We start from the raw sequence: 1,054,801 nt of genomic DNA on the forward strand, positions 1-1,054,801 counted from the left end.
TTAGTTTGACAGGACAATGACCTTGGCTAAAAGCAGCTACCCTCTGGCCCTCTGATGTGCTCTGATGATCAGAGGAGCCTTTAAGATGCCTGCAGTGGTCAGGGGTCATCAAAGGGCAGCTGTCCACTATAAAAGGCCAGTCTACAGCTCCATCTGCACTCAACATCATTTGTGCCCTGGAACAGCTGGAGGAAGAACAGACTGAGGCAGAGCTTTGTGAGTTTCAGCTAAAATGGAGAGCAGAGTCCTGGCTGTCTTCTGCACGCTCTCTCTCTGCTCCTTTGGAGCCGTCATCTCGACGCGGACGCGTAAACTTCACACACACCTGGAGAACGGTTCGGCTCATGGAAACATGTCAGCAAATCATCGCAGCAGATATCCTTTGTACATGATGCAGCTGTACCGCTCCTTCAGTGCTGCCGACTCCATCGACTCACTGACTGTCAACACCTTTGCAACTCCAAGGGACCAGCTGTCAGCTTACAGCTCTGATTCTGTCCTGAGTCTAGTGGCCAAAGGTTGGTAAAAAAATTTTCTCAAACATTCAGGACTGTTACACCTTGACTGTTAGTTTCTGTCATCCAGCAGCTCCTTGGCTGTTTATCTGTGCTATCAGACCCTCCCTTTTTACAACTCAGCAAGTGTCAAAATGCTTATTGGACTTTAAAGGCTGTCTCTGTTTTATGTGGGGTGCTTGTATATTAGCCCTCAGACGGCCTGGTGCAGGGGGGTCCAATACACATCCTGCCCCGGTTCCCCTCTCACTTCAATGTTTTGACATCTGTCCAGCAACCTGGCCTCTCCACGTTCGCTCAGGCTTGGAGTGTCACACTTTGATTTCTCTTTCTCCTGGTTTTTCTCAAAGGTTGTCATCAAGTGGGCGACAGATGGATGGTCACCTTTGACATGTCTTCCATCTCCACCAGTGAGCTGGTCCAGCTCGTAGAGCTTCAGATCCGACTCCCAGCTTTCTCTGCCTCTCACCATGCCACTGTGGATCTATATCATTCCCAGAAGCACAGCTGTGACCCGAATGGGACTTCATGCCAGGAGTCAGAGGAGGAGGCTGTCTTCTTGGGGAGCTTTGGCGCAACACCGAGCAGCACAAAGTCTTCCTGGAAGGTATTCAATGTGACAAATCTCTTGAAATACTGGCTTTACCAGGGAGATGCAGTGTTGAGCCCAGAGGGCTCGGGAGTGACTCAGAAAGACGGCGGGAGCGGTTATGGGGATGAAGACCTCTTGGGAAGAAGTCACAGAAAAGTACAACATCCAACCACAAATCGGGTGATGATGGTCATCTTCTCCAAACACAATCTGCCCCAGGATTCCTCTGGAGCGTACAGTCTCATTCACACTGTGGAAAACTCCAAATATGTGACAGCTAACAGGGTCAAGAGCAATAGGCAAAGCCGGCGCCACAAGAGGAACCGGATGGAGGCCCTGCGGGTTACCGATGGAGCTGCACCTACTGTGGCTCCTGCAGCGGAGCAGGCTCAGAGGCCCCTGTGTCGCAGGGTGGACATGTGGGTAGACTTTGACCACATTGGCTGGGATGAGTGGATCGTGCATCCCAAGCGCTACAACGCCTATCGCTGTGAGGGAGAGTGTCCCATCCCTCTGGACGAGTCCTTCAACCCCACCAACCACGCCTACATGCAGGTAAGATGATGACTACATAGTATGACTCCTTCTAATTGTGCAGCTCATGTCAAATGTTCTGTTAACTTTCAGAGCCTGCTGAAACATCACAACCCAGGAAGAGTGTCGTGTCCTTCCTGCGTGCCGACACGCCTCACCCCGCTCTCCATGCTGTACTACGAGAACGACGACCTGACCCTGCGGCACCACGAGGATATGATTGTTGAAGAGTGCGGCTGCCACTGAAAGGATTCCTGCAGAAACCTGAATTGTTGTGTTTTTGTTTGCATATAACATTAATAATCAAGTATGATAACATTTCTTGTCATTCCCCTCTATTGAAAGCATTTCTGTGTTGAAATAAATGTAGTAAGATTTTACTATTCTATACATGTTATCAGAATGTAAATTTTAATAATTTGTCTATTTATAGATTATAATGTATATTTTGTATATAAAACATAAAAGAATATATTAAAATCTTTTATTTTGACAAATGTGTTTGGTTATGTGGCTTGTTCTCGATCACATGGTCTTGGAATATAGAATTTTTTAAAAATCTAATTAAATTTGGAGAGCTTCAATCATTAACAAAAAGATTCAGGAAGAGTATTATATGGAAATGTTCAAGTGCTATAAATTGTTACAGCTTACACCAACTATATAGTTCAATTTACACAGCCATTACTTTCCAAAAAACTAGAGGCAGTCCTTTTTGAGTTAGTTTTTTTTCTCACCAAAATTATACAGAACTAAATACAGAACCTTCTAAAAGTATTTAAATGAACATGTCAACAGTGTCATGTGATTCATAGAGAAAAACCAGCACAATCAAGTCACCTAACTGGTTATCAAAGTTAACCGCTGTGTGAATGAAGATGAATATCAAACCAGCTGTTCTGTGAAGGTCTCATAGGTCTGTTAGAGAAAATAAGAGAACAAATGTCTTGGAGGCCAAGGAACACAGATGAGACAGAAAGTTGTGGAGAGGTTCTAAGGAAAGTGAAGTTACAAAATCATTGTAATCTCAGATCTCATCTCAGAGACCTGATCAATCTGTTGGCTGGAGATGGACAAAGCATGGCAGTGGCACATCTCAAATCCACAAGGATGTGGTTGTCCAACTGAACCAACAAGCTGGGAGAGAACAATGGCATTGAAAAGAGAACTAGCCAGAAAGTCAAACATTACTCTGGAGGAGCTGTAGAGATCCACAGCTCTCTGATCATGTGGAGATCATCTGATGAGACTTGAAATTTGCTGCTCACAGATGCTCTTTGAGACTGAGCTCTGCTCAAATGGACAAATCTTGGTTTCTAGATGCGCAAATTTGGTAGAAAACCTGTGGAAGTAACTGCAGTCAAAGGCGGCTCTGTCAAAAGTGCAAAACACAAATAAGTCCAATTTACTTTCCCTATCACGTCTTCTCAACCAGTTAACAGATAATCACCCACATATTCATCATGCTTTTTATTTGCTGACTGCAGCTAACAGTTTAGCATGATTCCCTCTTTCACTTCAATCCACATCTCAAACACTTTACAGCACACCCATTACAGGTGTCATTAGCTGTCGTCCTTATCCAGGCTTCTTTTGTTGATTGTGAACAGGCACATGGGTTAAAACTACAGGAACCTCTCTGGATCAATGGACCAGAAAGAAGGCAGCAGTGCTTGTTTATCCTGGCAATGGGGGATGGAGAGTCAGGAAGCAGAGGTGACACAAACAAACAAAGCCTTGTGGAGGAATGGAGAGACTCAGAACCTGCATGGTGAAGCTACTGTGGAGGCGAATCTGGGAACGACTGGAACTGCACAGCTGATCCACGTTTACCCAAGATAAGACTAGACAGAGCTCAAACTTTAGGGGTTATTCTTATTTAACTCACTCCTTCTAGGCATTTCAATGAAAAACAATCCTTGAGAGCATAAAGTCAAGAAATATTTTAATATTAACAATGTTCAAAAAAACAACAGCAATTAAATACACGAGCCATTTTTATGTCTCATTCATAATTATTAATAATCTTTCTGTTGGGCTGCGACAATAAAATTGCACTACAATTTCAGTTTGTGTCTTAAAGTGTAAAGAAGTTCACAGGGGTGTAAATACGTTTGCAATATTGCAGATATTTTGTGCTTTTAATCTGGCAGATGGGTGACAATAAGTGAGCAGACTTTCTTGAAACTGATAGTGTAATTGGACTTTAGTACCACAAAATGAGTCCAAACTGAAGCCTCCCACACTTTGACCCGTCCTGAATGCACCATTTTATTCCATCTCTAACACAAGATTATTTTTTTAATCTATCTTTATGGTTCCAGTGGTTCTCATTTTGTAGTACATAAAACATAGCTGATGTGAAAACCTGCCTTGTTTGTATTCATGATTTAATCCAATCAAATCCAATAATTTGTTCATTTTTAAGAATGAATGTTAAGACACAGAAATATGCCAACAGATCATAGTAAAAATGTAAAATAACAGTTTTAAACACTTACATGTCTATCCAGTTGAATTTACAACATATATTTGAGCACATGGATAATTGTGTTTCATCCACAATTAAGGAGACTGTTTAAAGATCTGTGCAAAATGAATCCAACAGGCTTCACCTTGAAGTGAAATGTTGAATGGAAGGTAGGAGTTTCTCCTATGTACACTTGTATATTGACCTCTCTTTATTCAGCCCACTGGCTGAGGTTATCAGCCCCCAGCGGCTCCCTGGAGGAATTCCTCTGAAACCTTTCGTGTTGAACCGGCGGCACAGGAGGTTCAAGAGCCAACAAGTTATCCCAGTGAAATGTATATTGGCTGCACAAGTACTCTGATATCTAGTATAAGGACTCGTACATGTTTATCAGGCAAACATCTAATCCTAGGGGTAACAAAAAAGCTTTGTGTTTAATGACAAATGACGACAGAGAAAACAGTTTAATTGTTGTTTCCTTTATTTAACCAACAAACCGTGTGAAAATAGTTTTGTGACATAAAAAAAGAAGACAGTCTCACATTCTTTTTGTAACACTTGAGGTGGACAGCATTTGTGGTATCTGAAGGCAGTATCTGAAGACAGCTGGCAGGGTTATGGAACCATACTGAGCGACAAGCGCTTCTGGAATGAATGTATATTCAGAGGAATAGCTCGGCATTTCCTTCAAGTGCTCAGGTTACCCATTAATGAGGCTTTGCTGTTGTTAGGTACTTTTCAGTGGTGATTTTTAACTCGCAAGCCACTACAGGAGGCCACGTTTTCATGTTAAAGAAAAAAACAAAAAAAGGAAAAATTGTCTGAGCTTTGAAGCAAACAGAAAACAGCCTTGTTCTGCACAAAAGAACCAAATGAGAGTGAAACTGATGGATGCTGAAACAACATGATGATGAAGACAGACTGAAATCACCAGGTGCTCCTGGTCATCTCTTTGTCACAACATAATTGTTGCAAAGCTCTGCCTAGATGTCCATTTCAAACTGTGCGTCTTCACCTACAAAACACAGAACAAATGTTACTCACGGAAAAAAAAGACACACAAATCCCCTTAACAATATTCACACCCAAATAAAAATAATTTAAAACTAAATATTGATGATTATTTCCACTTTTAGACCTGATTGATTAGTTTCATGCATGTTCAGTCCCTTTTAAGTCACTCCAGCATTTGAAGCATGTAAGCCCAGGACTTTCCATTTCTTGATTCTCAAGAATACAGCGTCCAGTTCCGTTTCAGCTTTTACTTCATTAATACCTCACATTTTCTACGAGCGTCATCTGTTACATGGCAAAATTCATGGATTCCACAGTGGAGCAAAAAAAACCATCGAAAAAAGATGATCCTTCTACATCTATGCTTTACTAGAATATTGCACTAGATTTCTTTAAATTTATTTAATCAGGAGAAAGACATTAAACAATGCTTCATTTAAAAGAAACTGTTGTCTTGTCTACACACCATCTACTCAAATACTAACATTAGTCCGTGGCTAGGCTTTCAAAAGTCAAAATTCAAAAGGAATAGAAACATATTTAAAACTAACCAAAAAAATAAAACTTTAATGAAAAAATAATGCATAAAAAGTGCTGAGCAGTGGAGGTTTCAGTATTCACTTATCTATCTCAAACACTTGGTTTCACATAAGATGTAAAAGTTCAAACACTTGGTTGATTGGGTCAGATTCTGAATGGCTTTTATTTTTTATGCCTTTCAGCATTTTAAAAACTGATATTAAATCTCTGTATCTGGATGTTTTTTAGGGTGGTCTAACTTGTTCACAGAACTTTAAACACTTTAGTAAGACAAAATGAAAAATTAGCAATAAAAGACATAAAATGGCATTACCATCAGCATAAAAAGCAGCAAATACTACTGCCTTAAATGAAAGAATAATCTCCCAATCGATACAATATTCTTAACCTATAGAGCGCTTACTGGTTTTAAACTTTCTGAGAATCGGTTCTTTGCATTTCCACCATAATCACTTGTACTGCAACCAATATGCCAGCTCTGTGTGGTGGCCCAGGCTACTGGTATTTCTCATTTTCCAAAAAATAATGGAATCACTTGAATTTGTCCAAACTGCTAACCATATGTCAAACTAACGTATAGCTGCATGTTATCGTAAAAAAGTTGGAAAAAACCTAGCAAAGAGAACATTAGCAAACACTAGTGATGAAGGCTAACCATCATCACCATAACCTCAATGCATCTTATCTAAACTATGTCATCATATGTTTATCTGAGGTGTGAACATACCAGCATTGCTTGTTTCAGGAACAGGAATGGAGTTGTTGTTCTCGACTTCCCCATTGACAGTCTTCTCATGGTGCCCTTTGGATGGCGGACTGGTGACCCCGGGAATGGGGGGCAACCCTCGAGGAGGGGTCCTGGCCAGCGGAGAGCTGCGGCACTCTAGCAGGAACTTTCGGTCATAGATGATTCTGGTTCCTGTCCAAATGAACAGGTCAAGCATTATAAAAACATTAGCACAAGAGGAAAAAAAAAGGCACCCCGTGTGCATTGAAAAGAACGATACAACCAATCAAAGATCAAACCTCAGCTGCCAATAAAATAGTTGGACATGTCTGAGACATTTTTCTTTCTTTTCTGACAAACTCTCCCAAAGCAAAGATATGTTGAAAATTTGTCAATCCATTGGGGGTTTGTCATCTTTTTACAAGTAGCAAGTGAAGTGTGTATCGCAACAAACAACTTACTCTAATCATCACAACCGTGTACAGTATATTAAAAAGACAACAACTTTAGATTAAACAGTCATGTTTCAACACAAATCAAGTGTACTGTTTGTACTTAGTGTACAAACAGTACACTACTTAGTGTATAAACAGTACACTACTTAGTGTACAAACAGTACACTACTTAGTGTACAAACAGTACACTACACTGTACCCAATAAAATTAGGGAACAACAGTTGATTTAACAGAAGTGAAAGGGAATAAAACTGCTGAGAAACAGTGAAACATGCATACACACAAATCTAATGACTGACTTTTAATATGAGTCACAGTCACCAGGATGTCAACAAGATATTCATTTCCTAAAATCAGAAACCAGAGTTTAAAACAAAAAAGAATATCATTTAAAGTTAGACTGTCTTAGATGTTATGTTACATACTGTATGAGTAAAATACATAAAATATTCTCATGTATCATGTGAAGGCAGTTTTTATAAACTTGAAGAGAAAATGTTTAATTTCACCAGCATTAACAAATCTGTTTCATACTAAATGAAGGTTATATATTGCAGGTACTTATAAGCTTTTAATCAGCCTCCAAACTCCCCACTTCAAAAACTTGGAACTACCAAAAGCTGAACTTGGACCTCTGTTCAAAAAGTGCTGCAGCAGGTTGAATGAAAACCTCAGAGACGACAGCGCCCTCTACAGACCACATGTAAGGCGCACACACACATACTGCATATCTTTGGTGTCAGAAGTTGCAGGGATCTGGCCATATAACTCAGAGAGCAGAGGTTAAAATCCCAAGAAAAACTTCAGCTATTGGATCAAGATTGCAGATATAATGAAAAACTAAACTTTCAACACATCCAACTTAAAGGAGAAGCTTTGTCTGAAGCACGTCACCTCCACCTGAAGAATAACAAACAATAAAGTGATTGAGAAAGACTTTCTTCGTTGCGTTAGTTGCTAGCGTTAGCAGCTAGCTGCAGCAGAGCCACCAGCTGACTTCAGCAGTCCTCGAGGAGTTAGCATGAACACAACGCAGCAGAGCTGCTCCTTGAAGGTGGTGCTTTGTGGAATAGACTCTTTAGACGTATTTACATGCATAAGCAATGTGTGTGCAGGCAGTGCGGTCCGTACCTCCAGGCGTGGTGCTGAACAGGGTTCCCCCCGGGGTGGTGGAGTAGTCGTGGGGCATGTGATCCGCGTTGTTGATGACCACCCTCTTGGTCGACGGGATGGCCTTGGCAGTTGTCTTCTGGCAGTCGGTGGACATTTTCGCTCAACTGTAATGAACTTAAAACTGGCTAACTAAGTGACATGAACCAGCGACGAAGTCTAGAACAAAAGCCAGGGAGAGTGGCAGAAGCTGCCTTGGCTCAACAGAATGGCTCCTTTCTGCTAAATAAAAACAATAAATATCTACTTTTCATGAGTGCAAATCAAAAATACCGTCTGAGGTTTTCATATCACCGCCGTCTCACACACACTGAAAGTGTCGAGGATCTTTGTTACAAGGCCCTCAGCACACTTTGCTTCCACATGCACACAAAACACACAGACAGACAAACAGACAGACAGGCTGCAGGGAAGTACTGCTAAGAAAAATAAGCGGAATTGACCCACTGCGCCCTCTACTGGCAGACTGTGCAGGCAAAATCGCTGCAGAGAGTTGCATTCTGTCTACCGACTGCGTTCAAACAAACACGCAAACACACCGTCTTTATTGTGGGATTCTGTGAAAACTTATAAATAAAACTGCTGATAAATTGTTTGGGTTCGGCTTGAAAATATTTTATTTGTTAGAGGAACTCAAAATAATAAATATATAAAATAGGATTAAAAAAAACATAAAATAAGTTTTAGATTTCACCAGGTAAGTTACAGTATTAAAATCTCAAACTGTTTTTCAATCTTAAGCTAAGAAATATTTATCCTAATCAATATTGTTGTTTTGTTGACACAACTGGGGAGGTTTCTACAAATAAGATATTTTATTAGAGTGCTGATCAATCAAACATGCAAAAAAAAAATCTCAGAAAATTACAAACTAATATTGGATATTTTAAATTTCCAATATAAGACTGAAAGCAGGAAATTCAAAAAAGAGTGTTTTGTTGTAAGCCATCTTATTGGGTAGTGATAATAATATCCCTTACACCACCCTTCTCCCTGGCTGTGTAAGACAAAGACTTAAAGGGCTGTAGCAAAAGAAAATGAGCTGAAATATCAGTGGTACCCAACAACTGATGGTTCATATCTAAAACATGCTGCTGTGGAATATTGTCTCTTCTAATTGGATATTTAGCTGTCAAGGCATTGAGGTTGCGAATCTTCGAAGATACTTGAATGAAATGAGTCACAACCATATTTACTTTCCCTTTTGGATAGTTAAAACATTTTTAATTTGTACTTCATACCTGTTTCAGTGATTGATAGGGCAGCCAGTCATTTTGCAATCAGAAAGCTGTGTATTCAATTCCCACTCCATCCCTTCTCATGTCAACACGCTCCTGGACAAGGCCCTAATTCTCAAGTTGAGTACCGATCTGCGTGTTGGCATGAGCATGTCTGTGAGCTGTGAATTAGAGGATTTCACACAAGTATACACACTATACGCAAAAACACATTTCATTTCTTTATTAATTTTGTAAATGTTGAGCTGGTGTACAGAGTAAATTGTCAATAGATGCCCTTAGACTTTGATTAGGTTAAAAGGTTTTCACGTGTATATTTTAAATTCATGTTTGACTCTCCATGACAATAAAAAACAAAAACAAAACAAGTTAAAACACCCATAATATCCCCATTTATCCCCAGATTGCAGGCAATACCCAGAACTCAACAGTCTCTTGGTAGCTACAGCTGTATGATGCGAAAAGTACATCCATAACATAATAGAAATCCCAGTTGACAAGTAAGGGTGCATAGCATTCTAAGTAAATATATATATTTATATGTTCCATATATATATATATCAATAGCCTTTTTATGTTAAAAATATTTTGTGCATGTGCGCAGTTGCATTCCTTAGTATCGAGTAATATGCTATTGCGTTAATAATGTCTTCAATCCATTCTAAAGGAATATACATGTGTTCTCTAGTTTTTGCAGGAGTTAATATTTTTGCATGAACTTGGTGCATGGCATCGTTTTTGGCAGTCCCTCAGTGCAGGGCTTTCCAGGTTTTCACCTCGCTGTTGTGAGCACAGCGCCTCCTGCTGGCACCTGCTCGGACACCTTTCTGACCACATTCAGTCTGTCACCATGTGGAAGCCTCAGATTTGGCTCAGTCTCATATTTGGTAAGAGGGAAACAAACAAAAAACAACTAAACAGAATAGAGGGAGGGCTGTGTTGAGGAAAAATGCTTGTCATCTTGAAGCCACTGAATTCCTCAAGAAATTCCACCTTTTTTCAGATTGCTCCCCCTTGGTGAGTTTTCCCCAATAATCGGATCCCTGTGACAGTAACCCTGACATCAGCAGAGGAGTCATAAAATCAGTCAGCTTGTAAAAGCAACCCAAACATGTAGGAGGAATGAAATATCCCTTTAGAAAAGATTAAATAAATAGTCTTAAAAAGTAAAAAAAAAAGGGCTTCTAGCCTCCAGTAAAATAAATCCTGAAAAAAAAATCTGATGTGAACTTATGAATTATATTCATTATTATTGTTATTATGTTATATTTGCTCAAAGCCACATATATTATTTTGCTATTTTTGTTTCAATCTACTCTGTTCAGAAGGTGCAGCACAATAAAAAACTCAAAGGTGTCACATTCAAACCTTTGACACCAGAAAAAAATGGTAAAAGATATTAGCAAGTCAGCAAAAAATAAAATTAAAAAAAAATATCTGAAAGAATAATCATTTGACATTTCCAAAAAGAAACATAATGGGAAAATATTCGTACATATATAATATCAAGTTGTTTATATACTTAAATTTTGCTCATTTCATGATTCATTTTATTAATATATGCATTTTAAATACTCTGTAGTGTAACCAAAAAACAGGTGTTACGTTGTATGGTGCAAATTGTATGCTGTGACAGACCGGGAACTACTTTCAGTTCAATACATTTTCAATATATAATATTACTTTCATGAGTTTTAAATAAGATAATAAAATATAAATATCATCTAACAAAGAGATAATTGCAAATACTAGTCAAGGCTTTCCTGTTTAAAAACCGTCCTTCATGTATGTTTGTGATGAAGTGAGGAGGAAGTCAAATGTATGATGAGCAGATACTGAGCTTAAAACAGAGTGAACACCCTAATATCTATTAAAATACAGAGCCAACACATGACAGGACTCACAGTAATACCACCACTTTACATTCATCGTTTCTGGCTGTGGAGCCTACTAAACATTTACAGATGGATGCTTATTGCGACATTTCTGTGGTTTATATATTTTTGTCTGATAAAGAGTTCAGAGGGGAACACGGCATCGGGATAAAATGCATGTCTAGACAGTTTGCATCATGTGAGATGGCACACACATATTGAGGTAAATCAACCTCTAAAATTAATCAAAAAGTTTATGTATATAGTCTGACTATTTGCAGTACCACACCCTAACCATAATTGTCCCCTTTTCTGGGACAGAAGAGGTACCCAGAAACACATGCAAACTTATAAGGTGCATATGAATGTCTTTAAGATTTAAAACTGCTTGGACACACCTACATTCTCAAATGAACAACAAAATCAAACTTTGGGCACTTTGCAGATGAGATTCATGCAGTGACAGTTTTTGACATGGCTCACCACCCAGGGCGTCATTCCATCAGAGATGTCATGAGCATGCTCAGTCATTGAAGAGTGTGTTACAGTGGAAAACTATAAAAAAACACAAAAAAACTAAACATTTATACAATGTAGGATGGGAAAGATGATGAACTTGGTATCTGAGTTGTAGACCGCTAGAGATATTTCACTCTTTTTTAATAGTTTGGACAACATTTTCTCTGTTTATTCAAAATTTGAAAAAGAAGACTGAGACTGTGGAACCTGAGCTGGATTATTCTGCTCTGTGTTGGTCGGTGCCACTTCTTTAAAGCACAGTTTGAGATTCACAAAACTTTCAATCTTTATGTGCAACATTAAAAAGTTAAATTATAATACTTTATTCTTTTAGAATAAAGTGCTATTCTAAAAGTAATACGAGCTAGAAACCATACAGATGGATTAAGCATGAGTTGTTCTACAGGGATTTGTGCATATTTTAATCTATTTTGTGCCATTTGTGCAAAAACCGCCACTTGATTTATGATATGAAGTCACACCAACATAAACAATGTTTTTGTGGATCAAAATACGCAAAGGTGGAATCCTAAATTACTGACATCGTTTCTGAAAAAAGAGAAGACTGTGAAGCTGTGATAGGGTTTAGGAAGACCGTGACCTTTGATCCTTAAATTTCCATTCTTTTCTCACACTATCACACATAAATATGCTTTTTTTCCTTTTGCTAGCAGTTATTGCTCCTTTTGAATATTACATGAATAAACGTCAAAGAAAGTGAATTATTACAACGTAAGATGAATTGAAAGGAGAAGAGATTGGAGACGAGGGGGAGCCAGGCTCACAGTTACAGGTCAGTATTACAGTTTCTCATCACAGTGATCGGTGACTGACTGCCTTTGCTACGTTCCCAATAGCCATCCAAAGGACAAACATCAGAGCTCAACACGACCTCGACCCGTGACGCGACGCTCCTCTGCCTGCCCAGTCAGATCAGTGCTACATTGCCAGTGTTTCAGCTACCTCATCGAGTGACATCGTCTAGTGGAGGACAGGTGATCAGTATGTGCACCGTGTGTGTGTGTGTGTGGTGGTATGAAATGCTGGAGGATTTTACTGGACAGCTGCGAGTGGAAGGTGGGATCCTGTCCTCTATCAGGGAAGGAGGACAGGACTGCTACATGTGCTCTGATAGGGTGACCGCAGAGGGGAGATACATTATTACAAAACGGTGTGGACGAAACCAAAGCAAAAGAAGAGAGATGGAAAAGAAGTTTAGTCTCCTCATAAACTTTCATCTAAACTGTTTCCTTCTGCACAGAGAAGGTCTTAAAACTGCCTCCTAAAGATGGAAAAAGACCCACAGTACAGCAACTGATGGAGGAGAAGTCCGTCTCTCTGCAGTCTAAATGGTGACAGCAAGTGAAAGGTGCAGAAAAATGAGCATAAACTGAATTAAAACAGGCAGAGTGACATAACGATTGCATGTTCTTGTACCCACAAAGATCTCAGGATATATAGACTAGTATTATATAGGTTCTGACAGAACAGATCTAACAATAAAACGAGGAAGGAATCTCTTATGTACATGAAAGCAGCATCAGTGGCATCGCATAGAGATCTCAGAGAACATAAACAACACACGTAACACACTGTCACGTAGAGCTTGTGAGTGCATACAATATTATGTACACTGATATTCTTGGGTGGTTAGAGGAGCTTTGTTGTGCTCGGCGCACTGAGAGGGGATTAAAACGGATCTGTGTGTTGAGGAAGAGAGGAATTTAAGTTTGTAGTCTCTTTTTTTTCTCTGACTGATAAACAGTTAGTGTCCTGGTTAATTTAGAAATCAGACCAGTGATTGAATAAACATTGCATGCCTGTCCCATCCCACCCCCTTCACCCGCCCCTGTGTTTCCCTCTGTATTTGTAGTTAAAGACAGGCCATGCGGCAGCAATCACTCATGCTGATACAGATAACAGGAAGCACATGTCGGTTGCGTTTCTTTCTTTTTTCTTTTTTTTTTGCCTGTGTTTGGTTTTGTATGAAATCATGCTTCTAGCCTAGTAGGATTAGTTTTTTTTTTTAAACCAGAGTTTCTTAAAAATAAAGAGGTAATAAAAACTAGAAGTTAGATCTTTATCCTTTTCTTCTGAAACGTGCTGAAAGTTGGCAACGCCGCTGTCGTTGTGTTGGAGGGGGATTTCGTTTTCATTTGTCTGCCAGTCCCTGTGTGGTCTTCTGCCTGACAGCTGCTGCTGGTCATGTGTCCATGTACGATTGTTTCGGTGAAGGGGTTGAATCTTGCGGAGAACTCTGTGGATAGAGGGAAAATCACTGATGCTGCATTAAGCTCCAAATGTTTTAATAGTGTACAGGTGCATCTCAGTCAAGTAGAATGTAAATTTGTCTCAATAATACTTTAATTCATGAACTCATGTAACATTTATTAAACAGAAGGCTTCATTTAAATTGTTTGGCTCTATTAATGTTGGTGACTACTGCTCAGAGTTAATGGTAACTCAAAAATGAGTTTTATTAGAATTTCACATAGGGCCAATAATTTTTTTATACTAAAATATTATTCTTTGAACAACACACAATTATGTGTCGTAATAAACCAGCCGTCCATTAGACAGCCAGTGACACCCGCCGGTAAGCACAAAAGAACGTTGGTAAAGAACGTGGTAGAGAGAGTGGTATATTTAAGCATGGAAAGTTGAGTGGAAGGATGGTGTTGGACAAGCAATGAGTGATACCCACAGCTTCAAGAGTCAACATAGAAGAGGAGCTCTTGCACTCTTTGTCTTTAAACACTCCTGAACCAAAAAAAAAAAAAAAAAAACACCAGACATTTGTTGGGCTACAGAGTAAAGAAGGAAAAGATGTTGCTCATTGTTGAGCTCAGTTTGTGTCAGTGGCAGCTAGCAGTAGCACTTCCAGTGTCAGCTGCCACAGCTGCCGAAAGCTAAAACTAGGAGGCCAATAAGAGGCCATAGAGCAGCCAAAGCTGCTGCTGCTGTTTTGGGGAATGCCAATTTCGCTTTCTAGTTATTTTGTTTGTTAGTAAATAATTATTTTTCAAATGGTGATATCATTGGTTATTAAAATGTGTTAAACCTGTCATATTTTGACTGCATTTACTTGAGGAAGTGGCTTTTCCATGAAGTAATATTTGTTGTGGCAGATGCTTTGGCTGCCACTGCTTCGGTGACAAATACCAAAGAATAAGAGAGTTTCTTTAAAATGTATGTGTGTCTGTATTCTTATTTTGTTTTTTTGCTTGTATTGATTTGTTCTAGACTTGCTCATATTCTTATTCAATTCATATTAAATAATTAATCTCCTCCTGCTGCCAATAAAACAACAGCAGATGCCTTAGAATCAGTGGTAGCTGCCCCACTTTTTGGTGGCAAATGTACCATATTTAATACCTTCATAGATATTGACAGTAAATATCTATTTGATTCATGGTCTGTTAACTGTGGGTTCAGTAAGTTTACATTTCAGGAAAAAAAAAACGTATGTGTCTATTTGTATAACAACAGTATGCACTGTTCTCATTTCATACTGATTTAGTGAACTAAATAAACTTCCTTATGACACTCTAATTTATTGAGGTGCACCGGTACAAAAGAGATTGCATGCATAAACAAACATTTCAAAGCAAACATGACAATTCTGTGCAAGAGATTTAAAAGTGCCGTATTCCATGAGTTTGGTAAAATGCTCACAATTTCCCTCATGTACAAACCACAATCTTTATCTCAGTTCCAACACGCCCCACTTTACTGCTGCTGTGGCATTTAACCAAAAATGGTTGGCAAAAGCAGGTTAACATGCAAGAGTGAGGCACTTGAAACATCAGTAGTCTCAGGAATGTCATGGCCTTTATTTTAGAAAGGGCAAGTCACCATCACCCACACACACACACGCACCCACACACACACACACAAACACCCAGACCCACCGCCTAGTGGCTCAAATTCTCCAGACAACAGCCTTGGCAGCTTTGTCCTTGAGCGCTGCCACTTTACAAGATCTGTCTTGGTTTTGCTGACAGCACACTGTGTCAGACTTTATCAGACTTGTCACAATGTGCACAGAGAAAAACCACGGACCCAGTACAACTTTAAAGATCTTTTTACATTGAGAATTTGGAATTATATTTGTGTTCTAGTGCAAAATGAAACTTGAAGGGACAATTTTAAAGAGACGTATGGATAAATATATATTGGAGAATCATCATGTCAATAAGAAAGTCATCAAGGGAAATAAAGTATCGTCTTGTCCTTAAGATTTTTTATTCACAAATATAACTCCGTGCTGTGATGTGAGAATGAAAAAGCACAGAAGCAGTTAAGGTTTTCAGTAGTTGGTTAGCAATCTAAAAAATTAAAAACTACTTGATTACAATTATTTTTCACAAAAGCTAATGAAACTGCATATAAATAAATTAATAACGATAATGATATTGAGGTTCATCGAGTGCTTTTACAATAAGGATGAGAAGGCATTTTTTGACTTGGGGTTGTGTGGTGTTGCATCAGTGGTCAGTATCTTCCGCACCGTAAACATCATTCTGTTTACTTAAGATAGATTTTCACTTTAGAATCAAGCTAACAGTTAGTCAAAGTAGTGCAAAGAAGAACGCGCACAACCTAATCTTATCTTGCACCGTGTGTCCAAAGATAAGAATATCTTATCTTTAGCAAAGCACAGCATTCGGTCTCAGCTACACATGCCAAATATTGCTGCTTCGGCACAGAGAACAATTCATCCATTCTTCTCTCCAACATTACTGATGAATTGTTGCCGGGACTTGTTTCGTTTGGCAAACAAGCTCCATGCTACAGACACTTCTTGGTCTGCTAAACACTCAATACACTTCCATCCTGCTTCATGGCCACCTCTAAAACCACATGGAGGAGGTAAACTGTTCATTACTTGAATGAATGATGCAACCCTGGGTAACTGGCCAAATGGCCAACATCCAAAAACACCAGCAATATTTACAGTAAATATCTATTTGATTTATGGTCAGTTAACATTATTGGTAATTAGCAGGGAGCGATAACTAAAGGTTAAAAATAAACAAAATACTGGTTAATTCAACTGCTGCAAGATATTTCTTGACATGGGTTTGTCAAACTGGGTTACTGTTAATTCAAATAGTTTCTGGGTACACTTGGTGCCTCAGATGCACTGAGACCTTGGCTGCTGACCAGAAATGGAGCATCATCAGTTTCCACCGGTTATCAGTTTTTACTGAGCAGCTGTCAAAACTGCTCAGTCGAAACTGCACTGTATTTGTGATGTTAATACAGTGCAATACCATCACAATACCATCACAAAATGTGGCCAAGGGCCATGATGGAGGACGAACAGTGAATGTTCACTACATATTCTGTAGTGTTGATTCGCATAAAACCTCCTGTACTATTTGTCCAGAACGTCTTTATCTTGCTAATTCCTATTTAATCATACTAAATAGTGGTCAGGATTTTAAAAACTCTGTTTTCCCAAACTAAAGTGAATCAAAATACAATTGCAGGTAAGATGGAGGAAAGATACTGACTACTGATTTCTTCACAGAACCCCTCTACACAATGTTGAGAGAAAAGATTTCCATATTGTTTTAGCTACAGTGTCTATTTGCTGATAATTTTTTCACGTTGCTGTGCCAGTGTAATGTTACATATCATTAGTATTTATTAAAAGATAAATTTAGATGCATTTAATCCAGAGAGACCAGATTAAATGTTTTCTAACCACAGGTCAGACGAGGCACTGTAGGTCAGTCCCATACCTGCAGGGACGCAGCACTCTGTCTGCCTCACTGCTTAACTCTCCGCAGACTGGCACATTTCACTATCTGAGCACCTTTCTTCACATCCACAGAATCGGTCTACGTTGTGGGGAGAGGAAGAGGGAGTTTACACCAAATGAAGTCCCGGAGTTGAGGACAGATGGAGGAGACAGAAGGGGAAAGGAAGAGGCTTAGAGAATATTAGTAAAGGAGGATATAATAAAAGAAGAATGGAAACAGAAAAAGACAAGTTGGAACAATAGAAACATATCAGCAGAGAAAGAAAATTGTTCAGACAAAAAAAGAGAAGACAGGCAGCAGGAATAATGAAATGTGAAAGAAATGTGCAGCTGATAGGAAAGGAAAGAACAGATTAAAAAAGTAAAGGATTTATAAACAGTCAAGCAAGGATTGAAATCAGGAAAGGTTTAAAGATGGATAAAACAACGGGAATGTGGTTCAGAGTAAATAGAAAGTATTTGAACAGACTGTTAAAGGCCCAAATAAACATGCATCCGTCTGAACAGAAGCTAGCATTTGTACTCCATGAACCTTTTCAGATTTTTTCTAGTTTCAACCACAAACTTTCGCATATGTCATTGGATTTTTATTTAATACACAAAGTGGAGTTTAATTGTGAGGAAATAAAATAAAAAATTTTTCATTTTTCTTTTGCTAATAAAAATCTGAATAATGTTGGATGCATTTTTACTCAACCTTTCTGCATCGGTGTATTTAAAGCTGTGGGTCTTTTAGTGTATGTTTCTGCCATAATTGCTCAGACCACATGACTCTCTTTCAAAGCAGCTTCCTTCTTGCTTTAATGCCAGATTTGTGGAGTGTGTGGCTAATATTTGACCTGTTGACAGATTCTCCCACTTCAGCTTTAAGCTCCTTTAAGTTACTATCTTCGCTGCTTGTGTAATCAGTGATCAATAATCAACCCTTATTTGGATTTCTATTTAAGGTGACCAGACATGACCAGGCAGGTTTGCAGTAGAACCTGTCCACAGCTTTTGTATTGATCAATTTTCTATGTGCCTTCGTCTTCATGAGGATGTTTGCTCATATTTCTTCTCTAACAATCCTACAGGTTATCATAAAGCAGCTGTATTGACAAGATTAAACCACACACAGATTAACTCTATTTACTACTTAAGTTTCTTCTGAAATAAATTGGTTGCTCTGGATTTTACTTTGGAATATCAAAGTGGCTTGATTAAAGATGCCACAGTTTTCTGATTTGCATTGGTCTGTCTGCAGTTCTAACAAAATAACCAATGTTTGTGGTTGTAGCGTGAAAAAGTTTGAGAAGGTTCAAGGGGTATGAACACTTTTGCAAACTGAACTAGAGTAAGAACTCTGTACCACATGCCACATTAAACCCATTCGATGACTAAAGGAAATGTGAATCAGAGGTAGCTTGAGGGATCAGGACACAGTCGTAGTTGAAGGACTGAGCTTTAATAAATGCAGGAAAACAGATGAATCACTCATTATGAGGAGAAAGAAAAGTTATAGCTATAACAATTGCAGGAGGTAATTTCATTCATTGTAGCGTTGAAAACAATCAAAGTGTAGGAATGGCTTAATGATGACAAAAATGAATAAAATCTGAATGAACTGATGGAGTTTTGCATCTTAGCCAAAGCAAACAGAAAATGAGAGACTGTGTTTTCCACAAATGTAAAATAAAAGAACATGAAAAAAACATTTGGATGGAAATAAATGTAACAGAAAGTCAGTGTATAGTATTTACCCAAACACACTGAAACTGGTTAGCTGGTTTACAGACAAACTAGAACCACATTCAAGCTTACTGCTTTCATCTCTTTATGTTGAGGCTTTTGCACTGCTTTACACTAGCTAATCCTCATATGGTGTCCAGATGTACTATGGGACGTAATTTAATTTAGCAAATTCAGGTCTAAAAATTCCTCTTATTAGTTGAAAGCTGAAGAGAGCCACACAGCTGTCTGCAGATCAGAAGCCCACCTTGCTGCTGTCGCGGCCTAGGATGGCGTAGCTCAGGTACTGCTCAGCATCGCCCTCCAGTTCGTTGGCATCCAGCAGGGCACCCTCCACTTCCAGAACCCCTTCTTCTCCCAAACCTTTCCCTCTGCGCACAACTTTCCGTACAATCTATTCCACATTTCAGATGTTGGCAGACAGGAGGTGGGGGGAACAGACGAGGGCGAGTGGATGATAAAGTAACAGAAGGAGAAGAAGAAATGTTGATGGAGAAAAAAAAACTGTACTAAAAAAAAATCATCCAACATGAAATGAATGAAGAACTCTGATACATCTGACAATTGTTTGACTAATCATTATGGGGGGAAATGCTGAACGAATATTTAACCGAGAATGAAGAAAATCCTGATTTCAGTGTGGCTATAAGGCATGTTGAAAGTGCTGACCTTCTTGGTGACGATGTTTCCATGTTCATCTGTGAACTGTTCCTCACTTACTTGCCCACCAGCAAGGTCTTCAACTTCATCGCCCTGTAGACAACAAATGCTCATGTTCAGGCTTTCTTATTTAAAAACTAAAAAAATACATTCTTCCTAAATTGCAGGCATGAACTACCTGAAATATAAATATATATATATTGAACTAGACATGCCTAATTTAAGACAATTTGAGATATTTTGGAGTCTAAAATTTGGAGAATCTTCTAAGGGTATTCCTTGAACATTTTACCTGCACAAGCTAAGAGAGGTAAATCTATCTAGCTCTTCATAGTAGCTCTGGGTTGCTTTTCACCATGAGTCACATATTTGCCCAATCAGTCAATTTTGTTATGCTCAGTCTCATTCTGAGTCCATCAAAACTGTTCATTTCCCTTGACCTCTTTCAGAGTACAATACACTTTCAAATTTTTTTTTTTACTATGATTTTATGAGACCCAACACAAAATAGTAGATAATTTTGAGGAGGAACAACAATAATTTTGTTTTCTCTTTACCTAGAAACTCAAAATCAGTCAAACTGAATACAGAAACACCATAAACACTTTGTTGAGCAAACAACCTTGTATTTATTGCTATCCATCTCTGTTCCTGGTGAAGAAAACCCTTTAATGTTGCCGACACTACAGTTCACAGTAGAGATTATGTCTTCATAGAAACGCGCAGCATTAATTTCACCACGCATTAAGCCAAAACGTTTTAATTATTCCAACATATTATGTGTGTTCCCACCTGTCTCAGCTTCAAGTCTGCTATAAAGTTTTAAAATGTCATTTGTTGCTTTTCTCTGCTCAGTTCTCAGGTAAAGTAGAGATTTGCAAACAACATTCTGATTTGAGTTATTTTTCACAGTCCTATAAACTTGATTGCAGCTACCAATGCAGTGTGGATGCAATCAAGTTACCTCTCCACCAAATGGAAACACAGACAATCAGACAGCCAACAGCTTAAGAAGACAGAGATGTTGATTTCAGGATCTATTAATTTTACATTGCATACTTAAAATCACAATGCATGGGGGTCATTAAAATCCTCTTTCATCATTAGATAGGTTTTCTACAGATTGTATACACTGCTAGATATTAATTTAGAAATTCTTGGACACAATCACAATGAAGTTGATAAAACCTGAACTTGCATGGACATTTATAAAATCACCATGTTTCCACAGTAAGGTATATGTCTTTAATAAAAAGATGTAAAGAGGAAAGAAGTTGATGAAAGACCAAAATATGTTAAAGGAACTAAGGCTCAGAGTTGTCAAACTGAGTTTTATCTATTTTTATGGCAGCAGAGGATAATGCTCTAGAAGTACTTCTGCTTTCCAGTCACAGCATAGGCTTATTAGATATTATTACTGCATCATTATTTCTCAGCAAGCATTTATTGTGCTTGTTCCACCTAATTGCAATAACACACGTAAAGAATCATAAACATGTGAACAAGAGCCTTTTTTGCTATAAGTCATATTCACACATAAGCAACTTTTTCTGACTATATCCAGATGGCTTATTGCTGATGTTAAACCCAGAAAAACACTTTCGACTTTTTTAGTGTGTCCTTTGAATCTACATTTAGATGCCAATAAATGGTTCTATACTGCATTCATTTTCTGCTTAGATGGAAAGCATATATGTTTTTTCTGTCTTTTTTATGGGGCATGGGGTATATGAACATCATTGCATCTTTCAATCAATATTACAACCTGGTATATCCTAACAAACGTATGAAACAATGTGTCGCAAAAGGTTTTTGTTCAACTTCCTTTCTGCCCCTCACGTTTGTACCTTGAGGATGACTCTGCGGCGGACCACCCTTGTGGTCACGTTCTCCTCCTCGTCAGCGACCCCTTCGACCTCACCCAGCTCATGGTCCAGCTGAGCATGTATGTAACTGAGCACAGTGCGCACAGAGCCGCTGGCAATATGGAGGACGTTCTGGCAGCTGATCACCAAGAAAGCCAGCAGCACAAAGCTGAAGAGGAGCTCGGTCACCAGGGCCCACATCGCCCCAGTTTAATGCCCAGCACACCGACACGGTCTGCACAAAGCGGCTTCAGCTACTCCCTTTTTCCCAGACTGTCCCCTTTACTGTGAGAGAGAGCAACAGCTGCAGCTCTTTCCCCTCTTGACGCTGTTTTGGTGAAAATGGTGTCTCAGATCATTTTTGTCCTCCAGCAGCTGCGGCAGTGGGCCCTCCTGACCCGTCTCTTCCTTACGAGAACCCAGTCAAAGATCCAACCAAGAGCAGCTATGAGAAGCTTCTATTAACACCTCTCTGACTTTCAGCCCACGTGATCTGTGGGCTTTAAATACCTCCTCCTGCTCCTGTGTAGCTTCATGTGTTGTGGTAATACACCAGCTTTAACTCCTTATATTTTCCTTTCTTTTCTTCAGAACTTAAACAGCAAAAATCAGGCAAAAATAACTAAGTTACTGACACAGTAATGTACGTCCCAAATGAACCCAAATAGTTTCTTTAATAGTGTTCACCTAAACATGACATTTACCCCATAAACATGGTAATTCCACTTTGATATTTGTAGTCAAGCAATATCATAGTTAAGATTTGCCTTTGGTAGTGTTTTCTGTCTGTCATGTGTACAAAGTTAAGAGGTGGGAACGACTTAGGGAGAGTCTCATGTAACACGAATGGGAGTCAAAGAATGCTTTCTATATCTGGACCTTCATACCATTAGTGGCCATCTTGGGCTCTGGAGTGTCTGTGTGAGTTTCTGGAAGTGACTTTTGTGATCAGTGGTCAGTGTCTGTATCTCAGATGTCAAACTCCAGCCCTCAAGGGCTGGTGTCCTGCAGTTTTTAGATGTACCACAGGTACAAAACACTGGAATGAAATGGTTTAATTATCTCCTACTTGTGTAGATCAGTTCTCCAAAGCCTTGCTAATGACCTAGTTATTCTATTCAGGTGTGGTGCAGCAGAGGCACATCTAAAAGTTGCAGGGCAGTGGCCTAAACAATAAATATAAAAGTACTTGGGTTTGGACAATATTTGCATTGCCAGTGAAAGAAATTCAGATGAGGGAGTCAGATCATGACCAATACCTGGAGTGAATATAATGAAGATCTTCAAAAAGTAAAACTCAATCATTTTGATTAAATGAGGAAATAAAGTAGGAAATAATGTTCATTAGCAGCCATTACACTGCATTGATCATAACTATAATTTGGTTCTTCCAAAGCCAATTTCACCATTTGGAGGTAATTTCATTGGTCATTGAGTGTGCAGTCATTTGGTAATGTTCTAAATCTTTTACAATTCCCACTTACTTTGAAAAATTGTGACTGAATTTTAAAGAAAATGAAAGATCAATGCACTCACCTGACCTTTCAGGCGCACGTCGTCCCAGGCTCTCAGTTCTGGTACCCTGTGTGGGAATCCCAAACCCTTCTCAAAAGGCTGGGTACCTCTGAAGTGGCCCCGTAAAATCTCAGAGTGCCCCATGTCCCTCACGGGTTGAAGCAAGGCCTCCTGGGACATTAGGGATGGGTCTACATCCACAGCATTACGTACAGATGAAATCATAGTCTCCATGGCCTGCCTGGGCTTAGACTGGGTGCCCACCCAAGACTGTGTGGGGTCAGTGACAGGCATCCATGCTGAACCGGTCTGTTCCTGCAGGTAAGAAAGGAAAGAGCCTCCTCCACTTCCGTTTCCACCATTAGCTGACCTGAAAGCAGAAGATGAGTGAGGACACTTAATGTCACAATGAGTTACACTCCCTTTGCAAACACCCACATCTAAAAGGTTTGGCACTGGCATGCAATAGAAACAACCAGGATTCAGATTTTTTTTATGAACATTTTAGTCAAACCTAGATGCATACTGAGGCTTTACCAACCTGTCTCCATTCCGATCTGCAACACAGCTCAGACCAGGTGACTCACTCAACCGAGCGTACACTCTTTGTTGTCCTGAAACAAGAGAATGTCTTTCTTCTGAGCCAGTTCCACCTAGTCGTCGTCCTCCTCCTTCAGCTCCATCACCACCCGTCGTACTTGTGACGGCTGATAACTCTGAGCTTGCCTCTGACCCCTGACCGTTGTTTAGCCCGTTGAGATTGATCCCTGCTATGGTTCCCCCAATGGAGGCTGGGGTGGTTGTGCTGAGAGAATCTACTCCCATCTCTGAGTCATCTTCTGGCAGTTCAATAGAGCCACTCAGCACCACACCCCCTGCGCTGGCTGCACTGGCCTGGCTGGCCGGTCGGCCCAGACTTCCATATGGCAGCCCCAGCAGACCTTCTGAGTCATCTGCATTGCTGCATTCCAGCGAGGAATCCTCCACAGGTACCAAGGAGGGGCTGTTGCCAGAGGGCCAAACCTGAACATCGGACATCTCCATTAAGGTGTCTTCTTCTGTGGTGGCAATTGGTGCACAGTCCAGGCTGGACACTTCCTGCCAGTAAGACTCGGCACCCAACGGAGAGGGCAGGCTGTACTGCATTGAGGCCGGCGAATGGAGCTCCTCCTGCGCAAGCCCATAACCTGGAGCGAGACAGAGAGAGGCACGCTGACACCCGGCCCCCCCGCCTCGCTCTCTACCTCACCCCCACAGCACTGGGACCCTGGGAGGAGGTAAGTGCCCCAGCCCAGGAGCTGGGCATCTCGGGGAGGAGAAGAGGAGGCTGAAGGGACAAATGGGAGAGGAGTGGGAAAGAAAAGAGGGGGTAGGGCCAAGACAACAGGAGCTAGAACATAGGTGCAATTAGCTAAAAGAGCAAGGGCGGCTTTTAGAAGAAAGGTTGTCAAGCTCAATCAGCCAATGTTGATGGTGCGAGCAGTGACAGTAACAGCAGCAGACACAGCCAATCGGACCAACTGACTGAGACCAAGGTTCGACCCCAGCTGTGGCTGGTGCTGCTCTGCTGGCTGCCACCTGCAGGGAGACGAGACGGATTACTGATCCCTATCCAGCAGGGACACAAACTCCCATTCTGAAACACACATATCCACCCACTCAGTGATACATGCATTCAAATTGTCCCAGGAACAGGCAAGTTGTTTTTTGTAGTCAGGCTGGAAACATGCAATCAGCAGGCAATCCCATTTTCTCATCAGACATAATTTTACACACACATGTCCACTAGGGATTGATGGGTGTCAGTTTTCACAGCTATTACAACATTATTACCACTTAAGAAATTTCAAAAATAGAAATCATTTGTCACATTTTGAAACAAACCCAGGGACATATGACTGCTTAACAAACATAACAACAATGCAAGCAGGAAGATTTGTCAGCCTCTGAGGAATCGTCTCAAATGGGGTTAGATTTTGAATTTTACTGAAGTACTAAGGCGGTCTCTTTTTGTACTAACCATGTTGAAAGGAAGTAAAAGTCCACCAAATGACTTATCAGTGCACTGATGATTAATATTAGGCAAATGGCTAATACGAAAAAGGCACTTGTAAAGAGGAACTTGAATGTTTTTCAATGAGTCTGAATTGCACTTGATCATCTGTAGCTCAAAATCCCAAGCTGCTCAAATCATGGTTAGATGATTCTGCACCACACATTCTGCAAACCACAATTTAAGATTCATAAAACCCTTCAGACAAAAAACACATTGACTTTGAAAAATGCAATCAAAATATTTTAACACCATTAATTCCATTTGAAGAACCTACACCAGTGGTTTATGACCCTAAAAGATGAGGCACCAATTAGTCTGAATACTAAGCAAGTTAACTTGATTGTTAATGGCGTTTTTCAAAAATTATTAGCTATGAGCAGGTTGGGAAGCCAGTTCACCTAAAAGCAATTAAATACTGACATATCTTTGCTTTACCTCTTTATGTTATAATGTGTCATAATACTGTGAAAATAATATTTTTACTCAAAGTTATCATACCATTAAAATCTCAAACCAACACATTCCCAACATCATCACACAGTGTTCTCTCTCTGACACAGGTGCTCATCTCCATGCATGCAAAATGCCGCTACACAGTTAATACTAACGTAACACTCAGGTTTGTAAAAGCCACATAGTTGCTAACAAAAGCAATAGTTTAATGGATTTTCCAAAATCAGTCAGTAAGACATGTCAATGTGATGTGGACTCAGGTCACTCCTACAGAATGTGTTGGAATCACCTTAATACCTACGTTTTGTCCAATAAAGCTTGACATTGTAGTTACTAATTTACAGTAAGGAGAATTTTGTCTTACATAAAATACAAATAGCAGCCCCAGGAAGAGCAAGTGACTCTTCCTTGGAAATTAGTTGAAGATTAATGTAATGTATTGGTGATAATATAATTTTAAATTTCATGGTTTATTGATGAAGATGAAACTAAGCATAGGTAGAATCAAGTGAGGTGGTGCAGGCCGTACTGTAAGTACAGAAAAAGTGAGACTGACTGTATCTGTACACGGCACAGTGAAGAACTCACTCCACAGAGCACAGGGTGTAACACGAGTCACAGTCCGCTGCAGACTTTTGCTGAGGCTGCACAAGATATCTGAGACACCAAGAGGCAAAAAGACCCCTTGTCCTACTTTCTCTTTTACCCTCCACACTGCAGTCCAATTAAGTGTCACAGGCAGTACAATAAAACACATTTTTCTTTGCTTTTGAAGCATCTAATTATACAACAAAAGCTATTTGAATATAGCAGGGGAGGATCTTCAACTCAAATTCATCCAAATGCAATTTGAATTTAAATGATTGGGCACATGGATCACTTCTGTTTCTAGCAGAGCTATAAACAGAGGCTGGGACACTTCCATTGTATTTGTCGATGTTTTGTAGCTAAATGTGAAATATCTGCATCTCCCTCATAAAGCTCCTGCAGAACTTAACACGAGAGCCTTCTCTCTTTTATTAAGTTTGGAAATTATCACCTTTCTTCATAGGCTGTACACAAATAGTGAGATTTTCTCATACATAATGTTTGACTCCTGTGAATTTTCTCTCCAAATATAAAATACAAACACCCCAGTCAATGGAGCAAATTTAAACGTCAGAAAAAACAAAGCTGAGATTCTCCAGTGGTCAAGTTTATATCTGGGTTTAATTTTCTATATTCAGAGGGACTGAGCATCATTATTTAAAGAACGGATTGTCAAACACTTGCATGCATACAGTCAGGCTGGAGAGAACAGGGAAGCCAGTAATACAATCCGCAGAGAAAGACTTCATTGTTCGCCAAGGACAAGATTACACTTCCAGATCTTCGGCTAATAGCGGTCAACTGCTCTTTCCATGTTCTTTAATTGTCTATAAAATCATTACATTTATCAAAAAATATTATTAAAACGAATGAATAAAGATTTTAAAAAATGGTTTTAAATAATATCCAATTTTAAATTTAGCTAGAATCTACTGATCACAGGCAGCTTTTTGAAAACATGATCATTCCTGATCATGATTTCAATAATTACAACTGATATTGTGATGCTAAGATAAATATGTCCATTGTGGGAAACTGGGGAAAGCAAACATCTTGACCAGTTTTTATTTCACTTAGACCCTGGGAGGATAACAATAAAATTGAAAAACATATGTAGATATTGTGCTTTCTGCCATAAGTACAAGTACTTAAAAACACCTTTTATAAATTTAGGAAAATGACACATTTTGAAATTTGTTCTACTACTAACTTTATATTCTCTCTGTTCTTCTGTATACAATACGTGTTGATCTTGTGTTTAGTGTTTTTTCCTAAACAAAATAGATCATTGACGGATCTTTTACTGCTATTACATTTGTGTAATTCCTTGTATCATGTCCCATAAAAACTACTCTTGACTCGATGCATTCACTACCAAGTAAATTACTCTAACGTTATCAGCTGGATTTCCTTGATTAGATAACATTTTAACTGAAAACGCTGAATTAATTTGACTGTTTCTTATTTTAATTTGGACGGATTAGGTCTGTATGTAGCTGACATGAACCTAACTTTGCTTGTACTGTAAGGAACTATTATTAAATTAATCATGTTAGAAGTGAATTAACTCCTTTGTAATGCATATGAACAGAACTTGTTGTCTTGTAAAGAGCTTTTAGATAATCATTTTGTGCTTTAGACATAAACAGGATCAACTGTATGTAACTGAGTGAAATCTAGTGTGTGGGCTTCATAAGGAAGTTGTTTTACACACAATGTTAGAAAATTTTAAGGATTACTCCTTGATTTGGGTCAGTAGATGAAACATTTGGGAACTAGATTAACATGATTTACAACTTCTGATGCAAATACTTGGAGCAAACCTGACTTGAAGATAAAATATCAGCTTTGCATTCGAAAGCTATGTTCATAACGCCAGAATGTAGAACATAAAAAATGTTCTTTACATCTGACACCAGATCTGTTCTGATTTTAGCGCAATCAAACCTTTGCTTGTCACCAAAGTGACAAGATGCTAGATACTAATGATTTTTTTGGGGGGGAAATACAAAAATTAATAAACGGGGAGGCATTGTCTGAGCTCCTGACTGAAATGTAAAAGTAAAGTATCAGAAGTGAAGGTTATAAAAAAAGAAAACAACATGTAAAAAAAAATTACTCTTTTTGCCTGTTCACACATGGGCACACATGTACAAACAGCAGTAGTTTCTAAATTAAAGCACATAAAAACACTCACGCAGATACACCTGCAGACTGATTTGATAACTCACATTTAACAAAATACATATAGAGAAAGGAGGACTAACTGACAATCAAAGAGATGAAAACAATTTACATTAAACTCAACACACACAAAGCAATAATAACATTCATACAAGAACGAAGCGGAAACAAGTCAAAGTTGACAAAAAGGACTGCAGCCTTTTTACCCCCACTATGACTGATTATTGAGGAGGAACAAGACAGGCTGCAGAGTCGTTCTCAGTATATTTATAGCATGCCATGCAAAGAAACGTCTTTTGGTCGAGCTGCTTCAATGCTGTGATCTCAGACAAGTTAGTGGTAGTGCTGCGCATCCTCCCAGTGCATCCATGCAAACACAGAGGGAGATGAGCAATGAACGTCTGGTGCACATGCAGTCATGCAGGAGGGAAAGGGAGAAAGGGCAGGGAAAAGAGGGGAAAGAACAGAGTGGGGGAAAAGAGAAGGGAGCAAGAGAGAAAGAGGAGTATAAACAAGAGTGATGAACACAGACAGAAACAGTGTGACAAGAGCGGAAGAGAGAAAGACAGAGAGGATCACCTCCCCCTCCCAGTGGGTGCTGAAAAAACTGTTTGTGAGGGATATTTATCACAGAGGGGACACTTATAAAGGTGGGGCTTTCGAGAGGTAAAATAAGGGGAAAGTAAATGCACCAGTCGCAAAAAAAGAGAGAGAAAAAAAAGCTTAAGATGTGGGTCAGAGGTCAACATGAGGTCGGCATGAGGTCAGAGTTTGGAGAGAAGTGAGGAGGAGGAAGAGTAGGGCGGCTAGGCTGCAGATGACATGTCCAGAGAAACACAGAGAGGACAAGATTCACAGGGAATGAAAACACGGCTCCCAAAAAGACATTCAGTGCACCAACATCAACCCTGGACAGACTCAAACTACTCAACATGCAACCACAGGCAGAAAGAATTTAGAGACAGAAAAAAAGCCTACAGAGTAGGTTTTAGTTGTGAAAAAAGATCTGCAAAGATGCTTTGATTGAACAGAGGAAAATTATTTATGGTTTATTTAAAATACAGCTCTTTTATAAGATTAGAGCTAATATCTGGCACTGGTATAGTTTGAGATGACTGATATGATTCATACAATACTTAAATAAATATGAGGCAGCCATTGTGTTTCATAAAGTCTGTTGTATTATATGACTGGGACTTTTCCACATTTTGTCATATTACCACCATAAATGTAAACATATTTCATTGGACAATGTAGTCATCATTGTGAAGTGGAAGGAAAATAACCCATGATTCAACATCTGCCTCTGTTCAGCCTAATATTCAGCCTAATTTGGTATGATATCCCTAAATAAAATTCAGCACAACTAATTGCTGTTAAAATTTATCTTATTAGAGCCATATGTGTGTAATTTGGCCTCAGCATAAATTCAGCTGTAGGTGTTTGTTAGAGAACATTAGAGAACATACAGAATCAGGTAGACCAGTGGTTCCCAAAGATTTTCTGGGTCCTCCTATGGATTACAAATCCCCTGCCAGAAAGACGAAAAAAAACCCAACTGGGCACGCACATCGTTCAACCAGGCATAAGCCTATCCACATATTTTGTTTTCAAACTCCCTGAAGTTTATTTCATACTTTAGGTTGCAACAAAACACACTGCAAACCATCTTTACAGTGAAACACTTTTGTGGTTTCATTCATCCATACAGTTTCCCTCGCCCCCCCAGCAATGGTATTGCAACCCAAGCAGGGGTCGCGCCCCACACTTTGGGAACCACTGATGTAGACCGAAGCAGGTGGATCCGGGAGAAAACTGTGGACATGTTTATGGTAAATGGTACATATAGTTCAGTATTAAGACAGTGTGCCAGGCTTTGATAATCTCATAGAACAAAAATCAACAATTATGTCCATAAGTGTGGAGAACCGGTTAACAGGACAATGATTAGAAATCATGTTATTTAAGGAGGACGGAAAGTTGCTGTTGAAAGTAATTTATAACTTTACCACAATCAACATAGGGGATACAGCAAATACATGGAGGAACATACTTTTGTTGAATGAAAAAGAAATGTAGCCATTTGACTAAACGTGAAAATGTCGGTGTTGCAGAAAATAATTTCTGTTGCTCTAACAAAATAATGTTCTTGGTTGCAATATGCCAAAGTGTAAAAAAGTTCAGGAATAATGACTCTGACATCTGGGTATTTTTACTTAACTTCAGACTGTAAACGTCATTTGTTAAATCCTCTAGATTTTTTTTGAAAGAAAAAATTTCATGCTGCCTTTATTACCTCATTAAAACGTAAAAAGATGCTAGCATTTCGCCATCATGGTCACATTGCATTGCATAGTTACAGTGCTGATTATTGCTCCATTTTTCATATGCAGGACTGGCTGCCTCATTGTCTGCACACTTGGACAAAGAGGAGCTCACAAAAGCCCAGACGTGAAAATGAAATGAATCAGACACAAGGTATGCATGAATGAAGGAAACCATGAGGAAAAAGAGAACATGGATAATTGTGAACCAACTCATGAACTATTTATACATTTATTTATAACTTCAGTTAAGGCAGAGTAAGCATAGCTTATTACATTTCTTACAAGAGTATGACCTTAAAACTCAGCCAATCAGAAATCCTCCTCTGCAAAAATTGCAGAATGACATATGAAATGTCTAAAAAAATTCACATCGAAGGGATTAACTTATTATTTTCAGAAAGATGCTGTATTTCAAGAAGAAAATTGAATGTATCTAAATGCTGAAAACAATTCAGGAAGCTCAAGAAAACAGGAAGTATTTGGAGTTGAATTGGTAGGTTCACGCAACACGTGTAAAGCATTTCGATCATAACCTCCAGAACTTGAATTAACTGCATTTTTATTGGCAAAATGGGGATACTTAATCTGTGAGATAAATAAGAAGATCACAGTTCCATCAAAAAAAAAAAAAACATTTTCAATAATGTCAGTAACCTATAAGCATCCACCATTTAATCCCCATTCTGACAATGAGCCATACAGCTTAAAATTGATAAGCAAAGGGTTTACAGGGGTGTAGGAGTGTCCTGAGTCCCAATGCATATAGCAGAGGTTAAATCCTGAGGAAGGTCACATTTGTGTCAGTGTCCCCAAGGTGGGAAACAAAAGACATGAGAAGAACAGAAGAGATTCAAAAGGAATCAAATACCGCTCGTCCTTCAAGGGTTCATTGGGTAAAGACACATACTATATATTCCAGTCTATTTGTGGATTTTTCTGTGAAACTTTACTCCAAATTCTTTCTGAAAAATCTGTATAATCTGGGATTTTTCTATAGCTGAGATGTTGGCTGATGTTTGCAAAGCAGCCAATCCGTCAGATACATTAATTTTCCTTGGCATCAATTGCCCGTACCCACAAGAGACACTGTGAACGTTAGCTTCCAGTTCTGTGAAAGCACCAAGATAGTTTTCAAGTAATAATGCATATTAAGGAATATGTGATTTCTGAATTGTTAAAATATGGAGTTAAAAGCATATTTAGAGGTGGTCTCCAGTAGTTATGTTTAGCTGTTTGCAGTAAGTTGTGGTTCCTCAGTGTTGTGAATTTTGGGGGTCCACTATAAACTCTCTATCAACTTCTCAAACTTAAACTTGATGCTTCTTTGGGTGTTTGTTAGGAAAATGGAGAAGTCAACAAAACTCTCAAACTTTCAGCACCACTGAATGAATATTAGCGGAGCAACTCTGGGTCAGGGCATACGGCGCAGGAGGACTGGGCTGCACTGTTGAACGTTGGCAGAAAACTTACCATTTGTCATACCAGGGGAGAGATGGTCTCTGTCGTTGTGTCGCCGTCTGTTCAGGTCACGGGAGCCTTGTCTCATAGGCTGGGGCGGGTGACCCTCCAGCATGTTGATGATGTCCATACGGTCAATGTTCTTCAGGGCGGTGTATAAACTCTCCACTGAATGGAAAACACACAAAGTCACACTAAAGAAGGTGAGGCAAACAAGTTCTCTTCATGGTGCACTAAGGAAGGACAGTGTCCATATCATCTAATCTTGATATGAACAGAAAATGCATATCAATTTTTATCTTCAGTGTTATGTGTTTTGTCTAAATTTTTGGTCTTTGTTTTGTCTGTCCTCTCTAAAAACAAATTACTGTGAAAATTAGACACTCGCCATTTAACAGTCCAGGGGATCATCCAGCAGATACTGAGAGAAAGCAATGCAACATGTGGTTGCATTGCCTTCTCATATTTCATTGACTCACTTTTGGCCCTTTTGCCTTCACGCGTTGCCCACAAGTTGAGCAGCGCGGAGCTCTGTTCGAGGAGGGAGTTCGGATTCTCAACTCGAATCCTGTTGATATCGTCTACACTCAGCTGTAGCTCACGCGCTAACTCTGTTCAGAAAAAAAGAAAACATAAATGATGATTTCTGAATCGTGTTTGAGGCCAGTATCCCACCGCTACATGGAGACCCTAAAGAGGAGGAATGATCTCTCTGTGTAACAATCAGAGAGGGAAACAATACAGAAGTTTGTATAGTTTGATACCAGGTTGTACCCTGTCAGCTGTGCCAGCCATGCTTGTTAGACATTAGATAAACACAGATGGTAAATGTAAAAAGCAGCTTCAGCATACTCTCAGTGTTTACTCACCAGCCCAGCTCAGGCCCAATTGCTCTGCGATCACTGCCATCTTCAGCTCCGTTCTCTCCATTGCACTCATGGATGCTGCAGAAACAGCACCAGAAACGAACGGTCGCGTGAAACCTCCAAGATATCAAGTAAATGTAATAATTAATCCAGCTGTTACTCTCTTACCCAAAGCGGGTTCATTTAGGGCGCTGTATCTTTCTCTCAAAGCCAAAGGGGTCAGTGTTCGCCTCCTATCTTCACTACCAATAATCTAAGTGGTAAGCAAAAACGATTAAAACTAAAACTCTGGAAAACTAATGCCATCAAGCATAGTTCAGCTCAAAATTACTCATACCCCTTCCAAGTGTAGATTTAAAACTTTTAGTAATATTTTGTCTGACAGAAAGCAATAATTTACTCAGTCTTATATAGAAAATCTGTGCAGAGTGGTAAAAATAAAGGTGATGACCCTCAAAGGCTTAAAGCTCATCAGCAAAAATAAATAATCAAAATACCAGTGGAAAACAGGGAGAAAGGTTTCATTCCTGTTGAGCATGTAAAGATTCTTATGTGATTATTGTGAAGGATATAAACATGTTTAGATATGTTATTTTATTATATATAAATAAGAATTTCTATTCTAATAGGAGACTATGAGATTTCTTGTAGATTCTTGTTAATTTTGGGGAAGCATCTTTTTAACTTACTAGAAGAAACAATATTTTTGATTGGATGAAAAATCTAAATTTGCCCAGGGTATGAATAATTTTGGGCTGAAGTGTAGATTGTATCTTGTTTTTTATCCACTAAATTATCACCTTGATACAAGGAGGCATAGTGATATTAAGGTTGCAGAGTACTTGTTGGCTGTCCTCATATTTAGTGGACTTCCGTAGGAAAGATAAAAATCCAGTAGGCTCTTTGCTGCTGTCTCTCACCTGCACAGATAAAGGGTATCAGCAGAGAAACACAAGAGATGATGTAGTGACAGTGGGTTGACTGTTTGGCTGCTAAAGGTTTATTTGAACCATTCTTTTTCTGTGGTGGGGTGTTTACGCATACTTTGATGTAAAACTGATTTTGTAATACAGAAATATGGCAAATATGAAGGTTTTCAATGGCTGCATCTTTACTCATGAGAATAGCATGCAAGTAAGATATTGGAGCTTAAATATTTATTTTGCCATATTATTACCCCAAGTTAAACCCCATAACTATCAACTAATAGTGGTCCTATCAGCTCAATCTTTCACCTAAGCTGTGGGTCATAGCAGTTCCTCCAGAATCACAATGACCGTCTTGACTTTCCCTTTTCTTCAGCTGTAAGACTCTTTTTTTGGTTGCTGTTGTTCTATACTTCCCATTTCCACTTTTGGACGTTGATCATTACTGTGGGAGATGTTTAAAGTTGGCAATATTTTTATAATTTTACCCAGCTTTAAACTTTTCAATAGGTTTATCCTTGATCTGTATGGACTTCTTGGTCTTCATGATGCCGTTTGTGAAATTAAACAGAAGTGGATATTTTTTTACTAATGAGGTGACTTGATTGGACTAAATTTAATTTGAGCAAAAACAAAAAAACATTCTCTGTTACTTAATAATCCAACAAAAGAAGACTTGTAGCATGACAAGATGTTTGAGATATAGGAGATATGAATATTTTTGCATTGCATAATGTAATTGTGACCTGACCTCCAATTTAGGACACTGTATTTTGCATCTTCAACTCATCTAAAAAAAAAAAAAAAAAAAAAAAAGCCTACGGGCGTCATTAAAAACCTGCACTTAATATGATAATCATGGCCATGATGAGTGGATGTGACCTTGTTTCTGACACCATGAAACTCCAGAAAATCAAATGACACCTTGACAGAGACCGGAAGCCTGTTGTCCCTGAAAGCCTGGAAACTAAAGCAGCGAGGCTGCTGTGTAGCCTTCCTCACTGGCACCAGATTTCCTGAACACTCCAGGTGAAGTGGCATTCCCTCCATCACCTGCAACACATTCGCTATGATTAGTTATGGGTTTCTTAATGATGTCAACGAGGAGTAAGTCTCAGGTGTCTGTCTTGTTCTTCCTGACATTCAACTGACCTCTATGTCTCGACTGCGGGCGACTTCGGTAAAGTTCTCGTGCTGTTCTAGAGTTTTATCCATCTTATCGTCTGTCATGCAGTAGCATCGCAGACGGCCCTCGCGCAGCTCGTTCATCTTTGCAAACACTACAAACTTGGCCATGTAGGGTACAGCTGATAGCTCTTTATAGAGCAGGTTGGCAAAGGAGACGGCCTCAGCTGTCCGAGGACAGTCTGCCAGCCAGAACCTATCAGCAAACAATGACAAAGAATCACAATGTTGAACACAAATCCAATAAGAAAAGTGGCGTCTTGGCATTTTATTTTCAAGAGGATGATACTTTTCTGTGTTTATATTTGATAAAGTATCCAGCTGAACTTACCGTGCAGAAACATTAGTGGTAAAGCTGGCGCAGTCACTGGCATAGAGCAGCTTGGTGGTGCCAGTAATGTCTTCCCACTGGGCTGGGGCTGTTCCACCTGGCAGGCAAACAGCGTGGGAAACAGGAAACTCAGTGACCAAAGGTAGAGGAGGGATGTCCAATGATAATCAACATCTTTTTACGCCAGCAAACATATTGAATAAAAGTTTTCCTTTTTATTATAGTAATCTGGTCCCATAAACACAGACACCTCACAGTTTGGGCATGCAGTACCTATAACAGAGCAGAGCAGACGCAGACTGGTGGTGTCGCCTTCGCCTGAGTCACGGGGACTCTCCCTCCAGGAGGGAGGCAGGGGGATGCGCAGGCCGATGGGGCGGTGAAACTTGCGCCGCCGAGGCTCCACAGTGACTACAGGGCTAAAGTTTGCTTGGTTACCCAGCAGTTTTGCAACCAGCTCATCTGGAACTGGCTGGGCCTGAGGTGGTAAACGACAGGGGCAGGAGACGCACCAGGGTCACAGGTTGGAAAACATGTATGAAAATAGTGGTTGTATGAAATGAATTAAATTAAAAAAGGATCACAGAAGAGGTAGTAAAGTATAGGAAGGTCATGGAAAGATGACAAAAATAAAATAAAAATCAGGGATGAGGAAATGCAAAGAACAGGAGAGAAGAATGAAAATGCACTAATTATAATTAGCTTACTTTTTCAGGAACAAATAAAAGTGACACAAACTGGATGTATGCGTATAAAAGTGTTTTTTATTGTAACAGTGGGTGTTAACAGGAAGCTTTTACAATCATTAGTACAAAAAGGATATCAAAAATTAAGGCAACTTGGTTTCTCAGACCTAGGTTCTCTAAAATAGCATCTTAGTTAAATAAATGAGATTCTAAATATATTGAAATGATTCAAAAAATCTTTATAAAAAAGCTCATTTTACAATCTTTTTTATTTGTATCTTGTTACATTCAGTATCTTAAGTATGAGGTTACAAAATGACTATGTCTGTAAGGCATATTTATCTTTACGAAGAGTGAAATGTGTTGAAATATGTTCATCCAAACAAATTTGGATGAACAAGTATTTTATTTTTACTTGTTGTTTTGGTCTTTTCAAGTTTCTGCCAGATGGTAAAAACCTACTGAGGAATAAAAAAATGTAATTCAATAATCAAATCTGTTTGGCAGCTTCAGAAAACAGAAAATATATTGTCTTTAGCAGCTAAATTTACTCTCAAATGAACAGAAACATATGTCACAATAAGCTTTTTCACCATTATTTATATAGTTAGTTTTTCAGGTCATAGTTTCAGAGGTACCATCCAGTTACTGCTGAAGACTAAATCTGTCAGTTGCGTTAATTTAAGATTGTAAAGCTACTTTCAAATTATTTTGCGTCCATCACATTAAAACTTATTTGCAGAGGAGAACATCATTTATCCTCCATTACAGTGGACTTTGAAGAATTTTACATTTTTATCTATGCAATAATATAAATGAAGATGTACCTCAGGGTTTTCTAGATGTTTATTGCTAAAGGTCTTGGATAATTAAACAAAATGAGAAAATACTGTTTGTTTAGAAGAAATGCTAAAAGATTCTTAAACTTGGCTGGCAGCAAAGCTTAAACTTATACAACATAATCTGAGTTTCTGGAACAAACTATGCAGAGAACAAAATGGAAATAGAAAGATTTTGCCATGACGATTTTTGAAAACCAACGTTAGCACAAACAACTTTGAACGTATTGACTGTCAGACATGTTGGCAGAGGGTGATAAAACGGGTTGCAGCCACAAGAGCTGATCGTTTGAAAAGGAACTCTGTCGCCAAAATGTCACGAGAGTCAAAGCTCGGATTAAACTGCATCATGCAACAGAACTAGGAGGTAAACACAGCAATGACTCTACAAGGGAATGGTTCAAAAAGAAAAGAAGGAAAATGCTGCAATGCAATTTTTAACACCTGAAGCCCAAAATGATGAACATTTCACACCAGTACTGTCAGATAACTCAGATCCCAATGAAACAATTCAGTAAAGACAGAATAAAGCAATAATTATTATTGTTATTAGCCTATTATGTAAAATCTTAGAACCATAATTCATTTCTTGAACTACAACTGTAGATACATTTTAAAAGTAAAAACAAAGAAAATATTCAGTCAATGATAAATGCACTGAAATAGGACCACTGTGTCCAAATACAGTTAAAAATTTACAGCTAAATGTTTAACAATATCTAATTCCAAACTTTAAATTTAATCTTAGATTTTTATAATTTAATATCTAGAACAAACAAACAATGAGGTCAAAGTGAAAATGAAGGCCTCAATAGAGAATACAATTAGATTATATTATTGTCTGAAGTTTTTTTAGAACAAAAATAATTTTCTTTAGTTGTGTTTAATTGATATCAAAAGTTCAGCTAATAAGAAAATTGTTGAGCAAGAAAACTGGTTTAAAAACCTTTTTGTGCAGCAAAACACTTCTTTCCTTTTAAGATGAAAACATTCAAGCACATTTAAAACTGAAAAATACATACAAAGTCTTTCCAGTCAACAAAAAATCAAACAGATATAAATCCTTAAGCATCTCCAATGAATGTGTTAAATATTTGATATACAGAGTTTGAAGGTGACATAAATACATTAGTAATAGAATAAAATAAAGAAAATAAAATCTCAACACTAACAAGGCAGTCCAGGGTTGCATAAAGGTGACAGGTGCATGCAAAATGAAAAATGAAAAAAAAGGCAAAAAGGTCCTCTAGGATTCTTAAAAGCAACATAACAAGCTTGGCACATGTGACATGACTTCATGATGAATCAAAGTAAATTCAGCATGCTTTCTTTCAGGGATTAACGACTCCGTTTCTCCTCTCCTCTCCTTCCTCCTCATCGTCCCATCTCACCTGCAGTCCGAGGCGGACCCTTTTTGTGACCGCTGTCTCTGGAAACGTTGCCTGCACCATCGGCACTAGTTTACTGGTAAGTGAACCTCCCTCTGGACCAATCAAGTCACTCTCTTGTTGGACTCTTGACACAACAGCGAAGTAAAGAGGGAAGTCAGTAGAGATGATGCGGCGGATTCGCTTCTTGCTGAGTTCCTCTTGACTTTCTAGTTCTGTGGTGAAGAAGTAAGGGTTATGCTTCCAAAAACCTGAAACCACTGGAGAGTATCTGCCTCTCAGTTTAAAACGAACTCTGACGGACGACAACTCACCCTCATCCATCCCATTTAGGATGGTTTCCAGCACCTCGTCACCGTAGCGGTTGCGGTGCTCCTTCCAGACGGATCCATTCTCACTCCTGAGCACAACAAGCTCTCGGTCTCCACGACCCAGAGCAGCAAAGTGGGGAATCTCCACAATCACCGGTCTGCCAAGCAAACAGAAGTGAATCAGAATCTATAGATATAAAGCGACTAAACACACAAAAGAACTGAGGCACACAGATCCATTTGATAACACAGTCAAGTAACTATGTTCCCTCCAGTTATAAAAATACTGCATATACCGAACATGAAATTTAACTTTGCAATTTAATGTGAGCTTTGAAATTGGGCCTCTGTTTCTTTAAGAAGCTCCTGCTCATTCCAGCACACAGAGTTCAAACATGTTGATTTTACAAAATGCCCCCCCTTTCAACAGAATAGCAGCACTGTGCTTGGCTCACCCCAGAAACTGCATCCCAGCTGGACCCAGGGAAATAATCCTGCTGGCCAGCCCCTCTCCCTCCACCAGAGGAGGGGGGCTGGTCAGCTTCTGCGGCTTCACCAGGCGGCAGGTAATGCGAGTGGGTGCCGCACACGTCCGTGGAGGTATGATGACACGCAGACCATTATGCCTGCTGCCTCGCATTGAACCGCCTCGTGCATCCACCATAAAACTGACCAGAAATCTGTTGCAGGGAGAGAAAAAAAAAAACAATGACGTGGTTAAAAAAGCAGAAGAACTGAGGTTGGGGAATAAAAATTGTCAGGCTCTGCTGTGGCTCTCCTGACCCTGTGTGGATGGGACTGGCGACTGGGCTGACATTGTCAGACGTCTCAGTTGCTGGACTGCTGGGAATCAGTGAGTCCTCGTCATATTCTTTGGGCAGTGGAAGTGGTGTGTGTTGCTAAATGACACAGAAAACATTATTCATGAATACTTTATGTGGAACATTTTACAATTCAGTAAGTGCTTTTAAATCTGTATTGAAATTGTTGATATATAATTTCACCATCTTTTACAATCTGCAACATCTCTTAATGGCTTCAGAATTGCATTCTCCATTCTGAGGTTTTATCACAACCTTCTCAGATCAAGGACTGGAGTTCTCCATTAATTAAAACAGTATTAAAAATGGATGCAAAAATATTTTTGAAGGGAGAGAATAAGTTCATTTATATAAAACCTTTGAACTTTTAAAATTTTAATACCTTCTGATATTCTGAATGAAAATTAAGACAATAAAAGGCACTACCACCAAATTGCATGTCCTTGTTAAGGATGCCTTAGAAATAAAGTGAAAACTGAAACAAGACAGATATGACCACATGACTGAATAAAAAAAAAAATCCCTGTAACTATGATGTGATATTTTCAGTTTGCTGCATTTCTGACTCTGGCCTTTGCAGTACCTGATCTATTTCATGTTCTGGCAGATTCATATTCTCCGGGGAGACACGGGGAATCCTGGGAATGGCAGGTGAGTAATTCCTGTTGTAAGAAAAGAGGAAAAAAGATGTGAGACTAAAAACACTTCTTCACATCTCTGCTCCTCCCAAGCAATCGTCCCGGGGTTTAATTTTGTCTTTGGAGCGACCCTTATTCCCCATCCGGCTACTGGCTCATGACTACTGGCTTTGGCTCGTTTCCCTGCTCCCCCTCCCAGCCCCCCTTACGCTGTGCCCAGCCCTCTCTCGTACTCCAGTGATTTCTTGGGGGAGAGGAAATCGTCATCATGGTCTTTCATGTCATCCATCTTCATGTACCTGGCCCCTTCTGTCCCCAAGAGCTCCTCTCCTTCAGAGAACAACATGCCAAAGAGAGCGAACAGATCGTTGTCAGGTTGGTGACACAGCACAGGAGAAAGAGAGAAAGAAAACAAGACTGTTAACGAGCTGTTAGAAGAGTTAGACAGCATGACACCCAGAATGATGGCTGTGATATTTAGAGATTAGACTGATGACATGAGACACTAATGACCATGTTTGTCTTCACACTGAACTCGTATCGCTGCTTCCACAGACATAAATGGAGACGTTCAACAAATAAATGAGGTTATGAGCAACACTACAAATCACAGTTTTGATCTCAACTTGGTGAAACATTTAAAGCAAAAACTTCTGGATATGATGTCAAAATCACACAGGACGGCTCAAAAACGAGTTTTAGTTCAAGGACTTCTTAAAATGCAACTGAAAAATCTTAAGACAAAAATGTTGTGCCACATGTAAACTATAGATGCTGTTTTACCTCATTAGGATTTTAGTAATCCACAGCACAAACAGTATCTCTGAATACAACATGAATCTGAATAGCATCTTGTGAGACGATTTGGGTTTGGTTATTTACCCCCAGAGGAGAGAAAAAGCAATTGATAACCAGCAGCAAAAGAAAAATAAGGCTTCCCTGTGTCGGTTTCTTACATGAGTGTGTGTCTGCACTGTCCGCAGCATCACGAGTCAGCTCAAGTCCTCCATATCCGCTGCTAAAATTTGATCGTATGCTAGAAAGCAGGCGCTTCACAATATATATGCTGTCACTTTACCATTCTGGATCTGTATCTTTAAGACTGCGAAAGAGCTACTTTCTATATTTAGAGACAATCTGTTCATCGAACTATCAGGGGACAAAAAGTATAAAATCATGATATGCTGAGACATAACTATCAACAGCATTGTAAAATCAAACTACCAGGCATGATTTTTAGCCACTACAATGAAACATAAATAAAATCAAAAACAGATCCCTTCTAAACGGACATACATGTTTAGAAGGGATTTGCTTTGTTTATCTAAATAATCTGGGTATCCCCTAACACTGTAAAGCTGTTGTGACACCATTTCCTCACATTTTGCTGAACAACAAAGTGTTTTGACATCTTTTAACTGTGTTATGCAAGTGTTTTGGGGCGTATAGTTCAATGTTTTACTGCATCAGGGGAGAGTTAATATATATCAGTGCAGATAGAGTTTCTGCTCTGCGTAGCATGAAATAAATAACTTTTATTATGAGTCATTGCTGTGATATTTGAGTATCACCTGCTTTACTTCAGTGGCAGTGGTGTGTATGTGCAATAAATGTGAATTCTGAGAGTTGTGTCACTAATGCTACTTCATTTTCTGACAGAAAGAATCTGTGTGACTTTAGCTTAGAGTGCAATCAAATTGTGGATGTTGCAGAATCAAATGTGTAGGAAGATGTGGCTGGAGCGACTTTTATCTAAGACAATGCATCTTCCTAAGGAACTGAAATAACAATCATACAATGTAGTGATGGGAGGACTAATGTTGTTTAACCTTTAAATTACATTCTTAAAGAGAGACTGCATTGTCTGCTGAACCCACATGTCTTCGTCGGTTCCTCTATGCTGTGTAGACTTGCTATGTTCAGTAAACATCATTCTGTGTACGGGCGAGATAATAAACTTGTATATAACATTTAATTATTGATAAAGCAGAAGAACAACTTCTTTTCTCACATTATCGACTGGAAATACTTTGAAATATGTCATGAACTATCACCAGGTTTCATCAAAACAGAGGGAAAACATGCTAATGTTAGCCTAACATTTTAGCATAATTATACTCCTCTTGAAAATAGTAGACAAATAATTAATGGCATTGCTAATAAGTCTTCTGTGTGTTTCCATTTGTATTGTGCGAGTTTATCTTTGCTGATGAGCTCCAGATCTGTGAGGTTGGAGGGCTTCCTTGTCATCACCCTAATCTTTAGCTAAGATTTTCCTTCAGATTGAAGTCTAGGCTCTGACTGGGCCTCTCCAAAACATCTATGTTGCTTCCAGTCAGAAGAAAGATTGTTCAGTAAAATAGTATTTATCATAAATATAACTAACTGTATGTGCGTTAAAAGTTGACAGACCAAAAAAAGCTTTTATCTTTTACTCAAAACAGTTGTGTGTATTGAGAAAACTGATTAAAAAAACAGCATGAATGAAAATAATTTGTTAACCAGAGTTCAGAAAACATCTATAAATGATGATTTGTCTGTGTGATCATTTCTCAAGATAAAACTTCTGAGCGCTCATTGGCTGCTAATTATAGCAACCAAGATTAAAACCTCCTTCATCTGTTTTTTTATTCATTTTTAGACTCAACAGCCTACTTGATTAGAAGAACACACAATACAGTCAAAATAGTACAGAAACCAACACTGTAGAACACACACAATAAAGCATTGCTCCCAAAACATACAACACCAATCCACTAAGAATGGTAAAATGTCACAGAGCAGGTATCTGTGATGTTTAGAAAACAATGGAGGAGCAATAAAGGGAGACCTGCAGAGTTAGAGAATGAGGGTGTTACTGAAGGGACGTCGAGAGACATGGGTGCATGCTAGTGAGAAACCAGAGCTACCACAGTGAGCACCACTACAGGCGGACTGAGAAAGAAAGGAAGGGAAACAAAGATGGCGAGAGCTTGAAATGGAGCCACACAGATCTTTACAAAACACTCTGAATGCTGAAAAAAAAAAGAAATAGACGTTCATACCTAACGTTAGCTGTGCAATTCCTAAAAAGAGCAAAGGGCAAAAAGAGTTGAAAAAAACGATATTCTTATATTTCAAATACCCTGAGTTCCCACTGTTTTAGGTGATATTTAATGTTGTACCTTCATCCTCAGACACATCCAATATCTCATCCACAGTTTCTGGAAAACTCATGCGATGCTTCTCTGTTGTCGTCTACAGAGCACAGAAAGAAACAAGAGTCAGGTATGACAGCAATACCGAAAAGGCTCTGTGGAATTGCATTTGCAAACATTGACACTTCTAAACTCCACACCATAGAAACAGTCTCCTCAGTGACGAGCTTCAGGACATCGATAACAGAGATGTATCCCAACCTTTTTGCAATGGCCAGCGCTGACATGCCATGCTGTAAAAAAAAAAAATTAAGAAGAAGAAGAAGATTGCATCAGTGAAGAAAAAAGAATTAGCAGGAAGAAGGCAGTTTGCACACAAACTCACAGTCGTGATCTCATTGGGTTGGGCACCATGTTTTAGCAATAAAGTCACAATGTCTGTGTGTCCTTGCTGCGCTGCCTGATGCAGAGGAGTGTAACCAAGCTGCAAGAGAGACAAAAAGTATACAGTCATTTGTCAATGCATATTTACCTTTTTTTTAAAATGCAGATCTAACATCTAATAAGATGTCAGATTTCAACAGTCAGTGTAGTTTAGTTCTAAGATCCAACCCAGAATTGGTTGCTGAAAGTTTTTCAGGCATCGATGGTGTGAAAACTCACCCTTGTTTTGCTGTTAACATTGGCCTGCTGTTGTATGAGGAACTTCACCATCTTGATGTTGCCGTAATGACAGGCTACATGCAGAGGGGTGTAGCCCATCTGTCAAGAGGAAAAAAACCCATTAAAAACTCTGCATGATGCAATCACTCTGAAGAATTCACTAAATCAATTGTGTGGTTGAATGATCAGACTCCCATTCCTGTTAGAGGTGTTCTGGCTGGGACTGCAGTATGTCTGCTGTGAGCTAACAGAGCCATGTGGCCACAGCTTGCACGACCGGTTTAAACACAAATCAGTCTATATTTGTGTGCATGGCTAAAACGTATTTTAGACATAGAGCATTTTTTGAAACAAATCAAATATATAATGTTTTTTTCACCTTCAGCAATAAGATCCACAGTGAACCTAAATAGGATGTTTCAACTTCTTACCTGTATGTGTCAATGGTGCTTTACGCCGCTGCTCACTAGACAGCTAAAACCTCAAACACTTGTCTTGAAAGTTTAAAAGGCAGGAAACCAATTTTATGTCTCTTTACTTTCCATACAAGTTTAATCAGATGTTCCAATTTTACTCAAGAAATGTAATATTTTTCATATAAATGAGTAATTGTGTCTCAAAATTGTGGTTTTTCAAACACAACCCAAAGCAAAGAGATTTATTTATAGTCCTTGTGTCATACATTTACTATTCTCCAAGGTCGATTTGTCTCTCTGGGAAAGTTTTGCTAAGTATTAGCGAGAGCAAATATTGGCTATTTGGACTCTAAGAGCTCCTGACCCCTGTTGTAAGAAAAAGAAGTGAAGGAGTCTCACCCGTGTGGCAGCATAGACCGAAGCTCCTTGCTTCACTAGGATATCGGCAATGCCTACATGTCCCTCCTGTGCCACCAGGTGCAATGGTGTTAATCCACTCTTAATTCAAGAATAAAAATGCAAATTCATCAAATTAAAGCATCACAACAAAATGCCAAACTTTCAGTTTCACACTTTATCTGTCTCCTCTTGCCTTGTTGCCCAGGTTGACGTTGGCCTGTTTGGAGATGAGCAGGGAAACCATGTCAGGCCTTCCCTCCTGCGAGGCGAGGTGGAGCGGAGTGACGCCCTGCAGTGACTCAGCGTTGGCTGAAGCTCCGTACTGCAGCAGGCTGTTGGCCACCTCCACCTGGTTCTGCTTGGATGCAATGTGGAGGGCAGTGTAGCCATTCTGGACAGCAGAAAGGAGGCATTTTTTTAAAGACTATGTGTGGATTATAAACATTTTCCTGCTTCACTTAAGACCCAATTTTTTTTACCCTGGCAGCGCTATGTGGTGACCCTCCTTTGCTGACAAGCAAGTTAACAACATCCAGGTTGTTGTGATGTACAGCAACATGCAGCGGAGTCAGACCATTCTGTTAAAACAAGATCAGGGATTTACCAAAGGAAACGCTTTATTCATCCAGGTTCCTGGAAGTTTTTGGTTTCCCTCACCTTCCCAGCTGCATTAGGGTTGGCTCCTCGCTCAAGCAGCAGCTCTGCCACGTCCACCTTCCCGTACTTGGAGGCTACATGCAGTGGAGTGAAGCCTTTCTACAAAAGCACAAAAAGGTGAGCGGACACAGTATTAGATTAAGCCCATAAGCCCAACCAAAACTGGCTACATAACAAAACGTCACCAGAATATTTTCTTTTACTTTGGTCATTTTGGTCTGTTGGGCCTCCATGTCCAGTAGGATGCGGACGGTTTGAACGTGACCTTCCCGGGCAGCGATGTGCAGAGGCGTGTGTCCTGCTGTGGTGGTGGAGTTGGGGTTGGCTTTGTGGTCAAGCAGAAGCTTCACCAGCTCTTTGTGACCCATCCGAGAAGCACAGTGCAGAGGTGTTTGATCATCCTGTTGAGGGAGGGGCAAGCAATCAGGAAGAATAGCAGACGTCCTGAAAATCCTTATATATTCCACTACAATGGTTCTGACTTTGACTGTATAGTTGAACAAAATGTTTTAAGTGAAGTTAGAATAATAAGATCTGCTTCAGTGTATCAGTTCTGATAAAACAAATTTAAAATGAGTTAGTCTTTGTAATGAAACCTTGCATTTTGTTTATTTTAATCTACCTTTGCCTTGGCATCCACCGGCGCTGAATTCTCCAGTAAAAACTCTGCTACTTCAAAGTGACCCGCCCGAGACGCCATGTGGAGCGGAGTCTCCACTTTCTGTTTGCAGAAACAAAGGACCCCGCATTAGATTCAACACCAACATTTCAAACATGAGAACTGAATCTTTAAGCTGGTTGTAAAATAACTTTAAGCTACGTACCACGTTAGAGACGCTGGGAGAAGCTCCCTTCTGGAGGAGGATCTTCACAATATTAAGATGACCCATAAAGGATGCAACATGCAAGGGGGTCAGGCCTGACTGTTTGAAAACAGAGACAGAATAAAAGAGCATTACAATACAGACTTCTGAAAACATTTAAACGCTTTAGGATAAATAATTCTGAATTCTTACTTCAGTCACAGCTTCTAGTGATGCTGATTGTTTGAGCAGGAGGTCCATCACACGCATGTGGTTCTTTTTACAGGCGATGTGCAGAGGAGTGAAGCCATTCTGTAACAACGACACAGTTAGTTATTTTTATTGGACTGCAGCTTTGCTCATGTAGAGACAGAAACCTTTCGACTCTGTACAGTAAAAATAGCTCAAGCTCAGCGAGAGGAGTGTCTGTAAGTATCAGTTTAAAATTTGTGGATTTGTTCCTTGAATGTGAATTACCCATTCTAGCAATTGAAAATTATTTGTGCCATTGTCCCGATCAAAGGTCAACTTCCCTTTTGTGTTTACCTCCAGCCATCGCTCTGGACAACTCTGGTCAAATTCACTGTCCGCATAGAAGAACAGCACCACCCATATGCAATATGCTGCCGCCACGATTAGTCACCATAGAGAGAGACTCATAACTTTTTCTGGGTTTGCAGTACGCCATTTCTGCCTCATGCTGTTCAATCTGTATTGTTCCCCAACAAACCTCTAAGGGCTTCACAGAACATCTGGATTTATTCAGAGATTAAATCACACAGAGGTGGGCTCTATTTACTGTAGAGGTTAAACTCTGAAGCCAAATGTCTTGACAGTATTTTAGTCAGATCAGAGTAAACAATACAAATAAGTGGCACACTTTCCAGATTTTCTCTCTCCAGTTTCATTCGCATCTGATCTGATCCATGATACAAATCTTAAAGTGTGAAAATTTCAAGGGTTGCTACAGTTCATCACTTCAGTGGAATTTAAAAGAATGACATATCTCTCACCAGAGCCCTCGAGTTGGGTTTCGCTCCTTTGTCCAGCAGCACTTTGGCCATGCGGTGGTGCCCGCAGTGTGCTGCCACATGCAGCGGAGTGAGGTGGTCCAGTGTTATATCATCAATCTCTGCGTTGTATTGCAGGAGCTGCTTGACGCAGTCCATGTGGTCCCCTTGTGCTGCCATGTGGATTGGTGACAGGCCATTCTGAAAAAAAAAAAAAAAAAAGTCTTTACTTTTTTATTCATATGTGAAAAGAAGGCTTAATAGTTGTTTTTTTTCTTACCTTTGTCTTCGCCTGGATTGGAGCCCCATGGTCCAGCAGGATCTCTATTATTCTGACATGTCCGTTTCTGGCAGCGCAATGCAAAGGAGTCAACTCATCCTGAAAACAGTGGATTGTTAATGATTTAGTTGGTGATTTGTAGAAGTAGAATATGGGAGTTGAAAATTGGGCAGGTTTTGGTCTTACCTTGGTCTTGGCATCAATCTGGGCTCCCCGGTCCAGCAGGAGTCGGACCATGATCACATTCCCTCGTCTGGAGGCAATGTGTAGAGGGGTGATGCCGTTCTGCAGAAACACAGAGATGAGCTCATACCAACACTGAGAGCAAAAATTAGAGCATATATAAGCATCTCTTTCCTTGTTTTGTATTAATTCTTACTTTTGGAGTGAAGTTTACATTTGCTCCTCGATTAAGCAGCAGTTGTGCCACATTCAAGTTTTCATAATGTGCAGCAATGTGGAGGGGTGTGAATCCAGTCTGCAACGTGCATTTGAACATTACCACTTCTGCATTTTATTGGAAGACAAACACACGGAAAGACAGCACACACTGCTTTGGCCACAAACCTTGCTGAGGACATCAGGGTTAGGGTCATTCTGCAAAAGCACTGCAGCTGTGCGTGTATCGTCATTTCGTGCTGCAATGTGCAGTGCAGGGAGCCGGACCTTTCCCTTGGTGCCATAGTTGATGAGCAGAGCTACGACATTCTCATGCCCCTGCTGAAGAGCCACGGCGAGCGGCGTGAATCCATCCTGCAGCACAAGAGAGAGAGTCAGCAGGGGGGCTGAGTCATGAAGCCGAAAACGAACCAGTGTAAGAAGAGAGGCTCATGAAAACAAAGCAGAATGGAAAACACAGAGTGTGGATCAGCAAAGGGTGTCTCTTTCTCTCTCAGTTCTTTGGTACCTCTGTTGGAATGCTCTGATTGGCTCCATTCTCCAGCAGAAACTTCACAACCTCTAGATGGTTTTCTTGTGCTGCCATGTAGAGTGGAGTGAAACCCTTCTGTCTCAGGAAGACACATTACACACACAGACATACACACACGCACACACACACGCATACAAGACCACACACGACAAAGCAAAATCACAGATGCACACACCAGGATGCACACAAAGAGGAAACACAAACACACAGAAATATCAGACAAACAAAGATGAATTTTAACAGATGGCTAAATTCACATAGAGAGGACTGGAAAGCAGCCTCAGTGAATCATGGGATGTCTGTAGTGAGAGCAGCTCTCACCTGCGACTGAGCGTTGACATTGGCCCCATAGTTTACCAGCTCTGTGACCACCTGCTCCTGCCCTGCCAGAGCTGCAATGTGGAGGGCGGTGTTCCCTTTCTGCTCAAACACAAGCAAATACGGCATAATCACCTACAAGTGAGGTACAGAAATCTGCACTTCTTTTGCAAAGCTTTGATATCTTTGTTTTTGGAACAAGACAAATTAATATTTAAACAAGAGACTGTTAAACTATATGCAACTAAAGCAATAATTTATAAACGCTCAACATGCAAGTTTTAAATAACTGACAATTTTTCCTCACATCTGATAAAGTCCTTCTGTCATCCTTTTTGGTATTTTGCCAAAACACTAAAATGAGATGAATTTTGTTTAACATAAAGCTTGATGAAGTCTTTGAAGAATCTCAGTTGCTTCTGATGCACTCAGTCCCAGTCATGAACAGTTTTCTACTGCATCAGAAAGGGATAAATAATTTTTCTTATGACATAGATAAAATCTCTGTGCTACAACAAAATTTAGGAGATCCAAAAAGTTCAAAATAATATTAGCTGAATTAATAAGAAAATTAGAGCTGGTTATTCTGGTTATTCAACCAGATCATGTGAGTAAATCACATATAGAATGGAATAGAATAGAATAGAATAGAATAGAATAGAACAGAACAGAACCAATATACAAGAAAAAAGCAAAGAAAGGTGATGATTGGTTGTTTGAGCTTGTCCCTGAAGGCATATTCCTTGATATTTTAGATGGAAATCGAATTAGAAAGGGAAAACGAGCCAGTTACTTGTTGCAGTCTCTTATGATGACCCAGTAAGCACAAAAAGGATTCAATGATGACTAATTTAACCAGATCTTCTGAAAAGCCATGTGGGATAGGTCATATTATTACTGCGCAGGTGAAGCACATCATATCTGTTTCTTTCTGTGGGGGATTTTCTCTATTTAAAAAGTAAACAGAGTGCAGACTACCTTGTGAGCACTGTTCTAATCCCAGCTGGTGCGTTTCTTCCTTTGCATGATACTTTACCTTTGTGGTGGTCTCCAGTGTGATTCCGTTGTGAAGCAACTCCAGCACCATTTTGACGTGGCCTTCTTTGGAGGCCAGATGCAGCCCGTTGAGCCCATTCTGAGGGAGAGAGAAGAGCAGACCTGATACTGGAGAGTCCTACTACAATAATGCACACGGTGGGAAACACAAAAGCACATGAGCGCCATGCCAGCTGAAACAAGTGGCTTGAAATCACAGTAACGTCGTCACTCACCAAACACACCAAGCGTATTACTCAACAGCATGCAATATGCCAGACTCAGAGAGGTTATCATCAAAAACGATGTCTACAGGAATGAAAATCAAGGCGAGGATTTCTTTTCATTCGCTTAGTGGCGGTTATAGGAGAAGGGAGAGAGGGGAGGGGATGGCAGGCTGCTGTTCTCATGGCTGGGAAGAATACGAGCCGTGTGGGATAGGTCTAACCTCACACAGCCTACCTTCAGCCGCACAGGACATGTGAGGTTGGACCTTTCCCACACCACTGATATTATTCCTCTGAGTGGGGAGACCACAGCACACCATCACTCTACTGGATACAGAGGAGAGAGAAGGAACAGAAAGCAAAGATGAAGGGTAAAAAAAAAAGCAGAAAAAATAAACTGAGGTGAGCATGAGAACCAAGAGGAGAGAGTGGGGAGAAAACACGGTGAAGGAGTGAGGATGTGTGTTGGTGATAAGAGTAGGAGGCGTCCACTCAGATCAGGAAACAACCCCAATGTATAAACAAACTTCACAATGGAGGCAAAGTGATAATCTGCAGGGTTTTTTCAGAAATATCTTTGTATGAATGTAAACCTTGTGGAAAAGGATGCATATCAAACCAAAATCTGAAAATATGATCCATATTTGACATTTGATCTGATTTTGACTTAATTTTCTATAATAAAAAACTTCAATTACAAAACTATAAAACTCTAGGAATCTTGCTAATTATCACTTCAACTCAGGTATAATTTACACCAAACAAAACAACAAGGTAGCTGAGAAGAACACATTGTAAATAAAATATCACTCAAGAATATTTGAATCAAAAACAGTTTGTCATTGGACAGTCTTTTAAATCTATCTGTGCTGTAAATCAATGAGCTCTCAATAAATCCCACACCGAATTAAGTGACGGTCCATTTATATAAATCATGTGGAATCTGTTGGGGATCTTTTGTAACTGCCGTCTTGGACCAAAAGTTGAAGAGAGCAAAGTTAAACTGGGAACAGGCAAAGTTTTTAGGAGCCCAAGGGCATCTGTAATGCTGCCCCTTCCTGGACACTCAGGGAACAACTGTCAGAGTAAAGCAGGCAGGATGGAGGAGATGCAGCAATGGGATTCCTTTGGACCAATTTTAAACACATTCTGAGCTGTAGCTTTCCCCTTGAAGAACTGATTATCAGGTTAACAGAGCATGCATGAGGTGAGCAAACAGGCACAGTGCTCAGTCCATGCATGCTGAGCAATTAAAACACACACAGAAATACAAATACAGAAGATATAGGTGCAGGTAATGAATCAAAAAATAAAAAAGCCTAATCTGCCTGTTTTTATAACTTATTTAAAAATGATTAGTAACACAGGGAATACTTTCCTTGTTAAATGTTTTTATTGCATAACCATTTATGTGGACTTAAATTGTTTTCTTGGGCCATTTATTACACCCATCGTTTCTACTACACGAAATAACACCTTGAAAGGTCCTGAAGGAGAGGGGGCGCTATAAGCAGATGAGCCACAAGTGAGGTTTTGAGATGGGAAAGAGCAAAACATTTGAACACAAATATTCCCAGTTAGTCTCCCAATTTCAACGACTCCACAGTCCATATTGTCTTTAAACTGTATAATACAGTTATTAGTATTTTGGTTTGCAAACACAGCATTAAAAACCCAGTTTATTCATGTTGAACATTGCAGGGTTTTATAGAGATTGTATTTAAATACATTGATGGTACAATCAGCTGTGTGGAGACAGAGTAAAAACTAAAGGAACAGGATATTTAAGGATTTAAACCAGTAACAATGGAATATTTCATAGTTTTTAGTTTAGATACACATTATTATTATTATTATTATTATTTTTATTATTATGGTGATTATGTATTATTAGCAACTGATCTAGAACACATTTCACAGTCTTTGAATAATTAAAGATGGTACAGTTATTTGCCTTCCTGTTTAGAGAAGTTAACAGAAGTTAAACCACTCTAAATTGTGTGGTTGTAGTGTAATCACTTTTGATGGTCTCTCTACATCACTGAGCAGCAATAGTCCCAAGGTTAACGGACATAATCTGTATGAACAACTTGGTTTTGTTTTGTCTTAACAAAATTACTGCTCACATTGCTTCAAAGCATCCTAATTACATACATTTTACTATTTATATTATTTTCAATGTTTTTAGAGATTAGAATGTAATTTTCCACATTAGCCCAAATCTAATGTGTTTGAAAGCCAATCTGTACACAGAAGAAAATAAAATGTTACAATTGCAAGGTAATTAATGCTCATAAAAAATCTCAACTTCAATTTTTTGGTGGCACATTTTGAAGAAATCTTTGTTAACACACAAAAAAGTTTTGAATAAAACTCTATGAAAACAGTTCAATATAAAGAAAATGACCAGATGATCAGTTCAGTTTGTTGGAGACTAAATTAATCTGGAGAACATTAGCTCTCTCTCTCTCTCACCTGATTGGCTGTATTGATATCAATGCCATTTTTTATATGTTCCAAGGCCTTGTCCAGGTTGCCAGATCGAGCCGCTCGAAGAAAACTGTTGCCAGCATCTGCCTGAAGGAGTAGAAAAAAGGATGGGAAAAACAGGAGGGAACGATGGGTTTCAGAGAAAGTGCGAGACACGTAAAGGAAAAGAAAGGGAAATAGAAAAGGAGAGTTATTGGTTAATATTTTCAAACAAAGCAACAACTACAACACCAGGGATTATACAAAGTCACCACTTGTCCGCCAATTTTTCCCTCATTTTTCTCCTCCCTGATGCAATTTTTGATCGCAAGTTAAAAATCTGCCTCTGCGGTTTAGAGTTTGAAGGTTTGATAAGCATCTCACTGAAGAATTGCAGCAGAAACTTCAAATTGTCCCCCAGTATTATCAGCGACTCACATAAAGAGGCAATGTAACGGGAATACAACGATGATGCTTTAAAGGAAAGGGAGAGGGGCAGAGCGAAAGGGTTCAGTGGGTCTCTGCTCAGGACCCGGCACATTGCACGCCTAGTGTTAGTGTCTGTGTTTTGTCTGTGTCTGAGGGCTTCGTGCCTCTGTCAGGCAGGCAGTGCTGCTGGAACGGGATCACTCATCCGGTTCTGGCATACAGCAGAACAGGGCGAGAGGAAGAGCGAGAAACAGTTTTGGAGAGCAACTGGGGGGAAATGACAGGGAGTAACTGCATCAAAACCTAGACGTTTCCTTTCATTCACATAATATCCACTCTCACTGTGCCTCCCCACATCGTTCCATCCAACCAGATTCCTCGAAATGCTCCACAGAAAGAGGTTGCAGTTGTAAATAATGGCTTCATTCACTGTGCAGACCTCTAAAAATGCTACAAAACACAGTGCTTTATGCTTTGTTGGATACTGTTGTGACAGTGCTGTTGGTTGAGAGAGAAAGAAAGCGAGAGAGAGAGAGAGAGAGAGAGAGAGAGAGACAGAGGGGTCAGGGGGCCTTCGGTGAAAAAACAGAAAGGATCCGCATGCCAGGAGTAGAGGCATAGCAACAAATGACACAACCCACCCTCAGCGGGACACCAGTCACACAAAACTGTGCAAAGAGAGAGATCACTTTAAAAATGAGGGACTCTGTTGGCAAGAAAACTGAAAAGTTTCAAAAGTTGCTTCCAGCTGATTGAGGCACCAAAACAACGTCTCACAAGTGTGTGTTCATGTTGAAATTTACACAGTGGCAAAGTATGAACTCATGGGATAAAGTGCAAATCCTGTTCAATCTTCTCTGTGCAAAATCCTAAGGTTTTAAGAGAATCATTTCTCTAATGTTCGTTTTTCCTTGCAAACAAGCCAGAAGCACACCCACACAACAGAAACATTTTATTTTGATCCAACAAAAAAAACACACACACACACATTTGACTCCAGACCTTCTCTGGGATTGCAGTATTAGGACTTCAATAACACAACAACCAATATTTAATTTAGCGTAAATTAAATATGGATTGAATTTACATTATGCAAATGAAAACATGTGGCCTGGTAAAAATCAGCACCTTGTGCTACACTTTGCTTCTTCCAGAAGGTCTGGCTGTAGAGAAATGATTACTTCCTGAATAAGTGGACTGTGTTAAAGTTAAAAATTTTACCCATTTGATAACATTTTCCCAAGCGGCAAAAGCCCAGTCTCTGTTGCAAGTGAGAAGTTTTTTTTGTGCGAAATTGCACAGGAAGATTATGGCCAGGCTAGGAAATATGTAATATTACAACAAATACTGGCTGAAAGAAGTCTAAATCATGGAGGAAGTGCAGGATATCACACTGTTTTATTTGTGTGCAGTTATTGCATGGGTCAATAACTGCAATAAATGACAGACAAATGTCCTTTTTCTCAATCTCCAAATCCTCTTGTTAAAGTAAAACTTACAAATTGTATGCAAAGCTTTTGTGTTTTTGTTATATTTGGTTCTTGTTTACCCTGTCATAGCAACATCCAAAACATCTTGTTCACTACAGAAACGGCAAACTGCTGAAGAAAAGAACTTCACTCAATATGGATGCTCTTGTGAAAAATTGGAGCGTACCTAACACCATACTGACCTCAATGTGAGCCCCTGTGCAGTCTGCAGATGTCTACACAACAGCAGCAACTCATTCTCAAAGCCCTGCAGGAAGAATTTCCCTTCATGGCAAGGATTTCCTACTGCGCACTTCTGCATTTTCATGCGTTTGTGTGATTAGCAGCTGACGTCAAGGAGGGAGTGCGTGGTGCGGCGAGATAAAGATTCAGGAGAACCACACCCACCCCGGGCTCACACATAAACAGGTGCAGCTTGCTTGTTCTATATAAAGAGACGACAGGAATGTGTGATGAAGCAACTCTTCAGGTTCATGTAGCTGAATTGGATTTCAGTGAATGATGCCTCCTCCTTTTCCACATCTCCCACAGAAAGTGGTTGGGCGTGAGCCTTCTGGACTGAGCAGAACCAAGCAAGCACATTAATCACACTGTTCAGAGTAGAAAGAGCAGACAATAGCCTGCGTAGAAGCGTTTTTTGGTTAACACGGGTAGCATCAAAACACAATGGCTCACAATGTGCAGCTGTCCTCAGGCTAAGACTGGTGCACAGCTTCTCATAATGAAGCTCAAAATTATCCATCGAAATTAATCTCTCGGCGTCATCCATCACAGCAAATCCTCCCAACACTCGTTCTTTTTTTTTCTCCGTTACGTCTATTCCCTTTTCCACCTTCATGTCTCTTATGTTATTATTTCTCCTGCTTTGCTTCCTCTGCTGGTGCCGCAGCAGACAGAATGACATCACCTCTCACTAGTGCACTGCAGTGTTCAAAAAGATGCATGTGTGTGGATGCATGCACATGGAGCAATCAATGCTCCAGACGAACAGGACAAAAATCCTTTTTTTTATGATGCTGATTTTCATTCACAATCAAGAGTTTTGAAGCAGATGTGAATGAGTCAACCTCAGTATGTGCGCGTGTGTGTGTGTGTGTGAGGGGTAGAAATAAGATGAATGAGAACCCTGACACAGCTAAAAGCAGATCTTCACTATCTTGTAACAACTTGATCTTGCATTTCAAACTAGAACTTTGTGAACCAAAATATACATTTTTAAACCATTCATTGAATAAGTTCTTGCATGCAACCAGCTCTTTCCAGAATTTAATGAGGATTTGATCCTTAATCTGTTTCACATTCTCTGCTGGACAAAAACAACCCTAACAATATTGTGTCTGATGCAACTTAAATGAAAAGTTTGGAATGTTTTACCTGAATGCTGGTTAGATTAGCAACAAACCAAACAAATGATCAAAACTGGAGTTGAAATATAAGGATTTCTTTTCAAATTAACAAACAGGTTCCAACTAAAGACATTTTTCCTTTGTGGACATACACAGACACACACACATGCAAACATATAAATAAACCTGGAAATTTGCTGATGTAGCACCAGGTGCAAATGATGAATAGTTAAAGTGCCATCGCAGCAAAAAGAGGAAAATAAGGAGTCTACACATGTTCAGCCAGGACAAGTGTTGCTTTTCTTGTAAAACTTTATTAAACTTAAAAAATAAAAATAAAGACTCTCCAGGCTAACACTGCCTGTGAAATGTCTTCTATTTAAACCTCCCATTACTCAATATCTAGATCTATTTTAGACTAATGATCAAGTTTTTTTCATTAAGGGCAACACAAAATGCTGGCTATGGTAATGCCAGCAAAGAGCTTAATAACTATGTCATCGCTCTTCTTTCTGCTGACTTGCTCTTTTTACCCCATAAGAATAGATTTTTCCCCTATTTTTACTGCTTGCAGTCGCTGCAGCTTGTTGAGGAGTTGGCAGCAGCCTGTTTGCAGCAACAGAGATGTATTTACTGTAAACGTCTGTCAGTGGGGATGCTCACACATGGACATAATGAATGAGGACGGAGCTGCTAAAGATTCCACCTCAAGCCTCATCTGTCTGACCGTTCGCTGTGGAGTGTCCCACTTTCAGTATTTACTTTCTCACACTCCTGGGGACCCCCACTCTGCAGCCCACTGTTTGTCTCTGCTTTGCCTACAGATTGTCTCTTTATGACTGGCCCTGCTGCAGCCTCTGCGCCTCAAGATGAGATTGTCATGGGTATTATTGTTACGGTTATTGTGATCTTTTGTGAATGACAAAGAGGGTGAGAGCCATCGGGTGAAGATAGCGTTGGGCTAGAATTATAAGAATAGGATTAAAGCTGCAAGCAGCCTCGAACGGCCCTCGCAGCCAAGCGCCGCTCCGGCCTATTGCCACCGCGGGGTACTAGCAACCGCCGCCTCACGTCAGCCACCACAGAAGCTCTCACGCAGTTTTCAGCTCCTCCGCCCGCACCGCGGAAGCTGTTGCTCAGTTTCCATCAACGCTGGCCACGTGCTAACACAGAAGTTGTTGCGCAGTTTCCGCGCCCGTCCACCAGGCGGTACACACTGATGCGTTTGGAGGCGCTCCTTGACGATGCAAAAAATGTGGTGCAGATTCATTGGTTTAGCGAGGAAATATAGCTGGCGGATTAATGTAGGACGCGCAGTGGAGCCAAAATATATTTCAATGCTGTTGTTCTCTTTAGAGGTCAACAAAGGTCATACGTATCCAATTTGGCGTCAGTCGGAAGATCCACGTGTCATTTACAGCCGATCATATGCACATGGCGAAGTACTACAGTTCGTCATTTTTCATCATTTTCAGCTGTGTTTCTAAAGCAGTCTATTTCATTGTTGGAGTAATTCTTACTCAGAGTGGCGAATTACTGAAATGGTTTGTAAGAAGTAAGAAAACGCTACATTTACTGCATGATTTAATTCAACAAAAATTATCTGAGACATTTCTATCCTTTTAGAAATTTCATGGCAACGCTCTCACAAAGTTTTCGCGCCCATCCGCCTGTGGATCTGTTTATCATCGGTGGAGGAACACTGACACCTACTGGCGAAATAGTGATATTGTTCTTCATCTTGTTTATCTGCTGTTTCATTTGTGGAGCAATACTGACCCCAAGTGGCGAATTATTGAAATGGTTTATAAACGCCAAAAATGGGATGAAAATCTGAACTTCAATCTAAAATGGCCGACTTCCTCTGGGGTTTAGACCATGGCTCCAAGAGACTTTTTTGTAAGTCCTGACAAGGTACACACGTGTACAAAGTTTCGTAATTGTAGGTTAAAGCATGGCTTGGGGCTTATCATTTAAAATTTTCTAGGGGGCGCTATAGATAAATTAGGCCACACCCTACAAATATTGTGATGGATTCCTGTCGGGGAGTGGATGAAGATCCATTCTTGTGAGTTTGGAGCAGCTGCGCCCAAAAATGTGGAATTGAGAGCCAAACGTATGGCGATGGCGTTACAGGTCACTTCGCCACGCCGCCACGCCCAGCTGCTCCATCGAAGCTGGTCGGGGTTGGAATCCTCAACACACCAACATGTCTTCTGTGTCTGGGCACAGTTTCATGTTGATAAGGTCAAAGGGGTCAGATAGCGACCGTTCGGAGTAAAACATGACACTTCCTTTTCTCAGGGGGCGTGGCCTAACTGATGTCATCATTCCACCATAGGGTATTGTAGGACACCCGATGATGATCAATCCCAGAAACTTTGGTGCCTCTGTGAGTTTCTGTGTAGGAGATATAACAGTTTCTTTTTTTACAGCGAGTAGGTGAACTTTGACCCCGGCTAACCCCCCTTCAGCATACTCAAAAACTCACCGTTTTGATAACTTTAGATGGGACATGTCTTATGAGCAGACTGACCGAGTTTGAAGCCGATCAATCGAAATCCCTAGGAGGAGTTCGATCAAATGCGGAGGCTGTAAATGGCAAAAATGGGCTCAAAATCTGAACTTCAATCTAAAATGGCCGACTTCCTGTGGGGTTTAGACCATGGCTCCAAGAGACTTTTTTGTAAGTCCTGACAAGGTACACATGTGTACAACGTTTTGTAATTGTAGGTTAAAGCATGGCTTGGGGCTGATCATTTAAAGTTTTCTAGGGGGCGCTATAGAGAAATTAGGCCACGCCCACCAAATATTGTGATGGATTCCTGTCGGGGAGTAGATGAAGATCCATCCTTGTGAGTTTGGAGCAGCTGGGACCGAAACAGTGGAATTGAGAGCCAAACGTATGGCGATGGCGTTACAGGTCACTTCGCCACGCCGCCACGCCCACCTGCTCCATCGAAGCTGGTCGGGGTTGGAATCCTCAATACACCAACATGTCTTCTGTGTCTGGGCACAGTTTCATGTTGATGAGGTCAAAGGGGTCAGATAGTGAAAGTTCACAGTAAAACATTACACTTCCTGTTCTCAGGGGGCGTGGCCAAAGTGATGTCATCATTCGACCACAGGGTATTGTAGGACACCTGATGATGATCAATCATAGAAACTTTGGTGCCTCTGTGAGTTTCTGTGTAGGAGATATAGCAGTTTATTTTTTACGGCGAGTAGGTGAACTTTGACCCCTGCTAACCCCCCTTCAGCATACTCAAAAACTCACCGTTTTGATAACTTTAGATGGGACATGCCTTATGAACAGACTGACCGAGTTTGAAGCCGATCAATCGAAATCCCTAGGAGGAGTTCGATCAAATACGGAGGCTGTAAACGGCAAAAATGGCCTCAAAATTGGACCTTCAATCCAAAATGGCTGACTTCCTGTGATACTTGCACTATGACATTAATTGTAAATTTTGAGCGTCCTGGGGAGCTCTACAAGTGTACCAAATTTCATGTCTCTAGGATAAAGTAAGTGAATAGCAAAGGGTCCTTTGAAAATTTCTAGGTGGCGCTATTGAGCCATTTCTTGTGGGATTTTTGTGATGACCTTAAAAATCAAAATTTTTAAACAGGCTTAAGGCCTCCGCCAAGTTTGGTGAGTTTTCCAATATGATAAGGCCCCCAAAAAGCCCCCCAAAGAGGTGGGAAGAAAAATAATAATAATAAACAATAGGAAAACAATAGGCCTTCGCAGCGCTTAGCTGCTCGGGCCTAATAAAGATATGGTAAACTAATGGTGCTCTGCTGCACAGTTACAAAACTGTAAGTGATTTGTTATTCTTCTTTGTTCGAGGTGCTGCATGCAATGTGAAATATATTTCTCCAAAAAAAGATCCATTCAACATTTTCAAACGAATATGAACCCTAAAAACGATGCTACTTGAACTCTAATATGAAGGAGGTTCCATACATTTATATATAATTTATTTTTGAAGTTTCTGAAGCAAAAATGTTTCTATATTTCATAGCAGTGATATGTATTTCAATCTCACAAAGCTAAATAATAAAGAGTATTATAAGTGACACATGCTTTATTTTTAAGAAATATATATATTTTATGCCTGGCATATACGAGAAACATTTTGTGATTTTGGTCATTTAGAATAATTAAAATCTTCATACATGTTAATATTAGTAGATTGCTGCTTCTTTCTGAATGCTGACATATTCCATGTATACAGGTAAGTTAAATATGTTTTAATATTTTGGTAGAGCTAAGTTTATAGTTATATTTTCTTTTGCATGCATGGTGCTTCTGGAAGGAAATAAAATTTACTTCTCGAGTGACCAAATCAAAGTCGCAACTTGAATCCGATGGAAAATCTGTGAAGGGAGCTTAAAATTAGGTCATGTCGATTTCGTCCCCAAAGATAAATCATCCAGAAACCCATGGAAACGTGTCAACAATTACAAGCAGGGTTTGTTTGCCATACTGCCAAAGATTTTTTCATTTATTTTGGAGAAGAAACAATTTAACATTAATTTATTAATGAAACGTAAAGAAAAATGTTTTTAATCAGTCGATACTCATTTTACACTCTTCCAGAAAATAAATGAAACAGACAAGTAAAAAAGTAATGAATTTTAAATCTATATATGGGAACAATTTGGGGCTAATATAAACAACACTTAAGTCATCATGGCAAACTGAATCTATTGTTTGCTGTTTTAAATGATTTTTCATACCATGAAAATTTCCTTGATCTCGCAGCTCTTAGCTTTTTAGACTAAAAATGTTGAATGCAGAGAATGATACAGAAAATCTAGTGCTTATTTCCCTCAAATCTCCTGGGTCTAATGAACTCAATTTATTCCATTCATTTTGCTGCTATTTCAAACCTACATCTCAAAACCATTCATTTTTACTTTCTAAAACAGAATTACCATTTATTGCAACAACATTGTCTGTTTTTCATCCAACAATTTGAGTCAACATTTGGTAGCAATCTACATTATTTCTCTATGTTTTATGGTACATAATCCATGACCTACAAGGGAACAAATCTTGTTAAGCACATAAAATAAGTCTTAAGGAAGCTTAATTGTTCCCTACTGTTTTTTTTTTTGTTTACTTTTTACTATTTGTCAAAAATATAAAAAACAAGGTTCAGAGCTGTCTAAACTGAATGACATTTATCTTTAGACAAAAGCTGTATTTCCAGGAGTTGCATCATGAACATCAATGTAAAACCTGATGAACCTTCCCTGCATAACCAAAGACACAAAATAAACACTAGACCCTTGTGGGTATCCACCCTATTTTGCTTGGGCTCAGTAAGTCAAGCAGTCTATACTCTTTAAACTGGAAACTTCTCGTTGACTGATCATTTGTTGACCTCCTGTTTGCTTACCACAGCTAATCCTGGCTGACATCATTCAATCTGAACATCAAACAGTCGTCCGAATGAAGCCAAAAACAAGATTAAAGAGCAAAACACACCATGATAAACACCCAAATGTAGACGCACTTACACTAATCTTTGATGCACATGCGCCACAGGATCCTCCCAGGCAACCAACCCCACTGAGAAGCTCCTACTAAAATGTGCCTAAATACGCAGCATATTGACAGGCGCCATGTTCAGATGATAATTTATGACTGGAAACAAGAACAAGTTGAAAAGTGTCCAGAATGGCAATTGTGGACAGAGGGCAAACAAAAATGGCTTTTTGCAAACTGAGCACAAACAGACATAGACCATGTCTTGAATAGTAACCAAGTGCATAATGAGTTGATAGCAATGCATAATCATTTAAATATTAGAGAGCAAGAAAACAGAAACAGATTTGAGCTTGGGGGTTAGAAAAGGATCATTACCAACACAGAGAAGGTTACAGGTGCAGTAAATCTGATTTAAAAAAAAGTTAAAATTTTCTGAAAACAAGTAAGAATGAAAAGATTAGAGCTGGAGAGAGTTACACAGCACAACGAGTGAGAAAGCAAGAGGAGGTTGAGTCAGGCTAGAAAAAGAGGATCATGAGGCGGCGGATGGCAGCGTGTGCGGTACTCACTCCAAAAGTGACGGTCTTGACTGGCATCCCTGTTGGCCCTCCACTGTCCCTTTCTTAAGTTTTCTGTTTCTCTCAGAAACACAGCTGTCTTTTCTGTGGCCCCCTGCAAGTGCTGCGATACAGGACACGCAGACCCCCATCCACCATAAACACACACATTCATGGCCAGACAAATACACACACACTTGACTAGGCATGGTGGGTGGAGAGACAGGAGAGGGTGGGGGCTCAGTGGATGGGGGCCCAGGGGTTTATCTCTAGAGGAATGTTGCCTGTATCTAAAGACACACATTTAACACACAGCTTAAAAACAAGCAGGTCTCCCAATGAGGTCCTGAAGACATCGATGCCTCTTCTTTGCTATTTTTTGCATATTTACTCATTCACCTTCAAAGTTTTTCCCTGCTCTTTCTTCCTCTCCTACCTTTCTTCCACCTCCACCTACCTCTAAACTTTCTCCCTCCTTTCTCCTGGCCCTCCTTCCTCCAGTGCGTCACGCCCATCTCTGTCTCTCCTGTATGTTTTGTGACAGCCGGACAATCCATTTTTTCCACGGACCAGGTCGCACCAGAATGGTGAAGAGTTACTGTGGCGAATGGGTGTGGTTTTTGTTTTTTCTTTATTTTATTAAACCGAGCGGCTCTGCTTCAGTCAGTGAGGTGACTTACAGTGACAAAGCGCCTAGATTTGGTGGTGGTGGGGGGGATTCCTGCCACCGCCCAGTTACAATAGGCCAGACACATGGGGGTATGGATGGGGTGGAGGGGGGGCCTCTCAAAAGGCCCTGCCTCTTTTAATAAACCGTCCGTCATTCCTCGCTTGAAAAGGCCCCTTTTCTCTGGCTCTCCCCTCCGCTCTCCCTCTCCTGGCTAAATGCTGGGAAAAGCACATCGCTGCCAAAACCATGCAGAGAGATAAATGCTAGCAGGAGAGAGAAAGGAGGGGGGGAAAAAACAAAACAAAAAGAAAGCTATATACTACTCAATGCCACTAGGCCGTGACCTGAGCAAAAACATCACGTGAGGATGACTGTCTTGTCCACAGCACTTAGTTTGGAGAGTGATGAGAGCTCAGCAAAGAAAGAGTGAGGAGCAGGGTACCATGGATGCTAATGTGCATGAAGAGATGACAAATTATCCTGTGGTTCTCAGTGAAAGGGGAAGAAAATCATGTCAAAAATGTCCTTTTGCCGACCCTGTTGAGATGAACTGAACTCGCAACAAAATATGAAAGAACACCCGAAAGTTAAAGGTAACATATAACTTGTCTCCGAATCCAATATATTTTCTTTGTTGAAAGACTGTTGTGGCTGCTGCTCTGGAAGTTGAATGAATCTAATGCTAAAATGAAAGGAGGTTCTGGCTCAGTACCACAACTCCTTCAATTAGCATCAGCAAGAGTCTCAGGAGAAGTCCAGAAACCAAAACTTTACTTAGCATCACTGAGTGTTCAGTACAGCTATGGAACAAGTGTGGTGCCTTGCAAGCAAATTCTTTCCCCAAAACCTTTTCACATTTTGCTAATATTTGTTGTATGAGGCAGCCCTTCTAAGTAGATACATTGCAATTACAGCTGTATCTCATTTGGTGGTATGTCTGTATTAACTTTTTTTTGTGAAAAAGTTTGAACTCAGATTGAATAGATACTGTCCTTCAACATCAGTTTTAAAGTCGTCACGATTATATGTAGCCGCCACCACAGGTTCACGTCTTCCCATCCATCTTCCAATTAACTAACATGTTTCCCTGTCTTGCAGAAGAAAAGCATCTCCACAGAATGATTTTGGCAGAACAGAGACATAGAATCACAAAAACAAGTAAAGCCAATAAAGTTCAGAGGGAAAACCCTTTCCCTCTGAACATATTCTGTAGTTTTCTTTAGAGAATTAGGTGGGAGAAGCATTGAGCTGGACTAAATCTCCCATCATTGTGAGAGTTTGAACTGTACCGTTCATCATGTACACTGTCAGGAAGGACGGCGATCAGAGCAACTCAGGTCATTATGGAGAGTCGGCCTCACTCTGGTTTTGAAGCGGGGTTGATTTAGGTTTGATGCAGACTTGCCCTCTGCACACTATCAACCTGCCCTTGTTAGCAGAATAAAAGCCTGTAGCCATCCACACATGCTGCTTGTGGTAGTTTATTACCCATGACCCTATGGCCCAGAGAGCAGAGAAAAAAAGGGAGAAAAATCAACACCGCCTTTTTCCAACTTGTTTCTTGTCTAACCTCACAAATCACTGCATTTTTTGCTTTTTTTTTTGACAAAAACTGTTGCGTTTATGTCAGCAGTTTCTAGTAAATGCCCCTCTGCTGGCACAGTGATGCTCTGCAGTTCTGTCCTGCAGCATCTTTGAGAAGCGTATAGGGCTGGGCCGATTATGCAGCCCTACTGCAAACCTTTCATTTGTGCACATAAACACTCATCCCGTCTTTCAGCTCCTCTTCAGAAGAAAACGTAAGCCTGCTTGGCCCCAGAACTGCCAGTGGAGCCATTTAAATAAGCATTAAAAGAAGAGAAAATTAGAAACGCCTTCTCTCTGCAAATAGATTACATTTTATCTGTCAGAGCACACAGGAGTCACACCTATAGATACATGATATCATGCACAGAGAACCTGCAAGTGTCTCTACAGATGCATGTGCACCTCAAATTAGCAAAGCCAGATAAACCTGTGGAAGACCAAAGCAGCAAGTTAGAAAAAAAAATGAAAGGATGAAGGTGAAGAGCAGGAAAGATGAAGGCAATAGAAAACGACAGCAGCAATACGTCAACCCTGGGCCAGACTCCCATTAATCTTCATAAGTGGAGAAGACAGTAGGTGGATGTCCAGAGTGAAGGAGGGTCAAAATTATACAGAAGTGGATACATTTTGTCACAGATTCCATAAATTAAAATCAAGAGTTTATACATCAGCAACATCTGTGCTGATGTCCGGATCAGGCAGCTCCTGCTGCTAAATCACAATTAAAGCAGTCTGGTTAAGATATGCATTAAATATGAGTTTGTTGAAGACTTCAAATTGTACTAAGAAGAAATTAATAATTACAAAATACCAGATGTATGAGGGCTCAGTGGGACATGATTTACTTCGATTGAATGAAGCTGCATGAATAAAGCATAACATTCAAAATGGAGATAATTATTCTTCCATCCTCTGTTTTTTTGTTGGAGGAACTTTGACTGTGAATATTTAAACCCACTTATTCCCAGAGAACCATTGTTGTTCTCAAAAAAGGGAAAATGGTTTTAATTTTTTAAAATAATTTCTCTAAAATTGAGATACATAACAATTTAATTAAAATGTCACTGACATTCAGGTCAAATGGCAGAAATCCTTTTGTTTTATCTGCTATAGTGTCTTTCTAATACAGTGCCTGAATGTCTTTTTGAAAACGAAGGCACTTTCAGAAATGCATTTCTCCCAGTGCAACACAAGCCTGTAAATGAACTGCAACAGAGAAAAGAGGAGCCAGGTGGAAAACTGAAGAGGAAAACTGATTAATTCACAACAAAGTAGAAAGGCTTGGTGTCCTGATCCCGGTCGCTGTGATGATAGAGAAACATTCCTGGAGAATGACCTACGACTCAGGAGATGTATTGACAGCATCTTCTGTTCTTTTCATAAAGAACAAAGACAGCAACTTCATCTGCTCAGCGTTACTGTCTCAGACTTTCTCCTGCCACAATTCTTAAATAGCAGATAAATACACTGCAGTTTTCACCCAGACCATCAGACTTTCATGTGTGAGACTGACGTGTTTATAACGATGAGCAGTTTAATACGATGCTCTTATCAGTCTGTTCCAGCTCACCCTAAATAAAGTGTTGTATGTATTTCTTCAATCATTTAATTAAATGAGATTATTTTAATGCTGCCTCACACAGACACAAACATCCACACACACACACGCAGTCAGACAGCCTCTTTTCATTTCACACACCACACGCATTCACCTATGCTGTTCTGCATGCAGATGCAAACTCACACTCGCCTGCATTCGACATACACACCTATGCAGCTCACAGCAATCTTTCATGTGCAAGCATACAGTTCTGGCAGCAGTATACTCAAACTGAATTTTGCTGCACATTTTGACAGAAGCAAAGATTGGTGCAAAAGTTACTCAAGCTGGGGTGGGGTGGCTGAATTAAAAACTGGACAACAAATTAATTGTCTTGGAGATAAAAGCCCTCCCCATTAAGACTATCACCCCAATAATTGTTGCATTAATGTTCAACAGTGGATGTAAAAAGGTGTAAAAATCTAGGTTTGAATTAGAAGAGTTTGTGTTTTAGACCATGATAACATTTTTCAAAACCTTTTTGTCCCAGTTGTTTTTAGAAATGGAGCACTAAAACGAAACAATTTCCTTTCAACATAAAAAAAAACAAAACAATTTTTTTATTAAAGACTTTCCAAGGCTTTAGAGAGGAATGTGATCTGGCCAGATGGAACACAACATAAATTTAATGTGATAACACTGAACTTTATCAAAAGAACACCATACCCAATAGTGAAACGTCGTAGTGGCTGCATAATTTTCACATATTTCAGTGATAGCTTAAGTTCAGTGATACATAAAATGTAAATCTTGCTAGCTAAGCTGAATCTGATTTAAGATAATCATATTCATTGTAGCGGACTGAAGATGTGAACTCGATAAGACTCACTGCTGTATCATAAGGTCCCTAAATGTATTAGATTTAGGATGTGCAGACTGAAGAAACCAGGTTTTATTTTACATTTTTTCCCAACAGAGTTGTTTTTCATCTGAATAGATCAGGGGGCATTTTTAAACCGATTTATCATGGTCTCACTTTCTTTGCTTCTGCAGACTTTCCAAAATGAACATACACTATTTTCATTGCCATCCACTTTCCACTGATACATAACTACATCCTAAATCTTTATTTATTTATTACATTTTTTTTGAATAAAAACTAGCAATAAAAACTAGTGTAAAGATAAAGATCTTTTACACCATGACTAACCTAGGTGGGCAATATATTCCCTTTTTGTTTTAATGAAGAATCCATATATTTATGTCTCGCATGAGGACATGCAGCTTTCTTTCTCCGATCTTGGTTTTGAATCATTTCTAAATGCTGCACATATTAGTGCCTGAGTTAACAAGGGGATTCTTTAAGACTTTTAGGTGGGTATGCTCTGAGGGCTTAGAAACTATTTCTGTTTCTGCGGCTGCAGGGACCTTTCTAAACCGGCAGCATTGAACAGATCATCCATCAAATGAAGACGCTTCTTTTCGCCTTGCAGTTTAACTGGCATTTTCTTTTGGAGTATATGTCCACCTTTACCATGCACTCCTGCGCAGTCATCAAAAACACATGCACATGCACGCATGCATGCACATAGATCATCGCTCAGTCTCTCTCTTTTCATCCAGTGAACATTTGCACACAAAGAAAAACCCAAAGATGATATCCAAGGTGCCCCTGGATTTTAGTGGAAAAAGCAAAGCAAAGTAAAATAGCTGCTTTAAATAAAAAAAATGAACAAAAACAGAAGATAAAGCTAAAGTTAATTAATCTAAATAATAAGTAACGTGTAAACCTATGAGTGAGAAAAGCATAGTATCTCATCAGAGAAAAAATTGATCATATTTGGAAAAGTAAACAAAGAAATGGGGTTATTAAACCGCTAATAGCTTCTTATTAAGTGAGATGATGATTAAACTGCGTGAAAGTTGGAGATTTTTTTTAAATAGTGATGTTTTATTCTGGAATGGCTTCCATTAATAAAAACATTTTATTTTTTCACAGTTCTTGTAACTGATTTCTAAATTTGAATGTCTGAGAATGAAACACTGCAAGAGTAAAATTTATTCAAATACTTTATTTTTTCTCAAATGTAAACTTTAACCAAATCTTTTTAAGGCATTATCTACTCATTATAATAAAGCTTGAATTTATAAGCATTATTTCATTTGTATTTATGAAATTAGCTTGTAGATCAAAATTGCTCCCTTGTTGCATCTTTCTGCTGAAATTAACCCACAAAAGATGAATTAAAGGGTCAGCAGTTTGAGGAGAGCCCAGTTTTTATGAACTCTTACTAAAGTTGGTATAAAGCCAACTATGTCACTATTACAATAATACGCCATTCTCATGTTGGCAGCAAACATTTAATCTGAATTTTGTAAAGCTGGTATCAGCAGCCCTTAGAGAGAAAAAAATGAGTTACAATATTTCAATATGGCGTGGCCTTTCACATGTAAATTGCCCTCTGCTCCCCTAGCCGAGACAAATTACAGCCAAATGCTGGTGGCTGGATGTGAATGGGCTTCCTAATGTAGTCTGCATCTACAGTTGGCGGGGGAGCAGCTGCAAAAGAAAAACTGAGACGAAGGAGAATTTATATGACAGAGCAGAGTGTGACAGTTTGCTTTTTTTCCTCCCCAGACCGGGTCCACTGTGCAGACGCACTGTGACGAATGGGGCTCAGCTCCCAGAGCGTCTGTCTCTGAGGACTCACTGAGGGGTAATTAGAGCCAAGGGGTGATAAGGGATATTCTCCAGGCCCCCTTAAACTATTGATGGTGAGAAAAGGGGGACAAGACCTTTACACACACCTCTGACATCTCATTGATGTGAGACACAGGACAGGGTGTAGCAGGGTTTGATGAAGCGTTATGTTTTCATATGAACCACATCAGCCCTCAGGGAAAGTCATGATTTGTTTTACAGGTTTAAAGCCACCAGTGAGTATTAAACCACTTGATGGTTTTGATTTCAGTTCAAAGATGGTTTAATCAAAACTTGTTTTGTTACTTCAGAATGCCTGGTTTTATCATGGGATTTTAGATTTAAGTTTGGGATCACAATTGATATTTTCAGTTTCAAACTGAATCAATAGTAGCAAATCTTAAAGATCCTTTGGACTGGTTTTCAGACACTGTCATATTTCTCCAGCTCTTCCTGGACAATCGGTGGAGCTCTTTAATCAACTCTTTGCTCTACCGGGAAGAAAAAAACTCTACATCAATCAGTTCACCAAAAAGTGGTTATAATTTTGTAAAGAATGGGCCAATTTCAGAATTTTTTTAAGATAAACTACAATATTTCCTATAGTTGTGATTCATTTAAATATTTCTCTCTAAAGCTAGCACATGAAAAAAGAAAAAAAAAACAGTTTGGCAATTAAAGTCTAGTCAAAGTAATTCTGTGTGCAACATTATACTCAAATACGCATGTTAGTGTCGTTTGTGATTTCTAAGAACTTTGAATTTAAATAGGCTGCTCTATGGAGAAACTTCAACTGTGTCTTGTTGTGGTGATATAAAACACTATTTGACAATGATGAGGATCTGTAAATAAAGACAATTGTTGCTTTTTAAATCTGAAATGAAGTTATGTTAGTCATACTTTTAATTTTGTCAAACCTTTATTAAACAGAACCCAAACATTTTCCACCAAAAGCCGGAGGTCTCCTGTTAAGCTGGAGGTCAAAGCTAAAAGCCACTGCAGTGCCGTGCGTGTGCGGCCTGCTCCCCAGGTGTCACCATCCAGACACAAGATAAAGGAAGATAGAGCACAAAATCTCTAAAACATTCTCAATGATCAATGCTGATCCAAAAAAAATTCCTAACCTTTTATTTACAAGTGCCTCAAAACCACAATTTTGTTTTGCATTTCATCCTGATCAAATTCTTTAATTTCTTATTTGAAAAAATTAAGGCAATTTGCAGACATTTTGAGCAACCTACAATCAAAAAAGGAAACGTGCATAAAAACATTGTATATATATGTATGTATAATGTGACAAAAGTCAGATGACATAAGTGACCTTTATGGATTTTTGAGTTCTTGAATAATTAATTAATGATAGGTGAATGCGTGCAAACTAATGAAGTGAAATTATAAGTCCTTCTCTTGAACAGGAGTAAATTCATTTACGTATATTCAGCATGAACAGAACTTTGTACTTATAAGTAAAATCCTGCATGACACGCAATGGTAAGAAAATGAGTGTCTGTATATATTGTTTATGTCTGGATAATTGTTGCTTAAACCTCTTCCAAGGGATCGTGATTATTTTTCAAAGTCAGTCATATGAAAAGTAATTAAATTCCCAGAATTATGGATGGCTGCAGACAAACTCTTCCTTCTCCCCTCCACATCCCTCAGTTCAGCTGACTTAAGTCATTTAAAACTGACTTTAAAATGTATAAGTCGGTGGTATACACCTATATTAAGCTGCTATTAACCATCCACCTTTTTAAATACTGGCACGATTGTCTCAGCTGAATTTAACTTCCATGTTATCAAGCCAAGTGCTGATAACATTCCTCCAGGCTTCGATCTGCATACATTTGTTTCAGCAGCTGCAAGTCCTCATTCTACTTGAACTCCATCTAAACTCAATGAGACATTTGGATTTTGCAAATGCCTGCAATAGGACCAAAGATGAGAGCGTTCCTGTGGTTGTTTTGGACTCATAATCAGCTGATCGGGTCAACTGATGCAGTCATCATTTTGACTCGTTTATAGTAACACTAAGGTTTGCGTTTCTTTGTTTCTCTCCTGGATGAAGCCACTAAAGGAAAAACAACTGCTATTAACTGTTTGTTAACTAATGTAGACAGTGATTTTTTCTATATCTGCTCTGTGTTTCCAAAACAGTCAGATGGCTCCTCTCACCAAGCCGGGCTCTGCTGGGAGTTTGTTCCTGTTAAATTAGGATTGCTCCTTCCCACTTTCGTCATGAACTTGCTCAGCATGTGGCAAAGTCAGTGACCAACCTGAACCAGTTGGGCTTCATCAGACATGTAAATATTTGGCATTGCAGACGAAAGTTTGATGTTATGAAATTTGTTGTGAAGTGGTGCAACATAAATAAAATAATTTGAATTGTGAAAGTCTAGACAGTTAGAATAAGCTAATGGAGTTCTGTATCCAACAAGCCTAGCATTTTTATTGCTAGTTGTTTTAAGTTGCTAAATTCAGCATAATTTGTGACATTTCTAAATTTATGAGAACTATAGTTTATGAGAAATATAGTTTTTAGTTTTTGAGCTCAAAAACTAAAGACTATATTTGTCAATAGTTCTTGACCCAAAACTAACCTAAAATAAAAAAGAAACGAAAATAAAATAAAATTTAAAAACATTGTGCGTTGTATTGTTCAGATTTCTATCTCTTGAGAAAAATACACTTTACATGTTGTTATTTGTCTGATATAATGCAAATATAATGCAAAAACCTGCAGACTGAAGGATCTCCGGGCTTCACTGTTTGCTAGGACTGAAAAAGTCAAGCAAGTGCGGCTGGGCTCTTTGGGACTGTGTCACCTTTTCTGTCCCTCTCTGTATTCTGGGCACAAACATGATGTTTGCAAGTCTCCTCTGCCTTCCAGTATTCATTTAGCCCTCTCCAAAATGTCACAACAGCAAACTGTCATGTAAATTATGCTATAGCCCTGTTATTAAAGGATGATATGCATATTTGCAGTTCTGGCAGGTGAAAGAAAAATGAAAAAGTAGAAATATCATCTTTCAAGCACTCATACAGAAGATAAAACTGAATTCAAAACAAAATCAATTGTTCAGTGCATTGGCATTCAAAGGCATCCAGGGGAAAGACTCCATATTGTTGTAAAGTACGTTCGGGGCTTTTGGAAGATGGTTTACACTCTCACTTTCCTTCCAATTGTATCCATTCTGTGCTAAATCTGTTCCCCTCATCATCTTCACCCACTTTTAAGCTTTCTCTGCTCTTCCAAAAGCTGTGCTAAAGACAAACCCAATGATGCTCCAGAGTGATTGGGAGCAATATGGAGATCAGGAGATAAGGCTTAGGAATTTGGCTTGAGAGCAAAGGGAGGAGCTGGGATCTGAAGGGAAATCATGGGGGCAAGAGTCATCTGGGACAAGTTTCCCTGGGAGCTTTATTGGACTTAGATGATCTCTCCTCCAACAATTGATGCTGGATTCAAGATCATCTATTGTACATGTGCAATAAAAACACTTCGGTCAACCCATCCCAGACTGTTTAAACAGATAAAACCCGACAAAACACAGGCACAGCATGTGACAGGTTCATGGGAAGTACGCACGGCCACAATACACAACACCGACACATCAAAGGCACAAGCAAAGGCAGGCATCAACATCACTCCACAAGGACGTCACTAAACAGACACAGACTGCAGCACAGACAGAAATACAGACGGGCGTGCAAATCAAACTTTGTGCTAATAAACAGAGATAAAGCATGCAGGAAGGAAACAAAGCATGCACACACACTCACTGATAAAATAATCATCTCACAAACACAACCTTTCACTCTCTCTCTTTCCCACAAACACTCTAAGCTGTGACTTAACCCTAAACACAAACACAGAATGACACAAGCATATTTTGTAAATCAGAAGAACCCACAGGAAATATACTTCAACTGTAGTCTTACACTAAATAATAACTGCATGTTACAGACATAGGCAACACTTGCATCTAAAAACTATACCTAGGTTGGAGTATATTTTACCCGTGGACTTTTTCCTTGCAATATGCTCGTCCATTTTGAGAAAAATCAAAGACATCAAAATAGATATTTACAATATACAAATAGACACTAATGTGTAATTATGTGAAACAGAAAAAGAAAGAAAACATACAAACCAAAAAAATAATTAAATTAAACTTAAAACTCAGCGAGTTAGTATGAAATTTCAAGCAAGGACGGGAACAAAGAAAAAGGTCCAGCCTGATCCAACGACACCTGACTGAATCAGCTCACAGCACAACAGCAACACTAGAAATTTAAAGGAACCAGAACTACAATACCAGAAACAAAACACAACAAAAACGAGATAATAAAGATACAAAACAACAACAACAGCAAAAGTGACACAAACTACAAGTGACAGGGTGATTATAGATACTTAATATATGAATATATATATAAAATACATAGAAAGAGACAGGAAAATCCAGAGATACGTGTTGCTGGTATTTACTTCATCATCATAGTGCCATACTCCTTGGCCATCCGGCATCTCAGAGCTCACACTACTGTCCTGATCGATTAGCCAGCGATGCACGGCGTGGGCCTAAAAGGACACACGACATAGAGACAGAGCCCAGTTAATTGCAACAGGGAGCAGCAGCAATGAGGAGAAAGAAAAGAAAGAAGAGGAGAAAGCGGCAGCAGCAGCAGAGTGGACAGAGAGCAATGTTAGATGGTGGAGCAGATTCAGAGGAACAGGTGAAAATTAAAACAGAAACAGCAAAAATCAAGAGGAAGAACGAGCTAAAGAGCAGGAAAAACAAACCTTCCCAACCCTGTCCAACCCCATCATTACTGCCATCCGTCTAAAATAAGAACCCCTGGTGGAAACATGGTAGCTTAAGATGGGCGGAATGGACACGAGGACATTATGATCATGATAATGGACAAGAATGTGTTTGTTTTTCTTCAGCAGTGTCACATCGGGGTGAACTAGGATTCCCTTTTACAAACTTTGCAACATTCAGACGTCAATATAGTGTACTTACCTCAAATTTTCACAAAGAAACAAACAACTAGTTGTGTGCAGCAAAAACTGCAACACATAGAAAATAACATTGTCACATCATGGAAAGGGAACATACAGACACCAAATGACGAACTCATAAATAGAAATGTTTCAAAGCAAGGGTTTTTTTTTTCAGACGACCGTCATTAAGGTGAATTTACAGCCAGTGCTGTAGAAAATCTGGAAAACAGCTAAAATTGTTTAATATCAATAAAATTTCAATTAAAAATGTCAGAGTGAAGTCAGAGGAAGTGCAGCAATGTTAAAAAATATGTAAAATGAAGCTTTCTGTAATACTGGGTGTATTACAGACAGAGGCAGTAACTTTGTTGATCTATGATACTTCCTATAATGTATGAAGAAATGCCTGCAGTACTGTCACCAGCTTGGTTGCACAATGCTGCAGGGTAGCATGCCAACATGTCAGCCAACACATGTTTGTGTTGGTCATCGTTACCAATAAACGCTCAAGCTGATCCCAATGGCGTTGAGATCCAGACAACAGGGGAGTCATTCTAGCTGCTCTTAGATTCTGGAGGTTGTATTTTGATAAACCATAAAATAAGGGCACATTTTCATCTTGGAGTAAGAGTCAAAATATGACACTGCAACTGATTCCAGAATTTAAACAGGATATTTCAATGCATTGAGATTTCCTATGATGATGAAGAGTCTTTTTCCAGTGTGGGAAGACGCTGCCCCACATCATCACAGTCTCCACCTGGAGGTTTTTGGCACTTGGCAGAAAGAACTGAGCAAGTTTTTCATGGGTACAAACCACATTTTCTTACTCTGCTGCTCAGCTCAAAACCTTTCGTGCAAAGTATGAATATTTGTACTTGGTATGTAGATTTTAGATAGAAAGTAGATAGTAGATAGTAGATTTTACTGAGAAAACTCTGCATGGGTTTAAAAATGTGCCAGTGTTCAAGCGTGAAAACAAAACAATGCTCTCTCACACACCCACCCAACAAAGATCACCCAAGATTTATCAGTATTTCACTCCTGCATCTCCCACTTCTTCCTCCAGACAGACAAACAGGAAAGTCTGCACCAACTCCCTTCTCTGTGATTCGGATCAAACTGCAGCCAGCTCCAGTACCGGTCACCCTGAAACACCAGCTCTGTGTGTGAGCTGGTGGTGCTCACACACACACACACACCACCAGCTCCATCTGTTACTCTCAACTGTTGTTGTGTCAGCACCAAAAACAACCGAACACAGCTCCTTTTGTGACGCCCGCTGCCCCCTCTGCGACAGAAATACTTGTCAAGATTTGAGGAAGGGGGTGAAATTGCAGAATCTGGGGATTAATTATCCTGTCACGGCTGCTATGACACATTTTCCATTTACTATGCGCACGCAGTTTTACAGTATACACTGTGTTTCTATGATGCAAGCTGTCAAAGCATCGACCATTTAGCACTTTAGCTGTTGACCAAGTGCGATAGCCGGAGGTTACAAACCATGACCATGGAAGGTGATGTTACATAGCTTCACATTCGATGACCATAAACATGGTAAGTCCATTCGTATGAGACGTCCATTCACAAGGTAATTCAACATGTTACAGAGAAAAATACAGGAACAGAAGAAATGAAAATTACATTGTAGTATAAAAGTAGAAGAGTAACAGCAACACCGTAGTAAAAAGAGAAATGTTAAAGTGAATAAAGAACAGTTAAGACAGCTCTAAGTTATAAAAATAAGCTGATAATTAAATTTTTTTATATTTAAGCTGCAGAAAACGATGTTTTCAGTCCTAATTTAAGGGCATCAATTCAGTTGCTATTATGGACAGGATTAGTTGGTGACTGTGAAGAACTATGGCCAAGTGATTCAACAGGAATATAAAGCTTTGAGGCATCAGAATATGTATTGTAGGAGATGTTGCAGCACTCCACAATCTGAGGAAGAGGGAGTATGTTGCCCTGAATGTGAACACAAAATGTGTTCTCTTAAACACAATGCGGTTCTGGTCCTGAACCAGCATAGCACCGTCTATCCATGAGTGTTTTACGATCAGCTGTTTCAGTTGCAGCGCTAAAACAAAAAAATAATGTTTATTTATTGCAACACTTTGAAAACACAATAACCAATTTACTGAGCCACGGTACTTTGATTAAGTGCAGACCCATTCAGGCTAAGCGCTGCCTCTCGCCCAACGACTGAAGGCAGAGATGGAAGAAGCAAGATTTCACTGACAGCACACAGCCTCCCGTATTACGATGCAGGCATGTGAATACAGATCCTCGTAAAATAATAAAGACTGCAAAAAAACAGACACTAAAATAAATGGAGTCCACTCAAGGGTACAGTGAATCAGACGATGACAGCAGAGGCCTGTGTCTCAGTAATAAACCAGCATAGTGGGGTGATTAAACTGCATCAACAAATGGCCATAAAACTCATACTGGATGCTTTTTATCTTTCTAGAGTTTCTGATCAATTGTTGATTTAGCATTGGGCTTAGTTTTCTAGGATACCTGAAGCAGTGTTGCTGGAAACTGAATTGTGTTGTTTGTGTTAATACGTCCGCGTTTGTGGGTTGCTGTACGGATGTGAAGAACAGGGGCGTCACCCGCAGAGTTTGTGGTAAGCTACAGAGCGTATCAGCTTATAGGAATAATTGGATTAAGTAGCAGACGGTTTGTGATGACAGGGAGAGTGGGGCAAGGGAAGGAGTATGGGATGAAGACGAAGAGGAGGAAAGGGGGAGGCAGACTGAAGCACCGGGGGGAGAGAGGTGCTGATAAGTCTAACAAGCCATTTGCCCTGGAGCGTCAGAGGGCCTGGGGATGGTGAACAGACAAACGGGGACTCCGATCGTTACGCTTTGGGTGAAAAGGATTAGAGAATAAGGCAATTCTCTCGACAACTAACATTAAACCAGTCAGCAGCTTTATGGCACTTAGTTTTTAAGAATGCTGCAGGACAAATGAATGATCATTCTGCTTGATCATCTGTGTAGTGAAATCACTTTTGTGTTAAATATTCCAGCAGCTTGTCATTAACAGTAAAGTTGCTGACAGCACCGAGTATAAAAGTGAAGAAAGGAGTGAAAAGCCAAAAGACTAAAGGTCAGATGGGCGTGAAAAACACCTTTTTTAATCAATCAATCTCACATCACTGATGAAACATTACTCATTGTTAGCTACCTTTTTTTTCTGGGAGAGTTTGGGGATTTTGACGTCAAGCATGTAGTTTTAAATGACAAAAAATTTAAAATGCAAGAATAAATTTAAAGACAAGCTTAGAAGAAAACTCTTTCTATAATTCACATTGGTAAAGATCAATAAGGATGTCAAGAAATACCAGCTGAAGATCACAATGGCAGAATTTACTTTCATTTAATATCCACAGAATATTCACAGTAGAGATGCTCCAGTTAGAGACATCATACTCATTTAATAAGCTTCAGTCACCCATCCTTTCTTTGAGCTTTAAAACTTTTGTGCTTCATATTTCAACATCTCTCTTATATTGAAATTCGCTGAAACAAGTCTGACATTCAAACAACTTAGAAAACGTTTGCAAACAAATGACCAAGAACATGGAACACCTTAAATATCTCCAGGAGTCCAGTGTGTCTTATTCTCACAGACCATCTGCTTGTCCCCTGATAATTCCCCTTCCTGTCCATTACATTCAAGTGCAGAATCAACACTGAGTAATCAAGTTCTTAATGTCACATGTCAAACTGGCCCTGGTTCCCTGTGAAAGGCTGACACAGTATCTAAGCTAAATGGACACCACTAAATAATTCAAGTCATGAGGAGAAGAAAAACCTCTACCAAGAAAGCCTCTTCAGAGAGGCGGCAGGTGATGGAGAGCCTGAAGAACCTGGATTTATTTGGTTCTCATCTAAAAAAAGGCTCAAAATAGATGTGTGTCAAATAGAGCATGGCTAAGCATCAAAAGCTGCATGTGCATGTAAAAATGGGGGAAACTCTGCCAGTGGCATAACTATAAAATATTAATGCTGTGTTTGGAAGTACATGATGTCATTAATTTGACACAAATTCTTGTTTTAAATGCACAGAAATAAAGTCTGTACAACAATTTCACAATTAATTTCTAGAAAATTGTGTGCAATGTAAAAATGGCTGCTTTACATTTTATAGCTCCACAGCACAAATTAAACTTTAGAGAATATGAGAGACTTTCCCTTTTGCTAAAGTGTGGAGGAGTGCGAGCACACAGTTCTTCATCTGTTAAACTGTGAGAAGTAAAGCCCATGGTGAAAGCAAAAGAGAGAGAGCTCCTTTAATCAGCCTGAATAATTTCAAGTGGCTGTCAGCGTCTGAACACAAGAACGGATGTGGCGAGGGCACAGGTGGAACCAGCAGGTGGCAGGAAAGGAAAGGACGGCGCAGTCACCTCTACCCATCACCTCTCAACTTCTTCTTAAGGCTCTGCTATCTGGGTCCACACATTGAAATAAATCCCACATTAAATGGTTAAAGTAGCTATTCATGCAAGTGTCCAAATGGCTACTGCTGATGCTTGAACTGGATTTAAATCAGTGGAACCTGTAGCTGAGCAGAAAGTTAATATCTCCATTAAACCTCTTTACTTAGAGAAATGATTCTGATATTTTGTTCACTCCTTCTGAATTCACCCTGTTTTTTCCTGTTCTGCCTGCGAGCCTGAGTCAGAGGTCGGATTAACATCACAGCACGCAGGCGGAGAAGCTGCTTTGAACTTCTCTGCAGTGAAGTGAAACTGCACCCACTTCTGATCTTTAGCTGCTGCTTTTTCTGTCTACCTCAGAGAGTACTTATCAGTGGATCACTGAGATGGTGGGTGTGGGTCTGGGAGGATCTGGTTCAGTTAAAAGTGGTTCTGGATCCCTGGCTGAAGCCTGAAAAATTACAATCTCTTTCAAAACTATTCACATTACTTGAACGTTTCCACATTTTGTCACTCTGCCACTTTAGGTTTTCTTTTTTTTCCACTTTGAAAAGTTTACCATGCACATTTGCTTACCACTCTCACCTCAATAACCCTGAACATCCAATACATCCTATTACCTTTAGAAGTCACCTAATTAGTCCACTTGTGTGAAATTTAACCTCAGAGGGTTAGTAGAGGGTGTTCTTTTGTTTCAATCATAAGGTTTGCTGCACAAGTGTTGTTAGAGAAACTGAATCATAAAGATCAAGGAACACAGCAGATGGCTCTATTTTCTGCAGATCTTCAAGTTCAATCAAAAAGACACAGTTAGTACGTTATTTTATTAGGCTCTCAGAAATATGTCATATTTTAAAAAAAACCTAAGAGAATTAAGAGGAAACCCCTTTTAAAATTAATTTCTACTCTATATCAGTGACATTCAAAGGCCTCAGTGGCAATCCCTCTAATTTCCCTCCTCTTTTCACAGAAAACCGTTACTCTGCCATCTCAGACTATTTTTATCCAACATTGCATTACCATAATAAAACATATGCATGGCAAAAAGATAAACTCAAAGAGACAGCACAGCCAAAAACCTGGATTTGAGAGGCTTATTTTCATCTTTCTTTCTTGTCCTTTATTCTTTTATGTTGCTCTTTTCTTTTCGCTCAGAGAAATGGAAAGAGACATGCCTTTTCTTCCAGCCTGTGCTTCATTATGGTGCTTTTCAGGTCTGCTCTATTGTATGCGCCCAGCCCAGAGCCATGCACAGACAGAGGAGCAGCCGGTGGATTACCCAGTCTCACATCAACATGCCACCTACCACTCACGCAAGCCCTCCCCTGCCAATGCTACATGCTTTTAATAAGTGTGGCCAAAGAGTCATGCTACGACTAAACCAAAAGCAATAGCAGCTGTACTACTTTCTTTAGTGGAGACAATAGGTCACGGTTCACAGCAAAGCAAAACAAGTACAGAGAATGTATTTCAGAACAATGATGCCCCATGTGGAAGGACAACATATGGAGCATCATGTCTCCAACTGTAAAATTAAATATGCATATTTTACAATAATAATCAGATCTGATTTTGCTTTCAATAAAATGTATGTAATTATAGAAAGAATCTAAAGGCAGGACTGATTTCAATTTAGTTGTAGTTAGTCTTGATTGAAATCTATTTTAGTTTTGCTCAAATTTATTTGTTTTAGTTTACAGAAATATTTACCATTTAATGGAGCAACAAGAAAGGCAGATTTTGCTATCAGAACAGATTTACTATTAGATATTCTGAATGAATGACTAAAAAACACAGGATAAGGCCATGTTTTTAGTCAATTATTTCAATTGAGAGTGATGTGTGGCCACTGAGTCCATTTATTATTCAAAGGTATTTTCTTATGAATTCAAGCCAAAACTTAGAACCAAAGTCAAGGAATGAAGGAAGGCTTCCAAAAGCCATGAACAGTGCAGATGCTCTCCCTGCTGGGTTGTTGACAGCAGAAACCCTGACTTCCTTTAAATCGCAATTAAAAACACACCTGTTTAGAATTGTTTTTGAAATGTAATATGTAACAATGTATTGTCTATTATATGTTGCATGACTTTGTGTTCTTGTGTTTATGATGTAAAGCACTTTGAAATGCCTTGCTGCTTAAATGTGCTATACAAATAAAATTTGATTTGATTTTTGATTTTGAACACCCAGCAGGTCTGCCAGTTTCAGACCTACCTCTGATGTACGAGCTCGAGAACACGAGTGACATTATTTTGGACTATTGTGTTTTACAGTTTTACATAACATTGTGTTGGAAAGCAGGGTTTAATGTGGTGCTCTACAGTTTGATGAGGCTGTCAGATGCACACATAGCATAATTCAGCTGAGCAGCTGAGCTCCCAGTTCAAATCACATCAACACAAACAGACTTGAAGGTAATTACAAGCCAAATTTAGCACAAGTATGTTTCTTTTTGGCTTCTGAATGCAATAAAGCATTTAACTGCAAGACAGACCAATCTTTTCTTAGAGAGCTGGTACAAAAGAAAGCTGAATTAAAGAAGCTACACTTACTGAAAACTTGGTATCAATTAAATCCAAATAAAGCCAGGAAGACTTACTGGTTTGGTCAGATAGTTAAAAGTAAATGTAAAAAAAAAAAAAAAAAAAAGTAGATGCAGGTATTACAATTTGCTTTAAATTGTAAAATAACAGTTCCTGGGTTATATTGTAAGAGGTCATGTGTGCATGAACTGAAATTGTCTGTAGGTCTTTGCTCAGCACTGGGCAGAACGGAGCAGGAGCGTCTGGTAACCATCCATCACAATCGTTCTATCACCTTCTTCTGCTCCCCTCTTGGGACACAAAGATGGATGCCTCCTCGATCACCGCTGCACGTAAAATGCACGAAGCCTCTTTGTTTCTTTTACCTATTATTGTTATTCACCCACAGGAACAAGGCCATCTGCACAAAGACACACACGCACACATATGAAAACTGTTCTAAAATAAGGTTGAATCCCCGTTTCCGATTCTTCCAAAACTAAACTCTTCTCACCACTTTAAGAGGCCTGCAGTCATGAAGGACTGTACTGGTTATTTTAGACAACAAACAAGTAAATTAAGACCCTTTGATGAACACAGATAACAGATTTACACAGTATGTTCCAATATTAAGTCTTCTTAATGTACCTCATCCAAAGCAGTTAAATTATCCAACAGTCTTGAGAGTCTCTACAAACACAGCAGAAGCGTAACATGAATATGCAAGAAAATGTTATAGATTCACTGCTCTTAAGACAAAGGTGTAATCTCCTTCATTAGATCCACTCAGGGAAAATTGAATCTGAAACATAATGCTCTCTGCGAGGGAAAGAACAACAATGGCCGAAGTTGAGCTGTGAGGTGCAGAGACAAACCTTTAAGTCTGTCAAATCCTTCAGAAGAAACCGTTTTTCTTTATGACTTTCTAAAGGCTCTTTAAGCAAGTAAAACACGCTTGTATACTTAGACAAATTACTATTTCACATAATTGGACAAATTTAGAGCCATCATCAAGTTGAAACTGTCCAAGGTCATTGAGGTGAACTTAGAACCAATTCACTAAATACCATTGTGAAAATGATGCACAATTTATGAAAATCAGATTTTCCCAAAGTCCCAAAAAGAAAATAAGGCCTCCCACTGAGTTAAGTATCCAATATGGCATTTTCTATGAATGTATAGAAAACACCACGTAAACCATTTATTACCACTTTTAATGGTTCATATTCTTGGCCAAGTCATACTCTTTGTGAACAAATAATTTTCTGATCTGCATCTTCAGTGTACTCGACTCAGGTCTTGCATCATTTCCAGCTCCAAGATGCATTAAGTTTGATTTGTGACAAATCAAACTCAGCAAAAGGACGTGATTGTAATTCTTAAGGTGTACGTAATATAGACTTATAATCAAATAAATCTATATTATTTGATTTATAATCAAATGGCTCATGGCAACAATTATGGCTGCAGAATGTTTTGGGATAATTTCAACCAGACGTTTACATACACTCATCATGGGCACAAATTACAAATTTATTTTCAATGACTTACCTGAATATTTTTTTTTTTTATTTAGTATAAAAATGATTATAGAACAAACAGCAATGACTCCTCCAATAATATTGAACTGTTGCTTTATTTTTTATTTTAAATTTCCAGCTCTATTGGAAACATAATGAGAAACAAAGATCAGTGATAGAGAAATAAAAAACTTTCAATATGCTGTTGTGCTCCTGCAGACCCAGAACCCCAAAAGCAAAAAGAAAAGCAAAAACATTTTATAGATTGAGAGTAGTCATGATTTTACATAAAACTGTATTTATGTAAAATCCAGTCCTTACAGGAGAAGGAGATGTAATTTTAATCTCATTCTAAATTATGCATGATTATTATTGTCTTGATTCTTTTTTTTAAACCAACTAAATTTCTTTACAGTATTTGTTTTACTAATGTTCAGACCTTTTGCATAAGTATCTCTGTTGAAAACTGCAACTATTAAAAACTCATTTCATTTGTGTTTGAACATTGAAACACTGAACTCTGCTCTGCAGCTCTTTCCTAACTCTGTGCTCAGCAGTGGCGACACGTGGCTTAAACCTGCACACACGTGCTCACTAAGCCAGGAGGTAGGATGCATACGCCCACATTTTCACACACCCCCTTGGATGCACCTTTACTTTCACCTTTTTACTTATACAGCCCTTCACATACTTTCAAAAATGACTTGCAAACACTGTAAAAAATTCCTGTGAATGCAATCCGAGCTGAATGCAGCTAAAAATAGCGCCCCAAAGGCACCCTGACTGTCATCACTACCCCTTTTGTTGCCCTTATCAGTGTGAGGTTTGCTCAGTGACGTCACTATGCCCTCTCTGCAGCTTAGCTCTCTCTCCTCTTCTCAATATTTCCACAGTGCATCCCTAAGCTCCTTCCCTTCTTTTCATTCTCATCTCTTTGCTCTCTCCCTGTCTTTCTCTCTCTTACACATTTTTAATAGGATGCACTGACAGGTGGCAAACACTAAATGGAAAGAAAAAATAAAAACACGAGGACGAGAGACAACATCCCAGAGGTAAACCTCTACTCAGCTGAGAAGAAAAGGCAAAAAAAAAGTATTTGACTGAAAGCGCATCAAGAGAAACATTTGTGAAATTGCATTAAAACGTAACTAGACGAAGGAATTAAACAGCGCAAATGTTTGTGGGATCAATTAGTTTTAATTTATTATTTTGCAAAAGATCTTATCCCATAACATTGAACTGCACCTTGTAGTAGCTCTGTGTTTATCATTTTTGCTTGGTATTTGTTCCATCTTAAATTCCAGTCACTGACTGTTCTCTGATGTTTAAGAAGCTAAAAATTCCTGCTAACAAACAGCGACGAAGCTGCAAGACGCCATTGCATCATTAAGGATTTTTCTCCAGAAAATTAGTCTGTGCTAATATTCTGCTACAAATTGTAAATAAACTCTGTTTGATTTGTGTTTTTAATGAGTTAATTCTATAATAAAGAATTGATCAAGGTTAAAAATGCATCATTTTATACATGAACATGTCGCCAACTTTAACAAGTTTTATTGGTTAGAAATGTGTCAAGACTAATAAAAGATTTATATGCACATAAAGTTCTACAGTGTCATTTAAAACAATATTGTTTATGTAAATTATATCCACTGAAGCTGAGTGGGTCACTGCTGCTGCAGCAAGATTAATCGATGTCTTATTCAGCCATGAATTTGGGAGAAAGGCAAAAATGAAAATCTGCATTTTTTAAGCAATACGACTATGACCAATGACTGTCACAGCAGCTACATTTTATAACTCCTAAAGTCACTGCAAAGTTCAAAAAAAGCTGCGACTGCAACAAACTTTCAAGGGAATTTTGCCAACACAGAGTTTGGATTTTCCTTACATTTGAAATAATGTATCTGGTTATTAAACAGCTGTTTCACTCCAATCTAGAAATAAAATCAGTTGAAAGTCTAAGAAAGTGAATAACAGATATGACAGATATTTGAAAATCATTTCAATGTCACGTGTGAAATAAAAATGACAGCAGGCACAAATCCTGTGGAGTCTCTTTCAGTCAAAACCACAAACAGTTAAAATCTTCCAACTAAAATTAAACAAAAGCATAAAAAGCTGAAACACTGCAAATGTTTAGTATTGATGGGTATTATCAAGATAATCATGATTAAGTTTACAATGAAAATATGCTTTTGATGCTCTACTGGTGCTTTTATGTCTTTAAAATATTTATAAAAGAAATGTTGGAAAGTAGTTTGTGCTCTTAATCACAAGATGAGATAGAACCAATCCCAGTAAAGTTTAGGAAGACATGAAAACATAACACTGAAGCCAAGATAAAAATTGTTGTTCCTGGCCTTAAACCTGAAAGCTCTCAACTTCTATTGTTGTCCTACAGCTAAATTAACTTCCTTTACTCAATATTCAAACAAAAGAGGGGATATTTCACACCTGGGGTCTGAGAAAAACACTCGTCTGTCCTCAAAAAGTTTGTATTCTTGCTCCAAATAAAAACGCATACCGACCACCGAAGAGTGCCTCACCCCTTGTAAAGCTCTCAAACAGGAAGAGAGCACTTGAGTTCCTGTTTGATGCAGCAAGAGTGGTTCATGGGGGTTGTCAAAGCTGAGTACATACGAAGGGGGCACACATGGGGTCAGCTCAATGGCTAAACAGAAAAGAAAAGCAGGAGAGAAAAAAATGTGAACATCTCAAAAAGTAGAGTAGTGGAGAGAATCAATAAAAAGAGAGAAGAGAGGAAAGAGCTGTGAGGTTTTGACACGATGAGATGAATGTTGTCATGGAAGCTGTAGTCCACGAGAGGGGTTAAGATGAAGAAAGAAAGTGCAGGTGAAAAGGTGATGCACTGTTCAACACAGTAAAAGAACATGTTTGTATTCAGAGGCCCAATGTGTGGGAAACTACTTACATATTTGAATAATTTATCATTAGTAAGGTGTGAGCTGCAGAGTACGGATATCTGAGAAAAGTAAGATGAAAAAAGCATCCTAAAAAAACAGTTCAAGGTGGTTTTTATAAGATTCTGCTGATGATAAAATAAAAATAATGTTGCTTTTGTTTAATAATCAACATACAGTCAAGTCATGCTAGTTCCCAGAAATATGAAATCTCAACTATGTAATGGTACAGAAAAATGCACAATACTGGGAAAATATTTACTTACAATAATGACTAAAATCATAATATCTATTATGTCCAACAGCTTTTGCAAGGTGTAGCATCTCAGCCAAACTATCAATGTAACTAAGATGATTATAAAGGTGCTGTTTTGACATCCATCCAGTTTTATGTGGCCATTCCACTTAATGTTTTTATAACTTCAGCAGATTCTCATTTTCAAATATTTGTATTTAGTCATAAATTTATAAACTAATTGTTTCTTCATTGATGATCAAAGTTATATATAGAATAGAATAGAAAAACTTTATTAATCCCAAAAGGAAATTGAGGTAGTCTGTAGCATATATTCAATGTGGCCATATTTGAAATAAAAAGATAGCATCATTTTTGTGAACTGTCCTAGTCCAGACCTTCACCAACATTTTCCAGCAGTTTAGAGACGTAGCTGTTGGTCATTAAATTTTACTGCTTAGTATTTTCAGAAAAAAGACAAGAGCACAAACCCTGCCTAAGTGTTGCTGAATGAAGTGTTGTTTTTCTCTCAACCCAGCTGCCTCAGCAACTATAAAAATATGTCTCAGCATAAACAAACTGAATAACCAGAAGCAAAACCTTAAAATAGTTTTGCTCTTAGATGGAATACTCGGTGCCATTTTTAATAAATGGAGCATGAAAGAGTAATCTGCAGCTGAGGAAGTACCAAACAACATGGCTACCACTTTACACCTTCTGCAATCTGTTTCACACAACTATACTCTTACTCCCATCCTCACTTTGTCTTTGTGTTGCCTTTTAATGTCAAATACGTACTTAGGCTTGCTCTTTTCCAATTAATCTCTTTCAGATGTGTCCTTCTATAAGACATTTACTCCACACTGTTCTACTGCTGTAACACAGCTTTCTCTGTATTTTTCTAACCTTGACTGTGAAACATTTGTGGTGCTCAGCATCAAAAGTGTTGGACCTTCCAGTGTTTGTTTTCGTTCTGAAGAAATGTTTAATTTACATCTGCTTTGCCAAGTTTTTAATTGCTAAGTACAATAAATGCTAATAACATTTGAAATTGCTGGGTCTTTTTTTTAACTGGTATAGATAAATGTCAACTAAATATCAACTGCTCATTGTCCCTGATGTAAACACTGTCCTGAAAACATTAAATCAGGATTTTAAAAAAATAAATAAATCTTTCAACTTTTTAAACACTGCTTAAAAAACAAACAAAAAAACACCCTTGTAATTTGCGCAAGTAAGAAAAAACAAAGCATACTGTTCTTTAACTTAACTTGTAACAGATGTAAAAAAAAAAAAAAGAAAGAAATTAGCCAAAGCTTTTATTCATCTTTAAAAATTAAAGATTTATGAACTAGATTTAGTTCATAATCTAAACTTTTTAAAATAGTTTTAGGAAATACTCCAGACTGCCCAATTTGATTCATTTCATTTTACTATGGATATAAATCTTCAGTCAGTGACATGATGGTGATTTAATGTACAAAAATATCTAAAACTTTTGAGAACCATAACAATAAATAAAAGAAAGATAATATACTCATGGCTGCTAAAAATAACAATAAAAAGTGCCCTCCAGATTTATTGGTATCACTTCTAGAGATCTGTGAAATGTCTATTTGTTCTTTTCTTGAATTTTGCAGACTATTTACAATTTGTTTGTTCTTTACTGCACACAAATTACATAAGGATTAGTTGAATCAAAAAGAGTAAGCTGAAGTTTTAACTCAAAAAAATTATCCATGGTAAAGTCTTCCCAGTAAAAGTGAAGGTCTGGTGTATAACTGATAAATGTCTTAAAGGTATTGTTTCAGGCAGTAAAATCAGATCATCTTGCTTTCTGACTTATTGCAGTATGTTAGGTTGAAATAATGCATAATGTCTGCACAAGTACAGTGGGCACACAAAGAAAAACTGCAGAGGCAAAAAGTACTAAAACATCTCTGTCCATGGTGCTGAAGTTCAAGTATGAAAATTGTTTTTTTTATGTTCAGTCACTTCCATATTGACTCTGACTGGTGCAGAGCCAACCAGTCAGAGTATCCTGCTGACTTTATGGTATTCTTAAAACAATAAACTGACTCAAATCATTGCTATGTTGCAAAGAGTCTATAAAAAGTTACAATTAATTTAAATTTCAACATGTCACACATTTTGTGCTAGACTTCTCATATTTAATTAAAAACAAAAGTCCTCCTTACAGATGAAAGTACAGAAGATCTCAACACATTTTTATCAGGAAATATTTGAGAGCTTCATGCTTCCCTGTGCTGACAAATTTAATGGAGAAGCTGATTTCATTCTCCATCTGGGCTTTCACACACATACCAAAAAACAAATATTTGCTTCAATTACAATGTTATTCCTGTGCTTAATAGGCCAACAAACTATCCTGATTTAAACCTCACACTATTATATTGTTGAGAAACAACAGAGCCAACAATGAAGATGAGGCCCTTATCGCCTCTGAGCAATAAGTCCTGCAAATAAATAAATGAGTGCTGATACTGAAAATATGCATGGGCAAACTTTGCAGAAGGCTAAACTTTCTGAACATCCTTCTTCATTGGTTGTATTACTTTAATTTTGCTAGAAAGTGAATTCCAAAATAAAGTTGAAACACTATGTGCAATGAACTGCTTTAAAATAGGAGTTTCACTTTATAAAGTTTTTATGAGTTTGGGATGCGAGGTAAGTACTACCTAAGAATGAGCAAAGTTAACTGATGAACCGTGGCAAAATGCAACAGCAATGCACATAAAATATTGGCAAAACTATCATTCATACAACAGTTGGTTTGGCCATGAATCTGAATCACCTCTCCTTCGTGTCGTGTACATCAGTGAGCATCTGGAGAGAGCTGGAGGATGAAGCTCACCTCTGCTGCCATTAAATCATTCATGACCCTGCAGTGCTGTGGACCACACAGTGCCAGAGCTGCCTGCTCTAATCTGCATTTCTTTTCTGACACGAAGCACACACAACACCAGAGTCAAGGTTTTAAGCTCTGCACCAAAACTCTACTTCACTGACAGCAAATGTAAATGGCTCACCTGAGCAGACACACATTCAACAACAGTTTGTATTTCACTTCTACCACTCCATGCAGCAGAATCCTCCACTTCCTCCCCCAATGACTGAAAATATGTCCAAATATGTTTTTCTCCATGGAAATTTCTCCATGGAAATTCCCACACCATCTTTCACAAGCAGTGCAAAGTGTGACATCAGTCCTCTGTGCAGCTTCAGAAGAAGCTTCCCCATCCAGATAGGAATAGAAATATACTTACTTGTCCCACCAGGAGGAAATTCAGATAAGAATTCCCCTCAGGTTTTCGGACAAATATGCATCCCAAGTCCTTAAGCACACTCACATATCTGCTTACCTGGAAGTAAATTACCTAATAAATGATATACAGAACATAGTGCTGATGTTGTTATTTTAAAGGGAGCATTGGAGTAATGTATGCAGAGCGGTGTGTTCCATTTATGTTGCAGGTGCAGAAAGATTGTCATGATTCAACAGTGATAATATGCAAAATAAGTAAATCACAACATGTGACTCATAGATTGTATGAATGAAACAGATTAAGGGACATTTGGAAGAATTCTATAAATAAATGTGATAATTTTCAATCTTTCTCTTCATTTTGCTGTTGATCAAGCTTCATGACTGAAGTGCTGAATCCTTACTGAATAATAGATGGTGCTGCGTAACAGTATTGCAGACCAGTTCTGATTTGCTGCACTGGATAGGAGGGAGAGGCAGTTGTTAATACAGGCTGTGTGTGCGTGCATGGGTGGGTGTGCATGTGTGTGTGTACTGCATGTTCTGCTGATATCTGGGACAATGTGTGGCTGTGTGTGTCGGATGAACATGGAGTCTTCCAGAGGACTCAGACACAGCGATGCAATTGATTCTTCATGAGAGACACACAGTGCTCGGTCTATGACACCTCCCATCTTCTCTCTTTGTGTCTTTTAGAAAATTTCAGAGCCAACCAGTCAGAGTATCCTGCTGACTGCGCCAACTCCAAGCTGTCAACATGGTCACATCGTCGACAAGACTTTGAGAAATCAAAGATATAGCAAATCCGATCTGACCAGCAGAGGGAGCTATAATCCGTGCATCCATTTCTGATGTCCTCATAACTGGAAGACTATACATCAGATATAATTTACAATATTCTTTCAACTTCTCAGGGTTATCTAATCTGTCATTTTCTACCATGCAGGTCTTTTATTTTTATCATGATATTGCAGGAGACAGATGTTTGATTTGCATGTTGATTCATGTATTAAGTAGGAATAAACATGGACAGTGTTATACATTCTTAGCTATGGTCATACAGTACAACATACTGTAAAAGCACTCAATGAAGCAAATGTTAAAATGTCTCAGGGGGGTGTGGTTATCCAAATGTACAACTCTAAATATATTAAGAAATGATACACAAGTTTTAGTTAATTGTGGATCTAATGACTCAAATATATAAAAGGCATAAAAACCAGTAATAGTTTTGATACGTTTACATTAGTAAAAAACACAAACTTTTAGTTCCCATCACAAAGATCTTTGCATGACTCTGGCTGAATATTTGACCATTCTCAGAAACAAGGTAGGGATTTGGTTTTAAGAATAGTTGATCATTTATCAGCACAATTTGATCAGAAATTGACATTAGCCAATAATATCTATTCCAAAACCAGTTCCAATGATTTTTTTTATGTTGTCCTATTTGGGTGAGATTTCCACCATTTGAAGAAAACAGAAAATCTGTTTGTTGGTTTAAGGAGAATCTAGTCTTCAGGCTACATTAATTCATCCTCTATTTGATGCACCAGTTGATGCTACCATGATGCTACCAGACCTGACAGCAAGGTACTTCTTGGTCTGAAAGTGTCAACAAGAGTTTATATTTTTATGACCAGTTATTTTCATCTTTGTCTCCTCAGACAGTGAAAATGTTTTCCAATAGCATTTTGGCTTGTCCAAGTGGTCAATTATAAATTTAAGATGAGTCATCAGTCAGTTTTCGAGCAGGAACGTCTCTCTTCTCCAGTCTTCCAGTTTATTATTGGCTGTTATTGGTGGTTCCTGGCTCGTTTCTGAACATCCTGATACTTAAACCAACTTGATCAAAACATCTCACAAAACAAACACTAAACATGTGTCTAACCAAGCCGTTATGTTGGGTTAAAACTGTTGAACCGCCAGAAGCGCTCTTTGCGCACAACATCCAGATTTTAACACTCACACATACACCTCTGCATGGTATCGACATATTCTGAGCACATTACACAACAAACAGGGCTGAAGTTCAAGAATGCTACCAGCGTGCAACAAAGAAACAGCAGTTAAAGGTAAAAATAAACTAAGTGGGAATGCAGAACCAAGCAGAATAAAATTTGGCACTACAGCCCATTAATGCTGCATGAAGACAATGTGTTTAAACAACATAAAAACCCAATTAGAGCTACATTTACTAATTACAAGACTAACTTCTCTTAGTATTGCTTTGAGCAAAAACACATTACGCATTTCATTTTTATTCAGCTTAGAACCAACTGAAAAACTCCAAGTATGAAAAAGGCTTACAGACCTAAAACTGACAAAAGGTAAGCACGGCACATCATAAAAATGGCCACAGCATAAAAAAACACAAGCATAATGTATATTAGGTTTCACACAGTCAGCGGAAAGTGCAAAAAAGCAACTAGAATGGAGTGATGACAGCAGATGTGGGGCAAGAAAATTGATGATGGGAAAAGGAAAGACTACAATTATCTCCAGTTTCCTGGCCAAGGAGAGACACCACCTTCAGGGAAGACAAAAGAAAATAATAATGGGACCAAAGTATTGCAAGTTAGGCAATTTTTATAACATATTTACAAAGAATAATCTGGTAAAAAGAGTCTCACTTTAAAAACAGAAGGTAAAATAAATATTACAGCTTTAAGAATTTTTATTTTCGTTTTGACTTTGACAGAATTAGGCAAAAATCTAATACAACAGTCCATTCAATGCAGTAGGAGCTTTAGTTGTAGTTCTATTCTTTAAAGAGAAACATGAGCATAAAAAAATGATCCAGGCGATTACTTAGTCAAGTTATCGGCACGATAAAATTGTCTTCATGCATGTAACTGGTAGCTGTAAACTTTGGCCCAGATTAAAAATGTTTAAAACAGCCAATACCGATTTTCTTTGGAAAAAAAAAAACAAAAAAGAATGTAGCAGCAGACTTTAGGCCAGCTGACCAGCAGTGTGCAGGAAATAGAACATTGAACAATTTCTGTACGTCTTTCAAAGTCAAAGAACATTTCTATTGGTTTAGAAAATGACATGATGGACATTTTTGAGGGTTTGCAACTGTGATTATGTCAAAGCTTTTTAACTAGTCACCCATGCCAGCAAATGCATGGCTGCAAGAAGAAAGGCTGTAAGGCATTAGGAATATTTGATTTGACAGCATGTTTTTATTGGAAAATTGTAATTGTTCAGTTCATATAAAAAAAAATGTCAAGTATTCACAATAATAATATGCTAAATCTGGATTTTTTTAATGTTATTTTATTAAAATTTTCATTTAAAATACTGAGTCTATCTCCTTGTAAAAAAATATCACTAAAACATTTGCAGTTTTACATATTGATGAACAATTAAACATGCCGCTTCACACTATAATTCGCATATGGTTGTTTTTTCTATGGAGCAGCTTAAATCTGCACACATCCTCTTGTCATATTCTATAAAGATGAAAGAGTTTTAATTTTTTGAGTTTCCTCAAAGTATTGTAAATAAAAACTACAATTAGGTTGCAAATCAACACATTCAGTGTTTAAATATGCAGCAATCTCTGCTTTATCTCCTTTAAACGTTATAGATTTTCTTCAGGAGTTTTTACATCCAGAAGAGACTCAAGCCACACAGAACAACCCAGCGGCTGAAAAATGGCCACATAAAGAGGAATCCACATTAAGCACATGTATAGACGCAAACACACATGTGCATCAGATGCAGAAGCCACCCAGTATGCAGTTACACTTCGGTGCCCTGGAGGACAAAGTCACAGCACTCTCCGCTCTGACAAACATTTCCTCCATTACCACCACAGTAACTGTCCTACGTCGCCTGAAGCTCCACAATATATTCGCCTTCACTTACACTCTGCATGGAGTCGATGAAAGAAAGGATGAAAAGAAAAGTGGCGAGGAGAAAACAAAGTAGTGGAAGAAGTGCTTGTATACAAAAGGAGAAACACCAACAAAAAAAGAGACGACGACACAATGAATGTAGCCATGTCAACAGTATTTGACTTCAGCCCCATCAATAGCAATGAATTATTCACAGAAAAGAGCCTTTCCAGATCCATCAGTCTTTTGGTGTTCATCTTCCCAAACTGTGTTGGTAAAGACAACAATCAAAGATGACACAATGCTCTTCTGTGGTCATCTGATCAATCTTCTGCAGGAGAAAGACAGCTTGTGGTTGCGCAGAAAATTATTTATGGATGTCCGAGTCAGAGCATCTTAATGTCAGTGTGTAGTTGACATGTAAAGGCCTTTGCCCGTTTTGAAAGTGAGAAAGTAAGAAATGTGTCTGAATCCACTGTAAAGTTTCAAGCACAAACATCACTGTATTATATAGATTTTTTTATTGACAAACTAGCAAAAGTAATCCTGAAGCTTAAATGATACATGGTTTCCAAATATCTGGATTTTTTTTTGGCTGAAAATCAGAAAAATGTTTTAATAAACCTTCCAGATTCAATTCTTTGTAGAACCAAAGGATCAACTTCAAGCTTCTAAATCTTTTAATAGATTGTGGATTTAATTTATACCTGGACTTTGACTGGGCCATTCTAACACATGAATTTGCTTCAGTCTAAGCCCATGAAGCTCTTTTTTTTCTTTAATTTTGAAGTACTTCTAAGTCAAAATTTTTAAAACTATGTATCATTTAATTAGACTTCATAATGCTACTTTGTGTTGCTCTAACAGCTAAAAGCCAACAACAATCTAGTGGCAATTATGGTTTTAACATAGCAAAATGTGAAAAACTTCAAGTGGTATGAAGACTGTTTCAAGATGAATTTAGAAGGATAGGGGCCTGCAAATTGTCAGAGAGACACGACACATTTGTCCCCAAAACGTAACTTAATCCAATTCCAAAGTCCAGATTTAACAGTCAAAAATCACCGTTTACCTCAAGTGCGAGACTTGAGTTTTGAATTCTGTCTTTGTATGAGATAAATAATCTTTCATTTTTCCCCAGATTTTCAAATAAATCATTATCCTCTTGTTCTTCAGAAGAAACTCTAAACTCTAATACTGAATGTTTAAAAAATATAATAACACGGAAATAAATACAAAATTATACATGTCAAAGTTTAAAACAAATTTAAGAAACATTTAAGAAGAAAGTAGTTTTAAACCCCAGGATACCTGAATTATGTAACTAAAAGAGGAGAAGCAAATGAAGGGAATTTCAGTTTTTCCTGTCAGAAGAAACTCTTCTGCATGAACACTAGGTGGCGACATCTAACTTTCTCAACAGAGCACAGTGCTGACTAAGAGCTGGCTGACAGTCTGTGTGTGTATGTGCCAAGTCTGTATTCATGTGTGCTTACATGAGATCGAGAACAAGGTGTGGTTGACCTTGTGAAGTTTCTGCCTAAAAGCAGAATTTCCTTTAACTTCAAGAGTTAAAAACCCCTTACCATGGATCTAAACATATTTAATATGCAGAGAGAGACACTACGGGAGTAGTACAACAACAATTGCCTGATTACCGGATCAAAGGTTGCACAAATGGATGCCGTAGAAGCTGATTTATCCCCAACTCCCACTTCTCTGCCCATTAAAACTGTAGCTTGCTGAAGCAGTAAAAGTGACGGAGGCTTCGCACGTCTTTCTTCCTCTCATTATTGCTCATTTAATCTCTTTAAATGGGAGTCTACGGTGTCCAACTCAAACTCAGAGAGAGGGAGAGATGGAAATGTTAGCAGACCATGATCTTGCAGTGTTGCAATGTGCCGCAAGTGACTGCAGCAGAGAGAAGGGAAGGGTTGTCTGTTTTAAAGCAGGAGAATTGATTATGGGAGGATTGAAGAAATGAACTCCAGCAGGGGGGAGAAAGAGAACAAGGGAAGGAGATGGGAACTGGAGGTGCAGCATCTGCTCAGGGAAAAATCTCTGAGGTCAGCCAATTAGACGTTGGGCGACACTGCTATCCTCCCAGCTAGCTTGTAAATCCTTTCCCACAAGACAAGCCACGTGTCTCTCTCCAATGAACAAACGGGTTCACCAAGAAGCAAAAAGCCTGAATAGCGTTAAACATAGGCAGGTCAGTGCTGCCCCTGTCACTCTAAATAGCAGAAAAACCTGCAGGGGACCATAAGGAATTAAGCTGGTTAAGAAGCCACAGTCAAGAAAAGCAATTGTGAAAGTGCAATTACCAGCTGCAATACTCTAAATGAAATTTCATTTACCTAAAGTGCACTATAGTAAAGAAGAGTAAAGAAAATAAAGGGCTATCATTTTGAAATAAAATGACTCCATATTCACAGAGGAATGGTGGTTAGCAGTCTCATCAAGACCGTTAAAAACCTTCTGGAGCAATCCCAAAGGCTGCATGCTTTCACTCAGGTTTTCTGAATAACTTCCCACTATATCCTTCCCCCTACAAACACAGAACTCTTCACCAAGTTACCTTTGTAACTCACATTAGCAAAACCTTGCAGCCAAGAGAAGTTGAAAGCTACATGCTGCTAATATCTTCATGAGTTCATCCAACGCAACATATGATTTTGTGGTTTGCTTTTTACCTTTATTTTATTTAATCATGGTATATTAGTTTCTGGTGAAGAATTTAGAAAATCTGTCTCTCTAAAGTAGCCTTTTTATGCACTGCAATATTTTCAGCAGATGATGTAAAACATTTTTTAACAAGCGATACCGACTTTATGTCATGGGAAAAGACGATGACACTTCTGAGACGATGGGGTTTACAAATTATTAAGCTGTTAATAACTGGTCTGTAATTCCACAGCACTGTGACATAAGGATTAGATGACAAGAAATCGGCGCAGTGCTGGGATTTGTCATAAGGTAATCTGTCACACACAACCAAACAGCTTTTGTAACATACTACTCATTGCCTTTAAAGTGTCAGATTTGAATCTGCATTCAGGAGAGCAACAATCCTCCAAGCTCTAAGCAGTCCCTAAAAATACATTAAAAACTGGACTTTTTTTTCGGTTTTGTGTGGACTGCACAAAATTAATATACTGATTTTCATCAGGATCTTGTGTGATAGACTAACTCAAAGAAGTGCATAACTGAAGTGTAAGAAAATTTTTTATTATGTTTTATTTATTTTGAATGAAATGTGTGTAATAATCTTCCTTTACTCTGACAACCCAAATAAAATGCAGTGCCAAAAGCTGTCTCCAGAGATCGAGTCAACAGAGCGCACCTGCGCATATTTGAGTCCTGGTATATGTCCAGCTGTTTTGTGATTCTTTAGAGGTTGTTAGAAATTATTAGGAAAAAAACAGGATCATGGATACCAAAGATCACAGCAGAGAGGTCAGGGGGAAAGTTGAGTTTAAAACAGCATAATTGGCTACTTTGGAAGCATGGCAAAAAGAAAGTCATGGCCAGTCCTGTTTGCAGCTTGCTGCACGTCATACACAAGAAGCTGCTCTGTTTAGATGAAACCAAAATGTAACTTGTTTCATGAAGACACTGTTAACACAGCATATCACTCTGGAGATGGATTAGGATAACACTGGACACTTCTAAAAACCAAAAGATTTCACTCTGGAGAGAAGGTCCAGCTTCTAGCAGGACACATGTCGAAAACCATGCTTCAAAATTGCAGTAAGCACGACTTTATGTTGGCCTTTCAAATAAAATCTCAACAAATCATATTAAAGGTTATAGTTGTGATGCCACTACTTTTGCAAAGTGTAACATTTTACTGATTTGCTTTTTCTGCTCTCTGTATTCTCTCCCTTTGAGCAGGATTCCTTCAGACCAAACACCTGCACTCTATCACTAACACATAAGGTGCTTCCCACACACACACACACCAAATGGTCCTATGTTGGCAGGCTTGCCTTGAAAACACAAATGTGTAACAGCTTGGGCTTGGAGCTAAACATAGAGCCCAGAAATTACGTTCCATCACAATCCCTCTAAATATAAAGAGACCTTTGCGGTGGTGCCGTTAGAGAGATCAGTGGCATTTATGCTCTTGTGGACCTGAGTGTCAAATCGCAGTCCATTCAGTAGTTGTTCAGAACCAGTAAAAGAAAACTATAGATGCATCAAGTTATAGCACCTATATATATTACTTAAAGCAGAGCACACAAGACAGATGAAGTCGTTTTCTACCAGGCAAAGCAGAGCAGATCAATACCGTCAACGGTAGACAGTCCATTGCAGATGTTCTAGCTCTATTATATCAACCCAAGAGTCTGAGGATTTCAAGGCAGGGCTCAGAGTACCTGGACATCAAACTGCACTAAGCTCGCTGCCTCACCTCCTGTCCTTTCCACCCTCATCAGCCACAAGGAGCATAAAGGGAAAGAGCTCGGGCTGGATAACAGACACCAAACACCAAGCTTTTTCCCAACAAGCCGTCCGGACAGGACGTATCAAATTCCTCCTCTCAGAACATATCACCTCATTCTTTCTCCTTCTTTTTCTCTTTTTGTATAGATGTGATGAGGATCCATTTCAATAACCCCGATCTCTCAATTCTTGTTTCAGGCAGTTATGTAACAGCTGCACTACCAGAATAACAATTGGAAAAAGAGATTAGCACAATCAGCCAAGGAGAGACAGAGAGGGAGGGGAGAGACGAGGGGAGAAGATGGAGCAAAGGAAGGGAGGGAGGGGAAAATCTAAGGAAGCCCCTTTCAATAATGACACATCAGTTGTAGTTGTGTGAGAGCAAGCACACACAGATGCTGCAAATCTTAATTCCTGAACGCAAACCTCTGTTTGTTCTTTGAGTGCTGCAGTGATGCACGTTTTGTGAATTCAGCTTTAATGAGAATCACCAGCCAGGAAGCACAACAATAAACAGAGATCCCCAGGCTTTTCAGCATTATCAAAATGATGCATAATTTTTTTTTCATTCATTAGGGCGTCGTGAGGACATAAACAGGTGAAGATGAATGTGGCTCTGGACTGAATTGCTGCAGTAAGGTGAAAACTGTGGTGGGGAGGTTTGAGCGCGCATTTAAAAATATCTTGAGGATTCACAGTTTTAGGGAAGCCTTCGCTCTGCAGAGAGAGGCTGCCTTGTGAATATTTGATGTCATTTCTTGTTTCTGTTTTAAAACAGAAGGGTACCACCTGTGGGAGTAGGGACTTTTTCTTATTGGATTTTCTAAGACATTTGATTTAAAACTATTATTTTCTGCTACCTCATAAATGGAGCTCGTGTTCGCCCAAACAGAAGTGCTGAGGATGGAGGACCAGGCTGTGGACCTCTAACTGGCCCCACATGCGCTTTTTATACACACTTTAATTAAGGCAGAGAAAGATGCAGCTTTTCACTGTGGCTCCAAGAGCCAGACTCAGTAAAACTATGTCACAGGTTCCTTCAACATGAGTGAGAGCCTCAGCTCAACCTGCAAAATCATCTGTCATGGGGCTGTGCAGGACCACAGTCCCCCGAAGGCATACATGATATGGGATTTATTAAACTCAGAGAAATGAGTGAAAGCTGTGCAAAGAGAGGAGGGATGTATAGACTGCAGGTTGATAAAACTGGTGACAAGTCGAGAGATAAACACACTGTAGTCAACATATATGAAGATTTGATTTATTCTTTTAACTCCAACTACAACACAATTAAAAAAATAATCATTCTAACCTGAAATTAGATTCCCTCTACCAGAACTGTTTCTGGTAGAGGGAATCTAACACAAAGCAGAAATAATAATCCATGTTTATATTGCCACCACACATTGAGCAGGAAAGTAAAGAAAATCTCCAATGCTCACTATAAAAGAACTGCAACAAACATCTCAACTATGAGGGGCTATCTACAAAATCTACTGGTTGTGAGTAATACCATAAAAAATTGGTCTGCTGTACCATCCATGGATGTAAACATGTTGAGTCTGTTGAACTCCAAGGAGTTTAGTATGATCTGTGCTTTGGTCAGATGAATTTACACTGACTTGTGCCTTTTTTGCTTCTAAAAATCTTAGTAACCTTAAAATAGTACACAGTGTAATAATTCATTAAAACAAGATTTTAAATAAAATTCTGACCACAGAATTCCAGAAAACTGGAATTCTGTGGTCAACAGGTCTTTTAGAAGTCTAAATGTCAAAAGTATATTCCCATATCACAAAAGAAATGATTAATCAGACCTGAGGTCGTCCTCCAAGCACAGCTCAGTCCCCAGACCTCTGGTCCCGCTGTCTTTATGATACAACCTTGTGAAATATTAGAGCAGAAGCTGTTCTTCTGGCAAAATGACAATGTACAAAGTGTGACAGAAGGGCTGCTGAAAATGCTGCACTGGTAATTGAGTTAAACAGTTTCCCACACACAAACACACATTTAACAAGTTAACTCAGCATTATGGTTGCATTTGTTTTCAGGGTGAATTTACACGGCTTCAATAAAACAATATATTTGAAGGCTTTAAGCATAGCTTTACTGGTGCCAACAAATTTGTACACAGCTGTGTTTAGATGGTAAAGAATAAAGTGTTTGTTTCTGCTAATTCAAGCAGCAGAGCTAATCGGTTATAGCCGGTTTCATATATTTTATTACACAACTTTCTCACCTGTCTATTGCTCAGTTTTATTTACATGCTACCAAAATAAAAACAGATCCTCTATCAAAAACAAGATTATATTGCAAAAATAAATCCAAAGGATGAATGAAATCACCAGATGGAGATTCGATAACTCACTGTTCAAAAACTAAGCTTCAGTCTCCTATCAAATAAATATGTAGAAAAAGATGATTTTATTTGCCGTTTGTGCAAGATGGCCTGCTTTAAAAATATCTGAAGTCGTTAATCCCCCTAGCTTTATAACGCGTATGTTTCCTCACAGAAACGAATGGCACAAAAAACTTCAACAATCAGCATGTTTTAATCAGAGAAATCAGATGGAAACAGCCAAGCTTAGAGCAAAAATGAAAACTCCAGTCGAAAACATGATCGGATAATTAGGAGTTCATAAGACTTTATAACAAAGCGATGTGAAAATTGTATTTACATCATTGCCAAGAAAAATATTTCAAATCAAACTAATGAAGAACAATGGAGATTTACAAAAATTACTCAATGATAACTCATCCAGGACCAGAGGTCACAGATTATGATTCAACAAGATAGTTGATATAAGTAGCTAAATGTGAGAGTATTAGGCTTGTATTAATGCTACTAAAATGTAAACAAAGGGAGGTCTCGCATTTTCCCCAAACATCTTTATTTCACTAATAATTTGATTAAACATTTAAGCTTCAGGACATTGACAACTTGCTGCTGTTGATTGAACAACAGAAAATCCTGATGTAAAATGCCCAACTATCAGTTCATGATACAATCAGAATCAGACTTAAATCTGATTCTGATTGTATATTAATCTTATTTACAAGCTCCCACAGCAAAACAGTGACAGCAAATTTGCTGCATTAGAAAGCAGCTAATCAACCAATGTGATGAAAAGCTTAAGTAGACCATAACCTTAATTCGACTGGATTCATTTCATCCAGCAGCTAAAGGAGTCAGTACAAGGAGTTCTGGGAACAAAATGAAGCCGTGGATCAGCCTGATGCTGCTTAGCCAGCATTTTATACAAGCACGATTACGCACAGTACCACAGCTACTCCTGAAAAACAGAAAGTTTCTCTAATTTCTCATTCAGAGCAAAAAGTCAATATTTACTCAGGGGTTTAAAAGAATAGCTTCACATTTTGAGAAGCATATTAATGTAAAGAAATTAAATGGTAAATCAGCTTCCTTCCCGCTTTCCTTAAAAATTAAACATTGCTAATGAGCAATTTAATCTTAATCTCCTGCCAATTCTGACAATATTCTGATCTGTCTAACTTTAAACAAGAATATCAAAAGCTTTTATAATGTTTTTGATTAACTACAAGAGTAGTAAATTAACGTTTTTTGCCACTTCTTTTTTTGTGGAAGAAAAATACATTTTTGAAATTAAATTTAGAAAACCAGAGAAAACTTGAGATGAAATATCAAATCTTACTTCACATAGAAACAGTTAACTGGTATCAAAACATTAAGATGATCCTTCAATAATTGCAAAAAGGAAAGAATTTACAACACAAGCGTACAAGTCTAAATTGTGTTGACATGCTAAACTTAAAGCAAAGAATCTAAAAAAATTTAAATTACCAATAAACTCCTGAAAACTAATCAAATATTTGAGGAAATTGTGGCTGGATTTTGTTTTAATAGGGTATTAAGTGCTGTAGAGAGTTTGCTTGAATAAATCTGCAAGAATTAATTTTGGTTCTTAGATATAATCAGGTTGTTTGCAACCAATATTTTTCTGTAAAGCACAGTGTATGCTGATTTTCAAAGTCATACAATAGAAACTATGTTAAATATTTTGCAAAAAGTTGATCCACATTCTTGGGTACCTTGAAACAAAACCCCAAGCTCTTATTTCCAAATTCTTGCTTTTCTGAAACATTTAGGCATACAAATAATTTTGTTCAAGAATAATTTATTTTTTTATTCTAAAGAAGAATATCAAACCTTTTCTAATTTGGGCATATTCAAGTAAAGTGACAGATTGATTACTTAAACCAGAAACTGGCATTCATTAGCAGACATTAATTAGCTCTCCACAGCTAAATAGCACTAGAAATAAAAACCGTAGATGGAGAAATTACGCTGATTATTGGCATGGAGAGGTTAATAGTATAAAGGTGTGCAGACGTTTTAAAAAAACCATACATGGCTGCATCTGGTTGAAAGCAGCAGCCAACATTTTCAATACAAGACATTCAAAAATTCAGCTACTTATAAATATTTCTTGTAAATAAAACAGAGTGGGGAAACTAAAGGAGTTTAACTCAGTCCTACTAAGGCTGCTTCAAACATAAAGCAGGCAAGCTATGACTAGCATATCTACTAAGCTAGTCACAGATGACTTATTTAACCAGCTAAGGTTATGTTACTCTTAAAAAAACATTCAACTCTTAGCCCATGCCAAAAAGGTATTGCATGAACTAGCATCCTAACTCTGCATCAGTCAAAATGACCCTAAATAAATGTTATAACTGCTGCTTCTAATAACATGAAAATATCAATAATAAATTTTATCTTTTGATTGTAACAAAAAACAAATCATGATGTGCATTTTTATTAAATTTTTGTGTACTTATAGTATAGTACTAAACTTTTAACTCAAGGTTATTGTACCAAAGGAATCTTGCAGCACCCCATGCTTACTTCAGGGTTATGATTACACATGAGGTCATAAAGGACATTTAGATAAATTATTCACTCTGATGACCATAACTGTGGTACAGATCAGCAGGACTGATCTCAGACACTGTGAAGCTGCTGGCTTTGATGCTGTTAAGACACTATGTTTCTAATCCACTCCAACAAACCTGGAAACACAAAGTCACATAAAAACGCAGCAAAAACACCTCAGCACAAATCTGTTATAGACAGCAAGACATTAAGTTGATCGACAGCTCCGCTTGCTGTTGAGGCGTGGAGAGTAGGAGATACATTTTGGAGGGCAGACCGAGACATTGTTGGAATGCTGATCTGCTCCAGCCTCGTCTGGTTTACATGAAGACAGGTTGAGGACAGAGACATGAGACAGTGCTGTCTAACTTTGCAGTGTTCACTAACAGCCTTTTGAGCCATGGCTTTCTGCACCAGTGCAGCTCATTTTTACCGCTAAGGTGCCTGATGGGCTGCTGTGCATTTACAGCCAACATACTGCCAGACAAATATGCCAACAAAGCAGCGCAGTGCATCCTGAGCAGACTTATTGTATTGATGAGTTTCAGAGAAAGCACTACTGATAGGCCACAACGTTTCTCTGAAGAATCCAGTGTAAACAGAAAGGCTGGCCTTTCTATTACATCATTCCATTCAGTCTCATTAATTTTAAAATGCTTAGTTTAGTGTAATAAGTTTGTAAAATACATTCTCTGGAAGTTTAAATTGCTTGAACCATGCGTCAACAACATTTAGGCAATTAAATATGGGTCCATTTGTCTTTTACAAGCTCTTACACATTTATAGATTTTTGGTTAATTTTCCGCCTATTTTTAATAAATACAAACGTTTGCTGTTAATAGTTAACATAATAAAATTAGTCAGGCTTTATGTAACTTCAAACATTTATCAAAAAGATAGATTGCAAGGCCAACTGCTTTCTCAAGACATTTATGGTCTAAAATTCACAAGGTTCATACTTCATACATGTGAAAGCTTGCAAATAACTCCCTGCAGCTACAGCTGTTGTATGGTCAATAAAGAAAAATGTGACTTATTATTCTGTAGATGTAAAAGGATATAATGAAATACTAAAAACTGTTTTTAAGTACAAATTATTTTTCTAAAAAACAGGAAAGGAGAAATGGTTTTATAACTTACGTTTTCAGCAATTTGACAAACTGCACAGTGATCCTAGAATCGTTCTTAGTTTTCAAGACTGTAACGTAAAAAGGTGTGATACAATCAGTGTGGACAAGTTTAAAAAATTACCAAGATCAGGACAAGATGAAGTGAGAACTATTATGTAATATTGAAGTTCAATATTTTAGTCAAAACTTTGCTATAAAAGAAATAAAACCAGCCCGCTAGTTTTTTGGTAAGGTGAATCTGAAAACTATCAACTGCAATTTAGATCATAATCTACAAAATGTAAGTCAAAATGTACGTAACAATGTAACAGATGTAGAAAATATTTCAAACTCAACGTGTCCTATGATCATGTAAGAGTCTCTAAGCTGTTTTTTACACTCTAGAAAAAAATGTACTCAAACCTGCAGGTGTTAAGTTTTTCCCATTTTTGTCCATCATGCTGACTTAAGGCAAAGATCGCAGCAAAGCACAACTTCCTGGCTGCTGTCACAAGGTAATCCCTGACACATCAAAGCTGCTGGACACAAAAGCACCTAAAAGAGGTGAAAATGGGTGCTGACCAGGACAATATGGGCTTTGTTCGCATCCTGACAATGCTCATTTTTCAAGAGGAGCAAACTCATCAATAGAAGTAATTTGAGGACATTATCCACCACTCAGCATTTGACCTGCATTGTACAATGCCACAACACCATAGAGCCAATTAAAACGCTACTTTCACCCATTGATGAGGAATTGTTGTTTTCATTCATTTGTAGACAAAGATTTATGTGCTCATAAACTCCACAGTCATCAGAAACACCAATGCATTTTTACCTCATGCAGAGAGGAGTGAAAAATTGTGTCTTCAAAAATAAATTGATTGAAAATAAATTAGCTCTTTCACTTTAAATGCCGCATTGGTTATTATAGACAATCATTGCCCCTGACTTAACCTAAAAGAAATTTGCCACAACTGAAAGGTCAAAAAATTGCACAGGTAAGCCTCCAAATCGCTCTGCATTTTGGGGGCTCACCTTGTTTAAGCCTCAGATATTAAAAAGATTCAAAATTGGTTGTCCTGTTACCAAAAAATAGATTTTAGGTGGAGTAAATTCAAGCTGAGGTTTGGCTATTCAAGTAAATCTTGAATAAACCTTGAATAGCCAAACCTTGAATAAGATTTATTTACTTCAGTAAATCTTGAACAGCCAAACTATTCAAGCAGAGTGAAAGACGCTAAAAGCAGACTCCAAAAGCCCTAACGTTTCCTTTCAGATAGAGATGTAAAAGGACTCTGTTCACTGAAAAACAGACAATTTGCCAGAGATTTGGGCTGAAGTTTGAATTATGTGAGCACCAAAACCAAATAAATGCTTGATGTAAACCAAGGAAAAAAATTCCCCACCATGAAGCTTGGAGGCGATCAGCTCAGCATCATAAAACCCACCATTCATTTGAACAGGTATCAGAGAGTGCTTGAGAAAAACAAAAAGAGATTTTGAGCTGAACTTGAAAGTGAAGATGTTGATGATCCAAAAAAATGCCCAAAAAATAAGAACTAAGACCATAGAAATTCAGAGCAGCAGAATCAAAGCCTGGATCTTGATATGATTCAGTTTCAGTGGGATGATGTCAACCTGCCTTCACATGCAGGAAACCCCTCAAACATCTCCAAGCTGAAAATGAGGAGATCGGCAAACCTTCCTCACAAAGAGTCTCTGGAGCTATTCAGCCAAATAGAGATTGGCTTTTAAAGAGTTTTTCTACACTTAGAATGAACATTTTTACTGATATCTTTTAATGTGAAAACAAGGATTAAGTTCTGGTGTTTACCTGCAATTACATCATATTCCATAAAGATACATTGACAAAAAACACAAGACATTGACGCAAACAATTCTTTTGAGAGACAAGTCGAAACAGCAACGCTTAAAGGTGTCTGTCACAGCTACAGTTTTATTCTTGCCACTACTGGAAATCCGTTGACAGGGACATTCATAAAGAAGGGATCACTTCTATAGACCAACCTTCCTACGAAAACAGGTGTGAATGTAGACTCTAGTGTTTTGACAGCCAGGCAAAGTGTGAATTACAGCCCAGAGAAAGAGCTGAGGGCATCAGGAAGGAAACAATGAGTGACAGAAAGAATCCCTCCAGTATTAAGATCTGCTCTAAAAACCAGGAATGGCTACAAGCCAGTGTTAAAAAAAGGAAGGCGAGGAGGAGAGGTTATGAAGAAGAGCTGAAGGAGGGGGAGCTTTTCCCAGATTGAAGCTGCATGGTTGTGTAAGAGATAAGAGATGTTAAAATCGAATACCAGACCCTTTAAGTCAAAGTTGAACTGCCTTTGCACCCTCCACAGCACTCCCATCACATCCTTATTCATACTGTAAGAGCAGCAGGCTTTCCCTTCTTGAACCTCATCTAGGCTGAGACGCCACTTTCTCTCACATGCAATATGCACACAGTCATCTCTACATCCACTTCCAGAAATAAAAAGTTGATAAGGTATGGCTTTAAGGAATAGAAGGTGAAGGGAAAAAAAAGACCATGGGAGCTTAAACAGCTCACAAAAGTCAGAGTGATGGTATGTGTGTCACTGTGCTGATTAATTTCCATCAAAAACAGAAAAAAAGATAAATAAATCTGAAAGAGAAATATATGTACAACTGCTTGATAATTTTTCTCTTCGACTTTCTGTTAACATAGACATTTTGGTCAAATATATCTGAAAAGTTTTCAAAGTTGCCTTTGAGCTCAGCCTCCCCTGAGGGAAAGAAGAAGCTGTGCAGTTTCCGTTCGAAACGCCGTCTCTCCTGCATCAGCGTCAGATTGGTTTAGTTAGCCTGGCACACACCGCACTCACAGGATGGCTGGACTCGTTTACCGACGACCAATACACAATCTGCGGATGACTCATTTTCATTAATGAGTTTCAGTGAAAAGCAGCGAGCGTCCAGAGGAATGAAGCAGACCTGATGATGTGAGGGGGGTGGGGGGGGGATTTATTGCTATAACGAACCTTGCCAGTTGTTCTGCCCGGTACTTCTCTGTCAGACAGAAGTCTGCAGGTTATTGCTCTGCAGTCATTACAATTCCTCACTGAGGAGAAAAAAACTGGGAGAGAGAGGGTCTGTTGCAGAGTCAAGCAAGCTTACTGTCCTGGTGGAGGAATAATTCATACTGCATTGTGAAGACAAAGAAAGAGAAGAGGGTAGAAAACGTACTGAGACAGCTGAGACAGGACAGTCGATTAAGCAGTCAGGAGTAGGACAGCATGCAGTGTGTGCTACCATTTCCTCGTGTCTGTATGCACAGGACATACATGTATTTCAGTGTACACACAGTGGAAACACACTCTGAACAGGGTTCCCATGTGTGCCCTGGCACCCCCTGACATAGCATGACAGAGAAAGCAGGAGGGTTGTCTCAACCCTTCTAGCCACCCCTCCCTCCAGTCACCCCACCCTTGCCTGCCCCCCACCTGTGAAGGGTCCCAGTACCTTGCGCTTTTTATCCCGGGAGCGACTCCTCTTTCTCAACCTTTCCTCCTCCTTTTCTTTCTCTTCCTTCTCCAACTGGGCTTCTAAATCCTTGTTCTTGCGGAGATGTTTGGCTGCTTGTGCCATGTTGGTGGTGTTGCTGCTGCTGCTGCTGCGGGTATCTGCGGTGTTGACGTGTCCAGATCTTGTTACAACGCTCTTGCGGAGGGGACGGGTCTCCTACCTGATGCGGGCCAACACTAGCGCTGCTGCTGACTGTTGTTCCTCTGTGGCCCTGCAGAGTCTGTGAGCGTGCTCACCCTCTGCCTCCTCCTCCTCCTCCTCTTCAGCAGTGCAGTCACACACACAGCGGCGGTCCTCAGCCGTCTGCTGTGGGATGCTACTGCAGCGCAGCTCTCTTCCTCTCCCTCCCTCTCTCTCTCTCCCTTTTGCACACTCTTCCCTATCTCACTTTCTGTGCTCAGTGTTTTGTCCTCTCAGGTCTCCCTCCTTCACTAATCCGAAGACGGAGTGTATATAATAGTGCACAAACAGGTTTGTCTTCTTTCATAGCTACTTGCCTTCCCTGCATCTCTTCCCCTCATGCTGTAAAATGGCTTCGATCCTCCTGCCACCCTCCCCATCAACAAAGATTGCAAAAGGATGAACTGACAGTTGGCAAATAGCAGGAGCAGCTTTAGATCAAAGTCAGCTCTCCCTTCTCATGCTGCATTGATTTTGTTTCCTTTTCCTGTATTTAATTTCCCAGTATCTCATAGACCTGCTGTGTGTCCATCTGTGTAGGATCGCTCACTGGGCAGTGCAGGGATCCCGTCATCGCCCCCGCCAGTCACGCACACACACACACGCACGCACACCAGGATAATTCAGGAAATGAAAAAGACATTCCAAGACATGTATGAGGTGTTTGGTGGGAGCTCTGTTACTTGTCTACTCCCCACTATCTTGCTGCGCTCCACCCCCCCACCTTTCTACCTCACTCGCTAATATTCAGGCGCTGCAGCAGACAGGATCGTTGCCCGTGCAAGGCTGTTGGTGCAGTGTGCATCTTTCTTTCAGAGTGAGGCAGGGAGCAATTACTGGGGATTTCACATCTGTTGGAAAGCAGTAATACTGATTAAAAGTGTTGCTTCACTTATTTCCCTAAATCATATTTTCTTAGCTAAACACAGTGTTTCTTTCAAGAAGAGTTACTGTTAAAAACATGTACATTTACTATTTCTAATGATGAAGTCCCCAGACAAACAAGTGCACAGTAAAAAGAGTGCTAATGGAGTTGGCACCTGTTCACTGGTACTGCTCTGCCTCTCCTCCTCTCTTTGTCTTCCTCCCCACCCTTTTCTTCCCCATTTTCTCCCTCCATCCTCCTCTCTCTGAAACTGCTGGCACAGGCAAAAACAATCCTTTAACATCTCTCTCGCCTGGCTCACTATACATCACACATATAGTTTACAAAGACATTTTAGAAGCACTAACACACCTACGGTCTGCACACATACCATCACATGTGCTGACACATACTTAGAGTCATAAAGCTGCTGATGTGATTTCACTTAGACTCTTTCACATTTTTTATACCTGCTTACTTTTCTTTCAATTACTGAGTGCCCATTAATAAAATAAAAAAGAAAAATCGGGCTTTACTCTGATTTTCCAACTGTTTTTTCCCCCTTTGGCTTTGCAGTGACTTCTAATATTTACTGAAATAATTTTCTGAACCACATTTTAAAAGAAGGGTAGTCTACCTGACATTTCAGCTGAACACAAATATAAGGAAATCTTTGCAAACCTGGTTGTTTCTCTGCTGTAACAGTACATCATTGGACAGCCAATTTATCACCCGTTTTTGAGTTGAACAACAAAGTTTATTATTTGGGTTGCATCCATTGGAAAACTTCCTAAATGCTCTTGTTTAATGTCAGAGTATTCTACTACTGTTTGGAGTCCTTGATTTGATTAGATGGTTTAAATTAGAAAGAATTTGACATATTGACAATTTAGTAAGTTATTTATGTAGCTAACATGAGTCTCAGTTGTGTGTGGGAGAAACCACAACCACCACTGGATGGTTAACAGCTTTGTCACACACTGCTATGAATAGCATCATATTTTTCAAACAGCATTTATCACAAGTTAACCAAAAAATAACAACTATTAAACAATGTGAAGGCAGACCTGAAGAAACTCCTGTAGAGATAAGAAACAGTGTCATTGGTGAAGGGGTCAAGTGTTGCACAATTCTAGTAATTATAAAGACCATATAATGCAAATTAAATGTAGTGGGATGTTTAATTAAATTTACTGCATTTACATATTTTTTTTTACTTTACAGTAGCATTGGGCTGAGACTAGGTATATGAAAACGTCTTACAAAATTACTTGGACCGGTGTAGGCAAAACGCTGAGTACAACAACCCTAAATAAAATTATTGGCAAGACATTAAAAATGAGAAAAAAGGACATTAGGTTCCATGAAACATTTCTTTCTTTAAACACTTGCTGGCTAAGTTTTTTAGCGCTACCATCACTGCTGATCAGATGTGCTTCTCTACACTGCAGCATGCTAATAAATAAGAGTGGTGATATTGCTTTCTATCTGCAGTGCTACCACACAAATCACTTGCTCATGTGGCCCAGCTATAACACAAATAAACACAAATACTGATGGTGCTGACAGCTCAGTGGCAACAGATCCATCACAATATTGAACCCCTGGGGAATATGTCAGAATGAATCACCAGCAGGAACCTGCTGCACTGTTAATACTATTTTGCCAGTTTTATTAAGATTTGCTCTAGCTGAGAAAATGCAAAGCATTCAACGATGGATTTTCACACAGACAGGACATCATGTACCAGCGCATCACGTCATCAAGGTGGATTAAGTATCCTGAAGAGAGAGAAGTATTTTTGTGATCTGTTCTCACATAAACATGGTTTTCTTTTGCACAACAACCTTGAAGGGGGGTATGATATATTTTCCAGACAGGTAGTAATATTTCATACCACAATCAAGCAACTATGTTGGCTTCAGTTCTTATAAAAATGCTGTATGTGCAATAAATCAAAAATAACTTATAAAAAATCTGACTTTGTAATTTGATGTCTTGAAATTGGGCCTTTGTCTCTTTAAGAAGCTTTTTCTGAAACTCCACGTTCAGGGTGTCATCACAACAATGCTCCTCTATGATAACATTCCCAACTGTTCTTAGGAACATTGAACTGGAAAGTAGTTTATATAATGAACTCAGACTAGCAGCTCCACAAGGTGTTTGCTATTGCTGCTGCCACTAGTCTGGAGGAGTTGAGTGGGGCGGGGGTGCTTGTCAGGCGGAAGGGGACTGCAGGATAAAATGAGCAAATATTTACAACGATCTGAATTACTGCCATGGAAGATTCATGTTCTTATTGAGGGAACATAAGAAGCTCAAAAAATTATTTTACATAATATTTAAAAGATTCAGTAAGCTTTGTGCTATTGGTGACAGGCTAACAGTCAACAAAAGTAAATAAGTTTTGTGAAACTTACTGCTTGTGAAGTATAATGCTTGTCAAATACAAGCATAAAGGTACGTTTGTAGATTTGTAACTTAGCAGAAATGTCATATTTCATAAATTGTGGAGATTTGTTTTAGACCACCTCTTCAGGCAGTGTCTTCGTAAGTTCATCTAATGTGTACGAACAGCCTGTCGGGTGGTCCTGCCTGGCACTAGAAAAGACAGGTTGTACAGAGCTGAAGGGAACAAAGAAACGCACAGCTACTGCCTGAGCTCCCTTCAGTGTGATAGCCAGCACCCGCCTGCACATTAACCGCTCTACTGCTCCTCCAGAAACAGTGTTTGGGACCCGACAGAGCCACACACAAACAATCGCAGAAACCTACTTCAGTGAAAAGAGACAAGACAGACAGCCCATTCAAAACATGGAAGCTCACTGTGGATAATCTGCCACATTCAGTGAAAACTCAAAAAGTTTAACTGACGAGGCATTGGTATGGAGGAGAAAAGTGTGAGGCAAAAGCTGTACAAGAAGTCAAAAAATGCTGCCAGTGACTGTCAAAACATTATTTCTGTACATAAAGTATAACTAAAAAGGACATCTGATGTGAAACTATAGTCTTTTAAAGACATGATCATAAAAAAAAAGACAAGTGTGTCAGGGAAGACCAAAGCAACACAGGGAAAGTTAAACTAAGATAAACAGTTATTTACTACAAATTAGATTGAGGTTCATATGTCAGGTTAAAAGTGTTTTTTGTAAATAACCATTTAGCAGATATTATTGTTCATTATTTCTGTATTAAAATGTTTTATTGGTTGGATATAATATTCTAAATCTAAATGTTTTGTTTTTCATTATGTGAGAAAATTATAGTTAGAAAATAAAAGCTTGAAAACATCAGTCTGTGTGTAGTTAATCTATATAATGTGTTTCAGTTAGTAAAGTTACTGAAATAGACTTTCCAATAATATTCTAACTTAATAAATGGGTCTGTACTGGTCTTCAAAGAAACCAATGTAGACAAACTGGGAAGGCAATGAGTACAAAGCTAATAATATTTGAATACAAGATATGACCATCCTAACCTCAGACTGAGACAAGTGAGACTGAGTGAAGTAACAACAAATCTGACAAGAATATTAACCATAAATTTCTAAATCAGATGATTTGGAATAAGTTGGTCAGGCGCCTCCGACCTTGGCATGACTTTTCAAGGATGACTTTGTGTTTTTGTGTTTGTTATGATGTAAAGCACTTTGAAATGCCTTGCTGCTGAAATGTGCTATACAAATAAAAATTGATTGAATAAATATTTTCCAATATTTGTCTGCATATAATGTTTTTTGTAGTATTCAGGAGAGTGGCATACAAATTGGTAAGGAAACAAAAACTTCAAAAGACACAGATTCAAAATGTTTTCATCATTTGATTATCACAAGTCGCAGTTAATTTAGTAAAGAGGAAAAGTACAGAAAAACATCCTGCCCCACCCCCACTTGTTTTTTTAAACAGATTTTCACTGTTGATGGATCTCTTTCACACACCATAACTTTGATGAAAGACCTTAGAAAACTTTTTATGACATTGAAGACCACTATGTTTGAACTATATGCACAGTTTTTAAATTGGCTTATTAATAAGCAAATAACAGTAAAATGAATAAATAAATAAATAAAAAAATAAAATAGGAGGTTCAGACATGTAAACTCCAGCACAATAGGAATGATCTTTTAGACCTCTACACCACTAGTCAGATAGTTATTTTGTATGTGATGCAATGTGGTCACTGATGATCAGCTTTGCATCAGTTTTATTAATACATCCTCTGCAGATGCATAAAATGCAACGAGCCAGCAAAGCATGCTCTCGCTTTACATTACTGCTCATGCTGAATCTTCCTCTACATTTGTAACAGAGAGTCTCCTGTGCGTTTGCTGGCAGAGGTCCACAGCCTACAGTGAGATACAGTATTCTGCAAGCCTGTGCCATCCTCTGCACCATCAACCTAGGCTTTTAGCAGATGTATTTTATCAGCAGCATTAGTCACCATCAGCCCAAAATAAGCTGAGGAGATGTATAAAAGCCCCTGATGCATTTATGCACCTACAGTATGAATAAACTCCAGATGTAATTTTGTGATTTAAAGAGAATCAAAGAATTGCTCATACTTTTATCCATCAGAAACTGATTATGGCCCATAGTCAGAGGAAAGGTAAAAAATAAATAAATAAATAGAAATGTAAGCAGTGAAACAAAAGCAAAGCTGCACCCTCTGCTGGTTAAATATTTGTACTGCATTGATAATGTTAAAGTGATTAAAAGTTAAGAAAAAACTTGATGACTTTTCCCTAAAATTCATAAATTCAAGTGTGTTTAATCAAAAATAGATGATGGAAACACAGATCCAAAAGACCCGAGATTCAGTGAGAGCCTAAATAACTAAACCGACCACATTTATAAAGCAAAAACGACAAGTTTGTCTGAGCCCAGAGCGAACTATGGAAATTATTACACCAAGCATCATCTTGCCCCCTGTGGATGACAATATTGTGAAGAAGTATACACAGAAAGCAGAGATTAACACTTGACTGCAGCACAAAACAGAGAGCGCAGAGCAATACCACCACCCTCATCTAAATAGGAAACCTAATATTCAGACAGCAATGTATATCCAATTGCAAATAAAGAAATATCAACTCATAACAACAGTCCAGCCAAGGCAAACATTGTCTATTCATCAAAGCCTACAATCAACTTAACTCACTGTCCTCATCAGATTCTTCTCCTTTTATCATTTAATAGTTATGATGCAAAGATGCAATACATAAATAAATGACCAGAATAGGATTAGCTTGTCATAGTTTAGATCTTAGTATCAAGTTTTCTTCACTAATAGAGATTTAACTTTTTAATCCTTAATAGTCAAAAGATTCTAAAATAAATGAACATGAAAGCTGACATCACAGTTTAATATCTTGTCAAAATATGCAAGCTCGATGGAGCTAAATCTGAGGAAAATAAGGTGGTTTTGGGGAACATGCAGTCCTGTCATGTCTTTTAAAAGTACATGTAAAGCAACTTTCCCCAAATGGGAAAGTTGCGTGTTTTCTGTAATCGATGGGGATGTTCGTGGCTTTAACTCATGACAGGGTATGTCAGTTTTCTGTCATTATATGCTCAAATCCCAGAGGTGTCTAAGAGCCTCCCGGTGGTCAAATAATAATTAGTCAAGAAGTTATGGTTTAAGCTTCACTTGAGGTTTGAACCACCAAATCAGACCAGGCGATAGACACTCTGAAGTGTAAGAAAGTGTTAAATGTGATGGACTGTCATGTCTTCCAGAGCCATTAAAGCAAAAGGCACATATGCAATACCCAAGTACTGGGAGGTTGAATACAGAGCAAAAACCGAGGGCTGATGTGTTTACAGGTTGCAGATGTGGGGAGAGAGAGAGGAAAAAAGAGGAAGAGACACAGGAGGTGAGGGAGAGCAGAGCCCACTGGGGACTAGAAATGAGTCTAAAAAAATAACTAGAAACAAAAAGCATAATCAAAATTAGAAACAAGGCTGAAATATATATTCAGATAAGACCGAAAGAAATCCACATCCAATCAACATTTTTCTACGTCCAGCTCTGTTAATATTTAGGCTCCACCTACTTTGTTTACCCTGGATAGATGTAATTTTGTTTCCTTGACATTTGGTCTGAACAGAATAAGGCAGAGATAGTGCTATCTAATTCCGATTTCACTCTCTGTCACACCAGCACACACATTAATACACACACACACACACACACACACACACACACACACACACACACACACACACACACACACACACACACACACACCCCCACACACACACACACACACACAAACACCCCCACACACACACACTGCCTCTACCCCTCCCTACTGGAGCTGCACCAGCAGAGACAGCACTGATTAGGAAAGCCATATGGCAGGCAACAAACCAAGGGCAGGCATCATGTCCACACTGTGCCGTAGCGCAGGCATCCTGCCACCTCATCTGAAGGGACTCATCTGACTTGGCTGAGCGTTTGAAGGAGGTATGTAGATCAGAATTCAATGTAAATGTGCTTTCAGATTTAGTGATGCAGCAGCATTACCAACTCACCAATGAGAACAGTGCTTAAACTGACAGAAAATCAGTAGTTTAGTGAGCTGTACTTGTATTAAAGGGTGGTTTTGCACATTTACAAAAAAAAAACAAAAAAAAAGACATGCTGCCTGCCTGTAATATTTCACATGTCATTTTGGTGATAAACCAATAAAGTTCTTTATTGGTGACCCCCATAATGAATCTTTCAATAATCAAGCTACAGGAAAAAAATTGGTTAAATGAATCCATCAAATAATACCCACAGTAGATAACTGTGATTTTGTTTTCATCATGAGTCAGCATCTGTCTTATTTCATGCGTCGACTGCCCCAAACTGGAGTCAGATGACAGAAATCATTGCCTTTTGTGAGTTAAATGTGCATAATGACGGCAACCACTCATCAAGATGGTAACTATCTTTTTATTACACCTGCCTCACCTACAATTCAGGTGCAAAAACAGCACAAGATAAAACATTCTCTTTAAATAACTCAGGGACAATCTTCCAGACAATCAGACTGTGAAAATACTGGTAGACATTTCAACAAAAATACAAATAAAATAATGAGGAAAGTACCGTAGATTAAAATGAGACTGGAAAAATTTTAAATATGGATGTGGATTTTTCAGTAGATTCTTCTTTCCCCCATGAAAGAAGAAAAAAGGTATGTGTGCTACTAAGCAGAAAGCTGGGAGCCATAAAGCTCTTCTGCCATCTAGTGGTGTCAAAGTGAAGCTACACTGAAACGCTACAATGGCTGTCGTTGGCAACCCCCCAGGGACTGATGAAAATCTCATTCTGAAATCAGCCATTGCCCTGTATGGGAAACAGTCTACAAGTTGAGGACATGTAAAACATTTTCTAGCGACCCAAACCAGAGAAACCTCCTCCTGCACAAAAAAGAGCAAGTTAACCCCCCGTTGGAGGTGAGCAAGTCACAAATTTTGTCTGAAGGTGCTTTAGGAACATGAGAGACCATTTGTAAAGAAATAAATCTGAAGCTGAACTCAATCTCAATCCTTCAACATGACAAAGCCCCCTAAAAATACCAGTAAACCATCAAAGGCATGTGATTAATTTAGAAAATGCTGGACTACGTCTAGTCCAATATCTAACAACATTATTATTGTATGCAATATGAAAGTGAAGACCAGGAGGCATGCAATAATAAAACATCAAAAGGATGAAAGCAGCAGAAGCCAGGCACTGAAAGCTGCATGACTGACAAAATGTAGTAGTATGAATCAACAATTTGTGCCACTATTGATTCTTTGCAGGTGATTAATAAAAAAACAAAAAAAAGTTTGATGTTTAAATTTAAATATTTGAACAGAATTTAACATTATATATCTCCATCTAGGTTTCATTTTATACTATAACATAAAATCACTTAATTATTTTAAAATAATCTAAAGTGTGCAGATAAAATTGCATTTTGAGTAGAGTACTGTATATATGCAGTACTTTATGATGACTATTATGATTATTATTATCAGTATTCCATAATAATAATGCTGAAAAATAACTATGTTTCAAGTGATCGTCAAAGATTTTATGCAGTTTTTAGTTTTGTGTTTGTGCTACTTCAGTTTAAAACAGTAATTACCTGCAGGTGTAAAATTATCCATCCAGACAAATAAATATGGTATTCTCTTGAAATAGTTAATTTCAACAGAAGATTGCTCATTTATAAAAAACATTTTTAAAACCAAATTAAAAAAAATACAATCTTATCCACAAGGATTAGTTTGTAAACTCAGATGAGCTTCATAAAATGCATAAAGGAATAGTGCAGAAAAAAAAGAAAACTAATAATCATCAAGAATAAGGGAAGCAAAGTTGGAAAATTAGGAAAATAGAAGGAAATGAAACAGGAAATCAAAAGAAGAAAGAGATCAGAGGCTGTTTTTTTTTCCTCACCAATTGATCCTCAAACCCTCCTGGGACCAATAATGTACTTTTGAATTATCCTTCCTGACATGTTACTAAAACCAGCCACCATACTGTATACATCCTTTTACTCCCACATTATATTCCCCTGAGAATCTCATCTACTTTAAACATCAGCTCCACTTTCCTTTTTGTAACTGTAAACCACAACAAACAGAAAATTTTACACATTAACGTCACTGTTACAAATATAAAAAAAAAATATTTTGAAAACAGTTTAGCTCAGGTGCTTTAAATATAAATAAGAGAGCATCTGTTGGTATTATTCTGACCCAGAAACATCAGGAAACATGAATATCCTCAGTGAAACGCTAATGTAATTACTGGTTATATTCTGCAAGGTGTAACCAAATTCAGAAAGACAGCGACTCGCTTGGTGACACCCAGCTAGACCTCACTTGGTCCCAATCTGTTCCTTTAGATGTACACCCCGCCTCCTCCCACCTGCCTCCTATTCTTCCTTTCTAATCAGGCGTCCCTGCCAATCAATTTGATTGCCATGACAACATTTCACGCGACACCCCCTCCAAACACAGTCACCCACCCTCGCCGCCACCACCCACACCTATAAACAAAAACAAAACAAAAAAGAAGCTGAATTCCGACAGCTCAGGATTGATGAGGGGGAGTGCTGTCAAAGGCCAGAAATTAGATTAGGAGTGAAGCAAACACACACAAACACATCAGGACTCTGAGGCAGCAGGTGCTTTTGGTTAAACCTTAATTACATGATCTCTGATTTCTCTAATTGATATGGTAATGACTATGTAATTAATGCAAAAGCAGAAATACCAGTAGCTCCCTTAATGAATGGATTTATTTGATTAGATATCCTTCTGCATATTTATGCAGGCTGATACACAGACAGGCAAAGAAAATTGTTGTTTGGATTTGTTGCGACTGTTGTCACTCCTAAAACACCATCTTAGAATATGTAACACAAATACATTAATATAATGCTAAGAGTATATAATTATAAACCACATGCAATAGGGAATATCTACAGTTCAAATACATAGATAGTAAATGAGATCAGAAATCACACCCTCTTTTTACAGGTAGGTGGCACTATTGAGCCATTTCATACATGCTGTATGCATGGAGACTTCTGACAGAGCTGGTAACTACAAGATTTGCCATCAGTCTGAGGGCAGGTGGATAAAAAAGTCAAGCTGCTGCACATACGTTGAGGCTTGTAAGGGCAGTTGAAGAAAAAAGCAGAGAGAGTAAAGCGCACACACCAACTCCGTTTCATCACACATGATGCAGAACAACCAGGATATGCACACTGCCTTTCCAAAGTATCTACATACCTTCATCTTTTCCACAGTTTGCCAAGTTACAACCACAAACTTTCCTGTACTCTATTAAGATTTTATTTAATAGTCTATTGCAAAGTAGTGAATGTTTTTGAAAGATTAATATGTTCCAAAATATGTGGCTTTCCTGTTTGGGTTTTGAAAATATGACATCTGAGATATTATTCTACTATATACCGAATTCACACAGTATTTTCCACACATTCAAATTGTAATGGCAATTATACCTTGAAACATTGAGCAGGCGCAGACAAAAACTAACACTGCACACAATCCTGAACACTGTATGATGAAACATAGTGGTGGCAGCACTGTTCTGTGGGTTTGTTTTTTCCACAAGGAAAGACAAAGTGATGCAGCTAAATTAAGGGTAATCCTGAAGGTAACAGTTAAATATGAAAAAGGTGATGATTCACTGTTGAGCAGGACATCGACTTTCAACATAAAGTCAGCTCTGCACTGTCCAAAATTAGTCCTGAAGGCAATTTGCTCTACCTTTGAGTTGCTTCCCTGGTTTAACACACCTGGATCTAATGAAAGGGAAACTTGGGGAGCTCCTGCAGAAGGTGATGACACACTGAGGGGCTTATTCAGCCTTTTTAAACAGCTGTGTTGGAGCAGTGTCACCCCTAAAACACGTAGAACATCATTGAGAACTATAGAGTCGAGCTTCTCTGCTCCAGCCTTCCGTTTGAAAGCTGGAAAACTTAATGTTCACAAGAACACTCCATCTAGCCTGACTGAGCTCAAAATATTTTTAAAGACTGGGAAAAGCTTGTTTTTAGACGTGCAGAGCCTGTAGAGACATACCCCAAAATATTTCAACTGTAGTAAGAGGTGGAAATCCAAAGTATCTGGTCATGGGAGGTCATTTTTTGATGCTTAAAAAAAAAAATCTTGTATCCAAGATTCTAGAAGTTTAAATCGAAACTTCCAGACGTTTCAATTTAAACCCAAAGTACAATTGCGCACAACTTTGTGTTGGTCTACTACTTCAGTATCATTGAAAAACGTTGTTGACAAAATGTTAAAAGTTCCTCCGCTGACAATATTTTATTTTTAAAGCCGAAAAAGCCTCTTTTTCTAAAAAAAAAAAAAAAAACTGTCGCGGAGCGTCGAGCACTTTCCAGAGACAAGGTAGAGCTAATGGCAGTAATGAATGGTGCAGCGTTGGTTGGTTAACAAACTTACCTCTGAATAATGTGTTTCTTACGGGTCCGCTTGGGCCACGCTTGATGGATGGCCTTACAGAAGCCGGGTCAATTAGCCCAGGCTGGATTTGCCTTCATGTGGGCTGCAGACAGCACTGGGAGAGCCTCAACCTCTGTCACGCGGCCTGGCTGTAATTAATCACCAGCGCGAGGCCTTCTCACCTCACGCAGCCGCGCGCACAAACAGCCGATACTTACGTTTGGCCCAAATTACATCTCCACTCCTCTAATCTGGCTAATTGTCAGTACGGACGCCAGAGGAGAAAAAGAAAGAAAAAAAAGGTTGTTATAAAGCACCTCCCTGGCATCAAACCGATCTAATAGAGCAGGTACTTGTACTTCTACATTTCTAACACGGCTCAATTAAACCACAATTATTGAAAACAGGGGCTTTTTAAATAACCTACACCATGTAGTAATGTAGAAAAGAACCAGTCTTCCACAAAAGGCTTCAGTTTGTTTGTTTGAGGGTCAGAGCCACAGAAATAAGAGATTTTTGCAACTCATTCAGGCCTCTTGCTTTCAAAGGATATGCTGGTGAAGTTTCTCATAAATTATGTTTAAAAAGTTATAATTTAGCAGTTATAATTTACATTTTGTTGGATCTGAGTTGGGAAAATATGACAGCCAAAGCAGTGTTTGAATATTAATCACTTGCTTATTCTGTGTGGTCCTCCTCTAAAACACAGTGATATAACATTTTTCAACAGTTCTTCTGGCCTTTACTCTTTCCTATACAAGTAACTGGTTACATATACTTGAGTAACCTTTTAAACAAACTGTATTTCTATGTGCATATACTTTTAGTAGTTTTACTGCACCATATGTTGCATTATTAGCAGATTGTTTCACAGTCGCTAGAGTTTAAAACTTAGTCACTCTAAATTTTGTGGAAATGTACAAATATTACAGATTGTAAACAAATTACCAGTCTAGACTCCTGAGCATTTGTAAAGAAAAGGAGTTCCAGGTGCAAACATTAGACTAAGATGTTCCATTATTGAAATTAATCTGGGAAACTCGGGCATTACAGCAGTACAAAGCTAAAGCCGGCAACACACAGCTGGGTAGTACACGAAGCTCAACTCTCTTCCAGTAAAAGGACTCTTGGCAAAAATAAGTAGTCATCAAATTAAGTGTTTTTGTGTGTATTTTTATGGTATTTCTGTATTATTTTATGCTTAGAGCTATTCCAAATGGAGCTAAAGCAACCTTCAGTTTGATCTGTTCAAGATCGTCCCAACAATGAGAAGTCCAGTTATAGACAGATAGTCCAGGAGGGTGAACTTTTCTTTTTTAAGGTATTTTTTCTTCCCTTTTGTGACACCAAATTACATAAAACAACCCTAAAAACTTTACAAAATGTCCCATCTTACCTATTTTAGATTATCTTTCCCTTTCAGCATCATGACAACAACAGTGCTCCTCCATAATACTGTTTACAACCATTCTTAGGACTGTTGAACTGAGAGGCAGTTTGTATGTAAAGCTCAGCAGATGTGTAGCTCCTCCAGGTGTTTGCTAATTGGTGCTGCTGCTAGTCTGAGTAGGGAAGGTAAAGTGAAGGACTGCTCTGCAGTTCTAAGATGCAGCTTTGGGTAAACGGGCAGCACTTTCTATAAGCAAGCTTTAGACAACCCTGCATGGCTGCTACTGCAGGTTCAGGTGTTGCTCAAACATGGCTGAACAAATCAAAGCAACACTGGGTGTCAAAAGCAGGGTGCTTTCAAAAGAGGAATAACAACATAACATGACATAAAGCTGAAAAGTGTTGAGGTTACATAATACTCACATTTGCATCACCAGCAACTCTTCAAAACACGCCTTGGTTTTTAAGCATGCATAGTCACACTGTGTCATGGTATTATATTTTTTTTCTAGGTTATTTCATGTTTCATTCTTTACATATTTTTCAAACCTTCTCCAAGGCCCAAATAAAATAGCTGAACTTTTTCTCAGCTCTGAAGAAGCCTGTTGACGAGCCGTTCATTTAAGACAGGTGTGTTTGAGAAGATGTGCATCTAAAAGCTGCAGGGCAGCAGCTGTTAATGACTGGACTTGGGAACACCTCCGGCAAGGAATCTATTAAAATAGCAAAGAACTTCTCACTGCAAATTATAATGCATTTGATGAGCAATCATTGCATGCTGCTTATGGTAAACATTATATCAATAAAATTGGTGATTTGTTGTTATGATAAGCAATCTGAGAATGTCTGGAGACCCTGTCAAAAGCTGGCCTGTTTTGAAACATTTTTTTTGTTTCCAGTTTAGTTTCATCAATAAATATAAATATATTTGAAGATTTAAAGATTCATATGTTGTCTCATTTGTGATTCTCTGACATATGTATTTCTAAAAAACTGATGACAAATTTAGATGTCCATATCAAGCATATCAATCTAAATCACAGGAATAAATAACTATAGATCTGTAGATCTGTATTTTTTTTAAACAGTCATAACCTGCAGCAGTTGGATCTAGATTGCAGCATTAGTTAGCAGCATTATGAAGCTCTTTTTTTCTGTCTGACCCCAATCACAAACCCAGGAACTCGGGGCATGGAAGCATCGTACAGAGACGTCACTCTGCGTTCACTGAATACACTCCTGTGGACCGGACAAAAGCAGCAGGCTGACAGATGAGGTTTCTGTCTGGGGATCTTTGTGTTGCTTTACTGTGTGTGTATTTGTGCATATGTGGTGCTCATGCATTTGTATACATAAATGTTTTAGTGTGTGCACCTATTTGTGAATGCGCATGTGTGTGTATGTGTTTTTGGTTTGGGGGTTCGGTCTCTGGGGGCATCTCTGTGTCTCCTCCATCTGCCACCCCACTCTAGTGACACCCAAGGGAATGGCAGGGAGAGGGGTGGGGAATTCATTTTGGAAAGAAAAAAAAAAGAATCAGGGTCCATCGCTCTAATGGGCAATAATGCTGGTTTCACTGATGGGCCAAAGGCAAAGGACACTGGCTGGGTGTTTGGAAGCCAATCTACCAATCTATTTGACAAAACAGTAGGCCACCCCCGTCAAGATCTACCCCGGGCTGCCTAATAAGGCACACACACCCCTGATTATGCCTCAAATGAGAAAGGGGCTCACTGTATTTTGCACACATGCACACAGACGTCACACCCACCCGGGGCTAATGTCAGCCTAATGCATGGCCATGCTGTGGCCAGAGGGCTAATTGGGTATATAAACACAAACATATCCCTTGAGAGGGGAGAAAGGAAGGGTGTGTTTTCTGTTTCGTCTATAGCAAGAAACGCGGTGCGTGAAGTTAAACAAAAAACTCATCATATTTTAGCTGTCCTGGTAATGAAGGATGACACGGCAGGGCTTTCGACTACCCAACAGCTGGATGGCGGTGATGTGGATGTGTGATGTGGAATGACTCGGTGGCAGGTGGCACCTCATGCTGTCTTTATCCAAACTGTGATCAGGGAAAAACGGTAAACGGCGCCGCAGCACTCACAACCAAGCCGTCATGTGGAAGAGGAGCATATGGCTCCTGCACCGCTGGGCAGAAGGAACACTCAGCAAGATGAATGCTGAGGTGCTGGCAACAGAGCTGACTTTAACTTGTCAAATTAAGAACATATCAAAGGGAAGAAGGGGAGATGAGGAAGAAGAAACGGCCAGCGAGTGGTTGTGGGGTTAAAAGGTGGGCAGTGTCTGGTGTTTGAAGTCCACACGTCCGCTCATTGTCACTGCAAAAACGCCACAGCGCACGCAGACTTGCTACCAATGGGTGCTTACCCTACCCCCTCACTGCTTTGAGGGCTATGTTAATGAAACAGTTGCTGTTTCCTGGCATAACATTAATTACCCGATCAAAATAGAGTGGGTAATTAACTGCCCTTCTTTAGCAGTGCTAATTACATTAACAGAGAAGGACCATTGCAAGAGAGGATAAGAGGCGAGAGGAAGAAAGACGGGATGAAGCACCACCAAACAAAGACTGAAGAAAGCAAGGCAGCGGTGAGCCGCATGCCTCTGTGTGTGAGTGTATTTTTTTTTCTTTTTTAACAGAGAGAGGAAGAGGCCGCGTTGGAAGGAGACTCATGTGGTTCTCACTCCGGCCCCCAGAGGCTTGGTCCTCAGAGAAAAGCAGGCTTATTGGAGAGGAGAGAGACGGGGGGAGGAAAGAAGGGAGGGAGGAGGATGTTGTTTATCTTGACATGCTCTACTCAGTCTTTAACGCTCGCATCACAATTAAGATGCTGCGGCTCATCAGCTATGTATACAAAACAGTGTAACAAGCTGCACGAGCACACAGGTGATGGGCACAGTCAAAAATAGATCAGGCACAACCTTGAGATGTGGAGGCTTGCAGGAAAAGCTTCACGTTCAGGACACCACAGCGTAACATAATAAAGAAATATGTATAACCACTTCAACTCACTTCAGTTCATTTTTTCCTTTTACTTGTTTTATTTGGAGCACAAAATATAATTACACCTTAGAATTTACAAATCACGTTTGCACCATTTTTTTTGTATCACTTCAAAAAAACATGGCTTAAAAAACATAAAAATAAATTGCTAACATTTTTTAATAAATAAGATTAAGTGAACTCTAAAAACAAATTTGCTTACTTCAGCTACCCTTTGCGTTCTTTATGTGCACGTCCTGAGAATGAGTTTTGTGTTGTGATGAATAATGCTATGCCTTTAAAAGTATTCATACGGCTTGAATTTTGTGTAATTTTCCACCAAATCACTTTTAGTGGAGTTCTTATGCGACAGACCAGCACAAAGTAACGCAAAATTGTGGAGTGTAGAAAAGGATTTTGATGTTTCACATGCAACTTCAATGTGCATCTTAAAAGTGCTGCAACTTGATCTTTTTTTAGAAAACAGCAAGAATGCCCAGAAAGTCAACAGACAATTCAGGGATAAGGTTCTGGAAAACCTTAATACAGGACTGGGTCATAAAACAATATATCAATGCTCTAACATCTTACAAAGTAAAGTTTAATCCATCATCTGGAAGTAAAAAGAGTATAGCACAACTTCAGACCTATCAAGATATGTCAACCCAGCTATACCTAGAGCCTGAAAGAGGAAAGCATTAATCAGAAAACCAGCCAAGAAGCCTGTGCTGGAAGAACATCAGAGATCTTTGTGAAGATGAGAGAATCTGTTGCAAATCTGGCTTTTATGGACAAGAAGAAAGTACTGCTAAAAGTCAACCCATTTTTACAGTTTGTCATGTGGAGAGGCAAAGAAGTTACTCTGATAGGTTAGGTCAAACTTTACTCTAACACAGCAAATCACCCTGAAAACATCATCTTCACTGTGAAACTGGGAGTGGCAGCATCATGCTGAGGTTTTTATGTTCTTCAGCAACAATAGGCAAGTGGATGTGAAGGTGAATTGAGCTCAATAAAAGACAAAACCAGAAGAGAAACAGTCAGAGACTGCAAAACTCATTTGTTCGCCATCACAAATGAGTCAAACCTACAAAGAAGAGCTTTAGTGTAAAATATATTCATGTGCTAGAATGGCCCAGTCAATGGCCCAGTCAATGGCCCAGTCAATGGCCCAGACAATGGCCCAGTCAATGGCCACACTTTAACCAATTGATAATCTGAAGAACTGAAAACATATGTTCACAGTCCTCCTTATAATATTACTAATCGGTAATATAAGCAAAAAAATTAATCAGTAAATGAAGAATGCTGGTAATAAAACATGTCCCAAATAATTTGGAGCATGTTTTGGGCCAAATTTGCCCTTCACCCTTATCATACTTTCATTTGAAAAAACTGTAGAAAATCAAGTGCAACATAATTTTTTTTCACTACTTTGTAATGGTCTATCTATTCTCTAAATCCCAACGAGCTTCAGTTTTGTGCCGCAACCTCACACAATGTGGAAAAACTCAACAGGTATGAATACCTTTACAAGGAACTGCAGCTGTATGAACATGACAATAAATGACCACTTAACACACCTTCTTCTTTCTGTTTGAGCTGTTGTGCTTTTGCTTCCTATACTGCATAGTGACTAGACATTGGAAATGAAAGTTCACAGACTAGTCAGGGTGAAAAAGTACCAGAGCATGGGTGTAACAAAGCATGCATTTTAAGTGGAAATAAAAAGGATACAGCTAACTAATATTTCCTTTACACAAGGACAATAACCTTTAACTGCGGGCAAAACACATATAATTGCTTTTGCAAGAACCTGAAAAGTAGGGAAGTTTAATTAAAAAAAACAAAACTCCACAAAAAAAAATCCATTACAGAGTGTCATTTATCAAAGTAATTGGCAATTGGAGAGCTTGCTTAATTTCATCAACAGTTGGAAAGAGAACCAGTTTATAAAAACACGTTTATATTATTCCCTAAACTAACTTTAATAAGTTAAATTGCTTGTTCTTAAATAAATCAATATATGAATTCATTTTAGTAATAACCCATGAGACAAAGATTTCTCCCTTGAAAAAACAATCAAAACAAAATATAAAGGTTCTACTTTTCTGGAATGTAAGTTGTCTTTAAAAGTCTACTACAAAACAACCTCTCTCTAGCTCACAGACAGTGTATGCACATGCCATTTAGGATGTCTGTACACACACAAAGTAAGCTCTCCACATTTTAGGGCTGCGGCTTCTTATCTGAGCTGTCCGGCATCCGTCGACGCACAGCGATCCGGCAGTGCATGCTGTAAGTCTTTTGTAGGCATTGCAAAAACTAGATGCTGTAGACAGATCCTTTTTGAAACTTCAAGTGAAATTAAACAGAGGTTTCCTGTCAGACTCACATACAGCAGTGAACTGTCCAGTCTTGCTGTTTGTAGCTGAGGTTGATGCGTTATCCTGTGCATCTGGAGAAGATTGCTGGTCTTTGGACATTTCCACACCCCACCCGTTCCTCTGACTGGTCGTAAAAAAGGGGGGCTGAGAGACAGTGGTTGGAATCAGGGAGGAAAAGTTACGCTCACTAGTGATCAGTTTTTTTCGGTCTCCCTGCTCAGTGCCAAAAAGAAGGGGAGGTAAGTGAAGCAGTGGTCTGGGGCAGATTGGGGGCAGGTGCTTTGCTACATCGGGGGGACAACCAGGCCCGTCATCGCTGGAGAGAAAAAAATATACAAAATCTATGATTCTAAATCAGTCAGGCGTTTCATTACTGTACATCACCCAAGTCGTGTTCAGTCACAGCTTTTGAGTTGGTTAGTATAGGGTTAGACTGCATTGGTGAGTTCAGACAGCGGGGTCAGATAGTGAGTTGGATGACTACCTCTGAAGCTGTTCCCCCCTGAGGCGGGACAGGCGGGGGAAGGAGAACCTTGGGGCCTGAGGACGGGAGCAAAAGCACTCTTCTGTTTAGCAGCAGAAGGGAAAGAGGAGAAAGGCAAGAGAGATGACGAGGAACTGGAGCTTCCTGGTATTGTGGGGCTTGCTGGCATTACTGAGGAACAGAGAGAAAAACAGTGTTAAGCCTGAAACTGAGTCAGAATCAGCATTGTGAGTTCCTGGTAAGCAGTAGGTCTTACTGTAGGGAGAGCTTGTGGGTGAGGCGCTGCTGAATCCAGGAGATCCAGGAACTCCCAGACTTGTCATGGGAACTGTCCCATAGCCTCCAGTCATCCCGCCGCTGCCTCCGTAGCTCGACTGCTGGGGAGTGGAAGCTGAGGGGTAACCCCTCGGAGACAAACTGCTGGAGTTACGGATATAACCTGAAGGAAACAACAGAGTAGGCTCATAAGCTATACTGGCCAGACAGAAGAAAAGATTGGCTTGCTCAGTTTGTGAACCTTGGCTGCTCTGTCCTGGATCTCCAATGCTAACCCCCAGCTGGGATGGATAGGAGCCCAGGCCCATGACGCTCCCATGGGCTGGTGAGCTGGGCAGTGCCTGCAACTGGCTGTGAGGACGGGGAACGCTGTAGAGTGCCTCGGCAATGTCAGCTGCACGTTTCAGCAGCATGTCCTGCAGCAAGTCACAAACAACAGGTCAGTTTCAGAAAATATGAAGCCAATTGGCTGATATGTGTTGGTGCTGCTATTTCTGGTAGTAAACAGGAGTGAACTAATTAATCTGTAACACTGAGAATCTTTAAGTGACACCCTGTCAACCCATCTAGCATTATGGGTCTGTACTAAAGAAATAGTCTAATACAATGTTCACATGAGGTAATGTTAAATGGACCATGAACTCATGTGGATCACGGTCACACAGAGCCAGCAAAAAGCAAAAAAGTTTGTGCAGTTTTTTTCTGAACACATACCGTATGCTGAGTAATGTTGTTGAGTGTGGATAATGTTTGATAAATGGTTACTGATTCTTCCATGCCAATATATCTTGTGAACCTAGTTAAAAAGAAAACTAATATTGTTGTTTCCTGTGTTGCTTCCTTTGCTTGTCAGTTAATGCTAATAATATTTAAAATCCTCTTTTATTCCTGTGCAAAAGTTGTGCTCACAATTGCTTACTAAAAATTAAATTTGTGGAATTTATCAAATTGTACAATTTATTGCCACAATTAGAAGAGCAAAATCAGGGAGGATACATTAGATCAGGATCTTCTCAGGTAATGAAAGATCACAACAATAGAATAGAAAAAAGTTCAAGGGGTTTGTCAATGTATAATTCAAGGGCAATTTTTAAAGTATTTTATGTTCCATATTCGATGACGAACAATTTCGAATGTAGGAAACAGTTTTGTTTCTAAGTACCTGATTACTGTGTGGATTTCCATATAGGGCCTCAACAAGATCTGCTGCTCTTTTCAGAAGAATCTCCTGTAAAAATAAATAAATAAATAAGAAACTTAATTGACAACTCCAGGACAAGCGAATAATAATCATCATCCTTTAAAGATAAGTTTAGGTAACGCTTGTCTCACCTTGGCTAGCTTCTCTGGGTCACCTGGATGCCGGGGAATTACTTTCTGAAGTCGTTGAAAACCATAGTCTATAGTTGGCTCGTTAAGGGCTGAAAAAAAATCATTAGATTGTCAAGCTTTAGAAATAATTATTTAAATCTTTGGATCTAACTTTTAAAAAAAATGGTTCATCCTAATACCTGTGTAGATGAAGCGTCCAGGCGCTCCCTTGCAGAACTGCTTCGATTTATACGACAGGGTGACCTCCACGACCCCAGGGATGTGTCGAGGAGGAGTCTGTACACGAATGGCGTGAGGAGTGATCAGCTGAGGAGAAAGCACACAAACGGTGTCACCAAAAAACGCTTCCCCGCGTCTTGTAAATATTTAGGCTAACTCATTACTGTGGGAAGATTCAATTGTTAAGACTGCTCATAAATCACCCAAATAATGAGACAAGCCATATGCTGCGCATTTCATTTCACAATGTGCAGCATCATTAGCGGGATGTTTCGAAGACAACTCTTACCTCACTCCACACTAGCATGCTTCCAAACACCACCTGCAGCCCGTCGAAGAAGTTCTCCCCAATGACTATGACCATCGCCCCGCCGGTGGTCCAGCCTTCGCTGGGGCTGATGGCTTTGATGCAGGGGGTGGCTAAGACAGGAGAGAAAAGCTTCATTAACATAATCTACAATGACGATCAATAAAAGTATAGAAATGAGGGTAAAAGTGTTAGGCATACTTTACATGTATGCGCCCTCCAGCAGTATTCATTAATGGTTCATATTTTTTATGTTTCTTATGTGACAGAGCAACACAAAAAGGAGACGTGGTTTTTATTTGATGCTGCAGAAAGCATTCCCACATCATGATGCTGTTACAGTGGGGGTGTCAAGTGTACATCAATGACTCTCTTGGACCGTTACATAAAACCTGGATTAAATACATTGATTTGTGATTGAATTGTGACAAAATGTGAAAAAGTTCAAAGTTCAAAGTTTCCTGTAAAAGTCCTACCAACTTTTACAGCTTTTTGCACTGTATGGACTCAGTCAGAAAGGTTTGAAGATTAAAATCAAAATATAAATGTGTGTTATCTTAGGCTAAAACCGCTGCTTGAAAAGAGTTTGTGTGACTTAAAGTCATGCACCATGCACAGACATCCTCATTTAAAAGTTGGGTTGAATACAGGACAAATGTCCGGATAGAGTTGGAAAAATGATCTGACTCTTTCATTATTTAGTGCAGAAATTAAAATATTACTAGTATTAGGCTTGTTTTAAATGATCTTGTAAAGTCATTCTTTTTTTCCTCTCAAATATGTGAAACTTTAACAAAGTGGAACAAAGTTGTTCGATACCCAGTGAGATTTCCAATAACACTGGTTACTATATATATTTTTCTTGGTTTATGTTCAGTGTATTCACACCCTTTTGATTTTTCTCCACCGCTTATGACATCATATCCTCGAGATTTTATGGTATAGATCAACAAAAAGTAGCACATAAGACCTTTTATTCAGCCTCCTTGACTCTGATACCCTCAAATACAATTTGGCTCAACTTGTTGCCTACTGTGTATAAATAAATTATAATCTCAATCTTTGATTCAGATAAAATACGTAGTGTGTGTTTGTAATGTGACAAAAAATGAAAAAGCGTATAAATACTTTTATGAAGTATTTATAAGATAAGAGGTAAATGAAACCTCTTATCTTACTGTCCTACCATATTCCATGGTATTCTCCACAGACTCTCCCGGCTCCAGTCGGCGAGCTCTCCGGCCATGTTTTGAGTTGTTGTGGACGAACATGTTGTCTGACACGGCCAGGACGTGTCCATCTACACTCACTGTGCTGGACAAGACCACCTGAGCGAGAGGACAGAGGGGGCAAAGAGGAAGACGCATGAGCGTCGATGAAGCATTTAGGCTGCGGGCTAAGAGTCAAAATATCAAGTTACAAGTGTGAAAATCCCAGAGCAACAATTTGTTTTTCTGTACAGGTGACGGTCATATTTCTTTAATGGATGATCTGACATCTCAGGGATTTCCACAACACATCTGCATTCTGGGGCTCTCACACCCCTTCACTCCTCCACTGGGTCACCATATGGCCTCTCCTTCTGCCTCTAGACTAACTTTTTGATTCATATAGCACGCAGCAGGCTCACGTTGTCGCCTCTTAATCCTTCAATGACAACAAACATATGAACCGAATCTCCTGTTTCAGCTGGTTGTTAAAGCAGTGGATGATATATGGCACCCATAATGTGATTTTCTGCCGACTGCATGTTCCCACTTACATCTGCACCCCATAGGTGGCACTTCATTCGCTTAACAAGGGGATAGTCCCACGTTTTTGCCCTTATTATTTACAATATTGATATTGTAAATAGATTTATGACATATATTTTGAAGTGACATGTATAATAAACCTTCACCTTAAAAGACAGACATAATGAAATTTTGCAGGTGAAGGAGCAAAGCAAAAGAGAGGGGGGAAAACATATGTTCCATAGGTGGTGGAAGGGAAAGGAAAATAACTGTAAATTATCGATCAAGCAGCGAACTCCTGCCCAGCCCTGATCACCTTTTAACCCAGAGGCCCAGAGTTTGGAGCGCTCGTGTACTCATAACTTCTCAGCATGTGTCACACCACAGGAGTTAAAGCAAACATGGTGGGAGACGAGGACGGAGAGGGGCGGGGGCAGCCGGACACAAGGCTTTGCCGGGCAAAGGAGAATGCCAGAGAGAGGCCGCTGGTGCTGAAAGACGGCAAAGGAAGTGAGCTCGAGGAGTCCCTTGTGACCACTTCCTGGGTCACGGAGCATGACCTTCCCCATCTGGAGCCAATCACTCAATTCTTGACAACTTCCTGAAACACCTCAACCTATTTCCTGCACCCAGGCGCCCCCACAGCCATGTCTCCCACATATATAACTCTTTGGTTTGTCTTTCCATCTCTCTGACTCCTTATTGATTTCTAGCTTTCACCTTTAACTTCTTTCTCCAGTATGACTTCCACTGGAAAACTTTCCCAGAGATTTGCCATGTGACAACTTCAACAACTCTCATCTTCTCAGAAACCAAATATTCTCTTTGGATGTCAAAAATAAAATCAGTCTCATAGCTTGTCAATAAAGTTAATTTATCTACAAATGACTTAACTTTTAAAAAATATACTCATATAAAAGAAGGAGAAATATTCCTGTTTGTTTCCTGATCTACAAGTATTGAAAGACAAATAAACATGAACAATTGATGAAAAACACAATGCTGGGTATTTGAATGATCTCTACTTTTGATAAATGGACCAAACTAAAAGAGACACTCTAATTCAGAGTCCTGGTAGTTACCGTTATTTTTCTGTGGTCTGGTTTCTTCTGGTTGTGACTTTTGGAGTGTCTTTTTGCTTCGGATTCAGAACCGAAGCATGCACTTGAATAAATGAGTAATGCTGAGCATGCTGAAGGCATTTGTACAAAAAAAGGGTGAATTTACTTTCAGAAAAGTGAACAGTGTGATGAGGTAATGATAAACTTGCTGGAATAGGAGCAACAAAGTTTTTCTTTTGAATGTGATGGGGGAGCAGCCAATCAGGTGCACATTTTCAGACAACATGAGAGCCATGTCATTAGAGCCAAGTAGCTAAAAGCTGTTTAGAGTTGGTAGATTAGAGTTCTTCCTCTTCCTGGAGAGTTTTGCAGATATAAGACACTTTTTATCATAAGTAAACAAACTGTCTGCCAAGGTTCCTATTGTGTATTTAAGGAAATAGGATATTAACCTGCACTTGTTTTGTCTCATCAAAGAGTTTATGAAAGTCGCCTGTATAAACAGTAATTTTGTATAAACTAATATTCTATGGTGTAATATTTTACACCATAGAATATTAGAAAAAAACGATATGTTGAGAGAAACAAATTTTTTAATCTGGCTAAACTGAGGGCATTTTCACACTTTGATGGCCCGAGGTTCAGCTAAGCAGGAAATGTGGAAAGATTGACTTCACTTGGCTTGTTTCACTTTCATCCTGCACTCATTGACAGCAGGCCGGGCAGGCTGGACAACCTCATACAGTCATAGTATCAAGTCATTTGGGGCACTGTCACCAGGCCCAGTGGACGCAGCAGGCAGGGAAATGAACCATCAGCCAAACTACAAATGAACAAAAAACATCACACCATGTGAAACGTGCTGCTGATGTGCCACAGACACCAGATGTGGATTTAAAAGCCTGGGCTTTTCTTCTTCTCGTTGGTTTTGGCTTAATGGATAGTTTGGATGCATTTCCACAGTAAGAGACCTGCACCAGAGGTCACTCAGGTAAACAGAGAAAGAGGCGCGTTTTCACACCTGCCCAAAGTGAAGCAAACTATCTGAGAAAAACAACTGGTCATTCTCTTTGATCACATAAGCTCAGCTCGGAAAACATCTGAGGGTCTATTTTGTCTCCATCATACAATTCAGCTGTCCAGCTTGAGTCTTTGTGGAGAGATGAAGCCTAAATTAAAAGGTTTTTAGTACTACAGTTTACCTAGAAAGAGACTGAATGGGAGAGTAGAGTGTCTTATAATAGAAGAGCATAAAGGTGCTCTTTTATCACAGCGACTAAATTCTTCATCCTCTGGTATTCCCACTTTTTTATGTCCACACACAAGTGCACACGCACACACATAAACATCTTTTATGTACCTGGAATCTCCTCATATCCCTCGGGTTGCCTGCTGTCTTCAGGCAGTTCTGGTTGCATTTCAGGAAAAACTTCAAGAAAAACCTGCAAAGGTAAACAAAAGGGTACATATTAAAAAAAATTTTAACATCAGCAGCAAAGAAACTCTATGACAGTTTCCAGTATGTAATTATTTCCCCCTTTTCCACATACCAAAAGCCAAAGAAGGCTTTTTTTTTCTTTTTTCTTTTTTTTCACAGACATAGGTCCTGTAGTGATTGCATGTATGTACATGTGATTACAGTTCTGACATAAATCCCAGCTGTTTAGTTTAGTTTTAAAGTCAATGTTGTTACACTTTAAATCAAGTAATGAGATCTGGAAGCGCAAGCCGAGTGAAAAGTGCTGCTGCGTTTCAAAGTAAACCAGAGACAATGATGTATGCCAGCGGACTCAGGGGACTGTGGTATCCCACAATGCCATATTTGAACCCCACATGGGAGCGCAGAGGGAAACGAAGTAGAGACAGCCACAGAGAAAATTAAATGAGGAAGTGGCAGGACGAAGGTAGGGAAGGAGGCATGTGCAGGTGCTCGCATGGACATGATTTTTTATTTTATTTTTTTCCAAGTATATGTGTCTCATCACGTATGTAACTTCAATCCAACGCACTGTGGAGCTGAAGACAGTGGGGGAGGGAGTGCTGATAGCCTGAGCTACACCAGAGAAAACCTGAAAGAAAGGTGGAATAAATAGAAGAGAGGGAGACTACTGAGAGAGACTCCAAATCCCAGGTGTACGCGGTTCGGAAACATAGCCAGCTGCCATGGCAACGCAGCTCTGCCGCAATCCCAAAGTCCCCACGCTAAGAGGCAAAGATGGGAAAGAGAAGGAAGAAACTGGAGCGCATTCCATCACAGAAATTCTCTGTGATGGAAATACGGCGAAAAGACGAATAGAGAATATAGAAATAAACATAGGAAAAGGATACAAAGTGATGGGAGGGGAGGATGAGGTTAAGAAGATCTGTTCAGATGTTTTGCAAGGCCATAAAGAAGCTTGAATAAAAAAACAAAAAAAACAAACAAACACCTGAGCTGCATGGTGACCACGCTACAACAAAAATTCTGATATTAAACTAAGTGTCCACTCGATTTTCAAAAAATGTCTGTCAAAAACTCAATCATAATGTGACTAAAACATGGTTGTGTGAAACTTGGCTCAGTTGTTGAGTTTACTTTAGTAAGTAATGGTTAAAAGTGGGTGCTAAATTACTCTCCTATTTACACTCTTCAAAAGGAAGGAGAGTTATTTGTAGAAATGTTCAAATCAGGGTCCAGGTCCTAACAGAGGCTCCCTGACAAAACTCCTGTTACCTGTTGATGGTCGACCTTCTGGGATTACTGCAGCTGCAACCCCAGCTTGCGGTTTTACCATAAAATTAACAGCAAATCCTTTAAAATCACAGTCTATTTTTGCGTGCTTTCAAAACTGCATAATAGGTCATTTAGAGTATTTTGTTGATCTAACAAAATACTCTGTTAGATCAACTTATCAGATTTTTATTCCTTTACATATAACTTCTTACCTCGGTTTTATGTTTATTTATTACTAAATAAACTTAAAACTTTATTTAAGTTTTAAATAAAATGACATAGCGACATTTTATTTTATAGAGCAATATAAAATATACAAAATATTTTATATTGAATAAAATATTTAGAGTATTTTATGTAATACTCTAAATTGCATAAAATAATAATTTAATTGATATTTTAATCAAAATGACAAAAAGATTTTTAGTTCTATCATTCAACATCTTTCTTACGTTTGTGATGTCTTGACCTCTTAATAGTTTCACTTACTGTCATTTGTTGTGTCTGAATGTTTTGGATGTAATCCTGAAGGAAAAAAGTCAGAGTTTTATATATGTATGAACTATGTTTTGCATAAAATAATATTCATTAGTATTCCCCAGGTGTCGCTCTGCTTCTGAAGCAGCAGCAGAAACAATCAGACCACAGATGCACCATGAATCCAACTCTCCTCAAAGTATCTTTCTGTACTTATATTAAAGTAATTCTTTTCTCATTTCTTCCAGCATTTCATTGCATTTTACTTCAGTGAAGTACTTGTTAAATCACTGTCGCTGTTTCCACTAAGCAAACAATAACAGTGAGGAGAAAAATGCCACAGAAGGAGGCAGCGTTTTTTTGGCTCACGTGGGTTGGTTTGATCCCACCCACACTGTGTTCTTTGCAAACATAATTCATCTTAATGTGGAGCGGCTGTGTGGAGAGGAAATTCATATTGGCCCCACAGCCCTGAATCCTCCCATCGAATACTAATCTCTCCCTCATTCTCTCAGCTTTTACTGATCATTCCTCCATCGCTCGCTCCAGTTTCCTCCCTTGTGAACAGGACCTGGCTTGAAACTAGTTCTCAGTTCCAATATTACTGGAGTTGAGTTATGCGCTCAGAGGACAATCAATATTGTTGTTGGCAGAGAGTGATTACAATTTATCTTTCAGAGCTCGGACCTTCCACCTCAGAGCTGCGGTAGATCTCAGTTTGGAGTGAAAATGTGAAAGGACCCATCTGTGCCTCTCACACATCACATTGAGATTTCACTTCTTATAGATCATCAACGTTGTGGACAACTTCATGGTTTAAAATCTTACAGAAAAGTTATGAGGTGTGTTACTCTAACGCTGGCTGAGCACATCTTTGAAAATCAAGCAGTATCAAATTGCAAAAATATTCACGTCACTTGAAGAGCTTTTTTTGTTTTTTCATGTTAGAACAACAAACTTTGATCAGTGTTTTATGTTTTGAGACACACAAGCACAAAATAGTCCATACAGGCATAGTGGGAGGGATGCTTAATGAAAAATCTGGAAAAGTGTGTCATGTGTTTGTATTCTTAGTTCTCTTAAATTAAGTGTTTAGGCTATGAGTCCACCAGATTTGTACAGCTCAAGATGGAAAACGTCAGAGGGAAGCATTTTTGAGAATCCGTCGTCAAGTGTTGCCACAGATTGGTAAGTAATTTAAGGGGCATGAGGCCGGGTACTGGTCACCAGTCAGAGACAAACAGGACAAACAACCATGCACACACATTCACTTCTAAGGAGAATTCAGAGACAAGTTAACCCAAGAGTCATGTTTTTGGACTGTGAGGAGAAGCCAGATGTACAGGGAGAACATGAAAACTCCAAGCATTTAGACCCCAGGCTGGGACTCGAACCCAGGACCTTCTTGCTAAAAGGCAACAGTGGCACTAACTAATCTCAGAGCCTTAGAGGAGCAGCTATATTTGATAAAATTACACACAGCTACGTAGGGTAATTGTATCTATACAGCACATTTTCAGCAACTAGGCAGTTCAGAGTGATGGACTTTTTTCTGATTAAATGATGTCTAATAGTAAGAAGTTGCAAAGGAATTTATTTTGCAGTGTCAAAATTATTATCCAAGCTCAGATAAGTGGAATATGATGGATGGATGGACAGAATTAGGTTTAAGAAGATTAAATACATTTGATATATGTATATGTTTACACAGAAAATGACGAGGTTTGGTAGCGCCAGCCTTTTTGCACACAATGTAACAATTAGTTGTCACACGTTTAACTGGATGACATGACAGTGTTTCACTGAACTGACGACCGAGGGCCAAGAAAACCACAACCCTAATTCAGCAACTGTCTACATCCATTTCTGGCTTTTTGCACTTTCTGAGGGTCCTTGACCTTATTTGTTGACTTCTACTCATCATTTCTTGTTTATATGAAACCAGATGCCTCACACACACACACACTGGCATGTAGAAACACACACACTGACACACACACACACTCTTTAATACGCTGACACACCCACCTTTGCACCCCCCAGTTCCCTTACCCAAAAACCCATTGAGTCAACTTTTCACCCCCCTCAGTTCGGACGCACACAGCTGCAAATGCTGAAATTAAAGCGAGACATTGACGCATATATTAGCATGCATTAGCCGCTTCCCTCTGCCCACTTAACATGCAAATCTCCCAGCCCCGTCGCCTCGCACCTTCTGCCACACATTCATTTGCTGAATTATAATTAGACTAATCTTGCATAATTAATAAGAAGTTGAGGACCCTCTGTTTTTTATTACTCCCCCCCTCTTCTATTGTGGCTGCAGAAGTTTAATATTGCTGTTGTTTGTTTTGTTTTGGTGGAGTAACACACCCACACAGCACAGTGTATGACACACTGCAAAGATTTGGAGGTAATCCTTGTGTCACAGGGAAATTAGCAAAGAACGGCCGATTTCAAAGAACTCATCGTGCAAGTGTGTTTGTTTTTAATCTGGTGATGTTATACATTTACATCTTGTTCTGCTCAATAATGCAGGTTATTCTCTGCTAATAACACTTTCAAGTGAGTAACACTTGAGTGTGCAAACAGAGCAAGTGCAAATAAGAGAAGTGAGAAAAGAGCATCAACATTTCTGTTGAATGTTTATAAAGAGAGTTTTAAGTTTTAAACTTTGACTTAAACTAAAAACCTTAATAAAAAAAAACACTTTAGAACAAAAAAAATAGCTCTTGGATTATAAAATAAATTCAAAACAAATACGAACTAGAAAACATTGATTTCTTAGGTAAACTTTCCCTTGTCAGCAAAAGTATGGCAACTGAGTTGAAACGTCATAAAATTGTTTGGATTTTATGACATAAAGCTTTGTGGACTTGTTATTGTAAAGTCAACAACTCAAAAAATGCTAATATATACATGTTTATTTGTGATGGAGTTAAATATCAATAAATATGTAATATTTCTAAATATCAAAAAATTTTTCTCAGCAGAACTGCTTCTGAATTTCTGCAATGAAGTTAAGCTGTTTTACAGTCTGAGGTTCTTAGAACCCAAAGGATCTGAAAACCTTCGGGTTCAGAGTTTCTGCAGCTTTTTATCATTTCAATTTGAGATTTTCAAGAACATTGAAGCTTAGAATCGATGATCGCAAAATAATTCAACAACTTTAATACCTTTATCCAACATAGTTTTGACTTAATTAAGTAAGTTACATAAAACCTGACCAGTTCAAATTGAATAGGTGCGCTCACCTGCGGCTCATGTTACAGGCGCTTTATGACAACAGTGATGTGAAACCATCTTTGCTCCTTTACAGATTTATTTTTGCTTTGTTCAAATTTTAATACCAGACAAAAAAAAGTTTGAGTGAATAAAATAAATCAATTCTCAAATAACGATTCCTAAATCAGATTAGCACTATATAAAATATAATTGTGGTTAAGCCCATTATAGTAATGGGTTTAACCACAGAGTTCTGCTTGACCTGCACAATCAAGAAATGACTTCAGTCACTCCACCACTGTCAAGTCTCAGTCTAGCTGGTTGATGTCTGGGTCGTCTCCAGTTTAGTCCGTCTCCAGGTCTGGTGATGTGAAAACAGGCAGGAATAAAGAAACATGGGTGGCTGTGACTGTGCAGGAGCTGAGGTAATGGAGATTTTGATGGACTCAACTACACCCAGATAATTCATTTTGTCTTAAAGAGCCAAAACTGTCAAGAAGTTAACATTAAAACCTAGAGTGATGTTACATCGCATCCTCTATGTGGGAGTTTTCATGGCTGACTCAGATAAATCCAGATATTTAATTTTTGTCTAATAGAAATTTAATGCTGGCCCAAGTATGGCAACAACAACAAAAACATTCAGATTAGCCAATTAGTTTGCTACTGTGGCACATTTTTAGCTAGGAGATCTTTTTTGTTTAGGTAATGCAGTCAAAAGATGTAAGGCAATGTTTATGCATGAACTTTGTTGGGAAAAAAACCCAAACAAAGAATAAAATGCACATTATGTCAAACTAATATTAAATAGTTCTGATATTTCAAAAAAAAGAATAAACAATGTAGGCTAAATAACATACATTTTCAGACTTTTTACAAGCTGAATTATATCTTTGGATTTTGCTGCAGGTTAATATTAGTGCTGAATTCAAACATTCAGCTAAGACCACAGTAAGAATCTAAAACAAAAGTCAAATAATTTCGGATTGACTGATGGTATTATATCATAGATATGAACATCTTCAGCTATTTAAACTGCTAAAATCTACTGAAATTTGGGTCTTTCTTCAAGAATCTTGCATTAAAAATCATGTTTCTAAAGCAGGAAACACAAAAAATAACAAATCTCTGCATCATTTTACACCAGACGTGGGTGAAATGTTGTTTCCAGAGATCTTTACCGACTTTAGCTAAAGCAGTCAAGGGGAAACGCATTAAAATGGAAAACATATTTTTCCGGGAAGCGAAGCTAAAGGAGACTTGTTGCATTTTTCTTCTCCTTTTGTTTTACTGAAGTTTGAAATATGGCTCACACGGTTGGTTGAAACCTAAATGTAACAATAATCAAACTTACTGTCCACTAATGGACTTCTCTGATAAAATATTTATCTGTCATCTTGAGGTTAAAAGAGTAATTTTTCTTCTCGTTTTGTGGCATTTGTTCTGAGTTAGATTCTTCCAGCACAAATGCTGATCTTAGTAACTCAGCACAAAAACTCAGAGGCCCTTATTATTTTAAAATGTGTTTTATTCAAACTGTGTTTCCTGTCAAGATTATTCAATATATATTTTTTGTTTGTTTATTGTTTTCATTCATAGATTCCTGTTTCTGTACCAAACAGACCAAATGTCTTACAACGAGACCTGAGCTTCTCAACTGCTGCAAATAACTTTACCAAAACAAGTTCAAAGAGCAAATGTCAAATTGTGACGCTGAGAACAAATAAAAATAGGCCGATTTTATAGTTTTGTTCTTTGGAGTGGATGCTCTGTTCCTCATTTCTGTGTCCATTAGGGCATCTGTTACACATCAGTAGGGCTTTCTGCTTTACACGTGGCCTTAATCATCTGGTGAGCACCTAGCTTGACATAAACTTTCATAGGATTTCATCAGCACTAATCACTGTCGACATAAACTGCCTTCTCAAATTGTCATAAAACACATCGGCCTCTCGGCTCCTTGGTAATGCAGCTTTGGTGGCAACAGGAATTGATGAAGCGTTTGCTGCAAGTTTCAAGTTTGCAAGATGGACATTTACGCAATCCTTTTCTAAAGTTTGATTAAGTGCAGATTCGGTGATTCGGCGAAAGAACGAGGGTGAAAAGGATAATGACACTAAAAATAACTAAATCCGCAATTTCTGTCCATCTAGCCTTTCAGATGCAGGGTGGTGAAAATTCAAAGTGAGAGCACACACACACACACAAAAAGAAAGATTAAGAAGAGAAGAGGCAGAGACAGAGGAAGAGAGGAAGATTGTTGATGTCCTGTATGCAGGGCCATCACTCATCAGAAATCCCCTCCATCACCCCCACCCTGAAAAAACAAAACAGTGTCCTGACATGGCGGTGGAGGGGAGCTGCAGGGAGGAAAATTAGGAAACCAGATGTGAAGCATTAAAACATACTGACATGCTGAGGGCCTTCCTCTGCCACACTCACACACTAAGAGCACTAACTCATACAGCAGCCCGACATGCATGTGTCACACAAAGCTGTGCGAACCACACACACACAAGCACGCCTTCACGGGTTCGACGAAGAAAAAAAATGGTCCAAGTCAGGCGACCATGTGTGTACAATCGGTCATGAAAAATTACATCAGCAAAAATAATGCCTCCAACATGAATGTCTCAGAGATACCTGAACAGAAACAGGAGCCGATTTTTGAGCCAAAACATGTTGCAACTCGCCGCTAAAGTCTAAGATTGGGATGAACTTGTATTTAATTCCAAGACATCAGGCTACAGATGGGTCATCAGGTTTCACTGTATGGATATACATCCAATTAGTACATGTACCCCAACTGAGGATCAACTTTGGGCGATTTGTTTTCTTCCATGAGGAGATTTGTGTTTGGAGGGGTGCTTGTGTCTGTGTGTGTTGGCAATAAGGGGGATGATGGGGGTGGTTGTAGGTAATAAATACCCCTGGACCAGGGTCCCCTGGCAGACTGGAAGCTAGACTGGTCATCAGGGTTAACACCCGGGGCACATGACCTCTGACACTGCTAATGGGGCACAGAAAACCCTCCACGAACTGATACCTCCTCTGTCGCATACCACCACAGGACCTTTCACACCGGTCCCTCCAGACGCCTCCCCTCCTCCTCCAAAAACATACACGGAAATCTGTGGCTTCAGCTTCACTCAGCAGCAAACATCCATTCGTTTCCCCCTTCATTCTCCATCGTGTCTTTACACAGATATCTATGAAAGAGTCAGATCAGTCTAATTTCAGTTTTTTTTTACTTTTTGCTCTCTCAACTTACAGAGATATCCCCTTCCCTTTAGCATTTTTTTAAACAAACTGAAGTGGGTTTTTTTTCATATTTTCTATATATAGTAAAATCTGGAAAGTGTGGCATGCATTTATGTTCTACTTTCCTGAGTCAAAACCTTGCAGAACCACATTTTGTTGAACATCAACGTCTTTTTTCAATTTAAAGATATAATGTGATCCATACTTTTTACAAAACTGCAGAGCTCAGTCAGACTGGGTGGAGAGCATCTTACAATAAGTTATTGTTAGACTGGACTTTGACTAGGCCATACAAACACATGAACATGAATAAAACTTGATCTAAAGCTATCTACTTTCACCGTCCCAGTCACAAGATTTTTGGAAATATTTCCAGGACCTTCCTGAATTTCATTCCCTTCATCTTTCCATCAACTCTGACAGGCTTCCTTGTCCCCACAGCATTATACTGACTCCACCGTATTCCACTGTACAAACGCTTACAGTGTCCAGTGTGATGTTTTCTCCACAAAGCATTTTGCAAGAAGCCATTAGAGTTTATTTCTAACTTCATCTCAACATCAAATCACATTTGTTTTGTAAAATAATCAATGAGACGACGATCCACGTAGCTTCAGTCAGATTGTTTGCATTTTGGCTGCGCTTCTCTCCCAGGCTCACCCCTGCAACCTCAGTCCAGACCCAGCCCATTACTAAAACGGAGAACTGTGACAAAGCCAAACATTTTTAAACGTGAGCGCTGATTTATAGAGCTCAGTACTGCTGTAAAACTTTCAGGCAAACCACCACAAAAAAATTGACTGTGGCACGGTGAAGCTGGGAAGAATAAAGTGGGCTGATGGGAAGGGAATACCAGAGGCACTCCAACATCGCAGCTGGGTTTCTCCTGGGCCCAAAAACAGTTTTACCCCATAACCTCTCACCTGATTTTAAATGTGCATTTTAACAATTTTAAATGAATTAATGTCTCAGTCTCCTGAGCAAAGCCAAAAGCGGAGATTGCATACAAAGCTCAGCCACAAGGGAATGTGTTTGTGCTGCCAAATAGATGGATATGGAGGGATATTCGGAGTCTAGAGAACATGAATTCACAACCAGGACGGGGAATAGACGTCCCATCAGTGGCCTGACCTCTCCCAGCATGCTTGGTGTGCCCTGGGGGATGAAGATTCAAAATATATTCTCACAACTGTCAGATAAAGATGCACGGTAACGCCAACAAATGTGCATAGGGTCGCCTGCAACATAGGAAACACTAATGTTACCTTTTTAATACCCTTTCAGTCAATCTGCCGCTAATCAAGCTCACCGATAACACGTGTGCATCAAACCCTGACCCGAACCTCTCTCTGAGAAGAACAATGAATCTGGGATGGATAGCACAGCGAGAGAGAAAGAGAGAGAGAGAAGAGAGAAGAGGGAAGCAAAAACAGAAGGAGAAGAGATGTCTTCTTAATTAGCCAGTAATGATAAGATCTGACAAACAACATCTGTTTCCAGAAAGAGGGAGGAGGAGGAGGGCTGACGGAGGGAGAGTGAGGGAAATGTTTGAGAGGAAGAAGGTGCGAGAGCGAGAGAGTCGGCTAAGAAACCTGTGAAGCCTAGACAACAGGGACCTGCTTGTAAGAAAGTAAATGGGGAGCGGAGGGGATGTGTTCGAGGGAGGGAACGCTTTGTAGCGTGACACAATGGAGGAATGGTGGATGAGAAGTATAACAGAAGTGGGAGAAAGACAGACAGGGGAGCGAAATCTGACAGGGTTGAAGGAGTCCAAGAGCCCGGACGCGAATGACAGACAGAGAGAGGAAAACAGATCAAAACTGAGAGAAAATCAACAACAACAAGAGAAGCAGGGGAGACGATGAGCTGGAGGAGAGGAGAAAAAGAAGGACATGTGAATAAGGAGAGGAATCGTCCAGAGGTCCAGGGTGCCGTAATTTACTCTCCGTGGCTAATACACAGCAAATGTGTCGGAGCCGAGGCCAGAGAGAGGAGAAGGGGAGCTGGGTAGCTGGGGAAACTGGAGGGAGGGCAAGCAGAGTATCTGGGCTCTCAGCAGGCCTGCTGGGAGCCTGTCAGCAGTCACATCACCCCCTGCCCTCAGTCCTGACAGATTCATCAGAGCCCAAACACACTCTGCAACACATTCACACACACATTCAAAGGGCTTCAGCAAATTAAAACATTTCCCTCTCTGATTAAATTCAAACGTCGTCTTGAACTGCAGTGCAATGCCTTAATAATAAGTTCAATAAAGAAATGCATCTAGATTTGTTTTTCTTGTTAGGTTACTTAATCATGTTGGTAAGAAATCCAGAATCTCTCCTGACAACTTTATTGTTTATCACACAGAAAGTGATGATGCCACCTTTAATTTTAATATGCTGAGTTAAATTTTCATTTACTTTCAATCTGTGACAACTTTTCTATAGAATTAGAATGCAAAAAATTAGAATGCTGAACATTGTGTCTCTATTTTACTTTATTTAATTGTCACCCTGCAGTTGCACCATCTCTGCATGATGAGAATAGCTTTAATCTGTAATTCTTAAAATATTTAAACCCTAGTACAATCATTAACATGTAAATATTTGAAGCAGAAATCTTTACCTGGTCAGCTATGACCCAAAAAAAAAGTGACTATTATGTGAATTAGACCTTTAATGAAATCTATTTCTGGTAAAATAACAGATGTCTTTGAAAAGGGCGTCAGAAACTGATACAAGGAGAGCTGCGGAGAAACCCGATTCCTGAGAAAAACACAGTCTGTCCAGATCCCAGAAAAACAAACAGAAAAACAAAGTGACTGGCAGGGCTGGTCCAGCAGCAGGGGGGCATTGTTAAGTCATCTGTGAAATTTAAGACCTTAAACAGGAATTTGACCAAACCGAGTCACAAACGCGACTGTAGCTCCTCCCTGAGCAGCAGCATCCAGCCAGAAAAAACAGGCCTTGTCCCCAAGTACCACCACTGACTGGCCTCTGACTCCTCACACACCCACACACCCACAAATATATATACACACTAATCACATCCTGATTGCACAAATACAGCATCTGTTTACTAAATAAATTTCAAAAGCAGAGTATTTTTTTAAGCAAATAACAAAATCTCTTTCTAATTTAATTGAACATGCTCACTTTTTTCCTGTCGGTGCCACTTAGTCTCTGGAGAAAAGACATTTCTCCTGCCTTTTTTTGTCAAACAAAAACAAACTAGAGCCATTCGTTGTGGGGAGGCTCGGCCACAAGCACTTGCTGAAGAGAAGTAAATCTGACTTGTAACTTGGCAGATTTCATGAACTTTCTGTTCACAGTGGAGTCAAAGATCTGCCCCGGCCACATTAGACCACATTTTAGAAAGCAGCTCAGCCAAAGGTCCCTGAACTTCCTTTTTCTTCTTTCTAACTCTGAGTGAGGCCCTGGCTGTCTGAAACTGTACCTGTCAGTGATTTTGATATTCCAGACATTCATCTTCTCTTCCTGTCTGTCTTCATGTCATTCTTCTGCTCACGTCGCCCCAAGGGAGGAGCCATCCCCATGCTCCTGTGCCAGCTGCTCAGTGGTCCAGCCTGTGTGCCGCTTCACTGTGTGCATTAGAGCCTCAGGCCCCCTGTCGCCACGCTGCCCGGTGTCCTCCTCCCCCCGCCTGAGGAGCTCGCTGACAGGGGGTCTGGAGGGACCGGACAGTAGGGGCCCACAAGGGAGAGACCTGTGACAGTGGACTGAGCAAAGCAGGGGGTCTGACTTTGTCTCTGGGCATGTATGTACGTGTGACTGACGGGCAGATGAACCTCTGCTATTGATGTGTGAATCAGGGCAGACAGATTTTGGGAATAAAATCATTTAAGCACTAAAAGAAAAAAAAAGTTTTAATTTAAAATAGACATACAAAAATTGGATCTTAGGTATACAGAAAACATCTGAAGAAGGAAAATCAAATTCTATTAAATAATTACCTTTTTAATCCAACTGATCCATTTAAAATAAATGTATGCAAAGCATTTTTAATCTACTTTGTGTTTTTAAGTTCACTTAAGTTTCAAGGAACTTCTAAGCTTAAAATCCAATAAAGGATTTTTGTATTGTATATATTTCTTGGGTATCAATATGACACAATCATGCTTAGACACATCAGTCATATTATTGCAGTCTACATGCCAACTGTTATAGGTGTTGCCAGGACAATGCCTTTTCTGTTCTACCATTACAAATGTAAACACAGAGTTTGATAAAGTCTACTTGACCTGTCTGTCAGTCAGTGGGAACCAAAGATGAATGTATAAAAATGCCTCTCACACCCACAACTGAGCATGAAAGAGGATCTGGGATGCTGTGGGCCAGTTTTCCTCCCAAAGGAAACTCTCGGTAGAGTGAACTCTTTGAAACATCTGGAGATTTTAAATGAACATACGGTGACTTCTGCTAAAAGATTAAAAACTGGGGTTCAACTAGGTTATTTCAGCAGAATAATGATGGAAAAATATATCCAGATCTATGCAGAAACGCTTCACCAGAACACAAAACAAATGATTACATCACATTTCTTTTCTATCACAATAAAGGGTGATGATTTGCTTTAATTGTTCTCATCTAAACGAAAACTTCTGAATGAGAAAATCTCTTGGATGGAAAGTTTCATACTCTGGCCTTGAATAAAAGATGATTTGGGACTTTAGACACTGTCCTCTATTGTATGCTGCAACAATATGAAATGTTACAGAGAAAGACTGAGTAATAAATGCGGGTTATACAAAGGCTTGACAGCAGGTGTATCAATAAGGCCAATAATCATTTTACCAACAAAAACATTTATTTTTCACATTTTATTCCCTAAACCAAAGTCAAACTGGTTGGTATTTTCACATTTTTGTGTAGGAACATACTGCCTCCACACTAAACTACACAGTGTTTAAAGCACTCGGAGGGCAAGAAAAATGTTTGCATAAGGCATGAAAGTACTTTTATGTATTGCAAATGGAAACACATTTATCTTTAGATCAAGACATCTCACTATTTCCCATTTCTTTTAAATGCATAAATGTGTAGATACACTGTCAAATTGTCAATTTTCACTCATTCTGCGACAAAATGCATCTACAGAGAAAAACCACAAGTTCAAATAACTTTCATTATTATTATTATTATTTTTGTTATTATTACTTTTATTATTATGATTATTATTATTATTATTATTAAAACTACTAACAGAAACAGTACTAACTAAATGTACAACACATCCTTTTGCTGATGTAAATTTGAGTATATAAGCCACTATATAAAATAAGAATCTATACAGTGAGTCTGAGAAAACCGTCTCCTTTGACATTGTTGTCTCAGACATAAACCTTAGAGTGCCTATATAATGGCCTAACAGAGAGACTTGGCGGCAGATTTTGAGTACGCATCTGGGAGTGGGGAGGAATTCGACCCCTGACACGGTCCAAAAAAATGCTGCAGCATTTATTCTCTGGCTGATAGTTTAATGTTCTTTTCCCAAAGACTTTTTAGCTGCTATTTGGTTTTTTTGGCTGTGACCAAAAAAATGAGGAGTCTGCAGTTCCCCGCCATTAGCAAGACAAGGAGAAACTGCTGCGGCCTGCTGTGAGGGCAAAGTAGATGGCCTCCAAGAAACCCCTGCATCACCATATATTTTTTTTTTAATTTGCTTCTGACAAGCGGGGAACAAGCATATGGAAAGGCTAACTCTGAAACAGATGGTCAGACTGACATACCACATCAGCGGAGAGCACACACTTGCATAAAGCAACAAATAAGATCAGAATTTATTGTCAAACTTTGTATAGCTACTTCAAAGTCAGGCATTGTTTTCCTGTGATTTAACATGTATGCTCAGTTCCCTCCATGAAAAAACAGCTTAAAGAATTAATAACTAATAAAAGCAATAAGATCCTTCAAGCTGGGAGTCTTTATAACTTAGTCGAGGCTCGCCAATTTTCAGCTAAATTGATTCGCAAAGATGCAAAAAAAATAATAATTAAAGCCGTTTTGTTCAGTAGCTGAAAACAACATGTTCCTGTGCTATGCATAACCAGAACCGAGACTACAAACAGATCAATACAGCCCACAACCTGGGATTAAGAGTAATGGATTCCTGTTGGAGCCGAGCAGCTGAAGTCATTTTCAGCTCAAATAATAAGAAGCAAAACGGCCGAATATTGGAAGTTTATGAATGTATGATACATGTTTGATGCTTGGATGCTTCAGAATTTAAAAGGAAAATGTGAGAGAATGTGAGTTTTTTCTGTAAGTCCATCTTGAGTGTGGGGGGAGGAAAATGCCCTATTGACAGCATTGGAAAATTTCTATTGATTATTCTTCTTTTCTCTGAGCAGTGGCTTGTTAAAAAAGAGCCCTCTTGGAAACACGATCAATTAGTGAGATAGTGCTCGCCATTGATCACCCGACTGCCCCTCACAAGGCCTCATACGATGGATCCCTCCACACACTCCTTATGACTATCTATTGATCTGGGCTTCTTAGCCAAATTTAAAAGCACACACTTGCCGCCAGTGCCCTCCTCCCCATCTGAACCGGACTAACACTAATACTGACATCTGCTTGTCTCCATTGTAAAAACCCTCGGTTCACTCATAAATCCTGGGCCCAGAACCAATATAGTTTCTGAGAGGTCAAGGGTCATGAATGGTAATAACACCACCATTAACAGATCTGCCTAGGTTAATACTGAGAGTTCAGATTGAGCTATAACTGGTGGAAAATGCTACTTTTTAAAATGGGGAGATATTTCTTTAGGTTCTGCTCGTTAAACTTGTTTGAGATTTAATGAGCTGAATTATTTGCATTTGTGAAATATTCACGTTTATTTCAAACATAAAAATGTAGCTGAAGTACTTTTAAAAGAAAACAAAAGCCCTATAAAGTTTACCTGCGAGAGTTTGATGAGCTACTTTTATGGTGATGTGCCAAGAGTAATCGATCTCTGTTTTTTTTTTCTACCAATCAATCATCAAACCAATCAGTGAGCCAGTCACCCCATCAGTCAAAGATAAGTGGGCCTTCTACAAACACGGAAGCCACTTGAAGAGTACTGCGGTTCACCAATGTTAAGATTATACAGATGTAAAACTATTAGACGCAGCAGGCAGTGGAGCATTAGATAATGCTCGCCATATAAGCAACTTGAGTCATCTCTTTGTCAGCGGCTGCCCTTGCCCTTTTCATCCTTCCGTCCCTGCACCCCCCCCCCCCCCCCCGTCCCCACCCCTCCTCATGGATCAGCTGTGATCTCCTCTTTCTCTTTTCTCTCAAATCGGGATTAGTGAGCAGGAGGGGTGCAGGGGGCTGCGTGGTGCAGCAGCACCAGCAGTAGCAGCAAAGGGAGGAGACGGCAGGGGGGGGAGAAAAAACTGAAACAATATGGAAAGGAGATTAGAAAAGTGGGGGTTTGGGGCCGTTTGGGGAATTGCAAACTCCCTTGTGCTTGGGTAGGTGTCCTAATGACACTGCCTAATTATGGCAAAATTAGACAGGCTAAAGGGAATGGGGTAGAGGGCGAAAGAGACGGTAAAGGGAAAAGAGAAAAGAGAAGAGGAGCATGGGAATTAAGAAATTGGGAGTCAAAATATAGGAATACGGAGCGAAAGGAAAGAGAGAGAGAGGGGTGTGTGTAAGCTTGGGTGAGTGGGGGGCTTAAAGGAAGGAGGCACGAGGCTGCGAGTGTGAGAATAAAGAGCGAAAGAAGGAGGAAAAGGGGTGGAAAGCAGCGGCTGGGCGACGGGAGCAACTGGGCCCCAGAACGCTGCATGTTAATTGGAGAACAGGTGTTGGGGCTGGGAGCAGGAGGCTGATTACTGCATCCACAGAAACAGACCGTCTTCTACACACACACACACACAAACACGCACACATGCACGGCTGCAGACAAACGCACACACCCACACACCCATCCATACACACATGAATAATTTAAGCTCCAAGCAGTGACTGGGGAAAAAGGTCACAGTAAGGGTCACGCAGACACACAGACAATCGTTCATACATCCATATACATACATAAATAAAGGATCGCAACACAAACACTAAAAACATACATCATTCCTGTGAGCACACGAGCAGCGCAGAGATTCTGCGGATGCAGAAGCAAATTGGGCTAACTGATCTCTTTAAGTTCGTTCTTGGAATAGAAAAACCGATGTTGGTCACGCAAAGTTCCTTATCAGAAAATAACTGCCTGCTAATTGGTCAATCCCTGATGAGAAGATTCTGCAGATCAGTTATGATGTAGAAACTCCCATCAAGATAAAATGGACCCAGTCTGATTAGTTCATTCTGCAGGTCAATGATTTCAACCCTTGAGAGATGCACATGAGTCTAAACTGATATATAGATGGTTAAACGTTTGGTTTGTCCTTACTGATGTACTGAAAAAGTGCTGAAAAAGTACTTACAAGCTAATTTCAAAGATAGTTTGACTATGTTAGGGGATAAAACGAGATAAAACAAGGGGCCAAAAGGGGTCATTGTTCAAACTGTATGCCACTGTAAATGGGAAAAGCAGCTGCTCTGCTGTATTCTGGGAAAACTCAAGAAACAACAGCCCGTTTTTTTTTTTTCTTCTTTTTCCGTTATATGAAAACTATCTTCAGCAGAGATCCTTAGAGACACACTGTCAACAGCCAGCCAGCTTGAACTGAGGAGGGGAAAAAGAAAAAGGTCCTTGACGTATATGAAGTGTGTGTTTCTTTGACAGACAATTGAGGGGCAGAAGAGCGGGAAGAGGGGCAGAAAGGTGGGAGTGGAAGAGAGACAGGGGAAGAGGTGATGAGGGTTGTGTCTCTGACATCACAAAGAAACTATTCCACATGTACGGCTTGCTCGCGAGCATTCATCACTGCGGTTAATGCCAAGCAGACAATACGAGGCCTCCAGGAAGCCCCGGACGTGAAGTCTCACCCGCACGCTGATTACAGAGGGGTGGTCATCTGGCGCAAACCCTGACTGGCTGTGAAGGTGCACAATTATGAGAGTCGTCCAGAAGCAGGAAGTAAATTCATGCTTCTGATGAAAGGGAACATGTGCTTACACCAGGTGAAACGTCAGGAGTGAAGAAATTGCAGCAGATCCAGAAAGGTTAAAAAAATAACAGCATTTGCAGATAAGCAGGCGACTCGATAAATTAGAAGATTATCAGCAATTCAAATTGATATATAACCCAATTTCTAGTAAATCAAACATTACATAACACTAATGAAAGAAAATACTTCAATACATAAATGTCATGTTATACCCCTGTCATAGCAAACATAATCATAGTAATAATGACTGCTGACTTGACACTTGTCCTGCAGTCATTTGCCCCACAAAAGCCTACTGGTAAAGAAATTGGCTGTTCAAAGAGTACTGTTTGCTAACAGTCTAATGGAAAGTTAAGTGGAAGAAAGACGTGGGGTAGAAAATGACTCACAGGCTCAACAAAGTCTTAAGAAATGAGAGTAGGAGCTGGGAAAATTTCATGACTGAAACATTCATAATCACTTAGTTATTTGTGTTAGTGTGAATTAGAAATTAGACATCAAATAATGTGCAAAGGTTTAATACAACTGTATAATTTCATGCTCATAAAAACTTTAATTAATCAAATGGTTTAGTAATATTTACTAAAGCCATCCAGTGAACAGCTGACACAGAGCCTTAGAAATATGTCATCCCTCAGTCAATCATTGACTCCATTTTCAGCTAAAAGCTCCCTGAGAGTCACCTGGTTTGAGAGACCAAAGCTGCTCAAAGTGGAAGGAAACGACAATAAATAATGGATCAATTAAGAAGGAAACTGTACAGCAGTTTTATTCACACTGTATCCCAAAACAATGCAGGAGGTCATCCCTCATTGGTTCTGATTAAATTTAATTTATTTTCATTTAACATTTATTCAAAGAACTATTGTCAAAAATGACTGTTTGACAATCTACTGGTATATATAGACCCAATTCCTCCTCTAAGTTTAAGCACTTCTTTCATGCCTGAAGTATTCTTATGTCAGAGTTAACTAGTTTAATGGCCAGGTATTGAACTAATAAAGTGTAAAAAGCATAAAATGTCCCAACTCCGCATATTTTATCACCATTTTTTATCTGAAAACAAATCTGTAAGTAAAAAATACTTATTCCATAGTGTAAAAGTTGCTATTTTGGTTACACATATGACTTGAAGCATTAAAGTTTAAATGTTAAGTACAGTTTAATTTAATTATACGTTAAGATCTTAAATCATAGCATTACACCCTGTTTCTGCTTATTTTAGTTTGGATCCTCATGCAAAACCATTTGATTATAACAACGTAGGTCACCTGATCAATTTAAAATAATTTTAGGAGTCATGTAACAATACTTCTTTATAGTAGATTATTTTTAGGAAATAAGAACACCTCTATAAATCATCCATTATGACATTTCTCCCTCTCATGGCATGAGGCATCAGGCCTCATGGGTACAAACTGATTTTTCTTGCAGAAGAAGAAGATACTTTACTGCAGAAGAGTTGAAGGTGAATCTCCCCAAATAGAAAACGTACAAAATGAAAAAGGGATTAACTGACCAACGCCCTCAAGTCCACATTTTCTTTTCTTTTCTTTTCCATCTTGGCAGCTTAGGCGAACAGAATGGTGGGACAGGTTGCCTTACAGTGTCAGCCAACATTTAATCTACAAAAGTGGGGCTGCTTTAAAACCCAAACTTGTCTTTACATTTAAGGAGTAAATTAAAAAGTTAAATGTTTCCTTTTTGTTGTTGTTGTTGTGAGTGTTTACTTCCAGATGTACAAAGAGAAAAGCCAAACTGGACACTAAGTGGTGGATCACTGGAGGTACATGTTTCATGTTATTACCTGTCAATGATGACCGGATCAGAGGGCGTCTCATTGCGATTGCCACAACTTTTCTTCTCACAGCAGCGGCTGAGTGGGTGGTTGAAAGAAAGAGAGAAAAAAAAGTCAGAAAATGAAACCAAACTGGCTATTATTTGTCTGGCCCATCAGCATCCACAGCCCCAGACAACGCTTCTCTGCGGTCGGCCAAAATCCAGAAACACACAAAGGAGGCATGAGAGGGGAGGGGAAGAATAGACAAAAGAAGAAAAGAGGAAGAAAAGGTACAACAACACACCCTACAAACAGTGAGAGACCATTCAAAAGTGAAAAGCCAGCCAGGCAATCTGTCACATTGATTCTGAAATCAAACTCAACCCCCATGCAGCTCCACTGCACACACACACACACACACACCTACCCACACACACACACACACACACCCACACACACACACACACACACATACACACACACCCTATCCCACAGCATCCTACCATTCGTCAGCGGTTCTGTCCGAGGAGCCTGCTGGCCATCCCCCTTTTGCCCCCCCCACCAACACACCTCCCTGTCCCCTTCACTGCATAACAAAAGTGCCCCCACCCCTAACCATCTGCCACCCCTACACCTCGCCTCAGCCCTCCCGTGTCCCAGCTTGGCCCTGCCCTTCCCCCCTCTGCCCCCCTGTCAGACGGCCTCACTCCCCAGCTGTGACGCTTGCCCTCTGCCTCCTCGGCTCTGTTATTAGCCAGCTGTGAGTCACATTCGGGCATCTGCTGGCCACACAATGGCAGAGCCCGGTCCGTCTCAGTTCCTCCCTGCGTGTCCCAGGACCACATCCTTTACCTCTCTGAATCCCAGGTCAGTGCCCCACTTCCATCCATAACCCATCCCTTTCACTTGTCCTCTTTCTTCACCTCATAACAATAAAATCGCCTCGGTCCTGATTCAAATACAAGTTTTTAAATGCTAGTAAATCAGCACTTTAACACTGCTTGCCGGAGTACTCTTGTCACACCATGTTCACACATGCCATCTTGGCTAAAATATAACAGCGGGAGTTATAGTTCAATGAGCAAAGAGAGGAAACTGTTGGCCATTAATTGCTTGGTGCTGCTAGCAGAGTTCTGCCTGCAAAAAATCCCGGGTGAGAAATAGAGGGGGCCCAAGAAGAAACAGGAGCTGGACCAGCGACCTGCTGCGATACAGCGGAAAGCAGCAGGGGGTCAGCACTGTAACAAGGGTGATGACAGGCAGAGTAGACTTGTAGTTTAACAACACCCCCATTTTTAAGAAAAAAAAAGAGTCCCAAAGCCACATTTCATCGATGCTGGGAAAATCAGAGTATAACAGAATAATGGATGTTTGGATTTAGTCCCGTTGGGCAAAAATGTCAATCACTCACCTGCACATAACCTCATGCGTGAGCAGAACTCTGCACATTTCTGGGTTCTTGTTCTGTCCCTCGTACGATATGGGCTGGGAGGAGGAAATAAAGACCAGCAGGACGGATTCAGTTTCATGTGGAAAAGCTAAACTAATTTCTTTAGGACGACTTGGAATCCTATCAGGAAGATTTAACGAAAGTCTGCCAACCTGTTTGGTGACGGAGTCGATAAGTCGCGCGTAAAGATCTTGCTCCGTACGAACCCCTGTGAGAAAGAAAAAACAGGATGTGGATCTCATCAATAACGTTGTAAGTTGTTCTGAGCAGGAGGGAAGAGGAGAATCGTTATGCGGATGATTTTCATTTGATAAATCAAGACCCATCAAGTCTGGATTTATTTTTTAAAATCACATCAATATCACAGTATGTCAGGGGCAGTCCTGAAATTCTCAAGAAAGCTCTCAACACCCACTAAACACTAAAAATAAAGTAACCAGATTTATGGGATACATTATTCTTTTTCAACCTCCCAACAGTCTCTCACCAAAAAAGAAAAAAAAAGTATTGAATTCAGTCCAGACAACTGAGGAGAACAAACGTGGTGTGCAATCATATTTTTTCTGCAATGGTTTCTGAGGGAATTGAGTCATTTGATGTTTGATAAACATTTCTCATGTCCTACTTTAGGGCTGTAATTTACTGGATTCTCACGGTTTTCCTAGGATGTGCTCTTTGTGGTTGTTTCTGTGTTGGCTTTGGGCTAGAAGTTGAGATGGTTGACAAACAGTTCTAAAACAATACAGAACATTGCAAAAGTATTCATAGTCCCTGAGCCTGTTCTCATTTTGCTACATTTAGACCAGAAACTTTAATCTTTTGAAGGGAATGTTGCAGCTTTACCAACTCAAACAAGGAAGGAAAGAATACAAGGATACAAGGATTTAAAAGTTTGTTGGATTTTTTTAGACAGGTTGTTTTGGTTTTGTAATCAAATGGAATTAGGTCAGAACTTTGACTTGGCAATTTTAATACCTGAATATGTTTTGATTTGAACTATTGCCTTGTCACCCTGGCTGTAAGATCAGAGTCTTACAGCCAGCTGGAAGATGAATCAGGTTGTCTTTTTTCAGTCTCCACTGTGCATTTGGCTCCATCTAGTTTCTGTTAAACTCTGGCCAGCTTTCCCACAGCATGATGTTGCCACCGCCATGTTTGAAAATGTGCCTTGTGATGTTCAGGTGTAATTTTCTTCTCATTTCACCTGAGCTTCTCCTTTCACATGTTTGCTGGATCCATTGAATTTCTGCAGGCAAACGATAAAGCTAGACTTCTTACGGCTTTCTTTCAACAAAGACCTTCATCTTGCGTGTCTTTCATAAAGGTTCATTGCTCTTCATGATGTAGTTGGTCACCTCTGAGGTCTTGAGAGAAAAGCAGAATTACACGCAGGTGTATTAAATGGCTTCTGGAAACAGAACTGGGTTTTATTTGAGGATATTTGAGAAAGAGGGGTAATTACAAATGTACACCACAGTTTTTTAGGTTTTTAAATCAAACAATATCACTTTCCTTCACTTCACAGTCATTTGCAACTTTGCGTTGGTCCACCTGAATAAAATTCCTTGATGCTTCTGGTCACAAATTCACAAAATCTGAAAAAGTTCACAGCACCTGTCTGCAACTACGACAACATTTAGAAACTTTAAGTTGAACCAGTGAAACGCAGAATGGAAAGAAACACCAATTAATGATTTGCTGCACAAGAGAAGACAGTCACTGTTCATGTATTTTCTCTACAAAGACTTTTGAGAATATTGCTTTTAAAAATGTGTTCCTCTCATCAAAGTCTCCATTGAGACGCCTTTGATATAGCTTTGTGGGGGAAGAGGGGGAGGAGGGCATGTAGAGGAAGTGCTGTTGGCGTGCTCGCGTGTACATGTGGTGCGTTCGTCTCTTCGTGAACGGGGCTTCTCCAGAACTTGCCTTTTATCTTCTCTCCCATGGGTGCCACTGCGATGGCAGAGCAGGGGCAGCGGTGACTCATGGGAACCACAATTTTCTGTGCATCCCCTGATCTGATGTGAAGGAACTGCTGGGGGAGGGGTGGGGGTTCGGATGGGGTGGCAACATTTATCTCATTTTCCTCTACTGGAGCCCAGAGGTAGCTGCTTGGAGGGCTTTAAAATCTTAGAAAAGACAGATCAGGCAACGAGCTGCAGAGGGACTGGGGGTGTGGCGGAGTGGTGTGTGTCCTAAACTCTTACGACTCTTGACAGTGAGTCTAAAATAACTTGTTATGGCAAAATTAAATCAAAATACACAACAAGGAACTGATTTTTTTTTTGTCAACTCACCATTACTGTAGAGGAGCTGTAGCTTGTAGTGAGTTCCGTTATTTGTCTTTTCTCCTGTCTGCTCCTTGGAAAGAGGGGAAAGATACACAGAGGGAAGCACAATGCATGCCGATGAGTACACTGGGGTAGAGGCATCTGCACCTGGGCATCAGAGTTAAGCACCAAATCTATTAACATCCTAGAGCTTGTGCTTCTCCGTGGAGCATCTTCCAGATGAGAACAGTAGGCTCAAAGCTCATCATGCATATAAGCTGAGCACTTAACCTTCAGCTTGGGGCTCACTGTCGAGACGGAAGCATCATCTCTGATACAAGCGTCCTGAAACAGAGATCTGACAAAACGGTCGTTTCTGCTGCAAAGCGGGGGGAACATTTGTACATGCTCGTGTGTGTGCAGGAGGAAAATTGTGTTCCCCCCCTGCTGTGTGTGAGCCCGAGCACCAGCGGACCTTGACATAAAAAACTTCTTTTCGACCATCCCTCCTTCGCCCAAGCTCTCACTTCTTTCCTGTTTGGCTCTTGTTCCGCTTCTTCCTTTCTCATCCTCTACCTCCACTGGTCTTTCTAAGTGGTCTCAAAGGAATGCTCTCTGGTCCAATAACCCAGGAGGGCCTGCATTTCGCAGAGATGAGCTCAGGAAAGGAGGAGAGCAAAAGGGGAGTGAAAAAAAAAAGAAACAGGCAAAACGAGGCAGTTGTAAAAGAAAAAGAAAAAGAAGGGGGAAGAAGAAAGTGCAGGAATTAAGATGCATGAAGACGAACTCAGAGCCTAATATGAGGAGTGAGACTGCGACACAACAGGTGATAGATGGATGCCTGGCTTCATAAAGTTTTTGCAAATGCACTCAGAGGAGCATTTATTTTGCCATGCCATCGCTTTACTGCTGCATAATTGCAAGGCAAAAACAGATGCCAGGGTAACCATGCAGAAAATGAACTTCTCCCCTGTCATCATGTGAGTCGGCGCTGGCCTGTGTGGCACAACGAGCAGCACAGTGACAGCTTTCAGGCCTGGCATTAGCACCGCTGCCAGCATGAATGACAGCATAAATATGTTTCGGTTTCACGTGGCAGAGGGACAGCTTCCCGCTGTCCCCCTGTTCACTCGTCTCAGGACGGCGCTGCAGGAGGTCCACTGCCCTCCACACAAAACACAAACGTCCATCGGATGTGGTCAGAAGGACCGCTCCCTCATATCCAACTCTTCCTCTGCCATGAAACTCTTTCCTCATTGCACTCGTGTCCGAACTGAGAAATTTCAAACTCAACAACAAGCCCTTCCACTGAAGCATGGGGGGCTTTAACGAAAAGACACTTTGATGATTAGTTCACTGTATATCTTAACAGCAGCAAGCATGATTTGCATTTTAAAAAGTGGTGATATCCTCCTAATGAGGCGAGCTGCTAATTAGTCATTAGTTATTCTTTTTCAATCCCCCATCATCAGCTCATTGAGGGTGAAGCTCATGTAAACATGTAGCCGTCAGCTGTTCGATATGTTTGGCTGTACCCAGGATGGGGAAGATTAGGTTGAGCACCTGGTTAAAGTGAAATGTTGTCTGATTTTAAATGCGTTATTTTTTATTTTTGCACTGTCTTTCTCTTCAAAGGAAGTGTTGGGATGAAATATAAAATTGCTTTTGAATCAATGCCATCCTGAGACAGCTATTATGACAGAGAGGCATTCACCTTCTCATGCTCAACAAAGTCCACAAACGCCGTCCTCTCCACCTCCACAGGTTGGCCGTGTCTGTCATAGAGGGCCAGGACAAAGTGGAAAAAGTTGGACTTGCGAAGATTGGAAGGCGGCTGCTTCTCAAAGTGAGCTCTTGACAGGGCCACTCCACTGAGGACACAACAGGAAGAGACACAGTCAGCTCTCAGGAATCATTGTGTCTAGTTTAAACTCTTTGTTCATGAGGCTGGTGCATTCTTCTTCAAATTAAAATGTGGAAAATAAATAAAAACTGGAAACACAATTCTGAGAAATATTGGAGCTTTTGTTCTTGTCAAAGATGTTTCAGATATTCTGTAAAATAAAAAATAAAAACAATACATTTTGAAAGGTAAAAAGTTTAGTTGTATAGTGTTTATTTTTTCTTTCTTTTTATTTTTAAGTAAAAAAAATGGCTTTAATAAATTAATTAAAGACCTTGTATGGTTTGCTTCATTATTTGCATAAATGTAAAGTCACATTATTTCAGCTGATGCTCCTGGTTTGAAAAGAAAAATATTTATTTTGAACTTAAATGTTTAAATTAAGCACGTTGACAACACTAATTTAACACAACACAGATTTGAAAATAAAACGTGATATGAACGAAATAAAAATAAAAAAAAACACTTTTGACCAGGAGGGCCACCTTATTAAAATCCAAAACATGAAACATGAATTTGAAAAAGTAAAGGTTTTGAGCGCATCTCATTTTTGTCTCCATTCAGCCATGCAACACTTATCTAACTTGGAAAATGTCCATTACATGTTTTTAAATGAGGAGTAAAATACGTAAATCTGAATTAAAATCCTCCGTGACAATTTTCTTTATTGACAGAGTTGAGCATTGCGCGTGTTTTAACAATATTTTTTAATTTAACAAAAATCCGACTTATTGCGCTGAATTGAACAAGAACAAAAAACTCAACTTGTTTTATCTCATTAAATGAAGCTGGTCGTTTTCTTCAAAATGAAGCTGCATTCGTTTGGCTTTTTGCGAAGTGACTTTGCTCTCGGTTGGAGTCAGAAAAGCAAAATATGCGCGACAGAATAAAAAGAAAAATGTTTTCATCTCACTGTCTGCTGCTGATAAAATCAAGTTTTCTCTTTTCGAAAAGTTTGAAATTGCTTAAGCGGTAAAAACGTTTTTGTTTTGTTTTATTTATTGTTGTTTGAAAAATATTGAGAAAATTGTGGAGTATGAGTTAAGTTTGCATTTTAATTCAATACATAAAAGTCCCTTTTTTTTCTTTGCATTAAAACTTTTGCCATAAATGCACAGTTTTCATCCAAACTTGAACGTTTCGGACAGGGAAAAACCCTGTTGCGCATGAAACAAAAACCCCAAATTTTAACCCTAAATCTAATTCGCGACATTGTCTCTCTTCAAAGAGTTTGTTCATCTCAATGTGAGCTGCTGTTTTCACATTTTGCAGCGAGTCTGTTCCTGTAATTTTCTGACAATCCCAACTATTTCCCGAATGAACCCATAAATGAGATCCTGCGCAGTTCCGAGAGGCAAGAGCAGCAGAGAAAAGTTGCGTTTCGTACTTTACCTTTGCGCTGCAACGTTCGCGTCCACAACTCCCACATTACGCACCCACGACCGGACTGGATCCATCTCCTCTCCGAGAGTTCTCTCTTTTAATCCGCTCACGTCTCGTATTAGCTGCTCCTGGATCCCAAACATTTAAAGCCCCGTCCTGGTCGTTTTTGGACGACTTTTTGAAATTCTTCTGTGATTTGGTTCGGACCGAACAAGGTGGCCTGGACAAGTTGAAGCACTTCAGTGACGACCAGAAGGTCCACTTTCGGGGCGCCGCGCTCCCTCAAAAGCGCCGTGAAAGGAGCTTCCAGTGAGGTTTGTGGAAGGGAAATAAATAAATGTCTGGTGCTGTGTTATGACTCTTAACGGGGCTCAGTAGAAATCCGCACGGACTTTCTTTCATTCAAGGCTCAAAAGATGAATGTAGATATATGTCTCCACAGATTACAATCATTGTCCGAGCGCACATCTCGAGCAGGAGGAGTGGGAGCGCAGCGGATCATCTGCTCCAGCAGAGAGGATCAGACGGGGATGGAGATGTACTTAGAAAAAAAAAAAAAAAAGTAGATCTGCGACCAGAAAGTCTTCCTTTGTCACAAGGCCGGGTTGGATAAAAAAAAAAAAACAGCTGATTCCTGAGGCCAGTGGGCTTGGAGTGAGCCGCTGTCCTGGAGCATGAATGAGACCCTCCGCCGGGATGGAGCGTGGAGGAGGGGCCAAGTGCCATATGGGGGACCGATTGTTGAAATGGATGCTCTCATTGGTGTAAAGTGCATCCGTTGTTTGGACCGCTGCCAGATTCACTATCCAACCCGCGACTCTCACAGCAAACTTTCACACAACAGTTCAACCAGGTTTCACTCTTTTTAGTGTTTTTATTTTAAAAAAAATTTAAAAAAAAGAAAGAAAACTTTCAATGCTTCCATCACTTATATTGACACTTTTATTTTTGTACAGAATAACTAACATTGTGATTTTATGTATTTATTCTGTGTTTGTGAATATAGCTTTGCTTCAAAAAGTACAATAAAATGTAAGTAAATTGCTGAGTGTGTCTGTGTTTATTATTATTATTATTATTATTATTATTATTATTATTATTATTATTATTATTTATTTATTTATTTATTTAAATAGCTTTGTGAAAAGTTCCTGTGGAGCAGTAGCACCAAAGTTGCACTAAAAAAACTATTTGGAAGAATTAAGACAATAAAATCATTGTAAGAATTTCATAAAGCTTCATTTTATCAGCTTTTCAACGTTTTAAGTCTATCGTGACAAGGTACCGGGTAAAGCTTCATTGACAACATCAATCAACATTTGCAGTTTATTAATAGCTCTACTCGCCAGCAAGCAGCATTTCCAAAATACAAATCTTGCGACGTTTTCTTGTATTTTTGGAGGTTTCTGACGTGGAGAAACAAATCAATCTCTCTCAAACAATGATTCTCACACAGCAGTCCTTCCCAGTTGCATTCAGAGAGGGAAATGTTCACCCTGATCAGTGAGGCCACTTTAATTTGTGTCTGTTGTTTATATTTCCAAACAATAGGGAGTGGGCGCCCCCCAGAGCTGTGCACATGGCTGAAAAATGAAGACACAATAAGGTAGAGCAACAAAAATGCTGAAGTCGGTTTCTGATGCAAAGCTGTAATTTCAATGAATAGTTTGTGTTTGTTTGATTGATTGTTCTCAAGAGTTTGGGAAGCTTTTCACCATCTCTGGTCAAAATTGGGAATATTTAAACTGATTAGATCATAATCGGATCATTTTACTAATCTATAACATAGCTTAAGATTCATGAAATCCTTAAAAGAGTGTTAACACAAAGGAACTTATCAAAGTTTTCTGAAATTGGGCAGAACAAGTTTGACTGGTCAAAGTGGGACTACCATAGTGGCTTTCGAAACTTTTCCTCTGCACATTCACTTACATCACTTAAGTTTACCGTTTCCACTGGTGCAAAGAGAGTTTAGATCAAGTTTAATAATCTTGGATGGTTTTTCCTCCAGAAAAACCTAATTATTAGCAACAAGTTTCTCCAGGAAGAAGAAGCTTGTCTTGCATGATGCTTAACTTGATAGCATTTTAGTTAAATCTGGATGCAAGCTTAAATTCTTATTTAACAAAAAAAAAAAAGTTTCTAATGATTTAAACCAACATTGAACATCGCATCAACAAAGAGATCTTTTAATGAAATTTTAATAGATTTAACGGCTAATGTTCAACACCATTCAAAACTCGTTTTTTACAGTGTAACATCCTTTGTAGCTACAGAAAATCCTGTTTGGTCTTTTCATTCAAGTCAGCGTTGAGCACAAGTGCGCTGTCGACAGGGGCGCGTCTCACAGCAGCTCCACCGTCTGCTCCCTTTGAACGCTGTGATTTCACCGAGGACACATCGCATCAGTGTCAGGAGAAACAATGGCCGTCTGGCCGCTCCATCAATCTGCAGCAGCGGCAGCGGCAGCGGCGGCGGCGGTCAGGGCTGCATGCGCTCCTATTGGCGTTGGCTCCGCTGCCTGAAACCAGCTCCTGATCAGCGCCTCGCACTTCCCATCTCTAACGTGTGAAATGTTGTAAATTTTACTTTGCTTTTGAATTTGACGGGACTTTAGTAATACAACTATTTTACTTTGTGAAACCAAATAAATAAATAAGTAAATAATTCAAATAAACATAAATTACAAACTAGTACTTTTTTATTTTTCGCAGTTTCGCTGGTCTACACTGTTTGGGTTCAGTAGAAAGAACATTTTGCATGTGCTGGTGGGATTTGCAGCTGAAATTAATTTCCGCTTCCACTGGTCTGCTCACAAAAAGACTTTTATTTTTTCCGTGGATCCTGGTTCCTCGCCCCTTACCGGGGCTATTGTCTCTATGTGGAGTTTGTAAGCCCGGACAATGAATGTAAATCCTCCCTCAGCCCCCCATTGGATCCCGCCTCAGCCCACCATCTGCCAGCGCGGGACAAAGTCAGATGTTCTCCCAATTATAAGCGCAGTCCCGGGGAATCCTGTGGACCCGTCTGCAGCCCTGTCGCCTCGTCCCGCAGCACACCTCTCTGCTAATGTGACTGACAGCCACACTTAACCCCAAAACCGTGAAAAAATCTGCACACGATGACGCATCGTGGCGGAAATTCCGGCACTGCGCGCTGAAATAAGAGCAATGTAGGTCGGAAATGTGCTTCACTTTTGGTCTTGTAGGTAATTGGGTCAGAAACCTTTATATTGCCAAAAAGAGATTTTATTTAGTATCATTACTTTCACAATACTCATGATTATATTAAAGTTAAAGCAATGCTAAAAGCAGACTTATTTTAAGATGTATTATATGTGAGATGAAATCTTTGTTAAGGACCAAAAGGGAATGAATGAAAAATCTGTTCTGAATCTTGATCAAATATTTCTGTAAATGAATGATATGTCTTCTTTGCCCTGATATTTGTTTGTTTTTAAAGGTTGAGACATAAAAAAAGACTTATTTGCATTCAATTGGCTTCACTTAGACCTCAGTTAGAGATGCAGAGAAACACTTCATAAAAAAGAGTTGCAGATCAAATGACAGTGTGTTCATGTGTAGCTTTGTTTCTTTTGGAGATAAAACCAGATCGTGTGCAGCATTAGAAATGTTTAGAAGACAAAACCGGGCCTGACTGGATCCAGGGCTTAAGGAGCAGGAACCAAAAGGCCCCAGAATAATGGTGCTTGATGTCTTTCAAACATGTTTCAAAAATAATCTGGAGGTAAGTATTCAATTTCCTGGATTTTCCTGTAGAAAATTAATGCAGCTGTTTGCAAAGGAAGATGTGTGACCTCTAACCTATCTAGACACAAACTGATGGAGAACAGCAAGTACTGGGCATGCTTCTTCTCTGCCTTTTTCTGTTTTCAGTGAAGATCCATAACTCCTTAAGTCGCTTTTCTACAGATGAACAAACTCTGAAGTAGGCTACTAACGTTGTGTCTAATACAGCATAGCTTTTTTTGCAGTGCAAGCTTTATTTTATCATTCTCTGTAAAAAGGAAACAAACTTGCATGTCATAAAATGGTTCTATTGCTTGGTGAAAGCCTTGGCTAAAAGAATCAATCCCCAATTCATCACAACACTTCTCACTTCCTATAACTAAAACTGCTGAAACAATTTATTGAACATTTGTGGGGTCGTCAGCCTCTGAGATCTACCAAAGCAAAATCTGAAGGAAACCATCTTCAGTGGCAGATGCATAGTTAGTTTCTCAACATCAAAAAGTCACAACATGTTTGATGGACAGACAGCAGAGACCAATGATGTGCTAATGTCTTCATTGGCTTTTATCTTGTGAATAGCATTTCTATGATGTTGCAAAGTGAAGATATGAATAAAAATGTTGGCTACATCAGTTTATAGTCCATCACTAAGCAGTTTGCCAACTAAGAGTGAAAAGGAACTTTGTAGAAAAGCAAAATTACAACAATTTTGTATTTTATTGTAAACAAATCCTAAAAGACCGTTTAAGTTGATGTGAACATAATTAATAATCCGTTGTAATTTGTGTGGGCAGGGCACAAAAATTGCCTCCGGTCCAGGGGCATCAGCCACCCCCCTCAATCTAACCCTGAGAATAAAGTTGTTGGACCTGACACCGGAGTTCTGCTCAGTTCTCCATTTTGGTCCATTCGACCCGACAGAAACCCGCTGACCAAATGTGTAGGATGTTTTTGGGGTTTTTTCCTGACTTCCCAAAGCGCGGCGAGACAAGCAAAAACTGGAGATGAGACTATAAACGTCTTTTTAATCAATTTCCCCCCACTGAGACGATCGGTCAGTGTGTTTTGGAGGAGCTGTGAGTGTGGAGGGGACCGGGTGGGGGTCACGAGGGGGTGTGAAGGGGGATCAGTGACTGCTAAGCTAAACAATGGGGTATCGTGTGCCGCTCGTCCTCTCCAGCATTCCCCTGCTCCCACGGGACACGCAGAGTCACTTTGTGTGGATGGAGCTGTGACCACGCAGGTCAGGAAGGGGCGTGGCGTGAGCGCGCGCGCGTGCGTGTGCGCGCGGTGATGTTGGTGCCGGGGAGTGCGTGGAGACGCAGCAGCTGGTTTCCGTCTCTTCTCTGCGTTGTGCAGAAAACAACAGCAGCACTAATGCGACTCACAACGTCACGCATCGATCACAATATATCAGGAGCTTTTCGTTTGTTTGTTTCTGTTTTCGATGAAGGACGTAGATTCCAACAGGATGAGGGTGTGCAATGAAACCCGTCATTTATCAAAAGAACCATTCATTATAACTATATGATCCCATGTTTCAAGAAGGCGCAGTGTGGCACCTTTTAGCTTCACATAGAAAGACTTCAGATCTGTTCATTTGTGTGTGTTTTTTCTGGAAAACTTGGATTATAAAATGGTTGTAGTTTAACATCTGCTCGTTTCAAACTTTTCATCTTCACTGGAGACACTGCAGTTGATCAGAGAAACACGGTGTTGCATTCAATATTCTTTTTCAGTAATTCCAGGGTGCCGGGAGTTTGTTTATGCGATTGCTGTTGCTCGTTTCCAGATTGTAGAGAGTTTCATTTGAAATGAATAAAATGCTGCTGCTTTCCTTGAATAATTGCTCCTTTCAAAAAAAAAAAAAAAAAAAAAAAAAAAAAAAACAAGAAAACAAAGGCGATGCAAACCTCAAAGTACATTCTGTAACAGAACATGAATTTATGATGTCAAAATTGCTCCTGTTTTTATGAAGAGGACTGAAAACATAGGAACTCTACACAACTTAAAGAATGTATATGTGCAACAACATTAGCAAGTTAATTATTTTGTTAATTATATGAAAGCATAGTATTAGTTTGAGGATGCTCATCTGTAATACGACTGATATAATTATGTTTTATTGAAGAGTTTAGAAGGATAAATTGTATTCAAAGGAAATGTTATAATCTATAACTTGATAAATAAAACTGCACATTTTTTCTTAAACTATCACTAACGAACAGGAACATCAATATTAAAAGGTAGCAGCAGATTGTTTTCACCAAATAATATTAATAATAAAATAGTTAGATATACACTAAATGTATTGTAATTCTTGCCCTTCACATCAACTCTCTTTATCTGACCCCAGCTAGACAAATATTTCTATCTGAAAACCAACACAGTTATGTGCTGTGTTTAAAACTAAACATTAAAGGTATTTACGAAATTATTCACTTTTCTCTAATAAGTTTAAAAATTTCAGGAACAAATTGTATGTCTTAAATAAAGCAATATTTTGAAACTGACCCTGTTGCTCTTTGCTTCCCCTTGTTGACAGATCTGTACTTTGGCTCCATCTACTGGTCACATTGTGAATCGGGACTCCTGAGATTGCATGTAACATGAAAATACATTCTGCACAGTCAAAAAGGTCACTCAGAAAGATGTTATTTGTCATACATATCTATTTGTATGGCAATATAGATATGTATAAATACATATTTATAAATATGTATTTACATACATATCTATAAATCACAAAAACTACCAAGCAAATTTTTAAAATTTTGTCTCTTTGTGATTGTGTTTCTTACGCATTTACATTTCTTGTTTAAAATATTGGCCAGGACCTCTCTGCATGGAGTTTGCATGTTCTCCCATTTTTATGTAGATTCTCACCAAATGACCTGGACTAATGGCACAGTCCAAAAACATAAATGTCAGTCTAATCCACTAAGCTTTCAAAATTTTCCAAAGGTTCAAGTGTCTGCAAGCTTGCACACACTTGTGTTTGTGTTTGTGTGTGATGGAGAAGTGACTCTTTCAGCATGAAAATCCAATGACTGCTGGATAAGAGCACCAACCACCTCCTCAGTCCCCACCCTCAAAAGCCTTAAAGAAACAGGTACGTATAGAGAGTGGATATATTGATGCAAAAAATATCAGGATTTATTAGAATGAAAGTTGAATTAAACAGTATTTGATTTATTAATCACAAACTCAGGTCAAACAAAAAGTATTTTGAATATTTTTTTTCCAAAAGAAAAAAATATGCAAAATAAATACAGTATTTATTTCAGCTTAAGCTACACAATTCTTTATTCATTCAGAAAAATTCATTTATTTTATTGCCTCTGTTTGAATCATGTTTTGTTCATTTAAAAAGCTTTAAACAGACTGCGCAAATTAAATGAGTACTGAAGTAACTTCCTATTCAGTGAACAGCAGATGGCCAGAGAAGAAGTTGTCACTGGTCAGTCCATTGCCACCATTGTTAGCCACCAGCCACACCCTGTCTCTCTTTGCAAGCTTGACAAAGATGCTGCCGCTGGCTGTGATGTAGCCGCTCTGGCGGGTGGTGAATGAGTGCAGGATCAGCTTTCCGTTATGAAGCAGGTCCACACTGGCTTCGTTTTGGTGAATGATGCAGTGGAACTCAAACTCATAGACGCCTGGGTGCTCACAGGTGAAAAAGCCGGTCTTGGGGTTATAGCTGTTCTGTCCATTGTAAATGACCTCATGGAAGGTAATGGGGGTACCAGGTTTGGGGAAGTTGTTGCCAAGGCGCATAGAAAAAGCTACATGCTCTGCTGCACCTGAAGGTCCAGGAGGTCCTGGCAGACCTTGTGGCCCTGCAGGTCCTTTAAGTACAAATACATGAGTAACATTATAATTAAGATCATCTTTGGGATTTCAATACGATATAGTGTCAGTAATAATGATGACCATGTAAGGAAATGGGAAAATGTACCTGGTGGACCTGGTGGCCCTTGAGCTCCTTGTCGACTATCTGGTCCCTGAGCTGGAGAAGATATATTGTATCAATATACTTACTATGAATGCTGTGTGGATTTGAGCAGAATATCAAAGAACATCAAAATGTGAACATACTGCCCTCTTTCCATGGACTGAGATCAAACGCAGGGATGTCGTCACACTGGGTGTATCCAGAGCCTCGGGGTCGGTACTGGAAAGGCTTCACAGGAACTTCAGTGATTCCAGTGTTGTCACAGATGATTCTGGCAAGAGATGTGTTCCTAATTGCCAGCCTCTGAGCCTCAGTGAAGACACCTTTGTTCTCCCACCAAAACCTAAAACAAAACACAATCTACAAATTAAACATCTCCAAAGGTAAAAACGGACAGACACCACACTGATGCTTCGATAGTTCATTGGTAGATTTGTAATTGTCTGTCTTTTCACCTGTCTCCCTCACGGATGTTCTGGAACTGAGTGGCAATCAGGCAGGCAAACAGAGGTCCCACTCTTCCTCCACTGACAAATGGCTCAGCCACTCCTGCCAGCCATGGATCGATGTTGTCAGGTGTACCGTACAGATCCAGCAGTTGTCGGGCTAAGACAGTGTTGTTGAGAACGACAGCTAACTCATTTAGAGTCCTTGGTTGTGACAGGCCACAAAACTTTCGCCATCTGTTGTAGCCTGAACCAAGAAGACACAGTCTAAGATGATGTATGAACTGTAGAAACTGCTAACACCTGGTGAGTTGAAGGGAGAAATTACAAAAACAAACATCAATATTAATAAATACCAGGTAGTCCGTGGTCTCTTCCTCTCTGCAGGTTAAGAGCTCCCAGATCCAGAGCCAACTTTACAGAGAATTTAAACAGCCTTTCCCTCAGCTCCTCATGCATCATGTGGTTCTGAGTGTTCAGTTTGGCTTGACGACCAACCAACCCTCTCAAGATCGGGTCCAATCCACCTGAAGAGACAATAGAAACATTTAGATTTGATCATAAAGTTAATCTGCTTCCTTCTGGAGAAATTAAGAGTTTGGTGAGTACCTTCAAAGAGGATCCTCCAAAGGGTAAACATGGTTCTGTGAATCAGCTCGCTGGGATAATCGGGATGATTCTGGTAATTCTCATCAAGACGGAAAATGAAGGGCTGAACCATTAGATGAGCGAATCGGTAGGCAGCTGTGGCAAACACGTTGGCAATGCTGATATTTGCCACAGGTCTTTTCGCAATCAATGCCATCATTAAATGACCTGATGGAGGGAGAGTGAGGGGTGAAAGTCAGGTCATGGTCTGTCCACTGGGCAAAGATTGTCACCAGGTGGGTGTAGAGGGGGTCACTGTCCACTTCAGAGTTAGCTGTTGCCAAGATACGGTTGGACACTTCTCTCACCTGAGGGAGAAATGGAGACGAAGATAACAAGTGCTGTCATCTGGATGTCATTAAGGGGAGAAGAAGATGTACTCATATGCTTACCAAGGGAAGAAGTTGATTGTTGACTCTCAAGTCACGAGTCCAGCCTTTAGGAGAACTGATGCCATCTTCATACTCAGCAGGCAGCCAGCGGAGGAATGGGATGTTGGAGGCGCCCCAGCGAGGGTTTTTACTATAAAAAATGAAATGAAAAGACATGTTCAGATGTAAATTTTCTTTGTATTTTCAGTGGGTTCCAACAAAAGCTAGAGATGATTCTGCATGTCATGCAAATGCAAAACAATCCTCATTTAGGACAAACGGGGAGATTAAAAAAACCCCAACAACAACAAAAATAAAACAAAGAAAACACTATTTTTGTTCTACTCCCATAAACTTCTTGTAGCCAAAGCCCTCTCAGTTTTTTTATGTTGGGTTAGAACATGGAAGTTACTAAGCTGCCTCACATGTTGTTGCAGACGCTGTTTGCAGTCCGAAACTTGTTCAGATCGGGAACACTCTCACAAAAAATATTTCTGAGCTGCGCAGCGCAGCCTGTCAGCCTGGCGATCACTTCCAGATCCTTCGCGGAGATCAGATCTAATTTAAATCACAAACAAACAGTTGCTATGACTTATGAAACAAACGAGTCAACCGGAAGGGGTACACCTGAGACCAGACCTGTGGCGTTGATGGAGCGTCTGTGACGTTTGGACAGGTAGTGGTTGATCACGTCCAGAGTGTTGACCATGTAGTCTGCAGCGCGCACCGCCTGTCTGGACTGTCCGTTTGGCTGATACGGACAGCCAAACGGACTAGATGTCTACAGTTTTGTAGATTCCTGATGTCTACAAAACTCGCTGCGCTTCTCTTCACCCGGTCAACGGTCCAGTGTGTGACGCACAGTTCAAACTAATTAACATCTTCATATGGACAACAGTGACCTGCTGTTTGCTGGAAGAACAGCGTCGGGCCTTTGCGCTCACTCTCGGCGGGAGTATGTATAGGCTTCGTCCACGTTGGCCTTGGCTTGGCTTGCACATTTTTCTATGAATTTTTTACTCAAACGGGGTTCTGGAAAAAAAAAAATTATAATCATATATATTAATTCACTAATCCAGTTTCGGTAATGGTGAGAGCAAGCAATATTAATAATGTGATCATGTCACACAAAGCGGAATATTTACAAAATTGACATTAAATGCGGCATTTAAAACGAATTTACCTGCAGCCCGAAAGTGCAAGCAAAGGGTGAGACCCACTGCCAGCAGGCACAGAAACTGATTCATTTCTGAAAAGTAGGTGAATTATTTCTGTAACATGTTTAACATATTAATCCATTTCATTTTTCATTTGTTTACTTTCTTTTTTTAATTAACGCAATCAACATTTTCAATCATCCCAAAAAAATCCCAATGTAAATTTAAAAAAAACATATTATCAGCATCCATAGCCAAGGCCAACAAAATTTCTCTTTGAAATAAATATATATATTAATATGAAAGATACATGTGAGAGAGAAAGCGCAGATTAAGGTTTCTCAGCTCCGACTGCGGACTTTGCCTAAGGTTTCACAGGCAAGATCACGAATTTCTTCATTCCATTGCATCTGATTACGGGAATATTGTCTTCCTCGTTCCTCCTCTGTATCCTTCTTGAACATTGCGTAAAAGCTCACAGACCGACGCGTGCGCGCGCGCGCGCGCGTATTATTAAGCGGACGAGACGGAATGACGCGCCGAAGAAATGTCGGGTTCATTCAGATATGAAGTTCCGTGACAGTCCAGATGCTTCAGGAATGCAGCACAACGAGTTGTCTCTGAGATCCTTGTTTGTTTTCTTGGTGGATGATTTGCGTTTCCTTATTTGCGGATGGAGACTTTTATGCCGGACAGCAACTTTAAAAAATAAAAAAACATAAATAAATCAAGGCCTACATAAAAAAAAAAACACGCCGACACTTCGAGTGTCTTCCTCTCTCTGCTTCATGTCTCCGAGCAAAGCAAAACGTCACAATAAATTATAATCTCATTTGTTCTGGGGTTTGTTTGTGTGTGTTTGTTTTTTTTTTTTTTTTTTACCCATTTCATGCATTTTAATCAAAAATAAATTACGCAATGTTTTGGGTTCTTAAAGAGATTGTCCAACTGCTGTTCTGCATCATGGAGCCTTGTCAATATAACTCTTATTGTCAACAAGCCTTAAGTTGTAAACTATACGGCTTGCTTATAGTAAATAATAATAATAATAATAATAATAATAATAATAATAATAATAATAATAATAATAATAATAATAATAATAATAATAATAATAACAATAACAACAACAATAATAATAATAATGATAATTCATGCAATTGCTTACAAATAACGGCGGCCGGTACCCCTTAATTTGAATGTTACACGTTTATGTAGAACGAAAAACATTAAATTTTGACTAAAAGCATGTATATAGTTATGTATAGTTGCATAGTAAGTATGTTATATTGGGTTTCACTGAATTGTCAGGCTACCATCATTAACTGGTCGATAATTTACCGTCATTTTATAATTTACAAATGTAATTCTGTGATTTGCCGTAATTAACTTTAATATCTCGTAAATATTCTAAAGAACTGATTCGTTTCTTGAAACATCACAACAGCCGAGTTGAGACTCTTTACACCTAAATTTATCTTTCATCTAACATGTTTCTGACTTTGTTCTGGTGCAGGTGAAAAATCCCTGTAGTCTGGCTGGTGGTTCATTAATATACATGTTGTGGATACGGGATCACGTGGTGTTATTGGTGATTGTAGATCACCTGTTGCTCACCGGGTGGGTGATGGGAAGGTCTACCTTTTTTTGCTGACCGCCTTAAACTGGTATGTTTTTGTCTTTCATCACAGTTTAATCCTACGGATCCATTTTTATGCTCCTATGGACAGCTTAAAAAGTATCGTCCAAATGGCCTAATTAAAAATTTATAACAGATCTAATCTCAACATGTAATCTCAAGATTTTATTAATTTGTTTTAAAAATGTACAATACAATAGGATTGACCAGGGATATTCTAATGATTGCTTGAATTTTTAAGAAACATATTATTATTATTATTATTATTATTATTATTATTATTATTATTATTATTATTATTATTATTATTATTATTATCACAGTTCATCCGTTCACTCCCTGATTACAAAGCTGGTCATGGATTTCAAAAGAAACCTGCAAAAAGGTTTTGTAAGGAACGTCTCCATTATCAAGTCTCACTCTAGTTAATGTCCAGATTACCAAGTTGGGTGTGTCTCCATTAGCAGTGTGTTCCTCATTGCTTGGGTGAGTAGTAACGAAACTCCACTTTTGTCCAATTATGTGATCTTGCGCTTGTGTACAAGCGCAAGATCACATGTCGCCACTTTCTCAGAAATCACTTGATATATTTGTTCAAAAGAACAAATATATCTTTGTGCAGTTGAATCGATGATTTACAGTTCACCATCTCAGCAACAATAGTATTGTCACAGTTTTATTGACATGTTGTTCAGGGAGGAGTCCACAGGCCAATCAGTGAATTCAATCTGCTGCCAGTCAAGTTGTTTGTGCATAAAACAGAGGAGCGGCGCAGGATCTACAAATGGAGATGAATCTGACTGGGGACGAACCGGTCTGTGGAGTAGGAACTGAAAAGAACCAGTTTGAATAACTGAGACATACCCAAAATAACATCTCATTCTAAAAGTCTCATTCATTAATTGTTTGATCCTCCACCTGTCCCAGTCTATGTCTTTGCTAAGGATCGTATGCAGACAATTTAAATGTATAAATAACACTTTTAACTACCTTGTGATGAACGATCACAAGACAGATGCTCCCAGGTTGTACCAGTTGAGGAAGTACAGTCTCTCCTTTTCACACCAGTGTGTGAAAGAACCACCTCGAGTCCTGAGATAGGATGAGTCCTAGGAACTGGAAATGATCCATAGTAAACACACTATTTTGGGGGATACTGAGGGGAGCCAGTGTGGGAGGTGTTCTCCGGATGTCCACCTGCGGGACACTGGACTCCAGATGGTTTTGACCACACCCGTGGACCAATGTATCCACATTCAGTCTGCATAAATCTTCACTCTCATCACCATCAGAATTCAATGGGAATCAAATAAGTCCCATTGACCTCAATTTGTACTGGGAAAGTTATGATGACTCTGGGCCTTAGATAAAGTTTAGAGTTTACTTTGAAAGCCAAACTGTCTGGTGAAAAGTGTAATCCTGGAGAATAATTTATATCGACTGTCAATCCAGTTATATGTAATTGCAAACAGATTAATAAATTATTTAATTGTAGGTTAATAAAGTAATCCATCGGTTTACATCAATGATCTTTTTCAAATTTTTCTTCTCTGGAATTTCCAATTTGACCTGGAAATAATGTTATACCTAGTATGACTGAACAATAATATTAACCAAGTGTTTCAGCTACAATCTTGTTTTAAATGTGTTACATGTGAAAAACTAAATGGTTTTCTGTATAAAATATCAGTTACATCCATGTTCATGGAATATTTCATCCGTTCATTCAGAATCAATGTATTCATCTCTATAAGATACCTGCCCTAAGCTTTGTTGTGGATCACTTCAAATCTCTCAGAAATAAACAAGGTACACATAATGCAGAAACACATTTTATTCACTTATTTCTGTTACAATTTAGTGCATCCTTCATTCACAATAGGAAAGTGCTGCTGTTCATTATCAATCCTTTCTTAATAATCATCACATAGGTTCACAGTATAATAAAGAATAGTGAGGGGGGAAAGTAGAAAAATTTATTGCTTCAGTTTCACTCAGTTTTTTTTTACTTCTTAATTTTACGTGGTTTAAAAGGAAAGAGCAAATTGGACCGGTATCTACTAATCGGTGAACAGCAGATGACCAGAGAAGAAGCTGTCACTGGTCAATCCGTTGCCGCCATTGTTAGCCACCAGCCACACCTTGTCTCCCTTCGCAAGCTTGATGAAGGTGCTGCCACTGGCTGTGACGTAGCCGCTCTGGCGGGTGGTGAATGAGTGCAGAACCAGGGCTCCGTTGCGGAGCAGATTCAAGCTGCCTGCACTATCATAGATGGTGCAGTGGAACTCAAACTCATAGACGCCTGGGTGCTCACAGGTGAAAAAGCCGGTCTTGGGGTTATAGCTGTTCTGTCCATTGTAGATGACATCTTGGAAGCTAATGGGGGTACCAGCGCTGGGGTTGTTGTTACCAAGGCGCACAGAGAAAGCTACATGCTCTGCTGCGCCTGACGGTCCAGGAGGTCCAGGGGGTCCTGGCGGACCTCTTGGTCCTGTACACAAAATTATATGAACAGTGTTACATGCAAGAACATTGATTTTAAAGTTTTGTAAAATGTTACTTGTTCTATATCAGTTAGAGAGTCTTTAATTACTAAAAGACATTTTAGTACCTTGTGGTCCGGGGGGTCCAGGTTGACCTTTTGAGAGAATAAAAATGTTTTAGGAAGGGGGGTTTCTTGAAATAACTGCAATGTGAATGTCAAATCAATAAAAAAATTTTTTAAATAAACTACCCAACTACTCATTTGAAAGAAAAAACAGTTTATATATAACTGGATCTCCTGAATCCCCATGAGATTATTATTGGAGAGAGAATAAAGAGACATTCAAGTAAAAGTTAGTCACACAAATACTGAACTTGAGACATGAACATTAAATGGCTGTGTACTGCAGCCAAGTACACAGTCATTTTAAAGGCACCATAGCACCTTTAAAATGGCTGCATGAATAAATGATTTAAAATCATGCCTACGTCACCGTTTTAAAGTGACATAGCACCAATAGCAATTATATCAAAGGAAGTGAACAATTTACCTCTTGGTGGTTGTGGCTGTTCTGGACCTTTAGCAGAAGGAAAGAAATCCATAATTGGCATCGTATGTGAACATTTTCATTGTTAACACTTGTTGATGGAACATCAAAATGTGAACATACCGCCCTCCTTCCATGGACTGAGATCAAACGCAGGGATGTCGTCACACTGGGTGTATCCAGAGCCTCGGGGTCTGTACTGGAAAGGCTTCACAGGAACTTCAGTGATTCCAGTGTTGTCACAGATGATTCTGGCAAGAGATGTGTCCCTAATTGCCAGCCTCTGAGCCTCAGTGAAAACACCTTTGTTCTCCCACCAAAACCTAAAACAAAACATATTTTTAAAATTTAGGTTCTGTGAATTAAAAACATTAACAATGCAATGATTGCTAAATCATTTAATGTTTAATGATTGTCTTCTCACCTGTCTCCCTCACGGATGTTCTGGAACTGAGTGGCAATCAGGCAGGCAAACAGAGGTCCCACTCTTCCTCCACTGACAAATGGCTCAGCCACTCCTGCCAGCCATGGATCGATGTTGTCAGGTGTACCGTACAGATCCAGCAGTTGTCGGGCCAAGACAGTGTTGTTGAGAACGACAGCTAACTCATTTAGGGTCCTTGGTTGTGACAGGCCACAGAACTTTCGCCATCTGTTGTAGCCTGAACCAAGAAGACACAGTCTAAGTTGATGTATGAACTGTAGAAACTACTAACGCCTGGTGCGTTGAAGGGAGGAATTACAAAAACAAACATCAATATTAATAAATACCAGGGAGTCCGTGGTCTCTTCCTCTCTGCATGTTAAGAGCTCCCAGATCCAGAGCCAACTTTACAGAGAATTTAAACAGTCTTTCCCTCAGCTCCTCATGCATCATGTGGTTCTGAGTGTTCAGTTTGGCTTGACGACCAACCAACCCTCTCAAGATCGGGTCCAATCCACCTGAAGAGACAATAGAAACATTTAGATTTGATCATAAAGTTAAACTGCTTCCTTTTGGAGAAATTAAGAGTTTGGTGAGTACCTTCAAAGAGGATCCTCCAAGGGGTAAACATGGTTCTGTGAATCAGCTCGCTGGGATAATCGGGATGATTCTGGTAATTCTCATCAAGACGGAAAATGAAGGGCTGAACCATCAGATGAGCGAATCGGTAGGCAGCTGTGGCAAACACGTTGGCAATGCTGGGATCAATCTTTTCATCATAACCAGGATATGTGGACAACTTCTTTGATATGGTCTCTGGTCCAACAATGTGAAGGAGATAGTCCCTGTAAGTGATAACCTTTGATGGAAAAGAGAGAAATATTAAATCCAAAGATATTCCACTCAGTAGCTGTAAGGCACTTGATATCTTAACTTGTTTGGGGATTTAATATGTCCCTTTATTACATTTTCAGAAAAAACAAGGGCATAAAATCACACATATCTGTCTTTTCTCTATTTTATGTGATTTTAAACTTTGTTTTTCAAGTTGTGCTCCTCTTCCTGTCTCTCTTACCTGCATGTATCCTCCCATAATCTTGCGGGCTTCCTGGTAGAGCCTCTCTCCGTCCCACTGTGGGTTGAGCTGAGCAAGGGCACGGGCCAAGCGATTGTGCTCTCTCACCATCAGAGTGTGCAAAGAAGCCAGTGCGATGTTTTCATTGGCACGGTCGTCACCTAAAAAGTCGCATTAAACCAAATGACTAATGACTAATGACAATAACTTCCAGACCAGACAAGTCATGAAACATGCTTTGATCTTACCGATAGAAATAAGTTGCTTATTTTTACAGAGACTCACCAGCAAAGAAGCACAGCACTTCCTCAGCACTGTAATTACCGGTCATCTTTTGCCTTGTGGCACACATGTTGGCCCCCATGGTGGTGAATGGCAGGAGGTCACGGCCTTTGTCTTTATGGGCTTCATTTACCCTCAGCAATCCCTGATTGGTAGTGAGGTTTCGGAGACTGCGAGCTTTGCTGTCATCAGAACCATAGACCTGACCCACATCGATGAAGGCCGTCAGAATGTTCATCTGCTGGCGGACAGTGGATGATCCAAAGATGTGTCCAGGGTCACCAGAACCACAAGTTGGAGCGGAGCGGGAGAATGGCATGCACTCTTCAGAGTGAGGCTCAATCCGCGTATCATTTGAGGGAAACTGTTTAGAGGACAGGAGACATTTAGACTTTAATGTTCCAGATGTGTTTTATCTTTTGCTAATGTAATGCTTTAATGTTTTAACACAGACCTTTATGGGGAAGCATGGCTCTGTGTTGCCACAGGTCTTTTCACAATCAATGCCATCATTAAATGACCTGATGGAGGGAGAGTGAGGGGTGAAAGTCAGGTCATGGTCTGTCCACTGGGCAAAGATTGTCACCAGGTGGGTGTAGAGGGGGTCACTGTCCACTTCAGAGTTAGCTGTTGCCAAGATACGGTTGGACACTTCTCTCACCTGAGGGAGAAATGGAGACGAAGATAACAAGTGCTGTCATCTGGATGTCATTAAGGGGAGAAGAAGATGTACTCCATATGCTTACCAAGGGAAGAAGTTGATTGTTGACTCTCAAGTCACGAGTCTAGCCTTTAGGAGAACTGATGCCATCTTCATACTCAGCAGGCAGCCAGCGGAGGAATGGGATGTTGGAGGCGCCCCAGCGAGGGTTTTTACTATAAGTGACAACAAGTTTGACATAGTTTTGAAATGTTACAAATTATTTTGAATGATAGTTGCTGCTGTTTTAGTATTTGGCTTATATCTAACTTTTAGTTCTGGCTATTGGTGACATTAAGTAAACAACTGTTAATGAATATTTCCCTTACAGGTTGTTGCAAATGCTGTTTGCCATGCGATACTTGTTGACATTGGGAAGATCCAGGCAATAAATGTTTCTGACTTGAGCAGCGCAGCCTGTCAGTTTGGCAATCACTTCCAGATCACCCTGAGAGATAAGGTCTAAACAAAGCATAAGAAAAGCAAATCTTAGCTGTGTGACGCCAAGCCATGCAAGCAAGCCTTAAAGAGATACATTCAGATTCATACCTGTCGCATTGATGGAGCGTTTGTGACGTTTGGACAGTTGGTGGTTAATCACATCCATAGTGTTGGCCATGTAGTCTGCAGCGCGCACCGCCTCTCTGGATGGTCCATTGGGCTGCTTCAGCAGTCTCAGGATGTCTGCAGGGCTTGCTGCATTTCTCCTCACCCGGTCAAGGCTCCTGTGTTGTTTAAATAGTTCAGGTATTTATTCAAATATTTTGTGATGATTAGTCAGTTCAACATTGAGCAGCAAAAGAAAAGAAGAGGAGCAGGGTTTCACACTCACACTTGACGGGAGTATGTATAGGCTGCATCCACATTGGTTTTCGCCTTATTCACACATTTTTCAATGAAGCTTTGGCTCAAATGGCATTCTGAATGCAAACAGAATCAGTTTCCTTAGTTTCTTTTTTAACCTTGCTATGGAATAGAAAAATCTTTCATCGTCCTAAATGAGGAAATCCAGTTATATTGGTCATTTCATATATATAAAAGGATTTTCCTTTGAACCAAAAAAATGGATACTCTAAAGTTTTACTTCAGTAATAAATTTGTTTTCAATTCTTTATATGACATTAAAAGAAGAAAACTACTCACTGGCATCCACTTGGCATTGCAAGCCGAGGGTTAGACCAAAAGCCAATAGGCAGAGAAACTTATTCATCTCTAAAAGAAAAAAGAAATATTCTCATCACATTACAAATTGGAGTGAAAACATATTTTCCAATTTTGTAGAGAAAAACATGTATATTTTCCACATTTATTATAAAGCTGGCTGAGAAATGTTAAGAATGAATAAGATCACCTGTTATGAATCTGGGCCTCAACTCCACAGCTGTCTGTCTGCCACCAAATTGGACTTCCAGCCGTGCAAGAAGCCACTGATGTTTACAGTCAATATCCTTCTTTTTCATACTCTCTGGGCGTGTCGTTTCACACAGCAATTCATGCTGGTAATCCTGCCAAACTTAGACAAAGACTTAATTTAGTCCTTCCTTCTTCCTGGTTTTCAGCATCCCGGCAACGTCATCATTAAGTAAATATATACCTGTCAACACATATGCTTTTGACTTTGGCTTTTTTTGTTTGTTTAAAAGATACCATCAGCATGCATTTACATGTAGCAGCAAATAGTCTTTGAAAATGCAAGAGCAAAAAAAGGTTCTGAAGAATCTGATATGGTTCTGGTCATTCATTTTTCTGTTCATGCAGTTTATCATAAAGAGAATGTTAAACTGCAGATATGCAAAGTGATGCCACCACTTTGCATATCTGCAGAAAATGACTTGTTGGTTTCCATCCAGATCATTTTAGTGTCTGACTATTCCTTTTTTCACATTTTGTCCCTGTACCAATGCCTGCAGGGAGTGACGTGGAAGTTAAATAGGAGGATTAAAAGACGAAATGGTTGAAAAGCAACTTCTTGGTGATAAAACATTCTCTCAGGAGCTTTGGTTGTTTTTTTGTTTTTTTTCCTGGGTTTTCCTCATTGTATTTATTTTTTCAAAACTAAATCTATTAAAAAACTTTTGGTTTTGCCATTGCCTCGAGTTATATGTATATGTATACATGCTTTTAATTTACATATATATCCGGAGTAACATTACAATTTAGGTGTAAGCATCTATAGCTCCGGGAAAGCAAATACCATTATACAATGAGTTACTGGCAGGAAAAAGATCCTCATTCCTTATGATAAAGAATGTTGCGGGTGAAAGGTGTGTCTAAAAGATTCCCAAGATTTCTTTTTCAGGACAAAGAAAAACAACTCAGTCATTATTCTTCTGCTGTTTTTTCCACTCATGTCCATTATAGATTGTGATAATCAACTTCTCAATTTTTTAAAATTAATTGTACCATTTAAAGCTCTACTGCTAGGGATGAAGGTGGAAAAGAAAACAAGTGACTGGAGTAAAGATGATGGTTATTTCTGCTTGCCCTCGGGGTATTGAATACATTTCATTTGTAAAGTGTAAACATCAAGTGTTTCTTGTACCTGAGTTTTAAGACTTGCTTGACAGAAAGGGTTGTTTCTGTTCCTCCTCATTAATTAGCTTTAAAAAGGAAAACCTTATCAGGTATGTTTTGGTCTTATTTGGCCTAAAAAGAGTCACAGATTGTAGAAACCTGGCCTAGATGTTGATGACGATTATAGGAGTAGAATGGATTACTTCAGACAGTAGGTGATGTTAAAAAGAAATGCATCAAAGCTAAACCTTAAAGATATGTTCTTACTTTTCTATCGTACAACTCATGTAAATACAATATATATTACCCATGGACACCTTATTTTCTGTCACAAACCCCATGGAAAAATATATTTCTTGCTTTGCTTGTTGACAGATGTAAAGAAAAAATCTTTAGAACCATATTTTCATGTGAAGCAGTTTCTGTAATACAAATAAATACCAGTTACAGAAGTCAGCTACTTGTTTTCGACCTATCAATTAATTGCTCTCTATCATAAGTCATAGATCAAATCCTCCTCTCACATAGAGATGAGAGAGAGGTTTTTCTCAGAGCTAAAGTTGGAGTTGATGAGAGTTCATGGGCTGGGCCAACTTGTATTTATTTAGAAAGGAATGAGCCTTGTGATGAAATGATTGCCAGCAAGTCATTTCAAAGCAAACCATAAAAAAATGAGGAAAACAGAGGAATGGGGAAACAGATCAGCTTTTGTAAGTTGTATGAGTTTTGCTCTCATATAAAAAACATGCATATAAACATAACTTTAAGGAGGACTATCAGTCAGTATTATTATTATCAACTCTAATACAGTGCATCAATGTATTATCAGTGGCCATAAAGTGCATAATCATTGTGTCTGTCATACATGGGTTGTATCAACCTTCCGGACCGCTCAGGTCCTCTGGTTCTGGTCTGTTCTGTATCTGCAGAAGCAGAACAGAACAGAACAAAGCACTGAGGAGCACTATTCACCTTCTGTGCACCATAAATCTGGAATAAACTTCCAGAAAACTGCAAAACAGCTGAAACACAGAGAGCCTTTAAACCAAGACTAAAAACCCACCTGTATTGCTTTTGAAACATAATCAATGAAGCATTAATCAATAATTTGATGTGTAACAATTGTACTTGACAAAATGTAATGTTTCACTTGTTGACTGTGTCTTGACTGTATTTTTGTGTTTTTATGATGTGAAGCACTTTGAAATGCCTTGTGGAAGGTTTTATACAAATACATTTTAATTTGATTTGCTTTGAAACAAATGTTGCATTCCCCATGTCAAGCCACTACAGAAAATGTTTAAGGCTTCTGCCCTGGCCATTTCTATAATCATATAGAACGGGTTCAGAATCCTGTCTAAGATTAAAGTAAATTCTGCATTTCATTTCAAAGAGTCTGGAGGAAGACTCTTTGACTCCACATTGCTTCACACCCGGTGTGATGTTTCCACAGTCAGTGGTGGTTTTGGGTGCCATGTCATCTGCTGGTGTTGTGCCACCATATTTTCTGAGTTCCACTGTCAATGCATCCATCCACCAGGAGATTGAAGAGCATTCATGCTTCCTTTTGCTGACAAGCTGTCTGGAGATGCTGATTTTAATTTCCAACAGGACTTGCTCACACTGTCAAAGTTACCAAAAGCTGGTTTGATTGGCCAGAAACGCCTTTGACGTAAACACCATTGAAATGTATGAATTGTTGCCAAGAGGAAGATAAGAAACATCAGACCCAACAAGGCAGATGACCTGAAGGCAGCTTTCAAAGCACTCTGGACGCCATTATACCTTCGCAGGGCCACAAGTCAATCGCCTCTATGTCATGGCGCACTGATGCAGTAATTCATGCAAGAGGAGGCCCAACCAAGGACAGAGTGAATAGAAATGTACATACGTTTGTATTCACTATGGTGCTTAAATGTATGTTTTTGATTGGCTTAATGTGATATTCTGATTTTCTGAGACACTTGATGCTGGGTTTTCTTTATTTGTAATCCATAATTATATGGGCTGCAAAAATTAAAAGCTTAAAATATGTTATTGTTTGTGAAAAGAATCTTTATAAAATGACAGTCGCGGTTTCAAGAAATATTGCACTTTTACACAATATTCTATTTTTTTAGATATACTGGAAGTGTTGTTACTTTGTCTACTGGGAGTCTGCGGAGTTTGGAAAGCTAATGTCCATATTTTTCATATACCCAAATAACGCTAATTTCAAAAACACTGGTAAAGTTATTTTTTCATAATAAATGTGGATGATTAAGCTTACGTAATGAAAAATCTAGGATTATTAACAGTGATTTATTGATTGATTGATTGATTGATTGATTGATTGATTGATTGATTGATTGATTGATTGATTGATTGATTGGTTGGTTGGTTGGTTGGTTGGTTGGTTGGTTGGTTGGTTGGTTGGTTGGTTGGTTGGTTGGTTGGTTGATTGATTGATTGATTGATTGATTGATTGATTGATTGATTGATTGATTGATTGATTGATTGATTGATTGATTGATTGATTGATTGATTAAGACACAGTGATTTTTTTCACTGTGATTCAGTAGACTGGAATGCTGCTCTGCCACACAGATCTACTTACTGGCAACATGACAAAGTTCACTCAGCAGGCAGAACATAACAAAAAAGAAACTACAAGTAAACTGTATTCATAAGAGTTTTCTTTTTAAGTGGTTGACCACATGGCATGCAACTTATGGCTGTGGGACATTTATCATGATGCTGCTTTTTGGAAGCTGTGAAAAAAATTCTAATAAGTTTTTATTCTATTTGTTTCTATTTTAACCATCATTGAAAATATTCAAAAATGATAATAGGCTAAATCTATCCGTACATTTGTCAGATCCCTTTAATCCAGGGCTGCATTCTGTCATTCACCAGCAGTCAAATGGTGAGACATACAGAACACCATGGGCAATTCTCCTGTCCTATTAGGTTAGCTGTGTTTCAATTACAAATGTGCACAAATGTATCTATACTCTGCTAATGTAAAAAAACAACAACACTATTTTGCAATTGAGGTGTTCTCATTAAATAAGAAATTAAATTAAAATCCTTCGTGAATAACCTTGTTCACTCAATAAGTCATCAAAAATCATGTCTGAGATGATTGTAAACAGTTACATTTCATTTTTTTAACTTTCAATTTGCAAAATGTTGCGATTAATGGAAATGCAGCGATTGACACTTTTGTTCTGTTCTGAAAAGTCAAATCAATGAGAGATTTCTTTGAAACACAGTTTAGGATTTTATAAACCTGAAAATTCTTAAATATGCTTTTTTGAAAGGAAAGCACCAGCCCTTGAGGACTGGAGCTTGACACCCCTGACACAGGAGTCAAACTCCAGTCCTGGAGGGCCCCTGCCCTGCCACTTTTAGATGTGGTAATTAAGCCATTTCATTCTAGTGTTTTGTACCTGTGGCACATCTAAAACCTGCAGGACTCCGGCCTTTGAAGACTGTAGTTTGACACCCCTGCAAAGGAAAGAAGGAAAGAAACATTCAATTTCAGTGAGTTTGATCTGCTGCTTTGCTTAGTATCTTTCTTGAGTAATTATATGAAAAGGTGGTATTCACTCAGAAGTTGTGCATGGCAGACTTTCAGGTTCTCATGTGTGAAACATTCTGGAAACCACATATTTTTTAGAAAAAAATATGAAAAAGGTTTAAGTGGTATGCACAAGTAGATGCAAAAATTGTGTTAAACGCAACAGTCTGTACAAATTATTTCAAAATATTCATGAAATATGTTTTAAGAGAAGACATTCAGACTTCTTTTACCCATTTGACAAGAAAAATTTTTTGCCATCAATAGCCATCAAACTAAAAGTCCTTAATTATCTGTATTCTTTTTTTTTATATATATATATATACAAACTTGTTTGCTTGACAAAATTTTGTGTTGCAGCAGCGGGTGAGTAAAATGGTTTTACTGTTTCACATGTGTCTAAAGCTGCTATTTGCATGACAGAGAATCTCAGCTCCTCACTGTACTGAATATCTGAAAACACAATCTGTCCTGACTCACATATTTTTCTCTATTTTACCTTCGGTTCTCACGGTCTTGCAGGTCAAAATAAACATGTATCAAGTGAAAGAGAAACTCCAATCTGAAACATAAGCAGGGTGTATTCATTTCACCTCAAGTATAAAATCTCTCATTATCTTTAATACACAGGGCTCATGCTGCTATTGACATTTGCTGTAAGATCTCATGTGTGACTAAATTCAGGGATTAACAGGATTTGAAAAAAGAAATATCTTTAAGCCTTGAGACTGTGTTGGTTACTCACACTTTGTCAAGTGAATCCATAAATAGTCACTTTGGTTCATTTGAAAAATGAGGAACTTCTTTCTATGGAAAACAGTGGAAAATAATTGTTTGAAATTATGCATTCAATACGGTTTAAGAAAAACATTGTTTTAAATAAGCTTCAGGTTGCATAGATTTAATAAGAATATTGTCAAGTCAGTAAGTAATTAAGATTTATTTACATACAGCATTTTTCCCAGATACAAATTATGGAATATCTCACACTATAGTCAGTAAAGCATGTTAACAAAGTCATTAAAATAATAAATTAAAACCGCAAAGATAAAACAAAACATTTAAAACACTGAATAATTGGTCTTGAAAAAACTTAAAATGGCATACATGCATATTCTGTAAAAAGAAATTAAACCGCACAAAGCTTTAAAAAAAGATTAAACACACTGTTATTGTCAAAATTATGTAGCTGGCAATAAAAAACAGAAAGTTATTTAGTAAAATTCAAATTAAAAAACTGCTAGTCATTACAAATACTGCAGGTCTTTAGTTTTCTTCTACAAGGTGCTTCTTTGTCATTGATCTATATTCTTCTTTGTTGATGAGATGATCTTACTAATAGGTTCTAAATAGATTTATAAAGACCATAACTTCGTAATGAATCATTAATACTTTGAGTTTATGTTGATACTTTGAACACTTAATAACAGTGTTAGTGAAGACAGAGTGCCATAGTTCAGGTGATTAAGTCTGTTGATTTTCTTAATCCCAAAATCAGGAAATATTACATCAAACCAACTGAGATAAACTGGTGACCTGTCCAGGAATCGATGGATGGATGGATGGATGGATGGATGGATGGATGGATGGATGGATGGATGGATGGATGGATGGATGGATGGATGGATGGATGGATGGATGGATGGATGGATGGATGGATGGATGGTTTTCAACAGACTGAGATTTCCCTATTAAATGCTTTTTTATTGCTCTTTTGTAACATTATAATTTGGGTTTGCGTCATTTGTAATCCACAGTCATTAAAAATGACCAGACCTAAGATAATTGAATTGCTAAAATGCATAAATTGATTACCTCTTTGCTGTAAAGGCTTAAGTGTGACATGGGATTTACAAATATAAGTGATGGATGTAGGTGGATTTTTAGTTTTACTCCAAGTGACAGCAACAGCATACCTAACACTGCCTTTTGTTGACAATGCTGCAGACTGAAGAGGAGCATCATCTTAAAGTGATTGTTTTTAAGTGGTTGTGCAGGAAGTACATGCCTTTGTTTCAATTGTTCAGGAACACATGCGATATATTTAGAAGTTTCCTCTCTGCATGTACATGTGCGTTTGTTATCACGTGTTCATCGGTGTCCGGGAACTTCTGTGAAGATGCTTTTTCTGTGGTACACGGGGGTGAAACAGGAATGTCTGCTGGTTTCTGGTGTTTCCTCATATTTGTCTCTGCTTAGTGTCTGACTGATGTCCACTGACTGATAACCTGTAAGATATAATTCTTTCCTCGTTACAAATTCACGAAGGTTGAGTTTTATATATTATAGTAAGTATAATAATAACAGAAATACTTTTTAATCAATATATCTGAGTAGAAATTAGGTACCGGTACTTAACAAATTAGTTCTATTCCAAACAACTTTAAATGTAATCATTCAACAGGTTACAAAAACTCTGAATTTCTGAATTATTTTACTCTACCAATGTCAATAAATAAAGATTAAATAAAATACAAAAGGACTCCATTACTTGGATGACCTCTTGTCTTCCTTGTAAATATGCACTATTTTGATTTGGTCCATAATAAAATCCAAATAAAATGGACTGAACTGGCGGCTAAAAAGTAAACATTCTCACATTACAGAGAGATTCCAATTTAAGGTACCTGAAACGCATCTTAGTTTCACAGGGTTTTAAACGTCTAATTATCTTTTACACACAATGCTCATGTTGCTGTGGCTCATCACACTAAAACCTTTTCGTGTGACTTTGGTCAAAGATTAAGGAGATCATTGGATTTAAAGAAGTAAGCTGGGAATGTTTAACGTGGATCAGATGACCAGGATAAACTGACAGGACAGCTGAATCTCTGATCATTTTACCGATGAATCAGATGAGGATTTTTGAGGAGATTTACTCACTTAATCCCAGCTCACATTTATGTGCTGCTTGGTGTCAGTTTATAAATTGAAACGCTGCAGTTATGAAGCAATAGTACGCACCTTTTAAGAGTTTCACAGTCAAGACGAGTAAAATCAGTTCTGTGAAAACTGGTTTCTTGATTCAATCATTCTTCCTGAAATGAAAAACTTCATTTTAACTGGAAACGGATTTCCAATAATTCTCCTTCTTACAAAAAGTCAGTTTTGGTCCCATGACCATGTCGGATGTTAAATAGAAAAATAAATCACATATTTACTTGTTTGTTTCACTATTTAATCTCAGTCATTTTCTTCAGCACATGCATAGAGTTGTGCTAAATAAAAATGTTATGAAATAATATTGCAGGAAAGTAGGGAGAAGAACTGTTGAGCTAAATACATGATGAAAGAGCCACCGTAATAATATTTAGTTCATAAATATGTTAATAAAATACATTAATTTTTCTCCTTATTTATATTACTGTACTTAATTTTCATTTGGCTTCAATTCTGTCTTTGAGTTGTTATGTACATGTGAAACATTGTAAATCAATCCATGATTGTTCTGCTGCATCCCAAAACTGCCTGCATAGATGTGCAGGTGCATCTACAAAGAATTTATATTTAGAAAAGGCTCAATATTTTTGTGACTAATTTCATGAAGTGATTCTTCAGCAATGAGCTTACGGTTATTTATTTCCAATTTACCATTCATCTTCCTGATTACAGAAGCAGCTTACTCTAAACAGCAACTTGTCTGTCTGGATGCCTCACAAAACAAAAGACTTCCGGATCCCCAGCAGGGTGATGATGACTGGCTTATCTTCTGTTTTGTTTTGTTTTCTGTTTGTGTGTTTTGTTGTTGTTGTTCGGGGGGTTTTTTTTCATCATTTAGCAGCAGACTAGAATAGAAAAACACCTCCTTAATTCAAGTCTATCCAGCATTTTAATTTGAACTTTGGGGGAATCTCTCTTTGCCAATGTTTTTGATCTGATTTGAAGAAAATATTTAAAGGATGAAAGTGTCTGTGATTGAGATTGTCTTTGTTGTGTTAAAGGCAAACAAATTAATATAACTGATCAATGTTTTTGTCCTCCTTTCATTTGAGTTTTTGAACATGCAACAGCGAGCCGGAATGTTTTAACCAAAAATAGAACGGACACACCTCCACAACAAGTTTACGAGAAGCACTAATTAGACTTGATTTACAACATTATAAGTGCACAGCAACTATGAATTACTGTGAATACGGAAGTCAAAGGATGCTTTGACCGGCAAAGGAAAACTTCTTGTCTGATGAGCTATTTTTAGGTTGCAAGGTAAACCCAACCCTTTTGTTTTTTTTGTTTTTTTTTTTAATATACTATTTCAAAGGGTTCATGAGACCATACTCGAAAAGGTTTCACAGTGCTGTAAGAAGAGAACACAGCCCACAGCATTACTAATCCCTCACCAGATTTCACACTGAGGAGTTGTTTTTAATCAACCTTTTCTTCACACCAATGTTTGTTGTCGAAAAGCTCAACAGTAGACTGGATCAAAGCACAGAACTCCAGTTAGTGTCCCAGTTAAGTTTTAGAAAACCACTCTTGTCACATTTGTGAAGCAGAAAATCCCAACACAACTTTTAACAGTTTAAAAGTATAAGTAATCCTTCATTTAACTGGAGTTCATTTCTAAGGGTGCCATGAATTGTGCAACGGGAGTTTGTGTGGAACATTTTTCTTCATCTGAGATTTTCTTCCTCTTCACTGGGATAATATTTATTTTGTCAGTCTAAATTAGATTTCGGTAATAAAACATCTACATGTTTTTACCAGAGGTGTCAGTAAATATGTCCTCAGTAGTAAAAAAGATGCTTCACAATTATGTTGCTTGTTATTATTGTTATTATTAAACATATCCCATTTGTTCAGCTGAACAAATGGGATATGTTTACAAGCAACACATTAATTAATTTAATTATGGTGCAAATGCTTCAATGCAGAACATTGTGTTTCATGTTCTTAGAGTTTGAGAGTGGTGTCTTCAGGTCATGTCATTCACAGCTGAAAGTGGATTTCTTAAATCAACATTAAGTTTATAGAGTCGTCTAATTATTAAACCATGCAGACAACCCAACAAAAGGTTTTTCTTACTCTGCTGCCATCTAGCGCTGATTTTTGAGAGCTTTCTGTAAAATGGGAGGAAAGTGGTTGTCTTAGTTTTTTTTTAATTGTTGTTGTTTGTTTGTTTTTTTTTAGCTAATTTTCACTTCTTTGAATAGTCTCTCTATTCCTATTTGGAATAGAGAAATTATTTTATGTAATTCAAAATGCCTCAGTTCAAATAATAGAGGCTGGTAAATACATCTTTATTTTGTTTTTAAAAGGAACTCATGAAAAAAGCCTTTTTATATTTTAGCAAAACCCCTATTCTTTTTTATTATTATTATTTCCTAGTTCAAATTTCATAACATGAAATGGGAGAATACAAAAAAGTGTGACAAACTTTGTCATTAGAAATAGTCTACCCAATTTCTGATAATTAATTTTATTTTACTTAGAGGAAACAGCTTTGTGGAGTAAATAATAAACAATTTCAACTATATTCACATTTTTAAAATAAAACTGAATCTAAAAAAAAGAACTTTATCCCACTGCTGTTGACAGTTCAGTGCGCAATGACTCATGGCCTTGTATGTGTCACCAACATATTTGGCTGAAGGCAATATTAACATTTTGGAGAGGTCAAGTCAGAGTTAAACTTGAGATAATATGGAGGCAGCTAAATATTAAAGTGATGTCAAATTCACTTGAAAACAAGGAAAAGTCGTTCTTTAAATGTTTGTTTCAGGAATATACACAATATATATATATATATAATATATATATATATATATATATATATATATATATATATATATATATATATATATATATATATATACATATATATATATATATATATATATATATATATATATATATATATATATATATATATATGTTTCCCAGTTTATTACAGTGATCGTTCCTCGTCCTCTCTATGCTATTGTTGACTACTACGCCTGCGCATTACAGACTGCCCTCTGATAGGTTGAGCCTGTCGGGCTGGATTTCCGGTCGATCAATAACACAGATGTTTTTCTAAAGGAAACGTCCGCTTGTCCGTCAGTCTCCCCGGGTCCTTCCAGCCATGTCTGCTTCGGGGTTCGTGCTGCTGGTGCTGGCCGCGTCTCTGTGCTCCGGTGAGGTTTTAATGTCTGCTCCGCGCTGACACAATAAATCAGTCGCCATTTCTTTTCTGTTTTTTCTGATCAAGCTGAACAATGCCTGCAAAAACCTGGCCATCTGTAATATATTATGTACTGATGTTATATATATATATATATATATATATATATATATATATATATATATATATATATATATATATATATATATATATATATATATATATATATATATATATATATATATATATATATATATATATATAAACGTTTAATCATTTTCTGTGTCATCTTTTTCACTTTGTGTTCTCCTCGCTACAGGAGACTCCAGATTTATTTCCGATTCTTTGACTGGACGAAAACCTCAGGTGGGAAGCTGCGACCTTCACTGCCATATATTGCTAACATTATTAATAAGCTGGTGTTCATGGTCTGTTTTCCCCCAGACGCAGGGTGTGTGTCCAGAGTGCAGTCAGGTCATCCAGCTGTCCACCAACATGGTTTTCAGTAGAGACACCAAGGTAAGGAACCAGCTGAAAAAAAAATTAATTCAAATTAAAATCAGAGATCATGATCCCCCTGTAAACAGGTGCTCAAATGGTCCAGTCAAAGTCAAAACCTAAATCTTAATCGGGTGGCTCAATACAGATGCTACACTTTTTTGTCTCCCAAATATAAAATGCAATAATGCTGGATGAGGTAAAGTGAGAAAAAAAAAACCGCGTTCATATTTTTTGGAGGCTGTGACTTCACTTCTGGTGTAACATGAACAACCATCTATCACATCTTCGCAGGTGACTGTATTCAAAGCCTTGCATGGTTTGTGCCGCCGCCTCCCTGAAGAACAGGCGTCAGAATGTGAGTCACAGGTGAAAATCTACCTGCCAAAGATCCTGCAGCAAACATCCAGTCAGTGGGTGAGTTCGACCTCTCCTTACTTGTGTTTTTCTGTGTGTGTTTCATTTGTTTTAAAACACTAAACATTGCATCTGTGTTAACAGAAACCAGAGGAGATCTGTGAGGTTTTTGGACTTTGCCCCACCCACCAGGACAGACAACTGCAGCTTCGTCATGTCCCCAGTAAAGACACGTCCAGCTCTGCACTTGGCTCTGAAGTCCATGTCAGTGTGAGAAAGCAGAAGAGAAACTGTCAGAAGAAGTGAAACCATGGTTTCCCCTATGACTGCTTAACCTGTGCCTTCTTCCTCTTTCTAGGATGTATTCAACCCAGTTTGCACCTTGTGTTTGATGGTTATCAAGAAGCTGGAGACAATGTTGCCTAAAAATATGACAGAGGTGAGACTTTCATTTTCCACTGGTATGATAATCTCCACTGCCCACACTTAAAGCAGCAGGGTCATCATCGTCTCACTCTCAACCTGCAGGAAACTTTGAAGAAGCTCATGGAAGAGGTCTGTGATCTGATACCGTCCAGCTACAAGGATCAATGTAATGATTTTGTGGACAAATATGGAGCAGAGATCGTTGAGTTCCTTTTATCTTCGGCTGCACCACACACGATCTGCTCTCTGTTGCACCTCTGCTTGTTTGAGACGCAGCCAGCTGCAGGTCAGTTAGGTGTTTTTATTTTCTGCAGGTCATTTTGATTCCACGTCTGACGCAACATGGTTTCACGTTATCGAGTCAAGCTCTCTGAAAAGGGTTCTTTAAATTAAAATGAGGATCACTCTGAGACACTTTGGGTGTACCTCTGATATGTTGGAGCCAGTGAAAATTTCTAGAATTTTATTTATATAAAGTCATTTCACAACATCATTCACAATGGACTCTCAAGGTCCTGGTGTTGAGCCACTATAGACAAACAGATTTCATTCATATGCAACATAGAATCCTATTTATTCAAAATTCATTTAAAATAATTCAAATGTATTCAAAGCAATTTGATCTCTGGGTCCAATTGAGTTCTAATTTCATTCATTGCAATATAATCCTGATTATAACACAATCCTACAGCTGCAACTGTTGACAGAAAAACAAAGAGAACATACAGTTCACAGTAGCTCCATCAACACCATCTCTTTCCCTGGTGATTATTTACAGCTTGGTGCTTTTCAGAAGCTACACTTTTCTGCTAGACCAGTAGAATCTAAAAACCACAAAACAGAAAGAACAAAACCAGCACAACATGAAAAATTGTAGTTAAAATATTCAGTGTGCTGACAAGATGAAGCTGGTGCATTTAGTAAATGTGAGTATACTGTTTCATTAGGTGTAAAAGCTGCACAGCTTTCAGGAAAAAAAAACATGATAAAGTCAAACACGGTGGAGGCAGTGTTATGTTCAGGGCCTCTGCTGTTTGAAGATCTGAATCACTCGGAAGCAGAACCATGAATTCTGCTTTCTAAAAGAAAATATTGAAGGAGGAGAACGTATGGCGGTCAGTTTGTGACTGTTAGCTGAAGCAACCTTTTAGTTAAGAATCAGACCAACGATTCAAAATGGAACGACAAGTTCACCTCATGATGCGTTCACAATATTAATATTCAGATATTCTAGTATGACTTTAAAGAGGCTGCACATACTTGTACTCCCTCTAGTGTGACTATATTAAAATAATTCTGCTAAACAGAGAGGGCCAAATGTCACAGATGCGATGCAAATTATATGAAAACAGTGACCTTGGTCCACTGGTCACTGTTCTTTGGTTTTGTGAAAGCTTACTGTGATTGATGCTGTGGTGTTCTTCCCAGAAGTGGACCTGATCTCTGACTGTGACTCCTGCCAAACGCTGGCTGCTCTGAGCCGTCTGCACCTGGGGCTGAACGCCACCGAGCCTCAGACGTTGGCTTTCCTCCAGTCTGTGTGTGCTCTCCACCCCAAAGCCATCCCTAAGGTCTGAGCTTCAGTGACTGCCAACATCTCTCAATTAATACAAAACCTTAAGTCATCTTAGTGAATTTTGTCATTGTGGACTTCTTATATTTACTGCTTCGTTTTAACCTCTGAACTCTCTTTTCAGTGTGATGCTTTCACCAGAATCCATGGGCCTCAGCTGCAGAAGGTTTTGGGAAACCAAATGGATGTTCCTCATGTTTGCGAAGTAAGAATAAAATAAAAGTCCCTTTCTCAAGAAAGGGACTTGTTCATATATAAACTGGAAATTGAAACCTAACAAACAAATGCATCTTCATTAACCTCCCCAATATGTTTTTAAATCAGTTTTTAGAAATTAATTCTGCAGTTAACATGTTTTATTGCATCCAAATAGTTTGGGGATTTTTTTTTCCCTGCAGGAAGCTGGTCTGTGTATTTCATCAAAGAAGCTGGAGCCACTGGGAAATAATCCTTGTACTTGGGGACCAAACTACTGGTGCAAAAACAAAGACACTGCTCAGGAGTGTGGGGTAAGTACAAATCAACCATTTAAATGATTAAGCTACATGCCACTATGTTTTTATTGTTGACAGCTGATCTTAGTTTAAGATACATTTGTTTCACAGCTTGCTTGTTATAGATCATTTTCATACTTCAATATATATATCTTCAGCTAACTGTATATAAATAAGATTAAAGCAATAAGCACCTATAAGGGTGTGAGTAAATTCCTAAATTTCACATTTTTTTAATGTTATAACCACTCGCTTCCATATAGTGTATTGGGATTTTATTTGACAGACCTGCACAAGGTGAAACATGATTAGGAAGTCAAAGGAAGTGTTTTGCATTCTTTTCAGACAACATCTAAACATTGTGGATCGCACTGCTTATGTGTTGCTGCGGCAGCATTTTAGGTGTATAAAATGAGCAGAGCATGTGACTTCACATTTTAAATCGATACTGAAGGCACTTTAGAGCACTGAAAGCAAATGCATGCCACACTGCAGATTTTGCAGAAAAGGCCATTGTGTTTTTTTCTTGTTTCACAATTACAACTACTATGTGTTGGTCTGTCACGTAAAATGGCTCAATAAATGCACAAATGTTTGTAGTCAGGTTTAAATGTTTGCTTGTCAAGCACATACACAAAAAGTGGGACTGGGACATTTTTTTCTATTAACTTAAGAAATATCTAAAGATTGGTTTGTGGGGTATTTTCTCTTTTTTAATCTGCAGAACCAGGTCTTCTGTGAGAAATACATGTGGAAGAAGAATTAGAACCTTGTGAGGTCCACATCTGCAGACCTTGACCTCCTTTGAAAAGGTGTATTGCACTGAAAATGTTAAGTAAATGTAATTCAACCACTTGTTCTGATTTTCAACTTATCCAATGTCCTTGTCAAACATACTGAGAAATATTTATACTTGCACTGTATGAATTATCGGTTTCTGCATGTTTTACTGTATATGATGTTATTGCTGTCATTATGGATATAAAAACAAAATGGTAATATCTTTTCTGATTGTCAGGAAGAAGCTTTCATGTTTTCTTAAATAATTCAGATGAAGGACTCCTTCTTATCTCATTTCTTTGCTCTTCCGATGACTTTTTGAAATGCAACTGATGCCATACAAATAAAACTCTAAAAATGGGAGTAAATGTTGTGTTATTACACTTTAATTTACACAGCCACACATCCTGGAGCTGGTTTATTAAGAAACATCCACATAGTTAAAAAAAAAAAAAAAAAGAAAGTACAAAAGAACATGGAGGTTTTAACATTTCTTTGCATCGTGTCTTCAGAGAATGTCCTCGGGTTCTTCTGCCACTTTATTCATTTTTTTCTCTTCCAGTCGCTTAAATACTTAGCTGATTCCCAAAATGATCACAAAACTAACAATTGTGAGCGCCTCACTTACACCCCTCTGTGGTTGTTTGTGTCACTGCTCTCTTGTCTTTTCCAAATCTGTTAAAAATGAGGAGGGAAAATAAGTTATCAGCAAAGACATTTGCAGTTTTACTTTACAGCTGCACTGTTCTTGTTGTACATAGATAGTATATTTAAAAAAAAAAAAAAAAAAGCTCTAAGGAGGCCCAGCGGACACCTTTAGAGGACATATAAAATAGAATTCAACTTTATTGTCATTGCACTGTCACAAGTACAAAGCAACAAAATGTAGTTTGCATCTATCCAGAAGTGCTATACAGGATATAAATATTTAGAAACAAGTGTACAAAGGTGTATAAACTGAGTAATAGTAACATGCTATTAAATAAAATGTTTTGTACAAATATGAGAGCTATATTAAGATACTTCACAGATAATTTACTATTTTTTATCAGAGTCGAGTCTTGCTAAATAGTCAAGCCGAAGCTAAATCTTAGGCTAAACCATCTTTTATAAAATGTTTTTTCACACATTGTCCCTGATTGAAATAAATGAAACAGATGACTAGGCAAGAAGATTTAGCATTCTTACCAAAAGCACTTGATAACTACTACTTTATTAAGCAGATGTTTACTATATTTTGTAATAAATTCTACATAGTTTATCCCAAATAAAAAAAAATAAAAAAAATTCTCATATTCAGAGCCTCTACAGCTGTAACAACAGTTGAGCAACAGCCATTTCTCAATGTTTTAATACAATATTTGTACACAAAAATCCAGTTCATGCTTTTGGAAGCTGCAGATCTTATTGTTATAAAATGTCTCATTCTTCTTTGAGTCTATGGAAACTTTACAATTTTTCAAACAGACAACAGATAAATGTGTCGGACTGACCTGGATGTAGGCCTCTGACAATGTGATCATCTGAGGGAGAATGTCGATCACCTGCAGGTCTTGCATCTCATACCACTTCCCCGTTCCCTGGTCACACACACACACAGTGTTACACACATAATCATGAAAAATTATTTTGGTAACGCAATATTTGTGATCAGTCAGAACTGAATGAGTTTGGTCCTTGAGTAAAATCCTAAGCGGTGTGAAAGATAATATAAAAAATAGTTCAATGAGGTTTGGAAAATCCCATTGGACGTGCATTTTCTTTTAATGACTGGAGAAACATTCATAAAAAATTATGCCCCCAAAATAAAGATCAACATTTTCAGAAAGACCAGGAACAACATACAAAAGCATGCTCCCCTTGATTTCAGCCAGTAATGTTAAATGTAAATTGCAACAACTTACATGATGCAGGACATGTATTCTGTAGGACCCTTCAGTTGGTTTTCCATCATGCACAATGTTTGCAACAAGATCATAGGAAGTATTCTTCTCTGTCGCTTGAGCTTCCTCTGTGAGGTATTCAGAAAGGTCTACGTTGCTGTGGAAGCAATTGAAATGTCGGCATTAATAAGTTTGTATTTGGCGCAAAAAAGAAAATATATGTTCAACCTATTGAAAAAAAAATAAAAAACAAGTACATGTTTTGTCCCGTGTTTTTTAAATAACGTACGTGATTGGGAAGTTGACAATTGTTGGGTTTTTTTCCACAAAGAAGTTGTTCTTGGTGAATCTTTTGATGCAAAAGATGAGGTAAGGTGGCAACTTGGTCAGCTGGAACCGTTTGAGGAAATTCTCTTTGTAGGTTTTGTATTCCTGAATGTAAAGTGGAAAAGGGTTACATTCTTATTATTAATGCTTGTAGCATTAGTAGGAAAAAGAAAAGCTTTTCTGTATTATAAATGAGGGCATTACATTTCATACCTTTTCAGTATTGCCATTGAATTTGCCAAGGATGTTGAAGAGAGGAACTTGAGGGATAATCAGCTGCTCCTTTTCGTCTTTGTAGAGAGGAGCTGTTGGGAGGTCAAGGGTCAGGAACAGGAAGGTGGACTCTGACATCTGCTCCTGGTACTCCTCTGTGAGAAGCAGCGCCTCCTTTTCTTCAGGCAGCTGTGAAGTTTTGAAAAATGCAAAGCAAATACTGTAACTTGTGTTTATACTGGTAATTAACAAAAATGTAAGTTAGCGTAAATAATCACTTTGTTATTGTTTCCATGCCAAGAAGATGGCATTTACACATTTAAATAACTCAAATACTTCTGCAAACATACCAAATCTGGGTGTGGAAGTTTCTTAGAGAAGATTCGCATGGAGCCTTGAAAAACTTTTGTGATGATTGCTGTGAGGACAGAAAAGAGAAACAACCTATTAACACTCAAAGTAAAACGTTTTCTCAAGACTTCTCCATTAATGCATTTTAATAAGTTCTTCTGATACAATTTACAATTTCTGCTGGAACCTGTACAACATCAATATGCTTCCCAAAATCTTCTGAATCTTCTACTCACATGACTTTTTCTTTGTGCCTCCAAGAGCTCCATGCAGGGCATTCAAAAACCATGTCATGAAGTCTACAGCATCACCTGCACGCAATAAAAGACATCAGCGAAATAACCTCATCCCCAACACCGATAGGTATTAGAAGCCAGGCTGAGTACAGACGAAATACCCTGCTTAGTAATTTGAAATGTTTTCTTGCTGCACAGCACGACGGCCTGCAGCATCTCATGAGGGGACACATGTGCCTTAAAGTTTCTTGGATTCCAAAGTTTGCGCATCAGCTCCCCAAACCTCTGCACCAGGAGAAACATGATGTCCCCTGGTGGTCTGCGGATTCCCTTGTAGTTTTCCTCCTCCAGGAAGTAGTTTCGCAAAGGTGGAACATTTGAAAAAGCCTACAAAGATAAATATAAACTTTTTATAATACTTGATATTATCCCAGCATCAAAATCTAGAAAATCGCAAATTGATACCTGTAGCACCGCGTTGGCGTAGTCATTGGCTTTGATGTTGTTGAGCCCCACAATACCTGGCAGGTAAGTCGTTCCATCATAGGCTCTGTACAGCTTGCCATGCTTGTCCAACGCCCCAATGTGCTGCTTGGTGAAAGTTGGCTTCAGTACATACTGGAGAAGATAATGTGGAAAATTAGTTACGTAACATAATAAATGAGGAAAGACAACAAATTGAACAAATACTACAATGACTCGAAAAAGAAACCTGACAGGAGGCTGTTGCAATTTCACTGACATGTCTATGACATGCTAACAGGTCAATTTCTGAGAAGCAAAGTAAAATCCACAGGAACATGTGCTGTTCATAAGATGCTGGGAAACACTGCTAATCAACCTCTTTTGTTTTTGCCATCCCTCTAAATTTCTATGTGGTCATATGGTCAAAAACCAGGCTGGGAGACAATGGAGTCAGGGATATGATCCTTGCCAATTGTGATGGCTGGAAGTGATGGTTCTCATGGAATCAAAAAGACTCTATAACTTCACTCACCGTAATGTCCTCTAAGGAAGAGTCAATGATCTCATAGTTGTCTGGCAGACAGTAGAACTTGAGGGTATGCAAGTTGAGGAACACGTGATGGCTAAACTGTACACTGTGGGTATATGCATGAGACTTCTGACCTCTGCCTGCAAGAAAAACACAACAGTCAGTCCAGATGCTCTGTCCCTGCAGGTAAGGTTCAGTTCATATCGTATACCTTGAAAGTATTTCCCACATACGAGGCAAGCGTACACGTTGATGTGTGAAAGGGAGATGGAGCAGAGCTTCTCGAAGTCAAAATCCAGCACACTCCTAAAAGACAAACAGAGAGGAAACGGTGTTGGCCAAGGATGGAGATAACTAGCAAGGAGGGCTAGCGGTTGTGCTCATTAAACTCAAGTCTTGCCTGTTTATGGTGTCAAGATAAGGACAGTGGCGGCTTCTACGGTCTTCTCCTGCACGTCCTCGGCCTCTTTTGGCAGCAACTAAAAAAAAAGATCCTTCGTCATTTTTTTTTATTTTACAAAGTAAAAGATTTCTACACATTTCGCTACAACTCAGCTAGCTAAAAATGCTAGCTAACATAGCTTGTAACTGCATAACTATATAAAAATATATATTTTTTAAAAGTGTGCATCTTTATTTTAGACATTAATAATATCTACTATGTCTCCATCGTCCTACTGAACCAAATCGCACATATTATCCAACTCTTATTTTATTTTTAGCTAGCTGTCTAGCTGATGGCTAACAAACGTTGCGCCAACGTTGGAAGTAAACAAACTGACCTCCGTCTTCGTGATCATCGTCATCCTCCTCGACATCTCTCTCGCGCTTCACAGAAATCATCTCATACGTTATTCTGCTGCCTTAATATTACATAAACTCAAAGGATAAAGTTAATTGGGACACATGAATGGGTTTAATCCAAGCACCTCGAAACTCGCGGCGGCTGTGCGTCGTAACGCTCAAGAAGAGCTAACAAAAACTTAACCCGGTGTTGAAATATTTTGTATGCTAAAGTTTAACTGTGTTGTTATATCAGAATCAAAACTGTTTAGTTATTTATACTACTACTATATTATTTTGTATTTAATATTAAACGATATAGGTTATTTTACTGGGGGGTTTTATTTTAGTATTAGTTTCCAGGCTGTGTGAACTCTGGGAATGGTACTATTGGACAACAATTTATGGCAGCTAGCTTGCTTAGCTTTTGTCAGAGCTTTGATTGAAAATTTTTGTAATAAATACGTTATAAATACTGCATTTTATATTAAAACTATTTGACGAAATGGATATTTTAAGAGACGAAGGAGTGCATGAGTTGAAATACAAACCCGGTGGGCGTTTGGACATGAACCACGGCTTCCTTCACCATATCCGCAGGAACCAAATTGCTAGGTAATTTCCTCAAACACTGTTAGCTAAAGCTAATTGTTTACAATATGTACTTTCAGGGTAATAGCCTGACTTTTGACTTTGAAGGTTAAAGATAATATGAAGGGACAGACAAGACCTTGGTCAGTGGTTGAAAACACAAGGCTTAGCATATAAAACAGAATAGAACAAGGGAAGCCTGAGCAGGCCTTGCGAATTCAAGATAAAAGCTGTGAAAATACAGGCGTATAAATTAAGTGGAAATTTTGTGCTTCGAAATAAATGAGAAATTTAAGTAACTTGTTTATTCATTTCAGTATTTTTAAAATGTGAAACTGATGTTTTAAAGAGTCATTGCACACAGTGGTATGTTCAACAAGCCCTTTTAACGTTGATGACTTTACACAGCTAATAAACATAGAATTCAAATTTAACAAAAAATGTTAATTTTACATAAGACAATGAACATATTTCTAATACAGAAATGCTATGCTATGTAGGCAATCCTAGGGAAGGGTCAGGCACTGAAAGAAGCTTGCTGCTTATAGAACACTTTACTGAAGAATTTTAATAGAAAGTTCAGTGCAAGGAAAAAGTAAGGTCTGAAAAATTCCACAGATAAATGTGTTTGTAGGAGGATTGCTGGGGGGAAAAAAACATTCAATAGTTTGGGAGGATTCACAGCATTTGGATTGCAGTCAGCGCTACAAGAGCAGCTTTCACAGACTTATCTGGGACATGGGCTACCACTGTCACAGCCCTTGCACCTGTTATTTCTGAACTACAGTATTATCTGAAATATCTTACCCTGACTCAGGAGATAAATGACTCAGCTGTTGTTCAGTGGTCCAGAATCCCCTTTTAGAAAGAAATTTGGAGAATTTTGTGTTTTGGTCCCAGTGTTTGGAGGAACAGTGCACAGGCACCTAATATAGGGATCGGTGATGTTTCCATAGTCATTGATGGAAACGTCAGTGATGTTTCCAACAGATAAAACATGTCATCTGTTGGTGTTGGTACACTTTTATTTTTACAAGGACAGAACAGTCATCTACCAAGGGTTCTTACAGCACACAGTACTCCTGTGGAGGTTTGTAAGGATGCTGATTTAATTTCCCAGCGACACTGTTAAAAATAGCAATACATGTAGGGCTAGGGTTAGGTTTTAATGGTCCCACTAAAATTAAATAATTGTGTAAAGAAGTATTTACTCTAGGAAGACAAGTTTAATTTAAATTTTAACTAAATGAAACACTTACTTGTTTTAATTTTGATCAAATGTTCATTAACATTGTTCATGTCTTTTTTGTGTTAAGAGATGACTATGATAAAGAAGTAAAGCAAGCTAAAGAGCTTCAGCGGCGGAGGCACACAACAACCCCTCGAAGGCCTCGTCGACCCGACATCCAGGTGTACCATCCGAAACAAAGGCGTAAGTCATCTGTGATGTTTTTTCAGGGTTTGATGGTGACTACACCCAGAGAAAGGCTAAAATGATTTTTGATCATTTTTCAGGTGGCTCAGAACCAGAAACTGGTGCTGATCCCGAAGAGTGGAACGAGAGTGGGTCGAGCACAGAGACTGAAATCCACAGGACAGAACTCTTCTGGCTCGACTATCAGGAGGACTCTGGAGTCATCACTTCTTTCTTGGTGCACAAGGTAAACACTTTTGCCTGAAGGTATGTCACTTTGCTTGTTGCTTTGGCTTAAATTTTCTCCCGTTCTTTCTGTCTTTGTCAAGGAGGATAAGCCTGAGAAGGTGGTGGACCGTGTTTCAGAGAAGAACGTATTGGATGCTGCAATGAGGGCAGCTTTGGAGGTTCGAATTCGAAAGGAAATTGATAAAAGACGAGACAACCGGTGATGGGGACAAAGCTGTAACAGTCACGGTTATGTGCTCCTGCTTTTTTGTGGTTTGAGCGCAGGGAGGATCCTGCTGTCATTCACAGTGACACTCGGCAGAGGTGACCTGAAGACAAGCCATGTGTTGGTGAAGGAGGAGAAAGAAAAGCACCTATCAGGTTCACATGAAGATCAAATGAACATGTTCTTGGTTTTATTTGTTTACAAAAAGAAAAAAGAAAGAAAAGATTGTTGTCATGGAATATTAGTGTATAACCAATGACTTGGTTCTGAAAATGAGAAGTTTGTCTTGTTTTGTAGCGGCCACAATGTGGTTTAGGTGGTAACTGTTTTGTAGTTTCCAGTTGTGTTATTTATTCTGAGTTGTGAAAATACCAATATTTTTGATACTATGACACATTTTGACAGCTGAATTTTTTAAATAAAAGATTACATTAGCTTCAAAGCCATTTCTAGTTTTCCAATAGTCATGATAATGTCCCCTGTTATTAACTCACCCACCTTTTGCTGTGACTGCATTCATTTTGTCGAGGTGACATTTTTCCAGGTTTCCTTCTGAGAAACAAAAGCTCTGACTAAAGAAATGTTCTTAAATGATTTACATAAAATCCTCAGCAGATGGCAGCAACTGTCAGTTTTACAACTACCCTGCTTCTTGTTTACTGTCGCAAACTATTTCTATAATTGCTTGTCAATTTTTGATCTCTAGGTCTTGGTTAAGACCTAGAGATACATTTCCTTTTACTAGAACTTGTATGTAAAATGTAGAGTGAAGGTGATGGCTTTTAGATTGTTTCGATTAAAAAAAAATCCACCTTTTCTCTGACACTCCTGAATAAATCTTTTAACACATTTTGGAGACTCCTGATTAGTAACTCTTGTATATTATAATCTCAGTATGAACCCAGATGTTCTGTGAGGGAACATTAGCAAACAAACAGAAACATGAAGGACAGATATTTTTTATATTTTAAGATTTTTTAACCCTGGTCCTCAGGAAGGATCTGCATCAACAATAGAATGATTTAGGAAGGCATGAGAATGGCCAAGTCAAAGTACAGACCTAAATTTAATTTAGAGCTTGTGTTACTAAAAATTACTTGTATGCTACCTTCAATGTGACTGAATTTGAAATATTTGATCAAGAAAAATTGGCAAACATTTCCGTCTATTCAGCTTACAGACAATTTTGTAAACATTTCAGCTGTAATGGGGATGAAAGGTGGATCTGCAATGTATTGAGTTAAATGTGCACACTACGGATTTTTACTATCAAAAATAAAATTGGACATCAAACCATCCATTCACTGTTCAATGCTAAGCAATATGCACAAATTATGGAACATGTTACTGTGACAAATTCAGAGTGTTCATGTTCAGCTCAAAGTTCAAAATGTTATTAGAGGCTTTCCTTATATTTTACTGTCCATATGTACATTTTAACCAGATCTATGTGTGAACTTTATCCCTCGATGAACAGTGACAGTTGGGGTGATGATGTTTTCACTCTGTTTGGACCTTTTGCACAGGGTGATTAACGTTTGTTTTCGATTTTGATCAGTGCCAGATCCAACAAGCTGAAACCAGTCAGGTACATAATAAAAGACGTAACTCCAATCAGTTACTCCAATCCTTCCCCCTTGAACACGTGTTGTTAAGCAGAACAGTGAGTCACCTGCAGAAAATGTGTAACCACCGCAACTCTTTTTCAATTAGAAGAGCAAATGTGATGTGGGGACAGAATAAAATGGTCTTACCAGGTCTTAACCAATGAACACCCTCCTTCTGTGACGCTATGCTGTTTTCTAACACCATAACTGCCAGCTCTGACTGTCAGCTATTAAATCTGTATGAAAATGTTTGGTGACCATAATGACGGTAAGTAAAGCATAACACCATTGAAGACATTTTTTTTTGTTCCCTTTTACTTATTTTTCACTTATGCAATGTGATATAACAACTTGCAGCACAGAACTATGTTTTTTATTTGTTTGTTGAAACGCAAAACTAATAAAACTGTGTTTAAAAAAAAAAAAAAAGAATAGCAAATGTAAAATATAGTTTAAATAAGTGAACATAGATAGTTCCACTACCATCAGCGAACGTTGGAAAAGCACGAGGCTGATTTCACTTTCTGGCAGCGTTGATTCAAACTGTGGAAGTAGATTAACTCATTGTTCCATTAATGCCTGAAAATATGCAAACTTCATCCTATTGCCAGGATGTCAGGATATGTTATGTAAAGCTTTCCCATGGTAAGAGAATGAGATCTGCAAAGCCATTGGACGCATCAGCCACACTCCCCCGGTGGACCGTTGACGCCCTTCTCTGGTTCACTTTTCATTCCTCCTTCTGCACGTGACTAAACTTAGACCAGAGGAGGCTCAGTCACATGTTCTCTGCTCTCACCTAATCAGTCCCGGTTTTACAGCTTCTCAGTTGGTTGAAAATAACCCAATCACACATCACCAGTTCTCAGTGACTGCCAGTTTAATATCATACAAGACAGGCGATTCATAACCGACGTCAAAGCACTTGTGTCAAAGTGTGTTTGTTCAAATGTAAAACCTATTCCTCTAGCAAATCTCTGTACATTCTGCTCTCTTCCTGGTGTAACCTTTTTGTTGGTTAATTTGTTGAGTTATCTCAATAAAATGAATTTCAATACAAAGGTAAACATTTGAAGCAATCCTACTATATAAGTGAAATTCATTTGTAGATTTGTTACACTTTTAGAGCTTGCTTTGGTCAAATTTGATAACCAAGGTTTCCACTTAATGAAAACCATTAGGAAATTACAGATAGGGTATTTTTAGTAGAGAACTTAACTCAATAAATGGTTCTGGCTCCTTTTGCTTTAATTATTGCATCAATATGTCACAGTCTGAAGATGATCTGCTGCAGTGAGGTCTTGGTTCGTTCAAGAGCGACATAGATTTGGGTCATCCTCTACTTGATCTTTACTTCACAGTCCTCAAAGCTGTGCACCTTTTTTTTCCAATCACACTTTTTCTTTCCACTCAACATTCACTTAGGATTCAGAATAGTAAAGTCCTTGAAAGGATGGTTGTTTGCACTCTTGAAATCAAGTGTTTCAAGAGTGTAAACAATCATTTGAGTCAGATCAAATCTGCTATCCTGAGCATCTAACAGATGTGAATACTATACTAAGAATTAATAGGGTCAACAGATTCAGCTACTTTTCAAATGACCACATCTCAATTTTAAAACTGCTGCTTCAACAAATAAGACAAATCAGACTTTTTTTCCCCCTCTGTGCCAAACAGAGGAGTAAACTACGAGTTTGCTTTTAGTTTCCTGTCCCCCAAAAATACAATAGAGTGGCAGCAATCTCTGGCGGTATTGCATCAGCTGTCACCTAATCTGTGTAATAAATCTCACTGCCCTCAGCTAAACAGGCAACCTTCTGCCCTCCACATTCAACCTGCTGCATTGCATTGGGGAATAGCACACATATCTGGAGATGTTATCTCTGCAGTCCACAATAGTTGTTAACCTCAGTCATTTTACCTGGCTTTCTCCATGGCTGGTTTGGTGTTGATGTGTCAGGATACTGCAAATGGTGCCCACTTTGTTTTGGGAAAGTTCTCCGGGTTTTTCTCTGAGGCCACACAGAGCAGATCATAGTATCTTCCTCTTCCTTAATAAATTAGAATATTACTTAAAAGTCCATTTATTTCAAGAACTTTATCACTGATGGAAACACATAATGTAGATGAATTATTCACAGATAGATGTCTGAAAGCCTTTATCGGTGTTAATTATTACGATTTTTTTACTTACAAATAATGGAAACTTGACATTTAATTTGAATATTGCATCATACCAATAAAAAACATTTTATAATACATAAAAGTGGGATTAGAGAAAAGTATGCTTAACACCTGCTTACAAGTTTTTATTTTCCAAGGATTATTTTAATTTGATGAGCAGGCCTTATATAAACACATATTCTGGTTTATTGAATACTAACTGCGTACTACTCTCAGTCAACCAGAATGAGAGTGAAAAAGAAGGATCTTTATCAGTGCGTCCCTTGTGAAGGCTTTACACGAAGTTCTAGATAAACTTCAAGAGTGTTTCAGGAGCGCGTATCAGTGGTATCTGTTGTAGTGGTGAGGAATGTTGTCCGACACGCCGGCCAAGCAAGCCATCAGTGTCAGTTAAATATAGCCATCAGAATGAGCCAGTGTGGGGAAAGAAAATGCACCCCTGCTGTAACTGTCCTTCACGGTGCAACTGGAGCACGACAACCATCCGCTTCATGTACTATAGGTGTGGCAGTGTGTCGTAGTTTGCTGGAGTTTTTGTTTCTGTTTAAAGTTTTGTCACGTTCAAAACGCAAACCTTAACGTGCAATACAAAGTACTAAATGTTATTTCAAAATATTTTACAAAATTTTGCATGCATTTTTATTCACCTTCCTTTTGCTCTGATAAGCACGTGCAAAAATGTCCGTTTCTGCATGTCCAAAGCTTGTGAAGACAAAATGCTCACTTCATTCTTTATGTACTTTATTAAGTGACCTTTGTGTTGGTCTATCACATAAAATCCCAAAAAATACATAAAAGTTTATGGTTAAAACAAAACTTTGATGTTGTAACTCTTGACAACATCCAAGAGTTACCTAATCATTTCCCCAAAAAGTCAGTGACAAGCACTGACTTGAAGTTCTACAGGTGTTTAAAATATCAAGTATTTTCTGTTCTGGTTGTCTGGAGAAACTAAGATATTTTCCCAAAGCAAATCTTTCCCCTGAAATGTTTTCCACAACGGTTGCCTCTGTTGGTGCCCTGGGCGATCAGTGGTTTGTGGGACCAGCCCAAACTTGTCAGAGCACATTTCAATTCTGCTTCACCCAGGTATCAATAACATGTACTCTTTACTCACTTCACTTAAACATGTCATGCCAGATTTTCTGTGCACTTTGATAATTTCTAGCTTAACTTTTTATATGAGTTTGGATCTTGGATGGTGTTTAAATTCTAAGGAATATATTCTTGGACGGTTTGCAAAGGAGCCAAAGTTATAAACTCCTGAGTTTTTCTTAGTGGTGGACTGAATCAGCACTAACTGCCAAATGTTTTCTAAGAATTTTTGAGAAGATAACTTTCAGTGGTATTCACGTTGTAATGACCTCAAATATATTGATGGGTACTGAAAATGTGATCTTATGATTACTGGAAAAATCTTCACTTATCAATGGGCATGTCAGATGTTCTTCAAATCTGATTTAGGCAAGTTTTAACAACCTTCTCATGCAGAAAAATATAGTGTATTGATCTTCTTCATGTCTTAAAAAGCATTGTTTTATTTGTACAATCAACTTCCTTTACAGTTGCTTCCATGAAAAATATTTTGAATCAATTTTATTTTTTGTATTCAAATGTAATTAACTTTTATATAGCCGTGAAATTAACTGAAGTGCGTTGTAATCTCAGTATGAAAGGATTATACACATTTTTAGTATGAAATGTAATGCAAAATACACAAAGGTCAGTTTCTTATATTAAATGAGAAAAGCATCATTTAAAAAGAATAAAATGCTTGATCAATTTCAGTAGTTAATATTTTGTACCATTCTTGATGAAGAATGTGCAAAACATCACGACAGAAATCAAACACTTTGGATGTGCTGGATCTAAAACATCTCGTCCTTTTAAAATAGCCTTCAGATAATCCTTACTTCATGTGGGAAATAAAATTATATTCTAATGCCACGAGGACCAAGCACATAATGCAATTATTTACTGCTGAAACATTTTTTTGTTTGTTTCCTATACACTCTTGTACTTGATTCAACTGTCCATTTTATTGTAATAAATGCTTGCAACAAGTTTAAACCCAGTTCTGATCCATTTCAATACTGAAACCGGTATTTCATCAGAATCGTTCAAAGTAATGTCTATGCTTCTCTTGAAACAACAAAATACACAACACAAGAGTCTTTCAGATGAATAGCTTTTTTATTACAGAGCATCAGGGAACTACTCAATTTGGACATGGAGCACATTACAGTACGAGCTACTCGCTTCTCTGGAAGTTGAATGCATGTTGGTGAGAAGGGAAAAAGAAAATTAGAGTGGGTGGAGGAAAAAGAAAAAAGAAAGGCACTCTTACACTTACTGTATCCACTGGGATGGCCACCAAGTGGCAAAAGGGAATAAAACCAAAACCTTTAATCTGCCCAGATCATGTGATGGCCGTGTAAACAAGGCTGGTTTCTCTGTACCACACCAGCCAAATGAGGCCATCACATTAATGAGGATAGATAAAAGCCCAAGAATCGCACCTGGTAGTTTAACGGGATTTCAAAACTAATCCACCTAAAAAAAAATAAGTTCTGCAAACCAGAAATAAAAATAACCTGTAAAAGTCATTTACAGTTGCCAGTGACGTGTCGAGGCGGACCAAAGCTTTTCTGTACAACACTCCGGGGCCTCAAGCCAAACACTGAAATGATCAAGTCAAAATAATTCACAAGTCAGTAATTCCAAGTCTGTTTAAAGCTGCCTTCTGAAACATCAGCTTCTCTGTATCCACGCTGCGTTTCAGAGAACAAATAAATAGTGTTGAGGTTTTTATTTCCTGGTCAATAAGACTCTGCAGCAAAAACCACACCCTGCTGAGCTAAAGATGAGAAACAGGTTTCTCTGTAGCTACACCTGCCATCAACATACTCAAGGAGTGCAAGAATATTTAGCCACTTTGAAACCACAAAAAAAAAAACAAGGGATCCATTAAAAAAAAATCTATTAAAATTGAGTTTCAATGCATAAACATGTTATTTTTTCCCAATAAAAATCAAGTATATCCGATACCCTCTGCAGACCAAAGCAGTGACATAGCAGCTTCTGACTTTTCTGTATTACGTCAGAAAACGGCAAAGGTCTGTGGGGAAATTTGAGGCCTCATGCTCTTTTGAGCTTGTATGATTAGGAGTTGGCTTTCCCCATAGCCTGCAATGCATAGCATTTTTAGTGACGACAGTAACATCCCTTTCATTTTTATTGTGCTATTCCAGGATCCTCCACAAAGATGAGTGAATAAAGCTAAACAAACAAACACCCAGACAAGGAATAAGTGTCAAAAACCAAAGAGGAGGAATGTTAAAGAAGCTGAACTGAAAGGGGGTCATGTCAGGTGAAGGCTCTCCATCAGTTAAATTAGGCAAGTTTAGATGTCATGCAGGCTCCTTACATTCAGTAGCACCAGAAACTTAAGGGTAGCACATATTGCCAGATATGCTACCGCTGTGACAAGACTCACGGTACTGACGAGACTGGAATGCCAAAGGAGAACGAATAAATGCAGCTACCTAGCAACTATCACAACGAGAAAGCGAAGGAACATCAAGACGGGGGAACATGAAGAACTACGACGCATGAGTTCATGGAACCCATCCTAGCCTTTAAAACACCAAATTTCTGAGGCATGTCTCCGAGAACCCTGCACAACTGTGCAGCCGTCAGAAAACAGTAACAAGACAATCAAGTGAAGCAGAGAGTCATGTGTCATATGTGTGAGAGTGAGGGGAGGAGAGAAGAAAGAAAGAAGTGCATTTCACCCCTGGAACCTTGGAGGCTTCTCTGTAGTATACACCAACAAGCCTGGGGGGAAAAGCTTAACAGGTTTAGTATTTGAGCTTTTTGGGCACCTCCCAAGGGAAGGAGTCTCGGCCAAAGTGGCCATAGGCTGCAGTCTTCTGATAAATGGGTTTCTTCAGATCCAGCTCCCTGGAATACATAATCAAAATATTTAGCACCAATCGCATACCCAAACTGAAACACACTGATTCTCACACAAGAAGGTAAAGATGCCAGCGTCGAGCCTTATGACCAAAGATGAAGAAACTGGCCGATAGTTGAATGGAAAAATGGATCTTCAAACACTTACCCCTCAGATAGAAGCTCCAGCTTGCAGATAAAAAAAACCCACACTTGTCCATTTTACAAAAACAAAAGTTTCTATCTATATGTGCAATCTCAAAGATTATATAAAAGAATGGTGAAATATAGTCCCAACACTGTCCTTTGATTACAAGACAGGCAAAATGTTTGTTTGAAAATACTTCTACTCAAATTTAAAAAAATGCGATGGAACAAAAGATGTACCACATGCCAAGCCAGCATATTGTTAAGAGACTGTAACGGAGCAGATAGCCTGACTAGCAAGCTCATCTGTGTTCGTTATACTTTTATAATTCTACAAAGTGCAAAGAAACTGTAATCTTCTGTGGCATTGAATACTCAAAGAATCAAATATTACAACATTTCAACTGCTGTAGGCAGGCTTGTCAATTTTCTAATTAAAAAAAATAATTAAATCACAACAATTAAGAGTATGCTAATTATTCTCTGTGTGTAAAAATTGCTCCTAAACCGTCTTAAATCAAAATGTTAATACTGGCCCCGTCCTATACTTTGTTTTCCCTAGCAAGCCCAGGAACTGCTGTGTGATGAAGCCTCAGAGGTTGATATTACCTGACAATAACTCCGGGACGAAGGTCAAAGTTCTTCCTCACAATATCAAGTAGTTCTCTCTCGCTCTTCTGAGAGGTCCCGTAGTGGAAGATAGAAATGGAGAGTGGATGGGCAACTCCAATGGCATAGGATACCTAATATAGCACACATATGTTATAACAAGCATATACATAAAAAATTAAAACAAAACAAAAAAAATAAAACATCTCCAGATGGAACCTCTGGGAACCCCTCACTCTAAAGAGAGAAGCAGCAAACTTTAGCAACACAGCTTACCTGCACCAGCACTCTTCGGCACAGTCCAGCCTTTACCAGGGACTTGGCCACCCAGCGTGCAGCGTAGGCAGCAGAGCGGTCCACCTTTGTGTAATCCTTCCCGGAGAACGCACCACCACCATGGGCTCCCCAGCCACCATAAGTGTCTACAATGATTTTACGTCCAGTCAGGCCAGCATCTCCCTGTAGAGAAGAGCAGTTGTTTCCCAGTTAGTAACTTCCAGGATTTCTAGTTAAAATCAAGTCACATGATGGGATATGTACCTGAGGCCCTCCAATGACGAATCGCCCGCTGGGCTGCAGATGGTAAATGGTGTCATCATCCAGGTAGACAGAAGGAACAACGGCCTTAATAACCTTCTCCTTCAGTGCATCTCTCATCTCCTCTAGGCAGATTTCCTCATCATGCTGCACAGAGATAACAATGGTGTGCACTCGCACGGGAAGCATGGCACCCCGGTCTTGACGGTACTGCACAGTAACCTGCAAGAAGATGAATGAATTAAATAAAGCTTCCAAAATCCATGACAAGCAGCAGCCAGAAGATGGCGCAACTTTTAACACATGTATTTCACATTTTTAGATGAGCGTTCTCAAAAGGCTCATGATGTGCAAACCCTACCTGCGTCTTTGAGTCTGGCCGGAGCCATGGGAGAGCGCCGTTGCGTCGCAGTTCAGCCATTTTAGCATTCAGCTTGTGGGCAAGGATAATTGTAAGAGGCATGCACTCATCAGTCTCATCAGTTGCATATCCGAACATCAAACCCTGTTTGGTCACAAAGAAAACGACCATAAGTGAGCTTTAAGCATTTAATACTCAAGAAAAAGCTCCCAACCTTGCACCGACTACTGACCTGGTCCCCAGCCCCAACGTCCTCTTGACTCCGATCAATGTGAACACCTTGAGCAATGTCAGGAGACTGCTGCTCCAGAGCCACAAGAACATTACAGGTCTTGTAGTCAAAGCCTGTATAGAGAACAGTTATAGATGAAGTCCCTACACATATAAACAGAAAGCTTTAAGAGGAAAAAAAATTAATAAATAAATGCTGCACCTTTGGATGAGTCATCATATCCGATTTGACGGATGGTTTCACGCACAACTTTCTGATAATCCACGACAGCATGCGACGTCACTTCCCCCGCCAACAGAATCATCCCAGTCTTGGCAACAGTTTCTGCATTAGGAAGGCAGATGCAAATAAACACACCTTTGAGACTTTAAAGCCATTAATTATTGCAGCGATTTAGTCTAAAGCAAATCTTAAGTTACATCAGTCATAATAATGAGAGAAATCTAGCATGTCTTACCACATGCAATTTTGGCATCTGGGTCCTGCTTGAGATGGGCATCCAGGATCGCATCACTGATCTGATCACAGATTTTATCTGGGGGAAAAAGGCAACAAAAAGATATACATCTGCATCAGATAAGTGAAGAGAGAGAATTTGTAATAATGCTGTCTGGTCACGGTTGAGGCAAGGGGAAAGAAGAGACATGGTGTATCGTTACAGTCGCCATTTCAGCAGCTGTACATGTGGTTCAGGAGGAGACAGCGCGGGCAACTAGACCGGGACCGGAAACAACCATTCATATAAACCCTTTATGGCACCAAGCTCAACACTCCTCACTGAAATCAAATGATACATCCAGGACCATCGTTTGTCCAGTCATGTCCACAATGTGGAAAACGTCTCAACAGGACTCAGCATTTTATGAGCTAGCTAGCATTAGCTTGTAGCAGCGCGTGCTCTGAGCGCTGGCCCGCGACATCCGCGAGGCTGGAAAGAATTGCCTTAAATATTTAAAGCTTTTCACGCAAGATGGACACTCAAAATGACGAGCACCGCGTAAAAACAGAAGCAGAAACGACACAACCTAAAAACAATGCTGTAAAGCTGCCTGGTATGTGAGGCAGAGAAGGCCGGCGTGTCGAGCCTTACCGGGGTGTCCTTCTCCCACCGACTCCGAGGTGAACAAGAAGCAGTCCTCCTCGATCAGGGAGTTATGGAAACCATTAATTTCTCCGTTCATCATGGCTGCTTTTACGAAGTAATATAAATGTTACGCTCACAAGGTATCACGTTTCAATAAAATTGATTCCTTTTTTTTTTTGTTATTTTAGAGTACGAAATCACTACGCCTCTGTAATTGATCCTTACACTTGAGCCTCATGGCGCAGAGCTCCGGTATTTATACTGTGAAGACTGATGTCTTGACGTCAGAGGAGGCGGTCAGTGTCGCTGAACCTATCAGAAGGCAGCACCTGACTGCAAGCAGGAATGTGGTGCTTGGTCCGAAATTTAGAAAAATCACATGCTTACGCAACTCCACGTTAGAAGTTTGCTCCCAGTGTACGCACGTTGGTATGCGAGCATTCATATCAATATATTGGCTTTATGAAATGTGAAATCATACAGAATAAGCGGAGGTCAATTTAAATGTCGTTTTATCTCAGTTTGTCTGAAATTTTGTTCATAAACAAAATAAGATATTTAACACTGAAGTTTTTATCAGCAAAGTTCCACGTGACTTTGCACTTTCTGTGCTTCTCCACACACACAATGTTTAAATTTTACTTTTCTAAAGCTTAAAAATTAATCTCACTTGGTTCAGTGCTTGGTCAAACCTGAGTTACCCAACAGATAAAAGTTAATAACTGTTAACCAAACATTGAATAGATACAATGCCTAGACAAAATGAATCATGACTGATTTGGTCCTTTTCAAACAGGTATATCGCCCCCTGTTGTCTGTTATAAGCAATGAAAATGAATTCATCTGTTAGTTCTTCACATGCTCTCTAACTCTCATTTTCTCTCTCAGTGCTCTGTTATACTCTATAAACTGGGAGTCATCTTAATTACTGGTATGCCAAGTCATAAAAGTGAAGAAGAAATCTGTCAAATCATGAATTAAAACTTAAATTATTACAGAATTTACAAAAACTATAACATCAACTGCTTAAAAGCAATATCTTACTTTGAGTAAAAAGTATGATTGAACTTTTACACATTTAATTTTCATTTAAATCAAGAAGTCTATAAACAAATCATTTTTGCAAATTTAATTGTAGCAGGTATTGAGGCTGTGAATTGTGCACTTCACATGGCATTTGGGGTTCACTGGAACAAACTTATGACACTGGTAAAACTTCCTTTCCCTAAAGTCATTTACACTCTTTGGTATAACCCACTCTTCCCCTAAACAATCTGGTAAGACACTCACAGAAAATTCTGGTTTTGGTGACAGACCCAGATAAACCTGGCCAGTGATCACGTCTGACTTGGTTTCAGAGTGAAAACTGGCCTTTGGGTGAACGATATACGCAGAGAAAACTGTAACTGGAAATAATCAATTATACTATGCTTAAAAAGCTCAGATGTACATCTACTGCTTTAGGCCTTCCAGCGTAATATGATTAAATGTGATGTTTGTGAACATGCTGCTCCACAGTAACCCAGAGATGGACTCAGTTAATCAATTTAATCTGCTACTTTGCCTATAAAATCAAAACAAAATTTTATTTGGAGAATATCAGCAGAACATGTACAGAACATTTTTACTTATATCCAAAAACTTTTAAATGTTTTTTCCCCCCCTCTACTAATGAGTTAAGATTAGAATTTATAATTCAGATCTGAAAACTGAAAGAGATAAAACTGAATCTGTTTTGATGAGGAAAAGGTTGTTAACATGCCAACTTTGTTCTTACTGCCAGCTTTTATCACTTGACTGAGTTCACCCTCTGACTGTTACTCTGTTTTATGGCTTTTATTTGTGTCATCAGACGTTGCAGGTCAATCCCTGAGCAGTGTTGCATCAGAAAGGAAGAGTCAGCATGAATTGGCACTGTGGACACTTGTTACAAAGGTTGGAAAAGCATGATGCAAGATGTCATGAATGTTGCCCTCAGCATGATCTCTGATTGTGTTTAGTCTTGCATATTTACTTAGATGGTTAAAATAGCAGGTCAGTAGCAGAATGACCTGTCAAAGGGCAATATCGGATCAATAACAGAGTTAACACCTCCTCTAATTTTAGCAAAAATTCTGAGAAGTATGGTTCTTTAACCTTTTGATAGAAATATGTTGCTTTACCGACATATTTTTACCGTTTGTGAAAGTTTCCGTTTCACAAACGGAAACTTAAAACTAGTTTCAGCGTCTCTTTTCAAAGACGCTGCTTACAAAGAGTTAAGCAGTGTCTGTGTATGACTCAGCATATAACTTTTTATTTGAACCCTCATTTGTTTAGTGCGTAAAAATTCATAGAAATATTATCGACAATAAAAACTGAAATACCATTAACTCACAAATACAAAAACTGACCTTTTCATTTTTTGTCACAGTACCAAATATTTTGATACATTTCAGTGGAGATTTTTATGATACATCAGCTCAAAGTATCTCAGAGTTACGAAGTGATAAAAAAAATGAAGCATGGTTTTCCAATTCAGTTTGGAAACAAAAATTTGAAACATAAACAGTTGCTTTATGTGTAATGGAATGTCTTCAGGAAAACTGAAGGACTTTCCCATCCATAAGTGCAAAAACATCCCAAACTCATTCAGATTTGACACATTGTCTGTATTTATTAATATTCAAGGTCTTACAGGAAGAGGAACCTCCTTCAGGTTTTCTATTACACTTGCCTGGTTTCATCGGTAACTTATAAAATTGTAAAATAATTTATTAATTAAAAAAAGCTCAAGGGGCATAAATACTGAGCAACTGTAGAAAGAAGCAATAAAGACAAAAAGTATAATTTAAAAGATCATCATTTATTCCTTTGGATTGTGTTGTACTAGATTTGTAATTGGAGAACAAAGCAACAAATTCATTAACAACCTCCGAAATGCTTTGACCGCAAAATTTAAACATTTTTATAGATCAGCAGTCCAGGTTTTAAGAATTTTGTCATCATTCAATAACAATAATTTAAACACACGTAGACAAAACCATCTACACTTATGACAGAAGAGTTTTAATTGACTAAAATGGAAAGAAATCATCTCTATAGTAAAAATAAAATAAATTATCTCTGATATAATTTGGACATTTGTCCTGAAATAAAGCTCTGTAACTGGCCAGCAGAATTTAAGTTAAATAAGAAAATAAATACATAATTTAAGTAAAATAATCTTTATGGTATAGATTGTCTCTCATGTATATATATATATTTATATATGTTTAATTTTTCTCAACATACTTCATATTTTCTGTATTTAACCTACACAATTACAAAACAGGAACATTCAGCAAAGATTTCACAATAGTCACCATTCATGAATGCATCTAAATGATCTAAACCTGGACAATTAATTTTCATGTCAAAGAAACGTCCAGTAGGTTGCTCTTTTAATCCCTTTCAAAAACCAGGAAAATACATGAAAAGATTAATTTAATCTCAAATTTATCAGAGGACAATTACCCATATTTTTTCTTGCACTAACATTTAATATCGATGTCAAAAATTCATACTGTCTTTACCACGTTTTTCTAAGAATTTTCACAGTCACAGATATGACAAAGAGGAGTCAAAAACAGCACTTTACGGCACAAAACAACAGTACCGGAATGTACAGTATGTCCAGCAGCAAACCATGCAAGTATCGCCCCAGTCCCATTCACGGCCCCTGTAACTCATACACACACACATCCGTCATCCAAAGTCCACACTCGCACACTTTCAGAAAAACACATACACAAACAACTAACTACAGACATACACACAAATTACGGCCACGGCACAAACCTACTCTAACAGCCCCAAAGTTACACGTCTAAAACGGTGCATCAGAGATCACACAGTAACTATAAAACACCACGACTGAGACTATGGTTGTCATCATCTTATTAATAGGATCAAAGGGGGAAAGATCTGTGCAAGAAAGAAAAAAGCTTTAACTATATATATTCAAAAAGTTTTCATATTTTCAAAAATTAAAACATTCAGTAAAGAAAGTTTATTTACTCTACTGTACTCCCACTGTCATATTAATCTACAGAAAAGCATTTTATCTTTGCTAGATGGGACTTAAAGGTACATAAGAATCTCTCTGGCAGGTCAATCCAGCAAATTTCCTGCCCACTTTCATAAAATTATTCCAGATTGAGCTTCAGAGTTTGAGCAAAAACATTATTTAAATATTTCTTATTTTAAGATAGACTTAAAATCCAAATAAAACAATGCTATTTTGTTATCGTAAAAAAGCTTTTAAACAAATTCTATGACGTTCAGGGGTGTGTGTGTGTGTGTGTGTGTGTGTGTGTGGTGTGCATAAATGCGACACACTGGATCAGCTCAGATATTGCTGCAGTTTTCACCTCTGTAGTTCAGGCCTGTTCAGTCGTTACTCAATCAGTTAGTATGCTGTGACACCCAACACCTCGGTAAACACCGGCAGCATCCTGCTATTGACTGTACAGCGATCTATTTAAGGGCGCTCACGCTCTTACTCTTTAGACTTGAATGTGCTGTGCGTCTGAGAGCTTCCTGAATCACTGCCTACTATCTACTTTCTCTGATTTTAATGCATCCAGGAAGAATGCATCTCTTCTAAAAGAATCATTTGAAGTGCTCCCTGCATATTTTATGACTGACAAGTCAAAGTATGGACCACAAGGCAAGTGTGATAGAAATTGTGTGTTTCTCTATGCAAAAATAAGTGACACTAGTCAATAGGATGTCACGTTGAACTTTTAACATGTTGGACGTTGAATTGTGATTTCATAAGCATGAGGCCGGACACAATTGATTTTTAATCAAAGGGGGTAACAAGTTTCAAAAATGCTTTAATGCGTGTTGAGGATTGTGTGATTTTGTGGGTGTGTGTAGAAAACTGTTAAAAAACGGTCAATCTTCAGAGTAGTGCACAGAATCCTCAGGGATCTGATGTGCTGCTCTTGATGCAGGAAGCAATCAAGAGCAATAAAGCTCAGGTCTCAGAGGAACCATATCAAATGTCTTTGTTGAATATTTTACCATTTTAGCAAGCCAGGTCATGCAGTTTTAGCAGCTTTCAGACAGTGGTACTTTGGAAGATGTACGCTGGCAATGAGATTACAGTCTTGCAAAAGTATTGATATCCCTTTAACTATTCCACATTTAGTTTTAAACACAAATTTAAGGAATTTTATTGGGACCTTTCATGATACACAAAGAGAAGCTGGGAGGGAAATTATAGCCTCAGAGGTTCACTAGAGAAAGTTGATGGAACATCATAAAGACCTGAACATCATAGACAGGTCAGAGATAAGGTTATGGTGAAGTTTTGGTAATTTCAAAAAGTACTGTTTAAAACATGTACAACAAAGAATAGCAAAAGTGTACTTCAACCAAGTTGAAGCAATCCACCGAGAAACAGATCTGATATGGAGGACATTAATCAGAGATGCAGCCAAGAGGCCTATGGTAACGGTGGACGAGCTACAGAGATCCACCGTTCAGATGGGCAAATCTGTTGACAGAAAAACTATTAGAAGTGGACTCCACATATCTGGACCAAGTCAAAAAGCAGTAAGAAAATAAATAAATAAATACATTATTGAAAGAAGACCAAAGACATAGCTAGTTTGCCAAAATTAATGTCTGGAACACAGAAAACGTGTCAAAAGTTTGGTAAAATTAGAACCAAGTTCCAACTTGAAACTGAGGCAGAGGCTCACCTTCCAGCATTTCAAGCCACGCTGGATTAAGATTAAGGCATCGCCTAAACCTCCAGTTTTGTTAAAAGACAGATGTGATGAGGCAAGTGAGGCAGTCACAGACTTGTATTAACCGACTTGCATAGGGACAAGCCAGGTTCACAGGTCAATGGAGTGATGCAGCGATGACGTATAGTTGATGCAACCAGCCAGAAGCAGGAATTACAATCTTAAACCCGACTCAGAAATCATTTCATAACGCGGTGTGATATAAGATTCATATTTGGATCATTTCCCCGGCTATCAACAGAAACTATAAAAAAAAATTCCACCACTACTGTTGCAGGTGTAGTTACATGGAAAAATGGTTTGTGAAAAATAAAGTATTGGGGAATGGTAATAAAAAACGTTATTTGTAAAAATAACATAAAATAAATAATGTGATAAAATGTGTAAAAGTTCAGGGAGTACAAATACTTTTATAATGCACTGCCAACAAGTTAAGATTTGCTTCAGGACTCAACGTCAAATTATTACATAATAATTAAATGACTTTTTATCTATTTCTGTTGCTGATTTGAATTATTTTGACCCAACGACACAGCAGATCAACTATTGTTGTGAAAAGTGATGATGGAGTGTGCGTCACTTTATAACTGTGAATCTGTGAGAAAATCTAAATGCAAGTTGTCAGTCAGTTCCCTGTACTGTCCACACCTGAGAACGGACAAAGGTAGAGAAAACACCAGACAGAGTGAAAGATATACAAAAAAAAACACACAAAAAAAACAACAATATGTCAAGCACACAACTCAATGGCAAGAAGAAACATTTTAACCAACCAGATGACTATTTCTGAAAAGGATGGCATTATAAACTGTATATTTTCCTCACAGAAAACATACAGAGCAGTGACTGTATGAAATAAAGACACAACAGTTGGTTACATAACCTGTAAAAACAGCTGGGCTTTTGTTGCATCACATTCCTGAACACTCCTTGTTTTTGTCTGTTGCCCCGGGACCAGAAGGCTGACTGGGGCTGCTCTCTGCTGGATGTTCCGTTTGCTTGCTGGCTGCAGCGGTGTTATCAGTGACACTGAGCTCCCTCATCCTTACCTCTGTAAGGGCGCTGAGGCGGCTGATAGGGGGGCTGCCAGGGGGACTGCCTGGACGGCTGCCAGATTGGCTGCCAGGTTGGCTGCCAGTTTGGCTGCCAGGGGGGCTGCCAGGTTGGCTGCCAGGGGGGCTGCCAGGTTGGCTGCCAGGTTGGCTGCCAGGTTGGCTGCCAGGGGGGCTGCCAGGGGGTCTGGCAGGGCGGCTGCCATCAATATTCCCAGAACGACTGCCGCTAGGGGTGCGGCTGCGGCTTTGGCTTTCCCTGCGGCTGTGGCTGAGACTGCGGCTGCGGCTGAGACTGCTGCTGCGGCGTTTGCGTAGAAAACTTGGACTGCGGTACAACAACTTCATGACAACAGTGCTGTCATTGTCTGAGCTGAAGTCAGAGCTGTCTGAAGAGCTGTCTGTATCGTCCACAGTGGGGAGCTGGATCTGAGAATTGACGGGAAAATGTTGAAAAAGCTGCAAAATGCCAGTAAACTGTGTTGATGATGATAAAAGCTTTTTATTAGCCCCAAAATAAAAGCAGTGCATTATGTTTACCTGAAATGGCTCTGTTATACCCACAATGGTGCTCATGTTGTTGCTATAGTATCCCAAGATAAAATCCCCTGAGATTTTGGGTAATTCCTCCTCTGTAAAGTTTATCTGGAGAAAAGATATTCAAATAGTTATCGAATGCGACAGAAATATTCTCCAAGAGGAGAATCCAACGTGTCTCTAAATTACCTGATGTTCCTGGCAGTAAAAATTTGCCTCGTCATGCCGAGCCCACATGTATCCCACATAATCTTTAAAGTGCTTGAAACCCACCTGTTGGTGCAGTAACAAGATCACATCGTGTAATTATTTCACTCCAAATTCTTGAAATTATGTCTGCAGGTCGACTCTAACGAGGAGGCAGCAGTAGGACAAGTTACCTTGTACAATCCAATCCAGTCCCAAGAGCTTCGAGAGTAGTTGGGCATCAGCTTGAATGTCACCTTTGCATCTTCTACATTCTTCCACTCATCCTCCACTGAGAGATTGACCAGAGGAATGTCCACCCTGTATGGAAACTGAAAAGATTGAGCGTAAGTCTCTTGATATTTAAGAGCTCTGGCTTTGGGCCCCAACGTGGGTCACAAAATACTATATGGGGCTTTGAGATGGGCTCCACAGATTAAAATAGGAGGAAAATATATAAAAAATGAACTGCTAAAATTATATGCCTTAATTGATGTGAGAGACAGAAATACTCCAGCAGCTGAGACAAATTAGGACAGTGACCTTTTTATTTTTCTTCTCAGTAACTTTACAGTTCCAGTCTTACTAAACCTTCTTCTGGGATGTTTTGATGGTACAAAGACATTCAGTAATGAACAATTAATAAATTAAAGGCTTGTATTTACTAATACATCTACGTATCATGTGTGCTGATGTTTCATTTTCAAAATGTCTGTAATGGTGTACTTGTTATCAGCTTCTCGAGAAACCCTAATTTATGTTGACCCTAATCTATGTTGACCCGTTTTTCAGTGCTTGAAGTTTGTCAGTTCATTGTTGTTGTTTTTTTTTTTTTATTAAGTATTTAAGTATAAACCACAGTAATTTGATGGGATTAAGATTTTGGGAGGTTTTCTATATGGCCATGGTCCCAAAAATAATTGTCTTGCTCCTTAAGCTGCTTTGTCACCCCTTCCGCATCACAATGTGAAGAAAGCAAGCAGTTAAGTCATGTAAGACATTGTTTGACTAAAGTAAAAATTATGATCAAAACGTTCAACTATAAGATCCCAGTGCCATCAATGAGAGAATTGGCTTCTTTAGTGCCCTTCTTGACACCAGTGTCCAAATGGACACTCACTCCTGTCCGCTGCTGTTCCTGAACAAGCTCTGCCTCAACCCAGCTGAACCCTATTAAGCAGACAATCCCTGCACTTGTAAGACTTTCTTGGACATCCTGAGGATTTCTAAATAACAAAGGAACTGCTCTACTTAAATTTCTTGATGAACGTGAGACGTATTAATACAAACAGAAGATAATAGCATGCATTTCCTTGGAGGTAACCACAATTTAGAAAAGAAGAACAATTTTAATTGCACCCCTCTTTTAAAAGAAGCATTCCTACTCTTCAAATTCAAATACATTTAACAACCTCTTGACGTTTTCTCTGGAACCAAGGGAAGCACCCTAGACTCAATGCAAACAACCACAAAAAAAACAAAGCAGTTAAGTGTGCAAAACATATTTCTGTCAATCTAAACTTTTACCCATGACTAATTGTAAATACATAAAGGTAGGACAAAAGTTGCTAAAGTTGTTGGGTTGTCAGCGTTTTCATGCTGAAGTGACAAATTAGCAACATTTGTATTCTTTAGCTATGTTAAGGTCACAAGCCTTGGCTGCCATTTTTTGTATGAAAGGTCTTTTAAATCTTGGTTACCAATTATGCAGGAAGTAATCTGAATATAAACCCTCAATATTAAGATTATAGGTAAAAAGAGTATGCACATACGCATTGATTTGAAGACTGTTTATTTACTGGGTGAAAAGTTTGAGACTAGATAACCTTCTTTAAATGAACTTGTTAGAAGTTGTATTACAATGTTTCAAAAATCCTAATGGTAACAGCATCTTTATAAAGTCTCACCTCCAGGGTAAAGATCGACGAAACCGGCTTGTGGTCGCTGACTAAGTACTCCATGTGGCTCCGGTAACAGTGCTGCGTCACTCTGATCCCGCTGGTCAACCCTGTCATCGAAACTCGCCTCCCTTCTTTCTGAGCAGCTGGTGCCGTGGCCCTCAGGCGCCACAAGATGCGGTCGGTCCAAGCTGGTTTACGCTTCTTCCCACTGGAATAATTTTGAGACAAAATAGAACAAGACTGAGAAACTGCTTTTTAAAACAAAGAATGTGGGAGAAAAAGAAAATGCATCTTCACTACCTCTTCAGGGTAGTGAGGATCTTTCAGACATCAGAGTGTAATAACTGTTTCTTTGCTTGGCTCTGATCTCTGATCAGTGGCCTAGAAACTGAAGTACGCCCCCTGGCCTCACCTACCTTGTATCATATGTGTTTGTTCCAACGTCAAACTTGTAGGTGGGAGGAAATCTCAGCGGCCCCTCCTGGAATCCCTCCAGCAGTGGCTCTTTGTCTTTGGTCATGTTTAGCTGCAGAAAATTACAATAAATAAACCGCACACCTTCCCACAAATTCATAACAGCTTACAGAATTGTGGGTGTCTCTATTTCCCTCTAGTGGCAGAATGAAGAAATTGAAAATAAATAAAGCATCATGAGGTCATGCTTCATTTTAATTTAAAAGCCATAATGAAAATTGACACAATTTTTGGGTTTATATAGATTTTTTGCTTTCTAAAAACGCAAATGAAAGCAAACAGAAACCACATGTTGTATTAAGTACTTTTAATGAGCAGCAGTTGAATAATTTTACAGTCCTCTAGTATAACACACAAACCCCTCTTTTTTTTACCTGATCCCTCTCCCACAATATGGAGTATCTGTTGTTCTCGATCGCTGATTTCACAGCTTGGATATCCAGATTTCCAATGCGGAAATTAAGATCCCCAAACCAGAACACAAGACTGAAAGTAAAGAAAATATTTCATGAGAATGTATCATTGTAAAAACTGAAACACAGTAAAGGATTTCTGTTTATGGATGTTGACACCAGACACATGCATGTGCACCTCAGTAATTTACAATAAGACTGTTTATTTTGGTCATTTAATTCAAAATGTGAAATATATTTATATATCAATACAAAACAGAGTAGCATCTGTCTAAGCCATTGATTTATGTTTATTTTAATACATCCAAAATGCATCTTCTAAAAAAACGTGAATATTTAATGCAAAAAAAACCCCAAACATAAATTAACCTCTAAAGTGACTCAGAAAATATAGTGTGCAGTCTGGATATATAAGTCAAAGTAAAACACATCTGTTTTTTTTATATCAATTTAGATTTGATCATTTTGATAACAAATTAAGAAATACAGTTTGGAAAGTCAGAATACTATTATACTAAATGTCTTTCTTTTCTATATTTTTCGCCAGTAAATGAAATAATAAAAAATAAATTACTGTTACTATGGATCTTCTTCAGAACATCCTAATATTGTTTGAGCTTCAACAGTGAGCCACTGGCGCCTTCATTCGTTTGTCATCTTGTTCGGTAATGAAAAGGAAATTAGCACCCGCCACTGGCCAAATGCGGGTAAAATTGGAGCAACGCACCCGCCACTGTTGCGGGTTGACAATTGATAATATTAAATCTAATTTTTGTCGACCACGACAGCCCATTGGTTGATTTTATTGACGGACATTGGGCTTATCCAATCAAATCCCTCAGTCATTGAGGCCCGTCCCTCCCCCTCTACGTTTATAAATGGCGCCATTTCAGCTAACGGTTAGCTGCTAACCGCAGTCCGAGAAAACGAGCGAACACTAGACGGGGCGGGTCCGAAAAACAACCACAAAAGCTAAACACCGCATAAGTCCATTCAGAAAAATGCGCCAAACTAACCGATATATTAATTACCACACTAACTTTGACCGTTGGAGGAGATTCAGTAGCGGACAAGGAGAGGGAATTAGCGATTCAGGGGCTTTACTGCTGCTGCTGCCTGGGAAGAATGAGTGAAAATGTTCATCAAGAAAAAGTTTCATGTGGCAGTAAAGCAGCTGTGTGTGAGGGGGAAGCTAACACTGAGCTCCAGGTAGTCAAAAAAACTGGAGTAACACAAGAGTGATGATGATGATGAGCCGTGGAATTAATAATGAACACGTTCTGAGATATTTTAGTAATGTATTGTTAATTTCAAAAGAAAACGTAGTAAGTAAGGGAAAACAAAACAGTTAGAAAACAGCTATTGATACAATTTAAAAATATTTTTAAAATGACTAGACATCTTTTATAAATACTATCAGGGAGAATTGTTGCCAAAATTTGGAAATGTTCAACGTAATTGCAAGAATGTTAGGGTTGAGTAGTTAAAGTTTAGTAATTACTTCAAGTTAACTTATTGCACTACAGCCCTGTTACGGCGTCCATGCTTTATGTTAAATTATTCTGTGTGTGTATATATATATATATATATATATATATATATATATATATATAATATATATATATATATATATATATATATATATATATATATATATATATATATATATATATATATATATATTATATATAGTTAGCTGACTGGATAGCTCAATACATAAGGCATCAGTATATCACCCGAGAGGGCAGGGTTCGAATCCCAGTCTGGGTCCTTAGGCAAGACCCTTCAAGCTACTGCCTACCTCATACCATGAGAGATACTAAGTTGCATAACATGCCGGCTCAGACGTCGCCCGGCCAAACAAGATCTGCGTCAGGTGTTGGGGAACCAGAGCACCTTGATGACAAATGGGCTACTGGAACAAGACGGAAATGGGCGAGAGATGAAAATGTGGATCTGTTGGAATGCTACTACTCAAGTAACCCTAGTGAGAGAGGTTACATGCAAAGACTGGGGAAGGAATGGTTACTTCGACATCCCCATTCAACACTAAGCGCTAAACAACTAGTAGCTCAGTGTTCCAACATCCGCAAACGGCAACTGCTATCACAACTTGAGATTGACGAGATACAACACAAATGCTACGGCAAAAGGGAGGAACCCGGATGTCAGGACTGTGGGGACTTAACTACAAGTCCCCACCCAGTGAGGGGATACACGGCCCCAATGAGCGAACGAGACAGCTGCTGACCTGAGAGAGAGAATCATGACCCGAATGACAACGGCTGAGTGAAGTACCATCAGAAAGTCTCATGAGAATGTGAATGCAGCATTGAGAACGATCCCTACCAACACCATAACAGAAACCAATGAGCTGATCTACAACTCAGCATCAGTGATCCTTGAGATACTTGGCTATAAGAGCAACCATGAGACCCAATACCCACCATGGAAAAGACGGTTAGAGGCTAAAATCAAGGTAACAAGGAGGGAAGTGAGCCAACTGTCAGAGCTCCACAAGGGTACAATGAAAAGACCAGTACCCAGAAAGTACAGGCAGATGCCCATACCTGAAGCACTTGAAACTGCCAAACAGAGGCCAGCCGCCTAAAGAGATACACAAGGGAGAATGAATCCAGAAGGATTAACCAGCTAACCAGCTAAGGTGTACTCTCAATGGCAGGGTAATAACAACAGGGCTGGAGACTGAACAATACTGGAAAGGCATATGGGAAAGGGATCCAGAAGGATCCATCAAAGGGACCCAACTACCGACCAATAACCTGCCTCTCCACAACCTGGAAGCTCATGTCAGGCATCATAGCGGCCAAGATAAGCAAACACATGGATAAACACATGAGCACGGCACAGAAGGGTATCGGGTGTAAATACCAGAGGAGCCAAACACCAACTCCTCGTAGACCGCACAGTTGCCCGAGACTGCAAAACCCGACACACCAACCTGTGCATGGCTTGGATCGATTACAAGAAAGCCTATGACTCAATGCCGCATACTTGGATCATTGAATGCCTAGAGATGTATAACATCAACAGGATTCTGAGAGCCTTCATTGCAAACTCGATGAGGCTGTGGAAAACCACCCTTGAAGCCAACTGCAAACCACTTGCACAAGTGTCCATCAAATGTGGCATATACCAAGGAGATGCCCTGTCCCCGCTACTGTTCTGCATAGGCCTGAACCCCTCAGCCAAATTATCAACAAAGACTGGCTACGGATACCGACTCAAAAATGGGGCCAACATCAGTCTCCTCTACATGGATGACATCAAGCTGTATGCCAAGAGTGGAGCGAGACATCGACTCACTGATCCACACCACCAGGATCTACAGCACTGACATTGGAATGTCATTCGGACTAGAGAAATGTGGTCGGCTGATCACAAAGAGGGGGAAGGTGATCCACACAGAAGGAGTCTCACTCCCACAAGGAAACAATAGCAGACATAGAGGACAGTTACAAGTACCTAGGTATACCACAAGCAAATGGCAACCTCGATGATGCCACAAGGAAAGGAGCCACAGCTAAAATACCTCCAACGAATAAGGCAAGTCATGAGAAGCCAGCTCAATGGAAAGAACAAAATCCGTGCGATAAACAGCTATGCCCTGCCAGTAATCAGATACCCTGCTGGAATAATCAGCTGGCCAAAGGAGGAGATGAAAGCCACAGATATTAAGACTAGAAAGCTACTAACCATGCATGGAGGGTTCCATCCCAAATCCAGCACCCTGAGACTGTACACGAGCCGCAAGGACGGAGGCAGAGGACTAGTGAGTGTGAGAACCACTGTCCAGGACGAAACAACTAAGATCCATAAATACATCAGGGACAAAGCCTCAACAGACATGTGCTCAGTGAATGTCTCAGACAACAGGGAACGGGGTTGAGGTGCCAGAGATACCATCATGGGAGGACAAGCCCCTACATGGGATGTACCACCAGCAAATAACCAAGTGGCTGATATCAGTAAATCCTACCAATGGCTGGAAAAAGCTGGACTCAAAGGACAGCCACAGAGGCCCTCATCCTGGCCGCCAGGAAACAGGCCCTAAACACCAGAGCAATAGAGGCCCAGATCTACCACACCAGACAAGACCCAGGTGTAGGTTGTGCAAGGAGGCCCCTGAGACAGTCCAGCACATCACAGCAGGGTGCAAGATACTGGCAGGGAAAGCGTACATGGAGCGACATAACCAAGTGGCAGGCATAGTGTACAGAAACATCTGTGCAGAATATGGACTGGAAACCCCGAGATCAAAGTGGGAAAACCCCCAAAGGTGGTGGAGAACGCCAGAGCTAAGATCCTGTGGGACTTCCAGATCCAGACAGACAAAATGGTAATGGCGAACCAACCAGACATTGTCGTAGTGGATAAACATCAGAGGAAAGCCGTTGTGGTAGATGTAGCAATACCAAGTGATTGCAACATCAGGAAAAAGGAGCACAAGAAACTGGAGAAATACCAGGGCCTCAGGGAAGAACTGGAGAGGGCCTGGAAGGTGAAGACCACAGTGGTGCCTGTGGTCATCGGGGCCCTCGGGGCAGTAACCCCCAAACTGGAGCAGTGGCTACAACAGATCCCAGGAACAACATCAGACATCTCAGTCCAGAAATGTGCAGTCCTTGGCACAGCCAAGATACTGCGCAGAACCCTCAAGCTCCCAGGCCTCTGGTAGAGGACCCAGAGGATAAGAACCACCCGCGGTGGGTGAGAAGGGAATTTTATATATATATATATATATATATATATATATATATATATATATATATATATATATATATATGCATCTGTATTGTAAACGTATAGTCAGTCAATTGGTTTTTATAGAGTTAAGAATAAATCGTACATTTTCTATAATTTGCTTGTAATTTATAATCAAAAGAAAAGAAAAAACACTGGCTGGTGAAATGTCTGCATGGGGAGTAAAAGAAATGTCTCTATCCACTGTAGCTGATGGAGAAAATCTTTTATTTCCACCCGTTTCATCTGATGTTTCCAAAGCTTACAAAAACCAATCTGAATCATAAGTAATAGATGTGTGAACCCGTGGTGGTATGTGCAGAGACTTACTCATGATCCAGAACACCAGTGGCCCCCTGGCTGTCAAACTGCTGTTGCTGCAAGATGCTCTCGAAGTCCTCTATACGCTCTTCTTGGTTTTCCATGTGAGCAGGAAGGTGGCAATTAAGGAAGCAGATGCTGTGGCCAAACACGGTCATTCGGGCGCTAATGCCGCCTTTATTCCCCTGCAGAATGGGCATAGCAGATGTTTTTAACTGAGGGTTTCTTAAAAAGCAACATACAAAGGAAAAAGTATCAGCAGTCATCAATTTGACATGTTCTTGGATAAAAATGTGATAATTACTGAATATATGATTCATCATGATCAGTAATTACAATAAACTTCGATGTGTGTCGACTGTACAGGTATGCTTCACAGCGAAACAGGAAGTGCCCTCATTATAGAGCAGACAGCATCAATATTTGATGCTGAGTGTTAAGTGCACACCAGGGGGAGAAAATGAGTCAGTGGTTTCTCTGCTACTACTCCTGTGACTCATTAAACTATGCTCCAGAAGAAAATTTGCATATCTTGGCAAGCATGGCAAAAATTGATCTAAAGGTTCATAATAATGAAATTCAATGGTTCTTAAGCTGTGGTACCTGCTGATACTTGGGTTGATTTTAGTGACAATACAAGACAAGAAAACTGTTTTTGGGGGATTTTATTTATATAAACATCAAAGAATCAAGTTCACTGACAAATATTGAAAAGTACTGAGTGTGTGTATGTGTGTGTCTTAATGAAATATACCCAAAAATAAATGTTATTTTAGGAGCTATAACAATGGTATGCATCAGTCTGATTGGATTTTAAGATCAGGATTCAGAACTAATGAGACACACTGACACTGTTGATTCTAACTGACTTTCCATGCATTGAGAGAGCCTGTTTGTTAGATTACAACATATATCATTTTAGCATTATAACTAAAAGACACAGCATTTGACTATAAAAACTGATAGGACACACTTTTCCTGCTTATGTCTATACATGCATCAATAACTGGAATGCATGCCTTCAGCCGCAGTGGGTGCGGTTTCTCTAACCCTTTGCAGCCATCTTACCCAATAACCCCCCAGTCCTGTGCGGGTGGTCTCTGTCTGGACTCCACGGAGGAAAGGCAGATGGAAGTATTTCGCAAAGACCAGCAGTATCAGGCCCTGCATTCGCTGGGATGTTACCTGAGGTACAGAAATGTAAAGCTGGATAAGGCTAGGAGCATAAAAAGGCAGGAGAGATATGATGAGCAACTTTGCATGAGTCGCACAAAAGCACAACTGTACAAATGCAAAACATCATGACCCTTCGTCAAAGTGCCTGCGGCCTTGCTGTGCAGCTCCTGAACACAATGCAGTGTACATAGAGGATGGAACAGCATCTAGTTCATCCAAATGTTGAAAGAAAGGTAACATTAGCACTCTATCCTCCAACCCTCCAGTCTCGTGTTGTGCTACATTACGATATGCAGATTATGACATTTGTGTTCCTCTGACATTAAACAACACTGCAGGTATTGTTGCAGTGTTCAACACACCAAAACGTCAAGTGCAGGAACTAAAATTTGCATGATATGTCAAACCTGTTCCCAGATATGTACACATGTTCCCCTCTCACTCACCCTCTATCAAGTCGTCCACAGACCCCAACCCCCAACCACAGTCTGAAGAAGCACAATCACACCCGGACTGAAACCCCTCACAGGCAAACATCCCCACGTGACTAGCCTCTCTTTTCCTGCATACTAACAGCCTATTTGAACAACTTTGTTGCGTAAGAGGTTCAGCGCAACTATAAAGCCATCCAACATAATGCTGCCTGCCTATGCTGTGACTGAAAAGAATCTCTGATCAATTTCTGTCCCACTCGTTTTGCTCAGAACAGATAAGTTATTTAGACCCAGAGACAAGTGACCGAGCCAGATGTGTACATTTGACTTTATGCAACAATATCCAAGCCAAAGGAAATGAACTGTGAGTAACAAATAGTGACGTCAGCAGGGAAACTTGTTAATTTGAAATAACAGTTTCTTCATCCCGGCCTTCAATACAAATGACAACAGAAACATCACAATCCTCCTCCACACTTCAATGTATTTTGTTGTAAATTCCTGTTATGCAACGCATGCTTTAAAAAAAAGTCCTGTGTTTCAAAACTCCTGACCTACTGTCTAAATATTCACCAGAAACAGACACACAGAGATGAATTTGAAGAGGTTCAAACCAACCTAGTAGGCCATGTAATAGCTGGGGGACAGCATCAATTTCACTGTCAGAGGTCCGTCCACACCGACAACATGATCCAAAATTAAAACGGCACCCTGGGAGACATTTGTCCAACACTTTTTTGCTTGTCAGCTCATCCACACGCACTCTGGCTCAACTGTGCCATGCTTTGTTCCAGAAGCAGCCAGCGAAACACCTACCAATGTGTGCTTCGATATGAAAACTGCAAACACAACAAGAGAATTTACTGCTTTTCCTTTGTAAATGTCTGATGTAGATTTTTTTGGAAGCAAGTGTACTAATCTGATTATTACCACAATTTCTTGGTATGTGAGCCCTTTAAGGCATAAATTATAGAGCTACAAAGTTACAGTAAGGAACACTGAGTGAGAGCTCGGCAGACAGCAGAGGATAATAGATCCACTGACATAGATACCTGTTTTAAATCATCACCCCATCCGTTGCTGAGGGAACAAAATAAGCCTGAACAGCAAGAAGCTGATCAATGATAATCCAACATGCACAAAGATGAGCCGTTTAGCATTTTATTCTCAGAGTGAGCATTATTATTTACAACAAAACCAAAACATTACTGACCAGCACATAACCAAAGGGGCCCAGTCTCTCCATGCAGACCTCGCTCCACTGATCTGTGAAGAGGACGTCTTTCAGCCTTTTGTTAATCATGGAGTTCACCTCCTGCAGCCTTAGAAAGAAAAATTACAAAAAATAAACCCCAGAGAACTTCCAGTTGGACACATTTAATCTCAACCCGACACTTTATTACCAGCACCGTCAACACTGTGACTACAGTGCTCTGAGAAAACATTTTCCCCCTTTGCAGACTGCTTACACTTTGTTTTTTGTTACACTGAAATGTTTCAGAGCAATAAATTTAAGTCAATGCAATACGCAGTTTTAAGATGATAATTTAATTACTTAAGGGGAAAAGAGCTACTTTAAATACCAGCCTGGTCCCATGTGGAAACATTACCAACACTGCTGTTAAATTGAGAAATAACAGCAGTGATTAATCACATTTATTTGGTTTGGTTTGAATGGGCTGTCCATTAGAATCAAGAAATCACTGAAACTGAACCTCATTGACAACAAGAAATAGGCAGAAATGTCTCAAAGGCAACACATTTTCCATGAACCATTCCCCCACGTGATCTAAAAGTGATGCCTGTTATCAAAAGCTGTCACTGCCAACCAGTTATTAGGTCCTGAAAGCCACTACTTTACCACAGAGCCAGGTTTGCTTGGAGAGCTATTCTCTAAATAAAAGGAAACCATCATTTAAAAACTACATATTGTATTCATTCAGGCTATCTTGGTCTCGTATTGAATTTTGTCAATACGAGACAAAATTGACAAAATTTTGTCAAGCTGTTTTTTTAATGTAAAACATAAAAAAACAGCTAGGCAGGAGAAATCCAAAGGAGGCAAATACTTTTTCTTCAGCATAACATGCAGGACAAGCCATCATAAAGTGACCAGTGAGGAATCCACTGATGTGTCCTCCAGAGGACACTCACCCTATGATGTACATGTCTGTTTTTCCGTCTCCCACGTTCAGTCCAAGCAGAGTGGTGATGTCATCAGGTGGCGTGGCGGAACCCACATTCCAGGTGATGATGTGAATCCTGTCAGGAAAGGGTGTTATGTAAGCTCCCACTGCCACTCATCTCCTTCAGACCTGAGTCACAGCTCACAGAATGAATGAGACAGCAACCTCTGCACCAACATCTCATTGTGTCTTGGCTTTCCCTTCCTTTACTTTCATGCCATACATAGCAGGAGACATTTACATGTATTCTTTTTCAGTCTAGTGTTTGAATTTTGATCAGTTTTTGTACATTGCATTACTGGGTGGTCAGTTTGGCCCATCAGGCAACAAGATTCAGAAGATCTTATACTGTCTGACGATCAAGATTTCAGACCCTGATATGAACTATGTTTGTTGAACTATCTCTGTTTTTGTTGAAACCAGGAAGTCTGTGGGCAGACGACAGCAAGGCACTGCAAAAGCAGAAATTTCTTTGCCACAGACAAGATTTATCTCCATGAGCAGAGAAATGTTGTTGTGCACATGAGCAATCTAAAAACCTTGCTGGAAGAATTATCAAACATAACGCTACTTTTAAGCCTTAATCCTCTCCGCACATTAAATCATGTGAAAAGATGGATGATGTGCTAAAGCTGAACCATTATAATGTCCCATCAGTGCAGAAGTAATTTTTTAAAATTAATATCATGTCTAACAACCCTTTTACTTCAATCAGAGGAACTCAGTGAACCTAGAGGAATCCTTCAGTAGGTGGAGACATTGTGGCCAAAAAGGAATAGATGCACTCGGTAACAACATCAGCTGGGCTGGTACTAAGGGGTTCAGAGCGTGTCAAGAAAATGTCATGTGATTGGCTGATTTATTATTTGTGTTGACAGAGCAGTCGGTAAGTTTAGACTGTCTTAATTTGTGAAAAGAAAATATTCTTTATTTAAAAAGCATATAAATTAGCCTATAATGTAAAAATAAATATTGAGTAGGCTATTACTAAATGCTAATGTGATACAGCATAGCTGGCTAAGCCTCAGTGTATAAAAATAACTGGTATGTGTACTGAGGCAACTGTCTCAGCTGTCTGTGAATGGGAGGCCACATAAAGCATTCAGGGACACGAATGTCGAGACAAACAAAGAGACAGAGGAACCAACCTGAACTCATTCTGCACCTGAGGCAGAGTGTCAGCGGTGCCCGCCAAGGACAGAGCTCTCTGCGCGTGCGGGTTCAGGTGAGAGGGCATAGGTGGTTGGGGCATGGATGCAGCTCTGACCGGGTGGTGACCTGGACCTTTGGGACCTGCCTTGACACTCGGCCCGGTGTGCTCTTTGGTCTGGGGAGAGGTTTTGGGCTGGCTTACCACACTGCCATCAGGAGTGGTCTCATTCTGGTTAGTTTGCGGAGCGGGTTCGGTTTTGGGTTCAGTTTTGGGCTCAACACTGGGTTCGGTGTTGTTTTCCACTCTGGGTTCTGAAATATCTACAGATCCTTCAATCCTGGAACTTCTCTGGGGCCGTGGAGGCCTGGAGGGAACCGGAGGCTGACTGGTGGTGGGATCGTTGGCTCCATCTGAGGCTGCAGCTTGAGCTGGGGTTGAAGCCTCTGCTCTGCTTCGTGGCCCCTCTTTTTGTCTCTTGCTTCGCCTCAAGTTCTGTTGGTCCATTTCTGGGAAACAAAAAGATAAATATTAAACCTGCATGATTTCTATTTTGTTTACATTTAGCAATATATTTAGGAATATACAATCAAGAAACCACACTTTCATGTATCTTATTGCGATTTCATGTCAAACTAAAAGTAGTGCCAAACCTAAAACTAAAAGATAGAGAATATATGTTTTCTATTTTTGATGAAAAACCAATTTGGTGTGCATGTGTATTAAGCACCAATATTCTGATAAGACTTGGACGCTGAAGTTCTTCATCAAATCTGATCGAGCCTGAGACGTTTTACAAAAACCCCCCCAGAAAAACAGAAAAGTTGTTCTCTAGATCTGCAAAGGTTTAAGAGACATATCTGATAAGACCTGATGCAATTATTCTTAATTCTTGATTAGTATTGACTGTGAGATGACTGAATCAAGAAAATTGAATACTAAATTGTATCTAAAAATATATTGAAAACCATTTATCTCTTTTCCTCTTCACAATTAAAATCCAAATCAGGTTTATTTGCATAGCACATTTCAGCAGCAAGGCGGTTCAAGGTGATTTACATAATAAAAACAGAAAATTACAACATCATAAAGAAAACACAACAGAGTCGACAACTGAACAAACATTACATTTGGGTTTTACGTTAAAGAAAATACATTTTGTAAGGCAATGTAAAAATGTCTGGCAATCTGACAGCTAAGTTTACAGATCATATTTTCAAAAGGCAAAAGAAATAAAGTAAACCCTGTTCCATAAACAAGTCAATTCAGTTGATGACTGTAAGACTGTCCTGATGTCCGATTGACCCGGAATTACAACAGAGTCATTCCTGAGTCAAATTATTGTCGCTGTTCAATGACCTGCCTCCTCAAGGTATCGGAAACAGCTGAACACAGCTGAGTGCATTGATTTCAAACAAATGAAAGAATAAATGTGAGAACTAACATGAGAGAAGAAAGACATGAGAAGAGACATCTCATCGTCCTAACCTGACCATAATTTACAATCGTCTCCATTCCTGCAGCAGCAAGCCAATGGTTTTCAAGCAACAGAGCTGGTGAAAATTTGCTTAAAACTAGCAGCGAAAAAACACAGCATGGTCCAAAACCTTGCAAATCAGCAGCATGGATTACAATGAAAAAAAGGGAGAGGAAGCTGCACAGACAGACAGAATGAGACTGAAGACAAAGAGGCAGAAATAAAGGAGGAATTCAGGCCAAACGATTTGGGTAACAATCCATTCAGTCGTTAATGACTAAATAAATCCCTTATTTGATTTTCTCAGCTTCCTCACATGCCAAGCAAGGGTACTGAATAAGAAGTGCTTTTACAATTTGCAGTCTAATGGGTAATACATTGATGTAATGGCAAGCCCCACTTAACCAATATTATCACAAACGATACAAATTATTAAAAAATATATATATATATATATTTTTTCATTATTCTTGTAAATGACATATTGAAAGATTTTGTAAAGCTCTGACCCCCCAATACTCATTCAGATTTATCATCAACAACTATAAAACAACAACAAAATGCACTCTTTCTGGACAAATTGACTATTTAACTGTCCACACAGTTCAATGATTTAGGAAGCCTTCATTTCTTAAGAACAATTTCTGTGGTCTTACGTAAATTATTTAGTGTGAGAGGAGCTAAATGTGAATTCAATACTTCAATTTTAAGCAACTCCAGCCTTGAATCCTCTTCCCACAATAACTATGTAAACACCAAAGAGTGCAGCAAATGGTACCTCTCCAATGTAAGTATCATACATAAGAACAGGATGTTAAATTCTTTCAACAACCAAAATATCATGTAGTTAGAACAATCCCCCGTACATGTGACGATAAAAAAGCTGATGACCCCAATCCTTCAGATAGTGATGGCTGAGACATTCATCATAAAGACAGGAACAAAAATGCCAGAGTCAGATTTTTGTTGAGAGTGAGAACCTTTCAGTAGCAAAGTGATGTTAATGGCTACCACATCCCATTCCCCACATGGCTGAAGCTGCATCTTCGCATTGTGTTTACAGTTTGGGTCAGTGGGGAGGGAGACAGAGAGAGTGCTTCCTGCTCAGGGACACAGAAACAACAGCGCTGTCGTCTGATTATTCACACGACCTTGAGCACACAGAGGCCCCCCGACTGTCATGGTGCGATGAGAACCACCTCAGTATTTCACATGTACTCAGAAACACGCTGCTTGTCCAGTCCTTGATAACCTGGAGACTGACTGGACATGGTGTACTCCTGGGGTCTATGCACTGCATTGAGTGAGGGGTTGGGTGGAGGGGGTGCGTTTGAGCGAGCAGTGTAAGTGGGCACACGTGGATGTGGGTGGGTGCAAAACGAGGTAAAGAAACGGGAGGAAGAGCAAACCAAGACAGCCCCCTTCAGTGGCAACGCTGTCTTTTTGTAGAATGTCTCTCAACTGATCCCCTCACACTTCCCTTTGGCGCTGACTGTTTATCCAGGCTTTAATCCTTCTTCTCTGGCTCTCTTATCGCCCCATTTTTCCAATCCTTTCTGTCCCCACTTCTTCTCACAGGCCCATTGTTCCATCTTACCCACCTTTATCATCACCATTCTTTAGTTTTTCTTTTCACCAGGAGATGAAAACCTGATCACAATGACTCCCATCCCCTCGCTTACTTATCCCCTCCGGACGAGCATCCATGTTCTGTGACATGCACACTGCATTGTTTTCCTTCAGCCAACCGCCCCACCATCAGTGACGTCAACCAGCCACAACCCGAACATCCGCTGTCACAACAAACGTCATCAAATAATAAAAGAGAATGAGGCAAACATCAGCTTTTCTGGGAACGATTACCACTTCCATCCCCACTCACGTTCACTGAGGCTGGAATGAAATGATTGGATAATCACAATCCTGTCACAGTGTTTACATGCTCCTTCCTTCAGGCTCGAGAGCTGAGAGCCAGGAAGCATGCAGTCAGTGCAACCCAAACAGCAGCCTCCAGCCGGCCTTCTTGGCTCCTCTGGCAGGATTAATTGACAACAAAGATAGCTTTAGATGGATGAGTCAGACAAATAGCGAGGAGCCAATTTGCTTTAGATACTGAGGGTAAAAAAACAAATCAGCTGTGTGCTTGCGCTGATTATTCTTATCTAAAATTGCTGGCTTTGCACGGCTGCATCGTGTTTATTCCCCGACAGATTCTTATCTCTTTGGCGTTTAGTGTTTAAATTAAAAGCCATGCAGCGTGCTGGTGATGAATGCCTCCAGAGTCGTACGCCCCTGTGACAAGGATACTAATGATGACCCAGGCAGCGATGAAACCAGCAGCTGCTGCCACAGCTGTAAATGGCTCCTTCCAGGTCCTAACACCAATGCACATTACACCCCCACTTTTCTAGGGGGCGCCGTTTCTCTGATCAAGTCAAAATGGATCCCGTCTTGAAAACCATGGGTCATGTGAATCTAAATATGATCCACGTGAGGGAATATGGGGGGAACGAAGGAGAACGTTGTGGAACACGGAGTCCTGTTACACCACTCATGCATACCCGTACTGGATAGTGTGTATGCTCATCGTTTCTGACATTATAATCAGAAATGACGTGTTATTTTTACACAAATATCACATTCTCAAGTTCTTCTTGATATTTAAGGGTCAACTGACAACATTGACATGAAATTTCATTTATTTTGTGAGTTAATCTTAAATCACTGCACACAACATTGCTTAATGCTATGACTGGGTCACTGCTGCAGTAACCAAGCTGCAGATGTGTTGAACTGGTGTAAACATCTGTTACATGACAGCAGTGGCTCACACAATTCTCTGGCATGCCCAGCAAATCTACAGAAGGTGATAAAATTGTTTATTCTGAGGCATTAAGGAGCATTTCCAACGACTCTTTGCTTTACTGCACGGAAGGCTTATAGCCAAGTGTAACAAGGATATTAACAACTAATTTATGCTTTACACTCAGGGCTTACAATATTGCACAAACATATTGCAATGACAACTGTCGCACTGTGAATTTGAGTCTGAAAGCACTGTTGGGCTTGATGTTGTTGCTATTTGAATGATTTCTTTCAATTGAAATTCAAACTGTGATCCGTCAATTAAAAATTGTGCGAAGCAACTGCGGCTGTGTTGAAAGCATAAAGAATTCGAAACTTCATACTTGAGTTTTCTCTAATTAGGAATATCACACATGTATGATGCAAATCATTCTGCACCGTCAATTAGTCTTGTGCTCAAAAAGAAAATTCAAAGCAAACTAATTAAACACAGTTCCCTGCATGCAAATGCCTGGCTCTCTTACTGAGAGGTCGGCTCACTGACCACAGACCCTTCCTGGAACAGCACCTTCACGGCTCACTGGCTGTTCTTCCAGCAAATGCCAAAACTTGAGCAATGACGGCTGCATGAGAACTGCATGCGCTGATGTCAACTCTGGCATTGCCACAGGTGATTTTTGCTGCAATTTTCATTTCATCTACAAACTACATGCATGGCTTAGTGCTTACATTGGTCTCGCCCTCTCACTGAATATTAAACTACATGCAATGATTTTTTGTGACAATTCATAATACAGCAGTATAGGGAGGGGGGGGGAAATGGAAAACACTGGAACACATACAATAATAATGCATGAAGTACATTGACGCTCAGAAACGGTGATCTGACGCTGTGACAGAAATGGAATGGAGCATGAGGTAATTTGGCCTAATAAACACTCAGACATCAAGGACAGCTTTTACAGCCAGAAAAGAGCATGAAGGTCATTTTAACCGGGACAGTGTTTTGCATTAAAACATGACCTCAGACATGTGGGTGCCAGAATCTGCCACAGTGTGCACGCATTTAAGATAAGGGATATAAAAGTGATTGATCAGCAGGTGGGGAGGAAGGTGAGCAGCTCTTATCTTCTTCAAACATGACTTATAAACAAGGAACAGTGTGACACAAAAACACAACACAGAGAATGAGGCAATGGCTGCTGGAAACACCAAGACTCTCCCTGAAAGGAGATATTGCAAAGCTCTATCAGTCAACCGCTGAACACCTTTACCTGTTCGGGTTCTTCTGCGCGAAGGTCCGTGGCAGTTCTGCTGGGTTCACCCTGTGTGCAGGTACGGCTCGTTCAGTCCGAGGTCTGGGTGGAGAATGTTACAAGACTCACTCCCTGTTCCAGAGAAACACGGTGAACTTTCCTGCGCTGCCACCTTCGAATCACCATCGGCATCTCTTCGCTCTCCTCCTCTCCTTCCTCCTTGTCCGTCCTCAGCCGGTGGATTGGTGGAGGGGGAGGCGCAGGCAGGTAGGTGGGCTTAAAGCGATGCTGACCACGGGTTTATCACCGGGCAGGCTCCATCTCCCAAAAAGCCGCGTGTCTAACCGAGGACACACACAGGCTTGAAACCGCAACCCGCTGTCATGCCCTTCACGCTACAAAAAAAAAAGACGCCCCCCCCTCCTCCGGACGACGTACGCCTGCAGTCACCGTGTACGAGCAGCCGCGGAGCGAAGGAGCTGCGCGGGGTTGATAATTACACAGTACATCCGTTTGGAAGGCACAACGCAGAGCTACAGCACCTAGAACAGATCTGAAGGAGCAAACTGTAGCCTCAGCGAGAGGGCCCGGCTGGCAACCAGCAACGATTCGTTCGCCGATTACCCCCCCCTTCACCGCCCCCTGGTTTCTATGGAGATAAACGAACTGTTGTCGGTTTGAACCGCAACCTGCGTCGATTCCAACGGCAGGCGCCACTCTACGTAACGTCACTCTATATCGGCACCAGAGTGCCACCTAGTGGTTAGTATTATGAACGACACAAGAGAATGTTGTGTGATCTAAAGAAAGGCTAATGTTCTATCATGCTCCAAATCTGTTAGAATTTACAAACAAATATCTATAAAAAAATATACTTTATGTGAACTACAGAGGTAGATTAAAAAAAGAGAGAATTTGATGAGCGCCGAGCATCTAATATGGATCTTCTTCATGTCATCCGTCTTTAGATATTTTTGCATTGAACCTAATATGTAGGTTCATTGTAATAGGTTAATTTACCAATCGCAGAACATCCGCTTCCGGTCACAGTAAATGTATCTTTTGTCACAGTCTGACATCAAATTAGTCTAAACTCCATAAATATGACCTCGATTACATCTTTTAACAGTGAGACGATGGGTTGGATTCAACAAGCGTTCACTTCCTCCTACTACATGGAAAGTAGTGGCAAGTTAATTATTCGACACGAATAGCATCTTATTGGATGCTGCTCCAGACAGATGGAGGGCGCAGCAATAAGCCCCGCCCACTCCTTTGACCGTGTAAATGTACAGTTCAGTTGTTGATCAAGTCACTGTTTGCAAGTAGTTCAAGTGAAAAGGAAAAAAAAAGCAAAATAATAAAACGTGTGGATTTTGTTTGCTTGTGTATATTAACGAGCAAACAATTAAAGATTTGTAATGATATAATATTTCTTTTCTTGTTTCTTCTTTTTTATTTTTATTTTCAGATTATTGATATATTCTGATATATTCTGGTTCAGAAGCCTCGTGCAGCCAATGGGTGTCCTCCCCCTCCACGCCTCCCTCTCCCGTCCTGGGAGAAACATTTGACGTGGCAAAGAAGTCCGGTAGTGACACGGCTGCCCGTCATCGCCTCTCCTCCTCTTCCTCCTCCTGGTGCTCCGTGGCTCTCAAACCTCCGCAGGTAGCCACCGGTCAGACAGAGGGACCCGCCGCTGGAGAAGAAGAGCAATATGTGGCTGATCGCGCTGGCCTCCTTCCTCCACTGTGCCTCGGCCTACGACGTGGATCTGCAGAAGCTGGGCGGGTTGGCCAAAGCCAGGGTGGAGGTACAGTACAGTGCGCCTGTACAGCAGGCAGAAAGCTGCTGGCGAATAGAAACACAGAGCGGGTGTCGTGCATCGGTTCCTTTGGGTCTTTCAAATGCGTCAGAATGTTAAGATGAGTACTTGCAGGGGAAATCGGATGATTGTTTGTGCATGTTGCGGGAAAAGCGGGGACAAAAGCGGAGTTTCGTACTGAATCGCTGCGAATGAATGTGGAAAACGTGAAGCGGTTTGACTTTCCAGTCGCTGCTGGAGTGTGAGAGGTTCTCGGGCTACACGATGAACAAAAGCTGATGAAAGTGAAGCATTTTCACCCCGGGATGACACTTTGTCACCAACCTGCCGGCTCCAGAGACAAAAGACATGATCTGATGCTATTGTTGTCTTGGTCACATTTCGCCTCGTACCTTTGGCTCAGATATCCAACAAAAGTAGCACAGACGAACCTCCCAGAATCTCAGTGCTGCACAAAAGGTAAATCTGCACTGATTCCAAACCCTGCTGGCAGAGAGGGTCTATCAAGCTGTTTTTTTCTTCTTCCAGATTTTTTTTTTGGGGGGGGGAAAGAAAGAAAAATATGCAGTGACACATATTTGAGCTACAAGTTTTCATTGTTGAGGAACAGCATGCCTCACTTGCTGTTTGTGAGTTTTTCCTCCAGTCTAATTTTGCCTCTTTGCAGACGTGTGGCGGATGACAACTGAATAGACTCAGAGAGGTAAGTCGTATTGTTGAGATACTACACAGCTGGAGGCAGTAGAAAGTAGATCCCGACATAAGAATCTTCTGTGAGAAATGGATCACATTTTACCACCCGAGTTTCAGATAACAAATCTGTTTTAGAACACACACACACACACACACACACACACACACACACACACACACACACACACACACACACACACACACACACACACACACACACACACACACATTAATTCTCTCCTCTGTCTGCAGGTCAAAGCCTTTGTGATGGAGGATATTCCTCTTTAGTATCCTTCCACTCAACTGGAGCTCTGAAAGCATTCTCATTGTTTTAAGTCTAAAAAGCCTTGACTGATCCCACCACAGCCACAACCTGGTGATGAAGCACATTCCTGGGGCTGATCCTGAGCTTGTCCTCCTGAACCACTACTTTGAAGAACTAGATGTAAGTGTCATACTTTTTTTTTCTTTTTTCAAAAATCGGTTTGTCTTTTATATTTCAAAAGAGACGCACAAGTAAATCACAAATGCACAAAACACCAAAGCCAACCAAAAGAAGACACATGAATAACTTAAACATACACACCATCCCCACTGTGAAGCACAGTGGTGGCAGCATTATGCTGCTTGACAGGTCAGGGAAGGCTTGTAAAGGTAGAAGGTAAAATGAATTAAAGGAAAATCCCAGAGGACCATTTGTTTTCATCTGCAAGAGAACTCCAGCTTTAGAGAACATTTGTTTCCAGAAAGATGGCGACTCCCAAGCATCCAGGCGAATCCACGCAGAAATGGTTTGAAGACGAGAAGGCGGATGTTCTGGATTGGCCTAGTCAAAGACCAGATCTCAATCCCATATAACGCGTGATTGTTCATAGCTGAGCCATCAGTTGGAGCTGGAACAGTGTCCAGATGTGCAGCCTGACATATATCCACCCAGAATCTGTGCTTTGATTTCAGCCAAAGGTGTGTCTATGAAATAAGGAGGTGAATCATTTATGTTGCATATTTTTATTTAACTATTACTTTATTGAAACCAGTTTTCACTTTCAATTAAAAAAAATCCTTCTTTGTTTTTTTTTTTTATCAAAGCCATATTTTGTTCATCAGAATAAATTTGTAAAAGGGTAAGACATTAAAGGGGCTGGATGCTTTTTTATAGTCACTGTAAATCTCAATCATATCAGACTGTCTAAACTCTTCTTCGTCTCAGTAAGTGCCTAAAATGTTGTCGCTATCTCAGCGTTGTCATTATTCTCTTTGTTGTGTTTTCAAAAAGCTGTTGATCCCTAATGGATGGGAACAGATCCAGCTGCTAATTTCCCAGGAGCCGACCAAACCGCTGGACTTAGACAAACAAACTCACCAGCGACTCCACAGGGAGCCTAGAAATATCTGTGTCCACAAGCGGCTCCGGCAGCCGTTAGTGTTCAAAATATTGCACTCAAGTAAAACCCTCACATGCAAGAAAGTCCCCAGAGAGGCAGATGTTTTGGAGGAGAGCAGCAAAGAGAATGGAAATTTCATGTAGTTATTATTTGGCATGCATCATCCAGCGGGGTGCCATTTATCTATGAGAGCACTTAAGCCAGAGAAAATATTAACACGGGGATTATCAGGCATTGTCACAATAAAGGCAAGGACAGAGATCTGGATTAAACCAAAAACAGTCTCATCTGAAAAGATTGGGTTGAGTTGGGTTGAAACATCTTATTTTCCATCATCACCTGCATTCTGAAGATCTGAAACGTGACAAAATGAGATTTTAAAAGGTTTTTTCTTTACAGAACTTAGTGTAGAACTGTTTTTTGTGTGCAGTATTATTATAAGCTGAATGTTTGCTTAGCATCAGCTATAAATCATAATTGTATAAATCAAATAGAAAAAAAAAGACATTGTTATTTTCTGTTTTTTCGTGATGCACCTGAGCATCTCAGTGTAGCTCCTGTTTGAGAGAAGATCAGACACGAGTTTGATATGTTGGAAAGCGATATGACCTTATTGAAATCTACTCTCTTCCTCACAGTAGTGAAAGTTTAGGGTCTGAATGAGGATTCAAGATGCGCTCAGCTCCAGCGGAATGTTGCAGCCAATATTCTCATTAAGCAGAAATTGGAGCAAATGAAGCATTAATTTGGAGTCAGGATAATGGTTCTATTTTGGTCTGAGCCAGCTCCTCCGGGTAAAACGTGGCTCTTCAGATCGCGCTACAGTTCCCACTTGCGTGTTGAACACTTCCTCAGGATGTTTACAGGAGCTTCCTCACTGTGTCACATTTGGTTAAAACTGAACTGAATGGTTCAAATGCCGGCTGCAGATTTCAAGAGATTAGACAACGTGATGAAAAATTAGTTGCTGCGTTAGAAGTAAGCGACTGAGGCTGAATAATGCAATATTTAATAAAATATCAAAATGTACTGGCATTTTATCTTGCGTCTTGATAATTCAGGTAAATGAGAATTCCTGTTTTTTTTTCTGAGACTCCGTAATCCGGGCCTACATGCGTTTCTTAGAGAAAAACAATTACTTTTCGAACACCTCCCATGAAGGTTAAATGTGCACAGCGTCTTTGTAATTGCACAAAAATGTTCCCTCATGTCAGCCGTGCCACCTGCCTGCTGTGATCCTGTGATTTGTGGAGGATTTGCAGATTGTGGTCTGCTTTCAGGATGAACTTATTTGGCCAGCCACATTTGCATGGTGGCAGTTCACTAATCAGACTCACAAGCTGCAAAACAAAAAAGAAAAAATAAATATAAAATCAGAAGATGTTTTGATCTTCACTCACACATCAACGGTTAGGAAACAGGACAGACCTGTATTAGGAAGCTGAGTAGTGGTATTCTTTTCTTCAGTTTTTGTCGATATCAGTACTGGCAACATTTCTGTTAAATATAATTGCATCTCAATGTGTCAGACACACTGGCTGTCATGCGGTGTCCTAATCTGGTTTCAGAAGACGACATGTTGGTGCTCGACAGAGTATTACGTCTGGACGTCAAATGATAATGTAACCAATGTGTTCTCGTCACAGCGGATAGCTCTGTCTCACATGACCCGCTCCGAGATCAACGAGCTGCTGGAGAAACTGGGTTTCTACAAGAAAGCTCAACCAGAAGACGAGGTGCCGGAGGAGTTACGCTTCGCTCCCGCCAAAGACAGCCCGTTCAAAGACGACCGCCCGCTCAAATCGTCCATGTCCACTGTAGACACAGAGAACGCTTCCTCAGAGTCCAGCCCAGAGGTCAAGCACGCCGACCTATAACTGTCAGGAATTGACAAAAGTAGAAACGGTCCCTCTGGACCGCTGCACAACCGGCAGATTATCATAGTTCGCTCATGGGGAAAGAACAAGGGAAACAACCACACAGGCTCCTTCTAGTTCAGACAATTTTTTTTTTAAGTTTTAGAGCAAACTATAAATGTAGTTTTGTACTGGAAGTGTTTCATGTTCAATCATCTCTTTTCCCATCTCATTTGAGTTATTTCGTGCTTCCTCCTCCCTGCTGTGAACCTGAATGAAGCCTCAGGTGAAAAGTCGTCTGACCGGCCTGAGGCTGATGCTGCTTGTTCTTGGTGGGCAAGGTGGACGCACGTAAAGACTCAAGTTGTGAATGAAATAAAAATAAATAAAAACTGCCTTCGATGCCTTGTGTCAAACTTCAATCCTTCTGAGTTTAAGTCAGTCCACATTTATGATAGTACCTTCACATCACAAGCTTCGATGCATTTCGTTTGGATTTTACGTATCAGCCTGTCAAGAAACAGCACAAACCTGAAATGGTTTAAATTACTTTTAATATGGAATCTGGGAGAAAAAAAAATCTATGGAAAAGAACTGATGATGGAAGTTTGGGAATACAAGAAAGAATTAGGATTAAAAATACTTTTCCATATTTCTCCAGGTACATATAGAGCCGAGATATCAGCCGGGACTTTCAGTGAAGTTGGCTGAAACTGAAAAAGATAAAGCAATAACCACCTTCATACAGACTACATTTCTCAAATTGGTTTAATTGGTAATTTACATTTTACTGCAGTGCACAGAAAACATGAAATTATACAATGTGTTTAAGTATTCACTTATATACACAAACCCACTCAATGCTCATTGTTTGTGGAATAGTTTTTTTTTTTTTCCACCAAGAAACACGCTTGAAAACAAGTTAACATAATTTTCTCTTAAAAGAACCTTAGAATAAAAATCCTCATTATAAATCTTCTCTTACCTTTATGTGACGTTTTCAGCATTAGTGTCCATACTGGGCAGAGAAGCAAGCCCAGGTTATTACAGAAAAAAAGAAATAAGAACTTCAGCTTATTAAAATACTTAAGATAATTGCCTAATGGCTTCAAGCACAAACTAAAACACCGGCATTAAAACCAATTTGAGCATAAATAAACTAATCGACAGACTTGAGCAGGACGTCGTCATCGACAGTGTGATCATTTTTCTTTAAATACGCCGTCAGTGAGCCGTCAGAAATGATTTCAATCAGCTGCGAGACATCAGGCTCCAACTTCCCCATTTTAAGAACGACAACTTTACCAGCAGCTCTGTGCAGGAAGGTTTTCTTTTTTTTTAACACAAGATCCTCTGACAATAATGAATTCATTTAAATAAGCAAAAATGAACACTTCTGTACTTGTTAATTAAAACTCATTATGCTTATCAGCTAAAACAAATAATTTAAAATAATTAAAGCAACCAGAGTTTGGTTAAAAATGGAAAAAAAAAAAAAAGTACCAGGACAGAAAGAAAACGATATTGCTATCTCAGTGGATTTACCAGCAGAATGGCAGAAAAAAAATGACAGCAGAAAAAAAAATTGGTATAGTTGTATTAAAAGAGGAGATGTCATATGAACAATTCTTTTTTGTGGGGGTGTGAGTGTTAACGCCAGTGAAATGACAGCTGAAATCTGCAACGAGCTCAGAAAATAATAAAATTAAAAACCTTGAAAGATTTTCAACATGCAGACATCCTCTCTCTGTTAAAGAGGTAGACTTTGTGTCAGCAAAGGTTGATTAAAGAAGGAACAATGAAGCATTGCCAACACCCGCTAGAAGCAAAATGACACAAACACACAGAAAATCCCTGACGTGTTCATCAGGGATGTGAAGGACCGCTGGCCACAGGTCAGAGGTCGCAGGGGCGGCCCATGGACATCTCGTATCTGCGAAGGTGGTTCACCAGAGACTGCACGTAGGTGAAGACGCATTTGGAGTCCGGTTTGTTACCCATGATCATCATGTCCTCCACTTCTAGCAAAGGCATGCAGTTGGCGTAGGTCCTGAAAGAGACAGACGGGTCAGGACAAGGCTGGACGCGAGACAACGAAGTCAACTGGGGAGGACGGGCGACCCGTTTCCTAAACTACATGATCTACAGAATCTTACTGATTTAATCAAGGAAGCATATATACATGTATGTGAAGCATTTACCTTTTATGTCAATCATTCTCATAATCCCTCCAGTTTGCAAATAATATAAAGCAAAAAAGTTGGCTAAAGAATCTGGTGTATAAAAATCTAGTACAGATTTTCTAAATATAAGGTGATGTATTCTAAAAAAGACTGAAATAAGTTGATACAGATGCTATTGTCCTGAAACAAAAGCAAAGTTCAGGGGCTCAGATGCTCTAACCAAACCGGGTCATTGTTTCGTACTAAAATGTCCAGAATGTTGTAAAAACAGCTGGAAGCATCTAGAAATTCAACCCCAGAAATTTTGTTTTAAATGGAAAAATGTATTAAAACAATGTTTATTATTAAGTATTTCTTATAACCACCTAAACTGTTTGTTATTATGTGCGACACTTTAAAAGTTCTCAATAAGTAATATTTAGTATGGCCTTGAATGAGTGTTTGCAGAAAGTGACCACAAGGTGGCGTTTGATTCCGCAAGCCTTTAGACATGTCAGAGCAGAAAGTAAAGAGCATCGGAAACATAAACAATAAATCTCTCTCTAGAGAGAAGAACTGTCAACGTGAGGAATGTTTTCCTATTTAAGGATCTTGCTGTGTGATTCAAGTTAAAGTATCTTTAAAAGGCTTTATAAGCGAACAGGATAAACACTTAAAATCTTAAACTCGATCAGATGAGGAGCAGGACAACAAAGCGGTTCTCTCTGCTTTGTTTCTCAACTTAGACAGCAAAACAGCAACTCCTTTTAAAGCACTGCAGTCGGCCCTGGCTTTCTGCCGGCCAAAGACACGGAGCGCAGAGATGCACACATTCACATATACCATGTTTGGTGCTTCAGACCGCAGAAGCTTTATACTAGCGCGGCAGACCAAATGTAAAAAGCAGACATTAATGTTTATCTATTCGTCGCGTTTGCCCTACACTGCTGATTTTTTGCATCCCTAGAAGTTTTCCACATTACGTTACAACCACAAACTACAATTCACTGTGTTGGGATTTACCGGTATACACAGAGAAAATGTAGAATCGTTGTTAAATGGAGGAAAACTGATTAATTGTAATTTGATTTCACTGAAATTACAGCTGCAAGTCTTTTGATGTTGGCAGTATGATTAGTGACCACTCACTCCTGTCGACTGAATAAGTTCAAAACAAAAATCGAGCTGCAAAATAATTGTTTTTCTAAAGATCATTTTTAAATATAAAAGAAGAATGTGATTCTGTTTTTATATCGTCTATAATTGTCCCTGCTGAATACAGTTAATCTCACAGAATGATGCCAACACCACAATGTCTCCCGTGTTTCTATCAAAATATCACCTATAAAAACAGATATTTCTGTAATGTGTTGATTTAAATTCCATGTGGTTGAAATCTTCACAGGTGACCTCTTGCGGTCTTTGATAACTGCATCCATTTTGTTAAAGCTGGATTCCATTTAGGGGTATCAGAATAAAAAGGACTGAAAACAAATACAAACACCAATGGAGAGTTTTGTAAAGATCTCAGTCACACGTTCTTGTGTTGGATATCACATGTTTAAGTTTGTCGTTGATATGTGGCAAAAGTGAAAAAAATTCAAGGGATATGAATAATTTGCAAACCATTAAAAGTCAGAACCGACGCCAGGCCCCCTTAGAAGCTCGTCCCCCGTCTCACCATAGGTTTAGTTTTAGTTGAGAAGCAACTCTAGGAGGAATTTTTGGTTTTAACCAGGCCCTTCGTCACCAGGCCCCTGTAGAACTCCTGCAGGTACGTGTACACACACTTCCAATCCGGCTCGCGCATCTTCACCATGTCGTCCACATCCAACAGCTGGGGGCAGTCCACTAGCTTCCTGCGCCCGCGCCCGAAGGTGAGGGTTGTCAGAGGAGAGGACGAACACAGGGGAAGCGGAGGACAGAGGACAGGAAATGCAGAGGATGAAGGACAGATGCAGAGAGAAAACAGAGGAAGGGAGGAAAAAAACAAACAAAACAAAAACAGAGCAGTGAGCAGCCAAAAAATAAAAGATTCAGTGAAAGAATGAAGGGACAAAAAAAGAACAAAAATAAACATTACACTCAGTGTTGATAAATACATCCATGAGTCAACATGCTTCATGAACTTTGCAACGTCCGACATGTGGCGTACACACACAGGACAAAACACAGTGTCAAATGAGCATCAGCTGATGCCCATTCAGCCTTTAAGTGTGTTGTTTTTTTCTGTGGTTAACTTTTAATGAGGCATGGGCTGAGAACGGCCAACGAGGCACACAGAGTGACGTTTTCAAAGCTTAAAAACGTTTTCATGACATCGTTCTAAACAGTTCAGGGGGTTTTAATGGTAATAGAGACAATGTTGGAGTGACCAGCTGCTCCTTGGCAGCAGTAGAAATCATTCTCACTATTTATTTTTTTTTATATAAACGTATAATTTCATACAATAACTACAAAAACAATTATAGATATACTTTATTTCTAATCAAAGAACTTTAAAAAAGCTTTAATTTAATTAAAAATGAATGTATTAAATGTTTAAATAAGTTATCAGTAAATGAACAATACAATGATTTAATCATGCTATAGATTATGTTTATCGGTTGTTGTATAAATAGTGGAATAGCATGACAATGTATTTTTTTTCGATGTTATCACTCTGAGAATCTCAAAGGCCCATGCCTACTTTACACTTTTATATTAGAATAAAACACAGGAAAAAAACAACGATTGAACAAAATAGTAGAATAAAAACATTCAGCTATGGAGTGACAATAAACACACTTGTGCACGGATGTACATTCGGGGAGTGTGTTGCGTGGATCTTCTGTGACTGGAGATACGAGTGAGGATGCAACACAAAGTGTAAAAGATGAGCCACTGAGGCTGATAACGGTACGGGCGTCATTCTACCTGCGACTTGTGAGAGCACACACACACGCACGCACAGAACAGGTGGGTGGGTCAAAAAAAAGTTATAATGAGATGCAAACAGACGAGGGGAGAAAAAGATGAGAGAAATATGAAGAACAAGGCTCAGATGGGGGGTGGAGGATTTTTTTCAAACCATAGTCAGAGCCGTTGTTCCCTTGAAGGGATGTTTGGAGGCAGAGTTAACGCGGAAACAAGAGGTTTACTCAGCCTCGATAGATGCTTTATATACCTGGGAGAGATGGTTAACATATTTAGACTGTAGTCGATGGTGGCGTGTGGCTTGAAGAGTTAAGTTCACAGAAAGAGTGGGATGGAAGAATCTGCTCAATGAAAGGAAAGGAGGGAGCCCTGCTGTTTACGCTGGACTGAGTTCCTGAGCAATAACTCCTTCAGCTGAACCCTTATGTTACTTTTACACTGTTATAAATAAATTATTACGCAACACTTCATGACTCAATTCTAAAGAAATTCAAGAAAAGGTGAGAAAAAGTTATTGACATCTATCAGTCTCTGCAAGGTTGCCAAGACAGGTAGTTTGAAAAGCTTTGTTTAGAATCTAAATTAGTTTGATGATGAGAAACATTAAAGTGTGGCAAAAAAAATAAGAGTAAAGAGGCAAATAATTTTTTACTGCGCTGTATAATAACACTCTAGATCTAAATGGATTTGGCTAGAAATACAACAATGTTCCGATTACTCACTCTGCGGCGCTGAAGGCCACCTCGAAGTTTTGCCTCCGGTTGCTGGGGCTCAAGGAGTCGTAGTCAAAGGCGTCAGGGAAGAAATTGTGCACCAGGGCACAAAACGCCATTCCATTACTCCAGCTGGAGGAAAAGTTCTGGATGTCCACGTGCTGAGGGAGAAAACAAACTGATGATCAGTGAGAGACAAGACAACTTTCATGAAGAAGAAGGAAAAAAACGTCATTTCAGGCCCGGTTTAGCTTGCTGCTCTGTCGGCTCACCTCATAGGAGCGCGTCTTGGCGCGACACCAGTCGAGCAGCATCTGCTTGATGGAGTTTGCGTTTGGAACACCAAAGCTGGTGGAGCGCTGCACCTTGTTTATCTTGGCTACTGCCTGGTTTCCAGGGCTGAAAGAAAAGCCAGAGTTGCTTTAGTAAAAACACACGCTCTGACCTCGATCTTTCTCGGTCCCCCTCTCGGTTTCTGCTCACCCTCCGCCCTCCTTCTCCAGCTTCTCTATCATGGCTTTCCGAGCCTGCATGGCGGACGTCTTGGGCATCGTCTGGGCCCTCATCAGCTCCTTGCGCCTCTCCGCCTGCCGTCGATCGATTGCAGACAAACCGCCGCTGCTGCCTCGAGGCGACGTGTCGTCCTCGCGATCAAAAACACTGAAGCAGAGATTTGGAAATGTTAGAAAGTGGAAAGGTTAATTTATTTTTGAACCAATGCCTCCAGACCCACCTGCCAACTTTTTTGCCTGTGTTTGAGGACGAGGATGAGGTGAAGCTGTATGATTTTGACTGGATTGTTCCCCCTGGAACACAAACAAATTTAATGTAAAAAGGAAAAAAAAGGTACATAATACTGTGTAAAACTAGCATCTTACTGTCTGTTTTCTGCACAAAACTGGTCTCTACAACTGTGCTGCGTGTTGATTTGCTCCCATCATCTAAAAGAAAATCATTTAAATGCTTGGTGTGTTTTTTCAATACATTTTAGCTTTTTATGCTCTACAACCTTTGAACAAAAAGAGGCTTGATGGAAGTTTCAAGAAAAATCAAGAAAATCACCAGATTGAGCGAAACGGTTTGTCTTGGTCACTTGGCTGAGGGTTGAACCATCAGCTGATTTCTCCATCTTTCTCATCACCACCTCCCCAGTTCCAGGTCCTGCGCGACCTTTCTGTGTCCTCTCCTCTCTCTGCAGTCGCAGCTCCTGCAGACGAGTGTCGCGCTCCTTCTCTCTTTGGTCTGGTGAGTGAGAAGGCGAGGGACAAATGATGTCAGTGGAAAAAAAAAAAAGAAAAAAAAAAGAGAGAGAGGTAGGTGACAGAGGACAAGAAATCCTAAATAAGCTGACAGCACCTCATCTGACCGCTGAGGAGATGGATGAAAACAAGGCTTCCTGATCTGAGAGCTAGATTTTTCACAAGTCTTTCCACAGCGCTTTAAAATGTCTCCGACACACAAACACCCACGGATGGGAGGTTTAGCAGCTGTCAAACTGCATGACCTGCACAAACATCCCAGAACAAAGAGAGAAAAAGCACGGCACAGGACTGCTCCAAATTTAGCAGCCTCCACGGCACTGATACCTTCCCTGCGACTGTCAGCTTTTACCTAAATTGGTGTCCATGCGAACCGTTAAGTGTTGGTCAGATTTCAGTCAAGCTTCTTCCAGTTTTTTCACATTTAGTCACTTTACAAACAGGTTTCTTATACAGCTTAATGTGATTCATCAATTCAAAGTATCTCCCAAGTGACACCAGGAGTTCACTTTTCTTCACAGTTACCAGCAAAGTGCGGCATGCTTATGTTTGCAGCAACGCAATTATTGCTGCACCGCTGCAAGTCTTTTGGGATACAATTCCATTAGTCTTCAACGTCGAGAAATGGAAACTTTCGCCCAATTCTTCCTCACAGAATTGCTCCGTTTGGCAGACTGTCTGCTAACACAGATTTTTAAGTCTTGACAAAGATTTTCAATTTAATTGTTATTTGGCCTCTAACAATAGGAGGGTCTTGGTCTTCATGTGATGATGCCGTTTTTTTCTCTAACAAATACCTTCACAGAACAGCTGGATTCTCTTTAGTAACCATGCTGCTTCTGAAATCAGCTGGATTTTACTTGAGGGCATGAGAGTAAAAGGGATGGAACATAAAAACAATAATTGAACCAGGGATCATTTTCTTTCCACTTCACAATCATGCATTCCTTTGTGTTGGTCAAACACATAAAATCCCAATAAAGCTCTGAAGCTCCATGTCACTGAGTGAAAATGTCATTCACAGACCAAAGAACTCAGCAGCAAAACCACAAGCATGATGCAACTAAAAAAAAAACAAAAAAAAAGCTGAAAAGTATAGTGCTCACTGAAAACACAAGTGGAGAGATTCACTTCCATGCATTTTATCAACCACTACATCCGGGTTAAAAACTGTAGCGGCTGATAACAAAAACACAAACCCAGGCAGAACTCATCTATTAATGTACACTGCAGACCACCTGCCATACCCATTTCCTCCTGGCTACATCCCAGCATGGCCTCTAGGGGCAGAAAAGTCATTTTTAACATGTTAGGAATTGAAAAATGTTACAAGCACATGAACATTTTATTACAGTAAAGGCAGCCCCTGATTTTGCTTTTTCAGAACAGACCTAAAGAAAATGAACCAGTTGATTTTGCAACTGAGGGCATCTCCACATGCAGCTACCTCTCTTTCTCTTGCGAAGATCTCTCATGGCGGCACGGATCATCTTCCTCTCCTCGAAATCTTTGGACTCGTCGAGCTGAGAGAGACGGAAAACCAAGAACAACAAAGAAGATCATGAAATGAACAAACAATGGGGCAGATTGATTTCTTAAACATGCATCCTTTTCTTGGAAAAAAAAAAAAAACCTTCCAAAAGAGTTTGAATTTTATTTCAAAGTTGTGATGTACCATTTTGTCCAGGAGCTCCTCATCCTCGATGGCGGCGAGCTTTTCAGCCGTCAGTTTTCCGGCGCTCTCCACGGGTTTCGTCTGAGTGCTGGAGCCATTGGGGATGGCGGGGACTTGACACGCAACCATCATGGACGGTCCAGCCAAAAACGTCGGCTCCGAGGCAACGACAGGTTCAGTCTCCATCTGCGTAAAGTAGAGAGAGAGGAAAAATTAAATATTGAGAAATAAATATCCATAAATCAATTCAGGTTGAAGGGTAGGGATCAGTCCAAATTGGGGCAATGAAGGAAATATGAGACTCAATAGTTGAACAAAAATTGGATGAAAAGACATGTTGGTAAAAACACGCATGGTCAAAGTATTTCTCTGCATCATAAAGCGTTACGAGACGACTGGAAATACACCAAGTAATAACGGACCGAGCTTTTAAAATAGGTTTTAAAACACTTCTGGACATTTACTACTGAAATGATAAAGGTCCTCTTCCATGAATCACTTGTTTTACAAAAGACTGGCCTTTCACAATCTCCCCTCCATCTCCATGCCCTTCCAGAGACTCTGACATTAAGCACATGAGTGGGAGGGAAAGCCTGCCAAGTTACTGTTGGCTCGGATCGGAGTGTGACCGAGTGTCTTCATAATAAACAAGAGCCTGCCAGCCTGCAGCTTGTGACCGTATCACTGTTGGACAGGACGGTGTACCAGCACGGATTATTTCTAAGCAAATGGAAAAAACGTTTTGTTATGTACACTAGAGGAGAAACAGAGCTCCATAAGAACAAACATCAGATATTTGTTACATAACCTGATAATGTACCTGTCATTTTCTAAGTTACCATCATTTAAAAAAAAAATACATCTTGAATTTATACATAGCATTAATATCTGAAGCAAAGTGTAGTTCTCTAGCTTTAATGCTTTTTAAAATAGTCCAGGCTCAGATATATCTGAGTCCACAGCTGCTCTCAGGGTCCCAGAGGGACCATGTCTCACCAGGGAGGGACAAAACCCACCGCAGCTACAGAGCTGTGCAAACAAGGGTGGCCCCTTGTTTGTCAGACTTTTCTGGACTCAGAGTTTTGAACCCCTGGGACAGGCTGCTCTGAGAGGCTCTTGACCGATGAAGAATGCCAGACATGGGCTCTGAGGCTTAAGGGAACCATGTTCGAACTTAAGTTTCCTTTCCAATCAGCACAAAATATACATGCATTTATTTTTTTCTACAGCAACCTTTGCTAACCTTTCTCTCTCTGTGAGGCAAAGACACCCAGAGAGCTACCATAGAGTGGTCCTGCCCTTTAGTCTTCCCTCAGTGAGCTGCTGTCAGCATTTCTTTGCACCTTTTTATGTACATTATGACATGGCAACAACTATCAAGACAAAAGATAAAGCAACCATCACAACTGAAATTACGGTAGAGTGTTGATGACCAGAACTGGATGGTTTTTGTCTCAATCTGATCCTTTTCTGATCAGCATTGCCAATCGGTTCACTCTGATAATCACAACCTTCAGTAAGGGTGGTGAATTCATCAACATTTCTCAGTTTCAGTAATGTTTTTAAATTCAAGTGAGAGGAAACACTGAGATTTAGGAAGCTCTGATAGGTTGCATATGTTTTTGTGTTTTTTGGGGCAATAAGATGGAAAGAAAAAGCACAAAATACAGCAGGTAACAGGAAGGCTAAATAAAAAACAGCAAAGTTGTCATTTTAATTTTTTAAACAGATCTAACAATAACCCTAAGGTTAAAATCCCACCTCCAGTAGGTTGTGTTAGTTTCACAATATTAAGAATGCAGCTCCATTTCTTTTTATGTGAAAGAGAAGTCAGAATAGAAAACAAAGACAGCTTCAGATTGGTGTACTTCAATCTAAAATATATTTTTGCTTCCCACCAAAGAGCAAACAGAAACCCGTGTTCACACAGACACACACACACTAAGGAACCATTTGCCCAAACTGACAGCTGAGATGATCCATGTTTTTCCAGTTGAAGTGAGGACATGATGAAGGATTAAGTGACCAGAGGGGGAGTGTAGGTCAACAAGAACACGAACCGAACAAAAGGCAGCGACACTTTGAGACCAACGAGTCGAGGAAAGCTGATCCACGGCGAGATTGTGGATCAGCTGGAACAAAACCATACCCATTGTTCACATGGCTTATTCAAATTAAAAGGTGTCATGACCGGAAGGATTTACAATGAGTGGTACCGTGTTGTTGTCAGGAGACATCGTTGCCATCACAGATGGTGCAGAGAGCGAACGGCGAGTCACAGAAGTTGATGAGGGCTCTGACGAGTCCAGTGGGCTTGAAACAAAATCCTGGGCGACAGTTTGATCTGGCAGCACCAAGATATCAGATGCTTCCTGGAGCAGGCTAGATGGAGAATCTCTGGACATGCATGAAAATTCGACTGTGCTCTCGTTGAGTGTACATGGATGGCCATCGTCGTTGGATGAAGTTTTGGTTTCATGTGGGACAGAGCAGAGTTCCTGCAGGATTCGGTCAGGGAGTCCTGTTACCTGACAGAGGGCCTCCACATGCCTCACCATCCGTTCCTGCTCAGCTCTAAGCTGGAGGTTCTCCTCCTGCAGTCTGGAAATGGCTTCCAGTAAACCAGTCACCTGGACTGCTGCCTCCTCCAACTGGACATCCACTTTCTTCCCAAAAGCCTGCAGGTCACTGTGGATGTCCTTCACAGCACATCCCAGCATCAACTCAAGCTTCTTCTCGCTAAACTCCACCTCCTCTTTGTTGTTCTCCTCCTCGGTTTCCTCCAGGGCAAGCAGATCACCGATTACCTCCTCCAGGCCAGACTCGGCACAAGCAGTTTCTGGAGAGCCCAAAGACTCTGCAGGCTGCAAAGTTGGAAGGAAGTCCAGGTTCACCCCAGGCATAGTGACGGAAAATGCGTTCTCTCACAAATCTCCTCAAAACTGCAGCTTTCTTGGCGAATTACCCGAGAACGAAGAGGTCATCACCTCTCACAGAGCAGCAGAACGCTTCTCTCAAACTACGCCTGTTCTTTATACCCTTAACAAGCAGACCCTCTTCACAGGCAGCCAAATAAAAGCCAATGAGCGCGCAGCAACTCTCGTTTCCCAGGCAGCACCCACCCACTTATTTCTTAGGTGCAACGGCCAGTATATTTATCTTCTGCCCTGTGGTTATTCCACTAAGCCGGTCACTCTTTGATGGCAGGGTGGGGGACAAAAGGGGAAACAATTTGAAACACTCACCCCTCCCACATTAGCCTTCCTTTTATTTTGGGCATGTCCTTCACACTTCGACTGGAAGGCAAACAGTGGTTTAGACGTTGCCCTGGGCCGTGGCTTTATTTTCTAATAAAATATGACTGTTTCAGACCAATCAGTTCTTTTGTACAAGAGCGACTGAAAGCAGAGCCCCACAATTAATACCAGAGCATGAAGGGCTGATCTCTTCCACAGTTTTGGTTTAGACCCCTTAGTAATTAAGAAAGACTCCAGCTGCTGCTCACATGGAAACTTTAAGTGCTGTTAAATTCAGAGTGCTGACAGACTGTGTGTGTGTGTGTGTGTGTGTGTGTGTGTCTCATCTTGTTTGATGTTCAAGCTTTCCTATTAAATGTAGACTGTGGATGTACTGCCACGCTGATCTCCTTATTGGAGGCATCTGTAACGTGCACAGTACGCAGAAAGTGAAACTCTTGATTCCTAATTACAGGCACTTCCCAAACATCAATGCAGAAAAATTATTTCATCAAGTGCTTATTCTTTTTCTGAGTATTCACATCCGTTTTTCTACATTTTAATCAAGTTACGATATGAGTAATAATCTGCATAGTGTTTTGTGTACATCTATAAACTTTCCTGATGATCATTTGCAGATCCTCCTTTTGCTGCAAGTCTTTCAGGATATTTCTACCAGCTGCACATCTAAATTTCAGCTCACTCTTCTTTGTGTGCAAGAACTAAGGCTCAGTCAAACTGGATGGAGAGGATCTGTGACCTTCAGTCTTCAAGTCTTGCAATAGATTCTCAGCTGGATTCAAGTCTGGACTATGCCATTCTAACTCAAAAATGTGCTTTAGTCTGAACAATTTGGATGTAAGGTTTGGATTAAAACTATGCGACTGTTTTGCAACGCGAGTAGCATCAAGAACTGTTCTGCATATCGCCTACATGTCTTCTAGCAAATCTGACTTCTTCTGGATTTCTATGAACACTTATTTTCTTCTTCTGCTACTCTTCCACCCAGGTCAGATTCTTGGAGAGCATAACTAAGTTTCCCATCTGAGCTGAGGATCTCTGAACTCCTCTAGAGTTACTGTGAGCCTTAAAGTTGCTTTCTCTCTTAACCCTGTAACTAAACCATTACTGAAACTCAGAAGGGAAGTCAAAGTCAAAGGGCAGCAGTTGTCTCTGACCTTTGCACGTTAGCAAAACACTTCATTGGAAGTATTTAGCTCCAAGGGAAATGAATAGAGAAATGCTGAGCACCAGTAATGAAAAACAGCTTTTACCCACTGAGGCCATTTCATTTAGTACTGATGGCTGTTTATGTGCAACAAGATAACTCAAAATATCAAAACCAGAAGGAGGAACATACAAACCTTAAAACTGGATTTCTGATTAACATGAAACGGGCTGTAATTTGATAAACTCATTATGTCTAAATATAAAGAAGAAAAACTGGTTGAACTCAATATGCTGTAGAACAACGCAGTGATTGTAGACAAAAAGACCAGCGAGACATTACATTTTCTCTGTGACACATGTGAGTCTGTGGTGTAATTTATAACCTTGTGTCACAGATCACCAGCATGTAAACAATTGGGTCCTTGTCCTCTGGTGGCAAAGTGAGACAATCAGCCACCAGGCTGCTGGTTAGGGGTGTCTGCGTCCCGGATATCGCTGCAGGTCTAAACCGGACTCAGCAAAGCTGGAGCGGACCGTCACCATGGTGAGAATTTATAACATTTCTCTATAAGAGTCTGATTTACACTACGTTCCTCTGAAAAACCAGAGCAATCAACATCAAGTTTTATTGGGATTAAAGTGATTGGAGCAGGTAAATAACAGAGGAGGGGAGCTGTGAGGTTAGACCACCAAGGAGAAGTCCGGACCACCCAAACGGATCAGGGCCTCCAACGGGAACCATGATGGTCAATAAACACCAGCAAACAGGAAGAGCTTGCTCAACTCACATTCCCCCCACAGTCTTCATATCACTTCCCTTTCTAACTGCGGTGGCCATTTTTCCCATCAGACTGCCACCTTTCTAACAGCCATGAACTTTGACAAGGCAAAGTCTGAAACAGCACAGCTATAAAAGCATCTACCTCTGCCTATCCCCGCTCCGCCAACACTGATGTCAACCATCAGTGTTGGCTGCTGTTTTTACAATCCCATTAGCCAAGTGAGCCTAAGTCTTTGTCTGGTAAAACTTGAGCAAATCCAGGCACATGGAGCCGATACATCGGCTTATCCAACCAATGACAGGAGAGAAAGACTTACTGTGGCTTATCGCCGGAGGATTTTATGTTAGGCTGCTTATATGACGACACAACGTTACTTGAAGCAGCTTAATGTTACAATCTTTTTCTAATTTACTTAAAATAAATGCACATTTATGGCAATCCCTGCATGATGAGTCGGTCTGGCTGAAGAACAAAATTGCTTTCTTCCTGCAGATGTTCCCTTTAGGGTGATGAAGCAAGAAATCAGAAGTCAATGTGCTGTACACTTCTCCAAATGTTTATTCCTGTCCTGCCAGGTGTGCTCACTGTTCTCCAATAAACCACTCAGGCCTTCACAGGTCAACTGTATTTACATTAAACAAAGTAAATATTAGTTTTTTTTTTATCTCAGTAAGTTTTTTTTCTGATGATATTTGACAACTGCAACAACCCAGGTAATCACAGAAATCAAAACAAATTCTTAAATTAAGTTAGATGTAGAAGTGGAATAAGTTGAATAAGTATTACATAAAGGAAGCAGCAAAAATACATAATAAACAACTATATCTAAAATTAGTAATCAGGAAGCAATCCAGTCTCTGTCAGAGCCAATTCATGTCAGCTGAAGTAGTTTCTTAAGAAACTATTGCATAAGAATTACATCATGGTGGGTAAAAGCAAAGAGCTCTAAAGACCTTTATAACGCTATTGTTGGAAAACATACTGATGAAACCGAAATAAATTTAGTATTGGGTCAAAATATTAATAATCATGATTATTGACCAAGAGCAGCTCACAAAGTTTCAGAAAAATACTGAACTTCATCACCTTGGCCCATATGTTGTTTTACTGCTCAAGACTTCACTGCTGAAGAAAAATCATAAAAAACTAATTTTGAGTTTGCTGCAGCACTTTTAGACAACAGGATGATGAAGTGCTCAATGGAATGAGGGTGATCTCAAACCCACATCAAACAAAAGGAGGCAAAACATCCCAGTCAAATACCAATTATGAATCCAATTAAATATTTATGAAAAGGACTAAAGATAAGCGTTAATAAATTTTGTGTTTGAATGCATTTGGTTCATTTCTGTTTTCAAGAGATTTGTTAAAGTTATTGTTACAAAAAAGAAAAACATTCACTCGGCTGAAAACCTAACACTTATTGCCTCTTATTCCATCTTATTGCACATAATCTCATCAACAAAGATTTTCTGTGTGGATAAGTTGAGTTGTTTAAGATGTCTGGTAGGATTTTTTTTTTTAAAGCAACAGGATTTACTGTACCAATGAGCGTTAGAGAAGATTTTTGTGAGTATAGAATATTTAACATTTTGTCTATGAATAGTTGGAGTCTGGTTCCCAACCAGTGTTGGCGTCTCATCAAGAACCCAACTCAGGAAAACCGTTTTAACCCGACACCTTCAACCCTCGCTGCAGCCAAGCAGAGGCTTTCCTTTGCAGGCCTGTAAGGCGGAGCCCTAATTAACCAGCTTTTTGATCGCATAACCAGATTACGGCCATGCCTCAAATTCAGTCGTTAAATTAAAAATGTAAACAGGACATAACTCCGCTCAATCCCTCACTCTCAATTCACAAAGAAGCTTCCTTTCAGGGAGTGAGAGGTTTAAAAGAATGATGCAAATGGGAATGTTAAGCATCAGCCTTAACCTCTCAGGTCACAGCGAGATAGGAGGGGATTTGTTTGCACTTTCTGCTAATTCTCATAGCAGATGTCTTCCAGCTAATTGGAACATGTGCAAGAGATGCTTCTCTGAGAAACAAAGCAAGTGATGAACTCGGGTCAACTTGTGCTTTAAGGCTGCTGCAGCGTAAACTCCACGGACGGATACAGACAGGTGTGATTTAGGGGAAATGGTTGCTAGATAAAACCCTGCAGAGGGAAAAGCAAGAACACCTCCCTTCTCCCCTCTGTCTTCTTCACATACCATACAAGGACAGACATGACTGGTGGCCCTTCTCTATGTTTGATAAACACTGTTCTTGTCTGCTCTACCTCCTTTCTCCTCACTCTGTTCTGTTCTCCTGCCTCCGCTGGAGGACCTTCCCAGACCTTTAGAGGTGATTTCTAAGCGTGAGTTGTGGCTGAAACGCCAGAGGACGCACACAGAGTTCAAATTTAGATAATCTGGGAACGTTGGCTTCCGAGAATTTTTGGCAACGCTTTCATGAAACAAAAATATCCTACCTTGATGGAGGAACCGCTGGAGAAGGCAGACGAGGAGATCTTGAACGGCGCTGCTCTTAGGCCAAGGGTCAGCTCTGAAAGGCATGCACAAAACAGGAACTTAAACATATATAACTTTGGAGTTGTTTAAACACTGAAGATCTGTGCAGGATTTTCCACTCTGCTGGTGTGACTCAGTCAGCTGCTGAAGTTTTCAGAGTAAACATTCATCCAAAAAAAAAGGGCGAAGACACAGATTTTTTAGCCTGAAGAGTTTTCCTCATTAGGCTCCCGGAGCACGCGTTTGAGTTTCCTTGGGATTCATTGCTTCCCTCATCCAAACACACACACACACACACGGAAGAGCTTGATCACAAACCGCAGGAGTGATGCACCTCAGCATGACGCACAGCACATTCACAAGCTTTTACAGGGCCTTTGAGGTAAACCTGAAACGCAGTTGCAAACTGCCTTCACTCAAACAGAGACAGGCGGATTCCAAAAAAGGAGCTTTAAAACTATTAAAGTAAATTGGGCTGAAAAACAGCTCATAAGGAAGCCCCTGCAGGGCCCAGAGCGCATCATCTGGGAGGGAGACGAGGAGAAGGATGAGACAAAGAGCTTTCGGGTTGCACAGGTTCTGCTTTCATTTTAAACAAACTGTTTAGGTTGAGGATTACGGTTGCTGACAATCTGAGAAACGTCAGACGCTTTCAATGGGCTCAGAGATAACTAAACTGTCTTTAAGTCACTTTTTAAAGTAAGAGATCTTGATGGTTCATAAAATGTAATAACATATTTGAAGCTAAATTAGATTTTTGTTAGTTTTTACACCTTTTAATCAAAGTAGATCAATTTCACAAACGTACACAGACAAGTTGGGCTCAATACTTCAAGATACATTCCTAAACATAATCATTTCCATTTCAGCATTAATGTTGTTATAAAATTGTGTGTCAGTTTTTTTCTCTTGCCATGTCACTATTTTTATAAAATAAAAATAAAAAAAGCTGAACAAAATCACAAAAACTCACATTTGTGATATTATGCTTGAATATTCTGATGACAAATATGCAACAGCCCTACATTTTCTTTAATCTTCTCCTCGTATCTCCATCACCTCTGTTAGCTTATGGAGTCTCCAAAGTCTTCATTAATTTATGTACCTCCATACATCCAACTAGTCAAATACTAAAGCACCGTTTCTAGAAAACGTCCTGTGGCAGACAGCTTCTCCACAAAACAACCAAACCTGCAACAAGAGAAAATAAGGCAGGAAAATATCCAACATCCTCTTACAATGAATTATCTAAAATTGTAATAATGTTTGAAATATTAAATAAATCAGCTGGAATATTAAAAGTTTTTAGGTGAAAAAGTGGGACAGAAAAAATAGGCACTTAAAATTACAATTACTTTACTCCTTTTAGAATTACACAATGTCGCAACTGTGATGGTTAGACTTTTACTCAAAACAATTTACATTAGATCTGAGCATTGAGGTCAAATACATAATCAATATTCAGGGCATAAATGCATAAAACTTGAAATTTTTCTATCCAGTCAAATGAAGCATTCATGCAATTTTTTATGACGGCAACGCTGATATACTGTGCAACTTTCACCTCTTGCTAGGCAAATTCATAAAGACAGAAGATGTAACAGGAACATTTTTCCCATTATAGTTAAAATTCTGAAGAATTACAGACAGCCTGTCTAGTTTTAGATAAATATGTACTGAACAACACAAAGTAGCGCTCTGTGTGGGAAGACAAGATTGTTCATTCTTCCTGCAACAATAAAACCATTGAGTTTCAGCTCAGAGGGTTTGTTGTTTCTACATTTGTTTGAAATCTGCTCTCTGCTGTTGATCAGTGACCTCACCGCCCCCCATCAGAGCTCAGAAACATGCCCACTCTGTAACAAATGCTCCTCAGTCTCTGCTTATTATTGCATGTTTTGCTTGTTAAATCTCACAAAAATCTCAGTTTGTGTCAACTGACCAGGATTCCAGCTACTCTACCAGAAATTGAAAGTGTTTTTCCACACAGCTGTTACCTGGCCTCTGTCCCAGAGTGGTGATGCGCGGCGTCATGCTGGTGATGGGCATCATGTTGCCTCTCTGCGTTGACGAGGACGATGATGATGATGAGGATGAGGTGGTGCGGCCATCCTTGATCTCAATCGTGAGGAAAGTCTTCATGTCGGGGTCTTCCTCTCCCTCAGGGACCTGCGTCTCAGCTGCTCTCCCTGGGGTCCGCTCTTCCTCTGGCTCAGCCGAGGTAGGCATATCTTTTTCAAGCCTCGTCCCGCCCAGGGAGCCCTGCGATTGGCCGGTTGAAGACAGAGGTCTGTCGGCCACTCCTTTGAGGGGCTGAGGTGCAGCTGGGCTCTGAGACGCAGCGGTGTTGGACACTGAGCCTACACGTGGCCTGGCTGGCGCGTCTCCAGACGTGCCGGGGGATGCTGATGTTTGTGCGAACAGCCCTGCAGCTCTGGAGAGATTCGTCAGGCCAGAGATGGTCTCGTTTCTCAGAGGGGTCTTCTTCAGCGCGGGGGGATTTTGGCTGGCTTCTGTGAACTTGCGCATTCTGTCTCGAACAGAGTTGGTGCGGCCGAGCTGCTCCAATGTAAAGTCTTTCTTTTCAGGTGCTGCAAAAAAAAGAAACTGATCTTAGAGAATAACAATGAAATGCAGAGAAGGAAGGACTACATTAGTCCTAATGATTTCTTATACCTTTTACAATAACTGTATTGTAATTTATTTTGTGAGTGTAGTCAAGTCATTTTAATTTCGTTTTGTTTTGTTTTTTTCTTTTTAGCAAAACAAATGACTCATTGTCCAGGGACAACAAATGAAAAATAGCCTTTTTTGGGGGGCATTTTCTGAGGCAATATTAACTAATGTGCATTGTTTTAACAGTTCAAATTTTACATCATCAAAGGCACTTTCACTACATCCAGGTTCAAAGTTTGGACAGTTTATTTATTTTGATCACTTCATCATAAAGCCTAAAAGCCCCAACAGATCCCATCATTCCTTTGCTCCTTTTTGGGTTGTTTTTCCAACTCCTTTGACTTTATTTTGCTGCAAAGTAATATATAGTCTTAAATAGACAAAAAGGGAACAACCACTGTTGTCGAGGTCAGACTTTTACAAGTGTAAAATTCCCTAAAATAACTTCAGACTTTCAGGTCACGCTTATTGTGATCTGCTTTAATTTTCTGAATCATGTTTGTTATGCGTGTGCTTAAAACAGGAAGAACCCAAACTGCACATAAAACCCAATCAGCTACAGCTCAACTACTCATGAAACCAGCAGAGTTGCGTGACGAGTTTTTATTTGCCTTTGAGTGGGAAAAACTCCAAAATAAAAAAACTGATGGCTGAAAATGCCAGGCTTCATCTCCGGTTGTAATCTGGGAAATTGTTTTAAAACCAGAGAAATCCACAAGAAATCTTCTGGATTTGGATTATTTTCATCTGGGCTGGATATGACTGATGGTCCGGTTGGTCAGAAAAGTACAAATTTGTATATAGTTTCTTATATATACACAATCAATGTTCAAGGTTGTGCTGAGAACAACACTTTTCAGTGTGGACGCTGTTACTGAGTGAAGATTTCCTAATTCTGGATACTTTAAGGATCAATGAGGAGTTTCAGATGGAGAGAGGAAGTACAGATTAGCTTTCTATAAAACTATATCTTTTTAAAGGTTTTTTGGGATTAGTGGCTTTTATTCATTAGAAGCTGGACAGGAAGTGGGGTAGAGAGGGAAGAGGACTGTAGCCTCACCATAAGCTGCCCGCTGCTCTACTAATGAACCACAAGATGCCCCAACAAAAAGTATTTTAAAAAGAAATTTCAAGACTTATCTACAGTTCACAGACTCAGAAAGGAAAAAGAGAACAAAACTTCACGCCAATAACAGGAAGGCAGTAACGTTTCTCTGTTTTATCCTTTTAAGCTTTTAGGCTAATATTTATTTTAAGCTAGCGTAAACTGAAACAGCACTTTACTAACATAGGCTGGAGAGGAAACAAAAACCATGAGGGTTTAATCAGTGATCAATAAACTGCAATAATCTACAAGTACTAAATTTTCTCTTGTAAGTTTTGCAGAACATATGAGTGTTGCACATTAGCCCTGTTCGCATTTAGAACAGAAATATTTTTTCTACTATTGTTGCAGTTTTTATTTTGATTTTTTATGATGATTTCAAAGCCCTTCACTTTCAGATTTGTGAACCAGACAGCAACGACCACACCTGATGGCATAAAAGAAACTGATTTAAATTCCCAACATGATGCGTTTCCAGAGAAAATATGATCCTGCTGGATGTTGAGTGTTGAGCTGAACTGGAGTCTTACCAGTTTCCTTGGTCTTTCCATGACTAAATGTCAGATTTTCATTGGCTGCTATCTAAAAAGGAAGAAAGACAAACAAAGATGCATGACAATCAGAGAGAGGAAGCAACAGAGATTAAAGGTCAATGTGCTCTGTAACCACAGAGCGCCAACATCAAGCTGCAGTGCAGGAACTGGAATCTGCATATTGGGGCATATACACGCACACACACAAACACACACAAACACATGATGCTAGATTCAGCACCAGCTGCTTTGGTTTCATTGTGTAACATTCATACTTGGTGTCGATATGGGCCTCTGTTCTTTTCCTGGCACGGCAGCCACAGCTGGAGCCTGTGGTGTTTACATTACTCTCAGGAGACTGGCTCCACATCGGCCCATTTTAGAGCGAACAATAAAAGAAATCCGGGGCCGGCTTTGGGTGAATGTGTTTAGAGAAATGACACGATGCCTCCAACACGATGGGAAATGTTCCTCAACAGCAACCAGTCGGCACAGAAACAGAAACTCAGACTGTTTTTGTTTTCCAAGAGCTCCAGGACGAAGAACGAGAGAAAAATATTCCTGACAGCAGGTGGGGCGGACATGTCGCAGAGCTGAAGCAGAGACAGTCAGGTGCACCGTTTGTTTGTGTAACCAAGTAACAAAAACCAAACAGCATCCACCAGAAGCTCGGCTTGTTGAGTTTTTGGATGTCGACAGGATGCTGAAGAATAGGGACTTGGAGTTTATCATGTATGATTAAATGGAGACCTGGGAAGGTAAATGATCCTGGAGGTTAATGTACAGCTTAGCGCCACCTTCTGGTGGAATATTTGCTAATTCTTTACCTAATTATTGATTGTTTATTACAAGCATAAATGAACTTTCAGATGATATTGTGATTTTTTTTAGATGCAGCTGTGGAGCATGCATGCTACTGCAATAGTAAATGTTTATACCTAAGATTTGTGAAGATGTACTAAGGCATCGAGAAAGTTCATATGAGAGCATGAAGCGCCTGACTTCATGTCTATTATGCATTTTCTTTCAGTTCTGGGTGATTTTGTTTCATTTCTTTGTCATCTTGCACAATGGAATCCCTCGACTAATGATTTGATTAAACAAATAAAGAACAATGACTCCTCTAGTGCAGGATTTTAAGATTCCATTCCTTCTGCTTAGGCCACAACTTGGCCTCTCCTTCAGTTTTAAGTCAGCTTATTTGCTTAGCAGCAGTACTCTGACACCTAGTGGTTTTCTGAGGGCCCACGTTGGATATTTTACCTTTAATATGCCTGAATAACTTTCAAATATTTAAGAACAAGTTGATTTATACACTAACCTTTTGAATCTTGAAGCTCAACTTTCCCTGAGCATGCCCATTAAGAAGCCCGTTTTCAGGATCTCTTCGAGATAAAACGGCCCCATCTGGTTGGTCATGGTTGCTCTGAGTCTGAATGTTGGCTGGACTTGTTTCAGATTCTGAGTCAGTGCTGCTAACAGAACCACTCACTGGACTCTCTACATCCTCTGTTGGAGCTGTGACCTCAGAGGACAAATTCATGCTGAGGTTGGAGGTCACAGAGTCCATCCGTTTTATAGATAATGCGCCCATGCCGTCTTTGTTCCCGGACCCCAGACGGGGTCTGACACATGAATCCAAGACATCCGATCCCAGCCTCTGTCTGGCAGACGACAGAGAGCTGATGCTGCGCTCCGAAGCAGCGGAGTCGAGGCGACCGCGCTGCGATGAACTCTGGCTCCTGTCTGAGGCTCCAGAGTCCAGCCGGGATCGCTGGTTCGAACCCAGACTCTTCTCCGAGTCAACAGAGTCCTGATTGGACATGGAGTGCACAGAAGTCCCACTTCGGTCTGAAGCCGTGGAGTTCGACCTGGTCCGGTTGGACAGTAGCGAGTCAGACTCTGGGGTCATAGCTTCTCGCTGAGGTTGGATCAACATAGACCCAGAAGTGTCATCTTTTACCAAATGGTCAAGAACCAAAACCATGCCTGAGTCTGAGTCTTTGCCTGAAATGATAAGACAAAAAGATTAAAATTAGACAAATCTGCAAATTTTCTCTTACAGGTCAAAGGCTGGAAAATACCAAGTCATCGTACATTTTTTTTTACATCATATATCAACATGTTTTTGTATGTAGTGCTTAGAAAATTGAAGTTTTATGGCAATACACATTTTGCTTTAATGAGTGTGTTTTCCCCTAACAATTCACCCTTTACAATGACAGAGTGTTTTGCAGCTCAGTGTCTGCCTTTATTGTGCCACCTGGAGCTCAGATGTCAAGCCCCATTTATTTATATACAACATGTGCTATGTTTTATATAAAACATCATCAAGTTGAGCACAAAGAGTCGCTGAAAAACTAGTTAATAATTTCAGTGCTCAAAACAAGGCATTGGTTTTATGACGAAGAAGAACCTTTTCTGCAAATTTTTGTCCAGAAACAATTCAAACCCGATGACGGATTATCAAACGGTAATATATGCAAATGGAAATGAACATGCTAATTATGGTCTAGCATTAAAATGCAGCCAGCTTGATGGACACAACTGTCGAGCCGTGATGTTGACGTTACTGTAGGAGAGTCACTTTTGAACTAAAGCTCCTGTTCAGAGAGACATCAGTTTAGTAAATGAAGGTGACACATGGAGTCTGAAGCGGATGTAGAGTTTTCCTGTCCCTCAGTTCCTGATTGACGTCTGGGGAAAAAAACCAAAACATCTTACGACCATAGTCTGAGAGAAACAAGAAACTGGAGAAAAAGTGGAAGCAAAAATGAGTAGAGATAAGCGTTTCCCTTCTCTGTCTCCTTCTCTGATCAGGAAACCACACTCCAAACAGAAGTGCCCACATCCTCCCCTTGTGATGGTTTCTACCTCCAAAACTCTGCAGTATGCTACATCCTGGGATACTTGCGGCCGTTCATCTGCCACAGATGGAGAAACCATACTGTTTCCTTCTTCTCATGTGTAAAAATTCACTTCTGAATGACCTTCGTTTGGCCCAGACTGGGGTTCTCTGCCTGTGCCTGCCTTTAATTCAGAAAAGCTGAATCAAAGAAGGACTCTGGCAGGAGGCAGCAGCTCTCTTTATGATCTTTCTGTCCAAACTTCAGGTCTGACTGGAGCTTTTTTCCAGCAAAGCCCTTTACCTGCCTCTTGCTGCACATTGCTGGTCAGCTGACTGAAAAATAAAACCACAACATTTCCCCCTGACATTTTTCCTGTCACATGAAGAATTACTCATAAAAAATGATGAAATATCACAGATACTCCTACTACATTCTTGCCTTCGTCATAAAAATAATAAATACCAAAGATAAAAATAATAAATACCAAAGATAAAAATAATAAATACCAAAGATTCATTTGACTGTGATTACCGATTTAAAAAAATACAGCAAATGGATTCAGATTTTTATTAGATTTTTTTAAATTACACAAAAGGAATTGTTTTCTAACTCATTGAAATAATCTGTGTTATTTATTAACTCCACTGCAACCCCAAAAACCAAAGTTGCCTTGTAGGATGCATTGCTCATCTTCTAACAAACAAGAAATAAAATTTTCAAACTGCAGTTGTATAATTAAAATCTGATATTATTTAACAAGATCTGAATAGAAAATGTGATTATGGTACACGATTAGTACAACATTTGCTTCCATGACGAGAAGATAATGAAACCCAATTATGACCAACGTGAGAGCCGGAGCACGTTGCCTCTTCAACAAACCCTCACGTTATTGTTCATGAGTTAAACTCTGGGAAGATGTCATTTCAGTTCTTATACATTTTCTGGGAAAAACCCCATGGCTGCATAATGAAAGGCTTTTTATGTATGAAAATAGCAACAAAGGCTGCAGTTTTTTTTTTTGTTTCTTTTTTGCCAGCAAGCAAAAATACAGCAGAAACAAAGAACAACTAGGAGTTATTTCTGGTGCCTTTGGGGTGAACATCTGACCCGAGAATCCATGTTATGGAGAGGTCAACACGAGTGCTTTGTGTGTTTATTCTTCGCTCAACGGCTCAGGACAATCGCTAATAATATTCAAACTAAACTTGATAAGCCATTTCATTTATGAAACAAGATTCTCGTCAAGCCTTCAACGCTTTCCAGAAATGTTGAGGCAAAGATTTTGTCAGCTGCAAATTGTGCATCCAACTAAAAATAAACCGTTTTGATGATTTGTAAGAGCTGGGTCCATTTCTGAAAATCTGTGTTCATTGTCACAGTGAAGACAGGCTGTGTTGGCTGCTGCATGCATCTGATCTGTGAACCTCAAACTATCAACAAATCCTGTCAAAAAAAATGAGCAAGTTCAGACTAATTTTAGCAAGTCATCTATTAAACAAAGGTTACCTTTCAATAAAAGAACAGTTTGATTGAAAAAGATGAGACCATAGCTTGTTATGAATTTGGCATCACTTGATGTTCCACAGTGAGTTATTTAAAGCAGAACAAAAGCTTCTAAACGTGTGCGCATTGTGGCCCAACCTCTGTCCCCTCGCTGCGTTTCTGTGTGAAACTGTAATAAGTGTGTTTCAGTTTCTTTTGGGATCATAAAATGCAAGGTCAAGTCCACTGAGAGTCTGAAAACATTTCATTTCCTAAATCATAGACTTACACGGAGGAGTTTCTGCTGGAGTCCAGTGCAGCTGGACATTTGCTGCTTTAAGGAAAGAGTGTAAATAAACGCTTTTTTTTTTAGGTCAGGAAGGAAGCTGTGTATTTCAAAACAGAAAAAAGATTGTCTTTTTGCCACTTTCACTCCAACAGTTCAACAGCTTCAGTCCCACCCTGACCACAGTCCATTGATTTTGTTGACATGTCCCTTTAAGTATACCTTCTCCCTTTGCTTTTCTAGGGTGGTCATCTCCGGCTGATCCTCGTTTCACCCCGACTTAAATTGTACGGTACGGATAAATCGAGAACACGAGGGAGTTTTTCTGCCACGTCGGGACAGCCCGTGTTTTGTTGTGGTATTGGATTTATTTAGCAGAGGTGTGGCTGTTGGGTTTTCTCCGTGTTCCTCCCCATAACCCCACACCACCAAGCCCTGGTCACTGTGAAGGACAAAGCCCCGCCCAGACCAGACCACACAGAAAGACATTTATTACGACCTTCGCCCTGAGCAGAAGCTTAGATAAACAACAGAAATATATTTAGAGGATGAAATGCATCTCCTCTGGCCACTAAAGAGAAATGTCTAAACATATTAAACTGTTTCATTGCTTGTAAACAACAGATCATTGTTGCTTTACATTAATATCTATGTAGATTCAACAATTCGGCTGAACGAAATGCATTCATCCCTCTCTGAAAGTACGCATTCATCTCACTTCATGTCAGTGGATGTGAGGACTAACAGCTTAATGAATTTACTACAAGCCCATGCTTCAAAAATCAGACTGTGACGAACTCTAAACACTTAATAAAGTCAGATGAATAAGCTTAATGTGCCTAAACCAATACGACCTCCTGACCTGCAGAAGAACGGCTCCTTCAGCAAAGAGGAAAAACCTTCTACAGGTTCGCGGAACAAAGGCGGTCAGTGTGGATTTACTGTTTCAACAGATTTTTACCCACAGTTGACCTTCAGGTGGATGTTTGCAGTTTATACACTTCGCTTCTTGTACTTCTCCAATGCCCAGAGTGTAATATGTAAATATGATGGAAGCGTGGCGGCAAGGGCGATAATCAGCACACAGAGGAAAAGCTGCTTTCTCCTATACTAAAACACTTTAAGCTGAGCAGCAGCGCTGGGAAGAAAACGCTTGTAATAGAGAAAAGATTGAGCTAGCAAATAACTTTAAAATAAAGAATAAAATCAAAATGTTTGGTGTTATCCAATTTTCACCAACAATTAAATATTCTGCTTATGTGGTGCAGCGCTATTTAAATGCCACTTGCAGCTCAAAATCAGAAGCTCAGAGATTTCACAAACAAGGGATGTGAAAACTGGTGGTAAAATCTTCAACTGGTGGACCTTTGACCATTTGGGATTGAACATGTCAACAATCCAGCCAAATTTGCAGTTCTGTAATTCTGCCACACTTTGCACTATCTGAAAGATTCCAACTGTTTCTGAAAGGAGAGATGTTGCGCTTTCCAGCCAATCTTGGGTTATTACGGTAATTTCACCCCACAGTGGCACTCTTTCACTAGACGGTGAACTGCAAAAATAACTTGTTACGTATTGAACGTTTCAGTTCTTAGGAATAAATTGCAAATGTATTTACTGACAGGAAATTTAAAGAACTGCAATTAAAATAAGCAAATATATCCAGGCGGAAATATGATTCAGACAACAAAAACCCATAGACAAGAGAATCTTTTGAAAATAAAATCTTACTTTCATACATTTTTTTTAAATAAACATGATATTTTTAAAATGGGTTTTAGTATTTTTGAGCAGATCGATTTAAAATTTGCAGCCCTACCTTTCCTCTCCTCTCTGTTGTGTTGCGCCTGCTGGGTGTGTAACTTCTGGATCGGGCCACGGAGATCAGAGCGACTCTCTGACTCCTGTGAAAAAAAAACAAAAGAAAATCTTCACTACAGCTGTGAAAGCATCATTCTTCTTTGCTCTTTTATTTTCAGAAACTTATTGCATGCACCACTTTCACAATGCAAACCCACATCAGTTTGAATATTTTTCTATATATATATTTTTTGCTGCAATTAATGGTCAAAAGCTTTACAATTAGAGGGCAGCACTGCATCCAGCATGACTGTAACAAAATGCTGCAGCTTTCTGACTTTCCACTGGCGAGAGGCAGCAGTGACTTAGCATATGGAAAAGACATGTGTAAGGTGTGGAAGAGGAAAGCTGCTGACAGGACTGTCTGACCTCCAGCTCCTCCTCGGGAGAATCAGCTGCACAAACACAAGAAACACGTGCATACACACTTCCACATGCACTTACATTCTTAAATCATAATGACACACATTGGCATGCAGACACCAAGATAACTTACTAAATTAATGAACAAAAAGTTTCGGTGCATCCTGACCTCAAAATCTACTTCTTACACCATAAGTGAGGTGTAAGACTAAATTATTGTAACATTTTTTGTAATGTGGATGACATAAACTCTTATTTAAGGGTGTGTAAGTAAAAAGGGGTGCAGTGCATAGTTATGCCAACCACTTCAGATTATCATTTGTTCAAAGCAAAAAAAAAAACATGAAGAACCTTTTATTTATACTGTACTTTGTGTTAAAAGGAATGCAAATAAGGCGAGTTACTTCTGCAACATTTTGCTTGAGTTTTCAAGTTGAAATCAGAGTTCAGTCCTCAGAAAATTGAAAACCAAAGAGCATAAAAGATGATATAAAGTAGTTTCTCTATAAAAACCCAGACTTCATTCTGGTGAGCCAAATCATGTCCTTGACCTCCTCAGACTCTAGTAAGGTCAGAGACCACAGTGGGAAGCAGTAATCTAGCTGAACTCTCCCTTAATGAGCCCTTAAAGTGTTTGATGAGTTTAGAGGACAAACAACAACAGAGAGAAAGTGAAATAATTCAAGATGACTAACAAAGGCCACTGTTCTCCACAATAAAGCATTCAATCAAGGACTCACGTGGGGTTGGGGGGGTGACTGCCCCTAAGCCACCAACTCAATTGAAGAGTGTGAAACCCCCCTCACCCCCCCCGCCACTCTGCCCTGATTCCACCAGCGGTCAGACAGCCGTCTTTTCAAAGCTCCCAGTAAAACCACAAGGAACGGGTTTCTCACAGACGGTGGGGCAGGGTGAAAAAAGATAGACTGGAAATAAAAACAAAGTGCAGACCTGTTGCCAGCCACCATGCTGTCATTAGCGGCTTCCCTCCGGCACCGAAGGCCAGGACCCGACTGAGCTGCACCGACGCAGACCCACAATGCAACAAACCGCCCTGGCCCCCGTCTCAGCTCGCCCCGGGTCTGTTTGTGTCAAACTCAAACAAACAAAAAAAAAACAACAACCGTCCCTTCTGGTCACCGCAGGAAGGCGTGGGACATGAGAGTCCTCTGAGGTCGGCAAAAAAGAAGAAGAAAAAAAAAGAAATAGTAAAAAAGACAGAGAGGAACACGCCTCCTTCAGCAGCCGGTGGAGGAAGCGGAGATCAGCTGCAATTTTCCATGAGACCCAAACGAGCTCACGGCAGTCGAGGGGTCCTCTGTGCGTTCACGTGGAGAAATATAGGAACCTGCCAGCTCACTTTCCATTACTGCAGCTGGACGAACCGCACACTTGGCTCGTCTCCAGTGACTTCACTACAGTGGCAATCATCTGAGGAAACCACCACAAGTCCTCAGCTCAGTCTCACTACAACTCACTGCATACCAGCATGATCCACCTTTGGGATATTTTCCCCTTTTATCAAATTTCTTTTCTGTTCTCATCTCCAACCACAACTAAATCCCTCGCTATTGCAAGCACCGGATTTGGTTTCAAAGAATTAAGCTCCCGTTTCTTCAGGTCTCTTCTTGCAAAATCCTTACAGGGCAGACAAGAATAAGCAAGACCGTCTGGAACCAAACAGCTGCCTACCTGGACTCACCTACACAGCAGGTGGACCGCATCAAGTTTCAGATGAAATACAGTAAATATATGTATATATTAAAAAATATATTTTCCCCCTGCAACCTCTACTCAGTGTCAATCTGATCCTATAATGAATTTCAAGCTGTAAATAATTGATGTAGTGATGAGTATTTAACCTGTTGCTAGATAGATCTGTATGTACTGACCTGAAATGTAAACACAGAGCCAGGCACGTCCAACTTTCCAATCAGATAGCAGCAGCCTCAGACTGATTAAGGAAAGCCTTCCTGATTAGGCTTCAGAGGAGGAACCAGAAAGGTCCAGAAAGTCAGGCGAGCATTTGATCTGGAGAGCCGGTCCAGCTGGAAGAAAATCTGAGTCACCTTTACCTCCTTTTCCTCAGACCTACTGCCCCAGTTCCAGTCTCTCAGCAGTAACCTGTTTGGAGTCAGGATGTCCGCTGCTCTGCCGCTCTGCTCCCTCCGCCACATCACACACACACACTCACGCAACCACAAACACACACAATACCAACAAGCCACTCCCTTGACTTCCCCTCCCTCCCAAGCTGTCTCCTTAGGGAAGTGACCCCCACCACACTCACACACACATTACATCTTTCAGTCTTCACAAGGACTTGTATTTGCTTTTATTCATTCATTTCTTTATCTTTACCCTAAACATTACCACTACATCCCTAACCATGGGGCAACACTTCTTCTTATGGGGCTTTAAGAGCAGTGAGTCCTCACAAAAAAAAAAGGGGCCTTGCAAGGTGAGAACTGGAAAAACACACACACACACACACACACACACACACACACACACACACACACACACACACACACACACACACACACACACACACACACACACACACACACACACACACACACACACACACACACACACACACACACACCTCCCCTACAGGTTAGAGCTGCCTGGATGACACATTAACTTCTGACACTCTGCCTTTGCTTAAACCTCCTCCTTTCTATAATCTTTAATTTTTCATAGAAATCAACTTCACCTTGATAACTTTATGTTTGTGGATTTCCATAACAACACAATAAACTTTATATTGAAACAAAATTCTCTTTGCCATATAAACAACTTTTTTAAAAGCTAATGAAATAAAAAGAAGTTTTGACTTTATCTAATGTATCCTTGCATGTCATCAATAACCAGCTAAATAAAAAATAAATGGTGATAAACTAGAGATTTAAAAGAAACTTTCCTCTGGTAGCAAAGTGAGAGCCCAGATCAAAGGCAGCCATCACACTGCCTGTGATTGCGTGCGACCGCCTGCCGCCGGGGCGTATCTTGGACCACCATCTTCCGCGAGACAATTGTGAAGAGCTCAAAGAGATTGGCGGCCGTGATGTGAGTGGAGGAGCCCTGCTGCTGCTGGCTGGAGTTATTTTTTCCCCACATCCCAACTCTGGTGAAGACTAAACTGCCAGGGCACAGCTGGAGGCCTGGTCTTCTCAAAGACCAAAGTAAAAAAAAACATCCCACTTATTCATCTCTACAACCGACTCAACTCGCCACCGCTGCCTCCGTTCAGATGTCCGACAGGAAGTGAGGTACAAGAATCAGATGTTAGCGCATCCTGTTAGCTCTGACATCCTGCTATCAGAGGGGGACACACAGACACATCCTGCTATCAGAGGGGGACACACAGACACTGCATTGTTTTTGGCTGCAGAAAACAATGCAGTGAAGCATTTTAGTGCATCACTGTGGTGCCTGTTTTAAAATGAACTAACAGAATTTTGCTAACACGTTGATGCAGGACATATTTTCACCTCAAGTCCTGAAAACTGCAGCAGCCAAAGCAGTTAATGTGGGTTAGGGCTGAACACGACATCAGGTAATCATATAACTACAATATTCTTCAACATTTCACTAATTACATACATTTACATATATAGTCCCAAAAAGACAAGGCCGACTTCAGTAATCAGAGATGCAATGAGGATTTAAGAAACCTTGGTGCATCTACAACTAATTTCTTATAATAAGTTTATAATTAACTTAGCCAACTACTCTCTTAAATGTAACATCAGAACAAATGGCTTCAATTCATTAGAATGGCATTTTGAATTAAGGGTTTTGTGCAAGTATTCACTTTGCCTCATTGAAAACCTTAGTTCTTCCTGAAGTATGTGTAACTTTACTTCACAGAGCTCCCAGGATCAGCAGTCGAGGTCAAATCTAGATCCTTGAAAGAGCCTCAGGTCTTCACATTTCAAAGCTTTGTCATCACAGTGAGAGAAATCTGAAGAAATCCTCTAAAGAAGAATTCAAACAGGTGCAAGATTTTACTTTAAGGTTATGAATGGCTGCACAGTTAAAAACAAGTAAGATCCTGACTGCCAGAGAAAAATGTATGGCCTGGAGTAAACAGCAAAGTCAAGGCGAATGGCATCCTCCTCTTCAACCTCAGCCAGATCTTGCTAGGAGGATTTTTGAAAACAAAACACATTCCTGAGTCCGTGGCGGCTGAGCCATGCGTTTTCTGAGTGTTTGTGCACGCGCCTGCTGCGGCCGCAGCCGTAACTCAAGTGACAATGCCCCTTCTTGTTGTTCCTTGCTGCATTCTTCACTGGGTCCACAGAAAAGAAAAAGAAAAACCCTCAGTGGTCACGGTTGTCATGCAAAACAAACTCTGCCTCCACACTCTGGTCCGCGCTCAGATCATTTCAGTCACTGGAGGCTGACAATGGATCTTCCATGTCTTACCCAACAGATGCGCCTAGATGTCTTTCTCAATTAAACCCTGATTACTTCATTAGCAGCAATGCACTCACCGCAGCTCCCACGATGCTCTGGGGCACAGCACTCTCCGGCTCCAGGCGGCAGACGGAAACTTTGCTCTTCTCCGCAGACTCTGGAAACACACAACGGTAGGACTCAGACAGTTCAAAAGAAACACGTGAGAATGTGTGTAATCTGACTTCGACACCGATGAGATAAGTCGTACTGACATGACCTGACAAGGTGGGAGCTGCTTTGTTTTCCTTTATCTTAAAGTTTGCTCAAGGTTTAAGGCAGAGCGAGGCCCGACAGCTCTAAGCAATGAGAGGAATTGTTCTATCAGGAATCATATGTCATTTACATGCTCATGTAGAACAATGATATGTTTTCCTTGTGTTTAATCTAGCAGGGGGGTAAGAAGAGTTTTACCTTTAGTTTAACGCCCTCGTCAGGTCAAACTCTGTCATCGCTCTACTCCTTGTTAGGCAACAAAACTGATTATGCACACAATAGTTCATCTATATTTTCCAGTGGGATTTAACATTTCAACTTCGATTTAAAAAAATAAAAAACTAATAAAAGAAAAAAGTTCAATTGTTCATGTAGGTTTTGTAAACTGTTCAATGTCAAAATTCCAGGCTTCTGCAGGTTGAAATTTTAAAATTTCCAAGATCTGCTTTAACCAATTTCTGAAGTACAAATACAAAATGTTTACAATTAATCTATTGTTGATATTACTAAATTAATCCCACTTTAAATATTGAAGCTGCAAACTTTTCTATCCATCTTTCATGTGTTCATAAGACTGCTGGAGAGATGGATGACTGGAGGATGGATGGACAGAGAAATGGATTCACAGACAGACGGATAGACAAAAATAAACGATGGATGGACAGGCTGTGGAAAATTCTTTAATTCCAGGTCTTTTTCAGTCCATCGCTGCTTTTAATCCATAAACGGATCATAAGAATTAACCTTCATTGGAAAAAGTTTCCCAGATGAACAAATCTTGGCTCACCTTGCAGCTGCTCATCCCTGACCCGTCGGATCGCCACTCGGATCATCTTCCTCTCCTCGTACTCGGCTGCAGCGCGAAGCTGCAGGACAATAAATGCTCAGTGCATCCATGAGACCAAAATATAGCAACAAAATCGGAATCAACAATCAACTGATTTGTAAATGTCACCATTTTTGTGAGCTCGTCAACGTCCTGGATCGACTGAAGCTTTTGTGAAAGAATGTCCAAGTCGTTGCTGGATTCTGATCTGAAAAAATAAAAAAATAAAGCAGTTCATTTATTATTAAAAGACAGCACAGTTTTTACAGCCTGAAGAAACAAACTCAGAAATGCAAAGTGTGGAAGTTACGAGCGACGACCCAAACTGTGTGCAGTCGTCTGCTGGGCTCGGACTAGTCCATTTCTTTCTGACTCATTTCTCTCTTCCCTCATTATCCTCACTTTTCCCCACCATTCCCTGCTATTGAATAATGCGCTGCTTTCTGGAGTTTAAATATTTCACATTCCACATATGAGAGGTGCGAGAAAATAATAGCTGGATTTTTTTTTTTTTTTTTTTTTTTTTGTGAGCCCACGTGAGAGGATGTGCAACAGCAGGTAGGGTTTCTCCAGCAGCCTCAGAGAGGCACCTCTGTTATTTTTGTAACCTGAGTCCTCTGAGTGCCGACATGAATGGGAATGATTACCTCTGTTAAGAGGGTTTAGTGACGGAAAGGGGGAGGAACAGAAGAAAAAAAACGAAAACAACACGACACTTTCCTCCTGACATCAAATAGTATGAAAGTGGTTCTTGGTCCAAACCACAAGCTGGATCAATAATGTAGACTTGACCTTAAACGATTCAATGATTTCAACCAGCTAGACATTAACTAATCTGCAACTGACTTTCAAAGTGTTATTAAAAGATAAAGAGCAAAGAAGAAAATGGATTAACAATAGACGTCCTCTCAACTTGATAGACTTGTCAACCTGCTTCAAAGAAGAGCGGGAAATATTGCAATGTCCAGATGGGCAATGTAAACAGACTGGTACCTTTAAATAACTGTGTTGCTGTGTTTTTTATTTTCTTCAAGCAGCCGACTTTTATATGCTTGGTATCTATGCTGCAAATCGATGTCAACACCAGAATGGATCAACCGTTTTCAGCTTGAATCACTGAGTTTGACATGGAGGGAGCGATTTTCAGGAACTGACACCATCAAAGTAAGAAAACCTTAAAAGAGTCTTTAAGCCTCTCTTAAGTATTGAGAGGCTTAAAAAGATGTTATCACTGCAAATAAATTTACAGCAGCAGAATTACTCTTTTATTTAAAATTAGAATGCATTTTAAGAAAACCAATATTCACAGTGATGCAGCAACTTTGATGGAAAACCTCTGGGCTGTTTGTTGTTGGATTTGACAGGCAGAAACATGTTAATAGAAAAGATGAAGAGGTAGAGAAGTGTCACAGCTGACTTATCAGTTCATCTACATTCCTCTGTAGCATGACAGCTGCAGGGATCAGTTTACTTATGAGCTGGAAAAACCCTGAGTTGGTCGAAAAAGGGAAATTAATAGAACTGTAAGCAGGGACCTCGTATGTGAGCACTAAATGTGGAAAAAGGAAAAACTTACTACAGCTGAAGTTTTCCATCCCTTGTGAGTTTTTTCCCTAATGGTCGAGGAATTCCACATCTGCATTTGTAATCTTCGGTTTCACCTGGTTTGAGGCATTTCTCATTTGGGATCAATGGCAGTGTGTGTGAACTCACCTGTGCTGGTTCTCCTTGTCCTCCTGCTGATTCAGGCGTGTTGGTCTGAACCTCTTGCTCGCCAGAGCGGCCTCCATGTCCTCGATCTCTCTCCTCCTCAGCTCCCGGATGGCTGAACGGATGAGGCGTCTCTCGTCCAGATCCAGAGTTCCATCCAACTGCAACGAAACGACGAGTATGACAACAGATCCGAGAGCAAAACGGCACCGATAGAGATGGCAAAAATTTGACTTGCAAAAAGTGACAACTTTTCACTTGTGCTGCATATTTGCATGATTAACTTGAGAGACTTTATCAGACATGGAGATGTGACCGGGCACAACTTCAGTCCCTTGCAATAAGTGTCAGTCATCTACCATCAAACCCGTTTACTCTTATACTCTGAAATTAAATACAGTCCAGACAACTGCTTTCAGAAGTCACCCAACTAGTAATTAGTAATCATTGTCCAGGCTGCGAGTGCATTTAGATCTGGACTTTAGCTCAGCTGGCCTGGTAAAAACCAGCCGTTTGCTTCATTCTGATGGTCTAAAGTCTTGGTTATTGAAAAACACTTGTTCCTGGATGAATAAGCTCTGTTGAAGAGATGATTGTTTGTCCTGTAACCAGTGGGTTGTTGGTTCGAATCCCTGCTTTGTGCGTCCCAGTCACTGTGCCTTGGTCAAGAAATTTAACTCAGATTGACGGAGTGTGGCGTAAAGTGCTTTGCAGTCCTCTGACTTGACACATGAAGGCCATGTACCATTTAAAACATCTTAGGTCATTTCTAAAGGACTCAATTTTCTTTATGTGCATCTTAGTTCAATGAGTCAGTATTATTTAAAAAATTGACGGGCAAAGATAGATGACGGATTTTTTTAAACCCCATCAGTCAAGATGATGAACAACAAAAACATCCACAGAAACCTACACAGCTGCCTCAACGTGACTTGATGTCAAGTTTTTGTTGCCGATTGATATGGCCAGTAACAAAAATATATTTACCATCATACAGAAGAAACTGCATTTTTGATTCAAAAAAAGAAAAACTGAAAAAAAGTAAAATGATTTCTGGGCAGTGACTGTAGTTACAGGGTGGTAAATGTGATACCAGCAGAGCAAGCAGCCATGTGCTGTTTCAGCCTTAACTTGCAGGACTTTACTGCAAGACTCCCTGTATGTAATTATTTTTTAGCTTTCAAACTATAAGCACCTTTCAGACTTTTAACCAGATCAGATTCTAGGCTGGAGGCGTGACGCCCTGAATGAACCCGGACTTATTTCTTAGTTAAAGGGCCAGAGTCGAGTTCTGACTCCACTAATGAGACGAGATGGGTCGACGTGGGGAGGGAGCAGAGGATGAGAAGCAGAACCACCGACAGCTGTGCCTCAGCTTTACAAACGCAAGAGTGTTCAGCTCAGAGGGTCAACCTGTCATTCAGGTGTTTTCCTCTGCGATGCCGTCGGCAGACCCCACAGATTCAGCTGTGTGACGCACTGCAAGTATTAGTGAAAATGTCTCCTTTTCACACAGAAGAGGGGTAATTAAGGAGTTTATAAAAGCACACCCGAGGACAGCTGCGCCGCCCCTTGACAAGCTGGATCCTTTCATCTTATCAAGAAAGAAGCAGAGAGTTTGGTGTGGAGGGGGCTCCCTCTGCGGGTCTGCAGCTGGAACCTGTCTGCACACGCAGAGCTGAGGAGCTTTTTATAATATATATATAAAACCTGCAATCAGATGCTCACTTTAAAAAAGCACCCAATGGACCAAGTCAGGACAGAAACCTTTGTTTGCCCAGAGTTACTAAAGGCTGCAGTTGTTGAGCTCACCTCAACATGCTGATCCGCTGAAACGAGAGCCGGCATGCCCCCGACCAGGCCCGAAGCCAGAAGAAGACGAAGAAGAAGAAGAAGAAGAAGAAGAAGAAGAGGAGGAGGAGAAAGAGGGTCGTCTCAGTAACGAAGATGGTCGGCAGTTTTGAGCTCTCGCTGCGGTCTGACAAAATATGCACTGGCTCAGAGAAGCCTTCTTTATATACTGTAATTTGTGGAAATGTAAAGTGCTGAGCTGACGAAAAAGACGGCTGGAGAGTAGAAGACAGAAGGAAACAGAGGAATAAGAGCTTTGAGGATGACAATGTGGGGGCAAAGAACGGAAAAAGGGGAGGAAGCACTTGAGTATGCCTAAAAATGGGCAAATGAAAGCTGGGTGGGAAACGTGCAGGTCATTCCTCACATTCCTGCTGACTCACAAGAAAAAAAAAAAAGGCGGTAATGAGAAGTACTGTAGCAGTCAGAAACTGGTTTCTTTGGTTCCAGTCCAGCAGCGAGATGATATGAGAAGCTAGAAATAACAATGCTTGATAAGGAAGAAGGGAAAGTAATCAGACAGAACAAAAAGGCGCGGGGAGCGTCTGTTTCACATGCCCACACAGGCAGACACTCACACACTAAGCAAACACTGACGGAGCCGTCTGTTACCACGCTGTCCAGATCGCTGCTGAGTAAATGTCAAGATGAGATTAAATGGTTTGCACAATGGCTGCCAAGTTTTAGAGCAGACCAATTCATTTTTCATCACTAGGATATAAAAACTCCCTCAGCTTCAGGCTTCTCCACCAAACCTCATGATAACAGGCAGCAATTCTGGTCTGCCTGGATCAGGACTGGACGTAAATCTGAGAGTAACAGAGTGTATAGCTTGGACGCCAACTTTAATTATGCTGTTGGCTTTTCTTTTAGTGTGACAGCATCCTTTTGCTGCACGACTGTGGACTGTATACTGATCTGGAACATCCTGATGCGTGAACAGCACTGTGAAACAATTGAGACACGTGTCTTAAATATTGCAGCAATGATGCCAAAACATATTTATATTCATAGAGGTAAGAAAAAACTTCTCATCCCGACTCCGATACACATGCACTATTCACACTTCCTTCAGAGAGTGGGAGGACTTGAGGTTTCACAAAAATCTCCTTTGTTTCCCCTCAGTTAAATTTGTGTGCCACACGTGTCAAACGTAAGGTCCGGGGGCCAGATCCAGCCCGCCATGAGTTTTTATAAGGCCCTCTAGACTCTTCAAGATAACAACGGTGTGCTTAAATTTTATTTTAACAATCAAATCGAAGCAGTTGTTTCTGTATTCTGCCAAATTATATCAATGTTCAACATTTAATTTCAAGACTCATCAAATGCAGAGAGCCATTTATTAATATTTTAGTAGTTTGTTCATTCTGACATGGCCCAAAATGAAACCAAGTTTGACACCCATGGTGTACCACTTACACACACACACACACACACTACACATGTCAACATGAGAAACGGTAGCCTTCACAAAGTATTTTCATCATAAATCCAAAAGACAAGCCGCCTCCAATTTCCCTGCAGTTACTCCTAAATCACAGCCTGTTCACTGGTGCTGGGAAAGTTGACAGATCAGAAATGTGGCCTTGAGACAAAGCTGGTCACGGTAAGCAATAAAGCAATTAATCACACGGTAAATTACAACAAGCTCGATAATTCTGCATGACTGTTTTTCTCTCACTGTCTTTGTCATCCAGTCCAGAGACTCAATGACAAATATTATTCAGTCTGGTTGTTTGGTTTCAATTAGCCTCTTTATTCAAGAACAGTTCGTTTCATTTGTTGTTTCAGTTGCTTTGTTTACTTATTTTGGATATTTAAACCAGTACTAGTGTTAGAAATTAAACTTCATTATTCTCCAATAGGGTGTATTTGCAAATGCCATCATTATTACTTTGAAATGGTCTCATAACAACAATGTTATTGTTTATCATAATGACTTTTAGTGCAATTTGTCATCCAGTTGACAGATCAACTCAAGACTTGAGCCTAAAATTGTCTTCATCTTAGTTTATTGTTTTAATGTTAGAAAAAGGTCACTAAATACAAATTTCAATTTGGAAACCAAAAAGATTCTTTAGCCAGTTTTAGTTATTGAATATTTGAGTATTTGTCTTTGTCTGTTTTGTATTTTTTAATTAAAGAAGCGGACAGTTAACTTTATTGATTACTGTCTCTCAACCCTTTATCTTAATAATCTCATTCTTGTCATTTTATTTTCAAATCATATATGAAATTTTATTTTAATTAAATTCAGAATCACAAATTATGTTCAGAGATTATCTTACGCGACCTTTACTGTTTTAAAGTCTCACGGGAAAGGAAAACAATCTTCTCTTTAGACTGAATTTGATAGATTATGAAAGTGATTTATTACAGTCAACATAATTTGACGCAGATTAATCCTCACTACAGTCACAACAGAGAAAATGGACCAGAGCTCCTGAACTGGGAGCACAAACCATCTGTTAATGTTTTCAAAGCTAAGCACCACAAATGAGTTGCAGTCGAGATGTGATAAAGAGGTAGAAAACGATTACCGGTCACGTCAGCACTTCAACTTGACCTGCTCTGATCTCAAACGTCAGCCTATGACCTTTCCCTCAAAGGTTTAAATGAACCAATCAGAGGGACTGGGGAGATGTTTTTCTTTTCGGATTGGTCGAAACACGTAAATGCTGAGTTCAAACTGGTGCAGAGTCAGAAAGAAAAGAGGAAAATAAAAGTCAACCAATAACGCTGCTCAGGAAACTAATATGGAGCAACCCAGGCAAACAGAACACACCTTGAATCTGGACGCCGGCCAACTTAAACAGAAGAACCGTTAAAGAGGGAGCGAGACGGAAACATGTGCTGCTGCAGACACAGAGTCCGTTTGACAAAAATCACCAGATGACCATGACCTCAGGGAAAGCTGAAAAGGAAAGAAAGGGAACATTACAAACACCACCTTTAACCAGCGGCTGTCCCAAACGCCAACTGGAAACTTAGAAACCGCCATCGTATTTCGAAATAGCATCATGACCCAGATAGAAAACTTTCCAGAAACCCCCTGCTGCTTGCAAAATAAGAGTCAAACATCTAATTTAGTAAATTCCTAAAGACTAATAGTTCGCATTCAATTTGATGTAGAGGTTTCAGATTGAAAGGGGAAGGATGGAAGAAAGAAGTGCGCAACACAATTATCTGATTTTTTTCCTCCAAAGATTTATGAAAAACTTGTTGGATCAAACAAGTAAAAGGAACTGAATACGTTTTGAAGTTTCTCTCCCTGTTGTTTTGTGGTGCTCATTCGAAGCATCACAGACCTTTCAGACAGCACACCTGCTCGTAGATGAGTGAGTCAAACAGAAATCAAACATCAATATGTCTTTTCAAAAGGGAGAAACAGTCGCCGAGCTGTCAGCAACTTTAACAATGTCCGGAAGACAGTCGTCATACCGTCTGGCGCGCGCGCCACTCATCTTCTCACACCTGAAGTCACACCTGTTAAACGCAGCCGGGATTTTCACCTGACATATCGTGTGCAAAGAAACAGAACAGATCAGGTGGCGACTAAAGACCGAAACAAAAACGAATTTGTCAGCTTCTCTGACTCAGACACAGAGCCTTGTAAATACACTCATACCTCGTAAATGTCAGGGAGAAAGTTTTGACATAAAACCATGAGAAGCTTTAATCGACTCACTGAGCTCTATTCATTTAAAGTCTGCGACCGGCGATGCAGGGGACATGTGGGAGGTGCAGCTCTGGTCAGATGAGACCAATATTAAAGTTTTGCCTCAGATGCAAATTTCTATATGGAAAATGAGCATTACAGATCATCCTGAACTCACCAACCCAAATCAGAAAATGCTCAGAGTTAATAAATCATGAGTGGAGATTGATTTGAAGAATATTGCCCTTTGTAGCCGTGTGTTATGAGGCTACAAGGGACTTGAAAACAGGGTGGAAAATGAACAGGCAGCCAGATGCACAATGGAAGGATTTAGATCAGAGCATATCCAGGCATTAGGAGGGTTCAAATCTTATTGAGAGGCTGAGGCAAATACTGATACTCACAGAAGTTATTGATCCAATCTGACTGACAAAATTAAAGATTTTAGTTTCTACATCTGGAAAGCTTGAAAAGACAAATCCCAAAAGGAGGCAGCTGCAGGGAAAGGTGCTTCTACAAACCAAATATAGATGATTACTAATGTGCTCAACAATGTTCAGATTTGTATTTGTAAAACATTTAAGAAGCACCTTTTATTCTTTTCCTTCTGCTTAACAATCAGACACTGATTTTTGTTGATCCCTCATAAACTACCGTGACCAAAAGTGTTAAGTGGTATGAATACGTTCATAAAGCACTTCACACACACAATTATTAATGAGGTGTAACACTGACGCACGAGGGAGACACAAACAATATTTCGCAAGTAGGCTCTTGCATGCTTTAAGTCACTTCCTGCTGAAGCGCAGTCTAGTGGGAAGTAAAACCTCAAGACCTCCAAAGGCATTCATGTGACGCAACTCAAATCAATCAATCAGAGCCAATTAGAGAGCAGTCGGGGTTAGCAGTAATCCCAGCCAGCTGGAGGCATGTTCCCAGTGACGGCGGCAGCCTGGTGTAGCTTTACATGCGACTCTGAGCTGAAAAGGTTGGTTTATTTCATCAGAAGCAGCATGGAGGGGGAACGTGTAGAAGAGTCTTCAGGTGGTCAAAACACGGCAAAGTAAATCCGTGCAAACAGCAGCAAACAGAGCGCTGAGCCGCATCGCCGCAAAAGCAGATGGCAAAGCGTGAACAAGTTCAGATGCGTTTTAATTACAGGGCTCTGGCTAACTCTTGTCATTAGAGCATCTATTCATAGGTACAGAGAGAGCAGATTCAGCCTCTCGACGCCTGATTAATCGAAAGAAAACACTCATACAACAAACTGTCAGACCTGGATGACTACTTTTGAATGTGATAAAACAACACAGAGCACTGGATTATTATTGTGAAGTGGACATAAAGTGATACATGGTTTTGCAGTTGCAAGGTGTGTGTCTGGTTACATCTGGTGTAAAACCAGAACAGTATTCAGAACAAAACAAAATGCAGTCATCTCCCTCCTACTGTGCAGTCTGCAGGTCAGAGGTCGGGTCAAACGTCACAGCTTGATGTGTGGAGGACTTCACCTTCCCACACACGCCCGCCTGGCCTTCTCTGGGAGCACCATGACCTCCTCAGGCCAAACTCTGACCCTTTGACTCCTAGAGGGCCTTTTGTTTTTACTTGAACATTTCTGCTTTCAAGTAATGCAAACATTATCCTGTGTTTCTTTTGTTTTTTTTAAATGTGTAACAGCAGGAGTTGCACAAGATTTTTGAGGATGAACTAATCATCTCCACAGTTTAAGGCTAAAGCAGATCGGATCAGTGGTCTCATGACTGTCCATATAAGGAGACTCGGGACACTCCTCAGAGCAGAGCTGAAATAGATTAGCAGCTGCCACCGGAGACGCTGCACTACTACACACACAAAGATAACCTATCAGCCCTAAATCAAATCACTGCTTGTTAATTAGGAAAAAAGTCCAGGTTGTATCAGGTGCACGTGTTCACATCATTCCTCAGCAGCTCAGAAAAACAATGCATCTGGCTGACGCACACCTGTTGAAAAATGGAAACATAATCTGGGTCTGTGAGAGCCCTGCAAGGCACGGAGCACCTGGCTCCTCAGGAGGGAGTTTCTGTCAGCCGTCAGATAAAAAATTAACAACAATATCTAATCACAGCCAAGGCTGAAATGCGCTCCGCCATGACGGACACTGAGAATCCTTTGTCTGACCTGGAGAGACTGTGAAAGCGAAAAAAGATTATCATCTACAAATTTGGGCTACACACACGGTTTAATCACCTCTGACAAAGTAGGACGGAGCCACAGAGCAGACCTGGGAAAACCGGGTCCCCCTTTACAGTTGAGCTGGCGCGCATAAAAGAGCAGCTACATGGAGGAATGCATTCGGGTCAAAGGACAGGGGGGCTAATCATCATCGGTGTCCTGTAGGGCTGTAATGATGTGCTGAAGACAGATCTGAGCTCAGACTGCAGATCTGAGCTACACATTTAAAAAAACAAAAGACACGCAGGATAATGCTGACAGGTTAATCAGCCGACTCGGCGTACACCGACCAAAAACAGGTTTCTGATGTTGGGAGCATTTTTACTCTAAAGGAACAGTTTGTCCTCTTTTAGCTTTCTGCAGAGAAGCAGCTGGACTCACGACAGGTTTTCAATCAAGGAAGCTGCCTCTGGGTTGATTTTATAAATACCCAGAGATTCACTGATAGTAGAAAAGCAATAAATAAGCGCAGCGAGCTTCAGTGTCTGGCAAAGTTCTCTCACTTTGTCACATTGCAGCGACAAATTTTAATGCGTTTTAGTTGGATTTTGTCTCGGGGCAATATGATGAGATGCTTATTTGTGATGCAGAAGGAAAATAAAAAATACATGGTTAGAATGTTCACTCTTCCTCTTTGCAAAAAACATCAAAATCAGTCGGATTGAATGAAGATAAGATAAAATTTCACCCCTTCCCACTCTTTCTTCCTTCTCTTTGGGTTCTGATCCCTGATTGATGCTCTTCTTTCCCCAGCCCCTGGGTTTGGGTGGGCAGCCATGTTTCGGCGGTTTTACAGCTGTGCCTTAATCTTTCCATGTCCTCATGATGGATTGCTCAGCTCTCAATGGGAAGTTTAAAGCCCAAGCTGTTGCTTTGTAACCTAACCTTAAAATTAATCCACAGCTTTATTGTTGTTATTTCTGGGTCTTCATGAAGCCGTTTTCTGACTTTATTTTATGACAAAATGTTGAATTTATTCTGGGATTAAATTACACACTGATGGACTCCATGTTATATTTCAGCCACTTCTGCAGGATGAAGACTTTGGTTTAGAGGTGTCTGAGCAAAGGAGACGAGCACAATTTGGGGGCAGGAGGATGAAACCATGCATCATTTTCCACCTATCAATAACCCAATATTGCTGCTGCAAGTTGAACTTTTTCCAAAGCGACAAGTTTGATCCTGAAAACCTCCACTGTGGCTTTGTCTGCATGTCTCCGAATAACTGTAAATCATCACAGCAAGACAGCGATCTGCAGCTTTATCTCCTCTGGTTTTATGAGCAGAAAAATCTGTTAGAGTATGACAGATTTCAGCAGGAGGGAGCCATGACAAATAAAACCGCTCTGAAAGACATGAAAGCTGCGATTCTGCTCCTGTCAGCAGAAGCAGCAGGTGCTGGAGAAGGACGTCTCCCCTCTACCCTTCTCAGCGGTCGATCTGAAGCTCTGAGTGAAAACCTCCATGGCCAGACAGAGAGACGCGTCCAACAGGAAGTAAAAGAACAGAGTGTGGGAAACATGCAAACGGTTTGTTCTCCGCTTGGATCTGCAACGCCATGCGCTCCAACGTTAACAATCGGAGCCGCAGGCCCGACTGCTGGAGCCAAACACAATCCAACAGATCTGCTGCGCGAATCTCGAGAACGCCACGAGATTAACGGCAGCGAGCTGGAAAGCTAAACATCAACATCCGCCTGGTGATGTTAGGAGGACCTCAGGAAACGACTCCTTCCTGAGGGACACACAGAAAAAGCTCCAAGCACCAACTTTTTTTTTGTGACAGCATCCTGTCTGTTCTGTTCCTCTTTTTGTTTTTTTAGTTTAACAGAGAATATTTTCTAACATGATTTATTTATGGTTTTAATTTCACCTAGAACATTTCTGAATACAATCAAAAGCTCGAGTTGATTAGTTTCCTTCACAAAATAAGAAAAAAAAAATAAGTTTTTTTCCAAATAAATAATAAAACTGATTTATTTACTTTATGGCATTTCAAAGCAAATTAGGGTTAATTGCTTCCACCCCAGAGAGAAAACTCTATCTTAGAGATTTTCCAGGTCTTAATTGTCCTTTTCTGACAGCAGAGCAAAAACGCTCCTCCTATTTAATTATCCCTTCATCTGAATTCAAAACAGGTTTTTAAAGTTAGAAGCCAAAAATAAAAAGTTTAAACTCAGGGGAAAGTGTCTATCTAAACGATGCCTGGTGGAGTTCAGGGAAGAGACACTTTCAATCCTTTATCCAGACCTTTTCCACTGGGCAGAATGACGAAGACAGGCAGATCAGTGTCTGCCGGATCATTTAACCGCTCAGACGTGAAGAGCAGAGCAGCTGAGGGTCAGCCAGTCTGACTGCTTTTACAAAGACCGTTTGACCCTCAGCAGGCAGCGCCAGAATATTCAGCTTTCATTTGTTCAGACTTCACAAGCAGTCGCTTCCATCCGCTTTTCAAGCTGGTTGCATCTGTTATATTTCCCCAAATATGACACAGGTCGGTTACTACTCTAAAAAAATAAACACACACTCTGCTCAGTCTTCCACATAAACACACATTGTCCATCCAAAAATCACTTTCAGCTGATTAACAGCCTCTCGTAGAAATTTCAAAGAAACAGAAATCCTCCAAGAAGAGCCAAAAATTAAGATTCTGCTTGTTTTTTTTTTATTATTATTATTTAATATTTAATTTTTCAAGATTTTCTCAACTCAACTTATTATTTTTTCCAAAGGAAACAAACAAGCAAAAAATCTAATGCGTTCACTTTTACATAAAACTTTACAACAGTGCAAAGAGGCTGGAGTGAAACGCAGCGTTTAGCTTTCAGGTTCATTTTCTGGTCAAAGCCGATTTGCCGCCGATTCATCCAAGGGCCAAGAATCTCCAGATGCAAAAACATCGATTAATAATAATGCTGCGGTTTCACAGAGATGTGACATTTACACAAAATAAAATAAAAATAAAAAAAAGGCAAAAATAAAATCTAGATTTAATCAAACTGAAAAGCAATATTTTTTTTTTTTTGCTATTGCCGCTAAAAATAATAAAAAAGAAACACTAATTAATGCAGCTTGAAGTGTTTATTGACCAGAATATTATAACACAACAAGGAGATATTAGCAGGTCAATGAGTTGAACTCTGTTAAGGTAGCAGACCTTCAGTCTGAAGCCTAACAGGAGCTTAGGCATCTTGCAGGTTTAAAAAGGTGATCTACATCATAACTCTCTTCAGCAACCAGAAATATTTTAAAAACAGCCACGACTGTCTATACTGTAAACTCTGGGAAAGTGTGGGTGTCGTTCCTGCAGCCAGATGATCAGCAGAACACAGCAACAGGTAGAGGAGGGGAACCATAAAACACAAGAAAATGTTAAAACACTCTCCTGCACTCCTGAACATTAAATCATATGGGGAAAAAAATGATGGGACATGAAAGCTTAACATTTAAAATTTTGGCATTTCTTGCACAGTTATAAAAAAACAAAAGCAAAAAAAAAAAAACATTACTAATGTTTTCAATGATCAGCCTTATTTTACAGTAAAAACATTATTTCACTTCCTTTCAGAGGCAAAATATGAGCAGATAATTATGGCAGAATCCAGAAACGAAAGCTCTCCGTTTGTCCAAAACACGGATGCAGCTTCTTATCTCTGTGGTCTTTTGTTTGGAAATTCACTGACAAGAAGCTGAAGTGTGCAGGCTGCAGCACTGTAGATAACCCCTGGTGCGTCAGCTCAGGGAAGATGACTTTGCCAGAGGCTTCAGCAAAATTAATCATGAGGGGAAACAGAAAAGTCCAACTGCAATAAAAACCAGAAAGAAAAATATTTTCTCTTCTTCTACAGGAAAAAAGCCCAGCGAGAAAACAATCAAGGCAATCATATTCATAAACAGCAACCATAGATTGGAATCATTAATCATCAAGGCTATGTGGAAGAAAGTTTGCATCAATGGAAATCTGCTGCATGAAACAACATGCGCCTGACGTTCCATGGAAAATTCACGTCTAATTTACTTTAAGAAGGAAGAAGGAGTATTTATATTAAAAAAAAGGTTCCAGGTGACGGTTAAGCAATCATCTTTCCAACTTATTCCTTAAAGACGATTAGTCCCGTCTCAACAGGGAGTAAAGGTGAATCTGCAGAGAAAGCAAGGATCCTACAAAAATAAGAAAGTTCTTCCTTGCTGACTGTAACCATTGAGATTCTGTCAAAGCACAAAAGAGTTTAGAAAATCAGAAATTAAAGTCCCAGGGGTCTCATTTGTCAGCCAGACTGGACCACAGAGTGAATCTGGCCTATTTTAAACATGTGTGAATGCCTCTGGCCCACCAGGGAGAAAGGACAGTCGAGGCCTGGAAGGACAAGTCATAAATCATCATACGTGGGACCCGTCCATCATGTGAAATCAGCCAAACACGGAAACCTATCAGCATTTATGTCAATCCACCTGAATACCGAGTGCTCAAGCTAATGATTATGTCACATTTGGACCTTTTTCTGCATCCACCTGTGCAGCTCTGTGGCATAATTAGAGGGAAGATCACAGAGCGGCTGACAAGGTGCCAACGTCTGCGCTAAGTAGGGCTGTGCACCTGAACCAGAGCCAGCAGACACCTGTGGACGCAACAGGTCCTGCAGGTTTAACACACTGACACGCAGCAAACCTTTGCCTCGCAGCAAAAATCAGGGCAGTGGCAGCTGATAACCATCACTCTGCAAAAAACACGCCATCAAAATACCTCCAGCAAAGAGGCGTCAGTTTAAGTCGTTAGATTCAAGAGAGCTTTATCCTCCGGCTGATCTCGGCAGCGGCTTCGGTTCATCATAAGATGAACCTTGACAAATACCTTCTCAGCTCGAGAACCGATTACTTTCATGAATGCATAAATAATCTCTCCTGCCAAGCGAAATGAGGAAGGGGAGAAAAAAACAAAAAAGAAGCTCCTTCTGGTTGCGTTAGCGAAAGATTAGATGAGGCAATATAGAAAGACAGGTCAGGCTTTGAAGAGAGGTGTAGCAATGGGATTAGCAGCGCTAAGATAAACCGCCATATGACCTTCTGACTGTTAAGTTCGTTAAGAGCAACGCAGTCCTGGAGTTCATGTTGTTATCCAACTGCAGTTTAAGAGCAGAGGCTTTACAACCAGCTCAGACCAGCCTGAGTCCAAAAATGTCCATTATCTTTTACTAGGGTACTAAAAACACAAGACAATAGATTCTGAACAATAAAACTATATAATAGGGTGCTAGATTTCCTAAAAAGCTCCAAATATGAACTATATTTCATCCCAGCCGCTTGTGAACTTTCTGTTGCGAGTTTGTTTTGTTCACTGCGGATGGAAAAGTCTGACACACATTAGTGAAATTGTGGGATCTGAGTGACCTTAAAGCTGAGGGAAAGATGCTGCAGCAGAGGGGAGAGAGGGATGGGACATTTCCAATCCAGCTCCACAGTGGGAAGCTGAAAAGACAATTGAAGAAGCTGCGTGATGTGCATTTCCAGGACAATGGCAGTGTTTACTGCAAGGTCCTGCAGGATGCATTGTGCAAAAGCTAGACAAGTTCATTATATTTCCTCTGTGAGCTGAGGTCAAATGTGGGGACAACATTAACAAAAGAAAATTCTAAAGGTTGCCAAAAAAAAAAATCATTTTAGTTTTTAAAGCAATACTTTTTTTAGTACACCTCCTCATACCACCCACAGATTTCTGAAGAAAAAATCTAATCAGATACACTGTGGCCATTTCACCAAGATCTGTTCAATTGGTTGTCAACACAAATGCCAATAGCTGACAATATAGGTCAAATAAAACAGACTTGTGGTAAAATGTGAGACACAGACTCCAGATTACAGTCGGCTCATCCCAGACTTTAGCAGATCAGTGGATGCACTTTAAATAGCCTGATTCAAGTCAGTTTTATTGTGCTTCTGGACCAGCTTTCCAAACATTTATTAACAGATCCTCATATTGGTGAAGTGTAGATCCCTCAGAAGAAAGGAAGAAAAATCTATGCTGTCAAGTTAAATCGTTAAACTGGTAAAGCTCAAATATAATAATTAGGACATAAATAGGAGACATTAAACAAATTGCTTCTGACTCTTTTCTCTTTTTACAGTGTAAACCAATTATAAATAGCAATAGTTTTTATCTCCCCCCAACAACCACTGTGTTTGTGTGTAATTCAAACAATGTCTGAACAGGATGACTCACTCTCCTTGTACATGTGTCAAGTGCCATGATGCACCAAACACACTACACCTTCCTCCGCCCTGGGAAGTAATCAGGACATGACCAAGCAATGGTACTTACGACTTCCAGACATTCAATGCATGCGATACATTCTTCTTATCATAGCTGGACACGTCACATGATCTCCAGTAGTTTTACAATAGTGAACACTTTCATCAGGTTCTTTTATGTTGACATAATGGGCTGTTTGCCTTTTTTTTTTTCTTGTCATGGGTTAAATCTCTGTCTACTTTTATTATTGGCCATCTAGTGAATATTTACCTGGATGCATTTAGATCTGAATTGAACTGTTGAAATGTTTTTATTTAGACTGATCCAGTTTCAAGGCGGTCCGTTTTAAGATGACACTCCTGCCGTTTGACACAACATAAATAAAGATGAGCCGATTATGAAGAAGTGCAACAATATTTCTTTGTAAATTTGAGATATTTTCCTTCCTCGCGTTAGCAGTGCACATTTTGTCCTCATTTCAGATCAACTAAATGTTGTAAATTCTTTCACTTAAAAATTACAACAGTTTGAAGTGCTTTGGTGGCTCTGTTTGTCACAAACAAATGTTTTTTTGCCCCTCGGTTTAGAAGAAGAAAACTTGTAAATGTACCTTTTCTTTGTTGATTTGCTGTGTATACAGAGCAAGTGCATAGTGCGCGTGGCCTACCTGCCTCTCAGGTGTGTTAATTAAAGGAGAAGCTCCCTGATAATCTCAGTCAAAAGTATTATTGTGCTGCGCACACGCCTTAAATCACAGAGTAATTCAGAAAGCACCCGGTGGAAATCTAAACACTTAATGTTTCTTGTGCTATACCTTTTTTTTTTTTTTTTTTTAAACAGACTTTCAGAGCATCTGCGGACATTTACTCACCAAAGCTCGGAGAGAAGACTCGTCCAGCGCTGAATACGTCTCAAGGGACATCTCGGTGAGTCCAGGTGAGACTGGAAGGTAACAAATGGATGGATGGAGTCTCGCTGTGACCACCTGCACGAGTCGCGTTTTATTTCTTGACGCTCCTTTTGCCTACTTCTTCGGTGAAGGCTGCTGTCGGCTCGGCTAACGATGGAGAACTCTGGAGCCGCTCGCTGAAATCATATTTAAAGCAGGAGTTTCTTGCTCCCAATGAAAGCAGAAGCAGCCTGACTCTCGCGCGACAGGACAGCAGCAGCTTTTTGAACTGAGAATTCCCACTGACAAGTCTTAACCCCGCCCCCCGCCCCGGACTCCGGCTCCTCCCGGCGTTCATTCAAAGCATGCGATAAACCATGCGGGAAAAGGTGAAACGGCGTTTGTGTATGAGGGGCGATGAGTGCCACGCTGAGCTTCTTCAGCTCAAGATTCTGGAAGCGAAGTTCCAAGAACTCTGTTCTGTTTAATCCGTGTAAATCCAGATTAACTGGACCTGGAGATTAAAAGCGGCGCTAAGACAAATGTATACAAATGTAAACATTATGAGCCTTTATTGGTATTGGGTGGTTATTTACATTGAGGCCAATAAATGAAGGCCTCCAAATGAAGGCCTCCAACCTTCATAAATGAAGGTTGGAGGCAGTGTGCCACCAAACCCGTTCCTATGTGAAACAAGTACTATGAAATAAACGTGTTTCTGGTCAGCTAATATATAAGTAAAGAGGTGCAAAACTATTATTGCAATTTAACTTATGCTTATTTTGTTGATTTTTACACTTTTGACTTTTCCAGTTTGTTTGTTTTTTACTAAAAACAAACAAAAACCCAATCCAACACACTGTGATGAGCAATTTTACTAGCAACAATTCAGATATATTCCTATACAGTCACACATTTCACCAAAACTTTAAATCATAAAACTTGTATGGTTTTCACTTTACAATTATGTTATATAATCTCATTTGTAAAATCTCAAAATAAAGACTATTTCACAAAGTAGAAACTAATGAACTATCATCGACCGGATACACAGTGTAGGCTGTGCAAACATGATAGCATGCAGTGGCAAGTAGCCAGCTATGGCTCTCTCCCCAGGGTGGCATTTCTGACAGGGGGGAGAAAGAGGGGGCATTTGGGAGTTGCCAAACATGTTTTTATTTTTCTCTTGCTAAATGGATGTACAATGCAAATGCAGCTGGATAATTACACTAGAATCTTCTAACACTCAATACTAAAATAAAGAACTTTCACATTTTTTAGGACCAAAGTTTCTATTTGGTCATATTACACATACTCTTTCTACTAACATAAAAAAGAAAATTATTTGACAGCCATTTTCAAGTAATTTCTTTCAAATAGATTCATGAATATTACTTATTTTGTAAACAATAAAAATGTCAATATATGCAAGTGATCTAATGTGTGTATACATGTTCACTTTGTGCTGAAAGACTTCAAGGATTTCAGTCGTTTTCTGTATGTAAGCATTGTGTTATTCTCAAAGACGTCAATTTAAACAAATATATGACTTTGAGAGAATAAAACCTGAAATTTATGTGCTTCAAATTTACCTTAATTGTTGTAGCTAAAATATTCTAACCTGCAGAAACACCTTCACATAAACAGTATTAAAAAGAAAAATCAGAATCAAAAATGTATTGTGTTGCCCATCGCACACGAAACTTCGTATCTGACAACAAGAGTATGAAATGTGTGAAATCAAATCACCAAGATGTTGAGAAAGTGACAAACAACAATCATTATCCCTATTGAAATATTTAATCACAGCACAAGACAAAGAGTATTACATCATTTTTAACAGGAATATTCAGCTGTGTGCATTAAATCCGCATTGAAAGGTGTTCTCATGGATTGCAGCAGCTCTACTAACTAAACTTTTCTGGCTTTCTAATACATATTTCTATTGTGTTAAAGTCACAAAAACATATTATGCTTTTAAAGCTATCTCGGTATAATAAAACACGACTTGTAGGTTAGAATTTAAAAAAAAAATATCACTGCTTAGTTACAGAAAATTACAAAAAATGAGTGTTAAACAGTATAAAGTGAGAGTAATACTTAGATATGTATATTTCTTGGTCAGAGAAACATATTCTAACAAATGTAATCTGTTCTCAACACTGTCTTTTTAAAAAGTCCATCCAATTTTTTTTTTCTAGAGCGATGAAGACAGAAACCAAAAGGAGATGACGCACAAGGATAAAAACAAAGATGTCTCCGGCAGCAGAAACAAGGTGCAGATTAACTTCAACTGGGTTTGTTTTAAATGAACCAGGCAATGAAAACACTAAGACAATGTTAATAAAATACATTTCTTAATTTATCAGGCTTGACCACAAAACACAAATTTAAGCAGAAAATGCGAGAATAAAATCGACTCAGACGTTTGTAAAAATGAATTGAGTATAAACTGTAAGATACTTAGGTTTTCAAAGGCACTTGGGTTGTTATACCTTTATTGTTTAAATGTGTGCAAAAACAGGTGAAGCAGAGGAGGGGGTGCAGTCCTTTTCCTTTCTCCAGAGGCTCCAGCTCACATTCTTCCTACTGCTCCTCATTCTGCTTCTTGGGTGGCTAGAAAGAGACAGCAGTACAGCTAAAAACACTTTTACAGACCAAAACAAACAACAACAAAAAACACACACACACACACTGATTCCTGCAGATTTATTTATTGCTTCTATTTGTTTTTAAAGCCTTACAGCCTTTAAAATGCTTCTAGTTTGATCACTTAAAACTTCTTAGAAATATCACAGTTGTGAAAATCATGAACAGTCGTGGCGTGAGAATTAAAGAACCGTCATCGTGTCGTTGTCAAACGGAGGTCAAATATTCTGCACAATAAGAACGTCTAAATACGCAAGACTTTATATTTTTCAGAGCATTATTGTACCTTCAATAGTCAACATGTTAACTATGTTTGGAGTAGTGCAAACAACTGTTGCTTCTCTGTTTTATGAAAAAAGGCATTAGAGGATTTTGAAATTATATTTTAGAAAAAATACTGTGATATCATCAAACGGTCATACAGTGAATATCTCATACTGGATGAGAAATGTCTGGCATGTGCTGTGATGAATACTGCACTAAACCAGAATAATGTGACGCCCAGCAGATGTTGATACATGCCTCATCATGTGACTCATTGATGACTCGAGACATTTGCGTTGCAGCCTTAAGGATGTGGAGGAAAAGAAGCTTCCTGACTCGAATCATTGCCACAGAAATAAAATGAGGAGAAAATCTGCAGCAGAGAGTTTTGAGGGAAAGAAAACAGGTTGGGAGAAGCTGCCCTTCCTGGAGCAGTTTACATAAGACTGTCTTTCTCACTATTGTGAGGTGAAATCTGGAAGAGTTGAGCTCAGACTGAACTCTCAGTGAAGAAGTTTAAGGAGCTAATTTACTCTGAGGAGGTTTGTAATAAAATGCCTCCAAATATAGAGCTCCATAATTGTCACATTTTCTCACCTTTATGAAATGCTGTTGGGTTTTAAAGCATAAATAACTATAAACATAAACTATGAACTAACAGTAGGTCTAAATAAAGACAGAATAAACACCACAGAGTTTGAGAAAAAAAAGTAAAACATACCTTAGTTCTGTTCTCCATCCCTTCTTTGTTTTCTGGCATATAAAATCTGATACATGTACCAAAAAGAAGTACAAATTATTATGCATTTAACTCAAAGTGTTTACATTTTGCTTAAATATTTCTAAATTAATATTTCACTTATATTGTATTATTGTTTTTACCCCTGTATTGAAGCAGAACCAGGCATGTCAGAGCCACAGTGAAAGAAATGAGCGTCCTCTGCTTCTCTGACCTCACGGCTGGACGTCCTCCTTTCCCATCCTCCAGACGTTTGTCCAGGTTTTGTGTCCCAAAAGTCTTCATCCAAAAGGTCAGATGTATACAGGAGCAAAGGTCATGAGTGTGTAAAAACAAAAGGCAGCATCCAGAAATGCATCTACAGTACCATCTATATTCATTCTCACATTTGGTAGAAGTGTGTTTAAAACTGTGAAATAATAATTATATATATATAGAGAGAGTCGCAAGCCAACATTTCTGCAGGACTCTGAAATAAAAAAGACTGAGATAGTGCTTTTTTAATAACGTTTTACCTTTTTAGCAATAAACTAAAAAATGTAGTTTATAAATAAATAAAAGGCAAATATCAAACAAAAGTGTTATCACCTAAATCTTTAGGGTTTATTGTTTTCTATTTTCTTGATCTAGAAAAATGTTTTAGTCTATTCTGTGTAACGACAACAGAACACATGTCAATCTTTCTGTGGAAATACTAATTTGTATTTTAACAAAACTGATTAACATGTTTGCTGTTGAGTAAAAATAACCGGAGGTTTGGGAATGTTTTTGAATGTTTTCAATGTAATTAAAATAAAAGTAAAATCTTGGTTAAAAACAAACTAATACTTTGTATTGCGCCTAACATTTTCTAGTTCAAGATTTATTTTTACTCTATTTAAAAACCTAAATCTAAACAAACAAACAAAAAAAAGTAAAAATTCCAACCGCCTGTGCTGGTGGGAAAAATTTATGCAATTCTTGAATTGTGGTTGCAGCCCAGGCAAAATCACAGTGAGGGCCACATATTGAACAGCTCCCCTGTACATTAGAAGAGCTGTAAACAAACCAAGAATTTACAAATTGTACGCCACAACACTGAAGTATCTGTGAGAGCACCAATATTTTTTGAATAGATTCAAAATGGTAGAATACTGCAGAAGTAGATTACTGTCTTAATATTTATTAGTAACTGGAAGAAATATCCAATGTTACCTTGGTTCTTTATTCTTTGAAAATCTGCAGACGTCTGTCCGAAAATATCTCCAGCAGGACCCAGAGGCTTCTGGATTGCTGTGTTATTCAGTTGGTGGCCAGCCTCGGTCCGCATGTCACATTTGTCCTTGGTTTCAGGAGGAAAACAACACAAAATTCAGATTGTGCTAGTGAAGTTTCTTCAAGATAAAACAAGTCCTGAAGGTGTTTGATTCTTACGTTTAGCTGAAAATAATGATGCACTTTTCTAAAAATAAACCTGAAATAAATGAAAGTTTGCTGCATATTTTGCTCAATGTTATAGATTAGATAAAACTGAGAAGCAAATCGGATCAGCTCACAAAATCTTTATTAGTTCCCTTTATGGATCATTTTATAACAACCACACAGTCCATAAAAAGTCTGGGATAAGACACTCAGACAAAAACACTGTATACATACCATAATAAAAAAAATAGAAGAATAGAACCAGCAGTGGCTAAAAACCAAGTTTTATGCGGTATGCTGTTCAAAACACACATTTGATTAAAACTGAAGAAGTAGCAATTTTTATTTTATTTTTTTAAAAGGACAAAAGTGGAAAAATACCTGATGGTGAAAGAGAACAGCTTCCTCCAAAGCCACGCCACAGAATTCGCATGGAATAACCACGTCGCCCTCCAGTGGACTGGCAGGAGGACTGTAAGAGGCTGGGGAGACTGAGCGAGGGAAGGTGGGAATGTTGGAAGCAAGCGTGTTTGGAAAGCTCTGCATCAGCCCTGATGAAGCCTTCCTGCCCATCCTGTCATCTTTAGGAGGTGAAGACGGTTTCTTGCTAAAAGATGCAAACGCAGAGGCGGGACTGCAACCGGTCTGACACAAAGAAAAAAGCAAAGATTAAAATCTTTGTTAAACGTGTTTTAGACGTCACATTCCTTAAAGATGCAGAAAAAATCCACAGCCACGTAAAGGGCTGGGCTAACTGGAACTGAACTGAAACAAAGAAAAGTACAGAGGTGTGTTCAAGATCTAAATAGAATATATTTAGCATCAATTTACTAATTAACAGGAATTAATTAATTAACTGAAAAACTCTCAAAACTCTTCCAGCTCTACAATGTTACGTATCAGGACATTAAGAGAGTGAACAGGTCTAAGATTATTTAACTCTAATCTCAAGCATACACACAACAGGTTCCATGCTGTAATATATGGAAGAATTAAGTACATCTCCAGGTCATTTAGTAGTAGTAAAAGTTGTTTTCCGTACGACTTTTAGGAGTCTTTGGGGGAAAAAAAAAAAAAAAATCATTCCAGCCCATGTAAAATATTGCTTTGTTAATTTCATGTCTGTTTGGACCGAGCTGTTCCTGTCAGACAGATGGTCTCACATTTGACTCTAGAATACTTTGGCTTGCCCAGGTTATAAAGCAAGTCCAAATCATCAACTGCTTGACAGCTGGAGTTTCCTCTGACATGATCTTTCTGAAATGTTTCCCATGTGGGAATAATCACATGGACTTCAATTTACCTGCAAATGGCCTCATAACTCATGTTTTTATAGATAGTCACACTGATGATCACCTGACCATGAGCCTTAAGCATCCCTGCTGCTTTGCTACTTCCCCACTTCGACCACAATGGATTCAAAAACATTCCCAAACCTCATGCAGAATAAGGTCCTCTTCTGGAAACAACTCCTCGCAAAACTCACAAGGCAGCATGGTATCTGTGAAAACAAATTTAAATCGTAAACCGAGTGCACACTCAGATGAACGAATGCAATCCTCCTAATTTTACCTGTTGGGCTGGAGGCCTGAACTGCACTCGTCCCTTCAGGCGAGTTTGTGTTTTTATTGTGGGCCAAAGGAAATGAGTTCACTGATGAGTTTGTCTTCTTGTCCTCGTGGTCCCAGATATTCCTCCACACGCTGTCTTCTGCTCCTCCAGCTGCTGACTCTCCATCACTCTGGAGGCTGAGGGCCAACATATAGTCGTAGTCGAGGCCTGACGACTCCTCATCAGGAGGGCGCACGCTGCTGCTGCCATGAAGAAAATCACCTTGTCCAAGAACTTGAGACACAAACAATCACACAATTATTACAGAAAATATCAAACTCGGTCCTCAATTAGATGACAACACATCACCTTTCTTGGGGTTCTGTATCTATAAGATAATTAAGAATCAACTCACAGAGGTTAGATGTGGTACTGTGAGACATGGAACTCTTCCAGCTTCTCGCATCCCGATCCCCACTTGAACCGCTGTAAACTGAAGACTCAAACGGCCGAAGAAAGCGAGGACGTTCGGCTGCGCTGACGTTATTGTTCTTAGGGGCTCCCTCCTGCGCTCTTAGGGGGTTTCTGATCGAGTGCGCCTCAAACCAGTCATCAGAAGACCGATTCTCTGTCTGACCGCAGCCCATCCTGTTGTTGTTCCTCTCTTGGGGTGGAGTTAGGCTCCCGCATAGGACTGGATGCACACCTTTTTCACGCAGCATTATATTGCACTTGCAGTTGGGGCAAGGCTCGGTGCGTGCACCACAATAATCCTCGTGCTCCTTGGACTGGCTGAACACAAGCTCCAGCTCACAGTACGGGCATGGAACCATCCGCTGAGAACACTCAGAGCTCTGCAAGACACAACCGTAAGGAACATTTAGTGGCCTTCATCCAGATTGTTAAATATTATAAGTCAAGAAATTTAAAATCAACATACTTCTTTGTACCAGTTGTGCTGATTATCTAACTCTACATCAAATTAAATAAATTCACCCCTAAATAGATGTCAGAATTTCCTCTGACACTAATTTGAAAAGTATGTTTTAAAAAGAAAAGATTCTGTTGGTAACATGTAATGTATTGCAATGTAATGTAATGTAGAGAAAAGTAAGGCAATACCTGATGAACTTCACTTTGATTCTTCTCAATCTTTAGTCCACACTTGCATGTAATCTGGAGAAACCGAAATAAAAATAACAAAATATTTTTGGGGCTGTAATTTGCTTTCTTGCTGATTGAGGCGACAAGTCAACAGGTTGAAGTAGAAGTGGAGTAAGTCTGACTTGAAAGATCAGAACAAAGTTCAATCAAAATGGAAAGAGTGTCCATACTTAAAAATCAATTTTTTAAATTTTATTTTCCAAGATTAGTGGTTTTCTGAAGGTGCTTAAGATTTTAACCTGTAATATTCCACTTCAGTAAAAATACTCAACAGGCTGAAATGTAAACCGTGACTTTTTCTTTTCACAATATGGTTTATAAACATAAGTAATCTTAAGCTGGGTATGATACCTGTGTGTGCTCTTGAATCTTGTGCTCCTGAAGCTCTGAGTGGGGCACTGGCTCCTGGCACACGTCACAGAGTCCAATGTTTCTTCTACAGTGGATCTCATGAGTGGTAAAATTGGCCTCTGGAATGTCGTGCTTGCTGAAAGCCAAAAATATTTAAGTTCAGACAAATCGATCGAAAACATTAGTTATGACATAACTAGTTTATACGCACCAATTACCACAGAACTGTGTGTTTTCATCTGCCATGATTCCACTCGTGACCTAAAAGGAACATAACAGAAATTACACCAATCTGTCTGCGATAAGGTGGCTGAAGTTCACTCAGTCAACTGCAGTGAGGAATTTTCTTAGTCGATTAAGTCAACAAGTGAAACTAAACTTAGTTTAGCGCCATGAATCATCAGAAAAAAGGAGCTAACTTTATATCTTGAAATGAAACCAATCGGTATATTCGCTTTATTCGCCGTTTTTACGTAGCTTACCAATATTAAGTACAAAATGGCTCATATCACCGTCAATATTCTTACTCAACATTAGTAAACAAGCGACTTTACAGAGTTGTGTTCTAAATATCAGTTGATCTTAGCAAACTACTTAGCTTAACACCAAGGACCATTATCTTCCCTTTATAACGCATTTATAGTGTCACCAAGCCAACTTAAGCACATATTTATTTTTTGTTAAAGCTTTAATTCGTGTTTACCTTTGGTTCTTCGACGGTATTTAACCAAACAGCCAGGTGACAAACTACTTCACGATGTTAGCTTAGAGAAACAGTTTGTTAATTCTCCGTCCCGATAGGTGGGAAATTCCTGCCCTGAGTAAAGTCTTTCAGGTGTGCTTACTTTGCGGCCATAAAAATAACTATTCATAACAATGGTGAACAGTTAAGTACATCTTACCAAGACAAAAGGTCCCATTTAGCTTTACTAATCAAAAGCACACTTGGGTTTGGTTACCAAAACTAATTAAGATTTAAACATTTTTCCTGAAAGCCTAAACGCAGGGCATAATGCGAAACAGTCTCAGCTCTTTTCTGATTGGTTCAGTAAAAAAAAAAAAAAAAAAAAAGTGCACTGCAAGATGTGTCGGGTGATACAGAATGTTTCTAAATACGCGTTCCTATTTATTTTAATTATGTACAATATAAATACTATTTTAGATAACATGGTAAATTTACCATGGATAAAATAAAAAGGCAGCCAAATAATACCGCTTTCAACTCTTCTGGTTTAATGTGGACAATTCATCAAGATTAATCTTACTCATTACCATTATTTGATTAAATTTCAGCCAATACACATCAGCTCAGAGTCAATAAACAGACAAATCATTCTTGTGAAATAACAGGCTATAAATGAATATCACAGACATTTAACAATCTCCTTGGTATCACTGTGTCATGTGGCTTGTTAATATCACACCATTTTACTTAATCCAAAAACACTGCTCCACAAGACAATATAACTCACAGAATTGTCTTTAAGATGTTTATTGAATGTTTGATCCATCAATATTGTGATGACATCTCATTGTAAGGCACAATTTTGCTGAGAAACACTGATTTGTTACAGTACATTTTTGAATGTGGTACATTTATCCCCAGAACTCCTACTCCATCCTAACAGCCACCCATCAATTGGCTCAAAACTGAAATATAAAAAGCTTCAACTCCTACACCTGAAATGGTAAATGTAACCAGGAGTTAGAAATTAAATTGTGAGCTGAAGCAAAAACGTATAGTGGCAGAGTATACACTGAAAAATAATGAGTGGACAAACCACTTCTGCACTTGTGAGAGGAAAATCTAGATTTGAAGGGATTTTAACAGGCTTTCATAAGCTTGACCATAGCGAGTTACAAGACTGACGTAAGTTTATGTGAAGCAACATAAATCAATTTCATGATTCATATTTTGAAGACCAGACATCCAGGATGAAAATTAGCTTCATCGGCTATATGGACAGAACCTGCTGCTGTAGCCAGCGTAAAGCCTAACAAATAACTCTGGTAATATCATAGAAAAAAAAGACTAAGAGTAAAAAAAAAAATAAAAAAACACAACCATCTCTGGCAAAGGAATTACATAGCTTCAAGGAAAAATATACAAAATAAAAAGAAAGTGGTTAAGGGTTCAGCAGAAATACAAGTCAAACTAAAAGGTCACGATCTTCATTCTGTTGTCATTTCTACAATAAGGCTCCTATTAATAGGTTAACACAAGGACTTATAGGCTCTTGATAAGAAAAATGTTCAAAATTACTTGTAAAATTTTCAGCACATTCACCATTTTCAGAAAGTGTGGAAAACACTGTATTGCTTAGGCAACATAAAATAGCTGCATGTAGATGGGCTTAAAAAGGTATTATTGCAATAATCCATCTCTTTACATTAAACTGTGACTTGAAGACACTCTGAACAGGAGCAATGTTACTAAAAATAACTGAGCTTTACACAAATACCTGTACAAGTATGCGTCTGCCTTCATTTGCTGTGTTGTAACAAGTGTAAAAGCTCACTAAAGACCAGGTTTATTACTCTATATTGTGCCTTCTGTTACTCTCCTCTGTTCACAAAGGAAAGACAAAACAAACTGGGATATTTGGCCAATCATTGAAATTCTAAAAACCCAGAGTTAAAAAGTAATCAAGTGTTTAGACAAACCAAACACTCTGCAGCAACTCCTGAAAACGAGCAGCTGTTTTCACCTTGGTCCAATGGAAAACATTAAAAATTCAGTAGATTGCTCCTACAGTCGGTAACCACAGTCCTGTGAAAAAATATTTCCTTTACTACACTACTGTGTACAAGTCCAAGAGGCTAAAAAGGCTCAAAATCTGTGTAGAACAGAAGGGGATAAAAGAAAATATCCAGTACAAATATTAAGTGTAAAGGCACAGATGTTCTTTACAAGTTGAGGCTGGAAATCAGAGGTAGAAGAGAAAGGGCAAAGGAGGAAAAGTTTTTAAAAGGGAGGAAATGTGTGATGAAATGTCTATCTGTCCTTGGATCCAAGTTTCTCGATCAAGTCCTGCAGAGGCGCAAGCTCCCGCCTGTCAATAAGGTTGAACTCCTGCAAAAAAAAGGAGAATAAAAATCAGACGAGGCCTGGCACAACAACAAGTTTCACTGGACAATAAATTGTCCCAGAGCTTATTGTGATAAATGGTAATATAGTTGTTTTGAGATTAGTTTTATGTAACGCAATTGTAATTATGGCTTTAACTCAATAGACTTTAATTCCAATGAACATTTAAGCACTGGAACTAGAATACATTTTGAATATCCAAAATAAATACAGAAAAAAATCCACATTAAACTTAATTATTCAGTGCAATTTGATTATCACTCCTCAATGATAATCAGGGTTTCTGCTTCTGATCCCAATATCAGGAGCAGATAAAATCAAACGTCTGACCTTTTCCAGTCTGCATAAGAACTATGCTTAGCCTTACACAAAAATCCCCAATTCTAGTGTGATGACTTCACCTGGACGAAGAAAATGAAATGCTTGAAGGAGGTGTTGAGGTGAGCCTCCTCCTGCAGCTGTATCACAGAGTCAAAGTGTTGATGGTAGATGTGAGCATAAACCCTGAACAGGCGTTTCAGGATGGTTTTGGCCACTGACATGAAATTCTTGGGGAAAGGAACTCCTGCAATACAAAAGATTATAGAGAGAGAAAAAAAAGGAGAAGTCAAGATGAAAATAGTCAATTTTTTTTAAGCATTTGTGACCTTTACACATTCACTTTGAGCTCTGTCTACTTTTAAGGCTGAAGTTTAAAAAGGTTTACAGAGAGGAAATGCAAAACGTCTAGAATCAATTTAATTCTGTGTAAAACTAGAAATAAAAGCTCACCGATCTTGGAGGGAAAGAGCGTCTCATCATCCAGCTGGTCCTGCACCCAGGTCATCAGGTAGTCTATGTACTTGGGTGCAGAACATTTGATTGGCTTCTTAATGTTGGTCCCATCAGCCCAGTGATACTCATACCTACACAAAACAAAATGCAATCAGCAGATTTATTGATTCAAGTTCAGGTGAGATGAAATGCTCAAATGGAGAAAAAAAGAAAAAAGCTAATTTGCATGCATGATGTTCTTGGCGGAGGTTGTGTCAACAGGAAGCAAAACCACATCTCTTCCTCCCGATTAGAAGCTGAACACAAACAGTCTTGGATGGACTGAGGATAGAGGAAGTGCCAAATCTAGATACTAAGCTCATTTCCTGTTTTCCTCATGTGACAATCAAACCTATTGCCTCTATCATTTTAGCTGAAAATAAAGTTTCGCATTGTCCATTTTCTCAACATAAAATGACTCAGAAAAAAAGTGAAATCAGAGAGAGTTTGAGAGTAAAGTTCAAATTAAATTTGGTTGTCCCAACACTTCTTGATTTAGGAGCTCAAATACTGAAAGTCCTATGTGATTCTTGTTTCCATCCGAGTGCATCATGGCTGCCTTTGACCAAATTCAACATTGAGTCTGTTGTGACAGCCTCTTATTTACACACTGAATATTGGCTGCCTTTAATTTTCCAAGTACTGAAGTGGATTGAAGGTTTTAATTAAACTACATATACCCACATGTATAAAAAAATGATGTTTCAAAAAAAGATTGCATAACCATTTCTAGGACCACATGTGAGGTTCTTCCTACTTATTGAAGTAGGAGTAATATTTCCAGTACAATTTTGTTCTTTGTTTAATTTGTGAACAATAAAAAGGATGCATGTATTGAAAATGTTTGTTACCTTGGTCCTGCAGACATCACAGGGCAGCTGGTCTCGGTGCAGAACTCTGTGATGGTGCCATACAGCATGTTGATCTGGTTGAAGAAATCCACGGCTGAAGAAAACAGTAAAACATGAAGTAACACCTCTAAACAGATAGACCTGTTGTTGCTTTAACAATGGGGGCGGGGGGCAATTATTAGTCTCCGTTTGAGTTTAATAGCATCTCAACAACAATGGCTATAACACAAGGTGTAATAACAGATCTGAGCAAATTATTTTTCCATTTTAAAGATTTCTTAAATGACTAATTTTAAAAAGCTGATGTGAATTCATTAACATTTTCAAGACCGATATTGAACAAAAAAATAAGATTTCAAACAAATTCATGTATAGAATCTGATTTCTTTAATAAATATGCAAGAATAAATCTTAGAAAGGCATGCGTCAAGTTTGGCGCATACAATTAGTCTGAAATTACTGATATGGCACCTTGAGTTTACTACTAAGTGATCCTTCTCATTATATTAAGCATAAACAAAAACACAACTGGAGTATTGATATGCAAGCCAAAGTCAATCAAACTTGAGCAACGTCTCAAGTCAGGCAAATGACTAATCTTATTGCCTATGACTAAAAGGAAATGTTTGCCTAATCAACTATGATGCAACGCGCTAGTATTTTTTGGGATGAATGAGTTAGTCGCATTCTCTTCCTCCCGATTAAATAGATATTAAAGTGAGTCAGGAACATTTAATTGCGAAACAAAGCACAGCCCAACAGGTCATTTATTACATTTATACAAACAGGAGTTTGGTTCCTCCCAGCTCTGCAGGAGGCCAACGCTCACTTACTGACCACTACACAGACTGTTTCTATCCTTAGAGACGGCTGAGAGGAAGAATCAGTACAACCAGAAGACTTAATTTTACTGATCAGCAAAACATTACATAATGCTGCTTACAGAGCAGTGACAAAGTCAGTTTGGCCAGAAATTGTTCACACCTTTGTCAGATTTAACTCTAAAGTAATCCTTTAAGTCTACCAACATGTTTCTTCTGACTGGACACAGTCGGGCTACCAAACCAGATGTTTGGTCGCCCTTCACCTCAGTGAGCTGAAGGCTAGATGAGCAATCCAATACTTTCTGTACGCAGATGGATCACACAGATTCACTGGTTACTGATGAGAAGCTGGGCTTCCAAAGAATTGATCATCCCCAAAGATAAATCACAGATGAAGAAAGATAAATAAAAGGGTTTGATTGTTTTGATGCCAGTCTAGACTCTCAAACCAGATATGTTTTGTGATTTTATTTATTGGAGAAGTGATTCATTCTCTTAACACTTTACTGAAGTGAACAAATGAATTATTGGTCAATAGAAGCCTTGACGCAATGTCTTCTGTGCAGGATTTTCCCCTTTCTCAGCAGTTAATTTGCCTCATGGCTGGTGGCACAAACATTTCACTCAGAGCAGCCACAAACTATTAAGGCTTGATGTTGGATCAAGTTCAGATACCAGAGTTTTCAAAATAAGAGTGGCATTATCCTTGGAAAAAAACAACCCTAAAGTTATTTCTACTTATAAAGAAAAAGTAACAAAAAAAAAAATAAGTTGGAAAATGCCACCATAGTGATTACAAAGATATGAATCTACTCAGACCTCAGTGAGCAATCCAATACTTTCTGTATGTAGACAGATCTTGATACTGGATTTACTGAAATGGGAAATGTCTGAAAATCTAATCTACTTCATTAAACTGATGGTGCTGCAGGAGCTATGGTTTGTTCTTACCTGAAAGTTAGAAAAATAAAATTGGATTTACCTTAACACTATAGTTAACATACCAGGATTACATTTCTGAATAAAGATGAAGACATTAGCTTATTTTCATCATAAGAGAATAATTTAATGCGTTTTCTGATCAGTGGAAGCTCCACCTTTATGCTATAATCAGGCTGCACTATGCTTCACAATTTGATGTAAATCTTTACTGCAGGAAGAAGACAGCCATTTTGAAAATTTGCTTTGATCAAAATTTAGTAAGAAGAAATAAGGGCAGACCAATATATAGCAAATATATTGTCATTGCAATTTCAATACATCCATTGCAGTATTAATTTTACATAGTCTGTTTGGATTGCATCATATGCTGGCAATTATACCCAGATTTCACCATTTTCATGGCTGTAATGCGTTGTCACACAGCAGACATCCACAGGGAAAGTTGGAAGCGTTGTCATGATTAATGGGAACCAGTTAAGGAAAATTGCACTATTTTGCAGCTGATGTGATAATCTCTTTCAATAAGACAGTCGCCTAATATTGTGCAGCCTGGAGCAAACAGATGTGAGAAGCTTCTAGAAAGGAAACTCAATTTCTACAGGAATGTTGACTTTTCATTCAGGCAGCAGCAGAGTTGGACTTCTGTCATATTAGTTGTATTGCTGGATTTGAAAATATTGTCAACTTTTTAGAACTACCACAATCAATTCAAGGATTCACATTATTCAGTGACTTCTGCTTACAGATATTATCTGTGCCAATTACCACATTCACTAATGCTACACATTGCTTGAAATGTCAAATCTATGGACACTTTGTTTTTAGATAAATACTAAAACCAAGTTACAAATCCTTTTCACATTGACTTTATGCGATATCGCTGTCCTTACAAATAATGCCAGCTAGAAAATAAAATCCATTTTTGATGCTACTGAATATGGTTCTTGAAAGAAAATCTAAATTTGAGTGTAAAAACTTTACAAAGCCAGATATTAGACATAAACCTTAATCATGAGTCTCCTGCACTCAAGTCATGTCAGCTTAGCAGTTTTATTTACCAGCCATACCAGTGGAATCTGCATGATCTCCACCTCGGATAACTAAACCTATTATCTCCAGAGCACATTTACAATTTTCCATCCGATTAGTTTTATTAATGCTAACTTGGTGCCATTTGACCATTAAGTGCAATGCATTTAAGCTGATCTAATATTTGTTAATCTGCTTCCTAGTGGATATTTTTCTGTATAAAAAGAAAAATAAATCATTTTTTACAAGCTTTCAATCTTTTGTTTACATATAAAAAAAACAATGCTTTCTACTTTTGTAAATTATTGGCTGCAATATTGAGTTTCTTAGTTGTGCGTTTATATAAATCCACCATTAACACACAAACTGCTATTTTAAACCTGGGGTCATCAAAGATTCATCCTAACATTTGCCCGTAGTAAAACTTTAAATAGTTCCCTGTACACTAGGTGTGTTGATTCATTGTATTTGTTCACTCACTGTTCACAGCGATCCATTCATTGAGATCCTCTCCCTCTGGCAGCATGACAGCCTGTCTCAGGTTCCCGCTGCCCAGCGTCGCCTCGGCGTGTTTGAGCAGCTCATACTGGTGCGAGCCTTCTGGGATGTTTTTCTTCGGCTTGAAGGTCTTAGATGAGCGACTGCCACTGCAAACAAGAGCACAGAACTAAGCAACCGTGTGTAAACGTGGCATGGTTGTACAAGTGCCCCCAGGGAGTTGAGACATCACTTTGTATCCTCTTCAATATTTCATTAAGCAGTCTTCTTTTAACCAGCTCTGTGGCTCTGCAGTTCACACATCTCATATTTGTTCCTGGAGAAAATCTCCCTGGGAGTCATGGAGCTGTACCTGGAAAAATCCTTAAAAATCTGAGCCAGGAGGCATTTTGATGGGCTCCATATCAGTCCTCCCTTTCATACTCCTAGTTTGCCATTAGGTCTCTTCCCATTTTGCACAAACTCATACTTAAATCCTTATATTTCTACAAGTAGTCAGGCATTTTCAAAAAATTGTGGAGATGTAATACAAATGCTTGAATCTTAGATATTTTAAGTTTCATATTGTTTTCTGTTGATACAAGATGTTTCTATTAATATAGGTGTGATCGTTGTGTGAATTTGGTCATTCTTATGAACAAAATTAAGGCAAACTAAGACATTTCCTGCTGATTGATAATTTCCATCTCTTTTAACTTGTCTATAAGGTAGATAGGTTAGAGAAAAATACTTCTAGTTATCTGATCTGGCACAAAATGTCTATAAAGCAGACATAATCCCATGCAAGGTGGGAATTTTGTTCCAGAAAAATGTTTATATAAAATAAACTGCACACACATACACCAACTCTAACAGCCTAAAGCCTAAGTCATCCTTATCAGATCCAATCATCTCAAAAAGCTTCTTATAGCAGAAGAGTTGCAGGACTACTCTGAGCTCTTTGCTTTTCATCCACTTAAAAGTCAGCCATTAAAAAAAAATGTGTAAAAATATTTTCACAACACTTTTCAGTTTTTAAAAATATCAATGTTTGATTAGATTTGAAGATGGCATCTTTAAAGGGTGCCCTCTACAAGGTCTTGGAGTTTGAGATGTGTCATGTCTGAATTAAGCCATTCATCCAAACTAGAAGCCTTTACAGTGAACACCTCCAAAACTGGTTCTGTACTTACCGTTCCGATGTGTCATGTCAACTTAAAAAAAAAAAAAACTGGGGTGGCTTGTTTTCAGTGGAACATTTAACTAAGTTATAAATGTGACCCAGCTGCTGCAACAGACAGGAAGTGTAATTGTATGCCGCTGACTGTAAACAGGGGGCTTAATTAACATAATGAATGCTTGGAGGCCCTAAAAATTAAAATTAAATTAAAAATCTGATACAGAACTGTGAGCACCTATAGTCTGGCTTAGAAATAATAAAAAGGAACCATTATCAGTTGGTTAGGTTTATTTACTCATCCAGATCTAAAGCTGAACAGTTGTGAATAAAAGCAGTCTGCACATAATTAAATCCAGATGATTAAACAACCTTACAGGTTGGAAACGCGATTTGAAGCAAATCTGACCATATTTAGTCCCAACAGTAATTTAGCTAATTACTTTTCTGTCTCATAACTCTGGTCATTTCCCTTGATATGCCATTAAAATGTACGTTTCTGTCATGTCAACGACGCGAGATTCGCCTCAACATTTAACCTGTCCGTGGTTGTTTTGAGATGCAGCGCACTAGTTTTCGGTCTCGGCTAACTTCCCTTGTGAACTTCGCTGAAGCGCAGCTAACCCTGACCGCAGGCGCCTCCGCTCTGACTCAGGAAGCAAACTGCAACATTACTTACAACAGGAAGCTCATCTTGACGAAGACGTTGTTGAAGAGTCTTTGTGAAAACTACAAGTTGAGGTTTAGTACGTAGCAATGCGCTTTTAAATCCCTTTCTCGGGATGAAGAACTATCATCGACTTGGCGTCAAGCGAAGATGAACTGCACCCACAGCGGCTCTTCCTCTGTTGGTTGTCTGTCAGCAGGCCGACTATCGCCACCTACCGGTCGCAGATGGATATGACCGCTTTCTGCGTAACCCAGTTAAAATTTCATGATCGTTTCTGGATGCTATTTGCAGAACTTCTGTAATAGTTTCTCCCCATTCTTTTTGTTTTTCATACCAATGTATTTACCGTTGAAAGCTACACCCCTGGCATACTTATAGTGTGTTCTGTTCTTTGTACAAAGAAAAGAAGGTGCTCATTAATTTAACTAAAATTACATGGAAAAAAAACATAAAATTGTGCCAAAATTGTTTCAGAAAATGTGAAAAATTTTCACATTTAATGATGGAACGATTACTCTTTTATGGACATGTTCATGAATATAGAATATTCAGTTGAAATCAGAGGTCTACAAACCTTTTAGTTGGGGTGCGACGCATTTTTAAGAAAAAGGAGGAAAAGCCCTTGCTGATAAGAACCTCGGCTTACAAAGTCTGATCACTGAAACATGCAGCAGTGGTCCCCTACCCTGCACGGAACCAGTGCCCTGCACGTTTTAAGTGTTTCCCTGCTGCTGCACACCTGGGTTAAATGAATAGCTGATTAACCGACTTCTATGGCAATTACACGGAATGTAAAGGAGGTAATGCAATCATATGAATCAGCTGTGCTGGATTCCGGACTAATCAAAAGCATGCAGGAAAGCGGTCCCCAAGCCTGATTCTCAGGGACCGCTGATCTATGGGATATATAACTCCATCAGATACTTGACATTAAATCAGAGAAAACATTTTTTAGGTCAGTATCGCTAAAATTATTTCTTTTATTTCAATGTAACCTTCTGACTTTGAAGAAAGAATTAAAACATTGTCAGAGAGAGGCAATTTTTTAAGTGTTTTGGTTTTTAACAAATTAAATATTTTTTTATCATCCTCAATGACGTAAAACAGTAAAGGTTTTTAGGTTTCATTGTTAGACAACATAATCTGACTTTAAACAACAATGTTGTTTAAAGATGATGCTGTTCTTCTGATGTTGTAAATTTGCCAACTATACAGGCTCTTATTATTTTTTTCTGTGTTTATCTTAGTTGAAAATGCATGTCTCCATGTACCATTTTCCTGGAAAAGTTCATCACAAGTTCATCACTGCATGTTCCTCTGTGTTGCAAACTATTGCTCTTATTGTAGTTTGCTGTGGTTTTTAAAATCACAAATAAAGGCTTACCAAACCGAAAACATATTACAATCAATGTAATACACACTTTGACTGTAATGTATACATTAATGTGTATTAATGAATTTTAGAACATTAATTTTGATGTTCATGTGGTGAAGTCCTTCACTTCCGGTTTGAGCTGTATGCTTTTATTTTAGAGTTTTCATTTCCTGTTTGGTGCTGTTGAGTAGCAGTTAGCTTGTTGTCCTGAAAGGACGGCAGTTAAAGCAGTTTGTGAGTTTCGAACCGCTGCGGTGGGCAGATAGCCTCGTGGGAAACCTATCGGAGGGTGTGTGGGTGGGAGATAGCGGTGACGCAGGCACCGTGAGGGGAGGGGGCAGAGCTTTAAAGCCTCTCTGCTCCTCCTCCTCCCTCCCAGACCGTTCTCTACTAGGCACGGTGGGGGAGGAGTGTTTCATAACCAGCCGGTGGTGGTGTGTCTCCCTTTTTCTCAGAAGATCAGAAATGGCAGCGATCAGGACTCTCAGGAAACTGTGCCAGCACGCGCAGCATCAAGTCTGTAGCCTGCACACGTCCGCCTCCAGGTGAGCCGACATTTCCGCGGGAAAAACCGAGGGGAAACTCGTCACACATTCATCCAGGGCACACGAAGCGCGGCGGTCGAGCACATTTAAAAGCCGTCCTGAGCTCTCCTCAGCACATCGCCTCTCTGTTATATTCAGCGCACACTGAGGATGAGCTTGTTGGTATTTTTACAAAGCGGTTTTCTGGGTTTCGCTGTACTAAATGTCCTCAGTTGTATTGGTTCTGCCCATACCGGGTATACCGCCCCCAGCGGGACGCCGGTAACATTGCAGATGGCTTGGCTGATGAAATCTGGAAGAGCGTTTGCAGGCTGGGGGTCTGAAGGAGACAAGTTTCAGCTGGGGACCGAGGTGTTGGGTTGCATGCAAGGAAAAGCCATGCAGATATTCGAGCTTTAGAGTGAAATGAGTATTTAATAATAAATCCCAACAATAACGTATTATCTTTAATTTATTTAGTAGGTACATTTACTTTATATATGTTTTGGAAATGCATAAAGACTTGTAAACATGACTGTTTTCTATAATACCTAACGTTAACAGAAGGAACAACCATATATGAAATTATTTCAGTAATTAATGTCGCATGTGCATGAAAAACGTATCTGCACTGCAGTTTATCAAATGAATGATAAAGTCTTATTGGTCAAGAAAAAAAATGAAGTATGTATTTTTTTTCTGGTTTAACTAAAATAAATAATTTTCTTAGTTAGCTGTGGGACTTTTTTCTTGCTTTAGCATGATAATATTCTGTCCTGTCATGCTGTCTGTCATCAGTCTCATTACACAGATGGTAAAGTCTCATCCCGTGAAGGAATTTAGTGGGATCTTGTGAGACCTGCACATGATCTGAATGATCACAAGATGGATCATGTCAAACCAATGGTGTGTCGGACACATGTTGCTCCTTAACATCCAAAAGCTTCCAAATTTGTCAGCCTTACATCAAAGCAATCCTGTTAATATGCATGATCACACGAGAGTCGAGGTGCACAGTATATTTGACTCATGACCGTCTCTACAACATCAGTGTGTGTGCAGGAAGAACTGCATGGAGGCAATGTTTGTTTGGGTGTAATATTTCAGGTGCCCTACAGAAAGATGAGCCTTTCCCATAATATATTTGGCTAGCTGGATAGACTTTCACTGCCTCCCATTTGACCTCGATCCTACATACACACCAAGACCAAAAAGCTCATGGAAAGAGACCAATAATGGGAAAACAACCAGATGGAGAACATTCTGGATTGATCTTAAACAATATCATCACTGCAGTATTTTTCTCTAATGTTGTGCAGCCCTACTCAAAAATGGCTATTAAAACTTGAACAAATCCTGAACAAACTCTGAAAGTGTAGCTGGTGGATAAATGTCTCCCAAGTCTATCTCAAGATAGTTTATGAATGCATCTGAAAGAAGAGTAAAGTTTTAAATCTGCCCTGCAGTCTCTTCTCATTTGCTCCTGGTTGTGATACTTTTTTTTCTTCCAGTTTTAATTGGTTTTGGCAGAGCAACAGAGGTGGTTACATCACTGATGATGGCTCATTACTCTCTAGTTATTAGCTCTTTGGTTATGTTTATGTAATGTAGCTGAATCTTGCAGAATTGGGACAAAGTAGTGGGGCAGCAGTGCATAGACCTATAAATGCATGTTGATAACTTTAGTCAGCTGGAAAGTTGTGGTTGGTAAGTTTGGAAGTTGGAGCTGAAGCATCACTAAGCTGCATGGCTGAGTGGTGCTCAGGTGTTAAATGTCCTGGTAAATCAAGACCCATGGCATTTCCAGGAAGTAAGGTTTAAACTGGCACTGAGCAGAGCAACAGTTGAGATGAAGCTTATTTTCCATGACTTCATTACGAATAATAGAAAATAAATGAAATGCATTTCTCCCTCTCTCTTTTTTTTTTTCTCTGTGTAACAGAGCAGAGGCGGTGGTCATCTCAGGGAGGAAGCTGGCTCGTCAGATCCGGGAAGAAACCCGTGCCGATGTGGATCAGTGGGTCTTAGCCGGCAACAGGAGGCCCCACCTGAGTGTCATTCTGGTTGGAGACAACCCAGCCAGTCACTCCTACGTTCTCAACAAGACTCGGGCTGCAGCCGACATCGGTAAGCAGGGGGAACCATCTTCAACTGTAAAAACACAATTTCAACTTTGACTTGTGGTGTGAAACCTCGTCAGTCACCATGAGTCTTTTTTTGTTTGTTTGTTGTTTTTTTTTAGCCTACTGGCCACACTTTGTTGCAAAACAGGAAGGACAAAAGAACACTGTATTTATGTGGCACAGATGTGTATTAATCTTTATAAATCAAAAAATGTCCAGAAAGAAATTAGAAAAGTAAATGTTTGCCTAATATTAATATCTGCAGCCTGAGCAATAAATAAAAAGTTTAATACAATTGAAACTGTGATGGACAAGGCTAGAGGAGGACACCATAACTAGAGAGGATCATAAAACTCTCCAAAGCTAATGTTTCTTTAGCAGGTTGAAACTATATATGTGTGCATATATTTAATGAAAAATTCTAAGTTAACTGCTATTATAGAAGCGGGTGAAACTGGACTATCCTGAAGTTTATCTTAATCTCATATGAGGAATAAAATGCCACTGAGGCCTGTAGTATGACTCCTTGTTTCAGAACAAGTGGACCTAATTGGAATATTATTAAAAATTGATTTTTAAATACTCAGTTTTAGTTCACATGCTCCGTCTTCTCACTTTTTACTCCCACAGGAATCTCAAGTGAGACAATTCTCAAGCACTCGGAGATCAGCGAGGAGGAGTTGCTGGACCTAATCTATAAACTCAACACAGACCCTCGTGTGGATGGCCTGCTGGTCCAGCTGCCTCTGCCAGGTATGCTAAGAACAGATCAGAGCTGTAGCTATAAGGAGCCTCCTGAGTCAGATTATCTACTCTCCTGTTAGCCAACATAGAGATGTTTGGCCTCGTGTCTTATATTTGTCCAAACTCTAACTTTTCACTATATTCGCTCAGAGCACATCGATGAGCGCACGATCTGCAATGCAGTGGCTCCTAACAAGGATGTGGACGGCTTCCACGTAGTCAACGTTGGCCGAATGTGCCTGGATCAATCCACCATGCTCCCTGCCACTCCCTGGGGAGTCTGGGAAATTATCAAACGCACAGGTAGCAGGACTGGCCCAAGCTGTACATGCTACAGCAATGATGTTGTTTTTCAAGAAATTAAATAAAATGTAACAAACAATTTATATTTGTGTCTTCCAGGTATTCCTACCTTTGGGAAGAATGTTGTAGTTGCCGGGCGCTCCAAGAATGTGGGCATGCCCATTGCCATGTTGCTGCACACAGACGGACAACATGAGAGGCCTGGAGGTCAGTTGCACATCATTTGTCTGGATTTCTAAATGTTTACAATTCATAACATGTAAAAGTCCTCACACACTTTCACTTTTTCCACATTTGGTCACAGTTTTAGAGATTACAATGTATTTGACTGGGATTTGATGTGATTAACAAGCAGTGAACAAAGTGTGATTGACGTTTTTCAGCGTTGTGATCAAACTTTAGGCTCTGCAGATATTTTAACACCCAGTCTCTCTTCTGAACTGCTGCAGGCGATGCCACAGTCACCATTTCTCATCGTTACACTCCAAAGGAACAGCTTTGCCAGCACACTAAAATAGCCGATATTGTTGTGGCTGCTGCAGGTTTGTCGCTGTTTTACGTCCCAAATCTTCCTGTTATCTTGATTTGCATGTCGCGTCTAATGGCTCTCAACACGGTTTTTAGGAATTCCCAACCTGATCACAGCGGACATGATCAAAGAGGGAGCTGCTGTAATTGACGTTGGCATAAACAGAGTGCAGGACCCTGTCACTGGAAAGAGCAGGCTGGTTGGAGATGTGGATTTTGAAGGTATGGGGGATGAACTTTGATTGGATTTCTGCATGAACTCACCCCTCCTGTGTCTTTGTAATTAATTTTTTCTGCCCACTTTCAGCTGTGAAGAAGAAGGCTGGGTTCATCACCCCTGTTCCCGGAGGCGTTGGTCCCATGACCGTGGCTATGCTCATGAAGAACACAGTCAAAGCTGCTAAAAGTGTCCTGCAGTTTCCCCCAGAGAGGATCCGTGTGGCAGCTGCATCCTAATGGTGCCACACAGTAAACCTGAGCAACATGGACACATTCCTCCCAGCTCCACCCTCTTGATTTCGTACTTGGAGCGACGCAGTGAGCTCCACGTTGCACACAGACTGGAAAGATGACCGCTCTGAGGCTTTTCTTACTACGTGTCAAGTCCAACCATTTGCAGCCTGCTACACTAACTCATGCAGCTAGCTGCACATGCTTTGTAACAGTATTTATAATTTTTAAATGTACGTCTTTGATGGTTTTAAAGAGCTGTTTCTATTTATTGCGAAAGACTATTTTACACATGAATGCAGACTTGTGGCAGTGTATGATTCTAAGCAGGTGAGCGGTGAAGGAGTGTTTTAGTTTAGCCTCATGTAAGTGTCTCAAGGGCTATCAGGAACAAGATTGTTTGTTAAAATACGAGCTTTAAAGATTCACCATTGCCTTGCAAAAAAACCTATGGAATAAATGTTGCATTTTTCTTCTCACATTGCTTTTGGTTGAAAAATATTTAAGACTGGGGGAACTTTATTAAATAGTAAATGGGACCTGAAATGCTGAACTCACTTGAGACAGAATATCAAACTATGCATCACATCTGGAAATGAGTAAAGTATTCACACTTCACAATTTTTTTTTTTTTTTTTTATGTTTAAAGATGAAATTGACTGGGTTTGACATTATTGACCAGCACAAAATGTTGAAAATAAATGTTACACTTTTATATAAAAACATCAGCACAGGTTATAGACAAAGTTGCAGAGAAATTTAAAGATGTGAAAAGTGAACAAGTTTAGGAAATCTGGGTATTTTTTTTTTCAATCAATCCTTTGAAAATAAATAGTCACACATGGATCAGAGAAGTAGCCAAAAGGCAAATGGCATCTCTGGAGGAGCTGCAAAGATCCCTGCCTCAGGTGGGAGAATCTGTTGACAGGACAACAGTTAGTCCAGTATTACACAAACCAGGCCTTGATGTAAAAGTGACAAGAGGAAAGTTCCAAGAAATCTCATTTACCTCAGGAAACAAGAAGACCAGAGTGATCAGATGACACAAACAGCTTCTCCAGCCCCAGTAAAAATACAACCAGTGGTTATAAATGAAAAGGTATGACTGGCACAAATATGTACACAACCGATTTTCAGGAATATATGAAATACTCTTAAGAATTTTGTCTTTAATAATAAAATCTGCTTCCTTAGTTCATTGTTTGAAGCTTATTGTCACTAAAATAAACACAATTTGAGACTATTAGCGCCTCCAGGCTTGATAATTGAAATAGATGTGCCATGTTACACGCGAACACAAACATATTAGGGTTACACCGTAAGTACTTTGCGCTGCAAAGACAATTTTAAAAATTATATAGATTATCAAGTATTCTTAATTGAATTTAATTCATTTAGGCACGTCTTTGAGCTTTTTTGGAGGTTTTTGGACATTTAAGTAGGAACTAGGAACGTTTCTCGTGCCATGACGCTGAATTGACAGACGGACAAACTTCCGGACGTTTCCTGTAACTCAGCCGTTGTAAACAACTTGTGTTTCCGAAATGAATCGCAGCATGTCGTCTGTCCGAGTTACTCGGGAGAAAAAAACGGAGAAAAAGAAACGCAGACGGTCTTCGTCTTCTTCCTCCTCCTCCTCCTCCAGCAGGAGCAGGTCGGCTAAGAAAATTTCTTCCACGAAGAAGAAGTTGACAGGTTGGGACTGCTTTGTTCACTAGAAACCTACCAGAGCGGCTTATGAAGCATCTTGAACATGTGTTTGTCTTCAGATGGGAAAGAGCAACCAAAGAGGCGGAGGACGCGATCCTCATCTTCATCATCCACTTCCTCCTCCTCTTCCTCCTCCTCCTCTTCATCCTCCTCGAGTGACGAGAGGAGAAAGAGGAAGAAGAGCAAAGCCAAGAAGAAGAAACTGAAGAAGCAGAAGGCCAAGCTGAAGAAACAGAGGAAAAAGGAGAAAAAGAAGTTGAAGAAGAAGGAGAAGAAGCTGAAAATGGAGGTGGAGGCGATGCAGAGACCTCCAGAGAAACCTCCATCCTACCTGGAGGTGATGCAGCATGAAGAAGAGGAGGAGGTGGAGCTGGGGCCAGGTGAGACTTCACACTGTGGAGGGTAGAGAAATATTTGTACCTTTTACCTATTTGGGGAGATCAGTATGAACATTTCTGAACAAATAACACAATTTAAGACGGCGTTCTCAATCTGTTTGCTGTTTTCTGCCTGGCTTCACACTTTTCTCCAACCTGAGCTCCGTGGAGCTGAGTTTTTTGATCAGTTTAAACGTTTCTGGGTTTCCTCAGTCATGACCGACGAGCAGAAGGCCCGGCTCGCCACGAAGAGGCCTCTCACCAAGGAGGAGTATGAGGCCAGGCAGAGCGTGATCCGCAGGGTGGTGGACCCAGAAACAGGAAGAACCAGGTCTGACAAAAAATCAACTCTTACGCAACACTCGCAAGACAAAACGTTCCTGATTTTCAGATGTTTTATCTTCATCCATCTAGGTTGGTGAGAGGAGAAGGAGAGATCATTGAGGAGATAGTGACCCGAGAGAAACACAAAGACATCAACAAGGTAAACAGAATGTCATCAGTTTTAGGTGAAAGACACACAGTCGCTGTTAGCTGATGACAAAAAAATCTCTGCTTTGTTTCTTAGCAAGCTACAATGGGAGATGGGAATGCCTTCCAGAAAAAACTGGGAATGAACAGGTAGAAGAAGAACCTCCAGAAGAAAACACAGACTGTTTACTTGCTGCTCGTTTCTAAGTCATTCTGATTCTTTTGAATGTGTTGTAGAGATTTTCATTGTTTGGGTTTAGGTTGCAGGCAGTTTTCTTCATGTTATAAAAACCTGAAAGCATAATTTTATAAGTTCTAACTAATATGAAACACAACAAATCACATTCAAATATGTTACTGTACACCCATTTTACATACATATTTGTTTGATATAATGTATTTTGTTTTTTGGATTTGGACCATTTTCTCAATTTTTGTATTTGTTTTTTGTTTTGTTTTGTCAAAGGATCCTGAAACTTATATTTTTGAACTGTTCTGAGTCTCATGTATTCAAGTTTTCTGCCTTGGACATTTTTTGCTCAACCTTTTATCAAATCACCTTTTTTGAGGCCATTAAATTCTGCTCTGGGGATTATTTAGGATCTATTTTGGAAAATAAAGTTTGATTTTTTTCGAGGCATCATTCTTGAAGGCAAAAAATGTAAACTTGCAATTTCCTAAAAAATGTCTGGCAACTTGAAAGCAGAGCCTGCACACAGCGCAGACGCTGTAAAATAGCATGAAAAATGCCTTTTAAATGTAATAATTATTTTATGGTATATTGTGATTATATCAACACACAAACTTTTGCCTGTGTTGAGGTCAGTGTCATCCCAAAAGATTATCGTTATCCCACCTTATCCATATCCGTATTACTTGCTGGAAGATACTGGGACAGCAGTGTGACTCTTTAAAGGAAGTCCAGTTTAACATCAACATGGATTCGGTGGATTGTGAACATGCAGCCATTAACCCGACAAGATAGACACCTTCTGGAATCACATTTTAAAATTGTACTAAGAGTTGAACATGGTGGTGGTATCATCATGCCGAGGGTCTGCTTCACTGCCTCTGGTCCTGGTGTGTCTTATAAAGTTTAAGGAGCAATTAGGAAGGACGACTACTTCAAAATAATCGGAAGGATGATGCATCTGTCGGGCTCTGAGGAGGTGACCTTTATTGAAACTCCCTAAAACAGAAATATTTTCTGTGGTTCAGCACAATACCTGGAATGGATGAAAATGAGTTACAACAGCCCAGAATGGATGAAATAATAACATCGAAGGAATAAAATAACCACTGGTCAAAAAGGATTGCTCTTTCACAGCTTACAGCTCAAAACAGTTCCAGAGTTTTTCCACATTACAAGTTGCTCCAATTCAATCAAGAGATAAAACTAGTTTGTTGCAAAAGACACAAGTTAGAAGAAGAAATTAGTCTGCACCGAGCGCGCTTCATTTGACACATTTCTGTCTGATATTTTAAATAGAAAAAAAGGCCACCATTTGTCAGTGCTTTATATGTTCTTTATACACTCTTCATAAAATCACAAGGGAATGAATAGCATCAAATAGAATCCTACAAGATATGTGACCTGTACAATTCTTACATTTGCCAGTTTATAAATAAAATATACAGTTTAACTGTTGGACTGAGCCAGGTCAAAGGTAAAGACAGATTTTCTAAAAATGAATAAATATGTCACATTAGGTAGTTTTAAGTGGTTCATCTTTAAGGATTGGTGTCCTGCATGATTTACATGTTCCGCTGATTCAACCAGAGATGATTTTTAATGAACAGTTGCCCATGGCGGAATAAGAAAAAGTGGCTCAAGTACCAGAGTAAACTACAGAACAGCATTTTATCCTGTGCCTGAGGCAGCCGTCTATGAAGCTAACAAACATGTCATTCATCTCAGATCAACTGTGTTGAACCAGGGGCACTTCTAAGAGATGCAGGACACTCACACAGCTGGACACCCTGAATTATCATCCACATGCTTTGGAAAAATAACGTCTTCATAGGTTTCAGCATGAACACCCTCCTTTCTGGGGCTAAAACCATCAGAACCATCAAAAAAGAAAAAAAAAAACAAGGGGGGGCAAGCAGGGTTCAGGTAGTCAGTCTGCCCACAGGTATAAAAACATCCCTGATCTCTGCAGCACTTCCCCGGTACATTGTCTTCATAATGGCATTTCATCAGAGAAAACAACACGGCTGATCTTACTCATCTCTAGGGAAGCTTGTCGGCTGTGTTGGATTATTTGTCACAAAAAGATCCAAATAAGAGGATTAAACTGGGCAATCGTTTCACTTTTCAGTATAATTTCAATCTAGATGAACCTGGATCGAATCACAGACGTTTCATTAAACTACACCGCACTCTGCTGTGCTGACTGCAAAAATAGATGCCTCTGTGCTTGAATGACCAAAATCACAACAAAAACCACCCAACTGTATCCCTAGAAAGAATCCCACCGTAACATTTGACACGTTTATCAGGCCAGAGCCACTTTATTGTGAGAAGTCTCCACACTGTAAAATGTGCAACCTGTGCATTTCTGGCAGCGTGTTCACCTGGTGTGGGAAACCGTCTGCAGGTTGACGTCTGTAAAATATGTGCCGGGTGGAGGTCAGGGGGGGTTGACTGATTGTCAGTGCACTGTGATGTCTGTTTGATCCAGTGGTGCTTTAGAGCAGTATTGCAAACTTTCCCTTACATTTGAGTCAACATTGGTCCACTGCACTCTGCTCTGAACCTGCCTGTTACACTGAGCCCCACACTTATTGCAGCCCCTGGTAGAGAGGCGTAACGCTTTAATATTATCACCCCAATCTAACCTTTCATTTGAACACGTTCATTCATCGATGATGGAAAAAAAAATCCTATCTTGAGAAATATTGATGTTTATACACTCATTGGTATTCAGCAAGCGAAGCAAAAGGAAGTTGTATTTTAACAAACAGAACAGAACCGCTCATAACGTTTTAGCAGATCACTGCATACTAAGAGTTTGGATGAGGGTTTTCCTGGCAGAGATGTGGGCAATATTCAGATTCTTTGATGAATGGGATGTTCTCTTGTTTTTCCCATTCTGTAAAGCAGATAAAGGAATTAGGCCTCAGTGTGAGATCTCCAACAACCCTGATCATCTCACAAACTACCATTACCAATTTCATTAGGAATTGTTATAGGTGCAAATAGTTGAAGGGGCAATAAATCAATTTTATTGATTAGTAGAATTTTTGGATTTTGACAATTTAATTTGAGGAAAATCTGGATTTTTCTTCCCCCCCCACCAATAAACTCCTTGGGTTTTGATAGCTGGAATGATGTCAGCCCAAAGAAAGCTACCATCTGGTTTGACTGGCGTGTTTTACAGCTCCTAATTATTGGGACTTTTTAATTCAGGTTAACTCACAGAACAGATGGTTGAAATAAACGGCAGTTTTGAAAATACTTCTTGTCATTTGTAAATGAAAAAGTGAGAAAAAAAAAGATTCAAAATTGGAAATTGAATTTGGAGTGAAAAGAATCTGACGTTTTGTTTTTAAATAAACATTACTTAACATGAGATCTTCCCCAGCCCTGATAAAACACTGAATAAATGCACTAAAAGTACAGGTTGGAATTTTCTCATTTTTCAAGTGTCAAATTTTACTTCTGCAAGAAACAAGTTTATTGTTATAAGTTTGGTTTCCTCCTTACACGTCTTTTCCAAAGGCGCCAATAAGTGTGGAGATAAATCAAGAAGGACAAGTAATTATATTTCAAATAAAAAAAAGGCATGAAAATGTACTAAACTTTAGAAATAAATATCAAACATCATAGAGCAGGTCTCGGCTCCGCATTTCTAGTTTCCACAACGTATCGTACAGAATTTACATCTGGAGCTCTGTCTTCCTCTAACGGTGCATCAGAGAACAGAGAGGGAGTCGGCAACGCAGGGAGGGACATTTAAGAGCACATTCAATGCTTCATTTACAGCTCAGTAAAAACCAGGGAGGGAGAAAAACAGCAGAAATCCAAAATGGCCAAACATGGCTAATATCAAACATCCCATGTATGACACAAGATATCAGTTCTGATCCAACCCTGGCGATCTGCAAGGTGAAATAATAAAAATACAATACTGTGCTGCTGAAACTCAATTTTGAAGAACTAAAATACATAGCAAAAACTTCACCTCAAAACACCTTTTTGTTCACAAAAAAAAAAAAAATCAATGTATTTTAACATGGCTATATTAGTAAATAGCACTGATTATCAATCATGTCACCCTCATTGGAAAGAAGACACTTTAAACTGGTCTTCAGTGGACCAGATACCAGATCTGCACTGTGATGTAACAACTATGTACAGGCCTCATTCAGGCGCTTAACAACATACTTACATAATTTATTCCATGTTTCTATACACAGAAGACCTTTATGTGATCCTCTCTGCTCAGATACAGCATATTGTTCTACGCTGCTTATTTTGGCACCTTTGCTGTACAGTAGAGGTCAAACATCAGGTGCAGTAGAAATCCAGGGTTAATCATATTTAAAGGGTCAGTTCAGAGTTTGCTCTGCAGGATTCTTTGAGTTGTGGTGTGAGGAAAACTGGAGTGTACAACGTTTTAGTCTGGGCTGTTCCAGGCGTTTGCTTAAATAATTTCTGTTTGGCTAAGATTCATTTTCATTAATTCTTGGTAAATAAGTAACACTTCTTTATGAAAGCGCTCAGTCCAGTGTTAATCAGAATAAAAGGGCTGATGCTTAAAATGTGCAGCACAGAAAGTGAGTCTCTCGCCGTTTCTGTGCTTGCTTTGGCCGCGTCTGTCAGCTACAGAGCAGAATCAGAGTAACTCCCTTATGGCGTGGAGGTGCTTCATTGTGTGTAGTCAAGTATAACAGCCTACAGAAGGAGTGCTTATATTCATGACCAAAAAATATTCACTCAACTGAAGAAACCATTTAAATTAATTTATGTTTGTGTAACATGTCGCTTCAGGAGGATTTGCCTGCTTTAAAACAATAACAACAAAACTCCCACAGTCTCCACTAAAATCATTTCAGTGGTCAGCATCACCAGATGCCCCCTCGGTGGCGTTTCACCCACTTGGTTCAAACCCGCAGCGTTTCTGTCTCTGCGCTCGTCCTCCCAGCGCCTGTACTCTCATTTGGGGTTGAACGGGAACGGCTCCAGCTTGGTGCTGCCGCTGCGGCCCCAGCAGCTCGCCGTGATGCTCATGCTGCGCTGCGTGGCCGCCGGGCCGTGGCTGTGGGTCCGCTCCAGCCGCTCCCGCTCCAGCCGCTCGCTGTCCGACTGGCTCTGCGTGCGCTCGGGCCGGTTGTGGAAGTTGCCCGTCGGGGAGCTGGGGGCCGGCTGGGAGGAGATGGTGCGCAGCAGGTGGTTCCTTTTCCTCAGGAAGTCGCTGTTGGCGCCCAGGCCGAAGCTTCCCTTACGCAGGACCATGCGCGCGCTGCTGGACTTGGCGGGCCGAGAGCGGTGGTTGTACTCCAGCTGGGACAGGTGGGCTGCGTAGCCCTCTGTGATGAACTGAAGAGGAGAGAAAGATTTGAGCTGCAGGAAAAGTTAACTGAATAAATCTGGCTTTTTAATTTGAACTTTTGCGACTTTTTATGCAATGTTAGAAATACAGTAAAAGATGTAAAAGAACAAATAATTCAACGGCTTTTTTAAAATAAGAAAATCAACATTTCATTGTCTAAAATGCAATAATAAAGTATTTCTTTAGTGTGGGACTGAATGATGACTGGATGGCAAAAGGTGCTAAACGGGAGATGATTATTTTTATATTATTATAGAAATTGAACCAGGTGATGGTAAAACTACACCACCTGAGGAGATTTGGAAAGAGCATACTTGCAGACAAAGGTTTTGCTTTTACCCTAAATGTAAATGTTTATATATTATTTGTTCAGTTTTGGCTTAATTACTGCTTTTAGTGAGTTGTTCTTTTAGGAAACTTTTTTTTTTGAGTCTGATACAGTAGGTAAAGATTCATCAATCTCTACATTAGTAGAGACTGATTAGAAAATAATCAGTTATTTCAACAACTGATTAATCACATTTAATCCAATTAATTGCTTCAGCCCTAATTGGTTGCAGGAGGTGTCTGTTTCAAGAGCCTCTGAGCGGTACCTGGCACTGGTTCTGCATCTTCTTCGAGGGTCTGCCGACGATGTAGATCTGAGAAGGAGGGATGCCGATGGAGGTGTAGACAGAGATGTCTTTGGTTGATCCATATCCAGCAAAGATCTTCATGTTAGACTGAAATCAGCCCACAGGGAGGAGAGAAATTATTTCCTTTGTAAATAAAAAAAAAACATAGTCTGAAGGTCCTCAACACATTTGTCTGCACCTGTTGATAACCTGAAGTACGTTCGCTTACCTCTGTCAGTGTTTTGAGGAAGTTGGCCTTGTGCCTGAGCGGGTCGTGGACTAATCCGTCGCAGAAGGAGACGATGCCATGGGGGAAGTTGTGCTGAGACAGCCAGGCCACCACCCGCTGCTTCTGCATGTCTGGACGCCCCGTCACGTAGATGATCAGATAACCTAAATCCTGCCAGTGTCTGTGACGCGGTGAAGCAGCAGAGGACACAAAAGGATGTTTTTTTGTTTTGTTTTTATTTAAGTGATATCTTGGAGCTACAGAAAGGTCGACGGGATGACTCGGATACCTGACGACGTCCACTGCTCCTGCCCTGACCTTGGGATCGCTACCCATGATTGAGACGCTGGCGGCGAACGACCCGTCGATGCTGAACACCACGAACTCTGTGCCACGTGGAACAACAGTCAGGTAGCTGTCTGCAAACGTGTGGTCGCCTCTGGGGAGGAAAAGCCAGAAGAGAATAAAAACTAAACCAAAGGACAGGATTATATCTAAAGATTCACAACAACAAGATGCACAGAAGGCAGGAATATTTCAATAAATCATGACACAGAGTCAGTTTGGTGTTTAAGGGCTGAGAAGATGAAGTCACCTGACAACCATTTTTACAGGGAAGACTCCGATGCCCAGTCGCTTCTCCTCTGGGACGTTAAACGACACGCGGCCACTGCTTTGAGTCACTTGTGTGCTGAAGTACACCCACTCTCCTGACGGAGGCTGGGTCATGATGTGAAGGTCGACCTGTGCAAGAATTCAAGACTCAAACATGATGTTTGGAAACTAAAAGGTTTCAGACAGCCGGCTCTCTGCTGCCATGCATGCATGATTACCTTCTCCCCAGCTAGAGTCACCATGTCCAGAGGGCCGTACATGAAACGACCTGCGATGACCTGCTGGCTGTCTTCAGGGAACACGGCGTCGTTCACTCGGTGGTTGGCAGTCACGTTCTGCCATTGGAGTTAAAATAAACCAAGTTAGAGAGTGTTTTTTTTTTTTTTTTTTTTTTAAAAACAAGGATAAAAAGAATGTCTTTTTTTTTTTTTTTTTTTAGAAATTTACAAAGAAAAGTCAAAGTCAAGTGACCTACAGCTGCATGCAAAATGTACACTTTCAGTGCTAAATTCAATGTATTTTCTTGGTATTTTCAGTAAATACTGTGAATTTTTCTGGGGTGGAGTTTGAGGAATGTGAATATTTTTTCCTACATCTGAATCCAAGATTGTGATAATGAACTGAAAGCACTCCTCTGCAGCAGATGAATGTTCCTAAGCTGTCTCAAACTGGCCTGTTTTCTTGATTTCACACCCACCCGGATTTTGACGTGAGTCCTTTTCCGGAGCCACTTCTCCCGAGGCTTAGAGGGGGTAAACTCCGACACTTCCTTCCCATCCAGCTCCAGAATGCTGGAGTTTTCATGCCTCATGACCTAAGAGCAGAGATTTAATCGGTTCATCCCTGAAAACAGTAGCTTTTCGTTAAACAACAGGGTAAAAAAAAATATGGTTGGGGCAACTCACCTGCCTCAGGAGGAAAGATACAACATCTGTGGATTCCCAGTAAGATGCGTGGAAGAGGTGCGGCAAAGCCACTGTGGGAAAGGCAGTCAGAGCATCGGGGCAGTACAGAGCAAAGTCCAGGCGCTTTGTGCCCCACCAGCGTGCTGCAACTGCAAATGGGAACGAGTTGAATAGAGTGCAGGTCCACAAGATGAAACTCTAGCAGAACGTGCCGGCATAGGAAGGTGCACCACCGTTAAAACCCACAAGACAAACTTCCCAAAAAAATAAATTAATTAATTGATTTAAAAAAAATCTGCTTCACTTCTTCAGCTGCAGGTGAGAAAGAAAGGTGTTTGTGATTATTGCAGTAAGAAATCATGCGCTGCATCAAAACGGAAAGAGACGGTTAGAACTGATGAGTAATTTCATGACCAGCTCCAAGAGTTTAATCATGTTAGTGACGGCTGTTATACCGAAGTGCAAAATTAAGATCTCAACATTGTTCCCACTGAGTGAAAGTGCTTGTTGCTGTGTCCTTGAGAAGCCCATTTAGAAAGAATCCCAGGAGAAAGGAAACCAAAAAATAAAAGGCTTTCTGCAGGAGCAGAATGAAGCTTTTGGATAATTGCTATGATTTTCCCAACTTTAGAAAAAAATACCTTCATCAACTTCAGCTTGGGAGTCCAGGGACACCAGGTCACCTATAGCACAGTCCAGCCTGTCTGATTGGATGCTGTCGTACTGGTAGATGGAACTTAGACTTTCGCCTGAGTCTGACTCAACATCCGTGTGAAAACTCAAGTCTTCATCAGTCAGGTCACCATCGGCCTTTTTATAGGACTTCAGAGGATTTTTTATGGAGAATAAGTTTTGGGATGTTAGGGCAAGTTGGGAGAACAGACTGAGCTTATTGGATTGGCTAATCTGCTCTGATTTAGCTACACAGGGGAAAAAAAAAACAACAGAAAACCATGTGATAAAATGGATGCATATATATATATATATATATATATATATATATATATATATATATATATATATATATATATATATATATATATATATATATATATATATATATATATATATATATAAAACAGAAAAAACAGTTTAAAGCGTGACAAAGAGATGCATTCAGTAGAAAGAGGCTCAATTTCTAAGCAGCTGTTAATAAAAGTTAAAGCTTCATGGCAAATTAATGCTGTTGTGGCAAAATTAGCTCTTTTAAATTGTTCAAAATGTGCACCAAACTCATCTTAGGTTATAATGTGAGACAAAAAAAGGTAAAAAGATTAACAGGTAAATAGGAGTGAACTTTGGTTAACAATAATACAAAGAGAAAACAGAATGCTGATTGTCTCAGCACACACTGCAGTAGGAGGTGGAAATGGCTTAGGGAGGGAGATTGGTGTCCACATGCACTGAAACATTAGATAAATGCAGTACTTGGTCATTGCATTTACATTTAGACAGTGGATAAAACTAAGACAGACAGTGAAAAGTGGCACAAAGCTTGCTCTTCTGGAGGACTCTGATCTTACTGGCTCTTTGTCAGAGAATATAGGGGAAACGGTTCAATAACTGTCTTACCAGATGAGTCAGAAAGAAGTGCAGGATTTATGTTTACAGTTCCTTGCAAAATGTAAAATTACCCTGTAAACATTTTGTCCCGTTACAACACAAACATTGTGTCTAATTGGGATTATGTGTGACAGACCATAAAAAAAAGTAGTGCAAAGTTGCAAAGACGAGTTTGTTGGTTTGGATGGAGGGTACCAGGGAACAATCGCTGTTCAGTCTGGCTCTTCATTCTCAATTATTCATTTAACAAATGGTGCAGAAAATAATGAAAATATTCCTGACAACATGGAGAATTTTGTTGTTTTAAAACATCATTAAATGAAATTCATTGTGACATGCGCTGAATCCGCACCTCCACTTTATGTTATTTAAAATTCTGAACTACTTTGTTTCTATTGCATAAAATCCCAGCAAGACACAGCAAAGTTTGTGTTTGGAAGGAGAACAAGATGTGAGAAAATTCAAAAAGTACAAATACTTTTGCAAGAAGCTGCATCTGACCAACTAAGTTAGCTCCAGATGGAGTGTAGGGTGTGTGTAGAGTCAGAGTACCAGGGTTGAGAGGAGGAGGATGTAGGAGAGCTGGAAGGAGAAACTAGTTGTCCAGAAATAGAGAAAAGTTGGCCTGAGAGCGAGAGAGAAGGGGTGGAACTAACTGGAGTCGTGTTTGTGTGAGTGGAAGAAAGAGAGAGAAAGAGAGACTGGTGGATGTTCAGAACACTTACTGTTGGCTATGTTGGTGGCAGTGAAACTGTCTGCCATTCCTGAGACCTGGCTGGCAATGCTGATCTCACTGGCCCTCCGCTGGCCCCTGGAGAAGGGGCCCATTATGGGGGATGAGGGGTACGAACTGTCCATGAAGACACCACCATGAGACTGAACAACATCCGCTATTGAGCCCAAACAAGGAGATCCCATTAGACAGAGACACAGGTAAGGTGGGTAACCTCACAGTGATGGGGAAGGAGGCAAAACATGTGACTGCTGGGGGAAATGTGGAACCACAAGGAACCCGCATGCTGGCCGGGGTTCTCCAGCTGACTCACATGTGAATACACAGACAGTAAAATGCCTACATATGTTACAATTAATGTCAGGGTGTAAGATTGTCCGCTAGGAAAGATTTAGATTAAACATTTAGTGAATGACTTGATAAATTATGCTGAGATTTTTATGAAACTAAGACAACCCGTATCACCAATAGAAAACACAAGATAGCATATTAAAGATGTAGATACAGAGCTTCATGTTGAGCAAACACAGCACCACAAGCAGCACAGCGAGCATGATCGACTGTCGTGAAAGTCGACAAATAAATCAACCTCTAAACACAAAAAAACATTAAGAAACTCCAAATCACAGAGCTTGGCTTTAACAGCACAACACAAACGCTTACACCCTCCAAACACACCACAGCAGACGCTCTGTAGACAAACATGAATGAGTGTTTCCATGGCTTGATGCAACCACTTATAGGGAGTTTTGTTTGAAATAAAGAGAAACTCATTTCAAGCTACATGACCTGTACACAGTTAACATATTATTTCAGAGCTTTTGAAGATTCCCTTCATGTAGGAGAGTTAGGGAAACCGGTGCAACCAGGTAGTCCAGGGCCCTGTTAACGACGAGATCATTAATGTTTCATTAATCATGTGACGCAACGCATGCTATGATTGTGGCATAAGTGGTGACGATAGTCTCTCAGTGGTTGGATGTTGGGCTAACCTGAGACCGAGTCGGGCTTGACGTTTTTGACTGCAGCACTAATACGTGGCTTAATGTTTACTTCTTCTGACCTCGTTCTAACTTTCCCCAAAAGCATTTGGCTTCTCCAGGGGGCCAGTAGAAAAAAATTAGTCAAGTTAAAAGGAGTCCATTTTGAAGCAGGGGAGTCTTTTTCTGTCAGCAGCCTCTGAATCCACAATAATGTTTAATTTAGTTCAATGGTCTTTGAGCATCTTCCAGTTTAGGATGGGCTAGAACCTTGATGGATCCTGATGCTACAAATAATTTCTTTGAACCTGAGGGCCACAGTAAGAACAATAATCCCAAACACACATCAAAACTGACTTTACTCACTTTAAAAGGGGAGGGTTATGTAAAAACGACTTTTTTGTAACAGAAACTCAATTTCAAGTCGCCAAATTGTGAAGTCAAGTTTGATATATATGGTATTTTTATAAACCCAAGGTAATGTAGTTACTTTGGGTTGTTGTAATAATAATGGCAAGATGGCTATAAAATAGTATTTTATAGCCATTTGATTGTGCTATAAAATGGCACTATAAATCACACCCCTTTTACCATCTGGCATGGCTTTGGCAAAATGAAAAAAGTATTAGTATTAAACTGTTAAGAAGAAGATGTTAAACTATGCTAGGATGTAAACAACAGTTGTTCAGTTGCTGGGAGAAAGATCCAGTGTCATTTCTCTTCTGTGTGCACTTATGATGCAGAAGCCTGTCACAATAAGAGCTCCCCGTTTCTTCAACACTGAAACCAATCAGTCAAAATGACCTCTACCCATTTAGGTAAATGCCTGAATTTAGGTAAATTCAGGCAGATATCCAGGCAATTTCTCATTTAAACAAATAGTGTGCTGAGAAAAAACTTAACTACATTTTTGTTTCCGTGTATGTATATATTCAGAATTTTAAAATCCATATTAAATTTAAACCTGTGCACCCAGTAAATGTTTTAAAACTCACTGAAAATGTTGCATGCTCATTCCAGTTTGGAAAAAAAAACAATTGTTAAAGTGTGAGCAGTTACATGAGTCATATCTCATACTCTTGCGACAACAACAATGGAAACATTCAGACGATATCTGAAGCAGACGCAAAATCAAACAGGATTTCAAAGCACATGACAGAAAGACGAAGATGTGAAAAGAGCAAAGCACAAATGCAGGGAGTGAATGAGAGAGGGTGGAGAAAGATGGAGGTGAACAGGAGAGGCTACACACACTCCAAGGTGGCGGGTGTGGCTTTCAGGGAGTTCTCCTGCCAGTTTAGCACAGGAACAGGAATGCAGGTCTCACTGATGGTCTCCTGACAGCGAAAGGACAGGGGGGGCCCGCTATCGAGTAGCAGCTGAGCGTTGCTCTGGACTGTCTCCACTACAGAGGGAGGTGGAGGAGCAGGAGGAAGGGCAGAGGTCAGGGGTGGTGTTAGGAGGGCCGGGTGTGCAGATATGGGAACAGGAGACCGAGAGAGGAGGAAGGAAAGGAGACAGGGAAGACACAAAAACATATGAAGCAAGAACAACTGGACATAAAACAAAAGGCAAGCCCTTAGTGGACCTCACTTCTACACTGCAACTGTTTCACAGCTTGAATGGTCATAATAACCAGTTTTACAACCACACATAAAAAACAAGAAGCTAGATAATGCCAATAATGACTGATAGATAGATACTGATGAAGGTATTACTGCAGCTTATTTTCGCCCAGACATTTGTTTTGCTACAGCCTCATTCCAAAAGTGATTAAATATCAAATATCAGCTGCTAAAAATATTGTAAACACAAGACTTCATAGTTACAAAGTAAAAAAAAAAAGTTTTTCAGCAAATTTTATAAAAATGAAAATTAAAAAATACCTGCACAAGGTTTTACTGCATTCCTCATGACCTTCATGACAAACTGCCTTCACTGATTATGCTTTCATTGAGATTAAGAAGATGGCAGCCAAAACTAGAAGAAACATCTTCAGAGTTGTAATGATCTCATCTTACAATACTCAGGTAATAAAGGGGTGTCTTCAGGGGATCTCTGTGAATATCCTCCAGTGGCTCAGCCAGGACTCAGACTTACAGTAAATCTAATTTAATATGTCTGGAAATAATTTAAATGGCCATCTCCCGACGCTGCTCATCCAGCCTGACAGAGATTGAGAAGATCTGAAGAAATAATGGGCAAAAGTACAAAAAGCTATATCTGAAATCTGATATACACAATTTTTGAGGAGTTATTTTATAAATTTGCAAAAATTGCCATTTTTAAACAAATATTTTGGAGTAAGGCTGTAAGATAAGAAATGTGGAGAGCAGTGAATACTTTCTGATCACTAAGCTCTGGATTTTAGAAATTTTGAAACTTAAGTTTGAGGATAAACACTTCTTTTAGTAACTAGTTGGTTCATTTAAACTAAACATCTACAGCGAAATAGGACTGCTTGTGGTTCTAAGGGTTACTTTATTAAAATGAACGTCCAAAATAGAAATCAAAATCAGGACTATGACCACATTTAGATGAATAACCTGCTTCACAGAAGACAAAAGGAGAAAAATGAAGCATTTTTCTCAGGGACAGTGTACTATGTGAGTGGATGTTGTGCTGCTAAGACGTGTGCTGTGTGCGACGAACAGGACAGCTGCTTACAATCAAAATGTCTCCTTCAAAGGGAGAAATTCAAATAAATCTACTGTATAAAATTCTGCAGTTGTGCTTGTGATGAACCCGACAGGTCTCAATTGTTTCACTTGACAGTTTTAGCCTCCATTCATCACTCCTGCAAGGGACTCACCCAGCAAGGCCGAGTTTCCGTCTCCAAGGGGGAAGCGTTGGTAACGGGGAACGCTAAAAGGAGGGAGGAGGTGAAATTTCCGCTCCAGCAGAGGCTCCAGGCGGGAGGCAGAGGGATCAGCTGGGTGGAACAAGTTATAGACCTGCTGACAGGCCGGCCTCAGCTGGGCCACTAGAGGGGGAAATCCAACCAAAGACATGGGAGGGAAGAGCAGATGAAACCAGACGGGAAGAAAAATTAAAAAGCTGTCCACCAGAGGCATCTTTAATATTAATTTTTATGCCCATGCACATTATTCACTTAAAACTATTACACTCCTCTTAATGAAGAAGCTCACCATCCAGCATAGGGATCACAGTCTTCCTCAGGGCCAGCACCAAGCCCAGCGGAGAACCAAACAGGAAAAAGTCTGACACCTCAAAGTCAAACTTCCCCAGGGAGCATCCGTCCAGCATGGTGCTGCTGCTCGACCTGCGGGACACTGCGTCGCTCTTAAGGACGCTGGAGTGCAAGCTGGAAAAACAAATGAACACAGCTGTTAGTCATTCAGGCACTTGCTGCAACGTTCAAATGCCTTGAATTACTTTCACTTTTTGTCACGTCACTGCCATAAATCTTAGGTCAACACAAAATAAATGCACGATGTGAAGTGGAAGAAAATTATACTTTCTTTTTAACATATAAAAACATCTGAAAGTGTGGAGTGGATTTGTATCAGACTCTAAATATTTCCTGTGTATTTCTTTTGTCTCCTGAGACACTTGCCTCTGAGGTTTGATGAAAAAAAAACATTAGCTAACAAACAGCATCATGAAGACAAAGAAACAAAGTATCCTGTATCCAATTCAGGGCAAACCAAGAAGAAAACCACTTGGAAGCAGATGAATGCTTGAGATCAACATTCCAGCAGGCAACAATAAACTTTCAGTTCGAGCTATAATGGTTATGCTTTGACTAGAATGACTTAGTCAAAGTCCAGAACTAAGTCCAATTGAAAATCTGCGGGAAGACTTTAACAACTTAACAACTGACACTCAAAGATGATCTATGTTGTGTCTGAGTTATTCAGATGTGGAAAGTTGTTAAAAGGACAACATCTGAATGAGTGGCAGCTAGTATTTTCTGCTAGTAAAATCCTGGTAAAATAGGCAAAAGTTTGTGTTTGTAAGGTGGAAAAAATACTAAAATGTTCTAGGTTGTAAAAAGAGTTGAAAAAGCACGCTACTATCACAGCATGTTCAGCAAACCTGGCATTAAGTAAGAACTGAAATGTGTCAGAAGAAACTGGTTCCTCAGGTAAGTGTCACTCACCTGGACAGAAAAGCTTGGTGTTGTTTAATTGTGTCCAGTTCATAGGTGGACGAGTCGCTTCTCTTACGCGGCAGTTGCCTCTTGGTGTCATCGCCTGAACTGACACGAGGAATATCGATGTTACTGCGACTCAGGTGGCGGCTGCTCTCCAGTGTTGGGGACGATGACCCATGTCCGCTGTTGACGATGATGCCGGGAGAGAGAAGGTCCTGGTCCTACATGAGGAGGATTAATCACGACAGAAAGAAAACCTCAACAACTTGCAGATGATAAATATGTCCATAAATGGAGCAGTTAATAAAAAATGTGTTTGATGTGCCTTTAGGAAGTGATCGTCTCCCACCTGCACGCTGATGACGCTGCCTCTGCGGCTGCTGTTCTGGCTCTCATTTACCGTGGGGGTGCTGTTACACAGAGCATCAAACCCCAGTATTCCTCCCACACAGTCCCCAATGAGGCAAACCTGCACAGGTCAAACATCAGACAGAAGGTTCACGTAATATCAAAAAGCAGCAATTATATATTGTGCTGTCTAAAAGTCTTGAGTCATTACATTTTAAAAAAAATGTTCATCTCAGTAATCTTTTAAAGCGGCCTTGATCAATGGACATTAAATGTTTCTGAAGGTTAATCAAGGAATATCTTTGGTCTTTGGCTGCTTTGTGAGTATTTTCTGGTTCAATATCTGATTACTGATTAACTGAAGGATGAGCCAGATTTGTATCTTCTTTTTGGAGACAACTTTCAGATGTCCTTTATCTGCAAAAGTTTTTTGGATGCTTGATGCTTCTTCTTTTATTCTTCTCTTGCATTTATTTTTAAAGCACATGCAGCACAAAAGGATGTGCTGTTCATGTACACTGACTGGATTCAACTAGAGAACTCTAAAAAGTCTGCAAAACTACAAAGCAAGACCAAAAAGCAGAAGCTGCTATGTAACAGTTCAAGACAAAGTCTTGCATAATAGTAGAAGTAGAACTAAAATTAACACATTATTTTCAATTCCTTCAAAAACAAAATAGCTGCAAAAGGTTGGGTGCGTTTGTATTTTCTCCCCTTTACTCTGATACCTCTAAACTTAATGACATGCTCTCAGAACTCACCTAATTTGTAAATAAAGTCCAACTGTGTAAAATTTAATCTTAATATAAAACCATCTGCTCTGTGAAGACCTCAGAGGTTCATTAGAGAACAAACAGCATCATAAAGACTAACACAGCAGATAGTTCAGGGATAAAGTGGCTTCAAAAGACTTGGACCGTGTAAAAAGTTCCCAATTGAGAATCCGTAGAAGTTTGAATTGTTGTTCAGATGCTTACAATCAGATCTGACTAAGATTGTTCCAATTAGTAAAGAAAAGTTGGCAAGGATTTCACTTTCTAGACGTGCAAAGCTGGTAGAGTGTGTCATAGTCTAAAGCACTTGCAGCGGTAATTACAGCAAAAGGTTGAATAAGGGGAAGTGAATACAAAATTTACATGTTAGGTTCAGATCTGTTTTCTTTACTTGTAGACTTTCTAATCCACTCAACAGTAATGTACCACTTTCTATTCGTCTACCACATTGCAATAAAACATGCTAAATGTTTGTGGTTGTAAAGGGTGAAGAGTCTATGAATAACTTTACCATCAAAACTATCAATAAGAACCTGATGACCGGTTCTGAACACCATCTGACCTGGCCAGAGAAGGTTGCTCCATCCTGAGACTTCATAAAGTCAGAATACACCTGGTTGGCGCGAACAATGACAGTGGCCACGGCGTCCTGGTACTGTGGAGACGAGGTGGCCAGCAGAGGCAGAGCTGCGAGCGGGATGTGGTCCTGGCTGCTGGACAGATATCCCTCATCGTAGCTGTAAGGGCTCAGGCTGAAAAAGAGGAAGGAGTAGCCTAAGTAAATAAACCGAGGAAGAGGAGAGGACCTGAGTCATAAGCTGAAAAACAGCCGTCGTAGCCAATGACAACAAACCCTCGGTCAAAACACTGCCTGGAGCCTGCAGATATAAACGTGTGCAAGTGTTTTCTCTTACTGAGAGACCAGAGAGAAGGCCTCGGCACAGATGGCGGGGCAGGGCACCAAGCGGATGGCGATGCGTCCGAGCGCGGCGGGGTAGTGAACACGCATGACTGTGTCAAACGCCGTGCTGATGGTGTTGACGTCGGCCTGCTTGCTGTTCTGGTCTCCTCCGCCCGTGTCCAGGATGTTCCCTCCGTGCAGAACCAGAATCAAGACGTGGATTTTGGAAGGCTGCAGACTCTGCTGAGGCGAGCTCTCCTAAGGGACGGCAGCATTGCAATGAAGGTGATGCATGGAGAATGTTTTGGTACTTTGCTTGGTTTATCATCACGACCAAAGACAGACGGTTTTCCCCTTGCTAAAAAAAAACGTCCCTCAGTTATTGTTGATGATATTCTTTGTCAGGCTTTCCAAACATGGACCACAGAGCAGACTTTTGTTCACAACCATAGAGGGGCAGAGGAACATGAGAGGGGGAGACAGAGCAGAGTCACCCTCCACCTGTATGACAACAATCATGCTTCTGGAGGATGTCACAATAAACTGCATGGAGTAATGTGTAGTTTTGTCTTGTGTGTCCGATCCAAAACTTCACATTGTCAAAGAACCACCATAAACGCACACTCAATGCCACAACTGCAAGTACAAGCGAGTTGAACAGAAGGTGTTGGTGTCAAGGGGAACACATGGATCGGGGTTTGGGCAATGGCGACGGAAAAGGGAGGGGCAGTCAGTACTGGGTGGGAGTGGGTGGGCCTTCTTGGGGGACTTACTCTTCCCCAAAGTGCTATGGGGCCAAAATGTTTACTTACTGACTGGTGCCTCGTTACCGTGATGGTGGGGATAGGAGAGCTATCGGCTTGGCCGCTAAGAGAGTCACGCATCTGAACACAAGAGGACAGAAAGGCTCAGGGACAAACGGCCTTTCTCTTATCCTCCAAGTGTCTCTTAAACCCAGCTGAGCTAAAGGTCATTGTTTCTATTTCATTTTGTTTTTAGGCTAAAAATGGACATTAGCAAGTTTGAGTTGTGGGAATTTGTATTTTTTTTCTTTGGTATTGTTATTCAGGAATAGAGCTGGGCCGTATGACTGAAAAAACCCCAACACATTTTACATCAGTCAATATTGATTAGTTTTAAATATCTCAACTGCTGTCAAACTGGTGATATGACATTTCCTGTTTTATTTGCAGTTTCCTCTCAAGCTGTTGTATTCATTTTATCCTTTCACGCCACTCTGTTGTTTTTTTTATTTTTAAGCGGTGAAACCTTAAACTGCTGCTGCGCAAATTACTTAACAGGTTGTTGCTAGGTAACCACAAGTTGTTGCTCGGTATCAAAACAGTGAGTGAGTCAGTTGATGCCACAAACGTTGCTTAGCTGGCTGTGACAGGTTGAGCAGCTAATTTCCACTGCCTACATCCCCCAGAATCCTGTGCGGTTCTGGATGGATGTTCCATGAAATTGTTGGAAATTCTATTAGAAATTTTCTATTAATATTGAAATCTGTCACATATATATTGTTATTCATTTATTGCCCAGCACTATTCAGGAATGCTTAATATTTGACAGGGCAGCATCAGAAGAAGCTGCATTAGTTTCTTAAACATTTCCACACTCACCTCATCCAGTCTGTCCTCGCTCGATGCTCTGTCATAATCGACGCTCATTTCCTTAAAGTTCTCTGAAAACACAGGTTTATACACACAGTTAAGTCCGAGAAGAGTTCCTGTTGGATCTGAAGCTTTGGTCAGTGCTGCTCTTCGTACCAGGATTTTCCTCCGTGTCCACAGTTTCAATCTTGTCCATGAAGTCGTTGGAGTTCCACTTGGCAATTTCTTTTGGAAAAACCTCCTCACCATCCGAGAGATCCTCTGAAGACACAAAAACAGAAAACAGAGTGGGATTAAACAATAATTAGCTGTGTCTCCATGAGGTGCTGTTTTTTTATTTTTATTTCCATTTCTCATTCAGTCACTGCTGTAGCTTTGGACATTTAGTGCCTGGCTTTTTCAGATTCAAAATGGAGCCACTTTGTACGGGACTTTTGTTTGATTTTTAATTTCCTAACATTTTTAAAAAGCTTGGCAACCAACAATTCAAAGAGATTTCTCATATTGCACTGCCAGTATACTAAAAAGACATAGTAACTCATATCTTCCTAAGGATGTTCATTTTGGGTTATATTGGTTGGTCAGAGTCACCCAACTCAAACAGGAATCAGAAATTAATTAGTGGAGGTAAAGTAAAATCAGGACTTTTCAGAAATGAAACAAAATAAATTCAATAATTTGACAGATTAAGGCATTTTTTGACTTTTATGATTTACTTCAGTTTTTCCCAGGTGCTATGCATTAAAATGCTGCCCTCCAATAACATACTCCAGCACTTGGATGTAAACAACTTCCATAGCATAAAACAAAATGCTCAGACAGAGTGGTGAAGAAAGATGAACATAAGAAGTAAAAAGTGGGTTGACTGTAATTTATATATGATCACAATATTTAACAATAACATAACGTCCATGAGGATGAACTGCTTTATTTATGGGTTAAAAAATGTAAATGTGGTTACACATAATGCCAGTGTTTATAAATTTGTTATTACCCCTCAAGTGCATCCCATTTCTTCAAGAAGTTTGACAAGTTTGTTAACTTTTTCTTATTATTTGTACTGAGTATGCAGAACAGTAAAAAAAAACAAAAAAAACAAGACAGAATAAACATCACTTTTAGCCACTTTATTTGAAGCACCACTCACAGTGAGGGTCATGAAGCGTATATAAGGACAAGCATTGTCAAGTGTGAAGTTGTAAATTTGGAGACTCTCTGATGTCAAGTATAAACATTTCCTTTTAAGAGGATATATAATCATTTCCCCCCCAATAAACTGCTATTCTTACAGCACATTCTTAAGGAAGCTGGAAGGTTTCAAATGGCCAAAAGTGTTATTAAATTACATTTATAATTTACTCTATGGGAACATTTCAGTAATGCGCTCCTTTTATAACATATTAAGTTTATAAAAGTGATTTCAAAGATGTTTGTGATGTCATCCTGTCCAGGATCAAACAACATTATGTTTGAGCAGAACACAGAAACTATTGTCATTTTTTACTGAACATATTTAACAAGTATTACGGCCAAGAATGCTAACTAAACGTGATTAATATCAGACGTTCTTGTGCGGAAATTTCTTTCATCATTCTGCACAATAAAAAAGGTTCCTTTCTCAAGTACGCCGCCCTCGACTCACCTTTTAAAATCTTACTTCTAGCAGCTTCTCTGACATTCTTGACATTTAAATAGCAAATGTTAATGAAAATTGCCTCTGCCAAACAACTGAAATTGGCTGCTGAATTTGAAACACAGAGATATTTCACAGCTTTTAGATTATCTGGACTACAACATTAGCTCCGTAACACTTGGACGGAGCTAATGTTTGTGAAATCAGGAATGAGTTGCAATGAATGCAGATTCTTTAAAGCAGCTTGTAATCTTTGATATTTTTACTCTGCTTGTGTCAATTCCAACAGCAGTAGTTTTAATGCTTTGGGTTTTTATTCTAAATACAGACATTTAAAATAGAGAAAATAGAGACCGGTGAATGAGTAAAAGATCCAGTTTCAACTTTAAATGACAGTATTTCTGTATGAATGTAGGAGCAAAAAATGATTGGGGCAGAACTGAGCTCCAGTACACAAAGCAAGGTCCACAAAGAAACAGATGACACTGGGTCCTGTCCTCAACCTGGCAGAAAAAGCTTTGGGATGAACTGAACATGATTCATAACTTTCTGTTTCAGTTTGGATCAAATATATGAGATGAAGCCTTAATTCTTCAAAATGGGGAAAGACAAAAAAAAGCATGCCATCCCTGCAAGACAAACGTGTTTCACAAGTAAGGAAATATTCGCTCACCTAAACTTCCAAATACACTACATTCAGAGCTGTGATAAAAAAGAATTATTCTTAAATAAGTGGAACTTTGCCAAATGAAGCTGGTGGAGCAACCAAGTCGCACAAAGCACAATGAGCAGGATGATAAGAGAAGTAAAATATCTCCAAAGCTTGTTTCTGGAGATCTGCAGCACAAAGTTGCATCTTGGGGGTCACCGAGTCTCCATAGCAACCATTTATTTTAGGACTTAAGCACATTTCTCCAAGAAGAAATAACTGCACATGCTGCTGCAAATGAGAAAACAGTCCCAATTATGCTATAACAGCTAGCATCACAGTTACCACTAACACTAATTGTTGTGAATTTATGACTGAAATGAATGTAGAGAGTAGTCTGAATATATTGTTTTGATTAAAAATAAAAAATAAAAACGTAAGTATTTGATATTAAACATATTTGCTGCATCACTTAATCAGTTACTGGATGCCGGAGAAAAGTCATTGTAGTTGTTGTTTCCCAGTCACAAGCAGAAACAAGTTGAAGTTAGAGTTAGGGCTGCAACCAATGATTATTTTAGTAATCGATAAATCCATCAATTATTATGACAATCAATTAATAATATTTAAAAATTCTGTAGACTTTCATTTAACCACTATTAAAACATTATTGAATTAGTTGATTATTTCATTAACTGATGAACAATGATGAATCTTTCCTGCCCTAGTTTGAATAAATGGAGATTATTGAGTTGGAAAAGTCAGAGTGAAAATAATAAAGCTGTTTCCCATTACATCATCAGGCCAACGATGGTTTCCAAATGGACGCTTACTGCTTGGATGTCTGTGTGCATTTAAAATAGCCGAGTGTTTTGTTGAACTGACATCCAAGTTGGAGATCAGGAGGAAAGATGTGGCCTCAAGTATCCAGCCACTTCTTCCTTCTGGGTTGCATGTTTGCAGCACCACACCCTCCTACTGCAGCTGCAGACCCATGCTGGGTATCTGGGAAGCTTAAAAACTGAGCTGCAGTTTAAGAAGCATGAAAGCAGGAAAAAAAAAAAGAAGCAGTTTAAAGAATGTTTAGCTGAAAATATAATTTACCATGGGCATCAAAGAATTCCTCGTCCGAGCTGTCGTCTGAATCGCGCGCTATGCTCTGCATCCTCCACTCTGAGATGCTGTGACGTGACGGACTCACTGTAAAACCACAAGAGGCAAAATGATCGCTGTTAATTGGGGACATGTGTTTTTTTTTTCAGCCTTTCTCTTTTCTTTCTTAACACATACAGAAATACACTTCAACAAAGCAATGTCGCACAAGCCCACACGCCCCAATCTCAGGCACAAACACAGTGTTACATAAACATGCTGAGAGCCTCTGTGGTGTGCTGCTGCCCTGCAGATGAGATGGGCTGCATGGTGGTCGGGGGTGATGCGAGAAAAGTGAGGCCCAGTGCAGGCGAAACACCCAAAACCAAGGGCGGTGAACACTAAGAGTCGGCCCTGTCTGTCACAAGCCTATAACCGACACCTCATGTATCATTAGAGCAGCGGAGGAGAGGGGGGCACAGCTGTGGCTGTCAGGACAGACAAAGCAGCAGCGAAGGGGGGGCTGGGGGGGGTTTGCGTCTGCCTCCTCAGATCTGTGATGTCAGCACTGCTGCTAAAAATAGCTCCATGGAGGACCACGGGTGGGGATGGCGGTGATGGGGCTCATAAACGAGGCATGCAGGAGTCAGGGAGGAAGACACAGCGAGTGCTACCTTAAAGAAGGGACGGCACATGGGTGTGTTAGGTCACGTGATCTGTGATGTCAGAGGTGATGCTAAAAATAACACGGCTCTGAAGGAGAGAAACTGCTGAGGTTGGACAGTCAGTCAAAGGTGAGGGCGCGGGGGAAACACAGGCTGCTCTTCATCCGACTGTAACACCGCCTATCAAAGCCCAAGCAGCTACACCTGCAATCCAGTTATTCAGTTACATTAAAGTTTCTTTTTAAATGTCGTTTTACTAAACTGCTCACATGGTGAGCAGGTCCAAGGGTTACAGATGCCACAACATGATAAAACAGTTCCCTTAAATATGGAGGGAATCCCTGAAAATAAAATAATCACCAAAAAATATCGTCTTCTTCTTACCATGGGCATCATGGTAAGAAGAAGAACTTATTTCTTCTTACTGAAGAAGATGATAAAACAAAACAAAAAACAAAAAAAACATTTTGGTAAATAATACCATAGATTTTGAGGGTGGATATGATCAACGTACTGTTTCATAACTTCAATCTGAATCTACATGTCTTAATTTTATCAGATCAATTTGACTATATATTATTGAAATATATATAAAATTGACCTATTTATCTTTTATAATGAAGATGACATTGGTTCATTTGTCCTATTTAATTGAATTAAACTAAATTTATTTCAGTCAAAAACATTTAATCTGAATTGAATTGTCAAAAACAAGACAGGACAATAATCCAGTTTTGTCTACCAACCACAGGCAGAAAGTAAATTAGTGAAAGAAAATGTAGAGCATAGTCTGACAGTTTACTGTGAGACTATGCTGCTGTTATAAAAAAATTATATATTTTATGACTTTCTCCACATTCTTGCCCTTGTCAATAATTATAGGAGTTGGAGTACAAGTCAAGCTCAAGAGTGTAAATGTAAGAGCTGACCCTGAAGTAAGTTGTGGGTTTTGAATTATTTCGTATTAAATTATTCATGATATACATTTAGAATGTATATGTATAATGTATATCATAAATTCTTATTTACAGAAATACGTCAGAGCTGTAGAGCATGTTTTAGCAGGTTCACATTTCTGGGCTCCTACTTGATTCAGTCAGTCAGAGAGGAGGCAGCTGCAGCCGTGAAGTAGTTTTTCCACCTGAACGGTGCAGCTGCTTGGTAAATGCAACGCCAAACAGCTCCCATGGGATGGATATGTGAAAAGCAACTAACGCATAAGTGCAGAGCTCCAGAACGTCTCTGGTGTGGAAAGTATTTTTATTTTGCTTATTTCTTTGTTATTTGCAGCCTTTATTTATATAAATATAGGAAATCCAATTCAGGGAAGTCTGTTACTTTTTGTTATTATAAAGGTCAGATATTTTTGCTTTGCTCTATAACCCAATTGTCATCAGATCATAGTTCTTAAAGTGTGTTGGTGTACAGCCAGGATTTCTGCAGGTTTCCCCAACTCAAATGTAAGACTTTTTAACATCATTCAGAATGGAATTTAAAACCTATGTCTCCACAACTTTGTCCAGACATCTGAATTTTCACACATCCACAATAGATACAAAAAACTAGCCAGCTAGCAAGGGTATGATAGCAGTGAGTTAGCGGTAGCCAACATTTTAAGGCCTGAATTTTAGATACATGAATTTAAGACTTTTTAAAACATTTTTAAGGATGTGTTTGCACCCTGACAGCTGTATAAAATCTCCTGAAGCACCATGTAGGTTCTGTAGTTCTAAATCAGTTTTATTGATGAATGTACACAATGACTGTGTCAAGGTCAGGGACGACCAGAGGTGAAGAGCTGTTCACCTCCTCTCTTGGATGAGCGGGAGGATCTGGATGAGGTGGACCACTGCTTGGTGAGGACGCCTCGCGGCTGCAGAGTCTCTACTGATCTGGTGGCCGTTTCCTCTGCCTCGATAGAGCTGATTGCCTCTTTGGCCTCCTGCTCTTTGTCTGGAGACGATGTGGTTCCGTAGGATTCGCTAAGCTCCTCGCCATGGAGAAACTTGGCCATCTTCCTGGCCAGGGCCAGTTGGGTTTCCAGCTCCAGCTGCCTGATGTCGTCCATGGTCAGGCCATACCACTCATCCTGCCAGCACCAGGCCTGCCGGTGGGCATGTACCATAACCTTTCTGAGCCCTAACGGGAAACAACAGGCAGACCAACGTATAAACAGGCTCGCAGACTCATAAAACAGTAATAGAAATCCAAAGCTCTGCTCACCAACATCATGAATGAAGCGTTCAATCTTGGACTGCATGCCCCAGTAGCGAAACTCCACTTTGCAAAGTTTATAGGCACACATGATGGGAGTCTTCCCTGGGTTGTTGTTGTACTCCACTATCCAGTCTTCCTGCAGGGGCCCCCTCTGGGTCTTGGCTGACGTGTAAAGTTTCGGGTCCTCCTCTGAAATGTACTCATGTGGAGGGATGGGCTCTGTCACTATGTCGATTACGTCTGCCAAAGAAAATCGGGTTTCAGGCACCAATAACTGAGGGAGTCAGCTGTTTGGAATGAATGTCACAACGGCTTTACTGTGGTTTTATAATCATGTCATAATGTGCATGGGAAGGCAGGAGCAGAACGTGCAAAAGCCTGTCTTAAAAACTAGCTTGCATTCTTTTCATAGCCAACTTTCAGTCTGACTAGCGGCATCAGTTACATAAGAAGCAGTGACTGACTAAAATCATTACAAATACCATCAGAACTAGGTCACCCTGTGCTCTACAAGTACTTATTTTATTGTAGTGTGATGGGAAGTTTTTTCCAAACGTAAAACTTATGCTGTGTCACTAAAGTGCCACAAGTGGGCTTCATCCACTGCTTAAACAGAAAAACCTTCAGACAAAAAAACCCCAACCAAACTCAGATTAATAATGTTGCACAAACCAGCAAATGTCCGTCTCAAAAAACATAAATGTTTTTAAATGTAAATTCATTTCTATAAATTTGTTGAAAAAGTTAAACTAATCTGCTTCTAGGAATACATTTCAATCAGTCATATCTGTTAAGTTTGATTATTGGGGTGAACCAAAGCTCAGTTTCTGTGAATATTACACAAGGGTTTTTTTTAATAGAAAAATGTTAAATCAGGACCTAGAAAAGGTCCACTCAGACTTATTCCCTGGGAATAAGTCAACGGCTTTAAGTCTGAGTGGAATCGACCTCAGTTCAAGAGTGGTACATAAACTCAATGTACTTAATGTTATGTTTTGGGATGAGAATTACAATGACAGACTCACATCTTCATAAATTGAAAATTTTAGGTATAACAGAAGGTATTTTACTTTTGTTAGCCAAGTTTTTGTGTTTTCTTGTTTTCTTTTTAAAATCATAGTAAGTTGGGTCAAAATATCTGACCCAAAGAGTTAGGAAACCTTTGTTTCACTGAAACATCTGTATGACACACTTTTGTCATTCAATAATTTATTTTCCACTTCCAGATAAAAAGTAAATGTTTCACACTAAAATTATTTAGCATTATTAAATGAAAGAAATAAGAAATGGACCACAGTGCAAAATGTTTGGAGACCATTGGCCTAGAAAATCACAGCAAAGAATGTTGACATGACCGTCAGGATTTACTGTATTATTACCAATACATCCTGACTGGTCTGTATTCAAGAATAATTCATTTAAAGGTGGGTGGAAGGAAAATCTTGAATAGGTTTGACTTTACATCCTCTAAAGTTGTGGTTATCCAAATAAATTGAATGTAATGAAGCTACATGACTGTCTTTTTTGGAATAAAATATTGAAATAACATTAACAAAGTTTCAGATGTACAGGACAGCATTGTGTTATTGAAATGTCAGTGAAAATACAGCATATACATGTTAAGCTTCTCCATCATAAAAAGGTTCTCACCAATAGTTGTTTGCCTCTTGTCTGCTGCGGATAAGTTAAAGACATTTGGTTGGTTGCCTGTGTCAGGCTTATAGTAAGTCTCGATGTCGATGGAGAACTTCTCAACAAACGGACAGGTGTATCTGCAAGACATTATGTGACAAAATGCATCATAGTAGACATGAACTCATTCATGTAGTGCTGAATAACTCAGGATTAGTCAAAGAGTGAGAACACATCGTCAGTGTGAGCTGTCTGAGATCTCTGCAGTAAAACTGTCGCTGGTTAAACAGAAATGTCAGAAAAGACCACAGCAAGTCTTGGGTCAACCTCATATCAGTACCTTCACATATTGGTTCATCAAACATATAAATGGAGCGACGAGCCTCAGGGAATGAGAGGTCATTGTCAGCTTGTAGGACACTGAATCTGATGCTCTTACAACAATAATATTCTGACAGCCTGACATGAGGTTTACATTATTTATATTACTTGGGGCATGACTCTCATGAATCTATGGTTGAAAGCGCACATACCTTGTTCGGGTGTAAGGGTAGGCATTCCACGACTCCTCTTCAACCCTCAGAGCAGCTTTGGGCAGGATGGAGCGGAACCAGCCAGGAATGTGCATGCCTATGTGGTAGACCTTATGGGTGTACTGACCCGCCCCACCTGGTCCATCTGTGTAAGGCTTATTCTCAAGGATCTCCACCCCACTTCCTTCACCGCAGCTCTCTTCTCTGCTCTTTTTCTGCAAGTAAAGCAAAAAAGGGAACTGTAATGACTTATAACAGTGCTTACATTTACGCTTTTTATAAGGACCTGAAAGAGGTGGGCAGGTGGGCAGTCGGGCCAGGCTTTCTTGAATGTAAATTTAAGTCAACTTCAACTTGCTTTTCTCCAGGCCACGTCGAAAAAAGCTTTGAAGGGCCTAGTCAAAGGACCTATGTAGATGATGTACTGAGATTTTAAAAACATATAGAGCACCGGAGTCAAACTCTAGTCCTGGAGGGTCACTGCCTTGCAACTTTTAGATGTGGCTCTGCTGCACCACACCTGAATCGAATAATTAGGTCACTAAGGCTCTGGAGAACTTATTGACACAAGAAGGAGGTAATTAAGGCATTTCATTCCAGTGTTTTGCACCTGTGGCACAAAAACTGCAGGACACCGGCCCTTTAAGACTGGAGTTTGTTGACACCCCTGAGGATATGACCTTGTCCATCACGTTTAGTTCGAGTTTTATCAGAACATGGTGAAATTGTTCTTAAATGAATCATCTTATTTTCTTCATTTTTTTACATTTTATTCTGGTTATTTCCTGTTAATATTTTGTTTCCAGAAATTCATAAAGAGTTGTTAACTGTTTGTTTAATAAGCAACATTTGTTTATATAATATTCTGCAATTTAAAAAATACCTTCAATTATTTTGAAGCAAGACTCAACAAGAAGGTATCAGGGAAAGTGTACCGTTTAAGGCCTTTCACTGCTTTATACTGCAGTGAAAGGCCTTAATTTATCAACCTTTCATTTATCAATCTTTGCATCAATTCTAAATAAATCTCATATCTTGAGAAATGTAGAGAAACTTCATTTATTTTTACAATATGCACAAGAAATAACTTGCTGGAAAGGAAATTTTTACTTTTTCAGAAACATTTTAAAGAAGTAATGAGTGTTTGATTTGTACACATTAAAACAGATAGTGTAGTTTCACTGTGCTACAAGTAGAAACACAAAAATATCTGGGACAACAACCTACATGCTGTATTATTTCATCACAGATGGGCTGAGTCACTTATTACAGTGACTAGTCTGACAACACACTCCACAATTAATAGCTTCCTGAGCGCTATGCATCCTCTGAATTGCAAATGAGGAAGCCTAAAAGCAAGGGTATGAAACCGCACCTTTCCCATATTTACATTCCAGGTGCAGAGCAGTGGAGCTGGGTGGAGACAGGAGGTGCAGTTGCTCAGAGCTGCAGCTAGGCGAGACAAAGTTTCACAATCAAAGCGGTTCGGAGAAGAACGTGAGGCACGGGCAGAGCAAGGATCGTTGGGAAATCAGTGAAACGGGAAATCTGAACAGCTGAGCAGAGTCCAAGTTCTGATGACAGTAGAGAAGGAAAAAAAAGGCGACTTGGGGATCATAAATGTCAGTGATCCAAAGTCTGCCTCTTTTCTCCAAATCTCCTTGCGAAAGTGGTTCTGTTTTCAGTCCATTTGCTTGATAACAGTGAGGAAGCTTTCTCCGGTTTGCCACTGATTCAGAGGAGCTGCGAGGAGGAAGTCATGAGGCATCCAGCACTCTGGACCTCATTACCTCTGACAGGTCATTCATTAGCCACTCGCCTTGCTCTCAACAGCTCAGATGCAGTTAGAAAGACAAAACACAGACGCCCGGCACTGTTGAACCAGCCATACACAAAGCCACTGCCTGAATCCAAGCCTACTTTATCTGAGCTCAATACCGTAATTACATGCTAGCATATGGACAAAAGATTATAAATATTGATGGGGCTTTAAGCCATAACACAATCTGTGTTTAATATAATTAAAATGGGTTCAATCAGTAGAGAGATCCACATTAATTAAATAAAAGATGCTCCAACCACTGCATTATCGTATTCACATTTATTTTTCTCAAATTTGTTCATCCATATTTAGATTCTTATTTCAAATCAGATCAGTCATGACATGTGATTATAATGTATTAAATCAAGCGCTAATTTTGGTTTTCTCAATTAAGCACCTTCAAAAACAAAACATTTAAAAAAAATAATTACGGTCAAACCTGAGCTGCCTCACTCCTTTCACCTCCAGTGAGGGATGTTGCCTGAAGTTAATAACCAGTCAATATTAAGTTAATTGATCAACAATAGGCAGTTATTTTGTTTGTAGCAAGAAATAAACTGTTTTTCATATGAAATGTACATGGTAAACAAAAAGTTTATTTTACCCCTATAAATTTAACTGCTCATTTTCTTATTCCCTAAATGCATTTTTTCCTAAAAGGAGCATTTTAGAGCCGGAAAACAAAATAAATTACAAAAACCATTTCAATTCTTGCTCAAAGAAGGTGAGTGATTTAAAAGCAAAACTAAAAAGAAAAAGAAAAAGAAAACAAAAACTAGCCATTACAACAAGGCCTTCTGAAACGGATCTTCACTGACACATTTAGATTATAATGTAGTATAACACTACCATATTATCAGGGAAGAAAATACCAAGTTTTAGTGGCCTTATCGACAGGCCACTGGCACCTTTTGACACTGAAAAACAACCTTTAGAATAGAATAGAATAGCATTTTTATTGTCATTGAACAGGATTCAACGAAATTTCTATTGCAACTCCCGTGCAAAAAGTCAAATATATACAATATTAAATAAACAAACACACAATAATAATAATAATATATACAACTAAAATTAACTAAAGGCACTCAACCACAGATGCATAAATATATTACAACAAACAAGTAAAGCACAAAATGTTTATGTCCAGAAAAGTGAGACTTTCTGCTGCTTCCATTCACTGTCTCTTTGTTTTACACAACCACTCCATGGCTCACAAGTATAAAGCAATCAGATAGCTGAGCTGCAGCTATCTGATTGAAATGGCCCAGGTCTATTCACATCAGAGTAGCAAAGCATGTCAGAACAGGAGCAGACTGTATCAGTGCTTTCAACAAAGTGTTATAGACTGATAATCAGGGTTGGTGGTCTGTACAACACACTGCCACGCTTCAGTGACTTTCAGCTGAGTTTTCAACTGGTGCTTGCCTGTTTCATATTTTTTGTACTTTTAGACATTTCTCAATTTTGGACATGAAAGTCAATGTAACTCTGGTGCGACACAAGCCTGAACAGAGAAGACTAGGAAAACCTTATTATTTCATCGGGAACACAATTAAAGTCTCTGTGTGAAAAGATACATTTTGTCAGACACAATCACATGTCTTGGTATGTGATTTGTTTTTCAAAAAGTGACTGAATATACATGACTGCCACCAAAACGCACTATATGTGTTTAAATACCTCTGCAGTGACAGGATGGGAGTCACATCCTGGTTCTTTCTCATCGCTGTCGACTTATTGAGCCATGTTTCCTGTCAGAGTTGCACTGAGCTCCAAAGACAAACAGAAGCTACAAAGTCGAAACCTGAACATTCAGCGCAAACAGATGAGCCACAGTAGAGTGGTCTAATGTTTAATCCTGTCTTGATGCATTTTCTTTGCTCATTACTGCAAATCCCTGCAGAGCAATGAAGAAATGATCGGCTGGCTATCAAATTAGAAAGTGGCAGAAGGGCAACGGCAATAAGTGGAAATGGAGTGGGCGTGCTGAGCGAGGTGCAGACATGGCTAAGATGTCCTAAGGCCCTGTCTTCATCCATGAGGTCTACAGTGGATTGGCGTCAGGCCGGCCTACGTGAGGCTGCTGCCCTGGTAACCTATGACAGCGCAAGACAGGCAAGCGCTCTGCGTTTCTTCTCTCCTTGCATCCCTGTCTTTTTTACTCACCACTTCCTCTTTTCATTCACTCTCTCATGAGCAAAACCTGACCACCGGCATGCTGCTGATGTCACGGTTGCCATGGTGACAGAAGCCTTACAGCAACGAAGCTGTGTGGAGATGGTGAGGTCAGTGAAAAAGGTAACTATGGGTTATCAATGTAACATGGTAAGGCTGCCAGTGGATGCAGTCTGAGAGAAGCTCATCATAAACCTGTTTGCACATCGTTTGTGTCGGGTTGCCCGTAGCGAGCCCGTCTGGGCACAAAGAGGATCAGAACTAAAATGTTTCACAGGATTAATACCTCACAACTACATTCACGCTTTCACAAAAATACTAAGGAATCAAGGGTTAAGTGTTTGAGCTTCCCTCTCATGTTTGTCTGAGTGGAAAGACACTCAAGTGAACTCATGCGAGAGTCTAAATGTTGCTTTGTGTTGACTAAAGGAGGAAGTTAATGTTGATACGCTTGATGCTGCTGTACATTTTCCTTCGCTGAACACTTTGCTGGTTGTTGAGTTTCCTGGCCGTCAATGCCTGATCAAACATGACTGTAGCTGCCATCCATCATGCAAAATACATATTACCTAACCAGGTCAAGAGTGCCAAGACTGCTGTGCCTCTTGTAAAAAACTCAACTCCATGGAGGCATTCAGAGTTTCAGAGATAAATAGAATCCTTTTCTAAATCACAATCTGAGTTACAAACAGGGTCAAATAACATTATTGTTAAATTACCCAAGGCTAAATAAGTATAGTTTCATTTATAAGTAACAGGAAGGAAAAATAAGTTGTTGAGCAGAATAGCTAAAGCTTTCCACAGTAATTTTCCTTTTCCCTTTTCACATTTTGCGATTTTACAACCCCAGACTTCTGTGTCTTTTATTGGGAGTTTATTTGATACACCAACAAAAAGGAGCCCATATTGTGAAATATATCGTTATTCTGCACTTTTACTCAATAGTCTGTCAGCTACCTTTTCCCTGCAATTACTACTTTTAATTTTATGCAACATAAAATTTAGGTCTGGACTTTGATTAGGCCATCCTATCACCTGATCTAAACTGTACTATTGTTGCTCTGGTTGTAAGTTCAGGGTCATCCTCGGTAAACCTTCACTATGGTCTCAAATCTTTTAAAGCCACTCGCAGGTTTTCTACTAGGACTAATCTGCATTTATCTCCATCCACCGAACCGTTAACTCTGACCAACTTTTCTGCATCTCCAAAGCATGATGCTCACGTGACCATGAGCCACCATAGAGCATTTTATCAGAGTGAAGTGGGGTAAATAGAGACGCATATGCATGAAAAATATCTTCCAAGCTTTCTTCCAGAAAACAGATGCACTCTACTTAGAGCTCAATTAGCAGATACAATCTCAATTATTTCTGTGCTTGACAAAATTTTAAAATTTTAGAATTTACGGGGTGTGAATACTTTAGCAAAATGCTGCAACTTTACATTGAAAATCTGGTCATCCATGTCAGTCCTAATCACAGCCATGTCTGGTAGGTAACAGCTCCCTCATGCGCAAACATGCAGCCTATGTCAATTAAAACCAGCCAGTTTAGTTGGTTCAATTGGATGATCTATCAGCCTAAAAGCACTCTTTGTTTTTCTACTCTTTCTGCGCCACACAACTTGTGACCAATCATTCTGTAATCGTGTGAGCTGTTGCAAAATTTCCCCTGCTGGCTTATCTTGTCCTCATTTGCTTCGTTTGGCTCACCATTTCCTTTTTTTCCTACTTTCTCACGTCTGGTGGTTGGTTGGTTGGTGTGAGTGTGTAGGTGAAAATTAGGTGGGCCATGTGTTGTGCTGTTACCTCACCTGAATCATGTAGAGCTGGGCAATGCGGTACTCCTCCACACTCAGGGGCATGGGGATGCGATACTCCTTAATGAGCATGGTGAATCTTGGAGCAGAGGTGGGTAAGAGGGGAATCAGGAAGAAAAGTGATGAGGAAACGGGGAAAGGGGGAGGGAGGGGTAAGGGAAGGGATGGGGAGAGGGAAAAGGAGAGGCTCCGGTTGCTCCTATATGTGACTCGTCAGATCACCGGCTGAAGTCTGCATGGATAGTTCCTGTAGATAGAAGAAAAAACACAAAACATTTCTTAAAGCTAAATTAAAAAAATATATATTGCTTTTCAAAATCAATCGTGTCGATCTGCATCTTAACTTGAAATACATTAAAGAAGAAATCTGCAAACAAGGGAAAAAACATTTCAAAAGTTCACATGGTGAGAAAGAGGAGAGACGAACAGGTATGATTACTGCCTGTTTGTTCCAAAACTTCGCATCGACGGAAAGCTCGAGCATCTGAGGCATCGCATCTCTAAAAACTGGATAAAATCCCATTGTTATACAGCAGCCACTGCCCAGTCCACCCCATCGCTCTGGCATCGTCACATAGGGAACCTCACTCGACAACCGAGATTAGTTTAGTGAGGAACTTTACATAACTTTGCACAACCAAGGTTTCACAAATAGCTCCATCCGAGTTACACAAAGCTTTGTTTTCCAACCACGAGGCAAATAGAGGTAGGTGTGGGCTATACATGTGCAGCATGTGGGTGGCGTGAGTTGCAGAAGTCTGCTTTAACCAGTGCAGAAATACCAACTCTCCTAAGCTAAGTTAGTACAAATAAAGGCCGTATCTTTGCAGAGCCATCACGCACATAAGTTTATCTCAGTGAAGCCTACTTAACGTCAGCCAAGGCAACAGATCAACTGAAGAGGAGTCGATGCAAGAAGAGCAATTCCCATCAGGGGAAGGAACGCTGCGGACCAAATGAATAATGCTCATACAAGGACACACTTTTTTAGCTCATAAAGGTAAAACTACTGGCAGAAAAAAAAACAGGCCAGGCCACAGTCATCTTTTATATTCTCCAACTTAGAAATATAAGTTTGGATTTCATCACAAAGTTATTTCAGCAATTTATCAGAAAATGAAACTCATGCATAGATTCATAATGCAGATTGAAATATTGGAAGCAGGTATTTCTGCTATTTTTGATGAACACAACTAACAAAATCCAAAATTTAGCTCATAAAAAAACAGAATGTAGCATAAAAGTAATCAAAATGGGCTTTTTAACACTGGCATGTTATAGCATGATCAAGAGGACTGCAGAGTCGACATGTGTCAAGACGACACACCAACACTCTTCAAAAGGAGGCAAAGCCTGAAAAAGTCACTTTTACAGAAGCTGGTTGAGTGAGGAGGGCAGCTACCACACAGCAGAGTTTAGGATATGGCACTCTGTGGCATTCATCAGACCAAACCAGTCCTGAACCTGAGACATCAGGAACATCTGGGCTAAAGAGAAAGTGAACTTGGATTTATCTCAGTCCTCTTTTGGACTTTTTATATGGAGATAACTGCCAAAGAGGTGGACTGAAGAGTGGAGACAGACCGAATCCAAGCTGCTCAAGGTTCACATTTTTCATATTATTGCACTAGAAAATATTTTTTTATTGGTCTTATGTAAATATCACACTTTCTTAGAAACTGAATTTGAGGTTTTTGATTAGCTGTGAGATATAAATAATCAAAAGTATGGGAAATATCCTTTAAATACATCACTTTGTTCAAATCCTTGTGTTTTTTAAAGCGGGGGGTGTTATGTCAAATTGTCTTTTTAGAGCTGCAGTATCCAGGCTCAACTCCACCAGACTAGTGGCAGCAGCAATTATCAAACATCTGGTGGACCAGCACATCTCCTGACCTCAGTATACAAAAATATTTCTCAGTCCAACACTCTTAAGAACAGTTGTAAATGGCATCATGGAGGAGCAGCGTTGTGATGATGTGCTGAAGGTGGAATGTTTGGAAAAATAGAAACTTCTTAAACAAACAGAAGCCCATTTCAAAGCATCAAATTGCATTTTTGTGCTATCAAATCCCACTATGTGCATGGGAAATACATAATGCCTTTTCTATAAACTAATTTCTGAAATAAATTGTATTTCATTATTAAGATATACATTACGCATTTTGAGCTCCAGCAGTCACACAAAAGAGCAAAAACTATGACTATGGTATAAATACAAATTAACCAGACTACCAGACATGGTATTGACTACAATGAAAGTTGAAGTCAATACCATGTCACAGCTTACATTTCAGTGGGAAAATTTGACAAACAGGCTTACATAACCACAATCTTAACTAATATCTGACCTATGGCAGCAGCTGGACAAAGCTCTGGAGCTTAGCCATTCGGTATAATCACTCTAATTACACTAATATTCCTGGTGCGTCACTTATCCAGCAAGAATACTGGTGTAACCAATATTCCTGTTCCTCCTCCTATTGACTGATAGCTCCTGAAACACCTCACTGAAAACAGCCTGAGTGAGCTAACAAGCTCATGTACCATAGCAATAAAAGCATGACGATTTCTCCACAGCGATCTGGTTAAAGGAGCATTAACATTTTGTTCTACTGTATGCATTTTTTATGTGGAGACCTCTTTAGTTTACATGCAGGAACAATGCTGCAGGAAAATCGGAGCAGAACGCCACGCTTTGCTGAAAATAACTGCACTCTTGGGAAACACTTGGACAAAACTAGGCTATCTGTAGAGGCCCTGAAGAAAAGCCGGTGGCCTAACAGTCAGAAAGGTCTTCAGAACCAAGCTTGGGAGAAGAAGGTCAACACTTCAGTCTACACACGAAACTTAAAAATGTGTCAACAAATTCTGAGTATTTTTGGTTTCAGCAGCGAGATGAACACATTTGCACATCCCTCATTGGAAATGTCAAACCAAATGCTGCTACTGACGTAATGAGCCAGAGCCTGACCACAGGAAACCCCAGTTCCAGTCAATGACAGCCAGGCGCCTAAAAGGAAGTGACATTAGGAATTTAGAAGAATAAAAATAGGAATAAAAGCAAATTTGGTCTTGATCTGTCCACCAGGAAACATCTGGGGTTCTAGTAAAGTCCACGGATTTAGAGATGCTGAAGCAGTTCAGTGCTTGAGACCTGAACAGAAACAATAAATCCCAAAAAAACAACTTAAAACCATGACATGAGCTTTCTAATAAAACATTTATATGTTTATTATTGGGTGGAAGAAAGTTGAGACAGATGACAAGTCCATCACAGACAACAGAGACACACCAGGACAAACAACCAGACGAACACAGACACACCTGGGAGTGACTTAGAACCATAAAGTGTACGGTGACTGTTGGAGGAAACAGGAGTGCCTGGAAAAAAAAAAAACATATGTGACACGATGAGAACATGCAGACCACACACAGAAAGGCTCCAACCCACAGCTCAGTTTTGTAAACTACTGAAAGCAACAAAATAAGATGGACAAAAAAAAACAAACACATTTCATACAGCTTGTTTATAGCTGTATTTAAACACTTATAGTTTTTTAAGTTTTTTTTACTGGTGCTGTTCAGATTAAAACCATCTTAGGATATAGTTAATTCTCCTCTTTGCACTAAGTTGTCTTTAAACAGGCTTTGCTGTTTCGGATGTGAACCTGTTTGCTTGCCCACTCTTAGTTTGGAGTTTAACACCGATGCTGTGCACAGCACTGGATGTGCGCACAGCACTGGATGTGCGCTGGTCTATCCATCAGCGTCCTCTGGTTAGAGGACTGGCACCATGCTTAACCCAGAAAAAAAAAAGGCACTCACACACAGCTTAAAAATAGCTCAGTCACAATAATCCAAGCATACGCAAGCAGAGTGCCTGACGTTAGTTCAGAGAATATGTTCATTCCCGTCTAAAAATACAGTCTCTGCCCCCCTCTAGGCAGTGACGCAACAACGGCACACGCCAATGCACAGGGCTCATCACAAAGCAGGCTGCAATGTTTCTGCTCCGATTTCAACTGAAGCTAACCATAACTACTAAATACTTTGTCCTAGTGTTTTATTCTTTTCCCATCCTTGTTCCTGCAGGTTATTAAAAAGTGCAACCTGAGGCAGGACCAAGCACCAGAAGGTGCATAAAACTACTGCGAATTGGGCACTAAAGGTCACAAGTAACTTCTTTGAAGGAATTTGTCACAAATCGGAGGACATTTGCAGACAGCACCTGATTAAATATGTAGCAGCAAGAAATTTAAGTGACACAGAAGAGAAGCAGCTTTTTCATAAGATGAAAAAGCCACATTTTCCATTACAAAGAACTCTTTGCCCTTTCGGTCTGTCCTTTACCACAATGATGTCAAGTTGCATTAAAATATCTGTCTGCGAAGGCAGCATATGACATAAGACAGGGGGAATATATGCACAGCAGAGAGGGTGCGTGCCCCAGGATAAAGAGCAACAGCTGGGCTTTGTCGTCAAAGGAAGAGCCTAAGACCTCTGGAGTACAGAGGGAGGTGGAGGAGCGAAGAACTTGGTGAATCCTTCAGGAGTTAGAAGAGCAGGGGCTGCATGCAGGCTAAATTTATTTAAAAGTGGAAACCGTAAGCAAATAGTCAGCCACTGCGTTGGCCTTAAAGTACATTTCAGGCATTTTTGAACATGAGCGATCTGATTAAGGGGGGACGTCACTGCATCTCAATCAGACAAAAATCTGACTTTGACTAGCCCACGCAGTCTACATTTAATAAAATGTCTAACAAATGAAATAAAACTAGAAAGGAGTTATTCTCTTTGATATAAAACAGAACTGATTTACGACTAGAGAGCCGTGATCTCTTTTCAGACACACTGGCTACTTTAATCTTTACATATAAATCTATTAAAAATGTGATGTTATCAACCTTTAAGTGGATCATTTGATAAAACCAGAGAAAATAGAATATTTACAAGAGGAATGGGAAAGAGTTAGGGTGCACTTTAATAAAGAACAGAATAAGTGAGCAAACATTCCCCTTTTTATTCTGTTTAAGAGGCAGCCAGGATTCTTTGTTTGCAGCTGAAATGATAATCTATACTAACTGAGGTTTTAAAATTCATGAATGTCCTTTATATGTAATAAAGTGAGACCTGAATGAAAAGCTTCAGTGACATGCAGAGCGAAACTATAAGTAAACTATCATCTTGAGAAATTTACAGTAAACCTGTGAAGCTCCTTTAACACCCTGTAAGTTGGTCACTGTCCCTCTTGTTCTGATGCCCTTCAGCAAGAATTGGATGCGCAATGTGCCCTTGTTCTTTACTTATCCTGGCAGTGCAAAGGGAAAGCTAAAAATACTTGATACCCTGTGTGCGTCTCCTCCACCGTGTTCCTTCTCTGACTCCTCATCCTTTCTTCCTCCCACAGTAACTCAGTGAGAGCTGCTTCTAGAAACGATCCAAAGATGGGGAGGAAATGAACGAAGAAACCACAGAAGAGAGAGAATCTAAACCTCAAGTACTCAAAGCAAACCAGTCTGACGTATCAAATCAATCTTAACTTTAACTTTCTTTGTGAAGATGACAGTCACAACTTGTCCCTTAGTATGAAGATGTCACATGATTACACAGGCAGATCTCAAAATCAGAAAATATCTGATGAATATAGTCAGCAGATATTGGATTAGAATCTTACATGACATAACATAATAGAGCCATATTATTTTCTGGCCACACTATGGTCTATATAACCACCATGAAGTCAGCTGATAATTGTCCAGCTAACAGCTAATGGCATTACACATGGAAGGAAAGCCACAAAGCTCTTTGTTCAACTGTTTCAGTTCAGAGAGAGAGTTCAATTAAAAGTTTAGTGGAAGAAAGAAGTATGGTATAAAAGGTGCATAAGCAACAGAGATGAGAAAAGCTTTGAATGTATTGTGATGTTAAGCCCAAGGGGAAGATGAGACATCTCAACCGAGTAAAATGAAGTGCATGTCACTCCACATTGATGCAGTAATTTATGTCAAACACACTGACCAACTGTATATTATTCATAGCGCATTTCTGTATTGAAAATTTGTTTTTTTATGCTGTAAACTTGAAATTTTCATCAAATATTACATTTTGGATTTTACTACCAGAAACCACAGGGGTGAAATGTTCAAAGAATTAATCTCTCTTAAGGTTTTATGGCTCGATGTTCTTGAAAATTAGTATTACATGAGTTTATGAGGAAAATAATAATACACAACTGTTATGTAATGACACATCACTAGAAAGACTGCTGACTTGCCAGTTGTCCAGCAGACAGTCGCTGACAGACTGCATAAGGAGAGTACAACACGACGGGACATTTGTGGCTTAAGACACTCGCTGTTCACAGATTGCTCCGTCCAAACAGAGGCTTCAAAGAAAAAAAATAAGTGTTGTAGAAAAAGAAATTCGAGGTGCTGAAGGCGACTATTAACCTGGGACTCCCTGAAACCTGATTGCCTCTACCCCATGCTGAATTGATTCAGCAATTCATGCAAGAAAAGAGGAAACAAATACTGAGAACATGTGCTTTACAGTAGACTCACATTTATTTTATTTTTTTTTACATGTCCATGTGCAATTTTCAAATTTTCGATAAAAAACTGCACATTAAGCTTTCATTAAGTCTTCATCATTAAAATTATGTAAGTACTCAGCGTAAGAATTAATTGAAAAAGGCTTAAAATGCCCCTCTGTGTATGTGACGTATGTATGAGTTTTAGTTTTTGAATAAACTTTGTAAAACAAATGAACTTTTCAATGATCTTCTATTTCAATGAGATGCACCTGTAAAAACTGCAAATAAAACATACCTGATGTCAGAAATAGTTCTAGAAAGTACCTGACAGAAAATAATAAGTGGGTAGTTATTTCCTCAATGAGCTGCAGAAGATATTTATGGTAAAGATGAGGCGACACAGGCCAGATGAGCGAATCTCAATGAGTCACACCGAAGCTCTGAGCGAGTGGAGAATATAACAAGTTTTAGATTGGATAACCCAGCAACCATCTAATTAAATTCAGCACAAATAAAATCTGGTGCCTTCAACTGACTGCTGAAAACTTCAGTCTGCTTTGAAAATTGGAGTAATTGTTTTTTATCTGTCTCAGCGGCGCTCGTCAGCCCAGAATTTCGCACCAACGCTGCCTCCAATAAACACAGCGCTTCGCTCTGGCATCCAAAATTAGACAACCTGAGATGCAAATGATGCTTAGATTAATCAGTAATGTGCCCAGGTTAAACGAGTACCCCCTCCCCTCACTCTCGTTCTGAACAAGCACTCAGTCAGACTAAATGAACTGCGCAGAGAGCGCTCTTACATAACTGCAGCAGATACAGGAAAGGAAAGCATTTTACCAATTCCATTAACTAATTTGTGCAGCCCACAGGCCCACGGGACTGGAAACGCTTTAGTACTTTTAGGAAATGTCTCTCAGACATCTCCATCAGACAAACTGGTAGCAACAGGATGCTGCTGACTCAAACTGAGGCTTTTCTTGCTAATGTGGAGCTAATGGTGACCACATTCTCACCACTGACAGCACAAAAAAAAAGCATGACATAATGACTTTGAAGTATAAAAGCAAACAGATCCCATGTCACTGGTGATCTCTTACCAGGATGTTAAGGAGCTCCGACTATAAGACATGTTCCACTGATGAAAGGCTTTTATTTGCATAGCATATTTTTCAGCAACAAATTCAAACAGCTTGCTCTCTCTGATGTGGCAGAGATACCAACTTGATAACATTACAGCAAGCTGGAACTAAACAAAGAACAATTAACTTCTAATAAAGCAGAACCGCTCAATGTTGGATGTTTATGACCTCCGAGAGAATCCCATTTCCAACATAACCCTAACAATACAGATAAAAAAATGAATAAGCAGCAGCTTTTAATAGATTTTCTTTAACAAACTCCCAATGGGCACAAATATCAGACCCTCTGCTGTCAGCGAAGTACTTCATATTGGCTCATCCCCACCAGGGCCAGCCCAAGGTTGGAGAGGGACTTGAGCAGAATTAGATTTCAGGCCTCTCTTCCTTTTAGCATCACTACCATTCATAGCACCTCAGCACTGATGTGGTATAATCTCAGCGAGGGGCCCAATTTGATTGGCTGAGCAATCACAGATTATTGGTAATTAGTTACAGTTGGCCCTCTCCAATCCATGGCTCCATTTGATGTACCAAATTACTCCACTGCTAGCCACACACTGCAGGACTTTGAAGATGAAAGAATAAAGACAGTTCTGTTTCTCACATTAACTAACCCTATTGAGAACTTGTGGCTCTGTTTTAAATGGAAGATTTTCAGTAAAGGAAACCAATCCACCCTTCAGAGTTGTGTCTGAGAGGCTGTGCTTGCTGCTGCACATAAAGCTGATCATCAGCAGCTCAAGAAACTGACTGCTTCCACAAATGGAAACCTTTGTAACCTTTTTGTAAAGAGTCATTGCTGATGTTGATGGCTGGAGGTCACAAGGATCTTCTGTAGCAGCCTATATTACAGGAGTCAAGAAGCCTCTGACTGATGATACTGTCTTGGTTGTAAGTCTGTTGAAGAGGAAGCTCAAGAAGTCAGGGTTGTCTATTTATTTTATGAAGCATCCAGAGGCTCCGGGAAAAATCCAGTGTCCTTTATCGGCTTGTTTCAAGTCACTGACTGAGGCTAATACCCCAACAGATGATGGCATGAGGAGACTGCACTCTCCAAAGCAGACTTAGAGAAGCTCTGAACCATCTGGTGCAGAACCACACAAAGCTGCTCTATGCAGGCCTTCAGGACTCTGGGCTTGACACCATCTTGTCTTGCCGTCTTGTTCTAGCTCCGTCTCTCCAGCTGCCTCCTGACAAGTAGGAGGAGAAGTCGAAAGGAGTACCGGCATATCCTGATTTGGCTAGAAACGATGGTGAAGCAGCAGGATACATGCCAGAGATGGAACATATTTGAGGTGTGACAGGAAAGTTGTGGGTCAAGTGTGTGTGAGAAGCCTGCTTGGTTAGGGCAGAAGAAGAGAGTGCAGAGATTCTTCCTGAAATGAACCTGTTGAAGAATGTCACGTCATTGGCTCTATCCAGACTTTAGTTTATCTGATCCGTATTTAGCTAGAACCCTGTAGCATCTTCAATATCAAGCCTGTAAGCCTTTTTTCTTGTTCGGCTGGTCTTCCAGGTTACTGGTGACCCAGAGTTGGTGACTGATGAAGCATGTCACTGCTCTGCTGGGGAAGGTGTTATCCACCTAATTTGGTTGGCAGAGGGCATCGCAGTCTAGAGCCTCAAAACAACCTGGCAAAGCTTCTTTAACTTCCTATGATCGACTTCTCACAATTATTTTCATTAAAAGTTGCCTCTGAATGAGGAGTTTATATTTTGAGCATGGAAAATAAAAATCTAATTAGCCAAGAGGAGGTCTTGCACCACAAGTGTATGTATCCCTGACATTTGCATAAAACAAATCCAACATTGTTTTCGTTGGTAGAGCAGCATAGCTGAGACTGAGGATTGGTTAAAATCTTCCCATAATCCCACAAATGCATTAGGCTCTTGTGTCTGTAGCTAGGCAACAACTGACCTGGTGACAACGCAAGCAGAGTTGGCAACAGCTAATTGTGCAAATATAACACTGACAGTGAACTTTCTTTTCTAATAATATGGACAAAAAAAACCTTCCAATTTGAATGTCCAGACTACATGAACAGCATAGCATGCCCTGGATGAATTTTGCTCTTGGTCATTTTGTCAAAAACAATTATTTCTTAACTTATTTCTCAAATTAAAGATTTTTTTTTCTAAAATAATGAAAAAAGAAAAAGCAATACTGCAATAAAAAAAAAAGTAATTACACGACTACGTGGAAAAGTGATTTTAAGGCGTCTTACACAGTTCTACCAGTGGTGCCTTTAAATGTGTCTGACAAGACATATATATATATATATATATATATATATATATATATATATATATATATATATATATATATATATATATATATATATATATATATATATATATACATAGTCATAAATCACCGAGTGCTCTCTCAAATCCAATTTTAGTTTTTCAACTGAGGGTTACACCCAGTAAAACTTGTAAAGAAATTATTTTGCCCACGGCCATATTGTATTCGGCTTCCTGTTGTTTTATCCGCTCCATCATTGCTTCAATTGGGCTGGGGTTACCCTGGAGACACAGTGGGCTTTTGATTGGCTGCCAGGACAAGAAAGTCTGAGTGACAGAGAAAGTAGAGCTGCCAGGGCCGATACTTCTTTCTCCCGTTTCTCCTGTCTCCACTTTCACTTTTGTTGGTTTTCAGTTCCTCTCCCTCACAGCTCACTGATCTGCACTTTGCTTTCTGCCACGAGAAATAATATGGTCCTCTGAATGATTAATACACACATTTAAAACAGATATAATTAGGCAAACAAAAGAGCCGACTATATGTATTTGGGTTTTGCAAACTAAACATGTTCATTTCAAAGTACTGCTTTTACTTCTATAACTATAATTTGGGTAATAGCAACGTCTAGCAAATGCCTTTATGAACCAGGTCCACTTCATGTTGTTTTGTATTAACTTGGGTTCATCAAAGGTATTATTACCTTTGATGCTTGGTTTTCAGTTTTAAAAACTTAGTTTCAAATCTGCAAAATATTTATGTTCATGAAGCTTATTTCATACCTACACTACCAAGAAATCCTTTGCAGATAAATTTCACCTGAGCGGTGAGCAGCTGAGGTGAAAGTTGACCGGAAGACTTTACTGAAAAGTGTGGGCAGATGATCTGAAAAACATAAAACAGCAGTGTGTCTGAAAAAAAAACTTACATGGTGGGTATTTATTAGACTCATAATTGGAAAAAGAAAATTATTCCTTACAAGCACAGCAGTTTAGAACCAATCTGCTGGTCAACCAGCTGCAAAAGCTTTGATTTATAAAAAGGAGGTTTGTCTTTGAACTAAACACAATGAAGTTGCTGCTGGTTCACCTTCTACTTTTCTATTGTGCAGCATCAGACTCTAAAGCAAACCAAATCACTGCATCGTCAGCTCATAGAGCAGAGCTGATCATTCAGAGGAGACTTTGAAACTCGGGTAAAAGACAATCAACGACAGCAAAGCTTTTTCTGAAAAGCTGTCTGTTGCCCTTTGCTGGAATACCTCAAGCCCCTTTTGCACAGCCTTTCCAAACAGCAAGCTGCCCACTGCCCAAAGAGCAGAGTTGTCCCTTAAGCTGACCATAAAAGGCCAATTTCAAATACGGGCCTGGCTAAATGGCTGTCGCTAACATTTCAGTGGGTTCCGAGGTCAGGTTTCAAGCATCGCGGTAAATCTTTGGGATATTTTCCTCAGTATTAAAAACCAGAAACATTTAGACCGAGAAAAATGTTTGCTTACGTCTTCCTCCCATTGAAAATCACACAATAAATAAATTCTCACCCAGTGGAACACAGACTACATTTGGATGAAAAGAACATGCAGCAGTTTACATGCTTAAATACATACATCCTTACTAACAACTGAATAAATACCTCCCAGCAACTCATTAAAATTAGTTTGTTTCCTGATACATGCGTGGCACTTAAGCATAAATTTTAATCAAGATGAGGTTGAGGCCATTTCAGAAGGTTAATATTATCCTGCTTTACCGCTACCAAAACCAGTTTTGATGCATGTTTGGGACCACTGACCTGCTGGAAAACCCAGCTGTGTAGCTGTGAGTTGAGAGGAGGTCAAAAGATTTGGAGGTGACCCTCTTAAATTATTATTCACACCATTTGCAAAGCAACACGAGAACCTTTAGCAAAACATCCCCAGAGCATGTTGCTCCAACCCCGGTGCTTTATAGTTGGTTAAGCATTCTCAATCTTCTAGTAATCAATATCAAATAGTTCAGGGGTCAGCAACCCAACATGTTGAAAGAGCCATTTTGGACCAACAAAAAGCAACAAAAAACAAATCTGTCTGGAACCGCAAAAAATTAAAAGCCAGAAACATTTAGAGGTTTGTAATGAACGCAAAACAAGCTTTAAGTGTTTATATTAACTATATTAGCCTATTACCAGAATGACTAAGTGTAATTATCATTCATGACTGAATGCTTATTTTCCCTGCTGTGCGTCCTGGACAGAGTGACGCACCACATGACTCTTTTGTACAATGGTGCTTTAAGTTTACCTTTTATTACAATATTAAAGTGCTGTGACGCAAAGCTTTGGGGTTTTTTGTCGCTAAAAACCCAAAGATTTGCATTTATTGGGACAACGCAAATCTGTGTTGACAGAAATATTGAAATTTTATATTTATTCCACACATTTTTATAGCGTTGGAAAACATTAAGAATGACTGTGTCGTGTTTGTCCTCCTACAGAAACCATATTTTATTGAGACGCATGCGGCTCTGGAGCCATGGGTTGCCGACACCCTGAAATAGTTCAATGTGGAAATTAGCTTTATGGTCAGATAAGACAAACAGAGGGACATATCAACAAAAAATTTATTAGTTAATATAATAAAATAAAATTTGATTCCTTAAATCAATATGGTGGCAACAAAAAATTGTGATGTCAGTTTACAACTCGCCAATGGTCATTTAACCTATTAGTCAGCTGTGTATATTTGTAGGATTGTGTGTATAATTATAGACCAGTGGGTCAGTATAGAAAGACCTGCAAATATTTATTGCTGGAACAAAAGAAAAAGGGAAAGAAATGATGGGAAGAGAGGAGGGGGAGTCAGGATCTACTCTATTTTTAGACTTAGAGAAATCAGGTGTCTGTGGCCTGAAAAAAAAAAATAGGATAGCGTGGGTAAAACGACATGAAGCTGTGTTGTCATTTTCATTTTACATGATCCATGACTCAGAGTGCTGCAAGAGCTTAAAGAGAAACACCGGGAGAACAGCATGAAGCATGTTACATACCGCAGAAAACAGTGGAAATGAGAACGTAACCACAGAGGAAAAATCAGGCCTCTGATGGTCAGTGACTTTCCACAGCAAATGAGTTGAACAAACAGCATTTCTCACAGCAGACAATGCTCCTTGCAGATTAGATTAGCTTCTATTACACTGACTTTGCCTCACAGAAGCAGTCCTTCCTGCTTAAGAGCAAAGAAGTTTTCTTGTGGAGTGTGTGTGTGTGTGTATGTCAGACTTCGTCCATTTTGCTTCATCCACAAGCCTGGTGAACATCACCAGCGCATAAATGTCCTCTTTCCCTGACAGCACAAATTCAATTGACTTGATTGCTCTTTTATAAAATGAAACTCCGGTAAGGACACAGCGAGGGTGGACGGCTGCTATAAAAAGACCCCAGCTCTTCTTAGAGTCCACCCACCCACATCGCCAGAAACGGTGCTGTCCACGAAGAAGGAGGAACGTGGAAGAGAGCCGCACAAAGCGTTTGTTTTATTTCCCAGACAACGCTGCGGTAGGACCATTAGCAATGACGTGCAATTCATCAGCAGGCTCATCAGGGATGCGCGGGGACAGGCTGTACCCCTTTCGTCCCTGTCAACAGCTCAGCCCAACCTACCATCACCTGTTCGAGGGAGTCGAGGTGGGAGGGCGAGCGGTGCGGAGAGAAAGATTAGTTTTTTCGGGTACTAAAGGCGCAGAGAAAACACAACGTTCTATTCGGCGCCTGGCTGACGCCCAGGTACAGGACGGATGCACAACTCGGGTTCTGTCAAGATGCCCAACAATCAAAAATAATTACATAAGATCAGACATTGAGATACAGCAAAAATATACCATCATGAACAATGACAGAGTTCTGTCTATGCAAAGCTTAAAATCTCAGCAGCTCTGCAGACTGGTGAAATGGCCTGTGTGTGTGTAAGTCTGTGCGTGTGTGTGCGCGCAAGGCGGTAATCTAATCAACAGGATGTGATGTTCTTCATCTATCAATCATCATTATCCAATTCAGAAGGGGATGTTAGGCTGATCGTCACAAGGTTTCAGCGCAGAGCTGAAGATCCAAACAGCATGATGGGAAATTTATATGTAAACAATCATTTTAATATCAATACTCGTGACTTTTTAGTTTTTAAACCTGCAGAAGAAAACATAGAAAAACAGTGCTTTGCAAAGTGCTCGCAAGTGCTGCCTGAATATTTCCAAACAATGTAATTTATTGGGATTTAATGAAACAAAAAGTAGTGCACAATTGTGAAGTAGAAGGAAAGGTATACATGTTAGCCTTATTTGTTTGTTTTTACAGATAAAAATCTGACCTTCATTTTTATCATTTTCATTTTTTCATAAAAGAGCAACTTTTCACTTCAGCTACGGCTGCTAGTCATTTAGTCATTTTGTTTCTATTTCCCAGCTATGCACATCTTGAGACTCAAAGTTTTTGCTCCATTCCTCCTTGCAAAGCTGCTCAAACCAAAACACATAAAGTCAAGTTGTTATATATATATTTTACAATAAAACAAGTTTTTATAAGTGCCTATTTCTAAAACTTAAAAAGCTATTTTTAATTTGAGCATTTTGCAGCTTTACAGGCTCTGGACAGTTTATTAGAAGCAAAATGTACTATAAAGGTTGCTGACCACGGCTCTCTATTTAGTCAGTATGAGTGCTTTGCTGTTACCAAGTTAACAAGATACCAGCTGAAATCCCTGACAACCGATGAATAAAGCCCATTGAATATTTCAGAACACTTCCTTGTAGGTAGATGTCTGCACAGATTAACACTTCCCAAAGAGGGGTGGGGGAGGAAATACCTGGTAAATTTCCCAAACAAGTTTTTGTCCGTCACACACAGTTAATGAGAATATTTAATGTGAGAAAAGAAATGTAATCCTATGATAGCTTAAATGAATACTCTTTGAATACTCTCGGCATCTTTTCATAGAGAAAACAATTTTTAAAATTTCACGTAAAGCTGCCACGCTAATCCAGCTACTAAAAAGCACATGGATACTTCACCCCACATATGAGATTACAGTCTGTTTGCTTCATCTGTTGACTCGAGCAGACCAGAATATCAAAGTAAGCAGTCTTTTTAACAGTTGAGCGGCTGCTTCATCTCCGCCTCTATCTGCTGCATCTCGTCTGCTAGTCTTTGAGATTATGGCTTATCCTGGGCTGGAGGGGAAGTAACAGGGTTACCTAGTGGGTGGGATGCTTCAAGCATTTCAGTCATTTAAAACAGACCAAAGTTAAAGTCATGTAGAGAGCAAAAATGTCAATGTTGCAACAAACAGCACATTCAACGTTTTCCGTAACAGACTGAAGGGAGAATTACAGTTTCCACCTGGTGCTCCTTTGCTCTTCCTGTGCAGCAGATCAAACCTGATAAACAGTGCAGAAAGCCCCCGTTCTGAGCTCAAATATGCAAGCAGCTGCATACGTCACCCAAACTTTTACCGGCAGGAAGTGAGTCTTGACTGTGTTCTCTGACGAGCCATCACTCAACGGCTTCGCACTCACTTGTGTTCTGTGCTCTTCTTAGATACAGGATTACATATTTTTGCTAGTGGGTTGAGTCTGATAAATTAAAGTGAGGGTTCCTGGAGGAAAACAGATCCGTCACATGCGCGCTGCCATGAATACTCAAACGAGGCCGGGAGACACGCACTAGAGCTGCGGGCTCCTCTGTCAGGAATTTTCCACTCCACCGTCACAACACGCAGACGTACAGCATTTATTTACAGTGTTTTCCTCATGACCGTCAGTAGCTTGTCAGGCATTCCTGTAACTGTATATACCATTGCTGGAGTGGAGAGCAATTTTAGCCTCTGGAAGGAGATCAGTGTGACTCCTGAAGAGCAAACATTAGCAGGGGATTTGCACAATTAGAAATTACAGCTCTCCATTCACCAGGAAGCACACTGTGGAGCATCACAACATCCAGTAACTAGGCTCACAGCAGCCTGTGCTCCATCTTTTGCAGGCACAGTTCATTTCTCTAATGTCAAAATTAAACATTTACCTCACAGATGTATAAAAAGCATATTTAAAATAGTTTTTTTCTCTCATCTGTTACGAAAAATCCTAAATATAAAAGGAAAGCCAGAAATATACATTCAAATCCATGTCCAGAAATCCATAAAAGACCAAAGAAAAAACAACAACACACAATTCAACCCCGACAATAATTTTAAGTAAACCAAACCGGAATCTATAAATCTTTTAAAGCCATAAAAAGAATATGTGCTGAATTAATGTTTAATATGTGATAAATGAGAATCTGCTTTTCTGGACGAATTATTTCAAATTGAACACTTCAACATTTAATTTGGTTTTAAAAACAGCAGAATATAAAACAGTGTGCCGTCAGTTCCGTTTCTTACTTAACATTGAAATATCATAAAAGCATCTTGTTTGAAAAAAAAGAAAAACTTCTTTTGACGAGAGCTGAAAACTAAAATGAGAACACGGCGCACCGTCCTCATGTGTGTTTATAAAAGCCGCAAGGGCTAATGTGAAATCAGTGACCCCTGCATGAGGCCGCCTTTTATTCCCATCTGCACTTATTTTTTGAGTCAGCAATGCAGCAGGACTTCATAATATTCTGGTGGAATTATAAAAACATTTAGCACTTTGCAACACTTTGCAAAAGTGTTCATGCCCCTTGAACTTTGCTGTCTTGTTTCAACCACAAATGGTTATGTATTTTTACTGGTAATGGGAATTGGAAGAAAATGAGAGAGGATTTTCTAAATTTAAAAAAAAAGAAGAAAAAGTGTGGCAGTTAATTGTATAACTTGAGCCAGTAGTTTGTAGAACCACCTTTTTGCTACAATCACCCAAAGTATTCTAGGGTATATCTCAACCAGCTTTCATGTCTGCACTTTGACTAGGTCATTCTAACAAATTTATATTCTTTCATCTGAACAGAGTTTCTCAATTCTGGTGTTGAATGGCCATCATGTTTTGGGCATTTCTCTTCTGCTGTTCATCCAGGTTAAATGGATGTTAAACAGGCTTCAAAAGCCTGATTAACCAGCTTCTAAAGAATTTGATGATGACATAATCCAGTCATTTGAATTAGACCAACTGGAGCACAGGCTCATTAGACACACTGATCTAAACTAGCTTTACTGTCATTCTGGCTGTTTGCTCAACATTTTGTCCTGCTGGAAGATGAATCTTCACGCTACTCTCAAATCTTCTGCAACCTCTGAAAGGTTTGAATCCAGAAATTAAGCTGGTTTCAGCTTGGAGCAGCTTTGCTGTCCTTCCTGAAGATCAGGAAGAGCAGAAAGGACAGCATACCACGCTACCCATAACATGGGAACCACTACCATGTTTTACTGTGAGGATACTTTGTTCGAAGTGAGCTGAATGTTAGTATTTCACCACACATGGTGTTTTGAATCTAGGTCATGACTGCTGAGGGCTAATGACTGTGCTGGATTTTTAGAGTGTCTGAATGCAAAAACACACAGCAAACTTTTTCAGGTTCCCTTATATAAAATTCTGAAAACCAATTAAATATTTCTACACAACAAAAACATTAAGTTATTAATTTATTGGAAATTAGTGGGCAAACAAGGCAGAAACATTTTCCTAAAGTTTCAAAACCACCTGGTAGGTGTTTCAATTTGCATCTGCAACAAAGCCCTTTTCCATTCAGGACATAGTGTACATTGTGCAAGTTTCTGCCAGAGGGGAGGGAAGAACGTCCAAACCTCTAAAAACTGTCAAGGTGTACGAAACAGGAATTGTTGCGTATGCAGCAGAGAAACCTCAGCATTTTCTTAAAAGGTCAAAACGACAGAGTTAAGCTCATGTGCACACAAACAAATTTAAGAATCAAAGTCTTTGCTTCTTCTTGAAACAAGCAGCATGATTACAAACGTTTTCCTGAATCTTAAGTTATATTTTTAAAAAATGCATCTCATTGCAAGAGTACAAAAGTGCTCAAATGATATAGAGCTCAGAGAAGAGCTGCATTTTTTTTTTTTTGCTGATTGCTCTTGCACAATAAGCAAAGGGAACAAAACCCAAAATATGTAAAAAAAAAAAAAAAGCTAACAGCGGTACTTATGCTGTATGCATACATCTTAAAAACAACAAATCTCCAGCAGCCAGGACTCATGTTTTAACATGTCAAAGCAAAGCTCACTTAAGCCGCAGCAGAACCGGCCCACAAAACTGCTTGTTTTGGTGTGAGCGCCCTGAATTTCTGCATTTTATCTGCATGTTTCATCAGGTTTTATTAGGTTCAAGCAACAATTTCAGTTTCGTAACACAGCTTTTACTTTAAAAACCCACAAACTCACAATTTCCAATCTTAGTCGAAAGACCTGCTGAGGTGTTGAGCGGAAAGCAGAAGGTGAGAGCGGAGCGACAAAAGGTGCAGCCGCTCCTGCCCTTGTGAAACAGCGATCATCTGGACAACAGGCGCCACAGCCTGCGAGTCAGCGCTGCCTCAATGACTCACACAAGCCCTGCTGAGTCAAGTGGACGGACTCTTGTTGCAGAGAATTACAGACTCACGCTGGAACAAAAACAGGCCTCAGGTATGCAAGAATTTGGCATGCAGGTTCTTGGTATACATAAACACGATTGACTGCCATTCCTCTGTTCCTTGAGAGGCTGCAGAGACAGGGATCGAGTTTGTGACTCGTCAAGCACACTGTTATTTAAAGCAGAGCAGGGTCTTACATAAAGTCTCACACCTATGTGTCACTGTGTAGGCTCTCTGAGAAATGGACACACACAAAACGGACAGATCATGGCATGAAGCTTGAGGAATACAATTAGTCTGGTACCATGTGCGTCCGCACGCTGTTCAAATAGCAGCCAGGAAAAGACACAGAGTCGGTTCAAGGCTGTTTGTGGCCTTTCCACCACCATCAATATTCGCATATCTAATAATAGCCCCTCTGTATTATCTCAACGTTTCTTATACACATGATCATTTTTACTGCAGCTTAGAAAGTAGTACCCTGTAGAAAGGTGCAGCACATGTACCGGTAAGCTACTTTTAAGACAAACTGTTCAGAAACAAAATGTTAGAAATGCAACAACATGCAATTTGCTATATTGTTCTTGAATGTTGCAAAGACGATATGATTCGGAATAAATACACAAATTCTTAAATCTACAGTGTTAATGTCGGTTTTCTCTGGTTGCACTGAAAACACAGACATCAAGCAGAGAATAGCGATGCCTTTATAAAAATGAGCTAATATTTATTCGACTGTATGTGGCCGAATGTGAATATGACCGGTTTACTCAAGGAAAACGTTCAATTTTGATGGCCTACTATAGTCCTCCCACTCTCCTTCAGCTTTAACATTTTGAAAGAGGCTTGACACACAGTGACAGTCCATCAAACTGGATGAATATATTATTTGCAAGCAGTTTGAATTCTCCCCACCTGAAATTTAACAGCCAACTAAATATTCCATCAGAGTAAGTACAACTGCAACCATTGAAAGGGGATCACAATATTGATTTGATGTACTGTGCAGCTTCTAGTTTGATTAGATTTAAAAAAAAACAAACAAAAAAAAACAATTACTATAAGTGAACTGGACCAGTTTGCCTTGCAAAGTGCCCAATGAGGATAGTTTTAAGTTGGTGCAATATAAAAAGCAGAATTGAAAACATGTGGTTTTCTTGAGTCTATTAAATACCCATTTCTGCTGGGGAGGAGGGTGAGGCACCTGCTCCCAAGGGGGCCAATATAAAAATCAAATGCATGATAAGATCTGCCAATGTCACAGTCAGGGTATCCAAAAACACCTGCATGCCTCCCTGTGAGCTGCAACAGGGTTATGGATCACAGGAGTGCAGGACAATGCTCTGCATGCGCAGTTAGTCTGAACACGTCTGCTGGAGAGCAGACAGCACATGTTGAATGCGCGGCTTGTGAGGAAAATAAGATTTATGGAAGGTGGCGTTACATCCCTGAGAAGATGAACTGAAGTAAACCCACCGTCTCTTAGTTACCTAGCAACATGGCAGCAGGGTGAAGGCAAACTGATGGCTGGCAATGCTGAAAACATACCTGAACCCGACGCACCTCTGCCTTCAACACGCTCCTCCAGCAGCAGCAGCAGCAGCAGTCTGGGATTCAAAGTTCATCAGCCTCTCCTCTGGGTTTTATGGCCACCACCTTCTTCCAGTAACACAGATCTCCCTTCAGCAGGAGGCAGCCTCGGATCTCAGCGATGCCATGGCCGAACGGAGCGCAACGAAAGTCACTGGCTGATTTCCGTTCACTGGCTCGTCCGTCTGTTTGTCTGTATGTCCCCTCGGCAGAGCAAAGGATGCGGGTGCGACGTTTAAAAACGACACGCGTGGACACATCATCAGCCCCTCGGGTGGGCTACGTGGAAACAACCGCGGGTTCTGCCCGTGTTTACAAAATCTGGCCACATCGCTGCGCGGGACAGCAACAACGCTGGGTTTCCTCAATCGACAGAAAAGGCCAAAAGCTGTGGAAACGTTGAAATGTCCTTGGAGTATTCGCGCTACGGTCCAGTGAGACGGTGAGTGGGCTCGTCCTGCGGGGAGGATAACGCAGACAGGGCTGTGCTCAGGCCATTAGTTGCTCCTTCCGACCACAGAACCGGGAAAGGCGACGAGGAGACCGACAAGGAGCGCTCACCAGCATAACTTGCCAGTCCTCTCAAGTCTGAACCGCTGTTTAGACTCCTGGCTTCTCAAGTTCGACGCGAAATGCAGCGCAGGTAAGGAGAGCATCACACTTCCGGTAGTCATTTCAAATTAAAAGTCCAGAGAGAGGTTGCATTGGTTTAAGACCCATACCGCCTTTCAGTTTTCACTAAATTTTATAATTTTAATTTGCTAATTCAAATGCTAAAGGATCTTATCTATAGAACACAAGGAAAAACAAGAAAAGAAAATGATTATATTTTTATTTTGAAAGGATTACCAACGTCATTTTCGGCATTTGCCTTTCTGCAACGCACACTTAACAATCTGCAAAGCGCTGAGCGAAGCGCTCCCCCTGGTGGCAATAAAACCAGACCACAAAGTTGACACTAGTATTTTCCGAAATGACCAAAAGTCCAATAACGTAATAAATTATTTAGGAGTCTTAATGTAAAAAATCAAACTAAATACATTTTCAGCGAATGATAAGGCTGCCTCTAATTTATTCCAATTCAGTTGCATGAATTACATTTGAGCATTACATTTGTGATCTCACTAATATGGTTTAACAATTAAAAAAGAAGGGAAAAAAATGAGTTTACACCCTTCTAATAATGAGAAGGGTGTAAACTGAATGTTTTCTGGTGATATTTGCAAAAGAAAGTGAAATTCCAAAGAGAACAATCAGAGTGTTATTATGCCATTAAAGCTTTATCAAGATGTGTCTTGGTTCATCTCTTCATTTCGACCTCTTTCCCACTGGCTCCATTTCTGTATAGCCATAGCTCCACTGACAGGTGAATATATGTACAACAGCTGTTCAAATCAACTGAAAGTTTACAAGCATTTCTTGTTCAGATTGTTTCATTGTTTCCTTTACTGGAAGCAACCTTCGGCTTTAAACATTTTTTAAAGAACTTTCCTTAAAAAGAAATGACACATACACCACTAGACGCACATTGGGCACACCTTAATATTCTACATGGTTGAGATAATTGCATTTATCTCAATAATGCAAGTATTTATAAAACTCTGAAGACTTTGAATTAATGAGTTACAACAACATTTAATTTTCCTTTGGAAATAATAAAGTACTTTTTGAATTAAGTTTGAACAGAAAGATTAGATGAAAATGTAAGTTTCTTTTCCACATGTTAGACAGATGTCTTCACAGGTCATCAGTAACAGATTGTCTTTTCCTGATGACCTGTTTCCTGATTTACTAATTTTAGATACTGTCAGTGAGCAACAGGAAGCATTACATCACAATCCATTAATGTGTATGTGGAAAAAAACTGAGAGCTGTTTTTATCCAGGATGTATTTTCTGAATAGCAATATAAGTTAATTAGATTTTCTTTTCATCCTTTACACCTCTCATTAAATTAAACGATACTATTGTATATAAACAGCATAGTTTTTAAATAACATATAACTAAAGCCATTATATAGATGTTTATATGTTTAAACTTATTGTAAAAGACACTTTTGATGTCCTCCACCATAGGCTTGGTGTACCTTTGAGGTTCCAAGCACTGCTTTCCTGAGGACATAGATGTCAGAGTTTATACTTCTTTCAGCCCTTGGTTTTTCTCAACCTTCTGATTGTCTCTTTTGTTGAGGTCTGTATTTCATAGAATCACAATACCTATCATTAATCTCCTCTTTTACCTTTTCTCTGTCACCACAATGTCCAGTAATCTCTGGTTTATAATCTGGATCCCAAAGTCTAGCAGGATCTTATCTCTGTCACCATCAGTCACTCTTGATGGAGTCTCCCATTTTGACTGTGGGACTTCAGGACCTTATTTGGTACATGTGTTCCTCTGCACTAATCCAGGCATTTGCTTTTGGCCTTCCATGATGGCCAGGGGTGTCCAATTTGTCCTCAAAGGCCAGTGTTCTGCATCTGGATTTTCCTCGGATAGTTTTTAAACTCTTCTGATGCAGACCAAAATGGCCAAAGTCAAAGTACTGCATTGTTTTAGAAATTGAAACGTATTGGTATGTGGACTTGACTTTGAATATATTTTTATGTATTTCTGCATGAACTACATGTATTCGTGCCGTGCCATATAAATAAACTGAACTCATTTTTTTTTTTGTTTAATTTAATTTTTTTTGTTACAATTTTGATTTGTTCCACTGTCCAGCACTCGGTGGCGCTATTGGAAGAGCAACAACTTCATTGTCGCCTCGAAGAAAAAAGCAAGCCTGCTGATTGGACGTCTATGAAGGTAAACAAAGCGGAAGCTTGAGCTTCACAGCGAGGTTTTGAGGCCGCCCCCTCTTCGGCCTGGAAACTCAGAAGTTTTCGTTTTACTGCCTGATTGTGTAAGTTGCAATGTAATGTCATCCCTTCTGCCGTTCACCAGCGGCTTACTGGGAGCATCCCGGCGGCTCATGCGGAGAAATACACCCGGTCTCTCTCCGCTGCTCAGACTGACCCCGCCTGCGCCCTCATGGGTCGTGGCTTTGGGGAAGAAGGACCTGCCTGATCTCCCAGTCCTGTCGGAGGAGGAGCTGGAAGAGCAGTTTGTGAGGGGATCCGGGCCGGGAGGACAAGCGACTAACAAAACCAGCAACTGTGTCGTGCTCAAACACATCCCCACCGGGATTGTAGTGAAGGTAGCAGCTGCTATGCTTTCTGGCTGTCAGGGTTTACTTGATCTGTCAGTCAAATTCGCACCACTATTTTTTTGCCTGTCATAAACGGCGGATAGTAGATTTCTGATTTTCACTGATATTTTAATATACGAGAATACACATAAGACGTCTCTCTAAAACTAGCATTTATTATAATTCCCATTTATAGTAAGTAGATGTAAGTACCCTTGCCTCGGATTATAACGCCTCAGAAAGGTGTCATATTTATTTAACACAGTTGATATTGCATACAATTTCTTATTAATCCACTTGGATTAGGTTAAATTAATAAATAATTATTAGAATCAATATATTTTATCTAAGCGCTCAAGCAGGTCCTACACCTGAAAATGTTGGACTTTTTGTGAGGAAGCTCCTTGATATTACTTTTAAAAAGGCAGAAAGGTAAGTGAGAGCAGCGATATATGTTTTTATGTTTTAGAGTTGAAGTTTCTCGAGGTGATTGGTCAGATTATACTACGACAGGCATGCCTCCAAGTGGACCATTAAAAAAACAGGGTAGAGGGGACTACCATTTCATGAGCTGATTGTTTTGGTTTCCTAAAATTCTGAAAAATCCACTAATTCTCTCATAGACATACAAGGAAAGTATGTTGAAAGTTTCAAAGCCACCGGTTATTTTTGTCGGTCCTCTCTACTTTTTCATAACAAAAAGTACATTAGATGTGAAATATCTAGACTATATTGGTGTAAAACATATGTACTTTAATACTGTAATTTGCTGGGAACTAGAATTGGGAATTGTGTTTTTATAACTTCTGTTTCTCTCTTATTCATCCCCTCCTGTAGTGTCATCAGACCAGATCTGTGGATACAAACCGAAAGCGTGCCCGGGATATAATGAGGGAGAAACTTGATGTGGCGTATAAAGGTGAACTCAGTGAGCTGGTGGTGAAGAAGAAAGAATCTATGTTGAGGAAACAAGAAAAACGGAAGAGAGTGAATGAGAATTTGGAGAGGAAAAGACTGTTTAAAGAAGCCTTGGCTGTAGACAATAAACCTAGAGATGACGGCGCTTGAAATGTTTGTGTAGGTCGTCCATTGTAGGGGTGCACCGATTGATCGAACCCAAGCTTCTTAATTTTAGGAGATCTGTGATTGGCTGATATTGTATGTGAAGTCTGTCTTGTCCATTGACCTTATTTGCCTCAGCAAATGTCCGAAAATCAACTACTGTCATTTGTTGCTCTGATGTGCGAGAGGGTTGACTGATAGATCAGCCCACCAAGTCATGTCTGCAGTTAAAAATAGTCACCCCGCTGTTCCCACCTGAGTAACTCTCTTGCTTTATTTAACTATATTGGCCAGATCAGGCTTTTAGAGATCAGTAAACTGTGATCAGCCAGGAAACTCCAATCGGTGAACCCCATTGTAATCTTGAAATAAACAGTTTATTCTTTCTGAAAAATGTATTACAAATCTTGTTATTATTATTCTCTTAGTTACTCAGAGTTGTAATTAGATTTTTTTTATTTACTACAGGTACTACTCCCATCTACTTCCACTAGGTGCCAGTAAAAGTCTATTCCCCAAAAATTTCTTTATAAATGTTAAGATTTCAGATGATCAACATTCTGTCACCACAGAATGTTTATAAACCAATATGAACATTGTTTTTGTTTTTTTTATCGTGTGATTTTTTTTTTTTTCTTTTGTGGGAATTGTTTTAATTTGGGGTTTGTTTTGTGAGCAAGAAAGAAGACAATTATTTTTAGTATTTTTACATATTTTTCCTTTATATGTATTTATATGACTTTTCATTCCTTCTTTTGAAACAATATTTTATATCGGTAATATGCAATGTAGCTTTACAGATGTTTATACGTCGTGGAAGTGGCAGCCAATGGGGAAGCTGCTCTGAGGCACGCGCTCCGCCTCTCCGATTAAATTACCCAATGGGAATCGCAAAAGGATTTTTAAATCCTCCATACCGACTGTAACGCGCTGTGGCTTGACATTTCTTCGACATTGAAGTTAAACTCGGACAACATTGTTTCTGGACGACATTCTGGGAACTGAGGATGGCAAAAGGTTAACTTTATCATGAGTTGTTTGTACAAAGCAGCTGTGAAATGTTCTAGAAAGCGGATAGGAGGGCTATAAATATTGCCCCGTGTAGGTTATGGCAAATTATTTACTAAAACGAGAAACCCAACTTAACGCGGTTTTGTAAGAATTTACGGTTAAAATAAATAAATAAATTTACGACTGTTGTACAGCGTTTTTTGATAATTAAACTTGAATAGCTATTTTTGGATATTCTTGTGTTTACAAAGGGAAGAAAAATGGCCTGAAAACTGAGAAAAAAACAGGCGAGACTGCTGAACAAACCACCACCTCACAAGCGGAGACGAAGGAAAACAAGCCACAAATGAACAAGGTGTGTTTCCTGCATGTTGTGCTTCATACAGCCCCCGTTTGTCAACTCGCTTGCGCCAGACCGTTGGTTCTCAGTCAAGAGCTGTCATTATTTGTAACATTGTGTTTCTGAAGACTGCTGTGGTCCTAAGTTGGCAGAAAGGCCTTTAATAGATTGAGCATGTTTTGAGAAATGGCATAAAAGGAAGAAAGGGTGCTCTAATCAAGCAGCAGAGGGTCTGGAAACCCAATTGCATTTCCTGACCTTGTTTCAAAACAGAAAGTTGTCTTTCCAAATCTGAACAGCTAGTTTATTTTCTAATCTGTGGATTAATGTAAGTTTGAATGCAAATTTTGATCTGTCACACAGAGCCCCTTTGTCCCCCCCATTGAGTTTTTGATGTACTGAGAAAGGGTGATCATAATTAAGAAGAAGGGTTGAGTTTTATGGTGACTATTAATTTGTAATGTCTGTTTGCACGTACATATAAGGCAGGAATTATGTACAAAGATTGAATGAAAATGACTTGTAACAAATAGTGTAATGGGGCTCTGTGTCCTTTTTCCATCCATTCAATAGGATTGATATAAAATACAAATGTATGTAAATCAGATTGTTTCATTTGGTTACAGAGGTGTGCTGTGGGGTTTCTGTTTAACCCAGCCAGCTACAACGTTGTTTGACTGCCTTTTAAAGTGCAATATTGCATTTATTTTTGCCCTACTGGGTCTTTTTGTTTGTTTGTTTTTTTCTGATGTCAGAAAAATGAACTTTTACAGGAATGTGTTGGTAAAGCACAGTCAGTTCTCCAGAGTCTGCGCAGTCCAGGTAAGGCCAGGTCCCCGCTGAGCGACAGCTCCAGCATGCTCATCCTGGAGGGGAACGATTCTGATGCCACTGATCCTGGTCTGTCAAAGATGAAGCAAGGTGAGTCAGACATATTACCACGTTCAAAAAGACAAACTTATTTATAACTCTTGACCTTTTTCTTTTTACAACAAAAGTATTTTTTCTCCCAAATTGTGCATTCATGTTTTTTTTTCTTCTTTTTTTCTATTGATTCTACAAATGAAAATTTGAAATGTTTGGTGTGTATTTGTAATCACTCCATTCAGGGATATCCTCAAAAGAATTGCGGTCATCTTTGGTTGAAAAGTGTTTTACAAAGTATTTAGTCAGGATGACTGTACATACAAATGTATGACGCCAAAAAAAAAAAAAAAAAAAACCCAAATATAGTTTTTGTTCCACTTGTATTCGTTCATTACATAAAGTTACAATAAAAGTTTGATTAATGTGATCAAATCCAAGAAACATCAAGAGAACTATTAATACTTTCCAATCACTGAATAAATGTTTAGAGCAGATAAATGTGTGGATGTGCCAAAACTTTCTCCAGCTGAACAAAAACAAAACTGAAGTCATTATTTTTGGACCTAAAGAGGAACGATCTAGAGTCAATGCACAGCTTCAGTTATTACAACTAAAAACTAGCGATCAGGCCCGAGACCTGGGAGTAGTGATGGACTCGGACTTGAACCTTGCGAGCCACATAAAGACAATTACAAAGTCAGCCTTCTATCACCTGAAGAACATCTCCAGGATTAGAGGACTAATGTCTCAGCCAGATCTAGAGAAACTCATTCATGCGTTTATCTTTAGTCGCATTGATTATTGCAACAGCGTCTTCACAGGCCTGTCCAACAAATCAATCAAACAGCTGCAGCTGATCCAGAACGCTGCTGCTCGCGTTCTCACTAGAACCAGGAAGATAGATCACATAACACCAGTTTTAAAGGCCCTCCACTGACTCCCTGTAGCTCAAAGAATAGATTTTAAAATACTGTTGTTAGTTTATAAATCACTGAACGGTTTGACACCACTATACATCAAAGATCTGCTGTTGTTGTATCAACCTTCCAGACCTCTCAGGTCTTCTGGTTCTGGTTCTGCTCTGCATCCCCAGAACCAAGAGAGGAGAATCAGCTTTCAGCATCTATGCACCAAAGATTTGGAACAAACTTCCAGAAAACTGTAAAACAGTGGAAACCCTGACTTCCTTCAAATCGCAATTAAAAACACACCTGTTTAGAGTTTCATTTGAAATGTAATATATAACAATGTATTGTCTATTATATGTTGCATGACTTTGTGTTCTTGTGTTTATGATGTAAAGCACTTTGAAATGCCTTGCTGAAATGTGCTATACAAATAAAATTTGATTGATTGATTGATTGATTTTACAATGTTCTCCAAAGCAGCTTCTCTGAGCTTTCTGTCCTTCTCACATCAGACACAACCGATAAAGCAAAATCTAAGATCTGTAGCTCCAAAGAGCAGAAACAGGACGGGCTGTGTCAACGTGAGACAAAAAAGCAAATCTCTGGCAAACTAAAGCAAAAAGAGCCCAGCGCAGAATCAGATGGTAGCCACGCGGTTCCGTCAGCCACGCCTCGGACTAAAGCCCACCGCCGCAAGCTTGGAGCGAAAAAGTGAGCTAATCATGTCCGCATTACTCGCCAAGATGCCGATGCACTTTCACAGCTGGTTGAACAATCATAATGTCTTTCTCTCAAGGATGGAGAACAAAGCTCTTCAAAACAGAAAAGTCACAGATTATTTTCCCATCAGGAGAAGTAACAGGAAAACTAAAACAGAGATAAAGGTTTGTATTGCTTTTATTAAGTGATGGTGAGAAACTGTCATTTTGTAGTTTTGAGTAAATCTTTGTTCTGTTTGTCAGAGTGAAGAACACAGACACATTGACGACCTGTTAAAGAACGGCATCGAAGAAGGACTGGAGGTAACATAACCCTTTTATTTCACCAAATACTATATTCAGATGTGCGTTTGGCAGAAACATTACATTCATACAGCGGTTTAACACTTCGCCAGACCAAATAAATGCCAGAGATTTGAATGTCATCAGGTCAAACACACAAAAGGAAAAGGAAGAGGAGTCTTTGCTGTGAAGAGTTTCAAAAAGGGAGAGTTTGTTGTCGAGTACCATGGCGACCTGCTGGACCTGGCTGAGGCCAAAAAGAAAGAGGCCCAGTATTCTGAGGACCCTGAAACTGGCTGTTACATGTATTACTTCCAGTATCAAGCTAAAACCTACTGGTAAGTTGAAATAACACCAATATAACTTACAGCCTATCGATCGAAGCTTAAGATGTTTTGCTGTCTTTGCTTTACAGCATAGATGCTACCAAAGAAACGGACCGTCTCGGACGGCTGTTGAACCACAGCAAAAGTGGGAACTGCCAGACGAGGCTCCACCCCATCGATGGGACACCTCATCTGATCTTTGTGGCCTCCAGGGACATCAAGGCAGAGGAGGAGCTGCTCTACGACTACGGGGATCGGAGCAAAGAGTCCATCTCTGCACACCCCTGGCTTAAATACTGAACCTTTTATTACGCTGAACACCAGTCGGTCTCAGTCTTTATTAAAGTGAGATGTACATAAAATGACACTCTTTGAAAACATGCTGGAAGTGAAGCTGTGTGCTTCAATACTTGAAGTGTTTTGTTTGGGGATTTTTGCAAAATGTGCTTTTATTCTTTTAGTTTGTTTTTCTAAATGAATTGAATGCTGATGTGGCGACAGTAAAATACAGCCTGAGTTTGTTATGAAGAACCTGACAGTTTTCATTCCAGCTGTAGCCTAATGAACCCTGGTTATAGAGTGAATGACCTAAAGATCATTTATGAAACTCTTCAGTGTCATGCATGTTCTCGGCTGCCATTATTTTCTTCATTACTCTGGTTTCTCATGATGTTTGCTGTTTAAATACTCAGGTTCTGTGCAGCTAAAACAAATTATTTATACCCTGGCAGATTTAGCTTCAACGTAATCGTTTGGTTTTAATCAACATGTTGGTGCATTAGGGTGATGGCAAAGAGGCCTTCCAACCTGAAAGACTTGAAATAAAATACCAGTGGAAAATGAAATAAGCTGCTCAGTAGCTGGAAGTTTGATTGCTGTCAAGCTGATAAACTATTTCCACTGATTATTGGTAAAGTTATACTTTTTTATATATATTACATCCTTTCAAATGAAATTGTGTATAACTTTTTTTAGAATAAACTTTTATTTTCTGACAGCTGCATGCCTCATTTTTTTTTCCAGAAACAAACTTGATGGTGGGATGAAAAAAAAAAAAGCTACTTCTGTCAGATATCTGAATATCATAATCCTGGATTGTATGAACAACAAACCTCAGAGACCTTTAAACATTTATACTGAGATTGATTGAATTGTACACAGGTGAATATTTAGTATTTTAACAATACTATGGAGTATCAGAGTAAATAGATCATTGTACAACAGTGTGACCCATTCTGCATATTTTATTTGTAAAAACAAAAATCATATCACACTTTATGTCTGGTATTTTTTTCTAATTCCTTCACAATTTGAAACATTTACAACACTTCAATAGCAAATGGTCCCAAAAATCCAGGATAAAAAATATAATCTGCATTGTTTTATTGGTAAGATTGACTGGATGGGACCATATTTTATTTGTTTACTTCATAATTTAAGACCAAACTTATTTGAGCAAAAATACATTTTTAAAAATGCTTGAACAGGGAATGACTAACTTAATACTTTCCAGTTACCTAAACATGTTAATAATTCAGCTTCTCCAGTATTGTAATACTACAAATCATATTAGATTAAAAATGATACAAAATATTGTTAGACTGACATTTGTAAACAACAATAATTACAAAAGTGGTTAGAAATTGTGCAGATAAATCCTGTTTGCCTCTAAAACAGATCGTCTGAGGGATTCCTCTCATTTTCTCCTGAATGAAAACCTGAAAACAGAAAGAGTCCAGAGTCAGTTTACTTTATCATGTGTGACCAGTCATGGTTCCTGTACACAGTCAGGGAAAGTAAGTTTTTTTACTTCTGGCCTGAAAAGGCATAAACAACATTTTCATTTCCAGAATTTTTTCTCCATATGATTAAGAAATATAAATCCTCCCATCCTTACATCAACCCATCTTCCATCCATTCTTCAATCAACAATCTGTGATATGTGCAATATATGCTCATATTCTTTTTTTCCCCCATGTGGAGCCATCACTTTTTGGCCTCTAATATTTTGGATAAAGTTGTTGCTGTGAGACTCTTGACTAGCTGGCTGAATGTTACATTGGCATGAAAAATGTAAGTTCATAACATTTGGAATATATTAGGCAACAGCGACTTTCCTCCAATCTTTGCAATATAAACATTGAACACACTGACATTACGGTGGCAAAACATTTATGACATGTTGTGCACCCCTATTTTAAAGTATTAAGGGCTGAGTAGATCCTCACACAGAATCTACAATTTTAGAGATGCTACAGCTCATACAGAGAGGTGAATGGTAAAGAAAAATAATGTATCTAAGCAATGTGGGTCAATCATATGATATCGTTGCAGTTTTCGTCAAGTATCACAATTTAATATTTCCTGATATTGTAGAAAAGCCTACAGTAAGGTCAGATAAGGATATACATGTACATTAAAGACCCTTAAAGGCGATCCTAGAGACTGAGAAACCCAGGATTTTCTTTTGGGAAAACTATGGAACGTTGATAGGAGAAATGCTTTGCTGTCCTATCACTGGAACGGTGGGTCCAAGTCAGAGTAGCTTGTAATTACTGACAACAGTTTAGAAGACGGACACATTTTCCAGCCTCACTCTCTCCTCACACAAACATTCTCTGCATCAGCATGACTTCGCCGGGTCACAAGTACAGCATTAGCGCACAGGAGAAGGGCTGTAAGGATAATCTGCCTGTTATCTTCACCTCAGCATCATGTGACTGAAGAAAAAAACAACAACTTTGAATTCCATGCATTTTACCTGCGATAGTGAAACTTGTTTTAGGCATTAAAAATATTTTTACTTTAGTTATTTCTTTATTATTATTATTTAGATCTAAATATTTGTGACTTACAGTTTTCCTATAGTTGTCTTTTCGTTTATTGTGGATGAACTGTCCTGTGTGGCTGGTGGCACACCCAGGTCCACGTCAACCATGGCGGGTTCAGATTGAGGTAGAATCCCACTGCAGAACAATTGGCAGGTTCACTTGGAAAGATGGTGCAGCAATTTAGAATTAGAAATAGCTTTCAAAGTTGAGAAACTTGAAACGTTTCACACTATTCAGCAGAAATTCAGTCTTTTTCTCTCTTTTAAATAAAAAGGTTACAGCAGATATTTGTATTATGGTCAGACTTTAAATGCAAAACCTGCAAAAATGACAACATGTAGACAAACACTAACCATAACCATATACGTTTTTTTAAATAGAAAAAAGGGACATTGCTGCTCTGTACAGCAAGTACTTTGAAACAAGCACCTGTGAAATTTGGACCTAAGGTAACACTTTATTGGGACAATAATATTTTTAAAGAACGTGCAAAAGTGATAATATGAAATATATCTTTAAATCTTCATCTCCAGGATGTCCCAGCCTCTTTTCATGAGCTGTAGTGTCTATGTTTGTAAAGCTGCTGCCATAGAGAACAGAATGAGTTGATGCAAATGGTCAAATGTGTGTATACATGCATATCTATAGACATATATATATATATATATATATATATATATATATATATATATATATATATATATATATATATATATATGAAAGTCTATCAAAGATTGCATGAAATGTTTTGCAACATTCTGCAAATCGCACTGCTTCAGTATAAGGAGCAGCTGTGATAATACATCATTTATAAACGTTAGCAATTTTGAGCATAATTTGAAGCTTGTTTTTGCTTGAATCAAAACATTTTTCTCATCCAAGTTCAATTTTGTGTAGATACACTTAAAAAGAGTCATTTCCTTTGGAGGAAATCATACAATGAGAATCTCATGACAGGTGTTGCAGAGGGGTTGCTTTAGAAACCCCTCTTAAACTCTTTCTGGTGCTTCTAATGCAAACAAACAAGAACTGATTAACATGATTGATTTGACATTAGTGGCGAAACGGTGCCAGCAGCCAGGCGGATCAATCAAGTTTGAATCAAACATCCTGATTGGTGACCTCTTATACAGCTGAAGCTCCTCCTGGGCCACCATGAGCTGAGCCTTCAGCTGGTTCCTCTCCTGCAGAACCTCCTTCAGCTCCTGCATGGTGAAGCGCGGTCTGTTGGGGTCACTCAGGTCCACCACCAGTTGATTCGCTCCCACGGTTTGCTGCTGGGACAAGGAAGACGTCGTTAAGCCCTCTGACCAGAGCGCGAGCCCCGGGCGGGAGGATGGAGAAGCTCACCCCGCTGTGTCCGGAGGAGGACGAGCCCTCCCGGATGATCCTGTCCAGCTCTGCCTTCAGGTTGTCCCGCTCCATTTTCAGCTCCTCCACCGACAGATTGTACTTGTTCACCAGCGTCTCAAACATTTCCAGGACTCGGACGATCCTGAACTGTAAATCAGACACTTCCTCGCCGGCGCCGCTGATTTTTAACAGGTCTCGTCCGATCACGTAGGAAATGTCGTACACATCTTCCACGGTGAGCTCAAAGGCGTCCTTCTCGAAGGCCAGAGCGGGTGACGGCTCTTCACCAAACTCCATCGCGACACTCCTGAAGTTCACGGAATAAAGTCACCTTTGAAACGACGGACCGCCTAGAAAAGTTCCAACTCAGCGACTGCTCTGTTTCAGACTTGAATCGTCTAAAGTTTAAACGAAGGTAACAAACTTCCAGCGGAGCAGCACTTCCCCCGTCACTCGTCCTCCAATGGCGTGGCAGCAGAGGAGGGCAACGTATCCTAGCGACAGGTGAGCTCAAAGATCGTCTACGGTGAAGACCGTTCGCTCAGAGACGATCAAAGCCTAAACGGAGGTCGTTGATTTAAAGGAAAACTTGGAAGCTCGTCCGGATCATCTGTTCTTCCTTATACCCAAAAAAAAAACTGTCAGGATCAAGTGACAGATCACGTGACTAAATGTTTACGGCTTTTATTGCCTTCTCCATTGGTCAAGAACAGATCATTGCTTCTCCACGCTAAACACTGCGCGACTGTGAAATCCACAAAACACGAGGAGCGCCATGATCCTGTAGTGCTTTCCAGAATCGATGTTTGTATCCAATAGACGCGCACATGCAAAATAGCAAAAATAAACTTTTATTACAACATCATTTTACATTTACTCCTCAGCAGACACAGGATGTTTTCCACTGCAAATTTGTTGCATAGTCATTGATAATAAAGCATTAAGGCTGTGGCTTAAAAACACCTTTCACATAGATTCATTTACACATTTTGAAATGTCCAAGTAACTTGTTAAGGCACAGTTTGCTGCATGATTCAAATGATACTGCAAAGCTTAAAAAAAAAACCAATTCATTAATTCTCATTATTTTCAAAGAACTCCACAGTTGTTCTGTATTGAAGCTTTTTGGATTCATTTAAAGCTCTTTTCAATCTGGCCATAAGTAAAGCACATAAAAACAGACCCGTTAATTCACATTGATGTAAATGCATGAACTAGGCAGGGGCTGGTTATCGACATCAAGGCATCCAGAGATTTTAAAAACTCATGGTTTCAAATGTCGGAACTTTTTTTTGTGTCATTCCTCATTTCTGAATGAAATCCCTCAATAAAATGTCGTGAAAGTGCTTGAGTTTTGTCCAGCGGTAAAGAACATAAAAAATTTAATCCTCTCCTTTGCCAACTGTTACTGCGCACTGCAAATCAACAGTAGTACTTATTACTTTTTTCTTTAAAATAAAAGAAATCACAATATTTTTGACATTTCTGATTGTTCTTGATTATAACTACAATACAAGATTTTCTAACCGGCCCATGTCTAGTATGAACACAACATAGGATTAGTTTAGAATCATTTCTGCTGTTAAATCAGTTCTTTGTGTCGAGATGAACATTTCCTTTAAGACAAGTCATACAAAGGAAACAAGTCTTCTTATTGGCAACAATGTGGGATCATCTGCGATTAAACCGGCAGCCACCATTGGCATAATGGCAGTGAAGATCCTGTCCAGATAGAAAATGGACAAAAGGTTGAAAATAAAACAAAAAATACATAGAGTTTCTGAGTTTTTATGGCTGTGTTACTATTTATTGCAAATTCCTTTGTTAATATTAGAAGTAAAAATGGGAATTAAAAACCTGGGATCAGATGGTGGAAGAAAAAAAAAAAGGAATCTTTTTACTTACAGTCGTCTTATTCCTGATTCAGGCTGATCAGCTGAAGTTAGCTGCGATGGGGTTTTTGTGGCAGAGACACTAGGACTGGTGTCATCTTCCAAGTCCTCACTGAAGCAAAATGGAAGTGTCATTACTTTTCAGTGCCAATGCCAGAGTGAGAGAATTCAAACCAAATCTTACCTTTTGTAATAAGCCAACTCTTCCTGAAGCACGAACACCTGGGCTTTGAGTTTGTTCTTCTCCTGCAGGACATCCTGCAACTCCTGCAAGGTGAAACGAGGTTTGTCTGCCTCATCCTCAGACTCTGCAGGGGTTGACTGTGTCTGCAGTAAAAACACATACTCAGCGGTTCCCTTGCATCAACAGCAGCAACAAAGCTGGCGGCTGAGTGGGCCTCTGGGCAGCCAAGCCGGGAAAATGATCACCTGGTTGTCACAGTGATGGTAAACGATTTGCTGCGCTTTAAAGAAGGCCTAAGGTAACTTGAGACAGCCGATTAGCAATAAATGAGTAAAACTGTTTCAAAATAAGCAGTTTAAAATGATAATATGCTGTATCCAATAACAGAGATGTAGAAATGATTTCTATCAACAGCATGCACTTCATTGAAACAAGCTCTTACCAGAACATGTGCTGCAGCGTTTTCTGCTTCAGTAAGGTCTCCCTCATTCTTCCCATTTGCTGTTGTTGACAGAAGTGAGAGGCTCTTGTCAGACTCGAGGCACTTTGCAATGAAGCCAGGATCCCCTCCACACTCCACCCACACAGAACGTGGTTCGACAGAGTCAGAAAGAATGGTTTCTGCAGCCTGGATGCGGCACAAAGAACAGCCCATGACAGCACAATGCAAAATACAGTGGATGTTTTTACATTTGGTCTCATTTCAACCACAAACCACGTATTTTATGTGACAGGCTAACACAAAGTAGCGAGGTGGTAGGAAGATGGTGCACGATTTTAAATAAAATCGGTGTTCTGTAGAACCACCTGTTGCTGCAAACTGCATATCTGATGGTGTTTTACTTCATTCAGCCAGTCCTGCTCATCGAGTGGCTGAAATTTTATTCATTCATTTTTGTGCAAAAGCTCAAGCTGAACGTAGAGTGTAGACGTTTGAACTGCAGTTTTCAAAAGTTGCAACAGATTCTTAATTGCATTTAGATCTAGACTTTGACTGGGCCACTCAGCACACGTTCAGCTTTGATTTGTATTATTTTTCCTGCTGAAGAAATGCTTCCCACAGTATAATGCTGCCACCACCATGTTTCACTGTTGTGATGTGTCCAGGGTAATGTGCTGTGCAAGTTTTCTCCACATGGTGTTTTGAATATAGGTCAGTAAGTGCAATTTTGGTCTCATTTGACTAAAAAATCTTTTCCTGACCTGTTCTGGATTTTTTATGTTGTGAGTAGCAGATCTGTGCAGCTCCTCCTGATTTGCTATGGACCTATTGGATGTTTCTCAATTTTTTGCCTGGCCTGTTAGTTTAAGTGGACCATAAGTGATTAGGCAATGATTTAGAAAATTGTTTACATTTTTTCTCCCACTTTACAGTTACTACATGTTATTCGGTGTATCACAAACAGTCCGACGCGCTTCTTACCGTCATTGGCGCCGATGTTGGTGAAGAGTTCCCAGATCTTGTTCCCAGAGGGGATTCTATCTCCAGAAGTTCTCTTTCTAGTTCCTTCTCCTGGAGCTCCTTTGTCAGCCTCCTGACCTCCAGCTGCAGCGCTGCGTACTCCTGCTGCTGTGCCTGGGCAGAGGCCTCCAGCTCAGCCCTCTGCTGGATCAGCGTCTTGCCCTGAGCCTCCATCACTCCGGCCCTATGAAGGAGGTCCTGGTTGATTCTGATGAGCCGATGCTGCTGCAGCTGGAGCTGTTTTTGAGAGAGTTCAAGCAACTCTAATTCATGTCAAAGATGGCGTTGACATGTTTTGATTAAAGATCAAATCCTCACCGCTTCAACATCTCCGTTTCTTAGCGTTAGCTCGTGGTCTTTTGCACGGATTTCGTCTCTCTGTTTATCCACCAAATCTTTTAGCTTCTGCATCACTTGGCTTTCTTTCTCCGACATTTGTGCTAATAAGGAAAACATCATCAGTGATATGAGAGCCATAATAATAAATCCCCACAGAAAAATCTCTTATTTTTTACAATTGTGTTATCAGACAGACAGTAGGAACAAACCTCCAAACGCTTACTTTCATGCAAGCAAGGAAGAACAGCAAACATTATAAGATGCTAAAATGCTTATTTCCACTTTTAATATTCGATCTATTTAAGGCTTGCTTGGATTTTCTCGTATAATGATATCATTTCATACACCGTTAAGAAACCTAATGCATCAGTGGATACAGTAATCTGGTCATGCAGAACTAATTTATTGAAGTGCACAAATCCATTAGTGAACGTGTGAGTTTAGAGCTCACACTGTAAGCACAGCTGCACTCACTAAGAGTCTCACACAACAGATATATTTTGGTCTGCTTCAAAAATAGTCTCCTTTCCAAGCTCCCGACTGACCTACTTTGAGGTCAACTTACAGACGTGTATTTTTATGTAGGTTTCTGAAGACTTTTTGAAAGTCTTTTTCTAACTTTTTGCTTATTTGCTAATTTTCAGTTTACTTTTTTAACCTCGCTGTAACACTAAATTGTGGAGTGTCGTGAGAAAAAAGTGGACAAATTGAGGCCAAATGAAAGCCTGAGTCAAAAAAAAAATACCTTAAACACAAACTGTGTGTAAAATATTATTTTTAAGATAAAGGAAATAAAAATGTCCCAAGAGATGCATCACATTTTTGTTGTATACCAAGGCTTCTATGCCGAGTTGTCTTTAAAGTGTAGATTGGTTCATCCTTTGAGTTTATTGCGTTTTTATGCCTGAGTGATCAACAGCAGGGAAGAGTCAAATCAGAATTTGAGCTGATATCTAATATTATCTTTGTATTTGCACGAGTATAATGAACTGCGTTTTCTCTGCACTGATTACAACATAGCTAATAATCAATCAGAAAGATGCACCCACCTTCGTGTTTCTGTAGGTCCTCCTCCGTGACGGGGGACTCTTTCAGCGAGAGGCTCACCAACAGCCTCTTGTTCTCTGCCTGAAGCTGGGTAGTTTGAGACAGCAGGTCCTGGACTTCTCCCCTCCACACATCCTCCACCTGCTCCAATTCCTGAGCACAGAAGATATGACAGCAGATTGAATTTGTACAGCAGATTGAATTTGTACAGCATGGTCGTGGTTTACTGCCTTTCTTCAGAGCACGATCTGAATCCAAGTCGGAGGTAAAGCAAACGTCCCATCTTTGTTTAAATAAAAATGTGAACATTTATCAAATATGTGTAAATGTTTCATCATGAGGTGGAGATGCGTTTCTTCACCAGAGGCAAAAGTACCCATCAGAGTTACTGTGAATAAGAATGAAGCTCAATCCCTACACTGAACTGTGGCCAGAGCCAAATGGTTTAGTTTCAACTTGTATGCAGTCAAAATCCAAAATGTAAATTTATGTTAAAAAATGCTCTTTGTTTAATTTAACAGAGCAATAGCTACTTGCGATAATTATGAACAAAGATCAGTCCCCACATGTTCAAGCTGGTAAGTGAAAAACACTTACAGCATTAATGAGAGCAAGAGAGAGTTGATTCCTGGGGCTGAATATTAACAGATGTGGAGCTTATCAGGTTTTCATTGTGTAAAAAAAAAAAAAAATATATATATATATAGTTTCCTTTTTACTTCAGAATTGTAAGTTATTTTAATTACTTAAAATAACTTAATTAAAATAAAGATTTAGGTTGCTCTATAACCTAAAATCTCAGTGCAATGCGTTGGAGTTTGAGGTTGTGGCCTGGCAGGTCGCGGAGTCTCTTCACTGACCTTCTGGTGCTTCTTCTCTTGCTCGTATCTGTCGCTCCGCTCCCGCTGCAGTCTGTCCAGCTCCCTGCGCAGCTCCTCTGCCTCCTGTCCGGCTGCTCCGCGGCCCACGAGTGCCTCCAGGAACTCCAGAAGCCGCACCACTCGGGGCACCACCCCAACCAGGCACTCGCACCCGAACCTGTCGATGACCCGCTCAAACTCCTGGCCGAGCACCGCCGCGATGTCGTACACGTCCATGACGGTGAGCTCCGCCGCGGGTCTGTCCAGCGCTGACATAACGTGGGTCTCTGTCTGTCCCTGGCTCTTTAATTGCACCCTGGAAATCCAGCATATCTCTGCTGACCTCAGAACATTCAACAGACTCGCATTAAGAGTGGAGATAATGAGTTTACGGAGGCGAGTTTGAACGCCGAGGAAACTTGTTGGAGTTTCTTGACAGTTCAAACCCGACCAACCGCTGCCGTGCCTCTCTGCCACTGATGCTGCCTTCGTGTCAAACCGAAAACTCGGAAATTTAATATTCCACCTATTAAAGTGCAGTGGTACAAACTTAACCGCCTTCTCACTTCTGAAGTCAATGGATAAAGTGAACTAGCATTTATTTTATGACTCGTCTTATTTAATCAAGCTGAATGGCGAAGTTCTGTTTGTATATTAGTAATTTAATTAAAAAAAACAAACATCCACTTCACAAGGAAACAGTGGATTAATATTACTATAAACATAATAAAACATCAAACTACCAGCCGCCTTAAAAGTGGAGCTGTTCCTTCCCTGTTTGCCTGGAATAACTTCACTGCACCGGCAATGAGAGAGTCTGCTTTCCAGAGGGCTAAGAAACGGCAGTGTGTTCTCTCTCAGAAAGCTAGCCAGGCTGAAGATGCTACTGTGGACCATGACTACACGGCACGTCCACCCGCAGGGGCCGGGGCGGATGTGCGCATGCGCGGGGCCGGGTCCGTAGTGCGCATGTGCGGGGCCGGGTCCGTAGTGCGCATGCGCGGGGCCGGGACGGATGTGGGTTGGACAATTTCCGGTGGCTATAGCGTTAGGAAAATGGCTCAGTCTCGGCGTAGTTGTTTTGTTCAGTCCCTGGTTGTTCATGTGGGGCAAGAAAACAGCCATATCTGTCATATCATGCGTTCCCGACGGACCCGGACCAACGGAGGCAGTGGATCCAGGCGATCCGAAGAGATGAAGGTCCGGACTTTTGCATAAAGACGGGGAACACTTTCGTATGTAGCCACCATTCACACCGGAGGATTTTGTGAGCGGATCCACCACCAGCCGCCTTAAAAGTGGAGCTGTTCCTTCCCTGTTTGTCTGGAATAACTTCACTGCACCGGCAATGAGAGAGTCTGCTTTCGAGAGGGCTAAGAAACGGCAGTTTGTCCTCTCAGAAAGCTAGCCAGGCTGAAGATGCTACTGCAGACTATGACTACACGGCACATCCACCCGCAGGTAAAATATAGTATATTTTCCATGTAAGATAATTTCAGTAATATATAACTGTTGCTATATTATTATTATTATTATTATTATTATTATGATCACATAATTATGAGATTATGTCGTCATGTATGTTGTGGAGAGATTAAGTCAATGGCTGTATACATACATGCTCCGACTCACAACATATATTGATCTTCACAGAAGTAATGTTTCAAATATATATTTAAAACTTGTTGCTAACCGTATGTTTTGCTATTTTATTTTGTGGTTTTACAGGTGCACTTGATGAAGCTCTGGATTATATTAAGGAGGCCAGACTTCAAAAAGTCGATTTGTCTGCCACACTTTTAAGCTGCTACTGTGCCTCTGATGACCAGATCCGGGTCTACACCAGATTTCCATCTGAATGTGTGTTCCGGACTTCTGGGAGTCCATTGCACCCTCTGCATCACTCCTGGTGTTCTGGACCAGAGCACAGAAACTTGGAGAGGAAGCATGTGCTGAAGCCAGCCCTGCCCGCTGCATGCCTCTGATTGATGAGTTCCTGATGTTCTCATTCAGGGTTGCTGTGGGCATGAAGGAGCGGCTCATTGCTGACATGTTTCAAGTCAGTATAGCTACTGTCAGCCGAGTGACCATCACCTGGGCCAACTACCTCTTCATTGTGTTCTCTTCCATCAACCTGTGGATTCGTCGTGAGAAGGTAAAAGCCAGTATGCCTCAGAAATTTCTGAAGTTCTCTCCAAATGTCCGTGTCATCTTGGACTGCACAGAAGTTGCTCTGGAAACGCCATCATCCCTCACCTTACAGTCTGAAACGTTCTCTGCCTACAAGAACCACACCACTCTGAAAGGGCTGATTGGAGTTGCTCCCTGTGGGTTGGTGACATTTATTTCAGCGTTGTACACAGGCTGCATCTCCGACAAGAAATAACAAAGGTCAGTGGAATCCTTCCTCTGCTTGAGCTGGGAGATGAAGTCATGGCAGATAAAGGCTTCCTCATTCAAGACCTCCTTCATGAAGTTGGAGCCAAACTCATCATTCCACCATTTAGGCATCCTGGTCAGTTCAGCAAGGAAGAGAGAGAGGAGACCCAGACCATTGCTCGGCTGCGGATCATTGTAGAGCGAGCAATCACTAGAGTAAAGTGCTACCACATCTGGGATTCCCCGGTGCCTCTCACTTTAATAGGAACTGTCAATCAAATCTGGCACAACTGTTGTGTTTTGGCAAATTATCAAGGCCCATTTTGTGTTGCAGACTAAATTATTTCTGTATGTTAATTGTTGTAATGCTATGTAAAAAGTTAAATGTCTAGACTTTTGCAAAAAATATTCAATTAAAACACACTTTAGCAGCACACTTGACTTTCTTTTTGTATTAAGTTGAATTGCAAGGAAAACAAATCAAGTACAATTTACAATATCTAGTAAAAACAAAAAAAAAATCCATAACTATTTTATAATTGATTTAAAAAAATACTTAAGACAACCTCAAGGAGAAAAATTTTAAAACATAAGTTTGAAGACAACTGCAATTAAGAAAACAATTTTTTGTAAATTATCCAACTGCCTTTTAAAGACATTTGCACATCTCTGTATGTTTCATGACTATTTACAGTGATTCACACAGCTTGAGATTGGATGTTTGAAATGCAAAGGAACAAAAGGGTTAGTTACACATTTTATAATTCTTATTGCATTGACATGAACACATCAATGAAGGTGTTGAAGTGAAATGCATTAAGTCAATTCAACAAAACTCAAAATTAGAGCATCAGACCAATAAAAAAAACATTTCAATACAGAAATATAGACTAGATTAAAACATACTTTTTTTTGTATTTTTACTTTTAATCTGACAGACAAGCCTCAACGAGGCATATTCGAATTTACAGAATGCAATTGACCCACATTTAAATACTTAAAAGTCAGCTTATTTGGCATCATTCAAAGGTTTGGACAATTTTTCAGTGGTTTATGCTCCTTTTAGACAAAGGAAAATTTTTATTTCATTCAGTAACTGAAAATAAGTTTATATAGATTTTTTTAAAGCATATTTTTGCTAAAACTATTTACTAAATTATACCTCCAAAAGCTTCCCAAGTTTGTAAAATGTATTTTGTTTTCAATGAAGCAACACAAGACCAAATAAAATCAAATATTTATTGTTAATTTGTGTGACATTTACAATTCTTACAAGGAAAAAAACCCACCAGTATCTTTACTAAAATATATATTAATAGATCTGAGTAAAAAGACATTCTTAAAGAGGAGAGGGCAGAGCATAGGGGATGCATTTTAAGATCCTGCATTAAACACTCAGAGACGCCTTAAAGTTCCTCATCAACTAACCTAAATTTATATATTCAGCCTACAAGAAGCGATTGATAATTAAGGACATCTACAGCTGATACATAGAGTGCAAGCTTTAGGTCTATCTATGCTTTAACATAGCATCTCTGTTCTCCTCTTGTAAAGGGACATTCGTGAAATAAATGTAGTGTAAGTAGCAGTCTCTTGTACAGACTGCAAATCTTTACAGGCAACATTTAATGCATCTATGAAGTATTATTCAAGGCCTCTGAAACAATCTTGTTCAGTTCGGGAGGAAGGGAGGGAAACAGCAAATTTTCACATAAAGGGAAAGCTAGAAGTATATCGTACTTCTGCAGCGACATGAACACACACCAAGTCATTCCCCAGTCTCCTTTCACCACTATCACAACATAAATAATACAGAACAGAGTATAGCAAAAAAAAGTTAGAGAAAGATGTGATCTACAAGTGTGCAATAAGGCTGCCATAAACATGATTAAATTTGACTGTTCGTCTACATGATATGTGGCCAATTTGTTTTCTAGATAAAAGTTTACATTCCACAAAAAAGGGAGCAGTAGTTTTAATTTTTAAATTGTTAGTAATACAGATTTGTTTTTTTTTTTTGTAAAAATGCCTAAAATAAAGTGTTCTTAATATCAAATATGGAAAATAAAAAGGAAAAACAGGGGAATCCCTGTAGGCATTGAGAGTAAAAAACAAGAAAATAGGCTGGAGGGCCATTTTGGCAAACAAGGAATGAAAGGTAGAATAAAAATAAAGAAGAACGTTGAGAAAAAGGTTGACTCTGGCTTGTGAGTGTGCAACTAAAAAGAGCTGAATATTCACAAAAAAGGCCAAATATTTCTTCTCTAAATCCGGTTATCCTGCAGTGAAGCATTGCCATCCTCTGCATTTACTTGAACTGCAACATGAAAAAGAAGAAACGTTTAATTTCAAATTATGTTCTATTTTCTTACTTTAACAGACTTTCGTTTTTATTACCCCTGGTTTCGATGGTATGTTGGGTTTTTGAGAGAGCGTGGGTTTCCTCCCCAGGGGGGGCTTGCTGGGTTTGGGGGACATGCTGAGAGGACGGGGCTGCTGGACAGGTGACGGCGTGTCACCGTTTCGCTCAGAGACCTGCTCCATAGGAACTCCGGCTAAGTCGTAGTGTTTCTTCCTGAGCTCACCCAGACGTAAACGCTCGTTCTCCAGCTGAGTTTCCAGTTCCAGCACTTTCACCTAAAGGATCGAGACACGCTGTTGTTCAGAAGTAATGTTCGGCACATTCAGTTTTTCTCTAAAATTAAATCTGTATCTCAGATTTTCTATTTTTTCCAAAAAATTATTGTGTTGGTTCATGGCTGAAATTTGGCATCGACTTTTCAATCAATTAAAGTCACTTTCAATACAGTTTATGGAGCAAAATGTCATGATTAGCAAAACTGCTTACCTGTGACTCCATTTCTTCTTTTTTCAACTTGATAAGAGACATCCCAGAGAAGTCCATGGGATCTGTTCGATTGAACCATATTAAGGGTTAAAAATCAACCAATATGTTTGCTGGTCTTCGACACAAATAAATGTGCATTCACCTTTGTCTTCCAGGTTTTCTTGTCCCGTCTTTGTGGAGGCCATGACTTTAGCAGCCATCTCATTGACATGACGAGAGGCCTGCTGGAGAACGCCCAGCCTCTTACTGCTGCGGTCGGCCTTCACCTGAGAGGAAACGAGGAGATCAGCGTGAACACAGCAGGTTTAGGAAAGTCTTTTGGGTTTTCTGAGTAACAAAAATCTGGAAACAGACCATGTTAGGTTATTTTTTTCCCCCCATGAACTCTGTCTTAGAAAGGCAGCTTGTTGGGTTGAAAGCAGAAAATCCAATCTTACATTAAAACATTGTGTAGATTTTACTTCTCTCTCACTACTTCTTAGAAAGGTGTTCATTACCCAGATTATTTTTATCAGGACATTTGATCAGATTGCCTTCTGTCACAAACTTCAGCTCAGAATATACCTGAAATTGACAATAATTTGTCGAAAGTCAATAATCGACAGAGTTCTACTTTTAAAAAAGTTCAATAGTTTTTTATTCCACATGTTGCAGAAGAAAGTCATATCAGATTGAAGCTAAATTATTTTTAAAACCAAAAGTTTTCTTTGCTGTACTAACATTTAGCAAATTTTCAAATCAGATAACTATAAATGAAGTATGTAAGTAAGAAAAAAGGTAAATAAATGACTATGTACCATTGTTAAATAAATTGCTATTTATTTAATTGTCTTTGTTGCCACATATTTCTTTCTGTCTGAGCAAACTGGTGGAGAAAATTAACTATAAATGAACTTAGTTTGACAATGTCCATGCGATATTGTGGAGTATAACCTCCTGCCACTTGAAAACATGATATTTTCAAGACGTTAGATTATTACCTTCGAGGCAGCGACCAGCTGTGCTGTACTCGCAGCGATCTCATGCGAGCAGACTATCAACTCCTCATATTTACCGGTGTGCAGCACCACCTTGTCAGCAGAATCTCTACAATTAGAAATACATGAAAATTACATCACCTCTTCAGCCACTTTGTTGCTCACACAATTTAAAACAAGCAGCAAGACAAGTCGGTAAACAGGAACTCACACCAACTCCGTTGCTCCCCATCCCACAGCCTTGGCAGCGGAGATGAGTCCCTCGGTCCAGCGAGAGTTTCTGGCGTAGAATTCCTTTATGCTTGCTCCGCCCTTACAGAGAAACGCATCAATACATTTAGAATAGATTTCTGAATGAAACACCACAACTTGGATCTTAATCAGCGATGAATAAGCTGTCGACTTTGAGTTGGAAGTTTAGAAGACAGTGACTCACCCTCCCACCCTCAACAATCTCCTTCTGCAAGTCCGTGGACGCTATGACCAGCATGCGGATGGCCTGAAGGAGGACACATGTGAAACTGAGTAAGAAACACTCAACATATGTTCACATGAATCATGAACAAGAACACACACAAAGCTTGTTGGACTATGACAACATTGAATATTGTTAAAAGGAAAAGAAAATCCTCACCTTCATCAGATCCGTACAGCTGTTGAGGATTCTGGAAAAAGACGTGAAAGTGGGATTTAACAAAAAAGTACATAACATTTTAAAAAAACTATTAGAAACTGAGTCTGAGTGGTACAGATAAATTGAGATATGTAAAAAAAAAAGAACAAACCTTTCATTGACCTCCAGTTTTACCCCTGATGTGTCTTTTCGTGCTTGATTCATCATTTCCTAAATTGAAATTCACACAGGACAAACATCCTCTACAGTCAAGACACAATTTAAAAGAAATCTTTTGATCAGTGCACACTACAGTGAGTCATTGCGTACATCAATCCTGCGTACAGCCTCCTCAATGGCTGCTGATGTTGCTGCCATTTCCTTATCCACCAGATCTCCCAGCTCCTCCTGACGGATGTCCATTCCTTTCGGCCGTAGCTCCTAAATAGAAAATTTAGTCAAAACTATTTCAGTCCGGATTTAGGTGCAAAAAGAAAAAAACTAAAAGGATGTTACAACAAAAACAAATAAAAAAAAGCAAAGCAGAAGCATTAATCTCAAGCTGCATCTCTTATAACGTTAAAAGAGCAACGTTTGAGCCAATGAAAAGTTGCACATAACAGAACATTTTTATTTTCAGTAAATCCATTGGTCATAATTAGCAAAACAATCTACAACAGTATTATTCTAAGAACCATCATCTTAAAAATGTTTTGCAAAACAGCAAGAACAAAAAGTGTGATGCACAACATCTGTGCAGAAATCCTACTGTTTCCCCTCACCTGACCCAGGTGCAGGATCTTCTGCACAACCAGTCGAACAGAAGCTGGATCGGCCCTCTGCAGGCTGTTCTTGGATTTCAGCTCCTTCAGGTACTGCAGACTCTGAGTGGCACAGCCTCTGCAGTTCTCCGTCAGACCTGCAGGACAGCAGAGTGCAAAGACACACTGTCAGCAATATTTCTGCAAGGTTCGTTCTCCAAGAATAAACTCACTTTAAAATGAATGCTTCTGCAGACATATGCATGTAAGAAGGAAGTGTGAAGTGCATCTAGCAGCTCAATGTTTCTTACGATCTGCTTGGTCAGTGGGTGCCATGTGTGCCGTTGCGCTGCCGTTAACAATCGTGTCGGCAGCCAAGTGGGAGAACTGGGTCAGAGACCTCAGCAGCCCGCCAGCGTCTGGTTACAAGAGCATAAAGTAGGGGAGCAGATGGTTACATCAGATAACCTTTTGAATCGACCTCACTGCATCATGAGGAGAAGGAACTCACCCTCCATGTTGCGCAGATAGTCTCCATGTCCCTTTTTCATTTTGTCAATGGAGCTCAACGTGGCCTCCGCTCGATTTATGAGGTAATCTGTGTGCAGGAGAAACAAAAAAACTGAATCAAACATCTTTGATGCAGTGCTGTATGTTAATATCAAGTTTGTACGAATAATGACAGATTGTATGGATTTTGCAGCAGTCGGACCTGGAGAGCTGGTGCAGCGTATGTGCAGAGGATCATCCAGCTTGGCCACTGCATCTTGGATGATGTTTTCAGCTTCTGCGATGGTGCCTTGGAGCAGAGCAAACTGCTCCTCCGAAAGCTTCTTCTTCATCTGTTCCTCCACACTTGTCTACAAATAAGCACACAAGAAAAGCTCAAATGTAAAAACAATGATTAACGTGTACAGTATGCATGCAGCAGCACAAACCATCAGCAATGCCTCAGTCTTTTTAAAGAGTTTAAAACATGTTACTATAAATCTATTTGCAGGTGTGATCAGTCACTCTAGCAGTTCAACATAATACAATGACTAATCTGCAGTGTTGCAGTCACTCATCTTGGGCCTCCTTCTGGATCTCAGCTGAGCAAAACGTCTGAGTAGATCAGCAGACGAAAGAAGCTGATGCTTTTGATAAGACTTTTTGAAAATACCACAACAGCCAGATCGGGGTGATGCCAAGACTTCGAGTTCACCATTAGATAAAGGTGCATAAAGCTAAAAGGGCTGATTTTAATCTTGCCAATAAATATTTTTATGTCATGTTTTGAGCAGTGTACAGATAATTTTTTAAGAATCCATTCTTTAAAAAGCTAAACAAAAAATATACATGAAATTCTTTTTATGTTTTTTTTTTTTTTTTGTCTTTTGATTGATATCAGGCTCCATTCTGATCACAAACAAACTTCTTAGTCAAAAGAAAATCATTTTAATCAAATTCTGACAGAGGTATAAATACATTTTGACCTTTAGGTAAAAACTGCTGAATAATTGTGGTCTTACTTATGATGAAATTTAAAAGTAAAAATTTTCTATTCAAAGACTAAATCTGTCTTGTTCCTAACATTTTTTTATTTTAACATTTCAACAATAATTAAAAATGAATAGTTGTGCTGTTTGAAGTTAAAATCTATCCAGAGCGATCAAGTCAGTTCCTCGCAGCTCGTGAGGAAACACAGCAAGTTTTAATGGCTGCTGTTTAAACTTTTGCATATGACAAAACTTTAAACAGTTTTGTCTGAAGAGCGGAGAGACACAAAATCCCTGATGTAAACAAAAAACTAAATTCAGCAATATTTTACACAATGATGCTTGTTATTAATTTGAATTCAGCTTTTCTTTTTCAGTTAATTTCCACTGGTGTCTATAGAACCCTGGCTGAACTTCAGCTATTGATTGTCTTCTTTTCATAAGGTGCTTATAAACTGGACTTGAAGACATTTATCAGTTGTTTAAACAAAATATTAAGCTGTCACCGATTTGAGAATGTTAGAAAAAGTAACCTTACACACAACAGTTTTGATATTAAAAGCATCTTTTTCGCTCCCGTTCACATTCTGTGATGGGTCACCAATGGTCTATTTCACATTTATGGTGATCATCTGTGCTTTTTATCCGTTTATTTTAAAATATAACACAGTGGGGTTCCTGCGTCCTGACTGACCTTCTCCCTCAGCTTGCCCTGCAGCTCTCCCAGCTCCCTGCTGCTCCTCTCCCGCTCCTGCTGGAGCGACGACTGCTGCAGCTGCGCCTCCTGCCGCAGAGATGACAGCTCTGCCTCCTTCTCCCTCACAGATCGCATCAGGCGGTCCTTCTCCGCCTGCAGAGCCGTCATGCTGCTGTTCATTTCCAACGATGTCTGGCGAGGAAAAAAAATAGAAAAGAGAGGGCGACGAGGAAAGCCAGAAGAGGCAGATGGCGGTGAGTGAAAAAGGGACAAATCCATGCAGAAAAGTCTTGCGCCTTGCCAGCAGAATTGGTGATAACTCTGAATGGAGCTGACTTAGCAGGACATCATGAAGTAACTGCAGACGCTCTCTCACCATTTCGCTGCTCTGCAGAGTCGCCTTCACTCGTGTCACCTCTGCCATTTTCTCTTCCAGCTCTCTCTTCAGTCGCTCCATCTCAAATTTCTGCTCCTCCATCTGCAGAGACACCACCTCATGAGCGCCGCTGGCTTTTCTGATGTTTAAAATAACATAGCTAAATCTAATTTAGTTTTTAATCAGCAATTACATTTAAATAATCTCGGTATCAAAGTAAAGCTAGCAGGAGGCTCCATCAGAAGTATAAGTATCACAGCAGCTGCAACAGTTTTCAGGGAAAATTAAATCAGGATTTTCTGTCCCTCACCAGAATTTTTTGGCCTAATGCAAAATAGGAACCTTTTAGAACTATCACAATTAAGACTACAAACTTTTGAAAACCATATCTGTGGACAAAGACTGATGCAGATGAGATAAACTAAAGCAAATTTAAGAAAGCCCCAGCGACAAAACTGGAAATTTCCTGTTTTTACTTGCTGAAATTATTTATACACGTTTACAGTTGCTTGTTTTTTATTTGTTTAAATATCCACAATTTTTTTTATCCATTAAAATTTGCTATATTTGACTCTAAGTATATATTTTTTGAAATTCATTGTTAAAAAAAACATTAGCATAAAAAATTTAGGCCATTTTACAGAAACCCTTTCAAGGCCATCAAACTATATACTCTGATTTTCTTTGTAGAGATCCATACAATGTCTTTTTGATGTTTCCTGCTCAATTTCTCAATTCAAATGCTCTTTTGGGATGTCGTTGTGCTCCAAAAACAAACAATAAATTAAATATTAAATAAAATAGCAAAATAGCAAAATCATAAGCACAGACAGTTAGGAAAAAAGAAAGTTGTGTGGGGCTTAATGTAATCACACACATTTCTTGTGACCCAAGTTAAAGAACAGGCACCAACCTTCATATCTGCCTCCTGTCTGACTCGTTCCACCTCGAAGCCCAGCTGCTGCTTCGTCCTCTCCACTTCCTCCTGAGTCTGCTGGGTGGCCGACAGCATCTTCACAGTGTCTGCGCTCTGTTAGCACATTAGCTCATTCAGCGTTACAACACAAGGCTGGTTGGTGATAGCCTAGCTGAAAGCAAACATCTCAAAGCGAGTCTGGAGTCTGTACCTTGCGGAGCAGTTCAGCATGGCTGGTCACCAGCTCTGTGTGTTTCTCTTTCAGTTTATTGTATCGCTGCTCGGTTGCTTGCGCCCTTCCTTCACAGACAGAGACGATCAGGATGAATTATCTTGCTCATGCTTGCAGGAGATCCCAAACAAGTGCTTCCTTAACACAGCTTACTCTCTGCCTCCAGGAAGGTGCCCTGTAAACTCTCGTGCTCTGCGTTCCGGCGGCGGGTTGCCTCCAGCTCCATGCGCAGCTGCTCGTTTTCCACCAGCGCCCGCTGTTTGTGCATGCGTTGCTCCTCCAGTTCTGCCTCCAAACTGTTGATTTGGGACTTGAGTTGCGTGACATAGCGTTGAGCCTTCAGGACCAAAAAAGTAGAAAAAGTTGAGGAAAGCAGGTTTGGATCAAAATCCAAAGGCCTGCAAAAGTTTTAACACCCTCCTGCAGCTTTAGGCAGATTTAAGTGACAAACCAACACAAACAATTTTTGCCTCTACCAATTTTACAAATATGTTCCCTGTTCTTTGCAAAACAGCTTGAGGATAGTCAGATTAAAGTCTGAACATCAGTGTTCAAGTCTCACTACATCTGGATTTGGTCTGGACTTTGACTGGGCCATCGTATTACATGAATACGCTTTGATCTAAATTCTTCCTATTTAGCTCTGGCTAAATGTTTAGGTTTGCCGACCTGCTTGAAGGTGAATCTTCAAAGTCTGAACTCTTTTGCATCCTTCAGCAGTTTTTCCTCCCAGGTTGTGTTACATTTAGCGTTATCTATTTTCCCCATGAACTCTTGATCAGTTTCCCTGTCCCTGCAGGAAAAAGCATTCCCACAGCATGATACAGGCACCACCATACTTCACAGAGAGGGTGGTGTCTTCATGAAGATGTGCAGTGTAGTTTCCGTCATGCCTAGCATTTTGTAAGTAGCCTACCGTAGGCCAAAAAAATAGCAAACTCGTCTGCTGCGTGTCCAACATGACTTTCTTTGTCAGTACCCTTAATGTCTGTCTGATCCATCAATGTGGTTGACCGTGCCTTGATACAGTTTCAGCAGTCTCTTTGTATTTGCCAAAATAATTCTTGACCTTTTACGGTACAGCGTGAATATGGAGCCTCAAGGCAAACGAAAGGTTTTGTAGTTTGGGACCATTTTGATCGTACATCAGAAAATAAGATATTGGTTATCACTTCTTTATTGTTTCATCCGGTTCTTTTCAGTTTCTGCTTGATCTATCTCAATCCAAATTCACCTGAAATTGACTTAGTTTACATTCATATTATGTTCTGCAGGGTAAGTGTTGCATATGTTTGACAGAACTGTCTTATTTAAATAAATTCACCTCCTCAATGCTGAGGCATCATAGGGCATCAGAATGAAGTGTCAGATACACCTAGGATAAACTCAACCATTCTACAAATTACTCAGTGCTTTTTATAAATTACTTCATATGAATTTATTGCTTACTTCATTTTTTTTTTACAGCAGAAGTTGTGTCAAAAAAACGTAACATACTAAATTTCAAAATGTTGGAAAAACTTTGGGGTTTTATTTAATGAAAATTTGTAAAGGAAAAAAGCCTCCCGGTCCACAAGCATCCTCATTCCAAACACGTTCGCTGAAATTTTCACTTTGTGGTACAAGTTCACATTATTTATTGACTGTATCGAAGAATATCAAATATATTTTGAATTTAATATTTTGAAGGAATTACATAATACAATATATAATACAATAACTTAAATCTCATTGTCTATACTATCAGTCTGTCAACTACGTTGCCTGCAGGGATTTTTAATGTCCAGCAGGTGTCAGTATTCAGTGACACAGTATCAATACAGTTTTGCTTTGGGTCGAAACGCTTCATGTCGCCTCATTTACGCATCACTACAACTCTGCTTTAAACTTCTCCGTAACATGTATGGTAAGTTCTTTCTTCTCAAATATTCTCTTAAAAACCATCTGAGGCCTACATATTACATGCTAAACCTTAGCATGTTTATTTGTAAAAATAAAACAACCCATGTTTCATTTTCTTTCCATTTTCTTATTATTTGCTACTTTATGTGGCCTATTTTTCCTTTCATATAACCCCCCCCCAAAAAAAAAACCTTTTTGTTTGTGGTTGCACTGCAGCAAAATGTGGAGATGCTCAAGGAGTGTGAATACTCTTGCAAGGTATTTTAATATAAACAGAATCAATCTTTACACATCAACAATTCATCACAAGATGACTTCAGTCAGCTGACATTCAGAGTCTGCTCGCCACATTCTTCACGTCAGGAGTGGCATTTGGCATTTGCATCCAGGAAATCATATGATCCGGATTCCTTTGCACACAGATAACCGTGCCTTTTCGCAGTCGCACACAGAAAAAAAGTAAATTCTTACACGGCAGCATTATGGTATTTAAAAATTCTCACCTCCGTTTTGACTTTCTCCAGTTCTGCTCTTAGCAGCTCAAGTTCTGACTTCAGGTTTTCGATCTGGAGATCCCTGCCAGACAGAAACCACCACCAGTCACACTCTGCTGGTATTAAAATCATAATAATCAGTTCAAAAATTAAAAGCTCACCTCTCATCAAAGCCTCCATTTGGAGGTCCAAATGCCTGATCAAAAATGTCCACCTGTTGAATAAAACACAAACACTAAAGCGTTTAGACAGCAGGTAGCACACTGCATACATCTGTACACCTGTGACTAATGAAACACACCTGAGGCTGAGACTGCAGGCTGGGGGTCGGGGTATTGCTGACCTCGATGAGTGGCTCTGGGTCATCGTCATCGTCGTCTTGCTGATCATCGTCCTCAGGGATGACAACCACCGGCTTCACGTGTTTGGCCAGCGCTGCTGCATGCAGGAAGTTGGGTGGAGACTGGAAGAAAACACATTAATTTAAATGATGATGGCATGGGCAGCACAGAACCAGCATGTGACTTGCAGTGAAGACTGTAACACCCAAAATGTGGCTGTGACTCAGCAGAAGTCATTTTTCCTCTCTTACATCAGGGAGCCGGGGAATCTGGATCAGCCTCTTGAAATACACCATCTCTCTGGCTCTGTTAAAGAAGTTCTTCAGGCTGTGGAAACAAAAACACATTACACGTAGTAAATCACAATAAAACAATGAAAGTTTTAATTACTGACAGTAGAGTTCAGTGTGTCTAATGGTTTAAAGTACCATTAGGATGGAGCTACGGATGGCCATTGAATAACAAAAAACAGACAAAAAAACTTAAAGATGTATTCACTGACCTGTTGAATTGCTCACGGAAACGGTCACGGTGTCCTTGTAGGGTATCAGCAGGCAGACCTGGAATCATGATGCAGGTTTAGGCGCACATACAGATCAACTGCGTGTATTTTTCCAGAGCAGTTGGCGTTCTCACAGGCATGCAGTTTGAAAAGCAGCTTGACGTTGAAGTGGTAGAGCTGGCTGCAGTCCTGGACGACCTGGATGAGCGGAGCCAGGCGACACTGACCCGACGTGAGGCTGGTGACGGCGATGGCAGAGTTCAGCTGGCGCAACACTGCAGGAGAAAACATTTAAGAATCAGTACTTCTCCAAACATGTACCCACATCGTTTCTGTTTCACTACTTTAGTTCAGAATCTGAAACATTGTTTGAAAAGTGAGCTAAATTACATTGTTACCAAGAAAGTAACAATGTAAAAACATTTTTTACTGTATTCAACAGATGTTATGAATACTATAAATGTTTAAGAACTTAAATAATAGAAAAGCAAAATAACAATAGGCATTATAAATCAATATGCTCACAATTATTGATTTGCACCTGATAATTATGTTACTAAATATAAATAATTAAGAAACTTCACTTGTAATATTTAGTTCAAATGTGAGACAGTTTAGTGGTTAAAAATTAACCTTTGGTATTTCAACTTTAATTTTCAATGCAGGATTTGATTAATTTTCTGAGAGCATAATTTACATATAGAAGAACAAAAGTGCCAAAAATGCAATAAATGTGTAACAAATTAATCAATGTGAATAATTTAACTAACACTAATTATTAGAAACATAACTAAACCTAAATCTTTAACGATTTAAGTTTTTAGATTTAAACATAATACTCCAGTAATCTAGTATTTATGTCATAATTTCATGGCTCCTGTGTCGGATCGCACCATTAAATAATTTAATCTGTCACTGTGGCTCTTCATAAACAATGCCAGCATCAAACTCATTAAGTCGCACAGCAACTCCTCTTCAGACCAACAACAACCAGAGCAACCAACTCTGAAGGGTGAACCTGGCAATTAGTATTAATAATTAACGCAACTGTCGTAAATGTTGAATTTGCACTTATAAGTAAAATAAATAATGTTAGGGTTTTTTTATTTATCACTATCACATTGAAAATGAGCTAATGACATATTTAAAAGAAGCCATTTAATCATTTATTTATAAAACTGGCACTTTCAGGGCTCCATAAGCTGCTTGAGTTGCTTTTAACAGCATACAAAAAAAAAAATACACTCCCAAACATTTTTAAGAAATGATCCCATTCAGTTGCACACTCCTTTGGATTGAAATACACTATTTTCAAAACTACTCAGTATTTTATGGTGTCATTTTGACCTTACACTACAGAACATTATTCTTAATTTTGTTTTTTTATATATTAGCAATACTTTTATTACTGCATGAACCCACATATCTTAATTTTCTGTCACTGTCACACCTAAAGTTCCCACTGAGGAACAACACATTTTAATCCTAGCTCCAGAAAACACGTGGATTTACATGAAAACTTTATGAAGCTTGGGAACACTTTTTAATCCACACAATATCCCAAGTTCATTTGCTGAATTTGTTCCTGGTGTTGTGATTCTGGGCCTCCGCCCTGCAAGCCTGGGAGGAACATCTCATTACTGCTAAACAAGAGGAAATCACTTTAATGAGCTCTGAGTGCAGGCACTTCCTCAGTGGTGAAACAACAAACAAGTAAAGAGGAGTTCAAGCAAAACAGAGTCGGCTCAGTAATGTTTTGCACGGAGTTGTTCCCAGTCCATGTGAAGAGATGCAGCCCATCAGCTTCTTACTGCAACCTTTCTTTATTGAGGCCATTATTTGTGCAAAAATGGATCATGTCTGCAGGCAGCAGTCATCGACTGCAGCTCAGGTTTCTCCTGCCTGAGAAAGCAGTTCAGAAAAAAAAAAGGTAGGAGGAGTTTTAGTTTTCACCTGTCTCGGCCAGCTTCAGCTCAGCGTCCATGTAATCGAACACCTCCACAGTGAGCTGGAACCTGCAGGACAGAAGGCGATATCTTTGTCACTCAGGATGGAGGCCCCACGATGGCACAATGGAGCTCTGACTCTACAAGATATATGAAAGGGCTTTCTTTCATCAGTTTAACCTTTTTTTTTTTTTAACTCACACATTATTAATGTCCGTCCCCGCAGTGCGCTCCAGCACCTCATCCTTCACCTCCAGGTTTGGAGGGATTTCCGTGTGCTGCAAAGATGCAAAGTTTGAGGTTTAGCACTCTACAACCAAAACAACTTGTGCTTTTTTAATGAGTTATTCTGAGTAAGCGGAGCAGAACAATAAAGTTTCTGCCTTAAGCAAGCGTGACAATGATGCATATACCTTCACATGAAACTCCATCTTTGTGCAGAGGAGCTTGATATACAAAGCCACTAGCTGTCCATATTTGTCATGGAGGTGGCTCTGGAAACAAAACGAGTGGGAAACAATTATAGAACAAGAAAAAACTTTAAAAACATAAAGAGTTTAAAAAAGATACCAAGACTCACCCATAGTTTCCCATATTCAGCAAGAGAACCATGATGCCGCATGCAGTCCTGAAGAACCTGAGGAGGTTAAATACAAGCTTAATTAATGCCAATCGCATTCACAGAGACAGAGGACTGGTCTGATTTTACTTTTCACAAAGCTCTGCATTTAAAAGAATCAAATCCATCAAAGAAGATTAGAATAATCAATGGCTTTGTCTTTACTACAATCAGGTAAAGTGGTGTGGGCAGCCTTACATTGCGGTGGCCATCTCGCATGATTTTGTGCAGTACATGGCAGAACTTCCAGCTCAGGATGGAGCTGGTGCCCAGAGGGAAGCCCTGAGCGTAGGACCAGAAGGTGTAGGCTCCCTTCTCCCTATGAGTCCCCAAGATGATTCCTGTTCATGCTGTTAAGGAAAATACAAACTACCACACAACTGCATTAAAATTTTCAAAATTAACACATTTAATATAAAATTTCATTTTTGGGGGGGCATATTTCCATTATATTTATCAACCCCATTGATCTTAGATACATCCTATTTCCAAAGCACCTGAATCGAATGAATGGCTCCTTCAGAGATGAATGCTGCGCTGATGAGGGAATTCATGTGTGTCACAGAAGAATAGTAGCTCTCAAGAACAAGACCTGGTTAATCGTGCTTACTAAAAACAAACACTGTTTGAAAAACCTGAAATCTGCTGCTTCATTAATGTGTTTCACTGGTGATGAATGTGCTGGCATCGCCAAAAAATAAATGACCTGTGAGGCTCAGAAGAGAAAACACTGCAACATTCATTGTCTAACATTTCTTCACAGATGTCTACAGTGAGTTTATTCACACTACAAGCTAGAGTTGGATGATGCAAACAAAACAATGTCATCCTATTACTCTGTGCTTTTCTATGATGACAAATATTCTAAATATTAAATTTTTTTACAGCGCTTTTGGCAAAGATCGTACTACCACAAGTATTCACTCTCTCATTCCAGTTCAGGTGCTCCAATCACATCCAGATGCATAAAATCAAGCACTTTCCAGTAGGAAGGATTTATAACTTCTATTTGAGCATCATCCACTTGGATGTGGTTTTACATTTACATCCCAGTTCTAATTGAAAGCAGAATTACTCTGAAAAGGGTTGAAATGGGTACTGCAAAAATTTAAGAGACTTTCCAAGTTTAGGAGTCATGGTCTAAAAGAAACATAGCAAATTGCAAGCTGGTTTCCAAATTTGAGACTTCATTGACTGTACTGAATGGGTGAGAAACACGAGCGTTACTGCTAGTACTGCTAAGAGACATCAGGACAAAAAATCTATTTTAAGACAAAAGGCAAAGATTAAAAATTACCCAACCCAAAAGACAGGTTTTTCTGAAGCTAACTATGTTTTGTTATCGTGCAACCTTGATAAAAATGAAGCCGTTTTAAGGATACGTCGTGCATGTTTCTCCTTCACAGGCGTCTCTGTGTTGTTGATGGCTTTGCTGATACTGCTGAGCTGAAAAGGAGATGAGTTAAATAAGATTAAATCTTGAACATCTCTATCTTCACAAACATGCCACATACTATCTTACATGAACTTTACTTTGCATCGGTTGAACTTTAGTTTTTTTTTTGGTGTGTTAAAAAATCCTAACGCTACTTGATACACACTGACAAGCTCTACATGTTTAGCCTTATTGTGCCTAATTAATATAAAATGATTTTCAGAAAACCAAACAAACAAGTTCTGACAAGTAAAAAAAATTCTGTTCAGACAAATCTAAAAATAACTCAAGGAAAAAGTAAAATGTTATTCTTGCCGATTTTAATCAGCTAATCTTAATACAAAGTTGGCTACAGCCAGAGGCAGCATATTCAGACCGCCTGTGTAAAACTCAACAGCTGTTGTGTTAAATATTCAAAGGAAACTCCTAATAAAAGAAACAAGCCCTGATTCAACGGGCGGCGTCTGTAACTACAATGTTATTAATAAACCTGAGTGACTCGCTGTCACTGAAAGACAGAAGACGGGCGGCTTTGTAACCTGTCCAGCAGGTAAAACTGGAACTGCTGAGACACGAGCAGGAAGGCAGGAACAGGAACACATCAAATGTGTTTCTTCTGGATTTGAATACAACCTGAGATTCAGAAACCGGTGGTACTTTGTTCCTCTTGTTTAAGCTAAGAACGTTTTAATCAGGGCTTGGGAAGAACTCCAGCTCTTTATTCTATCATATTACCAGTAAGTTTGATGATTTAATGTCCCCAAACAATCCTCTAAAAATGCATATTTTGTTAATAAAACTCTTGAAATTATTTAATTACAGTTTTTTTAGTTATAATGAATACCTGGCAATCAACAAAAAATACTCAGCTGTATGGAAAGTATGCTGTGTACTTTTATGCAACTTGTTCTCATGGTGTGCTGTCACTTTAAGACATTATATTACTGAAAATAATGCAATTGGGAAAAGACAATATCGACAAAATGTGCTGCAACAGATAAAGCCAATCACTAGAGAGCACTTAAATAGAAACGTTTTTGGAATAGCTCAATAAATTAAGTAACTGGCATCCTGGACAAAAACAAAAAAGAAACACTGGGGTCCATAATGTTCTCTTTTAGGGTCATACAAGGTGTTTAAATCAAATAACCACCTTCATCATGACGATAGTTGGCTTTCTCAAAGCTAATTCTTTACAGTCCTGCTTTTGTTCATATTTAAACTATGGGTTATGTAATTTTTATATCGGAGATCAGCAGTAATTCCTGATCTCAAGCATCATCTCCAGATCTGTATTTCCTGACGAAAAGACTTTTTGTTTAATGTACAGTCTGATTTTATGCCAGCTTTACCCTATGTTTGCTGTGAATCTACAATTTGAGCAGCTGGTTTATAGAAAAGTCATTAACTGTCACATTCAACAGACAAGAGAGCAGATGAAACTCTAGCTAAAATTTGGTTTAAAAACTCCTTCATGGTATAGAGAAGAAACATGCTAATGTTGGCCCAACATCAAGCTGCTCAGAATAAAAACAGCCAGCGGAGTCAGGAAATCATAAAAGACTCGGCAAAGGTGGAGTCAGATATTCCTTGAGAAAATAAAGCTAATTTTCTGACTGATGTTGACAGTAAATTTCGGTTGGGAGATTTTATGAATTATAAAACATTTATGTCAATGATCCGACTTCATTTCTCCTCTTTTGGTCTGGCGCTTGCATGTTGGAAGTCTCTATCTGTGCTAAACTTCATATCAGTGGTCGTAACTGTAATTCAACATGTTTATAAAAGCCTTTTTAATGCATTAGACACCTGGGAGTCAAACCCATCTAAACACAAACATCCAACCATTAACAGTCAGACAAGAGATAAGAGAGGAGGTACACTTTGGGCAAAACAAGACGCATCTGTTTATAAAAGACTCCATCCCAGCCCCCCAGCCTCTTTCTGACTCAAATGAACTGCGTGCCCCTTCATTTACACTGGGCAAGCGAAGGGAGCGAGCGTGGAAGTTTGTGTGACAATGAGGGGTTTGTTGGGGGAGGAAGGCCGACAGCCGGGGTAGAAGATTGGGTTGGATAGGGGGATGCGATCTGGCACTTTCAGCCTGGCACAGAAACCTCAACAGATGGCTGCTGAGCAGCAAGGCTGCAGGGAAGCTCTCAGACTACTTTCAGCAAAAAAAGTGCGAACGGACGGAGGAAAAAGGACATCAAGTGTGAGTGCAAAGCTGGAAAGTGACTGAATATTCTGTACAATTAGGGGAACATTAGTATTTCTTCAACAGTTTGAACTCAACATTTGTTCTGTTCACAATCATTTCTGCTAGCCGACATTTTCTCAAATCTGTTTTTGATTTTTCAGTGCACATGCAAATTATTGACATTTTTAGAAAAGTGATTGAACTAGAGTCCAATATACTTATTTTTAAAAACTGCACAGTATTTTCTGCTATAGTCTTGTATAGTATATTATTAATCTTGTTGGGTTTTTTGTGAACCTTTATATCTGTTGCTGCTGTTATGCCTGAATTTTCCCATTTGAGAGACAATAAAGGTTTTTCCTTCTGTTCTAGTTTTATTAACAAACTCAGGATTTAATGATTGTGACTCCAGACGTCCTCTGATGAATTGTCTTTTTATTCCTCAGGTGAAGTGGGTGTGGCCTGGAGTCACCTGTTGACTGGTAGCACCAAGGCCAGTGTTCCCAGTCTATTTAAACATGGCTGCTCCTCACACCAGTGGCTGCTCATTCTTTTCCGACAGCAAGCAGTATTAGTATTTTTGCTGTTTTGGTTATGTTTAGCTGGTTTTGCTCTGAATTTGTTTGGCATTGCGTTGGTCATTGTCCTCATTCTCGTTTGGATCCTGCTATACTTTGATTTGGTTTGGTCTTTTACTTGTTTGAGATTTATGTTAGTCTAACAAAAACATTAATTTGCCTTAACATTGCTGTTCCTTTTTGTCATGTTCTCATGAGCCAGGTTGTAACATAAGACATGGTTTCTAATTAATTATCAAAATTACAGATCCATTTATTACATTTTTCCAGCCGATGCACAATTTCTGCTTTTCTTTGAGGTCAGACCTTCTGATATCTAACATATAAAAGTGAAAAAGTAAATAAATAGAAGTTTTTTTAAGATACTAGTTTAGAAATCAACTGAAAATAAATCGATATTAATATTTATGAATTAAAGCATACATCTAGAACCTTTTCTTTTTATGGAATAAGTCAGAATAAGACCAGAAATGAGAGGATGTCTTGGTATGTAATTAATTAATAGCAAAAAAGTAAAATATATTTGATCCACCAATCAAAGCATCCATATTTGACTTAATCAGTTCTAAGAAATCGGGAGCTGCAGATGCTGGTACTGTAGACAGTGTAATGCTCACACACTTAATGCTGCATCTGGTTGAAGGGATGGTAAATCCCTCTTTAACCAACAGGGACGAGACGTGACAGAGAGGGACAGCCTGGATAAAGCCCAGGCCTGCCATAAGGTCCAATCCCAGCTAGCATTAGTGCAGGAACACAAACACGCACACACACGTTTCTGCACTCAAATACTGTAAGCTTCTTTAATGCAAGGCGTCTCTGCTTACCGGGTCATCTCTGCTTTTCAGCAGCGTCTCCATAAGTTGTGATGTGAAACACTGAGAGATGAAGTCAAAGCATCAGCGCTACCCCTCCACTGCTTCTCTGCGAACATAATTCCCCGAGGTGAGGGCACTTACTGCAGGACTTTATCTGCTTAATTCAACAGTCAGCTGCAAAGGATCTGTCTGACAAGGTCGCAGACTTCTACAGCTATTAGCTCAGGTTAGCAAGAGCAACCATTTAATTGCATCAACAAATGGAAGGCTTGTCAATAAGGGAGTGGTACTGAAAAATAATATGTCTCTGAAGGCATTTCCTGTCAACCGAGAAAGCCAATTTTCCTCATTAACTTTTAATATTTTTGTCTCCCTCTCTTTCAGAGCTGAGATATGTCTACCTTCTCTGACTGAAGTGATTCAACTTCTCCTCCATCAACACACAATGAACCCAACCAAAGCGAGTCTTGTTCCCCTCGTGAGCTTTTACTCTACATTGTAGTGGAAACTGCCTGAACACCATTAAAGGTCATTTAGCGCACATTATTATTTCTGATAAGCCCTCAAACTTCTGATGGCAATAAGTATGCAATAAATACAACTCAGGGACATTGTAACATTACATTTGTTCACCCCAACTGTATTTAGATATTTATGCTGAGGATGTTCATAAATCATAACTCTGATACTCTATACATACATGATTATAGCTTACCTGGACAGAGTTTCCTTTTATATCTGAATAAATTAAGCATGTTGCATTAAACTAGGGATGACAGGATCCGATGGATGAACTGATAAATTTCAGATCAGCAATTTATTCTCATTTCTCTTTAATAATTGTGATAACAGAAGTAAGTACAATGGGAGCAGTAATTATTTACATCAGGGATAGAATAGCATAATAATCTCCTGTGAATGAACAATCACCAGAAAAACAGGGTTTCACTAATATATTAAAACAAAAGATGAAATGATTAAGAAAGTAAGATTTTAAACTGTACAGTCTTTACAGTCTCGCCTGAATTAAAATTTTCAAAAGGCTGCCTACGTTTCCAAATCTAGCATTTACCATAATAGTTTGAAAGTTTGATTGGATAATACAAAGCTTCTTTCTTGCACTCCCATCTGCTGAAAGTCTTGCTCTCTCTCGCTCTATTACAGCCTGAATGAAGCACAGAGACATTTCAAGCCATAGAAAACACTTCCCTACATCAATGTGCATTTTCTGACTTCATTTTCAAACAACTCACTCAGATCAAAACCAGCTAAATTTGAACTTTCTTCCATCAATAACAACTCCAACACAGAAGAGTGTTATTGTCAGTGCAACCTGGTGCTTATACTGCATTGACAACAAAGTAAATTTTCATTTTGAAGTTCAATACGCTCCACCCAGAAAAACTGTCCCCAACCCAGGCTGGGCAGCTTCCAGACCACTGTATGGCTTCAGTAAATTAGCCAACGATGATGACCATGTGAAACTAATATAATAAATTCAATAAAATCTCGAGACAGATTTCAGGGACAAAATTAAGATTACACTGTATTTAAGATATGAATGTTGCTCTATTGTGAGTGAAAATAAAAGACCTGTTGTGTCAATAGTGTGTTGTAATTGAAGACAAATTTCGTAGCAATGGTAAAACTGTTTCACTATGACAGAGCTTCCTGTGGGTGTTTGATTTTAGTTTTATGCACACACACAAAAAAAACCTATGCTGCAGATTCCTTACATTGATAGAAAGATATAAAGAGGAGGATGACGAATGCTGACGAGACGTCTCGGAACAATCTGTCCGTCCCATTAACCACTGTGCATTTCATTCAGCTCCCACTCAGTGGCTAAGTTTACCCTCCAGGACTCCCATCCCCCTCCTGCTGCTTTCTGCTTTCCCACATGGGTGCTTGCTCAGGCAACAGCAGCGAGGGAAGGCAAACACTACAGTACAGATACACAAACACAAGCAGAACTTTGTGAGAGATAGCTCACCTTGGTACCGAGGTCAAAACCAAAAGGAGACACGACAGGAGCGAGAGTAATGAGGAGTGGCTTTTCTGTGACTTCATTTTAATTTACATGTGAGCTGCAAGGTAAAATCAGTGCAGTCTGGGGGTTTTAAACATTTGTTTGCTTCAAAGGTGAGTAATCTGATAAGTAATCAAGTCCGGGTATTATGTAAGTGCTTCATTTTCCTGTTGCCCAGGAAATATATTCAAATGTATTAGCTCAAAGCAATTAATTTCTCCTCTTTCTGCAACTAAAGACATTTCAAACATGTTTACACATACAACATACCTTATGCAACACGCTATCACCATGGAAAACTATCGTTGAAGGAAAACTACTTACTTATTTCTAGTCTACAACTACAACATATCTTTAAACTCAAGTTAAATGGATAATTTCAACAATCAAGTTCAATAATTACCAATTCAATGTTTAGATTTAAAGAAAATGGTGGACATGACCGAGAACAAACGTCATCTCTTCTCTACTGAAATAGGTCTTGTGATAATTTCCGTTTTACTGACAGCTAAACTAAGCTTTAATGGAAACAATTATTCAAGCATCATGTTCCTTTCTCCTCTTTACACTCAAATCTATTCTGTTACTCCTGTAGGTGTCAACTTAGATGAGTAATAAAATTAACTGACATATGACGACCTCAAACCGTGCTGAGTTTCATCTGCTCTTTTGAATTGAACCTGAGGTTCTGATATGATTCAAATATGAACTAAAGCGGTGAAGTCCTCAAAAGCGTTTACTAAACGACTTCTAGATGCATCCTTCTCCAACATATTGGATCATTCGAGTTAATTGACTGCCTGCATGCACACACTGGACCTGAAACATATACAGCAATTTATAAAAACATTCAAACCTCCATAAACCGTTTGCAAATAAAAATCTGAATAGTGGGGTGTGTCTTTGCATTCCGTATTTGTGATTAAACTCTTAGCAGAACCGTCATTCACTGCACTTTCAGCAGCAAGTCCTCCCTCGTATCCCTACCAGATTTGCACATCTACAGACTTAAAAATTTCCCCATTGTTCTTTGCAAATCAGCTGCCAGCTGAAAGCATTTTTCAAGTGCTGTCACCGATTATCAATTGCAGCTCTGACTGTATATCAAGAATTGTTATCCTGCTGGAAAGCAAAAATCCACTTCTGTCCAAAGTTTAGAGCTCCATCCATCTCCCCATCAACTCCAACCAGCTTCCCTGTTTCTCACAGCATGATGCAGCCACTACCATGTTTCATTGAGGGAGTGGTGTGTTCATAGTGATTGCAGGTAGATCAAAGGGTTCACATGTCCACTGTGTCCCTTATGTCCCTGTTTGTTCATGAATGTTAAGGAATCTTCTGAAGCTGTTTAAGGGCAGCAGGATTTACGAGATACAAGCGGAAACTTTTAATGATTTTGGTGTTTTGATGTATTAAAATTTTTTTATGTAATGTGACGAAATGTGGGAAAGAGAAGCTTCAGATGTACAAACAGATCCAGTGCAAAGAAATCTCAAAAGGGAATCCAATGAGGGACTCCAAGAATTTTCTTAGATTAAGATATGATTGAAAGAAGTGAAGCTTTTTTTCTCATAAGATGTTGTGTCTTCATCATAACTAAATCAATGTGAGCCTTTTCCTGGACTCTGTTGGAAACTGGAGTCATCAAAAATTTTTGTCAACAAATAATGAAATAAGTGTTTCAATTTAGTCAGCCGAGTAGCAAGAGTTAAGAGTTACAACTAGATGCAACTCTTTTACGTGTCATAGCTACATTTTACCTGATGTAGCTAAAATGGCTTGATCAGCTAAAGGTGATAGGCAGAAAGAGGCAGATAACTTCTCCTCATCCATCCAACAGGTTTGAATCACTGTCACAATAGACATCTATGGTTACACAACAGACCGGCATTACAACAGTCAAACATACCAGCTGCAGGACGTATAACTCGTTAGTTTTGTTTTGACCAAAAACTTTTAGCAGTAAAAGTGCGATGCATGTTCTGTGATTTTATCTTAATTTCCAGAGCCCAGACGTCTAATCATTTAAACACCACGGCTCCACCCCTCTGGACGCACTTCACAGGCAAATAAAACACTGACAGTGGTGCACGCCTGTCAAAGCAAAGTCTGTTCCAGATCCCAAACTACAGGAGAATCTGAACACCCAGAGAGCTGCTTGTTTGGTTACTGATCCTCATCTGAAGCTCATGTTTCTCTCACACTGGGCAGTAAGATGTAGTGTAGCTCCCAGTATGACTTACTGGTTAAAGAATGTAACCATTCAAGGTGGAGTTCAAGCTTTATACACCTGCTTTAAAAGGAATATCACAATAATCTGTTTATGTAGACTTAATTTATTAATCGAAGAACAAGGCTTTAAAAAACAAGAATGAGAAAGACGGAGAGCAAGACGGAGAGACAGACACAGAGCGAGACAGAGGACGAAATGTTTGTCATGGAAGAAAGGTGGTCAAACTGGAAGGACTGGATTCAGAGAGGAACGAATGGCCTGACTCCTCAGAACTGAGACTGACTTTCAGTCTCTGATTTGAAGATGAAGTTGAAGTTAAAGCACAAATATTGTCCAAAAACACAAATATCCAACACAGTTTAACAAATCTTGAACATGCTAGTTTTGTGAATTTAGATTAAATGTTCAGACTTAATCCGTGTCAACAAACCAATCTGAATAAAACTGCACTGTGAAAATATCCTGTTAAAATGCCCATGATATTAGCTCACATAGTGAACTTCTCCATATTACATCCTCATTGTATATAAAAAATGTTTTTGCACACATGCAATTTTTGGAATAAGAAACCTACAGCTAAAGATGTTACAGCTAATGCCCATATTTATATTACTGGCTCCAGTAATATAAATGTATATATTACTTCCTTGCTCTTAATATAAGCACATAAAAGTGTATGCAGTCTCATGTGATCATCTATTTTATAATTTAATTCAAAATTTTTAACTCTGTTTTTATGAGAATAATACTTCACTGAGTATTTTTATAATAAAAATCTAGATATCTAGTTTTTAAGCTTTTTTGCTTTTATAAACATTCCGAAAAGAAATTAGTACAAATAATAAAAATGTTCCACCAAATTGCATAAGACAAGTAAATGCAGCAGGTTCTTGAGGAAATTACCAAGATTGATTTTGAAAAAGGAAGAGGTATCAAAAACAAACATCTACAGGTTAAAAATAATAAACTATGAAGAACAGAAAAAAAGTGACAAACATGATAAATAAATATTGCACCTTTCTAAAACTCTCCTTTTGTAAACCCACCCTAGTAAGATAACATGGTAAAGGAAAGGGAGCATGAGCAACTTTATTGAGGTGGGAAATGCCTCCCTTCGGGCCCCCTTGGTGGCGCCACTGCACCGAACTCACATTGTAGAGTTTTTCCTATTGAAACAAACACATTTGGGCAAAATATAGTGCTGGAAAGTGAATGACGACGTCTGTAAATTGTTACAAGTCATTGAAATTAATCAATAAAAGGCTGCATTTCTGTGTTTCACGTTTAAATGGTGACGCTGTGAGGCCTTCGATACACCTGGTTTTCTAATTAAAGCTTTATTTTCTGACTTAAATTGCTGGCTGTAATTGTGGCCTGTGCGGTAAGCCACGCAGAAGGCCTTTAAAAAAAAGAAAAAGAAGAGGAAACCCCCGCAGGTTTCCACTCCACGGCCTGATAATCCGTGTGACTTTTTGTTTTTTTACCTGCTGCTTGTCAAAGTGGTCCCTCTCGGCTCCGAGGTGATGCTCGGTCCTCCGGCTCTTCACGCGCGTGTGAATGTTCATCCTTCAGCCTGCGCACAGACGCTTTCACCGAGAAGAAGGGCCCGTCCCTGCGCTGCCGTCCGAACCGTCCTGGGGAGCTCAAAGTGCGGGGCGGGTTTCCTCTCCTGTCCGCCCAGAGCGCCAGGGACATTTCCGAGCTGCGGCTCCCTTTACTGCTGATGCGCCGCGGCTGAAGGAAGCAGGAAAAGCAAACGCGAGGGCGCGTTTCGCATTACGTGGACGGATCCACCCACAAAAGGTGGAGGCGGGAGTGGAGGGGGGGTGAAATCATCATCATCATCGTCATCATCATCGTGTCCTCTTGCGAGCACATCCACCTACAGGCAGGTTGTTTTCAGATCAGCTGTTTGTTTTTTTTGTTTTGTTTTTTTTGCTTTAAATCCATGTGTGTGTTTTTTCATGTGTTCTTCCCTCTCATCTGCATTCATGGGCAACATTCAGATTAATCAAAAAAATACACCGGGATTATTATTATTGTGATTATTGCGCCATTATTTCTCTAATCCTGAGGTTTCATCCAGTTAAGAAGAAACAAAAGAAGAAAGAAACAAAACAATCTACCAGATTATCAGGCCGTGGAGTGGAAGCAGGAAATGAGAATCAGATGGTGTGGGTGGACTGACGTGACACCTTCGCGTGTGACTGTGGGATTTCAATTATACAACATAATAATAAGTACCACTTCAAATTAAATCAAGACTCGCTCCGGTTTTTAATGTTTTGAATGAAATGAATGAATGAAATGTTTAGGTCCTCTAACAGTGAGGACTTACATATTACATATTTTCATAAAGTGAAACCTCAAATAAAATCACATAGCCTCCATGTTTGATTCCCCCCACTCTTGTGTGTATATTAGATTTAAGTTTAAACTCTGAAATTCTAATGCATAGACATGCCTTGATCTAAACCATGTTACTGTAGCGCTGCTTTATGCCTCTAAGCATTTTTCCTTACTTAATTTAGCTCCATCCTTTTTCCACCAGCTTCTCTGAAGAATATGACTCCCACAGCATGAGCCCTTTGCTGGACAGGGCTGCTTGGAGTGCAATAATTGTTCATTCCAAGAGTTGCAAACGCGTATTATTCCTGCTAATGTGATATTTAGTCATTTAGCCAGTTGGACAGAGTTTCTGGAAGAAGCAGCAGGACAATAACACTGGATACAAATTACACCAGCCAAAATGCTAAAGGTCACAGAGTGATTGAAGCACAGGTACAGGAGCAGAGAAACAGAGAGAACAGGCATCCACCGCAACTGAAGTCATCATTGCAATATTTTCACTGCAAAATCTTCTAATTCAATGCTCAAAATTTTTAGTTTGGTTATAAGTTAGGGTGAAATTCAGTTTTATTCTCTGCTGCTGTTCAGATGCATCTATACGTCCTCATTATTTTGTAACCTTTCTTTGATTAGCTTTTAATGCTTCTCCACAGTGGGTTGTGTTTCTTGCTCTTTCATTTCCAAACCAGACGTGTTTTTGATGTGTGCAAAACGTTGACTATGCTTATTGACCTTCGACTGACTTTTTACTGCCTGCAGAGTTTGGAGACAAAACAAGCAAAACTGTATTTCTCATGTACATGAAAAATATTGCTTACAAGTTTGTCTGACTGGAATATCTTGTTCAGTTTTTTTTTTTTTTGGGCGCTGGGTGGAGTTTCAACCGTGATGTTTTTGTTCACAGGTATGCAGGTGAAGGAAGCACAACGGCTGGTGGGACAACAGGGGGTGGACACGACAGGGACATATTGTCTGTCCTGCAGGCCAAACCTGCTCATTCAGATTTTTCCGCCCTTGTCTGAACTGTACGCAAATACTACAAAGCAGAATCCAATCCGGTGAGGCAGAGGCAGTAACATCCATGGACGAACAACCCCAAAGAAATGCATGATTCATTCAAGGAATGTGGCTGACGTTACGGTGGGTGAATGAAGTCACGCAAAGACAGCTTTTCATAAAGAGAACCGCTGACAGGTGGACGGTTCACCTGTTTTCACTCTTCATCCTTTACACTTTTTGACTCAAGTTTTTTTGATGCAGTTGTGTTAAGTTCTTGGATATTTTAAAAGTCCCTTTACTTCATTTTGAATCAAGGGTAATACATTTGTGCTTTTGATGTGCCTTTAAACTTAATAAAGAAATCCATCTTGTTTTTGAGTTTACACCCATTACAATTTAAAACTATTTCTTAGATTTAATTCTCTTTATTCTCTTTCTTAATGGTGAAATTCTTTCAAAGTGTTATGCTTGTCTACCTTCCATTTTGTAATTTACAAAAAATCTGCCAATGTACATATTTACAATCGAGGGGGAAAAAAGCATATATTTTTCCAATGACTATTTAATGATTTTGTCCAAATTCTAAAAATGATTCATTATCAGTGTGGCTGCCAGTTTTTTTTTACAGTTTTACAATTTGGATAAAACAAGTGGCACCAAATCTAAACTCTTTTCTCAACTTTTCTCCAAATAATGGAATAACAAAAGAGAGGTAATTATTAGAATTGCTGAGTAAGGAAATATTTTGGAAAATGTATGTGTTTGCTATGGAGAGAACTAAAACACAAATGATTAAAAAAAGTTAAATTGCTGAAATAGGAATTGATTTGTTGACGATTCTTAAGTTTTATTAATATTTTCCAGGTATGCTGCATTAATGCTGAGATTTATAAAACAAAAGAAAACCTTGAAGATAGACTATATTTCCATCACAATGCTTACTCAGTACAAATTTGTTAAACAAATAAATTGATTACGAGGGGAAAATGATTTAAACTCCTTTGACCCTCAGAAGTTACTTTAGAAAAATCTGCACTTTTCAGCTTTGAACACTAGATGGCAGTAGATACTTTGTGGCAGCCTGTTGAAATCTGACCCTTAGATCATCTGAATGCATGAAGCTTTTAATTTATCTCCACCAGCAGGCAGTAAAACATGCTTTAATCTAAACTCATCTCATGATGCGAGCCACAAACGGAAGCAACGTTTTAATTAAGATTGGACAAATTCAATAACAACGACTCTGTTGAGTGCCATAATGAAATGCTGGGCGATTACACGTCTCCTGAGACTCTCCAGGCTTCGTTCTGGTTCAGTCAGCAGGTTTCTGGCTGCTGACAGGGGTCAGATGTCATTCACTCAAAGGATCCTCATTAATTTGTCTAATATTAAGATACTGAAGCCCAAATCAAACCGTAGTGCATCAAATCATTGCTCTCTTTCTATTTACATGTATTTTTTGAGAGCCCAACTTTACTAAATCCCAGCAATAATAACTGATCAAAAGACCCTTAAATAGTTTTAAGTCTACATATGTGTTTTCTCCTTATAAGTGTGCGTCATTGATAAGAAACCACACACTCACCCAGACTTATAGAAACACACATTTCTGCCCGTCCATGTTCAATTGGATCAAGATCTGTAATACAGAACAGTTAAAAGGATCCTGTCTTCATTATTCCATCTGCTGCTCCTCATCCTGATATCTGGTCCTGTGCTGAATCCTGGCCTAAGTGATGTTCTCTCAATGCGCCTTACAATCCTTCAACCTAAGAGCAAACTCACCGACAATAACAAATATTTATATATGTGTAATTTCAATTAAAACTACATTCAAAAAAGAACATTTTGATTTGTACAAGTGATACAGCAATCAGTTAAACACACAATTAAATGTGTAAACTACCAACTAAAATTAAATCCATTTTGAGTTACAGTTGCATCTAATTTTATCTCCTGTGTTAAAATCCATCAGATAGTAATTTAAACTATGAATGTTCAAAAAAGTTGAACAGCAGACCAATCACTTTGTGTGCAACAGCGTTAGCCTTTGATTATACCTTGCAACACTGAGACAATTAAATACAAATTTTATTGATTATCATGTTTTTATAATTATCCTGAGGACATAATATAAATCCAGAAAAATACTTCTATAGGTTTTGTTTCCAACATAAACAGAGCCTTCAACACAGTGTTCCCTGGTTCGGTTCCTGGACCCGGGGACATTCACTGTATGACGTCTCCTTCGCTCTTTGACCTCCTTCCTGTCAAGCTACTGTTGAATAAACCGCACATTTAGCACCTTTTTCTATGTTGACCTTCCTTGTAAAGTGCAGATTTTCTTTCTGGGGCTCGATCTCTCATCTGCAGGCATCAAAGCAATCCCAACATGCTGTGCAGCTTCAGTGGGCCGGTGCTGATAGGAGTTCTCCCTCCACTGCTGCAGAACAACAAAGTCAATGTTTTGATAATGTTTAGCCCTGATATCTCATCTATGCAGACGTTGTGGAAAGGTGTGTGGGACTGAGCTGCACCTGTTCTGTCAGGAGGAACAGACCTGAAGTCCAGCAAACTACTGTGAGAAGCTTGAGGAAGGAAACGCAAAATGTTTCACCTTACGTTTTTAGCAAATATAAATAATTTGGGCATTTCCCATAACCAAAAACAAGAGAAGTTTGATTTTATTTAATGTGGTGTGGAAAAAATCTGTGTCTCTTTATTTGGTGTATGGTGTGTTCAGAAGCAGACGTGCAGTATTTCATAACATAATTAAATTACTATGTTACCTCCAGTTGTCATAAAAACACTGTTTACATCAAGCATGACTTCAGAATTTAATGTCTTGAAATTGGCCTCTGTGTCTTTAAGAAATTCCTGCTCTTTTTGACGATCCTCCTTCATCATGGTTATTACAGAAACGCTTCTCCATTAAGCCTTTAACTACATTCTTTAACTATTGAGAAGTAGCTTGTATGATGATCTCAGAAAATGTGAAGTTCCACCATGTGTTTGCTAATTGCTGCTGCCGCTAGTCTGAAGGGGCTGAGCGAGGGAGTTGCATGAAAGAATCAAACTCCAGAAATAACACTATACCATGACATAAAGCTAAAATAAAAAATTCAATTTTACATAATACTGCCCTGTTAAGTGCCGCCTCTCATCATTTGACCGCTTACAGATTAGGCCACTGGGAACATTTGTCAATTTAACTGGCATGTCTGCCAATCTGGGAATCAGTATTTCTCCCCATAGTGAGACACAAAACAAATACTTTAAAAGAGAAGTTAATGTAACTCTGGTTGTCTAATTAGCATGTGGGAGCTAATTAGAGAGCTCAGCAGACCACAGACCCTACCGAGGAAGAGGTTTCAGAAGGTGATTGATGCAACGTCACCCTATTTGTGGGTGGAGGTCTGCCAAACGGATTTAAAATATTCTCACCCTTAACTCGATTCAGTCAGATCTGCTTTATTAAGCAAAGGCAAATGCAAGATAACATTCAAACACTAAATATGACAGAAGTCTTCAGAGGAACAATCTGAAGACTCAAAAAAGTTTTTGACTGAGATAAGTGGGACATTTTGTCCAGTGTTATTTGTGGATTAACTTTCCATTGAAACGTTGGTTACATTTTTCACACAAGAATGACTGACTCAGAGAAATTGAGATATTGAAAAAGGGTGTTGCTGCTTTCGTACCCAAATTAGATGTGAGATTTCTTGCATCATGAGGCTTTGGTGTTATTGCTGTTAAGTTTTCAACATGAATAGTGTTTTTCAGCTGATCAGTGTTTCTTCTTCTACATTTGTTTTTAAGAAAAACCTTTTCAATAATTAGTTTTGGGGAATGCACAAATAATAGCTAACAGATTCTCCTCTTGCTGTTCTGATCGATTTCCTGCTCGTCTCCTCGGCCGGTGCAGGTGGGTGGTCATTTCCTGGTAGGCTTCCTGTTGTGTTATTATTCTTCACTCTCAGATCATTGGATGGATGCAATAATTTTATTTGGAGGCATCAGAATAAAAGGGCTGAATGCACATCCATGCAACAATTTGCCGATTCTTGCATCTCTACTTTGCATTGGTCTCAATAAAACATACCGAGATATGTGTAGAGACAGTGGGAAGGGGAATGGCTCTTACAAAAATCTTCTCTGCAAGATAAAATGAATAAATTAACGTTCTTTTTGTTTCTTTTTTGAAAAAAGAAGACATTATCAGGTTTATGGATAAGATAGAATGTCCTTTACTAATCCCAGAATTGGGAAAATGTTGAGCAGCAGCAGCATGGCATACAGAAAACAGTTAATGTAAGTAAGAATGAAATATAAAATAAAACTCACATTTTTATGCAATAAAGTAATGTTAACCACCAATGTATTTACACAGAACAGTGGCACTGACATCATCATACAGAAGATCCAGTGTTTTATTGTCTTTGCTGGGCCTGTCGACTCGCCATGCTGGTGAACGTTTGGCAGCAGGAAAGTGTTCAGTGAAGAACGGTTGAAATCCCCAGCATTGACCATGAATGCATCTGGGTGGTTAGGAAGTAAAGTTGTGGTGGTGGAGCTCTAATTTAGGTATTTAAGATGTTTTAATTTGCATGTTTTAATGCAATTCTTTGTATATGTATCAGATTAAAACACCTGTGCCTTGGTGGTTTTGTTTTTCTTCCAATATCTGCTCCAGTTATTTTAACTTTGTTGATGACAAGAATTAATTGAGCCGGTTGATAATTCCCACTGAGAGCTCGGTGAATGTTTAGGAAGGGATACACCTGATCCCTCTGATCAGACTCAAACACACATTCAGCTATTTATAGACCGTATTTCAATGTACATCAAACACTTTCTGTAACAATCAACAGGTTTAAATTCAACATAATTCTGGTTGGATATTTTAACCTGTCTTTTTTTACAAAGCTGGTAGCAGTTTCAGTAAGGGTCTTTCCAGAAGCCTAATGTCATCCTGATGCATGTTTGGGATTATTTTAGTACTGGATCATTTAGTTTTGTCCAAACTCTCCATCACAGATGGAAGGAAGTAACATTTGGTGTCAATGATTGCTACCTGAAAACCAGATCAATAAAGAAAATAGCACACACTCTAATGTTCCTCTGTTGAAGGCTGGAATCGAAAAGATTCAGCCACATGCTCATCATCACACCTTGTTTCACACTTGGGTTTTGCTGTCACATGCATCTGCAGATAAAGATCATGAGCGCAAATGCATGTTTCTAACACACCACGAGAAATTCTCAGCTTATTTCACTTCATCTGTGTAGCTTCCCTCTGAATAAAACCGAAACATTGTTGAGGATGTAGAAGTCTGGACACAAACTATCTATATCACTTCTCTTCTTTGCGTACTACAGCTCTTAGTAGAAATGATGTCAAACCTTTCTGGTCTTATGATGAGGAAAGACTGACTGCAGTGAAACTCTCCTGTGGGTCGATAGGAATTTATATTTAACTGTTTCCAATCAAAAAACTCACTGTGTTGTTTGTGACGTAAAAGTAATATTTGATTACAAGGCTCTGTAAGCTGACCTCTAACCTGAAACACAAACTTCAATGTATTTCACTGGAATTTTACAAAGAGGCCAACAATGTGAAGAGCCGAACAGTGAATTTCTGTTCAGCTCCTCTGAGTCGAAGCTTGCGAGAAAAACTGCAGCTACAGCTGCAGAGCGTTTAGAGTGTCTCTGGACCAAGTTTGTAAAAATAGCTTAAGTTCAGCCAGATCACATGTAGAGCATCTTAGAAGATCAACTTTAAATTCTTTCCTCTGATTCTTAATTGGAAACAAGTCTAAACTTTGATTAAGCTGCCCAACTTTTGTGTTGAAGGAAAGCGTGCCTCTAATTATTCTCTGGGGCATACTCTCCTCTTTCGTAACGTAACCCTTCTTTAAGTCCGTCTGCTGTGTTCCTTCATGGTGCCGTTTGTTGTCAAACAAACCCCTCTGAGGTCTTCATAGAACAACTGCATTAGAAATGAGATTGATTGGATGGCAGTGGACGCCGTTTACTGATGAGGAGACTCCTGAAGACTGCTGGTTGTTCATACATGGGTGTGAAAGGAGCTGAATTTTCACCACACTTTACAAATATTGCTTTGTGAAAAACTGTTACATGAATTATTTTGGTCTAGGACATGAAATCCAAATAAAATGCATGAAAATTGGTGGATGTGACGTGCAATGACCCAAGAGATATGGATGCTTTTCCAGTGTGCTTTAGCATGTTGCTTTGGGGAAATGTTGGTTTGTAATCAAATTCAGCTTTTGTCATCTCAAACCTAGGGGATCGTTTGTTCTTCATATAAATGTTTCTTTTTAAGGAGATCCATTTCTCAGTCATGCTGCAATAAACCTCTTAGACTTGTTAGACATGTGGGACTCAGTGTTCATCGAGTCTCAACTCTGGTTTCTCAGAAGGGAAATTTTCAGAAATGCAGCCACTGCATTTCTGAAATTTTCAGAAATGCAGCCACTGAAAAATGGGTGTCTATTCTCTATTATATATAGTAACAGTGATGCTTTGAGGTATTTTCATTCAAAGTTTAGAATCTTTTATTTCAGTTTGGTCAATAGATTTGATTCAGCTGGAGTGTTGCAATCACCTGCAACATGACAGTGAATGAAATGCATCTTGCATGTAAGCAGATGGCTACGTACTGAAAAGAACATGTGCAACTTTCTAAATGATTACGGAATCTTTGAAAAAAAATATGAATTAAAAGTAAACAAAAAGAAGAACTTTGTGGCTTCCTGGAATACTCAAACCACACAACCAGCACTTTTTTTTTCTGCTTTGGGGTTTCCCTTTTAAGAAGGAGGACGGCCTTTCTGGGGCTCATTCTCTAGTCTGCAGGCATCAAAGCAACGCCAAAAGCCGACATGCTGTGCAACTTCAGTGGACCCGTGCTGATCAGAGTGCTCCCTCCACTGCTGGTCACAGAGTTCGTTCTGGGTCTCACTGGAAACGGTTTTGCTCTTTTCATCTTCTGCTTCCACTTGAGGCCCTGGAAAAGCAGCACGGTGCTACTCTTCAACCTGGCAGTGACTGACTTCATGCTCATCATGGCTCTGCCCCTCCGAGCCAGCTACTACCTGTCGGGAATCAGCTGGATTTTTGGTGAGAGTATCTGTAACATCTGCCTCTTCATGCTGGCGATGAACCGCAGCGGGAGCGCTTTCTTCCTGATGGCCATCGCCCTGGACAGGTACATGCGTGTGGTGCATCCCCACCATCCCATTAACTCCCTGAGCGTTGGCAAGGCCATGTTGGGCGCTCTGGTGCTGTGGTTGGTCCCCATTGCGATGACCGCACATGTCTTCTCCCTGCAACACATCAACACAACCTACTGCGAAAGCTTCATGATGGACACGGCCTCCAAAGGACACCTGTCCTGGCACAAGTTCACGTTTCTCTTCTCTTTCTATGGGCCTCTGCTGGTGATCCTCTTCTGCACCTTCCAAATCACCAGACACCTGAAGAGGAGACAGCTGACCAACCAGACCAAGTTCAAAAAGGCTCTGTACTTCATCATGGTGGTGGTGGTGCTCTTCATCGTCTGCTTCCTCCCCAGCAACATCACTCTGCTGGCCATATTGATCAAGGTGATCCCAGGATTCGTCTGTGACGACGTGGAGCAGCTCACCACCGCGTTCTACATCACCATCAGTTTGACTTATCTCAACAGTGCACTGGACCCGGTGGTCTACTACTTCTCCAGCCCGGCCTTCAAGAACATCTGCAGGAGAACGCTGAATCTGCCTCAGACAGACACTTGTGAGAGCGCGGAAAAGAAAACTCGTGAGACGGTGTCCCAGTCGCAGAGCCAGCTGTAATCTGCAAACTCAAGAGTTAACATCTGGTTAAACCGCAACTTCATGCGGTTTGAGCAAGATGATGCTGTTTTTACTTCCCTATAGTTGAAACTTTTCTTGCACAAGCATACCTCAGCATGTCTATGTCTGACCATGAAGGCATTTTTTATATCATTTCTTTTGTTATGCATTTTATGTGAAAGTTTTGCACTTCTTGTTCACTTTTCTGGTGAACATTGCTTTAATCATTGTTTTTTCTACTCATGACCTTATATGGAAACAAATGTTGTCAATGAACGGGTATTGAATGCAAACTAAGGAAATCTGATATTTCCGTGCATGTAAAGTTGTCATCAAATGTGTGAAATTTGTTGTCACATTTGTGACACCAAGTATCACAAAGATGACAACTTAAAGAACTACACTGAATAATTAGCACATTAGTACTATAAGCATTGCATTTTAATGTAATGCTTATGAGGCATTGCATTAAAAGCTTTGGCTTCATTAAAACAGTCTATTTCTTGAAGGGTTTTTGCAACCCAATACAGTGTTATGTGTCATCTTTAAGTTTGTTGAACCATAGCTTACTTTAAATACTTTGGTGGATGAATGTATTTCAGAATTTAGCTTGTCTTGTAGCAGTCATCAAATGTGCAATAAATAAAGCTTACTTGACAATTTTTAAATGATGAGCCACTTTGTGAACACAAATTCAAAAAAATCCTCGATATCAACTTTCAGAAAGACTTTAAATATGGTTGAGTCATTTCAAATCAAATTAACCTCAGGTTTCTCTTCACTTTGCTGATAGTTGCCAAGCAGGTGTCAATGTGAAAGCTTCACACTCTCCAATAAATATTAAAACTTTTCTAGCTTCATGCATTTCTACAGTAACGTTGTTTCTCAGTCACAAAATGACAAGCTGATAAGGAGCAACGGAGCTCGTCTTTAAAAATATCTTTCAACATTTGGTGAGAGATAAAATCACCAATTTTTAATTAGAGATTAACATTTTTTCAGTCAGTCTATTTTTACTTGTGTATCCCAACTAATGCATTATTTTTTTACAGCACCAGATTCTTCTGGGTCACTTGTCTACTTTTCAGTGAATACTTTAATAAATTACAAAGGTCTTGAAATGCATGAATCTCACTATTATTTAGTTTGACTGCATGATGTATAGAAATGTTGATACATCTGGGCTTCCTGTCTGTTTTACATACGAGAACTACATATTTTGCCCCCATCACTTTTTATAACATTCCACACATTGGAGAACAAACTTAGCTGTATTGTAAAATATTCTCATATCAAAATACAGGTTCTGTAAAACAGTTTGTAAATTAAGATGCACCTAGCAAACCCTTCGAGGCTGATATAGATGTCTGGTTTCCTTTGAGGTCTGGCCAGCTGTGTGTCACAGCTGCTGCTGAACTTTGACCGCTCGCACCTGATCATCATCATCGTCGTCCTGATCTCCAGCTGCTGCCATATAAGGACAGATTTTCCTCCTACCCAGTTTCAGATTGTTGTGAAACCCAAAGCAGGAAGACCTTCAGGGCTCCTGCAAACACTGGAACGATTTGTCCAGTGACTAACCTGTCTGTCTTCTCCCCCCCGACCTGCCCCACTGGATATTGACTGGCTCACTGTTCTGAATTCACTGCGTTAGTCTGTGTCTGAATCGTGCCACTTTCTTTATTGTTCTACGGATCAGTTCATGTAAAAGAGGAAAGAAGCATGTTGCAGCTTTTAAAGTAAAAGATTTAAATTTCCAATCCACAAAGACACTATTCAGTGCTTATGCGTTATAAAAGTCCAGAAGCTAAAGACACGTCAGTGTTTTGTCAAAGCTCCCAAATTCAACAAGAACATGCAAACAGTGAGACTTCTCAGGAAGTCCCTTAAAAGAAAAGAAAAGAAAAAAAGAAACCTTTTTGTGCTCTATCAGCCTTGCTATCCATCTCCTGTTGTGTTTTGTGATCTGATTTCATCAACATCTTTTTGTCAAAAGCTACATCAGCCACAGACAGATCAAGCTCTGCCCGGCTCTCTGCACAGCGTTTGCTTTACAGAGAGTGGAGCTCTGACTCAAAAGACGTGCCAATGCTTCCCATCTTTGGGAGAAAAAGACGGGACTGAGGTAGTGAAACACACTTCCAGTGTGTGACCCCTGGCCAACAGAGACTGAAGTCTCCTGCTAAATGGGTGGGATCGTTTATATCTTTGACCACGCTGAGATTCAAAGACAATAAGCTACTGGGGTGGACCTTCACCTCTCCGTTTTCCCTTTGAGTAGCAGCCTACTCAGAAAAAATGGGAGACTTTCCCATAGTTGTGGAAAATTATAAAAATATCTGACAGCTTAATTGGTTTGCTGATGAATTGGTGAAGATTCATCTATAATGCCAAAGGCCTTTAATTTCTGGTCAATACTGAAGGGGCGAAATGACCAGCTTTAACATAAATAATCAGAAAGGTAAATAAAAAGATGCACCGCTCATTTTCCCTTAAAGAATTACTCAACCAACAATTTAAGGATGATAAGTTTATTCAAAACTACATGAACAAGTCAAAGACAAGAGAGTGCAAATACTGCAAGTATATATATAAAAAAACAGAGATAGAATTTACAAATATAAAGAGTAAAAATGATGTTGCTTTATCCGGACACTCCACTGGTCGTGCTGAGAAAATCCTGAAAAACAAATAAGTGTAGCATGAAGTGTGGCTTGTCACCAACACAGAGCTGAACCGCTTGGAAATATAAATGTACCTTCAGGCAGCCGTTCGACAGCGTTTCCCCCCGTTGCTGCTCTCTGTGCTTCGCATACTCACGAGTGAGCGAATCAGCATCATCCTGACTGAAGAGGAGTTTCACGTTTTAAGTAAAACTCACAAGTTAAGAAATTGTTCTGAAAGCGTCGTTGGGTTTTTTTAACAGCTCGTTCTGCAAGCAGCAGTCAGCGGTTAACAATACAAAAGGTTTATGTGACAAAAAGTAAAGAAGGTTAAAGTTTGGTGCTTAGAAAATTATAGTATAATTTTACAGTGAACTGCATGGTTACAGTTTTGGTCAGAAGTTTATATGGTTGGCAGCCCCATAAGCATAATCCCACCGCCACCGTGCAAATTTCTTTGCTTTGTGAAAGCATTCATCCTGCTAGGCATTTTTTCACATTTTGCTTGTCTACAACCACAAAGTTCAATTTGAGTTCCCGTAATAGAATAACACAAAGTAAACCAAAGTGAAGTCCCTTGTGGGGCAGATGGGAGACGTGAGTCTCTGGCCTCTGTTCAGCTCAATGTTTGGGTTTTCTTTTGCTTCAAAACGTCTCTATTGACGCCACTTGATTTGGTTCAATAGTCCTATCCTGGATGATGAGTCTACACCAGTGGAATCACAACCTGTTTCTTTGGCAATGAGAAGGGACATCTGAAGTGCTTTAAGACAAAACAAATCATGAACAACAACAAATCCCTACCAGTTCTGGCTGATCAGGCACTCCACCAACTCCTTCAGCTGGTTGGGTTGGCCACTGGACACAACGAGCTGCTTCAGGTGGGCAAAGTGTTTGGTTTTCATCACTTTCTGGTGCTGTCCATTTTGGCTGATGAACTTTAAGACGGTCTCCCTGACCTAAGGGAATATAAAAGTATCAGCCAGTGGCTGGAAGAGAATATAACCCCAATGAAAAGTTCTTCTTTTTGTATTTCTGTTTATTGCTCTGTGCCCATTTGAAGACCAACAGCTTCCTTAACTTCACACCATCAAACTCACCCAGCATAGTTTCCTACCCAGCAGTTTCCTGCTCAACATGTTTTCTGGAACTCCATACCAGTTCATTGAATATTAAAAAGGGGAAAAATATACGTCAGTGTTCTTTGAATGGAATATGCATTTAAAAAGAAGTGACACAATCAGGATGGAAGCTGAATGTTTGTACAGGAAGAACATGTAAAGTTTGAGGCTCAAATATGACTCAAGAAATACAAACCTGTTCAGTTTTTGGAAACTATAAACTGATTTTGTTATCTAAAATAGTAGAAATAAAATTAACTGTTTGATGATTAGGCTCTATATAGAAAGGATTACAAAATAAAGTTTGAAGCAAATGCTCACTTTAAATACAGCTACAGATTTAGTCAAAACTGTTCCACTCATGATCTGAGACTTCAAAACACATTTAGAGTCTAAATGTTGCTATGTGGTATTGTCCAGCAGTTTATGCAATTAACTGCATTTTAAGGACAGCTAAATTCAGATTGTTGCAAGAATTAAGAAATTACTTAAATAGCACCATATACAGTCGATGAAAAGATCTCAAAATGCAACATGTCATTGATAAGCATACTCAAAATAAGACCGGACACAAGTCACCCAGTTTCAAGAGTCCTTTCTTTAGACTCTAGCAAACAACAGTGAAGACAATAAACTCAGAAAAAGAGGAACAGCAACTGATCTACTAAATTTACTCTAAGAGAACATAGTGTTCATAATGTAAAAATGGCGTCCTGAAGGAGACTTCTGGGAAAAATTAAATCGCCTCGCTCATCAAGTCAAACACGGTAGTGGCAGTATCATGGTCTGGGTGGGGAAACTTTACTGAGTTGAACAACTTGTCACAATTGTTGGGAGCATAAATTCATCCTGAGAACATCTGGCCAGAGGTTTATGGCCTAAAACTCAAGGCTGCTGGGATAATTAGTGAGTCAATGATTCAAAGCACAAGAAGTTCATATCAAAGGGATACAAAAATAAAAATAAAGCACTGAGATGCTGCTGGGATATAACATGAAACAGGTTGTTGATGCTCTAAAACCCTCCAATGTGAAAAAATAAAAACATTTCTACAAGGAAGAGTGGCTCAAACACCCTCCACAGTAAATGATTAGTTGCTGGTGATAGTTAATGATTGATTGCTGCTGCTGACATCAAGGAGAGGCGTTACTTTTATACATAACGTCAGTTTGGTTTGGATAGCTTTGTTCATTTAATAAATTGTCATTTAAACAGTTAGTTATTGCTTTCTGCTCATGTAAAATCTGTTTTCCTCATGTCTGCATCTGCCTGCCTCATTAAAATGTTTAAGATTCCAGTGTTGTTCCTTATTGTGATCTTCTCTAAAGATGAAACTAATGTGAAGGGCAACATTTGGTAGAAGGATTTCTGATCTAATCTGACCTGTGAAGGGATTCCAGCCAATTCACCCGTGTTCATGAACTCATCCACCTGCTCAAGGACGGCCACTGGGTTGCACATGGACAGAAACCCCTGGAAACAGAAAACACAGCGTCTGGTCAGAGACAGAGCCCAGAAGTTACAACTTTACTCGTAAAGCAGACGTTAATGCTCTGACCTGGATCTGCTGCGCCTTTTTATTTGCACAGGGGATGAGAAGCAGAGTTCCCAAAGCGAAGGCATGAAGATTGAACTGTGCAAACCGGTTTGCAATTCCTATCAAGTCCAGATTCAAGAGGAAGGGACACCTGCAGAAAATAAATATAAAATAAAAATGTGCAGCTTGGGTACTGATGCCTTCAGTGAGTTAAACACGGGTCAAAAACAAAAGGTAATGCAGTCAAAAGCTAATTAGAAAATGAGATGAACAGAGAGACGAAATGGTTATGATTAGAGATGGGCCAAAATTACTAAATTGAGAGTTCAAAGGGGCCCCTTCAAATTAAAAATGCTAAATAGAGAATATTAGTTTTAAATGTTTAGCAATTTTTTAGAAAAGAAACCTGTTAATTCTGGCAGATCTACAACGTCTTGCCTTTGTCTTATAAAAAGAAAAACATGAAGTTTCCTTGGGCGGACTACACTCAGAGACAGGATATGTGTCTTGTTTTTCAAAACAACTTCCTGTATTTAACCCAGTTGAATGAAGAGCTGCGGCCAAGTCTGCTCTCAGCAAGTTACTGGACCTCTGAACCTGTCACCATGAAATTAAAATTGAAGCAGTCCCCAACAAAACGAAAAACAAAAGACAAACTGGTTAGTGAAAGAAAAAATGTTCATGCTATAAAGATTTTAATCTGCCAAAGGAAATATTTCTCTAAAGAACTTAAAAAGTGTCCATCTGCATCAACTACTCTTGTCAGTCAATCATTTTTGAATTGCAGTTGCAGTTCGTGCCAAATAAAAGGCATCAAACCTCCGTTTCACGTCTATTCATGTTCACGAGTTGGAATGGCCCAGTCAAAGTACAGGCCCAAATTCACGCACAATTTTTTTATTCTCAATTCAATTTGACTGAATTTGAACCATTTTGCAAATAAAATGAACAAAAATGTTGCTCTGTAGAAGTGGGAGGCTGATAGAAGATGCTCTCAAAACATCTGCAGTTATTACCAGAGTAGGCAGGAAACAAATGCCTCCCACACATTTCAGATTTTGTCTCAACGCCCCCCTTCATCGTAAACCATATCTCTGCTTCAGAGTCAACAGTAGAAAAACCTACTTGAGCAGGAGAACAAAAGTCCTGTAGAGCATTGCTTGTTGGTCCGGGCTCAAAGGAACCGAAGCTGTTACCGAGACAAAAACACAAAACAATTCAGGATTAATCGAGATAAATGTTCACCATTTCAGCACGGAAAATATGCATTTGTGATTCTAAAAGGCAAGACCAAAACTCAGCAAACGTATGTAAAATATTTTTACACACCAGACAATGAAGAGCAGGTTTTTTTTCTTTTTTTATGTCTCATGAATCATAAGTGTGAACATTTAAAAGAATCTCTGTCATAATTAATCATGATTAAATGCTCAAATAAAAGCCAAGATCACCAAATAAAAAAAAGCAGAGCTTTCATTAATAGTTGCTGTCTTTTTCCTCATCGTTTATTTTTAATAGTCAAACCTTTCGTTTGGTAGGTTTTCTTCAGATATGTTAAGTTTTGCTTCCTGACTGGCTTTAAAGTAATTGAGTGTAACGGAGTGACTGTCTGTCCTCATTGGGAACATATTCATGACTATAAGTGTAGCCATAAATAAAGACAAACAAACTCTGGGATAAATGGTTTTCTTCTGGATAATTAAACATGAGGATCCATTTGCTGTAGTTAAAAGTATTTTCTCGTTCACATCTTAAGGTTTTGTACATTAAAGAAATAAGCAGGGGGTCAGCGAGGATGTGTTTATGTTTAGGGCTCTAGCAGGCAGTGGATGTATTGACACAATGCATCAGGAGGGTTTATGTAACATAAACTTTTAGTTTTTATTTTCTTTCAGATGGTGACACCCACATCTTGGTAATCTGCTTTTCTGTTGATATATGGGATATGAGCAACCCTGTTTCATCCCACAACTCCGTTTGGGTGGAAACAAAGTTTCATTACATTGAAGTTATTTCATCTTACGTACTGAGAATTTTTACTACAAACGGAATATTGCACAGTTTGTCTCATAGTTATTCATGACTCTAGCAGAGTTTTTTAAATTAAAAATGTGTGCAGAGAGCTAAAGATGAGGGTGATGGCATGGAGGCCCTCCATCCTCAAAGACAGAGTGAATCACCAAAAATGGAAAAAGCTTCTCAGCAGTTTTTAGGAAGGTTTAATTGAAACTAAGATTTCTTGGATGCCAATTTTAGATAAAATGTAAATTAGAACAATAGTTCTTTTTTTTCCCCTTCAAAATCTCACAATAATTCTGGGTTGTATTCCTGTGCCACAAGCTGATCTGCTCCGGTGTTTTGCATGTCATACCCGAGACAAAAGGTGCCAGGATCATACTCCTCCAAGTCCTGGAGAAACTGGAAATCTGGAAATAAAACAAACAATCTGAAGCCCATCTTTGATACAACTGCATCTCCCATTGCTGTGGTTTTTATTAAAGGTTTTTTTTTTCGTTTATTTCTGACTCCACGCTTTCTTCAACAGGACATCCGTTACATGACGTCTGTCATGTAACGGATGTCATGCAGGTAGCAACGGGCTTTGTTATCCTTTTTTGTTTGTTTTGAATAAGTGAACCATAATTAGGAGTGGCATTTTTTTATTATTATTTTTGACATGCAAACAGAAATAAACTAACTGCAGCAATACCTCCCATAAAGTTGGCACAGCCACAATTGCTTCTAGCACCGTCTGGAGGTGACTGATCTGCAAGAAGCAGATGCACGCACATGGAAGTTTTAACATGTAAACATTTGATTATTTTCCCTTAAAAACACTTTCAAAAACAGAAACTTGAATTGTTGGGTAAAGGAAGAGACTGGTGCAGAAGCATTCACCAAATTGAAGCCCAGCAGCTTCTGAAGCAGACTGTTCCACAGCTGAGGGTCGTACACCTGGTACTCCAGACACAGGTCAGCTACCAGACGTACAGCCTGCAACAACAACAACCTCTTCGTGAAATAAGGTAGAACTTTGTGGATCTAAATCTCTCTGCCAGAAGGTACCTGTGGCTCATGACTGTGGTTCTTCCACAGTCCTTTAACCAAGCCGTCCTTTGGGCTGCTGAGGAAAGACTGAACGGTGTACGGGATATTTAATGCCTCCAGCTGAGACACGAAGATGTAAGACTTCAGATAACATCTGCATGAGAGGATACAAACAAAACACTCATGCTAACTCATCCTCTGATTTCAAAACTGCTGTTTGCACATTTCCTGGCCTCTCACTTAAATTTGCTTCTTGGGATCTGCAGCTGAGCCTCCAGAGTCTCTGCGTCGGTGAGGCGGATGAGGCAGAGCAGAACTCGAGTTCGGTGGCAGAAAGTCAGACGAGGACCAGAAGAGCTGAGAGGCTGCAGAGAGCGGTTTTAAAGTAAAGGCGAATTTAAGTCATACAGAACATTTATTAACAATTCCTTACAACTTCAAGATGCTGAACAGAAGGGGAAACGTGTTTCAAAAGTTATAATTCAGGTATATAAAAAAAGAGGAGAGGCTGCATTTTGCATTATTTTGAGGAAAGTTAAAGATGATTAATTAGTTAGTGCAGCTTAAAGACAGACATAAGCCACTTTCACAGAAAAAAAAATCTTTCTCAAGTGAAAAATAAAGTGTTTCAGACACACCCAGGTTTCAGCATAAAGAATAGGGCTCAGCAGACGGATTGCATCATCCGCAGGACGGGACTGCAGCATGTAGACCGCCCTGCAGGACGGCAAACAAAAGACAAGGTGTTCAACCTCTTCATTACTGCATGCACTATATCAACCATTTGATAATCTGTAGAATAGAGAAAGTATATTCAGATTTTATTTGCATTGTTGTAGTTTTTAAAGCAATGCTTGCAGGACAGTGTTTAAAGGAGTATGTTCAGAAGCGGGGCAGAGAAATGCTTTATGCATTCTGCCTCTTCTAACTTTGCTTTCTAAAAGCTAAAGCAGGACATTTTGTAAACTGGTGCAACTTTATTTGGGGATCAAGCAAAAAAAAAAAAAAAAAAGGAGAGGAAATAAAATGCATCAAACTGATCTAATCTGTTAGCTGGTCCATGATATGATGGTCTAGAGACGTTAAAGGACTTTATTTCTTTGGAAAATGACGAACGAACAAGAACAAGAACTATGAACTTGAATTAATGCAAATATTATGTCTATATTAAACTAATACTTGTACTCCCCGACAGTGAAATTGTACAACACTGATTTATACCTCTACAGTTATTTTTAGAAAAGGTCAGTGCCAGACTTATTACCTCAATAAGTCTGGATCCTCCTCAATGTTGGTCACACAATTCTGAGTTCCTATTTCCTTTACAAATAAGCAAAACAGTAAATGAAACAGAAAATCTTAATTTGATTTGAATCAATACAAATTGTTGGTTATGAAGAAAAAAGAAAAACGTTAGACCTTGGTAACAGCTGGGCCTGTTTTGCAGATCCATTTTTCTAACAGCATGTTGCAGATTTTCCCAAGATCCACATTGTTGATTGTGGCGATTTCCTTCACGGCAGCATGAATGTCTGAGACATAAAATAAAAAATAAAAAAAAGAAGAAAATCATTGTAGTAAATCAAAAAAAAAAAAATCATAAAAACAAACCATGTATTTGAGAAGAAGATGAAGCCTTTAATCTTGGAGATAAAAGGCTTCTTAAAGACATCTTAAATCTTAAAGACAGTGGCTCACCGGGAAAGGTTTGACCTCCGGTCTCTCTGTAGCGCTGCTCCACGCTGCTGTGTTCGTACAAGGCCATGATGAGCCTGGCGGGCAGGCCGCTCAACTTCAGGAGCTCTGGGCTGCTCAGCTGACTGCTGATCAGCATGTTCTCTGTGGCAGAACGTTGAAACTGCAGCTTCAGCTTCGACAGGAAGGTCTCCCCTCTGGCCCGGGCAGCCTCCTGTGAGAGAGCCCAAAACTGGTCAGTGAGAACGTTTCTGAATGCAGACGGAGACAAACATGTTAATGCAGCACATAAACAGCAAAAACAAAATCTCACCAAGTGATTTTGTCTAGCTTTTAGAGCAAATATCTGGGCAAACTTGAAAAAAGTCAGACTAACTTACAAGTAAGTTTTAGCAACCGATAGGACTTTGTTTCAAGTCAACAACTCTTTAATAAAAACTACTAGTTCCAGATTATTTAGTTTATAACAATATTTTATAAGTTACAAATTAATGTATCTGTCAATAGAACAAGAACTTTTTCATCAATATTATTTAACTAATGATTTAAAATAAGGTCCTATATCTTGTCAAAAAGTTACTTTTAAGTTAGTTTGTCCTATTTCAGGTGAGCTTAAGATATTTGCACTCGAAGCTACACCAAAATCAGAACCGCGTTTTTCCCCCCCACGTTTTGAACTATGCGGCTTATAGCCTGGTGCGGCTTTTCTGTGGATTTTTCTTCAAACGCCAGGGGGCACTACAGCAGGAAGTGAATCAGTGAAAGTCAAAATTGGAAGTCAAATAAGAAAGCACTAACTCTAATCTGACCAAAGCACACGATTCTAGTTAAGAAGAGCTTAATAAACTGTTTACATTCATAAAATGAGAAGACATCATAAATCTGATCATAAATACTTCTGCAGGTAAAAACAGTAACACAGACCTCTAGATTTGGATCTTTGAGCCACGCTTCTCCAAGACCCAAACAGTACCGAAGAGACTGCGTCTTCTCCAAGCCTTTAGAGAAGCAGGTAACAATTAGACGCCTGAGCAACCAGAACTGTGCAGTGGAGTGTAGCAGCAGGTCAGACCTGGTGGCAGTTCCTGTGTGATCTTATGCGCTGTGGCTGCAGCCCACTCCAGGCTCTGGATGCACTGAATGTATTTCATCATGGTCTTGGCCACCTTCAAGGTCTCCTTGTTGTAGCCGCGTCCTTGACCCTTTTTCCTTTGCTCCAAGATTAAAGGCTTCATCTTCTTCTCAAACACGTGGTTTGCTGCTGACATGTAAAGCTTATCGAGGCTCACCTGGAAAAAAGAGGAAGGGTTACTTTATTTATGGGGTTCATTCTCATATTTCATGTCAAGGTTCATTCATTTTATTGTTTGCTGTAGTATAAATACTACTCATTGTGATAAAATGGCAGATTTATCTATAACAATCAGCCTAGACAAGTGAATGAACGGAGAAACAAATAGGTATGGATAACAAATTAATGGATCATTTTAATGATTGCAACGACATGGATGACAAAAAGATAAAATGAATGGATAAACAGAAGGGTGTAAAATCTGAAATGATAGATTATGAATAGAGAGATAAATAGACAAGTAATTTTGTTTTTGCTTTTGAATAATTCCCAAATGGAAGGATGAATAACTGATGGATGGATTGTTTTCAGTTCAACTTTAGATGGAAACCAACCTTCATCAGTTTGCTGATCAGTAGAAGAGTTGGGAACGTTTCCTCACTCAGCTCAGGAGCTGTAAGCAGAAAAACACAAGGAGGAGTCATAATTTATGTGCAAAGATTCTATTAAGACCTTTACTAACGAAGGATTTAAATACCACAAAACAGATGATAAATGCAGTTTCAGTTTCCCTTCAGTTGAGAGTTAAGCATCATCACATCTGGCCTGAATGACTCATGGTTTTTGGTGAGACAAAGTAGTTAAAACAGAGGGTGAAGAGGTCAACTCACAGATGATTTTCCAGAAGTGTTTGGTCTGCATGAGCAGGTGGAAAGGCAGCCTGCTGCTGGACCAGGGGTTGGGCATAAGACCGTTTTCCAGAAGATACGTGTTCTCCACATCCGAGGGGGGGGAAACTCTCTTGTAGGACTTCAGGTGCTGAAGGAGGCCCATCGCCTTTGAAATAAAATAAAACGGTCTCATTTAAAACTACTGATCCCAGAGGAAAATTGGCTTTCAATTATAGGATGAAAGAGAGTCTTTGCTTTCACCTGACTGAGGGAGAAGGCGGCCACATACTCATCTGCAACCTGTATGATCTTCAGCACCACTTCAATCCGCTCGTAGTTGTACGGGCTGAGCTGTTTGAAAGATGTAGAAATTTTGTTTTATCTCCGACAAACTATGAAAAAAAAAAGAAGACCTTTCTTGTTCAAAAGGAGGACTTAGAAGATTCTTGTGCAAGTAGTGGATGGTTAAAATAGTTTCAAGTGAGAAACTGTAATGTCTCAGAACACAATTAAGTGCAGCATTGTTACCTTAAACAGGGCAGCGCAGAGACTGGCGGTGAGCTCGCTGGGACTGCTCAGCATGGGGATGATCTGCAGGATCCGTTCCAAAGCTTCCTCATCACACAGCGGCTGCTCCTCATCCAGGCCTGAGCCCGCTGCACCCGCGCTGCCGCCATCGTCCTCTTGCAGCAGCAGCAAGGTGGTGATGTACTGGTTGATCACACGATCACGGTCCAGACCAAAAGTACTGCGGAGACACAAAGGGATCGTTTCTTTAGACAGAGAGACCCAAACGGTAATAAATAAATAAAAAAACAATAAATGGTAGCTTTTGAAGGCCAATTAAACACAATGGGAGGAGGTGGGTGTCTCACCTGCAATACTGGAGGATAATATCGGGGGTGATCTTCTTGTTCTTCACCATTTCAGGGATCAGACAGCTCTTCAACTCCGGACGCTGACGAAACACTGGCTGCATAGAGATCTGAAGCAGAAGAAGACGTATCAGAACATGATTTGTCTTACAAGAAGGAAGCGTCACTGAAGCTGGAGGAAGAACTGCATTACCTCCAATTTTCCAAGCTTGACTCCCCACTCTGCATCGGTGATGACCGACAGAAACTTCTTCTGTTCCTCTGGCTCATTATATAAACTGCAGAGATTGGCCCCAATTTTCGCCACCGCCTGGAATAACCAACAAACACACACACACTTTCTGTAAATACCAGGGAAACAAATATTAGCCAAATGTGTTCAGTATTTCTGCCTACCAGAATTTTGTCATAGTTTTGCCAGGTGTTGTCTATGACTTTCCACAATATTTTGAAGACTTCTGATTTGGATAGGAGTGTACAAAGACCAATCGCCAAATCACAATCAACCACTCTCCAGTTGAACACCTGAAGCCCAAAGAAGAAAAATATATCATGAACATAAAACTTCCTAAAATGCTGAACATTTCAAGCTACAACTTCAGAAAAATGAAAAGTAGCACACTCACCTTGTTCAAAAGGCCGACAGCCACAGCGTTGAGAGTGGATACTGTTGTTTTTCTGACATCATTCAGGCACAAGTTGTACTTCTTAAGATTGTGGATATCATAAAGCTGAGAACGAATACAGTTCAAGTAACTCTTTTTAACGACGTGAATAAAGCTCTGTATTTATCTCAACATCACAAATAAAAAAAGAATAATTTGTACAAGGTAAAAAGGATGAGAATGTAACATTTTGTTATTTGAAGAATGGCAATCATAGGCATCAAATCTAGAAACTTACATAATTTTAGTTTTCTCTGTCCTACTGATTGCTCTTTTCTTATTTTTAAAAACTTGTTTGAAATAAATATATCAAATCAAAAAAAATATCTGATCTCTATGGATGAGTGAATGAATGAACCATCATAGTTAGAACTTGTTCAGTCTAAGCAGGGCTGAATGACAGTGTGATTGTATGTAGTAAAATATTTAAAGCTGAGATCAATTTAAAAAACATTGTAATAATAAACACCACAAAGAATATACATTTTTGAGTCTTCAGCTCATATTTCTGTTCTAATGTAACTGGTTAAATGAACTGAATAGATATTATCAAACTTTCAGGGACGATCTCAATCATTCACAATCATTATTGTTTATTTATTGTTCCAAATTCTGCTAACAGAAACCAAGTGACAATAAAATTGATGAGAAATATGAACTTCTTTCATGCTTTATTGTAAGGGGGGAAAAAAATCTACATTTGCTGGTGAACTTGGAGAACCACTGGTGGCTATATTTTAAGTAGGAAGTTTCAGCCTACTTAAGTGCTTCAAAGCCCTTAATAATGGAAAACTGTGAAACTCAAAAAGTAATTTAGTTTCAAAACACAGGAAAATGAGACAATTATGCAAGAAATACAGCACAAGTCAGTCCTACCTGAACACTTAACTTTGTGTCCATAAAATTTGAAGTGACATGCTGCAGACAGCTACCATAAGAGTTGACCAGCACTCTGAGAGCCAACTCCAGCTGACTGCACTCCTGCAGCATCTGCAGCATGTTGGTCAGTGGACCGAGAAGGATCTGCAGGTAGTTTGAACCTTTAAATAGGCCAAGTTAGAGTGAAGGTTAATGTAATTATCTTAGGGAGGGAAAAAAAAAATGATTAAAAACACCTACCGTCTTCAAATGAGCAATGTGATAAACAAGAACAATCCAACGGAAATAGTTTAGTGTCTGCAGAAATAACAACATATCAGAGCTGAGCAAAACTATGCTAGGAGATAAATGTGAGATATATTGTTTTTACCCTGGGAAATAGGCAACAGGCAGTTGGTGATTTCATACTGTACAGGAAGAACTGACACCGGATCCAAAACAATGCAGTCTTCATTAAAAACATCCTGAAAGCTCCATTGAGAATATGAATCTTTTTCTGCCTCCAAACTCAAGTCCTGCAACATCATAAAATTCGGAAAAGATTAATCAGTTGAAAGCACTTAAATGAACTTTCTGATTATTTCTTTGTTTCCATAAAGAAACCCAAACCAGATTACTTTTTTAGGTATTCACATTAACTTATTTGTGATAAACCAGAGTGGCTTTAATATACTGCACACATACCAGGGCAAATTTAGCAAACTGAATTGTCCAAAAATTCAGTCTTTGAATCTCACACACTATTCAGATTTGTATTTGGAAAATTAACTTGGAATATTTATCTTCAGCACAATTACGCTTATGTTAGTCTATGTTGCATAAAATCCCAACAAACGCACTGAAGTTTGCGGTTGTAACATATCAAAGTGTTCAAAGATTATGAATACTTCTGCAGGCCTTTGTATCTAACAACGCTGCTGACCTTTGCGATGAAACCGTAGTCGTCTGATAGTTGACACTGATGATACACATCCATGGCGATCCGTGTGCACTTGCAAAGCTCCAGGCAGTCCAACAGCAAATCTGGAACAAATTATTTATTTATCCTCTGGGAATTTGAAACAGAAATTCAAAAACAGAAAATAATTGTAAAGCATTGTGTATTTCAAATTTACTAAAGGATTTTTTGTTTTTAAATTTTTTTGTACTAATACCATTTACATTATAAATATGCATCTGAACACAAACACATACGCGCACACAAAAAGGAGATAAACAATGAATGCATGTTATGCAAAAATTAAGCTCCAGTGAGAATAAAGACTAATCTTTCCAAAAACTAAAAGCCTATTGAATCGTAGGAAAATATTTGTATTCAGTTTTTACCAGAGTTGCACAAAGTGATGGCTTGGCAGGCCAGATTGTGGATGACTGCAGGCAAATCCATGCCTTCAGGAATCACCATGGGAACATCCGCCTGCAGCATCTGGCACAAAGTCTTGGCAGCGGTGAACAAAACTTTCCCCGTATTGTTGTTGGAGTGGTGCTCATACAGCTCACTGAAGACACAAACAAAGACAAACAAAACACAAACATTAATGTTATGAGAGCCTCACGACTTGAACAGAGTTGGATCATCCACAGGAAAGCCTTCTGACATCCCAACCTGAGGATCTTCAGGGCCTTCTCCACCTTCCCCACCCTCAGCGCCCGCAGGCCGAGGTCAGACCACAGTTCCTGCTCGGTGCGTTGCAGCTGCCGCCCGAGCCGCCGTAACCCAGCTTCTGTGGAGATGGTCTTGGTCTTCCCGTCAGGATCATTCGCCACAACCGGAGCCGACAAAGCCTCGCCCTTTGATGAATGGCGAGCTCGCGTGTTTTCGTACGCTGTGATGTGATGATCCTGGATTTGTTTTCTGATGTTTGGATCTTCATAGTTGGAAGGGGTGAAAAATACATCGAAATCCTCCTGAGGAAGCAGGTAGAGAAGCAGCAAGTTACAAATTAAAAGTTAACATTTCATTCAAAAATACACCAAATAATGAGCATCACCTGCAGGTGGGCGATCGCCTTGAACATGATGAGGTTGGAGTCACACTCTATGCTTTTAAGAGCATCATCTGTAAAGAACAACAAAAAGAAACTGACATTGAGTCTGGGTAGTTTAGGCGTGAATTTATAACAACCTTTGTGTGCATGTTGCAGATTTCCATGACCTATGACTGTGGGAACCTAAAATATTCAGAAAATAGATGATATTTAAATCCATGGCTACAAACTAAGGATCTGCAAAAAACAACAAAAAAAAACTATTAGGCCTCTTAAAGCTTCACATTTTGCTTTTTCCAGGCAGAAGAAATATCTAGAGTACAAATAAAAGCCATTTCAAATTGATCATTTAATTTAGTTTCATTTTTTTAAAAAAGCAATTCAAACCAGCCCAGCTACATATGAAAAAATAAACTTAGTAAAAATGTAGCGTCACCATTGGGGGCAAAAACTGCCATCAAGTATTTTTATTTAATTGACAATTAGTTGTTGTTTTTTTTACATCACTGTGGAGGAATTTTAACTCACTCTTCTTCACAGAACTGTTTAGTCCGGACTTTGACTAAGCCACTCCAAATCTTTCAATACGAAATAAGAGATGTTCAAAGATTGACTTTCTGGTGTGCTTTGTGTAACCCTAGATGACTCTTAGATCAACTCTACTGACCCAGAGTTGCATAACCCAAGGACAGCAACTGAAGGCAGGACAGCCATTATCTTTTAGGATTTACTGCAGATTTCATGATTTCATCGTTCAATGAGGTTCTGAGGCAGCAAAGCTGCCCCAAATTGTCACACTACCACCAAATTTATAAGAATGTTAGTTTTGTGCTAAATATAACATGACACACACCTTACAAAACCAATCATTTTTACCTTTTTCAGTTTACAGAATATTTTACCAAGAGTCTTGAGGATCATCAAGATGTTTCTTTGTGAAAATGTGACACTGGCCTTTATTTTTAGTCTCTGTTTTTATTGTACAATCATGCATTTACTTAGGTTATTTTTGTCTGATTAAAATGCAAAAACAACAACATAGGAAATCTTTAAGGCCGGTGGGATTATAGTTTTACATCATTATATCTAGCTGACTGTGTTTGAACAAAGATGTTTTGTGCAAGTTTTTCAAAACAAAGATTCAAATGGATGGAAGTTTTCAGTGAAGTTCTCTTTAGAGGCATCTGGTGGATAAAAATATGAAGGGCAGCTTGGATCCACAGGTTAAAACAGGATCCTCCATTATGGCTGCCAAGTCTACAGAGCTTCTGTTAAATCATGTGACCATCATATTGAATAGCAATATATATACTTTATCACTATCTTTCTGGTTTGCAGTGGAGTGAAAAAACATTATGTTTAGTTAACTTTTTCACAATGCTCTAAATTTCCAAGCCACTGAAATATAGGTACTTGTTATCTGTGATCCATATTCAACAAAATTACAAGAAATAAATGTTTGAAACACTTCATGCTATGTGTACTGAATCTATATGAGTTTCAAAATGAATTCAACTTGCTTATGACACTCAATTTTTGTTTACATGCAAGTGTATCTAAGCAACATTTTCTGTAACACTTACGTTTCTGAATGAAATGCAGATATTTCAGAGCCTCCACCATCACCTGAGCTACGGCCATCTGCTGTTTCTTGTGCTGATAATGACAAGAAAATAAAAAACTGAGTTAATTTAATGGAAACCGTGATCATGTGCATATTGTAAGGTTTTTTAATGTCTTTTTGTTCAAGATTTTTCCCATGTTTAAAAGAGAGTGCTTGTCTATCAGCCTTACATGTTTTTATTGCTTATGGATTATTTTAAACAGCCAATCAAAGCCTCTCATAAATATAGATGGAATATAAATCAAAAGTAAATGCATAACTCCTTTCCTCCTCTCACCTCATCAGATATGTGGACTTTATCCTCCAGCTGCAGCCGAGCCCACGACGTGAGACGCTCAATCACACACTCCGCCTCTGCAGAAGACAGCCTCTTGAGGACAGTCAGGACTTCCTCAGTCTGAAAGCAGCACACGAGACTTTATCCAGACTCCACAGACATACACACACAGAGATTAAAAAAAAAACCTCATGGATTAGCTCACCTTGCCATGACCTATCAACTGGGTGAGATATAGATAATTTATCTGTGTTGTCGGCAGCTTGTATGCTGCTGCTAATGTCAGGGAGTCCTCTAAAGACATGGGCAAGTCTTGCTTCAGGATGTATCGAATCAGTGACTGTAGAAAACAAGTCAATAAACGGGAGTTGGTTATTGGTGGCATAAAGCAGAGGACGCACGCCTCGTAAGATTAATTAATCTGTTATTACCAGAACTTGAGTGTTGTTGGAGAGGTTGAAATTGCGGATGCCGTAGCCACGGAGAAGCTTCCGAATCTCCATCAGGCGGTAACTCTCCTTCAAAAGCTCCTGTCTGAAAAACAACAACAAAAAAAGCTGTTGAATCTCAATTTGTTGGTGATTTTATTTTGAGAAAAATGTTTAGAAGTGAGGGTTTTACAAACGCACTTTGGTCCATCCATCTCCAGGTATTGCTGCACAAGACTCTCCACCACATTGCTCCAGGGTACCACAGCTTTCTGCATGATCTCTAACACGGCATCCACCTTCAGCTGGGAGCAGATTTTACAGCGTTAGACTTTCTTCTGTCTGCATTCGTTTTTGTTGACGCTAGGGCTGATTTTCTTCCGTCTAATATAATAAAGTTAGAAGTCTGTTATGATGTCTATGATATATTTAACTCACATCAGTGTCAGTCATGCAGCTGAGCACAGCGACTGCTTTGCCCTCCCATCCAGTGAAAAGAGTTGTGGTCTGAGAACTGCAGCGTTCCAGCAGATCCTGGAGAAAAACACAACAGAGAGTGCATTTAATAAAAAGAGAAACATTTAGCTTAGGAAGGAATTACTGTATATGAAAAAGTTTATACATTTCATGATTCAAATCTGGATTTTTTTTTTGTTTTGTTTTTGGATATTTCAATACAGAGATTCACATCTAAACCAGCTGGAATAATACTGGAGACTTTTTGTCTTGAGGTTCCACAAACACTGAAATAACACAATGCTGAAATTATTGTCTTATTAAGGCTGTGGTTTTTGGCCAGTGATTTTATGGAAATTGGACTAATTTAGACCATCTCAATTTCAGTATGTAGAACTTTCAGGATGATCAAATAAGCAATGAAGTTTCTTAGTCTAAAAAGCCAAAGTTTGTGAACTTCATTACTTTTATTTTGTTTGTGCTATCTCAGAAAATAGCAGTGCTTGGTCTGGTATTTTGATTGACTGTAAAATTGCAGATCAACAGATTTAAAGTTGTTAGGAGAGGAAAAAAAGAAAGTGAAATCAGTCAACAAGTTAAAAAAACCAAAACACAAATGGATAAAATCTCGATTTAAAGATTAATAATTGAGCAAATATAACTTTTTTTTCCTTTCTTAAAGGGCCCAGAGATGACGTGTTGTGAATTGCCGTTCTATAAACTGAATTAAATAGAAATTGAGCTGTTAAGCAATAGCAAACTTTTAGAAAATTGAACAAGTCAATTAAATTACACACTTTCGCATACTTAATTATCTCTGTTCTATACTTATAAAGACGTGGAAAATGATGAAAGCAAATTCCAGACTTTGCTTACACTTCTGAATTTCTAAATGTATTTGATAAATAAATAAAAGTGTGGATTAATTTTTAAAAAGTTATTTGCATTGTCAAATATCAAAGGACATTTTTCAGCTGTGATGATGCTTTGTCTGAGTAAAATGTAAGTTGAATATATGCAGCAGAAAAGAATCATAAATAAATATGACACTGGAGAATTGTGATTTTAAATAATTTAAGTATTTAAATAAGGCTTTACAATCATTAAGAAAATATTGTATTTTTTTTAGTTAGTATATCCATTTAATCTGTCTGTTTAATTTAATATGTATTTAATCGGTTTAAATAGTGTTTATTGGTAGAGGCGTTTTACCTTGATGTACTGCAGCAGTAACTCATCAAAAGGAAGAGCGTGTTCCTCGGCGTACGGCCGAACGCTGGTTTCTACTGTGGCGGCAATCAGCTCTGGAGCTGGAACCTTGTCCAGCATGAAGAACGCCACACTCAACCTGCTGCCCTGTTAATGAGACAAAACCCTCATGAATAACATTTAAAATATGCAACAACTAAATAACGCAGTTAAAAATCATTAAAGCATTTACAAAACATAAGAAACAAAGTGATTTACATCTGTCAGTCTGAATTACATACTTGGAATTAAATTTAGGAACATGGAAAGCAGGAAGAACAAAAGGAGAAAAGAAGGAAGAACACAATGACGGCACAAATAAATGAGACAACACAAAGTAGGAAGGACACAGCCCTAAACACATGTGATAAGAAATAAAAATTGGAACTACAGATATTTTTCCATACTTATTTTCTACATCCATACTTATCTAGACTTGGAAAATACTTCTGTGAAATTTCTGGGTTTTTCAGACTGCCACTGAAACCTGTTCAAACTGAGTGGTAACTTTAATAGCGATTAATGATGCAATTCATTGTTAAGCCTAGACAGAATAAATCTCCAACAACAAACAAACCTTTTCGAAGACAGAAAGCGACAGTCTGCAGCTGTACTTCTGGTGAAGGTCCAGCAGCTGACGGAGGTTGGACACAAGAGATTTGAGGCTCTGCAGCTCTTTTGCGCCATCATTATCATCCTTCAGAGACACAGTCAGCAGAAAAATAAACATTCAACTATATTCTATAAATTTGTATGTCAGGGTGAAGAAAATACAATATAAATGTCTCTTACAATGGATTTCATCCAGGTCCATAACGAGGGAAGCCCAATAATGGCCAAATCCAGCCCATTCTGAGGCCAAGACCCCTGAAGAAACATTAAACTCATCACAATTTATCCATAATCCATAAATCACTTTTTTCATACCATTAACTTAAGAAATCTGAATAAATTTCTACAGTGTCTAAATATGATACTTCAATAATTCATAACCAAGTGTAAAAGACGCACCAAAAATCTAACAATATGTCACAGCAAACCTATATTTAATTTTTAAAAAAAGTGATTGCCTAATGTACCTTTTCAGTTAACTCCAGATTTCTTGCTTTCAGCTCGAGCCATTTAGCCAAGATTCTCTACAAGAAAATTAATTTAGCTTAAATAAGCTTCATACAGTAAGGAAGGCACACTTTTTATTTGAAAGTGAAGTCATTCCACCTGTCCTCTTGGAAGGACTCTCCTCACAAAAGGGACAAAAACTGTCCTAAACCAAGGACAGAGGTCTTGGGATGGCAGATCCTCTGGGATGGCACCGAGAATTGCTTCCAGACTCTTCTCCTCAAACTCCAGCGCGATCTGTCCCTGCAGAATCACACATCAAAGCCACATTAATGTCTCGAAAGTATTTCAGAAATGCAGCTTTAAGTTTACTGCTGTTGATGTGTGAACAAAGCCTTTCCAAATTATTTATGTTACCTCGTATCTCAGCCACAGGAGCTGTGCGCCCCTCATGTCTCCCTCTCTCAGGTGGGTCACAACATCTCCCAGAATGTCAGTGCAGTTCAGAAACTCAATCCATGCGATCCCGCTGCAGGTGACAGAGCAGTACACTAAATAACACGGAGGAAATACACAACAAACCGTCCACAAAATAAAACGCATACTTTTTAACAAAATATAAGACGTAGGCAATAAGATATTGATTTTACTTGAAGTTTTCCAAGCCATGCAGGCTGCAGAATGTTGCCAGTCGAGCCAAGGCCTCTTGGATCTGTAAGGAGGCGTATCGAGAGGCAGCGTGGTTTAGCATCTTCTCTGCGGTGTCAAAGGTCGGCCACGGAGCTTTGAGGCAATAGTCCACCACATACTGCTCATCCTGCAGAAACAGATACAGCCTCTGTTAGCATCAGCATTTATGTATTGCAATAATCTTGATAGAAACCGGAAAACGTAAAAACGTACTGTGATTTTCATCAGGTTTGCCTTGGCCTCATCTACGAGTTCAGACCAGACTTCCTGTCCGTATCCACCCACTGACGCCGAGGCCAACTGCTCCAGCACAAAGTCAAGCTTCACTTTGTAAACAAGCTGCACAAAAATAAAACTGTCAGCCCACAACCACCTTCATAAGAGCAGCAAACAAACCAAAGCAAAAATACAAAACTCAAATGTGCCAAGTGTAAAAAGACAGCTGCAGTAGCATGACCTCAAACTGAACAAAACCCTGATTCAATGCTTTGTGCAACCGTCTTCTGTAAGTAAGTAAAATATTAGTCTTCTCCTATAACACTGCATCAAGTTGGGAGATACAGAAATAAGGAACTTTGGCTATCCAGTCCTCTCACCTATTCTCTTCTTTTCGACTTAGCTCACAGGTTTTTTGCCTGAGCTGGTAAAGGAAAAAGATTGACCTTACTTGTGGTTAAGCAGTTCTGCTGAACTGGTGACATTTTCATCATTATCCAACTGAACTGGTGACATTTTCATCATTATCCAACTGAATGACCACAATGGTCCTCCAGACTTTTATTAAAAACTCCTAGTATTTAAAGACTTTATAAATAACATTCACTCTAACAAGGTTTCCAGTGGGAAATAAGCCCATAACACCACAGAAACTCCACAGGAGTATCTACATTTAAAAGTAGGATTAGGTGAACTTGAAATTTTAATCGTTATATATTGTTGCAATTATTGTGTTCGGGCACTTTGGCATATTGGTACTTTAAGAAATGAATTTGTAAGTCTAAAAATCCCACGCATCTCCATATATTCGGATTTACAAATACATTCACTTTTACAAGCAACTGTCAACCATACAAGCAACTGTCAACCATATGTATATTTCAAATATCTTGAAAAACATTTCAAGGTATTTGAAATATATGTTCCATGCACTGCTCTTCAAACTCCAGAGAAACTCTAGAGTTTGAGGAGCACTTCAGAAGAATTGATGTGATGTTACTTGAATTTACAAAACAGATGCATTTACCTCCAAATCAAGATCGAACGTAATTGCAAACTTTTCTGCCTCCTCAAACATGTGTTTGTGTAGAAGCCTGCTCAACCTAGAAACAGGGAAGAAAAACGTGACCCACAATATTAGTCATGTGGGATACAACACACAATCCACCCAGATAATACTTGGGTACCTGTTCTCAGGTAAAGCCTCAGTGAAACATCTGACAACAACAGCTGAGACAGCCTCTCCTTGGCTATTTGCAGAGAGAATTACAAAATAAAAGTTCACTGTGAAAACATGCTAGCAATGACTGACCTTTTTGAAAATAATACAGTGTCTCACCTTTCCGGGTTCTCACCAATCCCCTCAACCAAATAAATTGTATCCTAAATGGAAACAAAATTCATTGTAATGTTGATGTATATTAGATGGGAAGGCAGCATACTCTATGTTATGCCTGAAAAAGGTTTGATTGTTCACCATGTTTGTTTTCATCTGGACAAGACAGGAGACCGAGGAGACATCAAGGGAATAGCAAACACTCATAGAGGGCAGACATCTGATTTGAAGGGAGCTGATCTGAAAAGTAAAAAGCAGTAGATCTTCAGAAAAGCAGTCAGTAACTGGCTTTCCGACTTTGTTCAGAGGGAATTGTGCAGTGACCTGACTGTTGTCTTGCTTTGTCAGAGTAATCATCTTCATGCTGCTCTTGTCTTGGCTGCAACAAGCAATAGAAAACATTCATCTTGGTGTAAAGAGTCAAATTTGTATTTGCTTTATTGACAAAGACTATGCACACAAACAATAAGTTGGACTTCAGAGACACATTTCTATGTGTAGATAAAGTTACACGACTTTATTATGACAAACTCGTACTTACATCACCCTGGAGGCAGAGCCACACTCCGTGGTCAGCTCAAAGTCATGAATGGCCAGCTCTGGCCAGCAGCGAATCATGACAAGAAAATGCAGGTCCCAAACGCTCAGAACATCCTGATGCAAATTTACAACATAAATGTAAAACATTCAATCTGCTGCCCGTGAAGCAAAACGTTGAAGACCCTGTAACATCAAACTCACCTCGGAGTCCAAAATATACAACAGATTTTCCATCACTACCAGCTTTCTCACACCTATAAAAATAAGACACAAGGTAAGAACACGAAGCTAATTACTATTTCACCTCACATTCACAGACCAAACACTGCGAAGCTTTGCAAACGTATTCATAAACTGAACTTTTTCATATTTTCTAAGCGTAAAATTCAGCATTTGTTTGTGTGCATTTAAAGTTCTGATAAATACACTATGGAACATCATTGAGAAGAAGGATGCATGGTTTTACTCGGATACAATTGAAAATTTCAAACAAGCGGCATGAACTGGCGTTTAGTCCCTGGTAGTCAATATTTGTAGAATCATCTTTTTCTGCCATAATAGCAGCATTTCCATTTTTCCAGCTTTGCCCATCTAAAGAGGAAGACATTAGCCGATTCTTTAGATTGGATGGAGAGCTTAAATGGGCATTTCTAAGTCTTGGCACAATTTAATTATTAGATTCAAGTTTGGATTTCAGCTAAGCAATGAATGTTAAAGGGTAGGCAAATATTTAAAATATGGGAAAATATTGGTTATTAACCAGAACAGTAATATTTAGTTTAATTTTGAGCAGGTGAACTAAAAAAAAAAAATAAAAACACAATTAGTTTTTTTTTTGTCTTAAATGATATTTCTGTTGGAGCCCACTAGTACAAACAGATGCTTTTTGTCCAAGTGACAACATGTTTGGACTCTACTGACTAAAGGGTTATAAATACTCTTGCAAGGCACTGTTTACTTTCCTACAATTTAAAAATTCAAAACCATGATTCTGCAAAACAATCACCTTACCAGGAATGAGGCTGTTGTTGATGGACTGAGCAAAGCACATTTTTGCCTTAAGATGATCCATCTTCCAGTGAGTCACAATATTTTCTTTGTCTCCCTGTCAAGTTTTGACATGACAGTGGGTTTCACAATTTGCTTTCAAAAATTTCACTTTGCTTCTATTTGCATGACTCCAGTGATAATGCACAGATACAGTGAGTAAATCAAACTCTTCTTTTGCTCACTGACCCCAATAATTAGATTGATTTCAAGGCCAAGACTGAAGATCACTGCTGTACTGCAGCCCTCATCATGGTAATCTTCAGTAGAGCAAAAGTCTACCCTGATAAGACTCTGGAGCTGAATATGGGAAAGAGAGATTGTTATTTTTCTGTCATTTAACATAAAAATATATCCTGCAACGTAATGGACAAAAAGGGTCTTAGCTCACCTCTTTCAAAGCTGTCACGTCCATATTTTCACATGCTTTCATAGTAAAAGGATAAAATATAGTTTACTGTGTTTAAAGAGTGGCTCCAAATAAACACTGCATATAATTCAATACAAAAATTCAATACCTGTCTCGATCTTTGTCAAAGCAAGGTTTGAAATGTGGAAAAATCCATCCTTAATAAGAAGAAAGACATGATACATCCCTGTCACAAGAAACAAGATTTGAGATTTCTGGTTAAATATATACATCACTTCACAAAATTACAAGAAATACACTGTCTATTTGAGCTTCTGCTCTGAATAGTATAAAAACTTTACCAGAAGATGACTGATCCTCATTTAGGATGAGATAACGGTATGTTTTCTTATCTTCACTGGATGGTTTTTGAACCAAAGCCTGCAAATTTCAAAGACAAGGCAGCACAGATATAAAACATAGAAAGAAAAACTGGGAGAGGCAAAAAAGACAAATTCTAGTTCTTCCTTTGAGGCAGAAATATTAAAAAAATGTCATTGTCAAATTAGATGGTGATATTTAATGTCAATCCATTACATATAATATGTTCTATCTCAACAACCACATTAGAAATACAAACTCCCATACTCTAGTAAAGAGGATTCTTTTGTGTGGAACATAGATCAAATGAAGGTTTCCATTTCTTTCACAGACCACCAAAAATCGTCCTTCAAGGCAAACATCAATGGCATCCACATCCGTTTCTAAAAGAACAACAACAACAAAAAAATAATTTTAGTCAGGCTTTATAGTTTTCTTTGATTTCTGACCTACTCATTTTGATTTGGACATTTTGCTTTTTAAGGTCTTAACACCAAATGTGGTGAGACAGTTATTTCATTTTAAATTCAACAGAAAGTGAACAGCTATAATTTTTGCTAACTGATCTGGTAAAAGAAAACAATTTACCAAAGTGGAGAAGGAGAAGAATGGTCTGATAGCTCTGGTCAAATAGGATCACCGTCTTGTCAATGACAACAATACTCCAATTGGAAGCACCAAATGACAAAAGCCGGGGATCTGTGGGAACCTGCAAAAAGCAATCCTGATGAAACATCTCAAAAAATGGTAGGCTGCCATGTAGAAAAGTCAGAGTTTTGGCAGCTTAAATAAAGATTGAACTGCCAAAACTTTATATTTAGAGTTTCCAAAAAAATCACAAATAATAAATCAAATTAATAACGTGAATCGTAAATCCATTTTAGGATGAGTGGAACCCTTCTTGGTGGGAAGCAAAAGTCTTAGCTACGCCCCTGGTCAAAAGAGTATGAGGAATAACCAAAGCACAGGGACTTGAAGAAACCATGCCCAAGTTCTTGTGATGAAAATACTTGCACTAATTACCTTATCGGAGGAGGATATTTTGACCAAAGTGTCAACCTGATACAAGCCGTTTCCATGTTCCTCTCCTGACACATTGTCCAGGCGGACTGTGTTTGTATCCTCGTTGGTCAGGAGCTCAACGTCACTCCACGTCGCCATTTCTTAAAACTGTCACAAAATGTGAAAAATGTATGAATACGCGTCTCGAAGTGCTCGAAGTGTTCCGTACGCTAGTTGACCCTCCGCTAATCCAAGTGAATGTTGACGCTATGTCGACGATAAAACAAACCTCAGCGATAAACTTTGAAACCGAGTAAGAGCAGGCGTTCATATCAAAGCTGTCGTCTTTTATCGGATGGGATATGTGGACGTTAACGGCGAATGACCGCTGAACGTGTTGTTTCCAGGACTAAAACGCAGCGTCAACGCGAGTCCACATTAGCTTTAGAATTTGGCGGGTCGCTGTAAAGTGGATAGGAGTCACTTTGGGTTATGTCCTGCGTTTTGTCTTCCAGGTGCATCTTCTCAAACAGCTCACGACAAGCAGTGCTTATTTAATAATGATATAAGTTCATTATTCACACAACAACACAGACTTTAATTTTAATGTGTTTAATGTATACATTCCAATATATCAAAGGGAATTCGTTAAAAAATATAACTAATGTGAAGCCTTATTTGAGCCTGTTGAAATCATTGCAGGGTAAAAAACAACCTCGCCCATTCTGCGTTGCCAGGTTTGATATACATAGTTGTATTTACGAAAGTAACTTTCATTACATCCAATACGTTTTCATTCTCTATCAAATCTGTTTACTTTGCCATGCAACAGCATTATAAAAATAAATTAGACGTATGATGTCTAACACTGCTGTCAAAGGGCGTCAAATGCAAAAACCTTTGCGTTTGAGTTTTTTTAAGGAATTATTTTAATTGTTGCGTCAATGGAATAAATACACATTATGTTTATATCCATATTACTTGGAAACGTATGTCTTAAACATTTCCAATGATCCGGTTCCTATGCATTCTTTGACAAAAGTGACGATTTTAGTGCAATGAAACATATTTACGGTACAAACTGGCAACCCAGGACAGTAGCTAGCTGAGGAACACATCGACCTGGCTGGAAGTAAAGTCCTCTACCGTTTTGCCTTTAACAGCTTCAAAAAGGATATATTCCATATAAATCGGTGATCCCGGATTATGTCGGTAAGTATTAATAGATAAGCTACATTATTATGTGCTCAACATAAGCGGTTTTAACAAAATACTGGCGTAAGTGTACTATGTGGTGCAGATTTTTTTTTCTTAAAGATGGCGACGGTCAATGGTTGTTAGCCTAGCGACATCATGGCTACTGGCTATAGAAAAACAATATTAGCTGTTGGCACATATTTAACTTCTCTTTCCCAAATTACGGCTTTGAATCTAAGTGAACCAGCCAATTTCCACACGCTAAAATGTACAGCATTGAGTTGTGTACATAAATATGTATTTGCTCTGGCTGTAACTGTAAAGTTAGCCTAATAAAACGCCATTCAGTACCGCTAGCTCGAACATGCTTAGTACCTGTTATATGTTCATGATGTGTTTTGAGATAATAGGTTAGTGAATGTGTGATGTTGGACTAAAATCTGGACATTTGTCAGTCATTAAATAAGTGTATTGACAGTTTCTTTTAAGTTTTTGTTTGTCTAAAAAAAAAAATTAAGTCATATAAAAGGGCAACCCAAAAAACTCTAAATTGATGCTAAGACTGTGTACAGAGCCTGAAATTTAACTGTTTAAGAAATTTTAAAGGCTGAAAGTTTGGAGTTATGTCGCCAATTCAGATGGAAAAGTTTGATAGATTGTGACCCAAACTTTAAAAAAAAAAGTTTTATTTCAATAGTGCTTAATATTCTGCGTTTTTGTTTAATATAATAATCATTAACAGCCCAGTATTACTCTAGTTATTCAATTAAACAAACAGAAAATCAAGTGCATGACAACAAAGAAGTGTTCAGCATGTGTTGCTTTTTAAATAAAATACTATGTCAAGTCCAAATATTAACCTAAAAATTTTAAATAAGAGTTAAAATTGATGGTTACAGCATTTTCCATTGTTAGTGGAATCCGGCAGTTATTTATTCAGCGGATGAGTTAGTAGACTGAAATTTTGAGATTTAGTGCGCGACAATGATGAGGGCCTAGTTAAGTTTATTAATTATACGAAAAAAAATCACAGGAGCTTATTGTGATGAAAACTCACGATCAGGAAAATAAAGAGTGATAAGAGTAAAGCAAACCCTTTAATATTTACGATACTGCTATTATTTCTGGTCTGTCAGCACTTCACGCTATTGTGTTACTCTGGAGTCTATTCTTCATAAATAGATTGATCTGCTACTGGCTTTACTTTTCAACCCATTTGTTTCAGGCAAGTGATGACTCTGCAGAGTTGAACAGATCAAGTTCTCCAGTTCATCACAGAAGAAAGCACAGCATGGAATCTTCTAGGTCGCCCCGATTCTCCAAACACCACCATTCGCGGTCAAGGTCTCGTTCCAGGGACCGAAAACGTAAGTGCTAAGAAAAGGTACATAGTATCTACTAGGAAGGTTTTACATAGCTGGCGATTAGATTACAAAATATTATCAGTAAAGTTTTTCAAAATGCCTAAAGTTCTTAAAATATATTGTTATGCAAGCATTTTACATACGGTCAGTTGTCGATTCCCCTCAGAGCCTTTCTGTATGTGGGATTGTTATGCAATTGTTGCCAAATGGGTTCCACTACTTACATTCTGATCAGCTGGAAAAACTGCATTCTGTCTTTTCTAGGTGACAGAAAATACAGACGAAGTCAGAGCAGGAGCAAAGAGGTAATTAATATATTCATTTAATTGAATGAAAAACATTTTTAATTTGATTGTAAAGCACCATAGTTGCTAGTTTTAGGTCATGGTGAGTATTTGGTGCCTAAGTTCAACATTTTTATGATAGAATAGCTCAGAACAAAAAGAAAGGACTACAGGCTCATGTCAAAAGGACATTTTTTGCCCTCTTAATGCTCACATGTATCGCAGGAAGCTTGTGTCCTTGGATATCTGTGATTATTGTAAACATATAAATTGGTAAAAAAAAAAAAAAAAAGAAGAAGCTTTTTTTCCTTTTATTTTTGTTAAATCCTGTGTGGAGATCACATGATAACATTTCTACAATAAATCATACTCAGCGTGCTAATGCACGAAGAGACTGAACAGAGGACCCTGCTGACATAGCAAAATAATATGCCTACTACTGGGACAGGTAACTATCTGCCATTCAAACTCCTATTTGTCTCACAATGTTTGTAGAAAAAGTGGCATTAACTCTTGTCATCTCTTGCAGCTAGGAATGGGCATTCACTGAATCTCAAAATGCTTTAAACTTAAACACAAAACCAGTTGAATGCCCATCCCTATTTTAACCTTTAAATTGGTCCAATTCAGTGTTTAGGTTTCATTGAATTGTTAATGAATTTTTAACACTGATTCAAAGTTTCTGCCTTGATAGTCAGGGTTTAACATTTGCATGCACATCATTAGGGTCATTAAGTCTAGCAAAAAGTTCCAGAAATGCTGGCTTCATTTGTTATTGTTGCTATTCTTTGGTCACCTTATCAGTGCAACCAAAACAGTGCAGTCATGATCTGAAAATTATGATGTTTTTTTAAACATGGGATTCGAAATGACAAGGTCAATTCGTCTTGTCAGATTTTTTTTTTTTTTACAAACCTTTTGCTCTAAGCCATGGTACTAACTCTTTTTGTTGCACTATTTTCCTGAAAGAGACAACTTCTTCTTAAAACAGGCACGAAAAAGGGATTCAGAGAAGCCATCAAAATCTCACAGAAAATCAGACGATCACCAAGAGCAGGAGAGACATCCAGCAGAGAACGGAGAAGACCGATCCAGACGGAAGGAAAGGAAGTCTTCGAGGGGGCGGAGCTTGTCCAGGTCACACTCAAGAGAGAGGTTTGTCCGATTGATAAGCAGCTATTTTCACATGCAATTTGTCTTGTGACAGAGAAGAGAGAAATACTATGGGTTATGGATTTGTTTTTCTTCACCCAAAATATTACCTGGGTTAAGGTAATATTCTATCAAAATGACAGTCACAAGCTGTCTCTGAACATACCGCCATGTTTGAGACAAAACCAACAGCTTGATTACTTTTAGAAAGACTTTGTCATTTACTCCTGCAAAATAAAATGAATAATATTTACTGTGGATATTACAGTGGAAATATACAAAAACCACTGTGCCAGACTTCCTCTTTCAACATGTTTTTCAGTTTATTCTGACAGATAATAAACTTTGCTAGGGGCATTCAGTTAAGCCCTTAATTGTTTATATCACTGGCAGGTTTTAGGTCTAAAGTAACCAATCCGACTAATCAACTCCTCAACAAAATAATGGCTAGAATACATTATCGTAAGTGGCAGCTCTAATAAAATTATGGCTGGATTTGTGTTTCTTAACTATTTATTGACAGTAATTTGTTCATTTTTGTTTTTCACTGCAGACGGCATCACAGCAGAAGCAGGGATCAGTGGCGGTCAAGATCGCGCAGCCAGGACAGGAAGAAGAAAGCTAGGTCTCGTTCAGGTTCCAGAACCAAACATCGTCACCACAGCCGAAGTCGTAGCAAAAGCAGGTGAGTGTTATAAAATCAAATCATTTATTGTAACTCTTACAAATTTGCGCAAGAGAGTGGAGGTACCCAAACTATTCTTCCTAATTATCCATTGATTATTGCGTCAGGGAGCGAAAGAAGAGGGTTGAAAAAGTGCACAGAAAGAGTCTAAGCAAGTCTATTAGTCCGCTGGTCTTCCGTGGGCGAAACACAGCAATGGATGCACAAGAGGCTTTAGCCAGAAGGTAAAGGAATGTTTTTGTTAGTTGAATGTAAATTAACAAGAGTTTGTTCTGAGGCTTCTGTGCGTCCAGTTCTTATAAAGACTCGAGAATCATGTGATTTAATTTTTTTAAAAAAGAGAAAATGAGGTCAATGGTTGTTGTTGTTTTTTTTTTTTGTTTTTTTTTCTTTCCAGACTAGAGAGAGCCAAGAAACTACAGGAGCAGAAAGAGAAGGAAATGTTGGAGAAACAACAGCAGCAACAGCACGAAATGGCTGCAGGTGATGTATTATTGCTGTGTAAGCGTTCACAGTGTTGGATCTTTTTGTTCAGATTCTGGTGCTAATGCTCATCGTTCTGTCCTCAGCTGTGGCTGCCCCCATTGCAGCTGCTGCTGCGGCGGCCGCCTCTAACCCTGCCCTGAACGTGGCCGCCCTTTTGGCCTCTGGGACGCAGGTCACCCCTCAGATTGCCATGGCTGCACAGATGGCAGCCCTTCAAGCCAAAACCCTCGCAGAGACTGGCATTGCTGTGCCCAGTTACTACAACCCGTCTGCTGTTAACCCCATGAAGTTTGCCGAACAGGAGAAAAAGAGGAAGATGTTATGGCAGGGGAAAAAAGACGGGGTACGTTTGTTTTCCTGGAAACTTGTAAAAATATTTGACGATTGCTTACCAAAATACTTATATTTTTGTTTTGTACTTTCTAAGGAAAAGTCACAAACTGCTGAGTTGTGGGAGAAACTAAATTTTGGAAACAAGGACCAGAATGTTAAATTTCGCAAACTAATGGGCATTAAGGTAAACCTCTTACTTTCTGTCATATTTTCACCACTTTTTGAGTTTTAAGTTTAGAGTGAAAGGATATTTTACCCTCCGTGTGTTTGCAGGGTGAGGATGATGCAGAAGCTACCAAACAACTCAACGATGAAGGCTTAAAGACTCTTCAGAAGCAAGAGGAGATGTTCAAGAACCTCGATGTTCAGTACGAGATGGCTCGATCTCAGACACACACCCAGAGAGGAATGGGACTTGGCTTTTCGTCCTCTTTCTCTCGTGGGATGGATTCCATCTAGTGCCAAACCTCGGCGCTCGTCCTCATCTCGTCACGTAATTCATTGCCAGCCCTCGAGCTTGCATGGATGTTGCTCTGACTCTGTATATTATTTATAGACAAAAGCCTCGTAAATTGTAACATGTATATAGTAAGATGCTGAGTTTGTCTCAGCGTTTATTAATCTTTAAGTCCGTGGGGAAAAAGGAGGAATTATCTTGACTGGTGGATGAGAAGTTGAAGTAGATATTTCCTTTTAATAATGTGATTCTTTTTTATGAAAAACAAATATATTGATGTGTGGTTGTCGGAGTACGATGTGGTTTAAGTTGACGCTGTTTACATTCATCTAGCAAAGGACACAGTAGCATTTTCGGAATCCCCCATTTTCACTTGTCATTGGGGAAAATCAATCATGGGTGGTTATAAGCACTTGTCTCCTTGACTGCTTTGGATAGAAATGAGTTTGAAATGTTTCACTCATTCATGAAATAAATCTTGTGTTGAAAAAGGTTTCATGCATCACTTTGTGTCTTAGAAAACCACATCCAGATGCTAATGTGTTATATTGATGTCATGAATGTTAAAGAACAGTTCTGAGTTATTTTTTATTGGATGACCTAACAACAGATTCTGCTACATTACTATGTCTTGGGGAGAAAATGGATGTTCATTGATATATGAGCACATATTTATGAACAGGTTTGTTCTTCATTGAGTGAGGTAACTAAGTTGTACTCAAGTAAAGGTTGTACTTCATAATATCAGTCAAGTAGATGCAAAAAGTAGGGTACAGTAAAGCTACTACTAGATGTTTCTTTTTTTCCCAAAACAATTACTAAATAACTAAAATGTAACCATTAGTCAACCCAGACAATATCACAAAGAAAATCAGAACTGGAATGTAGTGTGAAACATTTTGGAGTCCTCTGGACTTGATAAAGAGTTATATAAAGTAAAGACCATTTATATTGACTATTGTTGAATAAAGTACCATGGATTCAGGTGACCTATACCTCTAAAATCTGGTTATGTTTAGGGTTCAATTGAATATAAAATATTTTAGAAGCATTTTATTAAAAAAACTATTTTGTCTCTTTGCCAAAACAGCAGATGTAGCCAGATGTAATTTTTCAATAAAACCAGAGCTTAAAAAGAAAAGTTTTTAAGCAGGAGCAGCACAGATCACTCACTTTTTGTGGACTGTTTATAGTTAATCCAATGTGAAAAGACATGAATATAGTTTAGTTGAGTATTTGTTTATTTAAGTCAGTGCAATAAGATATCCCACTTTCTCCTGATATTGTGTGCAATATTAGGATAAGTATTCAAGTAAAGCAGAGTTTGAAGACAATTATTGTAAAACTAATGCAAAACTCTGGGACTTGGAAAAATGACTTCCTATTCTTTGACACAAATTAACAAAAAAACACCATATAACTTATGTTTGGCCAAAATCAAGTTATATTATAGAATAGTATTTCTATGAATGACATGTTTTCATAGACAGTTTATAAACCAAACTATAACAACGATCCTGCAAATTTAGGACTGGAAATGATATATTCTTTGGACAGACGTGCTTTATACAAAAATGCCATCTATAAGAATTGTGCAGATATTATGTTGGTTGCTCTATGGAAATCCTCTCTCATTTACATATAAGAGTTGAGTAGAGCACATGAGCGACACCGGTAATGAGGTTATGGTTTGCAAACTCCAGAATAAGAAGCAGGATTGGATATTCGCTGCGTCTCTTTCCTTCAGTCGACTCATCGCATAAGCCCATCCAGTGCAGCAGCAGAGTCTGCATAGCCTCTGGAAACAGTTCTGCAGCCAGCTCCTCTGCAGGTGGCAAATCACTGATCTGTTCGATGTGCTGAACTTTAAAACTCTCCACTTTCTGGCTGATGCTGCTGTTGGCTGCATGAAAGCGCTGCCCAAGCCACCGTCCTATAAAAGTAAGCATGTAACTGGAATACACAGAGTCTTTAGTCCAGTCTTCAGCGTTCAGTAGTGCTAACACAGCTTCAGCTGCATCCTTTTCATCCAGGCTGCCATTCATGTATCGATCAATCTTCTCTAAGAGCAGCAACATAGTTTCCAAGCGATCTGTGCAGCCTTGAGGGGGAGAGCGAAGTTGGTCATCCAAGTGGTGCAGTTTTTCTCTGAGAGCGGCTACAGTGGGATGGATCTGCTCGGTTTGGCAGCTTTGTTTGGTGAAAGTACAATAATCATGATCTGCTGCTGTATCGGCTGTGTCTTCAGCAGATGCATGCATGACATTCCCGTTAATCTGGCTCAAATTATGTCCAGGTATTTCCAAATCTCTGTCGCTTGGATGCGCTGGAATGTCAAGCTGCACATTGAGGCTGTAATTCATTTCCAGCGGGCTTTCGTTTATCTGTGATTTCCAAACATCCTGCGACGAAAAGACAATCTGAATTATATGTTAAACATGTCCAGTAAGAGTCAAATGACACATAAGCCACTCCTCTTGTTTCTCGAAGATGTTTCAGCCCTGAAGAAGTCTTTCGGCTGAGAATTGAAACGTCTTCAGGAAACACGAGAAGTCTTAGGAGTGTTGCAGACAAAGCAACTGAGAAGCTACACAAACATATCCTAAGAAATGTACATACTGCTATCATTAAATAAATATAATTTTGAGCTTTTAATTATTTTTAATACTAACATCTAAAGACACTGCAGATTTTCTCTAAGCAACACAGGTTCAAATATAAACATATCCCAACTTACATATGGTGAAAGATACACAGCTAGATAAGAAATGGCTCACTTTTTAGTTTATGTAAAATTATGACAAAAACTGTGGAAAATAATATAATATCAGGTTAGTGTGCATGCATTTGTACCTGGAAATTCTCCAACACTGCAAGCTGCTCTTGCTTATTGTATATTTCGAAGGCTAAGCGGAAAAGTCCTTGGATGCTGTAAAACCACAAGCTGTTATTTGCAGCAGGAACCCTCAATCCCTGGAATCTGAATGCTGCAACAAACAAACAACATTAGGTTAAATAAAGTCAGATAATAATAGCCGCCACTACCATAGCCATGGTGTTGAGATTTTCATTGGACTTTAAAATGGAGTTGTACATTTTACCTGAAGAAAAGTGTACTTTAGTGGCAAGTCCTTTCTTCGCAAACTTGGCATGGTACCTGGGATGGTTTTCCACGCGGATGTCAGTATTGGACAGGAGATCAGCTCCTAAATACAGAGGAATTACTGGATCCTGGCAAAATGGAAACGGAAAAACGGAAGGATGTTATTTGACTGCAGTTAAAATAAAAATGTGTGTTTGACCATTGTAACACAAACTTAAAGTTTAGATATTGACTTTAACTTAATATTAATCAAATTACGCGACCAAATCAGAAGATTTTACCTGCAGGCAGCTGCTCAATCTGAACGATGTTGGATTCACTAAGTAAATAAAACGAATCTTCCGACAGCCTCCTTCCCACTGAGGTAAAGCTAACGGGGCAGGTGAACAGCTTGACATAACTACAAGCAAATAAATAGCTTTTCTCACGCTGGCATTATGTGGCGTATCAATTGAATGTTTACGTTCTTCTTCTTCTTCGTTCTTTCTTCTTCTTCTACTCGTTTAATGGTGTTTAGCAATAGATGTTTTAGCGCACTACCGCCACCAACTGGAAGACAAAGTTCTGAAGAATACGGCATGCATTTCTACCAAGAGACCCCTCTGCCCTGATAATCTTGACAGCCGTTAGAATTACATTCTTGCACTGTTTGTGGTCTGTTAAACGTTTAATTTGACTTTCTATTATCAATGGATGAAGAAAAAGCAAGACTGTTTCACATTGTTTGACGTCTATTAAACTGAAATACGTGACTGGGATTATATGAGCGAATCCAGTCAGAACACGTGACAGGAGAAGAACCAATGAACGCACAAAAACGGTTCGTTTCACGACCGAACTTCCGTTTAGCTAGCGCTGAAAGGCTAAAAATGGCCGAAGTTGATTTCGGAGACAGTGAGCTTTTCCAGCAACTCGAGGACTCTGTCCCACCGGTCTCCAGACACATTCACTTCACACAGGACGATGGAGAAAACGAAGAGGCGAGCGAGCTCCGGAGCAGGCTGGAAGAGTGCGAAGATAATATCGAGAGGCTTTCGGAGGAAAATATCCTTGCGTCAGTGTAGCATGTTTGCTATCACTAGCCCTGGCTGCAAGCTCTCGAGCTGTAAAACATGCGATTGTTTACTCTGCGTGCCTCTCTCTGTTTCTTTAACTGTTATCTCACATAAAGTATTAAGGCGGAAGCTCAATATCCTGACACGACCGAGGTAATCTTCTAAGTGTAAACCAGACTGTCCACTTTAGTTAAAACGAAACCTAACCAAAGGCACATTTCTGCCTGCTTCACAGCGGCATCACAGTGGAAGATATCAACATCGACGGGCCACTTCTTCAAATCCTCTTCACCAACAATATTATATCAAAGTAAGTTCAATATTGCGCCGTTCAGAGGGGCTCATTAGAGGACAGCAAGATGGGAAACAGTCAAGTAGAAAGCAACATTTGTGTCTTTTTGGTTCTTCCTGTACTTGTAAATAATCTTTAAGATCTTTACTGGACAAAATAGATGTAGAGACTATGTTCATTTGCATGGTTGGTTGCTTCTGTAGATGTTAGCAAATAGACGCATTTTGACATTTTAATGAAACAAAAAGGCTTATTTCAGATTGAACAGCTCAAAACAAAGGTGGAAAAAAAAGAATACTAAATAATCCTTCTCTTTAAGACAATGTCGCCAAGAAATCGAAGACTGCATCTGCAGTGTCATTTTGAAGCACCAGAAACCAGGAGATGAAAAGAAGATATCAGTGTTTCACATGAAACCACAGGTATTTACCTAGAAATGTATTGTATTTTCAACGTTGTGTTTTAAAGGAATAGTCCAGGGATTTCTAAAGTGTGATTACACTAGAGAGTTGTAAGCTGTGGTAAATCATTATATTCATTTTAATAAACAAGTTTTTCCTGCAAAACATTTTGCGTGGCATGGGTTAGTGGCATGACTTTTCAAAAATTCATTCTTAGGTAAAAGTAAAGTATTTCTCACAGATGATGATTATTTTTTACAATTTAAAAGTAAATCTATAATAACGAAAGCTGCACTTTCATCTTAGCAGCAGGCTTTTCCACGCTCGAGTTTTAGGATCATCGGAAGGAGAAATGCAGACAGCTGGCTGCCTTTGTGCCATGGTCAGACCAGAAAGATCTTTGAGCCTTACAGATATAGAATGTAAAATGTAGTTTAATTCGCTTTTAATTTTCTTAAAAATTAAATAATAATCGGCAATAATTATTTGTGCATTTGTATATGTTTAAGTGGCTATATTCTGTTTCAGACTCCAGTCACAGATGAAATCAGATGTCATAAACCAATAAATCGCCTTTCACAACAGAATGCAAATACAATGTGTTAAGTCTGGGGCTTCTTCCAGAGTTTTCTTGTTGTTTGGTTGTAGCCCAACTACAATGTGGGGTGTTCTCTGTGTTTGAACCATGTTGCTGAAACCACAGATTAATCTGTGTGAAATTAAAGGTGCATTCTGCTATCGGAGCAACAAGTGCCAGAGTTTTATAGGGACATGTTAAGTGTGTGCTTATTGTAAAATTTAGTTAATTTGCAAACCAGTTACTTTGCTCTGCTACTTCCAACTTTGGCATGTTTCATATTATGTAAATTTATTGTGTAGAAATCATTGGTTTTTCAAATTACAACCTAATACAAACATGCCAATGACTTAAAGCCTCACAATGTAGCACTTGTATGAACCGCCATGACGTTTTTGAGTTTGGAGTTGTTTACACAAAAGTCAATTTGGCTCTTAGTGCCTCTCAGGTATCACTTCAAGCCATTAGTTTCAGCCTCATAGTCCAACTAATACAAATTTATGCTAAATGAAGACTCTGAAATAATAATCTACTGTAAGGGAAATATTGGCTGCTTTTAACCTTTTTAAATTTAAAAATCCATACATCTCACTTCAAATAAACTTCCACTGAAACATGTTTCACTTTCTGAAGAATTCAGCTTTTGCGTTGGATGAAGATCCTGAGAAGTTGTCTTCCAGTAGTGTGAGAACTACAACAGAAGCCTTTAAAGTAAGTGCCTACATTTATCTCCACATAAAGCAGAACATGCTGTCATAAGAAAAGGAAAATTGTATATTATTGCACTATTTTGTCTCTTAGGTTGTTGGGAGTGTTTTATATTTTTCTACCTTCAGTGTTGACAAACTTGGACAGCCTCTGGTGAATGAAAACCCCCAGCTGACTGATGGATGGGACGTTCCAATGTATCTTTGAAATGGATTATCTAGCATTTTTTCCAGAGATTTTTTAGAACATATTTCTAGATGCTTTGGGAGTCGTTTGGGTTTCAAGAAAAACCTAAAACAGAAAAATCAATAAATGACTATTCATCAAATTTCTTTAACTGTTGTATTAAAGTATATTTGATCAATTTTTTTTTTAAAGTAGAGCATTTTCCTGAATTGTTACACAGCTACCAGCAGGTTTATAACCAAGTTGTTGGAACAGATGGATTAGAAATGGAAATTAAAAACAAAAGGTGAAAGACTTTAATTATTTATAAATTTTTCAAATTTGTCTACTAAAATGTTTACATTTGTGGCATGATTATTTTCACAGACCCAAGTCTATGTGTTTCAACTGTGGCTCCAGCGCTCATCAGCTCAGAGATTGTCCCCAGGTACTCGACTGGAGCGACTAATATGGCAGGAATGCAAGTAAAACTCTCAACATGAAAAACCACTACTTAATTTTCTGCATTTATACTTTGTCCCCTCCCTAGCCTAAAGATATGGCTGCGATAAACGAAAGAAGAAAAGCGTTTAATCAGAACCAGGTCACTCAGAGCAACCAACGTTACCATGCTGATGAAGTCGAGGAGCGCTTCGGGAAATTCAAGCCTGGAGTCTTAAGGTAGGATTGAGAATTTGTGCAAACCAAAAGAAACAATGATCACATACAACTTCCAATAAAATCAGACAACACATATTTTGTTGTCTGATTTTATGTTTATTATGTTTCATCTTGATTTCTAAACAGTGAGGAGCTGTTAGCAGCACTGGGAGTAGCCGGTAACACCCTCCCTCCTCTAATTTATCGAATGAGGCAGCTGGGTTATCCACCAGGTTGGCTCAAAGAGGCAGAGATGGAAAACTCTGGCTTATCACTCTATGATGGAAATGGTATGTTTTCTGTTTGTAATCATGTTTTCCTTCTGTATTTTTTTTTTCAGATAAAATTAACATGTATTTTGGTTGCACAAAATTTGAACTTTGTCACAAAGTTTTTCTCCTGTTTTTGCAGTATCAAATGATGATGTCGGCAGCACTTCACAAAACATTTCTTACGATGTTTCCAAACTGGTGGATTTCCCTGGCTTTAATGTGCCTGCACATCAAATTAAAGATGTAAGTACATTTCAAACCAAATGCTATATACTGAGAGCTATTTATTTTTAATCCATAGGTACTGTAGTTTTGAATTTGAATTTGGGGGGGAAAAAAATCTAGATATTTATTATTGCATTGACTGCACAGTTTTATTAAATTTGGGAGTTCGGGATAGATCTGGTGTAATTGCTCTGCATTTTTAAATTGTTATAATCTTGTCTGACTTCCAGGAGTTTATGCATTATGGTTCGATTCCAATGCAGACCAGCCACATGAAGCAAAACTATGCAGCCTACCTTTCCAGCAACTTCCCTAAGGTAATGCTTTGAGTTTTGACTTTTCATTCTTTATGGCCAAACCAAACTCAACAATATCAAATCATCCATTTCTTCTGTACGCTTTCATGCACTGTCCGCACCAACTTTCTACAACATAAGGACACCAATAGCGTAAGGCTTTTGAAAGGAAGGTTCTTTGATAAGGCCGGATAACTAAATTATCACATATATCACGATAGAGATGTAATCTTTAACGTCAATTAGAATGTTCAGTAATTTCACTGAAGTCTGATCCAGAGCTGCAGAGCATCCTAGGAGATGGAGGCAGACAAAAGGCTTTAGCTGCTTCACATATCAGGCCCATTAAGCAAGGTTGAGCAAGTAACTAACTTCCTCATCAGTTATCTAGCAACTCACTTGCTCTATGCTTATCTAGCAACAACCTGTTTAGTAGCTTGGGCTGCAGCAGTTTCAGGTCTTGCCGTCATGCCTAATAACTGCTTAAAAATGGAAAAATAACAATGTGGAATGAAAGGAGAAAAGGAGTGGAACAGCTCAAATCAAATTGTAGGTAAAACCAGAGAGATGATGTGACTATTTTAGCAGTATTTCAGATCAGAAAACCTAATCAATAATCATCGATATTGCCTGATATGAAACCCTTACCTGATACATTTCTATGTATTGTCCAGCTATACTCTTTGGAATTGGAAAACATTATTGACTTTGTGAGGAACTTGTTTTTGGCTACACTGCTTGATCAAAGCCCTAAAATCTCAGTTTTCTTTGCCAACAGCCTGGTGGCTCCTGCAACAAAAGGCGACAAGAGTTTGACTCATCCCCTCCTCTCAAAAAGAAGACTAAGTCCAGCCCAGATCAAAACTCAAACAGGAGCTCGGATATGGACATTGAATCAGGTATTGCAACATTTCCTAGAATTGATGTTAACTTAAGTCTTGCCGAAACTCAACTTAAAATGCAGAATAATACTCATTCCATTGTGCTTTTCCCAGATCCAGGGACACCATATTCATATCGAGCTGGTGACTTCCAGTTCCAACCACCCCTACCTCCAAACTCCCCTTGCTACAGCTCACCTCCTCCATTACCTCTGGGCACTCCTCCCTCCACGCCTACTCGCCCACCTCTCCCAAAAGGGACGCCTCCACTGACTCCCACCAACGGCTCTCCAGCTCTGCAGAGACGGGAAGTGCCGCTAGCAGATGAGACTGTCGAGGCAGCAGAAGACGATCTGACTCTGGAGGAACTAGAAGAGCAGCAGAGGCTGATCTGGGCGGCTCTGGAAAATGCTGACACAGCCACAAATAGTGACAGTGGGACACCGGGTTTAGGTACACCTGTTCCCAGTTCGCCCAGTACTTCCACACCAGCACACATTGACACAGAAATGGAAGATGTTGATGAGAAGCCAGACAAGGTGAGACCTGCTGAATCTTGCTGTGACAGTGAGGATCAAAAGAAACCGGCTGTACAAGAGAGTTCGACTCCAATCTACTGGCCCATAAAAGTAGACGACGAAAGTCCTCAGAGCCCTGATGTAGAGTCTGTCAAACTCCAAGATGACAGCCCTGACAGGCAAAATGCAGAGATCCTCAATGAGGGGGCTGGAGATGTTTTGTCTAGTCATGAGAAGATCATAGCTGTTCCTCATCGGAGCAAATTTGCAGCCGGCATTGTTCAATTTGAAGACACCCCTGAATACACGGAAGTAGCTGAAGCTACTGGAACGTACCTGAAAATCAGAGACTTACTAAAAGGTTCCCCTCGAAGCTTGTCAAAGAGAAAATGAAATGTTTCATATTGATTCAGAACACAACATGGACATTTTAAAACCAAAATATCTCATCCTCACTAAACTTGATCATTTTTTCATCTGTAAGGCTACAGGCAGTTTAAATTTCTGCTGCAGTAACATAACCTTTTTGTATGTTTTTTAATTTTTTTATGTAAATCGGTATAGTGTTTCATTTTTATATGGTCATGTTTAAGTGACTTTTTTTCTTGTCAAATTTGGATTGCTTTGAAGGTCTTAAGTAAACATTCTTGTGTTCTCACTTTCTGTCTATATTTTACTTTTTTGCTGACATTTTTACTGGGATGAATAAATGGTTACAAAGGAACTGAACCACCAGTCATGCTTGGCCTGTGTCATGGCAATCTTTTTGACCATTCCGGATTTTTGCCGCAGTGAAATAGAGATCATCCATCTATCCCACAGGAGTCAAACTGCAGTCCTGGAGGGCCACTGCCCTGCAACTTTTAGATGTACCTCTGCTGCACCACACCTGAATAGAATAATTAGGTCAATAGCAAGGCTTTGGAGAACTTATTGACACAAGGAGGAGGTAATTAAGCTATTTCAATACAGTGTTTTGTACCTGTGCCACATCTATAAACTGCAGGACAGTCTTGTCCAGACTGAAGTTTGACACCCCTGATGTCTTTTCAATCAGAGATCAAGCCTGAACAGGGTGGTTGAAGAGACATCTTTAAGAGACATAGTCCTTATAGTGACCTCTGAGCCTGTTTCTAATCTCCTTTTTCAAAGTAAAAGTAATTTGTGAAACAGCTCACAACCACAGACCGCTCCAGGTCAGCGGTCTGTCTTTGCAACAGGTGGATACATTTAAATGTGTTGTCTTACAAGTAGGATGGAGAGTAAGTAACTAATGGGTCTATGTAACCAACAGCTGTGGTCAGGAGACATGGATTCTGCCTGAACGCAGTGAGATGCAAGCAGCTGAATCCACTGTCCTCTACAGGGTGGCTCAGCTCCAACATCTCAGAACGGTGGCACTAACATAGCCTACATTTTTAACTGTATGTCTTTATGCTTTGAAGCAATAAATCATAGTATTTTTTTTATTCTATTTTCCAGAGGTCATCTCAAGAACCCCTTTGTATTTATGACCAACAGGAAGGGTGATAATGCTAACTTTGGCTATCAATAGCTAAAGTGTAAAATCTGGTGCTGGTTATTTCCACATGCATGCCATTGTGGTTTAAACAAATGGCATGCATGTTTAAATTCAAATTTAAATTCAATACTAGAAAATATTGATATTAAATCTCTTGACAACTGAATATGAATTTGATAAATATTACATGCAGAATTTAATTTAAATCTGCTAAATTACATTGCATACATCTGTGTTTTTCAACACTGCCCTGCATTTCCCTGCTTCAGCACACATATTTTCAATTGATGGCTGATCAACTGGCTTTTGCTGAATTGCAGTCAATTAAATGGGATGTGTTGAAGCAGGGAAACGTCTAACAACACGCAAGTCAGTGCGGCTTGAGGACCAGGTTTGAAAAACACTGGCATACATGAAATATTTAAACTTCATATCTGATTGCTTTATCTGCACACTTAAACTACAAACCAATTACTTTGTTTACTAAAGCAGTATTAGTCCCGCCCCCTGACTTTAACCCGGAAGGCTGAGAAATAAAGCGAAGTTATGATAAACTAACATCGGGTTCCAATTTAATTAAAAACGTTAACTATTCATGCAATTGTAATATGTACAAAGTTTTTTTTTTGAAAAAACTAATTTCACTTTGAATCTTATTTGTTGGAACTGATTAACATGTATCTAAGTATCTTTTTTAATTTAACTTAAATTATTAATTGAAGGATTTATTCACGTGGCAAATATTTGCGGAGTGAGTGTTTGGTCTTGTTTGAATAGAACATCTTTGGTCAGCACCCACCCTGACGTTCCTGTTGGCCGTTGAATAGGCGGCTGCTCGTGCGGGATCAGAGCAGTCGTAGTTTTCTACTTAGCTAGCTAGCCAGATCTTTTTTTTCCCCCCTCCTGAAGACGGAGCCTGTTTGAGAGCGTATCGGGTCAGTAGTAACTCCCACCGAGATTGTGTGTTTTTCCGCGTGTCTCTCGGTCCGTTTGTGTCCGATTGGCAGGATTGGTCACACCAGGAGAAAGTTGTTCAGGTGCTGTTGACGTTGACTTGAGGTGTTAGTTAAGCTAAGTAGCTAAGAGCTCTTCCGTCCACCGGCTTGTACCGCTCGGGCCTGACGTTACTTAGCAACTAATCACGTCTGTTTGTCAGCGGGATATCGGATTGGGGATTCGAATAAGCCGGGGAGGTGACAGTTAAGGCAACAGACTGCGGAGCTATCCACACAGGTGATCCTATCTCGCTGGTCGTAATGCCGACGTTCAACTTGTGACAGCAGCAGCGTTCCTGTCTGGGCTTCGCTGACATTGCGGAGTCTTTCAGACTTGAGGAATTTGTTCCGCTCGCTCGGCTCACGACGTTTTTAAGGTGAGGGAACCTTCTGGCCGTTTTTAAACGTTAGTTGTCTCCCTGGAAGCGAGCTGTTTTAACAAGACCGTAAGATGAGTTAGCTGACATTTTTGGTCGTCCATCATCTGCTTCCAGATGTGCCACCTCATCGTCTGATTCTAATCCGTTAGCTTCAGGCAATGAGGTGAACAAGTTGTGCTAACGAGCCATGTGTTTGACCGAAGACGAAACGCATTTTGCTGAGTGAAAATGACACCGAAAGACTGTAATATGTCACTACAAGCAGATGTGCTATAATGGACTTTGGAACTGTGTTGTGGTTTAAAGGTCTGATTTCGGCTTTTATGATTTTGCTTTTCTGACTCAGAGAAAAGCAGCTTAGTTTCTGTTGGACTGATTATTAAGGCTGCCGTGTGTTTTTGCCAAGAATGTTTACCAGTTCCCTTCCTATTTACAAAAAGAACATTAGGGTGTCTACAAGCTATTATTGTGTAGATTTGATTTTCACTATTCATCAGATTGTTTTCATTTGAAGAACAATTCACAAAAATGTAACTGTCCAAGAAACTCATTCAAGAAAATACAATATTCTGGTTGGACATTATGTCTTATGTCTGTATGTTGACTGTGAGGATTCATTTCAAAACTGATGAAACCTAAGACAGAATCTCACCCTTTCTGCTGCTCCTCTTTTTCTGTTGTTTTCTTTTCTATACCTCTTCTGTCAGTGCCAGCAGGGGCCTATGTAATCATCCCAGCAGATGTTTCCTCACTGAGGAAGAGCTACAGTTTGGCTTCTGACAACAAAAAGGAGTGGGAAACACTTCAGATTACAAATCGTTCTTATTTTTTTAGGGGGGGTAAGACATTTAAAAAACATTTCTTTCCTTCCAACTGAGGTAGTAGACGTATACATCAACAATCATGGGTTGTGGAGGTGTCCTCCCTGACGTAGCGAACTTGCTACACTTGGTTGCTTGTTCATTAAGTCACAGGCTAATATTAACCCACTGAAGGACACTGTGGAATGAAAGCTCACTGGTTTGTGTGACAATTTCCACTTTCAAATTAGACGGCAGTAAACAGCTCTTCTACGTTGTGAAGACAACTGTGTGGACAGTTTTTCATCTTTAATTTTTTATTCAGGACTTTGGGGGAGGTTTTCAGAACTACTACTTGAGCCTGCACTATATTTTGACCCTCACTTTAAACATGAAGGCTGTCGTCACAATGAAGAGGTTCAGTTCAGTATTCTTGCCATGCAGGAGATTCAGTTCTGTTTTGCAAACTACAGTCTGTCTCTATTTACATTGGCCAGAAAAAATAAAAGGCTTTTATTGACATTACTTCTTAGTAACATTTTCTATTTTAGTTTTGCTTGGGCTTGCAGGACACAACAGTGCTACTCAAAATCAAGAAATGTCTAAAAAGAAAAAACGGAACAGAGCGGAAAAGGGAGGCCTCCAAAGAGGTGAATTCATAAGATCTATGAGGAAATTCATCTAGTCAGGAAAAATGTTATCTGAGAACGGTATCTTGGAGACTTAAAAGAATCAGCACAGTAGAGGTGTAAAAGGATTCTCTGGTGAGCCCGGTCTCCCTGTACCTCACCACTGATGAGTAACGGCTTGTGACAAAGGTTATATTTGGAAACACAACGATTCTGCCAGCATTATAATTCCTGCTTCAGTTCTGACCGGCATTGTTCCTCCACTATTTTGTCCAACAACCGTGTCAACGGAATTTAAATTTAAGTCTTTTTAGCCTACAGTACATGCAGGTCTCCCATTTCCACACATAGTCAGCCTGTGTTTTAATTGTATTTAACTGTGCCACAGTAATATGGTTGTAGTGTAGCTTAGTTTCTTGCACATCTTCTGGGTCTAAAAGTTAAAGGTAATGCTGCACATGTGGTTTTTGAAGTACTTCAGACTGGAGCTTCAGTCAAATGCTCTCGCGTTCATTTGGCTTCAACGCCTAGAAAAGAAGTCACATCTAAAGCAAGATGATGTGGGTAAACATGCAGGTGGACCGCTTAGAGAGAGATTATTGGTTTAATGCAAACTGCAGACCTCAGCTGATGTTGTTTGGGTTGCTGCTTCCCTTAAATCCAAGACTTTAGTCGTTTAATAATCCAAAAGTGTTGGAAGCAGAGAGAGTTTCTTTCAACCTATTTATGTATTCTACCCGAAAATATGACGCTTGACCTTTTGTCTCTTGAAAATTTTACAAAAGCACTGGAATTTGGCTTCAGTTCAGTCTGTAGATTAGACCGGGAGTCAGAGGCAAAAGATTAACATTACTGGGAAAATTTTCTGCTAAAGTGGATCATCTGTAGTTGACCGCATCAACTCACCAATCACAGCTAAAAAGTCATCTTGCAAAACTTTCAAGGTTTGTGTTGGACATTAGTTGAACTGACACAAGCATTTTGGCAGTTTTTTTTAAATTTTTTAAATTATCATTATTTTGGTTGGATTAAAAAAAAGAGAGAGATTCATTACTTCTCTGACCTCCTTTTGAAGGGAGAGGTCTGACGGAAATCACTCATGACACATAAAGCGAAAACTGGAACACTGCATTCAGACCAAGTCATGCCTGTAGATGGCTGTCCTTTCTTTCACAATTGTCTTCAGGGAGATTTAAGAGCTTCTCTTTGTCCTGTCCAACATTTTTTTTTGGTTTTTGTGTAACTGTGTCGCATGAGGCAGCAGTCTGAGCAGAAGAGTCCAGACATCACAAACCTCTATTACGTCCTCCACCCATGACATGTAATCTGTCCAGCAACTTTTGATTCTTTCCTGTGGTCTCCACCCATTGCCACTCCTTTATTGTTTTGATAGTTAAAGACGGTATAACTCTTTAGCGTTTTCATGATTGAAAGGTATGTTTCTGTTTTTCTTATCCTGCTGAGCAAAATTTCTGTGGTGTGAACTATTGTGGTATTTTCCTGGGAGGGGAGTGTAAAGCCTGAAGACATATCATGCATGTTTAATGCTATGTCGTCACAAAATTCAAACTTATTTTTTTGCTCTGTCAGAAATGATTTGCTCTTTCTATGGTGTCATGAAAACTACAAGAGGACAGTCGTAACTATGGGTTGAGGAGAATTAATTTCCTGTGCTCAGCTTTGCTTCATGTTTTCTTGTTTGTTTAGCTTTCACTCATCAGGAACATCAGTGTTCCTGTTCCTTTTTTTCTGTTTCCCTCTTCTGCTATATCATTCTCTGTGTAAAGCAAATATTCACATGAATAGCTCCAGAGTTCTCAGTAGATTGTCTTGAAATTTATGTCAGGGAGACCAATACCTGTTTTATTCTATCTTTAATGCAAGCATTGTGATAAACAACAAGCAGGGGCTGTGACAGAGCCTTACTCTGGTTGGTGTCTAACAGACGGAATAATCTGCTGCTGGTGGTCGTGTTTCAGCTGTAATCCCGTTTTAGAAAAGCTGCCAGTGAGCCATGCATGATTTTAGACAGCAGAATGATTGAGTGAGAGAAGATTTCTAGATCAGTGTTGCTTCTCATCGAGGTCACATGATAATAAGTTCACAACGTCTTAACCAAAGGCGGCAAATCGGCTGGCCTTTCTGACAGGATATTTTTAGACCCATGATTTTGTGTTCTGAGAAGCCTGTTGTCATAATAGAGACACAATGCTTGTGGCAAAATCAAAGTCAATGACAGTGACTGGAGGATATTTCTGCTTGGTATTAGATTGTTGACTTACAGTTTACGTTGTAAGTCCATTATTGATCTGTGGCTCGACACGCACAAAAAGAAATCCCCAAAATATTTTTAATAGATTTTTGTTTTGTTTTGTCTTTCTGTCTCTGCAGGGTCCTTTTTTTGTAAGCAGAATCTTTCCTCCCTTTTCCCCTTTTTCCTGTTTTTTTATTTTTGTTGTTGTTTTTTTTTTGTTATTTTTTTCACCCCTTCATTATTTGAGGAAAGAACTGCTTCACCATCACAGGCCTGGAGAAATTTGTTTTGATGCTTTTGAATCAGCCTTCACCCACTGAAAGACACAAGCTTTGTGGGTCGGATCACTGCAGGAAACATGAGCACAGCCAAACCCACTGGGATCAAAGCTCCGACCAAGATAGCTAGACCACCTGGAACTGGAGCCCCAAAGACCAACCCACCCACAGGTGTAGTATGAATCAGCAAAATGATTCCTTTTTGGCTTTTAGTGAAGGTTCTTCTTGAAATGTGTGTTTTATACTATATTGCTGAGTTTTGCAAGCTTGCTAAATAAATTAAACTGTGTAAATTCTTCTTCTTGTGCTTATTTACAACCCAACAACTGAATATGCTCAGATCAAGTTGTCCCTGGCCTATCTTGATTTCTAATTTTCTTATTGCATTGGAGACATTTTTCCCTTAGAGTTATAATGCATAAAGAGGGAAAAAAGGCAGAATTTCTGATGAATGTAGCAAATTTTAATCACTGAAAATGAAGGAATTGTAAGATCATCTCAATTTATGTCAAAAGTATATATGCCTACATTTCATTCTATACCTGTGAAACAAAAATAGAAAAAAATGCAACAATGCACCTCTATGCTTGGGGAGGAGAGGGTGTTTACTGCCTTATATTGATTTAAGTTCTTGATTTGGTTGTATTTGTATTTCCATTTATCCCAGATCAGAATATTGGCAGACTCTGACTCCATCAGACTGATTGACTGATGGATCTCTGACAAGACTGCATAAAGAACTCAATTGGCTGTGTTTTTCTTTTGATCCAAGTCATTGACTTAATGGAGAAACTCTGTTCTCTTTTTGTAAATGCAGCTAAACCTGGTGTGGCTGACAAAGCAGCTGTTGGAGATGGCAAGAATGCTGAAGACGAGTTCCAGATTGGGGAGAGAGTATGGGTGAATGGAAACAAGCCAGGCTACATACAGTTTTTGGGAGATACGCAGTTTGCTCCAGGAAAGTGGGCAGGAATTGTCCTGGATGAACCGATTGGGAAGAATGATGGGTCTGTGGCAGGGGTGCGCTACTTCCAATGTGAAGCCCTTCGAGGTATATTTACACGCCCTTCCAAGTTGTCCCGCACAGAAGGGGATGCTAATGGGACCCAGACTGCACCACAAACCCGCGCATCATCTCCCACCCCGTCAGTCGGAAGTGTGGCCTCCCAAACCCCTGCTGCTAAATCCACCTTGCCCTCAAGTGCTACCACTGCCAAGAAAGCCTCTTCTGCTGCACCAGCTACAGCAGAGCCTTCTAACCTGGCAAAAACAAACAGCGGCTCCGTCTCCAACCTCTCTGAGAGTGGCTCTGTCAAGAAAGGGGAAAGAGAGCTGAAAATGGGCGATCGTGTACTGGTAAAGTTGGTTTCCGTTGCTGCTTTTATTTTTTCTTTATTTCAGGATTGAGACCTACTTGTGATCCATGCCGCTTGGTGGCATTCATATTTGCATGGATGGTAACCTTGAAGCCACATGTCTCATGAAACTTCTCATACCTTCACATTTCTAACACTTTTCAGCTGTTTTAAAAGCATTTTACAAAGTTAATTCCCATCACTAACTGTTTACAGTGCTTTCAGTCTAATTAAGTGCTGAAGAGCACTTTCCTTCCTCCTCCAAATTCCCTTTTTTTGTCTCTTGTTACCACCTGAAGGCTGTTTAGCATTTACTCATCATTGCCAAATATAGCTTCTTGAGATCTTTGCTACTGTAATTTTTTTTAATTTTTATAACCATTCATTTCCAGTTTGAACATCCAGTTTCAAGCTTAAACATGTTTGTTTCTGTTGCTTTTATGGAATGATCTCGCTCGAGGTTTATTAGCAAGCAAAGCGGATTGCTTTTTAGGCTTATCTGTTGAGAGGATTATGTTGGCTAATGTTCGGTGTTTTCCTCTCAGGTTGGTGGCACGAAGGCAGGAGTGGTGCGTTTTCTTGGAGAAACTGATTTTGCCAAGGGCGAGTGGTGTGGTGTGGAACTAGATGAACCTCTTGGAAAGAATGATGGGGCAGTGGCTGGCACTAGGTATGAAAGCCACATGATTCACGAAAGACTAAAAGAAATGTTTTAACAAACCACACACCTTTTTTCTACAGTTGAATTATTCTCTCTTTGTTTATTTTTGTCTCTAGATATTTTCAGTGCCAACCCAAATATGGCTTATTTGCTCCGGTTCATAAAGTCTCACGTATTGGCTTCCCCTCCACAACTCCAGCCAAAGCAAAAACAACAGCTCGAAAAGTAGTGACCACACCAGGCGGGCTGAAGAAAAGCCCCAGTTCCTCTTCAGTCAGCACCATGAGCTCAGTGGCGTCCTCCGTCAGCACCAAGCCAAGCCGAACAGGCCTGGTGAGACGTCACCACACTTAACATTGAAATCTCACTCTCACAAACTTGTTTTATTCGGTGCCTCGCTCAATGGTCATGCTCGTTTTTCTGTTTTACCAGCTAACTGAAACATCATCTAGGTATAATCGAAAGATTTCGGGCACCACAGCACTGCAGGAGGCCCTGAAGGAGAAGCAGCAGCACATTGAGCAGCTAATGGGTGAGAGGGACATGGAAAGAGCTGAGGTGGCCAAGGCCAACAGCCATGTTAGCGAGATGCAACAAGAGATCACCCTGCTCAGAGAAGACCAGGAGCAGGTTGGCTCACAAATGACAAGTTTGGACGTTGGATTCTATGCATTTTTTCAGTCAGTAGTAAGACTCTTGTTTTTTTGGTTTTGAAGATGGAGTCAAAGATGGATCAGCTTCGTTCCCTGGTGGAAGCTGCAGATAAGGAGAAAGTAGAACTACTAAATCAGCTGGAGGAAGAGCGCAGGTAAGAATTGTGTCTGAGACGAACACACCTTCACGTCAGACACTGTTTCTGAGTTCTGAGTTTATTATATTTAATTGTTTAACAGGAAAGTGGAGGATCTTCAATTTCGAGTAGAGGAGGCTTGTATTACCAAAGGAGACCTGGAGGTAAACTTACAACACATAATATCTCTGAGGAAAAATGCAAGATGTTCAACAAAAATATGGCAGGAATATTCATTTTTATTATGGACAGTTAGTTTCAATTTTTAAAACGTCTATACATTTTTACAAGTAGCATGTGCTCTAACATCAAGTATAGTTCAACTCAATATCTTCATTTAAATAAAATCTATTTTTAATACTTGATTTGAAAAAGCTAATTAAGTTTTTTTCCCCAATGTCTCCCCTGCAAGCTGATTCCACGTGGAATTAACTAGCATCTTTTGTCACAGAGTTGCAGTCTAGGTAGTTCAGTTCATTTGCGTTTACTCTTATCCGCATAGAACCACATACTTGTCTCGTTGATTTGAATTGGCAGTTTCTAGCTTTATCAGCTGTTAGCAGATATGCAGTCAAATGAAAGTTAAAAAAAAAAAAAAGGATCCAAGAAGAGAGGAAATGGTTGCATAACCAAACCCAATCTCTATCAATCGACCTAAACCTGTTATTGTCAAGCATGAGTCAATTATAAACATGTTGCTACTCACAGGAAAAGGGATTAGCAATTGGTTTTAAAATTTGCTTTTTCTATCAGTATGAAAAACAACTTGTTTTACTATTTTTAAGCATTTTTAGTGCATCAAATTTAAACAAAAGTCCCGATTGAGAAGGTCGATCAGCTGAGGGACATCTGTGTTTTCTGTATCTGATGAAAGGATGCATCTGTTTCACAGCGCTATGCAGAAAATCATATTTATCATCCAAGATTGAATTAATGATAAAAAATAAATAAACTAATAGGGTTGGAAGTCCCCTTTTATCTCTGCACTTGTATTCTAAAAAAATTTTGTTAAACAGAAAATGTTCCATTTAAATTTTACAGCTACTTTAAATGCATAAAATGAAAACAATATTACCAGGCGAAAATATAATTTCTTTAATTTTAAACTGTTAAAGTTGATGCTCAGCTGTAATTTTCAGTGCCTTTCTATCCAGCTATGTGACCTTATGACTTGTTTTTGCCTCCCATCCTCGTCTTTCATGTTGGTCCAGTGCTCAGCATGAAATCACTGGATGCTCTCCTGTCATTTCACTTCACCGACATGAATCCCTCCAGGCTGTGCAGCCAAGCGTAACGTCTACTCAGTTTGACTCACGCTTTAAAGTTAGTTTGACTCAAAGTAACTTTAAAAATAGCAAATAAATTTCAGTGACATAAACCTTTTTTTTTTTTTTTTGTCCATAATCACGCCTTGCTTGGTTCTGTCCATTTGACTAGATTCTAAACTTTTGCTTTATAGAGGTTTAATCATTTCAGACGAGGTCCAGAAAATACATGCGATGGATCACTGAGCATTTATTTAATATAACTTCTATTTTGATTTTAATATAAAATCTAAAGTTATGGTGAGGTTTATCATGTTCACCCAGAAGTACAAATATATTTTCTTTTGCATAAAATCATTTATTAATCTCGTGCAATACTGGGAAGTCAAAGCAAACAAATTCTGTGTCATAATTCAAAGCAATTTCTGTTTTGCAAAACAATTTTTAAGTCTCAAGTCTTGCACATGCTGGTTAACTGCTGGTTTATTATACTTATAGTTGAAACAGCTTTGGCAACCAAAAGAAATGTTTTTGTTTTTTTTCTGGCATTAAATCAAGACTAAATGTGGACATTTTACCTTCATGATGGAGAAAATGTCTGTGTTAGAATACATTGACCTTACAGTGCCTTGCAAAAGAATTCATACTACCGAGTTATATTTGATGGACCAAAAGAAAGTCGTGCATTGGTGTGAAGAGGAAGAAAAATGCTTCTCCATTTTTCTTTTTCAAAATAAACTCTAAAATATGAGAAGTGTATTTGTGTTCACTCCCCTGAGTCAACTCTTTGTGGAAGCAATGTTTTCTGCAATTGCAGATCTTTTTGGATGATTTTCTTCCAAATCAGACTGAAAACTTTGCCGACTTTCCTTTTTTTAAGTCCATGGCTCCAGTTCAGTCAGATTGGGTCACTGTTTAAGAAGACTAAATTGGCTGGTTTGGATTTTGATTGGTCCACGTAAATATGATTTGACCTGAACCAGTGGTTCTCAATCCTTCTTTGAATGTTGAGGAAGTAAAATAAAACAAAATCTTTTTTTTTCTTTCACTTCTCAAAATGTACCATTTCTTGTTGGTCTCAGACAAAATCTCTGTACAACAATGATAGTTTATGGTTGTAACGTGACATGAATACTTTTGCAAGTTGCTGTAAGTTACAGTTTAGTTCACTGGCTTTACTACTCATGAAAAAGCATTGGTTTGATTTACATGGTCATTGTTGTGTATTAATCATAACAGTTTGCTTTATTCACCAGGTGTCGGTTTTGCATGTTTATGTCTACAACTGCCTGCTACAAACTCATTCCTATGCTTGTCCTGCACGCCCATAAACATGTTTGTATTGTATTTGCTATTACCCATTCACAAGAAATGCCCATTTGCAGCCATTTTGCCTCGGCATAAAATTCCTGCATGTGGTGTCTTCTCCTTTCCACCCATTTACGATGTACCGCGCCCATCCAGATCCAATTCCCAAACCTTTCAGTTCGTCACACACAAACACACACAAACACAACTCACTCAACTCTCTCTGCTGTTTCCCCTCCCTCTCTGTCTGCGTTGGGCTGGCATGTGATGGTGGCACTGGTGTGTTCTCTTCCTCTCCTCCTTGTTTACTAACAGACGCAGACCAGACTGGAGCATGCCCACATTAAGGAGCTTGAACAGAACCTGCTCTTTGAAAAGACCAAAGCTGAGAAACTCCAAAGAGAGTTAGAAGACACTAGGGTAATGAATTCTGCTTGGGAACGGGGGTGCTGCGTTGGGAGAGAGGGCCTGAGGCGGGAATACAGAGCAAACAAATGTTGAGGTTTTCAGAGGTATCGGTTACGCTTAGTGTAGGTTTGTACATGTGTAAAGATGTGATTTTTACAGAGTTTAAAATTTATCTTGTTCTAAAAATAAGCTTGTACTGTACATATAACCTCAATGGCCACTTTATTACGTACACCTCCTAATCAATTGCTGTTTGCCATCATATCTGCCTTAATTCTTCATGGCAGAGCTTCAGAACCATTCATCAGATACTTTGAATCATATTGACATGATTGCATCATAAAATTGCTGCAGGTTTGTCAGGTGCAGATCCATGATGCAAACCTTATATTTCTCCAAATCTCAAAGGTGCTCTGATGGCCTGAAATTTGGAATATTGAGGCCAATGCACCACAGTTAACCCATTGTCATGTTCAGCATACCAGTCTCAAATGATTTAAACTTTGTGATGGGCTGGATTAACTTGCTGGATGAATTGTTTGACACACTTTGGTCAAACAAAAAAGTATGGGCAGGTTAGCAGTAACATTTAGGTAGGCCGTCCAGTTGGTACCAAAAATATTCCTCACACAAGTATGCTACTCAATGGTTTTATACCAGGCAGAATGGTTCCATCCCTAAAGTCTGAATGGTTCACCTGACTGAAAATCAGACCAGGCAATACGTTTTCAGTCCATTATTGTTCTAATTCTGTGTTTCTGTGAAATATAGTCTCATGTTCCTGTTCTCAGCTAACATAAGTTTGCCTGGTTTGTTTATGTGTTGTAGCCCATCTGCTTCAAGGTCGGACATGTTGTAAGAGTGGATACTCTGCATACCTTGAACCAGTACACTCATTCTTCTCTGATATCAAGACACTATTTTTTACCTACACCCCTGTTTTGATGGGCTTATTTTTATTAGGAGGCAGTTCAACACATGTATATGGTAAAGTGACCAATAATGTTTAACAAGACTTAATTTGTACTGCATGAAGTCAGGTTTTTAACATTTTATCACTAAACATCCTCTAAATTTTAACCCAATTATCTATAAATGCTTTCAACAAGTTGCTCAGCATGAACCAATGCTTTCCTGATATTGCTGCTTAACCAGACAGACAACCTTTCCCCGTCGCCTCAAATCATTTTCCCAGATGTCCCATGTTGTATTTCTCCAGTTTCTCCTGGCATCCATTTGTCCTGCTTATTTGGTGTCCCTACGTTTTGCTAGTATAAAGCCTATTCCGCTCCCCTAACATTGAGTCCTGGTATTACTTCATTGTATTGAAGTCATTATATGTGCTAAATTCTGATTATTATGTGATTCATTGTATGCGTTTATTTTTCTAATAAAAATATTTGACATGTTCAAACCAAGGTGAAAAAGTATGAAAGAGGCCAGTGAAACTTTTTGAGTTCTTCACCTCAGCAGAGCCACAGGCTGTTTGCCTCCATGCCATGTGGTATTGATACAGTAATTTGTTTCAAAAGAGCCCAGAGAAAATATTGAGCGCACATAGTAGACATTTATGTAATTTTTTTTATTTGGGTTTATGGAATATTAAAATTTTCTGATAGCGTTGGTTTAAGTTTTATTTTGCTGTAAGCCATAATCATGAAAATTTACAGAAATTGAAAGTATTATGGACATTTGAGTGTAATGAATCAATATGAGTAAGAATATTAAAATAGCTTTTGGGAATCTACAAATTTCATCTGTCATTATTTAAATTGTCTTTTGACCACAAGAGGTCAGTATAATTCCTTTTTGTGTGACCAAAAGTTTGCATATTTTGTCTTTAAACATCAATTTGATTAGCTTCTCTATTGTAAAACCATTTTTATTTGGCCTGTAATGTCATTTTCTATTAGTCGCACAGTAATTTTGGACTCTATGCATTGTTATTATGTTTTAAGATTTTTGAATAGAGTTCTGTTGCAAATTAAAGATTTCTGCTTTTTAAGGTTGCTACAGTGTCTGAAAGATCCCGTATCATGGAACTTGAGAGAGACCTTTTACTGCGCAACAGAGAAGTGACCGGCCTGAAGCTGCGTCTTGAGATGCAGCAGAACTCTGAGGACCCCAGCGGCACCCTGTCCCCTATCCTGGAAGAGAACAACTGTCTTAGGGATCAGCTTTTAGCTGAAGAAGCTAAACACCAAGAAGAGGTCAAGACATACAGAGAAAAGCTGGAAGCGCAGGAAAAAATCCATAGTGAGGCGATTGCCCAGCTTCAGGCGACATCTGTAATGCTGTCCAGTGACAAAGATCAGCTCCAGATGCGTTTAAGCCAAGCAGAGAAGGACAATGCTGACACAGTTGAACTGTGGCGTTCAAAGATGGAGTCTGCCATGGAAGAGCTAAAGGCAACTTTGACCACTGGTGCAGATACTCAGATAGAAGAGCTTGCAGAAACCAAAAGTGCTCTGGAAAGGCTGAAGGTGGAGCATGAAATAGCTTTAGAAGAGGCTGCATCCAAACACAAAGCCAAGGCCTCAGCTTTGACCCAGGAGATGGAGGCACAGCTGTCGTCTCTGTCTGAGGAAAAGGAGCGACTGGAGGAGTCACTGCGGTCCAGTGTTGAGAAAGCAGAGGAGCAGCACCTGGTGGAGATGGAGGACGTCCTTGGAAAGCTTCATGCAGCGGAAACCAGAATAAAGGAGCTCGAAGAAAAAGAAACCAGGCTGGCACAACAGTTTCAGGACGAGAATTCAGAAACCAAAGAGCAACGGGGAGAAATGGCAACTCTACGCAGCCAGTTAGCACAAAGTAACCAGGAGTGTGTGGCTCTGAAGAGTGAATTAGAGGAGCTCCAGAACCAAGGAGATGGCAATAGTGCAAAGGTAGGTTAGAAAATGCCTCTTGATTATGCCATGGTTCTGTATTGTTTTTTTTCTTCTTTTTTCTCAGTGTTTTATGAAGATAAACCTTTGCTTATTGCAGGTTGTGGAACTGAGCTCACAGTTGGAGGTTAAAGAGCAGGAAGTGGTCATCTTACAAAGGAGTCTGACTAAGCTACAAAAGCAGAGGGATGTCATGGAGAACGAGATTAAAAACCTGGTGAGGTTCATAGAATAGTGCTTGTGTTTCTCTTTGGGACTTGATTGACTTAATTCTCCATGTATTCTGTGCTTCTGCCACTACAATGCCTTCTTGTTTCACTCTTGTCATGTATAATGACAAAACAAATTACATTTTTATTCTCCCCCAGAATCAAAGGATGCGGCGAAGCACAGAGGAGCTGAATAAAGCTGTTGAAACAATGAAAGGTAACAGATATAGTCATTGTGGGACACGATACCCCTAATGTTTTACTATGAAGAGCAAATAGCTTTTTCCTTTTAAGCTTGCTTGGATTAAAAACATGTTTTGTTTTGGACAGAAACAATTGAGAATCTGGTTAAGAAGAACGAACACTGCGCGTCCTTAGCTAATGAGTCAGAGACCCTAAGAAGTCAGCTTGCTGGTTAGCAGATTGAAACTGTGTTTGTTCTGAGCTGAATAATTTGTAGTAAGGTTGTATCAAGCCAGTATTATGTTGTAGTATATTTTGTTTTCTTCCCATTATAACAACATTTAGACCCTCAATCAGCTGGCCTTGTTTTTCTTTAGTAATGGAGAGAAAACTGAAGTCTGCAGACGACAAGCTTGAGCAGTTGTCAAAGGACAAGAGCAAGTTGGAAAATGATATTTCAGACATGATGAAGGCATCTGGTGACAATTCAGTCCAGGTCACAAAAATGAATGAAGATCTCAAGCTGAAGGAAAGGTAGTGAGATTAAATATTTCTTAAATGTTAAAATGAGTTTGGATTTAATCTACTCGTCATTCAGAATTTCAAATCTGTTTTATTTGCTGTGTAAGAGTAGTTGTTCAATTTTGTAACCTGTTAACGCCTTTGACGTTCCACAGGAGACTTGAGGAGTTGCAGAATCAGATGGCAGAGGAAAAAGAGAAAGTGGCAGATTTGGAAGAAAAGCTCCAGAAAGAGCAGACCAGCAAAGGGCATGAAACAAGTGCTCTTCAGGAGAAGATAACTACCTTGGTTAGTATTTCAGAAATGTAACAAGTATTTGAACGTATTCTGTTTTACGCTACTAATCCATTTAAATACTTCCACTTCTCAGTATTTTTGGTGTGATTTGACTTGAAAACTAAAGCCAGTTCCTTTATCTTCTAAAGCAATGCTTCAGAAATGTACAATCACTCTGTCAAAACATTTCAGGACTGCAGTGAACGTGTTAGATCTGGTTAGACACAATAAATGTGAAGTTTTGTTTCATTTTGCGGTTCTTTGTTTGCTAGGAAAATGCTCTCAAACAAAGCAAGAGTCAGGTTGAGGATTTGAGGGCCTCGCATGAGAAATCCCTCTCTGAGGCCTCCGAGCTCCATTCGAAGGAATCTGAGAGTCTGCAAACACAGTTTGATCAGTTGAAGATGGAGCTTTCCTCCTCCCAGGACAAAACTCGAGAGCTGGAGAAAACTATGTCTGAGCTGCAGACGTACAAAGAACAGGCTCTGGTAAGCACTGCTTCAGAAGTATATAAGAGGAGTCGATACGTTTTAAGAGATTCACTGGCATCGTGTTTAAAGATTAGCAGGGTTTATGATATTTATGACCTATAAGGAACATTTGTAAAAATCTAAATGTTTAACAAAGTCTCAAATGGCATATTATTTGTAGACATTAAATACATCTATTGTTTTGTTTTTTTTTAACTCCAAAGCATAATGTGAACCGCAGCTTTAAAAAGCATCAATTTGGTTTAAATGCAATTTTGTTATTTTTACACTATTATATTTTTAAACTCATTTACTTTCATCGTAATGATTCGTAAAAAAAAAAAAAAAAAAGTGCCAGGAAGCGGGTAGAGTGACTGAACTTTTATAAAATAGTGTCTTATGTTTGATAGTTTTATCAATTTTTTTTGTCAAAAGAAAAAAAATGGTACGGATTAAGAGAAATCCAAAAACAGGAGACTGGTTTTGTTACACCTACACTGTGAATGTGTTCATTGTTGAACACATTCACGTTTTTGTTACCATTGTCACCAGTAAAATTTTCAAAGCAGCTCCAGCACAGCAGCTATTCATGTCACGTTATATTTATTATTCTTTTTTTTTTTTGCATGACTCTCGACTTGGTAAGCTATAACAACTACCACTCATTTTCACTTGGAGGCACCATGTTAGTAGCGGGTTGGAAGCTTTTTGACCTTCAGAACTATCATAATTCATAACGGCACAGATTCAACAAGCTTTTAGATGTTAGTCAATATTAACATATCAGGACCTTCCAAGTGAATGACAGTACTCAGGCAGGCTGTGGTGATAACACAAAGCCCAGTTGGTGCCGTGGAGCTAAAAGCACCAGAACAAAATCTACCCCACACCATTACAGCACCAGCCTGTTGACAAACCGCAGAATAAATCTTTACACTGAGCTTCCCAAGTCTCTTGCATGTGAGGGAGTGGGCTTTAAAAGGATGAGTCAACTGTAAGTTACAGGGGGGCTTATTTACTTTTTGTGAAGGGCTTATTTTGGGATTCCTTTGACCCTGCTTTTTCTGTGGAAAAGTTTTCCTTGTGTGCAAAATTGTGCAGCATTTCTCTTCATGATTTATTTTGCATTTATTTATGGATTGCCCTGTGTGTATATCCCCTTTTTTCACCTTTTATTTTTCCAGCGGCTTTCTGCTGAGCTTGACACCTACAAGCATGATGTTGGCAGTATGTCAAAAAAACTGGATAAGCAGAGTCTTGATCTGGAAAACATGTTAAAGCAAAGTGAAGATCATAAAGCTGAGAAAGACGATCTGGAGAGGCAGCTTTCTGAGATGCAAAGTAAACTTTCTGTCACTGAGATTAGTTGCAAGGAGGTTTCAGTGCAGAATGAAGAGCTGCTGGCAACTAATAATAAACTCACAAAACTTCAAGAGGAATTACAGACCAATACCAAACAATTAGACGAAGAGAGGTCTTCACTGAAGAAGGAACTGGAGAATCTCAAACACCTGCTGCAGGAAGCAGAGACCGAAAACAAAGAACTGCATCGTGGTGAAGGTGAATATTTGACTCAAATTAAGGAGCTTCAAAGAGAAAATGCTGAGATGAATGACTCAGTCTTAAAGAATCAATTAGACGTCAAGCAAACTGAGTCTAAAAATAAGCAGCTGCTTGAGGATTATGAAAATGTTTGTAAAGAGAAGAGCCGGCTGGAAGAGGACCTCAAGGAAACTGAGTCAAAACTCACCAGCGAAAGAGATGATCTGATATCGGAGCGTGATTCTGCAAAAAATGCTCGGAAGTCTCTTGACGCTAAAAATGCTGAGCTCCAGGAAAAAGTGAAGTCGCTGAATTTAGAAAAAGAAGATCTTAAGATGAAGAATGTGCAGCTCCAGTCTCAGGTAGAAACCCTGACAAACGAGAAAGCCGAGTTGTCGTCTGAAGTCGGTGCTGCTTCTTTGGAGAAAAACAACCAAGAGGTGGAGAAGGAGGAGCTCAAAAACAAACTCAGCCAAACCAAGAAAGACTTGGAGAGTCAAATTCATGAATGTGAAGAGCTTAAAGCCTCTAAAGCCAGCTTGGCCCAGATGCTTGAGGAGTTTAAGACGAACAGTCAAGTGACAGACTCTGAAAGGCTTACCTTGTTGCAGGAAAAAGAAGACCTGCTTGCATTCCAGAGGAAGGTGTCTAGTGAGAAAGACAACCTTTTCAGGGAGCTGCAAGAATTGAAGGAGACGCTCCATGTCCAGACAGAACAGTTGTCCCTTTCTCATGAAAAATATAATGCGGCGTTGTCGTCTTTTGAGCAGGAGAAACATGCATTGCGTCTGCAGAACTCTGAAATGGAGATGATACTTCATGACTTGCGTAAAGAAAAGATGAGCTTGGATTCAGCTCTTGAGCAGCAGAAGACGGATTTTGAGCGTTTGGAGGAGGAGAAGGGAGAGTTGGAAGGAAAGTATACCAAGGCTTTATCTGAGAAGGAGAGTCTTTCTGTGGAACGCGAGAAGCTCGCTGGTGATAATCGCACAACTCGGGGCCAGTTAGATGGTTACAGCAGAACCAATGCTGATCTTCTACAACAGAAGAGTCATCTGGAAACAACGCTTGAAGACATGAAGCGTCAAAAACAGGAGCTGGAGACCAAGATCACCACTCTGGAACGAGAAAAGACTGACCTAGAGAATAAACTACAGAAACATTGCTCTGATATTGAAATTCTGGAAAAAACCAAAATTGAACTTGTTGTTGATCATGATAAAGTAAAATCAGAGTTTGAGAAGTCCAACTTAGAGCTTTCTCAACAGGTAAATGACCTTAAAAAGGATCATCATCATCTTCAGTCTCTCCAGACTGAAGCTGAGCAGAAAGCCCATTCTTTCCAGAAGGAGAACAAAGTTCTGCAGCAGGAAGTCCAGGAGTTAAAAAAACAGATAACATCTTTGTCAGAGGCGAAGGACTTGCTTGAGATGACTCTGCAAGCTGAAAACTGTGAAATCACTAAAGCAAAAGCAGACAAAGATGGTTTGTCTAAGCAGGTTGAAGAACTTCAAAGCACTTTGTCCAAATTAATGCAGGAAAACGAAAACATACATTTTCACCACAAGAATGCTGATGAACAAAACAAGTCTTTTAAAGCAGAAATGGAATCTCTGAAAGAACAATTAAAGCAGCAAGAGCAAGAAAACTTTCATTTGGGTCAAGATAGGGAACAGCTGTCAACTAGGCTTGAGGAAATGGACAAACAGATGACTCTATTGAGATCAGTGAAGGAAGAGCTTTTGGCCAGTCAGTCTGAACTGAAGCAGGAAACCTCTTCGCTTTGTGCCAAAAAAGAGACATTACTCACTGAACAGTCGGAGCTTCTTAAAAAGGTGGAGTGTTTGCAGGCAAGCAACAAACAGCTGGAGGCTGAACTCCTGGCCCAAAAGACTGAGAAAGAAAACTTTGAAAAACAGTACAAGAATGCGCTTGAGGAGGTGTCTGCATCTGCTGTGGTGAAAGAAGAAATATCCTCCAGCGTCACACAGCTGTCTGCTCAGAAGGAGGCCCTGCAGGCTGAGAGGGATGAAGCCGTCCAGCAAGTCAGGGAGCTTGAGTTGCAGCTAAATAACGCAATTTCTAAGCAGCTTGAGGTATTTCTCCTCCAGTACTAATTCTAGTGGTGCTGGGGCTTTGCCACCTTCACATTGCATGCTTGTTAGTTCGTCTCCCTTTTAATTTCACCTCTTAATTTTCATCCTCCATTTACTAACCTTTATTGACTACCCTTAGCTCCCAGCTTTTGCCTGTGGACTTATAACGTGAGCTAATTATGGGCTAATTTAATTTTAGTTGGACATTGAACACCTTGTTGGAGCCAAACATTTAATGCAGTTTATTAAATGTATTAATGCAGTGATGGTCTACTGCTTCCTTTGACAGTAGGAAGTAGTGATACATTTTCTCAGTCTCCGTTCTGAGGCCACAGGTTGCAGTAGTTATGGTGGTAATTGTCAACAAAAGTTTTGAAAAAATACAACGTTCTAATACATGTCGGAAAGTGTCAATCTGTTAATCAGTGATAAAGTGTCTCAATAGAAAAGCATGTTGTTAATTTACTTATTAAATTGAAATAATTGTATTATAAAAATATGCACTTGAATATGGTTTTCAACTCTCAGATCACACAAGAATGAGATTCTATAGCTTTAATGTCAGTTTGCTGGTTTGATTTAAAGTTGCCCATCTCACTAAGTGTCTTAATCCTGCACTGCTTAGGCCTCTGGTAACGCCGCTGATGCTCTTGAGCAGCTCGTAAAGGAGAAAGAAGCTTTGCTGAAGGAAAAGAATGAAGCTCAGTCATTGGTGGAAGCACTGCAGCACTCAAAGGATGAAATTCAGACTCAGGTAAGAGACCTTCATGGTCAGCGATGCAATATTTCAGAGGTGAACTTGCTTCACAGGTACTTTGAAACTTTCTATATGTTTAAAACCTACTTTTAGATTTTTGAAGTAATAAAATATTTTTATTTTTGGACAAAAATCCTTATTATTTTCAACTGTTGCTGAATGTATTTTATATCAGAATCCACATCTGGTTTGAAGACATCAAGTGCAGCACACATACAAGTGCTAATCGTGAATGTTTGTAATCACCATTCCAAGGTGAAAGAGCATTTTCTAAATTTACTTTTACACTTCAGAGAGAGAGCGTCAATCTCTTTCTGGTAAAGAACCATTAGACTTAGTGGAGCCGACTCTCATCCCAGCTGCTTGACACTCAACTGCAAACCACACCAGTGCATGCTGAAGGTAATGGCCTGATAAACCCAACATCATCTGCAACTAACAATGATCTTGAGCTTTCCAACCCCAACTCCCTTATTTTCAATACCAAAACTTAAGTTTTTGTCCATGAACATCACAAACCGGTTCAATGAGAGGAGGCGGTTCTGATAGAGTCCATCTCTGGAGACAAACAGAATACCTTTGGGACATGTTCCTAAACCTTTTCCAGATCCTCGAAACACATGTAATCTGGAGAATTGAACTTCCATGGCCCCTGAGGCAATTCTCTAATAATAAAGATCTGATTAACCCTCCCACTGTCGAGACAAAAGCCACATCGCCACAAAAGCTCCAGCTCCTTACGTGCCAGTGAGGAGACATTCACTGTCTCTAAAGACAAGTTGTGTCACCAGGAGTTGGCGTGCAACACCTGATTGCCTTCCTGCACATGGCTAGGCCCCACAATCTGACTGAGCCTGAGGAGCCAGACACAACCACCAGGAACTTGTTGGTTGGTGATCTCCTCCACCTGGCCTGGATGAAGGGGGGAGCTCTGGTCCTCCACATCCAGGCAAGGTTTGACTCACCATTTCTTCTGAACTACTGGAGGACTCATGGTATGGCCCTGTTGCCGAGGGAGATTAAAACAGGAGTCAAAGCTCGGAGCAACTTGGCCCTCATGATCATAAGGACTGAAAAGCACTGCCACATTGAGGTTGGGACTCAGCAGAGACAGGCAGCATGAGGAAGAGTTCAATGAAATGATCTTTTAGCTTTAGTTTTCTTGTTATTTACATATCTTTTTTTGTGTGCTTGTTTTAGCTGGAAACAGCAAGGAAAGGGAATTTAAAATATCAAGAAGACCTGGACACAACCAAAGAGCAGCTTTGCACAGAAACACAGAGGCTGAAGAGTCTTTGCCAGGAAGTGTGAGTCCACTCATCTTGGATTGTGTGAATTTTCCAAGCTAGAAGTTATTTTAAATCCATCATACATGATTTCTGGTTTGAACATGTTGTCAGCCTGTCAGTAATTTCATCATTTTATGTTTCATAAGTGAGGAGCTTAAAGAAGCAGCATCTGTGACGTCGCAGACTCTGCAGATGCTTCAAGAGGAAAACAAAAGGCTGTCTCAGAGTCTGGCGAACAATCAGGGAAATCCGGTGAGGGTCGTTGGTACTGGCATTAATATTGTTGCTGTACTGCATTTATATGTAACAACTGAAATCAACTCAGCGTTTTTAAACTCCAACCTTTTTTTTCACCAAAGTTAACTGATGAGCACTCAGAACTCAAGAAAGAGCTGGAAGAGTTGAAAAAAAGGTAAACTAATCATGTTTTAATCGCTCCAGCATTGTCAGATAATTACACAATTATACTTTTTTCAGAGTTTTTATTTAGAAAAAAAAAACTTGCATGGTTCCATGAGATTTGGCATTTAATAATGTATATTGTGCTCAAATGAATGGGTGATTTATCACACTTCTTTTCCTTCAAAGCCTGCCAAATAACCTCTTCAGGTACTTGATGCTTTCAGATATCATGACTTGTCTGCAGTCATCTCATAAGAAAAAACTATTGACATGTTTGAGCTCAGCTGCCTGGCTGACTTGCTCTTTCTCATTCTTTGTTATAAAAATTATCATTAAATTCAGAAACGCAAAACATTTTTTCAGATTTGTTAAATATGTGTTTCATGCCAAAGTCGTGGCTGAGTAATATCTGCTTTTGAAATTGGAGTTTTTTCTTTGCACTGATCCTATTTTCACGGTTCTCTCCAATCAGGGAGTGTTTGGAAAGAACTGTGGATTGGACTGTGTGAAATTTTCAGATTACCAGGCTTTGTTCTCATTTCCATTTCTAAATGTTGTCAGCCTTTTCTTCCTTGTGTTTTCTCTTCCTCCTTCATCTGTTCTCTGTGTCTGCTTGTTTGCCATGAACTCACATGGAAGGTTGTTTGAAAATGAACATTCAGCAGAGTTTTTGTTTCTCTGACATGTAGCTGATACTCTATGTTTAACAGTGAAAACGCTCTGAAGGAGCAGCTAAGTAGAGAGAAGGCCGCCCTCCAGCAGTCCATTCATAAAAACAGTGCCTTAGTTGCAGAAAAGGACCAGCAGGTGGAGAAACTGAAGGGTGAGGTAAGGAAGCAATCTGACATTTCACTTGATCTTACATGTGGTTTTACCTGGTAAAATCTAAATGAAGCAAAAGGAGCTTTTCTGACATTTATCAAGACCTGCTTTTGCAATCTGTTCAGTCCTAAATGTAGCTTTTGGCGTCATTTTCTTTTTACAGCACAAACCATACCCATCAGTCCTGCAAGAGACTTCTGACAGGATGTCACTTCTGGGTCAAATAATGACCTGCTTTCATTTTTATGTGTTTACAAAATCCTCCTCCTTTGAAGATGATTATCTGGAAGCCTCTGCAGTCAGTGCTGACAAACTGACATGTTTTATCATCTTCGGAGAATCAGATTCACTTCTGTAAAGTTTATTTTCTCTAAAAGCTCCTTTAAACTTTTGCTTGGAGGTTAACATCTCATTTATGGACTCCATACATACTTTATTGAATCATAGGCAGTAATCTTATATATATATATTTTTTTCGCAGCTCCTTCTTATCTGAAAGTGAAATTTGGTTGATGGATTGATAAATGGAAACATTTGTCCAGTCTGCGTTTAATTAATTATTATTTTTTCTTTACAGTTGGTTGCAGTGCGGGAAGACAGTGCCTCTATTAAGACGCTCCAGAATACAATCGAGACTTTGGAGCAGGATAAAGCTAATCTGCAGGATCGCGTAAAGAAACTGGAGAAGGACCTCGCCATCAGGCCTGACATCAACCTGACCTCAGGTACGGCGGCATTACAAACAACCAAAGCTAGGGAGGTTTCCAGCTCAGTGATTTTATTCAGTCATTATTTTGAGCTGGAAAAGATATCGCTCTGATTTCCTTCTGTTTTCAGGAGATGCTGTTTTGGACCAGCTGAGAGAACATAAGGAGACTGCAGAGAGTCAGGTCTGGCAGTCTCACTAATCCTGAATAAAAGAACATTCCTCCTGTGTTTTTCCTTGAGTTTTCTTATAGTAACCACATTCCTATTAACATAAGACTTAAGTATGGGGCATCAGTGTGTACTAACTTCTTAAATACTAATTCATACTGCTTCAGTCTTTGTAGCTTAGTGAGAACTGGTACTGCAATAAAATGTTTTAAGTTTCATGAGGGCATGTACAGTCATGTCTGTAAAATAACTTTCAAGCATATTCTAATTTGTAGATGGTCATTACACACACAGGGATATATTTGAAGTGTTAAATTTTCAGTCAGTAATTTGGATTAAGAGTGTCACATCAGTCCTCAAGGCGTCCTGCAGCTGATTAAAATGATTGAATTACCTCTTCAGCTTGTCCTCTCTGTTCAACCAGAGAAGGACTTGAAACAAGCAGGATAATGACTGACTTCAAGAAAACCCAAAATTCACTTTCTGTTGTGTGGCGTAGACATTCAGTGCTTGTTTGGCATTACATGAGTTACTGCATCAATACGGCATGAATGATCTGCCTTGTAGCTCTGCTTGGGTAGCCTCAGGTTGCTTCAGTAGTGGCCTTTAGTTTGTCTCCGTGATTCTGTGGTCCGTCTCATCTTCCTCTTCACCACATCCCATAAATGTTCTGTGTGGGGCTCGAGGCACATGTGTTTTCAGGCCAGAACAGCAACAACATCACAATGAGCTTTATTGGCCGAGATTGTGCACAAACAAGAAAGGAAAAAAACAAAACAAAAGTACAGTCCTGGGACCATCTTGAATCTTGTATCTAAGGTGATTGGACCAGCTTTTTGTACCTTTTAGCTGTTGTTTATGAGCAAAAGGAAGTATGAAGTGTTGTAAAATCCCCCCTGGCAGAGAGAGGGCTGTGCTGACTGTGATCTTGATGAAACAGTGGACCAGCACCAGTAGATGACTCAACACCCCAAACCATTACTGAGTGTAGAAATGTCCCACTGGACTTGAAGCAGCTGCATCATCATCTGTAGAGAAGCCATTGCACCTAGTCTAGAGGGTTTACCTTTTAGCCCAGGTAAGACCCTCCTGACATTGTCTCTGGTTAAGGAGAGTCTTGGTACTTTAAAGTAGTAGTTCATCTCCTGCACACTGGGTTCTTGTGCTTACAGTGGCTCTTTGAGTTCAGACTCTAGTCACAGCCTAGTTTCCTCCAAATCCCTGATTATGGTTTTGCTTCCCAGTCCTCTGAAGCAGGGTCTCCAGTTCCAAGCCTCTAGATGTGTACAAGTTGTAGGACTCCGGCGGTCGAGGCCTGGAGTTGAAGACCTCGACTCTAAAGGAAGCAGTAATCCATGCTACTTGTGTAGCTTTTACTACCAAACTTTGTCTTCCCTCTTAACTTCCATTTACGAGGTGAGAAAATCTTTTTCAGCAACAAACTTTAGTAGTTTGCCCTCCATGTGGGTGTGATGGTCAGTGACCGTCAGCTGAACGAACAAGTTAGCCATCTTGTGTAGAACATGACATTTCTCTATTAATTTAGTTTTTATGAATTATTATTGTAATTAGTGGTGTCCTGACATATTCTAAAACACAAAGAAACTGACTTTTGGGTTTTCGTTCACTGTGAGCCAGAATCACCAAAATTCACAGGAATAAACACTTGAACTTTAGCATTCTGGGTAATGAATCGTTTTAAGTTTTCAATTTAATTCCTGAAATAATAAATTCACTTTTCAGTATTCTGATTTATTTTAGACAGAGCTGTAGACCTTCTGACGTGATCGTCTTAAGTTTCCACAGATTAATTCTGCATAAACGTCCCGTAGCCTCACTTCATCAGCATGTCAGCTCCCCCTCCCCTCATCTGTTTCTGGTCCTAAGTCATCCTGTGTATCTGTGTCTGCGATGACGTAAGTGTGATATCTGTCAGTGTGGGGCTGCTGCCGATTTTGATTTGATTTTTTTTTTCTTTCCCCTTATCTTTTTCTCTTTAAATTCGCCTCTTCTGCGCTTTGTCTGATGTTGGCATTGCTACACCTCCACCAGGAAGCGGTTTGTTCAACTTTCTCATCATCTCCATCTGTGCATGCTTCTCACTGTGACTTTCATTCACTCGAACCAAAATTCAGTTGTGTTGTCACCTAGAGATTAATCACGCTTGTTTTATCAGTACTTAAGTCGGCGATAATTACATCCCAAGGAAAACTATCTGGTGATTGAAAGGGTACCATAGATATCAGACCAATTGCTCGTTGAAACAGTCATACTGGGACATTTTTCTGACACTCCCAGTGACTCAATGCAAGCGTTGATTTATCTTAAGCTGACAACTCAAAGCAAAAAATCACCACCTTGATCATTAGAGGGAATATGGTGACTCACAGCTAATATTCCAGATATCTATGCAATTCTGGATGAATGTGGGTGGTTTTTTTTTTTATGTGGGTGTTTTTTATGTCGTGTAGAAGACGAGAAAGTTCAGCTTCATTGTGAAACGGTGAAAAGCCGTTACTGCTGGAAGTAACGGCTTTTATATACAAAACCTTTTGACGATTCAGAACCAAAATGCTCACATTTACTTACTGTACAAGTTAAGTTTATTTGTACATCACATTCAGCAACAAGGCGGTTCAAAGTTTTTTTTACACCATAAAAACCTGGTCGCCATGAAGCAAGTAATGAATTTTGTAAAGTTCATTGCTTGTTGCCATAATTAGGCAAATATACCGATCAATGTTCCAGTTAATCAGCGCTACATTCATGATCCATCCTTAAATGACAAATGAATGAAGTAGAAAGAAAAGAGTTAATATGAACAGAATTTGTTTTCAGTTCATGTTTCAGTCTGGGCGTATAAACTGAGGCAGTGGTACAATCTACGGCGCGCGTCAAACCTGAGGCCCGCCAGAAGTTTTTATGTGGCCCCCCAGTCTCTAGAAATGGAGCCCTTAACACTACAGCTGTGTGCTTAAATATTATTTTATTAATCAAATTTATTCTCCCGTCTTGGATCAAGGTCAAAGGATTTTTAGTGTTATTTAAATTCAAGAACTTATCAAACCCATGAGACGGCTGTTTATCAGTATTTTAACAGTTTGTTAGTGGATAATTTAATCAAATGTTTCTGTCTTTTAAAATATTCCTGATGGCCCAAAATTAAAGTTTAACATCCTCGATCTACGCAATAAAATAACAGTGCATATAGTCGGTGGCAGGAATGAAAATATAACTTTAAAATGACTTCAAATTATAATAAATTATTGTTCAAACATACTCTCAGATAATACATCTTTTTATTTATCACCTCTTTATTAAATGTACAATTTCTTCCACGGTCAAAGTTTTGTCTAAAAACAGGTCAAGTCTCATAAGAGCTCGAGTTGCTTAAGCTGTAAAATCTCCTTCGTGTTACTTTGTTTCAAAATGTAAACAATAATGGTCTTAAAATGGACCTAAAACATGTTAAATTCATGTCACTGACGCCTACAGAGACCCTGGTAAGAAGACTTGTTCTGGTTTTGTTTTACAAGAGGCAGAAATGATGCTCCGGGTTTGTTTTCCCTGCAGGTTGAGTTCTTGAATTCAGTTATTGTCGACCTCCAGAGGAAGAACGAAGAGCTCAAAGACAAACTGGAGAAAATGGCAGCCGCTGCCCTCAATGGAAATAGTCCAAGCGAATTGGATCATAAGTAAGTCCTTGTCAAAGCAGATTATCTGGATTTATTTTTGGGCCCTGACAGAAACTCAGAGAGGTGCCTTTATTTCCTCCTGCAGTTATGACAAGCAGCCAGAGAAGAAGAAACTTCCTCCGAGGAAGTTCTGCGACATTTGCGACTGCTTCGATCTCCACGAGACGGAAGACTGCCCCCTACAGGAGCAGACGCCCGACTCCCCTCCTCACACCACCTACCACGGCAGTAAGGGTGAAGAGCGGCCATATTGCGACACCTGCGAGGTCTTCGGCCACTGGACCAAATCCTGCACCGACGACCAGACCTTCTAAAGCCTTTTCTAAAACCGTCGTTCGCACAATCAATACATTTGCACATCTTGTTGGTCGCGCCGTTCTCTTCCGGGTCTTGGCTTGTATGCATCTCTCATGCTTGTTTTTGCCAAGCATATTTGCTGTCCACACTTGCCTTGTAGAAGAACGGCTCTCTGCACATTTCCCGAACATTGAGGTTACAGAAAGCTGCAGCGGTTTGTCAACTGGGAACGACTCTGGAGGGGGAACGTTTCTGGTTCTGGATGGGTGAGGCGGTGGGGGAACGCGGTGGGCTTCAGTTTAGTTAATTTATCAGTATCCGACCACTGTTTGCACAGATTGTCAGGGGCTACAGAGATAATATAGTATCTTAAACTATGTGTATCTGAAACTGTAAAATACTTGATTGAAAACAGTTTTGAGCAAAAAAAAAATTGAAGAGTTATAGTTTATTTTTTTATGCCTGGAAATAGTATGTACTTAATAATGTAACTTTGTGATGGGGACAGTCTGGAGCAGAGCGGAGAAACCCGGAGCTCTTTGGCTCCAAACTTTCGATGGTCCTTTTGAAATGGATGCTGGGAAATTTATTAAGATTCTCACTTACTGTAAACCTTTGACTCCTGTTATTATGGCCTTTTCAGGAAGTTTCTAATCAGTGAAGCTGGTTTCCTTTCGCATCAACGAATACTTTGACATTTTTGATAAGTTTTAAATATCTGTATGAAAATAAAGTTTATGGATGAATAAAGTGTCTGCATGCAGTCATGAACAGTAATCATAATTTATGTTAATTCTCAAAATCTGTAGATCTGTGAGTGAATTGAAGCCAAACCCATTGAGGTACACGCTTCAGAGCCTCACCACATATTTCTGGTCTAGTTTCAAGTGCACATATCTTACTACGCTTAAAATATTAACTGACAAATGGCTTTTTGGCAAGAGAAATTAGATTAACTCAACTATTCCTTAATATTGATGAGAATATGCTCGCTGTAAGTGAAATGATCTCCCAGTGGTGTTAGTAATGTTTCCTCAATATTAAGGAATTATTGACTTAAATGACTGTTATGTGCTGGAAAGTTGCTTATTCGCTGGTACACCTCAAATAAGACAGAATCAAGATATTTATATTAAAAACTAGACCAAAAATACTCTAAGGTTTTGTGGTTGTTTTTTTTTCTTCTTTTTCTGTCTTTCGTTTTTTTTTTGTTTTTGTTTTTTTTGCAGTGCAGAACCTTGTAAATGTTTTCGGACGGGTTCGGCTATGAAGTGCAAGGAAGTGTTTTTAAAAATTCACAAATTACGGTGTGCCTCAAGTTTCAGCCTTCTTACTTCTGATACCCCTAAATAAAATTCAGTGCAACCAGTTATTTGCAGAAACGTTCTTCTGTGTGTAATTGAATCTCTCAGTCAGGGTTTCTGTTTGTGAACGTTAGAAAACGGCAGACAAGTTGCGGAAAAGTTTAAAGCAGCATTGGGTCATGAAAGATTGTTAAAGTCTGAACATTTCAAATCGTCACAGAATAAATTATGGCTCGGATGCGAACGAGACATTCACGTAAACTGACAGGTGAGCCAAAAGAGCGTATAATTAGAAAATTATACGAGCTGAAGGTTGGCCTCGCTTATGAAGTTTACAAGAACGTCTGACTCCTTCCTACAGGGAAATTGATGCGGATGTTTTTCACACCACACTGAGGAAATGCCGCAGTGTAAATTGGTCAGCTGTGCATTTAATTTCATACCACTGAAATATAATTCTCATGGCATGAAGAACGCATTTATATATATTTTTATGAATACTTTCATGTCCACCTCAGCTCTGTGATTTAGGCGTTTTCTGCAGGCATGACGCCACAAAGCGCGTCGGACACCGTCTTCCATTTCTCCAGCTCCACACTCAGCTCCACAGTCACCGGTACCACTGGGACCGGGGTGGGCAGGACTGTGCGCTCGTCCATGTCACGTTTCTTTGCGTCTTTCCCCTTTCCTGCAGAGCAGAGCAGAAAGGCAGCAGGTGAAGCCCTGAGCAAACATCCTCAGTGACGCAGAGTAACTTTTACTCATATTTACCTTTTGGAGTTTTCTGACGTTCGAAACTTTTACTTTGTTTCTGCTTTGCTTCCTTGTCGTCCTTTTTCTTGTCCTTTTTCTTGTCTCCTTTCGTTTTCTTCTCAGTTTCCTAAAGATGAGTTAAAACAAGCTGCATGTAAACCAGGTTCCCAATCTCAGCTGGTAATTCAGTCACCTGGTTTCTGTTCAGCCTCACTGATGGGTTGTATGGACAATGCAACGTCAACTTGCCTCCTCCTGTTTTGCTGGAGGCTCTACATGAAGCGGGCCAAAGTTGCAGACAGTCTTGACCCTTTGACCTCCACTGACCAGGCTTTGCATGGGGATGTGAACTGAGTTGAGTAGTTTTCTGATAGGTGGATCGCGGACCAGTTCTGGAGGACCTTTTTTCTTTTTGGGAGGCGTTTTAACCTGAAAAAGAGAACAAAAACTTGATGCCGCATGAATGTCTTTTTATTTTAACACCATCTAACTGCACTTTTGCTTTGTTAGAAAAAAGCAAAAGTGCATATATGCATTTCATATATAAATTTGTACGTATTACAAAAACAGTTGTTTTCATAAAACAGATTAATTATACGGACTAAAAGCAAAACCGAACACTAAGAAAAATATCTCAACTGTAGAACCTGCATGAATAAAATATCAGTTTTATCAACTAAGCGTTTTTAAAAGTTGCAACAAGATACACATTTACTGCATCACAACATATCAAAAAGTTGATACAAACTTCCATATTTTCCCTGAATCCTTCCGTCTAGATACCACGATAATTCTGATTCATGAAGCAACTCTTTTTATAAATAGTTCATTTGTCTGCAAAAATGTGAACAAATAGTTAGTCATAAAATAAACGGTGCATCTGCAGTTGCAACATGAAATAAAGCCCAAAAATCAGCCCACCGTTTACATGGCTGCTAAATCCTTCTAGCTAAGTTCTACTACAATTAGAGATTTTACTTTTGTGTTACTTTCTTCCAATTTGGAGGTTTAGTTCTATCTCCTCAGCATTTACCAGCATTATCATCAGCCTCATCAAACGTTTCGTTGCTCTTCCCACACATTTGCTGTTCAGAGTTTAAGATCTGATGTCTTCAGGTGTTGCTTCAGATCGTGATTACACCAACTAGTGCAGATGAGAGTGACACATTTAGTTGTCATTCTCATCCCGTTTGGAAATTGCACACCAGGATGAACCAGGCGTGTGAAGGTGAACAAGTCTCATCATGGAACAGCAGCTGGGGGAATTTCTTCACTTTTTCCATGTTGTCACAACACAAGGAAGCAGGAATTTTAAGGTCCAGCTGAAATGCATCCGTAGGTGTGCCACTCAAATGTGAAGCCTACAAAACGATGACATCATTTTCTGGGTTTTTCCAAAATCGACTTAAAGGCTGAGTAATCTTAGGAAATATATAATTCTGATTTTGAAGCAACAAATAAATCTCTGATGATAAATCGCTTATTTGCTGTAGTAGTTTGGCTTTGCTATCAGTGAGCTCCAAACACAAGTTTTGTGTGCTTTTGTTTTTTTTAATGGTTGCAACATTCGGTTTACACCTGATCAACAAAACGGATCAATGAATCTAGCCGAGCCTGTTGTTTACGGTTTCACGGTAATGAAATAATAAACTCACTTTCTGCTCCTTCTTGCCTTTCTTCCCTTTCGGTGGGCTGGCTTTGACCTGGTGGGCTTCTTCAGAGGGCGCAGGCCACAACAGAGTCTAGAATATCAGATGCATAAAATAAGACAGGACACATTTTCCTGCCTAAAATTAAAGCATCGTGTACCTTTTCCTCCATTAGGTCGAGACGAAGTCCACGAATAAAGAACCTCTTCAGGGCTCCCAGGCAGCTGACGCTGTATGTCAGTGTATAGTTCAAGTCCGCGCACTCGGACCATGACAGTTTTGGTGTTGCGTGGAGCGGCACTTCAAAAAAAAAAGAAAAGTTAAAGAGAGAAAATGATTTTGTCACAATTTCAACAGATCAAAGAAAGCTGAACTGAGGTCAAAGTTGACACCTGATGAGGGCAGATAAAGGACCGACTCTGAAGTCTGTCGTCTGAGTAAATCACTCTCTAAGAAAAAGCCCTTCTCTGTTTTACAGAATGTATTTTTAACACATTATAACCTCTCAGTGACTAATACGATGTTTTAAATCTGTTTTTAAACCACCACTTCAGCTCTGTGGCGATCTGGGCTTGAAGACCTAAAATGTGCAAAGCTTAAAAGACAACAGCGTTCTCACGTTCAGTTTCATCAGCATTGACTGCGGGGACGGCAGTGGACACTTTTTTCCCAGTGTTTTTAACTGATCCTCGGCGTGGACGGACAGAGTCGTCCTTTGACGTGTCCGGTTTAGATTCACCGACTTCTCCCTGTGAGCGACGAGACGACAACAGGAAAAGGAATTATTGTGGATCGTAGTTCCTCAAACAGAAAAACTGCAGTTCTAGGAAAAATATAAGTATTTTGACTTTCTTCCACTTTCCTTTCATGTTGCACTTTCACTGGGTAACTGTTTCCCTTTTTGAGTCAGAGATCATTTGATACAATGTTTTTAAGACGCGAGATGACAAATGTTGGAAAATATTGTGATAGTATCTGAAACTGTAACGAAGGAGGATAATTTTATGCTTTGAATAATAATTTTTACTCATATATGAAGTTTGGTGGTTCTAACTTACCATAATCTGTTTTCTCGTGGGGAAAGTTCAGTTCTGGTCAGATGTTTATTTACAGCCATTATTGGTGTGAAGGTCAAAAAAACGCTTTTGACTTTTGACGTGGAATTAAAAACACAACTTTAGTGATTTTTGAAAACAAGAATGAGTGAATGAAAATACCCTGATTAACGTTTGGATGAAAGTTTGTCACTAGGTGACAAATTGACTGCATGTGTTTAATCTGATGCAACCAGCTGGCTGCATAACAGTAAAGGCTCACTTTATCTCAGTTTTATCAACATTAAGATAAAATTGTTGTTTTATGACAAGAAGTGGAAAAACAACTTTGTAAATTGTCCATGAAATGAGTTTTTATTGCTCAGCAATAAGGCTTTTTGATCATTTCCTGTAATTTCTTGCTTTGCTTTGACTTTTGATGATACGATGAGATAATAAGAAAAAGAATCAAGAATGAACGATAAGAAAAATAATTAAGACATTTTTTGGTTTTGTTTCTCTTTGTCTGGGAAAATTATGATAAAGGGTGGTGTAAGGAAAAGATCATTTTAAAGTTTGACATTTTTATTTGACCTACATTATATGGATTGTCTAAACGAAATCCAAAATATTGTTTGCAAGAGAGACCTGCTTTGATAAAACAACAACAAACAATTACAAACAGCAACAATATAAGTAAGAAATGAGCTAACACTCTTTTTTTTTCATGTCCTCTAAGAGGCTCCATAAATCTGTTCTAAATGATGAGACTGAACATAAAAGGTTTGACGCCCAACAAACATTAAGCTGAGGATGAAATCCTTAAATCAGAAATAAAGACATGATGCCAATCAGATGACGTTTTCTGCCAATTTTTTAGAACTGTGTTGAACTGAAGGTGTATGAAACTGAGGAGTATTAAGGATAAATCACCTGATTATCAAGCATAGGATGCTTAAAGAACTGGTAAGAGATGAAGTATTTGTAGATGACGATCGGAAACTCAGCAGCCTTTTTATCCACGTGCATCAGTGGGTCTGGTATTCCCCTCAGCCTGGTCAGACTCAGCGTGACTGATGCCACGTCCTCCACCATCTCTACGACAGCAAAGGAGATGCTGATCTCACAACAGGTTCACACACCCAATGCGCTAAATGGGACATTTTCATTTCACGCCCTCACCTTTCATCCTGGCCAGTCCGAAGAAATTATACCTGTCCTCTGTGGTGAGCCAAGAGGAGTCCAAGCAGCTGAGCTCCGGGAGGCTGTCCACGGTGAAACCTGGATACGATGGCGCCATTGTGAAGGGGTTGCCCTTAAGCGTCAGGGTCTTGAGGCAAGGCAGAGTTTCCAAGGCGGACACCAGAAATTTCTGCTCTTGGAAGTAACAGTTGCTGAGGTCCAAACACGCCAGACGGGGCCTGAGGGCGGAAAGAGTCAGGAAGTTTTTCCCAAAGCAGCAGCACAACTCGCTGCAGTTCAACCGTTACATGCTGCAGCTTTTTTTTTTTAAATAAAAAAATATTTGTTAAAACTGTCAATATGTCATGAAACTGTAATGTGAGACAGACAATCTATGAAAAATATTGAGCTCTTCTGCCTTCTCCCTGCTTTCACGTGAACAAATACACTGTTCTGCCAGACACAGCCAGTCAGAGGCAGAAGGAGGGCTGTCAATCAAGCTCGTGCATGTGCTGTTTAGGCTACAGTCGTGAATGCTTGGCCACCAGTCATGAGGAAAATTATAAATCCAAAAAACTTCACACAGGAATAGGATCAACCCCAAATGCTTTCATGAGAACAGATGATGAAAACTGAGCTGAAGAAGGCGCATGTCAAACGGCGTGTTAACTTTACTGGTCTTCAGTTCCTCTGCCTCGTTAATAAAAGCATGCTAACATTTTTAAGAAAAGGGTAAACTATCAGAGCACCTCGGTTTCCACATATAAACACTAAAAAATGGCTTTTCCTGAACAAATATTGGTAAAAAATACAAATAAATTCAATTTATGTTGATAGATTATCTCTGTCCAATCTGAATGAGGTTCAGGAAATTCAGAAAAAAACAAAAATATGTGTAAAACTGCCAGTGCACCGCAGGGCGCCACAGGAAGTCATTTCTGCCTGTTACCTTCAGGCTTTACATGCACAAGTCTTTGCTAATTGATTAAACAAAAAAGCAATTTCCCTTGGGGATCAAAAAAGTATATTCTATTCTATTCTGTTTTGTTTTATTCTATTCTATTCTATTCTATTCTGTTTTGTTTTATTCTATTCTATTCTATTCTATTCTGTTTTGTTTTATTCTATTCTATTCTGTTTTGTTTTATTCTATCTATTTGTTTATTCTATATACTATTCTATTCTATTCTGTTTTGTTTTATTCTATTCTATTCTGTTTTGTTTTATTCTATTCTATTCTATTCTATTCTGTTTTGTTTTATTCCAAAATGTTTGCTTGCTGTGTAATTACTAAATTATATGAGCTATACAAACAATAAATCTGCTGTGTCTCATTGACTTTTTTTTAACTCACTGAGTGATCAGTGATTTCATACAAACATGAACTCTTCTGCTGAAGGCAAATCAAAGAGTCCCTGGGGTTTCTGCCCCCGTCTTCGTCTCCGGGCTTCAGTGGGAGTTCCCTCTGAAATCTGCTGTCAAATCAGAAAAACCTACAGCGCAGTGAAACATGTTGGCATTACGGGCTTTCACATCCTGACCTCATGAGCAATCAAAAAGCCCACAGTTGTAACTGAGCTTTCTTTTGACCTGGTTTTGGGTCACCTCTTTAAAAACCGAACAACTTCCTGCATGTGCTGTGTCTGTATACATATATTAACCATTGTCTTCCTGTAAGATCGCAGATGTCTTGATGGGAACCCAGGCCGTTTGATCCGAGGCCCAGGTACTGCAGCTGAGGAGGCGGGGAGCTTGCGAGGCCTCTCAGCGAAGACAATCGATTTGCACGCAACTCCAGAATCTGTAGAAGAAAAAAAAAAAAAAACAACACAAAAAGAAACAACTTAGCTTTCAATCAGATAGTCATCTTAATGTGTTGCAATATCAGCCTTTACGCACTCATCTGAGGACCTGAGATGAGTGCAAAAGTTTTTGGCCCTTAGTTTGAAGGGCCGATAACCTTCAGACGTCGTACGTAACATCGTGTGACGTGTGATGGCATCAGGAGAATCCCTTTTGATGTAATGTAATGCTTCCTGCTCTGCGTGATTAACTGTGACGCGGCTTTTCCTAACGTGGAAACTACTGAAACAACATTTTATCTGATGAACGCAGAGCGCCGATGCACTCTGACGTAACACTGCGACGTGCCTTCAGCGTGCTGGGAAGATGCTTGGCAGGGATTTCTGAGATCAGGTTGCCGCTCAGGACGAGCTCCTCCAGCTTCGAGAACTTCAACAAGCCTTCGTCAATACACGAGACCTGAGAGAAACAGATGAAATGGCAAAGTTTATTTGTTAGTTAGTCCCTTTCCGCCTGATGAACACAAACCAATGTCTGCTTGGTTTGGACCCTTTGCTTCTGTGCCCATTTCATGTTTTTTGGCAATCTCATACTATCTCAGCAAATTCATGCATCATTTTAACGCTGATTGAGTTGCACAGATGTTTTTACTGCATCTTGTTCCAACAACACTTCAGTATGTATTTCAGTTTTTGCAATAGATGTGCCTTCGGATACATGCTGGAGCTGCACAGTGCAGCATTTGCTCGGACCGCTGAAGGTTTGCATGGATGCTTGACTTCTCTTTGACTATTCTGCTGCTTCTTCCCATAATCCAAAAATATGCATTTAAGATTATCTGGTTACTGCAATGGGAATGAGTATGGACAGATGAAAATTTTATAAACAAAGGTCTATCGTTCCAGTGGACAGACAACAAATTATTACGAATTAAAAAAAAAAAACCTGTCCAAAAATGATTTCCATTTAAAACCATAATCTCTCATGCACTCTTTGGTCACTTTATTAGGTACACTTGTTCAATTGTTGGTCAAAACAAATCATATATCAACCATGGCTTCCTCACATGGTAAAAGAAGGTTCACACTAAGCATCACAGTGGAGAGGAAAAGAGTCACTTTGTGAATCTGAATGTGGTTGGCCAATTTCAGAAACGGCTGATGAAGTGCTTAAAAGTGATTGTCAGGGCCTGTGATTGAGCTAAAGCACAGTTTGGTTATTCGGCACGAAAATCTCCCAAACTACAAGTCCACCTCTGATTAGCTAAAAAAATAATAATAAATTGGAGTGGACCAGTCAAAGTCTGGACATAAATCTAGATAATGTTTCAGACTCACCCATGGCAAAACCAGTTTTTATTTATCTGAGAACTGCTAGTTTATTTTCTGGGCTTATCCTGAGAGGTACGTTTGTTTGATGATTGAAGACATTCAGTTTGACAGCTAAGCACATTTCTGCTGGAGCCTTTTGCTGAGACAAATCCTCAACATCCCCTGAATCCATTTGCTCATTTATCTAAATGCTCATCTTGCACCGATGATGTAAAACGAAATATGCACATTTTTGCCAGTGATTCGTATCGTTTTGAAGTATCTCAGGATGAAATCCCGTCTGAGGCGCTTGGGTTCCGTCACGGCCAGCTCTCTGAGCTCTGCAGCCTGAGGGCTCCAGGAGTCGCTGTACATCCAGGGGGACCGAGGGTACCTCAGCAGGTCCAGCAGGACATCCGGGGACTCTGTTTCCGCTTCGTCTGGACCATTTTTGGTCCGTCTCTAAGATCAAACACACACACCCACACCCACACACACACACACAACATCAGAGTGGTGCAAACCTTGAAGTGAGGACACTGACAGTGAAAACTCACCCAGGGGCCATTCCCGCAGGGGAAGTCGGTCAGACAGAGACGCCTGATCTTCTTCTCTATCGCAGAAAAGAGAGTTTTTGAGTCCATGAGGTTTACCTGAACCTGCTGCTTGCTTATTATGCCGCCATTTAATTGGCGCGGCCTTTAATGAGCCTCGCCGCTGTTTGTTTACAACCCTTTCCCCGTATCCAGGCAACAGGAGGAGCTCTGGCCAGCAGCGCTGAGGCGGTTTGGAGGGAAAACCTGCGCGCGCGAAGACATGAGAAGACATGAGAAGACATGAGAAGACACGAGAAGACACGAGAAGACAGGAGAAGACACGAGAAGACACGAGAAGACAGGAGAAGACATGAGAAGACATGAGACATGAGAAGACACGAGAAGACACGAGAAGACAGGAGAAGATACGAGAAGACATGAGACACGAGAAGACATGAGAAGACAGGAGAAGACAGGAGAAGACACGAGAAGACAGGAGAAGATACGAGAAGACAGGAGAAGATACGAGAAGACACGAGAAGACAGGAGAAGACACGAGAAGACATGAGAAGAGAGAAGAAGACAGGAGAGGACACGAGAAGACAGGAGAAGACACGAGAAGACATGAGAAGACATGGCGTCTTCTCTGTTTTAAGGAGCGAAATGCTGCGCAGGTTTGCAGAACCTGCAGGAGCGACTTGATGCTGACGTGGTGCAGAGGCTCATCAACACATATAAAGAATCTGCTCATAAAATACTGACTGGTGATTAAAATAGAAATAAAGCTGAAAAAAAGAAGTTTTTGTAATAAAAGCCACGATTTGAAAGGTGGCAGGGCATCTGTATAAAGTTTCATAGGGCTCTGTAATCAGTTTCAGGAAATGGAGGGAAAAAGAAACTTAAAAATATGGACGCCTGGTATATTGAAAGTGATGTCCGTATCTGCCAGTATTAGTCGTTTTCTAACATAAAAGTACTGGTTAGATTAATCAAACTGGGCCAATACTAACAACCAATATTTATTATGATGCGAGTAATATTGATTAATATCGGTTATCGGCCATATCAGCAATAATAATGAGAGGCTCACTCATCCCTGTTGAAAACTGTCGTTCATAGAATCTCTCAATCCAATCTGACTGAGAAAACGTCCCAAAAAATGTCCAACTTTAATTACAACAAGACTTTTCCACAAACTGTTAAATCAGGAGACTTTATATAAATTCATGCCACACTTTTCAATTGTTTTTGTAAAAATATTTAAAAACCACGTGTTCTTTCCTCTTTGCAGTTATTTTTGTGTTGCTCCTATATATGCTGTAAATAGATACTTACCATTCAGCTCATTTAAATTAAATTTATTTCAGTTTAGGCCTACACTATTTAAATAATATTTTCCATTTGCCAGTGGTTTAGTTGATGTAGTCCAAAAAGAAATAGCGTCAGTGTTGAGAGATTGTGAAAAAGTTACTCCAATTGCAAATGCAGATGAACAGTTACTATGTATCTTAGGTGGGCTTGTCCTGCGGCGTGTTATCCTGGTGGAAGGGAAAACTGACAGGAGGAAACATGTAAGTGGGAAATTCTCAGATTACTTTAACTTGCCCAAATTTGAACATCTTTAATGTCGTCATGGGTTTGTGGAAACACTAGTCACTGTGAACGAACGCTGTCTGTTCAAGCAGACAGCGACAAGGCCAGAAGAAAAACACCAACATCTCAAAATGACAGATTTTCAACATAAATTAAGTGCATCCTACCAATGTCCCAAACAACCGACCGAAACGCGTTCGAGATTGTGCCTCACAGTAGAGCAAAGCATTACCAGGCAGTTTCAGTGCCGGCTCGAGATAATGCTCTGTGGTACTTTGCTTTGCCTCCACACAGTGAAACCACAATGGTGAGCGGTGCCTTACAACTGCAAAAAGAAAGATTTATGAAGAGATACTTTGCCAAGGTGGCGTCATCAACCAGCTGATGGCATGAAAAAAAAAGAAAAAAAGTTCCACGTTGCAACCCGCTATATAAGCAGCAGGTGCCAGTCCAGAAAGCATTGACTGAACAGAAGCACTTCACACCATGAGCCTGGTTAAAGGTAAGCTCTTCTCCAGTCATTGAAGAGTAATTTTGATGAAACTGTACTTAGTTTGTATCTAAAATTCTCAAATGTTACTTTTCTTTTTTTATTTTTACAAAATTTTCATTTTCTTCAAGACCCGCATTTCTTTCTGAGCATCATTTATCTGTTTTTGTTTATGCTAATCCCAGTTTGACTTCGACAGTATGCAGACGACGTCATCATATTCTTCCATGTCTAACCATTTGCAGATCTCCTGCTTCTCCTCGTCACTATCATGCACATCTCCTTGATGGTCTCCAGTCCGGTCCGGCTACAGAGTTGTGAGGAGAAACTGGGCCTCCAGGCGGCGTATACGCAGTATTTTAGCAGCCTGCTGAAAGACCTCAGTCATGCAGAAACTGTATTTGTAAGTAAACATGCCGAAAGTTTGAATGATATGTGAATGAGAGGGAAAGTTTCACAGACTTACCAAGACTGTAGAAAAGTATGGTAATTAATGATTCATACATGTAACACATTTCCTTACTGACATAACTCAGTCTGACTTCCAGCTGAAGTCAGACTTTCTAAAGTTTTAAAAGTTTACATACTTTATCTTTGTTTTTAGTACAACTGCCTTTTAAAATGTGTGACTTGGGTGTAACATTTTGCGCGGAGTTCATCCCGTAAGCTTTTCACATGGGTTTGTCCTTCTGACAGACCAGGTGTAGCTGAGTCAGGCGTGTTGGTTACCTCACTCCACAGATTTCCACTAGGACTGAGAAAAGGGTTTCACAATATCCACTGCAAAGACTGACTTTGTTGGTCTTTATCTACTAATTTGGTGGTTTCCTCAGAGTCACTGTCCACTTGGGATGCCTGTTTGTGTCCAGGCTTCAGCGCTCTGGTGAATGTCTAGAGCTGTTGCTGTTGTCGGTGTTTCAGCACAGCGTTCTTTCCTCATGACAACATCTGTGTCAAGTCACCAGTTTCTCTCAACATGATGCTGCCACCCCCGTATTTGTGCACCGCATGGGATGGTGCTCGCGCTGGCAGGTTTTCCCCTTCTTCGTCCAAATAACGCCATCTGATTTCAACTCAGACATGCCTCTGAAATCAATCTTTTGCTTTCCAAGTGCATTTGCAAGCTGCAGTCTGACTTTAGTAATTTGGCCTCTTTCTCTAAGACTGGCTTTTCTGCTCATGTTAGCCGGAGGCTTCAGCCACAAATCTTCACCAGGCCATTTGCGTTTGTTTCATTACACTTTTCAAAATATGCTCTTTTCTAAGCAGCTTGAATTGAAGGCAGTCGCACCTTCAGGCATCAGATAAACCAGACATGTTGAGGTCCATAAATATCTTCCTGATATGTTGGTGGACTTCCTGGAATTTGACTGTCACACAAGGAAGCAGTTTGTTTGAGATGTTGCCTTCGAAACCACTGACGTTAACTCAAATATTTACTATTTCTTTTCATCTTTCCATTTTCAAATTGGTTAGATTCAAGTTTCTCTGTGTGGACCTCTGAAAATCTTACATTTTTGTTCTGGTATTTAGTAAAAAGAAATGACCCCAACCAGCTAGAAAGGAAGATTACTCTGATTTCATCTCAGGCAATGAGAAAATAGGTCACCATTTCTTTATTTGGTTGATGTAACCTGATGACTCCAGATTTGAGTGCTGCGGCGTCTCCGGTTCTCACGGCTGACCTCTGTTCTTCCACAGACGGAACAAGTCTTGCACAATACCACGAGGAAGGTGAAGACCAGGAGTCCGAAGCTTCTGGAGGGAATCGCCATCCCGGCCGGAAACATGAACGTTTCCAACGTCCTGAACGTTTCCAACGTCCTGAACTCCATGTATGAAATCAGTGAGTGTCTGACGGGCTACCTGCCGAAGGCCGTCGGCACCGTCCCCATGCATGAAGACGTCAAGACCGTCATCCTGAGCTCCACCAGTCCCTTCCTGATCCCTTTCAGGGACCTGGCCTCAAAGATGAAGGACTGCTGGGAAGAAGGCGAGCTGAAAGTGTGTCCCAAGCATCTGGCAAATAACCAGACACATTACGAGATGAAGCTATACACCCTCGACGTCCTGCACACTGCCGTGAAGTGGACTCAAAGTTACATACAAAGAACGGGCGACCAATGAAGCGTGTCATCTTGAGCTGCCTTATTAATTTATTCATTATTTATTTATTTATTTGTTATTTATTTAAGTCAGAATTGTTTTTTTCACTCTTGGATGCTAATCATTTTATTGATGGTGAATGGCGTGAATGATTTGATCAAAATGGACAAAAATAAAAGTTGACACACACAAACGATATATGTGATTTATGTATTTATTTAAACAGGGTGAGCTTGTTTATTCTTTGATTTCAGAATAATGTCAGATGTGCTGTTGGTTCAAACCAAGACTTCAGCATCAAGTGTTGCTCTCAGCCTTTTGGGGGTCGTCTCAGAAAGTTCATTTGTGGTGACTGCATGGGGGACATTTTCCTGCAGGGTTTCTTGTCATCGATTCACACACACACACACACACACACACACACACACACACACACACACACACACACACACACACACACACACACACACACACACACACACACACACACACACACACTTTCATCCTTTACCACAAATTACTTGTCCAGATGTCGTGACCCTTGAGATCATCAGAGTATGACCATATTCAGATTTTCTGATAAGGAAAAATATATTTTCACATAGAAATCCCTCTATGTGTATTTTTAACCTAAACCTCTTCAGCCAAATGCAAATGAGTAAAAAGGGGAAAACACAGCTATTCTTTTTTTTTTCTTTTTTAAACAGATTAAATCAGATTATTACTTATTCTGGAGGTGTAGGCTTTCCAAGCGTCCAGAGTGTAAAAGCCAATCGCTTTGACAGTCATACGCAGAGGAAAGTATTAAGCTTGATTTTTATCTTGGAGGTCCCAATAAAAGGGATCCCCGTAAGATGGAGGACAGAGAGCGCTTCATCCGAGCCCTGCTGTCGAGACCAAAAAACAAAACAAAAAAACCTCCTCCTGCCATGGATGTCCGAGCCGGTGAGTCTGAAGAACGTTATTCGATCTGAAGATGTGAAACCCCGCATGTTTCTGTCGCTCCGGCTGCAGCTCTGTCTCTCTCTCTCTCTCTCTCTATTTCTCTCTATCTATCAATCTATCTCTGTCTCTCTGCATGTTCATTAACGTCTTATGTGTGTGTGTGTTTTTTTAAATATATTATCATTGCTTTCAGTCCTTATCCCGCTGTGCGTGCTCTTTACGCAAGCGCCGTGCAAACCTGTTGGGAGCAGAGACGCAGTGGAGGCCCTGAACCAAACCATCAGTTTGGCCGCGAACCAAACCATCAGTTTGGCCCTGAAGGAGATCCGAGTCGCTCGGGACCACCTGGTGAGGATGTTACAGCCACTGCTCTTAATGCAGCCTCCAGATTCACAAAGACTTGATCAATAATAATAATAATAATAATAATAATAATAATAATAATAATAATAATAATAACAATAATGTTTTATTACTTTTAAATTATTTCAAAGTCTCTGATTATTAATTAAAGATGTTGATTTGACCATTTCATGGCGCGTTTGGGGGAATTGGAGGCAAATGTTTCAAAGGACATGTCTTCAAATGAATTGGTCTTTTTTTAAATGTGCATATATGTGCTGTGTGCGCGCGGTCAGTTTTAAGAAGAGAAATAATTAAAAATCGTTCATTTCAAGAATTAAAATAAAAATAATAGTCACGTGTCTATATTGCTATAAAAAATTTTTTTCTGATAATCAGCAGAAACACAGACAGGAAACAGGATGTTTTCCGTTTTTCAGTCACTTCACTGAAGGCAGTAAAAACTGCTTCAGATTATTGAGGTGCATCTCAATAAATTAAGAAAATAATAACTAAGTAATTCGTAAAAATAAAATTATTTCTGCTAATCTAGATTATGACATTTTACATCTGATGAAAAACTATCAAAATGACATAAGACCGGCGGGGGAAATAAATAAATTAAGTATATATATATATATATGCATTAAAAATATGAGCAGATAATGTACATCCATGAACTTTATATGACCTCTGTATTTAGTTGCAGCGATGCAGTCAGTGTGGCCTGATTGATTTTGGCTCTGTCTCAATGCTCTCTTGTGGCCCACAGGACGAGTCGCTTCCCGTCGTTTCCTGCTCGTCCCAGAACGTCATGGAGCGCATCAGGCTGCTGCAGGAGCCGCCCTCGGCCCGCCGCCTCTCCACCGTCCGCTGCATGCAGGAGCTGTCCAAGTTGACCCCCGAGGTGAAGGACCGGCTGCTGACCGCCGCCCAGTTCTTTAAAGACGCGGAGCAGCTACTGAGTGGCAACTCGACGGGCCCTCAGAGCTGCAGGCTTCCGGAGTTCAGAGAGGCCCCCAAAGCCTATGAGTTTGCCAAGTGTCTTCTGGATGTTGTGCTGGAAGAAAGACCCAACAAGTTCAATCTCTGATGGAGTCTTGAGGCTGTTGCCTTTTGTTTTTGAATGGAGATGTGTGTGTTTTTTTTTCGGATTCTAATGCACTAAACAATTAATATTTATTTAAAAACAAATGCTATTTATTGAAAATAAAAGCCAGACATTTATTTTGCTTGTGTTTATTGTAATGCAAAGGGATTTTACAACGAGTCGCATGTCAACCCCGGTGAACTTGAACACTTCTCATATAATGCATAAGATATTTCTTAAGCAAAACACCACAGAAACGGAGATGAACTAATATGCAGAGCGCATCTGCAGCGACATACTGTACAAGAAAATACATGCAAGTCTCACAGAAAAGGACAAATGAACCTGGAAACCCACCTTTCTGTCAGAATAAGGTTAAAACACACACACACTCACACAGCAGTTTGAAGAAGAAACTTGTTGCAAACAGGAGATTACAGCTGGCAGCTGCTGCATTCAGATGTGCGATGAACAATCTGAAGACGCAGTAAATTTTAGTTCACAAGTAATCGCTTAAAGTTCCCATGTGCACAATTTCTAACGTCTGATTGCGAATGAACTTAAAGGCTCAGTGTCTCACCAAGTCTGATCCAACCACTGCAAACAGCATCTAAAGTAGTTCTTAAAGTTTCTTTGATGAAAATCTGCTGAATGTTCTCAATACAATAAATAATAAAATGTGGGGTTTGATCAGGTCTGTGAGCTGAAGACTCAACATGCTTCCCTTGTTGCCACTTGTGTCATCCAACTCCTTTCATATTTGATCTGAATATTACACATGATGCATAGTTGCAGTCTTTTTATCACTGCATCCTGTTTCTTTTTTTACATTTTCACAGGTTAATTGCCATGTCGAAAAGCTGAATCTCTAAACAGATTCAGAATCTCCACTAAAAGGCTTTACACTATCAACACGAACATTCAAACAAACACAGATGGTGCTTTTTGCTTCTGTAAACGTCAATGTTCTGCAGAAAACCCCCCCTCCAAAAAAAAAAAAACAATACAAGATCTGCCTGAGGAGTGAAGAGCAACAAATAAAAGCAAAGACACATGAGGCTGCAGGGACCACAGGTAAGGACACTTTGACCTTAAGGCTGATGGAGGTCAGGTACATCCATCTGGAGTTTTACTCTCCATCTGTGAATCAGACAAATCTCTTTGCTACGCCTTACGGATGACTCACTCTCCTCCTTGATATGGCTTTTGTTGATCTGTTACAAATTAAGGTAAAAAGCTTAAAACAAAGAAATCAGCCCATAATGCAGATGTCTGCTGAAAAGGATGAAGGTCTTGATTTGTTCAGAAAAAGGGACAAAAATCTTCTGCAGGAGTGTAGCCCTGAGTGAACACCAGCATCAAGAAAAGACTCAGCAGAGTAATACTGCATGTAAAAGTAATCTGTACACATAATTCGTACTGCATCAGACTGTCAGTTTAGCTCCCTATGAGGGCTGTAAATATGGCTCCACGCTGCCGTTAAAACACACAAAATGTCCTGAGACTCAAACCCAGGAGAAATGTGCTGCATGGCCGAAAAGGGGGGAGTTCAGAATGGACGGAGAAAAAAGGAGATAGACATGGGACCGGTACCGATGTTTTAGAAAGTTACAGCGTCAAAAACAAAAAAACAACAACAAACAAACAAAGAAACATTGCTAAAATTTACATTTCCTGCAACTTAGTCATTTTATTAACAAGCAGGATGAAGTGCAAGAGCAACCTGAGGTTTCTCAAGGTGCGTGAAGCATCGAGTGATGCAGAGCTGTCCTGTTTCCACCTGCTGCTGCACACTGCAGGTCAGCTTGCTAACAAAAAACAAAACAAAAAAAAAAAAACAGGCTTGCTGTAATTTTCCCCTTGTATGTAAAAGACACATTTAGCTCTTTGGAGGCATTTCTGTTCACAAAAAGATAGAACTTATATAAAATGTTAAGGTACATAAATAAACATAGAATACTTATATGGACAACTATGATCAAAATTGGTGTTTATTCTATATTTTTGGAACTCCAAATCAGCAATAGTGAAAATGTATTACTATAACGGTCGTAGTTAATGCATTGATGTAGTAGCAGTAGGGAGAACTGATGCTGTTCTGTTTTGTGAATAAAGATGGTGAGTTTGTGTTTGGTGGTAAGACGAAACCATAATATTTTTACAGATTATGATACCGGCCCATGCCTACTACCAAACGAGCAGAAGAAGAGATCACTGGCAGCGTGATGTTCACCTGAGTCGACGAGCGATGGAAAACTCAAATCTCTGCTGCCCACAAGGCGGGCGCACCCCAACATGAACTGGTGATCGGCTGCAAATTAAACTCCAGCTTTCTCTGGAAAAAATAAAAAAGTCAGTTTCCTCCTGGTGCAAATTCATTCAGCGTTTCCCTTTCTTATCCTGCATCTTTGTATTAGAAAACGACTTTCTATGATGCAGAATGAAAACACAAGTACCAGCTCCCAATGAGGTGTTTAGGTAACCTCTGGAGGTGAAGGTGGCATCTAATGCGTTTTTCTCCCATCACTCATGATGCAGCGGACCAGATGTAAAGCCGTAGCAGTAATCCCGTCCCATGTCACAGTTCTTGTTCCACCAATTCGTCTGGGAACTTGTGAGTCTCTGGAAGACACAGCGAGCTTCCTGGATGTTGCAGGAAAACAGTTTTTGATGCTGAAAAATGTTCAAGTGGCTTTTGGGTCGCGTCCACTCCCGAGAGGATGGCTACGCATCGTTGCTCGCGGCAGCCTCGAGGGCTTCAGCAGGAAGCAGGGAGGGATCGCTCAGGATGGAGGTGGTAGTGCACAGCTGACGGAGTGTACTCAGCACCACTGGTAGGGAAAGAGAAAAAAAAAAACCAAAAGGTTTCTTTAAAACAAAACCTGAAATCGGTACTCAAACATTCATCATCGTTAGCTTAATACATCCTCCTCATCTTTACCACACAGCAGGAAGTTTTTAGAATAATTTGGCACTTTAAACAATTCAAATAACATGTACAGAAAACATTTATTCATACTCTAGTTTATTAAATTTATCAGGATTATTACTGCATGAGTGATTATTCTTCAGCTGGTAAAATGTTATTTAACCCCGACTGATGCATTTTCTAAACAACGACGTGGAGAGACACATCAAGAGGTCAATTAAGAGTTATTGATTTGCTTAAGAAAGAACAAATCATTAGAAAACAAATTCGAAGAAACTACAAAATACAAGTTAAGAACTATCCAGCAAATTATTAGAAACTGGAATCACAGTAGGGAACAATAAGCAATGTGGTGAAAAAGGATCCTTGACTTTTCAGCAGTAAATAAATATTTTCAGCTGAATTAAAATGATCTTATTTTAAAGCTTTTTGCACACATCAACCAAAAAGGTGAATAACTCATCAGGAAGAATTCAGATAGAAAACAAACTTCTAATAATCTATAAAATCCCTCAAAGACTAAAGGAAAACTTCACCGAGACATTTTCTTTTCTGAAAACAGTTTCCTCCTTCAGCTGAGGACAGGATTAGTGAGAAAAGCAAACAGGTTACATATTCAATCTGTGGGACGCAAGAAATGTGACTGCAGAACATGAGCAGAAATACTGAGTGTTTTCCCAGAGAGGGCCGATACAGTCACATGACTCTATGCCCCCACAGAGGTTTTCATGTTTTTAACACTGTATGTTTAAAATGACTAATCAACGTAAAAACACTGCGACTCAACACAGATGCAATGCAACACCACAAAAATGATTTAGAAAGTGCACAGTCACTCTAAAGGTTTCTTATGCTCATCTCATGAAGATACGCATCAGGAAGTGTTTGAAGTGAACACACTGGAAGTTGAACCTCTGTCCAGCTTCCTGCTTCCTGTTGAAGAAATCCAACCTCTCAGCATGATGCTTCCACCACCATGTTTCACAGAGGAGGTCGTATGTTCAGAAAGAGGGTGTCTCATATCCATAAACTCCAGATTAGTAGAACAAATTGACATTTATGTTGATAGATTTTTTTCCACGTGGTGATTGACTTTGGCAGCTCCTCCAGAGCCTTCATGAGCCTCTCTGCTACTCCCCTGATCAATATTCTTCTTGTCTGGGTTACCCATCACGTGATGTAGCTATAGCTGATCAGCTTCCATATGCTCAGATACATTGAGGTTTATATTTGTAGAAACAAACCAAAAAACAAAGTTTGCAAAGTTTCTGCACAATTATGTGCTTCTTTGTGTCTGCCTATATAAAATCCCAATAAAATACATCAGAGTTTGAGGCTAAAATCTGACAAAATGTGGAGAAAGTTCAGGAGGTATCAGACATTTTTTTGATAATAAAGTCCAATGGCTATGGATTATCATTACTGCAGATGATCCATACCCATTACCTAAACCTAATTTAAACAGGTGATGTTTTACTTACTGGGTCGGAGGACAGGAAGGGAGCAGTGATTGTCGAGCCACTGCAGCGTGGTGTGACACAGCTCTTCTCTGCTCGTTGTTGAAACCATCCCACTGAACGACTCAAACAGTGGTTTGATGATGATGCTGAACTGAGGCGCGCTAGTCAAGGATAAATTCAGCATCATTCAACACCAAACATACAATGTAACGCGTAACGTCTAACAAAACATGTGCAACACTCACACTTTTATTTGAGCTTTTCAGTCTTTTCTAAAAGTGCCCGTTTGTATTTCAGTAGGAATAAAAAAACATAAAATACTGAGGATCAAATGGAAAATAAACACCTATTCAGATGTCTTGGTCCAGCAGAATTGAGGGAATGAAACACTGATGAGAGGCGTTACCCCTTTACCAAATGATGAAAACCTGAAACTAAAGAGGCACCAATGTGGAATATTTGGTTTCCTTTGTTTTATTTTCCAACCCTGTAAAACAGAAAAGAGCAAATGTGTGCTGCAGGTTCTTTGGTATAGGTAGCAGTGTTCAATCAGACATAAAATAAAGAAATTACAATATTTGCCTTATTTATGCATCCAGGCTTTCCTCTAGTGTATCATAAGCCTGACAGCCCACAGGCTTCATTTGTGCCCCGCCAGGCTTAGCATTGCTTATTTATTTAAGTTTTTCTTAAAGGTCTGCATTTTTTTAAAGACTTGATAGTTGGTGTTCAGATATTAATCTTCTGATCTTCCAATAACACAATTACATAGTGATATACCAAGTGATATTTTAAAATTTCCTGTCAACTTGGAACATTTTTTTAACTCAAAAACACAACGAGTGTCTGGATGAATGACCACCGAGCGCCCCAACCACCGGGCTTAGCAAGTTTTCTGGGGGAAACTTTGTGCATCAATTTATTTATTGTGTCAAACAAACAAATTGTATCAAAGTTCATGTTGTTGCTGATACTTTACAGTCCAAACAAAGTGGAATGTCTTAGATTGATGCATTTACTGATGAACAAAACAAACAAAAAAAAAATTTTTCAGTATTTTGTTTTGCGGATCATCAGTCATAAATAAACAAGAGAAAATTGGCTGATTTTGGCCTCTCCCCAACTGATTATTGTTAACACACAAAGTGAAAGTCGAACTTGATTCAAGTATTTTTCCACCATCTTGAACAATGCTGGTTCAACCTGAGAAACATCAGAAACCACAACGCGACGTCACTGTTCGTCATTAGAGCGCCCTTAACGAACCATAGTGTTAAATCAAACTTTCTTTATGGAGACAAACAAAAAGCACAATGCAAGATCCATCCAAATCGATGACTCAGATAAAAACATTTGGCACATCCTGCAGGTTTGTCATTTAAAACCACTGATGGCTTTTTATAAAATACTGTAAATATTAATAAAATGCAAATCAGCAGATGATTAAATTAATTCTTTAAATGATAACATTTTACTACCAGTTAATGCACTTAGAAATACTTCTAATAACATTTTAAAGCTCAGCTTTTTCCAGCTAACGATTAATCGATTATTAATTAATTAATTGATTGATTATTCCAATAATCGATTCATCATGATTTATCAGAAAAAGGCTTCACTGATGAGTTCATGAGGAATAAATAGGTGACTGAAATAGAGAATAGAAATAGAGACAATGTCTGATTTATGGCATCATTAAGCAGCATGTGGGTCACACAATTCAGAATCGGTTCACTTTTTTATTTATCCTATTAACTGTATCAGCTTTCAAACAAACTAATACATTGTAAAATTGTCAAATGTTATTGGGAGGATAATGCACGACTGTGCATTGGGCGTGTGCAAGATCTGGTGTGACAATGACATTTGGGGCAAACACTAGCGAACAGCGTTTGAGCTCCGATCAGACTGAGGATGTTTGGTGTACAGATACTATAATGATGTTTTACAGAGAGGCAAGTGAGTCCATTTTAAAGGTATGGCACTGAATGCTGTTTGGGTATCTTAACTGCAAAAATCGAAAACTCAGATTTTAGCTGTGATTAAGACATCAGGTCAGATTATGGGTACAACAGCTCCCCTAGAGGCCGGTGTTTTAACAGATTCCCTTTCATGTTCTTCATTCGGATATGAAGATAGAGAGATTTTCTTTACAAGCTTTCATTCCTTCCTGAATCAGTTACATTTATCAACAGACACTGAGATGAACACATCCAGTAGAAAACTATCTGGATAAGTAGTTCAACAATATTATGTGAAGAGGCTGGAGGAGCATGTGTTGGTTCCAATGTGTTTTCAATGAATAAGTGATTCTTTAAATTATGTTTTTATTAATTATGTACATTGTCTCCACTCGGAGAGCAATATGCCTGCGGAGTGTAAATTTCTTGGAATGGAGAATGAAAAGACTTTGAATGGGTATAAAATGGTGTCTAGAGTGAAGTGAGACAAAACACAGCAAAGAAGGGAATCTTAAAAAAAAAAAGAAGAAGAAGAAGAAAAGAGCAGAGAACTATTGACCTGATGATCCAGGTGATCTGAGCTGCCTAAAGTTTGACATTATGCCGACTCCCTGATGGGTCATTCAGAAAACCAAAAACACCCAGTCTGTTAAGAAAGCTCTAAAATAATGTTGTAAATTTCCTTTGCGAAAATGTATGATGCAACTGGGAACACTGCAAATACCCCGACTCACTATCTGTCAATGCAATCTACTTTTCAGAAGACGTTGCACTGTGAAGATCTACTGTGGCTACAGAATTACCCATAAGGGACAAACTGAGTCACTTAAGAAATGACTCAGTGCAAGAACATCATGTCTCACTGGCTCCCACACAACATTCATCACATTCTTTACTGAAACAATCTTATGTACCGACAGCACCTGCTTTTCCATTTGTAATGAAGCGCAGCAGAGGTGAGCTTTCTGCTTGAAAAGAGGATTGGAACAATTTCCACATGAGTAAAAACACAACACTTCTTCAGTATTAAAAAGTTGGGCATGCTTTCTCTGAAGGATACAATCCAGAACTTCCAGTTCTGGAGAGTGCGGCTCTTCACATATTCATTAAACTTATCCTGCATGAGGTCAGAGCGGTTCTTCCTTATCGGCACACCCGTCGCAGGCAGCTGCTCCTGACACAAGCTGTGGAAGAGACGCAGGGAGTTCGTTTGTCAAGCATGACTTCAGTGAACAGTGTTGTTCAAGTTTAAAGTTTTGAATGCTTGTAATGTGTTTGAATTAAGACCGTCAAAAGCACCAGACATGCAAGAGGTCATTAAAGGGAAACTCGGTTCTCTGTGGAGGTTTGTAAGCTGATAACTTCTCTGCTCAGAAACATAAATGATGAACTTCTTCTGTGACTCCAGCCTGAAGGTCTCGATTTCCAGCTGTGGCCATAAGTTTACATACCCTGGTGGATTTCCATATTTTATTCAGTAAATGTTTTGCCAAAGCCATTTATTATCAAATAATTGTGTCGTCTTTCTGCCCTCAATGACGGCAGAAAACCCCCAAATAACCTTGGGGGTCATTTTGTTAATTGTGCATGAAGTGTTTAATTATAAGATTTTATCGGTTTTTTAGTTAAAAATAGAAAAACAAAACTTTTGCAAAATGAGACACTTTCTTCTCAGATGTGTGGAAAAAAATAAAAAAATTAAGACGTCTCTCATCCCAATGGGAGAATAAATGTTGCATTGCTTATTGTCCAAGTATCTTCAGAGTCGCTGTGGATGGCGTTGCCGTGGGCAGGAAGGGACTCCAGTAGCAGTCAGTCTTGCAACAACTCTGAAGCGGCTTCTGACTGAAGGTTATCCCGACAGCTCAACATCAGGGCAACAGAGGACATAATCCACCTTAAACTGGCACCATTTTCAAACACCGCTAATCCACCTCATTAGATTTAAATCTCTGTCTGACAGTTTGATCAGGAAGTCGGCCAGAGAAACGGAGTCAGGGATACGATCCAGTCATGATCGATTGAAGAGATGACGACTTCCTCTCTCTGTGTCTATTAAGTGTCTATTTCCAACTCTGTGATGTGGGGTCATAGTTCAAGTAATATTTGAGCTTTTGCTAGGCTAATCAGATCCTCCCAATTGTAAATGCAATACTTTGTTTTAAATTTACATAGTTTATTATAAAACCCTAATTCTCCCACCAACTCGGCATATCACAATTATTGTTTTTAGAGTTAAATCATCCCAAAATGTCAGTGAATGTGTGAATCTGACAGACCTAATAGAAGCATTGAGCTCCTCTATTTCCTCCCGTAGCCTCTTGACCTCGTCCTGCAGCTGCTGCCGCTCCTGCTGGAGCTTCCCAATGTGCTCCACTGTCTTCTGTAGAGTGACTGCATTTGTAATCTGCAGGCAAGCAGTGAAGAAACATGGTGGAAGGTGAACATTAGGAGGCATGTTAATAATCGGCATAAGATTCCAGACTTACGTTCGATTGTGACTTCAGAGTGGGAACAAGGTTGCCGAGCGTCTTAAAGCCAATGTTGATATTTGATCGTCTCTTTTGTTCAGCAGATATGTGACGGCTCTGTTACATAAGTTATTAGAAATAATGTGTGTTAAAGGGAGAAACAGAAACTAAGGATTATTCATTTTTCTTCTGTGATAAAACCTAAACACAGATACAAACCTGATTGTGCTCACTCTTTATCAGAGGTTTGCTGCTTCCGCTGATTATAGATTGAGGACTGGGAACCTGATCTAAACCACAAGGTGACCCTTGACTGGATCCGGTCTGACTTTGACCTACAAAGGAAAACATTAGTTATTTAAAATGAAGCCATTTGCAAAAGTTTTCATCCTCTGTGAAGCTTTTCATCCTTTTGAACATAAACTTTGATGCGTTTACTGGGATATTTTTACCCAAAGTAGTGCACTTTTGAAAGGAAAAAGTATGGCTTTCAAAATCTTACAAAATTTCACATGTAAGCCAAAAAGTCATATTTTGTTCTCTTCTAACTGAAGAACCTTTTTCCACATGTTAGCCAGATTTTTGTCGTTTTCTTGTCAGTATTCAGTAAAAGCCCAGTTTGTGGGGGTCAACAAGAAATACATGTCCTGCCAACATTTGAGATGTGGATTTCTGCAGCTCCTCCAGAGTTCCCTCATTAGATCTCGATGATTCTCTGGCTAATGCTCTCCTTTCTAAGTTTGCAGTCGAGCCAGACCCTTTCTGTTTTCAGATAATTAATTAACAAATATTGCAACTCAGCAGCTTTTGAGATGAAAATGTTAAATTGAATTTTATTTATATGTTGCAGAGTAAAGAAGGCAGAATACATTATTAACCCTTTCATGCATAAATTATGATCCTTTGTGTCAGGATTTTTTTTTTATTTTCTTAAAGCATAAAAAAAGGTAGGAAATTTTTTTTTTCATTTTTTTTAGGTGCTCAGTTGTAATTTTCTCCAATTACAAAGTTGTTATTTGAAAAATACATCCATAGTATTGTTCTTTAGGGGTTATCTGATGTCACAATATTTGTTTTACCTGCAAGAGTCGTCTTCAGTAGAAGGAGGGACCGGGTCGTTTGGCATGCTTTATTGTCTGTCGGATTTGACAAAAATAATTTCTTGCATTTGCAGCTCATGGTCAGTAGTTGATAGTGTATTTTATGTCCACTTCAGTGGTCTTTGTGCATTTATAACATAAAAATCCACAAGAAGCACAAGAAAACGGCTTAGATAACTGTCCACTGTAGTGGCCGCCATGCATAAAAGGGTTAAATATTATTATGCATTACATTGTGTTGGTAAATTGTATAAAACTGAAGTAAAAAAAAAGTCTAGTTGAAACACAAGAAAATGTGAAGATGTTCAAATCATAGGAATATTTTTGCTGCAGTTTAGAGTCTCAGAGAAGATTTCTTCAGATAGAGAAATCTCACCGACACTTGAGGGCTCTTTCTGATTTTTCCTGAAGCAAGACTTGTCTTCGGGGACGGCAGGTTGCGACGACTTCTGGTTATGAGGCAGAACCTGAAACCCAGGGCTCTGACATAGAAAAGAACAGCTTAAATTAGATTTGAACCCAAAATGACCAACATGGATGTTTACTTAGTAAAACATTGTTTTCATAACCACAAAATGAAAATGTTGTCACAGTGTAATTTTGTATTTGATCTGGTGTAACTAAGTAAAACCTTACCGCTCCAAGGTGGGAAGGGGTGATAACCACGCCGGTGGAGGGTGGAGATGTAACAATCACAGCATTAGCATGACCTGGAAAAGGGGCTGAAACGACATGTGTGCATTCATATTTAGGAGAAAATAAATAATACAGGAAGTATGTGGATGGATTTTTACTGACAAATAAAATAATCAAATAAAAAGGGTCAACTTTCTGAGTGAACGTCTGCCATGTAGGTAAATGAGTGTTTGGTTTCAAGTTCAATTTACCCTGCAAATGTTTAATATTCTTATTGCAGTGAATTAAATCGATTGAGAAAATGCCACTAATAACACTGGTCAACAGTCTGAGGGTTTTCATCTGTTTTAGGGTAATTTTGATGTGCTGAACCCAAAAATCACATTGGTTTTGCTCAAGTAAGTCAACTTTCTGAACTAAGGAACACAAGCATCAAAATGCAGGACTTGTTTTCACATATGGATCAGTTTTCTGAGAATCTGGGATCAATGAGTGACAAGCAGGAGGAGAGACTCCATCAGGATAATGTTCAATTTATATGTACTTACCCCCATCAGTGTTTATTATTCAATTAATAGAAATCCAAATTTGTAACATTTAATTAATACACTATGTTAGAAAACATTTTTGTCCTCCTAAAACCCTTTTTTGGATGAGAAACAACTGATAATGTCACAAAAATGTAATCAATTCAGTCAGAAAATCTGATTTCTCTAAATCAAATCAGAATAAAAACCTGACCTGATTGAAAAAAAAATATGTCAGTTTTTGGATTCAGTGGTGCCAAACAGTCCTAATTCAATTTAAAAAACATAGACAACTTCCAAAAAAGTAGATTTTTTGTAACCCTGTGTAATTAAAGTGACACTGATAAGAAATTACAAGATAATCATGCATGAATTTGCTGGCAGACCACAGACCTGGGAGGATGAACTGGGAAGGAGGGAGTGTGTTTGCAGGAGCGATTCTCGGCACAGGACGGACTTTGCTGGCACTGTTGGACTGGAAGGGGCGAGGTAGAGCGAAGACCTGAGGATGCTGGATGGGCGTGGCAGGCAGCGGCGCGAGGAGCTGGAGTTGGGAGCTGGGAGGAGCTGAGACGTGGCTGACGGTGCTGGCTGTATTGCTCGGGGTGACGGTGGAGGGTGATGTGTGCGTTATCACAGAGGGGGCTACAGTTTCATCCAGCACTGAGTCGCTGTTTAAAGGTGAGGAAATTATGGCTGATGCGGAGGATAAGTTCTGACCAGGGAGGCAGGGTAACATAGGGTTGAGGGAAGCTGTGGACTGATTGCTGGAGACCATCTGCCCGTCCAACAAAGGCATGTAGCTATGTACGTAGGCTCCTCTGCCACTGCTGTCTGTCTGACTGGTCTGGCTGTGGATGGACAGTGAGCCTGCAGGCGTAATCTGGTTGGGTGAAAGCTGCAAAGATGACATTAACGGGGCCTGGCAAAGATAACGGAAGGGAACACACTTAGATCTTCCACAATATCCTTAACAATTTGGCCAAGATCCTAAAAAGTTAGTATTAGCTGGAAACTTTCTGTCCTCTGCTGGTACATGACTAATGTTTAGTTTGTCTTCTTTTATGCAATTCTTAAAATGCATCAATGCAAAAATCATATAGAAGAACATCTGTGGGACAATCAGTAAGAGTTTAAATTAATGTGAAGCAGCTAAAAGACTTAATCATGTTACTGTAATTTTAAACTCCCACACACAGCGAATTATAAAACAGAAAAATATCTTCGACCATAAACGTATAAAATATATATTAAGGAGAAAATTTGGTTTTATATATTAAGGACAAGTCAGATCTCAATTAGATCGGATTTTGTACAAAAAACGTTGTCTAACCTTGGCGTGAGAAAAGATCAAGCTGAAATTATTCATATGAAAACATCTTCTTGACAGTTAGATGGGATCAGCTTCATTCCTTGAGAGCTACTATCAGATTTCTCTTTGCTGCTGCACACCTGAACCATTCAGCTCTGCAGAAGCCTGATAAGCCATTCATGTGATTCAGCTGTGCAGGAGGAGATACCCATCTAAATGTTGCAGGATAGTAGATCTTGAGGACTGGAGTCAAACAAATCAATGCAAATTGGAAAATATGAGCTGCTACACTCAGTGACCTACAAAAGTATTCATTCTTTGTTGCATAACAATCCAGACTTTAAAGGTAGGCTTGCAAAATGCAATGGACTGTGGTGAAATAAGCGAAAGATTATGCATGATTTTCAAAAGGTTTTAAAAATGAACAAACAAAAAAATGTTTACTAATACTCCTGACTAAAATCCAGCAAAATCACCTTTCTTCAGAGGTCAGGCTGAGAAGGCCTGAAAAAATTATTATTACTAGTGAAAAAAACATGTTGGTTTTTAAAAACAGACAACTGGTTAGGGCTAACAGGTAGATACAAAAAAACAATATTATAGATCGATTATAAAGCTGAAGTTATGATGAAAAGGTTTAGATCAAAGTAAGTTCCAGTCAAAGTCCAGACCTAACAAAACATTAAAGTTTCATTATAGACTTTTCCCATTCAATCAGACTCAAGTTCAGCTATTTTGCAAAAAAAAAATTGACCAAGACTTAAGTTTTTTAATGACGCTTGCAATACCATTGCAGCTGTAATTGCATAGAAAGGCAATTCTGCAAAATATTGGCTCAGTTGAGCTGCATTATCTTTCAGTAATGTTTTTAAAACCTTGTATAATTTTTCTTCTACTTCACAGTTATGCATAACTCTGTGTTGGTCAATAAGGAAAGAAATACACCAACATTCATGGTTGTAACTTTACAAAATGTGAAATACTTTTGTAAGACACCACAAGTATATTCAAGACGTTATATAAAACGGAAATTATCCCAACCTCAGCTAACTGAAATAAATTCATACATATTTTCAATGAGTGTTAACATCTTGAACATTGTTCATTGTTGATCAGTTTAACCCGTCATGTGTAAAACGCTGTAAACCAAGTTTAGTAATGTTATTCTGTTAAACTAAATTTTTGTGCAGCTACACGAAAGAAAGAAAATGACAGAAGTTTGTAAAAGCTGACCATAAATTCTAGTTAAGAAAAATGTCCAAAGCAAAATCTTGTTGTTTTGGAGCGAGTTAGGGAAGGAGACTTGGGCTGATGTTTACCTGAGACTGGGAGCTGCTGCTGGGTTGAGGGGTGACAGATGTTGCAGTGGGGGAAACAGAGGGAAGGAGAGGCTGACGGAGGCTGTGAAATAAGTCTGGAACAAGAGGCTCTATGTTAGCTGGAGGTTAGTGAAACCACACTAGGCTTTATGTTAGGCTAAGCTTACTACTACTGCGGTGTTACTAGAACATGTGTATGCTTGTGCCCTGTACTTTGTGCTCTATTAGTTTAGAGGTGCTGCTGCAAAAGATGGAACTGTACCGCAACCTTGCAGTGGATCGAAGGAGTCCATGAAGTCCAGGTTGGGCTGTAAGGGGATAAGTCCAGGTTGGATCATGTCTGCATTCCCTGCATGAGCTGCCGGTGATTGAGGGAGAGGAGGTCAGGGGGAGCAAAGTGGTATTTGAAATATAAATTCTGAAAAAAAATGGACCCACAAACTTAAATTAAAGTTATATACAAATTCTCACCAATTTCTCTTGGATTGGGCAAGCCCAAAGGCTGGTGTGAGGTCAGTGTGGAAAACAACGTGTCTGAGAACTCGGACATCAGAATGTCCATGTCAAAGAGGGTGTCCATCTCCATGGGCGCAGGCGTTTCAATATGCCTGCGACTCATTCGACGCACCGCAGCCTCTTCATCCTGATAAAAGGAAGTACGGAGCATGTCTGGAAAGACTTCCCCAAACAGCGATAACTGCTCCTCTGGCACCTTTGAATATTCAAAATGCAACCACCAAGCCAGTTAATGTCACACAAGCATGCAGCATGGTGCACAGCCACCAAGGAGTGGAATAATCTCAATGCATGCATCAATCTTAAACTAGCATTTCCTGTGCAAAACTTTAAGCTATGTAAGTGTTTATCACCAGGAAGTGGTCAGATTAGGCATGAGCCAGTTACTGATGTGAAGCTATGTGTTCAGATGTTATGGTCTCAAAACAACAAAAATTTACTGATACGCTGGTCCTGCAGTTCAAAAACATTAAGTTGGGTCAAATGTTTTAAAGTCAGTGTGATTAACAACACCAACAGATGTAAATACTGCAGTACATTCAATAAGCAGACTGCAGTAAATAAAATATTACAGAAAATACTTGGTTACTTAAAATTCACCCAATTAACAGAGTAATTTTAAAATGTCAAATTCAGTGTTTGAATTTACATTTCATGTCACCATTTTTGACTCAAGCACAATTTGATCCTTGATTTGTCAAAAATAATGTTAGCTGAAGCAGATTCAGGTGTGTGTCTGTGAATCTGATAATAGTAACCACAATAAATCAATAGGTAGCATCACTTTAACAAGACTCACAATTAAGTATTGAGTTTTAGATTTTAATGAAGATAGTTATGCTAAAATCATGGCAATCATTCTCGTTTTAATTTTTTGTAATAATACTGTGAGTGCAGGACACTGCAACAGCTGGTATTTAACCATCTGTGTATCCCTGTATAAACTGAAACCTTATACTGGCCCATGTCTAGATCAGACTGGTTGCACTTCTTATACATAAATAATCAAGATCACATTCATTTATACACAGGAAGAGAGCACTCCAGCTGTGCATTCACATCTGAGCACAGAGCATGAACACAGAGCTTGAAACAACAGCAGAAACGTAATGTTCAAAAAACATTAAACACCAGAGAGTAACCACATAAAAATCACATTTCAAAACAGAACTTTGTTTTTTGTGACATTTACTACAAACGCTCAAATATCTCACAAGTATGCAAGTTTTTTTTTCAGCTTTGTGTTTTCAAACCCCTTCAAAATGCTGTGACGACCAGCAAATTAAAAGGTTTCCAATATGTTTCAGTTTCCGAATGTGATCACTTTTTATGAGATGATTAGCACTTCAACAAAACGGAAAAAACTACTTTGTTTTGTCATTTTTAATCTGGTTTTCAACAAATCATTAAATCACTTCAGCTGCGATGCATTTTTTTGGACATCTGGACAAATTTATATCAGTTACATTAAGCTTTAAAGTCCTTGGTTATCCTGGGTCAAAAATAAATCTTTCAGATCTTTATGATGAACAGAAATAGAAAATTTAATGCTTGATTTGTGCTTTGGCATCTAAGCTGAACAAAGTTGATGAACCTTAAATTTGATTGAAAACCCAGATTTATATGGATCTACAAAAAAATTTAAACAATTAAATGTTGTAATTTTTTGATTGAATGACTTTTTGTTTCCAATGGTTGTCATCTTGTTTCAAATTATTGTAAAAAGCTCTTATTCAAAAATTTAAATTTATAGCTTAGATAACAGTATAAAATATAAAATCTGGAAACTAAAAATGTTACTTTTGTCATACTTAAGGTTTAACAAATTATATACTGTAAAAAAAATTCAGTATATTTCCAGAGTTTTTGAATCATAAAATTATAGATCATGACTTTTAACATGATTGCCATAATTTCCATACCTTAAGTAAGCTGGAAAGGTCGTCATCTTTGTGTTTCTGTAGCTGCAAGACAGTGGAAGCAACATTGGATAATATTTTAATACCAAACAAAAGAAAAGAAAGATTGAAATATCTACAAAATGTCCTTAATTATTGAAGCACTGCATTATACTATAAAGCAATACCCTTTTTTTGAAGTATGTTCTCCATTTGTGATATTCTCTTATCACAATTTCAATTCTTCTTTTCCAGTTTCTCCCGTCTGAAGCAATAGCCTTTTGAAGAAAGGAGAGAAACAGGAAGTTAAAGTCAGCAACAAACACAGAGTTGCACAAAATACTCCGTCCCTACCTCTGCAGGGCGATGGACGTCCAAATCGATATTTCCATCTAGCGGGGTTACAAAGTGACAAACGGGATTCCCCCTTTTTTCCACGTCTGAGGGAAGACAACAAAACAATTCACTCTCAATTCAAAATATTTTTTTAAAAATCTTTTTTTTCCTCTCAAATATAGACACAGGTTAAGAAAGTGTTAACTTGTCAAAGGACCATTTTTAATTAAATACAGTTAAGTTATTAATTAAAAGTACTTTTAACAAGTTTATCTGAGTCACATAAATTCAAATTATCATTTAAAAACGGAAAAAAAAATCACTAGCATTGCATTAATGTTAAAGATGCAACAATACTTATATAGGTAAGTTAATAAGACAAATAATTTAACAGTCTGTCAGATCATAATGGTGTCTGTACGCCTTGAAGCAATCTTGTAAATAAACAACTGAACATAGACTGGAAGGTTGAGCTCTTACACTGCATGTACCAGGCTCTCCATATGGCGTTGTTCAGACGGATCTTGTCCCTCCAGAGCAGTTTTAGACCTTTAAAGTTTTTCCATTTAGGAGACACCAACTTACCGCTGAAAACAAAAAAAAGATTAACAGTGGAACCAGCCACTAAAGGGATCTATTTTCATCAAGACACAAAATGTAGGGAATTTTGTGCAGGGAATACTAATGTTCCCTGAAACACCAACTACAAATATATTTTTGCATTTTCATTTACTTTATATGACCAAAACACACAGTAAAGCATAATTATGAAGTGGTAGAAAGAATATGCACCGTTTCCAAATCTAACAAATTAAAATCTGAAAACAGTGTAGCTCAACAAACTTTAATCTGAAACATAACTACTGTAGAAATTAAATACACTTTTATTTAATCACAACAGCAATTTAATGAACGGGTGGTTTGTACCTGATAACACACACAGACAAGTTCCACTGCACCCTGAGAAACAAAGACTGTATCTAAGCTCACCAGCCTCGCCAAATCTGAGTTAAGTGAGAAACGCTAAAATTACAGGATGTGGACAGACTGTCCATTATAAGAGAACAAGCAACAAAAAGACTGAAACTTGAACAACTCAGAGTCTTAAGTAGACCAAGATCAAATTTATTATTTATTAATATCATAATCCAAAGTTTGATGTGTTTTCATCTTCCTGTTCTGCGTTTCCCCATGTTTTTATTACCCATCTGTCCTTCCTTTCAGATTTTCCTAAAGAATTTGCTGACCAAGCATACTGCAGGATCCTGTTTTGTAACAGCAGAAGGAAAGTGGACAGACTGACGGAGAGGAGAGCAGAGTTTGTTAATTTGATGGCGCTGTTGCTATGAGAAAATGTTGCTCATAATATCTAGCTGACTGGTAACAACAACTAAACAGTGACTGCTCTATTAATAGTTGTTCCAGTGAGGCTAATTTAGAGTGAAGTCTGAGGGAATCCTCTGAGCAGCTGGCTCCGACGCTGCAACTGTAAATAGAGAACCCTGGGTAATGTGAAACTTACACTTTTGCATTTTTTAATCTTACTACCTGTGAACATAAACAGCAGCTAAATTTTTATGTCCAATGCTGGAAATGCAGCTAAATGATTACAAACACTTATTCTTGTTCATTGGCTATAAGAACGACAGTATTTTGGTACTAAATTACAAACGACTGCTTTTATGAGATTCTATTGGGGTGTTTACAAAAGTATTTCAACCATATAAACATGCTCTTATTGCTTTTATGTATAACAAAAAAATTTTCTTTAACTCCTGAGGAAATAATATTTCTTCTTATTATAGTTTTATTAATGTTCTCACGACATAATCGGTGAAATTAAATCTGTTAATCATCATGTTCCTCACTTGGCTTTCTGGTAGATGTGAAGTTAAGAGTTTAGATAGTTTTAAACTTGAACTAAACATCTATTCAGTCGGGCTCTTGGCTGAACTTTGCCCTTTTATATCTTTACCGTTTTATTTCTATCTTTACTGCTGTAAACAGACTTATGTGGAAAATATTACTTAAAATTGATTTTGATTTTTTGTTTTAGTCATTAACATTTTTAGCAAGTATGATCTGCTTAATTTGATTATTTTAAGCAATATTCACATGTACATTTTTATCTATGTTTTTATATTTTATTGCCATTTTTATTTCTATTTTAGTTACTTGCATTAAACAAGCATTAGACTGAATCTGTATCCTTATTTCCATTTTGTATTTATGTATGTGTATTTAGTTGTTTTTAAAAAAAATTACTTTTGTGTTTATGAAAAGCTTTTCTTATATTTCTCTTCTGTATCCTTACTTCCCAACATCCTCATCCTCTCAAATATTTTTTGTTGTTGGGAAGTTTTTTTTCCGTTTTTTGAATTTTGAGAGCGTTTTTTTTATGTTGCACTGTTTTAACAGGAATTTTATCACTGTAGTTAATTTTTTTATCACTTTTGGAGCAGATTCAACCATCTGAGGTCACTGCACTATAAATTGACTCATGCAATGAACACAATATGTGGAGTAGTCACGCACACATACAAAGCACAGTGTTTTACCTGTTAAAAAAGCAAGCGGTCCGTCAGAAGCCGTTATGGGTTCAAGTCTCTTTTTATGAAACGCTGAGTTTTACAAGGTCCCACTTTATTCGAAAGAGTTCAAAAGGATTTTCAAGTTAAGTTGAAAAATGTGTGAATCATATTGATCTGTTAGCTTAATGTCTGTTAGTAATCATGCTAATTACATAACTTCATGTGTCTGATGTTATAGAAACGTCGACAGAACTTTGGGTATCCTTTTTGTTGATTAGCTAATAGCTCACCCTGCAAGTATTCATTTCCTTGTAAGTGAATAACTAAGATCCAGTCTTTCAACTTTAATACAACTTCTCTCGTTCCAACCTATAGCTCAAAGTACATTTAATAAGACAACAGAAAAAAGTGTTGGGTTATGTTTTCTTGGTATGTAAACAGTAACAGCTATGAGTGCACTGATTTATCATCCAGCCGATTTATTGGTGCCAATTTACTTAGTTTTAGATTAGTGATTGGCCCATACTGATGTGTGAAGTCAATCTTATCTATCGATCCTATCTACCTTGGCAAAGGTCTAAACATCCACCACTGTCCTCTTCTGCTCTCCTGTGAGAAAGTTTTGACTGATAGAACAACCCACGAGAAAGACAAACACTACTGTTTGGTTGTGCTCCCCTGCTTTAGCATCAGTCTGTCCTTGAAGAATAAACCGGCTGTTCACTTTTGTAACAAAGGATAAAAACTGTTCTGTAACACTGTTTTGGCTGATCTTCTTCATAACACTTTATCCAGAAGTTAAGTGTCCCAACATGGGGAATTTAAAGGTAATCTAAACATAAATAACATGTTATAATGTGGGATTAATTAAGCTCTCACTTAACTTTACCATGTGAGTTTGTCTTGTAAACCATCAGTAAAAATACTAACAACTCAGTCCAGTTTCAGAAGATGCAGTAACATGCTGCCAATGCACAACCTGATAAAGCCAAATGTCAGAGTATGCTATGTTTAAATTGGGCCATTTTCTGTTTGCAGATCAGTGTTATTTTGCTGATAGTGCCTCCTTTGTTGCAGTTTCCGTAGTTTGGCACTGAGTGACACTTCTTTTACAACCTACAAAGCTCACTTCAGGTTATGGCAGGGTTAGGCAAGGCAGGACAGGTATATTTGTACTGCCTCATGGAGACAAAAGGCGAAATGATTTAGTGCAAGTTAAAGATTGGTGCAACAGGAAGTTATGAGGAGGGAAGACTCGTGACTGCAGCAAAGTGGACAGGAGAGCTGATCATGAGCGTGGTAACACCAGGGGCTAAAAGGAAAACGAATGTACCATAAACACACCAGGCAGACAAATCGAAACTCACCTATAAGCAAGGGTCATGCACTCAAAAAGTTTAGTCAAAGAGGCGTCTATGGAGAGGTGCGACGTGCTCGTCTTGCCAAAATGATAGGTCTGACATGTCTGTTTGTTGACAGTGTCGAAGTCGTAACCCTTCTTCGGGGGGTGCTCACTGTGCGGCGACGACACCATGAAGTGTCCACTGTGGATGATCTGGGACTCCAGCCCGTCCGCCCTCCGTAACCCCATGTGAGTCTCCTCCACGTCAGAGTCGTCATCTTGCTCCTGCTTTATGCTGGGAGCCGGCCGCCTGTAAGCTTGCCGCTGACATGTCTCTCTGGTAGCCATGTCGGCAACTCAACAAACAAATAGCTAACTAACGTTAGCGAGCAAGCTAGGACAATAAGGCTCTTGCTTTCATGGGGCTCGTCATAGACGGAAAACGCGTTTTGAGTCCTGTTGTTAAAGTTTTCCAACTTTATGCCATAAAAATAAAGTCCTCGCTTCAGCCATGTCAAAGTTTGCAGCTGCTTATTAACAGCCCGGGTTAAGCTGTTATCCTATGAAGTTGACGCAGCTGACAAAACGCTGCTGCTCCTTCTGTAGTACCGAGTTCATGTGTTAGGGCCTATCCGATTGGCCAGCATCACAAGCGTATTCTATAAGACCGCTGCTGATTGGTCAGGTTTGGAGCCCCACCCACAGCGTAGAACCTAAAATAAACTGGAGACATGAGACGCATCAGGATTCTTCTCAGTGGCGGATGTTGCTATATAGTGGCGCCCTGGGCAAGACAGTCCACCCCTGCTTTTCTTATTTATCAACTATTTTCACAAATCATGAAACCGATGCCTAAAATACTGCATTAGTGTTTTCTATAGTAATAATAAAACAACAACAACAATGGTTTGTTTCTTGTGACATTGTCCATTTTTATTTCAAATGTGTGATCGAAGAACTAATTGTTAAATTGTGTATTACGTAAAACAACAACTAGATGGTATTTTAATTCCATTTTCAAAAAAGGAAACTCTCAGTAGAGATTTTATCTCGACTTTATTGAAGTTGTAAAAGTTAAATACATAAACTGCGTTTTGTTTGCAGTTCAAATATTATCTGTTTTAATAGTAAACAGTCCATTTTTACAATGTATTGTCATTTCAGTTAGACTTCAATTAGACATATTTTTTGTTTTAAGTTGCTATTTTTTTATATTCATGTGCTTCAAATTAAAAAGGTGTCAGAAAAAAAGCATGCTACTTGTAATCTTTGTGGTAATACATGTTTTCAAATTTTCAATACATTTCAAACTACTCTGACCCATGTTTGTCTAGAAGATGCCCTCAAAATTCACATTTATTCTTTTAAATCAGAGCACACATATAAACATTTAGTGGAGACGTAAGAACATATTATACATGGAAATCCTGAAAGAGTTTCAAAGGTAAAATCTTAAACACATGTTCTTCATGACTTGCTGTCAGGTTGTTGAATTTGAAGATCCTTAACGGAAGTTCTGACTCTCTGCTTGATCCCCAATGGTAAGCCGAGGATCTGCTGTGTAAATAACTCCACAGTTATCCTTTCTGGGATCACACTCCCCAGTGTACATTCCTCATCTGTGTAGACACATTAAAAAGGGATGACTATTTTTCAAGATTTTTTCTTATTTGATTTTGGCTTCTACTTTTTCTCTTTTCATTGTTTCTGATTTGCTCACCGAGTGCCTCTTCTTCTTCTTTCTTTTTTTCTTCTTCTTCTTCTTCTTTTTCATTGACACCCAAAAGGGTGGAAAAACACTCTGCGACCTCTTCTTCTGTCATGTGCTCTCCTGTAGTTCACATCACAGAGCACATTAAGTTCATGTGGCCATTAAAACAGAGGAGGGTCCTCGTTCATGCAAAAGTTACACAGGTGAAAACAGAGTCGAAGAGAAAGATGAAGTGTCTGCGTACCTCGAGCCTGTAGAAATTTTATCATGTCACCTTTCTGGATAATAGGATTCCCGAGAACATTCTTTTTTCCAAGAACATGAAAAGCTTGAACGAGTTCTTCACTGGAGAGACCGAAGGCTGGTCGATGATTTATGTACAGCTTGATAAAGTCCTCCAGGTCAATATCAGTCACATATTTTCCAGTTTCAGCATATCTGCTGAATTTGATCTCATTGAACATGTCTTCAATCTGGTAAAGATAACACAGTGAACTGTAATAAAAGTTCCTACAACTGAAACAGGTTTTTTTTGTGTTGTCCTTATACCTCTTGTTCTGTAGGAAAGTGTCCCAAAGCTCTCATTAGAAAGGGAACTTCTGATAGAGGAATTTTGGTAGTTACTTCTATCCTCTTCATCATGTCAGTGCCTTGATGACGAATTTGGCAATAAAAGAAAAAGTCCTCCATTTCCTAAAGATGCAAATGTTTTAAATATTAATTATGTGTTTGGCTTTCTGGGTTGTTTGCCTAGAGAGCCAAACAAGCTAGAAATGCCTCTGGTTACTGGAGATTTTGGATTCTTGTTGCCAGAGAAAAAAAAAAAGATTGCACATTCTGTGTTTCTTGATATGATGAAACACTATTTTGTCCCAAACAGCAAGAAATGTAACATGGTGGGGGTTAAAGGGAGTCTCTTGTTAAACTGGGTGCATTGTTCATGCATATTTCATTGGAAATGTTTTCTTAAGGAGTCACAAAAGAAGTTACTGAAATATGACAGCTTCTCCAGTCTGAAAATGCTCATTTTTATGCCATGAGTTGTTCTGTCTTTGTTAGATGTGCTTTCACACATCTCAGTAGTAGTGTAGGTTTCAGTGGCAATATGATAGTCCCACAGAGTGGATGTCAAGCTGAATCAACTCCTCTACTCCCCAGATCACATCTTGCAATTAAGGCTAACATAACAACATTATGACTCTTCTCTGGGCATTTGCTTAACTTTTAACTCACCTTGTAAAATCTGCCATCTCTTCCACCCTTGATGAGTGAATAAAAAGGTTCCATGTTCTCTCCACTCAAGGCAGCTGATGCATCCAACACGCTGTGAAAACAGGAAAGAGAAACAGGATCAGGTCAAGTCGGTGCTCTGTTCTCACACTGTCTCTGGCTGATGACTTGGTAGAAGCAAAACTTACTCTAAGTTCACTTTCCATGCCAGAGCACTATTGTCAGAGCCTCCTGCAGTAAAGACAAACTTGCCATCGTAGGAGCAGGAAAAGGTAGACACGCCTGTTGGATGGCAGATCAAAGCACTGGACTTGTAGGGGTTCCCGTCCAACGGCAAAATCTGCAGACCCAACTGAAGGATGCAGAAAATCATTTTCAGTTTTTAAAGATCTTACAGTTAAAGATTAGCCACAATAAAATACTGCTCCAGCACTGACCATATCGTTTGTGATAAATGCCAGGTGACGTGATTTTGTCTTGGATGTCATTGACTTGGGAAGAACCACAATTTTTCCAAGTGGAGAACCATAGGTCGGGCCAAGAAGTGTCTTTCTATTTTTGTAAAAAATATATATATTACCTACACTGCAATTGGAGGTGACAAATCAGATTTAGTCTCATGATTTTACAGACCTGCACATGGTGGTTGTGCTGTTGAAAAGTTTAATCTTGTAATTGTCTGAGGCAACAAGAAGGAACTCCTCTGGGTTGAGAAAAGGATACCAAGTCATGCACCGTGGCACGGCACTTTGCTCTATACGCTTTATGCTGATGAGGAGGAGCTTGTTGTTCTCACTCTTTTCCAACTCATACTCCACCTGTTGCTCCATACAACACATACACAGAGTTACGTACAAGAGTAGTTCATTAAATAAAAATAGTATCAAAAAGTCAATAAATTTTAGTAACCCAATTCAAAATGAAACACAACATTAAGAAAAGTAAAAGGCAACAATAAGTGGATCAGAAAATATTAAAATAAATAATGTGAATTAACTAGTTGACGGTCCAATCCCAGGGAGAGCAGTCGTGGTTTGGCGTTGTACAGCTGGACCCCAAAAAGAAGGTCTTGGATGGGCTTGTAGTGAGAGCGGTACCTGCCCACAAACGTCCACTGACGCAAAGAGTCTTTGTAACCCTTATTGCGGAAAAGTGATACAGCTCTACCAGCATCCTAATAGTGAGGAGACACAAGAACGATTAAGGGCATTTTTTTTTTCACTTTTTCTGAATGAAATCAGTGATCCGTGAAAGAAATAAGGATACTGTTAGCTTTGAAAATAGTTATCTCATGAATAAGTTGCTTGTCTCTCTACTCTAAGCTGGAAACAGGATGAGGTGGACCGTCCTGTTAGCTGAAACTAGCTGAAACCAGAGAAACCGGTTTCAGCTAGTTCAGAGAGACCCCTCTACTTCTAATCTTTAAGTTTCTGTTTGATTGATCAATGGTGTATCGGTAGTTTCACTGAGTGAAAAACCTGATGACACAAACTCACTGCAGTGGCAAGGTACTGTGAGTCATGAGAAAAGGTGATCAGATGGATGCTGTCTTTAATGCAGTTGAAGATTTCCTCAGGGTTATTTTGCAAAGTGGTGGCATCCAGTATGTAAACAGCTCCAGTCCTAAAGCCCACTGCCAAGAATACACCTGCACAGTGACAAAAAGACAACTGATGGATTTTAGATGTCAACCATATTGCAAACAGCAGATAAAACTGGGCATGGGAAGCAGTCTCAGATTTTTATATCATGCATCTTTCAAGAAGCAGACCTGCTCACCTTTTGGGTCAAAGGTAATAGACTGAATCTGCTTTTCTGTCTCGAAGAACCTGTTGCCAATGACTGCTTTGCAGTTATAATCCCACAGTCTTAACATGCCTTGTAGGTTGCCATAGGCTACAGCTGGTTGAAAAGGATGGCATGTCAGTGCATGGAGAGGGTCAAAATCATTCTGAAGAACAGTCTGAATGACTCCGGTTTGTGTATTCAAATGTATAATTTTGGCATTGATTGTGGAAACAATGAAATTCCTACAAAGAAAGAGACTGAAATAAGAAACAGTGCATTGTAAAAATACAGCTTCAATCTGCAATGTATTTTGTTGGGATTTTATGTGATTGAACAACACAATGTGGTTTGAATGAAAATGACTAATTTCAGCATAAATCCATAAGAACTCAGAAGTTTCTTAGAGAAAACTGTGAACAAATGGGAAAAAGGGGTTATAAAATAATATCCCAAGCTTTGAACATCTCACAGAGCTCTATTTACTTTATTATCTAACAATGAAGGGAACCTGGTACATCTGAAAATCTACCAAGACCTGTAGATTAAATGGCAGGGAGGGTAAGGAAGCATCAAGCAGAGAAGCAACTAAAGGCTAGCATGGACATTTGTTGTCCAGTCGGATGATTACCTTAAAAATACGTAAAAGCTGCAATGGAATAGTTTCCTTAACACTGAATGCATGTTGTAAAGCAACTCGGATCGAGTAACATTGATAACACTTGAAATTTTTCGCTCACATAAGCTTGCCTTTGTGTCTGAGCTATTTTGAAAAGAAGAATGCAAACAAAAGTTTAAGCCTCTCGAGGCTTAAAACTAGAAACCACCAAACAATGTATGCAGCTGTAACTGCAGCAACAGGTGGTTCTACTGCCTCTGGAGTACAAATACATGCTATTCTCATCAGGTTTTTATTTTAGACATATTTTAAATCCTGTTTTGTTCCCCTCCTGCTACTTTATCTTTTAAAATCATTGAAACAGCAGTTTTTGTTTGCGACATTAAAAACGTTGAAAGACTTTAAGGGGTATCACTACTTGTGCTGGGGACGGTAGTATTGGCATTTTGTTTGTCAGATAAAACAGAGTAGGATGCATTAGACTGTACATCTTTTACCTGATAATCAACGGGTCCACATCCAGAAAGTAGTCATCCTCAATCTTCTCGTTTGGTAATTCCTTGGAAAAGGAAATATATACTACGGGATCCTGGTTGAAATCGGTGTACCAGCTCACAAGCAGGAAGTTTTCATCATAAAACCGGACATTACCGTCTATGTCACCAGTTACTATATAACTGTAAGATTAGAGGACATAAACAAACTGGTTACAAGGTCAATTTGAGGTACAAGTAAATGTCAAACAGTGAGTAATCACGGCTCTGCGTACGTATCAGTTATGGTGAGAACAGTGATTGGCTCTTGTTGGATGTGGATTGTCTTGATTCTGCCAAAGGACTGGGTCTGTTGCTCAACCAAGTTTTTACTAATGTCCCACGTCAAAATCGAGCTTCCGATGGCTTTCAGGACCTGAGGCTTTTTCCAGTGAAACACTGCACGACTTAGACACAAGTCCACAAAGGGGATGCTTTTAGTGGGATCAGTAGTAAGCTTAGCAAATACATCTGGATCAGTTGCGGGGGTGACCTGCAACACATGAAACAGCATTTCGATAAAACATGCAAACAATAGTTTAAATATAAACCTTCAACAAATATGTTTACTTTCTTGAGGTTCAGCGCAAAGTACTTCAAGCCTTCACTGTCCTGAAAAGAGACAAAAAGTGTTTGATACACTACATTTTTTTATGCCAACTGTATATTTATGTTTTCCTAAAAAGCAATTATGTGAAGTTACCCATTTGTAGATTAACATGTGAGTTTTACTGCCGCTGAGAAGCTGAGAGTTATCATTTGGGTTAAAGATGATGCGATCCTGCAAAAATAAATTAACACTATAATCCAATACCTCATCGATACAAAACACAGGATTTAGATGATTGAAGAAAAGAAAGCATGCTTACTTGAAAACCATGTTTGGGATTGAGTTCAGCCTGGCAGAGAGATTTCTGCTCTCCACTGGTCCAGTCCCAAATAAGCACACTCTGGTACAATCGTAAAGATAATTAGATGCACACTGTGAGTAGTGTTGTCAAATTCAGTAAGAAAAAAAACACTATTAAGGTTGCACTGATAATGTTACTATGTAAACGAGGACCTGGTTTTCACTAACAGCATTTGATAAAAATACAGCATTCGAAAGCTTTTTATTAATATTTACTATTTGTTAATAAATCCATCAACATGTATCCTTTCATACTCACTTGAAATTCTGCATTGCTAAGAGTCACTAGGTATTTTGTGTCGCTTGAAAACCCCGCAGAAGCGACATTGCTGCCAGGGTGGCACTCAAACATTGTATTCACAGGAATACTAAAAGATTTATCACAAACAAGATTAGCCTCATGAATCATAGTCAGGTCAGGACACAAGGAATACCTACATCTACTAAAAAATAAAGCCTTACCCAGAGTAGGAGTCCCATATAATCAACATGTTCCTTGACCCTCCGTCGACTGTTGCTATCCAGCGTCTGTCCTCACTCACACACATGCATGAGATGGGAAAGGAGTGACCCTGAAGATGATAAAACATCTCACCATGCAGCTGAGAATATTATTCCACTGGTTCAGTTTTGTTCCAGTGTTTCCTGATTATTGGATTGCCATACAGACAGAGTGAAATAGGAAAGCTAGCACTCTTTGAAGCTGTGGTCTGTTCAAAAGGGGTAAAGATCTGGTTTGGACTCATCTGAAATCCTAACTGCAAAGTTAAACATCTTGTTTCAAACATTAACATTCACAGCCCAATGTTTAACATGTTTGTGACACTTTACTGCATTGTAATATATTCCAAAAAGTTTGTTGTTTTATTTTTACATTTGGCATATTACAACCAAATACCTCATTGTAATTTATTGATATTTTATGCAATTCACAACACAAAGTCACCCTGTTATCAAACTGAGTCTTTCTCTGGGGGATTTGATCGCAGTATAGATCCAGCTATTCTGAGAAGACCTACAAGATTTGTTAGAAAACATCTGTAAGGTTCATATGAACCAAAATGCACTGAAATTGAACTTTTTAGCCAGATTGCTAAAACATTATCGAACATACCATAATATTATGCCACACATCATCAAGCTGGTAGTGGCAGCATCATGATGCAGAAAACCTGTGGTAGTCTGAAAAAGACTTGACACTGAGGCTAACATTCATCTTTCAGCAGGGCAACAACATTAAGAATACAGCCAGATTTACAACTGAAACCATTTTCTAATTTATATTTAGAAAGCCACATCAACTCAAAACCCACTGTCTATTGCTTTGCAGTGGCATATAATAAAAACAACCCAGACATGCATGTTGTAGAATAACGTTTTGAGCACTTTTGCTGTTTGTATACTTTCACCACATTGTAATCCTCAACTTAAATATTTGTTGATATTTGGGAGAACTAGAATGCCCAGTGTGTGTTTTTACCTGGAGAATGTGCTGGGAGTTTAAGGTGTGATTGAATATGATGCCAACATGAGCCGAGATATAGAGGAAAATGAGCTGATTGCTGTCTTGCAGACTGTAGATGGGGAGGACAGGATTCATCCCGAAGGCCCTCTCCAGTGACTAAATGAGAGCAAGAAGAGAAAAGTTGAAATTGTATTTTATTATGATAAATGGAATATTTGTATTACATATTTCCTGTGCTTTTAGACACCCATATACAGTTACATCTCAGGAATTGTCTATATCATTTTATTTAAAACATAAGAATATGTAAATATAAGCGCACAGACAGTGAGATATAGTTCAAATGATTATTCCTGTTAATTTTGATTCTTATTGCTAATGAAAATCAATTCAAAAATAACTTTTTCAACTATTGTACACTTTTCCATTCAACTTTCCATTATTCTACTTCGACGCCGCACCTTTGAAACGGCTATTAACCCCTTAATTGCCGCCCCCAAAACGCTCACATTACTTACCAGGACATGCATCGCAGGGCGAGCCGCCTCCTTTGAGAAAAGCGTGTCTTGGGTTGCTGTGTAGACTTGAGACTGCCCATGCATGTTGCTTCCGTCATATGTTGTGTGGACATTTTCTTCCTCACCTGCACACTCGCTGTCCTGCTGCTCGTTTGCACTCGTCGAGGTCGGTTGCTCTGTGCTGCTTGCTGACATGACGCCAGAAGACGAAACACTCTTAACTTTTCGACGACGAACTCTGAAGAGTTTCTTCCAGGTTGAGTCTGTTCAACTTCACGCTTAAATTGAACAAATTATTATTATTATTTTATTTTTTATTTTTTTTTTTAATGTTTTGCGGCAGGAACAAAAACAAAAAGACGTTGGGGCGAATTTCTTTTTACGAGAGAAGCGTTTCGTTGCTTAGCGACGACACAAAAAAGTGGGGTGTTCCGGTCAAACTTTTCAAATTAAAAGCTTAATTCAGGCTTTTAATTTTAACCTCAATTAATTATCAACCAATTGTAGGCAAATTAAGATGTAAGGGAAATATTTATTCATTGCACTTTCAGCTCAAGATATTAAACTAATATATAGAATCGCTGCCGAGAGAGTGATATATATTTCATTATAGGTATAAAAAACAAAACTGAAATCCTGTTTGAAATAAGATTTTGATGTACCGATAAAAATGAATTTTAATAGAGAAATGTCATGTTATGGTCTTCATTGTGTATTCACAACTATTAGGGTGCTGCAAAGACCGCAGCACCCTCCACATGGGAGGGTAAGCCAAAAAGACATTTCCCTCAGTGGCTGATAGTGGATCAATGTATTAATGGAAACCTTAGTGGAAGGAAAAAGTACTGTATATAGAGTTGCAGCCTTAAAAGTATTAACAGCACACAAAATATACAAATATGTTCACTTCTATATATGATGTAGAGTACAGAACCTCTACAAAATAGTTACTTTTGTGAAAGCCTTCAATATTCAGAATTTTATAAAAATAAAAGTCAGAATTAATATAAAATTAAATCTCTCTGGCAAGAACCAAAGAACCTAAAAGCTTGTTAATGACATCTGAAAGTTTTGTTTGATATTTTCTCCTGTTTATTTTTTATTCTCTGTCTATTTTTCTTGATGTCAAATGACATTTTTTCCCCCTTTTTTTCAATTTTTGTCACATGTATTTTGCTCAGATTAAGTATCTCCGACTGTTAATACATTTACCGAGTTAAGCTCCACTTTGGTATTATGGTTATTGTCGTCAACAATATTTTGGTTGTAAAAACAGCATATTTCATCCGATTTCAAATAAGAATGAATGACTAACTGAATAAATATCACAGTAAACTTGTAGTGTTGTCAAAGTAATGACCATTTTTGAGTCTTAAATTCTTGTTTTCTAAATGTCAAGCCTTCTTCATTGCCAGACGAATGTCTCACAGGCATTTCAAAATAAAATGCAATCATAAAAAGACCATGATCTAACAGAGACATAAGAAGTCAATTGGGACACATTTTATTCATCTAACCTAAAGATGATATTTTTTAATTTTAACGAGATATTTTTGGGGTAATTGTGGCAGATTAAAGAAGCGACCGCACATCCAACATTTATTTTGAAAGCATGATTTTACGTTGAAGTGTCTCTCTCTTCACAGCGTTTCCTTCCTACGTTTTTCCGGTTCCACAGGTTTCAGAAGTGGTCGAACTTCTGACTGCGTCAAATCTGCTTAACTTTTCGTTGGCGCATCACATTTTCCTTACTGTTATTTTATGTCCTCGGGCATTTCCGTGTCATTTATCGACTTATTTAAAGGTTTGAACTGAGATTGAGTGAATTATGAAGCGTTTATGACAGAAACCCTTCTTGAAGTGAAGAAACCTACGGAAGCTTGGGATGCTCGTTGAGTGACAGGTGAGCAGCAATGATTAGTTTTTTGATTGTTTTCTGCAAAGGTTGAGGTGTTGCTTTGAGTCGCCAGCATTAGCTCCGGCAACGTCAGCTGACAAGTCAGCCGCTCTGACTTTACAGCGATTAGCAAACGGCTAACGCCAATTCTTATACTAAATTAAGATTTATGAAGCTTCACTTGCTAGTTAACCGGGGAATCTGCATTAGATTTGTTTAGGCTTTTACAAAACCCCGTAGGATTTACTTATATTTTTCAAATGTTGCCAGAAAATCTTAAAAGTTCTCTAAACTTACAACTATTTTCAAGTTGCTTCTGTCTGTTTTCTGTCGGAGGTTTAATGTCTTCTAAACGAGTTACTGCATCAGTGCGGCGTGGCATGGAGGCGATCAGCCCCTGCTCTGCAGAATGTAATGGAAACCCAGGTTGCCTTAAGAGTGACCTTCTTACATTGACAATTCTCTGAAGATGATTGTGTCAGAGCAGTTTTCTGGCCAATCTAGCGCAGCAACACTGTGGTCATTGAACCAGCTTTTGGGATCTTTGGCAGAAGTACTTGGCAGATGCCAAGTACTACTGGAAAATGAAATCAGAAACGCCATAAAGCTTATCGTCAGAAGGAAGCATGAAGTGCTCTAAAGTCCAAATCAAAGTTGGAATCTGAAATTATATGAAGGGTTTTCCTGAACACTGTGTAGGAGGCCTGGGTGTCGAGTTTCTGCATCGGTTTCTGTCAATATTTTGCCACTTAGTTTCTCTTCCTAATACCTCTTTATGATTCATCTATTAAGGTTACCTAAGAAAGTGCCATCATGTGGACAGACAAACAAAGAGGGATCAGAGTTTCCCAGGAGGAGCTGCTTTGTAAGAACGCCTGTGGGTATTATGGAAACCCAGCGTGGAAAGGCTTCTGCTCCAAGTGCTGGAGAGAGCGATCACGCCCACCTGGATCACAGACACAAGACACGAGGTGGACGATTTACTTTTAACACACCATCAGCTTTTCTGTTTCAAACATGATTCTGATGTATTATCCTCCTCGCAGACCCAGCAGCGATGGAGCGCCACCCACATTCTCCAAATTCGAGGAGAAAAAGAATATTGAGAAGGGTCGACGAATAAGCACAGTGAGGCGGCTGTTCTGGGGCAGCGCTTCACCTTCAAAACCCCAAGGTTAGTCTTCTAAGCTTTAGGGTTGACTGTATTCTCAATAAAATATAAAAATAATGGAATAACAACTTAAAGGTTATCAAGTTGTTACATGCCAGTCAACAGGTAGGTTGTTAGAATGATGTGTTCAGATTTTCCTCCTCGCATAGCGTTTTGCTGGTTGGTTATGTAGGTTAATATTGTTGTCATTAAAGTTTGTGGTTGTTTTGTTGGAAAACTCCTGCTCTTTCTAAACGAGCCTCAAAGTTGTTAGAGATGATCATTTGCAGTTTTGCAGAAATCTTTTGGATGATATTTTGACCTTGCATCCACTTTCCAGAGACCTCTGAAAGTCACACTAAGATGTTAAAAGCCTATGAGAGCCTTGAGCCTGGAGACTTCACCGGTTTTCTAAAGATCCTGCGGAGTCCATCTTCTCAGCGTCTGCAGTCCCGCTGCACAGCTTTCCTCAACACAATGGAGGCTTATCATGTAACTATGTCCACAACTATCTGTACTTACGGCTGCTTCCTTTTTGAAAAGTAACATCCTTATCAAAGCCTGGCACCATTTTCAGAATCTGCAAATACAGAAGCAGTCGGACCTTGTCCAGGATTTCTATCAGTCTTTTGCGGAATATTTTAGAAGTGAGTACAATTGTTGCAGTTTGTTCAGTTTGTTTTTTCTTAAATTTAGAAGAAAGATGTTTAGCAGTCTTTTTTTGTTTTCAGGCTTCCCAGAGAGTCAGGTCACTCAGATAATGGAGCATGTGGAGAAGCTTATAATGACTCGATTGCACAAATGGGTTTTCTGCCATGACAGCTGCGATGATGAACAGAAGGACCTGGCTCTTCAACGCCGAATACGGTAACTCCGTTAAAATATCAGTAACTCATCTACGAATGTAATTAGTGACATTCATCCCTTCTGCAGTTATAAACGGGGGGTTTCTTCACAGTCTGGAAAAAGTTTGAATTATGTTTCAGATTTTGATATGTTAACAAAGTAGAATACAGAAAAATATTTTATCTTTCCTCTTTCTCAGACCTCATTTTTTGCTAATTAAAATATAAACTAAAATTCTGTATTTTGATTCCTCATGCATAAAAAAGTGTGTGTGGAAATTTTAGTGAAGCCCTCAGTTGGATGATCTTTACATCAACCTATTCATTTGTGTTTTTTCCTCTACATACATGAAACTAGGGTGCAAAGTCTGAAGTTTAAAAATGTGTATATTTTTAACTGGTAATTTTGTAGAACATTTTAAACATTGGCCCTCAAATCTTGATTCTCATTGATAATTTTCCTTTTCAGCTCCCTAAATTGGGTCACGCCACAGATGCTGAGTGTACCTTTTCCGGATGAAGACACCCCAGTCACAGGCGACCCCTTCCTGCCTGCCATCACAGGTGATTTACCTCATTTATTGTGGACATTTGGAAGCTTTCAGTCTTTAACTAACTTGAATAAAAGTGTCGTCCATCTCTTTGCTTAACTATTTAAATGTCCCAACATTAAGCAGACATCTGAATGCATTGAAATAATTTGATATGCCATGGTTCTCAAAATGTGTTACAAGGAATTCTCAGAGGAATCCCTTGTACCACAATTGTTTCAAATTGTTCCAACAATTTGAAACAATTTAGTAAATTAATAACTAAACTAATGTGGAGCCGATCAACCAAATAGTTTTAGTTAATATTTTTTTCTAGAGTCAACACAATTTTTTTTTTAAGTCCAACATATTGTGGCAGATATGGTTTGAAATATCTTGTTATAAAATGCTCGAGAATCAGGGTTTTAAAATATTGTCACGGTTTATTTATCTTTTTTTTTTCCCTTTTAATCAGCCATAATAGAAATGGATGCCAAGCGAGCGCCACAGGACAAGCTGGCCTGTGTGTCAAAGTGCAGTCAACACATTTTTGAAGCGCTGTCCACCTCCAACAATGAGCCTGCAAACGCGGATGACTTCCTGACGAGCCTGGTGTATGTGGTGCTGAAAGCCAACCCGCCTCGCCTCCACTCCAACATGCAGTATATGATTCGTTTTGGCCTCCCTCACAGCCTCATGGCTGGAGAGAGCGGCTACTATTTCACAAACTTGGTAAGTTGTGTTTGAAAGCGCTCATCCTTCATGCACCGCGGAGTTGGGGAGATAACCCAAGCTTGTCATTGTCCTCTGCTTCAGTCCTGTGCAGTGGCTTTCATTGAGAAGCTGGATGGACCAGCACTCAACCTCAGTCCTGAGCAGTTTGATGGCTACATGCGAGGTCAGCGCGCTCCTGCTACACTAAGGAGGCAGCAGAAGGCCAACAACACCCAGAAACTGCTGGAAGAGCTGCAAGGAAGGCAGGAGAAGCTGCACCAAGGTGTGAATGCTCTGAACATGCAGCTGCAGAAGTGGGGCGAAGTAGTTAATTCCCAGCTGGATGAGATAACCAGGCAGTTCGATAAGGTACAGAAGGTGATAACAGCTCAGATGGAGGCCTCTGAGGTCGGGACCTCTTCAGCTGAGGATGGATCCCAACAGAAGGAGGAGGAACAGCAGCCAGAGTGTGAAGCTCTAAAAGAAACGGTCTGATAGGCCACCAGAGGCATCAGAACCCCCTGGTGCCATACCTCATGATCAGCACTAACAGACGAACGCTGCTGGACAAAGGAAACCTACATTCCAAATTTGCACAAGTTTCCAAGCAAAGAGACGTGACTCATGAGCTGAAGAAATGAGAATGAAGGAAAACTTGAAGGAAACTTGGGGCACATTTGTCCTGAAGCATCTGAAGGGCCAACATATCTTTATCAAGTTACTCTAATTTTAATGAGGTTATTGAAAACATTCCAGCTTAGTTTAAAAATATGTACTAACACACAGGCACTTCTAACACAACATTCAAAGGTGCTGAGCACAAAATATTTTCCCTTTTTGTCATGTACCGCAATGGCTTAATGGTGACAGGTCAAAATGTGAAGTAGTATCAACCACTACAAGTTTTCAAGGGGATGTTTGTGACAAAGGTTTCTCAGAGCTGTCTAACTTATAAAATGTTTTTCTTTACAATTTTGTGTAACACATTTCCATATGTGACGGTGTACAAAAGATGTTTACAGTTACTGATTTATGAAGAAAATTAAAGTTATATTTTTGTTCAATAATTGAATCAAATTATAGATTAAAGCAATTTGATTTACAGATTATGTGTGACTCATTTTCAGTTTTACCCTGGTTTGAAAGTTTTTTGCTATTATAAAGTTTTAAGTTTAGACTAACTGCAGAGCAGACAGCTGACCTGAGTTAGTCAGTTTTATGAACAAGATGCAGGTTTAAATTTGACTGAGAAAACAAAGGGAAACCATATTTGGATAAATCTCAATACTTTGTAAGAGGCCAAAGAGGAATTAAATTTGAAATGGGTGTTTGAACAAACACCATACAAAACAGAAAGTAAGCATAATTTAGTTTCATACCAACAAAGACTAATGTTACGGAGTAGACAGACGTACTCCTGAAGGAACCTTAACTATAATGGAAAACTTCCCAAGAAATGCACAGCAGCTGTGGAATGTAGTTCACAGCTGCTGTGGAACACCTGTGCACAGGTGACAAAAATCCGTCCACTCTACTGTAACCTAAACATGAGGCAGCTCTCATGCACTGTGGCAATGCTAAATATTACATTTTCAGAGACTCCCAGGAAAATTAAATTAAGCTAACCCCAGTTTCCACAGCAAGACTTTAAGTGTATAAAGAAAAATTGAGATGCTACTTTGAACGTCTAATATACCTTTCAGCTCACTTTCTGTGGAACATCATATCTGCTGATTAGCTCCAACAGAACCATCATGAAGACAGTTTTATTAAAAGACACACTAACTTTCCCCCAAATGTTATTTCAGCTCATTAAAGAATCGTGTGTCTTATTTACACGAGAGTAATGATAAAAATGTGCAAATGTATTATATTTTTCGCTTTCTGGAAGTAAAAAGGTTTTATATTTTGGTAGTATCTCCATTTGGACAGTTGGGGTCGCTGCACCGGAAGTAGCGTCGTAGGAACCCGGAAGAGAGATTGTTTAGCAGCCATGAAGATGACGGGAGAAAACAGAGCTGAGGGCTCTGAAGTAACAATGGATGACGTGAAGAACCTTATTAAAAAGAAAGATGAAATTGAAGAGCAGATAAAGGCTTACCACGACGTTTTAGAAGACGTGAGTTGGGCCCACACAAGGTGACGTTTTCTGGACCTGCGCGGCGCTGAACTTGTTTCTCCTGTTGTTTACAGCAAGGTGTCGGAGTTGAGGGTCCCCTGGTTGACGCTGAGGGTTATCCCCGAGCAGATGTTAATTTGTACACGATCAGGGACGCGAGGCACAATATTTCATGTAAGGAGGCGTTTGTCTTTGTGTTTCTCTATAAGCTGTTCCTGGGTGAACTACAGCCTTTGCAGTCATCTCACACGTTTTAGTTTACTTTTCATTCAGTCTTTCTGAGCTTGAACTACACTGTGCTGTCGAAAGTATTCGCTCATTTCTCCTCACGAACTTGAATGGCATCCTCATGCTTAATCCACATAATGTCATACCACCTTTTGCGGTTATAACACATTGTTCTGAGGTCAAACACTGATGTTTGACAAGAAGGTCTGATTTCTGTGCAGACAGTGAAGTTCGTCCACACTCGTCTCTCTCTTAATGGACCTTGCTTTGTGCATTGGTACCTGGCCTCACACTCCAATCCCCTTTGCTCCAAACTTTGCATGTGACATGAAGCAGTCAGACAGGTGTTGTTCTCTTGGAAACAGCCAACAGAGTTGTCTATTGCATTGCCAGACGGAGGGAAATGATTAATCAGTTTAGAGATCAGATCTCCACTGTTGTAGATTCTGGTGCCAATGTGCTTTGCACAACTCCATCTGACGCTTTGCATTGCGCTGGTGATGTAATGCTTGGGTATAGCTTCACAGTCATCCATCAAGCTAATGTGAGGAACATAAAAGTTTGAAATTCTGCAGCTATTTATGCTACAGAAAGTTGGTGAACTCTTTGCAGATCTGGTGTTTTATGCAGCTCAGACTGCTGGCCCCATGCTGTGATTTAGCCAAACACGAAGAGACTTGCTTATTGTTTCCAATCACTTCCACTTTCTTATAGTACCACTAACAGTTAACTTGCAGAACATTTAGGAACAAGAACATTTTACAACCTGACCTATTTTATAGATGACATCATCCCAACAGGCTACACAGGAAGAGACTGAAACTCATACATTCAATTATTTAAATGGGTGGATAAATATCTTTGTCAATATTGTGAACTTTACAAAGAAGAGGGGACAGAGATATCAATCTTGAGATGTACATAGCTATAATTAAGAGAAAAAGTCATTGTTTTCAGACTTTTATTTGTAAAAAAAAAAAAAAAAAGATGTACTATTTTGTGTTGGGCTGTCACATAAAATTACAAAAAGTTTCTCGTAGGACAATTCAAACGGAGAACTTTTGCAAGGCTCTTCAAATAATATAAGTGACCCTCCTGTTTGAAACTCTTTCCCATGTGAAACTAGAATACTACTAGCTAGAATACAATGGTTGGTTAGGTGTCAGTTTTGCTGCTTGGCTTTCTCTTTTAAAAGAGAACATTATTATTCTTCACGACACTTCAACTGTCATGTTTATTCTTGCATTTAACCTATTAGGTTTTTGTTCTGTTTGTGTTTCAGGCCTACAAAATGACCACAAAGCCATCATGGCAGAGATAGAAGAAGCTCTGCACAAGCTCCACGCTAGAGAGAAAGCCAAGCGGGAAAGAGACGAGGCAGAAAGCCAGGAGGAGCTGATGGAGGAGCAGGCCACCCTGCCTCCTCCCTTTGCTCGAGTGGATGCTGTCACATTCGGCTCACCTGCTTCTGGAGCTGTGAGGAACATTTTCTCTGCTCTTTAACGTAGTAAAACCTTCAGATAAATCAACATTTATGCTGACATTCATGTGTAACGCTTTAATTTCTTTGAATATGATTGTTTTGTTTTTTTTTCTCACAGGGGCTCAAAGTAGGAGATGAAGTCATTGAGTTTGGCTCTGTGAACACAAACAACTTTCAGAACCTGCAGAATATTGCTGCAGTGGTGCAACACAGTGAAGGAGTAAGTTTAGTTTGATTTCACTTGTTTATATTGAAAAATAAATTGTTTTAAGTACTAATGATCTTGCATTAGTAAGATCATTAGAACACGTGAGTTGGGCCCACACTCACGTCTGAATTACTAAGCTAAGAGACTAGCTTAGCAATTCAGTTTTCATGTTTTATTTTACTTTACTTTCAAAAACAATGTAAATTTGATTGCTTTTACCATGATTGTAATTTCTGAACATGCCTATCAGCCGATGTAAACAGCAGCATAATGTTCGTTGTCAGAAACCTTTACGGGTCGCTGTGATCAGAGATGGCCAAAAGGTTCAGATGAGCCTGACTCCACAGCGGTGGTCCGGCAGGGGCCTGCTAGGGTGAGTGCACAAAGCGACACAAAACTGTCCTTCTCTCATTTGTAGGCAGCAGAAGCAGTTTGTGAATCTATTTGTTATTAGAGTAACTGTTAACACTACAGTTATTGTATTTTTCTTTTCCAGGTGTAACATTGTTCCAGTCCAGCGATAATCCACACAACCGTATTCCAGATTTAAACCCGTGTATCTCCTGAGTGTTTTCTACTCTGTACAGTTGGGATCTATTTCCATTTTTCAGTTTCCTAATGAAAATCTTGAACACTTTCTCCATACAATGACTAAGAATGGAATATGTCAAAGTTCAAGTGCTGCAGCAAAGGGGGTCACACTGAAACTATGATTAAGGTCTGCATACATTCTTCTGCACAAGTTTAAAGAGACCTGCTTTTGGATTGAAGTTTCTTTTCTCTCGGGAGGATGAAAGATGGTCATGGTTATTAAAGATGGGATGCTTTAGGCAGTAATTCTTATTTTTCTGGTTGAATAAATAGTTTCCTTGAAGAAAACAAGTGAGAAACATTTTGACTTGTATGAAGTGATGATTTTTTGCAATAAATACATTTTATTCAATCTCATGGGACAGACTCATAAAAAAATATTTAAAATTAAATGAGGGTGTGTTAATTGATAAACTACTGCAGTTATGCTTTTATGGCCAGATATACATTTTTAGAAATACCAGTAACAAGTTTATACAGAGATGATGTATAACAGGTTGTTGTTTGGCATGATTCCTTGTGAAGTTATGTAGGAAATTCACATATTATTGTGGATGGGTTTATATAGGGTATTTTATATTGGTGAACTTACAGTGAATCAGCTCTTGGTGGAGATTTATTTTTTTCAGTCGTAAATTTGACAAAGCAGAAGAGACTAAATTCAAAAACACAATTTCCGTAGCAATGAGACTGAAGAGCTTCTTCTGCAGATTAAATTGTTAAAATCAATTATAGAAACAAGGCTTTGAAATCCAGAAATGTCCATTAAAACACTCCGTGTTATCTTTTACTGTTTTTTTCTTGCTTTCCAGAGACAGGAAGAATAAGAAGAATCTTCCACATGTTTGTCCTGACAAGGGTTTCCAGGAAATCTTTGCTTTAACAGCAAATACATTTTACCCAGGGGGTTTCAGTAACGAGGTCTGTAGATACATTTGGATCAGGGGCTTCATCTCAAAAACAGATTTGCCTAAATGGCAGTGACAGGAAATCAAAACAGTCATCAAGCTGCTTGCTTCAATTTCTTCTTTTTAGGTTTGACCATCTGAGGTAGCTGGATTTTAAAGGCCGTCCTAAGAACAAACAGATTTTTAATCATTACCGCCAAGCAAGCTATAAAGTAAATCTATACATTTTACCTGACAATATGGTAAAGTCAAAGTAACAGACTTACTCGCATGTTGTACAAATAGGGCTGAAGTTGCAGAATACTTGGAAGCAAACAAGAGAACAATCATCACCACAGATAGATCATTGTGTCTTTGAAATGCACTTGACGGCATGCAGTACTCACTCGACAGACAAACGGAGCAGACGTAACCGATTTCGATGAGGTTACGGTGGCAGAAACAAGCAGCTCTGTAGTCCACGTGGGCAGGCGGCGGCAGCACCAGCTGGGAGCGCTGCTCCGAGTCGGGCAGGAACACCCACTGTTCCCGAAACACACACATACTGACTCTACCTTCAAACTGCAGCCATTGTAAACCAAAGCAAGCAGCAGAAACACTCACCAGAAGATACTGAGCCAGGGCGACTTTCTGCGGTATCTTCAGGTACAAGCCTCCTGTTATGTCACAAGCCTGAAACACAAACATCACTCCTGGTGGCACCACTTTCTGTTTTAATATCCACTGACTGATATTTTGTCAGTCATTTATTACACCTTCACACTAGCAATGCTACGTTAATAAGCTTGTATCACAGCAGCAAAGATGTACCTGCTGAAGCAGCCCTGAGTCTGAGTCCAGCACACATGCATCTATCAGAATGTTCTGGCAAAAATATGAACGGAGGAGTTGTTTAATCAATCGAAAAGACACATTCGTGAAAGTCTAGAGCTGAGAGATTTTGTTTTACCTGCTTTTGTGCAGCAAAAATAACATTCATGAAGTTCATGTACTGGAGAGCGCAGTCATCAGCTGCTTTTATCACCTAACCAAGACGAGCAAAACAAAACATTAGTCTCAAACAGAGACAGTGATTTCACATCTTCACCATTTTGTCCTTGTGCAGGATCATCCATTAAGACATGGTATTTATTAACCATTACTGCTTTTGGGAAGCAAAGTATGACAACCAATTTAGAACTGATTCAGAACAACAATCAATAAAAACAGGGTGAAACATAGAGCTTCATGAATAAATGATGTAGGATTTTAGCTGTTTATGAGCTACATATTATTCATATAAATCCTGTTTTTTTTAGTAACTACACAATTACTGATTGTGTTGTTCTTCTCTGTTTGAGTTCTCACTTGTTACTCTAGCTTCCTTCTACTGTCCAAAATCAACAGGTTGGTCCACACACACAAGTGGGTGTGTGTGGTTGTGTATCTCAGTGTTCCTGTGACAGACTGGAAACTTGTTCGGTGTGTACACTATCTGCAGCTTAATGAACACTGCAGATAAAAAGCACCACACCTTCTGATTGCTGGATATTTCTAGTACTTTTTAATGCTACAATTAATCAAAATTTGTAACCAGCTAAAACAAAAAACCCTAATCTGTTAAGTTCATAGGTAAAAAATAGCATGGGAGTACCAACAGCTGAACTGACCAGGACAAACTAAACCAAGTGAGGAATTAAATAAGATCTTACCAATATCCTTGACTTCATCTCCTGTCCAACTAAAAAAAAAAAGTAAAATGCAACTTTGTGGTTTCTAATATAAGAAAATAATGAAACAAAAGGAGAGGCAGTCTAATCTGACTTTACCTTCTAACTCTTTTGAGACCCTGTGAATATCTGAATGTGACACCTTAAGGACAATCAGCAAAACAGCTCACACATACTAATTTACATGTGTGACCCAATGATTTCTTCTGACCCAATGAGCAAAGCAAAGCTGAATCAGTCATAAAACATCATGACTGTAATGACATACAAATAATTCACTTTTTGTTAGCTGAACCAATTTCCTGAACACTGAATTATCAAAGACGTTTCACTGAAAGGATACAGCAGAGGGCTTTGGCAAGAGATCCTGCCAACAGGGTGTCAGTTGAATTCCCTGTCACTTCAGCTGTAAGAAGAAGACACCCAGCAGTCACCAGTATGTTTAATAATGAATCATTAAATAGCTGAAAATAATATTAAACAAAAGGTACTAACCAACCAAATCTGAGTACCTTTTACATAAGCTTTAGTCACATGCTATAAAAAACTGTTTGTTTTTTTTTTTACCCACTTTTAGTCATAATATTCCTGATCTCTTCAGCAATGAGGTTGTTGGCGACAGCTAGAAGTTCGTATTTTCCATCCCGGCTGGAGGAAATTTCATCCCCACCACTGTCTCCACTTTTCCAAGTCTTACTGGGATACAAGAAGTGACTAGATGAAAGAGAAAAGTGATGAAAGGTATAAAATACTAAATATCCAGCATTTTAGTTTCAAACAATAAAAAAAAACATCAGCAGCAAAAAAAAAAAAGAAAAAAGAAAAACTAAATTGTCAGAATATAGGTTTAATGTAATCTCTGGATCAATTGTGGCAATAAGATCATATAAAAGCAAGGGTATGCAGAAGAATAAATAAATGTCCAAGCCAGTAAGAAAAAAAACTGGAGTTGCAATAAGTAGGCTTTTTTTTTTTACTAATATTAATACAGATTTTAATTGAATCTGGTATCATTTTTGCAAAGACACTTATTCATGCAAAAAAAAAAAGAAGTTATGTAGATCATTTAGGCAACAAAAACTGAAGGAATTACACAATTATGCTTGGGAATGGATGGATGGTTAGAGGGATGGATTGACTGGGAGGACAGGGTCAAATTTCAATTGCACAATTAATCCCAGAGGGAAGGTAAACAAAAGTTTCTTATAATATTGTGACCTGTGGTTACCTGTCTTGACAGTGACTGGCGATAACGGCAAGCCTGTTTGTCCTCGTCATTGCCATGTGGCAGTTTCCCATCACCATGACCGCATCCAGACACTTGCACAAAGTGAACTTAAAACATAGAAACACAGTGGACACCTTTCTCAGAGACAGCCAGACATTTGTCTTTAAATATTAGAATTGAACACAATTTTTCATAGATTGTTTGCCGACATAAATTACTTTATTTTTAAAGATAAAACCTCAAATGGACAATAGAAAAAGAGAAAATTGACTAATTTCAGGATCAGTGTTGTTCAGCACTAATCCTGGAAAACAAGATTGGTGGGAAACTTTGAATTATCAAATGTATTTCTTTTTGCTCTGCTCTTAACATGCCATATGAAAATAAACAATTTACCTAATCACTACTGAGTAGAAAATATGACAGAGATATCAGAAACAAAAAAGAAGAGGATACCTCTGGCTCCCGCTGACCTTGCTGACCCCACCAGATGGGATTCACATCAACCACGATGACCAGGAGATTCAATTCATCCTCTGCAAAAAAACATGACAAATATCAACCCGACGCAAAAGCAACGACCCAGCGTTACAACTGTCGAAAGCATAATGTTTGCCAATAAGGGACATATTATGAGCAGGACCGACCTGAAGCCATTTCGTTAAGTTTTTTGTTAGAAACCAAAGGAGAAAAGATCTTCTTTCTGCTTTATCTGCTGATAATTTCCATCTCTGATGAATTACAATATTAGCTGATGGGAGTATAAAATGTAGAAAATGTTGCTAACGTCTTATTTAGCAAAAGTTATCCGGGTTTGAGGGAAAAACTACTTAAACCTTCTTCGCTTCTCACAACACCCGCATCTTCTTCTTTTGTCTGTTAGACTGAAGAACGAGAGGCTCCTTGCTGCCACCTAGCGCCAGGATTAATTTTGCACAACAAATAAAGCTTTGAAGTTGAGAAAAAGGCTTTAAAAATAATAAAGATGTAAAAGTTAAATAAATAGGACAAAAAATTGATGGCATTTTAATGTTGTCTAATATAATCAAAACCATCTCTTATAAAAGAGATGCAATTTTTATTTGTTCAAATTGCATAGCTCTGCAGAGCTAAATTCTAGATGTCTGAATTCAAACATTTTAACCAATTTAAATTCTAATTGCAAGTTCCAGAAATCATCAAAACACACAAATGTAAAACAGCTTCTGGATATTACATTGCTTTTTGATACTTGGACTCACTGTGATAGAACAAAAGAGTATGTCCTTTATTGAAAGTGAGAAAATCTAGGTGTACTGGCAGAAAAATGACAGGCTAATGAAAGCATGCAGGTTCACAAAGGTGTAAAACATAAATAAATAAATAGAAATAAGAAACTGTACAGTAAGTGCAAAATTAAAACAGAAGAAATATCAGCAATAATTTTTTGTGATAAAAACAAATTATCCAAACTTCTGAAAAATCAGTGGTTAAAGAGTCATTTATGTGTTTGGCAAAATGTGCATTAGGAAAAAAAAAGCAAAACTCAGTTACCTTTAATAAGTAATTTAAACACACAAACAGGACCCACATTTTGGTAAATTGCTAAATGAATCCACCTTTTAAGGAGATAGTTTATTACAAATATAGACCTTTGCAGGCATAAAAACTCTATTTTCTCATTTACCAGAAAGGTTAGTCACCATTTTAATTGTGCTTATCTGCTTCTCTCCTTTTGCCCTTGACTAAGATAATGAAAAACCTCCTGAGATCAAAGTACAAAATGCATTTCATTAAACTTGATTTTCATACATTCACAGAAGTCCATAATGTAAACAGCTGAGAGTATTTAGGATGTCTTTCAGTACAAATACAGTTTTCCAAACACAACTTAGGTGAGCAATGTTGGAGTGGAAGTAAATGTTATAATACACAAACTGAAGGAAATATCTCTGAGGTGAAAGCATGCAGTAAGTACAACAAAATGTAGTCCAATAAAAATTTTGCTTATTTTTTACAGAAGCAAAGACATATTAAACAAATTAAAATTAAGGTTGTTGTACAAAATTATCAGTTTGTACTGACACAAGAGGTAAGAACATTGTCAAAATATCATTTGTACTTCTACATTACATTTTGTGGAACAATTGTTGGCAAGCTGTCCATATTACATAGATGTAAGATCTGTTTGTCATTTGAACATATCTCTTCTAATTAGCATGTTTATGGTTTCTGTATTCAAGTAAAAGCTTAAGGAAGAAAAATAAAACTGGAATATGTTAAGAAACTGTGTAAATTGTAATTAGTAAAATATCCTTGTTTGTTCTACATATTCAAGAGAAATACCTTAGGATTAACAGATTAAACTTTTTAAGAAGGCATCATTGGGTTTGATTGTAATGATTCAAAATCATTTGTTTTCATTCTGAAGCAAATTTGATCAATTTTCTGAAAGGTTTTTGTTTCTCCTTTGTTTGAACACCGTGAAATTTCAAAGAATAATTAGATAGAAGTAAAATGAGAAAATATTGACATAACATCAGAATAAAACAGAACGTTTAATAAATGTTTGTCTTTTTCCTATGCCTGCTGTTTGGGTTTCGGCAGTGCATCGATTGAAACAGTTCTGTATTTCTCAGTCTGGTAGACATCTGACTCGATGGCCTCGCGGGAATCATTCAGGGTAACATAAACATCCCCGCTAACTTCAGTGACTTTATGAATCCTTTGCTTGACTCCCTTGGAGCGCCACTGAGTCTTCAGTGGTCTGGTCATAGGATTGTCCACAGCTTGATAAAGTCCTTCACCTTCTGCCAGTGTGATCTTGTATTTGTGCCATGGACAAACAATGCACAGCCGTCCATTGAACTCCTAATGGAGAAGATTGGTACAACTGTAAAATTGGTATTACAATAAGAACTTAGTTTTCTACAACTAAAAAGCTATTTCACACAAAAAGAAGCTTCAATATGGTATATATTTAAATGTTGTAATGCACAGTGCTTAGCAAAAGTGAACAAAACCCTTGAGTCTACAGTCTGTGATGTCTGAAAACTTTGAATACTATTGCAAGGCAGAATAAAAGCAATGGAAAACCATTCACATCTACTATCAGGCATGATATGTTTCACTATAAAACAGAAAAAGCCCACCTCTATATCTCCATTCTGTAATAGACCACCAGCATCTGTCAAAAAGAAAAAAAGATGATGTTATTCCATGCAGTATGTCAACTGGGCATTCCCTTTCGACTATATGTCAAATCACACACAGGTCTCCTTTGCTCAGAGCTTACGGTAGCAACGCAGGTCCAATGCATAAAGCTCCCCCTTGTGGTACACCACAAGCACATCTCTGGATCCATCCACCCGCTTCATCACACGGCCAGCCTGAACAATATCTGCTTTCTTTCCAATAAAATGCATGTCAGGACAGGGGGAATAGGAGTTCTCCTCTGTAGATGACATCCTGATTGTACTGCTGTATAAAAAAAAAAACCACACACAATTTGTTTAACAGATCATTCACAAACCTTAAAAGGCAAGTCAGTTATAGAGTTATAAAGCATTAACATTTGTTCCAACAAGGTGATTCCCAAGTATTGGCTGAAACATTGACTTACAGAATTAGTGGATCATGCATCTGTGAGAGTCCAAGACGTCTTTAACCTGATTTTGTGATAATTATAAGTTTAAAAGGTTTCTATTTTGTGAAATAGGTACATTATCTCAATATCTGAAACAGTGAAATCTATTAAATATTTTGAACTGGAGAGTACAGGAACAAGAACATGCTCCCTGATACTCATTCCTGTGCCTAACTCCAAATGATTAGTTCAGTATCATTACTAGAAGTTGGTCTGGACCACAAGATACACTATTATCAGTATGGAAGGTAAAATCTGAGCAAAAAATGATCTGTACCAGGTTAGTTACTCATATATGAAGAAAATATCAATGGGCCACGAGTTTATCCTTGTGAAACAACTATAAGTTTGACGTAGTGCATTTATCTAAATTGCCTAGATAATTTACAGCTGCCCATTTGGAAAAAAAATAGAGGTTGACAAGAGGTTTTGTTTAGTCACAAAATGATCTTCACAGTACAGACTGTAGAGATACAACCAAAATCTCTCTCCACCAATGCTGTTTTTTTGTTAAAGGGCTGGGTGTGGTTAGAGCCAGTATTTACATCTACAGGAAGCCGCAAAAGGTTTACTGTAGCAGCAAACTGGAAACAGAAGATGCACCTAAAGTTTTAAAGAACTGAAATAACGACTGGTTTCTTTTCAGGGAGTGGTCAGTGGAGAACCAGGATGTTACATGGTGAGTTTTCCATGTAGTTTGTTTTGGTTCATTTGAGGCAAATAGTTATTTGAAATAAACTATAAAACACACACAATTTATATTTTAGACAAACATAATTAACCAACAGTTATTTTCTAATTATGGCTTTAAAATCATAGTTATTAGTAACAGACCCTCCACTTTAACAGTGAGTACCCCCTAAACTATGCCCATTTTATCCTCAGTACTACAGACATGTTGGCAACTCTTTCATGGTCTTTTGGAACCAACTTATTGATCTAAAGTAAAAAGGGAAGTAATAACTTATTATCTTTTCTCACCTGATCCCTTGAGTTGGCCTTTCTTATATTTCAAACTCATTCCTAGATCTGTGTTAATGAATATATCAATAACTTTAAAAAAAAAACTTTTTTCAAAGGTCTAGTACTGGAGTTAAAATGAATGCAATGCAGTTGAGATTCAAAGAAAAAATTAAAGGTCTCTACAACACAATGGAAAATACTCCTCAAAGCTATTTTGATACATAAATTAACTTAGATTTTTGGAAAGCAAGATCTGAAAATTACAGAGTTGCCCCTTCATACTAATCCATAAAGATGCATTCACTGTTGTTTTGCAGCCTTGCTATTGTTTGCCTGATATAGACAATAAATGAACCTACTGTGATTTGGCTCAGTCTCTGACTTAATAACCTTCAACTGGGTGCTGAAGGGACCAGGTCATGAACTCCAGGCAGCTTTAGTTAGAACTTCAAACTGCTGCCTGTGCAACGATTTACATTGACTCCTTATCTTACCAAAACTACGCGCAAGCAAACGTCAAACTTCTTTATCTTCACCCAGCAGGCTTACCCGAACATTTGGAGTCAACAAATAAAATGCAAACCACCACACGCCTATAACTAGCCAATATTTTGGTGCTACGTTTAATTACGTCCCCCAAGAAACAACAACGACGTGCCGCACTGAGACACATTCCCCCTGATCTTGTAGTCCTTATTTGTCACCCAAATTTCTGCAAAAGCTATAAAATGCAGATTTAATATTTTAATTCTGACATCATAAAAACCAGTAAATAAAGATTAGAAATATTTCGAAACATTTTCAAAATATTCTCAGCAAATTAAATATAGGTTTTGTAAATATGTATATTACACTGTTGCTGTTCTGTCTAATTCGGTTATCTTGTCTTACCAAATAAATGCTCGCTGTTTTTGTTTTTATAATATTTACAAATAATGCTTCATTGAGTTTTTTCTCTACCAAATTACTATAACTAAAATATGTGTGCAATAGTAAATAAAGTTTAATTAAAAAAAAGATAATTTATTTCTTAGCAGTTCTATTTTATCTTTATACAGTCCAGTTGGTTTATTAAAAAATAAAAAAAAATAAAATAAACACAGTAGCTTTACCTGTATTGCTTACTCCCAGTTGTACATTCAGTTGACCAGTGCTTTGAAATGGTTTGGTGTGTCGGCTTCTTAGTGGTTTAAGCCCCTGGCGGATTATCGCTGAGTGTTTTGCTGAACTGAGCGTTATTCGACCAGTTGTAGCTCTGAAAAGCCTGCCTTTATATTTAACAAGGTCTATTTTGACCAAGGCTGCGCTCCAGCAGGAAGAGAGGGCGCCGAACTGCTTCCGTCGTTATGGAGATTCAGTCTGTGTACGGAAACGTCAGGCAGGTTGCTACTTGGTGAAATATTAATGTCAGTTTAACGTCCGTTCTTAGCTTTCTGTGCTACTGAAAGATCTTGGGTAAGTATATATATTTATATAAATATAAATGGTTTTTTTCTTCTATGTTGTTTTAGGTTTTATGAGTTTTGCAGCCACCCAAATGACAGAAAACTGTGAAATGTTGAGTACAGTTTGTAAAGTGACACGGTCAAAAATGAACAGCAATAAATTATTTACCCTGTCATAAGAAAAAGAATTAGGGGTTCATTTTCAAAGTCATACTTTCACCACGTTATTCGTCCATTTATAAATGTCACAGCTTAAGACTAAATATTTAATTAGCTATCTAAATATTCATCTTCAAACTAAATATTTAGGTTGGAGCAGAATTTGAAGCTACATTATGTAGCTTGCTAACAGATAGCTAAACATTATTTAGCTTGCTAACTAAATGTTTAATGTGAAGATAAATATTTAGTTTGCAAACTAAAATTTTAGTTCAAAAATAAACTAAATATTTTGTTCGCTAACAATAATATTTAGGTTTCCAATTGTGTAGCTTACCAAGTAAATATTTACCTTGAAGCTAGATATCTAGATTGCTAACTAAGCATTTAGCTTGATAACTAAATAATAGCTAGAAACTTAATATGAATAATAATTTAGTTGTATTTAAGTTGCAAATGATAAATACCAACATTTCATCTGAATACCATTGAAGTCAGACCAGGTACTACCAATGGTACATCTTGTAGCACAGTTTAACAGCCATTCTGGCAACTAAACCAGCCGCCTTAAACAAGAATATTTAGGAAGTATTTTGTAGAAAGTATATAGATCCATATAAATACTACCTCTCTTAGATGCAAATCAATCCCCCTCAGCAGCAGTAACATCTCAATTGATTAACTGTTTTAAAAAATGAAGTTTATAAAGATTAGAGTTTTTCACTGTAGTAACACCATAAAGTAAAGAAGTGTCCAATAGGTCATGAGACTGATGCTTATCGGCATCTGCCTCATGATCTCAGATGTAGATACGCACCATCCCCCTTCGGTCCTTCAAAGATTAGGTATAAAAAACAGATGGAAGGTCTAATGATGTCCAAGTCACTGATTGTTGGAGACTGCATATCAGTCAGACTGGTTGCAGCTGTTAGCCAATGTACAGTAGAAGTCAACAGTTGATCAGCCGGTGTTTCTGCATCTGTCACGTTTGCCACTATGTAGAAATGTGTTGCGGCTGCACTGGTGCAGGCCCCAACTCTATCCTGCACCAGTGTCAGGTTTCAGCGTCATGCTGCTGCCCAATGCTGTACTTTCCAGTCAACAGAACATGCTGGTAGCAATGACAGCAGGAGAAACTGCTGGTCATCATTTTTACTGGACAGGACAGTGTTTTATATTGCTGCTGCTCTTGTTTCACTAATACATAATAATGCCCTTTGCATTCTATTTATTTTCTAGTTGACAGAAGCCAAGCTGACTTATTCACTTCTTTGACAAAGTGGAAGACCAAATAAAAAAAAAAAGCCATGGGAGAAATGACTGTTTGCCTGTACAATTGTCTATCGGCGGCTGGGCTTCAGCGTCATTATTCAAGGTAAGCAAACAGATCAGTCAAATCCTCATTGTTGCTTTGATTTTTCTAATGATACACTTATCTTTCTCTGTTTTTTGCCTTTTAGGTTCACCTTGATGGGTGTTTACCGGGCAGCTCATCTTTCCACACTGAGCATGGAGGACTACCCCCTCCTGGGAGTTTGCTCTATGGAGGACAGAGCTCGCCTTTTCCAGCTGGTCCAACTGGTTAAAAGCCTTGATCTAAGGAGCCTTAGAAATGACGATATTGGGATCTACAATGAGTGTGATTATGAAGAAGGCAATGAGCTATTTCCTGCTGATAGTAGCGACAGTCCAGATGGGTATGGAAACTCCAATGGAGATGTGAGAAGGGATAAGAATGAAAGTGGAGCTGTTTCTAGTGCATTCATTGATAGACCATCATATGTTCGCAGAAGGCTGGATTTCTCTACTGAAAACACAGACCAGAGATTGTGTTCTCATTTTGAAGACACCATGCATGTCTATGCAAGTCATAACAGGAATGATGATCCAGTTCATGAAAATGGATTAGCTACACCCATTCAATTGGGGCTTCACAGCAGAAAAGCTGTGATGTGTGACCTTCGACAAAGCAAAAACAGTAAGTTAAATAAGCGTAGCTGTTCATGTGATCCTCACAATGTACAAAGCATCAAGCTGCACGTCACACGGAAATCGTCAATGCTCAACTCTCACATCCGATTAGTACCAAAGAGTGAGACATTCAACAAATTGAATCCTCCCCCAGCAGCAGTAACATTGGAATCATTTATTAACAAACCATCAGCACAGAAAGACAAAACGACAATCTCCAGGAAGAAAAAGGGCCCTGCAGATGTTACCAAGCCCACGCCTGTTTATGAAGCAAAGAGAACAGCCGGCTACAACTATGGACTACCTTTGAGTCCTCCTCAGGCTGCAAAGTAAAGTGCTTTTCAGTTCTACTCTCATTGCTATATTTCTACACAACAAGATAACAATGGCCAGTTTCACTTAGCAAGAAAGTTGATATGCAAATGCCTATGCAAAAGTGTCCACATCCCTTTTCACCCATTTTGTATTTTTTTTGTGAGACGGACAACACAAAGTAGTGCATAATTCGAAAGTAATTAGTAACACTCATTTGTCAAATGGCCCCTGCTTAGTCAGTATCTTGTAGAATCAACTTTTGCTGCAATTACTGGTGTGGGACCTTTTGTATATGTTTTAGCATCTCCAGCTGAATTATTGTTGATTTTTTTTTGTATAAATAGCTTAGCTTTGTCAAATTGTTTGACAACAGTTATTTTAAAGTCACAGATTATCTAATTAATAGTCTGATAAAATTACACAAAAGAGGACTGTTATCGTTAATGCAACTTCTGAAGGCAATTTTATTCAAGGGTATCAGATCAAACTGGTCTGAAATCAAGTGGATTCCTCCGTTTTCAGATTTGAATTTGGACTAGTTTGTCTTGGTTCATTTTGTCAAATTCTATTAAATTACTTTAATGTTTGCGGTCATCAGAGGTATGAATACTTTTGCATGAACCTAAGAAATGTAATGACAGTATGATTTCTGGCTTTTGGAGCAGACATGGGGATGGACAACGGATCAGCGTGTGTGTGAGGAAACGACCTTTAACTCGAGCAGAGTGCAAAAGAGGAGAAGTAGATGTTGTGACAACTAAAAGTGGAGAGTGTATGGCGGTTGTGCACGAAAGCAAAGAAGCTGTGGATCTCACAGAGTACATATTACAGGTAGATATGCAGAAAGAGAAAAATTCTGATTCTTTCATTTTGTAATTCTAAAAAAAATATTTTTTATGCTTAATTTGTTCTGGTTCTCTGTTGTTTTGCAGCACAGGTATCATTTCGACCAGGTTTTTGGAGAGGAGAGCTCAAATGAAGAAGTCTATCTGAAAACAGCGTACCCTTTGGTACAGCACATGCTCAGTGGGTAGGTGTCTGCCGCTAAATTGCCATGCAAGGCATGTTTATTGGAGACAAGGCTCAATTACTACTGTGAAATGATTTCTAAAGTTTCAAACCCCCCAAAATTTTCATCATAGCTTTACTGCACTTTAACGTTGTTCTCGTAATTTATATTTTTGAAAATAAGGCTGTTCAAGAAAAACATAGACTGTCATGGTGTGGAAACTAAAAGTGTGTCAAACTTAAATAACAGTGAGCAAAAGTGTAGATATTACTTTGAAGAGCCTAACGATTGATTATTGCACCAACAGTGTAAATAATTAATTGTTAATGATTGATATTTTCAATAAAAGTAATCAGGTCAGTTTCCTACTGGCCCATGCCTACTGAACTGTCAAGTTGATCACATTCTTTCCTCTAAATGAAACTGCATGAAGTGTTTAAGCTTCCGCTCTTTAGTGTCCTTCTCTTTGTGTTGTGTGTATCCACAGAGGCAAGGCCACCTGCTTTGCATATGGACAGACAGGTGCAGGAAAGACTCACACCATGCTGGGTTCATCCCCTGCTGGAACCGGCTTATATGCTCTAGCAGTTCGGGACATTTTTGCTCACCTGTCTGCAACAAGCGCATCTCTACTGGTTTATGTCAGCTTCTTTGAAATCTACTGCGGCCAGCTGTATGACCTGTTGGAACACAGGAAAAGGTTATTGGTTTCAAATTTATTGCTTTTTTTTATCTTAAGTGGTTTATCTGGTTTGTGTTTTCGCTGCAACTCGTCTCCCCCATATTTTCTTTATAATGATCAGAATATCTTGCCTCTTTTTCCTCCGTTGAAGGTTATTTGCCAGGGAGGATGGAAAGAAAGTGGTTCACATTTCAGGTCTGCGGGACATTCGAGTGGATTCAGTCAGCTCACTGTTAGAGGTTTGTTCCTTTTATTCATACAATTAGTAATTTTCCCAATGTGTAGTCCAGAGTTAGTGTTGTAAATGGCAAACCAATCAACAAGGTATGAGCCTTTAACCAAACTTTTGAACTGAAATCAAATACTTTACAATTCAAGATAAGAAGGACTATTTTAATTATCAAAAGGTAGAAAATAATTTAGTCTAGTGAAATAAGAGATATGTGGTTACATCTTCATTGATCCAGTAGCTGACTCCTACCTACCATTAATTTATATTTTCTTTACACTTCAGATGGGAATCACTCTTTTGTCTGTAATGTAATGGTCTCTCTCTTAATCTTCTCTCCTTTTTCTACATTCCTGGCTGCTTTAAGGTGATTTCACAGGGAACAGCTGAGCGAACACAAGGGACAAGTGGCATGAATCCTCTTTCCTCTCGATCCCATGCCTTGCTTCAGATTCAGCTCAGGAATCTTAATCAGCAGATAGCTGGAAGGTGAGAGACTTAATCTTTCTATTTGTGGGTATTATTCAGAATAATGATTGACCTGGCAATCATGATCTGTGATTCAAAGCCAAGGAATTTTTTTTTTCAAGGTTTCAAAATTTCTCGCAAAAAGAAGTTTTGCACATTTTATCACATAAAATTTTAAAGCTTGAGCATGTTTTTTGAGGGGGATTTTATGTTATAGACCATTTATTTCTTTCATTTAAAGAATACAAATCTGTGAAGTGTGGCATGCACTGATGTTCTCCCTTCACTCTGACACACTCAAATAAAATCCAGTTTCTCTGATTCAATAGTTACCTAATTAGCATGAGAAAGTTGTGGAGAAGTTTAAAGCAATATCCCAAGCTTTGGACTTCTCACAGAGTGTTGTTCAATCTGTCATGTGAAAAAGGAAAACACATGTCAGAAATGAAATCCTATCACCTGATAGAAAGATGGAAGGAGCTAAATCCTGGAAGAAGGTCTGGTGTTTTACCAACTTCCTGATGATTTTTTTTTTTTTTTAACCACCTGAATTGACAATGCAATAGTTCTAATGTTTTGTGGAAAATTGATCAAATTAATTGTTGCGTGTTTGTGTATCCATGTGTGCAGAATATGGTTTGTGGACCTGGCAGGCAGTGAAAGGGCGTCAGATGCCAAAGAACCAAACAAGCAGAGCCGCATGGAGGGAGCTGAGATCAACCAGAGCCTGCTGGCTGTAAGAAACTTTCTCACAAACTCAGTTATGCTTCCATATTTAATTATTATCAGTCACTAAAAAAACAGTTGCTGAAATTATGTACGTCTCATTATTCAGTGGCTTGTAAAATTCCCGATTGCAACTGTGTCCTGTGTAAATTGATCAGTTTCATCTTATTGGTTTTGAAGTTGTTTAAATAAGGCCAGAAGAACATTTGAAAAGCGATGGGTAGAAATAGTGACTCCTCTGAGATTCTTGCTGATCTCAGAAAAATTCCAAATTCACATTTCTTTTAAAACACATAAACAGACTACCTGATTTTTTAAAAGCTAGTAACAGTGAGGATCAGCGAATATTATACATGTAATTTCAATACTTGGCTGCTAACTTTCTTTTTAAATCCTACGAAAGCAGCAATAGTCTGTCTAATTTTTGCACAGATCTAATACCTGCTTTCCCCCCACAGCTGAAAGAATGTATCCGTTCACTTGACAAAGAGGAATCTCACACTCCTTTCCGACAAAGCAAACTCACTCAGGTAGTTAGACAGATGCAACTTAATAATAAAAAGGACGGATAATTTTATTGTTTTTCCACTTTGACCAACACATATTCTTGAACTTGTTTTCAAACTGAACCGGTTCATTTTAATTTTAGGTTTTAAAGGACTCATTTGTTGGTGACTCGAAGACATGCATGATCGCCAACATTTCACCGGGTCACTCAGCAACAGAACACACACTGAATACTCTGAGATACGCAGATCGGTAAGAGTTTAAAGGGCAAGGAAACAGTAAATAGAAGGAAACGTTACTTCTCATAAGATGCTGGGACATTGCACTGGATTATATTTATGGTTGCTGGCGTAAAGGGGAAAGAGGACAGTGTTGAAGAATATGCAGCAGCATCTTGCTTCCATCTTAAAATTATGCCCTACTTTTATAAATCTTTGTAAAAATATTGAGGTTTGCGGTTGTAGCATTAGAAAATTTGGAAACCTGTCAGTTGTATAAAGACTTTCATAAGGCATTGCATGTGTTAAATTTCTTACAGTGTCAAAGAGTTGAGAGGACAAAATGGGCCAATTGGAAGAAAAAGAAGCAGAAGCAACATGGCGCGGTCTGACAACAGCAACACAGGGAGCAGAAGAAATGTTGGGACTTCTAAAAATCCAAAGCTAGGAAATCAGAATAAGAATTTCAGTCCCAAAACACATACAAGCTCTCACATATCGCAACCAGTTTTCAGCTCAACACCCACAAAATCTTCTTGTTCAGAGGAAACTCGATCAGGAAACAGAACAGTCATGGAACTTGAACAGATTAGCCCAATTAGAGGGTCGCTGGAACAGACTGAAGACAGGTGTTTGAATGGACTGGACATCAGACAGGATGGGAGAAGTGAAAATGAAACGTACAATGATATTCACAGTCACTGTGTTAAAGGAAAACATGCCAGAGCAGTGGGGATGTTGGGACAACAAAACAATGGAGTCGTTAAAGGGAGTGATTTAACTTTTTCTAAAAGGGAATCTGGATTCTACCACAGGGAAAAGGAGAACTATCAGCAGACTATGGAAGAGAGAAAGAGAGAGGAACCAGAATGGACAGAAATGAGAAGACAGGCTGTAAGCTGCAGAGACACATGCAAGGAAGAAGAGGAGTTAAAAGAAAGAGAATTACGCAAAGCTGATGAACAAGAGAAAGTGAAGCATCTTAGAGAATATCATCAGCAGCTGCAGCAGTTTTCACCTTCACCAATGTCTTCATACGTCCATCTTCTCTCATCTTCATCTTTCTCTTCCTCTTCTCGGGGTTCTCTGTCTTCTCTCCTGCACTCGTCTAGCTTTTCTGTCTCTACCCAAACCGCTCCATGTTTAGAAGAGACTTCAAGTGTGCAAACTGAAACCTTTGCAAACCGCACTCAGAATGTTGCTGATGATGACAAGTGTGAAAATGAGAGGAAGATGAAGACTGAGGCAGCAGCTCGGAGGAAGGAGGAGAAGAGGCTAGCTGGTATGAAGGACTGCTGGATGGGAAGTATAGAAGTGGAGTCCAAGCAAATCCCAACAAAAACAGAGGCAAACCTGTCTGGTTGCCTTGATTCAGAGGTCAAAAGGGATGTGGATCTGCTGAAACAGCAAACAACAGACATACCATGGAGCCATGAGCAAAAAGGAGTGTCTGACTACTACAGCAAAAGTCTTCATCTGCAATTTAATGCACTTTCCCCAGTATGTGAAAACAGCAGCAAAATGACTCTTTCACCTCAAGTTGACATTTCCAGAGATTCTTTAAGCTGCTTTATGGATCCTCTCAGGATTTCCCAACTTCATATGGAGCAGCAGCCTGCTGATCCACATAAAGAATTTTCCTTGTCTCCATTGGAGCCGCCCCACTCAAAGAACCTCCAGATGAATATGTCTACTACATACGACATTGCAACAGCAGCTGGTCACCATGAGCAAAATAAATGCATCACAATCACTGTCAATGGAAGCGGTAAGAGGAACCCTGCTTCTGTTACAGTAAAAAAAAAAATACCTGTACATCTTAATAAATTAGATTATCATATAAAGTTCATTAGTTTCGGTGATTCAGTTTAAAAAGTGAAACACCACAGACCAGAAGATACATTCCAATCATTTATTTCGGTTAATTTGAATAATTAAAGTTTAGGCTCAGTGGAAAACCAAAATGTTTGTTTATTTTTAAGAAAATAGGAATATTCCTTCAGACTAATTTTTAAAAGTGCCGAAATTCACTCTTCTTTACTTATTCACTTGCATGTGGCTCCTTTTGCATGAAGTGCTGCATCAAAGAAGCGCAGCATGGAGGTGATTCATTCTTGATAAAACACAGTAGATCAAGATGAGCCGATAACATGGCTCCCAAAGTCACCAGACTGTGGGAGCTTTAAAGAGGATCCCGCACGAGTTCTCTCCCTCCTCACTACTGGATTTGTCTTACCAAATAAAATGTAAAAATCACTGTGATATGAAAGAACTTTGGACCTCTTTTCACCTTACTTACCTTATACGACATCTCTAACATCGTCTGTGTTTTAGGTTTATATTGATGGGACAGTTGTGGTTCATGCCACAGATACATCTATGTGTGGTGGCTTTAGATTTCTTGTTCCGTCTGCAGCTTCTTGACCACTCAGCTCTCCGTTCAACATGCCTGGGTACAGAACTCTGTGATCAATCAGGTTCTTTTGTAATCATATTTTGTGACTTAGCATTATTGTTGAGGAAAATTATGTCAGTGACCGTCTGCTGGACATCTGTCCAGTCAGCAGCCATATTGCACCTACTACAGTATAACATTGCTGTGTTGGAAATAATTTGTAGTTGCTCCTATTTAATATTCTAATTTTCAAAAAACAAAAATATTTATTCCCTATAAGATTCATTCAAACAAATATAAATTAATGCTTGAAATCAATTACTGTGTGTAGTGAATGTATATTCTGTCAGAGTTTCACTTTTTGAATTGAATTACTGATATAAATTAACTCTTTGATGATAAGCTAATTTGTTAAGAATCTGAAGTAGTCTCCTGTTTTTTTCAGGTACAGATTCATCTTACTCCATCAAAGACCATGGCAACAAGGAGAGAAAAAAATCAACTTTAGAAAATAATTTAACTGCATCCATAATTAAATCCCAGGCTTCATCTTTAATCAAAAGCACTAAGGATTGTAGCGCTCAATCTCCACACAAATCACCAGAATGCACACACTCTAAAATCATACCTGACATATTTAGGCAACATTCAGAGCCTCGATATGGCTCCTTGAACTCAGCACGGGAAAATTATTGCAATATCTCAAGAGTTGCTGCTGAGCAGTTCAATCCTGCGGAGTTAGGTAGAGAAGAAAGCGGCAACCAGCAAATCAAACCCACAATCCATCTGTTCACCATAGACCATGCAAGGTAAGAATTATTACATGTGACACAATGTTATGATTCTTGTATAGAATGACTTTAACTCTATGTGTTCCCAGGTTGCACATTATTGAGGTCCACTTGGAGCAGCTGAAAGAGATGGAAGCTATTTGTCACAAAGAGGGGGAGCTTCTTCGCCAGCAGCATAATATGGTTCGACAAAATCTACTTCACAACTGATGGCTTTCACTCTTTTTTTTTTTTTTTTGTACATCCTAATTTTTATCCTTTGGTCCAAAAGGTTTTTGTGGAATTTGTCCACAAACTGGATGAGATCCTGGAGAGAAAGGCTCAGTGTGTACACAGCATGAAAGCTCATCTGAAGCCCTACCTGAAGAATAACCATCACACCACACAAGAAGATTAAAGAAAATGCAATTTTTCACAAGAAACCCCCCAGCATGCTTTAAAAAATCCAGCAAGAATGTTTATTCCACTATAAACTTGAGTGACGAAGTTCAAGTTTAAATTTATTTAAACTAATAATACTAGGGACACAGCACAACCATGCACACACATACCTAAAGGCATGAATTGAGAGACCAATTAATTTGATCGATTTAATTTGAATTGGATTAACCTAATAGTCATGATTCAGGACTGTGGGGAGATACTGGAGTACCCACATCTCCATGCAGAGAAACCACAGGACATTGTTGCTGAAAGTCAATAGTAGTACCAGCTGGGTGACCGCGCAGCATGAAATTTCCTTGCTGCTAAATATTCCACAGTCAACTAGTGGTGGTATTATAACAAAGTGGAAGTGATGGAACAGAATAGCAAGGCAGTTTTATTTGCACAGCCCGTTTTCAGCCACAAGGCAAGTACTTTACATTTTTAGAAGAAAAATAAAACAACAAAAAAGTAAAAACACCTACCTTGCAAAGTGAGGTAAAACAATGACAAGTTGAAATCAGACGACACTTTATTATGTCCCAGGTTTTCTTTGATTTAAGCTTTAAACAAATTTGGGTTTTAGCCTTTGTTTAAAGGAACCGATTGCTTCAGCATGATTGCAATTTTCTGGAAGTTTGTTCCAGATTACTGGAGCAGACATAACCGGCACAAAAATTAAACGTTGCTTTTTAAATGTTTGGTTCTGATTCTGGATATTCAGAGCAGACATAACCAGAAGACCTGAATGTTCAAGAAGGTTGATAGAACAATATCAGATGTTTGTGCAGGGCATCAAAACAACAGGAGGAGGAGCTTGATTGATGTATAATTTGTTTTTCTTTTTTTTCTCCTTTTTCTTTTTTGCGGTTGAGTTTGTAGAATTGCATCATTTTCTCCAGCTGCAACCCAGTAACAAAGTGGTAGGCCTCTTGAAATCACAGAACAGGGTCTGGTCTGCCAAGGCTGAGGGACATAATGTGTAGAATTCACCAACTTTCCACAGGGTTAATAGCTACAGAACTCCAAACTTTAGCTGAGGAGTGAATAGAGAGCTTCACAGAGTGACTTTCCATTCCTAGCTGCTGCAGCCAAGCCTTGCTTTAACCAAGTCTAAGGTTTCCAAGACAGGCTCTCATTCAATGTCAGTGTCTGACTGAAAATTGTCAACATTCCGACAAACACACGTCTAACCAAAGTGGACAGCCTGTTCCAGGACAGCTGAAGCTGTTATAGTGGCAAAGAGTGGACTAACATGACATTAAACCCTGTGGATTAAGGAACTCACTCAGGTTTAGATGAGTCTGAAGGCAGTGAATAATTTTGGTAAATTTGTTTTAAAATGTGTTCCACAAAATGTTGTCTGCTTTTTATAATGAAGTTATTTACTATTATCTGTGGTCATGTCATCTCAGATTTTCCTGAGCATGTTTTGCTACAACTTAATGTAATTTTAATTAAAATGTACAAAACCTCAAAAATCTTCTTTGTCCAGAGTAGACCACCAAGGTGGTGTTTACATTCTGCCAGCATTTGGGACATCACACAGAATGAAATCATGTATCATGCCAATATGCATAATAGTATTTTCCAATATTTATTATTTATTTACTTTTTACTAATGCATTTCAAGCTTCAAGCCAAGTTTCTGACAATGAGGTTCATCTGGGTGCTTTTGGTAGAATGTCTTTTGCAAGATAGATTGAAGATTTAATTAAAATTGTTTGTGTTTGTTTAAATATGGTGTCAGTGGTTTACATTTTAATAAAAAGTTATTTCTAATATATAAGTCCAAAATAATTAAAATGACTTTATATTTGATCTAAATTTATTTAAAAAAATAAAATAAATAAATATACCCTAACACACGTAATGCTGTGCTATAATTTGTATTAAATCACGATACATTAAGATTTGGATGAAAAGAAACCGAAGGGGCTTCATACGGGGTCTCATCTGTTCACATCACTCGCACATTTACTGACTGAATAAAATATAATATAGAGCCTAAATTCTATATTCTAACACCTTACGCGCCAGTTGTGCTGCAGCTTTGTACCACGTGACCTGGTAGATGATTTCGATTGGTTGTAGCGTTTGTTTGTGAAGCTCCGATTCCTTACGTTAAACAACGGCGCGGTGGATCACGTGACACATCTGCTGCTGCCTGCTGGCTGAGCGAAAGCGTGTTAGCAGGTAAAAGAAAGTCAGATTTGTTTTGTGAATTGTGTTTAGAATCCGTCTGAAAATTTAATATTTTTCCCGTTGTGTAATTTGGTTTTGTTTTAAAGTCAGTGTTGGACGTTCTGCGTGTGTAAATTCGACATGAACTGGTTGTTCCGTGGTTTGCTAACACGCGAGGCTCTGTCCAAACTGTGAACCATTGTATTGCATTTGGGGGAAAGGCCTTTCACATGCCGGAGCTGGTAGCATTTAGCTGCTCATTACTATTGTAGCTTCGTGGGCAACTTTAATTTCGACTGAGCCATTGCCATCCGCGGTCCCTGGAGTAAATTAGACGATATTTGGTTCCCGTAAGTACAGTAGTTATAAGGAGACACGCCACTGTGTTGCTTTCGTTACAAGTGTTAGCTTGCTGCTAATGTTAGCTTTTCGCTCGGGTTTACACAAAGGGGTATGTCGTGGCTCTTGACGCGTCTGTTTGTTTCCCCCCTGTCCTCCTTGGTGACCGTGAAACAAAAGCGTCGTTGTTTTATGACACGCGGACCAGCCGTAAAATTACTGCGCTGATATTCTCCAAGTGGAGACTCGGGAATGGCGTAGGGACTGTTGAAAGAACAAAGGCAAGTGGCTCGCTAGGCTACAGCTATCATGAGCTCGACTGAACGTTGGTCTGTAATTTCAGCTTCTGTTGTTGTTGTTTTTTTTTTTTTTTGAGCGCTTTTCAACGTCGGGATAATTTCAGTTATTTCTATGGTCGAAAGATAAAGACAACTCTTGGAATCGATTTAAAGCGGACAATACACCCACCGTGTAACGTTTAGAAACTGTTTTTCTAAGTGAACATCAACATTTTGCCTTTAAACTTTCATCAGTGACCAGCCATCCCACTGTTTTTTTTTTTATTGTTTATTTTTGTAACGTCATTTGAAACCCGCGATTTCCCAACATTTTCGGGATCCTGTGGTCTATTGAAAGGTGTGACGTAATCCTTGTTTTTGTGCTTTCAATTTCTCCTGATTTTGGCCTACTTAGCAGTTTTCGGCTTTGCTTTTTAAAATCTATTTTCGTTTTTGTTTTGTTTTGTTTTTCCCGTAAAGGTTTTTAGCTCATCAAAAGAAATGATATCTATGCCCTCCGATAAGAAACACTGGTGAATACTGACGGTGTTTTTGAGTGAGGACAGGAGAGAGCTGTAAGATGACACCCGGACAGTCCCCTCTTGGCTGGCTAAATTTAACTGTGGATGTGGGGGGCGACAGATAGGGGGGTTATAATCTTACATGGTATATAACTGTGTGTCTCAGTCTGCCTATATCAAGTGCACAGCTCTAGTATTGCGCATTTACTCAGAGCCATTTTTTTAAAGACACAGCTGTTCATTTCTATCTTTTTTTTTTAAACTATCATTTCAATTACCATATTTGTACTTTTTTTCCCTTTCCCCTAGATTTTTTCTATTTTGTACATACATTTTTTTTGTATATACTGTATATGATGACTTCAGTGGTCAGCAATCCAGCCCGAGGGACTCGGGACAAGACGCTGCCCACAACCACCCAAACACCACAGCCACAGAAACAGATACAGGTGAGATATTGCCAGTTTCTCTTTTGTTTCAATTATAATTGTATTCACTTATAAAACTACATGAAAATTCACCAAATAAAATGGTTGATGACCAGAATCATCCAGGCTTTAGCTTGATGGGCCCCCCTGAGTAGTGACCAGTCAGCCAGAGACTCTTAATATCTCTGTCTGATTGTCGTCAGGTCTGCTGACAACAACACTTTTGTGGATGTTGTTACGAGAAAGATATTTTAGAAAGGATATCAGGGGACACATAGAGATTCAAGAAAGTATTTAAAATCAAACTTCATTTTACATCAGAGTTTCATTCAGGTAGCAAAACAAAGACTTTAAGCAAATAAGATGGCTGAAATACAGCTGAGCTTGTGATTTCCGCCCGTATGTAACATGCTGAATTTGAAAATATTGACATCTTTATGTTGATCTGAACGAAGGTCAAAATCTACATTCTTCAGGAAAAGTCTTTAGGAAGTCACTGATTGTTGCTTATAATTGCTAATAGAAAAGGGTATGGATAGTTTAAAATGTGAATTTAAGCATTTGGTCTTTGTCAGCAAACCTTGTTCACTTCTGGTTCTGATATAAACTTAAAATATGTTTGTAACGGAAAGGCTTAAAATATATTTTTTTGTGATTTCTCTTATTCCATTTGTGCTTAAAGAGAAATTGAAACTGCATAAAATGTGTATTGGCAGGTCAAAGCTTTTAGAAGCTGAGCTCAAGAAATGGCCACTAAACTCTTAATCTGTGAACCCCCACATAAGATCATTTTAACTGATTAAGACAAGAAACCACATCTTGCTGTTGTCCTCACTTAGATCCGTTTGCTTCTGTCTTACAGGCCACTGCAGAGCAGATGCGTTTAGCGCAGGTGATTTATGACAATAATGATGCTGACTTTGAAGACAAGGTCAAACAGGTATGTTCGTGCACAGGTGGGAAATAAAGAGTAATGTAGTCTAGATTCATACAGCTTCTTAACAACTTAATAAATTGTTGAGGTTCATGATAAAACATAACATTTTAATTCTGATTCCTTTACATTCAGTTGATTGAGGTAACTGGGAAGACCCAAGATGAATGCGTAGTAGCCCTCCATGACTGCAATGAAGATGTAAACAGAGCCATCAATTTTCTGCTTGAGAGTCCCTCCGACACAGTAAGAGCACACACACAAAAATGGATGTACAGAGATAAAATTAACTGCATTCTGGCTAGCTTTTTTTTAATTTTTTTTTTTTTACTGCTGTTGGGGGGAGTTTTGTTGTTCTTATCACGCAAGAGTTTTTTTTTTTTTGTTTGTTTTTTGTTTTCAATGGTTTTTAGTTTTGTTATTTTAATTTTCCATACAGACTTTTGGTTATTTATTTTTTAAGTCTTGGAATACGTATGCACTTGTTTCACAAAGGGCCTTTTTCTTTGTTACACACTGAAGTCATATGCAGAGCAGCAAAAGACAAGCTAGTGTCATTGGGGGAGTTGAGTGTGGACTTGGACAAAAATTGCAGCAAAAGAAGTTTAAGATGATTATCTAGAAGTGCCTAAAAGAGGCGAGGTTCCTGTTGTGTGAAAGTACTTAGCCTTTTAAAGCTCACGTTTCATTGAAACAATTTCAATTATAATTGTTGTGTTGAAACAAAGAGCCATGCCCTGGGTTGAAATAAACAAATCGCTTTTTATGTCACTGAAGATATGGTCCCATTAAGAGCTGTGGAAAAAACCTTATAGACCTATGGTCAAAAGGCCTTTGACCATAGCTACAAGGCTACAGTCATTTAGCCTTTGAGCTATGGCAGGGGTGGCCAACCAGACAAAGACCAAGAGCCACATTTTTTACCAAGTTACCGCAAAGAGCCACATCATATGCATGGGCACACATGAACATCAACCCATCCCTTTCTCATACTCACATACTTTTGCTCAGCCAGATTTATTGTAAATTTCACACACTATTTTAACACAACAAAGACATTTAACAATGAACACTGTGCACTTTCTCATGCAAACACAGTTTGTTTAACCAAATAAACAAACAATAATAAAACAATTTACAATACATTTTTCCTTTTAATATGTGGATTACATGTGTTATTTAATGGAGTGAGCTGAAGTGGCGCTGAAGGTTTGAAGCCTTTAAATGCGACAAGGACACCTGACGTATAAGGCAGAATGGCTTTCCACTACGTTCAACAAAAAAATACAAATTCTCCCACTCTGTCAAAAACGTCTTGTGTTCATCTTCATATTTTTGTTTTCCTGTGCATTTTTCCCTGCCATTTTGAGCGCAAAAGGTTTACTCAAATGATTTTACTCTTACTTAAAAACTGCGCATTTGACGGAAATACCGTATTGAACTCAAGCAAAGCGAAACTTGGATATTATAGTGACCCTACCATAGAGATTTAAATTAGAGTGTATGATTTCCCATTGTCCGGAAATGCATCAGGATGGATGCGAGGGGACCTGGGAGTGAGAGTGAGGGGTGAGCAGAGGTTTGTGTGAGAGCAGAAGGCGAACCACTGGAAAGAGTAAGGCTGCAAGAGAAACAGACTGTTTTTTGTTTGTGTTGTTTTGGCGTGGTTATGGCCAACAGTTATGGCGTACTGCTGTTGTCAATAAATGACAGTTCATTTCACTACTTCTCGTCATTATTGCACGTCTGGCAGACTGTGACTATATGAACGTAAGAGCTGCATGGAACCGGTCAAGGAGCCGCATGCGGCTTGAAAGCCGCTGGTTGGCCATCCCTGATCTATGGTCAAAGGCTAAGTTTAGTGACACTGCCTGAGAACTCACTTCTTGGGATCCTGTCATTTTTTAAGGATGTGGAAAATGTGATTAACATACATTTGCATTAAAAGAAAAGTACAGTAACAATTGTTGAAAATGTTATGATATAAAATTTTGGTCATACCACTCACCTCTACAGTGTTCTTTGTAGCACCAACATGGATTTTGTTTGCTGTTCAGAACTCCTGGGAGACTGTAGGAAAGAAGCGCAGTGTCGGGAAAGAGGGAGGGACCTCGGATTTAAAAGAAAGCCGGGAGAAGAAAGGAGAACGGGAGGCCAGCCGTGGACGTGGAGCGTCCAACAGGAGGGGCAGAGGAATCAGCCGAGGTCGTGAAGGTATGAAATGTTAAAATGGTGTATGTAATGCTGAATAATGTAGACTGTGTGTGCGCAGTTTTCTTATTTATTTATTTTTATTCTGGTTGAATCATAGGTCGTTCAGAGGAGAATGGGTTTGAGGTAACTCCTGGAGAGAGAGGATCTGACCGTGGGCGCAGGGGGCGAGGCAGAGGTACTCACTAGAATAAAACCCTCTTACTAAATGCAGACAAATCCAGAGTTTGTTTGCTTTTACCAAACTTACTGGACAAATGACCTTGATTTATTGGATTCTCAGTGGTCAAAAATTGTTAGGTTATTTTATTTATTTATTTATTTTTCATTAAGTCTTTAATCAGAAAGTAAGGTTGAAGGGCTCCAATTAGCTCATGTCTATTTTCTCTTCAGGAGTCGGAGGCCGTGGGAGAGGAAGAGGAGCTGTTGGAAACAGGTTCTCTTCACAAGGAATGGGGTAAGAATATTGACTTAGGAAAGAGAAAAAATACCAACAAAACGCCCTATCTGCGGGAACAAGGTCTTGTATCTTAATATTAATTTCTGTGTAATTTACTTTTTACTTCCAGCACTTTTAATCCTGCTGACTACACTGCAAACTCCAGAGCCAACCAGGACAGATTGGAGGGCAGTGAAACTACTGAGGGGACTGGTAAATAAGATGTAGTATTGTAGCCTTTCAGAGCCACTGTCTTCAGAGTTTAGAGGCCTCCTTGTTTACAGACACTTGAATCTGATGAATGGATCACTACCATGACTGCAGGATTTGATGAAATGCTAGGGGTGTGATTCAGACATTTGATTCAGGTGGAACAAGGATACCTCTAAAAGCATCAGAACTTAGCCTCTTGTGGACTGGAGTTGGGGATAAAGCTCAGGGTAAAATTAAAACTATTTGTGAAGAGTTGACGGAAACTTAAAACGATAACTTTATAACTTGACAGCTTCTATAAAGTGACAGCGTTTGGTCTCTTTCTCTGTCAGGAACCTGGCATGGCAATATGGAAGACTGGACTTCGGAAGAATGGAATGAGGATGTAAGACATAAATGTTTAAATATGAGATGAACTAGCAATACTATATATAGTACCATTGCAATTTTATGCACTTGTTTGTTTCAGTTAGCAAATTTTTAAAATTAAATTTATTTATTTTTCAGAGTTAAACAGCCAAGACAAAAAATATAAACAAATACAACAAAAACAAATATCAACAAGACAAAACACTGATAAGAGGATAAAATATGTGCACATCAGTCTTCAATTTGCACTTTCAATCATGTCTTGTCATATTTACAACTGCATAATTTCTCAGTTATTTTCACGTGGGAGATGAACAAAAATCTAAGTCGACAAAGCTCTGAATTATCTGCTTTGACTGAAATATAAATGCACTTTATATTAATATAAAGTGTATTTATAGGAGTATATTTTGAGTCAATATTGTAATTATGAATACTTGGGTAAAGTAATAGCTTGTTTTACACCCTACAGGCTTCAATTTTATGCCTGTTAAGTTTTTTTTTAACCTATGTACTTAAGCCATGTTGTATGACTGTATTTATTGTTTGGCAGCGGAGTATTTTCATTACTATTGGAGAAAGCGGTCTAACTTGACATAGTGTTATCATCAAATTGTAAATATGAGGACTGTTTCATGTTGGTGAATATGATGGGGATACACAAGGATCACACGTATAACTCAATTTTTCTGCAGTAGACTGAGTAGAATATTGAGAATCATTTCTAATCTTTGGCCATCAAAGCTAGAGCAAAAACTCCCTCGGGGTGTTACAGGCCCTGGTTTAGATGGCACCATCTTTAATGCAAATGCCTGGTATGAAACAACCACATTTACCAAGAAGCAAAACAGCTCAGGGAACGTTGCACTTGATACAAGTTTGGAAAGAAGTTGCATTTGACCTGCAGTGTCAGCCATGTGCAGAGATAATCTCATGACTGTATTTATATATCACAGTTGTCTGAGACCAAAGTGTTCACTGCCTCTTCTGCTCCGGCTAACCACATCCCACCTGGACACAAGTAAGTCTTCCTGTTCAAAGTCGAACCCTAAACATCTTTAGAAAACAGGTTTTAAAAATCCCAATATTCTTAATACTCATCTTGTGAAAACAAATTTCTTCTCTACTTTTTGTTCTCGTCCTGTGTCTGCTCAGTGTGGACCTAGCTAGCATACTGCCTAAGACTGGAGTGACTGTGGGAGGTTCTGTGGACTCTGACCTGGGAGCAATCGTTGATGGTCCTTTAGCAGAGGATTTGGGCCAAAGCCTGGTATTCACCAACTCCCACCACAATGGACGGACTGCAACACACAGCTACGCACATGCTACTGCCAACAGCTACGCTCATGCCGCCTCTGCTAGCACCACCTATGCACATGCTGCACTGGTATTCCTTACCACACACACTTGCACCTGTTAGAGAACCCATATTTCATAAATATTACTAATCTGTAGTACTGTTGAAGTCATTTTGTCTCGTCTGTTATGCTCCCAGTCTTCAGTCATAGGTTCTGGTTTTGGGTCCCTGAATGCACCTAAGCAGGCACCAGGTCCAGACATTTGCATGTCGGAGCCACTCAACGGGCCTCGATTGCCTCAGAGAACCAGTCAGATGTTGGCAACAAGCGGCAGTGTCTCCAAAGACCCAGGACAACCTCCGATGCAGAGTCCAGCTCCTGCAGCTTCACCTACTGCAGACACTAAGGCTCAGAGGGTTGAAAATGGCCCTATTGGATCCCAAAATTGTAAGTTCATCTTAAATTAAATTTAGGACTTGGGTGCTCGAAATTAACCATGTTCTTGCAGCTACAACATTATTTTTTATGTTCTCTGAAGTGGAAATGAAGCATCAGCCAGAACCATCTGCAGTGCTCAGCCAGCTTGCTCAAAGGCAGCAGCAAACCTCCATACTGCCCACCACAGAGCCTCTGGGCTTGTCTCAGCCACTCGCACCACAGGCCCCCACACCACCAGGTATAGCCACAGAATAGCTCAACATACTATTAAATACATTTAGTCTTCATGATGTTAAAGATGAGTCTAATATGTAAAATGTTACATGGCGTCTTGTTTAAAACAACTGTAACTATATTCGCTATAAATGCTACAAAGACCTGAAATTGTCATTGTAACATTACAGTACATAGTTGTTTTTTTTCTTTGTAGTTATTTCCTAACATTTTATTTGACAAGACTTTAGTATTAATAAAGAATAACCACAAACTGGTGGTGTATTTTTTGAATGTCAGCTTCTTAATAAATATGATGAGGTAAAAAAAAACTTCAGTTTTGAAACAGTCGCCCTTCAGTCAGCACTGTTGGTGAAGCTCTTTAGCTTACCTCCACTATGACATTTTGGTGACTGGAATTGTTTTCCAACAGTTTTCCAACAGTTAAATAGTTTATTATTCTTTCATGATTAGTAGTGTGTAGAAACACGTGAGCATAGCTTTTAAAAGGATTTTAAAAAGATTATAAACAGCAGGAATGAGGCAATGAATAAATGGGCCACTGATCTATGCAATGTTTAAGATTTTTGTATACTTTGCCAGATACTAATAAATACAATAATGCAATTTTGTCACAATTCGGCTCGAATAAATAATGCAAACAGGTTTTTATCAGTCCCTGTATGAGGAGATTATGGTGGTGTTGTGTTTCACATGTCTTCATTTTACTCTTGCATGTTCCTGATCCTATAGGTTTGTTATTGTATACAAAAACATTGTTTTGAATTTCAGGTCAGGAGTCTTCTGGCCTCCCTGTAAGAGACGGATCTTCTCCAGGAAGTAAGCAGTCAGGCCTGGATCTTGCGATCTCTGATCCTCCTCAGCGACAGTTAAAGACCCAGCGACGCAGAGCTCCTCTTCCATCAAAGGTAAAATATCAGATCTCTTAAGCACAAAAAATGTACAATACAAACCCCAGCATGGATGATGGGAATGTTACTCGTAAGACATCTACTTATGTTTTATAAAGATTGATTCCAAACTCAGATTTTAAACTTTGAAGCTGCTTTGTAGGGAGTTGAAGTGTTACTACAGATTGCGTTGCAGTTTTGGGGTGGTTATGTTTTTTTTTACCCCTTCTTAAAATAAGAAGTACCAGTGTTGGTTTGCTTTCGTTTTCTACAGCACGCATTCTTTCTGTCTCAGATTCCATCGTCAGCGGTGGAAATGCCAGGGTCAGCCGACATCTCTGGTCTGAATGTTCAGTTTGGAGCTCTTGACTTCAGCTCTGAAGCTGGAAGTGCAACAGCAGACTCTCAGGCCGAGTTGGCGCGGGAACATTCATCCACACTGGTTCAGACCACCATGCCTGCTCCTGCAGCTGTTCCCACACAGCAGACACAGAGCAGCATGTTCCCCAAGTCAGGACCTGTGAGGTATGTGACTATTAAAAGGGAACAGTGGTCATACAAAAGGATGCAGGCCCAATGATAATAAATTGATGTTTTATTTCTTTTTTTTCTCTCAAGAAAAATAAATATGTTGTATAAAGTAGAGCACATACACCAAATTTTAAATTTAACTCCATTATGGCAGTCCAGTGAGTTCTGTAATAATTCCATCTTTTATATGAAAAATTCACATGGGTGTCATGAATCTGTTTCATGGTAGGTCTATTAAATACAGATTTTTTTCATGCCCCTGTCAAAATAGGTCTTCCCAGATTACACACTGACATTCAAGTTCACATATCAACGACAACATAACCAGTATAGTTTTCAGCTAGTACATATCTAACATAGTTTTTGAAAAGAAGTATTTAACTTTTTTGAAATACAAGGAATTATTTTTTTAATTTCTCCATTCTATGTATATTTCTGTACTATTTGTATTCTTTTTGTTGTGATCTGCAAATGCTTGACCAAACTCGCACTTTCTCTTTGCCTCTTGGTGTCAATTCCTTTTACTTATCTTTTGTTTTTGTTCTTATCCTACCTCCTCTTGTTTCTTCATTTCTTTACTTCTTCCCTCCCTTCTTGAAAGCTCAACCACTGCGGAAGTAGTTATAGAAAAGTTTGGAATTGTCTATTTCATAATGAAGGAAATGGGGGAAAAAACCTGTAAGAACCATGTCCTCTAGCAGAATGCAGCAACGGGCAGTAGAGGAGCATCACAGCTCCAGTTAATGCATTATGCAACCTACAAAAACCTCCACACCCTCTGACACTTCCAGAGAGACTCGAGCTATGCAGAGGATTTTAATCTTTAGGGACAATATGGCAGAAGATAAATCTGTTTGAAAACTTTTTTTCTGTCCAGAAACCTAACATGCCACACCTGTGTTTAACTAAACTTGCTGGATTCACAGTAAAACAATTTGGTTACATGTTGACATAGTTTTAAGCCAAGCACCATAATGCCCTTGTAAAACATTTCCGCAACTCTTTTCAACACCTGCATAATTAAACTATTGCTGTCTAAGCAATACTTTTCAATATTTCTCTCAACTATGCCCTCATCCCCTTCTCTCTTGAACAGTGATCACATGAGCAGCTTACCCTCAGCTGTATCAGACGCCAGCTTTCCTTCACCATCTCTGGGCCTACCTGGCGCAACTCCCTCCCCTTCACTCGGTCTCCCCAGTGCGGCAGCGCCACCGTCCTCTTCAGTTCCTACTCCAACCAGTCGAGTAGACAACAGCAGCTCAAGAACGCTGCCTCCTCATCTTGGCTTCTCGCAGAGCAAAGACATCCCATCAGGTGTTTCTGCTCCTCTGACGGTAAATACAAGCAATTTGGTCCTGTTTTGATCCTGAAGGTTTAATGTGGCCGCAGCCTGATGAATTTTAAGACAAAATTTGTTCTTCCTGCTATAGAATGGCTACAGTGCTATGAAGACACAGGGCACACAGGAAAGTAAGTATTTCCACGACTAAAATATTTTGTCTTCAACATGCAAGATACGTTAACATACAAGATGCATTTCTTTTCTTCTTTAAACCAGGCTCTACGTCGTCTAGAATTGTGAAAACAGAATCTCCTGTTATGACAAGTGAGGGTGGATCTGGACATCATATTCCTTCTCCTGTAGTTACCCCATCCCACTCAGCCCCCATCTCATCACTCAGCAGGTAATGGCTGGCTCACTCACACTGACATTTAACACGGAGATAATGATGGTTTCAAGCACATATCCTAATCCTATCATGTGGAGAAAACAAATCTCTGAATCTCCTAGCTTCTAAGACTGATTTTTCTTTAAAGCTCAAACTTTCATTTGCATCAGGATAATAGATTTATTCTCTTTGCAGTCACATGAGCAGTTCTCACTCATCTGGATCAGCCCTTGTCACAAGTTCTTCCCTCACTGTAAGTTTATAAGCATCTTATGACTGAGATTATGCTTCCAGTTCTTTTTAGTCCTGAATTTCTCACACTTGACCCGGTTACTTCTTTCTCGACCAGATGACCAATGAGGAAAGCAACAGCAACCTTCATGCCTTTTCATCGTCCTCCAGCCAAGCTGTCGCTCCTGCTGCATCCACGATTGTGAGCACTTCATCCTCCAATGGTCTGCACCAATCAGCAGGACCAGGACTGAGTCAGAATGGCATAAACACCACGATCTCAGCTGCAGGCAGCCGCACAGCACCACAAATCTCCACCACTTCTGGTAAGTTATTTTTATCTGGACACATGAGTCAACTTGCTTCAGTATTTCAAATTAGCTACCTGATTTATGTCACTTCATTTGTTTATGAAAGAGAAGGTCATGTGGGTTTCTGCTCTTCTTCCCCTACAGGTAAGGCTCCTCCTAATTTGGCCCAAGGAGTGCCGCCGCTACTGGCTAACCAGTACATTATGGGTCCTGGTGGCTTGCTGCCTGCTTACCCGGTAACTTTCTTTTTCTAATTTATCGTAACTTGTTTTCATTCTCTTCAATGTCATTTTTTATAAGTGGAGACTTAAATGAATTTCTGCGTCATTCTTGAGGATTTTCTAAATATTTCACCATGACACAAGATCATTTATTTCTACTTTTTTCCAACAGCAGATCTATGGATATGAAGACTTGCAAATGCTGCAGTCTCGACTACCTTTGGTGAGTCTTTTTCTCATGTTGCTCAAATCTGAATAAAATGAATTTGAATCCATAAAGTCTGATCCCCGATGGTCTTGCATCACAAGACGACTCGTCTCTGCTTTTAAACTGCTTTTTCTTCAAATAGATGTTACTGTTTCTATTATCATTATTATTATTTAACTTTTCATTTTTCTTAGTCACTTGCTGATTTTGATCGTCATCTTACCTCTTTGCCAACACAGCCTGTTTTACCTTCATAGCTTCACAAACTACACATCCAATTGATTTTTTTTCCCCCTTCCTGACAGTAACATGGTAACACGTCATTTGAAAAATTAGGTTCATGTTTTTGAACACTTCACAGTTTCTATTAATGCTCAAGGTCTTGTTCAATTTATGTATTATTTATTACTTCAGTCAACTCCTTCATACACATCAGTGCAGTTTCTCTTGGGTTAAACCACTCTTCAGTTGTGCTTGTATATTTATCCATTGAATAGTTTCCTTTTTTCACATCGTCTTTAACCCCTTGATTTATTTTTGTTATCAGGACTACTACGGCGTAACATTCCCTGGCGCTACAGCTGCAATCCCTGGAAGAGAGAGTCTGGCTAATAATCCATATTCTGGTGAGTGAAATATGGTTTACTTTGATTATTACCACTGAATAAGCAACACCACTTTTCCAAATTTACATGTATAAATGTTCTCCCTGATCTGTACGTTTGTATCATAAGTCAACATAATTTGTGAGCATGATGGCCACTAAGGCCTTGTACATAAATAGAAAGACAAATATCTCTGCCACATTGCTTTAAGAAATATTGTATATACTGAAAGGTTTTAAGAAAAACTTGAATTCAGAAAAACCTACACAAATACAACAGAGTGTTAGTTTTCAAACATGCCAAAAGCACAGTGGGAAGTGTTGCATAAAGCTAAACCCTTCGTCAGCCAATCGGAATATTCCAGTGATCCAATGAATGATTTTCTGCGTGTTTGCGTTTGCAGGTGAGGCAACAAAGTTTGGCAGGAATGATTCTTCTTCCCCGGCTCCTCCTACCAGCCTGGCTACAGCCGGGGTCCAGTCTCAGACCCAGCAGACCCAGCAGGCAGGGACTCAAGGGCAGGGTCAGAACCAGGCTCAGCAGACACAGAACCAGGCTTTCCTCAACCCGCCTCTGCCACCTGGCTACGGATACACTGGTAAAAAAAAAAAAGCAAACAGAACCTGCAGATGCATTATGTTAATCATTGGCAGGTTGTTTTTTTATATGTGGACCTTTACAGCTTTGCAAATGTGACACTGAGCCTCATTCTGCATAAATTATTCATTTTCTAATTGGTTAAATGACACTGATGAAAGAACTTCATTTTAAATGTGCATTTTTCTTCCCTGCTTCATAAGGTTTCCTGAATGGAACATTAACTACTTAAGTTAGCACTACACAATAAAATCATGTTCATACTTTTATCAGCTTTTGAATGAAATCTTTCAGGGTTTGAAAGGCACTTATTCTAATCAACTGTTACTCCTAACATTTACACAAGGTACAAATAACCTTTAATCTTTTTCCTGGCAGAATTAAAAAAAAGATTAGACAGTTTTACTGTATTAGTTCAATTGAGATTGTGCGAAGCTTTGATTTCCCGCTCTGCTCTCTCTCAGGTCTGCCATACTACGCTGGCATGCCTGGCGTTCCTTCAGCCTTCCAGTATGGCCCCACAGTGTTTGTACCTCCAGCTTCTGCCAAGCAGCCTGCGATGGGCCTGGCCAACCCCTCCAGTCAGTACCACCAACAGCATCAGCCAAGTTACGGGCAGCACGCCTACGGTGCAGGTGGGACATTACTACGCTCTCACCTTTTACTGAAGCAGTGTTTCACATAGTTTGTACAAAGCAAATACTTCTAAGATTGGTGACATCAGACTCTAGTTATGTGGCTAAAAGCTGCTCTTATGTCTGTAGAGGAACAAGGAAACCTTGCTGCATGTGTGTGGCCTGTTTATTTGCCTGCTTGCTTAGCTGAAAGCCACTCCTGAAGTTGAACATAGTCACACTTTCCATCACTGTCAGGTTGCCGTATCTCTCTGACCTGCTCCAATCCCTTCTTCTCCACCTATCCATTTTCCTCTTCATAAATTTCATTGCTCATCTCCCTTCTGGTTCCCCATCCCCCTCTTTCTGTCCTGTGCTGTTCCTCGTCCTTCAGCTTTTGATGACCTGTCTCAAGCCCACGGTGGGGATTACAATAAGACAGGGTATGGAGGCTCTGCCCAGTCACAGGCCAAATCAGCAGGCAGCGGCCCAGGGAAAGGTACACACAACACATGTGCATCCTGAAACATTGTTTATTTCCGGCAGTGGAAACATGGAAATCTATCCACACGGGATTCAGCAGCTTATTGCAGAGAGTGGTGAAAAAGTGAAACAATGTGCCGCTGCACCTCCTCACCTAATCTGCTTCTTCCTGCGGGCTGGCATCTGGAATACTAACATGGAAACAGAAATTCAAGATTTACTGCTGAACAGTGAAGAGATTGGATGTAAAGCTTTTGCCAATCCTTGTTTTTCACTGCAGGTTCAAGTATCTTTCATTAAAATATTTCTTCATGTCTTTCTCTCATTTCTCAGCACCAGGATTATCTGGATCAGGAACAGCTGGTGGAGTTCCTGATATGGGAGGTTCCATATACAGCAAAACACAAGTATGCTTCTCATCATATTTGTGTGATTAATGTTTCAGATCTTTCGGTGATGTGTTGGCTAGAAGTTTGAGTAAGGCTTTCAGTTTAGATCCTACAAACATTTTAAAATTAAGCTTTAATAAAGGTTCACATAAAGTTTTTTTCACAAAATTGTTTTGTTGCTTGTTTAAACAGTTTTGTGACTTAATCTGTTTTAAAGCAAGCGGCCTTAATGAGAAGAAACATCTCAGTCAAAGGGAAAAGAACTTCAAATTCTCTGATGTTCAGCAAAAGCTCTAAAATAATATTGATTAAAACTATTTTGAATATTATAGGAAAATATTTGGCAGCACGGCAATCAGAATATATTTTGAATAGCATATTTGTTTACAAGCTTCTCTATCCAATAAGTTAAACATTAGGGAAAACCAAATATAACCATATGTGATATTATGTATATATTTTTTAACATTCTATGGGTGAGAAAGTAGGAGTAATTTTAGAATACTTTAAATATACAATAGATAATATAGACAAGTATGTACATATGTTAATTTATAAACGCATCAACAAATGAGCCCAGAACAAATTTAAAGGTTCTTATAGTTGGGCATTTGTAGTCTGACTGCAGTCAGGAATGAGTGTTGATAAATGAGCGACACCAGACTTGCGGGTTCTCGTGAAGTAATTGAAGTTCTTTTGCTCTTTTGTCTCTCAGTCGTTTGATAAGCAAGGCTTCCACACCGGGACGCCGCCTCCCTTCAGTCTGCCTTCTGCTCTGGGAGGAACCGGCCCCATGAACCCTGGTGGAGCTCCTGGCTATGCTCCTGGCCCCTTCCTGCACATCCTGCCTCCACACCAACAACCCCACTCCCAGCTGCTGCACCATCACCTCACACAAGACGGACAGGTAAGCAAAGGCCAAACCTTCTGTCTGTACACCTCTGAAATTGTACGTCTATAACAAGCATGTGGAAAACCTCTATGGCAGAAGAGGATGCGAGATGAGATCTCATCTGAACGATTCTTTTGTTTCATTGCAGGGTGGTCCAGGTCAGCGAAATCAGTCCAGCAGTATGCAGCAGAAAACCCAAGGCAGCAAGTCCAGCTATGGCAGCTCTCCCTACTGGGCAAACTGAGGAATACTCCCCATTCCCTTCTCCCCCAAAAGGCTGTGTGGTTGCATGAGAGCGTGTGTGTGTAAAGTTAGAACAAAACAAATGGAAAACATAAAAAAAAAAAAAAAAAAAAAAAACCAGACACACTACCCTTACAATAAGCATTGTGCTCTCCCCACCTCCCCAAGTCCTCATAAGTCTTTTGGGTTCTCTCTTCCCCCCTCTTTTCAAAATTGGTTGTACATGTAAGATATTTATGTATGTATTTATATATAAATATATATATATATACTGTATATGTAATAGTAGAACATAAAGTGGTTGCCGCATTTTATTTTTGAAGGACTTTTTGTTTACTTTTTTCAAAACTGCAGGAAAAATTGTTACATTTAATATGAGTGGCGATGATAAATGATCCAATCCTCCTGAAGAACCAGAACAAGGAAAAGGAGAGCGCAGTAGCACTGATCACATATGAGGACATTTCAGATGGGGGTGGGGTTTATAATGACTAACTGCATCTGTCTTCTTTTTTTTTTTCTCTTTTTTATACATGACTTCCCATATTGCTTAATTCATCCTCTTTCAATTTTGTTCATATATTCTCCCTCCGTCTAGCTCCCTCCCCTGGAAGCTGCCTTCTCCCCGTGTCCATACCTCCCCTTTTTAAAAACTACATACGAGACCTGTCCAACCAAATTTTATATTTTAATTTAATTTTAACCCTTATTTCTGTCAAAATAAAGTTCTGAGCAGTTGGAGCTCCAACTTCTGTCTTGTCTTTTCCTCTCTATGAGTGAAAGTTTTTACACTGGTTATATTTCAGATGTTTTTTCTGTTAAAGTTCAACTTGGTTATAAATATTTGGTAATGAGACATTTTCTTGCCTCTTTTAGTAGGGAGTTGTTCAGTGGAGATGAGGTGTCGTGCAGTGAGACCCTGTGAATGGATTTTATTGAGATCTGTAAAACGGGTACAGAAGCAGATATGGATTGTAAGTGGCAAACATTTCCAAACCTTAATGAGAATCATAAAACTACATTTCTTGTTTTAGAACAGTGAGGATGTGCTAAAAGTGAGATTATTTTTTCCTTTAGGAATTCACTTTAAAATAATTTAAACAACTTGTGCAGATTGATGGACAAAATGACAGGGAAATCAGGAAGAGAATAGTGGATCTTCACAAGTCTGATTTGATTTCTATGTTGTCTTCTCTGCAGAAGATACCATGTTCAGCTGGTTGAATTTATAGGCATTATGTCCTCTTAAGACCACAGACGAATTTGCATTTAATTTTAAAATTAAGGCTCCAGAGTCTTGAAGAGTTGAGGCACATAATCCACATTGTCAAGCGTTTCCACAATCAGTGATCGTTAGGGGTACCATGCCTCTGATTCTGGTCTATGTGTTCAGTTGCAGCCCCTCTACTAGGAAATATTAGGGCACTTCATAGTTCCTCCTGCTGACAAGCTGTATGAAGAGGCTGATTTCATTTTCCAGCAGAAAAAGTTGGTACCTGCTCACACTGCCAAAGGTAATAAAAGCTAATTCAGTGACTAGTATTTGTGTGCTTGAATGGCTAACAAACTCACCTGAACTCTGAAAACTTAATTGCCAAGAAGACCATGAGAGACATGTTTCTGTTTCATCTCAGCTGAATAACAGATTGGTCACCTCCATGCTACGCAGCATTTATGCAAAAGGAGACCCAACCAAGTACTGGCAGCGTAGGACGTATTTTATATATATTTCAGAAGCCTGACGTTTCTCTTGAAAAATATACTTTTTATTGAGCTTATAATCCAATTTCCTCACACCCCGAATTATGTTTTCTCTCTAAGCCACAGCCATCAATTCAGGAAATTAAGGCTTAAGTATAATAAATCATGATTTTTTATTTTTAGATGTAACATGATTCATTAATCCTTTTTGCACAGCACGATTCAAACCAACATATGCTTTCTTAGTGGTGTAAGTCTCACTGAATACCAGTAGATGGCAGTATTCAGCTCCTAGGAAACTTTAGATTTATACATGAACTCAGGTCTGCCACTGCTGACAATTAATATGAATTGTCTGTAATGAAGCGGGCAACTTTTTTGGTCTCGCATCCGAACAAAGTACAATATGGACAGCTTAACTAGCCTTTATAAACCACAGAATGTGGTGAATTAGAAAAATTGTAAGAAGAAAAGACATTTGGCGTGGAATGAAAAGAGCTGAACTGAGTGACAGGTGCTTTTATGAATGCATTGTGGGAGCCTACAGGAAGAAGGTTAAAAGTCAAAGTGAAGTTAAAAGGCTAACCCCAAGACCCGTTGCAGCCCACCCACAATGATGTGTTGGGGATAAAGGATGGACCCGAGGCAGCTGATGGTTACAAGGGTTACATGGGGTCATTTAAAGACGAGATGATGAAGCCGTAATGGAAATATTGCAAAACGAAAAAATTGTATCGAAAATGTCAGACAATGGCTAAAAACATTACAGAGCCACAGAGAATAAAACCGCGTAGGTGCAGTTTTCCCACCTGGTCTTCCATTGTAATGTTTCACTGGATGCTGCAAGTTGTCTGCTGGGCTTTTTCTTTTCTTTTCTTTTTTTGGTGGCACATTACTCACAATTCACGCTGTTATTTCATTGAGACACTGGAATGCACACAGAATAACCCTAAGAGTATTTGCTGACACTTGCGACTGCTCCGTTCTCAGACGTAGACAAAGATGGTTTTGAGGTCACACAGTTCATTCTTCCCTGGGAAACACGGGGAGCTGTGAAGCCGCCACACAGCATATTGCAACACTGAAGATCTGAATGGAAACTTGACACTCCTGTCGCTAAAGGAGGATGGGGGTACTTGATTTGATGCTAAAATTAATCCCTACTATTTGATTTTTTTTAAAAAAATCTCTTTAAAAGAGAAACACTTGCGTGCAGCTGAATGGAGAACTGCTACTGGATTTGTTTAGGTCTCTAGCATGTAAGTAAATGATATGCTCTTGTCCTCCCCCGTTGTGAAATGTGATGCTGGGGTCCATTCAGAGAGAAACTGTCTCTAATTAGGGCTATTATGCTGATTTTCACTTGTGTCCCGTGCAGAACAGAGTTTTTGCTCTCCACTGAGACATCTCTGGAAAATTGCTGCCAAACAAAAAGCCATCAGTCAACAAAGGCCTTGGATGAATGGCTCGGCGGCACATAATAGCGGCACATTCCATGATGACAGCTTTTAGTCAGCTGTGATCTTCGCTGCGATGAGGGGCACGACATGGAGAGCTTCGCCGATTTAAGGAACAACGCTGTGGTACCGACACCTGAGCTGTTCTCAGGGTCAAGAAATTAGTAGGTGACAAATCCTCCTAAATGAATGTGCCCACTCACAGCCCGCACAAATAGTCCACCCGACAGACTGCTGATCAAGAAAAAAATGATCAAACCGATGGATCCTCCGTCTTCACAGAAGATGGGAATCTTTTGATATTTCCGTTTCATATGTGCTACTGATTTTCAGTGGAGGATGACTGGGTTGGAGGCCAGAGTTTACTTAACTTTACGTTGGTATGTCTGTGTCAATATTGGTCTACTGGCAGACAAAGCTTGCATTCAACAGCTTAGACAGAAGTATTTGAACCGTAATCTGTGCCTCCTGCTTGTTTACCGATGAAAGAGTTTGCCCGTAACTATTTTGTTTTTATTTATTAGCTTTCCATGTGACAAATAGAAAAATGTGCACGCTTTCTCTATTAGTCTGGAAACGACAAAAATCATCTTGCCGCTTATGCTTTATTCTTCTGAGACTTTTTTAAAGGTAAAGCAATAAATCACGTCTGCATCACAGACTGTTTGGTCGGTTCATTTATGATGGTGTCAATGGCAGCAAAACATCCACAAAGAACAATAAGTCAGCCAATGTGGTTGTTTTGGTCACTCTGCCATGAAGATAGCAAGAACCGTACAGCCAAACTCATTCACAACTATCCGGTGGAGTTTAGATCAGGGTTGTTCACTCCTAAAGTTTCTGGCTTTTCTCTGAGAAATCCAATCTTTTGGGGGTAAACATTTTGTCACTGCTATTTCGAAATATGGATGGGGTGGGTGCCACTTGCTCCAGAATCTCATCTTGATATCTCTCTGCATTAAGACTGTCTCAACTGCTAAAGCTTTGCTTTTTCTCAGCGAGGGAGATGCTGCGCCACGCAATCATCCTGCCTTCACCAAAAGCTGTTTGGCATTAGCAGAGAGGATACGACAAACATGGTTCAATTTAAAGGGAAAACAGACACTTCAAAGGTGCAAGATTTATTTTCAAGGAGAAGAATATGTAAAACGCAGTGAGAGATGATTGTGTTTCGTGTGTGCATATTTGCAAACACATAGCCACGGTGTTTGAAAACGTGACAGGAGAAATACATAGTTACCAATAGCAAGGCTGTTTTCTGCATTCTATTGAAACACCCAATTTGCCAAAGAAATCAGGGCTCAGGATGAGAAATGATGTCAAATCCGACTTAGTTCCAAGTCAGAAAACGGCGAGATTTGCTTGTGCGAAATACTATTACCAACACAAGCTGTTGAAATTTTTATTCTTTCCATTTTAAGAGTTAAAACATTGAGGCGACATGTTTCCTAATAGAGGTTTTTCAGTGCAATGTGTGAAATCTATTAGGTCCCCAGATGTGCTAACAATTAGTGCATAGCACAACATTTTCATGAGTGCAGATGATGTGTTATATACACATGTTTCAGTTTGTCTACAAGTGTGTTCACTTTGTTCCGGGTTATTTAAAAAATATTCAAGAACAATACCGAAAGTTAAAAATCGGAGAAACAGTCAGACATTAGAAATGACATAATAAACATTAATTTGACCTTTCCCTGTTTCACTAAAACATTAGAAAGCATTTTTACACATGTTTCTACCAGTGAAAATAAAGGTTTTCTGAATAGTTACAATAGTTGGGGAGTGTGGAATATCCCGGCTGAGGTTCAACCAGTGCATTGATCCCCTGGCTTGTAGTCGCAGGTTGGCAGGGGTCATCAGGCCGGGTGCAGCCTGGACAGGTCAGCAGTTCATCACAGTCCAACACACAGAGGCTCAGCTGCAAACGCGCACTCTCGCACATAAGGGCATTCTGGATTAATCAATTGAACTAACAGTTCAATTTCAACCCGGACAGATCCCACATGCACAGGAGAGAGGACAAAGTGCTAGCGAATGCTCCATGTGAAGGGAGAAGCAATCAAAAATAAATAGCAATGGCTGTATAAAAATGTTATAGAAAAAAAGTTTGTTAAAAAATATTAAACAAGAAAAGATAAATCAACGCAAATGCAGAGTTCTACTCATCTGTATTAGTTTTGTTTTTTTTCCAAATAAATGTCCAACAACAATTTGTTCGATGGTTTTCCACTGTTGGTCAATACCAAAATACACACGGGCCCACATCTATCTTTATTTATTTATTTAACTGTGTCTCCAAAATCGTAAAATAAATAAATAAATTAATAATAATAATAATAAAATAAATTAAAATAGATTTTGACAGAAGAACAAAATCTTATTAAAACTTCTAGCTTCATTTTATTTTAATTAATTGATCATTTATTTATTCTCCGGGGGAGGTGTCGCTGGATGAAGTCCTTGAAGTTGCAGGCCCCCCCGACCTGCATTAAAACCCCTCCGACCTGAACTGCGCCCGCTGCGTCCTCAAACGGAGTGCCTTTAAGACCCAGCGGAGTTGGGAGGGAAACCCCGCGGCTGGAGTTGTTTCTACTCTCCGGATTGTCAGCCAGTTATTTGCGGGGAGGCGCTGTAGCCATTTCGCCACATGAAAGCATGATGCGCTGAGCGACCAACATCCGAGTAGTTGGTGGAGAAGAGAAAAATCAGCTTTGAGAAGCTCCGCGCGCGCGCGCTCACCCGCACCAACTCGCGCGCGATTACGCACGACGCACAGACACGCACACACTTCCTCCTCGTCCTCCGTGGAAGAAAAAAAAAAAGAAGGGAGAGAGAGGAGCAGAGTGAGAGGGCACACGAACTTCCAACTCTCCCATGTGGAAAGCAGAGGTTTGGAGATAAGGTGTATTTTTTCCCCTCTTTGGAGCTTTCCCTCCCTCTGCCCCTCTCTTTCTCCCCTCGGAGTGTTTTTCTTTTTCTCCTTCCCCCCCCCTCATCTCGGATATTTGTGTTCCTATGAGAGTCTTGCTTGGCGAGAAGAGAAGTTTGGTTGTTTGCCTGGTCGGCTGAGGAGGAGGAGGAGGAGAAGAAGAGTCTGGTGAAAAGTGGGGGGAAGATGGTCCACAACGCCGCTTGGAGAAGGAGCTTCCTTTGCGTCCTCGCGCTCTGTCTCGGCTTTGCGTCCCCGCCGTGCGAAGCTCGGCTTTTCACGAACCACTGGGCAGTCAGGATAGCCGGCGGACCCGAGGTGGCCGACCGGATAGCGGAAAAATATGGCTATAGGAACATGGGACAGGTAAGTCGCAGACTGCGCCCGGCCAGAGTTGTGTGTGTGTGTGTGCATTCGTGTTTGCCTCGACTCGCGCGAGTGGGACGCGGATTTGAAACGAGGCACAAGCAGGAACCTGAACCAAAACCTCCTCTCCCAACTCTCTCCGCGGCTCTCCGGACCTCAGCTCGGGAGAGGGGGAGCTGCGGGGAACAAAGAGAGAGCAGGCTGGTACAACAGGTGCCTCCTCACTGGGTTTCCGCAGATTAGTTCGGAAGACGGTGAAGACTCGCTTTGAGCCTCGCTCACAGCTGTCTCCTGTGTTTGCTCCTCCTGACACAAAGCTTGAGAGCAGCCAGCGCTGCTTGGCTCTTGATCTTGGACGCCCAAAGGTCCGGAGTGGATCCAGTTTACACAACAGGCATGGTGTGTGAGAGAGATAATAACGGATGATGTTCCCATGGAGAATTTGGATGAAAAGAGAGCAACTTTTTTCTCCCCAGGAGAACTTTCTAATAGAAAGAAAGCACATTATGTTCCAGCCTAACTTTTAGTGTTGCACCCCTTGTTCATAGGTTCTACCCTTCGAGAAATGACTGATTGGTGCTTCAACAAATCGTCTTATTATGCAAAAGTTTTAAGAATGATAGTGCAGCATTTTAAAAATGTTACAACAAATGGCTTGTAATTTCTGAAAGTAACTGAACCAATATTGGTATCTATCACTAGATATAAATTATCCAATTTTGAGTCAAGCCCCAAATTATTCATACCCCTGCCAGATTTAGGTTCAAAGTCCTCTTTTGATTTGACCAACATGTTTGGAGCAGTCCAGGCAGAGTTCTGATTTGAATCGTATTGATAATCTGAGGAGGAAGCTAAAGATTAGGGTTATGGCGATGAGATATTCCAACCTCAAAAACTTGGAGCTCATCAATCCAAATGGAAACGTTCAAAAAGTTGATCATCAATGATAAGTTTATAAATAATGATGTAAAGCTAATGTTTGTATTGGTGTTTTTTAATAAAAACACTTTTTAAAAAATTCTTCTAAACTGATCCTCTTTCCGTGTTGTTTTGCTTATCTTTTTTGCGAGCTGCCTGTGTGATTTAGAATTAGAAACAAACTTTTTGGGTGATTGAAAGCATAATTTTAAATCTAGTAGCATGAATAATTGGGTAAACTGCACTTGTGTGTACAGTTCAAGTCCCTCCCGCATTCATTTGATTTGATGCGGTAAAGCAAGGGGCTTTTGTATAAAGTGGTAGAAAATAACGTCCAAGAACGTATTTAAAGAAGTAGAAAAAGGAAAACAAAGTAACCAGCAGCAGGATGCTGTGTCGATGTCGGGAGGTTTAACCCTTTTCTTCTACATATGTTTTGACAAAGTTGAAAGAGTGGCCAACAAAAGAAACCCCAAATGTGGACCCCACACACACTCCAGTACCGCCATCATACATGGGCAGCTCATGCCTGCACTTGCCAGTGTTGGGTGTGCAGACAGCAGAGAACATGGGGAGGGGGGCATTCTGACAGGTTGTTGTGGGGTAGCCTAGTCAACAGCTATTGAATCCCACACCACCATCCCCTCCCTCTCCACCTTACCCAGCCTGCCCACCCACCGTACTCCCGGAGAGAGTAGGCCTTAATGGCCTCGTTTATCCCCTCTCTTTGACAGCAACTAATGTGTTGAATCTCTCCTCCCCAACCCCTGCACCCCCTTTCTCAGACACACACACACGCTCCCAATTTTTCCATACTAATCCCCCGCACATAGGAATTCCCCGGCAGAGTGGGTTGGCGCCCCTAACCCCTGCCATTCGCCCTGATTTCCATCTCAATATGGAGCACTCATTGGACTTTGACACCTCATAGACAAGAGTTTCACTTCACTTCCTTATTTTGAGGTCAGCGAAAAGCCGCTCCCATGGGATTGATAGCAGCACGCTCTGGTTGCTTAATGTGAACTCTGACATCTCTGTCATGGCAGACCCTCAGCCTGTTTATCAGCACAACTTCCATATCACTGTGAAATTAATTTTAGAATATGTTTTTATGTTTTATTTTTCACTATAATGTGCAAGTTTTGCAGTTTTAACCTGCGTAGAGTGCTCAAGTTGGCCGCTTGTAACAAAGGATAAATCAACAATATGGATGCTAAATTACGAGACGGGTTTAATTGGGAGTGGGATCAAGTGCTTAAAGAAAGATAAAGGGGGATGGGAAGGAAAAAATGCTGCATAGGGACAATATGGTCTTCTTTACAGGGTTGGGAAGAGGAAATCAGACAAAGATAAGCACACACTGAGAGATGACAGAATGAGGGGCTGAAAGCTGGGACCATGGATGGATGGATGGATGAAAAGAGTTGGCATGGAGTACGAGAGCACCTCGTTGGGGAATTCTGGGTAATCCTCTTAGACGTGGAGCCCCCTTCCCAGACTAAGACACTGGCTCAAATTGAGTCTAAATCAGCTGATGAGGCCCTAGACGTGGATATCCGTCCAAATTGGTGTTTAGAAGGGATGGGAGAGGATGTGAATCGCATTGAGAGGGTTGGTCATAACCTGGAGCCAGACTGGAGACGCTTGGATCAATAACAACTGATGGTGAAGATGGTGATTTGTACAGGGCATTTTTTTCTTTTCTCCTGTTATTGGACTTCCAGAATATGCTTTGCAGACCGTTTGTTGGTTCCTGGGTTAAGGGAGGAAAGGTTCTAGGATTTGACAAAAACTGGGCAAAACTAATGCAGTCTACAAAAAAAAGAAAGAATATTCCATTAAAAATAAAATCTGCTAGTCTCTCAAAAGGTAACTTGACAACCCAGAGGAGGTAAGAACAGAATCCAGAAAACATTTCAGATAAAATGAATTTTTTTTGTGTTGTGAAATGTTGAATTTTCTAAAACCAGTGGTATTTAGGTTTCTTTGCTTCTCATTGAGTGTGTGTGTGTGTGTGTGTGTGTCTGTGTGTGTGTGTGTGTGTGTGTGTGTGTGTCTGTGTGTGTGTGTGTGTGTGTGTGTGTGTGTGTGCGTGCGTGTGTGTGTGTGTGAAGGACTTTGCTCCACCTCTACTTGTTTCTGTTCACAATTTAATTCTGTTGTTGATGCTCAGGCAGAATATGGTGCTGGTCATTTCATCCAATTACAGGTTATTTTTGGTCCAGAAGAAAACTGTTTCGAGAAGTTGATGCATTAAGTAATTTTCTATAATCCTAGTCTGCTGAAAGAGAAAGTGGCTATGTGCCTCTGCTAAAGTCTACTAGGAGGAAGTTTCTCATTGGCAACAGATTGGTGAAATACCGCGTGTCAAAAAATAATGCTCCTATTACCCCCTCATAGATTTATTTTACTTTTTCTTGCTACCACACTGAAATGTTTTCACAGGGTTTTTCGGTATGAAAAGCCTGTTTAATGTTATACAACCTCATCTTTTTTTCAAGATGGTCTTTGGGTTGGCCTTTTCAGAAACATTGATTTTTCTATTTTAGTCATTCCAAAATGGACTTGCTGATTACTGTCCAAGCACTGGGAGGCCAGGATTTTCTGATGAGATCAGAATTACTGGTTCCACCAATAATTAGGCAAATTCCTTATAGTTCTGAGCAGCAAAGCAGCTCCAAACTCTGCATCACACTATTACCAAGTTTAACTGGCAGCATGACCGTCTTTTTGTTTAGTTTTTTTCATCTGATGAAATGGAACACGTCCTAAAAAGCTAGTCAACAGAATACTTTCCGAAACAATTTAAGGGTCATGAGGATGTATTATAGTAAATGTGAGACAGGTATTTGTGTCCTTTGTATTCAGCTGAGCAGTGGTTTTCAGCTCTAATCAATAAATTTTTCTCACTCTCTATATTATTGTTGAGCCATGAACGCTTTCACTTTAGATGTTGCTGACTTTATCTTTGAGCTCCTGGATGAGTTGTTGCTTGGTGACTGGACTAATTTTGATTGGAAAACTGCTTGTTAGGAGTGAGTGTTTCTGTATTTGTGGTTAGCTGGAGCCCTAAATTATTAGAATTAGCTTGGTCACTCTTCTAGATTGATAAAATCAGTTGCATTGTTTCTCGATGGTTGAATTTCTTGAGATCGTTAATTTCTGAGATCCATTTCCTACTTGTGTCCTCCACGGTGCTGCACCGAGCATTTCTTTTTAAACCTGTTTCCTTCAGAAGCGTTTCTGCTTCTGATACAACTGTCCATGGCTAAAACCCTGATTTCTGTTCTGTCTGGGCTCATTGCAGCTTGTCCTTTTACTGCAATATGGCAGAATATACCATATTCTACTATTTCATGAGTCACCTGGTCTATAAAGTGATCAGAACAATAATCAATCCACACAGGGTGGCAGATAATAGGACAAAATGGCAATGTGAGGATATTAAATTGGGTTTGAATTGCCAATGGTGCAACCTGATCTGAATCTGACAGAATCATTCAGAGTAGATTTGCATGTAATTTTCTCAGCTTCTTGTGTTGTGATTGTCCCTCTGTTTGATATAAAAGGAAAGCAGTAATGTGATTAAAGTTTGAATTCCTGGTTTGACCGTCTGAGCTGTTACATAATTGTTTATTTGGGCAATGTGTGTGTATTGTTGAGTTCCCTAGAGAACTCTGCAGATGAGAGGAAAATTTAATTAATCTGGGGAAAAAGTCAGGGTTACAAAGCATTAGGTATCCACAATCCTGAGTTTACTCCCTCTCATTCAGCCTCCACATCACTCTGCTGTTTTTATTGAGAACTTGCAGCAGATTGTTGTAGTTGGATAACATCTGCTGCCCTTGGAAGTACCTGCATGTATACCTGTGATCACAGGTTGTCATAACTACGGTGACAACGCCAGCCTCTTTTTAAAGCGGTTAAAAAGAGAGGCGATAAGGACATGTTGAAGCTTTGCTAAGGGGTGCAGATGTGAAGCTATCAGGAGTTACTTGTTTCTCGTCTCCTCTCAGAGTAAGCTGGAAAATACGGCCGTGTGTTGGAGTTGAAAGCTGATCTAATGGACTCTGTGGTGGTGGATCTCTGCCGTGGAGCAGCGATGCACCACAGGACCCCTGGCAGCCATGACAGTTTGATCATCTGAAGGATTGAATGGTCTTTATCAATTATTAAAACTAATCACCTTACAGCAGCTTGCTGGCTGTCTACCATTGTTGTTTCTGTGTATCATTTGTCCCCTTTCCCCTACAGTCATTCAAAGGTCATGTTTCATTTTATCTTGGGTTTCACATTTTCTCTGGCCTTTTATTGCTGTTTTTAAACTTTTAGGAACAAGAAATATTAACAAACATTAAATTAAATTAACTCTTGGTAGTCACTTGTAGAGTACATTTCTCATAGAAACCTATAAATTTCTTACACTATGTGCTGGAACTGTGGAGAAGTTTATCTTCTGTGGAGAAGTACACCTGTACAAATTACCATCATAAGGCACCTGATCAGACCTTCACACATTTTGTAGCACCAAAAGAAACTAAGAAACTCAGCCTGGAAGCCAAGGAGAAGTGTGCCTTATCCTCCATAATATCAAATTATATTCTTGATATTATGGAGTCAGTGTTGCACAAAAGTAGAAACTCTGAATGACATGTTTTAGATGTTCTCCTGCTGCAGCTCATCAGAATCAATTGAATGAGTTTCCTACACAACATAGTAATATGCTAAGGAGATCATTCAGTTACTTGATACAGGTTTGCAGGGGAAGATCTTACATCGTTATGATGGTGGCCCCTGATAGGGGCAGCCGTCGAGAATAACATGACAAGACACAAGACCAGTTCATTGAAATATCTTTGGGCACAGACAGTTTATCCACAGGAATCATATAATTTGTCTTAAGAACACCACATACAGATGCCTTCATGTCACCATTTTTATTGTTGTTTAAAACCATTTTAAACAATTTGATTTTGTGAATGCTTCACAGACTGGATGAGTTCATCTGATTGGTATCAGTATTTATTTATCTCAGAAGACCAAGGATGTTTAGGAACTACCTCACTAATTTAGCAAAAACAGCAGCTCTGAGCTGACTAACATAAAGCCTCACAATGGATGATATAGTAAGATAATCAGCTCCAACTCAAGAGCATTGTAGCTTGCATTATGCGAGAACTAATCCAATTTTTATTCATCTAAAACCTGGCAGCTTTCTAGTTTATCTCAAATTAGGCAAATCAAAGACGAAACCATCCCAGGAGTGTTTCTCTAACGCGGTAGTAGGTCTCTGATCTCCAGGTAGAAAGTAGTTCTTTTCTGTGGCTCAGAAAAATATGTGCCAATTTATCAGTGCCAAATCTGGCTGTGGTGAAACTCATGCAGCCACTGAAACCAGTGGAGCACCGATTAGCATCTCAACTTGTTTGGGGGAAAAAGATCTTGTTATGACCTCTAAAATAAATGGAGACTTGTGATTCTGATTGTTATAAAATTATACAGACATTGTTAGTCAATTAAACAAAAGCAAACAAGGCACAAACTACATCACAATCTCGCAGAACTGCTTAGACAGGATATTTGGTAGAATATATGAATTTGCGTTCTCCATATTTGTCCAGTTGGATAGACTTTAGTTGCCTTTACTGCCCGTAACAGATAGTTCAGCTTTTAGTTCAGATACTAAGATTTATGGAGAGTAATGTTGTCTAAGGCAGCGACTGCATAATATATTGCACATTTATGTTTCACTATATGCAGTATGCATATTGCAAACAACTGCCTGAGCTGAAATACATTGCAGCCAATGTTTTACGTGTGCAAATATGGTAGTACCAGATTTTTTAAGCATAATGAAAAGTTTTGGATGAAACTCAAGTTATGAAGACTTGAAAGCAGTCAGGATCAACTTTTTCAATGAAACCTTGTGGTTGTAGTAATCAATAATCTTTTGTTCCTGTAGCTGGACAGACTGTTCCTGGTCTATGTTTGCAGAGCAAAAAGAGATAAACACTGTTTTCTTATTTATGAACTGCAAATTCTATTATTACAATCTAAAAATATTATCGAATGTTTTCATAATATTCTGCATCCTTAGTGTAGACAATCTGTAATGATTGGAAAATGTGGATTATTTATAGGAAACGATCCTATCAACCTTTTGCAATTGAGTCATTAATACTTTCTCTACATAAACGAATTGCTCTAATAGAAAAACATATCTGTATCTAGAGCAAATAGATTGTGTTTGTATTTATTTGTATTTATGAAATTGACATCAAGGAAATACAAACCATCATGTCTTTCTCAAAACACCTAGACTATCAAATATCATCACTCCTAGTTTGTCATAATATCATGTTTCAATTACATATTTTTCTGATGTGTAGCTTTGGTCACTGTTGTATCAAAACTCTGGTAACATTTATAACAGAATTGACTGGAATAATACATTAATGTTCTATGGTTTGGTTGTCTCAGGATGGTTTATCAGTAAAAATGCGACCACTGCCTTAACTTTAACATGTCAATAAGAACAAATAACATATTGATATATGTGCATTAATGTCTGCATATGTGCTTTGCAGATTGGGGACCTCAAAGACCACTATCACTTCTTCCACAGTCGGACTATCAAGAGATCAACTTTATCAAGCCGTGGTCGGCATAGTTTCATCTCCATGGAGCCCAAGGTGAGCCTGTGGCCCGCTGTAGACCTGCTGTGCAGACTCATGCTTCTTTCTCTCTGTGGTTCTGTATCTGTTGTTGGGTTGACTGGCTCAGTTGACGCGGTTGAGACTCAGTGGATCTCTCCTGACTCTGTAATCAAGCTGCTATTCAGGGTGACAGCTGAGGATACGCCATGTGTTAGTCAGAGTCATGCAGGTGGTTCGGTTTGTCAGGTCATTATGTGGTTGAAGATTGTTCCTTCAAAATGGGGTTTTGTCTAACTGGAAGGCCGAAGCATTTTTTCTTAGCAGAAAACAGTATTGACCCCTACAAGTACAGAATAGAAAAAGGGAATGCATGTCTGACACTGTATGTACAGAAATTGTTAATCTTGTCCAAGTAATATAACATACACTGTTATACAGTTAAACCTAGATTAACTTGTAATCCTGGCAGATTTGGGTTTTAAATTATTATTTAGTCTGGAATTTAAAATAATAATAAAATGGCCTGATCACATTTTAAAACTGATTTATACTCTTTAATCAACAGTACAATCTTTATTTACAATACAGCAATCAAAACCTTCATATGTTGAACTGTTTTTTGAATGTTTCCACATTAAATGTTGGTAATATCACACAGTATCATAGTTAAACTTCTGAGTTCATTTTGCACATGTCTAACTCAAAACACTCAAACTCGTAAAATATTTTACTACTGAATTTATTCATAATGTTTATTCCAAGATGTCAATTTCTACAGCTTTAACATAAACTAGTTTTTGGCGTCAGGTTCAGTATTGCCTCAGAAGGAACCAGACTGTTATCGTGTAAATCAGATTTTTTTTTTTACTGTGCCACAGTACAAAGTTCATGGTCTCCACCTTGAGACCATGCGTCAAACCTCTTTTATCACTGAGACTGTTGAGGCTCGAGGTGCAGCTTGACCCAAAATGCAGCCACAACATTTGACAAAGTTTTCACTGAAGTTCTTTGGCTAAGAAAAAATATCTTCCTTGATGCAGACATTTTTGCCTGTACTCCAAAACCTTTGTCCTGACCTTATTTAGACATGTACTATGTAAAGTATTCATTCCTTTGTTCACAGGCAGATCTGTAAAAGCTACTCCTTAGGGAACCATGCTAAAGCACACGTTTTCACCATGGCTAAAAATAAAATAAAGTTTACTTGCATTATGCTGTATTAATTTAATATTTCTGGTAAAATAATGTAATAGTTGTGGAAGTCCTGTGCAGAAAATGCTTTAAAAAAGGTAAACCCTTGCCTTTTTAAACTACCTGTCATATTTTAAATCTCTGGTTTGTTGTGAATGACTTTGAATGTGGATGGCCTAATGAACCAGGTGAAGCTCTGGGGCCGCAGGTTGCAGACCTCTAACTTGGGTGATGACAAATAAATACAAGTTTTTGTACAGTACTAAATGTTCAATAATTTAGTACTTTTTGTACTAAATAAGTATTTTTGTACTAATAAGTATTTTTGTTACAAGCTACATGTAAAATTAAAATGATTTTGTACTGATTGGCTGAGAAAGCCAGACATGTCTATTATGCTGTTTTTCTGCATTTAAGCTGCATTCTTCCCTGGCTGTGCACTTTAAATCACTTCAATTAGGACGACTCATCTCAACTCGCCCCAGGATCAGAACCAAACTCAGTGGATAGAGAATTACACATAAAAGCTGCAGAAAATGACAAACAACTGCATTTAATTAGAGACAAAGGTGAGCATTTTTGTGGTCCTTTAACTCCATAATCCATCAAGAAAACAACAACAACAACAGGGTAAATAAACCGACGCAGTGGCGAGCAGTCTGTGGTACACATCATAATGTCATGTTTGTAAAGATAACAGCACAGTTATGATGAAATAATATGCCTTTGAACATTATAAATACCCAAACTAGTATTCAATTTGATCCAAAAAGATTTTTTTCTTCCCACAGGAATGTTAAATGTTGTCGTAACACATATGGCCCAAGTTTCTTCAAAGAGTCGTTGAGCTGGTTGAAGCTGTGGGCAGGAAGGATCTCAGGCAGCAGTCAGACTTTATATCTGATGACACCATCAGTTATTAGCAAGCAATGCTTATCCAGCTCATTTGCTTTTGCTGTTTCTCTTTAAATTTATGTCTGTCTATCCAGCTATGGCATAACCATAGCTGCACTGGTTACGCCAATACTACTACGGCAATACTATAATGGTGCACTGTTAGATAAAGCCGCCATTTTAACAAGTTTCCATTACTTAGCTTAACAAAATTAATTAGTTTATTATTAGAAATTCTCACCTATTTCATTTCAACTGAAAAGGAACATGAAATTATGTTTTCAGACTTTTTATGGAGTGAAAAGTCAGTTTTCTCTTGTTAATTGACTGTAGAAAAACTGTTATTCGAACATGATAATCTTGCATTTTTTTAAAGTATTGCCCAAAGATAGTATGCTACCCTATGCGGTTTGGTACAGCTGTACAACCTTTTTCTTTTCTGGGTATAAAATGTAAATACACTGGGATGAAATGGTATGGTTTACTTACCAGAAAACGGTAGAAAGCTCTAATCTTTTAACATATTTTGCCTTTATCTTTCACATTCAAGCTTGTTTAGATCTACTTTTTTATGAAGTGGTTCACATTTTCATACAAGCTGAGACTTGACTTGGAAAACTACAGACATGAATGCATGATGAGCAGTAAGGATCAGTAAAGATGCATCACAGTGTTTAAGCTACAGTAGAGAGTCAACAAGGAAGAGACGCCATGTTGTTTTTTTTAATTCCATTTATCTATTGTTCGTTGATTCCCTCTTTTGCTTACAGTCCTGTCCTGGTTCTTCTGTCTTCTTGCCCTCTTGGGCCTGACACTGTGCCTAGGGAAGCAGGCCTGATGCCAGCTGGCTAAGATACAGATTTTAACAGATTGGATGAGGAACAGAAGGTTAACTGAGAGAAAACTGAAAGGGAGATGAACCATAGAAACTAAATGAAGAAAGCCTGGACCGTACAGTAATTGAGCTGTCAGCTTTTATCCCTACAGAGCAATCTGCAGACCAGTCTGTGTTTGGGTCTCAAACTGATGGCCAGTTTGCTCCAGCTGAGTCTGGCGCACTGCTAATGATGTTTTGCAATCAGGTTTTGTGATGACAGCCGTGCACGTTTTTTTTGTGTGTGTACAAGTGAGTCAGATGGGTGTAACAGAGCCATGAAAAGACGCACCCTGCCATCCCCAGTACTTACTGGCACGCATGTTACCATGGCAATGCAGCACAGATTACCAGTTTATGTCACCTGACTGAAAGTGGTGTCGCTCGCTTGTCGGGTCATTTTCCGATATAAAAAGAGGTCACGATGCCGAGAAGCATCCCAAGAAGGCTGCATGTGGCAGAAACGGGTCTGTTGGTTACGGTCATTTTAAATTTCTGAAATGCATCTTGAAGATTTAAACCGAGGAAACGTTTAAGACCATTAAATTAACTGCAGTTCACATTATACATTGTTAGCATTTATTGAGCTTCAGAAATGATCTGTATAATAAAAAGCTAAACTAAATCAAAAAGGTGAACGCTTCACAGAACAGCTGCTCGTTACGCTGGGCCTCACAAAGAGTTGGTGACATTAGAACACCGATTTTATTCACTTCTGTTGGTGATTAAATTGAACACATTGGTGATTAAAAGCATGAATAAACAAGTGCTTTTAAACTCGTTCTAGATCCACTTTGTTGGAAAATCCCCCCAAGGAAGTGCAAATGGAAATTTTATGGCATCTCGAACTCAAAGATAAACCTGTCAGGATATACTGCTCAAAGATCAAAGTCTTTAAGGTTTCATAAGACTCCTTGGAGAAACAACCATGCATGTTGATACTTGATAAAATGAGAAACATTAGTTATCCTATAAGTTTGTTTCATTTCCTTTGAGCATGACTTTGTGGTTATGATGTAAAGCACTTTGAAATGCCTTGCTGCTGAAATGTGCTATACAAATAAAATTTGATTGATTGATTGATTGATTGATTGATTGAGTAAACTGGCATTCATTAGTCTCCTCTCCACTTTGTTTTGGTGATTTAATAAATGCTCATGATAAGTTTTACAGGAGCTTTTAGATTAATTTTGCACTCGTGAAAAGAACAAAAATTGTTCTACAAAACACTTGTAGTTTAACACTGTATCTTATAGAAAGATAACGGAAAGCTGTATAAAAAGCCATTTTCACTTTTAGATTGTTCAACTGCTGACAGTTTTTTTAAGTTGCACAATGTGCATCACAACAGTACATCTCTGTTGTTTTAGTTATTTCAGAGTCCAGAGGTTGGCACCGGCCCGGTGTGACGGGTCGTTTTATGTGTGGGTGACAGTCAACATGACTTGCCTTTACTGCGACAATCCTAATGTGTTTATGGCTTAAAGATAAAAACATGATCCAGTTGAGATTATTGCTATAGGAGAATTAAAGACGGATAAAAGACTTTTACTCTTTTATTCATTTTCATTCGTTCTAGCGCCATCAAAGAGAACTGCTGCATTTTAGGTTGCAACATTCTTCTCGGTAATTTGCTAAGTTGCAGTGAGTGATGCCATTTGTAGCAACATTGATATCTTAAGAATGAAAACTTGAGCGGTAGCACAGTGTTATTAAAATACAAAATGAAAGTAACTGCTACCCTTAGACTGAATTCACCTCAAAGGGATGGAGACGGATTAACCTGTAGCTGCATGTGGAGCAGTTTTGTTAATGACATGAAAGCACTAAGGAACCGTTGATAGCACACTCTGCTGTCATGGCCTGAAATCTTGATGCTGTAGAAGGCTTACATCAGAGCCAGACCCAACAAGCAATACATTAATTAATCACCTAATAAATCAAAATAAGCTGCATGATTTCCATTCTAATGATTCATATTTTTGGAGGGCAGTTTTTTTTTTGTGACAGATTTAATAATCTGTTGCATCTATTGCTTCAGTTGTGTATGATTTTTTGTTTCTGTTTAATTTATCGGTTTTGGACATTTTGTTTATTTATTTTGGAATTTCAAATATCTCCCAGTTCTAATGTGAGGTATTTATTTTTTTACAAAATTAAAGTTTATTGGTCTTTAAAGGACAAACTTTTCATTATTCTGGCATTATGATTATATTACTTGAAAATGGCCTCAAAACATCATCGCAATAATAACTTATTGTCCACAAAATTTGATATTGATACCAGTCTACGTACATCACAGCCTGTCTTAAATGTCTTGAGATCATCTAAATGTTTAAGTGACAACTTGGGAGAAAGAGTTATACTCATATGAGACCAAAATGCAGTACTTTGGGATCAACATGTTTGGTGGACACTTACACTGTCACCTTTGGAGGTCGAAGAGTTATTAAGTCATGCCGAGTCAAACTTTATTTCCTCAGCCAGAACAATGAAGTCTGGCAAGGCAATAAAGAAGGGGCTAAAGAGGAAGCACATAAAGAGGTGACCTTAGTCTCCAGATCTCCATTCTACAGAAAATCTGTGGAGGAAGCTGAAACTGAGTTGCCAAGTGGTGGTCAAAAAACCTAAAGAATTTAGAGTGTTTCTGCAAAATGCCCCCTGAGAACTCTGCAAACTTAAAGGCCAACTACAAAGAGCATCTCTGTATTGTGCTGGTCAATGAATGATTGACCAGTACAAAGTCGTACTGAGTCAAACTGGTTGTTTTACTCACGGAAGAGCAAAGCAACTTTTAACTTTCATTTAAAGAGATTTTGTTATATTTTCGTGTATTTTCTCTCCACATTAAAATAAGATTGAGCTCCCCCGTCCTGTCTGCAGAGCTTGGATGCTGTGTTTGATCAGTCCATGTCTCTAAACCATCACACAAGGCAGCTGGTATGAAACTCTTTCTTTCACTTGAGAAATATTTCTAAATTAAGAAGGCTGGTGTTAGGACATGGATTAGAGAAGATCCTCCATGCTTTTATTTCTTCTTATTTACGTTGTTCTGCAGCGTCACTTTCTTACATGAACCAAGCAGAGCACACACACATCAGTCCTGTGTTAATGTTTCTGGATGGCTACCAGGTACTTAGTTCCCTTTAACATGCTGCTGTTAACTTTCAGGGCTTTGCCGGGTCAAGCTCCTTATTTATATCTCTGACCCGTTGAAGCCTTTTACTCAGAACCTCAGCCAACCAGAGGTTCTGGTTGGGTTCTCAGTCCTGCTTCAAAACTTGTAAGTGTGGAGTTTGTTGTTTTCAGATATTCAGATACCTTGACTCTGTCTTGTCTTTTTGTGGTATTGACAGCATGACGACTCTTTATGCAGTTAAACTTCAATTCTTTGTCCTTCTTTTTTCTCTTATTGGTTGTATGATATTTAAAAGCATTTTTATCTTTCAAAGGTGTGGAGCAGTATTTCAGTTTCCCAACATACATTTTCTTTCACATAATTGACTTGATATTTATGCCAATATATATAGAATAAGTGAATCTGTGAATATTCAACCATGACTAGGTGGAAGCCCAGTGATTGTATTAAAGCTGCAATAGGTAATGTATATAAATATACTTTCACAAAATTGTTAAAACCGTTACCATGTCCTGACAGTATGAGACAGATAATCTGTGACAAAATTGAGCTCCTCTTCCTTGAGATCCTTGGAAGTTTTTGAATATTTTGTCAGACTTTTCAAAGTGAAATGAACTTCTTATCCATTTAACACAACTTTCTTTAGTGGAGTTTACTGACATCAACTTTATGGAAACAAAATTCCACAATTATTACTGTGTTTCAGCTTTAAGCCAAATCTGAAACATGAACTTGTAGGAGATTTATCAAATTAAAACAAAAAAGTTTGCACTTGACAGCATGAGCAAAATTACATCATTTGTTTGTTTTTTTTCTAATCTGAAATTGCATCCAGATAAAGAAAGATGTCTGAACTCGACCAAATCTCCAGAGCTTGGCATTCCAAACAAGAAATACAAATAAATCATTGCATCTTAAATAAACCCTTTGTTCCCTCCAACATGTTTTTGTTCGAAATAACTACAGCAATACAAATCTGGAATCCCTCTCCAACTGTTTAATGTTGAGTGTAAGCAATAATTAGAGTATTATAGTGTTATTTTTCCTCTTTTGTGTTCTTTTAAAGTGTTGTCAGAGATTAGTACAGAATTACATCTGCTGAGGGCTTCTGCGGCTCTGTTTGGGATGTTGGCCCGTCCTGTTTGCAGTCTTTTTCTCTAATTTTCACAAGTGTTTAGTTGGAAATACTCATTTGGACAAAACTCATTTCAAATTGTTTTCTTTTTCCTCATGCTCTTTTTTTTTTTAAACTTTTTTCTTTAAATGACTTTTGAAAATATATTTGGTGGGTTTTTCTAAAAGTACCAGCCATATATTTTTTGTCCTCCATTGAAGGAAACTTAATATTCACCCTAACAAACATGTTCAGTGACAGTAATCTTTTACTGACACATTTCTTCTGAGTGGAAGTAATATTAATGTTTCAAAGGTATCCCGTCAGAGTCCTGACTTTAATCTGATTGGTAATCTTTGGAATTGAGCTGAAGATTAGGGTGATGGCCAAATCATTTATTTTTGAGAAGAGTTAAATTGTTGGCATTGCTTCCCTTAAACTGAATCTTTTGTTAAATATTTTATTTTATCATTCCTGTTTAGAAACAAACTTGTGTTTGAATTAAAATAATTTAAAGTCACAATCTGCCAAATTGTAAATAATAAGTCAGAGGTGCAGATTTTTGTTTAAATGGACTTCTTGTATCAAATCTCCTCTCTGCTTTAAATTGAACAAATTCATAAATTAAGACTCAGTGTGCAAGAAAACTACAGTTTTACCCAATCTGAAGTCTCTAAAAAGTTTTAGTTTCTCAAATGTATTTAAGTCAGTGCAATAACCGGCTTCTTCTCTCAGGCCAACGGTTTCAGAGTATTCTGCTTGCCATTTCTTTCTCTTCAAACTCCCAGCTTACATTTTTGTAGCCTGCAGCTCAAACATCATCACACAAACAGCAGTGAAAGTGGATCAATTTGTTCCCATTTGCTCTATTGAAGTGAACTCTTCCCCAGTTTCCCCTGGTTACTGACCCAGCCAGCAAGAGAGCCACCTGCAAACCCTTACACAGAGCTCGAATGAGAGCTGGGGGGGAGGAAGGAGGGAGAGGCAGGGATAGGAGCGAGTAAAACGACGACCATCTGAGGGAGCAAATTGGCATCTGTGGATAAGAGGAGCAGAAAAAGTAATGAAAAAGAAGTGCTAAGAGAGCAGTAAATCAGGGGCAGAGATGAGAGGGGTAGGAGACTGAGATAACTGGGAATCAGACTGGAAGAAAAAGGAACTTTGACATTGGAGCAGAGGTGTTAGCAGACAATCCAGTGTTCAATCAAATTGGAGTTAAGTGGCTAAATAGATTGTCACACCTCAAAGCCGGCCAAAGAATCGGGACAAAAACAACTTAAGCAATATATAGCCAAGCTTTAGGGACAATAACGACGGGCAGTGTTGTTTTTGTTTGGATGAACTCTGGCACACAAAATCCAATCGATCGAGATAGCAGTAGTTTGTTTTTATTGAAGACCAAACAGGAAGGCCACAGCACTTGGTAGATTAAAGGCATCAGAGGATGGCCTTTTTCTCACTTCTGGGAATTAAGCAAAATGAGGATACAGCTTTTAAATGTTTTCCCAGAAAAGAAATGTATCATCATCCGTGCAGTCTTCTTGAAGTTGTGCAGTTCCAGTTTGTGAGGAAGTAATTTCACCAGATTTCCCAGTTGGGCGTACATAAAGGTATTTTAGCTGTGAGATTAACAGAAAAGTAATTTATAATTCATAATTAACAATATTTAAATCCAGCTCTCTTGCACTCCCTCTTCAAATGCCACCCTGGGCAATCGCCCATATGACCCGTGTCAAAATGCCACCGACCATAAACAAACATTTTGTAGAGAAATTCACGTACAAGATGTCCATTTTATTTTAGTGGGTACACTTGTCTTCACTTAAGAATAACTTTAATTTTTTATGAAATATATTATAAATGGATTATTCAGAGCATCCCAATCATCACACAATTTCCCTAATAAAATCAAAAACTTTCATTATCATATCTGTATAACTTTTATTATGTAAGTAATAGTATTTGTATTCCAATCTGGAAAAGCTGGAAGTGAATTTCAGTAGACTGATCTTCAGCCAGTTTTTTCATTTTACGACTTTTAAAAGAAAAAACAGCATATAATTACTCACAGAGAAATAAAGCAGGATGTGGCAACAGAAGAATTTTTCAGGGAACTCTGTGACCATAAAAATGCACAACGTTTTAACTGTCTGCGAAAATTTAAGACAGTTCTTTGTCTGTCCAGGAAAATGTTCCTCATCCTCCCACCCATCCATCCTCAAGTCAAATCTCTTTAATAAGACCTTTGCATTCGTACTAAAACATAAATGAAACCAACATTACAGTCCCACAAACACCTGAGACTGAGTTTTATGGGACAGATATGACAGAACAACAATATGCTTGTAAAAAATAAAGACCAATTAGAGGGAACTTTATGGTTTAGAAAAGTTCGGTTCAGATCCTGATATCCAAGTTTAGATATCCAGTGTTTGCTGCTTCTTTTGTTGTTTGCTTGTGAGTCTACATGAATAAACCACAGTCGTTAGCAGCTTTTGTGCATATACCTTTAATTGTTTTCGTTTTTTCAGCTGTCAGTTTTAGTTTCAGTTTACACCATAAAACGTATTTGTCTCCTAAAGATGTAGTTTTGTATTTTGTCATACTTAAATTAATACATTCAAAGATCTCTGAACGACTTGCTTCAACCGACTTGTAGTTTGAATTTAATTTTCATGTTAACCTCTGGAGATAGACTTTCTGTTTTTATTTGAATCACTGCATGATGTTCTTGAGCTTGAACTGATGGTCAGATGTTGAGAATCAGTGCGTGCGTCTTTAACTCAAGCAGCAAAGCAGACCCTGAACATCTGCTACCGATGTTTGACTGCCATTAAATCTATTTGAAATGTTGTTAGTTTATGTCCACCTCGAAGTGGATACCACCCCAAGTTCTACTTTGGTCTCATCAGTCGGGATATGTTTAGTTTTAAGAATTAATAAGTTGTTTTTTAATGGAGGGCAATGTGTGTTGGATTTTTTTATGATCTCCTGGATGAGTTCTTGATTTGTTCTTGAGATCATTTTGATCATCTTGCCACTCTTTTGAGGAGAACTTTCAACCCATTTCATGCTGCCAGGCAGGTTCTAGTTTTGGGTCTGACGGTAATCAGGCTTCGGTAAGGCCAGTGAACGTTGAAATCGGCTTTCTAAAATATATGCAAGATCACAGTTATTCTGTGAGGCATGTTAAAAATAACACATTACATGTTGAGGTTTTAAAGTTACATTTCCAGAAAAATAAAGTGACTTAATTGTTTTATGTAAAGCTCTGTATTATTAAATACACATTCTTTAACCAGTTGAGGGATGATTTAGATGATGCATGATTTAGATAAATATAATTTATAAAGCTGCTGGTTTAGTGATAACTCATTGAGTTCATCTGCATTTGGAGAAACCACATCATGAAAACAAGTCCATGAGATCAAGTCTATTTATTGAATATAACATCAAGCAAAATTTATTTGAACTGAAAAACTTAGCTTATTGTGTCAAAATTGCACACATTTTATTTTTAAGTCTTCGCATCAGTAAAAGTCTTCATAAAATAAACCCCAGGAAACATCTTGGAGCTTTAATTTTTGTGCATGAAATCAAATACGGGGCATAATTTTACAAAAATAAACAAAAGCAACTGCAGCTCTCACTTGCACAAAGAGCTTGCACCATCTCTCCTTGCATGAATCGGCCTGCTTGATATCAACATGAAGGCTGCAGGCCTCCACAGTCTCAGCTCCATAAAAGGTCGTGTTTCCTGTAAGCAGCTTGCTTCTCTGTAGTTGGGATCAGACATTCTGGTAATTCCAGAAGAAGCTACTGAACACTTTTGGACTTCAGTCGACAAGATTGGCTTAAAGGATCTGCACATTTGAGTTTTGTATAAATGCCATGAGATTTTATACATTCAGTAAATATGTTTAATTTGAAAATAGTTCAAGGTTCAATGTCTTTGCTCCTTTAAATTGTAGTAAAAATATTGTAAGTGATACAGAGATTGTCTTATTTTTATTCAGATGTTGGATATATGTGTTGCAACTTGAGTGAATAATTACTTTTAGTTTTCAAAAAGTGCAGTTAAAGCTTTGGAAGGCTTCAGGGACCTTAGATTTGCAAATTGCAGGATGGCTCATACACTATGTGGGAGTCGCTTTGGAGCTAATGGGTTGTGTAAATGGTCACTTTGAAACTGATGCTCATAGTAGTCCGAAGTGAAATGAGCTGAAACTTCGGCACATGGAGGAAGCTTCAGGCTTTTTATCCATCTCCGATCATTTTGTTTCTCTTTGCCTTGATTCCTTTCATATCTTGCTGCGCTCTGCACATTTATTGAATTACTTCACACATGGAAAGTATTATTATTTTTTTTAGACTTTCTTCACAACATTAAAGACAATATACGTAGCCAAGAAATCTAATTATTTACTATAAAATCAATTGTTCCCACCTCTTGTTCCTTTTTAGTCCCTCATGCAATTTGCTTTTCACTTGTCTCCTCTTCAAGCTCAGACTTCTTTCATTCACTCTCCCGGGACTCCTTCTCTTCAGCTCTTTATCGCCTCTCCTCCTCTCATCTTATCTTGTCTTGTTGCCTCGCTTTCCAACTCTCCAGAGATCCCGTGGATTGTTTCAGTGTATGAGACCAGAAATCACTCCACAGTCATCATGTCAGCTTTTCTGTTCTTTTTTGTTCCCGTTCTCCTCTTCATCTGCAGAGGCTGCGTAGATGCAGAGAAATGTTTTACTTTTACAGAGGTACAGTGGGTAATATGTGGGGAATCATGGATTTCTGAATGTCTGGTGTACTATATAATATCACAAAAAAAGATTGCCCTTTTTGTGTGTTTTTATTTTTTGTCTGAGGATCACTTTGACAGACTTCTAGCTTCTCAACAGCACCACATATTTATCATAAAACACAACGCTTTGTGAAATGTGAACTTTATTACAGTTTGCCACACTATAACCTCAAACTTCTTTTAATTTAATGATATTTCATGACAGAGCAAGACAAAGTTCCACATTATTTTTAAGAGTTATATCTTCTAGTTTTTTGTGGCATGTTTTCTAGATTTTCACATCTAGTAAATTATGTTTAATTTTCCTCCTACCTTTTTATACACATTATTGCTAATTTCTGTATCTATTAATTTTTCACATAAAATTCCTATAAAATGCATGTTTTGTGATTGTAACTTGACAAAACATCTTCCTGTGTGAGTTTTATTGTCAATGTGTCATTTAACAATAGCCAGATTGTTTTTACTAATCTTTTTAATGGGTCTTGATCAATGGTTCTCTGGGTTTTATTTGTTTTCACACTGGCTGTTGTTTTCTATTATTTAGAGTATTTGTTAGTAAATCTTTGTTTAAGCTGCTAAACTCTGACCTATAAGTCGTAAAGTTATGAAGAAAAATCTCAAAAGCACAAGAAAAAAAAGTAATTCACTAATCAATTTTTTGGTAATTGAAATTACACAGCTTTCTGTTGATTACCTTTGACTTGTAATCAGAAACAAATATTGAATCTCATAAAATCTGACCTATTTAAATGCATCAAGAAAGAAAAGACTCTTTGAAAGCATTTTCTGTATTTTGACTTCAGAAAAAGTTAGATGTAATTAGGAACATGTGAGTTTGTGCACAAATGGAAAAAAATTCTTCTAATCCCCTCATTTAATGTTTAGTGTTTGTTACATTTAATAGCTGGATTAAAGCAAAATGAGGAGGAAATTGTTGATTGTTCTAATCTCCTTAAAGAAAAGTCAGGCGTCTAGTTTCAGTATCTGTTGATAAAAGCCTGATTTGTGTTTCCTAAAGATTTCAAGCCAACTGGTTTTATTGTACAAGCTTCTGTGTTCATAAGTCTATGACAAAGACACTTAATTTGATCCTTTTTTTACTTGCAGGGTTATTTATAAAAGATATATTGAGTAAAGAATTGAATGAAGAATTACTCGGTATTTTGTCAGTATTTTTTACCTTTTGAAAACAGAAATTGTAGTTGTCTTGTTAACGGTTATTCCTAATGATTGCATATTATGTCACCATATTTTTTTCAGCTAATGGAATCACAATTAGTTTCAACTGCCACTTTTTCTTCTTTTTTTTTTTTTTAGCATTTTGGAGATTTATTTGAAGAAATGTAACAAATGCTGTTTGTTCTCTAACCAACTAGTAACACAGTAGCTAAAGATTTATGTTAAAATTAGCTCTTACACACTCATTCCTTCAGTTTGCTGCTTACTTCAAATAAATTTTAGTCTGTATTGTGTGCATAAAAACCACATAAGAGTCTGAAAGCTTCTTAGCTATAAACGCCATCTTTAGCACCAGTTTTCCAAAGGTAAAATATAAACAAACAGTCAGGGTTAAAACTTATACAAAGCAATGGGATTTGTCTTCTTTGTAGCAAATGTTTAGGTGCAAATTCAAATTCTATACTATTTTCCTTTCTTCTCCATGCATGTTGTGTCTGGTCTCATTTCAGTTTCTGAGCTGCTGTCTGATTCTTGAAGGTATGAAACCTGCTAGACTAAACACAAAGAAGCAGAGTTCAGCAGTGGGTTCAGTTGTCCAGCTCTGATCCAGAAAAATGCTGTTTTGAAATCGGAAAGTTCTGTCTAAAACAGGGATGAACATTTTTCCAAGGATTGGCGTGTGCTTGGAAGCAACGCATAACATTTGCGAGATTGATATGTGGAGACTTTTATGAGTTTTTAGCTAATAATTTTCAGCCAGAAATTATAAGATTCTCTTTTATTTATTTATTTATTTTTTGTCTTGGGTTGTTGTGATACTTTTTCCAAAACACATTTTGAATCATCTCTTTGCTGCTATTACAGTCAAAACTAGATTTTTTACAACCACTGTAAAGTCAAGTCATATAAAATTCATATAAAAGTCATACTTTTTAATCAAATTTTTTCTATATCTAAAAGAAAATCAGAGTGAACCTCCCGTTTTCAGCTCAGTTGGGATCACCAAAGTTTAATTAAACAGAGGTAGATTTTGGGATTCATTTTAAAGCAACACCCCATTGACATCCCTTCTTTGTGCAACATCAGGGAAAAATCAAAAGTGATCAGTCAAGTTATTGATGGGAACACCAATCCTGAGAACTTTTGCAAAATATATTGTGCGGATGCTATCAACAGAGCACAAGCTCAGCTTGAAATGTAATTTATTACCTTGGCTCACAGGTATTTAATAATTTTTCTGTTAAGTCCTTTTTCAATGTTTTATTTGGTTCATGTGATAAATTAGAACTTTATCTTGTTTCCTTTTTGGGTTATCTGAGGGCTAATTCTCACTCTGTGTTTAATTATTAGTAGTGATCTCTGCTAAATTACACCTGTGTATATGTGCTTATTTTAGGTGGAGTGGATAGAGCAGCAGGTGGTGAAGAGGAGGATCAAGAGGGATTACAAACCTGTCCCACCCCTTTCCCAAACGAGCCCCGCCCAGAACAGCGTGGCCCAGAACAACATTTTCTACAATGACGCGAAGTGGAGCAGCATGTGGTATATTGTAAGTACACTGTATATTCAGAGGATTGTGTGCTGCCCACTTTTCCCCAGTTTGTGGGTCGAAGGTCTGGTTGTGTTGTGATGTGGCCCTGATTACTGCGGTGTCAGTGGAGCTGAGGGATCTATGTGTCTAATCAAACAATCGTGGTTGTTTTTATGAAGAAAAAAAAGTCCTCCTTTAGTGTATGAAAAATGACGAGGAGAAGGGTGGTTTATACCAGTTGCAGTTGCTTATCACAGGTGTTTACTCATTGTACACAATCAGATCATTGCTCCTTTAGGTATACATTTTTTTGTGTATGTGACCGGTCGAGTGTCCTCGACTCTGTCAATTGTTAACTTGATTTAGATAAATCCTGATACTTTGACCGGAGATTTTGGGGGGTTTCAACTGGGTGATGAAACTCTCTGAACCTTTTTGTGCATGTTTTTAGGTTTACAGTGGGACTGAGAAAAAAAAAGCACCCTATCTTTTCCTTGAAACAACCAGCTGTACAGTTGAAACAATGAAAATGTTTTTTTTCTAACTTAACACCTGAGCAGAAATTTCCTTAGTGGGAGGATATTATGTATTTTCTAGGCATATTGTGCCATTTTAAAGCACAGTTAAGTAACTTTGCCACCTTTAGTTGTTATAAAAGTGCTGCATATATCAAACATAACTTTGTAGTGTGACATCTTGAAATTGGGCGTCTATCTCTTTAAGAAGCTCCTACTTTTTTTGACACTCCATCTTCTTTGTTCATCTATTATGAGCGCTATCTTAAGAGCGCTGGACTGAGCAGACATGTTCCACCATGTATTTGCTAATTGCAGCTGCTGCTAGTCTGAAGGAGCTCAGTTAATGAATCGTGGGGGAGGTCTGTGAAGCAGAACCTTGTATTGGAGGCTGCAGCTCCAAGGGGGAGCTTTGTGTCAATGGGTGCCACTTTGTGAGAGCAAGCGTTTAGGCGCCTCTGAGTGGTTGCCTCAGGAGACTAAAACAACATCATAGCATAATCTCAAGCTCGAAAAAGTAGATTTTACATCATAGGTAAGGTTGTTATTGACAGTAGTGCACCTAAATTTCACTTTGACCCTGAAACAAATAAAATTGAACACGTTTGACTAACATTTTCATTGAGCGATAAGGGATTGCCAACTCAAACAAAAGGCGCCGTCGGCCTGTGCAGCTACAGCAATTGGGTAATTTTATTGCAAGTGTCACACTGTGAGATTGCTCTCATAAAATCCTGGCAGTAATGTTTTGTCGTACGACATAATATCATTTTAAATTGTCTAGTGAGTAGATAATTAGTTCTTCAAATACAGCTGCAATCTAAAGAGAGTAAAGTGCTTCCAACATTTTATTTATATTTTTCCTTTAATTATCTCAAGAGAATTAGAGAAGTTACTCTTGACTTACGGGCTCCTCGGGAAGCAGTTTCAGTTTACAGCGCCACCTGCCTGTTTGCCGCCTCGTTCGCCTCCAGCCTGCACGACTTTAGAGCTGCTGGTGCTACGGGTGATTAAAGTGTGTTATATCTGCTGAAAAGGCACAAATCTAACTGCATTGTAAAATGTTTTCTTAGTTTCAAGATGCTGTTGTGCTCCAAACAGTCTGTAGCCTCTTTAAGAAAACACATCCGCCATAAACTCACAAAGACAAGCCGCCTCTCTGCTCCCTTTGGCTAGTCATAAATCACAAGTGGAGACAGTGTTATCCCGCACAACTCTGAGTGCTCAGAAATTACAGGAGTTGTGGTGCAGCAGTGATGACGGCAACAGGAATAAAAACTGTGTTGCACTGAAGTCTTAACATTTCAAAACAATAATGTCGAATACTTCAAATTTAGATGACACGTCTCACCCGAGTGGCAGAAACGTGCCAATCTCAAATGTATGCTTAATGTGAACTGAAGATGCGATTTACCTTTATATTTTAAAAAGTAATCAAAGGAAAACTTAATGGAATTGCATTACTCTGATAAAGTAATCAAAACAGTTGCTCTTATTTTAAATGGTGTCCAACAATTGCATGATAGAAAACTTGCAACATGAGAAAAATCTTAAGACATGAACCAATAGTTTTCATAGAGGTTGGGACCACAACCACGTGGTCCAACCGCGTCTTAGGTTTCTGTCATTGCTGCAACGTTACGTGATAATCGTGACACTTTAGGAAATCAAAAGCACTGCTAATGTATGAGCGTATTTGTTCAGTTGAGAAATTAGACTTTCTGCAGAACAACTTGTAGTTTTCTGATTGACTAACTTTGCTTCATCACTGCTGATGTCGACTTAAATGTTTGATGACAACTGAAAACATCTAAAATGCATCCAGGATGAATTAAATGAAGCTTTTTTAGTTTACTACTTTCTGGCTTTTCTACATGATGTTAAATGTTTTGGCAGAGTTCAATTATGTTATTGCCTCAATTTAGCTTTTTATTTTTCATATGTTTCTCCACAAATGAGATTGAGGTATTTTTCTTTTTCCAGGACTGTATAATATGATTTAACCAGGTTGAATGAAACTGGATAAAAACTCTCCAAATAAACCTAACAGCTCGTTTATGTCTGATTGTGCAATGTTTACTCTGGATCTTGCTGTAAATTAGCAGTACTTCATGTGGGAATGTTCTCAACCTTTCCCACCTCACGGCTTTATTTACCCTCCATTTTCTTCTGACCTCTCCTCTCCATCTGCTTTCGTCCCTGCAGCACTGCAGTGACGACGTCCACAACTGCCAGTCGGACATGAACATCATGGGGGCGTGGAAGAGGGGCTACACGGGTAAAGACGTGGTGGTCACCATTCTGGATGATGGGATTGAGCGAACCCACCCGGACCTTTCTCAGAACTACGTGAGTGTGTATGTATGCGCGTGTAGGGTGACTATGAGCGGCAGTGTGTTTATGTTTGGTGTCGTCAGTGACTTCAAAGTGTTGATCTTTGTAAGTACTGTTGCTTACATGTGAGGTTTGGGTAGGTATACAAACTATACTGCAGTGTCTGGGCTCCAGCTTTATATTAAAAGGTCAGGCTTATAGAAAGATCTTTCTATATATATATATATATATATATATATATATATATATATATATATATATATATATATATATATATATATATATATATATATATATATATTAGTAGGAAGCTTCTTTTAACTAGTTAGATTATATGTAGGCTGTCAGTATAATAAATGCAAGAATAAATATAAAGTTTTCCACTTTTTGTCTCAAGTCAAACTTGAACTTTAATGTATTTTATTGATATTTTTACCTTTTGGACCAACACAAGGCAGTGCATATTTATGTGGAGCAGGGGAAAGAATGTGTGGTTCTCCAAAAAGTTGTATGCAAAACTAATCAGCAAATCTGTGGAGGCCTCAGAGGGTTTCTTAGAGAGCATTAGTGAGCAAACAGATTCCTGACGAAGAAGTCTCAGAAACAACACAGGACTAACAGAAACATTCACAAAATGGAAAGTATGGGATAACACCAAACCAGTGAAAACATGACCTTCCATGGGCCGAGAGAGGATACATTTAATCAGAGAAGCCTATCAAATTGGCTCCTATTAAATTATCTCCTTTGGAGAAATTGAAAGGTAAGCAGGAGGAATCAGTTGACAAGACAACAACGTGTTGTGATTCTGTGAGTCGACAGCAGACTGAGGCTAACAGATGTTCTACATCCAGTCTGGCTAAGCTTGAGGCTTCATCCCCAATCATAAAATGGGGAAGAAAAAAAAAAACAGTTTCTGGATGTGGAAAGATGCTGGAGCAGGGATGTCCAAAGTCCGGCTCGGGGGCCATATGTGGCCTGGGATTGTTTTGTTTTTTCTATGACCTCCAACTGTTGTTCAAGAGTAACGTTTATTCAGCCTTTCATTTTTACCCAGGGTGAAACTATTACCGACAATTTTCTTTTGACACAGTATTTGTCCTTTTAAACTTTTATGGTAAGTAGAACCACATTTATTTAGAGACTTTTCCTGAAAAACTGACTTTGCCCAAATTTATTAAACTCTGCAAGTGTTGTGAAAGAAAGTGACCCAAATCCTGTTCAAACGAGCGTAAAATAATTAAAAAATAATTTCTTTTAATAAAATTATTTCAAATGTTTGGATCGATGATAAATAAAAATTTTTTCCCACTAAATAAAATAAAATAAAAAAATCAGCCTACTTTGCTTGATTTTAGTTATTTATTTATTCTTGGTATTTTAGACTCGATGTCGGTGTGACAAAAAGTTTGGATGCCCCTGTGGTAGAGCAATAAATCTAAACACTTACAGCATATGGTGGTCTAAAAATCATAAAGTCAGAGGTGGTGTACTCAAGCCCCTCTTGCCCCTCTTTTCAGATTTTCATTTAGAAAACATTTAGGAAAAAAAGTAAAGTAATTTTACTTCCTCTTAACAAGCGTCCAGAACGTCATGGTGTTCTGTTGCAAGACAATAAAAATCTAAGAAAAGCAAAAACGCACCAGCTATTTGTACTTTTGTTGTACATCTATAGTTACATAGATGATGAAGTTTGTCAGATATTTAGGTAAACATCCTGGCCTCAGGCAGCTGCTAAGGCTATCAGTAAGAGAGATTCCAAGACCTTTTGCTGCGGTTATTTACCCCTCCTAATGCCAGTAGTTGTTTATGCTGAAGGCTGAAATGCTCGTCACTGTGGATTAACTACAACTGAATTCGATTCACAGAGCTGTTATGTCTCTAATGTGACCTGTTTGTTCAGGCTGGATTTGAGTTTTGATGATCCATTGACATCACCGTGTTGGGCTTTGTCAACATTTTTTTCCTCCTGTTTTTATTACAAGCTAATTTGAAGTTTCATATACTTGATTTCATCTTGGTGTCTCTTCCAGGATCCTCAAGCAAGCTATGATGTCAACAGCAATGATCTGGATCCCATGCCGCGATACGATGCAACCAATGAGAACAAGTAAGAAAAAATATTTTTACAAAACGGAGGAGTCGTGGGCAGGAAGGGTTTTTTATGGTATTCTTGCTCTTCTTCATCTTGGAGTGCTTTCATGCTGTTTTTGAAGCGGTTGTGTCCTTCTGATGGATTAGTTCAGTCCTGACTTTGTTGTGGTTTTGCTGAGTGACAGAGAATTTGATTGTGATGATATTTGTGGGAAGCTGTGGTTTTTTCTGTTTGGAAGAATGTGAATGTGTGAGTGGCTGTGTAAGAATGGAGAGAAAAACAAACTCATTTGTCTATGCACTTGTCTTGTGCCAGCTTGGCTTTGGCTCAGCAAGTGATTCCCCTTCCACCCCCCCCCCCCTTTTTTTGTGTGATTGTGTGTTTGGCTGCAGCAACACAAATGTCGTGGCAGTGGCTCAGTCCCTGCTGGAGATGTCTTAAAGAGACAGACATGACGGCCGCAGATGCAGCTGAATGAGCTCCAGGTTGAATTTTTATTTATAAGGCTTTGGGTGTTGCTATTTTATGACCTTTTGTATTAGTATCATTGAGTGGAGCAGTTTTATGTTTTTTTTTTTTTTTAATTCAGACATCTCCAGTGGAAACATCGTTCATGTTGATATGAGGTAACTGGCATGTTGAAACCAATCTTCATCTCAGGGTTCACAGTCTATAAAAATATTTTATTGTCAAAACTTTCATTCCCTTTTGTTTTCAAAATGACAAAAGCCTAAGAATGGTTAGAGGGCATATTATACAAAATTTAGCTTTTGAGCTCTATTTTTTGTCATCAAAAACATACCTAGGGTGATGTTTTGACTCATTCATGCATGTTTGAGGAATCCTTGACCTCCCGACCCATAGCACAGCTCTTCCTTGCACCTCCCCAACGCAGCTCCCCCTAGACTAGCGGCAGCAGCAATTAGCAAACACCTGGTGGAAATGTGCATCTACTGAAATCCTAAGTTTGTTTAGTGGACGGCATGGAGAAGCTTTATAGTGATGATGCATTGAAAGCCTTAAAGTTAGTTTCTGTCTTAAAGAGACAGAAACTAATTTTAAGGCATTAGATATGGAAGTGAAATTTCTTCAAAGTTTTTGAGTTATACGGGATTTTTAAAACTGTAGGTAACACAGTTACTTGATTGTGGTATAAAATGGCATTTGTTCCCAGAAAACACTTATCTTTAGGCTGTGGTTCTTGATCAAATGTGCCATTCTATGTTCTGCACTTTCATATTCTGGAGTTATTCTCTGATAAACCCCTCTTTCAGGGTCTGAGTATTGAAGTGCAGTTTTAAATAGATTATTTTCCAATCAGGCGGCCTTCAGCTAAAATCAAAGTAAATTGAACTTCCTAACAGTTTGACGATGCAAAGCTTCAGCTGAGTTTTTGTGCATCTCAGAGCTTATGCGTTTTTTAGGTCTGTAAAATTAGAAACTAACATCTGCCTGATTTAAATAATTTCATAGGGTTTCTAGGTGGATCGACTCCGTAGTGGAGATTTTACGACTTTGGCCCAAGACATTTTCAGCAGTGGCTGCCCTTTTTACACTAAAAAACGGGAATACTGATATGATTTTAAAAAATGTATTTATATGACTTATTTGAAAATAAACAAAAGCTATCACTCGATAGTCTTTTATGGTCTGAAATGTATCAGAAACAACACAGGATTAACAGAAACATTTATGAAAATATCTGTAAGGATATTGGAACCAGATCCAAATTAACTCATGTACAGAAAATAAGATGTTCTGGTGGCTCCATCTGCTGAAAATTGGTTCTGGTTGAGCAGAGAGATCCACGAGCGACTGCAACACAGATGTGATGAGAGTGAAAAATTCAGACGCAAGCCCTAAAGAATGAAAAGAAGGCCAGATAGACAGTTTTATGGATTACTGCTATGACATGAACAGGTTGGACAGTGTAAGAGAGGGAGCTAATTGACTGTGCTAAAAAGCCAGACTACTAATCTGTAGTCCCTTTATTTGTTTGAGTTTTGGTTTTACAGCTAAACAGATTCTTTTTAATCTTGTGTAATTCCACAATTACCCAACAATTACTTTGAAAAAAGACGTAAAAGACGAAAAATGTGAAATTCAAACAGAAAATTATAAACATATATCCAAACTTTGGTTTAAAAAATTGAAACTGAACAACTAACAGCAATATAAACGGTTTTCACACTTAGGAGATTTTCAGGTGAATGTGAGACAATTTGCTTGCGTTTTCCTGCAGATGCTGCTCACACATGCATTTCACAGCTGGAGGTTTTCTGCTGGAGACGTGCTCTCACAGCTGGAAATGTGAGCGAGATGCAGAGGCGCGAGCTGGAGACAAGTCATGATGTGGAAATCTCTTTCTTTACAACTGGAAGATAGCAAATGAAGCTCATTCTTGTTGATGCAACTCCCACATGTATCTGAATGGGGAGTACAGCACATATTTGTTTACATTGATTGAATATTTTAGGGCTGATATAAGGGCTGCTTTTGTGGAAAACTGTTATGTTCCAATGCAGAACCCTGAAGCAGAATAGAGGTCCTCTAGACTTTCCTGCAACTTTTGCAGCTGCAAAGCATCAAACTGGCTTTAAAGGTGCAAAAATTCGTAAAAAAGCGGCACATTTCCCCTGCCGTCATCTCCACAGATCTTCTGCAGGATTTGGTTCAGAACTGAGTGTTGGAGAATTGAAAGCAACCCGACTCAACTTTCTTTTAGGAGTTCAGTTCGGTCGCGTTGTTACATTGTCTTGCCAAAAATGAAGTACTCTGTCTCTTCACATTTTGCTCAAAAGTACCTTGTAATTTTCTGATGCAGGCAGCAGTTCGGTCCCCTATTGTGCTCAATCTTTCAACGTCAAACATCAAAATCTCTAACAAAAAGAGATTTTTGTTAGAGATTTATATATGAGAAACGAAGGCGATGACCTTATGGACTCAGCACTCACAGGAGACTTTTAAATCTGCTCTTTAAATCTACAGCATTAAACTCTTATAAAAAATAATTTTCATTGAGTCTTGAGCTACAGGTTGAGTTAATCTTAAGAGTCACCCTCTTTCGGTCAATCATCTATTTATTTTAGGTTTGAAATAGAAAAGACGTGTATAAATATGTTTAAAATTACTGTTAAATACACTTGTACAGGGTTCTTTTTTCTATTAAAAACAAAGTTTAAGATGAAAAAATATGAAGAAATGATTAAACTGGCATCAGTGGGGATGTTTCAGTGAGCAGTTCTGCTACGTAAATACATTTTTGTTACCTTGAGATGATTTGATGCACAAACTTTATTCAGTCTGAAATGCTTTTCAGGACTCTGGAGCTCCCTCTGATTTTTTTTTTTTTTTTTTTTGATGGTGGACATTTTTTAACTGTTTCCTGGTTTTCCATGGCTGCTTTTAGAGATCGTTTTTATTTCTTGGGGTTGTGTGTGTGTGAGTTGTGATGCAGATGTTCTCTGTAGGAGGTGTGTGTGTGTTTGTGTAGATCTGGAAAGCGGTGTTTTGGAGAAGGCAGCAGACACAAACACGCCATGTTTGTGTCATGGTCGCTGACCTGGCTCGATTGTCACTGCTGCAGTTACTCAAGGAATGTTACCCTCTCACGCACGTGTCAAACTTATTACTCTTAGGCATTGCTTAAGCTGTCTTTGTCCTCTTGTGGGCCGGTGGAAGTATACAGCTTGGGTGCAGCGATGTTATCAAAACAACGTCGCTGGATTTCTACATTTGTAAAGAAGCAATTCTGATATATATTCTTTGAAGATGTTCTGTACGTTTTCAGCCTGCATATCCCTAAATTTATACATGTCAGCTTTTCGTTTACAACTTCTTCACATTTTAAAGACCTGTGTTTTTCCTTCATCTATTCTTTTTTCTTTAAAATCTGCATGTTTACGCTATATACTTGGTGCCTGCTGGTGTCTAAATTTACTTCTGTGAATTTGTACAGTTGCATCAACTGAGAGTGTTTGAAATTGTGCAATGATAAGTTGTTTAATCCTGCTCTGTCCTCAGACATGGTACACGCTGTGCAGGTGAAGTCGCTGCAGCTGCAAACAACTCTCACTGCATTGTGGGTATTGCCTACAATGCCAGAATAGGAGGTCAGTAGATCAGTATGTTTAACTCTTGATTTTAAAAATGTTTTTTAAAGGTTCTCTGATATGGTTTATAGTTTATAAACATGTAGTGTGACCCCTAATTTAAAACATATTTTAAATGTCCATCACAGTTTTTATCAGTTTATTATGGTTCATAATAAATAAATTGGATTAATGTTAGTTTTGGCACTTCAGAGAACCCACCGGCTTTTGATTTCACAAAATATATTGGAACTTTAAAGAGGGTTAAGAAAAAAAGCTCAGAATCTCATAGTTGGAGCAAAACCACTATTTTAATGTTTTTTGTTTCCATCATCAATTGGACTGTCTGTAAATGTACAGGGTACTCTGGTTAGAAAACCACAAAGTTGGCGAAATTTCCAGTTCAGTTGTTCATGCCGATCAAATAATTACCTAGATTTCAAATCAAGTGGGGATATGCAAATCTATAAACAGTGTCTCATCTCAGGAATCACTCAGAACAGTAAAAATTGGCAAAAAGCTAAAAAGCCAGACATGCCCTTCACAGCCTAACAGAGCCAATAAATTTTACAGGAGTCTCCCCCTCAGTTTTTCTTTCTTGTTTTTTCTCCTCAAGGCTTTGAAGGATTGTGTTCCAGAAATGCAGTGCTTTTAATTTAATTTATTTTCCTGAGGAAAAAATGCAACACAGAAATACTTGATAAGTTTGCTGGGTTTTGATTGATTACAGAATTATGAGGAGACATTTCAGTGACTGCCCTCTTGCATCTATTTTAGTGGAAAAGATGAAGCGTTTGGTTTTGTTTCTATTTGTACGCTAGGTGTCCGAATGCTGGACGGAGATGTCACAGACATGGTAGAGGCCAGGTCTCTGAGTCTCAATCCGCAGCACATCGATATTTACAGCGCCAGCTGGGGACCCGATGACGATGGGAAGACCGTGGACGGACCGGCGTCTCTGGCCAGGCAGGCCTTCGAGAACGGCATCCGCATGGTGAGCGCGTTTGGATTCACATTTTACATGCAGAAATACTCCATCATATATAAACATGTAAACCATTAACAGCCAAAAAAAATGAACACGAGCATTTACGTAGCTAGAAGTGATATAAACACTTTTTTTTTCTCCCGGTATTTTCCTGATCAGAGATATCTGTTACTATTTTCTATCTTCTGTCCTCCTCCTGACATTTCAGTGCAATGCTTCTTTATTAGCATATTTTCATTTGCATATTCATCAGCTGCTTTTCACACCAACAAAGTGGCGCTTATTGGACAACAGGGCAGAGTGTCTGAGTCGAGTGGGAAGCTGCAGTGGAGGTCAGTGGGGGTGAAGTGATTTAATGGCATAAACATAAGCCTGCACATTCACACTGTTTGCTTTAGTCGGCTCTCTATTCATGAAGAAGATGTTGTAGTAGCGAGGGAGAAGAGTTAATGGTGTTTATCTGAATGTAAGGTGTTGTCTGTATTATTACCGGCTACAACTGTATTTCTGTGGACAAAAAGAAAACATGTAAAGTTGGAGGTTGTCTGGGATTTACAGACAACAGAAGTGAGGAAGACGGCTGTCCAGCTGTGGGAGCAGGGCGGGTGGATCTGTCCCACTGTCCCTGTACAGCTGGGTGAGTGAGGATGAGTGAAAGTGGCATGCTTGTTAGTGTGACATGGACCTGAGTGACACCCGGAAAAGATGGTTTACTCAGTGTTGAGGCGTTAGCAGTATCACTGATGCCTGTGGTGAGAGCTACATCCTGTGATGTGCTGCTATATATGATTTAATCAGATCTTAATTTGTCTGTGCCATGTTTATGTAGCACTTAATCATTCTTCTGCCTCCTCTCCTTCACTATACCTCATCCTTTTGTGTAATACCCCCCTCCCTTTGTTAACTGCTTATAAAAGTGCTCCATCACCTGCCAGCCTTTAGCCCTGACTCCTCTAGCTCACAGAGGAGCTTCATGCGTTTATCGCTGTCTGACAGAAGCCTTCTCTTGAAAAACTCCATCCTACCCTTTATTACCATGTATTAGTGTTTGTGAGTCTGTGTGTGCAGTGTGTATAAGCAACTGGTGTGAATTTCAGTGCCAGTTTGTTTGTTGGATCTATTTTTTTCACCGACTCCTGGCTGATCCTGAGCGCTCTTGACAACCTCACTGTGTTAATTCAGACTGTATTAGTTTCCTTTTTAATAAGTTCTGACTGCGTACACATATAGTATATGCTCACATATCTGGAAAAATTGGTAGAAAATAATTTTATACTTAACTGATTTCAGTATTTTTAGAGTTTGACAGGTGAGCAAATGTCTCAGTGAGGACCTTTTTTTGAAACCTGTGGGACATTTTACTCACATTCGTATCTATTTAATGATGGACATTGTAGTGATCTCTGACACTTGCATATTTTACAGTGTACTTTAGACACCATAGATAAAGATGTTATACATGCACCAAATTACAGCTGTGGTTCTCATGCTTACAACTTCTAAAGACGACAGTAAGTACTCTGAAGATGATGAAGATGAGAGCTTTGATGAACCAGACTTTGGGACCAAATGTAGAAAATTGGAGGGTCAATGTCCTTCTGATTTCAAGGTTTATTTTGAGTAACGTTTTACTCAAAATAATTTGATATAACAGTTAATTGCTTATGACAGGGCCTCCACTGCACTTGTGAATTTGCTTTATTTTGTGTTTGCACTCCGTTACCCGAGACATTAATCTAAAGATGAAGTAAGTAGAGCAATTGCTTCTTTTTCTTTCAGGGAAGGAAAGGCCGTGGCTCTATATTTGTTTGGGCTTCAGGAAACGGTGGGCGCAGCAGAGACCACTGCTCCTGCGACGGCTACACCAACTCCATCTACACCATCTCCATTTCCAGCACGGCCGAGAGCGGACGAAAGCCCTGGTACCTGGAGGAATGCTCGTCCACCTTGACCACTACGTACAGCAGCGGCGAGAACTACGACCGAAAGATTGTGAGTATCACTCTGGCTCTGTGTGTGTTGGGTATGTTTGGGATTTTTTTTTTATTTGTGGAAACTGATTGTCTTAACTTCAAGATGTACATATTGAGTGTGTATCTTCTGCAATCATTCCTTTCTATAATCAAAAAAAAAAAAAAAAGCAGGAAAAGAGCTATTGTAGTTGTTCCCTGCAGGTGTGCTCGGCAGCCTGATGTCTGTCTACAGGCACACCACATTCCTCGTTTCCTAATTCAGCCAGCTGGCTCCAGTTGGTCATAAAGCTTCTTCTGCTTAAGAAGGCATTTATTTTCTTCATTATGAATGTGGTTAAAGCACTATGACTTTGTCTGGCAGCTATCAACCACATCTCTGGGATGAACTAAGATGTCTGACCATGAAGAACTGGCTTGTTCTTGCTACATTCCTCACACTGACATTACACACACACACAGTTTCTGTAAAGCTTTTGAAAAGCAGAAGCTTGTGTGTCACAACTTTTGGCCAGTCCACAGCAGATGGTAAGGTCCAGTTTGTGTTCAGATAATCCCTCAATATTTCCAGTCCAAACAAGCTCCATTTGATGAGAGCTCAGACTGGAAATGATTCAAGTTATTCTTGGCCAACTGAATGTCAAACTGTTTCACGTATGCACAATTAAAGTAAATATTACGGCTCTTTAATAACTTTTCTTACATCATATTGCTTAACACAATGTATCTTTTGTTTCTTTCATAATAAATTGCCGTGAGTTTTTGTATGAAAGCTGGAATGTGTGTCTGAGTGATTTCAGGTGTGTTTAAATCTGGCTGATACTCATCTCTTTAGTCTGTCTCTTAGGTTTACTCAGCAGGTAAATGTGACTCAAAGCAGATATTTTATGGCAGCCTTGGTGGTCCAATTCCAATCTTTTCACACATACAAAAAAAAAATACGTTATTCAATCTATTCAATAAAACTTAATTCATCCCAAAGGGAAATCAAGGTGCAGAGAGCAGCAGCAATACACACAGAAACAGACATATGACCACATAAAACAACATAAATCTTAAAGCTAAATTGGAAACGCAGCCAATAATTTTTAAATCTAAATGGTCATGTTGAATTTTGTTAGACTTTTACATCATTGATGCGACATTTGCGTCATAACTCTTCACCAGAATATGCCAGACGTGGTAAAACCAGACATAAACAATGGCTAAAAAGTATAACAATTAAATTATGAAAGACGTTTTTCAGTCACTTCTGGTCTGACTTCACAACCAAACAGACTTTTCTGCAGAAGTTGCAGTCAGTGCTCCACAAGAGGCCATTGTTTTTAGGTATGCTGTCGTCTTCTTAGCTTCTTTCATGTTATGATCTTGTAACAATATTGTCATCCCTAAATAATTTTAATAGTGATCCATAAACGGCTCCATCCATTATTACTTCCTTAACCTGTGCGCTCCTATGACATCAACGTTCTTGGATGTGGGTCGTTTGATGGTTGTGACACAAAAGTTTTATCTCAGTTGCATCATTCGGTAATATGAACAACAAGAACAAGAAAAAATTAATTTCAGCAAAAAAAATGGAATTAAGTTAAGACCTGCTGTGTGAACGTTGCCTTTCTCTCCCTTTCTACTTGTCATCACTGCCGTCTTCCTCCACTGGTCTGTCGTTTATCCCCTTCCTAATTGTAGTCTGTGTTATATCCATCTTTCTGAGTCTCTCCTGCTCCTTCGTCCTCAGATCACAACGGACCTGAGACACCGATGCACAGACAGTCACACCGGGACATCAGCCTCGGCTCCCATGGCAGCTGCCATCATTGCTCTGGCCCTGGAAGCAAAGTAAGATCCACTTAACCTCATCCTCTCATCCCTTTGTCCCGCCACTAACCTCTAATGTCCTCTTGTCCTCTTATCGCACCGATCTATAAGAGGAACACGTGAGACTTCACATTGTCAACAATACAAATACACTTCATCGCTTGGAGATGCAGGAGTCTTTTTCATCAGCGCACTGAATGTTGAAAAAAAAAGTCTAAACTTCACCTTGATTTTCTCTCAGCTCTTTGACCTTTTGGCCTTTGAAATCTTGAGCAGAGTTTTCAATTGTTTGCTTATGTTTTGAAGTAAGGAGCGTCCTTGCAGTACTGAACTTTATTGCTACTTTTCAGATCGTTCGTCATTATGCTCATTCAGTGGTTATCTTCAGGGGCTTTATCAGTATTAAACTGACTATTGTGAAGCAGCAGCCACGTTTAGCTGCAGCGTGTGCAAACTGTAAGAAGACTTACTCGGGATTGTTCCCAATGGCGGTAAATTATGAATACATGCACTGGGATCCAGAGGCAGGTGGATGACTCATTATCATTTTGATTGTTTGTTGCAGAAATTTAAACGATGAGGCGCTTTGCTTTATGCGTTTGCCTTTAACTCTGATCATCATCTCAACAGTCGGTTAAAAAGAAAACTTCATTCTCAAAAACAAAATATTTCACTTCAGTTCATCTATATAAACTGTTCTTTTTTTAGATTTAGTTTTCAGATTTTCTTAATCAAAGCGAGACCAAAACCTAGAAAAAATATTTATTAAAAGTCATCTTTTGATCTGTTTCAGTGTACTGCCATAATCCCTTCTCCATCCTCCATGACCTTTCTGTTTCGCTCAACAGCTCCGTGCCACCAGGTTCTTCCATTAATCTTTTAAATCCGTTCTGGGTATCGATATTGTAATAAATTCATGAATTGGCAAGAGTGCAGCGCAGGTGCAGAGACTGTGAATTAGGCCCATCATCACATGTTGAGCAGCTCGGATAACTGAGGTCACGTCGATTAACCTGGATAATCCGATCCAAATCCTCCCAACAGAAAATATTCTCGGTTTCCAGGCAGTGCCGGGATCGTAAGCCCGTTTTCTCAACAAGATTATCACACAGGGTTTCTTCCCTGCTTGCTTTCTGCTTTTCTGTGGCTCCATCCCAGCAACAATGCTCTTTGTTAGTCCTCTGAGGGAAACCGACTGAACTGACTTTCACGCTGTTGGGTTTTCAAGCAGCCAGGCACATGGATGCAAAACCCGCAAACCACCGTGCTGCAAAAAATAATGTACTTGCTTTCAAATTTCTTCTATTTTTGCTTTTTTTTTTGTCATAGTTTGATGTTTCAAACTGAAACGTGAAAAAAAGTGAAAGTGAAAAAAAAGTGAAAAAAAAGTTTCATGTTTTAAAAAAAAGCAGTTTTCAAATGATAATTTATTTTAATGAGGTGTAAATAAGCTGTTCAACCGAAATGGCTGTTTGAAAATCCAACCTTTGAGAAAACAAGTGCGACCAAGTCTTTGGGAAAACTGGACTTTTCATCGTCAACAGGACCTAAATCAAGACTAGACTTTGCCGATTACTATCCAAGAGATAAATTTGATGGTGTTGAGATTATGTTGCTGCACAATTTTTGGTTGAGAGGAGAATTCATGGTAGCAACATCTGGTGCCTGAGGTCTTAAAGCAGAAGGGCAGGCCCAGATCATCACACTGCCACAACCATGTTTCACCATTGGTATGATTCTCTCATTCTCTAATTCTGAGAAAAAGCTGAAGGCCATATCTGCCCAATCTCTGTGCAGCTCTTTAGATGTTGTTCTGGGTTGTTTTTTGTTCGTGCACTCTTCAGTTAATTTAGGTAGATGGCCAATTTTAGAAAGTTCACCACTATTCCATGTTTTTTCTGTCTGTAGATAATGACTGTCACTGCGGTTGTCTAAAATGTTGAAGCTGTAAAAAAAAAAAAAAAAAAAAAACTATCAGTTTCCTAACTAATAGATGTTTAATGGCTTTCTTTGTAATTTCTTCGTGAACGTCGCTATATCTGTCAGCATTCTTTTTTTGTGAGATAAATTACAATCAAATGATTTCCGTATGACTTCCTCACATTAAGTAGACCTGAGTAATAAAGTTGGATCTAAAGCATGTAGTAATTTCTTGTTCACACAGAGCTGTGCTGATTTGAATGTTTTTTGTTAATGAATAAAGCAATAATTTTAGGGCTGCCTTTTGTATTTTTGTTTCACTTGAGAAATTTAAATGTGTCAGAAAAGCAAAAACAGAAATCCAGCAATACCTTATCAAAGGGACTGCAAACAGAGTTCATCGTTTTGAAGAAAATTTGGAAGTTGATGACAAAACAAATTATTATGACAAATTATTACCTTCTGCCATCTAAACTCTGTTGATAAAGTGTTTTCTGTTACTATGAATGTGAACTGAAATGTTCAACCCCTTCAAACCAACCCAGTTCAGTTTCTTCCTGCACAGTTTGTTGACATTGCAAAGTGCTTGTGCAGGACGTAGCACAATAAATTTTACAGAAACATTCCTTCCTTTATATAAAAATGCCAAAGTGATCAGGAAACATGACAAGGAAGGAACAATATGTCAGATAAACCTCAGACTGGAGAGGGAGCCTTCAAGAAGACAGAACGGGCAAAGAAGGATGAAAGCTAAACCTGGTTTTCCTCTTTTTCTCTGTGGAAAAATAAATTCACCATGGTTTGACTGGTGTCCCTCTTCAAATAGACTATAGAGAGGTGAAAGTTTGAAGTCTATTTCCTTCTCTTTTCCTTTTTTTTCCCTCAAAATTCTTTGTTTTCCAGCTTTATTTCCATCCATAATTGCAGTTCAGAGAGGAAGAGAGAAACGTATATCAGACTTCTTATTTGCTGCAGATTCCTGCTGTCTCTGAGCTCCTCCATTAATTAGTTTTGGCTTGTTTATGGGAAGGCGGTCATGGCCTAGATAGCAATGCCAAAGTCACTTTTAATTAATGACCATAAAACTTTAATGGAACCATAATTACGCAGTGGCAGCTTAGCCTATTAATATTGATCCGAACATTAATTATTCTGACTTCTTTCAGGACTTATCTGCGCTTCCACCCTTTATTTATTTTGTTCTTGACATTTTATTTCCAGCCAGTTGTTGTAGATGTTGAATATTCTCATGGATTTAATAAGAGTGGGCTCCTTGAGAACACCGGTCAGAGGTCCATTTATTCAGAGCGCTACTGTTACGTGTTTTCTTTAAGCAGCAGTCTGTTTTACTTTATAGAGATTTGATCCAGATATTTCCATATATGTTTGTTTTCATATGAAACGTCTACCTCTTTTTATCAAGCCAGATTTTACCTTGGATTTTCCATGTATTGAATTCTGGATTCTCAGCGTTAAATAGCTAATCTTTCCCTTATGGAAGAATCCAAGGTTGATTGGTGTTTAGTTTCCCCATAAAAGCCCCAGATTGTCTGAATTTCACGGAATAACAAGCATATGCAAACACCTCTCTGGAAACGGGGAGCAACTGAATATGTGACGTTCAGAGTCTCTGCAGATGTTCAGGATTTTAAACATACCTGCTCTTATTGTAAGCGATTTAGCAGGAAGTCGATTGGTATTCTTCGTCTCTCTTTTTCTTGTGTTGTATCAGAGAACATTTTTAGCTTCTAAAACCCAACCTATGGAGAACAAGCATAATATTTGACAGTTTCTTCAAGCGTTTTGGATTACTGCGAAGTCTGGAGGTCTCAGATGGTGAGGCAGTGACATGAGGGAGGGAGCAGAGCATCTGGCAAACATATGAGATTGAAGGGAATCCCATGAAACTTGGTGACCCACTTCTTCCTGTTTCTTTTGCCTTTAATCTCCTGTTTGGGCATCAAAGGACTTCAGACACATGGCTGCCATCTTGTAATAGCTCTCACGTGAGATCTAAAAAAGGAAAACTAAGGGATACGTCAACAGGCAGCTCTTCATCTGTGCTCTCTGTAATTTGCTCTCTAATCTAATCTACTATACACAATATATGATGTTTTTTTACCTTATGCTTTCATATTGCAATCTCTTGTTCTTCTTTGTGATTTGTCTTTAAACTCTTTCATCCTGCATCTTTATGTTCCTCTTTCATCTAACCATCTGCCCTCTGCACTGTTGTTTAAATTTACTCTGATGACAAAGATAAGTCTGTATATTAATGACCATCCTGCTCTACTAAGTCCTTTGGTTGATCTTCTTTTCACTCTAATCTGTTGACATTAGAATAAATTATTCATCATGTTTTTCTGGTGGATAATTAACCCTGCATAAGATTATTTATGTATTCATATTTTAATGAATGTTTCTTAAAACCCATCTTTGGTCTTTTTCTTTTTACTGCATTATCTGTGACTTTATGTATTATACTTTATGATTAACCAGTGTTTATGCTTTTCCGACGTTAGTCCTTCTCTAACATGGAGAGATGTTCAGCACATCATCGTGAAAACCTCCAGAGCTGGACATCTTAGTGCTTCTGACTGGAAGACCAATGCCGCTGGCTACAACGGTAAACATCCTTTCAAACACAGACACAAGCAAAATAAAATCACAAACTCAAAGGTGCTGCTCAGACTGCAAAATTGTTCAAAAATATCTCAAGAGTTTTCTCTCCAAAAAACTTCAAGAAGGCTGATTGTGTTCAAATAAAGCGAGTTCAAGAGCATTCTTACCAATCCAAAATGAGATCAATGAACAAGATTACTTTAGGAGCAAAGTGTCCTAAAGAAAGCCAAAGACAGATAACTCCTAAATTGCCAATGTTGGTGTTAATGAGTCGACCATCGAGAGAACGGTGAATGAATGTGTGGGCATGGCTGAGCTGCGAAATGAAGACTTCGATCCATCAGGCAGAAATCTGCTGTCTGCAGTTTGATAAAGGTCACATTGTCTGGCTAGTAGACGGCTGGGAAAATGTGTTGATGGATAAACAATAAAATGGAACATTCTAGTTGTAATGATGGTTTGATTAAATGTATTTACTTGTATAACTTTATATATATAATAAATGTCGCCTTAAGGCACTTTATAGGAAAATACAAAACCAAAATTCAACCATAAAAATATTTATTCCAGTTTGATGCTGGTTATAATTTGGTTACGAAGGCTAATTGGGAAAAAGTCAGCCTAATTAAAGGGGTGTATTATGTAAATGTAACTTTTTTTACCTTTACATTGTGTTAAATGTTTTTCCCTCTTTATAAACACATCTGGATAGTTGACATGATCCTTTTGAGAAGTCCCTTAATCTCCTGTGGCCGCCATTCTGAGGTGCCTCAACATTTTTCTCTTAAAGAGACAGAGGCCCAATTTCATGACGTTGAATTGCAATGTCAAACTTCTCTTAAGTCATATTTGATATATACAGTATTTTTATAACAATTGAAGGTATCATAGTTACTTGATTGTGCTATAAAAAGGTATTATATACCTGGAAAACATGTCATATTGCCAATTTAAAGCAGATGATTACATTGAGTTTGACTTTCTATCATACTTTCTCCTGCGGAAGTATGTGGTGACAGTGGACAGTTTAATAGCGCTGAGAAAGAGGTTTGCTGTAAAGAACCTAAGCACTGTCCCATATGTGTGATAGGGTTTGGGGTGGGGTTACGATTTGCACCAGTTTTGATTGTGTAAGGTAACCGCACCGCAGTTCTAGATGACTTTTAATCCATGATGCTATAAAATAAGTCTTGCACTAAAGACAAAACCTGAAAGAAGACTGAGATCAGCAGAAAAATAAACGTGAGTTAGATTTAAAGATGCACTTAAAGGATGTGATATAATGTTCGTAAGTACAAGCTATGAAACTTTTGAACATCCCAGTAAGGAAGATGTTTTCATCTTTCCCAGAACTGATTCACTGCACAAAGATAAGATTAGCAGCAGTTTGCAACACCACATAAATGCAAAGATTTACAATCTTTCACTAGACAATCATTTATTGATTGATCACTTTTTATCATAGATTGTAATTTTCTTTAATCACCTCATCAGTTTGGATACATACCTTCTTTTTCCACATATTTTCTTTAGTGAGATAAAAGGCCTTGAGCAATTTCTCCAAAGGTTCAGTTCTTGCTTGCTAAGTGGTGTGCCGCCAGCTGCCATCTGTCAGGGTCCATGTGGTGGGTGCTGTTTTGTAACTTTCAGTGCATGATTAACGCGTACCTGAATGTGTGTGTGCGTGAGAGAGGGAGAGTATGAAAGTGTGTATGTTGGAGAGAAACCAGGAGAGTGGGAACTAAGGGTCAGCCAGGCAGCAGACTCGCTGCCTGGAGACTTTCCAAGTGACAGAAGGGGGGGTAGATGTATGAAAGAATTTCACACTGCATTATATGTAGCAATCAGTTGGCCAGTAGTTAGATTTTTATTATTATTTTTTTATTTTAGTAATATTCTAATATTTATTTCAGAAAATCTGCAGGGAATCAGTTTAAACACAAGCTTTCTATGTAAATTTGTGTTGCGTAATATACTTGAATAAAAAATTGCTCCACAACATATGGAATCAGTCATCATCACTTTATTAATATGCAGCGTTTGGTAGGCGACATGCATTAATGCATTAATGCCCTGCATGCAAATAGCATATTTGACCAGATACATGGATTTTACTGAAATCAATTCAGGAAAATACAAATGCTCAAAGAAAATGAAATGTGGGGGTAAAGAGAAAAGAGAGGAGAATAATTTCATCCTTGCCGTCACATGTTTTCCTTATTTTGTATGTTTGTCTGCAGACAGACTAAAACCACTAAAACATTCCTTGTTTCTGCAGTGAGCCACCTGTACGGCTTTGGCCTTATGGACGCTGAGGCGATGGTGAAGGAGGCGGAGCAATGGAAGCAGGTTCCCGCCCAACACATCTGTGTGGAGACTGCCGACAGACAAATCAGGTGCAGCATAATCACAATCAGATGTGCACAGGCTATTAAATAAGCCAATAAACAATGAGGAGAAAAGAGCACTAGTGAAGACTAACATTTTGACCGGCAGGTCTTCATAGTTTGTAAGCTGTTTACAATTTTCACTAGAAATCACTGGATTATTTTCATTTTTTTATGAAGATGTTATGAACATGCACAATGTGGTTTCCTGTCAAAAAAATATTCAATTCAAATTCAATTGAAACATACTTCAGTGATCCCAAAGGGAAATTAAATAAATATGTCGTGATTGAGAAAGTATTTGCCCACTGATTTATTTACTTTTTTGTCACACTTAAATGTTTCAAATCAATTTTCAAAAACACTGAAAATCAAAGTTAACCTGAGTAAATAAAATGCATTTTTTTCCTAATAATTCCATTGATTAAGTGAAAAAGTTCACCAAAGCCAACCTTACCTGTTGTAATTCATAATCTTACGATCATGAATGGTCTTACGACGTTGTTGGATAAAACAACTCAACGGACAATCAAAATTATTCAAGATCAGATGAAATCAGTGACACTTTGACTGGTCAGAATGACTAGAAGAGTCATGTGTAAATAAAGTTCATTTTGTTTGGATCAGTGTTCATAAGGCAACAGACCTAGTAGAAATGATTTGGAGGAAATAGTGTGTGGACAGACCAGAAAAAAGTGACATATTTTTGGAAGATGCGTCCCATTACACTTGGAATAGCAAACTTTACAGGATTCAAGAGGCTGAACATCACACCAATAAACATGGTGGTGGTACTATTGTAATATGGGCTGCTTTGACATCCTGCTGTAAAGACTGGAACCACGTTTCCTGCTCTCTAGCCATCAGTTTGTGGTGTTAAGTTCAAGCACATCTGGATTATTCATCAACACAGTGTCTTAAAACACAGCAGCAAGACCACATGTGAAAAGGTAAAAAAAAAAAAAAAGTAAAGATTTTGGAGCGGCTTAGTCATCGTATGAATTTAAATCTCACTGCAGGATGACCTTATATGGGTTGTTCATTTTTAGGAATTCCCCATTGTTGCTGAACTAAAACAATTTTTTCCAAAACAGCCGGGCAAAGTTCCTCCACAGTGATGTAAAAGACTCATTACCACTTATCACAAACACTTGATGACAGTTGCTGATGCCTGGAGGGCATCTGCTTGTTACTGGATTTAGAGGGCAGTTGCCTTTTTACCCAGCATGATGTTGGTTTTAATAGCTTTTCTTCATCAATAAATTAAATCATAATTTTACAACAATGTTTTGTATTTACTCATTAAATTTGGACTTAAAAGGCCAGATGGGCTGCAGGGTCAGTCTACTTTTATTGCATTGGGTCATAGCGTACGAAATGTTCCACCTTTGTGTTTTGCAACTTTTATCCATCGGTGGGTCAATTATTCGGGATGCACAATATATTGGCATTGCTATTGTTATTGACTGATTATTTTCATAATAATAATAATGACTAACATTTATTTAGTGCGTGTGTTTTAGGAGGGAAGGGGTTTGGCCTTGTGACAGTGATATCAGCAGTACGGTAGATTTTTCTTGATGTTGAAAGGGTAGGGGAAATGTAAGTAATGTCGGTAAATATTGGTTGTCAGCATCAGTATCTGCCCAGATTCTAATATCTGTGCATCCCTATCAAGTATGGTTGCTGTGTAAATGGGAGCTGGTTTGTGCCTCGCTCAGGAACCTCCCCCTCTTTCTGTCTGCTCCATTCTCTCTCTCAGCTGTAACGTCTTTTCTCATTTTTTCTGTCTCCAGTGTTTTGCACCGGCATGTGTTTTAGAGTACGGTTGTGCAAGCTGTACCTTGATAGGGGCCAAGCATTAGTTCTGGCAGGGTGGTTCTCACATAAGACCTTTACTATGCACACACACTCTTACTCAGAGAGAGCCAGGACTTCACAGCTTGTTATTCTTGATGCAGCTGGAAGCCTGAGCGCTGTGCTGTATTAGGCTGGCTGAACTCGGGGCCCTGGACCGGTTTGCTTTCAGCTGAAGCCTCTGCGACCAGAACTTGCAGGGTTAGCTGTGCCGTTCTGTCTGCCCTGCCTCAATGCATAAGTCACTTCATATAGGCCCGATGTAAAGTCTGACTTGTGTCAAATCCAGTGATCTTCAAGCCTTTTGCAGTCTTGTAATATATGTGGGCTAAAGCGTGAAATGAATAAAGCAACCCTGTCATTTAAGCCTTCTTCTTCCTTCTGTTTTGTGTCGTGACTTTTGGTGGTTCTTTAGTTGTTGGAGAAAACCGGATCTTTATCCAGCAAGAGGTACGCAATTAGAAAATAATAAACTCATTTATCTGTGACGTAGAACTAAAACAAAGAAAAAACCTCTTATGATTCTGTCTCAATTAAAAACTGAAACATTTTGTATGAATCCAAAAGTTTGGAAATCTATTAATTCATGTCTAATATCAACTATATTTTGCACATCAGCACTTTTATTTTGAAAGTGGAGTGCCTGTGCGACTTGTAGTCATGGTTCCAGCAGAAATGTTGACAGTCAGGGAAAACATCAGCTTTATGACGTTTTCCTTCACACCATCTGACCGGACCTTCCTCTCTTCTTTAGTGTTGCTGACCCTCTGCACTCTGGTTGGAGTATGCACCAGAAAAACAACACAAAACTACGTCCTTTTTGTGCAATCAAGCTGGTCGTAATCAGCTGTGCATCTGCTGTGCTCTGTCCCGTGTGTAAGACTCAGTTATCTGAGCTGTGTCATGGAGAGGCCAGAGCTGTTATATCGGCTCCAGACTCCCCAGACAGGCGTCCAACGAGACTGCTGCTCATTCAGAGTAGTCTGTTCCAGATAATGTTTGCTGTTTTTCTGTGTTTTTGTGTTTAAATTGTCATTGACTCCTTCAGTATGACAGGTCAGCCTTGTAGTGGCTAGAGCTAAAGTGGAAAAAAAGTCTGCCAGTTTTCTATGTTTTGCTTAAATTTTAATTTTAAATTGATAAATCACTTATTTAAAACTGATTTAATAACTTTTGCTTCTTTAAGCATCCACTATAGGTTTAAACTGAATTTTTCAATTAACAAGCAAATTAATATTGGTATTGATAACTTATATCAGTGAATTTTTAATATGTTTAATATCAGTTACTCTTTGAACTTGGTGGCATGTCGTGCCTCTTCTTCCAAGTAATCAGAAACCAACTGCATGTTACCTCAGAGGGTTTATTGGTTCGAAGATAAATCTTAATGCTGGATCGGTTTGTCTGTAAACATGTCACCACTGTGATTGTTAGACAAGACGAGAAAGAATTTGATCTCTAAGACGAGATGAGACGACACACGTCAGTGACAACACAAATCATGGTAATTTGTTTCACTCTGACGAACCTCCTGATATTTTATCGATCTGGTGCTTTGAATTCTTACACAGTTGTGGCATAAAAATACTCTAAGCTGGCGGGATGGTATACGTTGGTTTTTTTACTGGCTCTCTCCGTGGTTTAGGTGTTGTGTCGCTGTGGTGTTCATACTGCAAATGTTATTCAAGGGGCCATTAAATGCTTGTGTTGGCTGTTCTGAGGTGGTTGTGCTGCTCAGCAGTGCTTCGCAGACACAGCAAATATTCCTCTTTATCTTATCACATACAGCTTTTTAGCAGGATGGACATTTAGAAATGGGAAACTTTTGGGCACTGTTCAGTTTAAATGAAGTGTTATTGATTGTTTTTAGGTGGACTAAAGATTGTCGATGGTTGCAATCTCAGGTCCTCTGGTAGATCTCGGTTGAATAATGGAAACTTTTCATTGAAATTTATGGTTACTAAGAAAATTTCATGCTGAAAAAAGGGTAATATTTTAAATCAAATGACTAGCAATAGACTCATGAATTTGATTGGAAAATTTTACTGGCCGTACGAGAGCCAGTAAGAATGAAATGAAGAGGAGACTTTTGATGTGGAGGAAGCGACCATGTTGGATGCTGATGAATCCCAAGAAGAAGTTAATTTATAGAAAATAAAGAAACTAAGCTTGAGAAGTGTGAAGGGAGATGCTTTTTGATTTAAATTATTATATTGAGGGATTAGGGTAGATTTTTGTAATTCTTTAAAACCAATTAGTGAAAACGGATTTACTTAAGGAAGTCTTGGATTTGCAGAAATCCATCCAACTAAACAAGCATTTGACATAGAACCCAAAAGGTTCCTCATTGTTTGTGTTCACTGATGCAGTTTTCCCTTCAGCCATTGAATTTAAAGCATCATTTATACTCATGTGGATGTGTTGCTAATGTTAACCTACTAATTCCCTCCTTCCTGTCCAGCAGAACCATCCGTCCAGAGCACTTGGTGCGCTCTGTGTACAAGGCGACTGGATGTTCGGACAACCCCAACCTCAAAGTGATCTACCTGGAGCATGTGGTTGTACGCATAACAATCACGCACCCTCGTCGTGGGGATCTGTCCATCAACCTGACCTCTCCGTCGGGGACCAAGTCGCAGCTGCTTGCCAACAGGTAAAAAACAGAAAAATCTGTGTTCACTTTTAAAGATGCTGTTGCACCTGGTTGTGTTGTTTAGGCCAGCTGTCATTATTGATGACAGAGTTTATAACATCTTCTAGATGAATTGGACATTTAGGCATCTTGTGAAATAGAAAAGAAACTCTTATTTCAGCTGAAACTTTTCAAAAATGCAAACGCTTCTGAGGACTCGATTCTTTAATGTGGATATTTGACAATGAAACAGATCCAGGTTTTGTAGGCCGTCGTCCGCACATTCAGCTTTTCTGCTCTGCTTCCCCCTTTTTTCTAATTTCCCCTCCACGTCACGGAGCTACTTGTTTTTAAACATCATTGCAGCTAATTTGCCAGCATTTTGAGGGTCGTTTTCCATTTGGAAGACACGTTTATGCACACACTTTAACTTCCTGGCTTGCATCTAGAGATGCTGCTTCAGTATTTCCACATAAACTTCTTTGCTCATGATATTTTGTGAAGTGCACCAGTCCCTCCCACACCCAAACAACATGATGCTGCCACCCTCATAATTCACATTCTGGATGGGGTTGTCAGGCTTGCAGCCTCACTTCTTTTTCTTATGGCAAAATATTAAAATTTAATCAGAAAATGAGGACGACATGAAAAGCCAGACTACAGTTTGCAAATTTCAGCAGATGTTGGTAAGGAATTTGTTTCACTGTCGAGCCATCTTCCATTTTCATCCAGCGTCTTTTGCTTTTGTTTTAGGGTTGATCCACACATTTCATCCCAAAACACATTCCTATCTGGGACACTGAACCTGTCTGCTTTCTGCGTGGTTTAATGGCCAGACATTTCCATGCTGTTTGTACTTGAATATGATAATTTTCACCGATGAATGTGGAACATTCAGGCATTTGAAAATTGAAGCCAAGGATGAATCACATCTTTTGAGGTCACTTTCTGGTGTCTTAACTGGTTTATTTAGATTTTTTTTCATAATGTCACAGGAGGAGGTGGTGCGTTTTAGGTCTGCTTTTAAAAATATATCAATGGGTCTGCCTCCAGTTAACTCAAATGTTGCCAATGAACCTATAAGATGCTCACAAACGCTAGCACTTTTTAATTGGCAGAATAACCTTAGTCTATGTAAACCTTTGATTTTCAAAAAAAAGTAAAATTAAATATCTAGAGAAATTAAAAAAAAATATTTATTCTTCTGGCATTTATGAAAATATCAATTATTTGTCCAAACACAGCAGGCCTACAATAGAAAACTTAAGCCTAATTTAAGGTTAAAGCGTGCAGGGAAGATATAACAATTTTATATCAGCTGTAAGGTTTAATTTTTTTCTTCCTTTGTAAGTCATTATGTTTTTCACCAGATCCACTTATCTGTCCGCGTCTCCGCCCTCCAGGCTGTGGCCGCGCGCCCAGTCAGAGGAGGCTGTTCTTTTACAGCTGCAGATGTTGCTAATTAAGAATGGACAGCTAGGCCAACAGTTTGTACGCATGGAGAGAAGTTTACACAGATTACTTTCAATTTGAAGACACTGGGTCATCTCTACGTTTTCTGCTTGTACTTCACATTTTAATTGCTGCATTCTGGATTACCTGTGACCTTTCATTGGATTCCAAACATTAATTTGGATTTATGAGGCATTCAGGACTATGCTGTTCCTGTAGAGAGCGCATTGTTTTGTTGTTGGGCTTTACAGCTGCAGCTTGTGTTCAGCTTTCATTGGTTTTACCTTTAATTATTGTAAACACCTTAGTTTTAGCTGAACGGTTACGCCTTCTGATTGCTACTAAATTCTTCCAGGCAGACTTCAGAATGCCATGAGCCACAGCCCTGTTTGTGTTTATTAGAGGCTAATTGTATTTTGCTGAGTGTGAATTGTCCTGATTGCTCTGCTATTTGCAGCACTTAAGTTCATTACTAATCAGACTTGGATCTGTGGGGTGTGTGTATCCTTGCGTGCGTGCGCGCGTGTGTGTGGTGTATATTTTTAATGCACAGGTTGTTTGATCACTCCATGGAGGGCTTTAAGAATTGGGAATTCATGACCACCCACTGCTGGGGAGAGAAGGCAGCAGGCGACTGGATCCTGGAGATCTACGACTCGCCCTCTCAGCTCCGCAGCCAGAAAGTGCCTGGTAAAAACTGCACTGCTATTAACTGGTATTAAAAATTTAGTTCAGGAATGTGAGCATCTGTAGCAAACATTTGACCTGGATGCAGGAAATTTTACACATTTTTTGGAACTTTAAATGAGAATTTTGTGAAAAATTTCCCGTCCCATTGTTTGTTTAAATCTGGAACAATTTGAAAGTATGAACATTTGACTTGCAGGACACAGAACTCAATAAGGGAAACGTGGTAATCCTGGTCAGTCGAATGTAATTCCTGCCTGGGGTCGATCTTCACCAGCAGTCTATGTTTCACAGGGAAGCTGAAGGAGTGGTCTCTGGTGTTGTATGGCACCTCTGTCCACCCGTACTCCACTCAGCAAAAGGATCGCTTCACAGACCCATTGCAGCCTGAGGAGGAGTTCACTGAGGAGTACAATGGTGAATCTTACGAAACACACAGCAGCATCACCATTAATTAAAAAAATCAGGTTTAATAGATTTTTTTAATATACTGGAACATGGGAGTTTGTGTGTCTTAATAGACTGAACTGGATTATTTCTGATGTAAAGTTAGCATTGGTCAGTCCAGATGTTGTGTTGGGGGGTTTCACTGAGGAGCTTCTTCTGTCCGTTTCCAGGTCCCTGTGATGCTGAATGCAATGAGAATGGCTGTGAAGGTCCTGGACCGCACCACTGCATCAACTGCCTCCACTACTTCCTCAAGTTCAAGAACAACACCAGGTCTGTCTGATTTAGAATGTTACAAAAATGTTCTTTCTTTCTTTGCTTTGAAAAATATTTTAAAATAAAGATGTATTGATGTTAATCTACTAGATCGACAAATTGTTTTCAAGAGAAGGAATAGTGGAAAGATTCAAAGACAACATGGATCCAAAGCTAATTTCACTTAGTTGTAAAGAGAGAAAAGAGACGTTTGGAAAGTATTGAATGATTAAGCACATTTATTAACATGACAACCAAAACAAACTAGAAATTTGTTCTCACTCTGAACAAATTGTCACAGATTTGCCCTCACTTATTAAACCAAGAATAATGTGATTAATGTTTGTGGGTCAGCCACAGATCTGGAGAGACTGTGATCTGAAACGCTCCAATGTGGGTTTAAATATAAATCTTGGCAGGACTTTGCCATCTTACTGTGGTATTTACATGTATGCCAAGTTCAAAAACTGTTTCTTCTTAGTTCATGTTTTAAATAATTTTCTTTATCCTCGATTTGACACTTCATACCTCGACTTTATCAGTTCTGCACAGAGATACACGTTCAAACATATTTTCAATTTCAAACCGTATTTTTATCTTTAAATCAGGTTTTTAAACTGGATGTTGGCTTCAATCCCAAATAAAGCATGACTTTTGTTTAAAAATATATGTTTTACTCCAGAATGAAAGCATCAAAGTGTTCTTTATTAAATCATCTTTAATTTAAGACATCTAAGCATGTTAGATTGTGATTGATCTAACAAGTTAGTGCAGATGGCAAAAAACAGACCTTTGAAGCAGAATGAGCAAACTTCAGACTCTGGTCATGCAATGATTTGTGGAACATGCCAATAATAAAAGCTTTTAGTTATACAAGAATTTTCAAGCTTTAAAAAGCAAATGTTTTACACTCAAACTTCCTGAATGCTATAAAATGGTGAGGAAAAATATCTGAACATTTGGTCGTGGAAAAATTTGGAATTTTGAAATAGAAAAAGTGTGAAAACTCAAACCTACAGATAACAAATTGTTAAACAATAAAGAATACAGTAATAAATAAATAAAAATATATATTTTGAAAGATTATTAACTAACTAAGAATCTACGTACAGATCATTCTGGCCTCTTGACCAAAGCAGATGTAAAATAGTCATTTCTTTACACATTTCAAAATCCAGTTTCCCTCTGTACTGTCATTCTTCCTTTATTTTTCAGAAATACCCCGTTAACTCATTTTCATCTTACAGACAAACTTTGTTGCAGTTTATAGAGATTATATGTGGTAGATTTATATAAAGAAGTCTTTAATTAGGTCCTGAGTAAATGATTTTTCCTAAATATAAATATAACAAGTTTGTAATTTAACATGAATAAAAGCAAAGCGTTAGAGACTTTTAGACTTTTAGAATGTGTATCTGCACCTAACAGAAGAGTTTAAAAAAATTATTTTATGTTTTATTTTATATGCTATATGCTATAGTTCATTTATATGTAGAACTGAAGCCAATAGTTGTGTAACTTTAAGGGATTTTAAATTGTTTTCCAAACATGTTGTAACTGGTTTCTGTCTTTCTACTGTTCTAGTTTCCTCAGGAAATGTTGATCCAGCTTTAAATTTTGCCCACAGCTTCACTGATAAGTTGTAATTTTATCTATGTTGTCTCATCATAAATAACTTGTGATATGTGTGAAATAAGGACTCCTATCTGTTTCCACAGTTTGACACTTTAATTGTCTTTACTGTCACAGGGTGGCTGTAGAGACGTTTATTCCTGCCGCGCTGTTAGTTTGTCGCTTCTTGCTCTAAATTATAAATCATAAACATGATTTGTGAGTGTGGGCTGTAAATATGCAGATGTGAGGATTTTCTTGTGTTACTCGAATCCCATCAGGATCAAAGTCTGTGGTAGCTGCCTTTGTGTTGGCGCAGATAAAAGGCAAAGCAATGCAGGTGAATGAGAACGTGAAAGCTTAGCTGAAGCTTAACATCAGCCCACTTTAGAGGTGTGCTGGCTTTTTCTGCCCCCACAGGGAGGAATTGACTTCTGGAGATTGGAGGGGAGTGATGGCAGGAAGAGGCAGGATGTTCAGATAATTACAATAACACACACCTTAGATGGTCTCTGTTTATTGAAAGGTGCTGGGCTCTTTGATTAGAAGTTTTAATTAAAAAAAAAAGAAAACTTCTGATAATTTCAAAGAAAAGCATGAGTTATCTCATGTTTCTCTTCTAGTTCACAAGCCCACTAAATATCTCTAATTGGATGTGTATGTTTACTTAAAATCATGCACTTCTATCGTCCTGTGGGACTTTTTTGGTTTCTATCGGAAAGAAAAACGTGATGTTATTTAAATCTTCAAGAGGTTTGCGTTCCATTAAAGTAATGTGATCTCTAAATCTTAGAATGTAAATCTGGTTGACTTTGATTAAAAATGATAAATTATAGTTGGATTAGGATAGCATGCGCTACAAGTCGTCTGTCGGCTTCAGCTTGACGAGAGAGCGGAGTCTTAACAGTTCGGCGCAATTGCAGCCAGCGTGTGCTTTCACACATAGATTCAGTGTCTGACATGTTCCATATGTGTTTTTTGGCAGAGGTTTCTGCAGAGTGTGACTAAGGCTTGAACTGTGTGTGTGTTCTGTGCTGCTGAGGACTTCAGAGGTCTCTCCACCTAAGGAGTCTCTGGGTGACGAGGCGTGCTGAAGTAATCCAGCAGATGTTCACCTGCACGCACACAAACTGGCCCATTATACGTCCACATCTGTCTGCCCCAACTCAGTGAAATATGATTATTTCTGGTGCAGCTTAACACATTTGGAGCTTGTGTTTGCCACATTATCTGTAGGATGTGGCCGAACAATGTGATCCTGTTAATATACCATTAAACTGTGTGATTCTGTTCATTATACATTTATGAGCTTTAACTCCTGTTTTAAATTTTAAAGGAATCTAAACCAGAATATTTTATTACATGCAATTAAAACCAGATGTTTACATTCACTTTAGAATGAAATACAATCTTTTTTACAGTCTGACTACGACTTCTTAGTTTGGCTGTAATGATTACCAAGTTTTTTTGTTTTGTTTTTGTTTTGTTTCGATTTTTGTGATTTGCCAAATGCGTGAATGAGATTCTTTTGGAGTGGGATAATGTTTTTCCCCCTCTCTTCAAAATCAAACTTTTACATACACCAAGATTACTGTGCCTGAAAACAATGTGGAAAATGTCAGATGATAGTAATGTTATGGCTTTTTTACATGTGAGATATTTTAATTCAGAACATATGAGTTAATTGGACAAACACCTGTGAATGTAGTTTAGGGCAGCACCTCAAACAAACACTCCTTTGTGTTACTGTATGGAAGAACCAAAGGAAAATGAGAATCCAGATGACTGAATGTTCCTCATTTATCTACTTTAATCAATTATTAAAGTTCTGTACATGAGGGAGTACATCAGGAGGCAGACCTCTTGTCACAGTGTGTGTATTAGCCTAAATGTGTACAATTAAACTGGTACACGTGGCATAAAAGGTTGCTTGGAAAAGAAGCAGCTGCTCTAAACACGACATAAAACATCCAGATTAATTGCATTTGAGGACAAAGACTTAAATTTTTTGAGTCGCGTTTTATGAGGTTTTATATTCAACAGTAATGACTGTTTACATTTGGATAAAGAAATATTAATCTTGCAAACCCTTAGAACATCATCCCAAGTGTGAAGCACAGTGGTGGCACTATCATGCTGTGAGTGTTTTGCTGCAGGAGGCACCGATACACTGAACAAAATATGCCGCATAATGATGAAACAATAACATGTTGATATATTAAAGCAACACTTTGTTAAAGTTTGGCCAAAAATGGGTCTTTAAAACGGATATTGACTCTAAACAAGCCATTAAAACATGTAAAAATGTATTGAGGACAAGAATATAAAGTTTTGGAATTGCAAAGCCCAAGTCTCAGTCACATAGAAAATTTGCTGGAATTTTGGAAATGGGGATTATTTTGGTAATCCCAGCTGAACTAAATTAGCCTGATTAAATGTCACGCAGGGAGGAGAGAAAACCTTTTATTTTACTCTTTACGCATATAAATATTTCTGAGTTCATCTTCGTGAAGTTCTTCAACCTCTTTCTCACCTGGTTTCCCTCTTCTGCTCCCGTCTCGCCCCAGGATGTGCGTCTCTGAGTGCCCCAGTGGATTTTTCCGTGACGACAGGAAGCGCTGCAAGAAATGCTCCTCCATGTGCGAGACGTGTGTCGGCAGTCGGAGCGACCAGTGCATCTCGTGCAGGATGGGTTACCACCTCATCGAGGGCTCCAACACATGTGCTGCCAACTGTGCTGATGGCTTCTACCTTGATAGTGGTGCGCCTTTTTCTTCCTGGTTTAGCTAATGAGTAGATGGAGCGCCACATGTGGCAGTACAGTGGCGCTGCAGTTCTCTGAATAATATGTGTTTTCCTTCTCTCTCTGCTCTTCTTACTGTTGAGCTGCTGTTACGTAAAGACCACTAGTTCCGTAAAAACCTTTAAGAAACGAGTCGATGTGTTAGCAGTGAAGTGTTTGTTTCCAGACAAATTGTTGGGGGCAGATTGGAGCAATCTTGTTAATTGTTCAACCAGAATCCTTTTTTCTTTATTGATCGTTTGTAAGCTCATGGCCCCTGAGATAAAAGCACGGTGGAAGGTATCGCACTGTGGAAACGGTTTTCCAGAGATGGTGAAGCAAAGTAGACTTTTAGAAACATCTGTCTACCACCTGCCTTACAAAAAAAAAAGGCAAAACTGTTTTTCTACTCCTGGGCTCGCAGTGATGCCGTTTTACCCTTGATGTAATGTCTAGCCGTTTGTTTATTTTCCTGCACTTGCTGAATCCAATTAGGAAAAAAAAGAAAAAGCATGTGGTAGTAAAGATGTTTTAATATAAAATAACTAAACTAAAATGAAACAGACCTTCACGATTGCCTTTAGAATTTGATCAGGGTTTTTTTTTTCTGTGCATTGAATCATTCCAAATCTATCAATTTACATTATAATGTAAACACTGAAAGGATCTACTAATTGATTTGCCTTATGTTTGTGACATATGCCAGTCTTCTGAGTGTGTGTTTGCAGCCAGGTTAGTGTAAATCCTGGCTGCAGATCTGAAATGATCTGATCCAAATCCCGTCGTTATTCCACCAGGCCAACTTGAAGTGGATGCTGTTTCCTTTGAATCGGTGCCACAATTTAATGTTTGGTTTTCAAATGAGCAAACTAGTTTCCTTTTTTATCACTCTGGCAGCAAAACGAGGTGAATTCCTCCTCCATCCATCACATCGACAGATTCATTATTTTAATGTTTTTCCTTCTAAAGAACTCTAAGTGACGATAAAGTTAGATAAGCATAGGAAATGCATCTGTTCCTTTATTGTATTATAAACTTAATTACAAACAGGGTTTCTACACAGTTCTAAGTTTGATTCTAGTCATCTGGAGATCTGGGTGAAAACAGAAAATGGACTTAAAAAAAAAGTATTTTAAGCTTATCCCATTTTCTAAAAGTTGTATATATCCATGCATTCACTAATTCTTCCATCTATTCGCCCGTCGTTCATCAAACATTCGATGCACTTGCCATCCATGCATGGCTGAATGTGTTCATCCAGCCATGCATCCTTTCATCCATCAATCAGTTTGTTTTTCTTTGGTTCCTCCTGACTCGCTGATGTTTTTGCAAGTTCCATATTTAAAATACTGATATTAAATTAAAATACATATTTTTTTGGCATTCTGAATGGAAAATATGTAGGAGCCAGAGACTTTCCTGTTTCTCAATTTATATTTCTTTCTTTTTTGCTCTTCTTTGGCAGCTGAGGGTTGTGTAAAAGTATGGCGTAGCCTTTATTCTCTTTTAGTTCTAGCAGAAGTGACTCCTACATTTTCCAAGAACTGTGAAAAAATATGTTCTGTTCACTAGACATGTCAGTTTTGATATTTATGTCATTCTTGTGTTTTTAACATGCTGATGTTTTCTAGCAATCTTTTCTAGCACCTGTTTTAAATCCTCTTGTTTTGATGACTTTTCAACCTACACATCTAAACCAAATGTATGCAGGAACACTGTTTCCAGGTCAGCCCCTAATTATGATGCGGCCACTGTGTGTCTCACAGATTCCAACATTTGCAGAAGATGCCAGGAGAACTGTAGGAGGTGTTCAACCTCCAATATCTGCACCGAGTGTAAACCTGGGATGAGGTGAGCAAAGAAATCATGAGACAGGCAATATATTAAATCACATTAACTTATATTTTAACCTCTTGTAAATACACAAGATAAAGATAATATGACGAGTATGCACATCGTATGTCTCTTTACATTAGACAACATTTGAATATTTCTCTTCACCTTCAATTTTTACAGTGCTGGTTTTGGTTTTTGCCGACATCACAACATTGTAGCCATTTAAATACACACAGAGTAGCTTTTAGATCACTTTGTTTTAGGAATTTTAATGTGAATTTTTACATATTCACTTCTGTTTCTTTGGCCTCTGGCACACTGAAATAACTGCAAATATATTTGCAAGAAGGAGAAAGATGTATTGTAAATTTTCCAAAATCTTCCAGACACTGGAAGTATTCGAAGTGGGAAAATATCCATAGAAATTTTGGAGATTTATCGGAATCTTCTGAAAATTGGGAGTAATTTGTTGTGCGGCCTAAACAGCTCTGCAGAAAGCAATGTGCTGTTTACTTGTTGTTGAGATATAGAATAGGAATAACCAAATGTAACCTCATAAAATCTGGTTGTTTTTTGTCAAAATGCTAAAATATATGTCGACCAACTGCATCTAAAATCCACTTGAACTACATTTTATAGTCCCCATTTTCTGTTAATTATTTTAATGTATTCGTCTGAGTTATCCATGGAAGGTTTGCAAACTTGAAATTTGCTCAAATTTTGAAACCGAAGCTGCAAAACCTGAGAGGCTCAGTGTCAGAGTGTCTCGACCCACATGCTGACCAGTCGTTCAGCATTAGCATATCATTAATCATTAGTTTGAACTGTATCAGATCAGACAGCTCTGATCTTTTAACTTCCTCAAACCCTTACTGTCTCATTCAGTTGAATTTGCATTCAAGTGATACCAGCATTTTAAACTTGATGGGACTCAAGTGTCGAGGGAAAAATGAAAGTATTGATTAGAAATGCTGAGTCTTCAATACGACAAGCTTCTGCGACAGAGATAGCAAAAGAGGCTTTGTCTATTTCAGGTTAATTTCCTACAGTAAGCTTTTGTTTGTTTTTGCAACACGAAATAATCAATCTTGTTCCCCTGAAAATCGTTTTTTTTTTTTAAATTTTAATTAATGTACATTTTTGATGAGTTGTTCTGGGTTAAATGTTCCTCTTTAAAGACACTTTAATTTAATCTCAAGTGTTTTCCAAATTTTCCATTTCATTTTGTTTGGCCCCTTCCAGAGAGGATGTCATGATTTAAAGTGGTGACATTCCTCAGAGGTCATGAGGGAAACTCCTGAGAAGCGTTGAAAACACATTGCAGTCTGGAAGTCTCAAACCCAACTTTTAAGTGTTCAGTGTAGCCAGAGCTGGAGGTGGAGACACTCAGAGGCCGTAATTTCCTCGGAACGGCTTTGAGATCACAGTTTAAAAAAAAAAAAGAAGAAGAAGAAGAAGAAATAAAAGGACCTTGTACACACACATGCATATGCTCAGCTTCCCCTCCTCCATTTAGTCTTGTTAAGAGCCAGGGAGGAAGAGGGGACCAGATTGTTTCTGGGAAACTTTTGCTAACGCTTTCCAGCTGTTTTTCAGCTCAGTGCAGCAGACGCACCAACCTGTCCTCACTGTGACTTCACAAAAAGGGACTTTATAACCTCCAAACCTGCTTCCTTGCTGACCTCTACCCATACATCTGGCTCAAAGGTCAAAGCCACTTGTAGCATGTCAAAACAGGCTGATTTATGTTGGTGCAGAACATGCAGCAAATACTCTGCTGCTCTTCTGTCCGCCACCCAGGAGGAGGATGGAGTTATAAATTCATTTTTTATTATTTCTCCCAGTCTCCAAGGACATAAATGCCAGATGACTTGTAACCCCGGAACCTATTTCAACGGCCACAGGAGGACATGTGAGCTTTGTCATCGTGCCTGTGCCACCTGTGCAGGTAGAAAGTCAAAGATTAAATGAAAACACACATCTGTTTAGACCTCAGCAATATATTTTGCTTAAAAAAAAGTTGTCTTTTAGGTACAGGTATAGAAGCGTGTACCAAGTGTGCAGATGACTACTTACTGGAGGACTGGCGATGTGTGTTAACATGCAGCCCTGGCTACTACCTGTCAGAGCAGATCTCAGACAACGGCCAGGTGCAGCGGTTCTGTAAGAAGTGAGTCCGTTCGTCAAACATCTACATGCTACTGACAAAAGGCATGAATAAGATCAGGACGAAACTCTGAACATGAAGGCAAAGTATTATTAAAACCTCAGAATCACACATGTCGAAGGAAACTGAGCATGCAGAAAGAAAAAAAACCCTGAATACGCAGAGTTTAAAACTGAATATTGCATCACCCAAAAAAATGTCACAATTTAGCATAAAATCACTGAACCAGGAGTATTTTCTATGGAAATACACACAACTGTGCCAATTTTCATTTTCATTGCTGTCAGAGTTAGGGTTGCTCACTTGGAAAACATGAAATATTTGATAATGACGGGAAATATTAAAGTAACAAAACTCACAATAAATAAAGAAAAAAAAATTAAAGTATTGATTTATTTTTACTTTGGGTTTATAGCAAACATAAACTCCAGATAATAATGTATCCAGATACTGGAAAATCAAATCAAATCATTATTTCCATCTCAACTGCGAGGTTTTCTTGAGACTTAGCTACTGTTTTTTACTGACTTGACCATCTTAGCACTTCTTTACCTTCTATTGCTTTTTATGCTGAATTAAACAAATCACCAAAGATTACAGACAGCCTGCATGCATCGCACTGCAATAGTTGAATTACATTCATGTCAGGCAGTTCTTTAACACTGCAACAGTACTAAAATAATATTTTGCAGCGCTGATCAGTCTAGCAGCAAATCCTCATTCTGAACTTTTTTCTTTGAAAAATAATTCAACACAAAAGGCTCTTTTAAAGACTGAGATGTATTTACTTTCATTTTCAAGATTTTTTCTATTAATGCCATAAATAGTTCAAGTCCTCATACCTGGTAAGCATTGTATTTTGATATTTTTGATTGAAAACTCACAAAAAGTAGTTTCATTCATCTTGTGGAAGCGCATTAAAAACGCTACATTAATATAAATAAAGCAAAAATATTTTTTAAGAGGGAAAAAAAACATAAGTAGAAATTAAATTGCTGTATTATTGCATTAAAAATATGTGTGTCATTTTTTTAAACAGCTGATGTTTTGGAGTTTTGACAACAAAAAAACACCAAAGATCTGAAATCAGAATTAAATGTATTTATGCGGCTTGGATAAGCCTTACATGGGAAAATCAAAGACTAATATGCTGATGGGAGAATATTTTCATGTAAGGATTAATGTCATAAAGTGTGATTACATTTAAAACTTTTCACTTTTGCAGTTTATGAGAACAAGCTACATTGTAGGCAGCGCCATGTGCTACTGCCTGAATAAAACACAGTTTTGACAGGGGTCAGTTCTCTTCTGGCTAATAATGTTTATTTTCTGATGCCACTTTTAAGTAATGCTAAGATTTATAAAGGAGAAGTAATAATAAACCACAAGCATCCTCTGTTAATGCTTTTCATTTTACAATCAGTTGTTTTTTCATCAAAGCCAAACCTCGCTGCAGAATCGGACATGTGTGCTGCTTTTGCTCTTTGTGATGCATTCCTTGTATTTTGCTCTCACACCTTGAATTATTTATCACTCACCCGACCTTTTACCCTCTTCAGTTCTTTCATTCTCTTTCAGCCCCTCCGCTATCAGGAAGACCATTTTTATAGACGTTTTCCCTGTTTTCATTATTCCTGCAGGGCAAGGGTTTTGTTGTGATCAAGATGATGTTCAGAATCTTTATCTTCTTACTTTCTCTTGTTTTTTTGTGGGAAAAAAAATGAATTAAAATGATTTTCTTAAATCCCAAACTTTCACTAAATATATTTTGGTTGCATAATTTTCTGATTGTTCCCTTATTTAATTTTATTTAAATCATATCAATACAAAGAAAGTTGAATAATTAATAATAGTTTGGTAACATAATTGTGGACTTAACCCCTGCCAGATGTGATAATAGCTGCTTCGAGTGCCTGGGACCCGGGGATCTGAACTGCAGCAGCTGCAACAGCGGCTACAACTTGGAGGCAGGAACCTGCGTGGTTAGCACAGTCTGCAAAGATGGTGAGTTGTCAGCTTTCTTATTAGCTACATGGTCTATATATGTGTGTGTGCATTTTTAATATTAGCCGTAACATGCGAAATTAGCAAAATTCATAGGATAGAAATGGGATCGTTCTAGAAATGGAAAATGAAATGTTGGATACATTTTAGTTGACCAAATAAACAAACAGGAGAATAAATGAACAGTATTCTTGCAATGCACAGCAAAACCTGAGGCCTTTTGGTAACATATTGAGCTTTTCACTAACATCTTTGCTAACCCACTCATTGTTGTAGCTCCAAAACAAGCGGCCAGTCTGTCTTTGCTTTCATGCTCTGGCTTATGTGTTGCTTTCTAACAGTTTATGCCCGTAACATATCATTTCTTTGCAAATACCTCACTGACAAGACCTCCATCTCTAAAAACGTTTTCCAAGTTTCTCTGCACTGACCTGAAGTCAACTTCATAACGTCTGATTTCCCGCATTAATATTTTTTGATGGACATTCAGTTTTTTTCTCCTCTGCGCTGTATGCTCTCTTTTCCCCTAAATCTGTGCATGTTGTGTCTATGATTCTTGAGACATAAATAGTTTTGACTAATTCACTGACCTCTCAGTCTGATGATGCTTTGACTGCAACTTGCAATTTTCTGCTTGGGCAACAACGTTCTAGTTGATCTGAAAACGCATCCATGTGATGAGATAAAGCTCTGAAACGTGGCTTTGCTGCATCACCTTTATGTGATGATGATCTCTATTACTTATAGTGCACCTTCAGTCTGCCTTTGTAAAGCAAAAGTCTCATTTTGATGATGGTTTGACTGCGGATTTAAAATTAGAATGCTTTTATTAAAAGCCCGTGTACAGATGAAGGATTCCCATGTTTGGAAAAATGAAATGAATATTTTTTTGGGAAAAAAAAAATCATCATTTTACTAATTGTGTGACACTTTTTTTCCTCTTTTTCTCTCTTTTCTTTCCCCCAAATCCATTCTCTGATCTCCTGACATCACTCCGCTGGACCACAATCCTTTTCCACCTCGATGAACATCCCTGTGATTGGATCAAAAAAAACCCTCCTTCCTGTCACCTGAACCTTCTCCTGACCAATCATGCAACTCTGCTTGTCGTTTTTAATGGTTCTTCCTTGTGTGTGTCTCTCTGTAATGTTTCGCCCCCTCTTCCCCTTTCCCTCCTGCTGCATCTCCTCTTCCTGGTCTGTGGAAAGCAAATGAAGAATCTTGGGCGGAAGGCGGTTTCTGCGTGCTCGTTAAAAAGAACAATCTCTGCCAGAGGAGAGTGCTGCAGCAGCTGTGCTGCAGAACGTGCTCGCAAAAGGGGTGACGGGACGCCGCCACCGGGCGCGAGAGGGAGCGCACGGAGGGGTGGGGGGGCACGGGGGCCAACCCTCTCCTTCTTTGACCCCCCTCCTCCCTCTACCTGCCTGAGCATTCACAGTCACATAATTTATAAGAAAATCTGTGCCTCTTTAAAGGACGCATCGGAGGTGCGATGACAGGACTACAACAAACCTACCTTTTTTCAGTACTGGGACAAACACGTGGTCAGGGTGTGAAACGACTGGGACTTATTTCAAGAAAAATGAGCTATTGAAAACAGCAACAACAACAAAAAAAGCAAACAAACAAAAGAAAATAAAGGTGTTGGTATTTTGTGACCAAAGCATTGATGCCAAAATAATTGAACCTTCTTTGTATTTGTTGCCAGTGTACAGAGCATAGTTAAAAACAGGAGCCTCTCAGCCTGCAGATATCTCAATACGTCTGTGTGCATTTTTTGTTTTGGCCCCTCTTTCTCATCTCCTTCCAGAGCTAATGACCAACAGATGGAGAAAGTGAGCATACAGTAGGAAATGCCATGGTTTTCTGCCTGTAAATATACGACAAACAAGGCGAGGATTAAAAAAGAAAAAACCCACGTAGCTCATAATGTGAAAATAATGCGTGTCTGGGCTGATTCTGGCTATTTGAGGGAAGAGAAGACAAATTCACACTTTAGTACGTACCACACAAGCAGTACGCCGATGCACATTTATATATACATATATAAATACATCAATATCTATATTTATATATGTATATTCGCACCACACACATGCACCTTTAAGCATGAGCGCAGACACATTAGTCAGCCACTACTTGAAGTTACAGACTTTGGCGTACGCCAAGACTGATGCACATTACTGAGCAGAACGAACTCTTTTCGTTTACTTCAAACATCCATCTGCCTCTGAGTAGTGTGCATGTGGGTGTGTTTATCTTTATTGCGGTGTCCAGAAGATTGCCATTAATTCTTGATGTAAGCCCAGACGGCATTGATTCATTCAAGAGTCGATAGTCATTCTTTCCAGATCGTTCTGCAGGGAGGGGAGCTCCGCAGTAAGTTATAATGAATTTGCGTTACTAGGGATGTACCGATGCCACGTTTTCACACGTGTGACGAAGATTCATGGCCCAAAAACTGAGGACCGAGTTTATCCACTGCAGTGACTTCACACTTCAAAGCTTCTTCCTTTACTTTGTTGGATAAGAAAACTGCAATATCTGTCAGACTTGTTATCGAGGTCTGAAATTCATTGAAATGTTGGTTACCTTTTTCCACATGCCCTGTATGACACAGCTTAAGGGAACTATTGTCCAGTAATGATATTGTATCTGTATCGGTGCATCCCTATATGTTACTGTTCTCAAATAAAATAGAGTTTTAGAAGTTTCTGCTCTCTTTATTCTGTTACAATTACAATGCACATGAACTGAAGTTCTCTGACAATTTGGACATAATATTTTCATTTAATGCTGTTTGCATCTGCAGATAAAGCTCACTGAGAGGCAGTTGGATGGGAAATGGCCGTGTCACATTTCTATCCTTATTTTCTGAATTTTAGACAAATTGAGTTGATTTGTTAAGCTAAAAGTGCAGTCGCACATTTGATTTTCTTTATTTTTCCCTAAAGGGAAGCTGTCGGTGTCAAAAATTCACATAATTAGAAGAAGAAAGTTTGAGTGATGAGCCCGATAGACGTCAGAGAGCTGCGCTCCCCTCCTGTCCGTCTTTGAGCTTTACCTGATGGAGCTCGTAAATTATTCCAGAAATGCTGGATTTTAACATTGAATAAGAATTTGAAATAAAGAAAAGAAAAAAACACAAATAAACCTGAAAGGGAAAAAAAAAACTGAATGATACTTTTTGGTGGGTTTTGATGCCTGCAGCCTGAAGAATTTACAGTATTAGATGAATTGTTGTACTGTGGACTGGTAATGGTTGTTGGTGATTTGTAATAAAGAAAGTCCCCTATTTGGGTTAAAAGAATCTTAATCTTGGTCATTGTTTTAAGATGACTTTTGATTGTGTGTGTGTGATAGTAGACACACTCATACAGCCCCTCATATAAAAGCTGTTTTTATTGTGTACTTGTGACATATCTGTGACACTGCATTATTAATGTTACTCAAAGTCCTAGTTTTGAAAATCTTTTTTTATTACTTTTACTTAAGTGTTCTTATTAAAATGTTTAATCTGTTTACGGTTCTGATGTCTTCTCGGTTTTCTTTTTTACTATGAAATTATTACATCGTGAATTATTTTCTTTTTCTTAAATTTTTTTTTTTTAAGAAAAAACCTGCCTTTACTCTTCACCGAGTTACATCTTAAAAAGTGATACGTTTTCATCAATCAAGCTGATTTAATAAAGGTTCCACATTCTTGAGGCTGAGTGTTTCGGAGGAGACGCAGTATAAACTTGATATCAAAATACGCAACTTAAAAACTCAAATACTTTTCTCACCATCTGACAGTGGTTTTTATTCAGTTAAATGGAGAGGTTCACATACATTTTCCCAGTATTTGGTGGTTTTCTCTTTGAACTTGACTCTAAGCTTTGTGGTTTTTCTTCCTCACTGGACTTCTGGTCCACTCCTCCTGACATGAAATGATGTAACTCATCTTACTCTCATGCACCTTTTCAGATCTGCCCACAACTTCTTGCTTTGTGACAGCATTTCCAAAACATTGACCTTCTTAACCTTAAGACACTTTATAATATATAAATACTTTTATGCGCTTGTGGTTGTTATCCATTTTGAAGGCTCATTTGTGCCCAATCTCCACCTTCTTGTCTGATGAATTCAGATGTTGCTCCAACGTTTTTTTGCTCATCATCACCAGCTTTTTTTGGACCACTGCCTCTTAACTCAAAGATAGGATACAAAATCTGCCTCTCTTTCCTCCAAATGTGGTCATTATGTCCAATCCTCACCAAATACAACAATAATGTGCAAAATGGAAATAAATTGTTTATGAATTTTGTTGACTTTATTGAAAAAAAGTTACATCGGGATCTTTAATCACATGAAACGTGTTTCAGAAAACCATAGTTTCTGACGCCGGATTCTCTGGGAATTGTTAAATATAAACTCACTTTTCATCAATCATGATTTCAAAGCATACACATTGATCTAGTGGGATCTAGTGGATTTGATGCATCATAAACAGATTTCCCCTTATTGCGGATTCCTAAATGTTTGCTCAAAAACAGGCCATGTAAGTACAGTAAGTATAATGGGTGTAAGAACATAAAATCCCTGAATGATTTCTGTAAACTTTAAACCTATTAAATAGATGATTAATGGTATTGACATGATTTTAATGCAAGGTCGAGAGGATCAAGGCTGGGACATTGTGTGAAATACGCTCACTGCCTTGTAAAGATAATGTCACCCCTTCAACTTTTTTTATTTGGCAATTACAGACACAATTCACCATTCACTTTATTAGCATTTTTAAAACACTAAATGATACATAATTGTGAAGTGATAAAAATGACACACGGCTTTCAAAATGTCTAAATCTAAACGTGTGGATCTTAGCTTCCTCCTGAAGTACATCCTGCTCTGACCTTTCTGTCTGTTGTCCAGATGAAGACCGAGGTATTTATTTTCCACTTCTTCTCCCCTGATGGAAATAGAGTTTGATCTAACCCTGCTTCTGTAGAAACCTACAATTATCTCCTTAGTTTTGTTCTCAATGAAGATGACATAATTGTTTCAACACCATGCAACAAAATCTGCAGCGATAACTGCATTGTATAGAGAGCTGAATACAAATACATCAGTTTTTCTAGTTTAATTTGTAAAAACAAATGTATATGAAACTCATATTTCTTTCCACTTTAGAAGTAGCCTTGGTAATCAGAACATCCCATAATGGCAGAGATGTAAGGAATATTAATGCTTTCACACAATTCTGCATGTTGAAGTAAATCCTGAAGATTTATCTGAACATTAAAGTATCTAGTATTTGTACTTTGCTCAAGATTTCCAAAATCTCGATGTGTCTGCTGGAGGATGTAGTCAAGTTGTGTTTTTTTCTGCTTTCTTGGACTGAGTGTGAAAATATGTAGAAGGTGTGGAGCTCAGATTCAGACTCTCTAGTAGACGATGTCAGCAAAGTCTCACAACATCAACTTGCTGCTGCCCTGACAAGCTCAGACTTGAGCGTCCACAAAAAGAGGACATGAGTTTTGCCACCCTGAGTGTCGCCCCCTCTCTTGTCTTCCTGGATGGCGCTCCAGGAAGATTTTTGCTGAGTAGAAAACTGTGGCCCTCGGTCCCCTGAGAACTTAGCTCTCTGTTTGTTTGCCTGCGGGGGGGGCGTGAGGAAGAGTGACGGCGTTCATTTGGATCGTGGGGGGGGGGGGGTCAGAGGGGGCTTTTGAATGGTTTCAGCAAAGCTAGGCTGAATAGGAAGCCGCTGCCTGTTGTGTTTGTACACAAAGAACCTCCTTTGTTTTCCAGAGGAACAATTGAGCTTTTCACCGAAAGCCGGAGAGCACAGACAAACCTCACCGCAGCGGAGAAGGATGCTCTCTCGCTTTCTACTCTTACACAAACATCCTGCTCCGTCGTTATGCTTAAACCAGCGTCTGCCACCTTTGTTTAACAGCAAAGTGAGGGGAGACGATGTTTATGCGCCGCTTCTTTGCTTTTTTTTTAGGGTCAGTGGATTTGTGGAAACTTCTAGTTCACTGCCAGCAGCATAAGACAATTTATATTAATTTTTAGAAGTTTGTTTTCTTATTCTTGTTGTGGGGAGAGACATTTTAAAACATTGTTTAGGTAGAATTATTCTGTAATAACTTTGGTTATGCCTCTGCCTTCTGTGGAAACATAACTGCACATCCACCCAGAGGGCCATGGTAATTGTGATGTTTCTGATGCAATGGTTCATTGATTACTCCGCCGGTTGCACAGGTTTCCGGCAAGCATGTCTCAATTCCCTGCACTTCTGAAACCCACGCAGAAAGAAGTTCAGCATTTTTAGCAGTGGAGTTATGAACCTAAAGCTAAAACAAAGCTGGTCTCTGAGTGATGATGCTTTTGCTGCTTGGTCACAAAAATGAATATAAAAGGTCATAACTTCCACTATTTATTTTTTGTTTAGGTTCCTGGCTTATGGCAGTACATTCATCTATATAGCAACATTGAAAAATATATGATTAGCACAAAGTAAAAAAAATTAGCACATAAGAGTTGTGAATGTGCATAAAAGTTGACTAAAAATGTCAGGTTTTGAATACCAAACTCAGCCAGGGGTAGAGTAGTGATAACACAGTCTGAAACTGAAATTAAGATTTAAAATGTAACATTTAAAATTATTCATGTCTTCTGACAATGGTAGCTTAGGTATCTACTATACTGACACTCTACAGTAGAAAATAAAAGCACCAAGTGTGCCTGTAATTTACCAAGCTGTCATTTGCCAAACAGAGGCAAGTTCTGCTCCAATTCTGACTCCATAATCTGTCACTTCTTCACTTAGAAAAGTAAAAGTCACTAACTTTATTTTGCAAGCCAAATTTTGTAGTTATGGAAAGAGGTAGTTTACTAAACAACTTTTGGTTTGGTCCTACCAAGTCATTTAAATCGAATGCTACACATGTAGTGTTTGGAAAAGATGTTAAAACTGATATACAACAGCTTTTTTCCTTTGTTTGCCGCAAACAAAGGAAAAATGAGTCTTAAGACGTTCCGAAGAATTAATTTTGAGTGAATATAAACTATTTAACAATCCCTGGCAAAACAACAACAAAAAAATCCCCAAAGCATTTTTCCTTTATAGATTATCTTTGTAATAAAATTTATTATTTCCTCCTTTTCTGTGTCACCGATAAGTGGTTTTGCCAAACGCTTTAGTGTTTGGCAAAACTAAAAGGGTTTAAATTTCTATTGAAGAAAAAGGTCAGTGTTTTATGACCAACACAAGTACATCTGTCACTGCAGATAGTCACTATCATCATTATCATCTATTTACTAGCAATAGATGATAATCACGTCCTGTTTGTGAGACGTGTGACTGCAACATCGTTATGTTGTCAAAATGTTTTCTTAGAATTGCTTACTTAGGTCGATCACGGTTTATTTGTTTCAAACTTTCATTATTTATTTAGTTTTTACAACTCGAAACTGGAATGCTGTTAGTCCATTAAACCTTCCTCTGCAGTTTAATTTGGAATTTTTTTTTTACTACAACTGTGCCTTTGCACAGTTGTAGTTGGAAAGGTGGAAATGTCTCCAATCATGGGTAATAAACACAGAAACATTAAACTAAAACTTTTAAATATCTAGTGCCATAACAAATATAACTGGTTAGGAAGTTGTTTGAACTTATAATGCAGATAATCTTTCATCAGTGAAATTGAAATGATGTGCATTTACCTCTGGCTTTAAGCCTGTTATAACCAAACCCAAAATATTGAGAGCTTTATTGCCTCTTCTTTTGCTGCAAAAGTGAACAGCATATCTGAGTAACTTTTTAAAAATATTTTTGCAGCAAGATGCTGAAAGTCAGTCTGCACGGTTTCTTCGGCCATCATCTGTTTGGGTCGCAGCATCGGCTAGTGACTTAAAAATGGCTGAACAATCGGATAAAGAAGGCCGGCTCTATTTTGGATGATTGTGCGAAAAAGGACTTTTCATAAAATGAAGAACATTATGGACAACCCTGAGCATCCTCTTCATCAGATCGTGACACATCAACAGTGTCTTCAGTCTGAGACTCCTCAGATCTGCTGCGATACAGACTGCTACAGGCGATCCTTCCTGCCGCCATCTGTCATCATCCACTACAGTTCTTTGAAGGAACTTCAATAATATGAGTTACAGCAAATTTATTTCCCTTAAGAATCAACAAGATGTTTTTGAATTGAACTGAAAAAGGTTGAATATTGATCATTTTGCAGCCGGCCTATACTGAAGCTGTGTTTTGTGGCTCTCTGTCTGCAGGGGAGTACTTGAGTAAACAGGGAAAGTGCCATCTTTGTGACGCTTCCTGTCTGCAGTGCTCGGGTCCGGAAAGTGAAGCCTGCACCGTCTGCCCAGATTCAAGGTTAAAACCTTCCACAAGGAAACGTCACCAGTGCAGATTACATGTTTTCAGACTTTATGTTGTTTCACACATTTGTTGGTTTCCCAGACCAGTTTTAAAAGAGATGATATTAAGGCCAAATATGTTAAGATGTTCATAGTTTGTATGATTTGATCTTAACTACTGTAGTCCCTGTGAACCTCAGTGGGTCTAAAAAAAATCTGCACACATTTAAGTGCCACATTTGTAGTGTAAAATATTAATGCCAAGAGAAATAATTGCAAAGCATCGTTGACCTTTATTATAACCTTGAATAAAGGTGCTCAACTAAAAAAATTATTATTTAAATCTTCTAGAGGGGGAAATCAAAAGACTTAAATAATGTGGTTGCATAAATGTGCTCACCATTGAAACTAAACTTTTTTGTTTGAATTTCACTTGCACTTTTTGGTTCACATTTATTATAAGATTCACCTTTGCAGAAGTTTAAATTTTGCATTTTAGGTCCAAAACAGGAAGCAAACAGGACACATTTTGAACAGGATTGTAAAAGTCCACATCCAATGTTGCTTTGTGTTGACAGAAGAACTTAGAGAACAAATTACCGGTGCAGCACTTCACTAAACATTGAAGGTGTGGAGGGGAGGAGAAGCTAATTGTTTCTAAAAGGCTTATTAAAGTCCTCTGTCATATTACCAGAAGGGCACAAGCTATTAGGATCAATTTAAAATCAAACCTGGCACAGTGTGTTGCCTCTGTACCATCCATCCAGCTGAACATAATTATTGCAGCTTTATTTTGCAGAAAAGTTCAGTCAGGAAAGAGTAGAAAGATGCATGAAAATATAAAACTGAAAATAACTGAATATATTCCTACAATCATCTGGACTTTAATCTGGAACCGAGGCTCAAGTTTCAAAGAGACAATAACAAAAGCACACAGCCAAGAAAACAAAGGAATGGCCTCTCTCTCTCTCTCTCTCTCACACACACACACACACACACACACACACACACACACACACACACACACACACACACACACCCACCCACACACACACACACACACACACACACACACACACACACACACACACACAAACTGTTTAAGGTCTTGGACTCAGCCAACCAGAGTTTGGATCTGAACCCAGCAGAGCTTCTCCAGAGAGAGCTAAAATTCACTCAGGACTGATTCTGCCAAAAAGAAAGAGAAAAACCTCCAAGACAAAGGTATGCCAAGCTTGTGGTATCTTTCCCAAGAAACCTCCAGGCTGCCAAACACTCTTCAGCCAAGTACAAAGAGAAGTTTTTCAATAATTATGTAAAGAGGCATATTCTGTGTACAAAAAGTGTTACAAAGCACTCTATTAAAACTACTTTTTGTGAGTCCCTTTGCACTGCTGTATAGGAATAAAAACAGACTGGATCCATGCTGAGACAAACCTGAAACAAAACAAAACGTGGAACATTTTCCATCTGCGCTGTTCATTTAAAAGATGTAAGCTAATGCCACTGAAGTGGTGCAAACATTGCCTGACAATCCAACCTCTGCACTGTGGTTCGAAAACAGAGTTGAACCTTTTATAAATCAGGCGTGAATTCACATGTGGGCGGGTTCAGATAACGTGAAATTCTGCTCATTTCCAAGGATAAATCTGACTTCTTAATGTACAGCGTTTATGTTGCAGCTGTAGCTCTGCTTCATGCTTCCATGCAGGTTCTTTGAAGACGGTCGTTGTGTCATCGAATGCCAGGAGCGGCGCTATGTCCTGGGGAAGCAGTGTCTTCCCTGTCATCACACCTGCAAGGCATGCACTGCTGAGGGTCCAGATAACTGCACCAGCTGTGACACAGGTATACACTCCCAAAGAAAGAAATACATTCAAATAGAAAAATGTTCGCCGGTGCCAAAATGAAATATTTTCTTTTTCTCATCATTGAGTAAATTATCGATCCCTGAAATGTTCCGAGGAAGATAATTACTAGAGTTGTTGTATTGACTAGCAGTGTTGCACAGGGTATTGATTTAGATTTGGTATCTAATACCTTCTAGGTGAAAATTTCTCAATGCGCTGCCTGTGTTTGTAGACTCAGAACATGTGACGTTGTGACCAAAACTCACAAAACCTTTTTCATACCACTTTCCCACTTGTGACCACAAACTTCAATGTATTTCATGGAGGTTTTTCACCCAATAAAAAGTAATGCAGTTATACAGAACTGGAAAGAAATGAAAAATATTTCATTGTATTAAAGAGGTTTTACAGAAAAAGAAAATCTTCAAAGTCTGGCATGCATTTCTGTTCAGCTCCCATAATTTTAAATGTCTTTGTGAAAATCAGGGAACACACCAGACATATAAGGGTTTCGCACATCTGCAGAGTATTGATGAATCTATCATCTGAAATGGAAAAGTTTGATGGAACTACAACCCCAACCAGGTCGATCAACATGAACTGACACACTGCGCAAAAAATTAAAAAAAAAAAAAGATCAGAGAAGCTCGTTGTAATTGGGGAGCGGCAGAGGATGCTTTTCTTCAGCCGGGATATGGAAGCTCTTAATGGGAAAATGGATCAGGAACTCCTGGATGGAAACCTCTGAGAATACGAAAGGATTGAGAAATTCACCTTTCGGCAAGAAAATCACCATAAGAAGATCCAGAGCTACAGCGGAATGATTCAGCTCAAAGCATATTCATGCATTAGAATGGCCAAGATCCAAATAATGATGAGAATACTTGAAAATGAATGTACACAGATTCAGAATGGACACATTTTAAATCTGTAAATGTGGAAAGGTGGTAGAAACATTCCTCAGCAGCTGTAGTTACAGTGAAAGAAAGTCTGTCACACAGAAAAATGGAATAGCTTGCATCATTTCCCACCACTTCCTATTTATCTACTACTTTACTTTGTTTTTCACCTAAGATTGCAGTAACATCCACAGACATCTGTAGATTTAACCTGAGAAAATGTCTGAAATTGTTGGCCAGGCTCTGCAGCTCTGACTGCTGACTAGAGCAAATGTGCTTTTAGGCCAAGTTAAGGCTCATTTGTGTCAGACATCCCCAATTAATCTTGTGAAAGTAAATGGATCTAATTAAGTTATAATGTTGCTGTTGATAGATGTGTTTTAGAAAGGGAGAATCAATCTTTGTATGATCCACCCTGATGTCTTCGCTGTAACTGTGTCCATTTATCTTCTTCCTCGCTCCTCAATATGAAACCCACCCTGGTGTTAAGCGCTGTCATCCTCTGATTCTGAGCAGCTAATCCTCACTCCTTTTTTCTCATATTAATATAAATCTCAGAGGTCATTAGCAGACTGCAGCTGAAGAAATATTAGTCTGATGGTGGCAGGAGCAACTGTGTTTATCACACTGTTGCAGACGGTATTATGGCTGTCAGAATGAGAGTGTTTACGCTGGGGAGATGCTGTTACTCACCTACACTCACTTTGAGGTACCAGATGTCCAAGAGAAGAATTAACACCAGATTTTCTCGTCACACACACTTTCAATTAGCCGAAAAATTTGTCAGCCTGTTTGAAAATGTGGTTCCGTTTAATTGCAAGTCTGTCTGAGGCTCAATGAGACATAACAATAACAGCAGGAACAGGACTTCTATCTGTCTCACCCAGCTTCTTCCTCAAAACAGCCTCTCTTATCTCACACACACGTGTGCGTGTGTTCACGCACGCACAATCACGCACACGCACGCACGTACGCACGCACGCACGCACGCACGCACGCACGCACTCACACACACACAAGGTATGCACCCAGAAGAGCAAGAAACGGAGGACATTTTCTGATACTGACCTTTGATAATGATGCTTTAGATCCTTGCTGTCACTTTTAAATGAGGGAGCATGACAGTAAAAGAAACTGCAAATAAAAAACTTTCTAGACATAAAATTAAAGTAACACATATAAAGTTTATTCATTTTTTTGTTAACACAGGATTTAACTAGAAACTGCACTGTAAATATTTTGCTGTCTCTATGGAGTTTTCTTTAACAATTGCTGTAGCAGCAAACAAGAACAGAACAGAACAGAATAGGATAGAATAGAATAGAATAGAATAGAATAGAATAGAATAGAATAGAATAGAATAGAATAGAATAGAATAGAATAGAATAGAATAGAATAGAATAGAATATGATAGAATAGAATAGAATATGATAGAATAGAATAGAATAGAATAGAATAGAATAGAATAGAATATGATAGAATAGAATAGAATAGAATATGATAGAATAGAATAGAATATGATAGAATAGAATAGAATAAACAGAACAGAATAGAATAGAATAGAATAGAATAGAAATATGATAGAATAGAGTAGAATAGAATAGAATAGATAGAATATAATAGAATAGAATAGAATAGAATAGAATAGAATAGAATATAGTAGAATAGAATAGAATATAGTAGAATAGAATAGAATATGATAGAATAGAATAGAATAGAATAGAATATGATAGAATAGAATAGAATAGAATATAATAGAATAGAATATGATAGAATAGAATAGAATAGAATATGATAGAATAGAATAGAATATGATAGAATAGAATAGAATAGAATATGATAGAATAGAATAGAATAGAATAGAATAGAATAGAATAGAATAGAATAGAATAGAATAGAATAGAATAGAATAGAATATGATAATAGAATAGAATAGAACAGAATAGGATAGAATAGAATAGAATAGATAGAATAGACTAATAGAACAGAACAGAATAGATAGAATGAATAGAATAGAGAATATGATAGAATAGAATAGAATAGAATATGATAGAATAGAATAGAGTAGAATAGAATATGATAGAATATGATAGAATAGAGTAGAATAGAATATGATAGAATATGATAGAATAGAGTAGAATAGAATAGAATAGAATAGAATATGATAGAATAGAGTAGAATAGAATATGATAGAATATGATAGAATAGAGTAGAATAGAATATGATAGAATAGAGTAGAATAGAATAGAATAGAATATGATAGAATAGAGTAGAATAGAATAGAATAGAATATGATAGAATAGAGTAGAATAGAATAGAATAGAATATGATAGAATAGAGTAGAATAGAATAGAATAGAATATGATAGAATAGAATAGAATAGAATAGAATAGAATAGAATAGAATATGATAGAATAGAATAGAATAGAATAGAATAGAATATGATAGAATATGATAGAATAGAGTAGAATAGAATAGAATAGAATATGATAGAATAGAGTAGAATAGAATAGAATATGATAGAATAGAATAGAATAGAATATGATAGAATAGAATAGAATATGATAGAATAGAATAGAATATGATAGAATAGAGTAGAATAGAATAGAATAGAATATGATAGAATAGAATATGATAGAATAGAATATGATAGAATAGAATAGAATAGAATAGAGTAGAATAGAATAGAATAGAATAGAATAGAATAGAGTAGAATAGAATAGAATAGAATAGAATAATGATAGAATAGAATAGAATAGAGTAGAATAGAATAGAATAGAATAGAATAGAGTAGAATAGAATAGAATAGAATAATGATAGAATAGAGTAGAATAGAATAGAATATGATAGAATAGAGTAGAATAGAATAGAATAGAATAGAATAGAATAGAATAGAATATGATAGAATAGAGTAGAATAGATATGATAGAATAGAGTAGAATAATATGATAGAATAGAGTAGAATAGAATATGATAGAATATGATAGAATAGAATAGAATAGAATAGAATATAGTAGAATAGAATAGAATAGAATATGATAGAATAGAATAGAATAGAATAGAATAGAATATGATAGAATAGAATAGAATAGAATATAGTAGAATAGAATAGAATAGAATAGAATATAGTAGAATAGAATAGAATAGAATAGAATAGAATAGAATATAGTAGAATAGAATAGAATAGAATAGAATAGAATAGAATAGAATAGAATAGAATAGAATAGAATATGATAGATAGAATAGAATAGAATAGAATATGATAGAATAGAATAGAATAGAATAGAGTAGAATAGAATAGAATAGAATAATGATAGAATAGAGTAGAATAGAATAGAATAGAATAATGATAGAATAGAATAGAATAGAATAGAATAGAATAGAATAGAATATGATAGAATAGAATATGATAGAATAGAATAGAATAGAATAGAATAGAATATGATAGAATAGAATAGAATAGAATAGAATATGATAGAATAGAATAGAATAGAATATGATAGAATAGAATAGAATATGATAGAATAGAATAGAATAGAATAGAATAGAATATGATAGAATAGAGTAGAATAGAATAGAATAGAATATGATAGAATAGAATAGAATAGAATAGAATAGAATAGAATATGATAGAATAGAATATGATAGAATAGAATAGAATAGAATAGAATAGAATATGATAGAATAGAATAGAATAGAATAGAATAATGATAGAATAGAATAGAATAGAATAGAATAGAATAGAATAGAATAGTGCTATGTTCTATTGAGCCTCAGTGTGAAAACACAAACACATGAAGACAACCAGTGATAATAAAATAAAAATGTTATGGAGTCTGCACCTATAAATTAAGATGTTATAACATGAAAAGGAGGATAATGTGAACAATGATGTTATTCTCCATGTTGGTCTGTCTCAGCGGTCTGCATCCTGAGACTCCAGAGCTGCAAGTGGCTCTTTGGACCTTCCACAATGACCCTTAAAATGTTGCCTGCTAATGTTTTTAAAAATAAATGTAACAAATGCAAATTTTAGTAGTTTTTCCCTCTTTTGACAAGGAATAATTGCATTGAATTTCCAAAGTAGAAGATTTTGTGTTTGTGTGGGGGGGGGGGGGGGTGTGTGTGTGTGTGTGTGTGTGTGTGTGTGTGTGTGTGTGGGCAACTAAGTAATCTTTTCCACAAATTTCAACATCCCACAGAAGTTTTGGTGTTTTCTTTATTTTTTAAACCTGTAAAAATAGAAATAAAGCTGTGGTGTTTTGAAAATTACAAGAAAGATTTTGTAATTGATGTTGATCTTTTTTTCCATAAAGTCATGTAAGAATTGTGGCTCTGAGTAAATGTCATTAAAGGCAAAAATGGCTCTTTTAGACCAGATTTGTGGTTGTGGGGTGGCAAATTATGAAAATATTTAAGGGATCTCTGTTAGGCAGATGAGACTGCACATTCTTGAATGATGCTTCACATTTAAGATGGCGGTTTCCTAAAACCTAAATTACTCTTAAACCTCCATCTGTGAGTGTGTGTTTGTCTGCATGCCTGTGTTTTGCATCAGCTTCTTCTTCCCATGAAAGCCCTCATCTCTTTTTTTTCCCCCATTTTCAAACCAGACAGGTTGGGTGTACCAAGGTACCTGTTTCAGAATCAGTGTCGGGAAGCCTGTCCTGAGGGCTTCTTCCACTCTCCAAGGATGTGTTGCGAGTCATGCCCTGCAGAATGCGTCGTTTGTACTGCAGCAGACCGCTGCGTCCAGTGCAGCTCCGGATACAGGCTCAGAAATGGCCTCTGTGTCCAAACGGAGTGCAGCACAGGTTAGAGACACATAAACGGTGACACGTTTTCTCCTGCAACAAACATCTGCATATTATGGTTAACTATGGCAGAAGTCTGAGAAATTTAATCAGAAAGATAATAGTAACAATAATCAACGTTACATCACTGAATTAATGCCTCGTGATTCAACAATGATGTTCATATTTTAACTGCTCAGCAACACACCTTGTTTTTTTTTTTATCTCTTAATGATGAACCGTCAGAGCGTTTCTTGTAGAGAAGTAGATTCTTCTCTCATTTTAAATTTCGCATCTGACAAGCTCTCAGATGTTCCCAGCATGATGTTAGTTACATGATTAGAAAGTTCATTCCATCTTTCCATCATCTTTGATATTCAACAAAGGGAAAAATGTTGGAAGCACAGTTGCTGGCGTGTCTTAATCTAGTCCATCGACCAAGGCCCACATGGTGTAGCCTCCCCACCCCCCTTTTTCTGATCTTAATCCTCATTTTTATCCTGTGAGAGATTGTGAAAGATGAACACCTCACAGTTCATATCAAAGCATGAGATCAGCTGGGAATGGCAGTCAGGGGAGAACTGAGCGAAAGCTGAGACTTCTGCTTTTTGCAGTATTTGAGATAAGGAACAGAGGTGGAGTTTTTTCTGCGCCAGTGGGTCTGAAATGAACATGAATTCCAGCAGTGAGAGTTTGTACACGAAGAAGAGATTGCATCATCACAATAGATCTGCAACTATATTGTTTTAATTTTTCATTCTCCTGAATCATTTTGATTCAGGAGAATGAAATGAAATCTGAAATAAATAAATTCAGTTTATTTGATTTAGACAAAATTTAATGTTTGAAAAAGTTACGTCACAAAAGTACTTTTCCAGAAATTAGAACTGAAATTTGTTTAGTATTTTATTCCTTATATCAGTTCCCTTGTGTTTTCTGTCAGATGAGGCTTCAGGCAATGACCAACCGGACTGTCTTCCCTGTGATGAGGGCTGCAAGAAATGCAGGCGCAGTAAGTAGACTGCATCTATCTATCTTTTCATTTCCCTCTCATTTGTCACCAACTTCAACAGATATTATCCATCTAAAACCAGGATGAACCAGAATGAAAGTGTGTATCCTATGTGAAACATGCTGCAACTTGATGTTGTGATCCGCTGCTGTTTTCTGGATTTTACTCCAGCCACCGCTCATGAAACTTATATGAAAAAAAATATGAGATTGTAAACAACAATTTGCACAAACCCACTAATTATGGTGTACATGAGGGCACAGTAAGATTTATTAAAAGTCAGGGTTTCCAGTTAGTGTTTAGTACCATGTATTCGCCCTTTTAAATTTTCCACATTTTGTTATGTTACAACCACAAACTTCTCAGCATTTTATGGGATGTTTTTTTTCATTGTTTAAACAATTACAGTTTCAAGTACGTCGCTACTATCTGCCCACACATCTGCAGCCTGTATTTTTTTTTATTTATTTATTTTTGCTAATTTGTTGTTGCAAAACAACTCAGTTAGATGGAGAGAAACTACAAACAGCAGTTTTCAAGTCTTGCCACAGATTCCCAATTGAATTCAGGCCTGGCATTTAAAAAAAAAAAGCCATTTTGACACATGGATATGCTGTAACCAAACCTGCAAGTTTATGGACCCAAACCCAAATCTTCTGCAGTCACAGTTTCCCTTCCAGCACTGGCCTTTTTGAGCTCCATCTATTGGAACCAGTTTTGCTCCTGCTCCATATGGACAGGAAGTGTTCAGATTGAGCTGCAACCTTTATTTTGAAGTCTACTTTTTCTATTTTTGTCTCATCTGACCAGAGAGCCTTGCACGCTAACTCTAAAGCCATGTTAGATACAGTCTGCAATGCCACAGAAAGACAAACCTTCTTCCTCTTAGATGATTATCACATACAGCTGAAAGTTGTTATTGTGAAGTGAACTCATCTGAGGCAGAGATGGGCTGTTATTATGTCATTAAGTGTTTCGTCTGGAATATTGCTTCAGTCTGACTGCCTGCTCTCTGTCCTGCCACCCATCATCTCCCCACGTCGAACGTATCAGTCAGCAGAGGAGGGATTTAAGATGATCGGCGCTTCTGCTAAACATGATGCTGCAGGGTAAAGTTAGGGCACCAGGATAGAAAAACTGTTAAATGCTTGTTAACGTTGAAGGTCCTGTGTGTGGAAAGACATTTTTATCCTTTTATTTTGCCTTTTGGTTTTAGATCTTAGATCTATACTGCAATTATAGCTATACTGTCATAACTTTATAGATTTTGCATCAAAAATTCTGAATGTATTTAATTGTGGTTTGTCTTTTAAACCTACACATGACTGAGAAGTGGAAGGAAAATGACTGTTTCTTAAATAAAACCAGAAGTTTTGTGGTTTGACTGTCCTACAGAGTCAACACTACAAACCTACAGACAGCTGCAATTTCAGACTTTTGTTGTGTCTCCACCAGCTTTGAACATCCACAGATGAAAATTTTTGCTCTTTAATTTTTACAAAATAGTTCAAGCTCATTAGATTTCATTTTATTGACCCTGCGGCAAAATTTAGTAAAGAAATAATTTTTCTTCCATTTCACAGCTTTGCGAAACTTTGTGTTTGTCCATCACATAAAAGTTAAATATAAGACATTGAAGTTTATTGTTTAATAAATATTTTTTTTAAAAATCAGACTTTTTAACTTTAAGTCTTGCATAAGGTCATCTGCAGTTTATGATTCACGTTGGATCTGTGAGGGTTAATGTTAAAGTAACACCATCTGTGGGTCAGTTTCTTTTGTACCTATTATAGACCCTTTAATCCTCCAAACATACTAATCATGCTTTCCAAACCACAAGCTAGAGGTTTGGAAATCTTCTAGAAACACAATGTTTGCATGTTTTTCTGGTGCTGAGTGTACTTCCAGGAATTGCATCCCTGGGGTCACTTTTCTGTCTTATTCAAAGGATGAAGGATCTTATCTTGCTTTTCTCCTCCTCAGCACATGTCTACTTTTTCTTTTTAAATGTTTCTAAGCGTTACTGCTGATGCATCCCTTTTCATTTAGCCTGATGTCAAAACAGAAGATAAATCTGAAGCTTGGACCTCACACTGTGAGCATATTGTGCAGCTCAAATATTCAGAGGAAGATTTTGGGGATCTTGGACAAAAATAATTTCTATGCGGCTTCTAGTCATTTTTTCCAGGATGCAAATTCCTGTATCTAAGGAACAATAGCTAAAAGAACAGATGGATGCATAAAGGAAGTGGCCTTCACGTTTCTAAGATTCGAAAAGAGAATATTTTCTTGTTTGGACCAAAGTGTGAGAGATCCCTCTTTACCATCACTGTTAAGAGACAAAGTGAGGGAGTATCTCCTGGAAGACGCCCTCCAGCAGAGCTGCACGGGCTTGCAGAGTGAATGCCAACTAGAAGTGAAGGCAACATGTGGAGACCCAGCACCTCTACTGAGTCACTCTGATAAGGCTCTTTACAGTCTGTATTCTCCAACTCAGGTCCTTATATTTATTCCTTCCTTTTTAACATCGGCATTGTTCATTATTTTTACGCAGCCAGCTCGGTGCTCAATTGTCACCACATTTTTCACTCATCCCCTTTTTTTTTCCTGACAGTCGCAGAACGCCAGATCAACCAGCTGAAGTGATAAATTTAGGCGCCGCTTTCATCAGTCATCTCCCTGGATTGTACTGCCTTTCACTTTTAATCGAACTGAAGCACCTTAAAGTGTGATTGTGTGCACTCACAGCACACGTGTCTCTTAATTGCTGACATGATGTGCAGCTTTTCAATGCACTTAGGGACAAAAAAAAAGTAAATGTGAGTGCTTGCACATTCCACAAGTCAATACCTCAGGATATGTATGGCAGCTGAAATCCACCCCTCCTCCTGCTTTGCACCGTTAACATTTAAGCGGGCGCTATTTTCTCGCTCTCATAGACACAGCCTGCAGGCACGATTTCCGGCTCCTCACCCGAGTGTTTCTCCTATACTCCCCCACCCCATCCCTTCTCCCAGTCTTTCTATCCCTGTATGAGTAATTGCTTTCACAGGTTGTGGCTTGTTGACGGCATTGAAGTGCAAACTGGTGCAGTGTTAAGTTGAGGGTGCTGGAAGGAGACAGAAAGAGGAATGGGATGTGGGGGTCGCAGAGGGTTTTTCTTGAGAGGATTAATGCCCCAAGGGAAGATCTGCAGGAGCGTCTTTTTAAGCCATCCTTTACCTCCTCTCCCTGCCTGTCTGATCCTTTATTTCTTTTCTTTTACCCACGCTGCTCACTCTCTCCGTCCTTGAAGATGTTGTGACATTGTTGCATCCGGAGGTGACAGTCAGGGTCCTCCAGAGTTACCAGCTGAATGGTTTTGATAGACAGCTCAGATTAATTAGTTTGAGGGGGAAATGACCTCACTCTCTGGTCTTTGTATAAAAGCAACCTCTCAGGAACTCCCTTGAAATGATTACTGGGGTCTGCAATAATGTTCCAGTTTGCTTGTATTATCCTTGGTAAGGAGAGTGTGGCTATTCTTAAAATACATATAACCTTTAATGTTGTAGCACAATCTCACCCTGGATGTTTTTTTTTTTTTTTAAATCCAACCTTCGATCATTAATTGAAGTCGGGAAAAATCCTTCCTTAGCTTTAATAATTTATTTATTGGCTTATTTATTTATATATTTTGAAGGTTTAATAAAAATCAATTCAATTCATTTTTATTAAAGCTCCACTTGACATCTCATCGCAATTGGCCCTGTACAAGATCAGCAAATTAAACCTATTTAAAAACATTTAGAATCCTATTAATCCAAACATCCATAGAGATTCAAAAATGTTTCATTTATTATTATTATTATTATTATTATTATTACACTGAGGTGATGATGGAATAAAGCAGATCTATGTATTGTACTACACAGGAACCTGATGAGTGAGATTAGAGAGCCACCTGCTGGTCTTAACAGAAACAGAAAAGAGACTTTTTGACTAATTTCACATCTGAATCAAATTTGTTTCCAATCAAAAAAAAACACCCCACACATTAAAATTAGTTTATTTTGTTCTGATGCAAAGATGGAAGGCCATGCAACCCCCACGTCTCATTCCTCTTTCTGTCTCCTTCCAGTCCCTCAACTTAACACTGTTGAATGATCCCTGTGTAACGATTTACACGGGGATCATTCCCCGTGTAAATGACGTCTTCTGTCATTTCAAATTAACATTACCATTAATTACAATAGGAATTTTTCTTACTTCAAATATTTCATTATTTTACTATTTGAGTCCATCAAAAGTAAAAAAAAAAATTAGACATATGAATTAATTTAATTAAAAAGGATGTAAGATATATAATTTTTTATTCTCATGGTGCAAAGTTTTTACTAAAAAATAGTTTTTTCCTATTTTTGTACCAATTTCTTGGCTGCCCGATGATGTAACTTCGTCAGTTTATCTCAGCAGTTTTGCTCAAAAATAATTTTGTAGCTGTACCAGGAATCTGAAAGCCAATAAAACTAATTATAATACAGTTTCAGGTTTAAGCCAACAATTAATCTGGTTTCTGTTTTAAAAGCATTCTTGATGACTAAACTTTTGAGTTTACTGGCACTGGTCTGCTGTGTTTACCCTCCGCTTTTATTAAGTCATATTATTGGTGCCAGTCACATATTTTACAAAGCTGAATAAACTTTGTTTTAAAGCTTTACTGCTCCTACATTTTACAGTCGTTCATGCATGCACTTATTGGATGAAATGAGACAGGAAAGTTACTGTTGTTTTCTGCTATTTTTGAATAAACGTAAGATTTTTTTTATTTCTCTCCATTGTTGGTCAAAGTTACATAAACCCACATAAAGACGGGCTGAGAAGACGCTGACGAAAATTCTGTTATTACAATTTCACTAAATTTCCAGATGATTCGGGAGATCAGAAACAGAAAACCGCCTGCCTGGAATGTGAAGACGGATACTATCTGTGAGTGTCTTTGGATCGCTGCTTCATTACCGTCGTCCAGCTTCAAGCTCTCACACTGATGCCGAACTTCCTGGGCTGCAGGTTTGGTGCTGACTGCCATCAGTCCTGTCCAGATCGGACCTACGAAGTGAAGGAGACCATGATGTGTTCTTCGTGTGAAGACCCAGTCTGTGGAGTCTGTGACCAGTCCCAGTGCTACTGGTGTGAAGACGGATTCTACGTCTCTGGTAACTTCAGAAACATGTTTTTTCAGTCCTTTAATTGTATTTTGTTGTTACTTTTTATTGATTATTTTTATTCATCTGAAGTGTTTTAGTCACCAGCTGTTGAATGAATTCCAACCCCAAATGTTGGACTTGGAGAAACAAGTACAGATAAATTTATGTTCACTTGTGTGTCCAGATGGAGAGTGTGTGGATCACTGCCAGGAAGGATACTTTGTGTATAAGGAAAGTCAGGAATGTGAACCTTGTCACAAAGACTGCCGGTCCTGTGGAGGACCCAGATCTGACGACTGCGACTCCTGTGAAGACGGCTTCACTCTGAAAAATGGGCAGTGTCTCGACGGGAAGCAGCTCGCTACTTGTCCTGAGAGACAGTTCAAAAACAGTGCGTCAGATTGTTGATATTTCCTTGTTGTACTGACTAATATTCAAAATCTAGTCACTTTGAAATAGGAATCTGCGATCAGCTTTATTCTTGAAACCAAAATGAACTTGGAAATGATTTCTCTGCTTTCTATCCTCTGTTTGCATCAGGTCAAGGCAAATGTGAACTGTGCCACTCCTCCTGTAAGAACTGCTTTGCTGCAGGGAAGGAAAACTGCAGCAACTGCAACTCTGGTAAACAAAATGCACATGCTTTTCTACGCATCAAAAACCTTATTAGGACTGAGCAACATGGCTTAAAAGTACAATCTTTATCTTTCTGCTCTTTTTCTTCAAAATCCGATTTCTTATTTTAATCAAGTGTTTTTTTTTCTTGTTTTCTTTTCTTCAAAAAAAAAAGATAAATTACACAAATGTTTTCAAATAAGGACTTTTACTTCAGTCATTCTTTCTGTGACCTTGCCTCTATTCAAAGTCCAAGTAAGTAGAAGCTGCCAAATGCCAAATGGAACTGTTGGTCCTGAACAAAGGAAAAGGGAACTACAGGTGAACTTTGAAGTTCCAGTTCACCTGTAGTTCACCTGTAAACTAGTTCACCTGTAAACTTTGAAAACTGAAAGGACCTTCCAATGAAGGAAAACATCCTAGGGTGTTCAGGAATTGCCAGGACTCCAGCTCCTCATGCTTTCTGTAGTCCCACTTCCCTTCTTGTGAAAAGTTTTATGGTCAAACCACACAAAGATTGAGTTATTTGACCACACTTATGAGAAGACCCTGTGGAGTCAAGTAAAAGCTTTTAAACCGAGCCCTGTGGTGGCGGCATCATTCCATCTGGTTTGTTTCATTGCAGTGCAGATGATTGAGTAGTGTGTATTTCCTGAGCTTCACATTGGATGATTAGTGAGATGGTAGAAACATGGACACAGTGTGTGTCCATGTTTTCCTATGTTTCCAACAGGAAAACACAAACAGTCATCTGAACTGGTTTTGGAAAGGACAAAGCAAGCAAACATTAAGCTTTTTAGTTAACTTTATACATACCTATAATGCAATAGGTTTTTAGTGTTCCCATGATGGGTTAGTACAAACTTGTGTATTTTCCAATGTTTCTAGTGTAAACATGCAGGTGTATCAATTAGGGGTCACTGGCTCAATGCCCTCTTTTGTATGCTTGTCATAATTTGTGTTTTTTCTTTGCCTTTAGAACATTTTTTGACTCTGAATCACACTTGTGTGTCTCGTTGCCCATCTGGTACGTTTGGCAACAAGACGTCCGGACAGTGTGATCCCTGCCTGGGCGGGTGTGTCTTGTGTCAGGACGTCCAGGCCTGTCAGCGATGTCATGCAGGACTTTATCTACAAAATGGAACCTGCGTGGTGGAGTGTCAGAGGTGCCCTCCATCTTTTTACCATTTGCACAAATCACTTAGCATGTAGCCGCTAACAGTCACTCAGTCGTTTGGGCTTCTCTCCGCCTCGTCCTCAGAGGGTTCCCACAGGGTGAAGAATGCCACCAATGTGCCCCGGAGTGTGGATCCTGCAGAGAACGTCCTTCCAACTGTTTGAGCTGTGAGAGACCCTTTCTGTTGCTGGACAACTCCTGCTTGTCCTCCTGTCCAAAGGGCTACTATGACAACAGTAAAGAGTGCCTGCGCTGCCCACAGCACTGTAGCGAGTGCAGTCAGGACGGCCTCTGCAAGAGTAAGTAGGAGTGGAGGATGTGGTGAAAAGGATTGCAGACATGCTGATTTGAAAGGGATTTACTTTAGAACTGAATAGTTGTAAAGAGGAAGCTTATAGAAAGGAGGTGAAAGAGAAAAAACAGGAAGTTTAGATACTTCTCTCTCTGCTTTCTCAATCGTGAAGATTCTAAATTGAGAAAAGACGAACGCAGCTAAACGAAAACATGAAGTAGGAACAACAGGACAATGCTGCTTTTTATTAGTTTCCAAGTTCTGCTGATGCTTAAAGTGAAGAGAAAATTGCTTTTTCAATGGAGTATTTAAGATTGTTTGAAGTAATAAAAACATTAATTTAAAAAAAAACAGTATAACATGAAGCAAGTGGAGAAAATTAAAAAAAATCACGTTTCTGACAAATCTGTCTAAAAACAGCAAAATAAAAAACAATAAAAATAAAAATTAAATGTACTTTTCTAAAATGATTTGCGTCTACATGGAAATAAGTGCATCATTGTATTAAAAACTTTAAAGATGAATTATATATTTTTATTTCTCTGTCTTTTATATACGTAAAAAAAACAATTTCACACATGAACTTGACTTCATTGTTTCACAACTTGTATCAAATTAGAATTTATGACATGTCATTTAAATCTGTTTAGATTGGATTGTTTTTATATTTCTCCACAGAAACTGCAAGTAAAATATTAACATCGCTAAAGTGACTGGAACACAATATTTAGTTGTAAATCTCACAGCCTTTGATGGTGTTACTTCATAAGATTTAAGTTATTTTACAAATATTTGCCTTCGATTTTTAAAAAATTGGATAATAAGTTTTACTATTTCATTATAATTAGATAAAATGTAATCATTTTAATTAATTAATTGAATTTTCAACAAAGACCACAACAATTTTTGGTCAATGTGTTCAGAATTTGATCAAATTAAACAACAACAAAAAAAAAAAAATTTTGCTTGCTTTGTAACATAGACCATTATTAAAAGTTGATGTAATTAGATTAGCTAGATGTTGTAACTCTAATTTTTCTGAAACATCACATAGATATTAAAACAATCTTTATGATGTGAGCTGATCTGACCCTTCAAAAAAAGATGATGAGGTCCTTAAAACAGGCAAAAAAAAAAAACAAGAGAAAGTCGGTAACTGTTGTTTTTGGTAAATCACGGTAATTCGTTTTACTGGACAAAATGAGTGAACGGGAAAAATTCATTTTAAATTTCTTTCATAAACCACCTGAACATTACTGTCCTGTGTTTCATTACACCAACTTGTGCTTATTGCGTAATTGATCTTCTCTGTTTCAGAATGTGCAGATTATTACTTCATCTACCAGGCGGAGTGCCTGGACGAGTGTCCCAAAGGTTACTTCGGCAGTGAGCAGGAGTGTATGCAGTGTCATGCTGACTGTGCTTCGTGTGACGGACCCGACGAGAATGACTGCGATGTGTGTCGCAACCCTAAAGCGGTCCGATACTATGGAGAATGTCTGGCCAGGTGTCCAAACAACACCTACCTTTATGAGAACACCAATGAATGCAAAGGTAGGGAAGGTGGAGAAATGATAGATTTCCCCTCCACAAAGTTTCCCATGAGTTTTCTTGAATTCAGCCGACTTCTTCTGACGGCTTCTTCTTCCTGCAGCTTGTGACAAGTCGTGTCTGACCTGCTCAGGCCATGAACCCACCGACTGCCTCAGCTGTGACACCGACAGACGCGTGGATGAGAGCGGACACTGTGTGTGGAACAGTCAGTGCTCCATGGACTCGTACATGGACCAGAACGGTGACTGCCAGCGGTGTCACACACAATGCCGCCGCTGTGACGGTCCAGGCAAAGACCACTGCCTCAGCTGCGACGAGCCGCACCTCCTACTGAGTGAGTGTCCGTGGTGACCGTCTGGATGCATTCGGTGTGGGAAACTTTTGACGTCTCTGTGGCTGCGCCCTTTAGACACCACCTGTGTGAAGAAGTGTCCGGTGGGCTATTACGTCGAGGACAAGGTTGATCGTGTGTGTGAACGGTGCCACCCCAGCTGTGAGTCCTGCTTTGGTCATCACAGTCAACACTGCAAAACCTGCAAACCAGGATTTTTCAAACAGGCCAGCAGCTGTGTTGAAACCTGCTCTGAGAGGTTAGAAGACATTTTAAAAACCCTTTTCTGATCACCGTGTTATACTCTAAATACGTACCAATCTTCCTTCAATTTCAGCCACTTTGGCAACAAGACCACCATGCTTTGTGAGCGATGTGACCCCTCCTGCAGCCAGTGTGTAGGCAGTGGCAACACACACTGTCTGAACTGTAGGGAGGGCTATGTGTACATGAAGCCATGGGGGCAATGCCTGAAGAGCTGCCCTCCAGGGTACTACAAAGATATCTGGTCCACAGACTGTCACAAGTGTCACCCCACCTGCAAGACCTGCAACGGTAAAGAAAAGCAGCCGTGACTTTCTGATGCTCTGTGGTTTTCATCTCCTCTTCCTGTGTTTCCAGAGGAGTGGTGGGAGATAAATTATAAACACATCGGTATTTGCTGCAATCATCTCTCTGTAAAGACGATTGCTTTTAGATGAAATATAGGGCTTAAACTGAGAATAGATGCTGAAACAGTTGTAAGATTTTAATAAGATGTACTTCTGCTGAGCTTTTTGAAATTATAGTTCATTTGTCAGATATTGTGCTTCATGTAATTTCCTTGTTCCTCCAGATGAGGGCGCTTTGTCCTGTCTGTCCTGTTATGACGGCTTCACCTTTGAGGGCGGATTCTGTGACAACCCCTGTTTTATAGGCTCCTACCCGGCCTCTAAGGTAAGAACACACAACACTAACAAGTAAAATTATAAACACGGAAACACAACAAGAAATTAAGAGATTTGACTCAATTCAACAAGTTAATAAAATATGAACGAAAACAGGAGCAAGTTTCATAAGAAGATAATATTTATCCTCTCTGCGTATTGTCCCATGTGCGCTATAGATCTCTCTACTTCTTCTAGAGTGACCATGTGCTTCTCTGATTAACCAGTCAATCAGTATGGAACATTTCAGTTCAAAGCACTTTAGATTTAAACATCTCTTGTGTCAGTCTCTCAGTTTAAGTGGACGGCCATGTCTTGGTGAGCCTGTAATGGTCTGCATCCCTGTGTTTTTGCTGAGATTAAATAACACAGACTTTGAATCTGTTTAATAGTGAGCAGAAGAGAGCTGGTAGAGCCCCATTTCACTAATTTAACAAACCAGAAACAACCCTTGTTTAACTTTTGGCTTCAGCAGCTGCAATAATAAATAATATGTCACAGTTACGTACTCAATATTACATTTGTTAAATAGTTAGGAAATAAATGTAAAAGTAAAACAAAAGCAATAGATGTGGGATAATTTTTTCCCCCTGTCAGGATTTGGACCGTGATGACCCAAACTGCAGACGTTGTGACCAATCGTGTGAGGGCTGCTGGGGCCCCAGCATGTGGCAGTGCACCCTCTGCCACCCGAGCCACATCCTGGCCGATGACGGCCGCTGCTTGAGCTGCTGTGGAAAGAAGACGCCACATGATGACAAGCCAATACCCAGGGAGTGCTGCGACTGCGAAGCATCATACAGTAAACAAGAACTCACTGCATCACCCATTAGACCTCTATGGTCATCTTATCCATGTTGATGTTTGCCCTGGATTGGTGAATGGAAACATTTTTAACCATAAACTGGATTGAGTGTAAATCATGTTACACCTTTAACATGATTTCCACTTGCAGCGCTTTTACAACCAAAAAATACTCATTTAAAAGGCATTTCCTTGAGAGGGTTTCAAGTTTTACTTCACAGTCTGTAATGGTCAAGCAAAACCAGTTTTGTCAGCTTTCTGAAGGAACTTACTGTAAAACTGTCAGTAAGGTTCACTTTTCAGAGAAAATTGTCAAGTGACTTGGCAGTGAGCCTGACTGACAGTTGCTGGAAACCAATTTTGCATCTAGTGTAACAATAGACCTGCTTTTCAGGTGGAGCCGCTTAGTTCCAATGAAAGCAGCTCCTAATCCTTCAGCACAACATGACATTTTCTGCATCTATGCAGTCCCAAATTTATGGGAACAATTTGAGGATGTCACCTTCTTGTTCCAGCATGACCATAAATATATGGGACAGATGACATGAAATAATTTGTCTGGCCTGCAGGGAGTCCTGTCCGCAACCCATGAGAACATTTGTTGTCCAAATGTGATAAAACATCATTATTTTCCGTTATTGCTAATGAAATATTTTAGGAACCCATGCTAAACTGCAGGTTGCATTATCTAATGTAATCTTATAAATATGTGTCTTCTCTTTTTTTCAGTGCGGTGTATCCTCGGTGTCAACTTTGTCATGAGGTCAGCTGAGGATTTAGAGAGCCGTGCCAGGTTCAATGTCATGGCCTGCGTCATGAGTATCATTATTCTAGGTGGAGCGATCTTTGTTTTGCTCTCCATCCGCTCCAAGAGGTTCGTCATCAAGTCCAAAACCAAAGATGGGGGGTATCAGAAACTGAACACGAACGATGACAGCCCACCGCAGCCCACCACCTCCTCCTTTGGGGAATACAGCGACAGGATCACAGAGTGTGAGAACGACGAGGAGTATGACGACGAGGACATCGTGTACATGACTAAAGACGGAACGGTGTATCGGAAATTTAAGTACGGCCTTCTGGATGATGATGATGTTGAGCTGGAATATGACGACGAGAGCTACTCATACAGATGAAGCAAAAACATAAAAAAATAGCTGTGCAAAAATGTTATTCTCACCTGTTTTTGGTACCACTTTATAATAAGACATGCTTAATAAATTAATTATTAACAAGTAATAACATTTTTTTATTAGTGACACTATGAACACTATAAACCATTAATAGAGAATTATTGTGTGTTATTTTAAAAAAATGACAGACATTAAAGATGGAAAGTGCCTTGCTAAATAATTATTCTGAGTCTATGAGAAGTCGCCTTTTTTTTAAAGCTTATTATTATTTATGAAGCTTTGACAGCTTAACTGATGACACAATTAAATCATTATTTGTGAGGGCAGTCTTATTTTAAAGTGGTAGATTTTGTTTACGATTATGTTTGTGAATGCTTCTTGTTTAATAAGAAACTGATACATCAATGCAATTAAGTCAAATAATTTTTCTCTGTGATCTTAACTAAGATTATTAGCACATTTTATGGTTGAAACAGGGTAATAATATCTTGTTATTTATTAAAAGACAATGATTGAAACTGTAATTTTTCTCTTTAAAATTCAGGCATCTCTTCCACATGTTTCCTGTCATGTTTGTATTTTTAAGTTTTTTGCTTGTGTGCGGACCCTGTAAGTCTGGGCCTCCATTTTAAAGTTTCAGGTTGTGACTAGCTAGTGTGACGGTAGAGAGGCGGTGGGATTCACTCATCTGTCAGACTTGTTTACTGTGAAAACACCAAGCTGGATGTAAATGGTGATGGCAGCTCCATGGTGACAGAAACTAAGACGTACCCAACAACAGTCATAACTAATAAAATGTGTTGGTTTTTCCTATTTCCTCTTTTTTTCTAACAAACTTTAGGGAAGATTGAAATTTATAATCTACCCGACCGAAGACATTCTGTATCTGAATTGGATTTTCCCGTGTTGCCTTGGAAGGGCTGCACATTTCCAATTTCCTTGAAGATATGTAAACATAGCGCTCCTTCCCACCTCACCCCCTTCTGTTATCCATGCAGCTGTGGAGCTGAGCACTCCCAAGGACATTCCTCGATAACAACATCTTATCAGACTTTGCCGGGAGGCTGAGCAACGTGGTTTCATGGCCCCGTGATGTCACCGCCTTCACTTCAAGCCTTTGTTTTGTGTGAATGTTGCCATGTGCCCTAATGTGTCCTTTCCTCTTTTTATTTTATTTTGTTAGAAACTGTGGAGAACTCACTTTTAACCCAGAAAAGGAATTGGACCAGAGACTACCTGGTCTAGTTTTACACACAGTAAATCAGGAAACATATTCAAGTAGAATATTAGAAACTGCACTACATCAAGTAAGCTCAAGTTGTCTTATACAAGTGTGTGTGTCAATAAGTAGCTTTGTCAGTCAGATGTAGCTTCTTAAATGTCTTTGTGAATATCGTTTGAGATACCAGACATCTCCCTGCATGTAATCTGTTTAACCCTCTCCAGGCAGGTGTTGCAGATTTGCAACAATTTAGACAGTCTTTTCAAGTAATTTGAGCCTGAGAGGGTTACGTTGCTTAGAAGATTACAGAGACTTCTTGTTTGGTTGGATGTTTTAAGAAAAGTCCAGAGCTCAGTAAAGAAATGTATTTTATTGTGGGTGAAAAAAGATTGTATTTTTTTTTCTTGTATTTTACATATTCAGTGATAAGACAGGAGATGGGGAGAGAAAGAATGGAGAAAGGTTGTATCAAAGATGAAGTATATGTGATCTGGTTTCTCTACTCTACCAGCTGCACCAGTAGAAACCTGTCGGGCAACTGGCTCTGTGTGCAGCAAAGTCAGACTAAAGTTCTGAAAATCAAGAATGGTAGCAAGCAGCTCCATCTGCTTTTAGCTGTAACAATGCTGCTCAGTTTTTTTTATTTAACTGTGACTAAAAATTCCCTCTGAGGTGCAGTCTGGCATATGACCCTGAGACGCCTGGATCTTTTACTGGCTGTTCCCACAGAAACCTTTTTCCTGGTTTGTCTAGGCTGCTGCAAAGTAAACTGACTGATACATAACTAAAGCTGTAGCTGGAAGAAAGCAGTCTGAAAGTTAGAACTAGCTGAGAAGAGGAATAAAAACCAAAGAAACAGGCAAAAGTAAGCAAGAAGATAAATGTCATAGGTTGTCAGTGGGTGAATTTGCTATTTTTAGAAAGAAGCGAGCAATGTATTGTATTATGTTTTTGAGCCTTTCGATCTTATTTTAGTAACCCTACTTCTCATGGGAACTCCAGATAATTGCTCCAACATGTGAGATGATAAATGTTTCTTTCTCAACTTCTGAGATAAATGTCAAGACACTTTGGATCAATTTAGTTAAATGTTGGACTGTGATTAAAACAAAATTAATTTAAAAACAATAATAAAAAGAAACCAGGTGCCTTTGGTTAGTGCATCATATTTTATAATGTAAGAAGAGAACATTTATGATATAGGATAATAATTTCAGGCCTCAGAAAGGCTTTAATTAATTAAATAGACCTAAAAAAAATAAAATTACAGATGCAGATTTCCAGCAATTATGACAGGCGTTAGAGAGAATGTAAAAACAGTTTCCTGTCATCTCAAATTTGAAAGAGACGGTAAAAAGAAAATACTCTCTCAAGGGCTTTTAACACGTTCACAAAAACATAAAACTGAAATATTTTTAAATGGGCAATAGTTTCCAACTTTCACATATGATTATGTAAAAAAATAATTCATGTTCATAAATTTGTAAGGCTATGGCTGTATATTCACATTAAATACATGACATTTTTTCGTCTAATCATTCAAAAAGTTTTTTACTATGACTAATAAAAAGAAAAAAATAAAAGCTCTGTCATTCAAATCGTTCATCACCATAATCAGCTTGGCTGATGAAACCAAGATCTTGATATCAAGGATCAACGCATTCAAATCCTGCAGTGGTATATCTTCTTAAAACGTCTGTGTATTCTGCTTGTTATTCCTCAAATCTGGTCAAATGTAGTATTTCAGACAGATAGAACAGCTCCAACAGAAACTCTGCAGCAGACGGTGTTGACAGGACAAACTGGTAAAACTTATCATGAAGGTTACATAAGTTGTAACTTAATCATAGTTTTGATAGTGGTGGATTACACAATATCATCTTCCAGGAACAATGACGCTTCAATGCTGACTTGGGTATGTCAAAGAAAGATAATGAGTTATCTTTCTTTGCGTTTATGCATCATTTAAATCATTGTTTACACTAAGTGGAAAAAAAACCCAAACAAAATAAAAAACATCTGAGCAGTGATTTTTATCTGTCCTCGCTTCTAAAAGATTCAAAAATATACAGAAGAACCAGATAATAATACAAGAATATATATACAGTTCAGGCTGTGTGCGGTAAAACAACAGACGTCAGAAAATAGTGTTCTAACACAAAACCACGTGAAAAGAAACAAGAGGTTGACTGTTTATGTGACAGCCAACAGATTTTATAATAAGGCTGTACGTGTGAGCAGAATCGTGCTCCGAGGACAAAGCGCTGCCGTCTCTGCCAGCTGTCAGTGACCGTTGATGATGCTCTGAGACGTGGACGCAGCAGATGAGGAAGAGACCAGAGAAGAGTTGGTTGTGCTGGTGAAGAAGTTGTCTTCCTTCAGCTTGCTGTGCTCTGGGAGCTCCAGCTTAACCTTGGCCTCCTCAATGTCACTGTTGATGGCCGCTATGAGATCCTCTGTCAGCAAGGATAAAAAGGCAGCCGGCAGTTTGTGCGTCGGGAGGGAAATAGCACAAGAAAAGGGGAAGAAACTGTGTTACTGGCACTTTGATTTGTTTCTTTCACTAAAGTGCAAATGCATGAACGTGACTTTCACATTCCAGTTTCTAAAAAACGCACATGACAGCATACCAAGTGAGGGGAAGCTCTTCTCTGAGCGGATGTACCCCACCAGAACGACACTCAGAGTCTGTCCATAAAAGTCTTCTTTGAATTTGTGAATGACGTGCGTCTCCTAGAACCCCAAAGACATTTACATAAATTCCAAAAGCAGACAATTTGCCAAAATTTGTTGAAATGCTTAACCAATCACAATTCCACCTGGAGTTTTCCTCTTAGCAGAGCAAAACGAGCCTGACACGAGCAGGTGTGTGATGCTGTGAACATTTATTTGCTCATTCAATGCAAACAGAAAACAGCTTGAGTAATTTAAATCTTCTGGAGGAATGTCAACTGACAAGGGCTTTAGGGACTTTCTTGTTTCCAGACCTTCATGCCCAGGGATAATGAATGGCTTCAACTGAAGAGACATACCACAAACCACCAGCCAACCAAACAAGCAGGTTTGAAGTGACTCAAATGAAAGCTACCCAGCGGGAGCTTACCATGGACTTTTTTGTGTTTTTGTAGTAAGGATTCCAGCCGATGCTCATCACCATTTTGTAAACGTTACCATTCCCGACACAAGCCCAGCCGTAATAGATTCCTGTGCTGATATCTGCTGGAAGATTGTCCACCACCGAATCCGGGAAGTTGGCTGTAAATCCCAACATAAAAGACAGAAGGAGAAAATCGGAATAAAAACCAAAGAAAGAGGCAGAGGTAAGCAAGACGATAAATGCCATCAGTTGTAAGAGGTAGAACTGGTTATTTTTTACAAGGGAACATCTGAAATTTATTATGTTTCTTTCTCCCTTTTTATATGATAAAACTAAAGTTGATCATGAAAGACAATATTTGCAACTCTACTTAGACATTTTTGACTTTAGAGGATTTGTTCCGACCATGACATTGCAGCGCCAGATAAACTAATAGGCATGTCACTCAGCACATCTGTATTTGGATGATTTTGTTGTACAATTACATCCAAGTTTTATGAACTAGGTTATCTGAATTTTTTTCAAAAACGGAAGACCATCTAATTAGACTCTTTGAAAGGGATTTATTTTTGGCAGATTGAACCGGCTTTGTTTGTGAAAATCAAAAGTGTTCATCAAAAGTTTGGAAAATTACTTTTCACAAAATCTGAACTGGATGATTATTGAACGATCAAAACAGTAACACGTAATGCTACTGCACACACTTTCACATGAAAGGGATGATCTTTTAGTTTCAATTAACGATGTATTCAAAACTACGGAGCCCCCTATGGGACATGGGGATTTTTTTTTCTTTTGCGTCCCCTCGCAAACATGTCCTCTACGGGGCTCCGTATAAAACTATTACCTCTGTGATATATATATATAAAAAAAATTTTTACATTTGATATTCAACACATTTTAGCTGCAAGTATTTTGTGTGACCATATTGTTCGGGGACTATTGTTACATTCTGAAACATGTCAGATTTTAAACAATGCAGACTTGATCGGTTCGCTGGCATTACTCACTCCTGATGAAAATGGACACGATGGATATAATGGATGAAGTAAAAGTTATAAGAAGAAAAGTGCCTTTGCCATCAACCCGCGGGACTCCAGATGCATTTCTTTATTTCTCATGTGTCGGTCTGCGTCCGTTTGCTTAATGCCTCTATTTACGTCAGGCGACAAAAAACACGACTTCACATTTTGGACAGAATCACAAGGACGGAGAGTCAACAGCTGCACTATGAGAAACAGTCAAGTTCCGTTACGCAACTCGCACGCCTACGTAGAAAGATTAACTCCGTTTACGTACAAATTTAGACTGATTTGTGCGAATAACGCTCACGTAAAGCGTAAGTTACTGACCCGGTGACGTACAAAACCACTTTGATGAACTTGTTACGTTCAGATCCAGCCTCTGCATAATTCCCAGAATCAGCAAAAAAAAAAAAAAAAAAAATAATAATAATAATCTGTTATTACAGACTTTACGTCATTTACGTAGACAGTTACGTGTCACATTATCTAACCGTAAACCTCACAGTTTGGTGCCCGTTCCTCGCCTCACCCGTGGGAATTCCGAGTTCTTTGCTTCCTCTTCCAAATCCTCGAATGACCTCTCCTCGGCAGAAGTACGGGAGACTCTTCATGCTTTGTGTCCCGGGAGCAGCTGCTTTCGACGGGGCTGCAGAATGACCTCGAACACGGCACAAGGAAGTGAGCCTGGCTGCTCAACTGGAACCGTTTTAACGGCTAGCACACTGCTATGAGCAAACTGGTGTCTTATTTATTTTGAAGTTAAGCTCCAGTGCCAGAGTCTGACGGTACGGTCAGCTTTTCCTATCAAGGCGCCTCCCGCAAAAGCTGGTTAAAGTTGAACCCCAGTCACTAAGCAGAGATGATGATGGAAGTTCACCAGCTATGCTAGCGGTGCTAACTACCGTCATCTGCCACTGACAGATCCCGAAGAGGGTGAAACCAGGGATAAATTAAAGACAGCTGTTTCTATAGAAATCCGGAGGATGACGGTACTTGTTTCTGGACAGCTGCGACGTGGTGCGGCGATGAAGACCAAGCTTAGAAAAAGCCGGTTACGTTTATAACATGTGTTTGAACCCTCTGCGTCACGTACGCTCTGCGTGATGTCATTGACCGCGTGACCACAGGAGTGTCACTGTGCGTTTAGGTACTGTGGGAAATGATAATAAAAATACTACTAATAATTATAACTTTAATAATAATAATAATAATAATAATAATAATAATAATAATAATAATAATAAAGAATAATTCATTGAAGTTGGTCAATTAATTATTATTCATTGACCATACCGGTCGAAAGAGCTCAAACAAAGTGAGTCTTGCTGAGATGTGCCGCTACATGCAACAATACTTTTGTATTATGTATTGTCCAATTATTATCTCCACCAGGTGCTGTCACCTGATGGAGAGCAAATGAACACAAGAATGAAAGTTGGTGAGAAAGCACACAATAAATAAATAAACGAATAAACGTGTCAGAACAACTGACGTTTTTAAAATGTTAGGAAAAAGAAACATTTGGTTTGTGCTAAGAACGCAGTGATGAACATCAGCTGTGAAGTGATTAGTTCGGACGCGTTGGGATCATTTGTTGGCTGTGTGTCATTTAGTAAAATGTATAGGGAGCCCACTAAACATAACAAAAATGTATATAGTTACTCAACTTTCGCCTTCAATCAAATGTCCCTGCCTACTAAAATGACTCTATATAAGTCATGTTTTTTTTTAATAAAGTTGAATTTGATCTGCTCCATTTAACTCCACAATTTCCTATTGGGACTGAATCAGAAGTGTCCTGGGTGCCAGCTGGCTTCTAAATTCATCTTCACCTAATTTCCAGAAACATTCAGAGACAGAAGAAGGAGAGCAGTCAATTTTTTAAATATTCATGTGAGTCAGTGCGTTTTGGCAGGTTTTATAAATAATACACAAAAATAAAAGAAAGATATATCTATGTACATAAGCCTTATGTTTTCATGATAGAAAAAAACACGCGCACGCACACAAATCAACTTGCATTGCCTGCGTCCGCGAGGGGGCGATAACGAGCTGGCAGAATAGTAAATATAGTTTTTGAAGCGTTTTATTATTATTATTATTGCACAATTTATCAGTAGGTATAAAAATTCAAATAATAGATAAATTAAACTACGGCTAATATGTACATTGTTAGGATTTTAATTATTTGTTTTGTTCCTCTGCTCTGCCATTGACTCCTGTCCAGTCAGCTACCCAGAAAAAAACTCAAGCTGAGAAATGTAAATTTGATTTCCAATTCTTATAAATATATATCAATGCACATGCATTTCAGTTTTTATTATCATACATATATGTCTCACAAAGACTTTATGTCTTTGTACTGATATGCTTTCATCTTATTTTAATAAAAGGAATAATTTCAGTATATTATTAAAACAAAATGATACTGAAATTATTCCTTTTATTAAAATAAGAGGAAGACGGTGATGGAGCAGGAGGCGGGGATGGAGTCGGTGGAGGGACTGGAGCAGGGGGAGGTGCTGCAGCAGGTGGAGATGGTGATGGAGCAAATAGTGATGAAATGTTTTCAAACTTGCTGTTTGCCAACAGCCAGTTTGCTGTTGATGATTACTGTTGATAAATACATTTGTTTCCATGTTTTTGAGGGGGAATGGATAATTTCAGTCAGGTAAAACAGCTAAAATATTTGGTTCCCCCCCATTAATTCTGGCAATGTAGGAGCAAATGCTACCAAAATCACAGGATTTATTGTTGATGATGAGAGGAATAGGCAAAGTTAAGCATTTGCAGGTAAAATAATTTGTTCCCATTTTATGGAGGGGAACAGAATATTTCAGGCTGCTGAATCATCCATTATTTCCTCTCCTTACTCCATAACCTTGGGGAATAAAGAACAACTGTTTCCAAATTCACAAAAACCTTTGCATACACACTACGTGTTGGGAAAACTGTGTTTGGTGACTGACTTTTATTTCTGCCAGACTTACGTGAGAAAAGAGCGATTCTCTTGGTGTTTACAATAACACAAAACAGCGTCAGAAGACCTCGTTTATTTATTTATTTTACAATTTTTTTAAACAACAGCTGCAAATTAAACTGAGTGTTACAACATTGACATGGTTGTATTAGTTGTTTTTTTTACCGAGAAATCGATCAGAAGCGACGTGAAAATGATCAGATCCGCCTCTTTCGCCTCTCTGGCTGTAATGCGCGCTCCCGACGCAGGGGGAACAGATTTTCACAGGGGAACCGAATTTCGCACAAGACCGGGGTTTGGAGTGTGACTGCAGGGAGGACGTTAAAGGAAGGGAGTATTAAATTACCGCAGTGAAGTTGGTTTCCAGTTGGATATTCAAAATTATGCTGAATTCTGGAAGCTTTTTATAATCATAGTTGTTTTTTGTTGTTGTTGTTGTTTATTTTATTTTATTTATTTATTGTTATGTGTTTCAAGTAAATTGGCGAGGAAACTTGAACAGGTGAGAAGCGTCTCTGAAAACACGGCGAGAGGGGAGTTAACATTCTCAGGAAGTATATGTTCTTGATCTCGTCTGTAACGCACTTAACGAGTTGAACAGGAATTTCGTTTTTCGTTTTTCGCCACCTCTTTATATCTAACCATCCCACTAGTTAGTGTGAGAAGAGACTCAGCTCGGATGACAGGTAAGGACATTATTATTATTATTACTAGTAAAAATGATAATAATGAACATCATCAGTTTTTAAGTATTCAAACATTTCTAAGTCTAAAATATTTGCTTTGGTGACTTGTCCAGATCTTATCTACTTTTAATGCTAGTTCTAAATTTAGGAGACTTTTATATATATTGATAGCCTATATATATATTTACAAATTCATTTATAAGTGATTTTCAGTCACTCATCGTGTTGCAAGTTTCGTGGAGACTCGTTGCGGGGAAGCAGGTTGGGGATGCGGCCGCAGTTTCTCAACTGGAAGATAATTGTTGACACGTCTTTCAGTTGGAGATGGATTCATTACACTGCGAAACATTTGAGTGGAATTTAGTTGTGCCTCTCTTCTATTCCAGCGAGTTTTACATTTTGCATCTAAACGAGTCAGTTTGTGGAAGTAGAACTTCCACAAACTGATTGTGTTAACTTTTTGTTAGTTTTGGCAGACATCCAAGAATAAAGGAGTTTATTCAACTCTACTTAATAAAAGAGTTGAATAGTTTATATGAGATGAAAGTGTGCTGCATCGAGTGACTCTTGTTCGTTTATGAAGAGAAAAATAAAAAATAATACACATAAATTACAGAATTGCGAAAAGAACAAAAGCAGGCAAAAGAAAATATTTTCCAAATACATTTCTTTCAATATAAATCTTACTCTTGTTTTTCCAGAACAGACCAATGCTACACATAAATACACTTTTTAAAATACCAAAAATAACTGGTGAAAACTTGAACTCACAAAAGTAGAAACAAAGCAAAAAACAGCTTTGAAAGTGCGTTTCAAGATGTGCATCAAGCAAAAATGTCTCCATTTTATGATAGTGCATGTGTTGTTTAAAAATTAAGCAACCAGAGAGAACAGTGAATAAACTGTGTACATTACACCAGGGCTATCAATACAATTATTTGACTTTTTTTGTGAAAATGTTCTTAATTGTGCATCAATGACATGAGAGAGCATATGACTGTGTAAACCTTGTGAAACCACATCTCATTCTTTCTTTCTCTCTTTTTCCATTTTTGGTCTCTCTTAAACTCGGCACTCAAATAAAGGAAATGTCTGCATTTTAGTATATGTCAACTGTAATGTCTTAATAAACAGAGGAGGCTTGGACTATATCCATTTGTCTCTATTATTGTGCTATATCTGTGATAACCATAGAGAGAACTTGCACATCTCAGAATACAAGGACTGTACCAACCCAGGTGAATAATGGGGGGTAAATACATCAGATCAACATTACGCACAAGTCTAAACAATGATTTTTATTTACAGGAACAAATCTAAATTCAACTCTGCAAGTGTTTCAAACACTTTGGCAAATCCCCCTCACTCTTGGTAAAGTACAAAAGATTTACTCAACATTCTTCAAAAGATGACACATTAAAATACGTACAAAGTTGATCTGTGATTGGAAGAAACTATAAAATCTTGTGCAAATGACTGTTGGCTTCTTTATAGAAATCACTAACCTGAGGCCATCTTGAAACCATGCGATCGCGCAAACAAAGCTGGTGCCAGCTGTTTCTGAAGCTCACCGTCGCACTGGGATTACTGTGGACGCTGTTCCTGGTTCTTGAGATGCAGTCATCCTGGCCTATTGACCTGACCCACAGGAACCACTGGTTGGACTACAGGGATTATGACTTTGGGCCTGAGACACTGTGCAACTGCTCAGGACTCCTGGAGGGAAACACAGAGGCGCTGGTGGAAGCCAAACTATTAACCATCACAAAAGAGTTCCAGAAACATATTCATATACCTGATGAGTACTACATTAATGAAACCAAGGACTGCAGGTGTGTTGCTTTAAACTACAATGGATTGCAGAACTGTTCATAACCCTAGAACGTTTTCACATTTTGTGGCGATTCTATGATAGAAAAACATTAAGTAGAACGAGATTATGAATACACTTGTATTCAAGTCAACTAAGATCATTAAAGGACAGATTCATTTATACTGAGCAAAAAATGACATATAGACAAACTCCATTTGCTGGTAAAATAACTTCTGAAGACAATAGATTGTTTTGGGTTTTATTTATTGGTAACTGAGTAACTGAGCCACTCCTACAAGCTATCTATGCATAACTGTTATTTCTGAGAAAACAAATGAGAAAACATTTTCCTTCTACTTCACAGTTATGCAGCACTTTGTATTGCTATGTCGCATAAAACCTCAATATGCTGGTCTATGGTTGCATTGCAACATGTGAAACGTTTAAGGACTTTGGATACTGCTGCAAAGACAATTATTTCTTTTTGTAAAACAGTAACTTCAGTGACACATAATGACATTCAACATTATGTTGAATTTGTTACAGGAACTTCAAGTCAAAGAGGAAATATATAACATTTGCCCTTAGCAAAGAAGAAGAAGACTTTCCTCTGGCTTATTCTATAGTTGTTCATCACAAAGTAAGTGCATTCTAACATTGCTGTTAATTATATATTACATATACATTTATATTATAGACCTTACACAGATTGAGCTTATTGGCTCATGTTTTCAAGTTCTCATTTCTGTTATTGTTTATTTTCTACTCATAGTTGACAAAGGCAAAACATTTAAATATTACATCAGTTCAAAAGAAACAAACGTTTTATTTCTCAAATGTGAGCTTACTGAATGCTATATTTAATACCGGCTTATAGGTTGTAATTTTAAGAAGGTACTTTTGATCTGAGCCTCATCCGAGCCCCTTTCCCATAATTTTTTCCCATCACATGAAACGAAACAGTATTTGAGTCAATGACACAACAATGCAGAGGAACCACAGATTGTTATGTTATTAAAAATAAATAAAGGAAATGTAAGCTAAGCAGGCACTTGCTTGATCTGGAAAAAGTGACTAAGATTTTGTGATGTTTCTCTTTCAAGGGTTTAAAACTCAGCTAGAAAACTGAACATGCAATTCCTCACAGAGCAATATTTCACTCCTGTTAGAAAGAAAAGGAACTTAATTTTTATTTTTTTGTCATTTACTAGGTGCAGAACTTTGAGCGACTGCTACGAGCCATCTATGCACCTCAGAACATTTACTGTATTCATGTGGACGAAAAATCCCAGGCCTCTGTAAAAGCTGCCATCACCGGCATCGTTTCCTGTTTCCCCAATGTCTTCATGGTCACACATGCTGTGAATGTGGTCTATGCTGGGTGGCCTCGTGTCCAAGCTGACATCAACTGCATGGCTGATCTCTATAAGTATAGTACAGAGTGGAAATACTTCATCAACCTGTGTGGACAAGACTTCCCTCTAAAGACCAACTTGGAAATGGTGAGAATGCTGCGCTCGCTGAAGGGCGGCAACAGCATGGAGTCCGAAGATATGCCTGGATCGAAGAAGTGGAGGATATCACAAGTTCACCAGATTGTTAATGGGGCAATCAAGGTACATTTGGAGAGCATTTGTAGCTTGTGTTGAGACCTAATTATCAATTTTGTATTCATTTTTATTTATTCTATGTTTTCAGTCGACAGGAAAGTCGAAGAGTCCGCCTCCCTTCAACTTCCCCATTAAGTCAGGAAATGCCTATATCGTGGTAACTCGGGGCTACATCCGGAGTGTTTTGAAAGACACTCGAGTACAAGATCTTATCGAGTGGGCCAAAGACACCTACAGTCCTGATGAGTTCCTGTGGGCGACCATTCAACGAATCCCTGGGGTGCCTGGCTCGAAGAGACCCCACACTAAGTACGATCAAACGGACATGAATGCCATTGCACGACTAGTGAAATGGTTCTCGCATGAGGGATCACAGGATTCAGCGGTGTATCCTGCGTGTCAGGGCAGCCACGTAAGGTCAACTTGTGTATATGGAGTTGGTGATTTACAATGGCTGCTGGAGAACCACCACCTGTTTGCCAATAAATTTGACATGGACACAAATCCCATTCCTGTCTTCTGCTTGGAGAGACATCTCAGACAGAAAGCACTGGCTGAAACAGAAGGTCAATTTTTTTTTTAATAGATGACTTAAAACAAGAAGATCTACTGGAACATATTTATGGTTGGATTGTAAATTTGTAGCTGCAAGGGATGGGGGGTGTTGGTGTTAATATTTTGGAGCAACTGTGGCTCAGAGGTGGGAATTCATCCTGTAACCTGTGGGTTGCTGATTTGTATTTCAGTCATGTTCTTCTTCTGCATTACCTGCTGGTGGTGCTGGTCTGAGTAAGGTGGTGCTGATTGTATGCCAGCCATGCCTTCTAAATGTTGCGCCCCTCTTAAATATTCTTTGAACAAATATAAAAGATTTCAATATCTTTAATATTAAAATATCTTGTGTGCTTTGGTTTTGACCCATTTAGTGTCACTGTGGAGCAAAAAAAATTTTCATGAAGTTTTATGTGTATGTTTTTTGTCATTTTTCTATCCCGTGATAAATAAAACATTAAAAACGCCCAATTAAAGACATTTTAGTTTACCTCATGCCTTTTGAACTGCTGGATTACCTTACAGGATTTTCTTGAATGGGGAAAGTGTTTCCCAACATTGTAGATGGTCACTTTTTAAATAACTTTTGTAGGAAGTGAAATCTTAATGGAAAGTATTACATACAACAAATTTGACTTTTTGGAATGTTTTTTTCTTTAGTTTTTGATTCATAAGAAACATGACCACAAACATCCAGTGACTATTTAAAAACTATTTTGAACATCCCTAATCTTTAAACTTGGCTAAATAGACCAAATACTTTTAAAGAAAGAGTGACTATTCTGTTCTTGTTGCTGGGAATATGCAACCTTTTCCTATTCTAAGAATTAGGAAAACAACTGACCTATAAAAGTCAGAAAACATATTTTCCTTTCTTTTAACAAGTTCAGAATGCAAAACTCTTATGTTTTGGATGTACAATTTTTCTCTAGTCTTTATGATATGGAAAGAACAAGTAGAATTGCTTGGTAATAAATAATTTTACCCAACCGCTAGCAAAGAGTAAAAGAGTGTCATACTTTCTGACAAAAAAACAACTGTGTTGCTCTCCCGCCCCCAATACTAAAGAAATAAAAAAGGAAAATTACCAAATAGAAGATTTAGAAAAAGATTGATCAAGTTTCTCAATGACAAAATAGAAACATTTAGCTTTTTGTTACTGCGTGTTAATTTAAATATTTCTGGAAAGTATTGGAAACAAATAAAACACAACAAGCTACTGGTCAGGAGGAAAATGTATTTAATGTAGTGCACAATTTTCTGATCTCTACAACAAATAAATATTATGTGCTGTGGAAAAAAGAGAAGAATTTCCAATCACTGTCAGGTTTATTTTTATATTGTATTGTACAGAGAGCTTGTAAGACAATCGATAATGAAGAGGTTCTGAATGAAAGGCTGTCAAACAGTCAACACATGAGTTTTATGTGTATGGTTTTTGTCATTTTTCTGTCATTTTTACCAGGGATAAAGTATCCAAAACATGGGAAACAGTCTGGTTCCCATGTAGCTGTAGGAAAACAACTTCTAACCTTTGTGTAGCCCAAACCGGTTCTTTTGGTGAGAGTTCACAAGCATTTAATATAACATGATCAGCAGATGTTAACTAATAATTATTTTCCCACCTAATATAACATGATCAGCAGATGGTAACTAATAATTATTTTCCCACCTAATATAACATGATCAGCAGATGGTAAGTAATAGTCATTTGCCAGTTACATATTAACATTTATGAGTAAAAGCATACATTCCCGTCTCTTTTATATTTGCCCGAAGGAACATAAAGTATTTCAGTTTGCCACACAATGGTTCATTTTACACAAAGGTTGAACTTCGACCCACAGCTCATACTCATTATAATTAGGTCAGTCATAAAGCCATGTTCCTTCTGGTTTCACCAATGATAAGTGATTATTACAAACAGATGATAGAAAACATTTGGAACATTGGAAAACTCCACTCCAATTTGTTTTTCTCTGACAACCTTTTAATTTCACTACAGTGATTAAATTCTGCTGATCATATGGATGTTTTCACAGTGACACAGTGTAGCTGGAGAAAAGAACAGCTCATTTAACTAATAAACAAATCAAGTGTTGCTTTACAAGTCTGCACACAGGAAAGAAAATCACAACTTACTCAACAAAACATCCTTCTCTTTCATGGGGTCAACCACCTCCGCCTTTCAACATCATGCAAGTGCAGGTCGCACTGCTTATAAAATAGTCCTAGTATTCAAGGTCAATTTATTGTTCTTTCAAAAGTTTATCGACCGAGACCATTGTCTAAACAAATAAAACAGCTAATCTCTGTTCACTAGTTCAACAGACACTTCTTAGAAATCAAACCCAGCACAATACCCTGATGGTGGAGGGAGAGCAGAGGCTTTCTGCGAACGTCGAGTTCAAATTGCAACTGGGGCTTCAGAAAATACACAATAGTATAAATACCTTTTAATATACAGTGAAGAATAGCTGTAAACGTGTTAATTATATTTAAATAAACACAGAGGAAGAGATGGTGAACTTAGTTAAGTGATGTGAAAATGGGGCAAAGCTTTCCTCCCTTTCAGCACAGTGACAGTCTCCAACATCCTTTAATCAGAAACTCCCCACAAAGACGACGTGATCTTAGTTACCATGTTGGCTTTATGGCACCATCCCTTCCGACTCACCAATAGTTGCAAGGCAACAACTGTGTGCCGCCACAAATCATGCTGCAAGCTTTCATAGTCGGACATGCTGTGGCAGACAGTACAGCAAAATACAGGGAAAAATGAGGCAGCATCCAAGTGTCTTCTCAAACAGTTGATTTCCCTTTGTCCACTCTGCAGGAGACAGAAGACAAAAAGGAAGAGAACATTTACTGCAGGGAAACTTTTTCTTTGGCTATGAATTTGAGACAAAATATACACTAAGCAGGAAAAGGAAGGAAATGCTTTTAGTCAACTCACAAAATGAGAAAGTCCAAAGTCTCTGAGGCTCACATATGTCCTTTTATTGTTCTTCCATCCATTTGGAAAAATGGAAGCTCAGCTTTTTTTTTTTTAATACAGTTCAAGCATATTTGCTTTCCTCAAAAATGGTGGTCAGAGCATTAAGCATTTCTGAGTAATTTCCCTTCACCGACATGCTTATGCTCCTTTCTAAATTTGCATTTGTTCTGATGGTGTCTGGTTAGCTCAGCAGAGGCGGGCTGAGCCTGATCATGTTTAGTTTGTTGCTAACTGACGCTTTAGTGCTGCACAGAATTGCCGCTTGCATAAGTCTTAAATATTTACTTAATATTACATGTCCTTGAGGATTTAAGTAATATTCTCCTATTACATATTTTTCAAAAGAGATTTGTTTGAAATGCAAAATAGTTTCCCAGTTGGTTGAACACTATCAGTTTCTATTGCTTTTAACTCAACTCTGTTTCCACAGCTTTCTACTTGACCTGTCTGCTGTGTTCCTAACCTTCCAGTTAGCCACTTTTCAGTTCCAGATCTAAAAACTATGAAACTATTACATTGTTAACTGATACACTGACTGACTGATGTTCAAAGTACAGGCTAGAGAAAATTTTTTCAAAGGATTTTGTAGTTTTTTTAGACATTGCAGCAACATCTTCACTAAAATATTAACAGTGGTCCTTTTACAGTACAGCATGTTGTGAGGTGGGGGTCGGTTAACTGCGTGAGAATTACTTAATATAAAATTATTAGTGCCTTCTTTACTGATGACCGTAATTAATAAGAAAAGCATAGCCGAAAATTAATGTGATCCGTAATTGGCTCAACACTTGGTCGGAAAGAGTTGGTAATGGTTAATGTTAACAAGAGATGAATAAAAAATATCAGCACACATTCATATCATGCATTTTTTATTGCCGTTAAACAGTTTCCTTAAGTGAGGAAACTGGATCAGTTCCAATCTTTCAAGAGCCATCATGTTTTTGTGCCTGCCTTGAATTCCTCCACAGAGCTTTTTCACTGAATACCTCTATGTCTGATGAACCCAAATGGTCAGCCGCTGACGTAATCAAGCCCACATGACTTGATAACATTTTTAAAAAATCTTTTTCTTGTGGTATTTTCTGTTCTGATGGGACTCATCTTTCTATAAGACCAGAAGTCTAGGCAATCTGGCTGACTGTAGATAAGACTTGATAAACAAAAACGCAGCTGGGACTTTTGTGTTTACTCATAATCAGCCTCCGTTCATGATTCTCTAGCGGGCAATTCTCATTGGTTATTGACCAATTTTATTTCATCAGTCCTACAGTAAATGTGGTTAAGATGAAAAACATAATGTTACAAATCAATGGGTCCCTATGAGAGCATTTTTTTATTAGAAAAGAAATAAAAGAAGAAACAGACTGGGAGACAAAAAATGGATATTAAGGACTTAATTGAAATATTCAGTCTTGTAAAATAATAATCATTACTAGCACGCGCTGCAAGTCATTAGTAGCTCTGAACAGTTTTTAAAAAATGATGGGAAAAAGTGAAAATCTTGGTTATTTTATTTGTGAAATATAAACACCAGAATTAACTGAAGTTGAAACACCTGAGAATCTCTACCTTGAAGGAACTTATTTACATCAGCCCCGTACAGTCAGCTTGTTCCTGGTTTGGACACTGGTCTTATAAGGACAGAGGGAAGTTCTGCAGAACCCGGAAACAGACTTGCTTTGTAAGCGCCACTGAATCTTACTGTTACCGCACACTAAGGCGATTGCATGCTGTTCGTTTAAATGTGACACACAAGATAAATTGATAATTCACTCTGAAAGTCAGTTCCTGGAATAACAGGAATAACAGAAACATTCAAATGTAAAAAAGCAGCTAACCCTAACTCGGGACAGGAAAGTCAAATGTCAGTCAAAATCTGCTGGTTTTGGTTTTTAGAAAACAATCTGGTCCACATACACAGAGGCAACATGCGTCATTATTCCTTCAAGATAGTTTTATATAGCTCTGACAACGACTCACTTCATAATGCTGGGAGGAATGTGGACATATTCCATTGGGATTATTTCTCCGAGCTCCTGCAAGCTGTGAACATACTTGATCTTACTGCTGAATTTTGAGCTGTACAAAAACAGGAATCAAAAAGATTTCAGTGTAATTCGATATCCAGTGCAGTGTGATAATATTCATTGTTGCATTTTGTGTCTACATTGTGTGTAAGTGAATTGTGAGTAACAGTGAGACCTTATGAAGGGCCTGGTGAGTCCCAGCAGTGTTCGAATAAACCAGGAAGGATGGACAATGATGAACATCTTTAGGTTTTTCTTCAGTCTGCAGCAGAAAGAGAGAGAAAACTAAACATCATGAAGGATATTGAGACAAACAGCTATGCCCATGCTCTCAGAAGATATTTTAAAGTTTTTCTATTTACCGTGACCGCTTTTTGATAATTGTTTTTTGTTTAAAACCTGACCATTACATATTGAGCATGTCTGCTAAAAAAGAGAGGAAACTGGATCAGTGATGCATCAATCTTCACCTACTGTTTGCCAGCTTTTCAGTTTTGACTCTCAAAAATTATGTTTCTGCTTAGAAAGACCTTAAACCTTTTCTTTTGATCTTAAAATAGACAACACCATCAATTTTTATCCTATTTCGATCTCAATTAGAGAAAAAATTTTTTTTAAACTGCAAAACATTCAGTGATACTCGACAAGGACAACAGACATAAATTTACAGCATTAGCTTGTGAGAAAACTTTACACAAAAGGTAACCGCAGATCATTTAGCTGTCAATTATCTGAAATTATTTTGCGACCTAATTTAAAAATGTCCAATATATAATCAGATCTTGTAGAAAATAAGTAATGATTACCTTCGGTCTATCATCTGGTAGCATCTTTTCATCCAGGTGAAACCCGGCATTCTTCTTCGAGGAGTGGCTCCATTCAGGTACACAATCATGTAATCTTCTGCCACCATTAGCTCTAATGTACTTATTACATAGCTGCAAGAAGAAGGAAATTGGACCTGGATTTATCATGTTACCTTCATAACAATAAAAAAATAATTATGGTACATAATAAAAATGGCATTCTGAGTCTAACATTGTTGGTTTCAAATTAATGAGAAAATGCTTCTTCATTTCAGCATCACTTTCTAGGGGCAGTCCAAGATAATACCACATCAAACCCCAGATCTTATGATGCTAATTCAGTAAATTTGTGTCCATGGTTTTGATATTAGGTGTGGGCATCGTGGCTGCTCTGAATGTTGACAGGAAATCAGGGAGATTGGAAAGTTAAACTTACAGAAAAAGGTTTTCCATTACATAGTTATAATTTTCACAGTCACTGTCTGGCAGGAAACAAGCTGCAAACACAATGATGGCATTCTTTTCAGCATAGTAACCTGCAAAAACAAGAAGAGTCACCAGGTTGGTTCTCAGTTTGTGGAAATTTATGAACACATCTCTTTCTAGTAAAAAGATGTGTCTCCATATTCATTAGTTCTGAAAAAAGGGACATTCAGTGCTCAGACTTTTTAGTTTGACACAAATAATGTTGCAGTCATGCTTAACGGCAGAGAGGAACTGAAACAGATAAAGAACTGAGAAGCAAATAAAAAGCTTCTCTTTATTATCCCACATCAACCTAAATGTGTTACGAAAAAGAAGCTTAGGAATAAAAAAAACAAAGTGCAGTGACAAAATATATAAATATGATTTAAATCAGAAAAAGCAGAGTTCAGCATTTTTCCACATGATGACATGAATTGACAAAACAAAGGGTGAAGCTTTGCTGAACCTGTGAGACAATAAAATGAACAGAAGAGACAAGTCTTACATGGAAAACTGATGCCAACCATTTGTGTTTCCATACCTCCATGGGAAATGACTTTCTTGTATGGTTGAATGCATTTCATATCAATGCGATGCTCCTGCTCTCCGATCACCACACTCCTCCACAGCCGGTCGTCTCCCTTTTCCTCTCCTTGACGCTCTGCTGCGGCATCACCTGACGCGGCTCCTGCACCCACGCCAGCCTCTTCTGACTCTGTTGTTGGTCACATTAATGATACGAGAGAAATATTAAATAAGGGAGAAAATTTGAAAACAGACATGGCTGTAAATCAATACTCCAAGCTCACAGAAAACTGTCCAATCCTTCATGTGAAAATGGAAAGACTTTGACATAACTAAAGACCAGCCATGTCTGAAATCTAAAAGTCACAGCACTCCACAAATATGGTCTTTATCCTCTGACAGAAAGCTGTTACTGATTATTGGGAGATGGAGCTAAACATAGAGCAATCCTGGAAGAAAACCTATGAGAAGCTGTGAGAGACTTCCACCTTTCAGTCCAAAACTTACAGCCAGAACAACAAATGAGATTAGATCAAAGCAAATTCCTGTGTTGGAATGAGTAAATTAATATTCAGATCAAAATTTAATTGACATTCTACAGCAAAACTTCACAACTGATATTCACAGATACCATAAACCTACAGAAATTTGGCAAATATCTTAGTCTCCAGATGTGTTAAGGTTGGTGACACATTCCACGAAAAGCTGCAACTTCAAGAGAAGCTAATTTTGTCAAGTGTCTTAATACCATATATAGTTTTGGTTCCACCTTACAAATCTCAATAACGTTGTGTTGGTCTATCACATAAAATCCCAATTAAATAGACTGAGTATTTTGTGTTGTACATTCTTGCATTGAGTCTTTGGGCTTGTATCTTACCCTGGACATTCATTTCAAGTGAGTCTGCCTCATCAGGTGTGTCTATCCCATCTATGCTGGCATCCAGATCGTCTCCAGTGTCCGAGGCATCATCATCTGTGTCCAGAGCATCTTCTGAAAGAAGAGACCCTTCACTGGGTTCCAGTGATAGTTTCATTGGCGGAGCCGCCAGCTTCCTCCTTTGGTTTGATCCAGCTGAAGTGTCTTCTGAACAGGAGGGATCTGTACAATGATTTTAGAGGCATAGTTGGTATAGAAATATTCTTGAAAGATGCCAGGAACAGACAGAGATGCTAGTATGACACCCAGTCGTAAGTGTAGACCGTTAGATAAACTCTGGAAAATAGATTAATTCTCACCTGGATTAAAACTTTACATTACTACTCTTTATTCTGCCACTGTAACGCAATGTTTCTTTTTTGTCATTTGTTTGTTAATATTACTGATATAGTAATGAAAAATGTTTGAACTACACTGTTGCTGAAATGTGCTAAACAAATAATTTTCCAGGACAAATTTGGCAAAATGTCCTTTCAGAAAAAAAAGAGCTAAAACAGATCAGAAACTCCAAAATGAAACATGGTGCAGTAAAAATTTAATTATGCATAAATTAACTGAAACATATATAATCTTTTATTTCGATTATGTATGACCTTGGTTAATAACAAATAAGTCGGTGAAAAGAACAGGGAACAGGATACAGATTTACCTAATACCAACATTTTCAGTCAGAGTGAAAAACATTTTGTCTCTATTTTTTATTTCCTGTCTGCCCTAAAAAATTTTTTTCTTTATTTCAGCCTTTATTTCACATCAGAACTGAGGGATTTTATTTTTGCCTTTTTTTGTACCATAAACTTCCTTTAACAACTAGAACTCACGCGGAAGATTTTGCGAAGTGGAAACAGTGCAAGTTTTGCTTTTCTGTTTTCTGTTTATTTACCTTCTCCGTCATCCAGCTTCTCAGCTGCTTCTTCACTGGAATCCATCTTCATCATCGTCGCTGCTTCACCTTCTCCCTGATGGGAGTTTCTGCTCAGAGGCAAAGAAATACAATAGTGAGCCATGACATAAACTATCATTGCTATGACCAATGCCACCAGAGGCACAACTACACACAGTACTGGGCCAAACAAGGCAAAGACAATCATCTATCTCCAAAGCAAAAGGACAGAGCTGTTCCCATGACAGTGAATAAAACAGAATCTAAAATCCATTCATTTGACTCAAGACATGAAGGATTACAGACGTGACAAAGCAGATGGAGAGAAACTGACCCGCTGCTTCATTCCCAGGCTGCACGTGTGGGCTGAGAACACAATACCGTGCAGTGTTACCACCTCCCTCCAACTATAGCCCCTCTAATAGATTCTGATTAGCATACAGACCGCTAACAATGGAGAAAAGCACTACAGAGATGCCTGGACACACAGAGACTCAGATGAAGACACATGCACAAGATTGTTTTTTTCATTTGCAGAAATTTAGATTGTTACCTTTTTGTCATCACAGTGTCCTCCGAACCAGACTTTCCACAGTAGGTCACATGACTAGTTAATTAGGGAAAAGGCCTATTGTGCATGCATGCAAATAGACACACACACACACACACACTCAAGCAGTGATAAACAGGGGAGGGTCATGCATCCCAAAGAGGGGGCGGGACATTATTCCAGTGTGGGACAAAATGAACACAATACTAGAACTACTAATGGGAACAGTATGACCAGAGCACCCCCTAAACAAATGCTTACCTAAAAACAGGCTTTATTTTAGCATCTCATTAGAAAAAGCAGTTCCTTAGGAAGGCATGGCACAGTAGATTCATTGTCTTTTTCTACTAATTTTTAGACCCCGTCAAAAGCATTTTAAGAAGCTATCACAGTTGAAAAGAGTGTGCCGACATCGTGTAAAACTCCATGGATTTATAATGGGATGTCATTCAAGTTCAAATGTGTGGGAGGCAAATGTGGGAGGCAAATTTGCAAAGGCAAATCTGAAACAATGGACACCTATCATGAAACAAGGGTTCATCTAATCCCATAAGGCATAAATATAGAAGGCTGTGCAGTGAATGTAAAGTCAATCATTTTCATTACAGTTGTTTTTATTAAATGATTTTGGAAAAATTATATTAAAACTTGGAAAAAAAAATAGTGAGGGCGTGAGTAAATTTTTCAATTATGGGGCCTTATCTGCAAAGATTTCAAACAAGAAGCGGTAAACTGTGCAAAGAAAAAAAAATCGAACGTGTAAAAAGTGGGTGTGTTGCACATGATCTACAAAACCTGTCTGTGCAAACAAGTAAAGGAACAGTGGTGCAAACTGTGACAGAAAGTCATGCTGGAGTGATAATAATGATGGGACTGATGCAGAAAACTTTGATCAATCACAAGTAATATATTTTGGTATTTTCACTTTCAACATAATGGTATTGTGTAATTGAAAAAGGATGGAATCAAAATCTAGAAATTGAACTTATTTTCTGGAGCAACTCACCTTGACAGACGAAAGTGAACATATCCTTGTGACACATATCGAGCACGATCTTCTGTCCCGTGGTTTCCACCAGCTTCATATTGAGAGTACTGGAGTTCGGAGCTGCTCATGGGTTCTTCCACATGTGTGTTATCAGTGATGTACCGACACTGAAAATGCAGGCTTTGATGGGCGTTGGGTCCAGTTTGGTTCTCGATCTGTTCGGCTCTGAAATACTCGGGCTGTGCATTGGTTGTGAACTCAGCGTAAACATCTGAGGTGCTCTGCGGCCTTTCAGGCTTGGTTAGCGCGCAGGGTGGGTGAACATGCTGGTTTTCAGTTCTTTGGTCGATGTGGTGGTAGTTGTACCCATACTTGTTTTGAACAAGACTTGTGTTCAGATCAGATGCAGCATTTTCATTAATCGGCTGAGATGATGGCTGACACGTTCTGTCTTGGTGTCTTCTGTTACGGGGATAAGAGATCTGGGATCAGTATGGGACACAGTGACACTCATTCAACAATTCCTCACTTTACTTTTAGGTGATACTTCACACTTTATATCTGAATTATTTAAAACAATAATATTACACTAATAGACACTGAATGCATCTGTTTAACTAATAGAAATATTTCTACACATAAAATAACCACTTTTGCATTATGCTGATTCTCTGCCATGAAATACAGAGTAACTAAATAAGGAAAGCAAAGGATTTATCTTATCAGTTTTGTACGTATACTTCGAGAACGCATATTATCTGTTGGAAAATCCAATAGATTTATGCATGTATGTGTCAAGGATTGATAGTAGATCCTTGACACAAGGATTTACTATTCTTATATTTATTATATTCTCTTGATCTTCATAAATGCAAAAACAGATGCATGAAATTTCTGCAGTTAATAGAGTGATCTGTTGATGGCAGTACTGCACTGGCAAAAACAAAACAATTGCCCTCAGAGACATCATTGAGAGAGACACATGTTTTAAACTTTTCTCATTTCTCTTCTCTGGGTCTCCTTTAAGCATCCGAATCCTTTCCTTCAATCTTGACATTAAATCCTTAGGAATATATCAGTTGTTGATAAGCTTATATTTCTGGTGAAGTATAAGCTGGGATGCTTTGTTTGGATCAAACTATAAAAGTGACAACACATTAATGCTGAAGATTTAAATCAAAATCTAAATGCTACACTCTTCTTTTTTGCAAAATTGTCATTCCGACAGTAAATAAATAAACTTGTATACATAATCAGAGTCCATTTCTTCAGGCCATCCTACAAAATCTTTGAAAGATGAATATTATGACAACATTATCCTCTTTAAGATGTAAAAGTTGCTGGTCCCACATGATTTTATTCCACGTTTAAGAGGCCATTTGATTATAAAAACACCAAACCAGAAGTGACCAATATAATGCATCATGGGACCAAGGAATAAGATGCATATATTCCAACTATATAGAACTAGTATTAGTATATTTTCAAAGTTTGTAACACTGCATCTCAAAAACTATTATCTAAAACTGAGTGTGAGTATCCATGTCTTCTGGTTGGCCAAATATACCAATACATTACACTTTCGAGGACAATTGCACATATTATTTTGGCAATGCAGGTGAACTTATATTTTGCAAAACAGAAAAAGGGTTGGTTGTAGGAAACAAATGGTTGTTTATTTTTCTTTTCCATTATGCATCAGGTCAAGAACTAAATTCAAGAATAATGCTGAGAAAAACCGTTAAATTATTTTCTGTCAAGGCAAAAATATTGAGTATAAAGTGGAAACAAAATCTAGAAGAAAAGGTGGGATTCTGAAACTGTTGTGTTCCTTCTAAACCATATTTGTCTAAATGTTAGCAGAAAAATAGTTTCTTGTTATTCGATCTTATTCTAAAGTAATGAAGTTACGAGCTTATATAAACAAGGCCTGACTGTTTATATAAGCAGCCAGGCCTTGTTGTGCCAGTGTCATTTTCACTTTATAACTGACCTATTTCTTTTCCACTTTTTTCTCTTCTTTCATCTTTAACCTTAAAATAAGTATAAGTGATCCTAACATTCCCACATAATATTTAGATGCAAACAAAATATACGCAATCATGTTTTAAAAACCTCAGCCTTTCAACTTAAGAAAGAAATGCATCACTAATGCAAAATTAAAGCCAGATGGACAAGGTATTCTCTGTTGCACCTGATTTGACATATGGAAACTTTGCTAATACACATGTATGCCTGGTTAGAAAGCAAGGGGAGCCATTTCCATAAGCAGTGGAGGGGCTCCAGCTGTAATGAGGCAGGTAATGCATATTTAATGAGGCGTAAACTGATTTATAAAAACCAAAACGCAGAGCTGCAGATCAAACCTCGATGCTAAACACACATCATACACACTCAGATACATATGTACAGCTCTTTATCTCTTCACACCGACATAGACATAGATTCCCATTACACCACTGATATACACACACGCACACCCCCATGCACACACTTCACTATACCAATATCCTGGGGAGAACTGTCCAGCTCAATTAGGACAGGGTTGTCAGTGATGCCAATTTTTTTTCTTTTTTCTGAAAGACTCAAGTGAAAAGCTACACAAAACATAGCAGAAAACAGGAAGGATACGATGGAATATATGAAATCTGAATAAACATAAAAATGGTTAAGAATATACTGAGGTATCTTTATTTGTGGAGAAGCTTACCTTAAAACAGGTGAATCTCCAGAAGCTTCATGATCTTCAATCTGTTGCTCCTCTATATTTATAAATTGTGAATCATAGTAGACCTCTCTGTTGAGTAGAAACCCGTCATTCTTTTGTTCAATAGTTTCTAAATCTGTTTGTTGAAACGTGGGAGCTTCAATAAGGTCCTCAGTAAAACTCAAGAGGTCAGGAGGTTCAAACCCTTCTCTTTCTTTTCTTTCATGTGGTTCCTCTGAGCCACAATTTGGCAGGGCGGTGGACTCTGTATCATCATCTTCTTGCTCTTCTTCCATTAAATCTCCAGAAAATGGTAAGCCAAGTCCTTTATCAGTGGAAAAATACAGCTCGTTTACCGGGGAATTTACCAGAGAGCTGTTTTGAGACACTGAACTGTTAGTGAGAGCCGGGGACTGGGCTTCAGATGTTGCTTGAGGTGCGTTCTGACTGACTAACTGGCCTCCCCAGAGTTTAAAGTCAGCCAAAGAAGCAGCGGTGGGCAGAGGAGCTGGTGGTGATTGCCCACCTTCATCAGAATCCTCCATTGAGATCTGAGAATGGACATAGACTTCCTCTCTGGTCTTCAGGAAATGATCAGATGGATATCTTAGGGAAGGAGACACACTTCTGGCAGCTAACCCAGACTCATTTTCAGAGTTTGATTCTTCTGCTTGTCCAAAATTTGATTGGTGGAAAGCTTCAGATACCTTTATTGACTGATCAGAAGTGGACTTTCCTGGCAATATGTGATGGTCAGGATCATTATGAAGGCTGGATTGGTAAGAATTGGTTGACTCAGATGACACGGATTTGCTTTCAGCTCCTCTGGTCTGTTGTCGACTGCTTTGCTGAGTATTCTCCAGGTGTTGATCAAGTGCAGATTTGGTGTGAGATCTCAGTGCAGTGGTAGCATAAGAGAGCATGCTGACTGTCTCCATAGGGCTCTGTTTCACTTCAGATTGTTTGTCTTCCTGTGTAATCTCATTTTCAGACTCCCTGTTAGTTTCCTTTACTGCTGCAGGCATGACAATGTACTCCATTTCCAAGGTTGAGAATGAGTCTCCATCAGAACTAGTCTCATGGTTATTCTGATGACCTGAGTGAAGACTGCTAGAGCTACTTTGTGTTTCTCTTTCGCCCATTGGAGAACAGCTCAAAGATATTTCTTCTGGTATTTTGTTTTCTTTTTGGTCCAGCTCTCGGTTTTCAGCTGGAAACCCCTCCTCTACATTGTTGGTCATTTTGATGGTCAGATCTGATGATGAGGCTGAGTCTGATCCATCATGTCTCTTTGATAGATGGCCGTCTCCATCAAGGTGGCTTAGAGAAAGTGACTGGGGAGTCTGAATTTGGATTTTAGCATCTTCTCTGTGACTTTCTGAAATGAGCAGAGTGACAGCAGACTGATCTACTAAAACAAATGGAGAATGCTCACTGGATTGTTCCATCCAGTCGGTATCCTCAAAGATGTCACTGCCAGAGTGTTTGGACTTACACTCAACTGGACCTTCTGTACCACCTGTGAGATTATCAAACTCTTTGTCAAATACAAACATTTGGTTTTCTGTCTGATCTCTGTCTAGATCTGCCCGACTTTCTCCCAGAGGATCAGTTCTCTGATTCTGGAAAAGCCTGGGTACTGCTATAAAAGGGCTAGATTGCTCCTCTAGATGTATAAGGTCCACCACAGGGCTGGCAAAGTTGTCAGGGGAGGATGCGCGGCTCCATCCCTCAGCTCCGACATTGTCGTATTCAGAGGTGGATGTGACCATGCCATGAACAGGTAATTCCCATAAGTCAGTGCTTTTGTGAGGTAAAGATTCAACATCTGTTTGTGGAGAACCCAAGTTCCCAATTCCAGTCTCTAAAAGCTCTCTCTGAACACTTTGCATGTCGTTGTTGGTAATTTCCTCCCCCTGTGATCCACTGTCAGCTGTTTCTATGACTATTTTCACACTGTGCTCAACACCTCTCCAGGCATCATCTTCAGGTGATTGAAGGTCCCCATTTTCCTCTGTCTCAGGAGAAGAATTAGTTATCAATGATCTGACACACGCCAGATCTTTTTCATGTTCAGGTCCTTCGGGGGTCGTTGTTGCGGAGGAGCTTTCTTCCTGAATGGTGGTGTTCCACATCGCCATGCCACCATCACAATATCCCAGTGGACTTTCCAGTGATGCATCTTTCCCCATAACAGTGTTCAGTCCACTAAAGGATCCTGCATTTTCAGACAAATTGTCTGGGGTAGTCAGAGGTGAGAGACTGTCGTCCCTAATCGTCATATTCCACATATCCAGAGATTCAGGGTAGGAGGTGGTCGTTCCACTGTCAGATTTCAGAAATCCCTTTTGGGCTGAGTACGTCCAAAAGTCTAGGAGCTCCATTTGTTGGCTTGCTCTTTTACCTTCATCCTCTTCTTTAGAAGTTTCTGGTGTTAAAGTGTCTAGGGTGAGTTCCTTTTTCAACACAGAAGGTGTTAAATGTTTTTCTGAAGTAGCTTTGGGTTTTAAAACCACACCATGTTCAGGTGGCGTTAACTGGAGATCAACCAAGGTCGCAGGGTCCCACTGATCCCTGAGTACATAGTCTGAGTTCCAGTTTTCACATGTTTCAGTCTGCTCAGTAATCAAACTAAGCTGAGGCTCAAGAGTCTTTGCCCTCTGACAGGCAGGGTCTGGTTTTGATATTTGGTCTTCAATATCTCTTTCTGTTGCATCATCCATTGAGTCTTTGACTTCATTTAAAACATTCTGAGGACTGCCTGAGCTGCGGACCTTATTTAATGCACTAATGTCACTGGAGAAAGCTGGTCCTTGTGTTTCACTGCTCAGGTCATCCCAGGTCTCTGACAGGGATGATGATACACTGTCTTTGTGCTGTAGGCCATTGATCCTCTCAACAACATCTTCTGGGAAAAACCTAACACCACAACTGCTGGGTGGGCGGCTACCTACCAGGCTGTTCACGGGAGTTGGGGGAACCATTGTGTCCATCATCTCATTCCCGTAGATTTGACCTTGATGATCAATTGAGGAATTTCTACTTTCTAGCCCTCCTATAGAGTTTGGAGCAGAAAAATCAATCAAGCTCATCTCATCAAGCTCTGATAAGCTAGAGCTTCCAGTTCTTCTTTCCACTTCATCAACCCCTTCTAGAGAATCCACCAGTTCTCCTTCTGCTGGCAGTGACTGGTCCCTGCTATGAAGTGGGTCAAAGCTAAATAAATTTAAATTGTCTTTCTTATTTTTGCTGGAGCGGTGCTTCCTCCTCTCAGGTGGGACAGGAGGGGAGAGAGACGAAAACCCCAGAGGAGAAGGGTTCCTCAGAAGGAGCAGTCCTGGTGCGCCAGCCGGACCTTCACCTGCTGGACTGTCGTCACTGAGGAACACAGAGCTCTCCTTGGACGAGCGGCTGCTGCGGATGGTGGTCATACCGCTGTCAGGGCTCAAAAGCTCCCCACTAACACAGACTCCCACAGCTCCCATCTCCTCTTCACCCTCTGCAATCACCCTGTTTGCAAAAATAAAGTTAAACTGTGGCAGGATTGTTTAAATCACAATTAAGTATAGTAGATATCAAAAGAGTACAAATCCCTGTTAAAATGCCAATGTATTGGGGATGAGACAATGATGACTCATCTCAAAACTTCTACACTCTTTATGAGACATTTACTCTGTAATTTAATGGAGGAAAAAAAAACTTGCAATAATTCAGTTTTAATCTAAACAAATATTTTTTTTAGCATACTACATCTTAATTAAATCTTTTCCAACTTTATTTTGTCCACAGTCCTTTTCAGACAAACACACAGTTTTTCCACTGGACATAGTTCTGGACTCTTTCTTGGGCAGGGGTCGGCAACCTTTATGATCCTAAGAGTCACAGTTGCCAAAATAATACTTGTTTCAAGCTTATTGTTGTTCAAGTAATGTGCCACATCCCAGCCAGAATAAATTAAAACATAATTTATAATGGCCGACTATTTGTGATATTACAGACCATGTCTTTTAACGGGGGTGTGTACATTTCTGAGGTTGAGTGCACTTAATACCTTGCTTCTGTTGCCACATCTCCGTTGCCATCTGCCCTCTCCGTGTCAGATCCGTCCATGTCGTTGATGCCAGATGATCCCTGGGAAAACTCCACGCTGCCCGCTACTCCCTCTGTGGAGGAAGTCCTGCTGCTGGGGTGGCAGCCTAATACCGAGTTTCGCCGGTTCACTAAGTCCTTTAGGATGCTCTGGATGTCTTCCAGCAGCAGAGGAAGAGCACCAGAAGGGCCGGATGTGTTTATTGGAATGTGGTAGACCTGGAGATTTTCCCTTTCTTCTGTTTCACCAGAAAAAGCCCAGCTGGAGGATTCCTCCAGCTCAGCGCAGATCTGCAATCACAGCCAATAAATGGTGACATCCTGTTTTTTTCATGTTTTTCTATCTGTGTTTGTTTCATGGAAATTACATGAACAGCAAAGGTCATCAACAAAAATACACAATGGGGCAAATTTAATGGTAATATTCTGGTTTTACAGCAAACTAGAAATTTTTGCTGATTTTCTCAGTGGGTTTTAATGAACATAAAAGATTTTGAGAAAAAATAGTTTTTTACACAGACAGGTTGGAATTTACCTGGTTTAGGAGATCTGTGTTGTTTGAGTAGACAGCCACCTGCTGGCGAGGATGATGAACTGTATCACGGATGGACAATACTGCCACAAGAACATCATAGCCGTTCTGGTGACAGAATACTATCAGGTCATCTGCATAATTATGCCAGTCCTGAATGTGAGAGGGAAAAAAATATACATATATATATAAAAAATACAAAAATATGACATTTCTGTCTACTCATAATAATCTTACAAATACAATTTTTTGATTCCAAACATTTTGCTTACATCTGTTGCTAACTTTGTTAGACTTTGTTACTTTTATTGCACATTTGATTTAATTTTATTTAGTAAAAGTAGTTTCAAGTGTGTCTTCATCTGTAGTAATGAGAGACAAAGCTGTCAAAGTGCACAGAGGGGTAGAAAGATACTTTGTGATTTATTGTCTGGAAATTAACTGTTTGCTCTTAAAACAGCCACCATGCACAGATTATGGTAATTCAGTGACATCGTCTGTGATTGATGGATAGAAAGTTGCATTAATTAATTGTTTTGTTTGTCAAGGGAACTTGTTTTTTCTCGCTCCCTCTGAAATGATTAACAACAGTGTTACTGCAATCATAATTTGCCACGCAGGGATATGCATAAAGTGTACAAAGTGATACTTTTGAAAACATATTTGCTTGATTTATCTACATTTGCTGTACAACTGTTTGCTTAGGGAAGTTTTGGAAATTGTTGTTGTGTTTATTTAAGTTGAACTTTCACATAAAGACAGACATTCATAGTAATTTAATGCTGTTTTTCACAATTGTGAACATAATCATGGCATAATCAAGCCATCCGAGGATATTGCAACACGCGTTTCTGTCATGTTCTTTCAAAACCTGTGTGGTCCTTCTCATTACTTGAGAGCGAGTGTGTGTGTGCGTGTTTGTGTGTTTGTTTGAGTCCACTGAAGGTGATTGATGACTGCTTGAGGCACTGTGTCTGCCCAGGCTGTGTCAATATTAACCTGCGAGGATGAGGGGGCTGCAGTCCTCCTCCCTCTGCTCCATCCCTCCCTTCTCTCACCACAATATGGCTGCTGTCAGATTTAAGAACATCAATCGTTGAACACACACACACAACTGTCACTTCACTGACACTGCCATTCCTCAATGCCGATATCCTGATGAGTGCAATGAAGCCTCCCGAGATTCAATAAAACACACATATTCACTCACATGGGTATACACAAGTAAGGACACATGTGACTCCCAGCACCCAGATTAATCCACCTGCAGTTATCTACTGTAACTCGACTTTATGAGCAAACATGTGCACATAAAAATCTCTATTACAGCCACAAAGGCACCACCGTTTACAGCCCATTCTGCTAAGAAATGTTCAGATCGCAACGCTATAAGCCAACTGCATGCATCTGCACACAGAACTACACACAGGAGCGGGAAAACAGAGTCAGAAAACGAGCAGAGTGCGAAGCTCTGCGATAACATGCAGGGCGACAGTCTGTCTGCCATTTGGCTCTTAACTGAGTAAATTACTACTCATATTGCTGCCCCTCCTCCTTCTCCCTCTGCCACCCCCAGACACACAGATTGCCTTTTCTTATAAATTATCAACATGTTAGATTTAAAATCCACTTGCTAACTGTCTTTAGGAATATTAAGATGCATGCACAGAAACCAGTGTTTCTTATGCCAAGTTTTGCTGAGATATTGCAGTTTTTCTGCTGAACCCCAAAGTTTACTCCAAATTTATTAACGGACATGTGCCTGTTTGAGTTGATAGTCAACAGAAACTGTTGCGGCTACTGATACTGTACATCATATTACCAAATGTATTTGCTCTCCTCTTTAAACTGTTCATTTCTGGAGCTTCAATGGCAACAGGTGTGTGGAATCCAGCACCTACACAGGCAAACTGTTTCAGACAAAGCATGGGCTCAAACAGAGGCTTGGTGAACTCCAGCATGGGACCAGGATAGCGTTATCTGACAGAGCATCTTTGGCAGATTTGCATTATAGATGGTGAAGCTGACAAATCTGCAGCAACTGTGTGATGCTTTCATGACATTATTGGCTCAAATCTCTCAGGGATGTTGAAGGCTATAAATAATTGCGTCAAAAGGCAAAAGTACTAGCACAGTGTCCACGATGGAAACTGTAAAGTTTATGTCTTTACAGGATGCCTGAGCTGTTTTCCTAATCGAATATAAACTTATTGATTTGTCCATTTATCAGATCTTCAGCTTAAATGAGATTATACCTGCCTACCTGTCTCTCTGTCACACTTTGTCTGTTCATATCCTTCTTATCCGGCTTCATCTTTTCTCCCACATGACTCTCAACACACACATCATCATGCATGCACACACTCCCACACACTCCCCCCCATACACACACACTTCCTCCCGCTCTCATTGGTTGCCTCCACTCCACAGGTGGCAAGTCTTTAGCGGCTGCGTGCAGCTCTCTCAACCTGCCGTCATTATGCACAATAGCCTTAGGTACGAAACTCAGGCCTCATAACTCACACCCTGCGTGCGTAAATTCCCGTGCAAACACAGTCAAAGCAAAAATACATTTCCTGCTGTCGCCAACATCTCTGGCAAAGAATTAATCAAGCGTTCATCCATTTAGGCTCTTTGCATACCCTTTCCGTCAGAACACGGAATGCTAAGAGAGTTGCGAGTTCTTCTCAGGCGATCGTTTCGCCACCCTGATGAATCCATCAAGCGAGGTTTGATTTATACATCTGTCTGTGATCACAGCGGTACAGCTACAGTAAATGGGGTGGCAAGGAGCGAGCTGACACCACCCTGCTCAAACACATGCACACATGCAAATGTGCACACACATGTGCGCTATATACCATTTGCAACACACACACATGCACACACACTCCCATACTAACAGTCATCACCTCCTGTTCACACTCAAGCTCACACAAGAATATTACTGCTTATGAAGTTTTTGGAGAGGAAGACAGAAGAGGGGAGGGTGGCATTTAAGTTTGCAGGCGGAAACCCAAATGTCTCTCCGTCGATTTCATATGGGCCCTCTCCACATGCTTCATTCACTCAGCTTTAAGTGTAGAGATCTGGGGGCCAAGATCTAAGCACTGACTCTATAAATGTTTTGCTTTGTTATTTGTTTGCCCTCAAAACCCATGGAAGCCACAGGGGGAGAATGAAGATGGGAGAAAAGAAGGAGTCAAAAGATCTTGTTTTCTTCCTTTAGATGAGATGATGAGGACAAAACATCAGTGCATCCTCTCTGCATATGGAGGATGCAGAGAAATGACTGGTGTGCAGCAGTTCTCCAAACTTGTTTAAATAAATATGTTTTTGTGCAATGTCTTATTGAATCCAATAAACTTCAATATAGGAGTGGAATAATGTTCTCAATGGACTTATTATAATAGAAACAATTGGAGTAAGTAGAAAAGTGGAAGAAACAAGTTAAAGATATGAAAATATTTATTCCAAATTAGAATTATTAAATCATTATCCAATTTACAAAGCCTATAAGTAATGCCTATCTCATAGTCTCTACTAAGTTATATCCCTGCTGCACAGAAATAATAAGAAATGAAAATATTATCTAGTGGAAATCTAGAGAAAAGGAAAGGCAGGCGGGGTACCCTGGAATCCTGGTCTTCAATCTTAGTCCCTAGGAGGCCCACCCTGCACCTGCTGTCTCCCAGTGCTTCTCATCAGAAAGGCATTTACCGAGTGCCGTGGCTGCGGGCCCCTTCATTAGCAAGCATAATTATTTGTGCAAGTGGTGTAGGGCAAAACTGGCCCTGCATAAACAAACAGAAAGGCCGGAGGACTATCAACAAACAACACATTAGAGACATTCAACGTCGACAAATAAAACCCAAAACTAAGCTGATAGAGGGAAGGACACATACCTAACCCGTACAAAAATAAAATTTATTTGTTTAATTAGTGAAAAAAATGTTGTTTGGGGACAAACTACAAGGAATGAATTCCAGATGAGAGTGATCGCTCTTCAAATTATATGATTCTTTTATCTTTAGGAAATAGAAAGGAGTTGAGAAGGGAGATACGAAGCAGTCAGGATGATGAACTTCTTTTCAATGCTCTGACAAAAAATGACTTTCCTTTCAGACAGAAGAACAGAAAAGTATTACACCTGAAATTTAGTTAAAAGTGATTATACACAGATTATAATCAGTACCTGGATTAAAAAAAAATTACATTAGTCACAGATTTCACAATTCAGCATTTTGTTATTTCTATGCTTGTCAAAGTCCATCCTTATAACCAGATAATCCACCTCTTCAGGCTGCTTGCAGCTGCAGAAAGTTGTACTTTACCACTTAGAGCACTTTACTGGGATCTACTGGTAAGTTTTGGGAATGACGGAAAGCAGCAGTGAATATTTCTGTTAGACTGAAGGTCCATAAAATAAATTACTTTTTCATAGATAAAATGAAGAAAAATAAATGTTTCATTAAGTTGAGAAGATTTTCCCACTCTATGAAATGGTCTCCATAGGATCATTTAATCCTCTAATTTTTTCTGTTTCTGTTGTTGAAGTTAATAAAACAATAAGAAGATTTTTAAAAAATCGCAATAAATGTTTTCTTCTTTAGATGTTTGGGTGAACCAGGTAAAAGAGAGGGCACTTTTGGAGGCAGACCTCAGAAATAAATGAATGAAATATCCCTAACCTTCAGAAATATGTAGCTAAATTAAGATTTGAAATCTGAAGAAAAATGTTCAAACTCACTGAACTTTCTCACGTCTTGTGAGGTTGAAATAATCAACTTCATCAACACTTTTACTGCGATCCATCAGACCAACTCAAAGCAGAGAGTAACCGTGTAGAGGAAGGAAAATGAGGCAGGATTTTAAAATGTTTTACAACTAAAAAACTTCTTTTTTTTCTGATACTCTTTAGGATGAATATTCAGAATATCTTTGAAAGTCACTGAATATGCTTGAAAAGCTGAACCCTGGTCTCTTTAAATAGCTGGCAGAAAATGGACGGATTGGGATACTGAGAGGTAAACAAATACACACATGGTGGTCAGACTCACAGAACCACAAATGATTGATTCTGTTTACCACACAGTAAAAACAAACAACATTACAACCATTACGGTATCTTGCAGAAACAGAAATTGTATGGACACTAAGTAGGGAACAAAAGTACAAGGAGTTTTCTAAAGTACCGAAAGAGCAGTGCTGAAATGCCTTTAAAAACAGAAAACAAAGAATTGTCGGAACATATTGCAGTTCTTGGATGTCCATGTTAATGTAAGCAAAAACACATTATTCTCATGTGCGGGAATCTGTGTGTGTCTGAGGGCTCCTGTCCTTCCCACAGTTCATCAACCCCACAGCATGACGACTCTTCATCCAACTGCAGCCTCATCTGCCAGCGCTAATTTTTGGGCTGTGAAAAGCTCCGACACACACCCTCTGACACGACTGTGGGAAGATTGTGTTTTTGTTGCAATCTGCATTCATTAATTCAAACTCTGCCTATTTGAGCATAAAAAAAACAAAAACCTTTTACACCATCAAGAAAACATATCAAGCGAGGTTTGCAGCAACTTAACTTGTGCTTCTAACTTTCATTTCTTTTACACTTTCAACTGATTGTCTCATGTAAATATATATTTTTTAAAAGAAAACAGATGCATCGCTGCCACCACAAGTATAAGAGCTAAATTTGGTCAAATATAACCCCTTAAAACTGGCCCAAAACATTAGAAAAAGCACACAAACAAATAAAAACTAAAGTTGAAGCTGTTCCTGAACTGTTTTCATAGAGATCTCTTCAAAAAAAAAGAAAAAATACCCTGAAGTTTAATCCACAACAATCCGAATCTGAGTAAGCACTATTGTCACTTATAATCTTGAAGATGGAAAAAGCACCCATTTATCTTCTAAAAAAGAAAAAAATAGCCATTTTTAAAGATGCAGCTTTTGCTAACCATAAATTTATGAACTAGAAGGTGTTACCTAAAGTATTACCATTTCCCATGGCAAATTTGACAGCAATAAACTAAAACAAAATTGTATTTTGTCTAATGACACACTTATATAAATGTTTAAGGGCTATGACATTTAGTCACTCTAACAAGTGACATGCGTAGAACCAGTGTGGAGCTGATGCCAGCACCAAGCTAAGGCTGCAAAAACCACGTCCAAATTTCATCTGCATTTAGAAAAGAAGCATAAAAGTTGTTGAAGTGACGCCACAAAAGCATCCAGTCACATTAAATCTAAATCTGTACAAGAAATACAGATGATTTAAAGCCTTCTGAGAATGCATAGCTCCTCCTGATACCTCTAATGCTGTATATCCTTACAGGCTTCCAGGTAACAGTTTTTCCATCAGTCAGATGTCTTCTGCTTATTCCAGATTAGGAAATCCAGACGTTACTGTGTAAAGCGAAACGGGTGAAAACCAAGGGTTATAAGCCTCTAGGGACAAATTATGATCAAATGCCAGCCTACTTTAAATTACTCCTCTTTTTCTGACTATGTTTTTTTTTCAAAATGTAGACAGGTAGTTCAATATAAACTGTGTTTTAGCTCAGTTCTTTGATTGAATGCAGATGGGCCCCCAATTTACTTGCTCATCATTCAAGAACAAGACCTCAGACACTTGACAATCTCCACTTGAGGTAAAGAATGTGTTACCACCAATACAGTACATCACTGTCCAGCAGAGAACCATGGCATCCTCTAAATATATTTCATGCGAAACGCTGAAATCGGCTCTCATTGACATAAAGACACTGTGAAAATTGCGTCATCTATCTGCCAAACTCGCACAAGGCTCGGGTCAAAGTATTTCGACAAAGGTCTGTGCAAAGTGTTGTGTAGCAGGTCAGATGCAGCTCCTTGCTTTGGGATAACCAGAACTTGATCGCACCTACAGCCAAACCCAGGTATTAGTCACTGTGACAGCACAACAACTCACACATATTACTTCCTGCAGTGGTTCTGGAGCTCTCTTCAGTTGCACTTCCATTACAGAGCAGCAGCCAGGCTGACTAATGTATGTTTGTACAGTAAACAAAAATACATTAGTCAGTGTATATGATGTGTCCATATCGTTATCCCACACCACAAGCTTTCCCTTTGCTAACTAGGCAATCACTGCCATCAAAACCTCTAACTCAGTCCTCTGTAAGTGGCGTCTCTCTCTCACACACATACACAGAAGCCTCTCTGACAAACACACAGCACATAAACCATTAAAGACTAATTGAATCTAATTTATTTAGTTTTCTGGAAAGAATCATTTAAGGCAGAACTTCCCTAAGCCCTCTCAATAAATGACTCTCATACCGTTTTACTCTCTTTTCAAACACAATTAAAAAATAATATATAAATATATACACATTGCAAATGACATGCATATGAGGAGTTCATTTTGGAGCCCGATCTCAGGTCATTAGTAACCCACCATGACGCTGTGGAGTTGGGGTCCGCTGGCGACACGCAGGCCCCTGGCCATTTATTCTATATTAAGTCTTTAATGGGTCTCCTTTCTCTCTCTCTCTTCCCCCCTCTTTTAGTTGTTCTCCATCTCTATCTCTCGCTCCTGACACACAGCGTGTAGGCACAGCGCTGGTAAAATATGCACAGAAAGTCCGGTGCGCACACATGAGCAAAGCCATTCAAATGAATGGTTATTTATTCGCTAAACGAGGATCTGGGTGTTTAATGTTCCTTGGACGTTAGGTAGTTTTCTGGGGGAGGAAGAGCCATACCCCTACGGCTACAGACATCATTTATTTTACACATAGCCTAATACCGCACGCTAGGCAGTCGCTGAGAAAAATGGGCTTTGAGAAGGAAAATATAAAAGAAATAATGAATGATTCTTTTTTTTTTTCTTTTTTGCTTAGTGGTGGGGAGAGTGAACACATTAGAGGTTGTAGCAGGGAGAGAAGCACGGGGTAGACTTAAAAGCTTAAACCCTGCTTTGTTTTGTGTGTGTGTGTGAAGCAAGGCGAGCCAGCAACAGCGAAAAGAAGTCAACACTAACGTTACACAAATGTGTGTGGCAAAGATAGCCCGTTTCGGTGTGCTTGTTGGATTTTTGAATATCAGCAGGGAGGATGGTGATACATCACTGTGTGTGAGGCTTTCAGGCCTCCATCTACATCTCATCAACATGCAGAAGAATGAAACTTCAGAGGGGCTCCTCAGCATTAAAAAACACCTCAAAAAAGTGACGCAGAGCAGGTGTAATGCAACCAAAACAATAAAATCACCAAAAGTAACTTTAGTGATAAATGAATGAAAAGTAAATGATCGTCTGTTATCTGCATGCTTTTTGGGCATTCATCTATCATTTAAAAGACAGAAAATCATTAAACGCTTCTAGGAAAAAGTAGATGGTGTTAAAACGCAGTTTGATGAGCATGGTGTATTAAAATAATTTGACTGCAGCTATTAAAGTTAATAACTCTAGTAATAACTCAAATTCCAATGCAAATTGTAAATTCTTGGGTTTTAAAAATCCATATCTCAGAGAATAATAAGCAAATTAAAATACTGACAAAAAAATGACCATGTGTTGTGTCGAAGAACGAGTCAGATTTGACCTTTCACTCACAAGAACTGCTTCCTCCAGGTCACTGCAGGTCACTGGATCTGGTTTTTGGTTCAAAATGTCCTTGAATTAATTATTGACATTTAGTCTCTTTCCATCAAGACTAACTAACCTGTTAATTTATCTTGTGCCAAAGACTTATCCCAGAGGACCCAGAACTGATGGTCATGTCCGATTTAGTTGTATTAATTGTTTTTTAGGTTTTTTTTTTTTTTTTTTGCTACATTCATCTGATTTTGTGTGAAGTTTCTTCAAAATTGTACGTTTGGTTTTCCTCAATATTTGCTCTTTCTTTAAGTGGATTTCATCCCCGGTTCTATAAATGATCCAGAGGAAGCGACAGCCACATATTTAAAATCTTTGTGCCAAGACAACCGGTAGTGCTGGCCTGTTTCAAAGGGATCTCTGGCAGACAGAGAAAGATAAATTCTGCAACTCCATAATATCCGTTTTGGGTTTTCTCCACTGAACTAAGCTTGGCGAAGGATGAAATAAAACTGCATGCTTACCCAGACTTTTCAAGGCAGCACAGGAACCTTCTAAATAATTTCTAACACCTTCTGTCAGTCAGAAAAACCACCTTCTTTTAATAATAGTTTGCAGCACACATTAGATATTACTATTAAGTTATGTTTGTGTGGTTCTTGAGCTTAATCAAATCATTAGTAGGTAGATATTGACTTGGCTAATAATCTCGAATAAACCAATTAATCAGGTTCTGTAAACTAACTTATGTGCATTTTTGTGTTGATTATCCAACACAAAAGGCTACTTAAAATTGTTTGCTTCTTGTATTCATAATAAAGATCCTTAAATGCTAAGAACAGAAACATTTCTTAGATTGATTTTAATGCAGTTTAATTAAACTTCATATTCTTAAACCCATAGTTTGTACCAACAATGAGGAACGAACCTCCTGGTCTGTGTTCAGGGACACGAGCGCGAGGGTCATCTCTCCATCTGTGAACTCCTTCAGCTCCATCATCAGCAGCTGCGTTAGCTCTACATCCGGTCAGCACACACAAACAGACTAACAGTTATATGAAAACGCACACAAAATGATACAAAACAGTTTCACAACAGAAACAGAAAAACACGAGAATAAATATCCTCACCAGAACCGGAAGTTAACCGGACACATGATGCAATACTAGATCAAAACCTCAAAACTAAACACTTAGAGACCACCATGCTGCACTGACCCCTTCCACACTAAGCCACTTTTATTGTAATTTGTGAATTCAAATTCAAAATATTTTACTGATCCCAAAGGAAAGTTTACCTATATAGAAATCAAAAATGTTCCTATTTTGCACTGGATATGTCACAAGGTTCTGAAAAAACACATAAGAACGGATAAAACTTTAAAATTCAATTAGGAAGGATCTAATGCCACAAACATGGCCAATCAAATGTGGACCATCAGATCGCATCCCTTAAACAACACTGCGAGTGCTGCAGCGCTAAGAATCCCAGTCAAAACAAAGCATCTGGACACTCTTGTTTGGTGCACCAAAGTTCAGTGTCTCTTCACATTTAGTTCATTTAAAACAAATTTTTGAGATTTTAAATGTGGTAGTTTTATGCTGCAGGGTAGTTTTTCACTACACAGCAGAACATGGTTTTGTTTTCTAATCATGAAAGTAGAAACTTAATTTTTTTATAACAGATAACATACATGTTATAAAATGTTCAAAAATAGCTTTCATAAATTAGAGTGAATTTGTCCAGTCACATTGAAGCTAACTCCTGGCAACAAATTCAGAATGAGGAATAATTTTGTATTTGTTGTTTGCCTTAAAGAGCGTAAAGAACTTAAACTGCATTAAAACATGCGAGCCAAATCCAAACTATCCCAAATTTCCATACAATTTTTTTTTCGTTATTATTTTTTTCAGATAAAATCCAACATATTAAAAATTGCACCTTGTTGCTTCACTTCATCGGGCTGTTCAACAGTGATATCACCCCACTCCTCCAAAGATCTCAGTAGGTCCTCCAGTTCTTCTGGGCCAGAGTCCTGTTTGATCCACAAAGCTTCTCTGAGGAGCTCCAGGGCATCTGGAGACAAACCAAACAAACATGGAAAAAAGACTTCAGTCAATAAATAGAGCAGAGGTTCTTGTTTTCAAAAGAAGTTCAAAAAATGAGTCCATCATATTGAAAATCTGACATTCTTTTGTAGAACGAGCTTCTGTAAAATCTAGGTTGGCTTTCACCCAATAAGAAGCCTGTACTCTCACTTGTATACACAGTGGGGTCTTTGTAAATCAATGTTGAGCTTATCAGGGTGCTGTAGGAATGATTATGGAAGTATGTCCGTGATTAAAAAGTAGCCATGTATAGTTTACACCCTCTAACTTCGTAACACTTATCATCTTTGTTGGAGTTTGTTGTTCAGGAATAGAGTTGAGTAATTTCACAATCAATGAATTAGTACAAAGATCTGTCACAAAGACATATGGGACACGGACCACTTAGAGTGCTTTATTCTCCTGCTCTGTTCATCAGTCTTTCCTGTCTTAGACGCTGTGCTTTACTCGATTTACTGTGAGCTTTCTCTCCATATACCTTCCGTGACTGACTGAGTAGAAACCAGCAGAGATACAGAATGAAGTTCAGACTTTAGAACCACTGCTTTAAATGTGTTTGAGAAGACAGTAACCTAAGTACAATCTGATGTGTTTTAGCTATTTCAATACCTTGAACATGCATTGGTATACATAGTTTAGGAGTCTGTCTGAATTGTTGGATGAGCAGGCTTGGCTCACAGTCTCCGCTCTAATTCATCCAAAACATCATCTGTTATGTTGAGGCCAAGACTCAACACGACAGGCCCATCAAGTTCTTCCAAACCAAACCCACTCATCCACCTGCTTATGGACCGTGCTTTGTATATGGCTGCAGTTACATTTAAGTAACTGCACCAATTACTTAAATGTAAGTTACTTTTGAGTTAGGGTTGAAGAAACTATCCCTAAATTGGGACTACTAAAGTCCAAAAATTGCCAGACTTCCTTGATTCGGCGTGGTGACCTGAGTATATCTAATTTTTTTTTTTGTAGACACTTTGTTGTTCTTTTGGGAAAAAACTACTTTAAAAGAGAGCATTTTTTAAACTGTTTTGAAAAGTTACATTATGGGTCTCTGTGCACCTTTCTAAGCTTTTTCTTACCCATACTAACCAACCCCTCTCACTTTTCCCTCCATCTCTCCTGGTGAGTGTTAAGCGAGTCATGTCAGGGGATTTGTGTGTGTCCTCCTTCATCGCCCCATTACTCCCCCCAGGGGGTGCCTTTTCCTCCCTCACCTCCGAGAAGCCCCCCCAGTGCTGCTCTGCTCTGCTCCGCTGCGTCTTGAAGAATCTCTCTGGCGACTGTTGTCAGGGCGGACATTCCCCCATCATCCGCTGCGTCCCGCTGCCCGTCCTGATGTACCACTCGCAGGACACTGGACTCCACAGCGTGGTACTCAGAGCTAGGAGAGAGATAAAATAGGGGTGATATGGGTGTGGATGGCTGCAGGGGAAGAAGCCATAATTGTGAGGCATTTGTGCAAATGCAGTTTTCCTTCGGGTCATAAGATGAACACACAGAGGCCTGAAATACACATCTAAATCATATTTTTACAAGCCCCAGAGGACACAAACAAGTTTCTAAAAGACAAGCAAGCCTTTTAAGACAGACATTTGTACGCCAAGGGACTACTGCAAACTCTTTTGCAAAAAAAAGAAAGAATGCAAAATTAAACTTTTAGGTGAATTACTAAAATTAATTTAAATTAAATTCAACTGAGTTCAGGAGTGTGAATGTGATTTGCATTTACTCACCTCTCCAGCAGGCCATCTCTCAGCAGAGTTAGCAAAAGATTTCCAGTCTGGTGAAGATTCACTAGGTCTATTTCTTCCCTCCATAACAACACGCTTTCACTAATTTTCACCCTGCGCAAATACCTGACGGTCTCTTCTGGCAACTCTGTGCTGCACTGCTTCCTGCACAGCAAGGGTACACACACTCCACCTGAGGGTTGCTTCTAGATCACACAGAAGCACACAGAGAGAAACAAATAAAGCAGAGTTGGAGAGACAATGGTGGTTCTTGTCTAAATGGAACCCTGTTCTCGCTTCTCACACACAATGCACTCTGACCCACTTTCCTAAAAAAAAAAAAGCCCAAACAACTTTTTACTACGTCACCTATTAAAAACATAAATAACAAAAAAATATAAATCTCATTGTAATTGATTGAAACAAACTGTTAATATAGTGTTCACATTTTCTCAATATAAATTCAATGCCAAGGAAAAATTCTAATTTGTTAAAATGTTATTTTTAGCTAGTTTGTTAAAAACACTAGTTTTTTTTTTTTGTTTGTTTGTTTTTTGTCTTCAGTGGCGCCGTTGTCAATTTACTGTTTCTGGTCATTGACATGTAGCAGAAAGCAGTTTTAGCCAAACTTTAGAAGTCAAACAGATGACTTCACATTTCAGTTCAGAAAACCTGAATGAGTTAATGTGCAACTAGAAAGTGTCCACATAGCACTTTTCCGTTGCTTCTGGTTTTATGTGTGTCATGTGTGAGAGTTTACAAGAGAGGCAAAAGGACATCTGCTACTAAGCCATCTCTCAACCAGCAATAAACAGAAGAACTGGGATTTATTTTTTATATAAAGGTTCTCTGAAATTAGCTTATTGTCAAAGACATGCATCAGAAGTTTTATAAGGGTCATGGTCTGCACGGTGTACAAGTTGAACAAACAAAACAAACCTGCCTCCTCACTTTTCCACCATCGTACGTCCCAGAAGATTCTGTTTGGGGACAAGTTTTATCCTCTTGTACAACTTGGCTAATGTCGTCATTCTTCTTGCCTCCTTATTTTTGTATTTGTACTTTTTCTGTCTTTTATTAAGTGGAAGTTTAAAATTTAACTTGTTAACTTTGATTTTTTTTTTACCACATACATTTGTTCCTACTTTTCCCTTAACATTTCTCAAAGTGGAATGAAGCAAACATCACTGTTAACTCTTCCAAGTTAGATGCACATTAACTGTTGCTGCTATTACCTGGCTGAGGTGCAGTGCTAAGCACAGAGTTGCAGCCACAGTGTCAACATCCGGCTCTGGTCCACCTAAGACAGCATGGATGGGACCCTCAGGCAGACCTGCCTGAAAACACACACAAAGAATCTTGGTTACTCGTTCTGTGAATTTTATTTAAATTAATCAGAAATAGTGATAAATCAGTCTGCAGAACGGAATATTTGCTTTCAATAATCAAATACAGGAAGTAACTGTTTGTGTGTGATTGCACATTATTGCATGATCTAAATGCTCGTCCTCTCTCTCACACACACACACAACAGTGCATCAGTGGAAACTCACTGAGCCAGCACATCTCATCTGGATGACAGTAGCATCATGAAACCCTCTATATGAATTAATAATGAAACCATGGCACTGCACGATTCAGTTCAGGTTAGACAAGAGAACGCTTTTGAAGGGTGCTAGTGATGGTTTCAAAATCACTTAGAACAGCAAAGCAACAGGAGCTTATTTCACCTCTCAGTTTCATGGCTTGTCAGAGCAGCTATTAGTTCCACTGACTACGCTTAACGATGAGGACAAAATTTCCCCATTTCGAGTAAACAGACATTAACGAGAGCTGCATTGCAAAGATTAGGCATTCATCTCTGTGCAAGAAAGGCAGAAAATTAAGTCCCTTCCCTCATTTGTTGACTGGGATTCTTGGCGTTATCTCTGAAAACGGCAGATAATTAATGATCCTCCAGCATAATCCAGATAGGTTTGTACACAATGTTGCAATGTAAAAGAGTCTTTATGAAATTCTAAATTTAAAATTAGTTTCTAAAAGTTCCAAACGAGCACATTTGTCAGCAATTTGAATAATTAAAAAACATTCCACAGATTTTAAGTATGTAAGTATGGACAAAACCCGAAGCATGTCTCGTTCTGTTTCCAGCTATACGGCTTCATCTCTCAAGCAGATAAGCTGAATCAACGCCAGCACAAACCCTGCCTGTAGGTTTTGCCGTTAATTACGATGCAAAATGTGGAAACAATGAATTCACCGGTTATCTGAAGAAAATCTTAATTGCTTTGTAAGATGTCAAAATGTGAAAAGAAATACAGCAAAAGACTGATTTTATTCCTGTCAGTCAGTGAACATGAGTAACAGACAAGTAGAAGAGTATGTCTGCAGTACACTGTAGTACAGAAGTAATCTCACAACTTCTCCATATTTTCATACGTTACAACCACAAACTTGAAAGTATTTAACTCAGATTTTTGTTTTGGCAAATAAAAAATCTGAGAAGTGTGGCATGCAATTCCAATCCAATTCAGGCACTCTAAGAATATACTTTGAAGAACAATATTCTGCTGCAACTCCTTTGAGGTGTCTGTCTCTCAAGCCCAGTCAGATTAGAGGGAGCGTGTTTGGACTTTGACTGGACTTTTCCTTGCTTCAGCCTTATGTGATTGTAATTTGGGTTTTGGTCTGATCTGGTTTAGTACTGTATGGCACTTAAAAAAACTGTCACTTATAAATAAGTGGATTTTAATTTCTCAGTCTCCAAGATGAGGTGGGTTCTTTGATGTTCTCCAACAAACCTCATATTGAACTTTTGTGTTTACACTGGGATTAAACAACTACATTCTACTCATTAATTATAACTTTTAAAGGCATTTTGTTTGCAATTTCTTTATTTAGGGGCATAAGAACAAAAGGAGTCAACAACAAAAACATGCAACACTTTTCGGAACTTGTAATAAAACAGGAAAAACTTGTATAATTTTTTGACCTCGCAATTATATGGTCTTCCATGTAAACACCTTGAAGTTTGGGGTGAAAGGTGACAAAAACGTAGAAAAGCTCAAGAAGGATGACGATGTCACTGTTCATGAATGACACAAAAACGGAGCAGGACATCGATAGCTGATTGATCAATCAGCTTCCAATGTACCAGTTGATCTACGTCACCAACTTCAATAATCATCTGGAGCTCTGGGTATTGACCAAAAGAACGAGATCACAGACACAAGCCGTCAAAATGAGTTTCCTTTTCAGGGTGACTGGAGATGTAGGTGAGAAGCTCCGTCATCAAGGAGGGACTCAGACTTAAGTTGAAGGATATAAAAACTTTTGCTTTTTCACTTCAGAAAAGAATTAACAGCCAATGTATGATGTACTCCATAAAGCCCTCTAAGCACACCTTTTGCATGTGATTGAAGGAGAATGGTAAAGTCAATCATGTTTCTTGGACATCACTCTGAAAATGTGACACTTGATCATTAGTTGATGCCTAGTTGAAGCCCAAGTGGTAAAGAGGGAACAAGTGCAAGTTCAGTTTGCAGAGAAAAGATTCGAGGCTGTCAATTACAACCCGAGAGTGACATTTGAAGGTGAGATTTGAGGAGAGAGGATTTAATATAGGCTTATTAACAAAGAGGTGGGGTGAAAATGAACCAAACAGATCCAATATGCAAAAGAAGCATCTAAAAGGAAAGTGGATATATAGGGAACAAGTGAAAATATGCAGATTAGTGATAACCGGAAGACAGCTGGGAAAGATTTACAAATTAAAGGAGAGGTGAAGATAGAATTAGGAAAGGAACGTAGAGAGAAAGTGTGTGAAAGAAAGATATGATGCAGCTCCTTCATAAGACGGAGAGAGAGAAGATAAATCAATACTAAATAGGCAGCGGAGAGGAAGTGATGCATTAGCAGGAGAAAGGCCAGTGTCCGTTCCACCTCATCGGGAAAATACTGGTGTGAGTATGCGTGTCCGCAGGAGCATCTATTAGTCATCTGATATCTTTCAGTCGGAGTGCTCTCCCTCCTTCACAACATTCAACATCTCCCTTTTCAGTGGTGGTCAACATGATCATTCTTCTGTCAAGTAGTACTGGGAAACTTACTAGACTGTTACTCCTGCTTCACAATATGTTATGTAATTGTCACCATTTAAAAACAAAACTTTTATTATTAATTTTACCTAATTACATCATGAGAAAGATAGGCAATTTAACCAAAACTACAGTAAAGTGAAATTGATATTTCTAAGTACATCACTATGTACACTACGAAGTACATTTCTACTTCTCCAAGCAATCTTCTGCTGCAAGCTAGTGCACCAAAATCTCAACCCAAGTTGGTCGTAACACCCAGCAAAAAAAAAAAAAATTACAACTTTGTGTGGTTCCACAAATAGGACTGCTTCATGAACCTTACCTTATGCAGCTGAGCACCTGAAAATTTAGGATTTTGAACTATATTTTAAAATGCAGCTTAGAATCTCCAAAAAACCCCATTTTAATTTGGCTGTGAATCATAAGCTTTGATTCAGTGTCAACATCAGCATCATCAGTCACATGTAGTGTGAAGCAGCATTTATCCAGGGCTCACAGAACCAACAAAAATAGATAAACTCAGCATTTACTATTGAGTTCACAAACAAACAGTGGAAAACCCATGTGGAAAATACCAGATGGATAATTTCACCCTAACCTTTTCCTTCATGCCACCTCCATGGACTCTGCCACCCTGGGCTGAGAGCCATGTAGCTCCGTCCATAGATACACGTTTTCCACTATAACACTAAACCTTTCTGCTACCACGGATGTGACTGGCTTTGGAATAGTTTTACACATCCTTTTCACATGGGAAACCTTGAAAAAGTGGAGCCTTTTGTGATCCAGCAGTTACTTTAATGTCTAAGCAATAACATGATGTTGTAAAACTTCAACAAGAAATAATCTTCCAGCACCCCAGACACACAAGTGGTCAATAAATAACAGCTGGAAGAATAAACGGTACAAAGGGTCTTTAAGTGTGCAGTCTATGCAGATGTTGTAAGTAACCTCTGCTCACAGTTTGAGCTCTTTGCTAAATGAAGATGAGCAACACAGAGCAAAGAACTGAGCAGAAGAGGAGATGGATTCAGTAAGTACGTGCAGAGCCAAGCCAATTAGAGGTATGGCTGTTCTGGATCACAGCCATCTTTAAAGTGAGTGAAGAAACTCTCAGAGAATGACAGAGATAATGAGTGGTCTGCAAAAGGCTGAATCGTCAAACTTTAGACATAAGAGATTGATAAAGAATCCATGGATGGGTGTCTTTGTGTACAAGAAACAAAATGGACATGTTACATCTTATCTGCAACCCCCAAGACTCAACACTTTCCCTCCCTAACACCAGATAACCTCACGATTCTCTGATTTGCAAATGTACATCTTTGATCTTTTCTTCTTCGACAGCTTTCACCGTATTCATGTGAAGCACTTTGAGGACAAAGGCTCCTGATTTCGCTTTAAAATTCCCTTCCTGGCAGCTTTTTCATAGGGACACAGTCACACTCACACTCCAGTTTACATGAATGGATGATGGCTTCTGAACATTTCTGGCTTCAAACATGGACCATTCAAACAGGATGCATGTTTGAATGGTACAAACATGCATCATGCAGTGTATTCCTAAAAACACTCATTTTTAGGAATTGTTAAAGCCGCAAACATCAGTGATTTTTATTAATATTTTATGTAAAAAAACACACAAAAAACTACGCAGAGTAACGGAGAATTGTGAAGTGGGGTTGAAAGATCTGTGGCTTTATATTTTTTTCTACAATTAAAATGTATTTATCCCTCTTTACTCCAATAGTCCTGAACAAATTCCAGTGCAATTGATTGTATTCAAAAGTCACTGAATTTGACAACAGAACCAGATGTGTGGAATTTATTCACAGTATAAATCAAGCTGTTCTGTGAAAGCCTTAAAGGAACACAGCAAGCAGGTCAGGCAGAAGTTCAGAGCAGACTATGTTTAAGGAAATAGAGTTGATATCTGTGGATATCTCACTGTTAAATTCCTTATTTTACATTGGAGAGAATTTGGCACAACTGGAAAACTACCAGGAACCAGAGATGCAGCCAAGAGGCCAATGGTCACGTTGAAGGAGCTACAGAGATCCAAACACTCTCCATTATGGAGTAGTTGTTGAACAACAAAAAAAAACCTTTAGGAGGTATAAGAACTATAAACATAAGAAAAGGTTTGGCTGACAATAACATACTGACCATAAAACAAGGCAACTTAACTTATTTAACCTCTTTATTTTCATGTCAAACGTTCATCAACCAACTCCAGCCAGCAAAATGAACAGATTGGTCTTTTCAAAGTTATATACAAAAATGTATATATTCATAATAAACCTTTCTGATTCCTGAAAGGATTTATGTTCACATAACTACAGGCGCAGGAAAGAACCAAAACAGCAAAAGCATTACATGCTTTCAACTGCTTCTGAACGACACATACCTGTGCAGGTTTACAAACTAGAGGAAGCACTCTCACAATCACCTTCTTTGTGTCGCTTAGAGAGCAGAGTGCGTGAGTAACACTACATGGTGATATGGTCAAAATATAATAAAAATAAATAGACAGACAAGGTTTAATGACCTTGTAACCTTAAGGCCAGAGCAGGTCCACTGAATGTTTGCAGAAATGTCCCTAAACATGAAGCCTGGTTAAAAACAAAACTGGTTCACATTGGCTCTGTCATGAAGTCGGTCAGTCTCCTCTGTATTTGCATGAGGCTTTTTTTTAAATAGGCTCTTTGAACATACTGAGCCCAACATCAAATGCAAATTCTGAGTCTGTCTGCAGAGAAGCCAGATACCAGGAAAGACATGGAGTCACAAACTTGTTGATGTCATGTCTTTCCCACTGACCAGCTTCTCGTTCAAATGCACACACCATTGTGGTCCTGTAAACACAGCATGCTATTTATGTATCGTTTTGTTTGGACCGAACACGTCTCAAATACTGGCGATCTACAGGTGCTTATTTGTGGGAGTGGAGGAGGGGGGACCAAAGCTTTCTTTAGCTGTTCGCTGTCTGTGCAACAGGAGCGCAGCTCGTAGCGCAGCAGAAGCCCCTTCCCCGTCACGATCTCATTTATTATCCCCACAAGGTGGTGTCATCAACGCCGCTGAGGGCTCTCAACTCACCCCGAGCCTGCTCTGGACCCTCCGCAAATACTCCTCCATGTCGGCCTGCGTCGCTATGGCGCTGCAGCAGATCTCTCCATAGACCAGGTTTTGGGGGAATAAACCTGCTATGTGTACGTGTGTGTGTGCGCGCGCGCGCGTGAGTGTGTGTGTGAGTGTGTGTGTGAGTGTGTGTGTGAGTGTGTGTGTGTATATTTTCTCCGTTTCCGAGTCCCCCGCTGCGCTCCTACTGCAGCACTCGTCGCCGCGCTGAGCTGTCGGTCCTCCCACGGAGTCAACCCACTACACCGAGCGAGCGCGGGTGGGTGTGACGGCAGGAAGAGGAGATCCGACGGAGGCGCGCTCCCTGATTGAAGCGATTCAGCCGCGCTCCCTGCGGTACGAAGAGCTCACACACACACCACAACCCACCCCTCCACCCACCCCGTCTCAAAGACACAGAGACCCATTCAGAGCCACTCTGCCCCGCTGGCTGGCCGCCTCAACTTCGGCCACTAACCTCATTAATTCAAGTGGTGCATGAGAAATTGTTGCTTTCCAGCATCACGCGTGACACTCTTTCACGGCCAACAGCTGTGCCTTCACTCCTCTGGTACAGAGGGGGGCAAAAATACCGCAGTATGATCCAGACCACAGATGCAATCACTGCAAGACATCTGCAATATACCTATCAGAGAGAGAGCTGTTGGAAACACTTCAATTAATCTGAAATGTTACTTAGTGGCTGCTCACATCCATCCATCCATCCATCCATCCATCCATCCATCCATCCATCCATCCATCCATCCATCCATCCATCCATCCATCCATCCATCCATCCATCCATCCGTCCGTCCATCTTAGGACAATGTGAGAATTACGGTCGGACATGAATGTATACATTTTTATAAAACATGAAGCACAGAAGATTTGTCAGATGATCGTAAAGCATGAAAGACCAGAGCTTCTGAAATAACATTTTTTTTTTTTTTGGACATCTGGTTTTCAAATGCATTTTGCTGGACACTAGAACAGAGATCATGTTTTTTTTTTTTTTTTTTTTCCTAAAACCAAATACAGCACTTTTATAAGCAGATCATTACCTACCATGAAGCATGGAGGAGGGAGTGTCGTGGTTTGGTAATGTTTTGCTTTGGCTGGACAGGCCAGCTCACCAAAACACCATGAGTTCCTGAGTGTATTTGAGGAAAATAAAATTCAAAACAAAAGTTGAACCCTGAAACATGAGAGATGACTTGAAACCATTTATGAAACCTATGAAATATGTCACCTAAAGTGAGAAGGGAAAATTTTTCAGAGTGATTTAAGAAATTGGTAGATGGAAACATTCTGTGACTTTTATTTCTTCTATCCACTGAGCTGTGTGTAGGTATGCATGTGTGTGTCTCTCCTCGGCTCCTCTCATTGCAGGATGTGAATGGCAGGTGTGCTCCCGGAGCTGCACCTCATCAAACCTCATCAGAGGACCATACAGAGGAGCCGATTACATGAGGAAGATGTCACATTATTATGCTGTGGTAGTCAGGCTACACTGTAAAAAATAATCTGTACATTTATGGTAAAAAACTGTGAAATACCAACAGTTACTGATCGTAATATCCAAAACATTTTATTACCATAGAAATTACTTTTATGAATGGTTCTGTATAAAAACACTAAAGTTCTGGCAACCACAGCTGCCAGTATTTTACCGTAAATTAGTCGTCTTTTTTTTTTTTATAGTGTACCCTTTCCTCTCTGTTTTCACTTTTTCTTCTTTAATATTAGAATTGGTTTCTGTGTTTGGCTGCCATCTTGATGGCCAGTGGTTAGAGCGATTTTTGATCAGATGAGCAAAAACCACTGGCCTTTTGCTCATCTGATTGCCCTCCAAAGTTCTTCTGTTCTTCACACTCATATTCTCAAACAAAACAACAAGGAAACAATCATGTTGCCATTCACCACCATGAACCTCAGACTCTGGAGGTACATACATGGTACAAGAAAGAAAAATTTCCTGAACTATCTCATATTCATATAGGTTTTTTTTCACTGTGGAGAATTTTTTATTTTGTCTCTTCAGTCAAAAGAACAGTTCCCAAGTGTTTTGAGGATCATTAAGATTTATTTTATTTTATTTTTTCAAATTTAAGATGGAGCTATTTTGGCTTTGGCTTGATGTCACTGTGTGAAGCATGTATTTATAGCCAAGCTGTAATATGAATGTGCCAAAATATATGCAACTTGGATAGTTTTCCACTTCTCTCTACTGGTTGAGTTTAGTGGCTGCAGAAAAGAGTGTTGACTTTTTGTCCATTGCCATTGGATAAATTCTGTACTTAAGAAAAATCAAAAGCCTCTATTTTTTGGTCCTACTGTGAAACTCCATGTTTAGTGAAGGGATATGAAATCTGTGTGTATGTATGCAATGAAGTCACAGTAATACATGCCTGAAAAACTTTGTCATTTGTTACTAAAGATTAATATGATTCCACACACACAGCTGCTGTCTTCAGTAAAACTTTGTCGGGTTCCTGCCAACATGCTGAGAACTTTGCTGAAGTGAAAAGCTGACAGTAGCATATTTGCTCTGTTTTAATCCAGCTCAGCATGTTTCTGTGCTTTTCTGGTTGGATGCATAAAGACAAAGATTTTGGAAAACACATTCTCTTCCTTCTTAACCTGAATAATTTGCTTTATTAGCTACAATTTACTGGGTTAACTGTGCACAAAGTTGTTCACCCAACATACAACAGGAGTTACTGCAGTCTCTCTTTCACTCTGAATGCTATTTATTGCAACAATAAACTTGAAATATCACTGGTCGACAGAAACTGTCATACAAATCATTTGAAAAGCTTTAATAAGGACCCTGGGATTGGATTAGGACAAGGTTGTTTCATGTTTCTTTTGTTTCAAACCGGCAACAAGTGTTACAGTTTAGAAAAAGGATAAAACTTAATTCAGCCTAAGACTTTAGCTTTTTAAAATATAATGTTTTCATGCTAGCAGTTCATATTTCACCTGTTCTGAATGAAGGTTTTAAACTAGTTCTTTCTTTCTCTAACAAACAAAGAGGTAATTTATGGGACATGCAGAAGGAATTTCTTTTTTCTGTTTAAATATAACTCCTTAGAACATAGTCAATGAACTTTGTTTAGTCTTTCAAGCTTAAAAAAATCAAGCTTCTAATTCTGATTTTAAACATCATTTCTGTATTGACTTACAGCTGAATTTTTACAACCTATTCATTATCCACGCTGACTAAATATTCATAGAGAGCAGATGTCTGTAAAACCAGGATAAAGAAACATGACTCCACACACTCTCGCCTAAGGGACACTTGGAGACGTCATGGCTCTGGGGTGCTTTACATTTAGGAGATTAAAATGAAACCCCTGGTTCCAAATTTATTTTAAAAAATATGAAAACATTTACAAGACAACTGCTTTCTACAAGAATGATGATACACACCACAAAGAATTGGCTTAAGTTATATTTGAGCCTCTGCAAACCATCAACCCTGTTGAAAACTGTGGCAGTCCTTCCAATAAAACCATCAGATAAAAATCCAGATTAAGATCAGAAACTTATTAATTGCAATTAAAATTGAGAGTCTGATGCTAAATGTTATGAGACAATTAATCGTGTGTTAAGTCATTTAAAAGCAATTTAGAAATGTATTTAAACATAGAGGTTGAAGTTAAAACAAATCTTCCAAATTCACCAGGCAAAAAAATCTGGTATAATTTAGAATTTTTGATTTTGGCATGAACAAGACTTAGTTTACAAACATCTTTAGAGAGAAGAAATTTCTCTCCAGATTTTGGCGCAATGATCCCATTAAATTTTTCCTTTTCATTGTCCTAAATTTGATTTGATTTTATGTGTGACCTTATCATGTTAATCTATTTAGATTTGCTTCTTTTTTGTATAAGTTTTTTTTTTCCACTTCGTTGTGTCAGCATTAACATGTTTAATTTGAAGTATCTATTGCTTGGATGAGCTTCTGTTTATCTTAAACAAGAAGTTATTTAAGGTGTGAAGATGGATCCAAACTATTTGTCTGTTTAGTGGATAAGTCATAAAAAGATTAGTTGCACATGATGTTTGGAAGCAGAAAGGTTTTGGGAGAGCAGGATGAGGTCCACTGTTGATTATAGCAGCGTCACTGTTTTACAGTAAAATACTCAACCCTTGTGCAAGAGTTCTGGGAGAAGTGGAATGTGGATCCTTGTAAAAAACAAGGAAAAAAAAAACCAAAACAAGATTCGACTAAATGTTGTAATTTAGTCGAAATTAGAATATTTATCTCCAGAGAGGGTCTGTGTGTTTGGGTCTAAAAACTAAACTATCTGCCATCTGGACATCCAGGAGTAAATGGAGTTAGTCAATCAGACAAGCTGCCAATGAACACATGGTAACTCTGGAGGAGCTGCCGAGATCCGCAGCTCAGGTGAGAAAATCTGTCGATAGGACAACTGTTGGTGGTGTACTCTAAAAATCTGGTCTTTATGGAAGAGTGACAAGGAGAAAGCCAGTGCTGAAAGAAAAATAACAAGACTCCTCATTAGGTGACAGAGCAACAGAAACAGAAAAGTGGATGAAAGTTGGTGAAAACTGGATGGATCTAAATAAACAGCAAACCCAATAGAAGCTGCAAAAGACTTGGATAATTTGGATTCCAGGGGTTTACTTTTCAACTCATTCAAGAAAAAAAACAAAAAAACAACAACAACTGTGAAGCTGGTGAAGCTATTGCTTTATGCCCTCTGTGTGCAAACATGATAAATGGAAACAATACCAGTTTCCTCTCTAGGAGGAATCATGTCCAAGGATAGAGCATCATCAGCAAATGGTCATCAAAATAATTCATTTCCTGGTGAGTGCGCTTGGTCAGTTAAAGGGCACTGTGTTGTGATGTCACTTCTTTGTTTTTTCCCCTTTTCCCATGGATCAATTTGAGAGTATATTTAAAAATGTAAAGTGAAGAGCACTTGCAATTTCTATCACAAAAAAGATTGCATCAAAAGTTTAGAATCTGTGCACAATAATTGCATAAGTGAAAACAGAATTTGCCAAAGTGAAAATATTCTAATTATGAGCTCAGTGTCCAAAACATGTGTGATTTTGCTGCTCCCTGCTGCTTCTCATGCTGCATAACAATGTGTTTTAGTTTGTCTCGAGAGTGAATCACAAATGAATTGTTCATCGTCTTTACCTACTTTACCCTGCAGGGTTGTTGTTGAACCTATTTTGGTAAGGCAAGTTGAGATCCAGCTGGAAATATGAAAAACAACAACAACAAAAGAGATGCGATAGGTGACAACAAATTATCATTCAGCTCAAACGTATCTAAAGGTGCTAAGATCACAAACTTGCATCCATTTGCGTTGGTCTTATTGGTCCTAATATATATATACACACACACATATATTAGTCCTAATATATTACTCCTAATAATATACCACTAATAAGGCCTGAACTCATACGTGTATTAATGTTGCAGAGATATCTATTTGCAGCCTAAAATCTATTCAAGATCTTTGCTAGAAGATTTCATGGAATATTTAAGGACAGTTTTATTTTCTTCTTTCATTTTAGCCTGAACTGACGGGAACAGTCAACAGGCAGACACAATGGACAGCCTCCTCGCTGTTTTATGGCAAAAAACGGAAAGATGTTTTCCTTTAAATAATACCTCATTGCACAAATAAGCCTCGCAGCGTTTGCTCCATGCGGTCCTAAACCGGCTTAATTTTCCACTGAAAACAATAGGCCTCGCTAATTGATTTTAATGGCTCTCTCCGCGACGATGCGCCCCTTATGAGTTGGAGAGAGAGGTCTTTAAGATTATTATTATTAGTATAATTGCCATTACCCCCACACTTTCCCTTTGCGAGTGGGAGACGGATATCTTTGCCCTTAAGCTGAGCAAATAATTATTAGAGGCTGGAAACAAACAGACGACCGTCGCTCACGCGCGCCCACGTTCGCAAGCGCGCGCACACACACACACACACACACACACACACACACACACACACACACACACACACACACACACTTTCCACCTTTGGATAAGACCCCCCCCCACCCCCTTCCCGGCGACCCACCTTCCCCCCTGTCGCCCTCATCGTGCGGGGTGCCGCTTGTAATTTATGCAAAATTAATTGATACATCTTTTATAATTGATGTGCTGTAAACTTAATGAGTAATTTATGTAATTAGTCAATTAAGGATAATTCCAACATATGTTCCGTATGCCCAGAAGGTGCGCTTTACACAACTAGTTATTTGTCCAGGAGTTTGGTGAGGCGCCGAAGAACGCGACGGACTGCCTAATTAATTTTGTTATGCAGATCAGCTGCAGTGTCTATTTAACGGCCCCCTTTGCGAAAACAGATTTAATATTGATCTTTCCCGGGCGTTTAAAGGGGGGGGGATGCTTTTACACACGTTGGCCTCCGAGGGCCTTTGGAGTTGTAGCCTACGTCTCATTTTTGTAATTTTTTTTTTTCCTCCAAGCGCCTGGAAAAACAACCCTTCTCTTTATTTATCAGTTCATTTAGAAATATTCTAGCTGCTGGTGACGTGGCGCTCAAAAGGTAATTTTCCTTGCAATTATCTGATGCCTTTAAAATATGCTCTCAGTTGACACAGCTGACCTTTCTGAGTGGGCTTTAAGGACCCAGACATTACAGGAGAGACGCACCGGCTAATTAATTGACACAGTTTTGAATATTCATACCTAATACATGCGAGCTTGCCCTTAATTACATTGTTGGACTTTTCTCCAAGGAGGCTAAATCACGGAAGGCTTAATTATTGTAATGTATTCGAAGACCCGCAGGGGCCGCGGGGAAGACAGGAGCCGTCAAGGACCCAGCCATGACACCTGGCCAGAGAGGAAGAAAAAAAAAACACACACACACACACAAAAACACAGAAAGCAGCTTTTTGTTGTTCTCTCCTCCGAGCAGGATCCGGAGCGCGGGGATGAAGTTTGTTTACATCCTCGTCGGATTCACCAGAGAGTGTTTGAACAGACAGACAGCCGCCGGACTCCCCTCTCAGCAATTAATCAACAACAGCGCCTCTCTCCGCTCAGTGTGTTGTCTTGGTCGTGTGTTTTCTGTGCAGAGGCGGTTCGTGTGAGCGCGGGGAGCAGACGAGAAGCGCGCTGATTGTTGTGCGCAAAGGAACACATGATTTATTGCCGGGAAAGTCTGAAAGTGCAGTCGAGCAAATTTAACAAAGAGGCTGTGTTTGAATATGCCATCTTTTTCTATTTGCTTTCTGAAGGGAACTCATCCTGGTTCCTGTTCGGATGCCTCTCTCTGGTCACTTCAGTCAGAGGGTCATAATTGGAAAACTCAGGGAGACATTTTTGATGGTGTCTGCTGCCACTTGGTGCATGTCTGCGCCTCTTGGACTGTCTGGTTTCAGACTTAGGGCCCAAAATGAACGAGCTTTGGGATTTTAAACTCCCCAGGAACACTGAACCTTAATTTGTCTTTATCAATTTCAGGAGACGCAAGACTTTTATTTTGAAAAGTTCCCATTAGTTTTATTTTGACACATTGACGCAATGAGTTTAGGCGCTATTAGTAATCTAAACGTCAGTAGAAGTAATAATAACAATGTTATTTTAAAGAGAATATGAGTTTTATTTTGAAAGGCAAACAAATTTCCTCCACTGGTTTAGTTCATTTGGTAATGCATCACCCCTCTTGTTCAAACATCTAAACCTTTAAAAAATAAGACATTAATTTGGAAGAGTGTCTTTAGCTTTATTTTAAAAGGTAAATGCTCCCCTTTTCCTCACAGTGTGACCTCAATTTACTGAAATCTGGCTCAGGTGACTAACTCATCTGATCAGGATGCCACCTAGACTTGTCCGAGGTGAGGTGTTCTGGACATGTCCCACCTCAGGAGACCCAGAGGAAGACTCAGGAGACGCTGGAGGGACTGTTTCTCTGTTGACCTGGGAACAGAGATTCACCCTGAGGATCAGATCCAACTGGATGGATGGATTATTTCAGTGGTTGGTTCTTGCTTTTCAGTTCATGTGATTTAACCATGTTAGGCTCATTAAAAAAATCAACTAAACGTTAAATTATTTAACAAGAAATTTTATTCAGAAAAAAAAAGATATTAACAGCCTAAGTACATAAATGCATAAACCCTGCAACCTGGCAAATCACAAGTTTATCTCTTTGAATCAACTGGGACAGTATCCCTGTACATTACATTTATATACCTGATTCTCCTAATATGAGTGAAGTTGCTCTCCCACCCACCAACCTTCACCTTTTTGAAATCAAATGAAATTGGTCTCAAACGTTCGTGATGATGGTTTGAGCAGAAACGCGTTTCTCTGGGTAACCTGGTTTCCAGTTCAAAAGGATGAATGTTAGGTTAGTTGGTCTAACTGAACTGGCATTGGAAGTGAGTGTGAACTTGCTTGGTTGTTCGTCCTGTGTCTTTCTGTGATGAGCCGTTGAAGCGTGCAGGTTGTACTATACCTTCCACCCAACGAGCTCTGGAAGTATAGGCATCAGCAATCATTTGATAAAAGTGCAAAATGTACAGAAAAATACAGTGTTGCAGTTTTCATTGGTGGTGAAAAGGGACTAGTGATGTTTTCTGTCTGCAGAACACATCTAGAATGTAAATGTTTTTTTATATCATGTCACATGGATCACAAATAGTTTGTCGAAATTATTCAACAAACAAGTGATTTAAAAAAAAAAGAAGTACAAAACAGAGGTCAAAGGTCAATGTGATGCAGAAAAGAAGGAAGGGCTTTGTTTAAGATACAAGGCTTTCAGCCCAGCTGATATATGTCACCGCAGATCTGCGTGACTGTGTTGGGCACAGCTCTTTTGATTGGCAAACAGCAGATTAGAACCAAACGCGCCGCACAGATTCGCCCCTCCCCTCATGACTTCACCCCACCTCTTCGCTCCTGCCACCCCGACTTCCACACACATTCACAAACACGCACTCACGCATGCACACAACCCTCTGCTCAGGAGTGGTCCTAAGTGTCTGAATAACAGATAACAGAGCCGACGACCTACGAGGGGTGGGATGAGGGGGGGCTTACAAAAACACGGCGCGACGAGTGTTAACGTCACACATGTGGAGGAGAGGAGGAAAGAAAAGAGGAGCCACACACAACCCGACCGTGCCAAGCGAGGGGACCTCATAACTTTTACCCACACGGGTTGTGTTTTTGCGCACAACTTTAAAGAGCGTCGTTTCAACAGAGAGACATCCAAAGAGAACCATGTTTGGATGCGCGCACCTCTGAAGATCCTCCCTGTCAGTCGCAGGCCTTTTTGGTTGACAAGGCGCAGTCAGTCTAATTTGATGGCTCAGATTTTTGGAATCAACCAGCTGGATGGAGTCTGACTGTCAAGTAAGCAAGCGCGTAAAATATAACTAAAAAGAGGTTGATTTAAAGCAGAAGCTTTAGGATATCAGTATCAGCTATGCCCCGTCCTGGGAAAAACTCCTACAGCGACCAGAAGCCTCCTTACTCCTACATTTCACTGACAGCGATGGCCATCCAAAACTCCCCGGAGAAGATGCTGCCTCTGAGTGACATTTACAAGTTCATCATGGATCGCTTTCCATACTACCGAGAGAACACCCAGAGGTGGCAGAACTCCCTCCGACACAATCTCTCCTTCAATGACTGCTTCATCAAAATCCCCCGGAGGCCCGACCAGCCTGGAAAGGGCAGCTTCTGGGCTTTGCACCCGGACTGCGGGGACATGTTTGAAAACGGCAGCTTCTTGAGGAGGAGGAAGCGTTTCAAAGTGCTGCGCGCAGAGCACATGGCCTGCAAGACGTCCCCAATGATGCACTACTTCCACCATCACCACCACCACCACCCGGGCAGCAAGCTAGGCGCCGCACCGGCTCACCCCGAACACCCGGTCGCCCCGGCAGGCGTGGGTCGGCTCCCTCACTTCCAGAGCTACGGGGGGATCACCTGCACGCAGCCCGGTGGGTTCAAGCATCCTTTCGCCATCGAGAACATCATAGGAAGGGACTACAAAGGCGTGGTGGCCGGCGGGCTTCCTCTCACCTCGGTCATGCACCACCTGGGTTACCCGGTGCCCCCTCAGCTCAGCAGCGTTGTCAACTCCATGTGGCCGCACGTCGGCGTGCTGTCAGAGACCATGAGCGGCGTGCCCGTGCCCGCGCCATCATCTGAGTACGCGCCCTTCAGCGTGTCCGCCAAGGGCCTGTACCACAGCGCCAGCGGACCAACCCTGCCCGCGATCCCGGTGCCCATAAAGCCGACCCCGTCTCTGGGTCCGATGCCCGGTCTAACGGGGATGCAGAGCGGCCCGACCCAGCTCTGCGCTGCAGGGTCGGTGATGGAAAAGAGCGATCTGCTGGAGGGAAAGGGAGTCCCGCTGCACCCGGCTCTGCTGCTGTCCTAACCGGGTAAAAAGTGTGTTCATTTCAGCTCCTTTTCCTCTCTTAAAGGAACTCGTGAGAAATAAATCAGAACAGGCCCATCAGAGACACAAACTTGTCACCGACTGTTGTAAAATACGTACTTGTACTCTGTAACTAATTTCTCATTTAGACATTTGTGTTTAAACATCCTAATTAATTTGCACACTTTGCAAGGGCATTTACCTCCAAAGTGGGGAATATAATCAGACAAGCAGATCCCAAAGAAAGCTTTCACTCAAAAGACTTTCCTAAATGCAAAATAAGAAATTATATTTTTTGCTGTCATTTAGTAAATCGTTGCGAGTCTGTTCGCTAAAGTAAAAGTAGGCCTTTTGCTTTCTTAAAAAATAATAATAATTAGGCCTGTTGCACTTTTTTTGTCTGTTCTTTAGCAATTTATTAAACATGTTATGACTGTATTATAATCCTATTTACCTGAAGATATTTATAAAGAATCTGAAACTCAATCCTGACTTTTGTATTTATTTTTTTTTACATTTCTTTTCATTTTAGCACAAATGGAATTTGCACATTTCCTCAAAGCATACCCTCCCTTTGACATAAGTGTAAACACTTGTAAATTAAATTGGTTTGTGAATGTAGGAATTGACATATAATTGCTTTGCTTTTAGATGAAAATATGCATTATGTGGGGTTCTATCAGCTTGTTAGAAATGTAGTAAAAATTACAGAGCTCAAGTAAAATGTAACATTTGTGATTAATTACATTTTTTAAGGACAGTTTTTATTTTTATCAGGAAAATTTAGCATCAAAAAGGGAAAAAGAAATAAAAAGAAGATAAACGTCTAATTTCCAACATTTGACTTTTACTGAATTGCTGAAAATTATGTGAAGGTAACCTTTTAACTTTTAACTGCTTAACAGAGATAGAACATAACTCAATTAAAAATGTGGCAAAAACGAGTTTATGCAACTGTAAAATGCCACATTTGCAAAAACTCGAGTTTTTACAAATGTGGCATTTTACAGTTTTAGGCAGCAAATTTTAAACCCAATCTGCAAAAAACTAACGTTTATCAGATGAACTCATGCAAGAAAGAAAATAAAATGTGACCTGACTGAAACCCTGCCGCCACGCTCCGCCTTCTCGCAGGTGGGTCTGGACTGGGCATTTGGGCTGATGTGTCTTTGCCCAGCAGTGAGCTGGAGGATCACAACATGACTTAAATGAGGAGGCAGCAACACTCAGCATTGCAGCTCCACCATCTTCAAAAGCAGACGTGGTGGTGGCGGTGGAGGTGGTGGGGGCTTCGGATCAAGTTTGCTCTTTTGTTTGCTCTATTTTAATGAAGCTTTGAAGCCCCTGCACTCCAGCAACACAAAGCCTCAGGTTCATCCCACTGAAAGTGACTTATATTTAACCTCCTGTCCCCCTGTTTAGCATCCCAAAGGCACCCACAGCCGACACCATTGTCACACCAGCCTCTGAACAAATAATTGAGATGCACCAGTGGAGGAGAAGCGTGGGAGTGAAGAATTAGAAAATATTTGGGTGTCAATCAAAATACACAGAAAAAAAATAATTACTCTTGTTTTTTTCTTTCATTTGTTTTGTGTTGCTCTCCATCTTATGCTGAGTTTTTTTTCCTTTAAATCCTCCAACTCCTCGCTGTGTTAGGTCTGATATACACACAAGCACACACACACACGCATACACACACATGTTCTCTGTAGGATGTCGGTAATTTCTAGTTAAAGGGAACTGAGATTTGAATGTGTGTTTGTGTGAAAAGCTGGGCATGCAGAAGTGTGTGTGTGTGTGTGTGTGTGTGTGTGTGTGTGTGTGTGTGTGTGTGTATGTGTGTGTGTGTGGGGGTGGGGGGGGGTGTGTGTGTGTGTGTGTGAGAGAGTTCCTTTAATTCCCTGATCAGCAGGTTTCAGTGTCTTTAATAGCCCTCACTACATTAGCACATAATTAAATGCCACTAATTAAGACACAATAAGAGGAGTAATAATGCAGCCATTACTACCCTCCATGATCTTCAGTCTTCACAACAGCAATGTTATATGCTTCTGGAATCATAATACTTATCATGAGGTCTCCTGATGGGCACATGTGTTTACATGCCGGGTAACAGGAGCTGCTTTTGCATGCAAAAATATTATGAATTCACAGAGGTAAAAATCATATTGCCTCAGCGCGGCTATTTTTCTTGCACCCCCTTGCAGATTTTTACATCAGTTGTTCATATGTGTGTTTTAGATGGAAACAGACAGGTAGACATATTTTCTCAAAATGACAAATTAAATTACTTAAAATAAATGAGTCTACTTTTCTATGAGGCAAAGGTAGTCATTGTGGGAGGTTTGATTCTTTTTGGAAAAATGTATGTAAAAAAAAAAGAACATCTATTATAAAATTTCTTTATTATTATTATTATTATTATTATTATTATTATTATTATTATTATTATTATTATTATTATTATTATTATTATTGTTGTTGTTGTTGTTGTTGTTGTCATTATAATAGGAAAATAAGTGGCAATACTTTTATTGTTTTACTCACATTGTATCTCCCACATCATCAGAATTTCTTCTGTATAAACGTGAGCGTTATGTCATCAGAATGAGGCGTTGTGTCTCAGCAGAATTATCTGTGTTAATGAAAGCAAAATTAAATAAAAAATGTGAAATAAATCATTTTTATATGTGCAAAAGTTGTTTGGAACTGTTAGAACGGTGATGCTATTTTTAGTCTAGGAAAAAACTAGACTATAACTATAACTATAACATGACAGTTTCACTTTTATTGCAATAAGCCGTGATTTCTCTGCAGAGCAACACACAATGTTACCAGAATTAGCAGAGGAGTAGATCATTCCTACTGCTGCTACATGTAGCAATTACCAGAGTTAACAAATTTAACAGCATATAATAATTTTCATTCTGAGCCTTCAAGAAAAGCGGGAATGCTTCCAGCTTGTGTGAAAACAAGAAAATCGAGAAAATCGATTTTTAATAAATCTGCTTAACATCAACAAGTAGTGTGAATGTCAATATTATCTTGAATGAAAATACTGTTTCTCCTTTGAGCATTTTAACAAAGAATTGTTAATAGAACAGTTTTAAAACTAAACCAAAATTAGAATATGGATGAAATATAAATATGTAAACTGTGGTTTGGATTTTGTAACTTTGGATTTATGTTCATGTCTTTAAATTGTTCTTATATCGTTTGCCTCTTTTGTTTTATCTCTCTGAAGGACTTCAGATGGAAACGTAAACTCAACATATAGATTTACATTTCTATAATTTATACTTCAGAATATTTTATATTTGCTTAATGCTGTTATTGTGAAGGATTGAAGAAAGTTGTTTCTTGACTGATCTGTTCTCTTGACACGAGAAAATACATGTTAATCTTCATCAAGTGTAAATTCTCAAATTATGATTATTTTTTGATGTTTTGTCAAGTAAAGTAGACCCTCTGCTAAAATGCTGATAGTTCTTTGAGTCTGACATGTTGGTAACAAGCTAAATGAACAAATCAGACCTTTTAGAAGATTACTGAAAATAAAGTATCCAGCTTTAATTTCAGTGATTTCTGGCTGTGTTTGATGAAAGAAAGAGTTGTATTGTCACTCAGATTATCAAAAGTAATTGAATGAGCTGATCGTATGGTAGCTATTGAACACAACAGGTTGATGCCTATTTAATACAGCAGCTGCTGGAAAACTAATTGTTCACTTCTTTTTTTATTTGTAATAGGCAGGCATGTCTCACTTGATGGTTGTACCTTTAATTTTTATTTAGATCGTGAACAATCAGAACGCTGCTGTGTTGCTCTAACATAGTAATGCGTGGATTCAAACGGTGAAGAATAAAAATTACGTTAAGGTAGTAATTTAGTTAATAATTCTTAGTTTGAGCAAGAGCTGGGCCATGCATCCTTTCTTGTGTAAATCAAAAAAATGTTTTAATTTTTCATGTGAAAAAAAATTTCAACAATTATCTACTGCAATCACAGAAGAACTGGAGCCCCCATTTACCTGAAATTAATATGAATCAGCTCATGGAAAAATACTTCATCACGTAAAATTAGGTTTTAAAATGAGTAATTTGAGGATTATGAATGAATAAAACATCCATGTCAGAGGTTTCACTGTCCGCCCTCTGAAACATAATGTGATGGTCATGCATAGATGATGGTGCATTAGTGGTAATTACGCGCCCTTCATAAGGGCCAGGGTGGCAAACTCTACATGCGTTTTTCCTAATGATCAGCAAGAGCTGGCCATCATGATGAGCAGCTTAATTCATCTGATCTAACCTGCCGCTCACACCAACATACTTCAATGTTATTCTGTGTTCTAGGCAGTAATTTGGACATATTTGTAACATGAGATGAGGGAAAAAATGTTCATATAATTGTCATAGTTTAGTCATAGCTTGAAAAGATTCTTTCAAAAATTGTTAAAAATAAATGCAAAGGTAAAGACATAACAATTTCAATTTTTTCAAGGTTTTTAGGAAACAAATTATTTTATGTTAGCGAAACTGGAAATGTGTAGGCTACATGACATTCAGCTTTGAATGAAAAACTGTTTGTGAGCAAAAGTCTTGCTTTTAGAGAATAGGCAACATATTCTGAACCAAAATAAATGTGAAGAACTGATCAAATTTTGAATGAAATTAAATATGTCAAAAATAAGATCTTCATCTTCAAAGGAAAAAAAAGAATGTCGTTAATCAGTGAATCATGTGCATGCAGACGTTTTGCAAAGTAGGAAAGTGCAGCACAGCTGTGATATTTTAGCACAATGACTGAAGCGCTGCATCTCAGCAAATGTGATCTTTTTCCCTTCATGATGTTCCTAATGAAAAGAATGAAGAATACATATATTTGTAAAACCAATTTAGGAAAGTTGTGGGTTAAAAAAGAGATTTAACAGCAAATTCATCACTTCAGATATTCAATTTTTAAACAAATATGCCTCTAATTTAAGTCAAACTTCACAACCAATTTGCTTTTGCTTATGATGAACGCAAAAAGTTCACAAATAGCACAAAATCCAGCTTTCAATGTAATGTGTACTGAGTCTATCCAGAAATCCTGGAAGTTTAAAAAAATTCTTTTGAATTAATTAAATGCCTTGATTAAACGACACTAACAATAAACAGAATCAGAGACAGTTTCAGTTTTCCTTCTAAACATACGGTATTTGTGAACATTTTATTCTATTGTATTTTATGTTTATAATCTGTGATATCCATTTAATTCTTGATATGACATTCTAGTAGTTGTAGAATGTCATGTCTAGAAGTACAAAACACATATTACTGTATGTGTTTTATTAAACATATGTTAATAAAAGATATGTGTTTTTCCACTGATGTAAAAGTGAAAATTTATTATTTGACAACTGGAATACCATCATCAAATACATTTTTATAACAGACTAATATAAACAGTGTACATACAAATAACTCTTTTTATTTAAGGGGGGAAAAAATCTAGACAAGCTTGTAGAGGAATTTTGGCACACTGGTCTTTGCAGAATTGTTTTAATTCAGCTACATTGGGTGATTTTTATCTACAATACCCAGCTCAATCAAATTTAGATCTAGACTTTAACCATGTCTTCCCAAAATCCTCAGTTTAGTGCTATTCTGTTTTTTTTTTGCCATTCAGAAGTGGACTTCCCAGTGTGCCATGGATCAATAACCCATAATCCAAGCAAACTTCAGCTAATATCTTAAGCTGATGGCCGGACATTTGCTTCTCAAAATTACTACTGAGCCCACATGTCTGTTCAAAAAATGCTGTTTTTATTGGACAGATGTTAGATTTTGATCTAAGAAATTGTATTTGTTTTTATTTCTTGTAAGCATAAAACTATCACAATTAATAGAACTGAAACCTCATTGTAATCCATATAACAGATTTCACACCGTTACCTGAGCTTCTAGAATACAGTAAATGAACTACTAAATAATCAAACTAATTGAACAGTACTTGTGTCTAAGAAAAACTTCCTCACGTCACCAAGCTGGTGCGGGATCCCCACAGTGGTCGTTCTGGACACACACTGCCATAACTTTCTTCTCTCATTCTTCTTGTTTTTTAATTCTTTCAAATATCCTTCCTCCACCAGGATCTGTCCTCTAGAGAAACCAAGTCCCGCTTCCTCCTTTATAATTATACAATGATTCACTTATGGGGGGTCAAAATGTGTCCATTCCTGTGGCTGAGGACGGACCAGAGATAAGTACTTCAGAGTGAGGTCCTCCTGATGCAGCACATATCATCCTCAATCTGCCACCCATCTTTATTAACCCAAATTATTACACCTAATTAGCCATTATTACACTTTTTGATATCAATCAAATCAGGTCAGTGGTTCAGTCATGCTGGCCTCCTTCCCATTGTTTCTCCTCTCTGACTTCCTCAATTTGAAGAAGAGTGTAGCGGCCAAAAACGCTGCAGGAGTTTCATCAGAGGTTAAGTGCTTTGTGAGAGAAGAGATGTAATTTCATTTAAGTCTACTGTCAGACTAAGGTATAACATAAGCACTCTCATTGCAACGTTTGAGTCTTTTAGGATTCATCACCCACATCTATCATGTGAAAATGTAAACCTTTAGAGTTGATAACTGTCTCAATTTTGAGTTTTACTAACAAGACACAAATATTTAAATCTGCAAAAAACTTTTGTTTTCTCTTTGTAATTGTAAATAGAAAACATGACTGCATGTGAAATAATATTATGTATATAGTTTGCATCTATTTGTCACAAATGCCAAACTTGTGTTTATCATTCAAGATTAAAAATTCAACTCAGTGAATATTACATAGGGTAATATTGTACTGATATGCTGTTATTCCTTTATGTTGTCATGTACGGTAAAGATACATTATGCTGCCAGAAGTATCCCCCTCACCTGTCCATATCATGGAGTCCAGGGATTCTGAACACTTCAATAACCATAGGTGTATCAAATCCAGCATCCAGACATGCAGACTGACTCTACAAACGTTTCTGAAAGAACGGGTCACTGCTAGCAGTTCAGTGAATTCCACCATGGTACCATGATAAGATCCCACCTGTACAGCAAGTCCAATTGTGAAATTACTTCTCTATGAGATAAATTACAAGCTTTTTGGTATCAAAACCTGGAAATGACTGATAATGAGTGACAAGTCAGTCACAACATAGGTGGTTGTGTGAAATCACAGAGTCTGGTCCTCTGTGCATAGGATGAAGCACAGAGTAAATATCTGCAGCCCTCTAGATTTCATGTGGCCTTCAGATTAGATAAAAAAAATTATCTAAACCCATTCAATGGAATTCTTTGAATGTGTTTCTATGGCTGAGCAGCTGTTTTCAAGCCTTACATTACCGAGTTTAATACAAATGATAGAATATGGTGGTGTAATGCATATTGTCACAGGGTTTATAGTGAAAAAGCTTTGTTTGGAGTCACATATGATGCCTCTCTATTTGGCAATCCAATGATGAGTCACATTCACTCATATGGTGAATGTTTAAGATCATTAATTCATCTCCAAAATCCATAGTTTTGAACCTAGTGAGGTAAACAGACTGACAACAGACAAAAAAAAAAAAAAAAGAGAAAGAAATCAAGAAATATGGTTTCAAACATAACTATTTTGTTTAGGTTCACATTAGTCTTGATGAAATGATGTACAATGGTTAGGGAAATATGTTATATTATGATCAAGCAAAATTAAGCTCAAAACAATTTAGAAAAAGCATCAAGTTATTGTTCGAAAAAGGAAGCCCGAAACTCTTAACTGCAGTGTTGGCTGTACTGTTCTGTCTTTAGCGTTAATTGCAGCTTTGACAGCAGTTAAAGGCAAGGTCTTCTTCTGACTCCTAATCATTTATCTCTCCATTAGAGAGAGCACTCCAAGGTTTTATTAGTGTAATAAAGTTGATCTTCAGTACCACAAAAAGCCTCCTGACCCAAAGATGCTCTCAGGTCCAATGTGTTCATCATCTTCATATTCCTCATATGTCTTACTCTGAGATGTGCTCCTCCATGACATGCATCTCAAGATTAATTAAAAATGATTTTATGGCATTGTTTTCACAAAAGATTTTGTAATGTGAAACACCTCTAGGTGTTTGTTTCTGTATTTATGTTCTTGTTCTTTATTTTGCTGTATACAGAAGCAAAATAAACAAAATGTAAACGGACCTAACATTTTATGAAAGTTTCAATATTTGTATTTATTTCCTGAGAATATTTATATTACCTAAATCTTGAAATTGACCATTTCCAGCGGTGCCCTCTTCTGGTGGAAATAAGCAATGGCAGAAAAGAAGTTAAATTTAACCAACTTTTTAGTGCACAAAAGCTTATGTTTTCATAATATATGTAATACTTTGTTAACATGTTATTTTTAGGTTTCCACAATATAAAAAATCCAAATGTATGTGGGCTGCACTTAGACATACACAGTTATTGCTTTGTTATTTGATGACAAATTCAGTCTAGTGTGAGCACCAAAACCATTGATTGATAGAAAATGTCTTGACTGAATTTAATCTTTGAGGAATCAGTTTCATTACTGGAGGTTATGAAGTGGATTTTGTGATTGAAATGATTTTTAAAGCCATCACTGCATTTTTTTTTCAATTACTTTCGACTTAAAAATAAACCTTTAAGACGTAAAAACAAGCAAACCTGAACAGTTTGCATTGGTTTCTATAGATTTTCATATTTTAGCTTTTTATTTTTTATTTTTTGCGAGTAATGAATTTTGTTTCCCACTATTCTGTTTGACTTACGAGTGAATGTATATCAACTCAACACTGTGTACTGACTTTAGGTCAGCAGTGTTTCTGATCACCAGCTGTTTAAAGGTTACCCACTCTTTGAGGCAGTGGCACCTGATGTTGGCCCAAGACAGGCAGTGAGTTGACTTTGAACTCACCTGCTTTGAGGCATCTGAAAAAAGCTCCATATTTTTATCTTCATAACCAAAGCAACACATGTTGAATGCAGCTGTTAGAGGAGAAGCTTTCTCCTCTTCCATGTAGAGTCAGACTTCTTAACTTTGGTGCAGATCTGACAAGACTGGCCAGGGAACTGTACTTTACCCCTCTGTCCCGCTCTGCTCCTGTATTAGTATTGTCCCGCAATTTTCACATATTAGAGAAATTACATCACACCCACACATACTGACATATCAGTATATATATATATATATATATATATATATATATATATATATATATATATATATATATATATATATATATATATATATATATATATATCCGGATATATCTGTATATATATGTACCATAAGTTATGGTTCCCATAAACTTCCATACATAGGTATGGAAGCTTATTTCCCATCCCATGTGTCATGTGACCAGAATCACATGACACAGACCGCCTTGTTATCGGCGGTCAAACGGGTCTTTCATGACCCACATTTCTCTTGAACCATGCATAGCTTGTAAACTTAAGAAAGGATCAACCAATCTTAAAGCCATGAAGTCTCTAACGGGCTTTGTGTTTGCAAGCATTTACTGCAAGGCAAGAGAAGTGATTTGTGACCAAATGATCGTAGATGCCCAACATTCAAAGGCTCTGCTTCTGCTAGTCATTGACGTCAATCTATGACGTCAGATTCGGAGTTTGAATGCGACAGAGAAGTGTCACGTGACCAGCTAAGCCAATCAGGTATTGGTCAAATTGGTCACGTGATCTTCCTGCGGCAAACTCGAAGCCCGAATCAAACGTCATTGATTGACGTAAAAGTCCTGTAGCCGCTCCACCATCATTTAGTCACTAATCATTTTCTTAACCATCAAATATAAATTATATATGAAATATATGTAAATTATAAATGACTCAAATGACTTGATTTAGCTCGTTAATTCATTCCTCTGATCCCGCATTCTTGAGCCTCAATATGCGCAGGGAGAAAGAGCAATCATACGACACCAGACTTCAGATATCTAGAATTTTATCCAGAGAAAATCAATATATAAAGGAATGTTACAATAAGCATCTCACCCAGATTATCAAAAGTCCAAGACGTGACAAAACAGAAATAATTGCAGGAGTTGAAAGAAAGAAAGCAGAAAATGCATTTTCCGGGAATCCCGAACTCGGACAGAAAGCAATTCAAATTCTCTGTTGCAAACGAAAACTTTTATAAGCCTGTGCCTTTCTCTACATTTAAATATGTGCATTAGGAGGTGTGTTTTTCCTATTATCAAGACGTCAATCTATGACATTTGATTCGGGCTTCGAGTTTGCCACAGGAAGATCACGTGACCAATACGTGACCAATACCTGATTGGCTTAGCTGGTCACGTGACACTTCTCTGTCGCATTCAAACTCCGAATCTGACGTCATAGATTGACGTCAATGACTAGCAGAAGCAGAGCCTTTGAATGTTGGGCATCTACGATCATTTGGTCACAAATCACTTCTCTTGCCTTGCAGTAAATGCTTGCAAACACAAAGCCCGTTAGAGACTTAATGGGCTTTAAGATTGGTTGATCCTTTCTTAAGTTTACAAGCTATGCATGGTTCAAGAGAAATGTCGGGTCATGAAAGACCCGTTTGACCGCCGATAACAAGGCGGTCTGTGTCATGTGATTCTGGTCACATGACACATGGGATGGGAAATAAGCTTCCATACCTATGTATGGAAGTTTATGGGAACCATAACTTATGGTACATATATATACAGATATATCCGGATATATATATATATATATATATATATATATATATATATATATATATATATATATATATATATATATATATATATATATATATATATATATAATACGTGACCAATACCTGATTGGCTTAGCTGGTCATTGGTCACGTGACACTTCTCTGTCGCATTATGTATTGAGAAGCTCTGACAGTTGGCTCACTTCCCTCCTTGTTACCTTAGAAGCTAAAATCAAGGTAACAAGGAGGGAAGTGAGCCAACTGTCAGAGCTCCACAAGGGTACAATGAAAAGACCAGTACCCAGAAAGTACAGCCAGATGCCCATACCTGAAGCACTCGAGACTGCCAAACAGAGGCTCCAAGCCTTGGCCAGCCGCCTAAAGAGATACACAAGGGAGAATGAATCCAGAAGGATTAACCGGCTCTTCTCCACTCAACCAGCTAAGGTGTACTCTCAATGGCAGGGTAATAACAACAGAGCAGACCCACCAAGGCTGGAGACTGAACAATACTGGAAAGGCATATGGGAAAGGGAGGCGTCCCACAACAGCAATGCACAGTGGCTGATCTCTCTACGAGAGGACCACAGCAACCTCCCTGAGCAAGCCCCGGTAACCATCACTGTGACAGATGTTCAAGAAAGACTCTCAGGCATGAAAAATTGGACAGCACCAGGGCCTGACATGATCCATGCCTACTGGCTAAAGAAACTCACTGCTCTCCATGAGCGACTGGCAGCCCAAATGAACCAGCTGCTACAAAGTGGGACTCACCCTGAATGGTTAACTGAAGGGCGGACAATCCTAATCCAGAAGGATCCATCAAAGGGTCCAGTCCCACCCAACTACCGACCAATAACCTGCCTCTCCACAACCTGGAAGGTCATGTCAGGCATCATAGCGGCCAAGATAAGCAAACACATGGATAAACACATGAGCACGGCACAGAAGGGTATCGGTGTAAATACCAGAGGAGCCAAACACCAACTCCTCATAGACCGCACAGTTGCCCGAGACTGCAAAACCCGACACACCAACCTGTGCATGGCTTGGATCGATTACAAGAAAGCCTATGACTCAATGCCGCATACTTGGATCATTGAATGCCTACAGATGTATAACATCAACAGGATTCTGAGAGCCTTCATTGCAAACTCGATGAAGCTGTGGAAAACCACCCTTGAATCCAACTGCAAACCACTTGCACAAGTGTCCATCAAATGTGGCATATACCAAGGAGATGCTCTGTCCCCGCTACTGTTCTGCATAGGCCTGAACCCCTCAGCCAAATTATCAACAAGACTGGCTACGGATACCGACTCAAAAATGGGGCCAACATCAGTCACCTCCTCTACATGGATGACATCAAGCTGTATGCCAAGAGTGAGCGAGACATCGACTCACTGATCCACACCACCAGGATCTACAGCACTGACATTGGGATGTCATTCGGACTAGAGAAGTGTGGTCGGCTGATCACAAAGAGGGGGAAGGTGATCCGCACAGAAGGAGTCTCACTCCCACAAGGAACAATAGCAGACATAGAGGACAGTTACAAGTACCTAGGTATACCACAAGCAAATGGCAACCTCGATGAGGCCACAAGGAAAGGAGCCACAGCTAAATACCTCCAACGAATAAGGCAAGTCCTGAGAAGCCAGCTCAATGGCAAGAACAAAATCAGTGCGATAAACAGCTATGCCCTGCCAGTAATCAGATACCCTGCTGGAATAATTAGCTGGCCAAAGGAGGAGATAAAAGCCACAGATATTAAGACTAGAAAGCTACTAACCATGCATGGAGGGTTCCATCCCAAATCCAGCACCCTGAGACTGTACACGAGCCGCAAGGACGGAGGCAGAGGACTAGTGAGTGTGAGAACCACTGTCCAGGACGAAACAACTAAGATCCATAAATACATCAGGGACAAAGCCTCAACAGACAATGTGCTCAGTGAATGTCTCAGACAACAGGGAACGGAGGTTGAGGTGCCAGAGATACCATCATGGGAGGACAAGCCCCTACATGGGATGTACCACCAGCAAATAACCCAAGTGGCTGATATCAGTAAATCCTACCAATGGCTGGAAAAAGCTGGACTCAAGGACAGCACAGAGGCCCTCATCCTGGCCGCCCAGGAACAGGCCCTAAACACCAGAGCAATAGAGGCCCAGATCTACCACACCAGACAAGACCCAAGGTGTAGGTTGTGCAAGGAGGCCCCTGAGACAGTCCAGCACATCACAGCAGGGTGCAAGATACTGGCAGGGAAAGCGTACATGGAGCGACATAACCAAGTGGCAGGCATTGTGTACAGAAACATCTGTGCAGAATATGGACTGGAAACCCCGAGATCAAAGTGGGAAACACCCCCAAAGGTGGTGGAGAACACCAGAGCTAAGATCCTGTGGGACTTCCAGATCCAGACAGACAAAATGGTAATGGCGAACCAACCAGACATTGTCGTAGTGGATAAAAATCAGAGGAAAGCCGTTGTGGTAGATGTAGCAATACCAAGTGATTGCAACATCAGGAAAAAGGAGCACGAGAAACTGGAGAAATACCAGGGCCTCAGGGAAGAACTGGAGAGGGCCTGGAAGGTGAAGACCACAGTGGTGCCTGTGGTCATCGGGGCCCTCGGGGCAGTAACCCCCAAACTGGAGCAGTGGCTACAACAGATCCCAGGAACAACATCACATCTCAGTCCAGAAATGTGCAGTCCTTGGCACAGCCAAGATACTGCGCAGAACCCTCAAGCTCCCAGGCCTCTGGTAGAGGACCCGAGCTCAGAGGATAAGAACCACCCGCGGTGGGTGAGAAGGGAATTTTTTATTTTTTATATATATATATATATATATATATATATATATATATATATATATATATATATATATATATATATATATATATATATATATATATATCTATGTATATATATTATAATATATATATATATATATATATATATATATATATATATATATATAAATTATATATATATATATCTGTGTGTATATATATATATATATATATATATATATATATATATATATATATATATATATATATATATATATAAGATTGAAGGCTATTCATCTATTGATTTATTGACAGACAGACAGACAGATAAGATAGATAGCTAGCTAGCTAGATAGATAGATAGATAGATAGATAGATAGATAGATAGATAGATAGATAGATAGATAGATAGATAGATAGATAGATAGATAGATAGATAGATAGATAGATAGATAGATAGATAGATAGATAGATAGATAGATAGATAGATAGATAGATAGATAGATAGATAGATAGATAGATAGATAGATAGATAGAATGCAAAAGACACATATGTCTCTATCACAATAATTTTAACATGCTTGAAAAGTAGTAGGAAGCAGTAAGAAACTCATGAACTCCTACCCCATAAGCTCATTACATATTTTCAGATGGACTATTGTAGCCAGAGGTATGTATATAAAAGGTTTAAGATTGAAGGCTATTCATGTGTTGAAACGGTCCAGTAAAAGTCAAGACTAGGGTCAAATCTGACTCAGCTCAAACCATTTTGGAAAGGATAATAAGTAAAGCTTTCAGTTTTCAGATTTGTAAAGCAAGAAACAATCCCCCCCAGCTCTGAATGAAGCAAAAGAAAATAAATAAAAAGTTTAACAACAGAGAGACTCAGGTCGGTGAATTTAGAGCATTCTCCTACGAATTTACAAGTACAGCTTTCTGTTGGTCTGTCACATAAAATCTAAACGAAATGTAGCAAAGTTTGTAACACGAGAAAATTAGGAATATTTCAACAGATTTAATTATTACTTCAATCTCTCGTTTTGTTTTGAATTCTTTAATATTTTCCACTAAACACACGGAGCCTGTTTTCAATCCACTTTGTGGAGCCAAGCACTCTGTCCTAACATTCAATTCATATATGACAGAAATTTAATATTTGCACTTTGTGACTCATTTTCATCCTCCAACGCACATTGAACCAGTGATCTGAAAGGAAGTATAATTCAGAGAGCTGACATCACACAAACTGCCCTTCAATGCATCTGATCTGATGTGACACCCATCCAGATTCACACACAGAAAGACCCTGTGAAGCGTATTTGGGGGTGTATGCGTGCACAACATTTTCTGATCCGTGCGGGGGCAGAGAGACCAGTGACTCACTAACTCATACTAACCTTTAAAACCTATCGTGTGCGCCAGAGCATTCAGATCTCAGCGAAAGGCACATCTCAACCTCACAGGTGGGAGAATAATCTTTGCTGGATTTTTTGGAAAACATATGAACAAAGATTTCTGTGATCTTGCCTGAATAACATACGTTTTGTTTGTTTTAAAGGTAGTCACTTGGGTGAGAAAGCCAGCAGTCAGTTATGTGGGTCCTGGGGAAGATCAGAGAGAGCATGGAGAGCATTCCTCTGGATCTGAATCTTTCCATTGGAAAAAACGAGGATGCTTTTTTCTCCACAAAGGCCAACCTCTCACAGAAACTTCACACGAACATCATTACTCCGGACAACATCCCTGAATTCTGCCTGCCTCCACGGCTTTTCAAGAGACAGCCGATGCTAGAAACCGAGACGACCCAACTTCAGCAAGACGGCCATCAGCAGACACAAAAGAGCAGGCCGTCTTTCCAAACTGAAATTAAGGAAAAGAGTGAAGATCCTTTAGTGCCTCAGAAGGTTCCAAGGAAACCTTTGCCATTCTCTGCAGAGTGTTACGGCCTGGCTGGAATCTATGAGAGTCCCAACACTAGAAGGAAAGAGTCTTTGTTCCATTCAAAACGGCCTGTATATGTGTTTGAAAGACGCATCTCTGCCACAAAACCCAGTCAAGTAAAGCAGAAAGCCCCATTGAAGAAAACTTTTTCAGGGCTTTTCACACTCTTTGTGTCCAAAAGCTTCTCAGAAGCAGCAAGTGTGGAAGCTGAAACACCTTCCAGTGCCAAATCATCCAGAAGTGCCCCATCCAGAAGCCGGCGTCTTAAAGAAACTGTATCCTGCCCTTCGCTGATTGATAGCATGGAGAAAAGCAAGACGCCAAAGAAATTAGGTTTAAGTTTACCAACTTCTTCCTGCAGTCAGCTAACCAGTGATAAAAATCCTCCCACCCTGTTCCCACCTGTTCTCCATCCACTGGACCTGCTTCACTACCAGGAGAGACTGCAGCATGAACACATTCTTCCTTTGCAGGGCCAAGGTCGAGTTCGGCTCTCCACTGAGCACACCACATTCTCCAAAGGTGCTTCCTCAATCTTTTTCACTGTCAGAGTGCGTGTGGTGTCTGTGGAGGGCTTGCTGGATGGAAGTGAACGACACACTCTGAACTGTGCTGTGAGTTTGTGCCTGATGCCGGGGAAGCTGCAGCACCAGGAGAGAGCCACCATCAGGAACTGCCGTCGACCCGAGTTCAATGAAGATTTCTACTTCACTGAGCTGAGGCACAAGGATCTGATGGAGCTGCAGCTCCAGTTAAAAGTGGTGGATAAAGCTGCAGCGGGAGCTTTGAGGAGGGGAACAGTGATCGGGATGATCTGTAAACCTCTATCCAAGCTGGTGTCCTCTGAGGATCGGGTGTAAGAGTGGATCTAAATCTTATAAGTTTAGTAAAAACAGTATTTTTTTTTCTGTGATCACATTGTGATTGCACTTTGTCACCATTATTAATTTTTAGCCACTCTTAGTTGTATTAGCATCTCAGGTAGGCAGTATCAAAGTGAATGTAGGCATGGGACACTAACCCAAAAAGGAAGCTAACACACTTGGACAATAATTTAAGACTTTAAAAAAAACAAACTGAGGTAAGCACAAAGTGGCACAGTTGTATTACAACAACAAAAACACACTTAACTTGTTTTGCCATCTTGGTGATGTTATGTTGTTCTTTTCCTTGTTTCTTCAGTAAATGTGTAAAAGTGAGTAATTCAACATTATAAAACACCTTCGATGTAGTACAGTTGTCATTATGGTTCTTCAGAGCATCACTACTCTTCTCAAGTATAAACTTGTTATCACTGCTGACAGGATTTGGCATGAGATTTTTGTTTTGCTATTTAATCTGTCAAAACAAAATACACAGTAGTACAGAACAACTACCAGTTACTGAAAGTTGAAGATGTGTTGGAGAAGAAGCTCAATAGGTGAATCATTGCAAAATCAAAATAAATCCAGCTGGCCTTCATATAACTTTGGCCATAAGAAGGTTAACTTGATCAATAGAGTCTTTTATCCCACCAGCAATGTTAAATGTTGCGGTTCTTTGTTTCTGCATTTTTTAAATTAAAATGCAAACTTATCTATGCTGACAAAATATTTACTGCTGAATCTGTAGAAGTGAAGTCTTATAAAGCAAGGTCTAAGCGTTAGATTCTGCTCAGATTCCAACAAAATTTCTGAAATTCTTATTGGTATTTCTTTATTGATTGTTTCATACATAAAAAATAATCAATGATGTCAAGATGCTGCTCAAAACCATGATTCAAGACTTTCATAAAAATGTAAATCTAGAATAAAGAGGAAAAAAATTATATAAATTTGGCTTTTTTGAAATTTATTTTCTTTCGAGATTTTTATGGAGGAAAACATTCACCTGATTGTACATCCCGGTTTGCATGGCTTGGTTACAGAAAATGCATGAGTGATGTTTGCTTTGTTTCATTTTATTAATAAAGATAAAAGTAATATGTTCATGTTGTCTTTTTTCACGTTACTTCTTGCTATCTCAATATTTCAATCGTTAAGATTTGTGAGAGTATGGAAATATATTTTACCATATAATAGCTTGACAGAATCTATGGCTTCTTGCGGATCGTATTCTTTGCAATAAATGGAACAAAAACAGTATTCCTTAAATGAGGAAATGGAAATCATATAGTATAAATCATAGCATCGATTTTTCGGTGATACGAACAATTAAAATCCTTTTAGTAGCCTTAAATTGTCCAAATTATATACTACAACAGCCTGCCATAAAATGTTCTCCGTCGGCAGTTACGGCGTGACGTAATAACATCCCCTGATGGACGCCTGAAACTGACGTTGAGTCAGCTTCAAGAAGTCCACGATATGTAAACATGATGAAACACAGATGAAAACAGCGTCAAAATGGTCTTTGAAAGTGTGGTCGTTGACGTCCTCAACCGTTTTTTAGGGGACTACGTTGTGAACCTTGACAGCTCGCAGCTGAAGCTTGGCATATGGGGAGGTAACCGAACTTGTGTTTGTCTTTCATCAGAGCACCTTTGCATGCTAGCATGCTACATGCTAATGGACGTTCGCCACACCAGTCCTGTGTGCAGGAAGACGCTCCCAGCTGTCAGTGTCACTTTCCCTTCTCTAAATGTCTCTCATTAGTTTATTACAACCGCTGGGTGATTTTGATGAAAGAAGAAAGAAAATGCACCTGTCTGTTTTTACTGCAGACATTGTCTCTTGTTATTTTATTTAACTGGGGTTAAATTTACCTTTGGTCTTTAAAGTTTCTGGGAATGGATCAGTTCAGGGTTCCGCCCTTTTTTGGAACCAGGTTAGGGCTTGCCTCAGGTTTATTCTGAGTATTTTCTTTTGTGTTACCAAGAACCTGTCGGTAACTATTATGTGTGGGACACAGGATAGGGTTAGAACATGTATTTCCAGGTGAAACGTTGTTATTTTAAATTTTCTTTGAATATTTTCTACTTTCCAAGTTGGCAGTCTACATTTTCATCTACATTCCTCTATTGCAGATTGCATGTAGAGAAGAAACAGGGCATTTAGATAAGCTTCGTAAACAAATGTAATTGTTTTTCCATTATCTGACCTGAAATCAGGCTAAACCTTTCCTGTTTATGTGAAGTAAAATTCAGTAAGTACTTGTACCTGTTAAATGTTAAAATGATGAAAGAGATTTTTAAAATTCTTTATTTGAACATCAGAAATTTACCATTTTCTAAAGTTACTCTGCCTTTAACCCACTTGAAAAGCCCTGGTGATGTTGTCATTAGTTTGAAAGCCTGTCACTGCAGATTAAATCAGAATCTTTGAGGCACATCTGTGGATGTATTTAGGGCATATCTTAAACACTTTGTTCTTGTGAGACATTGTGTAAAAATCTAAAGAATTTATCCAAGAACTTCTGTAAAATTTGGGTCTCCAGCTGAATGACTGTTCTTTGTCTATCTGTTCAAGCAGTTACATCTGACTATAAACACCATTAATTGCACCCGAATGACGTCCTTGGTATGTCATTAAGTTTTGTAAAGCCAAGTCATTTAATCCAGGTGTGTTGGAGGACAGTGGCACTGAGGACTGGAGTTGTTGACCTCTGTTATAATGACTGTAGAAAGGCTGAGAACATCTTTCCAACTTCGACGTATGGGAGTGGCAGTATCATGTTGTGTAGGTGCAATTCCTAAACTGGATGGCATCATCAGCAGAGATATTATGTCTAAATATCTATGCAACATTTCAAGATATTTGCCAGAAAGTTAAATGATGTGAGAAACTTGTTAATGGATACCCTCACAGTTTGACACAAAATTATTTTATTTAATGTAAATTTTATCAAATACTAATTAAGTGTAGACAGTTTTCAAGAAAGTAGAAATATTGTTGTAATTTTCAGTAAATAATCTTATTAATAATAAAATGTGAGACTGATTTCTTGTCAGACTGTTGATAGTATTTATGTACTCTTCTTTAGTGGATGCAAATATATGTTTTTAAAGGCATGTGTTTTGTGAGGGGTTGTGCTCCACAGTTAGTATTGGACAAGAGCAGTGAACAGTGATTAAATGCTACATATATGAGCTTAATGTCAACCAGTAGTTTGTTGTGTCTGTATGTAAACTATGTCTGTCATTGTAGGTGATGCTGTGCTGAAAAATCTTGAAATAAAGGAAAATGCCTTGGTGAGCTAAATATAACTTCTCTAGTGTTGTACTCTAAAGCTGATGATTTCTTTGAGCATAATTGGACTTTTCTGTTTCTGTTTTGTAGAGTCAACTTGATCTCCCTTTTAAAGTGAGAGCTGGTCACATAGGTAAATTTACTACCTCTCTGTGATGCTGTTTATTTGGATGATCATTTTCTTATTTGGTGTTTTTTTTTTTTTTTGTTAAAAGGACGTCTCGAGTTAAAAATCCCATGGACGGACATCTACAACCAGTCAGTGGAGGCCACGCTAGATGGGGTCTATCTGCTAATCGTCCCCACAGCAAGTAAGATTGCTGTCTAAGTACTGGCATCAAAACGCAGTGAAGGCATAACATAATGCTTTACATTTTGATAAAAAAAAATATTATTGGTAGTAGTAATAAAACATCTTTTCACTAGTAGTTTTTCAAAGGCAAAAATAAATAAAATTCAACAAGTATAAGGTGCAATCAGCAATAATTGACAGAGAAGTCCTTTATGAACCAAATATGTATATTACAGAAGGGGAAAAAGCAGAGAAATAAAAAAAAAATAAAAAAGGAATTTTACAAGTAAGCAGCAGACATGAAGATAATTGAAAACAAGTCATAAAATATTTAAATCACTTAAAGGTACAGGAAGCTAGTGGAAGGATTTAATTATTGGAGTAACACTTTCTCTGCTTGTGCTGAAATTCAGCAGTAGAGTCGACAGATTTCTTAAGACAGCAATGCAGGGACCCAGGTTAAATGACAGTATAGTGTCATTTAACTTTTGTTTCTTTGCCTTCATTTCTTGTTAATTACTTTAAATTGCTATATGTATGACTAGTTCTGTGCAAATACATTAGTCTGGCCTTGCCTTTGCGAAGCATGCTCTCAACATTAGCAATATTGTGCATGTGTCAATATTTAATGTGTCTGACAATTGAAGCGCAGATCACTTCCAAAACTTAATCCAAGGTGTCTAACCTCTTTTCCCTCCTTTTAAAAAAGATATTTTTAAAATAAATTATTATATCCCTCTTTTAAATATAAATTCCTCTATCAATAATTTTGGTTATGTCTTTTGTCAAACTGTGGAAAAGTTGCATCATTTTAATAATGGAGTACTTCCTCTAATTGATCCCAGTTTTGGTGACATGTAAGAGAACACTTGTTTCTCTCTGTTTATATTTAATATTATATTTTTGTGGCCTGTCATTTGATTCCAGGTATAAAGTATGATGCAGAAAAGGAGGAGAAGCAGCTACAGGAGGCTCGTCAGAGGGAGCTTGATCGAATAGAGGAGACAAAACTCAAGGCTGCAGAACAAGGTCAGAGTTCAGCTTTGACTATTAAAGAGAGACGTGTGTGTTTCTGTCCAACAATATTTATCTTCAGATAAAGACATTTTTAACAGTTTCAGGAAGACCCTGAGCCGAGCCATCAGAGGTGAAGGAGAAAATAGAAGCTAATTTATCAAGCAGACATTACTGCTTGACCAGATACGAAAACAGAGTTCAGCAGCATGCAGCGGCTTATCTCTTAAAGGCTGCTACTTTTAATTAAAAATGTTGGCTATATGTTGCTTGAGCAGCTTTTGTCATGTGTTTTTGCAGATGGTATAGATCATAATAGCAATTTTCGGCTAATGTAACAAATCTCAGAATGTGAATCCTTGGCTGCAAATATATACAAACTCAGTTCCAATGAAGTTGAGATGTTATGTAAAGCATTAAAAAAAGCAGAATACAATAATTAATAAATCATTTCTTACCTATATGCAATTTGCCAATTTGAAGCAATAATTTTGTGAAACCTTGGGAAACTTTGAGATTGATAACTGGCCCGTTCCAATGAAGAAGTTTTTGATGTTATCATTTTATTTTTTTTGAATATTTAAAAAAAAATATATATATTCAGAACAAATACCGTACTGAAAATTGTTTGGGTTTTCACAGAGAACACAAAGCTAGAGAAACAGGACACCTTTGTGGAAAAGCTTGTCACACAAGTGATCAAAAACCTACAGATTAAGATCTCTAACATCCATGTTCGCTATGAGGATGATGTGAGTATTTTAGCTAAATATCAGTAAAAATAACCTTAATTCTCTACAATAGCTTGCAGGGATGTTAATAACAATGTGTGTGTTTGGCTCCTCAGATCACTAATCCAAACTGTCCTTTGTCATTTGGAGTGTCGCTTAAAAACCTCAGCCTTCAAGTAATGTCTTATATCTTTTGTTATATAATATAATATAATATAATATAATATAATATAATATAATATAATATAATATAATATAATATAATATAATATATGCTTTTACAGACAGCTGATAATCACTGGAAACCCACTTTGCTAGATGAACACTCCAAGCTTTTCTTCAAGGTAGGAAATTTTACTGAACTTTTTTCCATCACTTTTAAATAGCATATTTCTAAGCCATGCCTCTTGTGTTGTGGTGCGCACTATTTGTTAATCACTATCATTTCAACCAGTCAGTTTAATTCTCAGAAACATTGTTACTTTTTACTGGCTCTGGGCTCTGGACCAAAGCTCTAGATGTCAACACTATGCATCACCATCAGTGAACAGCTTTGTCGTGCCTCATGACTAAGTTGTTTGCGTTTTGCTTGTCATCAGTTGGTTCAGCTGAACAACTTGTTTGCCTACTGGAATGTCAACTCGGTTCTCTTCTCTAACCACAGTCCAGATGAAGCCCTGGTGAGTCACTGGATTGTCTTTAGCTACTCGAATTTACCTGTAGTTTTCTTTTTATTTGGACTTAGCACAATCAAAATGTCTTTTGCAAATTATATAAAAACTTTTTTTTTTTTTATCTTTAGGAAAAAACTGATGTGAAATTATGATGCAAAATGGGATAAAAAGTCACATTAACAGAGATGTTGTTTTCCAATTTTATAGCGATGTCTTCAGAACAGCATGGAGATCAAACCCTCTGTTTCTGTCAACCATGACTTCAGTGAGTGAGCCACTGCCTCTTGTTTTCCAATATATTTACAGTTAATTTGATGAAACCTAGGAAAATTATCTATTGAGATTATTTCTTCAGTCTGCATGTGATATTCACCACATATAACACAAAATGTACTGTGGTCACAGTTTATGTAATAGACCAGCAATGAATAGCACAGAACTGTTACCAAATATACTTTTAAAAAATTTGTGTTGATAACGTACCACAGTGTAAAAACTTTTAAGAAAAATAAGCACTTTTGGAAAGCACTGTATGTATATATAACAAACATTTAATCGCTACCACTATATCTAGAGATTATCAACAAATATCATAAACATTATTTTTGTAATTTTCCCTTGCAACCACTAGTATAAATTTTATAAATTGATTGTTCTTGTAAAAGAGAATAAAAGGGAATATGTTCCATATGGTTAGAAATCCATGGCCTTTATACAAAATTAACTGTGCTAAAAGAAAATATGAAATTGTTTCCTTTTGCCGGTTTCCAGTCTTTCGTCCTATATCCGCGAATGCAAAACTGCGAATGAATCCAAGATCAGATGTGGATTTCTCTTCTCCTAAAGTGGACCTGATGGTCAACCTCAGCGAAGTAGCTATTGAACTCAACAAACCTCAGGTTAGTGTGTCTGTTCAGGCCTGGTATGTGGAATTTGACTGGAAAATCCTAAGGCAAATAAAGACATTTAACGTAAACAACATTGGGTAATAAGAGTGCTTTGTAATCACCGACTTCCTGTCTTTCCAGTACATTAGCATTTTGGAGCTGCTGGGCTCAGTGGATATGATGTCACGAAATCTGCCATACAGGAAGTACAGACCCCAGGTTCACGTTCACAGAAATGCTCGCATATGGTCAGAATACATCAGAGTGCTTTTTACCACCACTGCCTGCTGCACACCTACTGTTAGTGACACAAATGCTTTTCCTGGATTCCTGGATTTCAGGTGGAAATATGTGATCACAGGCATCTTGGAGGTGGACGTGAAGCCTCATCTCCACATGTGGTCATGGCGACACATCCGATGCCACCGGGAAACAGTGAAGCGTTACAGAGAGCTCTACAAGAAGAAAATCACCAGCAAAAAGCCCAGTGTGGAGCTGCTTGACAAGCTGGAGGTGGGACAAGGATGAACTGCGGTTAAATTAGTTTTTAACTTCGAATTGGAAATTTTTTGAGAAAAAGTTCAAACTTTGTCTTCGGAGAATAAAATGCACAGCTACTAATTTTTTGATTTTGATGTAAAGTTGATGCTCATACATTATTATTCTTATTATGCTGAGTTTTTGCCTTAGTTTATAACAATTTATTTAACAAAGAACATTTGATTAATGCTTATTTATTGGAATAATTAGATGAAAAGACCTTTAATTATGATGATTTTCTTTATTTCCAGGCTACACAGAAATCTTTAGATATTTTCAACATCACATTGGCGAGACAACAAGCTGAAGTGGAGGTATTTTATATTTTTCATTTTCTGACAGGTACAATGTATCTATGCAGGAATTTCCATTAATTCATTGCAACTGTGATCATCTGCTTTATCGAACTGCCTCAGACTCTAAAATTAGAGACATATTTTCCGGTTGTGTGAGACACTTAATACAACTCCCTCTTGTTGAGATGTTTAGATTTTCTCACCTACACTCATCAGGCATAACATCCTGATCAGGTGAGGTGAATATTGCTGATTATTTCTGCATCATGGAACCTGTTAGTAGATGGGATACTTTGGGAAGGAACTGGACATCTTGTCCTCAAAGCTGATGTGTAAGAAGTGTAATGATTTGAGCGAGTTTGGTCCCAGTGTTATGATCTGTGCAGATTTTTTGTGGTGAATCCATTCTTATCACAGCAGCTAAAGCCTTTCTATAGCTATGAAAGTCACAATGAACTATCGTACAAGAAAGAACTACAATTAGATGAATCTAGTTGCTTAGGAATTGGCACTGTTTGCTCTTACTGAATAGCAATGGTACATAGTCTACGAATTTGGTTTTGTTTTAGAGTTTTATTATGCTTCTTCCCCAGGTGAGCAAAGCAGGACTACGTATTTATCGACCAGGGAAACAGATGGAGGAGGAGGAGTCTCAGGGTTGGTTTAGCTGGATGTGGAACTGGGGAGGAGAGGCTGAGGCACAGACCAAGGAGGTCAAGACTGGAAGTAAGACTCTAAACCAAACATTGAGTAGGACAGTGGAGGGGAGCAGAAGTTTATTTTAGAATCCTGGCAAAAGTGTTATATATAATTATTTCAGTAAGGATTTTGTTCTTAATGCTACTGCCTTTTCACATTTTGTCTCTTTCATTTTCTTTGTGTCAGCATTTGATGGGTTGTTTACTGTGGATGAGAAAGCCAAACTTTACACTGCCATTGGATACAGTGAAACTGCAGCTAACCCCAACCTGCCAAAAAACGTGAGTCACTTCCCTCTGAAATCACCTCACTCGTTTATGATGTCTGGGTTTTTTCAGAAGAATATCAAAACTACCTTAGAGAGCTTAGTGTGTTAGTAGCCATTTTAAAACAGTTGTCAAATCCAACTACATTTGAAGGAAAATTCAAATAGTTGTAAAATTACACTATCAGCATCTGTGTATGTTGAGATGAAGACGGACTCAACATGTAACATCTAAAGTCTCTCAAATTACATTTAAAGCTCTAAATATGAATATTACAATGGGACATTCAACCAGTGACATGTGATTATGTTTTATTTTCTATTCATCTTTTAGAGTCAATGTTAGTTTTGTGCAGTCTTTATTCAGCCTGAATATCAGCTGGTTATTGTCAAATGTAATATTTTTACTTTTAACATCGGCACCAGAGAAGAAACGCTTTTCTAAACTAAAACACTATTTTGTTGATTTCTTTCCTATGTAATAAAGTGATATGTATATATATATATGTGTGTATATGTGTATATATAATTTTCTTTTCAATATTCATTAGTGCAATCATTTTAGTTAAATATTAATCAAGCCACTGCATTTAAAACAGCAGCTGCAGACTCTTGACGGTGACGTTGTGTGCATTCTTGATAAAAATATTAACTGCTTTGTCATTGCTTTTAGTTTGAGGACATGAAGGTCAATTTCCATATGGAAAAACTGTCTGTGTCCATCAAAGACCAAAAGGACAAAAACGAACTCATCAAACTGACTGTGGGGGAGCTCAAGTCCACACTCACACAGAGACCCGGAGCACAAGCCATTAAGTACGTCAAGGCTTTTATTTTGTTCTTATTCGTTCTACTTCAAATTATATTTCTATGATTTTAATTTGTCTGGAAGCCTGATCAGATCGTTTCTCTGTTGGACCTTTTTATTAGAGTCACAGCCCAGCTTACTTTGTTTGAGGTCACTGGTCTGGCCACTAATCGTCCGGCACCGACCCTCCTTTCATCAAGAAAGGCGGCCACAGGAGCAGGAACCCCGCTGCTTTGCTTCCTGTTTGAGACCAACCCGCTGGATGACAGCGCCAACCAGAGGCTTCACGTTGAGTCACAACCACTGGAGATCATCTATGATGCAGTGAGTGATGCTGTCCAGACTGCTGGTGTAGTGTGTTTGTGTGTGGGTGTGTGTGCAACGTCATTGCCGTCAACTAAGGTTTTTGCCATACTGCTACGTCTTATCCAGAAAAGTGAATTAATTTGAGTGTTCTTTTATGTGACACACCAGCAAAAAGCGATGCGTGATTATGAAGTGGAATCATAACAGTGGTTACCCCTGACTAAATACGTTTTAAACACTATTGTTACAATTACAGTTGCAAGTGTTTTTGAGTATCTTTCTACCGGCTTTGCACCTAGTTGGATAAAAATTTTGAAGTCTTACCACATATTTTCAATTTGATTTATTTTAGAGCTTTGACTTCAGTCTTGTTTTCTTCCTCAATACTTCTTTAGGGACTTCCCTGTATTTAGTTACCGTCATAATTTTGATATTGACCAGCTTGTTTTCTGTTGAAGAAGAACATCCCCCCAGCATGATCCTGTTCAGGAAGATGCACTGTGTTGGTTTTCTGCCTGGCACAACTTTTTACATTATGGCTTTTTTTCAAGAGGAAGAAGATTGAGCATTGTACTTTGCTTCTGATCTGTCTGCTGTGTTCCTAGGTCTTCAGGATGCTGGTTGTTCACAAATTGTATCAAAAGACTCTATTACTTTCACAGAACAACCGTGTTGAAGAGATTTGATTGTACAGTGGGTCAGCCATTTCTAAAGGAGTTAGTTTCGCTAGATTTCATTTAGAAATTTAAAGAGTAAAAAGGCCCCAATGCAAATGTTTGCTGCACTTCAGATTTTTATTTATAAGCCATTTTCATTAGCCATGGATCCTTTGCCCTTTGCTTTGAGATTATTTGTTGCCTTGTGGTGATGTATCACAGAAAATCCTAAATACTCAACATCGAAGCCAGTCATTTTATTGTAAGAACATGTGGAGCAGTTCAATATGTATTCAAACCTTCGTAAAGTAGTGTAAGAAGTCTGTTTATTGAGTGTTTTTGATCTCTTCGTGTAGATAACGGTGAACAACATGTCAGAGTTCTTCAGGCCTCCAGATGACCTACAGCTGGATGAGCTCACCAACGCCACCCTGATGAAACTGGAGCAGTTCAGAGACCGCACAGCCACTGGTGAGTCACACATATATTCACCAATATATGGGAATGGCCTGATCCCAGCTCTCTGACGGCTGCATGTCTACATCCCCTTTTCTCAGCTGAAATTTGTGTTTGTGGTGTCTGCAGACACTAAGCATGTCTAAGCATTGAACAAACTCAGCATTCAGATGATATGATTTCTGTTTATTTTCTTTACAATGTCATCTTCTGGGTGTTTCAAGTTATATTTTCTTTTTTTCATACAATCGTTTCTTCAGTCTTTATGTTCTTTATTTAGTCATCACATCATTACTCTGATTCATCCTTCAGTCCTTCTTTACTTCCTTGCTCAGTCCTTCAGTTTTTTCTTTTCTACATTCAACCTATTCAACACTATTTTATTCCATAAATATCATTCATCTAAGATGATGTGCACTGAGTTAGTTTGAAATTAACTAGTTAGTTTATTTAATGTTAAACTAACTAACTGAGTTTAACTCAGTTGGTTTAACATTGAATAAACAATTCTATTGTTCTTTCTTTTCCGTTTCTTTTAAGTAAAACAAAACCTCAATGTGTTGAGTCATGTAAGCACTGCATGCTAAATTTGTTCTGTCATTTTTGATAAAATCCATCTTTCTTTCCTTCTAGTTATTCATAACTTTTTCTTAGCAATAAAGAAAGCAGTATGAATCTAAACTATCTTTACATTTTTAACTCTTTAAGCTTTGAGCAGTGAGTAATGAATTGATTGTTTCATTCTTTAGGTTTATTGTACGTGATTGAAACTCAGAAAGTTCTCGACCTGAAGGTGAACTTGATGGCCTCCTACGTCATCATTCCACAGACCGGCTTTTATGACGGAACCCAGAACATTGTGCTTTTGGATCTTGGTAATTTCAAGGTCAGAAGATGTCAAAAAACCTTAAAGCTGAGTAAATGTGACTCAAAGAGCAGATTTGAACTTCCTCTTTCTGGCTTTTAGATGTCCAGTTCAAGCAAGAAGGATCTGCCGCAGCTGTCAGTGGGTTCCAGCAAGATTGAAGACATCATGTCCAGAGCGTACGACCACTTCGACGTTCAGCTCAGCAGCCTGCAGCTGCTTTACAGCAAACCAGGTACTCAGAGCAGAAACAAGTTTTTATCTTTTATAAAAAAGATAAAAACAACAGAAATGTTCAAAACAGTGACTTTAAAATCATAAGGGGTGGATGTTATACCACTACTTAAAAATATTTTTAATTTTGAAAAACACGTAAAACCATGATGTGAAAACACACAGTCACTCTTCTTAATCAGTGAATATCAGCTTTTTCTCTTACGCTAAAAAAACAGAACATCTTACTATATTTAGCATCTGTGTTGAATCAGGAGAAAAATAAAGAGGTTGTCATTATCTGCAGATGGTGACTGGAAAAGAGCTCGCAAACAGAAACGGTCTCCACTCCACATCCTGGAACCTGTGGATATGAAAGTGGTTGTCAGCAGGGCCATGGTAGTGAGCGACACACGTATGGCAAAGTAAGTGTATAGCTGTCTTCACAATACACTAAAGAGATGAGCTGTTGGTTTTTGTGCACTCACAGATGATAAGATTATATTTAAACCAAGCAGCAGGAAACAATGCAGAATGACCAGATTGCAGAAAAATAAAATACATTTTATGTATTGCCAAATATGTTTTGAGTGACGATATTTTACTGAAGGCTAAAGTCTGTAAACCACACTGTCAGTCTGGCTGCAGGTTGTCTAATTGTGTTACAATTCTTGTGTTTAAGGTATAAAATGTTTGGTGAACTCCCACTGTTGTCTCTTCGAATTTCTGACAACAAACTCCGAAGTGTTTTGGAGCTGGTGCACAGCATCCCACTGCCTGAGAGCAGACCTGCAGCCCGCAGCACCGCTTCTTCTATAAGGGTAAGAGAAAATCAGCTTGGGGGAATACTAACTCTTTTAAGAAAGTCATTACTGTCATTTTTTAATTACTAGCCTGTCATTGAGATGAGCCTAATTCATTATTATTTTTTTATGCATATGCTTCCTCAGCCGAAGCAGTCGTTCACTCCTCAGCTCACTGCGAGAAAACACCTGAGTTTAGTCGACCAGCGTTCCTCGATCCTTTTTGAGTCCTGTGAGACTATCAGCATCGCCTCTCTGGGTGAGACACAGCAGGAGACTCCTGAGCAATTAACAATGTACTCTGATGCAACAAGATACTCTAGCACTTGAGGCTCAGATTTCACTTTGCATGAAAAAATCTAAATCTGAAATTGAAGCTACATTACCATCTGTATATAAAGGTGAACCTGTTCAACCCTATGTAAAAAAAAAAAAATAAGGTAGCTGACTGGTGCAGTTTTGTTTTGTAAATCTGGCAGGGTCACAGGAAGATTTGTTCTATGACGCCCCCAGCTCTCCGATCGGAGAGAAGGCTTTCTTCCCGGACAATCCCATGCCGCTACGCTACGCTGATTTAAGCAAAAGAACGAATCTCATTAAAGAAGATGCTCAGAAGAACATGACTGACTTTATAATGAGATTCGAGATCAATGAGGTAAAAATGATTTAGTGAAACCAATAGATAATTTGAGGGTTTTGTTGCAGAGAAGTTTTACTATATATATATATATATATATATATATATATATATATATATATATATATATATATATATATATATATATATATATATATATATTATATATATATATATATATATATATATATATATATATATATATATATCCTCTGGTAGAGGTCCTCTGGTAGAGGACCCGAGCTCAGAGGATAAGAACCACCCGCGGTGGGTGAGAAGGGAATTTTTATATATATATATATATCTATATATATATATATATATATATATATATATATATATATATATATATATATATATATATATATAAGTGATATTGGACAGAAGTAAAATGCTGGTGCACAATTAGAATATTCTTAAATTTATTTCGTGTGAACTGCTAGATAACGCCTTATGTACCAAGTCTGCAACCTCTCCTGTACTTGTCATCTTGCATACTTATAGTGAATAATATTCTTGAGCGTCACCCTGGCTTTGTAAGACACCTTTTAGAGGTTGGTGTTATTTGACTAACATATGTCTTTGTCCTCTCATTTGTTCTTCCATGTTTCAGTTGTCTGTTCAGCTCTGTCGTCTGTCAGGACCTCAGGAGATCGTTGTTCTCCAACTGGACATCGAGGGTCTGGGCACTGAGCTGAAGCTGCGCACCTTCGACATGACGTCAAACACCTTCCTCCGTGAGATCTGCTTGAAGTGTCCCGAATACATGGGTCAGTAAATGATTCACTCAACTTTATGTCAAAACTAACAACTAGATAGTAGTTATTATAGTGTTCATCTGATGCTTTGTTTCAATCCTCTGTGTAGATTCTGAAGACAAGCAAGTTCAGCTGATCACCACTTTAGACAACTCAGAAGTTGACCTTCTCACCTTGGAGTATACCAAAGTACTTTATTCCACTCACATTAAAACAGATGAACTCAGAATAAATTCAGTTGAAGCCAGATGTTTACGTACATGGTATACAGAAACTTTATTTTTTTATTTTTAGTGACTGAATTTAAATTGAACCAAACTTTTCTATCAAACAAATTTCCAGCAAGCTGAGTAGGAAGTTTGTGGAGGGAAAACCAAAACATTACTATAGTCATACAGCTTAGAAAGCAAATTTGACCAAATATTAAGGATCTTGTATGTAAACATCTGAATAAAAACAAGTACATTTAAAAATCTATTTACCAAATAAATGTATTTGTCGTAGTCACAAATGACACTGGAAAAGTTTAGTTTGATTTAGTAATTTAAAAAAGTTGTGACCTATTATAGAGTGTATGTAACATCTGTTTTCAACTATATGTTCAAAATGGTAATAAACAATAATATTATTGTGTCTTCCGTCTAGGCGGATAAAAATGGTCCTGAGTTTAAGAGTCAGCATAACAACACAGAGCAACTCGTTAAGGTGAGAAATAAATAGAAGACAAACATTTATTTTTCAAATGTTATACAGTAAATATGTTCAAAATGCTCAGTTATGTTTTGATTATTTTTTTTCTTTTTTGAAAAACGGCTTTAATGCTGAAAAAACCAAAAATGTAATGTTTAAATCTATCAAATCAATTTTTGATTTTCTGTGATGCCCGAATGGCCAGTTCTCATTTCTTTGCTCAGGACAATAACATGAACTCAAGTTTTGATGAACTTTCATTAAAACAGCTGAATGTAAACATCGACCATAAAAGTTAGTTTTAGCACCCATCAGAAATGAAAGGAATTGCAAGATTATCTCATTTTCTGAAGTGACATAATTTATGCCTCAAAGGATATATGCCTTAATCTGATCTGTATGAAAGCCAGAAATAAAGAGCAATGAGAACACAGTGCCCATTAACATTTAAAACTTGCTACTTTTTGGTTTGATCCATTTAATAAACAGGGGGGGGAAAAGTATTTTCATCAGTATTTGATCTGCTGATCATTAAATCAAAACTGGTTGATTGGTGTATCTCAAATTAGCATAAATTGTTCCCTTATTACAGAGTTTGCAATTTTATCAAAATTCTTGATTAAAACTGCCTGTTTGCCAGGTGACATTTTCGTCTTTGGACGTTCATCTGCATACGGAGGCTCTTCTCAACACCATGAGCTTCCTCAGTAACCTCCTTCCTCCATCCAGTAAGAAGGAAGGAGGGCCAGAGGAGCTGCCCACCATCCCAGAGGAAGAGGAGGCTGAGGCAGGGAAAGAGGAGGAGAAGAAGGGCGAAGCAGCTGTAACCAAGAAAAAAAGTATTTACATTTACACATTGTAAAGTGGAAAAAATATAGATGATATTTTAATGCTGAATATCTTTTATCTGCTGTATTGAAAGTATTGCCAACTGTTGCTTGTTTCATTTTAGTATTCAGGCTTCCCTCTGTAATCCCTCTCCCTTCTTTTTTCAGCCTCTAAAAGCTCAAAGTTTGCAGACGTGGTGAATCTTCGCGTGAGAGCTGATCTGCGCTGCTTGAAGGTGTTCATTCGAGGACAGAAGGCTCGGATATCAGAGATAAGTATTGAAGGTATGTAAGAAATTGTATTACACAGCAGTACTGCAGATCGAGCTAAGAGCAGAAATGCCTTCCTTAAATTTGTTTTATTGTATCAGATAATAAGAAATCCTCTTCAGGTACAGATTAAAAAAAACCAAACAATTTACGACAAGTTTTCTGTTGACTCAGGCAGCTCATCTTTCCTAATATCTTCTGGTTTTGCTTTTCTGGTTTTGCTTTTGTAAAGAAATTGTTCTCAGTGTGTGATTGTTTTTACTCCTCAGGTTTGGTTACTGATGTCATGATGAGGAAGAAGAACATGGAGATCCAAGCCAACCTAAAGAGCATTGTGATTCTGGACTGCAACAAGGACGCGTTGTACAAGAAGGTACAGTTGACTTTTCTGACATTTTTATTTGTGTATTGGTCTTATAAAGAAGCATGGACATTAACTTCTCGGGATATTTTAAATTTCAGTGTAAACAGGCGTAATATGAGATTAAAATCGTTATTGTCACCTGTTGATAATACTTTGGCCCATTTCTGATCTAAAATTTTGTAGTGCTCTGACCAAAATTGATAGTAGCCATCTTAATTTTCTGATAAAGTTTTTTTTCCCACACCTTAAATGATTTGAAGTTTTACTGGATTAGGTGTTGATATATCAGTGATTTATCAAATACAGTGAAAATTAATTTTTTTGTGTGTAAGCATTACTGGAAATCAGAACATTTAAACAAATTCTGGGCCACAAGTAGTTGTGCACCCCGACCACATACCTAAAATAAGAAATATGATTTTTTTTTTACCCCATCCTGGAAACAATGAAATTTAACAATTAAACAGCTTTTCACTATTAATTTCATGGTTGATATTTACTTAGCAACTGGTATTCACATGGATAGCTTCAGTGTTTCTGCATATTCTCTATTGTAGGTAGATTTTTAGTACCTGAGATTCCAAAACACTTTAAACATTTTCAATCGAGGAGTGCTGATGTTAGCAGGACCTGTTAGCACTTTGATGTGATTTGTTCTTTGATTGTCACCAGCTCATTTCTCTCCATAGCTTTACTGTCAGTCTGATTGAATTACACATTTTTCAGTTCATTTCTTTTTATATATCTACTTTATTCCCTGTAGTACACTGACTTTGCTTTGCAGTTTGCTTCTATACAGTTTTATGTAAATCTTTCCTCTTACATTTCCCTTCTTTTCAGGCTGTCTCTATTGCAGATAAGCAAGTTTTTGCCTTCAGAATGTTGAACCACACAGGGGCAACAGAAGGAGACGCCTACCTCGACATGTCTAACGTTGACACGTCTGTCACGCTAGAAGTCGGCTGCATTGAGGTTATTTTCCTGAACAAGTTTGTCTCCTCCATCCTGGTAAGGATCACTTCTCTCTGATCTGATCTTGGGTTCGTCTACAGCATTATTACTGGATTTAAAATTATTCTCCACTTATTCTTCCTTTCAGGTATTCATTAATAATTTCCAGGAGGCGAAAGAAGCCCTCGCTGAGGTGACGGTTCAGGCTGCAGAAAAGGCAGCCTCTGGTGTGAAGGAACTGGCAGAGAGAAGCACTCGAATTGCTCTTGACGTCCACTTCAACGCACCTGTGATTTTCCTCCCCCAGTCTTCCTTCTCTTCAAACGTCATTGTTGCTGATCTTGGCTTCTTGTCCGTAAATAACCGTTTCATCAAGCAGCCATTTAAAAGCGACGCCACAATCCCGCCGGTTGTGGATAAAATGGCCGTGAAACTGACTGACCTCAAGATGTACAGGTCAGGCCCACAGATGGAGTTTATACACAGCCGCTATTTTTTATTCATCATTTTAGGAACTGTTATGATGCTTTTGCTTTCAGAACCACATACAAAAATGGTAAATTTGAAGGCGAGACTCAGCTGCTGAAGCCGGTCAGCCTGGACCTGGAAATCCAACGAAATCTTTCGGCTAATTGGTACCACAGCATCCCTGACATAGAGATCACTGCTCATCTTAAGCCTATGAGTGTAAGTGTTCATGCACAGCAGCAGTAAGGACAAGTATCAAATAATAATTGATCAAAAATGTGTTATTCATAATTTAGTATATATATATACTTTATTTCAGAAGTTCCCATCAGTTTCAAGTTTATTTTGAAAAATATGAATTATTAAAATGTTTTCCTTTTGATTGTATTACATTTTTGCTCCTGACAGCTGATCCTCTGCCAGGATGACATGATTGTTGTCTTGAGGACTTTGAGCGAGAATCTGTCAGAGAAGTCTGAAGCTGTTCAGCCTCCAGCTGTTCTGCCCTCCACTGACCGCTTCTCTGATTCTGTATCCAACAAAGAGTCCCAGGGCTCAGGAACCACCGGACCCACCAGCTGTAAGATTATTCAGTTGTTTCTGAAAGTGTAATAGTTTAAAAAATATCTGTGTACTTGATTTGTGTTGTGTGTAAATAAATAAACTTGATTTAAAATGTGAACATTATGAGCATTTATATGATCCGTGAGGTTATTGTCACCATCATAAAATCCCCTGATAGATTCTGGAATCTGAGAGGGGAAATATTATTTTCTGTTCACCGTTTTAACCCGTTGCAATATTAACGTTATAGCAGGCAACACGGTGGTGATAGCTGCTGTGGTTGAGACCCAGAAACACAGCAAGCTCAAGACAACGCTGAAGCTGAACTTCAAGTTTGACTCCATGACGCTGGTTCTGTTCATCCCTAATGAGAATGTGGTATGTAAACAAATATACACATATAAAAACAATTTCAACTGATCACACTTTGGACACCCCTGATATACAGACTGGATAATGACTGAATTTTTGAGATTCAGATGGATCAGTCACTGGTTAGGGTCGATCAAGCTGAAAATGATCCTGTGCATCTCTAATAAACTCTCTATTTTGTAACTTAATGTGAACCAAGATGGCAATAAAAACTACATACTTTGATTTGTTTTATAGATCCAACACTTAGACTGTCATGATGAACAGCTGAAGTTGGCAGAGTTTACTCTGGGCACCATCTCCACTTCTGTTCACATGTTCTCTGACAGCTCCATGAAGGCATCGGTTCGACTCTCCACGTGCCTCCTAGATGACAAGAGACCAAGAATCAAGATGGTTACCTCAAGGTTTGAGAAAATAAACTTAGATTTATTATGGCCAGTTCGTGTCTTAATCTTTAATAATGTTATTAAAGCCCTCAGAAGCCTATGGAATAATAACAACTGCAATTACCATAAAGACTTAAAAATCGCAGCCATTTTTAAAAAATTGGGCTCCTTTAATCACAGTAACTTATGGAAACCCAAACCACATGTCTTATGTCGTCCTTCAGGATGATGGAACTGCGGCCCGGTGCCGAGCAGAACATGATGGTGGAGGTGAACTACCGACAGGGGCTTGATGGTACCAACATAGAAACAGTGGTACAGGATGTGTACCTGTGCGCCAGCATGGAGTTCCTGCTCACAGTGGCAGATATTTTCCTCAAAGCCACCAAAGCGGGTTTTGCTCAGGGGCCACAAGCCAAAGGCAACACTGGTGCTGGAGAAAAGAAGAACATTAATTCCTCTGTCACGTCTAAAGACTTGTGTGAGTTGATCTGTTACAACAATTTCATTGTTATTCTTCCTGAAACAAACTGTACTGATAATGTGTGTACAACTTCACATTTACTGGGTTTGCATGGATACAATATTTGGAGGATCATAACATTTATGTTTTAAGATCCTTTAAGTCAATCATACAGCTGGCCTGTTGGATGGACAGGTTTTATGGATCTCTTTGTGTTGATAGGGTGTCTATGTATCTTGCATATTTAAAAAGTCTTAAAAAATCATAAAGTGATGCATCTAAAATTAAGACCTTGTAAATACGTTGATCACAGGTCTTCAATTTTGTCCTGGCTGGACTATTTAATCATATCGTTTTGGGGGGGAGTTTTAAGTTTTTTTTCTTGTGGGACTTTTCTGTCTGGCAAAAGTTTTTGTGTAGAGCGTTACCCAAATCATCCCCCCATAGTTTTTCAGTATTAAATTTCATTCAAGCTAAAATGTAATACTTAAAAAGCCTTAAATCTGATTAGCTGGAACCTTGAGATCATCAACTCTACATCTGAACAGTTCATTCTTTCTGACTGACTTACTTCCTTGACCTGCCCCTTTCCTTTCTTGTCATTCATTTCTGTTTTGTGTCTTTCTCTCCATATTCTGCTTCTTCTTTTTTTATTGCCTGCTGTAAAAATATTTGGCATAAATTCAGAGTAAAGATTTTTTTTCATTTAATGTGTGTAAAGCACTTGAGAAGTAGAGAGAATTGAGGTCGGAAAAATATCAAATTTTTCTATGAATATATGTATATATCTGTATATGACACTTCTATAAGTTCCTCTGTTTGTTTTGAAGATATTTAAAGTAATTCTCCACCCTTCATTTAGCCAGTGTTTTATTGCTGCCCTTTGTTGCTCTACGGTACAGCTGCAGGTCCGGTGTCAAAGATGGAGATGACGGTTGTCGTGCGTAACCCAGAGATCGTGTTTGTTGCCGACCTGGCGCGTGCTGACGCCCCCGCCTTGGTGATGACCACATATTGTGAAGTGTCAATGATAAGTGGAGCAGAGTCAACAATGACCGCCTCCATCAAAGATCTAAAGGTTTATATATATATATACTATGAATCCATTCAGATTCAGATTACACATAAATAACTTTAGTATTTATGTGTGTTCAGGTTGTGGCATGTCCCTTCTTAAGAGAGATTAGGAAGAACAATGTGACCACCGTCCTCCAGCCATGCCAGGTTCACTATCGGAGTTCTCAGCCTCCAGCGGGCCCTCAGGCTATGGAAGTTGAGATTAATGCTCTCTCTCTAAAGGTGTGTATTTCAATGGCAGTGTCACAAACCTTTTCTTTCCTCAAAACAAAAATCATAAAAGTTTCAACTTCAAACATTTTTCTCATTTCAAAAGTATATAGTCTTTTGAAATGGCTCTGTTCTTGGTGAGAATATGTCTTGCTTAATAACACTTTTCTAGTGTTATAAAACTAAACACCGTTTTTCTTACAACATTTTACATAAAATAATAAAACTTATTTTAATGCCTTTATTTTCTATAGTAAACAGGGATAGTGAATCAAACTGGGATTCATTAGAAGCAGGTTTTTATTCTTCTTTTTGTGTAATAATTGTCTTCCCAGGTATCTCCTGTCATCATCAACACAGTGATCACCATCCAGTCAGTGCTGACGCCCCAGGCTGAGACGCCTGAGGAGCTGGAGAGCCCCGTTCCCGTGAACCTGTGGGAGAAACGACACTGGAAGGAGCTCAAGCTTTGGTTCTTGGAAGAGGAGGGGGATGAAGACACAAGGTCTCTAACGCCACTCATTCCACAGGGAGAATCCTTAAAGGTATTTATGACTTACATTATTAAGCTTATTTGATTTTTGTCAAACTTTGCAAACATTATTTTATTTACTTCTCTTAAGATATTGATCTATTAAAAATTCAGGATATTTCTGGATGATTTTTTTTTGTTTCTTCAAACACAAAATAAATATGCAAAGTTGGAGCTGAATGCTGTATTACTATCTTTGTCTTTGCAGTTGACCATAGAGTCAATCTGCGTGACTCTGGAAGCTGGAGTGGGACACCTCACCATCCCTATGCTTCTCGCCAAGTCCTCCTTTAACGGAGATGTGAAAAACTGGTCCACACTCATTAACCTCCACAGTGAGCTCACTCTTGAGGTAAAATAAGTGAAATAAAACTATTTCTCAGTGATAAATACTCATCTAAAACATTTTGAAAGTTTTTGTTGTGTTTTTTAGGTTCACTATTACAATGAGATGCTGGGCGTCTGGGAGCCGCTGTTGGAGCCCTTGGAGGATGAGACAGGCGAATGTTTCAAATCTTGGACTCTAAACCTGAAGGTAGTGGGAATAATCCAGCCAAAATAAATCCACATGTACACATGCATACTGTGTCTTACAGTTCAATGTTTTGCAACCAGATGAAGAAGAAACCAGTAAATAACCCTAGTTTGTCAGATGAAGTGGATTACAACATTCCAGACTATAGGACAGTAACTACAATCAGCAGTAAAAACCAGCTCAACATCACACTCTCCAAGTGTGGACTCACCATGTTGAACAACCTGGGCACTGTAAGAGAAACCGAAAAATTCTTCCATTGTTGTCGCCTGCGTAAACTTGTATCGTGATCTCTTATCTGATTCATTCTTTAGGCATTTGCAGAAGCTGCCAAGCAGACTGCAGAGTGTTTTCAGAAGGATGAAGCTCCCTTTGTGGTGAAAAACAGGCTGGGTCTTTCTGTCTCTGTTCGGCACAGTGAGATGTTTTCCCCTGTCGGCAAGCAGAGCGATAGACACACTGTGAAACTGCAGGATGGCGAAAGCCTTGGGATGGACTACTCAGTCACTACACAGTCGGATCAGTTCTCAGCTATGACCTCGCTGAGTGAAAAACACTACTACATACGACCTAGTGAGTTTCTTTTTATTCTAAAGCTGCATTATTTGTATTTTTTAAACACGGGTTAACTTTGTGTTTCTTATTATAATGTTTTCTCACAACTGCAGCTCATTGGAACAAAGTTAATACCACTTCTTGTCAAATTACAGACACAAACCTCAATGTATTCTATTAGGAATGTTTGATAGAGCCACACAGAACTGGAAATTATTGTCAATGAGTTGTAGCATCACTTTTCTTTTCCAGTATTTCTTCACCAACTCTACTTGTCTAATATCTGAATATTGCACACTTTTTTTTAACGGTGTATAATTTGTCTTCCACTTGACAACTAAGCTCTATCTTGGTTTAGTTGATTTCACATAAATCTAATTAAATTTGTGGTTCTAATGTCTTATTTAGTAAGTTTACCACTGTCGGCAACACATTAGACAAAAACAAACAACTTAAAATACAATATTTCATACCTGCATCTTCCTTCTTATTGAGTCCATTTATCTAATTAAAAAAAAATTCAGTGTGTGTTGTCTCTATCCTGACTTTTAGCATATAAGAAAATAATTCTTTTTTATGTTTTTAGCTCCAGAGGGCCACACTTCTACCAGTGTGATCCCTCTGATCAAAGTGGGACGTGGCATGTACAGCGTCATGCACAAAGACTCAGGAGTCACTCGGTTCCTCGTCTGTCAGATTTCCTCTGTGGAAGGCAGCAAATACATCAAGATACGCTCTCCTTTTCAGGTACCTTGAAAGAAGAAAAAATTAACTATTTTTATCAGATAATTTATATAATCTTGGAAGATCACATAAAAATGCACAAGAGACCATAATTTATTGTGCATCTGTGATTTAAAAAAAAAAAATTTTATATTCTTTGCAGATTATCAATCATTTCACAATACCATTCAACGTTTTTGAGGGATCGACATGCCTGGGAAAGGCTTCTCCGACTGAGGAGTTCTGCGTACCATTGGATTCGTACAGGTGAGTACCAAACCACAACCACGCTTCACATTCACAATCATCTCTTCATTCTAATCTCCGTTGCCCTCAGGTCTGAGCTGAGCCTACAGCCGATAACAGAGGAGACCGCCAAAGAAGACGGAAAACAGTTTGGCGTGTCAGAGGGCTTCAGCTACGAGGACTTCTTCGACCACAATCGAGATGCTCGCCTACAGCAGACATGCTGTCGTCATGGGAATGAGTCTGGCATCATGATGATGATAAACATGGTGCCGGTGAAAGACACGGTGACGTGCAAGGAGACGGGAGATATCGGAGAAAACTGTGACATTCCCTTTGTGCTTCACCTCTGGCCCTCTGTCCTGCTCCGCAATCTGCTGCCTTACCCTGTTGCCTACAAGTTAAAGGTTGGATGTACCAACATTTTCACACGGCTAAGCTTAACTTCACTAGATAGATGTGGTTTTTGTCAGACTTGCAGAATCAAGCCCAGTTTGTAATCTAGTATTGTTTTTGTTTTCTGAGTTTAATGTGAGTCATTTCATAAAGTGAAACAAAAAAACATAAAATCCTAATATCACTTAAAGAGAATCAATCCTACAACATGAACTAAGGCAAAAAATCTCAAAAAACAACAGATTGGGTCCTGATCTTAAAAAACGTAAAACTCATCAGTCTTTGATATCTGTCTTTAAAACCTCCCAAATTAATTAAAAACATTTTTCCAACAGAAAAGCAAGGACAGTAATGACAGTGGCCCTGAAGTTACGCTGGGTCCAGGCCACTCTGCTCAGCTTCACACTGCGGTCATCAACCAGTCAAGTCTTCATCTCCGGCTTCTGGATTATTTGGCTCAGGACTGGTCCTCTGAATACAGGTCTGGCCTGCATCTTTTCTTTATACGTACTTTCAAATCTGAGGTCACTGTTTCTCCTCTAAGTCAAAAATAACTTGTTGTCTTGTAGACTCCAGAGTGAGCAGGAAGAAATCACCTTCATTGTGTTCCAGTCTCTACACGTCGATGAGGAAGATGTAGGAGATGGGTTAGAAAGGAAGAAGCCTGAGTTGGATATTGCAGTGCACGTTCAGTACGACCCTGGCCAGACTGTTGTTGCCATCCACTCTCCATACTGGATGATGAATAAGACAGGGAGGTTGCTGCAGTACAAGGCTGATGATATTCACCGTAAACACCCTCTAGACTACGATATGCCGCTTCTCTTCTCCTTCAAGCCTCGCAATTTTCTGAGAAACAATAAGGTAGGAAGAAAAAAAAGACTATATTAGTCAGTATTGTGTTTTCCAATACTGTTATTACCTGTAATGTGACTTTTAGTGCATCATCAAGGAACATTGCTACACACATTGTTGGGACATCATGACATCACATAAACCCCACCTGCATGCCAAAGCAAGTTTAACACATCGGGTTTTATAAAGCTACAAACACTCACACCTGTCAGAAGAGTTTGTGCATTCCTGCTGTACTAAATGAGGTTTATTTTTCTTTCCCCTCTCAGGTCCGCCTTATGATCTCAGACAGCGAGCTGTCAGACGATTTCTCTCTCGACACTGTTGGTAGCCACGGCGAGGTGAAATGTAAAGGCAGATACAAAGACTATCTGGTAAAACTTTGTTTTATTTGTTGAATTTCAAACATAAAGATTTTATCAAATGAGAAATGTCCTGCTGACATTACTAAAGTGATAATTCAACATCAATATGCCATTCTCTGAGCTTAAAAATATATTTATGGACTCATGAACATAAACAGTCTGAACATAAACAGTCTGTTTATGTTCATGATAAGTTAAAAGTGGGTGAGTGATAGAAAAATTATGTGTATAGTCCATGTTATTATTTAACAAAGGAGAATGATCAGATTTGTTAATTTATTGCAAATGTGTAATATTGATCATATTATTAAAGCTGCCAAGATTACTGATATTAACATTTATGCTGCTGACTTCACTTTAATAATGCTTTGTTGAATTGTTTACATTTTTAACAAAGCTTGATAATATTAATGGTAAATTTCCTCACATCTCAAGTCACCACTTGGCAAGTCAGCCTTCTTTCCCCATGATTGTGCTGTAAACCCAGCATTACATTTCTGTACAAAAATCCTGTTTTTTAATTGTATTTTATTGTTTTTTTCTTGTAAAACATACATTTTTAGAGAACTTGAAAGTTGTTTCCATGAGCTGGAAACAACAATCTTGAAAATTAGGAGAAATGAATAAAGTTGTTCAGATATTTTCTTTGAACAACTTTTAGATGTTATGTAATTTATTGACATTTTTCTGTAAGTTATGTTTTGTTATATAAATAATTGCATGTCTTGTATTTTGCTTGATGTCTGTGTGCTCCCAGGTCGGTGTGAAGATTGATGCAAGCAGTTTCAGTCTGACCCGCATTGTGACCTTTGTACCATTTTACATGCTGGTCAACAGTACCAAGCACAGGGTCTTCGTCTGTGAGGAGGGCCTTGAAAACTGGACTCAAGCAGAGCCAGAACAGGTCAAATTAGTTACTTACTTTTTCACTGATACCTAGTCTTTTAATAGCCTTTACATAAGGTTGTGTTAGATTAAATTATATATGAATATTTTTTGTGTTTCCAAAAAATGAAAATTTTTAATAGAAGTTTTATGGTTATTGATGCATTTTAGAAACTTTAATTTGTCTTTTAGAAATTAGTTTAGTACTTCTGTCCTTTTTTTGTCAAATTATTATTTTTATTCTATATGATAAGTTAAAAATGGGTAATTAGTTTTGATTTTAATATGGCATGTTAAAACAGTTTACAAACACTAGCTAATGTGTTGAGGCGTTGCTTTTTTCTTTGAATATTGAACTGCCGTCACCTTATTTTTTCGTTTTTTGCCCATATTTAGTCAGGTGTTCCTTTCTGGCCTGAGAACGACACCAAGCGTCTGAAGATCAAATTAGAAGGATGTTTAGCGCCTCCTAAGACTATTAACTTCACCAAACGAGAGAACTGCTTGTTGCTGCGTCTGGACAACTCTGTCAGTAAACACAATCATTCAATCAGAGAACTACAAGGTCACAACTTGTAGTGAGTTGTGACCCAAGTTCTTTTCTAACTTTGTGTTATTTAAGGTGGGCGGTATCATCGTTGATGTAAACCTGTCAGATCACTCGGCCACCATTCGATTCTCTAAGTACCATGATGGGGCGGCCCCTTTCCTCCTCATCAACCATACAAACGAACGTCTTCAGTTCAGACAGAGGTAGGACAAAAGAAATATTTTAAGCCTTATAGTTTTATCATCTGCTGCATGATATTTAGTCAATGATAGAACTAGGGCTGTCACTGCAAGATTACAAAATCATTATTATTATGTAAAATCAACTTTTTGACCTTTACATTGTATTATAACGTTATTCCCTCATCAAAAGCATCTCTGGACTATTTCCTTGATTCTTTAATACATGTTTTAGAAATCCTTTCATCTCCTCTGGTAACCATTCAGCTTGGCAAAACGCCTGTGTGGACATACCGCCTTCATGATGAGTAGCTGCAGATTAGTAAAACCAAAACATCATGAATGGTTGTAAATCAAATCACTGCTTGATTTGTTGATGCTTTCACACTTTGTTATAACCTCCTGTGTTGATGGCTTGGTTGGAAATAACTGTAAGAAATCTAAAGTGAAGGCTGGCAGCATTAGAGCTCTGTTGTCGTCTGGCAAAATAAAGAACTGTAGTTCATTTTGATAAACTGTTTCTGCAGCATGCTCAGTTTTGGATATAAAAGAGAGTGCATGATTGTAAAAATCTGTATTTGCATCTTTTAAATTTCACAAATTATTTATAATATAAGGGGAATACTTGTAGTATGAATGCATGCAGTAATATATACTTATATAGACGTTGGATCTTTTTACTAATAAATTTCTACATGACCTTGTTGTTTTCCTTCTAGGTCAAAGTTTGCCTCAGCCTGATATTATTTTTATATGTATGATTTCACATATCAACTGTTAATTTGCTGTGGAGGTTATTTGATTGAAGAAAACATTTTGGTTTTTTTTTTGTAGCATTATTAAACAGTAGAGATGCACCAGTTGAATTTCTGTTTTTCTCAAGCACAATAAACAGAAAGCACAGAAATTAATGTAATTCCAAATCAGCTACATTTTAGTCAACTAAAATGTAGCTTTAGTTGATTTTTGTTCATTTTAAACACTTGCATCAACTTCGTGTGGTGGGAGATTTTAGTTTGGATCTTTCACTAGGTGAAAAAATGATTACTTTTCTTTGACCTGCAAACAAAAACATGTCCCAAACTCTGACCAGTTGATTGGTGCATCTCTATTAAACCATTGGATTAATAATAAATGTCAGTGTTTATTTCTGTTGATGGTGATTTGTGCATTTTTTGTCGTGTGGCCGATGCAGCACCTGGAGAGAGACCTCGTGGGTGGCTGACGAGCTGCTTGACCTTTCCTCCTCAGCGGAGGAGGGCAGGTAGAAAAATATGAAACGTTAAAACTCTTCTGACACGCTCTGAACTCAGGCTAAGGACTCAGGAATAAAAAAAGAAGGCGCATCATGACAACATACAATGAGAGCCATGATAGTGATTTTTTAGAAGTAGGCCGAGAGAGTAATTAGGCAAATTTTTACCATTTGAAAAAAAAATAAAACATTGCTGATCAAACCTGAGAATATTTAAAGACAGAACATGAATATGAAGGATCACTGTTCCAACACATGGCTAAACCACTAAGTTAAAGGTAGTCTTGTTTATTTTTCCATTATAAGAAAAAAATCCAGTAGATAAAGTTTGTATAAAAAACTTTTATCTCTAGTAAGATTTCCTTTTAACAAAAAGGCGCTTGAAGAAGCTTAATGTGACTTATTTTGAAGTCCTATTAAAGAAAGAAAGAATTGCTATGTTGGTTCAAATACATTATGTGTACGCAGATTTTATAAAAAATTTGATTATTACTATTTTTAAATAAGCAACAGCATAATAAATACAGCTGTGTCACAATATATAGGAATAGGATGAAAATGTATTTGTTTTATATGTTTTTAATGGAAAGCTTTTAGTCACACATACAAGTCCATTTCATTGAATCAGAACATCATTGAACATTTCATTTTATTTTGTAAATTAATTTAAAATGTGAAGCTTATAACATGAAGGTTGATCACACGCAAAGTGATTTTATTCCTAGTGTTTGTTTCTAACTCTGATGAATATTGTCTATGACCAGTGGAAACTCGAACATTATTTTTCTAAAACATTAAAATGACATAAGATGAAAAAAATAAAATAAAATAATTGTTTTACACTCATCATGGCTCCCCTAATCGACCTTCCACTGAAAATTACCCTTGTTAAGGAAGTTAATGGGACTTAATTATGTGAAATTAATGATTTGTATCAATAATTTTGTTGTTAAATAAATGGTACAATATAAGCAAGTCCAAGTGAGGAGGTTGGAAACTTTTTTGAAGCGCAGCAAAAGGCTCTGACTCCTGTTAAAGTCGTTTATTGACCTCAGTTTTGAGTGTGGATGAAGAGTGAAGTTAGAAAAGAGTAGAAACCTGTTTCCCTTCTGACTGTGTAACCTGCTTTCACACCCAAAGTGGTTCACAACATTGATAAACAATCATTGAGGACATAAATATGAAAAGTTTTTACCTATTCTGTGATCAAATTGTTAATGACTTCAAACATTTAGTTAAATTGAGCAGGTTACACACCTACAGCTGTTTAATGCCGTTGTTTATCTGGTAACTTGTAGCAAAGACTTCCCAGATGTTCTGATGGGATTCTGCGTTGGGAATTACTCTTTCCTCTGCTCCCAGTTCTTCTCTCTCATTAACTAGCGTTCCTTTGCTTCTACTCTCCATTTCCAGATAGTGAACTTCCCCTTTTCTTTCTTGCTTTGTGAACATTTAGTTAAATATTCATATTTACTTTAACGGATAATACTTGCAGTCATTGATGTTCACCTTCTTTAAGTTCTGGGGTTTAAAATACTTTGTATTTATCTATTAATTTAATGATTTGTATTTGCTTTTACTATTGTTTATATTTGTCTTCATCTTTATTGAAATTTTTAATTGAAATAAGATTGGAGTAGTTTCACCATGAAACTCCAGAACTGTTAGAGGGTGTACTTTCTTCCTGAAATGACTGTTAGTAAAACTTTTAAGGAAACTATTATTGAGCCTTTGGGTTTTTGAGATGGCATATTCTGCTCTTTTGTGATGTCTTTTTCCTTCCTGTGTTCACAGTTGCATGTACTCTGTTGTGTTGATCTTTAAAGTTTTCTCATTCTGGCTTCTTATTGTAACTTTTTTTACATCCTAAACTATCGTTGCTGTTCCACTGTCTGTGAATTCTCAGCTCTCTGAAGGAGTTGGAGTGGGAAGATCTAGAGGCCGGAAGAGCTGTGTATTACACCTGGACTGAGCCCACCGGGTCCAGAGAGCTGAGCTGGAAACATGGACAGTACCATGGAGAGCTCAGGGTGGAGAAGGTACTGAATCTAAGATAGATTTGCTGTCTGTGACTCAGAAATAAGGGGAAATATTTAATTTGCTTTATAGATTTTAACTTAATCTTAACTTAATTTCAAGCACTTATTTCTGTTCATTTAGATAATAATGGCTTACTGATGATGAAAATCACAAATTCAGTTTCTAAGGAGAAATAGAATATTATACAAGACCAAAAAAAAAAAAAAGAAAAGCTTGACCTGTACTTTGCCGTGTATCTAGGGCTGTTGCAAAAGAATATTTTAGTAATGAGTAATCTATTTATTATTCTTATGATCAATCTAGTAATCAGATAAAAACAAAATTACAAAATAAAATATTGGTAAATTTGGCACAACACCGGCGTTACTATCAGATATCAATATCAATCCAATTTTTCATATTTGAGCCTCCCTAACAGTTTTTTGTAGTTTAGAAAACTAACCTGTAACAACAATAGCTCAGATCATCAAAGGTCAATAAACAGCCCAGGCCTTTTGTTTTTCTGTGACTTCTGCTTAAAATTAAAATCAGCATTTCCATAAAGCCAAACAGACCTCTAAACAGATGAGATGGCTCCCCAAAACATCACAGGAAGTGGAAACTTCACAGCTTTCTGTGTCTCTCCACTTTTCCTCCAGGTCCTGGGATCTTTCTAAATGAAATGGAGTAACAAGGAGACAGAGACAACTGGCTGTATTTGCTTCATATTACTTTTATTATATGTCCAGGGTGACCCCGCCTCTCGCCTGTTTACTGCTGGAGAAAAGCACCAGAACCTCTTCTGACCCTGCAGAGAAAAAACCATGTTAGATAACGGATCGACGAACCGTTCATGTTTGAGATTAACTGCAATATTTCTGCTGTTTTACCAGGAACTAGTTGAGGAGAAGACAAACAAAGAAGGGAAACTTTATGTGATTCCCTTTTATGAAGGTAAAATTCCCATGCGTCCAGGATTCTGTCATTTTGCATTTACATTTGATTTTCTGTTGTTAATTTGTGTGATTTCTGATGGAAAGGTCTCCAACGTGTCGTGGTGTTCACTGACAATCAGTGTATCTTCAAGAGGCTTTTGGAAAATGAAAGCTTGCGACATGCTGAACAGGAAGTCATCCTGTGGCTGCACGACATGGGCATATCTTTGGTCAACAACAACAATAGCCAAGAGATTTCTTTCATTGGAATCACAAGGTGATTCTTCTTTGTTTAATAAGTGATTACTGGTCAAACATGCAGCAGAAATGTTTACAACAGAAATGTTTGTGCATCTGTTGTCCTATTGTATCCGGTTTAGCTCTGACATTGTGTGGGAGATCAAGCCTAAGAAGAAAGGTCGGTGGAAAACCCTGAACACAGAAGAAGTTGAGATGATGGAGAATCGCTTTAAAGAGTACTGCGATTCCTCGCCGATTGACAATTGCATTGCTGACCTGGAGAACAACTTTCAGGTTAGAGAACAAGGATTGCTGGTTAATTTGGAAGAAGTTAAATTATTTAAACATTTTAAAGTGTTAACAATTAGAATAATCCGTTGGTGAATTAGGCATAAATACTTTGGCTGATGATCATTAATCAGTTTTTTCTATATATAATTCCTCCCTCAGGTCTGCTTTACGCCCTCTGGTACAGATATGCACATGCTGCAGCCAGTGGCTGCTCCTCTGAGGCGACACCACCTCCCAGGGGTAAAGGTGGAGTACAGCATCTCACCTCGACAGAGATCCTACCGTGTCCAAATCCACAGGATACAGGTGAAATTAAAAACCTAGTATCAAACATTTTTATAAAGCAAGCAGTTGTTTGCTCCTGAATTAATTTCTAAAATGATTGTGTTGCTGCTTTAACATGTCTGATTTAGGATGAAGGAGGAGCAAGACTTTGACTTTCTGAGTGTGCAGATTGTAAATTACGCACCATAAATTACACTAAAATAATTAACCCATCTTTGCAGCATATTCTTGTGAACATAAGACGATAACATCCAACAACAATAAATCCCTTTACTCAATTTCATGAGAACCCCAAAGCTAACTGTGAACTTTAAACAAATACTTTCACAGAAAACACATTTTGTTTTCTGTGAATCTTTTAAAGACTTGGTGTCAGTTGCGTTTTCATTTAGTTAAGTTGCTTTTCATCCATGCGTTAGATTTTTAGAAAAGCTTTGTCTCTATTACAGATCCAGAATCAGATACCGGGAGCCATCTTCCCTTTTGTTTTTTACCCCATTAAACTCCCCAAATCAATCGCCAAAGACACAGGTCTGTGATTACACCGAGTTCATTTGCTATAATTTACTCATGATGCACAGTTTTGGTCTTTAATGTCATTTGTTTTACTTCCAGAACCAAAACCTCTAATTGATCTCAGCATTGTTACCAGAACTGCTGGACACACTGACATCTCTCGCATCAAGTATGTTTCGTTTTTATTTTAATTTATGTTACGTATTTTCATATCCAGCTAAAATAAAGTTTAGCAGTCTCCAGATGAGTCTCAGCAATCATAGATTATAATTGTTGCCTTCTCTCAGATGAATCTTCTCCATTGTTTCATTTAAGACAAACAATTGTAATGTTTTCTCAGCTTATTCTTGAATTACAAACTAATTGGTTTTGACTTCAGATACTTCAAGGTTTTGATTCAGGAGATGGATTTAAAACTTGACCTGGGCTTTCTGTATGCCATCCTGGACTTTGTTACTCCTGAGAACGCCGGCGTCACGACTTCAGAACAGGAGGTCAGTCACATTCACTGAGAATCACCAAATCCTTTCCTCTGTTCCGCCATATTTTATGATCAGACAAGGACAAGTGGAGTGTGTTTATTCACCTGGACAACAAGTTGAAGCACACCAGCTTCTGAATAGCAGTCTTAAGTACAACGGAGATGCCATGTCTGTGCTAAGTTGTCTTTTTTCTGACATAAAACTTTGTGAAAAGTGTAGCAACAGGAGCAAAAATAAGAAACAGTGAAAACAGCAAATGCTGTTTTATTGCTCTGCAACTTCATGATTCATTGTATCTGTGCTTGTCCTCCAGGTGGAGCTGTTTGCTAAAGACATAGAGTACATAAAAACAGAGCTGAACCACGTCTCTTCTACTGATACGTCACCCATCAGCCTCTATGAGCAATTCCACATTTCCCCTATTAAGGTGGGTACAATTCAAAAATGATTTCTGCAAATGTGACAAAGACAAATCAGGTTTGAGACAACATGATTTCTTTCCATCTTTGTTGGCTTATGAACATCGTAAATGATAGCAAAATCAGTAATATGTAACTGCTGCAATAAAATCAATTAATTGTAAAGTGAATGGGGTAAATAAGCACATTTCACAACCTTCAATACCAAAAATCTTCCAAGAAAAGGTGCAGCAACAGAAAATAAGCTTTTTAAAAGTGCTCATTGTGCTGATGAACCATGCAATGCATCACAAAAAGAGGAAATGGCACAACACTGAATGAACTCAGTCAGTGATATTCTAATTATTTTGCACTGAAATTAATGTGATATTGTTCCTGTTTTTCGTTTCAGTTGCATTTGAGTTTCTCCCTGAGCACAGGAGGAGAAGACGGCTTAAAGGAGAAGAGAGAAACTGAACTCATCCCCATTCAGTCCCTCAACCTGCTGCTGAAGAGCATCGGAGCAACTCTCACTGATGTGCAGGACGTCGTCTTCAAGTACGACGGCCTCACAAACCAGATCCTGCGGCTGTTTCTGCGTTTTTCTGTGATTTGAAGAAATAATTCTACTGACTGAACATTTTGTTTCAGGCTGGGATTCTTTGAGCTAAACTTCCAGTTTTACACCACTCAGCAGCTACAATCAGAGGTCATCAGATATTACTCTAAGCAGGTGATGGTCACAGAAACATATTTTGTATCAAATTCCTTTTTCCTTTTATTCATTAGAAGTTGAAAACATGGGAATGCACTTTTACATTCCTGTATATTTCAGGCTATTAAACAGATGTATGTGCTGGTGCTGGGCCTGGACGTGCTTGGAAATCCCTTTGGGTTGATCAGAGGATTGTCAGAGGGCGTCGAAGCGTTCTTCTATGAGCCCTACCAGGTAGGAATGTAGTCCACACAATAAGTGCTTTATTTTTCAGTATCGTAAAAAATTGCTTAATTTCTTAAACAAATCTTTTCAGCATAAACAAGGTATTATTTCTATCTGAAACATTGATGAAATACAAATGAAACTATAAATTTTTAGTTTTACAGACTTTTTATTTACAGCCGTTCATCCTTGTTTTCAAGCTTCTGCTCAACAAGAAATCAGTCAGCCTGTCGGTGCTTCAAAATGCAACAATAATATGTAGTAGTATTGGTTTTGTACAGATCTATGACTGCATGAGGGAACATCTTTATCTGGGTGAAAATAAATCTTTTTAAAATGTATTCATTTTTTGTACATTTGTAATCCCATGAGAAACGAAATGTTTAGTTTTATTAGATCTTAAATACGATAGGCCTGGACGATATGGCTGAAAAACCTATCACAATAAAAGCATTTCATATCAATATCGATAATTGTCAATTTTGATAATTATTGATTAGTTTTTTGTTTTAAATATCTGAAATGTTGCCAAACTGGCGGCGTGACCTGTCCTGTTTGATCCATGTTTTTCCCAGAACTTCATTAAATTATAATTTACCTCGATTCATTTCTACATTTCCAAGTAGTTTCTTGGAACTGAGGGTTTTCTGGAATGACTCCAGAATCATTTCTGTTCAGATTGACATCCTACAAGCTCCTGATCTCACTCTTCATTCTCTGTGTTCATTTGTGCTCCTGGTTTTGCAGGGAGCCATCCAAGGCCCTGAAGAGTTTATAGAAGGAATGACCATCGGTGTGAAAGCTCTGGTTGGAGGAGCTGTTGGTAAGAGTTTAACTCAGCTTAAACTAGTGGGAACTTGTGGTTCGGCAATTAAGATCTAATACAGAGCAACCATCGAAGAGGCAAACATACTGATGAATGATGTCCGTAAAGTGGAGCCTTCTGATATTTTACCAGTAGAGGAGAAGTTGTGGCATTAAATGTGGGGTTGCTAAAACATCTTCCTTGGTTCTTGGAAATAGATTGATTTTCAGCTTTTATAAACAAGTCAAATGTATCTAAACTTGCAGAAAATTGTTTCTGTCCTATTTGGAAATGTGCTGCACTTGCCAGGTGACACGTATCAGTGGCATAAAAGAAGTTGTATCTTTTTAAAATAAATAAGCTTTTGTGTATTTTTTGTACAGGGGGTATAGCAGGCGCAGCCTCGAGGATAACAGGGACCATCGCAAAGGGAGTCGCTGCAATAACCATGGATGAGGAATACCAGCAGAAAAGGCGAGAAGCCATGAACAAACAGCCTACGGGCCTGAAAGACGGGCTGGCTAGAGGCGGGAAAGGATTGGTTTCTGTGCGTTTCATTATTTGTCCAACTCTGCTTTTAATTAATTAGCAATAATGTTTCTGACTTTCTGAATGCTGTAGCGTGGCCGAAAATAAAGATGTTTCATTGGTCTGACGCAGTTTGTTTGTGTTTCAGGGATTCGTCAGTGGAATCACCGGGATTGTTACCAAACCTATAAAAGGTGTGTTTAGTCTCTGCAAATATATAGAGTTGCGAACTGTTTTTTTAATCTATGATAACAAGCAATGGTTGGGTTTGAAATTTCTAAACAAATGATCGGTTATTGTGCAGGGGCGCAGAAAGAGGGAGCAGCGGGTTTCTTTAAAGGTGTTGGCAAAGGTCTGGTGGGCGCGATCGCTCGACCGACAGGAGGCATCATCGATTTGGCCAGCAGCACTTTTCAGGGAATCAAAAGGTATGACTCTCTTTTCTGCTTTTAGTTCCCATCCTTATTGTTTCACACTGCTCAGGTAATTAGATTTTAAATACGCTGCTTCTCTAACAGAATTGTTAAAGGGAGACGAGCTTTTTTCCTCAGGTGGTCAATATTTAATTGTGACAATCTGCTGGTGACAACCTCCTCCACTTGTAAATATTTCTTTCCCAGACTTCTACTGTCTGAATGTCTCTCTGTACAGTGTAGTTTACAACGCTGTCCATCAGTTTTTATACATCTCATAAAGATGTGTGAAAAGCCCTAAATATAGCACCACTTTTTAACATTTAAAATGTTTGTACTATTTAAACTTATGCGGTGTGCTGTATGATTTCCTGTTGGTTTGGCAATAATGAGGTGGAGAAAACATGTAGTCTCCTAAACTTGTCAAGGCAATAAAAATGAGCATTTATAATAACTTGAATTATGACAAACAATGGTGGAACATTTTATGTTGCTGCAACGAGGAGAATGACAGGGAAAAACTTTAAAGTTCAGTGTTGAAGAGCTACATCCGTTAGAGTCATCTTAATAATTTGGACACAACTGTCTTATAGTTGTCAATAACTGTAAGCGAACTGTACTCTTGTTTCCTTAAACTGTGCTTCCTTTGGTAATCAAGGAAAATATTTGTCTGTCATATTGTCCGGCTTCCAGGGCAGCAGAGACCTCTCAAGATGTCATCTCTCTCCGTCCTCCTCGCTTCATTCACGAGGACGGAGTCATCCGGCCATATAAGGAGAGAGAGGGCATTGGGAGTCAGATGCTCCAGGTAAGTCTCCATTATATCTTTGGGTTCCTGAATATGATTGTTCTACATGTCTCCATATTTTTTGGGGGGAATTCACTCATAGTTTCAATTAATTTTCACCGTCATTTCATTGGTCCCTCATAATGTCTATCATTTCCCCCTTGTTTCAAAACAGATAATTAATGTTCTCCCCATAAAGTGTCATCAGTTTCTCATGTCAGGGTAGATTTATGCTGTTAGTAGTTGAGACCTTTGATGACAGTATGTCATATGCAGCATGGGTAAATGATTTCAGTAGAAGTGTAGGGAATGTGTGTGAAACAGCTCAGTTGGTAAAGCACACACACACACACACACACACACACACACACACACCCACACACACACACACACACACACACACACACACACACACACACACACACACCAGGTGCAGAGGCTGTTTTTCTGTTTATGTATTTACAAAATAATTAAACTTTGGTAGTGGAGAGATAAGTTTGTGCTCTGACTTTAGTGTGAGAACTCTACAGTTGTGAGATTTTTAGCCCATCTCCAAATTGATTAGGATTTTGTAAACGTTTTCCAAGCCTTTGAAAATGGTCTATTCTATTTATTTATTTTTAATATGGCTTTAGACACCAAGTTCTAGATTGCTCTGAGGCTTTTCCTGTCTCAGTTTAAGAAGCTCCAGTCCTTCCTGTTCTGACCCTCGTCCCTCTCTCTTGTCATGTTCACAGAGGCGATTGGCCTACATTGAATGGAGTAAAAATAATTACTCCGAGGATGAGGATGATGAGTAAAACAGCTAAAATCCACCGTAGCTGTGATGTAGCGTAGTTCTGGTGCTTGTGCATAGTCTGTGCTAGAGAGTTACAGATTATAATACATGTTAGTTTAAACTGTTGAATTTTTAAGATGACCTTGGAGGAATGTAAGATTGTAATTTTTCATTGTTTTTCATTTTTAAATGTTTGTTTTGTTCCTATTGAGTCAGTATCATTCATTTAATCATTTATTTATCCATTGTTGTCAGATTTATTTTTGTTCCTATTTTTTTTTGTCAGTCATTATTTTCTTCCTTAGGTTCTGTTTGAGAAATCTTTCATTATCAGCAGTTTTGACTTTGATTTTGTTGCTAATAAAGGATTATTGAAATTCTAGCCTCCATTGTCTGTTTCCTCCCATCTATTCCCATCACCCTTTGCTCTTTTTTCATTTTCCAAGTTTTCTCCATATTTTCATGCACTCATTTTGCTGCGAACCTTGCCGCTTCATTCCTGCAGTTAGTTCATCATATTTTAAATCATCTTGCAAACCTGCAAATAATTTCTATTTAAAAAAAAAAAAACACTTTTTCTCTTTGAAACTTTTTTTTCTCGCAGACAATTGAAAACGGACGTTTTGCCAAGTACAGATACTTTGCTCATGCCAAGATTAACGAGTCAGACTTCTTCATGATCACCAAGAGGTAAGCAGCTCTTTTATTAGATCGATCTATTAGATCGATCTAATAAATTTATTAGATCGATCTAATTTATTAGATCGATCTAATAAATGATCAATCATTTATTAGATCGATCTAAATGAGTTGAGTTTGGGAACTGCTGGTAAGGCTTTTCCATCTTCCTCACTCACAAAATATTGTCTTGTCCCAAAAGGTTCATCTCTGATAAATCCTGTCCTCCTCAAAAGTATATTTATAATACTAAGAATTAGAGCAGAAAGCTCTAATTCTGCTCTAATTAGAAATATATATTCTAGAATATGTATTCTACAATATATTCTACTCATATTCTATGAGTAGAATATTTCACAGCTTTTGTTCTTTTGACTCGTTTTAAGCACCTTTATTGACACCACACTTGTACCAAACTGGCTCATTTTGTTGATTCTGCCTTGCAGAGGAATATTTTTTGTAACTAAAGGCACCTTTGGTCAGCTGACCTGCGAGTGGCAGTATCTCTTTGAAGAATTCACAATGGACCCAAAGATTGTTGGTGGACGTCGACTCCGGATTGAAGCCAAGGTATGAACATTATTTTTTTGTGTAGTTAAAAGTTCACAACATGCCTACATAAATCAAATTCCAACTCTAAACATACAGGAAAGAGTGAAATCAGTCTTCCATGCCAAGGAGTTTGGGAAGATTATAAACTTCAAATCGCCAGAGATTGCCCAGGTAAGCTGACAGTTCTTAGGAGAACAGGGAGTCAAGTTTGACAAAGGAGTAAAACTCATTTATTCCGACTTCTGATTTCTTTTTCAGTGGGTTCTCAACAAACTGCAGGATGCCAGAGATCGTTTACCTAAATACTAATATTGAAGACTAAGATGTGCTAAAAACACACATGATCTCTGTGTGTCAGTGCCTTTGCTCTCGACTGCATGCCTGATTTATGCCTCTACATGTGTAAACGGCGCAATTTTTTTTGTTGTTGAATGACTGACCGCATGAATTCAGGAGTGAAAGATTGAAACAGGAGTTGTATTGTTAAACAAAAAAAAAGTGCTATTAATGTGTTTTTGAATTACACAATTTCACTGCAGAATCTCAGAATTCATTTCATTAATTGCACTCGTTCTTTCTGCACAAGTATAGCTTCATTGGTCTTTTTGACCAAAGCAACATTAACCTGAAGTTTACCTTCACATTTTATAACATTTAGTCTAAAAAGCCGGGGTTTTTCAAAACCTTTTAGGTGTCTTTAGTTTTATTTTTCGCTGTCGAATGCATCATGTCATTGAATTTATTCCTTTTTGTTATGAATTATGGTTTCATTTGTATGAAAATGTAGAAATGTCACTGGAAGCATCCAAAAATAACAGAGGCCAAATTACCAAATGCACATTTAAAGTTGTTAATTATGTTACAGATCACATAAAAGGGAATCAACATCTTACTGTAACATCATTATAGTTCAGTGTTTTCCTTTTTCTTCTTTAATGTTTACTTTTTTGATACACATTTTCCAAGAATTAGTTGGATTTACAGATGCATGCTATTTTTATACTGTCCTCTGTCTGTATGTTCATTTAAGTTACTTTGATATCATCAAGTCTGTGGAATTCAGATGGTAATGTTGCTTTCATGTTTTTGTACTATATATATATATATGCAATGCAAACTTTACAAAAGAAATATGCAGAGAAAAATGTACTTAAAAATAAAGGAGTTCTAATTATACCTAGCTGCTGTTTTCTCTAAGATTCAGGTTTTCCTGTGTCAGCGAAGAACAAAACTAAATATTTTTGATGTCATTCTTACTTTTGTTCTCCCTAATTTTTATTTTTTTGAGAGGGTTGACTGAATGTTTTTTTTTTCATGCTGTTTTCACAGAGAAACAAAAAAATAACTGTCAGTTGCATTCTTAAATTTCAGTGCCATCTTTATTCATCTATAGTACCAAGAACATGTTTCTACTTCTCGGTTTTTACAACAGTATCCAACAAATAATATTTCCATTGCTACTTAAACAAACAGGCAAATTTCCTATAAGTACATCACAGATTATGTACACCTAAAAAAGATAAACGTTCTGAGTACGTTAGCCTCTTGCAGCAAAATCTGTGCCTAAAGAAACTAAATGGGAATATATTCCGTCTTATATCATTTTGATTTATATTTTTAAAGAATATTATTCACACATCGGGTAAGTCGGCTAGTTTCCTCTCTAGCATTCACATTCTTACTACAGCTTTAACGTAGCCTATACAGCAGACCCGAAAAGAAAAGATAAACTTCATCTATGCAAAATTACGGTTCAGGCAGAATGTCCTACACAAATCATTGTTTAGGACATTCTGCCTGTTTAGGACATTAGCTCTGCTAAATTGGATCTTGTGTTTTTGGGATAATATTTGATCCAGAACATCTTTTACGTGAGATATGGGTGAACAGTTGCATTTCCTTTAATTTCACTAATTTCTTTAGTGGTAGTTACACCAGGTTGAAGTCCTTCAGATTGGCTGTGAGGATGGTGTCTTTCACGGCCACAAAGACGAAGCGGATGTTTTCGGTGTCCGTGGCGCAGGTGAAGTGGGAGTACAGCTTCTTGTCTTTGTTGGGATTTTGTTCTTGGTACATCTTGAGGATGAATTCTTGAGCTGCTGTTGGATCCTGCTGAGGCCCTGCAAAGGAGAGTTAAAAAAAAAAACAAAAAAAACACCTGTAACTATGAGATGAATCATAATGTGGTTCTGAAAACACAGTTCTTGCAATTTAGATACACTTTCCTGACTCAAACTCTGGCATTGATTCATGCCATCTACTAACCAAGGTGTCAGACTGGATTTAATGATGAGTGAATAATAAATCTGACCTGTGAATTCAGGGAAGTAGGTGGCTAAGTGAGAGTATATGATCTTCTCCTTGAGGATGTCGGTCTTGTTGAGGAAAAGGATGACAGAGGACTTCTCGAACCAGGGGTAGGTGATGATGGTTTTGAACAGGGCTTTGCTCTCCTCCATGCGGTTCTAAATAAGGTGTCACAGTGAACATGCGTTTTAAACTCGCGCTTCAAAGGGGACAGGACATCAGAAGGCATAAAACATTACAAATTATAAAACCTAAATATGCTTTGTCACTGGTTTGAATGGTTTTAATCTTTTTTAATGTGCTTTTCTTTTTTGTCATCAAAAAACTGATTCTCTTCATGTCTGAGCCAAATAAAAAAAAATTTCACCTATCTGGCTCGCTAATACAAGGTAGGCTATTTTAGTGACGCTGTCGGGAGGAATGTGAATGTTGTCTGACAGTTTTTGCACAGCAAAGTTACCAGGATGTGTGGAACCTGAGCTCTGACATCATGGTAGAAATTAGAGGCAGACTTGGCTCATGACAGCGCTTTTAATTCTCCCAGTCGGATGCCAGTTTGTTAAATCTCCAAACTGGTAGTCATCAACATTTCTGTTAACGTTCTCCTCACTTTACAAATGAACATGCAAATCTTGGCTTCTTGAGCTAAAACTTGAAACGGAGACATTGTTCACTCTTATTTCTCAGTAGGATGTCATCTCATGCACTGATGTTCAAGTTTAGCATTCAGATATATCAGGGTTGGGGTTTTTTTTCCGTTTTTTTTTATTATTTTTTTTACTTTTGTTGTATGACAGTTGTGAGCGGCAGGACTGAACTCGACAGAAAAGGGAAAAAAAGTAGCATAAATGTGTTAACGCCACTTTGCCTCAGGCAGGAGTCTCACCTCGTTGTCGCACTCCGCCAAGACCTGGTCGTACTCGCTAAGCGCCACCAGGAAAATGATGGAGGTGACGTTCTCAAAGCAGTGAATCCACTTTCTCCTCTCCGACCTCTGACCTCCAACATCCACCATCCTGCCAGAAAAACAGCCACGATGAGTACACATGGCGACGGCCAACAGTGGAGAGAGACATTGTAAATGAGTTTACCTAAAAATGACGTTCTCCATGTCAAAGGGATACTCAATAATTCCTGTTGTTGGCACTCGGACTCTGAGGATATCCTGGAGGTCTGGCAGGTAGGAAGGCTGGGAAATCCGATCCAAGTCGGTGAGATAGCTGAAATTATTTACAGAAAGGACATTATGAGCGGTTGAGTTAAAAAGAACGAGCGGAGGGTTTTTAAAAGCCAGTAGCCCAAACAGCATGCAGCTCTCAAAACACTGACATATTTGATTTAAGAGCCGTTTAATGGAAACTTCTGGCAGAATCAACAGACGACAGCTTTGTTGCATTACAGAAGTGGAAAGGGAGCACATTTTAGTTAACATATGATTTGCATTTCCAAAAATAAAAGCCCACTAAAAAAGAAAACTACCTTTTTCTCTTTTCAACTCAGTAGTCAATTCAGAGAAAGGTTTTATTAGGAATAATTTCGGTTCCACTATGAGTGGGAGCTCATCTGCATGGTCAGAATTGGCCTTGCGTGTTCTATTTAAAGCTCCTCTGTATGTTTTAAAAACATGGGAACAAACATGACTCAGTTGTGTGGCGTGAATGAAGCAGCAGAGATCCGGACTTTATTTGGTAAAGATCCGACATCATCTGCCTTGGATGTGATTATTTCAGACTGAGTTCACCAAAACCAACAATACAGATTCAATAGTTTTATTTTGGTATGCTGCAATGGCAGAATCTGGAATTTAAATAGAAAGTAAAATTTTTAGGAAAGAAAAAAATAGAGATATTCTATAGGTTGTTTTTTTTTAGTTCTCTGAATTAACATTTCTTATGTTGCTACTAATATATCTTTAAAAATCAGAACGCTGCATAAAAGCACAATATCTATTACCAGTCATTTTACAGGGATTCATGACGTATAAAATAAAAATATTTCCAGCTGTTATCTTTTGTGTTTTTATCCAAAACCCAAAATTCAGTATCTCAGAAAATTATTACAACAGACCAATCCAAGTCTGATATTTTTAGGACGTCAGGCCTCTGGAAAGTACAGCTGAAACCAAAAATTTACATACATCACACAGAAAGACACAAGGTTTTTTTTCCTCGAGTACTCGCTGCCAAATGTGCTAATGGTAGAGAAACAACTCCACCATTACACTATCACTGGCAGCTACGCTGACTAGCTTCAGCGTTTATGGCAAGCTCTGCTAGCTATAGCTCAGCAGAGATAAGGAGAAGGTCAAGAGAGGGGATGAGCTGTGCCACATGGAGGAGTGATTGACAGCACTAAGACCCTCCTCCTGGCTCTGATTGGTTGTTTCTAGTTTGCACTGGGAGAGGTCAAAAGTGCCAAAGTACGACAAAAAGTATGTAGGCAGTCTAGCAAAGTTTGGTGTTTCCTGTCCTAAATTCATACATAAAATGTTCAGAAACATAACAGCGGCCATTGTTTCCTGTGCTGAGTACTCGGGTTAGCGTCATGTGCTGTAAGCAGCTGCAAGGTGAAGTTCTCACTATTTGGTGGAGTCGGACAGCTGGTACTCCCTGCGCCGGTCGTAGCAGTCCTGGATTCCAGAGTCGTTCCACAGGTTCCTGATAGCAACAACAAGGTTCTGATCCAACTCCTCCACCTTGTCCACCTCCACCTCCAGGACTGAGTTTGCATTGTTCTGCAACAAAGAGGAGAAATGATTGACTTGTCATGGATTTATATGTATAATATATGTTTTTTTTTTAGTTTTTTTTTTTATTCAGACTGGTTTGTAACCCACCTGGTTCTGCGGATCAGAAAAGGATATGCCGAGCGGCCCCATGGCTCGGATCATGGTCTGCATTGATGTGTAGATGTTCTGGAAGACCAGCTTGGCGTAACTCCTCTTGTCCTCGTCTGTGTAGCCCCCTCCATGGATGATCCTCATCTGTTTGATAAAGGTGCTCTTTCCACTCTCACCCGTGCCTGTTCAGAGACAAAGGAGGCATAAAATTAGTTTTATTTTGCTACTTTTGTTGAATATTTGCATTTAGAAACTGAGATATGGGCTGCAAACCTCAGAAAACTCCTAATTTTCTCAATGTTTGGCCTCTAGTTTCAGAAAATTGCCTCTTTTATTTACTAAAATGTTGAATTCAACTGAATGTTGAATTCAATTACAAAAGGTAAACGTTCAGTAAGTTAATCTGTTAAATATCATAACAATATAATGAAAATTGTCCTTTTTTATTGTCCATCTCTTCAACAATTAAGCAGTTTATTAATGGAAATATTATTTTAGTTACACAGTGACACAGTTGGTAGCACTGTTGCCTTGCAGCAAGAAGGTCCTGGGTTCGATTCCCGGCCCGGGGTCTTTCTGCACAGTTTGCATGTTCTCCCTGTGTGTGCGTGGTGCATCCAGCTTCCTCCAACAGTCCAAACATGACTGTCAGGTTAATTGGTCTCTAAATCTTCCTGTCTGTGTCTGTGTTGCCCTGTGAGGCGACCTGTCCAGGGTGACCCCGCCTCTCGCCCGGAAGGTTAGCTGGAGATAGGCATCATTTTTAAAAACTGTAAATCTGTAAGGAGGTATTATTTTCAGAGTAGAGACAGTTTGTTTAAAGAGTGAGAGTGCTCATAAATCTTATGATAGATTTTATTTTCAAGAAATAATTGGGAACTCAGCAGAGTCTAATCCCAATCAAAACAAGCAGCAAGAATTATTGTAAATTGTTCTTGGTTTACAGGAAGTAAGAATGTAAAAAAAAAAAAAAAGTATTTATATTTTTTCATATACTCAAACATCTATTGTATAAACATAAAATGCTCCAGCAGATTTAACCAAACTGTTTGACCAATATTTCTGAGAACTGATTGTTTCTGTGAGCTGAACTCCATAAATTTGAATTTCTTGCCTTTTCCTGGAGAAACTGGATGTTTTTGTGTTTCATTTTCCCAACATATTTCTGCAGGCTGGAAGAAATATTAATGTTTTGAAGTGGCCCCGTCAGATTCCAGATTGAATCTCTGGTTGGAGTTAAATATTAGTGCGATGGCAAGGAGACAGAAGATAAGGCAGCGCTTGGGAAGCTGTAAATACTTCAAGTCCAGCGTATTTCACTGGCGCTCCGCACACACAGCCACTCTACAGACTCCCTGCAGTCATAATAAAACCATGGCTTATTTTCCCGGCCCTTTCTGAACACAGTAAGTGCCAGTAAGTACATAGTGCCAGGTTAATGTAAATAAATAATGAAAAAAAAAAACAGGTTTTATGACAATGTTTGACTACTAACTTGTCCAGGCAGGAATCTGCAGGCAAACGCAACAATTTGAATGCAGATTTGACTGCCAAACAGGCTCCAGTCTGCTAATATTTGGGTGTAGGAAGTTGCTGTCGACTCGCGTCATCCAAGTTGCAGATGATTTGAATCCCAAGTAAGAATGCTTTCAAGTGATTACTTCATACCAGACGACCTCAGCCTTTCCTCGGTCATTGAGGAGTTTTTTAAAGCCCAGGTCGAGGGAGAGCACAGCTACGCTTTCATAACAGGTCGAACTGGTTATTGTAGTTCGACACGATCCTCATAAACTCTAATACCGCTGGACAGTGAAATATTTTAAGTGCAGTCAAATCATTTATCCTACATTGACCACTCACACTCAGCTTTTGTAACCAATGACAAAATCAGCCTGGCAACTTGCTTTGAATGCGGACATCACGGTTTCAGGCAGCTGGTGTCACTTCTGGCTGCGGATCACTACACCCTGAATGCTCCAACGCTTCATCAGATGACTTGCCATCTGCAGATTCACAAAGTTTTCAAACAAAGTCTATAACTGCTTTCAAATTTGAATCCATTCTAATATCTTTATTTAGATCAAGTGGACACTCGTCACCGATCAAATCAATTTAAAGATGAAAACTGCAGCGGGTCTGAGTTCCTTTTCCAGAAGTTTCCATGTCTTGTGTTCTGCTTTGCATGGCGTCGGAAAAAGTCCACTCTCTACTTCTCAGCAAGCAAACTTCAGCCAAATCTTCTGCATTTGAATGTACCTTGTTTACAAGTCAAGTTTCCCGGAGGCGAGGCAGAAAAGGAGGCAAATTCAGACGCTGCAGCGCTGGATACGCAATTCAGGATGAATCAGACTTTTTAAACTCTGCTGCTGGTGGTCACCTGAATGACTGAGGAACGTGACAAGATTATTTTGTAAAAATAAGATTAAAAAAAATTGGTGCAGAGTGAAATGTAAATAAAAAAAATTGGCTTGATTTACAAATAATTTCCACTTTTAGGCTGATTAAAAAAACAAAACTTTCAAAACAGATAACTGGTTAACCCCTAAATGATTCTTTCCCCAGCCAGATTTAGATTTTAAATGCTATTTAAAAGGAACACAAAGCCTTAAAAAGATATTTTAATTAAAAAATGGTATAGAAATCTGAGAGATGAGCAGAGAAATGGAATAATCTCTAGCAAGGTTTGTGACTCAAGGTAAAGGAGGATCAGGCTGATAAGAGCCTCCACCAAATGCAATAAGTGAATATTTCCACCAGCAGAGAGCAAGAGGACAAACCTCATGTTCACAAGCGCACAAACCTCATTGCCCGCTGGGAAACTCTGCTTTTCTGTGCAGCTCAGTCGGAGATTTCATCAAAATATCCTCAACCTGAGGCCTCCTTTTTTCTGCTTCAGAAATTCTAAGAAACCAAACAAAGCAGCTAAACCAATAAAATCTCTACATCCGTCAGCAGAAAGAGAAACATTGCACCAGCTGCTCATCATCCCAGAGAGCACTGGACACATTCTGCACAATAGTGGAATAAATGCACATTGTTAAAATCTATTACCTGCTGAGGTCCAAACTTTAATCTTCCAGGTAAACACAATAATAATAGGAAAACAATCACATGCATTATTTCCAAAGTGCTCACGATGGTAAATGTTTAAATGATTTTGAAGTTATTGCACATTTGTTTTTCACGTGTTTGCTCTCAACATTGGTTGGACTTTTGGAATCAAACATGAGATCCAGATTGGAGGCATCATTTACTAAACAACTGCCCTTGTTGATCGTCTGTTCTTTTTGAACCTACTTGCAGACTTATAAGGCTTTATGGATGACCATCAGCATTATTATTTTGCTTATTGTATTTATGAAGCAACAGGTTCATATTTTATCCCGCAAAAGAAGTAAAGCGACTAACAGAAATGTCAGACATTTTGAAAGTGTAATGCAATATTTAAGCAGAATTGTAGTTGTGCTTGTTTGTGTTTATAGTGCATGCGTGTGTGTGTGTGTGTGTGTGTGTGTGTGTGTGTGTGTGTGTGTGTATGCCTGCCTGACACAGTTTCCTTGTGAGTAAAAAGTGACTTGTCCACATCTGCCGATGTCCCTCAGCCTCACAGCTGCACACACTTCCTCGATAGGGAAGCACAGTCAGTGTGAATGATTGTCATTAACATACCAGAGATAAGAACTACTACTGGATGGCCACATCCTGCCTGCTATGTTCTGTGCAAATGAAACTTGTCAGTCAGGTGGGATTTTCAGGCAAATGCGGGATGCAAAAGAAGAAGTCAGTACAACAAACTGATTTTTCTACAGTCCAAGCTGCGCTGTGCTCCAAGATCAAAAATGTCCCGATGTATGATTTACATAAATTCATCTGACAAAATATCTATTGTGCGGCTGGACTTCTGGCAGCAGTGGCCAGGCGGCTCACCGGGCCGAGGCCTTGTTGAAGTACAGGGATGAAGCAGACATTTAAAACCCTGCTGCAATCCACGCCCCCAGTATTTGTGTTGATTCATCACTTTTGTTTTTTATGCCTGTTTTCTGCTATCTTATTTGCATTTTCTTTGCATTTCCCAGAATCTGGGCTGAAGCTCAACTTATCGACCTTTGGCCTTTTCAGGTACAAGGCCACTGAAATAAATGACTTCATACATGACTGTGTTGTTTTTGTTCTGCTTCACTCCGCCCGGGCTCTCTGTAGGCCTGTGACCATCTTAATGAAACCCACTGAGAGCTCTGAGTCAGTGACCAGTTTAATGAGTGAAAATGCAGGCAAGACACTGAACAGTACAACTTAGCATCTGTGTTCAATGTCCAAAGCAACGACTTCAGAGGGTGAAAACATTGGTTTTTGTTTTTATTTTGACTAAATAGCTAACCTGCAAAGTGACCTAGAAAGATGTCTTTTTTTCTGTGAAAGTTGTTCTTCCTGTTTCTCACATATCTTGTCTGACTCCTTTAGGTTTCTTATTAATAGGCAGCGCCTGTCAGTATCACAGAGGGATTTTTTAGGCTGCCTTAAACCTGAAGTATTATGATGTCTAATCATTTGTTGTTCGGCTGCCCACTCTGCTTTAACAGTTTGACCCTTTCCCGACAAACAGTGGGTGCTAACTTGCGGCTCATGTTCTGCTCCGTGGTGGGATTTGCATGAGTTTTGCATGAGGTGCGCCCGCAGCAGCTAGTTATGGCTCTGATGCGCGGCATAGAGCAAGGCGTCGGCACGGTGGTGGTGGCTCTCGGCCTCTCCCACACCACTGCAGTAAAACGCAACGAAACTGATGCAACAAGCCTGTCGTCTCTGTGACTGTCGGGCTCCAAAGGAGCAAACACTGTGATAAGACGTGGGAAAATCAGAAGTGGACAAAGACAGTAGTGTGCACAATTAGAAGGAGTCTGATCACCAGCTGCACTGTAAAAATTAATTCGGGTATTAAATGTTAGCCATTTAATTTATTTAATCGTCCTTTTGCTTATATTTTCTGTGAGTTGTAATGTGAATGAGAATATTATATAATCTGTAAAAACAAACACTTTCATGAGACGTGGCTAGTTTAGCTGTTTTATCGACGGCTAATGCCAGCAAGCAAGTGGAAGTTACTAACCATGTTGGAAAAAAAATTTGAAAGCTTCTAATTATTTCAATAACATTTTAGAAATGAATCACACACCAATCATTTTCTTTTTGTTCTTCACATTGGAGGACAGATCACACTGTAAAAAGACATTTGGAAGGTAATAAATATAAGATCATTTTTTAAAATATCAGATGAGTTCAATCTTAGCAATATTACTATTTTGCTAAATATAGACATTTTAAGTAGAATTTAACTGCTTATGTTGATTTTTATCATCTGCTTTCCTCATTTGTTCTTTGGACTGATTAGCTTAGCGATGGCTAATCCTAAAGCAAAATTATCTGAGTCAAGTGTTGCCAGTAACCGGCACAAATGTCAATATGTGATCATCATAAAAAAGAAAGGTTTCATACATGCATTTTAGCTCTAATTCCTTAAGCACAAAGTCGTTTCTTTTTAACATGGGAGAATAAATCAGATGATCAAAATGATACAACTTATTACTTTCAAGTTGGCTAAGCAGAATGAGTCGATCTTCTGAATCAGTTGTTAAACTTACAAAATGTACTTTTAGAAATATTAAACTCTAACCAAATGAAATACATGTACATTGTTTATGAAACTCTTACTGGATGCATCACATGAAGACACATTTGCAAACATTTCCATAAATTACATTGAATCCCAATGACAAATGCCTTTTCTCCAGTGATATTAATATGAAATTATTTCTAGATACTGACTACTGCTTGGTCTGGACTATTTTCTTAGTTGTTCTTTGGCTTTCTAGCTAAGTTCACTCCAGGAAAAGATAACAGCCCAACCACGTTTCTCCACTTCCTTCCTGAACAAAACCAAAATTCTCCCAACACGCAGAACAGAACTAGCAGAAGCTATATATAATCCTTAATAGATATATACAAAAATATATATATAATTACTGTGTTACGCACAGTTTATTTTTTACTGTGCGTAATTACAGAGTAACTACGCAGATCTTTATGGCTACACATATTAACCTATTAACCCACTTCATCTTAAAACTGACTTTGGATTTAATAAAAGCTTTCAGGTCTAATAAACTGATATAGTTCATCCAGTTAAGCTCATTTCTGAAAGCATCCTCATCATGTCTTCGTGTGTTTTGGTATCTTTTGCCCAACTTTCCCTGAAAATCTGCGTGTGCAGGTCCACACCCACAGGGAAGTTTTTAAGGAATCCACTTAAGTAGGAAAGCTGTTAACAATGTTTTAAAACGTTATTGGACTGATTTTCTCTTTTATAGGCTGCATGTGAAACAGATTCGGTTTGGTGTCACTTTCAAACCACTGCAGATTAAACCCTGAATTTTTCTTTTCTTTTCCTTTTTTCCTGATCTGTAAGTATGTTTTCCTGTCCGCTCCTCTGCTCGGGGCCCCGGGCCCTATTGCGGGCTTTGCTCACCTAACAGCAGCAGCTTCAGCTCCCTGCGGGAATCCTTCTTGTCCCTCCGCAGCTGCTCCTCTATCGCGTCGTTGATCCTCCTGGTCTCTCGGTCCTCCGCCGACGCGCAACACCCGGCCATCCTCCCCAGCACTGAGACGCAGGCCCCTATGGTGGTGGACCAAGTTAGGGCGAGAGAGAAAAAAAAAAAAAAGTTTTGGAGTCTTTGAGTGAGGTGGGAGTGGAGGGGGTGGGGTGGGGGATCAGGTTCACACGGCTCACAGCTTCCAGCTGCAGGGAGAGTCGAGCATCATCAGAAGGAATGAATGTTATCCTTTATAAAAAATGAAAATAATAATAATAATTTTAAAAAAGTTTTATCAGCTGAGAAATGTTCTTATTCTCCCAGCCGTGACTTCTTCTGAGGTTCTGGAGGACAAAGTGCAGCTGTTGGTCTGGAGCAGAGAGATGGCTGCTCAACTTCCCCCCCTGTCCAGTCAGAAGGGCGTGGCACTGGCCACAAATAGAAGAGGATAAATGGGAAGCGAGCCTTCAGACTTTCACCTGTTCAGCCTCTGCGTGGAGAGCTCCGCGTGCTGTGGGGGTGACAGCAGAGACCCGGCAAGAGGTGAGCCACGTGTTAAAGATGCAACTTTAACGCCTAACTTCATCTGCAGAGACACAGAGGAGCAGACTTTCTCCCCACAGCCACAGTGAGGTGAAGGACACAGAAAGCGGCTTAAATGAGTTCCTCAAATGGCCGCTAGGGGTCAGACTGGAGAAAGAGAGGAATAAAATGCGCTGTTATAAAACTTGTTTCAGTCGAAATGTGAAGAGTGACGTTTCATACATTCATTAGTAATAATCAAGATGATTTTTTAAAATTTTTTTTACCATGAAACCAACAGGTGAAAACTAACATTCCCAAAGACCAAACATCAAAACTCTGCAAGTGTCAAGAGCTTTTAACAAAATGGTCAGCAAATAAATTCAATATTTATGTTGAACAAAAATACCTGAATCCTTAAGATTATGAAATAGCCTTCACCTAAAAACAATTTTATGGAAAAATGCTTCAAAATTCATCTCAAGCGGGAGACTTTAAACCGACCAATAAATAAATAAATAATAACGTGTCAGAGACAGAGTTTAAGAGCAGTTCACAGGAACTTCTTTTTAATCAAACAGTTCTCAACACACGGAGCTGCTCTAAAACACACTGCAGGAAATCTGAACAGCAGAGGCCATCAGGCCATCAGCATCAGCTGCTTGCTTAAAGGGGAAAAACAAATCAATACAAAGGGGGGAATTGCTGAGAAAGACGTGAACATGAAGAGATTGATCACAGACTTCAGTCACACTTTTACATTTGCACAAGAACAATCCCGTTTTGTCACTTTGTGACAGTGGAAATGAACAGAACCGAAACAGTGGAAGTGCACTGACACACCGGGACCCGACCTGACCCCGCGTGTGATCCAACAGGGATCAAGAAGGGTCACAATGTGTCTGCTCACACCCAGCATGTGGACAGATTTTCACGTCGACCCTCGTGTGATCCTAAAACTCTCCTTGTCCTGCGGGTCAAAAATTACCCGCCCAACAAAAAGCCCCAAAATGAAGCACATTAATTGAATTTTAAATCCAAAATCTATTTTTGCATGATGAAACAACCTGATATTTATCAATTCAACTCAATCTAATTAATTTTTTTGTCATGTATTTTTGTTACACAACACAAAAAGACGACCAACAGTTTTACATTCTTGTTTTCATTTCACCACAAACCAAGTGTTGTAGCAGTTTTTTTTCACACTGTAAAGGTTTATTACTGTGATCATATAAATGTGACGTTATTACTTTTGAATTAATTGTACTGAAAGGGGGGAAAAAAAACGTCAACAATTTGGAACTTTTTTTGCCAACGCTTCAAGCGAATTATAAAAATACTTCTCTCACGCAGCAAAACAAAACGTTTGAATTTTTGGAACAATTTAACGGCAGCTGTCATATGGGATGTTCAGCACAAGATGAAGAACATCTGCTGCTCTACATGAGGTGTGGAACATAAAATGAAGAACATCTTCACAAGATGACGTTCGTCTCCTTGTGAAGACGTTCTTATCCTCATCATCCCCAACACAAGATGAAGAACATTTTCAGTTCAACCTATGAAGTACAAACCCAAGAGATGAAGGTGTTCTTCATCTCTTAAAGACGCAATTATGTTGAAGATCTTTAGGGAAAGTCATTACATTTCAAGTTGGAAAAGGATCATTTAGGGTAATTTTTTTTCTACAGCTAAACATGGTGATGAATCACTTTTGACCCGCCAAACAACACAAGGGTTGAGTAAGAGGGAAGCGTTAAGAGCCACTTTACAAGAGCAGCAACACAAGTTTCTGAATTTCTTACCAAGGTCTCGGTGGCACTGACAAGTTGAAACCGGACGCCAGCTTCAGAGCGTCCCCTTATTTAGAGGTGAAGCTCTGGACATACGGCCAAAACTCCACCTGCACCACCCAACACACTTATTGGCACCCCTGGTGAAGTTGGTTGAAAAACTTTGAAGGGAATCAATCTTTCTTTACGGTAGCATGACCTCACACAAAATCAAAAAAAAAAAAAAAAAAAAATCTACCCTTTATTCAATGTAGATTTATACAGAAGAGGAAAACAATCCAACATTAAGGAAATAAAGGCCAAATTTAGTCATACTGTTGAAGTGTTTTGGTTTTACTAAGACGTCTCTTTAGACTGGAAGTAAAATTAACACTTTGGATTGGCCTAGCTAAAGTCTGGATTTGAGTGAGACCTGAAAATCTGTGGAGTTAAAGATTAGGGTGATGGTGAGGATGCCTCCCACCTGATCTGCCCATCAGCAAACATAAATAAATAGTCAAAATTCTGGTGGAGACATGAAAAAAAAAAAAATAATAATAATAATAATAGTGGGGTAAGTCTAGTGTGATATTAATAGAGATTTTTCCATCAATTCTTGAGAAGGGTAAACATATTTTTATTATGCTGCTTTTTCATTCAAATGTAAATAGTGATTTGTTTTTAGATACAAAAATAATTTTCTGTCACATAGGAACCTCGAAGTTGAGAATTATTTAAATAAAATTTTCCCTTACATGAAGACAAAATCACCCTTCCTATTAAATAAATAAAGTTCTGTTATTTATTTTCCAGACTAATCAGGAACGTTTAATTATCGTTTCAGCTGAGGTGTAGATATGACCTGGAAGAGGTCCACTTTTTCTTGGACACTTGTCAAAATGGGAAAGACAAGCAAACCGGCAGATGTGTTGATTCCCATAAGACGGCTTAGAGGATAAATACTAATGTAAACCTGCTCACATTTACAATCAGAGCAATAATTTTAGAGTGAGTAAAATAAAATTAAAATAAAAAATCTACTTAAAATAAGTGTGATTTTAAGCTTTGCCATAAAACATCTGTTTATTTGAAAGCCTTTCATAAATCTGTGCCAGGAATGCCAATAAGTGTAAAATGGTGCAAAATGCTAGATTTGGTTTCTTCAGCATAGAAAACATCTTCCCCCCCTCCAACTCTCCAAAAGAAAAAATTGCGTTTTAACTGCTGACGTGGTAAATGGATGTCAAAATAAAGCTGAACGTGACATGATACACAAAAAAAAAAATAAATAAAAATCTCATTCTGCACGTCTCCATGCTGTTTTAATCTGTGCCAGGCAGTTCAATGCATCATAATGCACTGTGGTAGAAACACTTAAGACATGAATCAGATGAGACAACAGAAATGTGATTCCAGTTTTGCTTATGATGTCCTGCTGTTACGTCAAACATGAGCTACAAATCAGAGCCGTTCCCAGAGCTTCTCACAGCGTGGAGAAAACCCCCCCAAAAAACCAAAAACACCAAGTCAAAACAGAAATTACGAGACATTTTCAGCTTTAGCTTCACTTCTCACAAAAACAAACAAAAAAGAAAATAAACAAAACAAAAGTGCCTTTGTGAGAGACTTCAGAGGCACAGCTTAATATAAGGCAATATGTACACATGAACTGTATTTTTCTCGTTTCATAAATTAAAGAACGAATACTGTACATTCTAATGAAACTGTGGCGATCGAGATGAAAAAGTAAAAAAATCATTTGAAAAGAACTAATAAATGGTTCATTCTACTTGAGTTTTTGTACATTAATTACTTGATTTCATCGCTGACTTTGTCTCAGTATGCAGGAAAGCTTCTCAAAAAAAAAAAAAAAAACATTAAACCAGCAGCTCTCCTGCCGTCCTTCTCAGCTTGGCTCCACCGTTCTGATCCTACGAAACACGTCGGCTATTAATGCGAAGGGGTGAGAAGCATATTGAGGACCACAGCATGTACTGAGGAGGCTCCAAAGCTCATCAATACTTATTAAAAAGACTCCAGAATCAAAGAGTTACGCGTCAGGAGAAAAAAAAAAAAAAGTGCTCTGATCTGAAGCCTGCTAAGAGTTCAAATGTTAGAATTGGTCGTGTAGATCTGATTTAGGTGACCATTTCTCAAAGATGAGGAGAAAAACTGTGAATTTAAGGAAATGGTTTCTGATACTATTGTTTCACATTCTGAAAGCTAAACAATGTTTCCTTAATGAGAAATGAACGCAACATAACACAAAAATGTACATTCTCATCTGACAAATGAAAGGAAACAAAAGCAGAACAATTAAATTAAAACGAGTTAGCCATTGGACAATTACATAGACACAGATTTTCAATACTAAACATTCAATCTGCCCAAAAAAGTAATGATTACAAAGCCAACAAAGATGCTGTCACATACATATATATATATACTTATATATATATTGAGAAAGTGAGATGTATGTACAATGATTATAGCATTTATAATTGCACTATGCCTCAATAAATGTAAATTACAGGCTTATGTTGCAGAAAAATCATAAAAAAAATATATACTCCAAAGTAAATTGAGAGTCGCATGTAAAGAGGTTCCAATTATAAACAAGAAGGGCTTTACTTTGGTACAAACTGCATATCAACACTGCCCTTTTTTTTTTTTTGCCTCTTTACGACCGACCAGATTTATTCTCCACTTCTAATTCAGCTACAACAGTCTGAAAAGCCGGGCTGTGATTGGACACAGAGATACTGCTAAGCTGTGATCGGACCGAACGGTGAAACACTTCATAACCGGCAGGATTCAGATGGTCGATCAACATGTCAGTCTGTTGCTCCTGCTCTTTTCTTTGCTCGGGTTGTTTTGGCATCGGTAATAATTACAATTTGAAAGAAAAGCTTCTGTGTGGCACTGTTTAAAGTAAACACTTTTAGGAAATGTGTCAGAAATCGAGCCCTGGCAGTCTGTGGAAGGCATCGTCACACCTGGTCGCTCAGACGATTTCTCCTTCTTGCACTGAACTTCACGTCTGTGTCCGAATAAGCAGTAAATGTGCTCAAATCACTGAATGGTACCAAAGCAAGGTAACATTGGAACAAGGATGATGACTGAAGTCAATCAATGGCAAATCAATCTCAAATAATTTAAAAATCACAGTTTATGGCAACATTACAAGAGACATGCCAACAGGTACATTAAATAAAAGAAGAAAAAATAAAAGAGGCTGTTGATAAGACAGATGTTACATCACTTCCTGTTGAGCAAACGTTCATGCCGAACCTTTGGAAAGGATGATAGATGAGGAGGGTTACAAAAAGAAAGGTCGTTTATAAAAAGGCAGATGTGATGAAGCTCCTTAAATAGCAAAATGAAACCCTTCGTGCACCAAGAAGTCAACAAAGGGCAAATAAATTAGTATTATGCAATCGTTAAGATTTTGTTTCCTCAGATAATTTGTAAGCGTGTATTTGTGTGTGTGTGTGTGAAAGCTATCTTTTCACAGATCGAGTCAGTCAGTGTTTCATGGAGGAGCCGCACTCTACACCAGGTTGTACTCCTTCAGGTTGAGCTGCAGGATCGTGTCTTTGACGGCGGCAAAGACGAAGCGGATGTTCTCCGTGTCGGTGGCGCAGGTGAAGTGAGAGTAGATGATCTTATCGCTGTCTGGATTCAGGTCCACAAACATCTTCAGGATGAACTCTCGAGCTGCTTGAGCGTCTCTCTGAGGTCCTGCAGAGGAAGGAAAACATCAGCAACCAGCTAAGGTGACGTATTGCTAAGAAGTCTGTTATGACAACAAACTTTACTGGATGAGAAGATGACCCAGAAATGACTGCGATATCATGGTTTTAAGACCCTTTTCAACTAATGTGTTAAGAATAGCGTAATAATGCAAGTTTGCCCTCCCAAAGACAATAAACTTTTGTAAAGGATGCAAAAGTTTATTGGAAGATAGTTTAAACACGACAACCAAAAACAAGAAACAAAACGTAAATGAAGACCACACACTCCCAAAATCATAAATATAATGCATTTTGACATCACTAAAACAAAATTGCCCTTCAAAAAATATCAGAATGATTATTATTGAGATCATTTTAATTCATCATGCAATCAATTGCTCAGTGGACAGACTTAATTGATAGTAGCAATTATTCATTATTCATTCTCTTGTTATCTGGTTAGTTAAATCCTTTAAAAAAAAAAATAAAATTTTCTTTTAGTTGTCTTTTAAATTTTAATATGCACCATTAAAGTTCAACCAGTTAAACGTTTCTGCCAGATTCCGGCCCTTTTCTGATTAATTCTAATAAAAGACGCCATGTGGTCTAAACAAAGTTATCAATGTAGTACAGCTACAAAAAAATACATCAACAGATCCAACAAAATGCAGCAAAGAAATACATAACACTCACAAACACAAACCTGCATTCTATCCAGCCACCACCAGGGGGCAACAGCTGTTTGTCTAGTTGTCCACAAGCAAACAAATGTTTCACTGCTGTAAATAATCACTTTCCAGCAAAATGTATGTTCTCAATGACTAGTAATATAAATGTTTTTGAACAGACTAAAATCCTGAAAAACACATTTCTGCATTTCCTTTCGATTTCAGTTTTCCAGACCAAAAACCTAAAACATGAATGATGAGTTATCTTCACATAAAAGGCCCTTCATTGCCAACTTTCAAGCAGCTGAAAAGAGCTAAGAAAAGAGCTCTTGGTTGAATGTGTTTAGTGCGCTACTCACCATCGTACTCTGGGAAGTAGTCGACCAGATGGGAGAACGTAATCTTCTCCTCCAGCAGGTCTTTCTTGTTCAGGAACAAAATGACGGAGGAGTTTTGGAACCAGGGGTATGTGATTATAGTTCTAAACAAAGCTTTACTCTCCTCCATCCGGTTCTGCACAGGGGGGCATGAAAGTGGGTGTGGTTTGGTGAAGGTGGGACAAAAACAAGGAGAGTTTAATTAAAGCACAGTGTTCAAACTCATTAGGAAGAGACTGTAATAAATGTTTCAGTGCACAGAAGAGGGAGCAGGGACAATGAGAGAGAGAGGGATGGTTATGTTGGTTAGATACTTTATTTCAGGGATTGACCGAGTCGATGACGTTAAAAAGAAGGGTCAGTTTGGAGGTAATTTAACCTGCTCATTAATCTGGTTTAACACCTTGACACAGATGCAAGACAAGACAAGGCGGCATACCAATCTGATTTTCTGTCTTTGACTGAGAGCCATTCGATTTTCTTGCACGATTTCATGTTCCGTTCAAGTCTTTTTATTATTCAGAATCTCTTCCACTCTCTTTCTTACAGAAACAAAACAAATTAATGTCCCCGGATCCCCTCAGAAATTTACCTCGTTATCCGACTCCACCAACACCTGGTCGTACTCGCTGAGGGCGACCAGGAACATGATGGACGTGACATTCTCAAAACAGTGGATCCACTTCCTCCTCTCCGACCTCTGACCCCCAACGTCCACCATCCTGTCCCAGCCGAAGAGTCAGTTATCATCATCTGCCTCATTATTACCGTAATCTTTCTCACTATGACTGTCCTGTAGCAGTCTGTATTGCAGGGACTCTGTTTCAGATCTGATGCAACACAGACTGCTACAGGAGATCCTTTCTGTACCAGATGACACATTTGGTATTACTGAGTTTTTTTTTTATGAATTTAGTTGAAGTAGCCGTCGAAGTAAAAAAGCTTTTTACTTTTGAGTTTCTACTTGATCAATTAAGAACATTCATAGAATAATATTGAAACATGAAGGTCTACAAAGTTATATGGCACCACCTGCTCCTCACCTGAATATGACGCTCTGGAGATCAAATGGATATTCGATAATGCCCGTGGTCGGGACTCGAACCCTCAACACATCCTGCTGGGTGGGAAGATAGCCTGGTTGGGCGATCCGGTCCAGTGAGTCCAGGTAACTGCAGAGATGCAGCAGAAAATGATTTCTCATTGCCATGCCATCTACAACATAGCTCCAGCTCAAGCTGATGTCCTTCTCTACTCACTATTTAGTGGAATCTGAGAGCTGGTACTCCCTCCTTCGATCATAACACTCTTTAATGCCGGAGTCATTCCACAAGCTCTTGATGGCGTCTATGTAAGGACTCTCCAATCTGGTGACCTTCTCTATGTCCACGTCTCTAACAATGTTGGCATTAGTCTAGTGGGTGAAAAAAAATTACTGAAAAACTGCTACAGACAAGTCAGAAACACATGGTAAATGGTAAAAATAAAGAAATAAAAAATGTGAATAATAACACACATAAACACACACAAAAAAAGAGATTTCTACAAAAAGCCAGTGTCCTAATTATTACAAGTTAATTTTCAATCGCTTGGAACATTTTATTGGACCCCAGGCTCAGCATGCAGCTAATATCTGAAGCTGAAATCCCAGAGGATTTTAAAGAAATTAAGCAGAAACTGTTGCTGCCCCAGATTCCTGTCAAAAGTTGTCTGTGTTTGAAAGAGCGACGTGATTTAAACTAAAGAAACTGGGAAATTTGCAAACCTTGTCATTGTTTTCACATAAAGTCTTGTGTGTCTAGTAGAAAACTATCTACAAAGTTATTGACATATTATTACATAAAGCCACTTGTAATTTACTTGCCCAATGGTTGATAAGAGATGAATCAACATGAAATCCATTGAAAGAACCAATTAGAGCTGCAGCTAACAATTGTTTTAGTCAATTTATGAATTTTTAATACAATTATTTTAAAAATATCTTAAAGATACAAGTAAACAAATAATTCCAATCCTTTTTAAACAGAAAATAGACATTTTATTGCTTAAAACGCAATAACATGGCATTCTTTCATCGTACGAGTCTAAATTATTCTGGAGGGACAACTTTCTCACTAAAATGTGCAAATATCAGCTACATATGCCTTTTAAGCACTGTAAATGACCAGACACATGGCAACATAATTGTCAGCTTTCATTTTCACTTCCCGTGTGACGCGAATGCCATCCTTTGTCCCAGACGAGCACTTCCCGTTTTAACACAAGAACACAAATGAGCTGGAACCTACAGCACTATTGCAGCACTACGAAAGAGAATTTAGACCTGCACAGTTTTCTTCTGTTTTTGTTTTTTGTCTCACAATCAACTGTTTCAGATCACTGAAAACATTTAATATCAGGCACAAGATAACCTGAGTAGATACAAGAAGCAGTTTCCAAATAGTGACTTTAAATAAGCGGGTGCTTTGTAGGAGAAAAAGGCAGGAAGAAACGATATAGCCGATAACTGAAATGAGGTCGATAGTTTTAAGTTATCGTGCGATTAATTGATTTATCGTTTATTGCGATAGGCCTACTAATACGACAGAATATAGATGCACATGAGGAGATATATTGTCAAACCACAACAACAGAAACCCGGTACAATCCAAGTTACGTTTGTCTGTCAAACCACCTAATTAAATTTGTTCATTTTAATTTTAGATTACATATAATTTTGGTCCAAAATTCATATTTTTTACTACTTTATCAGACTGCACAGGAAACCTAAACACTAAGCAAATTGTAGCATGAAACACTTTAGTTCAGAGGTCTGCTTTTAATTAAGTTGTATCAAATATTTTTAAAATACAACTAAAGATAACAACAACCCAAAAAGCAAAACTGCTGCAGCTCTGAATGTTACCAAGGTCACGACCTCTAGGCTTGGCTTCATCCCACTCATCACTCTCGCAGTGAATAAATGGCAAGTAAGAGGTCATTGCACCCGCTCCCAAAGCTACAACTACAGGGGCAACTCAAGCTAAAGAGGAATCTGAGTAAAGCCCAGCAGCAGAAAAGACGGATAGAAAAAGTACATGGAGTCTGGTTTTCTCTGCTTCAATAGAGAACACCAGACTCTATGGTTTCTCTAATGTGAGAGTATAGAGACATGCGCAAAGGGTGTGATGGAGCTCTAAGGACACAGGAAGTGTACAAATCAGCAGGAAATTATTATGGATGGCTGCTCCAAATAAGATAGACTGCAGTCTAAAAATATTCAGCCGTGCTCTGAACACTTGGAGGGAACTTACTCACTTTATCCCAAACCCTTATGATCTTTAATTATCAGTCATTTCTGTTATTTCTGCCCATTTAAGAGGCTTGTGGGAAAAGATCTCAAATACCTTGCTGGAGTCTAATGAGTATTGGATCTTCAGCGTCTCTGCAGCTCGGATCATAGCCTGCATGGACGTGAAGATGTTCTGATAGACGAGCTTGGTGAAACCCCGTTTGTCCTCATCGGAGTAGCCGGCACCGTGGATGATCCTCATCTGCTTGATGAATGTGCTCTTCCCACTTTCACCAGTTCCTAAAAAGTTAGACAAGGAAGGAAAAAAAAAATAGTGTATTTACTGTACTAGGTTTTATATGTCAACAGAAAAGAACAAAATTGAAACACTTAAGCAACATACACACTATTCTACACAAAGGCGATAACTAATTTTATTGCTACTATGTAGGGGTGTAGGCCCAGGACTAGCTTGTAAGCATGTATTAGTTAATACTATAATGGGAAGCCCAGATGGAGAAGGTGGGCCTTTTCCTGTTGAGTATGGTGTATGTAGGACTACATCCTATGGTGCTCCAGTAGATTATATAGTAGGCTGCCCCAGTCATTGTTGACTCATGGTTGCTAAAATCTTTATAAGTCCGACTAATTTTAGTGACATAGTAGGTGCAAAATATCAAATAAAATGTTGTGCTACACGACTGGCTTTGTTTGACTGGCTTGTAATTTAACAAAATTACAAGTGGATCGTCCATATTGTCTCCAAGTGTATTCTGGGTAAAGCTTGTCACCAGCCGTCCACCAACGTCATCATCAGTCACTTGGCAACAGATGGCAAACTAGCTAGAGCATTTTTACGGACTAGGTTAACATGAGTGGAGCTCCGTGGAGCAGCAAGTGAAACGGATGGAAAAAAGAGAGCAAGCGCAAGCCAAAAACTGGATGCATATTTTGTTCCTCGGAGATGAACCAAACTCCAGAGCCGCGGGTTGCCGACCCCTGCATTATGCAATAGTTAATTTAGAAGCCAGACAAAAACATTGTGAAGTGCTCAATTGCCGAGCCCTCCAGCCTGAAGGCTGCTGCAGAACACCAAGCACCAAAAACAGTCTATCCTATTATTACATCTCCCACTTTTGGTGGTCAGGCACACCCCAGCACAATGTAATGCCCAAACTGCCACCCATGTAAAACCCCACACTCCTGCCACTATTTGCATATTCATCCCACGGACTAGGATGATTTGTTCATGTGGCAGCTCAGTTTCTCCACCTCAACAGTGGGTGAAAAGAAATAAGATGGTGGGGGGCTTCTGAGACACACCTGCTGGGGCTGACCTGGCTTTACTTTAGTGACTAGGAATAATGATCAGAAGTCTTCATACTTCATGAAATGTCAGGACTTTTAAGCATTTTCTGTTTCAAGTAATAATTCTAAATTGTTGCTAAATTTTCAAGTGGAATAGGAATAAATACTTTCTATTCGTCAAAGGCATTTTTTGGCAAATGCTCGAATAAATTAAGTACAACTCATTTATGCAACACATCCGGATGACCAGTGAAACCCAGCATTTAAAGATCGGATGATCGATTAGGAAAATACGCTAACATGTTGGTAGGCACATTTTCAGACTTGTAGTGTATTAAACCATTTCAATGAGCTGGCTCTGCTACAAATCAGTCAAACAAACAAAAAAGTTAACTCTGTGTACATTGCTTTAAACTGTAGTAAGTTCATCTGGGTCAGTGTTTCTTAACCCTGGTTCTCAGTACCTAGAGTCAATTATGCTTTAAATATGTCTCTGCTCCACCAGACCTGATTTAAAAGATTGAATTACCTCTCCACCTGCAATCAAGTGTTTCAGAAGCCTGTTAATAATTTATTTAAGCCAGGTTTGAGGCAGCAGGGAAACACCAAGAAGATGCAGGACAGTGGGCCTGATATCCAGGTGAACATAACAATTTCTAAAATCTGACTGGTGCAACCAAAGAATACAGATGACGTTTAATTCATACCTAAAAGAAAATAATAATAATAATAATCTAATTTGTGAAAACATTGCATAACACATAAACATTTATGGTAGTCCTTGGGTCATCTACACTCCCTTCTTAGTTGGAGGTGATGAATCTAAACTCTGACTAAACATCGTCTGTTCTACCCTGCCTACATAAGAGTCAACAATATATTGCTGATAAGTATTTTCCCCTCCTTCGTCCACACACAGAGAAAATGGCAAAATTTGTTTTTCTGTAATAAGAATTAAATGGCAATACGACAAAAATATCACACTAGCTTTGTTTATTGTACACTAAACTTTATAAAAATTATGATTTCGAAAGTAATGCATTTATATTGTAAGGAAGGTTATACTTTATTTGATCTTAAGCTTGGTTTTGTATTTCTTTATTTTAGTTTCCAAGCCTAGATCAGTAAATCAGCTCGGGAGAGAAGACTAGTATCGCGAGATTCGTTGTTTTACGTTTTGTTTATTCTGTTCTTGACAGCTGGTGGTTACCTTAGCAGCCAGTATCTAACAGCTGATCCGGTATGTTTCTGTTGATGGTTATGGCACTCACCGCTCACTGCCCGGACATAGCTAATTGCTGTCTGTGCCAGAGCTACAGGCCAGAAGCCACACAGTTCCTCCATGAGAACAACTCGGTTGTCGTTGTAATTCATCTGTGCTGGAAGAAGTAAAGTTCATGCAAGAGACCCTTGCATGCCGATCTTGTCGTGCATCTGCCTCCGTCACACCGGAAACCAAAAGCACGACAATATGAAAATGTTAAAAGTAAAACTAGTGTCTTAAAAGTGTCACCCACTTTTCTATAGCCACATAACTGTAGGAAAAAACTCCATGTTTCCTGAGCATAGAGTCAGGGCGAGAACGTATGTGCAAAAGGGGGCTGAAAACAGAACCTTGTGGAACTCCACGTAAAAAAGAAGCAGAGGATGATGAAAAAGGTTTGACATTCCTAATTCTCGGCCATGTCGGATTTGAACCACTAATGCAACAGCCGTAAAACGCACCCACTGCTCTAAACAGGTAATTAAAATGGCTATCCGCCTAAGACAGATAAAACACATTAAAAACTCTTCAAAAGGCCAGATTCAGTGTTATAATCACATTTCCTATTTGACAGAAATAAAATACTTTGTACTGTTAGATCAGTCTTTAGGCGACAGAGCATTTCATCCATCCGTCATATTCATCCATCCGTGATGGATGAATATCTTCACATTGAAACAACCACGCATGCTAATACGATTAGACTTTGAGCAGAAGGTATTTTCTAAGTGCAGTAGTAATACGGTGTAGCTTAGTGCAAAAACTGTTTTTTCCTCTGATGTTATCTCTTTTTGGCTTTAATAGTTATACTGTGTTGATAAATTGCAGTTTTTCTGACAAAATTCCTCAAAATAATTGAGGATTGAGGGGTCTTAACAGATCCTTTAACCATAACCAGGAGGAGCTAACTTCTGAGATTATTTAGCCAGTGCAGCAGATGCTTCTGCTGGACAACAATGATACAGCCTGAAAATGCTAAAGGTCACATTATGTAGGAAGCAGAGATGAGAAAGAGGGGAAAGAAGAGAATAGGTCTGTATTGGAACTGATATCATTCATTAGAATAGTTACAAATATCGCCATCAAAAGATTTTCTAATATCATGCAGCCTAAACAGACCCGGAATTAATCCATTTTTCACATTCTGCAGCTATGATGACACGCCACAAGATTCAAGAATTTAACTCATACAGGTGGAGAGAAAGGAAGTGAACAAACTGTGTGGGTTTGTGTGTCCACAGCATCAGTGTTTGTTCAATGCAGCAAACTCAAATTTATGTGTAAAAGCAGAATAAATTCGCTGCATCGCCTCAAGCAGAGTTAACCTAAGAATATCATTCTACCCTCAGCTTTTAACTGTGACACCCTGTGTTTCCTTTGTAAAGCACTCGGTTTTCCGCAGCAATCCTACCAAAAGTTTAGCAAAACCTGCAAAGTTCACATCTGATGAGAAAAGTCTTTTTCTGAAGAATTAAAAATTGCGAGTAAATTTTTTTTACCCCCATTTGTAATCTGGCTAAACTCACAATTTAAATAATTGCTGCCCCGATTCTAAAAATCTAAACATCAGAAGACTGATTTAAGTATTTCAACACAAAATAAAATGTCAGTTAAAAATTTAGTTTTACTTTCCCCTTCCAGGAATCTGACAACACAGAGCAGCTTCAGCTCAATAATAGGAAATGGTAACATTTGAACTTCATCTTTCATTAAGCAGACTGTTTTAATTTTCACTTTCAGAAAGTCTCTCCTGGGACTAAAATCTACTCAACACTCAGTTTGAAACTATGGCTAGAACAACTATCAGAACTTCTAGACGTGTGAAACATTTAATTCAACATTTTTATTGCTTTCAGAGGCTTTCTGTTGCCCTGCTGATCCAGCCGCTTTCATACAAGAATCATGTGACATTCGGCGTTCTTCCTCTCTCAGTGACAAACGTGTTTGTTAAAGGCTGGTTACATGCCGATATGGACTTTGTTCAGCGACGGCCTTGACAAAGTTCCCACAGCGGCTTTCATCTGGCTTCTATAAGCAGCTGACAGTGATTGTGCAGATACACCTGCACCAAAATGTTTCTGAAAACCAAAAAAAACAAAACAACCAACATATAATTTGTGTCCAAATGAAGCAGTGTCATAAACATGCAGGAAAACTGAAAAGCAGTTCAGTGTTGTGATATAAACACAGCTTAGCTTAGTGTTGGTGAAAGTAATTATAAAACATGAACTGTTCCAGTGGCATCTGATGTTTTTGACACTGATTTCGTCTGTGTATACAGTTAAATACAGTAAAAGAGTACATGTGTTAAAAAGACAGCCATTCAAATGTAGGTCCAATGGTCTCCAAGGAATGTAATTTGGGCTGTACCACTTTTGTAAATGAGCCACTAATTTGTCAAAGCTTAACAAGTCGAATGTGTAAGAGACAATGTATTTCACACTCAACATCCACTTTATTAGGTATTTTTTTCCTGTTGTCTTTTAAATATAATTGGCCACTTAAGTCCCATTTTAACCAGGGGCTTAAATTGTATATTGTGTAAACTCCCATTTACACAATGTACCTGTCCTTTCACATGATACAACACAAGCTGTTAAGATATAGGGCTTCTGGGCTCTTTTTCATAGAGGTGTGGCTTACAATTTGAAACCTAAACCTGTGGAGGATTTCTCCAGCGTTGAGATTCATGTAGCAATGATCAAGCGCACCATCCAAATGCCTAAAGTAGTTCAAATACAAATTACATTGGTGAGCATCCTTATTTTGACTTTCCAAGAAGGATTAGGATCGTAACATTGATGGGCCTTCATCAGTTGATCAACAGGTGCAGTAATCAATAAGATGATCTGAATGAGGGACAAGTCAATCACATGGCAACTAAACTCAGTGCATTTAAAGAGGGTGAAGACAAATTTCTGATGTCCAAAGCTGAACATCAATTTGAGCTTCAAAAATGGGAAGACATGAGATTAAGGTGCTCACTGTGGTGAGCAGTGGTGGCAGCACATGGATAAAAATGCTGGTATTAATGCTAAAGGTCTGAAGAAAATGGTCAGAGGTGGTTAAAAAGCAGCACGTTAAAAAATCACTCATTATAACCAGGGTATAAGAAATTGCATCCATGAATGAACAAAAACTTGAGGCTGCACAGTTGTATAGCTTGCAACTTGCCTTGCAGCAAGAAGGTCCTGCGTTCAAATCCTAGCCCAGGGTCTTTCTGCATGGAGTTTGCACATTCTCCTCTGGTTTCCTCCCAGTTCAAAAACATGACTGTCAGGTTGATTGGTTTCTCTTAATTCTCCCTAGGTGTGGGTATGTGTGTGAATGGTTATTTGTCTCTGTGTTGCCTTACGATGGACTGCAACCTGTCCAGGGTACCCTCTCTCTTGCCCTTTGAATGCTGGAAATAGACGTAATAGACGATAAGTACGTAAGATCATGGATGGATGGGCTGAACCTAGAAGTAGATAGTTTAAAGCAGAAGACCCCATTGGGTGCCACTTGTGTCAATTAATAACAAAAAACTGAAACAATGCAATTCACACACTCAAACAAAGACATTCATCCATAACAAGCGAACTAATTGTTAAAACACCACAAACGACCAAGATTTTTGTTGCTGACCATATCTACGCCTTTAAAATCACAAAGATATCTAATGCCTATGCTTACAGCAAAATGAGGGACATGCCATAAAACTTAAATCATCTCAAACTGATTCCCTGAACAGGTCATCAAGTTCACGTTTCTCCCATGACCACAGTCACCAGATCTCAAGACAACAATGTAACTTTGATGCTCGCATTTGGAGGTATTCAGTTAAATAAACCCATTAACCTTTTTTTTATTGAGTATATCGACAAACATAAAAATATGACTAACTGCAGTTTGTGTGTGCAGTTTAGTTCTGTTACGCTTCTTTGTGTGTAAAAGCACATAGAGAAGTGTGCTTTTACACACTCTGGGACCCGTGTCCCAGAGAAGTGCATTGCAATTTTTTTCAAGAGCAGCATTTGTGTTAGTGGAACTATGATTGCTGTGCCATGCAGGTATCTATTAAATGTATATGTGAAATTATGTGTATTATACACTAGAATTAAAAATGTAATCATAATTGTCACTGTTGGCGCTGTCATCAAAAATTTAGCATTTTTGATGACAATCAAAAATGCTAAATTAGAGATGAGAAAGGAGAAATCAGTCAACATGCAATTGTGGGTATTAAATTAAAGTAGGTTGGGCCAAATGGTGGGAATAGAGGTACTTACAACTGATATAGCAAGAGTGTCATTGTAATTTCCAAATGAATTGTGTTGTCTGAAGGTTTTGACATACACAGGTTGCATAGGCAAGACTATGCAAACATAAGGACATTAGTGGTTTGAAATGCACACACACAAAAATCTAGTCTCAAAGTCACAATAACTTGAGAGATTAAAAAATAGCCTCGATGCGAAGGACAGTCTCAAGTAAAACTTTTCCAATCCAGTCCCACAGGAAACGAGGCAATTAGGGAGTTTAAAAACCCACAATGCACTTACAGAATATGGGTTATCAAAGCACACATGCAACTTCTTATGGGTAAGTCGACAACTTGAAGCGTTGGGGTGTAATAATACACAACACAGAGACACACAGTGTTTCCATGAAGCAGAGAAGACTAGCAGTTACATTAAGTGAGCTTGTTTTAGCAGCTGTACGTTCCTTCTTGCAACACGAACAAGCATCTCTGCTTTGTAACGAAGCTCGTAAGGTCTGTCATTCTGGCATAGCCTATATATCTAAATCTGTAAATATGTGAGCTGGACAGATATATATATTTTTTGTTAAAATAAGTTTTATTTTTTTTCTGGAGAGAGGTTTACGTGGTTTATGGCTGCAAAACATATTTAGCTCAGCTTAAAAATGCTTTGTTTATTTTATGGGACCACATCTTTAAACCCATTCTCTGTAAACATTATGTCATTACACACATACTACTGGAGTGAGCCATAAAAAGACAGACAGATAAAATACAAAAATCAGACTAAGCCGATTTCAAAACATAAATGGGTTTTCAACCAAAAGCCGTTCCTGTATTTAACCGGAGTCAGAAGTGGTATAGTTTTCCACAACCAAAGAGGCATGTCAGTGCCACGTCATGATACCACTAACAGTCTCATCCAGGAAATGTTTCACCCTCCCTCTACGTCAAACTGATGCTTTGTGGAGGATGGCAGGGTCAGCAGACAGATTAACTGCACAAATCATATCGTTTATCCCAACATCCCTGCAAACAAATGCCTTAAGACCACCAGCTTCATTTGGTAACATTTTAGACAAGTTGCCGCTTCACAATTCAGCCGAACTGATCAGTACCAGCAGCTCTGGAAAACTAGAGTTACACTCAGCATTTGTTAATGATATTGGATGATTTTGTGGAACCACAGCTATACACAACGAACTACTTAAACTCTGTGATGGTTGATTTAAAGACAAACAGCAATAGGATGAGAGCTAGTGAGTGTATGTTATCGAAGTGATGTGGTCATAAATTAATGTTAACATTCTTTGCTTTTACTGTGCTTCTGAATTAAATCAAGAAGATCAAAAACAACACTAACTCCAGGACTTTAAATATGGCGCTCATTATATTTTTAATGGTTGTTGCCCTCTGAGCCCGTCTCGAGCTCTTGGAGAAATTCCCTTTTTTCTCTGGTCTAGCTGAAATGTGTACTTTCCACCAAAGCAACTTAATGCTAGAAGTCGAACCAGAATTTCTTGCAGTGGCAATGCCAAAAAAAACAAAAACTGGAACTCAGCCAACATTAGCACTGAGTTAACCTCCTTTAAGCATTATCTGTTACTGGCAAATCAAGTGTTTGAATAACAAGCAAACTGCTGGGAATAATGAAAGCTTGTGGGGCAACAAGGAGAATAATATCCATATTTAAGATCAGTGGCAGTCAGCTCATTCAAACCCTTTTACTGGACATCCATCACATCGATTTGATGTTACAGGAGAGCGAAGCCCATTAACATCTGCTGATCCATCACTTTTACGCATCCATCATGAGGTAGAAACCAGGATGTGATGGTCCAGCAGCTTCCTTTGCATGATTTTCCGGGTGCCTTTCCTAAAGAACCGGGGTATGAGGCACTGCTCTCCACAGAACCTTTATCACATCTGACGTGCTTTATGCTCAGCTTAATTAAAAAGCAGATTGCTACAAAAGAACTTGTATTACTCATGTATGACAATTACAGAAAATGTCAACCACCCTCCTTTTCCCTGACTTTACATTAGTAACCCAGTAAATATAAAAGCTGGGTGTGGGCTAACATGACAATGTCACAGTATGACAACCTTGAGTAAAAATACCAAGACTTCACAGTATCAACACATCAATTTAAAACTTAACAACAAAAATTATGAAATGATTCTATTCTATTTCAAAAAAAATTAATCTGTAGCTTCAACAATAATCTATTATGCGTGTTATTACAGTTTACTAACAACATGGTTTCCAAATGTTAATTTCTCTGAATATTTTTTGCCATTTTGTTGGTTGGTTCTTTACAAGGTGACAAGTTGAAATTTGTTGGTCAAAATGATAAACTGACTGTTGTTCCTGACAGAAAATATGTGAAAACAGTGACTATTATAACTAATGGAAAGTATTGAAGCCTTATTTCATCCAGTTAGAATGTGCTTCATACAGCTAGAAAAAACTGGGGTTAATCAAACCTTTAAAACATAAAAACTGTACGATGAACATTTTTAATGGTTTTGAAACCCCTTTTTGTTTACATCTTTATATACCTTCATGTCAGTATCCGACCCAGGTCTGGTAAACATGGGGCATCTTTTTATACTTGACTTAAAGGATTCAAACTGCACCCAATAATGGTTGAGTGGTTAAACACAAACATTTCTAAATGAAGGGCAGCAGGGCTCCAAAGCTTCTCCTGCAGCCCTGTAATATAATCATTGCCAGGGTTTGGCTTTAAACGGCAAAACTGTTTTGATTACACCCAATAAAGGGCAGACTTTGGCCCAGCTAACATTTGTCACACTCATACATAAGCACACCACCTGGAAGGGCCTTTGAGGCAGAAATGGCCAAAAGCTGTAAGGGATCACAAGCAGGTGAAATAGCTCCAACATGGGATTCATGGGAAGAATGCGACCTCTTAGTCACTGTACATCTGATGAGTAGCAGCTAGCATGTTGTGGTGTTCAATTTCAAAATGTGTTCAACTAACAAACATTTAAACATTATTCCTCACCTGGCTTTGTGAAATTCTTCTAACCGTGGGTCACCTCTGTGTGACAAGGATGAAATTTGTAACTTCAGTTTAAACTGTAGCATTTGAGTGAGTGTGCAGTAGTTATGTTTGGAAATAACAGCCCACACTAAATAAATCACAAACTCAAACAAACTCTACCTCATCTTAAATGGTGTCCAGAAAATATCTTGTCACTAATACAGTATCAATATATGATAGTTTTCATTCTTCATTCCAAGCATTTCTGTGTGTTTTACAAACTGTTCTACTATGATCAACTTCAGCCAATAATGTGGGATACTTAAACTCATAAGGGAAAAATTGATCCAAATGTCGTGGATGAATTTTTTTATAGCTACCGCCAGACATAAATCAACCATTTTCACGTTGAATCATTTTAGGACAGTAAGATTAACTTTCACTCTTTGGATTTATGATGGCTCAATTCACAAGATGAGTTAAAAGGAAGTAAACCTGTAGAAGTTCTTTTAAAAAACAAATCAAGACTCTGACTTCTTGTGTGAAAAGCAGAAGAAACCAGGCAAGATGTCAGAAGTTGTTTTTTGTACGAAGAATATTCAGGTCCAGCAATTCAAACAACTATGCGAGATACTCAAAAGACAGCTTCATTTGAGTTGGTATGGATGAACTGATTTTATCCTTGTTTCATGTGTGATATTAAACTCCTAATAATAACATAAAATTAATATGTTGATATCAATTAACATATTAGCGTTAATGACACATTTTAAGTGTCAATAACATTTCAACTGTACAAGTGGTGACTGGCATCAACTCTCTTTATGGATATCACCAGAAATGAAGTTTGTTCTGTGCTTGAGCGCTGCTAATTCCTTTTTCTGTTTACTCCGGTCAGACATGACAGAGTGCATATTTTCAGCCGGTAAATGGATTCACTGTCCTCCTGTTTACAAGCTGCTTTTACTCATTAACGCTGCCGCAGCTTGAGGTCTGCGTGTAGCTTTGACCCTGAAATCAAGTCTGTTGCTCAATACATGCACTGTTTAGAAAGCTGGAGCACAAAACCACCTGGCCTTGACTGTAATTTAACAAGCACAACTTTACCAAGAAAAAAAACATCGCTTTTACCAAGCTTTGTACGCATAAGAACATTTATGACCCGAGTGTGAGAATCAGCTACTAAGTTCGTGTGTGCCTCGGGCCGGCTGGGCTTCAGGGGTTGGTTCCCGTCATAACGCCGCAGGCGGCAAGCGGTTTTGTTTCCTCGACACGAACAGGTCGCAGTTATTCAAATCAGGTGGTTTTAAACACAGGAAGCCACCTCGGCCTTCTCCCTGCTGCCAATCTCTGCACTCGACTCCGAGCACGGGGAGAGAGACTCCAACCACTTCTCCCCTCCAGCTTCACCCAGGTGGGAAGCCCCGGTGCCAGACCAGCGCCTCCCCCCCACGGAGGCATTTCTGATGAAGGAGGAATGCAGGCTCCACATCCCGCTGCCCTCCCCCCGGCCAAACTTACCGAGAAGCAACAGCTTCAACTCCCGGCGTGCGTCCCTCTTATCCCGGCGGAGCTGCCTTTCGATCTCGTCGTTGATCCGCCTCGCTTCTTTCGCCTCCTCGCTGAGGCAGCACGCCATTATGGATTCCAGGGTCATTCTCGGTCCTTTTTCTTTTTCAAACACGCACTATAAGCTCCGCTTGTCCCCCCCCCCTCTGAATTGAGTCGTCCAGATTTCACATTTGTCGCGGGGGAAAACCAGAGGCCTGTGAATGTCAAATAACGTCCTCATGCAGGCAGGCCGGCTTCAGGGGATGCTGTAATGAGTCTGGGTGTTCAGACCGGAGTAGAGGCGGAAAATAAAGATATTTGAGAGGAATTATTGGAGTCCCCTACCCCCTCCCACCCTCTTCCCTGTGTTTCGGTTCGCTTTCTGGGCCTGCCGAAAGCTTCAAACTGAGTAGAAAGCGGGTTCGGTTGAATATTAGTGCTCGGTCGGAGGGTATAAGCTGATCTTCTGCCTCTGTATGATCAACAGATCTTTTTAAAACGCACCATCCGCACTGATCTGGATAGGTATTGTCATCAGATCTCCGGCCAGGCTCTTTCCAAAGTCCTTAACGCTGATGGTATTTTTAAATCGCTGAAATACCTTGTTTGTTTTCCAACTCGCAGTCTGCGTTGGCGAGGGAAAAAAAAAGACAACACATGAGCGAGGTTGTCCGTTTATTTTCCAATGGCTCCACTCCCGGGCGTGGTGAGGCGGAATATGGCGGACTTTCACTCCGGTTCGCTAGGCTGGGGCACAGTAGTTATATCTCCCTGTCGGCTCGGTGAACCAAGGAAGCCGCACAGAAAACGGCATTTCACACGGAGTTCTCGCTCGTCGCGGCGAAATTATGCCCGAGTGTGACCTCCCCTCCCAAAAAATAAGAGCGGCGCGCGGGTCCGTGGCTCCGCACCGGGGAAGAGGCGAAGGGAACAGGACGCCGTGTCGCTGGCTTTGCCCCCGACCAATCTTCTTTTCCTCAGTTCTCTTCATGTATTTTTATTGCAGAAGCCATCCACTCCTCCGCGGGCTGCGTCTGGCCCCCGTCGACCAGGGGGCAGTGTCGCCGTCAAGCAAACGCCACTATGTGTTAATGCCACCCAACCTGTAGCATGTGAATCTGCACGTTTGAAGCCCCTCTGAGTTCCGTAGCGATTCCGCTTAAATCCTGTCAGCAGGGCCGTATCTAGAATGTTTCGGAAGGGGCTTGCTGGGGAGGGGGACGCTAGTAATCTTTCACCATATAACATACGAAACAGAAAAGAAGGTTCCGGAGTTTTGCTTAAAGGTGATTCTCAACGAGTGAAAATAAATGTCTAAATAATGTGATTAAGTTTTTTTTTATTTAGTTTATTTGCCCACAATGTAAAACTTGTACATGCGTTAATTTCACAGAGCAGCATATGAAATGTGTATCTGATTATATATAATATAACAAATCTTATATATATAAGATTTTATTTGTTATTTATTTTTAATGAAAGCATGTTTTGCAAACATTGTTTTTTTTATATGAGTCATAGGCCCATATGAGGTGAGTTGCAATAATATTTTGAGATTTTTTTATGAAAATAAACAATACTCAAGAATTTGAAAATAATATAGTTTTAGCTATCTTTATTTGGAACAATATATAGCTACGTGCCAAGGAACATTAAATTGCCACTCAACCTTACAATGAGTGTAGATATTCTATATGCAAACAAGTTGAGGTTTAATTAAATGGTGTATGTTCTAATGTTCAAAACTGTTAAAGTTAAGATGGGTTAAGGAGGAGACAGAAACTGAATTTAATGTTTGAACTGAAGAATATCAGTATCAAGATAAAAGTAAAGATAGCCTGCGCAAAGCCTTGCTGAACATCAAGAGACTAAATACTTCAAGAAGAAAACAACATTTTGCTTATTGGTTAGAATAGATATTTTTTTATTTTTAGGGATTACTTGGTAATGGTAAGGAGAACAATGATGGTCGAGGTTAACCATTAACTATCTCTACAGTGGAAACAATACTAGTTGTACCAGTATTCAACCAAGTAGCTCTGCAGTAAGCTGTGAAGGTCATTATGTTCTATTTTTGTTGAGATGGCGCAGTGTTCATTCAGCTCCACCGCCAGTGCAGCAGGCTCTGATTATGTAGTCTGTCACCGTGGGTCTGTTGAAGATAATCAGTCGGTCCTCACAATACAAATTTATGATTTACACTATGCTAAAAGTTTTGGACTCTACCGCTAATGGTACTTGGCCCACATTCTCGGAGGCATCTGGCAAATTATGTAAACCAAATTTCCATTTCTATGGACAATAACATTTTTTTTTAGTTGTACTAAAGAACTGGTATCAACCTGCAAGAAAAATACAAAGCTAATTAAATGTGATGTAGAGCTTAAAAGCCATCAGCAAACACTAAAAGAGCTCTGAACTCAGAATAATCTTTGTCTTAAACAAGATTTTATCCAAAGGAGAACAATGAATAACTTCAAGTTAACTGAAGAAGACAACAGTAAATCAGGAAGAAGAGGTGCTTATGATTATTCATTTATCCCAAAAGTCAGGACATGAATGTGGGAAAAACACTGAAGCCAACTTAACTGTGTCCCAGTTGCAAATTGGAAAATGAGCAGGATATGCTAATTACTGTGCTTAGTAACAAAGTACTAAGCATAACAAGTATAAACAAAAATAGACGTTAAACCACAAAATGACCAGTGGCCTGAAATATGAAGATTTCAAATTCTTTTTGCAAATTATACCTGTCACATCTCTAGGCTAAAGAGGAACAGGCCATCTGGGTTATTATGAACGCATAGTTAAAATGACACTATTTTAGATGAGATGGAGATGAATTACATCTGTGAAAGCACCATTAATATTATAGTTAAAGAAACAACTTTAGGAGCAACAGAAGCTTGTAGATCATAAATAAATGCTACACTTTTTAAAATTTTATTTGTTAAAAATGAGCCTTCAGAGAACAAGATAGCTCAGTGCAGTATGTTTCCTAAAAGTTTTAGCCTACTATTTTTGGCATAAAAAATGACCTTGTAGCAATTTGTTTCATTGAAATATTTAGTTGGAGACCGCTGATATAAAATAATTACTTTGTTTTTACCCCACACTTTTATTTTGTGAGGAGTTACAACTTCCGCTCGTTCTCTTCCACGCGTCACGTGACTCCAGCTTTCCCTGGATACGGGAAAGCGTCTAGCTGCGGTCTCCACGGAGGGAAGGATGCGTGTGTAGTAGTTAAAGGGACGTTTCAGTGCCGTGTTTTATACAGTTAGGACGTCAAACCATCATGGCCATTTGTCGGGGAAGCGTCGCTGTCGACCCAACAACGACTTTATCAACTTTTGGTACCTCCAATTGTACGTTTTAGCCGCGCCGCTCTGCTGATCTTTCTTAGCATGGACGATAAGGATTAGTTAGCCTCAGCATCACCCCAGTGACCACACCTCCTGGTGACAGGTAGGTAGAGGGAGTCTTCAGGAGTGGGTAAGAAAACAAGAAGTTTTAACAGTACTGTTATCTCAAATAACGCCAGTTGAATTCCCGCGGGAGGGGTTGCATAATGACCGCCAGCGCAGTTCATAGCGAGGTGTTTTCGACTGACTAATTCCTTGTGGCGGTAATGATGTGGCGCTAATAGGATTGGAGCTCTCTCCTTCCTGCCGCTTGTTTGAGAAATTCGTGGGGATAATGAGGGTGGAGCTTAGCCGTGCGTGCGTGGGAAAGTGATGTGTGTGGGGTTAATCTCTCACAGGGTATGCAGTGGCAGTGATATAATGACCATGAATTCATGAGTGCCTGTTTTGCAAGTGTTTGATGTACTGCATGGTATAATCACACCTATTGGGCTTCGTTTCGCTACATTGATGCAGGAAAGCCTGAAAAACAAAAACAAAACAACAACAAAAAAACTGCCATCACAATCTACATATTGAAGTCAAACAATAGTTATCCTTCAATTAGTGGAATGATTTATTTATTTATTTTACCTCAGTTGGATTTCTTTGTCTCTGTAATTAAGTGTGGCTGCAGGTTTCTGAGCAAACATGGGGAAGCTGCAGAGCAAGTTTCGCAAGAGGTCTGAGCTGTACAGGTGGGTTATGTTGGACTGTTTACACTCTGCTCCTTGTTGTTTTATGTAGTTCTTAAAACTGTTATCACAAGAAAGTTTCCTTGCTCCTTAGTAGGCCTGGGTGGCTTACCAGTGTCAAGAATGCCCAAGTTTTTGTTTGAGGACATAGTGACAGTGACAGAAAATATTTCCTCTGTCACTTTCTGTGGTGAAAAACAGTCATAGCGTTGTAACTAAATGGGGGCAACCTTCAGTTTTGTTGAATTAACCCTGTTATGACTGAGGCCGACATACCTGCTCAGCTAGATTAGCAGGTGGACAGACTAATTAGTTAATAGTTTTTACAGTTGTACAAAAATGAATATAATCTGTAATAAGCACTGCAGCCAGTTTTATAAGGTATTTATTCAAAGCTTTTGTTTATCAAAATCAAAATATTAAACAAATGTCATGTAACATTATTATAACTATTCTAATATGTATGTGTTTAGAAGAAGTGAGCACAATTGCTGCTTTATTCTTTTAAATGAAAATAGGTCATGTTATGCATTTTTGTTGTATATGTTGGTGTAAATACTGTTGTACTGGCAACTGTGGTGTGTTTTCTTAGTAGACAATAAACACAAATCAGGTCTATGCAAAAATGGAAACAGTTATTCAATCTGAAAACAGTAGTAGTTGACCTAATAAGTTTCCAATCTGTTAGCTGAAGGAGTGCAGTTCTATAGGGCCACAATCCTCTGTTTTTCTCTTTCTACAGAAAACTCTAAAGAATCACTTTATTTGATCTTCGAGATCCTGGAGCTGCTAGTCTCTAGGTTTTGCCTCAATGGAACCCGAGGTTTTCCGCATTTTAATCCACTTAATCATTTAGGCAAAACAAAAGCTCCTAAGCTCAGAGGATAAACTTTCATTATTTACAAACACAACAACTAACCGAGCAGAGACACATTAAATGGGATCTTCAGGGACATAGTTCTGGCAGTCTTATTAAGGAGCAGAATTCATTTAAAAATATGTTTAGATCATCTGCAAGAACTATGTCAGGTAGTGTTTTTGCATCAGTGTGTGAGCCATCCATCAGAAACCTGGCAAATATCATGGTTATTTGTATAGCACATTTCAGTAACAAGGCAGTTCAAATTGCTTTACACCATAAAGACATATTATGGTTATCATTTATCAAACAAGCGAAAGGCTGAAACAGCAACGACAACAGATCTTTAATGTATTTTGGGAACGTGAACAGCAGCATTCTGAACCAGCTGGAGTGTTGATATAAAAACTTGCAGTAACTTCACCGCTACAGAACCAGACAATAAAAAGTGTCTGGCATTTAAAACAAATTATTTTTTAATGTTCATTACATTATTTTCCTAAAAAGAAAATTGAAACAACAAAATCATCAGAAATGGATTAGCGATGGACGTTGATGAAGTGTATGATAACTTTACAGTTGCTTTTTTGAAATGACCATAATTTAGAATTGTTCTTGGTACACTATAGTAATGGCTAAAATCACATATTTTTTCAGTATCTAACCAGAAAGTCCCCCCAAAATAATTATCATACTTATATACATACATATTTTGTGCAGATCACCTCAAGGGGAAAAGGCTGAGAACACCTTTGACAGTCAGGTGTTACAGTATGAACCTGCCCACTATGGCTCCATCAACACTGTGACCAATCTCAGCCCAGACTTGTGTGTTTCTGGTGGCAGTGACCAGGTAGAGCATCAGATGTGTATTGTCTTAATTTTACAGCATTGATCAAAACATAAGTGGCAATACTGAGTGTGGGAGTTATAAATGTTGTTGTGTAATGCTTTGATGATACCTAGAGCTAGTAGCGTAAAATGCCTGCTTCCTCTCTTGTAGGCCGTTGTAGTGTATGACTGGAAACAAGGCCAGCTGTGTCAGTCCTTCCAGGGTCACAACAGAGAGGTTACCAAGGTAAAGTCATTGGGAAGAGAACAGCTTTAATGCAATTAATAGCGGTTAAAATTTCCACACACTGATTGACAGTCTTCATATTTCCACCAGGTGGTTTGTTATCCCGGCAGTACATGGATCTTTAGTGCCTCCCGGGACAAAACCGTTCTCATGTGGGACCTGAACCAGGGAGACGAACCGATTCAGGAGTTTTGTGGACATGAGCTGGTTGTCAATGGAATCGCTATTAGCCCTGGTACAAACTTTATGAACACACTCAGTTTCCTCCGTGATTAAACAATATTTAACTTTTGTATTTATGTTAACAAGTTATCAGGCTGCAATTTTTTTTTTTTGGGGGTGGGGGGGTCAAAACAGCAATTTATTACAGAAATGTATAATTATAGGAACATTATTTCAACTGATGAGACAAATTTTAAATGAAGTGGCAAATAATAATTATTGCCACTGCTGTTGTTCTGCGGAAACTGCAACTTTGGTTACAAATTTGTGTACTTCTGGTAGCATTTGTTAAATCGGATTAAATATATTATTTGAAAGGCAAATTTTAGATTTTAGCAGTTCAACTCTGTGAGAATTGAACTTTCTAACCTGCAAAGATTGGATTGGAAATGACAAACTGATCATATGCATAGAGTAAAATAAGAATAAGTAGTTTTTGTGTTTGTCTGTATTATTTGCAGAAAAAAATTTGCATTATGTATGTCCTGCCTTATATTGTTATCTAAATGTAGTTTTGGGGGGATAATACAGTGCACTGCATATCCGATGCTGGTATTTTAAATTCTTTGTAGATGGAAGAAAGCTTTGCACTGGCTCTCGGGACAACTGGATGTGCCTGTGGGATATAGAATCTGCAAAATGTGAACACAGACATAACATCTCGAGAAACCTGGTAAGAGCATTAATTTATGCTTTTGTAGCTGGGGATATTAACTACTATTAACTCATTTAGACCATATACTTATATTTTGTTTTCTGTAAGATTTCAGCTTTTCTAACATTTATTTGTTTCCAGGTGACTCATGTATGTTGGGTGCCAGCTAGCTTTTCTGTAGTCCAGACCTCAGAGGACAAAACTATAAGGTACAGCAAAGCTTTGTTGGGATGCATCTTTTTAGACCACTGGTTCTAATTTAGTGAAATTCATCTACAACCCCTGCCAAAAAATGCAGGATCCCATCTCATGGGATAGTTGTGGCACGATTCAGTCAGTTATATTACAAAGTCAAACAACCGTTAAATATTTTAGCCTTGGTCTAAATATTTATTGTATGTTAACTCAAAACTGTGTGCTTGCTTGTCTTTTCACATGTTTTGCTTGTAGGGTGTGGGATAGCCGTTCGTGGCAGGTGACCAATACCTTTCCAGCTAAGCAGTATATACAGACTCACTGTGATGTCTCTCCAAACGGGAACTACTTGGTGTCCAGCAGCAACGGCTTTGGAGGCCAGGGTTGTGAAGCCACGGTGAGATCAAGAGAGGCACTTTCTAGACTTTATGGATTAGATATGAGTTAGAAACAATTCATATGGCTTAGGATGATGTTTCAGTTGTTTTCTGTTACTGTGCTATATTCCTGAAACTGTTGATTGCCACATGCAGTGAGGTGTTTGTGTGTTGTCAGCTCTGGGACTTGCGTCAGCCTGGCTGTAAAGTGGTGGAGTACAGGGGTCACCTGCAGACCACAGCCTGCTGCACATTTCTACCTGTGTTTTCTGGTGGCTTGGCTAGGATAGCAACATCCTCCCATGACTGTTCAGTCAAAATCTGGGATCAGAATACTGCAGGTAGGACCGTAGCTCCTGGGTAAAGAAAAACCCTTCCTGAAGAGTATATAGTCAGTTTATGACACCTAAAACACCTCTGCTGATTTCAGTCTGTTTAGGGACACTGTCCCTGGATGGTGCTGGTCCTCTGATTTCTGTGGCTCCCACCGATACCAATAGTTTGCTGTGTGCCAGCTTCAACGCCGGTCTCCAACATATCCAGCTGGACCAGGCACAGGGTTCTGGTGCTGGGTCAGGTGGTGCTGGAAGTTTGGATATGAGAGTTGTGGCACGATTCTGACAGCACCAAAGCGTATAGTGGGACTTATATGGACATCAAGGCATTCAGCGAGCAGTAACGACATTCTTCCTTTTTAAAAACCTTTTTTATATTATTTAATAATTTTACTGGCATTTTTGCTTTACCAATCTGCCATACCAAGAAAATTACATTCGTGCATTGTGTTAATTAAATTGCACACAATTGGATTCTGTCCATTGTTTTGATACATTTTGAAAGCAGTTTGTTAAATTGGACTTTATTTTGTGGAATTAGAGTGAAGAAGGTTGAAAATGCACTTGTAAATTTACATTCGGAAACAAGATTTAAAAACCATGTAACACTTTCTTTTCCTTTTAGAAGAGGCACTACTTGATGTTGGTCCATCACATAAAATCATAATAAAGTACAATGACATTTGTGGTTGTAATTAAAGCAAAATGTGCAAAAATTAAATAATTATGAATACTTTTGCAAGGACCTGTGCCCGCAGGGGTATGTGTACTGTTAAGTAAAACAACTTGAATCTATTTTAGTCATTACTGGATTAACTTGACCTCATATGGTAACTGGAATTAATTCCTCTTTATTTAGCACTGTGGATCATGAGGAGCAAAAGATTACCTAAAATAAAACACTCATCCGAACTTGAGTTAAATGTGCTTCAACTCAAATTGACGTACAAATTTTAAATGACTTTTCTTAATCTGAGAAGTTTGAGGCGTGTTGGAGAAACAGTTTCTCTTGGCGTTTTGCCTTCCCAAACAAACCAAAGTTGTAAGATTAACAATAGAGTTTTTAGCGTATATTGACTTTCTAAGGCTATTGCTACTGAATGCTGGATCACAAAAAGTACAGCAGTGCTGAAAACGATCAGAAACTAACACATTTGTATATCATCAGCCATTTCTCCTTCTTTGTAGGTATTGTCAGACATTTTGTTTTGTTTATAAACAAGTTATGATGACATTAGACCATATTAAAAATATGTAAGCTGTGTAGCAAAGCACACACGTTAGCTAAGTGCTGTAATGTACAGAACTGTCACTCTAAATGGGCGTGTAGAATCAGTTGGTCCAGTATCTCTGAACGTGAGGATTTGTGATTTTGCAAGGTGAAGCTTGTTTCACCATCTGACAGCATCTCTAAACGTTTTTCTTTAATGAGACAGCACAAAGTCAGTCATTTCAGTTTATTTTAGAAAAATATTTTTATGTTTGTTTTTTTTGTCAAAATGTTAGAACAAAAGAACATCGAACATGCCAGCTCATATGAACTTATTTTGTTCTTGAATAGAAAAGGTGATACAAATTCTTATATTTTTACTTTAAGATGTGTATAGTTGATATTTTGTGTTGTTAGCCATAACATTGGAATTTTCAAGCATCTATGCAAAATACCAGTAACTTACTTTTCTGATCAACTGAATATGAAGGGAAAATGTGCAAGTATAAAAATGAAGATGTTGTACCATCTTTCAGATGCTTGCTTTGTGTATTCATTGTTAGAAATCTAAAGCCTTATTAGTCGAGGCATACAGTACATTAATTTAAACTGCGCTCATGTTTGAACTGTACGCCTAATGCTCCTACTAATGCCATCTTAAACAGGTGAAACACACATGTTGCACCAACATAACCAGGTGGAGAAACTGAGGAAGCAGGAAGAAAACTCTGCATGGTTTTGTCTAAAGCTGCATCAATCACAGAAGTTTCCGACTTATAATTATTTCTCAGGGATTTAGGGAACACATGTTAGAACCAAACCATATCAGAATTGACTGATTTTTATGTTAGTTTGCTCACTTGCCAGTTTAAACATTACAATGATTTTGTTTATACAAATTCTTAAATCACTAATTTTATGTTTGATTCCACCTATTTAAAAAAAATCAACTTATAAGATATTTATTTGTAAAATGTATTTTATGTCACAAAGTTTGTTTTTTTTCTATTGTAATTTGACTTTTATTACAATAATTTTTCAATAAACGTTCTGTAGACACCTGCTAGAAACTTTTAACCATCTAATTTTTGGTTTCACTTTTTTTTTTGAGCACTTGGCTTCAAGTAATATGTCAGTCAAAATAACCATGTTTTCTTCAACCTCTGGAACCGTCACCACACAAATAAATACATGTATTTATTCAATTTTGTCGCATTAACACATTTGCGCCACCTAGTGTCAGAAAAAAGTTATATCTTAAAACCATCTTTTATATTGTAACTATAGGATCATTTCAATAAATTAGAATTTCTTAAACAGCTACACCTACTTAAGTAATTCAATTAGGAGTGAAACATATACAGTTATATTTTCAAGTGTTTTCTTTTAATTTGGTTAAACCCGATGAAGACTTAACATTCATTGTTCTCAGAAAAGTTGAATGTATCCCATGAAACAAGATTTTTGATACAGGAATGACAAAAAGTACTGAAAATCATGTCATGTGCAGTAGTGATTTTCAAAGAAGATATGCTTTATGAGCATGTTTTCATTAGATGTATGCAGAAAATCACCATATTGAAGGTTAGAATGCTGTCTGTGTAGAATTAATCTGTATATATGCTTTTGCTTTGTGAATCTAGGTACTTAAATACAGGGATTTTAATGATATTCTTCAGAATATCACATTCAACTTGATACTTGGTCAGGCCTCTGCATAAGTGACTGCATCAATGAAGGATGGCATGAAGGCAATCAGCCTGTGGTTCTGCTGAGGTGTACTGGAGAACATTTCATTTCATTTTTCTCCTTAGTCTACATAAAATGCTTTTCATGCAGTCTCTGGTCCAGAAAATGTTTTATGCCAGAAATCGAACAGTTGCAGCCTGTGTGAGGTGGATTCAAAGCTCAGACTTCAGCTGTGGGCCTGAGCTTGTGACTTTTTCCCAAACTCTAGCACATGTTTTGGTTTATAATTCTTTCAAAGCTGTGGCTCGCTGTTGCAACTTTTTGTACCACACTTTTCCACTCAACTTTTCATCAGTATACATGGATACTGAACAGCCAGAGATTTTAGCAATATCGTTTGCAGCTTAGTCTCTTACAGAGATGGACCTGCAGCATATTTATCCTAATTAAAATAAAATATTCAATGGAAGGCAGACTTATATGCAGACTCTGCAGGATGACAGGACAGGCCAAGTTTCAGACTGTTTAGAGAAGGTATTGATAGAATATGCATCACAGAAAATAGGATTATCTCATTCTCTTGAAAACAGTAATAAATCAAAACATTAGTTGTCAATTATTTATGTGTTTATTCAAATCTGAACCTCATCTCTGCTCAAAAAGCTATTTTTCCACAAAGTTTTTCATAAAGACACACCTAAAAACAAAGAAGAAACCAGGAATCAAGTACAGAAGACTTAGAATAATAAGAAAAATAACATAACAAAACTTAAATAATAAAAAGCCTAAGAACAAGTTTCCTTACAGTAATAAAAATTGGCACAAGATATAAAGACCATTTGGAATAATAGACACAGTTGGGTTACAGTAATTTAATGGACTTAAAAGCCATTCATTATACACTCTAAACAAGAGAATAAACATCTTGGTGAAGTAATGAATCTAAAGCTGACAGATGCTAACACTGGAATCTGTTTGGTTTCAACCAGCATCTACAGTAAGTGGCTCATGATAACATTTATAAGTAGTGGCATGATGTTCCACACAATACCTTACAAGCTCTCAAGTGTTTTAAAGATATGAATGAGCTTCAAATCCTCACCCAGCTGTAATAGTATCATACATGTTTAGGTGTGAATTTAAACAGATTATTGCAATACTCCACAGTATATTTGGGTAACACCAGCCAACAATAGTTATCAGTCAAGTACCTCAATAAAGCACACATTTAGCTCTGTTTCTTCAAAAATATAAATGTAAATACAGATTAATCTGTAGGCTATCAATGCATCATAAGCCCATCTCTCCAGTCAGCTGCCGAAAGCGAAAAGAAGTGTCTGATTCTCACACATTTCAATATGTACCTTCATTTCAGGGACACAACAGTGATTATCATAAGAGAAAACAGTGATTGTATCCAGTCTTTTTTTTTAAAAACAAAAATTATCATTTGGTCAATAAAATCCAGTCTCCAGTGTAAATAAGTATTGCAGAAACACAAGCCGCATTATACAGTGACATAACCCCAAAACATAATCGATTTCTGGCTGATCTCATGACATTCGTTAAAATCTTGACACAAGACAAAACTGAAATCTGCAGAGATAAAGGCAGCATGCAACAAAATCTCACATGACAATGAACAGTTGAATCACTTGGGTGTTTAGGCTGGGAATGTTTTGGCAAAACAAGAAAAATCAAAAATTTGGATGTAAATGATGGTCAGCAGTGCACACCACTTTTAAGCCAAAAAGCCAACCAAGCAAAGAAATATTAATGAAAAATAAAAAAATTAATAATTAGGAATCTATTAGCATATGTTAGGGGTGTAGGTACGGAGGCAAAACACTGCATGCCCTCCTTTTCTGCATGTCTTGCTTTTAAACTACTACTGAATAAATGCCAGTGGTGCCACAAAATGTTAAAAACTTTTAATTAGGGAATACAAAGGACTCCGGGTTGAAATATTTTTATATTACGAGTTTTCTGACTTCATGCATGGCAATGACAAATCCAGCCTGTCGGACGGAGTCTCTCTGCCTGAGATGCTCAAGTTAACAGAGGGCCCTGGAATCCTCTTGGTGACAGAGGAAAATGCAGTGAGGAAAATGTGGCTCTATACCACATTATGTTATTTTATGGTTTTTAAAAATTGTGCAGCTCCACCAAACCTGCTAAGATCGACCCTTGACTTTCAAAATCTTGTACTAAATTGCAACTGATGGACTGGCAACAAGAATGGTCACTTATACAGTTTCTTCTGCTGGTTTCTGTAAGGTCTGATGCCTACAAAAATATTCACCCCTTTTGAACTTATTCACACTTTGTCCCATTTCAACTACAAACATGATGGTGATCCATCATGCTGTAGGGATGAGTTTCTTCATAATAGATAGAGGAGCTGGAGGAAAATGTTTAGCTTTCAACAATAATAAGATTAAATATAAAGCCGAAGCTGCAACAAAATTGTTCAGATCAAAGCAGATTCATGTCTGCGAATAGCCCAGAGACCAGTCCTAAATCTAAAAATCTATAGCAAAACTTGAAAGCTCTCCTATCCAATCTGGCTGAACTTAAGCTAGTTTTGCAAATAATAACAAATTTCGTATCTAGTTGAGATTTATCATACCTTCAGCCAAAGAAGTTTCTACATGCTGTGTATGAGGCTTGGAGGTTCGATTTAAATTAGATTTTTATTTGTAAAAAAACAACAAAAAGAAAAATCACAGAATTTTATTCTTTCCAATTCCACTTCACAATTACGCACAACTTTGTTTCACAAAATTGCAAAGTGACATTAAATTTTGGGGTTGTAACAACTATATGTGGAGAAGTTCAAGGGGTATCGTTACTTTTGTAAGGCACTTCAAACTTAAGACTTTAAAGTTCATGATGATTTAGAACTAAAACTAAATGTATAAAAAAAACATAATAAGGTTAAATAGAACGGTTTATGTTTTGCAAGTCTATTGCTCGAGCGTGTAGGTCAGCGTCATCAGCTTAATTACTGTAACTGCTGATTGATTTAAGCAAACTAACAAAATCCCTGCTTTCAACCCAATCTTCATTAAAATGGCATGATCCCATGTCAAGGAAGAAGTTGTTAGTGATTAAAGTAACAAGAACATTTTGATTTTAATTTCCTCAATAAAACTTAATTTATTTTCTTTCAGCCAGAGATGTTTGCTGCCTTGCATTATGGGTCATCACAATGTTTGAATGACTCCTCCAAAGCTATAAAACATGGATGGGAAGAAATCTCACCAGGGTATTTCTCCAGTGAAATGGCCAAAAAGACAAAACTCACTAAAGTATAACCCATTGTACAGAAAATATCGATGTATTTGCAACTTTGAAAAGCCACAAAATTAGATCCAATGTACTTTCTTTTTGAGATGATTGAAGTGATAAGTATCTGTTGAGTAATAAATACTCAAGTACAGATACTTGAGTTTCAACTTGATTGAAAATAAGATTTACTGAAATGTTTCAGCAATTTCCACTTTGGAGTAATTTCAAAACTTTAACTGGGAATTTGGGGAATGAATGGGAAATGACTGGATTTCCAGAAACCCCCTGTACACAGGATGGAGGAACTGCAGATACACTAAAATGTATTCAAAGTTATGCTAAAATAACCCCCTATTTGATATCCTTGGTGAGTACCAACGTTTAACATTTTTAAATATTACTGTTAATAGTTACTTTCCAAAAATTTCTAATGATTTCCAACTATCCAGAATTGTGCAACACCATTTATCCTTCAGTTTTGTTATGACATACAATCTAAACTGTGTTCTGAAAAAGGTGATTTTTCTAAAACCAATTAGCCAGTATCCTGTGACTCGAAGTATTGGAGCATGGATGTGATAAAAACATGACTCGATTTGAGTCACCACAACAATTACAACATAAAAAGTAGGATTTCTGTGGACGGTATGCATAAATTAAACAACACACAGACATCAAGCGACAAAACGTGACTTATAATAGAACTCGTATTACATTATGTGCTGAGTGAGTCCCTGAGATATTGCTGGCTCTCTGTATTGTTTCCACATCAGAATGTGACTTTAGATGCAGTGTTTTTCCAATTCCTATGCCTGACCACAAACACACACTGAAGCAGGTCACGGCGGCATTGACTCATGTACCGAAACACACACAAAAAACGGTCTGGACGTCATATTCGCCACAAGATGGTCATTAAACAGAAGAAATTTCAATATGTTTGGATGAAATAAATAAATCTCACTGTGGACAACTATACAACATCTTTACATATCAGAAATAACAATGTCTCAATTCAAGTCAGGCATTCGTGCTCACATTATATTTTTTAACAGCAGTTTCAAACAGAGATTTCAAGGGGTCTCAAAAAGCAAAAATCTAAATATAAAATGTTTATTTTCGTAGCATGAGCACTCTATGTACTTCAACAAAAGAAAAATAAATCTATCATTTGACAGCTTGTTATAAGTTGCTGAGATGTGTAAAAGAGAAAGAGAGCTCACAGCTAAACTTCTTTACAGTTGTACAAAAAATTTCCCAATGTTTTTCTGTTTATCATAATCAAGCAAAAATGTTTGGTTTGTTGACGTGTCTAAATCTTAAGAGAAATTTTACTTTTATCTTCCAATAATTGACTCAAGCCTTTAAAACCCTGTGTTCAGATCTTAGTTTATCCCACCTGACAGTTGAGTTGTAAATACCTGGTAGTTGTTTTCCTGCAGATGATATTAGGAAAGTGAGTTAAATACTTGTGGTCAACCCTGACCCTTCTCCTTGCTCCGGGTCTACTGCTCCCCGCTGTGCTCGAGGCTGTCTATGACGCGGCTCAGCCTGATGTTGAGCAGCCTGATCTGAGTGTCCAGGTGGTCGATTTTCTCCTCCAGCGTGCCCGCCCCGCCTCCTCGACGCCAGTACGCTCCAACGGGTCCAGTCATGAAGTACACAGCCATGATGAAGCACAGAGGCAGCACGGCTCGCTCCGGGTCGCCCTCGAACTTCTGCAGGATGTAGAGGCAGGACAGGGCGAAAAGTATGACCCTCACCAGCCAGAAGAAGCGTCCAAAGACTGCATGCAGCAGATAAAACACTCCTCCCAGGAACATGGATAGGAACCAGTAGGCCAACAGTAAGGCAGCGATCAGGAGCAAGGCGCGTGCTGGGGCGTTGCTTAGAGACGTGAGACTGAAGTAGTGGCTGAGGTTTGATGCTTCACAAACCAGAGAGGGAGAGAGACAGGAAGTATGTCATTATTTACATGTTTTAGTGTCAAATAAGGAAAAAAAAAAGTGCAGCAAGTTCATGACTTACAATCAATTCCCATCACATCAAGCAGATCCGACCAGATCTTCCAGATGGTATCCAGAAAAGAGTCCACTCCATGGACGAATCGCTCTGTTGCTTTGGAGAAAAACTGAGCAGAAAGAGGCAGTGAAGTTTAGAGCAGGTTCATTCTACAAAAACTGATACCAGAGAGCAGATGTATTGGCCATGTAAGTGATCTTATGATAGCATATAACTTATCGTGATCTAGTCATTTAAACTCATCACAAGATGTTTCCTTGATATGGCTTCAAAGACAGCCAGTCAATCTTTGAAAAGCCTTAATTGAGTCAACTATTTAAAGTGAGGATTTTATAAAAATAAAGTCAGTATTAATCATGAAATTAACTTACCTTAACTAGGTAACCTCTTCAGACCCAATACACCCATATCTTAAACCCAGTGTTTTAAAGGAGACCTAATATGCAAAATTCACTTTTTGTATGTCATTCTTCCATTTGGGTCTCAACTGCTTCTAAAAACAACCCAACTGCTTAAGAAAACACAAGCAAGTTTTTTGGCAATGCATTTTTATTTTTATACTTGACAAATTGCAGCATCTGACTGATTGATGTTACATTGGTATTAAAACCTTCTTTTTTTCTGCTTCTTCATTTCAAGGAAGAGCCAGAAAACCTGACACTGAGCTTTTATTGTGATGCACTGGAAAATAGACATATGCAAAAAGAAAGGTATTGGCCTGCAGGCTGCCACACAGGAAAGTAACAACTTGAAAATTACTAAAATGTTATGTTACAACTGTTTCTAAGGTGGAAAACGCTTTAAATGAGAAGAAGAAGCCCTTGAAAGTGGCGCAGAATCCAGAACTCTTGTCGGACGCAGCAAATGCATTCAACCGGTCACATTTCTATGAGTTTTTAGCCTGTCTCGTCTGGAGCATATTCATGCTGTAAAATAATTTAAATCAAGAAAATGTTCTTAGTTGTACCGACAGGAATGGGTTTTACACTTTCAAGACAATATACAAAACTCTTTACTAGCAATGTTTTTAAAGTGATTCCCGTGTCATATTAAATTAACTTTAACCAAATATATGTCTTTGGCATTTTTTAAAAATCTGCAACTGTCTTCTTAAATATAATCTTACTTTACCTCAAAATTAATTTCCTGACATTCACACCGGCTGACCAATCACCACGTGGTACCGTGGAGCAAGCCAGAGAATACTGGAGTTGTCACATGATTTCTATCTTATTCCTGATTGGATTACAACGAAAAAAAAAAAAAAAAAAAAACGGCAAAGATCACGAATGACGTCACACTTCCTTATTAAAATTGATCATCTAAATTTAGCATTTTGACGTCACTCAACAGCACTGCCATTTTTCCTACTGTAGACTGGACAAAATAAATAAATAAAATAAATTACTGTAGACTGGGTCCATAGCAATTTTTCTATCTTGAATAAAAACAAGTATATCACACGCTGTGGATGTTTTGTTAACATGTTTGTGCCGCTGCAGCGATACTGTGAAACCTTCCTCAATGCTATCACCTGGCAAGAATACCACACAGGCTAATGCACTCAAATGTAAAACAATGACAGGCTAATGCACTCAAATGTAAAACAATGACATTGTGATTGCGGTCATTTGCGCTGATGATTATCACGTGGTCACCGCTACATAGGAAGCAGACAGGTAATTTGCTTTGGCGGCTAAACGCAGGAAATGTGCGGCGTTTCAAAATGCAGGAAGTGCAGCTGGACCAATGAGAGCACACAGGAAAGCTCAGAATGTCCTTCACATTAAGACTTATCTATACAACGATAGAGGACGCTTTCAATGACTGACACCGTTAAAGGCCTTCGATGAAATGAATAAATTCCTGCAACCCTGAAACAAAACTGCAATGACACACATACATTCCTGCTATATATATAACAAAACATTTAGACTGGGGTTGTCAACAGACGAAAAATGATTGCATTACTACTAATATTTCAAAATGGCATCCATGATAAATTGACCAGGCCGAGCCCGCTTTTTAAAATTATTTTCTGTTCACCATGTGTGGACTGCGAGCAGCTCATAATTTCACGAGAACCAGTCTCGTGTCCTCCGCTCACCTTGTACAGGGCTCTGATGTTATCCTCCCCGAACACGCTGCTCAGAGTCTGGTAGATGCCGTTAGCTGCCCGTCTGAAGCTGTTCTGGTTGCTGCTGCCGCTCCTGCCCCTGCCCGCTTCGGCTGTGCACAGAAGAGAGGCGGAAAGCACCAAGAAAATCACAAAAATTCTGCTTTCCTTCATGGCAGCAAGCGTCCAGAGGTGTCAAGTAAAGGTTAGTATCAAAATGTTTCAATTAAAACACGAGGTAAAAACAACAGCTAGCTGCCGAAAGTGGACACCCTGCCAGGGAGACTCTGGCTGTGATGGTGGTGATAGCGCTGTTACATTCAGGGTGCCTCGGAAAAAGCTGTTGTGATCTCAATCCAGAGGGGAAAAGTACAGTTAAAAGCGCAAATATAATGCTTCTTCTGTTGTTTGTCAGAAACAAATGTTCTTTCATATAAATATACAATATTCATGTTTTAAAACATTCATATTATACATGTAAACATGTATAATAAGTAATAAGCTATACACTTGTATAATATCATCATAGACATTTTGTAAAAACAGCTTTGTGATATACTCTTGAAATTACTTTAATTAGATATATTTTTTAAAAATCTGCTAATTTCTAAAAGCAAATATGTGAATAGAGAAAAAGTGTTATTCCTGGAGATATGATATGTCCTATATTATTTAATGCAACAATTCTCTTCGCCTCAAAGTGAGGTAGATTGAGACTAACTACTGTTTGCTGCTGCCCTCTGCTGGTCAACATGTGATACTTCTGGTAGTGGTGCTATTCAATAGTACATGTCGAAATTATAGATATGTCCTTACAAAACTGCAGACTGTTTTTTGGTAGGTATACAGCCATTTAGTATTAAATACTTTAGTTATTTACTATAATTAGTTATTTACTATAAATAACTAAAGTATTGAATTTTTCCATAGATCAGGAGATGACTCAAAGGAAACATGCTTTTTCTTTTCAAGAAACGGCTTTCTTTCAATCAATCCAAAATGTTTTATTTGTACTAAAATAGAGCTAACATTATTTACAATTCTATGGTTTTTGATCCTAGAGACAAATAGGTTTCACATCGACAAGTTTTATTTATCAGCAGCAATAAATACAATGTTCTCCTCATTCCTGATGGACCAACACAAAATAATCATAATTGTGAAGTGAAACTACTTGATCAAATCTGAAAAGTTCAACCTACAGTTGTTTCAGGCCCTGAGTCAATACTCATAATTGGGTTGCAATTATGGTTGCTTATCTTTGGAGGTCTACTTGCTATTTAAAATCATCTAAGACCAACTTCCGTGCTCCTGCCAAGAAGAAGCATTTAAATAGCATGATTCTGCCACCGTCATATTTTACTTTGGGGATGCCTCATGATGATGTGCAGTGTTAGGTTTCTGCCACTCATCAGTTATGTGTCCTTTTGTGTCAGTCTGTTTCAAAAAGGCTTTTAACATGACAAAATATTGAAAAGTTAAAAGGGAGAGTGAATACTTTTGCGAGGCAAAAGTTTGAATATGTACTGCTCAAAAAAATAAAAAAAACACAATATAACTCCAAGTAAATCAAACTTCTGTGAAATCAAACTGTCCACTTAGAAAGCAACACTGATTGACAATCAACATCACCTGCTGTTGTGCAAATGGAATAGACAACAGGTGGAAATTATTTTCATATTTATGTCATTCATTCAGATCTAGGATGTATTATTTGAGTGTTCCCTTTATTTTTTTGAGCAGTGTATTTTGATTGTGTTTATTCGTGTTGAAATGTCTGGCTGATTAATGGCCAGCAGACAGAGGGCAGATGAGTGACCGAGCAAATACAAACTATACCAAAAGCTTTGAGGAACGTCCCCTAAATGTTAGACTTAGCAACATGGATATGAAGGTTACTGATTTTACAACCTTGAGCGATACAGCACCATGAGGTAAGCAAATGATTGAGTGTGCAGTCTGCTGACCTGTATTCATTTGCACTTGCTTATCATAAAAAAATCAACAATTCTAAATACTTTCACATTATCACAGCTGCCAAGGGGCAAAGGACACAGGAGCTGCTTTTTCATCAACTCTTGTCTCCTTGACAGCAAATCTGCTCCAGCCACGCCCCAGTGCTTCTCAGTGGTGTTGCATTTCAAGGTACTTCCACAGTGAATTTAACTGGTGACTTTGACCTTTGCGCTGTGACAAAAAAGTAACTTTGTTTGTATTGCCTATCTATCCTTTGGACCCATCCCCCCATCTTCTGCACTCCTGATTTCTTCTTTGCCCATCTTTGTGCCTTCCATTGTCTCCCTATTCTGACCCAAGGCATAGCATGCTCCTTTGTAAGCCATGGGACGTTTTACCATTAGCAACCCTGACTTTTTAACTCGGTCTCTCTTGCCTTCCTCCTGTCTGTTTTTTCTCTGGCTGCAGGCTAAAATTCTCCAGCTTCTTCATCAGTCGTGACCATATATCCCATCCATTCCTTCCCCAGGCCAGTCCTGAGGCGATGAGAAGGCTGCCTTGGGTGTCTTCCACAAGTGACTGGCCTTCTCCCATAGACCAAATCCCAGGGCCAGACTGAAACGATCCACCAGAACAGTGAGAACAGACACACACGTGCATGCAAAGTCCTGCTGACTTTCACAAAAGTGCGAATAGCTTGTTTGTTCACTTGTGTGCTTTCATTAATCTGTGTGAGTGTGTGTCCGCTATGAGGCGGGTCCATTAGTGTCCAGATCTGATGTACCACCCAACCTCCACCTCACCTCCTTCAGTTGGCCCAAAACCCATTTTCATGGTTAATGATTGCAGCTCCACTTAAAAAAACAAGCCACAGCTCACCCTCTGCTTATCTATTTTACATGCCAACAAAGAGAGCCATTAGTGGTTATTCTTCAAGCTATATTACAATTTTCACTTAAAATAATGCACATGCCTGCTTGTATGGCTCTCAATTAAGTAATTCTTTATTTGTTAATGAGTTTGGGAAGTCAACAGCGTCCTTGAGCGTTGGCCGAGGCTGAATAAACACGCCGGCGAGGGTGTAGAGGCGTGCTGTGATTTAGTGCTATCAACAGTGCATCCATCCGTAGCCTTTTTTTTTTTTACATCTTAACTTCTGTTGCTCTCCCTTTGAAAGCTCAACCTTTGTTTCCATCTGCCTCCTTCCCCACGATTGTGTGTCTGACTCTCTCTTTTCTTTAAACTCAAATGCTTTTCCCCATCCCATGCTCCTGGCTGAGTTCAAAAGTGTGGAGAGGCGGAATTAAATGGCTGTCTGAGGATGCGTCTTCAAAGTAGCCGGGAACAAGCTTTGAATGATAAGAGTTAAGAAGGGAGTCAAAAGAACATAACTGTGATTTCAATCTGGCTGTTACTGGTGAATGCAAAAGCATCTTGATCTGTTTTATCTGCTGACCTTAAACTTATGGCTTTCAGGGATCTTCATTTATAACAGAACTGATTTCCCATACGTACAGGAAGAATCGGAAATGGCAGACTCAGTTGAGGAACAGTCTTTTCCCCAAGTGGAGAAGTTCAACTATAAAACTTAAATACATTTAGGGATTGAAATATTGAGGATATAGATTTGATTTGTGCTAAAAAGCAAAGCTATTGTTTACATATGTGGCTACATTTTGACCCTCTTTTTTGGTCAAGTGATGTGGATCATTAGAGTAATATCAATATTCTTAAGACACTGGAAATGGGCTTCCTCCGTAGGTTTGAAGGGTCAGATTGAGTCAAAAAGCTCTGCCATCTTTTGGTTGTTTGTAGCAGAGCTGCTGCTTCTCTTTGTTTAACCAGAGACAGTTGAGGTCGTTCAGGGATCTGATCCGGATGGCTTTTAGCACCTCGTTTAGTAGTTTTTCTGTCACATCCCCCTGTAGGGAGACCTGAAGGCGGGCACAGTACTCCATAAGGGACTACATTTCCCTTCTGGCCTGGGAATGCCTCTGGGACGTCCCCAGTCTCAGTGGAGATGGACATCTTGGTTTCTCACCAGGATGTTTTGCAGAGGAGCGGATTAGTGGATGACAATAGATGGATGAATGTTACCTACATTGTTGAATTGTTTCATCAGGCATGACATACTTTCATAAATGTGTATGTTGATTTCTTTTTAGCACAAAAACACCAGTGGAAAAAAATATCAAAGAATATTGCTTTTCAAGAAATTAAAGAAATATTTAACATTTAATTGTAAATTCACACAGCTTACCAGATTTTTGATGCCTTTAAAAAAACATCAAATGTTTGTATCTAAACCAGATACACCCATGGCTTTTGAAACAGATACTAATGTTACAGAAAGGTAAAAAATTTTTCTATTTCTTTACCTTTCTTGAGTTACTGTGTGCCTGCAGTAGAGATTTGGCTTGAAAACGGTTCAGATCAGCAGAAGTCCTGACGCTCTATTCGTGCCATTTTAGAACATACTGTGTGACTAGTGACATTTGAACTCATCCCAGAGTAGCTGCTCTTAAACCTGAAATGGACCATCCCGATCTGGAGGGCCAGAGGGAGCGAAGTCAGGCTGAAAAACTCAGAGAAATGTAACAGGATGAAAAGTCTCTCCTAGATCTCTGATATACTGTGGCATTTGGCTGAACTTCACATTTCACTTAGCCCCAGCTCCACGAGCTGAGCAGGAAAAACTCTGATAAGTGTAAATTAGTCGCTTCTTTTCTCTAATTCTGTCTTCCTTCAGTGATCTTCTTGTGCTCTTCTCTGTCTCCTTTTTTAAGTGAGCTCTCTGTCTCCAGTCAGAGCTGAGTTTTCTCCAGAACAAAGGGTCCTCTTTGGGAACAAGACAGGGCAGAGAGGTAATTTGAGAACAGGGACAGGACCTGATCCATAACAGGGTTACCTCAAGGTATGAATCCGTTTAAATTCAGGGAATTAAATATGTGACAAATGTTGTCATTTACCAGATTGCTGCTATTACTCATCCTACTTAAAATAATTCTGACACAATTGAAAGACAAACAAGGATATTATTGAAATCACAATGTGTGAAACACAGAGTCCAGCATATTGTTTGATTTTTACAAGTTGATCACAGACAAAAGCTCCAGAACAATGGCAGACGAGGGGGAAAAGTTTTAAAATAATCTTGCACTGCATCTTAGTCTCAAGCTGAATAAACCAAAACATTCCCTAATTTTTATTTGAGTACATTTAATCAACAACACAAATAACCCAAGTCCCTCTTAAATGATATGTATTTAATATTTTTATACATCTGTGTTTTGCTTCTATTTATTTTATTTGAATTTTGAAGAACGTTTGATTTGTCACTCATAACTTTCTATATCCTGGGGCATAAATATAACAGAGGTTCTTTTCTTTTATTCATTGGGGCCAATAGGCTGGATGAGAACCCATATTTATTTTGCCATCATGGATGGCAAGCAGGATGAGAAGGAAAGTAAAAGAAAAAACCTTTAAAGCTCACTGTTAGAGAAATGCACAAAAGGGCATCTGGTTGGAGGATCAGCAAGTCTCCGCGGCAAACAACAGATCTATAGAAATGCTGTAGTTGGGTTGATTGTCAAAGACAACCACTATTTGAAATGGGAATCGGTTTCACATTCTATAGAGGCACTCAAATTAAATGTTGGATTTCTCCAACATTTTTATTGTGAGATGATGTTATAAAACTGGATTCTTTAGGATTCTTTCACATCTTTTGCAGGAACGTGGTTGTCTCTGTGTCTCATTATGCTGTCTTATTTTAAAACAGGCTTTTAAATCCATGCAGATACTCACTGCATGTATTTGAAATATCACTCTCCTATATTCATATTTGAAGCCTACCATAAGTGCCAAGAGATAGTTAGGTGAGCTGCTCCGGGGCATCTAATCTCCCGGGTTTATTGCTCTGGAGCTCTCATTAAGATGTGCTCAGAATGGAGAAGCTCTCCCGCCATCCTGAAATATTACTCTGCAGCTACAGGCAACACATTATGTTTGACATTTTTCACTTAGTTCATTTGCTGATGGCCATGGAGGTTGGGGCTCAGGGAGCGCTTGTTTGTCGGTTCAGCTCAAGTTATGGACACGTGTCTGGACATAGCTGTCACTGGAATTAATTAAATGTAAGATAACTTGATTTACAGAGTTATATAGTAATTAATTTACTTTATGAGTGTTATCACTACATACCAATTAGCAATTGTTATGCCAGACATTAATGCTGTATCTTGGTATTTGAATTATTTGTTTTTTAAAAATTTTGTCTATTCATTCCCTTGAAATGTTCCACCAGCATTCCTGTGGTCTAAATGGCTCTTAGTGAGATAGAAGAGCGAGGTTTCTCCAGTTTTATGCAGTCTGTAGAGTAACTCAGCACTGTCCCTCCTCCACCTGTTGCTGTACACTGTCAGTCTGCGGACTGAAAATGTACATCAAAAGAACAGCCCCCCACCTGAGTTTATTTTATAGTAACTGTTTCAACAAAAACTTTGAGTATTTTGCATAGGTTTATTACTATGGGATAAAAGCTCCAGATTCATACCATATAACTAATGGAGAAGCTCTCATATTGTAGCTAATTTACTTCTGCACACAAACGTGTGCTTTGTCTTTGGTTCTAATACTTAATCTTTTGATTATTAAATTGATGCTAATATGTTTGCATTAACAGCTAATATATGATCTATTTTAATAGATGTATCTGTTGTTGCATTTTAAGTCTGAAAGCACTTTGTCATCATGTTTCAAATAAAGTTTCTTGGAACCAATTGTAGACTTATATTGTATCATACTACACTATTCTGTTAGAAAGTGTCCCAAAGTAATTACAGTAGTTAGTACAGCTAAAAGCGGTTTTATAAAACACACCACACTTACGTTCTTTTTTTTCATACCTATCTATAGAAAATAAAAATTGAAAACACATCAAGCAGTAACTCACACTCATTACAGCCCAGATTTAGAATGAGTGCATTTCAGATCCACTCTGTTATTTACAGTGAGCACACAGTGAGGGGTTGAATGTTGGATCTATTCTGGGTTCACTGAAGCACATTCAATCACAGATCAAATCATTCAGCCTCATGTTCTATGTAATTATGATTCATCAGTTTACCTGGTTGCCTACAGAGGGCAGTAAAACACAAGCTATAGCTGGACTGGAAGAGCAGCAGGAGTTGACGGGAATTACTCACCTGCATATGAACTTGCCTGTACTGGCAGACTAATGCCTCGTGATGCCTCATTTCAAAGAGGGGTTGAGGGTTGGAACGGGTGAGGCAGAGTCTCAAAGATATACGGCTGGAGTTGATGAGCAGAGGTGAATTTGTTCTTTGCTTCTTTTTGTTTTAGTGCTGGTCTTTCTCCCCCCCCCCCTCTGCAGGAGTCATTAAACATGACGTTTTAATACCTGTGACCTATCTCTCTGTTTAAAATATGCGGCCAGTGAAATTACCAAACTATTTTTTGACAAGATGAATTTACCCTGTGACTTTGAATCAAGAAATTCTCCCTTTATGTCTTTTTGTTCTTAGTATGTAATACCTCAGACCCCCACCTTCACCGCGATGGATGTACCTCCATCCGTCTTCATTAGTAGCTGGCAGCTCAGCTCACACGCTCTCCTACATGTGCACACACTGACCAGATGGGTCGTTTCCCACAGAGGGGACACTCAGGACAAACACCTTTACTCCCTACAGATCAGCAGACGGTGTGACTATGCAGTCTGTGTTATTCACATTAAAAAAAAAACATTCTGATATGGAAGGGTTTGCCTATAGCAAACAATGAGCCAATGCAACCCTGCAAACTCAACCAAAACAGATGGAGGAGTCGCAGTGTTGGATTTTTTTTTTTCCTGTAAGGATGGTTCAAACTTAGTTCACCTGGATAGAGTTCTGAATTCCTTGTTTATGTTCTTATGAATATTGTTATTTTTAGAAATGGGGAAGAAGCCCAGCTCCTGAGAGAGGAAACATGAGGAAGGAAAACATGCAGTAAAGCTGTTTAATATAGAACATGGTCTAATATGAAAAACTAATTGAGATTTTAGGCTTATTCTGATGTTCTTGACAGAAAGAAGTTGGTATTATAGCAGTTCTTAATCATTGAAACATTTATTTTTTTTTACATTTCAGTTTGAAAACTGAAAGCTCTATATTATACATATTCACACACAGATTAATAAATTCCAAACATTTATTTCAGGTATTTTTTATGATTCCCTCAGAAATACATGAGTCAGCAAAGAGAAGCATTTATTCTCCAAAAGCGTCTTGCAGGCCAAAGCATAACATTTTTTTAATCACCAGTCTTGTATGAAACACTGCCGTGACATTTAAATGCGTAACTGAAATAAATACTTCATACATCAGTTGCATATTTGTACAACATCCGAGTTTCATTTTTATTTTAGCTGAATTACTGAAATCAGCTTTTCACCCACTAAAGATACAGACTTACCTGCAAAGCTGTGGAAACAAAAGCTAGCATGTGACATCTGTGTCAGGAAGCAGTGGGAAAAGTGTGAAACAAAAACGTCTCGTGAGCGAAGAAAAAAAAAATTCACGGAGCACACCTGCTATTAAGAAGTGTGCGCTTTGTCTTATTTTTAAAATGTGAGAACTTTCAGAGGTGTTTCTCGCAATTAATTTATGCCCTCGCACCCAAATGCCTTAATATTCACAACTGACACACAAGATCAGACAAATAGTTTTAGAAGATTAATTAGCAAAGACAGAAACTTAGCGGCTTGAATTTAAAACGTAAAAGTGCACCACAGTGAAAAATATTTGTTTAGACTTCCAGCAATTCCAGTGAGGACTAAGTATACAATAAGTGGACTTGCACCCTGTTTTAAGTGTTTTACTCTTAGAACAAAACTATATTTTCTTCTGAGTAAAAGCCTTAGCGAAGCCACGCTGAACACAAAACAAGCTTCCTGTAGAAACATTGCTGTAGTCAATATTCAGATCTAACCACTCAGACCCAAAAACCCTGCTGTGCTTTTATCACAAATAAGAATGTGTCCTGGCTCTGAGTCAGTGTAAATGGACATGTGCATCGGAGTGAGAGTGACAAAGTGATCACTGTCTTACTGCTGACAGCACACCCAGGAGAGTGAAGTCTATTCACTGTTATGGTAATTGCTGCACAAGAAAAGATGTTGCCAAATGAGTGAATGAATGAATAAATGGATGCAAGAACCAAAAACCAGATAGAGAAAGGGGAATTTCTTCTTTCTGTTTTAGGTTTCCAAGTTATGCATCAGTTACCTCCTTTTTTCCACCTCATCTTTCATTGAGTTTGTCTTCATAATACCAAAATCTTTCCTGCTCAGCCCTGCCAGCCTTTCATTTAACACAAAAAGGAGAAAAGTCTAAGCAGCTTCCAGGCCCACTCTCCTTTCTCCTTGCCTGACTTCTTTACCTCCTCAGACCCATTTCCTATTTCCTCGAAATGAAGGAGCCACAAAACCCCCAAAGTGACATTATAAAAGCATGTAACAACATTCCTTACACGTTTGGTTTATTGGATGCTCTGCTTCCAGTCTGGGAGTTCCCTGCCCAGGCAAGTACAACAACAGAGGTCCAGTTAACAAACCTGCCGGGTCCAGCTACAAGCATCCAAAGGTTTTTTCGGCGTGACTGAGTGAGGAACCAAACAGCTTCACCTCGAGCGTCTGCTGTGCTTTAAATCAGAATGAATTAAAGAAGTCATACAAAAAATATCTGTGTCCACCATTGTGAATTAAAATACGTTTGGATTTGAGGTTTGGTATTAAATTGACTTCAGCCTTTTTACTTTCATTTGTCTTTTTACCTCCAGTTTGTGAAACTTCTGCTCTTTTGAAAAAATAATCACAATCTTTCTGCCCCCAATCAGACTGCATAATAAATAAATCGTTGAATACAATCTAAATTTACATCGACATTGACACTGATATATACAGTTTAGTCATAAATTTAAAATGGCAACTTTTGGAATATGTGTTAACTTGTACCTGGATAGTGCAGTATTACAAAATCTCTTCTTTGATGGGAATTTTGGCTCCTTTCAGAGAGCCGGTCCTTCTGACTCGACTCCCAAAGAGAGGGCTCTTTCAGCTCCCAAACAACTCTTGGTTTATTATCATGTGCAGTCCCATATAATAACAATACTTGGCAAACTGGAATGTTTTAAAAGGTAAATAATTTTTCATTTAATGTTCCCTATATCAGAAGCCTTTCACTTCCTTTAGTATTTGCTGACACTCTTACTTTTGTGACATTTTTCAGAGAAATGAAAATGTCTTCTTAGATTATCCGTGGTCTGTTTTTCGCCCACAATCCATTCTATCAGGGATAAAAAAAGCAAACAACAAAACCCTGCAACAGAATATTTTCTTAAAACAATGAAATACTTATGATTTGGGAGTTAAATCTCTCAAAGTTTGAATGTTTAATAGGGAAGATTTAATCACTTATGGTCTGATGACACATAGTTTAACTTATGTGCTGAGATTTCCTCGAAAAGTGGTGAAGATGAGTTTATTAAGAAATCCAGAGGAGGAAAGTACTTGGAAATGTGTACTTTGACGTTCCAGGAAAATCGCTCTTCTCCTCTGAGTGTTTAGTGATTCAGTCCTGTGAAACTCTCTGTTGCTTCTCATTATAAATTTAATTCTCAGTTTCAGGGGTACGCCAAGGTCTTTCTGTATGCACCATAACCACACACAGCCATGATCAAGTTCCTTATTATATTTTGTAAAGTCTGATTCGGTATCCTGATGAAAAGGAAGGGATGAAAGATTTAATGTGTCCTTAAACATATTTGTGTGTCAGAGTTGGCTTTGACCTAATTTCCTCTGCCTCACGCTGAGTAAATGTGTCGACCTTCTGATGTCTTCAGCGACTCCCACCAAGAGGAATGCGTTCGTGTGTAGGTGTTTGTACACAAATCATCTGCACTGCACAATTAAGTGCTACAGTTTTCTCAGATCTCTGTCTCCCTATGAGTCCGGCTCCATCTGACATTTTTATCTTGTGTGGAGATGGAGAGGAAATGAGGGAAGAAGGGAGTGAAGAAAGGAGGGAGGGAAGGCTATGAGGAACAGTTGGAATCCCTTAAAATCTCTCCTCTCCTGCTCTTTTGAAATCCTAATGTCCCAGTATCAAAGCATCACTCTGCCTCTTTGTAGGAAATGGATTTTTCTCAATTTTTCTTTGTCCCCATTTCTCCATTTATTCCATTTATTGTTGTTTTTTTTCCTCTTGAACTTCAGATAACTATTTAATTTTTTTCTTGCAGTACAGTCTGCCAGACTATGTAGCAATATTTAGCTTGTTTCTACCGTTCAGTCTCATTCTGAGCATTAGTGCATTTCCATGATCTTCAGAGAAACAGCGTCCCTCCATTATCTATACCCAATGCCAATATGGGAGTCATCGGGTGAGAGGTGGAGAACAATCAGAGCTGGTCAAAAATGCATCTCAAAGAAAGATGCTTGTTTTATAATCATAGTCTGCAAGTCATTTCAGCAATGGCAACGGAGGAAGTGAACAAAGCTGCTTAGTCCATTTTGGGTGTGCTTCCTAATATTGAATTAACATCTTATTTGGAAAGGCATTCCTCTTTTTGCAATGGAGGATGATTGTTTGTAGCATGGACAATTTCTGGTAAGCTTCATAGCTTTTAAGTAGTGCACTACATATGTCAAAGGCAAACATTAGCGATTGGGTGACATTTAAAATCTCCACAGAGTCCTCCCCTCCAGCAAGAAATTGTTTCTCAATAGCCAAGATCTCAGACCCTCCTTATGAAGCAAACATAAGACAGGGGGCTGGTTTTTACCAGGTTGTTTATGTAGTCTTGGTGCACTGAAGAGCTTGAGATTGCTCCTCTTAGTCCAACTTTCCATGGACAAAATCCAAACAACAAAGTCCACAGGATAATGGAGGTATCCAACTCCTCTATTTTGACATAGAAGGAATCTATTTATTTGTCAGAGTTGTGGTGAGGCTGGTCCCAATCCCCAGTGGGGATGGGACCAGCCTATCCCCCTAAGGGGCTGTTTCCACAGAAAGGCCACCGCTAGGATCTACTTAGCTGCAAGACAGCAGTCAATCTTAACATGAAATAGTTTTCTTATTGTAATTTTGAAGTAGAAAAAGCATTTATCTGATGGCAGAAGGGTGTGAAAGAGTGATTGTACTACTGCCATTGTTGTCCCAGTCAGTGGCCTAATTATTTTATGCTTGCAACCATTTGGAGATGTTGTCTGGTGTCAAACTGCATTGAGAACAATTTGAATTTGACTTTAATCATCTCTCCAAGCATATCTTATTATAGGTGTTTGAGTACTAAACAACAGGTTGCAGAAAGAGAAGGAAAAAAATCTTCCTTTCAATATCCATGTGAAGTGCCATCAAAGCACAGTGTGTCAGCGGAAGAAAGACAATGTGCACATTAATAAGATGTTAGCAAAACCAGTGGGGCAGAGCAGTTTTGACAGATGGCCACAAACCCCATCTTTGCAACCATCTTCACATGAATGCAGTTTAGTTTGGCCTTGGAAAAACTCATCTTCTTCCATCTTTTGAAATTCTCAATTTCTAACCCCAAACCATTCCTCTTCATGCCAATTCTCCCTTCTATCACTCTGGGCGTCTTTCACATTAGTGACTTTTTTTTCACCTAAAAGCTCAATGATTCAACTGTGCATTACTAACTGAATTTTCATCATCCCACCACTAATTTTCCACAGGCTGCATCATGGTTAAATGAAAAGTGCAAATCAATGATTGGCATAATTCCAACTCATACGATGTATTTAGAGTTGAGGGTCATCTGGGGAACCAAGTCTTTCCACAGGGACTGTGTGTGTGTGCGTGTGCGTGTGTGTGTGTGTGTGTGTGTGTGTGTGAAGACTTGTAAATCTGGCTTTGCTGGTATTTTAGGAAGTTTGATTCTTTTTTTCTTTCAATTGCCCATGATAATAACCTTCTGAATGGGTGAGTTATCAGGAACTGAAAGAAAATGTATCAACTTAAAAGAAATCTAAGTATTTTTTTCTGACTCATTAAAAAAAAGAGTCAGAAATGAGCTTGATCTGTCCCTTTAGTTGTTCAAGGCGCTTGTGCTGCAGCTGTTTGCAACAAAACTTGCTGAGTGACCGAACCTTCATTTAATGTCATGTAACTTAGATCACTTTGTCTCATAAAAACACTGAAACAGTTTTAGAGCTTCTTCCTTCAGACAGATTGTCCACTGAGTTTACTTAATCAAATGGGAAACAGAACCAGACAATGACTGGAGTCAAATTCAGCTGAGTTGAGCACAAACATGCAGAAGCACCTCACTGCTGTGGACTGAAATATATTTTTAATATTTAAATTTCTTATAAGGGTTTTGTCAGCTCTACTGGCCTTTATTTAACAGTTATTAGACAGGAAAGTGGGTTATGAGAAAAGGGAAAGACATGCAGCAAAGGTCACTGGGCTGGGACTGAAACCTGGACCAAGGCCTCCATATATTGGTTGCATTTTTCCACTGGGCCACAATTGCAACCCTATTTGTAACTTAAAAAAAGAGTGGGAAAATTAGATGAACTCATAAGAATTATGCGGCAACTAAAAATGTTGATACAGATGGATTGTTGTAGTTAATTTAGTCACTGATTATCAAGGCAGCTCTGACATCATCTCTGCTGTTCATTTTTCATCCTGCACCAGGAAAGAAACACACCACCTCAGATTTGCACATGTTTTGGACTGTCAATTGTACATCACCTAGACACAATATGAATGTGCACCGAAGTGAATATGACTGATGATTTCTTCATTCACCAAAAAGACAGAACATAAAGTTGAAAGTTAAATAACATAAAATAATAGAAAGCTGGACAGCAGAGTGAGAAAAAGTGGTCAGTTTGTACAACAGAAGCCTGAGCGTAACTACAGAAGCCACTCTACAATATTTTACACGTTAATGAGTGCATCATGTTAGCAGCAAGTGAACATCTTGTCCTCATACTTGATGTGTTAGAAGGAGAATTTGACAAGGTGCAAAAATTTAAAGGCAAGGCAACAATGCCACATCAATCTGTAACGCACTTTGCCTTGCAGTGTATTTGAAAAGTTCAAGACGGACAGAAAGACAGAGAAATTTAAACAGAACAGCTAAAGTGAATGCAGTATTTTACTCAGTTCTAACACATATGATCGTTATGACTGCATTTTCAATATCAGAGGGTTTGATTGTCTCTTTTCAAAGGAACTAAGATGCCATTTTCTTCAAACAGCTTCCCAATATGGGCAGCGAACATCAAATAAAAAGTTTGAAGCTAATTAAAATAGCTGATAGTATCATCTCTGCTCATCTCCCGTCCTAATGAGATATGTATTGTGTGTCTGCGCTACCAGTTGTTCTCTGATATGTCTTCTTCTAATGAATGATTGCTGTTAAATTGTAACTCAAGGCACTAATATCTCCACTACTGATACAAAATCACAATAAATGTTCTTAAATCTAGGAGCACTGCAGGCATCACAATCAAACTGCATGTTCATTAAATATAAAGCAGTTGTTAAATTGCTTTATATTAAATTATTTCCAAATGTTTCTGTAAATGGAAAAGAAGAAGTCAATACTTTTACTCCTTCTTTAAATGTAATCTTAAATAATTTTTAAAGTAATTAAAATTATTGTCTCGACACGTTCATCTTTATTAATGAACACACCAGAAGGAACACGTGTGCATTGCAGTCCAAGTAAACCTTTTATATGAGATTATAAATACAATCTGATTTTATTTCTGCTTTGAGTGTCGCCATCATGAAAATCGTAGCCCACAAATCATTTCAGCTGACAGTGAAAATATTCCACTAACTATGTTCATTTGTCACAATATGGGTGACGAGGGATAAAGTTCTCCGTATTGTTTTCAGCAGAGTATATAAAACTTCTTACAAGCAAGACACCAAGCCCAGCAGAGTGGCCACAAATCCTAGGAGCAGGTTTGACAGAGCTGTGACACAAAGTGCCTGTTTTAGTTGACACTTCATCTGTTTCAAACTGAAGACTTTTTCTAAAAGTAGGCCCTATCGTAGTGATTTCATTTTACACAGTAGAGCACAAAATTGCTCCTTTTTAAGCTTTTCCTCCACAGAACACATCATGTTATTGATGTACAGGAAAGTTTCGTGCAATTCTGTGACCTCAAATCTTAAGGCTCTACAGATTTGTGGTCAACAACAACAATTATCTGTGGGCTTGAGTGAAAGTATCTTCACACCGAGGTAATATTTCATAAAAAAGAGAAAAAGAAAGGCGTGCAGTAGCTTTCCCAAATTTGGGACCCAAAACTTGCACCTGGTTTCTCTAATTAACTTGAAAGGTTAAAGATATTATGAACATCTCCAGGTAAAGGTCTCTGGATGTGATTGAAGTCTAAAGGGTGTCTTCATCATGGAAAACATTCCTTCACTAAGTATTGCTGTTTCTATAATTGCTTGTGGTTTCATATACTTTTTTTGCCCTCAATCTTATGTGGGCCATTTGATTGGCTTGATCAGTTAACCCTTGCAGGGAATGTGTTGTGTTGTTCAATAACATACTTTTGCCTTAATTATCCCTTCAGTCACTTACAGCAATGTTGAGTTTAAAAACACTTTTATTTTCAAAACATTTGGAGATTTTAGCACAATTGTTTTAACACCAGTTTTTATTGTACGACTACTCCAGCTAATAATCATAAGAATAATACCCTCATTAAATTTTTTAATGGATAAGGTTTTCATTTTATAGAGAACAGCAGAGCAGTGAAGCCTCATTCCTTTTTCTGCTAGTTACTAAGGAAATGTTCTGCACCTTTGACCATCAAGCAAAAGCAATTAAATATCTGACAGAGAAGCAGCAGAAATATGGATGCTATCATGTTCTAGCTGTTGTTTATTTGAAAAGTCTTCTAGAAAATTGTAAGTAACCTTTTTACCGAATGCTTTCAGGGAAAAAAGTTCACCAAGAATCTGCTCATTAGTCAATATTAGTTTTCAAGCTCAGTAGCTGTACTGCATGGTTGTGTGACAACTTTCTTTTCTTTCTAATTCGCTTCAAAATATAACTCAAAACAAACACAAATTTATCATCCATTTTCTATATTACCTTTCAAAGATGTGCTTTGTTCACATAATGAGAAAAGAACAAAACACGTGAATCATTGGGGTCATCTACGGAATGACTGAACTACAAAGACAAACAACCAATCAATTAAACTCATTAATATGAATCATCATCCTAATCTAAAATCTATTCCTGAGACTCTTGTAGAAACGCACATTGTCAGAATTCAGACTCCACTCAGATAAATCGCTTTCAAGCATACTAAGTCAATGCATTTAGGCCACTAGAGTCCAGACCAGTTAAACTCAAATACACATAGCATCAAAATTGAAAAGGTTCTGGGCTAGACTGATATTTATTAAAAAGTTTTTAAAGTAGAGAAAGTCATTTCTCTTTGGATATAATGATAAATTTAGAATTTTTGCTTAAAAACTGAACTTGAAATGGTACGTTTGGAGTATTCTGGGATTAGCAGTGCATGTGCTCTCTACCTATGGGCAGGCTGCAGGAGAAATGTTGAATTATCTCACAGGCCAAATGTAATTACACTGCTAGTCAAATTTGGCCCCCAGGCTTAACTCTGATGTCAACACTGGATGACTTGCTGAAGTTCAAATCAAGCATCAGAATGTGGCGGAGTTATTGCCACCAGACAATTTATTATGACTACTGTCATCTTAATGTAAAGCCATAATTATAATGCACTCTAGTTACAAACAAGTATTATAACGGCACATTTTTAAAAATATGGACATTTAGGAAATACTCGTTGTAAGCATATTTTATGCTACAGCGTCTTTGACTCCAGTAAATAAGTTGAACTTTCAGGTTTTTAGAGAATGGTCCAAAACAGAGAGAAAACAAAATGTAGTGTGCTGCAGACGTGTGGATGAAAATGGCTTATTGATGTCAGAGATCAGAGGAGAATGGGTTCAAGATGAACCAGTGCCACTGTCAGCTAAGAACAGGAGGCTGTGATTCACACAGGCTCACTTAAATTGGTCAAGAAGAAGTGTCACACAAGGCAATGTTTTAAGTTTTCTTTTGTATCATGATGATACCTGTGACATTAAGATGGTCTGGGATCAGAAGGTGAACGAATGGATCCATCCTGTCTTCTATCAATGGTTCAGGTTGATGGTGTTGATGTCTTGGTATAAAAAGAGAATAGTAAAAACCACAGTATATCTAAAAATTGGTTTCTCCCTTGTTTCCTGTACAGGACACTGAGAGAGCTGCACTGTAGTCCCTCCACAGTCACCATATTGCAGCCGACAAATTCGTAAGAACCTTTTTTTATGTATTCTTGTGAATATGGAACAAAATCTAGAAATATTTTGGGCACCTCATTGAATGTAAGCCATGGAGATGCTGGGCAGAAAAAGGGCATGCAATGTGTCAACAGCAAGGTGTGGAGGTCAAGTTAATGTATAAAATATTCAGTTACTGTTAAAACTTGTTTAATTGTAACTTAAGTGCATTTGTAGTTGAGGTTCAGGTAGAATTATTATATCACATGTAGGTGATTTCATTTTTTATTCTGAATAGGTGTTTTATTAGAAGTTTATATGTTTTACAGCTTAATTGGCCACTTCACAATTTATGCAACTGAGGTACGCCGCGCTGCAGTGAGATCGAAGGATAGATAGCAGAGGAGGGAAGGCGCTGTAAAGTAGACAGACGGAGCCACATGGTTTTTCAACCATAGTTTGTTTCAACCAGGATTCAATTGCTTTTGTAAAGGATAACGGAAAATCTATGGAATAAATTTTTGTTTTGCATTTTTATATTGGAGCGCAGTGGAAGTTTTTATTTTTCCTCTTCAAACACACGAGTGAAATCTGAGAAATTAACCTTGTGGCAACGCAGAAGGTGTGCCTAATAAAGTGGCTCATGAGTGCGTTTGCAGAACATAATAGTGTTAGAAATAATCATCACAGAGACATCGCAAAGACATCTTTACTTTCACAGCAGACGTCTGACAGTAGATTAATTTCATATCTGCACTTTCTGTGAGGTTAATCTAATCTTTCCTTTACTGTTCCCATTCATCTTCTCACTTCTCCATCCTCATGCCAGTGGTCAGGAAATTTATCTCTGCAGAAAATTGCGGAATAACTACCCTGGTGGCAAACCAGAGAGGTGAAAGTGAAATGAATTGGCTCGCAGGATGGGCCACTGTTGACATAACACGTCCTTTTCTGCAGATCAGCTCAGGGACTAAAGATGGAATACATTAACACAACAGACAGCAAAAACAGACAATAACATACATTATTTAACCGAGCAGATGTTTCACATCCCTGAATTACAAAAAACAAAAGAAACACATTTTCATCGCTTTGTTTTCACCTATTCTTGTATCAAATTTCGTTTAAATATATTTTCTGGGCCCTAGCTTTGAGTACTCTGTCAAGAAGATCTACGGCCATATTCAGTGGTTCCACACTGAGCCCCTTTTATGACCAGTTAATGAAAAATCACCCAGGGACAACTTACCAGTAACAGTTAGATACCTGTGGTGCTGTGGCCCTGGTAACATCCCTCCACCGCCTCCACAGGGACGGATATTAAAAGAGTCTTATCATGAGCAAGGAGCGCCAGTAGGGACCAGAGAGAAGAGAATAAAGTGAGGGGAAATCTATGTTCATTAGCTTTTTCTAAGTGCAGGGGGGTTTTCTTCTATACGTTGACTTAAAAGCTTCATGCAACAGCTAAAGGTCAGCATTTTGTTGAGGAACGTGTTCATATTTCACTGCTTTTGAAATCAGGGAAATAAAAAACAGCATTTCAGCTGCAGGGATAGAATTAGTCTTTATTCACCAGAGAAAGACCTGTTATCTGACTTCTGAAGTGTGTTTATCGCATTTTTTTTATATTCCTTTGTATTTGTGCTTTTATCTGCACCGTTTCTATTTTCCAAATAATCTGGTTTTCACTGATGTTTTGTATTGAAGTTCAGTACATTCATTTGCTGTTTCTGCTTATTCATTGAGTGAATTTCAAATCTGCCCATCTCAAAATCCACCAGAGGGTCCAAAATGTTACTGAATATTAGGTATTGGGTAAATGATTTTGACACGTCGTGTGGTACCTTGTGGTATCTGTCTTGACAGTTAAATGAAACGCTCATGAAGTAGTTCAAATAGCTGTTTGACGTGTCCTTTAACTGGAGGTCTGAGCCTGACAGGAGTTGATTATTTATCTGGAGCACAGAAAGACACGGATGTCTTATTGGCAAGTGGAAAATATGAACAGAGACATGATTATGGACAGCACATATTGGGTTTACCTCCCACTTTTATCAAGTGAGCTTTTATTTCCCCGTATCTCGAAGCCTTCTTTCCTGATTTTTATCTGAGTTATTTCTTTTACTTTCATTTTCATTATTTTTTACTCACAATGACGGTTTCCCGCTGACCAGACCTGTTCTGGCCTCTTGTTCCAAGGTGAAGGTATACCCTGAGGCTAATGACAGAAAGAATAAGAACAAAATGAAATTTGGACATATTACTAACCTTCAGCAGCAGCTTCTCATTTGTCACTTATCAATATGGAACTGCCAAGTCTCTTAAAATGACAAGATATCACACTTTCTTTATTGTTCTTTGCAAGTGTTTGATTATCTGCTGAATGGCAATTTTCCATTGAGATTTTACTTCCAGATGAAGCTGGTTTGAAGCGGACCATCTTTCATAATAATATTCAATGCATAATATTTGTTACCGCCTTTCAAGACACTTTACAAGATGAAAACAGTATAAAAATACACACACAAAAAAACAAGACAACAATAAAAACATTGTTTCTGTTTATATAGTTTCAAATCGGAAATAAAGCAAACAACAAAACAGAAAGACGTTGAAACACTGTGTTTTCTTTAAACAGGCTTCCTCTACTGAACTGGTGCTGGCCTTTGCCTTTGCCTGGCTGTCTATTGCCTTGAAACATTATCACATTAATTTATAAACAATATACAAAGACAACATGGGTTATCCTAAAGATCAGAAGAAAATAAATGATTAGAGTTGCATTTGGAAGCATGTAAAAAGAAGAAAACTCCCCATAAAGCTTTTGCAGTAAAATGACAAATCATCTAGTTTGAAGGAAGACAAACAAAACTGATTGAGTGGATCTAAATATTCCCTAGAAGCAGAATCTGAGCTAGGATCTGAATGAGACGACGAAGACTTGACGACTGGACCAGTTCAGGAGAAATGTAGATAAAACCAGTTTGTCAAAACCTTCTGAGAAGGACTGGAGCATTTGAAGACCTTTAGTCCTGGCTAGAGAATTTCATATGCGTGTGGCACATTTGTGACCACAATAAACACTTTCAAAAGTGTTAGTTTTCTCCTCACGCCTGGTTTCTTTTACAGATAGCTAATATATTCTCAACGCCGCTCACTTTCTGACAGCAACAATCAAAAACGCGAAGTTTTAATAAAAGTGTAATAATACTTTATGAAATTTTTCATAACACTATATATCATCAGCACGTCAATAAATAGAAATGTATTTTTAGTTTTATTCTAATACTGAAGTTAAATATTTGACATTATGAGACTGTTGCTTAAGCAAGGCAGCTGCCTCTGTGTGAGACTTATGAAGCTGATGTAACCAAGCAATAATGTCTCTGCCAGTCAAACAAATTTCAATTTATCTGCACTAATATCTGGTACAATGACAATAAATAGCACTTCTTCTGAGTAACTGGCTTGATAGAATGAGGCAGACAATATTAAACTTGGCTTTTATTACATGTGCCACCTACAGTGATTGGAGCTGGATTTTTTCTTTGTGCCAGCAGAGGCAAAATAAGATTAAACAGCAACAGCAAAGAGACGGTTTGACTATTTTGTCATTAATATGGCAACTTGTTGCTGCTTGTTCATAAACAAAGTTGGTTCATGGTTAAAGGAGTTAAAACTGATAGAAACAACATTTAGTCTGGTGGGATTCACATCATTTGGTCATAACGTACAATAGACTTCAGTGAAAAATAACCAGCCCCTCTCCCGCAACAAAAGGCAAACACAAAATATCTTCTTGTTTCATTGTCAAACCTTTATGTTTATGGAATATAATGTTTGTGGACTGGGCCTACAAAATAAACTTTTTTACAATTTCTGAAGTGACCGAAGCACTACGATATCGTAGCATTGTCATCCAACAGAAGAAGACTTCCACATTTATTGGCAGTAGAAATTTACGAAGAAGCTTTAGACCGAGCCCTCCTGGAGTCTTCTAGATTTATGTTCACCAGATGTTGGTTGAACTGTTGCCTTGAATCAAGCTGATCCTGTCTGAAACACTCTTCAGTTAACTGGTTAGCCTTACGTTTCCTTAGGTGTCAGAGTGCGTGCAGGGTTAATTATGCTGTGTGTCCATGTTACCCTGTGAGAGACAGGTGGCTTGTCTAGGGTGTACCCTGCCTCTCACCCAAAGACCTCTGGAGATGGATACCAGGCTGATGTATGGACAGTAAAAAAAAATCCCTTTGTTTAGAGTTGTGTTCTCATTTCTGTGTGTTTCTGGATGAATACCATGTGCAGGTACTTTATGTTACAACGTTAATAACAAAAGGAACAAATCTGTCCTAATTTTTAATAATTTCTCTAAAGAGGCAGATTATGGAATGTGAGTTGAAACTGAATTAAAGAAGAAATGAAGACAACTGATTGAGAAACAGTATCTGTGTACAAGTGTAGTTCAAACTTTTAAAGTTGGAAGGTTTACATCTATGAATTAGTCTATTATAGACTAATTCATAGAGATGCTACATAGAATTTATCTGTGCATATGGCAGTAAATTATATTTTCTCACATCGGCAAACATTTCAAGCAAAAAACCCCCAAAACAAAACAGTATTTGAATCAAACATATTTGAATCAATCAGCATTTGGCGGGACAAACTGAGATTTTTCCTGAATTTAATTTAAACAAATGGCTCCAGGACGGCACTTTGGACACCACTAAAGTATGTTAGTAGTTTTTCATCCTATTAGCTCCCGTTAGATAATTAGAGAGTTTGCTAAGTGCAGCTCCAATGAGCGGAATGGACACAAATCAAAGCTGGAGTCAAACCCAAATTGAATGACAGAAGACCCAGAATGACAGAGGAATGTGAAACACACAAAGAGCAAGGCAAGTTGGTCCAAAAGTATAACTGAAAGGGCAAAGAAAAGGAGGAGAAACTGACAAGAAAAAAGAACCAGAGTAAGATGGGAAAAAGATGGTAAAAGAAAAAAAAACAAAACAGTAAGTCACAGAGTCCAACAGTTGCACAGGAGGTAATGCCAGAGGCAGAATACTGTCCAAGTAAGTGCCGTAGCAAAATTGGCAGCAGCCCACGGGTTTGTCACTTATTGACTTTTCCTCTCTGTGTTGCATTGCATTTTTATGATATATCTATGGACGGCTAATAGCATGTCATGGCGCGGCCTCTATTTATTGGAGAGAAGGGAGCAGGGTGACGAAAGAGAGGAACAAAAACAGGAAAATGGACTTATAGATTTGATATGGATTTTGCTGTCAGCTGTCAGGGTAATGATGATGATGTGAGGGCCTGTGAGGATTCAGGCTCAACCTCACACAGGCACACACTGTACACGTCTTTAACACTGAAAGAAACTCCATCCAGCTGCATCACTGCATCAATTACTAACACATGCAGCAGTTTATTGTTACAGAATTTGTATTCAGCATATGTCCTTGATTCACAAATCCAGAAGCATCTGTGTGCATGCATTCATGCACAATTAAGTACCTGAACGAGAAGATGAGCTTAGTGACACTTCCACCTCCAACCTTCAGACAATATCACTCCTACCATGCCCTGGAGAACAATTCAGACATGTAATGTGATCGGAGGAAAAGTGAGACTTGAAGAGAAACCGAAGGGCAGATTAGTGGTGTTGTCACATTCAACAGACATGTTTTCTGCTTTTCTTCCTCTTTCTTTATCCCTCTCCCAAGCCTTGTGTTTGCTTGCAGCTTTAAAGAAAACAAAAACAGAAATGACAAGGAGTTATATTGATCTTGTGAGTCAGTCAGTTTGCCAATGTGCAACTGTGGTTAGGTGTTTTGTATCTGCTGATTTAGCCACCTCCTTATTTTCTTTCAATTGTTTGTATGCTGAAGATTTTCCTGTATGAAGCCTGTGCAAAACTATGTTCAAAAAATACAAATAAATATGGATGTATATAACCGTTAAGCTTTTAAGGAAAAGCTCCTCATCCACTAGCGGGGTATTCATCGTTGCAGTTTTATTTGAGTTTTTGTAAGATTTTTAACACAAACATACGGTGGGAGTTATAGTACAATAAGAACGGATTGTATGGGCTCAAGGTTCCAGCATTGATTCTGTTTTTAGCACTTATGACCAAGACAGTCAAAATTTATTACACAAACAAAACATATCTTCTGTGTTTCTGTTTTATTTGAACTTGGTCTTGATTCTGCTACGTAAAGGCAAAAGAAGATTGTCACATCAGGCAGAACAAACAGGTTAATAAAGCTTATTGCAAGAAAACAGGAGTTGAGTCTGTCAAGTTACACATGGCAACATAAGAAAAAGGAAAAAAGTGTCATTGGTAAAGGTAAGGACTATAAATAATGAGACAAAGGACTATGGAGAAATAAATCAACAGGACCAATAATGAGGACAGGACAAACATACAGACCGAAAACAGTGGAAGTTAGTTTGCAGAGAGGTGATCCTATTGAAATTAAGAAAAGGTTATCTGGTCATTCAAACATGACACAGATGAAATTTTGTTTATACCCGAAACGTGTTTATTGTTCAATGCAGAAGTACTCTCACCCCATGGATTGATTTCCTTTTTTTGTCATTTTATGTGACAGACCAACATAAAGTAATACATACCTGAAGTATGAGGTTAATGATGCATGGTGTTTACAATTTTTCTCTTTCTCTTTTTTTTTTATTAATTTTTTTTTTTACAAATAATTACCTTCAGAAGTCACCTGCTGAAGTAAATAACCTTTTGTACTTCAATAATCAACAAATGATGTTATCTGCCTGATGTTTCAGATCAGACAAGACTTCTTTTGTGGGTTTTTTAATAGATTCTGGAGGGGTTTGCTTATTGGTTGAGCTCTATTAATTTCACAACACCTATTATAAGAGTAACTAACATTTACTGTGACCCAACAGAGCATCTATCTGATGGTAGCCATAGAAAAAAATGATGAGGAAAAGAAGCTTGGAGGGGAGTTATTACCTCTTATGTGTTGGATGTTTGGTAAGTTTTAAACACATCCTTTATATTTTTATGAAAGCTAAAAAAAGCGATGTGCAGTTTATGCACTCATCATGCACAAGAATGTTACATTAATTATGAGGGTTTAATGACTGATATTCAGAGAGGTCGATGACTGACTTTACAACACACAACTTCAGTGATTTTTAGCAACTGAAATTGGGTGCACATATCTGAAATTATGGTGGATTTTCTTGAATTCAGAGATAAAAGCTCTAATAAAAACATACAATAAGCAAAAATATTTTTATACAAGGTGTTGTCTGTTCAAGAACTTAATTTATCTTGACAAGGCCAAGAATCAATAATAAGTGGTTGGTAGTACATAGCATATTTTAATAATAATAATATTAACAACAACAATACATATTTAGTTTAGTTTATTCCAGCATTTTACACAATAAAAAATAACAAAACAAACACAAACAAAGAAAAAAAATTGTATGATTCAATTAAGTATGGCTTGCATGCCTAATTTTGACCTTGTGCAGATTAAAGATGATAAATTCAAAAGCAAAAATGTAAGCAGACACTCATATTCACAATGAGTGAATATAAGCTTCACCCCGTTGAAGTAAAGGTTAAAATGTCAGCAAAATCACCTGCATTCATGAATAGTACAAATACAGTCTTTAATTCCAGCAGAGCTTCATTTCTGTTGCTATGCTGCTCTGCTTGGATGCGTAAGTAAGAAAGTGCTTAAAGGTGGAGGATGCATTGTAAAGTGAAAAATAACAAAACATGCAGACAGTGGAGATGGCAATGCAAACACTCAGAGGTTTGGGAATAAATGCATAAAATTATGTTGCAGGCATCAGCAAAAGTAGACAAAGTAGAGCAAGAGAGGAAAACATGTTAGCCTTAAACTGTTTGATAGGTGACAGATGGGAAACTTGTGTTACACTTTTTATAAAGTGTATTAACTCTCCAAGTTATGCTGGAAGGCAAAGATCACATATGCTGAGTGAATTATTTTTATTCTCTGTCCATTTATTCATGCTGTAAGCTTTTATTTGTTATTACATTGTTATCTTCTTGATGAAAAAAAAAGGTTTGGTTCAGCTAAAAGACATGCAGCTCCTCCTTAATGCTGCTTGACAAAAACATTTATAAAGTGAAAAGCAGAAAAACAGGCTTTTTTGTGCATTTAGAAGTCTAATTAACATTTTTGAAAAGGTTATTCACACATCTATGCAAAAAATACATGAAATAAAACACAGGGAACAGAGCACAGGTAGAAGTTTGGCTAACATTTAATAAAAGATAAAATGTAATCATTCACATTTCAAAACACCACCAACATCAAAATGTGCCTGAACTAGAAGCTCAGCATAAAAAGCTCTTCACTGAGAGGCTTTTGCAACACTACTTATCTGGGTTTTGTTTCAGTGGCACAGGAAGACACAATAAGATAATACAGATAATGCAGGCTGTTGCATATTTAATTAGACTTGTTGGAAAAATTCTGTTGCATCAGCATCACAGCTCATCAATATCCTATGTACAGCACATGTAGAGCAGAATCAATGCGCCTGTAACTGAAGGATACCAATAATGGTATCTAGTCAAGCTACTTCAACAAGAGTCTTTACATCACTAAAATATGCAGGATGCTTGAAAGTTAGTCAAGCAGCAAACTGAATTCCACTGATTCCAATACAAACTAATTTGGCTTCTGTGCTACTTGCATTTTAGTGAGCTTCAATAAACTGTAACTTAACTTTAAAAAGCTGCATGCACAATAAAGCTAATACATTTGTTCATATGGTGTTCATTTCTCTTATTAACTCAGCAGAATAGAGAAATTGATGTAAACGACCACAGTTTTGTGGGCCTGTTCTAGAAAACATTTAAAAGACGCCAAATATAATTTGAATTGACATTCTTTGAATGCTGCATGTGAAGAAATGGATCTCATTCTTATTATTGACTGAGAATAGTGAAATTATTATGCTGGACCAGTATACTTGCAACACTCCCCAAGTATTTAAACTAATCAAAAACATATTTATCATGATAATGTCATTAAAGGAAGTTGGGTGAGACGGATTTTTGGTAGATTAATTCTTCTCCTCTGTTAATCCCTGTGCTCAAAATGTCTGTCTCCCTCTGGTTAATGTTTGCATCTCCATCTCTTGCTTTTTCATTTGGTGTCCTACACCTCATGTTAATGAAGTGGACACATGTGTTAACCAGCTGTGTCCAGTCTGCACTTCTTTACGCCTGCCTTCTCTGTCCAAAGTATATGCACCAGCTGTGGCCAGCAGCTGTGTGTGTACTGCATTGTGTGTGTGTGTGTTTAGCCGCATGCAGATGTGCACTTGCATCCGCTGTACACAACAGCTGTGTGTTATGAGTGTGTTTGGTTAAAGACAGCTGTTTAGTACCAGGTGATAATTTTAGGAGCCAAGCAGACAGTCAACCAGGCAGGCGGCCAGAGGCATGATGGTTGGGTCTTTATTCAGCTATGATGTCTCCTGCTAGATGAACGCTTGATCAGTTAGATATGGATTTTAACCCATTCATTCTCCATTGGTCACTGAATTGAATTTTCAAAGTATTTATATAATTTATAGCCTCAGTATTCAATGTAATTTATTGGGATTTTAAATGATAAGCATAAAAAAAGAAGTGCATAGCTGAGTAGAGGAAGAATATAATATATGGTTTTAATTTTTTCTTACAAGTAAAAATCTTAAAGGTGCCTTGTGCATCTTTATTTAGCTCCCTTGACTCAATTACAGAAGCATTTTGATGCATGTGCAGCATTCTTCAAATTCTTCCTCTTTACTACCTCAGCCCAGTTGGATCGAATGGAGAAGATCTGTAAAAATAAATTCTTGTGTTTTCTGAATTGGATTTAGATTTGGACTGTGATCGTATCATTCTGACACATAAATGTGCTTTAATCAAAACAATTCCACAGCATCTCTGTCTTTATGGTTGGGGCTGTTGGCCCAGACAGGCAGGAAGGTGAATCTCCACCCAGTTGTGGGTTCTTTGCAGCCTCAGACAAGTTGTCTTCCAGGATTGCCAATTTAATTATCCATCTAACTATCAACTCTGACTTCTCTGCCAGACCAGTAATACTCTGACTACCCCTTATCTGGGGGGATCAGAGTAATGGGGTGAAAGTAAATGCAAACTGTGGTCTGTCTCTGGTCGTATTAATGGGGTACTCATACATTTGCAAGGCTCTGTACATAAACCAGTCAGAGGAAAATTAGTTACTTTTGGTTTATAAACACATTTATTCGTTCATTATGATACTTACATCTTATCCTTCCACACTGATGTTCCTCAAATTTAAATTGACCATGCACTGAGTATGGAAGTGCAAATCTGAAATGGTGTTCAGTAAGAAAGGTGGAGAATTGAGCTATGATTATGTTAGAATCACAACTTAGTTTAAAAATGACATTGAAGAAAACATAACTTCAAAAAGACAGCTTGACAAATAAGCAATATGTAAGGATGTGAACAGATAGAAGACAACCTAAAGAAAACAGTGATGTACAAGACAACAAAACAGAGGAGAAATCTGTAGCTGTCAGCAAACTGTTAGTCTTACTGCTGCCTATAAAGAGTGAGTGGGAAGTAAATGGGACCCATATGGCTTCCCTCTGTCATTCCATCTATATTGAAGACCTGTCTAAAAACCTCATTAAGCCCTTATGACACCAGCCATACCTCCACTACTAAAACTAGACAGATGGCTATCAGGCTCTATGATGGTGGAGCAGCTGTGCTTGTGACATGCAAACACTGTGTGTCAAATTTTGGGAGGAAAACAAGGAAGCATATGTTGTTTGCTTTAAAAGGCATTAAAATGTTGACACACATTTAAATGCACTTTTTAGATAAACTGCACTAACACACTTGCATAAAGGTAGCCGAAATGGGCAAATAAAGAACATGTATAAACTAATCATGGGCATTTTGTTTAGTTTAATCATAGTTCCTCTAGTCACCTGGAAGTATTGAAATTATCTGCAAAGCATTGATACATAAGAGCTTCTGGTTAGACAAAGTAAGTAAAAAAAGGTTTCGTTTTCTCTAAATATTTATTCATAGATTATTTTGAAAATTGCCAAACCTCTCCAAACAACTACTGCTTTCAACAGCAGTAAAATGGTTAAGGGGACAAATATATCATTTCAATATACATTATTCATGGTAAGCAAGAAAAATATAAATGACTTTGCACAAAAAGAAAGGAACATAATTTTTTATGTTTTCAAAAGGTGATTACAACATAAGTCATATATTTAATCTGTTTAAGTGCAGCACAATTACAAATTAGATGTTGAAATAAAAAATCTATCTATCTATCTATCTATCTATCTATCTATCTATCTATCTATCTATCTATCTATCTATCTATCTATCTATCTATCTATCTATCTATCTATCTATCTATCTATCTATCTGTCTATCTGTCTGTCTGTCTGTCTGTCTGTCTGTCTGTCTGTCTGTCTGTCTGTCTGTCTGTCTGTCTGTCTATCTATCTATCAGTTACATTGCCTGGTACTTTTGTAGAAACAACAACAAACTCAAAGTTTAGAAAGACAATAAGCAAACAAACTTCTGAGAGTTTATGTCCCAGGATTTGAAAAAAAAGGAGCATTTTTCTAAGTCTTTAGTAGATCTTCCACACAATTAGAGGTTGCTAAACACTTTGTAACTAATGCATACATGGGATTGTTAATTCAGTGTCTGTCACCCTATGATCTGTAAGAAGTAATACAAACTGAACTGTAGTGAAGAGAGCAAAATATAACATTTGTTCAGAAGTGTTGACTGCTCACGAATTAATGTTTCATTTGATGGGCAATGCTACAATTATTACACCAGCAGTCCACATTTATAACTTGAGTGCTTGAAAAAAAAAAAGACAAGTCATTTGATTAAATGTTGAAAAAGTACTATCAAGCTGTTATAATATAAGCTACAGGTGCATTAATCAGAGTGTGTAATAGTTTGGTAGAATATCAAGGCTGATGGCTCTTGTGACTGGCATGTTTATAAATGCAACTGATGAGAGAAAATCTTTTGGGCACCCTACATTCAATTATGTTTAAATGCAAAACTTTCAGAATATCTTGTACTTTTAAGAATATTTTTGCACAACTTCCAACATAAGGACAGATCACATCTGGATGACTGGCTTCCCCAGAGTCCAGGTCTGAGTCCAGTGGAAAATATTCCCACAACAAGCAAGAGAACCAGAAAATAACAGCCACAGGCTGTTGAGCAGCTAAACTCTTGTGTTCACCAAAAATAGACACAGATGGCATTTGCAAATCTGGAAGAATTAGTATTCTCAGTTACAGCCTTGCAGAGCAGAGGGGGACATATGACTAATTGTTCAAATGGATCCCGAGTGCTGTTCAAGCTAGTTTCATGCATTTATTTCAGCAGCAATAAATAGCTGAAACATCTTAAGTTAGATTAGATAAACTTTATTGTCCCCAATGGGCAACTTGCTTTGCAGACAGAAAGGACAATTGCAGATAAATACATTAAAGAAAAGTTTTTATGGATGATGCTTTGAGAATCTAAGCTATGTCTTAGAATAATCATGTATGACAGAAACAACTTGAATCAGCCACGCGTGTGGGATAAACTCAAGTAACGTGAAAATGTCTTCTGGGTTCAGAACTGTGCTGCAACATGAGTTAATCAAAAGTCTCACTGGAACAACAGTTAGTAAAATATTAACCCACAAAGTTGTAAAAAAAAAAGAAAAAGTGATTTTCAGCATTTTTCATTCCTTGCACTATTAAAACTATCTGAGTTGTGAAAAAGAGAGGCAGTTGCTGTCTTCTGCTCCGTCCTACCTTCCTGTACATTTGTTTGGATCTTTTCACAGTTGAAGTTCAGTAACCAACTACTATGCTTAGTTTCTAAAGATTCAGCTTCAAAAAGCCAAAGCCAATTACCCACAACCAATGACTGCATTTATTTTTAACCTGAGGATATGAGAACCTCACATGAAGCAATGAGATCACTGCAGTGATGACTGTTTTAATGAAACTGAATGTCACAGGTGTTGAATACACATGTGTGCACAAGCACACACAAACACGCTAACATGTGTGCAAAGTCAAACTAAGCGTTATCTTGATGCAAAGATCTGAAATATGGAAATACAGAATCTGAAAATAGAATTCTACTCTAAGGAAAAATGAAAGTATCTAAGAGTTATAGGAAGATGAAGAATGGGATGCCACAGATACACACACACACACACACATATATATATATATATATATATATATATATATATATATATATATATATATATATATACATACCTACAGAGAAATCCTCTGCTGTGCCAGGTCATTAGTCAAAGCTGGGTTTCAGTCCTGACACGCTGTTAGCACTGCTGCTTTCACACAGATTTCTAAGAAGATGGTAGAAAACATGAAATAAACAGATAATTCTGCAACAAAGCACTATTCCATAATGCATCTCATTTTGTGCTGCATTTTCTCTCATTTACACTTTGAAGCATGTCATGTGAGTGACTACAAGTTTAGTATTTTACCAATGGTGCAGAAAACCGGGGCTGAGGGTGTGATACTGCAAAAGGCAAAAATAAAATAAAAAACATAGGTAGTAGGTATGTTTTATTCATTTAGCAAATTTTAAGATTAACTTAAAAAGCAAAGTTTAAAATTTGTAGAGCAAAATCACATTAAAAAAATAACTTAAAATATTTCCTCAATGCTAGTCTAATATAAATAATCTATGGATGAGTGCTGGTTCGACTTATATGGTCTGAATGAACAAGTCCAGTCCACATAATGTAATAAGGGTTAAGTTCAGTTTTTATCCATATCCCAAGGAAGTTGGTTTCTAGCAAGCATCAGAAATAATAATAATAGGAATAAACAGAAAAAAAAAATAGAAAAAAAACATCAGATATATTCTGTTAGTATCACACAACTACATATATTAGGAGAAATAGGTAAATAGCTCCAAAGCATACATGCAACAACTGCAAAGCTCTCATTATTTTAGTTTTTAGCCCCATTTTAGGGATGGATAATAAATCCAGATTGGCTGATTGGAGCACAGGAGCCCAGTTTTGTTCTTTTTCCAGCTGGGAAACTATTTGAAAACATAATTTTCTATGTTTCAAACAGTTGGATGGAAACTTTTCACTGGGGTTTTGATGTTAGAAAAACCTGTTGTCACCAATATAGTAATGATTGGATTTTTGTTAAAAATCTACTTCTACTTTAAAACAGCCAAGGCTCAAGGTTATTTTACTGCATTTTACTTTTAAAATACCTTCACCACAAGCTTAGTTGCAGCAGCAACTTTGGTACCAGCCCAACCAACTCAGTGATGAGAAAGTAAAAGTCCATATGCTTTGAACTTATGCATTTAACTTTCCAGCATGTTTTATGCTAAATAAAGTAACTACATTTTCTCAACCTTTTTAAAAGTTAAGTGTTGCAAAGAGGCTATTTACATCGGAAACTAAAGAAATATTATTGCTTCAAAATGAAAAAAAAAACCAACAAAAACTAATGGAGTTGTTGCTTTGAATATTCAGTTCTATCTTTACTGTTTTTAAATTATTTCTCTGATTTATGCTTCTAAAAGTGTTCATGGTATAGGAAGATACAGTACTTTAATCTTATCAATAATGTCATGTTCTGTCCATTTATTCAGTATGTTTATTTACTAATACATATGTGGATTTTATGTTGCTCAGATTGGGTTGCATTTTCCACGGTGCCTTCATATACTGTTGGAAAATATGAACAACATTTATCAGGCAGAGTTCAGTCTATATCATAGCACCAAAAGTTAACAAGTCAGCCTGAGATGCATTTAGGGATAAACTGGAGGCCTTTTATTTCCCAGCAGCATTCATCTTTGCTAACCTCTGGGCCTCCATCATTACCAGCCTAGCTTGTGCCCGGCTGGACGCTGATGCCCTGCTTGGACCCACAGGGAGAGAGGTGTACATTTATCATATCAATCAAGTTGATCCGAATAAAACAGGGTTGTTTTATTGATGTCAAGAAAAATAGTGGTGGATCGTTCAACAATTTCTTAGTTCACCTGCTTTGACTCTCATCTTCATGGTACCATATATGAATATTCTGTCATACATAAAACTCAAAATTTGAGTGTAGAGTAAATCCCTATCATTTTCTTGTTTTCAGTTTCACATTTTATCCCATTACAAATGCAACTTTGACTTTATTTTACTCAAAAATATTTTTTCTATATAATTAAAAATCAGAAGTGTACTACGCAATTGTATTAACCTACCACAGTCCATGTTTTGAAGAATCACCTTTTGTACTTTTGTACATCTTCAGCTTTACACATGGAGAGAATTAAACTTCTTTTATGAAAGTTAACCTTGTGAACTCCCTTTCCAAATGCACAGAGCAAGCACAGGCTCTGTACATTTGGACTATTGCTACTATTGACAGTAGCGATAGTCTGTTGTCTTGTATTCTGGCTTTCAGGTGGAATAAAAGTACAGACGAAACCTCAGAATGATCATGAAATGTATGCTGACAATGACACCTGTAGCTCTTGCAAACAGGAAAACAAGTATCGTAGAGGGAGCCGGTGGCGAACAATGAAACCAAAATGCTTCCTATATACCAAGGAAGGGCTGGAGAATGACAGGGAAACCAGAGGATCTAATCAGAGAAAAGTGGGAACAGCTGAGGAAGAACACAGGAGGAAAATAAGGTGATGAACAACAGCTGTGAAGAGAAACTGGCAGAGAGAAAAATAAACAACCACAGGGAGAAAGAACCACATTCTTGTGAGACACAAAAAGAACATTCAATGGACAAGAAAGATTAATAATAGAACATGAAAGAGATAAACTAAAAATGGAAAGATCTAACAATAAAGACATAATACAAACTAAAAACAAATAAAACCACATTTTATAGGAGTTTTAGGTCTTATGATACCATTTTGGGATTTTTGGAAACTTCTTTTAAAATGTCTGCTTTCAGTCGTTTTGAGTCTTCTAACTGTAGACCTTTTTTTCTGTATGGAGGAATTGCTGATTTCAATTTATTTTGAGAGCCTTGTAATTGATGCAGTAACTCAATGCAATCTGATAGGTTTCCTTAGAAAACTTTTCAACCAACTCGAACAATAAATTGAATGTAACTGCATTGTTGATGGCAAAGTTCAATTTGCTATATGTGTAGTTCACTGCTATGCCCAAATTGGTTGCAACAAACATAATTTGACATGACTGCTATTTGCAATAGAGTTGTTTAAATGACAGTAAACAGCTATAAACAGAGAAAACACATATCTAGTAAATTATTTCACAAAGAAAATCATGTCCATTCCGACATCTTTGGCTTTGGCTGCACATCAATATGAATTTTTTTTCTATTCTAGGTCACTGGCTGAATGCCTGCCTCAAATGTCTGCCTGTCACCTACAGCATATATTCCCTCTTAGACATTTTTCAGACAACTCAGGGCAATGTGGAAGACGTGTTGTGAAAAGGAATGCTTGTGTGTGGATCTCTGTGTGTCTGTGGAGAAGAAGTACTGAGCTGTCTAAATGTCAAGGGTGTGCAATTAACATCAGCCCGAGTGCTGTCAATAGCTGATGACTGCTATTGGGAACAGGTGTAATTATAGAGCATAGGATCCCACTGATGGGTGCCTACAGGTGTGCGCTGTATAAAATCCATCAGGAGATACACACCAGGGCAAACCTGGGTGAATATTAACTCAAGATGCACATTTTATTTACCATTATTTCATTTATTTAAGCTTCTAATCATTCAGCAACATGGCTTTTTTCTGCGCATGCCTGTAAATGTGTGTATATGTGTGTGTAAGTGTGTGTTTGCGCGCGTGTCAGTGAGACAGTTTTGTACAGTGCACACTGTTTCCTTGTCATTTTCTTCCTGCTGCGTCTATAATGAAAAGCTAAATGGCCTGCGTGAGCAGTGATTAAAGATGGATGGCTACCTGGGAAGAAAAGAGGGGGAAAAACACATTGGACAATAAATGACAGTTTGAAGTAAATGACAACTCTGCTATGTTTAGGATAAATGGACGGTACAGCTATATTCAGCCACCAGCATCAATTATTCAAAGAGCCAGCAATAAGACAAATCTGCAGGAAGCGACATTTCTCTGCAGCAGGTTTACAGCGACACAGCTCACAAATTTCCAGGGAAGCTGAAACAGTTTGCTTGCTTTTCTGTTCTAATTTTTCCAATCATTTTATTTCAACTATTGGTGATGATCGAAAACAAAGATGTTTTAAAACTAGATTACAGTTGTGTGAATTGATCTAGGGTATGTTAGAAAAGGTCACTGGTGTATCTGTGCTCTGCAGGGACTAAGCATGGTGACACTTGGAAGACATTTTATCCAGGTGTGTGTGTCCCCGTATTTGATACAAGGCCACATATAAACAAAATATGTAGATATTTTCTCCCCTCACAAACAAACATTCATGTCGTGAGGATCGACTGCTCTTTATGAGACCCTATCAACAGACATTCTGTTTTTGGGTTAGGGGTTAGGTTTAGGTTTCGGATTAGGCATTTTCTGGAAATGGTTAGGTTTAGGATAAGGGTCATAGTTAGGCTTTAGAAATGAATACAAAAATGAATAGAAGTCAAAGGAAAGTCCTTGTGAGGATAGAAAGACATCATGTGTGTGGCTGTATGTGTGTGTGCATTTCTGACTGCAATTTGCATGTAGAGGATGTGACATGGACTGGATGTCCTTGTATTTGTGTGCTGATATTCATGCATGATGATGATTGTGGATGATTGCAACATGTCTGACCAGCTGAGTGCGAGCTGATGACAGATGAGCAAAAGGGGTCTTTTGTGACTAATAATAAGGGTCTGTCTGTTTTAATGCGAACCCGTCTGTTATCGAACGTAACAAGGGCCACATTTTAACTGTGTAATTTGTTAAAGACGTGCAAAAATGTGAGTGTACGTTACCTATGGCTTTGATATCTAGCTTGTTAAGTGCACTGACTGAGCAAAATGTCCAAAGTGCTCCAAGAAATCCAGCCTCATTTCAGATATCTGTGTTTAAACACCATAAATAGGTAATACCAAAAGGCAACACAATGATATAGAAAAACCCAGCAGAAAAAGAATCATATGTAGTAGAGCTTTTGTAGATATTTTGGGGTGCCTGAGGAACATTATCAATGTAATATAGAGTGAGAGTTCCCCAGCTGTTCTGAGAAAGTCCACAACCTCTGGAGAGATGATGGGGTCTCAGTATGATGGTAACATCTGGATCTTGGAAGCAGTTTGGAAGTGTCTTATTGATGGGAACTGATTCCTATGAACTTGTGTTTACTGATTGCTGGCTATACTGGCCGGACGCCTAAAAAACAACCTCACCTTGCCTGCACAAGGCTGGCAATACTTCAAGTCATTTATTGTAACGCTTCTGATGGCACAGCTGCTACATGCACCCTTTGCTGCCTTTTCTGCAGCTGCATCTAAACAAATCTAGCAAATCAGTGGGCTGTGAACAATGCCATTATTCTTTGGCAAAAATTTAGTGCCATAATCAGAAGACTTTATATGGTGTCCTTCACAGATTTCTGTCTGTGGAGGACACACACCTCCAAATTGTGCAGAAGCTATTTGAACAACTAAAATTGTATGTTTTTCAGGCTGGAGTTCATATGCAAAATGCAAATCATAGAGTTCATACTGTGATTTTCCATTCATACACAAAGTGTGACATTAAGAACTACAACTTTAAAGACTCAGTTTGATCAACCTACAGCTCTAAGAGTAAAATGCACACATTTTGAATTTAATTTCCAGAATTCCTCCATCCTGCTTGCTGAGGAATCCCCTGGAATCAAATTATTGTGCCAAGTAGCATGCTTCGAACTGCACAGCGACTTGTACAGAAGCCCTTCTCATCTGCATTGTTTCATGCTGCTAAGCAACTTATTAATGTCTTGATGGTATTCCTCCCACACAGCAGGTCTGAAATGGAAGGTGGAAGTACAGAAGCTTTGCATATACCGTCATATTCAACAGATTGTGAAGAGACACTCTGGTGAAGATGTGCTACACATGGTGGTAGTAATGCGGGACAACTGGGAAATGAGCATTTAAAACCAATTTCGCAAGAAACCACTAAAGTATCGTGATTACCTTTGCACTGAAACGAGTTATCTTCTCTATTTGTACAATTCCCTGTCATGCAAAGTGCGCTGTTAGCCAGACATTTCAGAAAAGCAAAGGCTGCTCTCATGGAGGGTTTGAAGTGAAACTGCAGACCTGATTCTTGTCTGCTGGGTCATTGGATAAATCCTTTGAGGGATGTGATCCCAACATACCAAAAAAAAAAAAAAAAAAACTCAGATACAACCTCACAGACCAAGGCTCATGTTTTCTTTGTCAATTTTTTTCTTCCTTTTCAGTGGAAGCGGTACAAACTAAACCTTTCACCATTATGTTGTCCAATTAGCTTCATCTTTTCAGAGCGCCATCACTGTGGGCCTCTAACCTAATATTTACTTCCCAGTGAAAAATGTTTCAAAAATTGACAGATTCGTGACTTATTTGGATAATTTATGACCAGCCCCATTTTATCGAGGGGACTCAACCCATGCGGCATCCCTAACCGTTTAACCAAAATCCAATTTGCATATAAATAGATTTGGACTCTTTGCAGAAGTGTTTCTTCTTCATTCAAACACACACACGCCCACGCCCACGCATGCACACACGTGCACACGCAAACAATTATATTCCCTCACATACACAAGCATATGGCCTCTTATAAACAAACCCATACACACTTTTTCAGCCCATTATTGAATTTGCATTTATAAATAGGCCTGCAGAGTATGGAACATTAAGGAACATTATATTTCTCATCATGCTGGGTCCCTTGCGATACCATTTCTCATAATGGTAAGAACATTTAAGTGTTTGATATTTATAAACCACACATGTGCAAATAAATGACTGCATCACTCATAATGGTCCGTAACATTAGCTGCGCTTGCTCAAGGTGTTTACAATATGCAGATTCTGATTTAGTTATGGTATCTGTTTAGAAATCCTCCTCTGTCTGTGCAATCACAAGCTGCAAATTCAAAATTTTGGGGTAAGACAAGCATATTATGAAGTTTTGTTTTTTTTAAATATTATTACCTGTTTGACCACTCCTGAATGAATTCTCTTAACTTTAGCATTATCATTTTAATTGTGAAAAATGTCACATGTAGCCCAGGGGTCAAACAAACCATTTGAAATATCTATTGTGAAACTAATTTGAAGTCTGGAGTTTGAGTTGTTTAAAAGAAATGTCTTGACTATGCATAAACCCTTGAGGCTTATCTTATTCATTTAGCTTATTTCTCTGAGTTGTAGAAGTCTGTCCTTTCACAAAATGAACCTATTTTTGTTAATAGTTTTTTTTATATTCTAAAGGTAATAATTTTCAGTATTTTTAATGTCTGTTTGTATATTGACCCCATTCACCTAATCATGAAAAACATAGCAGGTGAGAAGCAGGAGTTTTTGTCAAACAAGTTCTTAGATAAATTTGACATTCAATCTGTTTTTTTTTTCAATCCCTGCAATTTGGTTCAATGACACACTAAAGCTGTGTCTAATTGCAACTGAAAATGTCGTAATGAAAAATAATTTTAAACCATCTGATGCATGGATCATGTTGGACTTAGCCATTTATATATATATTTTTTTGCTCCTAGGCTTATTGAGATAAATAGGAAAGGCACACTAAGCTGTATTAAGAATTCAACCTAAAAGCAATCCTTACATTTGTGTTTCCCGAGCCTGGCCCACACTGCCCCGCATGTTTTATGCATTTCCCCACGTCAGCACACATGATTTCAATTGATGGCTGATTAACAGGGTTTTACTGAACTCCAAGTATCTGAATCCAGTGGATTGAAGCAGGGGAACGTCTAAAACATGTAGGACAGCATGCCACGAGGACCAGGATTGAAAAACACTCCCTTATGCTGTTGAAACTATTTTAAATGAGAGAGTTTTTTAATTTTTGAGAGTATTTGTAAGCATAACTTCTGTCCCAGAGTGGGCCTCAAAAAGATCAATATTAAAAGGTAATAAGTGATGCTCCTTTAAACTTCCTCCATATCAGAAACATAAACAAGACAAAAGAGCTACGACTGAGGGACAGGAGGAGAAAAGGTGTTTGGCCTTTATCTCAGCAGATGGTTATGAACTGGAAAAAAGTGAGTTCACTGTGATTTTGTGATTCAGACAAAATAGTTTAATTATCTATAGGTAACTTTACTTATGAGGTAAACGATGGAGCAAGGCATTGATAGTTAAGTTATGGCTTCATCTAAAGTGCTGAACTGTGTTGAAAAAAGAGCTGAATCACAAAGAGAGGCTCTCAATTTACTGGGCCATTTACATTCCAACCCTCACCTATGTTCATGAAATATGGATACAGACTGGAGGAACACGATCCTGGGTAGGAGAGGCTGAAATGAGCTGACGCTGTAAGATGGTTAGGCTCTGTCTTCAGAGCCTAACCATCAGGAGCTCCGTCATTCGAGGTGAGCTTGGCGAAGAATGCCACTGGAGTGTCTCAACTTGGAGGTTTTCCCAGGCAATGTAAGGAGACCTGGGGTAGAAGCTCAACTTTGTGAAAGGCCTATGTAATATCCTTTCTGGCCTGGAATCACCTGAGGCTCCCAGATGATAAACTGCAGAGTGTTACTGGAGTGCCTGATGCTGAGATTTCCCTCTTGGGCCAGTTACTGCTGCAGCTAGATGTTGAATAAGAAGAACAGAACGGATGGATGCCTGATGCTACTAACGTGCAAATAAATCCTCTTAAAGATAAAACATAAAAATAAACTCTTAGATCTCCTGTGAGATTACAACTCCTCCTGGACACACAAATCTAAAAATGTTTTGTCGTTATTAAAAAAAAAATAATAATAATAAATTTAGAATTTTATTTTTAATATTTCTTGGAATAAATTACATTCTGACTTTTTATCAAGATCTAATAAATCTGTTGTTTGCTAAGAGACATATTGCTCTTGTAGTATGTTTTAAGTGTTTCTAAGAGTCTTATGACACCTGATAGTCCAGAAGAATTGATTTGATCGGAGACCAAAATTTAAATTTCCTTCTGGTGTGTTTCCTTTTCTTCCCGCACTGTGTCAAACAATCTAAACCTTTTGGAAAAACCTGTTTACCCCCCTCGCCTGTGGCAGTGCTGCACCAAGAACCACTGAAGGAAAAAAATATGAGAACTGCTGAACCTGCAACGTCCTTCTCAACAAAATGCTTTGATTAAAGTGGACCAATCAGAGCTGGTGTGAATGAACCCAAGGTACCTAAAAATGTATGTTTGTTATTGAACAGAGATTACATTTACTGCTGTGCTTGTTATCTGTTACAGACAGACTGTCATCTTGCACTGTAATCCTTAAAGAATCTGCCATATATTTGTGACCCGAGTGGTGCACACTAAATTGCAAAAAAGAGAGATAGTAGGCAGATGCAGTATGTTTCTGTATTTATGGGTAATCTAGATAAGAGGAACACAACCCTAAATTAGGTGGGTTTATTTATATATTTAGTTATGAAGCCAGTAATTTAAATGTTATCTTTCTCTGTTAAATTAAACTGGAAAATATGGATGCCCTTTTTGGTGATATTGGGCATAAACACCAGCAAATTTAAAAAAAAAAAAGAATCATTTATTTACATTGCAGGTGAATTATCTGTCATTTTTCTGCGTTTTTTTTCCCAGATATTCCAAGTTTATCTGTAAAGCTGTTTTCTTGCACATAAAAACCTCGATAAATGTCCACAGGGTGCAACATTACTACAGAGCTCTTTGCCTTTGTGTTTCAGATTTGTCTGTCTGATTTCCAGTCAGCCTTTGTTCTCTATGACAATTTATCTTAACTTTTTTTCTGCCTCCTCTTTTTCAAAATACAATCCGTCTGTTTCTCAAGCTGTTTTCTTTCACTCTCCAAGATATATTTTGTGTGAGTAAACCAGTCTGGTCCTGTGGAACAGCATTAATGTGCCAAGTCCTGTTGCGTGTCATTACAACAAATTTTGGGTGTGTTGTGTGTCACTGCGTGCAATGTACTTTGAAAGGATGACACCCTGCAGCTTGGTGTGATGAAACATTGTAGGTACGACACGCCACATTATGTCACGGGTCAAACTACACATCCTTTCTTGTTGATGACTTTTATTTTCTTTTGGTCACACTGTGTGCAGTGACAGGATGACACTTGGCCTTGTGCTCAAACCATAACAAAGGCCATATGGCAAGAGATTGCAGAGTTGTAAAATAATGCATAAAATTCTGTAATGTACGCAGTGATGCATGGATGCTCTTTTTAAATTTAATGCTCAGAGAACATAGCTAATATGTTAAACATGGCTGTTTAACAAATTATCTAATTTTACATGCTAAAAATTTAAATAAGGCATTATCTAGGAAACCCGATGAGGTTTTTACCTTTTAGCAATCTGAAACAGTGTTTCTCATGACATGAACAGTCTGTCTAAAGCAGTGATGTTCATTCACAACTGAGGTAGTGTCTAACTTGCCATAATAACAAGTAAAAAGCTAACATTGATGAACCAGTCTGTCCACTTGACTGTTGTATAAATTTATTTAATGTATTATTTTGATATTTTTATCATCAAAATTCCAGTATTTATGCATTGTCCATTGAGATACAGTGGACAATGCTGAGGCAGGTGTCTCACATATGGACAGAAGGACGGATGTTTATGAAGTTCAGCTATTCACTCTGCAGTTAAACGACTCCATAACATAACGGTGCCACCCCTGTACTTCACATTTGTGATGGTGTTTACAGGCTTGCCAGCTTTACTGGTTTTCCTCCAAATGTAACAATGGCCCTTAAGACCATAACACTTCAATTTCATGATAAGACAATGGGACATGTTTCCTGTGTCTTTGTCCCTGAGTACCTTTAGAAGCTGTAATCTGGCTTTTCATGTTGCTCTTGGAGAAAATGGCCCGTTTCTCTTTAAATGGCCTTTCATCTCGACTCAGGGTGAACTCCTCTCTTTTCACTGTGGATACCACCTTCAGCCAGCACTTTCACATTGTCTTTAGGTGTTGTTCTGTTAGTGATATGGATACTTTGCAGTCATTTCTGATGTTTCACTTTTTGATATTTCTTGAGATTGTTCCTGTGTTGCTACACAAAGAAGCAGCATGTAAACATTAAATATTTAAAGGTGTTGCCTTTAAAAAGATTTATGAGCTTGAAACACATGACAGAGTGACCTTTAAGTTTCTAAATATCTACATGTGAACAATTCACTTAATAGAACTGTATTCATAAAGCATTGTGCATATGAGTCAGTGTTTTAGAGAGGTTAAAACACAAACATCACTAAAAACACACAAAATGTTCAAATTATCATATATAAAGTGGCCATTGGTGATAAAACAATAAAAAAATGTAAAGTCATTAAATTGATGAGGACATTTTGAAAATAAATATACATTTTTATTGTGAAATTTAACTACAATTTAAATTGTATTCAGTTCAATGTATTTGTTTTCAAGAGTACAGTAAAGTTTCATATGGATAAAGGCAATTCTGTATCTACATAAACCATTGAATCGCAGTAATGCACCAAGGCTAGAAAAGGAGAAAGTCTTTCAGTGGGTCATTATTTTAAATATCACATCAATATATGCAAGGACTCTTGTTTATACACAAGCACATTTGCACAAGATGCATTTGGTTGTTGCTACTGGCATCAAACTTCTCCTGACCCATTGGATTGCAACAATACCATAAATAGTAAGACACAAAAGGGGAAACAAGGCATCAATAATACATGATGAAGGGATTAAAAAAACATCCCTGTTTATTCATATTTTATGAAAAGTGAAAAATATTCATTACATTTGATAGTTTTCATGCATTTGATGAGCGTAATTGTTGCAAAAAACACCTTCCGTGTGCTGATGGAAACATTTCGGTTCCTCAGAAGCTTCCCCAGCGCTAACAGTTTCCCTCCATTCCACTTGATCAGTTTTCAGTACACAGCCGCGCAGTTCACTGGAAGTTCACTCACTGTATGAAGCTTTAGAAACCAGATCTGTCTGCAGATTGTTCTCTCTGCATGTTCCCTCTGTTTCCAACAGTTTCTGAGCATTTTGTCTCCTTTCCCTAGTGCAAACTGCATCCTAACTTGAATAGGCATACAGTTGAAAATAAATTCTTTACACACACAAAAAAAATGAAATTTCTTGCATAAGTAAAATATTGCACTGAAGAAAAGTTTTATTGTTCTAAAGTGAACAATACTTGTTTCTTTTAATAGTTTGGCTCAATAACATATAACAACCTGGTTTTGTGGGTGAAATTTGCTTATAAGTTACAAGGTAAAGATGAAACAATACAACTTATAAAGCTGAGAGTTTCATCCAGTCTTTGTTGAGCTCAGAAAAGACTCGTGTGTCTAATGCAGTGCAATTACTCTCCACATGTAAGACTGTGCTGCTTTGTTATTATTGTGTCGAGTAATCTGAACTTCTCATCTTTGACTATTAATTTCTTGCAGAGAAAAACAAGATAATCTACATAATTTCACTGCTTTGTTTGATGACTCTTCGACATAAAAAAAACTGTAATTTTCAGAGTATTTGGCATGTTGTGATTTTATTCCTCTTGGAAAGCTTGTCACATTTCTTCTGTCTATTTAAGTCTTCACTTCTCTTTGGGTGTTTATGTTCTTTTACACCCTGTTATTTTTTTAAACCGTTATTTATTACATTTTTTTGGCAAATAGAAACAGTCACATTTTCGCATTCACAGACATGTAATAAACTCCCGAACTGAAATCTACGATGAGATTGGAAAAAAAATCACAGATTCTTTAAAACTTCTTTCAGTAATTTTTCTGAAACTTCTAGCCTGTCATGCAGATGTCTGCTTTTGAAAGAGCTTTCATCACTGCTTTCTCTCCCTTTCCCATTCTTCCTCTCACCCTGCCTCTATGCCCCATTTATTTCTGTTCTATGATGAAACTGTAGCTGAGGATTTTTTTCCCCCATTGACTGGAGCTGGCAAAACTGTAAGTATCTAATATGATCCTTCTCATTTTTCCTCCTCTCTCTCATCATATGCATAGCCGAGGCACAGCATGTCGATTCAAATCCTTCATTTGGCTGATTGATTCCAGTCTCTTCACTTAGGGACTCTTAGGGACTATCACTGTTGGCTTAAAGTAAAAATTGGATGGCTCAATGGCCTCCTGTAGTTTAATGATCAAATCCTCAATAGCAAACTTTCTTCATGCAGTTCAAATAAATGTAAGTTAACTGAATTGAAAACTCCTTGTAGAAGTGAATGGTTGTCTGGTTCAACGTTAGCACTTTATTGGACTCTAAAAAGGGTTAAGAAACATGGACTGAAATCTGATACGCTTAGATGTACAGATTATTTGAACAATATTAACGCTAGGTTACAAATGTTATTACGTTATTGCAGTATATGAGTGGATTTTAAAGTAATGTCATTGATGAAGGGGCTGCAGGGTGTCAAATTATGTCACATCAGCTCGTAATTTCTGTTAAATTTAATTGCAATAAATTCAAAATATTGACATTTGTTTACAACAGAAGAATGAGGGTTTAGTTTATATTACAATTACAAACCTCCTTGAGCATCAACAGATATTAAGTAATGAGAAAATTTCTCACAGACAAACTTCCTCATGCTCTGAAGTATTTTTAATTTTGTTTCAGAATGATGCTTGAAAAATGATCTGAAGTTATTGCAGGATTGAAATTCCATCAATACGTTTGTCTTCTTTAATGTCTGCATCACAAACATCCCTTAAAAGCTGTTGCAGGTATAACTTTCAGTGGAGTTTGTGGGGAATTTATAAAAGTTAACATTAAGTGCTGTGCTGATAATCCCTTTTTTTTATGGGAGCCTTTTCCACACTCAGCAGCTCAGTAACACTGAACAACATTCTGCAGAAATAGTGACCTGCTTAGGATAAGTGGACATAATTTTGCCAAATGATACTGTTTCTGATCCCACAGTGGAAACACATAAAGAAGGTAAACTGCAAGGTTATGGGAAAATAAGTTCTAAGTAAAAAAAAAAAAAAACTGGTCCTGACAGATGAAATGGCTTTTCACATCAGGAAACCCTTTTTTCCTAACACTATTAAGGAAACAAGCTTTTTTTCCAAACTTCAGCTGCTGAGTGGACCAGTGAGTGCAGGAAATACTTACTTTTATTTTGCGACCATGCATAATTTAATAAATAAGTAAACATTATCAGAAGGCACAGCTCCTTTTAGGTGACATGCCCTGTTACTCTGAAAACCCTGGAAAAGCTCAAGCTGATGTATTGTTTACGTCCTTCCACGTTAAAGCCAAAAGAAATGTGATGCTGTTCTGCATGCCTCAGAGAAAGTATCAAGTTGTCATTTGACTGTTCTTGTGTTTCACACTGAATAATGTTAGAGCTTTTACTAATTGGCTGTGTGAGTATGCTATGTCTATAATGTGACACCTTGGGTCAAACAGAGCTGTGTTTTCCACAAAAAGGTGCAGAGGAAAGGGAGAGAGGAGGATAAGCAGGCAGAGAGCAGGATGAATGTGATGAGAGGGAAATAAGAGATGGTGGCAGAGGTAAGAATGTTCTAAAAAAAAAAGATGATGGAAATATATAGAGAGACGGGAAGAGTTACAGAGAGCAGCAAATTGAACTACAGAAGAGGATGGTTAAATTCATCAGCCTAAAATATGTTCTGAGCATCTGCGGTCTAAAGCAGACAGCTGCGTAATGGAACAGTAGCTATTTTAGCATAAAGCTACCTAATTGAGCAGCATTAGTTCACTGTGAGGGCTCATTTAGGCACTTAGTGTTTCTAGAAAACGCACAAAGTGAGGTTTCTGAATCTGAAAAGTAGGCTCAGGTACTTTTTATTCAACAACAGCGTTATTCTGTTCTTTCTGAAAGAACTCTTGCATGTGCATACACATATAAGCATGCATACCTATTACCTGAGTCCCCGCCGAGTACAATAACACTCATAATAAAAGGGAGAAAACTAAGTTCTTCCTACATTCATTATGAGTCAGAAAGAGTCCTTATCACTGCTGACATTTAGCCAGCCATTCATCATCATGCACTGTTTATGCCTTTAGGTGTAACAGTGTTTTTGTGAAGTCTGGATTTAGTTCAGTGAGCTGAAAACTTTCAATTACATGTTTGGATTGTAAAACAATACTTGCTCAGTGTTGTGTGTTTCTGATACTCCTTAAAGCAAAATAAAATAGACATTTGTTGCTACTGCTTTATCTTTCATAATCTTAAGCACATGCTGACCTCTTGCTGTAATTTTTTTCCATACGTTATTTATGTTTCACAACATTGAGTTGCAATTAAAAATCATGAATTAACAGGTTCTCGATTTTTATTCTTTGAGATTGGGCTTCGTAGCAATGTTTCACATTGCCTTTAATGGCTGGAACGGCTGCAAGGGTTAATCTATGCCAGCATTGCACATCTGGAGACGCTCATTCTCCTTCACCTCGCAGGTTAAGCTCAGTCAGATTGAATGGAGAGCAAAATATAGGTCTTTTACTGAATTTAAGTTTTGACAAATCAGGCCCAATGTCCCAATGTCGCTCTTGTTGTATCTAAAAGGTTAATTAATGCTTATGTCCATATTTTGCAAGTCTTCCTTCAGATGCAATGGTGAATAACTTAAAGAACCCAGGAACTTTTTAGGGTTTCGCTGCCCTTGAGACACTAGTTAAGGATATGATCATTTCCATCAATAACCTTCTTTTACAATAATCTATTTATAGCTCAATATGTATAATTTATTTACAAAAATCCCCATGATCCTTTTGCCTACAGATTGTAAACTTGATCTGACTAAGAAGCTTTACCCTTCTCAAGTACAACCTTAGCTTGTTTTAGGTTCTCCTAACTTAAAAATGACTCTCTCGGTGCTCCTTTTCTGCGTTTTTCTAAGGCAGTTTCCAGGTGTTGACTGTTATGTTCATTAGAGCAGCAGACCAGGTTTCCTCATCCCACAGGGAGAGCGAAGAGCACTCTGGGCAATCAGCAAAAGAAGATCATCTGCATATTTATAGATCCCAAAACACTCAACAGACCAAAGATTTATATCTAAAACATTTTAAGTTGTTAAAATAACAATGTTAAAGTATGTCATCTTCATGGTTCTGACTTTTTAGCACCTATATCCAGTAAGTAGTACCTGAAGCAATCGGTCCCTGGCTCACTCCTTGTCTATATTAATGTCGTACTTGTTGAATTTAATATTTCAGAACCAGCACATGCAGTGTGTGTGTTGGGACTGATTACAAACCTCGATGTCGTCAAAATTCACCTAATTATCTCGTCTTTTCCTTGACTGCGTAAAGTGCAGAGAAAATTAACCTGTACGTTGATGAGCAGTGTTTTGATTATTTTGTTCCCTACAATGATTTTCAGAAGTTTAAAAAGCCGATATTTTTCTGTTCTGCGTCTGTGGGCGACTGTTCGTCAGGAGAAAAGTGTTGCTTTCTGGTATGGCTAATGAGCATCTATTGCTTTGATCATGTGTGCTTTTTATTCCCTTAATGACTTATTTTTCTGGCATATATGCTGAATACTGTGGGAAAACTTTGCATCTGTCTCTCCTTCGATGCTGCTTCATGTCATAGTAGCTCACATCTGCACATGTATTAAGGAATATAATCATTGCCACCAATCAGCAGCCTGCATAGATCACCTTTTCTTCTCCTCTTTGAGCCAGTGAAACATCCCATAATCTCCTTTATCATTGCCATGCCAAAGATGTCGCTACTTCCAAGGGTTGTTCACTATCTGCGCAACCTCATCTGTGACCCCGCGGGTGACCTGGAGTTGAACCTACAACCCTTTTCCCGGTAGGATCAATACTGAGATCTGAGCAGCCCTGCTGATGTGCCTAAATCCTGCCGTGGCACCTTCGGCATATTGATGTAAGCGCTTGAGGGTTAGGGGAACGTAGCGCTCCAACAACACAGAGGGAGAGACATGTTCAGGGTTTGGTTGAAATACAGAGCAAGTGTGTATGCAGAATATGTCTGCTTTTGTCTTTCTTTGAGAAAGGAAAAGTCTTTCATATTTTTGTGGTGAATTTTAATATAAGGTTACAAATTGCCAAAGTGGGCCAATCAGTTGTTTTAATTTAGGTGATTGTTGTCAGTTTATCCTCCATATAAGTTTTTTCTTTTGTTAAATTGTGTATAAAGCTAAAAATGTAGCGTACTTAGGAGTAAGTGTCGATCGTAAAACCTATGTTTATTTAGACACAATACCAATAAAAATGCTACTGATTACTTCAGCAGAAGCTGTGAATTGTCCCAGTAGGATTGTAATACTGCCAACATAACTCCTGATTATTTGTGTTAAGATCATATATCATCACTAATGTCTTGGCTTAACTAATTGTCTTCAAGCTTATGGCTTTAAAATGGTTTTATACACTGAAATGTTTGAAACTTGTAAAACATGCAAAAGGAAAAAGGCAACAGCAAACAATGCATAAAACAATAGTCACCCAAGAACAAAGTAGTGCTGTCAAAGTTTCCAGCAAGAGAGTTAATTCATAGAGTGAAGATTTGTGCATAAATTTGAACAATAAGGCGGCAGAAGTTCAAGATGTATATTATCTAAAAATAGAAATTCAAACACTCAAAAAACAACAACAAAAAACCCTCCCACCCTATCCAAGGATTTAAACGCACTCCCAGAAAATCCTGTTTCTCATCGTTAACCACAGTGTTGAATGACCGCTTGTGACAAAAAATGGTCATTTTAACGACTGAAACTCTGACAGCATTCAGCTATGTGTTGTAATTTTTCACTCTCGCTATTGCACTCCCATTTCTCCCAACACCTGTATCACCACAAAAGCCAACTCTATATTTGTGGAATAAGTGCAGTAACTGTTTAAATTTCCCCTTTCTCCCCAACATCAGCCCATGTTTCACTTGTGAAAGTAAAACTGCCTTACAGCGATGTACCTGTCAAAATGTTTTGTTTTATTTCATGCTACTCGGAGTCTATAAGTCCACCTGCAGTTCGTCGCTCCAGTGATTTGGCCCTAATAACTCACTTCAATACAATGTTACACAACTCATGGATGGAAGGACAGTTAAAACAGATGGCATATAGTCAGCTTGTGAGCAAAACGGAGGCAATTATTGGGGGTTAACATCCAGTAGGAAAAGATGGAGAGAATTGCTACAGAGCTGCTTAATAATGTGACCTGAAGATGCTTTTAGGTGACAAAGATTACATAAAAATTAGGATCAGCACTTTGGTGTGTTAATTTCGAATAAATAATTTTAGATTTTAGCATGTTAAACAATTTTTATGCAATTACTTTCATGCATTTTCCTTTTTTCTATATAAAGATCTTTGTTTCTGGTACATCCATGAACCTGATGCATAAACAACATCAACTAGCAACACTGATGGAGAACAAAGGTGCTTCTCTTGCTCCAAAAATCAATCTGATGGGTGCGATGGAAAAGACTATTGTGTGCAAATTGTGCAAAAAATCATTTGAGGAGCTGATTTCTTTGATCCCTGGAAATTTTTTAAATTTACCATTAAACGGCTTAATTCTATAGTTCATTGTGTGTAGACAAGGATCTGTTGCTTTACACAAATCAGATGGTTGAATGACCTAAATAATAGAATAAAAATATCTTAGTTGTTGAGCTCATGCCTATTTATTTGGTTGTTTAAAAAATTTTGTCTACATAATTTTTGATTGAAATCCAGTTAATTAACTACAGATTCTGCTCAAATAAATATTTTAATCAGTAACACCCACTAAGAAAAATTAAAAACATGGTAATGGAAATCATCATCGACATACCTGTTAAACTTTATGCTCTCAAAATCTGATGTTGCATTGGAGACACATAGTGTGGTCACAGTGCTATGTGACCACGAAGGAAGAGCTTTTTGTAGCTCTTCCTGCTCTTAAATCCTGGTTTCTAATCGGAATATAATCTCACGCAAGAGGCACAGACAAACCCTTTATGGCGTCTGAGGAGAAATCCAGCCACATTGCCTGTTTAATTACAGCATGCCAGTAAAAAGTGAAGATGTAGCTTCTGTTTCCTTTTTGTAACAAAGTATCTTCCATCTTGAAAGGATGTCCAAAATGTTTTATTTACTCATAAAATAAAACATCTTCTCTCCTACTGCTTCATATCACCACCACTACAGGATAGTATGGAAATTAAACCAACTAGCAGTAACAAAAACCCAATGAGACTGTAGTGCCAAAGCATTTCTGTGCAGGTCTCTGTCATCTGACCAGCTGCATGTGTGGAAAGAAGCCAGTAAAGGTATTACTTACCTTTCTTTATCACTGCACCTTCTGCTGAGGGCAAAAAACACAAAAGCACCTAACATCTGAAACAAACACTGGAAGTACTGAGGGACCAAGTTCTCACCATAATCTTGTAAAGATTTACTGATACTAGACAGAATTGGACATTTACATTAAGGATCTACATAATTACATCAGTGCATGATCCCTGGGAATGTTTTAAATGTACCATGAAATGGCCTAATTCTATAGTTAATTGTCTGTAGACAAGGATTTGTGCCCCCTTGGAATTGCTTTTTTCTCCTCAGCTTCTTCCAGAGCACTAAGCCAATTTTGCATGACCATTCTGGATGTATTAAGCGTATAATGTGTACATTTCTTGAAAATGTGTCAGTGGAGATGGTAACTAATGACAATCATAAGGCCTGACATTTTTAGATGGAATAGGAAAAGTTTAAGACTTCTACGTGCCTCCCTGTGCAGAGTTGTGTGAGCTGACAGAGAAAACTTAACACAGCAAACAAAAAGAAAGCTAATTAATTGGGAGCAGATTACGCAGCCATCCAAATCACAGTTGTAATTTTATAAATGTTCTGTGCATAAACTCAACTTGCTGCAGGGAAGTAGAAAATCAAACATAGAATTTGGAAAGGGCAAATAAATATGAAAGCAATAAATTAATAAATTAAACAATGTAAATGTACAGTTCAGTTGATAAATGTATTCATGTCAATTCATTTTTTTAAATAAATATTTATTAAACTGAACATTGTGAACTTTGACCTTAACTTTTTCATAATGCCAGTGCAAGATGTACAGTATGCTATTGTTTTGTAATTCTCTTCTAGCTCACAAAGCAATAAAACTGTTCAGACTGATTTATTTATCTATTATGTATGTATTTTCAGAGAGTGATCAGATTTCTCTTTGCCCTCTCAGAGTTTATATTGTCGGAATTCATTTAAAAAATATTAATTAACATAAAATAAACATCCAAAAGCAAAACTTTGCCAGTTAAACAGTGTACTCTGGCTTCTAGGTTAGAACAGCAATCTGCACAAGCAAAATAGCACACTAAAATGGAAATGAACATTTGAAAGAGTACCGTATTATTTTTAAAACATTATGTAGGTAGTTTGAATACCATAATTGTCATAGGTTGACTGTCAGAATTGGGCACAGATACAACTATGGACACACAAAGCAGTTTTAAGTGTTTTATTGTAAATAATGATTGTGATTTTTTTCTTGAGATGTCTCAGAAGAATGGTGCTCAGGAGGACTGGAAGGGATGAGAATTGATGTACGACTTGTCGTTGAGATTGAGATAGAGTGAGTGTTTCCCAGGAGGAAGATAAGTTCCAGCTGCAGAGGCATGCATAGACATTTTGGGGTACAGGAGCTTAAGTAGAAAAAAGGGGCACCTTGTGCAGCACCTGGAACCACTGGCTGCCTTAGTAGTGTGAGATTTATTGCATGCACAGCTTGAACATTATGTGTATGTAGCTATTCCAAATAGGTGTACACCAGTCGATCTGCCGGCTGATCGATTGGCCCCAATTTCTCTAATTTTGGGCTATCGATCGATACGTGTGAAACCAAACTAATCTTAACTCCACAAAGGTCTAAAAATCCCCCACTGAGAGAAAGGTCTGACTCTCACTGAGGACTGACTGACGCACGTAACGTGTGTGCTTATCAATACACGTTGGTGACCATATGAATGGTTGTCAATATTCACCTTAGATTTGTCAAAGTAGCCACTCTGTGTCCATAATCAGTGACCCTAAAGACCACTTTGGTGACTTTTTTTTTATTTTTAAAAAAATGACAAGCAACAAATCTAGTGACTTTCTTCTGTGCTTTCGGAGTCTTTGGTGACAGAGTGAGAAGGGATGTACTTGCTGCACCAACAAGCACGACTTTACATCCACCTGTCCGCTTTGCATGCAGCATGTACACATCGAAGGAGGCGCTCAATGGGACATGTCAAGAAAAACGTGAGCTACATAGGCTTTTAAATCCAGCAATGCAAACGCTGACCACATAGACTTGAATGTTAAAAGTAGTAAGGAAAATATTAAAATGATTTCAGGAGGTGACTTTTTAATCAAAAGAAAAAGGACAGGTGCTCGAGCAGCAGCTGGTGTCTCCTTGTGCAAGTTCAGAGAAGCGGTGACGAGAATGAGAAAGTCCTTCAGAAGGAGGCTGATGTGAAAATCATCTAGGAAAGAGGAAGGAATAAAAGGACCAACTCGGAACAACAAGTTCTTCACTTGTTCTTACCACAGGTAAGAACAAGTGAAGAGAATAAATAATCTCAAGGGCTGGTGCATCAGTTTACCAATGAGACGCAGAGAGCAATCCTGCCACTCTCTTCTTCCTCGGTCAGCCTTTAGCAGCCTTCTGACTTGCAGCTGCAGGTGATAGAATCTGCCATCCATACCTGCAGAGAAGTGACAACACCAGCACACATACACACAGACCAGATCTGTGTGTATGACTTGCGATTATGGCAATAATGCCATTTTCTCCGACCGATAAATAACTCTGTCCTCCATTAACCCGGGAAATTGTAGATTTATGAATTCTTTCTCAGCTGTCTACTTACAATTAATTAGCTAACTAATGCTTTGAGTAAATGGGTGTGTTCTCAATCCAAGAACTCAAAGACTGCAAGATAGGAGCATTAAATTAAACCATCACACGTGTTGATTTTGAAGAACATGAACACTTTTCTTAAATCTTCATTGCGGCAAGATCATGTTTTTCTTAAAAAGTTTTTCTTAAATCGGTGAAAACTCACCATTATGTATGGCTGGTTAACTCAGCTGGTGCTAATAACCCTAATGTCATGGGTTCAATCCCCATACTGAGCAGTTGAAACCTGAAGTCTTTCAGAAAGTCTACAATCAATCTGCAGAAGATCAGACTAGTTGATCTTGTTAGGAGGAATTTTTGTCAACTTATTCCAAGTCTCCCACTTTTGATTTTTTTTTTTTCTTGGTGTGTTTCATTGTGTTTCTGAGTTCAACATCTCTCTAGCTAGCAGTTTTGATGGCTAAGGATGTCTCTAATTGTTCTGATGGGCCTTTCAGCCTAATGAGGTGATTGTCTCAAATTATCATTCAGCTGCAAGCAAACTAAGGAATTTGAAAAGGTTAAGGTCAGAAAGATGCGAAGTGAACTTAAGTTAAAAGTGTTGTGAGTAATATCAAGAAAGAAGTAATACGCCACGGTCAAAAAGAAAAAAAAAACAAGGGCTTGAACAGAGATGAAAGTGAAACAGGAGGCAGGAAGAGAAAAAAGGCAAAGGAGAAAGAATCTGGTGTTATTTATGCCTCCCTTGGCACTCGTTTTTACCTTTTTCCCCCCTGCGAGATGTTTTACATCGTCGATCTAATTAAATCAAATAAATCACAGGCCATGCGCACACACATACACAAGCAAGCGCACAACAACCCCTTCTGATTCCCGGTTTGAGAACACCTCCTTTCCCTCTTGCCCTCCACCCAAGATTGAATAAATCTTGGTTATGGTGCATTACATAGCATATCATTCATGTTGTTTATAGGACTAAAATATGCAAACAGACTGAGGGCATAAAAGTGATCGATGCTCAAATGGCTCCTTTTTCTCTCTTGGCTTTTCATCTCTCACACAGAACCAACCAGTGTCACTTAAACGTCTTGTGCGCAGATAATATCATGCAGTTCTGGTAGATCATTTTTCAGTTCAAATGTTTATAATCACAGGACGATAAAAACTCTCACCAGTTCCTAAAAGTAAGTAGGTCAGATAAACAATTTCACGTCATACTACAGTAGATCATCGTCAGCATAGGCGTAACTTCCTGAAGGACTGGTGTGGACATGTTCCCACCAAGTCTAGCTTAACTTTTATCGCCTTAACCTGTACTCTTGCTGCGCAGTTGGGAGTATTTTGCTTCAATGTACACAAACATAAGGAAGTGCAGGTATTTAAGTTAGATAATCAACTACCGCTAATGTTCAGGCATCACTAATGATCGCAAAATGGAAATTCAAAAACGTAAATCTGCAACACACAGAATGTTTTGTTTGGTGTTTTTATGTCCTTTTTTGTGTGGGAAATGTTTTTGTGTTTTTTTTTGATGGACATGAACTTAATGCTCTGAGCTCCCTGGGCTGTTTTATTGGTTGTCATGGCAACAAACTTGCACATGATGTTAAGCTGACGCTGAAAAAAAAAAAACAAAAAAACAATCAAGCGTTTTTCTACATTTTTTCCGGGAAAATGTGTTCGTAGAACGTGAAAAACATTCAGAGCGATCATCAAATAGGATGAAATATTTCAAAAAGTACATAGGAGCCAAAGTTTGTTAAATATTAAATCATGGGTAAAATTTTATTATGGGCCATTATGCCAAATTTATGCCAAATACCTGTAGGCATAAAAAAACAGAGTCAAAAGTTTTGACAATGTAATTTAAACCAATAAGTCATATCAAAACTAATTACTTAAAGCTTCTACTCCTCAGTATGCCTTCACAGAGTAGTCAAGAGATTGTTTTGCATTTTGTCTTTAATTAAAAATGTATATGTTTTGTTCATTTGCTATGTCCTTCATCACATTTAAAACTCATACAAGATAAAATTACCTTTTCAATTATGTGTTTGTCCATAAAACCTTAGATTAGAAAAGGTTATTGGAGGTTTTTTTTTTTACCATGTCTGTTTTGTCTTGCATGTCCTTTTGCTGTCTCAAACTGATTTATGTTTTTTATTGTCTTTTTAATGCCAAGGCATTTTATAAGATCATTTACTAAATGACCATCTTGACTTTTGAGACCTTATTAAATCTAATTAGCTCTGCTGTACCTGGGAGATTTCTTGAAATTATTATTCTGAGGCAAGTTGTTCTGTGCCTTCATGAGGCCTGCAGAGGGATTCTCTGACACAAAAAGCATGAATATACAGTAAATGGCAGCTGCTAGAGCTGCAGTTTATTTCCAGGACAGTACCGCCTCCGGTCCGTCTTTCTACATCAAGTAAGCAAGTTCAACTGCAATGTGTCGATGATGAATAAAAGCTAGATTTCAGAATCCAGACCTCAGGTTGAATATTAAATGTACAATATGACAGCATAATTATAATAAGGACTGTACTTAGTTGGAGTGGTACTTTGCTGGGCTTAACCTTAACACTCTATCAAACATAAAATTTGTAAGCTGTTCTTGTTTGTGAGGTTATAGCTGAAGGAAACACAAGACAACACCACATTAAGGAAAAATAAAAACAGAAAATTATCACAAACAGCGCATAATTACTGGCAAACATGGAGGCCAGAAGGTCAGTGTTTGCCATCTATGGATCCTGAGTCTCTTAGTTGAGCATTAACTCCTCTGTGTGCCAGCTTTTCTGAGAGGAGATAATAATACTCTACAATTAATAAGCTCCACACTTTTTGGCCAAAACAAGCATGAAACCATTATTTCTTCTCACAGACAACGTGATCTAAATCTTAAACCATATAACAACATAACACGTGTGGAGTGCTGAATGTTATACAATATGTCTTTTGACATCTTTAGATGAGAATAAAACTAATTTGATCAGTGTGAATGTGTCCTACGTTACACTCATAAATACAGTTTGACGGGAAGTCAGAATAATGGGTGTCTTTAATTAAAGGAGATGTACAGTAGTGCGGAGGAATCAATGTTGTGTCAAAAGCTGACACAGTCAGAATTGACAGGAAGGCTTCATCAGGATGAGGTGAGAAGAACAAGGCAGGGTTAATATCTTGACTGCTGAATGTCCTGCATCTATAGAGTTTGACTTTTACATGCATGATTCTCAGCTTAATGCTGCACAGAATAACAGATAATGGCCTGCTTGATTAATTTAGAATAATTCATGATTCTGCAGAGATAGTTTGAGCAAGCACAGATTGTTTGCATTTTGATTCAATATCTTTGGGTCGATCGGTCTCGTAGAGGAAGGAATCTGACTACTTAATAATTTTAAATTCATTTAACTTCCTTTAATGTCTACATATTTGTCTTCACTATGAGACAATAAGGCTGGAATACAATGTTCAGACACTTTATAATCCAACTTACTTTCCCAGAACATTGAGTTTACTTTCTGATCAATTACACACTTTCCTGGGAATTTCTTGAAACCTGCTGGTTACTTTTAGTAAATTTTTCTAGGATTTATCAGTTTTATTTTTGGAATTCAACAAGAAGCTTTAAAGACAACTGAGAACCAAGTACCTTAGCTGGTTAAAACGTGACCTTCCAAAAATCACCTACAAGGTGAGTACCTGACAATCTGCAATCAATAGTATTTACCAAGATGGGTTCGTTGACCCTTTCAAGGTCAATATCAAGTCAATATGTGCTAGTTTGTGCGGCACTGTATCATCCAGCTGTTGTTCTCCAGCTTCAACTGTCAAAAATTAATTGCTGAAACAATGGCAAACATTTTTTTTTTATCAGAATTTTGTTCTGGTATTTAGTTGAGAACTAAATTACTTGTAGTTGTGGGAGAACATGTACATATACCACTTCATCTGTGAATATGTATTAATCTCTGTAAAGATAGAAACAAAACATCATGTCACACATTGGTCCTCTCTGTACCAGTTCCAGTACCAGCAAACACATGAAATGGCAAAAAAAATAAATAAAAGAAAATAAATAAATAAATAAAAATGACAGTGAGGGAGGAGATTATCTACTAGATAAAAGAGTCAAGCAAAAGATGTCACCTCAGGATGTCCTGCTAGAGGAATGTGTTATTTACAGCAACAGTGAAATAAAAGCAAAATGTGGAAATGTCTTGCTTGCAATGCAAAGCTGGTAATGTGACATATTGTCCAGATGAAAGAGTCATTTAAGACCAAATTTTGATCTGGGTATTCAAACACCTCGCCATTGTTTGATTGATCATGGAACGTAGGAAGGATTTGTCATTTGGATTGAATCTGAGCAGGTCATCAGGAATATGGCCCCACTGATAGGGTTTGAAACGATAAGAAGATTGAGGAAACAGCCAGTTAGATATTTATTTATGTATTTTATGCTGTTTTTTGTTGACGTGCATCTTCCTTTTAGAGAAATTTATCTCCTGATTGCTTTCTTAATCATGTTGTGTTTGGTACTGAGCGCCCTGCTGAGTGGTTGTCGTGTCTCACAGAACCATTTTGAATTCCTCCAATCTATTGCTCTCGTTTGAAGTCTACCTTGGATTGTGTCTGATTTATAAATACGTCTTGTAGGGTTTATTGTTGCTTGTGCCGTTTTGTTTAGCGCATGTGTGTGCGCCGCTCTGATGCATTGAATCTATCTGTGAACTGCGGTGGCTTCAGCTCAGAAGGGGCCTCTCGGCCACTCATCTATCTGCCCAGTCTATGCTGCTGGGCGCAGATACGGCGATCCTGATTGGCAGTCATTACCAAACCCCGGTGGGAGGACATGCCTCATTGGAGAGCAGATTCCAGGGACGGATTGAAAATGAGGGATAAAGCAGTTTGTGTCAGTGTTTGTTTGTTGACGGCACCGTGGTGCACTTAAAATAAGGTGACACTTTAGCATGATTCATGAGCACAGTGTTTGATGTCTTAAGATATGAGCCGAGCTCTCAAGTGCAACTTTGTCCTGCCTGGCTTCTGGCTTCCTGTGCATATCTGTGAATCAATGACTATATATATTTGGCCACTTCTCTCTCTGTGTGTATGTGAGTGTGTGGTCTGGGCGTGCCTCTCATCATGCCTTTTTAAGTAGCCGGGCACTTTAAATGGAAATGTTCTTGACATTTAGGAGGAGATGTAATCAGCGGCCATTAGAAGGCAGCTGATTTCCTCTTTAGAGCTCACTCACGCCATCTCTCTCCTACTGCTTCCCTCCCCCTCTTCCCTTTTTCCATCTCACCACGGTATGCCATTTCATTCTCACACTTGATTTATTTCAGCTTCCTTCACATTCTGCTGGCTGGTCCTTCTCTTTCCCTCAATCTAATTTACCTGTACACTCTTCCCAGCTCACCCTATTCTTCCTCCTCCTTCAAGTTTGTCTTTGGCCATCAGGGCATCGTAGTTCAAGAATAGATGCTTAATTTAATTTAAACAGAGTTTTTTTTCTGCTCATTCTCAGAACTACATTGTACCTCAGCAAATATTGGAAAACAGTGAATGACAAGAAAGAACTTCTTTTTCTTGGTAGAAGACTGAGATAAAATAAAGTATTAGTGGGGCAAATAACAAACATGCCACTGTTCTGTTTTTTTTTTTTTTTTTTTTTTGAGTCATTCTCTGGCAGTGTCACATCACCACTGATTGACCCAACATACCTTCTACATCATTTTCGGTGGTTCTTGTCATGTGAAGGCACATTTTATCTTGTTTACAAACATATTTTGTGCTCAAAAACAAATTGTTCTTGATGGTTAAAATAATGGTTTGGGAACATAATCCTGGAATTATTTGGTTTGAATAGAGAAAAAGAGAGATTAGGTACATTGATGTGCTCCAGAGTTTTTTATTCTGTGAAAATTGAATCTCTCATTTTCTGCGAATGTGAAAGACTACAGGTTAGTGCAGTGCATTCTTCAATTCACTGTTTTTACCAGTGTCTCTGTATTTAGTTCAGTCTCTTTCTCTTTCTGATGAATGGGCCCAACAGTTTGGTGACACTTGTTCTTTAATGCATCATTATACATTTTAGAATATGGTAAGATCATTTAGAAACCATAACTAAGTATTTTCAAATATCAAAACAGGAGACTATCAGCCACAAGCAACTTTTTCAATAGTTCCTTGTTGAGGTGGAAATATGAAATTAGATTTTTCCTTTGGTAGCTGGATAGTTTATACAGTAGTTATTAAAATGAATCTCTGTTCTATTTTAGTCCAAAGCAGAAAGATATTAACTTTTTTTGCTCCCAAGTTATGTTATCATTGCAACATTTGTCAATAATGTTTGTTTTCCCAATGTGAAACCATTAATGTGCTACACTTATGGAGAAAAACAAGTGACTTTATGAACCCACCCTCAATCAGCATCAGTTCAGCTAACATTTATATAACTCTGTACAACAAAAGCAATCTCAGTGCATTGTGTAGCAAACAAAAGTATCATATTTGTTTCTTTTCATGTACCACCCCAAAAATGCCTCATGTTATTACTCTACTTATTTCTTTTCTGAGAAGAGCACTAGAAAAGCTCTACAATCAAAACAAGCCCAAAAGAGCTGCAACTTCACAGTAAATAATCAGAAATGAAGGCAGTGGGTATTCATTTTATTTCAGTTGACAAAGTACTTTAAACTTCACTTTTAATATTTTCCCAACTATTTTTGCATTTAATGCTGCCTCCAACAACATTTGTCATTAATCCCTTCAGTAATTTTTGATTAAATATGTAATTGTCAATACAAATCGTGAAAAATTTATTTTTGGAGTTAAATTTCATGCTTAGTTGCACTGATTTATTTATTCTGTCATCCAAAACCAGAAGATATTCCACCAGGACGTACAGTGACAGGAACGGATGCTGATTCTGAAGCTCAATGTAATCCATACAGACTCATTTATGTGTCGACTCATAAGAACGATCCTGAATTCACCATTTTGTTTGGAAATGATCCCAAAAATAAATGTTGCTAACAAAACAAAAGAAAAAAAAGGACAGCAGAAACCCTACAAGTCCAATTAGATGAGTTTAGTTGTCAGGTAACTGAATCAAACCAAACATAAACAGCGAGCCATTTCTGAAATGTATCAGTGAAGAAACTATCTGTCCTGTTTTGCTCAGACTGGCTGTCAATCACCTCTCAGGAGAAACTTTCCACTCTTTCTGAGGCAGGTTTTATTTGATTTGGGACCCAGCAGCGTCTCCATTAGGCTGAAAGCCGTCACATGGCAGTTTGTGTCACGACACCCACATGTACCTGCATGCAGTCACGACAGCACTTTGTACTGGAGCTGTTATTTCTGTGCTTTGTGTTGTTCTGTGCAGTTATTGCCATCAGAAGTGCTCAGCCGGTTTCAGATATATATATTTTTTAACCTGACTTCCAAAGGCTTGTAATCAACCATTACTTATCTTTACTCTCATTCTGAACACAATAGAGACTCACACTGAGCAGAAATAAAACAAGGAGACATGAATGAGGTAAATGAGCAGAATGATTAATAGTTTTCTTTCTGGAACGACGCATCAGAAATGGCTCCTATATACATCTGATTAGGTGTTTGATTTCTGTTTTGTATTATTTTGACTGATCCAACAAAAGCCTTCAGGATTATCAGACATTATGCTGCAACACTTGACCATTAAAGCCATGGTTGTTGCTGTCAGTCTATTTTTTTTTGCAATCTTCTTTAAATCAAGATGGTACAATTAAAGAACGGGAGCCTGATTTCATTTCGCAGTCCCAGCATCATTACCGTAGCATCTAGCAGAGAATGATTTTTATTAGCACATCTTAATTAGCCCCTTACAAGACAATCCTAAAAATGCTTTTTTTTACATGCTATTTGCTTATAAAAACATGCTATCTTAATATTTCAAAGATTGTTTTGCCCTCTCTACCCCCATGTTGAAAAAGCTTCATTACATCAAAGCTTAAAGAAATAAAGCAAGTTTTGTCCCATTATGATGGTGATATGTTGATTATGCTGCTCCTTTTGGTACACACATATCAAAAGAACATAGTGCTGTTTCAATCCATTCTGCATGCAGAATGTTTATATGACAACTTCAAAATCATTTTAAAAATGCTAGTACTGACAAACCGGTGACAAACTGTAAGTATTTGATGCAAATTAGGAACACAGTTTTATATATTTCATAGGTATCTAAAGAAAAAAGGCCTTAGTGTCACATATATTTTACCATCAAAGAATCCTGCATTTCATGTTTGGTTAAAGTGAAGTGTTTTTCCTATCATCTGGATAACTTTTATCTTCAGTGATAAAAGTTTATTTTAGTTCACTCTTCAAATCAAATAAACAGTTTTAGTTTTTCCAAAGAAAAGAGATGTTTTTGAATAACAAACAGGTGGATGAATATTCTAGTTAAACATGATAAGCAGCCGAGAGGCGAGTCACAAAAGCTTGAATGTCGTCTCATTTCAGATCACAGGATGACAGCCAGTTTTATGGAAAGAAACCGTGTTTGAGCAGAAATGGCAGTAGTGAGGTTAAGTACATACAGGTACACACACACACACACACACACACACACAAATCAAAACACTTATGGAAAGTCAGGTCACATGAACCTGCAGCTCAAAGAAGAGAAAGCTGTGAAGTAATGAGACAGTTTTGTGTTTGAGAAGAGAAATTGTCAAGCTTCAAAACAAACACAGATAGAACACAAATGTGATTTTAATTTTTTGTATAGTAGCAACTGTTCACCTACAAGTGTCTTCTGTATCATTGTGTCAAGCTTCAGGCTAAATAATAATAATAATAAAAAAACACAAAGCAACACACACTGGATAAAATAGTAAAGTTTATCTGTTTTCTCTGTCTGTGAGAGAGAAAGTGACAGACAGAGAAATAAAGGCTTGAGGCAACAAATGGATTGAAGGTCAAGAAGATTTCTTGGCAAAGACATGATTTTTTTCATTATTATTTCAACCTTTCTGCTTATTTATTTTAGCTGTCAGCTGTCAGGGTTTCCATCCACTTGGATATTACCTTTGAATTCAGTTTCATTTGGCTACCTGCATGCTCATGGGGTGGCTAAAGAGCTAACAGCAAACAGACACCACCTTTATGAGCTTAAAGTGCTTACAACATGGCCTGGTTCATAATTCACATCATCATCGCACACCCGGAGCGTTTAAGTTGCCAGCTGGTGTTTCTGGTTGAAATTTGTCATTTCACTCAATGATTTTCAAATCAATTCTCCATCAACCCATAATTTCTATTCACGATTGAGATGAGACGAATGCTGACTTTCATCTTTGAAATATGTTTATAAAGATAGAGTTTAATGCACTAGAAGCAGATGTAAATAATTAAAATTAGCATTTTCTTCTGGTAAGAATGTGCACAAAAGCCTTAAAAGAAATTGTCTGTGGTGTCCTCTTTGGCATTTTTTTCTGAAGTTCCCTACTAGTGAGCTGTGGAAGGATTTGTTATTTTTATTACTTGCTTACATCCTCTACTCTGTACTGAGCAGCAGGATAAACCTGAGTCCTTTTCAAACTTTCAGTTCCTCTTTTTTAATATAAATTGTCCTAATTGAAGTCATGTCTGAGGTTAGGCCATTCCTTGAACAAAACGGAGTGTATGCTTTCTTTAAATTGCTGGTTCTCTCGTCCCTTCCATTTTAAAGCGAAGCTAATAAAAGTAGAACTCTCTCTTGCTGTATGAAAAATATACTCCAGTAAATAGATATTTATAAAGCATAAGCTCAAGCTAAGCTAAAAATAGATAATTACCAATAAAAGATCTGCATTTACTTATTTATTTTAGTGTCATTTTTATGGTTGTTTTGAGCTAAAATGTAATAATGTGGGTAAATGTGATAAATTGTGCTGCTGCAATATAAATTTAATTACAGTTTAAAGGATTTTCACAGAGCTTCCCCAGGAGTTTCAGTAAGGATGGGGGTTCTTCTAGATGTGTTGTAAATTTTTATCTTTTAAAAGTTTATTTTACAGAGATTTTTTTTCTGTCTTCTTGTCTATCAAGAGTTACATATTTAATAATGTAATCTTACTGATGTTTACTGAAACAAAATTATGGCTGGTCATATGAGTATTTTTCTATTTAATACAAAAGAGCCGAAGGCCTGAAAAGTGACATCAGAGTCATCTATACACGATGAAAGTAAGTCAAAAATGACTAGAAAATTAAGAAGATATCAGCAACAAAGTAGAAATGCCAGTGAAATGAAGAACTGCAACAGCTATGCTCGTGTAATAGAACAACTTTCTACATTAGAATAAAATGTAATAGCATCTGTAATAAGAAGATCCTTTACATGTGCATGATTTTCATAGAAATTACTGAAAAAAAAAACATATTTAATAAGACATTTTTCCTTGGCATCAAGGTGACACGTGATCATTGCATGTCTTGTAGGAACAAGATTTTTTGCTGTAGGATTCACGGTTGAGAAAAGCTGGATGAATATGACTGAAGTCTGCTGTCTCATCGATCACTGCTGGAAGAAATTTAATTCATAATTCCTCAGTGAACCTGTGCACAAGCTCCAGTAATAACGAAGCGTTTCACTGTACATTATTTACTCCGACGTTAAATTTGCTCTGCATCTTTTTTCTTTCCTTCTACTTTTAAACCATTCAGAAGTGGAAACGAGCTGCAAACACAGGCCAGGACTTATTATGGCCGTTTCAGTGGATATAATGAGCTAGTCATTTAAAATTTGTCTCTTTTGGCATCCAGCAGATACTGAACAACATTAGCATTCATATGGAGTCAGCTTCTAGTCCCCCGATAAATTAAAGGCTAATATCCCCTGGTTTGTTTTTGGTTTCCGCCAGCCCTCAAGGGAAATGTATGTCTCTTGAGCTGATGAATTCTTAAAACTACTCAGATTTTTCAGCTTATCTGTTACGCTATGACATTGATGATTGTAGGTAACAATCCACTGCATTCCGTTCTTTATTATCATAAAGAAAAAAGTAACAGCTTTTTGCAATAAGTGTTTCACACTTTTGAAAAAATTTACTAGGTTTTTTTTTAAATATCATTCTGTCCTTGTCACAATTTATTTATATTGATACATGATGACGATAAGGCGGATGCTCGGCTAATTTAAAAAGTCACAGATATTGGTAAATAGACATTGGATACATGTTCTTATAAAAATGAACCAAAACCTTCATAAAATTAGCTCACAGTGCTGTGGTTGTGGCTTGAATGTTTGTCTTGATCACTTTGTTCAGACAGAAAAGAAACTGACATAGATATAGAGAATATAGATTACTAAAGCAAACCAAATAAGAGAAAACTAAACATATTTCCTTTATTGTACTTAGGGACTGCTTACTCTGCTGGATAAAAACACAAAATGTCTGAATGATTACATAACAAACAAATATATTTTATTACAGCTCCGGTCTGTTTCTGGCTGAATGAAACATTTATTTTACGAACAAGACAAAATATTGATTAAGGATTTCTAACAATAAAACTTGTGAAAAAACTTAGAAAGTTTTCATTTGCTATATTCTATGTTCTTATAGATATCAGTTTATTCAGATACTGTATGCGATTGTTATGTGTTCTCTGGATTTTGAAAGTAACATTTTTGAGAGAGGAAATGCATCACGATAAATTTAAAAACACTTTTACAACACTTTTCTTTTTACTTTCATCTAAGGTTTTCACCGGAAAGGAAACATAATTGTTGTGTTTTCAGTGAAAAGATGTTTACAGTGATGTGATGCTTGTCAATGAAATGAAAATGAAATGACATCAGACTCATATAGTGCTTTATTAGGACACTCAAAGATAATTTACTTACTTAATGTAAGTCATTAGTGTAAGGAATCCACCTGCTCAAATTGTTTTTAGAAAACTTTTTGTTTGTTTTTCTAAAAATCTTAATGGCAGAAGAGTGGCTTCCTTAATGCTGAAAATCAAAACGTATTTCTGCTGAGTTCTCAGCAAATGTATTGAGACTGCATCTGGTATAGTTACCCAGCAACATCCTCCATCTTTATCCTGGCTCTATTAACACAATTATATGATTGTATCTCGACAATAAACCAAGGAAAGATAGATTTATGCGAATGAGTTTGCAGGATTTTGTTTCATGGTGGGTCAAAAGATATCTGCAATGGAACCCAGTGTGAATATTCAGATTTTGTAAAAAATATTCAGATTTTTCCTAAAATAATCTCTTGCTAAAAAGCAGATCTGGTGGCTATTGCCTGGCTATTGATTTGAATAAACAATGTTATCTGTTCTAGAAGTTTGAGTTAAATTTTATGGGGGAATGCGACAAATAGTAATCAGTTAATTGCCTCTACTATGATTAAATTTTCTGTTTTTCTCTTTAATATGTGAATGGTTTGTGTAAAACAAATAGCAATAAACTATTACTTAAGAGGGGTTTGCTCTAAAGATTTTATAGCAATAATAGGGACATGCGCCCAGCTTATTTAGAAAAATTAAAGACTATGCTTAAGCCGCGACCCGACCCTGGATAAGCAGAAGGTGATGGATGGATGGTTGTTTGGATGTATGGCCGGTATTCTGTAAAATGAATTTTTGTACAGTTTACATCATGTTATATGTTATTTGCTCATCAAATACAGCTTAAAGGGCAACAATTTAATATAACTGATAAAGTAAAACTGTGAAGGTAGAAAATGAAAGTGGTCCAAGTAACCAATTAGTCATGGTTTCTTTAGTACAGGTTCTAAAGCAGAGACCGGTTTTACAGGGACACTGGTCCCAGTTGACCCCAGTCTGGAACCACCCATGCTTAGCAGGAGCGTTGATGGACCGACCTTGTTAATTATTATTTCCTAGAGCGATAATGTAACCTTTTATTCTTTGAATCCAAATCACCAATCTGCTGCATTTGTCACAGAACAAGCTAAGCACATTCATATATTTTACTTTTAGTGCGTATAAAATAAATGTTTATTATTTACAGACGCTGAAAGAACCATTTGCTGTAGTAAAACGGGTAATATATGAATACCTCGCAAAGTGGCTATAAGTAATTGCACTGGAAAGTGGCTTTGGTATTCAGAATCTCAAAAGCTTCTGCACTGCAACCATATGTCCATATCAAAAATGTTCTACTCTGTGATCTAAATCTTAGGGAAAGGACAAGATGGATGTTCTCTTACTAAACAGCTACATTCAGTCTGAAGTGAAGAAGGCGTCTTTGTTAAAAGCTTTTATTCAGAAAAGAGATTCTTCTGGTACCTTGCCAGAGCTCTATGGTAAAAGCATAATCAGTCAAACAGCATCACCACTGAGATAGGGTCTGTTTGTGATGGGAGTGCAGATATAAGAACTGTTTCTTATGGTTTGTCACAGCATGCAGTGCTCATTAGTATACCAGCATGGCAGCTCTGGGTCAGCATGAAGATTAATGTTTTGGATAGCTGTTTGGATTGTAGCCTTAATGCTTGTCTGCCAAATGAATGCCAGAAGAAGAGATTGTGGAATATTTCTGCAGTCAAGGGATATGCTCCATATGTGTGGGGAAAAAACTCAGAATCCCATTCATTGACTGCTAATGCAAACGCTGCAGCTAGATAAGAAAGTAAATAATGCTTGTTTAGATGTCTGCATAAGGTACAACTTGCTTGATTTGGGTTGGAGTTTCTTACTCGTAAAACCTTTATTTGACCTAAGAAGACCTGTAGAGATTAAATGCCTTTGTTACAAGTAGGCTTAGACCAGATGGTAACAGCATAGAAGATTGACAAGTTAAATATACCTGTTACAACCTTTAAACTGTCCGGAAAGATGACTTTCGGTTTCCTAGAGTATCTTTAAATTGTTTTGTGGTTTTTCTGGCTTCTAAGACCTACAAGTTGGAATAAAAACGTTCAGATAACTTTCAACAAGCAAATTGTGAGCCTTGAACCTCATTTTGAACCTCTGAATTAACTAAAATTACGTCTTTGGATTAAACCAATCCAAGGACAATTTGGTCAGTAACAGTCTACTCATACACTATTTATATTATCTTTTATTAATATCTCACATTTCTACACAGGCAGAGATAATTATTTTATGTTCCAAAGAAATATAGGAGTTAATATGGGACATACCTTGCATTTCTCTGCACAATAAGCTTGTGACAATCCTGGAGGACCAAGATTGAAAATACTCTGTTCTAGGCACTGTAACGACTGAAAAAAGTCATAAAAACACAAAACAAAAATACACAGAATTGACTTAGACTCTGCTCTTTGGTGACTATCTCCAAAAAAGCAGCCTTTTTAAAACTGAAGACAAACAAGGTAGTGACATTGTGGAAAAAATATTACAAAAATAATAAACATATATGATATATGTATATATACACATATATTATTTAGCCTTTCAGGCTATTGGAATACTGCAGTATTATTAAAGCTATTAAAACAACTAAATGTTCCAATTAAATTTAAAACTGAAAAATTTGCTTCTATTTTGGTTTTTTTATCCAACTCCAGAGGAGTCAGTGCCACACCAGTTATAAACATCATACTGCTGATCCAACATTTTGACTAAGCCTAACTGTTTTTGTCTCATGAATTTGCTTCATTACCTCAACTTTGTCATTTTTAATCAAACGAAGCATACTTGGCTTTCCAATAACATGAATTTGAAAAAAGCTATTATTCTAAACAACCTTCGTGCGAAAGCAAAAAGTGGGACAATCAGGTTGTGACAAGCTTATTCTTTGTTCAGGTAGGACGTGACAAATACAAATAATTTCTCTTGTGGCCAAATTTCATAAAAAAAAAAAAAAGATCTGTGAGGATTTTCTTTAGAAAGCGCACAGCAATTAGAACATTATTCAGAGCACAATACAATCCCTTTAAACACGGCGGTATGTGAGCGGCGTTCACTGATGAAGAGGTTATGATAAGGAAGAGGAACAACGTGATTTTCATCTTCCGAATGGACAGTTTGGTTGGGCCAATGCCTCACAAGATGGAGAGAAGATAATGAGATAGATAGTAAGAAAGTGCATTTACTGGAAGCCTGGTATAAAGAATGGGAGCCCAATCAAAAATGAGAAAGCTGAGAGAGTGATTGGCAATGAAAAGAGGAGAAGGAGAAAAACTTTCATTAGGTCCTTTATTTGTGAAGATTTCTTTATGGTGAAACCCCAGAGTGAAACAAAAAGATAAAATCTCCTCTAAGTGGGCCACTTGCTACTATATTACAACCAGCACTGATTAATCAACATAATGCATTTAAGCAATAATGGTAGATCTGATCTGCCTGCAGAGCTAATTTAATGGGCATCTTTAGTGATTTACATTGGCCAGTTTATGGTAGTGCATCCTTAAAGATCAGAGATCTAAAGAAGAGATGACTAAGGTCTTTAAGGAGAGCTAAAAAAACATGTAAACTGACATTTTTAATTGGACCACATTTTCTTGAAGGCCCTCAAGATTAGTATCAGGCTTTTATGTTATTGCTTTCTTTTATTGCTGTCTTAACCCAAAGACTAATATTTAGACAGCATTCAGTAAAAATCCAATTTTTGCTTAAACAAAGAACTGGAGCCATGAAAAACATTGATGGAATTAAATTATTTTCCAATAAAAATGTTGCTCAAATCTGAGTTTGTGTCCTTTCGTTGTTGCTTCTGAAATGAGTAAAGTTATTTCTGGCCTTGTGTAAACAATGTGGAGGGAATGAAAGACATTTGAGATTAAATGCTTTCAAATGTATATTGCCATAAGTGGTGATCTGTAGGCTGCCAGCACTCAAGATCTCCAGAAAGATCTTGAGGGATAATCTGGAACAAATTGCATACAGCGAGCTGCAGTGAATTGGGTTCTAGCCTTGTTGAACAAATTTATCACACATTTATCACACAAAATGTTTCATCTAACTTAAATCAAAATTGGCCTAAGTTAAAGGGCATTTGTGTGAGAAAAAGACAAATTGTTACTAATTTATGAAAGCAGTTCAGGAGGTCAAACGTGTGGCTTGCTGTAGGTTTAATGCTAGACGAAGCTGCAGACATGGACTTTTTTGACTTATGAAGAAGGATCCAGTTAAAACGGGGCAGCTTAACAACAAAATCTGTCACAGCCCAAACAATCCCAAAAATATAGACAGAGCTTCAGTTGAATGGTTTGAGTCAAAGTAACTCCAAGACCTAAATCCAATTTAGTATCCGGTCCAAAAACATGTACATTTACTGAAATGATTTATCCAATCATTTTTCAGAGAGGAATGTTAGTGTTTCATCATATTGCCATTGTCTTTTTTTTTTTCTTTTCTTTTGAAAAAAAATCACATTTGGCAAAAAATTACTTAGGTTGTTATTTTCACTGTGTAATCTCAACAAAGTATACATAGCATGAGTGCAAACAAGTACAAGCAAAACAGAGAAAGGAGACGCTTGTTGGGTGGATCCAGATGGAGACATAGCTGTCCTAAATAAATGTGGTGCCTTTTTGGGAAAGAGGCAATTAGTTGATTATGTATAAACAAGACAATGAAAATAGGACATTTTAAAAATAACTGTAAAAAAAAAATAGAACTCATTTTAAAGACACAGGAACATGAAAAAGTGTAAATGAGAAAACCAGTAAAATGTTCAGATTATAGGCAGCAATGACCAAGAAATCCTGGTGATACTTGGTCCTGTGTGCTCTCTCTCATACATTAAGTTTTCAAAGGTTCTTGGATTCTCATTACAACCAAGGTCACCCAAATAACCTGAACAATATGCCTGAATGGTGTTCACAATACATCAGAACAGAAACCAAACATGCAGACATCCAACAGCCAGATTCTGTCCCTCCACTGATTTTGTCTGGAAGGTTAATTACATAAAGCCTGTCATTATTATTATGTTAAGAAATCTTTCTCTGAATTGGACTTTTTTTAATGTCACTCTGCTCTGCTTCCTTTATTCTGCCCATTGCTCAGTGTTTTACTCCATCATTTTTCTAAATAGCATCTTTTTTTAGCTGGTTTCTTTCATCTCTCTTCTTTTCACACTCAGGTCTCACTTGCCTTTTTTTCTCACCATCTTCCACACTTCATTTTCCCTGTTTCTACTCATCCCGAGCTTAGCTAATGTGTCCCCTCCATCCAACACACACAGAAACACACACGCGCACACACACCCACACACACACACACACACACACGCGCACATACGCAATTGCACAGTTGAATACCTACGCAGAAATACACTTGTACTCACACAAGCACAGAGCACTCAGTTCCGCCAGCTTGTCGGAGTGTGACTGATTGATTACTACCCAGAAGGCTTTGCTTTGTTGATGTCAGAAACAGGACAGGTACCCCAGACCACAGGGAGCAGGGGAAAGATTGATGTCTCTCTCTTTTTTAACCCTCTTTTCCATCCCTGGCACTCTCACCCTTTCTCTCTCTCCATTTTCATTACAACTCTTTCACACTTCTACACATGCACCCATTGACCCCCGCTGGTCACTAAAACATGTATCTTTTTCCTGTTGTAAATTCAGCTCAGAGTCTCGTGGCCACTCTTGGACTCTTGTGCATTCGTTGAAATAGACTGTTTGTCAGACAGACGGGCATGTAAATTATGTTGGTGCATGTGACACTGTGCAATTTTCCTTTTTGCATCTAAATCAAGTTTCTCAGCAGCGACAGCACATTTAGACAAATCAACTATGAATGGCACCTAACAGCCAAATTCACAGGGGAGGATAAATGAAAGGTGGCTAATTTCAACACTGCAATCTTCAGCAAAGTTGCTGACTTTATATGAGCTGTGAATAGGCTCAATTTAAGGCTATTTCCTTAAACACATAACTGTAAGATAAAAAGGCAAGTATGCTTGTTTGCAACCTTTCCATATATTTTACTTTCATAATTTGTCTTAGGTCTGGACCTTTTGATTAAAAAAAATCTAAATGACAAAAATATTTGCTTTTAAAGTGTAAAAAAAATGTAAAGAATAAAAATATTTTCAAAAGAGATTGCAAAAATATTACAATCAGTTGTCAAAGTCTGAAGATAAGAAAGCTGCACAAGCGGTACACAATAAAAAACCAACAATAACCAAAATTTACAATCAAAAGAGTTAGGTCACATCATGAATTAAGGAGTTAAAGCTGCTTGAATATTGAAGGGAGTCGACAATCTAAGAAGATGATCACACTTGAATCTGTGGAGGAAACTAACTTTGGTGATGACAAAAGTTATTTTAATTCAAAATCAGGTAAGGGTACGAATCATTTTTGAGCCATTAATGTTATTAAGTATATTATGCAGTAATCGACAATGAATAGTCTAATGTCCAATTGTAGTGATTTCTCCATTTAATGAGAGTTTAAAAGGAAAATTTTAATGAATAAACTGGAGTGAAGCCACCAGCATCTGAGGGAAATCATTTGATTACCTAAAATCTATATTAAAGGACTGGTGGTCGTCCTAAGTTGGGTTTATCTCTTTGTAAGGAGTAAGTCAATTATTTCCAAGTATCTTGTGATGGTAGTTTGTCTCCAGCATGCTGATCATTTGTATTCCTGCAGCATTTGTATAAAATCGTAGACAATAAGTTGCTGTACAAAAGGTAAAAGGTGAAGATGGAAGAAAAAACAGCTTCATGATGGACATTGCTGCCCTCTGCCTCTTTGACTGTGTTGAATTCTCCTCATCCTCTCTCCCCTGCAGCACTGTAGGATGCATTAATGATCTGATGTGGGATCTGCCCTCTACTAGCCCAATCAGCTGTGACACAGCATTTTCAGTACTAAAAGCTGATGCTGGACCACCCACTGTTAAGCTGGAGCCAGGTGTTGTTGAGTACCTGACACATTTAATGATCTGAACAGGGAGAAGACCCTTTGACATGCTGACCAGCTGGCTTTCACTTCAACATCTAACACACACAAAAAAAGAGTCTCATTCTACAAGCCCCAGGGAGAGAGAGAGATAAACAAGCATGAAAAAAAAACAACTAAACAAAGCAGTTTGTAAGTAAAGGACAGGGGTTAAACATCAAAAATAAATTTTGAGAAACGTAGACTTTTTTACTCATTTTGGAGGAACTAATGTGTTAATGGCAGCACTTCATTTAGATCAACTAGTGCTTGAACTTCTATGCAATAGATTTTGGCAGCTTTTCTGAAGTGAAGCAATCAGATGACTATTAAAAAGGTACATTTGTTACTCATTTAACCAGAAAATACCAAAAAACAGTAAAAGGAGTGAGCGTTCCCTATGAATCTAAGACTTGCAGAAACAATTTTCCACATAAAGTCCAAGAAATGCTCCGTTTCTTACGATTTCCCTTATCAAACTGTCATGTTGTCTTGGAAAATAAATTTATAGTTAAAGGTTTCAGTTTTCAGACTGGTTTTCCACAGCTCTATTGTAGGTGACATCTCAGCATCTCAATCAGGCTGAGTTTGGAGTTTTATCAATTTCTGAAACTTCAATGTCTGTTTTTATTCCATTTTGACTTTCAGTAGGTTTTTTTTTCTCCCTGTCATCCTGGTGCAGATGTTCTACTGTTCCTGGGATCGCTATGCTGAAATCTGTTCAAGCTGAGCTACAGCTGTCAGATGGACGGCCTCACATTTGGCACAACACTACTTTGATAGACAGAAAAGTTCATTGATGCCTCAAAGCCTCCTAGATGTTGTGCAGGAGCTCACATTAGTCCGTTTTTTATTCTCTGAGCGTTGCACAGCCAAAGTTCTGTGTGAACTGAGCGAGGCGCTCCTGGCAAGACACATCAACTCTTTTGAATTGAATGTTTCCCACTGATATACAGACTGCTGTTCTCCAAGTTGATTGAACCTAAAATCTTAAAATCAGGATAAATAACGAGAGATTCACTTATGAGAGATTTGTCCAATGTCTCGTCTCCTATGTGAGCATATGGTGCGCTTATAACAGTTTCCACGTTTCTAGTATTTGCTGACATCAGTCACCAATTTAATAAATGTAATACATTTTTCCAAATGCTTTCTGGCATTGCATTATTGGGAGAAACATAGTTGATAAAGCCAGCAGAATGTTTTCCTTTTCCAGAGTCGAGCCAGTTTTGCCATTCAGTCCTCATAAAGGTTTACATCGGTCTTTCAAGGTCACATGTGTGGCAATTATTCTCACTTTACTTCTATATATGTTCATTTTATTCTAAATACTCAACATTTTATTGTACTTTGTTTTTGTATTTGACCTTCTTCTTAGAAGACATTTAAAAAGAGAAATTGCCTGGATAAACATCACAAGGTGTTGCTCTTACAAATAATTTTTGGTTTTTCTGCATACCGTGCAGTGCTCTCTAATTTACCTGTCCGATGTTTCGGTATTGCTTAAATGCATTACTGTACAGTGAAATAAACCAAGACAAGCAAACCACTACAGGGCTCAGTGAGTCATTTAAAGTAAAGCATTCTGACAATTTATCATAATAAACAGATAAAAGAAGTCATACTGAGAAATATTTAGCAATTTGTGGAGAAAAGCTCCACAAATTGCTAAATAAAGTTGTTGTGGAAAAAGTGTGAGTAGTGAAGGACATGCTGCTCCATTTGTGTTCCTTATGTTACCTGGATTTAATTTTTCTCCTCCATTCCTCTTTTCCCTTTTGCTCTTTTCAACCACAGACTATATAGCATATCTTTGCACTTTACTCTTCTTTCTTGTATACTGAGCTGTGCAGAAAAATAAGAGCAACTTCAAATTGCCTCCTTCATCATGACCAGTTGTGCTGCAGGGAGTTTGTCCGCACACCCCTTAAACCCCTGCAGAGCTAAGTGCTGTGGAGTAAATCCCCAAACCTTCTCTCCGAGATGGATTACGCTGCACATGATCTCTCTCTCTCTAACACACACACTCTCACACACATGCAGGTTTACATCTCTTCTCATTGCTTTGGACTGCATGCTGTGTTGTGTTCCATATTCCAATTACAACCTTGAAGATTCCTATCATATTTTTATGATGTGATTCGCATCATACGTTTCAAAAGAGATTTCTGTTTTCAAACACAAGCAGAACTGAAAGTACAGACAAATTTGGACATTATTTATTTAGCTTTATAAAACTTGGACTTAGCGAAAAATACTGTGGTATATTATAATGACAATAGAGTTTTAATTTAGATACAAAAAAGACAATCAAGAGTTAATCAGATGTCTACTTTTAAGTCAATAGGAGCTCTAGTTTGTTCTTTGGTTATCTTTTGGTCTTATTTACCAATTCTTTGAGCACTTGGACTTCTAGACACTTCAAACAGTTAGTAGTTTTAAAAAGTTGTAGGACAGAAAAGATTTTCCAGCAGCTAATTCATGGATGATGTGAAGTATTTTCCAGCTGTCTTTCACTTCACCTTTATGCTTATTCAAAATAATGAGTGATTACAGCGTTTTTCAATTTTGGAACCACTTCACACAATTTGTACAGCGCTTCAAACAATTAGCGCAATACCACAATTTATTTGCAGAATGTAACACTTCATTCAACACGCTACGATTTCTTACAAAAACCTTATTTTCTTATCAACACGTGGATCTAATGGTCTCATTCTGTTGGATTCAATACACTTGCATCATTTACACAAAGAAAGTGTAAAAATTAATTTATTAACACTACATGATGATGATAATAGTTGTGCAGATCCAATGGATTAATTTATTTCTCACTTATGCCACAACAGATTTCTGAAGTCAAGAAAAAACAAACAAACTCCCATTAAACATGATCTGCATCCCTCCACCTCGCTGTGTCTGGCTAAATGGCCTCATCAACATCACAAGCAATGTGGGAAGAACCTTCTGGAGAGACGAATCAATCTCTGCACCAATGTCACATTAATTCAGTCACCAGCTTCCTCCATAGCCATAAATAAAATTAATTATTATTATTAGTTCTAATGATTAGTTCTATTATTAGTTGATTAGTTCTATTATTAGTTCATAATGTGGTGTAGTCTGTTCAAAAATGTAACAATGTGCTCAGTCTCATAAAGACCCAAGTTGGGATGAAAATGGAGGACCTTATTCTCTGATATGGGGTAACAGTGGGTAATGTTAACCCTATGTTGCCCTGGCACACCGACAATAACCCCCTGGCCAGTAATATTTGTTCCTCTTCTTGTTAACTCAGGTTAAATCCAGCCTTTTATAGAGTTTGTTAACCTAATTGATGTGTCCCTGATTATTCACCTGGTGGTTGTTTTTAACCACTTGAGACATAAGTGTGTTCATTTCAAAGTCTTTGCTTTGATATTGCAAGCAGAACTGTGATCAGTTTCAGTGTCAAAGGTATAGTGTTTTGCAAATCACTGTGTGAAGTGTTTTGTGAAAAAGTGTGAAGCTGTTAATGTGCTTATATTAGAGAAAATCTGGGCTGGTGTTTTGTTCCTTGACTGCTTCGCTTATTGTGAGGCAGTTTTTATTTGAATAAAATTGCCATCCAATCTAACGTCTTTTAAAAAAAATCCTACGTTTTTTCTATTGTTGATTAAATGGTTAAGGTTATACACAACAATGTAAAGAATTACAAGACGTATTGTATACAGTGAAACAGCAGCATTTAATCTGGTGACCAAATGTTTTATGTTTCCATGATGAATTAAGGTTAAATATATGTAGCATTTCAATCATTTCAGAAGCTTTTTTTTATTTTGTTATTTAATAATTCTGTCAATTATTTTTCACAAAGGGCTTCTGGTTTAATTAAACATTTAGTAAAAAAGTAAATATAATTTTTTTTTAGATGTATATTTTTTTTTATTTGACCTTAAAATATGTTTTATCTGGAGCATTTTTGTGGCAAAGGCAAAAAAAAAAAAAAAAATGTGCCAGGGTAAAGCACTCTTTTAAAGCACAGGAAGTGTAAGGCAGTTTGAAAGTCTTCATATGATATGAAAACCAAACTGAGACATGCTGCTAAATTGACAGCATTTGTGATTTACAGAAGTTGAATCTGATTGATAATTAAATAGCAAAATATTCGTTAGCTAAGTTAACACCGTTGTCCTTTCCAAAGAATATACAGTAAAGTAGATACCAAACTCTAAAACCTATGTAACGCATCTGAGAATAAACAACAATCAATTTATTATGATTTTGTGTACAATTATGTTATTTACATTGCTAAAAGATTGGCTTCGTTACAAAAACAATTTGAAGAGATTTGCCAATTCACTAGCATCTGAAATTTTATTTGAAGGAAGTCTTTTAGCGTTGTTGAACACTGTTAAACAACATTTAGATAATTCTGTGATTTTCCCGAAAACATCTGTAAAGCAACAAAAGTACCAGGACAGAAGAAGAAATTCATTTTCCAAAGAAAAGTTGAGGATATTGAGATGTTTCTGGTGTTTTCGCTCAGTTTCACTTTAGCTACCAGAAAACTTTGTGTATAAAAATCACAAGCATTTCTATAATTTGCTCTTTGAAAAGAGAAAGAAAGTTTTTAAAAGTAACCAGACCTTCCTTTAGCATACTGTAAAGATTGTGAAGCATCAAACAGCCATATGTGAATGACTGGAGGGATAAGACATGGAAGTAGATGAAAGGTGTCTTCCCACAGGGCTGATGGAGGAGTATCCAAGACTCTCGTAAGGAAAACAACATATTGCTTCATGTTTTAATTGGAGCTGGTTAATGGTTTGGAAAAACGTATGTGATAGTCACTAAGACAAGCTGTTCGTATCAAAAATGAGTGTTTTTGTGTGTCATAAAGATCTTGGTATCCAGTTTTCTCACTGGCCCACTGCCTGAGACACATCAAGCCTGAGGGGAGATCTACAATTTCACTAAACTTTTTCTTCGTCGAGATCTGGATGAGGAACGTTTAATAAAACAAAGATTTCGCTTTCACTTAAATGTGCATCTTAGAAGGACTGAGGTGATAAAAGAAAATTAAGTCATCATTGCGTGACAAAAATGTTGCCTTTATTCAGGGGCAATTTAAGTGCAGATAAATAATTGAATGAATGCCTGTGTGTGTGCAGAGTGTGTTTGTGTTTTCAAGTAGCGAAGCTATGGAAACACTTGCTTATCGTCTTTCACATCAGCACACTTAATTTGGAAGATTGCTTTTCAATACACTCACATAAGACAAACAGTAGCAAAATCATATCTCATCTTCACAGAGTGGTTCATTTTACTCTTCAATCTATAATTTGATCTAATAATATTTTAACTGTGTTTGGGTGAAATTAAATGGAATAAACCTTTTACATTTGGTGCAGATAATTAAATTACTGTTGTTATTCCGAAATTATATTACTTTTAACAAGATTGGAGAATATAATGGATATTTCTGCTGAAAAATTGAATGGTACACAAAGGATCTTGTTTTACATAAAGAAAAGAAACAACAGCCATGCCGCAGGATAAGCCCTGCACATATACACCCAAACTCCTTTACTGTAATGTCCAGCCTATAAACTGCTACTTTTTCATGCACTTTGAGCACAGCAATGAAGCTAATATACAGCTTTTTACCAAAGGGCTTCAAAAGGATGTACTAAAGACAGCACAAGCTCAAGAGGGAGCTGGAAGTGACACTGAGAGAGAATGAGTAAGTGTGTGTGAGGCTAACAGTTTTGGTGATGATAGTGTACAGAAATAAGGTCAAATCAATGAATTTTCCTGATAGGCTACTGATCATGGCCAGACATTTCAACTTTAGTTTAACCAGACCCCATGACATTTCTCAAGTCAAGTATATTGAGTTTGTTCATCTATGAAGTGCTGTCTGAAAATGACCAGATCACTCAAGAAGGGAAACAGTGGGACAGCAGCTTGAAGATGAGCTGACAAGCTCAGAGAAGAGCCTTTCCACCTCCTTGCTGAAATAATTCGGGATGTCTCCCAGGGACTCCGTTGGGACATTGTCCAAACTTGTCACACATTGAGAGAAACACTGGGACTGACTCAACACTGGGACTGACCCATAAGTGTCCTGGGAATGCCGTGGGATACCAGAATGACCTGGACATGCCTCACATGAGAGAGGCAGGTCAGGGTTTTCCTCCTGGACTTCTATGGCTGTAATCAGATCGCAGTAAGTGGAGGAAAGCAGATGTTTGGGACTAATAAGGACAAAGATACTCATCATTGAAAGTGTTAATTTGAAGTGCATTTTAAGAGCAAATTCCTGCTCAGTATCTTGCAGCTTGAGGATTTGGACTTAAATTGAAATTTTGTGAGATTTTTGTGTTGCCATTGTTCACTGTTTATTATAAACATGTTTCAGTCAAAGTCATTATAGGGAGTATCTATGGCATACATTGCCACAGATATGATGGCAACGTTTTAGTTTTTAAACATTACCAAAGATTTTCAAAGGACACAAAGAAACAAAACAACCTGAGCATCAACTTCCTATGAAAAGAGAAACAAGAAGTAGGAGGAGAGATAAGAAGGAGTAAAATGGCTGAAGTAATAAAAAAAGCAGTGACAGAGAGGACAGTGAGCAAAAGAAAGGTCTGAAGTTTGCTCTTAATCCTCCTACTGTTTGTATCTGCTGCTCTCTCAGGAGCAGTAAAGCTTCCGAGCCAGGATTTCTTTACGGTGCATCGGCACACCACATCGCTCCGGATATCTTCTCCTCTCTGACGTTTCTGCAGTGGATCCTTTTTCTTTGACTAACCCTGCACATGGATTTTCAAGTCAGTTTATTATAGTAACACATCAAAATGCCATGCTTGCCTTCTTTGATATTTTCAATTCTTGCATGGCATTTATGCAACATAAAGTCTTCGTAACTGAAACCTGGCAGGAGGACGTGTAGTGTGCGTGTCCTTTTGTTTGTGTGTAGATTTGTTTCCTACTACCACGACTAGGAAATATATTTAATGTTGCTGTAATCTTGCATAAATGTTAAAGCCTGTTTTAGGGTTGTTTGGTGTTATCAGCTACTTAAAATCTGAGTGTTTTCTTATGGAAGGTGGTGCTTATGTTGTGCTCAGGTCTTCAGAGTGAGTTCTCTGTGACAGTAGATTTGAAGCGTACACAGCAGAGAGGTCTCTTTATTACAGGGCAAATGAACCTTGAAGCTCTATTGGTCCTCAGTGGTCAATTTCAGCTAAAATACTTTTTGAATATACATCTCTGGTTTTGAAGAGTGGAAGAAGGATTATATAAAAACGTGGAGTGGGATTGAGTGCGGGCCTAAAAATTCAAGGTCTTCAGTTTGAATGGCTGCAGTTTGTTCGTTATTATTTCTCCATTTTAGTCATATTTACCGTATACTTCGTTTCAAAACCACACCCCAGTATTTTGAAAATGGAAACAAAGAAATACATAATCAATTTAAAACGAATTTATATTTAAACAAAAAGTGCATCACAACTGGAAAACTGAGCCGAAGTTAAAATAATAACACAGACAGATGATACCAATTTTTTATAAACTTTCCACGGATGTTTTACTTGAAAACTTCCTTTTTGTAAATTTATGGAAGGACATTATATCCCTGTTGATTAGGAAGATATGATTTCTCACTGTCTCTATTTAAATCAGACTAAACCTCTTCTGTCTCACATAAGTCAGAATCACTAAAATTATTTGTTAAATTAATAAGAACAATTATTCGAGTTTTTTTGTAGCTTTCTTTGAATTCAGAAGTTTACGTACACATGCACTAGTACTTTCCTCAAACCTGAATGCACTTTCCACAGTTTCTCTTTAATACCTTCATATATTTCATTGTGGAGAGGAAATGTGACATCAGTCGTCACAGGGGACAAGAAGTCAGAGCTACGGGTTGTTAATTATGTCTTCATTACTGTTTGACACTTGCAGTGTCAGTTAAAGCTCAGTAATTCAAGGTGGACAATCCAGCATGTGATGGTCATGTGTAAGCAACATGTTGAAACAATGAATGACGCAGTTGTCACATTTCTGATGAGGCAGCCTGACGAGTTCATCTGTCAGCCCCAGAGAAGATGGGGTTGATTTTGTCTCATGTACTGTTGACAAATGCAGTCTCCACGGTAGTGACAGTGATGACAACACAAATGTGGGGAAGCACTTGAACAGAAATTTGCAGTCAGACCTTTATGTAACCCTTTGATGGTGTCCTTGCCCTTAGCTGCCACTGGCTAACATGTCACACTCCGAGGTGGTGAAATCTGGTCGTAGATGCTGGCAATTGCCTCAGGATGGTCGCACACATGCGCACACATTTAGGTACACACACACGCACGCACACACACACGCACACCCGCGCACACACACAAACGTGCTAACTTGTCCCTAAGGGTGTGACCAGAGGACAGTGAATCAAAGGACACAGAGAAAGAGTCATCTGTGACATGAATTGACTCAGACAGTCCTGTCTGTCCTCCTCTTTACTGCAGCAAGGCTTGAAACACAGAATGACCTTTCAGTTCCACTAATTCAAATCTGCACACACACAAATGAACCACAACATTATTACCTCTACTTTTCTCATACTGATGCAGGCCAAGGTCCATGGTCAGTGTGAGGTCTGGGAGTCACAGAGAAATGTGAATCAGAGGCAGAGGACACGTCTGAAAACTGGTGCAAGAGAATTTAACAGGTTTTGTTCCAGAATTTCCCTATATTAAGCACCAGAAATATTCCCATCAGCTCTGACATGCCTCTTGTCCCTGCTGAAGAAAAACATATTATGCCACAGTTGTGTGGGTTTCTTGGAAGCTTTTCTAAACTATATTCTCTTTGCTGAGCCAGTAAATTTAGGTCCACAGTAAATCATGGTATATTTTTGGTAGTGCCATCATTTTGCATGTTCGTCTGCTGTGTTCCTTGGTCTCCATGATGTTTTTGTTCACTAATATTCTCTAACAAACCTTTGAGGACTTCACAGGACAGTTGTATCCATACTGAAAATAGATTAAACACAGGTGACCCTCACGAGATGTTTGAAGACTTTTGGCTGGATTGTATTTTGGAGTTTTAGAGCAACTTACTCTCAACATTTCATTCATACAAGACATATTAAATGATCTATAATTTGTCCTTCCTGTCACAATTATATGCTAATTTCGGTCTATCACATAAAATCCCAAATTCCAAGTTTTTATTAGCAGTGACAACATCTGGAAATGGTCAACGTCATTAATGCTTTTCTTTAAGAACTGAATTTACTGTTCAGTATGTTTAGACCCACTATGTTTCATCACATTTTGTATGAGCACATGATTTTAATTACTGTCTCTTCATTTTCGCCCAGTGACCTTCAGGCGTGCAGCTGAAAATGATGCTGTGGTTGTGTGGGTTGGTGGAGATGGCCCCACTTTGTCCTAAAATCAAATTATTTGCTTTAATAGCCTCATTAAATAATTGCATAATGATGGGTAAGGTCACGACTTGATAACTTCAATTCATTAGACACTTTCCTTCTGTCTGCACCGACCAAAATTATCACTACAAATAACCCTGTCTAACTGGTGTCTTTAAAAAAGAAAAAAATTGTAGCAAACTAAACTATTTTTAAAAAGTTTATTCCAGAAAATGAAATAAACTTAAAATAATGATTATTGCTTGGAGTCTTTTTTCTCTTTAGCCCAGGCAAGAGGTTTCAGACATCGTGTCTGAATTGGGAGTGGCTTAAGAAAAGCAACATGATTCTCATATTAAATGTCCCAGACGTTTCTTTGTGTGGTGGCTCTTGAAGTGCTAGTTTAAATTTTCGCCAAATAAACTTACAATCCTATCAAGGCTGGAGTTATCTCTGTTGCGTGGGCATCCTTTTCTACCACACAGTTTTTTCTTCTCAATTTATTGTAAACATTTTTTTGATTGTTGTCTCTGAACAACCAGTTTCTTAAGCAATAAGCTTTAGTGGCTTACCTTCAATGACTCTGTCAACTATTATTTCATTATTAAAATTCAAACTTTTACTGGATTCATGTAATTGTTTAACTGTTTACGAAACTGGATTTCGGTTGCAGCAAAACAGCAGAAAGCCAAAACTGTTTATTTGCTTACTGTGGAACAAAGAGCTGGAAGGAGTTTATTTACCATTCGTTCATCCTGTCTGTATGAATTAGTGCTGAGAGTGCCGGTGTATATATTGCCATCCACCCTGTCACCTCCTTATCCAAATGTGGAGAAAAAATGGTGATGCCGACCTCAGCAGTTACACAAAATGGAGGAACCTGAGGGAAAAGGTCAAAGCAATATAAATTTGACGTGCAGATAGAAAGGAAGGGCTTTTTTAGCTTCTGGGGGTGGGGATGTTTTTATCGTCCGTTATAGAGCTTGGTGCTGTGTGCAAATTGTCCTCTGCTTCACTTTAATCATTTATCTTTTGTTGTGTTACTGCAAACAAGATTTTGGTATTTGTTATCCCCTCGCAGCATCAAAAGCTTACTTGGTAAGCATAAAACCAGTATAACAGGGAATGAGCTACAGACACATCAGTTTCTATGCTACGTACACATCAAACTAGGCATGCTGACGTCTCTCTCTACTTGCATGACCCAAGGCAGCGGGTTTGCAAAGCCTTCCTGACACACATTTCCTAAGTCATTAGGAGTTTATGTGCATGAATTAATTATTTCATACTATCTAATTATGTAATTTGTCAACAGGGGTAAACAGCTAAGACCTAATCAACGTTCATTGTATGAGCCGAATCGTGATAAAGACAGCTGAGAGAAAAAGAAAACATAGAACCCCACGTATTTATGGATTCTAATCAAACAGTATGAAATGACAGTGCTTCTTTTGCTAAAATTTTAATGCCAAAAATATTTATTTTAAAGCAACATAAAGCACCAGTAACATACATAAATGAAAAAGTGATATTTTTATGTTCTGTTTTTTTTTTTTTTTAAGTTTTCAAAGACAATCCATTTGCTGCTCGGCATTTTTAGTTGTTTATTAAGAACACAAGTAAACAAGATTCAAGGCTGATTTGTTGTCTGAAGTGTATTTTATTAAACGGTAATTTCTCTGGGAATTTGGGCAAAGCAGATTTATCAACAGTTTGTATTTAAGCCTTTCACAGTGAAATTATGTGTCAAGTTCAAGTTAACTGTCAGGGTTAACATTTATAGTGGGATTTTCTTTCTAAACTAAATACTTAGTTTAGGATTTTGAACTTTTGTTTCTTTTCACATATTTTAATCCAAACCAAATAAAGTAATACAGTAATGAATTGTTTCCTATCCAGACCCAGTCTTTACATTCTAATCATCAAATCTTGTGCAATATCAAAGAGCCACTAAATGTTTTGAAGCACAACATTCCAGTTTGAGAAAGAATAAATTACTCAATGTGAATGTACTAAACCAGTATCACAATAAGATTGAACTTTTTATAATAAAGCATGCTCTACTATTTAAAGATTTATTTTTCTTCTTTTTTTTTCTTCACTAGCAGAAAGGAGGTGTGGTTAAATCCAACCCAAATTCTAGTGAAACATTTGCCTTATCTCAAAATCAAACTAGTACATTTAAAACCCAGAAACAACAACAAAAAGAAATCAAAGTGTTGTATTTTTCTCTTCTTTTGACTTGGCGGCAACTCTAGACACTGAGATTTATGCTGTGGCTTTATAGAGTGTGCTGCAGGTTGAGACCATTATTCACACATGTTCAAACAGACCTGCGCAGTGCTGGCGATAAAATATCTATTCACACATGTCTTGAAGATGTTAATAGGATGAGGCAGCTTCTTCCAGGCACCAATCAATCAACATCTCCTGCTGCACTGGGACAGGCTTTATGTGGACCAGCTTTGACGGCATGCCTGTGTGTGTTTGTGTGTCTGGATGTTTTGGATGTGAAGTCCAGTTTAGAAGAAAATCATGAGGGTTTACAAGCATAAATTACAGTGAGGTTATTTGTTTGTATCAAAAACACTTAAGTCAGAGAACAAGATTAGAGGCACACGAGTCGACTTTCTGTTGTATCTGTAAACATGGTTTTAAGACGCATTAGCTCAGTTTAGTTTTAAGGATATTCTTATAATCCTTTTTACACTTGTTTCATTTGAGAAATGTTTACTCAGTGCTACAGTATGTGATTGTAGCCACTGTATTTTTGTACTTCTTGGTTTGACAAAAGTGATGTTGAATTTTTTTTTTATCCTACTGTCAATTAAAATGTAGAATGTGTTCCACTTTGAGCCATTTTTCCATCCTCATGTCTTTAGGTAAAGAGAGTGCTAATAGATAGCTAATAGTTCTAATTGAACTGCTTATTTCTAACATTCATATTTTAGTGCAATACAAACCTCGAATACAAATATAGCTACTTAATGCTGCCCGGTCATTGTCCTGAATGACTGTCCAGACAATGTCCTGAATGATGCTGAGTTTAACTATGCTAAACTGAAAGACAGTTGTTAGGCCGTTAAATGTTAATTAGGTAAATCAATCATCAGATTGGTGCAAAGTGCTATTATGCACATTCAGGAACCCCTTATTATTCATGTAACGTCTTTGAAAAAAAATAGTTCTTTAGAAATTTGGACTGTGGATGATTAGCGTTGGGGACATCTGTGCTTGCTGCAGCATGATTTGCATTGAGATTTTAGGCCTAAATCGCTTCAGAGATAGGCTTATTCCTTTTTGAACATCTTGCATACATTAATAGTTTCTTAAGCCTTGGTCATGATTTGGTGGTGTTTGTTGATGCTGCTTGTGCATCAAATTTATGTGTAGCAGAAACACACAAATTCAAAGGTTCCAACTCAGGATTTTGTATGTTACAAAAACATTTTATCAATTGCATTAAAAATATTAATGTGTTAAAATCTATGTAATTAACTAATACAAACATGTTAAAGTCCTGGTACAATTAAAAGCATAAATCTAATCTAGCCTCCAGCTTAATCTGAAAGTCTCCATTCCCCTGTAAGCAGGCAGGCATCCACCTGTCTGTCAGCCTGTCCATCCATTTGTCTGCTTCTTCTCTTTGGTTCATTCCTTCGCAGACTTTGTAAGTGTGGTTCTTCCTTTCATCTGTCTTTCATGTCCTTTCTTTCTCCTTCCTCTACAGTCAGCCTTCCAATCAACCCATGAGGTGATCTGAGCAGTTCTAACTCTTTCTCCTTCCAACCTCGACTTTCATCTCTTTGGTCACCTTGCATCCTGCTGACTCTCACCTCAACTTCTAACCTGCACGCAGTGCCTTCATCCGGCCCTTTGCAGCAGCCAGCTTCCGTTCCATCCTCTCTTCTCATGTCAATCTCCTTCACCACTAGTTCCTTTCCAACTCTCCCTCTGAGATCTTTAAGTTTATTCACAACATATTCTGCTTCTTTTCTCCCACCCCTGATTTTCTTTTCAGTCCCTCCCATCATTCACCTATTGCTGCATCTTTGCCTCCTTCCGTCTGTGCAACAGATCTTTCCCTGCAGGTTGTCATACACCTGAGAGAACACCGCCATCTGCGCATCTCTTCCTCTGCCTTACATCTTTCAAAATCAAATGTTTTATTCCCCACTCTTTTCCTTACCTGCCTCTGTGTTTCCCGTGAATAAATTGTTATGCAGCACTATCCCCCCAGGCTAAGTAACACAATTACAGAGCTCACTTCTGAGCAACTGAAACATGAGATTTGATTTTTTTTTCTTTTTCCTGATCCATGTTTTTCCATTTCTGCATTGTCACAGAGGATCTGATGTTAATATTTAAATGTAATTTAATTAAAGGCTCCTTACAGGAAGAAAATACGTCATGAATGTACAGTAAATGCTCCATGTATTTTTGATGAAGCAGTAAAACCATGCGCACATTTTTTAATTCAACAATTGTTCCTCACAGATGAGACAACAGAACAAGATGCCATTTAATATCAGGGCCTTTCAGCGACAGAGGATGTGACTGCACTTTGTAAAGGACTTACTAATACAAATTCCAAGAATAATGAGAATCAAAGTAAACTTTCACCTAAAAGCAAATGCCTGTCTATTGGTTATTACATTGATTATTGTATTTATCTTTCAACCTTAGATATGTGCATAGGAACCATGTTTTGCTCTAGACAAGGTTAATGAGTATCAGAAGACTGTTGGGTATTTTTATATCAAATCAATGAGAAATCTTCTCATTGAGTGATGTGGACAAGAGTACAAAAACACACGCATCCATTAATAACAAACAGACACTGATATTCGGCATGAGCAAGTTCCCGGTCAACACATAAGCAAAAATCAAACAGGAAATACATCACACTGACCAACTAAAAGTTTCTGTTGTTCAACTAAAACCGGTTTAAACATTTATTGCGTGAAATTGGGTCGGCATTTTTAAAAGCCTCTTGTCCCAGGTCAGACTCTGGGTGCAGTCATTTGAGAAGCATCCTGGACTTAAAACTCTGGAGTAATTTCAAAACACTTCCCCACGTGCCTCATACCCTCGTGTCAAAAATTTTACTGGCTGTACATGGGTAATTTCACGTTTGGTGTTGGAGTTGACTGATTGGTGTGACAGACTGGATAAAGGATGTGAGCATGTTGTATGAACGTAGGGGAAGAGACATGGTGCTACCTGCATTTGATGAACTCTGGAACAACCCTTCTTTGGTCTAATAAGGCATCTAACAAAATCAGAGTCGTGTGTTGGAATTTGTCCAGTTTTGTTCCTGAAATCCACAGTCAATGTAGCAATCTGCTAGGAAATTTTAGACGTGCACTAAACAAACACAGATTTTTGTGTCGACTTTTCCCAACTGCTGCAGACTGATGTAGACTTTTTCCAACTGGGAATTGAGGGCAAAAATAGAGCAAAGAAGTTGTTCTGAGTCCTCAGCTTTTGGTTCAAGATGAGTTTTTTCTGTTTAAAATAATGTCTTATTCAGACAAACTTTAACCTTGCCCCTTCATCAGTTTGTACTAATTGAATAAACAGAAAGTATTGTGCCACTGTGCTCTTACCTCAAGTAAAACTTTCTCACTCTTTAAAAATACAAATGAAGTCTGCATGTTTTAACAACTTTCACACCAGGAAACTCTAGGAGAAAGACTGTGTGCAGTGGTTGCCAAAGCAAGAGTTTACGTTTTATTGTTAATGACTTTTATTTTTAGTGTCCTGCTTGTTCTTTCTGTATCTCTGTGTCTTCACCATATTTGGGGCTCGTTGGTGTGATGAGTCACTGCTTCTCTCTTTTTGAGGTGCTGTTGTTTCCGTTGAAAGAGATTAGAGCCTGGGAACACTGTGCTGCAAACACTTGCGGTGCTTTGGCACTTATTGCCATAGAATATGTGACTATCTGAGATTGCATATGGTATGGTGCATGCTGCATTAACAGACTGCACCTGTGGATGGCTATAATGGGGGTGCTATGTCAAAATGATGTAAAGGAGCTGAGAAGGAGGATTGTGTATTTTTATGCTAAGTGGGAATTAGGCACCTGTTTATTTGCTGCAGGGCCACAAACACCAACACATTTCAGAACTACTTGTTCAGGAGAAGCTTATGTACCATCATTAGTGTCTGTGCTTTTATGTTCCTGCCTCTGAAGACCCTTCATTTTGAAGTGACAGGATTCTTTTTTAAGCAGAAAACTCTGTTGATCTTCATCTTTATAATAGTTTTTTTTATGGAGGCAAAGCTGTTTCACCAACTGCTTCGTAGGCAGGCAGGTAACCACACTGAAAAAGAATAAATGTGTCGAGGGTCAGTGTGTTTCAAAATGGAGGCTGGGTAGAAGAGCCAGTGAGTGATGCAAACGGTTTCAATGTATTTTGTATGCTGGCCTTTGTCTCTTGGATGTAGAATTGATTGTTTGGAACTACATGTGCAAACATTACATGAAGTTATAATGTCATAATGTTAACTTCGGTTCCGGAGTGGGACCACATTTTAGCCTCTAATTATACTGCTGCCCACTTATTCCCAAAATACTCAGCATTTACTGTCAGTCACATTCTTTTGACTTCGAACAACACAATCGTAATCAATTCAGGGACAGAGGCTTTTTCATCAGTGGCATGTTCTCTTTTCCACCCAGGCTGCAGGGATCTTGAATTAATTCAACCAGGGGATGTTCAGGAGTTTTCTTAACTGAAAACTCTATTGCTGCATTATTGCTGCGTGCACATCCTTGTGCAGATTTTTGGCACTCTTTTATACCCAGTCACTATATGTAGATCCATCATCCCACATCATTCTCATTCCTCCTCTTCTCACAGGTCTGCAGTCTTTGATCATCTACCTCGTTGACAGGCATGGTTGCTGGATTCTGCATCAAAATGGCGAAATTATTTGGAGTAATTTTAGCAAACTCAGCTGCTAAATCTCTAGCTGTGGATTGTTGCACCCCTGTTGCTTCTGTGCCAGGAGCTTCTGGTTATATTTTTGACAAGGGAATAACACTATAACATAACATGAAGCTCAAAAAAGTCATTTTTGTATCATACTCCTTCTTTAACAATTGAGTCTAAAAGATTATTTACATCTATCAAAAGCAAATCAATCATTTCCCAAGTGTGAAATGACATTATACCAAGGCAGCAAGAGGGCGACCCCACAAAGCATAAAACTCAGGTGTAAGAATCCAGGCATCAACAAATTCATATTCAAGTTTATTCTTTTGTAATGTATTTGTATTATACAGGGAGTTAGCGCCATGTTCATTACAGTAATCTATGAAAAAGCACAAAAACCAGGCTGGAAAATATTTACATAAGTTGTTTGAAACGTTGCACACTCCTGCATATGAAGATATATTTATTGATGTATTGAATTCACTTGTTTGCAGCTGAACGCTGTTGGGTCATGACCCCATCAAACACAGATATGCCACATATACTTATTGAATCTGTTTCTACAATGGTTGAATGCAAAAATGCAGACAAGAGAGATTTTTTATTGCCTTTTTGTGCTGAAGGTACTTAGGCTGTTAATTAGGAATAATGACTATCAAACACCGGGAGCTTCCAGCTTGCAACATGAACAAGGACAAATATTATCTTAAGCCATTCCTTGATACGTGTTCTAACTTCTGTGGAGCCAAAAAAAAAAAAAAAAGCATTCACCTTTCATACTAAGATAATAGTTAAAGGGTAGATGACTATGGCAAAAATGTTCTGTGAAAAAAGATCAAAGACTTGTAATGTAAACTCTCCATTGGTATTGGTGATTCTTGAGGAGTCAGAGGTTGTGACAATAATGAGAGTCTTTGTGTTTCCCTCTGTGTGCCTTTCTCTTTTTCACTCTCCCCTTTCCACTCAGTTTCCCTTTTGTCCCCTCCTCAATATTTCTTCTGGCCAGGTTAATGGGTCTTTAACCTTGTGTCAATGAGCTAGGGGCTTTTGGTATGATCGCCCACTCCACAACTATTCCCTTCCCAATTAGGCGAAGGCACTGGCCTGAAGACAGCTTCTGCGTGCATAGTGATCCTCCAAACATAGCCTGAGGTGCCCACATTGAGGCCCATTATTGTGGTTAATGACAAAGATAATGGAATACAGATACATGCACACACACACACACACGTACATGCACACACATACACATAAATATAAAAACATAATGCATTCACAGATCACACTGGGGAGTTTTGTATCTGATATCTAATACAATAAGATGATTTTTAGCATAATCAGATTTGAAGCAATTAACTTGATCAACAGATTCCCTGGTTTGATACTGACCACTTACACTATGTGTGGCTGATGTCTTTGAGATTGTATGAAGCCCATTACTAGTCCAGTATCATTTTAAAACCATTTGCTAGTTTGTCTGCCACTAGTAATGTAGGTTGGCTCCAATTAACTTCAACCCAGTTTGTATTATGCTTCATGGCCAATAGTCCTGAGGACTGAACTGGATCAGAACCAAATCATCAATGATGTTTTCAAGACAGCAGAGGATTTACAGGTTTCCACCTCTGTCCAGAAGCATGTTCTATGTCAGAGAATGTTGTGATGATGGTCTTCTTCTGTTAAAGGGGCAGTGTTATGCATGTTATACATCGTTCCATTTTAAAACAACTAAGTAACTGTCATTTGTTGTAAAAATGCTGTACATATCAAGAATGACTCAAAAGAAACTTGACTTTGCAATTTAGCGCCTTGTAATTGGGCCTCTGTCTTTTTAAGATACTCCTGCTCCCTTTAGCATCACAACATTTCTCCATTAAGCCTTTAACAATATTTTTACCAGTGTTGCACTTTGAAGTAGCTTGTGTAACTAACTCAGTAGATGCACAGTTCCACCAGGTGTTTGCTAATTACTGCTGGTGCTTGTCTGAAGAAGCTGAGTGGAATAGGCAGCACTCAGAAGGGCCAGCCGTAGCCACTTTGGCACCTTAGGCGAGATTTTGTGTCTATATTTCTTATTCTGTGAATGTAGTGTTATTGTCATATTTCTTATTTTCTCATCCTTTGACTTAATGTTGACAAATTATCCAGGTTATCCATCCTCTGAAGTTGTGGTGATGCAAAAGGTTTAATATTGTTAATTCAAATGAACAATATCAGCATGATTTGTGAGTAGCTCGGGATCCTTTTCATCTGTGTGTTGCCCTTCATCTCTATTTTTTTTAAGATCATTGTAAATAATTTTTCAGCATGCAGAAAAGTTGCTTTTCTAATTTACCCAAACCAAATCCAAAAGACTTTTCTGCTACAATCTAAAATTATGCGTCATGGGGGTTTGTACATTTGTTCATCCATGCATCTTACAATGTGCAAAGCTGTCTCCAACACCACTTAATCCAACTTAAAGCTTTCCCTCTGGTGAAGAGGCTGCAGTTTGTGTGTTTGCCAGAGTTGGAGGAGGCGAGTTAGCAGGTGGAAAGGGAGGCGATGATGGGGGTTCGAGGGGGGAGGGGGTGGTTGCTGGGGAAGATAAAAGGGCATTATCTGCCCTGCTCATTCACTGTCTCTCCAGCGGGGGGTTTGCTGCTTGCCTGCTCACTGCTCTGTGGGTCGCCTTCACAGTCAGAGAGAAACTGATGGATGTCACGCAAACACACACCAACTCACACATGCTCACTGTCACCGTCACTTCCCTTCATGTCCACACACGACATGCACTTTCCCCTAATTGCGTGTTTGCAGGGACATTCAACCTACACACGCACACGCAGTCACTCACTCACAAACACTCTGCCTGTCTTTCTTTGTCTTTCACACACACGGGAACATTCACACTTCTGTCCAAACACTGGAAGGGCCTCTTGGGTACCAATACTTGCAGAGAAGGACAGCTTCTTTTCACACTGTAAAGTGTAAATTTCAAAGGCAAAACAGGAGCCACTGGGGGGAGAAACGTAATGAGGCAAGATGAATGAATAGACCAGAGTGAAATGAAACAGAACAACTATTACTAAAGGCAACAAGAAAAGAGATGTAAAAACAGCAAAGTAGTTGAGAGTGAGGATGTGAAGGCAGAATATGGGAGAAAGATTATGGCAGAGAAATCATTTCGTCAGGGGGATACATTTTTCTTACAAGAGCAATCAAAAAGATCAACTCTTGTCTAAGAGCTTTCTCAAAGGCAGCCCAATGCTGTTATTTGCCCCATGTTCCCTTAAAACAGCACTGATTAAGATTTCTGCAAGCAGCAGGCTTTTTACTTGATAATAAAAGCATCAAGCCACAATGAAAAAAAAAACAGGTCAAATTGTCATAATTTGTGTATTTACATTCTCAAAGTATTCATTCTGTGAAATTGATGTGGTTTAAAGCTTATTGCTTTTGTTTATGGAGAGACTTAATGTTTAATTCTTGGAATAGTTTCTCTTTATTTCTGCAAAGGAGACGGCGAAAGAAAAGAACACCGAACAAGAAGCAAGATGGACAATAATTTTTCTAACCTTCAGACTGTCTTTTGAGGAACAGTAAAGTGAATTTCTATTGACAAGTTGAACATAATAAGGCTAAGATTGCCCATATTTATGGTGCGACTGCAGCTTTAGTCAGAATTGTGCAGTGGTGGTCTGTACTTGTTCAGCGTGACAAATGCACTTACCATCAATTTAGCACTCCCACAAAGACGACCTACAACAAACATCAAGCAGTATCTGATATTTTTTGGGGAAATTGCAGTCACAACATAAGAAGTCTGTTGTGACAGACTTCTTATTCTTCTTTTCTTTAGCTTGACATGAAGACCTTATTGCAGTTTCCTTTCATTCTCTTTTCCCACTTCACAGCATCCCACTCTTAATAATTTACTGTCCATGTAGAGATCGCCTGATATGTTTGTCAGATTGGTCTGTTGCAGTTGTGCAGGTTGTGTATCTCCCATAGGTGATAGTGACACAGTCTTCCATACAAAGAGTTATCAACAGCGACTGATCAAAAAACAACATAATTATGAAGAGAGGCTTTGAGATATCTAGTTTGAAGGATGTTCAGGCTGTTTAATACAGTTTGGTTCTGTTAAACAAAATGAATTCCAAAGTACTTCTAATAAATTGTTTTTATGAAGACAAAGACAAGTCTCTGTTTAAGCCTCCTTTTCTAGCTATTTATAGGTGTTTTGCATATAGTTGATTTTTATTCTTCTAGTTTTACTGTGATTTTTTATCCCAACATCCACTCACATTTCTTTCAGTCTGAAGTAAATGCAGATGAAGTAATTCAGCTAAAGCTGCTGATTCAGGTTGAACTTTTCTAACTGAAGAATGAAAAAAAAACTAGGATATCCTCCTCTTCCTCATTTTTCTAATAGTTTCACAGATTGTCAGTACCAATCTCTCTTCCTACCTTCTTGACAAGAATGAAAATGAAATTTGGTACGTTTAAAAGATGCAGATATCTTTACCAGTTGTTTTTATGTTTTTCTGTCTGCTGGCGGGAGCATGTTTTGACCCGCGTACGAGAGCACCCAACTCAGCAGCGTGTTGGGCTCTCTGCCTTTGCCGCTTTTGAAAGTTTGCAGTGAGGAAGCGCAAATGTGGCTCGGCGGCACAACGTCACACACAGTTCAAGGTGTCTATTGCAAAATGAGCTTGAAAGAGCGCTATGAATAGACAATTCATCGTAGGGACAGAAATAGCTCACGACTGAACCTTGTGGTGCTTAGTTTGACTACCAACATCAACAATATTAACTGTGAAACACCTTCAATTACTACATGCTGTGTGTGGGGGCCAGAGGTCTCGATGGCGGGGCGGGGTACCCCCCTGGGATAATTGTAGGGGAAATGCTGATATGTGGCATATCTAGCTTTTTTTTTTAATGTATTTGTTAATAACTCTGCAAGTAATGTTTATCCTTTCAGATTGTCAGAACAAAACATTCCTGCTTTGTTTGTTTGCACAGGTAAGTTTTAATGTCTTTAATTTTACTTTAATTAGTAATGATAAATACTACAGCTAAGAAAATAGGTACAATTAATAAAAAATAACAGAATTTTGTTAGTCAATAAATTGACTCAGTTTTATAATTATGACATAATGACTTTACTGCTTCAATGGTAATAAAAATAAAAGCATTTACATTTATATGTGGGTATTATTTTGTTGGATAATAGTTTTATTTGTTCAACTATAAATCACTTGCCTGTTTCAAATAAGAAAAGTTAAACAAAAGTCACCAAAATGGTTTCAGCTGCAATGCTTCTCTGCCAGCCCCAAAGCAGAAATCAAATAATTACAACAACAACAACAAAAAAAAAACAGAGACAGCAGCCATTCAGAGCAAGCATATGGATGTGTCTGTTAATGGCGAGCAGAGCATAACTCTGAAGCCTTTGAAAATGTCTTAGCAACACCTGGAAACTGATAAACTCCAATTGCTTCTAATTGCAGCACTTTCATAATGATGTGAGGGATGTGTAAACTGTGTGCAGTTAGTCTCATGGCTTTTCTGCTGCCTGTATGCTTAAAAAAATGCAATGATTGTAAAAACAATATATTTTATGATAAATAACATTTTGATATAAGTTTAAGATGTGCCATTTTTAAAATTTGTCAAATGTAACCTCAAACACAAAGGAATACATCACAGATTATACAAAGTCGTTTTTTTATTTAATAGGATTCCCGCTTTGGGGAAAGCATCTTGCTTGGTTACTGTACCATGAAAGAAAATTCATGCAACCAGTAAAGATGTAGCCCATAGTTTTCACTTCATATGTCATCAGTAAGACCTTGGACATACTAATCCTTACTTACATCAGACTCTTGTTCAGTCCATTCCAAAATTTACTACATGATCTACACTTTATTAATGCAAGATTCATACAGATTTAATGTTATATAATCACAGCTTACACTTTAAGAAGCATCAAGTTTTTCCTTAATGTTTTGAATTCTACAGTGTGTAAATTACAAAAAAAGGCAAGCTGAAGTGACAGACCTTCTGCCTCATTATGTCAATGATTTTCACAATACTGTTGGAAATCAACTTACAAAAGCGACATTGTGTTGCTTAACTTGTCAAGCAAACACTTTAGCTTGATCATTTTTAGCTTTCATTGCACAAAACAGCCCTGAAGTTGCAATGACTAACGTTTAGTGTAAAGTTTACTTTCTCCGTGGACACTGCCCAAGGGCACAGAACCCAGATGTTTGATTTCATCTATGAAGATGCTGATGAAGATTCAGTCGCCAAGATATGTGGAATGCTTCAGGAGGGTTCATGCGACAGTGAGCATGGCCTTGTCTTCTGAATAATTTTTCATTTCAGTGAACTGTGAATACAGAGTTGAACTGTCAGTCCAACACAGTCAAACAACTTTTAAGTATTGGAAAAAAATAATGAAAAAAACAAGAACTTTTATTAGGATGACTAGGTCCTTCATCCTAATAAACATGCAACATATGCGACATAAAGGATTGAAGTTTTTCACAGTTGTTTGAGCCTGAAAAGGCTGCTATAAAACCCCCAAAATGAAGCACATTATTGCATGAAAGGGTTGAACAAACTTAAACTGACAGCTTGCAAAAACAGAAGCCCCACAAATGCAAAAACAGCTGACTGTCTCTGTCTTCTATCTAAATAGATGGATTTCACTTGCCTGGACTTTAGTCACCAACAGACTGTACTAATGGCTTTTTAAGATACAGTTAACAAGTCTTTTGTTTAAATGGGCCATGTTTAAATACCACCTAAAACAAAATAAGAATTTAAAATTGGTGTTAATGAAAATGCACCAGGAGCCAAAGAACCTCTAGATTAAACCAAGTAATTAACCCACAATGAGAACAATTCAGCTAAGTACTCCTGGAACCTAAAGCCTGTAAGGCAACTACCCAAATATTTCACCCATAATGTAACAAGCTTTTAGGGTTTACAGCTTGAAATAATCTGCTACAGAATGATTGCTTGCATCATAGACAAAAACATTCATATTATCTTTTTGAATGTCAAAATACATTTTTGTCTGATGTTGTTATGTGACGGATGTGATTAGATATACTTGGGACACACAGCTTTACTGATGTGTTACTACATCAGAAGTAACCTTAAATGGTTGATGTAGTTTATGACATACCACTCACAGTAGCCGACAGCTTTACAGCCTCTGTCCTGTCTGTAGCATTGTTATAAGTCATGACTATGATAGATTAACGAGTTGAGCTTATGTGGAGACTTCATATTTTCCTACAACTCTTGATAACTTAAGTGATATTATTCCTGTATGCTTGGTATAAATTGCTTTTTATGCTTTGAATGCACAGTTCATTTTGTAGTCAGTGGACAAGAACCTTCTTCAAAGCTCATATGGATATGGCTCATTGTGCTGAGTGGTGTCTTATGTTGGATTACATTTATAGCTGCTAACTTTTCTTTCCCCCCAAGAAGCTGCACATAAGAGGTGTCTCGCCACATTTCTTTGACAATGTAGATTTATATAATACTTCATTTTTTTAACTTTCTGATTAATTTTTTATAACTTCATGTCTTTGTGTCTCTTCTATTGCTTTGTGAAGCGTATGTATTTAGAAATACTGTTAGCATCTTTAAGGAAGACAAATTGCTACCATAACAGAAATGTTTTGCAAAATATATGTGGTATGAGTACTAGGCTTTGTCTTTAATTTTTTTTAATAAGTGAACATTGGGTCTACTGTACATCGTTCAGTAACATTTATGGCTATTTTAAATGTTCTGCAGTAACTTATCAAGTTTGAACAATGTGTCTACATTTGTTTTCACACAGCTACTAAATATTTCTTTAGTAGCTGTGTGAAAACTTGGCCATTGTTTGACTTCTGTGTGACATATTAAAGCTCCACTGATAAGACGATAAGGAGTTTGTCTTCAGTATTGTCTCTGATTTTTAATCAGCACTAATCACTCCTCAATAGCAGACATCTAGTTGGAACTATCAACTCTGATGATTAGACATTAATATGCATAACGCTATACCCTACACATGTTTGTCTCTATACTAGTGGAAATTTCCCACAAGAAAATAGACTGTCACAAATATAATCAGAACACATCAAGGAAGCTTTTGTTTTGTCGTGAAAATTAACCCACTTAGACACCCAATTTTATTTAAAATTAAAAAAAAAAAAAAAAAAAAAAAGGTGTTGTTGCCCCCTAGTGCCCGCGATAAGTTACGCAACGACATTACTAACTTCCTGCCATGCTATGCTCAGTGCGCACTGCGCATCCACACTTACAATGTAGCCTAGACAATGTCATGAAAAAGGACAAATCCTTCGGCGATAGAAGAAAAGAAGATGCAATTTTGGGGATACAAAAACAAGCCAAAGGTATGTCTTCTAGTCACGTGGTAATATCATGTTTATCATAACATTTTGTGTAGCTGCTAATAGAACATTAGCTTGCTAATTAGCTGTTGTTAAACAGCAAAATATTACTGCTCGAATGTATATATTTGTCTAAAACCGATCTTTAACTTGAAATTAGTTGATTATTGTGGTCGCCCCTGTATATTTTGGCCCTTTTGGCTTCAGAAAAGCATTTTTTTCCTGATGTGTAACATAATTAAAACTTCCCAATTTTTTACTTTTGCCAGTTTACATCAGGCTAGGTAACGTCTTGCTAAATGTCAGGAGGGAATGTTTGTGCAGAAGTATATGTGCTTCGCAAAACTGAGAAGTAAAAGTCAGAGAGAGAAATCATATTGGAGTTTTGTAATTGAAGATTGTTTTTAAATCTTTAACAAATACAAACCTTGTCAATATGTTAGTATTTTAGGGTGGTGTAGTGAGGATTTATGTTCTTTAGGTTCAGTTGTCTTTCAGATGTCATGTTTCATTTCTTGTTTTCTTGGTAATTGGTTCTCCAGCTCAGTCTCCTTTCAATTAATGTAGCTCATGTTTTTAACCTGTGTCTCTTGGTCAGTTATTCCCCTCGCCTCACCTGTTTCCCATAGTATTTGAGCTCGAGTCATGTCTTTGTCTGGTGCGGGTTTTTGTATGTCTGTAACTTGGTGAATGCCTACAACCTGTCAAGTTTCAGTATTAAAATAAATATATGAAATGCCACGCTGCTGTTTGCTTTTTGGCTCGTTTTTATTTCGTTCATCATGAATCATGACACACCGCTAGAATTTCTTAAATACAAGACACAAATTGTATTCTTTGAGTCACACTTTAAAACAATCTTATGTGCAATTTTGTCCCAGAAGATCCAAAATAAATGGTGCCAAACAAATCCACATACCTGTATTGGAAAAAAGTGAGTATTTCTGTATCACAAATAATAAACTACTGTGAAACCGTCAGAACTTCTTCAACACGGACATAACTCACTCTACAAATGACAAAATACTGCTCTAATATTTGTGCTCCACTCAGGCCAGTACATTTGGAGAAAAAGTAATTCAAACTCCTTAGCAAGTAAACAAGTCAGTGATTGGAACTACACGAAACTGCTGATGCAAATACAAATCCTGCTTTACAAGCCGCACCATCTTTTTACATGCACTTTAGTTCTGCCCCATTTGTCACGCTGAAAGTGGAGCAAAACATTTTGTGCCATTGGTCATTATGTTTCTTTAATCTCTTCCTCAGAAGCCTCCATGCCAATGCACCCTGCACACCATGGATCATCATCTGCTACACCCAACTGAGTGGCCATCTTCCCTGTCAGCGTTAGACAGGACTGAGCAGGTAATCACAGGGACACTGCTTTAGAGTTAGTGTTTTTCTTCACCAAACGGTCTGACAGGTGAAGTTTTAACTATCGCCATGCATACACACAGTTAGTCAAGCGGAAAAGTCAGGCCAAGTTGGATGATTTATTAAAGAATTACAGATGTAGTCTATTACTTTTGATGCAAATTATGTTCCCAAAGGTCCTCAAAACTGGCAACCGATGGACAATGCAATTGAGTTGCCATAGGGGCACTGCTAGAGCATCATGAAAATTGTGACAATCATTGTAGTATTACGGTAAAATGTAAAGAATTTGTTTTGCAACTTTCCAAGGGTAACACTATTGATGAGTCTGCAGTGGGCCTCCGGGAGGCAGAAAAGAATCATTGGAGTAACATTCTCACACACTTAATGAGTATTATTCAATCACTGACAGAAGGAACCTGACACTTTGGGGATCTGTTACATCAGGCTAACAATGGGAACTTTTCAAAAGAGGAACTGATAGCTGAGAGATCAAGTGAGACGCATTGATAGTGGATCACAGCATATCACATATTTTGGGAAAACAATACAAATTGAGCTGATAGGCTATATAAGTGATAAAGTACTGGAGATGGTGGTGTCAGAATTAAAATATTCCACATATTTTGCAACAAATAAAATGTGAGTCATCAAGTACAGATGTCTGTTTTAAATCTTCGCGAATGTTATGACAATGGTGCAAACATGACTGGTGCAAATAAAGGCGTATGAACAATGCTTTCAAAGAGAAAAATGTCGTTTGAAGGAGCCTGTAGCTGCGATCGAATGGTTTCAGATGTTGCAAATGTGTTCTTGGATGCCACTTACCTTTTTTGGAAAATTGAAAAAAGGTAAACTGTTCTTTAATTCCACTCAAAGGTGGGCCATCTTGAAGAAAACATATTAACATCACACTCAAGTCTTCAAGATGAACACCACGGGACAGTTTAGTGAGTGTTTTGGGATTTCATCCTACAATAACTGCTGTCCCTTTAAGACTGCCAGAAATGATCAGAAACACTTGTAACCACAAGTGGAAGAAACCCAGGAAAATCAGCAAGAAGGCTGCAGTGACATGTGGGTTCATCATCTCATGCAACCTTGTGGTTCATTTTTTAATGACAAGGCATTAAATACTTTAAATGTCACATTGATGTTTTATGCATAATGCTAGCAGGCAGTTTAGGTTAAATACTTTAATTCAAATATGCTTATATTTAATGTACTGAATCTACCATGTATTTGTGATTCTCTGTGTCTGTATTTCAGTTTCATACCATTCACATTATAAAGACTCAAGTTCGACTGGGTGTCATGATTTATTGTGTGGAGGTGTTTAGCTTGCTTGATAGCTAAATTAAGTTTCTGCAAGGCCAGTATATTGAGAGAAGGCATATTAGAAGTCAGGTAAATAACTCCACAGTAAAAGTTGAGACCCACTTACTTTCTGAAAGAAATCTGGTCATTGATATTTACTGTGTGTGGTTTGGTGTGACATTCTCCCCTAGATTAACACAAGCAACTATTTCAGTCAGCCATCATGCAGCTTTATGTTGCAGTGGCTCTAATTCCGGAAAGCAAAGAAAATGTAATCAGTTCCGGGCAGCTAGTTTTAAAGATTCTCAGACCTCAGCAAAACGTGAACAAATGAACATTAAAGCACTGCCGAATCACAACAGGCTGCGAACCACAAAAAGGCACTTTGCCTATGAGATGCCTCATGAGCCAGAATCAGATGTAATGTGGAAACTGGAAATTTACTTTTTTAATAGACTTACAATCCAGTTTTTAGAGGTTTACTTTCAATCCCCGGTGGAGGTCAGAAACATTTTTGGAGTGCGTTTGAACTGTGGCCTGCTTCATGCACAGACGAAGAACCAATTTAAGCGTCTTCAAGACAAACTTATTTTTTGGAGCACAGTCTGTTGGAATTGACTGGCTACTGTTGTTAAAAAAAAAATACTTCATTTCAGAAAAGAACTTGTCACATGTACCTTAATGTATGAAGGGGTAGCTACTATATGCTGACTTAAAGGGGGTGAATATTTATGCAATCATTAATTTATATCTCCTAAATTAATGCAACTGTCATTTTGTAAAGATCACTTTGACATTTGAGGGTTTTTCTTTTTTTTTCTTTTACCTCTTGATTTTCCATTAAATCTTGTGGGAATTAACAAATAAAACTTATATTCAACATGATATACTATTTATATACGTACCATCAGCATAAAATGCTTCTGTACATTTAAGATGTTCTATTTTCTCTTCTGCTGCCACCAATTTTTGTTCTGTTCCCCTGAGTTGACCCTGCAGAAAATGAAGATTCTTCTTCTTGGCCTTGACCTGGCGCTCCTTCTTCACAAGATCCTCGAGTGTCAGTTTAACCCTTGTGCATGTGAAGCTGAAGCGACACAGTCAATGCTGCCTTGTGGGTCACGTGAACCCCGCCGATGTTGCGAAGATTATCTACTGTTGTGTTACTAATACTAACTTTGGTAGATTTGTTATCACACGCCCACCCACACAGGCAATTGTGTTTTTATGAGGAGACTGAAATTCTTACCCATTCTTCCTTGCAAAACAGCTCGAGCTCAGTGAGGTTGGGCGGCGAGCGCTTGTGAACAGCAGTTTTCGGCTCTTTCCACAGATTCTCAATAGGCTTTAGGTCTAGACTTTGACTTGGCCATTCTAACACCTGGATACGTTCGACATTGATATGCTTTATCCTAAATAAAAGAAATATGAGAAAAATACATTAATTATTTACGAAATAACACTTTTTAATCATGTTGATCTGTTTTTTTTCAACTCTGTAACAGCCTCTAACACAACACAAACATGCCTTCCCTGGCATAAGACAATGGGGTCTGATGGACCCCATTGTCTTAAAAGCCTCTCTAAATCTTTTACAAATGTCCTCTCTGGACAGGGCAACAGGGGATGAATATTTATACAATCATTATATCTCCTAAACTAATGTAATTGTTTTGTCAAAAGTAATTGACAAATTTACTTTTGACAAAAAGTTAATTTTTGTCAAAAACTATTGTAAAATCAAATAGGAGAACAACAAACCATCCAAGAGCAAGGAATACTTTGTGTACACACTAAAAGCACCACATAATATTCAATTAAATCACCTTTTAATTAACCTATAAGAAATAAATAAAAGTTACAATCAACATCGTATACTATTTATATACCTACCATCACCATAAAGTGCTGCTGTAAATGTAAGACTTTCAGTTTTGTCTTGTGCTGGCACCCACTTTTTTTATTTCTGCTCAGTTGATCCTGTAGAAAATGAGTCTTCTTTTCCAGTGCATTCATCTGGCGCTCCTTCTTGGCAACAGCCTCAAGTGCGACTTTGAAAGAGTCGCAGCATTTTTAAAAAATGTTCTCTCTGGAGGCTGCACTGTCAGTGCAAAGGTAGTGTAAATAATAAAAAAAAAGTCACTGTTAAACATATTTTACCATTAACACATTCTAAACTGATAACCATCATAAATTAAAAAATCGTATAAAACGGCTAGAGACTATTCCATCTCTCGAAATGCTTTGTCGTGCATACTGATAATCTGTATGTGAACAAATTAATAGTTTAAAACAGACAAAACATCTAAAGATATCTCAAAGTTTGACACAGAAAATAAATGCACCTGTTATGAATAAAGTGAAATAAACTACACTTCATATGATGTATGGAATATATTAGCTATTTAAAGGTTGTGGTCATGCATTAATATCACAAGCGTTAGAAAAATTGAATACAAGCAGGTCTTGACAACAAATGAACTGAACACACCCTTAATTAGTTTTAGATTTCAAATAAATAATAAAAATAAACAACTTAATACTTTACTGAGACCTTAATGACATGCTTAGCCAAAATCCCCTTGTGCACTAATTCCTTGGTTTATTAATTGTTCCTAATGCCTTATAAAAATCTATTACTATTTTAGATTTAAAAATATTTTTCAATCCAAAAAATAATTAACCCAATTCAACCTATAAAACCTACTTAATAGTAAATACACAACCTCATACACAAGCTTCCAAGCACAATACTTTTTAGAATTAGCTACCAATTTACTAATCAACAACAACACAACATGCTGATTATACATTCACAAGCAAGCTGTGCAGCCTGCTTCACTGCCTCCAATTCACGGTCACTGAACTTTGGAAATTGTCGGTGAGAAGTCTGACATTTTATAGAAAGCACAAAAATATAAAAACAATGAAAAATTGTAAAGAGAAAGCCAAACAATAAAAACTTTCATTTATTATTTGATTAATGCCATAGGATACGAACCCAAGACAGTGACATCACTGAAGCCACGCCCACTCTGAGAAAATACTGAAGCTTGTTGGCTTGTTGGTCATGATTCTCTCTGTATGTGAAATAAGACTGAAACTGCATCCAAAAACTGTTGATAATCAAACATGAGATGTTTGAAACCTTACAGGAAGATCTCGCCCATCCTTCGCCACAAAAAAGGAAGTGACAGTAAATTGTTTCTGGAAGGTCGGGTTTTAGCCAAACTTGTTCCTGGATTTGCATTGAACTTTACCTGAGGCTTTTCTGAACATTTTCCAAATGCGCCGCCTGGTGGACGGGTGTGAGAACTGTGTGAGAGCATTGATGCCAATGAGTGAATGGCCGCCAATGCTGCTTGTTTTTCAAATTACAAATTTTATTCTAAAAATTTTACCTTTTACTAGTAGTGTTAATTCACTAGAAAACATACTAGCGATAAAATAAAATGTTTCTTTTTACCAAGAATTATCTGAATTATCTGAAATCAATACAGTAATTCACTTGCTTCTTAAATCCTTCCGATTGTTTTTGTGATTATGATAGATTATCAGACTGTTTTATTTACTTTAAAGCAGTTTCACATGTCTTATTATTGCTATACCCACTGAGCTTGTATAACTTTCATCTGATCCCAAATATCTAATGCTTAAACAAAGTGCATGCTGTAATTTTAAATTGATTCCTCAGGAAATAGCCTCCAGTTTACCTTAGTACACCCAGCTGGTCCTACTGAAAACTTTATGTGGGTCAGGCAGGACTTAGTGAGTCACCTCATGACTGTGATTGCCAGAGGGTAAAGGTTAACTGATCACATCCTCATTCCACTCATCCAACACCTGGAAATATCAGGGCCAAGGGAAGCAGGCTTTGATCAGAAGAAGGAAAACCTTATTTTTGAAGAAAAGTCTGGAACTCTGTGGTTCCTATGTACCTATGAATTTTAAAGTTTATAATTTAAATTAAGATTGATTAGTTGTCCTGTTAAAGTAAAAGGCTATGTTAACATTTACCACGTTTTGACCTTTAATATTCTACATAAAATCAGTCACAAGAATGTTATTTAATCCTGAGTTTAAATATGATCCCATCTTTCTTCTGCAAAATTTTTTAAAATAATAAAACCTAAGTACAGTTTTTATTTTATTTACAGCTAAAAAACAAACTGAAGTTAAGTTTCTATTTGGTGGGAATCAAGTTTAGATTATTTTTAATGATGGAATAATAACGATTGAACGACATCAGAAAGCATACAAGAAGGTATTCTCTAGATTTTGCAGGCATTATCATGTGGATTGTTTAAAAAAAAAGAATTAATATCTGTGACACATTGCTGCCTTACAAAAACAAAACATAAAGCAAATTAATGCACAAAACAAGACCAATAGGGCACAGCGAACTCAAGTCGCAAACACACCCCCAGTAGATGAAGGCAACAAATAATCCGCTGAAATAAAAATAATTAAAAAATCTTGTTTCCACGCTCCACTGAAACCAATATGTATCTGTAATCAGTAGCAGAAGAAAGTCAAGTCAACCTAATTACAGGCCGTGTAATGAACCACCTGCTGTGAGACTATGTTGCCGAATGAAGTGGGCCAGAAATGCTGTGTGCTCATATTGTGTACTCACAGTCTCTTTGACACACACACACAAACATTCACACACAAATCATGTTTTCTACCAATTACACTCTTGCTCAGAAAGAATTGTAAGACCTCCACAGAAAAGCGAACTCCTGCTGATGTGCATGGAGATCATACTGAACACAAATTTTCCATAAATAATATCTAAGGTGACAAATGAGGGGAGAACAGTCATCAGTGTTTCTGGTGTAATCAAAGTTAAAAGTTTTTGTTGCTGCAAAATCACATGCTTGAAAGAATTCACACATAAATCAAACATAGGAGTGGAAATTAGCAACCACCCCTGGCCAAATACAAGTACATTTATAAATTGTAGGCAAATTTGATCAGTTTATAAGCCAGTGTTTAATTTATACCATTGGGGATAAACACTGCAACTGAGCTGTGGCTAGAATTCTGCAGCTGCCATTTTGTGAAGAAGTGAGAGTAGTGATATAATGTACATTTCTTGAGTAAAGTGAAAATGTAAACCCAAAGTTAAATAACTGTTTTTATTAGAAAAAAAAGTTACATGACTGGCTGTATCAATGAGAGTGAATTGTCAAAACTCTTTCACAAATGTTTGCAGCAGGCAAATGGCTTTTTGGTTATTTTGACATACTGTACTTTTAAATTTTTGTCTTTGTGTGCCCAACGTGTTGTTAAAGTAATTGTCTAAGATGTCAGAATATTTGTTCTTAACCTGAGAGTGTTTTCAACATCTAAATGTAATTTTTAGACATTTATTAGAAATCTTGATACAGACTTCTGTTAGTGTAGATTAACACAAAATGTGGAATGAATGGCTGTCACCTGAATAGCTACATTAAATCACGCATTTCAGAATTTTTATATTTTTTTGTCTCCATAATTAATCTAAAATCTTAATTACCATTAGTTAAACTAATGTTCAGTGGATAAATAGAAGGGAACAATACAGTGTGTTTTAAACTGAAGTAGAAAGACATAAAATGTAGACAAACGTCAACAAAGGGGGTAACTGACCAGAGTTTTTGGCAGCAGGTTTTTAAAGTATTATTATATGTATTGACGCGTGTAGGATATGTTGTTTATTTTACAGTGCAGTATGTTTTTAAAGAGTAAAGATGAAGAAGAAAACCTGAAGACTTTTGGTTAGTGGCTGGAGGAAGAAAAATGTATTTCTACTCCTGATCGTGGCACGAAGATTAATCTACAGAACAGTGACATCATTCATGTTTACAGACTATATACTCATTTTGGCAGGTTTCACACAGATGCACACACACAGACAAGCTATAGCTAACCATCTAACCTTTTATCTCTAGATGATGAATGTTGGCTATGAAGGATTCTGCCTTAGACAATGTTGCCAATTTTCCCCTTTGATGGTTCTGAAATTCTAACAGAGATTTTTTCTGAACTTTCAATTAATCATCCTGGACAGTGTCCACTCAACCAGCAGAGCTGAACACAAAGGCCAGACCGGTTTCCAGACATGCACAAACATACTGACATGAAACGTTCACTGCACCTCCCCTCTAACACACACTTGCATGAACACAACTGCACAGTGTAACGTTACTAGAAGTAAAGACGCTGCGATTTGGCTGGCTAATTTTCCCTGCAAGACCTTAGCTCGAGAGACTGACTCTGTGAGGGTGAGTGACTGAGAAGAATTATTTCCAAGGCCTACTTCAAAGAGCAGAGTTGGGCTCCGATAGACAGAGAGGCAAATTGTGTCAGGTAGGTTTCACCAGAGTAATGAAACGTGGAGTCCTTTACCATTTGAATTCGGTAAAAGAGAAGTCTTGCTGATGTTTTGTGTGCATAAAACACATTTTGTTGATTTGAACACCAGTCTAACATCCAGTGACAGGCTTGAGGTAACGAGAGAAAGCAGCAGTGATGATAACCCTGGCAGTGGTCAGCTCGACATTTGATCTGAAAAACACTTTGTTTATTGTTTCATGCTGGAGAACTGGCCTCATGTGCTTATTTTGCAAAAAAAAAAAAAGGGAATTGTACTTGGTGCTACTTTTACATAACCTAGGAGACCCTCTGGAAGTACTTCACAATACCGGCTTCACTAGCCGGTATTGGCGTTAATAGGTACTCAGTCATGATCTATCTCTCCAATCAGTAACAACCAGAGATAGTCATCCTTTTTTTTCAAAAATTTTATTTATGCTGTAACATGAGGTACAATGTGAAGGCAATGCAATAGTTATATAATTAACAGTGTACTGACATTGTCATTCTTGATAAACAGTAGAAGACACCTGCACAGATCAATGTGACCATTGTTTGAAGAGGGCTTCTCTGTCCAATTCTGTGGCGACAGCTTTAACTGCAGTTTGATGATGCTTCATCAACTCTTGACATGAATTCCTTAACACAGCAAATATTAGATGATAGTGAAAACTGTTTGCATGCTGTGTATTCTTTGATTGCTGCCCTCCTCAGTCATACTGTCCAGCACGTTATAATTGTGTTTGGTTACATTAACGGCTTCCTGCCTTAAGCAATATGCAAACATAGACTAAACATTGTGCTGATGTCCTAGTATTAGACACTGTAGGGACTCTTTGTCCACAACCATCCTCGGGGTTCTGTGTTTGCCCTTGCCTTCAGCTGCATCAGTTCCACCAGCTGAGCTTCAGAGAAATTGGAGTCCTATAGAGATGTGCAAATTCGCGTGTGTATGTGTGTGTGTGGTTTTGTGGAAAAAGGCAGAGGCTGAGGAAACAGTCAAGTAAACAATGAGCTTTTCAAGGCTCTTTTAAACCCCTTGTGAGAAGTGTTGACCTGACTGTAGCTAAAGCGCTGTCAAAGCTTCTCTATACTTTGTAGATAGAGACTGGCCATGTGGTTTTGTGGCAAAAACAAGAAATAACTCTTCCAAGACATTATGCTGATTTGTTGCTAAATATAGAATAAAGTGAATAACACTGACTATCTCTTCATCATGACACCTGTTTGTGAGTGGGCATATTATGTTTGCTTAAGCTATTTATATGCTTTCTTATTGAAATACTTTTTTTTTTTTACTCTAGAGCTGCAAGCCGTGGCACAATTCAGACCAATCTTACTCTGTAGCATTTGAACTTATGTTGCTTCTTTAACAATGCAGAAATTGCAGCTGACATGATCCTCATCTTTGCAGAGTATTCAACAGCCCACCAGCTGCTGGAAGCACAAGGAATTTGCATGTTGACAGCATTATCACATTATAAATCATGATCAAGATTGAGATTGATCAGTACTGGGAATATCAATGTTATAATGCATCTTGACATATCATTTAGCCCTAAGTTGAATGATGAATGAAAAATGCGTGATTTACTATAGAGATATACCACATATGATACACACCATTTGTGTCTATTAAAGTAAAGCAGCGATCAGTTTAGTGATGGTGCTCCTGCTCCTGACGCAGTATCCGTCCAGATTGCCTACATCACTGTCATCTGCACACACGGTACACTTGAATTTATTTGGAGATAAGCACAAGTCTATTTGAACGTACACATAGGTGCGCCACACAAACAGCACGTCCAGCCAAATAACATGCAATGACAGCTTGGTAAAATTGCTCCTATAAATCATTTGTCAGACTACTCTAAATTCTGTCTCCTATCCATACGTGCATTCACATCTGTCTCCAAAGCCACACACACACACACACAAACACACACACACTCTCTCTTCCACATGCACACACATTTATTCTTGGATAGAGCTTCCTGGGATATTGGGCTTACAGCTTTGACAAATTCTTCCTCATAAAAACCTATACCATACTCATTGCCTTCCTGTTGCATTGTGGGACTGATTTCCTGCTGAGCTGCAAATATGTTTTCTTTGTTGCCTGGTGGTCAACAAAGACTACCAGGATGTGAAAAAATGTTGGATTGCAATGTTTGATTTTTACTATTATTCTTAAAATGAAATAAACACAATGCCACTGCAATATCAGAGAGTATTTTATATTGTTTTAGTTTTTTGAGTAAAATCAATCCAAAGTTTTAGAGACTTCAGAATTGTCCCCAGGACAAATCTGACAAACATGTCACAATGTTTGATAAAATGTCTAGTTTTAATTAAAACCTGTCTGTGCTTACAAAGCCCCCAGGACCATGTCTGACCAATCATCTGCTAAACACCTGGAGCATCTCTTATATTCCTGCTTAAGAATTTTCTGTGGATGAACTGAAACTGTGACGATCTCACAGATATATATATGAACAAAGTGGTGGCTGTTAAATGTCATGAATGTGTTGTCAAAGGCAGCATAAGCATGTGTAAAAGTAAATGCACACAGTATTGAGTTAAAGTGATTAAAGTTTGCATATAATTTTCCAATGTTTTCTTTACTGTTGTGTTCATGATAGTTCAAGATACAGGCTAATAAATAGGGGTGTAATGCTAGACATATTCGTTCTTTAAAAAGCTCTTTCCAACATTGCTGTCATCACAGTTCTCTTCCACTGTGCCGCTTACAAACGTTCATAGGAACATTGAAATGAGAAATTGTTTGTATGATAAACTCGGCAGGCCCGCAGTTCCAACAGGTGGTCGCTTGACTTCCTTCCTCAGTTCGTTAGCAGCATGTCTTTCTCCCTCTTCTCTCTGTCCCCTTTTTGTCAAATTACTATCAAAAAAGGCATCTACTACCACAAATTTTAATTGAAAAAAAAATGATTACTTTTAAAATTGGTGGAAAGTCCTTACTGTTTGTTTGTGTTTAATACTTTTGCAATTTTGAAATGTATTTTTGACACTTGATATTTGTTTATTAATACTTATCACAGTAGAGTTACTGATATTACTGCTAATTTATTATCAGTACTGATATGGTGATGGCTGGACAATATTTTAATACCCTTATACATTAAATGATATTTAGTACATGCGTAAACTTCCATTTTCATCAAGGTTTCTAGAATAGTTTATTTATAGTATATTCTTTCAATGTGGTAAGTGAACCAAAATACCACCATTGCTCAGCCCTCCCAATAATTTTAAAACTATTTTCAACTCATACACTTAATCAATGGAAAAACTGAGAGAAAAAAAAATATACTGTGTGCTCGTACGTCCTTATGCTGTTTCTTCTTTCGCTCAGTTTTTCTATCATAAACATATTCCCATTTAAAACTGTAGGAAATCGAGAGATGTCATATGTCTTTCTGGTGACATTTGTCACTGACAAAAGCAGAGCGATCAGGCCTGGATGCTTTTGGCTGGGGGCCTTGCCATCCATCATTGAGACCGGGTGGTAAATGGCTTATGTAATTCTGTTTCAGATGAATGACCATGGAAGGGAGTGTCACCACTAACGTTATTGTGATCTATACAGTCGCAAAGAAAGAGTGGGAAGGAAGCGTGAGAGAGAAATCATTTTATACCTAGAACTGAGCAGTTTGCAATGCTGAAAGTGAAAAGGCAAAATACGGAATTACCTCAAATTATATTGGATGTCTTAAGAGCAACTACAATAAATTCAGTATTATTCGAAATGAATTATGAAATAAAGCCACAACATTTAAACCACTACAAGTAGAAAGTCTTTTCTTGAAAACTTTGCTTATCTTGAAAATGTTCACATATTTGGTGCCGCCACGGGTTTTCATTAATCCCTGTAACAAGCTAAGCTCTGGAATCCTGGACCAATTCTCCTCCGACATGGAAGCCTTCAGCTTGGCTGTATTTCTTGAAATGATGCTATGGCTGAAAGGTTTTGCTAAATATTTTTGAAGAGTGTCATGAACTAAATGATTTTTAATCCACATAGTACTATAAAGCTAATCCCTCTCGTCAGGTGAGTTTTTCCCTTGGGGTAAAAAGTTAAGATGGTAAAGTATAATGTTAAACTGGTCTGGCTTAATTAGATGAGAGGCTGAACAGCAAGATAGAAGTAGAAAAGAGAAGTCAAAAATTATGTTGACCTTTCCTTTCCTTTAGGTCTAAGTGGTGCTATCAAGAAAATGGCGCCATTTACAGCTCGTGAATGTCGCAAAAAAGACTTCAAAGAATGACTGGCACAAATGCTTTGCTAATTATCCTGTGTGCCTAATAATTACTGCCATTTCTCAAACCTATAATATTCCTATTGGGTCTGTGTAGCTGTGATTGACTGTTCTCTTTTTTTGAGTTTCTGTTCTACATTTTTCTAATCTAACTTCAAGACAGTGAGGGACAATACAAAGGAAAGCTGCAAAAGCATTCTGAAACACAGCAATATTGATAGACCAACTGCACACCAAGCAATCAATACTGACTTCTTTCTTTTCTATAATAACGTGTGACTGCTATCAGTACATTAAATATTAACATTTTGATATGTTTCACATATATGATGAGAGTTGGTACATGTAACACTCATGGGGGTCTCCCTGAAGACTGATTTTAAGGGCAAATATGCTTTGTGTGTGGGTGGTCAAAAGACAAAGCAAAAAGTTTATTAAGCCACTGTTGTTCCATTTATTTTATGAGACTCATCATCATCAATCTCAAACTAGCATGACATTGCCACTGTAGAAGGAATTTTTCAAATATTACTGAAATTGCGAATCTGCCTTAGATCTATGAAAACTGTGTGATTCATCTTTGTTGAAGTTTGTCCTGCAACTCCTGACTGTAGATGTTATCAAATCTGCTGAACTCTTTCTCCTGACATCAGACATCAATTAAACGATGAACAGTGTTCTCAAAGGGCTGTAAGACTTGTTTATGTTCAAGGCAAAGTTATGGCAAAGTTGCTGAACTCGACTAATAATAAGATTAAAAGGTCTCACACAGTAAAGTTATGCTTGACAAATCTCCCTACAAAGCTTCACTCAAAAATATTTGAGCAAAGTGACTTCTTTCTGTTTCATTTTTTATGTATTTTACTGTTAATTGTTTTACTTTTTTTCTACAGACAGTAAAACTTAGATCAGTCACTTTGTGTATTCTGCATGTGTTCATAAATTCCAGGATTTTAAAGTTTGTTCTTGAAGCAGTTATTAAGCAACCTGTTGCATGAATTGACCTACATAATTTGCAAACACATACACTTCAGGCTACTTTATTAGGTATACCTTGCTAAGACCTTCAGAAATCCCTCACTTCTACGTGGCGTAGATTCAAGAAATTCTCACAGGTATTTCTAAGAAAATTTTGGCCCATATTGACAGGATGGGCTCATGCAGTTGCTGCAGATTTGTTGGCTTCACATCACTGATGCAATTCTCCCCCGCCACCACAGCATCTCTTGGACGGGGATCAGGGGTCTCCTTTATCAAACATTGCGCAGGATCCATACTAAAAGTGTATGTACGCCCAAAAACTGAAAATGACTTACGGCAAAAAATTTAAAAATCCAGATTTATAAAGCCATGTGCACGCAGATTTGAAAGCAATTTTCCTTTCATAAAGCACAACTGCACCTCGACGTTTGCATACAAAATTCATCTGCTGTTCTGATCTCTAAACACCCACATTTGAATTAAATGGTTAATTCAAAGCACTTAATGTTTGTTAATGGATATTTAAAAGGACCAGCTTAGCAATGTTAGTTCATGGTCAATGGCAACCAGGGAGAAAAGATTACAAAAACACAATTTCATGTGGCAGAAATCAATGTGAGGTGGAGAGTTGGGACAAAAAGCTGAATTTTTGATAGCCATAGTAAACTAAATACCTTCACCAGCACTTTTGGAGGCCATATCAATGTGCACCTCCTCTGCGCTCTAGTGGTCTGGAAAGGAGGTTATAAGCCTGCACCTGCGGGGGTTAACAACTATCCCCTGCAGGTTACAGTGGAACCGTGCATCAATACATCAGGCCCAAAAAGTTTATATTTCCTTGTCGATTCTACTATATTTGCAAGGTCTTCCAGTTGTGCCAATGAATCTATCGCAGAGTTATTGTGGTGACAATATTTACATGTTTACATCAGTCAGTCTGATTGCCTCACTCCTTGTCACAGTGTATGTGTTAATCTCTGGTACACATAATCCAGGTGATCATACATAAAATGGGATGGTGAAAGAATGTTGATGATGTCATGCTGGCTTTGATTGAAGATTTAAGTAAAATGTTTTAATTCGAAAGGTCATTATGTTTTGTTATGCCTCAACCCCCAGAAAATAAATATCTTTGCTATTTTGAATACATATTATAAAGTCGATTTATGAGTAAAGTTTCATCATGGAGTGAAATTAAATGTCAGACAAATTATGATGCAGTGTGGTTTCAGTTCTCTGACTCACTGTCTGTGATTTAATTTATAGAAATCACAACCTTTACATGGAAAGTGACGTATGACAGTTTCAGACCTCATTTTGTGCTTACGCCACTTGAGTATCTTATTGCCATGTTGAAGAAACCAGTTTATGTTTTATAATTTACACTGTTTGAAGCATTGTTGTATTCTGTTGGAAGTTGCAATCAGGTGATGGGGACATTGTGGTAATTAAAGGGATGTACATGGTGAGCAACAACACAAGCTATGGTATTTGAACAATGCTCAGTTAGTAATAAGGATCTCAGAATTGCAGCACAACCAAACTCTGACCTTACCATCTGAATGTGGCAGATAAAATTGTGACTTATGCCCTGATTTGTGAGGTACCTCCTTTTTATTGTTTCGAATCGATCTCCCCATTGTCCTTTACATCTGACACCAATAAGGCATTTTGTTTCACACAGGTGTCGCTCAGTAGATCGACAGTGTCTGAAGTTTTCTAACAAGTCTGACGGGACCAACAGCCATGATATCTTCAAAGTTATTTAAAACTTCTCTTTTCCTTATTCTCGCTTCTACCTTCAACAAGTTGTCATTGCCATGAAGCATAGATGTTTAAATACATTTAATGTCTGTGTTGTGATTGGATGAGTCACTAATTCTGTGATTGACTCAACAGGTATTTATATAGTTTATGTTTGTGTGGATTTTATTTATATATATATATATAAAGAAGTAAATAAATAAACTTGTATTTTTACTGTCCTTTACCCTAACCAGTAACAACAATAAAACATGTCACCAAAACAGGTTTTTGTGGGAGTTATATGGGACCCCTAGGATGTCTTGTATTTATAGCACTATGCAACAGGCTCTTTTTGTCCTGCTGGGGACAAGGAGTTTTTCTGGTGTGACTGGCTGCATTTACGTCTGGAGGGAGGCTGTCTGATACAAACAGATTCAGTGCCATGGATGATGTGGAGTTTGTGTGCAAGAGTGTTTTATGTACAGGTTTGCCTTTTTTTTTTTGCCGGCATCTCATAGTTTATTTTTCCTGATAATATAATTCTCCAATGTTTTGCATCGGCACTTAAAGCTGCAAGGTGTGAACTGGAGCATAAAAGCAGCAGCATCAGAGAATCGTTGTGTCTATGAATTCATAATCTATAACGTTTATGTGAAAGAATCCAAACGTTACAGTAAAAGCTTATGTTTTGTTATAATTTGCTGTAATATATAGCCAAAATACCCCTTCAAAAAAATTGGGGAAATATGCATATGCCAGAAGAGGCCAGACTATATGAGTGTACTAGAAGAGCAATGTTCCTCCTGAAAAATGTGACCCGCGTTATCCAGATGATGCTGCTTCACATCAGTAAGCTCAGCTTTAGAGCTTCACATCCTGATCCTTGAGATTTTGTTTAATACAGAGAGCCCAGGTGGGATTTAGGCAGCACAGAAAATCTGGGCCCGTGTGTGCAGAGCTTCTAAAAACTTAAGGACTTACTCAGGATCACAAGTGAGGTCACATTATCTTCTGAACTTTTGTTCTGATATATATATGCCACATTTGGGAAAGTGTACATGATGCTCTAATTTATTTCAAAATTAGTTAAGTTTTCCAATATGTAATTGTGTGTGCACTCTTTTGGGGGGCAGGTGTTCAAGTGGAAAAAATGGGTGCTGGAACTGTCGGCAGATTTTTGATTTCCCCTCTTGCTCAATTTTCTAAATCTCACTTCCAATTTACATAAATGCCCACATGAAAATAAAAGCCTTTGTCTTTGACATCGTTTTTCATTAAGAACAGATAAGAGCAATTTGATGAATTTGAAACAGAATATCCAAAGTCTTACTGCCAACATCTGCTGATGGCGAAGAAGGATTCCTGTTTGTATTAGTGAACACCTACAAAACAATGTGTCCTTAGGAGTCCAGGGCAAAAATCTACTCAAAACGATGCAGTTTAAGTGAATTTTAGGATTACTGAAATAAAAAATACTATAGATAGATATGGAACACTGCCTTCAAACTTATCTGGGTAAAATTTGTTAAGTTGCTCGATAAGTGCTTGAGAAACTTATGTTGTTAATTACATGCTAAAATACTCTGGTCATCACATCGTCATTTTTACACACAGAAATAGAAAATAGATCTTACTCTGAAATTTATTTTAGTAGTTCACTGATACTAAAAACATTCTGCCACTCTTTCTAACATTCAAACTGAACAGTGTTGCTCTTATCTTAACATGGACTTTTTTAAATTTTGCTTGAAAAAGAGATGAAAATTGATGAATGGATCAAAAGTCTTTGCTCATACAAGAAACAGATTGTTTTCTTTCCTGATCTATGATCCAGATATGGCTCTGAGGTGTTTGTTGCAGGAAATTGTTGGGGTTTTTTTCTACTTCACAATAGTTGTATTTAACTTCCTTTCTGGTTTAATTTAAAATTTATTAGGGTTTGCATTTTCATTCTCACATTTTCATCATTTTATTTTCTAATATAGCTTGATTTTTTTATTTATTTATTTTTTTTTTACATCTTTTTGATGCAAATGTTCTCTTAGTATAGCTTTTACAATCTTAATCACATAATTTTTTGGGTGCATGTCTTTTCATTTTGTTTCCCTTGGCCTGGTCTTTAGTGACAGATGGAGTCACTGTGACACCATTCAGGTAAAGATGAATTGGAATGACAGGCCTGCTGAGAACAAACTGGCTTCATACAGCAGCAGTTTCACATGAGGCCAAATGCTCACATCCTTTCTTTTTGTCCAGCACACACACAGCATGTGTTTCTACTTTCACAAGAAGGTAAAAATGACTAAAAAATGAGTGTCAATACTGTAGTCTAACCCTAAACATTACTAATGCCAGAACATGTGTCATCCTAAACTCAATCTTAACTCAATTCACATCTTAGTGCTATTTCTAATCCCTAAACCATAAACATCACTTTTTTCTCCAGGTGGTGTCAATAAAACTTGCTCTCTTTAATAAAAAATCCTGCTCTTTCCAACACATCTCCTTCAGCACATCACAACATTCCTCTATCAATCATTTAACATTTTTGCAACTGTTTCACTGATAAGTAGTTTATTTGATGAGCTCAGCAGATGTGCAATTTCTCCAGATATTTGTTAAATGTCGCTGCCGCTTGTCTGAAGGAGTTGAGTCATGGGGGAGGCAGAAGCTCGTTTTAGGACTATAGCTCTGGGGAGGAGCTGAGTGCTCAGTCACATCACTTGTATTCTGCATCCAGAATGCTTACCAGGTGATATTAAAGGATTTCTCTAACATCCATAATACACGTGGCTACAACTCAGGTCTTTGGTGGTTGAAAGGCATATTGGTTCTTCCACTTAAGAACTGCCTTTAGCACTAACACTAGTTAAGAACTGGAAAATGTTTGGTGGAAAATTAGCTGGTGATTCGTCTTATAATCAGCAGAAAAACTACTTCTATACCAGGGATAGTAATGTGTAAACCAAACCTTCCCATTAGTTTTAATTATATTAGTTCTATAGTACCATCTTTAATTTGTGTTTATAAATTTGTATACAAAGAAAAAAATGACAAAATATTTAGTGTTTATTAAATCACCTGAACTACTACAAGTATTATCGCTGTGCAACGGGCTGCCTTGTGTCTACCTCACAAAACAGCAAACTACTTAAAGTAGTGAATTCAATAATATAACAGTGTTGAAAATTGTCCAGTGAAAAGTCTCAGACAGAATTAAGCTTTTCCTTTGGTGTTTTGGAGAACCATGTTCTTTGAAATGCTTAATTTTGGCAGCAGTCGTTGGTGTTTAAGACCAATAATGGAGCACTTTTTCCCAAAAGGCACCTATTATTGTAGTCTTTGCACTTGTTACCTGTTGTATTGATCTGAAAAAGAAAAAGAAAAAAGAATCTTTTGTTAGTTTCTAAGGACATACATGCCCTCAGCATCAGAGTACCTCTCAAAAAAGCTTACAATTTGATCCTGAAAAGCCACTTAGATACTGCTGCTCTTCTCTTTCAGCTTTTCCACAAAGCAGAACAAAAATGCTTGGTGATGTTCTTTTTGGTTACAATTCTTCAAACCACTGGATTGTTCTTTAAATGTACATAAAAAAGGTGGTTAACATGAAGTAAAATCTATTTTACTTCATGTTACTTTATTTTTGCTGTGCATCATCAGTGTTTATTTAAGAAGTAAATGTTTAATTGTACTTTTTTATGTACTATTGTTTATTATGTTGCTTAATAAATTGATATGTGTCATGTCAGCTGTGTTAGAAAAAAATAATTTCAAACCAGAGCGTTTAAACTTGGCTCATCTGTCACAGAGGCACAGGACACTGACAAAGAATATCTAGGGCGGCATATGGAAATTTAATTTAAGAAAAAGTTATTAACTTACTTACAATAATAACAAAACCTTGAGCAATACACACCAAGTGTCAGAGACTAATAGATTATATGCACAGGAGACCACATGTGGTTCTTTACTGGTATTTGTTTAATTAAAAGCAGCTGGGTAGTAATTGAAAAGTGCTGAGTTTGACTACATCTGACTAGTTGTTTTTATGCATGTTAACATCTGCCAAACCAGCTCTATATTTAGACTTCTATTAAATTAAATCTGAAACCTATTAAAGATGTTGGAAAAAAGGTTTTAAACTAAATATATGCCAAATTAAGCCTTGATATGATAAACCAGAGACATCAAGGCTATATATGATTTTTACTAAGAAAAGTTCCCTGAGAGGTGGTGATGATTATTTACCACTGAAGCTGGGCTTTGGGTTTGGGAATGACAGCTAATCCCGCTCAAAGGTACATCAGTTCCAAGTCTGAAAATTAGTAACATTTGCTAAGTGTCATCAGGTTAACTAGTCTTGCAAGTTAGTAAAAGCATGTATTTCTGTGAGTACGAAAAAAACAAATGCATATCAGGCCACAAATTTTATTTTCAAACTAACATTTTCACTCAAGGAAGTTGTACAACACTGAGTGTGATGAAGAAAAAAAATTGTTAATATATTAAAACATTTTATATTTCATTTGCTTCACAAACAGTCTGTCAGAGCATAATTTTTACTCAAACAATCTCTATTCTTATTTAACTATGATCTATTACTGATGATGGCAGCTATCGGCCCCTGCTGCTGCCCCATCTGGCCCCTCAGTGTAACTCTTGACCACAGCTGCTATGGATACTGGGACCCAATCACCTCTGCCCAGGGTCCTCATAACTGCTATGGCAACCAATTTGTCAGATGGCCAACCAGCCAACCGTTGGAGTCCAATGAGCCAATCTGCATATGCTAACTTAATTGTTCTTGGTCACTAATGTGGTTTCAGCAAACAACATCGATGGCTTATGTTTTTTATTTCTTGAAATACTGCTTTGTTCTCTGCTCAAGGCGTTGTTTGTTTTGCCAACTAAGTGACATAAAGAGGAAAAGTCCAGCTCAGCACTGAGTACCTGTGTTCCGCTTTAATGGAGATAATTGTTAATCCAACAGCCTTTTCTTTGTTGAGTCAGATTACTGCGCTAACATCGGAGCTTCATGAGGAGAAGCCATCTGCTCTCATAGATTTCACAAGATGGTGTTGCAATGACACAAAACCTTCTCTGTGGGGAGTACTGTGGCAGAATCCTCATAGGTGAGTGGTTTCATATTTTTATTTTGTAGAAAGTGTCTCAATGAACAAGAATGCATTTGAAAAAAAGTCTTAAAAATCTACACACACTGAGATTAGGAGTGCAAACAAGTTCTTACTCTGAATTTACTTTTAGATCAGTAAAATAAGCTTCAGTTTGGTCCCCACTATGTCTGATTTTTTTCATCTACGGCTCATTTTTATTATTTTTCCTTGTTTATGTGGGTCATTTAGGCCAACATATTTCTTGACCTATAAGCAACACATCACTACTTGTTTTGAAAACACTATTTTTGGGGAGACAAACAGCAAGAGAAGAGGCTGAGCTGCCAAGAGCTGTGAAGAACTGTCAGAGTTTGACTTGAAACATCACAGAAGGCCATATTATCCATCACTGACGTGTGTCTCACCACTGCTGTTCTGTGGCCTGTACAACAAAAGCAATAAGGGCAGCCATTTGTCATGAACGAACAGACTTCCCCCATGACTTTTGAAAAGCTTGCTTATTTACTTACTTATACCTTGCCATAACTTGTTCAGGAAATATCTGAGTAATAAGGATGTTACAAATAAATATAACTTGTGTCAAAGGTTTTGAAAGAAATGTTGAACATATAATGTAGCTAGTTAATAAAGTGTTAAAATACACATACAGCCTTCAGAAGAACACCTTCATCAGCAGTTCATCACAGGAAACCATCTGGTTCGATCTTTCAGGATTGACGGGCCGATACAAATACTGATGACTTTGGTTCAGTAAAGACAGCTCACCATATGCCAACAGAAAACACAGTGCCTAGCAAATACTCTGTTATCACTGTAAGTTAATATTTAGGAAGACTGAAACATGGGAAGAGAGAAAATGCTGACAATGAAACCAGGCAAAAACGCACTGCTGGGAGATTATAAGAGATTACAGCTAGGAAAACAAGAAATTATACCAATACTGACAATTTAGAGTTGAATGTAATAAAGACTGACGAGTAAATTTTCAAAGCCATTTCAAGTGCTAAATATGTGCAGACCTGAATTTGAGTATCCCAATTCCAAAACGAGAAGAAAAGACAGATCTGTTTGCAAAATGAAATGGCTCTACCAAGCAAATAATGACTTTTTCTGGTGCTGCACTGGAGCCACAACAAAATTAGACATTTAGTCTGTTTTCAAAAAGGAACCATCCCATTTTAAGTCTTATTATATGTGTGAATATTGAGAAAAGATCGCTTTACACTCTCACAGAACAGTTCTTTTTGTCCAGTGCAGATTGTGATGGTAACTTATCTGCTGATCAGACACAGAGGATTGAAAAGATAAAGGAAAGATTACCTACTGCAGGGCTTCAAGGATGTCACAGAAGGTGATTCATTCATACATTCTGATAAGTTATGATGTTTAGAAAAAAATATTTTTCTCAATTAAAAAAGAAAATCTGTTAAATTTTTTACAATAGAGAAACCAAATCTTATGCAAGGTTTACATGAGCAAATAACTCAAATGAACCAACTCCATAAGAAAAATGTTGCACATTGCAGGCGACAAAGAAATAAGCAGGTTTTGATGCACACACATAAAGTTTACTACCCTTTATCAAATAAATAAATAAATAAATTCATATAGCAAATATTTGTTGACTTAATGAAGTCAATCACATGTCTTTCATGCCTACATAAGTACTTGTAAAAGTTAAATTTGTATCTTCGATCATTGCTTTTGATATATTTAGTTAAGTGTTGGTCATTCCTCACTGTTTTAATAGCTGCTGCATTACTGTTTGTTTTAGAAACATCACTCCAATGTGATCTGTCTTCTCAGATGTTATATTTAAAGTTTTGAGAAATATCTAGTCAGATCAGGGTTTTAGTTTTAATTAAAATACTAATTTCCAAGAAATCACTTTGAAACTAGAAAAAGAACAACTGCAACAACTGCAAAATTGATAATCTTTTCAATTTGCTGGATTTTAATGAATGGGCTGACTCTTGCATTTATTTTGGTGTTATGTGATTTGTAAATCCAGTGCATAGACAAAGTAAAGAGCTGTGCAAAGCTGCTTTGTGAATCACCCAAAAGCCCCAAAGTGTGTAAATCAAGTTCAGACAAATACTAGCCTTAGATTAAATAAATAAAAAAAAAAATATGCAAAACAGACAAAGAATCACTGACAAAAGATCTGCACTCTAATTGTCCATGATGACATATCTATTTAATTATGCGATTATCCAACTCACAGGGACACAAAGGGTTTCACATGATAGAATTGTGACTAGCTAATAGGCTTCAAGACAGTCAAATATAATGTCGTGTTAAAACCAGTCCTCTTTTTACAATATAGTTCCCTTAATTACTCAAATATTTCCTGTAAATATATGTTGTCTAGCACAGTCTCTAATGACATGTAACTGGAACATTAGTGGGATCCATTAAGGAGTTATTTCCCCTCATCCATTTACTGCAAGTGGAAATCTTGTTGGGGTAAAGCAAATTTCTCCCATTACACAAATCTAAGTGTAATTTACATGCAGACATACACACACACTGTCTCAATATAAGAGCACAATAAGTACATGAAGGAGAGAATGAAAATCAGCTAAAAAAACAAAAACACTCTTCATTTTTTTTGTTAATCAGTACATACTAGTTCAGTATCTGTTTCCAGCCAGGAGTGCACTCAGCAGGCAGGTCAGTCATTTGCAAATTGCCCACATTATTTCTTTACAATTAAATTACCTGTGTGCTTTGCATGTGATTGCAGCCCAGAAAGGTTTCAATAACATCCTGGCTGTTAAGTGCATTTCATTAAATTTTAGTACCATACATTGCATGTAATGTCTGGTATAATTTTGTAAGCATTGCTAAAACATTGTTGAGCTAAATTAAGATTACTGGGAGCAATAGAGTTATATTAAAAGATTTTAGTGTATAATGAGCAACATCCGCTGTTGAATTTAATTTAAAAATTAACAAATTTATGTAAATTCTCATAACGCAAGTTTATGTTGTGAATCCATTAAGTAGCACAGCTATTGTTAGTGTTTCTGGTAAGATTCTCTTCGTGGTTAAAAACTTCAGAGTGTGATCTAACAAGAGCTAATACACCTACGGGGTGTTAAAATGCAGTTAGTCTGAAAGCTAATTTCTAGACGGATATTGTAATAACATCAACTCAGGTTGGATTTCATTATGCTGCTGCATAAATGCAGTGATAGATTGTCTGGGTGTTGGTGCCATCTTTTCCAAGCAGTGATTCCAGCTGCAGACACAGGTGCTCTGATCGGAGTCCCACTGTTTTGGCTGCATTGTCTCTGTTCCTGCTTTGTTCTCTGTAATACTAGCGTCTATTGCAATGGATACTTTATTGATGTTTTCATTTTTATGGGACATTGCTGTCAGGTTTTGATGTGGCTTTTTCGTATTCTTCTTTGCTCTCCCTGTGACATTGTTCACCTGGTAAGATTTTCACATAAATTGATTCCCCTGTTGGACTTTCATTGTGAACCTCCTGTTCCATCATTCATAGTGAGGCACCATTGTTGCTGACAAAAGTTATATTAGCCAAAACTTCGCTCACACTAACGCCATATGCTGGCGAGACACCAGACCTAATATAGGTATAGCTTTGTGTGTGTTTTGCTTTTTTTTTTATAACTATATGTCTGTGTTTGTCTAAACCTTAAAGTCAAGTCAGTGTTGTTATTCTGTGATCAAAATGATGGCAGCTTTGAGGGACTTTCAAAGTGGATTGTTCATCCCGCAAGTTTTCCTGCTGGTGGTGGTCAGAGGATCCAGTAGCAACGATTGTATGGCAGCCTCACTTCTGTCATTCTGTCGCAGGGCAGCTGTGGCTACAATGTAGCTTACCACCATCAGCATGTTGATGTGTGCATGTAGAGTATGAGTGAAGCGCTTTGGAGTCCTCTGGACAAGATTAAGCGCTATGCAAGCACTGGCGATACAAATTAAAATGATTGTTTTTATTTATTTATTACAATTTTTGTTTCATTTTGTTCATTTGTTCAACAGTAAACAGTTTGTCAAATTTACATGTTTGAAACTGCACAAGTCGTAATAAGCTATGCATACAAATCCAAAAATACTCGTGCACGAATCCGTCAACACGAGCGCACTGATCAGCCTGCCTGCGGTTTCATCTCTTGAGATTTTCTTACCGTATTGGCTCACTAAGGATTCACAAGAGAATGATGCATTCAAGGCTGGTAAAGAGCTGGGATATCTGAACATGAGACTTGTATCAAGCCAACTTTTCTTTGGTTTATTTTGTTTGTATTTCCTTTTAATTCATGTAAAGCACTTTGACTTGCCTTGCTGCTGAAAATGTGCTATACAAATAAAACCTATCTACCTAATTACAGAAAAATAAAAATATGTTGGTGAGGAATAATTTTATTCTATCTATTCATTTTTCTGCTGCTGCTACCACTTTGGAGCAAACGTATTACGTAAGATAGTAAAATATGGACATTATTTTGTGTGTCAAAATGACTCATAAATATTTTGACTTTGAATATGAAAATGCATCAGTATATATTTTTTCTTTATGATGTTAATCAACAGTATCAATTCTGAAGAAATCCCAGTGCTAACAAGCAGAAAAACCTACCTGGTTTCTAAGAACTACTGACTCACTAAGCCGAGAATTAATGAAATAACTTTAAGTCCCAGTTATAATATACCCTAATGCCCATGTGTTTTATGACATTATACACGTGAACTTCTCATTTTGACTGTACATCTGTGCAGTTACAGCAAATAGTACAATCCATGTGAGCCTGCCGGCATTCTTTTCATGGCATAGTTTTAGGTATTCGCTTGCTACTGAGGCTTGAGCTTATTGCTTCACACTCCTAGCAGTAGAGAGGAACTCAGATGACTATATCAATCATTCATGTCAGCCTGTGTTTGGATCACCATGGCTGGAGGTGAAGAAACTGCCTGAACAAAACTAAAGTGAGAGAAACAAAAAATTACAGCATAAGAGTACTGTCATAATGCCATGTACATCTGTCCTTTACGTATAAATGCCGCACTTAAAATGTTTTATAGAACTGTTAAATAAGTAACTATTTGACTTAAAGTAAGACAGTGTTGTTCACCTCTTTGTAAGCTAGAAGTTGTTTTCTCTCCTCACCTGTTTGTTCTCTCATCAACAAATTCCTGCAAACTACTTCATAATATTGGACACTTTTTAAGGATATTCTCTAACATATTTGTTTATTTTTGCACTCTATTCCAGCTTTCATTGGCTATTTTCTTGCTAACTCCACTACAATATAGAATGCTGAAAAGACTTAGAACATAAAACTTGTTAATGAAAAAATGCTTTGGAAGCGTTGATACATGATGAGTAATGATGGCTGATTGAATAGATTTTCTCCCAATCCAAGTTTATTTGTATAAGGACATCAAAATTGCACTTGAAATCTTGTGCAAATTTGACTTTAAGGAGAATCCTTTGAACATGGCATAGCTTCAGAAATTATTGTTTTATTGTTTTGCTTTTTTTCTTCCCTCTGAGACTAAATTATAATCTCACAGGAAAACATTGTTTTTTCATTTCCTGGTTCTGTAAAAGTGCATACGCTGAAATATCTCGCCAATTCACCTCCATGTTTACGTGATGTAAAACAAATGTCAACACCACAAGGGAGAGGTTTTTTTTTTTTCTTCTTTTTACATAAAAGCGTTTATGGCTCATTGACATCCTGTTGCTGTGTTTATGACTCAGTGTGCCCGTCACGCCACTAAACAACCAGCTTTCCTCAAGGGCATTGGGATCAATCAATATAGACAGAACTGGACTTCAATAATACAGTAAGAACTTTTATCTGTGGCTCATTGTTACTCACAACTCATCCCACTGAACTTGAGACAAGGATTCAAATAATGACAACAATATCAGGAAGAGGAAAAATCTGCATGTAGCACATGTAATATAAGATGCAATTCATTAGTAACAATTGCAGAGTGTGAGGATGTGTTCAGAGCAAAGGCCTTTCTGTTACATCCACATATATTTCTCTTCTAGGAAATTAAATGTGTTGCAATGCATGACCGTAGTAATAATCTTATAAGGTTGTTTGATTTTCTTTTTCTAACCCTTTTTTACATTTGTGATGGTGAAAATGTTCACATTTAAAGTATGTATTCCAAAAAATTTACTATGATGCAGTTAATATAGACAGTAATATTAAAAAGGTATGTCAATTAACTAATAATATATATTAAAAACCAAACATAAAAATAGCTTTTTTTTCCATCCAGAGAAAAAATATTCACAGCCCTTCACTTTTTTTTATTTTTTATGTTATACTTAGTCCAGATTGTTTTAAGCCAATCACTTTCCTCCAAATTCAACACACAAACACATCACTATGACAAAGTTTTTTTGTGGATTTTATGTATTACAAATTTATTAAAAAATAGCAAACCAAGAAATCACATTGGCCAAGTATTCTCAGCCTTTGCCAATAAGCTCAATATTGAGCCATTTCCACCTCAGCTCTTCCTTGAGGTACTTAAAGGTATACACACCTCCTGACTGTGGAGGTCAAAGGTCAAACACCAAGCATGAAATCAAAGGAATTGTGTGAAGACCTCTGAGACAGGATTGTCTTGAGGCACAAACCTGGGAAATGAGACAGAAAAAAAATCTGCCGCTCTGAAGGTCCCAGTGACCTTCAGACTGGTCACTGGGAAGCTGGAACCGGCAGGACTCTTCCTAAAGATAGTGGGGCATCTAAACTGAGTGACTGAGGATAAAGGGCCTTACATGTGAACCTTCAGATACACATAAAATATTTCCAGGATAAAAGGACTGATGTGAGATTTTGAGAAACTCATACATGTGTTTATCTTTAGTTGCATTGATTACTACAACTTTGTCTTCACTAAAAATCTCAGACTGCTGTTGATGTTTGCATTCTCACTAAAACTTTGGAAATGGAGCAGATCACCCCAGTTCTAAAATCCTTCCACTTGGTCCTTGTAGCACAGAGGCCCTAGCATTGGCCAACACTGTCTATTGTCAGAACACCTCAGTAAACACATGCATGTATTTTCTCTGCTGATATTTTGTATTAATAATAAGCAGAAACTTTAACTCATAAGGGTTTCTCATATCTTGTAAAGACAAATGAAGCAAATTGTACTTTCAGCCACACAGACCTTTCTGTAACAGATGGTTTTCTAAAAACCTGTAATATTTTTATCCTCATTATTCCACCTGAATGAATGGGTCACTTTATTGTCTTGATTGCACACCTTTTGCTGTCCCATTTTCTTTCTTTTTTTTTTGACAGATACGTGATTGTTGGCATTGATGACATGCCACGGTAATGCACGCTGAAATGGCATTGTGACAACTGTGATGTAGCATTGACTCCAGTAACTGCTCTCTCAGCAGGGTGAAAATGGGCCTTAGTATTGCCTTGCCATACAACAAAAAGCACTTAGTGATAATGCATATGAATAAAAATGCCAAGTCAAGAGAAACACTACTGCAAGACAAGCTTTTGACAAGCTGGATGTCTGCCATTTTGATTATCTAAAGTCACCGCTAAAGACCTATGAAGTATGGAGAAAACTGTCAGGCAATATCCCTTTGGCAGCTGCTGGAAATGTAACTGTTGTGTATTTGTCCAGTAATGAGTTCTCCCTCACTTGTCAATATGACCTTAAATAAACCAGAGACCATTTAGAATATAACCTCCCCAAGCTGCAGAAACCTGTTAAATATTACTTTTTTTGCTTTTACTGTGACAATAGTTTGGTTCTGTAACATACTTTAACTTTGATATTAAAGTAAAACCAATTAACTGTGCCACAGCACTGTTGTGTTTTATGTATGCTTCATCTCATTTGATATTGATGGTAAATGGGAATTGATGACAAGATATTGACATTTAGAGATTAAGAAAAAAATTACCTTAACCTTGACTTTTAAGGCCCTTTCCTTACTAACATAGGTATAGATATGAATAATGCAGATACTGCCTATGTTCTTCTCCTCTCGCTGATGTTGGATTGAAAAAGTTAGTGAGTGGAAGAAAAAAAATGTTTTAAACAAACAAGAACTGATCTCATCTGTCACAAAATTGTCACTGATTCCCCCGGCAGGTTCAGGTTAAAAAATGTTGTTTTAATTCTACCAACAACTTTTAGAGTGGCCATGCCAAAGCACCAACATCAATCTAATAGAGAGTCTGTGGAGGGAACTAATGATCAAATTCCCTATCACCGAAAGATAAATTATCAAAACACATTTGGAAAAAAGCTGATCTGCAAATACAAGAAGCTTTTGATTTCTGTAATGAAAAAGTGTTTTTCATTGATTACTGCATGGGGCACAATTTATTTTGATTTGTCACTTTTCACCTAGATGTAAATAAGAAATACAATTTGGGGTTCAATGAAAACAGCTCTAAATTTAAACTTACCAGGGCTATAAATTATATGTACCATGTTAAGAAATATCCAGGCCATAGTTTCACACACATTTTCAGGAATGATAAACAAATGTCAAATTTTATTATCATTGTCATATTTGCTTATTTTAGAGGCCTTGAAAATCACAAAGAATAAGGAAAAATTAAAGTAAATGCTGTTGATAAAGCACCCTCCACACAGTCATGACGTGGCAATGACTTGTACTTTAAATACATTTTTATAAAAAAATAACCTGTGGAAACCAGGAGTATAATCAAGAATATATCATTCTATATCCTTTATATACTTTATATCAGCACTGACAGACTGGATTATTCTTAGTCCACATCTTCAAGAACAGATTAGTACCTTAATGTTCCCTTGCTTATTAGTAGAATCCTTGTTTTAGTTTTATTTGGAGAACTAGTAATTATGTACTATATAACTAAAGGATCAGACTGTTGTCAATGGAAATAGAGAATATAGACTACAGATTTAACTACTTTACTTAACTATTATGAGAAATAAACTATTGCGTAATGGTTTAAGTCTATAGGTACAAACTGGCTATTTTACCAGGACCACTGAGAAATATCAGAAGAACAGAACAAAATGACGTGTTTGTTTGAAATGGGAGTAAATATCCTTAAATTCATCTAATCTATGCTTTAGTGATTCTGATTGCTAAAGAGTTAGAGAATACATCACTTTAAAAATATTTCTTTCTTCAGTTTTTATCCATCTTTGATTTTACATCTCTGAGCAAAATGCCTCCCTTTCTCTGTGCTGGGATTTTTCTGGGTTTTGTCATTTTGTCTTCACAGAGCTTGAGCTAGATTTGGGACAAATCCTTTTCTCAATAAGTACGTCATTGTTTTTCATGTGGTGGCTTTTTTCCTCCGCGTCTTTACATAATTTTTCAATCCTGCTTTTGTTATTCATCAATGATCTAGTAAATTACTTTTATGAGAAACAATGCTCAAGCTGAATGCTCACCATTAAGCTAATGCTTTTTTCTTGGTCTTATGTTCACTACTACACTTAAGACTTATGTTTCCCAAAAACTATTTTTTTTTATTTTTTATTTTTTTGCACAGCCACATTTTTCCTCTCCTGGGTCAGTTTCCACTCCCTCCTCCTGAGTGGGTGGATGTCTGAAGGTTTTTGCTCACATCAAGTGCATGCAGATTCCCTGAAAAACAAAAAAGTAAAAACAAAATTAATGTCTGTCAAGCACAGTTGTTGTTTTAAAGTCTAAAATATTGCTTGTTAGCATGGTACCTTGTTAATAGGATGGCTGAGCATCATGCCTCTGGAGAAAAATGGGCTCAATTGAGTCATTACAGATAGAAAGTTCCTGACAACAAGATCCTGCCAGATCAAAGTACGCTGCACTAGTCTTATCTCCAGGCTACATGGGAGATAATAGGGATCATTTCTCTGATTTTAAACTGAATGCTTGGATGGATCGTCTAGTTTGAAAGAGGAGAACTGTCCACAACGGCACAGGGCACACACAACAATGCATCAGCATTCTGCTTCCATAACTTGAGAGGATTTGCTCCCAAATGGATGCACTGAGCTGATCGGAGAAAAATCTGCCACACTTTTCTCACCATTGGACAATCTGTGTCCCTTGATCCATTCCTTTCTGGCTGTAGAAAACCAGCTGCCCTGTATTTTGCTTCCAGTCTTTCTCTTTAGCACAAGTAAATTGTTGCATTTTTTTCTTCTATCTGAATAAAGCATTTAAGACTGATGACCACAACATTTAACCAATAAATGGGGAAAAAGGTGCCTCAAAAAGAAGCACAATTAAGTGGCGGAGTGACCATGCCTCTGTCTGGACCTTAATCTATAGAAAATCCCTGGAGGAGCTTAAACCTGTTGCAGCCTGACTGGCTGGAGCCCTGCAGGATTTGGAGAGTATTTGTAAAGAGGAGTTGACCAAAATCCGTCCTGAGACGTGTGCGAGCCATATGGCCGGCAACAAAAAGTATCTGAGGTCTGTGTCACTCAGCAAAGATGTCGCCACCAAGTACTAAGTTGTTAAATTTTGCCTGAGAATAAAATACTTGTTTTACTTAATAAAAGACAAATTAATTAATTTATGACTTTTAGTTAAGGTTTTGTTGATATTTCCTGTTAAAATAGACTATTATAAATATTATAAAATGATAATTTATTAAGACTTTATATTATTCATAAAGGTGTGAAATTCAACAGTGGGTAAAACAGTTATCCACTGTTGAATTATTATTAATTATCTCTGGCTCTAATTTAAATTTTAAATGGCCAAAAACACAGAGAATCAACTCATTAATTTTGCTCAGCTTCAAAGTCTGTTGTACAAAAACCTAGAATTAAGGGTTTTCTGGATTCTTTGTAATATTTCTTGGATCCCACATTAGACTGTTTTCTTTTTCCTGTTACTTTTGCTTCATAAACATCTCAAAGCTATTGCTTATGGGTTTTCCCATACAGATCTAAAGAAGTTTATGTATACATATATGTGTCATCATGCTCAGTTCGATGCGATGCTCTGTTTACCAGTTTGGACAGATCATCACTTTTACATCCCCAAGCCATACAGTCAGACTCCTGACTAAATCTAGTAAACAAGCTCATGTTCTGCTGACATTTACACTGTTCACTAGATCTTAGAAGAAATATTTTCTTAATTTGCACCCAGCTATTGGTGACTTTTCGTACACACATTCAGATTGGTCAAAATGACCAGGCTTCTTATGGTCTTTTCTAACCTTTAACCCAACATACATCTCCCCATAGCTTGACCACAGGTGGGTTGTTCCTCAGTGGGCATTTCAGTCTGTGGCTCTGCAGCTGTGGAGTAGTTTGATGTTTAGTTTCATTGACTCTGTGGACATCCTTAACAAATGTGCAAATTGCAAAACTTTTAGTTTTAAGTTAAACTTTCTTTTTTTTTATCATCCTGTTTATTTAATTTGTTTGTGTTGTACAGTGCTTTGTCATTCTTCATTATGGGTGTTATAAAATCATAATCTTAAACTTATAAAATAGACTCCTACTAGAGGAAATTTGCAAAATAACACAAATTTTGGGCAACAGTTTTCATACTAATTATGATAATTAGCATGAAAACAGCTGCAGAAATTGCATCTAAGTTTTGTTAATCAGTCTATGACTGGGAAATGATTGTTCAAGAGGGAATCAAATCAGCCATTTCCTTAGATGAAATTTTACATTATTTTTCTGAAGTGAAGCATCACAGGGGTAACAATGTGAGTTGTTTCTCTGGCATTACACAGTATTAGACATATGTCATGAGGTTTGTGCTAAAATATGTATAATGTGTGTTTTTTGCTATTTCTATATATGCTGACAAACGTCCTACTTATCTCCCTGAGCGTTTTACACACACACACACACACGTATATATATATATATATATATATATATATATATATATATATATATATATATATATATATATATATATGTGTTCTCCAAACAATTTTACTGGAATTAATAAACTATCAAAATTTCTTTTAATGTTTAGTCCAACAAAAATAGATTCAAACATTTAGAGAGGAGTCTTTCAGAAGGCCTGGGCTCAGAGTACTATGAGGAGACCCATTCACTTGGGATTTAATTCGATGTCTCGTAAAACCAAACGACTTCCTATAATTGTCTTTCCAGGATGTGATGCCCATACTTTCAGACGTCCATCAAGGACAAATAGCTCTTGTGGAGGAAGCCTGAACATTTCAAAATGCCTCTTTACATACTGCCTTGGTTCTTTCTATCCATCCATATCTTCCTGATTCACCACTTTCCAAAAATGTATCTGCTTCACTCTATCTTTTCAGAAATCTCTCTCTGTTTTGCCTGTGTTTAATTCTCCCTCTGTTATTGTCATTTCCCCCCTTGGCTGTCTCTCTTCCCCTTCTCTTTCCTCTCCTTCTGATATCAGTCATACTTCAGCTCTGCCAGGCTGGGCCACGACTGAGCTGAGAGAGGAGGTAATTGAATTTCTCTCCTAGAGTGACTCACATCAACACAGACAATTCAGACATAGCCAGGCACGAGGTAATAGACAGGGAGGGCATCGCGTCAGCTTAGAACTGCAATTAACTACAGTGGGACACAGTAGCTTCAAGCCTGAATAAGAAACCGGGGGAAATAAATGTGACAGCACTCTCTTCAATTTTACAGTCCATGTATTCATGGTTCTAAGTCTGATATGTCATTAGACCAGCTGCTCCTCAAGAGGAAAGAAATCAGAAAGGACGTTTCTGATACCTGTTCATCAGCACTCAAAGAAAAATATTCCCTTCATATTTGAAAAGAACTTTAAAAAAAATACTAAATGACATTATAAAAATAATGTTTTTATTTATCTTGTTTTATCCCATTTTTCCCTTGTTTTCTTTGAGCTGTGGTGTTGTGGCCTAAAACAAAAACAGTGCTCATCTAATGTGTTTACACCACAAATGTTTGAGCAAGACTGTGATTTACTCATGTAATGATTAGAACATATTAAGAGGGATTTGAAGCCGATTAACTATAGTACTCAATATGACTCTGAGAGTTATTTCACTTAAATACTATTCATGACAGATATAGATGAACTGCATGAAAATGTGATTTACAACCAGTTTTCTACTGAACTGTATGTGGAAGGGAAATTGTATACATCACTGACTGGATCAGTTATCTAGTGAAAAAGGAATATTCCAACGCAAAGAAAGACATAAAAGAAAGCGGCCGGGGATTTCATGCTAAAATGATAATTTGCAGGCGCGCTCCCCGTGAAGACACACAAACACAAAGGAAGCTTTTTAATCTTTCGGTCAGCACCATAAAAATGTATTAAACAATATCACTATGGATTACAAGTTCCTAATTACAAATAGGCATAAGTTTTACATTTTTCACATGTGGGCATCTTGTTTAAAAAGACAGAGTCACCCAGAGAAGTAAAGCTGTGTGGAAAAGAAGGTCTTGAATAATATCTAGAAAATTTGGCAGACCCATCTTGGCTGATCAGCATAAGCTGTAAGCTAATGAGTTTGCATCGGCTAAGCAACTTTCTCTGCATCCTCATTATACATTTTCATGAACCTGCCGATTGATTAGATCTGCTTGAGCTTTACGAACACTGCCAAGATAAATAAATGAGGAGTAATCAACACTTGGAAGCAGTTCACTTGTTTCTAAGGACTCCATTTCCAGTTACAACGAAGACTGAACTTGATACTTACTATGGGAAATTTTCTCTTGCAGCAAACAGGATCCTTCTTTTGTAGAACACCTTAGGCCAGATGCAGACACTTCAGAGCGGTGTGTTCAGAAAACGGGCATCAGATTCTATCAGACTAGTAAAGCGATATATCTGTCTGATTTCACTAATGAATACATCAAGAATCTTAGAAAATGCAAGGAAATATTATACCTTCAGGTGTTCATTGGCATTGTTAAAATTTAGAATGAAAAGAACAGCAGGAAAAACTTTGATTCCCAGCCTGGGGTCTTTCTGCACACAGTCAGCATGTTCTCCCTGTGCATGCGTGGATTTTCTCTGGGTACTCCAGCTTCCTCCCACAGTCCAAAAACATGACTGCCAGGTTAATTGGGCTCTCTAAAATTGTCCCTAGGTGTGACTGTGTGTGTGTGTGTATGGTGGTTTGTCATGTCTGTCTCTGTGCAGATCAAAAAGGTGAACTCTGGTCTGCCAAATAAACAAGTCTGCATGTAGAGTGACACAGGGAGCGATGAAAAGCAGAATATAAGTGGTTTAAAGTTGTTTTACAGCTGTTTATCAGCATTAGTTTCCCTTTGCAAAAAGAAAGATGTGTGCTGAAAATTGAGAGAGTTTTAAAATGTGACTTCAGAGCAAGAAGAAATCCTTGTTTTTAGACAATAATGCTAAAATAAAAAAAGTCTAGTCCATTAATGTTGTAGGGCTGGCCATGTTTCTTTAAAACTATTCAGAATAACAGATAACAGGCTCATTTGCAAGTTACACCATGAAGAACAAACACACTGAAGAACAAAGAATGCAATACTTTATTTATTCTCAGAATCATGAGGATTAAATATCTGTGAAGACTAATTGCTTGATATTTGATATTGCAGGAAAGAGCATGTTGATGTTGTAAAGAATAGCATTAGACATTTCCCCTTTAAATCACGTTTCATATTTGTAAAATCTAAGTTGTGACTGATCCGTTTCCTTGCAGAGCAAAAGAGGTGACAGTGGTGTAAGAGAGTGCAACTCTTTTTTTGTTATTTGATATTTAATATTCCATTTACTCCATTTTTAAGCTTTGGAAATCTCTGAATACTTATTTGAACAAAATATTGTTTTTGAATATTATTTGAGATGTGCTCTCATGTTGAAATAAATCTACATTGTGAAGCAATCCTTATGCGCACTGAATTGGAAATATTTTAGAAAAATATTCTGAATTACAAAGCTCTGAGGCATGAAACTACACATCTGAAAATGAGCCCCACTTTGGCCCTCTATTGGAAAAATGAGCCTTTATTTTCCCCTCAAGACTGTCGAAAAAAAGTGTGCATATAAACGCACAGTTGAATCTTTGGTGTGCATTATTACAGCGCCTCATTTGACATTTTGAAAGTAATGTTTTCACTTGAGTTTGGTCTTTATGTTTTACTCTGATAGTAAAGGTTGATTATTAACGATGGGGAAATCCGTTTCAAGTGTCAGAAATCCATCCATCTGTGAACTTACTCTTGACATCATGCTGTTAAGCTAATCTAACATTTTCTCTTCAGTCCTTTTAACCTTTTCATATTTTGTCAGCAGTCTCATAGTGACTTTGGTAATTTAAACATTTTTGTTTTATAATTTTTAAAGTCCTTAATGATTGTGAACTCCATCAACATCTGGACTCTGACTGCGGTCTTTTATAGTTGTTGTAGTGTGAATCTTTTTTTTTTTTTTACCAACTCTTCATAAATCAACTGCTTTTTCATATGTCAGAAGTCTGTTTCAGACTCAGCCTGCTATCTCTATAAGCATTTTATACCAAAGGTCTATCCTATAATGTGTTATAATGGTGCCCCGGTGTTATCAAAGAACGGCATATATTTCTCCAAAGCAGTGAGGAGTTATGGAAATATATTGCTGTGGGGTATTGTGCTTGTCTCGCTGGTGCTAAGCCCATTTATCATGATAGTGTGACACCTGAGGGAAGATACTCGGTGAGAGCGCATACACCCCATCCAAGATACTGTCCACACACATTCCTTATGCCTACCCATACAAGAAAACCCAAAGATGCACACATGCAAGCTGACATACTGTGTCTGCATCCAGACACAAAGACTCGGAAGCACGGCGCGGACCCAGCAGCAACGAGGAAATGCTCACATATGGTGTTATACTTTTACACAAAGCGAACGTGTTAACACAGATGTCTGTGCAGCGCCACACCTGCACAGAGAAGTCAAATGACACACATCAACAGTGAGTTAACTTCAAAATATGCACACATTTGCACATACTGGCCTAAACTTTATACACTCAGCAGACTCAGACGGAGTAGCTTTCTAAACAAAGGAGAAAAGCCTAGAGGCTAATACAAAGGTTTACCAACTCAATAACAGATGCAAACTGTAGAGGAAGGATAAAAGAAAAAAAAAAAGACAAGGAGACACTAAGAAAGTCAGAGAATTTAAAACAGAGAAAAAAACAATATAATATAGGACCATCTCAAGTGGTCACATGAGTGGTGGGAAAAGAAAATAATGGCTTCTTAGCTTCACAGATAAAATCAATAAACTGTCTCTGTTTTGAGGTTAATCAATAGCATTCTGTATATACTGCTGTGGGAGGAAATGATTAACAATTAGTTTTTTCAAACTTTTAAATGTCAGCTCGACCTTAAATGAGTTCATCAAACAGTAGAAATATCATTGCAGTGTTATTGCTCATTATTGCTGTTTGTGAGCCTCAGTTATACAAACAAAAGCAGAGATGATCAATAATTTGGTGACCACAATGCTCTCACGTGTTGTATCAGTGAAAGGTGGTTAACGTGCATCGTGACAAAACTGAATGAAAACACACAGATCTTGATTCTTCAGTAGCTGACTACTTTTGTCTTCTAGACACATTTATGGTTAGTTGTGTCTCTTTTTAAAGCTTGACATTTAAAGACAGAGTGAGAAGGTTTCTAAAATCAGCAATATTTGAATTTACAGTTTTTATATAAATATGTCAACAAATCAATAAACACAGCTTATGTTTGTATAACAACATTCTGATGAAGCCTCAGAGGAGATGGTGTCTGACTTAATGTTTGATGTTTTTAATCTATTCTTTTATCAGCTACAGAAGGTTAGTTGGCTTATCCGTCACACGGAGGCATTATTCCCATCAAAATGATAATTTTTACTTGTGAATATTGCCTCCTGAGAAGGCAAGGTTGTGTAAACAGGCATCTTGTCTGGTTTTACATGATAAGACAGACTTCTGAACAGATAATGAGAGGTTCTACCCCAACTATTTGCTCAGGTAATATTGAAGTGAGCATGCTGGGCTAAATTGCTCTTTTCGATTTTTATAATCTTGACTTGACCGCTCACATTAAAACATAAAAGGTTTTAACCTCATTATACAAACTGAGGTTGAACCAAATATGGAATCGATATACATTTAACTTTTTCACCTTTGCCTGCTGTGACTACACGTCAGAAAAAAAGTTAATGTACATGATAATGAATCCATTACTGAGCAAATTATACACTGAGGGAAAAATATCAGTTTTTCTTAAGACTTCACATATAGGACATTAAGCTGACCGCATTGGATGTAATTTTTGTTTCTGAGTTTAAGAAAATCAGATGAAAACGACAGAACAAATCTAGACTGGCTCTTGTGGTAAATGTATTAAATGTATTTTCTGTATTTTACATTGTTATAAAAATATTTCATGAATAATGGTGTGTGGCAATACTACAAAGCCAAAATAGCATGACTTTTCTTGTTGGAGAGCAATCCATGTCATGAGGCTCTGTCCAGAGAACGTAACTACTATAAGATTAAAGACTCTTATTATAAAGTAAAAAAAGACATTTTTGAATATTGATGATTTTGATGATGGCGTATAACAAAATCGAAACTCACGTGAGCATAGAAGTCCATACACCAACGCAGAATTTTTCTGCTCATAGGACTAGATAAAGCACTATACAAATAAAGGTCAATTACTATTCACCTCTGACCTCTGACATGAAAAGGCATTTCCTTCCAGTCACCTGATGTTTTCTCAATTCTAGACCAGCCTGTTTACCTTCAAGAGATAGCTGTGCACCAAATTCCCAGTAGATCCCCATTGTCTGAGACATTCAGATGAGCCCATTTAACAATACCATGTTCAACAAAATACCTTTTGTTCTCCGACAATAACATTTCGGCACCGAGACATCCCCATAATGTCTTAGTGCCTAAAGGATATAGAGCTCAGAATGGTCTATATCCTAGTTTTTAATAACCAAATCAAATAGGTGTACTGCATAATGACTTTCCATCAGCTGCCTGTTATACATAAACAATATTACCTACAAAACTCGTGCTTTTATAGCATTGTCAGTGTTGGCATTTAAAATTTCACCATCGCCTTATGTTATCACTAAAAGCTGAAATTTGCACTTAGAATCTTGTTCAGTGTCTTTTTATTTACCAGTGATGAGCTGAGGGACCTCTGATGCATTTCTGTACATAAATTATACTAATATGCAACTGTACTTCTTTCTAAACAAGTTCAGACAATATCTGGTTGTAGCTGCAGAGTCTGGAATTACTATGATTTTTCAAGGAACTCTGGAGCCCATCTGGCTATTTTTATCACTGTGGCAGGAAGGATTCAGATGCAGTGCTGCCTGAGGGCTTGAAGGTCATGCACATTAAACAGTGATTTTCAGCCTGCAGACTTCCTCAAACTCCCCATATTCTTTCACAAAAGTATCCACTGTAGATTTTCAAAGACCCAGGTTCTTTGCTGATCTCTTTTGTTTCAGGCAAAATATATATTTTCCAGTTCTGTAAGTGATGCACAACAGTGCATCTATAATTTGAAATAGATTTAGATTTTTTGATGTTTCTTTCAGTTTACTGTAGATCCTCACTAGTTAATCTGCAGAATGCTTTGCAATTTTTGCCTGTGTCAAATAATTTAAAGATGCCAGAAAATCCTGGATTTATCAGTATTTTCCACATGCAGTTACACTGAAAGATAATTATTTGCAATTAGTGACTGTGGCTCACAATCAGAGCAACTGTGAATTAGGATATTGTATGTCTAAGAGTCTTTGGGTAAGACATTCAGACCAACATTGCCCAATGATCAACAAACTGTTGTATGAATAGATGATCTGAAATGTTACATGTGAGTGGGGTGTTTCGTTTTTGAATGCACAAAGTTTGGTCTTTAGATCCATATGGCCTAATGCAAATGGAGCATCCTGTGCACTGAGTTGTGTGTTACCTGATCATGTACCATGTGCTGCTTCCCAAGTGCCAGACCAATAGATTCAAGAACTCCTTTGTCCCCCACGCCTTCAGACTGTACAACTCCTCACTGGGGGGTCGGAGGTGACACAGGACAGAGGGAAGAAGGAGTAGTTTTTCTACAAATGTGAACTCCATATTTATCAGGCCAAACCATACAGTGCAATACCATATCACTGGTCAATCTATCGACCAAATTGCTATAATTTCCTTTTGTGTTGTATTTATATTCTTTATTTTGTATTTAATTTGTATTTTTTTGTATTTTGTGTATGCTTACTGTGTGCCACATTTTTGCCTGTGAGCTGCTGGTAACTATAATTTCCTGAGGGAGTCTTCCCAAGGGATCAATAAAGTCAAGTCTAAGTCTAAGTCTCTAAGTTGATGTCAAACCAAAACAGTTAATAAACTCTCTCTGTTAGACAAAGGATTTTCAGGTGCCTGAGAAGATAAAAGCATCAAAGAAAACAAACATGCAAGGTAGGAAGGGGTTCACTGCGAAAAACAAGTCCCCAACATTCGTCTCAAGCGCTGTGCGGCCACAATCATCTGTCCCGCTGATCTACCGTTGGCTGACATCCTCACTGACCTTTACTTACATTAGCTGCCATTATTTCACCATAAAGCCAGATTTATAGCTTCAGTGAATGCCAGGCTCCTAAAAATCTTGTCTTCTTCTCTTCTATATCTTGTCCTTCTCCTTCTTGCTCTTTATTTTCAAGGTTTCATGCCCGTGCTCCCCAGCGCCTCTGCGAGTTTGGTGCTTAAGACTTGAGAAAGTCAGAGTCACTGGCGACATTGTAATGGACAATGTGGATCAGATCATAACACTCAGAAATTAAATTAAGGTACAATTTTACATCAGAGCACCAAGCTAAACTTTTCTATAAGTGAAATATAACCTGAAATGATAATTTTTTGTCTGTTTAGTATCAGATAAAGTGGAAGGTTCAGGGTGTGAAAATAACTGCATCAGTGGGAATGAAGCTGTTTTCAGGCATGTTTGTGTTAACGGTGCTTCTTCCCCGATGGCCTGCAGGCAAACTGAATGCATCGTCTCCCAGTCAAACATGGGCAAACAGAGCCGGGCAAATCCTGACCAAATGTTTCTGTGATGTGTATTTGATCTGGTAGTTTTACTATCCAAGCTATGTCTCCTTGGTTTGCATGCTTCATTGGCATAACTCAAAATACATACAGTGAAAATCAATGTGTAAAAACATACTATTAACCTTTTTTCTTACTGTCTAATATAAAAGGTCAGTTTGAAGTGGCAAATTCCAGATGTTCAGAATAAAGACATTTTTATTATTCTCTTTAAGTTCATAAGTTTTAAAACTACAACATTAATATACCTTTGGATAATGTACAAATGTACAGATAGATAGTTTACAAGTTCTATCCTTTTCAATAATATTTTTTAAAAAATGTTATCACAATACCATGGTGCTGCTGTGCTGCAGCGCCACAGAGGAACAAAGAGAAGGCCAAGAAATAGAAAGGACAGGAGAGAGAGTAGTTGTTTTCAGAGATTATGTTTTAAGAAACGGGAGATTAGCCTGAATCAGCTGAAACAGAAAATGAAATTACATTCAAACTGCAGCAGGGATGACATCCAAAAAGTACAGAAGCCTGTGTTAATCAAAATGAAAGCATAAAAATGATGAATTCACGCAGGACTAATGTGTTACTTTTGACAGCCCTAACATACATATATACACAGACATTATAATATATGGGAATGAGGAGTAACACTGGCACTTCTAATTCACCACCATCTCCACTGATTAAATACAACTCACTTGCTGTGAACTTACAAGGGAAACAATAACCTAGAAATTTTTCTGATGTGAATTGATTTTCAATGTCGATAATTCTGATTTTATGCACCATAAACCTGGAACGAACTTCCAGGAAACTGCAAAACAGCCGAAACACTGAGTTCCTCTTTAGAGTTGCCTTTGAATCATAATCACTTGAACATCGACCAACATACATCATATCATCATCAACACTTTTGATGATGGCACTCAAAAACATTTTATATTTGCTCTCAAATTGGTGCCTCATTGATATTTTGGGACTTTTTATTTTTGTGTTTTTATTATGTAAAAGCTCTTTGAACAGCCTTGTTGCTGAAATGTACTATTCAAATAAATAAACACTGGCAAACGTCACTGGCAGCGTTGCCAGTTTGTCACTGGCAAACATTAGCGACTGGGTTAAATTTCAAACTTCAAATCGTTTCTCAAAAGCCAAAGATTCAGACCTTCTGCATGAAGCAAACCATAGAAGAAGAGGTTGGTTTTTTATCAGGCTAGCAGTTCATGAAATACACTTAACTTTGAGAAATATAGCTTAATAGTATCTTGTACCATGAGATGTTGTCAAATTCCTGTAATAACTCTTGTGAAGAGAATAGATTATGGTGTATCGCTGCTTCTTTTTTCATATAGTTTTACCATTGTGATTTTATTTTTTATACAAGTGTGGTTACATGGAGAAAGAAAGTCGAGTCAGGATTGGCATGCTCAGAAAAGCCAGCCCATGATTTGTGAAAGCACTTTGCATTTCACCTGCAGATAAAACTGACCTTCAATAAACGTTTATGTTTTGGAAGGAAAAATTTAATATAAACTTTAAAGAGGACCAATTCAAATAAAATTGCTAATGCAATTGCTGTCGGCCCAGTTCCATGTCGGTGAGTGATCGCTTAATATGATGTTGGTTCACTTACTGAGGAAATTTGAAAGGGGCTGAAGCCTCGTGGCAAAGACATTCTTGTCACACAGATTTTTCAAAGCAATTAAGGTTTGGCATTTTCTTTTTCTTCAATAATACAATCTCATGACTAAAATCTCGATTTTCCAGGTTTTCTTCACACTATCACTGATTTCTTGCAGATATATTTCCACTTTCAGATTAAGAGCAAATGTAGATCTTTCCAAATATATTTCAACACTAAATGACACATGTTCCTCTGATCCTTTGGACAGCACCTTCATAAATAACCTTGATTAATGACAGACAAAGACAGCATGCTATTACATGGCTATTGACTCTAAATCGCCAACATCAGGCAAGCTTCAGTATCCTCAATTAAAACTAATTTACAGTAATTAGCACTGATGGAAGAGCAGACAGCAGAGATTGGATAAACTGAGCTGATTCAAGGACGGTCAGACACATTTAGGACGGAAAAATTTAACATGCATCTGGGAATTAATTTCTTCAAATCAGTTTTATAGGTGCAGGAGCTAACTGAGCATACATTTGTGCATATTCATGTAGGAATTAAAGGACAATTTTACTTGCTTTGACCTTGCTCTGGAAACAACAATGACCTGAGGTGTTTACATGGCTCGAACTTCATCAGCAACTCTGTAATGTATTTAAGTTCAAGACCATGAACTGCTTTAGACCCATCAACACGATTTGAGATTATATCCTTTGACAAACAGGGAGCCAGTGCCGTAATTTGAGAACTACTATAATGTGGTTAATTTTCCTGGTGTTAGTTAATTGTCTGACAACAGTATTCTGGGTGAGCGCCAGCGGCCCAATTGATATTTTTTTTTATAGAGACCTGTGTAGATAAGAATAAAATTACCTAGTCTATTAAAAATAAAATAAAACATGCACAAGTTTATTTATGCTCTGGTTTGACAAAACCTTTTAGTCTGGCAATGTTTTTATGGTGTAAATTAGGATTTTATGAACTGTATCAAATGTAATACTAAGATCTAGACAGCATTGTGATTAAAATATGATATAAGACCTTCACCGGTGCAGTTTTAGAGCCTGCATTGGTATCTGAAAATCTGTGAAGATATTGTTTATATGTACATCAAGGAGTACTTTGTTTTAAAATGTTTTTGCTAAAAATTATGTGGAATCTGGAGTGAAATCTATTGCTACTCTTGGGCTTAATTATAACCTATTTTAAGCAATATGATTTTTATGAGTGTTATGTGAAACATTGAATTTCACCTTAAAGTAAAAATATATTATAAAAGTAAAAAGTTAGTTATTTAACTTTTATATATATATAGATGATATATTTTCTACAGTTTATTTTAATGTATATATATTTTTACATGTTCAACTGCACCTGTAAAGTAAAAAGCCGCTCAGCTTCCACAGAGTTAAAAAGTTGATCTTCATCAAATCAACACCACATCTGGCATTAAGTAAACATTCACAGTACATGTTTAACAGTGCACTCTGAAGATTTTCCTGCAGGCAGCAGTCATTTCTGTTTGGGAGCAGATGCATTTATGTAGCAGTAATCCTTTGCATAGTCATACAACTACTTCGAACGCCTCACTTAAACTCACTTGCATTAATAAGTTATGATAATGTAACAGCCTTTCCTGCTAGTGTTTACTTTGGATGGGTTTTGGAAGATTGAACTGGCTAAACATTTTCAAAAAGTTGTTGAAGTATACACACTGGCTAGGTTAGCACCAGCCGGGGAAGTGAGAATGGAATTAAAACACACATTGAACAATTTTGTGTCTGTTGACAGGCATAACTCTTATCAGAGGTGTGGGAACACTGCTGGCCCTCTGTGTCTGACTGGGTCATTCAGCTTTTGTAATTGCTCCTGAAGGGTGTATTCACACCTTACACATTACACGTTAAGACGCTTGAAACGAACCAGAGTTTTCCATTTTGTGCAGATATGAATATATTCAAGTGAACCTTAGTTCAGACAAACAACTGGAAAGAACCCTGCATTTTGACATGTTCTCAGTCTGCTTCCAACCAAGCTGAGGTTTGGTTTGCTTCTGGAGTGAATGAAGACCCGGATTGATCCGACCCGGTTACTGGAAATAAATGGTTTTGGTCTTCACAAATCACCATTCCTGGACCTTATAGTAAAAGTGAGCCCTTCAGTGATGCTAACATTACTGCTGCATGTACTGGCTGAAAACATTTATGCGGCCGTCCTGAGTTCAATTCCAATCCTCTGTCCCTTATATTTTCCACATCTATCTGCCTCCTTAACATTACTGTTAAATACAGTCCAATAGAGCCAACACATCTTTAACAAAAAACACAGTGTTTGATGTCTGGATAAAATCAAGGTATTAAACCTGTTCATGTGTTAATTATCCTTCCACTAAAGCATAAGCAGTTTGTACTAAACATTTCTAAATTATGTTTGAAATAAAAACCTCAGAGAATATAAATTCCTGGAAAACTGAGATGTTTGGTTTGAAACAATACAACATTTTCTTAGACATTTTATGAGCACATTGATATTATTCACAGAGATTCTGATTACATTTTGAACCAACCTACAGCACCATTTGAAATGTTAAGGAAACCCAGCAGAAAAGGAGAAAGCATAAAGTTCACAGTTGAAATAACAGCAAATAAAGCTAGTAGAGGAGGAAGTGAGGAGAGGTGGTCAGTTTGTACTTCAGCAACCTCGCAGCAGAGCTGCAGATAGCTCAGGATAACCTAACCTCATTAGAATGAGTCATGAGAGAGCCAAAGCGAGGGAGAACCATCTTCCCGGACTGCATCCCCCCCTGTTGGATCAGGATGCACACTATACCTCGTGCACTCCACTTATTGCTGCTTTAACTGTAAGCTTTATCTAAAATAAATTTTCTAAGGCTAAACTTAAAAGTAGACAGGATGCTATGCTACCTAAATATATTGGAATCAATTGAATTGGAGATATGTCCAAGCTCTGATGTCATAGAGCTGCATGATGCTTCGTACACAAAATATTAATTTTGTGTACAAAGTGAGCCATGCCCATTGGTTCAAAAGTTGAGCAACTGTGTAATTAATAAAAACTCTCAGCCTCTCATAACCCACAATGTGAACCATTCAAACTGTGATCCATTTCACATTATCTGGAATACATTACCTGTATTCCAACCAATGTGATAAATAGAATATACCTTTTGTAAACAGCTTTCACCACACAGCATACATAATTGGCAAAGACGTTATCTCACCTTGAAAAGTTATTCCTTTTTCTATATTTGCCTAAGCAAGTATCTGGGTTGAGAGGAGACTCCAGCCATTCTAGCTGTGACTGTACATTGTTCAATCATAGATCATAGTCAGACATCCATGCATGTACCAGGTTCCTAAAAGCACACATAATAGAGAATAAACACTTGACATATAAATTGTTTTTCCTTTGGTTTTTCCAAACATTCAAAGTTAAAATTGTGCTAGTGCAAAGTTTAAACTGATGATTATACTGCCATAAATCATGCAAGTGGGGTCATAATTACATAAATCATAGAATAATGATGATTGTAATTAAATCCTGTCAAAAACCAACGACTGCTTTCTAACAATCCTCTCATTCTCTCTCTTCCCGTTTTTCTATTAACTCCCATTATTTCTTCCAACAGATTGCTACTTTATGAATTACACACATTATCCCTTGGACAGGTCATTTCTGTTGCTTATTAATGACATTCTTGAAGGACAGTGATAAATACAAAGCATGTTGGCCAAGTTGTAGGAATTAATCTCTATTTCAGGAATTGTCTCAAATTCATTAATCCATCTAATTACCACAGATCTCACAGAATATCAATGTCCTGATCTATCTCATTCGGTGTTTTGCACTCTCCCGCTCTTTTTCTGTCTCAACCACAAGCCCCTTCTCATTAGACTTATGGATTTCAACATTATAAATGAGTGTCTTGAGAGAGGGAGGAAAGGTTCTTTGCGGAGTGATGAATTTTGTACATTATCAGATTACATGTCTTATCAGTCAAAATCTGCCTTTGCTGTGCTTAAGAGGACAATAATCAAAGAGGACAGTTATGCGCATAGATCTGACTCTATGTTCGGGTCATTGAATTCAGAACAGTTGGTCGCCTTCAGAAATTTTAAGCTATTTTTTTTTTATCCAACTGAGTGCACATTAATCAACAACAGAAATGCATCCAAGTCATCCAAGATTGCTGAAGGTTCAAAGAGTTTGAACATTCTGTGATGATTCCTTTTTATTTGATTTGCTTTGATTTTATTTTGGAGTTGATTGCAAGGTTTTCCAGCCTTGCTCTGCTGACAAGAAGATCAGCTTTGATTTTGTGTCTTCTTTTATGAATGTCTAAAGACTTGTTCCAGTTATGCAAATTTCAATGTGAAAATCATGAAAAGCTAGATTCCTTTATCAAGTTTTTATGTGGAAAGAGAGACTGTGGCTTTAGAAGAAAGAACACAAAAACAACACTTTCCTCTAAAAAGCCATCCATCTATTTATTTTACCTGCTTAATCCTTTGCTCTGAAGAGATGCAAGAAGGGAACAGCGCGGACAATAAACTAGTCCCAGCTGAGTAACACACACACACACACACACACACACACACACACACACCACACACACACACACACACACACACACACACACACACACACACCCCCACACACACACGCATACACACACACACACGCACACACACACGCACACACACACACATGCACAAATGCTAAACAGAAATTCATTTACATGTTTGTTTCTATTATGTCACAGCTCTGTGTTTAAATTGGCATTTCATTATTGTTATGCGTTTCTTAAACATTTACCGTAATATTGTTTTTTAAATTACTCTTTTTCTCATGTCCTTTACTGTGAAGGATTTGAATTATTGAGTATGGAAGTTGCTATGAAAATAGATTTACCTTCCACTGAGAAAACCAAAGCATGTGAGGAGAACATGCAAATTGGGATCACAAAGAGCTCAGTTAACATGCAGCCCTTCTCTAAAAATTGATGTTTTTGTATTTTTATTATTATTATGTCATACATCTGAATGTTTGTTGTTTCCCGATGTATTTAATTGTGTCCTGATTCAATCCCTGGTGTCAGCTCAGGGTCCCAACTACAACAGTAAAAGTGAGACCTTGCTGTCAAGAGTCCCAGACCTTTTCTAAAATGATTTTGAGCATAAACAAACTCTTTCAACTATCCAGGAAACTAAACAAAATCTATTTTTGATCCTAATGGGAAAAGAAAATATTACAAATTAATGTCTTTCCAGCCTTAGCTTTAATTTTAGAAGGAGCAGATATTTGTCTCTTTTCAGCCATTATCACTTGTTGATCTCATAGCTTGTTCTCTGGAGAATCTCAAACGCCATGATGTAGCAGGGTGGTGTGCTTGTTTATCACGTTGTTATTTTATTTATTTACTTCTTTAAATGAGTTGATAGTTCAAAGGGCTTAGAAATATGAGTGACAGTAAGCTTCTTACCTAGAGGACACGGGCAGATGATAGCAAAGCTGCTGTTCTTATGAAAATTAGTCGCATTAACCCTCCCTTCTTTTACACTGACAAGATACACATGCCCAGAGCCACAGATTTTCAATGCTTCCTGTAATAAAAAAAAATAAAAAAAAATACAGGGAATAACACAAGTTATATTTTCAGTACTAGATCAAATCTTTTGTCTCAAATAGAAATTTCACAATCTGAGGGTCAGATGAAAATATGGCCACCAAAAGTAGGATTGGAGGTTGATTTTAAAGTGAAATGAAATTATGAAATGTTCCACTTGTGGGACCAAAAATCTTGCAGACACAACACAGACGACATGATATGCAAGCTGCACAGCAAATGCTAGTCATTTGGGAGCCCAAAGCACAAATGGCTTGTGGCAAGAAACATTTCCTGAATCGGTTAAAGATGTCTGTTCACCTCCTACTTGGTGTTTGATGCAAATTTAATGTTCTGGTCATTGTGAGATTCTCACTTAACAATAACCTTGAGAAAAGACTGTATGATCTCACAGTGTTGATATAAAAATCTAAACCAAAAAAATAGACCTTTATCTTCTTGATTTTATTTTAAAATAGAAAGCTGACAATTATTCCTACTGCTAGAGGAATGAATTAGAACAATTTATTACATATTTCTGAATGTCAACAACAATATTTATTATTAAGGGTATTTTTACATTTATTTGTTTTAAAGCAAAAATATAGAATATGAACAATTCAACTGGTTTGTTTAATTGTTCTGCTTACTGTGCAGAATTTCTGACTATTTTTTCATGTGAGTAATTGCTTAAGTTGCCAACTTCCAGTACTTACCAAGTATAGTTTCCAAACAGTGTTACCTTAATGAAATGGCTGGCACTCCATCCTGTCTGATTGCTTTATTTCTGTATTAATATGCAGAGATCTTAATGTAATTTAATCACTTTAAGGCAGCATGAAACCTCTAGAGTTAAGCATAGCTCATAGAAATAGCTCAACTTCGCTTTCTTCTGTCAGGCAGGTGGTTTGCTGCATAATCAGACTACATGTTTCAACCCCAGCAGAATGCAGGCAGGAACTGCTCTCTTATGCCTTTGCAGTTCATTAAGCCCTACAGCCAGAGTCCTAGATCCCATTCGACAAGGCCTGATGTCCTGCCACTTAAAGATGTGGTGGATCTGGGATGCATCCAAAAGTTTCACACCAGGCCTCGAGGACTGACAATTGACACTTGTGCCCTAGGTGGTGTTAGTATATGCACTCATGCTCATACATTAATATGTCCAATATGTTCTCAATTTGTTTAGGTGCCCCTCTATGAAAACTTAGAGGGTCAGCCCGGTATCTATCCCTACTTATCCAACCCCAGATCTCACAAAATGCCACCATGATGGGCTGTACTTGTATAGCTCTTAATTATATTTTAACAACAGAGTTGACAGCAGTCTGCTGAAAACATTTTTAATAAAAGACTTCACTGTAACTGAAGCAACATGAACGAAGATACTAAATATGGCTTTTGAGAAATTGTCACAGCAGTTAGATGTTGCTCCCTAAAAAAGAGTCTTCATAATTGTGCAAAATCATGAAGCATGAGCAATCATCAGAAACAATCTCCTGCATATGACCGACACCTTGCAGTTTCAAAGTGAGACCAATGGAACGAGGTTCTTACTACCGACTCACCAAAATATCTCCACTTGTGGCGCAACTGTTATGGGAGTATTATAAATCTAGACTATGGTAATAGAGTGGTCGGCCTCCTAGAACTGGATATGACTTATTAGGTGTCAGTTTTTTTTTTCTTTTTCTTCAAGGTATTTTAGCTTGAAGTGTAAATAATTAATTTCCCTATTTAAAGAATGCCATTCATGATTTATAACCTAAGGAGTGTAGCAGGATAAGACTGCTAGATACAGCTGAATGACAGAAATATGTGAAAGACAAATAAAAACTGGGTAAAGGTACGTTGAATAGAAAACTACTAAAAAAAATCTAAGTAATTTTGCGAAAAAAGGGAAACTTTATTGAGCAAAATAAATACATTTGGATTCTTTGTTGTTACTGACAACATTCAGGGACTGTGTTCTCAAGAAAAATGTTAATGCTGGCTGCAGAGCCCATCAATGTTTGCTTCATTTTCATATATAATTAGCTTTTTAAGTCACAGAACTAATGAGCTTCTTTGAACTCCATATTATGTTGATGCTAAAGACAGAAGTTCTGCATTCAAAACATTTAAATGATATCTGGGATTTGTGCCGAGCTACTGCTGGTGTTGATGCCAGTTTCAGAGATGTTCTTGCCATGTTGTCCTCCCACCGTATCCCAAATCTATATGGTTTGGCACCATTACACATCATGATACTTTTGTCTTCTTTGAATCTTAGAACCCTTTAGTCAAACCCCCGGCTCCCCTCCCCGCTGCAGCTTTTTTCTTGAATATGCTGCACCTCTTCTCTCAAGCGCTGCTTGTTTTTTCCAGTTTCCTCTTTTCTCTGTAAGAACAGTTGGCCACGCATGATTCCTCCCTACAAGTCTGTCCAGAGAGGGAAGTGATTCATTGAAGGTCAGTCCTTAACTCTCTCTCTCTTCCTGTCTGCTCTCTATTCTAGCCACTAGCGTGCATACGCACACACAAACCTCCTTCCGACCCACATGCACACACACTCCCACCACGCGTTCAGATTATAACTAGTTTCGGATGGGAGCTTTGAAGCATGGAAGGCTGGCTTTCTTTTATCCCAGCATTGACTCATGTTCCATTTTTATAATTTAGTAATTTCATGAATATTAATGCCTTCCCGTTGACCTGACTAATGTGGAGAAGACACTCTGATGCATACACACAGACACACATTTTCTCAAAGGACTGAATTAGATAAAAGAACAACTAACTACAACCACTTAAAAGATGTTTCTATTAAGTGGACAGATGCTGTAGTGGAACATCTTTAAATGTGTGCAGATATGTGTATATTTGCTTACATACTCAATGGCTTGGTGTTCAGCTTGCTGGCTTGTTGCTCTCAGGGTATAAAGACCAGGGATCAAGGAACATTAGGCCAGGACTGATAATTGAGTGTTTGATCACCATGTTGTACTCGTTGTCAGCTGAATTAAATTTTAAAACATGCAGCCACTTCAGTTTATGAATTGCACTGTTTGAGATTACATTTAAAAAGCTAATGGGTTTAGAGAAGTCTGGCCAATCAATTTGAAGAATGTGGTAATAGCTCTAACCTGTCAATGAACATTTTTAGTCAGTTATTGTTTGTAATGGGAAACACAAGAAAAACTTGCAATCTTAAATTGTGGGGCACACGAACACTGCATTTGATTTCTTTCACAGGCTAATACTCAGAGTTCTAGTTGCAAGTTAAAAAACACAAGAACATGAGGGATTTGATCATTGTTATGGTGTAAGTTGCTATTAACTACACCAGCAAATAACAAGGTTATGGATTTAAGCATAAAAGGAGCATGTTCACAGACAGATACTTCACAGGATTCTGTGGGCAAGTAGTTTAATAAGCTGCATATCATCAGAAGTGGTCGTAAGTAGCTAATTTTCACTGTGTGGGGTAGCCATTTTGGATGTCGGACTTCACCAAAAGTTTCTATTAAAATAATGAATACCCAAAAAGTGACATCAAATACACAACACAACATAGATCAATGCAGGTATGATAACAGGCACAAAGAGGAAAATTGAAAGAATGTTTGTTTTGAGGAGACACTCTGTGTTCGTATTTGCATATTTTTGCATATTGTTTTTAACACTTTAAGACTTAAAGGAGATAAATTGGCAGGTGTGACGTCTCTGGCTTAAGATAAACATTATTTTGAGGGGATTTTCAGAGCCCATCACAGCAGTCATCACAGGATCAACTGAAAAACAACAACTGATGAATATAAATCCACGCCTGAGATCATTTTTAAGACACAAAATAGACTAACATGAGTGTGTTTGGAATCCTGGGGATAACTGGAGAACATTAATAATAAAAAATATGAACAAATATTTATATTTGTGAAATTTATTTCTTTTCTTATCATCCATCGATCCATTTTGAAGCTCAATAAGAAAAACAATGTCATAATTGCTCATTTTATCATTTAAAATTGTCAAACGTTTGTATTTTATTCAGCTTGTAATTAACATCCTCAGCAAATGCTTCTTTCAATAAAAGGAAAACAGACCAGGCATGAATAGCAATGGAAAAGTGAAAAGAAAGGCCAGAAATTAAAATCAAGTACAAACTGAACTGATCTGGTTTGTTAGGTCAGGTATTTTATAACTAAGATCTAATTACGTCACATGAGGAAGTGCAGTAAAAGACACCATAGAAAGTCAAATAGAGTAAACTTAAAGAGATTACCCTTTACTGACAAACAAACAGCGGCAGCAATATGGCATGTAATGATTTGAAAAGAGAAGCAATGTGATATTGAGATTACATCCATCTGTTCACCCTTGTCCCCAGTGGGATCGGGAGTTGCTGGTGCCTATCTCCAGCTGCGTTCCGGGCGAGAGGCAGGATTCACCCTGGACAGGTCGCCAGTCTGTCACAGGGCAAAACAGAAACAAACAGGACAAACAACCATGCACACCTAGGGAGAATTTGGGAAAACCAATTAACCTGACAGTCTTGTTTTTGGACTGTGGGAGGAAGCCGGAGGACCCAGAGAAAACCCTCACATGTACAGGGAGAACATGTAAACTTCGTGCAGAAAGACCCTGGGCCGGGAATTGAACCCAGGACCTTCTTGCTGCAAGAAGTGCAGCCCACAGAGAATACAGGTTGCACTAATACATTTTATACATCTGTAGAAATGTGCTGAACGAAAATTAACATGCTACAATACCATAAAAATGTGCTGCTTTTGACCATTATGGGAGAAAAAAACAAATTACTAAAACATGAACACTCTTCAGATTTTCCAATTATTAGTTCCTCCTGAATGATGAAGCACCTCACCCAGATCCTTAAGGCTTGAGTTAGGCTATTCAGCAGAATAGGCTCATTTTAATTACTTATTTCCAAGATCTGGTTCTTTTTGTCATGATATTTATTTTACAATTGTTAAGTGAGGTTTGGAACATAGATCGACCAGTTGACCAGTTGATGAAGCTCTCTCTTCTCCAGAACAGATTGGCACTATTTGTAAATGAGACTCCAATCCTCCACTCCAGTCTGCCATCAGCAACAAAAACTGAATCCTGAAGGTTCATCTTTTATTGGTTGAGGGTTATGCCTTCAGGCGCAGAAGACCTGACTTCTTATTTTTACTACTTCAAACTTGGAAGCAAAGTACTCCAGGGCACATAGAAAGCCATGGTTTAAAGATGTCTGCAGAGCCATATCATCTGCAAAAAGCAAAGAAGAGAACCTGAGGATTTTTAACCAGTCCCTCTCAACAGCCCCGGACATCCTGTCTGTGAAGACAAGAAGCAGAATTAGTGAAGAGGTGCAGCAATGAGGGAATCTGACCTGGCCTGGGAACAAATGCTGTACTAAAATGTATACACATCTGTTTCTTTAGCTGTAAATGTCCCTTAGAATCATCTTGAGAAAGTTCCACTCCCACAAAATGCATCAAGTTACATGGTTGTGAACTTTTGGCACAAAACATATGGACTGGGCAGTTCTCCTTGGTACATATACAAAGGTGAATATTTGGTTTTTGGTTCCATGGCTTGGAGTAAAGCCAAATCAAATCAAGCTCAAATTAAATCTAAGGTTTGACAGTGGATCAGATCCTCCTTTCCAACACCCTAGAGAAAACTCTACCAAGGCTGAAAGATGCCAGTAGATACTTCTGCAGTTAGACACCATTACTAAATTGTTTGACTACTCCTTGTGGTGAAACAATTTCTTAATAACAATATAATGTTATTATGTTCTGATGTGTATTGCCAAAATTCAGCTTTGCATATAAATGGATAAATATTGAAAACCCAAGAGGATTCACTTAAGTGTTTCAGGATTTGTTACTGAAACTCTGACAAAGTTCAATACCATTATTAAGATATAAAAGCAAGAATTAAATCCATTAAAGTCATATTTTAGGAGAAAGCAGACAGGGACATAAATATTACAGGAAACCTATCCAGGATAAGAAAAACATTAAGAAAAAAAAAAGCTTGCTTTTAGACAAGTTAATATGTTAATAAGCATGCTCTTTTCTGCATTCACTTTACAGAAGTCTCAGTTTGTTGAGTTCCCAAACCCCTCCTCATGTCTTCCTTTCTTCCTATCCGTCGTTATCAGCCGGGGTGCAGGCATGTGGACCGCCCGCGGAGAGGTGCCCACAAGGCTCAGTCTGCTTCCCTGCTTCCTTCCTGTCGTCTTTGCCTTTCTGCTTGAGGTCAAACATCATCAGGGGGTGTGATTTAGTCTGATAAATTGCTGCCTTATCCCAAAATGATAACACATACCCTGGCATGGCTAATCCGAAGAGAAAACAGCAAAGTGTGTGCTTAGAAGAATTTGCCACTCATATGCAAATACGCAAGCAATCACGGCAACATTTGAAGCTCTGGACGGACACATACACCAGTAAACAGAGAACTGCTTGCGACTCTGCTGTTTGTTGTGCTCATGTCTCCATGACGAAATGGACCAATGAACTGTGTATGCACCTGAGAATATTTTTTCTGTGTTTATTAACTCTCCTCGATTGCAGACTGTTAATGAGAATGACACTGGAACCTGATTAGAATATGGATGTGTGACTTTGAATTGGTGTGTGTGTGCATGCGTGTTCTTGTCGGTCTTTGAATTGATGCCGATGTCTAATGAACATGTTAATAAGGATGGAAATTATTGTTGGCAGACGACTGAAAATTATTATCTAATGGGTCTGTATTTCAAAACAACAGGTTAGGGATGTTATGGGATCACTGTTATTGTGTTTAAAGAGGAGTACATGAGTAATAGGCATTTGAACTGCCTTGATTCATCAAACTGATTAGGGTTCATATTGAGCATGTAAATAGCTTGATTATGTTCCTAAATTTAGCTAAAATAATGTAATATTGAAACTGATACTGCTAAAATTTTCAGAGGTGTGACATATTTAATACTTTCTTATATATTTTGCAGCATATAGCATGTTTTGTGTGCATGTTTTTAGTTTATTCTGACGATTCTGTTCGGCAGCTCATGTTTTTATGAATAATTCAACAATGTTCACCATCATTTTTACCACCTGATATTTATGTACTTTTATTCTTTTAGTCATAAACCTTTATTCATAATTCAATTTATTCAACAACTTATATTAATGTTGTATCTTTAAGAAATTGGTGCTGGTGTGGTCTGTTGAATGTTTCAGGTGTCATCTTCATCCATTGCTAAGTTGGTGGACATTTTTAAATTTTCACATACCAGTCCTATGCAGAGATGAACAAGAAAGTAATTGCTTTACAAATGCAGAGAAAAATGTAATGCTTGTTAGCGAAACCACAGTACATTACTGGTTTGACAAATCATTTTTTTACACACACCTTGTTGTGATACATGTCAAAAATCTGAAGGCAACAAGAAGGGCAATTCTTTTTGTTTGATGTCCTTTGTTACTCTATCATGTACCAAACATTTTATTGAAGCAAGTTAACAACTTTGCTGGCATTTATGTGAGAAGGCATAATTACAGTTGTGCCAATATGTCTATCCTTTTGGTGCCACAAGTGATAGAGAAGCATTGATTTCCTTTTAGGCTTCCTGTTGTGTATTTCTTAGTGTTTATCATCATTCTGTCATGACACCCGACTTGAGCCAAGCTTGAGCAGATGGCCTCATATTTGACTCTAAAATACACAAGTGTTTGTGATTGACTCAACATAGCGCAGAGAGTCGTTTAATAGACAAGGAAACTGAGTATTTTATTGAATGTATTGATATCAATAAGGCCGACAGTGCACTGCAATTTCTAGGACTCTACATATTTTACAGTCATTGAAGAAACTCTCATTAATGACAGGAGACATAAATAGTAGAGGATTTGTGTGAGTTGGTTGGTGGTAGGACTGTGATTTGAATTTTTATCATGCTTGCCTAAGGGCAGTGGCATGAAAAAAGTTGTATTTTTACAAATTATACCCAGATCATAGTGACAAGGTGGGTATTTTCAAACAAGAATCACTTCAAACGAATTAGAGTTTATCCATGCATCCATTGTCTTCCACTTATCCGGGGTCGGATCACCGGGGCAGCATTCCAGACTTCCTTCTCCCAAGCCACTTGGACCAGCTTCTCTGAGGGAATCCCAAGGTGTTCCTCTGGGACTCTGCCCTGCCAACCCAGAGATACCCCAGGAGGCATGCTAACCAGATACCCAAGCCACAAATACAAGCTTGAAGCTATTTTTTTAGACAAATTTTTCTTTATTTAAAATACCCAGTGTGCTGAGCTTAGACGTTGTTATGAACATGAAAACTCCCCTCCATCGAAATGCCATTGTCATCCACACCTTCAAAAACAAAAAACACAGACTTCTGTAACATTTCTCTGCATATTCTTTACCTGCACATGCATAAAAACTAAACAAATTTATGTGAATGTAAATAAATACATGTATTTCGTCAAGGAGAAACTTGTGTGCCACAAATTCCCCAATGATGGAATTTCTCATCTTAGTTGCTGTCTCTCTATAAAAGCCATTAAGATCCTTTCAACAAAAGTCTTTACTTCAATGAAAAATAGAGAAAAAAACAACATTTTAAATACTAATTTTACTTCAAAAGGAACTGATTCAACTAAATTGAATCATAGGTTGTTAGTTAACTGAGGTGCTATAAGGCACATTCTAGAATGTCACGATTGGTTTTATGCAGTGATCTGAATAACATCACACAAATTTTACAAAAAACAGATTTTCAGAATATACAGTATTGGGAGTAAAATCCCAAGGTTCTAGGCAACAAACAAATAGTGTATGAAAACTATTCATTTGATCAGAAATATACAATAAGACAAATTTGAACTTCCTATGTTCAGAGGTCCTGATAACCTAGTCTACCTTCACATGGAGGAGGCAAAACAACATAATGATGAGGAGCAACACATACAAGATCCTTCAGCACCAGCCCAAGAATCCACTCATCATTCAGCAATATCTGTTCAGCACAACCACAGCACATGTCCTTTGATGGTGTTATATTTTATTTCTGCTTCAAGTGTTAACTGAGATATCATCACAGCACAAGAACTCTGGTTAGCAGCAGATTAACCAATCTGTTGCCTGGATGACAACAGATTGGTTAGCTCTTCTACCAGTAGTATATCCACCTAGATTCAGAAATGTTATTGCGGAGCTGGTTAAAAACAAGAAGTGTGTCTGTACTTCCAGCTGTAATATTACCTTAATAGCAAAGATTTAAAAACAGCAACGCCTGCAATGTAGAAACTTTGCCCAGGAAACAAATGTTGGGTCTCTTGTGAGGAAGAAAGAGAATTAGTTTCATGTTACACCCTCCAGGCTTTGAGTTTGAACTTTTGCCCTTGTTAAATGAAAATGTATACCTTTTTGTTAGCTTTATTAGAATGTAATTGAACTCTTGTGTAACTTTTTTTATGTCAGTGGAAATTAAAAAAAAGCTGAGGCGTTTGTGTTGAAAGACAAATCAAGCGATCTAGTCTCCAGAGAGCTTAACTGCTGAGACCTTGTTGTGCACAGGCTGGCCAGACTCTGCACTAAAAGCAAGTTACTTTTAAGTTCACCTTATATGTTCACTATGTAGTCTTATAAAATAAGAAAGCATTAAAATGTAACTGAAGTTTCTTTCAACTATATCCAATGATCATCTCTTTGAGAAAAGCAAAAAAAGTCATTGAAGATTGTGTTTCTAAGAAATCACAAGTATTCTACTTTATTTCCTAGACTTGCGCACAAGTCATACAGTGAAATTTGGTTAAAAAAATAGCATTTTATTTTAATTAATACCCTAATCTGGTTAGAGAACACAAACTGGTTTCAGCTGTCATTGGATTTTTGTACACAGAGTAACTCACTGCATGGAATGAACTTATGTGAAGAAGTAAATTTGAAAGATGATTAAAGGGAAGAAGTGAGGGACGCTGATTTTAAGCAAGATCAGAAAGTACAGTTTTTATATATATGTATTTTTTGGCTATTTCAGATTTATTAAGCATGAAGCAAGATAAATGTGTAGTGCCTCTCTTCAAGGCTGCAGTAGGTAACTTTTATAAAAATATACTGACAGAATAATATGAGACAGGTGATCTATGAACAAAATCAAGCTCTTCTGCCTTTTCCCACTGTTGCCAGTGTTATTTGCAGAAATACACTGCTTGGTCAGAAACAACCAAAAAGAGCCAAGAAGAGGGTGGTAGCACTGTCAATCAAGCTTGTGTACATGCTATAAGGTAAACTATATCTATAAGGTATAGATAGTCCTGTGACCAGGACACAGAATACGTACAGAAAAACATGTCTCTTTTTTTTGACTGATTTTACCCTTAAAATCAGTCAATTCAAGTAATTCAAGTTGTCAAATACGTGCTGAGGAGGAAAACACACTATGCTCCAGAAAAATAGTCTATCCAGTCTGGTATAGTGGATACAACTAGTTCATAAACATTTAATACTGACCAACTCGAGATAGAAGAGTTCTATAATTAGCCTAATTTCCAAGATTAAGCTGCTCTGTTAAGCAGCAATTACAAAAAAAAAAAACATGTAGCACAGCTATTGACTCAAGAACATGCATACTAATTGAAAAAAATTACTTGTGTCAAGCAAACCAAAATATTCTCTAGTTGTTAAAGAAAAAAAATATTTTTTTCTTGTACAAAAGGAGCCAGTTAAATTTACTGTAGAAGAACAAACTCAGCACATTTCTGTAGTTTGCCTCAGGTGCTTCAACAATAATGGAGTTTTTACAAACACATTGGAGCTATGCTGAAAAGAAACAGATAGTCTACTTAACCTCCCCAGGTGCTTAAGAAGTGGAATACAGGAAAAGTGAGAAACATGAGATTTTAGAATTGAATGACTTGACTACCCAGGAGCATTTAAAAAGCAACAACACAAAATCACTTTTTCTCTGTACATCAGTATCTTTTTTTATACTCTGAAGCCCTGTTTCATGCCCTTACGAGCAATACTTTGAGAGATCTTTGCTAAAATATAAAGTTGCCTTTATACTTCAGCGAACCAACCAATTTTTTGGTTGGTTTTCATAATAGTAATAACTTGTTTCCACATAAATAAGTGTTTTTCAAAACTATTGCACAGACTATTCATGAGCAACTGATTTGAAATGCAAGACCGATGCGGTTTGTTTCCCTAATATTTGGAGCTGAGATGCTGTGCCTTTTTATTTAAGGATAAAAAGTCTGATTTCAAACTGATTAGAAATTGTTTGCTGACCAGAGAATGAGTCAAATTAAAACTAACTTATGCAATGAGATTGATAAAAAAACACCTAGTCTCTATCAGCAACATAGTTGAATTAATTTGAATTTGAACTTAGATTATTTTTTTTTCTAGTTTAAAGATCTAATAAAGAAGACAGGTGGTCATTTTCTTTTCATGTCTGTTTCATGCCTGTCCTCTCATTTTGCTCTTCTCTTGTTAATTCAGACAGGTGAAAAGGAGCAGTGATTAATGCTTTGAAATAGAATTACAAGTCTAGTTGTTAATGAAAAAGTGAAAAATGTTCACTCAGCCTTCTGATTTAAAGGTTTTTAGCTAATTTAAGAGCTACTGAGGATCTACCTTTCAACCTTGTAGTTAGCTGATCAAGCAGGCTTTGGCTTGCTATAGCATGAGTTTATTCTGCTTTACTTACTGCTCATCCTATTGAAACAGAAGTGAGCATAAAAATGGGCATCACAAAAGCTGTAAGCGAATTTCTGTAAGATGTATTTTCAACTGATTATAGATACCCAGTGTAAAAAGAGAAAAAGTGACTGTTCATGTTATAAACAAGAAAGCTCTTGAAGGATTTGTTCTTTCAAACATTTTCAGAAACCCACAAAATTCCTGAATGTCTAAAAAATTAGTAATGTAATCAAGATGTAAAAACAAAATGACCTAAAAGTAATGTTATTTTTACCAACAAAAAAGATGTAATCAATTGAAAGTCAGGACCGCAACACTACTCTTTTTCGATAGACATATTTCATACAAATATTAATATTTTTCTACCTTGCACAGCTTATATTGGACAATTTTGTTTGGTGTGACTTTAATAAGCTGAGCAATTAATCATAGAAACAGATAATTGAGCTACACGGTTGTGTGACTCATTTCCATGATGGCAGTAGAGAATAAATGGGATCCATGGCCTTGAGTTAAACAATGTGAAACTATTCATCACCCTCTATTTGTCTCTTTTATCTGCTGAAGTCAAGCAAAGGTGAGATGCTCCCTCGAGACAGTCATAGATTACATTTCCAGGACAGACACAGATTCCCATGTTTGGTTTACTTGTGTGACACAGATACTGCCCCTTTCTGTTTCTCTCTAACAACCTTGTCAATCACTTTTCTATGAAGACAATGTCAGACTACGAGTTTGACTTGTAATCCACAGCAGACAGCAGATCATCAAAATAAATGTCCTTCACAATAATATGAACGAGCAAAGTGGTTACATTTGTAGGTCAATCGTTGCTCAAACTTACTTTATATTAGGATTAAAGCAGCTGAATGACAAACTGAAAAGGTTTAGCTATTGTTGCTTAATTTTTTGTTTGATTTGCAAACTAGTAATTGCTCCTGTGATCAGTGTTATGCAGTTACTTGTTGCCTCCCCTTACAAGTGTAATGTTTTAGGGACTGCTATTTTGTTACTAACAGAAGTAACAAAATATAAAAAGAAATAAACTATCTTTTCACTGGATGCTTAAAGAAGCATCATTTTGTAAACTTGACTTTTTTTTAGTTTTTTGTGTTGTCAAAATGTTATTAGCTCGTCAAAAACACATTGAGTGTTGCTTTGACTCTTTCATTCATGGGATCCTTGAATCTCCTGTTGCAGCCATTTGGTGGCAAATAAGCGCTAGCTCTCACATGAACCCACCTGTTTCTACAAAACTCAATCTTGTCACTATGACTGACCACAACAATGGACAAACAGTTTTCCTGTTATGGTAAATTGTTTCTCTGCCATTAGTTCATTTAGCAGTGAGAACATGAGATTGATTGACAGCGCTAAGAAACTCCTCCTGGCTCTGATTGGTTGTTTTTGGTCAGGACTAATCGGGAACAATGCATTTACTCAGACTGCAATAGTAGTTCAGAGAGGAGGTGGAAGAGCTTGATCTTTTCACAGATTATCTGTCTCACAACAGACTGTCACAACATAGTGACAGTTTTAACAAATGTAAACCACATCGTTTTTATGAAAGTTAATTACTACATATTTAACCACAGTTTTTTACTTCAGTGGACTATGGAAAACAGAAATATCTTCTGTGATTTTATTTTATCCCAATGCCTTTTAGGTTTTTCAAACAGATCTAAAATTTAATGGCAGCATAGTGCAGGAAGTTTTAAATAAATGGGGCATAAATAGGGAGACATTATGTGAAATTCCCACAGTGGATAGGCATGACATTCTGCATCAGTTTTTATTGTAGGAGGGTTATAAAAAGAACTTCTAAGGATTTTCTGCTGCCACTCACTGTGCAGTTTCTGAGAGCAGACTGTGAAACCCTGGTAGAAATTTTGACTCTTCAACATCTTTTTTTATAACCAAGCTTCATGAAATATGTTGCATTTTCAGTAATTTGAAGATGTCCTTGTTAGTGTGTTATTGTGATGTATTTATTCAATTTTTTGTTTTCACAAAATCCTTAACTTCTACACAATAACCTAAAAAGGTTCAGTGTTCAATGTAGTGTGCTCAAACTAACACTGTTCTTTAACTACATACATCTTTGCTGTACTTTTCTGGACATTTTGAAAGTGCTGCAGAGCTGCAGCTTTTCAACAACTTTTGATTTTTCATTATTTACTTGCAAAAACAGGTATATTCAAAGCTTGAAAATTGTTGGTGACTGCATAAATCTTAAGCAACACAGATGTTGAAATGTATAATTGTTTTCTTCCTCCGCTTTGCTCTACTTAGTTAAGCAACTTGGGGCACATTATTGAGCTGCGTGTGGGTGCGTGAAGAGAAAAATGCACTTCTAATTGGTAGTTACAGGAGACAATTCAGATGGCTTTTTCAGTGTAACGACAGGAATGAAAATCATTTAGTGCAAGATAATGATGTGCCTAAATATTTTAAAATGTGTCTTTTTCCTGTCCCGGTTTTACATTTGAGTTTATCCAGTATGAAACAACAAAAGTTTTTTCTACTTTTAGAGGAGCAGGCTTCTTAGAGTTTTGCCAGATTTAGTTGCAGTTGCCAACCAGTGTGACAAGAAAAATGTGAACATTAATTGAAAAAAAAAGTGTGGCCTGTCTCTGCTCTAGAGATTGGATGGATGAAACAGTAGTACACATTTTTATGACATTTGCAAGAATTATTACACATATTTGACTAAGTAAACATAGTGATATATCCCAACCCAGTGAAAAATGTGCATTCAAAAGAAAACAAGAAAATACTCCGTCTTCATGATCTTGTGAATTAAATTATTAAAATCACATCTAAAGGTTGCAGGACTCTGTCTGGCCAGTGAGGCTTGCAATTTGAGACCAAAGTCAAGGAGTGCAGTCACCTTAGAAGAGCCTAAACTATATTAAATAAAACCACTTGAGTTGCTCATAATTCTTTCTGGCAACTAAGGGAGTTGTTTTAAATGTGTCCCACTGTGCCTACTAACTTTTAAAACCACATCAGAGATCAAGCCTCAGTCATATTCCCACAAAAGTCACAGCATGTTTTTGATTGCTTGGGATTGTCTCCTCTTTACTTTGATCAGATATTCACTTCACATCTGAAAACAACTATGGAGAAATAAGAAAAACAAACCACTCAAAAGTAAACTTTTCCAGTTGGAAAATAATGAGTCCTCATACTGAGAAGAACGTGTTGACATTTTTTTACTCCCTCAAATAGGTTGTGAGTCACAGATAAAATCACAAATCACAACTCAAGTCTCCCTCCTTGTAATGATGTGATGGTGAATATACTGACACTGAGATTAGGCTGAAGCTTTTATTTGCTTTGAATCATTATTCTTTTTTAATGAACTCTCCTCATGTTCTACAATGTCTTGTTCATATTGCTCCAGTTGGACACTTATTGTATTTTTGCATATACACCCATAAATAGTCCCAGGAAACTTTGAATGTAATGGTCAATATACTGTTGTCCTTTTCAGTAGAACTAATTAACATTTACAAAACTAACTACTGCAGGGTAGTTAGTTTTGAGCAATGATTTTTGCATATATGTTTTCCTGTACCTTACAATTTAATCTGTTCCTCTAAATTAGAGTTAATGATTTTTCTTTCAGTCATATATCTATTGACTCAGTCCCATACACCACTATGATAATATGATAAAATAAAATTCCCATAGGTGTTTGTTATAGTTTCATGAGCCACTCTGAGCAGAATAACCTGTATTTGTAATTCTTTTATAAATAATAGGATACAAACACTGCAGAGCCACTATTTGTGATGTGCTTCATTTTATATTAAAGCTAATTTTCAGGAAACTAATTTTCAACCATTTTGTCACCACTTATTGGTCTAATTGTCTGACTTTAAATCAAAGTGGCTGGCAACACCAAATGCCAACTTTTAATGAACACAACCACACTGTGCAAGTACAGACATTTGTCTTTCGAAGTCTGTGTTCCTCATGTGTTTTATGACCACATTTTTCTGTTAAAGTGGCCAGTGCTGTTTTTTCTTCTCTGTTTTTATCTTTTTAATTGTTCTCTAAATGCACATATTTGTGAAGGCTCACAGTATGCAAGGGAATTGTGACAAGTGTGGCATTTTCAAGCTGAATAGCTCTTTTTAGCTGTTGCTTTGTCTATATAGCCCAGCAGAAAAGTGGCCCAAAGTTGTATAAAAGGTATGACTAGATCCTGAAAAGAAAGCTTTAAGGGAGAAGTAAAAAACAATAAGCGAGTTTATATACTGTGGTGTGTCTGTATGCGTATCGTGTATACAGCAAGTTTGCCAAACCAATTTCTCTCATGTGCATAGACACATGAAAACTATGTGTCTTCCAGGGTTTAGCATATCAAGAAGCATTTCTGCTTATAATAATAGACTCCAGTAATAACTGCAGGTGGTGCACTTGGTTGTCATGGTGATGAATAGTCTCCTGGGCAACACAGGAAGTCCATCTGGGAAGAAATCTGAAAAAGGAAGTAGATAACAGAGATGGAGGAGACAGGCGCTACCTGATTTATTCTACTCATCAATCATCTTAAACTAAAAACTATTAGTTTTGTACTATGACTGAATGGGCAATACACTCTTTGGGAACAAGAACACATCAGTGTGAGTTCAGATTAAAAAAAAAAAAAAAGAAAACGAGCAAATGTGTTTCGTCTTGGAATGGGAAACCCAAAAATAGCAGTTCAAATTAGATCTAAGAACAGCAGCGGCAAATAAAACCGCCTAGGCATAACTTTTTCTTGACTCTTTCATTCATTTCCTCCTCTTTTCCTCCTTTTATAATCTGCTTGTATCATCTAGCTTTATCATCCACTAATCTTGCAACACTAAGTTTTCTTTCTCCCCGACTTTCTCAAAGTTAAGAGCTGAATTTAATGACTGCAATTATTCGATGTGTCATGGGTCATCAGAGAAAATTTTGTCTGACAGAGAACAGTGTCACAGTGATTTTTATGTTGCCTCCGAACATTTCTCTGCACCCTCTCTTAATGTGCACCACTTAGATATTGCTCATGCATGTTTTGGTTTCTTCTCTTCTCACTTGCTGATTAGAAATGGGCTCAGACGCCTTCTAACAGGAGGATCAAAGGGAATTTTCAATGTTATGCTAAAAAATGTTCACCCTGTGTAAATATGTCTGTGGGTGAAGTTTTTGTGTGCTTGTCTATGATGTGACACACAAGGCTAATCAAAGGGAAAGCAGCAGAAGCTGCGACTTAAGCATAACGTGATTGTTGGCCAACCAGGTGAAGGCTGTTTTTGTGATAAGTTATGCAACCCAGTTTTAATTATTGGTACTTTTGCGCTTGTTGCAGGAGTTTTGATTTTCAGTTTTTCCTAGAAATTTTCACATTCTACAAAAGTCCCTCAACATCATACAATGGATTAACACAAAGTATTAAAGCATTTTGCAAACCTATCAAAATATGACTAGATACCCAAATACAAGCAATCAAAATTAGGAGCTTCAGAGAGCCACAGAAAAAATGGAGGACATTTGTTGGCAGAAGAACTATTGTGAGTTCTACAAACCTTCACAAGATAGTAACAACAAGAAGGTCATTGTCAACAATGAACATACAGTTGGCATGAAACACCGGAAAGGAAGATGCTCTGGTCAGATAAGACCAAAACTTCTTTACTTACCATTTATTGTTTCAAATCACATAGAAAAGGTTGTGATGCTGCAAGACTTGACATTAAGTTCACCTTAGGCCTAACTCTGATCTCCAAGCAAATCAGGTCCTCAGTAATAGAAAAGTGAACACTATTTTACTCCTTCACATGATTTATTTAAGTTTCTGGTTTATTGCCACATGCACAGCTTGCAGGTACTGTGATAGTTTAGTTTAGTTTTTTTTATTAATTAAATTGTTATAAATCGTTAAGTTGGAAAATACAAATGCAATCCTGGTTTGAGAAATGATTTATTATACATCTTCCTCTTTAATCCAGTTCTTGTTCTCACTCATACATGAATGCAGCTTTGACAAACAAATTTTATCCATAGTGTTCAAGAGAGAGGAGAATTGTTGATCCAAATGCAAGAGGACGTTTTGTTTTGAGCTAAAACCACTTCTCCTAGGATAGTTTTTTTTTTTATGCTCACTTTGTGCATGCTTCAACTTTTCATATGAAAAGTTGAAGCATGACAATGATAAAATCTGCAGTAAATTATATTTTTTCGCACTGGGAAAATCAATAAATTCTAGGATAACTCTTTATACTGTGAGAACCTGCCAGCGAGCATTTGCTTCATCTGGAATTAGATGTCAACATGTCTGCTTGCTGTTGAAAAGCAATATTTTTATTTAGCTGCTTTGTGAATAAATAGCACTTCTTAGGCATGAAGTTCAGATATAAACTTATTCTAACAGCTGGACCAAATCTGAAGAAGGTCTCTGGCTGTTTCCTCTGCTTGCTTCATTACTTAACACCTTTTCCAGGCATTATTAGATAAAAAAAAAAAAAAAAAACTCTGCAATGCATTTAGCAAAACAAAGATCTGCATCATCACTCCACTCCATGTTAAGCTGACTGATATTTCTACAGCTACACAGCTGAAACCTTTTATTTTCACACAAACTTGAAAAATCACAGCTAGATGAGAGTTACCTGACAGAATCTCTGAACAAATTCATGTAAACGCCTTTAATTTTGTGCTGTTTTACCAAACAAATTATATTTCCCCAACCAGGAAAATAGTCACAGAATGTTTGCATGCAGAGGAGACATGCTGAAGGCTTGTATGCAAACAAAAGAATCAAAAGATTTTAAGCAAACATGGAGCAAAAATTGTTCTCTGTGGAAACTTTATATTTCAAGGATGCATTTGCCATGATTTTGTGTTTTGTGTTTTCTAGTGCAAAGCTATGTCTCTTGGGTTGATAATCATATTGCTCCGGCAGGAACGGAGCAATATGGTAAGTACATGTCATTATGTGGTATTTTCTCTTAGAATAGTAATAATGCTCCTACCTGTTTGCCTTTAACCACTCTGCCCAAAGAACATCTTGCTACCTTGAGCAGAAGCCCAACTTTAATCAAGAATTATGTTGATTAAACTGAACTAATTTAGGCAGAATAGGAGGATGTTTAGAATGTGGCCATGAAGGTTTGTCTTGTTTAAATGTTGATGGAGTATGTTTTATTTTCCTGTTAAATTTAAATTTTCTTTGCTGCTTAGTCTCATTAAATTCAAAAACATCTTCCTTTGACATTTAAGCAAACGTACAGAGGTTCTGTGTAGATTTAATTCAAAAAGACATGCAGGTTAGATGAATGACAAAGAGTCTAACTTATACTGCTATGTTCTCCCTTTGTTACTGTTGAAGCTGTCACTTAGACTGTAAATCAAGACTGCCTTAATTAGTGAATACATATTTATGTCCCGGTGGCATTTTTTCTGTCTGTCTCGGCATTGAACATAATCTTTTCCACCCTTTTATCAGCATTGTTCTTGATTAAATATGTTCGGTGTATGAATGCCCTTGTGCATGCCTTCTTATAAGTCGTCTCCTTATTTTGCACAACTGATACTAAACTTCAGGAATGCATTTTAAACACACTTTTAAATGCATCTGGTTTCTGAACTCACACTCCAGATGAGTCTTTAAACTAATTAGGTGAAATTTAAACAAATTGGTTACATTGGATTCTATTTAAGGCAAAAGTGTGGAATATTTTCATATCACACTCTATTTAAAATTTTATTATTTTCTTTATACTTTATAATTATCCACTACTTTACACTGGTCAATCACAAAAAGCCAGACTGAAATACCTTGCAAAATGACTCGTCTTGAAATGATCTCCAGGATGTGAATAGTTTTGCAAGGCGATGCAACTTTAATTCACTTTTCTTTGTTATTTAAGTAAGATACTTTTCTGAAAGTTCACAAGGTAATAAGAATGTATCCAAATCGTTCTTATATCATTAAAGTTTTGCTTCATTATATTCTTTAAAAGATTTGCTAAGGAGAAGGTAGAAAGAGAAACCAGGTGAGAATCTGAGTGGAGTGAAAGCAGATATCCAAAGTTGGAACCAAGTGCTGACGATTGGGAAGGGCTGACTGGAAGGGAACTGGGTCATTTCTGTCACTTCTTGATGACAGATTTTGTGTCACCACTGGCCACCCTGTGTCACTCTGCCTCCTTCCTCTAGAGAGACTGACACCAGCGTAGAGACAGCGACTGTCACCAGCCTCTGCCCTTTTCTGGCCCTGTAGTATCTCTGTGTACGCCTGTGTGCATCAGCGAGCATGCGCCAGTGCTTCCATCCCGTCATTTCAGTGCCACACTTGTTGTTGCTTCTCTAAGTGCACGTGTAAGGGGTAAGATGTGTGTACTGTTGCTTTTTATTTTTATTTTTTTTAGCAGTGACACAGTGCAACAGCACAAGGCCAAGCTGGTCACACACTGACAGTTGTGAATTTCCCCCCTGGACACATTCAGAGACAAACCTTCTTTGACTGGATCTACTCTGACTTCATACCAAGTAGAAGAATACTTTTAAATAATAATGTTAAGAGATCTAAACAGGATAGTGACTTATCTTTCATCCCATGACCCAGGAAAATTGCACAATCATACTGTTTTATGCAGTCAAGCAATAGTGTGACTGTCAGTTTTCTCATTAAATCTGATAATTAAGTACTTTTCTAGTGGTTTGTGTAAGAAACATAGTCAAAAACATAGTCACCATCAAACCTACAGACAGCATACATTTTTGAGCTTTATTGTTCTATTTTATATGTAATAATTCTGTGTTTTAGTTCTGCTGGGGTCCATATGATTATGTGTATTTGTTATAAGTTGCATTGTGATCCTTATTGTCATGTGTGGGGTGTTATGGACTTCCCCTATCCGGCTCTGCTGACTCCCACTCACATGTGATAGGCTTGTCATGTAGGTGGGGGATTGGTGGAGCGGCATTACCAGGACTGGAAGAGGACAGAGTTCAGGGTTGGGTTAGCAGTGAAGCTATGAGTTACGTGCTCCTGTTTGTTTAACGGGTTTGATCATCGCTCATTTAGAGAGATGTTGGAACATAAATAAAACTCGATAGAAAATGATGCTTTACTGAACACTGAAAGAAATAACTAACTTAAAACTGACTTGACATAAGTCATGAAGATAAATTGTGGTTCGGCCAAATTAATTACACATACAAGGCAAACACAGGTGGGCATAAGAGCAAACTAAATACAAAACAGCTAACAGGAACTCAAACACCTCGCTATGGCTGCCAAGCACCTGGTAGAGCCTGATGAGCCGGCTTTCAGATTTCCCAGTCCTCTTCCTCTGGCCCAACTTTGCTCGTCCAGGAAGCAGCTGACACCCGATAAAGGTAACTCCAGTGTAAACATTAATGAAAAACATCAGTTTTAGAACTGTACCGTGTCAATAGTTTTGCATTATACATAAGGGATGAAACAGGTACCATTTTTAATCACTCCATGATTTGTGATCATGGAGTGAACCTTTATGAAGCCTTGATATATTCCAGCAGTCTGTTTCAAGGGATAAAACAAACTCTCTGCTGGTTTGACTTTTTAACTTGTCACTAGTTTTTAGGTTTACTGGATAATAAGCTTTAGTACCTTAGTACCTTTAGTACCTTAAGCTTTAGTACCTGCTTTGTAATTTGAAGTTCAATGCTTTTCAAAAACTGTCTATTATATTAAAACCATTAATTCAGCAGATGAACTCAGACACAGGTTTCTCCAAACCTTCAAAATAACAAGGTTCTGACTCTGACGCTGCAACAGATGATGGCAAAAGACAAGGCTCTCTCAACAACAAACACATTGAAGATCTGCAACATATTGCTGCAAACCTTGAAGAGTCTTATCTTCCTCAAGAAGTCCAGTCTGCTCAGTCTCTTCAGATAAATGATTTTACTGTTGCGTCATCAGTCCAGTCTGATGTCTGATGAACACCGAGTCATTTATATTCCTCCACTTCTTCTCCCATGATGGAAATAGGGTTTGACCTGACCCTAATCAACCTGAAATCAACAATCAACTCCTTTGTTTTGTTTACATTCAAAATTAGATGATTGTTCACACACCATGCCACAAAATGTGTCCACCAGCTCTCTATACTTCCTCACAATATCTTGTCTTTGCATTTTCAAATGGTTATTTGGAATACATTAGTTTTTCAATTTGTCTAAATTAATTATTTATAAGCTTAGAGAATAGTGGGTTCACCAATAAAACTGTGAAATACAGTCCTTGATCTTTACACATACATATTCACTCTGGGCTGTGATTTTACTGTAGGTTTGATTCTGTTGGTTTTCATAGACTTCTGAATACAAACATATCTAAATGCTGAATCAGTATTCATACTGTTACCAAGTCTTACACTGATCATGCTGTTTCATGTTAATAGATACATTTAAAAGAATCTGTTGCCTTTTCTCAATCCCTGTGCTAACTGCTGTGTTGCATATCTGACTTATTAACGCCCACACTCTCAGCTTCTGGTGCTCTCCTTGCTCCCATGACATTTTTTGTCGTTCCTGTCCCTCACTTTATGGTGCCCTCTCACCTTTAGCACGAGTCCTGTCTCTCATTCCCTCTCCTCTTTCCTTTTTCCCACCCCGAGGTGCTAAAGCCATAACAGAGAAAAGTGTTATTTCCAGCCTCTTTACTTTTCTCTCCTCTGAGGAAAGAAGGCTGATGAAGTGGTAACACCTGCTTGTGTGTGTCAGGTTGTGCGCTCGTGTGTGGGTACTTTAGCTGAGGAGGAAGCATGGTTACGCTGTATAAATTTAGATGTGATGAACACACTCCAGAAAATGAGATAAAGTCCTGCTTTCTTTAAAAAAATAAATGAATACAAAAACTTGAGCTGAAAACTTCTTAAACATGAAGCGCATCCATGCACACACACACACACACACACACACACACACACACACACACACACACACACACACACACACACACACACACACACACACACACATTCTGAGCCGGTTGCTCTTTAAGAAGCAAGAAAAGAAATTTCTAAGCCCCTCTTCCTGCCATCTGTTAGCATGCAGTCACAACCCACTCTCCCTTGCCCTCTGCAATCTGCTGCATCACACGCTGTCAGTGACACACAGACACATTTAGATACACAATACCACACTCTGCAATGACTCCATATGCAGCATTAACACCATGACACTCAGACATGAACACGCACACACTCCGCCATACACCTACACATATCCACTTCTTCCATCTCGATTCGACTTTCTCTCACTCTCTTTGTGTCTCAAGCCTGCGGACAGGCGGGAGCCAGAGCATAATGCTGATGCTTGTGATTGATCTCATTAATACTGAAGAGCAGACATGTTGGCGTATGGTTTTTATCAGATCTTCCTGGCAAACACAACAAACCTGAGAATGGCACCACAGGCAAAGGGGTGGCGACAGGTGGTAGAGAGTGAAAAAAGGAGATGATACAAAGGTGGGAGATGAGAGAGAGAAGGAAATATTCTGCATAATCACGCAACAACAGTTGGATGAAAGAGAAATAAGCAACTGCAGTAAAGGGGAAGGACAGCATATTGGCTTATCTTTCAAGAAAATTACATTAATTTGAGATTTACTTTTCCTCAAACAGAAAATTGTACATTTGTTGTTATGCTTAAAAAGAAAAAGGAAAAAAACAGAAAGTACGAATGGCAGGAGTATTTGGACAGCACATGTGGGTAATGCTGTCCATTGGTCCAAATTGGCCACACTGACACATGAATAATACACAAGGACCAAAGATTATGAAAACTAAAGGAGTGCTCCTTATTACCCGACTTAATTGGCTGGAAAGAATTGTCTATACAGAATAAAGCTACAATGAGCTTCGCTTGTATTTGTGTAGCACTTACATGGGATATAAAACCTGTAAGGTACTTAATTGGATGCAACCAGAGACCCAACTTGGATCTGAAAAATGTTTGTGAAGAGAAATAGCCCTTAAATCAGCTAGGGTATATTATTATTGTTTAGCTCTATATGTTAATTTGGTGGATAGTATTTCCACGTCTGTGTGCATTTTGAGGTTTTCCATTTCAATATATCTTCTTGCACCATTTAAATGATCTCTTGTTTGGCATGTTGTTGTTAGTTCAGGCTTCTTGACCTAACAAGAATGCATTCAATCTTAAATCTGTAGCTGATTTAATGGTCAGGTGTGATCCAATTTTTTTTTTTATCTTCACGTCGATGTTTCCCTCCATTTACATCACTTCCAGTTGTTCTACTATTGACACAGAGCAGTAAGTAGCTGGGGACAGGTGAAGTAGTAGCACATTTTATATTGAAATATGAACTGTTGGTTCCAAAAGCTTCTGCATGTTTAAAGTGAAAGATGCAGATTAATTATTTTTATTTTGTCAACGTCTAATAACATAATTTAAAAAGGCTAACACTTCAAATGCATTAATTAACTACAGAAAAAAAACATAATCAGAAATGTTTCTTTTATTCATGCTTGAGGACCACACCTTTGATTCATGCCTGTTAGATACAATTCTTGTTCATGTCAAGATCCATATTGAGAAATAACAAGCTTTTGTAATCTTAGGTTTACAGTTATATTCAGAGGGTGAGTTTCAACCTATAACTCAATTATTTTTTCTACCTTCTTCTAATCTTAATTGTTGGCCTCTTAGTTTATTTCTATATTTAAATGAACGTGTCCATTGTGCCACACAAACTGTTTAATCTGTTGACTGATCTAAGAAAAAAGGATATATTTTTTTCTCATTTTTGCAGAGAATGTAGCAATGAAGAGACGGTGCTTGAAGCTGCTCCTCTGGGAACAGTTGACAGCTTTATTCATTCTTGGTTATTCTCAATAGGCACTTCTATCAGAAGATTTCTAGGGAAATGTGCAGTTGACAGACATGCATCAATGGGTTTTGTCATATTTGGATGGCAAAGACTGAAAAATCTTCCTGAAAATAAAGGATTTGTCAGATAAGCAAACATCTGTCTACCCATCTAATCTATTAAATTGTAACAATGTACAGCTTTTACTGCACAACCTAGCCAGCAAAACAACATGCAACCAATGCCTTAAAGTGTGTCACTAAATATCTAACAAACCTACCAGTTTTCATTTTATTTAACCCTCTCAGCCTCAAATTACTTGCAAAGACTAGCTAAGTAGCACTGAGCTGTTGCAAATCTGCAACATCTGCCTGGAGAAGATTAACTACTTCTGTCCTATCACAAATCTTAAACAAATGTGTTTATGATTTGGTTTTACGACATAAAGATCTCGAACTTGAGACCAGTATTACAAAAGATACTCTGTGCTCTATCATTTTCAAAACTGCAGAAATATTATTTGTTTTGAAGAATATGTATCTTTCCAATGAAGATACAACCAATTACACAAAGATAAGATTTTATTCATATTCATCACTGCAAAATCATCAAGTAGGTAATCTAAACAGATATTTTTGCAATGTAAAAAAAGTAATTTTTTAAATAAACAGTCAAAGCCGAACTCATAAATTTATCACTACTGTCCAATTTTTCATTTTCTGTTAATTTTTTATATTTTTCCAGGTGATCAGTTAGTTATAGCAGGGTGGGTTGGCACAAGTTTTTACTGCTGATAGACTGTTTGTTTGCATAAAGTTTTCTTTTTTTTTTTTTACCACATTACCAACTCATTCCTTCACGGCTGAACAGATGAATTTCCTGTTCATTTGGCTGCTCCATTTTGTATGTAATTGAACCGTCACATGACATCACCTCTCCAGTTTCCAGAGTGAGAGGTCCATCTCCATCCCCACCATGCCCCAATTTGAACTTTCCAAACACTTTCCTGAGAGCAAAGCTCCATGCAATGTTGAATCAAAGAAAAACATCAATAGGGAAAACAGCATAGGAAATTGGTAACTGCAATGTTGTTGGTGCCATTTGTCTGAATGCTATACTTAAAGAATCAAATTTATCTCCTCGGCTTTCAGGAAGTCCAGCAGTTTTTATGACTTACCCAATATTGTGTGCTAGCCATTTTCTCAATGAATGTGCAGATGCATTTTCACTTTGATTGCTACAGCTGTTAATACTTCTTTTCTAACTTTGGGAATGCTTCCTGAAATACATGTTTTTATCCCTGGTTTGGATAGCACAAGCCAGTTTGTCATCAGCAAATATTGCACTTTAATATTTAGTTTACGATTCCCCTAAACAGGTTCTTTGGGTCAAACAGATGGGGTCTCCATTATTCATATGGCAGAAAGCACAACTAATTTTGCATAAACATCACAAAAATGTACTTTACTATATAGTGGAATCAAAACATTTTCGGGTAGAAAGGGTAATTTGCTCTTACACTGATTTGTTCAGCCAAAACTTTTTTCAAATGTTTGCTCTGAACTCTGAAGCTAGTAAGCCACTCGGAGGTGGATCAAGGAAAGTATTATGCTGGACAACCCATTATAATACAGATTCAAAATAGTTTCAAAGATAGCTTCTTTAAACTTTGAGAGACACTTATTTTCACATTACTGTTTTTCTGAAACGCACAACTCTTCTATTGAATAAAAGGAAGGTTCAAAGTCAAGTTTTAACAAAATAAGAATTACAGTTCACAATTACGATTAATTCTGAAATATTTTAAAGCGTTTTAATGCAAGAAAGACTTTGGCATGAAAAACAAACATTCAGGCAAACCTTTCTAAACATCACTAATTAAATTATATTCTAGATAGTTTGGCAGTCTTGGGTTCTTGAGCTCCATCTATCCATCTATCTTTCTTATGTGTGCTTGAAGTAAACCTAGTGATCCTTCTCTGAGTCCCCAGCTACTGTTCACCAGGGATCCTTATATCTTGGTCTGCCTTGGGTTTTCCCCCAGTGGGACACAATTGGAAATTCTCCAAAAGGAGGTGGCAGAAAGCTTCCTAATCCTAATCAATTAATTGCCTTCAATGTATAGGAGCATCAAATTTAGTCTACACTGTAAACTACATTTATTAAGTTACCGATTATTTTTGCTAAAATTTTAAGCCTCTATTGTTGCCTTTTTTTTTGTTTTGTTTTTTACCTTAGCTTTAAGGTAACACTCACTGGTGTTTTATTGAACTTTGTTTAATTAAAGATCAACTCAGCTCCTACTGATGGAGGACAAAACATTTACTCTGTTGCCAGCAATAGCAATCAAAATGTATTAAAACCAGCCTTTCAAACATATGAAGATAATAACTTCAAAGGCTTTCAGTAAGTGAAACCTGTTCCAAAATATCACCCAAGATATTTTTTGTTCTGTTTTGAAAAGCACTGCTACCTGGAAGTTTTTTTTTTTTTTTATCTTGTGCTAACAAAGACTTAATTAAAAACCATTTCCTTAACAACTCTCTTAAAGTGAAGGGAAAGTTTTGGAAGCTTGAGCCAATACTTGATTGCTTCTTTAATAGCCCAGTTTGCCATGTTTGCTTTTTTTCAGCTTCATGAAAAGGTTACTATTTTTTATAAATTACTGATGTGTTTAACAAGAGCATTGTAAAGGTTTGCAATCAGAGTAAGGGTCCTAATGAGAAAGGACTTTGAACATGCAGTAAAAAAAGACCTGTTTTTACATGCTGTAAAGTGCAAGTCCGAGATGAGGCAGCTCAGTTGCAAATGACACTGTCAGTGTTGCCAGGATACAGAGAGTGTTGGATTATGTGATATTCAAGGTTCTTTTAAGTTCCTCCTGTAAAATGTGTCTTAGCTGCAGATAAAACTGTACACTACATGGGAGCCCTTAACCATTCATCTTCAGGAACACATAATGATTTTCCGGATTATTTGAACAATACCATGTTAAGCCCTGAACTTGAAATCAAATGTTCACTTCAGAGAAGCAAATGTTTTCAAATAAAATTATTTCAAGGTGAAAAATTTCAATTTAGAAAAACTAAAATTTTAACCTCTGTCAAAAGAAAAAACAAGCAAAAACACAAAAACAATCTGCCAGTCTCTTGAAAACGTACAATGTGCAGAAGCAATATGTTTGTATGTACTGTATATTCAAAGATGCATGTGACTCTGACTCGATGAAGTTGGGACTCATATTACATTCCATCTTCATTTCACTGAGGAAATGAAAAGGAAATAAAGTAGATAGGAGGAAGGGCTGAAAAATATTCAGAAATATGACCAAGGTGTATCTTATGCCACTCTGAAAAACATGTACTCATCAGAGGAAGAGCCTCTGGGAATGTTCTTATGTTACAGGAAAAAAGGCTTTTTGCACCTTCCTGTGCTATGTCTCAGGTGTGAACAATTAGATAAACCAACCTTGGCCTCAGGTGAAAAAAGTTTTTTTCACACGCCTGAACACATGAAGGATAGTGAAATAAGAGTGCATTGTTTGAGCTGGTCTGTAGGTGTTTGATGTCTTGTTTATAACCTTAACAACGTTGGATTTTTTCTTACAATATTTTAGGCAGCTGGGAAACACTCAACCTGTCACCTCACTTCCAGTTTAACTATATACCTCAAAAGATATTTTCTAAATTCATTCTTAAACGATAACATAGCTAACTAGGCACAATCAGTTAGCAAAATGCTAAAGAAAGACTTTTACTTGGTCATGTATTTAATGAGAAAGTGGAATTGTGTTACACTAGAGTAAAATGGTTTAGATCACACTAAGGACTGCTTTACGTCATTTAGCAATTTTGAAACTGAGCAAGCAAAATACTTTTTATCTATTTTGAATTCAAGAAAAGATTTTATTTTTTTAAATTAATAGTAAAAAAAACCAATTTGGCTTATTGAAAAATATGTTTAATCCCTGGTTAAACTTAATTATTCTCAGGAGATACTTTTAATCTGATGCATATGTATTGTTAATTAAGAAACATGACTGTAGAAATTACTGTAAAAGCCAGGTTTGTGGTTTATTTCTAAATTTTTTAGATGAAGGCGTCTGGCCTGTTTCTTGCATCAGAAATAAAGGCTGCACCAATAAAGAGGATGTGCTGTCAGACCACATCCTCTTAACTAATCAAGTCAGCATATTTTCAATATTTTGGGTTTATTGATAACTAATATTTTGGTTAACATTGTCTTTCATAAATAATAGCAATCATTTAAAAGAAATCAAAGTCTTCAGTATATGCGTGTGTAAATTGGTGGAATGATCGGGGGTCCCAAGGAGTGGCGGGGGACACCCAGGGTTCAACTAAATTGTTGTTTTTACAAAGACTTCATCAGATAAAAAAATCCCACGAACATAAAGAGTGATGTAGCCCTTACTTGATCAATTATGACACATTTAAATATATAGTAATAGAAACTCAGTGATTGTAGAATAGAACAGCCTTATTTGCTCTCAATTGTAAAACTCCAAGCATTTTCTTTTTTTTGTTCTAAAAGACTCCTTTGGTGATACCATGGCTCTGCAACAAAATGACCCCTTTGAATTCCCTTCGTCCCATCACAATTATTGTTGTCATTGTTCTACACATGTGCATTTACTTGGCAATTTCTGGCATCATTGATGCTGTCTCACTGAACCCCATGGGTCAAATAATAACTAGAGACCAAATGAATACACTAAGTAGGTTCATGACAACAAATGTTTGTGTGTACAAAGGCAGAAAATATGACCACACGTTTTTCACTCAATGTGGATCAGATAAAACCAACAAATGAAACTCATTCATTCTGAATTTATATACATACACAGGAGGCTGACTTCCACTTCCATCTTTAGCAATTAATGGGTAAACACACTCCCATAATTAATCTCTGCCAATGTATCAAGAAGCACAGTTTGAGACCCTCATTCAATGTCTCATCAAATTAGTGTATTTGTCAGACAAAGAAAAATATTGTTTCTAATCATTTTAACAAGTAACAGGAAAGAACATCTAGATCAAGGTAATTCATATTGGATTGAGAACAAAGATTGGCAAATTGTATTCTTTAAATGTCAAATTTAAAGAATACAAAATTAAGAAGTGTGATGAGAATAAAAATATCATTCTGTGTCATAAAACATTTTTGCATGCACTAAGAACTGACATTGTGACTGGAACTGTTAGTTTTTCTGTTTAAACTTTGTACTGTTAGTTTCTGAAGGTTATGAATAAATGATGTGTTTGGAAAATATTTCATTTTTGAAGGATTTTTATTTTGCCGTTGAGTAAGGTAAAGGTAGGGAAGACAGAATACTTGTTCTGTTGACTCACTTTCCCACTTGGGCTGTGGATCTTTGCGGCTTCTCCATAGTCACTGTCTTCTTAAGTAATGCTGACTTTACCAGCTGTCTGGACTTTTGTTGTACAGCCGGTGCATTGTTAGGCTCAGTGTTAAAAAAAAAAAGAAATTCTCAGATGATTTAACAAAGTTTCACAGATTTTCACTTTGAAATTTTCTTTTAGATGCTAACCCACACTATAAATGTCTGCACAATTTTATCCATTACTTACCTGGTTAAAATTTTCAAAAATAATAATTGTTGTTATTGTTTTAATCATTTGTAGTTGTAACATTTGGATGTAAATGTATTGATTTTAAATGGTCTTCTCCATGAGGTTGTGAAGCAGATAAAGTACCATATGTGGTAACTTTATTGACCTTGGTTTATATTTCAATTAACTTTTTAATTAACAACTGTGAGAAGCAACTTAATGCTTTTAACTGCATTTACTTTCAACTAAATTGGTTTATGTGGCCTGAATAACCTCTCTTGTTGACATGTGTATGCTGGCCAACTTTAAGTGATTCTGGGGTACTGCAGCTTTTTTTAGGGTGTTCAAATGAAGCAATTGTCATTAGTTTGTTTTGTTCAGTTTAATGAACAAACAGCAAGCTCCATGACCTTCGACATTATACAAATTTTTTTTGGTGGATATTTATTGGTTTTGTGTGTATCTGTGAGGGTGTCTGTACAAAATCTTCACTGTGTGGAAGGCTGATTGTGAGTGAATGTGGGCACATGGGCTTTTTGTCTGTGTCTAATGGGATGGCACAATAGTGGCATCTGTAACAGGCGAAAAGAAAGGAGCTCAGATGGCCTCTTTTGTTTTAACAACGCATATGGTCATATTTAATTGTTTTGCTTTGTGTTGGGTACTGAATAAGTTCTTTATATTGTGTGCGAGACTTTTTGTGCGTGTCTGAATTAGCCTTGTAAAGCCAGTTTCATGGTCTTTTCATCAATACGTTCACTTGGTGCATCTGAATCATGATGGATGTGGTCCGTGGAGAAGTTTTGTGACAGGACGTGGGGGAGGGGTCCACAGTGTTTGGGTAAGATCATGTCATTGTGTGTTGTAGGATTTTCTTTGACTCTGGTTAAAATCCACAGTGCTAATTAAAACAAAACGAAAAATAAGCTAAGCTGAGGTTTAGTTTGACTGAACATGTCTGCTCTCTTTTCATTCCTCACACACTGATTAGAGCTACATATCAGTCACTAAAATCATTGACTGATACAGGCAGGTAAATTGTTCCCATGCAAACACTGCATTTCTTGAGCTGACATCAGACTGCTTCACTGGATTTCACAAAGAATCCAACCTCAATATTTATTTAATGAATACATTTTTCTGATGGGCTTCATAGTAAGAGAACTTAAGGTTTAATCAAGAATCAAACACTGGAAAGAAAAGGAAGACGTTCCTTTCGAGTAGAGGAGAAACTGAACTACCTCACTAACCCCATAAGAGTAAGAATTATCAAAACAAAGATTTTTTTTCATTTTTTCTTACTGTACATGACGTAGGTTACGTCAGATGTAGAATTATATCTGCATTTTAAACAAAATACCTAAAGCAAGCCAGCCTTTTCTCATTCCATCTTATGTTTTTTGGAGGAATAGGAAAAAAAAAACAATTTCGCTAAGGAAGATTGTGAAAGAAAAGTTTTATTTTTCAGTTGTTCAGATTTTCCATCCTGTTTTGCATATATTTAGCCTTCAGCCGAGAGTTGTTAATTGGGTAAACAGGTAATTCCCAGCACAAGCCAAACACTTTATGTGCCTATTTGTGAAAACCTTTGTGTGTATCTACGTGCAGCCATGATGAGCACGTTTGTGCTGGTGAATGCATAGGCTTCATTTAGCCTTAAACAGCAGAATAAACAATGCTGTTAAGTGCACATGGAGAAATGAAGTTAAATGCTCTTAGGGAAGTCAAGAGGTAAGTTATGCATGGAGTCATGCATTATTGAACAGCAGCATTTCGAAGGTAGAGAAACATTATTCAGAAGGACCCAGAAAGATTTCTTTAGATGCCAGTAGCCTTACCATGCTTTCTGACAAAAACGGGAATAAAAGAGATGAGTAAGATAGCAAAGGGGGGTGATATGCTTAAAAGCAAAAGAGAATGCATGAAAAATATTATACTGCCTCCATTTGTGTCAGGCTCACCAGTTTGTGACATGTTTCTCCCAGTTGGGACTTCGAGTCCTCCCAAACCTATCTCCTTTTTTTTATCCTTCACCCATCATGCTGTCCACTTTTTATCATCCTCTATTGCTCTCCTCCACTCCCTTTTAGCTGTCCAATCTTGTCATATCTTCCTTTCTTCCTTTGTCAGTCACACATTAATATTTCTCAACTCCACATTTCTCACCCCTTTACACAAATACATGCAGGCACACAAGTTCTGCCCACTCACTCTGTTTGTCTTGTAAATCTGTTTTATTTGGCAATGATTGTGTTCCAAACAGAGTTAAATTTTAAGGAATATTTATCACAATTGGTGGCCCTATAGTGCTCATTGTGGCAGTAGAACTTAAAACCAATTAGCCACTGCAGACCGGTTAAAAAATATGGCAAAATTTGTGTTAATATTTATTCATTTATTTACATTTACATTTGTGAGAGACATTTTAGGGGACATGATTGAACTGATTTGAACTTTAAGAATGTTTATTTGGCTTTAATGTGCCACAAATTAGGGACAAACCTCCAGAAAACTGCAAAACAGCTGAAACGCTGAGTAGCTGTGACAGGCAGAATGGAATGGAACAACTATTGAAGATCTGAAGCAGTCCTAATATGGCCTGACTCTACCTGGTAGAAATATTGTCTACTTGGAAAAGGCTTGAGCCGTAAGCCAAACTACATTCCATCAATATACATATGCATACACATATATAATGCTTTCTGGTTAAATGTAGAGGATCAATCCATCTGTGTGGTCACAGGAAAATGGAGAAATGCTCTTTTCTCAGGATGGACAGGATGCAATCCATGACAACTGTATCAGATCTGATTCCTCAAGGCATTCAAGCAGGTTGACCATGTGGCTGTTGCTACACTGACTTTGGTTTTCCAGCTGATCCACCTTATCATGGAGAGAGTCTTCTACTTTTATGAGGTGGAAAATATGGTACTCAAATTCAACTAGCTTGTGCATTTAAAATATTGACCTCATTCCATGGTTTTGTTGTAGTCAGAAATGTGAAGTTGACTTATAATACACTGCGAGACACCATGCATTATCAGAATATATGAACAAGATATGACTGCATATTCACACAAAACATGAAATTCCACAATATCTACATATCAAAACCATAATTTGAAAAAGAAATCCATAACTTCACAATGCAGAGATAAGAAAGCTTGGCAGTTTTTGTGACCTCTCAGTAAATTTTCATAGCAAGTCAGTGTGAAATTTCTTCATCACGCCACATCTGAAGGTAAAATGATGAACAAGTAGCTGAAAATTGTTAGAATAATAAGAAGGGAAACATATTTAGTTGTTTTGTTGTATAATGGTAATCTGATTTACCTGCTATTCTGACTGATTGCAATCAGCAAAATGTCCTTTGCCTTTGTAGTGGGTTTTGAACAAAGTCTGCTGAAATTTAATTGAACAGGACTGTGTTTTTGTCTGTTCTGCACTACACCTTTTATTTTTCAGTTGACTAACTGTGTATTTTTGTCTTTGTTCTTCATGGGTACTTGTGGATTTATAGTGGTAATTTTCATAGGGAATGCATTTCACAATTTAATAATGAAAAATTTTGTAAATCAGGAGTAAAATGCATAAAGTGAATAATTTCCTCCTACAACATGACAAAAACGTATTTTATTACTTAAAAGTTCCTTTGCCTGCACACTTAAAGTTAAATGCATTTAAAATGATTGTCTCTATTTAAAGTGAAACATGCAGTTTACACTTGTTATATAATTGTCTCATGAAAATGACATAATATTCTGGGATGTTGTACATAGCAACATGACTCCCTGTGTAGTTATCTACAAATTAAACTCTTCTTTAGACTACTTTTTGTGTGATGCACTACATTCTTACAAGACAGCAATGCCAGTCAATTAAAACATTCCAGGTGTGTGAAACCAATTATCAATTTTCATTGCTACACAGATAAACTGCTAGACTGGGGCATAAAGTAGATGCCAGACTTAATTTCTTCCAATGTAAACCATTATCATCTCGCCAATGTGGCCAGTATTTATATTTCCAAAATAAGCATTAGGCTTGGATGTACCCAGTTTTCACTTGCTGCTCTACAGTAAGCTCTGCCAAGTCCTCTGAGGAGGCCGCCAGGACAGCACGCCTTTGGATGAGCGGATTAAGAAATGTTTGGCTCGAAGAGCTACATTGACCATGAGCACAATCCATCATCGGACAATGAGAGACACAGGCAGAATGAGGGCCTAGTCCACCATGTGACTTGGGAACCCTGGCATGGAAGCCCCAGGTGAGAGGTACAGAAGGCAGGGACTCTACTACCACACAGGGTCAGGATCCTTTGGACTTCAGGGAATTTCCCTCAGCTCCATAGCAGATCCTCACAGCTGCTATACATTCTGTTGATTGTACTCACCTTATTTGCTAATCACCTTTCCAGGGTTTCTTTGTTTTTGCAGCCAATTGGTTTCTGTTGTCTTAACCCCTCAAGTTTCTGTGAAAATTCTTTTGTTTTTTGCTGCCACTCCTTCTGATCCTTTTGATATGCGTTTTTTTTATTTGTACGTTTTTCTTGAACAAATATTCTTAAAGTGTAACTAATACCCAAATTAACTTTTTTTTTTTTTTTTCTCGAACTGCCCAAATAGGTTATTTGGGCTTCTGTCTTTATGTTTCTGTGTGAATCTTGATTTGACAGGAGAGTTAGTGGCTCTTTAAAGTGCAACTAACCCCTCTCTAAAAGCTGCGACCCTAGCAACTCCTGTCTCACCACTGAGTGGCGGTAGTGAGGATTATTACTTGATATCTGAAAGTAGGGCTGTAATGAAATTGTACCAAGCCCTGCAGCTGCAACCAATTGGAAAATTTAACTGCATAGGCACTGTTTAACTGAGGTAGGCTAGCAGTGAGACAGTTTTAGGCTAAATAATGCCAAACTGATATGACTCCCATTTTATCTACAAGATTATTCACACCATCAAGTTCATATAGAACACTAAGATTAAATGGCCAGATGTTGAGGGTAATTGCACGTTTGTAATTGCTTCTCGTGTGTTGCGTTTCTGAATTGCTCAAAGTGTAGAAATTTTTAAAGGCACACCTCAGTTATGTTTAATCATTCATTTGCAGCACTTTGTGCCAGTGCACCTTCTGTTTGTTGCTAAATGAATGAAACTGACATTGACAAGCTTTGTGGACTAACAACTAATTGTCTTACTCTTAATAATTAGCAGATACAGCAACACCTCCATCCATTGTATCTCTGTATTATTTGTAGTTTATCACACAACTCTGATTAGGCACCTGGATGTAACAGTGTGTTACTTTGTCAGCCCATAACATTTCTAATAACATTTGGCCCTGTGTCAAACTTAACCTGCAGATCTCCTCTTTCCAGTATGCAACAGACACTTCAAGATGCAGTTGAAATTTACTGTCAAGTCTTTATAGGCACCTGAAAGGTTTTGTTTGTCATAGGGGATCAACAACCGTAAAAAAAATCATAGATCGCAGTTATCAGATATAGCGAACTCCCATAAATCTCCTAATCTTTTTTTTTTTTCATCTATGAGCAAAACACATGGCTGTCAAGGTAAAATATTAGATGAGTGGGTAAAAGGAATGGCAGCCTCTCGTCTGCATTGCATCATTCTGTTTTTGTCTCTGTATTTGTATAATTCATGTTGACTCTTTCCCCTTTTTTGAATTCACAACAGCTCCTGAAGCAGACTATTTGATTATCAGCATTTTCTCTTCTCAGCTGCACATTTTACCCCCCACATTTTCTCACTCCGTGACTTGTAAGTTCTCCGTTGACAAGGTCCCACTCTGTCCCCTCAGGCTAAGACGCACATGAACAGACAATATCACCCATTCAGCATCCCAAATCAAATTACCATGAACAAAACAGAGTGGCAATTTCTAATGTGTTTGTATATGAGCACACACTAACGGAAAAATCTTTTAGCTATGTCACTGAATTATCTTGACTTGCATACTGTTTGCTATGCTAAGTGAATTTAATCAAATATAATATGACACTATGTATTAACATTGCTCAGATCAAATTACTTTTATAAGAAAACAAAAATAGAAATAATGGGCTTAATTCAATAAGTTGTCCACAAACCACTCTTGAAGTAGAGCATGATGTAAAAAGAGAGGAAGCAATATTTTCTTTAGATAGCACTTTTTGAGAGGAGATGCATTATTGGATATTGCTCCAGTGTTTTTTTTTTTCATACATTCCACTCATTATTGTATGTTGGTTTCTTTATTTTTCTCACTTTTTTCTAACCACACCTGGTGTGCAAACACATGCACTTGTTTTTACCATAGAAACCAATACTTTGCACAAGAGGATGATTATTGTTGGTTAAGGCTATGTTCATGTCATATTTGGTTAAGTCAATTGCCATGGAGATGTGGAGTTTCATGTCAACAAACCCAAAACATTAAACCAAGCTTCTCCAGCACAGTTTGGCCCTGTGTCTGATTTTAGCATTTTCATTTATTTATTTGTGTTTAACTGGGGCAAATTTGATGGTTCTCACCAATTTTCTACTAATCAATTTGCCCACTTGATCTCCCAACTGGCCGAAATCAGTTTCATACAGAATGTTGACAAGATGGTGTTACGTTCAAGAGTGTTTAGAAATACAGGACAAAACCTGTCCTCCATGCATTTAAATTTAATTTTCATACACAAACCAGATCCATAATTCATGGGACATGTGGTAGCCCTGAGCTTTTTATTTGTTACACTTTTACACTGTACACTGAGCAGTACATTTTACAACAACTGAAATAAATTTGAAATCTGTGGGGCCTAAAATGCTGCTATTTTGGGTGAAAAGAAACTTATTGTGCTGCAAAGTTGGGTTATTAATTTCAATCTGTTTCCATTTTTGTGTCTTTTCACAAAAAGGATATGCCACCACATTGCCCAGAAAACTTGACAGTTGCATCACAGCTTTAGTGCTCCAAGGCAGTGCAGCCCACGGGTTCATTGCCAATGTGTTGCATTAATTAAAAAGTAAGTTCTTGGTATCCATGCATATTGTAGGGTGTGCTTCTGTCGCTACTGTTGTCTCACATTGTCAGCCTTCATTAATAAATTTGACAATACATTTTTTTCACATAGCTGTGAAAATGTTACTTGAGTGAATCTTATTTTATCATTTTTTTAAAGCTCTTCCCAGACACACTGTATATATCTTATTCACACAATATTAAAGGAATAGGTGTTTTAGTTGGAAACAGTTCAGTCTGTGCAATAAACATAATTATTTCAGCATATTGTTTCTAACCATGTTGTGAATTAATTTCAAACATCAAATGTTTAGCTGTTTGAACCTCAACCATAAATTTCGACAAGTTCTTCATGGGCTGCATGGCTATTCTCTTGCTACTAGAGTTATTTTTGATTGCCTTTAGGCATGGATGTAGCTACAGATGAAACCAGAAGTTTACATACACTGAATAAATACACATACACATTTTTGTCTTACTGTCTGAAATTAAAACAGACCAAACATCTGTTTTAGGCTTTATATTACATAGAATTACCAAAATTATTTCTATTTTGCTAAATGCCAGAGACTTAGCAACATTTTTTTTAGATAATACTTTGCGACTTTTTGACAAGAGTTTACAAATGACAGTATCAGGGATAATAGTCTTTTGAACTGGTCAAAACTTTTGGGTTTTTCTTCCCAAATTTCTCAAAATATTTTTCTGGAGTTCTGGTCCATTTCTATTGATAGAAGTTGCTTAACTCAGTCATGTTTGTATGCCGCCTCACTTGCCTTGTCTTTTCAGATCTACTCACAACTTGTCCATAAGAAAAGTCTTCTAACTTGAGGTAATTAAAATTCATCTGATCTTCTCTCATTACAAATAAGCAAACAACAATATATTTAATCCTTTTTAATAATCAACATAAAGACAGATAGAGAAGGGATAATCCAGTACTTTTGTCAATATTGTATGTGTGTCTGTCCGTCTTTTTAGCTCTACTTGATGAATGAAGGGCGGAATAACTTATTTTACAAGTAGTTTCTAATAAATTGCTTCTTCTCTTTTGCAGAATCAGTCAGGGAGCAATTTCTCTGAAGGAGTTGTGCAGAGCACCACAGTGCACTTCATGTTAGGTTTTATGTTGTCCAATTATATGTAAAAATGTTTGAAAGTGGGGTTTGTGGATTTGTTGGATATTCCAGTGGAAAGGAAACAAGTAATCTACATCTTCCCCCAAAATGGCCTATAACCTGAAACCATTTAGCATGAATCAGCAGTGCAGCAACCCTACCATCATGATTTCTGAATTCCGTGGTAGTGCTGCTCTTTCACCTTCTTAAAAGGTTCTCCGCAGCTCAGCGCTGTACTGATAACCAGCACTCTCCTATCCCTACAGGCAGAATGAGAGTAAGAGAGAGACAGAGGCAAATATCCAAACGTCTTCGTCCATCAAAGGTAATGAAAGAAGCCCCCGTATTCTTTGATCACACAGCAAGGGCATCAAGCCCACATTAGGTTTTTGAAATATCTCAAATGCTTAAAGCTTTATCTATTTGAACATACATGGTAAAAAACAGACTGACAGTCATAAAACAATTTTTGACGGTTTTATGAACCCATGCATTCACTGGCAACACATGGAAACTCAATGATTAAAGTCCCAAATTTGGGATTTTGACCCTGAACCTTCTTGCTGCAAGGCAACAGTGTTACCAACTATTCCAATGTGCCACTGAATAAATACATTTAAAGTAGTTAAAGAAGGTGGCTCAAAGATTTAGTCAGTGTTTTTTATAGGTGATAATAAAAAGCTTTGGACTGTTATTTATGTCATCGCCCACATATTTCTTCTCCTAACAGTGTAGTACAAATTTGTCTTAGCTTCAGTTTTTCTGTTAGGTTTGAAGAATCTGAGCACCTATAAAAAGAAGAAAGAGACAAGTGAGTTTTAGATTTACTTGCACAAGGAGAAAGGACAGGCACTTGCTACCCTTTCTGAAGCAAGCTCCACCTCACCCTCTCTTTTTATTTCCTTAGGGCGGTCCTAGTTACATAGCCTATTCAGTTATCTTGAATTAATCACATAGTGTAGCTGTTTCTTCTGTTCTCTTAAGGCTTGTTGCACCTGCGGGCTGCCGTAATGTAGAGTTCAAAGTTCTTGTTTACTTTCTTATGTAGAAACAAAGCAGGAACTGATGAACCCACAGAACATCCCGGGTCTCATGTACTGTTCCTCTGTATCTGGTTCATAAACTTCGACCCTTAATCATCCGTTGTTTATTCTGCCAGGTCAGTTATCACTCTTGCTGCAGACCATCTGGTGTCTGCTCCCAATTTAGAACGCTCGTCGTTTCCTGCAAAACATCACTTAAAGAAACACACATTCCAGGAGCAAACATGGAGTATTTATATTTGTAATAAATTTAAAAGTATAATTTTTCAATTGTTGGTTGAAAACTGTTCATGCAATGCAGTACATTGTTGCAAATTGTTCCTTCTAATGTCCTCTGTCACTCTTCACATGCAACTTGCAATGTAAAACATAAACAGAAAGCATCTCTGCAGTCTCTGTGTAGCCGATTTATTTTGATATCAACCAACCTGGGTTTGGTTCAACTATTGCCAAGAAGCAGCTTTAAAAAAATAAGAAAAACTTTCAAAGTGTAGTTCAAATGAGACAAAACTATGATGTTTACAGATGGAATGATCAGAAATGACTGTGCTTTTATTTGTCTTCTTCTCTGAATATAGTGTTTATGAATTCAAGGTGACAGTGAGGGAATTACAAAAGGTAGGGGAAGACTGGAAGCTAGCTGGACTTTATTGAGCACAGTCTGAGAAAATCTTACATAAAGAAAACCGTTTTCCATATCTTTAGATTCCTTTAGAGGTTCTGTGTTCAAATAAGCCAGTTTAAACATTTAGTAGACATAGTGAAAATGTAGATTATTGCAATTAAACATAAGTAATAAATTATTATTAAAGATATATTAATTATAATAAAAGTGGCCTTGAAAGGTTAGTTGTGGATTGACAGGTGGACGGGCACAGAAACTGATGGATGCAAGAAAGAAAGCTCAACCTTTTGGGATTAGAGATTGAAATTAGATCCTAATCACATATTTTGTTCTAAGAAATTATAAAACAGAAAATCTATGCAGAGGGGCCATTATTGCATCCATTCCTATTCCTACTCAGAATGTGTTATATATGTTCAGAAAAATCTTTGGTGAAAAAGAAATAATAAACCTAATTGCACTCTATTTTAATCTCTGTAAATGTTTTTTGAATGCTAGGTTTGTCAATCTTCCTGCAAAACATTGCCTATGCCCTTAAAGATTTCTCTAAATGCTATAAAGGTTTGAGTGCAATGTAATGCAAGCTTAATACAAAAATGGTAAAAAAACAAACAAACAAACAAAAGCTGATATACCTTTAACAACCCTGCAGGGTCTCCTAGAGAACAATAAACAAAACAACTAATGATCTTTAATCAGCATGATATTTAACATGGTATTCTAGCAACATTGTAGTATATTTCTGGTATGTTATGTATTGAATGTTTGCTGAGAAGTCAGTGCAAGATAATGGAAAATTGTAGAGCCTCGAGCCAGCGAGGGGCGTCCAATATTTCAGTTTCTCTCTGTACCATCATAATTGCAAGCAGCTTATATCTTTGTGAACTCTACAATCTGCGAAAGGAGCAACCGTCCTGTGCTTCAGAGCTTCTTGGGCAATGCTGCAACAAGAAAAAAAAAAAGAATCAACTTGAAAGATAACCATAGCTCTATTTAATGCTTCATTGACTTTATTGTAGACATTAGGCCAATCTGGAGCAATTCCTGTATTTATAGAAGCAAGATGTAATACTATTCTTGTGCTGATGGCAACATGACTTAACAGTGAGCTCAAACCGATCTAATAAAGGATGTTAAGTCACGTCTCATAGCTTTCGCTGTGTTCCTAATACTGCAGTAAGAAATCAACAAGAAACAGTAATTGTTCTAAAGTAAATATTAGACATAATGTATTTTCTGAAGGGATTTGCTGAATCATGAATACCTCTCCAACTCGAATTTTACATACACTACATTAATAGACATACTATTTATCTTTCTCACTGTCTGAAGCTAAATCAGACCAAAGTTTTCCTATTTTAGGTCAGTTAGAATTACCAAAGTTATTTCAACTTGCCAAATGCCACAGTATTGATTGAAACAATACATCAGAGGTTTATTCATTAATGTATTCAAAATCAAAAGTTTGAGAGAAAGCCCAGATGATGATGTCATGGCTTTCTAAACATCTGATTGGTAAATTGTCACATTTCATTTAATTGTAGGGACACCTGTGGATGTATGTTAAAGCCACACCTGGGACACATTGCTTTCTGGTTTGACATAATGGGGAAGTCCAAAGAAATCAGCCAAAAACAGTTTGTCATTGGGAACAATTTACAGATGCTGCCTTTATCTGTTCAAACATTTGCAAGTTGGATATACAAGTATATTTGCATATCCAAAATGAATAACTGCGTTAATGAGTCTTGCTGTGAATTGTGAAGGTGAAGCTGCTGCGCTGTTGAGTTGGTCTGAATAAACGGTATGAATCACAATCTGAACCGCAGTGTGTGTCCGATTCTTGCCTCAAGTTTCCTTCTGACATCAACCATTGAAGCAAACAACGTAGAGTCTAAGGAACAGCGTGGTGTCATCTCACATGGACTGGGTTACATATACACTTAGTCATTTTGATAATAGACTAATATAGCTAATAGAAACACTTAATGCTTGTTTTGCCTTCATTATAAAACTTATATAAGGCTTTTAACTTTTGCCGTTCCAGACAGATTTGTTTTTTGTTTTTTTTTGGTTCAAAATGGCTCTTTCCAACATGTTGGGTTACCTTTAACTTCAGACAGTGAGAAGAAATGTGCATGAGTCTTTTCATTCAGTGTTTGCAAACTGCTGGTTTTAACAGTATGCTCACCAACTAATGAAAACAAAAGTAAACTGAAGTTAATATTTGACCAAACATTCTGCAAGTGAAATGTAAAATTCATTCACAGTGTGTGTGTGTGTGTGGGAGCATTTTCAGCTGTTGTAAGGTCAAAAAACATGGCTGATGATCAAGGGTTTGGCAGCAGAGTTTTGGGAGGAGGAGAGAGAGAGGATATTTCATGGTGTGATTTCTAGTTGCGCAGCTTGCTCTGGTTGTGATGGTGACCTTGCCGGGCAAGAGCTGACAGGTGGAGCATGGATGGGTTGTCTGGGAGAAGATGATTTGCTTGTTGTTTTGTGGTATCAGTGTTGTATGCAAAGGGTTTGTGGTCTCCAGGTAAAAATGTTTTCCTTTACTTTGCAAAAAACATTCATTAATGTACTTTGTGGGCAAAGCTTGCTTTGGTAAACACTACTTGAAGGCATATTCTGCATGGAGAAACTAGACATGTGAATTACTCAGGTTTACTGACCTGTTCTTTCACACAAACTCTTCAAAATGTTGAGATTCTTTGTGTCCTTTATGTCCACTCTAAATTTCATTCCTTTTCGTAGATTTTCAGTTGGATAGCAGACAGGTGATTGCCTGAACTGTTTTAACAGTTCTATTTTCTTCCTCTGAAACCATTTAAGTATAACAGTGGCTGTTTTGGGACTGTTTGGGATGTTAAGTTCACAATTATCTATAAAATAGAAGACAAAGAGCTCAGTCTTTGCCAGCTCTGACCAGACTACGTTCTCCCAATGTTTTATTGAGCATTAAAATCTTATGTATCAAACTTTAAACATCTTTCAGTCTCTTTTTATTTAGCAGTAGAGTCTTCTATAGCAAGTATGCATAGAAATCATTCTATTTAAGTTGATTACTTATTATTTCCATGTAAAATCATATGACTTCTGTCTGTGGATCTTGGACTCTCGAGTATGCTTTTAATTCCTTTGTCAAAAATCTCATGAGGTTGATTGGTTTATTGTAAAGTTCTCTCTACTTTCAATACGGGTCCAGTGGCGCTCTCTGGAACATTCAGAAAATTATCTATATCAATTTCCTCTTGTTTTGCACCAGAAAGACTTTTTTTGTGTAAGAATCTTTGCTTTTGATCTTTTGCTTTTTCAATCAGTCCTCCCTCTGCAACTTGTCAATAATGACAAACAGTTTAATAGGTCATTAGTAAATATAAAACCAGCTGATATTGATTTATGCATAGCACCAGGAATGCTTCCGAAACAAGTGTGACCATATTTTGATTTCCAAAATGGAGGAAACTTGGCCCAGTCCTCAAACATTTCATTAAAATAATTGACAATGGTACAATAAATAACACTGGCCAAAATGATAAAAATTGAAAGTAATTGGTTATTTCCATCTTTGTTTATGTGTTTTAATGTGTGCTCTGAATCACTGACCATAGGCATCAGCTCTGGAAAGATGTCAAAGGAAAGAAAGGTGGTCATCACCTATTGTTTTGATGAAAGCCAGGACATTTTCATCAATAAATAAAATTCTCCCACATGCCCCAGATAGAAATTGAAAAGTGGACATGTCTGGGAAAAACTACATTTAATCACCCTACCAAAACACTAACATATATCAGCTGTTCTCTTGTTTTGAGTCTTGAACATTCAAATATGGACAAAATAAAGATCTGATTCTCTTAAGAAAGACGTGCATATAGTTTGACAAATAACATGCACATTAATCTGTAATTTATTTTAAAAAATGTCCCAGAGTAAACCAGAAACATCTATCAAGTGTCAGGTACTTATTTCTTCACAGAAGAAAAAGGATTTTAAAGGCAGACAAAATGTAACGGTTGCACAACCCTTTCATCAGGTTGACTTGCTCTTTGCAGACCTGCCTATCAAAAGTATTGAATGCTTCTATAAACGGTGCCATAGGACACACATTTTCTGCTTGTATGTTTCAGCACAGAGCAAGACTTTCTTGTTTGATGTCACATTGAGTTTTTGTACACTTCAGAGAGATTTCAAGAAGCAGGAAGTAACAAAACACAATTGATCTTTCAACATAGTTTGCTTCATATTGTCTGTTGGGGTCTGTTGCACTTACATATAATGGACATGCCAGGGTTTTGTGTTAGTAATGGTAACGGTGAAATTAGGGCTGGGTTCAATCTTGGTCAGCAAAAGTTTTAATGCGATCATAGATTTTTGTAAACAACCTCAGACAGTTTTTTTAGTTGTATTAAATTGTGGGTGTTATGTAAAATCAACTTTTTTGAGCTCTGTCACATTTTATGATGTTATTTCCTCATCAAATGCATACCTGGAGTATTTCTTGCATTCTTTCATGTATGTTTGAGAAATCCTTGAATCTCACGTGGCAACCATTTGGGGGTATCTCATCACTTGCTCTCAAAAAGTGCTGCTCATTTTCACAAACCTTCTCCTCAGAGCTGCAGGCCCCAGCCAAGCAACGCTCCCCCCATTCAGATCCAGAACACTGGCTGGCGAGAGGTGATGTGTGCTGGCTGCAAGTTGTAATTATATTATTAGCCTAATTGTAAAAAGTTAAAATAGCACACAAATGGCTCAAGTCTTTGCTGAAATCCTCACAACTTCATCAGCTTCAGTTTGTTCATCTAGTTGTTGATGGGTTGACTTAGCCTGATTTCATCACAAGATGGCACTGGCGTTTGACCCAGTTACTACAGACAAAAACAGTGACACTCTGCATTTATAGTGTTCCGCGAGAAATATTTACTTTTAAAAGCTTTTCCGAACCCAGAAAGAAAGCACAGGAGTTTCACGTGTTTGTTTTTTGACACTGTAACTTATAAAACTATTGTTTGATCTAAGTACTAAAGCAGTGATACTCCTAAAAGTATTTTTTTTTCTAAAAAGTTACCAAAGTAAATCTAGTTAGTTACAATCCACATGTGCTTCCAAAAGCACATGTGTTTGGAAGGTTGGAACATCTCCACCTTAAAGTGGAGGTGTTCCAACCACCTCCACGATTTTAAAATTAGTCAGCAAAACATGTAGAAGAGTTATGTATTCTTTTGCACTTACAGCAATGTTAGAAATCCAAAATGTAATTTAAACTTTAAACTCTTTAAATTTTAAAGCATATAAAACCAGGTAACTTTTTAGTCTTTATATGCAGGAAAATAAGTAAATATAAAGATCTGTTGAACATAGATCTCTATATATGCTAACTGGGATGCTAAATCCCAGTTAGCATGGACAGAAAAAAAAAAAAAACAGCTAAAAAACAGCTGACTGTCGCTGACATATATGAGACCAAGGGGCACAAAAACAAGTGCAAATCAAGCCACCTTCATGATTGCTGTGAAGTGGCACGCTTATGTTTGTCTCTTGCTGTCTCCAGCTGCAGCCACAGCTGGAGACAGCATGGAGTCATGCCTGAGGTGGCCTTGCTTGACAGTATGTGGTCTGCAGCATGAACTTTTCATCAAGGCATGCCCCTGACCTAACCAGGGTTAAAACTTGCTGGTGGCTAGATTAGTGCAGTGAACAACACAGTAGGAGGAACATTTCTCAACTGAGTCACCTGCCAAAATTAGGACAGTTTTGCCTTGTCAAGATCCGATCTATATTTACTTGGTTTAGTAGGATAGGAAAGTTTGGCTTGTAACAGTGTTTATCTAAAACGCTTACACCTCTAAAGCAGAAATATCCTTCAAAACATACAACATAAAAGATTGTTTTGTTTATTTTATTTTCAATTAAAATGCAGATCAAAGACATTAAGAAAAAAAAAAACAGTGCAGCACATTTCCCCCCCAGTTTATAATATTCAGCACCGCTTTAAATTATTATTCTTTTTTCCTTGATCAGTGTTTCAGTCAGCATTTACATAAAAGTGAATCATCATGACAAACAATGATTTGAATTCTCATCAGGCCCCAGGACTGATGTGATCATTGCAGTAATGGAGTTACCTTTAAGTGCCACATTAGCCGTATTTGTCATTATTGTGGTGTCCAGAGTTATTCTAGATTTATGTATTTGTACCAATGGTATATAAATCTGCTTTTCAAGGTTGTTTTTAGCCAACCTTGAAAACATATTTTAAGATTGTAAGCTTAACATTTTATGATTTATTTTCCATTGAGGAGGTCTCAAGGCTACAGCTTCATTAAAATGTTTTTCTCTGATAGACAAATGCAGCAGCACTTCAATGCTGTTTTAGATTCACTCCATATTTCTGTGGCTAAGTTGAAAATATTATACTTTGTCCTATGTATAGTGGGCCCATTTCTTTCAGTATTGTCAAACTATTTTATAGCACAATTCTAAAAACTTTTATTCAAAACACTTATCCAATAAAGAATTTAAAATTCACACTAAGCTATGCTATTTTTTTCCAGACAAGTCCTTCAGTCTTGAGAAAATACAGAACAAAATGTCTTTGTTTTCTGACTGGACAGAGTTAGCTATGATGGATGCTTGCAGCTTTGATAATCTTTTATCTTTACACAAAACTTAGATGGTGAAAACTCAAAGCAAAATACAACCTGAGTTCTGCTACAGTTCATAAGACTCGCCATTTTAGCAGACCTGAACCCCTTTTGACTCTGTAATAACGCTCTCTTTTAGGCTGACGAAGTTGTAAAATATAACCTCCGGTTGAATTTGCTCCACTTCTTCTTCTTCTTCTTTTTTTTTTTATTTCCTTTTGTAGATAACTCTCATCCTTTTCTGGAAACATGAAGAGGGCAGACGCTTGCATTGGCAGGGACTTAAAAGCTCTAACATGCACGCGTGGCCTGGCCGGCTACCAAAACATACAGCAGAGTAGTTCAACTTACAAGGAGTCTGACTTGATTTTCTGCCAGGGACACCATTACTCCAGATACCTTCAAACTGTAAATAGTTTTTGCTGCTATATTAATGTTCAAAAGATTTTTGAACCTTTACTCACAGGCTCATATGTCATTACCCTGATAGATCATATCAGAATAGAAGGCGACTTGTGTGTCATTTTGAGGTCAATGTTTTCTTTAATTAGTGACACATTGCATGACAAGATCATGCAAAAATATTTTTTGTAAAGAAACAATATAAGCTGTTTAGAATAAAAAAAAGTTTGCAGCATTATTACTGTCTTCCTTTCAGAGAGAAGCTTATATTAATAATCAGGAGTGTTGGGGTGAGAGCCAATGACCCAGTTTTACATATTATAAAGGTTTTGTAATTCAAATGACTTTTTGTAACCCTGAAAAAGTATTTCTTTTTTTGTTACACTTAAAATGTTAGTTATTTCTTGAAGTCACACAAAAAGTAATGTAAAGCAACATGGGGCTACTTGGAAAAAAAATGAACTTCTAATGTACATTCCGTGGATCTTTATTTGTGCATTGCACTTTCTTCTTCTATCCCAGCTGAATGAATGAATTAACTTTCAAGACTTTACCTGTCACAACAAAATTAAAATGACACTTGTGAGTTCAATTGAAAATGTTCACTTTCTTCCCCTAAAAAAAACAAAAAATCAAAACTGTAACCACATTTTAACATACAGCAAAATATTGTTTCCTTTTTTTTTGTAGTTGTTGACAAACGGGTGTTTCTGCAAGAGTTCCACAGCCTGAAGGTTCAGAGGCCGTGCCAGATTGATGATGTTCAAACAGCAGCTGAAAGAGCTGTGAGGGATTTTATAGAGAGCTCAAAGGGTGACAGCTGAGTTGGGCTGACATGAACCTTGACCTAACACCTCTTTAGAATGTCAGCAAGCACACACACATTCACACATTAAAACACACATCCATGCAGATGTACAGGGCCCAGCAACATTTACACTGCATATAAACACATACAGACTGAATACACAGACACAAGGTTTATTGCCACCTTTATCTCTTCCTCTCTCTTTCACTCTCTTTGGCAGACACAGGCACACAGAGCCTTTGAAGGTTATGGCAGTAGTCTCTAATGTGATGCAGAGTTCCAGTACATTTCTTTAAACTGTTTTCTTTCATCTTCACTGGAGTAGATGAGGAGATAGGACAACATGGATTTAGAAAATCACCAGTCAGTCTGCGTTGCGTGAGCACATTTTATCTCCAAACTGCCAGTTTTTCTGAAAGTTCTCTGTTTTCAGGTAAACAGCTGCAGCTCTTTTTGATTGTATATTGATGTTTATTTTGGTCCCTCTTCTTCATCAATCTTGCCAGAAGCTGGTATTGGATACAGAAATATTAACTATTGCACTTGGAATTACATGGCTGACATGAAGAGTAATGAGTAAAGAATGATGAAATGAGGCTTGATGTCCTAATAAGCATGATTGTTCATATATATTTCATGATTAAACTCTCTTTCCTAAACATATTATGTTCTGAACTGGCCAAATTGTCAATTTTCACTGTAAATAAGACAATTGTTTATCCTGTGGCCGAATTAGCTTCTCTTTCAAAAGCCAAACACTAGATCAGTGTTGGGCAGCAAAGTACTTACACTATTGATTCGTGTTTCAGGTCCAAGTGTGAGCGATTACTGTTTGAATTTCAGTAAATGCGGCTCTAATCCAAGCAGCTCTATAATTCTGCAGCATAATGAGGGTGACTTGTGTTATAGAGCTCTAAATGAAAAAATAAAACAAAAAATAAAGCTCGCTAACATATTTTGACTATTTGCTCAAAGCGCATATGTCATCATGGTTGTGCATCAGAATAATCAGTAATATATGATCTTGGAATGTGAAGAGTCAGTTTACAGCTCCTATTATTTAAATAAATCAATAATCTGATACAAAACCCAAACATGATTGGAAGGGTGTTGAATGGTGATGATTTAGAGTCATCATTCCCCCAGACTTTTACAGACTACTCCTGCTTCCCCTTAGAGTACTAAAACATGGATGTTGAAGCAATTAGAAGAAGTAGAAACAAATCATTCTTTGCAAGCCACAAGTGGCACACATTCCTTGAGGAATTGCGAGTCTCAAGTCAGTCCTAAACTCAAGATGTGCAGGCAAGTAGCAAGTCCTAAACTTTGAATTTTGATTATTTTAGGCAAGTAATCTGACCAAATTATGTTATTATAATAATTTTGAAGAACTATTATTGACACCCACAATAACAGTCGTTTGAGTTTCCTTAATATTTTTTAATGATCTTTTTCAAATTAAAATTTCTTAAATATCCTCACTATAATTTAAAAATATTTTAAATATTTTTATTTTACATGCCATAAGTAGATAGCTTATGTTTTTTTTTTTATTTGCTCAAAATTTTATCAAGTTTTATGACTCAATTATTATCAAGGTTTGGACTTTGACAAAACAACTTATGGTGTCTTTTTTTGGATTGGATAACTTTGAAGAATGTATTTCATTTTTTAAAAAATCTTTAAATAGTAATGAAGATATGCAAAACCTTTGACCACATAGATGAAACGGCTCCTCTAAAACCTCCATGATTTATCTTGCAAGAGAGAAACCCACACATTAGTCACTAGCTGAAAAAAGAGCAGCTTTCTCCACTGCAGATATTTCAGTGAGATTCTCTCAAGATAATAACAGTTGTGTTCTCTCAGAAAAACAAAAGTAATGTCTTGTGAAAGAAAACCACTCAAAAATTATGTATTTGTTGCTTCTTGGTTCATGAATTTCAAATTTCAAATTTAATGTGATTTGAATAACCAACTAAATGCTCCCCAAACTAACGAGACTTTCTCGGCAAACAAACTAGGTTTTGATTGAACAAGATGCTCCCTGGGCAACGTTAAATCACAGAGACGTGCAGAGCAATAAAAATAATTCATAATTACTGCTAAATAACAGAGAAGAGTGAAACAGTTAAAAGCATTCAGCATGTTTCCCTTTTCCATCATTGCATTGTTCAATGTGCAGATGCTTCTAGCCTAACAAAATACAATACATTTCCCTGTTTGTATTGAGTTAATGGATGGCACATATTGAACAATAAGCAAATACTCTTACTCAGTCTTCCTCTCAATCCCTCTTCTCTCTTATCAGCTCTCTCAGCTTTTTCATTAATATTCAAAAATTATTAATACCCTCCCATCCTTTTCAGTCATAAAGAGGATGCTGCAGCAGCAAACTACTAATTCATTAATCACATCAATATTGGTCACTGCTGGAAGTGTCGTTGTAATTAAGTCAGATTTGAGGTTCTGGGAGTGTGCATGAATTAATAATGAGCTAATCAAAAAGCACTTGGCCTGATTGTCGCGACACTAACACCTAGAAACACGAATGGAATGAAGCTTTATCTGTCCCAGCCTTATGGAGTACATCTGCATCTGTCATGGCCTCCAGTGGTTTATTGTTTTCACTTGAACTCCCACAATTTGTAATATTTTCCCCCTTGAAAGTTAATGTGAAAACTGTTTCCAGCTGATATCTTAAAAGCCATGGAGTATTAACAACAGGAAGATGGGAATCACTGGGCTGAAATTCTCTGCTCCGCACATGTACACACATATATTGACGGGCCTTTTGTAAAGGAGAAGCATTTCTCTGGGGAAATTTCAAGAAAGAGAGATAGCAAGACATCTCTCTCCAATGTCATTTTATTCCTACGGGTGACCTTGTGAAGTGCAATACATCGAAGCGAATGCTTGCTTCGGTGTAAACTTCGTGGATGTTTATTTTAATTGTCTTTGGGGTAAATGCGAAAACCACATATGGTTTATATAGATTTTGTGTTACATTATTCTTATTTATAAATGCAAGTCTCTGAAATTCACACTCTGCCACTTGTGTGAAATGCATGTTTTTCTATTCAAATTTTTATTAAGGAGCAACATGAAAAATGTGCATCTTGTCTGTTTACAAAATGTGGTACAATCTTATACAATCATCTATTCAGTTTGTTATATTGCTCTATTCAGCATACAATTCATGTGATTATCCCATCTCCAGTATTAAGTGTTGAAATGCATGTTTTTATTGCAAACAAGAAAAACCCATCCAATTCCTTTATCATGAGCAACAAATAAGTCTTGACAGCGAGTAACATGGGCTTCTGGACAAATTTTTTGCTGTATTTAATCTACTGAGCTAAAGTACAATGTATATTATGAAATGTATTACAAGTATTTTTCCACAGTCAGGTAATTACTCTGAGATTTAAGAACTTATTTATTTATTTACAATTAGACTCATTGCCTTTTGAATGCATCTAATTATGTAAGCGAAATTTGATTTCACTATTGAGAACGCAGCACATAAGTCCAGGATAAATCTGTTACCCTGAACATCTCACAAATCACTGTTAAATCCATCAGTGGAAAACTATGGATTTCACTGATGGAAATCCATCAGTGATGGAATGACTGATTCCATCACTGAATCCCATCAGATTCATCTTTACAGGTGCTTTTCATTTAGACTGACCAATCTTCAACTGACAAAGAAAACAATGTTTTCTTCATTGTTTTCTTCTCTAGCTGTTCAAAGCCGTTAGAATCATACCTTAATGCAGGTGAATTGAAGTATGTTATAGACATCCAGGGTCATGTCTACCACATACTCACATTTACATCTGAATTTTTCTTTGTAATCGGAGCATGTCAAATGTTTAAAAAAAAATCTATTGTTTATTTAATACACTTTTGAAAATTGTATTTCTATTCATCAAAGGGCTAATTAGAATTCTTACAAATATATGTTAATATTTGCCAGTGAATTTGAACGAGTCAACAGAGTGAAATTAATTGAATTTTACTCTGTTTTACATTAAAATTCATACAATAAACGAGTTTTTTTTCACTGTAACTATACAGGAATCTTCAAAGTGGTTGTGGTATTACACTCATTTTATGTTCAGCCTTCAGTCAATTTGACTTCGTTGTGTTTCCTGCCTGGAAAAAGGATTTTTATAAACATTTAGATTACTTTTAATAAATGTGTTGTATATAATATATGTACTGCATTATAAGGATCACATGTCCAATTTTACTGTGGAAAAGAATAGTGCTTTTACATTTTTAGTTTTATTTATGATTGTTTTTATTTTTAGAACAGAACGGATTTTGATGAAGTCATACATAAATCAAATCTTCTGCACAAACAATATTTTGTGTATGCGTCTCAGGAAGAAATCCAGTTTGTCTCCTTGTCAGTCCTTTCTGAATGGATTTCTTGAACCACTTTTGAAAATTCCCTTGTGGAAGTTGCACCCATTCAGGACGAAGAGTGGATGACACGAAGCCATCTAGGGAATGAGACTGTCAGTACTCATCACCAATCCACCTGCCGAACATCTACAATCAAACGTGATGTCAAAGGTATGATGCCATGGATGCTTGGGCTTCGCTAGCAACAGGCAAGCTCAGAACAGAGGCAATCTCTAAATCTCATTTTTCTCTATCCCAAAACACAAACACACACATGCTGTAATCACTCACATCTAGGTGTACCACCTGTGCCCCTCCTTTCCCTCGAAACCGCTCTGTAATCCACTTGAATGTAGCGGGATATTAGATTAGAAGTTATAGATGTGATTATTCGTCCCTGGGCACAGTCATCTATTTGCTGATTAAAACATGAACTGGGGGCCATTATGTAACTGCTTAAAGAGATTAAACCTAGTCACCCTCTTGGGGGCCTGCTCTCTGTCGTAACAGGCAACAGAAATAGCACAGGCAATGACACCTATGACAGTTTTTAGTTCAAATCTTTTTGGCTTTCACAACAGAACCACCAAATAGAGAAGGAGCATGTGTGGGGTGTCAAGTGATGATTTATGTTTTTCCACAGCTTACCTGAGCAAAAGAAACTTGAACCCATTGAGAGTACTGTGGTTTACACATTGTATATGGCTTTGCTTTGTCATCACATTGTTCACTCAACATTTCAACAACTAATAAGTACAGGGTTTGTCAGTTCATATACTCTGCCATTATCTTTGCACATAATAAAAGAAGAAATATCTTTCTATTTAGGTTTGGAGAAAATAAAACACTTTGTAAGGGAAAGCATCTCTTACATCTCTAGACACCTGCTTTACAAAGTCTGTTTAATGCCTTGACCAGCAGTCTCTGACAAGCCTGCATCTAGGATTTTCATAAAAACATTCCATTCTGGCTGAAAGATGGCAACATCCCTGTTAGCTAACATCAAAACTCTGGGGTTTATATCAGCTATATTCCACAGTATTAGAATATAGCTGTTGCTTTATGATTTATGTATTGAAAGGTGCTATGTGTAACTAAAACTTTACTTGCTGCTTGTTTATTTTGTTATGTGGGAGAAAAGCTGTGAGTAGTCAATCTGTTTGTTTATCCAGCTGGATTCTGAGGAATTGCTAATAGGGCTGCTCAAAGATATGCATAATTTAGTCAAACAATTCTAGTGACAGGGTGGTAATCGGTCTGTGGCACCGATGGATTTCTAAATGAAATGCAACATTTACTTTAATCTGAAAAAAACAACTTCTGACAACTGAACACCAGTCAAATTATTTGTTCCTAGCCAAAGCAAGAAGCTTTGGATACCTCTGGTTTCAAATCAGCTTAATACAAGGAATGCCCTGTTATATGTCTGCTCAGTGTCTTTGGAGGACTGATTTCACTTGCAGTCCACTCCTTGTAGATACTCTCCAAACTTTTGAATATAGTTTTGCTTTACAATACCCTTAAGGGCTAATTTGTTTTTCTATAGTACATTTTTTGCAATACACTCAACTTTCTACAATATTTTTCTTGGACACAGTGCCATACCTGCCATTCTTTATCTCAGCATTTGATCATTTTGTGAAACCTTTGAGGGTACAGTTTCTCTGTTTTGTTAAACTACTATTTCCTATAACTATTATTTGAAAAGGAAGTACACTGCGCTTTGGATTCCAATTAAAAAAAAATCTTTCTAAAAGGTTAAATTTCATAACCCCAAATGTCTCAAGCAAATAATCTGAAATAAAACACTAAAAAACCAAATCTATCTAATTTAGTGCTACAAATCATAAAACATGCTCTAGTCCTTTTTCTTTTATTGTGATGATCATCATATCTTCACAGCTTATTTCCTTATTGTTCCCTTTTCCTCCATCTCATTATTTTTGTCTTACAGACAGACAACCAATTGGAAAATATGTTAACTTTCTGGGTGCTGTATGGTGATCTCTGTAATGATTATAACATGAATGTGGGGGTTTCAGCTTGACTTTGATGATCTTTACTTTCAAAGAAAGAGCAAACTAGAAACAGCGTAACAAAGTCCCAAAAGAGTTGCAGCTTGAGGACACTACACCAGATTGTGTTTCTCCATCCTCACATTCAGACACGAACACACAAAATTTAATTAGTCACAAGACTTTTGCCTGCTTAAATTTGATGAAACATTTAGTGACTAGATCTTCAATTCACTGTTTTGAATCTGACAATTCTAAATGGGAATAATAATTCAAATTTAATTCAGTTCAACAAATGCTTTCTTAAACCCAAGCAGAATTTAGACATTGCAATTCTTCTCATTATGCAAGTTTCTTTGTGGCGTCATTAATTATTAATACAGCTGTAAGTAGGAATGATTTCCTGTAGTGGATGGTGTTGCAGGGAATCTGCTGGAGCTTCTGACTGAAGACACTTGTATTGAGTGACTACATATGAAAGAAGATGATGTTCTGGGCTGTCCATGATGTTTCACATTTTATCAAGCATCTCTTTGAAGAGTGACCTTGTCACAATCATGAGAACAGAGCCAGTCTTTCTTATCAGCTTGTTCAGCTTTTTAAATGAAGCATCACCTTGCTGAAAAATGCTAAAAGACCTACCACACTAATTTAATAAAGATACTCTGCACAGCACATCACTGAGATGTCTTGAGTACAGTCATCCAGGTGAATACTGGATTTTTGTAGTAGCATAAGTGCACATACAGTGTAGTTTTGGAGAATATCATTATGGAATTCATTTTCAGGTAAAGTGAGACAGACCTTATTGATGCTGTACTGGAAATACAAACTAAAATATTGCTAGATCCACTGAGTAGGTATAGTAGTATGAAAGGAGAATATTTTCTTTGTTTTTCCACAAGTCACATATCTCATGCAAGTGTTACATTGAAATCACCAGTAATCGATGTATGTTGTGCTGCATATTGGAGCTGTAAAGGTCCCATTGCTATCGACTATAACTTGTGTAAGTGCTATCTATAACCAAGTGTGTCATATGTTTCTTCTGAACCTTATTGCTTCCCTATTTCCAATAAAGTGGCAGAATAAAAAGGCTTTTACAGGTCCCTGTGGTGTAGCAGCTACTTCCAGTGGTAGTCACAGCTGCAGGGCTGCTGTGGTGACAAATGGCACCAAGCACATATTTTACTATTGCCATTTACAATGCATGATCCAGGCTGTTCAAATGACTGCGCAGCAACACTGTCAAAAGTTATGGTGGCAGTAGGATTATGCGTGTGTGCTAATGTGCTGCCCACTTACTGTACAAATATTTATTGAGCTGATTTAGTTAGTCATTTAAGCATTTAGCTTCTTTTTTTAATTTGTGTAGTATATATGAAGATGACACCAGTCATGCATGGCGATTGCAAGATTCAGGAGCTCCTGTGTTAGAGCATGCTTTGGTGCCCAACCCACACAAGTTTTTATGAAGCAAGATAATTAAAATAGATTAATAGTGACATATACATAAACTCTATTTGAAAATGGCCCTCTCTAGGTCAAATACAAGGTCCTCATAAACCTTGTATTGCACAATAAACATTGTATCATATATTTAAAAGACTTTTTAAAGTCTGTCATGGTTGTTGGTTTCCATGTGCCACTTTAAAGATTACATGAGTGCTTCTTAATAAATAAGTTTATCTCAAAAATCTTCAATTCAAAAGACATATATGAAACGCATGTGAAATTTCTCACAATATGTTTATTTTTTATGTACATATCAAGCTGAAAGCACAAGTTTGCATACACTGAATAGAAACATACACCTGTTTTTTCACTGTTGATAAAGGAGGAGATTTATGCATTTATTAGGAACATATTTTCATTTTAAAGCGCAGTCAAGTAGCTATGTTACCTTGAGTTATTATATAAATTTGGTTTTGACGCCTTAAA

At 38.5% G+C, this 1,054,801-nt stretch overlaps 48 protein-coding genes, 1 long non-coding RNA gene and 1 pseudogene across 109 annotated transcripts; 23 read left to right on the forward strand and 27 right to left on the reverse strand.

Annotated features, from left to right (window-relative positions):
- Positions 1 to 232: 232 nt before the first annotated feature.
- spaw (southpaw) lies at positions 233 to 1,892 on the forward strand. Its single transcript, XM_055049082.1, has 3 exons — positions 233 to 518; positions 866 to 1,662; positions 1,735 to 1,892. Exons 1-3 carry the CDS (start codon positions 233 to 235, stop codon positions 1,885 to 1,887), a joined length of 1,236 nt encoding a protein of 411 aa, XP_054905057.1. The 3' UTR covers positions 1,888 to 1,892.
- A 2,682-nt stretch (positions 1,893 to 4,574) lies between these two features.
- On the reverse strand, positions 4,575 to 8,439 carry eif4ebp1 (eukaryotic translation initiation factor 4E binding protein 1). The gene is made up of 3 exons (XM_055049083.1): positions 7,980 to 8,439; positions 6,393 to 6,584; positions 4,575 to 5,126 (listed from the first exon to the last, which is right to left on the reverse strand). Exons 1-3 carry the CDS (start codon positions 8,113 to 8,115, stop codon positions 5,095 to 5,097), a joined length of 360 nt encoding a protein of 119 aa, XP_054905058.1. The 5' UTR covers positions 8,116 to 8,439; the 3' UTR covers positions 4,575 to 5,094.
- A 1,025-nt stretch (positions 8,440 to 9,464) lies between these two features.
- Positions 9,465 to 106,556, reverse strand: ank1a (ankyrin 1, erythrocytic a). Of its 12 annotated transcripts, none has more exons than XM_055049087.1 (45): positions 106,183 to 106,556; positions 72,902 to 72,994; positions 52,596 to 52,697; positions 49,895 to 49,993; positions 48,862 to 48,960; positions 48,517 to 48,615; positions 48,177 to 48,362; positions 47,989 to 48,087; positions 47,796 to 47,894; positions 47,610 to 47,708; positions 47,333 to 47,530; positions 46,533 to 46,631; positions 46,341 to 46,439; positions 46,139 to 46,237; positions 45,720 to 45,917; positions 45,517 to 45,615; positions 45,339 to 45,437; positions 45,053 to 45,250; positions 44,860 to 44,958; positions 44,045 to 44,143; positions 43,767 to 43,865; positions 43,582 to 43,674; positions 43,409 to 43,481; positions 43,289 to 43,309; positions 40,544 to 40,574; positions 40,190 to 40,268; positions 39,569 to 39,684; positions 39,241 to 39,465; positions 38,789 to 38,943; positions 38,478 to 38,689; positions 35,835 to 36,039; positions 35,562 to 35,658; positions 35,198 to 35,426; positions 34,970 to 35,098; positions 33,920 to 34,039; positions 33,288 to 33,372; positions 33,123 to 33,197; positions 32,733 to 32,864; positions 32,266 to 32,421; positions 23,729 to 24,374; positions 23,209 to 23,557; positions 19,817 to 19,900; positions 19,395 to 19,541; positions 17,400 to 17,498; positions 9,465 to 13,906 (listed from the first exon to the last, which is right to left on the reverse strand). In XM_055049087.1, the coding sequence occupies exons 1-44, from the start codon at positions 106,306 to 106,308 to the stop codon at positions 17,427 to 17,429; spliced, it is 6,018 nt and encodes a 2,005-aa protein (XP_054905062.1). In that variant the 5' UTR covers positions 106,309 to 106,556; the 3' UTR covers positions 9,465 to 13,906; positions 17,400 to 17,426. The 12 variants fall into 12 exon arrangements, with proteins under 12 accessions (XP_054905062.1, XP_054905059.1, XP_054905061.1 ...); XM_055049084.1 differs by having other exon boundaries at positions 40,454 to 40,574; XM_055049086.1 differs by having other exon boundaries at positions 40,478 to 40,574; positions 106,183 to 106,555.
- Positions 106,557 to 122,724: 16,168 nt separating this feature from the next.
- Positions 122,725 to 158,187, reverse strand: ebf2 (EBF transcription factor 2). Of its 5 annotated transcripts, none has more exons than XM_055048975.1 (16): positions 157,997 to 158,187; positions 156,416 to 156,572; positions 154,729 to 154,786; positions 152,584 to 152,639; positions 152,393 to 152,466; positions 151,009 to 151,077; positions 131,828 to 131,909; positions 128,860 to 129,001; positions 127,656 to 127,786; positions 127,327 to 127,453; positions 127,148 to 127,236; positions 126,978 to 127,043; positions 126,057 to 126,231; positions 125,796 to 125,978; positions 125,540 to 125,710; positions 122,725 to 125,371 (listed from the first exon to the last, which is right to left on the reverse strand). In XM_055048975.1, exons 1-16 carry the CDS (start codon positions 158,128 to 158,130, stop codon positions 125,340 to 125,342), a joined length of 1,746 nt encoding a protein of 581 aa, XP_054904950.1. In that variant the 5' UTR covers positions 158,131 to 158,187; the 3' UTR covers positions 122,725 to 125,339. The 5 variants fall into 5 exon arrangements, with proteins under 5 accessions (XP_054904950.1, XP_054904949.1, XP_054904948.1 ...); XM_055048974.1 differs by having other exon boundaries at positions 154,729 to 154,792; XM_055048973.1 differs by having other exon boundaries at positions 122,725 to 125,710.
- A 6,954-nt stretch (positions 158,188 to 165,141) lies between these two features.
- Positions 165,142 to 168,406, reverse strand: LOC129372014 (eosinophil peroxidase-like; annotated as a pseudogene).
- Positions 168,407 to 171,771: 3,365 nt separating this feature from the next.
- Positions 171,772 to 176,939, reverse strand: LOC129372015 (eosinophil peroxidase-like). The gene is given in 16 exon segments (XM_055048976.1): positions 171,772 to 172,446; positions 172,567 to 172,593; positions 172,991 to 173,017; positions 173,111 to 173,310; positions 173,412 to 173,649; positions 173,759 to 173,929; positions 174,012 to 174,270; positions 174,487 to 174,647; positions 174,772 to 175,132; positions 175,223 to 175,429; positions 175,515 to 175,644; positions 175,798 to 175,930; positions 176,018 to 176,193; positions 176,301 to 176,388; positions 176,612 to 176,680; positions 176,820 to 176,939. Coding segments are annotated over 16 exon segments (2,787 nt in total). The 5' UTR covers positions 176,929 to 176,939; the 3' UTR covers positions 171,772 to 172,015.
- A 10,565-nt stretch (positions 176,940 to 187,504) lies between these two features.
- Positions 187,505 to 192,134, forward strand: sftpbb (surfactant protein Bb). Of its 2 annotated transcripts, none has more exons than XM_055048901.1 (11): positions 187,505 to 187,657; positions 187,964 to 188,010; positions 188,089 to 188,163; positions 188,437 to 188,559; positions 188,644 to 188,769; positions 188,858 to 188,938; positions 189,028 to 189,211; positions 190,354 to 190,496; positions 190,623 to 190,703; positions 190,897 to 191,007; positions 191,717 to 192,134. In XM_055048901.1, exons 1-11 carry the CDS (start codon positions 187,606 to 187,608, stop codon positions 191,756 to 191,758), a joined length of 1,065 nt encoding a protein of 354 aa, XP_054904876.1. In that variant the 5' UTR covers positions 187,505 to 187,605; the 3' UTR covers positions 191,759 to 192,134. The 2 variants fall into 2 exon arrangements, with proteins under 2 accessions (XP_054904876.1, XP_054904877.1); XM_055048902.1 differs by having other exon boundaries at positions 188,644 to 188,763.
- Positions 192,135 to 192,177: 43 nt separating this feature from the next.
- On the reverse strand, positions 192,178 to 196,756 carry usp39 (ubiquitin specific peptidase 39). The gene is made up of 13 exons (XM_055048900.1): positions 196,559 to 196,756; positions 196,177 to 196,255; positions 195,988 to 196,082; positions 195,780 to 195,916; positions 195,248 to 195,400; positions 194,944 to 195,169; positions 194,783 to 194,857; positions 194,546 to 194,613; positions 194,196 to 194,384; positions 193,945 to 194,087; positions 193,677 to 193,812; positions 193,266 to 193,352; positions 192,178 to 192,447 (listed from the first exon to the last, which is right to left on the reverse strand). The coding sequence occupies exons 1-13, from the start codon at positions 196,617 to 196,619 to the stop codon at positions 192,397 to 192,399; spliced, it is 1,500 nt and encodes a 499-aa protein (XP_054904875.1). The 5' UTR covers positions 196,620 to 196,756; the 3' UTR covers positions 192,178 to 192,396.
- Positions 196,757 to 196,962: 206 nt separating this feature from the next.
- On the forward strand, positions 196,963 to 199,868 carry cunh2orf68 (chromosome unknown C2orf68 homolog). Its single transcript, XM_055048903.1, has 4 exons — positions 196,963 to 197,174; positions 198,467 to 198,582; positions 198,666 to 198,811; positions 198,894 to 199,868. The coding sequence occupies exons 1-4, from the start codon at positions 197,065 to 197,067 to the stop codon at positions 199,014 to 199,016; spliced, it is 495 nt and encodes a 164-aa protein (XP_054904878.1). The 5' UTR covers positions 196,963 to 197,064; the 3' UTR covers positions 199,017 to 199,868.
- A 5,115-nt stretch (positions 199,869 to 204,983) lies between these two features.
- mat2ab (methionine adenosyltransferase II, alpha b) lies at positions 204,984 to 209,959 on the reverse strand. Its single transcript, XM_055048904.1, has 9 exons — positions 209,740 to 209,959; positions 209,107 to 209,184; positions 208,851 to 208,973; positions 208,650 to 208,762; positions 208,418 to 208,561; positions 208,060 to 208,278; positions 207,796 to 207,978; positions 207,520 to 207,653; positions 204,984 to 206,772 (listed from the first exon to the last, which is right to left on the reverse strand). Exons 1-9 carry the CDS (start codon positions 209,831 to 209,833, stop codon positions 206,670 to 206,672), a joined length of 1,191 nt encoding a protein of 396 aa, XP_054904879.1. The 5' UTR covers positions 209,834 to 209,959; the 3' UTR covers positions 204,984 to 206,669.
- Positions 209,960 to 212,363: 2,404 nt separating this feature from the next.
- inpp5jb (inositol polyphosphate-5-phosphatase Jb) lies at positions 212,364 to 236,265 on the reverse strand. The gene is made up of 14 exons (XM_055049325.1): positions 235,818 to 236,265; positions 235,664 to 235,747; positions 230,106 to 230,616; positions 228,926 to 229,033; positions 227,985 to 228,093; positions 226,230 to 226,346; positions 225,171 to 225,346; positions 220,038 to 220,149; positions 219,606 to 219,715; positions 219,196 to 219,397; positions 217,483 to 217,620; positions 217,292 to 217,375; positions 217,106 to 217,210; positions 212,364 to 216,994 (listed from the first exon to the last, which is right to left on the reverse strand). Exons 3-14 carry the CDS (start codon positions 230,612 to 230,614, stop codon positions 216,425 to 216,427), a joined length of 2,340 nt encoding a protein of 779 aa, XP_054905300.1. The 5' UTR covers positions 230,615 to 230,616; positions 235,664 to 235,747; positions 235,818 to 236,265; the 3' UTR covers positions 212,364 to 216,424.
- Positions 236,266 to 237,160: 895 nt separating this feature from the next.
- On the forward strand, positions 237,161 to 241,806 carry selenom (selenoprotein M). 2 transcript variants are annotated; one of them, XM_055049327.1, is made up of 5 exons: positions 237,165 to 237,458; positions 238,138 to 238,173; positions 238,416 to 238,450; positions 238,530 to 238,608; positions 241,195 to 241,806. In XM_055049327.1, exons 1-5 carry the CDS (start codon positions 237,363 to 237,365, stop codon positions 241,423 to 241,425), a joined length of 477 nt encoding a protein of 158 aa, XP_054905302.1. In that variant the 5' UTR covers positions 237,165 to 237,362; the 3' UTR covers positions 241,426 to 241,806. The 2 variants fall into 2 exon arrangements, with proteins under 2 accessions (XP_054905303.1, XP_054905302.1); XM_055049328.1 differs by lacking the exon at positions 238,138 to 238,173 and having other exon boundaries at positions 237,161 to 237,458.
- A 348-nt stretch (positions 241,807 to 242,154) lies between these two features.
- On the reverse strand, positions 242,155 to 291,417 carry smtnb (smoothelin b). 5 transcript variants are annotated; one of them, XM_055049331.1, is made up of 21 exons: positions 291,041 to 291,416; positions 276,201 to 276,358; positions 274,617 to 274,695; positions 274,449 to 274,527; positions 273,484 to 273,563; positions 268,578 to 268,662; positions 263,460 to 264,145; positions 262,136 to 262,187; positions 259,822 to 260,415; positions 257,785 to 257,858; positions 250,130 to 250,315; positions 249,902 to 249,977; positions 249,702 to 249,734; positions 248,258 to 248,437; positions 248,074 to 248,136; positions 247,929 to 248,001; positions 247,679 to 247,855; positions 247,468 to 247,594; positions 247,205 to 247,356; positions 245,248 to 245,425; positions 243,340 to 243,454 (listed from the first exon to the last, which is right to left on the reverse strand). In XM_055049331.1, the coding sequence occupies exons 1-20, from the start codon at positions 291,089 to 291,091 to the stop codon at positions 245,278 to 245,280; spliced, it is 3,153 nt and encodes a 1,050-aa protein (XP_054905306.1). In that variant the 5' UTR covers positions 291,092 to 291,416; the 3' UTR covers positions 243,340 to 243,454; positions 245,248 to 245,277. The 5 variants fall into 5 exon arrangements, with proteins under 5 accessions (XP_054905304.1, XP_054905307.1, XP_054905306.1 ...); XM_055049329.1 differs by lacking the exon at positions 245,248 to 245,425 and having other exon boundaries at positions 242,155 to 243,454; XM_055049330.1 differs by lacking the exon at positions 243,340 to 243,454 and having other exon boundaries at positions 291,041 to 291,417.
- A 1,421-nt stretch (positions 291,418 to 292,838) lies between these two features.
- trafd1 (TRAF-type zinc finger domain containing 1) lies at positions 292,839 to 299,992 on the reverse strand. Its single transcript, XM_055049271.1, has 12 exons — positions 299,881 to 299,992; positions 299,389 to 299,438; positions 299,178 to 299,313; positions 298,785 to 298,838; positions 298,078 to 298,516; positions 297,684 to 297,956; positions 297,548 to 297,612; positions 296,493 to 296,756; positions 295,905 to 296,031; positions 294,854 to 294,989; positions 294,693 to 294,738; positions 292,839 to 293,674 (listed from the first exon to the last, which is right to left on the reverse strand). The coding sequence occupies exons 2-12, from the start codon at positions 299,421 to 299,423 to the stop codon at positions 293,645 to 293,647; spliced, it is 1,605 nt and encodes a 534-aa protein (XP_054905246.1). The 5' UTR covers positions 299,424 to 299,438; positions 299,881 to 299,992; the 3' UTR covers positions 292,839 to 293,644.
- A 661-nt stretch (positions 299,993 to 300,653) lies between these two features.
- On the reverse strand, positions 300,654 to 309,739 carry mob1a (MOB kinase activator 1A). 2 transcript variants are annotated; one of them, XM_055049210.1, is made up of 6 exons: positions 309,623 to 309,739; positions 307,205 to 307,371; positions 303,930 to 304,023; positions 303,037 to 303,170; positions 302,667 to 302,830; positions 300,654 to 302,250 (listed from the first exon to the last, which is right to left on the reverse strand). In XM_055049210.1, the coding sequence occupies exons 1-6, from the start codon at positions 309,643 to 309,645 to the stop codon at positions 302,173 to 302,175; spliced, it is 660 nt and encodes a 219-aa protein (XP_054905185.1). In that variant the 5' UTR covers positions 309,646 to 309,739; the 3' UTR covers positions 300,654 to 302,172. The 2 variants fall into 2 exon arrangements, with proteins under 2 accessions (XP_054905185.1, XP_054905186.1); XM_055049211.1 differs by lacking the exon at positions 309,623 to 309,739 and adding an exon at positions 309,058 to 309,211.
- Positions 309,740 to 310,666: 927 nt separating this feature from the next.
- mthfd2 (methylenetetrahydrofolate dehydrogenase (NADP+ dependent) 2, methenyltetrahydrofolate cyclohydrolase) lies at positions 310,667 to 315,574 on the forward strand. Its single transcript, XM_055049209.1, has 8 exons — positions 310,667 to 310,968; positions 312,890 to 313,074; positions 313,701 to 313,823; positions 313,965 to 314,117; positions 314,217 to 314,324; positions 314,567 to 314,659; positions 314,742 to 314,867; positions 314,953 to 315,574. The coding sequence occupies exons 1-8, from the start codon at positions 310,889 to 310,891 to the stop codon at positions 315,099 to 315,101; spliced, it is 1,017 nt and encodes a 338-aa protein (XP_054905184.1). The 5' UTR covers positions 310,667 to 310,888; the 3' UTR covers positions 315,102 to 315,574.
- Positions 315,575 to 316,566: 992 nt separating this feature from the next.
- Positions 316,567 to 318,291, forward strand: arl6ip4 (ADP-ribosylation factor-like 6 interacting protein 4). Its single transcript, XM_055049223.1, has 5 exons — positions 316,567 to 316,790; positions 316,865 to 317,185; positions 317,396 to 317,513; positions 317,597 to 317,666; positions 317,751 to 318,291. The coding sequence occupies exons 1-5, from the start codon at positions 316,640 to 316,642 to the stop codon at positions 317,805 to 317,807; spliced, it is 717 nt and encodes a 238-aa protein (XP_054905198.1). The 5' UTR covers positions 316,567 to 316,639; the 3' UTR covers positions 317,808 to 318,291.
- A 516-nt stretch (positions 318,292 to 318,807) lies between these two features.
- Positions 318,808 to 370,923, reverse strand: LOC129372145 (membrane-associated phosphatidylinositol transfer protein 2-like). 8 transcript variants are annotated; one of them, XM_055049213.1, is made up of 28 exons: positions 370,836 to 370,911; positions 361,544 to 361,646; positions 350,837 to 351,089; positions 345,024 to 345,238; positions 344,509 to 344,630; positions 342,865 to 343,098; positions 342,448 to 342,780; positions 339,989 to 340,084; positions 336,759 to 336,863; positions 336,612 to 336,673; positions 335,802 to 335,873; positions 335,003 to 335,247; positions 334,651 to 334,840; positions 333,317 to 333,436; positions 332,974 to 333,188; positions 332,000 to 332,175; positions 331,663 to 331,833; positions 330,103 to 330,255; positions 327,863 to 328,027; positions 326,216 to 326,494; positions 325,575 to 325,723; positions 325,367 to 325,483; positions 324,888 to 325,004; positions 324,650 to 324,798; positions 324,344 to 324,493; positions 324,055 to 324,235; positions 323,805 to 323,933; positions 318,808 to 323,198 (listed from the first exon to the last, which is right to left on the reverse strand). In XM_055049213.1, the coding sequence occupies exons 3-28, from the start codon at positions 350,912 to 350,914 to the stop codon at positions 322,815 to 322,817; spliced, it is 4,407 nt and encodes a 1,468-aa protein (XP_054905188.1). In that variant the 5' UTR covers positions 350,915 to 351,089; positions 361,544 to 361,646; positions 370,836 to 370,911; the 3' UTR covers positions 318,808 to 322,814. The 8 variants fall into 8 exon arrangements, with proteins under 8 accessions (XP_054905188.1, XP_054905187.1, XP_054905190.1 ...); XM_055049212.1 differs by lacking the exon at positions 361,544 to 361,646 and having other exon boundaries at positions 370,836 to 370,923; XM_055049215.1 differs by lacking the exon at positions 370,836 to 370,911 and having other exon boundaries at positions 361,548 to 361,568.
- Positions 370,924 to 371,412: 489 nt separating this feature from the next.
- Positions 371,413 to 375,495, forward strand: mtrfr (mitochondrial translation release factor in rescue). Of its 2 annotated transcripts, XM_055049225.1 has the most exons (4): positions 371,413 to 371,520; positions 373,599 to 373,682; positions 373,821 to 374,073; positions 374,902 to 375,495. In XM_055049225.1, the coding sequence occupies exons 3-4, from the start codon at positions 373,849 to 373,851 to the stop codon at positions 375,130 to 375,132; spliced, it is 456 nt and encodes a 151-aa protein (XP_054905200.1). In that variant the 5' UTR covers positions 371,413 to 371,520; positions 373,599 to 373,682; positions 373,821 to 373,848; the 3' UTR covers positions 375,133 to 375,495. The 2 variants fall into 2 exon arrangements, with proteins under 2 accessions (XP_054905200.1, XP_054905199.1); XM_055049224.1 differs by lacking the exons at positions 371,413 to 371,520; positions 373,599 to 373,682 and having other exon boundaries at positions 373,689 to 374,073.
- A 238-nt stretch (positions 375,496 to 375,733) lies between these two features.
- On the forward strand, positions 375,734 to 380,576 carry kmt5ab (lysine methyltransferase 5Ab). The gene is made up of 8 exons (XM_055049222.1): positions 375,734 to 376,143; positions 376,389 to 376,492; positions 377,251 to 377,398; positions 378,765 to 378,963; positions 379,049 to 379,136; positions 379,215 to 379,274; positions 379,401 to 379,591; positions 379,669 to 380,576. The coding sequence occupies exons 1-8, from the start codon at positions 376,134 to 376,136 to the stop codon at positions 379,877 to 379,879; spliced, it is 1,011 nt and encodes a 336-aa protein (XP_054905197.1). The 5' UTR covers positions 375,734 to 376,133; the 3' UTR covers positions 379,880 to 380,576.
- Positions 380,577 to 380,805: 229 nt separating this feature from the next.
- Positions 380,806 to 384,312, reverse strand: rilpl2 (Rab interacting lysosomal protein-like 2). The gene is made up of 4 exons (XM_055048888.1): positions 383,761 to 384,312; positions 383,533 to 383,684; positions 382,435 to 382,545; positions 380,806 to 381,297 (listed from the first exon to the last, which is right to left on the reverse strand). The coding sequence occupies exons 1-4, from the start codon at positions 384,058 to 384,060 to the stop codon at positions 381,276 to 381,278; spliced, it is 585 nt and encodes a 194-aa protein (XP_054904863.1). The 5' UTR covers positions 384,061 to 384,312; the 3' UTR covers positions 380,806 to 381,275.
- Positions 384,313 to 384,598: 286 nt separating this feature from the next.
- LOC129371964 (RILP-like protein 1) lies at positions 384,599 to 390,036 on the reverse strand. Its single transcript, XM_055048887.1, has 8 exons — positions 389,548 to 390,036; positions 388,690 to 388,840; positions 387,620 to 387,741; positions 387,263 to 387,538; positions 386,282 to 386,467; positions 385,840 to 385,982; positions 385,669 to 385,767; positions 384,599 to 385,485 (listed from the first exon to the last, which is right to left on the reverse strand). Exons 1-8 carry the CDS (start codon positions 389,821 to 389,823, stop codon positions 385,392 to 385,394), a joined length of 1,347 nt encoding a protein of 448 aa, XP_054904862.1. The 5' UTR covers positions 389,824 to 390,036; the 3' UTR covers positions 384,599 to 385,391.
- A 3,115-nt stretch (positions 390,037 to 393,151) lies between these two features.
- On the reverse strand, positions 393,152 to 417,661 carry hip1rb (huntingtin interacting protein 1 related b). Its single transcript, XM_055048886.1, has 32 exons — positions 417,406 to 417,661; positions 408,011 to 408,074; positions 406,827 to 406,969; positions 406,590 to 406,646; positions 406,423 to 406,503; positions 406,211 to 406,287; positions 406,017 to 406,078; positions 404,198 to 404,338; positions 404,064 to 404,121; positions 403,813 to 403,888; positions 403,522 to 403,683; positions 403,382 to 403,434; positions 403,230 to 403,302; positions 400,978 to 401,161; positions 400,804 to 400,892; positions 400,590 to 400,706; positions 399,677 to 399,778; positions 399,298 to 399,492; positions 397,838 to 397,985; positions 397,637 to 397,723; positions 397,437 to 397,544; positions 397,147 to 397,283; positions 396,695 to 396,805; positions 396,537 to 396,595; positions 396,386 to 396,416; positions 396,188 to 396,250; positions 395,963 to 396,063; positions 395,755 to 395,860; positions 394,917 to 395,040; positions 394,775 to 394,836; positions 394,324 to 394,563; positions 393,152 to 394,243 (listed from the first exon to the last, which is right to left on the reverse strand). The coding sequence occupies exons 1-32, from the start codon at positions 417,484 to 417,486 to the stop codon at positions 394,235 to 394,237; spliced, it is 3,201 nt and encodes a 1,066-aa protein (XP_054904861.1). The 5' UTR covers positions 417,487 to 417,661; the 3' UTR covers positions 393,152 to 394,234.
- Positions 417,662 to 426,059: 8,398 nt separating this feature from the next.
- On the forward strand, positions 426,060 to 427,743 carry LOC129372091 (hydroxycarboxylic acid receptor 2-like). 2 transcript variants are annotated; one of them, XM_055049118.1, is made up of 2 exons: positions 426,060 to 426,897; positions 426,981 to 427,743. In XM_055049118.1, exons 1-2 carry the CDS (start codon positions 426,175 to 426,177, stop codon positions 427,071 to 427,073), a joined length of 816 nt encoding a protein of 271 aa, XP_054905093.1. In that variant the 5' UTR covers positions 426,060 to 426,174; the 3' UTR covers positions 427,074 to 427,743. The 2 variants fall into 2 exon arrangements, with proteins under 2 accessions (XP_054905093.1, XP_054905092.1); XM_055049117.1 differs by having other exon boundaries at positions 426,060 to 427,743.
- Positions 427,744 to 429,653: 1,910 nt separating this feature from the next.
- Positions 429,654 to 454,640, reverse strand: kntc1 (kinetochore associated 1). Its single transcript, XM_055049226.1, has 62 exons — positions 454,504 to 454,640; positions 454,236 to 454,382; positions 453,801 to 453,921; positions 453,480 to 453,595; positions 453,194 to 453,272; positions 453,001 to 453,078; positions 452,874 to 452,908; positions 452,672 to 452,782; positions 452,447 to 452,540; positions 451,637 to 451,689; positions 451,437 to 451,549; positions 451,220 to 451,274; positions 451,037 to 451,135; positions 450,899 to 450,942; positions 450,747 to 450,809; positions 450,587 to 450,662; positions 449,557 to 449,682; positions 449,304 to 449,470; positions 449,071 to 449,182; positions 448,813 to 448,956; positions 448,674 to 448,730; positions 448,387 to 448,461; positions 448,172 to 448,291; positions 447,559 to 447,702; positions 446,329 to 446,424; positions 446,092 to 446,195; positions 445,894 to 445,996; positions 445,668 to 445,802; positions 445,463 to 445,582; positions 445,145 to 445,217; positions 443,565 to 443,632; positions 443,180 to 443,481; positions 442,900 to 443,072; positions 442,496 to 442,596; positions 441,944 to 442,088; positions 441,814 to 441,870; positions 441,571 to 441,734; positions 440,656 to 440,760; positions 440,426 to 440,554; positions 440,223 to 440,339; positions 440,030 to 440,139; positions 439,683 to 439,902; positions 439,416 to 439,505; positions 439,155 to 439,320; positions 438,879 to 438,937; positions 438,265 to 438,481; positions 438,117 to 438,190; positions 437,196 to 437,406; positions 436,917 to 437,029; positions 436,762 to 436,817; positions 436,136 to 436,214; positions 435,738 to 435,862; positions 435,516 to 435,651; positions 435,348 to 435,443; positions 435,160 to 435,216; positions 434,821 to 434,875; positions 433,575 to 433,638; positions 432,471 to 432,600; positions 432,296 to 432,385; positions 430,596 to 430,750; positions 429,887 to 429,974; positions 429,654 to 429,808 (listed from the first exon to the last, which is right to left on the reverse strand). Exons 2-62 carry the CDS (start codon positions 454,371 to 454,373, stop codon positions 429,773 to 429,775), a joined length of 6,639 nt encoding a protein of 2,212 aa, XP_054905201.1. The 5' UTR covers positions 454,374 to 454,382; positions 454,504 to 454,640; the 3' UTR covers positions 429,654 to 429,772.
- A 669-nt stretch (positions 454,641 to 455,309) lies between these two features.
- On the forward strand, positions 455,310 to 460,665 carry rsrc2 (arginine/serine-rich coiled-coil 2). 2 transcript variants are annotated; one of them, XM_055049257.1, is made up of 10 exons: positions 455,310 to 455,426; positions 456,637 to 456,778; positions 457,040 to 457,080; positions 458,051 to 458,214; positions 458,765 to 458,896; positions 459,004 to 459,120; positions 459,294 to 459,379; positions 459,466 to 459,725; positions 459,810 to 459,899; positions 459,989 to 460,665. In XM_055049257.1, the coding sequence occupies exons 1-10, from the start codon at positions 455,421 to 455,423 to the stop codon at positions 460,172 to 460,174; spliced, it is 1,224 nt and encodes a 407-aa protein (XP_054905232.1). In that variant the 5' UTR covers positions 455,310 to 455,420; the 3' UTR covers positions 460,175 to 460,665. The 2 variants fall into 2 exon arrangements, with proteins under 2 accessions (XP_054905232.1, XP_054905233.1); XM_055049258.1 differs by lacking the exon at positions 459,004 to 459,120.
- A 727-nt stretch (positions 460,666 to 461,392) lies between these two features.
- Positions 461,393 to 463,882, reverse strand: si:ch211-110p13.9 (uncharacterized protein LOC562347 homolog). Its single transcript, XM_055048749.1, has 4 exons — positions 463,557 to 463,882; positions 463,274 to 463,403; positions 463,026 to 463,159; positions 461,393 to 462,574 (listed from the first exon to the last, which is right to left on the reverse strand). The coding sequence occupies exons 1-4, from the start codon at positions 463,671 to 463,673 to the stop codon at positions 461,804 to 461,806; spliced, it is 1,152 nt and encodes a 383-aa protein (XP_054904724.1). The 5' UTR covers positions 463,674 to 463,882; the 3' UTR covers positions 461,393 to 461,803.
- Positions 463,883 to 463,999: 117 nt separating this feature from the next.
- zcchc8 (zinc finger, CCHC domain containing 8) lies at positions 464,000 to 470,064 on the forward strand. The gene is made up of 14 exons (XM_055048747.1): positions 464,000 to 464,319; positions 464,441 to 464,483; positions 464,566 to 464,640; positions 464,942 to 465,044; positions 466,234 to 466,311; positions 466,402 to 466,505; positions 466,715 to 466,780; positions 466,861 to 466,921; positions 467,024 to 467,154; positions 467,281 to 467,423; positions 467,545 to 467,648; positions 467,861 to 467,947; positions 468,705 to 468,825; positions 468,922 to 470,064. The coding sequence occupies exons 1-14, from the start codon at positions 464,079 to 464,081 to the stop codon at positions 469,716 to 469,718; spliced, it is 2,154 nt and encodes a 717-aa protein (XP_054904722.1). The 5' UTR covers positions 464,000 to 464,078; the 3' UTR covers positions 469,719 to 470,064.
- A 1,598-nt stretch (positions 470,065 to 471,662) lies between these two features.
- clip1a (CAP-GLY domain containing linker protein 1a) lies at positions 471,663 to 499,663 on the forward strand. 5 transcript variants are annotated; one of them, XM_055048745.1, is made up of 26 exons: positions 471,821 to 472,219; positions 476,043 to 476,354; positions 477,001 to 477,539; positions 478,084 to 478,208; positions 478,316 to 478,532; positions 478,632 to 478,829; positions 478,916 to 479,007; positions 479,093 to 479,153; positions 481,878 to 481,982; positions 483,977 to 484,855; positions 484,956 to 485,072; positions 485,224 to 485,281; positions 485,395 to 485,478; positions 485,625 to 485,781; positions 485,925 to 486,057; positions 486,318 to 486,533; positions 487,700 to 490,153; positions 490,779 to 490,907; positions 492,111 to 492,217; positions 492,346 to 492,451; positions 492,559 to 492,611; positions 493,312 to 493,429; positions 494,001 to 494,148; positions 494,261 to 494,313; positions 497,873 to 497,994; positions 498,080 to 499,663. In XM_055048745.1, exons 2-26 carry the CDS (start codon positions 476,264 to 476,266, stop codon positions 498,306 to 498,308), a joined length of 6,591 nt encoding a protein of 2,196 aa, XP_054904720.1. In that variant the 5' UTR covers positions 471,821 to 472,219; positions 476,043 to 476,263; the 3' UTR covers positions 498,309 to 499,663. The 5 variants fall into 5 exon arrangements, with proteins under 5 accessions (XP_054904717.1, XP_054904720.1, XP_054904718.1 ...); XM_055048742.1 differs by lacking the exons at positions 471,821 to 472,219; positions 487,700 to 490,153 and adding an exon at positions 471,663 to 471,782; XM_055048741.1 differs by lacking the exon at positions 487,700 to 490,153 and having other exon boundaries at positions 471,836 to 472,219.
- Positions 499,664 to 500,006: 343 nt separating this feature from the next.
- Positions 500,007 to 508,059, reverse strand: LOC129371895 (leucine-rich repeat-containing protein 43-like). The gene is made up of 12 exons (XM_055048748.1): positions 507,884 to 508,059; positions 507,576 to 507,788; positions 506,365 to 506,475; positions 505,875 to 506,014; positions 504,214 to 504,452; positions 503,965 to 504,128; positions 502,617 to 502,746; positions 502,158 to 502,297; positions 502,004 to 502,090; positions 500,598 to 500,777; positions 500,367 to 500,475; positions 500,007 to 500,283 (listed from the first exon to the last, which is right to left on the reverse strand). The coding sequence occupies exons 1-12, from the start codon at positions 507,968 to 507,970 to the stop codon at positions 500,123 to 500,125; spliced, it is 1,761 nt and encodes a 586-aa protein (XP_054904723.1). The 5' UTR covers positions 507,971 to 508,059; the 3' UTR covers positions 500,007 to 500,122.
- An 8,028-nt stretch (positions 508,060 to 516,087) lies between these two features.
- mlxip (MLX interacting protein) lies at positions 516,088 to 535,362 on the reverse strand. 5 transcript variants are annotated; one of them, XM_055049027.1, is made up of 18 exons: positions 534,792 to 535,362; positions 531,374 to 531,480; positions 530,912 to 530,997; positions 530,746 to 530,835; positions 530,582 to 530,623; positions 528,615 to 528,786; positions 528,406 to 528,501; positions 528,144 to 528,238; positions 525,906 to 526,434; positions 524,986 to 525,071; positions 524,726 to 524,831; positions 524,329 to 524,385; positions 523,469 to 523,584; positions 523,268 to 523,366; positions 523,058 to 523,185; positions 521,839 to 521,962; positions 518,839 to 518,968; positions 516,088 to 517,259 (listed from the first exon to the last, which is right to left on the reverse strand). In XM_055049027.1, the coding sequence occupies exons 1-18, from the start codon at positions 535,112 to 535,114 to the stop codon at positions 517,153 to 517,155; spliced, it is 2,493 nt and encodes an 830-aa protein (XP_054905002.1). In that variant the 5' UTR covers positions 535,115 to 535,362; the 3' UTR covers positions 516,088 to 517,152. The 5 variants fall into 5 exon arrangements, with proteins under 5 accessions (XP_054905002.1, XP_054904999.1, XP_054904998.1 ...); XM_055049024.1 differs by having other exon boundaries at positions 528,412 to 528,501; positions 528,615 to 528,855; XM_055049023.1 differs by having other exon boundaries at positions 528,615 to 528,855.
- A 465-nt stretch (positions 535,363 to 535,827) lies between these two features.
- On the reverse strand, positions 535,828 to 543,919 carry cfap251 (cilia and flagella associated protein 251). Of its 2 annotated transcripts, none has more exons than XM_055048730.1 (20): positions 543,538 to 543,919; positions 543,035 to 543,175; positions 542,017 to 542,126; positions 541,814 to 541,922; positions 541,514 to 541,594; positions 541,348 to 541,425; positions 541,215 to 541,256; positions 540,881 to 541,137; positions 540,609 to 540,788; positions 539,487 to 539,752; positions 539,204 to 539,355; positions 538,705 to 538,881; positions 538,341 to 538,525; positions 538,145 to 538,259; positions 537,896 to 538,059; positions 537,711 to 537,801; positions 537,027 to 537,170; positions 536,722 to 536,950; positions 536,487 to 536,597; positions 535,828 to 536,385 (listed from the first exon to the last, which is right to left on the reverse strand). In XM_055048730.1, the coding sequence occupies exons 1-20, from the start codon at positions 543,730 to 543,732 to the stop codon at positions 536,234 to 536,236; spliced, it is 2,979 nt and encodes a 992-aa protein (XP_054904705.1). In that variant the 5' UTR covers positions 543,733 to 543,919; the 3' UTR covers positions 535,828 to 536,233. The 2 variants fall into 2 exon arrangements, with proteins under 2 accessions (XP_054904705.1, XP_054904706.1); XM_055048731.1 differs by having other exon boundaries at positions 535,829 to 536,385; positions 539,487 to 539,737.
- A 1,299-nt stretch (positions 543,920 to 545,218) lies between these two features.
- On the forward strand, positions 545,219 to 549,780 carry LOC129371903 (rab5 GDP/GTP exchange factor-like). Its single transcript, XM_055048758.1, has 9 exons — positions 545,219 to 545,440; positions 546,227 to 546,405; positions 546,481 to 546,608; positions 546,925 to 547,076; positions 547,162 to 547,231; positions 547,316 to 547,451; positions 547,899 to 547,993; positions 548,435 to 548,691; positions 548,776 to 549,780. Exons 2-9 carry the CDS (start codon positions 546,248 to 546,250, stop codon positions 549,166 to 549,168), a joined length of 1,389 nt encoding a protein of 462 aa, XP_054904733.1. The 5' UTR covers positions 545,219 to 545,440; positions 546,227 to 546,247; the 3' UTR covers positions 549,169 to 549,780.
- An 859-nt stretch (positions 549,781 to 550,639) lies between these two features.
- On the forward strand, positions 550,640 to 553,659 carry psmd9 (proteasome 26S subunit, non-ATPase 9). The gene is made up of 6 exons (XM_055049256.1): positions 550,640 to 550,792; positions 550,867 to 550,966; positions 552,303 to 552,496; positions 552,622 to 552,723; positions 552,996 to 553,084; positions 553,208 to 553,659. The coding sequence occupies exons 1-6, from the start codon at positions 550,667 to 550,669 to the stop codon at positions 553,233 to 553,235; spliced, it is 639 nt and encodes a 212-aa protein (XP_054905231.1). The 5' UTR covers positions 550,640 to 550,666; the 3' UTR covers positions 553,236 to 553,659.
- On the reverse strand, positions 553,624 to 558,008 carry gtf2h3 (general transcription factor IIH, polypeptide 3). Its single transcript, XM_055049255.1, has 13 exons — positions 557,795 to 558,008; positions 557,604 to 557,683; positions 557,148 to 557,254; positions 556,491 to 556,633; positions 556,263 to 556,325; positions 556,019 to 556,048; positions 555,902 to 555,930; positions 555,160 to 555,234; positions 555,021 to 555,074; positions 554,814 to 554,882; positions 554,597 to 554,732; positions 554,477 to 554,513; positions 553,624 to 554,375 (listed from the first exon to the last, which is right to left on the reverse strand). The coding sequence occupies exons 1-13, from the start codon at positions 557,802 to 557,804 to the stop codon at positions 554,306 to 554,308; spliced, it is 903 nt and encodes a 300-aa protein (XP_054905230.1). The 5' UTR covers positions 557,805 to 558,008; the 3' UTR covers positions 553,624 to 554,305.
- Positions 558,009 to 558,393: 385 nt separating this feature from the next.
- On the reverse strand, positions 558,394 to 563,085 carry LOC129372135 (Rieske domain-containing protein). Of its 2 annotated transcripts, none has more exons than XM_055049196.1 (4): positions 562,848 to 563,085; positions 560,422 to 560,606; positions 560,279 to 560,313; positions 558,394 to 559,997 (listed from the first exon to the last, which is right to left on the reverse strand). In XM_055049196.1, the coding sequence occupies exons 2-4, from the start codon at positions 560,591 to 560,593 to the stop codon at positions 559,707 to 559,709; spliced, it is 498 nt and encodes a 165-aa protein (XP_054905171.1). In that variant the 5' UTR covers positions 560,594 to 560,606; positions 562,848 to 563,085; the 3' UTR covers positions 558,394 to 559,706. The 2 variants fall into 2 exon arrangements, with proteins under 2 accessions (XP_054905171.1, XP_054905172.1); XM_055049197.1 differs by lacking the exon at positions 562,848 to 563,085 and adding an exon at positions 562,095 to 562,350.
- A 2-nt stretch (positions 563,086 to 563,087) lies between these two features.
- LOC129372134 (kinesin-like protein KIF24) lies at positions 563,088 to 574,794 on the forward strand. 5 transcript variants are annotated; one of them, XM_055049191.1, is made up of 17 exons: positions 563,088 to 563,190; positions 564,579 to 564,714; positions 564,800 to 565,036; positions 565,130 to 565,317; positions 565,423 to 565,639; positions 566,291 to 566,456; positions 566,558 to 566,655; positions 567,122 to 567,334; positions 567,468 to 567,555; positions 567,913 to 568,034; positions 568,644 to 568,749; positions 569,198 to 569,269; positions 569,389 to 569,498; positions 569,785 to 571,232; positions 572,305 to 572,668; positions 572,740 to 572,833; positions 572,922 to 574,794. In XM_055049191.1, the coding sequence occupies exons 2-17, from the start codon at positions 564,647 to 564,649 to the stop codon at positions 573,045 to 573,047; spliced, it is 3,717 nt and encodes a 1,238-aa protein (XP_054905166.1). In that variant the 5' UTR covers positions 563,088 to 563,190; positions 564,579 to 564,646; the 3' UTR covers positions 573,048 to 574,794. The 5 variants fall into 5 exon arrangements, with proteins under 5 accessions (XP_054905166.1, XP_054905168.1, XP_054905169.1 ...); XM_055049193.1 differs by having other exon boundaries at positions 565,465 to 565,639; XM_055049194.1 differs by having other exon boundaries at positions 565,468 to 565,639.
- A 381-nt stretch (positions 574,795 to 575,175) lies between these two features.
- Positions 575,176 to 591,599, forward strand: LOC129372119 (ubiquitin-associated protein 2-like). 5 transcript variants are annotated; one of them, XM_055049159.1, is made up of 29 exons: positions 575,176 to 575,269; positions 576,705 to 576,844; positions 577,686 to 577,763; positions 577,893 to 578,003; positions 579,815 to 579,971; positions 580,069 to 580,146; positions 580,362 to 580,425; positions 580,538 to 580,620; positions 580,953 to 581,005; positions 581,946 to 582,010; positions 582,145 to 582,376; positions 582,485 to 582,734; positions 582,826 to 582,963; positions 583,731 to 583,867; positions 584,145 to 584,374; positions 585,477 to 585,717; positions 585,814 to 585,853; positions 585,942 to 586,068; positions 586,249 to 586,306; positions 586,403 to 586,610; positions 586,740 to 586,831; positions 586,989 to 587,039; positions 587,572 to 587,650; positions 588,033 to 588,227; positions 588,691 to 588,861; positions 589,235 to 589,339; positions 589,657 to 589,730; positions 590,428 to 590,619; positions 590,753 to 591,599. In XM_055049159.1, the coding sequence occupies exons 2-29, from the start codon at positions 576,749 to 576,751 to the stop codon at positions 590,846 to 590,848; spliced, it is 3,501 nt and encodes a 1,166-aa protein (XP_054905134.1). In that variant the 5' UTR covers positions 575,176 to 575,269; positions 576,705 to 576,748; the 3' UTR covers positions 590,849 to 591,599. The 5 variants fall into 5 exon arrangements, with proteins under 5 accessions (XP_054905134.1, XP_054905138.1, XP_054905139.1 ...); XM_055049163.1 differs by having other exon boundaries at positions 586,992 to 587,039; XM_055049160.1 differs by lacking the exon at positions 575,176 to 575,269 and adding an exon at positions 575,462 to 575,607.
- A 5,039-nt stretch (positions 591,600 to 596,638) lies between these two features.
- On the forward strand, positions 596,639 to 688,604 carry pcsk5b (proprotein convertase subtilisin/kexin type 5b). 3 transcript variants are annotated; one of them, XM_055049165.1, is made up of 37 exons: positions 596,639 to 597,303; positions 604,809 to 604,913; positions 619,467 to 619,619; positions 622,322 to 622,465; positions 624,484 to 624,560; positions 628,569 to 628,657; positions 629,458 to 629,630; positions 631,404 to 631,616; positions 633,333 to 633,433; positions 637,855 to 637,958; positions 640,233 to 640,350; positions 644,660 to 644,851; positions 646,836 to 646,972; positions 647,264 to 647,386; positions 647,587 to 647,689; positions 651,850 to 652,043; positions 653,831 to 653,915; positions 655,745 to 655,848; positions 655,932 to 656,070; positions 657,956 to 658,071; positions 666,352 to 666,454; positions 668,150 to 668,286; positions 673,801 to 674,001; positions 674,924 to 674,992; positions 679,900 to 679,960; positions 680,042 to 680,187; positions 680,363 to 680,569; positions 680,719 to 680,802; positions 681,773 to 681,959; positions 682,055 to 682,269; positions 683,580 to 683,816; positions 683,917 to 684,150; positions 684,226 to 684,406; positions 684,485 to 684,702; positions 684,983 to 685,083; positions 685,671 to 685,875; positions 686,607 to 688,604. In XM_055049165.1, the coding sequence occupies exons 1-37, from the start codon at positions 597,124 to 597,126 to the stop codon at positions 687,011 to 687,013; spliced, it is 5,643 nt and encodes a 1,880-aa protein (XP_054905140.1). In that variant the 5' UTR covers positions 596,639 to 597,123; the 3' UTR covers positions 687,014 to 688,604. The 3 variants fall into 3 exon arrangements, with proteins under 3 accessions (XP_054905140.1, XP_054905141.1, XP_054905142.1); XM_055049166.1 differs by having other exon boundaries at positions 644,663 to 644,851; XM_055049167.1 differs by lacking the exons at positions 666,352 to 666,454; positions 668,150 to 668,286; positions 673,801 to 674,001; ... (12 more) ...; positions 685,671 to 685,875; positions 686,607 to 688,604 and adding an exon at positions 659,280 to 661,600 and having other exon boundaries at positions 644,663 to 644,851.
- Positions 688,605 to 690,143: 1,539 nt separating this feature from the next.
- On the reverse strand, positions 690,144 to 693,458 carry rfk (riboflavin kinase). The gene is made up of 4 exons (XM_055049174.1): positions 692,884 to 693,458; positions 691,336 to 691,487; positions 690,863 to 690,965; positions 690,144 to 690,688 (listed from the first exon to the last, which is right to left on the reverse strand). The coding sequence occupies exons 1-4, from the start codon at positions 692,963 to 692,965 to the stop codon at positions 690,516 to 690,518; spliced, it is 510 nt and encodes a 169-aa protein (XP_054905149.1). The 5' UTR covers positions 692,966 to 693,458; the 3' UTR covers positions 690,144 to 690,515.
- Positions 691,406 to 700,697, forward strand: LOC129372121 (beta-1,3-galactosyl-O-glycosyl-glycoprotein beta-1,6-N-acetylglucosaminyltransferase-like). 5 transcript variants are annotated; one of them, XM_055049172.1, is made up of 8 exons: positions 695,278 to 695,836; positions 695,992 to 696,020; positions 697,106 to 697,258; positions 697,329 to 697,391; positions 697,515 to 697,852; positions 698,380 to 698,473; positions 699,045 to 699,449; positions 699,532 to 700,697. In XM_055049172.1, the coding sequence occupies exons 5-8, from the start codon at positions 697,545 to 697,547 to the stop codon at positions 700,024 to 700,026; spliced, it is 1,302 nt and encodes a 433-aa protein (XP_054905147.1). In that variant the 5' UTR covers positions 695,278 to 695,836; positions 695,992 to 696,020; positions 697,106 to 697,258; positions 697,329 to 697,391; positions 697,515 to 697,544; the 3' UTR covers positions 700,027 to 700,697. The 5 variants fall into 5 exon arrangements, with proteins under 5 accessions (XP_054905148.1, XP_054905147.1, XP_054905144.1 ...); XM_055049169.1 differs by lacking the exon at positions 697,106 to 697,258 and having other exon boundaries at positions 695,988 to 696,020; XM_055049173.1 differs by lacking the exons at positions 695,278 to 695,836; positions 695,992 to 696,020; positions 697,106 to 697,258 and adding an exon at positions 691,406 to 691,552.
- Positions 700,698 to 701,218: 521 nt separating this feature from the next.
- On the reverse strand, positions 701,219 to 737,476 carry LOC129372072 (uncharacterized). Of its 2 annotated transcripts, XM_055049075.1 has the most exons (18): positions 737,133 to 737,476; positions 731,169 to 731,270; positions 729,937 to 730,139; positions 729,418 to 729,584; positions 728,034 to 728,168; positions 727,021 to 727,109; positions 717,509 to 717,658; positions 716,936 to 717,264; positions 712,888 to 716,394; positions 710,196 to 710,639; positions 708,640 to 708,728; positions 707,697 to 707,918; positions 706,833 to 707,006; positions 706,263 to 706,362; positions 705,827 to 705,958; positions 705,196 to 705,282; positions 704,974 to 705,072; positions 701,219 to 702,825 (listed from the first exon to the last, which is right to left on the reverse strand). In XM_055049075.1, the coding sequence occupies exons 1-18, from the start codon at positions 737,169 to 737,171 to the stop codon at positions 702,798 to 702,800; spliced, it is 6,096 nt and encodes a 2,031-aa protein (XP_054905050.1). In that variant the 5' UTR covers positions 737,172 to 737,476; the 3' UTR covers positions 701,219 to 702,797. The 2 variants fall into 2 exon arrangements, with proteins under 2 accessions (XP_054905050.1, XP_054905051.1); XM_055049076.1 differs by lacking the exons at positions 729,418 to 729,584; positions 729,937 to 730,139; positions 731,169 to 731,270; positions 737,133 to 737,476 and having other exon boundaries at positions 727,021 to 727,137; positions 728,034 to 728,123.
- Positions 737,477 to 746,244: 8,768 nt separating this feature from the next.
- Positions 746,245 to 748,060, forward strand: foxb2 (forkhead box B2). Its single transcript, XM_055049129.1, has one exon. The coding sequence runs from the start codon at positions 746,612 to 746,614 to the stop codon at positions 747,572 to 747,574; it is 963 nt and encodes a 320-aa protein (XP_054905104.1). The 5' UTR covers positions 746,245 to 746,611; the 3' UTR covers positions 747,575 to 748,060.
- Positions 748,061 to 762,504: 14,444 nt separating this feature from the next.
- Positions 762,505 to 763,892, forward strand: LOC129372185 (C2 calcium-dependent domain-containing protein 4C). Its single transcript, XM_055049288.1, has 2 exons — positions 762,505 to 762,554; positions 762,650 to 763,892. Exon 2 carries the CDS (start codon positions 762,684 to 762,686, stop codon positions 763,890 to 763,892), a length of 1,209 nt encoding a protein of 402 aa, XP_054905263.1. The 5' UTR covers positions 762,505 to 762,554; positions 762,650 to 762,683.
- A 1,452-nt stretch (positions 763,893 to 765,344) lies between these two features.
- On the forward strand, positions 765,345 to 803,642 carry vps13a (vacuolar protein sorting 13 homolog A). Of its 3 annotated transcripts, XM_055048897.1 has the most exons (76): positions 765,345 to 765,516; positions 767,157 to 767,200; positions 767,289 to 767,331; positions 767,414 to 767,509; positions 768,418 to 768,519; positions 769,147 to 769,256; positions 769,352 to 769,411; positions 769,520 to 769,579; positions 769,835 to 769,915; positions 770,117 to 770,174; positions 770,681 to 770,808; positions 770,938 to 771,044; positions 771,138 to 771,309; positions 771,588 to 771,650; positions 772,226 to 772,358; positions 772,518 to 772,612; positions 773,270 to 773,412; positions 773,527 to 773,728; positions 774,723 to 774,837; positions 775,572 to 775,708; positions 775,790 to 775,922; positions 776,208 to 776,325; positions 776,583 to 776,721; positions 776,851 to 776,962; positions 777,183 to 777,358; positions 777,954 to 778,110; positions 778,208 to 778,287; positions 778,744 to 778,803; positions 779,429 to 779,627; positions 779,784 to 779,900; positions 780,155 to 780,258; positions 781,090 to 781,257; positions 781,349 to 781,656; positions 781,740 to 781,887; positions 782,077 to 782,248; positions 782,483 to 782,610; positions 782,842 to 783,011; positions 783,218 to 783,474; positions 784,359 to 784,534; positions 784,612 to 784,755; positions 785,079 to 785,288; positions 785,484 to 785,627; positions 785,709 to 785,810; positions 785,891 to 786,043; positions 786,125 to 786,383; positions 786,952 to 787,112; positions 787,252 to 787,355; positions 787,426 to 787,741; positions 788,066 to 788,211; positions 788,300 to 788,594; positions 788,855 to 788,959; positions 789,708 to 789,854; positions 790,232 to 790,363; positions 790,458 to 790,588; positions 791,760 to 791,828; positions 793,726 to 793,858; positions 794,732 to 794,792; positions 794,879 to 795,050; positions 795,154 to 795,307; positions 795,464 to 795,610; positions 796,039 to 796,120; positions 796,205 to 796,274; positions 796,485 to 796,599; positions 796,901 to 797,014; positions 797,398 to 797,543; positions 797,637 to 797,718; positions 797,821 to 797,934; positions 798,673 to 798,748; positions 799,114 to 799,277; positions 799,407 to 799,452; positions 799,563 to 799,686; positions 800,365 to 800,479; positions 801,841 to 801,926; positions 802,361 to 802,484; positions 802,563 to 802,637; positions 802,725 to 803,642. In XM_055048897.1, exons 1-76 carry the CDS (start codon positions 765,417 to 765,419, stop codon positions 802,773 to 802,775), a joined length of 9,840 nt encoding a protein of 3,279 aa, XP_054904872.1. In that variant the 5' UTR covers positions 765,345 to 765,416; the 3' UTR covers positions 802,776 to 803,642. The 3 variants fall into 3 exon arrangements, with proteins under 3 accessions (XP_054904872.1, XP_054904873.1, XP_054904874.1); XM_055048898.1 differs by lacking the exon at positions 791,760 to 791,828; XM_055048899.1 differs by lacking the exons at positions 801,841 to 801,926; positions 802,361 to 802,484; positions 802,563 to 802,637; positions 802,725 to 803,642 and adding an exon at positions 801,196 to 801,613.
- A 191-nt stretch (positions 803,643 to 803,833) lies between these two features.
- gna14a (guanine nucleotide binding protein (G protein), alpha 14a) lies at positions 803,834 to 815,191 on the reverse strand. Its single transcript, XM_055048821.1, has 8 exons — positions 814,676 to 815,191; positions 814,133 to 814,279; positions 807,610 to 807,794; positions 807,353 to 807,507; positions 805,865 to 805,993; positions 805,660 to 805,789; positions 804,778 to 804,931; positions 803,834 to 804,586 (listed from the first exon to the last, which is right to left on the reverse strand). Exons 2-8 carry the CDS (start codon positions 814,251 to 814,253, stop codon positions 804,396 to 804,398), a joined length of 1,065 nt encoding a protein of 354 aa, XP_054904796.1. The 5' UTR covers positions 814,254 to 814,279; positions 814,676 to 815,191; the 3' UTR covers positions 803,834 to 804,395.
- Positions 815,192 to 817,788: 2,597 nt separating this feature from the next.
- Positions 817,789 to 837,089, reverse strand: LOC129371935 (guanine nucleotide-binding protein G(q) subunit alpha). Its single transcript, XM_055048820.1, has 7 exons — positions 835,888 to 837,089; positions 824,659 to 824,843; positions 822,532 to 822,686; positions 822,316 to 822,444; positions 821,865 to 821,994; positions 821,255 to 821,408; positions 817,789 to 820,234 (listed from the first exon to the last, which is right to left on the reverse strand). Exons 1-7 carry the CDS (start codon positions 836,021 to 836,023, stop codon positions 820,044 to 820,046), a joined length of 1,080 nt encoding a protein of 359 aa, XP_054904795.1. The 5' UTR covers positions 836,024 to 837,089; the 3' UTR covers positions 817,789 to 820,043.
- A 2,000-nt stretch (positions 837,090 to 839,089) lies between these two features.
- Positions 839,090 to 846,003, forward strand: wdr31 (WD repeat domain 31). 2 transcript variants are annotated; one of them, XM_055049311.1, is made up of 10 exons: positions 839,090 to 839,409; positions 839,945 to 840,016; positions 841,593 to 841,725; positions 841,876 to 841,950; positions 842,041 to 842,185; positions 842,745 to 842,845; positions 842,969 to 843,036; positions 843,278 to 843,419; positions 843,578 to 843,740; positions 843,830 to 846,003. In XM_055049311.1, exons 2-10 carry the CDS (start codon positions 839,970 to 839,972, stop codon positions 844,018 to 844,020), a joined length of 1,065 nt encoding a protein of 354 aa, XP_054905286.1. In that variant the 5' UTR covers positions 839,090 to 839,409; positions 839,945 to 839,969; the 3' UTR covers positions 844,021 to 846,003. The 2 variants fall into 2 exon arrangements, with proteins under 2 accessions (XP_054905286.1, XP_054905285.1); XM_055049310.1 differs by having other exon boundaries at positions 839,090 to 839,382.
- Positions 846,004 to 847,490: 1,487 nt separating this feature from the next.
- Positions 847,491 to 854,360, reverse strand: bri3bp (bri3 binding protein). The gene is made up of 3 exons (XM_055049150.1): positions 854,054 to 854,360; positions 851,953 to 852,055; positions 847,491 to 851,851 (listed from the first exon to the last, which is right to left on the reverse strand). The coding sequence occupies exons 1-3, from the start codon at positions 854,234 to 854,236 to the stop codon at positions 851,430 to 851,432; spliced, it is 708 nt and encodes a 235-aa protein (XP_054905125.1). The 5' UTR covers positions 854,237 to 854,360; the 3' UTR covers positions 847,491 to 851,429.
- A 95,645-nt stretch (positions 854,361 to 950,005) lies between these two features.
- Positions 950,006 to 966,168, forward strand: LOC129372172 (uncharacterized). Its single transcript, XR_008607225.1, has 3 exons — positions 950,006 to 950,109; positions 951,376 to 951,474; positions 966,106 to 966,168. It is a non-coding gene; the product is annotated as an uncharacterized LOC129372172 (long non-coding RNA).
- The last annotated feature ends 88,633 nt before the right edge of the window (positions 966,169 to 1,054,801 follow it).

Source organism: Poeciliopsis prolifica, unplaced genomic scaffold (genome assembly GCF_027474105.1).
Source record: "Poeciliopsis prolifica strain line A6 unplaced genomic scaffold, Auburn_PproV2 SCAFFOLD028, whole genome shotgun sequence".
Taxonomy (NCBI): domain Eukaryota; kingdom Metazoa; phylum Chordata; class Actinopteri; order Cyprinodontiformes; family Poeciliidae; genus Poeciliopsis; species Poeciliopsis prolifica.

Excerpts from the sequence above, each read along its gene's own strand:
- vps13a (XM_055048897.1), top strand. The coding sequence starts at position 765,417 with ATGGTCTTTGAAAGTGTGGTCGTTGACGTCCTCAACCGTTTTTTAGGG. Across the intron at positions 787,113-787,251 it reads AGATACGCTCTCCTTTTCAG|ATTATCAATCATTTCACAAT; the intron begins GTACCTTGAAAG and ends TATTCTTTGCAG. Across the intron at positions 801,927-802,360 it reads TTCTTCATGATCACCAAGAG|AGGAATATTTTTTGTAACTA; the intron begins GTAAGCAGCTCT and ends TCTGCCTTGCAG.
- ank1a (XM_055049084.1), bottom strand. The coding sequence starts at position 106,308 with ATGGCACAAGCAGCCAAACATCTCCGCAAGAACAAGGATTTAGAAGCC. Across the intron at positions 48,363-48,516 it reads ATCAGAGCATTCCAACAGAG|GATGGATTCACGCCGCTCGC; the intron begins GTACCAAAGAAC and ends CTTGTGCTGCAG. Across the intron at positions 35,427-35,561 it reads ACCACTAATGTTTCTGCACG|GTTCTGGCTGGCAGACTGTC; the intron begins GTAAGTTCAGCT and ends GTTTGCTGATAG.
- cfap251 (XM_055048730.1), bottom strand. The coding sequence starts at position 543,732 with ATGTCAGCAAGCAGCACAGAGCAACCGACCTCGACGAGTGCAAACGAG. Across the intron at positions 538,526-538,704 it reads TGGGATTGGACCGTCAACTA|GTGGAGTATGAGTTGGAAAA; the intron begins GTTAATTCACAT and ends ATGGAGCAACAG. Across the intron at positions 537,802-537,895 it reads GCATGGAAAGTGAACTTAGA|CGTGTTGGATGCATCAGCTG; the intron begins GTAAGTTTTGCT and ends CTGTTTTCACAG.
- sftpbb (XM_055048901.1), top strand. The coding sequence starts at position 187,606 with ATGTCTGCTTCGGGGTTCGTGCTGCTGGTGCTGGCCGCGTCTCTGTGC. Across the intron at positions 188,560-188,643 it reads AGCAAACATCCAGTCAGTGG|AAACCAGAGGAGATCTGTGA; the intron begins GTGAGTTCGACC and ends CTGTGTTAACAG. Across the intron at positions 188,939-189,027 it reads TGCCTAAAAATATGACAGAG|GAAACTTTGAAGAAGCTCAT; the intron begins GTGAGACTTTCA and ends CTCAACCTGCAG.
- mtrfr (XM_055049224.1), top strand. The coding sequence starts at position 373,795 with ATGTCATCCCTTCTGCCGTTCACCAGCGGCTTACTGGGAGCATCCCGG. Across the intron at positions 374,074-374,901 it reads CCACCGGGATTGTAGTGAAG|TGTCATCAGACCAGATCTGT; the intron begins GTAGCAGCTGCT and ends CCCCTCCTGTAG.
- LOC129371903 (XM_055048758.1), top strand. The coding sequence starts at position 546,248 with ATGTGGACAGACAAACAAAGAGGGATCAGAGTTTCCCAGGAGGAGCTG. Across the intron at positions 547,452-547,898 it reads GCTCTTCAACGCCGAATACG|CTCCCTAAATTGGGTCACGC; the intron begins GTAACTCCGTTA and ends TTTCCTTTTCAG. Across the intron at positions 548,692-548,775 it reads GCTACTATTTCACAAACTTG|TCCTGTGCAGTGGCTTTCAT; the intron begins GTAAGTTGTGTT and ends CCTCTGCTTCAG.
- LOC129372145 (XM_055049212.1), bottom strand. The coding sequence starts at position 350,914 with ATGCTCATTAAGGAGTATCGCATCCCCATGCCCCTGAGTGTGGAGGAG. Across the intron at positions 331,834-331,999 it reads TGTGATCCCTATGCTGGATG|TGGCCCAGCTGAGGCCGGCC; the intron begins GTGAGCTTCTTC and ends TTCCCCCTCTAG. Across the intron at positions 323,934-324,054 it reads TCCTCAAAACACTGACAGAG|TCTAACATGAAGATCTTTGC; the intron begins GTAAGCGAACGT and ends GGCTGATTTCAG.
- gtf2h3 (XM_055049255.1), bottom strand. Across the intron at positions 555,931-556,018 it reads GGTCTCAAAAGAGTTAGAAG|TTGGACAGGAGATGAAGTCA; the intron begins GTAAAGTCAGAT and ends TTTTTTTTTTAG. Across the intron at positions 554,514-554,596 it reads CTGCTCCGTTTGTCTGTCGA|TATTCTGCAACTTCAGCCCT; the intron begins GTGAGTACTGCA and ends TTTGCTTCCAAG.
- mlxip (XM_055049023.1), bottom strand. The coding sequence starts at position 535,114 with ATGGCTACCAGAGAGACATGTCAGCGGCAAGCTTACAGGCGGCCGGCT. Across the intron at positions 531,481-534,791 it reads TGCATGACCCTTGCTTATAG|CGGTAAGTTGGTGTCTCCTA; the intron begins GTGAGTTTCGAT and ends TTTTGTTTTCAG. Across the intron at positions 524,832-524,985 it reads CCCCTTCCCACCTTGGAGCG|AGCCCTGGGTTTCAGGTTCT; the intron begins GTAAGGTTTTAC and ends TTTCTATGTCAG.
- spaw (XM_055049082.1), top strand. The coding sequence starts at position 233 with ATGGAGAGCAGAGTCCTGGCTGTCTTCTGCACGCTCTCTCTCTGCTCC. Across the intron at positions 519-865 it reads CCTGAGTCTAGTGGCCAAAG|GTTGTCATCAAGTGGGCGAC; the intron begins GTTGGTAAAAAA and ends TTTTTCTCAAAG. Across the intron at positions 1,663-1,734 it reads CCAACCACGCCTACATGCAG|AGCCTGCTGAAACATCACAA; the intron begins GTAAGATGATGA and ends GTTAACTTTCAG.
- LOC129371895 (XM_055048748.1), bottom strand. The coding sequence starts at position 507,970 with ATGGACTCAAAAACTCTCTTTTCTGCGATAGAGAAGAAGATCAGGCGT. Across the intron at positions 507,789-507,883 it reads CCTGCGGGAATGGCCCCTGG|AGACGGACCAAAAATGGTCC; the intron begins GTGAGTTTTCAC and ends GTTTGATCTTAG. Across the intron at positions 506,476-507,575 it reads TACGAATCACTGGCAAAAAT|GTCTCGTGTATTGACGAAGG; the intron begins GTGCATATTTCG and ends TGTTTCTCTCAG.
- wdr31 (XM_055049311.1), top strand. The coding sequence starts at position 839,970 with ATGGGGAAGCTGCAGAGCAAGTTTCGCAAGAGGTCTGAGCTGTACAG. Across the intron at positions 842,846-842,968 it reads ATAACATCTCGAGAAACCTG|GTGACTCATGTATGTTGGGT; the intron begins GTAAGAGCATTA and ends ATTTGTTTCCAG. Across the intron at positions 843,420-843,577 it reads GCCAGGGTTGTGAAGCCACG|CTCTGGGACTTGCGTCAGCC; the intron begins GTGAGATCAAGA and ends GTGTGTTGTCAG.
- zcchc8 (XM_055048747.1), top strand. The coding sequence starts at position 464,079 with ATGAACGCACAAAAACGGTTCGTTTCACGACCGAACTTCCGTTTAGCT. Across the intron at positions 467,155-467,280 it reads TTCAAGCCTGGAGTCTTAAG|TGAGGAGCTGTTAGCAGCAC; the intron begins GTAGGATTGAGA and ends ATTTCTAAACAG. Across the intron at positions 467,948-468,704 it reads TTTCCAGCAACTTCCCTAAG|CCTGGTGGCTCCTGCAACAA; the intron begins GTAATGCTTTGA and ends CTTTGCCAACAG.
- mat2ab (XM_055048904.1), bottom strand. The coding sequence starts at position 209,833 with ATGATGAACGGAGAAATTAATGGTTTCCATAACTCCCTGATCGAGGAG. Across the intron at positions 208,763-208,850 it reads ATATGATGACTCATCCAAAG|GCTTTGACTACAAGACCTGT; the intron begins GTGCAGCATTTA and ends TTCTCTATACAG. Across the intron at positions 206,773-207,519 it reads CGTCCCGGAGTTATTGTCAG|GGAGCTGGATCTGAAGAAAC; the intron begins GTAATATCAACC and ends TATGTATTCCAG.
- LOC129371935 (XM_055048820.1), bottom strand. The coding sequence starts at position 836,023 with ATGACCCTGGAATCCATAATGGCGTGCTGCCTCAGCGAGGAGGCGAAA. Across the intron at positions 821,995-822,315 it reads CTCCAGAGCGTCATATTCAG|GATGGTGGACGTTGGGGGTC; the intron begins GTGAGGAGCAGG and ends CGGCTGGGACAG. Across the intron at positions 821,409-821,864 it reads TGGTGGAGTCGGATAACGAG|AACCGGATGGAGGAGAGTAA; the intron begins GTAAATTTCTGA and ends CCCCCTGTGCAG.
- eif4ebp1 (XM_055049083.1), bottom strand. The coding sequence starts at position 8,115 with ATGTCCACCGACTGCCAGAAGACAACTGCCAAGGCCATCCCGTCGACC. Across the intron at positions 6,585-7,979 it reads GTTCAGCACCACGCCTGGAG|GAACCAGAATCATCTATGAC; the intron begins GTACGGACCGCA and ends TCATTTGGACAG. Across the intron at positions 5,127-6,392 it reads TCCTGAAACAAGCAATGCTG|GTGAAGACGCACAGTTTGAA; the intron begins GTATGTTCACAC and ends TGTGTTTTGTAG.
- gna14a (XM_055048821.1), bottom strand. The coding sequence starts at position 814,253 with ATGGCCGGGTGTTGCGCGTCGGCGGAGGACCGAGAGACCAGGAGGATC. Across the intron at positions 807,795-814,132 it reads GCTGAAGCTGCTGCTGTTAG|GCACGGGTGAGAGTGGAAAG; the intron begins GTGAGCAAAGCC and ends GTCTCTGAACAG. Across the intron at positions 804,932-805,659 it reads TGGCGGAGTGCGACAACGAG|AACCGCATGGAGGAGAGCAA; the intron begins GTGAGACTCCTG and ends CACCTTATTTAG.
- selenom (XM_055049328.1), top strand. The coding sequence starts at position 237,363 with ATGTGGCTGATCGCGCTGGCCTCCTTCCTCCACTGTGCCTCGGCCTAC. Across the intron at positions 238,451-238,529 it reads ATGGAGGATATTCCTCTTTA|CCACAACCTGGTGATGAAGC; the intron begins GTATCCTTCCAC and ends ATCCCACCACAG. Across the intron at positions 238,609-241,194 it reads ACTACTTTGAAGAACTAGAT|CGGATAGCTCTGTCTCACAT; the intron begins GTAAGTGTCATA and ends TTCTCGTCACAG.
- hip1rb (XM_055048886.1), bottom strand. The coding sequence starts at position 417,486 with ATGAACATTCACACGCGCGTGAAGAGCCGGAGGACCGAGCATCACCTC. Across the intron at positions 399,779-400,589 it reads GACAGGAGGCAGATATGAAG|ATGGAGGAGCAGAAATTTGA; the intron begins GTTGGTGCCTGT and ends GTGTCTCTGCAG. Across the intron at positions 397,545-397,636 it reads CTATCTGCGCAACATGGAGG|ACGCTGGCGGGCTGCTGAGG; the intron begins GTGAGTTCCTTC and ends TCTTGTAACCAG.
- pcsk5b (XM_055049165.1), top strand. The coding sequence starts at position 597,124 with ATGGTCCACAACGCCGCTTGGAGAAGGAGCTTCCTTTGCGTCCTCGCG. Across the intron at positions 646,973-647,263 it reads CCGCAGCCAGAAAGTGCCTG|GGAAGCTGAAGGAGTGGTCT; the intron begins GTAAAAACTGCA and ends TATGTTTCACAG. Across the intron at positions 668,287-673,800 it reads CTGCACCAGCTGTGACACAG|ACAGGTTGGGTGTACCAAGG; the intron begins GTATACACTCCC and ends TTTTCAAACCAG.
- inpp5jb (XM_055049325.1), bottom strand. The coding sequence starts at position 230,614 with ATGGACCAACAGAACTTGAGGCGAAGCAAGAGACAAAAAGAGGGGCCA. Across the intron at positions 229,034-230,105 it reads CAGGTGCAGAATGAGTTCAG|GATTCACATCATCACCTGGA; the intron begins GTTGGTTCCTCT and ends CTTTCCTGACAG. Across the intron at positions 217,621-219,195 it reads CGTCGATCTTTACCCTGGAG|TTTCCATACAGGGTGGACAT; the intron begins GTGAGACTTTAT and ends CAATCTTTTCAG.
- usp39 (XM_055048900.1), bottom strand. The coding sequence starts at position 196,619 with ATGATTTCTGTGAAGCGCGAGAGAGATGTCGAGGAGGATGACGATGAT. Across the intron at positions 196,256-196,558 it reads CGATGATCACGAAGACGGAG|TTGCTGCCAAAAGAGGCCGA; the intron begins GTCAGTTTGTTT and ends CTTTTTTTTTAG. Across the intron at positions 195,170-195,247 it reads ACGCCAACGCGGTGCTACAG|GCTTTTTCAAATGTTCCACC; the intron begins GTATCAATTTGC and ends TTATCTTTGTAG.
- smtnb (XM_055049329.1), bottom strand. The coding sequence starts at position 291,091 with ATGTCCCTTGAGACGTATTCAGCGCTGGACGAGTCTTCTCTCCGAGCT. Across the intron at positions 264,146-268,577 it reads CAACAGAGAGGAGAGGAAAG|GCAAAGACTCAGACTCAGGC; the intron begins GTAGGGCTGCAA and ends TTATCATTTCAG. Across the intron at positions 243,455-247,204 it reads GTGGCCTTCAGCGCCGCAGA|GACCTACGCCAACTGCATGC; the intron begins GTGAGTAATCGG and ends TGTCTCTTTCAG.
- bri3bp (XM_055049150.1), bottom strand. The coding sequence starts at position 854,236 with ATGAAGGAAAGCAGAATTTTTGTGATTTTCTTGGTGCTTTCCGCCTCT. Across the intron at positions 852,056-854,053 it reads ACATCAGAGCCCTGTACAAG|TTTTTCTCCAAAGCAACAGA; the intron begins GTGAGCGGAGGA and ends CTTTCTGCTCAG. Across the intron at positions 851,852-851,952 it reads TGATGTGATGGGAATTGATT|CATCAAACCTCAGCCACTAC; the intron begins GTAAGTCATGAA and ends TGGTTTGTGAAG.
- mthfd2 (XM_055049209.1), top strand. The coding sequence starts at position 310,889 with ATGGCAGCGATCAGGACTCTCAGGAAACTGTGCCAGCACGCGCAGCAT. Across the intron at positions 313,075-313,700 it reads TCGGGCTGCAGCCGACATCG|GAATCTCAAGTGAGACAATT; the intron begins GTAAGCAGGGGG and ends TTACTCCCACAG. Across the intron at positions 313,824-313,964 it reads GGTCCAGCTGCCTCTGCCAG|AGCACATCGATGAGCGCACG; the intron begins GTATGCTAAGAA and ends ATATTCGCTCAG.
- LOC129372072 (XM_055049075.1), bottom strand. The coding sequence starts at position 737,171 with ATGGAGGAGTATTTGCGGAGGGTCCAGAGCAGGCTCGGG. Across the intron at positions 729,585-729,936 it reads AGAGATGGCCTGCTGGAGAG|CTCTGAGTACCACGCTGTGG; the intron begins GTGAGTAAATGC and ends TCTCTCTCCTAG. Across the intron at positions 707,007-707,696 it reads ACTTGAAATGAATGTCCAGG|AGTCAGAAGAGGCTGGCGTG; the intron begins GTAAGATACAAG and ends GACCAACAACAG.
- psmd9 (XM_055049256.1), top strand. The coding sequence starts at position 550,667 with ATGAAGATGACGGGAGAAAACAGAGCTGAGGGCTCTGAAGTAACAATG. Across the intron at positions 550,793-550,866 it reads ACCACGACGTTTTAGAAGAC|CAAGGTGTCGGAGTTGAGGG; the intron begins GTGAGTTGGGCC and ends TGTTGTTTACAG. Across the intron at positions 552,497-552,621 it reads GCTCACCTGCTTCTGGAGCT|GGGCTCAAAGTAGGAGATGA; the intron begins GTGAGGAACATT and ends TTTTTCTCACAG.
- LOC129372135 (XM_055049196.1), bottom strand. The coding sequence starts at position 560,593 with ATGTCATCTACAGAGGAGAACTCCTATTCCCCCTGTCCTGACATGCAT. Across the intron at positions 560,314-560,421 it reads ATTGGACCTGCGTTGCTACC|ATGCTGGTGGTCTATTACAG; the intron begins GTAAGCTCTGAG and ends TCTTTTTGACAG. Across the intron at positions 559,998-560,278 it reads TACAGAATGGAGATATAGAG|GAGTTCAATGGACGGCTGTG; the intron begins GTGGGCTTTTTC and ends CTTCTCCATTAG.
- LOC129372185 (XM_055049288.1), top strand. The coding sequence starts at position 762,684 with ATGTGGGTCCTGGGGAAGATCAGAGAGAGCATGGAGAGCATTCCTCTG.
- LOC129371964 (XM_055048887.1), bottom strand. The coding sequence starts at position 389,823 with ATGTCAGCGCTGGACAGACCCGCGGCGGAGCTCACCGTCATGGACGTG. Across the intron at positions 388,841-389,547 it reads AAGAGAAGAAGCACCAGAAG|GAATTGGAGCAGGTGGAGGA; the intron begins GTCAGTGAAGAG and ends TTCTGTGCTCAG. Across the intron at positions 386,468-387,262 it reads CAACATCGGCGCCAATGACG|GCTGCAGAAACCATTCTTTC; the intron begins GTAAGAAGCGCG and ends TGCCGCATCCAG.
- foxb2 (XM_055049129.1), top strand. The coding sequence starts at position 746,612 with ATGCCCCGTCCTGGGAAAAACTCCTACAGCGACCAGAAGCCTCCTTAC.
- rsrc2 (XM_055049257.1), top strand. Across the intron at positions 456,779-457,039 it reads TCGTTCCAGGGACCGAAAAC|GTGACAGAAAATACAGACGA; the intron begins GTAAGTGCTAAG and ends TGTCTTTTCTAG. Across the intron at positions 458,897-459,003 it reads CGAAGTCGTAGCAAAAGCAG|GGAGCGAAAGAAGAGGGTTG; the intron begins GTGAGTGTTATA and ends TTATTGCGTCAG.
- mob1a (XM_055049210.1), bottom strand. The coding sequence starts at position 309,645 with ATGCGTCGCACCCCAACTAAAAG. Across the intron at positions 304,024-307,204 it reads TGAATGGATCGCTGTGAACA|CCGTGGATTTCTTCAACCAG; the intron begins GTGAGTGAACAA and ends TGTTTTCTTCAG. Across the intron at positions 303,171-303,929 it reads GTGATGTCTGCAGGACCAAG|GTATGAGTATCACTGGGCTG; the intron begins GTAACAAACATT and ends TGTTTTGTGTAG.
- trafd1 (XM_055049271.1), bottom strand. The coding sequence starts at position 299,423 with ATGGCAGATGAAAACACACAGTTCTGTGGTAATTG. Across the intron at positions 297,613-297,683 it reads TCAGGCCTCCAGCCCAACAG|ATACCATGCTGCCTTGTGAG; the intron begins GTAAAATTAGGA and ends TTGTTTTCACAG. Across the intron at positions 296,032-296,492 it reads CTGTTCTCTTTCACCATCAG|GACAAATGTGACATGCGGAC; the intron begins GTATTTTTCCAC and ends CCTGAAACCAAG.
- LOC129372134 (XM_055049190.1), top strand. The coding sequence starts at position 564,647 with ATGGGAGAAATGACTGTTTGCCTGTACAATTGTCTATCGGCGGCTGGG. Across the intron at positions 566,457-566,557 it reads TCACAGAGTACATATTACAG|CACAGGTATCATTTCGACCA; the intron begins GTAGATATGCAG and ends GTTGTTTTGCAG. Across the intron at positions 567,556-567,912 it reads CAGTCAGCTCACTGTTAGAG|GTGATTTCACAGGGAACAGC; the intron begins GTTTGTTCCTTT and ends GGCTGCTTTAAG.
- rilpl2 (XM_055048888.1), bottom strand. The coding sequence starts at position 384,060 with ATGGAGTTTGGTGAAGAGCCGTCACCCGCTCTGGCCTTCGAGAAGGAC. Across the intron at positions 383,685-383,760 it reads CCTCCTCCGGACACAGCGGG|CAAACCGTGGGAGCGAATCA; the intron begins GTGAGCTTCTCC and ends TTGTCCCAGCAG. Across the intron at positions 382,546-383,532 it reads GAGCTTCAGCTGTATAAGAG|TGGGATTCTACCTCAATCTG; the intron begins GTCACCAATCAG and ends ATTGTTCTGCAG.
- rfk (XM_055049174.1), bottom strand. The coding sequence starts at position 692,965 with ATGAAGAGTCTCCCGTACTTCTGCCGAGGAGAGGTCATTCGAGGATTT. Across the intron at positions 691,488-692,883 it reads AGAACTCGGAATTCCCACGG|CCAACTTCCCGGATTCGGTG; the intron begins GTGAGGCGAGGA and ends TGGGATTTACAG. Across the intron at positions 690,966-691,335 it reads AAAACACAAAAAAGTCCATG|GAGACGCACGTCATTCACAA; the intron begins GTAAGCTCCCGC and ends TTGGGGTTCTAG.
- arl6ip4 (XM_055049223.1), top strand. The coding sequence starts at position 316,640 with ATGAATCGCAGCATGTCGTCTGTCCGAGTTACTCGGGAGAAAAAAACG. Across the intron at positions 317,514-317,596 it reads CCAGAAACAGGAAGAACCAG|GTTGGTGAGAGGAGAAGGAG; the intron begins GTCTGACAAAAA and ends TCATCCATCTAG. Across the intron at positions 317,667-317,750 it reads AACACAAAGACATCAACAAG|CAAGCTACAATGGGAGATGG; the intron begins GTAAACAGAATG and ends TTTGTTTCTTAG.
- LOC129372121 (XM_055049173.1), top strand. The coding sequence starts at position 697,545 with ATGCGATCGCGCAAACAAAGCTGGTGCCAGCTGTTTCTGAAGCTCACC. Across the intron at positions 697,853-698,379 it reads AATGAAACCAAGGACTGCAG|GAACTTCAAGTCAAAGAGGA; the intron begins GTGTGTTGCTTT and ends AATTTGTTACAG. Across the intron at positions 698,474-699,044 it reads CTATAGTTGTTCATCACAAA|GTGCAGAACTTTGAGCGACT; the intron begins GTAAGTGCATTC and ends GTCATTTACTAG.
- ebf2 (XM_055048970.1), bottom strand. The coding sequence starts at position 158,130 with ATGTTTGGGATCCAGGAGCAGCTAATACGAGACGTGAGCGGATTAAAA. Across the intron at positions 156,573-157,996 it reads GCGAACGTTGCAGCGCAAAG|TGGAGTGGCCCTGTCAAGAG; the intron begins GTAAAGTACGAA and ends TTGTGTCCTCAG. Across the intron at positions 127,044-127,147 it reads ACCCAGAGAAGCTAGCCAAG|GAGATTCTTCTGAAAAGAGC; the intron begins GTGAGACAAGCG and ends TTATTTTTACAG.
- LOC129372091 (XM_055049117.1), top strand. The coding sequence starts at position 426,175 with ATGCTGTGCAACTTCAGTGGACCCGTGCTGATCAGAGTGCTCCCTCCA.
- cunh2orf68 (XM_055048903.1), top strand. The coding sequence starts at position 197,065 with ATGGATATTTTAAGAGACGAAGGAGTGCATGAGTTGAAATACAAACCC. Across the intron at positions 198,583-198,665 it reads GTACCATCCGAAACAAAGGC|GTGGCTCAGAACCAGAAACT; the intron begins GTAAGTCATCTG and ends ATCATTTTTCAG. Across the intron at positions 198,812-198,893 it reads CTTCTTTCTTGGTGCACAAG|GAGGATAAGCCTGAGAAGGT; the intron begins GTAAACACTTTT and ends GTCTTTGTCAAG.
- kntc1 (XM_055049226.1), bottom strand. The coding sequence starts at position 454,373 with ATGGCGACGTGGAGTGACGTTGAGCTCCTGACCAACGAGGATACAAAC. Across the intron at positions 453,273-453,479 it reads AAAGAATCCTCTTTACTAGA|GCTTTGGTTCAAAAACCATC; the intron begins GTATGGGAGTTT and ends TGAAATTTGCAG. Across the intron at positions 453,079-453,193 it reads TGAGGATCAGTCATCTTCTG|GGATGTATCATGTCTTTCTT; the intron begins GTAAAGTTTTTA and ends TTCTTGTGACAG.
- clip1a (XM_055048745.1), top strand. The coding sequence starts at position 476,264 with ATGAGCACAGCCAAACCCACTGGGATCAAAGCTCCGACCAAGATAGCT. Across the intron at positions 485,073-485,223 it reads AGAACGAGATTAAAAACCTG|AATCAAAGGATGCGGCGAAG; the intron begins GTGAGGTTCATA and ends ATTCTCCCCCAG. Across the intron at positions 485,782-485,924 it reads GATCTCAAGCTGAAGGAAAG|GAGACTTGAGGAGTTGCAGA; the intron begins GTAGTGAGATTA and ends GACGTTCCACAG.
- si:ch211-110p13.9 (XM_055048749.1), bottom strand. The coding sequence starts at position 463,673 with ATGTCAAGCTGTTCACCTGCCCCGTTAGCTTTACCTCAGTGGGAAGGA. Across the intron at positions 463,404-463,556 it reads GATTGAGCAGCTGCCTGCAG|GATCCAGTAATTCCTCTGTA; the intron begins GTAAAATCTTCT and ends CCATTTTGCCAG. Across the intron at positions 463,160-463,273 it reads TAAAGTACACTTTTCTTCAG|CATTCAGATTCCAGGGATTG; the intron begins GTAAAATGTACA and ends TGTTTGTTGCAG.
- kmt5ab (XM_055049222.1), top strand. Across the intron at positions 378,964-379,048 it reads CGCAAGCTTGGAGCGAAAAA|GATGGAGAACAAAGCTCTTC; the intron begins GTGAGCTAATCA and ends CTTTCTCTCAAG. Across the intron at positions 379,592-379,668 it reads TATCAAGCTAAAACCTACTG|CATAGATGCTACCAAAGAAA; the intron begins GTAAGTTGAAAT and ends TTTGCTTTACAG.
- LOC129372119 (XM_055049159.1), top strand. The coding sequence starts at position 576,749 with ATGATGACTTCAGTGGTCAGCAATCCAGCCCGAGGGACTCGGGACAAG. Across the intron at positions 582,735-582,825 it reads CCCTATTGGATCCCAAAATT|TGGAAATGAAGCATCAGCCA; the intron begins GTAAGTTCATCT and ends TGTTCTCTGAAG. Across the intron at positions 584,375-585,476 it reads CCCAAGTCAGGACCTGTGAG|TGATCACATGAGCAGCTTAC; the intron begins GTATGTGACTAT and ends TCTCTTGAACAG.